Source organism: Trichosurus vulpecula, chromosome 5 (genome assembly GCF_011100635.1).
Source record: "Trichosurus vulpecula isolate mTriVul1 chromosome 5, mTriVul1.pri, whole genome shotgun sequence".
Classification (NCBI taxonomy): domain Eukaryota; kingdom Metazoa; phylum Chordata; class Mammalia; order Diprotodontia; family Phalangeridae; genus Trichosurus; species Trichosurus vulpecula.
In genome coordinates, this window is record NC_050577.1 from 59340658 (window position 1) to 60409801 (window position 1069144).

Sequence of the window (1069144 nt, forward strand, 5' to 3'; positions counted from 1 at the left end):
ATTACTACAGTCATTGAGTACTGTGTCTTGTATATGTAATCTATTGCAGCAATCCACCACTTTATTTCTTAGCCAGTACCAAATAGTTTTGATGATTGCTGGTTTATAATATAGTTTTAGATTTGATAGGCCACCTTCCTTTGCATTTTTTTCATTAATCCTATTAATATTGTGGATATTTTGTTCTTCTAGATGAATTTTGTTATTGCTTTTCCTAGCTCTATAAAATCATTTTTGGTGTTTGATTATTATGGCACTGTATTGGGGATCAAGATGGGCTCTTAGGACTTATTCAACCAAGTGCCCTTGAAGAGTTTGGCCTTTGTTTCCTTGATTAAATTAGGAGTCTTTGACGACCTCCTTGCCTCAAGGGAAAGCCTAGTTCACATGGGTTTGAGTGACATGTTTGTGACTTCAGAGGCTTTTAGACCATGTGGGTTTAAGTCACATTTTTGTGACGATTTTAGGTCACATGGGTGATTCGCATGGTTGACCCACCTTTGACCATGAACAAGATATATAAAACCAGAGGTTGGCTTTCTTTTTTTTGGAGTTCTGAGCCACAGCAGTAGTTGTGGGTGACTCTGGGCAAGCTGTTGTTATGAGCTCCCCAGCTTTGAAGAAAACCCCAGTGTTCGGACTTTGTTAAACTCTGGTAACTATGTATTGAGATTTGAATGAGACAAGATCTGTCTGTTGATGTTTGTAATCTGTTTGTGTTTGCTCTGAAGTTCAGGGTGCTGGCTTTTTCCCCTGAACTAAGTGAATGATATTTGTATGCTAGATTAAAGTAAGATTGTTAACCCCTTAACGTTGCTTTCCTTAGTAAAGCAGATCAAAAGAACCTGGGCTCACAGCATTCTGTGTGTGGGTTGTTGTTGGTTTTACACAGCCACAGTATCTGCTAGCTGAATTGTTAAAACAGGTACTGAATAAATAAATTAATTGAGGTAGACTAGTCATTTTTATTATATTAGTTTCGCCTACCCATGAGAAATTGATATTTTTCCATTTATATAGACCTGACTTTATTTGTGTGATAAGTGTTCTGTAATTGTGTCCATACAGTTCCTGGGTTTGTCTTGGCAAGTAAACTCCCAAATATTTTATATTGTCTACAGTTATTTTAAATGGAATTTCTCTATCTTTTCTTCCTGAGCTTTGTTTGCAATATATAGAAAAGCTAATGATTTATGTGACTTTTATTTTATATCCTGCAACTTTGCTAAAGTCAATTACTTCTAGTAGCTTTTTGGTTCATTCTCTAAGTATACCATCACATCATCAGCAAAGAGTGATTGTTTTGTTTCCTCATTGCCTATTATAATTTCTTTAGTTTCTTTTTCTTCTCTTATTGCTATAGCTAACTTTTCTAGTACTATATTGAATGATAGTGGTGATAATGAGCATCCTTGCTTCTTCTCTGATCTTACTGGGAAGACTTCTCACTTATTCCCATCACATATAATGCTTGTTGATGGTTTTTGATAGATAACACTTATCATTTTAAGGAAAACTCCATTTATTCCTATGCTCTCTAGTGTTTTTATTTTTTAAATAGGAATGAGTGTTGGATTTTGTCAAAAGCTTTTTCTGCATCTATTGAGATAATCATGATTTCTGTTGGTTTTGTTATTGATATGGTCAATTATGCTAGTAGCTTTCCCAATGTTGAACCAGCCATGCATTCCTGGTATAAATCCCACCTGGTCATAGTATATTATCCTAGTGATAAATTGCTGTGCTCTTTCTTAATATTTTATTTAAAATTTTTGCATCAATAATCATTAGGGAAATTGGTCTGTAATTATCTTTGGCTCTTCCTAGTTTAGGTATCAGCAAGTAAAAGAATTTGGTAGAAATCCTTTTCCACCTATTTTTCCCAAAAAATTATATATTAATTGTTGTAATTAACCATTCTTTAAATGTTTGGTCAAATTCACTTGTAAATCCATTTGGCAATGGAAATTTTTTCTTAGGGAGTTCACTGATGACTTGTTCAATTTTTTTTTTTTCTAAAATGAGGTTAAACATTTTATTTCCTCTCCTATTAATCTGGGTAATTTATGTTTTTGTAAATATGCATCTATTTTACTTAGTCAGATTTATTGATATACAGTTGGGCAAAAGAGCTTTTAATTATTGCTTTCATTTCCTCTTCATTGTTGGGAAATTTTGTTTTTCATTTTTGATTATGGTAACTTGATTTTCTTCTTTTTTAAAACAAATTAACCAACGGTTTATCTATTTTGTTGGTTTTTTTAATTAAACCAGCTCTCAGTTTTATTTATTTTTCAATTGTTTTCTTACTTTTAATTTTATTAAGCTCTCCTTTGATTTTCAGAATTTCTAATTTGGTTTTTAATTGGAGATTTTTAGTTTGTTATTTTTCTAGTTTTTTTTAATTGCATGACCAATTCATTGATCTCCTCTTTCTCTATTTTATTTGTAAGCATTTAGAGATATAAAATCTCCCCTACAAACTGCTTTGGCTGCATCCCATAAATTTTGGTATGTTGTCTCATTATTGTCATTCTCTTTGGTGAAATTATTGATTATTCCCATGATTTGTTGTTTGATACATTCATTCTTTAAGATTAGGTTACTTAGTTTCCAATGAACTTTTATTCTGTAGTTCCATAGCCCTTTATTATACATAATTTTTATTGCATCGTGATCTGAAAAGGATGCATTTAATATTTCTGTCTTTCTGCATTTGTTTGTGAGTTTTTTATGCCCTAATACATGGTCAACTTTTGTGTAGGTGCCATGTACTGTGGAGGAAATGTTACATTCCTTTCAATCTCCATTCAGTTTTCTCCAGAGTTCTATCATATCTAATTATTTTTCTAAAGTTCTATTAACTGCCTTAACTTCTTTCTTGTTCATTTTGTGGTTAGACTTATCTAGTTCTGAGACGGGGAGGTTGAGGTTCTCACCCCCCAGCAAATGTTGCCTTTTATTCCTGTAATTCACTTAATTTCTCCTCTAACAATTTGGATGCTATACCACTTGGTGCATATATATTTTAGTGTTGATATTACTTCATTTTCTATGGTATCATTTAGTAAGATGTAGTTTCCTTCCTTGTCTCTTTTAATTAAATTTATTTTTGCTCTTCCTTTGTCTGAGATCAGGCTTGCTACTCTTGCTTTTTATACTTCAGCAGAAGCATAATATATTCTGCTCCAGCCTTTAACTTTTATTCTGTGTGTGTGTCTCTGCCTCAAATGAGTTTCTTGAAAACACAGTATTATAGGATTCTGACTTTTATTCCATTCTGTTATCTGTTTTTGCTTTATGGGAGAGTTCAACCAATTAACATTCACAGCTATGCTTATTAACTACATATTTCCTTCCATCCTATTTTTCTTCATTTTATACTTTTCTCTCTCCTTTCACCCTGTTCCTCCTCACCAGTGCTTTGCTTTTGACCACTGCCTCCCCTAATCTGCCCTCCTTTCTGTCAGCCCCCCCCTTTTCTTTCCCAGTTCCCCTTCTATTTCTGCCCTTCCTTTTATCACTCTCCCTCTCTTTTCTTTCCCTTTTCCCCTCCTACTTCCCTATAGAGTAAGATAGATTTCTCTGCCCAAATGAGTGTGTATGCTATTCCATCATTGAGTCCAAACCTATAAGAGTAAGGTTCAAACAATGCTCAGCCCATCCCTTTTTCCCCCCTCTACTGTCATAGGTCTTTCATGCCTCTTCGTGTGATATAATTTACCCCATTCTGCCTCCCCATTTCCTCTTCTCCCAGTATAATCATTTTTTACCACTTAATTTTTTTTTTCATCACATCAGTCAACTCATACTCACACCCTCTGTCTAAGCGTATTCCTTCTAACTATCCTGATAGAGATGCAGTTCTTAAGAGTTACAAGTATCATCTTCCCATATAGGGATATAAATAGTTTAACCTTATCGAGTATCATGTTATTGCTGTTTTTTTTCTTTCCTGTTTGTCTTTTTATGTTTCTCTTGAGTCTTGTATTTGAAGATCAAATTTTCCTTTTAGCTCTGGTCTTCTCATCAGGAATGATGGAAAGTCCCCCATTTCACTGAATATCCATTTCCCCCTGAAAGATTATGCTCAGTTTTGCTGGGTAGTTGATTCTTGGTTGTAATCTAAGCTCTTTTGCCTTCCAGCACATCATATTCCAAGCCCTCCAACACTTTAATGTAAAAGTTACTAAGTTCTGTGTAATTCTGACTTTGGCTCCTTGATATTTGAATTGTTTCTTTCTGTCTGCTTGTAGTATTTTCTTCTTGACCTGATAGTTCTGCAATTTGGCTATTATATTCCTTGTAGTTTTCATTTTGAGATCTCTTTCTGGTGATTGGTGGATTCTTCCAATGACTATTTTACCCTCTGGTTTTAGGATAACAGGGAAGTTTTCCTTGATAATTTCTTGAAAGATGCTGTCCAGGCTCTTTTTTTTGATCATGGCTTTCAGATAGTCCAATAATTCTTAAATTATCTCTCATATACCTATTTTCAAGATGAGTTGTTTTCCCATGAGACATTTTACATTTTTTTCTATTTTTTTCATTCTTTTGATTTTGTTTGACTGATTCTTGATGTCTCATAGAGTCATTACTTTCCACTTGCCCAAATCTAATTTTTAAAGAATTGTTTTCTTCAGTTAGCTTTTGTATCTCCCCTTCCATTTGGCTATTCTACTTTTAAAGGAATTGATTTCTCCAGTGGATTTTTTTCCCATTTGGCCAATTCTATTTTTCAACAAGTTGTTTATGTGCTTCCTTTTCCAAGCTGTTGACTCTTTCTTCATGGTTCTCTTGCATAACTCTCATTTCCTTTCCTAATTTTTCTTCTACCTCTCTTACTTGATTTTCAAAATACTTTTTGAATTCTTTAAAGAGGAGTTTTTGGGCTTGAGGTCAACTCATATTCGCCTTTGAGGCTTCAGCTGTAGGCATTTTGATATTGTTGTCCTCTTCTGAGTTAGTGTTTGGATTTTCCCAGTTACCATAGTAGCTTTCTACAGTGAGGGCTCTTTTTTGGTTTTTCCTCATTTTTCAAAGTAGATCTCAACTCCTAGGGTACAGGGGGGCATTGTCACAAGCTTCTTGCACTGGGGGCTAGGGGCCTGGTTGCTGACTATACGTGCTGAGGTCTCTGGGGCTGGCATTCTGCTCACTGTACTAGGGTGGCTTGGCCTAGTTGAACCTGTTATGCTGGGAGTTCCAGGGCTGGCAGTTTGCCTGCAGCACTGAGGGTGGAGGCCTGTGCCACTGGCCAGCTGAGTTAGGACCATGGGGCCTCAGGTGCTGATCTGTGCTGTGGTTAAGAGTATTGCACTGGCTTGCCTGGATCCTGCCTGTACTAGGCTCTGCTCCCCTTTTACCTAAGTGAGACAGACCTTTCCTGAAGTCCTTCTAAATTATCAAGGGTTGAAAAATTCTTTCACTCTGTCTTTTTGTCAATTCTTTCACTGCAGAAATCTTATACAGGCTTGATTTAATGTTGTTTCTGAGGGAAATTGGGGAGAGCTCAGGCAACATTCTGGCTTTTCTCCACCATCTAGAGGTTCTTTATTCTTTAACAAAAGTTGCTGCAATGATGTTGACAATGATTTTCAAATTTCACTGGCACTTAGTGGCAATTGTATTGACATCCAAGATCTTTCTTTAAAGAAACACAATTGTGGGTGGAGTCAAGATGGTGGCTAGAAAGCAGGGACTTGCTTGAGCTCCCTGCCAGGTCCCTCCAAACACCTTTAAAAATGGCTCTGAACAAATTCTAGAACTGCAGAACCCACAAAACAGAAGAGGGAAGCAGGGCTCCAGCCCAGGACAGCCTGGATGGTTGCTGGGTAAGGTCTATCTCACAGAGCTGAGAGCAGAGCCCAGCATGAGCAGAGTCTGGACCAACCAACCCAGGAACCAGGCAGAACATTCCCCAGCACCCTGAATCAGTGAGCTGTGGCAGTTACCAGACTTCTCAACCCACAAACACCAAAGACCATGAAGAAGGTTAGTGGGAAAAGCTGCTGGGTCAGAGTGAAAGGAGTTCATGGTTCAGCCACCACCCCAGAGGCAGCAAAGGTGATGCAGCTCTGAGGCTTCTTACAGAGCTACAGCTGCAGTTGCTTCTACCCCAGGCCCACCTGGTGGGAGAAATTAAGTGGAGCATCTGAGCGGGAGTGCAGAGTCAGCTTAGATCTGAGTTCGGTCCTGGTTGGTGGTTCTTGGGGGTGGAGTAGCACTGGCGTGGCAGAGCTTGCTGTGCATAAATAACTCTGAAAACAACAGCACAGCCCCTCATTCTTGGGACAAAGCACACCATACTCTACAAGTAGTCATGCACTGATGAAAAACTCAAGGGTCAAGTAAGTTGTCTGGGAACATGGGCAGGCAGCGAAAATGGACTCAGATTCAGACTCAGACTTTGGAATTTTTCTTTGGTGACAAAGAAGACCAAAACATACAGCCAGAAAAAATCAACAAAGTCAAAGAGGCTACATCAAAAGCCGCCAAGAAAAAACATGAACTGGTCTCATGCCATGGAAGAGCTCAAAAAGGATTTGGAAAAGCAAGTTAGAGAAGCAGAGGAAAAATTGGGAAGTGAAATCAGAGTGATGGTTGAAAACCATGAAAAACAGGTCAATGACTGGCTAAAGGATACCCCCAAAAATGCTGAAGAAAATAATACCTTAAAAATAGACTAACTCAAATGGCAAAAGAGCTCCAAAAAGCCAATGAGGAGAAGAATGCCTTGAAAGGCAGAATTACCCAAATGGAAAAGGAGGTCCAAAAGGCCACTGAAGAAAATATTACCTTAAAAATTAGATTGGAGCAAGTGGAAATTAGTGACTTTATGAAAAACCAAGATATTATAAAACAGAACCAAAGGAATGAAAAATGGAAGACAATATGAAATATCTCATTGGAAAAACCACTGACCTGGAAAATAGATGCAGGAGAGAGAATTTAAACATTATTGGACTACCTGAAAGCCATGATCAAAAAAAGAGCCTACATATCATCTTTCAAGAAATTATCAAGGAAAACTGCCCTGATATTCTAGAGCCAGAGGATAAAATAGAAATGGAAAGAATCCACCTATTGCCTCCTAAAAAAGATCCCAAAAAGAAAACTCCTAGGAATATTGTTGCCAAATTCCAGAGCTCTCAGATCAAGGAGAAAATATTGCAAGCAGCCAGAAAGAAACAATTTGAGTATTGTGAAAACACAATCAGGATAACACAAGATCTAGCAGCTTCTACATTAAAGGATCAAAGGCCTTGGAATATGATATTCCAGAGGTTAATGGAGCTAAGATTAAAACCAAGAATCACCTACCCAGCAAAACTGAGTATCATGCTCCAAGGTAAAATATGGATTTTCAATAAAATAGAGGACTTTCAATCTTTCTCAGTGAAAGGACCAGAGCTGAATAGAAAATTTGACTTTCAAACACAAGAATCAAGGGAAGCATGAAAAGGTACACAAGAAAGAGAAATCACAAGGGACTTACTAAAGTTGAACTGTTTTGTTTACATTCCTACATGGAAAGATGATGTGTATGATTCATGAGACCTCAATATTAGGCTAGCTGAAGGGAATATGCATACATTCATACATACATACATACATATATATATATATATGTACACACACATATATATATATATATATGTGTGTGTGTGTGTGTGTGTGTGTAGACAGAGGGCACAGTGTGAATTGAATATGAAGGGATGATATCTAAAAAAATAAAATCAAATTAAGGGATGAGAGAGGAATATATTGAGAGAGGGAGAAAAGGAGAGATAGAATGGGGTAAATTATCTTGCATAAAAGTGGCAAGAAAAAGCAGTTCTGTAGGAAGGGAAGATGGGGCAGGTGAGGGAGAATGAGTGAATCTTGATCTCATCAGATTTGACCTGAGGAGGGAATAACATACACACTCAGTTGGGTATCTTACCCCACAGGAAAGAAGGAGGAAGGGGATTAAAAAAGTGCAGACGATAGAAGGGAGGGCAGATAGGCAGAGGAAGTAATCAAAAACAAACACTTTCAAGAAGGGACAGGGTCAAGGGAGAAATTTGAATAAAGGGGGATAGGATAGGAAGGAGCAAAATATAGTTAGCCTTTCAGAACATGAGTATTGTGGAAGGGTTTTACATAATGATATGCATGTGGCCTATGTTGAATTGCTTGCCTTCTTAGGGAGGGTGGGTGTGGAGGGAAGAGGGGAGAGAATTTGGAAGTCAAAGTTTTATAAACAGATGTTCAAAAAACAGTTTTTGCATGCAACTAGGAAATAGGCAATGGGGCATAGAAAGCTATCTTGCCCTACAAGAAAGTAAGGGAAAAGGGGATGGGGGGAGTGTGGTGACAGAAGGGAGGGCTGACTGGGGAACCCGGTAACCAGAATATATGTCATCTTGGAGTGGGGGGAGGGTAGAAATGGGGAGAAAATTTGTAATTCAAACTCTTGGGAAAATCAACCCTGAAAACTAAAAATATTAAATAAATTAATTAAAAAAATAAATCCAAAAAAATACAAAAAAAGAAACACGTCTTAAAAATTATTTTAAAATTTGTTTTGAAAAGTTGGGGGGGGGGAAGTAAAAATCCAAAGTAGTTTTAAGAGAAATAAGTATGCCAAGCAAGTAAACGAGAGTTTATGTAGAAATTGGCTTGTTAGACAATTAAGAAGAATCTAGTACAAATTTTTAGGGAAACTTATGTTAACATTAATTATGAAAAGATATTTGCTGGAGGCAAAAGAATGCATATTTTTACCAAATAAAATAAGTATTAAAATCATATTTGCAGTACTTGTCTTTGTTTTGTGTCACTTAACATTGTGACAACTACACCAGTCATTTAACTTTTCTGGACTTCAGTTACCTAACCTTCAAAAATGAGGAAATTATACTTAATGGTCTCTAGAGCCCCTTCTCGTAACAAATTGGTAGTACAATGCTATTTGGAATTTACACCTGTTCACAGTTTGCTCACAGCCTACTTTTGCAGACTTATTTCATATTGTTATTGTTCAGTTGTTCTCACTCCATGACCCCGTAGACTATTGTGCATGGGGTTTTCTTGGCAAAGATTCTGGAGTGGTTTGTCTTTTCCTTCTCCAATGGATCACATTTTTGTCATCTCTCCACTAGACCTGTCCATCTTGGGCAACCCTGCATGTTGCAGCTCATAGTTTCATTGGGCCGTGCAAGCCCATCTGCCACAAGTCAGTGATTCAGCAAAATTTCCTATTTCTCTCCTTTGAACATTCTTTGTTCCTCTCTTGATCTGCTTGCTGCTCCTCTCTCATGACATTCCTTATTCTATCTCCATTCCTTCCCTCCTCTCAGGTCTAGAACATTCTCCATACTCATCTATGCCTTTGAAAGTCTCTAGTTTTCTTCAAATTTCAACTCAAATATTATATCTTATATCCCCACACCCCAGCCTATAGTACCTTCCCTCAAAAAATTACTTTGTAAGAAGGATAGATAGATAGATGTGTGGATGGATAGATAATACTTCCTTAAATGTTTCCTTTGATAGAGTGTCATTTCCCGGAAGGCAAAGGCCTTTATTTTTGTCTTTGTGTATAAAAGTCTAGAACAGTGTTTGGCACATAGTGGTGCTTAATAAATGTTTATTTGATTGATTAATTTTTCCTGAGCACAATTATGAAAGGACTAACTCAGGCAGTAGGTGCATCCTCTATGGGACCGTAGAAAGGAGACTGAGGTGGGAGTTAGGAAGCATACATTCTCATCCTTCTAAGCCAGTTCCGTGAATTTAGGCAAGTAATAGCCTCTCTGTGGCTTAGTTTTCTTTATTTGTAAAATGAGGAAAGTGAAACTAGATGATATTTAAAGGTCTTTTCAAGCTCTAACATTTAATGAATTTAAAAAAAAAATAAAAATTTGAGTCCAACCTCCAGATAATATGGTTGCCTAATTCCAAACATCTGGATTTTTGGAACATTGCCATAATTTTTTTCTGGATGTTTACCATGTAAACAGAGTTTTAGACTGTATTCACATGTCTTGTAAGCTACCTATTTATATTTGAAATGTTATTTCTATGTTCAAATTGGTTCTTAAATAAGCAAATTAACATAATTTGTTCTATTCCCCTGTTCTTTGTCTCAAGAGGCCATAAGACCTTTAATATCAACTTCTGGCAGCAATATGTATTGTATGATTAGGACTCCTTAACATAAGTGAAATCACCCCCTAATGGCACCTAACATAAAGAAGGGTAGGGTGGGTTGCTAAGGCCGGGGTTATGTAGTCTTGAAGAATTCAATTTCTTACATACTATGGTTATTTCATTGAACATGGAAGAAATGCCTGTAAAGACAATTCTATTTCTGCTATGAAGTAAAGTTCAACATGCCGTAGCATGCTATTTTCTCTTATTTATACATAGTAATTAGAATGATTAATGATAGATTATTTAATTATATTTCTGGAGCCACTTTGAGAGTGTCCAACAAAGGCAAACCAAGATGGTAGAATAAAATTGCTCGCCTCATTTGAATTGTCTATAAAGATTCTTTGAAAGCAGTTAGGTTTCATTTCCGTGGCTTGCCTTTGTTGTCTAGATTAAAGTTTATTAATTGTTTGAATGAACATTCCGTTAAGCTTGTGTAATAAGTGGTAACCGAAAATGCAGCTAAGTGAGTGTACTAACTCTTCACCATTCATAAACATGATACAAAAGTTATGGGTAAAGGAAATGCTTGCATTTCATGAGACCATAGGTTTAGATCTGATAGAGATCTTAGAGGACAGCTAGTTCAGTCCCTTTACTTTGAAGTTTTGGAAAGTGGGGCCCAGCGAGTTTAAGTGACTTCACTAGAGTCACTTAGATGAGAGAGGTGAGATTAGAACTGGAAACTTTCTAATGCACCAAGTTGCCACTGAAAGATGTGAGGTTATGATTTGTGCATAACTTTAAGAAATTAGGGTAAAGCATTTCTCATAAAGATAATTCAGCTTTGAAATTATGCATAACAGTGCTTCTTTATGTAAGTAGATTATAATTATTCTATTTCATTACTGATTTTGCCCACCTGAAGTTTATATCAAGTTAATTGAAATACATTCATAGTTGTAACAGAATTAGAGGTGTAATTATGTATATGTCATAGAGATTGTCCATTCATGTGACACATTTAAGTAGACTGGTTCCTAGTTTTATTAGCCACTTAATCAGAAACTAAAGTGGAACTAAGACACATACACATTATATTTAATAAACTCTCAGTGAGCCTTGCTGTGCACTCAATACTGTGCTCAATGCTGTTAAGTCCACATTATAGTCCATTGTTTCAACATATTTAAATCATGAATTCCATGAGCATTTCAGCATATCGGTGAGAGGAAAGCATTGAGCAGCCTGATCAGTAAATTTACTTCCAGCTCTGACATGATATAATTCTACTCTCTGCCTAATGCTGATTTAGTCAATGGGGGAGTTGTATGTAAAAGAAATGTAAGCCATGGCGCCAATCCTTCAAAAGTTTACATATTAGTTTGATGTATTCTTATTTTCCTGCTGAGTCACATTTTATACTTAGCTTTTGTTGTCCTCCCTCCCCCGAAAAAAGGTTCTTTAGTTTTGCTATTTCATTAATAAGTGCTTTACATATGGATGTAAAATACTTCCCAGTCCTAGATTTGGAGTCATATGATATAGATTTAGGTCACTTCTCTTCTGATTAGTAACTGTGAAACCCTGGGAAAATCTTGACATCTCTAGAACTTTACCTGTAAAATTTAAGGATTGGACCAGATGATCTCTGAGGTTCCTCTTGAAGTCTTCATCCTATGGAATACTTATTGCCTCCTTTGACCTTCTGTTATGTAGGTAGGGCAGCTATTATTACACCCATTGAATAGATGCTGAAACTGAGGTCTGAGATTATTAACCTGCTTACTCATCACATAACTAATACATAGCAGAACAGGGAGTCATACTAACATTTTCTGAGTATCCAGAATAGGACTCTCTAATACACCATAATGACCTTCTCCTCTTCATTTTTTTCACTATAAATGCATGAAATGCCATGATTATATCTCATGATCATAGATCATTTAGACAAATCCATTTTTTTAAGAAATGAGGGCATCAGAAGTTAAGGGACTTGCCCTAGGCCACACTGTCAATAAAACAGCCAGGAATCAAGATCAAGTTTTTCCTAGTCCTCTTCTTGTACTATGTCAGACTGAGGCTAGAGAGTTATATAGAACAATACCTATTGTACTAGGTATAATATTATTTGTCAGAAAAATAGTGTTAGATGTGGCAATAATAGTGATATATTTTCTTTTTTAATTTATTGTAGATGGATGGGTTTTAAAACTCATTCTTCACTAAGGTCTCTGGTATTAAAAAACAAATAGAAGTTGAGATGCAAATCATCATGAATACAATAGGTAAAATATTAATCAATTTTTAATTGAGCATTTATTTTCGATCACACTGTTTAATTACATATATACTTTCATTCTTATAAATCATAGTAAGGTTAAGAAGTGTGCATGAGATTCTGTGCAGGCTGACAGGATGCTGGCTCCAGCCAGCCTGTCCGGTAGCTAATCTCCCCAGTTTTTGCACAGATGAGCTCCAGCAGAACTCAGCTAACAGGCTAAGGTCCTCATTTCTACTAAAAGCAAAGTATAGGTCATAGTGACTGTGGGTCATCTTGTGCTGGAAAACCTCCATGCCCTGAGTGTTGCTTACCTGTCAAAGTCTCCCTTTCCTGTGGAAGTTCCCTGTTCTTGATGCAGGATGGCTTTCCATGACAACAATGGAAAGTTTCAAAATACCCCGACCAATCAGTTTCATTTCTGATGTTCCTCATCTGTGCCTATAAGAATGCTCTGTAAACTCTGTTCTGGGTCTCTGACTACTCAGGAGTTATTCACCTCATTTATTGGCAATTGCTGGCCTTGCCAATAATTTGATTATGCTGGGAGCTTTTTTGCCTCAGGTTCTCTTATTCATAGATTCTTATTGTGACAAGTATAAAATCTCTTCAGAATTTAGAAGCAGTTTTCTTGGATGATCACATGAAATTTGTAAGTGTAAACCAAAAATCAAAGAACTAACCTGGGCAACTGAGGAAAGGAAATACTATCCCAGGCCTAGAAGGAGAAGGAAGAATTAGGAGCAATCTAAGGATTAGGACATAGCTCCGAAGTTTTAGAAACCTTTCTAAATTCAAAACAGCATTATCCTATTCTATGTAGGTCTTTTTTTCCCCAGGGACTATCTAGTATTGTTTTTATTAGATGTGGATTTCTTTTGAGCTTGTTATAATCTGTCTGAGCAAACCTCAATCTGGGTACTTAGAAATGTAGGTGCTTGGATGAGGATCATTGTATAGATAATACTGAAACTCAGGTTGTCTCAAAAGTTTCCTAATTGAAACAGCTAATGGTTTGTTCAGGGCTTTAAATTTTAAAGACAACTTACTCTTTTGTGAGTTAACATAAAATAGGTTAGTAAAGAAACTCAGCGAAATGAGATGACTTGCCTGAAAATGAGGAGAGGTGACCTGAAATGATGTGAGGAATGCCATAGATAATACTCATGCCCCCTGCTATTTTCACTACACAACTTTAAATTTTATGAGAGTTGAGAAAAGTACCTGGAAACCTGGAAGAGAACCAGGCCATTAGATGAATTAACCTCATCCTGTATCCCATGGAGCCAGCAGGAATCAATCTACCAACTACTGCAACACTGTTGTCACTGATGAAAGAGAAGACTTTTGTCACTTAGGAGACATTATTGCATGTAGAATTAGCCTATGTCCAGCACTAAAAAATAGAAATTTAGCAATCATATGGCAAATTTTAACAATACTTTAAGATTTTCTTGATGCAGTCCCCATTTCCTGCATTGTCTCTGTAACCTCCCATCTCTATCTCACTTTGTAGGTGTTCTATCCCCCTGTCTTACGTATTATGTCCCCCTGTGACAATGGTCAAATGATTTACCACACTTGAAGATGAAAGAATGGATATCACTTGCATCAGGGTATAATGGAGGGGACAGGGGAGGTCATGGAAAAACACAACAAAACATTGTATTATTCTTTCACACTTAGTGCTGGGCAGTGATCTATGTTTATACATACCTGTCTGTTGTCTTCTGTTTTATTTTGTTACCTTTAATATCCTTGGTTCTTTTTGTGGCAAAAAAAGGGGAGGGCTGATATTAACCTGATAACAACAGCAAAATCAGTTTTTTTTTTTAAATTCAGATAGGAGATATTGAAATAGAAGAATGATTAAAAATCATACTTGGAAATTACATTGTCCCTGTTATTTTGTCATAATTTTATGACATAAGTTTACATAATTCACATTACATAAATTACAATGTCATTTAAATTATTGTCAACGTTTCCACTTTGAAGTAAAAATCCCAGTAGTTAAATATGTGCAGCTCACATTATAGGTGCCTAGTATTGTTTAGGAGGTACATTGCTAACTTTTATGTGTGATAACTAAAGTCTATAATTTTATTAGGCTTTTGGAGATGAGAAAACTTTCACAGTTCAGTTTTGTTCTTTGTATCATGTTAATTGACTAGAAGGCAGGGTCAAAGTGGATTAGTAAGGAGAGAGAGAGAGAGAGAGAGAGAGAGAGAGAGAGAGAGAGAGAGAGAGAGAGAGAGAGAGAGAGAGAGAGAGAGAGAGAGAGAAAGAGAGAGAGAGAGAGAGAGAGAGAGCGCACAGGACAGGAGAACGGGAGAGGGGAAGACAGAGAAGAAGAAAGAGTGGGAGTAGAAAAGGAGAAACCCAGACATAGAGAAAGAGAGTGAGGTGGAATAGGAGTAGAAAGTCAGAGACTGGAAAGGAGGCAGGAAGGTACTCTTTAAAGAGTTTATCCTGTTCTCGTGAGTGTGGAGGCTTCCCTAGGAAGCTGAGTAAACTAGGTGACTACACCTCAAGTTTTGATCTCTTCCCGCACTGGAGTTTTGTAACTCGCAGCTGTTCAGAGGCTTCTAAGGATACGGCTGCTGCTGCAGGTAGCACGCTCTGCTGTGCAGTGCAAGCTTCCAACTCCCCCTTAGAGCCCTGCCTTGGGTACTGAGCATGCCCAGTGTTTTACCTATAGTGACAGCTGGGAAAGAGAAAGGGGAAACAGGAAGAAAAGAAGGGGGGAGGGCTGGCAGGAGGATGGCAGAGAGAGAAAAATGAACCATTGAGAACATCATTAACGACTTTTTTTTTTTTAAATGTTGTGTACTTGTTGGGAGGGCAGTTGGTAGAAGAGTTGCACTCTGAGAGACTCAACATTTTGGAGTACTGGGGAGACTTCAGTCGCCCCATCCCACCCCACCTCTCAAATTAAAAAAAAAATTCCCTGTCAGCCTTCCCTGGGTCTTAACCGTCTTGTCCTTCAGCTGTGAACTTCTTCGATCGCTTCTGAGACCTGAGCTGGGAGGAATGGAGGCTTTAGGGCAGCCAGGGGCTGCCCTTTTTCAGAGAAGGGATGGCAAACGGAATTAGATGTAAGAGCCAAATTCTCTTTGGAGACTGACTTATAAATATGTGCGAATTATATTCAAAGGTACACAGGTTAATGGCGGGTAGCTCTAACTCTGGTAAAGGGGAGGGGTGGGGAGTGGGGACAGAAGGGGTCTGCAGCTCATAGAAATGACAGCTTATTCGAGCCCCAGTAACGAAGAGGATCTGGGAGCCCCCTGAGCTTTTAAACTCACGCTTCGCTCTTCCCGGGTACTTTGCAAAGCAGAGGCAGCAGCAGGAGCAACAGAAGCAGTAGCTGGACCCCAAAGCAGATACCCAGAGAAATCTAAGCGCGTCCTGGCTTCTCCAAAGCCATTGTCGCCTGGTCCGCCACTCAAATGCCCCTGGTCGGATCCAGTATTTCTTGTAGCCCCGTTCACAAAGATGACCTCAGTCAGCCCTCGGGGTGTGTGTGTGTGGGGGGTGAGAGTGAAATTCCTGGGGCAAGAACTGCTCTTCATCCTTTCGCTGCCTTGGCTGAGCCCCACGCGTGGCGGCCGCGTGTTCCACTCGGGAATCTCCAGCGGCCGGCTCCTGCCCAGAGCTCAGGCACCGGGTTCCAGTGGTGTCCTGGTGGCTTCTACCCGGGAAGAGAGCCCGGGGCTTAGCCGGCTTCGTCCAGCAAGCTCCTCAATGCATTCAGGTCCTGCTTCCTTTTCTCCAGCCCCCGCCACCATCCTCCTTCCAGACAGTCTCCCCAAACGCTCCCTTTCTTTCTGCTTCAGTCTTCATCTCCTTCGGACTCCTCATAGACCCCTGGGGGTGGGGGGAAGTGCTGCCATTGGCCAGGTCGCTTCCGGCAGCCTGTTAGAGAGGAGGAAGGTGGGAGAAGCCTGGAGCAGAAAGGCGGAGGGAGGAAAGGAGAGAGGGAGGGAAAGAAGAGGGCTAGGGCAGCTCCATCAGCTCAGGCAAATTGCAAGAGCTGCCTTCACTCCCCAAAGTGTAGAGAGGCAGGGAGCCGCGGCCAGCGGGCTCTCTGGCAGTCACCAAACTATTTCGCCCCTTGCTACCATCGGCTTTCTGCTCGCTCTCCTCTTCAGCAAATAGAAACCATCTCAGGATAGGCTCCAACCTGACTTCCCACCCCCCCTTCTCCTCCTCCTCCTCCTCCTCCTCCTCCCCTCCCCCGCTCCTTTTGCCTCCTGGCATCGGATCTCAGATTCTACTGCAGCCTGAATCTTGCAAACAGCTCGACTGTCGGTGTGGGGGCTGCCGTCTGCTTAGCAGCGGGAAGCACTGGCAGCCCGGGGTCGTGCCCTAGGCAAAGAGAGGAAGAGAACTTGAGGTACCGGCTGCCAGAGCCCACCGCCATCCCGTCCCCGGAGACCTCGGACACCCAGTGGGGGCTGTCGCTTCCCAGCGGTGGCAATAACAAGGTCGGGGAGGGAAAAGTTCCTCCTACTATTGTTGCCTCCCGTTTGGAGGAGGCGCAGTGGCTTTGCTCCCTCGGAAGTGGGAATTGTTTTGAATTCAGCTAGTGGAGGAGCCCGGCACGCAGGGAAGTCACCATCTGCAAGCCTCGGAGGGTGCTCTACCCAACAGACAGGAAGACCTCTTGAGCCCATCGCGCTTTCACCAGGAGCCCAAGACTTTGCAACGCACTTTGCAGTCCGACCTGCAACTGCTTTGATTCTTTTCAGTTTTTTCCTTGGTTTTGGACTGAAATCTGCTTGGCCCGGCAGCCTAAGAAGAGCCCCGGAGTGATACTGGGAGCATTGCGCTGCCCCCTCCCCATCTCCTCCCATTTCTCCTCCTCCCCCCCATCTTCCACTTCTCTCCCTGGTACATGAAATCAGATCCAAATAAAAAGGCGACTTAATCCCGCTGTGATTGTGGTCTGCAGCACTCCTCCTTCCTTGCCCCCTTCTTCCCACCCCTCCTTCCTCAGTCAGTCCTGCAGCCTAAAGGAAGAAGCTCTGGAAGAATATATTCGGGGGGAGGGCGAAGGGGGAGGTGTCCGCGTTATGGCGAGGTTAAGGAAAGCCGAGCTGGCCACAGCTGGAGTTGTATTACTTTGCCACTTTTTAATGGACCGGTTTCGGTATGCGGAAGGGGAGACCATAAATCAAACCAATGGTAAGATGCGTTTTTACTTCTCCATTGTGCATGTGGGATGCGGACCTCTTTTCTTTTCCTTTTTTCCCTGTGGGAAAGTTGAGGCTTATGCTTCTGGGGGCAAACTTTAGCTCCAAACTGAAAGGAGGAGTAGTTGGGGAAGGGTAGGTTTGTGAGAGACAGGGTTGACTATTCGGAAATGTGTCTGAAACCCCCACCTGGGTGGCAGGGGGCAGCAGCTCACAGGAGTGAGTTCAGCTCTGGCCGAAGGTGGGCTTAAAGCCCCCTTCTTTCTCGGATAACCCAGGACTGGCTCTTTCCCTAAAGTGTACTACCATTGACTCCTACTTCGAAATCTTACTACCACCTGAGAGACTTTGAGCTGAGGTGGGAAGGGAGGGTGTATAGATCTCCACTATGAGATTGTCAAAAAGAAAACAGGTCCCACTGGTCTTGTCATGTCAGACACTTCATCCTCTCAGTCTCTCCCCCGGATTGTCACACCCTCCCCAGACGCTGGGCTGGGAAGAGCTAGAGGGTGATTGTGTCTGTAGAGGCAAAGCTCCTTAATCTATTGTCCAGCCCTGACTAATTTAGCAGCAAGCCTGGACTTGTGGAGGTTTCGCCTCCAGGTTGGTTCCATGACTGACTGACCCCACCTGCCATCCCTACCTCTGTCTCCTGGGTGTTTGGCCACCTTCCTCCTCTTGATGCTCTTTTTCTTACTGGCAGAGCTTTCAGCCAGAGGGTCGAATCCTGCCAGCTAACTGGTGGTGTTTACTCTGCCAGCTGACCCACCAGTCCAGACTGGACCAGTCTGACCTGGCTCCTTCATGATACTGCTAGCTGTTTCAGGCTACTCCAGGCACCTGTGAGGTTTTACCACAGACTGGAATCTGGCTCCTGAGTCAATGACCAGTTGCCTAGGAACATGGGCACCTAACCAGATTTCTGAAAATGTTGCCCCATGATCACACAGGGGAGAAGGGATCTCCTGCTTAAAGGACTTGGCCATATTTCTTAAGCCAAGATCATCTTAGAAATGCACTAGAGCAAAGCAACAATAGACTGTCTCACCAACTTGCCATCACCATATTGTTTGCTGGAATCACAGGGGGGAAAGTTGGTGTATGTTGAAGAACTCTCAGTTATTTATAATGTTGTACCAAACCAAGAGGAATTAAACTGATTATTTGGTGGTGCTTTAGTTTGGTAAGGCAAGGTAGAGCTGTGGCTGCCCAGTAGAGGCTATGGGATATTTCCGTGGGAGATGACAAGGTGGACCTTGAAAGATTTCTATGAAAGCTTTGTCAGTCACATGCCCCTCTACAGTAGAAGTATGCCTTTTCCTGTCACTTCAGTTTTAAAAGGGATGTGCAGGTGTTGACCTGGGACTTCTCTAATCTCTCTTGACTTTATTACTTTCTAAGAATCAACAGGTTAAAGGACATTTCTGTGTACAATGCCTCTCTCCTAGAAGGCACTTAATAAATGTTAATTGATTGACACTTTAAGGTGGGCCTTTGTTCTATGGAGTGGATTGCTCAGTATGTTGTAGATTTGTACTCTGGGAACACATGGGTGGCTGTTTCTTGACTGTTGGGGGAAGTGGCTAGAGCTCACAGATTTTGACCACTGCTTGTTGCTGATTCATGATTCCCTGGTAAGAAGTTCATCATTTCAATAAGCTTGGTTTCCACTCATGGTATAGTGGAAGAAGACTAGAAGAGTGGAAAGAACGGTGGACTTAGAGTTGAGGGAACTGATTTTGCTCTTGTCTCTGCCATTGGGTGTGACCTTGGGGACTGGTTTGACTTTTGCCTTTGCCACTATGTATCAATTCTGTGGCCTCACTTTACACATTGGTAAAAGTAAGTAGGTGGGATGAGGTGGTTTCTAAGACTCCAGTTCAAAATTCTATAATATCCCTTTTGATTAAAACAGTACAACAAGCTATGGGTCATATGTATATTAACCATTTAAGGAAATACTTTTTCCAATCCTCAAGCACTAGAGGGAAAATCAAACTGGACAGATCAAGGAATATTTCCTGAGTTGTTTAACTTTGAAGAATTTCCCTGGCCTTATATAAAGAAAAACACTTGGAGACTAAGAAATAAAAAGGTCAAAATATTAGATAGGATGGCAGGTTTTTAGATTTTTCTTTTTTTGCTGATAATGCTTATTTTCACAAATATTTTACTTCTGAAAATCATATGTATGGTACAATTTAAAAATATTTAGTCTAAGTTCCCAAACTGAGGGTGCAATTCATTCCATTTTGACAGGTCAGAGAATGAATTAGAGGAATGTTCCATTTGAGAAAATAGAGAACATTAGAATTAGGTGCTAGAAGAAAACCTCCAAAGTTTAGTTGGGGGTGGGGAGAGTGAGGGCCTTAACAGTTACAAGCCTGTAGACTCAAGGGAGGGTACATTTGAAAAATGAAGATAGATTTGCTCTGCCTGTTTCTTGAAGTGAAGATAGAAGAACTACCTAAAAGCTCTGTTTTACACGAAGGCATCTTTTCTATTCCTTGGGCAGCTCTTCATTATTCAAGGGAATCTTTGAAGTAATTCATTAAATAATGCATATTTATCACATATATATGACAATTTTCAATAAGGCACTAAAAATAATATAATACAATATATTTAATGGTGTTTCAAATGAAAGGGAACAGATATTTTACTCAGTAAAATTAACATAGTACACTGCTCCCCTCCAAAAAACAAACAAAAAAAGGTGGGGGGAAACTAGGCTTTTTAAAAAGTTTAGGCCAAGATTAGAAATTCAACTATTTCCAAGTTTAGTTTTGGAAACTACATCTATTTGTCTAATACCTTTGAAATTTTATGAAGAGCAATAAGCTACCTTAAAAAAATTATATTTGACAAGGGGAGGTGAGGAGAGTACCTGATTTCTTATGCAGACATTTTAAGGAATACTCACTATTGTAGTTCGTTTTGTAGCCACAAGAGGGCAGAGAAGTTGTTAATTTCTATGATAGAAGAACCTTGTTCTTTTCCAAATCTTTCAGATTAATTGTCCTGCAATGTTTTCTCCGCATCAAGTTGTATGGAACTCCATCTTGCCAGCTATAAAAGAGTGACCATGAAGGGGAGGAGAAGTTCTCCATTTTTCAGATTTTCGTATATTAAATTAACCATTTGAATATAAATTTTGTGAAATACAGTCAGTGAAGTGGAACAAATTCTTTCTCAGCAACCAATGGGACAATTAAGGTGCTCTGTTGGCTAAGAAGGTTTATTAATTGCAACACTGACATAAGAAACCTTAAAACATTACTTCATAAGATCACCTTTCTCTGTTATTTAGAGATGTATTATACTGAGGTATACACACACATATATGTATATGTATATATATATATATATATATATACATATACATATATATACATACCTAAAATTATTTTGTATGTGTCTCTGAATCAAAGCAGTTCCTGAATGCTAATATTTACAGAAGGGCCTCAGATTAATTTCCACTCTGAATATTTATTCAAGTTTTTACTGTATCGATGAATTTCTCTTATTTCTGCCTGGTGGTTGCTACTTGAACTGATAAGAGACATGTCTATATGAAGTTTAAAGTGGTATTACTAAGTGTAAAAGCACGATGCGATAACTCAGAGGAAACCTTACATTAAATATAGAAATAAGAAGACATAAGAAACACTGAATAGCTTGAGAAATGTTTTCTGCTCAATGTGCATTATGCTGTGAGCAGTATGTTTCAGTCAACTCTGAAACAATAACAAAAATGATGAGGAATCACAGGCCCTAGCCATAGAAAACTTTGCATCAAGGCTATGTTCTGGTTTTCAGTACTGTACCTAGCAACCTTCATCAGCAAAGCCTTCATGCTTATTTATGCTGTTCTGATCCCCATTTCTCCAAGTCAATTCTATCCTTCTCCCCCTCCCCCTTGGTCTTTTATTTCTATTTTCATTTGAAGTAAATATGTGGTTTGAAAGATTCCTTACTGGTAGAGTATTTGTTTTGAGAGCACCCCAGCTGACACATGCGGAGAGTGTTACAAGCATTTAACTCCTTATGAACCTAGAACAGGACAAAGGTTGATGGGTGTCATATTTTGGGGGAGAAGATGGTATGAAAAGGGAGCATGTGGTGAGTCAATGACTAAGTCCCTGGCGTTTGTTTATTAAATTACAGGTTAATTAATTCAAATGAATTTTGACAGATAGCTATTTACTGATTCGAGAGCTCAGAGATTAAGGACCTTATTTTATTTAAGGAAGAGATAAAAATTAGGTTAGAGGTTATATGAGGTTGGATTAGAAAGTGAATGTCTTTGAGGAAATCTACATTTCAGTTAAGTTTTATCTTCAGAAACTATGGCTGAGTGAAGGATGCTTACATACAGCATAACGATGGAAAATACCCAGTTAACTAGGCAAGGGGAATGCAGGAGGAAAAGATATTTTGCTTTGGGGAAATTACGACTTTATAACAGGATTAAAAAACATCTTAACTTTCTACGGGTTTATGAAAATTTAAATGTTTAAAAATTTAACTCTCCACAAAAATATTTCACATTTTAGAGGTGGTGTGTTTCTTGCAATTCATCAAAAAATTAAGATTTATGAGCATAAATTCTAATTTGTGCTCTGCTTTCAATGCTGCCTTGAGTGACTTAGTTAATGTCATTCTTATATGTCTGTTTTACAGTGTGATAATATATGGGGAAACATTTTAATAACATACAATACTGTATACTATATTATCAATTATGTTTTCATCTAAAATCATTTTACTTCATGGATTTTTTAAGCAGGGAACTTCTCAGTAATAACTAGTCCCAAGTGCTTTAAAACTCAAAATAAGAAGGCTCTAGAAGTCATCCAGAAAATCAAATTAAGCCACTATTTGTAGTTCCCATTGATCATTCCAGACAAATGGATATACAGCTTGTCAGGGGGAACTCCTGAGGATACATTCCTTGTTCTGGTGTTTATTGCCAGGAAGTGTGTCATTATCAGAAATGAAACCTGGCTTCATATTCTCCTGTTGTTATCTCCAAGGGAAATACTATCTCTGTGTTAAATTCTTCAGAAATACCTGAGGATTATTAATACATTTTTCTCCAGGCTTCTCATCATCTGACTAATCTGAATACATTAATATTTCTTCATAGATATCCTTTTGCAAGACTTTAGGTCTCTTTTGCCCCAATCCTCTGTAGAAGGACTGAAAGGTCCCAGTAGCAAATAAGATCCCTGAGGGCAAGGACTTCTGTTTGTGTTTTTGTACCACTAAGTGTCTAGCAATGCCTTGAACATAGTGAGTGTGCCAAATAAATGTGTGGTGAATTGAATTCTAGGCCCATCTTTGCTTCCTTTGGAATATCCTAAGAGGAATCTCCTGAGCTATCCAGTGGAGATTTTATGTGAATGAAGCCTTCACTATAAAAATGATAGTTATACTAAGGAGTGATGTTTTTATTTATATAGAAGATTCTTCCCTTTGATTGTCTCGTATCATTCACTTTTTGTTTAACAAGAGAAGAAGAATACTTTCTGGGAAATGAGCTGTCAAAGGCCAAAAATTTTTTTATTCTTTGTAACTTGAGTTAACATTTATTTCTTTTCCTTCCCATCCCGTTTTTGTTTCTGTCTCTGCCTCTATGTCTCTCCATCTCTTTCTATGTCTCTATTTGTCTCTCTCTGTATCTTTTTGTCCCTGTCTCTCTGTCTTCTCTCTCCCCAGTTCTTTTTTTTTATCTCTCTTTTTATTCTTGTATATTCTTACTTTCTCTCCTCTAGGGGTTAGAGTCATGAGTTTCAGAGTAATTGAGTTTTTGTCCCTCAAAGTTGTATTTGGGGGCATGCCTAGGTTTTTGTTTTTTTTTTTTTTTTTTGCAGCCAATCACAGGCAACCATTTTACTTACAGGCTTTTTCTTATCTTGCCCAAAATAGCATAAAAAAAGCACTGGATTTCAAGTCGAAAGACCTGGGTTCCAGCCTCAGCTCTGGCACTTAGTTGCTATGTGACCTTCATTGGCACATATCTATTATAGTCTTTGGTTATGGCTGCCTCCCCAGACTGGATAATTTTATAAGCTGAGATTCAAGTGTATAAAGTTCACCAAGAAAAGCAATCTGGAATGGAAAGATAGCCGGTCTCAGAGTCTGGAAGCCTGGGGTTCAAGTATCCCCTCTTACATTCTGGACTAGTCATTTAATTTCTTAGTGCCCTCAGGACACTTCAGTTGCAGAACAGTTACTGATCTGCATCTGCAGAAGGCTTTTTCTCCAATGGAGTTCCCTACACTGATGAAATCCTAGGTGTGGATACCCTTCCCTCCCCCACCTTCCACAAAAGGCTGGGCTACAAAGGAGGCATTCTTTCATTTGACTTCATGTTCCCTCTGATCTGCAATCTCCTCTCGTACTGACTATACTTGTCCTTAAACTGACTCTGAGTAATTAGTACTTCTAGAGATGGGAGAAGGTTGGCATCCTTAAAAAGTTTTTCATTGTAATTTAGCCAATCTTAGTCACTGAGTTACAAAGACAGGATTATCAAATATTTATATTAGTTTACTAATTTACAAATTAAGTACTGTTACCTCTACTGAAAAGGTGCCTTGCACAGTGTGCAGAGAGACAGGTCCAAAGTCAAGAAGACTTAACGTTTAGGTGCCCTGAGGTTCCTCCTCTGACTCTGTCTGTGTCAATGGCATTGATAACAGTTCCCTATGTCAGTGAAATTACATTGCCAAATTAGCCAACCCCACTTCCTTCACTGTTAACATCTCAGCTTGGAATGTCTTGCTCTAACATCAGTAGAGAGTTCTGGGGTATGATTTCCTCTGTTGAATAGACACAAACTATTCTCAGTCCTTGTTTAAGGGAGGGTTGGGGGAGGGAGGGAGAGAGTATGGAGAAAAAGTGGCAGGATGGAGGGAGGAAAGAGCATGAAAGGGGATGAGGGAGAGAGGGAGGATGAAGGAGAGGAACAGGGAGAGATAGAAGGAGAAAGGAGAGAGAGAGACAGAGACAGAGAAGAGAGAGAGAGAGAGAGAGAGAGAGAGAGAGAGAGAGAGAGAGAGAGAGAGAGAGAATGAGAAAGAGGGAGAGGGAGAGGGAGAGGGAAACAGCTCAAAGAAGTTAAATTATCAAAGCTCAAAGTTATTAAACCATTTCCCCAAGGTCTTAGAGTAGTAAATAGCATAACTGGGACTCAAATCCGGGTCTTCTCAGTCCAAAATCAGTCATTATTTCAATCTAATCACTAAGGTTCTCCTAGTCCTAGATTCTCCTGCTTTTTCAGTTGCCCTTTTGTTTAAATTAACCTTGTTAACTAATAAACTTTAATGAACATTGTCAACTTGGACACATTTGACAATTCAGGATCCCTATGAGCACAGTTGGAGGTAAGGTTAGACAACAGAGGCATTCTATTGCATTCCAGTCCAATGTCTTCAAAAAATAACTAAAAATTCATCCCGTTCTATTACATCATTGATTATGCATGATTTTGCTTTGGTATTCTTGTTGTTTATATCAGAATGTTTTGTACTGGCAAGATCGTATTAAATCTAGTCGTATCTGTTTTGATTCAGTGCTTTTCTTCAAATTTATATTATATGCATTTAGGGTGTTTTGTTTCTCTTGTTCAGCTGAATATCTGCTAAATATAGTTCACATCTATTGCTGCTTAGCTTAATTGTAATATTATTAAATACAGTTACCACAAGTAGATATTCTGATACACTATGTTAACATGATAGGTCATGTTGGGGAACAGCAATATATTTTGTTGTTGACATTTGCTCATGGTTGGTCTTTAGTAGTGATGTGTATGTCTGTGTTTGTCTTATCTCCCTCATTAAAATGTAAGCAACTAGTGACCTGAGAATGTTTTTATGTCTGCATGATGCAAGACTCTTGGAGCACAGAATGTGGTGCTATACATGTTTATTGAGGGTGATAATTCTGAATTTTTCCTTCCAAAAGTATGGTGTACAATGAAACCTACTAGCCTGGGAGTCATTGATCTGTTCTGTCTTAAGGGCTTACTCTGTGCCAGGCACAGTGCCAAGTACTGGAGAGACAAATACAAGAAAATAGAGAGACAATTCCTGCCCTTGAGGAGCTTACATACTAATGGGAAAAGGCGAATATAGAAAACAACTGGAAAATATTAGTTACTGCTAGCTAAAAATGAAGGATTCAAAGGGGTGTCATTCTAAAAAGCAAACATATTAGTAATTCCCACAGATAAGGGAGAGTAAAAGACTTGTAAATGTGCTAACATGTTCTGTCTACATTTTTCTATTAGCAATAAACATTTAGTTGGACTTTACCTGTAGTAGTAGTCTTGGGTGAAACTTTAAAAGACAAACAGAAAATGTCATTTGGCTTCATTAAAAACATGTTCAAAGGACATCTTTGGGTTGCTGGGGACAGAGTTAAGCCACCTGGATTTAGGATTCTCATTAAGGTTTGCTACTTAGATAATTATTATGGACTTCAAGAAAGAGAGCTGCATTAAAAAAGTGTACTTGTCAACCTTTCAGACTATAGTCCCTACAAAAAATATAGTTTTATGTATTTTTTCCACTGGTGGCTTAAAATGTACGTTATTTAAAAATCACTATTGACCTCAATATTAACACAATTTGTGGCTGGCTTCTACAAACTCAACTCTTACATACATGCTGATCCAAGCTGTGTATCTTTCATATAAAATAAACTGACAGTCTGTTTTATTTCTTAATCTTTGTTATTTAGCAATCATCTTTTCAACATCTGTTGTTAATTTCTGACATTTAGTAAAAAACAAAAACCAAAATATGCATGATTCCAAAGTCATTCATTGTGCAGATGACACTATCATTTTCTAGAGAGCGCAAAGTCGCTACAAGAAGACAGCCAGATTGGCTCAATCTTTGGTTTGCAGAAATGCTTTTAATTCAGAGGTTTGCAAAATAAGGAAAACAGATTTGTTAGCTACCACACTGTAGTTTGATCTTAAATCTTCTTGCTGTGTTGCTGTTCTGGTATGGTACCAGACATGGATTTGCTCCCAGTAAAACAAAAAAAAAATGGAATTTAGGTTGGACCCATTATTTTCCCCCTTCTATTGGCTCAGCTTTCTGCTTGTTCATCCCATGAACTCATATGTGCTGTAGAGTCTTCTCTTGCATTAAATCTTGGTCACTTAACAGTACAACCATAGCAGAGATGGAGGACCTAAGCGATGTGAGAGATTGCCAACTGTCTTGCAGGTTTGTGCTTAATGTGAACTGGGGAGATGCCAGGGATTGGAAGTATCCAGGGACAAATCAAAAGGTCTAACTTAACCAAGCCAGTGAAAAAACCGTTAGTACTTTTATTTCTGGAGCACTAATAAATCAGAATAACATTTCAAAGGGCATAAAACACAAAAGATTTAATTCCTACACAATGATTTATAATCCAATAAGCAGTATTGTCTGCTAATAATAAGACCATTCATTAAATTGATTTCTCTAGAGAAGATGCTAGTGTTCAAATAGCAAGGGAAAAAAGGAATTAATTGGAAAAACTAAGGTGGCAAAGTCTGGCTAGATATCATTAATATACTTTTTTGCCTGTCACACGATGCACTGATTTCTTCCTTTTCTTCTTGTTGTTGTTGAGTCATTTTCAATCGTATCCCATTCTTTGTGACCCCATTTGGGGTTTTCTTGGCAAAGATACTGGAGTGGTTTGCCATTTCCTTCTCCTGCTCATTTTTACAGATGAGGAAACTGAGCAAACTGGACTAAGTGACTTGTCCAGGGTCATACAGCTAGTAAGTGTCTGAGGCCAGATTTGAACTCAAGAAGATGACTTTTCTTGACTCTAGGCCCAGCACCTAGGTAACACATTGTGTTACCTAGCTGCTCAATTTCTTCCTTACTATACTCTTTGCCCCCACCCCATTGAAAAGATATGACTATGTATATGTGTATACAAATGCGTGTATGTGTATAGATATGTTCATATATATATATGTACATATATATATATATAGTAGGAAGATGATAGGTAGATTAGATAGATAGCATTTAGCAAACTTCCTTACACATAGTATTCTTCAACGATTCAAAAGATTGGTGCATGTTTGCATGCTCATAAATCCTTTATGCAATGGACACACATAAGCGCATAAGTACACACAGATGGACATGCGCCCATCTCTTGATGGTCTATCTTCTATTGATGATTCATTCTGAATTTAGCTAGACTGGTCTTTAGATGAAAGATACCATCTTTCCCTGAGTCTTAACAGCTTCCACTTTGGTAGTACCTGCCCCAACGTGAACTTCCCAGGAATATATGTAACATTTACGTTGCCAGGAGGAAGAAAGCTAGTGGTGGCTGCCCATCGTAGGGCTTAAAAAATATCCAAATAAATGAATGAATGAATGAATATGAAAAGTCAGAACTACAACCACTTCCATTTGTAGAAAGGCCTTCCTGATATTAAATCATTGATGAAGAGAACAGCTTGCGAATTAGAAAAACTCACTGGCCCCAGCTTCAGTTGATCACATTAACATAGGTAGTTAAAAGTGGAGAATTATCTACCCTTAAAAAATTGAGTAGAGACTCAAATCTTTCTGTATAATGTATTCCAGTGTCTCATGATTGTAATTAAGAAAGATTTTGTGGTATCTGAATTGAATTCCACCTATTATTTAAATCAATTTCCTCTTATTTCTTTTCTTCTTTGAAACAGTTGTTCACCTGCAACCTTCATGTACTAAGAAACTATTAGTAATCTAGCTCTGTGTTTTCCTCTGTCTAGGCTAAGCAAAGCCAGTTCCATCAGCCTTTCCTCACCTGTGTGATACTCTCCTTTTCTTCATTTCTATCATTCTTCCCTGACTCTATTCCTTGAGTTCTTTCCTTCTGCCTATATTTGAGGCAAAAATGGAGTGGAGTACAGAGTGACCTCATTACCTAGCATTAAATTAGTTCTAGTCCATTAAAATCTTATTCTGATGACACATTGTGGCAGGAGATGACCTTTTATTTTCAAAGGGTGCACCAGCGGAGTAGAAATTCTGGCTCGTCCTATCAAATTGGATTTAGGGTTCTGAACATGAGCCTGGTGAGACTCATTGAATATGTCTTTGGAGGACCAGCCTTGATTGTCTTACAAAGGTTTCTTACTGGAAAGTGGGACGCTAGCCACATAAAACAGTTAAGATTGTCTTCTAAAGCGTAGAAATGGAACAGTCTGCTTTGTAGAGCAGTACCTATGTGGATGAAGCTGTGTGTTATTGAAGTATTATATACGTAGCAAATATATGTCTATGTGTATGTAGGTATGTGTGTGTGTGTGTGTATATGTATATATTTGTATATATATACTTTTATGTGTTTATATATATACATATATATGTATGTATATGTACACACACACACACTATCCATCCATCTATGTAATTAACTAGAAGCTAGGTAGCATAGTGGATAGAGTGCTAGGCTTGGAGTCAAGAAGGCACAAATTTAAATCTGACCTCAGACACTAGCTGCATCACCCTGGGCAAGTCACTTAGCACTGTTTGCTTGAGTTTCATCATCAGCAAAATGAGCTTGAAAAGGAAATGGCAAACACTCCAGTGTCTTTCCCAAGAAGCAACACCCCCCCCCAAAGGGGGCATAAAGAATAGGACATGACTGAAAACAACTAAACAACCACCACCACAACAGCAATATATATGTGTGTGTGTGTGTGTGTGTGTGTGTGTGTGTGTGTGTGTGTGTGTGTATGTGTGTGTATATATATATATATATGTGTGTGTGTGTGTATATATATATATACACTTGTATATGTGAGTGTGTGGATAGAAATAAATAGCTTAAAGTTTTGCAAAGCACTTTACATCTGTTAATTCACTGGATCCTTCTCCCAACCCTGTGAAGTAGAAGTTGTTAATATCCCCACTTTTCAAAGGAGGAAACTAAATCTGAGTGAGTTTAAGTGACTTGTTCAGAATCATACAGCTAAGTGAGTATCTGAAGCAGGATTCAGACTCAGATGTTCCTCACTCCCAGGTTCAATACTGTATGACCTGGGACACCAGCCACCTCTAGTTGTCGAGGTATAAATGATCACAGTTGATTTACAAGGCAGGTGATCGTGATTCTACATTGATAGCTGAAAAAGCCTTTCTCCTGCTTTGTAGTCTTAGTAATTCTTGAATAAACTTTCTCTTCTTCTTTTGTTGTTGAAGTTCCTCATACACACCCCTCTTCTATGAGTTTTACTTCTCTTGTTTTATTTTTGTCTTGATTTCAAGTTCTAGTTCTCTCTTTTGCCCTGTCTCACTGTTATCTTTCCTTTACTTCTTCTGACTGTAAGAAATTTCCAGACAAAGAACAAGGCTAATTACTTAAAAAATCTTTTAAAATTTATTTTTCTTTAAATTTAATTTTTTTTCAACGAACAAAAATATTTTTCTTTCTTCCCATGCCCCATTCTTAACTGAGGGAGAAGGTGCAGAGAGAAAAAAAAACCCTTGAAACAAATGTGCATAATCAGACAAAACAAATCCGCACATTGGCCATGCCCCCAAACTGTGTCTCATTCTGCTCCCCAAGTCCTTCACCTGTCAGACCACTTCCCAATTAAAGAGGTGGCATTTATCTTTAGAGCTTTTGTAAATGGAAATTCTGCCTCCTGGAGCAAGCAGCATGGAAGGAATCTTTGAATTTTTGAGAAAAATACAATTTAGGAGATAGACACCTCAAGGCACACAGCCCCATGTGAGGAGAGGGGACCCCAGCTGCAGATGGTAAAGGGGAGGTTAGCACACCCTGGAATGGCAATCAATTTAAATTAATTATTCTTGCTAACTAAGAACTAAACTCAGCTGTTCCTACCTGACGAAGGAATAAAAAGGTTATTGGTGTCTTCTATAGTTATCCTGGAAAGTCAAAAGCCCCAGAAACTTTTGCCTAGGTATGCTTCTATTCTTTTAGGAGTACCTACTGTGGGAAATGCATTGCTTTAAGTTTGAAAAAACATGTATAACTCAGGGATTTAACAACTCGAAGGAGTTTATAGGCTTTTTATACATAAATTACAAGGCAATGTGTACTAATGCCATCTGAGTTAGAGCAGCAAAGTGCTTTGGGTAGCTAAAGGGAGAAGGCATTTTTGTTTGAGGGGATGGAATGGAGAAGGACTACAGACCCTGAATTTACAACATGTAGAGAGTAATTGACCAGGGTAAGTGTGTGTGTGTGTTTGTGTGTATATTTGTAAACATAGAGACTTTACATATTATTTGTTCCAAAGTTATCTATGGATTGTAACATGGCCTTTCACAGAACAGATAGCATTTGAACTGGACCTTGAAAGATGAATAATTTTGATAGGCAATGAGTGATTGGAAGAGTTATTTCAGGTACACTAAAGAGATAATAAGGGGAGAACATGGGCCATATTTACAGAATGATGGGTCCTTCGTTTTGGCTGTAGTTTAGAGTATGTGGAAAAATGTTGCAAAAGGGGATGTGAGCCCAATTCTAAAGAGCCTTGAATAGCAGGCTAACGGAAATGTGATTCATTTAGTAAGCAGGAAAGAACCACTGACATTTTTGTTTATTTGTTTTTGTCTTTTGGAGCAGTAGAGTGACTTAATCAGACCTATTTTGTCATTTTTGGGACAAGTAAATGATATACAGCTTCTTGGTCAGAACCATTACACTAGTGTTCTAGAATACTGTTAAGACCAGTACTGAACTGGAAGAATTGTCAGTCAACAAATCATTTATTAAGTGCCCAGACATTGTACCAAACTCAGGGAATACAAAGAAAGGCAAAGGACTGTTTCTGATCTCGAGGACCTCACCGTCTAATGAACTAGACAAGTTTATAATTACTGGTGACTAGGAAGTGTTGATGTTCCAGTGATGGCTACCCTGTCTAGTTCTACGCTATCCCGACCTAATCTTCCTTCCACTCCCTCGCCTCCTTCTCCCTTTCCCTTACACCCAATATACCACCAGTACTGTGAAATATGCTACCATTACTATAGGTCAAATGCAGACTGGATTAAGTTGGCGTTTCTCTTCTGGACTTAGAATTCAGTTACTATTTAGATTATTTGTTCTTAGGATACATGATTTCCACTTCTGAACAGAAAGATTTAAAGTTTGGAATTTACAAATTAAGTTCCAGAGCATAATCCCTTTTTTGAGTTGAGCATTGTCTAGGTTTGCCAATATATTTTTCAGATGCTTGATATTGCTGCACCTAAGATAGTATCATGAATACAGTTAGGCCTCAAAACTATGTTCGGTAGAGGAATATTCTAGTGAATCATTAAAGTTACTTGATAAGCATTAACTATTTCAATAACTGTGTAGTAGAGTAGATAGAGAGCTGGCCTCAAAGTTAGGCTGACCAGGAGTTAAGGCTTCTTCTGAGGTTGGGTCACCTTAGGCATGTCAAATAATTTCTCTCTGCCCCAGGCAATTCAATGAGGGATAAATTGTAGAGGAGGCATCTCCCTACCTGCATTGATCATGTGAGTTCCCCTCTCCTATCTACCTCAAATACACCTCCCCACATCTCCCTATACCAATGAAATCGAAGAGCTAGGCCCTATCCTTAAATACTGTATTTTATTTGAATGTTTTTATTATTTTTTCATCTGAAAGAGATGTTTCTATATGTTCCCATTTATGGATAAGGTTGCTTTTAATCATTTATATGCTATTGCTTCTAATGGCCAGAGATGATATCAAAGTCAGTGTAAACTGGAGCTCCAGTAGTTCTTAATAAATGAGTCTTGCTGCTGTGGGGTTGGAAGGATTTAATAATAATAATAATAATAATAATGATATATATATATATATACATATATATGTATATATATGTATATATATATACATATATATACATAACATAAATTTTATATATAAGGATTTACTACTGCTACTACTAAGCACCATGTTGCAGGCACTGTGCTAAGTGCTTTACAATTGTTATGTTATTTGGGAGGTAGGTGCTATTATTATCTATATTTTAAAAATGAGGAAACTGAGTTAAACAGAGGTTAAGTGACCTGCCCAGTGTCTGAGGCCAGATCTGAACTTGGGTCTTTCCAAGTTCAGGCCTGGCACTCTATCCACTGTGCTGCCTATTAATTTAAGGAAAGGAATAGCTGTTCCCCTCCATATAAACACTAGATTACTTATGGAATCATCCATTCTATTTGGGCAGCATCACCAACAAGTTCTGACTTATGCTCCTGCGTGTTGGAATGCAAAGCATTTTCCCCTTCCAGAAATCTTCCACTTCAGTCAGTGAGACCATAGCCAATAGCAAGCTTTGACTGGGCCCAATGGAATGTATAGTTTAACAAGCACTAAATGGCTGTATTCTTAAGCAGCTCATGCTCTCCAAAGGAGAAGAATCTCCTTGAAACACTTTTCTCTCCTTGCTGTTAGCTGGGGATCCAGAATCTTATTCTGTGATACTATCCGAAGTTGATGCAGGCAGGAGAATGACTCATTGACCTGATAATCCCAGGTGAATGAACCACTTTATCAGGGCAAATAAGTCTTCTATGATGTACTAAATTAGTTTTTCTAGGTTATGAGTTTTATTAAGTAAGGACGTACAAATCTCTCTAGTTGATCCACTTTAGAAATGGGACAATGCATGTACCGTGTTTTATCTAGGTGCTGTTATAGGCCAGTAGTCCTGTATTTATAAATGAACTATGAATCAGATAAATAGAAATGAGAAATCAGAAATATTTTAGAATATCTTCTCACTTGGGTATTGTGACCCTGTGAAAGGAGGGGTGAAGTACTCTAAATCAGAATAAAGGCGACAACACCCATGATGATCAATAGTGGGATTTGGCCCGTGAATGGAAGGGGGAGGAGAAGGAAGGGGAGGCAGGCAGGCAGCTGGGAGGAGAGGAGAGGCAGGCAAAGGAGAGGGAACAGGAGGAGATCTAGCATTGGGTTACTGCCTAGAGAGCAGAGGCCTCTAGGATGCTTTCTGCCAGTATATCTCTGTAGGTTTGGGGTGGGGGAAAGAAGTGTTAAGGACAAGAGGACATAGGGCATAGCATTTAGAGCTAAAAGGAATCTTAAAGACTTGGAAGACTTGTTTCAGGAAAGAACATTGCATTTGGAGATAGAAGACCTAGGTTCCACCCCCAGTTCTACTGCTTACTAACTACGTGACTGGAAATGCCACTTAACCTCTGTGGGCCCCAGTTTCTTCACCTGCAAGATGAAGGGGTTGACCTAGACTAGCTCCTGGTCACCTCAAGCTCTTTCCCCATGATCTCCAAAGCCCTCATTCTATACAGCAGAGGATTGAAGCCCAGTGATCGAAAGTGATTGGCCTAAGGTCACACCTGAAGTTGCTGAGTCAGGATGTTTGAACCCATGATGTCTTCTGATTACAAATTTGGTTTTTTTTTTTTTGTTTTTTTTTTTTTTTTGCAACACCACTTGGTCAAGGAGCCTGAAGGTGGGAAGGAGGTCTGTGATAAAACTGATTACTAAACCATTTTGTTCACTCTGCCCTGGATTTAATGCATCTCTGACATCTTGAAGGTACCATTAAGTAAATGATCACATTGGTTTACAAACTGGCAGCAATTGTCAAAAAACCATAACTTACTCCACTAGTATAATTTATGAAGTGCGAAAATCTGATACGAGTCAGATCTATTTCAAAATGACAAGAGTCTTACCATTGCCTTGAATGAAATGTTGGAGAGCTAAGTAGCAAATATGCTGAAAGTTAGTTCCCCTTAAAAATTGGGGACAGTGTTTAATATTATTCCCTATCACTTTAAGGGTAGTTATATGTTAAAAATGTGAGAAAGATAAGCTGGTAGAAGTATTTGACCCTGGAAAGGTAGGTCTAGTGGATCCTCAAAGCAACTTTTTTTTTGTGGGGCAGATCTTATTTTTTTATATTCATGGAAGCCCTTGTTTTATCTAACTAAATGGCTGAGACTGAAGGATACTCTCTTCAGCCTTAGGTAGGTAAGTCTGAATAATGACAATTCATGAAGTTACATGGAAAGAAAATCCAGCCCTAAGGTGTAGATGGGACTGCATTAGGGTTAGGCAGTATTTTGGTTGCACAGGAATGATATCAAGCAAGAAACAATAGATTCTTTAGAGGGAAAGGATATTTAAACGTATTTTGTTCAGTTTCAGAAATTAACACTTAGCAGGCAAAGCTGTATTGCATTCTGGGGAAGGAAGGGTGTTAATGCATTACCTAGACTTTCATAGAATTGAAAATAACCCCCAAATGAGAAACAAGTTAAGGGTATTTTACTTGTTCAAGTTACTAGAGCAGATAAGGTCTCTACCTTTTATATCCTTGATAGAGGAAACTCTCAGGTGAGGAAAATCCATATGCCAATACATATTAGCACCTTCTCTGTGACTTATAGTCTCAGAGAACTGCCTAGAACACAGTGAGGATCAGTGTCCAGGGTCATACTTTCCATTGTGTCAGAGTTGAGACTTGAACCCAGGCCTTGTTGACTGAGGGTTGTTCACTGTTCACTACATCATTTTGTCTTCTTTAGTTATTCTACTGCAGCTACTTTGAAGGGGAAACATTTTTTATCATAAAAAAATCCGAAAGCTATGGAACTTCAGGCTGCACATTTGGCAAAGCTTTACTACGCTGCTGATCATTGCATGGCGGACAGTCCGGTCCTCTGAGGACTTCTGCCTGCCTTTGGAATAGCGAATGCTGTGGAGACTTCCTAGTATTGTGTTGGTGGGACCAGTGCAGTGCTCCTGCATTTTCTGATACTGCTGTTCTGATACATGCTGTTCTTGTGGTCTTGGAAATGTCTATAAGGAAATACAGTAAGTTCAAATAACATATATATGAAATGAACATCGATTGGTCATGAGCTTATAAAATACTCATTAGACTTTTCTAGATAAAACAGTAGTAAAGCATTCCTCAGCCTTAATGGAAATAGTAGGAATGGAAAAAGGAGTGATCAAATCCTACCCCTCTGTCCCTTTTTAAGGAACACTGGAACTTCCTTTTTAGTATGAAACTGTGAGCTGGCAAAGGAGGCTCCATTTCATCTCAACCTGTGCTGCATGCCAGGTGAGATTAACAGTTTCTATCAATGATTGTTTTGTGAAATTGTGAAGAGGATTGAAATGGCTGATTGTGAGCACTTGTGTCAGGTTGCTCTCTAGTCTAAAACATTCCTGAGAAATGTGGCTTAAAAAAATACTAGCATCTGCTTCAGCTAGGATTGAAATAACAATTGAACAGTGAATGTGATTTCTTCCAAATCCCTAGTACATTGTATTATACATTCTGTGTGTGTGTGTGTGTGTGTGCGCGCGCGCATGCCCACGGGTGTAGTGTGTGTATGTATCTGGGTCTGTATGGAAGGGGCTTCTCTGGGACAAAGAACAACACATTGACTTTGGTCAAGTTTGGTGGGTATATGATGATTTTAAAATATTGACCATTATAATAGAGGATAGTGGCTTACTCTTTATTTTGACAAATTATTCTTGTGTCACTTTTGGCTTTGTAATTTGCTGCAAAAACCAATCAAACAACATACAAAATGAATGCATTTGTTTTTATAAAACTTGTTGAAATTTTAATGAATCCTATAAATGTGCATCCATCTGCAGTTGTTGCAATTGTGACTGAACTGGTTTAGGTCATTTATCATTGTTTGTCTATGCAAATGACTTTGCCACATGCTTTCACAGGAATCTTCAAGCATGGTCTTCCATTTATGGATGTTTGACTTTTTTCTTATTCCAGTAAGACATTTGATATTTAACCTCCGGGGTATTAGCAGAAAAGTCAGTAAAACAAACCTGTCTCACCTTTACAGAAAAAATTCATTACTCTCATAGTGATGAAAAATAACTATCATTCTAATGAACTTCTTTTAGTGTTCTGTCAATATCTCAAAATTTTAAGGTGCTCTATCTTAGAATAAATCTTTTTGATATCACTCTGTTTCCAACTCTCCCTTTCATCCATAAAAAATTGTCCAAAATTTATGCCTTGGGAAGAACATAAACATTAATAATTTCATAACAAAGGCCTTCTCTATTATTTAAAAAAAATAAATTCAATTTTATTTCACTTTCTATTCTGAATTCTCTACCTTTCACCTCCCCTCTCACACATTGAGAAGGCAAGAAAAATAAAACTTTTTAACAATATGTATAGTCTAACAAAATGAATTCTTTCATTAGTAGTGTTTAAAAAATAGAAAAGAAAAAGAAGAAAGTGTTTCAGTCCTCACTCTGAATCCATCGGCTTTCCATCTGAAGGTAAATAGATTATTGCATCATTAGTCCTCTGGAACTGTGGTTGGTCATTATTTTGACATTATCTTCTTATCCTAAATCTTTCAGAGTTGCTTATCTTTACAACATTGTTGTCATTGTATAAAGTATTTCCTTGGTTCTGCTTACTTTTCTTTGCATCAATTCAGACAAATATTACCACGTTTTTCTGAAACCAACTCATTTATCATTTCTTACAGAAATAATAGTATTTTATTATCTCCTTGTACCATAACTTATTTAGCCATTCCCCAGTGGATGGGGATCCTCTCAGTTTTGAATGCTTTCCCAATATGAAAAGAGCTGGTATAAGAATTTTTGTACGTATTGGTCCTGTTCCTTATTCTTTGATCTCTTTGGAGCATAAACAAACTCAGGCCTTCTTTTAAATATGATCAAATTTAGAAGAATAATTTGGAAACACACTTCAAATGAACAATTTTATCAGAGCAATCATGCCAAAACTAGGGTATCAAGAAAATATGTACTACATTGTGCTCCAAAAAGCTATCCAAAAAATGTATTTATCACAACTGAAATAATTGTTAATGGCTTACCTGTACAAATTCATGGTTTCTTTAAACTTTGGTAAGTGTACAGTTTGGGGAATGCTTAGGTTTTATTGACAGACTCTTACTCTGCAGTGCTTTCCACAGTAATAACAAATAGCAGGCAGGTTTTCACAATAATTGTTCTATCGTAGACTACGTTTTTATAGTCATCCAGTGACGTAGAGGCTTACAGAATATAATAAAAGAACTCAGGTCCATATTGCTTTTTTTGATTGTTTTTGCTGCTGTTGTAAAGTGGTTGACTTAAGAAATCATAGAATTTCACACATTCAAAGGCTATCTAGTCCAACCCATACTTAATTAAGAGTTTCCACTTCTACCTAACTGATGAGTGCTCTTCTAGCCTTTGCTTAAAGGTCTCTAAGGAGAGGGAACTCATCACTTTCTGAAAGTTTTTCTTTACATCAGACCTGGATAAAGAAAGCTCTTTGTGCCTTCTTCCCATTTTTCTTAGAAATCAGGGGGTTCAATGGGTAAAAGCATGGGACTTGGAGTCATTGCAACTGGAGTTCAGACTCAGCCATTCAATATGTGTGATCCTGCACAAACCATTTTACTTCTTACCTAGGATTTCCTTATCTGTAAAATGGAGATACCACACAGAGTTATTGTGAGGACACATGGAGATGATGTGTACAGCACTATCCAAATTTTGTGTTATATAACTATTAGTCTTCTTCCTCCTCCTTCTTCTCTTCCACTTCCTTCTTGTCCTTCTCCTTCTTCTCTTCCTCCTCCTTCTTCTCTTCCTCCTCCTTCTTCTCCTCTTCCTCCTGCTTCTTATCCAAAACGAACAAGTTTAATCTTAGTAGAATAAAATATAATCTCAAAGGCTCTCTCCAAATGTAGTAATTCCTACACATGTCAAAATTATACAAGACAGCTGTGCCTATAGAAAGAGTTGTTCATTAATCCCCTGATTATTGATGTAAAGAGAAATGTAAGTTCAGGAGGCAGAAGTGTGTGTGTGTGTGTGTGTGTGAGAATGTTGTGTATGTGCATGCATGTGCGTGATGGAAGATAAGTCTCACAGAGAGCGAACAAAAGGATTACCTATTGATTATGAGTTTCTCACAATTTGGAGATGTTGTACTAATTTTATTGAGCACTACAAAAATCTATTTGGTGAAATCAGGACATAAAGAGAATAATATGTATGTGTGTGTGTATATATATATATATATATATATGTGTATATGTATATATATATAAACATATATTTATAATCACACACACTAATGAATAAAAAAATGCCTATTTCTAGGCAGTAGTATATATCTGTGTAGCCAGCTCCTCAGATAAGACCATGACTATATACATCTTAAATGAATGCTTAAATGGAGGATAATGAATTGGCTTCAGAATTGAATAGTACTAAGAGGAGGTTGAGATGAATTGCACTTAGGAAATTGGACAATACCTTCAATAGCTTTAAAATAAATATTGACATAGCCTATGTCTTTGAGACCTATTTATTACTAGAAATCATGCCTTTGGGGGGGGGAGGAGGAGAGAGAGAGAGAATGAATGAGAGAGAGAGAGAATGAATGTGTGAGAGAGAGAGAGAGAGAGAGAGAGAGAGAGAGAGAATGAATGAAAGAGAGAGAGAATGAGAGAATGAATGAGAGAGAATGAGAAAGAGGGAGCAACATCATGGGTTCTAGGAGACTATGACACAGTCCCAACAAAGACTTTTTCTTGGTAATGACCAAAGTACTTTATCCAAGATGTGTGTAATCAGAAGAAGAGATGGAGGTACTGTAGGTCCTTATAATCCCTACAGTTCCTCCAGAGTTTTGGAGAGTTCTCTCTGTAATGGAGAAAAGATTGGATTTGGAGTCAGATAATCTTGATTCAAATCTTACCTAGTCTATTTACTACTGGTGAGTTTGGACAATGCATTTAAACCTTAGTCTTAGTATTTATAAAATTAAAGTTTGAACTAGAATAGTGCTAGATCATCTGGATGAATTCTAAGTGTATAATTCTATGATTTATAGAATATTTATTTATGGAATTATAGAGATAAGAATCACTTAAAATTAGAAGCAGTAGAGACACTTTAATCTTTATTGGGTAGAGTTGGAGTCATTGATGGAACCACTGTTGGACCAAAGTAATACTAAACATTTCAATACTTCAGAACATTCGCGTTATCATCTCTGTGCTCATCCTTTCTCCTAATGCAGATTATGTTTTTAAACAGGGGGTCCATGGACACCCAAGGGGGTTTGTGGGTAGATTTCAGGGATTCCATTGACTTGGATGGGAAAAATACATCTTTATTTTCACTAACTTAAATTAAGCATTTACTTCACTTATTTAAAAACGTTATTCTGAGAAGCCTCTGGGCTTCTCCAGACTGCCATAGGGGTCCATGTCACACCACAAAGCTACAAACTCTTCTTCTAAACCCAGGTGAGCTATTTCATGACCTGCTACAGCCAGCAAGTTTTACCATTTGCTGATTTGTAGTGAGGTTATTTGGTATGAGTTAGCCTGGCTCGCTCATGACCCTGCCCAGAGTGTCTTGCTGGATTCCTGTTCAGCTCCTCCCATTTGGCATGACCAGTTGGAGGTTTGTGGCTGTTGTTTGGCTTTATAACTTACCATGCTTTGCAGCTAGAGCAGACAGCTTTTGAAATGTCTGGGTCAACTCATTAAAAATGCAAACCAAATCTATTTAAATTGTACTGCAAATAGAAAATTCCTTGTTTTATTTTATTTATCCTGTGATTTTAATCTATAGTGATTAGTTTAAGTTAAATGCACTGAAAGCAATGCTGTATTGCACAAAGGATTCATGCCTCTGGTTCTAATATTGCCCCAGTCCTAACTCTATCCTTTCCTAGAAGCTTTCACTTATAACTCCAGGCCACATCATTTCTCTTTTTAGACATTCTTCTTTCAGTTCTTGTTTGTATCCTCTGATTCTGCACTTAATGATGTATTGTCCCATCTGCTAATAAGTAAATATATCCATGTCTATTTTTCAATAGTCTATAAGAGGCAGCAAAGTACAGGGGAAAGAATGTTGACCATGGAGTCAGAGGACTTGAGTTGCCTCTGTTGTTTACTCCATACTTCGGGCACATTACTTAATGTCCCTGGGTCTCAGTTTCCACACCTGTAAAATGAGAATGTTGGGCTAAATGGCCTGACATCTTTCAGCTCTAGAACCATGAACATCTGACACCCAACTTTGAACTAGATCTTAAGTCAGTTTTGTTCTTCACAGCACTTGAGATAGTGTTGTTCTCAGAGCTCTTTGATTTCTGGAAAATTCTAGTTCTGTACTTTCTCATTCACCAGTGGTGGCTTTGGGCAGAGCCCCAAAGTCCTGTCTGCATGATAGAGATTGCTTCTACCTCCACCAAATTCTTGTCCTGCGCCAATCTGAGGGAGACATGCTTTAAGGGGTAAAACAGCTCGGAGTATTATAAATCCTTCTATCCCATGCAGAACAGCATGCCAGGGAGCTTTAACAGTTCCACTTGTATTTCAAGTCAATTTATCAAATATGTACTAAGCACAGTCTGGGAGGTGCCATGATGAAATGAGTCAAAGTGTCTGCCCTCAAAGATTTTATATACTTTTGTTGTTGTTCAGTCATGCTCAGCTCTTCATGAATCCATTTTGGGCTTTTCTTGGCAAAGATTTCCAGCTCCATTTTACAGCTTCTCCAGCTGATTTTACAGATGAGAAAATTGAGGCAAACAGGGTTAAGTGACTTTCCCAGGGTCACACAGCTAGGAAGTATCTGAGGCCGGATTTGTACTCAGGAAGATGAGTCTTGCTGATTCTAAGCCCAGTGCTCTATCCACTACACCATATAGCTGCCCTTTTCATAGTCTAGTAGGATATATAAGACAGGTAAATAAATAACTCCAATGCTTTTTTTCCTAAAGGCCATGATTTTTGCCATGGTGGGTATTTTTTTTCTCATCATCGTCAATTGAGTATTCAATTTGCAGTCAGAAGACCTACATTTAAATTGTTGCTTTTCTCTTTCCAGCCTGTGACCTCAAGTAATTTACTTAAAATCACCGCACCTTAGTTTTCTAATCCATAAAGCGAGGAGGTTGGACTGGATTATCTCTAAGGTCCCTTCTAAGGATCCTATGATTGCTGTGTCAACGAACCATGCAACCTCTTCATGCCTTGGTACCTGTTCTCATCAGCTACTCTGACCAAAAAAAAAATAATTAAAATTTAAAAAGTATGACCCTCTTGGCTGACTTTTTTTAGTCATAATCTTCTTTGATTGGTCAGTTCATATTCATGCATATTCAATGCATATTTCCTAATCTTATCCATATTGAAAACATCTCTCAGAAATTGGGAGCCACTGCATAATTGGGAAAAATCTAAGGTCGATTTCAAGCTAAGATAAAACATAAAAATAGGACTTCAGGAAGCAAAAGTATCTTTTTCTATTTCAGGTTGATTTTCAGATATGCCTGTATGAACAAGGAAGGAGAGAGAGGGAATAAGGCCTTTAAATATTTATAAAAACATTCAGATTGTATAAAGGCTTTGATTTATTTTATATAACATTCGATCATAGTATTTTTATGTGAATTACTCAGATCAGTTCTCTAAAGAGCCCACATTCACCTATGTACATTATATTATAGAAACAGCCTAAGAACAAGGAATGCTTATGTTAAGTGCTCCGGGTGTCCAGAGAATTGTTCTAGTGGCTGGGAGAGACACAAAGTTTAGCCAAACTGGAGACCTTCTCCTCAAAGAGGCTGCAATTGAGTAAAGAGATGATGCCAACTGGGATTTTGATAATGAACAATATTATGTGGGTTCTTTAGTGAGTTTAAGAAAAGCCATAATTCAGCTTGAGGGGGAAGGTTATTGCTGTTTTGAGTTTCAGAAAAGATTTTCTGCAGGAAAGAGGTTTTTAACCTTGGGTATGTGAGTGTGCGCGCACGTGTGCGTGTGTGTGTATGCATGTATTTATGTTGTCATTTTGTAGCTTTTCAATCATGTCTGACTCTTTGGGACACAATTTGGGATTTGGGGTTTTCTTGGCCAGTACTAGAGTGGTTTGCCATTTCCTTCCCCAGCTTATTTGACAGATAAGTAAACTGAAGCAAACAGGGTTAAGTGACTTCCCCAGGGTCACCAGCTAGTAAGTGTCTGAGTCCAGATTTGGACTTAGGAAGATGAGTTTTCTTAACTCCAGGCCCCCTCTCTATCCACTGTGCCACCTATCTGTCACTCACAAATACATACATAAATATGTAATACATGTGTATACATGTATAAATACGTAATACGTGTGTACATATGTATAGGTATATGTATAAGTATGTATATATATATATTATATGTACAGAGAGGGAGAGAGAGAGAGAGAACAAACTACTATTTCAGCATCATGGATTTCTTTGTAATCCTGTTTTATATTTAAAATATATTGAGGAAAAGGGGTTCTTAAGCTTTACCAGACTGCCTAAGAGGTCTGTGCCACATGAAAAGGTTAAGGGCTTCTGTTCTAGGAAGTGTTATTCAAATTGACCTTTAAAGGGTGAGCAGGAATTCAACAGACCTGGAGTAGGAGAAAGAACACTAAGCTTATAACAGAGCAAATGCATGGAAGTATGAAAGTATAGTCCATGTTCAGGGGACAGAGAGCATTTTGGGGAGTAATGAAAGGTGACATTGGAAAGGTAGGGTGACAGAAGATTGTAGGTGGGTCTTAACTGTTCAGAGGAATCTGAACTTCATTCAGTAGGAAATGGGGAGCTATTGAAGGATTTTGAGTGGAGGAGTAGCATTGATCAAATTTATATACTGTACCAGTTAGCTAATGGTGATCAGTAATGCGTTTTTGTATATAAAAGATGTTTGTTTATTATTATTGTTTGTTTCATAAATTAAAATTTCCATAATGTATGTGAGAACATACTGCTACCTTCTTTTTCTTTTTTGGAGTTTTGGTTCTCATCAAGGAAAGCTTTAGAGCCAGGGGTTCAGTTGCAAAAGATCATGGCCTTCCATTACATCTTTCCAGATTTAGGTAACTCCAGAGCCTGAACTGAGTAAAAGATAGGCGGGTCCTCCATTTTACTTTGTGTCATCCAGGTAGGGTTGACCACCAAGAACAGCATAATATCATGGGATGCTTGTAAATATTGATCCTGAATACTCTATCTGAACCTTTTTTAATGATTCTCTAAGCAGGTTTCCTTCACTTAATGACAACTGCTTTGATTAAAGGTTAATGGAGAATTGAATTATCTCACTTCCATAATTTTGTCTCCTGTGGGCTCAGATTAATTTCTGTCTTCCAAGATATATTTCCATATTGCCAATGATTTATGGAGATTCTAAAATCGAGTTAATATTGAACTTTGTTCAAGAAGGAGAAGGGAACTGAAAATATTAGTTTCTAATTTTATTTTTCATTTCTAGTAGAATGGAAGCTGCTTGAAGATTGAAACTGTGTCTTTGTTGTTATTATCTCCCTGGGCTTCTAGTTTAAGACCTTCCATGTGGTAGGCACTTGATAAATGTCTGTTAGATTGAATTGACATGTTGCTTAATAATAAAGATTTGATTGCTTATAAAACCTTCATGGGGCTCTAATCCAAATCTCTTGTTTGGCAACATTTCTTGCATATCAAATCTGGCAAGCTAATTAAAAAAAGAACTGAAAGTGATGCAAGAATGATGGATAAATACATACAGGAGAGAGCCCACTAACTCTGGAGTCCAAGGAAGGATCTGGGTGACATTTCCTGTCTGACAATAGCTGTGTAACTTGGAACAGGTCACTGAAGCTGCCTTGACACCATTTTCTCCCCTCCAAATTATTCTAAGTGACCTGTTAACTATACACCTACGTATGATCCACGTGGTTAATGATGCCGATGATAACTAGAATTTACGTAGCCCTTTTGGGTTTCCATAGTGTTTTTTTCTTAAACATTTTTTGGGGAGGGGGGAAGGCAGGGTAATTGGGGTTAAGTGACTTACCCAAGGTCACACAGTACATGTGTCAAGTATCTGAGGCCGGATTTAAACTCAGTTCCTCCTGACTCCAGGGCTGGTGTTCTACTCACTGCGCCACCTAGCTGCCCCCATAGTGTTTTACAAATAATGTTTTTCTTGTTGTTGTTCAGTCATTTCAGTTGGGCCCAACTCTTTGTGACCCCATTTGGAGTTTTTTTTTTTTTATACTGGAGTGATTTGCCATTTCCTTCTCCAGCTCATTTTACAGATGAGGAAACTGAGGTGACAACATGGTTAATTGACTTGTCCAGGGGTCACACAGCTAATAAGTGTCTGAGGAAACTGAACCAAAGAGAGGTCAAGTGATGTTCCTAGGGTCAACAAACAGTAAAAGTATGAAGCTGGATTTGAACTTGGCTCTTCCCGGTTCCAAGTCTAGCACTCTATCCAATGTTTCACCTAGTCACCTCGTCACAAATGCTCTGCAACTTAGCAGATGGATTACCAGATTTACTGAGGCCAAAATTTTGATCACCCAGCAGCAGAATGAGATGCCTCTTGGAACCCAACTGGACTGATTCTTATATGACCATACTATATGTATACCATACATATATGGTCATCATTTATGCCACAAACCCACTTGAAGGCTTCTCAGTTTGTCAGGATCTGATTGACTTTTTCCTCTATTAGCATCATTTTAAAAAGCCAAGGATGACCTCGTAGCCTGGGTGAGACACAGGAGAACTTTGGTGGAGGCATATGTGGTATATGTTGTAGTATTTGTTTGTAATTTACAGCATCTAAGGCTAGATAGAGCTAAGTCTACCTCCTTTTTGTTTTGTACAATACCTGACATGCTGCGGATGATCAATAAATACGGAATAAATATTTAACAATTTAAAAAATGACTTCCGCATTAATAATTCATTTATTGAAACTACTGTGATAAAGTGATGCCAAATTGCTGAACAATTACTTCTGGAGAATCAATGGCTGAAGTAACAGACAACAGTGAGTTGTTAATTTTCTTGTGTACATATATACTACCTAGCATTCCTCTTTAATTTATAGATCATTTGCAGTGTGAAATTAATGGCTTGTACCATTTACTTTAAGGCTCTCTATAAATTAAATGCATGTTCTTGGATATTCGGGGTCTGAAGAATAGCTAACTGGTGAAGAGCTTTAATTAAGTCATGAGCTGAGAATTATTTGGTAATGACACCAGTTGTCTTGGGCATAGTGTTCTGTATAAATCAACAGATGAAAAGAATTTTCTATTTCTGCTCTCCTAGAATGTTCTTTCCTTGATAAGTTTGGTGTTCTCCTTGAAATAACATTGATTCCCCTTTTACATCTGGGCAGGATTGCAAAGAGCAGATGAGTGTCAGGAAAGGACAAAATCCTCCATCCAATTGTGTTTTTCCAGCTCCTAGGTGGTGTCCTAAAACCATTTATTTAAAGGTTTTGGTGCTGATGTGAGTTGCTGCTAGTATTCACAGGTTTGGAGTTGAGGATGCTATGACTTTGTGGCCACTGAAAACAGGCTCCTTCAAACTCAAGTTCAAGTTAAAACTGATATTGTTTTTAAGGGTTGCTCAGAGATCTCCCTGCAAATCTGGGTGGTGTTCTATTTTTAACTGCATCTCCTAAACCCAACAATATGCCTGCTATTGGAAAGCTGGGCTCCCAGGTTCAAGTTGGGAGTGGATCTTAATTAGTTTGTGGGTGCTGTCCTCTGCTTTGAGGAGTTTTAAACTAGAGTACTATCAGAGAATCTTTTAAAATAAAATTGCAAACCATAAGTTTCGTAAGTTCATAAGTAGAGCCCTAATTGAATAGGCTTTGAAATCATCTCTTCAGGCTCCCTCAGTTTACAAATGGGGGACCCAAGGCCAGAGGAGTTAAGTGGCCTGCCCTGCCTTACACAGTTAGCAAGTAGCAGAAATGGGACTTTGCATATCTCAACTCTGGTCTTGGATGGGCCTTACACTGAAAGAAGAAAAAGGAAATAAAAGTTAGATTTTTTTTTTAGCCTCTTGCTAACATGGATTTTATTTTATCTTTTTTTTAATGTAAAGAGAACCCCAAAATTCACATAGCTAATTATTCCTGCCTAAATGGGACAGGTTAATGAATAAAGAACTTCCTAGTTCATTCCCTGAAGGAAAGGGAAAAAAATTGTTAAAGACCCCACCAAGATTTGAACTGTAGATCTCCTGTTTACTTCATTGATGTTAAAAAATGCTCTGGCTTAACATTTTACTCTTAATTTTTAAAAAATAAAATATTTTATTCTTTGACCTTTTCCACTGGATTGTCTTTCTTATTTTATTCACTGTATTAAGAAAAGGAATCTTGTTCACTTACAATCTTAAAGTTGGAAAGACAGTTAAAGGTAGGTCATATATTAGAACTTCCCACAATGCAGAAATTACTTTGTTGGCCTGAAAAGGTCTTACATTTTATGAAAGAGTAAAATCTGAACGGGTTCTTTTTTTCTAACTTGCTTTTCTTTCTCAGAGAAGGGATGATTTAGGCCCTCAAAAGCCTTAGGAATCTGAGTTGACTAGGAGAGCGATTTTATTAAAAGTGACTTGGTATAGATCAGTCAGATCCTGAAACAAAAACTAGGCTGTGCCTTGCCTTGTAAACTGAAGTACTGCATAACCATTTACTTAAGCCCAGGAAATATTTGCTCTGGGCATGCTTTTTCATCTTCCTGACACTCTCAGTTCCCTGTAGAACATTTTCCTTTGTGTCTTGAGAGATCTATTGTCCTAGAAAGCTTTATTGGGGTGATGGTTTCTGTCTGTAAATAGTTCCAAAATCTTAAGCTTTCACCAGAATAATATCTGCCTAACTTTAAAAGGGGTGGAGGTCGTGTAATTTTTTAGCTTCTGATTATGGAGAAAAAAAAAATGGTGAGTTTGGATAGAAAGAAGGAAGGAAATCATTATTATGGAATTCAATTGTTCTATAGTTAAATAAGCATATTTTTCATAAAATTTTAGACCTTTAGATTTGGAAAAGACATCAGATACCCCTTTATTTCAGATTTGAATAAACTCTGACCTAGAGAGGTTAAGTCATGCAAGGACAGAACTTGATATCCTTGGTCTTTCGAGTTACCAGTCTTTTAATTATGCCATGTTACCTTTCAATGGAATATATCTGAGATAAATATAATTCTCATAGATTGTAGTGGCCTTGCTAACCACATGTAGCTTTAATTTTGATGCATAACCTTAAAGACTATCATTATTTTTCTTCTGTCATATGGTTTTCACCAAAGTTCTCATCATTACTTCACTGCTTATAGGCTCCCCTCCAAATAATCTTTGAACCTGGAGGGCTGTAGTCTTTATATACCAAAGTTTATACCCTGAGCTCCAGCTAATTTTTATTCATAGACAGGAAGCACACATGGCAAATCAGTGAATTATGTTCAATTATACTTCAAATTGGAAAAAAAAAACCCAAATATATATAGGAGTCTACTACAATAAGATTAATAAAAGAATGTGCGTTTGCATTTAACAGCTAGAATTTCATATGAGGAGTGAAGTTCAGAAAGTACTTGTTATATATTCATGTTAAAAGAATCATACTATGTTATTTAAATAACTAGCCTTGGCAATAAAATTGTAAACAGAAACACAATGCACACATTAGCCAATTAGTTCTTTTTAATTGGATATTAATAGTTCTTTGTGTATATATGTATATATGACAGGAATGATCATGAGAATTCTCTCATTTACTTTTTGGGCTCCTTCTATGATTCTGGATATGAGCTCATTTTATACACATACACAAATGCATATGTCACATGGATTACTTTTCCTTAAATATGGTCTCCAATAACAAGGGGGAGGGAGCATTAAAATGGAAAGACATTTTCCTTATGTATTTTATTATATCTATACATTTTATTTCTCTAATGCTCCCTTTCCCCTTGTTATAGTTAATATATGTGACCTTATATCTATACACTCATGTGGATGTAAGATAATATATATTATATATGTATGTGTATATATTTCTTTAATGTTCTCCTTTCCTAGAGACAATATTTTAATAATAGCACACCCTATGCATTCTCTGATGATATCCCACATGTAGATAATTAAATGAAGGATTGTCTTATAGATAAATGCTTGGGGATTTAAAAATATAACTTCATTTTGTTTGCCAGAATACTGAATGCTTCTGATTAGACATAACCTGCTCATGTCATTACCATCAGGACAGGATAACGCATGTTAACCAATAAATGAATAATGATTTGAATGCAGACACAATTTTGATTCTAGAATCCTGCAAAATACCTAAGAAGAAAAATAATTTTATGATGTCTTAGTCATTTGTCTTTAAAATATTAATTATATGATTCTTTTTTTACCTAAGGTGCACGCATGCACACATATTGCTAAAAATTATTCCTAATAAGAAATATAGCAGTATTGACTTAGTATTTTGTATCTAACATGAGTAACATTCTCCAAGTAATTTAATTTTATCTCTACTCAATGCCTTAATAGGACAATACAAACTTTACGTCTTGTGTTTCCTAACTGGTGTTTTTCTGATCATACTTAACAATATATCTGTGTTAATATAAAAGAATACTCAATACTATTTTGCATTAAATTATAGAATTCAGAATTCTAATGTCTGATAAACTTTAAGTGTTTCTCCTGTAATTTAAATGTTTTACATTTAACCCAGCTAATATTCTTCTAAAGAAAAGACTGAAATATAGGTGTACCAACAGGGAAAGGTGTAGGGTATGGATAAAATACTCTTCAGAAAGTCAGAGTGTCTCTCTTCCATTCAGGATTCCCACATAGATTCCCATTTCTGACTTCTGCAAGAAACCACTAACTATAGAACTTTATAATAAGACGAGGAAGCTCTCATGTCATTTTTCAGAGTGATTAGAAGTTTCTATCATGTAAATTTCTTCTCCTTAAAGCCTCAGTTTGGGGATAGCATGCCTGATCCCATCTGATATTACTGCTTACCAAGATTTCTTGATGTGTTCTGAACAGTAGAATGTGATTTTATCGTCGTGGGAAACTCCTAGTGTGGAAAACCCTCCACCAAGACTGATTCATTGCTTACCAGTGAATTAATATTCTTAGAGTTTCCTTGGAAACTGAAAGTTCAAGTGACTTGTCTGTGTTTACCCAGTTAATAGTGTCAGAAGTGGTATGTTAGTACATGAATCTAGGTTTCACTCATTACAAAGCCTGCCCTCTCCCCCACATATAACACTGCCTTTCTTGTTGATATACCGTATTGATTCAAATTTACATCCTTCAAGCAGTTCAGAGCTTATATTACCCTTGTATTGGTAGCAGCCACATATGGATCCTCAGCATTATTAATAACCTCAATTATCTCATATATTACTTATTCTAGTTTTCTCTTTCTAATGATTCTTTTAATGCATTATTGGAATAGCATTTTCATTTTCCAATAGCATTTGCCCCCTTCCTATATAGAAGGACAATTTTTGTAGATGTGAGATTTTAGTGGCAAGCCCATTATTGTCAATCCATTTTGGTAATGAAAATGCAAGCAGGAACAAAAGAAATCATTAATGGTGAAAATAAAAAAAGAAGAAATATGTTTCTTCCCTCATGCATTTGAATGGACTAAGTTGAAAGTACAGGAGGGATGCCCCAGAGTCTCAAGTTAAGGTACAGCCCCTGCTAAGTAAACTGGATTTGAAGTGTCTAAATGAGCTTGGATTCAACCTGAGGGATAGAGGTTAAAACTGGTTCTTAGCTTTCTAGGTCTTTCTCTGCATGCACCTGGATCCCCGACAGATTCATCTTTAATGAATTTTAGTCTTCTCTTCTACATTTATGCAGTTCATTAATGCATCCTCTAAACATTGTGCTTTTCTCTTTGTTACATCAAATATTGCCATCCTCCCGCTTCTAGATATTAAATTTCAGGCACCTAAGGACTTGAGATTAAAAAACCTGAAGCTTCAGTGCATTCCAAAGGGTTTTATAATATCCTGGGGTTCTGCCTTCAGACTTAAACATCAAGTTTGTGACCCCAGTGGAACTCTGTTAAATTAAACTTTGAAATTCAGGGGAAAACTATATATTTGTATAACAAAGACTATACAGTGATGGAGACTATTTTACCTCTAACTAAAATTATTTAAAGGTCTTGCTTCTAGATAATAAATTAATATATCATCACCATCTTTGTCAAAAACAAGAACTATTGAGTATCTTTATGAATAGACTACTGTCCTAATTACATACACATTTCTACCATGACTAGAAAGTCTTTAAACATAAAAAACAAAATTGTGTGAAAGTTATAAATAATTTTAATTCAATTTTTTGCACTTTTTATATCAAAAATATTTTTCTGTACATATAATTTTCATATAGTGAACACATTGTAGCTGCAATATTATTTTATTTACCACATATTGCGAACCAGTAATATGTGAGATTTTACATATTAACATGAAATCATAGAACATTAGAGCTGGAAAAGACCTTAGGCAATTAATCAATCAACCAAGTTTTAAGCTCTTCTTATATGTCAGGTAGAGTGCTAAATGCTAGGGATACAAAATGAAGCAAAAGATAGTCCCTGCCCTCAAGGAGTGTACAATCTAATGAGGGAACCTATATGCAAATAAAGCCATATATGGGATAAATAGAGAATAATTAATGGAGGGAAGGCACTGGAATTAAGAGAGATTGAGGAAGGTTTCCAGGAAAAGATGGAATTTAAGTTGAGACTTAAAGGAATGTAGGGAAGTCAGTATGTTGAGATGAGATGAAGGGGGAGACCATTCCAGCCATAGAGGACAGCCAGAGAAAATGGTCAGAGCCAAGAGATAGAGTGTCTTGTTTGTGGAAAAGCAAGGAGGCCAGTGTCACTGGTTTGAAGAATATATGTTGAGGAAGTACTATGTGATAAGATTGGAAAGGTAGCAGGAAACTAGGTCACAAAGGGCTTTGAATACCAAACAGTATATTTTGTATTTGATCCTGGAGGCAGTAGGCATCATGCAGTCTAATTATCCTCATCTTCTAGATGAGAAAATTGAGACTTGGTCAAGTTTACCAACTCTCCAGCTAACACAGGTGGGAAGGCCACTTCAATTTAAATAAACGTTTGTCACATGTGAATGGGCCTGGCAGGAGAGTATATGTCTATTGTCTGAGGGTCACATTCATTAATTCATTGCTAGGTTGGCCACAGAATAATGAAATTTTGGATGACATCTCGAAGACTGTCTTGAGTTATGGAGAGGCTGTAATCTTCCTTGGTTGAGGGAGTATTTATACTAATAAATCACAGATCCTTGGAGTAATGAATAGACAGCATTTGCAAAATATATTGCTTGAACCCTGAGTGGCACCAGTGGTGTATTGTCTATGGCTACCATTGGGCAGTGCTTTTACATCAAATGCATTGGTCCAAGAAGAAGAAAATAGTGAAAGATAGAACAAGGAAGAAAGAACAAAGTGGCACTTTGTTTATTTTATTTTTTTAAACAATATTACTAAAATGGTAGATCAGGAAACTGTAGATAGTGATTTACCTGTTATTTAAGAAGCATTTGATTTAAAGGTGTCATGCTGTTCTTGTGGAAAAAAGTAGATCATAGATTACATGATCTTACAATTTGATTCAAAAATAAATGGCCAGTCTTAATTAGAAGTTGTGAAAGAATGCCTGTCAATTTGACAAGAAGTTAGAGTCGGCCAAGGAGTATGTGGCTTGTTCTGTTTTACATTTTTGTCACTGACTTAGATAAATAAGGAGGTTATCAAATTTATCAAGGACACTGCTTAGACAAATAACTACATTGCTGGGTAACAGAGAAGGATCCAAAACAATCTTGATGAATCACAGCATTGGTTTAGTAGAAGAAGATGAAGTTTAGTAGGGATACTTGCTAAATTGTATACACTCTCAGTTATACAAGATAGGGGAGGCAGGGTTAGAAGGCAGTTAATTTGAAAACTATCCAGGAATTTTGGTAGGCTGCTGTGAGCTACATGTGAATTGGTGGTATGGTACGGTAGCCAAAAAAAAAAAAACATGAATAACAACAACAACAACAAAAAAAAAACAAAACAAAGCAACCAAACAAAAACAAAACTTAATGAAGTGAAGCGGGACTTTCAATAGTGACATGATAGTCCCACTAGTCACACCAAATCTGGGAAATGGTGCTGGAAACCACAGCTGTTGAAAAGTACTGATAAATTAGAGGGTGTCCAAAGGAGGTGGTATGGTATGAGGATATGTTGGAGTAATTGGTATGTTTAACCTGGAGAGAAGAATTGGGGAGAGGGAGAGGGCACAATATTTGTCCTCAAGTTTATGAAGGCAGATCTTATTTAGAAGAAGGATCAAATTAATGTATATGTATACATACATGTGCATATATGATCTATATCCATCCCAGAGGTCAGAAATAGGAACAACAGGTGAAGGTTGCAAAGAGGAAAACTTATGATTAATAGCAGAAGAAAATTCTAATAAGTTGAGATATCTAAGAACAGCATTGGGTTATTCTGAGAGATAATTGTAATCTTTCCCGTTGGAAGTAGAGTAGAGGCTGAATGTAGACTTGGTGTAAATATGTAATGGGGATTATTCTGGGGCCAAGGGTTGAACCAGGTGCTTGCTGAGGTCCTTTCTAACTCTAAAATTTCTGTGATTCCATGTAAGGATTTAGAAAAGACATAAAATAGAAGAGGAAGGAGAAGAGAAAAAGGGAGGAGGGCTCATCATCAATAAAATTGTCTACAGCCACTGACAAAAAAAAAATCTTAGTTGCAACTTATTGGCCTCCCTTCCATCTCCCACCTCCACCCACATTCCAATGAATTTGCAGCTACCATGGTGCTAGATGCGTGATCAGGCTACAAAGAGTGAATGTATTTATGTAGTGCCAGGCTTAGAAGTGTCCAAAGTACCGATTCTTTGTCATTCTCAACATTATCCCCATAATGTGGATAGTATGCTTCTAGAGTGACTACAGTAGTGGCTATAAAAGCCGTAAAATGAAATCTCATCCAGTGTGATTAGAAGATTTACCAAAGAATGTTAGTATGCTGTAGCAAGACTGAACCTTTACTTCATTTTCATTGTGAAGAAATTACATCTGCAATTATCTCTTGATTTATGTAATTGAGAAAAATGCATTTTATTTTAGTTCCAGATTAAATAATTATCAGCTTCCTACTTTATACTCTGTAGATTTTGCATTCATTTACTTTGGGAAAAATTGTGGGGGGAGAGGATTGGGAAGGAGACCATGCCTGTAAGAGTGCATAGTGAATAATGGGTAAATATAACCTATATATTTTTAAGAAAACATCTGTTTTGAAAGCAGAGGTTAAATAAAAGGGAACTTTGTGCTTTAACAGCTTAATAACTGTCAAATAGAATATTTATGCATAGAAATTGCTGAATTAGCATCACCTTCATTAAAGTAAATATTACTAGTCTCATTGAGACATTTAGCAAACTAAGAACCATATGTTGAATTCTTAGTTTTTAGGTATTTAAACCATAGCTGTAATAGTGTAAAAGCTTGTTGGCTATAGGAACACATGTTTCCTCATAAATTAGGTTGAATCCAATTAAGAGATTTAAAAAAATATATATGTATTTTTGGTTTATTTTGAGGCAATCCATTCCATCAAATTAAGAAATGGTCCTAAGCAAGATGGCCAAATTAGGAAGGGAGTGAGATGGAAAGGGGGGGACTGAATTTGATTTTTTAGGCTGTAGCCACAGTTTGTATGCATAAATACATATGTCTGTCTATCTATCTACACATGTATATGTGTAGAAAGTATTGAGGACTGATTTGTTTCAGACTGAACAGGTAATTTATTCTCAAATAAGCTTCCTAATGTGCCTCCAATCTGGAATGTAAGCAGATATTTGTATTTTGAGTAAGTACTTCATGGCATATTAAGTAGTTTGCTATCAACCATAGCGATCCTCGAATCTTCTGTGGAACTATAATTCTTTTATTTCCAAGCAACTAACATTGAAGGCCCTGAAAGTATGCATTCTATGCCCATCATAGTCTTCAGAGGCCAAACATATGTCACAAAAAGATGCCTCACTAACCCAGTTTCACTGAAGACTCAAATATTTGAGGAACTTTGGGGATTGGCAAAACCCAGTTTCTCTCCAACACTGTCAGTCACCAGTATTGTTTAGAGATTTAAATTTCACCAACAGAACCAACAGTCTAGTGACAGCATTGCTACTTAGATAACACAGCTCCAGTTTCTGTCTTAGCATTGCAATTTGAGGGACATCTTCGATCAAGTGTTGAAGAAATGTAAGTTTGGTGTTTACGGTGATTCTCACTGTAGTGGCTCCTCTTAAACAAATGAAATTTGACATGTCTGATGACCCCAGACAAAACCATTGCTAGCAGAATCTCATCACTGAGTGTCACAGAAATTAAATGACCAGTTTCTAATTCAACTCCTTTCTGTAAAATGCAGGTAGATAAATCATTTTAATGCATTTAGCAGAATGTAGGAAATCATGTCTATGCTCTCTGAAAATCAGTTAAGACATCCTTGCTAAATCTTCAGAGGATTAAGTAGACAAACTAACAATTCAGTGATATGGAGTGCAGATTTAGCAAGAAGGTCCATCTTGAAAGAATATGCCATTTGAAACTCACTTGATCTTTTCCTTCACCCCCAGGGAACTTTCAGCAGTTCACATCACTTTTCATCATACAGCATTTCTTTTAAATGGGATAGTACCCATCACTCCCAATTGTTCCATATCCAAAAGGTCAATGGTAGGATGCTTTGGACTACTATATTTTCAACCAATTAATTAATAGGATCATTAGATTTTAAAGCTATAAATGACCTTTGAGTTGCCTATGAGTGTAGCATGGAAATAGATTGTTGGTATGGTATATCAGTACCTCATTTATCTTTTTTTTAAGACAAAGTCTATTGGTAGAAGTATTGGGGCCATTATGCATTTTCAAGATTTCAGTAACCATGAAAGCAGTATTGGAAAATATTTCAAGTATAACCTATACCAGGGATGGGGAACCTGAGGCCTTGAGGCCACATGTGGCCCTCTATGTCCTCAGGTGTGGCCCTTGGACTGAATCTAAACTTCACAGAACAAATCCCCTTAATGAAAAAGATTTATTCTGTAAAAGTTGGACTCAGTCAAAAGGCTGCACCCAGGGACCTAGAAGGCCACATGTGGCTTCAAGCTTGCAGGTTCCCCACCCCTGCCCTGTATCTTCCTTATGCCACTGGAAAACAGTGTACAAGGTCCATTAGAATAACCTGATTACAAGATGTCAACATATTTCCTAGAGTGCCCTCTGGGATGTGGGAGCCTAAAATGTGCAACAGGTCAGTTTACTTGGGTGAAAGGGGAAGGAGGAGTATCCTTTGGAGTAGAGGGAAACAATTGAAGAATTTCTTAATTGTGGTCCCCTACTCAACAGGCTTAAAATGCTTCCTAGAATCATTACAAACCTGCTGCAGCTACTAGTCCTGAAGTAGTTAATTGTTACTCCCAGATTGTTTGATGGTATCGTTTCTGACAGCTTGTCTGTATTTACCTGCATTTGTAGACATGAAACTTATCCCAGCTGTCAGCATCACATCTCATCATCCTAAACAACTGGCTGTAATGAAAGTCTGGTACCAATTATTAAGTATGTGTTGAAACAGATTTTTGGAGGAGATTGGCCAAAGACACTAGTATTTCTCATCTTTCAGCATGTTGTTTCAGGCTCAAAAGTAGTTATTATCCATTGTTGAGCACGGTCAATACGGGAAATTAGTTTCTTGGGTTATGCATACTAGTTATGAGGAGTTGATATTTAGTTCAGCAATTTTGATTTACTGTTGGGGAGAGGATGGGGAGGGACAATGAGAAGTGGCTATAACTGCTTGTAAAGATAAATATGTGAGTAATTTTATTTCTTTAAAAATATAGTCCATCCTGAGTTGCCAATCAAGTAACATTTCAAGACTTGTGGTCACATTGATCCAGACTTAGGTTGCCCTAATTTGCCCTAAGGTTCAGCAAAAATATTTATATTAATTAAAAAAACATCAATATGCTACTGTAGCTAAATCTATTTTTTTGGATATTTTAAAAATAAGAATCAGACTTAATTGGAAAGTCTAGATTTTTCTAGAACGATTTTTTTGCTTACCTTGCAGAGTCCTGCCTGAATCAGATTAAAAGGTAGAAAGGAAATGCTTAACAAAATGAAAATACAACAGAATGTACATAATGTTAATATGTGATTTCTCAAGTCAGTGTGCAGCAAAGCAGGGGATCCTTACGAACTGCTTAGTAGCTCCAATTTATTTGAGGTTGACACCACCAGTGTAAAGCAAGATCAGTTCCTGGTTGTGTGATTTACATACTTGAATGGCTCTCAGTTGGAAAGACTGATTAGTCTTGTTTTCCTTATCTTCCTGGGGCAGAGCTAGGAGATATGAGTAGAATGTGCTTGGTGACATGTTTCAGCTCAACATAAGGACATTTTTAATACTATTTTATTTTTCTCAATTGCATTTAAAATAATTTTTAAACATTTGTTTTTTAAAATTTTAAGTTCCAAATTCTCCCCCTCACTTCCTCACTTTCCCCCTCCCTAAAACAGTAAGCAATTTGACATGTTTGACATGTACAATCATGAAAAACATTTTTATATTAGTCATTTGAAAGAAAACACAAACCAAAAAACCTGATGAAAACATTAAGTGAAAATAATATGCTTTGATCTGCATTCAGACTCCTTTAGTTCTTTCTCTGGAGGTGGATAGCATTAATTTTTTTCCTAAAAATTAGAGATGTCAAAAATAGAATGGGCTACCTGAAATGTAATAAATGCACTCTCACTGCGGATTTTCAAGGATATATGAGCTGTCATTGTTTCAGATGCTATAGAGACAATTCCTGATGAATTTCTGGTTAGACTAGATCACCTCTGCGATCCCTTTCTATTCTGAGAGTTTGTAATTTTGTGAAGTCAAAATATATCATACAAGATCCAGTGTAGAGATGGCTTTCCACTAAATCATATTAATCAATCCCTGCCCCCACCCCCAATCACACATGTCCCAGTAAGACTTGAGAAACAGCAAGATCATTAATGGAGTCTCTTCTTCATTCATCTTGAGCCAGTACTTCAACTGAGGACTCACCAGAGTCAAAAGGTGAAGGCCCAAGTTTAACTTCTCTGAGCGCTATCACTACCAAAACATCCTCACCTCATATTTCCACGGCTGCCAGTAGAGTATACACTCCTGGGGATTTTGTTACTCTTGTTTTTGTTTTGCTGGTTTTGCAGTCTTCTAACAAAAAAAAATTGTTAGCTGAGAATGAAGGAGTAATAGGTAGGTAAGCCGGGGGAGCTATAGGGTAACGTCATGATTTTGTACTTATTTGAGTTCTAGTTCAGATATTTTCATCTTTTGGATGCCTATGGTTCAACTGGAGGACCAAACTTTTTTTTTCTTTTTACATGTACTTGTTCTATGTGAGACTGAGTGAACCTAGAGCCTGCCTCAGAATCTGGAAGATGTGGGTTCAAATCCAGCCTTTGACACATTCTGTCTGACCCCAGGTAACCTATTAGTGACCTGGGCACTACAGAGTGGGCTTCATGCGTAAGGAGTTTCCTCATTTGGGATTCCTTATAGCAATGAAATCACAAGTCTGATTTAAAATAAAGTATGCAAGGCACTATGCTATGTGCTGGGCATATAGCAAGAACTAAATGAATCTCTGCCCTCAAAGAGAGTATAATGCAATAGGGAGAACTGAGGCTTGTGCAGAGATAATAAGCCAGTTGGGAATCAGAAAGGTAGCTGTTTTTATTCCTCCCAGTTTACAGATGAGGAAACTAAGGGAGGGAGAGGTTAAGCAAGTTATCTAATCATTACCTATAACATATCCTGACTTCAGAACCCTGGACAGTGCCCCAGACAGAGTATACACTAAGAGTATAAAGTGCAAAGTGACTCTTCTGCATTGGTGGAGGCAGTTGCAACCCACAAAACCCCCTACACTCATAGGATCATAGGTCTAGACCCCTTACAAATTATAAAATGACTAAAGCCATAGAAGACAAAGGGCCAGTTGAAAGGTTCAGGAAGGATCACTTTTAGTGGGGATTAGGTAATGCTTTATGGAGAAAGTAAAAGTTAAGTTGGGTCTCAAAGGAAAGGAAGTATGTCAATTGGAATTGGGGGAATTGAGGGGAGGGGTAGAGCATGTTACATGCTTGTTTAAAAGCAAAGAGGTAGGAGAGAAGATTATTAGGTCAAGGAACAGTAAGTAGTTAACTTTTGAAACAGGGGCTCTCTTTCCTGTCACCCATGGGCTTCTAGCTGACTTTTTGCTCAGGTTTGGAATAAAAAATGACAGTTATTGTAGTTTCTCATGGATTTGCTTGACCAGTTTTCAATCTGACGTGAATGTCAGGGTTTTGTTGGAGTACTTGTGAAGGGAGCTATTCAGTCTGTTTTCCTTTCAGAACACTGTCTTGGCAGGAAGTCTAATACCCTCATTTTGCAGATGAAGAAACTGAGTCAGAAAGGATAAATGATTTCTCTAGGGTCACATAAGCTCATAAATGTTTAGTGTGGGATTGTAACCCAGGTCTTCCTGACTTTAAGTCTTTTCTGACTATTCTATGTTGCTTCTCACAAGTATTCATAGTAAATATTTATGTTGTGATTTAAGGCTTCAAATATACTTTACAGGCATTATCTTCACATGTTTACACTTACTCTATCTAGCCAACAACCCTGTTAATATACATTCATTGAGTCAAAATATCTGATAGAATTCAAATTCAACTGCTTTATTATTAATTATTATCTTGTCTTACATTCTGTAACATTTTATAGCTTACAAATGAGAAAAGTGAACCTCATGGAGGTTGAGTGTCTTACCTATGGTCCCATCGCTAGTAAGAATTAGAGGCACATTTCCAATCTAGGTCTTCCTTGATTACAAGTGCAATATTCTTTCCATGAAAGAAAGACTTAGGGATATTAAATGATTTGCCCAAAATTGTCACATGGTTAGTTGGGTGCAGAGCTAAGACTTAAACCCAGTACCTTATACCTTAAGTTCATTGTCTTTCTACTGTACCACACTATATAAATGACATAGGTTATGTAAAGGGTGAAAAGTGATTTGGGACCAAATAATACTCTACTTTGGATATGTGTTTGCAAATTATATAGGCTCAGAATATAGAGTTATTACTCCATCATAGAATGAACCCAAGTATGTAGCTGAGCCAATTAGTTACAGTTATCTAGTGAAGAGACAAAGTAACAAGGAGTAGAAACTCAACTATGGAACTCAATTAATTATTGTTAAAGGAAATGAATATATTTTTACAAATCTTTTCACAATTTAAGAAGACTAGTTTTTGAAGTGTGGCTTAAAGAGAGAGAGTACAACCTTAAAGAAGGCATTTGGCCTTGGAGAAAGCTTTCATATTTTTCTTTTTAATTTGAATTTATGAATATCTCTGCAGTAACTGAAAATAATTTTCTACTGTTTTCATGAAGTCTTCACCAAGAGGTTAAGTGTCTTGAACCAAGTCAAAACAAGAGCAAATAGAAAAGCTAGGATCTGAAACAAGGATTCCTATCTAATCTCCCAAAGCAACACACACAACCCCTCTTCTTGGCCCCCATTGTATCCAAAGCAGACTCTCATAGCTCTGTCTTTGCAAATGCTGCAACTTTAATTCCAATATCCATAATCTTCTTTTGTCTCTTAAAATTTGAGTTTAAGCTGAGCCTGTTTATTTTAAGTATGTGATTGCTTGCCTCTGGGGTCTTTATTTAGGACATAGAAGAGTAGAAAATGAGCCTGGTTAGTATTATTGGTTAATGAAAGAACTTTCAAATAAAATAATTACAGTCTACTACCACAATTTTAGGTAATAATGTGGGAAAAGGTTGATGTTTAATGGTGCGGATTCAGTTTTTACCCCCTTGAAAATAAATATATGGCAGTGTTTGTTTTGTTTTTTTTTTTTGATACCCAGTATACATTATTTTAAAATGCTTAATTATCCACATTTTGTGGATAATATAGTATAGCTATATGGGAGCAGCTTATTATCTACCATATGTGTGTGCATGTGTGTGTATACACACGTGTGTGTGTGTGTATGTGTGTGTGTATATATATGTATATATACACGTGTGTGGGGGGGGAGTGGGGGGTGTGGGGATGTGTACATTACTGAAGATGAGAAGAATTTCAAGGCATTTTCTAGTCTTCGAATGGCCAATGCCTGTCATTTTGGAATCCAGGCAAAATGTGCCAAGGAGTCTGCAGAGCAAATGTGGAGAAGAAAAAGTAAACAGCCTCTGGGAACTTTGAATAAAATAATACAAAATAAAATACACACACACACACACACACACACACACACACACATATGGAACAAAGATATAATCAGACTTCCTTTCATTGGCCCCACCTGGAGCTCCATCTTAGTTTCCAATGCAGCTTTGCACTACATAGCTTTGTGATCCTGAGTAAGTTGTTTAACCCCTGCCTCCATTAGTTTCCTCATCCGCAAAGTGGGGAAAATAAAAACACTTTCCAAAGATAAAATGAATTCTGATTTGTAAAGTGCTTTGCAAACTTTAAAGCACTATATAAATGCCATGAAGATGTTAAAATGATAAAGTGAGATGAGGCAATAGAGGGAATAAAAGAAAAGAAAAGACTATAATAAAGCCATTTCAGAACATCTGATGGCAGTTTTACCTAGCCACTGGAATTGAAATGGTTTAGATAATTCAGTTACTAAGGTCTGATAGAGATATAGTTGCTTTTCAGATCAGATGAGGTTTTTCCCTCCCTGCTTTAGTTATTCAACCTGATGGAAGCAATTATTTGTCAGTAAAAGCATCACCCCTTGCAACAACAACTATGTTTTAGAGTCTCTGAAAATGAATTAGTGGAAGATGGGGGCAAGAATTAGTATGATCAGCCTTGCATACTGCCCAGATTCACTAAATATTATTGCTACACCCCTCTATATTCTTTCTCTGTGTTAATTATTTGAGAAACAAATACTTATCTTACCTGAAAGAAAGCTATACCAAACAAATTGTCTGATATAGCTTTTCATTTTAGTTGGCAAAAATATGCATATTCATGATAATTGGTCAGGGGGACCTTTTCAGTTGGTATCCTCACCACAATCGTTCTTAGGCCTTAGAGATTTTTAGAATCTTTGTTTATAGATGAGGTATCAGAAAAAGACCTTATTTTTAAAATAATAAAAACACCACAAAAAGTATCTTTAAACTTCTGGTCTCCTTATTAGGCAGTGTAGTTAAGAAGACAAAATAAAAAAGCCAATTTGGTGAGATTTATATCATACTATAGTATACTAAGAAAAAAATTCTAATTTGTTCTTGAATACTGCATATATGCCCCATAGTGTGAAACCTAAAGCAAATTGTGGATACTTAAATTTCTACTTTTTAAATTCTTTGTTACAGCAGCCGTACATGCTTTACATAAAATAAGCTGGGAAGGATATTAAGAGACATGAGAATTTTTAAAAGGCATATTTTTTCTTATAATTCACTTTGATGAAATAAGAAAGTATATTGGTCAGTGGCTACTGAACAAGTATTTCATAGTAGCTCTAAGAATTGACCTATGACAGTCACTAACCACTCAGATGAGGAAGAGTGTGGAAGAGCTACTTTTTAAGGATGGATGATGGGTTTGAGATGAATAGAGTTATTGACAATAAAGAGGAGGACCTCAGTCAACAGGGCAGGCCTTTGACCATAAACTTTGGAGAGACGTGTGGGGGCGGGGCATTTCCCTTTTATTTTCTTTCATTGTCATGTGTAATTTGCGTACTTTCTTATGGTAGGTATTAAATGGATATTAGTCCACTTATATCAAATGCAGAAGAAGTTGACTGAATTTGTTTATTTTCCGAATTCATTTAAAAAAACATAGATCCTATGGGTTTCACAAACAGTACATTGGTCTACTATTTAGAATTCTCAGGGACCCTAAAATACATGCTGAGATTCAGTCAATTTGGACAAGGTATTATTGCTGCTATTGCAAGTGTCGTTTGCTTACATGTTTCATATATTATCTTTCTCAAACATTCTTAAATCCAGTGCCTTACCTGTTATTTTCTGTTTGCCCTGTATGTAGCCTGTTTGTGCACATTTGCTTGTGTCCCTCAGTAGATTGTGAGCTCCTTGAGGACAAGGGCTGACTTTTGCCTTTCTTTGTGTGTCTAGTGATTAGGACAGTGCCTGACACATAGTAGTTGCCTAATACATACTCCTTGTCTGACTGATACAGTCTTGTTATGTGTTTTTGCATCCTGAATGCATGCCGCTTTCCCTTCTTACTTGACATTTTTGGCTGTATGTATGGAAAAAGAAGTTGGCCAGGAATTTGGGATAGACCTAGTTCATTCCTTGTTCTCAGCTCAGTCTTGTTCTTTTTCAGTTATAAAGCTAGTCTGTAATAGATAAATGTGAGTAAACTATTGTTATAGAGAGGCCAAGAAACCTGCTTATATTAATACAAAAAGCTTTTGTACAAACAAAAGCAATGCAACCAAGATTAGAAGGAAAGCAGAAAACCAGGAAACAATCTTTATAGCAAGTGTCTCTGATAAAGGCTTCTTTTCTCAAATATATAGAGAACTGAGCCAAACTTATAAGAATATAAGCTATTCCCCAATTTATAAATGTTAAATGATATGAACTTTTAAGATGAAGAAATCAAAGCTATCTATAGGCATATGAAGAAGTACTCTAAATCACTTTTGATTAGAGAAATGCAAAATAAAACAACTTCTAGGTACTAACTCACACCTGTTAGCTTGGCTAATATGACAATAAAAGAAAATGATAAATGTTGGACAGGATGTGGGACAATTGGGACATTAATGCATTGTTGGTGGAGTTGTGAAGTGATCCAACCATTCTAGAAGGCACTTTGGAACTATGCCCAAAGGGCTATAAGACTGTGAATACCATTTGATTCAGCAATACAGCTACTAGGTCTATATGACAAAGAGATTATAAAAAAGGGAAAAGGACTTATATGTGCAGAAAAATTTGTAGCAGCCCTTTTTGTGGTGGCAAAATATTGGAAATTTAAGAGATATCCATCATTTGGGGGATGGCTGAACGAGCTGTGATATATGAATATAATTGTATATTATTGTGCAGTAAGGAATGGCAAATAGGCAGATTTAAAAAAAAACCTTGAAAGATATATACAGAGTGATGCAAAGTGCAATGAGCAGAGCCAGGAAAACATTGTACACAGTATCAACAATATTTTGTGATGATCAGCTATGAATGACTCAACTCTCCTCAGCAACAGAATGATCCAAGACAAGTACAAAGGACTCAGGAAGGAAAATGCTATCCACATCCAGATAAAGAACTGATGGATTCTGAATGTAGATCAAAGCATATTTTTTCACTTTATTTTTTCCATGATTTTTCCCTTTTGATCCATTTCTTCTTTCACAACTGTGACTAATATGGAAATATATTTTACATGATAATTGACTGTGTTTTGGATAAGGGGAGAGGATGGAGGAAGGGAAAAAAAAACTTGGAACTCAAAATCTTGTAAAAATAAATGCTAAAAATCATCTTAATGTGTAATTGGGAAAAATAAAATACCATTTAAAAAATGAAAATATAGCAACTTCCATGTTGTGAACCTGCTGGCTCTCCCTCCCTCCCCCCTTCTCCTTTCATCTCTCTCTTCTTCTTTCTCTCCCTCCCTCTCTTCTTTTCTTTCTCCCTCCCCTTTCTCCTTTTCTCTCTTTCTCCTATTCCTTTTCTCACTTTCCCTCTCCCTTTTTTTCCTCCTTCCCCCTCTCTTCCTCTCCTTCTCCCTCCTGCTTTCTCCTATCTCATTTTCTTTACCTCTCCCTCCCATTCTCTGTCTGTCTGTTTCTGTCTTTTTTGTGTGTCTTCTAATCCCCATTTCCCTCAGAGGCTTGCTCACCTTTCTGTCTTTTGAGTTTTCTGCTCTCCCTCCCTTTAAGATGGAGAGAAGGACCCCTGTCCCTTAATATAGCAATGATCAAGTTCCTACAGCTTCAGAGACTTATACTGTGGACTTCATATCTGATTGTCTCTAATGTCCTGCCAAAGAATGCTGGAGCTGGAAGGGACCACAGAGGTCCCTTGCTTTTTCAAATGAAGAAAGTGAGATTAATAGGCCATGTGGCTTGCTCTTGGTAACCAAGGCTTGTTAGTTACAGAATTTGTATGAACATTCGGCACCCTGACCTCCAATGTATTGCCCTTTCCACAATACCCCAGTGTAAAGCAAGAGTTATAAGATCAGCAGCAAAAATACATTTTGTTAATTTCATAAAAAGTGAACTAATCAGAATAATTTCAGTCTTGGATGCTATTCAAGAAGGCCATTTATTTAACTGCTTTGAGCAAACTATCTAGCTTAGATTTGTTCTCTCAATGGCTGATTTATCAGTTTTCATTTTGAGCAAATAAAGGATGCAGATAAAGACTCATAATAGTTTAAAAGGTTCCGGTGGAATGGGCAAAGGATGAAATGTAGACTTTTTCATTAGCTGAAACAGCAACTCTTTGGCTGATTAGTGCATTACTTTTGTTCTCAAGTTATATGCCATATTTCAGATGAAGCAAGAATGCTAGTGACCTACTTTCTTTATTTCATAGAAACTGCCCAAATTATAGAAGTTGCTGTCTCTTCACTTAAAAACTTAATAAATGAGTTCTTAATACTTTTTAAATATGTTGCGAGATGATATAAAATACTACTTTTTTCATAGATTGATTTGATAAAAATAAAAGCATCTTTCAAAAATAAAAGGGGGAAAAACCCTGAGACACTTAGGATGGTCATACAAGAGCAAAACAACTTATCAGTTAATTAAAGTAATATTCAAATCAATAAAAAAATACAATCAAGTTGTGGAATTGGTAGCTTGGAGATGCTCTGGCTGAAGGAAAATAAAAACAATTAAGATGCTGACTCCAAAATACTGTCCTTTAGCTCTGAAGTGACTGACTTAAATTTACAGCAAGGAGTTAGGAATTAATTGACAGATTTGACAGCAAACTTTATGTCATTTTGTGACCTTTTCCTTTTCATAGAGATTTCAGAGGAGAACTTTGTCTGAGTCTTAATGTATGTTTCATATCTCTCCTTCTCTTGTAGGGTTGACAGTTCAACTATGACATTTCAAATGATTCCTTGGGTTTTTTTTTTTTTCCTCTCCGTACCAGTGCATCACCTGTTTCTGATAGCAATTGGAGTGGAGTTAGGGAAGAGATATTATTACCTTCTTAAATCTTGAAATGATTTTCTTTATTTTTAGGATTACATTGACATTTGTTTTATGACTATAATTTTAAAGTGAATAATTCAGTACAACAACATCAAGATCCTTGTGTGCAAGACACTCTACTAGGAACTGGATGAGGTACAAAATTTAGTCTCTGCATTCTAGGACACTCTGGTTCATTACTGGAATATGTACAATAGAGTCAGGACTCAGAGTCAGAAAGACCTAAGTTTGAATCAGGCATATAACATATGAGCTTTGTAACCCTGGATAAATCACTTAATCACTCTGAAGCTTAGTTTCCTTATCTGTAAAATGAGGTTAATAATAACCTATATTTCAGGATTATTATGGGTTTGAAATGTGATTTTTTTTGTAAATCACTTTGCTCACCTAAAATGTTCTATACAAACAAACTATTAAACTACAAAGCAATATCTGATATGTGCATAATACAATTTAAAAATTATATTCCAACATAATGACTTTTATCATTAAAGATAATTCAATGGAATAGATTTACAAAAATATTAATGTTTTATGAAATATCCCCATAGGGAATGAGTTTTTCCTAGAGGAAATTAACAAATTCAGTCATCTGCTTCCATTCCTGTACATGTCCTTCAAATAGTCAGGAATTGTTATCCTTTAAAAAGTTGAGATTTTCAAGAATGAAAATAGGTTGCACCAAGGTAAGAGAATAAAAGGATTAGGAAATAACTTGGTTGAATTAAGGTAATAGAAAAAGTCAGCCGACATCTACAGACCAGGTCAAGTCAGGCTTTCTTTTTATTTAACCTAATCAGTTTCGCATGTATATAATTGTTTTCCCCTATCAATATTCATTCAACTTATTCTTCATCTCAAAACTTTATAAGCCATATGACTGTAGTACCAGAAGATTAATTTTAAACATAAACAGATTTACCAAAATCTGATCTTTTATTTGCTATATATTTTTAAAAAAAATCTATAAAGGAGTCCATGACCTAGAGTTCACTTTCAGATCAGTTTGTCCACCTCTTGCTACTCTTACGGAACTTGGAGGGAAGTATCTTCTATTGTGGCTCAGTCCTCAAAATATGTGTCAGAAAAATATGTGCCCCTTCTCAACTTTTCTTCTTCTATGGAATAGTTTCTGGCAATAGACATTGTTAATTGTAAGATTTAAAGGTACATGTGTTGTCTTCCTGTCAGTCAAAGAATGTTGTGTAACTCTAAGTGGTGTGGGTGTGTGTGGAGAGAGAGATCAGGATGTCTCTCTCTCTCTCTCTCTCGCTCGCTCGCTCTCTCGCTCTCTCTCTCTCTCGCTCTCGCTCTCCCTCCCTCCCTCCCTCTCCCCTCCTCATATTTTTAAAGCCAACCTCTGTCTATTGGACAAACCATGATTTTAGGGAAAAAATATCCAACAAAGATTAATCCACTTAATTAAGTTAATTAAAAATCTTAATACCTTTTGTCCTCCTCCACTAAGTACATTGAAGGACTCAGTTAAAGAAATTCCAAGATTGTCTCTATATTTATGAATAACTACAAAATGACAAGAAATGACAACATTTTGCTAAAACAATAACAATGTCCAAGCTAAATGTAGTAACCTATTAACAAATCACTACTACCCAATATGATTTTTCCTTTGAGTACTAGCTGTTGGCTGCTTGGCAGGCCATGCCGAGAACATCTAGAATCAAGGAATCTACTTTCTGCTGTCCCTTGTTTTGTTTATCCCAGGTTGTTCCTACTTGTCAATCTGTGGAATTAATTTGAATCCTAAAGAAGTATTGTTCCATTTTCCTTAACTATAAGGGTGGGGGAGAATGTTGAATGGTGTTTCAAATAGTTACTTGTTTTTAGTGTAACTCACTGTGGCAAGGGCTTTTAACATAATCATAAGCATGGCGTGACTTAAGGAAATTGGAGCTGAGGTACATTGAATCAGACTGGTGCCTTTCAGTTTTAAGTCATCCCTCAAAGGTGTGAGTCACTCAGGGTGGTGGTATTGAAAAACAGCACCTTTCTTAAATTTGCAAACCTGTCTGTTTAATGTAGCATGTTCTAAAGTGAAAGCAGTCCCATCAAACTGAAAAGAAAAGTTTTCTACAGATTAAAGGTAAATCTAATTTATGGTCCCATAATTGCCATTATTGGTCTCATAAATGAAAGGTTATAGCAGTCAAATTATTACATGAAATTGTCACGTGCTGTGCCACAGTAAGTAATATGGAAAGTCTTATGGTTGACAGCTAGAGTGATGGTAATGGAAGAGGTGGGTGAGTATTAAGGCAAAAGGTGGATAGAGAAAAGACTTTTTCTCTATTTGCCTCCTCCCAACTGCAGTTTAAGAATGTTAATAAGGTCATAAATCATGAATGAAGTAGGGAGATTTCAGGTGGGTGTTTTGAATTGAATTTTTAATCCTTTAACTGCTTAGCATCAAGGCAGGACAGTGCAATAGGTAGTGTAGGATCCTATGAACTGGAACTAGAGTTAGAAGGGACCTTAGAGGTCCAACAACTTTATTTTACAGATGCAGAAACTGAAGTCCAAGCTCAAGGTCACACACAGTAAGTGGCAGAGGTACGTGGTGAACTCTGGTGCTGCAATCTAAATTCAACACGCCTTCTTCTATAACACATTGAGCTTGGTCCAAATAACCTGGGTTCAAATCTTGTCCCTGACACTATGTGACTCTGATCAAGTCACTTAACCATTATGTGCCTCCAGTATCTCCCCAAGGGAGAATTTCCACACTGGGATGTCTATATGCTGAGGAAATCACAGATCCTTAGTGTAATTGTCTTTTGCTTGCCGGTCAAAAACAAGATCAGGAGAATGTAGTAGTTACAGATAAATTAGCTCATGATATCTTTATGGAATAGATGAGAAGATGTAGGCATGATCATCATAATGAAAGTATATTTGAAAAGGGTTGTATGACTGGTCCTAAAGTGTCAACCTGGAGAGAAGGCTGTATTGCATCGTCCCCCATGTCTGTCCTTGGCCCTCTGTAGTTCAGTGATGATTTGGATAAAGTTATAGAAAATGCCCTTATGAAATTTGCAGATTATTCAGATCTGGGAGGGATAACTAATTCATTGGATGATAGACTCAAGCTCCAAAAGCATTTTTTAATATACTGGATCAAGTAAAATACGATGGATTTTTGAAGGGTTTGAACAGTCCAGACAAATGATTTCTTTGTTGTAGAGAAATCTCAGTGAGCTTTCTTTACTAGTATACATTTTAAACCATCCTATTATTTAAAATTTTAGAGCATTTTCTGGTCAATGATTAAGTACCCTTCCCAAGAGGACATAGACAGTATGTGCTAGAGGAAGGAATTAAATCCAAGTCTTCAGGATTTAGAGATTGACTCTTTATTTACCAAGCCACGTGCTTTATAAAGGATCAATGTACAGTAAGTCTTAGATTTGAGCTCATAATCATCCTCAGAAATCTAGAACAAGATTGACTATCTAGATAAGAGTTATGGTGAAAAAAGATTTGGAGGTATCAGAGGACAGTACGGTCAGTCAGTCTATCAGCAAGTATTAATGACTATATTGATATATTTAGTGACATATTCTGGGGATAAAAGCACAAAGAATGAAATAATAGCTCCTCCCTAGGAGTTTCCATTCTAATGGGGAGCTGACAAGCATACATTTTATATACATACCTACATACACATATATGTTATATATGGCATACATTTAAAGTCAATAAATATGTGCGTACATATATATTGGGGGAGGGAATAAAAAAGAATAAAGAACATTGAATGATAACTTTTGTGTATATTTAAAAGGAAAGCAAGTGGTACACGATAGATTTGCAGTTTCATATGCAATCATCTTAAGTTCAGAATAAAAATTACATTTAAAATGTATACATATATATATATATATAATTTTTAAAATGTGTATGTATATGTCTGTGAAATTTTTTTTCCTGAAAAGACTTAATGTTGTTCTAGTGCTTAACATCTTAAATCTGAACTAAGCATTTTGGGATTTCTTTTTTTGAAAGTTACACAATAACTTTATTACATATTTAAAAGAAATAGCAAGGTGTACATAATATATTTACATTTTCATGTGAACTCTTTTTTTCTTTTCTAGGGTTATGAAAATGCTTGTTTTATTTCTTTTTAATTAAGAATTTTTATTTTTAGTTTATAGCACTCAATTCTGCATTATTTTGAGTTCCAGATTTTCTTCCCCCCCTCCTCACCCCTTCCCCAAGACGACATGGAATCCAATATATCTTCTACATATAACTTTGCACTAAACTTATTTACACAATACTAAGGTTGTAAGGAAGAATTGTGACCAATGGAATGAATCATGAGAAAGAAGAAACAAAATAAAACAAAAAAAACAAAAACAAAAGACAAAAGAATAAAAGAAAAAAGGAGAGCAAATAGTTTGCCTCAATCTGCATTCATTCAGACTCTGTAGTTCTTTCTCTGGATGTAGATAGATCTCTCAATCATGAGTCTTTTGGAGTCATCTTTAAACTTTGTATTGCTGAGAAGAGCCAAGTCTTTCAAGGTTGGTCATCACAGAATCAATATATCTGTGGTTGTGTATAATATTCTCCTGGTTCTGCTTCGCTCACTCAGCATTATATCATGTAGGTTTTTTTCAGGTTATTATGAAGTCTGTATCTTCCCCATTTCTTATAGCACAATAGTATTCCATTACATTAGTGTACCACAACTTGTTCAGCCATTCCTCAATTGATAGGCATTCCCTTGATTTCCAATTCTTTGCTACCACAAAAAGAGCTGCTATAAATATTTTTGTACAAATGGATTCCTTTCCCATTTGTGTGATCTCTTTGGGATACAGCCCTAGAAGTGATATTGCTGGGTCAAAGGGTATGCACATTTTTGTAGCCTTTGGGCATAGTATTTTGAGATTTCTTGAATAAAATAGTTCAATATAGTACAATGCAGTTTGAGAGGGAGGGCACCAGCAAATGAGAGGAATCAGGAAGGGCTTCATTTGATATTTGAATTGAGTCTTAAAGGAGGAAAGTGACTGAATTCCCAGAATATGCAATGGCTAGTGTAAATGCATCGAGATAGGAGATGGAGTATCATTTTTATGGAGCATACCAAAGTCCAGTCTAGTTGGATCACTGTATTTACCCATCCTACTTTGGGATAGATTTAATGCTTAGAAGGCTGCTTTTGTTTCTTGGTTGTTCTGTTTTTCCTCCCTTGACATCAAGCCTTAGTTTTCCTCCCTGTACCTTCTACCCACTGCTCCTGGTTCTGCTGTCTGGGGTTCAAACAGAACAATGTGAATCCCTGCAAAACATGATAGTTCCATTCATTTAAGTATTTCATGGCTGCTCTCATTGTCCTATGTATCTTCTTTCCTCCAGGCTAAACAGTGTTAGTTCCTTTAACCCTTCCTTCTATGCCATGGTCTCAAAGCCCTTCACATGCTGGTTGCCATTTTCTGGACATTCTGCAGCTTGTTAATGTCTGACAAGGATAGATGACAGTGGGACTGATATCTCTTTATTCTCAAAAGTTGTACCTCTGTTTATGCAGCCCACGATGACATTGACTGTATTGGCCATCTCATCACACTTCTGATTTTTCTAGATTATGTCATTCACTAAACCCGTCAAATCATTTTTAGAGAAATTGCTATCTAATCATGCTTTCTCCATATTGTGTTTGGGAAGTTGAATTTCTGTAACCAAGTACAAGATCACCATTGCTTCTTTATATTAACTTTCTAAAGGGCCGTAAGTTTGGACATTCATTTTGCCTTGTATTCTTCTTGCCTCTCTTCCCCTTGGCTCTTATCTTAATACTCTAGCATTAAGAATGTGTAGACTTGAGATGTGATGAAATCCAACTCCTTCAAAACCTGTCTTGCCGAGAGACAAAAACAGATATGAATTACATATGTGGATTAGGACAACTTCAATCAGATTTATGTAGTAGCTTCAGAATACCCCATCAAGTGGTGTCTGTTTCTTATATCTCTTACCTCGTCCTGTGCTATGAACAAAGGAATAAATGGAATTCTTTGTTTTCAAGTTCTTTTTGTCTAGACGTAATAACTTCTTCCAAAGAGGAGTTTTGTATTTTTTTAATCAGCCATTTTCTTGATATTCTGGAATCCTCATTATATTTTGGTCATTGCTGATACTCTCAAATAAGGATAGAGTCAAGTCCTGTATTCAGGAACCCCTTTTTCATTGTTCCTGGTTTTACATATTGGGTTTTGTGGAGATATATTGCAGGAATTATATAGACAAATACAACTACAGATCTTGATTTAAAACAATATTCAGTGCTGAGAATTAAGAACCAACTACCAGCTGACATTATATTACACAATTACTATCAGGACTGGGACACTGTACATCTTTTCTTTTGACACTTCTGTACAAACATCTGTATTGCTTAAGAAATTAGAGTTAATATCACAGGGAGTAAAAGAACAGTCCGAGCATGCTAGAGTACAGATTAAACATCACTGCTCCACCTAAACCAGTTCTCAGTGTGTCATTTGTGGAACAGAATGACACCTTAGTGTAATATGACAATATTGTACAATTAAGCCTGAAGTGGGAGTTGTTAGTGAAAAACAAATCATGTGCCTCAATTATATAAATGAGTTAAAATTCATACATTCACCAGAGTAAGGTGCATACCTGGTTTCATTAGATCTTAGGACTATAGATTCCAAGCTAGAAGGCTTCTTATAGATCATCTGATTCAGCTTGTCTTAAAGATGAGGAAATTGAGTGAGGTCAAGTGTGTCCTCTAAGGTTACACAGGTCTTAAAAGACAGAGCCAGGATTTTAACCAGTGTCCCTGATCAAAAATCCAATATGCATTCCAGCATACCATGCCCTTGTTATGTGTAACTCTTGGTCTTTAGTACACTTCATCAGTTTCCACTAATGGGCACAGAGAAAGGTGACAAGTTTTCATAGCATTGCATTTGAATTTCTTAAGAAAGGTTTTCATTTTCTACTAAGATGATGGCTGCCTTATACCTGAGAACAAAGTGAAACTGTGATGTTATTTTAAAAGAATCCTGAAATAGCATATTTGTCTTTAAAAAAACCTAAAAAGAATATTAGGCTACAGAGTCATTCCATGTAACTGTGGGAAAACACACTGTATATGATGAGAGTCTGGCCTATAAATACTAATTACTTATGAGTAATGAACTCTTCATTTTCATTCACTAGGGAAGATTACATAATACATGAATTGCTTGGGGAAGGAATGCTCCACTTAAGCTATAACTGGTCATTCCTGTTCACCTGTTTAAATGAAAGAAGAAGTGCCTTGCTGATCAACCTTGATTTTATTCATTCTCTGATAATAGACAAAGTGCCTCCAGCAAAAGCTTAGGTAAAAATCAGAAGCAAAAAGCTTTCAGTCTTTAGCTGTCCATAAATGCTGGTGTCAAACTGGATTGTCTGCACTTAGCTAAGTGCTGGTTTAAAAAAAAAAGACTTTGCCTTACATTAAAGCACTTTGGGGAAGATGGTAGTTTATTCACATATGTTTTGGTTGGTTTAATAATGAACAATTGTCTTCTTTGGGGGCCTTACATTTTAAAAAAAAATACTTCAAGTAGCAGTATAAGTGGCCATATGGCTTTTAGTATAACATTGTAGTCTAGGATGTCCATAGATGATAACCAGTATGTTACCACACTCCAATTGGCCTACCAACCACCATCTTTATCTAGATTTATCTCAGTGCTTTAGAAAAAGAGTGTGGAACTCAAACAGCCACCAAAACTGAGTGGTGCCAGTTAGTTGACACCAACTTCTTAGGTTTTGGAAATAATATTAAGGGGAGGAAAAAGTCACGATCATTTTTTTTTTCTGCTAAGTTTTCTCTGTAATAATGCCAATAGTGAAGAATGTATGCAAGAAAAAATATGGGTGATGGACAATAAAGGGGAAAGATGAAACAATTCAACAAGTTTATATCATTTGACTAATATGTTTCATGTGCTTTTTATCAGCCCTGGTGATAGAAAGGAAAAAAAGAAAAAAAAAAGAAATCCATACCTGCCCTCAATGAGCATTTTTTAAAAAAATTAAATGGTGTTTTATTTTCTCCAGTTGCATATAAGGACAATTTATAGCATTCACTTTTTATAAGATTTTGAATTCCAGATTTTTCTCCCTCCCTCCATCCTTCCCTTCCCTTTCCCCTATGACAGTAAGCAATTTGATACATTTTATATATGTGCAATCATGTAAAACATACTTACATATTAGTTATGCTGTGAAAGAAGAAACAGAACAAAAGGAAAATATATGAAAAAATAAAGTGAAAATAGCATGCTTCAATCTACATTCAGACTCTGTAGTTCTTTCTCTGGATGTGGAAGAATCATCCATCATGAGTCTTTTGGAATCATCTTGGATCATTGTATTGCTGAGAAGAGCTAAGTCAATCACGGTTGATTATCACATGATATTACTGTAACTGTACAATGCTCTTCTAGTTCTGCTCACTTCTCTCAGCATCAGTCCATGTAAGTCTTTTCAGGTTTTTCTGAAATCTGCCAAACATATGTTTTATTAAGCTTCTACAATATCCTTCTACTCGGTCTTGCCTCTAGTTTTTCACCCCTTCAGATCCATCCTTTCACATGACTATCCTCTTTGGTCTTCTCTTGCACAGATTCTGTTATGATGCTTCATCACTTCATTGTTTATCACCATTTTATCCTTTTTCTTTATTTAAAACACAGCTAAACATTTCTTATTTCTAGTAGTGAAACTCAGATCATAAAAGCAAATGGGAAATTTGACATTTCTCTCTACTATTTCCAAGCAAAATAGGGGATTGGGTGAAATGAATAGCAGCAACACTCAACCTAGGCAATGTCTCCCTGGGAATGGTGAAAGGAAGAGAAGCCATTGACCATCTCTGGGACATTTGATTCCTCTTGACTTAAGGCAAAGCTTTTCCTGAACCCCTGTGATGTGCCTTTAACTGAACACTCTCTATAGAGACAATGACTCCAAGGAAGGGCCACATCACACAGATCCTTTCCTGGGCATAGGGGCGAAGCTTGAATGTTGCCTGCACCTGGGGATCCATTTTTTCTAATGCATAGGTGAGAATTACAATTTTCATTTGGAAGATTTAGCAATGGTTTGTGTGTGCTTTTAAAGGATTGGTAACTTCAGTGTTCCCTCTTTGAGAGAACCCTTTGAGTTCTCTCTTTAAAAAGCCTGAAAGGCATGCTCTTTGGTTCCCTGATTTTTAAGGACATTGTTACATCCTGATTTCTTTATTACTGTATCAATCCCTTTCCACTTATCACCCTAAATTAAAGTGGAGAGAGAGAGAGAGAGCGCTGTCATTTCTCCCATATTCCTGAACATCTCTATAGAAATTGAAATTGAAGTTTGCTGCAGCAGCCCTGATCATCTCAGCAATTCTCCAAGAGAACTGATCCTTTCCAATGGAAGGTTGTGAGAGGACAAATAATGAGGGCCATAGTGAGTAGCAAGCTGCCTCCTCCCTCTTGCTTTTCCCCCCACCCTCCAATCACACAGTTACTTAACAGGATTCTAGAAGCTTTTTCTCCCAGGCAACACAGCTTGAACTCTTTGCTGCATTCTGATGCTTTCAAGCTTTTCTTGCTCTTCTAATAGGCACATCACATCTCTTAAAGCCCTTGTGGTTACTGTGATTTCAGATAGACAGAGGCTGTTTCTAAACATGAGGCTCAGTGTTCACTTGGAGTCTTCTCTGCCTTTCTCTTGCTTACTTCCCTGAAGCTCAGAGAAGGTGTCACTAAAAGCAACCAAATCTAACAGTTTACTTTCCTTGGCTTTGCAGGTTTCAGAGCTCTTTAGGTTATTAAGACCCAAGGAATCAAGGGGCACCTCCTGAATGGCATTAGGTATGGAGATCACAATCTGCTTTGCCAGGAAAGTGCTAGAGTGTAAGTGAATAATGGTGTGTGTGCAAGTGATTGTTATACCTTGGCAACTCAAGAAGGAAAGATGAATCACAAAACCTATTGTGTTCATGTTTCGAAAATGCCTGGGGGAAATCCTCTGAAAATGAAGGAGGTGGGGGTGGCAAATAGGAGAGGTTATGATCAAAGTTATGATACCCTAATAGAATGTTAATGGCTTGCTTTTAAACTTCAATAAATAAAAGAGTGAATATAGGTTTGAAATGTGTCCATCTGCCTGTCAGGCTGTTAAAGTTCCACTCTTAAAAGTTAAGATTGGTATCTGTCAATAGAGGGGAGGTATATTTCTAGAAATATATGTGATATAAAAACAAAAGGCATCAATTCAAATTGTTTTTAATATGGCATATGCTGTCATATGCAGTCATCACATTGCTTTTCCTAAAGTATTTTTTCTCTTTTTCCTTCTGCATTTTTGCCACCAGGAAGGCTCTCTTGTTTGGGGAGAGTTATGTTTGGAAATGGATGTGATGTTAAAAACCAAAGACATCTACAAAAAATAAAATCAATGTTTTTATGGGCATAAAAGTTTGGGATCTAAAAGCCCTGAATTACCTTCAAGGCTGCTTAGGGCAGATAGGAGTATTTAGACGCAGGATCAGAAAAATTCTATTAAGATATCTTTTTTTTGTAGACTTAGACAATAGTGTTTCACTGAGAATATCTTCAGGTTTTTTAGTAAAAATACTGTCACATCCTTGAAAGCACAGCCTGAGAATGTAGTCTATATGACCTTCAAAAAGACTTGCCCTGAAAATTCTCCAACAGTCAAGTCTTTTCTGCATTTGTGATAATTTATCCATTGCCAGATTTCATATTTGACTCCAAAAGTAGGAGTTGGAAACTGTTTTATAAAAGCATAGAGATTTTACAATTTTTGTACTATTGCTACAATGACTACTACTTAAAGATGAATAATTTCAAATTCTATACACTTCTGTTAAAAGCACCCCATGCATTCTGATGAAGCATCTCTCCCCATTCCAATCTGTCTTCCAAAGGCCATTTAGGAAAGAAGAGACAAAGTTATAATGTGATCTGTGAATAAGAGGGTTGATGTGGTAGTGGTGTGAAGCATAGAGCTTAGGTGAGAAAGACTAGAAACAAGAAGACCAGGTAGAAGGAGGTTGTATATGTTTGATAGAATGTGTGCTAATGAAAGGCATACATGGCTGCCAGAGTGATGTTCCTAAAACACCAGCTTCCTACTCAATAAACTCCAATAACTGCCTATTTTATAATATCTAAGATCAAATTAAATTCCTCTGTATTGCATTTGTTGTTGGTGTTGGTGTTGTTTAATCATTTTTCAGTAGTGTTCAACTCTTCCTGACCCCATTTGGGGTTTTCTTGGCAAAGATACAGGAGTGATTTGCCATTTCATTCTATGGCTCACTTTACGATGAAGAAACTGAGGCAAAGGAGGGGTAAGTGGATTACTCAGTCACACAGCTAGCATCTCAGGCCAGATTTGAATTCAGGGTCTCCTTGACACTAGTCCTTGTTCTTTATCCACTGTGGCACCTAGATGCTCATATGGTTGTAGTATGAGGGCAGAGTTTATAATTTCAAAGAGGATCGTATATATGTCCGAAAGGTTCGGAACCGCCGCATATAAGTAATTCTCAAAGTAGGAGGCAGAAGAATCAAAGCATATATTTAGGCTCCACAGTAACCAACCCACAAACCAGCATCCCCATTTTGATATTTTGATCAAAAACTTCCAGGCCCAATAAGTCCACCACACAAGAGTAACCAGGAGGCCACAGAGAAGCATGATGGTATAAAGCAAAATCATATACATGCTTCCACTCTATGGTAAAAGGATTACCCATTAGCCTCAAGTCCTTGTTCAGCACTCCTCAATCCTCTCATAGGTCAGCTCTGCTACCGGCAGCTCCTGCTTCAACTTCGGCTGTGGCTATAACAGTAGCAGCCTCTAGCTCCAGTGGAAGCTGTTTTTAACCATCCGGCTTCTGTGGGGCTATAAGGTAGGCCAGGGAAAGCACAGGTTCTTTTGATCTGCTTAAGCAAGGGAAGCAAGGTGAAGGGGCTGACAAGCTTACTCCAATCCAACATACAAACAGCATTCAGTTAGTTCAGGAGAAAAAGCCAAACTATTCAAGGGCACTTGCTGACTAAGTGCTGAGGAGCCCATTTTTGGTTACCAACACAATGGTCAAGCCATTCTGGCCCCTCAAATGATTCTCTATATCCTATCTCTTTATCTTAGCAAATGCCTGCACTGTTCTGCTTCCTCATCTCTGTCTCTTAGAATCCCTGGCTTCCTTTAATATACTCATTTCAAGTTCTACCATATCTATGAGGCTTTTAACTGTCCTTATGCCTGCTAGTACGTTCCCCTTTAATCTTCTCTATATTAGAATAGTAATTTCAGGGAAAGAACTCAGTACGGTGCCCGGCATAAATGCTTCTTGATTGATTCATATAAGTTGTTTGCCCACCTTTGCCCTACTTGAGGACAGGGACTATGTTTTTTTTTTCCTTTTTCTTTGTATCCCCAGCACTGAACATATATCCCCAGAATGACATATGGAACATATTAAATTCAAATTGTTTAAATAGAAATCAATTAAGCTATTTAAGTGATTATAAAATTAAATTATAAGAATTTCATAGTTCATTTTATTTAGCATAGGGATGTGTCATGCTACTGAGCCATGTGATGTTGCCTGAAATATTAGTGCTTTATCTTCCCTTTAGCCGAATTGTTACAGTTTCATGAATCTCTTAATTCCTATGATCTGACTTAGCTCTACTCTCCTAATACCATCTATTGAAGCAATCATAATTTATATGGCGTCAGCACTTGAAACTTCTCAACCTTTAAAAACTTAGAGAAAGAAAGACTCTTCTCTGACTCTCCTTTCATTCCTCAAGACTTCATCCTCACTGTGATCCTTCATCACTGCCAGCACTCCCAACCCATCTTCGTTCTAGTCTTATTTATCTTCCTGTGCAGTCTAATCATTCCAACAAAATGTCTCTCATCCATCCTTGAATTCCATATCCCATTGACCTTACTGTGTTCTACTGCTTTTCTCTATTATTCTCATTTTCTGGATCACTCCCACTATCTACCTTCTCTACTTCTTCCAGAGGCCAAAGGATTCTGGATAAAATCCCCAAACCTTAATAATGGGATGAACTCATGATATCCAACATCACCTAGAACCTCACTGATATTTGGCAATTCTTTCAGTCATTTATAATCGACTCTATCACACTCCATTAAGCTAGTGTTTCACATCTTTTTTACTCACTATTGAAGTATTCAATCACACACACAAATATATGTATGATACATATGAATACATATATTAATATAAACATATATGTATCCCATTGTATGTGTATGTGTATGTCTCTGTCCCTGTATTTCAAAGCCCTGGAAGCAGATGGATGTCAATAGAATGGAGCATTTTAGTAATGCTGTAGGTAGTAAAGAATAAGAGATTATATGGCAGGAATCTCTTTGAAGTAGATAAATATGGAAAAGACAAGTGCCTTCTCCTTGGGTCAGCTCTCCAGAGTGGTCCAGTGTCAGGCTCTGGTGAGTATGGGGAATCTTAATTACCACATTATAAATGTCCTTCAAACATTTTTTTAATCATGTGTCAGGGATAATTTCCTAACAGAGGAATCAAGTAGGAGATACAGAGGGAACCATTGGGATTTGGTTGTTACTTCAAGGGAGGAATCTGGTGGATAGAGTGACAAGATTAAAAAAAAAAAAAACACTTGTTGCATTTTTCCATTAAACTCTAATTTGCAATTTGTGCTAATTTGTATTGACAGCAGGAATGCTTGAATGAATCTGTTTCCCTACACTCTTACCAGCTTTGATTGTTTTTATTTATTTTTGCCAGTTATGTAGGAGTGAGGTGGCACCTCACAGTTTTAAATTGCATCTTTTAATTTCTAGCTAGTACAATGGATAAGAATGCAAGATTTGAATTATAATCCTGTCTCAGATATTAACTAGCTGTGTGATCCTGAGCAAAATCTCTCTGTGGCTCAGTTTCCTCATCTGTAAAATGGGGATGATAATAATGACATTTATTTCACAGGATTTTTTGAGGATAAAATGAGATAGTATATGTAAAGCAATTTGCAAACCTTAAAATGCTAGCTATTATTATTAGTAACAATAACTATTAGTATTAATTACAATTATTAATGAGTATTTTTTCAAGTTCTTATATACAATTTGTATTTATTCTTTAGTGAATTTCTTGTTCATGTCCTTTGGTCATTCATATGTAGATATAGATACATGCACATATATACACACATATGTATGTCTGTATTTGTATATGTTTATGTATATATGTGTGTATATGACATTGTATGGCCCTTATAAATATGTTTCAATTCCTTGTAAATTTTAAATGTTACATTCTCATCTGACATTCACTCAGAATTTTTCCCAATCTCTTGTTTCTTCTAATTTTCTAATTTTTCATCAAAAATTTAAAAAGTAATCAATTTCCCAAATCTTATCAGCAGTAAGTTTTTTTCTCTTGTTCAGTGTAAAAGAATTTTCTTCCTCAAGAGTTTAGATAAGCACAATTTTCTATTTTTTTTCCATTTAACTAATGGAAAATCTAAAATTTGTTATAATATGGGGAGTGAGGTATGAATATTTTGTTTTCTAGTTTTCCCTACAGCATTATTGGAATAATGGTTCTTTCTTCCATTTTTATACTGTCATTATATTTGGCATGTACAAAACAGTTGGTTTTCTGGAATTACAATAATATAATTAGCCCCACATTTAATTAAACTAAGGAAAGACATGTTAGTCAGGAGATCAGCAGTGTTTCCTGAATTTGGAGTTGGAAGACCTGTGCGTTGAATTTGAATCCCAGCCTTGCCCACTGTGTAGCATTTATGTGGGCAAATCACTTTGGGCTTCAGTTTCATCCTCTCAAAATTGAGGAGATTGGATTAGAGGACTCCCTAGTAGTCTTCCACCTCCAAATCCATAATTCTTAGTATATCAGTAAATAAAGGGAAAGTGGAAAGGCACTAGATAGTCCTCAAATATATTGGTATGTATAAATAGTTGTACATCTGAGAAATACAAAAGAAAAACCACATTGAAAAAAAGTCTTGGGAAATATATAGAGAATTAAGAACTGAATAGGAAAGTCATAAGAAGTAGAAACCCAGCCAAATCATTTCAGCAACATCTCAGAAAATATATTGCCATGTAGAAAAAAATGGAATCCAGAAGGCATAGGCCAAACTAATAAACTTGATTTGGCAAAAATATTTTTATGGGAACAATTTGCAAACTATGAGAGCAATAGAGTTCCTGAGTGATTATATAAGATAACCTTTGTAATTTACATTTGAGGGAACAGAGGCATCAAGATTATAATTTTACCAATATTTTGGAGCCATTTAGTTAATAACAGAGTCAACTTTAGAATTTAGGTCTCCTTTCTCCCAGCCTTGTAATTTTATCATTACTGATATTTCTTAGTCATATGGCTAAGATGAAGGATTAATCATCGTATCATTCACAAGATATTGAGATGATTCCCATTTAAATATATCAATAAAACTGTTAGCAGTTTTGCAGTTATTGTTACATGGTTGTAGTTAAAAGAAAGACAGGGAAATAGAAGCTATCTGTGTGTGTGTATGTGTGTATATGTACACATACACGTGTGTATATTATAAACACAGACAAGTTGTATTCAAATGAGATTCAGAAGACATAAATGCTACCAGAATAATTTTGAGAAATGAAAACAAATGGAAAATTCTCTTGAAATTTTGCCACTTTGGTAGGGAAAAGTGGCTTTACTTTACATCTTTCCTGAGGATTCTACATACTTTCAATATAAATGACTGTATTTTCTCCTTTATAATCCAGCCCAGATTCTATTTTTTTTTAGGATTTCCATTCTAAATCAAAGTACTTGCAACAAAAAAGGGCTTGTGTATGTTTTGCTATTTTCCAATTACATTTTAAGTAACATCTTACTCCTATATATTTAAGACAATTATGAAAATGTGATGATTTATGTTCCTAATTGATCTCTACCTCCAATATCTCCCTTCTCCAAAAATGGTATTCCTAAAGCCCAGATCTGACCATATTCCCCTGTTCCCAAAGCTTCAGTGGCTCCCTGCTTTTGCTGATACAAGATACAAATTAACCTATCTGATGTTTAAAGCCAATCACTTTAGGTCCAACTTATATTTACCACTGATTTTATATTACTTCCCCTCATGTCCTGTACATTCCAGCAAAACCATCCCACTTGCTACACACCACGTATGACATTCCCTCTCTCACCTCTTGGGCTTTGCCCACTTATACCGTATGCCCACAATGCCCTCCTGCCTCACCTAAACCTTATAGATTCCCTTCCTTCCTTCATAGAACAAATTTGGTGCAACTGTCAACCAGAGTCCTTTCCTACAGCGTTCAGTAAATGCTCTCTTCTCTTACAAAATGTGACTTTCTTGAAGGAAGCGGATGTTTTATTTCTATCTATATTCTTAGAGACTGGAATGGGATCTGGTATATAGTAGATGCTAAGGAAAAAAAAACCCATCTTATTGATGTGAAGTATTCTTCTTCTAGTAGTATATCTAATTCCATGCATTTTTTGGGCTTGAATGTTGGAGACATTTTGCTTACATTAATTCTGCATATATGATAGCATCTTAAAGTACAATACAGTGAGCATTTTCATTAGTCCAGGTTAACTATCCATTAACTTTCTATGAATTTTCAGATGCAGATCCTAGGATATGATCCCAAGTCAGATATTGTGTTGGCACATAGTATGAGGCCTGCCTAACTATACATTTTCCTTCTTGGCTTTTTAATGCCATTCATTCAAGTCAGCATGTGAAATTCTAAGTGGTCAATAACACTTTTTAGAGACTATGACTTGTTTCTTTTCAAGAATAAAATCCATTATACCCAACAAAATATAATCTTTGTAAAATAAAATTTCATCAATGCCTTTTGTTTTAACATTGTCTTTTTCCCCCCATACCTCTTTCTTCTCCCTCCTCCAAGAGAACCATCCTATGTAACAAATATTTTTTTTAAAGAAAGAAAAGAGAACATAGAAAAAAATCAGCATTTGAAAAATCTTAAAATCTATTCATTGTTGCACAACTGTTGACTTTTTGGGTCTGCAGAGTAATGGGAGGAGATGTGTTCTCCTATGTCTTCTTGGAAGCAATGCTTGTTCTTTGTAATTTTGCAACATTCCTCTTCAATTATTTTGTGCTTGTTTGTTCCATTTACAGTATTGGAGGCATTATATATGTTCTTTTCTTGGCTCCACTTAGTTCACTCTGCATCATTTCCTCTAATTTTCTCCATGATTCTCTGTATTCATCATATTCACATATCTTAAAGCACAGAAATGTTCAATTACATCCATGTGTTAACATTTGGTTTATCCATTTCACAATTGATGCACATCTATATTTCGAGTTCTTTGTTACCACAAAATGTGCTATTCTGAATATTTTGGCCTGATTGGTAACTTCTTTTCTCTTTCTTTTTTTCTCCTTAAGAATAAAAAAAAGCACTTTGAGTTTTGATCAAAAGAACCAAAGAATTCAAAAGACTTTCCTGTCACAAGAAATATGGATTATATCATTTTATGCAGTAACTATCATAGGTTATTATAGATACAATTATCACCCAGGTAGTACCTACTTTGGTTACATATACCTACATTCTAGTTAAAAAAACTCTCCCTCTCCCTCTCTCCCCCTTCCCCTCTCCCCTCCCTCCCTCCTCTTCCTCCTTCCTTTCCCTCTTGAAGAATTTGTTTTTTTTTTTAACAAAATAGTTTAAAACAAAATAATTTAAAAGAAATACTTTCAGATTTCTCCTCGGTGGTTCTAAACACTAAGGCCTTCCTTTTGGCTAATAGATAATCCGTTATTATTTTTCTACCTTCTGTTGCAAGATTTCAGCATCAGTTTTCTTATGCCTATGGTTATTTGTAAAATCAAGTATTCTTCCACAAAGAGGAAATTCATCCTTTCATTGATTCTATTGTAGTTTAGACTTAGGTAGAAGTACATTCACTATTTCTCTCAATTTTGATTAAAAATGTTTTAATATTTGGTGAGTTTGGGTCCAGATTCTTTTAATTTTGCACAGAATTAACTGTACAAATTAATGTATTCTCTTTAAAGGTGTAAGTGATGCCTCTGATCTGTTAGCAATGCTTGGTTCTATGATTCCATATGTCCATCATTTCCTGAGTGAAGTTTAGGCCATAATGCAACCATATGTACTCATCCTATGTGATTTTTGTCAAGTCTTTCTGCTGATCCTTAATAAAATTGCTTCCCAGTCTTTTGGGAGTCTAGTTATGTTCTCACTTTCATGTGGTCCTTATTTATGATGAATAATAGCTTTCTGAAGCACATACCAGGGTTAGAGGTCAGTTGGTTTTCCCTCTATGACAAATCAACCTAAGACATTAACCTCATGAGGAATAGGCTCTCAAAAACTGAAAAATGCATATCCTGCAGAAAATCTTTAACGTATAGAACTCGAAAGAGGTCATAAATGGCAAGTCAGCCAAAACAGAAGTTTACCTATTCCTCGGTGATTGATATGCTTTGAAGTCCAAGTCACTTCAGAGAAATTGGGTTAGAGCTTGAATGGAAACACAAGGTAGAGGAGAAGGCATAGCCTTTAGATGAAGAAAGATGTTTGCATCACAGAACAAGGTGAAGTTAGGATTAAGTCAAAGGGCCACAATTGAGGACCAAGAGGACCACCCCTGGCCTCGAGGCCACAGGTTCCCCACCCCTGATTTGGCCCATAGTTGAATCATTTACAAAAAGCGGGGGGTTAGAAAAGAAGGTCTTTGAGGCCCTAACCAGCTTTGAATCTGTCACTAGGATAGTTGTTATGAATATGTTTTGGCAATTTATTTGTAGACAACAGAGGAAATAGATATGCTGAAATCTCTGTCCTACTCGAATGTGAGTAAAACACTTTGGGATATTATCTTTTTCTTTATTTTTTATCATATTTTTCAATTATGACTATTCTGCTTTCTTTTTTCCAAAGAAAAGTAAGTCATATATGTTTGTGTATAAATATATAAATATATATATATATATATATATATATATATATATATATATAATACAATATGTAAATATAATAATTCAATTCAATGAAGTGCCTACTATGTGTCAGACACTATGAGCTATGCCCTGGGGATAAAATTAAGAAAAAGAAAGACAGTTTCCACCCTCAAAATACTTATAATCTAATGGGGGGGTGGAGACTACACATAAAAGGAGTTGGGAAGGAGGGGGAGGAAACACTAGTGATACTGGGGACAACTTACTCTGTGAAGTTGAAACCAGGAAGAGCAGCAGATGCAAAGTGGAGTGAACTGAGAGTTTAGTGTCTGCCTCTTCTAAAAGAAGACTTTTGGAGGAGTTTGTTACTCTGCTCTCCAGCCATCTAATCAGAGGGGAGAGGAGGCTGAGGGAGGTGTCAAACAAGGCTTGAGTTGACAGTGTGGTGATGGGTTGGAAGTGATGAGTTTATCCTGGGTGGTGTATCTTGTTCCTAGGGGTTAAAAGCAGGCAGTGCAGCTGATGCACCAAAAGCTCATTCTAGCCAATGTAGGGACACATCTTAAATTGAAATTCCCAAACTATGAACTTGTAAAATCCTTGGCAGTTTTGAATATTAACTGAGACTCATGGTAGCTGGAATTAGAACCAGGAAAACCTGAGTCCCAAACCCACCTCTAATATTTAGTAATGATGTGACCATGGGCAACTCACTTAATCTCAATGACCTTCATTATTTTAAGCTGTTAAATAGGTATGGAAATACTTATGGTTCCTGCATTACAGCACTGTAATGAGGGTCAAAAGAAATAATGTAATGTAGGGAATGTATTTTGGAAACTTGAAAGAGCTACAAAACTGAGCTGTTGTTGTTTTTTCTTTTAATTTAACGGTTTTTTAGTCCGTCCCCCCCTTTTTTAAGCATTATCTTATACTAGGCAGGTGTCAGTATTATCCATTGTGGATAGAGAGCTGTCATCAGGTTCCCTTTTTTTCTCTGTGTTGTTTGGGAACCTTATAGTTTTAGATCTACTGTTCAGATCTTTCATTCATCAGCCTTCACTTCCTCATAGAGGAGTATTGAAACCTGGGCCATCCAAATACAAAGACATAATTGTTCTCTCCTTATCTGTTAGAAGAGTTCCACAGATTTCAAGGGATCCAAAAAACAGACCAGTCTCTTTTATTCCAAATTCCACTACAGATTTCAAGAAGGTGGCCAGAAAAGAGGAAGCTAACATGATTCAGGACAAAGAGATCTGGGTTTGTAATCAGAAGATCTGGGTTGGATTTCCAACTCTTCCACTGATAATCTTAGTGACCATTGACGAATCACATAACCTCTCTGTTCCTCAGTTTCCTCACCTATAAAATGACAGAGATTGGGCTAGATAACCTCTTACTCTCCTTTCAAGCTGTGATTCTAGGGAACTCAAACATCTAAAATAACCTAAATGTAGTTAGTGATTTGAGCTTACCCAAATCCTACAGTTTATACTTATTCCCTAAGTTTTTTTAACACGTCCTTTATTTTACCTTCTTGTGTTTTGAGTGTCCAGAAAAGAATGGATCCTATAATGTGTATTTCTCAACTAGGAATTGCAAAATAGTGACAAAGGGGTTCATTCTTGGGTTGATTCTTTTTAATCATCAAATCAAGTCAACAAACATTTATTAAACACCTACTAAGTGACAGTCACTGTTCTAAGTTCTGGGGATACAAAGAAAGGTTAAAAAAAGATTCCCTGCCCTTAAGGATCTTACAACCTAATGGAGGAGAAAACATGTAAAAAACTATCAATAAATAAGATAGGTATAGGATAAATTGCAGATGGCATCATAGGGAAGGCATTAGCATTAAGGGGCAACAGGAAAGGATTCTTAAAAGAAGAATCCTTAAGCTGGTATCTCTCCCATTCAAAGAGTTACATAGAAAAGCAATTTTGGGGGGTAAAGTAGAGATGTTGGAGAGATAGTGTGGTTAGGTGATAGGGATTAGAAGAGAGGACTCTCCAAATGGAAAATGAAATTGCCACCGATGTTGGGTATAATTTATATGCTTCTTAGTATATTGAATTAAAATGCAAATTGACAGTGGTGCCATATTTTTTAAAAAGATTATTTGATAATGATCTCTTTTTTCCCTTATTGTAATACCATAACCCTGATGCATATGGCTGCATGCCATTTCCAATACACAAGGCCAAGATTATGTTTGTAGCAATCCATTCTTCCCTTTAATACTCTGGAATTTAGATTTCATCTAAAAGGAAGATAGTACCATTTTTTTTCATGTTCTCCCTTCTTTTTGTAACTATATTGAAGCATTCCTAAAGTATATTGAGTTCAAGAGCTTGTAGGGACCCTTAGAAGTCACTGAGCCCAATTCCCGCATTTTGCAGATGAGGAAGGTGAGGCTAGTTCAGTCAAGTAAGTCTATACACGTTTATTAAACATTATGTGAGAGACACTCTGTTGAGAACTGGGGATAAAAAGGAAAGCAGAAAGCCCTTGCCCTCAAGAAGTTTACATTCTAATGGAGGAATATAATATTAAAGGGAACCTGGGAAGGGGTCAGAGGCAGATGAAGGTACCTGGGGCAGTGTATTATAGAAAAAGTCCAGGAGGAAAGTCAGAAGTGCAGCTTGGAGAAGAATAAATACTTAGTAGGTCTGGGTAGCCTCCTTAAAATGGAGGTTCTGACCAAAGCTAGCCAATAGGAAAGAGGGGCCATAAGGGCAGAGGAGACTTCTAGTGTGGGAAGCCCAGGGTGAGAGTGAGCTTCCACATTTCCAAAGTCTCCAAGGAAGTAAAGGCCAAACTGGCATTCCACTTCACATGTCATGACTGATCATTCTTAGTTCAGTATTCTTTCTAAATGCAGTCAGGTGGTACAGTGGATAAAGTTTAGGACTTTGAGTTAGGAAGAACTGAGTTTGAATACATCTCACATACTTGCTAGCTGTGAGACCCTGGATAAGTCACTTACTCTATCTCAGTCTCAGGTTGTTTATCTAGAAAATGAAGATAAAAATGTCACTTAACTGGCTAGGCTATTGTGAGACACAAATGAGCTAAGATCTGTAAAGTTCTTTGTAAACCTTAAGGCTGTATATAAATGCTATTTATTTATATCTTTGTTTTAGGAAACATGTCCCCTTGCCTATTACTAGACTGTTTTTCCTTGGTGATTCAGTGGGGGTAGTGCTGGGGTAGAATTATACAGTTAAGAATTAAACTTTTTCTACCTCTAATAAGTAAGACTTCCTTTGGCAAATATATCTTTAGCAGTAACTGAAGAGTACACTCAAAAAAGATGAAATATCTTATTTCAACTAGCAAATTGAAACTAAACCATTTATAATTCTTGCATGTTAAGTAATTTTTTAAAGACTGTTCACTTCTTTGGCCAAAATTAATCATCTCGAAACTCATTTTTTTCTCTCAATTGCTAGGTCATCTCTCCCCACCATTAATGTTTATCTCCATAAGCCCTCTTTTCCCTCTAAAATGCCACTGTGAAATTCCTGTGATTACATCTATTTCCTCTCAGGTGACAGGCAAGTTGAGTTAGGAAATTTGAATGCAGGCTCCCTACATTGGGAGAGTCACCTCCACACCCATTTGGAATGTTTTTCTTTTTATCTTCAGAACTAGTCTGCTGTCTACTCAGTGTTCACTGATGCACTGGCCTCAGGCATAGTTTGTCAACAAGCAAATGAGGCCACTTGATAGGGGCAAGTCTTTGCCCTTAAAATTCACCAGTGGATTATTTCGAAATCAATGTGCTTTTAAGGCTCTCAAGTATGGTGGGGAATATTGAAATCCTTTCCGCAGGTAAAATTCAAAAGTGATGGGGACAAGCTGATTGAAAACGTAAGAATGGCAAAGCTTTCTCACTATCATTAAAGTGGGAGTGCCCAGTGTGTGCTAGATAGTATTAGAAGCACTGAAGCTTTGGTTCTGATGGGTGGAGAAATTCCCATCCCCACCCATCAAAACTGAGTCTCTTGGCTGAGTGAGGTGATTTTTGAGGTCCTCCTGTTTTTATAGGCAGTTTTAAAGGAAATAATTGTTGTCAGGTTAATTGTGCCTAGTACGGAGCTGGGCATGTGGCCTTGCTCATTAAATACTTAGGATCATGAATCTCAAACTGGAAGGGACTCCAGAGGCCAGAGAATGAAACTCTACATTTTACAAATGAAGGAACTGAGGGCCAGGAAGATTAAGTGTCTTTTCTTATGGTCAGAGATAGTGTCAGAGGCAGGATTTGAATCCAGTTCCTCGGACTCCAGAAGCAACTCTCAAACCATTGTATAATGCTGTATCCTTGATTGAATAGTTTTTATTCATCTGAGATAAATTAGCTATGATCTTGTTTGATGACAAAAGAAACAATAATTTCTCAAGAGGTGGTATAGTGGTTAGAGTGCCAGTCTGGGAATCAGAAAGACTCATCTTCCTGAGTTCAAATGTGACCTAAGATGCTTACTTAATCCTGGTTGCCTCAGTTTCCTCATCTGTAAAATGAGATAGAGAAGAAAATAGTAGACAACTACATTATCTTTGCAAAGAAAACCCCAAATGGGGTCATGAAGAGTTGGACATGACTGAAAAAACTGAACAACAACAAAGACAGAAGTCTCTTTTAACTCTGCTCATACTGTCACAGCATTAAAGATTTTAGGCTGAAAGGCATTTTAGAACCATGTAGTCTGACCCTCTTGTTTTATCAAGAAGGATGCTGAAGCCCAGATAGGTCAACTTGTCTAAAGTCATACAAGAGAGATTAAACTTACTCCAGATTCATTGCTGTTCACTTATACCACACTGCCACCTCATTCGTTTAGAAAATCTTTATTACATGAATCTCTTCTTCTCCAGAGCCATCTGGGTCCAGTGGCAAGATATAGATCAGAACGATCTATATCAGAATGAGGAGAAAGTGAGGCTGGTGACTTTGCACAGCCCTTCCTCACTTACATCCATTCACTTGGAAGTCCTGTCATCACCTTCCTGATGTCACGGTCCTCTCCAAGAACAAAGGACAAACAATTACATGAATACTCTGAATAATTTATTTTCTTGACTTTTCAAGTACCTCTGAATATCTAGATCATAGTAGCATAGAGCTTGCTCTATGAGAGGCACCAGAAGCCATTGAGTTCAGACCCCTCCTCTTAAAGCTGAGGAAGCTGAAGCCAAGCAAGGCAAATGGCTTGGCCAAGGTCATCCAGATACCAAGCCTCACAAAGGGGATAGTTGTCTGACTCCAAAGTCATCGTTCTTTCTTTCAGCTGTGTTCACCTGCCTCTTAGTGTTGAAGAGACAAGTTCTGCAGCTTGCTAATTTTTATCCTAATTGTCATTCAGATGTTTCATTGTTATATAGACACTGTAATGGCTGGTGAGTTTCTTTGGGACACTATTAAATGGACTGGGCCATGACTAAACCGGCTTGAGGTTTTGTTGATGGTGCCTTAATTTGTTGACATTGACCACTTTTGAATATTCAGGATCTTCCATTCCAATAGCTGTCTTCTAAAATCCTTCATTCCACCTCCTGCCAGTGCCTGGTTAAATATAGGATGATACAGGAGGCATTGATGAAAAGGTATTTTAGGGTTCTTTCCCCCTTTTCTTTAGTAAGTGGAGGGGGTGGGGTGGGGAGAGTCAGTCTTTTAAAGGCTTCATTCATGTAATTGACTATGTGTATTTCATTTTCCAGTTTGATAAAGTTTGGAATTTCCTTAAAAAAACAGCAAGTTTTCCTTTTGTTTCTTAAATGAGCAGGCAAGTAAAATATTGATTCCCACATTATACAGGCTATTTTTTGTTCTTTTCCATGTCTTATTATCCTAATCATGACATATTAAGTTACTGATGCTCCATATGGCACTTTCAACTTGTCTCCAATTAGGTTAGAGGAACGGTAATATTGCATAGATGGTCTGGTTTTTCCACACTATGTTGTAAATGTGCATTGTGATTAGAGAAGCCACCAATTATGCTGGAATGTATGCTGAAATATGGGAGTAGTCAAAAAGGACAGAGTGAAATTACTCCCCTCTAAAAATAAAAGTAATTAATCATTTACTACTTGGAAATCAGAACCAGAAATGTAACTGAGGCTTGTTTTGACTGGTTTTGGTGACAGATTTCTAGATTGCTGATCTTGTTTCCCTTAGACAAGGACTTCTTAAAGTAGGATGCATGAACAAATTTTGGTGTGGGGGAAAATTTTGGTGAATGGGGAAAAATAAAAAAAAAAGAATATATATTTTCACTTTACTTTGTTTTCTTTTGTAATCTTACGTATTTCACGCATTTAAAAATATTATTCTGAGAAGGGCTCCATAGACTTCACCAGCTTGCCAAAGTGGGGTCCAAGGCACACACAAAAGGTTAAGAACCCTTGCCTTAGATTATTTCCCTCTCCGATGCATCAGCCTCCTTACCAGCACCAACAGAAAGACTCTCTAATCCTGTGGTGATTTCCTATGCTTCCATTTCCTCCCCTCTCTTTTGTTTTACCTTCTTTCTGTTCCCTTTTCCTATATACTTAGATGTTTTCTTCTGAAAACAGCCCTTGATCTCCTGACTCTCTTGTGTTTTCACTGGCTACTCCCATGTCTAGATTTTTCTCCCTCCTCGTTTCTGTCTCCTGGATTGCCTAGCTTCATTCCCATCCCAGCTAAAATCCCACCATCTCCATGAAGTCTTTCCTAATCCCCCTTAATGGTAGTGCCTTACCTGGGTTGATTATCTCTATTTTATCTACTTAAGAGCAGGGGATTTTTTTCTCTTCCCTTTTCCTTTCTTTGTTTCCCCAACATGTAGCATAGTGTCTGGTACACAGTGGGTGCTTAATAATGCTTTTAGATTCGATCTTTTGTTTCTCCCCCGTGGCTACTCTAAGCTGGCCTAGGATTCATTAGACTCTGGATGATAAAGGCTATTTTCTGCAACACTCAAACTAAATTAATTTCAGTAAAAACAAATCAATAGAAAACCCAGCAAAACAACTAGTTAGTGTTAGGTAGCTATTTTTTGGACAATACAATGCTCAATAAGCAATGTGAATTTCACTTTCCCAACATGTTGCTTTGATATTCAGGAACATGGTCCTAAATGAATCCGCTGAAGCATTTGACTTATAAAAGGCAGAAGTACAAGTGAGAACCACTTGAAAGATCCATTATTCAGACTCATAAAAGGGGTGAAAGCTTTTTAAAAAATAGTTATTAACAGTAGCATATTAAATTATGCATATTTCTCAATTGATGCTACAACTCATGGATCTGGAGATCATAAGATTACTTCTCTAGTTCCTTCTAGAATGCTCTGTGATTTATAGGCAATTTTAGGTTATTGTGTCATATTTCATGCATTTTATTATTATATAGCTTCCATATTTAAGTAGTAGCACTCCACAAATCCCCAATAATATTCTTATGATTGGACTGAAACAAGAGCAATAACAGAGATATCTTTTGGTTCAGTTTTTCAGGTGTTTCTTTAGGCTAACTTCTGATCAACTTGCTCTTGTAATTTTGGGTAGCTGATTTTAGTATGTTTTAACTTGTATAATATAGTGGAAGAATGATGAATTTGGAAATGTGAAGGTCTGGGTTCAAATGCTGGCTCTGCCACTTAGTGTCTGAGGGTAAGTAAGTTCACCTTTCTGAGTCTTTGTCTCCTCATAGATAAAATGAGTGGGTTGGACTATTTGATCTCTTAAATCTCTAACAGTTCTCAGTCTATAATGCCAGGATCCTATGAATAGTTGGCTGAACAGATGATATAGGTTTTACCTTCCTTCCTTCCTTCCTCTTCCTCTCTTCTTCTCTCCCTTCCTTCCTCTCTTTTTTTCCTTTTTCTTCAACTATCCATCATCTATCCATGTCTGTCTATCTATCTATCTATCTATCTATCTATCTATCTATCTATCTATCTATCTATCATCTCATATACTAGAATTTGCCAAGAGAAATCACTCATTGGATTATGGCTCAATGGTTATTTATTACTATAAAAATCAACCTCTGGATATTAGTGGGTTACTAATTTATGCTGAAATTTATTTGAGTGTTTTCCAGCCTAAAACCTAACATGATTTCAGTGTTGCTTTCTCTTTTTTTTTCTATTTTCAAGAAAAATACTACTTTTCCCTTTTTTTGTTCAGTTGGCGGTAGTTTCTGACATTGACCCACTCTTGTTCATCACCCTAAAGTGGGGATTTCGGGGTCAAGAGTTTTAACCAACTACATAAACAAAACAGGAGACCAGTGCTAAGGGAGGCAGAAAGGCCTAGGTTGGACTCACCAGGATGCTCATGGTAGCAGTGGGAAAAGCTGGGGAATGTATAGTTATAATTGAGATAAATGTGCACATTAAGAAAAACAACTTAACTATCAGGGTGAATGTGCACACCACAGGGGCCCAAGTCAAAGAATTAATTTCTAACAGGCAACTACCTGCCAATAATAGGGAAATTATTCTTCCTAGACCAAACATCTAAGGGTAGAACTGGCTTGCAGGGTAAAAGGAGAGGATTTGTAAAAAATAATTTGGGTTCCGTATGGATGAGATAGAGAAGTAGGTCACAAAAATGACAGCTAAGGTCCTTAAGCTTTCCAGATAGTAGGGATGTCCATAATGTTTTCCTATTTGTAGTAAAGAGTTTGTTTTGTCCATTGCAGATTGGGTTCAATAAAACATCTTTTCTTCCTAGCCCATTGTGGCAAGGGTGATGTGAAATAATATCTAATGAACCACACCGATAAATATACTAAAAAGGGAGGGAACACAGGGGTTGGTTGGGTACTACTGAGTAGGCCTGTTTGCTGACTCATATGTCTCTTTCACAACAGACCTTAGTAAGAAACATATTTTAAATTCCCATATAAAACATGATCTAAGGACCTAAGACCTCTTAAGATTGTGTCAATGTCGGGTTTAGCCTTAAGCATTTTGTAATTAAGACACAATTTTACTATATTAATTATGAGTTTCCATGGTCAGAAAAACAAATGTCCTGATGCTATCTTAGGGTGTGAGATCTCTATAATTCATCTGTTGCTCCCCCTTTTTAAAGGTTTTTTTAATTTATGGAACAAAACAAGCATTTCCAAGACATAGTACAATAAAAAGATGACTACAGGTGAAACTGCAAATCTACTATGCTCAATTTACTATTCTATTCAAATACATAACAAAATTATTATGTAAATTCCTTTTTTTCTCCTTCTTCCCGATGGCTACCATTAGACACAAACTGGTGTGTATATGCCTACATATGTATACATATACATGTATGTATATGTATACATATAGATACATATGTACATATGTATGCATGTAAGATCATTCTATACATGCTTCTATTTATAATTTCTTTCTCAGGAGGTAGATAGCATCTTTCTTCATATGGCTTTTTAAAGCTGAGATTTGAAAAGCATGGGAATTTGAAACAGAAGGCTATTGCCTATCTTACTGCAGGATCCAAGGTCCACCCTGAGGCTCCCTTGCCCAGATATTACTATGAGGCAGGTAGGAACAAGTTGGACAAAGAAACGTGAATTGCACATTTTCTGCTCATCCTAATTTCTCATTGAGTACATTCAAATAAATTGGGGACAATTCCCTGGACCCAAGTCCTTTTATTGCCCCGCTATTTCCCACTCCATTCTCACTTCAAAAAACGATGAGAGGAATGGGCTTTGGATAATACAACGAAGGCAATAAAACTCCATTTAGAAGCATTTAAATATACTTCCTTGACCCGCCCCCCTTCTCTAGGCAACCATGATGGCTCTTTTCATGGAATCAGAAGACTTTAAAGTCAGAAAAGATTTTAGAGTTTATGTAGTACAACTCCCTTCATTTTACAGTGGAAGAAACTGAGGTCAAGAGAAATTAATTGGCTTTTCCAGTCATGGTTACACAAGTACTAAGGAGTAGAGGTTGCAGTAGAGCACAGGTGTTTGACTCCAAATGAACGAAAGAATTAAGCATTTATGAAGTGCTTACTGTTTCCTAGCATTGGGAAAACAAGAATGTATGAAGGTCCCTGCTCTCAAAGAATTCACATTCTATTGGAGGAGACAATGTATATGGAAGCTTTTGGCAATTCAAATAGACAAGTCCTATAGTCTTTAGGGTACAGTAGCAAACCAGATATGAATGCCTCTTATTTCATACATTTCTGTGAATCATGTATCAATTTCTTCTGCTGAAGCATTTGATGCTGTTAAGGACTTTGGTGCCAAGAGCTGTCTCTTCTGAGTCTTCAATAGCTGTGGCTTTAACCCCTGAACAGGCAATTACTAGACTACATGGCTACCCACCACAGGGTTTGTTTCCTGGTATGATAATTGAGGGCACTGGGATGGAAGTACTGCTGTTCCCAAGACTCCTGGGTTCAGCATCAGAGGCTATCCCCATCAGTATTTGATGGGAAATGGTGATTGTGTTAAGTGATTAGGGTAGTGCTTTCATTTGTCTGACACATGTTCCCTCTTGTCTCTCCCTCAGAAGTCCTTGCTGCTTTGGCCAGTGGTTGGCCTTCCCTTTGTATGACAATTGGTAATTTGTGGGAATGACTGATTCTTTCTTTACATGAGTTGCTTGCCAGGCTGATGCTTGTGAGGACTGCCTTAGAAACAGAAATGGTAGTTTGGAAGGGGGGTGCTGCCGTTCCCAAGGCTCCTGTGCCTGTCTGCTTTTGGGCATTAAGTGATTAGAATCTGTTGCTGGTGATGATGAAAAACCTATCTTGTCCTCTCTCCACAGTGATTCTCCCCCTCATTGATGGCTATAGAAGGTGGGCTGGAAGTATGGTTGATGTGCTGGGGAAGGGGGTGGGCACTGTTATGCCCAAGGCTATTGGATTTGAGGTCCGGGACTGTCCCTATTAGGTTCTGAGGGGAGATGGTATTCATTGTGGTGATACTGGTTTGACTTTGCTGGTACATGCCATATCCTGACTCTCACTCAGAGTTCCAATGGTATTCCCACCGTGTAAGGCTACAAACACAGTGCTGTCAGGAGAAGCAGAATTGGAGAGAATGAGTTATGTTCAAATCCTTCCCTCTACTTCCAGATACCAGAGTACATGTTTTGCGGCTTTGAGCATACTTGATGTCTGGACTTCCATAAGCCTGAGCTCACCACCTTCTTTGCTCTCTCTCTTCCCAAATTATCTCTTTATATTGATTGCATTACCATCATCCTGGTCATTAAAGCCTATCCCTCTCCTGCCACCCCCCACCCTTCTGCCAACAAGTCCCTAGCCCTGTGTTATTTTCTTTACTTCCCCACCATATCTAGCATCTAACTCTTACTTTCCACTTCTCTACCCACCAATGCAGTTCAGATAGATAGACAGAGCCTTAAGGTACTAGGTCTCAAGTAAAACTGCGCATTAAGTTTTTGCTTTCTCTTTTCCACCAAGTTTTTCCAAAGGAAAATTTTTTAACAGAGACCACACAAGGTCTCAAGTGATATCAGTGCCTTTTTTTTAAAGTCTGGCATGTAAAAGGTTAATAGAAATATTCCAGGGCACTTGGTGTAAACATGAAAGAAAATGAAACAATTATCTTCAATGGGCAGGACTGCTTTTTACAGTCTCACTTAGACACTGTCAGCATGGTGTAAGTCATTCAGAGATGACATTATAGCTGAGCTAGCTGAAGGAAAAAAGAAAACATGCCTCACACACTCTCTTAGGTTGAATTGCTTTATTACAGTAAGTTATGTAGACACCTAGAAGAAATGTGGCGTTATTCTGGCTTGGGTAGCACAATCAACATTGGTGCCTGCTGGATTTTGCAACTTATGTAGAATTCATTCAAATGCTCACTAAAGAGAACACAACCATTCTGATCTTTTCTTTGTGGCATTTTGGGCTAAAACTTGGAAGAGCATTCTAAGTTGGCAGCTTTGAAAAGACAAAGGAAATAGGAGTGGCAGGTGATAGACCCTCTTTTCTTAATTCTGAGTGATTTAGAAATCATAAAATTAGAGGGAAATGATTCATCTTTGTTAAAGACTTAGAAGAAAATTGTATATTTCCTAACCAAATTATTGATCTGCTGATTACCTTTGGCTACTGAAAGTCTAGTGGTCATAGAACTAAGCCAAATTCACCTAATATTTCTCACTTAAGTATCGATTTACAAATACTGCTGACTATGCCTTGCTCTTAAGATTTGCTGTTACATTTTTGGAGTCATCTTTACATAGTGCTAATTAATAAACAAAATTAATATCTAGTTTCAGGTGACACACCTATAATATCATCTTATGCCACTTGCATGACAGTGGGAAACATACACTTTATATAATACGACATAATAGAACAACGTCTAACTGTGGCCAACTCCATAGCTGGTGTATATTGTCAATAATCAACATGATCCTCTATACAGGCATCTTTCAATAGCATGTGTGTGTAAACACAAATATATACACACATAAGTATGTGTATATATGTATATATGTGTGTACGTGTACATATATGCACATGTATCAATAAGCATTTATGAAATATCTCCTATGTGCCAGGAATTATTCTAGGTTTGAAGGATATATAATGCCTCTGTTTGCAATAAAGCCTTTAATGTCTCCTTGTCTTTTATTATAAAAGTCAAATAGAGTCTCTGATTTGTTCTGCTGCCGATATCACTCCATGGTACTCAGGGAAATTCATCAACTCATCTGGGCTTTGAAGGACCCTTTCATTGTACTGGACCCAAATCTACTGACTGAAATTCATGCTTTCAAAACCACAAATGTTTCAGTTAATATAAGGCTGCTATAGTACAACTTGATGGGTCCTAGTAGCCTGAAAAAGGTACCACAAAACACTAAGGAATTCATTAAGTGGCCATATGTGCAAGACTTGGACAACAAAGTGAATTGAATTTCTCACTTTTTTTCTTGCTTCTTTCCCTAGTTTGTATGGCATAGGGAAGAGAAAGTTGGCTTTGGAAGTAGGAAAACCTGAGTTCAAATCTTCCCTCTGACTTGTGTGACTCTGACCAAGTCTCTTAACCTCTCACTGACCCTAGGAAACTCTTTAAGATTATAACTTTATAAGTTTTGGAGAAAATGCCAACTTGTATTGAGAGAGAGACGTTCTTTATGTAAGAGTAGCCTATATCGGTGAACTTACAAGTGCAGCAATTATCCCTTTATTACTCACACCTGAATATTTTTTAGCATGAATTTCATGGAAACTTCAAATTTTAGTGCTAATTAATGTTGTTGTGTCATTCTGTCCAAAGATTTGAACAGAAAATCTAGAATGTGATGTCTTCTACGTGTATTAAAGGTATTTCATATTCATATCTAATTACTTGTCCTATTTGATCCTGGCATATTGAAAGCATGGCAGAGATCATTGTTGGCACCCTGTTCTTCGAGTACTCTGACTACATGCCACTTAAAAAACTTTAATGGTTTGCTGTTGATGTCAGGGTGGTGACTTCACTTAGACATTTCATCTCTTGCTCAGCAAGCTTTTAATGTGTAAAAAGATGGGGTTAGTGGCATTCTGCTTCAAGCCCTATCTATATTTAGGGTGAGGAACCATATTATAAGCAAAGGACAACAAGTTTCATTAAAAACAAAAACAAAAATAAAATCACTCCATTTAGTAACTTTATATGTAAACAGAATAAACTCCATTTTCTCATTTATAAAATTGGGAAAACATTTTTTCTTTTGGACTTTCTTTACAGAGTTGTTGTGCTGCTCAAATGAGATTATGTATGGGAAATTATTTGGTAAAGTTTAAGGTGCAATATCTTTGCAATACTTAGTATTCCAAAAGACCCATGAGTTCTTTGATGTGAGGACTCCCTTTACCAACAATGGTTGCAATCCTTCCATATCTAAGTTTGTTGAGATGCTATGAACAGAAAAGTTTGCTATGTTGTGGGCAGTCTTCAAGATTACTGTCAATGAATTCACTGCCTGTCCTAGGATAACATAGTCTGTCCCTAGGCCTACATTTGAATCCTTTCAAACTTAGTAGGAACTGAAAGAGCTTGTAATCTTCTGGAATAGCTTTTGAAAATCCAACTTTGGTGGATTTTCAAATAATAAAATTCAAATTTTCAAATAAAATTTCAAATAATAAAAAATTATTAAAATTTTAATTCGTGGAATAAAACAAGCATTTCTATAACATAGCACAATAAAAAAACAAGCTGATTGAACATGTATCAAAGAAAAAGAGATTCTATTAAGTTTGCATAAGATCAAACACTGTAAAAACTAAGCCCACCATTCTTTGATAGTATCTTTCCCCTGTAACCTACTCCCTAATAATTATAATCTCAAAAGACAACCCAAGGATACTCTACTTCTCCAGTAACCAAATTCAAGCAACAAATCCCCTCCCGGGCTATGTGTATGTCCAAATAGAATTTAGTATGAAGATACTTAGATGTTAAACCATATTGGAGTTGCTAGTGAAAATTTGAGACCATGAAATGTAGGGATGTTAGGGATATGTGGGCTTTTTGAGGGTAGACATTGTTATATTCTTCCTATGTGTACCCAGTGCCTGGCACATAAAGGTGTTTAATAAATGCTTGTTAATTGATGGATTGAATTAACAGTCTTTGCAAAAGAAGAAATTTTACATGAGAAGAAACTAAGATTGAAGGAAAGGGAGTGATAGGCCTTGCCCCATAACAAGTTTAGCAAATGAGCCCCGAACTTGAACCTAGAGTTCTAACGGCCAGTCTAGTGTTTGTTTTTCTCCATCTTTCTTCTATACTATTACTTTACTTGAAATGGCTTAATTATTTTTTTCTGTTATAAGTTTCAGCTTCACTCAAAGAAATCTAACAAGCTGTGTAGGTTTTTAAAAATCTGGATTCATTTTCTCTTCTGGCCACTGGGCCTGGTTTTGACCTTCATCATAATCATTTCTCTGCCAGGCCTGACAAAGGCAACCAAACTCACTAGCCCTGTTCATGCAGGGTTATAGGGATGCTTCAGGTATGGAGAATTTACTCGGTGCCAAACCGACAAAAGCAATGCCTATGCCCAGTACTCATTTTCCAAGAAGCCTGGTGTTATTGTGATTTAAATTTTCATGCAATTCTTATGAACAAAAATTATTCCACTTAATGTATAATCCTACTGTGTACTTCCAAGACTGGGGGTATATTGGAAAAGTCTGAGGGTGTGATGCTTGCTCCAGGAAGCTGAAAAGTACATTTTAAGGAAACCACTTTATTTACTCCAATAGCTGAAATAGTCACTGCTTAATTAGAACACTGAGATAATTCTTCTTTATACACTAAATACCATTATATCCATCTCCATAATGTTGAACAATTTAATGCAAAGCTACCTTTCATTGCAATTTGATAAACACAGCTGGAGAAGAGGAAAATTTCCCTTTTACTCCTTATTCCCTAATTACTGAATGTGATGCCTGAAAAGCTTAGTCCAGGTAGCACATGTAGAAAGCCAGTGTGACAGGAGCCTTGCATCTCTGATGTTGATAACTGAATTTACATAATGATGTAAGGTTCGCAAAGCATGTTACATACATTAGCTCATTTGATTCTCACAATTCTGTGTCATCCAGATATACTTGTTTCTGTTTATTATTATATTATTATAACAAACTATACTATTACTCTGTGTGTATATGTGTATATAAATACATATGGACACACACATATATGTATATATGTATGTGTATATATGTGTGTATATATGTGTGTATATATTTTACCCAAACCTACATGGATTCGTATGTCCAAACACACTCATACAAATTAGGAAATGGTTCAAATATGATAAATGACTTGCCCATATTCTCAGAGTGACAGTGGAAGAGACATGGTATATTGTTGAGAAAGGCAGAAATAGAGTCAGAGTATCTTGGTTACTTCACTCCCTATTAGCTGGATTTCTCTGAACAATTATTACCTGGGTTTCTTTGGACAAGTCACTCTGCTTTTAGGGGCTTCAGCTTGCTCAGCTGTACCATTTGGAATATATGACCTTTATAATTTTAAAACCAAGCAACTATCATATGTAAACAACAAATTGTGATATAAGCCTACTATTATTAATATTATCAGTAATTTTGACATCAGCCTGCTGTTAGTATAAATAGTTAATAAGTCTACTACATAATTAATAATCATGAATCACATAATTAATAAAATTATTAATGTTCATTAATAATACCAAGCTGCAGTGCACACTTCAACCTCCTCCAAGGCTGAGACCTCCTAGGGACCCAGTGAAGAGACAGGCAGCCCCTCCAGCCCACCGGACGCTGGACTCTGCTGCAGACCTCATGCCTCCTGCCACCTCCTCATGTTTTCCTCTATGGTCCTGGGCACATAGTATGATCTTTAGGTATTCAGTTTCCCAACAACTTCCTATGGAAAATCAAGGGAAGTAGGCCATGGTTGTCGTGAGCAACTTTGAACAGCAGGACACCTTTAGAGAAGCTTGATCAAGGTGCCATCATCGGGAGACCCTCTATATCAGGACTGGGGCAGAGTTCCTCTGTCTCATCTTGCTCAATCAGTGGAAGCTATCTTTCCATTTCTCCTCTGCCTCCTGGGAAGTAGCAGAGAGCCAGCATTCATCATGGTTGGATTTAAACCTACGGATGTGCCTCCAACAGCCACTGTAAAGTTCCTCGGGGCTGGCATTGCTGCCTGCATCGCTGACCTCATCACCTTCCCCCTGGATACAGCCAAAACCCAGCTGCATATTCAAGGAGAGAGCCAGGGGGCCATCCGAGCTTCCTCTATCAATGCCCAGTATCGGAGTGTCATGGGCACCATTCTAACCGTGGTGAAGACTGAGGGTCCTGGCAGTCTGAGCAATGGGCTGGTGGCTAGGTTGCAGCACCAGATGAGTTTTACCTCTGTCCTCATTGGCCTCCATGACTCTGTCAAGCAGTTCCACACCAAGGGATCTGAGCATGCAGGCATTGGGAGCCACCTCCTGGCAGGCTGCATCACAGGCTGCATTGGCAGTGGGCATAGCCCAACCCACAGATGTGGTAAAGGCACATTTCCAGGCCCAGGCTCGTGCAGGTGGCAGCCGGAGATACCAGGATACGGTGGATGCCTATAAGACTATCGACCAGAGAGGAGGGACTTCAAGGCTTATGGAAAGGAACTTCACCCAATATTGCCTGAGATGCTATCATCAACTGTGATGAGCTGGTGACCTATGATCTCATCAAAGATGCCCTCCTGAAAGCCCTTCTCATGACTGATGACCTCCCATGCCACTTCACATCAGCCTTTGGGGCTGCCTTCTGCACCACCATTATTGCTTCCTCTGTGGATGTGGTCAAGATGAGATACATGAACTCTGCTGTGGGCCAGTCTACCAGTGCTGGCCACTGCGCCCTCACCATACTTCGGAAGGAGCCTTCTACAAAGGGTTCATGCCTTCCTTCCTCCACTTGGGCTCCTGGAATGTATTGAGGTTTATCACCTATGAGCAACTGAAATGGGCCCTGATGGCTGCTTGCACTTCCTGGGAAGCTCCTTTCTGAGCCCTCCTGCTAGCTTTTCTGCCTTGTGTCCTGCTTTGAGTCCAGACCCCATACTGCCTCTCCTCCTCATTTTTCCCCTATTCCTCTCCTCCCCTGCCTTAGCATTGAAGGAACCCCCTCAACTCCCCTCCTCCACCTTGGTTAGCCCCATTTAACCTTCTCCAGCCCACTCCTGCCTTTACAGCCTCACCCAGTTGTTAAGCTCCTTCTAATAAAGCCAGACCAGAACCGCCCCCCCCCAAACCAAATAATAATACTGAGCAGCTATCACTACTCCTTATTACTATCACTACTCCTACTATGGTTATTTCAAAATTTGTTGTTTATATATGATAGTTTATAAGTTTGTGAACCAGAAGGAACCTTAGAGGTTCATTTATTGCAATTGCTTCTTATTAGAGCCATGACTGTATTATAGAACAGTAATGGCTCATCTCTCTTCTTTCTATCTTTCTTACTTTTATTCCATTTTAAATGGCTTTTTTCTTGTCATAAGTTAGACTCACTCTAGTAATTGAAATCTGAAAGCGTTTTAAAATTTGGAAATTTAGTACCACAATCATTAAAGACACTTCAAAGCCAGGCTTTTAGTAGGAAAATGAGAGCACAAGGATATGTGTCATTAGACATCAGCTAAAACATTTCTGAACACATCATAATCCTCACCATCATGATCATCATCCCTTTAAAGCATACAAGCTATTTACCTCTGGAAAGTCACTTAACCTTGGTCAATTTAATAAGAATATTTGACAATATAAATTCTTTATTTATACATCTATTTCCTTACAAATATTACCATATTTGATCCTCACAACAATTCTGACAGGTAAGTGCTACTATTATCTCCATGTTAGAGATGAGGAAACTGAGGCAAACAAAATTTAAGTGACTCGCCTAGGGTCTCACGGCTAAGTATCTGAGGCTTTATTTGAACTTGTCTTCCTAGTATGTGTGTGATTAACGTGTAGCAGAAATGCTTTATTTTTGCTGTCATTTGCATTAAAAACAAGCAATTAATAGTTATTCTGGCAGCCAAAGCCAGGCTGATTATCTGATACTGATGCATATATTTCTTTCACTCAAGCCAAACCTCTTTCCTTTTTGAGTAGGATAGCATTATTCTACACTCCTTTCCTCATTCTGATCTTTTAGCATTACAGTGCTAGTCGTGAATTATTAAGAAGAAATTACAAAGAACTATTGAAAGATTTCATATATCTCCTAAGATTCACAGATCAAACATGGCACAAATTTGGAAATAGACAAATAGTATGTCCATGTAGCCATAATAGGGCTTGACATAGGCATAGGATTCCATTAGTTAACTATGGCATTATCTCATTGGAATGGTGTCATGAATAATTGGGACCTGAGAACATGAGTCCGACCACTCACAGGATAAGGTGGGAGAGCAAGTTGGATAGTCACAAATTTGGGCACCCTGGATTATTTCTCAACATGCAAGCCCTATGCTAATAGAGCTTAATTATGGAAGACAATTATGGAGTACTGAAAGGAAATGTACAAGATATTTGTACTGCCCTGTTAACAAACTATTCTTGCATTCCAAGGACCTTCCTACTAAATCCAGGGAGGATTTTTACGAGGAGGCTGGCCACTTGGTGATGAATTCTTTGTTCATCCAAACCCATGGATTATTAATCAAAATAATTGTTATGAGTATATTTATCCCTGGATCCTATAAACTGCAAATATCTTTAATTTTTTGTCTTGTAACTTTTTTCCTTGTGTCATAATTTCAGGAGAAATAGCTTTAATAATTTAAAATAATTCATGGTTTTCAAATTTAATGGTTTTTTTTTCCTTCAAAAATTCCCTTCTGCATTCACATCAATCTGAGTACGGGAAGCATAGTTTTTGTCAGTAGACAATGTCACAGTTGGAACACTAAGACACCTTATGGCCTTGGGATATGTTAAAATCTTAGAAAGTTAAAACTACAAGTGATCTTGAGATGATTAGTCCATCCTTCTCATTTGTACAGGTATTTAGAGTGATACACTAAGAGGAGAATGACTAATAAGGATCCCATAATAACACTGCAAGTGAGTTAGAGCTAGAAGCCAGGTCTCCTGGATTTTACCCTAGTCTTTCTGTTACCATACATCTTTGTGGGAAGTTCATTATACACAGTGTCTCCTATCATTAATTCTTCCTTATTAAAGAACAAAAATGTAACATTAAAATCAAATGTGTCATAACATATTATGCTTACATATGGACTATTTTTACATAAAACTGCCCCTAAATAAGGACTTCAATCTTGGGCCCTTCATTAGAAGTTTGATTCTCTATTAACTAAGCTTTCCAGGCCTTCAAAAGTAGATATTCCTCTGCTTTAAGGAATCCAAGGTTAGTTTTATTTTTGACAGGCATAGGTAGTCACTACTATACTAATTAAGAAGGTAGAAGAGAATGGGTCACCCAGAGGGCACAGAGAGACATATGGTGGACATAAATAGGCTGCAGGATGTTAATGAGAATGAATTGAGCACCAGAGGCAGAGTAAATGATATCATTAAAGAGACATATTACCAGAGAAGGTGGGTCAAGTAGAAAAAACCAGGGATAACAGATGTCGTCCAGGTGCTGCACTGCTATCCACACAACGGGAGACATATTGGAAGTCCTCCACATTGAGTGGATGTTCTTTGGAGGAATTATAGGGGGACATTGACAAGGGGCTCACAGGTGCGAAAGCATGGATGGGCTTCTATTGGCATCGTTGATCACTGAAATATTGAAGAGACCACTGGGTGTTCAGAAGACTTGATAGCTTTCCTCAAGTATCTTTATGACTGTCATATGGAAGAGATATCATATATGTACTGCTTAGCATCAGAGAGTAGAACTCTGGGTAGTGCGTGGAAATTGCAGAGAGGTATATTCCAGCTTGATGTATGGAAAAATCTCTTAACAATTCGTCAGTTGTTTCAGTCACGTCTGACTCTTTGTAACCCTAATTGGGGTTTTCTTGGCAAAGAACAATTAAGATATAATAAATAGTCATCCAATATTTTCTTGAGGGCTTCAACTGCAAAGGAGCCTAACATGCAGACATACATACATACATATATACATACACAGATGTGTGTGTATATATCTATGTGTGTATATTAGGTTCTTTTGCAGTTTTATAAGGAGGATGCTTATTCAAGTAAGGGATGAAGTAGCATTTATCTGCGGTCCCTTCTGAATTTGAGATTCTATAACTATTACCAATAATTAATTTGATTTAAGCATGTATAATTATATACATAATATTCAAGAATGTGTATAATGGTTAGCACTATGTAAGCTACATCTGGCTCTGAAATTCACTATTCACTCGGAAATTCACTATTCTCAAAATATCCCTTTGACTCTTTCTATACTTTTCAACAGTCTCCACCATCTTAGTTTATAACTTTATACCATTACACCTCAACTTAGTCTATTTTTCAAAATGATTCCATGTCACAGCATCTCCAGACTGCCTCTCCAGCAGTTTTTCTGTTCAGTATTCTGCAGGATTTTCCCTTGCAGCAGTCAAATTCATTGGTGAATGTCAGCTCTGATACAAAAAATTTCCTGCTTCAGGTTCTCCAGTTCTGCCAGTAAGTTAATTTAGATAAAGATGTTCTCAAAAAGGCAAAAATTTGGACTTCTCAAAAACCAAATTTTATTCCTCATTAGGTTTTAAGCTCCTTCAAGACAGCGATTGTATTTATTTTTGTCTTACTGTCTCCCTTATTCACCATAGAGTATAGCACAACACAGAGTAGGATTTTAATGAGGCTTGTTGAACTGACTTGATATATTTATATTGATAACAGAGAAAAAATTGAATAGAAAAAATTTTTCTAGACTCTATAAGCTCCAACCTTGTATTGTTACATTACCAAAAAGCAAAGCATTTGAATCATGTTGTCTTCTTCAGAAAAAATATCTTCTCTAAGTAGATTTAATTTTGTTCCTTCAGTTTTTAAAGAACCATCTGAACCATTTATTTGTTCATTTTCATGTTTTGTAAGATGGTGTTCACCATTTTACCTAATGCACCTTATATCTATATGGCAGGGCACATTTCTTCTTGAAATTAATTCCAAGAAAATATTTAACTGAGATATCAAGATACTTGAGGTATCTTAGACTAGTATCATATTCAAATCCTGCTCCTGGTCTTTATTATAGCTATGTGACACTGGGTAAATCTTTAAGCTCTGTGCCTCAAGAGACTCACCAATGGATTCATTACTCAGTTATAGGTGGAGTATGAAGTGTCTTGGAGGGAGTTTCTCTCTTTTGGGGATTTACCAGAGTCCTCAGAGTCAAATTGTCCAGGACCCGGGGTGGGCCAGAACCTGCAGCCTTGAAGCCACATATAGCCCCCTAGGTCCTCAAGTGAGGCCCTTTGACTGAATCCAAAGCTGCATGTCACCTTCTGTGCTGCACTGGAGGACCTAGAGGGCCACATGTGGCCTCAAGGCAGCAGGTTCCCCACCTCTGTTTCAGGCCATCTCATCTACCTGTTGATGTAGATCTACACTCTCTATTTCATCAAAATGAACTTTGTGCATGTTTTATTTTGTCATCGATTGTCCTGTTTTGCATTGTTTACTTTTGTAATCCATTTCTGATCTTTTCTGGATGTTATTTTGAATACTAAATGCATGAAGCATGGAGAAATAAAGGAAATGAGGCAGTTATTTAGGGCCAGAATCAATGTATCTTCTCCTTGTCTAGTACATGTTCTCTAGTTATACAATGTACCTCTCCCGGCTCCTTTCAAGGCTGGATTCCCTTTCTATGTATTTTTAATAAGAAACTCTTTCCTGAGCAAAATAATAAAGTAAAATTCAGTTTCAAATACTGAGTTTCTTAAATTTTATATTAAGAAACCATGACACTTTAATTTTAGGCTCTGGTAACCAAGATCTCTTTAAGTTTCTAAATTTTTTGAATGTTTCTGAAAGAAGTGAGTACTTAGCATAAGACTTAAGCAATTGTTTCTAATTACACTTTTTCTGTAAAAAAAAGAAAAGAAAAAGAAGAAACGAGAGCACAGAACTCCCTAATTGTCTTTGAACTATTTCTATTTTAATTCTAGGGAGGGTTATGGTACTAACTGTTGTAGCATTTATGTTTTTTTCTGTTGAGTTTGTGTTAACATCTAAGAGACTCAATCATCTGCATCTGTAAAATGGAAATAATGATAGCACCTATATCACAGCATTGCTATAAGAATGAACCGAGAAAGTACATGTAAAGTATGTTGCAAACCTTAAAGCTACATATAAATACTACTAGAGATCATAAAGGTTGCTCATGTTTAGGCTTGTTCTGTCTACTTTTCTTTTTCTTGTTTTCATTCCTTGTCTTTTGATAAAATGAATGTTTCTGTGGTTTCCACCAGTTGGATAAAATATTTTTCAATGGGAACTTTCTGTTTTGAAAAATATGAGGAATCTCTAAAATGGGGACAATCATACTTTTTTCTCTGTACCATCTAGTTGTGAAGATGAAGGGAAAAACAATATGTGGAAAAATACATTGAAGGTAAAATTTTGAGATGGTTATTGTAAAAATGGAAATAGATGAGGAAAATTTCCAAAAACTGGAGATGACAGTTGTATATCCCACTGCTCCAAAAGAGAAAAACAATTTGAGATACATCAAATGCTAAAGAAATCCATACAGGAAAATAGCATAAAACAGCAAAGCTGAAGAAACAAAATGAGATGACCTGAGTGGTATTTTTATCACTTCTGAAGGTTTTAGTGCAATATTAAATTGTAATAAAACTACAACATTTATCTACCTCATTCCCTCCCTTTCTCAGTTTGAGAGTATTTTTTACCCTAAAACAGAGAATAAGCACATAATTTACCTAAGCATCTGAGCCCCGGCCAACTGAACTTTATTTCATCATTAAGATTCTCACTCATTTAAAAAAAAGTTATTTCTCCCACAAGTACAAGCCAATGAGAGGTAAATACAATTGAAATCTGCCACTTTTCTCCTCATTTAGTGATTTATCTCATGCAATTATTGTGAAACCACAATAATTCAGCCTGTTCACATTTGTGGGTATGCGTCAGTACGAGGTCATTCAGTCAGCAAGTATCTATTAAGCAATTCTTGTTGTTGAGTCATTTCAGTTGTGTCTGACTCTTTATGAGGACTCCAGTTAGGGTTTCCTTGGCAAAGATACTAGAGTGGTTTGCCATTTCTTCTACAATTCATTTTACAGATGTGGAAACTCAAAGAAACAGAGTTAAGTGACTTGCCCAGGCTCACACAGGTAGCAAGTGTCTAAAGCCAGATTTGAACTCATGAACATGAGTCTTCCTCTTTCCAAGCTCAGTGCTCTATCCACTAATCCACCTAGATGCCCAAGCACCTGTAATATGCTAGACAAATGAAAATAACTCAAATCTGTTAGTTATATTTAGGAATTCCCTTTGTCTGTCAGCTTAGGCCCCATTTGATGCAGCGGATGAAACAAGCAATGAAGACAGTCTTGTCTTCCTCCTGCATCTCCATAATGATTTTCAGGTGTATTAGCAGTGACTGATAGTCTATGACCAGTAGAAAAAAAGTCCTTACCCTTAAAAAGCTACAGACTGCCACCTCAAGGCAATGGATTTCTGGCAGCTTATCCTGCCTCCATATTTTTTCTTCTCTAATTCCTTATGGTGTTCAGGAAAGCATATTTGGCCTAGAGCCTTGAAACACTTGGGTTCAAAATCACACATGTTAATTAGTTGTGTGACCTTGAGCAGAGAAGTTAACATTTCTGAGTCTTGATTTTCTTATGCATAAAATGAAGTATAATGGATAGTGCTGAAATTAGAGCCAGGGTGACCTGAGTTCAAGTTTCACCTTTTACATATAAAGGCTATGTGATCTTAGCTAAACTTCCAGTGCCTCCTTAGATAGTTGATCTAAGGTAGAAGTTTCAGAAGAGGGTATTGTTCTGTATTACAGTAGTCCCCTACACCAGAAAAATCGTGTCAGCTTCCTGTTCTTCCACTCCAAGATGCAATAGCCTCCTGCCTCTTGACAGGTTGGCTGTGAGGGAAGTGCTTCATAAACCCTAAGAAATACGCAACAACTTCAGATTGCTGTTATTACTCATCCTTCATTCCATTGACAGGCCAACTATCCTTATGTACAGATCTGCTCATGTCACTCCACTGCTCAAAAATACTCAGTGGCTCCCTATTTCTTATTGAGTAAAGTTGGAATTCTTTGTACAAGATCCTTAATAATGTATAATTTTGAAGCCTTGTTTTATAATTTCCTACCATATGTACCTTACTCTAGTCAAATTATAGTATGTTGTTATTCAAACACCCTCTATGCTTTCTTCCCTCTATGGATACCTTCAGGTTATTTTTTATAGAGCTATAATGCCCCCTCTACCATTTTCTCATCAAATTCCTACTCATCCTTTAGATCCTATCTCTAGTCTGAGCTCCTCTATGAAGCTTTCCATGATTTAACCCGACAGTAGCAATCTGCACATCCCCCTTCTTGTATACCTCTATTTCATTTATTACAGTACCCTGAGCTAAAGGCTCACAGCCAGTGATATATCAATGGATCTGTTACCTTATTTGTATGTAAACAATCTCTCCACTAGGAAACACTGGAAAACTTCCATCCATTTTAGTGCTGTTAAAAACATGTTTTCTATATCCTTTTACAAATCCTCCATGGAGGAGGAAGTTATTGGACATGGGCAAAAAAAACTTATTAAACAAGGGCAAAAGCAACCATGGCCAAGTCATTTTATTATTTTGTGTCTCACTTTTCTCCCCTGTAAAAATTTGCACTCAGTTGCCTCTAATATCCCTTCTAACTCAAGATCTAATGATACAATGAGGCCTCACTTGGTCTATTTTTAATATTTTGTAGGTGAAAATTCAATGTTTATTATTATGCATCTATTATCTATCTCATTTTTAATTCATATTTGTCACTGATGATATTTTATGTCACCTTTTTGTATTCACCGAGCATTTTCCCGTTGACACATGGGTGACCTACGGTTTTGATTCTTCCAAGGTTACAGAGGATAGCATATTATTCAGATTGGTACTTGTAGGTAGATGAACAGGCCACTAATTTAGACCATCTCTCTCTCTGTCTCTCTCTCTGTGTCTCTGTCTCTCTGTCTCTCTCTGTCTCTCTCTCTCCATATAATACATATATATATATATATATATATATTAGACAGGTGCAGCAGATAGAGCTCACCCCCAAAATTGAAAAGGAGTAAGATTACTGTCTCAAAGCAAGAAAAAAGAAATTGGGAGCTAGGAGATAAGGAAGGAAACTTTATTTGAGGGAAATATTTATTTCTCATTAAACATGTATGTAAGGGAAATAATGAAGGTTAAATTACTGATTAAATACAGTAGAATCATAGATTTAAGGCTGCAGGTGCCCTCAAAGATGAATTTAACATTTTTGTTTTCTACATAAAGAACATAGGTCGTTAATGAGAGAGCCAAGATTTGAATCCTATCCCAGTTCCCTTGTTCCAGAGCAAGCATTCTTTTCACTCCTATTATTGTTCAACAAAAGAAAAAAAAATAGAATGTCTACAGCTAAAAGAGATATGCAAGACCTAGTATAGTCCTGTAGAATGAGAATTTTGCAGGTTAGGAAACTAGGCCCACAGAACTATGTCTTACCCAAAGTAACTCAGCAAATTAGGACTAGAATGCAGATAACCTGCCCTTTGTACCAGGGCTCTTTTTGTTCTCCTGAACTTTGATATTTTCACAAGAACCACTAATTCCCTCTATTTCAATTTGTTGATTAATGAACATGTCTTGAGAGCATAATATATGCCTAGCACTTTACTAATAGTGGTGGAAAATTTGGAAATATAAGACATGGTCCCTCTTTCACAGAGTTTATGGTTAATCTGGCCAAAGGGACAAAAGTAAGACACTGGGCAGAAGAACAAATTACTAAATAAGGTAATCCTATCTCTAAGTATAGCAGGAACTTGGAGATGGGAGAAATCAGTGGAAGTGATAATTATAGGAAGCTTCATTGAGGAAGTGGAACATCAAAGGAATCTTGAAGAATTAGTAGGATGTTTAGGTGGAGGCATTTTAGGTCAAGGGCATAATAGTTTAAAAAAAAAGAATCAGGAAGGTGACAGAGGACAGAATATGTGAGGAGTAGAGAGGGAATTTAGGATTGAGAATTTAGACTAAGGCCAGCACAAGTTATGTCTTTAAGAACATATATGGCTAGAAAAGGAAGTCATTAGTTCTAAAGTAAGAGAGTCATAATAAAAAGAAAATGAGAGAAATCAGTATAAATGAATGAAAAAGCATTTATTAAGAGCTAATTACGTTTCAGACCCAGTGTTAAGCAAGGAATATTCAAATCAGAGCAATCAAGACAGACCTTACCCTTAAAACACTTGCATTCCAATGAGGAAAGACAGTACGTTAAAGGGGAGTTAGAAAGGGCCTTACGTAGCAATATGACTTGGGAATAGCATGAAAGGAACATAGAGGTTTGGCTTTGGGCCAGATAAAGTGAAGCAGGAGGGTCTCAAAGAGCAAAATTCAGGTTCTAGCATTCAGGGATTTAGGAAGTTATAACTACAACATATTCTTTTAAGTAAAATTCAACAAAAATGTTTTAAGTTCCTAATATGTATCCTTGTAGTGCCTGGCCCAGAGTAAGCATTTAATAATTGCTGGTGGATTGAAAAGCACTCTTCTGGGCCTTGAGGAATTGATTTAGTTCAGTGATCCACCAAGCATCCCTGTCCTCAAGGAAATCATTAAAAATTAAACTCTTCTTTCTATACTTTTCTCTGCAAGTGCCAAAAATGTGAAAATGTGAAAATATAGGGAACTCGATAAATCAGCTAAGATATTGCTTATTTGCTATATATTAATATCAATAATTGTAATGCTTTGTAGATTCCTTCACAACTAATGTTATGCCTTACACATCACAGGCCCTCAGTGACAGATATATACATTAGCAAATTAATCGACAAAGATTTTTTCAGTGATGGCTTTTTTCCAGGCGGCGTGCTAGGCTCTAAGGGATACAATACAAAGAATGAAACTTACTCCATCTCAAGGAATTGATATTCTCATGAGGGAGACAATGATTTATATAAGGCAATCTATAAGAAGTCTTTAAAAGGATCCTATAAAAGAATCAATATGAGAATGAATAATAAATAGAAAAAAGAATCAATGCAAATAAATATACAATAGTGAAATACAAAGGATTTGAAATATAACAGAGAACCCACATAAGTACCTGCAGAATAAATAAAAGAATGTAAATAAATATGATATTGTTAAACACAAGGAAATTAAAGTATAATGCAAACACTTAATACAATTGTCTCTTTGCCAAAACTCTTCCCAGGCAACTAAGCAAAAAAACCATCTCTAGAAGCAAATTATTACAGCTCCCACTTTACCATTAACTTATCAGTGTAGGAGGCTTCCTGAAAGGTGATAAGAAGGAATTAGCACATGGTGTCGCAAAACTCTTTAATGAAGTATTTCCATAGGCAACATGGTAGTGATTATTATTAACCAAAATGTCAAATATACATAAGCACTTTTGTCTATTCTATAAGACAACTCGTAGAGCAAAAAAATTGATAATTTCACAGCATTTATGAAAAGTCAGTTGTGGAAATTCAATACCTTAACAATTTTGGATCTGTAAGGTGGTTGTAAGAGGAAGGTAGATGTGTCTTTAAGGAAAATGTAAGGTGTTTTTTTTCTGCATGTAAAAGACTCCTGCTTTGTGAGGCATTTCTTATCATTTTAAGTGATGCTCTTTCCTCAATAAAAAATATTTGGGATACTTGCTCCAAAGAATTTAATTTGCTTTGCATAGGCACTCACAGTACTGTGCTCATGCATTTGCACAAAAATGATGTTCAAATAGGACATTATTCGGCATGTATGTACTTGCTTAAAGGAAAGGATGCTGCTGGCAGAGAATATTCTAAGCTAGTTCTCTGGGTATTTTCAGTAAACACATCTGCAGTTTAAAAGAAAGGGAGAAAATGAATAGCAGTGAAAATAATTCATAATTAATTAAGTAAAATAATTAACAAACTGAACTAATTTTTAAAGTACCTAACTAAATAAACAAGAAACATTAAATGTTCCGGGTGAGGAAGCTAAGCACATTAATTGCTTCCACTGTTGTCTCTGCTTGAGATCATTCTCCATCTAGGATTCCTGCTTGCCTGGAAGTGGGCTGCTGGTTTCATTTCATTGCTGATTTGGAGCATCAGGCCTGATTGACTCACTTCTCTTTTCTCCTCTCACCTGGGATTTCTACCTGCAACTCAGGCCTGTGCCTCTGACCACAACTAGTGTTTAATCCTGAGCCTCATATTTTGAGAGTGACATTGACATTGATTGAGAGACATTGGTTGAGAGAGGCCCTCCAGGATGATGAATGTTCACATAGCCATCATCAATGCTATATTTGGAGTTGGAGGATCTGAGTTCGATTCTTAATCAAAACTTAACTGTGCGATCTGGAATAAATCTCTCTTTCTGAGTCCTTTCCTTTAGTTGTGCAAGAAAGAGGTTGAACTAGATAATTTCTAAGGACTCTTCCTACTCTAGATCTATGATCCTGTGACATATTTAAGGTCTTCATGTAAAAGAGGAAATGAATTTCTTTTGCAAAGCTCCAGAGAACTGAACTTATATCAAAAGGAAATTTATAAGCTGGTAGATTTCCACTCAACAAGGCAAAGCTTCTAATAACATATCTGCTCCAGAATGTTATGGGTTACCTCCTTTATTTTATGGGATATTTGACTAAATTACCTTAAGAAAAACTCCCCAATCGCCAAGATCCTATGAGTTCACTTGATTAAAAGTGATATATTTGATTTTGTTTTCATCCTGTGTTAAGACAGTGTCCCCACCTTAGTTTCTTTTACTTATGTAATTGTATAATATTAAAGGAACTCAGTGGGCTCCATTAATGATAAAGACTTTTGGACATTGGGCAGGCCTTTTAGAAAATAATTTTTTTTCCTCTGTGTACTGAATTTGGGAAAATAATCTTGTGCCACAAAACATCAATTAATGAATTAAAAGTTTGAATTTCAAATTAATGCAGTTTTTAAGAAGAAGAAAAATATGGCTCAGTTGCTCATTCTTTATTAGATCATTCATAGAAATCCCTCCTATAGGCATAGAACTACTGGAAGGATGGGTGGTGGTGTGGTATGGTAGGAAAGTATGTTTGACTTGGAATTAATAGAGAGCCAGATTCAGCTATTGCTTCCGATTCTTCTTAGCCAGGTAACCAAGGGCAATTCACTTAATCTCTCTGAGACTCAGTTTCCTTAACTGTAAAATGATGCCACAGGTTCCCTTCCAGCTATAGACCCTACAATTATAACACCTGTAGTAGTATCTAACCTACAGAGAATGGTTATAAGGATTAAATTATATCATTTGTGTAAAAAAAAAAAAACTTTGGAAACCTTGATGCATTATATTTGTCCCAGCTATTATCATGCAGCCTCTCCCCACCCCCTGCAGAAAAAAAGCAATGTTTTGCATTCATAGAGCTTCCCTTTTGACATAGCAAATGGACATGAGCACACGTAGAGAAGAATCACGAATAGGTCTTTAGTAACAAGATGCATGGTATAATGCATTGTTTCACCTTTGTGCCGGGTTCCATTTCTCTCTGCAGTCTTTGCTATGCTTCTACCCCCTCTCCTCCCCTTCAATCACTTAAGGGTTCAGGCAAGGTTATAGCCACAGAGCTGTCTACATGCTGTGATTTGAGAGATACTGAAATGTCAGCCTGACCAAAAATGCTTCCCTTCTCTGCACAAATAGTTGCTGTTGATAGTCTTGTTGCCTACCCATATCATTTGGAGAGATAACTTTCCAGTGTTTAGGCCAATTACGAAGGGGCAAAATACATGAGGGCATGTCTCAACTTATTTTTTTGTCTTAGAAAAGAACAGCATTACCCACAATGGGACAGTATAACAAGGACTTTTGAAGGAGGGAAAGGAAAGAGGGAAGGACACAGAAGGTGGTCAAAGCCTGGGCCTCACTGATGTATCACTGGAAGGAAGTGATGAGCAGATGGAGTGTGGCATGAAGGCATGTGGCTCATGAGTGATGGGAAGAGGCATTCAGAGAAAGGGTAGTGTTTCAAAAGGAGGAATAGATATTTTCTTAGAGAAAACAACAAGTGGCAATTTTCCATGGGGCTAACAAAGTGGGTACATGTTTTTTTTTCAAGCAAACTTCATCCTGAAGTAGTTCCAAGTGGAATTGAGCCTACTAGAAAGATGAAAGGTGAACTGTTTCCTCTTGGCAAGTAGTTAGGTGCTAATGGTTTTTTGTGCTTGTAAGAGAGAGTAGTGGTTAGGGGCTGCTGTATCTTATTTGTAGTTTTAATTCATTCTAATTAAAGAAATAAAGAATGAACACCATACACATCACTTAAGAGAGAAGCTTTGCCCAGTATCTTGAATGCCCTGTTTAGTGTTAACAAAATGCCGCTTAGTGATTCAAAAGTAAAGGCCTTCCTAAAAGCTCATTAAAAAAGCTTTATAATGCTAGGAACTCTTATTTGTGGCTGGCAACAGGAAGGGAAACTAAAAAGAGATCTGGAAAATTTATTCATCATATTCTCTTTTCATACTAGGAGAAAGGCAATATTTAGAGGTTAACAAAACATCTTTTTGCTCCCCCAAAATATCTTTTCTGAGAGCTGAAACTTAAAACACACTTCCCCTCAATTTTGATCAGTTAGTTTAGATTTGTTTTTACTTAACTCATCCTGAAGCTATTTGGCTAGGAACGTCTGATCTCCAAGAAATCCCTTGAGTAGTGTATAAATTACTTAATGTTCCTTTTCTTTGAACCAGGAAGTCATAGAGTTCCAGCAGTGAAGAGAACTCATGTTGTTGGATATTTCCTTGCCCTTGGTGGCTGAGGGAGAAAGTAGTCTATGGGAATGGATTTTTTTCCATTGACCAGGAGAAATACAGCTTGGGGTAAAATTTCCCTCAGGTATAATCTCAGTGAAACCTTTACTGCCAGAAAGGCATTTCTGACTCTTGAAACTGAAACACACATTTTTATATATTTCAGCCCAGTTCTCCCATTTTGTGGGTGATAAAAAAGATCACTGATCCTGGAGACAAAGTCTGCCCCTGATACTACTTTTTTGACCTGGAATAAATCACTTAACATCTCTGTGACTCAGTCTCTTCATGTGTAAAGTAAGAAAGTCAGGCTAGATGGCTTTTGAATGCCTTTCTAGAACTATGCTCCTTTGGAGGCAATTCTGTTTGTTATTGAAATATAATATGGTTCATAATGGCATTCATATATAACAGTTGCAAGAAATCACATTCTAATTGAATGTAAAAACTGGTCAAGGTAGTTAAATGATTGATTTGTTGCTATGGGTTTTGAGACACTGTTTTGAAGACATGAAAATTTGATAAGTATTAATTTGAATTACTTTCCCTTGATATAGGCAGGTTATATATTTTACCCCTGGGTAAATACTGGGCCATAGGAAACTGAAATAATTTTGTTATGTTCATTTATATGAATCAGTAATGGAGACTGCAAGCATGTGTCTTCTCATTTTCTTGGAAATATTGAATGGTATTTTTAAACAAAGTCTTAGACATTAATACAAAGTAAATTTCCTTATTCAGTTTTGGTGGAAAATAGAAATATTTTGAATCCACATTCTGTTATCATTAATAGAAGATATTTGTGATTAAATGAGTCACCAAGCATCTATTTGATGCTTACTATGTGCCAGTCACTATGCTAAGTGTTAGGGATACAAAGAAAAGCAAAGACAGTGTTTTCTCTAAAGGAATATACAGTCTAATGGGGGAGACCACATTAAAAAAAAACTATGTACAAAGGAGATATATACAGTATGGAATAGATGGAAGCCAATCTGAGAGGGGAAGATATTCTGCCATTGGTGATGTTATGCAGTTTTCTTTTCATTTCTTCTACATATAATTCCGAATCTGCTCTCAGGTTCCATTTTTACCTTTCCCTACCACCTCATTTTCATTTCATTGACTTTACTTTTCTCTATCCTATCCTAACTATTCTGTGATCATTTTTCTTTCTTATGAAAAGCGAAGTAGAAGGTAAATATCACAGGAGACAGAGTTGGGAAGACCTAGGCTCAAATTCCCCCTTTGACATTTCTAGTTCGGTGGACACACATCTGCACTTGGGAATCAGGAAGATGGGAGTTCAAAGTCTCCCTCGGATGCTTTCTAGGTCTGGGACTCCGAGGAAGTTACTTAATTTCCCTAAGGTTCAATTTCCTCATCTGTAAAAAAAACCAAGGGCAATAATAACACACATCTTAAGCTTGTTGACACGAGTAAACGAGGTAACATTTGTGAATGTCTTTAGGACCCATAAAGTACTATATAAATGCTATTTCTCATTTATAAACTGAGGGTAATAAGATTTGTAAGTACCTAGGTTGCTATTAGATTTCCATGAGTTAATGCAAATGAAGGGCTTGGCCAACTTTGTAGTATTCTATGAATGTTGGCCATCCTGATGGTACTCAGAAATAAGCTGAACTCCTTACGGAATGATTACGTACAGTAACAACAAACAAAGTAAAAGGAAAAGACAAAACCAATAAAAATGAGGATTGTGACATTATAATGATGAAACTTGTCCCCCAAAAAGAGATACGAATTGACATCTTGCTTCTTTAAAGAAGTACATCTATGCAAGGGGAATATAGCACGTACTGACCCAATTTTTCAGGATACTGGTTAATTTTGCTAAGTTGTGACCTCCCTCTTCTTTTCTCTTATAAAGGATGATATTCTCTGGAAATAGGAGGGAGGAAGACTACATTAAGACATATAGTGATGTAAGGTGTGTGTGTGTGTGTGTGTGTGTATTTAATAAATTTATAGATTAGTGTAGGATCTTCTGTTGTCCAAATTGTTCATAACATTCTGAATTGTTACTCTGTGAGATGAAAACTTCCCTAAGGAGAGTTGATTTGAGAGTAATGCTACGTCCTTCAGTGTTTTACTCTTCAGGGTCAATTCATTTCAAATTCACCACCCCCTCTAAGAATTCACTTTGAAAATTTATGGCATTTACTGATTTTGGGGTCAGAGAAATTTCAATGTTACCTGCTGTGTGTAGAGTTTTTCAGTTAAACAATACATCCCCCCAATCCAATAGTAATTAGAAAATTTGCGTATGTGGATATTGGAACATCATTAGTATAGACTCATCATATCTAACATAAAATAGAAACTTGCAAAGACCTAAGACTGAAGGGGTTCAATGGTCATTCTCTCTTCTCTTCTGTCTTGTTTTTACCTGACCAAAAAGGAGAAAGAGTAATAGGTGAATATTTTCCAGTGGAAAAAATACATAATGGAATTTTATTTGGCATTTTAATTATGGAAGCTCCTTTTTGGCAATCCTGGATGTGTGATGGGCAGCATCCAATTCAGAGCTGTCAGAGTAAGAAGAGAGACTGCCTAAGGCTTAGAAGAGTTGTTCCAATGTTTTGCCCTGAATGAGAAAAGGATAAGAAGCATTTTTACTAAGAAAAAGAACTGCAGGATATTTTCAATCCCAGAGAATATTTGAGTATTACCTCCTCATATAGAAGTATGTAGAAGAAAATGTTTTGCTCACTCCCAAGCAGGAAACACTTGACAGACCTTCTGGGGCCTTGGCAGAATATTGGAAGGAGGATGATTTCTCTCCTGTCTTCCAGGCGAGGGTTGTGTTAGGGCCATCTGTGAACACAGAAAAGGACTGGTTTCCATTTCCCTCTCCAACTCAGCAAACTTCCTTTTTATAGTGTGTGTGTGTGTCTGTGTGCGTGTGTGTGTGTGTGTGTGTGTGTGTGTGTATCTGTGTGTGTGAATTTTAACTTGGTGATATTCCCTTAATGCCTTGTAAACTCAAGATATTCGGGCTTGTCTCTAAGCCTATCTTCCAAATCTCTTTCAGTAGATTGCCTCATTAGGAGGCAAAGTGAAATTACTTTTATGATTAGGTTGATATATCTCAGTTGGAAATTGGAGACGAATTGGTAGCAAACATTTGCTGATTTTTGGAGGGATGGGAACTTCTCTTCTGAAAACAGCTGGGATTTTTTTCTACTTAAGATCTCTGCAAACCCCTAATCAGGTCTTTAGCACTATGAACAGCAGCATAATTCATGCTTGTCAAGAGGAATATTTGCTAACTTAAAGGCTGTGTTGACTGGTATTAGGGAATCACAGTAAGTCTGATGTTTGCATCTTTTCATGCCCACCAGACAAGTCTAGGGGTTAGAGAACCACCTTTTTTAAAAAAATGCTGTGTGATAAATCAAAGTATATGATAATTGAGAAAGAGATACCATGGAATCAAAATGAGGTTTTTTTTTTCAAAAAAGAAAGTGTAGGGTGATCTTAGCATTAGTCTAATTACTAGATGCATAGCATCCTGTACTTTGGAGTGATTGCCTGAAGAAGGCTTACGCATTATGGGATCATAGTCTTAAAACCTAGAAGAGACCTAAGAGGTCTTCTAGTGCAAATCTCATTTTAGAAGCAAGGAGTTGATGTTCAGGAAGATTTAATGACTTTCCCATGATCATATAGTTAGAGAGTGGTGGAATCCAGTTTAAAATCAAGATCCTCTGATTCCAAAGCCAATATTCTTTTTGTCATACAATAATGCTGCTGTGGGCATCGAGTGATTAGGAATGGAGAGTAGGGAGTGAAATGAACCTATTCGACATGAACCATGCGACTTCAGGAATGGCAATGAAAAGCCTGGAGGATTCTATGCTCTCAGCTTATCTTCTCACTTTCCCCCTCCTTCCACCTTCTCAATTCTTTTCTTTTCTCAACACCCCATTGTGTTAGTAAGTAACTGATAACCCCAAACTCAAATGGATTTCTATGAAAATTTTGTTCAGCCCAGGCTGCACCATTTTTCAAGTGTACCTCACTTTAGACAGTAGGTTAAAAGTTTAATAGAAATCATACTTATGAAAGTTTCATATTAAGTGCCTCCAGGGAACTTGTCATGTAAAAGAATACTTGTACAAAAGAAGAGAAGAACCCTTTAGACATTCATATAATCACCATCCGCTAGTTTTATCAGTTTGGTTAATTCTAATTTTTAAATATCTTGTATTAAAGTGGCATAAGCATGTACTTTTAGCCAGATATTCCCTAGGGAAGCTGTGCAGCTCTTTGCCGTTCTCCACTAATTCTCTATTAACCTTGTCGCCATCTGACAGAAAGCCAGAGTTCAGAAGCATTTGGTAAGAACTCTGGACAGCAGTGTCACAACTCCTCTTCATTGTTTCCACATTTCTTTCCCTTCTCTCCCCCACCTCCAGGAATAAAAAACTTTTTCTCCAACAATCTGGTCTATCCAGGTGGACAGCCATTGGTAACCTCTAACTATAGAGGTGGAAATTGAATTAATAACACCCAGAGAAAATGATACCCCACAAATGAAAGTTTCTTTCAAAAATAGAGAAGTTTCATTAAGGTTATTTGTAAATACTATTTTTTATGTGAAGTAGAGGTAAAGAGTGGGTTTGTTATTATACTTATATAGGACATCACAGATAAGAAAATTACTTCTACTAGTATAGCTCATTCTATTCTGAAACTTTTAGAGAATCACCTAGAATAGCAAGTGGTTAAATGGCTTAAGATCCCATGGATCCTGAGTTCACATAAATGGGAGAGATGGAACTTAAACTCAGGTTTTCCTAATTTCAAGACAAACTCTCATTACTATTCCATAGCTGCCTAATGTAGTCCTACTAATAGAACAAAATAAAAATTAACTTTCTTGGCTATATAAACAAACATGATACTATTCATTTTAAAACACCTAATTCTCTCCCATGTTTCCCCAAGATAAAATCTTCCCTGTTTGACTGTATCAGTTGAACAACATCTATTGTTTTGTTTTGTTTTATTTTGCTGGGATGTGGGGTGGGAGCTGCAACTTTCTCTTACCCTATCTCTTCCATACTTAGCTATGATTAGAAAAATAAGTTAAATCCCAAGTGATCAGAGAGTGTCACTTCAGCATTATGTTCCACCCAAGTCACCACAAAACTTGATAGGTCTTGAGCTCAATGCATCTCCAGCTTGAAAAGTAGACACTTGAACATCTGTAATTTGAGGGTCTTATCCAAATCTAACTGAACTCTGAACTTTTTGTGATTCACTTTTAATGGCAATTCTGGATGTCTCAATCTCTCAGTAAAAACATGCTCAAAAAATATCCAATGGAAAGCAGAGAAAGCTTATTGACTGGATAAACTGGATAAAAAAAAATACAAGTGTTTTGGTACTGTGGTCTGTTTGACTTTTATTCCTTTTGAGGCAGCAGACTCTTTACCAAAAATGGTAAAGCTGGCCACTTGAGAAGTTTCAATGTCAGTATGTCAATATAAATCCTCCCTCCTCAAGTGAGTGCATAGAACTGGTTTTGATCTGAGAATCCACCCCCATGTTTGAGGAAATTGGCAATGGTCCATTTTTGTTGCTTCTCTACCTTCCTCTCTGATGACACAGCTCTTTGAGATGATGGGTAATCAACTACTGACTTGGGGAGCCTAATGTCCTTTGACAAGGCCAACTGTCTTGCCAACCACTTGACCGGTATCTGTCTGTATGGCTTACTGCATCACCCATTAGTTGACAAGCTAGCCAGCCACTGGAGCCAAGGCCATGCACAGGCCTGACAGCTGACAGGTGGTATATGCCTGGAGCTGAAAGAATTTCTTCTCTAGCTCTGGGCAAGAGCCAGTCTGTCACCCAACACACAGTAGTCAGAAAGAAGTCTAGATTTCTATCAAGCTGTGGCTCTTCCTACATCAGTGGAGAAATGGATTTATGCCGTGGGAGATGATAAGATAGGATCTTTCCATTTATCAGTCAGGCATAGGAGTTTGTCTGTTTGTGCGATAACACTATGGGCCACTGACACCTATGACAGGCACAGCTAGACTGCTGCAACAAATGCTCAGTGAGGAGCTAAGTATCTCTTCCACTGTTCAGTCCTTATGCTAGGATTGGCCTGACTCTCATCAATTTCAAGCTCTGCTCAATGTCAGTATGTCAATAGAAAGCCTCCCTCCTCAAGTGAGTGCATAGAACTGGTGAACAAAGAACCATGAATGGAATTCCAAAGGCATTAGTACTGAGAAAAGCAGCTTCAAAAATGGATTCAGAATTGGCTCTGACCATGACAAATCTGCCAGGGTAGTAAAGATGCTAAGAATACCAGTACAAGGCCTCAGAGGGTAAGCTTTTGGCAATCTACATATCCATTAGCTTCATGACAGAAATGGCTTCTTGCTGAAACTGAAGAATGGGGAGGAGGGTACATCATCCTGATTTAATCTGTTGGAAGATACACTGTCTTACTGCTTTTGCTTTGGTAAGAAAGGATGTTTTCATTATTGAGAGAGGCTGTAAATTTACTCCTAGAAATGATATCTCACAGTAGCACAAAGTAAAGGAATTTTGGTGTTTCTGCACTTTCGATTGCATGTCTTTTAAGGTGGATGGCACTATTATTATTAATTACTATTATTGCTATTAATATTATATCTTGAAGTGGATGGAAACATTCTTATTACTTATTCTTATTGTTATTAATATTAGATTTGCATTTATTATGACACATACATTTCATGACCTATCGAAGTAATACAGTGTTATGTTTCTGTACTGAGAACATTCTTTCATTTGTTCATTGATAAAACTGACAGGATTTTTGACGCTTCTGTTCTGCTCTTCAGGGCTTTGTTCTTAGGCTTCTCTTTGTCCCTGAAATTGTAGATTGTCAGGACCTCTGACTTCTTCAGTTTCAGAGTGCAGAAGGCCATTGGGGTTATGCTGGTAGAGGAGTAGCCTGGGACTTTGTCTGAATTCTACTCCTTGTCCATCACTATGTAAAAGCAGAGATAGTATCACGTACCCTTTACATCCATGGAAACATTGTGAAGGATAATGAAATATGACTGACTCCCTCTCCCTCTCCCACTTTCTCCCCCCTCCCTCTCCCTTCCTGCCTCCCTCCCTCTCCAAAAAATAGCAAATTAGCTCTACTGGGGTGTTTTGCTGTGAATCAATACACTAGAATAACATAAAACAATGTGGTCTGTTTTCACACTAAAACTAAATAAATATAAACTTATTTTTTGTTCTGGTTGATGAGGATTGGGGAAAAAGATAATTGGGCTCTCTATGTAGTATAGGAAGTGCATTGGCCATTCACAGGGCCTATTTCTACTGCTTTTCTGGGAGCTTTAATCTCCTCCATTTTCTGACATCAGCTTCATAATTTCTCCTTAGGAAATTTCATAGCTACTTCCAAGTAGCTCACTATGTTAATGCTGAATTTAATATAGACATTCATTTGATTGAATCATTGCAATTCAGAACTCACTGCAACTCAGAACTCCTGAACTCAAGTGATCCAGAAGCTTGGGAATCTCTAGTATGTGGGTTTGCAAGTATGTGCTACCTTGACAAGGATGTAAATTGACTTGAAGAATTGTTATTAAAATTTTTAATATTGGCTTTGAATAAATTGAACTCATTCAGTAATTACAGTTAAATCAATTAATTTCAAAATATAGTATAGACTAAAAACTTGAAAATACTCTTCCAAATCCTCCACAGGATTATTTGTCAATTCACTTGTTCTTAGTTTTCCTCTTATATGGTAGTAGTTACTGTTTTAGGCTCTTTATTTTCCCTTCTTGTCTTACTTTATATTATTTCATATTCATTTCTTAGATTTAAAAGTTCTTGTATATAGAGTAACTTTATATTCATCAATAGAATTATATTCCTTTTGAATAAAAGAGTTGGATATAAGTACACCTGATATATACAGAAGCTATCTTTAAAAGAGAAAGAAAGGGGGTAGGGAAGGAGAAAATAAAGGAAGAAAGGCGTGAGGATGGAAAGGAAAAAAAAAAGAGGAAGGAAAGCTATCCATTGTTGGTCATATTCCTCTCTATCAATTTCCCTGTAGTTTGGTTAGCTGCCCAATCATGTGCTGGCCTGACACTCTGTGACCTAGTGAAAAAGCTTTAGAGAAAACACAGAATTCTGGGTTTTAGTCAATTTGAGCAAGCCAAATAGTGGATGGCAAAGGTTTTTCTGGCCAAATTACAATTAACTGGGACCCCTTTAGCAGGGCCTCAATTACATCTCAAAGTTCTATCTTCAATATTTCTACAACATTTTTCTTTCTTTTTTCATACCTCTAGAATCTATTGGGGATGGGGAGAGGATATCTTTATTTTATAACCTGCTTTGCCTAATCTATTCAGATGACTTGAAATGAACAACCCTTTAACTATTCTTTCGAAATCTAATCACTATATTTATTAGTCTCTGGGAGATTCATTTGAAATACAGCCAGAGCAGCCACAGTTGGGAGCTTCCTATGCTCAGAGTTAATTTTTCCTTTATACCTTAGGCATCATATAGCAAATGGGTGGACAGGATCATGGTGTGGAAAGGAGTTGCTTCTGATTGGCAATATATACTATATTTCAACTTAGACCATGATACCTAAAGGTTTGTGTACCAAACCACTTTTGGGAAAAGGTAAGTTTATAAAGAAATAGAAAGCTGAGTTTTAATAGAGGAAAACTGGAGAGTGGGGAAATGATATGTGTGTATATGCATGTACAAATACATATATGTGCGTATATGTATATACATATAACATACACATTTGTGTATATATGTATACATAAATACACATGTGTACACAATATGCACACATTTTGTATGCGTGTGCATACGTATGTGTGTATATACAAGTGTACGTGTGTGTATATATATATATATATATATATATATATATATATATATATATATATGTACACACACACACACACACATACAACATATAATTATGTAAACCAGTCCTGGTAAGTCACGTGTTTGACAACCCCAGTAAAGATAAATCACGTTACTGAATATAAGGACCTTTCTCCTATTCCTCCATGAGAGTTCTCTACCCTTTGATATGGAATGAATAAATAAATAATGTTATAATTTCTTTGGCTTCAACATTGTAGAACAACTTTGCACACAGGTGGAGAAATACTTTAGTTTGTATCCTAGAATACAGGCACTTTTTGAGAGATAAGTCAGGGGAGCTCTACTAGGCAGAGCAAAGCAGTTCAAAGAAACACAAACAAAAAGAAGTTCAAAAGAGGCGACTCGTGGGGATCTTGTTTACCAAGAGGAACAGAACTCTAAACAGCTTATCACAAAGCTTATAAAGTTCTGGAACCACAAATAGAATTCGTGCGTGGGTTGTCAACTTTCATAAGAAGAATGTTGTGGATGGTAGCATTATATAGTGCCCTTGTTCTTCTTCTTTGTGTTTTCATATGAGCCTGAAACGTAAAGGCCAGTAGGATTTACAGTTCATGATTTATAGTTACATACAAGAAACTTGGCCTATTAGATACTTTGACATTATTGAGCTTACTGAAAATTACATAGAGAAAGTCCACGTACCTCAGGCAAATTCCTAGGACTTCTCTATTAAGTCAATAGAGCATTGAGATGTTCTTCTGTGGTGGCACCTGCAGGAGAAGTCCTTAAGATTTAGGGGTCATGGACCTCTTTGGTAATCTCATGAAGTTGCTAGACTCCTCCTTAAAATGATGTTTGTCACCAGCATTGAAATTTGAAGGTAATGCTAAACTTAATTTAGATGTTTGTGAAAATAAAGATGTATATTTTTCCCCATGTAAGTTACTGGTCCTCTTGGAATCCATCCACACACCCCCTCAGGGTTTCCCAGGTTAACAAAACCCTGTTCTGGAGCACGTGTATGTCACTAGTACACTTCATGAAAAATTTAAAGCAATCTCATTCCTTAGTAGTGTTCTGTACACAGTATTTTTTTAAATAAATGTTTGAATCAAATTGAGTTGATTTGGGATGAATCAGTTTGTCACTTATTTTTGTCAAGTTTTACCAAGGGAAAAAGAAGTGTTTTCTTATCATCATAATTATAGAGGACTTTAAATTCCACTCTAGGAAAGGATCTCTGTTGGTAGCATTGAGTTCTACTTTCCCTCTATTTTCCACTTGAATTAATTTTCTGCAATTAATCAAGTTTTCAGCTTTTTAATTTGTTTAATGGCTCTCGCTTTTCACATTTCCTGACCCCAAGGACATCTCACTTAATAAAAGTCTTTTATATCCTTTGTTTTATTATGTTTTCAAGCCTAGTTTACTGTGGAAATAAAATAATAGCTTATCTTTTCTTCCCCTAAAGCTTCTGACAGTGAAGGAAGATTTCAATCAAATTTGATAGGTATATGGAGTCTCAAGCTAGACAGAGGAACCAGAAATTTCATTACATCTGGTATGTTTGAAGGGTAGGCATGGCCTCACAGAAATATCTGTTGCTTTTATTTTAAGGTAGTTTCAACATAAACCCAATAGGAAGTTAAATAATTCAGTCAAATAAGGAGTAAATTTGAAGGAAGGCATGACATTATGGCCTGCCCAACTAGTTGTTTGTTGAAGTCAGTTCAATGAAAGGAATCAAATGACTTGCGAACCTACAAAAGAACATACATCCAAGGTAGATGGCTCTGGTCCATGTGGTCACCAGGCTGCTTTGAGGGAGGAAGTTTGATATTCTAAAATCAACATGGTCTAGTAGAAAGAACAGGGTTCTAAATAAAATGACCAAAATGTTCATACTCTTTGACCCAGAGATTGAATTGTTGAACATATGCTCAAAGGTGGTCAAAACACAAAGACCCCATTTGCACCAAGATTTTTCAGAACAGTCTTCTTGTGGTAGCAAAGAGTTGAGATCCAAGGGTCTTCCCATAAATTAGAGAATAGCTCAAATTATGTCACACAAATATTAAGAAATATTTTCCTCCCCTAAAAAAAATGAAAGGCATATGAGAAATTAAGGGAACATGGGAAGATGTGTATGAATAAATGCATGGTGAATTAAGTGTAAGGGCAAGCAAAGTAAGACTTTTTGTTGTCTTTTGTTTTGGAGTGCTTGAGGCTTGCCTTTGTTTGTAGGAAGGCCCACACCCTTTTGATAGTTCACAAGAGGTGTGGAACCCTTGAGAAATGTGGAACCTTTGAGAGGTGTGAAGCACTATGACCCTAAAGAAGTGTATGTATACTCTCAGGTTAGCATTTTTTGGGGGGCCTCACTCATTGGAAGAGTGTTGGTGTGGAGACTCTGGGTAGCCATTATGGAGCCCCCTGGCTTTGAAAGCCCAGATATTGGTACTTCTCTCTCTCTCTGGTAACTATGTATGTATAGCGTTGGTCAGACAGAAGCCTGTCTGTTGATATTTTCTGTGTTTGTAATTTCTGTTTTTACTTGATCTGAAGTTTAGGGTGCTTTCCCCTGAACTAAGTGAATGATATATGTATGTTTGATTAAAGTGAGATTGTCAACTCCTTGAAGTTGCTTTCCTTAGAAAATCAGATAAAAGAATCTGTGCTAGCAGCCGTCCAGTGTTATTGGTCTTACACCTACCTCCATGGCAGCTGCTAGCAACCTTGTTGTTACATTAAGTATAACAAGGAAAATGAAATTTTGTAAACATCAACAATTGAAGTTTTAACATTTCAAAAATGAAAGAACAACACAAGAAAAATGAATTTTGTGTACCTTTAAGGACCAAATCTGTCCTCAGACAAAAGATAAGCATATCCTCTCTTCTTCCACATCAAACATTGAGTATACTGTTAAATACACTTAAAAGTCCATTCTTCTTGCTGAACATTTGTTGTTCTCCCACCAAAGAAAAGTTTGAAAGTCAGAAGAGGTGGGTAAGGATGTACGTGGGAATGGATAGGATTTTGAAGCCAAAGGAAGCAAACTCAATGAATGTTCTGTACACTTATTCAAAGCATACAGAATTGGTTAGTTTTCAATATTTATCCTAATGATCAAAACTCTGTTCAACTTTGTCCTTGATCCTACTTCTTCACTCTTCCAGAAACAAATTCCCTCTTTCTTGTGTATCTTTAGTCAATCCCTTTGTACTGATTCCTTTGATCCTAAGGAAAATATGGTTAGAAATCTGTTTTTTTTTCCCAAAATACTTTTGGTGAGGAAATCAATAATCAATCAGTAAACCTTTATTAAGCACCTGCTGTTTACCAGGAATAGTGCTGAGCACTAAATGATCTCTGTTTCGGCAACTTTTCATTGATAAAAATTCTCCAAAAAGACATTAAGATATGGTGCCTTTATTAAGCTGTGTGCTCTCTTTTTAATCCTTCATAGTCATTTGTTTTCTGCCTTCCCTCAGCCCTAAAATCGGTTTCTTAGGGGTAGCTAATCATCAAATCCAAGGACTATTTCCCCCATCTCCTTTGACTTTAATACTTTTTCCTCAGTCTTGTTATAATCTCATTTTCCTTTTCTAACTAGTCCTGTATATTCTTTGCTAGTGCTTGTTCCTCCTCACAACCTCTTAATGTGACTATTTTCCAAAGTCTGTCCCTCTTACATTTCTACAGTGTCAATTACTATACCTATGCAGATACTTTTGAGCTCTAGCCCAGAATTTTCTCTTCTTGTAAAATAATTGTCTCCATAGACATCTATCTACATCTACATATCTAATATCCCATGTGAAACAAATCGAAATTCCTCCACCAACTTGCTCCTTCTTCAGTGTTGAGACCTCTTATCAGTGACATCACTCATTTTTCCAAAACTGTTGACAGAAAATTATTAATACATAGCAAAATTTACTCCCAGAGATCCTTTCCCTTTTATTCCAGTGTTGACCCTATCATAAGAATGTTCAGTGAGGAGTGAGATGACCCTGGGACTAATAGCATAAAAGAAAAGAAAAGGGAATGTATAATCCTAAATTATTTAATCAGCCCACAAGTAATCCAAAATTGGGCTCTGAGCTAATAAGACACAATGAGTCAGGGAGAATGGGCTTTGTTCTTTATTTGTTAAATGAGATATTCTTCTGGGGTAACTGGTTCTACTTTTCTTGCTTGTAGATATTTTCCAGCCTTAAGATCTTTCACATTGAGTCTTTCTTGCTCCTGGAATGCTGAATGAGAAGACAGCTTTTATTTTCTAAGCTACTTTGGGGCTAAGCTGTATAGACCGGATCATGCTTTATAAGGAATTTATACACTTGGTCATCTCTGTCAAAGACATCATACTCTGAACATTGCCTTCCCATGTACCTTTACTCCCCCACGACACCTTCAAAAAAGCAAATAAGGAAAATTCCTTTAAGAAGGCTGTGATAAATTTTTACCCCTTCCCTTTTTGTAGTTAAACATTTAATCACAGACCATGATGTTTCAATATTATGTGTTTAGGGAAAAAAAGTATACATATGTGTGTGTGTGTGTGTGTATACACATATGCTTGTTATAGATGTGCACATACAGACATATATACATACATGTATTAACACATTGTAAAGGCAACCACAATGGCATAGCCAGGATGACTGCTAGTGCAGGTTCTTAGATCTGCTTTACTAAGGAAAGATAGCTATTTCAGGGGTTAACACTCTTACTTCAATTAAACATACATATATCATTCACTTAGTTCAGGGGAAAAAGTCAGCACCCTGAACTTCAGAGCAAATACAGATGGAAAAAAATAACACAGATCAACAAACAGGCTTCTAAATGTCTGACCATAGCAATACATAGAGTTACCAGAGAGAGAAGCACTAACATCTGGGTTTTCAAAGCTGGGAGGGCTCCTTAATGGCTACCCAGGATCTTGTCTGGCCAAATCACATGAAAACTCTTCCAATGAGTGAGCTGCAAAGCAAAATGGTAACCTCAGAATATATACACTCTTTCCAATCAAGGACCCTTGATTTGATCAAAGACTCCTGATTCAAGCAAAGAAAAACTCAAGCAGAGACAAAACTCAATCAAAGGCACCTGATTGCCTTAGTGTTGAGAAATACTCCAAAAGAAAAAAGACAGCAAAAAGTCCCACTTTGCTGGCCATTACACACATATATACACATATTTACACACAAATACATATACATGTGTTCGAATGTGTGTTAGAAATACCAACAGGTTTTAGGATTTCAATGATAGAGGGAACTTCTGGGGAGAATACTACTTCTACCAAGTCAGTTCAGCCCCTTCTCTGAAATAGTCCTTGAGAGCTGCTTAGAGAATTGAGATATTCAGTGACTTACCCAAAGTCAAATAGCAAAGGTTTTCTTGGTCTTGTTTCAGGTCATAAGTGCCTCTTATAAAGTTATGTGTATTAATATGCATATATTTATACAGATATTATGTGTAACATCTAGAATCTAATAGCAATGTCTACTTAACTCTCTGTTGATCAATCGTCCTATCTAATCATCTGTTATTGGCCCATTTAGTTATCTTCATTTTTGTTGTTGTTGAGGTATTTCAGGCATATCTAACTTTTCATCACCCCATTTGAGGTTTTCTTGGCAAAGACACTGGGGTGGTTTGCCATTTCCTTCTCCAGCTCATTTTGTGGATGAGGAAACTGAGGCAATCAGGGTTAAATGACTCATCCAGAATCACACAGCAAGCATCTGAACTAGATTTGAACTCGGGTGCATGAGTCTTCTTGACTTTAAACTTGGCGCTCTATCCACTGTGCCACCCAACTGTCCCAGTTATCTGCCTAACTCCTTGTAAAGCCAACTATTGGCATAGTTTTAGTTTGCTACTGAAGAACCATTAAAGCATATCATTAAATTAAAATGTCAGACCAATCAGATGAATCGTTGGGTTGTAGCATTTACTTTGCTCAAATGATGATTCTCTAGAACACAGGTCTGGTTCATAGTTTCTTTTCTTCTCCCTGGCAACTGAAGAAATTCCGTAAAGCATACAAAAAGCACCAAATGCACCCCTGCCCTTTTTCAGATATGTTAAAATCCACCAGCTTATCCACTGAAAAAGAATTATTTCAATGACTTGTGTACTTGGAAGGCATGTGGTAATAAAGGTGATTTGTGCCCCTAGCTAGAAGAGACAGACTTTTGTTATGAACTGCTCATTGCCATGATCATTTATGGCATTTGATGGAACTGAGTCTTTGCACCTTTAAAGTAGTTGCCTATTAACTGTTACCACTTCCTTCTAAAAGCTTCCCAGCTATTTTCTACCTTCTGGTAGCTATTCTGTTGAGGGAGCCCAAAGACAGAGTGTATAATAAATTTGATAGTGACTTGAAATCTCAGATTCTATGATAACCAGCCATAAAGATTCCAATAAAATTTAACATAGTTTTGTATGTGCCTCAGCAGGCATTAGGAAAAGCCAAAGTACAAACTCACAAAATTTTCCTTTTGCCTGGTGGCAATAAACACCCTTTATGGATTAGAGAAATTTGCAATGTAATACTGTTAAGTCACCCTCATATACCATCTGGACCTTGTATCTGGGATGAGAAGCATGGTTAGCAGATGGAAGTCAGGGCCACAGAATGTTTTCTGCCCTCTGATATAAAACACACATGTGCACGCAATACATGTGTACACACGTGAATGTGCACATATGCACCAGAAAGCAAACATTTGGGAAATTTATTTCTCTTTCTCTGAATCTTATCAAAAAAGATGCCATATTGCTGATTGGTATTTGCCAGACTCAAATGTGCCTTCATGTTGTTTCCAAACTATCTGTCCATATGCTGCCTCATTTGATACTATGCCTTAGCCTGCCCTCTCTACCTCCCCATGCACCTTACTTTTAGCATCACCCTGACTCATCTGATCAAAGTATTTCTTCAGTACCCAGTTCTTTTACTTGCATGTAGAAAACTTTGTTCCAAGAAAGATTTTCAATGGTAATCTCCAGATTATATATTGCCTGCTTTAACATTAGACATCTTGTCTTTCTGTATAATAACATTTACTATGGTTTGTGTGTGATGCTGGCGAAACTTTTTTCCAAACTTAGAGTTGGCCTGGTTTTGTCTTGTAATTACCCAGGACGATAGAAACCATGACCACTCTGCAAATCTGAACATTGATTTACAAGCTGGTATTATTTTATTGACCTAATTCATCTATCAGTTTGTCACAGGCAATGTTATCCCCCATTTGATTTTTCTTCGGGGATATGTCAGCTATTCTACACTTTTGCAGATAATTCAAATTTAGTGATCACTTCTGTCACTGTATTAATAGTGACAATCATTGACTCTCTGCAGAGTAATGTGTAACTCATACTATCACCAGCTTTTTTAGATGCTGTAGAGGGGCCCACAGTTTTCCCCTGAGAGAACTCCCTTTTCATCTTTGTAAATCAGCTGGCCCTTACAGATCAGGTCAGCTTTATTTCTAAACCAAATGGCAATTTCTAAGATAAAAAATTTGGAACCAGAGGCAACCTCAAAGACCATCTAGCCCTGTATCCTCATATTACATGTGCAGAAGCTGTAGGGTCCAGAGTAGGGAAATAGAGAGTGAAGAGCACTGAGTCCATGATGTATGTGGAAAGATCAATTGAAGGAACTGGGTGAAAGGAGATTGGATAGAAGATAATTCAGAGAGGGGGGGGGTTATTGTAATGGCTGTGTTCAGGTATGCAAAGGGTTGTCACACGTAGGAGGAATTAGTATTTTTTGTTTGGTCCCAGAGGGCAGAATTAAAAGCAAATGAATGTAAATTCCAAAGCAGCAAATTTTGGCTAGATATGATGAATGTTATCTGAAAAAAGGAGTCATCTGAAAGCAGAATGGCTGGTCTCAGGAGGGCATACATTTCCCCTCTTTGGGAGTCTTCAAGAAAAGACTAGATGGCCACCTGTTCAGTTTGTAATATGGATCATAGCTCTGTGTATGGTTTGGACAGATGGTCATTGAAATTCCTTCCAATTCTCCAATTCCCTTCATCAGTGAGACTGAAGCCCAGGGGAATTAAATGACTTAAACAAAGATGAGCAGGTTGTAAGCCCCAGAGACAAAGTTTGAACCCACTACCTGGATCTTGCAAAACTGAAGATCTAGTCAGTTATTGTGTCTATCAGAGAGGAGATTTGCAATCAGTTCACCATCTAGAACGCTGCCATATATTCAATTGAAATTCCCTGACAATGTGCTGAAACTGTCTTGTATAAGGACCACCAAGTAGTTCCATCTCAACTATCAGTTCTCATCAAGTTGTCTCATGCATTGTGAGGGGAAGAATGAAACCACTTGGCATATTTTTGTCAGGAGTTTAGATGAGGAAAGGAAAAGAACTGAAGAGGGTTTTCATCTCTTTTCCTCTGTTTTGGCTCCAAAATTTCCTCTTCTATCAGTTCCTGGAACATAAGAAATCAGAAAAGAGCAATAACTCCAAAAAAGGGGTCCAAATAATTTTTTTTATTGAAAAATATTCTAGGGGTATTTTCATCTTGAAAGGATTGGGACCAACTTAGTGACTTCCAAAGAGCCATGGGAATTATATTTCTCTTTACTCTGAGCTCTAGTCATGGCTGATAAATAATAGCTAGTATTGGTCAGTTCTGAGTTCCTGCCAATAATTCACCTGTGTAGAGTGGCCAAGATAAAATTGCAGCTGAAGCATTATCTTTTTGTGGTGGCAAATAATTGGACATCAAGGGATGCTCATCAATTAGCAAATGGCTGAACAACTTCTGGCATATCATTGGGATGGAGTACTATTGTGTGTGTGTGTGTGTGTGTGTGTGTATAAAAGGGTGTTTTCATAAAAACGAAGAAATAAACTTGGCCAGACCTGTATGAAGTGAGGCAAGGGGAAGTAAAAACCAGCAGATCATTGTGTATAGTGACAGCAGTATTGCAGTGATGATCAATTGTGAAAGACTTGGCTTCTCTGATCAATATAATGATCCAAGACATTTTCAAAAGTCTCGTGATGAACAAATGCTGTCTCCCTTCAGAGAGAGAGAACTGATGAACTACAAATTGAAATATAATTTTCTCACTTTGTTTTATTTATTTTTTCACAATATAGCTCATGTGGAAATAGGGCAGCTAAATGATGTAGTAGATAGAGTGATGGACCTGGAGTCAGGAATACTCATGTCCCCGAGTTCAAATCTGGGCTCAGACACTTACTAGCTGTGTGACCTTGGGAAAGTCACTTAACCCTGTTGGCTCCAGTTCCTCAGTTGTAAAACGAGCTGGAGAAATAAATGGCAAGCCATTCAAGTATCAAGAAAACCCCAAATGGGGTCAGAAAGAGTTGAACATGACTGAAAAAAAAGACTTAAAAAGTATAGAAATATGTTTTACATGATTTCATATATATAATTGATATTATTTGTTTGTCTTCTCAGTGGATGAAGGAGGGAAAAGATGATGGAGGGTAATTTGGAACTCAAAATTTAAGAAGAAAAGAATGTTAAAATAAATTAATATATTTATTAAAAAAGAAAAATTGATTTACAGTAGTTAACTGTTAGAGAAACTCTCTTGTACAGAAATAGCAGAATTAATATCTGTTCCACAATCATTTTCAGTCTTTGTCACAGTAGGTATATCTCAATATCTTCTGGGAGTACATGGGGTTAGGTTCAGTGAAAAACTAAAACAATTAAGAGGAACAGCAGGGGGTAATCAGAGATGTACCTTTAACCCCAGCTGAAATGTAGTGAATGAGATTAACATTTCAGAAGACTAAAAATGGGTTTGGTTATTTTTATTAGGATGTTAAAAGGATATTCTTTTCATAAAGTATGCTGATTTGCCAGTTGGAGAGGAAATTATATTTCTTTTGTGGTAGGAGGAAGTATACTTTGAATTCCCTAATAAGGTTCACTAACTAGAAGATCTAAACATACCTTAGGGAATATACAATTAAATTCTTCCAAAATAATCTTTCTCCAGTTGTGTAGCTTATCTTTTTCATTTGTGAAACAAAAATAAAACCTTGATGAATTCAATGAATTTAATATTTACCAGTTACCTATCCACTACACAAGAAGTAACATGGCTTTGCTGATAGAGACCTAGCCTCAGCTCCATAGGTGCTATTTGTATGGATGGGGCTTTGTAACCTTGGGCAAGTAACTTAACCTCTCAAGGCTCCAACCAGCTCTTTAGGAATCTAAGTGGCAGTCAACTTGTTGCTTTAATTTGAATGAAGGAGTCTCCTGTGCCAATGGAAAAACAGATCCTAGCAGAAAAGAAAAGAATCCTGGTGTTTCAACAATCCAGCTAGCAGCTGCTGTGGGGGTGAAAAACCAACAACTGCCAGCTCACAGAACACTGCAAGCCCAGATTCTTTTGATCTGCTTTACTAAGGAAAGCAATGTTACAGGGTTAACAATCTTACTTTAATTCAGCATACAAATAACATTAACTTAGTTCAAGGGAAAAAGCCAGCACCCTGAACTTCAGAGTAAATACAAACAAATTACAAACATCAACAAACAGACCAAATACAATTCATAGTTACCAACATCTGAGTTCAGCCAGGAGCTCAACAAGGGCTGGCCCAGAGTCACGTAATACTCCTGCTGTGGGTCAGAGCTCCATAAAAAAGAAAGCCAACCTGTGATTTTATATCTTTTTCAGGGTCAAGGGTGAGTCACACATGCGACTCACCCACATGACCTAAAATAGTCACAAAAATGTGACTTAAACCCACGTGGTCTAAAAGCCTCTGATGTCATAAACTTGTCACTCAAACCCATGTAAACTAGGCTTTCCCTTGAGGCAAGGAGGTCATCAAGGACTCCGAATTTAATCAATGAAATAAAGGCCAAACTCTTCAAGTGCACTTGTTTGAATTAAGTCCTAAGAGCCCATTTTGATTGCCAATACACCTAGATAGGGCGTTGTGCCACATTCTAAGAATTTAAAGACAGAAATTATAAGTGCTTGCCATGAAGGAAGTTACATTCTACACTCTTCTGCCTTTGTCCTTGTCCAATACCATTCCTTCCTTCCTTCCTTCCTTCCTTCCTTCCTTCCTTCCTTCCTTCCTTCCTTCCTTCCTTCCTTCCTTTCCTTTCCTTTCCTTTAAGTTCATTTAACAAATGGATTGTTTCCCTACACACACATGAATATGTATATATATATATATATATATATATATATATATATATATATATATATATATATATATATATATATATATATGATTTTATTTTTGCCCCAATTATCTCTTATTTTTGATATGCTGTTTTAGATCCTGTCGTGGACAAAAAAATAAGATATGTTCCTTGGCTTTCAAAGACCTTGCAGCCTGGTAGAGGGACTGACATTTGAACAAATAACAGTTATGTAAGGTGTAATGACATAAAGAACATAAAATAATCACTGCCAAAGTGCTACAGGAGTTCTGACAACTTACAGTAGAAAAACATTATTATTATTTTATGCTTTAGAAGAAAAATGCATCAGTGCTCTTACACTACAGGTAAAGACTCTGACTTTGTGTTGGTATATTCAATAAAGAAGGAACAAATAAGCATTGATTAAGTGCCTACTATGTGCTATATTACAAATGGTGATAGATGCTATAATTTCTTCTCTTTTATAGTTGAGGGAACTGGGCAGACAGAAGTTAAGTGACTTACTAAGAGTCATGCAGCTAATAAATATTTAAGGCTTAATTTACCTTCAGATCTTTCTGATTCCAGGCACATCAATTAATCCTCTGGTGCCACACAGTCACAATACAGGCAAATGTGTTATTCCAGACCCAAGTCTGAGTGGTTGAAGGGGGTTTTTCTTTCCACCTTGTGAATCTTTCGGTCAGGTATAGATTTGTAATTTTGTAGATAAAACGAATTTTTTTTAAGAACAGAGAATAACATTTCAGAAAACATTAGGAGTTAGAGCCAGAGTTGTGTGGCTTCCCAATGGACACTGCTACAGGCCTGTGTAAGTGCTGAGGTAGACTTTTTCTAACCAAAAGAAAATATGCAAAAAGCTCTCAATTCTTACTCTTTATTTTGGTTTCCTTTAAGGCATCTGATCTGAGCATATAGGTGAGTCAACTCTATGCTTCATTATTTTTTTAAATCCTCCAGTTTAGATACATTGGAAATCAAATGGATGATACTCATTTTTTTCATAGTCATATGACATGACAGGTTTCAGTTCTTGATAGTAGCAATCAGGCTTAGGAATTATAGACTGAGTATAGGACTCAAGTCCTAGGAGCAGTTTTTTGAATTTGTTGTTGCAAGGCCATTTCTTGGTGGAACTGAGTTATAAACTATTGGTCCACCTGACTGTTTGGGACAATTAATATTTTGTAGAAAATGAGGTTGTCTTCTTATGCCAGAATTATATATACTCCCGTCTTCTCCAGACTGAGGCTTCCTATGATGTTTGTTGAAATTGTCATTTGTATGTGATAGTGATTCTTTAAACATTAAAAGTGAGGTGCACTTGTTAATTTAATATGTTTTTAATTTGATAGGAAATTTAACTGCTGGGAACTGATCCTAATTTTTAATGATCTAGACATAAGTGATTTTGGGCAAAGCAAATAAAGTCATTCATTATAAATTAAAGAGATAGAACTTTTTCTAAGGTATGCAAACCCCAAATTAGTCTCAAAAATATTAAATGTAACAGTCTTAGCAACATAAAACAAACTAATAGGCATTGTAAGTACTTTACTATGTCTGTCTAGCAAAGTCATGGGCAATCTAGGTAACTAGGCTTTCCCAGAAGATTAAACAGCATTTGCCTCATGCTTTCTAGTTTGCAGCCCAAGGCTGACTTTTTAAGAGAATAAAGTTGAGAATTACATATATTCCAGAAATAATTCTCAAATATGATAAATTTCAAATACGATATATTATGTTAATCTATGAAGTATGCAGAAAACTGCTAGCAAGTGATGAGCCTTGATATTTGAAGTAGATTACCGGGGCTTGATTTTACTCAGAATTCTGAAGAAACAATTGAAATGTTTAACATGAAGAGCGAAAAACAAATCAACTTTATTGTATAGAGATTGCCCTATTATAAAGGTCTCATTTACAGTAAAAACAAAACCCTCCAAAATCTAAAAAAATTGGGACTGTCTCAAAATATAACCCTTTGGCACTTTGGTCCAGTATGTAAAAATTGGATTGAACAAGTTAACTTAAGAATTTCTAGCATAATGAGAAGGCATCAGTTCTCAAGGTTATAAATCTAGTATGCTTCTTATAGATTTTTCCCCCTTAAAGTAGTTCATGATCATCATACCATAAGTGATCAATAAGAGTATTTTTTCCCATTTTATTGTGAATCATCCTTGATGTAGAGTAAAAGGAAAATTGGCTGTTACATTTTCTTTTAAATATGACCTCAAATGTACTACCTCTCATATGAAACAATCTTCTTCAAAGCCACTGTTATCATATTCTAATTTCAAAATGTCCATGGGGAGTAAAAAAAGAGAGAGCTAATAACCTTTTTTTCTTTTTTTTTCTTCTTTTTCGGGTGATGAGTAATAGGTATTTGAAAAGTATATTTTAATCATCTTCAGATGATGTTTCAAATCTTTAGGAGCTTAAGTAATTGAGAGTGATATAAATTTAGGCTGAATTATATTTAATAAAGAATTGGAGTAATTGGTGCATATGGGTGTTTCAACAATCCAGCTCGCAGCTGCTGTGGGGGTGTAAAACCGACAACAACCAGCTCACAGAATGCTGCAAGCCCAGGTCCTTTTGATCTGCTTTACGAAGGAAAGCAACATTAAAGGGTTAACAATCTTACTTTAATCCAACATACAAATATCATTTACGTAGTTCAGGGGAAAAGACCAGCACCCTGAATTACAGACCAAATACAATTAGTAGTTATCAATATCTCAGTCTTCAGCCGGGGAGCTCATTACAACAGCTGGCCCAGAGTCATGTGCCACTCCTGCTGTGGCTCAGAGCTCCAAGAGAAAATGCTACCTCTGCACTTATGTATCATGTTCATGGTCCGGAGGGCGCAGACCTCACCCAGGCTGGGCATGGAAAAGTTCCCCACCCCCAATATCATATCAGATACAAATAATGACTCCCAATTGTCTCAGTGCTGAGAAATACAAAAACATCCCACTTTATCTGCCCCATTCAAACAAAGGCCAGAATCATTAAAGGTCAACAGGAAAAAGTCCCACCCTAATTACTATTACAATGGGTTTGAGAGAGAAGGAAAAAAGCAACTGAATAAACTTTTCTATTAGTCTTCTAAAAATTTATGAACTTTCTTGACCCACTGCTTTTGTATAACTGAAAAATCCAATATTTGGTTTTCTTTTAAAAAGTTGCTAACTGTGGGCAAGATGTACTGATAATCAGTCTGATATTTCATTGGCATCTAGTAGATATTAAGAGAACGAAATGAAAACCTCCAGCATGTGTGATGATCCCCTATGATGGATTTATCACAGGGCCTGGGAAAGTTTTTAATAGGTTGGGGAAGGTGTGATGAATAATTCTTGGACAAACATCCTTGGAGGGAATATTGTTAGGTCTCGGTGCCAATAGCGATTCCTGGGAAGTGTTTGCATGTATTTGAATTTTCATTATATGAAATTAAACGTATTGAAGATTTCCAAATTCAATGGAAACATGCAATTTGAATTTTAAAAATGGGACAATTTCATGGAATCATTATTTGCCTTAATTCTTATGCATCAGTGCCCATATTGATGAGATCACAGATCCTATGGGGTATTTCAGAAATTTAGCCACAGGCATGTTTTTAATTAATATTTTACTTTGGAACTTGCCAATAGAGAATAATGAAAATGTACTTCAGAAAACTATGATATTGAAAGTCTTGTTTATTAATGAAGATTTAGAAGTTTCAGAGTTCTAACTTGATAAGTTTGAGGAGTTATGTGAAAATGAATTTTAAAATCTTCATTTTATATAGTTCTGACATTACTTAACATTCTCAAAAAACATGGCATCCAATTAATACAAAATGTCTATTGAAGTACTGTAAGTTGGACCTCATTATTTCTCTAATGTGACAATTGTGATAATTTACCTTAAAGTTAACCAGTGGGAATGAGAACATATCTTCATTTTTGGTTCCTTGTAGAGGACAGTACTTTTTTGATTATCCCATTAAACTGATGGCTGCTGTCTGAATAGAGACAAGGACCACATTAACTAAATTAAATGAAATTCCTTTGGGAATGAAAGTAAGACCCAAAAGAATTTATTACTTTAATTGATTCCAGAAGTACTATTTAGATGTGATAATAGCTTCCATTGAAGAGAGGTATCAATTAAATAAATCAATAGATGAAATCTCAATAGATAAAAGATCTGTGATATTCTTGGTATGGCAACTCCATTCACCGACACTGAATCAAAACCTTCTATCAGTCTGAGACCATTATTTAAGTTTCAGAGAAGTTAAGGTATGCGCTCATGGTTACACAAGTCTTAGAAAGCAGATGTAGGACTGGAAGCCAGGAATTCCTGATTGGAAATCCAACATGCCACATAGCCTTTCAAATAAATTATTATGAAACAGTAATGATAAGAACAACAAGTCACATTTGTATAGCACTTTCAAGTTTTACAGGAAAAAAATGTACTTAAAATAAACATCTGAGAGAGGAATTACCCTAAAACAAAAGGGTTAACAATATGACATATTAATTTGTTTATTGTTGGTAGACACAAGAAGATTCCTGAATTCCACCCTTGATGTATATACAAACATAAAAGCATTATTACTTGAATTACATTTCATATTTTAAACTGTGTTCTCATGCAAACCAGCAGCTAGGTAGTGCAGCAGATAGAGTGTCAGGCCTAGAGTCAGGAAAACTCATCTTCCAGAATTCACATCTGCCCTAAGACGCTATCTACGTGAACCTGGGCAAGTCATTTAACCCTCAGTTTCCTCATCTGTAAAATGAGCTGGAGAAGGAAAATGGCAAACCACTCTAGTATCTCTGCCAAGAAAACCGCAAGTGGGGTCATGAAGAGTTGCACTCCACTGAAAAATGACTCAGCAACTGTCATGCACATAGTCTGCATATGCTAAATTTTGCTGGGTTAGTAGGGAAGAAAGAATAACTTGAGTACCATTGAATCCCATAGTAAAACCTCTGAAGGCACAAAGCATCTTGGGGGTTACTTGGTATAGTAGTTAGCTATAACAGCTAAGATTTATTCTATTCTTTAAAGTTTGCTAATTGCTTTACATAGGTCACATTTTGTCCTCACAACTCTGAAAGATGGGTGCTGTTTTTATCAGAATTTTATAGATGAAGAAACTGAGGCAGGCAGATGAAAGGACTACTCAGAATTGGTTCCCATGGCCAATAAGTATTGGAGACCAGATTTGAATGCATATCTTCCTGATTCCAGGTCTACCATCCTGTCTCCCATGCTAGCAGTCTTCCTAGATGGCATACAAATGTGGTTTACTATAGGAATATATCTGAAATCTTTAGCTTTATCATTCCAAACCTATAAACTTGCCATCATTGTAATAGCTATGATCCTAGACCTGATTCATCTTTTATTTCACTAGCACTATAGGTAGTTTAAAAAAAAGAATAAAGTTATTCTCTCCATTATTCCTATATTCCATCACTTTTATGCTTATCAATATGTATTTAAAATACTTTGTAAGATTTGCTCATCTGTGGTATTTTTAGAAATACCATTACTATCCATTACTATTTAAGATCTCCTCTGAATGGCTTCTTCCTGAAGAGGATTCTTTGTTGCCTTTATTTTTTCCCATCTTTTTAAAGGATATATTTTTGTGACTTTGGATGGATTCATTTGATGAATCACATGATGGACATTTTATCTGACCAACTCACTGACTAGAACCACATAGTTTTGTTTTCCATCTCCTTCTACACAGAGCATTTAGTATAGTTTTGAATTTAATAATTTAGTCTTTACGTTGACTTTAATGTATATACACATGTATGTATGTATATATGTGTATACATGCCCATAAACGTAACCTTAAATCTACAACTATTTTTCAGTCATTTCAAACTGGATGTCCAGTAGACATCTTAAACTCTATGTCCAAAAAAGAAGTCATCTTTCCCCCAGCCCACCATATGTGTGTGTATATACATATATACAAACATATACACATATATGTACATGTATATGGACATGTGTATACATCTATATATTGGTGTATTGATGAATAACATTCTTAAGAGAGAAATTATACTTACTGGATCTGTAAATGAACTGTCCTATAGAACAAATAACCATCTCTGTGAGTCTTCAGACACAGCCATACTGCTTCCATTATATGTGTACCTCTATTAGAATGTAATCTTCTTGTGAGAAAGAACTGTCTTTTTTTGTATTTGTGGACACAGAGCTGAGTTATGTATCTAGTGTATAGTGCATGTTTGAGAAATATTTTTATTATGTATTCAATATAATGAGTGCTTATTAAGTTTCTGTATGCCAGGTACTATGCTAATGCTGAGGATACAAAAGGAGGGAAAAGACAGTCCCTACCATCAAGGAACTTATAGTCTACTATGAGAGACAACATGCAAACACACACATACATATATATATACATATATATATATATATACATATATATATATATGTACATATGTGCATATATAGATATATGTGTACACATATGTGCATATATATCATTCTATATATGGGATAAATAGGATATAATTTTATTTGGGATTTAAAGTAAGCCAAAGAAGTCAGTAGTTGGAGGAGAGTAGGAAGAACATTTCAGGTGTGAGGTATCATCATAGAAAATGCACAGAGCTGAGATGGAGCATCTTGTTATGCAACAGTCAGGAGGCCAGTGTCACTGGATCAAAAAGAACATGGCAGTGTCTAAGGTCTAAAAAGATAAAAAGGTGAACAGGAGCTAAGTTATAAAGCATTTTGTATTTGCTCCTGGAGGTGATAGGAATACACTAGAGTTGATTGTGTAGCAGGGTGATATGATCAGACCTGTATTTTCGGAGAACCACTTCAGCAGCTGAATGAAGGATGGGTAGGAGCAGGAAGACACTTTGGAGGCAGACAGACCCACCATCAGGCTATTGCAGGAATCAAAGAGTGAGGTGATAAGGGCCTGCCCTTGAGTGGTAACCTTGTCAGAGGAAAGAAGTGGTATATTGAAGAGATTTTACAAAGGTGAAATTGGCAGGCTTTGATAATAGTTTGGATATAGGGGATGAGAGATAGTGAAGAGTCCAGAATGATTCCTAGCTTGTAAACTTGAGGAACTGGGAGGATGATGTTGCTCTCTAAGTAGGGAAAGTAGGAGGGGTGAGGATTTAGGGGATAAGATAATGAGTTCTGTTTTGGATCTATTGAATTTAAGGTGGACATCAAGTTCAAGAGGTCTAAAGACAGTTGAAGATGAAAAATTGGAGGTCAGCAGAGGTTAGGTAGATTTGAGAACCATTAGCATAGAGATCGTAATTAAATCTGTGGGAACTGATGAAATCACCAAGTGATGTAGTATAGAAGGAGGAAGGCCCAGGACAATCTTGATAGATATCTACAGTTAGAGGGCATGATCTGGGGAAGAATTTAGAAAGGGAGACAGAATAGGTCACATAGGTAGGAGGAAGACCAGGAGAGAATAGTATCCCAAAAACTAGATAGAAAGGATCAAGGAGAAGAGAGTGATCAGCATTGTCAAAGGCTGAAGAGAGATCAAGGGGACTGAGCATTGAAAAAAGGTCATTGGATTTGGCAGCTAAGAGATCATTAGCAACTTTGGTGGAATGGAAAGGTCAGCAGCCAGATTATCAGGTATTAAGAAAACTGTGAAAGAAGAGAAAGTGGAGGTTCATATTCTAGACAGCCTTCTTAAGGAGCTTAGCTGCAAAGGGTAGAAGAGGTATAGGATGATAGTTAGCAGGGATAAAAGGATCAAGTGATGGATTTCTTTTTCAGGATAGGGGAGACATGAGCATGTTTGTAGGAAGCAGGAAATGAACCAATAGAGAAGGAGAGATTAAAAATAAATGACAGTGGAGATAACATGGGGGTTATCTGATTGAGGAGTGGAGATGGAGTGGAATCACCTGAGTAAGTAGAGGGATTAGCCTTGGTAAATAAGGCCATTTCATCATGTGAGAAAGGGGTGAAGAAAGAGAAGGTGGCAGAAGATACTTAAGTGATAGAAAATGAGGAAAAGGGAATTCATGGAGAATGGCTTAGATTTTTTCCTGTAAAATATGAGACAAGATTCTTAGCTGAAAGGGTACAGCAAGGGGGGATGATGGGTGGTTTGAAGAGGAATGAAAATGTTTGAAAAATTTGGTGGGAGTGTGGGTTAGCGAGTTGATAAGGGAGTCACAGTAGGATTACCAGGCAGCAGGGAGGGCCCAGCTGGAGTTATGTAACAAAATTTTAGTGGACACAGTCACAATGTATGTGATGTTCCCTACCTTCAGTCAACAGCATGTGTCTAGGAGGGGTGAAGTCCACAAATGGTTGGAGTGATCCTAGGTGGAGGTTTGGCTTGGTGTAATCAGTCATATGACAAGGGGGCTAAGGAATCAAGAGAGGAATGATATAGAGTTGAATTGGTGCAACAAGGAATCAAGATGCGGAAAAGAGAAGAGAGTGCCTAGTATAGAGAAGGTTGTGTGAGAGGTAAGGGATAGGAGGCCATAAGTGGATAAAAAGTAGATACATATGTGGATTTGCATATCCTATTTCCATTCTATGCATAGTGTACTTTAGGGTTAGCAAGAATATATGGAGGCTGAAGAGAGAAACTTGCTGGTGAGGATGGAAATCCTTCTGGCTTCTCCTTTTTTGCCCCCAAGGAATTTGCCCTTAAAAGAGATGCTGAATAATAATACAGTCCTCTATCCTAAAGGAATGAAGTCATTGGACACCAATAGCAAGCAAGCTGGCCTAGGACCTTGAATTATTTTGAGGAAGCAATATTATTAACAAATGGCAGAACCCAACTGGTGGAATGAGAATAAGGAAAGTAGAAGGCACAACGTACATTTACCGTGGAAAGAGATACAGAGTTTTGAGAATGAGACTACCAGGGACTCTTGGAACACCAGGCATATTTAAAAATATCAGTTTTTTTTCTGAGTTCAAACAGATTAGAAGACCCAACTCTGGTGATTCCTTGTTCTCCTCTTCACACCTTCCTCTACATTAAGAGAATGTGTTTTCTTTTTCCAAAACTGAACTCTTTCTTTAAAGATTACTTAACTTCTTATTTATCAAGTCTCTAAATCCAATTTTTTAAAAAAATGTGATTAACCATTACATTCCTGATCTAGGTATTTTGTTATTCACATGTAGCAGAGAAAACTAATAAATGAGGACATGAAGTGGGAGGAAGGAGAGAAATAGATTTTCCAGTGGAGGTGTACTTTGCCAGTGACTTTGGCTAGATGCTCAGAGTGAAAAAGAGAACATTAATGATTTGTGTTTTATTTAGGTCTAAATCCAGATTCGAGGAAGAAATAATGCGAACAATGTCAGGGAAGCTGCTTTTGACTTGAGGAGGGTCTTTTAATTCTTCTTTACTCAAAGTCAGGTTCAAAATGAGTGACTTCAGTGGTTGTGAATGGTCCTAACTTGCTCTTCTAACTCAGTCACACGCAGTCCAGTTGTCTCTTTGGATGGACTTAATTCTGCAAAAAGTAGGTTTTCCAATATGATCATTTTTATACAATGTAAAAAATCATGGCTCTGGAGTCAGAGAACTTGGGTCAAATCCTGCCTTTGATACTTATTAACTGCATAACTTGTAACATAACTTTCCTGGGCCTCAGTTTTCTCATCTGTATAAAATGGAAAGACACTGGATTACATGGCCTCTGAGATCCTTTTGCTCTATTGTTCTCTGATCTTTAACATAGCTCTTGTATACTAGATTCAATATTGCTAGCTTGTTCATAAATATATAATACACTCATGTGTGTATATATATATATATATATATATATATATGTATATATATACATATATATATATATATATATATATATATATATATATATAAACATATCTCCATGTGTATCTTAAAGGAAATAGACTACTTTTGGATCAAATGAGCACATATGTGCTTTGCAAAATTGAAAGCACCAAATAGAAAAGGACCCATTTGTACAAAAATACTTATAGCCCCTTTTTGTGGTGGCTAAGAATTGGACATTGAAAGGATGCCCATCAACTGAGAAATGGCTAAACAAGCTGTGGTATATGATTGTAATGGAATATTATTGTGCTACGAGAAATGACAAGTAGGATGTTTTCAGAAAAACCTGGAAAGACTTACATGAACTGATGCACAATGAAGTGAACAGAACCAGGAGAACGTTGTAGACAGTAACAGCAATATTGTTTGATTGAAGAATTGTGAATGACAGCTATTCTTAGCAATCCCCAAGGATTAATGATGAAGTATATTATCTGCCTCCAGAGAAAGAACTGATATTGTTTGAATATCAATTGAACATGCTATTTTCACTTTCATTTTTTAAAAATTTGAGTCTTCTCATACAAAATGACTAATAAGGAAATGTTTTGCATAATTACATGTGTGTTTGCATAATTACATGTGTATAATCTCTATCTGATTGCTTACCATGTGGGGGAAAGGGGAGAGGGAAGGAAGGGAGAGAAAGAGTTTGGAACTCAAAACTTTAAATAAAAATGTTTTTAAAATGAAGAAAAGAAATCCCCAAATAACTATCATTTGCTCTTATTTTTATTATTGTGGCTATTATTGTGGTTGTAGCCATGCCCCTAATCTTAAGAGAATAAGAGCTAAGATTTAAATAGCACTTTAAGGTTTGAAAAATATTTTATGTATACCATTTTGTTTGATCCTCATGACAAGTCTCTAAATAGGTGCCATTTTTGTTGCCATTTTACAGATGAAGAAACTGAGACTGCTGGAGGCTAAATGTCTCATCCAAGGTCACACAACTAGTAAATTTTGGAGGGAGGATTTCTGCTAAGGTCTCCCTGATTGCTGGTCCATCAAGCTATCCATTAAGCCATCCAGCTGGTTTAATTCAATGCTTTCTGTAATTCAGATTCTCTTCCTGATGGTGTTATTTTCCCAAACTCTTCAGGGGGCATCACAGCTTCCTAGTAAGTCTTAAATGGGGTGCTTGCTGCCAAGCAGTTTCCTGTATTTTCCCACATAGCACCTGTACTTTACTTTTATTGTTTCCTTTATATATCCCACGCTTGATGTTTTACTTCAAACTTCACTTGAAGTAAGAGAACTGAAGGTGAAAGTTAATAGAATTTCGCATATTAGCACACATGTTCACATCGGACTAGATTCTTGTTCTTTGTAATTCTATGGGGGAAATTAATGAAATGTATAGGACTAAAAGGGGTTATTAGTGTGTGCGTGTGTGTGTGTGTGTGTGTGTGTGTGTGTGTGTGTGTGTTGGGGGGACAGGGAGACAGAGACAGAGATAGACACTGACCAACCGACCCCAACCACCTGACCCTCCTGTGGTGTTCTGGTGAAGCTTGTGCACTAATAAAAATAATATAAAACATTTGAAGGAAATATCAAATTTCAGTTAGAGGTTAGGGAAAATAAACATGTATTTTTTTTCTGAGACAAAATCACGGACCTTCTAAAATCTATCCACTCTAGGTTAAGAACCACTGCACTAGAGGGTAGCTGGGGGTATTGAAAGAGGAAAGAGAGGGGAGGTAATATGGAATGTTTTATTTACATTAGTTGTGGGTCTAGTTCCTGCAATTACTTATCTGGTATATTTATATGTAGTTATTGGCATGCTGTCTTCCCCATGAGAACATCAGTGTTTTGAGGACAGGAACTATGCTTTTACTTTCCTTTGAAATATTTATAACCTGGCACAGTTCTAGGCATTTAGAAATGACTGACCAACTTCCTCCTTGGATTATTTTTATATTTGTTAATGGTACTGTAATGTTAAATGGTATAATAATATTAACATAAATATAACTAATTAGAGTGAAATCTTCATTAGTCCCTTATCTTTATATAATTAGTGCTTTATAAGAGGAATCAGTATAGTACAATGGAAAGAATGGTGATTAAGTGGGTTCCCAACTTCTGATGATCATTTACCTGTGTGATCTTAGGTAAAATTTTCAGACCCCTGAGCCTTAGCTTCCCCATCTGTAAAATGACGGTGCTCTACTAGATATCCACTGAGGTCAGCCCTAATTCTACAATCATGTGCATCATGTACAAAGCACTTTCACGCCAACTTCTTAGATGATCCACAGCCATCATTCTAGATAGGGCAAGGACATAATATTACTGTCTTCCTATATCTAAGGAAGCTATGTCTCAGAGATATGAAGTAAGTTAATGAAAATGAAACAGCTAAAAAAGAAAAATCAGAACCATAATCAGAACCCTAGCTTTCTGACCCTCCTTTAGGTAGCTTTTCCACTGTGATACACTGACTCTTACTTGGGTCTAGGCCTGGGAAAGACAGAAGACATTGGTCCTTGGTAGCAGCCTGGATGAGAATTCACAAAGATTACTTTCAGAATATTGTACAAACTTTCAAACTCCCTTCTATACTAATGTAAAGGCAAATCCAGAAGTGGTGATATCCTATCATGTGTTTTCAGTTCCTCGGTTTTTATAAGCTCTGATATATATTTAGCATTTGCCACCCATTTCTCTCTTCCTCCTTTATCCTTTGAGGCCTGACAGCATCAACACCACCTCTTCTGATGGATATCCCTCTGGATATACAAATGAGTACTTGGCAACTTTGTAGCATCTGCCTATTGGGATCCTCCAGAATATTAAAGTTTGGACTCAGTTCCCTTTGAGCCTTTTCTCTGACCACATATGCTAGATATGCTCTTTCCATCTTTGGAGTTCCCAGAGTATTTTTTTATGTTTCATGGACGTACAATATTCTATATTGCATAGTAGTTTTTTTTGTCTTCTTGTGGGGGGAATTGGAGTGGGTGGCTATATATGCCTTACCCTACCCAGTGGAATAAACTCTTTTTGAGGGTTGACTGTATTTCTCTTGGTATTTCTCCCAACATCCTGCATACTGCATTATGTAAGTACTTAACAAATATATGATTCCTATTGAAATTGATTCATAGTATATTTGACAGTATTTTTGGATATTAACATTATCAAATGATCTATAATTTTTAGGTGTCTACTTTCCCACCCTTTCTAAGTTTAAAGGACTTATAACGTTTCCTATGAATTATTGGTGGTTTTTTAATTCATTTTTTTCAATTATCAGACATCAGTTTTCTGTCCCTCCCATTTGTCCCCACCAACAATATGGCTAAAAAATAAAACTCTTGTAATAAATGTGCATAGCCAAGCAAAAATTCCCACATTGGTCAGGTTTAAAATACACACACACACATGTGTGTGCACACATATAAAACTTATTCTTTGTCCTTATTCCATATTTTAGGCATATTTAGATCACTTCATCACCTATTCTTTGGACTGGTTATTGATCATAACGTTCATCAAAGTTCTCAAGTCCTTTGAAATTCCTCGTCTCTACAGCGGTGTTTTTATAAATTGTTCTCCTGGTCCTGCACATTTTAGTCTGCATCAGTTCAAATCAATTTTACCAGATTTCTCTGAAATTATCCCTTTTGTCTTTTCTTACAGAACAATATTATTCATTATATTCATACCATAATTGATTTATTCCCTCATTGATGTACATTCTTATTTTCCAGTTCTTTGCCCCCACAAGTGCTGCTATATAGATTTATATGTTGAGCTTTTTCCTCTTAATTTTATAAGCCTAGTCTTGTGAAATTCCATCACATCTTAAGATAACTCATTTCTTTATAGCTTGTGCTAGTTCCATAAGTACAAGTTGGCACTTGAGGCTATGTGACAGCATACAGGACATGGAACTTGAAGCAGAAAACCTAAATTCAAGTGTTTTTTCTGTCATTTTCCCCATCTGTAAAATGGGAATAATATGCTCTCAGGCCTACTTGTTAGTATTGATTGTTCTGTTGTTTTAAATTAGTCTTCAGGCATTTTCTTTTCTCTCCTATCTGGGCTTCTCACAGTCCTTTCAGCAGGAACAAACTATTCTCTCTGCCATGTTAAAGATATTCCCTCCCAAATGAGGACAAGTCACAGTGTATGGAAAGTACTGAAGATAGCATCGAATATTTCTGCTGTACAGATTCTGAAGATAAATAGAGCATGGATGTCTCTAGAGCTACTTGGTGTCTTTCAGATCAGGAAATATCACTCTAGAAAGCTTATAAGAAATCATACTGTAAAGATGAAAGATGTACATCTGAAAAAAACCGAAAATATTTAAAATTACAAGGGAATCAAAAGATGGTTATGAATGAAGCTGGGGGGAAATAAAGGTATATATAATTAAAAAGTGATGATTATCCTAGAGATCCTTTGGGAATTGTCATGAAGGAAAGGTCTATTCTGATTGGTGGTCACAGGCAAGGATTCATTAAAGAGGGGGCATTTGAGTTGGTTCTTGAAGGATGGGTACAGTCTTAGACTAAGGGGGAGGGGGGCATTGAAAACATGGGCAATGACATAAAATAGCATGGAATTAGGAAAACAAAGGACCTGTTTGAGGAGCAGAATTACCTTTCTGGCATGTAGTGGTGAAGCAGAAAGGTCTCCATGGAATAAATGTCAGCTGAGCAGGACCTTGAAAGAAGAGAAGTATCTAAGAAGGTAGAGATGAGAAGGCAGCACCTTTCAGGCATGGAGATGAGCTATGTAGATTGGGAGAATGAAGGATAAGAGAGGAGAGCTAAGGGTCCAGCCAGAATACATTCCATAGTGTGTTAAGCAGTGAAAACTGAAATAAGACTGCAAGGGTAGATTGGAGGTACATTATGAAAGATCATAAATTTCAAGTTAAGAAGTTTGTCTTTCTTATTCTAGACTCCTTATCTAGACCCCTTCCATAATGACTGGAAGAATGGTGGTGCCTTCAATGAAGATAGGGGAGTACAGAAGAGGAAGGGCCTTTTAATTTTTTTTCCAAGGGAATAGAAATGTGATGGTTCTCTTTGATGTAGAACACAGCCCATCTATACCTCATGATCCTGTGATATATGAAGGGAAAATATTCAGAGATAAGGCTCTGACTTTTAGGGACCTTGAATAATAATAGCTGACATTTATGTACCATTTTAGTGGTTGAAGTGATCTACAGGAATTTTCTCATTTGAGCCTTGCAATAACAACTTTGTGAGATAGATATTGCAAATATTATTATCCCTCCTTTTATAGCTGTAGAAACCATGTTTCAGAGAGACCAACATGTCCATGGCAGACATAGCTAAATTAAAATACGGGGAGGGGTGGTACGAACCCCAAAATATTCTTCATCTAAGTCTGGGAGTCTTTCCACTCTACCGCTTTATCTGGCAGACTGAAGAACTTGAACACTCTTTAGTTGGAAATTTGTTGTTGCTGGGTCATGTCCAAATCCCAGTGTCCCTCCCCCACTTTTTGGCAAGGATAGTGGAGTGAAATAGGAAGCCATTAAAGGAGGCAGATAGGTGGCTCAGTGCATAGAGTGTGCTGGGCCTGGAGTCAGGAAGACCTGAGTTCCAGCCATGCCTAAGACATTCATTATCTCTGTGACCCTAGGCAAGTCACTTAACTTCTGTTTGCATTAATCTACTGGGAAAGAAAATAACAAATATCATTGCCAAGAATATTCCATATGGGATCATAAAGTCAGACATGACTGAATAACAGCAAAAGGAAGCCATTTTTAACCTTCAAAGAGAAGTTGCCATATTAGAAAATGAATTCTATTTATTTAGTCTCTAATATATGCAAGGCAGTATGTTAAATACTTAGATTGATCTCTCTCTTGATGTAATATATAATATATTACATATATATGTATGATACATATGCACACAATATATTACACAGATTAAACATACATGCAATATGTTACACATTATATTTTGTATATGCACATATATATATATGTCCATAAACATATATGTGTATCTATAGTTCTATATCCATAAATGTGGAAGGAAATTACCATCTCACTGATGTGACATGTATGCAGACAAGCATAAAATTTTAATAAAAGGTATAACGCAATAAGGAACAAAGAAGAGAGCTGAAGCAAGTTAGGGAAATTTAGGAGAGAGAGGGGGATCATTTCTGGCAGGTGGTGGTGAAGCAGAAAGGTCTCCATGGAATAAATGTCAGCTGTGAAGGACCTTGAAAGATGAGAAATATCTAAGAAGGTAGAGGCAAGAAGGCAGCACCTTTCAGTTATGGGGATGAGCTGTGTAGATTGGGAGAATGAAGGATAAGAGAGGAGAGCTAAGTGTCCAGCCAGAATAGATTCCATAGTGTGTAAAGCAGAAAAAAACTGAAATAAGACTGCAAGGGTAGATTGGAGGTAAATTATGAAAGATCATAAATTTCAGGTTAAGAAGCTTGTCTTTCTTATTCTAGACCTCTGATCTAGAGTTGGCATACTTTGGATCATCACCCCAACCAATTAAAATAAAAGTGAGCATGCACTCTCCTAATGAGTGTTTTCTTTTTAAAATGTGTATTTTCAACTGTATTAATACTTACATATGGTATGCAATGAAAAGGAAAATTTAAAAAGTCATAAGATAAAAAAGAATATTTGATCCAGGAGTGAGAGCCATTGTAGTTTATGGAGCAGTGGTTATGTCATAGTCACATGTCTACTTTAGAAAAAAAATCACTTTGGCAGTTTTGAGAAGATTAGATTAGAAAGACAAGCAACTCAGGGCAAGGGGACCCACTGCATCAGTCCATTAGAAGGTGGGGGCACACTAGGGTGGTGGCTGTGTGAGTAGAGTCACGAGGACAAATCTCAAAGACCTGGGGATAAAAAGAAGGATATTTGGTGAGTGAGTAGATATGTAAGGATGAGTAAGAATGAGAAGTGGAAGATGACTGCAAAGTTGTGAACCTTGATGACTGGAAGAATGGCAGTGCCTTCAACAAAGATAGGGAAGTACAGAAGAGGAAAGGTCTTTTAATTTTTTTTCCCACAGGGATAGAAATGTGATGGTTCTCTTTGATGTAGAACACAGCAATCTTTACCTCATCACCCTGTGTGAGTCACTCAGTTTCATCTGAAACAAAAAAGGCTAAGTGAGTTTGTACTCATAGGTTGGTACCATGGAATGTAGTCTGCTCTTTGAGAGATTACTGCTTTCCCATGATATCCAGAGCTACCGCCAGTCATCCTAATCTATATCTTGCAACCTGACCCAGATGGCTCCGGAGGTGAAAGTGAGGCTGGTGACTTTGCACTTCCTCACTTAAATCCAATCCACTTGCAAGTCATGGCATCACCTTCCTGATGTCATGATCCTCTTCAAGAATGAACAACATACAACAACTACCAAAGCCACAAGGTAATCTGGGGACAGTGTTGTCAAATTCAGATAGAAACTGTGGGCAACATATTGACTTAGAAAACCACATATTAACATTATCCATATCCTATTGTATTTTATTATTTTTTATTAAATATTTCCTAATTATACTTTGTTTTGAGTGTGCTGAGGAGGATTGTGGGCTGTGTATTTGACACCTCTGATCTGGGAGATAGGAATTGAGTATGGGGGATTGGGCACAATTTGGTGAATGGCATTCTTATAGTTTTTCTTCCTGGGTGCCCAGGAATAAGTATTGAGGTAATAACTGACATCAGAAGGCAACATTTGTTAAGGGGTGAGAGGCAGTTGGAGGTCTGTGTAGGCAGAGAAGGGTAGAGTAGGAGAGTGGGCTACGAGGGAAGAGTAAGTGTGATTGTGTTGGAGACAAGACCTCTGATTCGCTATTTCAGGGAGAATAGAATGTCTTCTGTCTCTCTCTTCTTCTAATTAGTAGATGAGAGGCCCTTTGGAGTTGGGCTCCACTTTGGAACGCCCTGCTTTAGAAAACGTGGAGCCACTGATTGTGCAGGGAAGTTATGTAGTCAGGCCGGGAACTCCTTGGATGTGGTAAGGGCTAATGCATTCAGGGACAGATGGGTGCTTTGAAAAGCCACCTGGCAGGAGGACACACCGCACCAGGTAAAAGCTATTAATTGTCTCCTGAAGAAGGTAGCCCAACTCAGACTATATGAAAAGAGTTCCCTCCTGTGTGAAGGATGGACTAAAAGAGAGCTGAATTAAGCATGTTAAAGTAGTCTAGGTAAAGGAGATGAAAACACAAAATAAGGAGGTGACCTTTTAAATGAGGGATATGATGTGGAGATAGAATCAACAGAACATTTCAGTTATTTGGATGTTTATATAAGGGAGAGGGAAGAGTCGAAGCTAATTTTGAGTGTATAATGATATGAACAATGGAAATTGGAGAGTTGGAAGTAAAGGCATGTTTTTAGGGGGTAGAAGAGCATTGAGATGTGAACTGAAAATAGAGCTAGAGGCCTTAACTGGTTTTCACCAGGAATTAATTTCACCTTGCTGTACAAAAAACTAGTTTTCCTTAAATGGAAACCACTGCTACTATTGAATGTGTCTGATAGTTCTTGCTGAGAAGAGTTATGAGGTCAGTAATCTTATTTCATTATCACCTTTGAGTGAAATCAGGCTTGAGTTCAGAGACAAAAAGCTACTGTTTATAAGCTACAGTTGTGTTATTCAGATCATGACTTCTAAAGTCATCCTACAGGGGCTTAGGCCTTTCCTTATTATTCTGTGCAGGATGAATATTGGGGAACTTAGCTAAGGCCTAAGATAGGTTCTTTCCTTGAGTGAGTGATAAGTCACAATAATAAGGCATTCAAAAATGTTGCTGTTCACTGAGGCATTCACTTTAGGATCAACTGAAAACTTCCTGAAATGTTTACTTTGGCAAAGGGCAATAAATGTTCCATATCTAAATAGCTTGTATGTACCAATTTATGTAATTCTCTCTCCTTCATTAGAACATAAACTACTTGAGGGCAATATTCTTTGTTTGTTTTGCTTTTTCTTTGTATCCTCGAGGCTTCCCATGGTGCTAAAATAGTAATAATTAATGTGTTGTTGAGAAGTGATAAAATCTGTTTGACCTGACACTCGATTTCAGTGCCCAAAGTACCTAGGTGTTGTGGGAATTATTCTACTTTCAAAGTCTTTATTTATGTGGGAAACATTATTGTCCCAATATCTAGGACATCTTTTAAAGTATAAGGACCCCTGAATAACTGAAGCTTTTGCAGCATACTGTCTCAGAATGGTTACACGTGGAGTCAACCATTACCACCAACACCACCAAAAACAACAAAATTAAAAAAAAAATACTTGATCGAGTCAGACTTTGTTTTCTAAGCAGATGTAGAAGTTGACTGGGGCCTTTTCAAAAAGTAGTGTTAGCTACTGAAAAGCCATCTGAAACTTCAGATGTTGCTTCCCAAACCACATTTCTCTGTTTCATACCCAACCTCATCCTCTTTACCAAGAGAAAAGAATGACCTTGGGAGAATTTTCTACTTTTGTCAAGAAGTCCATGCCCCTCTTTATGATACACTCACTTACATCCATAGCTGATAGGGAGATCATGCCCTATTAAATCAGATTTTTTAAAATATTGCAGATTCTTTTATATATGACATAGAACCTCTACATGCCTCCAGGGAACTCAAAGTAGGGACACAACCTTTTTTGTCATGGGTTCCTTTTGCCGTCTCAAGAAACCTATGGATCCATGCTCAGAATGTTTTAATTGCATGAAATATTGCAAAATGTAATAATTAATTACATTTAAGTACAGTTTTTTTATCAAGTTTACAGACCCCAGACTAAGAATGTCCTGCTTAAGTCTGTAAGTTACATCTATCAGTTGCCATTCTGCATGTGTGGACCTAAATACATATTTCATTGAAATATGTGGGGATGCCACTGTTGTCCTGATTCTTGTCAATAGGAGGAATTAAAAATGAAACTCAAGTGAGTCTATTTAGGTAAAACAAGCATTGTGCTCTAAACTGCCGCATCTGAAGAATTAGATAGGCACTTTTGCAACAGATATCTTTCAAGAACCTATTGAAATCATTGCTGAACCTGGGATGGAGTGACAATAACTTAGGTTGTCAGCCTGCCCTGGGTGCCTAGTGGGAGAAAAGTGGGTATATAATAGCAAAACTCTATCCTATCTATCCCTATACAAGTAGGGGATGCATTCATACTCTTAGTGAAAAAATGTTGAGAGGAATAGGCTAAGATGTCTGTGAAGTCTGTGAAGAAGTCTGTGAAGACTTTGATGTAATTGTCTCTTGCATAGCTATATAGATCCCAACCATCCAAACCTTCTAATCCTGTGTGATTCATCCATTCTTATCTTTGATCTTGACCATACACGTTTATTGGTTTTTAGGGCTATGAGTGGGAGCACTCCCTCTACCAATGCAGACTGATACTTGCTCTGCAGTTTGTACTCACAGAGAATGGATGAGGAGGGGTTGAGTGACTTGCCTCCAATCACACATCGTGGAATGTGTTGGAGGTATGGCTTGATGCCTGGTCTTTCTGTTAATTCTCTATCCACTATTCCATATTCCCCTTAGACTTTGGCCTGTACCCTCCACAAGGTGTGTACCCACTATGTTGGAAGTCCTTCTCTAGATATTTTAACATTGTGTAGATACTAATGCAGCGATGGTTTTTCTGTCCATTATCCTTCTTTTAATATGACTGCCCCACATCAATTTTGTAATCAACATGTGAAACAAACCTTGTGTCCAATGGGAGTAAACTGAGGTTAGAACTCTAAGGTAACTTGTCATTCCTTGGATAAGTGGGTAGTGCTCTTTTGGAAGATGAGAATTAGACCAATCCTACTTAAACAATAAGAGGTAAGAACATAGTTTAGAAAACAGAAACCAGGAGACTGTTGTTAGTATCACAGGGAATTCTGGGCTTTTCTGTAGAAGAAAGGTTGTCACACAGCAAGGACCCCTTCTCTTTGGCTTCCTTTGATGGAAAACTAGGGATGTGCTGTCCCTGAATGTCTTTGTGCCTTCTTGGCCCCTGGAGACTGAATAGATAACAAGATTGAGGTTGGTTTCAGCTTCTATATCTGGTAAAAGTACTGCTGGTACTCATGTGAAAATCTGAGTCAAAATTGAGTTCCCAAGGACATACATGTGACCCCATTCCTGGGTAAGTCTCTGCATGCAGAAGTCATTGATCTATAGATGAAAGAGGTGATCCCCCAGAGGAGGAAGTCTCTGATGTAGTGCTTTATTGCTTAGAGCTATTCACCTTGTGGTTATAGATAGATCAGTAAGGAAGATCTCAGGGATTCTCTGCTTTGCAGAGTAAAAGTGAGGAGAGTGGTTTGGCCTAATCTGACAAGATTAGGCGTTCCTCTCACAAAGGATTCATTTTTATTTGTATAGAAGCTAGAAAAATATCCTGATTATCTCCCAATTTACTCTCAATTATTGGATGAGTATAGGCAGATCATGTAGGGTTCTTGTTTCCAAGTTCTAGTCCCCATTTGGTCCTGTCTTAGGCAATTTCTGCAGGTTGGATCTCCCATCTGTTCAAGGCACTACCAGGTATCCATCATATCTATGTACTCTCACTTGCTAAAGAGTAGGAGGTAGATAAGTGGTGGTGGATAGGGAAAGATGAAAAGTTTTGAGAGCTCGAGGGTATAAAATGGTGCTTTTAATTAAGGTCACATGATGTCACACTGATGTCTTTCACTTAGTATAAAAATAGTAGTTTCTACTAACAGAGCATGTATTTTCAAACTCTGGGTAGAACAGTGTAGGATTATAGATGACACAAACTTGCTTGTTGCATGTTTATCTTTTTAAAAATTTTTATTTCTTGTTAAGTAAACTTCCTTCTACCATGCTATTACCAAATATGGTCAAGTTAATTGGTTACTGCAGGCCCTGGGCTGTTAAACAGAAGGATTTTGTGAAGTTTCTGGATAGGACCTTTGAGCTAAGGAAAATGGGACCATCCTTTGAAGAGACCCCAGGGTCTTTGCCATCATAAGCATCACTCACAAAAAAGGTTGTATACAAAGAGGAGGTGGTAACCTTGGGGAAAGATGCTGTGAAATAGTCACCTTTTGAGTTTAAAAAGATATATTAGTAAATTAAGAGATTATTGAGTAGTAGAGAGAGGAGTCTTACCTCTCAAACTTTCTGGCTGTTAAGATCATTTAACCTCTAGGTTTCTCAGCTAACTCTAAGACCAATAGTTGTGTTTGCAATAAAGGCAGGTACAGGAAATTTCCTTCCCTGAATTCCTCTACACTGATAAAAATCACAGGTCTAGAATAAATTTTTAAAAATGACAGCAGATCTCAAAATATTTAAGGCTTTGTTGGTATGATAACTGAATGTTCTTTAAAGTAGCTGAGCAGTAAAGCCAGCTCCAGTGAGCCTGCCTGAATAGTGACAGACAGCTCAGTCTGGCTATTAGGAATCTGGGGAGAACCAGTCCTGCAGATCCATTTAGAACAGTATTAACTGACTCCCAATGGAGCTACCCTTTGTCTTTATTAAAGAGTGGGAACACAGAGGTGAGGAAAGAACGGGGGAAGCCTCTCCTTAATAGGTTATGAAGGCATGTGTTAGTTGTACATGTGGAACAGTTAAGGAACATGGATGGTTGATTTCCAACAGAATTCCCAGGGTAATGCTATGAAGGATAATTTTTTCCTTTCTATTTTTGTAGCCACACTTCCTCTGCTTCCTCTACCACGGCATGCATTGAAACTTCCTGAACTTAATGGATGCCACATTTAAAAAGAAAAGCAAACAAACAGAAAAAGTTTGTACATGAAACCATAGATTTTAATTACACAATTCTATTTTCCTTTTAAATATATAATAAATTCAGCATGTAACTTTGAAACTACTCCTCTGGCTTTCCTTCTGTGTATTTAACAAAGTGCTTTAGTGGGCTTCTTTCATTTTCCTCACTACCTTCTCGCCAAACCTCCCAATCAAACTGGAGAAAAAAATAAAATATATGTAACAAATATGCATAATCAACTATAATAAATTCCTACATTAGCCACTTCTAAAAATGTCTGTCTTTTTCTTTACCTTGAGTCCATCTCATCTGTGTCAGGAGACACATAACTTCATCATCTGTCCACTGGAATCATGGTTGATCATTCCCTTTAGTATAGTTCTTCCCTCCTTCAAAGATGTTCTTGACAAAGTTGTCATTGCTGCATAAATTATTCTTTGGGTCCTCACTTCACACTGCTCTATTTCACACACACACACACACACACACACACACACACACACACACACACACACATATACATCTTCCTAAATTTCTTTGAAACCATTTCTCTTGTCATTTCTCACCGTGTAATATCATTCTATTATATTTATATATCAATGAATTTAGCTATTGCCTAACCAGTTAACTTTCTCTTTTTTTCTAATTCTTTCATTTTATAAAAGCTGCTGCCAATGGTTTGGATGTACTGTACTTCTTCTTCTTTGATCCATTTGGAGCATAGGTGAAAGAGCAGCATATGGTCTTTTAAAGCCTTATTCTATACTGATTTGCAAAATGGTTGAGTAAATTCCCAGCTATACAAATAGTTCATTATGTTCTCTGCTTTCTCATAGCCTCCCCAACAGGAATCATTTTCCTTTTTTGTCATATTTGACAATGTAATGGGTATGAGGTGGAAACTCAGAGTGTTATCTCCAATTATTAGTGATTTGGTGAAGTTTTTAATTTTGTTATTGATAACTTTCATTTCTTTGACCATTTATCTGTTGGATAATGGGTCTTCTTAAAAAGTTGGATTAGTTCCTTATATAGTTTCTATATCTTGGAAAGAGAAGTTTTTGCAAAACATTTTCCCCAAGTTAATCATTTCCTTTATAATTTTACCTTCACTGGTTTTGTTTGTGCAAAAATCTCTATTTTTTGCAACCAAAATTATCCAATTACCTTCTATAATCTGTTATATCCCTTGCTTAGTCATGACTTTTTCTTTTATCTTCGTTAAAAATTTTGGTTGGTGGCCTTTTACTAAGTGTGCTACTTATTAAAGTGAGTTCCAAAATCTTCAGTGCAGTGTAAAAATAATTTTGTTATTTGAGGAAAAAAACCACTGCTAAAATCACAGCTTTGTAGATCTATTTGAAAGAACACTTTCTCTAAATTTGGAGGTAAGTATTCAAAATCTGCTCCCATCTTGCTTTCCTCAAATATTCTTCTAGAGAGAAAGGAAGGGAAGAGACTAAGCATTTATAGGGCTACTACTGTGTGCCATAATTGAACCAAGCACCTTTAATTTTTTTTAATATCTCATTTCATACTATTATAACTGCTATGACTACAATGACAACAACAAATACTAAGAATAACTGACACTTAACTGGCTTTAAGGTTTGCAAATACTTTTCATGTTAACTCGTGTCACCTATAAAATGAGTTGATTAGCTTATATAGCCTCCAATTCTTTATCCGTGATCCTCAAATATTCGTAAGGACCGAAATTTTGTCTACTGTGGGAAAAAATACAGTTATCCCTTCCACCTTGTGAGTTTCCCCATTGTGGTTTCAATATATTGTTGGTCAACATAAGAAAGTAAATGGCAATTTTGGGGGAGTTTTGCAAAAGCCGTAAATGACACGCAAAGGCCAGCAGATGACACAGAAAAAGTTAGAAACTCAAAAATGCGTAAAATATATGGAAAGTATTGTATAAAATTAACATACTTTATCTTTTAATACCATAATAATTCAGACTTCTCCAGTACAAAGGGAGGGCCGAAGGTTTTACACAGATTTTCCAGATCACAGGAGTATTGTGCCCCTACCCCATGATGTGGAAGGAATAACTGTATGTGTTTATGCAAATAGATACATATGTATACACACACACACACACATATATCCGTATGAGAGGGGGGGAGAGGGAAGAAGAGAGGGATGAGAGGCATTTGTAAAGTAAGATTGGTGATTTTTTTTTCCTTCTACAAATAGATTTATGTTGCTGATTGAAACTATCTCAGTAGGAAAAAAATGAGCATGTCTGAGTTTGAACAGGATTGATTTTGATTCTTTGGCTCTTCTTGAAGCAGGACTCTAGTATATTGCCTTTAAGTGTTTGGAGTCCCTATTATGAAGGAAAAGCAAGCAAACAAGCAAATTGGGGGAGGAGTAGGTGAAACAACTCTTAAATTCCCAGAGATAGTAGGTTAGAAATGAGTCAACTTTCATTTTCGGTTGTTCTAATTAAATAGGAAAGAGTCTCTTTAAACATTTGCTAAAGACAAAAAAGGCCCCAGTGCCCAGTGATACTTTTGTAGTTCTCAGTTTCTTTTCTTTCTCCCTCGGCAATCACCACACAGAATTCATGCATGGGCCCCTGTCCTTATTCTTTATTGTACAGAACATGTGGTGACCTTTTGAACATTTCCTCTCAGAAAAGCTGGCTTGAGGTTCTATTTTATTTAATTGTATTGATTCTTTTTTAAAACCTGAGCTAACAAAGCTGGCATGTTAATAGGTTATTTTTTATTTTACAAAGGGGCCTGAACCTGATAGAAGTAGTCTCTGCAAGATTCCATTTAAGAGTGAATCCATTCTGTGCATTTAAAATATGATTCATTGGATCAAAATTCAGTTATGTACCTTATACATACCCCTTCAGAAACATTCCTCTTATGTAAAACAAAGTGTGGATATGAAGTTTCAATTTACTTACATATTAAAATTCACTTGGGCCGTGCACTGATTATCTATTAATGAATAGTGCTTGATGACTTTCAACAACTTAATTTGCATGATTTTTCCAGGTTGTACCAAGTAGTATCAAATATCAGAAGACATATAAATTTTCAATATGCCAGTTTTTTGTGGGGTTGGGGGCAATAAATGGGGAAGAGGTCAACTCTGTGATTACATTGAATTAGAAAATGAGGAAACTCCTGGTTTACAAACTCTCTCATGCAGATCAAAAAATATTCTAACAACTGGTAGTCTTGGAGAGTTACTGGGAGTACTGAAATTAAATGACTATGGTCACACAACTAGCAGATATTAGAGATAGGGCTTGAACTTCGACCTTCATGAATCCATGATTCACGATGTGGTATACTGTCTTTTGATAGTACTTTACACACACACACACACACACACACACACACACACACACACACACACACACACACACAACCAGAAAAAACTAAAACAAAACACCTTACCCTTTGACAATTCCATTTCATAAATGGATAATGCAAATGCTCAAACTCTTAAGATATAATCAACAAGAATGTAAATGGATATGCATATTAATATTACACAAGTCTCAAGACCATAAATCATCCATAATAATCTTTTCATTTTTCTGACCTCATTTGTGGGTTACTCCGAAATTTCCTTTTCCTAATTCTACAATGGCTGTACTTTCCTAATCTGCTCCCATCTTCTGCTACCCAAGGACCTGCCTATGTTGATGAATCACTGATACATTCTCATTCTTTTGTCATATTCTCTCAGCTTTAAGCCATTCTCCATATTTAAACTTGTCTTTGATTAACTTAAGGATCTCTATGCCACTGATGTTCGAAGTTTAGCTAATAGACTAAAAAATACTTCAATCTCCTTATTCTTTTCTCCCACATGTATATTTTAAAGCTTTACTTCTGGAAGCAGTGCTCCCAAAAGCCTTATTTATCTTAAAGGGGTAGTGATCTTAAGCCAGCTAGAAAGGGAGAGTGATATAGGAGGAAAGCTAAGTTGAGTGATATACAATCTTGTGAGACATTTAATTCATAACACATTGCTTGCTCAGAATACCAAAGTATTACTTTAATTCCTGAGTAGAGTTGACCCTACCTGTGACCCATTTACATATATAGTGAGAATTAGGACTGATAATGATGACCATAATTCTCATATTTCATAGGAGCACCATCTCTAGCATTTTCTTTGTGGGAAATAGACAACAAACAAGTAGTATTTGTTTCCTTCATTGTTATTGGTTTCTAATATTATCACATTGTAATATTAAAGAGCAAACAAAAAATGGTTTCAATTTTTTTTTGCCTTTCTTTATAGCCCCATCTCTGATCTGGTGCCTGGCATGAAATAATCACTTTATTAATGCATCTTGACTGATTTTGATGAATGGGTCAAACATTTCTTAGGTGTTTACCATGTGGGAGGCAATGTACTAAAGCTAAGCACTAGGGGAATAAAGAAGTGCCTGGCAGATACTAGGCTTTAAAAATGCTTGATCACTTGACTCAACTTGAAAAAGAGACACTGTCTTAAAAAAGCTCACATTGTAATTAAGAAGACAACAAGTTAATAAATAGAAAATAATACACACAGAGAGAATAAATGGAAGGCAATCTCAGAAAAGAAGGCACCAGCTGTGGTAGCAGGTGAATGAGTGTAGGAATCAATAAAAAAGAGGAAGAAATAGTTTTCCAGCTTTCTCTTTTCACTTCAGCTCTATTCTTTGTATGTGGTTTATGAATGTACATTTTCCTTTCTGTCTTCCATCCCCAATATTATCTAGTTCCATGAGACGTTTTCCCCCTAGATACCAGTCTCTCAAGCCTGTGCATAACCAATTATTGCAAGGAAAATATGCCAATTCAGATGACCCCAAATGGTTACGACCACTTTTTATTACTGTTGTTTTCTTATGTGACATCTGATATATGAGACTTCTAATCAGATCTTTCCAGGGAAAAGAGAATTGCAATTGTGTCAGTGTGAGAGCTTTAATGGGAAATGCCTGTAGAACTCTTGTGATTATAGCTACTTTAAATTTGTCTCAGCTTTTAGGGCATATCTTAAGTCAGGAATGAGTTTCATCTTTAGTCCTCCGGGAAAGAACAAGAAGTTTCAAATGCTAATATAGTAGTGTGTGTGAGTGTGTGTGTGTGTGTGTGTGTGTGTGTGTGTGTGTGTGAGAGAGAGAGAGAGAGAGAGAGAGAGAGAGAGAGAGAGAGAGAGAGAGTGAGTGGTTGATTCACAGTGGGGTTAAATGAGGATAATGCTAGAAGTATATTTATTCAGTTATTTCCAACTCTTCATGGATCCATTTGGGGTTTTCTTGGCAAAGATCCTGGAGTGGTTTGCTATTTCCTTCTTTCCTTCTCCAGCTCATTTTATACATGAGGAAACTATGGCAAACAGGGGTAAGTGACTTGGCCAGGCTAATACAGATAATAAATGTCTGAGGCTGAATTTGAATTCACAAAGATGAGTGTTCCTGACTCCAGGCCTAGCGCTCTATCCACTGTGCCACCTAGCTACTCCAAAAGTGTGTCTTTTGAAAAATGCATGATACATTGTAGGGTTAAATAATGGGAATCTGTGACTGAGAAGTCTATAATGATACCTTCTACAATAGTTACAGATTTAGAGCAGGAAGGAAGCTAAAGGGTTATCTAGTCCAATGCCTTCACTTTACATGTGGGGAAATTAAAGTGCAGTGACTTCTTCCAGGTCACAGAAGATCCTGTATACATGAACTCTAACTCCAGCTGACACTGTAAGATATGACCCCTTGAAGTGTTTTGTTTTAATTGAGGCATGTGTATATAATAATGTAGTTTTGTTAGTTTTCTTTTTTTGGCAGCTTTAGAATGAATTTTAAAAATTCAGAAGGTGCTAATATTTAAAGTGTGACAAATATGTTTACATTTGTTCGTATTAGTAGGTTCTGAATACAGTGTTAAGTTAGTTAGAATATAGTGTTTTAGTATTTAGTATATGGTAAGTTAAGTTAGAATATAGTATTTTGAAATTATTGACTTTAACATTTGATTCTATCTTAATCAGTCTTCTGGTGGATTTATTTGAATGGATTTACCCCCATTTATTAACATCTAGTTCTTTGACCCATTCATTGTGTCTATTGAAATATTAGTCTGGAAAGTATCAGCATATAGGGTTTTTCTTTTAACTGATAATGGAGCTTTTTTCATAAAGCAGTGAAAACAAATGAAATATATGTGTATATACATACATATCATACGTGTATATATACACACATGCATATGTGCAAACATACATTTCTGTGTGTATGTATATATAATATATATTTAAAAGTACAATTTGAACCTAGCATATCCTTCATATTGTAAGAACATCTCTATGTCATTTCCAAAGCAGTTCATAAGTGCCGATTTTCTTGATTGACTAAAGTACTCCGAATCACTGTAATAAAAATAAAGGCAGAGGATTCAGGAATCTGTTGAAGTTGGGATCATTATATATATATATATATATATATATATATATATATATATATATATATATATATATATATATATATATACATATATATATGTATATATATGTGTGTGTGTATGTGTGTGTGTGTATCTTTTTTGCCAGCTTCATACCTCCTTCTGTTGTTGTTGTTCTTTTGTTTCCAAATCTTCGTGACTCCATTTGGCATTTTCTTCACAAAGGTACTGGAGTGGTTTCGCATTTCCTTCTCAAGTTCATTTGGTAGGTGAGGAACTAAGGGAAAAACAGTTAAGTGACTTGCCCAGGGTCCCATGGCTAGTAAGTGTCTAAGGCCAGATTTGCACTCACAAAGATGAGCCAGCTTTCTATCCATTCTACCGTCTAGCTGCCATTCCTCCTTCTATCATGGTGTAAATTACAACTTTTTATTGGCAGTTGGGCTTTTGCTACGTATGCTCGAAAGAAGAAAAACATAGAAACAAGGTCATATCCTTAATCTTGCTTATCTTAAACTCCATAAATGCCTTATTTTTTAAAGGGATACAAAATTAATCAATTCGACTATTCTTAATATGCAAGATGCGATGATAGATCCAATTTACTTTTAACTTAAAGGATACTTAAAGGATGCGTGTTTTCTTATTTGAGTGCTCTCTGAACCAATCCCTTGGATGGGGTGGATTACACTCAATGACTTAGTAGATGATCTGAAGAGCTTCCATAATTAAGATAATAGTAATAATTTTCCCTCCTTAACTAACCTGGTGATGATGCTTTCCAAAGGTAACTAGACTAGACCTCATTGTCTATGATTGGGCTCATATTCAAAGCCTTTGAACCTGTGATAGGTTATGATCTTTTAGCATGGTGCAATGATCCAGAGTGTGGGATCTTAACTGAGAAGTATATAGGGGCAATACTGCAACAGACATGGGAACCAGAGAAACAAAGGCCCAGGCTTTTATATGTTCTCCCTAAATCTAATGTAGTATGTGAACCACATAGGGCTTACAAATTCTTTTTCTATCATGGAAGTAATAAGCATTTATTTAACACAAAAGTTGTAAGGTACATTTTAAGTGATTTCATTTGATCCTTGCTGAAGAACCACAGGTTTTGTTGTCTGCCCTCCTTTCACAGAAGAGACAATTGGAGGGTGGGGGTTGAAGGGAGGTAACCTGCCGTATTGACAACCTAGTGAAAAAGTCATAATTTGAACCACAGTCTCTGCTGACAGCCCCAGAGCTGGTTATTTCCACTCTAATATATTGCCTATTTGGTGTGAATCAAAGGAGATGAAGTACTTTGAGGAAGGTCAGCTTGGAGATTTATAGCTATCATGTTTGTGCCTGTGAAATAACACATATAATACCATTGCTTCATGTAGATAAGCAGCTAGGTTACATAGTGGTTAGAGCTGAACTGGAAATTCCCAAGTCATGAATTTAAATTCTTCCTTGAATACTTATTAGCTGTATGACATGAGGAAATTCACTTAAGTGCTTTCAGCCTCAGATTCCTTATCTGTAAATTGTGAGGATAAAATGAGATACTTTATGTATAGTGCTCTAAAGTGGTGGTTATTATTATTCAAATTAAAATATTATTATATTTGTATTGATTATTATTTCTAATATTCTATTATCTCTTTTTCTATTATTATTTCTTTCAACTGAGTCAGTTTGTTTCTGCAAATACAATTCTGTCATTAGAGTTGGGCTACTTGCTATTGGGACTTAAAGGGAAGAACTTTTTGTCCTTAACAAATCTTTGGTAACTTATTACTCATTAAACCACAAAAGATTTTATGTAGATCTTTATAAGTAGTTCAGTGCTGCTAATTATACCATTTTGTTCATATTTTATTATAAAAATGGTCCTTTAGTCTCTGCTCAGTTCTATTTTATATAGATGAGTAGTGGTGGTGGTAGTAGTAATTGCTATTATTTACATAGCAGTTACTATTGTACCAGGCATTCTGCTAAGCCAATTGTGATCATTATCTCATTTCTGGCATAGTTGGTCTGCCATATATAGATTTAGTCTTATTTCATTCAAGGCGAAGCCCATAGGATTGAGCAAGATTTATCTTGGGAATTATTGCAGGTATTATAGGTGATGAAGAAAAGCCTTTGAACTAATCCAGTATTCTAGATGCCATACTGCAAATGATATTTATTAAGTCTCAACATTAAAAAAGCAGATGGCATTGTCCAGTGTTTGACCAGTAAGCTTTGTTAGAGAGAGGCTGCCAATCCACAAATTGAAAACAGGTGGCAAAAATTTCACTTGGGGACTTGGCATCTGTAAGTAATCACTTACTGCAAAACCCTGGTCAAACACAAATTAGCTTCATTGCTGGTGACAATTTTCATTTCTCAAGGATCTCTTATGTGTATTTAAATAAAATTGTAGTATACCATTTAAACATAGCTCATGACCTTTGCCATTTCTTGATATTCTTCTGCTTTATTAGTTTAAGTTATGATATAATGGATTTATTTTAGTGAGAAATGACTTTCCAAAGACTGTAGGAACATGATAGAAGACATTCTGTATCTTTCTACAGACCCACTGTCTCTCTGTTGTACTTTCTTTAGTTTTTCCTGTTCATCCATAACCAACCCTTAAAAAGAAATCAAATACATATGTATTTGGTTTCTTCCCAGTGGAAATTAAATCCCACAAAACCAAACAGTGGTTTTGAAGTAAACATTGCTCATCTTTTAAGCATGGTACTAGCCTTCCTGACCTTATCCTTCTGTTTTCATTGGGAACATGGAAATGGGTAAGTGTTTCATTAATGGAGAAATTTCTCAATAAAGGATTGGATAAAGAAATAGATTGCTAACACTGCTTCCAGGTGACACTATCTAAGTTTTGCATCAAAGACCTCAAAGCATCTTTAAGGAAAATGTGACAGAATGAGAGTTAAATAGAAAGAAATAACTAGCCATTCAGTTTGAGAAAAGAGTGTAGCTCAGAGTCCTTTACAAACACACACCATGGGAGAATTTCTGGGGATTCGAAGATGCTGTTGGCTAATATCCCAGGAATGTAATAATTTCATTGCCCCTCTGATTTTATTCTGAAGTTTTTATAAGAAAAGCATTTTGGTGTTTTAACAGAAAATGTCTGTGCTTTAAAAAAAGCTCAAGCTGATCACAAAGCCCAATTATCATAAAGGAGAGAATAACAAGATGCAAAAATCTAACTGGATTGTACAAATAGTAATATGAAGCAATGCAAACTCCTAAGTGTATAGACATAAAAAAGTCATCACTGTCTTTCATGAATTTCAAAATATCACAAAGTAGATAAATCCCAAATTCAGGGATGGAGTTCTAATCTTGTTAATACTGCTAAGAACCAACCACAAAACTTCACCCTTCCTCCCCAACTCTATCTGTAATATTTCTTATCAACAGGCTCTGAAATACTGCTTCAAATAGAAAGACACACACCATGGTGTTGGTTTTGGTCAATCAACTGCTTTTTTACCTTAATCATTTCTTCAGGCAATGCCAGATTTGTTGTTTGAGACTAAGCTGACTGTAATACTTCCATTAGGTTCATTAGAACAGCTTTTCACTGCAACCAGAAGCCATCAAGAGGGTTTGTGTGCGTGTGTGTGTGCATGTGTTTAAAATTTAGGAATATGCTGTCTGGGTTTGGATGGCATATTCTACTTAGATTGTTGACCCATATGAAGAAAATGAAACAAAAGCCTGGGAGTTGAATTTATACTTGCTTTTTTTTTGCAGGGGGGAAGGCAGGGCAATTGGGGTTAAGTGACTTGTGCAAGGTCACACAGCTAGTAAAGTATGTCAAGTGTCTGAGGCTGGATTTGAACTCAGGTACTCCTGACTCCAGGGCTGGTGCTCTACTCATTGTGCCACCTAGCTGCCCCAAATATATACTTGTTTTGCACAAAATTGTAGTGAAAGCTTGAGGCTTCAGTTTGTCATAAAAGCAGACATGAGTTGTAATGGATAAATTTCCAGATGTCATCAAAACCGTTACCCAAGGAACTGGGTGTAGTGGCCTTCTCAAATTTATGGTTTACAACATGAATTTACTGTTGCTTTGGTCTTTCTTATTTATAAAGAGCAAAGGTAGATAGGGAATTATCAATTGATTATATACCTGGCAAACATATTTTATAATCAACTATTTGGGACCCTGTAAGTCTGAGATTTCTCAGAGAGTCCCTTGAATCCTGATTTAGGTTAAGAGACTCCAAGATTCTCCTGGGAGTCGAAGAAGGAATTAGAATTTTTGTCCTTTGTTTTTGAAGAGTACCATGGCATCAGGAATACTTATGCCAAAAGCCCAAGATCAAAAGCTAGCTATCAGAGCCTCTCGCAAGTTGACATCAGCTTCACAAACTGAAATGCTCTGATATGGTAGAGAGTGGTTATGTGGCCATAGTGATAGTATTGAATAGTTTGGTTTAGACCAAAAAAGATACTGAACTGTGATCTATTCTGGATGTAAAGCTAGAGAATATAACCACTTCCCAGGGAGCTTTCCATTGAGAAAACTGGTTTTGAACTTGTGTCAAAATATTGGTAGGTATTTGCAGGGAATCTCACTTTGAAAATACTACCAGTATCTGGATTTTTTATGGCTGATATCTCCTCAAATCAATGAAATTTTTCACCTTATTCTTAATTTTTTTAAATGTTGATGCATTTTAAAAGTTATTATATCTATTACTTTTTATGTAAAAAGTATTTTATGTTTTCCAATTACTTGTAAAGATAGCTTTCAACATCATAAAATTTTATTAGATTTTGAGTTCCAAATTTTTTCCTCCTTCCTTCTCCTCCCCTTTCCCCAAGATGACAAGCAATCTGATATAGGTTATACATGGGCAATCATGTTAAACATATTTCCACATCAGTCATGTTATGGTGGAATAAGCAGAACAAAAGGGAAAAAACAAAAAAAAAACTGAAGGTGAAAATAGCATGCTTCAATCTGTATTTGGATTCCATCACTTCTTTCTCTAGCTATGAATAGCATTGTCTATCATGAGTCTTTTGGAATTGTCTTGGATCAGTGCATTGCTGAAAAGAGCTAAGTCTACTATAATTGGCCACTGCACAATGTTGCTGTTACTGGGTACAACATCCTGCTGGCTCTGCTTAACTCACTCAGCATCAGTAACTACTACTTAAAAAAAGGATTCGTCAAGGCTAAATTTTATTCATCCATGTGTGATTGGCTGAGGGCTGCTTATCAATTTGGTGAATTGTATATTTTCCTTATTCTCTTCATCTCATGGTAGAATATTTACAATGTGAAAATCTGAAGAAGTCATTGTTAAGCTTCTGATGGTGCAAAATGAGTTATCATTCTATAGGAACATTTCCTCCTGTGGAAACAATTTTGCCAGCAATCTTATAACCTTTGCTCGTGAAATTGAAAGGGAATCGTTTTTATTGCCCTTTTTATGTTAATATTTGTCTATAATAATAGGCAGAGAATAAATAATGCCTACTTTTTTGGTGGAGATATTTTAGCTTTGCTGTACTAATGATGACATTGTTTTGTTTTATAAGGAGCTTAAAAACAAATAAGTTGATAATGATAACTTTAATGGATACTATGTATTCCAAGGGCACTGCTTTACATTTAGGGAGACATAAAAGTTTTCTATTATTAAAAAACAGAGCTATGATAATGGAATTTCCCCTTCTGTTAGTGACTGAACAGCCTAAGAAAAAGTGGTGAGGGCATGGAAGTCCACTAACCCCAAAGCCCAAAGAAAATGTTTGAGTAATAGATGATGTTTGTTGAAACACCTATTATTAGATGAGCTGAGCTCTCTGGAAAAAAGTCACAGAGACTGTCTCCACTAAATGTATATTGCTTTCAGTAGAAGAATTAATGTGGAAAAAAGAAAATACTACAAAATGGTGGCGATTCAGCATGCACAGATTGATTTTTTTAAAGTGCTTAACTGCTCGTAGACTATATACTATCTAATCTTGTTAGTGGAATTTTATGGGTATAGCTAAGTAGATACTGCTATAGTTGATGCTATGCTAAAATATACATAAACAATTTATGGTTCTTTTGTAGGTGTAAAAATAGCCATCATTTTATAATAGCAAATTTATAAAAGTTGGAAAAAGAGGAAAGCAAAAATCATTAAGGAAATAAATGATAGTTCTGGCCCTTGAGCTTTGTTCCTAAAAGCAATGGACATAGTTCAACATGTACACATTATGAGGATTTCCCTTTAAATATAGTTGCCAATGTCACATTCCCTTCAGGAAATAGGTAAGTGACCAATCTCTCATCCAAATTCCACAGTCCTCAACAAAATCAGATTATTATCGGTTCTGGACTGTACCACAAGCTGTAAAATGTTTGTTCAAAAACCAGTCTGTGGTTTCTGTGGCTCTGGGTGGGCTGTCAGCCAGTCTATGGGTTGACAACTTGGCACAGGGGCACCATTCCCAAAGAAGTGTGGGGTAGCACAAAGAACCAGCATGTTTTGCATGTTTGCTACTCCTGTATCTTCCTTTAGGTTAAAGGGAAAAGCAAGATTACTGGTGGCAAGTTCACTGTGTTGACAAAATAATTGCATCATGCAAAGGTTTAAAAACTATAAAAAAGAAAAATACAACCTAGAATTGAAACAAGTAAAAAGTTTATTCCGAAATCAGTTAAAATGGAGATTTTTTAATGAATCCCTCTTAAAAAGTAAAGCCTTTCTCCACTTTGACATTGTACATTCTGAAATGACTGACTGAAAATGTTTATTTCTTGAATGTGATGATTATTAAGGAAAATCAGAATACTCAGCATTAGACACTATTATAATGATTAAAATGAATTATACATTCTCTTTTGTCTTAACTGAATATCCTAAAGGAAACCTTTCATATTTGTTCCAGAAATGTTTCTTATTCCAATTTGGATTGTACTGGAGCAGGAGTTCTTAGCCTTATTTTGTGTCTTGGAACCCTTTGCTAGTCAGGTAAAGCCTATGGATAGCATTTTAGAGTGTTTTTAAATGCAAAATAAAATAAAATACATAGAAGTACAAAGAAAACCAATTACGCTGAATAAAGATGCATTTTTTTTCTCATCTAAATCCAGAGACTCCTGGAAATTCATGAATAGATCTCTTGGGGGTCTGTAGATCATAGGTTAAGAACTTCTGGGCTAATGTGATTGAGAGGGGATGGGCTCACAGTGCAGTTTGGGACGTATTTATTTTTTCAGACATGAGCAATTTGGAATTTGTTTTCCTTGACTATACATACTTGTAAGAGAGGATTATATTTATTTTGCTTTCTCTGTGGGAGGACTACAGGGGAAGGAGAAAAGACAGATCTTTGAAAAAAATTATTTTTTTAAAGAACCCCTGGGCTAGATGTATTCTGAAGTCCTTTCCAACTCTGACAGTGCCTCACTTGTTAAAATAATCACTTGGGCAACTTGCCTTGCTCCGATTTCCTCTGCAACAACCTAGGGTTTGTACCTTCTCTAAGAGTATGGGATGCTAGACTCCCTCTTTATCAAGCACACACAGAAATTGCACTTACCCTTTTACTTATTCATAATAGAAATATAATTAAACTTTAGCAAACTCTTGTTCTGAAAATGGGATGTTCTAAGTTAATTCATTTTTATTTTATTTGAACTATTGGTTAGTTGAAAATCTTTCTAAAGTATATTAATCTCCTTTCCTGACTTACAAAGTATAGTCAGCATAATTTAATCTTTCTCAGATGATTAAGAATTGTTCAGTGCCTCAGGGTCATTATTATGAATATCAATTATGTTTGTGCTGTACTATAGCCATTCAGGGTCTAGAAGAGTTGACTGTATGTGTGCTGACCTAGACACACTGGAAAGTTTATGTCCTGTGTTTGTAAGATCTAGCTAGCATCCCTGGGTTTTCTGGTCCTTTTCATCCTTTGTCTTTAAAGGAAAATTCAAGGAGAAAAAACTCTAGTTAATTATAGCATTCTAATGTCTTTTGTTCTGATTAAGCAAAGAACTACTTGCAGGCAGGGATGGGGATTGCCCTTCTTACTTAGCCCTTGGCACACCTAAGATAATGCTGAGCACATATTAGTGATTCAATAAACATTTCCTCATTCTTTTAAAATTACATCTTTATTAATATTTTGCATTCACCTGCATCCCTCCCCCTCCTATTGCTCATTGGTTTTAACACTTTTTTGTGTATTTGTTTAGTGGTCATTTCTTGGGGAAAGGGCCTACTCTGTGTCAGGCACTATGCTAAGAACCTTACAAACATTTTATCATTCGAGCCACACAAAAACCCTGCAAGATAGATTCTGTTTATCAGATTTTACAGTTGAGGTAACCAAGGTAAACTGACCCAAAGTGACTTGCCCAGGGTCATATACCTAAAAAGATTTGCTATACTCGTCAAACAAACTAGATGGTGTAGCTTATCTTGGTGCATCTTCTGTTGCTACTTCCAGGATGATCAATTAATTGTCATCATCATCATCATCATCACTATCATCATCATCGTCACCACCATCATCATCGTCATTGTCATCATCATCTCTCTATTAGAAGCATACCTCACTGAGGGAAGGGACGCTTTCTACTTTGGGGGGAAATAGGGTAGGGAGCTCCAGTGCTTAGCACTGTGCCTAGCACTTAATAACCTTATTAATTGATATCTGTATATTATGTTACATGAAGCTATGCACTTAAGAATTATTTGATGATGATAAATGCTGAATTGTGAGGAATGAAAGGAGGCGTATTTCACCCAAATTTATTTTTACGATTAATTATACAATTTTTATTACTCAACTTTCAGGCCACACAAATATTTTTCAACATGTCCCATAACTTACCTTACACCAACACTGGGTTATTTTTCTCCTCAATTTTTCATTTAAAGGATTATTCTCCCCAAGACATGCAGTGAATGCACTTTATGCACCTGTCAAAACATCTTCATTACTAAAATTCCCCACAGATGATATGATTCTCATCACTGATTCTCTTTCCCATTAGTCTGAGTTAGAAGTGGGATTAGAACCCAAATATATTTCCTCTTAATTCGAGAGTATGCCTACTAGACAATTGTTACTAATAGGTGATATGAAATCCAAATCTATGTGGGGATCCTGAGGGACTTCAGCCTGATGGATATTATATATGTATTACAGCACTTTCTCTCAATATTTATTTCATTGTGTCCCACTTAGTCCATTTTACTGATCTTTTCCCACACTTTTAATATTTCCTGTAGCATTCAGTACTTGATAATCATAGTGCTGACTTATGAACTAATTTTATGATGCAGCTGATGAATGAGAGAATATCAAGTTGGCCAAAACTGCCTTGGACTGCTATTATACAGATTTAGTTTCACAAGGATGAAATTTTGAGATTTAAAATAATCTATAGACTACATCATCCACAGTTGATGGGTTGGTCCTCTGAAGGCTAGATAGAAGTCGAATGTTTCATCACATATTGAAATCTTCAATGTGACTTTTGATTACCATCTATCCATCCAGCATGTGATAGACTCACGTCCAAGAATCAGATTATCTGAGACAATGAACTTCATTATTTTTGATTGTAGAAGATCATCTATGGATTGTAAGAAAGTAAATTAAGTAATCTTCATTCCATGAAGTTGGTGATTTAAATTTCTGAGGGTAAAATGGAGTAGTAAACAGCTGCTACTTCTGGAGTAAAGAAGACAGGTGTCTGAGATCTGATATATTACCACTCACAACCACATTTCAAAGAAGTGATCAAAATGAGTTCCACTACCTGTAATGGAGAACAGCCATGTTTATTATGATAACAAGCAATGTTAATGGTATTAGACTATCTTAGGTGTTCCATTTGTTGGTAACTTTGTCATGTTACACTCAGCTACGTAAAAGATGCTTACAATATTTTTGTCACATTTTGGGTCATGACTCTGACATGAAGATGTGAGTATGTGATTTGGCAGTATAATCCTTCAAGTAACAGCCCACCAGATAAATAATGGCAAAATTTCTACAAGTTCTAAATCTTTACTTTTCATTGGATGAATGAGCAGATGCTTGAAATTAGTAGTTGGTTCAATGACAATGTAGCAGGCGATGGGGTAATTGCTAAATTTCAGTTCATTATTTTAATTAAACTAGGCAACCTGAAAAAGAAATCTTACTATTTAGCTTGTATAAGAAAAAAGAATATTGGTTCCTTTCCTTCTCCATCCTACTGTTTACTGCCTCCAAACTCCGCATTTTTACAAGGTACAAAGTATCAATCTGTATATACATATATGTAAAACATACACGTATATTCCCCTATATACATAGAAACATCCATATATTTGCCTATCTATCTATATACTGTAATACATCCATGTATATGTATATATCTGCATTTACATACATATATACATCATATACTATACAATTATGTATATGTGCCCTAAAGATCTTCTCCAAATATGTAAAAATCAACATATCAAATCTCATGAATTTCTCCTTTAGCAATTTGTACATTTGAAAATCATTTAGCTTTCAATTTTCCCTTAAGACATTGTTGTTTTATTGTAATAGAGGGAAGAATGCAATGAAACTGCTCTACAAGATGTGGTTAACAATGTATTAAATTATTTTGCCATTTTTAACTCTTACATCAATGTAAAAAGTTCAAATATGGATTCTATTAAAGATGCATGTGACTGGCAGGTTTTCCTGAAAATCCCTCATTCTGTGATAAAAATGATACCAATGTCTTATGTGGAAAACCATTGTTGCAACAATTCAGCTAGCAGCTGCTGTGGGGGTGAAAGACCAACACAAGCCCAAAACAAGAACACTGCCAGCACAGGTTCTTTTGATCTGCTTTACTAAGGAAAGCAACGTTGAGGGGTTAACAATCTTATTTCAATCCAACAAACAAATATCATTCACTTAGTTCGGGGAAAAAAGCCAGCACCCTGAACTTCAGAGCAAATACAAACAAATTACAGACATACACTATAAACAGACCAAATACAATTCATAGTTACCAAGAAGGCATCAACATCTGGGTTCACAAGCTGGAGGGCTCTAAACTACAGCTGCCCAGAGTTTCCACATCAACATTCCTCCAAGAGTGAGAGCCCCAAGAAAATAGTTCTGTTCTCTCTTCTTTTACAGTCTTTGGACATCATCTCATCTGAGCGACCAGAATTTAGGTGCCTGCTATTGGCTCTGGTCTTAGCAATTCCCTTTAGGACCCTGAGGGCTTTACACCCATATAGGCTTAGCACCTAGTAATTAGGGGTTTGGGCCTGGGGCTTTTCACATAGTAGTAAAAGGGTGTGGGCCTGGGGTTTAGCACCTAGTATGACTCAATCAAAGAGACTTTATTTATCATTCTAAAACAGGAAGAAAGTTCCACCTTAGTTACCAATGCAACTATCTGTCACTTTCCTCTTTGTTGAGTTGCCTGTGTGAAATGTAGAATTAATAATCTTATCATAGACACTGAACCACAAGAAATCCACCATCTTAATGAAGCGCTGTGTTTTCTTCTTTGAGCCTATAGTTATGTTAACTCAAAACTGAGAGTAGGTCGACCTCTTCTTGGGTGAGCATTTAATTTTATGAACATTGATAGGGGAAAAAATAAAGCACTATTACTTTGAAAGACCTGGTGTGGCCATTTTGTAGAGAGCACAATTAAATGTTAGTTTCTTATCTTGCCAAATGTATTATAATCCAATAGCTGCGGAGAAAAAGGTCTTTCTTAATGTATCTACAATGAGTTCAAATAAGATAAAGTTAGTATTAGCATTCTCATGAAAGAACCGAACCCATGCAGAGGAACTGAGAATTTGCATATAAATAGAGTATCTGTCCTATTTTTTTTCTTAGCAAGTCTTTTTCTGAGAAAAAAAAATTGAATCTGATGTGAGATATACAAAAATCTTCAGGGTTAGAAAAACACAGAGAAAGTCTTTTTGACTTAATTTTAATTAAACTTTATGAAGGGTTTGATTGATGGTTCCAAAAGAAGGAAAGAACCTCTTTGGCATTCAAAATAACATTCGAGTGTATTGATAGGCTTTTCAAAAAAAAGTTTGCCTACTGTCTGTCTGTTATGGTGGTGCCTAATTCCTAACAAAAGACAGGTTTAAGACACTTTCCTCAATCTGGAGGGCTGTGTATAGAGGAATGAGACATTACATAAAATTAAAATGAGAACATCACTGGTGTGCTTTCTTTTCTTCTATTCAAATGCCATTCTTCATAAGTGATACACTTGGAAGGGTGTATGGATAATATCTGAGTAGTTTGCTAGACCACTGGGGAAATGCACAAGAAAATGATCTCTGTAGACTTTAGAAATGTTAATATATGCTAATCATATTCTAGGGCAGATCCTGAGTGCTGAGATTGTGGGGAATCAAATACAATTTAAATGGTGGCTGTACTCTTATGAAAGTGGGATCCACTTGGGACAAATCCTTCTCTGGGAGACAAGTGGCAATTTGGGGAGGGGGGTGAGAGGGGAAAGAAAATTCTTATATTTGCTTATACTTTCGTCATCTTTCCTCTGTCTTGTTAAATATTCTGTGTTAGTTGGCTCTACTTAAGATGAGCTTTTACAGGCAAAATGTTTGGTCCTGATTTTACCTTCTGTGACACAAGTGTCACCTGGACTTGAAGACTGGATGTAAGATGGAGAGAATGATCTTTCCTGAGAGGCTTGATGGTCTAGCTGGTATGAGCCTTAAGGGCAGGGATCTTTGAAACTGGAGGGACATAGAGGAAACAAGCAAATGACCTCATGTTAGTTAAGTCAGTTGCCTGAGAAATAGTGAAAGTCTACAGCCCTTTATGCCCTCTTCTGGACATTCCTGCAGTCCTTTTCTTGACCCTGCCATATACTTTTATGGAAAGAAAATTGCAGAGATGAAAATTATATAACTACATGCATGTGAAAAGTGCTGGAGAATGAGGAGATCAAGTCTGGTATTTACAGCTTCTTCTAGCAGCTTCCCATGTGTTTCATCATCTGTCAGCTTCACCTATCCCCAAGCTCTATTCTGGCCAACTCCTCTCTGCATGAGGTTCCCCATGTGCATGTTCCCACTCATGGCCTACTTATTTCTTTTATCCTTTGATTTGTTTCTCTAGGAGGAACAAGAGAAGATATTAGGTGTAAGCTTGAGTAAGTCACCTCACTTTTAAAGATTCAATTCAATAAACATTAATTAAGTAACTACTATATGCCAGGCATATAAGTGTTGGACCACAGTTTACTTACTTGGATAGAGGGGAAACATGTAGTAGTTGATGTCAAAAACTTTTACTGACCTAGAGCAAAAATCCTATTAAAACTTTAGAAAGAATGAAGCGGTCCAAAGTGGGAAAATATTTACATCAAATTTTCAGATTGACAGTCTGGTTTTTAAGACATCTAGACAGCTAACACATATAGTGGCATTCTAAACAGAATAAAGTTAGCTAATGGTATGGTTTTAAGGGAGAAGGTAATAAACTTTGTTCAGATATAGTATATAAGATTATGAAGCCCTGAGGCTTCAAGAGATATGAGGGATCGGTATCATGGATAATAGAAGCCTGGCATTTTCTAGCTAGAATGGCACTTAGAGATCCTTTATTTCAACTTCCTCTTTTGAGATAAATAAACAAATGCCCAGAGAAGATAAACTGTCTGTGGTCCGAGGGGTAGCAGCTTGCAGAGCCAGCACTAGAATCTGTATGTCTTGTATTTCAGTTGAATTTTTTTCCATTTATACTATCTGCTTTTAATACTTCTTTTCCCGGTAATTGCCCCCCAGAATTTGTTGTGGGATTGGGGAAATGAAGATTTCATCTATCATTCTAACCTACTCCTGAGTTATTTAGAATCCCAAATACTGAAATGGTTTTCCATTTCCTAGCTCAACTTATGGATGAAGAAATTGAGGCCAACAGAATTAAGTGACTTGCCCAGGGTCACATAATAAGTAAATGTATGAGGCCATTTTTGAACTCAGAAGGATGAGTCTTCCTGACTCCACTATGGAGCCACCTAGTATCCCTTCTTAGATATAAGGAAGCTCTGTTTCACAAAGGTTGTAATATGCCCATGATTGCAAAACTGGTAAATATTAGAGGGAAATTTGAAACCAAGTCTTCATAATGCTAGATCCAATATGTTATCCACTGTATACCCTAACTCCGTACAAATGAAGTATTTAATAAATTAATTACAAATATAAGTTAAGTACTTTCACAATGTTTTCCAGTATGAAATTTAACTATGCTTTCACAACCTTCATACAAATCTGCAAAACGTGGAATGAATCTTCCTTACTATTTGTCGTTTTTGCCCCATCTCACACAAAGTGCACCAGCTACCCAGAAATCATTATTCATTCATGTAAAACAGGATTTCTTGCTTGTATGCTTTACTGCTTGCTATGGTAAATCAAGTCAAAACATCAGAAAAAGGAATTGGAGTTAAACACTAGAAATCTTAAGGTAAAAACTGTGACATAAGGCATCGTTATCCTGATCACCACAATCTGTCAGTCAAATCTCCTTGCAAATTGTTGATCTGATTTCATTTTGTTTCTATGTTTACCTTAAAAGAAGCAGAAAGTTTTAGTGAGTAAAGAGGCCATCGTGAATCCAGAAAGACCTGGGTTTAATTCTTCTGCTAGCTGTGTAACCCTTGGCAAATCACTGAAATTTTCAGTGTTGTAGAAACTTCTAAACTGCAAGTACAGTCTTGATCTACATTGATGGAAAAAAAAAAAAACTCTCATAACCTGAGAGTTCCCTGTACCAATGAAATCACTGGTCGCGTTGTTATCCCTGAAGTATCTTGTATAGTCTATATCATTGAGAATTAAATATGTTAAAATCCCTTCCTGTCAAGGCAAATGGTACACTGAGCAATAACTTCATTTACTAACTTGGTGGCTCATTGAACTAACATCCCGATGCGTGTGATATACAAGAAATTGAGAGTCAGTATACATAGTAAGAATTGTAAAAAGACAGTCTTCTGTGCTTATCCTTAGACAATCACAATATGGGGTCAGAGTTTTCTGTCTAACTGGAATAAAGTAAATAAACTTTATCTCAGTGTTAACATAAGTTTCTGTGTATCTCTGGTTGATTTTAGTTTGACATACAACAAAATCTTAATTTTCCCAGAACTTGGGAAATTGAGGCATTCTGAATAATCTATTTCCAGGTAACTAAGGAATTATCTCCTTTTAAACGTGGAACCTTGATTATTTTAACTTTTCTGGCAACATTTCTAAGACACCACCTTGTTGAGTGGAGTAGATTTGATATTAGTTTTTTGAATTGATTGAATCGTTAGTGTGATATAATGTAAAGGACACTGGAATCAAGACTTGTATCCTGAATTCAAACTGTGACTCTGATATTTCCGAACATAGGTCTTATCCTTTTAATAATGTATTGGTGACATATTACTGCATTTATCACTGGGCCTGATTAAATTGGCAATCATTTGTAATTCAACAAGTATTTACTAAGGTCTTATCAGGTGCCAGGTACTATGCTGGGTAGTTATTATGTGTCTGGTATTGGACTAATTACTGGAGATACAAAATGCCCCAGTAAGTTTCCTTTCTATGCCAAATGCACAAAAAAATCTGTCCAGCAGAATCTCAAGAGGCTGCAATTTTCCTGCTGCAGTAGCATAACTATCTGAAACAGTATTCAAAATCCAGAGCCAGCCAGTCTATCTGTTTAGATCTCTAAGGGGTGATGTTCTTCTGGTAGGAAAAAGAAAAGAAAAAAAAGAAAAAAGAAAACACAGGAATTGAATTTATGATCAGATGAAATCACTGTAATCTGATTCTACATTTCCAGATATCACTATGCTTCAATAAACAATGTACAATTGACTGAAACAAATTGAGGCATTTTTTTTCTTAACTCCTTTATGTTCTAGATCTTTTCCACTGAATTGAATAGCGTTTTCAGGGTGATACATTTTTAAGGGAGGTGGGAGGAGCACAGTGGACAACACAGGAAGCTCAATTCTGCTCTTTTAATCCAGAGGGCATCAGAAATGTCCTTACTAATAGTGAAGCAAGGAGAGGAGAGAGATAGTCCATCTCTGCCCCAGTCCTGCTATTCTGACTCAAACCCAATGAAGGAGAAAAGGAGTTTATCTCATAGCTGCTAGCAAGGCAGTCTTCTCAGGTTGTCAACTGATGTATGTCACTAGCTCCAGGGATAGGATGCCTATTTCAGCTGGGGAATACAGCACTCTTTATGCTGCTGCAAAAATTGGAATATTTTCCCAGCTTAACAGGAAGACTCCCTAGCTATGGATGGCAGTAGACGATCTTTAGTTATGTCTCCTTTCTTGGCTGTCTTTGAAGATAGTTCTAGGGCTATTTGGGGACACTGCTGATACAGTAGATGGTGGCTGTCACCACTTTCTGCCCCCCATACCCTTATGCCATGAACAACCACCACAGCTGTCTAGTTCTATATTGTACATGTCATTCTTATGCCACCTCAAAGATTAAACATTTCTCATCTAGGAGTAGGAGACTGGCATTATTTTTCATACGAGAAAGCTGAAACACTTGTTCCAATGACAAAAAGTCTCAGTCGTTTCTATGAAGTTCAGCAAGATTATCTTTAGACAATCTCTTTCCATCTAGGGACAGGCTCTCTCTTCCCAGAATGCTACTATGTTACAAATAAAGGAACAATAATTGGATTTTCAAACCTATGTTCTATGTCACTTACTAACTCTCCCTTTGACCTTGGGCAAGCCCACTTCAATTCTCTAGACCTCAGTTTTCCTCATCTGTACAATTGCACTAGAGAGTGTTGGAGTAGCAGAGAGGAGAGTACTGGACTTAGATAACCAGCTCTAAATCTATGATTCTTTGTTTTTCAAACCTAAATGATTAACTCTTACTGGGAAGAAGGAAAGGCTGAAGTACAGGGTTTAAATGTGTGTTGGTATATGAATAGACTATATAATCGCCTCATTTTTAAATGACTTTTTAGGTATGAAATACGTATACATGGATACTTATAGAGAGCTATGGTAACTAAAAAGTGATCAGACCAACAGTTCATAAAGGAAAAATAAGTTTATGAAAAATCCTTTTTCTAATCTTGATTCTTAGTTAGATGGAGAATCCCTTGAAATAATCCACCAGCATATATTGCAAATGGACCATGAACTGAAGCCATAAGTGATGAGGAAGACAGTGAGCTACAGAATATTGCCTCAATCAGTCATTATAAATATCTACTTGACAGTGGATTTTATTTTTTAAATGTTTTATTTGACAGTGGATTTTAAAGTAAATACATTTCAGGTGAATGCTAAAGGTGCTAAAATGATATGTTTAACATAGTTTACAATCCATAGTATATTAAGAAGTTCAAAATATATAGATTTAACTCACTGTTTGCTAATGCACTCAAATATTTGCTATCATTAGCAAAACACAAAGACCTTTTTGAATTGCCATGATGTAACCCAACACTTTTAAGTCTTATGGCAAAGGTCAAATTATTTTTGGCTGATGTCAAAATTAGCTTTAATTTCATGAAGCTGTATTTAGAGAGGCATAGTGGAGACAGTTCCATCCTCTCACACAAACTAGTGGAGTAATCCTCTGTCATTTTAAGTCACTTAGGCTTTCAGGGTATAGGCAACACTCTTAGGCTGTTTAAGTCATGAAGTAGTTGCTAAGCTGCATTTATAGGAGGGAGTTTTCTTGCTAGGGAGTTTGCTACAGTGACAAAATCAGAGGTATAGAAATTCCCCTCTTCTTTCCCAAGGGTGTGACAGGAGATAGAGATATCTAGCAATAGAGAAATCGAGTTTTGTCTGAAGAAGAAACATGACTTACAAACAACTGGCTTAGAAATGAAATGCCATCAGAACTGGAGGAAAAGTATTCTGGAAACAGAACACTGGAAAGTTAAGATTGTATTTATTAGATTTTTGAGGCTGCTTTTCCAAGTTGGGAGAGGAGTGGGCACCAGTAGCCCTGATCACACTATTGATTGGCATGGAAATTTCTCTATTCCATTTCTGATATTAGCTGGTTCCCCCACCCCTCTGCAGGTAGCCTGATTACAAACACACACACACACACACACACACACACACACACACACACTCTCTCTCTCTCTCTCTCTCTCTCTCTCTCTCTCTGTCTTTCACTGTCTCTCTGTCTCTGTGTGTATGTGTCTCTCTCTGTGTCTTTGTCTCTCTCTGTGTGTCTCTGTGTTTGTCTGTCTGTCTGTCTCTCTCCCCCTCTCCCTTTCTCCCCCTCTCTCACAGGGGCTCACCATATTGGTGCCAGACATGGTGCAGACATCTGACCACAGTTGAGACCTATTGCAATTCCAAACTTCTGAGCTCCTGTCCCATCAGCCTCAGCCTGCTCAGTAGCAGGAGATAAGAGGTGTACACCACCATGCCTAGCTAAGGAATGTGGTTTTAGATTTTCATCACAGAGAGGGAGATTTGCCAAAACAATTTAACCTTTGCCATAAAACTCCAAACTACTGGCCTATAGTATGACAATTCCCATGAGTCCTTTTATTTCGCTAATGAAAGCAACTATTTCTAAGGTGTTATCAAAGAATTAGTTTAATTAGTGTTATATACTTGTCATCTTCTAATCTAATATAGAGAAGTAAATGACAATTGGTTGTTTTAAGTTACTGGTTCTATGCAAGGAATTTTCCAGCCAGAGCTAAGGAGTCAAAATCAGCTGTACCTGAGGGGCATCCAGCCTCAGATCTAATGAGGGAGGACAGAGCATAGTCTGATAGAGCTAGGAGATTCTCCAGAGCAGCATCACAACAGAAAACGAAATGTTTCAGACTCGTAGGTTCTCCCAGAGGGCATTTTGTCCTCCATGTGTTTGCTCTCCCACAAACAGGAAGATGAGTCTGTCAGCCTGGACTTTCTTTTTCTACTTGAGGAAAAACTTCATGTATTGAGATTGCAGACCAAGATGTGGACACAATATCTCTCTCAGTGCATTTTGTAAGCAGGATGCATGGAGATTCCATGTAAATGAACATCACCCACGGTGGTATCCATGAAAACAAATGCCTCATGTTTTCTGAATGCATGTTGTTCTAGTGAGTATTTTGGCAACCAAAGTAATGTCCAAACTGTGCTAATATTTTTTCTTTTTAAATGTGATTTTGAGATTTAAATGTTATACACACAGACACACATATATAAACTATGGATATAGATACATGCAATCACTCATCTACCTTTTTGTGGTTTGGGGATAAGTTCAAATGTTTTCGGTCAGAGGCTCTAAGGATTTTGTGATCTTATTGCTGTGTTTATTTTCATCAATGATGCAGGTTATCTCTGATCCATCCTACCCATCCTGTCAGACTCTTGTCCAAAAGTTTTCCACAGAGGGCATAACAATTCTTTCTTTGACATTGTGAGGATGCCAATGTATCAAATGTTATGTCTATCTAACTTGTTCTTTCTCAACACTAGTCCACTTTTTTTTTTTTGGCCGGTACTTTTCTTTGGCTATGTACTTTACTCCTTGATACGTGTATGTGTGTATTTCCACGTAAAGTAAGACACACCCCTTTAGACAGCTAGGTCATAAAATGGATAGAGCTCTGGATTTGGAATCAGTAAGATGTGAAGTCAAATCCTGCCTCAGACAATTACTAGTCTGAACTTGAACAGATGACTTAACCACTCTTTACCTTTGTCTTTTCATCCGTAAAATGGAGACAATAGCACCTATTTCCCAGGATTGTTGACAGTATCAAATGAAATAATACTTGTAAACTGTTTTGCAAACCTTGAAGTGCTATATAAATTCCAACTGACCTCGTCGCCGTTATCACCAATCACTTGTTAATGTCAGAATACCCTGACCTCATAACCTGACATAATCTGGGGATTACTTCCCAGAAAGAGCAAGAAGAAAAACCCCAAAATGGTATCTGAAGAATAAAGGTAACTTGCAACTTTTAAACATGCTCAAAAGTTAGAAAATCACCTGAAAAGCCAGAGCCTTCTATAAAGGACAGATATAGTGGTTTGGGAATAGGAGTTTTGCAATCTGTGGATTGCTTACTCCATTGCTGATGTCACGTGATTTGGAGAATACATCCAGGAGAAGAAAACTAATTTTGGTAAGTTTTCTGAGTCTTAATTTCCTTGTATGTGTGTTGGGTTTTTAAAAGTAATTTTGTTGATTGTGGTTTATTTACAAAGTTAGTCAAATTATGTAATCAGCACAAATATATGCAATCATGCAATTTAATTAGAGAATGCTATCTAGGAGAGTAATACTAGAATTCAGATATTCCATAACATTTGAAATTCTTTAGTCAACTTTGTTTTTTCAGAGTCTAGCTATGTGGATATATCTATATTTAATACTGACATTTAAATTTTAATGAAGCATTTCCCTCCACTTTAGGAAATTTTAAGAAAATGGCATTCTTGTCCATTTCAAAGCAAAGAGCATTGACATCTAGAGTCTGAAATGAGGCTTTAAGAAACTGAAATGCCAATATTATTTCTCAGTTTTCTGAAACATAACAGAGTTGATGAGGTGCCCTACATTCGTTTGTAGATTACTCTCTGCTTCAATATTTATTTTTGATTTCACCCTTGGATTTCCCATGCATATTTTTTGGTATTTTCTTGCTAACTAATGAAATTTTAATCTTTTCCCTTAAATATTAACTAGGCTCATACCTTTATCATAGTACATTTAATATTGTTTATTTACTAAACTGGAAAAAAACCTTTCTTTTTCAATAGTACTCAAATTTCAATGTGATAAATCCTTTAATTTCCTATAACTAAATAAAAATAATATTACAAAGGAAATCAGTTATTTTGAAATAAAATTACAAAAACATATTTATAAAAAAAGAATTTATGGCTTTCAGTTAAAGAACCCCTAGACTGAGGTCTGTCAAGAAATTTTTGTGCATTTCACATAAAAATAAAACTTAAACAGCCTCTCAGGGAAGGCAATATGTAACCTTTCTGTTGGTCTTTTTTTTCAGCCATCTCAGAATTCTTTCCTGAAAGCTGCTGATCCCTCCAAGACTTTTCATAGAGTTATCTTTATAATGTTGCTTGATGATAAAACAGCAAAAACAGTTCTTGCAAGAAATGTTTCTTTACGTTCTTTTTTTTTCTTAATACCATCAAAGGTAAATGCAGTCTTTCTTGACTCCACAAGAAGAAGCATCTGTTCTTCTTAGGCAAAAATGGCCTGCAGCTCTAACTCTTGGATTCTATCATCCTATAGGGACCATGACAGGTTTATGGACTTTGTAGAAGAGAATCTTAGGAAAGACATTGTACCTGTATACATGTCCTAGATTGACTCAGAGGACAGTCAAGTGATGCTAGAGAAGTAAGATTTCTCAGACATAGCAAAATAAAGCCATAATTTTCATTAAGATGTTGCCCTTTCTGAGATATCTTCTCGGTCTCCCTCTGCAAATTAGTTTGCATTTATTTATCTCTGTATGTGTCACATCTTCCAAGTATAAATTAGATCACTGAAGGCAGGGACAAATAACTTTTAGTCTTTGCATTCCTCCTGTGCCTGATGTGGTGTCTTGAGCACAGTAGGACTTCAATAATTTTGGGAGGAGGAGATTTTTTTAAGGGAAGGTGATCACATTGAATTGAACATAGTTTTCTCTCCTCATTGTGGCTAATTCTTGAGCTAAGAAACTATGGATAGATAAGTGTGTACTTTTCACTACTACTGCAATTTTTTTTAAATTTCCTTTGTTGTGAGTGAGTTAAGTGTCTTCTCTGTATGTAAAGGGCAATCCATTGAATCAGAGTGTGAGGATTGTCAGTGTGGTGTGAAACATTCTATTCTGGCTCTTGTAAGCAATATTTTTTGGGCATCCTCACTCCTCAGTTGGCCTCAATATTCATTAATACCAATCTTAGCCTTTGATTATCACTGGACCTGTCTCAAATTGTATAGTAGGACATTCAAATGAAGCATGTTGGTCTATTACTTGGTAATTCTCAGATACTTAAAAAAGAATTCACTTAATTTGCCTTGAAAAAGTAAGAAATTGAATAACTCAAGGAAGAAAATTACTTCTTGTGGCTTAGTCAGGCCTTCAGAAATTTGGAAATAATATTCAATTTATACTGTTAGGAGGGTACATGCCAGACATGATGCCTTTTCTTATCATCTCCTAACAAGTTGCATATATTGGAAATAACATTAAGGATGATGTTATATAAACTAAAGTGATGATATGATAATCAACAAAGAAAGTCTCTTGACTTCAGTTTGTCTCTAAATTTGTCACTGTCTTAGAGAAGGATTGCTTCACATGCAACTCCAAGAATCTTCCACCTGGACAAGTAACCACATTGGGGAAAAATGGGAGGATAAACTACTCAGGCATGATTTTAAAGCATCACACTTTATATTCTTTCTCTTGTGGACCTGCTCTAACTTTTTCTGCTCTCCTTTCTAATATGTATTTCTAAGAAATCAGTACAGTATTATAGATGTGTTCTGACCCTAGAGAATTTTAACAAAAGTATCTAATTACTGTTGATGGATTCTCATTTGTAAATTGGGAAATAAATTTTGGAATTGGAGTTGTAAGAAGGAGTTGCTTATAGGTCATATGTGATTGTGTTCAAATTGGTTATTGTGCATTGTGGTGCATAATTAGATGATTATGTATTGATGAGGCATGAATACAGAAGAAATTGTTGCATATATGATACCTACAGTGAGTTGACTTCATTATAGGTTCTCCCTGCTTTGGGTTCTGAAAAAAAAAAGTTTGAGATCCCTTTGACATGACACCATCATAAGAATTTAGGACTTCTGACCAACTGGTGAACAGTAATATTTTTTTTTCTCAAAAGGCAAAAATATTTCCCATGCAAGGTATTTCCTTTTAGTAATTCCTGCATACCCCAGCCAAGCAGAGTCTACTATTCTATTGGCCATTGGGTATCGCAAACTTATTTTTTCCCCTAAAATAGCCTTCCCTACAACATGTTTGTGGATGACAGTGTGTTAAGGTAATTGATTATTCTTCCCATTAACTGGTGTTGCTTGGGCAGGTATATAGCACAGTGGATAGAACACTGGGCCTAGAGTTGAGATCACTGATCTTTGTGAGTTCAAATCTTGACTTCAGATACTCATTACCTGTATGACCCTGAGCAAATCATTTAACCCTATCTCCCTCAGTTTCCTCATCTCCAAAATGGGCTGGAGAAGGAAATGGAAAATCACATCAGTATCCCATTATTTGTTACATTTTGATAAATGGCTATTTTTTTTTCTTTTTTAATTGCATCCTGTAACAAACCAGCACCAAAACGTCTACTTTTACCGATACAAAATTACAACTTAATATTATAGAAATATTATTATAAAGCTGTTCAGGTTCTACTAAACAAAACCTTTAAGTGATATTAGCCAGATTTAATTAAAAGGTGTGTGTATTCTCCCCCACAGTCATCCTCTTGCAGAAGCATGCTTAAGAAAGCAAGAATGATTACAGCTTAGTTAAAGATAGTGCTACTGTCTCAAAATCTAAGTAGAATAATGCATAATTAGTAGAATCAGAGTCAGGAAAACCTGCCTCTGGATTTGTTTCTGACACTTGATATGTGTGTGTGTGTGTGTGTGTGTCTGTGTGTGTGTGTGTGTGAGAGAGAGAGAGAGAGATTCTGAACAAGGTCTCTTAACCACTCTGGATAACCTGTCTGGGTCCCTATTTCTTCATCTGTAAAGCTAGGATGTGGGAATCCATGCCCTATACTTCCTTTCCAACTCTAAATCTAGGATTCTGGGATTTTATGGCATCTCCCTAGACCTCCTCCTGGGCAAAACGACTAAATGACCTCTGGCTAAAATGGCTTCTAGTCTCTAACATAATACTTTCACATCAGCTTGGCTTGGGAAAGGAATGCCTTCCCATTTTGAGGGTTAGAACAGTAATTTTCTAAATGATAGTACTCAAATGCATAATGATTTATCAAACTTGAATGTCCTTCAGGTAAATAGATCCCCACAGATACGAAAAATAATAATGTGACAGAAATGTTTCCATATATACTTATATGTCTATGTATTATAATATACATATATTATGTATATTATGATTATATATATATCATTATATTAAAGTTTAATGATTAAATTGTTAAAGTTTAAAAGTAAAACTACCCTAAGACTTTGTGGATAGTTCCATATGTAAGGAAGGATGACTGATAGGAGGTTTCTTTGGATAAAGATAGAAGGAAAGATGAGAGGAGAGCAATAGAGAAATTGCAGAAGTACCTGGAATGACCCTTATTTATTCTCCTCCAATCTTCTGAAAGAGCTTTTGGAACAGAAATGTGAGTCAGGGGGCTCTAGTCCTTCCTTACCACTAAGATTGGGCCCACTGATTTGTACAGGGCACTCTAATATAATTGCCTCATACATGCTATATTCTACAGAGGTAAAGACATTGGTAGTCATTCTCCTTATTTTTCATTTTTAACTTGAAACGTTTCTACTTCATGTCTTTGCAATTTGCCTGTTATGGGCATTCATTCTTCAATCCAATTTATATTATCTCTTCAAGATTTCATTGACTGAAGTGGGCAAAGATGATCAACTACTGTCATAAGTGGTGCTAAACTCAGACTATGAACTATTTATTGAATCTAGCTCATCTCAGATAAGTGGACTTTATTATCTTTTATAGATTTGTCATCCTATTGCTAGTCTTGCTTCTTCTCCCAACTCCCTTTCCTCCAGTACCCAGAAGTATGATTGAAATATAAAGGAGAAAAAATGTCAGTGTCAAAGTGAGACCAACCAATTTCAGAGCTTTGAGTCATAATGTCCTGTATACAGTGATTTGGGCAGATCATTTAGAATCTTATCAGTCAAAAAACAGCTCTCTATTAAATCTCTGCTATGTAACAGATAACTGTGCTAGGTATTTTAGATGCCAAGACAAAAATGAAAAGTCTTTGCTCTCAAAAACTTGACATACTATCCAAGGAGTCATTTTCATATATGAGTACATCGATTACAAATCAATGGTAGTTTAGAGGACAGTGTTAGTGGTACAAAGGAGTAAGGGGATAAGGGAGTTCGAGGAAAGGATTGATATAGAAGGTAACACTTGAGGACCTTTGTCTTTTAAGGAAGTAAATTCTATGATGTGTAAGTAGGGTGTGAGTGTATGAGGAAGGACCACTGCAAAGGTATAGAGGTAGGAGATGAAATGCTGTAAATGTGAGGAACAGGAAGAAAGCTAATTTGGCTAAACTGTAGCATGTTGGAAGGGGAACCATGAAGCTAGTGATCACAAATTTAGATCTGGAATGTGTCTTAGAGCCCATTTAGTCTGGACCCACTTGTTTTACCAATCAGGATATTGAGACCTAAAAAAAGGCTAAGAGATTTGAAGGCAGCATTCATTTCCATTTTATTTCTGTACCCTCATGGTCTTGTGAATAACTTGGCTTGATAGTAGACATTTATTAAATACTTGTTGAATAGCTAATGTGAGAATATGTTCTGCATGATGTCATGTGTGATGAGTATTGTGTTTCTTACCTTCTCAATGGATAGTAGAGGGGATGAAGAGAGGGAGAGGTAAATTTTATAAGCATTTCTCAGGTGCTATAAAACTTAACTGTGTTTGGTACTATCCATCTCAGTCTGAACAAGGTGGCCAAGGGCTTAGTGTGATCACAAAGATAATAACATTTTAATGAGAAGTATAAGTATTTTTTTCAGTGAGTTAACGGTATAGTGTAACACCAACGTTACTTTCAGCTACTGTGGCTGTGTAAGACCAATAACAAGACCAACAACAACAGCACACAGGAGGGCTGCCAGCACAGGTTCTTTGATCTGCTTTTCTAAGGAAAGCTACTTTAAGGGGTTTATAATCTCACTTTAATCAAAAATATATATATTTCATTCACTTAATTACGGGGAAAAGGTCAGCACTCTGAACTTCAGAGAAAACACAAACAGAAATTATATAAACAGAGCAAATAACACAAATCAAACAGACAGGCTTCTATCTGACAATAGCAATATATACACAGTTACCAAAGAGAGAAGCACCAACATCTGGGATTTCAAAGCCAGGGGCCTCCTTAATGGGTACCCAGAGTCTCTACACCAACACTCTTCCAATGAGTAAGCCCCCAAGCAAAATGCTAACCTCAGAGTATATATGCACTTCTTCAGAGTCAGAGGGCTTCACAGCCATGTGACTCAAACCCATGTGATCTAGGCCTTCCAGTGACTTAAGCAGGTCATCAAAGACTCCTGATTCAATCAATGACTCTTGATTGAAACAAAGCCAAGACTCAGTCAAAGGTGCTTGATAACCTTAGCGCTGAGAAGCACTCTAAAACAAAAAAACAGCAAAAAGTCCCATGCTGCTTGCCATTATATCTCTGTTATTTATATCATGTAGCCCACAATTCTCATCCAAAGATGTAGTGGTGATATATACCACATAAAGATATATTTGTTAGTGTACGTTTTGTGTGTACCCAGTTGACATGTTTTGATGCTTGAGGTTATTGTTTTTATCTTTGACCAAATCACTCACGTAGAACTGAGAAAAAGGAAACCTGGGTTCATTATTTCATCTATACAGTTTGAAAATGAAATCATTAAGACAAGACATCTAATCACATCTACCATAAATTAGCTGTCTTCCTCCTTCTGCATTTATTTTTTTTTACACTTTTTGGCATACATCTCAGCACAGGTCTCTTTTCACTGTATTCCATCTTCTACTGCACTACCGAAATGATATTCCTAAAGAGTAGGCCTGGTCATGTCACACACACACACACACACACCCTCAATATATTTTAATACTTCCCTATCATGTCGAATATCAAATATAAAATTCTCTGTTTGGCATTCAAAGGCCTTCATAACCCCACGCCAGCCCCGCAACTCTTCAAATTTTCTTACACCTCACCCATTGCCCGCATCTATGGCAGTCTAGTGACATTGGCCTTTTTGCTTTTCCTGAAATAAGATACTTCATCTCCTGGCTCTAGGAATTGTCAATGGCTGTCTTCCATGTCTGGAATTCTCTCCTTACTCATATCTACTTCCTAGCTTACCTAGTTTCCTTCTAGTCCTTGCTAAAATCCTACCTCCTAGAAGAACCAATTCTCTATCCTCCTTAATTCTGGTTCACTATCTCTACTTTACCTTTTATCTTATTTGTACATAGTCACTTAACCTCTTATTACCTCAGCTTCCTCATCTGAAAAATGCTATAATAAAAGCACCTACTGCCCAGGGTTGCTGTGAAGATCAAATGAGATAATGATTCTAATGTGTTTAAGTACAATGCCTGGCACATAGCAAGCACTAAATAAATGTTAGTAAGAGGGTGATGGCAATGGCGATGATGGTGGGGATGAGGATGATGGTGGTGATGATGATGGTAATGACGATGATGATGACAATGATGGTGAGGGTGGCAGCTCCCATTTTAGACTGAGAGATCCTGGAGAATAGAGACTATATTCTGTCTTTTTTGGTATCTCCACTGTTTAACACACCTTCTTATATTTAGGAGGCAGTCAGATGTTTGACTGACTGAGTGACAATTACAAGGTCTATGAGGAGGAATACCAGGTCTTTTGTGGTCTGTTCACAATCTCAGACTGGCTGGGAGACTGTTGGGAGTTTAATTCTCATTTTGTCATAGGGAGTAAATTCGAACCTGTTTCAGTAGCAGTTCCACTAACATTTTACCTGAATGAAACATCTCAGGACAGTGTTAAATGGGTACAAGCTGAATAGGCCAATAAGGGCAGGAAAAAAATATTTTATCATCTTTTGAAGTCTTCTTTACTACTATCAGTGACTCAGATATAACCAGATGCTTTCTCTGGGCTGTCTGACTAACCAGACTACAGGAAAATAAATTGTAGGAAATTATCATGGAATTAATTGGAATATTCCATCATGGATTTAATTAACATACAGTAGATAGAAAACAAACAAATAATCTGTTCAATTAGTCTTGTAAAAGGAAAGGATGGGGTTGCTTTTGTTTGTGCCACAGCTCAGTGTCAGAATATGGTCATTCATTCTGCTCATGTTCCTTATTCCTGGTTCCAAAGTATAACATTTGGTGGTGATTTTTAAAAAGCAGTTTGGTACTTTTAAGATGAAATTTTAATGCCATGTTGTAAGGAATGTTCTTTCACATTTTTTCAGTCCAGGTTTTTAACCTCATATTTATACATACTCTCTGAAGATTTAATACAGAGTTTAAGGAGGTCCATATACTTAAAAATATTTTGATAACTACATTTCAAGACAGTTGGTTTTCTTTTTAATCCTATAGTAGTAGTAATATATTTTACGCATTGAAAAACATTCTGGTGAAGGAGTTCATCGATAGGGTTTTTGGCGGATGAGAAAATGTTGAGTTCATCTTCTAAAATTTGGGACATATTATCCAAGACTTCTAATATAATATCTGTCTTCCTTTTGATGACCAACCAACTGGCATAATGTGAACAGAATAATAGCAACTTCTCTGTCAAGAAGTTGGTAGTCTAGCATCCTCACCAACAGGGAGCACAGTTCACATATAATAAGTATATAATAAACAGCAAAAACAGAAGTCTGAGCAACCCTATAAGTCAGTGCTCTTAAATCTAAGGAGATCCTTCTTGGTTCTCACACAGAACTTTTCTCAAAATCCAATTTTATTGATGTGTTTTGTTTTATATTGCCTAAATTTCTCCCTGTATCCTTCTCCCCCTCCCTCCCCAAGATACTCTTCTCATATAATAAATATTTCAATATATTTTAGTTATTTTCCAATTACATGTAAAATTATCTTTCTAAAAATATTGAGATCTAAATTCTCTCCCTCCCTCCCACCTATTCCCCCTTTTTGGGAAGGCAATTTGATATTGATTTTACACATAAAGTCATGACAAACAGATTTCCCTATTTGTAATGTTGCAAAAGGAAACAAAACAAGATAAATCAAGAAAAATAAAGGAAGGTTTAAAAAGTATGCTTTGATCTGCATCCAGACACCATAACTTCTTTATCTGAAGGTGGATGGGATTTTTCATCATTAAGTCCTTTAGAATTTTCTTAAATCCTTGTATTTCTGAGAATAGCTAAGTCATTCACAGTTGATCAATGTACAATTTTGCTGTTACGGTGTACAGCGTTCTCCTGGTTTTCCTCACTTCACTTTGTATCCATTCATATGTCTTCCCAGGTTTTTCTGAAATATCCTGTTGAGCATATCTTATATCACAATAGTGTTCCATCACAATCATGTACCACAAGTTGCTTAGCCGTGCCCCAGTTGATGGGCAGCCTCTCAATTTCTGATGCTTTGCCACCACAAAAAGAACTGCTGTAAAGATTTTTATAAATATAGGTTCTTTTCCTTTTCCTTTGATTTCTTTAGGATACAGACTTAGTAATCATATTGCTGGGTCAAAGGGTGTACACAGTTTTTATAGCCCTTTGGACATAGTTCAAATCATTCTCCATAAAGATTGGACCAGTTTACAAAACTACCCACAAAGCATTAGTATATCAATTTTTCCACATTCCCTCCAACATTTGTCATTTTCCTCTTCTGTCATTGTAGCCAATCTGAGAGCTATGAGGTCATACTTCAGAGTTGTTTTAGTTTGCATCTCTCTAATTTATAGCATTTTTAAGATTTAGAGCATTTTTTCATGTGGTTATTGATAGCTTTGATACCTTCTTCTGTAAACTCATTCATGATCTGTAACCATTTATGAGTTAGGGAATGGGTCTTATTTTGAAAAACTTGACTCAGTTCCATATATATTTGTGTGTGTGTGTGTGTGTGTATGTGTATATATATATATATATATATATATATATATATATATATATATATATATATATGTATATATATATAATATGTATATATATGTATATATATAATATGTATATATATATATGTATATATATATATATATGTTTGAGAAATCAGGCCTTTATCAGAGAGATTTAATATAAATTTTCCCTAGTTTCTTGTTTTCCTTCTAATTTTGGCTGTATTAATTTTGTTTCTGTAAGATCTTTTTTTAAAAATTTCATGTATTCAAAGTTATCTATCATACTTTCCATCATTCTCTCTATCTCTTGTTTGGTCATAAACACTTGCCTTATCCATAGATCTGACAGGTATGTTTTCCCATCCTCCCTTAATTTAGTTATGATATTACTCTTTATGTCAAAACCATTTATCCATTTTGACATTCTCTCAGTTTATGATATGAGATGTTGATTTATGCCTAGTTTCTGCCAAACTTCTTTCTATTTTCCTTAGCAATTTTTGTCAAATTTTACATTGGCAAGAATGTTGAACATTGATTGTAATAAAGATGGTTTGATAGCAAAGTAGAAGACTACAAACTTCTAAAACACAGACACACAATCATTCTTCATATACATATATTATATATATATGTATGTATGTATGTATGTATGTCTCTCTCTCTCTCTCTCTCTCTCTCTCTCTCTCTCTCTCTCTCTCATTCATTCATTCATTTTACTTCCCCCATCATCTCTTAGTGCTCACTGTAAAACTCAGTTATTCAGAAGGGATTCTAGAAAGCCTAGAATTTATTATAGATTTAATACAACCTTTTTTTTTTGCTTTATGTTTTACACTAAACATCAATTTACCCATAATCTAAGCAAAGAACTAATGTTTATCTTACTTTTATAGTCAACAAAGGGGAAATGATGTCCTTTCATCATCTAATTGGTTGAGCATTAATTGTCAACTTGTGATATTAGTTCAATGCACATAAATTTATTTAATATCTAGAACTGCTCAAAAGTCTTCCCCCTCAAATAGCATTCAGTTAGTGATTAAATACATGACAGAAAAGTCCAATAAGGTGGGTTTGGGGGGTTTAGTTGAAAAAATGAAGACTGGGTACTAATAGCATTGGTTTCAAGTCTGGTCTCTCTTCTTTCTCTTGTGGTATGAGAAGGTTTGTCAAAATGATTTCTTGGATCTTAATTCAAAATTCAATGAGGAATGATGACAAGGAAAGGACTTGAATGTTCAGATTTCAATGTCTCCAAAGGTCTTATGAGGTTTCTTCTTTCTGAAAAGCCGGAATTGGGAATGAGAAGGCAGAGATTGTTTTGTTTTTTTTTCAAATTACAGACATAAGAATCTCATTCTGCTCCAAGCTCATACTTCTCCCCTAAATACAGCTTTTGTCTCCCTTATCTGCTGAAAGATTACTGGGGCCAAGCCAAATATGGCTCTCAGAGCCATAGTCTATGGAATCCAAGTGGGTAGAAATTGCAGACTTGGTGTTCAGAGGGCCTAGGTCTGAAATCTCTACTCAGACACTCATTGTTTGACCCTGCACATATCTCATTAGGTCTTAGAATCTCCATTTCCTCTTCTGTAAAATAGCAGCTACCATATAGGGCTGTCATAAGATTCAAATGAGACTGTATGGAAGTCACTTTGCTCATTTTAAAGCCCATAAAATTATCTATATGTTACATATATTATATATTATATTCTTATGTACACATGTGTGTTCCAAAAGCAAAATGCTTTTCAAATATCTAATTTATCTGACTTTATCCTCATAATTCTGAGAAGTCAGTGCAATCATTGTCTCCATTTTACAGAAGAAGAAACTAAAGTACACAGAGGTTAAGTGACACACCCAGGGTCATACAGTTAGTAAGTTGTCTGATGCTGGATTTGAACTCAGGTCTTCCTGACTCCAGGTCCAGCACTCTACCTATTGCACCACCTAGCTGCCTTTATGTGTGTTTATGTGTATCTGTCTCTATGTATAGCCATATTTATAGCTATACACAGATATAGATATTTACCTATAGATATCTAGGGTGTATATATCTATGCTTATAGATTTACTTATACACACACACACATATACACCTATATATATATATATATATATATATATATATACTAATTAAATAATCATTTAAATGATAGATGAACAAACAAACAGCTTCAAATGCGTCTTTCTCCAATAATGTGGCCTAGGTCATGTCAAAGACTTAGCTGGAATTGTTTTGCTAGGGTGCTTTTGTTCCTTCTGCTGTGGTCACCAGAATACCCAGCAGCCAGACTTCCATTTGATTTCCTGAGGAATGAGAGAATATTGTCTCTTCAGGCAGAAGGAGGGACATCATTAGTGCTTTCCTCTCCCAAAAGGAGAAAATGAGAGCCATTAAGCCTGTGACCATGAATGTAGGCTTAGATCGATTAATGGGGCTTCAAACAGCAATTCTAATGATATTATAGGCTGTATTAAACACATTTTGATCTCTGAGAATGTTTTTGCCTTAGGGGAAAATCACAGCTGTAATTAAATCACTCTTCTCTTAGCCCTTTTTGATCCTACAACCTACCAGTTGTAAAGCCTGTCAAATCATATTTTGGTAGGGTGAAGGGGACATCACTGGGGAGAGGGAGCTTGTCCCTCTCTATAAGAAACGACATACCCTGACCTATTGAAATGAAAGACTGGGAGCAGTGATTGAATCTAATTTTCCCTCCTGTAGTACAAGATGAACCAGGTCAGCAGGGCCAGTCCCCACTGATGGCTTTGAAATACCATTATGATTGATCTTCTTGCCTTCCCGTCCATTTCCATATAGGTGCCCATCACTGTCATACTTAACTGTTCTGATAGTACTCCTAGGTGACACACACAAAAAGGACAGCTTGCACATTTCTGGAGAATCTCAGAAGTGTTTCAGTGCCTTAGGCAGCCGGGAAATCAAGTTAGAACCTCTGAGATAAATTTGCAAATGAATGCTAGAGTGACAGTATATGTAATTTCATCCAAATGCATCTTTTAAAAAAATTGCTTGTCACTCATTAAAATTCATAGGTATCCAATGGGAAATGCACATCAATGTTGTAGGGATTCTGTTTTCCAATGAATCAAACATTACTTAGTTGAATTTTTCTTGTTTTAGGAGTTCTAGTTCATTTTCCTGGGGCCAATAAAAGAGTATTTATTTACCAAGTCTTGGGGGAAGGGGACAATGTATTGTTTTATGGCTGCAAGCTGTTTTAGGGACACTCTGGTCATTGACATATATTTGAGATCCATGACTTCTATACACATGACTGGGACAGCTAGGGGTCTACTGGGTGGAGTGCTAGATGTGGAATCAGGAGGATTTAATTTTAAATTCAATTACTAATAGTGTGACCTTAGGCAAGTCACTTAATATGTTTCCTTCATTTTCTTCATATATAAAAATGTGGAAAATAAATAGCACCTACCTTTCAGTGCCTAGGATAGTACCTGGTGTATACTAAGTACCATGGCAATGCTAATTATTAATATTTTAAATTATTAGTAATAGTGTTAATATTATTATTCCACATAGATAACATGCACAAATATAAAGAATAATCATTGTAAAGCTGTTTCATTGTTAGAAGATCGGTTTCCATTTTTATGGTGAGCAAAATGAAGATCTTTCATTTGGAACATGATGTTCCTTCCTCCACTAATGACTACATCTAAAAAATGCTTTTGGTTGTGTTGAGCAATTTTTCCCATGCAAGGATTATGAATTCTTTGTTACAGAAAGCAATGTTGTTTTTTTTTCCCCAAACAGATGTGCATTATGAAGTAGTCCATGGCTTTTCTCATGGAGAAGAGGAGGTAGACATCGATTCACATGTGTACAGCCACAGGTGGAAAAGGAACTCTGAGCCTCTCAAGTCAATTGACACCAACCGAGCAAGTACAGGTCAAGATTCATCAGAACCCAGAGGCTTCACAGATCTGCTCCTTGATGATGGCCATGACAACACTACACAGATCGAGGTAGAGTTTAGTAATTGTGATTCAATTTATGCCATTATAACTAAAAAAATAGTGATCGATCATCTGTTGGGTGTAGGGTACTATTGCCATCTGTTGTGGGTAACAGCAAAGTCTAGATATGACAGAGTCCCTAATTTAATGGAGCTTGGAAGGCATCCATCAGGACACTCAGCTTTCGTAATTTATGTGAAGTACCTGTATTACAGGTCAATCATTTAGAAGGAATGGGATTGACTTATTTATTTTCAAGATTAATCATGGAATCATTGAGCCAAAAGGGATCTTAGAGAATATTTAATATAGCTCCAACCTCTCATTTTTCAGTTCAGGAAACTGAGACCCATAGAGACTAAATGACTTTTTATAACACTTGACTAGTTCTGAGCAGAGGTAAGGTTAGAAAACGAGTTTTCTTTATACTGCACTTTGCTGTCCACTCCCTTCATTTTGTAAAGCTAGACTGGCCTCAGAAATAGAACAAATAACTAAATTATATGCCTCATGAATTTGAAGATTAGTTTATTCATTCTTCCTGAAACCTAGCCTGTATGGCTGTGGGAGAGGATTCTAAATTTTAGAAAAATGACAGCCTTTTCTCTTGTGTGCCCTATTATGTGTGTGATACTGTTTTTGTTTATGCAGGGTTTCTGTACCAGGAAGCAGATAAAATATGAGTACTGCAAATAGTGCTATAACCCTGTTTCCCACTGATGATTGGCAAAATCTTCTGTCTGGGTTTTTCCCCTAGAAGACAGAAGAGTTGAGAATTTTGAATAAGGAAAAGTGTTTGGCAGATTTTCCCAAATCTTTTGTTCAAGTCACTTGGGTTTAGCAGATGACTTCAGTAGGCTATATGGACTATGCACCTCCTACAATGCTAACCCTCATCTCTTACCTGACTATTTGCATCACCCTTCTAATTGAATAGAGGCCAGAAAGCTGGTCTCTACTTATTCTTGTAGTCAATCCTATACACAGCTGCCAAAATAGTCTTCCTCAAGTGCGGTGTTGACTCCCCTATTTGAGAATACTTGATGGTCTATTGACTTTGGGATAAAATGCATTTCTCAGCTTAAGAAGTTTGCCAAATTGAATGGACTCTTCTTAATACTCTTCCTTCTTAACTCTCTCTGTTGACTATTCTTTCCACCTAGATACTCTATCCTTTCTCTTGTTTTTTTTTTTTTTGACACTGCTCTCACCTGATTTTCTTACCTGCCTGACCTTGGATCATTTATTATCTCGGTCATACCTACTAACTTTGAGTATACCAAAGACTTTGTTTTCTTCTTATCTCTCATGTCTTCCCTGTCTACTGTCTCATTATCTAGCCCCAATCTCTCTGTCTCTGTCTGTGTCTCCCTCTGTCAGTCTCCCTCTGTCTCTCTCTCTGTCTCTCTCTCTGTCTTTTTCTCTGTCTCTGTTTCTCTACAATTTGAAATGACTTTTAGCCAAAAAAAGTTTACTTCGCATAGACATTTCAAACTTATCTATATCCAAAATAGAGCTCTCCGTCTTATTCCATGTCTCTCAATCTCTGCCTCCCTCTCACTCTCTGTCTCAAAAACATATACACGCACACTCTACCCTTTAGAATTTCCCTATATCTTTTGAGGGTACCATCATCTTTCTGTTCTCTTAGACCTATAGTCTGCCATGCCCTCTGCAATTCATTACATTCCTGCTAGGTGTCTAAACATTTACCCAATATTATCATTTTCACATCTGTTGTCTCTCACATCTGTCGTATTATCTCCCTTTATATACACATCACCCTCATTCAGACCCTAATCAGCTCCCACTTGGACTTTGCAATTCCTAACTGGTTTCCCTACCTCAAGCCTCACCTCCCTCTCCAACTAGCCTACTCATTGCCACCAAAGGGTCTTTCCTAAAGTTGGGGACTGACCATGTCTTCCCCAGCTCAGATTAATTATAAGCTATCAAGATGGAGATTTAATGTTCTTCACACCTTAGCTCCTTCTTGCTTTTGCATTCTTTCTATACATTATACCATTTTACTTCTCTGCTAGCAGCCATACTCTTCTAGTTGTCATTCTTCTCAAATAGCGTTTTATCTGTAGTCTCCTTAGCTTTGCACTAGTTATCCGCTATGCGCGGTATATATTTCTTTCTCAGCTCTACCTCTCAGAATCACCAGTTTTCTTTCAGTGCCACCTTCTACATGGAGCTACGACACCCCTCATTCCCTGAGATGCTTCTCTTCCCCCTTCCAGATCTGTCCTAGATTCATTTTGAATGCATTATGTATGTTTGTATATATGCGCATTTTGTCCTCCCCATCCTATTAGAATGGGATGTTCTTATAACAGGTGGTATTTGTCTTTCTTTACTCCCTTCCTTCCTTCTTTGTCTATCTCTCTTTGTCTCTCTTTCGCTCCCTCCCTCATTCTATCTCCCTTCCATTTTTCCATCCTTCCTTCCTCCCTTCCTCCCTTTCTTCCTTCCTCCCTCTCTCCCTTCCTCCCTTCCTTCCTCCCTTCCTCTCTTCCTCCATTCCTCATTTCTTCCCTTCCTCCCTCCCTTCCTTCCTCTCTCCCTCCCTTCCTCCCTTTGTCTCTTCCTCCCTTCCTCTCTTCCTCCCTTCCTCCATCCCTCATTTCTTCCCTTCCTCCCTTTCACCCTCCTTTCCCTCCTCTCTTCCTCTCTCTCTCCCTCCCTCCCTTCCTCTCTTTCTCCCTTCCTCCATTCCTCATTTCTTCCCTTCCCTCCTCCCTCTCTCCCTCCCTCCCTTCTTCCGTTCCTCCCTTCCTCCTTTCTTCCCTTCCTCCCTTAATCATTAGTGTTTAGCTGAGTGCTTGGCAAACAGTTGCTTAATAAATGCTTGTTGATGGATTGATGCTTAAAATCCTTCTGAATCTAACTCCAGCCTAATTTGCTAGGGTTATTTCACATTACTCCTTTGCAAAAACTCTGCCTTCCAGCCATGGTGATGTATTTAGGATTCTATCTCTTGCTGCTTTGCCACTGCCCAGGATGTTCCAGATGCCTACAATGTCCTCCCTCTTCATTTATTCCTCTTAGAATTTCTAGCTTCATTTAAGGTTTAGCTCATGAGCCCCATTCTCTGAGAAACTTTTCCATTAGGGTAGAGATTAGTTTTCTTTCCTTTTCTTTGTACTCCTAATGCTTTAATACATGGTTGTTGAATTGTAAATTGAAAAAGGGATGCACTGGGGAGGGAGCCAAGAGCATGCCGACAGCTCTTCTCCCATCTGTTGTGTAGGGCTTTGTTATGTCAAGTAAATAACAAAACTCCACTCTAAGCAGATGCCTACCTAAAATATAGTTTCTGAACTCTAGAACTATACAGGCAAGCACTTCTCTTCACTATCCAGAACTAACATTCTGCTGAAAGTAAAGGACAAAATAGAACCCATCATGACCTTGTGTTCTCCAATGTAGACTAGGGCATATTTACACAAATTCAAAAATAGTTGACTCCATTGCCCTGGGAAATACTATAACTAGCTAAAATTTAATCCTAGCTACTACTAAATTCGTGGTTTTTGTGATTAGGAGATTTTTCTTTTCATCCTGTTGTCAGAGATAAACCACGTAATGTTATTACTTTTGAAATGAATAACAACAACCCCTCCCCCCCACACACACACACAGACATACACACAAAGACTTTGTGATGTCTTTTGGCAAGAAGTAAAACATCTTGTCCGTAGGCAGGGTTCGATAGAGCATATTTGTCACCTGCCTCCCTCTCAGCGTCTTCCTTTGAAGACCACTGCCTCTTTTGTTGCACATACTTCTGCCTGATTTGACTTCACAAGGGGAAAGAAATGGATGTGCATTTTGATTGCATAGGCTTAATAGAAACAGTGTGTATCCAAGATTCCCTGTGTCCTTTCCTCTAAATGCATCCCCTGCCAGTGATAAGAATGGAAGTTATTTAGTCTAGGAATGTGGGCTGTCTTACATTCATACTCATTTGTCTCATTATGGGGTCAAGGCCAGAACAGCATTCAAATGTGTATCCTCCCCAATCGTACCACTGTCTAGACTTCATAACCCATGTCCACTAAACAACAACAGCAAGGGGTCCACGGAATGGATACTCCCCATTTTGGCAGGAAGTAATTCTGGCTCAGATGAGGCTGTTATTTTCCCTCCTTTAGGAGCAGCCCATCTTTGTGATACCCTACAACTGCAGATAATGGAGAAGTTTTAAAGCCTTTTATCCAGATAGAAGGATTCAGCTAATTGATAGAACAGGTGGATTTCCCCCCTCCCTTCTTCCATGAAAAGATTACATTTTTTCTATCTTTTTTCAATTCGAGGCTAATTTGTATTTTCTTTTGAATAAACAAGAAACTAGCAGTTGGCAAATATCACTCTTGACCTGAATGTTGGTATATGTTATGTTACTTCTTGTATTCCATCTGTTTGCCTGGATGCGTGACTACTTAACAAGAAAGGGAAGGAAGCTACCCTCTGATCAGTTATGCAAAAAAAAAAGATATGTCAGCTTGTGAAAACCATTATGAACTGATGCTGAGTGAAGTGAGCAGAACCAGGAGAACAATGTATATAAAACAACCAAAATAATTGCCCTTAAAGTCAGGAAAGCCCAGGTTTGAGCCCTGCCTCTGAGTCCTGCAATCTACAATGGCCATGCTCTCTCTGATGAGTATAAATTACAACTCTCTCAAATGAGAAGTGGCAGAACTTGGGAGTTTCCAAACTTGGGAATTCTTTATAGCAAGAGGTGCCAAATATGTGGCAGCAATATTAGTATGGTGGGTGCCAGTTGGACATGCAATGGAAAAACCTTTAAGAAAATACATAAAAATACAATATAGATATCCAACAATATATAAAAAATAAAACATAGATAATGTCAGTGTGTAATATTTTAAGTCAGTATACACCCACATGGATCTTTATGTTTGGTTTAGGTCCCCATTTGTATTTGAGTTTGAAACCACTGCTCTGTGCCAAAGAAACCATGTGTACAGTCCATATCTTTATTCATACAAATGTTCATCCATATTCGTTGTGGGCAAGATACTAGGGATACAAAAATGAAAGTCTTATTTGAGCCCAGTACTTCCTGTGTGCAGGATTGTGGGGAAAGAGCTGTCCGTGTACCTTTACTTTGCTCATCACAAGTGTGTTATTTGAAATAAAAGGCAGGGTCAATTCTCCATCATGGAGTGAGCTATGATTCTTACAATATATTATGAGAGCAGATTCTACTTCTCAGTAAAATTCACTTTCAGGAGACTGTTATCTTGGGAAGCTACCACTAACTTACCCTTAATATCTTCACTGAAAGATGCTAGAAAGTGTTATTACAATACTCATAGAAACCATACTATTAAAGACTTTTACCATTTCTTCATACTTCAGATATCATTTATAGGTAACAGATGCTATTCTTGAGCTGTCCTCAAAAGTGTTTGAGTAAGGCTAAGAGAACTAGGTGGTGCACTGGGTAGAGTGGGTGGCCTGCAGATTTGACAAGCAGCATGGTTTATTTAATTCATTCTAAATCCCTCTCCCATTCACACTCCCATTCCCACATACTCTCAAATAAATACTTGTGAAATACCTACATGAAATCTCTGCTGCTGGAGTCCTAACAACCTCAGCATTTCAAAGGAGTTTCTCTAGAGAAAAGCCAAATCCAGTCTGTAATGCATTTAGCCTGGGCCTTTAGCCCAAGATTCTGTTTATACAATAAAGTAAAGTGGAGATTGAGCAATTATCCTGTTAATTTGATCAAAGTCTGTCTCCACAGTGGGCAATTTAAAACAAAGGAAAAGGGGAAAATAGCACCTTAGAGTGCCTGGATTATGGTAATATCCAAATTCAACTGGAAATTTCCAGTAACCTCTGGCCTCCAGAAAAATACTGTGAATGAAAAATAATGAAAAAGTCCTCTGAGCATAGCTATGGCAGTTTCTGTACTCAAGCCTCTTCTCCCCACTTCCCCTCCAATGTCTTCTAAGTCGTAGCACTGGGTTTGCTTAGTTAATATTCAGTTCTTGACAACCTGGGGTGTCTGGTTTCTGAGTCTAGCAAAGATTAAAAACAGCAAACAAGTACGGGATGGAGGAGAGCTGGGCTTCTAAAGGCAGACACAAGGATAGCAAATACACACACACACACACACACACACACACACACACACACACACACACATCCCACATCCCACATCCCACCACCACTTAAATGTCTCTCTATTACCACCCAGGATTTTGGGTTGTTGAAGAGGAAGCAATGGGGTACGATATGGGGATGGGAAGAGGGAGGATTTGGGGTCAAGGAATCACAGAGGTGAAAGAAAACTAAATGACCATCTAATCAACCTCCCTCATTTTACAGACAGGGAAAATGAGCCCAAGGTTAATTGATTTATCCAAAGTCATGTCATATATATATACACACATATATAGATACATATATACACATATATGTATATACTCACATATATACATATACATATATAGATGGACAGTAACTAAATGTCAAAGTGTAGATGGGTCTGTTTTGGGTGTCTGTCTTGATGAAATTAACCAAATGTCCTAATTCAAGTCTAGTTTGCCTGTGGAGAAAGACCAAAGATATTCTTTCCTTTCTGCCTATTCTCTTTAAAAGAAAACATGTATTTGGATGCCTTGAAGTTTTGCAGATGAACAGGTTGTAATGAGTCTCACTGGTTGTTCTATCATTTCTCTCAAAAGACAAAATATTTTATAATTTTCCCTTAATATGATTTTTCAGAAGATTTGTGTACAGTGCTTCAATTACTCATGAATAAGACAAATGAGCAAAATTATTTGTCTCTGTGGATGTGAAAAATAAATAATTTCTGAAAGAAATTCCTCTTATATCCAAAATAGTAATACATTCATTTCTCTAGTTAGATTGCCCCTGGCTATGCCTTAAGGTAAGCATGGTTAAGCTTGGTTAATGTTTGAGTAAAAACAAATTGCTTTGCATGTTTTTATCATTGAAAAGCACAAACACATATTGGTATGTGTTATTTGGTTGTTAGCTATCTTTTTTTCCCTCAGATATTCAGTCAATGAATAGGTGTCAGATACCTATGCTGGCCACCAATCAAGACCAAAAGGTCTTCTGAGACTTTTGACTTTTGGGGAGATAATTGGAATGTGCCTTGAGGCAGAGTTAACCTGGCCAATGATTGGAGACTGAGTCTCTTAAATATATTTTCCCCCTCTATATGTGACCAGGCTCCATGTCTCCAGCTACCCTTACTTTGAACTTTAGGAGGACTAGTGACTTATCTTTTGCCTCATATATACATTTCTCAGGCATTAATAATCAAATTACTATTACCACTTTTTCCCACAAGCACTTTCATTCTACTATGTTATGGTTCTGCTTAGAAACCAGTGGTTCTGAGTCTGGGGCTACCTAGTCAGGCAGCCCTTTCTCTAGTCACCAGGCAACACTCTTTTTTCCGAACAAGCCATCCCTATCCTTTCCTATATCCTTGTTGCTTTCTAATCTAACCTTCCATTGTGTCTAGAATCTGGGTTCTATTTTTAAGTTCCTTCCTTCATGTTAGACATGTACCATTTCCCTAGAAATTACTCTATATTTTATGTATAATTTTCCATTTGCACTTTCCTTCTCCTTAGTACAATATATACTCCTTGAAAGCATGGACTATTGGCATTTCTGACTTCATGCAAAAACAGCGTATTATAGTAGAAGGAAATCTGGCTTCAGTCTCAGGAAGCCCAGGGTTCTAGTTCTACCTTTGATACTCCTTAGCTGTAGGACCAGGCAAGTTACATAATCTCTTGCATTTCTGGGATAAGAAGTTGTAAAATAGGTACTAACTAAGAGAGGGAATTTTCTTACCTTGATTCTCCTTTACAAATAAAATTACCCATGTATGTTTGTATAAAATTTTAATATTCTATGTACATGTTGTTCCCTCCAATCTCAATAGAATATGTCACTCAAAGACAGAACATATTTTGCTTTTGTCTTTCATCCCCACTATCTAACAAAGTTTCTGACATACAATATGGTACAGCGGAAGGGGTACTGGCTTTGGATTTAGACAGTTTGGGGGTTGGGGATTTCTGATTTAGAGTTCAAAATACATGTCAGAGGCCTACAAAATGTGTGATCTTGAGTAAAACAATTAACCTCCCAACGCTTCAGTTTCTTCAACTGTAAAAGAGGAGGTTGGATTGGATTTCCTTTGAGGTCTCTTTCAGCTCTGGATCTATGATCCTATGGGCCCAGGTGTATTACATGTAAAACCCCAGACAAGAGCAGTTTTCCAAGCTTAAAAATGAAGTTAGATTTCATGAGGTTCTGGGAAGTTAGAATTATATATGTACTATTGATACTATCCCCAGTGGGATAGTGATCTCATTGATGGGGATGTCTCTTCCATTAGTAGGGATCATAATTGAATTATTTTTTTTGTAGGAGTTGTTCATGTTTTTCTGAGTATTTTGTGGAGTAGTAATATCTTTGATTTTTTCCACTTCTTTTGGTATTTTCCAATCCTTTACATAATTTTTATTTTCATAGATATATTTTTAATAAATGAAATTTATTTTCTCTCCCACAACTTTCCTATTAGGGAAAATATTCTTTTAACAAATGTATGTAGTTAAATAAAATATATTCCTACATTATTCATATCTAATACCATGTCTTATATTTCACCATGAGTCTTTCAGGAGATAGGTAGCTTGCTTTATCAACAATCCTCTGGATTTATGTTTGCTTATTATATTGATCAGAGTTCTTGAGTTTTACAAAGTGGTTTGTCTTTCTAATGCTGCTATTTAAAAAAAAAAAAAGTTGTCTCCTGGTTCTGCTAACTTCATTTAGCATCACTTCCTCCCGGTTCATAGTTTTTTTAATGAAATTAAAATTTTTGATGTTAAAGTGTGTGAAGCTTATTATAGCAGAAAGAGCATGAGCTCTGGACCTCTGACCTCCTATCAGAGGACCTGGTTTCATGTAATTCTGATACTGAGCTCCTATGTAACCTCAAGCAAATAATAACCTCCTGGGTAGGTGGGTTCAGTTTTCATAAATTCATACCAGATAGCCTTTGAGTGTTTGCTAGCTTTCAATATATAATCCTATGATCTTAATTTTTTAAGATCATTTTGTTTCTAGCATAGATTTCTTTGTTATGGACTGGATGAGATCTATTTACTATGACTTCTTGTATACCATTGCTACTTCCACTTTTAATGGATTAAAGCATTAGAGTGCAAATGGGATGATTTCATTTTCCCTGATCATATTGACACATTTATTCCATCTTTTTGTGTGTCTTTTTTGTTGTCTTCCTGGCAGTTTTATTCACAATTGTGCTTGGGATGATCTGACTCTGTTGGGTCTCATGGCAAGCTCCCCATAGACTCATGCTCATTTCAGCTGCTTTTTACCATAAAATTTTTACTATTTTATGAAGTGATGCAGCTTATAATCTTTTGAAACTCTCATGTGGATCATTTTCAAATTAGGCTGTATTCAAAACTGACATTGTCCTTCACTGCCATTTCCCTATATTTGGCATAGAAGTGAAATATTCTGGAAAAGGTGATTTCTAAAGTCTTCGTGGCCTAATCACTGTGGCTTCTTTTCATATTAGTTAAACTTTTGAAGGAAATAGTTAAAATTTTACTTGGTCTCTTAGCTTTTTTTTCTTTCCTTATTTGAAAAGGAGTATTGACAGTTTGAATAGGTCAGTGGGAAGTTCTTACAATTATGCGTTGCTTTTATTCTTTCTAAAAGAGCATTGCTTATGACCTTTGCTCTAGCTAGTTGATGCTCTTACTACACAGAGATAGAACACTAAGTGATGTAACCAAAGTGCAGAAGTAAAGGAAAAGCAAGCAAACTGATCCCCTGTTCAGTAAAGCCCAGTTCTGCTTCTATTGTGGCAGTTATGGAGTGATAATGGGACCAGACACTGCTAAGAATCAGAGATTTTCAGCATTCTATCACCAGGAATTTAGTAGCTGTTACTCACAATATATGCAATTTGTGCAGTGCCCAACATATCACCACACTCTAAGCACTGGAACTATCAATAACATTATTCTTGTAATACTCATAGCCAGAAAACAAAATGAATTTGAAGCTTCTTATAGCAGGGGCTCACAGGCTTTCCTTAAAGAGACAGGCAGAAGAGATGGTGGAGAAGGCTTTATTGTGTGCAGAAAGACAGTAAACATCACCATTCCATGGCAATAAAATGGGGAGAAATAATTGTCTTGTAGTGCTCTTGCTGAATTCACTCACCATCCATTGCATTCCATCATGAAGTTTGCTGTTCAGTCACAAACATCTGCTTCAGAGGTTGATGAATTAGAGGGATTATTAAAAGAAATTATGTCCTCCAAACCAAAACAACATATGCTTCAATTCTAAGTTACTTCATTGAGATTGAAGACACACAAGAGGAAGGGGAAAATATGTTGCAAAACCATTCACATTAAAGAAATAGAAGAGACCAAGGACCTAAAGGAAAATCTAGTAGTGAAGTAAAATACAAAATTTTTAAAATTATCTCCTTCCCCACACTTTCCCACTATACTTTTCCTCCTCTCAATCATTATTTGATTTGGCATAAGAACAAATGAAATTGAGGGTAAATAGCTTCCTTTGGTTCTTTTCTTTGTGGTTTTACTTCAGTTTTGTCTCCCCCTGTATGATCTTTATTGTCTGTGAGTATAAGGATCATATAATGGTATGTTTGCCTAGCATTTATCCTAGACTTTGGGGTTTAAGAACTTATAGTCAGTCTCTTTGTTTTATAGATGAGGTAACGAAAATGGAAAAGGTTAGATGATTTGTCATTAAGGTTTAGAGGATCAAGTCTTGGAATTGGAGTCAGGAAGTTGGAATTGGGTTTGAATCTTACCCTAGAAATTTATTAGACTTGTGACCCTGGACTTAAGGTCACTCTTTCTTGAAACTCAGTTTTCTTATCTGTACAAATAGAATAATAATAGCACCTATGTCACAGTTTTTTGTGAGAATAAAGAGAACATACATATACATACACACACATATAACATACATGTATACATACACATGTAGATAAATATATACACATACAGAGTCACACATGCAGGTATATATATACATATACATACCCTCATGTGTGTGTATGTATGTATATGTATTATTACACACACACACATATGTATATACTTATTTTTAAATTAAGAGCTAGTATTGTCCAAGGTCATATGGGGGTTATATAGGAGAATCACATTTCTATTTCATTGCGTTATACTTTTAAGACAGCATGTATTTGTAGAGAGAACATTGAACTGAGGCTCAAGGGATGCAGCTTTATATCTATAGTATTCATTAGCCAAGTGATATAAGGAAAGCAATTTCAGCTCTTTATGCCTTAGTTTTATCAAAATGACATTTGATTCCTTAAGTTGTCTTCCAGTTCTAGAATCAAAAGATAATTTTTTTTTTTGCTTTAGGTACTTAATAATGTTTATAATTAGAATGTCGAAAGACATCAAAATCCTGGTGCTGTTCTTTGGATATTGTTCACAATTGAATCCTGCAACACATTTGCAGCTACATTATTCAGTATTGCTCCCATCTTTCCCAATACCACTGGCAATTAAGCAGAAGTGGGGGATCTTCCTCAGTACTGCACCATTCAAACTTATTCATCAACAGGCTGCAAATTCTATTTCTAATCTTGCTATTTTGCTTATTTGGAAAGACTTCATGGTTCTGTGCCCTTGGTTAACCCTATTTATTTTCTCTCCAAAAATCAGCCAGTGGCAGGTTTAATTTCCAAAAAATAAAATGGAGCAGAAGTAGTAAATCAGGCATAAGTTATAGCTGCAATTATTGTTCGTCCTTTAAAAAGATAATGAGGGTGGAAAATAGTGTCACATTTCTTACTCAATTAGAGATTATTCTTAGCCTGGCAGATCAGCTCCTCATTGACTAGAAAATGGGGACAGAAGTATAAGTGTCCTTCAAAGAGTTCCAAAAAAAATGAGTGATTTTCTCCACAGTTCTACATTCCTCGTAGCTCATTGATTTTACTTGCAACAATCAGGGAGATGTAGGCTTTTCCGGGATGAGGCATACAGATTGTTAACTATTGAAAAGTATAACAGCATAATTTATTTCCAGATTGTAATTGAAAGGCATATTTTCTTATTCCATGCATAAAAGTGAAATTCTATATTTAATAAAAATCTTTTGCCCGTCCCTGCCCAATGTCTTTACATTTGTTGTAAGATGATTCTACATTTTGTTTTTTTTTTTCCTTCCATTTCTTAGCTATAAAAGAATCCTCTATTTATTAGTATAATCTATGCTTGTCATTTTATGGATTAGTGACAGAGATGTGCTTCTGATAAGAGAGTCCTTGGAATCTCTGAAAAATCTATTTAATTTTCCAGTACATATTTTTATTATTCTTACAAAAAACTAATTTCTAAAAAAAATTTCTAAATTAGAATTACCCAGACACTTTTTAGAGAGATTCAGATTTTTTGCCAGTTGTTAGACAAAGTGTAATAGAATATAAATTCCTTGAGGGAAGGTACTGAATTGCATGTGTTTTTTTTTTATCCCCATCTTTAACACAGTGCCTGGAATATACTAACTATTTTATACATGCTCAGTCTATCTATCTGTTCACCCCTCTATCTCTGTCTCTGTTTCTGCCTGCCTCCTCTCCTGAAGGTAGAGTTTTTTTTTTCCTCTCTGTTTTTTGAAGGTGGTATTTTGTACTTTTGTGGTATCCCCCTCCCTCCACAACATGCACACACCTTGGACCTGTGATTTCACTGATAGAGGGAATTTCATTGGTGAGTAAACTCTACCATTGCAGATTAGCACCTATTTTGCAATAATAATCTAAAATCATTGACTACCTTAAGTTGTTCAGGAAAAGATGATAGCATACATTAGAGCTGAGACTCTCTGTCAGGTCTCTCTAACTCCATGGTCAACTCTTTATACTCTGTGCCACATGCTCTCATTTTATAGTCTACTATTGGCAATTAATAAAAGGTTGGTTTTTATTTTTTTTTTGTTTGGCTTGGTATGTCCAGCCTTGCAGGCATTTCATGTTGTTTTTCTTTTCCTTTTATTTTTAAGTAGCCATCATTTGTTGCTGTTGTTCAGTAGTAACCAGACATCATAAACCACCCTAAATTAGCATAGGAATTGAGAATGCATCTAGGCCGCATAACTGTATCCAGGTGCTGTTACTAAAGAGCTCCTGCTTGTCAGTAATTTCCACAATCAAAAGGTGAATAATGAAATGACTATACCTCAGAAGTAACCAGCAGACCCTAGAAGACAGGTCCCAAAGCTTAATTTTTTATTGATTTTTGTTTATGGCTGCATGTGTGAAGCATATTAGGATTCATGTTTGATTATTTTTTCTACTGTAATTTGTAATATAATAAGTCAGTGAGCCCTTAGGACAGAAGATAATTTAGTTTTCAGTGATACAGTTGTCTGTTGGACATATTAAATCACAAAGAACTTTTATATTTAATGTAATCTCTTATTCCATGTTGTTGTGGACTGTGTACAATTTAGCACCTGCTCAGCACAAAATAAAGTAACTTAGGTCTTATTCAATGCAGTATAAGCTAATGATACTGATAGGTTTAAGTCAAAAGTCACAAAATTATAGAGTCTCAGAGTTTGAAGGGTCCTTAGATGCCATGGAGTTCAACTTGCACCAGAAAAATCCTCCTCTCCTTTCCCATCCTGAACATGTGAGCACAGGCAGCTTCTGTTCAAATGCTTCTCATGGAAGGGGGTGAAGTCCTCTACTTTCCGAGCAAGCATACTCCCCTTTAGAAGAACCCTGAATGTTATGGTTTCTCTCCTACATCAAGGGTCTAAATCAGCTTTTTTGCAACCCCTAGCTATTTTTTCCTGTCTCTAGGATAGGACAAAGTGGTAGAAATCTAATCTTTCTCCCTTATGACGGCCATTCATATGTTATAAGATAGGTAGTATATCTCCTCCTAAGGTTTCTGATCTCCACCCTAAAAGATCCCCAGTTCCTGTCAGTCAAGAAATATTTATTATATGCCTCCTAGGTGTGGGGCCTTGCATTAAATGCTGCGAACATAAAGGCTGAAAAATAGTCTCTGTTCACAAGGACCTCACAGTTCATTGACAGAGACATCACGTAAACAGCTATGTTGATATAAGTTACATACAGAATAAATTGGAAATAAGCAACCAAGGGAAAGAACTAGATTTAAAGGAGATCAGGAAAGTCTACATGTTGAGGGTGGGGTTCAAGGTGGGTTGGGTTCCTTCAGCCCATTTTTACACCTTTGTAGAAAAAGGCTTATATTGCTTTGTTACATATAGTAGCCATGATGATTAAGATATTTTCCTATCCATAAGAATGTAGTCCAATTTCATTGTTGACATTTAACTCATTTAACCATGTAGGCAAGAGAGTTGTACATATAAATAGGATTCTTTTATTGCTACTTTAAGGTGAGAGAAAGAACTTTTGCTTCACCATTGTTAATTACTATTCTCCTTACAAGATGAGGCTTTCCTGCCAAGAAGGATGAATGCTTATTTTTATAGTCCTTTGCTTTTGCATTGGTTGGTTACAAGTTTGGCTGAAGTACAGCTCTATCAGAAGTTGAAGAGGGAGGCTGAGGATTGCCAGGTCTAAATGGGAGTTTGTGGTGGCATTCACAAAGGAAACAGATTGCCTTAATTTTGTTTTTGTCTAGTTTATCCTTAAAAGAAAGCTTTTTATATTACTTTATTTTCTTTTCATTTTCTTGCCCCAGTCAGTCACTGATGCTTGGATGTCTGGATCTGTCTGGTAACAGCAAGAAAAGGATTGAACTTTGTAGCCCTTGGGATTTTGGAACAATTGCTGGGAGCTAACAGCAACAAGAGCTTTAGAGCACGCTTTGCCGTGTGCTATTTCAAGGCTAGGCAGCTAAACAGAAATAATGCTTTGGATTCCAATGTGCTGAACTGAATGAATGGATTAAAAGAAGCTGGAATTATTGCTGAGCTACAGTAAATTCAAAGTGGCTAGAAAAATATATGCATACACATATATGTACAGTTATCCATTCTCTAGCACAAAGGGTAAAAGAACAAAGGTGATAAAAAATACCAAGTGTTCACATTTTAAATATTTGGCTATAACCAGATTATTCTGGATTCAAAGTGCTGAGCCTACTCAAGTTCTGAGGGATTTTCAGATGATATCCAGAAAAGCTGAACTTGTTCAAGGAAAACACCACCCTCCCCACCAACCATCCACCACCAACAATAAACAAAAAAAAAATACTTTGAAGTTGAGAGGAAGAAGGTTTTCTATGGCTAGGGAAGAAAGTCTTTTTTAATTAATTTTTTATTAAGTAAGTATTCTTAGTTTTTCTCTAACCCTGAAATATTTGGTCCTGAAGTGATTTTTTTTAATCAGGTTACAATTCCACTTTATGGTATTTCCTGCTCTGTGATATGCAAACTTAGGTTGTTTTATGAGATTTATGACACTTGATTCTTTTGTGAATCTCTCTTTTATGTTAAAGTATATCTCTGTGCAGTTATGGAGACCCATAGTAATTTGGAAGTTGTCTATATTTCCAAAAAAACTTCACAATGAAGATCAAAATCCCTCTGTAACTCAGCAGACAGTCTTTACCTTTAGAGCGGCTGTGGCTAAAATAAGAACAACAATAATAGCAAAATAATTCAGGCTCAGGATGCCAATTATCCAGCAACAAGCCTTTCTGAATTTAACATAAGTTGTCATTGGAGAAAAGCTGTGAAACAGTTTAGTACAAAGGAAAGAATCCTGGCTCAAGAGTGTGTGATTCTCATTATTTTTCAGTTGTTTCAGTTGTGTTTAACTCTTTGTGACCCTATTTGGGGTTTTCTTGGCAAAGATAACAGAATTGTTTGTCATTTTCTTCTCCAGTTCATTTTACAGATGAGGAAACTAAGGCAAAAAGAGCTAAGTGACTTGCCTAGGGTCTCATAGCTCCAAGTATCGGAGGCCAGATTTGAATTCAGGATGAATCTCCCTGACCCCAGACCCAGTTCTCCATAAACTAGATCCCCTAACTGCACCAGATTGAGTGGATCTGGGTTCAAATTTTGTCTCCGCAGTAATTGTGTTGGGCTCTCCATAACACATTTTAATTCCCCAAGGCTCAATTTCATCATCTGTAAAATGAGTAGGTGTAAAGGCAAGCAAAGTGGGACTTTTTGTTGTCTTTGGTTTTGGAGTGCTTCTCAGCACTAAGGCAATCAAGTACCTTTGATTCAGTCTTGACTTTGTAGAAAAGCCCACGCCCTTTTGCTAATTAGGCCACCAGAATTGTGAAGCCCTAGAGAGGTGGAGCCCTTGGGAAGTGTGGGGTCCTTGAGAGGTGTGGGGTCCTTGAGAGGTGTGAAGCTCTGATCCTGAAGAAGTGTGTATATATTCTGAGGTTAGCATTTTGTTTGGGACTCAGTCATTGGAAGAATGTTGGTATGGAGACTCTGGGTAGCCATTAAGGAACCTCCCGGCTTTGAAAATCAGGTCTTGGTGCTTCTCTCTCTGGTAATTATGTATGTGCAGCTTTGGTCAGACAGCTAAAAACCTGTCTGTTGATTTGTGTTATTTGCTTTGTTTATATTTTCTGTTTGTAATTTTTGTTTCTATTTGCTCTGAAGTTCAGGGTGCTGACTTTTCCCCTGAACTAAGTGAATGACATATTTATGTTTAATTAAAGTGAGATTGTAAACCTCTTAAAGTTGCTTTCCTTAGAAAAGCAGATCAAAGAACTTGTGCTAGCAGCCCTCCTGTATGCTGGTGTTATTGGTCTTACACAGCCACAGTAGCAGCAAGTAGCAATGTTGTTACAGGAGGGTAGGATTAAATGAATTTGGTAGTGGGAGGGGTCTCTTCCTGCTCAAGATCTATGTTCCTTTGACCTCTATCCAGCACCATATTGAAAGCCTTTCTGATTTGGTACAAAACTCCTTGGCTTATGTCTGTCCCACATGATAGATGAAAGAATTATGAGGAGACATTAGTGGAGGACTATAGTGAAGAAAGGAGTCTAAACTTGAATCCAACCCATTTCATTTTCCAATATCATATTTATGAGAGTCAAACATCATGTTCTGAAAATAATTTTCAGGTTCATTTACTTAGTGGTCCCAAAAATGCTTTTATATATTTTACAGTTAATATCTCTTGCTAGGTAAGAATAAGGGAAGAATAAATGAATGAATAAAAAAAAAACATTATTAAGGCCTTATTATGTGCCAAGAATTGTCCATATAAAAACAAAAACAAGATAGCCCCTGTCCTCAAAAAGAGTTTACTCTAATCTATGTAACATCATTGTCTTTTTGTTGGCAGATAACAAGGTTACAATGATGGAAGAAAATTATGGAAAAATTAGCCAATGGGGCTGGAATGCCTCTCTTACTTCATTTGAACATTTCTTTGTTAGGCTCAGGGTGGGGATATATTCATAGAAGAAAACAGTGTTTATCAAAAACTCAGCTGAGTTTGTAAAAAAAAAAAACACAACTCAGTTTATCAAAAAAACTATTCCAGAACTTAAAAAAAAAACCTCATTAGAAATTGATGCATTAGGCAACCACACATTGATCAAAGAGAAAATAACATCCAAGTTATGATAATGTTTTCAAAAGGGCAGACCTTTTGCCTGATTATTATTCCTTGTTTTTCAAGTTTTCTCAAAGGGGATAATGCTTGTGAAGTGCTTCTGAATGGTAAAGCACTGTATGAATGGTATATTTCTCCAAAACAAATGGAAAATAAACCAAAAAAGCATTGTTTCTTTTAGAATACTTTCTTGGTATCTCTCTTTTTCTATTAATCCAATTCCATTTTCAGCTTCTGTTCATTAACTAAGAACTTTTTTTTTCAAGAAATTATCAAGTGACCTAATTTACTAATTGGTTGATAAAGAGTTTGACTGGAAACTAAGATCACTCTCCACCATAGTGTCCAAGACAAAATTAAATGGTGAAGAGAGCAGTCTTTTCCCTTTTGCACAGATGGATTCCCTGTTATATCCCCAGATGACTAGACATGAATTGGGCATTTGTTCTTGATGTTGTTTAAGCAGTTTTGCTATGATCCAATTGTGAGTGCTTGTTCAAAGAATTTTCAATCAAATTTGATGTTATACTTCTTACTTTGATAAACCTGGAAAGTAATATACTTTATACAAATCAAATTCCTTTCATATGAATCAAGCAATTGATAAAATATCCTGTCTTCCTTATCCTTATAAGGAAAGTCTTAAAACTTTTTCAATGGGTGCTGATTTTTCGGATGATAATCACCAATGAATGCAAATTACAGCAAATGACTATTCTTTCCCAATCTCTATTGATTTTCTTTTATAGTTTAATTATAAAGGATCACTCAGCAGTAAATGAACTGAGGGAATGATGTTTAGCTCTAAAAGGGTCTCCTAGTACAAGGCAAAAATTGACACCATAGCTTGAGAATCTGGGACAAATATTAATTTTCACACTTGTGTTCCTGTTTTAGTACAACAGAGTTTTCCACCGGTGATCTCATGTCTGCCTGCTAGCCTGCACACTCATATATCATGTTTCTCCATTGTGCTCCAATTGCAGGATGATAAATTAAACAAAGAAGCAGAGTATTTTAGGCAGAAATGTTTTCAAGTCTTGTTAATATCATGCCAATATATTAAAATGGTAATTTTTGGGGGGACAATCTGGACTTGTGACTTCATTGATGGAGGTGACTCCTCATCTACCAATAACATGTACTCTTCAACTTAAGATCTCATGCAGTAGCAGTACGCTGAGAGCTTCAGTGATCTGCCCAAGGTCTCACAGTCAGGATATGCTAGTTGCAATACTTGAAATCAGGACTTTCCCGATTCATAGGGCCACTACACAACTATACCATGCTGTCTCTCAAGAATACTAATATTATCTCAAATTTTCATCATTCTGCATAGTTTTAAAATTCTTTACATATATTGTCTCATTTGTTCTGAGGCTTCTACTGCCTGGCATTCTTAGCTGGGATTTTGAACTGGTAAACATGCCCCCCCCCATCTCTCTACATGATACAAAAATGGTTAAGAACCCCTACTCTATCTCTTTTTGATAGTCACTTAATGGACAGGTTTAGAGTGTGCTCAAGGATGGAGATTCCACTTATATTGGATACAACTTTCATAATCAACTCTTCTTTGTGGTGTAAACATATAGCAATACAGACACAGAGGAATCCTTAGATATTCTAGTGCCCTCCCTTAGGGAAAGGTGGTCAGAAGAGGATAAGGAAACACACAGGAAGACTATACTAAACATCCCCCATCACTAAGGTTCAACGGACTCTAAGGCAAAGGGAGAAAGAATGAGAAGTATATGTAGTGTAAAACCTTCTCTCGAATATTAGAGCTGGAAGTTCCCTTAGAAATCACTAGTCCAGCTCCCTCGTTGTGCAGATGAGAAAAATGAGTCCCAATGAGAGTAGACCTTCTTGAACAAAAACAGATTTGCATAAAATGGCTATGATTCCCAGGGTACATCTTTGGAGGGGAAAATGTCAATTTCTGAGCTGAAGCAAGATTCTCATGCACTGATCTACTTTTTAAGAGATGCTCTGACTTTGTATAACATTTGCAACCACCTTCATTCCTGTACTTGATCTCTTTTCCTCAGCTTTCTGTCTCCTTTTATATTTTAAACTACAATTTTCCCCAAATGATAGGCTTTAAAGTTGCTTGAACTCAGACTCAGGACAAAAAACAGTAAAATTAAGAGTGGCCAGGAACAGTTTGCAAAAGCCAGGATGACCTAACAAAATGTGCCCTTTATTTCCAGCAGGCTACTCAACACCAGAGCTGCTGTTGGTTACACCCACTCTACTGTCTTTTTGTCCATTTCTGAACGTTGGAAATGTCAATGATGTAATTTTCCCAAACTAAGGTTTATTAAAAAACTTAAAGGATTGAAAGGAGCAGAGAAATCAGGTATCATTTTCCTGAATCATACCTATCTTGATGATAGTGGGGTCCCTCCTGTACCTACGTAATCTCCACTTCCTTGTTGAATGTCAACAAGTGCTAGACTACTTGGAAGATAGCCAGTAATGCAGCAGCTAGGCTTGGATAAATGATGCTAGGGCATCTGGTAGAAAATAAAGTGGAAGAAGTTTCCATATTATGACATTAGATGTCCATAGATATATGGCAAGACCCTTGGATTTGGAGAAGAAAGGCCAACATCTTTCAATGGCTTCCAAGATCACTCTCTAAAGGATACAAAGCAAGCTATTTCATCTCTCTTTTCCTCAGTTTACTCTAGTGTAAAAGGGATATAGTAATATTTGGTGTATTACTCACCTCATAAAGGGGATAGTATCATTGCTTAATGGAGGGTCGGAGTCAGAACAACCTCAATTCAAATCCTGAATGGATACATGCTGGCTGTGTGATTTGGGCTAACTCTTTGTGCAAGACTAAAGAATTGGCAGCTGGAAACATGTAGACTAAAAGTTATTGACTTAACATAGGTTGCCTTGAATAGTATGATGGTAGTGAAAATGGAATGGAAGAGATCAATGGAAGGTATTTTTCCAGGGTAGATTTGGCAGGATATGGCTATTACTTGGACTGGGATTTGGGAAATGAAAGGGAAAAATTCAGACTGGCACCCAAATTTATAACCTTGGCAAAGTTATAACCTGGGAGTATAAACCCTGAAATATTGGCATCATTGACATCTGAAATGGAGAAGTTAGGATTATGGGGCAGGAATAGGAAGTGAGTTTAATTTTTAAACATGTTAAATTTGAGATATTTTGGCAAGTCCAGCAGGCACTTAGAGATAGGAGACTGGAGTTAAAAAGAGGTGGATCTTTGAATATATAGACTTAAGAGAAAAAATGTAATCATTAAAGAGAGAATTTAATAGGATTAACAAAATAAAGAATGGAGAGAGATTAGTGGAAGGCAAAAGAATCTTGGGAACCATTTTTAGTTATGGGGCAAAAGAGGAAGAAGATCAAACAAAGAACATGGAGGAGAATTTGATAGAAGTCGAAGAGAGGCAGCTTGGCATAGGAGTTAGTGTGTTTCACTTGAAGTAGTGAAAACCTGAATTTAAATACCTCCTGTGATGCTCACTAGCTATGGGGTTGTAATAAAATATATTTAAGTTCATACAACCTTAGTTTCTCTATCTCTTAAAGTGAAGTGATAATAGTATCTCCTACCTCCTTACAGGGATCAGTTGAGGTGAAAGTGTGTCCCAAAACTTCTAAAGTTTTCAAATGCACTAAAGACTTTGAGGATACCATATGCATAAAGCACTTTGTCACCCTTTAGGATGGCATTATATAAATGCTAATATTATTAGATGGAGAAGTATAAGAGAAAAGGTGTCACAAGGTAACTAAAGGTCTGATCCAGAAGAGGAAGTTGATGATCAACATTGTCCAATGGAGCTGGAGGGTCACAGAGATTATAGAAATCATTGACATTGGCCATTAGGAGCCATCACTGAAATTAGGGAAAATAGTTTCTGTATAATGGTAATGACTGAAGCTAGATTGCAGGGAGTGAGTACTGAGGAAGGCCATAAATATAACTTCCATGAAAAAGAAGAGAGACAGGATAGCACTGAGGAGCAGAGTGAATAGAAGGGATTTTATAATTGAAGTGACCTGAACATGTCTGTAAAGAAAATGTTAATAGGGAAGAAGAGGTTGAATAAGAATGAAAGGGGTAAAGTTATTGCAGTGAACTTGGAGTCCTGTTATTCTACTTCACTTATCTACTGTCAAGGAATCCTTTAAAACAAGTCATTTTGGTAAAATGTAAACCCTTGATCAGCATGATGAATCTGAACACTTCATACAGTTTTCTATTAGTTGACCATACTCACCATGTAGTAATTCAGGTCAGTTACAGTAAAGATGGCAGGACAAAGGAGATTGATATTACCATGATTATTTGGTTTGGATGCAATATAGGCAAATTATTTCCACACATATAAAGTGAAATTGTAATTCTATGTATCTATGTGCTTTAGTCTGTGTATAGAAATACAATTATTACATGTGCATGCATATATATTTCATATGTATGAAGAAAATGAAATCATATATTTCTATAAAGTATTTCTAAATATATTTTATATACATCTGAAAGGAAATGAAATACAATGTAATTATATAATCTACATCTACCTCTATATGTGTAATTTCTTTGTCTATATGACATTAAAACCACATAACCATAATAATATCAATCTGCTTAATCTTGCCATTTTTTATGTAACTGCTCTGTGTGCACATGTATGTGTGTGTGTACTTTCCCTGCAGTGGGCTGGAAAAGTCGATACTTGGCAAGGGTTAATGACTGATCTACAAAAGCCAGCTAGCTTGCTTTGTAGTGTGGACTGGTGATTTTCAAGTGACTTGTTAGAATAATTCTCAAATATGTTATAGATATTCGATGGAAGTTGAATTGCAAGAATAGAATGGAATTAAATCAACTGAAATACAGTCAGCTCCTTGACTGTGAGAGTACCTTCCCTTTTAAATTGTGTCACCCATGTGAAAATATTATGATCATCGATTTACCCTTGAGTCTTTTTGTGTGACTAACCGATATAGCACAGAGTCTGTGAAAAATAAAACACAAACAAAATATTGTCCAAATGCTGAAAGTTAGTGAATGTTAGGTCAAATAGGAAAATGGAATCATGTTAGTTAAATGGCAAAAAAGTTGTCATCGGTTATTTGTGACTGTCAGAGTTGGGGAATAAGTTAGAAAAATGGTGACTGCAGAAAATTCTACCCAGTTCTCTAATGTCCCTTCTGTAGTAATGTGAACAGACACTTTATTTAGCAACCACCCTGAAACATTCTTTAAATGTATCCTGCTGTGTGAAGAATGTAAACCTATAAGAAGAAAATGTGTTTGGTACTTGGCTGAGTATGTGGAGACATTATTTAAAGGTTATGTACTGTACTAATTTGTGTGGTCACATTTCATAGCAGTTGGTCTCTATAGACAAGTAATTAAATGCTAGAAACCATTAAAACTAGAACAAATTTAAAATATTACCTGGACTATAGAAAAAGAAATTTCAAGAATATTTAACCCAATTTAATTTAGATATGAATGCTGAATAAAAGAATTTAAAGGATAGATTTATAATAACAAAGAAGGGTATATGTTTAAGGCTATCAAGTTTTCCTTGAAGTCAAGATAGTATGTTTTGATCTGACCTCTGATATCATGACCTTGGGCAAGTCACTTACCTTCTCAGTACCTGAACGAATTCTCTTTGATTTTAAGTTTCAGACCAGTCTCTGATCTTCATTGGTATAGGTCTCATCACCTCGCATGTTGTTGTACATTCCAGTAGAATCACTTGATCAGACCAAGAAAATAAAATTTAATTAAATTAATAGTATTGCCTTGGGATTTTGGAGATCTGAGTCCTAGATATGATTTCAATATTAGGTAGTATTAGCTGATTAACAATTCTAATAATTAGCTAATGGTGTTATTGTGGGCAAGTCACTGGGCATCAATTTTCCAGTATGTAAAATGTGATAGTAAAATGTGTGTGTGTGTGTGTATGTTCTAAGGGATAAATGTCAATGTCTGCTTCAAAAGGAAGTAATAATTGAGGCATAACAACTATAAAGTGGTATTTTCCTTTATCAATCTTGGCATTGTCTCCCTCATTCCCATTCATATTCATTCTCACCCCTTCTTTCAAGTTCAGGCACAGCACAGACTAGTGGTAGAACCATTGCTGAAATTCAGGTCTTCTAATTCCTCATATCACATTGGTTCTGCTTCATTATGCTGACACCTGTTCTTTGGAGCTATGATGAATACAGTAAGTGCAGTCCCTCTTTCACTTGATATATTTAAAGACAACTATTGGGTTATACTCAAGTCTTCTATTCTGTAATCTCAACATTCCCAGTTCCTTCAAATATTTTTCATGTGCAGTGAGGAATCCTTCACTGTCTTGCTCATCCTTTATTAGATATATCAGTCTGTAGTGGCCCCAGTTTAAATATGGCACCCAGAACTGAATGTAATCCTGTGGATAGGGTCTGACCAGAAAAGGCTATATGGTATAGCAGGACTATTAATTTTTGCCATTGAGCTCTAGAGAATATTTTTAATGGTGTGTGTGTGTGTGTGTGTGTGTGTGTGTGTGTGTGAATGTGAGTGTGTGTGAGAAAGAGAGGGGGGGAGGGAGAAGGAGAGATCATTTCTCCTTCCCCAATCTCAAACATATCCCAAGACAATTCAGGAACTGAAAGGAAGGGATTCCTAATCTGTTAAATTCTATCCCTCTGGAACCTGTTGCTACAAAATACATGCAGGGAGATGATATGACATTTAGGAGTGATAAGAAAAAAGAAATTGCTTTCATATGAAAATTGATTAAACACTTGGAGATCCAAATATCTATTGCCTGGGTAACACATATTTAACATATTCCTAACAAATAGACACCCAATGCAGTTAAAAGGAAGAAGAGTTAAAGGTGAGACTTCTGCTATAATCTGAAGGGGGATGGGAATGCTGGGAGAATTGACAAATAGGCCTTGGGAAAAAATGACATGAGAGAATATCAGTGGATTGCCACAGATTAGATTGTTGGACCCTTTAAGAAAATGGTTTGGGGTAAAATTTCTAGTATAGCAGTCATAGTACGGGGACTGTGTAACTAGTCAGGGTCATTAATAAATTTTGGAATGACAAAATATTTCTAGGGATTGATACATAGTATGGCAGAAATGATATATGAAATGCAGAGTTGTCCCTGACAATATGGCATAATCAATACAAATGTGTTCCAATGAATCTGGTTGGTTTTACTGTCTTACCGACTAGAATGACTTACTTCATGGTGGATTGTCAAATGATGGCTAATGCATTCCAAAAATGAAACTAAATGAGACTGTTTGACCTGTGTTTAAGGGACAAATTGTGGAATACCATGATCCATTTTGTTATTTGCAGCAGCACCTACTGTACCTCTTTGTGGTTTCCAGCAGCACTGCCACTCTATAGAATACCATTAGTATCATGGTTTCAAGTCTTTGGAGGACTCAGAAGCTATCACTGTAGTCCCTTCCCACTTGTATTTTTCTTTCCTTTCTCTTCCCTTTTTGTTCCATATTTTAATATTAATGTAGACCAGAAAGTGTGAGTACTGGAATTGGAGTTTGAAAGACCTCAGCATAAACCCTGGCTCATTCACTTGCTAGATGTGTGACTGAGCAAGTTATTTGACCTCTCTCAGTTTTCTCCTCTGTAAAACAGGGATAACAGCACCTACCCCACAAGGTTGTTACGAGACTCATATGATATAATATATGGCAAGTAATCTGCAAACCTTAAACCACCATATAAATGTTAACCATTACTTTTATAGCAGAGCAAATGTGTGAGAGACTAAAAAAGGGAATGTCTTTCCTGAAAGAATCCTATCTCTCCACTCTTTTAGGATCTCTAAAACCTTGTGTTCCTTTTACTATTTTTTAAAAACTTTTTTCTACACTTAATTAAAGTGAAGATTTTCTTATACATACAAACTAGAACAGAAAAAGATGATTGAAATTATAAATCTCTATCATGTACAACTTTAATTTGAAAATACATGATAAATTCAACATGTAACTTTTAAAGCTGTCATGCACTAGGTTGTGCAGGGGATAGAAACACTCGGCTTGGAATCAGGAGGAATCATCTTGCTGATTTCAAATCTGTCCTCAGACATTTGCTAGCTACATGATCCTGGGGGCAAGTCATTTAACCTTGTTTGCCTTAGTTTCCTCATCCATAAAAGGAGCAGGAGAAAGAAATGGAAAAGTGGTCTACTATCTTTGCCAAGAAAACCTCAAATGCAGTAATGAAGAGTCAGAAAAGATTGAAAGAACCAACAACAAAATCTTTTTCTTGGATTCTATCTGGCCTTCCTGCTTTTCTCTTCTCTATATTTCAACATATTCATCAAATATCTTCTTTTACTTTTTGTCCACTTTTCATTGTCCTCCTCACCCCAACTCCCAAGTTGGGGAAAAATTTTAAAAGATAAACCCTGTTATTCAGAGTAAAGCAAAGCAAATTTCCAAATTGTCTGGGGCTAAAAATACACGTTTTATTCTTGATCTTGAATCCATCACTTCTCTGTCAGGAGGTAGGTAGCATAATTCATCATTGTTTCTCTGGAATCATAGTTAGTATCTGTACAGATCAATGCCCAGTGCAAAAAAATTGCTAATCCTTAACTTTTTCAAGGGTTTTTTTTATTTTAATAATGTTGTCATTTTATAAATTTTTCTGGTTCGGTTCAATTCATTCTGCATTCATTCACGCAATTCTCTACAGGTTTATCTGGAACTGTCTGTGTCATTTCCTATGGCACAATAATATTCAGTTTCCCATTTCAAAACATGACTTGTTTATCCACTTGTCATTTGGTCACGACTCTCTTTGTTTTCAATTCTTTGCTATTACAAAAATGTGTGTATTTGTACATATTAGTCTTTTTTCCTTTTTCTTTGATCTTTATGTAGCATAAACCTAATAGTGGTATCATTGATAGAAAGGATATTTGAACCTTAATATTGGTCTCCCTTCTTACCCGATCCATAGGGGGTTATGTGGATTAGGTAGCTCTAGTCTCCAGTCCCTCAAACATTAATGACTAAGTAATGTCCTATTTCCAAGATTCCATAAGACAGTTATTGCCTCTTTGGAGAATAAAGGGGTGAATTGCTAAGAACCCAAATAGTGATCCATCAGGTAACTAGATCCACTATCTTGGCCTCAAAGTCTGAAGGCACTCCAAAATAAATGAACATAGCAAATTGATCTTCCAAACTACTCTGGGTACATTCCCCTTGATAGCCTTGTTAATGTCCTGGGGGATTTATACCTTTGACCTACAAATGACTACTGTGCTTCTGAGTTTTGTGCTGTATTTTATTACTTGGGCACTCCCATTTGTCCCTGGCCTTTTTGATTGATCATGGTGCCCCAATAAACAAACCCATCTTTCTCCCTTCCCCCCTTCCATGTAATCTATCTACTAATCCTAGGGCTCTGCTGCGAGGAGACAACACTGAAGAGGATGAAACCTCCTGGAGAGACTTGCCACCTAGGCAAGGCTAGGACAGCAATTAGTTAGTAATCTTTGTCCTCAGAAAAACATAAGGCTGATGTAGATTGATATGAAGACAAAAAGTTAAATGAAAATGTAAAGTAGTAGTTACAAATGGACTCTTGTCTTTCCAAAATTTGAAGAGCATTAAATTCTTTGAAAGTGTTGGGGATTTAAGCAAATCACTACATTCTACAGAATTAATCAAAAGTCTACTACACATAATAATAGCTTAACCCTATTACATTCAACAGTGAGTGAATTCATAGCATCTTTGCATATACTTGCAAATACATTTCTTAGACAGTACTAAAGTTATAACTAATGTTGCCTTAGCCCTTATGGGCTTAAGAACACACTGCAGTACATATGATCAAATTTAGAGTAAATGTCAGGAGAAGTAAGTCACTTTTATTGTAGGTGCCCAGGGGCTTTGAGTTTTTCTTGTACTGCATATAATTCCATACACTTGAACTTGTATGCCCTTCAAAATATGGGGAAATTAAGCTCATTCTTTTTCAAGACAAGCTTGAAGAGAAATTTCTAGGACAAAATGACTAACTCAAATTTTGAGGAAAGAATTTCAGATTTACAGTGGTTCTACCCTTATCTTCTCTAGGATTTAGCAGGGCATTTCTTTCATGTTTATAAGCCTGGAAACTAACTATGGCTATGAAACCAATTTTGCCAAAGACCTGTTATGGCCTTTAGGTTGTTCTGATGGTCTTTTTGCTAATTGAATATGATAGTATCTTTGCTGTATCATCTATCACTGAAGAACTTAAAACATTTTAGCTATTATATCTTAATCTACCAAAAATTCCTGAAAGTCAATATACAAAGATAGATGATATTATTACAGCAGCTCCATTGTACTGTAACCTAAGAGTATATTTATTAAAATCACATAACAAATTAATGACTACAGTTGTAATAGAATCTAGGTCTGACTGCCAGACTTATTCTAACCACCATATCTTATTACCAATTTTTCTATGTGTTTTTAAAATAGTTGCTGCTTCGTATACTGATAAGTAAATAATTGTGTCCAGTATGATTGATACACAGACAAACCTAGTTTGATTCTATTTTTAGTTATTCTATTTTAATATCTATAATAAAAGTAGAGTACAGTACAATTCTTGATAGGACACTTAAGTTGGTAAAGTCAAATCATTCCCCTTTCTTTTCCCTTTTCCTCATTTCCTGATATCATGCTGGGGATCCCCTCGTGCTGCTTTAACTCATGGCATTTTTATCTTATATCAAAGCCTATCTCAGATTCAACTTCCTCTGTGAAACTTTCCCTGGTGCCATTTGTTTTAGAACTCACTCCATTTTCAAATGATTGTTTAATTATTTATTTGTGTATGTGCTGTATTTTCCCAGTAGGATTTAAACTCCTTGAGTTCAGAGGCCAGGACTCTTTTATTTTTCTTTGAATACTTTGTGCCTAATAGTACCCTATAATGAAATCAGCACATGACACATTTTAATTGAATTGAATTTTGTTGACTCGATGTGAATATTTATGACTGAACATCAGAGTCACAAATGGTCAATTAAAAGAGTCTGCCAAGTTGGAAACAACAATTCATTGATTTTAATATTCAATCATTATTTTATTTAAAAAGCTTTAATTACTTATAAATTTTGAAATGACTTAAGATTAGAGTACTGACCTGACACACCAAAGTCATCATAGCAGGAAATGTGAGAAACATTAATCTAATGATAGAAAATGATAGAAGTAAAAAGAAAACTAAACATATATTATGTAAAATATAGAAGCCAAAAATGCTACAAAAAGTTTGATTTTATTCCAATATTTTGTAAACTCATCAGTGAAATTATATTTCTTCTTGAATATTTCAACATTTGCAATTATAACTATGTAAAATTTCACCATAATCAAATCCATTTTGTCAATATAGAGAAAAATGTTTACAGAGATGATGGGAGATATTTTCACAGGATATGTTGATGACATAGAAACATCATAATATAAACAATGTCATTTCTCTAAGTAGTTAGTTTTAGTTCTCAAATATTGGGTAATTTTAGATTTCCTGGAAAATAATATTGTATCAGAATGATTTGAAGCAACATAAAATATTTCTGACTAAAATCCAATAGAAATGTGCACTATTTTCTATGTTATCTTTCTCAGTAAAAAAATGATTAAAGTCATGGATTTAGAGTGAAAGGGACTTTGTACACTATCTAATCCAATGCTCTCCTTTTAGAGATGAATAAGTAGAGCACAGAGTGGGTAAGTGATTTGTTTAAGATCACACAGGCAAGAAATAGCAGTCGGGATTTAAACCCAAGTCCAGTGCTTTTCCTTTTTCATCCTTTAAAGAGGTTAAATAACTTACCTATTGTCATGCATCTAGTAAGTTTCTGAGATAAGATTCAAACCCAGGCCTTCCTGATCCTAGTTCCAACACTTTATGCATTGTGTTACTGCTTTTCATATAAAGTGCTCATCTAGCAATCTCTGGGCTTCAGAGTAAACTTCAAGGAAGGTAGGAAAGAAGGAAGGAAGGAAGGAGAGAGGGAGGGAAAAAGGAAGGAAGGAAGGGTGGGTAAATGTCAAAGGTAACTGTTTCTCTTTGGAACAGCAACCCTGATGGTCTTCCCCTCCCACCTTGATTTTCTTTTCTTTTTTTATGGTTAAAGGGGCTATCCCTTGACTCACTTCTTAAAGAGGCCTATTCACAGAATGGGCATTACCTCACTCCAAGTGAGTACTTGAAAAGGCCTTAGCCAGGGTCTCCCATTGCATCCTGGGTCATCTCTAGTCATCCTGTTGAATATCTTGTCACTGGATCCAGATGGCTATGGAGGAGAAAGTGAGGCTGGTGACCTTGCACAACCCTCCCTCACTCAAATCCAAGTCAACTGCAAAAGTCATGTCATCATTTCCCTGATGTCATGGTCCTCTTTGAAAATGAAGGACAAATGCATCAATCATCTAGGAATACTTGAACCAAAGAATTCCCTTTTTTCAGCTTCCAGAATTCTTCTCCCTAGATGTCCTATTATGTGACTTTGTTTTTTCACCTTCAGGAGACACTGTCATGTCAGGAGTTAATAAGAAAAGGGAGTTCCTGGGCAGCCTAGCGTAAGGAAGCATGCAATTGACCTGAATGAGTCAATTGTCAATGTAATGGCTGATGTGAGGCTAGACTCTGGCATGAGGGTGGTTCTTGGTCTCTTTCTTTCTCTGTTCTCAAAGGACAAGAAATAATAATAAGGGAAGAAGATATGATCTAATCTTGTTTTGTACTCAGTGCAAGAATCCCCACAACAGAATAATATTCATAGTCATTTCAACTGGTGTCTGCATAATTCTGGGAATGAGAAGAATGCTACCTTGCATTACATTTCCATTTTTGAACAACTCATCTTGGAAAATTCTTCCTTTCACTAGACCAGAATTTGGCTTTTACATCTGTCTTTCCTCTAAACCAATTAAGTCTATTTTCTTCAATACTGAATCCTCTATTTTTTTAAGTTAGTCTTCCTATTTCCCTCAGGTTATCTTCACCCCACCCCCACTAGCAATCCCTACAGTCAAAGTCTGGTCTTCCTGTGACATGGTTCCTTCTACTGTTCTTGTGGCTTTTCTAAGTGCTGTGGTTTTTCAAGATTCTACACATCCAGTAGGGTATTTACTCTAGGCAAATACTCAATAACACAGTAGCTTTTGGTTCAAGCACCTTACAAACTACTTATATTCTAAAAATCTATTATTTTTTTTCTTAATCAATTGTTTGGGACTCTAGAATATCATTTGATGGAGGAACTGTTGTTTATTTCCCAAGTTTGGGGTGTTTTTCCATTGAGCTCAGCCCTGTTTAAACTCTGATGTCAGGGTTCTTTCATATTGGATTCATTCTAGTCCCTGTCTGCAAAGAACTATATTGTTCCCTATAGGTTAAAGGTTCCCATACAATGATTAATGTTTGCCTGAATCACCTTCCGTGATATACCATGCAACTATATGGAAACCTCATAGTCTCTGTCTGGGAGCCGGTATGGTTTTATAGCTGCTTCAGAGATCTGGACCAAGGAGGAAAGGAAGCTAAGTTTACTAAACTTTCCATAGTTTTGTTCTACCTCCCTCCGTCCCTGGAATTCATACATTGAAAGTATACAAGAAGGCACCCCTGCAGCCTCTCCCTTTGAAAGGATGAGGCTTCCCAGAACCTCCCTTTAAGCAGAGTGCCTAGGCCAGCCAGATCTCATTCTTTTTGAAACTCTCCTCTACCATCCCCTCTTCCTGGTATCTCATTTAAGCCCCAGCCCATCTTTTTCATCTTCCTTTAATGTATTATCTTCCCCTATTTAGAATGTAAACTCCTTGAGAAAAGGAGCTTATCTCTACTAGTATTTGCATTTCCAGCACTTAGTGTTATGTCTGGCACTTGGAAGAGCCTAACAAATGCTTGTTGACTGCCTGACAGGTGATTAATTTGGAGTTCTATTGTATTCACTGGATACATTCATAATCAGTTCTCTAAAAAGGTAAAATTGGCTTGATACATACATATATACATATATATGTGTATATATATATATATATATATATATATGATACAAATTCGTATGCCTTATCTTTCCTTCTCCCTAGTTTTTTTTAAACAATTGAATTATTTTACTTTATCATGCAGAAAGTCATGTGGATTCATTCTGACCCAGGACTGGAAGGATTAATCTGTTGAATGCCCTTATCTGAGCCTTACAATAAAGGTTGAATATAGTTTAAAAGCAGAGGGAATGAAGAAGCAGAGGGATTTAGCAGACAGGACAACAACATGGGAATTTCATACAATTCTTCCACTGGATAGGAGGAAAATCAATTTAATTCTATGAAATAAATTGTTTTATGAATGTTGTTGCAGCTAATTCAAGGAATTTTTTGTTTATCAATATTCACCTTAAAGAACAAATCCTTTAAGAATTGTTTTTTTCTGAGGTTATTTTATCAGGTAATACTGCAGAAGTCTTGATGAAAAAGGTAAATTTGAAGTATTAAGACATGGTAATTTTTGGTCAGCTTGACACAAAAGTGCACCCAAGACTTTTTGTATTATTCTTTTGATTGAAGATACAGCCAGATTTTGTATCATGGGCACACTTCCTGAATTGCGGTCTCCTCTCTGACTGATCTTCTATTTAATTTGGTAAAGGTCATTTAGTGACATCATATCTCCATTTAACTGTCTCAACAGGGTTATGGTAACAGACATCGCAGAGAAGCTTTGAGAATTAATCAAGCCATATGAAATAATAATAATAAATAGCTAGTGTTTATATAGTGCTTTAACATTTGCAAAACACTTTACACATCACATCTCCACAACAAACTTGGGAGGTAGGTATTATAACTATCCCATTTTAGACATAAGGAAACTGAGACAGATTGATTTTTTTTAATTGTCCAGATCCACATAGCTAGTAATTGTCTGAGGCTGTGTTTGCAATTGTGTCTTCCTGACTCCAAGTCTAGCATCCTATCTATGGCATGAATCTGGATTATTTTGTTCTTCTTCCAATGTTCTTTTTGCTGTCATATACTGCTTCAGTAGGGATTTTTGGGGGGAACATGCCTTCTTATCTACCTTCATGGAGGTATGGTAGTTTGGCGATGGACCCTCAGAGTTTCAGGGTTCTTAAAGCTGCTGTATGGACTATTATTATTTGCCTTGTTCCTGGAAGGAGATGATAGGCTTTTTCATTGCTGTGTTTAGGTCTATAGATTCTATATGCTATGGATCTCGTGTCTATATGTCTATATATAATGGCAAAAAAGGCATGGATGAGAATAAATAGCTCTGTGCTCTGTACAGTGTGTGTGTATGTTTGTGTGTGAGTGTGTGTGTGTTTTGATCATCCTCATTTTCTCTGCAGATACCCCTCTGTGTCCTGAAAGAGGACACTAATCAGTGATTATTGGTGTTCAGTCATGTCCAACTCTCCATGACACCATTTGGGGTTTTATCGGCAAAAACACTGGAGTGGTTTGCAATTCCCTTCCTTCTCCAGCTCATTTACATATGAGGAAACTGAGGCAAGTTTGTTCAGGGTCACACAGCTAATAAATGTCTTAGGTGAGATTTGAACTCAGGTCTTTTTGATTCCAGGTCTAGTGCTCTCTCCACTGTGCACCTAGCTGCACAGTTAGTGATTGTGACCTTTATGTATACAGTCTGGCAAGCTGAGTTGCGTTTTTAAATCCTTGCATAAGAAATATATTGTTGACAATTTAAATAAGCTGTTTTTTCCCTGTGACTTGCCTTGAACGTTTTTTTTTCTTGCATTCCAAATTAAAATGAACTGATCTGTAGCAAAATCATATAGTGAAATACAGAGTACAGTTCAGAAGGTATTGTGAATCAGTGCATTGTTGTTTTTTCACATGAGTGTTTTTAATTCTCCTGACTAGATGAGCTTTTCTCATGTCACTTTGAAAATAATTTATGTTATCCCTTTATATTGCCTTAAAATGTTAGTATTATTTATGACCTAAAAACCATTGGACCATGCTTGATTAAAGCATTGACAAATATGAATTATATTTTGGGGGGAAAACTGTCCTACTCATCAAGTTGACTAATTGTAATTGACTAGGGCTTGTATTGAGCTCTCAGTTATATAAAATTTACAAAGAATGCTCACTGTGTTTTTATTGAGTCCTTTAGACTTTTTCTAATTTTCCATGATCCTCTTGACTTCATAGCTTTGTGCTTTGAAAAGTTTTGTATTTTAGTATAAATTTCCTCTACACAAGAGATAATTTTAATCCTTGAAATGTGGCAGAAGCCATTGTGAACACTGAGACTACTCGAGACACCTCCAAATCCTGCAATAATTCAGAGTGGCAGTATTGAGGAGTGGTTAGAGAGCTGATCTCAGATTCAAGAATACCTGGATGAAAATTGTGCTTCTGGCCCATACTGACATGCATGTAGGTCTGGGCAAGTCATTTAACATCTCATTGTCCCCAAGCCATTTCCTAAGATTAGAAGCTGCAGAGCAGGCACTGATCTTAATTGGTATAGTAAATTCTTTACTCAGTTTTCCTAGTCCAGTGAAACTATATCAGCCGTTATTGTCATCATCATCATCACCATCATCACCATTACCACTACCAAATGATAGCTTATTTGATCTCTGTGACTCTGAAGTAGCTGGTATAATCTTCATTTTATAGAAAAAAGAGCAAAAAGCTCAATTTGAAAGAGATCAAATCTCAAAGGTGATATGGATACTAAGTTTCTTACTGAGAATTATAATAAATAGTCATTTTGGCTACTTCTTTAATGACAAGCTATGGAAATAATTGCTTGATTCATTTTCATGATCCTAAAAGTTCCTGGCCGTATATCTTCCAGGGAAAGAGAGCAGCATTAAAGATGTCTCCACCTTAACTCATATTCATTTTTCATTGAGCATGTTTGGAGCATGGAGGTAAGGGAAATTGAAATTGGGTATGGAAATAGTAGAGTTGTCTAATTTATGTTTTCTTTTTAAATTTTCAAGATAAAATGTAATTAATGATTAATTGGGATTTCTAAATTGTCTATAACAGCATCTTTAGGCTATTGTATATAATAAACACTTATATTGTATAGAATATATTATATATATTGTTCTATATAATATTGCAAATAATAGAATCCAGGAATGAAGGTCTGGAGACCTGAATTATATAGATGTGAATGGTTTATCACAGATTCATTTTCTTTTTTCTCCTTTTTCATTGACATTTTTATTCATTTTTAGTTTTCAGCATTCACTTTTAATGGATTTTAAGTTCAAAAAGGGCATGTAATCTGATATAGGCTATGCATGTACAATCATATTAAACATTTCAACATTAGTCATGTTGTAAAGAAGAATTAGAATGAAAGAGAAAGACCACAAAAAAGAAAAAAACAAAAAAAATGAGAGAAAATTGTATACTTTGATCTGCATTCATATTCCATAGTTCTTTTTCTTGCTGTGTATAGCATTTTCCATCTCTAGTCTTGGAATTGTCTTAGATCCTTGCTGAGAAGAGCTAAGTCTATCATAGTTGGTCATCACACACTGCTGCTGTTACTGTGCACAATGTTCTCCTTGTTCTGCTTACTTTCCTCATCATCAGTTCATATAAGCCTTTCCAGGTTTTTTCTGAAGTCTGCCTGTTCATCATTTCTTATAGCACAGTAATATTCCATTGCATTCATATACCATGACTTGTTCAGCCATTCCTCAGTTGATGGGCATCCCCTCACAGATTCATTTTCACATAGAAAAACTTTGCAGGCTGTGTAATTGTTATATGATGCCTTACAGAAGCACATACATTATTATTTCTATGCTAAAAAGCTATCATTACTTAATGCTGTTACTTTTTTTTTAATTGTTTTGGTGAACTCTGAGAATGACAAGATATGTAGCACATGTTGGTTTTAGGTTATTTGAAGCCAATGTCCAAAGTACTGAATGTATTTTATGTTAGGTTGGTGGTTAATGCGAAAATGGAGGTAGGGGAAGGTCATGTCTGCCTAAGAGGCAAAACTGGAAACTGATAACTTCTGTTCTACTTTGACAAGTCTTTCCATTCCAAAAAATGGCAAAGTGTAATCTGCCCTTCATATTTAACTCAAACCTCATTAAAATGTAACTTTCTGGCTTCAGGTCAATTTTGTTGCATAATAATTAGCCTTGACAAATAATTTAAAATTAAGTATTCTGATGACATGCTTTGTAGCATGCCTTGTATGTAATTGTGGCAGCCTACTCATTCCCACTTTGTACCTCTCCAGTGACCTTTAGAGGAATTTCAGCTTCACTTCTCCAGAATTGAAAAAAATTCTTAGCCATATTACATCATTAGAAAAATTGTGGTGTTACTGAGAGGTATCTTAGTTTCTTAGTGAAAGTTGGGTGCCAAAAATTGCTAGTATAGCATAGTAATAATAGTAATACTACTACTACTACTACTACTACTACTACTACTACAGTTTTAAGCCCTTCACACAGCACTTTTATATATATATATATATATATACATCATCTCTTTTGATTCTCCCCAACATCTCTTTGATGTGGTCATCAAAATGCTCTTAAATCTATTTTAGAGAGCAGAAAAGTGAAGATAAGAGATGTGGAATTACTTGTCTTAGATCACAAAGTTAATAGGCATTCAATTCTGGCATCTTTCAATTCTAAGTCCAGAATTCTTATCACTACCTGATACTTCTTCCCAATAGGAAGCTACCCAGGGATGGATAAAATAACTTTCTCCACCCACAGGATATAATTATTGATTCTGCATAGTGAGTTGAGTTCTCCACTTCTGAGAGAGATGAAAGGAGAAAGGAAAAACAAAAACAAGTCCACTGAAGACTTATGTATGTATATATATATATATATGTATATATATGTAAAATAATAAAAATATTCCCTGAAGAGGGATGGAGCTAGCATCAGTAAATATGAATGATTTTGATGCTGTTTAGTCAATTAATATTTATTAAGTGCTTACATTGTGCCCAGCCCTATGTTAATTACTGGAGATACACATATATTAGGATTTAAATAAGGACTCCCCCATATACCTTCTCTGCTTTCTAACCACTCTTCTTGTATAGTTATATTTATATTATTAAGCTTTTTTCTTGAGGCTCCCAAAAGTTTATGTTAGGGAAAAGTGCTTTCTTAATTGCTTAGGACTCTTGAAGGGTCTTGGAGGCTCCAGCAAAGAAGTTGTATAGGATAATTCTGGACAAGTTCCTAAGCATATTCCCTTTCCCAATGGAAATTTCAGCAAATTGCCCTCCTGAGCTCAACTCTGTCTTACTTAATTTGTTTGTTAATCAGCTAGTTGCTAAGCCCCAGCCTACCCTTTCACTGAAGGAAGATAATAGATTTTAAGCAGTCTAGATATGTATTCCTTTCAGATCCTTACAAGTAACTCTGTATTTACTGCATCTCATTCATCCTTATCCTGGATTGCTGATTTTGTACATTTTTTCATTTCATTTTTTTTTCTGGCAGGAGAACTATTGACACCATTTGGGCTATTGCAGGAAGCCTTGCTCTATCTAACTCACTATAAATTAAAAAGGAAATTTAGGAACAAATCACATCTTCCTAAATAAATAAGCTTTGTGATCAGATTTTGAAAACAATAAAAGAACAAAAGATAATGCTAGATTAGTTTTTTTTTTTTTTTTCTGTCAAGGCTAGTTAACTAGGATTTAGCTTGGTTGTTGCCTTAGAACTGGGCTGGACCAAAATCCATTAGGCATTAGCATGTCACCCAAAATGGACAATAGCAGCACGTTGAACTGGGGAGGAAACAACTAGAAAATCACTTGTTGGAGTGTTTGGCAGTAGTGTGAAACCCTAAAGTTGTTATCTTTTTTCAAACAGATCTTCAGCACTGATTAAAATAGGTTGAATCTGGAATTATTTTTAGCCAGAATTAAAACAGTTGTTTTTGTGATTGAAGGCCTAACTGTAGGACTCTGAGTAGCCATTTCCCATTGTCAGTATCTGCTAGTTTTAAGTAGAAAGGATGTCTTTTATCATTTTGTCTTATTCCCATCATTTATTGTGTGTGGTTTTCTTGACTTCTGATTGTGCTAATCAAACAGTTGTGGTAAAGTTTACTTATCCAATTAAGAGCCTTACTCCATTTAATACTAATCCTAACCTTCTATTCTCCACAGATTTTTAGAAATAATCTTTTAAAAACTTCTTAATCATCTGTAGATAAATTTGATTGCCACTTACCCCAACCCTTGACTGGGGATCTTTTAGGCAGTGACCAATAGAACTTCCCCAGCTGACTGGTTGCTTTTAAGTATATGGAGACAATTTTTGAGGACTTAAGAAGAGAAAAGTATTTAATGAGGTGTAACAAACACATAAGGCAGTTAGATGGCTCAGTGGATAGAGTGCTGGGCCTTGAATCAGGAAGATCCAAGTTCAAATCTAGACTCTGACACTTACTAGCTTTGTGACCCTGGACAAGTCACTTAATCCTGTTTGCCTCAATTTCCTCATCTCTAAAATGAGTTGGAGAAGGAAGGACAAACCACTTCAGTATCTTTGCCAAGAACACTGCAAATGGGGTCATGAAGAGTAAGACTCAATCGAAATGATTGAACAGCAAACACATTGACTTCCAGGAAATTTCAAGATCAGTATAGATGAATGTTCCTTCAAATAGGATGAAATCAGATAACCTTTCCTAGGCTCATTTGGGTCATCTTTGAAGACATGCATGTGAGCTTTTTAGTTCCAAACTAAGTAGAGAAATAAAGGGGAACTGAATCTGGGTACTGTTCTACACATCAGAGGAATGCTGATGTTCCCTGCTGCTCCATTCCCTGTAAAGGTTGCAGGAAAAATCAAAGGGATGGTTTGGTATACACATATATGTATGTTTTCATGTGCACACCTACCTGCATGTGCATGGGGATGTGCGTATGTACCGCGTGTGCATGGGAATGTGTGTGTGTACATTGTGGTAAATCCTAGGGATAAAAAATTAAAAAGAGAATAGTCCTTGCCCTCAGGAGTCTATAAGTCAATCGTGAGAATTAGTGTAATAAATATGGAAACTGCCTCACTTTCCTTTTCTGTAAGATTGGGTCGATAATAGTGTTTTAATCCCAGAGTTTTGAGGAAAAAATAAGATATATCATTTTTAAAGTCCTTTGCATTTTTTAAAAACAAAAGTATATAAATGTTAGTTCCCTTTGTTATGGTTGTTGTTATTGTGGGGGTATCTAAGTTGTGCATCAGATAGAACGATGGGCCTGGAGTCAAGAAGGCCTAAGTTCAAATTCAGCCTCAGGTGGTTACCAGCTTTGTGATCTTGTGCAAATCAGTTAACCTCTCTCTGTCTGCCTAAATTTCCTCATCTGTAAAGGGAGGTAATAATAACACCTACCTCTCAGATTTGTTTTGAGAATAAAATGAGACAGTAATTGTAAAGAACTTACATATCATTAAGGTAAGATTCATGACTTCAAGAATGACCATGAACAGGCCTAAATGGCTCAGAATCTCAAAGTATGAAAAATTCTCTATGTAGAAGGCAGAGAAAGTATAACATTTATTTAGACTCCAGAGGATCAAATCCAAGAACCAATACCCCCAATTCTAAATAGCAGCAATTATATTCCAACACCAGTAAGCCGACCTCAATGTAGTAAGAAGGAAATCGTAACACAGCATTATAGCAAGGAACCAAGTCATCCTGTAACCTTCTCATCTGCTATGGCTTTCCAGTAAACAGTCACTCATGAATCCGAACCCTCTGCTCAGCACTCTCTTCTGTACTGCCAATGTTGGTTCTCTCAGTGTCTGTTCGTAAGCACCCTCTTCATGTCTGCTGCCTCAATGTCTTCCTCTCAGTTCTGCCGCCCTTAGTTCTGCTGCTCTCAGTTCTGTTCCTCTTCAATTCTCTGCTCCTCTTCAGTTCTGGGCTCTCCTTTTTGGTCCTAGCTGGCATCTGATTGGTTAGAACTCAGGTCTCTGATTGGCTGAATTCATGAAGGACTAGAACTCAGTGCACATACCATTGGCTCTGGTCTTACCAAATCCCCTTAGGATCCTGAGGGCTTCACACCCACATCAGCTTAATACCTAGTAAGTAGGGGCTTTAGGCCTACTTAAAAAGATATAATCAAGCTTTCCCACCTAAGCCCACCTGAGGCCTATTGAGTGAATGGGGAAGATCTTAGATCACATTAATACTACAGTTTAGCACAGTGCTTGGGACATAGTAAGTGCTGTATTGGAGATTATTGTTGTTATTTTTATTATTATCATTCCCACCAGAAACTGGTACCAAATCAGCAACTGGAACTTATTTAATGTCTGCCAGTAGTCACACGAGTTAATCCACATACCCCTTCAAGGAGGAAGTTTATATATATATATATATGCTAGTAGGCTGTTATGACATTAAGGGAAACTCAGCTACCAGCCAAATTGAAGAAATGCAAAGCCTGCTTTGAAACCATGCACACACCTTGCCAAAGAAAGATAATTTTGATTGACCTGATGTGAAAACATTTAAGTGAATCTGTTTCACTGATTCAACAATTCCTTCAAAATCATTAGAACCTTAGGCTTAAGCAGAAAAAGCCTTTATTTACTGATGTTCAGACTTGCCAAAGATCTCTCTAGCCCCTTCCTGAGAAATACAAATTAAAATTATTGAGCAGAAAGTTTCTTTAATTTCCATTTGTATAATGTTCTGCAGTGCTCGTTTATGAAAAGAATAATGATTATGCTCATAGGCTACTTAATGAGCTTTAAAATTGTTCTGATGTCTGAAAAATATGCAACCTACTCGTGGAGCTTTTGAAGTCACTAACTGACTACATCCTGACATTTTGATGAAATGTTGGTGTTGCCTCTAAATAATATGAAAGTCTGTTTTGGGAAAAAGGGCATTGGAGATTATGGTACAAGCTTTCTGGATTTGTATCATTTGTGATAAGTGTAGATGGAACCTTGGCGACATTATACATCTGCAGATTTATCATTTAAACCAAGCCCAGATCTGAAATCCATTAACAAAGCCTATATCTAGGCATATTATTTTCTTCTGAAGTACATTTCCTGACACTTTAGACTTTTCAAAGTAGTCATTCCAAAGATAGATGAAGACTTTCAGTCTGAGGGACTGCTATTCTACTTTTATGGAGTACTGACTTTGCCTTAAGTGAAACTGTTCTTTGAAGTAACTCTCAGTACATCTGGGCTCTGAATTGAGTAAGCTCTATTCCTCAAAAAAGGACTTTTTTATTCCTCTTTAAGCATCTGCCACAGGAAAAATTGGAATAGTTAAGTGAAGATTATTAAAGACTTTTTACTAACCTCGCCTCTCACAAAAATTAGGACATACATAGAATGTGCCAGGCAAGTAGATGGAAGTTTCAGCTTATTGGCAGAATGGGTCATGTGTTAGCAGATAGACAGCAGAGTGTTTCTGAGAGGCAACAGGGTACAAGGTAAAGAGCATGAGCTTTGGATTTGGAGGAACTAGCTAAAAATCTCACCTCTGATATTTGATAGCTGTGTGATCTTGGACAAATCAAGATGCTTTAATAGTCTTTCAAAATGCCTGGTTTTAAGAAGAAGTTTGAATTATTATGGTATTAAAAGATACAATATCTTTAAGTCATACAATTTTTTGTAATATATACACATTTATTGATATATGTATATATGCATATATATTTATGTGTGTTTATAGGTATATAGATAGATAATTTTTGAGTTTCTAAACTTTTTCTGTGTCTCGTACTGGTCTTCTCATGTTGTCTGTGCCTTCTACAATATTACCTTCAAAATTTCCATTTAATTTCTTAGGCTGATTTGTAATATATTGAAACTGCAACGAGGAGAATCATAATGTGGAAGGGATAACTCTAGCAATGGAAAAGAGAATCATTGGAGTCACCATTTAAAACTCAGAACAAAGTCTGGATGTTACTAATATTATGTCTATACTCTTTTGAAGTATTTGGATATAGTATTATGATTCTTATCTTCTATTACATTATTCTTGGTAGATGTGCTGCCTGTTATTTTGAAATGTCAGACATTTGTGATTAGTGATGGCCTCCCATTTAAGCTGCTCCTCATATCCCCATTTTTGTTAGAGGCGCCATGATAATCATGGTTACCAATAATCAAGGTGTTTGACTCGCAGTCCAGCTCCAGTCCACCTTCCTAGCTTGAGTATGCATCACTCCCCTTCACACACTCTATGGACCAGACTAACTGGCCATCTGGCTGTCCCCCAAACACAGTAGCCTATCTCTTTCCTCCACGTTTGCATAAGTTATCTCCAATTCTTAAAATGCTGTCCCTCCTCTCCTCTACCTCATGGAATCACTAGCTTCAGCCAAGTTTCAGTTAACATTCAACCTCTTTTGTAAGGCCTTTCCTTTTTTCCCTGGTTGGTAATTTCCTTTCATTGCTCTGTACCTATTTTTCTATACCCTTTTTTTTTTCTAAAAACCAGTTGAATTTTTGTAGCAGAATGCTGAGTTTCTTAAGGTTAGAAACTGGCTTACTTTGTAATTATATCCCTGGATCCTAGCATGCTGTTGTCATAGACTCATTTACATTGCAATAACTTTACAATTTCTATTTTCTACACTTTCTATTAGATTAAAAGGCTTTAAAAGGGGGCTAGGTTTAATATATCTCTATCCCACACAGCTCTAGCATTGCACTTGTATGAAGGTATGCATTTATATTTGTTTTTCAAATTATTGAATTAAATGAATGGATGGGTGATTAGAGTATGTCTCTTTGAGGAAAATAAATCGTAAAACATGAATTTCTTTCTAGAAAGCCCTCCCAAATTAACCTTGAATGTTGTTCAGTTATTCAATAATGCCTGATTCTTCATGACCTTGTAGACCATGGAGTTTTCCTGGCAAAGATACTAGAGTGGTTTGCCATTTCCTTCTCAAGCTTTATGTAGGCAGGGGTTAAGTAACTTGCCCAGGATCACATAGCTGGTATGTGTCTGAGGTCAGATTTAAGCCCTGGTCTTTCTGATTTCAGGCCTAGTCTTCTATGTATTGCACCACTTAACTCCCCCAATCTTGAATTCCTTGACCTTTCATTGCGCATTTTTAAATATCTCCAATCAGTTAAATACCTTAAATTGATTTAAATATCTCAAATCTGCCTTATGAAAAGGTAAGAACCAATAACCCTGATTCCCAAGCCTGCCATACATAACCACTACCATCAGCACAACCACCACAACCTGATTTTAAAATGGGAAAAGGAAAGAAGCAAAGTGTACTTCTCAGCTGGAACTGAAGTAAAATCTCCACTACATATCTGTTTTGTGATTTTATTATGAAACATAAAGAGTAGCTTTATAGGCTTTAAGAATTGTATCCAGTAATGTCAGCAAAAGCATATTACCAAAAAAGTGTTTGTCTAGTAATTTAGAAAGAAAACCACTTCAGTTCTCCACTTCCTCTTCACTTGGCTTTCTGTCATTGATTTGGCAACTTGTTAAGGCTGTTTTCAATTGACTCCCTCTAATTCTGACTTCTCTGCCTGTTATCTCAGGAGAGTTGACTAGATGAGTTTTCCTTATTTCTAAACCAAGTTCCCAGAAATGAATCTCACTCTTATTTTAAAAGGATAAAGAATTCCTCAGAAAATTCAGAAATCTCACTAAATATAAGGATTTTCTTCTAGTTTCCCCAAACCTCAGTTGTAAAATATTGGAGATAGAATGCTCAACTTTGTCTCAGGAAGACCTGAGTTCAAATCCTGTATTGGACACATTAATTATATGACCTCCAGCACCTTAGTTAACCTCTCTCAATCTCAGTGTCCTCATCTGCAAAGTGGTGATATAATAGCACCTAACACAGGGTTGTTGTGAGGATCAAATGGGAACCATGTTAAGCGCTTTGTGAAGCTTAAAATGATATATGAGTTTTGGTTGTTGTTTTAGGATTATTATTAATTATAAAGTGGAACGAATAGGAGAAAGGAGATGTCTGCTTGACAAAAATTTATCTCCTCATTATTTAAGTATCCTGATCTCTCTGAGGTCCCATTCTCTGTTCCTTGAGCTGAATGGCCCTTCCAACTGTCAGTCCATGATCCTATGTTAAATTTTCATCTGAATAAAAGAAATCTTGAAAACAGGGTAAGAAAATGTTCCCTTTTCAATCCAAGTATCCCAACTATATATGATATATAGAGACTGAGAGATAGAGAAATGCACGTAGCCTTCTTTTCCTTCCCATTTGCCTTGATAGGATGTTTTGCTTTTATGTATTTCCATCATTTGGTGAAAAGGTAGATTGCATGCTGGATCTCAAATTGGGAAGATCTAAGTTTATATGAAACCTCACACACTTACTATGTATGACCTGTTCAAGTCACTTAGCCTCCTTTCACCTCTATGCCCTCATCTACAAAATGAGTATAAAAGTAACTCCTGGGGTTGTTGTGAGGATCAAATGAGATATTTGTAAAACATAATATAAATGGGAGACATTTTTGTTCTTGCTAGATGTATATAGAGTAAATTCAATATTTTATCATGTGATACATGATTTATCTTTGATTACAGGATATTTTATATACTTTCTCCATTCTATACTTTATCCCCAAATTCTATAAACTCTGTGGATGCTGAAGGGCCAACCAACCCAGTACTTTACACTCAATACTTGTTGAACCACTTAATCTATCCCACAGTCTGATCACCATGACTTCAAGGTAAACATTAGGGGCAAGGATGATATTCAAAGTGAGGTTGTGAAGAAAAAAAATACTGATAAGTGTTAATCTACTAACTAGCCTTTACCTTTCTTATGTGTTAGAGGGCTTTTTTGTCCTATCAGTAATTTCAAAATCATATTGTTCTCCTTTCATATATTCTCCATACTGTGTGGTTCCAGTTGACCACTCATTCACACCTATCGGTTTTCATTGCAGAGAAAATATCAAATGATAGCCTTAGTTAATTAACAAAGACAATTGAATCCTGGATTTGTTTTCCCAGAGGCAGTATTTATATGAAACTGTAGTATGAAAAAATAAATTTGGAAAATAGTATTATTAATGAGTAAAAACATGTCGTGAATTATTCTTTTTTTTTTCTTTTCATGTGTTATGGGTTCAGTAAGATTCCATTAAGACCTCAGTGGACTTACTTAAAAGAAAGGAAATTTTCCCTACTGGATGCAATCTAAGGGTGGCTTTTTGGTTTCCAGTATGACACTCCTTTACGAAAATCATTTCCTAATATTACAGTCTTCAGATCATTGGATGCTTTGCAAATTGTGATTCATAAGAAACACTCTCCTGACATCAGAGAATCTATGCTCTAATAAATGTTCCTAGATTAAGAATATCATAAGTTTAAAATTTCCATATTGCTATTCAGGGATTTATTTTAAAATGTTTCTGCATTTTTAAATGACAAAGTCAATTTTTTTGGCTAAGTTTTTAAAATCTTTATTTTTTCCTAAAAATTAAACTCTTCATTAATGGTATATTTAACACATTTTTTGTTTTGATGGACTTTTGGAATTCTCTGAATTCTACAAAGATGAATGAATGAATGAAATATCCTTGGGGTCTCTGTTTGAATATCTCCTTTGCTCCCATCACTCTCCAATTTTTATTATTACAAACACAAGTTTCCCTACTCTTCCAACCCCAACATATAGACCCCAGGTAAAATGAGTTCCATGGTTACAAGACACTAAGTCTTTTTTGCATTTTATTTTATTTTATTTCTCACAATTACAAGTAAAAATTTTTAATATTTTTAAAATTTCAAGATCCAAATTCTCTCTCCATTCTCCACTCCCTGCTTGAGAAAGCAAGCATTTTGACATAGATTATGCATGTGAAGTCATGCAAAATGTATTTCCATATGAGCCATGTTGCAAAATAAAATAGAGACAACCCCCCCACCAACACACACAAGAAGAATAAAATTTAAAAAGTATGCTTTTCTCTGCATTCAGACTTGATCAGTTTCTTCTCTGGAGATGGATGGCATTTTCATCATAAGTCTTTCAGAATGATCTTGAATCATTGTATTGCTGAGAATAGCTAAATAATTCACATTTGATCATCATACAATATTTCTGCTACTGTGTACAATTTTCTCCTGGTTCTGTGCAGTTCAGTTTGCATCAGTTCGTATAAGTCATCCCAGGTGTTTCTGAAACTATCCTGTTCATCATTTCTTATATACTTGTTCAGTCAGTCCCAAATTGATGGGCATCTCCTCAATTTTCAGTTCTTTGCCACCACAAAAAAACTACTATAAATATGTTTTTGTAGGACCTCTAGGTCCTTTTTTATCTCTTTGGAATATAGCACTAGTAATGCTATAGCTGGGTAAAAGGTTAAGCACAATTTTATAGCCCTTTGCTCATTGCTCCAAATTGTTCTCCAGAATGATTGGATGAGTTCACAACTCCACCAACAATGCATTAGTGTCCCAATTTTTTTCCAATCCACTCCAACATTTGCCATTTTCCTTTCTGTCATATTAGTCAATCTGATAGTGTCAGGTCATACCTCAGAGTTATTTTAATTTGTATTTCTCTAATAAATAGTGATTTAGAGCAGTTTTGATATGTCTATAGATAGCTTTGATTTCTTCTTCTGAAAACTGCCTGTTCATATCCTTTGACCATTTATCAATTAGTGAATGTCTAGTATTCTTATACATTTGAATCACTTCTCTGGATATTTAAGAAATGAGGCCTTTATCAGTGAAACTTGCTGTAAAATCCCTCCTCCCCATTTTCTACTTTCCTTCAAATCTTGGCTGTATTGGTTTTGTTTGTACAAAACATTTTCTAATATAACATAATAAAAATATCTATTTTACCACCCCTGATGCTCTCCATCTCTTGTTTGGTCATAGTTTTTTTCCCCTTATCTATAGATCTGACAGGTAAAATATCTCATGCTCCCCTAATTTGCCTATAATATCAGCTTTTTTGTCTAAATCATTTTTACAACATGACCTTATCTTGTTATGACTTGTGAGTTGTTGGTTTATACCTAGTTTCTGCCAAACTATTTTCCAGTTTTTCTAGCAATTTTTGTCAAAGAGTGATTTTTTTTGGATCCTTGGGTTTTTCAAAAAGTAGGTTATTATGGTCCTTTACTACTGTTTATTGTGTACCTCATATATTCCACTGATCCATCACTCTGTATCTTATCCAATAGCATATTGTTTTAATTATTACCACTTTATAATCCAGTTTGAGATCTGGCATTGCTAGTCTACTTTCTTTCATATTTTTAAATTGATTCTCTTGATATTGTAGACCTTTTGTTCTTTCAGATGAGCTTTATTATTTTTTCTAGCTCCACAGAGTTTTTGAAAGTTTCATTGGTATGACCTTGAATAAGTAAATTAATTTTGAAGAATTTTCATTTTTATTACATTGACTCACTGCTCATGAGCAATGAATATTTCTCCAGTTGTTTAGGTTTGCTTTTATTTGTGTGAAAAATGTTTTCTATTTCTGTTCTTATAGTTTCTGGGTTTGTCTTGGCAAATAGACTTCCAAGAATTTTATATTATCTGCACTTATTTTAAATAATGTTTTCTTTCTCTTCCTACTGTACTTTGTGTGTTCCATATGTGTGTGTACATATGTATATATATATATATATATGCATAAATATATATAAAAATGCTAATTATTTGTGTTAGTTTATTTTATATCCTGAAATTTTACTGAAGTTGTTAATTATTTCAACAATTTTTTAGTTAATTCTCTAGGATTCCCTAAGTATACCATCATGTCATCTGGAAAGACTAGTTTTGTTTTCTTATTACCTATTCTGATTCCTTCTATAGTAGAACCTCAGTCTAAGAATTTAATTCATTCCAAGATTTTGTTCATCATGCAATTTGTTCTTATGACAAAGCAAATTTTGCCATAGGAAAAATGCAAAGTTAGATGATCAATACCATATCCCCAAAAATATTCATTTAAAAATAATAATTTATAATTTTAAGTAAGTTTTTTTGTCCCTAATGCACCTGAAACACAATAGCAATGATTAGTAGACAATATAAACTGAAAATAAAACAAGTTAACCTTCACTTTACCTTTGAGAAGAGTCATGGCTGGCATGAGGGAGATGAGAGAGGAAGAGGAGGAAGGGTAATTTTTTTAGAAGGAAAATCTCCTTCCAATGAGAACATCAGGGATTTCAATGTCAGGAGTGTTCTCTCTTATGCTACTTTCAATAAAAATAAAACTAACACTACTACCTTCCATTATTTTTGATTTTGTAGTATCATTTTCATGTTTTGACTCACTGTTTTTTTCTTTACATTCACTTCTGACTAGGAATCTATCTAACAACACTTGTTTTTGATATTTTTTTTCAGAATGTCATGGAATGTGACATCACATTTTTGTTAAAAATATTTGTGGCTCTCATTGCTACAGACTTATTTGGGTGATGTTTTTCAAAAACATTTTGCACTTTTTCCCACATCTGATAAACCTCCATAATCTCACTTGATGTGAGGGATTCCTACTGATCTCTCAACCACCTTACCATCTGAGCTTGCTGCTTCGCCATACTGTACAACACTATGGTTGTCACTTCTTTTTTCGAAATTATCAAACCAGCCTTGGCTAACCTTGAAACTTTCTTCCTCTGACTGACTCGTGCCTGGCATCTTTGAAACAGGATTGGCATGCAATGTCCTTGCCTTCTCACAGATAATGTTCTTGGTTGTGGGATCACCTGCTAACTACTTCTCATTGATCCACATGAGAAGCAACTTTTCAGTATCTTCTAGAATATGTGGCCTTTGCTTTGATATTCTTGTGACCCCTTTTGCTGCATCTACCACCTTTATTTCACCCTTTTTCAAAATGGTGAGATTGTAGATGCAGACCTGTTATAAAACCATGAAAGGTCAGTCACACGCACACCACATTCATATTTCTCAATGATTTATTATTTTTTTTATTTCCAATGCAATGGTCCCCTTCTTCTTTGTACCTTCCTTTTCAATATTCTTCTTCATTGGGGCCATTGTTACAAATATTGTTGTAGATCACAGTGTTTCAACAATTCAGCTAGCAGCTCTTGTGGGGGTGAAAGACCAACATAAGCCCAACAACAAAGACTCTTCCAGCACAGGTTCTTTTGATCTACTTTACTAAGGAAAGTAGTGTTTGGAGGTTAACAATCTTATTTCAAACCAACATACAAATATCATTCATTTAGTTCAGGGGAAAAAGACAGCACGCTGAACTTCAGAGCAAATACAAACAAATAACAAACATACATCATAAACAGACCAAATGCAATTCATAGTTACCAAGGAACTATCAACATCTGAGTTCAGGAGCTGGGGAGCTCAAAACAAGGGCTGACGCAGAGTCATACGCCAATCCTCTTGTGGTTCAGAGCCCCAAGCAAATAGCTCTGTTCTCTCTTTTTATACACTCTTTAGCCATCCTCAAATATCATCTGAGTGACCAGAACTTAGGCTCCTACTATTGGCTCTGGTCTTAGCAACTCCGCTTGGAACCCTGAGGACTTCACACCCACATAGGCTTAGCACCTAGGAGATAGGGATTTGGGCCTGGGGCTTTGCACCTAGTAAGGCTCAATCAAAGACACTTAATTAATTTATCATTCTAAAACAGTAAAAAAAGTCCCAACTTAATTGATATTACACTCAGTCACTACTGTATACTTTTATGCAAAGTACTGCTGTGCATACACAGACTCACATGAACACACTTGTAATGGTACTTTTTTTTTTTAATGCAATTTATTTATTTAACATATTTGGTTTTCAGCATTGATTTTCACAACAGTTTGGATTACAAATTTTCTCCCCATTTCTGCCCTCCCCCCCCACTCCAAGATGGCGTATATTCTGGTTGCCCTGTTCCCCAGTCAGCCCTCCCCTCTATCACCCCCCTCCCCTCTCATCCCCTTTTCCCTTCCTTTCTTGTAGGGCAAGATAAATTTCTACGCCCCATTGCCTGTGTATCTTATTTTTTAGTTGCATACAAAAAGTTTTTTTGTTTTTGAACATCTGATTTTAAAACTTTGAGTTCCAAATTCCCTTCCCTCTTCCCTTCCCACCCACCCTCCCTAAGAAGTTGAGCAATTCAACCTAGGCCACCCATGTATTATTATGTATAACCCTTCCACAATATTCATGTTGTGAAAGGCTAACTACATTTTGCTCCTTCCCAACCCATCCCGCTTTAATGAATTTTCTTCCTTGACCCTGTCCCCTTTCCAAAGTGTTTGTTTTGATTACCTCCACCCCCATCTGCCCTCCACTCCATCATCCCCCTGCCTTTATTTTTTTTTTTTTTATCTTCCTCCCTCTTCTTTCCTGTGGGGTAAGATACCCAACTGAGTATGTATGGTATTCCCCCTCAGGCCAAATCTGATGAGAGCAAGGTTCACTCATTCCCCCCTCACCTGCCCACTCCCCTCCTCTCCTAGAACTGCTTCCTCTTGCCACCTTTATGGGAGATAATCCACCCCATTCTATCTCTCCCTATCTCCCTCTCTCAGTAAGTTACTCTCTCATCCCTTAATTTCATTTTATTTCTTTTAGCTATCTTCCCTTCATCCTCAACTCACCCTGTGTCTGCTCTCTCTCTTTTACATATATATATATATACACATACATACACATATATACATATACACATAGATACATGCATACATACACATTCACTTATATATATACATAAACATATATATATGCATATATATATATATGCATATTCCCTTCAACTACCCTAATACTGAGGTCTCATGAATCATACTCATCATCTTTCCATGTAGGAATGTAAACAAAACAGTTCAACTTTAGTAAGTCCCTTGCAATTTCCGTTTCTTGATTACCTTTTCATGCTTCTCTTGATTCTTGTGTTTGAAAGTCAAATTTTCTATTCAGTTCTGGTCTTTTCACTGAGAAAGCTTGAAAGTCCTCCATTTTATTGAAAGTCCATATTTTGCCTTGGAACATGATACTTAGTTTTGCTGGGTAGGTGATTCTAGGTTTTAATCCTAGCTCCATTGACCTCCGGAATATCGCATTCCAAGCCCTTTGATCTCTTAATGTAGAAGCTGCCAGATCTTGGGTTATTCTGATTGGGTTTCCACAATATTCAAATTGTTTCTTTCTGGCTGCTTGCAGTATTTTCTCCTTGATCTGGGAGCTCTGGAATTTGGCAACAATATTCCTAGGAGATTTCTTTTTGGGATCTATTTGCGGAGGCGATCGATGGATTCTTTCAATTTCTATTTTGCCCTGTGGCTCTAGAATATCAGGGCAGTTCTCCTTGATAATTTCCTGAAAGATGGTATCTAGGCTCTTTTTTTGATCATGGCTTTCAGGTAGTCCAATAATTTTTAAATTATCTCTCCTGGATCTATTTTCCAGGTCAGTGGTTTTTCCAAGGAGATATTTCACATTGTCTTCCATTTTTTCATTCCTCTGGTTCTGTTTTATAATATCCTGATTTCTCATAAAGTCACTAACTTCCACTTGCTCCAATCTAATTTTTAAAGTAGTATTTTCTTCAGTGGTCTTTTGGACCTCCTTTTCCATTTGGCTAATTCTGCCTTTCAAGGAATTCTTCTCCTCATTGGCTTTTTGGAGCTCTTTTGCCATTTGAGTTAGTCTATTTTTTAAGGTGTTGTTTTCTTCAGTGTATTTTTCAGTATTTTTTTGGGTCTCCTTTAGCAAGTCATTGACTTGTTTTTCATGGTTTTCTCGCATCCTTCTTATTTCTCTTCCCAATTTTTCCTCTACTTCTCTAACTTGCTTTTCCAAATCCTTTTTGAGTTCTTCTATGGTCTGGGGCCAGTTCATGTTTTTCTTGGAGGCTTTGGTTGTAGGCTCTATGACTTTGCTGTCTTCTTTAGGCTGTATGTTTTAGTCTTCTTTGTCACCAAAGAAAGAATCCAAAGTCTGAGACTGAATCTGGGTGCGTTTTCGCGTCCTGGCCATATTCCCAACCAACTAACTTGACCCTTGAGTTTTTCAGTGGGGTGTGACTGCTTGTAGATTACAGAGTTCTATGTTCTACGTTTGGGGGGGAGGTGCCAGCTCTGTCAGAGCCGCACTCCTCCTTCCCCAAGGACCCCCAGTCCAGACTGGGCTCAGATCTTTGGCAGGCTGTGCACCCCTGCTGTGATCCGCCACTTAATTCCCCCCACCAGGTGGGCCTGGAGCCGGAAGTAACAACAGCTGTAGCTGCCCCACCTCCGCTGCCCCCGGGGCTGGAAGCCGAACCGTGAACTCCTTCCACTCCCGCAGCTTTTCCCACTAACCTTCTCCGCAGTCTTTGGTGTTTGTGGGTCGAGGGGTCTGGTAACTGCTCACGTATTCAGGGCGCTAGGGCCCCCTCCGCCCGGCTTCTGGACTGGATCGTCCACGCCGCTCAGGCTGGGCTCTGCTCCACTCCGTTCCCAGCTCCCAGCTCCCAGCTCCGTGTGGAATAGAGCTCACCCAGAGACTATCCGGGCTGTCCTGGGCTGGAGCCCTGCTTCCCTCTGCTGTTCTGTGGGTTCTGCAGTTCTAGAATTGGTTCAGAGCCATTTTTATAGGTTTTTGGAGGGACTCGGGTACGGAGCTCACTCTAGTCCGTGCTTACCAGCGGCCATCTTGTAATGGTACTTTTAAGAGTGAACAGTGCTGCCTTCACAAAAGGTCAGTGCTGAATGAGGCCAATTAGGCAGTATACTGACCTTAGGTTCCTTTGTTTGACATATAAAAGCAAAAAAGCTCCATTGCCCTAGTTCAGTGTCATCCCTTCCCCAGCCATTCAAGTCCAAACATGATGTTCATACTGCAAATTTTTGTTCATCCTGCAAGACAGATTTTGCAAAAAAAAAACTTTCCTCATCTAGTGAAGCGTACATAAACCAGGTTGCTCACAAACCAAGATTCTACTGTATTTCTTTTTCTTCTCTTATGGTGATAGTTAAGATTTCTAGTGCTATATTGGATAATAGTGGTGAAAATGGGCATCTTTGTTTCATCCCTGATCATATTAGGAAGGCTTCTAGCTCATCCCTATTACAGATGCTTGTTGATAGTTTTGAATAGATAGTACTTACTCTTTTACATAAAGCTCCATTTATTACTATGCTTTCTAGTGTTTTTTTCTTTACTAAAAATGAATGTTGCATTTTGTCAAAAGCTTTTTCAGTAACTGTTAATATAATCATATGATTTTTGCTGATTTGTTATTGATGTGGTCAATTACACGGATAGTTTTCTTAATATTGAATCAGTCCTGCATTCCTGGTCTGGTCATAATGTATGATTGCTCTGATATATTACTGAAATCTCCTTGCTAGTATTTTATTTTGAAGTTTTGCATCAACATTCATTAGGGAAATTGGTCTGTAATTTTCTTTCTTTGTTTTTCTTCTTCCTGGTTTAGAGGTCAGTACCATATTTGTGTCATAAATGGAATTTGTAGGACTGTTTCTTTAGCTGTTTCTTCCAAGTAGTTTATATAGTATTATAATTAATTATTCATTCAGTGTTTGGTGGAATTTGGTAGAACTCACATTTGAATCCATCTGGTACTGGATATTTTTTCTTAGGGAAATCAATTAGCCTCTTCTTCTCCCTCTTTCCCTCCCTCCTTCCTTCCCCTGTCTTTCCTCCACAGTTCTTTTGCTTCTGACCACTGCCTCCTTTAATTTGCCCTCTCTTTGATAAGGTCCCATCCCCTTACTTCCTACTTCACTGTATGGTAAGAAAGATTTCTATACCCAGCTGAGTGTATATGTTTTTCCGTCTATGAGCCAATCCCAATGAGAGAGGTTCAAGTATTGCCTACCACCTGCATCCCATTTTATCTTCTACTGCAAAAGCTCTTCCTTTCATATATCTTTTATGTGAGGTAATTTTCCCCATTCTACCTCTTCTTTCCCCTTGTCTCAGTGCATCCCTTTTTCTTTCCTTTAATTTTATTATTTTTTGCATCATCCCATTATAGGCAAGTCACACATACACCCTCTGTCTGTGTGTATTACTAACAGCTCTAATAATGATAACTTTCTTAGTAGTTACAGGTACCATCATCCCATGTAAACAGTTTAATTTTATTGAATTTTTTATGCTTTCTCTTTCATGTTTATCTTTTTATTCTTGTAATAATTGAGGTAACTAGCCAGTCAACTCAGTTCAGTTAAATGTATCTCATAAGCACCTCTGTGCAAAGTATCATGCTATGTATGGAAGATAGAGTAACAAAATCAAAACATCACCTGTTTTCAGAAGTTACATCGTACAGAATTGTAAAGTTAAATTTTCTTTGCATCCTACCCAGCTGAATTTTCATTAGAAGAAGGATAGTGCCAGGATCAATGCATATTGGCAGATGAAATTATTGGTAAAAGATTATTGAATCTAAATATTTTACAAGTAATTTCTACATAGCTTATTATTAACAAATACCTTGTATATTTAGTTACTTTTCCAAATATATTCACATTGAATCATTCTGTCAGCTTTGAGGATTAGGTGTACTGGATATTACCCACATTTTATAGATATGGATACTGAATCACAAAAAAGTTTTGTCTCTGGTAAAACAATATAGCTAGATAAAGATTTAGATATAAATCCCAGGTCTTCTGGATCTTCATATATAGCTTTTGTATAGCATAGAACCATATGCCCTCTTTTACCAAACCTTGACGTGATGTATACTTACATCAAGACCATCTGCTTTGATTCTTCATATTTTATTATAACTACTTCCCAAAGGGAACTAGGCTGGGAATAATGACACATGCCTATGTTTCCTGTTGCTGTGAAGCCTGGTGGATGGCTTGTGCTCATGGGTTCTGAGCTGCAGTAGAAATGATGCTGATTGATTGGCCTCTCTAAGTCTGGCACAAATGCAGTGAGCCTCTAAAAACAGATGGACTAATAGGCTGTCTAAGGAGGGGTGAACCAGTCCAGCTCATGTAGGTAAAAACTTCTGTGTTGATACATATTGGGACTGTACCATGTGTGAGAGCACTTCCAACCTGGGCATATAGAGAGACCTAATGTAAAAAAAAAGTTAACTGAGATAATTTTGGAAAGTAATCATTGGCATGAATTCAAGGAACTTAAGCAATGCAGTGGGATAATTATAAATACTATTAGGAATTCACATTACTCTTATGTTACTCATAGCTGTTGCTTTCCCCATTCTCAATTATTTTTTTTTTAAAATGGCTATATTAGAGCACATTTTGAGAAGGGCAACAAGTATACTTAAGGGACTCAAAATAAAATATGCAATGGATATATGAAAGAAATTAAGGATGCATAGCCTAGAAAAGAGAAAACTTGGACTTTTGTTTTTTTGTTGGTGTGTCCAATAGAATAGTTAGAATTTGAAAACTGGAGGTTCCCCAAAGCAGAATAGTCAGCTGCATAAGATAGGGATTTTCTTGTTGCATGAAACTGTTTAGGACATGAAAACTGCCTAAAAAATTTCTAGCCTTTTATAAGGAGAAGAAGATAGAAGAGGGAATAAGCATGTATATAACATCAACTTGGTTTGATGCTCTAATGCTTTTTCATAAACATTATATCTTATCTCTTATGAGGTAGAAGGACTCAACTTTGTCTGAAAAGGTAGAAAGAAGAATGGTGTTAGGAATTTGTAAATGGTTAAGTTGCAAATAAGTAAATTTGGGGTTGATATAAACACAAACTTCCTAACAAACAGAGTGTTCCAAAAGAGAACTGGACTACTTTGGAAGGGAGTGGATTATCCATTGGTTATATTGTAGCCAGGATTTCATTTGGGGTACATGTTGATAAGTGACCTCCAGAGCCCTTCTGAATTCTGAAATTTGGGATTCTATACCCAAAGGCATGACTCAATATCTTCACACAGATGGTCAGTTTGATAACTTTTATAGAAGAGATTCGTATTATGTGGAAACTTTCATCTCCAGCATAGAGATGTAGAAATCCATTTCAGTTACAGAATCACAATTGTTATATTACTTCATGGTTGTGCTCCAAATTTAATAAATGTTTATTTGTTTACTGATTGAATGGGGGGGGTGACAAAACAAGTATTATTGCAGACATTAAGAAAACTTGTGACAATTTTCATGTAAGAAGAAATTAAATTTCCAAATTTATTCTTATAGAAAGTTTAATAGCAATATTCTTATCCATAATTTTCTACAAATATTGATTTCATTTCACAATAAAAGAAGAGGTTACCATGCTATCTGGACTTCAAAGAATCACTGAAAGTAACATTTTAAAGAACATTTCAGTAAGATTTTATATAACATTTATTCCACCCACTTTAGATAAATAAACTCAAGGCTATATTGAAAGGGTTTGATTTACAGGGTGTAAAAAGCATTTCACTAGGTATGGATCAAGGTACCAGTTAAAACATTGCCATAAAACAGTCAAATGAATTTACCATTATGGGCTTGTGCTTGGATTCATACAGCAATGGTAGAATTTTAGGCATCAGTTACTCTATTACTTCATTCTCAATTTTTATAAAATATGAATGTTTGATACTTTGCTGTTAAAAAAAAAATCTTGATACATAAAGTGAGCCACATAACGTTGTACATTTTTTCTTTCAGAAAGGGTTCTTTTTGTACCTTATTTTTTCACTAGGCAACAGCTTTTTTTTACTTAATATATTTAGTTTTCAGCATTGATTTTCACAAGAGTTTGAATTACAAATTTTTTTCTCCATTTCTACCCTGCCCCCCACTCCAAGATGGCATATATTCTGGTTACCCTGTTTCCCAGTCAGCCCTCCCTTTTGTCACCCCACTCCACCCATCGCCCTTTCCCTTTCTTTCTTGTGCGGCAAGATAAATTTCTATGCCCCATTGCCTGTGTATCTTATTTTCTAGTAGCACGCAAAAACTTTTTTTTGTTTTTGAACATCTGTTATTAAAACTTTGAGTTCCAAATTCTCTCCTCTCTTCCCTTCCCACCCACCCTCCCTAAGAAGTCAAGCAATTCAACATAGGCCACATGCATATCATTATGTATAACCCTTCCACAATACTCATGTTGTAAAAGACTCACTATATTTTGCTCCTTCCTAACCTATCCCCCTTTATTGAATTTCCTCCCTTGACCCTGTCCCCTTTCAAAAGTGTTTGTTTTTGATTACCTCCACCCTCATCTGCCCTCCCTTCTATCATCCCCCCCCCTTTTTATCTTCTTCTTCCTCCTTTTTTTCCTGTGGGTTAAGTTACCCAATTGAGTATGTATGGTATTCCCTCCTCAGGTCAAATCTGATGAGAGCAAGATTCACTCATTCCCCCTCAACTGACTTCCATTCCCTTCCTGCAGAACTGCTTTTTCTTGCCACTTTTATGCAAAATAATTTACCCCATTCTATCTCTCCCTATCTCCCTCTCTCAATATATTCCTCTCTCATCCCTTAATTTGATTTTATTTCTTTTAGATATTTTCCCTTCATCATCAACTCACCCTGTGCCAGCTCTCTCTCTCTCTCTCTCTCTCTCTCTCTCTCTCTCTCTCTCTCTCTCTATATATATATATATATATATATATATATATATGTATATATATATGTATATATATATACACATATACATATATACATACATACACACTCACATATACATAAACATATATACATACATATATGAATATTCCCTTCAGCTACCCTAATACTGAGGTCTCATGAATCATACACATCATCTTTCCATGTAGGAATGTAAACAAAACAGTTCACTTTTAGTAAGTCCCTTGCAATTTCTTTTTCTTGATTACCTTTTCATGCTTCTCTTGATTCTTGTTTTTGAAAGTCAAATTTTCTATTCAGCTCTGGTCTTTTCACTGAGGAAGCTTGAAAGTCCTCTATTTTATTGAAAATCCATATTTTGCCTTGGAGCATGATACTCAGTTTTGCTGGGTTGGTGATTCTTGGTTTTAATCCTAGCTCCATTGACCTCCGGAATATCATATTCCAAGCCCTTCAGTCTCTTAATGTAGAAGCTGCTAGATCTTGGGTTATTCTGATTATGTTTCCACAATACTAAAATCGTTTCTTTCTGGCTGCTTGCAGTATTTTCTCCTTGATCTGGGAGCTCTGGAATTTGGCAACAATATTCCTAGGAGATTACTTTTTGGAATCTATTTGAGGAGGTGATCGGTGGATTCTTTCAATTTCTATTTTGCCCTGTGGCTCTAGAATATCAGGGCAGTTCTCCATGATAATTTATTGAAAGATGATATCTAGGCTCTTTTTTTGATCATGGCTTTCAGGTAGTCCAATAATTTTTAAATTATCTCTCCTGCATCTATTTTCCAGGTCAATGGTTTTTCCAATGAGATATTTTACATTGTCTTCCATTTTTTCATTCCTTTGGTTCTGTTTTATAATGTCTTGATTTCTCATCAAGTCACTAGCTTCCACTTCCTCCAATCTAATTTTTAAGTTAGTATTTTCTTCAGTGGTCTTTTGGACCTCCTTTTCCATTTGGCCAATTCTGCCTTTCAAGGCATTCTTCTCCTCATTGGCTTTTTGGAGCTCTTTTGTCATTTGAGTTAGTCTATTTTTTAAGGTGTTTTCTTCTTCAGTGTATTTTTCAGTATTTTTCTGGGTCTCCTTTAGCAAGTCATTGATTGTTTTTCATGGTTTTCTCACATCCTTCTCATTTCTCTTCCCAATTTTTCCTCTACTTTTCTAACTTGCTTTTCCAAATCCTTTTTGAGCTCTTCCATGGCCTGAAACCAGTTCATGTTTTTCTTGGAGGCTTTTCTTGTAGGCTCTTTGACTTTGTTGACTTCTTCTGGCTGTATGTTTTGGTCTTCTTTGTCACCAATGTAAGATTCCGAAGTCCGAGACTGAATCTGGGTACGTTTTCCCTGTCTGCCCATATTCCCAACCAATTAACTTGACCCTTGAGTTTTTCAGTGGGGTATGACTGCTTGTAGACTAACGAGTTCTATGTTCCACGTTTGGGGGGGAGGTGCCAGTTCTGTCAGAGCCGCACTCCTCCTTCCCCAAGAACCCCCAACCTGAACTGGACTTAGATCTTCAGCAGGCTCTGCACTCCTGCTCTGATGCACCACTTAATTCCTCCCACCAGGTGGGCCTGGGGCTGGAAGCAACTGCAGCTGTACTTCTGTAGCTGCCCCACCTCCGCTGCCCCCGGGGCGGTAGCCAAACAGTGAACTCCTTCCACTCCCGCAGTTTTCCCACTAAACTTCTCTGTCGTCTTTTGTGTTTGTAGGTTGAAAAGTCTCATAACTGCTGCAGCTCACTAATTCAGGGTGCTAGGGCATGTTCCACCTGGCTCCTGGTCTGGTTGGTCTGTGCTGCCCACACTGGGCTCTGCTCCGCTCTGCTCTGCTCCCAGCTCTGTGCGGGATAGACCTCACCCAGAGACCATCCAGGCTGTCCTGGGCTGGCGCCCTGCTTCTGTCTGTTCTTTTGTGGGTTCTGAAGTTCTAGGATTGGTTCAGAGCCATTTTTTATAGGTTTTTGGAGGGACTCAGCAGGGAGCTCAAGCTAGTCCCTGCTTTTCAGCCACCATCTTGGCTCTGCCCCTGGGCAACAGCTTTTTAAAACACAGTACATATGTTTGCACATATTAATGCCCTGCAAGAAACAAGTTATTCCAGTAGCATTCATGATGACAATTCACCAGGCAAATTGCTGATATACTCAGGACACATCCAAAGTGGCATGGCTCTTATCACCATTTAAAAATTTCAACCTTTAAGCTAAAATCTGATCATGAAATAACAGGAAAATATGTACTTCAAAAGATCTAGGCATGTATTCTCCTCTTAACCTTATTATATACTACCTTTCTTATCCCCTACAAATTCCTTTGAGGAGTAAAGTTAGCAGCCAGAAGGAAATGTATTTTGCATTGTGTGTTTCAAGTTGCTTTTGTTATTAACCAAACTTACAAAATTAAACCCAACTCCAAAATTGACTGTTTCCATATTTTGTCTTATTTTCCATCCTACTGAATGTTAGGTGGAAGCTTATGTGAAACTGTATTTTTATTTGCATTTTTTATTACTAGGGATTTGGAACATTTTTCATGTACTTATTAGTAATTTTATTTTCTTGATTCAATAACATGTTGTTTATAGCATTTCATCATTTCTATTGGGAGGCTCACACTTCAAAGCCCTGTATATATTTGTTCCCTCTAGATCTTGAATTTCATACCCTTATCAGAGATATTTAATTCAAAGTTATTTTTTTCTCAATAAACATCTTCCCTCCACATTTTTACCAGTATTGAAGTTGTTAGTGTGAATATTTTTCAATTTCATATCATCAAAGTTATCTCTTTTATCTTAAGTGATAGCCATTATCACTACTTTGAAAAGATTCTCCCTCTAACACAGCTGTCCAAGGCACTGAACTGTTCTGTAATTTCTCTCTTTTTTTAAGGGTGACCTTACTACTCAAGTCACAGAAAAATTTTCATTTTATTGTTGTATACTGGATAACTATATGGTATGACCATATTAATGGTAATCTTCTAGACTGATTTCTAGTTTTCTTAGCAGTTCTTGTCAAATAGAGAATTCTTCCCAAATGACTTATGTCCTTGAATTTAACAAACATTTGGTTATAGAGTCTGTTTCTGTTATTCCACTATTCCTGTTATTTAAACTACAGTCTGTCCTGCTGATATACTTCTCTGGTTTTTGAGCCAATAACAGCCAGTGTTCAAAAGTAACTTCAAATGCACTTCAACATTTTTAAATGACTGCCACTAAAATTACTTCATCTTTTAAAATTAGTTACCAAGTCTGTTTTATTTTTTATATTTAAAAATGCTTTTGTGATGATTAATTTCCTATATCCATGATTCTTCATACCATGTACAAAGCATTTTTCTAGGAGATGAGGGAGATACATTGAACATTTAGATAATATAGAATGATTTCATGAAGCATAGATCTAGTAGAAGTATATGAAACCTACATAGATAGCAGTATTACATAATAACATATAAAAAGGACTCTCAAAAGTTACAAAATATAGAACTTTGTGATGTTATTGACTGTATGTGGTAAGATAACACCTGATAGAGAAAGAATCCAGTGTGAGCTCTAAAGGATGAATAAAAGTATAAAAATACATCTCTGTCTCTTTTTTGAATGGGTTTGCTACTATGGATTTTAACAATATGTGTATGGAACTGAGGATATAGTGCTGGGCTTGAAGAAAAGAGTTCAAATCAAGCCTCAAACATTTGTGAACTGCTTGAATTTGGACAAGTCATTTAACTTTTGTTTCCCTCAGTTTCCTTGTGTGCAAAAAGGGGGATAATAGTAGGACCTACCTGCTAAGCAGAATTACAGGCACATGGTAGGCTTTGTAGACATAGCATCAGCATCAGGAGCATCATTTTTGTTGTTGTTTCTATTATTTTAAATTTTACTCGACTACATCTTCTTTGTTCATTCTTTGTTATTGAGGGCCCGTTCCCTGGTTGAGAGAGGGGAGAGATTTATTAAGAAATAAAGATGATCTAAGACAACCTTTTTCATAAAATTAATTTAAAATGGCATGTGAATGATATGACTAAGAGCATATAAAGAAAAGTGAGGAATGCCAAGGGAAGAATCGTGGGCCTTGTCAATATAAAAATATGAGGAGTCTATGATGAAGGTAACTAAGATCAATTGATTATGACATTGTATGCAGGGCTCCATATACTTAGTCTTAGTCATCCAGGGAATGTTCAAAGTGGTAGGAGAAGAAGCAGGAGAGGGTAGTGTCTCTTGAGCCAACCTAGGAGAGCGTACCTAATACGAAGTCATCATTTTGAAATGTTGCAGAGAGATAAAAGAGGACAAGGAATAGTAAAATCAGTGAACTTGGCCATGAGAAACTCACTCAAGTGGCTTTGAAGAAAGGAGTTTTAAGAAAGTTGGTAGAGGCAAAAATCAGACTGTAATAGTATGAAAAGAAAATCAGTGTTGAAGAAGGCAAATAATTAGGTATAAGCAATTTTTAAGTAGTTTGGCAATCAAAGGGAAGAGAAAGGGAAGGGATTTTAAAATTGTTTAAAGATAAGGATAAGGCTATTTGAGGTGTTGTTGGCAGAGAGAGTTGGATTGGTTCCATAAATCAACCTTTACTCAGAGATCAAAGACTCTATAGAAAAATATTCTTAAAACTCATGACAGAGAGAAAAAAATAAATCTGTGGATCGCAGTACATTCATATTGATTATTTGGAGTGATGACAATCAGCATATCTAACTTCTCCACTTTACTCTACCTGTGTAATTTTATACTTAGCCTGTCTGTAACTATATAACATTTCTCTGCATGCTTCAACAAAATGGATTTTACCCATCTACTCTGACATCGCTTTTTCTACAATATTTGGAGGTATCACAATTGTACTATTTTTTCCATTTATCATTTTTAAATGTTTCAGCATTTGGAGAGAAAATGAAAATCTCTCTGCTTTGAATGGCTTTTGATGGTCCTCTTTAAGTCCCTGTTATTCCTATAATGTACAGAATTTGGCCCAATGAATGAATACCATGAAAAAAGTCACCTGATTTAAAGTGAATGTTAAGTAGCTGGGCCCATCATGTAAATTAAGGCCTACTTCTGGCCTTTAACATGTTGTTTAGCCCTGATAACCATATCTATTTCATTTTGAGAGTTTAGTCAATAAAAGTCAATTAAAATACAAAGCAATATTTATATTTTGGTACATATTAATTTCTTCAACATCAAAATAACTTTCCCCCCAACTATTTGCAATTATAGTGAATATTTGAAATGTTTCATTTGTGGGTAAATGTGGAACAAAATTTTGCTCATATATATAAATGCCGATAAATAATCTGTTTTCCAGAGAGTACAACTCTACTCACAACTCTAGGTTCTTGAAGCTAAAACATTAGAATATGTAGCATCTGTCAGATTCTACTTGGCTGGAAAGTGTCAGGATTTTACAGCATGAGCCTGTTATCTAATGACCAGCCTAGCTGGGGAGGGGGTGTCATCTAAGTGAAAAAAGGCTTGGGCTGTGGCCCACCCTGAAGCAAAAAACAATTTTTAAATCATTGCATTTCTGAGTGTCCCCTTTCTTTTATAGTCATGGTAAGGATTAGTAGAAAAGGGAACAGACTTTGCTAAGACTGTACAAAATTGCTATAGATCCATCAATAATTACTGACATCTATGCCTCCTTTTGGAAATTCCCTCCAATGTTTTGTCTTAGGGTAAATACATCTACACAGGTAACTCAGAGACTTAAAGTTACTTGGGGGGAATTGAGAAGTTAAAGGGCTTTCCCATGGTCATGCACACATAGCTAGAATATGTCAGAAGTGGGACTTGAATTCAGATCTTCCTTCCAAGGACAAATTTCTATATGTTAGACCACCACTTATATTTTATTTTTATAAAGTCTTTATGAGAATAGTAGAAGAACAGAAGAGGCAGGGTTTGAAAAATGATCTTCTATGATAGGTCATATCTCGATAGTCATTCATTTAAGTGAAAGATAGAGATAATTTTTAAAAAGAATATTTCTATTTTAAAAAGGCATTTGACATTTGATAATATGCACCCCTCAAGGTTTTTCCCCCTGCAGGAGTCTCTTCATCTATATATTAAGATTTTAAAAGATTGCTTCATAAACAGAGATGCACATATAACATGGTCCAAATATCTTTTCATTAATACTATGAAGTGAGGTATAAAGCAGAAAGATAATGATTTAGAGATGAGAGAGAAAGACAGAGACAGAGAGAGAGAGAGACATAGAGAGACAAAGACAGACATGAGCGAACATGCTATTTTCCTAGGAATTTTTTTAAAACAACAACAATAATAAATTTTCTTCTCATGATGTTTGTGTTGATGTAAATATTGGAACAGCACAAACTTTGGAGAATAAAATGAGTTAAAACAAAATTGAAATACATGTGCCTATAAAACATTTCTGAAAATAGCCTACATATAATGATTGGTCTGGAGGGTATCGCTAAGAAAATATATGTTCGGAAAAGGAGGTAGACCATCCATACTCTAAGAGCAAGTGATAGAAAGAGCATTACCCTGAGAGCAACAAAATATAAATGATGCCTAGAAGAAACCCTTCAGCACCCTGGATAGATCCCAGGGTGTATCTGCAAATGATTGTGATCAAGAATTATATAGGATAGCATTGAATTTCAGTCTTTAAAGATAGATGGGATACACACAGGAGATAAAATATTCTTTTAAGTTTTGATATTTGAGCATTTACATTTTGTTGTTGTTGTTGTTGTTAGTAACACTGGGGGAAACATGGAACTGTGAAGATGAGCCATTTCTCTTGTGTGAGTTGTAGTCTCAAGGTTTGCAGTATATAAAAGTATTCAGTAAACTTTTACAGAGTTTGTATTAAACTGTTATAATGAAAGCAATGTTGAAATAAGTTTGAAGTTTGAAAAGGAATGTCATTTATACACACACATTTGTATATACATATATATATATATATACACATACATATATATAATATGTATACCCACGTACATACATACACCATACATATATATATATATATTATGCATACACACATAATAAATCTAGATGATATATACATATATAAATATATGTGTGTATATATATATATATATATATAGTATATGTGCATCTGTGTGTGTGTTACACAGAATACTAATAAATACATATCTGAGAATGAAAATCACCAATATTATCAATGCAGGCCTCTCAGGCTATGTCATCATCAGCATTCCTTGGGCATAATAGCCAAACATCTAGGTACTTTTTTTAAAAATTTCAATCACTCTAGTTGTATAACAGTTCCTTAAAGAATTCTACTGTTTCAACTGCCCAATTTCTTTATTTACCAAATTAAGTAAATCCTTTTTTGTTTGATTTTATTTGACAAGAATGATTTGTAGAAGTTTAAAATATTCAGCATGATTTGACTCAACTAGCCTCTGCTTTGCACTTGCCTGATTGGCCTAAGAAGCTTATATTAAATGATAGGTATTCAATAAGCACCTTTTCTTGAGGTGTTTTTGTTTTTATTTCTTTTTTTAAATTTCATTAAAATTATTTGGCTTTTAGGTTAATTACTAAGTTAGATTTAACTTTTCTAAAGGAAAAAAAAATATTCTCTTTGGGCTCCCATATGAGGGAGGGAATAACAGAGGTAGAGATGTGTGTGACTGGAAAGCCCACACTGAATGGCTTATCAAAATTCATCAAAATTTGTTAAACACCTACTGAATGCTGGGGAAAAAAAACCTAAGTTGCACCTAACCCCAAGAAGCTTATGTTCTATTGGGGGTGGTGGTGGAATGGATACAACCTGTATAGAAATAAAGGATTATTTGAGGAGAGAGAGAAGATTATGAGCTAACAAGATTATATAAGGTCCCTAGAGGTATCTGAGGATTCTAAAAGGCAACGATGAAGAGGTAATGGATGCCAGGAAGAGTGGATTGTTGATGAAAATACAGAGAAGTGGAGGATGAATAGAAGTCTGAACAAATTAGAGAGTCCATAAATGGGCAGAGTTGGATAAGATCCAGACTTTAAAAATTTCTAGTTACTATTACTGAGGATTTGAATTTTATCCTAAAGAAAATGAAGAGGCATTTGAGACTTCTAAGCCAGATAGTGATATAGTCAGACTTTGATCTTAAATTATTTTGGAAATTATATAGAAGACAATAAGGAGGTATAAGATTTGTTGCTGTAGTATCAGATCAATTAACAATGAATCAATGAAAATCCATTTATTACACACCTATGATAAACCAGACAGTAAATAATTAGCTGTGAAAAAAATAATAGACTCTATAATACATTTCACATACTATATGAATGTTTACTTATTGAGAAAAATCAATTAATTTCAATTGGTTTGACTCTTCTTTTCTATCATTACTCTGACTTTCATACAATCAAATAGACAGAGATTTTATTGCCATCAAAGAGAGGTTTTTTGGTGAAAACTCGAATTTAATAAATCTATGCATTTAGAATGAATGGGTCCTTATAATATTAAAATGCAAAACCGTGAAGACCAGTTAACAGGATAAGTAGCTAGAAGGGGGAGGGGGAACAGGGAAGATGTCATGCTGCTCTGATCTGCTACTGTCTGCTATCCCCAGACATCATTTGCTACACAACCTAATTGTTTCCCCATTTCTCTTTGATGATCTACTTGAAAATCTATCAGAGGTTTCTTAATTTTGATAATCAATGTATTAAAAATGCAAATGCCTCTGTGAGAAATAAGGGCCTAATTGTCAGCAGCACATTGCTGTGAGTCGGTTCAATCCTAGTATTCTCATATCCAACTATACAAAACATTTGGGGATTTTAATGAAGATAGCTATTTTTTGAAACATAGGAGTAATTTTGAGAATCAGGACAGGACTGAGTGAAGGCACCACCATTTGGAATTCAAGGAGTTGCAAGGACTCTGGGTGTCTGAGGCAATGAGCATGGAGTTATAGAAGACAAAGTAAGGAAATAGGGAGCAGCCAAAGACAATTTCATCCATTTTGAAATTTTGCTTAGGGCAGTCTTTGAGCCCTGGAAAAGGGAAGACACTCTCTTCTTCCTTCTTCTTATGTCACACTTTCCTCCACCCCACCTCTAGCCTCTGGGACTCAGAATTCAGGCTAATACTATTAGTATAGAAAGCATGACCACATCCAGTTAAAGCCCTATGCAATATACATGTTAGTACTACCCCTTCTTTTGATAGCTGCATCCTAAAAGGACTGTTTCAGATGAATTAAAATAAAAAGAGAAGGCATTATACATTTTTGCCTTCCACATATGGCCATTTATATATTGGTAGGAGAGGGACCAGGACAGAGCAATGTAAACCACAAATGATCCTAAAGGTTCCTGTTGTCAATATTTTCAACCTCTTCCTCACCAACATATTTTAAGTAGGAACTACTAGTAAATGGCAACACTGATTAATTTGAGTGTAATTATCTTTTTTTCCCTTTATCATTGTCTAATTAGCAATATGATGGCATTAAAAAGAGGCAAAAGGAGAAAACACTATACCCAGTTTGTCTGCATAGACTAAAAGTCTTCCATTTATCTAGGCTTTAAGGTTTGAGAAGCAGTTTACATATATTACTTTATTTTAGTGAACTGTTGAGAAACACTGTCTGATGAAATAGGAATGATGGGTATTAAGTCCATTTTATGAATTAAGAAACTGGAGCTGAGAAACTGGCTTGGCCAGGCCAGGATGTTCAGGCTCTGTATTTATAATGCAGGAAAAAAATACATGTTTCTCCTGACTCTAGGTTCAGCTTTTTGTCTCTACACCACACTGTCCCTGTTCTTAGTAATTAGCACTTAATTATTAGTAAAATATTTTCATTTTGTTTATGTGGGGGTAAAAATTATCCAACCTACAATAAGAGAAACTGAGGCAGAGCTGTGAGCCAATGGCACCTTATTAAAGGGTCCATGGTCCCCTCCAATGAAGAGAACCTCAGATCTTCTTCATGATCTGAGAAGCCCCCTCCTTCCAGGGCCTTATTTTATAAGGCTTGATATCTAAGCTTTCAAAAACAGCTACACGAGATACAGAATAATTCCATTGGTTGACATATGATGTATAGGCTAAAATAAGCAAAAGCATAAATTGGCAGGGTCATGGTTTGGTTGAGGCAGGGAATATTTCCACTGACTAAATAGTCATAAGATGGTCATAAGGTAGGCACCTGCTCATGTTGTACAAAAGAGAATGGAGGTACAAAAATAATTTAGGGGGACATTCCATGTAGTTAAGTCACTTCTGCCGTACTGGTCTTGGTCACCACAAGAAGGAAAAACAAAGGTGGAGGGCCTCCAGCCAGTGTCTCATGATTAAACAAGTGATTTTGCCATCTGCAGCTCACTGCACTGGGGCCAAGTATACAGAATTTGTAATCATATCAAATTGATACTGATTGGAATAGAGTAGGGGTCTTCAATGAATCATCTTCCTCATTTAGTTCCTTGGGATAGCAACCTGGATATTGGAATGAAAGTGGAGATTCAGAGTCTAAACACTTGAGTTCAATAGCAGTCCTGTCATTTATTGGCCATATGATCTGGAACAAGTTCACAGAGACTCAATGCCTTTATCCAGAAAATTACAATAATATTCACAGTATTTGTCCTCCCTCTTTATTGGATTATTATGAAAATCAAATGGAAGTATAGATAGGAAGAGTTTGATACTATAAAATACAATAGAAATGTGAGTCATGAGTATTATTACATAATGATGATGGTGGTGGTCATAATATCTAGGGGTATTAGAAATCCCATCCATAATTCCCTCTTTAATTTTTTTAGAAGATCACATTTGTTTCAAGATAAATTTAGTATTTTTGGTTATTTACAGAAAGAACAATTGTTGTAGCATTAGAGGCACTGGCCTTCAATCCCAGGTCCTCAACATATTGCCCATGTGATAATGTTTGTCACTTAATCTCTGTATATGCATTTATAAAATGAGAAAACTGAACTGGATGACTGCTAAAGTCCCTCCAATGCTAAATCTTGTGACCTAGGAAGTGGGGTTGAAAGCTAGGCATGGCGATGTCCAAGCAGTAGACTCTCCCCTTCTCCTTCCTTCTCATTTACCCCTAGAGCCACATCAAAGTATTGATTTAATAGAAGATTTAAGCTAAAGTGTCTGATTTTACTGGATTTGTAAATTGGGACTAGGACTGAAATTGTCTTCATTTTATTATGAGGCTCCTCTCATGAAATTGGCTCCTTGCTCTTAAGATATTAACTATATGAATTACTAAATCCTTCTTACTCTAGAGATGTGAAGAGATAAAGTATATATGTGTGTGTGTGTGTATACACACATACACATATATACTCACATATTAGATTCTGCCCCAGGCCTTCTCCAAGGACTCTTGGTGATCTCATTTCTCATATGGATTACATTATTTTCACTGAGCAAATAACTCCCCAATCCATAGATCTAGCCCTTGTCTATCTCCTGAACTCAAGTGCCCCATTACCCCTCACTTGTTTGATATCCCTTACTGGAAACTGCATTCACATAATAAAATTCAAATGTCTAAGACCTCATTCACATGTCTCTTGATGAATTCCTTATTACTTTTGATAATATCTCCCTCATTCCGGTTACTGAGTTTAACAACCTTGAATTTTCCCTTTCCCCTGCTCCTCTGCTCCAATGAAATTGTTGCCAAGCATAGGTAATTAAGGTGGGACTTTTTTTTTACTGTTTTAGAATGCTAAATTAAGTGTCTTTGAGCCTTACTAGCTGCAAAGCCCCAGGCTCAAACCCCTAATTACCAGGTGTTAAGCCAAGGTGGGCATGAAGCCCTCAGGGTCTTAAGGGGAGTTGCTAAAACCAGAGCCAATAGTACCTGCCTAAATTCTAGTCAACTGGATTACATTCTAGTCCATCAGATGATGTCTAAGGACTGTATAAAAAGAGAGAACAGAGTTGTTTGTTTTGGGGGCTCTTGCTCATGGAGGAGTGTTGATGTGGTGACTCTGGGCAGCCATTGTTAAGAGGCCCCAGCTTTGAAGAAACCCAGATGTTTGGTTTGGGGCTCTCACTCACTGGAGGAGTAGCCAGTGACTCTGGGCAAGCCATTGAAACTGGCCCCTGGTTTTGCTAACCCAGATGTTTGTTTGCATTTGGTCTGTTTATAATGTATGTTTGTAATTTGTTTCTATTTGCTCTGAAGTTCAGGTTGCTGGTTTTTCCTCCTGAACTGAGTGATATTGGTATGTTGGATTCAAATAAGATTGTTAACCACTTAACGTTGCTTTCCTTAGTAAAGCATATCAAAAGTACCTGTGTTGGCAGCGTTCTTGTTGTTGGGCTCCATCAACATCTGGGTTGACAAGACAGGAGGCTCTTGGAGTGCCTGCCCAGAGTCTCCACATCAACACTCCTCCAGGAGTGAGAGCCCCCAAACAAACAACTCTGTTCTCTCTTTTTATACCATCCTTAGACGTCATTCAATCGACTAGAATGCCATCTGATTGACCAGAACTTAGGGCGTACCATTGGCTCTGGTCTTAGCAACTCCCTTTAGAACCCTGAGGGCTTCATGCCCACATTGGTTTAGCACTTAGTAATTAGGGATTTGGCCCTGGGGCTTTGCACCTAGTAAGGCTCAATCAAAGACAATTAATTTAGCATTCTAAAACAGTAAAAAAAAGTCCCACCTTAATCATCAATACACCAAGTCAAGGAGGTTTTTCTCCCAGAAATCTTTTATCCATTCACATGCCACAATGTTAGTTTAAGCTATCAACACATCTTGTCTATGTTGCAATAGGCCCCTAATTTGTCCACTTGCTTTTATTCTCTCTCTATTCCAATCCATTTTCCATATAGCTGCCAAATTTTTATTTGTAAAGCAGAAATCTGACCATGTCATTTACCTGCTGACCAATCTTTTCCAATTCTCCATTGTCTCAAGGATAAACTCCAATGTTTAAAGCCCTCCAAAGTCTGACTCTCTCTTAACTTCATAGCCTTTCTTTTCTTTGTATACTTCAGGTTGTAGCCTAACAGGCCTATTCCCCAAATAGGACATTCCATCTCATATCTCTACATTTACACAGATTGTCCTTCATAACCAGGCTCCATCAGGCCTAGAAATAGATTCCTTTCTTCCTGTTATGGCAATTATAGTTGGACTTTTTTGGTGTTCATCTCTTTGGGAATGCTAAGGCCATCAAGGGCCTTTGATGAGTCTTGCCTTTGTTTGAATGGGGCAGGTAAAGTGGAACCTTTTTGTCTTTTGTTTTGGAGTGCTTCTCAGTACTGAGGTAATCAAGTGCCCCAGGGCCCTGAGAAGTGTATATAAGATCTGAGGTTGGTCTTTTGTTTTGGGGGCAAACTGATTGAAAGAGTTTTGGTGAGGAGACTCTGGGTAGCTGTTGAAAGCCTCCACCCCTCGGCTTTAAAAAACCCAGACGTTGGTGCTTCTCTGGTAACTATGTATTGTGATTTGGTCAGAAAGAAATCTATTGATCTGTTTATATTGTCTTTGTAATTTCTGTTTGTATTTGCTGTGAAGTTCAGGGTGCTGGCTTTTCCCCCTGAACTAAGTGAATGATATATGTATGTTTAATTAAAGTGAGATAGCTAACTCCTGAAACTTGCTTTACTTAGAAAAGCAGATCGAAGAATCTGTGCTAGCAGCCCTTCTGTGTGTTCTTGTTGTTGGTCTTTCACACCCACAGCAGCTGCCAGCAACATTGTTGTTACACTTACTTTTGCCTCTCAAATATCCTACCTTCCTCAAAGGTTCATTTCATGAACTGCCTCCAATGTGAAGCCTTTCCTGAATTCCTGTCCAATTCCCTGTAAGAATTGAGTAGTTTTTCTCTCTCTCCAAATTATCTTTAACTTATCTATACATATATTCTATTCAGTACCTGGTTTGAGCAGCCAGGACCTGGACATACAAAGACAAAATCAAAACAGCCCCTGCCCTCTAAGCACTTACTTTCTTTTGGGGAAGATAATGGTATATATGTGGGTATACACAAATAGATATAATGAATCTTTTGGGTGGGAAAGACACTAGTGGCTGCCAGGGTTTGGAAAAGTATCATATGGAAGGTGATTCTAATTCTGTCTTGAAAGAAACTAGGGATTTTAAGAGGAACAGGTGATGTGGGAATGCATCCTAGACGTTGGGGATAACCAATGCTAAATAATTGGGAAATGGAGTGTCTCATATAAGGAACAATAAGGCTGGTTTCAATGGAATATAAGAAGGATGAAGGAGAATGATGTTTAATAAAGCTGGAAAAAGGATGGGTCAGATTGGGAAAAGTTTTAAATGCCAAACATTTTATATGTGATTCCGGTTCCTAAAGTTTAGATTTAATATGTATTCCTGCTGAGATGATAGCAAGATGTAGAAGAGATAGTGTCCTTTTTCCTGTCTCATTCTGAGTCACGTCCTTTAAAAAGAGAGCTTTTTCATTTTTCTCTTTGTATTTTTAGCATGTGGCTACTTATATACCTAGCATATAGTGGGTACTTAGTGCATGTTTGTTGAATTAGTTGATTTTTTTAAATAAAGACATTTTGCAATTTGGAGAATAATTGACAAGGAAATTAGTTAGCACCTGTAATATTGGTAAAATGCTTCTCAGCAGATATTTCTATTAATATTCAGAGTTCTCCATTAAGTGGTTTGGATACAATAGAGAAATTGCATGCCAAACATGATGTTGGGTTCCATAACTATTGTTAATGAGCTTTCAAACAAAAAGTCACAGTTAATGAATAAAATGGGAGGCAGGAAATCTTAAGGATCACTTTATTTCCAAAACCATTAGCTAAAAGCTGACTACATATTGCTGTTATTAAAGCAGAGAGGCTGCCGTGGAGTATTCCCTGATTTTCACTCACCTGGAAGTCAACAATAATTGTGTTCAGATTTTACCAGGCGTTTTCCCCAAGAACCATTCTTACATTTGGAGAGCCAGCAGAGGTATACAAAAATATTTCTTGTAAGATTTTTGGACACAGAGAACACATTGGCATCTGCTTCTTGTTTATTTTCAAATATTTCCCATAAAGGATTTCTAGTTTGTACATTGTGCATCTTAGTTCACTTGCCTCTGAAATAATTGAATCCCCATAGTCACTTTGAGGCATAACAAGCCTTCCAAATTCAAAGGCATTTATTCTAATTGTCTGGGAATTGTTTCTGTTTTTAATACATTTGTGTTTTTTTTCTTTCTCTTTCTACATTGTTACAGGAGGATACAGATCATAATTACTATATTTCCAGGATATATGGGCCATTTGACTCTGCCAGCCGGGATTTGTGGGTGAACATGGACCAAAAAGAAAAAGATAAAGTGAAGATTCATGGGATTTTGTCCAATACCCATCGGCAAGCTGCAGTAAGAGATTTGACATACGCTCATTTTTCCCCCAATAAGCTATTACTTTAATTGCTATAACTGTAGCATTTATTGAGAAAACTACTCGAGGAAAGTCAGCTCTAAAATTGCCTGTAGGCTTTTATGGAAAATAAAGAAATGAAGTTGTTTCATATAACCTGCATTTATTTAGCTATTTTCCCCTTATGAGATGCTATGGAAAGAATGGAATACTTACCTCAACTTTATGATTTATCTTAGGTGTTTTTGAGAATCTCTTTACCTCATAGTCTCATATTACAAAAAAAATTTCAAACTATTTTCTTCAGTTATGACCAAACGAACCTATTGAAGCTCTCAATTCCATCATTTCCACTTTACATGTTATTAATTTGTAGCCATAGAATAAAATTGGATCACTTGGGGACATTCTTCTGTTTGTTATGTCCAATCCCCACTATCAGGTTTCTCTTTCCCTTAGTCATATTATGTTTTATGTGGCTGATAACTATATCTGAGGTCACTTAAAATTATTGTATAAGTCCTTGATAGGATCATAAAATTAGGGATAAAAGGGATTTTTAAAGTCCATATTGCTCTACTGTCCCATTATATAGATTAGGAAACAGAGCCGCAGAGCAGCTAAATAACTTGTCCCAGTTCACAGAAGTAATAAGATAATGAGCCAGATTTAGAACGTAGCTTCTCTGACTTCTCAGTCAACCTGAAAAAAAAGTTCAACTGAAATCACTTCACTCTAAGGATATGATTAAATCTCTGAACTGGTAAAAGGAGATGTCATGCATGAGGTGGATGTGAGACTTATGGAGTAGGCCGATTACACATCCCTCAATACATTTATTACTTCTTTCATCTGACAAGTATTTAACAAATGCTTATTATGTTTAAGGCACTGTATTAAACATTGATTTTCTTCTGGAAAATGTTGGGATTTGTATCAAATACTGTTTGATACATTGATTACTAGATTATAAGAAACATCTATTTTGAGAAAATCTAAACAGCTTGAATACCACCTACGTAATAGGTAGTACGGATTTCTAAGCACTGTGTAGGCCATGGTGATTAGTACTGGTTCACAGTCACCCAAAGTAGCAAAATAATGCTATATAGATTTTCCATTGTTATTGCTATCTTTAATCTAAAAAAGGAAATTATAGGAATATATTGTGATTTAAGAGGCACTAGTTAAGTACCAAATACTAAGCCTTACCTTTCCAAATCAAACTGTATTCATTCTTCATTTATGTATGTAAGTATGGATGTCCATGAGACTGGGTTATGATAGGTGAACAAAGCTTAAAAACCCTTGAGCCATTTGTTAGATATTAAATATTAGTGTTGCAAGGCTGAATGGAAAACAAAGCTAAGTATTTTCTCTCTGGTGGGATCCATCTTTTTTCTCCCTAGGGCCAATAAACACATCACAAGATGACAAGTTCTAACAATTTTACTGTGGGATTTAGGCCAGATTCCCCAAAGAAAGATAAAGGATGAAAAATTGTAAATCAGACTGATGTCTAGTAGGTGTTCTCACAGCATGTGTCTATTTTCCAGATCCCAGGAGCAAGAAACATGTCAGCTTGCTAGTAAGTAGATAGGTGAATGGAGGTGTGAGTATTCTAGAAAACACTGTGACAGGCCATTGTTAAAGGATGTTTCAGTCCAGCGCAAGAACACCCTATTGGATATTTACAATCACAGACAAAACTTCAGAAACATTAGCTTTTGATATCCAAAGAGTGTTTGGACAAGACCTTTTAGAGCCATCCCCAGACATGTATGAATAGATATTATCAAAGGGTTTATTTGTCCTTCTTCTAGGGACACTGGGAAACTCTGGGAAACTCCAAAGAAGATGTCAGCTGTAAATGACAGCTTAAATAACAAGAATACCCACCACAGTAAACAGAGATAGAAGATTATTCTTGCCTTTGGGTAGCCCTTGAAATTTTTCCTTCTTGATTTTTTTTAGCTACCCTGGGGACACCTGTGGCCTACATTGCCATGTCTCCTGAAAGATGCCTCAGCATGCATTGTGATAACTCCTGCCAGTAAGACAGCTACCCAGACTATGTGTCTATAATCACCACTTTTAATTGCATGCAAATAACACCCACATGAACAATCCTTTGAGGGTGATCTGGAAGAGCAGTTACCACAAACAGGCACCTACTTAGCTGCTTTGTGGGAAATCACAGACTATGGGCAGGAAAATGTTCTACAATGTTATCCTATGAATGTCACCTTTGGATTTATTTCAGGTTTTACCCACCCAGTCTAAGGAACAGGATTTTTATTCAAAGAGCACCAACTTTTAATTATAAATGTCTAGCTATGATTAAATGGAGACAAGTTTACATGCATACACACACATCTATATGTGCAAAGAGTAAATCACATTTGCCCTGAAGAGCATTGAATTCTTATATTGTTAAATGCTTTAGAAAGATTTTTTAAAAGATATAAAAAAAGTTATCTTTTAAAAAAATCCAATAACCTGTTTAGTTGAAACTAGTCTGTAGTAATTTTCAGTTCCTTCTACAAAGATAAATTCTTCTATTACTGAAAACAGACATCCCACAATTTCTCTGGTTCAGTGATTGAGGTACTAATGACTTCCTAAGAAGTAATGATTGTTTTGTATGAGGAAATGGATTTAATTTTTTTCCAAGTTCACTGTTTAGGAATTTTTTCTTTTTTTAAATTGCATTGTTATTTGAAAATGAAAATAGGAGTCTGAAAAATCTAAGCCTATTCCACCATTCACCTACTGGACTTACTATTCTAAGACACACCATTGGGAAACAAATAAAGCCCTAGTGTGCTAGGAAGAAAGCATGACAAAGAAGCAATTGTCGCAAACAATGCCAGAAGAGTTTCTGCAAAGATCATTATTATCACCATTTCATGGCACTTAATATTCCCCAAAGTAGTTTATAATAATTGCTATTAATTATGCTTCATAGTTCCATGAAATGGGCCTTTTGTACTGCTTTCTTTCTCTCCATTCTTTTTTTAAAGGGTAAATTTTAAGGAAATCAAAAGGGGATCTGATCAAGATGACAAAGAAAATCAAGTTAATCAATATGAGATCTCATACTTTAAATTTTCATCAAGGGTAGACTTTTGGAAGCAGAACATCTCCCAGTTTATGCACAGGGGGAAAGTGGTGTGTGTGTGTGTGTGTGCGTGTGCGCGTAACTTCCCTACTTCTTTTCAAAGAGCCAAGATGCACAGATGTCATGCTGATGTGGAATGTGACTGTATTAATTTCAATTTATGTTGTCTTTAGGGCCCTAAAAATTATATGGACATGAGAGAACAACAATGGGGCCTGAAAGGACTTTAATTTGTATGTGTTTGGGACATGTTCTACATCACCATTGTGACCTTGTATAAAGATGATTATAACCAGGATACATACACACATTCACCACACATTCACTCTCTCTCTGTCTGTCTCTCTTTGTCTCTCTTTTTAATTCTCTGTCTCTGTCTGTCTCTGTCTGTCTCTTTCTCTGTCTCTGTTTGTCTCTGTCTCTGTCTCTCTCTGCACCTCCCCCCCCCCACCTACCTACAGTGAAACATAAGAATGCAGGCAGAGAAGCCCTGTTTTTTCTCCATACGAGAAGACTGTTATTTCCATGTGCCTAGAGCCAACTGGGAGATTTAAACTAAATATAATATTCAATACAATATTAAAGCAATGATTCCAATTTAGTCTATCTAATTAAGTAGTGAATATGCAGAGTGAGAGAATATAAGCTCCTGGAGGACAGGGACTTTAAAAAATTGTCCTAGTACCCCTAGAAATTAATATAGGGCTCTATAGTGAGTAGATAGCTTTTTAAAAAAAAGTTGCTGAATGAGTGTTGAGAGAAAAACAAACATCAAATTACAGATAGCAGTAACTAAATTTTATTAAAATTTATCAGGGAATATAAAATAAACCCCAGAATTTGCTTGATTATATGTTAAATTCTACATGTCCTCAGTTTGGAGCCTTCTACTTCTGGTTGGCTGTTCTCATCTGTCATAAATGGACAAAGATTTGTGTCCAGCGATTGTGCTGATCATATCTGAGATGTTCAATCCTCATTTTTTGGCCCTTTAAGTGAGAGTGATTGCTATTAAGAAGTTACTTCACTACTTGAGAGACCTGTGATTTCATTAATCTTGGTGCTAACATAACTCACACAACCTTTCTACTCAAAGTTGCTGTGTCAATGCTACTACTACAACTACTACTACTACTACTACTACTACTACTACTACTACTACTACTACTACTACTATGATGACAACTCCTCCTCCACCTACTCCTGTTCAATACTACTACCATCACCACCACCACTAATAATAATGATAATGACTTTAAGGCTAAGTTAACAGTTAACAAACCTACTTATGCTGGCCCTATGGCAAGAAACACATCAGCCCTTTAGGGGTCCACACCAAAAGCTTCTCAATTCCAAAGCCGCTGTCATAGCACACCATCCACTGGCATTGCTTTCAAAAACCCATTGTTAACTGGATATCAGAGAAAGCCTATATGTGAGAATTAAGATGGATATATATATTTTTTCTTTTTCTCAATAGCTTTCCTACTTATTAATGCTTTCTCAGTTTCCCAAAACAAACATTATATGGAAGTCGTTCAGCTAAGAGGTGCCATGGATGGAGTGACAGGTCTGGAGGCATGAAGTTTCGTTTTCCTGGGTTCAAATCTGGCCTCAGTTACTAGCTGTGGGACCCTGGGCAAGTCACTTAATGCTGTCTGCCTTGGTTTCTTCATCTGTAAAATGAGCTGGAGAAGGAACTGACAAAGCAATCCAATATCTCTGCCAAGAAAACCCCAAATGAGCTCACAAAGAGTCTGAAACAAGTGGAAAGAAATAATAGACCCCTCTTAAAGCAGCATTTTTTTTACTCCACATCACACTGCTGATTTATATTGTGTTTGTAGTCCCCTAGACCCCCAGGTTGTTTTTATAACAATGGTCTGTATTTGTTTCTATTATTAACCGAATCCATCACAATAGATACTGAAGCTTTTTGATCAAAGGATAGATATGTCCTTACCTATGCTTTAGGAATATCAGTTACTCAGCCACTACTTGCTTATTTATCATCCTGAATCATTTATTGAGATAGGCTCCTTACAACGATCTATTATTAAAAGGTCCTTGTACCACATGTTGAGAACTACTAGCCTAGCAAATACAAAGCAAGAAAAACATTTCCTTCTGCTTAAATGCGGGCTATGGGGATTCTAGTATAAGTTTTAATTATGCTCTTCCACTTAGCTAAAACTTCAAGTTCCTTACCCAATAACTTATTTTTTTTCTCCTGTCATTGAATCAAAGAAAATAGAGAGGTCTTTTAAAATGATGTGGTCTTAAGCCCCACAGAACTTTTGATAATAGGAAAGAGTGCTGAAGAGGTCATGTGGAGAATGTTCTGACTTCCCTGGAGTCATGGAACCTGGTTAAATAATTTTAGTTACACCATTATATGGATGACAAGAACATAGAAGATAATTTAAGTTATTTGGCCTCATCTAAAAGATGAGGAAATTGGGTGTGTCCAAAGCTCAAAGGTTTTCCGGGAAGATATCCCCACAGGAATCCTATTGAGGGTTAACCTCAGAAGCAAGAATATTTACCTTCTTCCTTGAAGCTAAACTAAGCCCCATCATCCTCCAGCTATAAGTATGATTTAATCCTATCCCCTTTTATTGAGTCCTAAGTACAAGGATGATGACTGTACTCTGATTATATAGAGGCCATGAGACTAGAAGAGGCCACAGGGGGTGGTGCCCCTCCTACTTCCTGGGCTGACTGCAAAACAAGCCAGGTAGACGATTATCCAACTTTGTTGTTAAAAATACCCATAGCAGATTCTCTAAATCCCTTTAGGTAATGTGTTACAGTTTTTCATGATAACCTTTCATCTTCCTCAAGACTGCTAATAAGTGACCCCTCCACCTTCTCTTTGGTAGCCTAAGTAATCACAATTACTCCAGCCTTTGATACTTGATGCTATTTTCAAACTTATTTTCATTCTTCCCCTCTGAGTCCTCTCTGTGGGCCGATGAGGATTTGCAACAAATCTAATTTTAGATAACATGACTGTGAGAAGTGTTCTCATCTGGAAGTTATTAAATGATATCAACTTTTACATGAATATTTTGCAAGGGGGAAAAAGAAATTCCAACAGAATTTCACAAAATAAAAATAGTATGTGTTGTTCCTGAATAACTGATATAACAAACAGAGAACAACGAACATGGTGTGTTCTTGTATAAAGTATTGGATTATTAAGCATAAAAGGCTTGTTGTCTATTTTTCAGTCGAGAGCAAGATTCATTGAAATGGGTTAATATATTAACATATTTTTAGTGTATTTTCATATGCCTTTATTAAGGGGCGTAGTGATTAGAATAGTGCTGGCCCTCATGTCAGAAAGACCTGAGTTTAAATTCAGAATCAAAAACTTACCAGCTGTGTTGTCTTGGACAATTGATTGAACTTTTCTCAGTTTACCCATCTGTAAAATGAGCATACAGATAGCCTCTACTTCCTAGGATTTTTGTGAAGACCAAATGAGATAATGTATGTGAAGTCCCTTAAAAATGTAAATGCGACAAAGTTGTAGGTGTTAGGTTGTTGTTTTTTTTTAATTTCATGTTTTTGCATGGTGTTGATTAAGAAGGAACATAGGTAGATTAGTGAACAGTGTATGTAATATATTTTAAAATAGCCTCCACCTGAACTGACATACTAACTGAAATATCATGAGAGAGTCATTATTTTGAGCTAAAGCAATACTGTCTATGTCTGTTAAAAGATAAATAGCATTAAAGGTGAAGAATATTTAGCCATTATTCCTTTTTTGCAGGTTAAGAGGAAATAGCAGGCAGCTAAGTAGTGCCCTGGATAGAACGGTGATTAGAGAGACATGAGTTCAAATCCTGCCTCAGATGCTTCTTAACTGTGTGATCCTTGGCAAATCACTCAACCTGTACCTGCTTCAATTTCCTCAGCTGTAAGATGGAGATATTAATAGCACCTACCTCAGAGAGTTATTATGAGGATAAAACGAGATAATATGTGTAAAGTGTTTTGCAAACCTTAAATAATTATGTTAATTGTAGTTAGCTATCTTAATTCTTTATCAGTTATTGAAAATCAGAGTAATGTTTTAAATACATACTATCAAATACAGAAGTTTGCATAGGAACCACTCACATTAAAATATAGTTAACAAAATTTTTAAAGAAGCCTATTTCTCAAACCACCCAAAATATTTCCACGGATACTTTTGTGCGGGAAGGGAGTTGTGGAGCTTAATTCTGAAGCCCTGTCTAACCAAAGGAAAGCAAGAGGAAGTTAAAATAATAGAAGGCCAAACATTGGAACAGACCCTACAGCTGAGGACTTTTTGTGTAGGGCTCTGACCCAGAAGATCCCTACCAGTTATAGATTTCAGCAGGCACACTTTGATATCACTTTAAAGCTTTATGGTGAGTGAAAGCTTTATGAATGGAAAAAAGAGCTTGGGCTTGTATAGACAGCTAGTCAATATGAGGTACTTCAGACTTTAACTTTTCCTTCCCTTTTTGAGTGGTAGAATCCCAGAGACAGAAAAGTCTTGAGAAGTCTTCTAATCCAACCCCCTGAAGAGTAAGGTTTTGATTCGTGATGATTGCAATTCTCCTGCAAAATTCTCATGAGCCCAAGTACAATACTTTGTTTTCCAAGTAATGCATTTAGACAGCTATGTGGTACAGCACTTAGAGGACTGGGTTAGAGTCAAGAAAATTTCAGTCCAGGCCCTGTCTCCAAAACTTAATAGTTATATGCCCTGGGTATGCCATGTGTCCTTAGCTATAAAATGATGGGGACAGATTGGATGACCTCCAAGTTTCCTTCCATTCTATGACCTAGATGCAGTTCTTTCTGGTGACTCCAATTGACATGTAAAGAGTCACATGATTGTTTCACTCTTTGCCTAAGAGCCCAGTGCTACCTATCATGACCGAATATTTTTTTAAAGCCAGTTAATTCTCAAAGTTATGTAATGTAGACATGGCCATTGGGAAATAACTGATTTTTCATCTTTCCATAATCACAGAAAATCTGGCAATGTGAAAAAACAAAGGATATGGCGATATTTCACACACTCTCATGTCTCATGCAATTGTGAAAATTATTCTCATTCATTATTATTCCTGTGAAAAGCAGCATCTGGTAAATGCATGGACTTGGTTAATACTGCATGCAGTTAGGAATGAATGCTGAAGAGGCTGGGTTTTCTCAGGAAATCAATTCAATGAATACTACTTTTGTCTGAAAAGAGTGATAAATCCCCATCAACAAATTTGCTTATTGATTATCCCCTACCCTGAAAATTTTGACCTTCTAATTAGGTTTCCACTGTTTTCAACCACTGGATTAATAGTCCATGTCCTGGTAAACTCCTCCCAGAAAGTAAAAGGTTAGTTAAGGTAGGAATAACATTAATATTTTTATATAAGCTCTGCAGGAAAAAAAGATATCCTGACATATTACTGCTATCTCTTTGCACATTCTGGGCTTAAAGGCAGGGTAGTACTTTGGGGATTTCAAAGGAGATCTATATCACTATTCTCTATAACAAAATACTACCTCGCATTTCTTCCTCTAATGATCATTTGCAGTGGAAGATTTCTTTAGAAAACATGAAATTTTCTTTTATTTTCAGAAGATTTGTTTTCCCCCATCTGATACTTGCCTTGGTGTTCTGTTTTTGTTTTGATTTATGTTTCCCCAGTCACTTTGTTTCCAATAGTTATATCCATAGATGTAGTTAACTGATTGAACAATTAAAATCTCAGTTTTTTACATGAATGCCAAGACCTATGAATGTTTAGATAAAGCCTCAGGAATCTGCTTTTTAGGGGATAAGAAATGAAAGAATTTAGGTCACTGACATGGCTGTCACTGGGCATGTTTGCAGCTGGGATAAGCTCTGCACTGTGCCTTGGAAAAGTCATAGGAAAGGTGCTCTCATCTGTGCTGGGGGAGGATAGACACCACCCTAAGGGACACTGAGAAATCCGGAGCACAATGATGTCTTTGATAGAAAGACTGACCACTACCATCATCCCCTGCCCCCCCCCCCCCCAAGCATTGGATAATTTCCTACTTAAACTAATTTTTCTTGATAACTAACTACTAAGGTCAGTTGCTTCTTTCCTTTTGGTATACAAAAAAAACTAATTACAGATGGATCAGGGTGGAGTGATAATCCTTACAACAAATAGATGCTTTGGGGGAGGAAGATGAAAGATGGCTTAAAACCACTTTTCTCCCTCCCCCCGAAAAGCAAACCAAACCTCAAATATCATCTTAGAGTTGAAAGTAACATTAGGGACTATATAATTCTAAGTACAGCACCTTAATTTTTACTATGAAATTGAGGCCAAAGAAAGTAGAATTCATTTGATTAGGGCCCTACCATTCTATCTAATATTCAGACTTTGACTTGACTGTAAGGCAGGATTGCAATCTTTTAGCCAAAGGAAGGAAAGAAAGAATAATTTATTAAGCTATTGCTGTATGCCAAGCTCTTTGCAAAACATTTTATAAATATTTCATTTGATCCTCACAACCACCTTGGGAAGTAAGTGTCAAAATTTACCCTCATTTTGTAGTTGAAGAAGCTGAGGTAGACTTGCCCAGGGTCATATTGCTAATAAGTGTCTGAGGTGATATTGGAACTCAATTTTTCCTGACTCTCTACTCTACCTATTGTGTCAACGCAGAAAGCTCTAAGTCAAGGATACATGGGGCTTCAGCTAGTGTGTTCCCTTTGCTGGGTAATGCTGGAGGGGAAAGGCAGAGTTTATCTTGCTCAGGTTCTCTTTTCCACATAGCAGATGGAAGCAAAGGCTATCTAGAGGGGTCTATTCCCCAAAGATCTCTCCTGATCCCAACTTTGATGATTCTTCCCAAATACAGCTCCAAAGTCTTTTCTGACTCACTTGAAGGTCTGCTCTTGACCAGCTATATTCCATCAAAGTGAGATTTGTTGTGTGAAATGACTTATCTCTAGCTCATGATGAGAAACCAAAAATCTACCTTTCTCTCAGCCAAGCCACAACTAGGCAAAAAGCAATTATCGCACAGGTACGAATCAGTTCTAAAAATCAGGATTTCCTCACTATCAACCTTAAATCCTCATAACCGACTTGTAGAAATTAGATGCTGGGAAACAGAGGACATTGTCCTGGCTTAATTTGAGATGCTCTCCTTTTCTTCACATAATACTTTTTCTTGACTAAATGAGAAAGGGGTGTCACCCTACCAGTCAGTTATCAGACATGTATTAAGGACGTATTTTTTGCTAACTACCAAAAATACAAGCAGAAGGCAGGACAGTCTCTTGCCCCACCGAGTTTATATTCAATTGAGGAAGACATTGGCATATAAAATGGATCTGAAAAGGGGAAGAAGTCTTACTGGGTGAGGGACATGGTGGACATTGACTTATGGGGATAAGTTAGCATTTCAGCCTAGAGAGGAATAATAAATGGTTAACCTGGGCTTCTTCCTTAAATTGAAGCTTCTAGGAAGAACAAGCCTGTCTAAAGGTGAGGTTTTATTGTGGTTCAGTCATGTCCAACTCATTCATGACTCATCATTTGGGATTTTTTTGTCAAAGATACTGGACTGGTCTGCCATTCCTTCTCTAGCTCATTTTATAGGTGAGAAAACTGAGGCAAAGAGAGTTAAAGTGATGGCCCAGGGTAACACAGCTAGTAAGTATCTGAAGCCATTTTTGAACTCAGGGAGATGTTCTCCTGATTCTATGACTGACACCATGCCACCTAGCTGCCAGGTGAGTAAAGAAAGTGTTTTCAAAGTAAGAAGAGATCCACAGATAGATTAAGCTTCTGAAATTGAAAAGGTTTCTATGGCATGATAAGGAAAGTCCCATGAAAATGAGTCAGCAGTATAGTCTGGAATATTATCCTCTGCAAAATAATGGAATCTGACTATATCCTCAAAGTCCTTCCTCGTATTAAAAAAATAAAGGAAATCCTTTGATTATAATAAGATACAAAATCACAGTAGAAAAGTGAATCATTTATTCAGATGTTTCATACAAAAATAAATAACATTTATTTTTTAAGGTTTTCAAACTATATCTATATGAATGATGCAGTGTATAGTTCATATTGCATTTTTTATGGGGGAAGGAATAAGATAGGTCATTTTTTTGGTGATAATTGCTATTAACTTGTTGACTTTTTTCTGGAAGAGAGAACAGAACTATGAATTCATGGATGTTGTGAACACTCCATGAGAAAACTCCCAATACCAATTCTGATTCATACTTTTTTCCCCCATTTATTCTTTTAAGGCTTTGCTCTGGGTACTAAGAGATCAGGCCTTGCCAGGGCCACACAGTAAATTTCATAGGCCAGACTTGAGGTCAGATCTTCCCAACTCCAAGGGAGGGCAACTATCTGTCTGCCCTCCCACAGCTACCTTAATAAAGTATTGGCATAGAAATCAAGTCTCCAGTGATTAAGGATAATGTATCATAGCTGAGGTTATGTTGCATGCTCTTCAGGTCTCCCTATGATTTTCTTTTATACAAAAAGAAGTGTGATTAAACAACATTTTAAAGTTTAGAAAAGGTGAATATAATTATGTGGCTAGACTGCCTTCAGTAGGGAATGTGATAAAAAGATCAAAGAAGGAGACCTCAGGGGATCTAGCAGGATCACTAAAAATAGAAGGTTGTTTTAGGCTAATCGGAAGTGATTAAGAAGAAAAAAAAAATCTGGATTAAAAAGTTGCCAAATTCAAATATTTAGCTCTTATTAAGAGCTTTTACAAATTAAAATTGAATAAGAGTTAATTACTTTATTTTAACAGAAATAGACAAAAGAGGTGAAATAAAATAGGGGACCTAGAATTAAGAATTATTTTAAAGGAATTAAGATAGATCATGTTGATTAGTTACAAAAGACTGACAAAGTTAAATAGCTGTAATTGCTGAGCATCCTGTAGCCAACAGAAAATATAGCTGTCCCACGGAGGATTATAGTCTTTTTTTTGTCACCGACATTAAAGATTGGGTATCCTAGCTTTGTTTAAGAACAATTTACTAATAAACCTGAATCCTGGAATGATTTATTTTTGCTTTTAAAAAGCCTTTGGCATACAAACTTGACAAAAGATTTCTGAAAAACTCAGAAAGTTGCATCTACCGGGTTTCCCTTTATCTGTATATCTACATATTTTTTCAATTCCAATGAATTATTCATATGATTCCTCTCGAAAAATGCTTTTCATCAGATAAGTTCTTTTCATTTAAGTGAGTTTCATCTTGAGGAGATAAAAAGTTGCTTTTTAAAAAATCTAATTATTTGACCTGTAAAGTAGAAGACAGATTGACATTCATTTGTTCATGCAATTTACTCAAGTGTCTGTGGTGGCGGTGTGGTGGACCAGTGTATAGCAAATTTTCATTTTGGAGATGGTTTTACTATAAAATATTATGATGATACAGTCACTATAATGGAGACACCATGAGGGTCACCATTAAGAGATACTACTCCATTTATTGACTAAGAGCCCCCACCCAGAATCCTGGAGAAATCACTTTAATGAACTGCCTAATTTCTTACATGGCCATAATGTATCTAAAGTGCAATTACTAACACAGAAAAAAGAACTAGGAAAACTCCCAAATAGTCCACTAAGCAGCCTATGAAACAGAACAGTAACAACTGACTCCTCTAACACTTACATTATGACTAATACTCCCAATAATTAAATGAGATACCATTTATATATATTATATAGATAGATAGTGTATCTATAAATCTATGAGCTATATTATATGTACAGATAGATAACATGAGAACTGTGCAAACTTTAAAACACTATACACATGCTAGCTATTATAAAAAATTCTATCTGTTATTGGTGACATTGAGGTACAAGATACTGAAGTACCCATGGATCATCATATAAGATGAATAAATCAAAACTTTGTTAAGCACCTACCATGTACCATTCAAATATATTGAATGAAGCAGTCACTACTTATAAGAATTTTAATGGTACAGATGACAAGTATATATATGCACATACATATATACACATATATACATAATACATATATATGTACTTGTCATCTGTCCCATTGAAATTATTTTACTATACAATTTAATTATGATATAGTCAATATATCAGAAACACTGTAAGGTGACCTTTAAGAGGCACTACTCTACTTATTGGCTAAGAGGACCCACCAAGAATCCCAGGGAAATCATTGTAATGGGCAGCCCACTTTCTCCTATACATGCTGGCCACAAGTTATCCAAAGTACATTAACTAACAAAGAAAGAAAGATTACAGAGAGAGAGAGAGAGAGAACACACAGCCATTAACTGGAAGTTAACTTGAGGAGGGCACATGTGGTTAAAATGATCAAGAAATGATTTATATAGAAAATCTAGGTAAATCAGCATCTTAAAGATACAAAGATATTCCATTTAACTTTGGCAACAAAAGTTTTATTTGAAAATTAGTAATCAATATATAGCAAACATGGCAACTCATTAATCTAAATAAATGAGCACTGGAAAACTAGCTGTCAGAAGCTGATGAACTTTGGCAGCCCTTTAACCATTGAGAGCTTTAGTTGTCTCATCTGTAAAAGTATTAAAAGTATTATGCTACATGTTCTACAAGTACTCTTCCAGTTTTGACACTTGTAGGATTCTAATGAAGACATCCTCATAATCTTATATGGCATTGTTTATCACACGTAAAATTGTACTCTTATAAACTTTGTATTCAGGAATAAATTTCTTATACTTTGATGGAGCTATGATTTCTCTCATAAGAACAAAATTGAAGTTCCCTTCCCCCAGGCTTCCACCTTTGAATGATTGTTATACATGGCTTTAAGTAAATTCCCCCGTAGGAGTATTTCTCCAACATATTGGGTGGTCGTCCTATTATTACTATGACATGGGGCTACTATTGTGGGACTTGGGCTCTTTAACATTTGTAGCTCATTTTTTTGACCATGGCTACCTCATTTTTCTTTTATCCTCCCCAAAGAATAAATCCAGAACACTATTTAACATCCAATTACTCCACCCATTTCATTGTACTTCCATTTGTTTGTCTTTAAACAAAGGTGGCATCTGGATAATGCCAAATAAATATTTTAAATAGATTGACTAAAATCATATAATTCTTAGCATCGCCATCATTTTTTATTCTAGTGTATCATCATCTGTAAAAGCAAAAGTTAGGCACCAATTAGTAAGGGCTGTTTTGTATTTTTTTTCCATTTTTATTTATTTATTTATTTAACATATTTAGTTTTCAGCATTGATTTTCACAAGACTTTGAATTACAAATTTTCTCCCCACTACTACCCCCCCACTCCAAGATGGCGTATATTCTGGTTGCCCTGTTCCCCAGTCAGCCCTCCCCTCTGTCACCCCACTTCCCTCCCATCCCCTTTTCCCTTCCTTTCTTGTAGGGCAAGATAAATTTCTATGCCCCATTGCATGTGTATCTTATTTTCTAGTTGCATGAAAAAACATTTTTTTTGTTTTTGAACATCTGTTTTTAAAACTTTGAGTTCCAAATTCTCTCCCCTCTTCCCTTCCCACCCACCCTCCCTAAGAAGTCAAGCAATTCAACATAGGCCACATGTGTATCATTATGTATAACCCTTCCACAATACTCATGTTGTGAAAGACTAGCTATATTTTGCTCCTTCCCAACCCATTACCCTTTATTGAATTTTCTCCCTTGACCCTGTCCCCTTTCAAAAGTGTTTGTTTTTGACTACCTCCACCCCCATCAGCCCTCCCCTCCATCATCCCCTCCATTTATTTTTATCTTCTTCCCTCTTCTTTCCTGTGGGGTAAGATTCCCCATTGGGTATGTATGGTATTCCCTCCTTAGGCCAAATCTGATGAGAGCAATGTTCACTCATTCCCCCCTCATCCGCCTTCTCTCCCCCTCCCGCAGAACTGCTTGCTCCTGCCTCCTTTATGCGAGATAATCCACCCCATTCTATTTCTCCTTATCTCCCTCTCTCAGTATGTTCCTCTCTCATCCCTTAATTTGATTTTATTTCTTTTAGATATCTTCCCTTCATCTTCAACTCACCCTGTGTCCGCTCTCTCTCTCTGTCTCCCTCCCTCCTTCTCTCTCTCTCTCTCTCTCTCTCTCTCTCTCTCTCTCCATCTATACACACACACACACACACACACACACACACACACACACACACACACACAGATATATACATACATACACATTCACCCATATATATACATAAACATATATGTATGCATATTCCCTTCAGCTACCCTAGTACTGAGGTCTCATGAATCATACTCGTCATCTTTCCATGTAGGAATGTCAACAAAACAGTTCACCTTTAGTAAGTTCCTGGCAATTTCTTTTTCTTGTTCTTTTTCTTGATTACCTTTTCATACTTCTCTTGATTCTTGTGTTTGAAAGTCAAATTTTCTATTCAGTTCTGGTCTTTTCACTGAGAAAGCTTGAAAGTCCTCTATTTTATTGAAAATACATATTTTGCCTTGGAGCATGATACTCAGTTTTGCTGGGTAAGTGATTCTAGGTTTTAATCCTAGCTCTATTGACCTCCGGAATATCGTATTCCAAGCCCTTCGATCTCTTAATGTAGAGGCTGCCAGATCTTGGGTTATTCTGATTGGGTTTCCACAATACTCAAATTGTTTCTTTCTGGCTTCTTGCAGTATTTTCTCCTTGATCTGGGAGCTCTGGAATTTGGCGAGAATATTCCTAGGTGATTTCTTTTTGGGATCTATTTGGGGAGGTGATCGATGGATTCTTTCAATTTCTATTTTGCCCTCTGGCTCTAGAATATCAGGGCAGTTCTCCTTGATAATTTCTTGAAAGATGGTATCTAGGCTCTTTTTTTGATCATGGCTTTCAGGTAGTCCAATAATTTTTAAATTATCTCTCCTGGATCTATTTTCCAGGTCAGTGGTTTTTCCAATGAGATATTTGACATTGTCTTCCATTTTTTTCATTCCTTTGGTTCTGTTTTATAATATCTTGATTTCTCATCAAGTCACTAGCTTCCACTTGCTCCAATCTAATTTTTAAAGTAGTATTTTCTTCAGTGGTCTTTTTGGACCTCCTTTTCCATCTGGCTAATTCTGCCTTTCAAGGCATTCTTCTCCTCATTGGCTTTTTGGAGCTCTTTTGCCATTTGAGTTAGTCTATTTTTTAAGGTGTTATTTTCTTCAGTATTTTTTTGGTTCTCCTTTAGCAAGTCATTGACTTGTTTTTCATGGTTTTCTCACATCACTCTCATTTCTCTTCCCAATTTTTCCTCTACTTCTCTAACTTGCTTTTCCAAATCCTTTTTGAGCTCTTCCATGGCCTGAGACCAGTTCATGTTTTTCTTGGAGGCTTTTGTTGTAGGCTCTTGCACTTTATTGACTTCTTTAGGCTGTATGTTTTGGTCTTCTTTGTCAGCAAAGAAAGAATCCAAAGTCTGAGACTGAATCTCGGTGCGTTTTCGCTGCCTGGCCATATTTCCAGCCAACTAACTTGACCTTCGAGTTTTTCAGTGGGGTATGACTGCTTGTAGACTAAAGAGTTCTATGTTCCATGTTTGGGGGGGAGGTGCCAGATCTGCCACACCAGCACTGCTCCTTCCCCAACCCCCAACCCGGGCTGGGCTTAGATCTTCTGCAGGCTGTGCACTCCTGCTCTGATCCGCCACTTAATTCCTCCCACCAGGTGGGCCTGGGACCGGAAGTAACAACAGCCTTGGCTGCCTCACCTCCGCTGCCCCCGGGGCTGGAAGCCAAACTGGGAACTCCTTCCACTCCTGCAGCTTTTCCCACCAACCTTCTCCATAGTCTTTGGTGTTTGTGGGTTGAGGAGTCTGGTAACTGCCGCAGCTCACTGATTCAGGGCACTAGGGCCCCCTTCGCCCGGCTTCTGGTCTGGATGGTCCACGCCGCTTAGGCTGGGCTCTGCTCCACTCCATTCCCAGCTCCCAGGTCCGTGTGGGATAGACCTCACCCAGAGACCATACAGGCTGTCCTGGGCTGGAGCCCTGCTTCCCTCTGCTGTTTTGTGGGTTCTGCCATTCTAGGATTGATTCAGAGCCATTTTTTATAGGTTTTTGGAGGGACTCGGTACAGAGCTCATGCTAGTCCCTGCTTACCAGCCGCCATCTTGGCTCCTCCCCGGCTGTTTTGTATTTTATAAATTTTATGTGTTACCTTGATGGAAAGACAAAAGTAACACAAATATCTCATTTCCAACTCTTTGAAGGAGAAGATCTTGATGAGGTAACAGTTTGTCCTTGAACAATTAACACATTTTTTTGCTTGGCATTTATTTCTTTCCAGCTTGGTAAAGATGCTAGATTTTGGAATTTTTTTGCACAGCTTTTGATAAGCCAGTATCTAATATCTTTATACTGGTGTTTTTATCTAGTGTTTTTATAAAATTATTTAACTAAATTTCTCCTATATGTACAGTTTTGCTCTAATAACAATAGCTAACATCTCTACATTGTTTTAAGATTTGCAACTCTCTATATAAGTTATATTATATGATTCTCATAACAACTATAAAAGGTAGGTACATTTATTATCTCCATTTTACAAATGATGGAACTGAGGCAGAATTACAGTAAAAGAGTTGCCCAAAGTCATATAACTACTAAATGTCTTGATATGGGCTTTGACTTCAGGTCTTCCTGGTTCTGAAGACAGCATTCTTTCCATTTCACCTAGCTGACTCAGATGTACAACTCATTTTTATTAACTTTTTTTAACATCCTTTCTTTTTTGTGAGCACAGTGGAAAATGGTTTTTTGTTTCATTAGAAAACTCAAAAAAGGGATGATAAATCCTCATACAAAGTGGAGCTTTCATTAAACAGGAAAGAAAACTTAATTGAAAGTTGCTGTAATTCATGAATGATCAATATCATGCCAAAGAAGTCATTAAAAACTTGAATGGCTATAGAAACCACTCATTGGTTGAATACTAAAAAGGCTAGATTCAATCCAAAAGCCAGTCTTTTTCATTTTTATTGTTATCACACACGCAAATATTTTATATATATATATATATATATATATATATATATATATATACATACATATACATGCACATACACACATACATACAAACATATTTGAGAGAGAAACAGATACTCAGAGAGAATGAGAATACTTATGCCTTAGTAACCATTCAGTTTTCACATAATAGCCATCAGTTTTGGTGGACAGGTTGTAATCACTGCTTATTTATAAACCTGAACTGCCATATACATCCTATGAAGCCTTCCACTTAAAAGTGACATGTTATTCAACATAAGGCCCTTGTTACAACTCACTTTCTTTCTCTATTAATAGCAAGAAATACCCTGGATTTTAACTAGGCCACTTCTTTTAAAATTCCACTACTTTAACTAGATTTTACAAACTAGATAATGTAAATATAGATAGCCATAGGACTCAATCTTCCCTTTGGGGAAAAAGATCGTTCTTTTAATAATTCTTTCAAGATACAGAAGAAGATGAGATTTCAACCTCTGTCAGAATTCCACATTTTCACTTATTTGGGCAGCATCACTTTATAAGGACTACGTCTTACAAATTGTGGCTGCTTTGATGAATGTTTGGTGGCTTGAATTGTTATGAGTCATGTTATTCTGTCAGAGGACCTTCTTTAAAATGGACATGATAGAAACCTCTTCTTCAGAGGTGTCACTGGTATTGCCATACTCAATTCAAATGGATAATGAACTCATGGAGATGGGCAACTCTTTCAGGAATTCAGACTGCTACTATCTCATTCCTTGTGACTCTCGTGCAAATCCTGTCACAAGATCTCCATGGTCAAGGTTGAGGAGAGGGAATGCACAATATGCTAGAGATATTTTCCAATGACATTAAGAGGATACATGCTTGCCACAAGTTTTCCATCACTTAGCCTTCATCTTTGCCTTGTGACTAATTCATCTTCCTTTTTGTTCATATGTATTTTAACATCCTTTGCATAATTTCTCCTTGATAATTGTTTGTAGTGCATTGTAGCTTGCTCATACTTGCCATACGCTGTTGACCTTTAGGTGATTCTTCACTTAAGTCCTTGGAAATGATAGTGGTCTATCATAGTCACTGCGCCACACTGGAAGTACATTTGAATTACAAAGATAGCAAGAGGTGGGGTAGCCATATGGTTAGAAAAAAAAAGATCTATGCTGTTCACACACAGGTGGTCTATCTCCATTTTCCCTATTCTTTGAGATTGATTGACAAAAGTCTGCTTTTCATCCCAAGGCTCAAAGAAAGAATATAGGGCACTATAAGTCCCTATGTGCCTTTAAGGAAATATCTGTACAGCATGGTTTAGCTATGTTGATGGTCAAATCTGGAAAAAAAAAAAACTCAAATGACTCCAACAAATTTTCTCAAAAATTCATTTCACTCATACTTTTCTCCCTCATTACCCCTGACCAAGTAACTAATGGACCTGGCTATGCATACATAAGCAGACGTCTACAAACAATAGAGATACTGGTAACAGACATGGTGATAGCTTTGCCTATCTGCAAGAATAATAAACCACTTCTAAGCCCAATGTTTCCTTCAGCAAGAACTATTTCCATTTTTAATTACCAAGGAAGGAGACATCATTTAAAGTAAGAAAACAGGAGCACATTTTTATTGATGGCCTTTATATAAAATTACATTACCTTGATTTTCAAATGTTTTCGTGTCCTGTGGTCATTCCCTATAATAAAGAATGAAAAAGAAAAAAAGGTGGGAGGTTCAATAGAACCAAAGTATCACATCATTCACGTCCCACAACATATGCAATATCCTGCGTCCTTATCCTCCTACCTCCACAAAGAAGATAGAGGTCCATTTTCTCAACTCTATTGGAACATCACATTTTTAAAAGCTTTTCATTTTATATTTGCTATTCTGTAGATTATTGATTTTTCTTTTCTGGTGTCATTCCTTGCAGAGAGTGAATCTGTCCTTCGATTTTCCATTTTATGGCCATTTTCTACGTGAAATCACTGTGGCAACTGGGGGTAAGTAGATTTCTTTCCATTTACTTTGAATACTCTCCCAAATCTTACTATGGTAATTTAAAAAGAAAACATGTAGTAATTGTTGGAAAAAACCTGTGTTTATTATTATAAAGACAAGGATTTAAATTAATCCAGAAGAGGAGTAAATACAGGAAAAGCTTTGTAGTAGAAAAAAAAATGACAGAGTTAATAATTTTCAGTTCAGGTTTTTCCTCCTTTCCTTCCAAGTTTTAATTCCATTCCTGGCTGAAATAGTAGGTCTGCCTGATTGATGGAAATTGGAATGGAACCATTAAGTAAAATAGTCTGAGGAAGCTGGTGGCATTAGACTCTTTGTGTTCATTCCCTGTGTAAATGTATTGATCTTTTAAAAACTTCCCCCACCCCTCCACTTTGAATCCACTTATGCTGGCCAACAACTTAGTTGTGATATTTACTTGAAAATAAACCTAGAAAATTAGAGTCCTAATTATATACTTTCCCAAATTTGGAGGCCAGTATAAAGCATGGAAGGACCATGCCAAAGCAATTATCATTTCCTATGGATTGGCCAAGAAGACAGCACCCTTTTATTCTTGAGTATTCCTAGGAGAACTAAGCAAAATGACCTTGGATTGCTACTGGCGGGCCAGAGAGGGGAAAAATAGAGAGGAAAAGGAAGAAGAGGAGGAAAATTAAAAAAGAGAAAATTGGAAGGAAATAGAAAGAAACAGAAGTCAGTGTATGAATGGCACGGTACTAACAAGAGTACCATTTTTATTTTTTTGTCACAGAAACAAGTGCTACCTATCAGCTGTACCCTAAATAGCCATCATTTTGAATCATTTTCTTTTTTCAGAGGTGTTTAGTATTTTTACAAGGACTCATATTGTTCATTCTGGACACATCTTAATTAGAAAATTTATAGGACTTCGGAGCAATGGGTAAAAATTATAAGGAGAGAAATTTAGGCTTAAGCTCAGAAAGACTGTAACAATTAGAGCTGTCTCAAAGTCTAATGGGCTACTTTGAGAGGTATTAGGTTTCCTTTCCTAGGCAATCTGCCAAAGACTGGAAGGAATAAGATATAATCATAAGAATGATCACTTAGAAATGTATTAGCAGAGATTTCTTTCAGGTATTGGTTGAAATAGTTGGCTGCTTCAGTCTCATCCAACTGTTGTATTCTGGGATTTTGTGACTCTGGGACCCTGATGTTTGGGTTGTAATTGGTTGGGACTACAAGAAAAAAAAATTTATTTGTAACAAATCTTAATGTCACATGAATTATATATATACATATACACACATATATGTATGTGTATACTTACACATACATGAACACATATATGAACAAATATGCCACCTCCCTCAAAAAACTAAGCAGATAAGAAACCTTACCCTTCTTTACAAGTCTGAAGTTAACATGATTTGCCTACAGCATTGGTTTTATCCCCCACATCATTTTAAAAGGGTTGCAAAAACGTTGAAGTCACTGATTAATGATCTCTTGCTTGTGAACCAAATAAGGAAGATGCAAAAAAAGGAGTGGGCCCTATTGCAAGCTAAATAATATGAGAGCAACAGAGTTTAGTAGAAAGGGCTTTGCTGTGACTGAGTCAGAATATGACCTCAGAAAGGCCATTTAATTTTACTGAGCATTCATTCCTTAATCTATAAAATGGGGGAAATATCTCTATAATACTGTACTCTCCACCCTCTTCTCCTCTGTCTCCAGAGATTTAATTAGCCAATTCTGTTCTAACAACTAGTTCTGTATTGTTGTTATTATTATTGAAGGGAAAGGAGAGGAATACATATTTAAATAATGTCTTTTATTTTCCAGCCACTGTGCTAAGCCATATAAAATAATATTTATTACTATTATACCTTAAAAGCAATATTTTTTATTTTATTTTTAATTTATGGAATAAAACAAACATTTTCATAATATAATAAAATAGAAAAGATGATTGTACCTGAAACTATATCTACTATACACAACTTGCTATTCCTTTCAAATATAAAACAAAATTATCACATTAAATTTCTTCCCCCCCTTCCCCCATTCAAGAGATGGTTACCATTAAGATACAGATAGACATATGTGTGAATATGCATGTGTGTGTGTATATATATATATATATAATATACATATATATATACACACACACCCTACTTACATATATGTACATACACATATAGACAAAAATAGGGTGTGTGTGTCTATGCATGTGTATGTACACAAGCATATACATATACACACTCCCCTATTTGTGTGTCTATATATATGCATATATATGTTTGTATTCACACACACATATAGACACAAATGTGTGTGTATGTATGTGTGTGTATGTATGTAAAATTATTCTATATATACTTCTATTTCTCTGGATGCATATAGCACCTTTCTTCACATGTCTTTCATAGTTAATTTGAGTATTTATAATAGCCCTTTGCATGTACATGGTACCTTCCAGTTCTGCTCTATGAAATTTATATCAAATTAAAAGTTTCCTCCTAATGAAGATATTTGCCCTGAGATTTCTAGGTAGGAGTTGTTTGTCCCAAATTAATCCTGAAGGCAGTGCAATTGTGTCAAATAATCTTTCTCCCTTGGAAGTATCCTCAAATAAGAATAAACAGATTGGTCTTTGAACCATAAAATTAGAACCAGAAAGGATCTCTCAGAGGTTGTCTAGCACCAGTCCCACTCCTTTTACAGAGAACTTTGCTGCTTTATCAAGTTTATACGGATAGTATGTAACTTAGTCAATGTTTGAATAGAGGTCCCCTAACTTCCAATATAGTGCTTATTCTGTTGTACTACATGTCCTAAGGACCCCAGTCTTCCTTGGATAGAACCACCCTCAACAACTGTTGTTTGGATGCCTTTGCAGAGGGGGTTGGACAATGTCATGGTACTGGGACAGCTTACTTGGCATGTGACTAATAACTTCTGACTTGGCATCCAATATGATTTGCCTCTCTCATGGCTGAAGGCATATAAATAACTTTATTAAGTGCTTACTCTGAGTCAATTGCTAGGCTAAGTGTAGGAGTTTAAATGTAAGCAAAAATGTAGACTTTCCTTGCCTTCAGGGAACTTACCTTCTAACTAGGGAAGGTGAAAAGATGCTGGTGGGGTAGGAAGGTAACCCCAGTAGAGAAAACAGTTCAGAGAGTCCAGAGTGGAGCCCAGTGAGAAACGAAATAGTGAAAATGCTTGTCTGGGTCCTTCCTTAAAATGGAGCTTCCCGTGGCTACTAACAAATAAGAGGTGGAGGAATCTTCCAGGATGAGAAGGCTCCCATGTTTTATTCATACATTCTTTTTGAATAATATGCAGGTCAAGTGGAAATGGAAAGTGGATTGAATTTTCTGATGATGATGAGCTGTGTAGATAAGCATTTTGGAAAATTTTTATCCCAGGCTCCTTCCCCCACCCTTCAACATCAATGGAAAGCTTATTTTATGCCTTCTAATCTTCCAGTTACTTCAGATATCTACATTGTCCATTTTTAACACAATAATTTACAGTATATATAAATTGTGAAAGTGTAGTGAACTATTTGTACTGCCTCTCATCTTCACATGACAGGTGACAGTTAGAATTATAAAATGTAGTCATTTAATGGTAGTTTATTTGAATCTCAGCTATAACATTTTTCTAAAAAAATTATAAAATGTAGTCATTTAATGGTAGTTTAATTGAATCTCAGCTATAACATTTTTCTAAAGAGTATCTTTATTTTTTTAACAGCATGTCTAAGTCTCTAGTTAAAAGTAGAAATCAAAGATAAATGTCAGGTCAGTTATTTATAGACTTCCAATATGAACACTTACTTATTAGACATTCTAGTATTCACAATCTTCATTCCATATCAATTATGTGCAAAATGAATTGTAAATATTCACCATCTCATTTTCTGGTCCACTGATAATAGAATATGAAAGTATTCATTTGTCTTTTTTTTTAAAAAAAAAAAGCTGCCTTTTTCATATATTGAAAAAGCAAACCAAGGAATTTTCTGAGACTACCATAAAAATATTTCTGTTTATAACATTATGAAGGCAGATGGTTTAAGAGGATGTTAATTTTACATAAAGAACTACATTTATTGTACATTTTATACAGGTAAAATAAGAGCTAAACTTAATTTTCCTATTTTTTATTTATTTATATCTACTGTGAGATAATTTTATTATGTTCAAGTTGTTGTTTTTGTTCAGTTGTGTCCAGCTCTTCCTGACCCCATTTGTGGTTTTCTTAGTCAATGTACTGGAGTGGTTTGCCATTTCCTTCTCCAGGTCATGAAAAATAAAGCAAACATGGTTAAGTCACTTGCCCAAAGTCCCATAGATAGTGTATGTCTGAGGCCAGATTTGAACTCAGGAAGAGGAGTCTTCCTAACTCTAGGCTTTGTGCTCTATCCACTGTGCAACCTACCTGCCCATATAGTCCATCTGACGTGCAGCATCTTAAATCCTCTAATATAGGCCAAGCATTGAATTTGTATTAGAGGTGTTAAAATATTTTGTAAATTCTTATAAGACTATTTCATCATGTCTCACCTCTGCCACCAATTACAATAAAAAGTGGGGGGGGCAGGGGTGAGAGGAAGAGAAGATGGGGGCTGAGATAATTATTCAGATAATTGAAGAAAAATAAGGTATATATGAGACTCCAATTGCCTAGATTTTTTTCACATTTATCATGTTCATTATGTAGTTTGTTCACTCTGAAATTTTAGTCATTGTTGTTCACATAAATGCAAAGTTTAAATAAAGATCTGTTGTGATAGCATCAAGGACTGCTAGAAATCTTCAACGACTTGAGTTTTCCACAGAGTTTAGTGATGTCGGATTTCTGTGTAGAAACTAAGGGTTTATTCTTTCAGTAAATATTTATTAAGAACAAAGTAATGATCAAAGTGTTGTTCTAGATTGTAGGAGAGTATAAACCTCAAAAGATGACCTCATTAAAGCAACAACAAAGGAGAAAGCGGAAGATGAGGCAAATGCATTTTAGCCATATGTGGAAAAGGAATGTCTAGGCACAGTTTGCTTGAAAAAGATTTGTTGTGTTAGTGGTCTTATAAGTTCAAAACAAGTTACTTATGTAATATGGTGGCTAAGGAAGCAAACTCAAACTGGGTATTTTTACAGAGATTCATGATTTCTAGCAATAGAAAGGTCATAGTCATGTGACACATAGCCATTGTCAAGCCACACCTGGCATATTGTCGTCAGTTTGGGGTGCCATATTTTATCAAGAACATCCAGAGGAGAGCAAACAGAAAGGGAAAGGACTTTAAATTGCTGGCATGGGAGGATTAGTCCTAGGAACTATGGGTGCTTAAACAGAGAAGACTTAAGGTGAACATGATAGCTATTCTTCTCATAGAAGGATTTCACTCTATACTGTTTGGCCCCACAGGGCCAAATTAAGATAAAATGAGAAGAAACAAATTTAAGCTTGATTGTAAGCAATGCATTCCTTCCTGACAATTAGCACTTTTAAAAATAGTTGGCTTTCAAAGGTTGAGAGTATGCTCATTGGCAGACTTCAATAAAAATTTCTGATGATGTCTTGTTGGTTATTTTGTAGAAGTACTTCCTTGTAGCTACAGTTAAACTAAATGGCTTCTGATTCTTCTAAATCTGATTCTGTTATAGTTAAGTAGAACAGAGAATAATATGTAACATTAGGAACCTGTCTTGGAAATATTTCACTAACAGTAGCATGAGAGGAGCCAATTTTTGCCCATAGGGACCTAACACACATCATATAAATGGAGAAGAAAGCAAGTACTTTGTCTGGAGCGTAGTTTTCATGACCATATTAAAGTGGGTCCTGAAATGAATGTCTCTATCTCTAGGAATCTCTTCCTACATTCTGGGACCATGCCATTGTTGGCTCTTTGATCTTCTCTTAACATTCCCCACCTCTGTGACAATCAATTGACCACCTTGAAATTTTGAAATATGAAGATGAATTTTGAAATATGAAATATGAAGAAGAAATTTGACAAGAATTAATTTAAGTTCTGTTCTGTTTATGAGCATGGTCACATCATTTATTCATTAAATGCTGGATAATCACTGAGCCAAGATAGTGGAAAAGAGACAGGAGAGTTTAGTTCTATCTCCCCACAAAACTGGTTACCAAACAACTCACCTCTTAGATAAGTGATTCAGATCCTCTAAGGCAGAGTTGTCCAAACTTAGGTTTTTATTGAAACAATAGACAATATATTTTGATTTGCCATTTTAGTGAGAGCTCTGAGGTAGTGACTTCCTTTCCTAAAGCATTTATGTAAATTTCTATGCTTGTAGGCCAAATCTTACTGATGGCTGCATGTGTCCAAGGGCTGTATTTTGGACAGCCCTGCCTAAGGGATAAAAATGAAACACTTCTAAAAGTTTCATCTCTAAGAAAAAAAAGAAAAAGCCTTAGCAGGAGCTCTCCCAAAGACTAAAGTGAAACCAAAAGATTTCAGTCTTAAAATTTAAAAAATAAAAACAATGTGGTAGGAGCAGGAAAAATTCAGTGTAGTGTTTAAAGCTTCAGTGCAGGCTGCCCAAGTCTATCAAAACCATTTTCTAACTACTTTCCCTCTTCTCCAAAGGTGTATCTACATTGATAGGCATTGTAATCAACATGAGGACTTTTTTTTTTATGATTTACTGACACTTACTACTGCCTATCTGAATTTCCACTCAGTCTCCACCCTGAAAATATTCAGTCTGTGATTGCCCCCACTTCAAGTTCTCCCACCAAGATCTTGTAACCTGTGCCTTTCATTATTCCTTTCTAAAATCTTTAAATATGTTTACATTTTTTAGACATATCAGCAATATAGTAATCATATTGGTTTTTACAGAGGAAGGCTTATACAAGAGGTACGTGAGCAGAAACAACTGAATAGTGCCTTGTTCCCTTATCATAGCAAATGCTGATTTACTTTCCTTGTAGAGTTGGATCTTCTTTAACATTTTTCCTTCTTTGTCAAAAATTTTTATTCGTGAAACCTCTTCCATTCACCTGTTAAAAGCTTGACTTCTTCCAAGTAAATGATTTGGTGGTGATTGTATCTAAATCTGTGAAGCAGAACAGGAATTGCAGAAGATAATTTGGAATTTTGACATGTATCCTTCTCTCCAAAAATGACTGCTGATTTATTTAGAGTTGTGATTAAAAAAATTAACATGATCAGGCATGTTCTATTTATCATGAGATGGACATCTGTAATTTGGGATTTCTTCATTTGTTGATTTTGACTCTCCTTACAAACTGGAGTCCAAATATCTGGAAGACTTCCAATTTTTAGCAGTCTGAAGTTACTCATGGAGTGTATAGTGGGGTTGACCCATAAAGTCTTTCTCAATTTGCAGTAGCCCAGGGCACAGCTGGGAAATTGGCATCATTATGTCCAGCAGACCACATAAAACAATATCCAAAGTTTTAGTTTTTGTGAAAATAAACAGAACCATAAGGCTAGGACAATACAATGTATAGTTACGTGTAGAGTATGTTGTTGTTGTTGGGGATTGGGGAGATTACTTGGAATCATCTGGACTGGCTTTCTGTTGATCCTAGACCCACTTGTAAATGCCAGCCGTCCACTAAAAGATAGAGTATATACAGCACTGGCTTCTACTATAAATATATATTTGTTTATTTCCATGTCCATTTTAATCCATTTTATATGTTTTTGATTTAGTTTTCTTATGCCATGTCTTAGTTTGAATTGGGAGGGGAGACTGAGTTACCTTCTCAAGTAAATCCAATATTCCAAGGCATAGTTCTTTCTAAAGTCTTTTCCTATTCCTCTATTATTTCAAAGGTTAACAAAACCATGTTTTCAGTTCTAATCATGGAGGAACATTTGGTGCTGTTACAAAGCATCATAGGGAAAGTAAATTCCACAATTAAGTGATGGGCTCAATTCTTTTGTTTGTTAGACTCTAATGAGGTTATGGTAAGAGGTGATTAGTCTGTGGGTCTGATATAGCCTGAGGGCCACAATGAAACTTTGGCTTAATCTATTACAGTGATTATTTAAATATACCTTTTTTGCTAGTGGCAAAGTGGTTTGAGGAGGCTTGCCTTTTAATTAGTTTATTATCAATTTCCACAGCCTCTTAAAAAAAAAGGTAAAACAAGAAAACATTCTTTCTTATGGCCAGAAAACTGATAATTAAATAAATAGAAGAGGTTGGAGCCCAAGATATATGTTACTTCATGTTTCTTAAGTGGTGAAAGATTAATAATTAATGAGAGCCAGTGAGAAATAGTGGACAGAAAGCTATCCTTAGAGTAAGGATGAAGATGTGGGTTTAAATTCAGACTCTGATCTGCACAAATTTTGTGTCCCGGGCAACCAGGTCCAAATTGAAATTGATAGAGAGAATTTTGTGATTTTGTAATTGTCCTGAATAAATGAAGTCATAGATCTATGCTACTGCCCTCCAAAAGATGGTATGTATTAAATGAAATTAAACATTTTACCAATTTAATATTTTAAAAACATTATTCAGAATTTTAAAAATAATGAGTCTATGTATGTGTATATTATTCCTTTCTCATTGCTGATCTGAACCTTTGGGAGTTTGTCAAGTTTGCTTAACTTGCACTTTTCTTCTTTCTTTGGTGAATCATTTCATTATTATGAAAACTTTTATTTGAAGTCCAATAAGGAGTAGAGAACAACAAGAGAGAAAAAAAAATATTTCAGATTTATTAAGTTTATAGAATCTTCCCAAACTTAGAAAAAAGATAATATTAGCTCTTGCTCTCTCTCTCCCCCCCACCCCACCCCACTGAGTGTGTGTCTCTCTGTAGCCATCTCTCTCTCTCTGTTTTTCTTTGTCTCTCTCTCTCTTTGTCTGTCTCTGTCTCTCTCCGTCTGTTTCTCTCTCTCTTTCTGTGTGTGTTTCTGTGTCAGTCTTTCTGTTTCTCTCTGTGAGTATGTGTCTCTCTGCCTCTCCATGTGTGTCTGGCTCTGCCTTTGTCTCTCTCTTTCTGTATCCCTCTCTCTGTCCCTCTCTCCTCCTCCCCCTTCACCCTCTCTCTCCCCCTCCCCCCAAACCCTTCTCCCTTCCACTGCCCCTTTCCCTTTCACTCTTCCCTTTCCCTCTCTCTCCTCCTCTCTCTTTCATCTTTGTCCCCTGCAACAACTAGCTGTCGATGCAATGAGAATTCTAAAACAATGGCCTCCCCACCACACTCAGTTTTTATTCTGGGTATTGAAAATATTTATATCTTCATTTTAGGTATCTGTTTGGTTTCAAATCTCTGTAATGTAAAACTAATTTTAAAATTTTTACTGAAAAATTTAGGCTGAACATCTGGACTCAAAATTTAGCCCTACCACTTGTTAAACTTGAAACTCTAGCTAAGCCATTTAAAATTTCTGAGGCTCAGGTTTTTCATCCGTAGAATGAAAGAGGTTAGACTTGATGACCCCTGAGGACCCTTCCAGATCTATAGATAAAACCTCTAAAATCTTAGAAAGATTACATTCTGTTCTCCCAACCACCCTGACTTTTTATTTGAGTATAAAATAAAATGCTATGGAAAAAATGGCTTTGTTTTTTATTTGTTTGTTTTTTATCATATAGTCCAATACAAAGTCCACTGTGCTTGGTATAATCATCTGAGCCATCTGTCCTTAAAGACTTAATTCTGTCAGGACTTTATGTTTTTTATAATCACCTGACTTCCTTCATTATCTAGGAAATCATAGGTCAGTGGCTGAAAGGGATCTTAGATATTCTCTAGCCGAACCCCACATCTAACTGATAAAATGGATTTCTAGGGAGGTCTACAGTAAAAGAGTCAGATTAAACCCAGCTTTTCTTATTCAGAATCCCACAGTATTTCTATGATATAATTTTACCTCTCTGTCAGGGCTACTAAGTTTTCAAGATAGCCTGATATTTTAAATTGAAAGTCATTATAATGTTTTATTTTGGAATTTTTTCTTACATCTTAGAACATGTGATCACATGTAAATTCAATTTGCTTACTACATTATGCAATTATTATTTTAATAATTTATTTGATGATATATGGCTATTTACTTTATGAAAAGATTTCAGCAAATGTATATAATTATAACTGAATGATATTTCAAAAATATTCAGTATAGTTAATTTTTTTTTAGCATTCAAGTCCTAAAATGTAATGGTCAATTCCTTCTCATTCCATTATGTTTAATGCATGCAACAGGTACGCTAAAGATTTTTTTAATAGTGGCTTACAAAATTCTTTCACATTAACAATATTAGAGAAAACAATGGATTTGAGGCAGTTAGGGCTATGGAATATCATGAGTATGAAAGGAGATAACTATGCTTTCCACTAATAGTGTATCTAATAGATTCCGTATAATAGACTTTCTATCTAAACATGATTGAGAATTCCAGACTTTAGGATTATTTTCCCATGCTACTTGTTTTCCAATTATGCCTTTCCAGGTATATCACTGTAAAAATGATGGCTTCCCTTTGTGATTTGGAATGTTTTAAGATAGCTAGTGCCCAATAAAGTTTCATCTATTTCATCCAAGTAGTTGCTTATAACTAGACCAGGTTTCTCCTTATTCTGAATTTCCATTCTCTATTCTGCATTTTTCTTTCCTTTAAGAAGAAAGACAATTCTGTCTGCCCTTATCAGCTTTTCAACAACTAAGTGCTTTTGCTCTCAGTCTTCTGTCAGCTTTTCTTTATTCCAAAGAGTGACCAAAATGTTGAATTCTAGAAGACCTTTTTCAGTTGACACTCTAATTATGTACTAGCAGGATAAGTTCATAGAAAGAAGGAAAGGGAAAAAAAGATATCTTTCAGAAGGCTAGATTAAATGAGACAGTATCTGCCATGGCCATCTCCATCAAGTAAACCACTTTTGAACAACATTTATTGTAACTCAATCAAATTCAAGCCCACCATGTACTAAGGTAGTTAATTTCGGGGAAGTGATGTGAATTCCACACTGTGTAACTGCTTTACTACAGACTCAACACACTTTCCATGCTCAGAATGAAATCCTCTGTTAAGGGAATTGCTTGGGTCTTTAAAACATGGTGAGTTATTTTTGTAGCTTTGGTGTCTAATTTTTTTAAATCATCTTCCCTCATCTAAGTTCTTCAAATGAGATAATATATGAAATGCTTTGCTGTTATTCTTAGGGAGGAAAGTAAAAAATCATAAGAAAACCTAAATATTGGCTATGATCATTCCAAACCTAACTGTGTCAAGGGCAGAGTAAAAACTAAAATGGAATCATTTTGTAGCATCAAAGATATTCTTCCTAAACACTAAATAAATGAAAATAAGTGGACTATCACCAATTCAAATGTTCTCTTTTCTTTGATTCATTTATTCTGACAACTAGTATAATAGGTTATTAGGTCACTATGTATTAAGCTAAGCCTGAGTCATCTGCCCTTGGGTATATGGACTCTCCATGATATCTACCATCAATTGATTTCCTTTTTGACAGGGATAGATTATGGATACACCATCATTTACCTATCATGATAATGAACCAGCAACCACAGCTGCCACTTTATATACTCGCTCCCTATTTCTTTACAATATTTCATCTGACAGCCATGATAGTGACTATAAATTAGGCTCCCTCATACCATAGTTGGAAATTTAGGCAAAATTCAGAAAAGAAGAAATGAAACTGATCTTCAGCCTCACAAATGTCTAAGAGACATAATATAAAACAGTGGAAATGAGTTGAACAAGTTATCAAAGGACTGGAGTTTGAATCTTGACCTTGCCTCTTTGTACCCACCCAGATGACGTTGGACAAGTAACTCTAACCCTACCTCTCTGGACCTTGATTCCTCATCTATAAAATGAAAGAGTTAGACTAGATTGCCTTCAATGTTGTTTTCTTCTCTAAACTTGTGATCAGATGATCTCTCAATCTCCAGCACAAATACTCAGAAAAAAAAGAAAAAAGGAGAGATGCCTAGTACATCATCTCTGATACTCAGTTTCGTTTAAAAGAGCTTGCTAACATTAAACCAATTAGGCTGTGAATTTGGACCTGAGTTATTTGTATTATGAAAAGGAAAAAGAAAACTTCAGATAAGTTTTTTTGATAATGTAGGTAATATTCCCACAGTTTGATTCCATCAATCTTAGGGTCACATGGTGAATACCTTTAGACTCCATTCCAGGGACTGGATTTTGTTAATTTTCTGTGATTTTATTTGTTGTGATAGGTTATGCATGTTCTGAAATTGTTAATAAGCTCAAAGGTAAGCTGCTTTAACAATGAGTAAACTTTTCAGTCTCAGGAGAGACATCTAGGCTTAGCTAATTTTGTTTTCTTCTATAGAGTATCATGCATTTTGAACTTTACCTTTTTAGAAAACATGGTAAATGAATATGCCTTCCCTAAATGAGCCTCCCATGTTTAAAGTAATATTCTATCATAATGAATTAGATAACTTTAAAAACTGACGTTTATAGACAATTTTCTATCTCATTTGATCCTCTTTAATTCCTTTAGATAGGTCATCCAGATATTACTATTCCCCAAAGATACCTTTTAGGTTCAAATGTAAACTTCTGAGTATGGCATTTAAAACTTTTCTCGACTTGGCCCCAATCTGCCTTCCCAGCTTTCTTATATATTAGTCCTTTTCATGCACACAACAGTTCAGCAAAATTCATCTTCTTATTGCTCCTCACACAGGACATTCTTTTTTGGACAATCCTGAAAGGCACCTAGGTCATCATATTTGCTCTTAGTCTCCCTCATTTCCTTGAAAACACAGTTCATTTATCATCTACAGAAGACCTTTCCTGATTCCCTTAGCTAGTAGTGGCTTCAACATACATTATATACCTACTACCCATGTAACCCTGATCACTTATACTCTTCTTGCCATAATTTCTTCAACTGTAAAATGAGAGAAAAGGGGCACCTACATAGCACAGTTGTTGTATCAAATGATATGTGTACATATAGATGGCTACCATGCAGTATATACTAAGTATTACACAAATATTTGTCCCTTTCCCCCTACCCATAGAAATTTTGCTTTTATTTATTATGTGTATGTTTATGTGTTTGTATATATACACAAAGAGAAACACAAACATTATCCGCCCCGCCCCCCCCCCCCACCACTGCCTAGAGAACGGTATCGGTATCTTACCATATCTGTGTTGTTTCAGCACAGTATCTAGCACACAGTAGGAATTTGATAATTTTTTTAAATTGAGCAATTGTTTGGCATTTTGCAAATGAAGAAAAATTCTCAGTTGGTAAAAGAACTTGTTTAATGTCACAATAAGTGACCAAGCTAGGATTTAAACTAAGAGTTCTGAATCTGAATATTGTTCTCTTTCCTGATAATAATAGCTGATAGTTATCTAGATATTTACATATGTTATCTCAGTTGAGCCTCACATCAACTTTCTGGCCTAGATGCTACTATTTCATTTTACATTTGGGGAAACTGAGGTTCTAGGAAGTTGAGGGATTTGCCCTGGTCACACAGTGTCAGAAATAAGATTTGAATTCTGTTCCTTCTGTCTCAAGTTCAGTGCTCAACCTGCTGTGCCATGTAGACTCTCATCAGAACCAGAAATTCATTTGAAATTGAGCAAAAATCAAAGCCTAAACAATTATACAATGTGTTCATCTGATGATAGTTCTCAGATTCTCTCCCCATGCATTATCTCAGTTCTTTCACTAATAATTTCATGCTCTCTCTGAACCTTCATTCAGGGTTTAAAATGCCTATATAGAATAGGCAAATAAAATACGTAGACTTCCAGGGCAAAAGCTTTGTAAGTCCTGATTCATTTTTCATAAATGAAAATTATCTGAGTCGCAATGGATCACATAATCTGGGAAATTTGGTAAGGTTTTGATTTTGTTTTTGTTTTTGATTTTTTTTTTACTGTTGATTTGGGAGACCTAAGGATTTTTTGGTTTCTCCTCATCAATATTTCTGATGTATAGCCTTGAAGGTGGAAGCTTAGAATTTTTCTTAAATACTAATGTTTTTGTACCGATGCTGATTTACAGTACTTGCAGAGAAAGCCCTCCAAAGTATCTAAAATTGATTTTTCACCACAGTGTCCCCAGACTGGGGAGAACTTATAGTCTTGCACTTGGGAAGGAAAATAGTGTGGTGAGTGAATGGCAGCTAGTGGTTAGCAAAGAATTCTCATGGCTGAAAGTATTGAAAAGTAACTGTTATTCTAAAAAATTGTCCATAAGAGGATTATCTGCTGGTAGAGAGACCTAGTTATGATTTCCTCATCTTGAGTCTCAATGGCCAATGCGTCCTGAAATGCCCAGGAATAAGAATTCAGCATTTTGTCAATTTCTGCTATGGACACTTTGTTTTCCTATTTGTGATCAAGCAAGAAACAGATGCCTCCTTTTTTTTCAGTTGTCTCTTTATGATACCTGCAAGGGCCACAAAGCAATTTAATCTAATAACAAAAGTGTTGGGAATGATGGTGAACAGATGCAGTGATAGATTTATATAGCAGAAGCTCAGCAAATGCTTCCCTTCAAGGCAGTTTGATTCTCTGGCTGTGAACATTTACTGAGTCCACCTCAAAATGCATCTGGATCCTTTTGGATAGATATTTCCCCTTCTGATTTTTTGGGAAATTACATTACTTCAAACTTGGACTCGTAGACTTTATTTTTGTTTTTTTAAGCAGGGAAGCTCTTTTAATTCTTTTCTATTTTAATTTTCATATTCCCTTTCCTAACCAATGTGAAGGCAAGAAAACTAAGATCTATTACATACGTGTGCATGTGTGCAAAACATATTTCCAGGTTAGCTATAATCAAAAAAAGTTTCATTCTCTACTCTGAGTCCTTCAGTTCTTTATTTGATGGTGGTTAGCATGTTTCATTGATATATAGATTTCAAAACCTGAAAGAGAGCTTATAGATTACCTGATTCAACCAACACAAAACCAAGACCCACAGAGGTGAAAGGGACCTGTTCATGACAAGGAAGAAAACAAATGGCATAGCTGGGCTTTAAAATAGACCAGCTCATTCCAAGCCAAAAAGTCCCTTAAGAACGTCTGACTTTTTCAATATGTTAGTAAATAGATTATTTTTCTGGTTTAAAAGTTATTTATTAAATAGAATGGCTCTCTGGGAGGTGAACCAAGAAGGATTCATTGAGGAAAGTGATTTAAAATATATAGCAATGAACTATATTTTAAATAAAAACAAAAGTTTTAAAGTTTTTTTGGTATTAGAGAACTTTATGGTGTAAATCTCACTTTTTAGATAATTTATTTTACACATTTACAGATAGCAGAATTTTTTAAAAAATCAGAAATAATGGGGACAGTGATGTTTAAAAGCAAGAAATCCCATTTTGAAGTGGTTCCTGAAAATACTCAGGGCATCTTGTATCATTCGTCATTGATGGAGAATAGAACAGGACTGGAGTACTAACTTCTCCAAAACAATACATTCAGGATGTAGGACATATTTGGTCAATTCTCATTTATTTTGCATGCCAAAATATATGTTGCAATAAACTTTTTATCAGCACATACATAAGGCATTGCGGTAGGTGCAGGTGATAAAAATTAGTCAATGAGAATTGCTAAAGTACCTATTTACTTTGCTAAGTGCGGGAGATACATATACAGAAAAATAAAATGATTGCTAGGCACAGGGAGCTTTCATTCTAATGGGAAGGATAAATAATGCATATATGTTCATATTAACTAAATATAAAGTAAACAAAAATCAAACAGTCCTTTTCAGAATCTTTTTTTTCCAATTTCATGTTGTTATTTTCCAAGATGTAAACTGAAAAGTATTAGCTGATATAATATTACAAATAAAGCAAAAGAAGAGGTATGTACTGGTTGTCTTTTCCATAGGGCAGCTAGGTGGTTCAGTGGATAGGGTGCTGGGCCTCAGGTCAGGAAGCATCCTCTTACTAAGTTCAATTCTGGCCTCAGATATTTTCTAGCTGTGTGACCCTGAGCAAGTCTCTTAACCCTGTTTGCCTTGGTTCCTCATCAGCAAAATGAGCTGGAGAAGGAATTGGCTAACCACTCCATTAACTTTTCTAAGGACACCTCCACTGGGATCACAAAGAGTCAGCAAGGACTGAAAATGACTGAACGTGAACTTGGCATCTTCCCTCCTGAATTCTACTCCTCCTCCAGATTTCGCTATCTGTAATGATGGCATCACCATCCTTTCAGTCATCATGCCTTTACATGAAAAGAATTGCCAATGACATTTTGCTCTAACTCCACTTCAAATCCAATCTGTTGTGAAATCCAATTGTTTCACTTATGCCTCATTGGTATCTGTTCACTTTTCGCTATTCAACATCCACTATGGTGCAGATCTTTATTGCTTCTCTTTTGAACATTCTACAAAGATCCCTACCTGCTCTTCTTCCCTTTTGTCTTTATCTTCTGCATACCATCTCTTATAAGGTGGCAAAATAATCTTCCTATGACTCAGATCATGCCATGTCATCTGCTGCTCAGAAATCCCCAATGATTTCCTTTTGCCTATAGCATCAAATACACATGGATATTTAAACCCCTCTAGTTTACCTTTCTACCCACTGCTACCTTTCACTCCATCTATGTTCCAATCAAACTGGACTATAAGCTTTTCCTTGAACTCAGTTTGTGCTTGCCTACCTCTCTGCGTTTAATGCAGGCCGTTTCCCATGCCTGGATTATATTCTTGAAAAAATAAACTTTTTGTTGATTCTGCTATTCATTCATGGCATAGTCATCTCTTCTTGTTCACTGCTCAATGCCTAAAAAAAATTCTCATTCCAGCCAGTTCCTCAGTACCCATTGATTTCTTTACTCCTTTCACTGGGCTTACAGAATATGGTTGTACTGAAACTGCTTTCTGTCAAAGGTTACTAATAGCTTTTTTATGACATTCAAATGACTAGTCTCCTATCTCATCCTTCTCGTCCTTTCTGTACCATTCAATATGGTTATCCATTTTTGCTCCCTTACTGCTGTCTCCCCTCTTGGCATCCATGACTATTTTCCCCTGTATCCTACCTGTGATCTCATGCTACTTTTGTTAATGATAATACCTGACATTTATAGAATACTTTAAAATTTACAAAGTACTTTTCATATGTGTAGGGGATGGTTACTAGCCCATGAGTGCCCAGCCTTAGTCTAGTTGCTCAGTGCCCCCATTTTACATATATTATTCCATTTAAGTCTCATAATAATCCTATTCAGAAACAGTTCCGTGTTTCTCTTCATTTTCTTAAAACTTTATGAAGTCATAAATAAAGAAAAAACTCTTGGTTTCAGAAATGGTATGAAAGACATGACATAGGACATTTCCATGTTCAGCAAATATTTGTATATGACCCCTGGTATAGATATTTTAAGAGCAGCCTAAACACAGGGATCCAAAACAGCCTTTTAGTTTGAATGCTTCTTCATTGAAAGGAATGGTTTCTTACACTCAGGGCAGCTAGATGGCGCAGTGGACAGAGCACCAGGCCTGGAGTCAGAAAGACTCATTTTTCTGAGTTCAAATCTGGCCTCAGGCCAGAGAGCTAGGCAAAAATGGTAACTTTACTTACTAGCTGTGAAATCCTGGGCAAGTCACTTAATCCTGTTTGTCTCAGTTTATCATTTGCAAATTGAGCTGGAGAAGGAAATGGCAAACCACTCCTGTCTCTTTGTTATGCAAACCCCATATAGCATCACAAAGAGTCAAATATGACTGAAAATGACTGAACAACTTCCTACAATCAAAAGCCAAGCAGTTATCAGTAAATACTTTCTCAGAATCATAGAATTTCTTGAATGAAGTCATGATTTCCTTTATTTCTCTTCTGGATTCCCAGTCCTCTCTGTAGTTATTAGTTTAATAAGTAGAGTGATAGACTTGTAGTCAAAACAACCTGGATTCAGATCCCACCTCTTACACTTATTAGCTCTTTAGCCACAGGCAATCACTTAAACACACTGAGCCTCAACATCCTTATCTTTAAAAGGGGGATAATAATATCTCCTTGTACCTGCCTCATGGGGCTGTTGTAAAGCTCCAAAGGGCATAATGCTTGCAAAGTGCTGGTCGATTTTGCCAAGGCAGAACTGACCTGCTGTGAAGTTGGCTCACCACAAATGGTACTGATTCTTCACCATCTGGTAAACCAGCAGACATAAATGCAGGATCTGGCATACCCACAGATGGGCATGGTGGTTAACATCTTGATCCTATGCTACTCTGTGGCAGCGCTATGAGGTAAAGAAATGGGAAGCAGACATGAATACTATGGAAAAATCATGGGCATGTGATTTTTTTTAAAGGTATAAACATCATTCTTTGGATCCAGTAGCAATCTGTACTTTTCAATAAGGCAAGCTCAAAGGCATGTTTAGTTATAATATTCTTTAGTGTTCTAATAAAATTTGAACTTACATGGAGATTCAGTCTCTCAAATAATACATGTCACTGGTAGTACATTCATTGAATTTTAATTTTAAAGAGTTATTTTCTTCAGTGTGGTTTTGTAAACATTTGACCAATTTTAATTTTTAAGGACTTATTTTCTTCAGTATTTTTGTGCCTCTTTGACCAACTGGTTTGTTCTGCTCTTCTTTCTTTTCTTTTGGAGTTCTAGTGCTTCTCAACACTAAGGTAATCAAGTGCCTTTAATTGAGCCTTGCCTTTATTTCAATCAAAAGTGTTTGATTGAATCAAGAGTCTTTGATGACCTGCTTGAGTCACAAGAAAGCCTGAGTCACATGACTTTGAGTCCCAAGTTTATGACACACTCTGGCCCTGAAGAAGTGTATATATACTCTGAGGTTAGCATTTTGCTTTGGAGGCTCACTCATTGGAAGAGTGTTGGTGCGACTTGGCCAGATGAAACTCTGGGTAGCCATTAAGGAGCCCCCGGGCTTTGAAAACCCAGATGTTGGTGCTTCTCTCTTTCTGGTAACTATGTGTGTATTGTCTTGGTCAGACAGCTAGAAAGCTGTCTGTTGATTTGTGCTATTTGCTCTATTTATATAATTTCTGTTTGTATTTTCTCTGAAGTTCAGGGTGCTGACTTTTTCCCCTGAACTGAGTGAATGATATATGTATATTTAATTAAAGTGAGATTGTTAACCCCTTAAATTTGTCTTCCTTAGAAAAGAAGATCAAAGAATCTGTGCTAGCAGCCCTCTTGTGTGCTGGTGTCATTGGTCTTGTTGTTGGTCTTACACATCCACAGCAGCTGCTAGTAATATTGTTGTTAAACATAGCTCTTATTTATTCTACCAATTTTGCTCTACTGCTCTTTTAAAAATCATTTGTTGCTCTTTTTACATCTCTTTATCTCTTCTGGGATTTTTTGTTGCGTTTGTGTAAAATCTGCATTTTCTTTGAGGCTTTCCTGGTAGATGTTTTCAAATCATTGTTTTTTTGTTTTTTTTTTCTGAGTTTATGTCTTGCGCTTCCCTGTTATCATAATGCTTTTTATGGACAGACTCCTTTTTTTTTTCTTTTTGCTCATTTTCCTAGTTTGTTTTTTTGACTTTGGACTTTGTCAGAATTGGGTGCTGCTTACTCCTAGGGTCTAGGGAAATATATGGCCTGAGTTCTTGTCTTTAATATCTTTCTCCTGTTTTCACAGCTCAGGGAAGGCTTGTAAGTTATTGATTCTTCTGACCTGGTGTGATGTGGAGAGAGGTCTGTCCATTCTCCTCCTGTTCCATTACCTGACTCTTGTATAACAAGGGCCCCTGCTACAATTGTGGCCATGACCAGCCCTTTCTGCCCAAGAACTGCAAACCAGAACGAGACAATGTGTGACAGAGCTGCCAAATGGCACCTAGTCCTATACCCAGTGCTGTCTCCTGGGATCTATTTTTGCCCATGCGTTCAGACCTCTTTGCAGACATGGGAGATAGGTTATTCCCAGCTGCTGCTGTACCACCACTGCCATAGCCAGGTGCTGCCAGCACTATTGGTTCAGCTGCACTCTTGACCATCCCCTACCCTAGAATCTGGAGACCCCTCTTTGTGTCTTCTTAAGCTGCCCTAGGCTGAAAAAAAGACTCACTGTGACCTTTTGTTGGCTTTCCTACTCAGTATTCAATTTGGTGTATTTTTTAAGTTGATATAGAGGGAGTGTGTTGGGAGAGCTGGGCAAAAATGGCAACTTTAATCCACCATCTTGGCTCTGTCCTCCTAGTATATTTGATGAAGGGTAGGGGAAAATATTGAGAGAGATGGGCCTTGTGGATTTTCTCCCTGCACCCTAAAGAAGGGTACAGAAAAACTTGAATTTTATTTTATTTTTGCTTTGATTATATCTATGTAATATACATTAATTAGATAATTATGTAGCTTCCCTCACTTTAGAGACTGAAGACATGTCATAGAATATAAAATTAAGATATAGAAATTATAAGTACATGAAAGTTTATTGAGGCAACTAATAAGGATATTTTAAAAGGACATAGATCTTACCCATAAATAATGTGCCTGAATTCCTCATAGAATATTAATTTCTTTTTTTTCCTAACTGGACAACTCTTCTCTGACAATATTAGTGATCAAGGGTTCCCTAAATTGGTGAAATCACAGAACCACATGGACCAACAAGCACAATAGCAAATAAACAAATGTATAAGTATTTAGGGAGCCTTCACAGTATAACATAATAGAAAGAAGTTGGATGATTTTGTGGTTAAATCTCTATCTCCAAGCCTTAGTTTACTTAATTTTAAAATACATATAGAAAAAATTAAAGATAAACACTTATTTTTAAAATATAAAAAGAAAAAAATTTCCATGTGAGGGGAAAACATTTTGAAGCCTTCAAGTGCTATAGAAAAATGGAAATATATTGTCTTTCTTATTTTTGTAAATGTATGTTATTTATCTGAAATCATCTCCTTCAATCTATCCTTCACACATTTCTAACTATAATGTTCCTAAAGCACACATATGATAATGTTAGTCCCCTTCTCAATACATTTTAGTGGTTCCCTATTGCCTCTAGGATATATATATTTCTGCAGCTTGACATAAAGTTTCAAAATCTGCCTCCAGGAAAATTTTTCAGGCCCATTGAATATTATGTACATTTTAGTACCTACATTTCAGTCACATTAACTTATGTTCTGTTGGTCAAATTTGATACCTCCCTGGTTTGGCACTGGCTGCTCCCATGCCTAGAATGAAGTACATCCATTTCTCAGCTCCTTAGAATCCCTACCTTTTATCTAGTCTCAGCTCTTGTGCCATCTCTTGCGGGACCCTTTGCAAATCTCTTTAGTCACCAGTATTCTGCTCCCTCAAAATGTCAACTATGTCATTTTCTATTTTCCTGTTATATCACATTCCTCATCCAAGAGGAATTTAAGTCTCTTGACTGCAGACATTGTTTTTACTTTTTGCCCTTGTATTACCAACACCTAAGATAATGTCTTGCACTTCAGTTAGGTGCTAAATGTTACTTGTTGGGTTAGACTTCGTAATCGTTTATGTGTTTGGGATCATACCTTTCATCTTGTAGTCAGAGATGTGCATCCATTCTGTGACTTTTCACCTCATAGAATTGCTTGGAGAACACACAGGTTGTGACTTACCCAGGATTCCCTAGAAGGGTGATGTGTCAGAAATGGGATTTGAATCCTGATTTTCCTGCCCGCAAGGCCAGGTCTCCATCCACTATTCCATATCTCCTCTTGTATTTAAAAAACCTAAATTTTAATTTTAATGCCCATTGAATTTCTTTTAATTAATTAATTTTAATTTCTTCACTGAGATTTTCCTGTAGCTCCAGCCAAATTTATGGCTAACCATGAAAAAAAAATGTGGCAAGCATTTTATTTAATCTACTTCTGCTTTGTGAAGCTAAGCAGTGAACATCCACATCATTTGAGAGAAACTCTCTTACAACTTTGTTCTAAATAACTAGGGTAGCTTTGGGACACAGATCCGTGCTGTATAGAGATGAACACGTGTGTGAATGAAAGGCTGAGCTTTTAGCTTCAGGGTTAAAGCTAAAAGTCGATAGCAATACAGTGAAGAACATGGTGACCGACTTCAAGCTGTTCTCTCAAATCTCTTTCTGATGTTCTTTGTCAACTCTCCTCTTTGAACCCCATTTTTCTTTTCATTTCTAAAGTGGGGATAATTATCCTTAAGTGTTTGACTGGATGATTATAAGGATTAAAAGACTTAAGTAAACATGAATAAAAAAATGAAACTGGGATCTTCCTCCCACAAAGATCACTTATATAAACTGCCTGTCCCCATGTGCCTAGCTGAGTGCTTTGCCCATAGTAAACTTACTGTCATTGAAGTTCAAATGTGAGATGCTATTGGGATACCTTACAAAGCATGTTATTGCTTAGAAAACTATTTTTCAATCTGGTTCTTCAAAAACATCTTTTAGTAATTGGTGACTGGGAGGAGATGCACTCAGGTTTTTGAAAGAAATGATCAAAGCCTTGAGGTTAATGCCCATGTGTTAACGATTTTGTGTTTCTCCCTAATGGGCATTTGTTTGTTGCCTGTGTTATGAAAAACAAACAAATCTAGGTGGGAGGGCAGGTGAGTACCTGCAATATAGCGGCTTTATATATTTCTGGAAATGCATTAAGATAATGAATATGTCACTATTTCTTCTTTTTCTCTTTTTCTTGTATTAGGTGGTTGTATGGTAGAAGGCATGGGAATACTTGCAAAATATATTGCAGGTATTTCCTCTCAAAGGGATAAACTCTGGGTAAAATTGAGAAGGAGGGAAAACAGATGCAATAATTTCCTTCCATTTCCCTTTCAGAGCCCCCAAATCTGTTATTCTTCTTCCTCTTCATACCTTCTCTCATGTGTAACATGCCCATGATTCAAAATTTTTCTTAATTGTTACTATTTTTCTTTTCAAAGAGTTGTTTAATAACATGTGCCCTGCTCCTTTAAGGTTTCCTCTGTCTTATAGAAGCGTCTAAGTAGGAGGCATGATATAAAATCAAAAGATCTGGAATCTTGGACTCTAGTATTCACTAGCTGCATGATTAGGGGCAAGTAGGAATTTTATATTTTGCCCATCTGCAAAATGGGTATAATAATATGAATGATCCCTTAGATTGTAAGCTCCTCAAGGGTAGGGACTATGCTTTGCCTCTTTTTTAAATCCCAGGGACTCAGCACAGTACCTGGTACATAGTAGGCACTTAATAGATGTTTATTGATTGATGCTATGCCTATACCTCTATCTCCCTGGTTTATTGTGAGGAAAACACATTATGCATCATAAAAACCTTATAAGAATGTGAGGTGTTAGGTAATATCAGCTGGAGGTAGTTGATGACACAGTGGTGAGATCTCTGGGCCTAGAGGCTGAAAGACCTATGTTCCAATCCCGTCTTGGACACCAACTAGCTGGGCAATTCTGGGCAAATCAACTAACCTCTGCAGGCCTCAATTTCCTCATGTGTAAAATGGGGATGGATAACAATAGTGCCCATCTGCCAGGGTTGTTGTGTGGCTCAACTGTGATATTTGTGAAGTAATTCACACAATGCCTGGCACACAGTTGGTACTTAATACATTTGTTTCCTTCTTTACTTTCCTCTTTCAAGCCATTAAACCCTTTAGATCCAAAATCTTAATGGTGGATAATGACCTGTCCTTCCCAGGTAACATTATGTCATTTGAATTTGACAGTTGATTTCATAGCCAAGGGTATGAGTTATCAGGGAATGTCCCACAAAATAGCAGGACTACTAGAAGCTACATTAGACATGTTTTGATAAAATTAAAATTATAAAATAAATTATATAAATTATAAACATAAAATGATAAAATGCATAAATTTAGGTGGTAGTGTGGTGGTCATACAGGGAAGATGTGTGTAGCTCTTCCCAGAATGGGGGATGTAACCATCTCCTGGAGTGCATAGTCTGTTACCACCTCAGGGTTTGTGGGATCTATAGTAATGGGGTGAGGGTTGGGGGAAGCAGGATAAAGGCACGTACAAGTTAGTACAGTGAAAGAAGCTTAGGAACTATGGCCCCAGGTCCATGTGTTTGTGTGGGTCATCAGAGGAACATAAAGTAACACATTCAATTTAATTTAACAAATTAATCCCTATCATGTTTCAGGCACTGTACTAAACTCTGGGAATTCAAATAAAAGAAATACAGTCTCAGCCTTCAAGAAGAGTACAGTCTAATGGGAGAAGACAAAATGTAGAAGACAGAAAGTTGGAGAGCTAGGAGTGGGGAGGGGGAGCTGAGGAGAGGGGTGTGAGTTACCTGGAAAGTCCCAATTCAGCCCCGAGTAAAAGAAAGCTTTGTGGGGAGGTTAGTGCTCTGCCTGCCAGCCCTGTGATCAGAGGGGAGAGGATTCCCAGAGAGTTCAGAAGAGGTTGAGTATCAAAAACTCAATTAAACAACATGATGAGATTTCAAGTAATTGGCTTATCCTTGGTGAAGCATGAGGTTCTGTGGAGTCCCAACCAAGCAGATCTGCAGATGAAAAAGAGGGAGTTAGCTGAGGGATGTCATCCCAGTAGAGAAGAACCATGCCTTGGGGAAAGAAAGTAGAGCCCCTAAAAGTCAGCCCCTGGAGACAAACAGAATTGTCCTGGCTGATTCCAGCTCTGATCTAAGTAGAACTAATTGTGGGGAGACAGAGCCCTTCCTGGAGCCTGCAGGCTTCATGCAATATTTGCCTTACTCTTTAAAATTCTAGTCCTTAAGTGAGTCTCACAATTCTTTTAGGAATAAAAGTCATATGTGTCTAAATTTTAGGGGGAAAATGAACTTCTTTTTATCACGGATTTTAAAATATGAAATTACAATTTAACTTTCTAGGGCAGCTCTAGGTGGCACAGTAGATAGAGCCCCAGGCCTGGAGTCAGGGAGACTTCCTGATTTCAAGTCTATCTAGCCTGAGACACATACTAGCTGGGTGACCCTTGGCAAGTCACTTAGCCCTCTTAGCCTTAGTTTCCTCATCTGGAAAATGAGCTGGAGAAGGATATGGCAAACCACTCTAATAGCTTTGCCAAGAAAACCCTAAATGGGCTCACGAAGAGTTGAACACAATTGAAATTGAACGACAAGAAAAAATCTAGCCTAACCCCTCATTTGTCAGATGAGGAAACAGAGAAACAGAAAGATAAAGAGGTAAAGTGGAAGGACAGAAAACTAGCAGGAGAATCAGATTTCAAAACCTTGTCTTCTGATTGAAGATCTGGTATTCTTTTTGCTAGAGTTAATTGGTGAAGCAAAGAGTTAGAGACTTTGTGTAAAGAGAAATTGTCTACCCGATACTAAAGAAAAAGTTTCTGGCTCAGCAAGAGGTATCACAGTGTGATGGAAGGCATGGCTCGGACAAATTTAATTTGTTGTGAGGGGAAAAAACAGAAAAATTAAAATGACCATGGGAAGCATTTCCCTCTTGTAAAGATATGTCCAACTGCCAATAGCTAGTAGTATATTGTCCAGAACTTCTTGGCAGGATGGCCTGATTCTACATTCTTTAAGCCATGTACTGACTTCTGGTTACTAAATTGTAGGTTGTAGGCTGGTCTATCCACACTGGCAGTAGTCATTTAGAAAAGTAGCCAGCTACCCACCTTAATTAGCAAAAACCTTTTCTTTCCATGTGGAATCCAGTCTGGCTTTACCTTGACTCATTCACTCCTGCAGCAATTCCTTGATCCTGACTGTTGACTTGATATCTTCCTTGCCTTCACATATTTGTGTTTTTCCACTGCTGTGTTTCTGGCTACTCTCTGACCCACTGTTTTCCCCGGTCCTCGTTAAGTACTCTTATGCTGGCTTGTCTGCCCATAATCCAGCTCTGATGTTTAGTATCAGGTTGCATCCATATATGTGCTAACCTTCAAATTTGACTTTTACTTTCCAGGCCCTGGCCTAGATTCTTTCTTTATTTCTTCCTTTCTTTTTCTTCTTTTCTCTTTCTTTCTTTCTTTCTTTCTTTTTCTTTCTTTCCTTCTTTCTTTCATTTTTTCTTTCTTTCTTTCTTCCTTCCTTCCTACCTGCCTGCCTGCCTTCCTTTCTTCCTTCCCTTCCTCCCTCCTTCCTGCCTGATTTCCTTCCCTCTCTTTCTGTCTCTCTCTTTCTCTCTTTGTGTCTCTGTGTCTGTCTGTCTGTCTGTCTGTCTCTCTCTCTCTCTCATCCTCACAGGGGACAACTTTTCCGACTCCTATAATCCATGGCTCAGTGGTATCTCTCATTCTGGCACTGAGTAAGACTTTTCTATATACTTTGATACTTGCACTACTGGCTTGTCTGCTCAAAAGTATGTCCCCATTAGCCTGGGATGCCTACTGAGACAATTCTTCCCTGGAGTTAATAGAATATTATCAGCAGACTTAGTTAAAATTAATATAGTGGCATATTGAACCATTAGAAAATATGTTCCTCAGATTACCTAGACTTCACCTAACAGAAGTTAGAATTTTTAGGGACTAGACTACAAGATAATCAAGTTTTGATAATGGTAAAGAGGAAGGAAGAAAAAGGACTGGTATGGGGCAGGTCAAGGTAGAACAGGCTTAAGTGAAGTTCCACAGCAGCAAAGGCATAGGGAATTAGGAAACTAGAAGTAGGAAAAATTATAGCAAGGCGATAGGAGATAAGTAAAAAGGAAGACAAGTGGACCCAAATTAAATATGAATTATTGAGAAAAAAATTTCCTAAGTCCTACCCTTGTCATGAGGCAGCTAGGTGGCTCAGTGTCAGGAAGTCAGGAAGACCTGAGTTCCAATCCAGCCTTAGACACCTACTATCTCTGTAACCCTGGGCAAGTCACTTAACCTCTGTTATTCTCATCTACTAGAGAAGGAAATGGCAAACTATTCTAATATCTTAGCCAAGAAAATCCCATACAGTATCAGAAAGTGTAGGACACAACTGAACGACAACAAAAATCCTTATCATGTTGACATACCATTTATCTGGACCAGGGCTTCTAAAATTTTTTCCACGTGTGACCCATTTTCAGGTTTAGGCAGCATTTCTTGGCATTGTGTGGCATGAGGAGGCATGCAGTGCAAAGTACACATGTTGTGTGTTCAGAACCAAGACTTCAGTGAAGTTTGCCATGATGCAACATGGGCAGGTGCTGGCAGAAACACCTCAGATTCATTACATGTTTGATTTTTAATTGATTTTTGGTCATTTGGCATTCAGAAACCTTTTTCTGTGGACAAATTTTTGTGACCCCATATTGGGTCACAATTCACAGTTTAAGAAGCACTAGCTAGACCAGGAAAAGCTTCCATAGAGTTTAATAATGGAGAGTAGAATTTTCTAGAGATGAGCATAACTAATAAGCATAACCAAAATCAGTCTCACTTAATTTATTTTATATCTTTCCAAATTTCAGTGTTTTTCAGATTTGGCATTTTAAAGTACTATGGAATTCATTATTGCACTTTACTGTAAGTTAAATCTTATCCTGATGCCTCATCAGCTGCCAATCATTTTATATTTGTAAAACCTTTGCAACATCCCAGGCACCAAAAACAAAATTGAGAGAGTTCCTGCCTTCAAAGAGTTTACGTTCTTTCATTTTGACGTTGAGGCGAGTCTGTATGTAACAGAATAGGGAAGTGAAGTGCCAGCTCTGGCTGGTTCTCAAATATTTTAAAAGGATTTGAGCATGGTCCCAGTGATCAGTTATGCCTGTAGATTACATATTAGGCTACCTGTGGAGAGGTTCATCTCTAGAAGGTTGAATACGAGATGATGGTAATGCTTGCGGCACCCCAGGAAACAATCTGTTCCCCCATGCCCAATTCATTTGGGCTTGTAAATAGTTGCTACTTTGTTTACTCTTATACAACTACGAATTTTTTTGGCATGTGTAAGTCCTTTTTTTCCTTCTTGTGATAGCCATGTACTATCATCCTAACAAGGGGACTACTTTGTCAAATTAGTTGACGATTTTTTTTAATTCTTACTGAATATTGACAGACCTCTCTATAAAATGTCTACAGCAAGGTATAGTCACCTCAGCACTGGAATAGAGTGCCTATTTCCCTCCAATATACATTCATATGTTTATATTCATGTGGTTTATAATGATTATAATTGACCTTTTAAATTCTTTCTGTCATTTTTAATATTGCTGTCACGCATGTAGATCTAAAACAAAGTCTATAGAAGCTCTACCAGTATAGGAAATTAATATAGAAACACTAATTATAGGAGAGTAACAGGAGAATATTTTATTGAAAATTCTGAAAATTCCAAGAGAGCAGAAGATTTCCAAATTTTTTGCATAAAAGAAAATATCTATGGAAAAATTCCAAACCTTCTAACTTTATGACACCAAAATGTTTAAAATACAAATAAGATGCTTCTCAGTAGTCCCCGAAACCAGTCACCTTATTCTTAGGTTTTCTAAATTACTTTTTAATCCCAGCATACCCTGAGGAACAGAGGCCAAATCATTTGCTCAAAGACAAAGAATTAAATAGTATTTACAAGATTTTAATTTTGTCTAATCCTCAGACTATAACACCTTTTTACCAAGGACTATGTACTCAAAGTGGTTTAATATAAAAAAATAGGGAAAATGGAGGACATAGAGGTTTTCAACAGTATTTCAATTATACACAATTTTTGTTGGCCGTTGTCAAAATATAGGACCATTGGTTCTATGGGAAGTGCGAGAAAGTGTGACATTGCTTAAAGTACTAAGATGCACTAAACTAAAGGAATAATGTAATGCCAAAGTGTATGCAGAAAGACAGATATGGTCTTGCCTCTGTATGCTTTTGATTATTCTTTCCTATTACTCTCCCAGAAGGAAACTGTTTCCATTAACTGCCACAAGACTTGGAGTTGAAGGCACCAGGGACTGTTGATGCTCAAAAAGAAATACACAACTTGGAGATTCATAATCCTATGACAGAAGTAATTTTGTTTTTTTCAAAAGAATCACCTATGTTCTTATCATAAATTTCTTAGTAATATTTTCACCTTAGGAAAATGTTGTTTACTCTCTTTCAGTCTATAAACTCTATGAGAGCAAACTTCACTTCCAGTCTATCTTTAAATTCCCACAACCTTCCATGTAGTAGTTAGCCTGTAACTGGTTAGTTTAATAGTTTCATTATTGTACTAGAGAACATACCTGGTTTGGACTCTGTCAGTCACTTAGCTTAATTTTATTTTGTGGCTAAAGACCATAGTGTGAATGCTAAAATAATAGCTTTTCCTAAACGGAGCTTGTAAGCCGTCAAATCAGTAAATACAATTAAGAGGGTGGAGGAGTGGATAGAGAGCTTGCCTTGGAGTCAGAAAGACTTTGGTTAAATCCCATGGTTGAAGCATACTGCCTGGATCAGGAATTATCTCAAGTAAAAGACTTGCCTGGGAAGGTATTTTAGGTGCAGAACAGATTCCCTGAATTTCTATAGGTGTGGTACCTATTAGCAGCTTGTTCATGGCCGTGATGGTCTTTAGGTGTTTCTTGTTTGTTTTATTTTATTTGTTTGTTTCTAAAATCTAGTGGCTTAGTTGTAGAAAAGTAAGAGAAACCCCTGCGGTAGGCTGTCGCCTTGTATTGATCATTGTGCATTTGTCTCCTGTGGACAAGTAATTTAGGATTGGGTATATTTCACACAGTAAAAGAAAAAAAAAAGAAGTAAAAAAGTTTAAAAAAAAAGTAAAGAAGGTACTGTTTTAGTGAGAATTGTGTCTTTTCCATCAGGTGATAGAGAGTGTGTACTTGGCATAATTATATGGAGCAGGTGGGCTTCACAGCAATCACTTATTGACTTTGATGAAAGCAGTCTCATAGACTAGAAATAGCCACTGTCAAGTTGAGTTCTGGAGGGGAAAAATAATATTTAATAACTTACTTTGAAGTGGTTACTGATGTTCTGTCATCCCTCATTCATTTGCTATGGCAGATTAGAAAGACTATTATTATTTTAAACTTGTTTCTCAAGGAAGTTGAAAGCAAGGCTCTTTTTCCCCCTGGTTCTGTGGTTTATTCATTTTTGTTTGTTTTTGGTAACTTTTTTTTAAATTTTGCACTTAAATACAAAATGAGAAAAAAAAAAACATTGCCATGCACACAGTAGACCATAAGAGAGGATTCAGTATAAAACAATGAATTTCTTTTTCAAGAAAACCTATATAATAAATATTATACATTATTTTCAATGTTGCCCAGCTTTTCCTTGCTTGTTCGTTCTTTTTTTTTTTTTTTTGTTCTCTGCTGTGCACTTTTAAACTTTATTTTCCCCTCTCCCCCCAACCCTAAAGAAGGCTACAAATAAGCTTGGACACACACATACATATGTAAATATACACACATACATAGATATCTATAAACATACACACATACACACATATATATATATATACATATAGCTATATACACATACATACATATACATATATGTAAGACTATAGTATGGTTATTTCTACCTATCATCTGTTTCTCTGAAGGTGCATAGCATCTTCCTTCATAAGTCCAAGTCTTTCCATATTTTGTAGGTTCTTTTTCATTTTCCCTAATTATTCTGGGAAACAGACCTATTAGTGATATTGCTGGTATCACTTCCAAATACAGCTTAGCGGTGGAATGATTTCCTTCCTCTACCACCACTAGTTTATGTCTTTCAAGTCTTTGCTCAGGGCCTTGTAACTAGACTGAACTAGATTCAACACCTGGCATGGACACTGGCTCCTAGACCTTTGATGATCCACTGTTTTGATCTTTCATCTTTCAAAAGCTCATACCTTTTATCAGTATTCCTATACCTAAAAGCAAGAAGAATAGACACAAGAAGAAAATACAGAAGCAGCAGCAATCTTAGGGTTATACAATCATGGGCTCCTGCATCCATGTGAGGAGCAAGGCCCAAGGTCTCTCTAACTACTTAGAGGTTTACACTATTCCCTGATGCCATGCTATACCAAAGCCCAGAAGGAAAAATCCAGGCCAAGGTTTTTGATTATTTGTTTGTTTTAATTTTATGATGTCATACAGCTTCCCTGGAAATCAGTGAGAGTTGTAGAGTTCCCCATGGCTGTCCAAGAGATCTGTTATAATAACTCTGTGTGGCATTTTGATAAAGTGTAGTAGACTCACAGAGGAACTTTGGATGAAGTGTGTGGCTAAACTGCCTTTGTTATTCTTGTCCTTTTATATTATAAAATCTTTTTGAGAAGAAAAGATGAATTACAGTCTCTCTCAGTCTCAGCCCTTTTACTCTTGCCTCTAGAGAGTCTAGTAAATTCTGTTCTTTTAAGAAAGAATAGGAACAGAAGGATAGCCACAAGCTGAAAATGTGTAATATTCTTGATCAGTAGTTTTCCAAGTTGTTTTTTTTTTAATTTTAAGTGAAGGCAGACACATTCAAGCCTTTATTTGTGATGTCCTAACCCCCAAACTTCTTTTTCCAGTATAAGTAGTTGGTTCTGACTGTATGCCTCTGAAAGGACCTGCAATTTAGTGGACCAATCCAATCAATCAATAAGTATGTATTAAGTGCTTCCCAAGGGCTAGGCACTGTAGAATGTTCTAGAATGGGATGTTGGGCATGAGGGACAGGTTGCTATGGCAATCCTCTTGCCTTTAGTTTCATAGAGTAGTATCATTTATGCTATTTTAATTTTGGAATCCTAAAAAAATGAAATATTTCTATTACTTAGCAGTCATTCCAAAGGTGATGGCCACCCATTGTCCTCCAAAAACCCCTTAAGCTTGAAGGATGTTCCAGTGTATGTCTTGGTCAAAAGAAAATAAATTGGGCCCTCTTCATCTCTCTTACTAATGGAAGCCCAGCAGCTCCTTTAGAGCTCAAGGTCAAGACCCAATTTTGAGTCAGAAAACCTTATGGGCAGACTTGAGAATAGTGGCTTTCCAGTAATAAATTCAAAGCAGAAACAAATAAAATATTCCTTTCTTGTTGTGCACAAGTTTGGGTATATATCAGGTGTTATATAAGCTGATGAAGATCCATAGAAATCTCTCCCAAAATGAAAAGCTATTAAATAACAAGAGCGGGAAAACACTAAATAGGACCCAGGGTATCAATCCTAGTTAGCTGAGTCATTAATACAGAAACGCTCTAGATCTGAGCAGAGCTGTCTATTCTTCTGTTGATACCAGTTAGCAGAACGTTCAGGCTGCATGCATGAGTTTGTATTGCAGTGTGTATAAGTTTGTAATGCTGTGTTGGTTTTGAATCGTGTGTGAGGGCTAGGGTGGGGAGCAGAAAGAGGTTGGTGGTGAGTTACCATAGCAACATAACAGAAATTCGATAACGGAGAGGCCATGTGATATAGACAGTTTCTCCCACACTACCACCATCCCCTGGTAAAGTTTGGAGGGAGCATAAAAAATGTATAGTTATCAGCAAAGTGCAGACAGTTTGTGTAATTCAGCAGCAACGTAATTTAATTCATGGATGCCTATAACTCAGGAGGGGCAGGACATCCCATCCCTGACATTCTCCTCTTCCCTCAGCATACAATTTAAGAGTGAAATTGCCTTGGCCTGTGGAATAATTGATAAGGACTTAGGCATCCAGGTGACAAAAATGAAGAGGGTGGTGGGGCATGTGTGCACAGCAGGATGGCTTGGTTCCTTAAATGCTTTTGTTGATATACTAATGATGTGATCCTTTGTATATTTGGGCTCTGTGGGAAACCAGGTTGATTTTTTTAAAAAAGCGTTCATCTCAAAAAGGTGGATTTTGCTGTGTGCTTACCTGGACAGAACTGCAGAAAGATGTGTTTTGTAACTATCTGTGCTGTGGGAGAAAATTATCTTAACAAGCACAAAGACTCTTCAAAAAATGCCTGTCAGCAGCCAGATCTAGAACTGTAATTCTTCTAGGTTGCTTATGTACCTGCCAGCTCAGTCATTCTACTGAGCTTTGCTATCATCAAGATTTCAGATTGTCAGCTGGCAACTGGCATTAAGTCCCAGTTTTCTCTCTTTTTCTCTGACACAGTGACAGGCACCCAGTTAGAGGATGTGTCAGAAAGTGTAGACTTTCTGAGTAGGAACATATTAATGTCAGTTTGTTATTAGGGAAAGTGACTCTCCCAAGGGAAGACTTTCTTTTTTTTGGTGAGCATCTATCTCCATGAGAAGATGATGAAATTTGGACTCAGCTCACCTGGTGTTTATTCTAAGTGTATATGCCTACTCCTAGTTTCAGTGTAATGCCCTTATCAGAAGGTTAGTGTTAAATTTAAAAATCACACACATCTAATTGTAGCTCAAATTGTAGAGCATATTCTTTCTCTCTCTCTCTCTCTGTCTTTCTCATAAGGTGGACTTTATTATTCTTTTTTAGATAATAGTTGCCAGGATCCATGGCCATAACAATATCTAGTTCCCAGGCTCATGGTTTGTAAACATCTACACCATGCTTGCGCATCGTATTATATAACGTACACATTTGAGTTGGGTTGATAAACATCTACTGCACATGCTCTCTGCTAAGTCATCATGATATTGCTAAAGTTAATATAAACTTGTAAGGCTTTTGCTGGCATATTGTCTTCTTTGTCTATTACCCTATAAATCAAGTGGTACTGGTCAGTAAGTGGGGAATAGGAATGCACAAGGGGAATGTGCATGTGTGTTTGCCTCAACTGGCCCCCAATGAGGCTTGGGGGAAATGCACAAGCTGGAATTCTGTGCATGCCTTGATCAGCCCCATAGAGGCTTGAGGGGATTTGTTAATGTGTGCTAGTCTCAGCTGGCCCCCATCAAGACTTGGGGATCTGTAGAAGTTGTAGCTTCTAGTATATTCTTGTCCCCCCACCCTGCGAGATTAACTTGGGGTTGTTATAGGAGTTGGTGCTCCCATTATCAGCAACACTTTTGGGAGACTAGAATAAAGTAATTATTTAAACCCTTATTATGTCTCTGATACTGTCTTCCTGTTTGATCAGAGTGAATGAATCTGCTAGTGCTAGAATGCCTGCTAGAAGCTCTCCTGTGTGTACTCCTACCCAACGATTGGTATACTCGGTGTTATCTGTATTTCTTCCTCTCCCTCTCCCTCCCCTTCTCTCCCTCCCTCCCATTGTCTCTTTTCTCTTCTCTCTGCTCCCCAATTTTTCTCCAAAAGGAACCTTAAGTACCTTTCCACATTTAAGTAATCTTTTCTTATTCTCTTGTTCTCCAATGGCTTCTTGCCTTATGACCTCAAAAATACCCCATTCTCTTCCATTTTGGAGGGGAATAACTTTGCTCACACTATTTCATTCTCTAGCTACTAACATATTTCTCACATTCTAACTTCTCATATGAGTATTCTCTATCTGAAGTCTCCATTTTCTCACCACAAATTGTCAGATTCAATCTCCATAATCCAATTCTCACCCTTACTACTCTGCCAAAACTAGATTCCTAAATATCAATAATCTCCTTATTAAGTAATAATCTCTTTCTTGTAAACACAGTGGTCTTTTCTTGGCCTTTATTGTCTTTGACTTTTATGTGTCACAAGGCACTCAGGACTACTTTTTCCTTGGAAAACATTTCCACCTTCAGATTCTGTGACATTGTCTGGTTCATTTCCTTTCTTCTTGGTAAATTCTACTTTACCTGTTTTCTGGGTTGGGTCTGCTGCCTTAGGCCCATCCTCTGGTATTTTAAGTTCAATTAGAACAAAGTGAGTCACTCAAAGGTCTCTTTGACTCTACTTGCACATTTCGATGATATTCTAATATTCCATTATCCCAATAGAAACCCTTCATCTGAACTTTCAATAAATTAGGGTTTGTACCAGGTCAGATGAATGGCAGATATATCCAGGTCGTATGAGACTAGATTTCACAATCAAGGTCTTACCCTGACTACTTAATGTCGTTGTTGCTTTTCTGTAAGCGATTTATTCTGCTTAGTTCATAGTTGATTGAGTCGTTCTCCTAGCTCTAAAGAAAGACAATTAGGTTTTGTTCCCAGTTGCATCCCATTTGTATCAGTTGGTAGTGGAACAGAACAAGGCCTATGAACCTTAGAGAGTGCATTTATCATTATGTCTTTGCTGGGACATCACATCCCTTTTTTTTCTATTTAGATAGATACTTCTGGAGGTATATACACCCGTAGATATCCAGATAGATCTGTACCTATATATCTATAGATATACATGCACATACATATATGTGTGTATACTAGAATAGCACTTAGTCAAAATTTGTCAGAAGAGGAAGAAGAGCAATGCAGAGACTAAGTCCACGTATCTCCCAGAACCTTATTATTCCTACTAGTTGACTTTATTAGAAAGGAACTCTACAGTAACGACACCCCTGAGTCTTTGAATGCCCTGTCCTTAGTCCTCCATGGTGACAGAGAAGGAAGGTGTGATTTCTATGATGGTACCAATGACAGTCTGAGGCTCTAGGTGGATTCCTTTCTAGGGAAAAGGGAATCTAAGAGCACCTACTCAGATAATCAACTTGCTGAATTGAGTTTTATCTTAGATTCACCCATGTGACATTGCTGAACCTGACATAAATGTCATATGCCAAGCACTGTAACAATGCAGAAGATGTACAAAGAGAATGGGAAAGAAATAAGATAATTGTTTCCCACCTTACTTTCCTTGTAGGTCAGGATACCAGCAAAAAACATTTGACAAAATGGGAGAAAAAAACCCAGGTTAACCAGATGATCGTATCTGCATTTCTCCTTTATATACAAGATTTTACCTGGGTACATTATTCATAATAGAAAAACTCCCCAAAGCAGCACAATTTGCATTAAAAGAGTCACTTTCCTCTCTCTGGATACCTTGGTAGAATACCATCCTCCTGTTAGCCTTGGTGGTAAGCTTTGGTGCAAACCTGCTTAACCTACTTTTTCTACCTCCATAGGTCCAATGGATAAACTGACTTACCATATTCACAGTAACTCTTTCCTAAGATTCTTTCAAACCCTACCTTTCATGGAGAATTTAATTGGCATGGTTCTGCATTCCTCTAGTAACATCTCCAAGCTAAAATGGGGGCATGGAATTTCCTTTTGCTTATTGAATAAGATAAAGGGGGTAATAACAACCAACTTATCAATTTATTTTTTTCTTTTTTTTTTAATTTAATTTAATTTATTTATTTAACATATTTAGTTTTCAGCCTTGGTTTTCACAACAGTTTAAATTACAAATTTTCTCCCCATTTCTACCCTCCCCCCCACTCCAAGATGGCGTATATTCTGATTGCCCTGTTCCCCAGTCAGCCCTCCCTTCTGTCCCCCCACTCACCTCTCATCCCCTTTTCCCTTCCTTTTTTTGTAGGGCCAGCTAAATTTCTACTCCCCATTGCCTGTGTATCTTATTTTCTAGTTGCATGCAAAAAATCTTTTTTTTTTGTTTTTGAATGTCTGTTTTTAAAAACTTTGAGTTCTAAATTCTCCCCCCTCCTCCCTTCCCACCCACCCTCCCCAAGAAGTCAAGCAATTCAACATATGCCACATGTGTATCATCATGTATAACCCTTCTACAATACTCATGTTGTGAAAGACTAACTATATTTTGCTACTTCCCAACCCCTCCCCCTTTATTGAATTTTCTCCCTTGACCCTGTCCCCTTTCCAAAGTGTTTGTTTTTGATTACCTCCACCCCCACCTGCCCTCCCCTCCATCATACCCCCCCTTTTTATCTTCTTCCCTCTTCTTTCCTGTGGGGTAAGATACCCAATTGGGTATGTATGGTATTCCCTCCTCAGGCCAAATCTGATGAGAGCAACATTCACTCATTCCCCCCTCACCTGCCCTCTCCCCTCCTCCCACAGAACTGCTTCCTCTTGCCACCTTTATGCAAGATAATCCACCCCATTCTATCTCTTCCTATCTCCCTCTCTCAATATGTTCCTCTCTCATCCCTTAATTTGATTTTATTTCTTTTAGATATCTTCCCTTCATCTTCAACTTACCCTGTGTCTGCACTCTCTCTCTCTCTCTCTCTCTCTCTCTCTCTCTCTCTCTCTCTCTCTCTCTCTCTCTATATACATAGATATATACATACAGACACATTCACTTATATATATACATAAACATATATACATATATATGCATATTCCCTTCAGCTACCCTAATACTGAGGTCTCATGAATCATACACATCATCTTTCCATGTAGGAATGTAAACAAAACAGTTCAACTTTAGTAAGTCCCTTGCAATTTCTTTTTCTTGTTCTTTTTCTTGATTACCTTTTCATACTTCTCTTGATTCTTGTGTTTGAAAGTCAAATTTTCTATTCAGTTCTGGTCTTTGCACTGAGAAAGCTTGAAAGTCCTCTATTTTATTAAAAATCCATATTTTGCCTTGGAGCATGATACTCAGTTTTGCTGGGTAGATGATTCTTGGTTTTAATCCTAACTCCATTGACCTCCAGAATATCGCATTCCAAGCCCTTCGATCTCTTAATGTAGAAGCTGCCAGATCTTGGGTTATTCTGATTGTGTTTCCACAATACTCAAATTGAACTTATCAATTTATTAATAATTATATTTTAGTACAAGATTTTGTGCTAGTACTAGTAATGCATACTATTTAAACAATCCAGAATCTGACTTTCTCCTTGTGGGGTGGAGCAGGGACACAGAAGAAGGTATTGCTGCTTTTTCTTGGGCATGCCTAAAGGAAAAAAGATCAGGTTAGAAATAGCTTAGATTTACTTAGATTTTGCATAAATGTGAAAAATATCTTTTCTCCGTCAAGAGAAATGCCCATTTTATAAGAACAATCACAAGTGTCCCTTAGCTTATCTTGTGGAATGGTGTCAATATTATTCTTGTTTCATGCCATAGAAAAATGGCCACTTGGTGCAGAGCTGGTGAAATAAAGAGGCTAAATAAAATAGAATCCGAAGGGCCCTTACTCAGTTCAGAATGCTTCCTGAAATACCAAAGCTGAGGAAATTTGAGCACATGGTCCACCTTCTAAAAATGTCTTTTGTGGAAAATGGTACTTTCTATTAAAGTTAACTACAACGGTTCTCTAATTTAAAGGTCTGGGTTGACTTTTACGAGAATCGGGGCAGGAGGGCCCAAGGAAGGTGAGTCATAACAAATTAGGAATTGATAAATTACACTCCCCAGATGGATGTGTTTTGAAGTTTATATTTGTTAGAAAAAAAAACATTATGTTGCCAAAGGAACAGAGTCATTAAATTCAAATTTATGGCTCAGGGAACTTACCATGTTTCTGACTTCCTTGGTTTCGTTGCACAACTGAAAATCCTGCATATCCATGTTTCTATCACTTAATCTTGTTGCTTTTCTTGCCCTCCTCCTCTCCATCCCTGTCACTGGTGTCCCATACAATATCTAATTCAGTTGCAAATACTTGCTGAGAACATCTTATAGTCCTAGTGCCTTATTCATATAGTTAAAATTCCTTATTAATGAATTGAAAGGTTCTGCTTTCTTTGCAGTGCATTATTATTTTCAATAAGAAATCACTGCAGTCATCTTAAATGTTATTCTTCTGCCACTCAAGCTCATGCTACTTATAATAAGCATTGTAATCCAAGAATGCCCTTGGGAATGAGCCCTTGGAATCTTTTCAGACATATTTGGAGCTTTAGAGAATTTAGCATGTATATTACTATTTTAGTAGCAAGTATCAGCTTTAACCCTTAATTGCATTATCTGAAATATGTTTTCATGAACTAGTCCAAATAATTTGTCTTCTTGGGACATCAGAGAACCCTGAACAATGTTTTACTTAGTGTTTGTAGAGTTAGCTAAAAAGTTGTATCATATCATGAATTAATAGAATTTTATGCTAAAATATTCAACTCCTGTTTCATTAAGAAGTATATTCCTTTCAAAAGGTTTATTTCCCTTTTGATGATTAAGACTACTAATTTTCCGCATTAAAATATCATCTTCCAGTTCTTTCCACTCTAGTCCATAAAATAAATACAACAGCAATGAAGAATCATAGTGATAGGAATTATTGTTGTTGAGTTGTTTTAGTTGTGTCTGACTTTCTATGACCCCATTTGTGGTTTTCTTGGCAAAGATACTGGAGTGGTTTGCCTTTTCCTTCTCCAGCTCATTTTATGGGTGAGGAACTGATGCAAACAGGGTTAAATGACTTGCCCAGGATCACACATCCAAGTAAGTGTCTGAGACTGCCAGGCCTGCCATTCTATCCACTGCACCACCCCAGGGATAGCAATTACTAATATCATTTTACTCTTTGTGGCTAACAAAATGCTTCGCATAAATGATCTCACTTAATCTTTACAAAAATCCTGTAAGGTACGTGCTGGCTATGAGATTTTCATACCCTTTTACAGTTGAGGAAACCAGCTCAGTGAGATTAAGTGGCTTACTCAGGGTTACACATTATAATTGACAAAAGCAGGAATTGAATACAAATGATTCCTTACACTATTTACAAGATCCTTTCTCTACATAACGCCTCCCTTTGAACTGCAGTGTTAATTGACTAAAAAAAATGAAATAAACAGAATGGGGAATAGACCTGTGATTTCTTAATTCCAGGATGAGGAAATGCCTGCTTCCAAACACAGTAGCTTCTCTGTACATTATAGTTTTAAAAAATTTCCTAGATAATACTGTGAAAATGAGTGATTTGCCCAGAATCACACAGCAAAAGAGGCAGGATTGGAAACTAGGCTTTCCTGTGTCCAAGGCCAGCTTTCTATCTGTAGGCTTCTGGAGTTAGGATTTTAATTCACCGGATATTAGAATCAGAAGGAAGCTAAAAGACAATCCCATTCAACCCACAGATGGGAAAACTGAGACCTTGAGTGGTTTCAATGACTTTTCTAAGTTCAGACAATTACTATGCACTCAGGACTTTAGCCCAAACGTCTTAACTCTAGATCCGGGGAACTTTGTGTTGTGACTCGCTATTTCCTCCATTTACTCCGACTCGTAGAAAGTGTTTAAAGGAGAGCATTGTAATTTTTTATTTCATTTGAAAGCAGTAGCTGTTCCTAGCTGCCATACAACCTCTTTTCCTTGCCTTCTCCTGGATCAGTGCATTCTTATCTTTACTCTGAACATTTCCTGCCCCAGTTACCCCATATGTCCCTTCCAAACCTATCACCATAATCGAATCAGTGCAAAATGGTCTCTGGGAAGGATATGTCATTGACTGTCTCACTGTTGCACTTAGCATCTCTGTGACTTTGGAGACTCCATTTTCTGACTGCCAATGCCCTATTTATAGAGTCTGTCCTATTGAAATATATGTCTCTTGAGATCAATGACTCTTTGTTTTTTCTTTTGTACCCTCAGTGCTTGGCACAGTGACTGGCATTTAGAAAGTGCTTAAAAATCATCATTCATTCATTCATTCCCTTGTTGATGTCACAGAGGTTATAACTATATATTTTTTTCATCTTTGTATCTCTAGTTCCTGTATAGCACCTTGTATATTGAGGTGTTTAATAAATTATTTTTCAAACAAATTTCTCAAATTAAAGGTGATGACATATTTCTTGATGATTCTTTTATATTAACAAAGGTATTGCTTTCTCCTATTATCTCTTCCTCCTTAGTCTTTACTTCAGATATCACTAAATCTTCATATGTATTCTTTTTGGGGGAGTAGGGGAAGAGGCAAGGCAATTGGGGTTAAAAGACTTGCCCAGGGTTACACAGTTAGTAAGTGTCAGGTGTCTGAGGTCACATCTGAACTCAGGTCCTCCTGATTCCACAGCCAGTTTTCTATTGAGCCACCTAGCTGCATCCTTCATATGTATTCTTGATGCCTTGATTCATAGAGCCAAAATATCTTTTTTTTCCTCCACTCAGTTCCTCTTCTCTTTTACCATCTTTCTTCAGTCAATAACTTTCCTTGTGATGCTGTCACTTTAGAATTCTTCTGCATTTTTTTATTTGGGTCATCTGTATTAATTTAAGACCCCTTGGAGCAGGGCTTCTTGTCTGACTACTCTGTAACATGTATTTAGCTCTGGTTTATTGATTTTTAAATATAATCATTGTATTCTACTATATTTAAGATTATGCCAATATATATGTTGCCTTAGTTCTGTTTAAGTTGAAAAGAAAAGGGTCTGTGGAGTGTGTTTCCTTTGTTTTCACAGAGTGCTTAATCTACAAATTTTGATGACTCCCAAATTATGACAAGGAGGCAAATGAAAGCTTTGACATCTGTATTGGGTTCTTTGCCTAGGGTTTCTTTCAGACCAAAGAACACAGTCATCATAGACAAGCTTGACATATAAAGGGTGCCCCACTGAGTTAACAACTTTTTTTTTCCCATGTGGCCTTCTCTCACCAAGGTGCAGAGATAAAAATCTCCTTTCATGCTTGCTTTAGCACACAATCCCTTGTATACTAAATGTCCTTGCAGTCATATTTATTCAGTGGAGTCCAACTATAAGGGATATACCAAATATGACCAAGTAGAGAAAACGCCAGTGAATCATTGAATCAAAATCACAGACTTGAAAGGGGATATTGAGGTCATCTCAATTTAATTCCAACCAAGTACAAAAGCTCTCTTAACAGCCTCCCTGACAAGTGGTTATCTAGCCAGTGCTTGAACATTTCTGGTGCTATGGAAGTAGGCCTTGGCTTGTGTTTCACTGCTTCTTCTCAGAATCTCCGTTTCAAGGAAGAGGACCAGGCCAAAGATGTCTTCATCTCTCTCTCTCTCTCTCTCTCTCTCTCTCTCTCTCTCTCTCTCGGAGGGAGGAAGGTATAGCATTTGGGGTTAAGTGACTTGCCCAAGGTCACACAGCTAGTAAATATGTCAAGTGTCTGAGGTCGGATTTGAACTCAGGTCCTCCTGACTCTGGGACAGGTGCTCTACTCACTGCGCCACCTGTCTTCATCTCTCTTGGGTCCACATTGCTCACTAATTTCTGTGTGAGTTTCTTTACCTTGTCCATGCACATTCCTATTCTTCCCTCCCTTATTTGCTTTTCCATTCCCTTTTTTGCATGTGTTATTCCCTCCCAATTAATAATAATGTAAAAATAGCTATCATTTATATAGCACCTACTATGCGCTAGGTACCATGTTAAGAGCTTTACAATTATTATCTCATCTGATTCTTGCAACAGCCTGACAAGGTAGGCACTATATCATCTCCTTTTTAGAGATGAGTAAACTTTAGCAGGCAGAAATTGTGTGACTTGTTCAAGGTTGCCTAGCTAGTAAGTATGAGTTTGGATTTGAAGTCATCTTCTGGTTTCCAGGTCCAGCACTCTATCCACTGAACCACCTAGCTGCCTGTTAGACTGTAAGTTTCTTGAAGGTAGATGCTAATGTTCTCTCTGCTTCTTTTTCCATTTCTAGTGCTTAGGATAGTATTTCTTTTTTTTTTTTTTTTGGAGGTGGTAAGGCAGGGCAATTGAGGTTAAGTGACTTGCCCAAGGTCACGCAGCTAGTGAGTGTGTCAAGTGTCTGAGGCCGCATTTCAACTCAGGTCCTCCTGACTCTGGGACAGGTGCTCTACTCACTGCGCCACCCAGCTGTCCTTGCTTAGCACAGTATTGACACATAATAAGCCCTTAATAAACTCTTGTTGACCAACTGAATTTAAATACAGCCTATTTGTCATAGAGCTCTCTCATCTTCCTCCCTGCAATACAGGAGTTCTCAGCCTGGGGACGGTGAACTTAGGTTGTTTTGTTTTTATTGTTCTTCATGTTTTGATCATTGTATTTCAATATAATCAGTTTCTATTTTAATCCCTTGTATTTTGTCTTAAAAAACCTCAACATTCTGAGAAAGTGTCCACATGATTCACCGCAAAACCAAAAGGTTTCCTGACACAAAATAATATTAAGAATCCCTGCTGTAATGTCTGTCCATAATATATACAACTTTTGCCCTCTGAAGTTTTTAATAACCCATCGTTGACTGATACTGGGCACGAAATCAACGAAACTCCAAGTCTGTTAACATACAGCTACATATTTCCAAGTTAATTTTTTCCTAAATAGTCATATTTAATTAGGACAGAATAGCAAAGTAAATAACAAACGATTATCAAACAATAAGACCATTTTAAATCTTCTTCTCCAACCAATATGTGAAGTTATAACATCTCCAAATCAAATAGGAAGGGAACGTTCTCCATAGTTTTGCTATTTTTTAAACCAAATTAAAGATTTTACCTATGTATCTCTTTGTTTCTAACCATTTAATAATCTTCTCTGTAAATTTGCCTAGTATCAAAGTCAGATTTGCCAACATCTGGTTTGTGAATCTATCATTTTTCCTGAGTTTTAAACATGGACACTTTTTCCTGTTCTTCTCCAGCACCTACCCTCAGGTCCTTAAGGCTCAAAATTAGCTCAACAATAAATATCTGTCTGAGGGTTTGTTTTTGTCTTTTTTGCTATTGGTACCATGGTGGTAATTCATCTAGTCCAGGTCTGTACTCACTGGCAGCAAAATGTGCTTTCTTGTCATATCTTCTCATTATACTGGGCTTCAATTCCTTTGACATTTTGTTTTATCATTTGCAGTTGGAAAGATCATTCTCCTTGAAAGAACTCTCTAAAGCAAAAACAGAGTTTAGCTGCTCTCTGTCATCCTCCCAAAGTAGTACAGCTCTCGTCTTCCTTGTTCCACTTTTTGTCCTGAAGGTAGTGTTAATAAGCCATGTTCTGGCCCCAGTTGTGTGTGTGTGCGTGTGTGTGTGTGTGCACACATGCCCCACCCCGACCTTGAGCATGTGCATGCTCATAGTAGGCCCTTACTTAACATCTTATTCATATCCTATTCATATGATTCATTTTAGGGAGCCTGATCTCTGCAGAGATGAATTTATGGCAAGTCTATCCAAGTTTCAAAGGCTTCAAGTACAGTCATACAACTATTTCTTCATTATGAGAATCAACCTAAGTGTGCAAAGGTTGATGGATGGTAACCATGTGATTATTTCTTCCCCACCCAGAGCAACTTTTGAATTTCATTTATTAGGTTTTAGAGTATATGGTTATGTGCAGTGATAGAAGGAATTACTAATGTGGATGAAATCACATAACCTTGATATCTTAAAATAACTCCCCATCCCAAAACCTTGGGTTATTCTGACCTATGGGGCTTAAAGGAAAGGTCTTAATTACTACTGTTAATACAAAGCTTCTGCCAAATAATTAATTGTGTGTTATCTTTGTCAAAAGAGTCCTAAAAATTGGAGAAATATTAAAATATTAATTTATCTATTTACTGTAAGAAAATTGAAGCTCAGAAAGGATAAATGTCTTCTTCAGGTCATACAGTGAGTGACCTCTATGATAAAAGAGAATGTGTTGTTCAGTAATTCAGACATGTCTGACTCTTCATAACTCTACTGACCATAGCACACCAGGCATTTTAATCCTCCGCTATCTCTCAAAGACTGTCCAAGCTCATATTCATTGATTTCATGACACTATGTATCCACTTCATCCTCTGCCATCCCCTTTTCCTTTTGCTTTCAATCTTTCCTAACATCAAGATCTTCAGTGAGTCCCATCTTTTCATTGTGGCTGAAGTATTTAAGCTTCAAGCTTCAGTATTTGACCTTCCAGTGAATATCCTGAGTTAATTTGAATACCAACTGATTTGATTTCCTTGCTGTCCAAGGGACTATTAAAAATTTTCTGCAGCACCACAGTTCAAAAGTGTTGCTTCTGAGGTGCTCCACTTTAACTATAGTCCAACTCTCACCACCGTACATTGCTACTGGAAACACTATAGCTTTGACTCTGTGGACCTTTGTCAGCAAGATGATGTCTCTGCTTTTTAGTATGCTGTCCAGATTTGCCATAGTTTTCCTTTCAAGGAGCAAGTGTCTTTTAACATCATTGGTGCAGTTACCATCTGCACTGATCTTTGAGCTGAAGAATTTAAATCTGATGATGTTTCCATTTCTTCTCTTTCTATTTGCCAGGAAGCAATGGGACCAGTTGCCAACATCTAAGTTTTTTTCCCAATGTTAAGCTTCAAGCCAGCTTTTACATTCTCCGCTTCACCCTCATTAAGAGACTTCTTAATGCTTTTTCAATTTCTGCCATCAGAGTAGTATCATCCGCTTATCTGAGATTGTTGATATTTCTCCTGGCAACCTTAACTCTTACTGTTGATTCATCCAGCCTGGCATTTTGTGTGATATATGCTGCATATAAGTTGAACAAATAAGGTGACAATATAGTCTTTTCATGCTCCTTTTCCAATTCTTAATCAGGCAGTTCTTCCATGTTTGGTTCTAACTGTTGCATCTTGTTCACATATAGGTTCTTCAGGTGATAAGTAAGATGATCTGGTACTCCCATGTCTTTGAGGACTTCCCACATCTTGTTGTGATCCATACTGTCAAAGGCTTTAGTGTAGTCCACAAAGCAGAAATAGATTTTTTTTTTCTGGAAGTCCCTTGATTTCTCCAAAATCTAGTGAATGTTGGCAATTTGGTCTCTAACTCATCTGCCTCTTTGAAAAACTGCCTGCAAAGCTTCCTGCTGTTCTGGTGATTCTCAGTTCACATATTGCTGAAGCCTAGCTTGCAGAATCTGAGCACATAACCTTACTGGCTTGTGAAATGAACACAACTATTCAGTGATTTGAACATTCCTTGGCATTGCCCTTCTTTAGGGTTGGGACATAGACTGATCTTTTCTGATCCGGTGGCTATTGTTCAGCTTTCCAAATTTTCTGGTGTATAGACTGTAGCACTTTAACACCGTAATCTTTTAGGGTTTAAATAGTTCAGCTGGAATTCCATCACCTCCACTGACCTCATTGTTAGAAACACTTCTAAGGCCCACTTGACTTCATTCTCCAGGATGTCTGATCCTAAATCAGCAAAATATGCCATGGTGATTATCAGTGATGTTAAGATCTTTCTTGCGTAGTTATGTGTTTTTTCCCACCTATTCTTAATCTCTTCTCCTTGTGTTAAGTCCCTACAATTTTTGTCTTTTACCATGTCATTTTTGCAAGGAATGTTCGCTTGATGTCTCTTAATTTTCTTGGCAAGATCTATTTTCTTTTTCATTCTATTGTTTTCTTATATTTCTTTGTATTCCTCACTAAAAACAAATAAAAACATTTTATCTCTACATGCTATTCTCTGAAATTATGCATTCATTTGGATATATCTTTCCCTGTCTCTTCTACCTTTCACTTTCCTTCTTTCCTCGGCCATCTTGTTTTATAGTTTTTGTCACTACCTCCTGTATCATATTACTAACTTCTATCCATAGTTCTTCAGACACTGTCTACCAGATCTAATTCCTTAAATCTATTTATCGCTTCCACTTCATATTCATAAGGGATGTTATTTATGTCACACCTATATGGTCTGAGTCTGATTGTATAAAAAAAAATCATAGAACCTTGAAATGAATCTTACTGACTCCAGGTATATCCTGTCAGTTAAGTATGCAACTAAATTCCAACCATCTATTAATTTCCTTTTCATTTCCTTCTCCTCTCCCTTTTCCTCCTTATTGTTATTGTCTTTGTTTTATATGTGTGGGGAATAAAGAGACTGATTATTTGAATTTGTATCACTCCCTCTGGCAAAACTCCCCAGGGAGTGGCTACTATTCTTAGGTTCTAGGAGTATCTCTGAAGCTTTGTACATGAGATGCTGCCAGCGTGCTTTCCATTAATAGTTAGCCAATAGACACAATTAGCTCTCAGCAAAGGCATTTACTAAGTTGGCACATTGAAAAGAGTAACTGTGAAGCACGCTTCCTTAATTCTTCCCACTACAAAAAAAAAATGTTGTATACTCTACCAAAGGGGAAAAAAAAAAAACAGAAACAAACATGAAAAAAAAAACCAGCATGCATGGGAAGAGAGGGCATACATTTAGAGCACAAGGATAGTGAGGAACATATAGAAAATCCCTTACAGGCAACAAACTAAAAATTCTCAATCGTTCAGTACCTAGAAGTCTTTTCTCTTTCTGTAGAGGCCTCAGAGTTTCCACTTGATTCAGTATCTAAAGGGTAGGTGGGACAGCTCATATCCTTGGGTCTGTTCCTCATGGTAACTCTACTCTTGATTACAGGGCTACAATTTTTTTTGGGGGGGAAGAGGAAGGCATTTATTATGCTCCTTGAGAGAGCAGGTGTAGTGCTCACTGGGAACACTCTAGAGTTATGGTTAGTTTACATTCTTTACTTTTTACATAGTTTTCCTAGGTTATACAGTTTATATAGGTAGGATAATAAGGATACAGAAGCAGAAGTGAAGTTAATTAGATTTTCCTTGTTTTAGTTTAGGATTAATCTACATTTTTTATTTCCCCTACCTTCCCTCTTTAACATATGCAAATTATGCAAATCAGTAGGCCTGGACTCTTGACCAAGACCAGACCCTTGATAAGCTTGAATTGGTTCAACCGGTTTGGCCTCTCTAGTTCCCCTGACTGCCTCCTCAAATGTCTAGTTTAAGCTTGTGTACAAGCCTCTGACCTTTCACCTGACCAACCTGAGGCCTAGTTTCTGCTAAAGCTGGACGGGAGGTGGGGGCGGGAGGGGGGTAAGGGGGGGGGAGAAGTACACCTTCAGTTCTGTGGAAACAAAACTCCTCCTCCCATTTCTTACAATTTCTCCCCTCTTCTTTTATTCAAATTTTTGTTTCCACATTTTTAATATTCCTTTACTCTCTTTCTCATCTGAATTTTTCCCCTTAACCCATCACCCCTTTAAGTAAATATGGGAAGGATTGATTGACACATTGACAAATCAAAGGGGGCAGTCCCCTTTGTAAATACAGATACAGAGACCCAAAAGAAAACGATAATGCAATTGTCCCTTTAAGATTCAAAAGTCTCTTCCCATAAGGCTATCTGTCAGGGAACAACATCAGTGAAGTCTTCTTGTCCTTGGTATTTGTTCCAGCCATCTCCACCATCTTCTTCTTGTAGGAACCAGCTTTCTTTCCATTCTCCTACAAAAGTTACCTTGGCACAATTTTAAGTTACTATTTCTAATCCTTATACCACCAGGGCTACCTTTTAACAGAGTCTATGGCTGATTCTCTTCTCTGCTGCCAGGGTTTCTGTGCCCTGGAGTTGCTTCTTCCCTCCACTGACTTGTCTTTTTATAGTCTTGTCTATTTGGACTGTGTGTCTCTGCTCCCTCAATTTTGCCTTGAAACACTCCAACAGATAGCTTCATTGAACTGATGAAAAGATATATTTTCCTCTAGAGAAGTCACAGCTAGACTCCATGGAACTGATAGAGGAGCAGAGAAGGAAGAAGGGAGAGAAATTGCCTCCTGCTTCCTAGGTTCCTTCCAGGAACCTCCTGGTTCCTCTTGGGATTGGCCTCCACAAAACACTTCCATGTCTATACTCCCTTAAACTTCCTAGGGCTTGGCACTGTAAAGCATCCAGTGGTGTAGGCTCTCCTCTGACTCAATGAGAAAGGGGTTTGTACTTTGTAAAGGGATTGGAGCAGAACATCTTAACTTCTTTACAACTATTCTTCATGCTTTGTTGTGGGATAGTAACCAAAACAAAACCCCCTATTAGATAATTTGTTATACAATCCTTAATGGCATTCTTAAGGGGGAAGAGAGGAAAATCTCATCACTGTAATTTGAAAATATCACTTTCTTGCTGATCCCCATACTCTATATTTGTAAATGTATATTTTTCAAAGTTTAGGTATGGGGCAGTGGAGGTGAGGAAAAATGAAACTGGTAAATTGGGGCCCAGAATATTTTTTTTTTCATATTTCACAATTTGGCTAATGTAGATCTTGTCTGTATAGTTACTCCAAAGTTTGGGAAGGGATGGGGGGGAGTGAAGTCAATATTTCATGTAAAGTAAGATAAAAAGTGAGGAGGAGAGATAAATATATACTATGCATGATTATTGATTGATGTTCTTCCTGCCCTAATGCTTTTTAGGCAGTGGTCTTTAGGCATATTATGTTGCTTATGTTGAAGGTAACCCCACCAAACTGTTATATCTGATGAATCAATTACCCTAGTGACTTTCTTGTGCCTTTCCTCTGCGATTTTATGAATATATATATATATATATATATATATATATACACATATACATATATATGTGTGTGTGTGTATGTATATAATGCATGTGTGTGTATGTATATATTGCATATATGTGTGTATATATGTGTATTCGTATATTTATGTATACATACATACATACGTACATACATACATACATACCAATAATGGCATTTATATAGCCCCTAATATCTGCCAGGCTAAGCATTTGACAGTATTGTTTTATTTGATCCACAACACTTCTGGGAATTAGGTACTGTATAATTACCCCATATTACAGTTGGGGAAACTGAGGCAAGCAGAAATTAAGTGACTTGCCCTGGGTCGCACAGCAAATGTTTGAAGCAGGATATGAACGTAAGTCTTCCTTATTCGAGAATCAGTGCTCTATCTACTATGCTCTATTACAGATACACACACATGCACACACATATACATATAATTCTCATGTGTGTTCCTTGCCATAAGAAACAGTTTTTGCCTTTCTCTGTCTTCCTAGTCCTTAGTACAGTCCCTGGTTCATAGTGTGAGAACATTTTGTTGAATTGACTTTCAAAGGGAATCATGGTTCATGTTCATAGGAAAAATTCTTTGCAGCTAAGTGAGAATTTCATTCTCCTCTCTTACTTGACACGGCACTAAATAGAAACTCTTCTTTCACATAAAAGGGCAGTGTGGAAAACCTGGCTTCATGCCAACCTTCAGTAAAAGGTACCATCCTAAGGCCACTGTACTTGACTAACTAGAAGTCAAATAGCTTTTGGTGCTGCCCTTTTCTTTCTGCCACTTTTGAAAGCAAAGAAACTGTACCTTAAACACTTTGGCAGGTATACATTCTTCTTTAAAGACTTGGTAGCTGTTTAATTTTCTCTAGAAGACAACAGAAAATATTGCAGCAAAATAAGCTCTTTTTTATTCCCCTTATAAACTTTAAAATTTCATAAATGTTCTATAACCTCTCTGGGCCTCAGTTTCTTCATCTGTCAACTGAGCGAGTTGAACGAGGTTATCTGTAAGGTTTCTTGCTACTCAAAAATTCAGAGTCTAGAGAAGATATGGTTTTTTTGTTCTAAATAAGAAAGAGGGCATAAGCTAATGATCCATTCAGCTTCATCTGGTTATCTTGGGTGTCTGGCACTATTGCTCTCCTTTTTTGTTGTTTATACCTTTTTTTTTTTACTTTCTCTTTTTTCTGCTGCTGAATGGATAGGGAACTAGGCCAAATGCACATCTCATTGAGCCGCAAAATGAGCCTTTCCAGTGAGAAAAATTTTTTGTTTTATTTTTGTTTCCCTAATTGTTTTGTTTTGGTAAGCCAGTGAGGTATTCAAGATTTAGCTGTAGCCAAAAGACTGAGGCAGTGGAAAAACCAAGTTCTTTTAAGAGAGAACGTGAGACTGAGAGTTCTAGAATGTTATCTGATATCACACCTTTAGCTATTCTTCCCCTATCTTTATAAAGTGGGTGGATTTTGTGTATGCGTGTGTGTGTGTGTGTGTGTGTGTGTGTGTGTGTGTACATAACATAAAATATACATATATACACATATTTTCATCTGAGTGCTTGCTCCATAGCTTATGATGTAATTAAGACCGTCTCTGTACTATCTGGAGTAAACATTCTTCCCCTCCTCAACACCATCAGGTTTAGTGAACTAGAAAAATTTCTAGATTTGGAGTCAGAGGACCTGGCCTCAAATCCCAGCTCTCCCACTTCCTAACTTCCTCGTCTTGGACAAGTCCTTTAATTGCTCTGAGTCTCGGTTCCCTCGTCTCCAACATCAGAGGACTGGACTGGATAACCTGCAAATCCCTCCTAGCTCCAAGTCTATGATGCTAGAATCTCATGAAACAAAATCTTTCCTGATAATTCCTGTTTTTTGGAGTGCCTGCATTATTCAGTTTTCTATTTAGACATTATACTTTTAAATAGTAGGACTTTTCTCAAGGGGGGCATGTTTGTTGAGCAAGCTATTGCTTTTGTATGTCTATGTATGTTAAAAAAACCATAAAACCAGTCAAAACACCTATCTTAAGTACATGTGCATTTGTGTGTATGCACACTGAGAAAGAAAACGTTTTAGGAAACAAAATAGAATTTAAATTTAAGTTGATAGGCTCTCCAGTAACCTCCATCTCAAATTACTTTGTGGAAATAGACATTGCCCTGGCATTTTGTTAGACTGAAGAGCTTAGTTCAATATTTTAAACCATATAAGAGTATAGCCTACAATATCAAATGTTGGAAATCTAATCTTATTGAATGCTAGCCAAATATTCCTCTGCTTCTCTGCCTCACTGCCCAGGCCCAAAATGACTACATTCAATCCTATTTACTAATAGTGGTGGAAGCATTTATATGCTACCTAAATCTTCTCCAAATATATAAAAGTGTATCATTCTTTTTATTTTAAAAACCTTTTTATTTTAAAAAATGGGCATAAGAAGCCTAGTCAGAAAGAATCTTAGGCATCATGTTAATCTAGCACCCTCTTTTACTCTTGAGGAAACTGAGGTCTTTAGGGGTTAAGTGACGACCACAGTCAAAAGCACAATAAGTTGCAAAGCATTAAAATCTGGCCCTTTGGCTCCAAACAGTCATATTTTTACTATACTGGTACTTAATCCAGTCATTAGATGATCCATGATCTTGTTTGGTTGGGAGTATACTCTCTCATCTCCCCTAGGGCAGATAACAACCCATCCGTGTCTTCAATATTCTTGTCCATGTTCTCAAGAGAGAATGTTCCTAACATGCCAAAGGCCACCTTATTGGTATCTTAGTATTCGATGGCTAGCATAGTGACATTATGACTATTCTCCCTCACTCTTATTATGTTACTAACACAAATCCTTTCCTGGGCATGCATGAAACGTAATGGAAGGTGTCTTTACACAATGATCTATGATCCACTAACTCTGTTTACTTACACTTAAATCCAGCCTCCTTAGAATTCTTCTTTATATTGCCCTTTGGAGCACCTGCCATTTTGATTCTTTTCAAATCAGTAATTCAATAAACCAGTATTTATCAAGCTCCTATTATGTACCACTATCTGGGAATACAACCAGCATACATCAAACAGCAAGATGAACAGAATTTATCTGATATCAAGAAATAAAAATGTACATGTATATATAAAGGGGCAACTAGGTGGCCCGATGGTATGAGTGTCATGTCTGGATTGAGGAAGACTCACTAGCTGTGTGACCCTAGGAAAATAATTTAACCCTGTTTATCTCAGTTTCCTCATCTGTAAAATGAGCTGAAGAAGGAAATGGCAAACCCTTCCAGGATCTTTTCCCAGAAAACCTCAAATGGGGTCATAGTCAGACTCAAACAACTGAGCAAGAAAAACCTGGAGGAGAGTGATTGGGAGGAAGTCAGTAATTAATAAATTATAGAAGGAAAGGCGGTGCATGTACATCAGAGAACACTAGGGATTTGAAAATGAAAGAAATACCTAGTTATAGAGCTGCCTATTTATTTATCACCTATGATCCCTTTCCATAAATCTCTAACATCATTTCCCTTTAGAAACTTATACATTGAATAGGATAGAAACATGAATTTCATTTAGGAAAAATGCATAATAACTCTAAGACCTGAAAAGAAATTTTAAGTAGTTGTGGTAATATTAAATTCTGACCATACAAAGAGTTAAAAAGAGATACAGCTAAGTAGAATATTTTCAAAGTAATATCATATCATATATGTAGAAAAGTGGTTTTTGTTTTATATTTGTTTCAATAAAGATTCTTTTGAAGTCAAGGAAATAAAATGTCACAAAATTATAGCTTCTGATAGGAAAAAAATATTTATAATAGATGAGTCATATCAAATTTACAGCAGCCCTAGTTATTTGAGATCGTAAAATTCCAATGGGTATGATGAACACATTACACTTTAAAGTTTTTCAATTTCCAATGTCTGACATTGGTATCACTTAAAAGATCCCTATTATAGGAGTTTGCTAAAGAATATTAAGATTTTACATTTTGCTGTCAATCCTCTGGTCCTGTTCACGGCACATTGTAAATTAATAACTTTTCAATGAATAAAAAGTGAGGAGCAAGAAATTTATTCCACGTAGAAGGGATAGCCTCATGATGTTCTCATTCACAGACGTATAACATTTAGGGGAGAATATATGCATCCACAAAGTAGTCTTTGGGGGCAAGAAGTTTGGGATTATAGAAAGCTCAGCATTATTTCTTAAATATGATCTCTACCATTCTTATCCTACCATTTGCATCTGATCTCAGCTCGTTTTCTGTCTCCAGTGTCTGTTCAAAAGTGATATACCGGTATACTAACTCAATCATCCCATCTAACTGTGTGCCTCACAGTAAGGCAATATGAATTATCCATTTAGTTTTTCCTTTGAGGCTTGCAAAATGTATCTATTACATGTAGCCATGGATCTTATTGAAGAGACCCTGTAGAGTACTGGGACTTTAAAAAGTAAATTCGATGCCATCTATAAATAGTAACATTGGAGAAGCTTCATTTCTATGGGAATCTTCTCTTCCACTTGGAATTTGCACAGGCAGTACTCCATGACAGTTACAAACACATTTCAAAAGCAGATATCTCCCTATTTTATGCCCTACTTAATAGTGATAGAGAAGCATTGAACAAAATTATTCTTGTGGATTTATTTATCAAAGATTCTCACATGATCTTATATACATGGGAGACACCCAAACAGAGAAAGAACCTTTAGGGCTCAGTTCTATTCTATTGAATCAAATGTTGTCGGGTTCTTTTTTTAAAAATCAACAAAAATAAACAGCAGAATCTTCTCTATATACTTTATAGCTCTTCATTTTTGTTTCTATGAAGAGAGGGTCTCCTATAAAGGAATGTGGAAATGTCAGCTATTTTCTTCTCATATTTTCATGAAGGATGTACTCATTATATACGAAGATTTTGTAGACATGAGAAAGTTGGTCTTCAGGTGGGTAGCTCGAAATGCTATCTTCTTCATCTTTTTTTGTTTTTTTTTTAGTATTAATACAATGTCATTATTTTTTACTTTTGAAACCCCAGACTCTTTTAGATATCTTAAAAATGATTCCCTAAGTGCTTTTCAAGCATACATTTTCTCAATATGGATTTAGTCAGGTCCAGGCACTTTGTTCAGGTGTGTTTTTTTCACCATCATTCCTAGGTGTCTAAAAGCAGTAGTTCTGTGATTATCAGTGATGAAAATAGATCATTATAGAAGTACAAGAAATCTGGTCCATTTCACTGCTAATTGCATTTTTCCTGCCCTTCCATTTAATCTTTCAATGACTTTGGATAAGGGATAATCTGACTTAGTTTAGTCTTTTACCCAACTATCTTTAGGCTTGTTTTTCTCCATTGACTTTTTTTTCTTACTTTGGAAAAAAATGATGTTACTTACAATCTTCTGTCATACTTTTCTTTAATATTTTGCTAATGAGTTTGTATTTATTGCACATGTTTCCCTTGCTTATTCTGTACTTGGAATGATGATCAGATGTTTGCTGGCTATGGTAGTTTCTGGGTTCTTTTGGCCGTCTGTTCATTTATCCGTTAGAGTGTTTTTAGGAAGAGCAATTATTAATCAGCAATTTTAAAATGAATGTTAAAGGTACAAATAAAACACATAAAAAATTTTGCATGACTTTACATGTCATCTATACCTTTACCTAAGTCACTGATAAAAATATTAAACATCACAGCCTCAAACATAGGTCCCTGCAGTGCTTTACCAGACACCTTCACAAAAGTTGACATTGAACCATTAAGTTGAGCTCATTTTTGAAACTAACTATCCAACCACCTCCATCTCTGCCTCATGTACTGCTATTTCCAGGTGCTATCCATAGTTGCTATCCACATCCCTACATTTTTTTCTCATAAGAATAGATTGATAGACTTTGTCAAATGCTTTGTTAAAACCTAGGCAGATAGTATGTATATACAGTGTTTCCCTGATCTACCTGTATCATAACCGTGTCAATAAAGGGAATGAGGTAAGGCATAATCTGTTCTTCATAGAACCATGCTGGGTTTACTGGTGACAATTTCCTTTTCTAAACAGATGATTACTAACCATGCCTTTAATGCACCAGTCTAGAATTTTGGTAAGAATTTAATTCAAGCTTAATGGCCTTTGGTTTGCAGACTCCATTGTCTTCCCTTTTGTCAAAATTAGGACAGTTGCCTAGTTTTCTCTAATCCTGATATACCTCTTCTATTTTCTCTCATTTTTCAAAGATCATTGCCGGATATTCATCCATTCAATCTGCCAGTCCATTCAGTACCAGAGGAAATGATACATATGGAACTAGTAACTTAAACTAATTAAAACTAAGTGTTTCCTTATAATCGCCATACTAATGAAGGTTTACAACTCTTTCCTAGCCATTTTTCTCTCCTCTCTGGTCTCTACTCTGCCCAACACCTCCCTAAAAATCTCCTTGGAAGAAAAGGAAAAACCTGAAGTAAAAAAAAAAAAAAACAGTTGAATAATTCTGCCTTTTCCCATATATTATTCTCTCCAATCCAGTAAATGACATTTCTTATTTAATCACAAAGAACACATTGTTTTTAGCATCTTAAGCTTTCCCTCATCTGTCTCAGATTATTCTCCACTTTAGCACTTTTGGTTTACCTCGGACTCTGTTAGCATTGGTCAGCTAGAACTAAATATTTTTTGCCCAACATTCTTCCATCTTCTAACTTCCTTTCTTTGTCATGGTCAGTATCATCTCTCCAGACAGACTACCTTGGAGTTGGCCTTGACTTCTCACTTTCCATCATCCCACATATCTAATTTGTTGCTAAATCTTATCACAGTATTTTGACATATCTTTCAAAATATGCTCCAGTGGCCACCACTTTAGATCAAGATCCCATTACCTCTCACCTAGACTACTACAACAGCCTCCTCATTGTTCTCTCTTTCTCAAAGTTCTCTCCTATCTGATCCACCTTTCACTTAGGTGCCACAGTGCTTTAGAAATATCACTCTCCTCAATAAATTCCAATAATTCTCTATTACATCTCTGATTAAACACAAGCTTTCTTGTTTGGCTTTTAAAACCCTTTACTACCTGACTCCAAACTATCTCCCTAACCCTTTCACTTCTTATTTTTGTGGAATCTTAATTCCAGCCAAACTGTCCTTGCTGTTCAACATATGTCCCTCTGCATCTCCCACTTTTATGCCTTTTCCCAGGCTATCTTACATGTCCTGGTCTCTTTCCTTTCTTCCCTCTCCCTTTTACAGTCCTGTTTCCTTCAAAGCTTAGCCTATTTGATCTACATGTAGCCTTTCATGATTCCCTGAGTTACTAGTCTCTCCCCAAAATAACTTGTAGTTATTCTACAGGTTTTGCCTGTGTATGTATGTATGAATTTATCTGTGTGTATGTATATTTTTGTATATTTGTGTATATGCATGTATATATGTGTATACACATGTACATACATATACACACATACATGTATATATGTGTATATATGTATATATGCCTGCTATACATGTTGAAGAAGTCAGTTTCATTTTCTTCTTTATTCCTAGCAGCTAGCATAGTGACCCAGAGTCAGTATTTAATAAATGCTTATTGATTAACAAAAAAATTATACGTATGATTGTATTTATTCCCTATTAATCAACCAATAAGCATTTAAAACAACTCCTATATTCTAGGCTAAGTGTCTGTTTATAATTTAGTCAGTCTGCTAAGCAAAGTCTGTGCTAAATGCGGAGGATACAATGATAAGCATATTACAGTCCAAGTACTCAAAGAATTCTATAGTCTATCAAGGGAGATGATGTTCACTTATTGGACATATACAAGACTCATAAAGATTCAATTGGAGGATTATGGCCTAATACAAATCTTATCAAGGATTTTCAATACACTATTAGAAAGAAGGGGAGAATATGTGTGAGTTTTGAATGCATACAAAGAAATAGTGACCTAAACTAGAATAGAGGGTAGACTGAGTTGAATTCAGTAGAATGAAGTTTCCACACCAAATTCTCGGAATACATTATTAGGGTACTGCTGCAGAAGGAATGAAGAACTTTGTCTACTCATCCTTCTGGAAAATTTGATAGTGTATATTTCATAAATCATGTCTGTAAATTGACTCTTGCTTATTATTCCTAGAGGGAAGAAGGAGTTTAAGGGGAAACAATAATCTACTTGAAATAGTTAATAAAATTTTCTTAATAATGTTGTTGATTTAATGTTAATCGAAACTTGGTGAAGATATTAGCTAAATGAATTCCAATTGGGGCTTTTAACAAGGATCATTCCTATTAGGGCTATAAAATGACAGGCAAATGACACCTAATCTTACATAGATTTACTGTATGTTTGTATGCAATATTTGTATTTATTTGTACAGTGGACACACGAAGGCAAAACAAAAAATTCAGTCATTGAGATTGTACTGAATTTTCCTTCTCGAAGAATCCAGTGCCTGTATTGGTCACGTTGACTTCAGAAACCCTTGTGCTTTTTAGTCTAACAGTTTACATATTGCAGGACATCGAGGGAGCTTCCTAGGGGGTTGTGCATTCCATTGACAACAGAGTCTTGCCCAGTGGAAACTTCTGTTACGTGAAACCTCTCATTGTGCAGTTGCTACTGGCAGACAGTTAGTTTGCCAGACAATTTACTGAAGCATTTTAATTTTCAAATTAGCAATCATTGCAACATATGGTTTTGCTTAGCAGACTGACTAAATTATAAACAGTAAGCATGTGGCTCATAGTTTACAGTGTGTGTGTGTGTGTGTGTGTGTGTGTGCGTGTGCATGTGTATGCACGTATGTGTGTTTGTGTGTGTCTGTGTTTGTGTATGTGTTTCTTCCTGATCTTAACTGGTTCCTGAAATTGCAAAATACATCAAGACTAAATGCTATTTGGGGAGATGATTGGTTGGAAACAGAAAATGTCAAGCCTGTTCGATTCTGGAAGTTGTTCTGCCACTAATTTTGAACAAGAAATGCCTTAAAATCCATGAAATGTTTCCCTTCCTCATAAGTTAGACAGTTTCCCCATCGAACATCCAATCAACAGTAGACTTAAGGAACAAAATGAGGAAGTTGTTTTCTATATTGCGGTAGGGAGGAGAAGAAAATCACTTTCGTAGATCTACCCAGTTTGTGTTTCAGGGCTCATAGAGTAAGAGGCATAAGAAATAAAGTGAAATCTGGATTATTGTGCTTTATTATGTAGGCACTCCATTTGGATCTCAGCATTTAATATCATGTCAGTAGGATATGCCAGCTCTCTCCTTTTCCCTCCTGGGTCAGAACCTTAAGTGAAAGATGATTCAGTGCAGATTTTTATTTAGCAACTTCAACATTAAAATTTCACAGGATGGTTCACAGCCAATTACAGGCTCTACATGCTCACACTTTACACCATGACACTTGCTATAAAGTGCAGCAACTGTTTGCAATAAACAGAGGGTGATGTTTTATAAGCTCATTATTCTCTCAAACTAGTGAGGAGGGTTTTATTAAATCCAGAATTCCAATTGTAGGTGCTTTGGTAGAACAGATGGAAAGGAAGTTTCCCTGTGAGTTGTCTTGGTTGTTTGGATAATTGCCAAGCCTTAACAGTAACCTTTGGAATCAGAAATCAAGATGAGGTGCAAATAGAGGTATCTTCAGTCCCCTTTGCTATAGATTAACAACAATCACACACATTTTAGTATACGGCCAAACATTAGTTCTAGGTTCAAGTTTTTAAAATGTGAGGTCTCCAGCATGATGCCAAAATCTGAGGTGGTGTTAGTAGCACAGTCATCATCGACCTATTTCCCTTTTTTGTTGTCCGATGGGAGTAAGCTCCATAAACAGATATAAATTGCATCATATGACATAATATATTTAAAGCACTTTGCAAGACTTAAAGTCTTATATAAGTTCTAGCTTTATGACATTGGAATAGATGGTTGTTTGTAGTTTAAATTTCTTTCATTTATGTGCTATCGTGTCCTTCTGTAAATTAACCAGGGCAGTGAAGAATATAAATACCCTTATTGTACGCATGAAAAAATGAGGCTTAGAGCTCTATATGTACAACTCAGCAAAGTATAGCTAATAATGTATAGACGTGAGAGTAGAAACTGTTATAATTGAATTAAAAATGAAAAATGAAGAGAGTGTGTGGGATGGAATGCAGATTTCTCTTTGCGAGTAAATCTATTTTTTGACATTATTTATTTATTTAATATTTTTAGTTTTCAGCATTGATTTTCACAAGAGTTTGAATTACAAATTTTCTCCTCATTTCTACCCTCCCCCCAACTCCAAGATGGCATCTCTTCTGATTGCTGCATTCCCCAGTAAGCCCTCCCTTCTGTCACCCCACTCTACCTATCCCCTTTTCCCTTACTTTATTGTAGGGCAAGATAGATTTCTATGCCCCATTGCTTGTGTATCTTATTTGCTAGTTGCATGCAAAATTTTTTTTTGAGCATTTGCTTTTAAACTTTGAGTTCCAAATTCTTTCCCCTCTTCCCTCCCAACCCACCCTCCCTAAGAAGGCAAGCAATTCAACATAGGCACCATGTGTATCATTATATAAAACCATTCCACAATACTCATGTTGTGAAAGACTAACTATATTTTGCTCCTTCCTATCCTATCCCCCTTTATCCAGTTTTCTCCCTTGACCCTGTCCCTTTTCAAAAGTGTTTGATTTTGATTACCTTCTCCCCCATCTGCCCTCCCTTCTATTGCCCCCTTTTTTGTCTCCTTCCTCCTTCTTTCCTGTGGGGTAGGACACCCAATGGAGTGTGTGTATATTATTCCCTCCTCAGATCAAACCCGATGAGAGCAAGATTCACTCATTCCCACTCACCTGCCCCCTATTCTCTTCCTACAGAACTGCTTTTTCTTGTCACTTTTATGCAAGATAATTTACCCCATTCTATCTCTTCCTTTCTCACTGTCCCAATATATTCCTCTCTCATCCCTTAATTTGATTTTATTTTTTAGATATCATCCCTTCATTTTCAACTCACCCTGTACACTCTGTCTCTCTCTCTGTCTCTCTCTGTCTCTTACATATATATATATATATATATATATATATATATATATATATATATATATATATATACACATATATATATGTATGTATGTATGTATATCCCCTTCAGCTAGCCTAATATTGAGGTCTCATGAATCATATACATCATCATTCCATGTAGGAATGTAGACAAAACAGTTCAACTTTAGTAAGTCCCTTATGATTTCTCTTTCTTGTTTACATTTTCATGCTTCTCTTGATTCTTGTGTTTGAAAGTCAAATTTTCTATTCAGCTCTGGTCTTTTCACTGAGAAAGCTTAAAAGTCCTCTATTTGATTGAAAATCCATATTTTGCCTTGGAGCATGATACTCAGTTTTGCTGGGTAGGTGATTCTTGGTTTTAATCCTAGCTCCATTGACCTCCAGAATATCATATTCCAAGCCCTTCGATCCCCTAATGTAGAAGCTGCTAGATCTTCTATTATTCTGATTGTTTTACCACAGTACTCAAATTGTTTCTTTTTGGCTGCTTACAGTATTTTCTCCTTGATCTGGGAGCTCTGGAATTTGGCGACAATATTCCTAGGAGTTTTCTTTTTGGGATCTTTTTCTGGAGGCGATCGGTGGATTTTTCAATTTCTATTTTACCCTCTGGCTCTAGAATATCAGAGCAGTTCTCCTTGATAATGTCTTGAAAGATGATATCTAGGCCCTTTTTTTGATCATGGCTTCCAGGTAGTCCAATAATTTTTAAATTATCTCTCCTGGATGTATTTTCCAGGTCAGTGTTTTTTTCCAATGAGATATTTCACATTGTCTTCCATTTTTTCATTCCTTTGGTTCTATTTTATAATATCTTGATTTCTCATAAAGTCACTAGCTTTCATTTGCTCCAATCTAATTTTTAAGGTAGTATTTTCTTCAGTGGTCTTTTGGACCTCCTTTTCCATTTGGCTAATTATGCCTTTCAAGGCATTCTTCTCCTCATTGGCTTTTAGGAGCTCTTTTGCCATTTGAGTTAGTCTATTTTTTAAGGTGTTGTTTTCTTCAGTGTATTTTTCAGCATTTTTTGGGTCTCCTTTAGCAAGTTATTGACTTATTTTTCATGATTTTCTTGCATCCTTCTCATTTCTCTTCCCAATTTTTCCTCTACTTCTCTAACTTGCTTTTCCAAATCCTTTTTGAGCTCTTCCATGGCCTGAGACCAGTTCATGTTTTTCTTGGAGGCTTTTGATGTAGACTCCTTGACTTTGTTGACTTCTTCTGGCTGTATGTTTTGGTCTTCCTTGTCACCAAAGAAAGATTCCAAAGTCTGAGTCTGAATTTGAGTCCATTTTCACTGCCTGGCCATGTTCCCAGCCAACTTACATGACCCTTGAGTTTTTCATCGGGTATGACTGCTTGTAGAGTAAAGAGTACTTTGTTCCAAGCTTGAGGGGATGCACTGTTGCTTTCAGAGATATTTCTATATAGCTACCTCTGCCACACCAGCACTCCTCCTCCCCCTAGAACCACCAACCTGAACCTGATTCAGATCTTAAGCAGGCTCTCCACTCCTCCTCTGATCTGCCACTTTATTTCTCCCACCAGGTGAACCTGGGGCCAGAAGCAACTGCAGCTGCAGTTTCGTAGGTGCACCACTTCTGCCGCCCCCAGAGCAGTGGCCAACCTGCGAACTCTTTCCACTTTGTACCCCACAGTTTTTCCCACTAACCTTCTCTGTTGTCTTTGGTGTTTGTGGGTTGAGACTTCTGGTAACTGCCACAGCTCACTGATTCAGGGTGCTAGGGCCTGTTCCACCTGGCTTCTGGCCTGGTTGGTCCTGAACCGGCCCATGCTGGGCTCTGCTCCACTCCTTTCCCAGTATGGTGCAATAGACCCTTCCCAGTGACCATCCAGGGTGTCCTGGGCTGGAGGCCTGCTTGCCTCTGCTGTTTCATGGATTCTGCAGTTCTAGAATTTGTTCAGAGCCATTTTTTATAGGTGTTTGGAGCATCCTGGGGGAGAGCTTTAGGCAAGTCCCTGCTTTCCAGCCACCATCTTGGTTCCACCCCTTTGTGATTAAACCTTATCAGCTCTAACAATACATTACTTGGCATTTCATTTGTTGGTTGAAATGTTTTTATCACTTCCTGGTTCTCAGCAGTGTTCTGCATAGTTGCACTAGCTAGATAATTTCTAAATAAGCGTCAGGTTAATTTTTTTCTTTTTTTGGGGGGGGAGAGGAAATCAGGATTAAGTGACTTGCCTGAGGTCACAGAGCTAGTAAGTGTCTGAGGTTGTATTTCAACTGTGGTCCTCCTTACTCCTGGACTGGTACTCTATCCACAGGGATAACTAGCTGCCCTATGCTAATATATGTCTCAGAGGGACTGTTTAACTTTGTTGTTTATACCATTAGCACCTAATACAGTGCTTGGTATATAGGAAAAGCTTTATAAAAGCTTATTTATCAATTTGTAGATTGCTCACGCACCTAGTCATGGGTATGATTGTTGATTGATTTAGAGGGTCGAATACATGCCAATAAGGATTCTTAACCTTTTTGGTGTCATACACACATGCTGGTGAAGCCTGTAGACACCTTCTCAGAATAAATCTTTTAAATGTACAAAATAAAATTATAGGATTACAAAGAAATGGATTGTATAGATTGTCAAAATATTTGAAAAATAAGTTCACAGAACCCCAATTAAGAATACCAGGTTTAATTATCTTTCCATGTGCTTAAAATCAACTGATAGTTATAGGTAGTTCCTGAATTTGCCTCTGAATTTACTAACAGCATGCATTTCAAACACAAAGTGAAGCATCTTATATTAAACTGCAGCTTTTGAACCAAAACAAATAAACACTTTTGCCTTAATTCTCTCGCTATTTCCTCTTGAACAATTCCTGGATAATCACCTCTTTTTTAAATGTTCTTTTTTTTTCTTAGATAAGAGCCATACACTTATTGTCTGTAATAATTATAGAGCTAAAAAAAAAACACTAACAGGTCATGTCCTCCAAACTCTTCTTTTTGCAGAATAGGAACCTGGGTCTTAGAAAAGTTAAGCAACTTGCCCAAAGCCACAGAAGTTAGTGGCAGAACAAGGATTAGAACCCAGGTCTTAACACTCAGATTCCAGCATTATTCCTACTTCATAATGCAACTGATTATGAATGAAAGCCCAAGATGACTGGAAGAAATTACCCAAGAATCTTGCTGATGTACAAGTATCTAATATGGTTTTGGATTATACATAATAATTTGGACAGTAATAATTTTCACATCCAAATTAGCTGAAATCACGTAGACTTGCAAAAAGTCCTGATATTTCAGCAAAAGTGTATATGCCCAGTATAACTAGATGAAAATTGTAAATATTTGAATGGGATATTAATGTGTCTAAGGGTCTTTGATGTTTGAGAATTTTTTCAGTGTCCCCAGGGCTGCTTCAAATTCTATAAGTGGGTCTGACTCATTAGATTAACTAGGGCTCATCTGCCACACTTAAAGTTTCCTCCCCTGCCCCCCTCTTCAAAATTGAAATATAATTCCAGCTAGGTTAAAGGGTTCCATGCCTCAGTAAAGCTTTTACTTCACAGCTCTTAAAAGTTCACCTGATGTTTTAATAGGTACGTTTTCTTTTTTTTATAAGCAAGGATAAAAAGTAAAATAAATTCGATGCCGTGTGAACATAACATTAAACGCATCATGGGATTTCGTACTTTGTCTTACCTTGAACTCTTGGAACTTAAAATCAACAACAATCATTGGTAAGATATTGTTTAAAGCTTATTTCAACCCAGGAGTAAACGAAGAGGCAAAAACAGCATAACAGACATGATTACATTTCATCAAATCTCTCTTTACTGCCTTTGGAAAGTTTTCCAGACCCCTCCTACTAAGAAAGGATTAAGGAGTTCAGGAAATTGTATGTCTGGAAAATTCTTCGCTGGTGAAAAGACACAGCAATAAATGATGACTACAATCCAGAAAGTAGGTCACAGACAGTAGTGAGTCCTGTCTTGCCAAATTTATACAGAAAGCAATTCTAGAAGTTAATTTTGTTCTTGCCATTTATTTTAAGCATTAGCAGTGATGATTAAATATCTGGACTCAGTAATGGCCATGCTTTTGCAAAGCAGGGATGCGCTAAGTTGATTTTGTGTTTGTTACCACGTCATTTGGAAGCATGAAGTGCTTCCACTGGAAAAATAATTCCTTCAAACCTGATTTCTAGGTGAAGTTCCCATCCTTTAAGCTTCATACTTTTTACATATAGTCAAAAATTATTTGGCAGCAAATTAGGAATTCACATTAGGCTAGGCAACTACCTGGAGTTAAGTAAATTCCATTTTAAAGTAACCATTCATTAAATGTGATATCTAGCTACCAGTAGCATTCATTTTTATGTGAAATTAAAAATGCATGCTGTTACCAGGAAGGAGAATTCATGACCCAGAGATTCTAAAGGTAGTTATTTTTCATGAATGTCATTTTGAAGGTTTGATTCTGGTCTTTGAATTTTTGAGGTATGACTCTGGCTATAGGCCTCTAGGGAGATACAATAAAAAGCAACGATGTATCTGCTATGGTGGAACTTTGAGAGCAATCACACATATGAAATAATAAACACACAAATATATAAAAATTCAAAGTAAGCCACAAAGACACTTCTTTCTAAAGATGCTGTCAATAGACAAGAATCAAAATACATACAAATTGCTTATATCATGGATTCAAAAATATTTCCCCAATCTCTGTCTCTGTCTCTGTCTCTCTGTCTCTTCTCTTTCTCTCTCTCTCTCTCTCTCTCTCTCTCTCTCTCTCTCTCTCTCTCTCTCTCTCTCTCTCTCTCTCTCTCTCCCTCCCTCCCTCCCTCTGTCCCTCTTTCCTTCTCTCCCTCTCTCCCTCTCTCCCACTCTCCCCCTCCCTCTCTCAAGAGGCATTGCCACAAGTGGAAAAGGGACCTAAGAAATGGACAAAACACAATCCTCTTCTGAAATAATTTATACTAAAATCACTTTCTTGGAGTTTGTGATGTGTATACTTAAAAATCATGGATTAAAGGTCATGATTTTGTTTAGAAGAGCAAAATAAAATAAGAGATGTAAAGTTACATAAATTTGAAATACCCTACAGATGCAAAAAGTTATTTTAATTTAAAAATTACCAAGTCAGAAGAAACTTCTGAAAACATCTGATTTTACCCTTTATGAAAGTATCAATTCTTGTATATGAGATCCATGAAATATAGTTATAAAGCCTCTGCTTAAACATGAACAGTTATGAGGAACTTATCGCCTAATAAGGCAATCTGTTCTATAAAAATTTTAATCATCAGTAGCAATAGTGGTGGTAAAAGAGGTGAATTTATTGTTATGAAACCTGAAAAGTGTACTTTGTGCACTCAGAGAATTACCTCCCATTCACATTATACCAAGGCAATATTAACTAGTGTTTGGATGGGGAACCTGCAGCCTCAAGGCCACACGTGGTCTTTTAGATCCTCAGGTACCACCTTTTGACTGAGTCCAAATTTTATAGAATAAACCCTTTTATTGAGAGGATTTGTTCTGTGAAGTTTGGAGTCAGTCAAAGGGCCGCACTTGAGGTCCTAGAGGGCCACCTGTAGCCTCGAGGCTGTGGGTTCCCCACCTCTGGACTAGTGTATAGAAAGCCATTTTTGAATTCAAGAAGGCTGGGTTGAAGTCTGGCATCTTGAAGACTAGAAATTATTGATAAGTTATTGATCCATATCAATGAAGAAAATTTCTATATGCCTTCAACATGGTCTACACCAAGAGAAAAAATATTAAAGGAAATTAACCACAGTTAACGGTGTAGTATGTATATGTACATATATAGTTAAATTGTAGTTATAATATGTTCATAGATGTATGCATTATATATAATACATACATACACATACACATACTTATAGTTCACTTATACCTTAGAAAGATAACAAAACTTGTGAGCATTCCTGAGTTGACAGTGATGGCAGATAGCCCAAAGGATGATGGCAAAAAGTCAATTTTAAATTAAAAATTTGTCACACTAAGTGAATAATTGATTGTTGACTGGAGTTGTAATAGAAGAGACACTGCAGATGATTTCATAGGCAAGTTATTCTGTATGAAGCTCACTTTCAGCCAGAATAGGGAACCACCAATTACTTTTTAAACAGAGCATATGTGTAGAAGTTACATTTTTCAAATAAGCTTTTGTTGGTATTTCCTATTTCTTAAGGGCCATAGTATCCCATGTATCTGAACCATCCTATCTGACAAATAGTATTTTTAGAGAGGAAAAAAAGAAAAGTAAATGTCAACACAACTGATAAATAAATTGAAAAAAATCTGGAAATTTGTCTACTGTGTAATACCTATAGACCTCCTACCTCCATGAAGGGCTATGTTTTTCTCATAGCTCTTCTTTTGAGTCCCATGTGATCTTTATAATTTTGTTACATTTGCTATGGAGTATATTGTTTTCTTGGTTCTGCTTACTTCACTTTGTATTAGTTCATATAGATCTATCCATGGTTCTGTGTATTCATCACACAAGTAATTTATTACAGCACAGTGATATTCTATTTCATTCAGGTACCATTATTTGTTCAGCCATTCTCCAATTGATGTCTGTGTACTTGGTTCTCCATTTTTAATACTCACAAAAATTCCTATAAATGTTTTGAAATATGTGAGCACTTCATTTTTATCAGTGGCTTCCTTGGGGTGCGTGTTCAAAAATGGAGTCTCTGGTTCAAAATGTATGGAAAATTTCATTATCTTTTGTGTAATTCTAAATTCCTTTCCAGGTTCTGCTCAAATTCCAAAGGGCCTTCTGTCTCATCAAGTGTTGAGTCATTTTTTTGCCTTTGTTTTATAGTATTTATTCATAGAGGTTTCAAAACATTTATTGGATCTAGAGACCATGTTTCCTTCTGCTGTTAATGTTTTACCTGATATGCTCCTGAAGGGCTGTGGCCAAGCTGGTTGTTGAGTCTCAAGTAAATTTCCATGCCCTGGAGTCAGGGTCTCTACAGCACTGGAAATAGGGAGGGGACAATGGGGTTCAGGGCCAGTTTTTGTAAGCCTGTGTTGTATCCTTGGGTCTGCTAGTAGGGCTTCATTGCCAGTGCCGCGATAGGTGGGAGATGGGATGCTGATGCAGCTCAGGGTCAGAGAGGTTCATTTCCTGGGTTTGGGTTTGTTTATTTTTTCACTTTCTTTTGTATTCTACTGTCCTAGACCATGGACATGGTTGAAGTTGCTTTATCTTTGATATAAAATTTCTGTTTGGGAGTGGGTTAAGATGTTTGGAGATAGAAGAAAAGGTTGAGTCTGCATTCTTATTGCTCCTGTGACCCAGAAGTGATTCTTTAATCTTATCTACAATTATATCTTGGGGAAAATGATGTTTCAGTTATTTGAGGAAAGAACTAGTTAGACCCAAGCACTGTTCTTTCAACATTTTAATTGTGTGTATTTAAGTAGCAAAGCTGTAGCTATATAATTAATGATACCCTTTAAATGAATAGATACAAGTGTAATTGGACATTAATATTAACAGGTGTATATCATATTAATCACTTACCTTACTATTATGGTAGCACAAGAGGAATAATGAAAAACAGTCTGTATGACCAATATTTGTAACAGGAATATAGCAAACTGTTTTTTTCATTGTATAAGCATCCAATCAAGTAAAATTCTTAAGAAAATCACATTACCACCTCTACAAAAAAAACAAAAACAAAAACAACAATAAACTTCGTTGCCTACTTGGTTTATTTTAAATTTTGAATATGTCTACTTAATTTCATTGAACCAAATTCAATCCATGGCCTATAATTTATGTAGTAACTCCAATATAATATACTGAAGCAATTCTCCCCACCCAACCACTTATTTTTAGTCCTTAGGTGCAGTTCACTTTCCAGAGATGACCTTTCTTACAAGTTGTGATGCCTACGTATCTACAAAATCATTTACCTGGTTTCTATTTTGTTTTCTTATAGGTTTCATATATACAGGAGAAATTGTACACCGAATGCTAACAGCCACACAGTACATAGCCCCTTTAATGGCAAATTTTGACCCCAGTGTTTCCAGAAATTCAACCATCAGATATTTTGATAATGGTATGTATGTTCCTACTTTTATAACTTATTTGGTCCATTTGAATCAAAAATTTGCCCCAAATGTTGGGTTAATCTGAAAATATTTTTATGTCTATAGTAATGATTGTATAGAAGGATGTACACAGTATGTTCAGCATTTGCCTTTCTTACACAGGGTGAAAATATCATGCTGAACAACATGACTTTGTATTTTTGCTCATCACCAGTAACATTTATTGAGTGCCCTATGGAGGCTGAGTGCCATTTTCTGCTCTGTAGGGAATTATAGGGAACATGCTCTTCTAATGGAGCTTAGAGTGAACTTTACAGTGTATAATACATAAATTGCTATAGCAAGAAAAATGCACTAACATTTCAGTGTCTGTAATTAGCCTTGATAGGAAATCAAAGGTAAATAACATTATTTTGAGCTGATCACCAATTAAAGATGGTATGGAAAGTTTCTGTTAACTATAGAAAGCTTACACATGAAACATATATATATATATGTATACACACACACACATAAATATGTGTGTGTGTACCACATACATATATATCCTTCTACCTCATATTCATATATACACATATGTGTAAATGTATGTACATATGCATACATAAGAACATGTGTATGTATATATCTGTATAGGATATTTATCTTTTTATCTATCTAAATTCCATATAGAACTGCATGCATTCATTTCCATATGTACCCATTGAAATAGGAACACTCCAGTTGGTAAACAATATCCTAAAAAAACAAAACAATGCAAAACACCCTTCTATAATTGGGCAGCATGATTTTGTGAAAGCCCTATCACACCGCCATTCTACTTAAAACCTGTTTGGTTATAATTCTGTGAGTTTCTACCTGAGAGGCTACATGGTAGATGATAGATAACTTGCTTACTAGCTAGCTATTATCAAGTTTCACTTCTGCCATTTACTGGCTGTGTGATTTAAGGTAAAACCCTTAAGTTAAAGGACTTGCCTAAGGTCACATAACTAATAAGTACCCAAAGAGCTATGGGCATTCAGGTCTTATCTCCATGTCCCTAATTCTCCCTATTATGCCATCTACTTGACTATAATCTGTAGCATATTCAGTAAAGGATAATCTAACTTATCTACTTGGGGGGGGCACCTACTACCTCCAGTTGATACCCAATCCTGACTCTGGTGTTAGCTATTCCAATTATGTACTTTCTACCCCATTTTAAATATCTTAAAGAGGTAGCTTGGTACAATCATGATGATATGATAATAATAGCAGCTTGCCTTTGCTACTTAATATCTGTATGGCATTCAGCAAGTTGCTTAACCTTTATGGACTTTCATTTCTTCATCTGTAAAATGAATGAGATGAATAAGAAGGCTTCTGTGGTCCTTTCCAGCTTTATACCTATGATCTTATGAGCCAATAGTCCATTGGCCATTTTAACTTCTGCTCTTTCTGCTCCACTAATCCACAAATCTGGCATTTCCTGGGGAATCCATACACCAGTCCACTCTCTTCATTTTCTGTTCTCATCCCAAGCTACTGGAGGAAGCTGGAAATCTATGTTGCTTGAGTATAGGACACATTCAAGTTTTTTCCCAACTGGCCCCTCATGGCTGTGTTGCAGTCTTTTATTCACTACTTATTAGTCTCATTCTTACTCCCCACATTGACCCTTCTGATTCTTCTCTTCCTCATCCTATGCCATACTCACTCTGAAGAGATGAGTTCACTTTCTACTTTTTTTTTTAAATGAGATCATTCAAAATGGACTCCCTTGCCAAAGCCAATCTGTCTTTTGCCTTGGTATTTCATGACATTCCTTTCTTGACTTTTCTACAATCTTACTTTGTAGATCATCCCATTTCTTTCTTGCTCTTTCTGCCTCTCTTTCTCTACTCACCCCCTTCCTTCCTCCTTATAAAAATTTTCCATTCTTTCCCATCCTACAAAATATAAGTATTTGCATGCTTACATGTATATACACGCAAACATGCACACACAGACGCGTGCACACACACACACACTCATTCACTCTTGCTCACTGACATTTACTCTCTCCTCTGGTCCTGACAGCCATTCAAACTATTTTCTTATGGCATTCTCCTCCTTCACTATGAAACATTTAGTAGAAGTAGGCTTTATTCACTGCCCACACTTTCTTATCACTCATTCCCTGCTCAATCCCTTGCATTTTGCCTGCTTTATTTAAATCTGTACTAGAACTGCTATTTCCGAGGTCCTCAGTGACATAATTGCCAAGTTCATTTTTTTCTTAGTCTTTACAATCTATAAAATTCCTATAGTAGTGGGGATGGCTTTCTGCTCCTTGCTTTTTGCTGTTATCTACATCTTTAGCTTCCAAAATAGGAATGTCTCCAGGCTATCTGTCTGATCACTTCACTTCCCTTTCACATTTTTTTTTCCTCCTTCCTCTCCCTAAATGTAGGAATCCACCAAGTCATTGTCCTGTATTCTCCTATTCCTTGGAAGAATTTTTTCCCCTTTCAGTGGTTCACAGATCACTTCTTTGCAGATGGACCCCTCTATTTCTAATACTAACTTCTCCCCCAGCATCTCATCTTATATTTTCAGCTGCTGATTGTTTAATGTCTCCCACTGGACAGCCTTCATATTTCAAATTCAACATGCTTAAATAAGTATTTAATATGCTAAAATAAATAGATTCCTGGGAAAAATAGGAATATTCTTGAATTCTTTATTTATGTTGATCATACCAAAATTCTCCCACTCACTCAGGCTTGAAAGCTAGAAGGTTGTCTTTTTATCTCTAGTTCCTTTCTTTAGCAATCTAGTCTCCACACTGCTGTCTAAGCCACAGTTGGAGTGTATATTTTATGAGCATGTTTATCGAGTTATACATACATGATGGCATCTGAACCACATGACTTTGCTTATCTTATTACTCTCCTTTCCTAGCCCTCTTGATTGATGGTCTTTGTCCTGAAGAATAAAATGTGAATATCTTATTTTAGCATTCAAGACTCTACAATCTTACCCCAAATCTACCTTTCCAGTTTGATTTTATATTATTCTTATTCACACACTCCATATCTCTGAAAACTAGAATACTAGCTGTTTACCTATTTCATCTTACTCTCTCCTACATAAATGCATCTCTTAATGCTGTCCGTCATGCCTAAAATTACATTTTTCTGTCAGAATCTCTCTTTTGTGTCAAAGTTAATTTCTTGTTTTACTTCTGACACCTTGCCCAATCCCTCCAAGCTAGAAGTGAGTCTTCCTTTCCCAAATAATTCACTCCTTTCTATTTTATTTCTCATACGCAAATATAACCTAAACTGTGTTATACATATTTTTGTTCATTTTATATCCCAATTAAAAAGGTTAGTGGCCTGAGGGTAAAGACTTAATTTTTATTTTTTTTAAATATCTGGTGTCAAGCATAGTGCCCACTGGTTGCCTAATACATCTTCATTGGATTTAATTTAATTGACTTCTCAACCCAAATAAGAGGACCTTACAGGAATCCTCAAACAAACTAACAAAAATTTTGCTAGTTAAAGTAGGAAGAAATGATACAGTCAGAATAGAAGGGAAGTGTACCTCTAGGGATGGTGAAATCATAAATAGGGAACTGAAATAATCGTTAGGACAGGTTTGGTTTTCATCTCTGATTTCAATTGAAAGATATAATATATGACAAAAATGGTATAATGAGTAAAAATTGTAGTTCTTAGGTGGTACTAGCAAATACAATTTTGATTTCTCAGTTATCTGATAATAGAATAACAGGATTCTGCCAAAAAGAGAGAGCATTTCTATGAAAATATGGAAAACTGTGCTGATGGGACATATATGATCAAGAGAACCTTACTTTTAAATTGGAATGGGGGAGGACATTCTCATTTAAAATTCTAAAAATACGTAGAGAAGAGGACCAACACAACAGCTGGAGAATCACCATGGTGGAGAGGGCTGACATTAAAATTCCTTCAAAAAAAAAGTGAACAGACCAGAATTGACTCCTGTGGCTTACATAACAAACTACAGGATTTGAGATACAAAGTGAAATTTAAATTTTAGCATGAGGCCCTCAGTAGGATTTCCTAGTTGACACCCTGAAATAATATGTAATTTATGAATACCATCATGAAAATGGAAAAGTATATTCTTTTCAAAAGAAATTGTCTCCATGGAAGCATAGGAATAAATAAATTTATGCATCTCTCTATCTCTCTCTCTCTCTAGATTGATTGATATAGATAGATATGCACACAAATATATGTATGTGTGTATATACCCATCTATATCTATCTATATGTACATATATACCTCTCTGTGAATCTTTGGACATATATGTGTGTGCACACATATATATTTTTAAAGATATTCTAACCTCCGTTTAAAAGTTGCTAAGCTTCATGATAAAAACTTCACAGATGTGAAGTTTTAAGATGTGAAGAAACTTTAAGATGAAGTTACAAAGAAAGAGAAGTAGATGTTACATGTTGGGTGATAGACTATGACCGGTCCAGATGTGAAAAGGCGATAACTTGTGATTTCCTAATATGATTTTCAACAGTGTTACTCAAGCAAAATATAGCACCATTTGGAGACTTCAGCTTGTATTCAGAATGAGTACTAGGACATTCATATAGGACATATTAAAGGAAAATGTTGACTTCAAGGGACCCATATGATTTAATTTGTATCAAAATAATTTAATTTGTTGCTAGATTCTTTGAAAGCAGTGGAAAGGCTTATAAGAGAGCAAGACCTATGTATAGTGCCACTAATTTCATCTCTCAAGTAAGGCAGCTCCAAGTCATAAATGTTTTTAACATGAAGAAAAAAGTTAATCTATGTAGGCTTAAAGGGCATGTGAGATTTTAACTCTGGGATGGAAGTGTATTCAAGATTAAGAAAGAGCTAAAATGGATTAGGACCCGAGACAAGAACAAAAACAAAAACACTACATATGAGATCATCTGATCATATGAAAGTATGTAGCAGAATATTAAACAGGTGACTCTCCCCATTCAACTTGTGTCTTAGTCCTTGAATAAATGACAACTTGTTTCTGTAGGTTAAAAAAAAAAACATGGTAGAGAACATTTGATTTATTTAGCAGCTGAATCCAAGGGAATTTTGAATAAGGTGATCTGTGTTTGGCAAAGCTATAGGAATGTTTGTAAAACTAGGAAGAAAGTAAGAACAGAGGGGTGAGATTAAAACGCAGAACACAACATAACTCTGCAATGGGAAAACAAGATATATATGTGTGTGTGTGCATGTATATACATACACATATGTATATACACACATACATGTGTATATAAACATATATACACACGTGTGTATGTATTTAGGAAGAGATAAACTGAGGAACAGATACTAGATGGGATTTGGGAGAAATATAGATATACTATCTTTTTCCTTTTGATTTGGGTCCTTGGAACAATGGGGTATATTTTGTTTCTCACTTTTCATTTTTTTCAGTCTTCTTTCTCCTTGTCTAAACAAGGCATTTCAGTCTTCTATGTTAACATCTCTGTGTGACTATGATGTCAGGAAATATTAGCTCAAAGTTGTTGTCTGGTTAAAATTAAGGCTTGCAAATTGAATAAATAATAATTTACATATTTTGCTTTGAGCTAAAATATTTCCATAACAATTAATAAACATATTGATTCTGTTTGTTTATTCAATATAAGACCTTGATTTCAAGAGAGTCTCTTTGACTGTATTTTAAAGAGTATATTGCTAAGATAACACTCTTCAAAAGTTTAAAAATGCTGCATTGATGTGACTCTAGGAATGTGTGAACGCGTGTGTGTTTGTGCAAAGCATACATTTCCACATGACAAGGCCACATTACAAGGCATTTCTACATCTGCTAGAAGCTATCTTTAAATGTGGAGCATTCAATAAAAATTTGACATAATTCACTGATCACTGTGTGCTCTCTTAAATGATAGAGAAACTAATGGTGGGTTTGGGGATGGGCACTACTACTCCACATTTAGTACTAGCATTCAGGAAAGAAATAGCTGGTGGTGTTGAAGTAATGAGCTTCTGAGGAGTGATCATATTTTGGATTATTCTGGCTTTATAATTTTTATGAAATAACTTGTTTTTATACCACCTTTTCATTGCCCTACACCACCCTTGCTCCTCTACCTAAAGAGCTATCCCTGGTGACAAAGAATAAGAAAAGGGAGATAAAAGGGAAAACTAATCAACAGGTGAATCATATGATTATGTATGCAACGTTGTGTAACTTTGTTTCCTGTGGGGGCACATGAATCAAGAGAGCTAAATAAAAGTCCTGAAATGTATCCTTGGGTACTTTTTATTTTATCCACAGGAGTCTCTGACCCAAGGGTTGAAGTAGAAACCTTAAGACTATTTATCACTCCAGGCCTTAGGTAATGAAAGCTGGCACCAGGGTGGTGGCAGTGTCAGAGAAGACAAGCAGCAAGAAACAAGAGATATTGCTTATTTGGAATAGACAGGGCTTGTCAACAAATGAGATATGGAGTGTGAGAAAGAGGGAGGAGTTGAAGAAGCAAGCCACTTAGATTGCAATCTACTTATTTACAATCTTACTTGTGAAGTCATTTGGAGGAAACTTATAGTGCAAATGGTATTGCACAGATGTTTTGGCTTCTCCATATAAAACTGATTTATGTATATAACTTTTATTATTATGCTAGCCAGTGGCACAAAACACCATAGTGACTGGGAGGATGGCAATGTCTTTGACAATAATAGGAGAGGAAGATTTGGAGAAAATAATATTAATACTTAGAATTTATATAGTGTTTGGAGTTTTACATATATTAACTTACTTGATCCTCATAATAACCCTGGGTTGCAGGTGCTGTTTATTCTCTCCATCTTTTAGGTACAGAAACTTAAGGACAGAAATTAAGGTACTTACCAAAAGTTAGACAGCTAGTAAGTGCCTAAAACAGGTTCAAACTCAAATATTCCTGTCTCAAAGTCCTTGTTCTCTAGCCACTGAATTACCTAGCTGCCTTCCTGAGAAAGATAATGAGTTAAATGTAGGACATGTTGAATTTAAGATGTTTATGGGGCATACAGTTCAAGATATCTTGTAGACATCCACAGCATGTAATAAATGTTATGGATCCAAATAAATTTAAGCATCATTCATGACCTTGCCATAATCTGATTTCCTAAATTATCATTACAAACTAGGAAGTAATTATATCTAAATGAGACAGCAATGTATTTTTAAATTATATGAAACATCTTTTTTTTGCTAGAAAATTACCATCTTATTCCCAAGTTTTAGTGATTGAATTTGAACTTGCAAGGGACCATACAATTGAGTACAATCTTACTTATAAAGTTGTTTGGAGGAATAGTGCCAAATAGTATTGCACAGATATTTTGGCTTCTCCATATAAAACTGCTTTATCTATACAGCTTTTATTATTGTGCTAGCCAGTGGCCCAAAACACCACAGACTTTTATGTGTTTAGATTTCATTCTTCAATCTTTAAGATCTCTTGGTGTCATATTCCTCATATAAGGAATATTACGAGGTCTCTTCCTTCATTGATTATCTAGAAACTGCATTTCCTTCTTTTGTCACTCCAGCACTTAGCACATAATAGGTACTTAATAATTCTTTATTGCTAGGTTAATGGCATCCAGTTTGTTTCCTCCTTCTTCAAGAGCAAAATATGAAAGGACAGAGAAATAAAGTAGAAGAGAAGAGCTGAAAAAAAGACACCTACAACACCCAGAAGAAGTTGTCTTGCACTGCGCATAGCTCTCCACTCTATAATTCATATAGTTGGCAATTTAAACTCTTTTGTAGTTTGATAATTCATTTGTTAATTTAACAAAAATGTCAAGTACTAACTATGTGTAATAAATGTACTGTGCTTGGAACTGGAGGAGATGGAAAAATAATGATTTAAATGTGTGCCTCACATTAAGATGAGGCTCTCTATCCTCAAGTAACACACATTGATTTAGAGCTTTACCCAAGTACAAAGTTCTGGACATCATGGTAAATGCCTATAATTACAGCTTTAGAGGAGGCTGAGGCTGGTGAAGCTCTTAACTTGGGATTTCAGAGCTGTAGTAGGTTATGCCATTTGGGTATCCACGCTGAGTCCTGCATTGGTACAGCAAGTTCTCTGGGAGTATTGGGAATGGGTTTTCTAAGAAAGGGTGAAATGGCCTGGTCAGAAATGGAGCAGGTCAAAATCCTAAGACAATCAGTAATGGAATTAGACCCGTGAATTTGTTTTGCACTTCCAACTTGGGTGAAAAAGGGAAACTCAACCTTAAAATGAACAGACAAAAAAAATTGGATTTTTTTTCTGTAATGAGCCTATGTGGTAATATAAATATTATTTGCATTTTACAGATAAGCAAACTATGCTTTCAAGAAGTTGGGTAAATGGCAAAAATCTACACAGCTGTTGGGTAACCGAAATAGTACTCAAACTAAAATTTTTATTTTTTACAAGTCCGGTGCCTCATTTCTCTATACCACACTAGTAGAATAAAATTAAAATATCATTCGGAAGTATTGGCTTTTAATTAATAGGGAATAGAGGATAGTGATATTTTGAAATTTTAATGAAGGTCAATTAACATGCAATCCCATTAAGTAATCCCTATCATGATATTAACATAGAGAATTTTAGGCCAATTTAATATTTCATGAGCTTGTGCTCCTATAATGTTTATAACTTACTTATAGATATTGTGCATCATATTTATACACTCCCAGGGTCCATGGTTATGTTGTAATGGGTGCTCTATCCATATATTTAGAGAATGACCCATTGACACTTTAATAGATAATTTTTATGCATTTCTGTGGCCAATCATTTTTATTAGCTTCTAGAACTGAGTGTCTCCAAACTCCTTAAGTTGATCCCTTGATGAAAGATAAGAAAAGCATACTAAAAGCTTTTTTCAATTTCATGGTGCCCATTTTTATAGATCTTTAACTTTTCAGGCATAGCAACCATCAGTGGCACATACATATCATAAAGAGATATTGTAATAGGACTAGATTATAGGTTCTTGGAGGGAATTAGCATATTATATTGCTACTAAGAGTATATAAAAATACCCTCTGTACAAATAGTGAATATTGAGTGCATTTTCTCACTTACCTCTTGAAATTTAACAATATATTCAATGAAACAGTAAATTCAATAAGTTGTCTAATAGAAATCTGTGTGTAAGGATTAAAAATTGGTTCAAGTTTCATAGATGAGTATCAAGGAGAGAAAAAGGGACTAGGGAATATTTCAGGACCTTATTGGTCCCTAGCTGACCCATCACACCAAGAAGTATCCCATTACAATTTTGATTTGTTCTATCTTCAGATCCTGCCAAAATTGTTTGGACAAGTAAGAAAAAATGTCTATATCTGTATCTGTGCTAAGTAGAAAATAAAAATTCTTCAAATTAACTTAGGTTGACTAAGCATGCTTTAATGGAAATATGTAAGAGTGTTCATAGTTGAATGGCACATAGATCTATATTTAACTGTATGCTAATTAGCACTTTTGTCATTGACAGAAATATGTATGACATCCTCATCAATTTGAAGGATAACAAAAATCAGGGAGGAATAGTTATACAATGAATGATTCTAAATTTAAATGTTTTGAAAGGCTGAAACATTGAGGGAAATGTAATGTTATGAAATTTAGCAGACAAACAATAAAGTTGTATCCATATGAAAAATATAGGAGTGGTTCTAAACCCAACAGACCATATATAAATATAAAAAATCCAATAAAAATTGCAAGATTATATCAGTGGATCGTGGGAAAAAAGCATTTGACAAAATGCATTTATTTTTGCAAAATATAAAAATAAAAAGAGACATAAATGGACCTTCTCTTAATTTGATAGAGAGTATTTATCTAAAACCTAGAGCAGTTATATCTGTTTTGGAGAAATATTAGAGGCTTTTCCACTAATATCAGCAGTAAAGCAAATATGTTCATTATGGCCATGATTTTTTTCTTTAGAGTTTTGGAAATATTAGCCAAAGAAAAGAAAAGGAAAAAAAAAACTTAAGGGGATAAACAAAGTCAAAGTGGAAACAAAAGTATTGCTTTTACTAGATGATAAAATGGCTTATTTAAAGAACATTAGAGATGTATTTTTAATAATTCAAATAATTAATAACCAGTAATTTCATTAGCTCCTATTATTAATGAAGTAGGATATAAACTAGACCAACAAAGATCATCATGTTTCTGTATATTATAAATAAAATGCAGCAAGAAGAGAGAAAGAAATTCTGCTTAAAAAAAACTACAGAATCTGGAAAATATTTGAGTCTGCCTGTGAAGAAACACAGAATAATTCAAAGACTATAACTGCAAAACATTCTTTATAGAATTAATATCTATTAATTCTTCACCATTAGCCCATTTTCATCAAATGACCATATAAATGAAATTAATTTACTTATACCAAATTGCCAAAGACTTAATTATATATTTACCTATATGTATATAGTGTATGCACATCTACATACTTACATTGTCAAATAGTGATGGGGAAATAAAAGGTCACTATTTGCAAGAAAATAATTTGTTTTTAAAATTGCTCAGAAAGAGAGCATTGTAGTGCCAGGTCTCAAAATATTCTCTGACATAATAATCCAAAATTTTTTTGGTACTAGTTAAACATATAAATTTAAACAAGGAAGCAGATTAGGAAAACAAGATTCAGAAGGAAAATAACAGAGTATCATGGAGGTAGATAAAACCAAGCTTCCAGAAACCAGGGATAAGAACTCAGTATTTGACAGCAACTACTGAAAAACATTGGAAAGCAGTCTGGCAGAAATTATTAGGCTTACTGCCATAGGTAAATTAGGGGAACATGAAATAGTTTACCTGTCTGATCTATTGATAAAGAAGAATTTAGGACCAAAAAAAGCATTACAAAATGTGAAATGGATAATTTTGGTTATATTAAATTTAAAAGGTTTTGCACAAATAAAACCAATGCAACTAACATTAAAGGAAATGCAAAAAACTGGTTTTTTTTGACAGCAGGTATGTCTGATAAAGGCCTCATCACTCAAATATGTAGAGAACTGAGTCAAATTCAGAAGAATACGATACATATGTGTATGGTTGTCATCCTTCATTCTCAAAGAGGACCAAAGTGATGTCACTATGCTAGGCAGTATGTCTGACTGGCTGATCAGACCAATACTAGTTTGGAATGCTCTACCACAGTTTGGGCACAAATAGTCTGTGTGAGCATTTAGGGTGAATACTCTAAGACATACATGTATATATACATGTGTGTATATATATGTGGCATATACACATACATAAAACCATTGCAGCTAAAAATCAGAAGGGAAACAGCTGACTGGGGATAAAATATCTGGAGTTAACTTTTCTTGCTGTAAGAGAAAGGCTTGAATGAATGAATGTGTGTATACATACATTCACACACATACATATTTGTTGTTGTTGAGCCAGTCAGTCATGTCCACCTCTTAGTGACCCCATGACCCATATTGTCCATGAGGTTTTCTTGGCAAAGATACAAGTGGTTTGCCATTTCATTCTTCAGTAGTCTAAGGATAAATAGATGTTAAGTTATTTGCCTAGGGTCACATAACTAAAAAGAGTTTGAGTCCAGATTTGAACTCATGGCTTCCTGACTCTAGGTGAAGTGCTCTATCTACGGAGCCACTTAGGTGCCTCTTGAGCAAACAGAGATTAAGTCACTTGCCCAAAGTCACTCGACTAATAAGTGCCTGAGGTCTGATTTGAATTCAAATCTGACTGCAGGCCGATCTGAGCCATCTAGCTATCCATACATGCACACACACACACACACACACACACGCACTCTCTCTCACACACACACACATACACACACACATGCACACACACACACACAACCATCCATCCATTTATTGAGAGAGAGGGAAAGAATTGAAGAATGAAGATTATTCTTCAGTAGGTAGCAAGGGGTATGAACAAGTAGTTCTCAAAAAAATCAAGTTATCAAGAACAAAATTTAAAATGTATCAAATAACTAAGATTAATGGGAGTACAAATTAAAGAAAAACCTCCATGTTTCCATCCCACACTCATCAGATTGTCATATATGTCCCAGATATGGAAAAAATGACAATTGTTGGAGAGTATGTAGGAGGACAGGAATAATAATGTGCCCTTTGTAAAGGTGGGAAATGATCTCACCACTCTGGAAATTAATTTGGAACTACAGAAAAAGTACTGAACTTTAAATGCTAGGCACATATTCCAAGAGGATAGAAGAAAGAAGGAAAAGATACCTATTTATGTATTTTAGTATTCATGTCTGGATTTTTCACAATGATTTTTTTTGTTGTAGCTAAGAACTGGAAATGAAGAGGGCACCAACCAATTGGGTGAGGGCTGAGCAAATTGTGGCATATGAATACTATGAGATATTATTGCACTGTGAGAAATAATGAAAGTGGTAGATTCAGAGAAACATAGGAAGTCTTTGATGAACTGATTGAGTTTAAAGTGAGTAGAACCCAAATAATTAATACATTATAAAAAGAAAATGCAGAAATAAATAAAAATTCTGGCCGATGAAGTGACCAACCACAACTCTAGAGGACCAATGAGAAATCATGCTAACTACCTTTTGAAAAAGATGATGGACTATAATTGTAGATCCAGGTATCCATTTTCTGAAATGAGTATTACATGGGTTCTGCTTTGTGTGATTATCCTTACTCATTATGAGCTGCAGAGTTTTTGAGTGGAATGGAAAGAGGGGAGTTAATTTTTAAGGATTTCATTGAAGTGTGTTAAAATGAGCAAAAGATAATAGAAGAAGGTTTAGATGGAAATAAAGACAAGTAAGAACTTTTAAAAATAATACTAAATTCAGCATATACTTAAACTGTGCACAATGAGATGAGAGGTTTCGTATGTACTATGTCTGTTGTTTGTATGCTGAAATACTGATAATAGTTTGTTGAATTCAAAATGATAAATTTATAAAAAAATTAAAAATAAAACCTTACCCTTAAGCTTCTAAATATCAACTTCACAGTTACAATATGGGAAATGTATGACTAGACATTACTTGAGTGGAAAAGTTCTAAGGACTTTATTATGTTGGAAGTTCAACATGAATTATGTCATATACATTTTTTATTCATCTATCTGCATATGTGTTGCCCTGCCACTCCGCACTTGACCCCAAGAATGTAATCCATCTGTAGTTAGTGTCCATTTCTTTTCTTCTTCCTCTAGCAACTAGCCTGGCAAAACTAGCTGATTAACACATGCTCAACAAGCCAAATGGTAGAAAAAAAAGGCTGATTCAAACTTTAGCCATATTAAGAGGATCATCATATCTTAGATTAGCAAGGACATAGTTTCATTGGATTCTATCATAGTTAAACAATATTCTTACCTAGAGTATTGGGTTCATTTTAAGTTGTCCCAGTTTTTAAAGGACATTGATTAACTGGAGAGTGTCCTGAGGACAACCAGAAGAGTGTGAGAGCTCATATTCATAAGTGTGAGAGATTTAGGAATTAGGGATTTTTATCCTAGAGAGGAGAAGACATATTGGGAACCTGATAGCTTTCTTCAAGTATTTGAAGAGTGTCACACTGGAGATGAATTACACTTACACTTATTCTGCTTAACTCTTTGAGGATGTGATTTATGACAATATGGGGAAGTTGAAAGAAGGCTATTGTAGATGAGTGTAGAGAAATTTCCTGACAATTATAACTAGCCAAAAGTAAGATAGACTATCATTGTAAATTAGATTAGAAGTTATAGTTTCATTCTTTCTAGAGATCTTTAAGCAAAACTTTGATGCCTATTGGTTGGATATCTCATAGACAGGATTCTTATGTAGGTATGGGTTGAACAAAATGGCCTTTATGGTTTTTTCTAACTCTGAGATGCTATTATTACATACATACAGGGAGAAGCCAAGAAAGTATTGCTTTGACATATAGTTATTTTTAAAGAAACATTTCTAAAATTTCACACTTTTAGGAGAGTCAGGCATCTAGAATGTCTATGTTGTTATTTATATTTCAAAATCTGAGTTTCCTTCAGAGAACTTTTACTAATAGTAGAAAATAGGGGCCTTTAAAAGAAGCTCTACCACATTAGTTTGCTTTTTGTATCACATTTTTCCTGGATGCAAGAATATGTTTTGCTATGTTAATTCCTTTGCAAGTTACATTTTTGGCATGACTTTTTAAGTTCCTTGAAAAATATCTTTTATAAAACTAGAAGAATGCAGTCATTAAAAACCCCTCATCTACCTTTTTTGTTATAAAGTATGCATAATATCAGTTAAAATGAGAGTATAAAATTCTTAGTGGCTGTATGGACTCATTAAAATGTTTCCCAACTCAGATTTGCATGTTTATAGTTTCTAGTAAACCCTGCCAGGACCTATCATCAAAATCTAAGGTTTGATGCTGAAGGATCATCCCAGTATACTTCAAGGATACCATAGAAATCTCAGCCCAGAGGTCCGTTGAGCCACCTTCTAGCAGCCTCCAAGCAGTACAACAAACACAAAAATTCAGACATTGGGAATCAAAAAAATATAATTCCCATTAAGAGTAATGAAATTTCTGTGTGGCAGAATAGCATAAAGCTCAGTGTAAAAGAATGTTTTAGCTTACATTTTTTTCTTTTTCTTGAATGGTCCTAGCCATTTAATGTGTGCCTCAGTCTTTCTATATTTGTCAAGTTTATTTGAAGTCCCTCCTGATTCATTTGGACTATGTTAGGGAAATGCCTCTGGGAAATTTAGAGAGGCAGCACCCATTAACCTTAATAAGGCTCCCACAGCAAATTCTCCCACTTTGGGCTCAATGTTAATCTCTTTCTGCAGTTATCATTTTGGTAAATCGCTAAGTAGTTAACATTGAATCCTTTTCTCTTAAAAAATCCAAATTTTATTTTTCAAAATTAGCATGCCAATTAATTGTATATAACCAAGCAGCACAATTACTAGGCTTGAAGGAGAGGTATTTCTTTTAAAATGAATGAATTCTTCCCAGATCATTGATTAGTATATTGTTCTTACATCATTCCTTCTTTTCCCAATGGGGTTTGTAGGTACAGCACTCGTCGTCCAGTGGGACCACGTACATCTCCAGGATAATTACAACCTAGGCAGTTTCACTTTCCAGGCTACCCTCCTCAATGACGGGCGGATCATTTTTGGATACAAAGAAGTAAGTGGAACAAAATGAATTCTTCTCCCTATACCCCTCACCAAATTTTATTTATTCACACACACACACACACACACACACACACACACACACATTTTAATTCTATGTTTCAGATTTTTTTTTCCTCTCTGTTGGCTCTTTTTCTTTTCTTTAAAGTCCATAAAATTGGATCATTCTTACACTAAATAAAAGCTATCTTTTCTTTCTAAATTTCTTTCCTGTGTTATGCTGAAAAATGAAATACTTGTTTTCACTGTGATGGCCATAGAATGTATGATGTAGAAACTAACTAGTAGCTCTGTGGTCATAACCCATGAATTTAACTGGGCTCTAATGATTACATTCTGGCTCTTAAAGGGTTTACTGACCTGGGCTTGTCTACATGGCCAATTGAAGCATTTAACAAAGAAATGCCTTTCTTTGTCTTCTTGTTTTTTTGTTACCAAAAGGTCAGTTTTTGGTCCTAGGGATTCTTGTGAAATACCATGTTTCAAAATACAAAATAAAATAGGAAAAATTGGCCATAGACTTGGTAGAAACCATGAGTATAAAACTTCACAGCAATGTTAGTTGGAGATTTAAGTTGAACTAATTAACTTAAGGGAGAAAATTTAATATCAATATGTTCATATATGGATGTTTTTGTGTTAGGAAAAAGTAATGAAAGCGACAATGTGCTTTGTTGAGAAACAGGTTATTGGCCACTGTGAGGTTCATAATTTGTAGTAACATATGGGATTTGATTCATTGATGACACAAATACTACAGAATTAATTGACTATCTCTTATCATAACACAATAGGAATGACCTTGAACTTAGAGTCAAAGGATTTCAATTTGAATCCTGGCTCCTCTTATGATTAGTTGTGACCTAGAAGAATTCACTTGAGATTTCTGCAACTCAGTTTCCATATATGAGAAATAACACTAAAAATACTTGCATTATCTGTTGTACAAGGTTCTTGTGAAGGTTGAAACAATGATATACAGTGTATGAAAGCTTTATGTAAGCATAAAGTAATAATTATAAGCTAGGAAATATATATATATATATGGCACATATATACATACATAAACACATATGTGTATATATATGCCAATTTATATATGTGCATATGTGTATGTTTGTATATATACTTGTACATATATACATATGTATATATGTGTATGTATATGTGTGTAAATATACACATATCCCTATATCCATATATCCATCCATATATCCATATCTATCTGTCTATATGAGAAAATGGATAGAGTGTAAACCTTAACATTATGGAAATTTCAGATTGGCATATATAATTATCCACTGGCAATTTGAAATGCCATGAATGCTCTCCATTAGTAATTATAAATAGTAACGAGATTAAATTCCAGGATCATTGAACTCAGATGGAAGAATATTACTGGCATAGAATAATCAAAATCATCTTACTGCAACCAAGGCTTTCCAAATATTTTCTTTGCCAAAATTTTCAGCTTGATCTGCCAAACAATCATTTACCCTCTATGGGACTCCTCTTGTTTCATGATAGAAAGGTTACTAGATGGGAAGAGTCATCCTTCTTGGCTTTGGGAGGTGATACTTAGACCAAGAGTTGGAAATTGCAGGCATATAAATTTGGGCTCACCATAAGGAAAAACTTCCTCGCAATTAGAAGCTATCCAAAATACAATGCTGTACCTAAGCCGAGAGGAAGTTCCATGTTATGTTCCTTAAGCGGTCACTGATTACTTTTTGTGGATGCTGTGAGTGGGATCCATAGTTTCTTCTGTCCCTGTTCTGAGATTCTATACTACTAGTCAGTGAGAAAATAAAATTTAATACAAACCAACTTTTCTATACTTCATATAGTTGATAAAAGAAGGGAAATACATTTAGAGTTGAATATGATCACTTTTTGAAAGATTCATAATTTGTAGTAGCAATCTCCTCTGTTTTGAAAATTATAAATGTGGGACTGAGTGATTTCTTTTTTTTTTTTGCATTTTTTAAAATTTTATTTTAGACTCAAACACTGGAACACAAATACACAATAGAGAAAAGAAAAAAAAATACTCATATTAAGAGAAGGAAAAAAAAAGCAGGTCACATGTAAAGCAGAACATAGGAGAGGATTTAAAATATGTAATGATAAATTTTCATTTTGAGAAAGCCTGTATGATCAATACTATAAACTGTTTTGAGAACTGTCCTTTCCTTTGCTTCCTTGTAAGTTTTCTTTTGTTCTCTGCTATGTAGGACTAAGTAATTTCCACAGAAAAAGCTGTTGTGTGATTTTTAAATATGTATGGTGCATTACTTGTTCAGTAAATTAGGGATGGTACAATAGAAAAAGCACTTGTTCTAGTCGAGGAGACCTGAGTTCAAATCTCATTACGAATTTTTACTATCTATGTGGCCTTAAGAAAGCTACTTCTCTATGCCTCAGGTTTGTCATCTGGAAAATAAGGGGTTAAACATGATGATATTTGAGGTTGTTTCTGGCTCTAAATCTTTGATTCTTTAATTCTTCATTTTATACAGGGGATATAACTTCCATCTCATCTTCATCTAAACCTATAATTAGTCCAAGGGTTATCATAGCTAGCTGAGTGGCACAATGGATACCAGAGTCAAGATGACCTTCATTCAAATCTGGCCTTGGATACTTATTAGCTGTAAAACCCTAGGCAAGTCACTTAACCTCTGCATGCCTCCATTACCCCCACTGTAAAATGGGGATAATAACACCCACTGTATCAGTAAGGCAAGATTCATGATCTCAAGGATGACCATGAACATGCCTGAGTGGTTCAGATTGCAAAGTATGAAAAACTCTCTAGATAGAAGGCAGAGGAAGTATAATATTTATTTAGACACCAGAGAATCCAATCCCAGGACCAGTAATTCCAATTTGATATAGCAGTAGTTATATTCCAAAACCAGTAAGCCCACCTTAATGTAGCAACAAGGAAATTATAACACAGTATTATAGCAAGGAACCAGTAATCCTGTAACCTTCCACTCCCCCCCCCCCATCCCTCCTTCCCCAAGGACCTTCCCTGTAAACACTCAGGAGTCCTAACTGTCTGCTTGCTTGTGTTCTATTCCTTTCTCAGTTCTCTGGTCACCAAACCTCCCTGCTTTCCACTCTCTGCTCAGTTCTCTCTTTTGCAGCTCTGTTGACTCGGGGTTCTGGCTTCTCTTCCGACTTCTGAATTCTGAATTCTCCTTCTCAGTTTTGCCACTCTCAATTCTGCTGCTCTCTGCAGATTCTGAGTTCCATGGCTACTTTCTGGATATTTATATTCTTTCTATGGCCTGAGGGCTTCACACCCAATCAGCAAAAGAGTGTGGGCCTGAGGCTTAGTGCCTAGTAAGTAAAGGGAGTAGACCTGCCTCTAATTAAGCCTCCATTTATGGACCTCACCTGAGGTCTATGGAGTGGGTGGGAAAGGTCTTCAATCATTGATTGGCATCACAAAGGTGTGGACCTGACTCTCATCAAGCCTCCCTTTGTTGCCCCACCTGAAGCCTATTGAATGGGTGGGAAAGATCTTTCATTTATTGATTGACCTCCCACCCATCTAGATGTACTGAGGAACACATGAGATAATATTTGCAAAATGTTTAACAAGATGCCTACCACATAGTAGGTGCTTAAGTAATGCTTATTTCTTACCTCTTTCCCTTCTCCATCTGGGAGGAGAAGAGGAAATATGACATTGTGAAAAGAGTATCTGCTTTAGAGTCAAGAAAACATGGGTCAAATCCTGCCTCTTACTTAACTAACTGTGTGGCCATAGACAAGTTACCCGAACTTTCAGTTCCACAGTCAACTAAGACTAGAAGTTACAAATATGTTGCTGATTTGCATTGGTTTCAGAGGTGGGGATCCTTTGGCCTCAAGACCACACATGACCCTTTGGGTCCTCAAGAGTAGCCCTTTGACTGAATCCAAACTTAACTTCCCTTAAGTAAAGGATGTGTCCTGTAAAACTTGGATTCAGTCAGAAGGCCACACCCAAGGACCTAGAAGGTCACATGTGGTCTCAAGGCCACAAGTTCCCCAACCCTGGAGCAGTTTTAACAAGAGGAATTCCTTATACTGATAAAAATGACAACTCCTGTAAAAAAGAAAAAATCTAGGAGGCAAATGGAATATAAGCAAAATGAATCCATCCATCACTAGCTTTTGAAAACAATCTACTATGTTTCATACAGAGATGAAAGACTGGCAGTGATCATTTCAGAATGAAAACTTATCTTTTACTTCAGTTTTTAGCTACAGTGGTAAGGCTCTTGACATCTAGATCCAGAGTCAACATGGTCCGCAATTTTAAAACATAATAACTTCAAGCTTTGTCAAAATATAGTTTATAGAGTAACTATGGTCTTCCTCTGATTTCTGTTATCAAAATACTGTCATCTTTATGTACTCTGTCCCCAATAAGTTTCTCCCATGGCAGATTAATAGTTTAGTATTTCTGTTTTCCCTTTGTTGTGGCTTTGGCATTTTCCAAATAAAATACTAGTCTGCTTTTATCAAAAGCAATTTTCCATTGTGGTTTTCCTGTATTTTGTCATGTGGTATTAAGTGGATGTGCAGAGAGGATATTTTCTTGACTTTTTTTGGTCTCTCTTGTCTTGCTATGTATCTCCCCTTTGCACTTAAAGTCCCTGCAGCAGTAATCTGATTATGTCTTTCATCTCATATGCCTTAACTCACTTTGGACAAGAAAATCATTTCATCTTCAGTCAATCTATGTGTTGTTATTACTTGGGGTTAATGATTTCCTTCTATTTGAAAATTCTACATAGATGTTTTTGGGGGAGAAGATGAGGTTACATCTGGAACTATAGCTACTGCGGGCTTTAATTATTCTGGATATATAGGCACAATTATTGGTCTTGATCTGGAGAATAAAGGAGAAGTGTGGTACCAAGATAAAGATAATATCAAAGCATTCTCTACTTTGCACTTAACTATAAGGTTGAATTATTACAAAAAAAGTTGATTATTTGGGACCAGAATGCATTCATGCAAAAAGGTTATAGAAGATTAACATGATTTCTTTTTTTGCCAACTTACTACACTAGTGTGCTGATTACTAAGCACCAAGATATACCTGAATTAAGCAAAATTTTTGATGAAGTCTTTTATTATGATCTGTGCACATGATAAAGATGGCTTACCTGGAGGATACGATGATTAGGCATAGCTGGCACCTGTGGAAACTCTATAATATTCATTGTTCTTCTGATTAAGCATCTGTATTAAATAAACCATAAATGTAATTATCATGGGTAGTGTGCTTGCTGGGGCCCTATTTGGATCAGAATGTGTTACTATTTCTCTCCTTACCCATCTCTTGGTCCCCTCCAATTAGTGCGGTAAATGCTTGAGCAACTATTTTCAGCACCCCCCCCCAATAATGTAGTGTTGAAAATTAATATGAAGTCCTATAGCATTAAAAAAGTAACTTGAACGAATAGAGGCCAAGAGTAGTGGTGCTTAACATGGAAGAATTTCTTCAGTGATATGCAGAGATCCCTGTTCTTTGCTCTGCTTTATCCAACATGCCTCTCAGTGACCTTTATAAATATATAGGTGAACTTACTTATCAAATTTGTGGATCCAACAAACTTTATTAAGACTCTTTGCTGTGTAGAGCATTGTACTAGGTATTGACAACCCTAAAAATTAGCTAAAATCTGGCCCCTGGTTTCATGAAGATTACAGTGTTGCTGAGGAAAGGGACCCAGGTACCAATAAATCTGATAAAGTGAATGAAAAACTAAATGTTTTGTTAGGTCTTAGGGCAAAGGTTTTTACTGAGAGGAGGATAAATGGAAGGCTTTTTGAATGATATAGTTCTTTAGTTTGGATTTAAAGGATGTGAGCAGAGAATACAAAATCTTACTTTGTTTATTGTTGACTTTAAAAGAGTTTGATTTGGTCAACTAGAAGACAATATCAAGATTTTCTTCTACCAGATTATTTTCCATGCATTTATTATGGACAGGCTGGAATGATGAGTTAAATTTAATAAGATAAATTTTAATAGACAACAGTACTAGAGGAGACCAGTTAAGTTGTTAATTTACATTTTAAAAAAGAAGAGTAGGTAAATAACCAGTAGTATATGGTAGACTCAAGTTGAGTTAACAGTCTATGTCAGTGCTCTCTAAAGCTAGTATGATTTCTGGGTGCATCATTGTTAATATCCCATCCAGATATATTATGTTTGGGGTCTGGTCAGACCACTCATAGAGTGTGATGTTCCATTGTACATGTTAGGAGGGATATTTGCAAGCATATCAAGAATAGGGAACCAGAATGGTAAGGACTGTTAAAGGCAGGTCCTATGAGAAACAGTTGAAGAAAATAGGGATGTTTACATTTAAAAAAAAAGAAGTCTCAGGACAAAACATCATAATATCTTCAAATGGGGGGCAGCTAGGTGGTGCAGTGAGTAGAGCACCGGCCCTGGAGTCAGGAGGACCTGAGTTCAAATCCGGCCTCAGACACTTGACACATGTACTAGCTGTGTGACCTTGGGCAAGTCACTTAACCCCAATTGCCCTGCCAAAAAGAGAAAAAAAATAATATCTTCAAATATGTGAAGATCTGTCATGTGATATAGGGATTTAGAGTCATTTTTTGTGCCTTCAGAGGACAGAAAGGGACCAAAAAGGAGTAGAATTGTTGTTACCTAAAAAGATCTTAGCAATTTTTTTTATCCCCAAGTGGAATGGGCTTCCTTGAGAAGCAAGGAGTTCCTCTGGAGTTCAGAGACTAAACAACCACATTGTAAACTTAGTGTAGAGGGAATTCCTTCTTCAAGTATTTGAAGGATAGGATTTGAGGAATAGTATTTTTTTCTTTTGAGGGATAGTAGACTTTGAATGACTGCTGTTTACTTCCAACTCCAATGTTTCATGATTCCAAGTAGTGATGGAATACGTTATTTTTTTTTCAAATCAGACCAAAGCTTTTATTTATTCACTTCTAGCATTTAAAATATTCTTCGATGACATCTTTGGCCTGAGATTCCTTGCCATAGTCCTTAACAACAACGCAGCTGCAGCCAACCACTTTACGGGGCTTATCCTCTCTGTCAATTTTACAGAGGCCTACCCATTCACCCAGCTTCTTGTTGTCATCAACCTTGATCAAGTTGATCTGATGCTTAGCACACAGGGCCTCAACCAACTTTACATACATAGGTTCATCACAGTTGGAAGCAAGAACACAAAGATGGGCTTGGCGTTTATCCAAAGCTTTGGCAGCTTCACGAATTCCACGAGCTAGGCCATTGTGGATGAGTGCGGTCTTCAGCACTTCTTGTAGAGTGGTGTTAACGTCCATTACACCTCCAGCAGCAATGCCTTCCTCAGCCATGGCAGCGGTTCACTGGTGAAGCTAAATCTTGAAAACATCCGGGAGCCTCCGCCTCCCGCTCGACTCAGCGGTGACAGGGAAGAGCTGGAATGCATTATTAGTCTCATTTTACTAATTAGAAAGAGATACAGAGGTTTAGAACCAGAATCTTAATTAGTGCTATAACTAAGGTTAGAATTTTGGCATCTTGACTTCATGTCCAATGGTCACTGGTCTTCTTGGTATTTGTTGCTTTCCCATTTGCCCTCACTAGATCACTCCTAGAGCTGCTCTTGTGGTGGCAAGGTAATCGGTACCCCATATTAATGTCTTTCTTACTTTCTGTCACCTACTGACTCAGTTGTAGGAATTGTTGGGTGAGAAATCTCAGCAACAAGCAGGAAGTTGCTTGTTTTTTAGTTATAGAGCTTAACCAGACAAGGTGAAAATATAACAGCTGGATTGAAAAAGGATCAGGAATAGATTTCCTTCCTCTTCTGTCACAGACACAATGCTCTGTAATTCAGTACCAAATACTTAAAAAATTAGGTGAGAAAAACTATTATAAAAGAACCTCTATTCAGAAAAATAATGGAGGAGTTTACTTCTGGAATGAGGATGGTTTTATTTCTCAGAGACAACAGGTAAAATGTAAATTTCTTACTCCTACCATCTGGCTCTATTCTACCATTCTGGCCTATTTCCAGTTACTCTCTTTCATATGCTTTCCATTACAGAAAAATTGGAGGACTTCTATTCTCGAATATTGACTTTCTTATTCTTGTCTCTAAGGATGCTGACACACAATTCTTTATCAATGTGGGTTTAAATCCCTACTTGGACAATTACTAGCTATTTAACACTGAGAAAGTCACTGAAATTCTTTCTAGGCCTCAGTTTCCACATCTTCAAAATGCAGAGGTGGAACTTGATGGCCTCTGAAGTCCCTGCTTAGGTCCAAAGCTATGATTCAATTAGCCTGTAATCTCTTGTTTCCTCCTGTTAAGACTTTTCCTTCCTTCAAGGACCAGTTAAGGTACATATTCCTTCATGAAGCTTTCCCTGTTTCCCTCATCCAGAAATGAGTTACTTCCTTCTTCAAATCTGTCACACCACTCTCATATCACTCAATCTATTGCACTCTCTCTGTGCATTTAGTCAGATTTTAACTTTTATTATAATTCTGTATATCTTCTATACAATTCACATATTTATATCTTCTCTTCCACTAGTATTTTTGGGTTGTTTTAGAAAATTAGCTCATGCTCACAAAGCAATATCATTTTTTTCATCTTTATCTCTCTCGTTACTTTCCTAATGTGAACAGAGGAAAAGCATATTAAAAAGAGTCAGTATAGTGTGATGGTTAAAGTACTAATTTTAGTATCAGAAGATCTACATTCAGACTTCAGGTCTGACACAATTTACCTGTGAGACCCTGAGCAAGGCAGTGGCTTTAAAGCTCAGTTTCTTCTACTATAAAATGGTGTGGTAATCACACTTACTCCCTCTTTTAGAGGGTCATTGGGAGGAAATGTTTTATTTTCTTAGCTGCTTAAATATGAGTTCTTTGCATCAGAATATTACCAACAGAAAGGTGTTCTGCATTAGAGAGATATTAACTTGTTTGCTTGTAGTAATTAGAATAATTCCTTTTTTTCTTTTGTTTTTTTTTTAAATATATATATTTTTTTATTTTTAGTTTACCACACGCAGTTCTACATAATTTTGAGTTCCAGATTTTCTCCCCTCCCTCCCCCCCCTCCCCAAGATGGCATGGAAGCTCATATAACTACCATGTATAATGAATAATTTTTGAATTTAGTAATTGAATGGAACCTTAGTCTGGAAAGGCCCAGACCAAGTCACAGATTACTAACTAGAAAAACATTGATACAAGTTATTGATGTAAATTTAGTTTCCTATTCTCTTTATGTGGTTTATTTCAGTAACTTACAGTTTTTCTTTACCATTTTCATGTCAGTTTCTCACAATGACACTGAGTCTCTTATGCTCCACTGCTGGAGATCTGTTTCCACCCACTTCCTTTAATTATGGTGTACAGAATGCTATTCTACTGGGATTCTCTAGATGGGAAAATCAGGGGTTTCCCCCAGGAACTGCTGTCATTGCTCTTTCCATCCTGTCTTCCTTAGAGCACATGAAGCTCTGTAAGCCACTGCTGTGCTGACTTGTTATATCAGGAAGAAACAGCAAATTAGTCTTGGACAACTGATCTAAATTGAGGCTTCTCAGGAGACTTCAGTCTGTTCATTCACTATATGCAGTTTCCAGTATGTTCATTGAGTATTTGTTGTATAGGCTGATGTTATTTATAAGGAAGCTCAAAGATTAAAAATTACTGATAGGGCATTATCTAAGGGAAAAATTCATTTACCTGTAATGATTCCACCTGAGTGTAGGAAGCTTGTATCAGCATATAATGGGGGACAGCATGGGGACAATATATATTTTATAATGAGGAGATCTGGGTATAATTCCTGGCCACACAACTTAAAAGCTTATGTGACCTTGGATAGGTAAATAATATAATCTCTGAGTCCCAGATTACTGATCTGGAAAGGATGTAATGAACAAATATACCATAGTGGATAAAAGTCCTTTAGTCAAGGGGAGCTGGATTCAACTCTTGCCTTTAATACATGTGATCAGTGTGATCGTGGGCAATCAATGCCATAGGCAATTCTCTAATACCATAATTTGCAGTGGGTTTGAAGATTTACATTAGTGGAGGAAGTGTCCACACCTTGGATTTCATCACAAGAAAACCTTCCAAAAAAAGAAGAATAGAGGTTTTCTGGTGCTCGAACAAGATCATGTTTATAACACTATAAGTATGAAGGACACAAGCCATTTTCTCCTATCAGGTAATTTTGAAGAAGAATGTTAGCTCTAGGCAGATGGGAATATTTGCTCAAATCAAGTGAGGAATAACCCAAGGATGGAGGGGTAAGGTCTTTGTCAGCTGTTTTTTCTACATTTATGATCTTAACTAATACAGAGAATAAACCCCTAACAATGCAGATAAGGAACCCTTCTGTAATTGATCATCTGCAATTGATCATCTAATAGTGCTTCTTAAGCTATGCTGAAGGGGTTACAAGTAGAAAAAGTTTAAGAAGGCCTGATCTAAAGGAGTGGTATATTGAGGGGCAGCACTAAAAGTTAGGGGGGCTTGTTAATTTGCCAGAGACAGGACTTGAAGCCAAGTTGTCCCGACTCCATGGCCTCCTTTCCACTATGGCACACAGACTTTTAGGGTAAGGGTAAAGAGAAAGCAAATGTGGGCAGTTACCATTGGCATCTCATGGAGGCTACTTACATGGCCATCCTGCATTTAGGTATAAACTTGGTTACAAGGAGGGATCTAAGGAGAAGTAACAAAGTATTAGGAAGCAAAAAGAGACCTTCCAAGCTCCTTAATCTCATGGTCGGAAGACCTGCTACAAGGCTGGTGCTACCCAGAGTAAGCCTGAACACATACAGCAGGCCCTGCCATGTATTTTGTGATGTAATCAGACCACAACTTGCTGCATCCTCAACATTCCTGTTTTTCTCTTGCAGCTATGGCTTTTTCAGGGATGTTCCTCATGCCTAGAATGTCTTCCATTGCCTTTCTTTACTTGGAATTCCCACCACCCTTCAAAGTCAAATTCTAATGCCACTTCAATCGTGAAGCCTTTCTTAATCCTGAGTTAGTAAAGAGCTTCCCTTAATTTGTGTCTGTCTGATTCAGTTATCAGGTAGCATTTTGTACTACAATTTCGAAGCATTTCTCAATCCCTCTTAATCCTAGTGTCTTCCCTCTGTTGATTTTCTCCTGTTTATCCAATATATAGCTTGTTTGTAACTGGTTGTTTACATGTTGCCTCTCTCATTTGACTGGGAGATCCTTGAAAGCCAGAACTGTGTTTTTTCTCTTCTTTCTACCCCTAGTGCTTAGCACAGTGCCTGGCACATAGTAAGCTTCTGGTTTTTTTTGTTGTTGAACAAATGATTTACTGACCCTCTCTTGATAGAAAGTCAGCTCCGTGAGGGTAGAGTGTGTATCTTATCTCTACAAGGAGCAGGTGCTTAATAAGTGGTTGTTGGAATTTGATTTGTGGAGGAATAAACAGGGAATTGGAAGTTTAGGAGGAATAAGAAGAGAGATTGGAACGTGTACATTCAAAAGGGGAAGAGCAAGACATTTAATGAAAAGGAAAAGGGATTATTGCTTTGGGAATAATGCTTCCAATCTCTACATTCACCTTTGCTTCAAGTGAAATTTGACTACTATGATTATAATACAAGTAGCCATTCATTGCTACTCGAAGTATGCCACTTGAACAGTAGATTTTAGATATTTTTATGCTTAGGTATAAGAAACAGCGCAGTTTGGTCTGTGTGATCCATGTGTCTCTTGCATTAACTGAAGCCAGTCAAGGAGATTCTTTTGGCAATATGCCTGCCCTAACCAGCCAGGTTCTCTTAACTGTCTTTATATGATGAACCCCAGAAGGCTACCTTCACCCAAGTCAATCAAACAATAAACAATTATTAAGCACCTACTAAATGCTAGGCATTTTGCTAAGTGCTAGGGATACAAAAAGATGCAAAAGACAGTCCCTGCCCTTAAAGAGCTTACAACGTGATGGGAAAACCTGGAGTGTTTTAAGTACATTCAAATGTCTATGTTTGATTTTCATGGCTGTAAAGTCTAACAAGAAGAAAGGATGTCTATTGTTGCTCTCAGTATTCATTTTGGATATTGATATTATGGAAAAATGCAAAGAAGATGGCATCTGAGAGTCTGAGAAAGTTAGGTACTTAGAATACTGAGTTTGCATGACCTTGTACAAGTCACAATATCTTTAAGACTCATTTTTTTCATCTGTAAATGAGGAGGGTGAAGAAGATATATCTAAGTTTCCTTACAGTTCCCATGATTCATTGAAATAGCTGTAATTCTAAAAAGTGGGTCCTGAGATGCTGCAGTGACAAGGAATCAAAAATTTCTGGAATCATATTTATTCTAGAACCTAGTTAGAGTACTAAAATGGAATTGGTGACACTGCATAATACAGGGTGTCCCTAAAGTCTGGACACATAGGAAAAAATGCATATATTGACATATTTGGAATATTAACATACCTTAGCCCCCTTGACTTCTTTTTCTGGGGTATGCTGAAGGACAAGGTGTACTCAATTGAAATTACAGATGCAACACACTTGATTGAACACATAAAGAGTGAATGTGCTAAAATTGATGGCAATGTGGAGTTATTGTATCAAGTTCATATGAATCTTGCAAAGCACATCAACCTTTGCATCACAAATGATGGAAATCCTATTGAAAATGTTATCTGTGAATATTCCAATTAAAAGGTTGTTGAAAATTTCATTCATTTCATTTCTTGAAAATATGCATTTTTGCCTATGTGTCCAGATTTTAGGAACACCCTGTACTGCTGCTGGTGAGTGTATCACCTTTATAAAACCCCTTTTGTTTGTAATTCCCATCTCTCTCTTTAATCTTTATATATTCTAATAGAAATTCAATAGCACTCTAATTATAATACCTTCCCCATCTCCAAAAGATTTCTTGTTTTTTCGAGAAGGGATAGTTACTATTTACTCACTCTGTAATCACCATTAGCCTGCTCTTCCTTTCTAATTCATAGACTTTCTGGAGGGATAAAGAGGAGCAAATTAGAAACATACAGAAAAATTGTCTGATATTACTCTGTGACCAATTGAGGGAAGTAGAAGAAAAAGGCTATTGACTTCTTTTATTCCAACGGAGTTAGTCTGTACTTTTTCTGGTAATGAATACCACCTATTTCATCGGCAAATCTTTAAGGAGGTCATATTACAAAAACGTTGTGATTTGTTAAAGAAAATTGCTTTTTAATCTATTTTGATATTTAGTACTTACATCTAATATTCCTTAGTCTAATGTGCAGTATCTGTCGAACAATACATACTTAACAAATGATCTTTGCAAAATACCTCTAGTTATCTACACTTTTAATTGATTTGGAGACTTTTTTTAAGATTCATTGACATAATGATGCTTTCTCTTCATTATATTGTAATGATGCTTTATTTCACGTAATCATGCAGAAAATATTATAAAAGTCAAACACATACAAACCTAAGAATGTCTTAGAAAGCCAACACGGTTCTCACAAAGAAAGGTGCAGTTACAAAGGAAAAAAAAAGAATGTCCTCTTTAGAGTGTAACTTGGATATTTAAATAGAAAGAAACATCTTTAGTATTATTGAAGTTTTGTGATTTCATTGGTGTAATTAGTCTTAGGCAGCTAGGTAGCTCGGTGGATAGAACACTTGGTCTTGAGGAAGGAAGACCTGAATTCAAATCTGTGCTGAGACACTTACTTGCTGTGTGAACCTGGGTAGGTCACTTAACCTCTGTTTGCCACTGGAGAAGGAAATGGCAAACTACTCCATTGTCTTTGCCAAGAAAACCCAATGGACAGTATTATGCACATGGTCATTAAAAGCGGGACACAACTTAACAACAGCAAAAAATGTAGTCTTACCAAAAATACAGAACACATCCTTCTATCTCACATGTAATATGTGATCTGTGGCCAATAAAAGATATAACCCATTGTAAATTTTCTGAAGATGAGCCTCTTTTTGTTTACTATGCTGGTTCTGGTTAGTGAGATGCCATCAGCTACCAAGGTGATGCTAGAAGTGTGTCCAACTTGAAAGAACCTTCCAGAGCTTGTACTCTCCTACGTATTCCATGCCAGAACCACAGTGATTTCTACATCACAACTACATATCAAAGCAAGTGTTTAGGAAAGCCTTCACATATTTGTTATATATACATGGACATATGCATATATTCTAAACAACACATACATGTATACATACACATATAGGTGTGTATACATATACATATATACATATACATGTGTGCATATATGTGTATATCTGTGTGTGTCTGTATGTAGATCATATATAGCTATATATCTATACATGTAAATATTGTCCAAAGTTTATCAGTGTGTGTATATACATAACATATCTATATATTTATCCACGTATCAATCTGTTTTTCTCTTGGCCATAGGCACATAGATTTAGAGATGGAATGGAACTTAAAGGCCAGTTGGTCCAACCCCCTCATTTTATAGTGAAGAGAATGAGCCCCAGAGTGACTGAGTGACCAGAGGTCACAAAGATAGTGAGTGGTAGAGCTGAGAATTGAACACAGATTCTCTTGCTTTTACATCTAGTACTCTTTCTACACTACATCACGCTGCCCCATGCCAACTTTTACTCTCTGGATAAACACACACAGACACATACACGCATTTTTCTTAAGGTGATTGTATTCTATATTTCACTGCTGTTGTTTTCCAGTAATTTCCAGTTGTGTCCAACTTTTCATGACCCCATTAGCATTTTCTTGGCAAAGATAATGGTGTGGCTTGCCATTTCCTTGTCACGGTTATTTTCCAGATGAGGAAAATGAGGCAAATGCAGTTAAGTTACTTGCCCATGGTCATGCAACTAGTGAATGTCTGAGGCCAGACTTGAACTCAGGAAAGTGACTCCAAGCCCAGCACTCTATCATCTGTGCCACCTTGTAACCCATGCTCTATTTTACCATCACTCAAAGCTGCTACATACAAAATCCTGAACTCTGATATTCTATTCATTGAAGTAAATGTTCTATTCTTCTTCCTCTCTCATGGCCTTTATAACAGTGCCCAAAATTTTCCCTTATTGTGACCCCTGATCCCTCATTTCTTCACTATTCTCCAGATATATTGACAACTTTCTCATAGTCGCATTTCTCTCCTCAATCTTGACCAGAGCAACGATTCACTCTTATACACCTTTGAATCTCTTCGCTTCTGGGTATTTCAAAATTACTGTCTATCAACCCTCAGTGTAAGGTAAATTTTTTGATCTGCTTCTTCCTTTCAAGTGATTATGTTCCTAGAAATAATCACAGAAAGCATGATGCTTTTGTCCACTAGAAATTTGTGTTACCCATGTAATGATACCATTGATCTTCTTTCATTAGCTCATCTTCATTCCTCACAAATTATTTTCAACTCTTCTTAACTAAAACCACAACGCTTTTCCCTTTCCCTTTCATCTCACAATATGTCCTTCTTACTTGACTGAGATTAAAGTCATCGCAGAAGAGTTCCTTAAAACTACTACTTCTACCTCTTACAGATCAAAATTTCCATTTTCTCACATACCCTATCCTCCATCCCTTCAGCCACAAAGATTCTTTCTGTAAATCTCCCTCTCATAGATCTTCAGTCTCTGTCTTGACACTAGGCTACACACACTTAAGCACATATATTTTGTTAATGAAATAAAATTTTATTTTCCTTCATCTTAATTTTTAAAGTAATTTGAAGATTTTATGTCTCTTGTTTTTTACTAATGTGTGTATACATATATACAGCGCATGTATGTATATGTGAATATAGATACATATTTATAAATCATGTAGTATAAAATATTTTTGTCATAATTATTTTAAGTTGCTCTTTCCTACCTATTCACGTTTTGTGGGTCATTGATTTAAAAAGACTGAAGGGAAGGATCTTCTCCCTTTACCAAATCTTAGCTGAAGGTACTCCTAAAGTTGGCTTGAAACTTTTTCATCTTGCAAGTTATCATGGTAGAAGTTTGATAAATGAGGAAGGAAGTGATAAGAAGCGAAGCTAGAGAAAGAATAGACTTAGCTAGTTGAATTCAGGCTTTAGGCAGGATATATGTCTTCATTTAAAACTTGGGTGATGTCCAGATAGGGACAAAATAAGTTTCCATATTTTTAGAGACCTTGACCTCAGGTGCCAATAATAAAAATGACTTGTTTCTTAGAGAGGATGAAGAAAATAACCCCCCAACCCTGGGATACTTTGACTGTCTTGTCCAATTTTATCTCTTATGGCAATGTATATGAGAATCTCTTTTTTCAGAGCAATAAATTTGATTTGTGAAGTTCAAATTTAGCATTTTTACAACAAAGAGTAGGATCCAAGCATGTCTAAGTTAAGTCTTGCCCAACATCGCCTTAACCCAATACTGAAACAGCTTGACTAGATTGAGAACACAACAAGATACAAAGGCCCTCAAGAAAATGAAGGTGTACTTAACAGCTGAATACCCTGAAAAAGTTTTATACAAATGAATTTCTGAAAATGAAAACCTGTGATTAACTTGAAAGCACCTCTCTTTTTTTCTTTTTACAATGTGTCAATTGTGTCTTTTTGGCATTCTTTTAAATTTTTTTTTAATTCCAAATTCTCTCTCCCTCCATCACCTCCCACACCCATTGAGAAGGTAAGCAATCTGATATCAATCATACATGTGAAATCATGCAAAATACATCTCTATATTAGCCATGTTGCAAAACAGCAAGAATTTTTTTTTAAATGTATACTTCAATTTGTACTCAGAGTTCATCAATTCTCTCTCTGGAGGTAGATAACATTGTTTTGAACTCAGGTCCTTCCGACTCCAGGGCCAGTGCTGTACTCATTGTGCCACCTAGCTGTCCCATGATAACATTGTTTGTCATGAGACCATTGGAACTATCTTGGATCTTCATATTTATCAGAGTTGTTAAATCTTTCACAGTTGCTCATCATTACAATATTGCTGTTACTGTGCACAAGGATCTCCTGTTCTGTTAACTTCACTTTGCATCAATACACATGGGTCTTCCAATTTTTGTTTGTTTTTCTTTCTGCAACCACCCTCTTGTTATTTCTTATAATATCATGGTCCTCCATCACCATCATATGCCACAACTTGTTCGTCTGTTCCCAATTGATGAACATCCCTTCAACTTTCAATTCTTTGCTATCAGAAAAAGAGCTACTATAAATATTTTTGTACATACTTTTCATTTGCTTCTGATTCCTTTGGGGTACAGACCAAGCAGTGATATTGCTGGGTCAAAGGGTACAAGGTTTTATAGTCCTTTGGGCCTAGTTCCAAATTGTTTTCCAGAAGGGTTGAAGCTATTCACAATTCTATCAACAATGCATTAGGTTTCTATTTTCCCATATTCCCTCCAGAATTTGTCATTGTCCTTTTCTATAGTATTAGTAAATGTGATAGGTGTGAGCTGTTTTAATTTTCATTTCTCTAACCAGTACTGATTCAGAGCATTTTCCCCATAAGACTGTTAGCTCTAATTTCTTATTCTGAAAACTGCCTCTTCATATCTTTTGACCTTTTTTTTTTCTTTTAGAGAATGTCTATTGTTTTTATAAATTTGACTCAGGTCTCTATATATTTAAAAATTGGCTATCAACAGAGAAACTTGCAGTAAGATTTTTGATATTATTTCATTGTCTGTGGTAACTTTATCAAAATGTAGTTGACCTGATTGTCTCCTTTAATTAAATCTATTTTTTCTTTTGCTTTGTCTGAGATAATGATTGTTGCCCCTGCCATTTTTTTATCTTGCCTGAAACATAATAGATTCTTCTCTAGCCCCTTATTTTATAAAGTATTTATATTTCCAGTACACGTAAAAATAAATTTTCACCTTTTTAAAAAACTTTGAGTTCCAAATTTTTCCTTCCCTTCTTCCCCTATCCACTTCCTGAGATGGCAGGCAGTTGTAGGTAAATTATATGTGTGCAGTCATGCAAAATACATTTCCATATTAGTCATATTGTGAAAGAAAACACAGACCCCCCCCCCGACACACACAAAGTAAACATTTCTTTGATCTGCATTTAGACTTCATCAGTTCTTTATCTGGAGATGGACAGCATTTTTGCCATAAATTCTTCAGAATTGTTTTGAATCTTCACATGACTGAAAATAGCTGTCATTCAAAGATGATCACCATACAATATAGTTTTTACTATGTACAATAATCATCTAGCTCTGTTCACTTAAATTTCAAATCATATAAGTTTTTCTAGGTTATTCCAAGGCCTCCTGCCCATCATTTCTTACAGTGTTCTACAACAATCATAAACCCCAACTTGCTTAGCCATTCCCCAGTTGATGGGCATTACTTCAATTTCCATTTCTTTGCCATCACTAAAAAAGCTGCTATGAATATTTTTGTACATATAGGACTTTTTCCTTTTTCTTATCTCTTTAGGATACAGATGTTAGTAGTGGTATTGTTTGGTCAAAGCCTATGCACAGTTATGGTGTTTTCAACATAGTTGCAAATTGTCCTCCAGAATGGTTGGTTGAGTTCACCACTCCACCAACAATGCATTACTGTCACATTTTTTTTTCTCATATCCCCTCCAACACTTGTGATTTTACTTTTCTCTTATTTTATTAAATGTAATAGATCTGAAATGGTACCTCAGAGTTGTTTTAATATGGATTTCTTTAAGCAATAGTCATTTAGAGCATTTTATATAAATATAGATAGCTTGGCTTTCTTCTGAGAACTGCCTGTCCATACCCTTTGACCATTTATCAATTGGAGAATGACTCATTATTGTAAATTTGAATCAATTGTCTGTATATTTGAGAAATGAAGCCTTTGTCAGAGAAACTTGCTACAAATTTCCTGCCCCCCCCCCAGTTTTCTGTTTTCCTTCTAATCTTGGCTGCATTTGTTTTGTTTTAGTGACATCATCTTATTTAATTTAATGTAATCAAAATTGTTCATTTTATATTTTGTAATGCTCTCTATCATTTGTTTGGTCATAAATTCTTCCTTTATGTAGAGATCTGATGACTAAACTATTTCATGTTCCCCAAACTTGTTTGTAGTTTTACCATTTATGTCTAAATCTGTACACATTTTGACCCTATAAGGAAATATGGTGTGAGATGTTGGTCTATACCTTATTTTTGCCAAACTACCTTCCCATTTTCCCAGCATTTTTGTCAAACAATGAATTGTTGTCCCAAAATTTGGGATCTTTGTGTTCATCAAACACTAGATTACTATGGTCACTATCTACTATGTATTATGTACCTAATCTATTCCTCTGATCCACCACTCCATTTCTTAGTTGGTACCAGATTATTTTGATGATTATGGCTTTGTAATACAGTTGGGGAGGCAGAAGGCAGCTTGTGGCAAAATAGAATGCTGGGCCTGGAGTCATCTTCATGAGTTCAAAGCTGGCCTCAGACACTTACTAGCTATGTGACCCTAAACAAGTCATTTTCCCTGTTTTCATTAGTTCCTCATCTGTATAATTAGCTGCATAAGGAAATGGCAAGTCACTCCAGTATCTTTGCCAAAAAAACTCTAAATGGCATCACAAAGAATTAGACACAATTGAAAAAATGTCTTACCAACAACAAAATCCAGTTTGAGGTTTAGAACTGCTACGCCACCTTCCTTCAAATTTTTTCATTAATTCCCTTGATATTATTGACATTTGTTCTTCCAGAATTTTGTTAGCATTTTTCTAGTTCTACTAAGCAAATTTTGGTAGTTTGGTATTGCACTGAATAAATAAATTAGGCAGAATTTCCCTTTTTTATATTGGCTTGGCTTGCCCATTAGCAATTAATAGCTTTCCATTCGTTCAGATCTTTATTTGTGTGAAAAGTATTTTGTAATCATGTTCAAATAGTTCTAGGATTTGTCTTGGCAGGTAGATTCCAAAATATTGTATGTTGTCTACAATATACAGTATGGAATATATGTATATGGAATTTCTCTGTCTCTTGTAATTGGACTTTGTTGTTAACATATAGAAATACTGAGGATTCATGTGCGGTTACTTTATGTCCTGCAAATTTGCTAAAGTTGTTAATCATTTCACCCAGTTTTTTTAATTGTTTCTCTAGTATTCTATGACTATACCATCATATCATGGGCAAAGAGTGATAGTTTTGTTTCCCCACTGCCTATTCTAATTTCTTTAACTTCTTTTTGTTGTCTTATTGCTATACCTAGAATTTCTAATACAATATTGAACACTAGTGGCGATAATATCCATCCACTTCTTTTTTCATTATGTATCTCTATTTCAAGGGTGTTTATTATAAACAACATCTTTTTGGAAACATTTGTGTCCTTCTCTGTTCAGAACTGAGACCAGGGTCCCTGTTCCCTTTTGGCTGACCAAAAGAGCTCTTCTCTACCCTGAAATTGTGGCCTCATGCTGCCTATGGGCAATGCAGTTGAGAAACAGTACCTGATCCTGAGCTTAATGTCAGTACACGGTCCCCCATAATATCTTTCTCTAACTTGTCCAATCCTCTTGCCCTTTGTGGGGTGAGAGTTATCTGCCTTCAAGGTCCACTGCTCACATTGCTATTGTATTTGTTCCAGGTTGACTCCCATCCCAATATCACAAACCTCTTTTGCTAACCTCCTAAGATGTCTCAGGCTGGAAAATGTCTCACCCCAAATTTGTTGGCTATTCCAGTCCAGAAATCAATTTAGTTTGTTATTTAATTTATTTGGACAGGAATGTTATGAGAGTTGGCTGGATTGCTGCCTCTACTCTGCCATCTTGGCAGCCCTTCTCATTCAATACAAATTTTGAATTGACTAATAGATCATACAGTCATAGATCCAAAGTGGGAAGGGAATTCATCAGCCTTCTAGAATATGCCCCCATTTTACAGATGAGGAAACTAAGAACCAAAGAGGTTAAATGATTTTCTCAAAGCCTAGTGATAATAAATGACAGGGTCTATATTTGAACGCACATAACTTGTGTGACTAAAGCTAAAAAGTACCTTTAAAAATCACCAGAATTAGGTGGCTGAATATCACATGAATAGTATCATTGTTCCTGCTATTGCTTTGAGTGACATTACTTTCGAATTGGCACATAATTTGTATTGTGAAGCTCACATTGAACAATATAGCCCATGCTGAGTTTCTCTGCAGGACATAATAGAGAACCGATCCTATAATGGAAACAAATGACTCTTATTTGCTTTTGGGGTGATATGATAGGAAGAAAAGGGTTGACTGGTGACAGAACTGAGAGAAAACTTTTATTACCTATAGCTCTGGCCACAAGCTTTTATCACATTGCACTGGTGGAGAATTGGGAGCTTCAAGACTCTGCTGCTTTCCTACAGAGAGCACCACCCCCTATGGAGAAAATGTTTCCTATTGTGACCTTGGATTTGCTTCATCAGAAAATCAGTCATATATGCCATCTTTCCCCCTTTCTTCATCACCTTTCTGCCATAAGTTCCTAATGCCTTCTAGCTACCTCGGAGTCATTCTTCTTGTATTTAAAAATTGTTTCACTGTTCAAAAGAAATATCCTAAATATGTCATTGATGCATATGTACTAAAATGTAAGAAAAAATAATTTACTGAGCCAAGAGTTGAGCAGTAAAGATAAACCTAAGGCAGGACGTATGCTAAATGGTGGTGACATTCTCACTAATTTTTTGTCACCCATTTAACATTAATTAGGATATCTTCTCATCTTTATTTTAGATTAGTTCATAGTCACACAATATGATTTCAGGGGTCTTGTAATTGTACTTCCTTTCTCAAATCTCTCACCATAGCACTCTGTCCTCCCCATTATTGCTGAAGCAATTTTCCTTAGGAAAAGATCTGAACATGCCATTTTCCTACACAATAAACTCCATTGCAACTGGGATGAAATATAATCTCTCCTGTTTCCCTTTTGAAGTCATTCATTCATAGTCCAATACCTATCTTTCTACATTCAGTATATACATTATCGCCCTTCACATATTCCATGATCAAGCCAGACTGGCCATTTCTTTATTACACATGTATACATCAATCTATGCACACCCACACCAAACATTTATCCATCCCTATAGCTTGCTACTGGAATGTACTCCCTCCTCACCTCTGAGTCAGAATCTCTCTCATCCTTCAAGTAATACTGCAAGCGCCATTTTCTGAGAAAATCTTTTCTTTTTTATGATGAGCGAAAGAAAAATTAACTGAGGAAACAAGGTTCAAGCTTGTAAGCATTTTGATATTAAGCAATGTATCCCTGCTGTCCAACAAATTGGTAGTAGTCAGCTTCTTCAGTTTAGGGATGGACCCTGAATACAGGGGGTTTTTACAGGTTTTTATGTATTATAATTAATTAAATAAGGCTAATTAATTGAAACAACCAGGATATAACATTAGTTAATCTAATTTCTAGTTGGAGAAAAGATTAGTGACTTTCCAAGTTGGCAGTGGGAGAAGAGACAGATGTAATTTCCTGAAGTCAGAAAAAAAGAGATGTCCCACTCCCCCCGTGTCTATGAATAATCAAAGGAGCACAAAACAATAAGTATAGGACCAATTTTCAGACAAGATATTTGGTTGGTTTGAGATGTGTAATTATGGGTAAGCTCCTTGCATCCATTTTATGTTATGACTGGGTTTCTGGTCAATATAAACTCATTCCTTAGTTAAAGGTCTCTAAGCAGCAGGTAGAGGTGGTCTATCTTCCCAACCATGAAGGTCTAGATTCAAATAATACAATAAGGTTTTCTCTCACAACGGAATAAAGTTTTCTCAGAAGACAAAAGTTAGACCAAACCCATAGTTGAGTAGAAAGGGAACTGAGCTAGCTCTGGGACCAAATCACAAGATGGAGTTAGTGTGGTTCCCTTGATTCCAACAATTAACCACTTGCTGTCCAATCCCCTCAATTCCCTCATTTCCCACTTGCTGCTAGTGCACTACTCCCTTCCAATTATCTTATGTTTCATTCCCTTGTATGCATTTGTATTTTGGTGTACACTAAATACATGCTTTTTTCTGATCAAATACAAGCTCCTCGAGAACAAGAATTTTTTCGTTCTTTGTTTTGTGTGCCAAATGCCAGGCACAGTTCCTGCTTAATTTACAAATACTTCCTGAGGGAACAATTGATCAAAATCCTTCTGCAATCTCTTAGCCTAGTTTGGAGACAAACTCAATTTTCTTAAGGCCTATGCTTGTTTATCCAGAGCTCATGTAAGTCCTACCAAGGTAATAAACAAACCGATGAACAAACAAAAATAAATGAATGAATGAATGAATATATATATATTATATATACATATATATATATATATATATATATATATATAAATGCACACACAAACACACATTGGATAGGCTATTTGGCAATAAGGGATTGGGCTTAGTAAGAGAAATTTGTCTTAGGATGAACCAGCTAAGTGTGAAAAGACTCATTCTAGGCAATTCAGTTTATTTATTAACTGCCTATGAAAAGCACAATGATAGATGCTGGGTATAAAAAGACAGAAAGGACACGGACTCTGCCCTTAAGGTACACAGTCCTTGAGAGATTTGGCATCATCATAAATAATATTATAAAAGGTAGAATGTGATATGGTCAAAGAAATCCAGGCAGAATTCTACAGTAAAAAGTGAAGAGGCAGAGAGTCAGAAATGGTTTTGTGGAGGATATTGCTCCTTAGCTGGGTCTAGAAAGATTTCAACAGAATGAAATAAGGGATAGATCGAATTTTATTCATATGGGTCAATGTAATTACTTGAACAAAAGTAGATGAGTGCAGGATAGAATTAAAAAATGATAATCTAGACTCCTTTAGATTATATAATAAGAAATTGTTTCTACTGGCAGTTGAAAGTTCATTGTGATGACCTTATATTTTACCAATTCCTGCTCAAGAAAGCTAAAAGTTTAGTACTAAAATTCTTAGAATCACGACCACCCACAGTACTGATCTACACTTAAGGAGTTCCTTTAGAGTTCTCCTCTAAAATTTTTCAGGACATTTTAGATTCCATCCATTGAATTTATGATGGAAGAAATATACACTTAGGATGGGAAAAGGTCTCCCTGGGAAAGCTTTATGTAAGAACTTATTTGCCCTAACATAAGACAAATATGGGTCAAGGATGTCACCAATGTCCTCAAACAGATGAAACAAAAAACAATAAACCGACAAAAATGCAAAAGTTCTGTTGACTTTCCTATGATAATTTTCGTCATCAGTGTTAATACAACAACCATATTTGGACTTTAACAGTAGAAACCATGCTGTGCTAAAGGAGGAAGTGGTAAAGGCACTAAAGAGGAGAAAGATGGGAATGGCAGCTGGAGTAAATTACATATACACACAGGAAGTCTGTGCTGGAAGGGACACAATTTTGAGAGTATTAAAGGTTCTTTTCTAAGATATCTTCAAAAAAAAGAATTTGAATGATAGGGTGAGGAGTTGCAAAAGTTGTTTCTACTTTAAAAAGATAATCAGGGACATAAATGTAGATGTATGTCCTTACCCTTTTACCTATACACAAAAACTCTGTGACTATTCTATACAATCCACCAATTATAGCCCAGTGCCTAATATTGGCTAATAGAGCTGAAGCCAGAAGGGATCGTAGATGATATTTAATCCAATAATCTCATTTTACTGATGATCAAAGAGGTCATATGACTTTCCAAAGGTCATATAGACAGTAAGGGTCAGAGATGGGATTGATACTCAGGTCCTCTGACAAAACCAGGGCTCTTTCAAAACAAACTGCCTCTAATAAATGCACTTTGTTTGATTGATTATTATAATGCATACCATTAATAAAAATATGATAATGGGATAGGATTTCACAGATGATATTCTGTAGTAAACCACTTCTGCTCAGGCCCACAGTTAACTTAAAGCTGTAGAGAATTATTTTTTTTAAATCCCTGCAATTCAAACAACCAAATGTACTCTGAAAAACTTGTGTGCAACAAGGTGTCTAAGGTCATATAAGATACTTTGATAAATATAACATGAAATGACTTTTTTGGATTATTCATATCAAGCAAGGCATAAAAGAGAGAGAGAGAGAGAGAGAGAGAAAGAGAGAGAGAGAGAGAGAGAGTGAGTTTACCAAAGGTGCTTTCCACTGTAACAAAGGAGATGTATCACTAAGAACATAAGAAAAACTGTCTCTGGATAGTGAGTTTCTCCAGATGTTTCTGTTTTCTGTTGTAGAAGACATTGTTCCATTTTCATTAAATCCTGTAATATCACAGAGCCTCTCAAGTGAGACCTATAGTTAATCAAATAGTTCACAGAGGACAAGCAAAGGAGCTGAAGAATGTCTATGATACATATTATTAGAATAGATTACATGGCCAGTCCATTTAACCAACCCTTCACTCCATACATCTTGGATAGACACTGTAGATAATGAATTAAATAAAAAAGAGGGCTGCCTGAACTGGCTTTGGGAAATTGTGCAGTAATGACTTTCACCTTCTTAAGTGAAGCACCAAACAAGTTGTTTTGACAACGAAATACACCATCTTGTCAAGTGCAAAAATGGATACTTTTGTCTCCTCTTTGCAGACATTGATGCTTCTAATTTTTCTCTATTTTTACAATTAACATTTCTAGAGCTGTGTTAAATAAGAGTGAGGATAGATGATGTCCTTGCTTAACCCATTTTTTGTATTTGGAAAGCAGCTAGTGTTTCTTCGTTGTAAACTGTGATATTTCTTGATTTCTGAAATATACTTTTTATCATACTAAAAAAGAGTTCAGCCTTGTCTATATTTCTTTTTTTTTATTTTTTTTAATGCAATTTATTTATTTAACATATTTGGTTTTCAGCATTGATTTTCACAACAGTTTGAATTACAAATTTTCTCCCCATTTCTGCCCTCCCCCCCCACTCCAAGATGGCGTATATTCTGGTTGCCCTGTTCCCCAGTCAGCCCTCCCCTCTATCACCCCCCTCCCCTCTCATCCCCTTTTCCCTTCCTTTCTTGTAGGGCAAGATAAATTTCTATGCCCCATTGCCTGTGTATCTTATTTTTTAGTTGCATACAAAAAGTTTTTTTGTTTTTGAACATCTGATTTTAAAACTTTGAGTTCCAAATTCCCTTCCCTCTTCCCTTCCCACCCACCCTCCCTAAGAAGTTGAGCAATTCAACCTAGGCCACACATGTATTATTATGTATAACCCTTCCACAATATTCATGTTGTGAAAGGCTAACTACATTTTGCTCCTTCCCAACCCATCCCGCTTTATTGAATTTTCTTCCTTGACCCTGTCCCCTTTCCAAAGTGTTTGTTTTGATTACCTCCACCCCCATCTGCCCTCCACTCCATCATCCCCCTGCCTTTTATTTTTTTTTTTTATCTTCCTCCCTCTTCTTTCCTGTGGGGTAAGATACCCAACTGAGTATGTATGGTATTCCCCCTCAGGCCAAATCTGATGAGAGCAAGGTTCACTCATTCCCCCCTCACCTGCCCACTCCCCTCCTCTCCTAGAACTGCTTCCTCTTGCCACCTTTATGGGAGATAATCCACCCCATTCTATCTCTCCCTATCTCCCTCTCTCAGTAAGTTACTCTCTCATCCCTTAATTTCATTTTATTTCTTTTAGCTATCTTCCCTTCATCCTCAACTCACCCTGTGTCTGCTCTCTTTCTTTTACATATATATATATATATATATATACACATACATACACATACATACATATACACATAGATACATGCATACATACACATTCACTTATATATATACATAAACATATATATATGCATATATATGCATATTCCCTTCAACTACCCTAATACTGAGGTCTCATGAATCATACTCATCATCTTTCCATGTAGAAATGTAAACAAAACAGTTCAACTTTAGTAAGTCCCTTGCAATTTCCGTTTCTTGATTACCTTTTCATGCTTCTCTTGATTCTTGTGTTTGAAAGTCAAATTTTCTATTCAGTTCTGGTCTTTTCACTGAGAAAGCTTGAAAGTCCTCCATTTTATTGAAAGTCCATATTTTGCCTTGGAACATGATACTCAGTTTTGCTGGGTAGGTGATTCTAGGTTTTAATCCTAGCTCCATTGACCTCCGGAATATCGCATTCCACACCCTTCGATCTCTTAATGTAGAAGCTGCCAGGTCTTGGGTTATTCTGATTGGGTTTCCACAATATTCAAATTGTTTCTTTCTGGCTGCTTGCAGTATTTTCTCCTTGATCTGGGAGCTCTGGAATTTGGCAACAATATTCCTAGGAGATTTCTTTTTGGGATCTATTTGCGGAGGCAATCGATGGATTCTTTCAATTTCTATTTTGCCCTGTGGCTCTAGAATATCAGGGCAGTTCTCCTTGATAATTTCCTGAAAGATGGTATCTAGGCTCTTTTTTTGATCATGGCTTTCAGGTAGTCCAATAATTTTTAAATTATCTCTCCTGGATCTATTTTCCAGGTCAGTGGTTTTTCCAAGGAGATATTTCACATTGTCTTCCATTTTTTCATTCCTCTGGTTCTGTTTTATAATATCCTGATTTCTCATAAAGTTACTAGCTTCCACTTGCTCCAATCTAATTTTTAAAGTAGTATTTTCTTCAGTGGTCTTTTGGACCTCCTTTTCCATTTGGCTAATTCTGCCTTTCAAGGAATTCTTCTCCTCATTGGCTTTTTGGAGCTCTTTTGCCATTTGAGTTAGTCTATTTTGTAAGGTGTTGTTATCTTCAGTGTATTTTTCAGTATTTTTTGGGGTCTCCTTTAGCAAGTCATTGACTTGTTTTTCATGGTTTTCTCGCATCCTTCTTATTTCTCTTCCCAATTTTTCCTCTACTTCTCTAACTTGCTTTTCCAAATCCTTTTTGAGTTCTTCTATGGTCTGGGGCCAGTTCATGTTTTTCTTGGAGGCTTTGGTTGTAGGCTCTATGACTTTGCTGTCTTCTTTAGGCTGTATGTTTTGGTCTTCTTTGTCAGCAAAGAAAGAATCCAAAGTCTGAGACTGAATCTGGGCGCGTTTTCGCGTCCTGGCCATATTCCCAACCAACTAACTTGACCCTTGAGCTTTTCAGTGGGGTATGACTGCTTGTAGATTACAGAGTTCTATGTTCTACGTTTGGGGGGGAGGTGCCAGCTCTGTCAGAGCCGCACTCCTCCTTCCCCAAGGACCCCCAGTCCAGACTGGGCTCAGATCTTCGGCAGGCTGTGCACCCCTGCTGTGATCCGCCACTTAATTCCGCCCACCAGGTGGGCCTGGAGCCGGAAGTAACAACAGCTGTAGCTGCCCCACCTCCGCTGCCCCCGGGCCTGGAAGCCGAACCGCGAACTCCTTCCACTCCCGCAGCTTTTCCCACTAACCTTCTCCGCAGTCTTTGGTGTTTGTGGGTCGAGGGGTCTGGTAACTGCTCACGTATTCAGGGCGCTAGGGCCCCCTCCGCCCGGCTTCCGGTCTGGATCGTCCACGCCGCTCAGGCTGGGCTCTGCTCCACTCCGTTCCCAGCTCCCAGCTCCCAGCTCCCAGCTCCGTGTGGAATAGAGCTCACCCAGAGACCATCCGGGCTGTCCTGGGCTGGAGCCCTGCTTCCCTCTGCTGTTCTGTGGGTTCTGCCGTTCTAGAATTGGTTCAGAGCCATTTTTATAGGTTTTTGGAGGGACTCGGGTACGGAGCTCACTCTAGTCCGTGCTTACCAGCCGCCATCTTGGCTCCGCCCCCCTTGTCTATACTTCTTAGAGTTTTTAATCATAATTGAGTGTTGTGATTTGTCAAAAGCTTTTTTCCCTAAAAATCTATTGTAATCATTTTGTAGTTTATTGTTCATACAATTAATTATGGTGATAATGTTCTTACTGTTGAGCCATCCTTACAATCTTCTATGAATCCACTGACATTTGATGGATATATTGCTGATGTCTCATCATGTAGATATTATGTAAAACATTTGTACCACTCTCCTTTACTTATATTCCTCTATAGTTCTTTTTGTTTGACTCTCCCTTTATTGTGATCTCATTTATATCTTAGAGTATATGGATATTTCGGGGAATCATTTCTGTGGCCTCTAAATGTTAGACAGATTTTCCTTGTAAATCTGGCCCATTATCTCTCCCTCCCCCATCATTTGGGAGTTCATTTGTGTTCTGTTCAATTCGTTTCTGAGATTGACTTATTTATGATCTCTATTTCTTGTTTCATTAGTTGGGGTTTTATTATATTTTCTTAGGTAGTCACTTCCTTTAAGTTCTTAGGATTGCCCATCAGTAATTTAGCATAATCATTTCTAATGATTCTTTTAATTTTCTTTTTCTTATTTTCCTTATTCCTTTTTGAATTTTGAAATTTTATTTTCTTTGTCTTTCTCTTGTTCAGATTGTCCAATGGTTTGTTGATTTTTTTTGATAGCTTTGTGTGTATCAGTCTTATAGGCTTTTGGGTGTCAGTATGTTTTTTTGGCCCTAGAACACTGGGATTTCACGTATGAGCTTTACCTTACATTCTTCATCACCAGGCATTCTGGCCACTTTCTTGACATCTTCACATCATGGTGTCATGCACCATCTTTCTTTCCAGCTCCCCTTCATAAATAAATCTCCCCCTTTATAATTTAAGTTTTGTCATGAGTGAAATTCAACAAAGATAGACTGAGACACATTTTCTCCAAGCAATATAACATTTTGGTAATAGGGCATGAACCTAAAAATATAATGGATTGATGACTGCTTCAGTTCAAGCCACAGACCCTGAGATAGAGACATAGTGCCTTCTTACAAGCATAGAAAAAAGAACAGAACAGGACATGTGAGGAAATAGTACAATTAGCTATAAAATTGGTGATGTCATGGGGTTGAGGGCAACATTATTGGCTGAGGTGTGGAGACAATATGATTTTTTGGAGTTTGGAGAAAGTGGGCTAGTAACAATTGTCTTCCTTCCCTCCTTTAACTAAGAAATGTTCATTGTTTGAGCCCACCTGCAAGGTTAGAGATAGCAGATAAGACTTCTTTGGATAGCAAACCAGACATCCTGGAAGGATAGCTTGGTGTTGTAAAGACATTAGACCAGACTCCCTGGCATCCACCCACAACCCCCAGTGACAGCAGATTTCCTTGAGCAAGAATAGAATAGTGATTAGCAGAAGCACTGGATTTCTAAAATCAGCTCTACAGGTGAGCTGAATTCTGAACTAAGTTCAGAGAAAAAGAACCATGACTCTGGTACTTACAGGACAAAATCATTTCACTGAAATAGAATGCATTAAAATGATACAGAATCAATTTAATTTGCTCAGTTCCTTGAGGGTAAGACTGTGTCATCTGATTATATTTGTACACCAAGTACTTAAAACAGTGCCTGGGACATAATAAATACTAAATAAATACTTTACAAATCTTTTATTTCTCTAAATCTTTAAATGCCCACCCACTGGAATGTCAGCATCTTGAGGGAAAGGATAGTTTTTTCCTGTCTTTGTATCCTCATCACTTACACATACTATGAACTTAATAAATGCTTATTGACTTGACTGGGTTTTTATTGAAGAAAATGGCAGTCCAATTTAAAATACGTATTTAAAAGGAAGACAATACCTATAGGAAAAATGTAAGGTTCATCTTTGCTTGTCAAATAATAATGATGGAAGCATGGTTTGATTTCCACTTGTTTATTAATATTAACAAAATACTACTTCCTTATAACTCAATGGAAAAACTGAGGGAAGGAAAAGGCAGTGTTCCTTAATATACTTAGTGTGAATCTTTTCTCCCACAATTTGATTACCTTTCCAATAAACATATCTCCTCACAATTGAAACTTTTTATTCATTTATTTCATATTTTTAGTTTTCAGCATTGATCTTCACAATAGTTTGAATTACAAACTTTCTCCCCATTTCTACCCTTCCCCCCACTCAAAGGTGGCATATATTCTGATCGTCCTTTCCCCAGTCAGCCCTCCCTTCTGTCACCCAACTCCCCACCATCCCCTTTTCCCTTACTTTCTTGTAGAGCAAGATAGATTTCTGTCTTATTTCCTAGTTGCACGAGAAAACTTTTTTGAACATCTGCTTTTAAAACTTTGATTCCCAAATTCTCTCCCTCTTCCCTCCCCACCCACCCTCCCTAAGAAGGCAAGCAATTCAACATAGGCCACATGTGTATCATTATGTAAAACCCTTCCACAATACTCATATTGTGAAAGACATGATGCTCCTTCCTATCCTATCCGCCTTTGTTCAATTTTCTCCCTTGACCCTGTCCCTTTTCAAAAGTATTTGCTTTTGATTGCCTCCTCCCCCTATCTGCCCTCTCTTCTATCATCCCCCCTTTTTTTATTTCCTTCCTCCTTCTTTCCTGTGGGGTAAGATATCCAATTGAGTGTGTATGTTGTTCCCTCCTCAGGTCAAATCCAAGGAGAGCAAGATTCACTCATTCCCCCTCACCTGCACCCTCTTCCCTTCCTAAAGAACTGCTTTTTCTTGCCACTTTTATGATAATTTACCCCATTCTGTCTATCCCTTTCTCCCTCTCTCAATATATTCCTCTCTCATCCCTTAATTTGATTTTATTTTTTAGATATCATCCCTTCATATTCAACTCACCCTGTGCCTTCTATCTCTATATGTATGCATATTCCCTTCAGCTACCCTAATACTGAGGTCTCATGAATTATGCACATAATCTTTTCATGTAGGAATGTAAACAAAATAGTTCAACTTTAGTAAGTCCCTTATGATTTCTCTTTCTTGTTTACCTTTTCATGCTTCTCTTGATTCTTGTGTTTGAAAGTCAAATTTTCTATTCGGCTCTGGTCTTTTCACTGAGAAAGCTTGAAAGTCATCTATTTGATTGAAAATCCATATTTTGCCTTGGAGCATGATACTCTGTTTTGCTGGGTAGGTGATTCTTGGTTTTAATCCTAACTCCTTTGACCTCCAGAATATCATATTCCAAGCCCTTCAATCCCTTAATGTAGAAGTTGCTAGATCTTGTGATATCCTGATTGTGTTTCCACAATACTCAAATTGTTTCTTTCTGGCTGCTTGCAGTATTTTCTCCTTGATCTGGGAGCTCTGGAATTTGGCAACAATGTTCCTAGGAGTTTTCTTTTTGGGATCTTTTTCAGGATGGGATCGGTGGATTCTTTCAATTTTTATTTTACCCTCTGGCTTCAGAATATCAGGGCAGGTCTCCTTGATAATTTCTTGAAAGATGATATCTAGGCTCTTTTTGATCATGGTTTTCAGGTAGTCCAAAAATTTTTAAATTATGTCTCCTGGATCTATTTTCTAGGTCAGTGGTTTTTCCAATGAGATATTTCACATTGTCTTCCACTTTTTCATTCCACTTGCTCCAATCTAATTTTTAAGGTAGTATTTTCTTCAGTGGTCTTTTGGAGCTCCTTTTCCATTTAGCTAATTCTGCCTTTCAAGGCATTCTTCTCCTCATTGGCTTTTTGGAGCTCTTTTGCCATTTGGGTTAGTCTATTTTTTAAGGTGTTATTTTCTTCAGTATTTTTTTGGGTCTCCTTTAGCAAGTCATTGACTTGTTTTTCATGGTTTTCTCACATCATTCTCATTTCTCTTCCCAGTTTTTCTTCTGCTTCTCTAACTTGCTTTTCCAAATCCTTTTTGAGCTCTTCCAAGGCCTGAGTCCAGTTCATGTTTTTCTTGGAGGCTTTTGACGTAGGCTCTTTGACTTTGTTAACTACTTTTGGCTTTATGTTTTGGTCTTCTTTGTCAATAAAGAAAGATTCCAAAGTCTGAGTCTGAATCTGAGTCCATTTTCACTGCCTGACCATGTTCCCAGGCAACTACTTGACCCTTGAGTTTTTTGTCAGGGTATGAGTGCTTGTAGAGTATAGAGTACTTTGTCCCAAACTTGAGGGGCTGCCCTATTGTTTTCAGAGCTTCTTCTACACAGCAAACTCTGCCACACCAACTCTACTCATCCCCTAAGAACTGCCAACCTGGACTGTGATTCAGATTTGATCAGGCTCTGCACTCCTGCTCTGACCTGCCACTTAATTTTGTCCCACCAGGTGGGCCTGGGGCTGGAAGCAACTGCAGCTGTAGTTCTGTAGTTGCACCACCTCCCCTGCTTTGGGGGTGGTGGCTTAACTGTGAACTCCTTTCACTCTGTCCCCACAGTTTTTTCCCCACTAACCTTCTCTTTTGTCTTTGGTGTTTGTGGGTTGAGAAGTCTGGTAACTGCCACAGCTCACTGATTCAGGGTGCTAGGGCTTGTTCCACTGGGCACCCTGTCTGGTTGGTTCTGGGCAGCCCATGCTGGGCTCTGCTCCACTCTGCTCCCAGCTCTGTGTGATAGATCTTACCCAGCAACCATCCAGGCTGCCTGGGCTGGAACCCTGCTTCCCTCTGCTATTTTGTGGGTTCTGCAGTCCTAGAATTTGTTCAGAGCCATTTTTATATATGTTTTGAGGGTCTTGGGGGAGAGCTTTAGGAGAGGCCCTGCTTTCCAGCCACCATCTTGGCTCCATCCCCCACTAATGAAACTTATTTTAAAAAAAAATTTGTCCTTTTATCTCTTGGAGAAAGACTAAATCCCTATTTTTATTTGTATTAGAGTAATTGTACCTTCTGCTGAGCCTTTCCCAAATTGAGTTGGTTTTTCTATGTCTTTCCTATAATACGTGCATTCCTTGTTCATATGTTATCGTTTTCCCATTTATTTTTCAAAAAAAGTTAGATGCTCCAGCATATTGGAATTTTGTTTTCAATTGGAATTGAAAGTAAAAAACAAAATTTGCCATTGGGACGACTGTCTTCCTGGTATTTACTGGGAGTTTTAGTCAAGAATGTTAAAGTTCAATGTATAGGCTTGACTTTCAGCAGTGTTGCAATGTATTCTGGGAAATGCTGCCACTTATAAGCTATTAAATCTAACTAAATAGAAAAAGTCTGTTTGGGGTTGTTTCAGGACACTTGACAAATGTTTGTTCACTAGTAGCCTTATTTGTCATTCTTGAGAGTTTTCTACAACCAAGATCATAAGAAGAAAAAGTAATGACGATGATATAGGATCACATATTTAGAAGCAGAAGGGACCTTAAAAGGCATTTAATTCAACTCCCTCATTTTACAAGTAATTATGAAAACTATCATGGGATAGGAAGAAGGAACACTTAACTTGGAGTTAAGATGACTTAGTATTCCAGTTAAAGGGACAGCAGAGGAGACAGAAAAACTATGAAATGCAGAGATAAGAAATGAAAAAGCATTGCAGTCTGGGGCCATTTAATGTAAAGGCAAATAGCCTTATCTAGCCCTTCAGTGTTTCATTCATTATAACACAGTAAATCAATGAAATACAACAATATGGAGTGAATTAAGGGGCAGTGAATTAAAGTCAGACAGACTTGCATGCCAATTCTGCTCCTGGCCCATACCAGCTGTATGACAATGGCTAAGTCACTGAATCTCTCAGTGATTTTGGTAACTCTCTAAGACTATAAACTACAAAAAAAGATAGGTAGATAGATAGATAGATAGATAGATAGATAGATAGATAGATGGTTTTACAAATAAAAAAAGTGCTGGTCTGCATTGGTAGAGTGTGTTTCCATACTGAGTTCCCTACATCAGTGAACTGAAAGGCCTAGAAATTGCCCCTTCCTCTCCTCAAAAGTTGATCATACTTTCTTAAATCATAAAGCACTTTCCTATAAGTAAAATGTCTTCTGTATGTTTCCTCTGAATTATCTCATTTAAATTAGAATTTGATTATGTTTAGATTCCAGAGACGGAAAAAAGGTTTTGTTGTTTTTTTATGTTTTAATTGCTTAGCATCATGAAACATATTTATTGAGTCCCTACGTGTGTGTGGTACTCTTGTCAACTGAACAAAACAAGTTCAACGGTCCTGGTCATTGCTGATTCACTTTTATGGTCTTCTGAGGACTCTTTATTATCCAACATCTGTGGTTACCAAATGAGATAATGTGTGTAAAACACTTGGTGAACCTTAAAGTGCCATCTCTATAAATGCCAACAATCTACAGGTCAAGGAGCTGCTTTTATGCTTTCATTTCATTCATGATAACAGCTTCCATTAATATTAAGCTTTAAGGATTCAGTGTGCTTTGCACACAACAGCTCTGTGATAGAAATGTCAAAAGCATTTTTCAGATGAGGAGACTGGGAATCAGAGATCAAGTGACTTGTCCAAGGTCATGTAGCTAGTGAGTGTCTAAGGTAGATCCTCTTCTTATGCATCTGAAGCTCTTTCTACTAAAACATGTTGCTTCTTAGTATTTCAAACAAATCAAAACTGAAAAACTCTTATGAAGACTTTGATGTTCAATTATGCAATTCATAGTCTGGTATCTTTTGCCCTGTGTGTGCATGTGTGTATACACAAATATAATATATGTATGTATATATATATGTGCATATTATGTACATATGTATATATATATACACATATTTATAGCATTTTTCTCACAGAAGATACAATTTACATTACTTTTAGCAAAGTTAGCCTAGGATAGAGAGTTGACCTAGGAGCCAGAAACACCTGTGTTCAAATCCCACCTCTGACATATACTGTGTATGGTTCTGGGCAGGTCACTTAGCCTATAATTGCTATAAGTAACTCTCTTAGTTATAAGTTTCAGAAATGGTGACAACCTGCAGTGCTAGAGGTGGTTCCTCACTGGGAGTTCAAACACCATATCACACTTTCTGACCCTATTCTTCTCCCAGTATTTTAGTTTTCAGTACTCCTCATCTCCCCTCAATCACAAACATACAATCAGCAAGGATCATACTTGTACATTTTCTTGTGCTTTTATTTTACCCCTTGAGAGGATGTTCAAGACTAACATATATCAATTTACCTTTTCCCCCTTTTCCCCCCAGATTCCTGTGTTGGTGACCCAGATAAGTACGACCAACCATCCAGTGAAAGTGGGATTGTCTGATGCATTTGTAGTTGTCCACAGGATCCAACAGATTCCCAGTATGTATGTTGGAGAAGGGTAATGACACAGTTTGGGTCTTTTGTGGGGGCATTTGGAAAGAGGAAGGAACTCAAGGCTGCTTTAACTGTTTGAATGACAAATCACTTAGCTAATTTCAGCTTGTTAATTAAAATGTAATTGTATTTGGTTTATAACTCCCACTGTGGCTTTCCATCTCATTGTTTCTCTTGAACTAATAATTTAACAAAGTGAAATTAAGCAGAACCCATAACACTATATGTATGTATGTGTGTGTATACATATATATATATATATATGTATACACACACACACACACATAGACATACATACATACAACCTTACAGAACATTCTACCTTGATTGCCTAGGTGTTTCTTTTATTGCTGAAAAACAATCAATCATTAAACATGTATTGAATGTCTACTATGTGCCAAGCATTCAACACTAGGGATACACAAAGAGGTAAAAAAAAAAAGTGTCTTCCCTCAAGGGGTTTACAATCTAATGCAAACACGTATTCAAAGCGAGCTATGTACAGGATAAATAGAAAATAGTTAATGGAGGGAAGGCACTGGAATTTAGAGGGGTTGGAAAAGACTTCCTGTAGAATGTGTGATTTTAGTTGGGACTTGAAGGAAGCCAGGGAGGTTAGTCAAACCAAAGAGGGAGAACATTACAGGCATGGGAGACATCTAGGGAAAATGTCTGGAGTGGAGTCAGAGAGGTGGAATATCTTGTTCGTGGATCAGCCAGGAAGCCAGTGTCACTAAATTGAAGAGTAAGGTGCAAGAAGATTGTAAAGGTAGGAGGAGGCTAGGTTACAAAGGGATGCCAAGGAGAGCACTTTGTATTTAAAGTAAATAGGAAGCCATGGGGAGTTTATTGAGTGTGTATGGGGGGGAGGGGTGATATGGTCAGTGTTTTGTTCTCGTCTGGTAGAGACAAATTTGCTCTTCACAGCTAATGTATTCTGAAAGGATCATTCAGGAAAGTGTTGGAAAATGGGAGAGGCAAGGCAGCCTACTTTTAGAGAAAGTAAATGTCTGATGTGATTAGAAACAAGTGACTGTACTGCTTCTCAAGCCTCAACTTAGCGGACTTTATCCGTTCCATTTGACAACCTATATTGTACCATGCAGACTTACCTAAAACTTTTTGTTCACTTACATTGTACACTAGATATTATAACATATGCCACCATCTCATAAATGCTGATGTGCCTTAAACCTCCTCTTCTTCAAGAATATTTCTTGAGTCCTTTTCTCCCTTGATGCCTTTGATTTGAGCAATAGATGATAATGATGAAACGGCTCATGATTAAAACATTTCTTTCCTTTTCAACCATGCACATCCTTTTTTTCTGACTTTTTCTTCTTAATGGTAGGTATAATTTGTCACAAGCATAGGCTGTGTGGTCCTGTCTGAAGCTCATTCTGCTTCATTATGTCATCTCCGGAATGCGGCAGGTAAATGGAGTGGAAATTATTTAGAGGTTTTCCAGGCAATAGAAGCATTGCAGTCCTTAGAGGGGCTAACCTCGTGTCACTCCTTACTGTACTCTTTTAGCATTCAATATATACACTAGACAGAGCTCTGTTTGGTGCAGGGTGGGAATCCTCAAAGGGTTTTCTCCTTGTTAGCTCACAGTTTGTGGGAGGTAACATTATTCAAGGGAACTGCTAAATCAAGGCGGATTTTCCAGAAACTAAATTGTTCTTTCGACAAAGCAGGGATATATTAGTATGTGTAGGCAATATAATAGCATCCTGACAGAGCTGTTAAATAATGTTAGCCCATGGAGAGCCAATGTTTGCTTCCCTTTCAATATGCATGTTCCCCCATTCTTGCCTTTCGGGGTGCTAAATCAACCATGGCTCCAGTCAATTACGGCAAAAGCGAAATGAAAGACTAGTTGTTTCGGTTTATTTGTTGGTTCTTTAGGACACAGAAAGAATTTCAATTGCAGTTTGCTTTGCCTTCTAAGAAGGCACCTCAAAGATCCTGTAGCTAGATTATAAGTTTGTATCTAGTCATTTTTAAGAGAACTGATTAGCCCTTGGATTGGATTTGTGTCTGTTTCAAGGGGACAATTATCTGTTGCATTTATTTTATAAAAGATATATTTTATGGAGTCTTTTGCTGTTTGATCGATTTTTGTTTAAAAATGAAAAATGCAGATGTATTTCCTAATGTGAATATCATTATTATTGCATGCCTCATAATGAATTTGTACCTAGATCGCAACCGGTTTGCTATTTCTGTATTCGTCTCTCTGTGTCATTGCCTATTTGCTATCATTCAGTCCTTTTGATTGATTCTCTATTATCTGTCATCTGTCTCGCTATTTTTCTTTCTATATTTGTGTGTGTGTGTGTGTGTATGGGGTAGGGGGTGTTAGACATTTATAGGAACATAGGTTGTATTTGGGAAGAAAAAATCTCATTCTAAAGGCTCAACTTTGACCATATTTGTTGGTAGATTATACATGAATTTCTTGTAGATTTTATCTGAAAATTAAGAGGCATTCATTTTATATTCATTCTCCCTGTTTCTGTCTTTGTCACATACACACACAGTCACTTAGACTTGTGCCTTAGCTTTCTATATTATTCAAAGAGCACAATTTAGATAAACTAAGTGCCTTGTGATAAATGGATGAATGCTGAAGAACTTCTGCATTTTGTATGTCTTCATGATGTCAGCTTCAATAACTGACCATGTGCTTCAGTCACTTTTGCAGCTGATGGGCATCTGGAGTCCTAGGACTGTGTATCTTGAAGGGATTCTGAGAGACGCTAGTCCATTTCCTTGTCTTTATCGAGCGATGCCCTTGATCAGGCCTAACAGATTTCAACGTATCCTATGTAAAATTGTCCATGGGCAGTGGTTTCATGGTCTCCCTCTTTTCCATTAGATAGCATTGAATATCATCAGGAAATCCATCGTTCTGTCAAATCAAAGGTTGTACCCCCCTCTGCTTTCTTTTTTTTGCCACCTAAATAGAGAGAAAAAAAAACTGATACTATTAAAAGATCATAGGACTGTAGATTTAGAGCTCAAAGAAATTTAAATCCTGTTAATTAAGCCAAATATCCTCATTTAATGTATGAGGAAGATGAGGCACAGAGAAGTTAAGTTGATTGCTCTGGGACCCATAGCTAGCAAATGCCTGAAGCAAGATCTGAATCCTGCAGGTCTAACTACCACTCCGGCCAGCATGCTCTCCATTACACCACCTACATGCCTAAGCCTTCCTTTGTGCTTGTCCTGCTCAAATAATTCTCTTTTCTAGGGCACATTATTCTAGTTTCTTAACTATCTCCCATAGAGTCTATTATCCAACCTTTTAATGATATTAATGGAACCTTTTTTTCAGCTCTTATTAATCTCCATTGTGGAGGTTAGACATAGCCATCCAGGTGAGGAATCCATGAGTATTCTTATGTTAATCTGACCCAGCAAGTACAAGGATATCAAATATAACTGAAATAAAACATTTACTTTCCTGTTGTCATGGAATTTATATCCTATTCATAATCGAACTGCCAAGTTTACTAAAAAAAATTGAAGAGTGTTGAACAATGTTTTACACATATACTCTTTTTTTTGAGAGGGAAGGCTTTTCTTTTGAAAGTCTTTTTTTTTTTCTTTTTTATTTTATTAAATTTATTTTTAGTTTTAAACATTCATTTCCACAAGATTTTGAGTTACAAATTTTCTTCCCATCTCTACCCTCCCCTTCACCCCAAGATGGCATGTATTCTGATTGCCCATTTCCCCAGTCTGCCCTCCCTTCTATCACTCCAGTCTCACCCCACCCTCATCCCTTTTCCCCTTACTTTCTTGTAAGGCAAGATAGACTTCCATACCCCATTGTCTGTATATCTTACTTCCCAGTTGCATTACATATATACTCTTGATATGAGAATACAAGTTCAAGTATTGACTGTCACTTACTACATAGATTCTCCAACCTCAGCGTTCTCATCTGAAAAATGAGAAGATTAGATTAGATGGCCTCTAAAGTAGCTAACATCTCTAAATTTATGATTCTCTCCCTGCCTCCCCTCTAACCCAAATAAATAGAAGAAAAATACCTCTGAATTATTTTATAAAACAAAACAAAATAATTAAAGGGTTTCATTAAGCACTGGGGATTTCTTTCTATACAAATCTACATTTTTGTATGTGAAATCAAAATTAAGTGATTTGTTGGGGCCTCTTGAAGGAAATGATACTTGAGCTGAGCCTCATAGAGAGCTAGGAATTTCAAGGGGGCAGAGGTGAAGAGAGAGCCAACATTCCAGGGGTTGGAATATAGACTGTGCAAAGGAGATAAAATATCATCTACAAAGAATGAGCAAGTAGGCAAGTTTGTTTGGTTGTACAGTGTACGAAGGATAGCAGTGTGCAATCAGCCTAGAAAGATAGGTTGGCATAAATACTAAAGTCAATGAAGAATCATACAATTTCTAGAGCCAGTGGGAGAAATGGTTAGACTGATCCTGTGGGAATTGTACTTTGTTAGTTGTATGGAAGAATTTGTGAGGAAAAAGAATGGATGGAGAAAGGTCAATTAGGAAACTATTGCAATAGTCCAGATATTAAGGGCCTGGAATATGATGGTTGTTGTTGTGGGAAAAGGAAAGAGAAATTGTGGGAGAGACTCATTGAATATGTAGGGCCAAATTAAAGTGAATAATTGAGGAAGACTCAAAAGTATCTGGCTGACTCAAAGGATGATGGTGGTCTCAACAATAGCAATTTAGGATAAAGGGTGAAGTTAGGCAAAAAGGTAATGAATATCAAGGATGATTCAGCTGGGTAGACAACTCTAGCAGGCAATTGGAAATGCGGCACTAGATCTCAAGAGAGAGATGAAGCATAGGTTGCCTATGGACATTGGGAAGCCTTCTTCCTGGGAGCACAAGACAGAGTTTGTAGACACAGAAGGTTAGAGGGATCATGACTTAGTCTCCTTTGCTTTACCCCATTTTCTTTTCTGTCAAGTCTCTCTTGAGCTGATATTCTTTGTTTACTACTTAGTCTTTCTCCTGCTCTATCACTTCCCAAACATGTTACTCAGTAGCCTAGATTGTGGATAAAACTTTCCCCATTTCAATTTAATCAACAGTTGGGTAATAATAGATTTAGAGCCAGAAGGAGCCTTAGAGTATGTCTAAGCCAATTCTCTTATTTTTTTTTTTTTAACAAAGAAACTAAGGCCCACAAATGACATGCCCAAGGTCACACAGATAGCAAAAGGCAGAATTGGGATTTGGAGCAAGGTCTTCTGTACTAGGAAGGATGCTTCTTCCTGCATCCCATACCTTCACTTTTGCATCTTAATATCATAATTGCTTTTCTAAACATCATTAAATAGCTTATTTATCATGTTACTCTTCAGATCTTTCCCCACAAGATTTACTTTTGTATGTGTGCAGTCTTTTTCCTCAATAAATAGAGGCTGCTCATTTATACTAGTTTTGGTTTTAATTCCTTCTTTCCTAGTCTCCAAACTATCATTTTCGATTCCATTATTAATCTTCAGAAGATTTACCTTCCTCCATTGCACTTTAACAAATCTACACACACACACACACACACACACACACACACACACATACACACACACATATACACACATGCACATGCACACACACACACACAGAGCTTAATTAATGTAGAATTTCTAGAAATTCCAGAAAACATTTTGTTAAATGAGAAATGATGAGAATATTTTATTTTATTTTTATAAATTTCCATCTGTAGGTTAGTGGAACCCAAATCTTACCTAGAACATGTCAGGAATAATTTACCTGGAGCCTATCAAGATTCATTTCTTGTGGTTCTTATATAATAACTTATAATCATGGAGAAAAAAATTAAGTTTTGGCTTATTGGAGGAAAAAGATCATTGATCAATCAATGAAAAATTGTTTTTGTGTTAGTACTATATGTGCCAGGTATCAATAAGTATTGATTAAGTAATTGATTATTGATTAATCAATAAGTATTTATTAAGTTCCTACTATTCTTCATAGCCCAAGGCATTGGACTAAGCACTTGGGGTACAGAGAAAGGCCAGAACAGTCACTGTTCTCAAGGTACTCATGGCCTAATGGGGGAGACAATATGCAAACCATATTATACAAGCAAGATATATAGAGGAGAAATTGAGAAGATTCTCAGAAGAAAGGAACTAAGATAAAGGAGGACTGAGGAAGTCTTTCTATTGAAAAGTTAAAGGTACTGTCCTAGGTGCTGGGAATACAGGGATAAAAATAGAACAGTCCCTTCTCTCAAGAAGTTTAGCTCCCACCGGTGTGCCATTGGCAACAACATGTACATTTATAGCTATACACAAAACTTGTACAATGTTCATAAAAGTTCATTGCAGAGGGTGGGAAGGCAATAACAGCTGGGGGAAGGAGGTGCTCAGGAAAGGCCTCATGTAAAAGGTGGCATGTGAGGAAGGAAGCTAGGGATTTGAAGAGGAAGAGTTGCAGAATAAATATATTCTAGGGATGGAAGACAGGACATCTGTACAAAGACAAAGGCAGAAGATGCAATGTCATATGTGAAGAATAGCAAGAAAGCTAATGAAAGAGTAGGAACTTTTCAAATTATATGATATATTCAAAGGTTTCCTTATACATCTACCAAAATTCTACTTATCATATCTATCTGCATATATTTATTTAATACCTAACTGGATACTACTATGAAAAGTCCCAGTCTCTACTCTCCCATGTGACTCTGTGTGTGTGTGTGTGTGTGTGTGTATGTGTGCTTATGTTTATGGCAGATGGAGAAACCAGAGGGAAGGATAAAATTTATTAAGTAACTCAAATACAAATCATTACAGGACTAAATGTATAGGAGATTTCAGACTAATCTTAGGGGTTTAGGGAAAGCTTCTTGTCAGCTGAGTCTTGAAAGGTGTGAAGTATTTGAAGAGGCAAGGCTGTAGGTGGAGCCTGCTCCAGACCTTGCCTCATATTAGATGTTAACACACCACACGGGGAGGGGGGCAGGAGGATATATGAGAAAAAAAGTGAGTGAGAAGTGGACAAAGGTCAGAGCATAAACACCATTTAGGAGGAAAGTGTGAAATAAACCTACAGATAGGAGATGGGGTTAATGGATTCACCTCATTCATCCCCTTAAATGAACAATATTGATCTCAAAATATACCATAACAAACTGAGGCTTGGAAGTCCCTGTAATTTTAGGCCTCTACTGTACAGCAAGATGTGGCACCTTCATGTGAAGTAGCTAGAATTAAGACCAAAAACATTGAGGCAAAACTCATTTTAACAAACTCCATTAAAATAATGCCAGGAACCTATTCACTGCTCTGCATTTTAACCCAGGAGACATTCTTTTGATTAAGTTTAAAATTTCTTTAGCATGTTATCTTTTATCTATGCTTTCACAGCCAGTTGAAGGATTGGTGGCTACTTAGTGGCAGATACCTGCTAACCAGTATCTGATAATTCATCCTTATTCATGAGGCAATGTGGCTTTATGTTCAATATTACAAGTTACAGGTTAATAAGAAAATTTAGCCTTTTAAAAATAAAGTTTGAAGTGTATTTGTAGAACAAAAATTTCCAACATACCTAGGGGGTTCCCTAACTGCTTTGAGGCTTGCTATGTAGCTGTTGATTTATATTGTGGTGTTATTACAAACCTGTTAATTGGATTTAATTTCAGAAAACCTAAAACAAAAGCATGTTCATATTTTTGTAACAAACAAAATCAAATAATTTAATGATTCACATCCATGCCAGAAATCCTTGTTACACAGTGGAAAATATTAGTTTGACTGAAATAGCTTTAATTTTAAAATGAATGTTTCCAAAATGCATGTGTTGGTGTTTATATTAAAAAAATACATTTTCTACTTTCTTACTAACTCCCATTTATATACCATTTTAAGGGCTTCAAACTGCTTTCATTTTTTTCAAGATAACAAAAAAGTAACCTTAAGGATAATAAGAAAAGTTAAGATTTTCAAAGAGTTATGTTCTAAGCCAACTAGATAGTTTCACTTGCTTCAAGTTACCCCCAAAAAAACCTGATTTGGAATTACAGCATTTTTATTAAAGCTGCCTAATAGCTTTAGCAAAATAACTTTATCATAACTGCAAAAAATATTAAGGGGCATTACCAATGTCTGAGGGGATTTTTTTTAATTTATAGTCAATATTTAATACAATTCATGCCACTCACTGCCAAAAGATATTAACTTAATTTTTATGACAAAAGATTTTAGTTCTCTGAATTGATGTTATGTCTGATGAGATCCAAAATTTCTGCAATAGATTTTGTCATTTGCGATTTTAAAACTCATTTCCCACCTTGAAAATTGAAATGATCTAGAAAGTCTTTGTGATGATGTCACTGTTTACTAAATTAAATAAAATTGATTGAATTGGTTTAACATTGAAAGTCATGATTTATATTCCTGAGTCCTTTTCCATCAGTAACTATATTAAGAATATGAATCTGGTAAATTCTAAATTCATGAAAGAGAAGATAATCACCACAGTTTTTGTTTTGAAGTTTTGATGGTATAACTGCTCTAGTTTTTAAGTCAAAGGGTAGAAATTGAAATAAATAAGAAGAGCAAGGACCAATACAGTGAAAAATGAGGCTCTATATTTAATTCAGTGCACCAGCAGAATTTCTTTGGGCACTAAGGCTCTTGGGGACCTCATCACCCACTGAAGGCTCTCCAAAAGGCCAAATAAATGGAGGTTATAAAGTTGTTCCATAAAATATCTTCCCTTGACAGATCATAAAACATTTCAAAGGTAGATAGCATTTGCCCAAATTGAAGTTGCAGTGTTTTGATACTGATAAATGTCTAAAGGACTTTATAAAGAAAGTATGTTCCTTAGTTGTCCTAGGGAGTACTTTGCAACATGGACAAATGATCTGGATATATTTATTTGTGGCTGATGTTTTTGAACCACTTTTGAATATTTGTTTGAGAATTAGCATATTTATAATAGTATTCTTTATGAGTTTGTGGTTAAATGATTTTCTCTTTGTGACCATTTCATTTGTGTAATCATTTTGGGTAATGAACTGTTATGTATCTAATTAAAAATTACCCAGCAATATTCTGAGTGGGCAGTGGTGGTTTTCTTTTTGGCCATTCATTGGTGGTAGAATGACCATTATATCCTCTGGCTATATAGAATATATTACGAATTTATATGGAGCTTTGGTAAAACCATTTACCTGTCTTGGTCAATTTCCTCTCCTGTAAAATAAAAGTGTATGACTAGTTATTTATCCTAACTTTGAAATTAAAAAAAGCATGTGATTCTGTGACTCCTAAACAATAGAATTGTGATTCATTTTAGTTTTAATGATCTAGTTTGAATTGCTTAAACTTTAAAGTTAAAACACAATGAGAACTCTTAGTAATCACCAATATGTTGCCTTTAAATGCACTAATCTACTTATGTGAAATCATTTTAGCACTTCATTGAAAATTACTTCGTAGAGTCCCAAGCTCATAGCTCTGAGCACACCAGAGGCTGTATAGTGTAACTCCCAGTTTTTCAAATGAGATAAGTGAGGCCAGGGAGATTATGAGCTTCCCAAATTCAAACAAATAGTGAGTGTCAGGGTTGGGTCATTCATTTACTTCTCCATTAAATGTATCTGTAAAATAAGTAGTTTGGATTAGAATATCTCAAAGACTGTATCCATCACTAAAATTATATTAATCTAATACTGCATAGAGGGAGTAGAAGAAGGAAATGGAAATTAGATTATCATTAGAGTAGGGGATAAAATGAAAATCAATTTTTTTTCTAAAGTAATATATTAACCCCTCATTTAGGCAATATTCTGCTACATGTTCTCATTTATCTAGAACAAAACCAAGAACTCAAGAAATGTCAAAATGTCTTTGACCAATCAAAAGCAATATCGCAAAGCTCATTCAGTAAAATTCCTGATTTTTACTCTTGAGAATATCTCAGACTCTCGCTCAATGTTTCCTTGGTTTTACTTTACACAGAATTCTAAAAACTGAAATTAATCTAATACAAATCCCATTCCTGAGCTTAGCTTACAATGGTGCTTGGAGGTAAATAAGGTGATGATTATTATGTGCAAAGAAACTAAAGAGGTAAGTGACTTGGCCATGATCACCCAGGTAGAAGATGTCTAGGGAAGGTTTTGAACTTGGGCTTCCTACCTTTCTTATACTTTTTAGATCTCTCTCAACACCTCCCCATTCCGAGCACACATGCAAGCATGAACACACACACATGCACACAGCACATGCGTGTTAACTGAGTGAGGAAGTTGAAACTTTCTACAATTTAGTGGTAAAAAGAAGAAAGAACAACATAATGAGTGTAAAGAAGGGTTATTTGTTTTTTTAAGGATTTTGGGGAGAGAGCAGGACATCTGAACAAGTCTGTAAATTCTAGAAAAGGAGCCATTAGAGACTAAGAGATTGAAAATAGTGGGAAGGGATTATTTATGTGATAAGGTCACTGAGGTTAAAAGAAGAGATAATATAAGAACACAGGATAAGTTAAGAGGGAGGGCAATTTCTTCCTTTGAGATTGAAAGTAAACAAAATAAATGAGAGTATTGAGAGTTAGCAGGATGGAAGAGTAATGTTGAAGGAATACACATCAGAGGGCCTGAATATTTCTAATAAATTTTGAGATCCTCTGAGAGTGTGGGAGGAAGTTTCAAGCTAGAGGATTGACTGAGGGAGGTCGAGGGATATGTGATTATATGCACTTTAGCCTTTTGAGGATCCATAAATTTGTTGGTGTATAGTCTGTCCACTGATGCAGCTTGCACCCATTCTATGACTACAGGAGATGCTGTAGCCACTTAACTTCACCCAGCAGCCAACGGTCATAAGCCTCTCCAAATTTATCAAGGGAAATACTAAGGCACAAGACATCCTATCTGTCACTGAAAAAAATCATGCCAGTAGTGCGGGACAGGGGGCTGCTGGGTTTGAATTCTCCTGGATTTGCTTTCTCCCCATATGTCCTGGAATGAGTCACTTAATGTTTGTGGCCTCCATTTTTCCATCTGTAAAAAAGATGAATTGTAGGGAACCTGGTGCAGTGGACAGAGCACTAATTCTAGAGTAACATGACTTGGGCTCAAATCCTACATATGTGACCTTGGGAAGGCAATTTCACTTCCCTCTACCTCAGTTTCCTCATCTGTTAAATGGAAGGAATTGACTGGATAATCTATGAAGTCATTTTTTTACCCTTGAAGGACCTGCAAGAGCCTTTACTTTTTGGCTGTTATAACAAAACAAAAAGCAGTAATAAAACATGGCCATTTTGTATTTTCTTGCTCCATTAGAAATTGTTCCTCTCTTTGTTGATCTATTTTAGTATCTTTGTCAGCTTTCCCAATTTCCAAGAAATGCCTCCATACTAATGTGATCCCCAAAGAGTCTCTAACATAAGATCCCCATGTAGCAAAAATAGAAAAGGTATATGGATCATTTTAGTACTTCCAGTAATGAAACATACTGTCTATGACAGAGAAGTGATGGATTTAGGGCCCAGAATTAAGACATATATTTTGTATACAGCTGTTGAGGGAATTTGTTTTGTTTAACAATGCCTTTTTACAAGAAATTTGTTTTTCTTTTCTGTTCCCTCCCCACAATGGGGTAGAAGGTAGGATGGAGAAAAGAGATTTCTGTTATTTTTAAACATAGATACATGGGGATACATGGAATGTTCCATGTACTTTCAGAGGAAGTCCTTTTCACTTTGTTTCAAGAGACCTTTCAAAGTGGGAGTAATCTGTAAATGCTATAAATGTAATGGAAAAAAATGAAACACTCAATAAAACATTTAAAAAAAGAAAATTCCATTGAAAAAGGTCCTAAATAACCATGTCTTAAACCCATTTCTGGTTTAGAATGTCTAGAATTACAGGAAGACCTCACTGCATTATCCTTAGATTTCTGAACTCTGCCTCCTTAACTAGACCATCATGTTGTAGCAGTAATATTCTTGTGAAGGGCATTTTAGAAGCCATTTAAGTGTTTAGGTAATCTAAGTCTTTAATGACTTTTTTTTCCTAATGTGTCTAATGCCTATTACAACATGATTTATGATTCCATAGGTTTCTACTCCTCCATTAGGTGCTTTTTCTGTGCAGTTTATTTGCTTTCTTGGCTCACTAATTCTTTCTTCCTCTTCCTTATTTTCTCTATATATTACACATTAGTTAGTTAATGTCTTCATTAATAAACATCCTCCTGTGTCTTTTGAAGCAGTATTTACACATTCTTTCCCACTGTAGTGAAGGCAGTTGGATGCTCCTTCAGTTAGCCATATTTTTTTCTCTTATACATGTTGGAGGAAATGGAGCAAGAAAATTTGCATAAACCAAAGGGCATATCAGTATATTAATTTCATTAGATGTGGAGGAATTAGATAAAGACTGAATATGCAGTTGGATCTTCATTGCACACTATGAAAACAGGACCCAAGGTTTGTCCAGTTTATTGCTTGAGAAGAGAAATTATGGAGGGATGGGGAACCTCTCTATCATCTCTGAGTGCTGTGCAAAAAATCAAGCAATTAATGGGCTTTTATTAAGTACTTACTATGTGCCAGACATAGTGCTAAGCTCTGGGGAGAAAACATGTCAATCAGCCTGTATCTTGGACATCTTCTCTTGAAGATGCTTTGTTTTGTCTCTCAAAAGAGGTATTTCAATTGTCCTTTGGGAAACATGGGACTATATTTTGAAGGCCAGAATGGACTCTGGAATGCTCTTATCTTGAGAGAAATTTCTTTCCATACTTGAAGGTTAGGTGAACTTTGTAGTTGTCTGATATGGTTCTTTTTACAGGATAAGTACTCAGGAAATATTACTGAAGGAGGAACCCCCAAAAATGTAGGGACCATTTGGAGTTCATCATTGATCAAGAGGCATTATGTAAATTGTGCATTATTGGCAAATAATCTGACTGCTTAGCACTGTCTCAGACATAGAACATTAAGGTGTGTTTATGCATGCCCAAGGTAGGACCAAATTTTGGAAAGCAAGAGAAAAAAAAGCTCTAAGAATAACTAAACATATATTTAAATATTATCCTCCCAAGTGGGTAAGGAGTACTGTGCATAGCATGATATATGAATTACTGTGTAGTGATATTGTCTAAATATTTATTAATGCTAATAAATCACTGCCAGGAATGCTACTGTGATGCCTCATCATTGGCAGGAAGGTAAAAATGAGCTCTTGAAAGCAATGCCGGCGAAGGGCAACTTCAGGCATATTTGTCTCTCCTGAAAGGGCCATGGGGTAGACTTGGTGAAGAACTGTTGCCTGATGATCAGCCTAGCTGGCTTTGGACAGCTTTTCACTAGATTGGCTTCAGTGATGAAATTTTAACCATGGGAACTTTTAAAGAACACATCATGGAGAGATTACAGTCTGAGGCAGTAGAAAAAATAGCCATGCCAGTGAAATTACAGAAGCTAAATGAATTGAAGTAAATACTTATAATTCTCATTTAAGTAGCATTTTAGATTTTATTGCTAAGAATAATTGTTATAAAGAGTACTGTATAGTGCTTAAATTGGACTGCTTGTATTCCCATATGGGCACATGGAAAATGATTGCTATTGAAAGTATCTCCTGAATTTGCCAATTATGCCTTAAAATTAATTCAGTAATATATGCTGGTCACAAATCCATGATTTAAAATTAGCATTTTGTAGCACATAGCTTTAGGCTTTTTGTTTAATTAATTAGATTTTGTATGTTTGATTATGTTACAAGGAAATTTTGGTTTTGAACAGATCCCTAATTGCCAGGTATTGGAGCAGGTCCTGATTCAATGAGAGCCTAAGAAAATAGTCCAAATTGTATAACCTCTGCTAAGAGAGAAAGCAGTAGTTTATCTGGGTTCATTTGAGGTACTAGAGCCAAAGCTTTCTGGTTTTAAATTAATTGCATTTATTTCATTAGACAGAAATACACACACACACACACACACACACACACACACACACACACACACACATATATATATATACACATACATGTATATATGTATGTATGTGTATATTTACACACACACACACACACACACACATATATATATAAAACACACATATGTATATACATATAATATGTGTGCATAAACAAATGAAAGCTTGCAGTTTTGGCTACCAGAACTGACACATTGCTAATCACTATTATTTGGCAGGTGCATCTCTGAAATATCATAGAATTGACCATTTGGATTCACTAGTTACCGGCAATAGAACAACCAAAAACCATTATGTTAATTTTGTTTTGGGCTAATATATTGTCCCCTCCCCCAGGCTGCCACCATTCTCGAGATATCTCGACAGGTATAATATCTAAAAAGGTAAAAGCCCTGCTTCTTCCTGTTTATTGATTCTGGAATGTGACCAATAAACTCAAACAGCCTTTTTTGGGGGTAGAGGCTTAAGTTTTTTAATCTATTGTTATAGGATACCCATTATGGATGCATACAAGCTGTTTATTTTTTAACATCTAATTTTCTTGTTTAGCAAAATAAATGGGAAGCAACATGTAGGAATTCATCGTGCTGAGAAATCTAATGATGTTAATCTATCTTGGTCTTTTTTTCCCTGGAGACAAATGTTTGAAGAGAAAAATAGATTTCATGATCCATGTGCCTAAATATTATGTATACATAGGTACAAGTGAAGCCATGTCCCTCCTATTTTATTCAACTGAATATGCCCCTCAGGAAATGTTAGTGCCTTAACAAAGTTGTTTTGCTTTGTTGTTGTTTTTAAGTATGAATGTATTCAGACATTGTTGGAAAAGAAAAGACCTCATTTTGCAGACAACAAAACTGAAGATTAAATGAAAAACTGACTTTCTCAAGGTTACACAGCTAAAGCTTTAACTCAGGCCTCTGGACTACGGATATACGATTCTTTTTCTACCATATGCCACTGACTCCAATGACCTTCTTCAGAATTGCGATTTAGCTTAATGGAGATAAAGCTGGCCTAAGAGTCAGACCTGACCTCTGACACAGAATGGTTGTTTGGACATAGGCCATAGATTTAAGTCCACAACGTCTCGATGTTCCAAGCAATTTTTTAAAACTGTAAATTAGAGAATACTTGGTGATTGTCTTTAATACAGGGAGTTTTCTCACTGGGATTTCTTTCTGCGAATGAGCTCATTGAACCAGACATGTCATTTAAGATGTTGGGGTGATGTCACCAAAAGCTCAGTTGCCTATAGTTTCTGTCTGTCTAAGATTAGAAGCTTCTTAACTGGTTCAGGTTGGGTTAGGCTTTAAGAGCTTAAAGCTTCACTAAGACTTTTGGGACAGTCTCTCTATTAACCACATTTGTACTTTGTTAGCATTTGTGGGTATCTGTTAAATTATTTTGTGCATAGCTACAGCTGACATTTAAAGCAGAATTATTACTTATAGAGTGCTTTCCATACATGATCTTATTATCTCCCCAGCTACATTGCAAGTCTCTTGAGAGAGAGTTGTCTCTTTTCTTGTTATAGTGGTCAGTATACAACTGGCAACATGGCCAGAGTGGAAAGATTTATAGTGCCTCTGGGCTTATAGTGAGAAAGACCAAGGTTCAGATTTTTCCCCTGTGTCTACAAGTAGGGTTACCCTAAGTGAATCACTTAGCTTCTCACTGCCCTTGGCAACTTTTTATAACTAAAGGTTGCAGAGTTCATGTTGATATATTTGGTAGAAGTTAACTCATCAGGAGATCTCTATACCAATGAAACCACTCCTTCCAAAAAAGAATTGCAAAGATACTTTCTGTTGCTTTGTAAAAAGCCCATCTTCTTCATTTGTCCATTGTTTAAAGTCACTTAAAAATTGTAGTGAATAAGTTTGCACAAAGTAATTGCATTAGTATGGTGACCTATAAATTCCATGAATGAATAAATGGAAAAAGCATTTATTAAGCACCTATGATGTTCCAGGCACAAGAGTGGCATATAAAATAGTTTTTAAATAAAATAAAATAGACATCTCTTCCTGAGAAATCCCTTCCCTTCAAGAACAATAATATGGGACAACAACCCACATAGGGTATTAGTGATCAGGACAGGAAGTTTTGTCCTGAGGAGGTGGAAAAGGGGTGGAATATGAAAAAAAAGGTAGGAATATGGCTGAATAGAATGTGAAATTAAATATCATCTGATGTCTAGGGCCAGGCAGTAGAGGGAGAGAATTGGCTTAGTTTGCATCTATTCATTCACCAATAACCTGGCTTGGGCACTAGAGTTGGATCCTCAAAGATAAGTGGATTCACTTCTCTAGAGACTGGGGCATAAATTCTAGAAGATCCATGGATTAAAGTTCTTGTCTCACATCTAACTGATTCGAATAACAAGGAACAGATCAACGTTGCTTGGAAGATTGTGAAATTGCCTAGGTGATTGACTAGATGGGATTTGAAACATCTCCTGGTACCTGGGGCCAAAAGGATATGGAGTTTGCTAAGGCAGTTTGCATACAAACACCAATAACCTGAGTTTGGCCCTACGGAAGGAACTCCAAAGATGAATATCCTAAAATCACCTATTTAGAGCTGGAGGGGGTTGTAAAGGTAATTTAATCCAACCGTCTAATTTAACATATGAGGAACCTGAGCCTCAGGAAAGCTAAATAACTTGCCCAAAGTCACTCAATATTATTAACACTTCTGGAATGAATGAGTATTTTGCAGACCTTGGATCCACTCTCAGGTTCTCAATGTGAAAATCAAGTGCTATTCCTCCTATGTTACTTGGCCTCCTTAATATATTATTATGTTATTTTAAAGGAAAGATCATTTGTTCCTTATTGAAATTAAACTCCTCTTTTTTTATTTTGAAGAAAGTTATTTTACACTAACACGTTGAAGCAAAGCTTATGATATTTGACCTAACCTCAGGTTTGTTTAAAGTTTAAACTTTAATCAGTGAAAGTCTTAATTTTCCATATTTGGGGCAGCTAGATGGTATAGTGAATTGAGTGCTGAGTTTGATCCCAGGAAAACTTTGGTTCAAATCCTGCCTCGAGCACTTGCTAGCTTGTGTCACCATGAGAAAGTCATTTAACATCTTTCAGGCTCTGTTTCCTTATCTGTAAAAGGGGTATAATAACAGCTCCTACCTCATGGTATTATGTTGAGGCTCAAATGAGATAATATATCTAAAGTGATTTGTCAGCCTTAAAATTCTATATAAATGTTTATTATTAGCATCAACATCTTCCTAAAGAAGAACCACTTTAAGAAAAGGACCTACTTTAAAAAAATTGAATTAATCAAAAATAGAAAATAAAAGAAAAGGACCTACTTGTACAAAAATATTTATAGCAGCTCTTTTTTGTGGTGCCAAAGGATCAGAAATTGATGGGATGCCCATTAGTTCAGAAATGGTGGAACAAGTTGTGATATATGAATATAATGGAATACTATTGCGCTATAAGAAATGACAAGCAGGCAGATTTCAGAAAAATCTGGAAAGACTTGCATGAACTGCTGCAGAGAGAAGCCAACAGAACCAGTAGAATATGGGGGGTGGAGCCAAGATGGCAGGTGGAAAGCAGGGACTTGCTTAAGCTCCCTGTCCCAGGTCCCTCCAAACACCTGTAAAAAGTGGCTCTGAACAAATTCTAGAGCTGCACAAAATAGCAAAGAGAAACAGGGTTCCAGCCCAGGAAAGCCTGGATAGCTGCTGGGAAGGGTCTATCTCACGGAGCTGGGAGCAGAGCTGAGCAGAGCCCAGTGTAGGCCACACAAGGACCAAGCAGTCTGGGAGCTAGGCAGAACAGGCCACATGGCTCTAAATCATTGAGCTGTGGCAGTTACCAGGTTTCTCAACCCACAAATGCCAAAGACAACAGAGACGGTTGGTGGGAAAAGCTGATGGGACAGAGTAAAAGGAGTTTGCAGTCAGCCACCACCCCAGGGGGTGGCAGAGGTTGTACAGCTCTGAGGCTGCTTCCAGAGGTACAGCTGCAGTGGCCTCCTGCCTCAGGCCCACCTGGTGGGAGGAATTGAGTGGTGGATCAGAATGGGATTGCAGAGCCTGCTTTGCCCTGCCTAGATCTGGTCCAGAATCCTGGTTGGAGTTTCTTGGGGGAGAAGGAGTGCTGGTGCATCAGAGATTGCTGTGTAGAAGTATCTCTGAAAACAGCAGCGCAGCCCCTCAAGCTTGGGACACAGTACTCCCTACTCTATAAGCAGTCATATCCTGAGAAAGCTCAAGGGTCAAGTAGTTGGCTGGGAACATGAGCAGGCAGTGAAAATGGTCTCATATTCAGAATCAGACTTTGGAATCTTTTTTTTTTTTTTGGTGACAAAGAAGACCATAACATACAGCCAGAAGAAGTCAACAAAGTCAAAGAGTCTACATCAAAAGCCTCCAAAAAAAACATGAACTGGTCTCAGGCCATGGAAGAGCTAAAAAAGGAGTTAGAAAAGCAAATAAGAGAAGTAGAGGAAAAAATGGAAAGAGAAATGAGAGTTATGCAAGAAAACCATGAAAAACAAGTCAGTGACTTGCTAAAGGAGACCCAAAAGATAGTGAAGAAAATAACACCTTAAAAAATAGACTAACCCAAATGGCAAAAGAGCTCCAAAAAGCCAATGAGGAAAAGAATATCTTGAAAGGCAGAATTAGTTAAATGGAAAAGGAGGTGCAAAAGACCACTGAAGAAAATACTACCTTAAAAATTAGATTGGAGCAAGTGGAAGCCAGTGACTTTATGAGAAATCAAGATATTATAAAATAGAAGCAAAGGAATAAAAAAATGGAAGACAATCTGAAATATCTCATTGGAAAAACCACTGACCTGGAAAATAGATCCAAGAGACATTATTTAAAAAATTATTGGACTACCTGAAAGCCATGATCAAAAAAGAAATTATCAAGGAGAACTGCCCTGATATTCTAGAGCCAGAGGGTAAAATAGAAATTGAAACAATCCACCGATTGTCTCTTGCAAAAGATCTCAAAAAGAAAACTCCTAGGAATATTGTCACCAAATTCCAGAGCTCCCAGATCAAGGAGAAAGTACTGCAAGCAGCCAGAAAGAAACAATTTGAGTATTGTGGAAACACAATCAGGATAACACAAGATCTAGCAGCTTCTACATTAAGGGATTGAAGGGCTAGGAATATGATATTCCAGAAGTCAAAGGAGCTAGGACTAAAACAAAGAATCACCTACCCAGCAAAACAGAGTATCATGCTCCAAGGCAAAGTATGGATTTTCAATAAAATAGAGGACTTTCAAGCTTTCTCAGTGAGATCAGAGATGAATAGAAAATTTGACTTTCAAACACAAGAATCAAGAGAAGCATGAAAAGGTATACAAGAAAGAGAAATCATAAGGGACTTACTAAAGTGGAACTGTTTTGTTTACATTCCTACATGGAAAGATGATGTGTGTAATTCATGAGACCTTAGTATTAGTGTAGCTGAGGGGAATATACATATATACATATATATGTATACATACATATATGTATATATACATATATATGTATATATATGCATATATACATATATATGTATATATACATATATATGTATATATACATATATACACATATATAGGCAGAGGGCACAGGGTGAGTTGAATATGAAGTGATGATATGTAAAAATAATCAAATTAAGGGGTGAGAGAGGAATATATTGAGAGAGGTAGAAAGGGAGAGATAGAATGGGTTAAGTTATGTCACATAAAAGTGGCAAGAAAAGCAGTTCTATTGGAAGGGAAAAGGGGGCAGTTGAGGGGGAATGGGTGAATCTTGCTCTCATTGGATTTGACTTGAGGGAATAACATACACACTCAAATTGGTATCTTACCCCACAGGAAAGAAGCAGGTAGGGGATAAAAAGGGGGGATGATAGAAGGGAGGTCAGATAGAGGGAGGAGGTAATCAAAAGCAAACACTTTTGAAAAGGGACAAGGTCAAGGGAGAAAAATGAATAAAGGGGGACAGGATAGGATGGAGGGAAATATAGTTAGTCTTTCACAACATGACTGTTTATGGGAGTGTTCTGCCTAATGGTACATGTGTGGCCTATGTTGAATTGCTTGCCTTCTTAGGAAGGGTGGGACGGGAGGGAAGAGGGGAGAAAATTTGGAACTCAAAGTTTTAAAAGCAGATATTCAAAAAAAGTTGTTTTTGCATGTAACTGGGAAATAAGATATACAGACAATGGGGCATAGAAATCTATCTTGCCCTACAAGAAAGTAAGGGAAAAGTGGATGAGGGGGGAGTGGGGTGCTAGAAGGGAGGGCTGACTGGAGAATGGGGCAATCAGAATCTATGCCATCTTGGAGTGTTGGGGAGGGTAGAAATGTGGAGATAATTTGTAATTCAAAATCTTGTGGAAACCAATGCTGAAAAATAAAAAAAAAAATATTAAATAAATAATAGAAAAGAACCAGGAGAATACTGTACATAGTAATGGCAATATTGTATGATGATCAACTACAAAGAACTTGTTTCTTCTCAGCAATATGTGGTCCAAAACAATTCCAAAGGTCTAATGAGAAAAATTGCTATTCACATCCAGAGGAGAAAAACTGGTGGAGTTTGAATGTAGATTGAAGCATACTATTTTCATTTTATTTTTGTACTTTTTTTGTTTTTTTTGTTTGTTTGATCTGTTTCTTCTTTGACAACATGATTTATATGGAAATATGTTTTACATGGTTACACATGTATAACCTATACCAAATTGCTTAGCATCTCAGGGAACAGGTAGGGGAGAGAGGGAGAAAATTGGGAATTCAGAATTTTTAAATGTATCTCAAAATTTGTCTTTACTTGACACTAGAAAAGCTAAAATACTATGAAAAAAAAAAGAACCACTTTAGTTTGGAAGAACTATTGCCATCATATCTTAGCCTCTGTTGTCAAAATATTCAGGAGACATAAATCTAAGAAAACAGGAATTTGGAATAAAATTACAATTGAGGAAAATAAACTATTGGGACTCTATCTAAATGAGTTAGTGAGCTGCTTCCGACTCTACTCAGGATTTTCATAAATTTCTTAGTAGGAAAAGGCTCCTGAAATAACTCTAAAGAGACCAAATAGATCTTATCCTGTGAAAAGATTTTGACTTAAATGTATAACAGATGGAAATTAGTATGACTTCTATATTCACTGACTATTTCATGAGATATAATTTGCTTAGAGAAAATACTAAGAGGTTATGTTTTTTTTTTCCACAATTCTTTTTTTTTCCTGGTAGATGTTCGAAGGAGAACAATTTATGAATACCACCGAGTGGAACTCCAGATGGGGAAGATTACTAATGTTTCAGCTGTGGAGATGACCCCACTACCTAGTAAGTTACCTGGCTAAGTGAATGGGAAAAGGAAAAATTATTAAATCCAAAGTTCTCACATTTCCCAGGGGTGTTTGAGAAATCAAATTAACACCTTCTAACCTTACACTAGGGATCCAGAGATATTTTGACCTATTGCATATATTTAAGGGATATCTTTTTTTTATTTTTGCTATGAGATGTGGTTATTTTTAAAATATACAAACATGTTCCTTGACAAGTTTCTTTTCTTTTTCTCAGCTTGTCTCCAGTTTAATAGCTGTGGACCTTGTGTCTCTTCTCAGATTGGGTTCAACTGCAGCTGGTGTAGCAAACTCCAAAGGTAATAAAATAAATAAGCCTGGCTTCTTCCTGCCTCCTTGTGAGAGTTTAAAAGTATGTTAAGGCATGTGAATTTGAATATTTATGAATTTGTGCGTATTGTAGAATAGTATGTTTAAAGACCAAATAAAGTGAGGAAAGGAAAGTCAGAAATTTAACTACTCCCCTACCTCTGGAGTTATCTAGGGAAAGGATTTTATTAGTTTAGAGAGTGCCCGGTTGAGGAAATGCCCCCTACCAATGCCAGGTGCCCCTTTCTCTTAAACTTATAGTCTTAGGGAGGTTCAGAAGGATCTCCCTAAGACACAGCTGAAATAAGCCAATTTTATTGATATTATTAAGCCATGGAAAAGTTGGTTTTCCTTCGCAAAAATTAAACCTGAAATATTCATAAAATACAATGTGTCATAATCTTTATGTTAAAAGAAATACTTGGGAAAGAAAGAACACAATTCAGGAATTTGCAATTGTCCTCCCCAAATGGTCATGGGAACTGTCCAGGAACACTTCAAAAGCTAGCCAAGTGTTAAAAGGAACATGAAAACTGTGCGCTCCAAGCTTTACAAAGCATTTTTCATTTCGTGACCTTGTGGAACCATTGTAGCATTCTGAACTATATTAACATCAAGATTTTTCTTTGTAGAATGGATTTGTTGATGACATCAAAGAATCTGTTGTCTAGGGTTTCATTTTTGTTTTTTTGTTTTTTTTTTTTTGGAAGGGGAGCTTGTTTTTTTCCTTAGAAATTAAAGAAGACCATCTCTTTTTACTTATACCAGTGTGACTTTCCCGTATTTTCTGGCCTTCTGTTTTCAGACTTTTTTCAAACACAGAGAAGAAATCAATATCTGGTTAAAAAAATCACAGTTTTGATGGAATTTAAATTACCCAACAATAACAGTAATGAAAATAGCAGAGTGCCTCACTAGAGATAGTGCTGGACTTATAATAAGGAAGACCTGGGCTCAAATCTAACCTCAGACACTAGCTGTGTGATTCTTGGCAAGTCATTTAATATCTGCTGACTCAGTTTCCCCTATGTCTATTGAGAATAACACTTGCACTTAAATGCCAGGGTTCATTGTGAGGATAAGATAGTATTTGTGAAACACTCTGAGAATCTTAATGTGCTATGAAAACACTAGTTATTATTATTATAGCCTATTATTACTACAGTCTATTAACATTTTAACTCCATTTCCTGTAAAAGATTGGCTTGAGAATTTTGCGTGCATGTGTGTGATAAAGATGATAGATTTGTATTTAGCCTGTCATATTTTTCACCTTCTTCACTTTGTGACTCATATCAGAGAAATGATTGGCCAGGGTTAGAGGTGCTATCTGTGAGCTGTGAGCATGAAACAGATTGAAAGCTGCTGGCCCTTTTAGGAATCAAACCTTTGATGCTGGCCTCATTGGCACTATGTTCTAACTAACTGACCCTAAGGGGCTGAGACTTAAATTATACAACTCTGGTGTCAGAGAGAATTCCACTGTCAGCAATGAATGAAAAGGGAGAGAATTGTAAAATCTGCTTATCCTCCAAAGAGGAATAGGGCACACATATTAAGCAACTAATTAAGGCAACTTTGGATTTTTCATTATGACTATTGTGAGGTCAGTATGCTTTTGCTGCTGCATTTGCAGCAGGGGAGAAATGGGGAGTGAAGCCTGGTCCAGGAACAGTTCATAAGCTACTCAAGTATAAAGAAAAAGCATGACCACTGTGCTCTCCAAGCTTTACAAGGCATTCCTCATTTCCTGACCCCCATGGAACCAGTGGAGTGTTGTGAGTAAAACTATATTAACCAAAATTCTACCTACTGGTGTATTTTCTGCCCTAGAGATTAGGATCAGTGATTTTCTCTGTGGAAACAACTCAAATAATGAAATAAAGAGCAGCTCATTAGCCTTTTTAAAGTGCAATTTGATTTAACATAATTTTACCATATTTGACAAATGGTTTATAGGGCTGGTATGAAATTAAGAACTTGGGACAATTTATATTTTTGAGTTACCTCCAGAATTTGCTTTGTATTCTTGTTCTTAACAGACTAGCTTCATTCATTTATTTGATTACCAAAAGAAGCCAAATATTGCATTGTTTCAATATCCATGTTGAAATAATGTTTTGTGGGTTGCTATGCCAAATTTCCTCCAAAAGTCATTTCTAATGGCTAATATTAGTATGATAAGTCTCCAGCTAAACTGGTCCTTGGAAAGGAGCAGGATTGTTTTCAGCAAAGGCTTTGAGAACCTAACATTACCTCAATGTTAACACAAGGCACCACAGGACATCTTTTAGCAAGTAATGTATCACAATATGGACAGTGTCCTAAAAAAGTGAAAGTTAAAGCAACATGCTGGACTTTTTATAAGCATTAATGGTTAGATATACCACTTTTGTGACAAACTAATTTCATGAGCTTTCTGAATGATGCTTGGTCTAGTTTTTATTTTCTTTTTAATATGTTCCCTTAGGTAAGAAAAGGAAATATATGAGTGTATTTCTGTATATACACACACATATGTGTGTGTGTGCATGTGTTTATGTGTGTGTAAAACATGAATAAGAAGCCCAATTCTTTGTACTTCATTTCTATTTATTTTTAAATGAAAGTATTTGAATATATGATCCTAGAGAAGATACCAAAATCCCTTAGTTTTAAATTTTTCATAAAATTATTGTAGAAAATGAAGAAATTGAATTTAAGGAAGCTTTGTCTTTTGAAAATTATTTTCAGGGGTAATAGGAATTAATGATGGAAGGAATTCAATATCACTACTAACTTTAAAATTGATTTTCAACATTTTGCCATGTGTAATCTTGTAAAACCCAAACCCAAATTTAAAAGTTTAACTAGGAAAAATAGAAATCTTCAGGAGTCTAATTATATATGTATTGAATTCTGTTAATTAATTAGTTTCTCTATGGCTCATTGCACTTTTGTTCTCCTTAATTTCCCTACTGCATTTTATTAATTTCTCCTTAGACTTAGGGCTTAAAGAATTTAGTTTTACTGCCAAACAGCATTTCCATGAATTTAATATATTTCTTAGCAAAATCAATAAAATGAAAGAAATATTATCCTAAGTGGCTCAGATGTTGTGCCCTCACATTCCTCTTCTCACTCTCTGAACTTTGTCCTTTTCCAGTGTTCTTCTGTGGATGGAAATCAGTTAGTGTCGATTACCATAATGGGAAGTTGAATTCTCCGGGGGAAAAAGGCATTTTTGGATCAGTTCTCAGGGAAAAGAAAGTAACCTTATTCCACTTTTGTAGAGTTCTATCCACATAAGCTCATAATAAGAACACAATTTTAGTGATTTAGGACTAGAATTATTGTTATTCATCCTAAAATTGGACTTAGAATGCTAGAGACAATTCTGTAAGCCACGGTGTAACTTTTTTAGTGATAAATTGAAATTAGAAGTTCTACTTTCATTTTATTTTCTGAAGAATCTTAAAAGTGAAAATGAGTCATGCATCGCAAAATTCGTGAAGATGAAATGAAAAAAAATGCAAATAAGGTTGAACATGAGAGGCAATGTGCCAGAGTAGAGAAGGACCTTTCTTGAGATCCAGAAATACCTGGGAACACACCCTGTCTCTGATTTACATCCTAGCTATAGGAAACAGGGCAAGTTACTTCACTTGCCAATCTAAAGGTAATGCTCTAGGAATGTTAAGTCGTAGAGGATTTTTACTGATCTGCATTTCTGGAGGGAATTTTCACACTGAAAATTCCCTACACTGATGAAATCATGTCTCTGAACTGACCTAGAAATATAAAATGTTGATAAATATCACTTGCTCATAGTTTGTATTTTTATTTTTTAAAATATTCAATTAAAAAAAAACTTATTCTTTCACTGCACACTTTCTGCAAGATGGAAAAAATGAGCCATTACACACTCCAAATATTTTTTCTTCTTTGACAGCTCACTTCCACCATTAAAGGAAGCCTTTGCTTTTCTCCCTCCTTCTGAAGCCTACATCTTTAGAAGTGTTCATACTGCTAAGTCTGATAATATATTCTGTCTGTATATAAACAAAGTAAAATGGAAAAATAAGGTGGTTATGCAAATAATTGAGGGAAACAAAACAAAGCAAAACACAACAACCACCACCACCAAGAATGGATGTTATTACTGAGGGGCTAAATTACCCACTCTGGCTGTTTTCGTTCACTTTGTAAATTCTCAGCATCTCCCTGGGCTTTGCTCGTGTAGATCAAACCACTGTGTGGAGGAAATAGAGATTGAAAAGTATCACTTGAATTCTATATGTACATGTATATGTGGGTTTTTGTTTTTTGGTCATGTTCGGTTGTGCCTGACTCTCCATGATAAAATTTTGGATTTTACTGGAGTGTTTTGCCATTTCCTCTCCAGCTTATTTTACAGATGAGGAAACTGAGGTTAACAGAGATAAATGACCTCCCCAGGGTTGTATAGCTACTAAGCTAGATTTGAACTCAGGTCTTCCTGACTCCGGGCCTGATGCTCTATCCACTGCATTACCTAGCTGCTCATGTGTATGTATTTCTTTGTCTACATTTTGGCATATTCTCCACAGTGTTGGGACAGTTTTTTTCCATATTTTCATAATTTCAATCTAATCAGTGTATAATGATTGACAATAATGAAATATCCAAAACATAGTAAATTCCATAACTAAAAAATCTATGTTAGCAGCAAATATGTGTTGTATTCTTACTAACATCAAAATATTGCTTCTTTAAAAAAATTTCTGGATGATCCAAAAGTTAAAAGCCTTTTTCTTTAGCATGCCTCCTTTACCATGCTTCCTAACCTATTTCAGTTTCTTTGGTGGTGTTTTGTTTTTCCCCTATTGCATGGCCTGCCTCTTCATTCACTGTGGGAATTTTAGTGTCCCTTTTCATTAATATAGATCATTTGATGTATATTTGACAAGTAAAGACATTTAAGTTATATATAAAACATAGTAGATAATTGTATAGTATTTAAACAATAAAAATGTAGTATTAGGAACAGCTCTAGAGAAAATATTGCTTCTTATGTAGAAATAAGTTTTTCAGGTGTTACATCTAAACTGAATTTTAAAAATCACCTTTGATTTCTTATATTTCTTTCATTATTAAGTATGGCAATCATATATTCAAAATTTCCTGTGGCAGTGTGAATTTCAGAGTTGGCTCCTTTCTTGCAAAGAGGAAACTACTCAGGACATCTATTATCTTGGGAACTCAATGAATCAGTCCATAAACAAGTCCTTATTAAGCACCTATTGTGTGTCAGGCACTGTTCTAGGCACAAGATAAGAATGCACAAAGAATGAAACCATCCAAATTTCCAAGGAACTTATGGTCTAATGGGGGGGAAAGTCCCTACATAAATATATGCAGCATAAATATTATGGTAATAAAAATGTAAATATATGCAAAGTAGTTAAATACAAGGTAGTTTGGGGAATAGGACAGGAGCAATTGTGACTTCAAGAAAGGCTTCAAGTGGAAGATGGTGTTTAAGCTGAATCTTAAAGGAAGAGATGAATTGACTGTGTGAGACAGACCTAAAGAGGGAGTTCATTGCCTCCCAGATATATGAGATAGCCAGTACTAATTCACAGACAGGAGATGGAGTGTCACATGTGAAGAACAGAGAGAAGGCCAGTTTGGCTAGACACAGAATATGAGAGGACTTCATCCAAGAGAGGTTGTTTACTAATTGAGTAGGGAGTTAGAAGCTAAAAAGAATATTCTAGAGGCAATATGGGGTCACTGCACTTAATTGAGTAGAGAAGGCATATGATTGGACCTGTGCTTTACTTCACTAGCATTGTGTAGACTGGACTGGAGCCCCTAGAATTGAGAGGAGGGTTTATGGGAAAAAGATAATGAATTCATCTTTGGGTATGTAGATGCTAAGATTTCTCCAGAACCTCCAGTTTTGAGTGTTCCATAGACAACTGGCAATCTAGGATTGAAATTCCTAAGGAAATACTAGAGCTGAATATTTATATCTTGCAGTCATCAACATGGAGATATTAATTAAGATGTTAATTAAACCAACAAGTGATGTGGTTACCAAGATAGAAAATATAGTTGGAGAATAGAAAAGGGCCTAAGAGAAAACCTGTGGTATAACCCATAGTTGAGGGGTATGAAATAAGTAGTGACCCAATAAAGGAGACTGAAATGGACTGAGTGGTAGATAGTCTCATGATAACCCAGAGAGGCTAGATTGACTAACCAGTAGGAGAGGAGGCTCAGCAGTGGCTCACAAAGTAATTGAACAAAAGGTTTAGCATTGAAAAAATATTGAATTTGGAAATTAAGAGATAATTGATAACTCTGGAGAGAATATTTTCTGTTCAGTGAAGGAAGCAACCAGCCAGATTTTCAAGGATTGAGAAGCAAATGAAAGGAAACCATGTAGACAGTTAGTGTGGTTAGATTTTTCAAGAAATTTGCCTGAGAAGGAGATGGGATATAGAGTAAAATAATTTGAAGGCATGGTAGGATCTAGAAGAGAGGGTTTTTAGAGATGTTTCAAGCTTTGGAACTATTCTTCCAAATTTCACTGACATTGGTGGGTCCCCAGAGCTCAGAGGCTACCTTTCCCCACAAGGTTGTAAGGGACCTTGAGGGGATAGGAGTTGCTTTCTGTAATGTTATATATATATATATCTCATGAATTCACAGAGATGGGCTTTCCCTGTGCTTATCAGTTGAAATCAATTAATCAACCAGACTTAACTAGATTTTAGTAAGGTGTATTTACTAAGGTGGTATGGTAATAGTAGATGATACCAATCATCCCCCCACCCCTGAAAAAGTTTGTTACATACTCTCCCATCAGATTTCACAATAAAGAGATCATTCATGACTTCAGATCATTCGTGAGGTTTCATTTGTTCAGAGGGTTTAAAATCCAATGAGAGCAGACATGGAGACACCAAATATAGGTGACTTTCTCAAGGAATTCAGCTAGGAAAAGGAAGGATAGAGGATGACAGCTAGAGGAGATGATAAAATCAAGGGAATTAATTGTTTTTATTTTTTTAGGATGGGAGAGACCTGAATGTATTTATGGGAAGCAGTCAGATGGGGAGAAATTGAATAAGAAAGTCAGGGTGATAGAGTAGGACTATGAATAGAGGCTATTATTTCAATATAACAAATAAATAAGGTTCCTAAAGACCCTTTGCATTGGAAGGCCCAAATTATGAAGTTGTGGACCTTGTAAAATGTGCACTTTTGTACTTGACAAAAGTTGGCTTTTATTCCATTCCTTCAAGTTCCAGCCCATGGAAAATATATTTTATCTGAATGTGACTGATTGGAACACTTTATTATTGCAATACCCAGTTATGAGGGACAAAGAGATAGGAAAGAGCTGATGTTTCTTATGGTTAGCAACAGACAAAGGTTGAGTTTTTAGTTTATTTAGTCAGCAAAAATGAGGAAAGAGTGCAGGCTTCAGAAAGTCATTGTCAATTATTACAAAGATCTGAATTCAACTGCTTGTCCAGCCTCCCTAATGGCATGCCCTCCCTTCCATCTAAGTGGCATAAAGTTCATTAGACATGACATTTTGCCAATCATTTATCCTCCTGGGCTCTCAGTATCCTGTTTCTAAAATGAAGACAGTACACTGGATGATTTTTAAGGCCTCTTTCAATTCTGCCTATGATGTTTACTATCTGTGGTCACGGATACCTCTCTGGGTCTCAATTTCCTCCTCTACAAAAGCAGGATGATTATAGCAACTGTAGTATCTGCCTTACTGGAGTGGACTGATGGTAAAATGAAATTATATGCAGAGATCGATGAATTGTAAAGGTCAAGTATTATGATTATGTGACATGTCTTTCCAGAATGGTGTCAAAAACTTGGGCAGCTTCCGAAACTGTCACAGTCAGAAACACTTGTGAATTAAGTGCCTAGGAGTCACTTGGTGGTTTGCATTTCAAGATAATGTGACTCCTCCTATCTCATGCATATGCTAAAACTGTATTTAAAAACTCTCTGTCTCCATTTTGGATACATCAAATAATTATAAAAAGTATTTTGTCCATAAAAATGCAAGTGAGTTGTCATCAAAATAAAAGATTATGGATTAGAAAGAAATAAAAGTATAAGTCACTTCCTCAATTCATCATTTATAAGTTGAAAAAATGAAAACAGATACAATTTGAGAGATGTGCTAGTTACTTCAAGTTACAGAAAACATTATTTAATTTTGAAATGTAACATAATCATTTGTTTCAATATTATCCTGGTAATATCAATGATCTAAGGAGTTTTCAGAAGTGCTTAATACTTTTGAGTAACTTTTTATGCAAAAACAAATCTCTATTAGAGTTTGCATCATATATTATGTTTATTTTATTCCACATATTTTTAAAATTACTATTTTCAAAATATAATGAATCAGGCAAATGGGAAAAACTCTTGGCAGTAAATTTCTTGATAGCAGTCTCATTTTTAAGACATGTAGGGAACTGATTCAAACTTAAAAGAATGTTTTCCAAGTGCTAAATGGTCTTCAAGAGAAAAATGATTAAAGGATAGGAATGTGCATTTTTCAGAAGAAAAATCTAAGCTATCAATAGATGTATGAAAGAAATGCTCCAAGTCACTAATGATTGGAGAAATACAAATTAAAGGGAGTTTGGGGATTCACCACAGACCTACTAGATTCATAAAACTGACAAAAAAGAAAAATGACAAAATTGGGATGGGCTGTGGGAAAACAGGTAATAGTAGTATTAGTGGAACTGTGAGCAATTCTGGAAAACACTTTGGAACTGTGGCCCCTGAACATTATTTTACTGTGTATAGCTTTTGACCCAAGAATTACACTAAAGGACTCATATGTACCAAACATTTATGGCACTATTTTTTGGATGTAAAAAATTGGAAACTGAGGGTATCCCTTCAGTAGAAGAATAGCCAGACAAATTACAGTTTATGAAAGTGGTGAAATATTATTTTACTGTAAGAAATTAGGAAAGGGATGGTTTCAGAGAAACTTGAAAAGACTTGGAAGATCTGATCTGGAGTAAGGTGAACACAACCAGGAAAATGAGTCACATGATAACTTTATTGTAAATACAAACAACTTTGACACACTTAGGAACTGTGATCAACAAAATAAACAACTATAAGGAAGCACGGTGGAACATGTTACCTCTTCACAAGAGAAGTGAAAGATTCAGTTCAGAATAAAAAATAGAGAAAGACATATACATACATATAGGCATAGATATATGTACATTTACACATGTGTATATGTTTTAGAGATGTATATAAATGTGTGTCTATATTATATACACATCTACACACGTGTATATACATACCTATAAACACATACATATACATATACACATATGATCATTGTGGAAATTTCTTTTGCTATGTGTTTGTAATAACAATTTTATCTGTCTTTTTTACCTAGTTGGGGTGAAGAGGCAGGAAGGAAAAAAGGCAGATTTTCATTGGTTAAAAAAATGAAAATTAATTTTAATTAATGTACAGCTTGATCCTAACTTTTTGAATGTTTGTTGTTTTGTACAATATAGTTCAGTTTATTGAGCATTTATTAATTGCCTACTATTGCCAGGTACCGTACAGAATACTGGAAACATAAAGACAAAATCAAAACGCTTTCAAGGAATTTCCATTCTATTGGGTGGTTAGAGAGAGAGAAGAAAACATTAATGATAATGATATTCATATAGCTCTTTAAGGTTTTCATAGAGCTTCACAAATATTTCATTTGATCCTCACAACCACTCTGGAAAGTAGGTGCTATGATGATCCCCATGTTACAGATGAGGAACATGAGGCAGAGAAGTGGCATGTGTGGAGTCACATGGCTAGTAAGGGTCTGAGGCAGGTTTTGAATGCAGAGTAATGGTAAATATGAAATACACACAAAAGGAATAGTCATTTGGAGTGGTCAGTAAGGATACTAACTACCTTTTGGGATGATCAGCAGCAACCTCAAGGAGGAGGTAACTCTTGACGTGAGATTCAAAGAGCTCTAGGGATTATAAGAAGGCTTCTCTTTGTCAAGTGCCAGGGAAGATGGGAGTAATTTTGCTCATGATCAGGATTCTATGTCCTAAATGAAAATAATAGGTTTGCATGAAATACACAGTAGTCCTTCTACAGGTGTGTTGTGGCACAACAGAGCATGATGTTACTTTCCTTATTACCAGAAGTAGGATTTAAAAAATAAAAACAACTTATCAGTAGGGCTGGCAGTAGAGGATGAATTCAGTACTACTCAAAGAGAAAAAAGATACAAGTTTAAAAACCTTTCCAGAAGGGGAAAACAATCATTGCTAAACTTCTAAGGTACATTTATTTCTGTGGAAGGATGTAATTTGGCTTGCTGGTTCTGTACATGCTAGAAGAATGTAATTCTTCTATTCCAAATAACAGTTGAAGAGCATATTTCTATTTTTTTTTTGTTTCTTGGCTTCTCTAAGCGTTGCAATCAGTTGGTTTCTTGGCAATGGTCCAGTTTTGAAGGATAGACGTGAATGCAATTTAGAAGCCTGATTGTTATTGTCTGAACTTTAAATGTACTTGGACATAGTCTCTGGATAATGGTGGCAGCAATTCCCACCTGAAATATTAAGGTTCTGCTTCAAGTTTTCTTTGATTTTTGAGCCAGAAAATCCTGTGTCTGCTTTTAATCTGTACATCATTTGGCAAACTTGATAAAATCACTAGAATTAATTAACATCACATCTGTTTATATCTTCTCTTGCAGGTTATCCAAGTGGTTCTGAAAGTTTCTTTATTCATTATCCAGATGTGATGCCCTCTCTTTGGGTGGCTATGATTTAGGAAGTTGGAGGAAAAAATTAAAAGGGCAATTTTGGTGCTAGATTACATGTTCCATTCCCACTGCTTGTTTGCACTAATAAAATAATGAGTTCCCCAGAAAATAATTAAAAGTTAATTGCCCACGAATGAAATTGCATTTGTTCAATTTAAGAACAGTAGGCATTAAATTAGCATGGGAAATATGGTGTGGAAGTGGCAAGGGAATCAAAATCGGATAAAAACAAAATTTGCTGTCTGCTCAGGTAGTGGAAATTTCGACTTGTGTGGGGCACATTAGGAAAGTCTAAACTTACTCAATGTGGTTAAAATGCTAATTTTTTGTACATTCAAACATTATATAGACTAAGTAATAAGAAGTTAAGAAAGGGAGATATATGATGGAAGGAAGAGTAACTTTTAGCTATATTATCTTGTCAGTGTCCAGCCTTCAGAAAGAGGAATCTATGGGATAAAAATTTTTTTCATGACAAAAAGCACTTTCAAAGTTGTGAAATAAAGCATCAGTAGAATATTTTCTGTTTTTTGTAGTTGTAATACCTGTCCCAATGAATTAAAGAAGGGAAAGGGTTACAACCCTACTTTATATTTGACATGAACATCTCAATTTTCATTTTGGGGTGTTTGATCTTATATGTATGCCTTAAAAGTACAGATAGTAACTACTGGGTACTTGAAAAGCACTAAACAGTTGTTCTTCTTGCATGGTCTTAAGTCAAAAAGCAATCCTTACTGATTAGATAACCTAGCATAAAGATGTCAATTCTATAGATAAAGATGTCAAATTCCAGGCCAGAGGGCTACTAGCTGCCTGCAAAACCCCTAGCATGGACTGAACCAAAATAAAAAGTGGGGAATGTTTAGCAAAATAAATTCAAAAATACAATACAACATAAATAATGTTAATGTATGGTTTTCAAAGTCAACATTCAGCCTCAAGGATCAGTTTCTACCATACAGAATATTTGTAAGGAAAGCCAACAGACAACAGGATCTGGAAACCAAGAAATGAAATCTATATAAGTATTAATATTCATTCAATATTTCAAAAGCTCTTTTATTTTTTCAGTATTCATGTTTACTCCACTGAAGTAAATTATGATCCCTTTATGGTATATTAGATAGTCTTCATGAATTACTATGGCTTACCCTCTCTCAGTATAGCCTTGTAACACCCAGAGTTGTCTCCATGACATGAGGAGGAAGCCTCAGAATGAGACGTTAGTGGAGGCTAATTATTTAGTCAGTTTGGGGTCTCACTGGCATAGCTATTCTCTCCACTGGTAGAGATTGACACTTCTCCACTTCTTCCCATCTGGGCAATTCTTTGTAATGCTTTCCATAAATCTAACATAGAGTATCTACCATGGAGTCTTCTTTTGCTGACAGTTATTTGACCTATGAAGAGTACCAGCAACACTACAAAGACAATGAGGTGACTGCTTCAGATTCAGGAAGATCTGGGTTCAAGTGGCACCTCTGAAATGTACTAGTGATTTGAGGCTACAGAAGTCATCAAATGACTCAATGCTCCCGGCAAAACTCTAAGATTATAATTCACAAAAAAGAATTCAGCTTCTTTTAATAGAGGGAGTCACATTAATTGGTAGTTCCTATGCCAATGAAATCATAGGTCCACTCCTGATCCTTATTTTATTTATTTATTTATTTATTTGTTTGTTTGTTTGTTTGTTTGAATTCTATACTTTATTATTTAATTTTTTTTAGTTTTCAGCATGATTTCCACAAGATTTTGAGTTACAAATTTTCTCCTCATTTCTACCCTCCCCTCCACTCCAAGATGGCATATGTTCTGATTGCCCTGTTCCCCAGTCAGCCCTCCCTTCTGTCACCTCACTTCCCCCCCATCCCTTTTCCTCTTAATTTCTTGTAGGGCAAGATAGATTTCTATGGCCCATTGCCTGTATATCTTATTTCCCAGTTGCATGCAAAAACAACTTTTTTTGAACATCTGCTTTTAAAACTTTGAGTTCCAAATTCTCTCTCTTCTTCCCTCCTCCACCACTCTCACTAAGAAGGCAAGCAATTCAACATAGGGCACACATGTAACATCATGCAAAACACTCCCATAAATAGTCATGTTGTGAAAGACTAACTATATTTCCCTCCCTCCTATCTTGTTCCCCTTTATTGTTTTCTCCCTTGACCCTGTCCCTTTTCAAAAGTGTTTGCTTTTGATTACTTCTTCCCCCTATCTTCCCTCTCTTCTATCATCCCCCAATTTTTATCCCCTTCCCCCTACTTTCATGTAGGGTAAGATACCCAATTGAGTGTGTATGTTATTCCCTCCTCAAGTCAAATCCGATGAGAGCAAGATTCACTCATTCACCCTCACCTGCCCCCTCATCCCTTCCAAAGAACTGCTTTTTCTTGCCACTTTTATGTTAGATAATTTACCCCATTCTATCTCTCCCTTTCTACCTCTCTCAATATATTCCTCTCTCATCCAATAATTTGATTTTAGATATCACCCCTTCATATTCAACTCACCCTGTGCCCTCTGTCTATGTGTGTGTGTGTGTGTGTGTGTGTGTGTGTGTGTGTGTTCATACATATGTATGTATTTATACTCCCTTCAACTACCCTAAAACTGAGAAAGGTCTCATGAATTACACACATCATCTTTCCATGTAGGAATGTAAACAAAACAGTTCAACTTTAGTAAGTCCCTTATGATTTCTCTTTCTTCTTTACTTTTTTCATGCTTCTCTAGATTCTTGTGTTTGAAAGTCAGATTTTCTATTCAACTCAGGTCTTTTCACTGAGAAAGCTTGAAAGTCCTCTATTTTATTGAAAATCCATATTTTGCCTTGGAGCATGATATTCAGTTTTGCTGGGTAGGTGATTCTTGGTTTTTAATCCTAGTTCCATTGATCTCCAGAAAATCATATTCTAAACCCTTCAATCCCTTAATGTAGAAGCTGTTAGATCTTGTGTTATCATGATTGTGTTTCCACAATACTCTAATTGTTTCTTTCTGGCTACTTGCCAGTAATTTCTCCTTGACCTGCGAAATCTGAAATTTGGTGCCAAAGTATTCCTAGGAGTTTTCTTTTTGGGATCTTTTTGAGGAGGCAATCTGTGGATTATTTCAATTTATATTTTACCCTCTGGCTCTAGAATATCAGGGCAGTTCTCCTTGATAATTTCTTGAAAGATGATGTCTAGGCTCTTTTTTTTTTTTTGATCATGACTTTCAGGTAGTGCAATAATTTTTAAATTATTCCTCCTGGATCTATTCTGCAGGTCAGTGGTTTTTCGAGTGAGATATTTCACATTGTCTTCCATTTTTTCATTCCTTTCATTCTGTCTTATCTTGATTTCTCATAAAGTCACTACCTTCCAATTACTCCAATCTAAATTTTAAGTTAGAATTTTCTTCAGTGTTCTTTTGGACCTCCTTTTCTATTTGGCTAATTCTGCCTTTCAAGGCATTCTTCTCCTCATTGGCTTTTTGGAGCTCTTTTGCCATTTCAGTTAGTCTATTTTGAAGGTGTTATTTTCTTCAGTATTTTTTGGGGTCTCCTTAGGCAGTCATTGACTTGTTTTTCATGGTTCTCTCGCATCACTCTCATTTCTCTTCCCAATTTTTCCTCTACTTCTCTTACTTGCTTTTCCAAATTCCTTTTGAGCTCTTCCTTTGCCTGAGACCAATTCATATTTTTCTTGGAGGCTTTTGATGTAGGCTCTTTGGCTTTGTTGACTTCTGGCTGCATGTTTTGATCTTCTTTGTCACCAAAAAAAGATTCTAAAGTCTGAGTCTGAATCTGAGTCTATTTTTGCTGCCTAGCCATGTTCCCAGGCAACTACTTGACCCTTGAGTTTTTTGTCAGGGTTTGACTGCTTATAGAGTAGACAGTACTTCATCCCAAGCTTGAGGAGCTGTGCTGCTGTTTTCAGAGCTACTTCTGCACAGCAAGCTCTGCCACACCAGTGCTTCTCTTCCCCCAAGAACCACCAACCAGGGCCGTGACCCAGTGTCAAGCAGGCTCTGCACTCCCCCTTGGATCTGCCACTTAATTCCTCCCACCAGGTGGGCCTGGAGGCAGAAGCAACTGCAGCTGGAGCTCTGGAAGCAGCCCCAGAGCTGTACCACTTCCACTGTCCCTGGGGCTGGGGCTGACTGTGCATTCCTTTCACTATGATCCAGCAGTTTTCCCCACTAACCTGCCCTGTTTTCTTTTCTGTTTGTGGGTTGAAAAGTCTGGTAACTGCCACAGCTCAATGATTCAGGGCACCAGGGCCTGTTCCACCCAGCTCCCAGTCTGGTTGGTCCTGGTGTGGTCCATGCTGGGCTGTGCTCCGTTATGCTCCCAGCTCCATGTGATAGACCCTTCCCAGTGACCATTCAGGCTTGCCTGGGCTGGAGTTCTGCTTTCCTCTGCTATTTCATGGGTTCTGCAGCTCTAGAATTTGTTCAGAGTCATTTTTACAGGTGTTTGGAGGGACCTGGGGGAGAGCTTAAGTCCCTGCTTTCCAGCTGCCATCTTGGCCCCACCCCACCTCCTGATCCATATTTTGAACAGTGTACTACTCAGGCTACAATAATAATCATTATTATTATATTCAATGTTTTAAGAAATTGCACACTTTTAAGGATAGATCATTTACTTGTATAACAATTGGAGAATACTAGAAACCAGGAAGAAAATATCCACAGCTGCTAAAACTCTTAGATATATAATGAACCACTAAAAATGTAGTCTTATGTTTCATAATGACATATATCAAGGTATTGATGACTTCTTGAAGGTTGTAGAACACATGATCTAGGTGGTTCTACAAGGATCGATATATATTTGATTAAAGGCTTGGTAGTAGATTGTGTGTATGTATCAGATATCCAAGCACCAACGAAGGTATGTTTAGGTATTGCCACCAGTTTGACTTCAGGGCAATGAACTCTCAAAAGCTATTTACAAAATTATAGAGATGTTTCTATCACTGCCATTGGAGGGGGGAATCACAGCAAGACAATTAAAGATTACTGACTTATAAGATAATAGGGAAAGAAATGTATTCCAAGGCAAAAGAAAGAAAAAGATTAATTTCTGAAGCTAAATTTGAAATTGTATTGTTTTCTCCTTGGATAGGACACTAAAGTATCTGAAATTTATAAATTCAAAATTCACTTTAATTCAGCAAATTTTAATGAGTTTATTCTATGTGAGAATCTCTGTAGAATAACAGACAAAATCTAAACAATACCTATGCTCTAGGGGCTTACAGTATGAGGGAATCAACATGTACCCACGTAAATACATGAGAACTTAATATATTATTAACTGACTTTGGCTTAACTGAAGATAAGACTGATTTTCCCTTCATGCCATTCCCTTTCCTTTCCTCAGTGTCTGCTTACTGACTGTTTCCTTTCCTGTAGACCTGGGCATAAGGAAAGAATAAACTAGCTCTCCTCATAGTTCTCATGTGGTGACCAATATATTTCTCCCTGTGAATTGTCCATATCGCATGTTTGTTCTGGTACCCCTATATGTAACCAGAGAGCCAAGGTGGTATGGACTTCCAATAGACTGAGAAGATTAAACATTCTCTGGGCCCACCTCCACAGCCACATCCTGTATAGCTGTGACCAGCCAGGAAAAATGCCCATATAGTAATAACCAATCCTGATCTGTGACCCTTGGAAGGACAGAAGGATAGTTTCCCTAATACATCTAGATTATCTTTTCCAGACTTTGCTTAAGAAAGTCATACCCTTATGCAACACTTTTCTGCTGCTTTGTCAGTACTTTCTATACTTACCTAAAAGAAGAACACTACATTTTTGGTTATTCTGGGGGTAGGATAAAGTTAACTTGTCTAGGTCAGTGTCTAGTTATTTGCTGGTTTTGATTTCTTTCTTTGAAAAAAGTAACAAATAGAGGGAAAATGGCTTAATTAGTGGGAAAGGGTACAAGGTTTTTTTTTTTCTTGTTTTTAACACTCAAATATTTTGGAAAAACACAAAATCAATCATAGGAAGGTGAATTGATAAATTAAGCATGGAACTGAGGTGAATGAGAGAATTCTGATAAAGTTTGAGAAAAGGGTAGAGTATATGATGGTAAAATTTATTGAAGATCTACAGGTAACTGGGGCTATGAAGTTTTTTTAAAAAATGTAGAAAGTATGCTGAATTTGTAATCTAAATTGTAGTTTTGCCATTTACTACATATGGGACCCAGGGCAAGTCACGTTATTACTCTGCTCTTCAGTTTTGTATTCATAAAGTGAAGGAACAGGCCCAACTTGACTTTTGAAGATCATTTGTGGTGCTAAGTCCAAGACCCTGGGATCCCAGGAAAGCCCGACCATCGTAAGTGGAGAGATCTAGAAAACAGGGTGGCTTTTGGTGGAAGTAGTAGTAGGGGAAAAGCAGTAATAAATAACTTTAAAAGGCAAATGAGTTTTATAAAGGATCAGAAGTACAGAAAGTGAAGAAAGAAACAAAATAGAGATTTTCATTTAAGTTGTGTATGTGAACACAGCTTTTGAACTAAGCGGTTTATTCTCTCAGGGTTGAAGGGGACTCTCTGAGCCAATCCAAATAAGTTCCAAGTTTGTCCAGAAGGGGAAAATAGAGCATATATACACAAGCTGCTGGTAATATTAAATGATATTAACTCAATCCTATGGAACAGAAAATTGCTTCACATCCGACTTCTTAAAGAGCCTTTTTGGTCACTTTTTCGTAAAACACACAATTTGAATACACCAGCTGCATGAAACTAAGAAGTATCACTTGCTAATTGGGGAGTTTGGTTGCCCAACAAACCTAATGTACAGGAACATGGAAGGACAGCAAGAAAGTAAAGCTTAGTGGGCAGAGCAGCATCTGCAAGTTAGGGGGAAAATTAAGATGTGCATTTTATAGTGGTGGTGATAGTGTTGGTAGCATGAGTTTAGGGCCATCTTAGAGATTAATTTTCCCAAGAGAGCTTGTAGATTTCTGTGGAAGGAAAAAAAAAGAAGCTGAGAAAATTTGAAAAAAAAAACAATTTTCTTCATAATAGATGCCATGATCAAATATACATGATCTATACTCTAGCTCAGTACATTACATATGGTAAGCATTTAATAAAGGTTTATGGAATTGCATTCAATTGAGTTGGATGGAAGTGAAATGATCCTGAGTTTTAAAGGCATTTATGTTGGAATTTAGACTTTGGCCAGCCAAATTAAATGGTCAGTGATATTTATAGGTGTACAAGATTCATACCTATGAAGCATCTTTCAGCTTTAGCTAGAATTACTTTAGATATTAATTAGGCCAAAAACTAATTTATTGATGATGGGAATAGTTGCATTTAAGAGTCAAAGATGAAGCAGGATTTTCCTCATGAAGGAAAAGTGGGTGCATTGGGAGGCCAGGGCTTAAGAAATTCTACTTGATTGTGACAACGATGAAATGGAACAATGGCTATTTTAAAGAATAAATGATTTACATTAAGCTGATCTGATGATGCGATAACATGGAAGATGATTAAGTTAATTCAAATTAAAGTCACATCACAGAAATGCATTCTCTTGTACAGGAAGGAAGTCTTCTATATGGAGAAGACACCAAACCTAGAGCCAGGAGAGACTGCTAAGGTAGCAAGTTTTATGACCATGTTAAAGTCATTTGACATTTCTGAGCAAGACTTTCTTCATTTGTAAAATGGGATGACAATACCTGAAGTATGTACTTCAGAGTGTTGTTGTAAGATGAAATGATATGTTATGTGTAAAGTGCCTCATATGCTTTAAAGAGAAATTTGAATATCAACTAAGTGACACAGTGAGTAGAGCACTAGGCCTGTTGTCAGGAAGACATGAGTGCAAATCTGCCCCTAGACGCTGACTAGTTGTATGATCCTGCCCAAGTCACTTAACCTTGTCTGTCTCAGTTTCTGCACTGTAAAATGGGAATAATATAGCACTTACCTCCTTCAGTGATTCTTGTAAGGGTTAAATAAAATATGTCTTAGCATGGTGTCTGGTACAGAGGTTAAATGTCATCAACCGAAGATCTGTTCACGGAAAGTGCTAAGACATTAAGAATAATATAATTCCTTTCTTTTGAGTAGTTACTATATAAAATGGCTTTTGTTCTACAGACACAAAGTGGACACTTAATTCACACAGAAGAGGATAATTTAAATTACACAATTATAAGATCTTAGATTTAGAGGTAGAAGGGAACATAGAGTCAAATCTCTTCATTTTACATATGAGGAAACTGAGGCACAGTAAGGTTATACTTGCCAGATCATATAATGAGCATCTGAACACAGGTCATCCTGACTTTAGAGTCCAATGTTCTTTCCGCTAAATCATGCTACCTGATCCAGTGTGTAAACAAATTTAACAGGATTGGCTAAAAATACTAATTTTGACACAGAAGCAAACACAGACTAAGGACAGGGGTCAAAAAAAGGATAGATTTAGTGCAGCAATTTCACAACAGCATTCTGTAAAATGCTTTTCCTACCATTATGGCATTATAAAAATACCAACTATTGTTCTAGTATAAAGATTTCAGTCTAGTGAGCTATGTAGAAAGGGTCACCCTTGCCCCCACAACTAAAACAAATCGAAGGATTATGGTGTAGGTTAGTTTTTCTTTTTCAATATAACACAATAAGTGTTCAGATATTCTCCAATTCCTTAGACACATTGGTTCTTGTCAGTTTTTCACTAGTACAAGTAAAGGAATTGTAAATTTTTGTACAAAAAGGAACGAATTTTTTCCTTCTTAATAAAATCCTTTTGGTTTAATTTTAGGGATGAGCTCAGAGTCAGTGAGTAGAAAGAACTTTGAAATTCAGTGCATTTTTCCATAATGCTCTCCAAAAGTTTGTACCATCTTAATAGTTGCATGAACAATGTAATGAGTTTACCCATTCCCCATGGGCCCAACAGGGTTGAATTCTATCATTTTAAGTCTTTTCTTTAAGTTTTTCTGTGATATCTTTTGTTTTTTCACCACAACTGTATTCCATTAATCCCTACCCTGCTCCCTATTGAACCCTCCCTTGTAACAAAGAAAAGCACTTAATTAAGCCTCATAGCATATAGAGACTTTGTGGTATAATGGATAAAGTCAGCCTAGCTGTCAAGAAAATCTGAGTTTAAGTCCTACCTTGAATACACATGTGATATGTGATAGCCATGAACAAGTTATTTGACCTCTCAGTGCCCCAACAGAAGGGACATCACATATTTCCGTAAAGGTGGTGATTTGCTCCAGGAGAAGCAGCTGCCTTGCCCTGGGCTGCTTTGCTGATGAAATCAGTGGTCCTTTGAAAAGGTAATCTTGATCTCCTAGCTACTGCTTCAATTTCAGCAACACCCAACTTCTGTCCTTTTGTTAACTCAGGCCCTCACCATAGTTACCCATGCTCTCTTTCCTACTCCAACAACCTTTGATCTTGACCTTCATGACTTCAATTAATACATTTCCCTCTGCAAACTATTCTTGGCCAAATCTGTTTTGCAAATTGGGATTTAGTGAAAAATTCATAGTCCAGTTGTATGCAGCCTTTCCGGTTAAATTTCATCCTTCCAATAATGATTTTTTTCAAATTGTCTAGGAGTTTTTGTTGTTGTTTGTTTGTTTAGTTTTGTTTTGTCTCTTTTCTTGACAAGAGTTAGGAGTATACAGGATTCACACTTTAGGCAATATCATCTTTTCCCTTGGATGGTTATTTTTTTCAACTAAGATATCATTTGTCTCGGCTAGCTGAGGTATAGGCCTTCCTAGATAAAGGAGCAAAATAAGACCTCCTCAGGACACATGTTTTGGTCTTAATCACATTTAATTTTGAATAAAAGTGTTTATGTAAAAGAAAAAAGAAACAATAAACAAAAAAACCTTCTTTGTTATTTTTCCTTCTGGAAATCATCTCTCCTCTGGCTCTTGGAGAAATGGGAAACCCTTCCTTTATGATATTTGCATCTCCTGCAATGTTCCTCAATCAGAGAAAGTTTCTAAGAGGCATGAATGATAATAAAATAAAGGCTCATAATGCCCCCTCTTTGATGAAACAGTTTTTTTTCAGGATCTCTAACTTCTCTGCTGGCAGCCAAATTTGCTATCTGACTAGAACAGAGGTAAGAGTTGATTCATGTATTGTTGATTCTCCTGGGGAAGATAAAACCCTAACAGGGGCCATGAGCCATTAAACTAGGTACAGTTGGCGTGGGGGGGCGGGGTGGGAATCTTTCACTAGTAGGTCCGCAGGATATTGCACTTACACAGCACACCCACTGACACGTGGCTTTATCCTTCCTATTTCAAAGGAAAGCAAAAGTTAACATTCCATTCTTTCTCCATTTCATATGAGCTTTGAACGTGCCTTATGTACTGTGGCACTTGCTAGAAATTCAAGTATGTTTTTTCCTTTGAACAGGAAAGTCCAAAGGTGGAGCTGCCACCTCTTGTTAGAGTTCTATGGGCCGGTGGTTGCCTAATTCAGGAGTTCCAGGTCTGTGACTCATGGCCATGTGCTCTATCAGAGAGTTTGGTTTTTTTTTTTTTTGCGTTGTTTTGTTTTCTTTTTTTTTTCTTTCCCAGGAGAACCAACTCTCATCTCTGCACTGCTGTGATAGAAAAATTGGCTGCTGGCAAGGAGCCTGTGTTTCCAGGCAGAAAAAAAAATTGCTTATCAAAGTTCATCTCAGCTTTTTGTTTTAATGATCTCAATTTTAGTACTTGCAGAAGTTTAAGGGTCTATGTCCATTGATTTTGGTAATGGTCAAATTTATTAGTTTCATTAGGTTTTATGGCCTACTTTTTAAACAATCTATCCATCTAGCCATAGAGTGGATAGAGTGCTGGAATAAGCATCGAAAAGACCTGAGTTCAAATTCTGCATCTAATACTTAGCAGTTGTGTGACCCTGGACAAGTCACTTAACTATTCTTTGCCTGTATCCTTATCTATACAATGGGAATAGCAATCCCCACCTACCTACTGTAACTATCTCATAGAGTACTTGGGAAGCACAGATGAGATAATGCATGTAAAAGCACATTGCAAATCTTGAAACACTAATTAATGATCAGTTATGGTTATTATTGGTCAAATTCTGCGCATTGTGAAAGATAATAATATTAACTTATGGCCCTTTGACTCAAGGAACTTAAATCCAATGTGTAGTTCTTGGCTGAAGTCTAACAGTGGCCCAGTTTGTAGAATGACAAACATGAATCAATTTTAGCTGCACCTGTCAGTGGATTAAGGTCAAGCTGTACTATTCATATTTATTAAGGGAGTAGGCTTGATTATGGGGCAGGAAGAGGGAGGAGTACTTTGAGAGTAGAGAGTACTTCTCATAAAGGTCAAGTCTGGGTAGAGTCCTAAGATGGGATGGGTTGAAATTCAAGAGCCTAAGGCAGAGGTGGGGAATCTGAGGCCTTAAGGCCACATGTGGTCTTATAGGTCTTTATGAGAGAACAACAACCAAGAAGTGAGATAAAGGTGAAGAAAGGGAAGGGGGAAGGAGGGTGATAAGCATAAGCTTTCCATACTCTTCATTTTTTCCTCCATTGTGGTGGCCACCTCCTCTGACTATAATCTCAGTTCTTAGGTCTTGTGCTTCCCCTTATGTGAGACCTTCAGGAGGAATCCAGGCATTCTCTCATTTATTTAGCAATTTGTTGAGCACTGACTTTATGTAAATCACTGTCACTGGCAGAAATTAAAAATATAATAAATATATGTACCTGGCCTTCAGGGAACTTTCAACCTAGTAGGTAAGTCACATAGATACAGGCTATCTCTTCTCCAATATGTGTCCTTGTTCTAATCAGCCACATTACACTCCAAACCTCTGTGTTTCATCCATTTCCTTCTTGTGCATTACACTATAATATCTCTAAAACTACCTCATTACTTAAAAACAAACTTTCCTAAATCCTTAAATTTTTTAAACAACATACCTTCTATTTGCTGTCTATAACTGAAAACTAGTTCTTCCTTGAAAAACATAAACCCCATGTAACTCTTTCCAAAGATGTCCACACCTCCCCCTCCCCTCTCACTCACAGAGGCAGAAGGTATGAATACTTTCCTCCATCTCTACCACTGCTTGTTGACCTTTCCATGTTTGACTTCCTCACAATTAGACTAGAACAACCCCTCTCCATCATTTTCACTGCTCAATGCCAACATCTAAGTCACTCTGTAACTCTTAATTGCTTTGGCACCTGGTGAATTATCTCCTTTTCTATCCCATCCCTTACCCTCATCTTCAGGGATTTCAAGATTCACATCCTATCATCCCAATTTCTCAATATCCTTGACTACAAAACTGTGTCCAACACCCTTATATTATCCAAAAACTAATAATTTAGACTCTGTTGTCTCAGAATTACATTACCCATCATATCTGGTCCTTTGAAATTCTTTAACTCTAATCTTATTTGACTATTTCATTCGCAATTATATCAGTTCTCATCTCTCACCCCCATGCCACTCCTGATATCTGATCTACATTTACAGGAGTTGCTCTAAACTTATTAATTTATTGAAAAGAATAAGACATCCCAACACATGAGCTCCCTCAGGCCTATTCTTTTTTAAAATTTAATATCATTATTTACTTCCTTTTCCTAGACTTCTGTCCTTACTCCTCATGACTATGGAACCTTTCTTCTCCTTATGACTTTCTCCTTCACATATATTCTCTCTCTCTCTCTCTCTCTCTCTCTCTCTCTCTCTCTCTCTCTCTCTCTCTCTCTCTCTCTCTCTCTCTTTCTCTCTCTTTTCCTCTTTCCTTCCCTTTCTCCCTCCCTCTCTCCCTCTGCCCTTCTCCCCCTCTCTCCCTCTCCCTCCCTCTCTCCTTCTCCCTTCATCTGTATAACAATACATCCCTAGATACATGGTCTTATTTGATAAATATATAATAACTATAGTTAAGAATAGAATATAAAAAGAGCAAGAGAATATCTTGTGTAAGGACAGCAAAAGGACAGACCATTACCAGCTTGAGGAATCAGTGAAAACTGAACATTCAGGAGTCCTTAAATTAAATATTCATTGCATTGTCTGATGATTGTGGAGGCCAAGAAACACTACTGCCTTACCATTTCATTTAATACCAGACACAAGCTCATGCTGTAATGTGGTTTAGCAGACACTACAGACACATGGCACCAGAAGATCTGAGTTTAAATTTGGGCTCCACTACTTACCCATTCTCTTTGAGGCTCTGTTTTGCTATCTATGAAATTAAATAATGAGATCTAGAGGACACTATTTACCTCACACTGCTGTCAAATAGAAGTACTTTGTAAACCTCCAAGGAAGACTTAAGAGAGAGCTAATAATAGGATTTTAGGTTCAAACTGGAAAAGTGCATTTTCCAGCTAAATCGATCATCTACATCTCATTATCTTACTAAGTTCACCTGTAACTCTGATTTTTGATTAGAACTAACATTGCAATAATTATATGTTTAGATTTTCCTCCCCAATATCACAATCAATATAACTATGTGTATGCATATATATATTGTGTATTATGTATATATGTATTATATATATGTATATATGTGTGTATATATATGTATGTATGTGTGTGTGTATATATTATATATATATATAAAATGAGGCTTCTTCTGAGTGTCAATTATCCCCTTCTATACTCTGCCATTGCTGACTTGTTTAGCCAATTTATAGTTCAGCTGTACTGACTTCAATTTGCCCTAGGAAAGACACGAGCAAAGAATCTAATACTTCCCCTAACTTTGAAGCCAACGTCATTGCAATTTTCTGAGCATCATCAATCTTTGAATGTTTCTAACCTTTTTTGGTTCATTACACCCCTAACTTGATAAATTAATTGAGATTTCACATTCTGAGCTTTGCTTCCCCTGAATTCCTCTTTAATCATGAATCCCTACCTCACTTCCCTTAGTGAAAGCTTTAATTGAGAAAATATATGAATCTTTAAAAAGAAGATTCCCCTTGTGTGAGAAAGGAAAATGTTTCTGTTCCCCACATTCTAATGAAATATTGGCCTTAATGGAGTAGCCACACAATGGGTCAGTTATAGTTATCTCTTTCAAAATCTCCCAATCCTCAATCCCCAGGTTTTATTGCAACTCAGAACTCCTTCTTGTATTCGAAGAGAGTTTTCAGATCTAAGAAACTAATATTCAGCAATATTTCTGTGATTTCATGACACTTAAAATCATTTAATTTTACTCCCCATGAAGTTTATAAACATGAGTTATCAGTTGTACTAAATGCTGCCTAAAGAACTGAAGTTGGAGTTGCTTTCAAATTTCAACTAATAAAAAAGTAGCTAGCATTTATCTAGCATTTTAAGGTTTACAAAGCACTTTACATGGGAGATCACATTTGATTCTCAAAACAGTCGTGTGAAGTATATGCTAGTTTTATTCCCATTTTAAAGATGAAAAACCTGAAGCTAAGCAGTTAAATAATTACATAGGTCTAAACAGGTGCTAATTATGTAAGGAAGCATTTGAACTCAAATGTTCCTGGCTTTCAGCCCAGAATTCAATTCATTATGAAATCTTGTAGCAATGATTCCTCTGAAAACTAATAGTTACTTTTGTTAGGAAGTAGGTCTGTCTTTCAAAACTAACATTTCTCAAAGATGAAAGCCTTAAAAATTAGATCAAGCACAGCCTCAGATGTTCAATATCAAATATATTTGTGTATATAATATTTTGAGAAATTAATGTGGCCTAAATTTGCCAAAGTTTATATAGAAATCATTTTACTAAATTGCAATGAATTCCTCATACCTCATAAGAAGTGCTATTTAATGAATCTCTCGGGATATTATAATTTTTGACCTCATCTGAGATTTTAATTAGGCTTCTAGATCCTAACATGCTTTTAATATGAGGGCTTCCTTTCACGCTTTTCAAATATAAATGTTGAATTCCTGTCATTTGTCCTTAAGGTGAGCTGTCTGATGATTTTACTACCTCTACATTTAAAAAAAATTCAATTCAGTAGAGGGAATAAAAATACAGTTTAGCAAATTTGTTATTTTCAGATCCTAAAAAAAAAGCAAACCAAGTCAGGAAAGTATATAGATATATTCAAAATGTTCTACTTTGCTTGGGTGAATGGGTCAGCAAACGCAGCTCAATATGAAAATACAGAAATTAATCCTGGAGCAAGGAACCATTATAGTAAATATGTAACAAATTGAACAACCATCCAGCACACTGATCTGGAAAGAGATTTGGATGAATATCATCAGGGATGAGTTTCTGAAACCATTAACCCCAGGCAAAGCTGCGGTGCGCCAACTGGGCTGATTATAAAGGAGACATGGTTTTGTTTTGGATACTAAGAAAATTTGGATCCTGATGATACTAAATGTTTCATATACACATATATATGTGTGTGTATGTATACACACACATAAACACATACACATGTATACGAACATATGTATGTGCATATATGCATTATATACATGTGTATATGTATGTGTTTGGGGAGAGAGAGGGAGAGGGAGGGAGAGAGAGAGAGAGAGAGCGCTAAAAAGTTGTTACAGGTTTAGCTCTTATAGATTTGTATGCATCTAAACCTACTTGTCTCTCATTTCTCTTATCAATAGAATTATCAGAGGCAGCTTGGCACAGTAGAGAAAAAGCTAGCCTCAGAGCTAGGAAGACTTGAGGTGAAGTCCAACCCCTGACACACTGATTCATGACTTTGTACAAGTCACTTCACTGTCACAACTCTCTGTGACTATAAATTTTAGAGCTAATGCAGACATGCATTGCTAGAGGGAGTTGCCTCCCCAGTTTAAGGAATCAAAAATGCAGGAGACAAAATTTCTGGGTAAGTGATAATGAAATTATTAATTAGGCAAGCCAATAATCAATAAATTGGTGGTCAGTGATTTCTCTTGGCAATCCTTAAAAAACTTAACAATAATTATTGTATCCCCTGCCCCAAGTCTTCTTTTCTTCAAGCTAAATATCCCCAGTTGCTCGAACAAATCTACATATAGAATAAATTCAAGGACTTTAGCCTTCCTGATTTCCCTTCCCTTAATTCTATCAGCTTTCCTTAAATGTTGTGATAAGAACTGTATACAGTATGTTGGATGAGATATGACATGAGTATACATACACATATTGCCTCCTTATCCTTAGGCCATTATTCCTCTTTTAATAGAACCTGAGAGCACATTAGCCTTTTTATTTATATCATATTACTGTGTCATATTGAGCTAGGAATCAACCAGAAACCTGAGGGTATTTTTAAGATAAATTACTACTTATTCTTTCCTCTACTGCATTTTTAAAAAATCAAATTAACTATTCATTTATCTATTGGGTTTTTTTTCCACAAAACCAGCTGCAAGTGTTATATATTAGTTCAGTAGTTTTATTACTTTCAGTTTTATTCATCTCTCCTTTGGTTTTCAGGATTTCCACTTTGGTATTTAATTGGGGCTTTATTTTTTCTTTTTCTAGTAGTTTTTTTTTTTTATGATGCATGTCTGATTCATTGATCTGCTCCTTCTTTCTTGTATTGATGTACACTATATGTTTGTGTTTGTCTATGTGCGTATGTATGTATGTATATCTGTGTGTGTGTGTGTGTGTGTGTGTGTGTGTGTGTGTGTACTCTAAGTACTTCACTGGCTGTAGTTCACAAATTTTGAAATGTCATTCTGTTTATTGAAATTATTGTTTCTATGATTTGTTCTTTGATGTATTCATTTTTTATGGTTAGATTAGTTTTCAATTTTTAGTCTGCATTCATAGCCCTTTATTAAAAGTAATTTGTATTACATTATGGTGTGAAAGGGGTGCATTTAATATTTCTGCTTTTCTGAATTTGGTTGTGAGATTTTATGCCATAATGGTCAATTTTTTTTAAGGTGACATGTAAAGATGAGAAAAAGTTATACTCTTTTATAATCTCATTCAGAGGTCTATCATATCTACCTTTTCTAAGATTCTATTTCCCTTCTTGACTTCTTTCTTATTCATTTTATGATTAGATTTTTCTAGGTCTGAGAGGGGGAAGTTGAGGTCCCCCAACTGTTTTAGTGTCTGTTTCTTTCAAAATTTGGATCCTATGCCATTTAGTGAATATATGTGTTGATATTACTTCATTGTCTTTGGTTCCTTTTACCAAGTTTTACCTTCCCTGCTTATCCTTGTTAATTAGGTCTATTTTTGTTTTTGCTTTGTCTCAGATCATGATTTCTACTCCTGCCTTTCTTACTTCAGCTTAAGCATAATAGATTCTTCTCCAACCCATTTATTTTAACCTATGTCTCTCTGTTCAAGTGTATTTCTTATAAAGAACATATTGTTGGATTCTGGTTTCTAATCCACTCTACTAACTGCTTCTGTTTTCTGGGTGGATTTATCTCATTCACAGTTGCAGTTATAATGACTAGCTGTGCATTTTCCTCCTTTGTGTTTTCTTTTGTTTATCCTTCTCTCTCTCTTTTTATCCTGTCCCTCCTCTGAAGTCCGTTTTGCTCCTGACCATTGTTTTCTTTTATCTGCCCTCTCTTTTATCACCTCCTTTCTTTCATCCCTTTTCCCTCTTACTTGCCTTTTGGTTAGCATAGATTTCTGTTATTAATTAAGTATGTATGTATGTGGAGATAGAGAGAGACTGTGGGGGGGAAGTGTATGAACCAATTTAAGGTTCAAGCATTGCACACCCCAATCCCATTTTCCCCTCCACAGCCAAATAGCATCAGGTTCTGCATCCAGTGCTCTCACAGGTGCCAGGTAAATATCCCCATCTCTGGGTTGAAAACTCCCAAGGTTTCTGGTGCTTCTGACACCACCACTTAGTCCCATCACTGGTTTTTCCATGTACATGGACTCTGACACTTCAGAATTTGATTTGAGGTGTCATTAAAAAATCATTTGGAGGAAATGGAAGAATAACTTGGCTGAGCACTTCTGTACTATGCCATCTTGACATTACCCCTAGAAGTCAGCTTACATTCTTTAAATATATATGTATATATATATATATATATATATATATATATATATATATATATATATATATATATATATATATATATATAATTTTTAAATTAAAAGAGCATTGATGTTCTCATACTCTTACATGCCACCCAAAACTAGAAAAAAATCTTACAAAGCCTTGTAAAAATATGCATTGTGAGACAAAATAAATTTTTGTACTGACATAGTTTGTGTACAAATGTGGCATTCTACCTCATGTCTCCATCATGAGGTGGATAGCATGCTTCATTACAAGTCACCTACAATCCTGTTTGACCCTTTCATTGATCTGAGCATTTAAATCTTTCAAAGTTATTCATCTTTACAGTGTTATATAAAGTAGTCTCTTGACTCTTCTCTGTATAAGTTCATACACGTAAGAGCTGACATTCTCATGGAGATGAAAATGTATACATGCATAAATATAGGCAAAATATATAAAAATCAATATAATGTTACTTTGGGGAGAAAAAAGAAAGTCTTCATGAAAAAAAGAGCGTTTAAGCTGAGTCTTGAAGGAAATCAGAGATTCCAAGTGTCAGAGGTAAGAGATGAGGGGGAAAACATTTACATGATAACTTTATTATGTATTTAAAAAGAATAGCAAGTTGTACATGATAGATTTACATTTAGATGTATAATCATCTTTTTTATTTTACTGTGTTATGGAAATGATTGTTTTATTCTGTAAATTTAAAATTAAATAAATAACAAAATTAAAATGTTTAGAGTATCGATTGAAGAAAATTAGTCTAAAATTGATATGTTATATACTAAACTAATAGAAACTTACAAAGCTGGTTATAGGAATATGCACTGCGAGTAATTAGCAATTACCTCAAAAGTGAGAATTTCATTATTAAACCATCGTGTTTCCATGAAATTAGAACCTGGCTTGCCCTTAAAGAATGATTCTTGTGTAAACCAAAGGAGACAACTCTAGTGAGCCAGATGGCCTTTTCCAACTTCAAAATCAACACTTCTTGATCTTCTTTTCAAGGATTCTTTTAAGTAATACTTTTGTAGGTGTAAATTAGATGTTGAGCTAGGGCCGACTCTAACATGCCACTGACATTTGCCATCCCCCAGCTGAAAACATCCATCAAGTTAACTTAGGGCTTTGGGGTCATTACCATTTGCTTGGCCAAAGTTTCATTCTATTGAATGATGTTGGTGATAATGGACACCCTTTTCTCACTTCTAATCTTATTGGGAAGGCTTCTAGTTTATCCCCATTATAGATAATATAAGCTCTTGGTTTAGATCGATATTACTTATCATTTTAAGAAAGACTCCATTGATTCCTTTGCTTTATTGTGTTTTTTTATTTAATTTATTTAATATATTTAGTTTTCAGCATTGATTTTCACAAGAGTTGAATTATGAATTTTCTCCCCATTTCTATCCTCCCCCGCTCACTCCAAGATGGCGTATGTTCTGGTTGCCCGGTCCCCAGTAAGCCCTCCCTTCTGTCACCCCAGTACCCTCCCATCCCCCTTTCCCTTCTTCTCTTTTAAGGTAAGATTAATTTCTATGCCACATTGCCTGTGTATCTTATTTCCTACTTGCATGCAAAAACTTTTTTTTTAGTTTGTTTTTGTACGTCTGTTTTTAAAACTTTGAGTTCCAAATTCTCTCCCCTCTTCCCCCCCCCATAAGAAGGCAAGCATTTCAACATAGGCCACATGCAAATCATTATGTAAAACCCTTGCACAATACTCATGTTGTGAAAGACTAACTATGTTTTGCTCCTTCCTAACCTATCCCCCTTTATTGAATTTTCTCCCTTGACCCTCTCCCTTTTTGAAAGTGTTTGTTTTTGATTACCTCCTCCCCCTGTCTGCCCTCCCTTCTATCATCCCCCCTTTTTATCTTCTTCCTCCTTCTTTTCTGTGGGGTATGATACCCAATTGAGTATGTATGGTATTCCCTCCTCAGGTCAAACCTGATGAGAATAAGATTTACTCATTCTTCCTCACCTACCCCCTCTTTCCTTCCTACAGAACCGCTTTTTCTTGCCACTTTTATGTTACACAATTTACCCCATTCTATCTCTCTCTTTCTCCCTCTCTCAATATATTCCTCTCTTATCCCTTAATTTGATTTTTTTTTTTAGATATCATTCCTTCATATTCAATTCACCCTGTGCCCTCTGGCTATATGTATGTGTGTGTGTGTGTGAGTGTGTGTGTGTATATACACACACACACACACACATATATATGTATATATAAACACACCTTATTCTATACATACATACACACACATATGTATATATACATACATACACACACACACACACACACACACACACACACATATATATATATATATATATATATATATGCATATTCCTTTCAGCTACTCTGATACCGAGGTCTCATGAATCATACTCATCATCTTTCTATGTAGGAATGTAAATAAAACAGTTCAACTTTAGCAAGTCCCTTATGATTTCTCTTTCTTGTTTACCTTTTCATGCTTCTCTTGATTCTTGTGTTTGAAAGTCAAATTTTCTATTCAGCTCTGGTCTTTTCACTGAGAAAGCTTGAAAGTCCTCTATTTGATTGAAAGTCATATTTTGCCTTGGAGCATGATACTCAGTTTTGTTGGGTAGGTGATTCTTGGTTTCAATCCTAGCTCCATTGACCTCTGGAATATCATATTCCAAGCCCTTTGATCCCTTAATGTGGAAGCTGCTAGATCCTGTGTTATCCTGATTGTTTTTCGACAATACTCAAATTGTTTCTTTCTGGCTGCTTGAAGTATTTTCTCCTTTATCTGGGAACTCTGGAATTTGACAACAATATTCATAAGAGTTTTCTTTTTGGGATCTTTTTGGGGAGGTGATCTGTGGGTTCTTTCAATTTCTATTTTACCCTCTAGCTCTTGAATATCAGGGCAGTTCTCCTTGATAATTTCCTGAAAGATGGTATCTAGGCTCTTTTTTTTGATCATGGCTTTCAGGTAGTCCAATAATTTTTAAATTATCTCTCCTGGATGTATTTTCCAGGTCAGTGTTTTTTCCAATGAGATATTTCACATTGTCTTCCACTTTTTCATTCATTTGATTCTGTTTTATAATATCTTGATTTCTCCTAAAGTCACTAGCTTCCACTTGCTCCAATCTAATTTTTAAGGTAGTATTTTCTTCAGTGGTCTTTTGGACCTCCTTTTCCATTTGGCTAATTCTGCGTTTCAAGACATTCTTCTCTTTGTTGGCTTTTTGGAGCTCTTTTGCCATTTGAGTTAGTCTATTTTTAAGGTGTTGTTTTCTTCAGTGTATTTTTCAGTATTTTTTGGGTCTCCTTTGGCAAGTCATTGACTTGTTTTTCATGGTTTTCTCGCATCACTCTCATTTCTCTTTCCAATTTTTCCTCTACTTCTCTAACTTTCTTTTCCAGCTCCTTTTTGAGCTCTTCCATGGCCTGAGACGAGGTCATGTTTTTCTTGGAGGCTTTTGATGTAGGCTCTTTGACTTTGTTGACTTCTTCTGGCTGTGTGTTTTTGTCTTCTTTGTCACCAAAGAAAGATTCCAAAGTCTGAGACTGAATCTGAGTGTGTTTTTACTGCCTTGCCATGTTCCCAGCCAACTTATTTGTCCCTTGAGTTTTTTATCGGGGTATGACTGCTTGCAGAGTAAAGAGTACTTCCTTCCAGGCTTGAGGGGATGCGCCACTGATTTCAGAGCTATTTCTATACAGCCAGCTCTTCCACACCACTCCTCCTTCCCCAAGAAACACCAGCCTGGACCTGACTCAGATCTTAAGCAGGCTCTGCACTCCCACTCTGATCTGCCACTTAATTCCTCCCACCAGGTGGGCCTGGGGCCTAAAGCAACTGCAGCTGTAGTTCTATAGCTGCACCTCCCCCGCTGCCCCTGGAGCAGTGGCCAAACCACAAACTCTTTTCAGTCTGTCCCCAGGAGGTTTTCCCACTAATCTTCTCTGTTTTCTTTTCTGTTTGTGTGTTGAGAAGTCTGGTAACCGCCACAGCTCACTGATTCAGGGCACTAGAGCCTGTTCCGCCTGGCTCCCGGTCTGGTTGGTCCTGCTGCCGCCAACACTGGGCTCTGCTCAGCTCTGCTCCCAGCTCTGTGTGTGATAGACCTCATCCAGGCTGTCCTGGGCTGGATCCCTGCTTCCCTCTGCAGTTATAGAATTTGTTCAGAGCCATTTTTTATAGGTTTTTGGAGGGACTTGGCAGGGAGCTCACACAAGTCCCTGCTTTCTAGCTGCCATCTTGGCTCTGCCGCTGCTTTATTGTGTTTTTAATAGGAATAGGTGTTTTATTTTGTCAAATGCCTTTTCTGCATCTATTGACTTAATCATATTATTTTTGTTGTTTTTATTATTGATATGGTCTGTTATGCTGATAGTTTTACTAATATTGAACCAGTCCCACATTCATGGTATAAATCCCACCAGGTCCTAGTATATTATTTTTGTGATATATTTCTGTAATCTTGCTGGTATTTTATTTAAAAATTTTGCAATAATATTCATTCACAAAACTGGCCTTTACTTTTCTTTCTCTGTTTTAGCTCTCCCTGGCTTAGGTATCAAAACTGTATTTGTGTTATGAAAGGAATTTCATTGAATTCCTTCTTTACTTTATTTTTTCAAATAGTTTATTTAATATTGGGATTAATTGGACATTAAAAGTTTGGTAAAATTCACTTGTAAATCTTCTGTTCCTGGAGATTATTTTAGGCATCTCATTGATGGCTTGTTAAATTTCTCTTTCTAAGATAAGGTTATTTAAATAGTCTATTTCCTCTACTGTTAATGAGGGTGATTTAAAGTCTTCTAAATATTCATCCCTTTTGCCTAGATTGTCGGTTTTATTGGCATACAATTGGGCAAAATAATTCCTAATAATTATTTTATTTTCATTTTCATTGGTGGTGCCTTCACACTTTTCATTTTTTAGTACTGGTAATTTGCTTTTCTTCTTTCTTTTTTTAAAAATTAAATTAACCTAGGGTTCAGCTATTTTATTCTTCCATAAAATTAGCTCCCACTTTTATTTATTAATTCATTTGTTAATTTGCTTTCAATTTTATTAATCTGTCCTTTGATTTTTAGGATTTCCATATTTGGATTTTTTGTTCTTTTTCTAGTTGTTGGGCTATGTCTTGTTCACATTTTTTCCCTTGACACTTTGCTTGTAGTTGTTTTGACTTCATCTTCTTTTGAGTTTGTGTCTTCATCTCTGTTATTACTATAGGAGATTTTTATGGTCAGGACTTATTTAATGTTTGCTAATTTTTTATCCTATTTCTTGATTTGGAACTTTATATTCATGTTGGGTGTTGTGCCCCGGATGGGGCTGGAATACACTGTCTCAAGCTTCAGGCTTTTTTGCATTGCTATTTTCAGAGCCAATTCTCAGTATTTGGAAATTTTTGGTGCTTCTATTGCAGGGCGATATAGGGAGAGATGTGATCTCTCCTCCCCTCCTCTTCACTCTGATCCTTGGTCAGGAAGAGACTTTGATCCCTTGGGATTACAACTGATACTGCTCTTCACAACCCCCCTACCCTTGGGACAGGTAATAGTACTGTTCCTTAGGGTCCCTGATCCTGTGAGGCCAGAAGTGATACTTCCCCTAAAAGCATCCACTTCCTGACTGAAAGTTCCCCTTTCCACCTTTGAACTGTGATCCAGAAGTGGGTATAGGCAGTGGAGTTGCCACATATTTGCTCTTCAGGGCTCTCACTCCCTCTTGCCCAAAAGTGCTCCTTTTTGCACTTGAATTATGACCCGGAAGTGGAACTAGGCAATGGAATTGCCAAACAGCCTTGGGTCCTGCACCCTGCGCTAGCACAGGGGTCCCCTGTAATTTCTTTCTGACTAGTTTCTGGGTCTGCTTACCATCTCTGACTTAAAAGCTCCCAAAGCTGCTACTGTTTCTGTTCCCCTGCCCCCAACCTAGTCCCACCACTGCTGTTTCACGCAGGTGGGCTCTGTGCTCTCTTCCACTTCCATATCACAGATCTCTCTTTACAACCTTCTAAGTTGTCTGGGTCTAGAAGAACATCTCACTCTGACCTTTGGTTGGCTTTGCCACTCCAGAATTTGATTTGAGACCTTATTTTAAAGTTTGGAGGGGGATGTTGGGAGAGCCATATTGAATGTTTTTTCTACTATGCCATCTTGGCTCTACCCCCAGAAGTCTGAAAGTCTCATTTTCATGATGCTCCACATTATTTGTAGCAATTAAATCTATTTTAGAAGAGAGATGAGTAACATAAGGTGACTTCCACAAGATGACTAGATTCTGTACTAGTATCTTAGAGGCCCCCTAAAATGGAAATTCTAACTAACATTTGAATTGAGATAATGATTGTCTCACCTTATATAATTTTTAACTTATTTAATTTTTAAGATTTAACTTCCCCTTAGGCCTAGAAGAATAATTCCCTTGGGTGTTCTGTGTGTGTTCTATGTAAGAAATATCTAACCATACTATACTATATCTGTTCCACATACATTTGCCCGTTTGCCATAATTTCTGGTATTAAATATAGCCAGCTTTCTAAGCCCTTTTCCATTTCATTCCTGCTGGAAGCTCATTTTTTTCTGTCATTTTACAATATTTCAAGAGCATTTTATACCCAGCATATAATTGGATTTTTCCATAAAGATGTCATGCCATGATACACATACAAATTCCCCTTGTGACTAACTGTTTGGGCAACATCAACCATCAGAGGATCTGCTAAGATATTTGTCTTGAGTTTTTGGAATTTTGCAGATAATTAAGTTTATATAATAATTCAGAAGAGCATTCTTGAATTGGTTTTCAACATCTGTGAAGGTTTTGTGTGTGTGTGTCTGTGTGTGTGTGTGTATGTGTGTCATTTTAAGACATAGTAATGGCATATAATCAATCAGATAGTTTCATTATTATCTGTTAACTCATATTAAACTACATAAAAACATATGATTTATCTTTTTAATCCATTATAGTTTCTTCATGAGGAGGAGTGTGGTACAGAGGCATGAGAAGAAAAGGGTGCCTAAGAATTAGGAAGATCTGGATTCAAGTCCCACCCCTAGCATATACTACCGTGTGACTCTGAACAAATCTCTTATCAGCTCAGGGCTCTGAGCAACTCCCTAAGATGATGAGTTGTACAACAGTTGTTCATCTCCAAGTAAGATTTGGTAGCAAGATTTTTCTTCCTGGTAGTTCCACATGCCATTAAATTACAGATAAATTTATATACATATATATGTACATACATTTGTATACATGCACACATGTACATATGTAGGGAGAAGAGAGAGAAAGAGAGATTGAGAGAGAGAAGGGAGGAGGGGGTATGGTTTTTTAATTCCCTTTTTATCACATTTTCCTTGCTAAATGGAACTGTTTCTGAAGTTCTCTTAATATCCATCCAAATAACATCAATAAATTCAACTCAGCATGTGTTTATTAAACACGTGATATTAACAAAAAGTCCTATGCTGCGGCCTCCCTGCTTTCCAGGAGGTGACATTCTCCATGTTGAAGGGCTAGTAGGCACACCATCTGTGAACTGAGCAATAAATGTAAAATTATTTGAGAAGAGATAGAAGACTAATAATAACAATGATAATAATTAAGATTTATATAACACTTTAAGGTTTGCTAAATGCTTAATAAATATCTCCTTTGATGCTTACAACAACCGTGGAAGATATCCCCATTTTACAGATAAGAGAATTTGAAGCCACCAGAAGTTTAGTGTCTGGGGTCACATAGCTAGGAAGTGTCTCAGCCTAATTTTGAATTCATATCTTTCTGACTCCAGGCCTAGTACTCTATCCCGTGCACAATCTAGATGGTTGAATAATGGAAAGTTTTATGATGGAGACAGCACCTGAACTAAAATTTGTAAGAGAATAAGGACTCTGACTCATAGATTAAGAAAATATACATTACAGGAATGGGAAACACTTTGTTCAAAATGATGGCAGCAGGAGATAGAATGTTGAGTTTGAAGAATGTTGAGTTAGAAGTTCATCCAGTTTGGCTGCAATGTGGAATACATAAAAGTGAGGGAGGGTCAATGTTAAATTTCTGGAAGGTAAGTTGGAACCAGATTGTGGGTAATTTTAAATGCTGGTCTGAAGAGTCTGCATTTTATCTTAGCAATAACAGGAAACCACTGAAGATTTTTGCATGTGTGTTAGGATAATTGTTTTAGCAGCTGTGTATGGGATGGATTGGAAAGAGTAGAAACTGGAATCTTGGAGATCCATTACAGACTAGTGCACGTAAGAGTTAGTATGAATCTGATCTAAGAGGAAGGGTAAAGGAGTAAATAAACAGGAGGGTAATATGTAGGATCTTGTGCAGATGAAATAGATAAGATAATTTCAGATTGGATTCAGAGTATGGAAAAGAATGAAGAGTCAAGTGTGACTCTGAGAGCATGAGGGACTAGAGTGGTGATGATTTCTTCAACAGAAATAATGATATTTAAAGGATGGTCAGTTGAAGTTTTGGAAGAAAGTGTTGAATTCTCTTTTGAGCATACTATCTGATAGATTGTGGTATATTAGCAAAATATAAATGTTAACTTAATATGGTGCTTTGGGGATTTTTAAACCAGTATCTTATTGAATTAGAATTGAGAAAGATACAGCTCATTTGAGGCTCTGTACTATATCAATTTGTATAAGAGGGATACAGTTTAATACACAAATTAGATTATATTCTGGAAACTAACAACAGGAATCAACCTACAGTAAATTGTATGTTGGGACATAGCAAAAGCAATATGCATTTTAAAACTTTTTTTTTAAAAAGTATATTAGTTTTTTCCTTATGAGTACAAAGCCAGTGTACTACCTGTGGATTATTTATGTAATTTCAATTGTCTGCTTGAGGAAGTAACTTAAAGATTCTAATTCCTTAATTGAAATAAACATCCTCTCTAAGTCACTGTATCTTTGCATTTCTGTACACTTCCTATGTGTTTTATGGATCCGTTTGCTTAGAGCCAAGAGTCTTTCTTTCCGTTAGAGCTGACTTCAAATAATATTATATCGGCTCACCAGTGTGTCCTCACAAACTGCTAAATGGTCAAGATCGAGTCTGAAGTTTGTTGTTGTTCAGTAATTTTCAGTTGTGTCTGACTCTTTGTGACCCCATTTGGGGTTTTCTTGGCAAAGATATTGAAGTGCTTTGCCATTTCTTTCCCTAGCTCATCTTGCATATGAGAAAACTGAGGCAAACATTAAACGACTTGACCAGGGTAACATACCTAATAAGTGTCTGAGGTAAAATTTGAACTCATGAGTATGAGTCTTTGTGCCTACAGGTCTTGGCATTCTATCCACTGCACCACCCAGCTCCTCTCTGGAAATTAACATATGAATCCATGCTTTACAAGTTTTCAAAAGGGACAACTGGAATTCTCCAACACCTATAGGCCTGGGCTATTAATTATGATAATACCAGAGCTTACCACAAGGTTCTGCAGCTTGCCCAGGGAAATCTTTCAAATTGTTAACAGACTAATCCATCTAGGATAAAACTTTATTCTGCCAACCTATCTGTAGGTGGATGGAAACGTGTATTCCCTGCTGTATAATCCTCTAAAAGGATGTCCTGGAGGTAGAGAGAATGGGAATGATTCTTTGAATTGTGTTGTTTCATTCTTACATTTCAGCTCTAGAGTTCCCTGTCACTAGTTGTATTGCAACAGAGTAAGAGGGAACCCTAAAAGGTTTGCGTAACCTCCCTAAATTCAGCACCTTCACACTGACATAATGCTCTTATACTTCTGATTGATAAAAACAAAGTAACAGGGATCCTGTCTGGCTTTTAACTTTGAATTATAAACCAGATTGTAATTATAATTTCATATAATTCTTCAGTCATTTTCCAGTCATGTCCCAGTCTTTGTGACCTCATTTGGAGTTTTCTTGGCATAGATATTGGAATGGTTTGCTATTGTTATAAATCCTTATAATAAATCTATTGATCAACGTGTGTTAGAACAGCAGCTTCTCTAGTGATTGGGTGAGTGTCTTAGACTTACTACACAGTTCTGTGTTCTGCTCACCTTTTGTTTCCTTCTGCAATATAGGATCCTAGATCTAGATATGGAAAAGGAACATTTTTGTTCATGTAATACAGATGGTCTTCATTTTCGTCATGTCTTTGACCCCTCTGTTTGCCTGGGCAATCCTATTGAACCCTTTTTAGACTGGCTTTAAATGCATAAAATCAGCCACATAGGATTGCAAAAGAAACTAATTATAATGAAACGCAATTAACAGAATATAATCTTAAATGTTCCTGAACCCCGGGGTAAGAACCCTTAGTCTAGTAAGGTTAATCCCCTCATTTTTATTCCCTGATGAGGAAACCAAGGGCCAGGAAGTTTAAATGACTTTCCAAGGTCACACAGGTTTTAAGCATTTGTAGTTGAGCTATGACCCGGGTCCTATACCTGCAAAGCCAGTGATTTTCCATGTACTATACTGTCTTCTAAAGCTACTGATAGAATCAGAGTGCGAATTTATGCTTTTCTATATGGGTGTATTTATAAGTCCCACTGACACATTCAAAAAAGCATCAACTGCTCCTCATGTCATGGCCAATCATTGCCACTAGGCCACTGCATCAGGCCCCCTGTACCAGAGTACCCCAAATTTGAAATATCTTGTTGAACCATAAAACAAAAAATCATGATTCTCCCCTGAATTGACATGCTTCTAGAGTTCAGCAATAAAGGTTAGGTGCTTTGTAAAAATAATTTGCATTTAACTTCCATCACTTATCCCCCAAAATATATTTCCCTAAACAACTGGCACCTTCCTGTTATTCAAAAGTTTTTGTTTTTTTTTCCAAGAAGGAAGTGAGTCAGTAAATACATATTTATTAAATGCCTGCTTTGTCAGTTACCATGCTACGTGCTGGAAGAGGAAAAGGAAGAAACAACCAAAAGGAAAATGGCTCTACAATAAATAACTTGAGCCCTTTAATAAATTAAAACTCGAAAAGCTCTGTTGTTCACTGATGCAGGCCTTCTTTCTATTAGGATGACTTGTAAAACCTTTATGCCTTTTATGAATTTTTGTGGCCATAACCAAATAAAAAATCATTACCTGGTGCCTGATGGGCCCCTTAATGATAAGTGTCTCTGAGAGTAGCTAGGATGTTTTGATGACAAATGTTGCCAGGTCTTTTGGAGCACCTGTAGGACCTATAAGACTTTGCGTTCTGCCAGCAGATAAATTTTAAAACCTAGGATCACCTGCACACCACAGTGAAGCACAAGAGAAGCTCTCCAGGGGAGCAACTGAAATATATAGGTCAGAATTTAAATGGCTAATATGCCAAAGTATTAGCCAAAAAAAATGGAAAATTCCCATCTCACCATTATGCCCAAACATGGGGATATCACATTCCATTTATCATAAGTGGGGTTTAAATAAGTGTCAAAAATCAGACTCAAAGCATGGTAGTGTTATTTAGACTAAAAATTTATTGATGAGTGTAATTGCAATACTGGGTCCATCTTGAGAGTGACCAACACTCTGATAAGCTTTAAACAATTCTAGGCTTTTCAATTTGCTACTTCTCTTGAAGAAAGCTTCCAGTATGCTAAAATGGGAAAATTTTAAATAGATGTTTTACTCTTTCTCTTTCTCTCCTCCCTCTCCTATTCTCTTCTGTGCCTTGTATCTTTCTCTTGTGGACTACACTTTGACCTTCATATCAAGATGCTCCAGTGGATTTGATCGTCACCGGCAAGACTGGGTAGACAGCGGTTGCCCTGAAGAGGTATGTAGGTCCCTTAACAACCCAAAATCAAAGCATGTAGGGATGTGTTTTCTTATGTTGTATAGTGGACTTTAATGGAGAGAACCACTAAAATTCAGATTTTTTTTGGTCTTAGTCTTTAGTTCATAAGTTAAAGTTCAATAGGTTTCATGAAAAACAACGCCATATGAAAGAAAATGATTATTCATGGATTTTAGGCATAAATTCTCTGCCTCCATTTTGAAGGGGATCAATTAATAAACATCTATTAAGCACCTATTATGTGCCAGATACTGTTCTAAAAGCTAGGAATACAAAAAGAGTCCTTGACCCCAAGTAGCTTACAATCCAATGGGAGAGATATTGTGCAAACAAATATATACAAAGCAAGCTATATACAGGGTATATATGAAATAATTGGCAGATGGTATGCATTAGAATTAAGAGAGGTTAGGAAAGGTGTCTTGTAAAAGCTAGGATTTCAGTTGGGACTTAAAGGTAGAGTTAAGGAGGGAGAGCATTCCAGGCATGGATCTCCTGGACTCCATCCAGTAGCCAAATGGCCTTGTAAATATCCTGCTGTGACTTGAAGAAAATAATTCCGTGTTTTCACATTTTCCATTGGGTTTTAAAGAAGAGATGGTAAACCGAAGTTGTGACTGTGATTTAAAAAGTCATAGATTATTCATTTTTGACAGACATCCAAAAACCAAAAAAAAAAAATAGTGCTGAAAGACCAAGTGATGAAAGAGGTTAAAAAACATTACCTCCCAGAGGAAGTGACAAAAAGACAATATATCCATTAAGGCCTGGAGCAATAGATCTTCGAGAAAGCCATTAAACTCTAAGGATCATATTGGTGCCCCTTCTTCAGTCAGATTACGTCTAAAATTACATTCAGCCTGGTGTCAGTAGTGATATAATTTAATCCATTTCCTGATCTTTCAAAGGAATAATTATTCTTCCTCTGTATTGTTCCTGTCAATGAAGACAGGAAAAGGGACAACACCAAAATAGCAATTGATAAAAGTACAGCAATATTTCTAGAGGGATGTTTGTATATCATTGTAAATTCAATTAAACAAAAGTGCCAAATGTCTATATGTGCCAAGCTCTGATGGGTGTGGGTGTGAGTGTGTGTGTGTATGTATATATGTATGTATGTATGTGTGTATGTGTATGTAGGTATGTATGTAGAGATACATACACAGATACATACATATACGTATACATATCCTCCTAAGCTAAAGTATTGAAGTTATCTATGGTAGTGATTAGTTATATTTCTTTTTACCTTATTTCATAATTTTAATGAATAAAGTATGTAAATATTGTCCTACTCAAAACTGTATTCTTCATATATTGGCCTTAGATCTATTTTCTTAGGTTCTTGATTCATACAATTTATTTCTACAATAAAATAATTTCATCTGATAAAAAGTGTTCACTGTTAATTGATTTTATTTTTTGTCTTCGTCATCAGTCCAAAGAGAAGATGTGTGACAGCATAGAGCCAGGTGAAACATCTTCCCAGAAAACCACAACCCAACAATCAACAACTACACAATTCAGGGTTTTAACTACCACCAGAAGAATAACTTCACCACAACTACCAACCAGCCTCCCCACAGAAGGTGGTAAACCTCTGATTTATTTTTTGGATTATGGTAGTATTTGCTGAAGTATAATTTTAAAAGGAAAATTAATTCTTAGTAAATCATGTTTTTCATTGTTTCTTTGTAATAGAAAAAAAGGTGTCAGGAGAGTGAAATGTCTTCTAGTTTCCTTATCTTTGTCTTTAAGACTTAGGTGGAACATAATTTTTAAAGGGTTTGTTGGACCATTCCATTCTCCATTCCACAACAGCTAATTGTCTTTCCTAGACTCTCTAGGGCTAGAACAGGACTTTGCTATTATAAGATAAGGTGAGCCTATGTCTGTCAAGTTCCCAACAAGTCTGTATTTGGAAAGCAAAAGAATTACAATCTAAAAGAACCTAAATCTAATATTTGAGATGATTATTCTCTATTAGCAAGTCAAAAGGATTAATTACCCTACTTCACACTTCATATATATATGATGCATCGTGTGGGTCACAAATTAATGGGAGATTTAGATCCTGCTCTCAGAGAGACAAAGTGACTTAAACTAAAATTAAGGGCAATGAAAGAAAAGTGGGATTGGGCTGCATATGATATTATCCACTTCTGAATTTCCTTGTGTATTCTCCTGTAATTTGATTAGAAAGATTATGATACTTGAGTAACAAAAAAAATGGCTCTAAGGAAGCTCAGAATATCCTTCCCTATACCCTTACTTTCAGAGTCATTGAAATGTTCTTGTTTGAATATGATATTAAATTGATATTCTACCTTATTTCTCTTCATTGAGTTTCAGCTGGGCATGAAAATGACTAGAGCAAAGAGAATTGGTACACAATTATGAAATATGTGTACGTCTTTTTCTGAGACCAAGATATATGTTGCTCTTTGTGTATTGACAGCACAGGGAACCTAAATTGTTCCTGTCATTCATATCACAGGGTAAAAATAAGGAATTAATAGATTACTAAGTTAGCAGTTACCCATAGCAGTGAATACTGTCTAGTTCCATAAGAAAGAGAAAGACCATGGGTACCATATTAGGGGTCACTTTGTCACACATCCTAGTGTTCAAAGGTTTAAGTTAAATATGTCCCTGGGGACAAACTTGTAATCTTAATTGAGTTGACCTTCTTTTCTGCCAAGATTTTAAGAAATAAAATAAAGCCACACTTAAATAGTAAAGTGTCACTGTTGTTAGTGATTGTAGAGAAGAAAATATATGTCATAATAAATTACAGGTTAATGGAAAGATCACTGGATTTGAACTTGAACTTCAATTCAAATCCTACAACTTAACACTACTGCTTTCCCTTAGACCTTTAACATTTTATCCATTTGAAATAAATGGAATGTTGGCTTTGCCATTTACATACTTGTGCAGTTTTGGGCAATTCATCTCACTTCTCTGAGATTTTTTCTTATCCATAAATTGAAAATGCAGGAATATATGACTTCTAAGGAATATTCCATCTCTAAATTCCATGATTCCATGATCATTATAATCAATATGATTTACCAATGCTAATAGAATTGATCGGTCTTACAGTATGTATAATTTGTATAAATTTACTGAATTTTATATCTTGAAGGAAGCTTGAAGGTCATTTTTTCGGCCATTTTGGGTCTTACAAATTAAACTGAATCTATAAGAAGTGAAGTGACTTGGTCAATACCACACAGTCAAACTGGGGCAGTGCTGAGATCATAACATGGTAATAATTAATAATGATGATAATAAAAATAACCCTAATCTAACTCTCAGTGCATTGTTCTTTTAACATTCCCTACATGTAATGTTCTGTGTATTGCTTTATGCATTATGTGCACTAAAACCTTTGCCTTTAGATTCTTAATCAGAGTGTTATTTTTTATGATTATTGTAAAGCATAACCTGAAAAATGGCCACCACCTCATGTTGTCACCTGTTTAGGCCAGCCTCATTGAATTGGAAAGTGACTCCTCAATGAAATAGTGAACGCTAATCATGTTACAGCTAAGTCAGATGGTAGAATAATCCTGTTAATGAGATTTATGATATTGTTAAGGGAAGCTTCCTGTTGTAATAACTTTGAATTTCTTTTCCAGATGATACCAAGATAGCTCTACATTTAAGAGATAATGGAGGTAGGAACTGATACTTTTCTTCATAAGCAATGTTAATAGGTTACTTAAATATAGACTAATCTATTTCATTCATCTTAATCAGGAAATTGAACAGCTCTTGAAAAATGTAACCACAGTTTGTGCTTTCATTCTCTACAACTTTGCTTCAGAGGCATATGGCAGTAGGCAGGAAGGGCGAAGCATTCTATCAAGGTAGATGAATTTTGACTTCTGTCCTGGGCCATAACTATTTAAGATGAAAACAAAGCATAATCAAATCAAATGTTCAGTTGTTGCTTGAACCTAAGTACTGTTGTGGATGATTTCAATATGGATGAGTTGGTCAAGTTTTATACTTTTGTTGACATAGCATCAGATAAATGTAGTGTACGTATAGAGCTATCTAGAGTATGGTATCCTATTCTTTCTCTCTCTCTCTCTCTCTCTCTCTCTCTCTCTCTCTCTCTCTCTCTCTATCTATCTATCTATCTATCTCTCAAATTGCCATCAAGAGTAGCCAGCTTCTACATAGAGTAATTCTTAATTGGAACATAAAATACTTAGGTTTATAAAATTTCTGTTATTTTCTTCTAGTTTTATATTTGCATTAGTTTGTCTTGAAAAGGAAAAAAATATCTAATCTACTTTATCACAAACTTATCATATCATTTATCCATTCTTTTTTTACACATTTTTACACAAATGCATGATATATGATAGTTTGTGCATGGTAATTAATGGATAAAAATTCTTTTTACAGAAAAAATAGGATCATAAGTTTGAAAACATCCTTAGAGAACATTTTATTCAACCTCCTTTATATACCATTTTTTTGATTTACAAAGCACTTTCTTCACTACAATCCCATCTTCCATAAGGTAAAAAAAAGACACTTTTTAACCAAATTCCCATCAAAAAGGAATATTGATTAGTGAAGTAAAAGTGATGTCCACCTTTAGAAAGAGTGAAAATATCACTTTAGCTTTCAAAAATAGCCTGATCCTAACTCTTTCCTATTCCTCACCCATCATATCCAATCATAGTGCCAAGTCTTATTAATGCTTCCTCTCCAAATCATGTCATGTATACATCATACTCATTCTTGTTGTTAGCATCCACGTATACCTCTGTGGGGTTCTACGCACTGTCTTCCATGATCTACCCCCTCCCTGCCACTCCCAGCACTATCTCTACACATACAATGCTACTTTTTTTTCAGAAATCTTTTCTCTTCCTTGGTGGTAAAACTCAAGTGCCATACCTTCCATCAGTATATTTCTATTTTCCTCAGCTAGAAGGGGATCCTACCTGTTCTACTCATTTTATCCAGATTTGAACTCAGGTTCTCCTGACTCCAGGTCCAATATTCTATCCTCTGTACTACCTGTTGAATATCAAGTAAAATGATAAAAAAATTAAAATTGAGTATATATTTAACCAACAGAAAACAAGTAGATCCTGGTGTGTAAGTTATCAAAGCATAAACTGTCAACTTTTTGTAGCATCAAATAACTAGAAATGTAGTAGAACCTCAGTGACTGAGGAATAGCTAAGCAAATTGTGGTACATGAATACAATGTGTTATTATTACTTTAAAAAAAGTAATTGATAAATGCAAGGAAGCATGGGAAATATATCTAAATCTATACAAAATAAAATAAAATCAAGAAAATTATGTGTGTGTATGTGTGTGTGTGTGTGTGTGTGTGTGTGTGTGTGTGTGTGTGTGTACACACACACAGAGGGGAAGAGAGAGAGAGAGAGAGAGAGAGAGAGAGAGAGAGACTATAACAACATGAACAGAAAGAACACCAACAAATGGTTTTGACAGACTGATGTAAATTTATAATATCCAAAGTTGAACCCAAATAGTCTCTATGAAACCACATCTCCCTTACTTCTTTGGAGAGTTGAGGGGCTAGGTATGTCAGACATTAAATACACAGTTTGAAAAGGAATTGGTGTGTTCATTAGTTTTGTTAAACTATTCTTTTTTCATATATACATTATATAACATACATACATATGCACACATGTATACATGTATGTATGTGTATATACATGTGTATATGTATATATATGAAAGCTCTCTGAGATGGGAAAGGGGAGGGATATATTGAAAAATATAATTTATGTAAAAACACAAGCTATCAAGAGCAAAAGAATACAAGAATAAATTGTCAATGTGTAGTCAGGTTGTAGACTAATTAAACAGTAGGTCAAATTTAACCCCAAAAATGGAGCAAAAAGGTTAAAGATCAGTAGATATTATGTACTACAACAGTGCCCGTCTAAGCTATTTAAACAAGATGTTGCAGCACTATTATTTAGGGACTAATATTAATTAGGAAAGTTTAACTGATGTATAATAGTCACCCCAATGAGAAGATCTAAACAGCCAAGAGGTTGCCCTAGTGAACAAAACACCTTATCTTCTCATTAAGCCAAGATGTGGCCCCAAGGAAATAGTAATTTACAAGATAGGCTTACTTGCAGAATATTGTATGAGACAAATGGTAAGCAGCATCTCTTCACAAATCAGAAAGTGTACTGGAGGAGGTGACACACAAGACTAGAGGAAGCCAGTTGGGTTATTCCAAGGGCATTTATAGATAAATTACAGAGAAGACAACAAATACACACAAAATTAAAGGGAAAAATCAACAGCATTTCTTAAGTGCCTGCTGTGTAGAGGTACTGATCTAAGTGCTGAGGATGCACAGAAAAGTAATGTAGTTCCTACCCTCGAGGGGCGAGTCTATTGGTCAATCTACACATGTTGGTATCATTTCTGCAGTGATCTAGTCTTATCTAGATGACAGTGAAAACCCAGCATGTTTGGATTAACATCACTGTATGGCATATACCCTGTATGGTATATGCAACATACCCTGTATGGCATATGGATAAAAAGATCAAATGAACAGCAGAAAATCAAGTCAGAAAGGGCAAAACAAAAACACATTTAAAAAATCAACTGGGGACACCACATTTTTATAGGCATTGAGGGAGATTTTTATAATATGTCCTTATGATGAAAATAATACCAACAGAACAGACAAGATCACAAATGTTCCTGTTTATGGGTGAAATTTGTGCCCTCACTACAGTGGAAAGTATATCAGTGAAAAGATATTTATAAATAAGATTTATGTTGTTAGGTGTGAATAAGTTGAGATTTATATTATATCAATGAAAACTCTTATTCATTGCACCCTGAAATACAGAAAATTATGGAAAGTAGAAAATAAAATGACACATCCTGAGCATATAACATCGTCTGTCCTATAAAATGTGAACTACTTGAGGGCAAAGGATCTTTCATTTTATATTTATATCTCTAACCCTAGGATAGTGTCTGGTATATATATATATAATAGGGGCTTAATAGTTGCTCATTGATTGTCTCACACTTAATACACATTTTTTGAATCGAAGAGAATTCAAATGAAATGTAAACAATGGAGAAAAAGCTAGGTATAGGCAGGTATTTATTTTAGATTTTAGAAAAGCAATTTCAATATTTTCAGATGAAAGCTAGATAGGGTTACATGGCTAGAGATGCCCAAATGGAAAATAGGTCAAGAAGGAAGGAAGGATATAAAAAATCAATACTGAAACAATATGGTCAAGCCTACTACCACTTATTAATAGCTTACTATCTGTGACACACGTTGTTAAATGTGAAGGTTACAAAGAAAGGCAAAGTTGTTGCCATGAGAGTTCCAGATGAAGGCCGAGAAGCAAAACATAAAGATTGTTACATCTTCTGTATTTGTATCCCTAGGATATCACATAGTGCTTGGTACACACTAAATGCTTTATAAAGACTTGCTTGATTACTGATTGATTGAAAGTGATATTGCTTAATACAGACCTCCCTATTGACCCATGATTTAAAAGGAAGCCCCCAGGATATTGAAGGAGAGGTCTATTATTTTACAGACTCAAATGTAATAAGAATGAAGATTCAAATTCAAAACCAGCAAAGTATTTTGCATGTAAGGAGTGAGAGCTTATGTTCCACCTTTGCAGACTTTGCCACCTCAGTGGATTTCATAGGAAAGAAAAGCAAGCAGAGAAATTTTCCATAAATAAAGACATTTGACTTCAGTAGGAGAACCATTGACCAATATGATTATTGATTCACTTGCCTAGAGCTCTTGTTTTATGCTTAACATGGAGCACGAAGTTTCAAAGAAGCAAAGTTATGCAATGTTTTCTCTCACTATATCTCCTTAGTCACTTTCAACAAATCTTTGATTATGCATTGAATTTTATGGTAACTCTTCAATTAAGTTCAGAAAATACCTCTGAAGTTACAGGCCTGATCTTTGATTCAAAGATTTGTCAGTCTTTTAGATAGTTCTTGGTGATCTAAGACATAAGAATATACTCTTCATCTTTGGAAATGAGAGCCTACAAAGTCATAATTTTTAAGAGAACCTTTTTATTTAAAAAAATAAGGCAGTTGTTCATCTCTGTTTGGAACATTACAAGATGTGGCAATCAAGATTTTGTAAAGTTACAATAAAAGAATTCTATATAAATTCTGAATTCCTTTGCCATCTGGAATGTTGAAGGCTAATGGCAGACTTGTTGAATTACTTTGAAGTAAATTAAAATTCAAAATGAAATTATATCTTCAAAGCAAATCATTCCTCCCCTTTCAGTTTCCTTTTTCAAAAAAAAAATTAATTGTGCTAGTGAATGTGTCAGATGCTGACTCTGAGGTCAGAAGACCCAAGTTTGAATTTGACTCTGCCGTTCACATTTATGACCTTGGAAAGTATATTTGTCTTCAGTTTCTGCACTTATAAAATGAGTGGGTTGGACTACAAAACATTTAAGACCCTTTTCAGCTCAAAATCTGTGGTCATATGTCCTATTCTCTTACTTGATTCTTTTAATGGTATCATCATATAGAATTTATAACCATAAAATTTCTATTACATCACTGAGTGTTGTTATAAATATTGATTTCTTGCATCACAAAAGCAATTTGCCAGGACTAGCCAGATCAAGATTATATTTAAGTTTGCTAATTAAAGCCTCTTTAAATTTTTGCCCTTTTGAGAAATGTGGGGTTAATTCAACTGCCCTGTGATATGTGCAAAATAAATGTGTGTTTTCATTTATACTTATAATGATGATGATAGTAAGATGTTTCTGGTTTTTTTTCCCTTTTTCCTTATCATGAAATTGTGAACATTTTGGTACAGTGGAGTAAAAATAATAGATTTATAGTCAGAATATGAGTTCAAACTCTAATGACTTCACATTCCTGGGCCTGTTTCCTCATCAAAATGAAGGGTTGGTCCCTTTTCAGCTCTAAATAAATACCATGTTCAGCGTTTAAGTGAAGATTGAACTGTATGGTTTTGTAGCTGGTGCCAATATTAGGTGCTCTGTCTTAGTAGTTGCCTTATTTTCCAGCATTAAGAATTTATATTTAAAACAAATCAAATTAATAATTTTATCAACAACTTAGCTGAGTCCCGGAAGTTTGTGTATTTGTATAAGTGATTTATAATAACATTTTTGGAAGTAGAAAAGTAGTGTAAATTGAATTAGTAGAGGAATTGTTTTCAATTGAACAGTATAATGAAGGGATTTATACCCTATCATGCCTAGGAACCCTTTAATATCTAACTTTCTATGATCCTATGTATATTCATGAGATGAAATGATACTTGGATTTCCATAAAACCCATAAAAATTGATCTCTTCCGGATACTCTCTAATTTATTTGTGACTTACCTAAAATATAGGGCAACTAGATGATGCAGTGGATAGAGTGCTGAGCCTGGTGTCAAGAAGACTCCTCTTCCTGAGTTTAAATCTGGCCTCAGATACTTACTAGCTGTGTGATGCTAGGCAAGTTAACCTTGTTTGCCTCAGTTTCCCCATCTGTAAAATGAACTGGAGGAGGAAATGGCAAACCACTCCAATTTCTTTGCCAAGAACACCCCACCTGGGGCACAAAGAGTTCGACATGACTGAACAACAAGCAACAACCTAAAATAAGTGCTCAGAGGTGACCAGAGCATCCTAAAATTTGAGATGTGAGCTCACTAGACTAGAGTACAATGGGGATATCACCATCCTACTCCTATTCAGTCCTATGTAATATAGCCTAAAGTTACATTATATTTTTGGCTATTGTTTCATATTAAGCTTGCAACCCACAACTCCTTTTTCCTGAATCTTTTCAGACAAATTTCTTTCTAGCCATTCGGGTTAAATTTTCTGAGCATGAGAGCAAGATTTTGCATTTATTCTTATTAAATTTCATGAAATCATCTTTCCCCCAATGTTCTAGCCTGTCTGGAACTCCCAGAATCTTATTCTGACATGCAATATTTTGACTAGCTCTCATAACTTTGTGTTAGCTGTCATTAGAGGCAACCAGCTGGTGTAAATGGATGGAGTGCTGGGCTTGGTGCCAGGAAGAAGTGAGTTCAAATTTGGCCTCAGACATTTCCTAGTTCTGTGACCTTGAACAAATCACTTAACCTCTGTTTTTTTTTCGGTTTCCTCAATCATGAAATAAGGATACCAATAGCATCTACATTCCAAAAGTTATTGTGAGGATCGAATAACGTAAGATTTGTAAAGTGTTTAGCATAGTGCCTATCACAAAGCAGGTGCTATAGAATTTCTTATCTCCCTACTGCCAACTGCAATTTAGAAAAGCATCCATAGGATCATGGCCTTTATGTAGATCATTGCTGAACCGTTTAACAGAACATTGCTAAGTATAGGGGCCTCGATGAGAAACCAACTTTCAAGTTCATCTTTTACCATTAATGACTATTTTGTGTATTTCATCATTCAATCACTCCTGAATCCTCCCAACTCAACTGTCGTCTTGCCAACATCTCTACAAACTTCAAGCATGAATAACATGAGAGATTATTAAACACTTAGTTAAAATCTTGGTAGACTACATCTATTGTATTCCTGTAATATCAATTAAGTTGGGTATCTTTCATTGAGTCTTATTAGGTGCTAAGCCCCAGGCCCAAACCCCTATCAGGTGCTGAGCCTATGTGGGTGTAAAGTCCTAAGTGGAGTTGCTAAGACCAGAGCCAATAGTAAGAGCCTAAGTTCTGGTTGCCAGATGACATTTGATGATGGCTAAAGAACACATTAAAAGAAAGAACAGAACTATTTGCTTAGGGCTCTCACTCTTGGTGGTGTGCTGATGTCGAGACTCCGTTCAGCTGTACTTAAGAGCCCTCCAGCTTATAAACCTGGATGTGCAGACTTTGTTAAACTCTGGTAACTATGCATTGAGATTCGAATCATACAAGGTCTGCCTGTTGATGTTTGTAATTTGTTTGCATTGGCTCTGAAGCTCAGGGTGCTGGCTTTTCCCCTGAGCTGAGTGAATGACATTTATATGTTGGATTAAAGTAAAATTGTTAACCCCTTAATGTTGCTTTCCTTAGTAAAACAGATCAAAAGAATCTGGGCTTGCAGCATTCCGTGTGCTGGTTGTTGTTGGTTTTACACAGCCACAGTAGCTGCTAGCAGATTGTTGCAACAATTCCTCTTGTCTTACCAGCCTAATACCCTGTAGGAAAAAAAAAAGAAATTATTTTAGTTTGTCCTGATTTCTTCTCAATTAAGTAAGGCTTTGGGTCTTTTTCTCACTACTATTTTAGGAGTTCAATAATCATCTGGCTAATTGTATGCAGATTCGATTCTCACCCTTTTTTTCAGTATGTTTGCCCTTCTTAATCCTCTAGCATTTCTTTAGATTTCCAAGATCTTTCAATGCTAGTGCTGATAGTGGCTTAGCAGTCATATTTGTCAATATAGTCAGGACCCTAGGATGCAGTTCATCTGGGCCAGGTCCCTTAAATCCTTAACGTATGTTGGGAACATTCTATTTTTTTTCTCTTAGTTCTGGTCCAAGCATCATTCTCCCAGGTAAAGATAAAAGCAGCAAAATAATAGTTGACCAGCCTTGTTTTCTGTCCATTTTCTAACATTACCCAGTACAAAGGAAGCCCCCTGAGGAAAGAGACTGCTCCATTTTTGTCTTTAGACACATAATAAGCATTTGAATTGAACTGAATCACCCCATCTTCCCTGAGCAGAGGTCGCATCCCATCCTGTCTTTGATCTTCCTCTTTTACCCACATAGTTAAATAAATTCATGCTGTTGCCTTTAGCTTTCCTTGCTGTCCTCAGCTCATTTTAACCTTTAATGCTCCTGACATTCCTCTTAAAGGTCTGTCCCATTCTTCCAGGTTGTATCTCTATTCTTGTACTTTTTCTATCTTCTTTACATGCCTTTAAAAATTATTGGGTAATTATCGCACTTCCATTTTATACCACATTCATTTCTAAATATATTCATCCCTCTTTATCCCTACCAGCAAGCTTTGACATGTAATAAGTGCTTAATAAATGCTGTTTCCGTTCTTCTGTCCATTCATCTTTATAATAAAGAATTTTTTTAAAAGAAAGAAAGGGCAGTCGAACAAAACTAGCCAGCACATCAGTACTTTCTGACAGTGTATGAAATGTTTGCACTTAAAGTCCCTCTTGTCTCTAAGGAGAGGGGAGAAATGTATTTTCTCCTATCTTCTCCAGGGTCAAGTTTTATAACTGCAATTATATAGGGATCAGGTTTTGTTATTGTTGGAAGAGAAGTACTATTCTTCCTTCCTTCCTTCCTTCCTTCCTTCCTTCCTTCCCTTCTTTCTTTTTAACCATTGTTTGTAATCACTGTGTATATGCTATTCATGGTTCTGCTTACTTCACACTTTTAGTTCATATGTGACTTTTCATCTTATGAATTAATTATATTTGTTGTTATGACACAGTAACATTCCATTTTATTAACAAACCACAGTCCATTTATTCATTCCCTCATCAATGGGCAGATAGCTTTTTATCCTGTTCTGTTTGGGGTTTTGCCACCTCACAGTGTTGCTATTATTTTTTTGGTGTATGGGGACCTTTATTTTCTATATTTCAGCTTCCTCTTGTATCCACTACATAGTAGGGTCCCCAGGTCAAAGAATATGTAGCACCTCTCTCATTTTTTAGTATCATTCAAAATTGCTCTCCAGAACAGTCGGCTGATTCAGTGTCAGAAGTAGTGTACTAGTGGGCCATATATGTGAGTTTTCCCTGTACATATGCATTATGTCTTTAGAAAATTCCTTTTGTCCTGTTCATGGGATTTTTTTCTTTGTATCTTCATTGTTTCATTTTCTTAAACACTTTTTGCTTTGTGATATTGCTTGCAATTTTCTGTCATTCTCTTCCATAGTGTTTTGCAAGCTATCTTTTACTATAAGCTGTTATACTGGCTATCATGTCTCTGTTTCACAGAGAAATTGAGTCTTTGCTGACTGAGGTAATTTCTGAGGCTGCTAGAGGCCTCAATCTGGTCTGTAGATAGAGTGCTGGACTTGAAGACAGGAAGACTTGATGGAGTTCAAATACTGCCCCAGACACATACTTAGCTATGTGACCCTGGACTAGTCTCTCAAACTCTCCCAGTCTCAGTTTCCAGATCTGTAAAAGGAAGACATTAATAACTCATAACTTCCACAGTTATTTTGAGGTAATAATGAGATAACTTAGGTAAAGTGATTTGCAAATTGTAAAGTGCTATATAAATGCTAGTTATTGTTATTATTATTTTTCTGGAATCTCTAGACCTCCTTTTGAAATGTGTTTTCTATTAGACTTCTCTAAAATGTGTATATATCTTGACCTTTGTCCACTTCTTATTTGGGGGGGAGAAAATAGTTAAATAGTTAAGTTTAGAGCTGTGGTTATCACATGGAGTGGCTTCTACTCCCTGTTCTTTCTTTGAATTTGATATTAAATTTGACTTTTTCTCTAACTGGTTGATGATCTGGTTGCAGAGACAGCTCATTCTGAATTGTTTGAATTAGTCCTTATTTATTTTAGAAAATAGTGTGAATTTTGGTTGTTAATCCAGTGCTTCTAACCTTCTTCTTGGAGAAAATATTGTATTTCTGGAGGGAGAAATATGTCTTTGGACTTTGCATTTCTGAGTAACATGGTTCAAGGTATAGGTTAACTTTGTTTGGATACTCTTGCTAATTACTTTTATAACTGAGTATCTCAAAACCACCAAATAACTTCAGGGTAGTCTCTTTGCTTCTAATCTTACTGAACTCTACAAGGTGACCAAGCACCCTATTAAATTATATTTCCTGTTGCCTTTGGGTTAAATGATTAAATTGATTCTTCTAATCAACTCTCTAAGGAGAATATGTTAATGATTCACCCAATGTGCTGACTGTCAAGATGGATGGTTGTTGGACGTAGATTGCTTATTAAGGGTACTAACAGTTAATGAGTAGCTTGTAAGTAATCTAGGAATAGTCTTTTGCTTATCTCCTGCTCCCTATTTTTTTCATCCACTTCATCACTATTAGCATGAAAACGAAAGAGGAGCTCATTTTGGTATTTATATCTTTTCATTTGACATATCACATAACATAGACATTTAATATTAGTTTGTTGAATTATTTAATTGGATTGAAGTTAATTGAAAACTTAAGAATATACTGCATTTTTATCTGTTATTAAGTCTGGAAGCAACTCTGTACCCAAAGAAAGATCATCTCTACATAGCACAATGGAAAGTCTTTTTATAATCATTATATTTGTTCCATGAACAATAGAAAATTTGCTACCAGAACCTATGTTCAAAGTCTTTTCCATCTTGGCAGACACTGATAGAGATTATATCTGATGGCATAGACCTTGAGGACAGACACTAACCTTCATGTTATGTTGAGATTTCAGAGAAAAGCTTTTGTGGAGGAATTTTACAAAATTTATTGATAACACTAGTGGAACATAGATGAGGGGAAAAGTTAATTCAAAGGCACATTCTACAAAGTGGATTTCTTTCAAAGTTCTAATGTAGGTGCACTTTTAATAAGCCACTGTAGAATAACTGGGCTAATTCAGATTTTCTAAGGTTATGCTCCAAATTTCATCTGTTCAGATCAGAAGACTTTTCATTCAGCTATAAAATATTAGAGCATTACTTTGACTTTTTCAGTAGTATAATTAAGGTTCTTTTTTTTTCGCCTAGTCTGTAGTGACAGATCAAGTGTCTTAGGTTCCATTTATCATTCAGTTAAATTATTTTTTTTCATATATAAATCATCAAAGTAACATATCATTTGGTATTTTTTTCCTACCTCCGCTGGACTTTTGATCTGTGTCTTTCCTATAGATCATAGGCTCATAAGTAAAGAAAACTGTTACTTCTTTTTGACAGATTGTTGAACATCTATCATTTTCAGTTCTTGGAATTATAAAATCCCTCAGAATTTAGTTTTATCTCATGCTTTATCTGGCTAATTTTCACAGAAATCCAAACTTGGGTTTGAGAGAAATGCACTGAAAATGAATGATTCAAATGATGTTGAGGAGGAAGTGGTGCTTTTGGTTTTCTGAGATGGGAAACAAGAAGAAAAAAAAAGCCTACCCTCCTCCAACTTCTCTAGGATATATTCTTCATTTCTTTCTTCCATTGACCAAAGAACTGTGTCTACAAAGCAGGTACTATATGTCATGAGTGATTCCAAAACTACATTCTAGTAGATAGTGACTTCCTAGAGCAGATGGGTTACTCTCTTCCCAAGGTTTTAGAATAGAAATTTGTGAAGTAGAATGAGAAAGATCCTAAAAATGTTGTTTTTTTCTCACACAATATGTTAATTAGTATTGAGATATGTATATATATATATATAGTTAATCATTATTGCTAACATTTATTTAACTTTAAGATTTGCAAAGTGTTTTATATATTTCATCTCATTTCATGCTCACAACAACCTTCTCAGTTTTAGAGAAGTCAAGTGACTTGCCCTAAGTCACACATACGCAGGATTTGAACTCAGGTCTTCCTGAATGCAGGTCTAGCACTTTATATGCTGTACCACCTGACAAGATTTATTAACCCATTTTCAATATGTATGCAAGAATGAATGCATTGAAGGCATACTTTCGTTTGAGTAAAGACAGCTCTGTTTTCAATGCCAATGCTTTCAATAATTTTGGTTTTGATGGTGTCATATAGTATGTGGGGAAGGTGGAATTAGCAGAGAGCTAGGATTTTTTTTAGTATACATGGCTTTCCTTTATTTATAAATCAATACAATAAATCAAAGTCCAATCTGATGGTGAAAAATAAAATGTCACTTGCTTACATAGTTTCTGATACAATAAGCAAACACATAGTGCATATCATAAAATATCTCTGAACATAGAATATCTCCTGTTTGACATTCTCAGTCCTGAGAACATCTTTTGCTGAAGCACCCATTCTGAGCTCACTTTTCAATTGACATTTTTCTCTCCCTTCATGCTCTCTTCCCGCTAGATTTGCCAAATTCTGTTACAACTCATTGCTTCCTCTCTGCTCTACCCTTAATAGCTGTTACAGTGCATAGAGCATTGGACCTAGAGTCAGAAAGATCTGAGTTCAAATACTTACTCAGACTGCATATGAAATTAGCCTCCTTTAGTTCTAGTAATTCTGTTCTAGATGGCACCATGTTACATTTTTACTAAATTTTAATTGCTTGCACTCTGCAGTGTTTAAATCAAACTACATAAGATGTTGAAAATATCCTGGCCCCAAAGGACGGGAGTTAACTACAGTGGTGTCAAAGAATAGGGAACATTGCCATAAGCTACTGGGATCAAACATTATTCCACTGACCACAGTTACTGGATGAATCAAACCCAACCACAAGATGTTTTAGCAGAAGAGTAATTAACTCGTCACTACTGTAACATGCACGTCGAGACTTTTTTTCTTAAATTTCAGTGCAATTTTTGCCTTTGTCATTTAGCCTCTAAAATTGTGTTTAGGGCCAGAGGGAAGGAAGGGGAGGGAAAAACAGGGTAGTTATCATTTTGTACTTATTTAAACTGTATTTTCTTTAATTCCTGCCAAGAATCTAATTCTCACTGGTTAAGTAAAACTATTGGAAAGTTTAAAATGAAAAACAATGAATGCAGTTAGAATCATTCATTTTCCTACTTGGAAGGGACCTTAAGAGTCTTCTGGCACCCCCAAACCTGAATAGGAATTCCCTACACATAATCAGTCATCCAAGTATGCCTTGAAGACTTCCAACTCTTCTCATTCATATTCTCATTCCCCTTCTCCTTCTCCTCCTCCTCCTCCTCCTCCTCCTCCTCCTCCTCCTCCTCCTCCTCCTCCTCCTCCTCCTCCTCCTCCTCCTCCTCCTCCTCCTCCTCCTCCTCCTTCTCCTTCTCCTCCTCTCTCTCCCTCTCTCTCCCTCTCTCTCTCTCTCTCTCTCTCTCTCTCTCTCTCTCTCTCTCTCTCTCTCTCTCTCTCTCTCTCTCCTCTCTTTCTCTCTCTCTCTCCCTCTCTCTCTGTCTCTCTCTCTCTCTCCTCTCTTTCTCTCTCTCTCTCTCCCCCTCTTTCCCCTCTCTCTCTCTTCCTCTTTCCCTCCCTCCCCCTCTCTCCCTCCCTCCCCCTCTCTTCCTCCCTCCCCCTCTCTCTCTCTCTCCTCCCTCTCCTTCACCCCCACACAAACCTTGGCTTTATTGCCATTCTCCTCCTATTGAAGATTGGACCAGTACAGCCAAATACTGGTCTTACAATATTGTAGAATCATGAAATCTTAAATGGGGAATTTAAGATGATCTACTCAAACTTTCAGCCTTTAGGAAACAAGTCATTCATCAGATGATGATCAAATTAGGCATTATTATCATAGGTCTTATATGATTAGTCTAGCAAATATTGTGAAATTCCTTTCTAGTGTAGATATGGAGGGAAAGGACTATGCCCCACTTTATGTTAACCATGTTATATCAGTCTTTTACTCTCTAGAGCTTTATATTTCTGAATCATTGTGTCATGGATAGGGGTAGAATATACAAACTGTGTGGAGTGCCATAACAGCTTCTACAGTCTTTCTAAAATGGTTTCTTACTCAACTTACTTCTCTCTGTCCTCATAAGAAATTATATCCATACCACTATTTTCTGCCATTTCTTTTAGGTCATGAAAACTTAATATCTCTGCACAATTGGTTCTCCATGCTTCCATTTGTCATTTATGATATTGATGTATGGGATACCTTTTTTCTGCCCCTGTAACCAAATGCAGATTTAAGTCCCAGGACCTGGTTTATTTAAAATTTCACTATCATGACTGTGCCATCAAGATGTACTGCATGGGCATGGAGTCCTTCCTCCTTGCCTTCTTGTGGGGTTGTAACATCAATTCCAGTAGAATAAATATCTAAAGAATGTCATCGTTCACAGGTAGTTCCAGGAGTAAGAAGTAATGTCAGCTCAGGCTACTTGTGCTTCCAGGGACTAAATCAAGAAAGATTTACCATATGTACATACAGACACACACACACACACTGCCTCAAGGGAACCTGTAAGACAGGCTGCTTAAACTGGAGGCTTAAAAGACTCTCATTAATCTTCACAAGTCTTATGTCTGATATCAAAGTCTATGGGAATTGGGAATGGCTTGAGATACTGTCATTTCAGATGCCCACTTTAAATAAATATCATTGACAGGCTATCACCAAAAGGTGATCATTACATTCCATCACATGGGCCCATGCTTTCCTGGACTACCTTCTCTCTTTCACCTTATATCACTACCACCTCCTCAATGGCTAGTACCCTAATATAACTGCCTTACATTTATTTTGCATTCATTTCCACATTGCCCATTCTGTCTCCTCCAGAGAATATATGCTATTTGATAAAACAAATGCACATTCTGTCATCTTTGTAGTCCCAGTACTTATCACAGGGCTAGGCATGTGGTAGGTATTTAATAGTTGCTTACCAATTGGTTAATTGATTAATTATATGGATGTCCAGCTTAATCTAAGGAAGAACCCAAATATTCTTTTTTAAGGATTCCAGACTTTGCTTTTAAGGTTCAATTACCCTCTCTAAAGATTCTGGGGTACCATATGTGCCTGGCAGTGACTGCGTCAAAGCTTTATACAGGCTGATTTTTATCTTAAATGGAATTAGTGACCTTAGTAAATATTACCCAAGTATTACTTTCTACATTATGAGCCCAATTAATCCTTACTTCCTTCCCCACTGAGAACCCTTTATCTTGTCAGCATGCATTTACACAGACTGGGAGAATCACACATTAATTCTATGAACCCTTTGGAAAATAAATGCTCAGATATTGCTCAAATAGCACAGCTGAGATAGGTGAGGAGTTGCCATCACTGTCATCTCATGGACAAATTATGAAGATGAGATTGATTTGAGGACTCTTTTGTGTACCTTTTTTGATAGCCTCTTTCTCTTTTTTGTCATACTTTCTAGGTGGTTGGGGCCTGTACTTGTTTTCATGCCTGTCCAGGACTTATCATCTCTGGACAGTTCCCCAAGTTCTAAATATTTGCAGATTTCATTGCCTGTTTACTCGGTCATGGAGCATAAAAACTTCTATCCTGTTGCCTCAGGGAATACACACTCTCTCTCTCTCTCTCTCTCTCTCTCTCTCTCTCTCTCTCTCTCTCTCTCTCTCTCACACACACACACACACACACACACACACACACACACACAGAGTCAATCTTCCTGATCTCCATTCTCTTTAGTAGCTTATGTGTAGTGACTTATATAACAGAATGTAATTAATCTCCCTAAGAGCATGGGATGTTTGCTGGTGGTTGTTTCTGTTTCTGTTATTTTTCTTTGTATCAACAGGTCCAAGTCCATAGTAAGTGCTTAAAAAATACTTGCTGATTGACGTTACCTGCCTATAGTCTTTTCCCAGGATAAATAAATACTAAAATTTGACTTTACTTTGTTATTTAGTATTATTAAAAGGAAATCAATTATTTTTAAAAAATAATTCAATTACAATAATTCATGTTAAAAGATTATTATGGATGGATAAGCCTTTCCTAATAGGGTACTAGTATACTGTCATTCCGTCATAACATGACACACATGAACATGGATCTTTAATCCATTACCTCAAAATATTAGTTCCAACAGTGGGAATGTTAGTTACTTTGTGTAGCATAGAGGTGAGAAGGGAAAGCTAATTTGGTGAGAGTATTTCTTTTGAGGTCCCTCAAATTGTACCAAATAGGGACCTTCCCATTCCATTTGTGCATAAGAATTTCCCTGCAAGGCATTGCTCAACCAGTGGAGTTGTGGTTGTAAGTTGCTCATCAACTGGAGTTGTGGTATATGAATGTAATGGAATACTATTGTTCTATGAGAAATGATGAGCAGGCAGATTTCAGAAAAACCTTAAAAGTCTTACATGGACTGATGCTGAGCAAAGCAAGCAGAAGCAGGAGAACATTGTACACAGTAACAGCAACACTGTGCAATGACTAACTTTAATAGACTTAGTTCTTCTCAGTGATACAATGACCTAAGACATTGCAAAACACTTATGATGGAAAATGCTATCCACATCCAGAGAAAGTACTTTGTAGTCTGAATGCAGATTGAAACATACTATTTTCTCTTTTTTGTTGTTTTTTTTCTTTCTTGTGTTTTTTCCTTTTTGTTCTGATTCTTCTTTCACAACATTGCTAATGTGGAAATATGTTTAATATGATTGTACATGTATGGCCTGTATCAGATTTCATGCCATCTTGGGGGGGGGGGGGGAATTTAGAAATCCAAATCTTATAAAAGTGAATGTTAAAAACTAAAAATAAATAAAGAAAAAGAGGAAAGAAAGAAGAAAAAAGGAAAAAAAAAGAATTTCTCAGGAAATAAATATAATCTGTCTCCTTTTCCAGCAAACCTGGATAATTCAGAAAGATTGATACTGTTTTTTTTTTCCTCCCCATGCTCCATAACAGAATAAACAGTGGAACTAGGAGAAGATACTTCTACCAGCCATCCTCTCTAGGGCTTGAAGTAGAAATCTTTCTCTCTTAACCTGAACTCTTTCCTTGGCCTAGTCATGTGAATGACTGCTATTTTCTGAAGTTTAACTAATTTTTTATGCTTTTAAAAACTTCACATATTTAAAAAAAACTGTATTTCTATCTTTGCTTACAAATATAATCTATTCTTCTGTAACTAATATTCCCTTGTAACATTTTTTTTCTTAAAACCTCACCTTTCCACAAAATTAATGTTCTCATCTATTGAATCTGACAGTATACCCAACATTCTACCTTTGTAGTCCCCTGCCTCTCAGTGAGAATGGTACGTTTTCTCATTTCTTCTATAGGACTAAATTTGGCCATTATAATCACACAGAATTCAATCCCCCCCCACCCCCCCACCACATTGTTGTTACTGTTTCTGTTTTGATCCTTCCACTTGCTTTATTGTAATCATTGTGTATATTGTTTCCTCGTTTCTGTTTTCTTTATTTTGCATCTGTTTGCATCAGTCTTTTAATGCTTCTGTAATTTCTTACTTTTTTTCATTATGGAATAGCAATTTTCTATAACATTTGAGTTCCTGTTTTGTTGTGCACTTGGATGACAAAAAAGTACTACTGTATATCATATATACATATATGTGTATATGTATGTGCCTATATGTATATGTGTATGTATGCATATGCATATGTATCCATGAATATTTATGGTGCCACTCTAAATATTTTGGTGTATATGAGATCACCTTTTCTATCCTTGATGTTCTCAGAGTATATACCTATCAGTGAGATCTCTGGGTCAAATGTTGTGGATGTTTTAGTCATTTTATTTAAAGCATAACTCCAAATGGCATGATGAACAGTTGGGTTGACTCAAAGTTACATCATCACTATATTAGCATCCCTATCTTTCAGACCTTTATATTATCAGCCATGCCTGGTTTGGCAATGAGTAAAGGGAAAATAACTACTCTACAGACACCAACTTAATTTATTAAATTTAATTTATTTAGATTGAAAATGTAGGTACCGATTGTGGGGGGAGATTATCATTTGAGTAGTATATAAAATGGAACTGGTATAACATTGGAAATGACATTTACTGGATCTGGAGTAAAGCATCTGGTTTTGAATCCTAACTCTGCCAACTACTACCTGTGCAACTTTTGCTAAATTCACCTCCCTTCTGTGTGTGTGTGTGTCCTCACATTAAATTAGGGGGAATTTCCAGATAGCCACAAAGGTTTCTGCCAACTCTCAGTTTTTGACCTTAAATGAAATCAATCAATAAATAAATAGCTACCATAGAAAAATATATTTTTGGAAATATACTTACTAAGAATTCATATTCCTGAAAAAAAGTACAGAAATTATATATTCAAAAGCAGACAATTTCCAGTGTGGTATATGATGGTGGGAAAAGAGAATGTATTGTTATATAAACTTGGGAGTTTTGTTTTTGTTTTTCCTAGTGGAACCGTAAAACAGTGCAGGGCTTGATATTGCTATTGGAATTGTAGAGACAATCATAAATCACATATAATGGCTAGAAACAGGTTAGGTTAGGTTGGTGATTCCTTTCCAGACATCCTCATTATTGTGGAATTAAGCTTCCCTTTTTATTATTTGGCAAGTGTTATTTCTCTTTAGTTTTAGGAGATAAAGGGCAAAGGATCATAGCTATCAAAAATCATTGTCATATGCAAAGTTTTCTTTGACCAGAATATTCTATATGATACTGTGAATTTAGATCCCAAGCTTCCCCATTAATAGTATGGCCTGGAACCACGGGGCAAGTCAAGGCCAGACACACTTCCACAAAACCTAATGAATTTACAATTTTTTAACTGCTGTTATCAATATCTATTCCCTACACTTATCCAAATGCCTCCTCCAGTGATATTACCATGTGCCATGAATGTGTTTTTACTATGGTATGTATTTATAGATTACATGTCTTTCTCATGTAAAAAATTCTAGATATCCTAGTAGGAGAATGTCATCAACACACGGTAAGTGTTAGAAGTTGCCCATGAAAGAATAACACAATCATTGTGAAAAAGAATGGAAGGAAGGAGTGATATGAGGCTTAACTGAGGAAAACATATAAGGAGAGCTAGGACTAGCATCATATGTATAGAAGAGTTGCAAAGGAATACAGAGGCTAAAGAATGAAATATGTTGGTGCACATGGGGAGACTTCCAGAAGGAAACAGTTGCCATTCTGTTGGTCTTCATAAAGCCATGTACTTGGCTAAAAATCCATTAACGGGTCAGGTCCAAAGGGATATTTCTTCTTAAATTTTGATAATCTGAAGTTGGAAAACTAGTCTTTAATCATCCCTAAATAAATGCCTATTACTTGGCTAGAAAAAATACATTCCCACATTGACTCTCCAAGATTTATCAATCTGGAGCAATATATTTTTGGCCAGGTTTCATATTGTCCTTTATTTTTACAGTCCCTCAAAGGACTTAATGTTCTGCCCCACAGCAGAATTAGGCTAGAGGGAGATAAGTTTCAGGTGAAGACTACTCTGTGTTAACTAGGTTTCTTTCCTTCCATTTAATTATAATAGTTATTTAATGGCAGCTTTAGCTCATCTCTGTGGCATAGCAGAATTGAAGTAGAGAACAGATTTCCCAGCACTTATTAAACCTTTAAAACATATTGGAACATTGTACTGCTGGATGCAGACTCTGAATTCTAGATGTCAAGACAAAACACATAGAAACCCTAAAAACCTAGTTGTATGATAAAAATAGCTACATGACTTTAAAGCTAAGTGATTCTTCAGGAAAAAACCAAATGCTAAAAATTCTTTGGTTTCTTGCTAAGCATGTATTATTATTTCATATGTTTTCCTAAAAGTAGGCCAATGAACTATATTTATGATATCCTGAATGTCTTACCCCCAAAAGGATTCATCACAACATCGGTTTTTTTTTTCCCCTCTCTCACATTTGGCCAGTGTCTGGTTCTGTGGTGCCAAGGAAGGTTTATCAAGAAATAATAGCATTGGTTTGATGGCTCTTCATGGCTTCTTTGCATTTAAATGTCAATTTGTGTTTCATGGTATTTTTTTCAATCAAAGAACATGCTCAGGTCACTAATGGTCTAATTTGAGGCAATGTAATTATTTGATACTAATGATCATCCTTGATGTTTTCTATACATTTTTAAATGTCCTGAAAATTACAGAGGCATAAGAGATATTTGTTGCAAATGAAATATATATGTGTGTGTATGTATCTTTTTGTGAATAGATATACATACATGTGTGTATATAGGTATGCATACATTTATATGTATTTGTGTGCATATGTATATATATGTATGTGTGCGTGTATATATATATATATATATATATATATATATATATATTCATGCACACATATATCTGTGTTTTAATAAGAAAGGCTCTTTTTCCCCTGAATGTCCTGTTGCCTGTCCTTTGTTCCCTATCAGTCAATGCATAATGAGAAGCAGATAGCTGCACATATAAACTCTCCCACCTTGGTGGGGAGTGGGAAAGATTGGATTTGAAGAATGGGAAAATTATTTGGTTTGAGTAGTTGCAGAAGAGACTACAGTGAAAGCGAACATCTAAATATTCTCCAAAAGGAAGGGATTGTTCATGACACTTCTCCTAAGTTATTTAAAACTTTCTCAAAATTGTTATCAGGCTATGTTAAGTGTGTAATGATTTTGTACCAGAAAGTGGTTCAAAGGTCTCTTTCAACCTTCTCTCCCTATAGCCTTAATAAAGGTTATTGCCAAAGTTGACAACTTTATGTGTTGTTTCTGCAAAGGGAATTAAATTAATATATCATGATCCCTCTGGCCTCAGGGTCAGCCTGCTAAATTTCAACTGTGGAAATTTCTAGTTATTTACATTTGCCATAGTTTACAAAATTAGTTAGAAAGCAATTTTATATTCTGATGTTCCATTTGAAGTGCTTATGATTTATTTTAATATATTTTATTTTTTACATATCTATATTTCTCACTATTTACTTCCTTCACTTCTTCTAACAGAATTTAACAGAAAAAGAGAAACATAAAGTAAAAACTCATTAAAACCCACTAAGACACCCCAAAAAATCTTATTTTACATGCAGTGCTCCATTCCGGACAATGCCAGCCTCTGCAAAGGAGCAGAAAGAATCATCTTCTTCTGTCTCTTCTTTGGGGCCAAGCTTCTTATTTATAATTTTACAAATTCAGCTTTGTTGTGTAATGGTTGTTCTACCACATTCACATTTTTGTTGCCATTGGGTTTCCTTAACTCACTTTACATCCTTAGTTTTAAGATGCACAGGAAAGGCTATGCTTTGTACTACTGGATGTATGCATGTGTATCAATATGACAAAGACCCGTGCTTTTCTTAGTATAGAAATTCCAAGTGTGGAAGCTTTGAAGAGCTGCCTGAGGCTCAAGCTTTTCCAGTTTGTATGTTTGTTTGTTTTTGCTAATTAAAAAATGGCTTCTGTAAATTGAAGAATACAACTTTCTTCACATCCTTCCAAATTGCTTTGCAGTACAGTTAGTGTCCAATTCTCACTACTCTACCAACAAAGCATTAGTGTGGCATTTTCCCATAACTCCTCTAACATTGACTATTTCCACTCTCCAATTTGAATATTTGTCATTTACAAGGTGAAACTTCAGGGTTGTTTAAAGGCTCTTTCTAAATGAATCATATTTTTTTTTCCTTTGGCTTCTTATACAGAAGAGTTCTTCTATACAAAAAGGAATTATAAATATTGCATATGTTAATGCATTATGTCTTTTAAAATGTTAACATTGTTGCTCAGTGTTCATAATAATAATGTCTGTATCCAAAATACCTTATAAATGAAAAGGAAAGTGAAAATATTGCACTAGAAATTCTGGTATTCTATTTTCCTTCCTCAATTCACATCAGGACATAATTTATTTGTAGTAGAGAGTACATACTACTCTGTACAAATTTACCAATTTGTGTTAGATGTTTACTCACCTTCAACTACCATCAGGCTAATTAAAACAAAGGTAATTATTTTACTTTTATCATATATTCCCTACCACTTGAAGTTACTGGCATCTTTCCAGACATCACTGTCTGGTAACATTAGTTTAGCTAATTACTATGCCCTTGAACAGAAAGAGATCATTGTACATAGGGATGAGGATAAAAATCTTATGTTTTTTAGCAGTGGAGGCTCACCTTGATGTCCACTGGGAAATGTACTTTTTCATCAGTCAGCGAATATCTGATAAAATATGAGCAAATTAGCAGAAAATAAGTGGGTTGACCATTCTTTTCCATTTTAATGATCATTCAACTAATGACTGGGGTTCTAAATAATAAAAACAACCCACAATTTTACATTGTTTATGACAAAGATTACACACACACATTATACATATATGTATATATATGTACATATATAATGTACATATGTATATGTATGTATGTATGTGTGTGTATATATATGTATGTATGTATCACATATTACACCCATTTTCCAGATAAGAAGTTAAGATGCAGAGAGTTTAAGTGACTTGTACAGGGTTGCAGAGCCAGTGACTGGAGGTTGTAAGGTCATCTCTTTTCTTATTCCTGAATGATTCATTTAAAATATGATATTGAACATCAATATGATTGATTCAATATATTTAGTACTGATTTATTTTTACAAAAAATTCAGTACTTGAAGGATAATTTTTCATTCCCTCTAAGTTTCTGAAGATTCTTTCTCCATACAATATCATGTAATCATAGCTGGTATATACTCTGCTCTGATTTTTATACTTTGCATGATTTCCTATATCTCTTCTCAGATTTACTGGTATTTCTCAGACCTTATCTAAATAGTATTATAGTATTTTATCAATGCACTATGGTTTATTTAAATAGTTCACTACTTTTTTTTGCAATTTCATCTAATCCTGCTATAAAAATCTTTGAATGGGTAGCTATTTCTTTTCAATAATATTTTCGGGTTATATTTTGCTCAATGAAATTGAACTAAAAGGTAAAATGGTATGACTGCCATAGTAACTTTTCAAGTGTGCTGGTATATTGCGCTCCAAAAATTCCCCTATTAGTTTAAAATTTTCTTAGCAGTGAATTAGTCTAAATATTTCTCCGCAATCCCACGAATGAGTTTCATTGGTACTGATTATTTTTGTCAATTTGGTGGTCATAAAATGGCAGCTCCACATGGTTTTGATTCACATATTTTATTAGCGAGCTTGAGTATTTTTCAAGTGATTATTAACAATCTATGTTGTTTTCTTTAAAACTGTGTTTGCAAAGATCTGCTGACACCAAATCCATTTCTCTTTTCACTATAACCAACTAATTTTTTTTCTATAAACCTTTTGATCACCATTAAATTTTGGATAATCAAAACTATAATATATAGAGTAAGGAAAGCCAGGAAGTCTAGATGATGGTAAAGACAAAATTATAGCACATTATAGTAATTCATGGAGAATATGGGACCAAAAATGGATCTAAAAGGTTCAAGAGGATTTGAATGCCTAAAGAGGGGTAAGACATTCCATGGCCTAATATGATAGATTGAGGAAGTGAGTGTGGTGTTCTTAAAGAAGAATCAGGAACCCAACCTAACTAAACCAGAGGGTATCTTTTGGGGAAGGGTTGAAAATGATGTCTGATAAAGGGAATAGAATCAGATTAGATTATATTGGGAATATTGAGATGCAAAGTTAATCTCTGTAGGCAGAGCCATTGAAGAGTTTTTACCTGGGGAATGGCATGAAAGAGATGATTACCTAATATTGTGGATTATTTAATTTTTATGAAAGAAATATTTTGAGAAGATTGAAACTTACTTTTAAGTACCTGCTAATCTGATAAAATGATCAAACACACCCTGAATCTTTTTTTATTTGATGGGCCAAGTGCAAATATGCAGTTGCCTGAATGTTTTGCTCCAGAGTCTCTCAAATATCTCTCTTTCCTTTCTTCTTCTACCGTTTATGGATAAGCAAAAATAGGTGAGTTTGGTTTGATCATGGAAGCTCTCTCTGGATTTTTAATAATTATATCAAAAGCCAAAATATTGACTCTCTATGAAGAGGTGCGGTAACCACACTATCTCTCTGTAATTTAGTGGTCTATTCTCATAGTGCTTTAGTAATTCATAGGTTTCCTTTCATTGATTGATCTTCAGTTTAACAACTATTAGATATCTTAATATGACATTTTCCAAAAGTGCTCTAGGAAACCATCTCAGTGAAAGCACAATGGAGTATTTTCATAGGCTGCATGCACTTTTTCAAGTCTAGCGAAACTATCTGTGAGTCATTTGGCATCCAAATGTTCCATTTTTTAAAGAAAAATTCCATCCAGGGTTTTGAAATGTATTTATTCAATAAACTGTCTGCCAAACGATTCTGATAGTTTCTAGGAGAAATCAAAGGGAAATTAATTGCACACTTAATTAAGAAATTCAAATGATCCAAATTACATTTAAAATAGATTAATATTGTTTATTGGGCTAAAAATAGTAAAACACCAGGAAACATCTCTTTAACAGTGAGAACGTTCATTTGCATGAATAAAGAAGATCTGATCTCATTCTAGAATCAGTACTGTTGAAAATATTTTGTGGTAAATGTTTAGAAGCAGCAAAATTCAATGTTACTGTTTACAATTTTTTAAACTCCCCGAATGAAATGCAAACGTAGGAAGGCTGAAAGCATCCTACTAATGAGTCTGCTGTTCTTGTAGCTTCTACTGATGACAGTGCAGCAGAGAAAAAAGATGGAGCTCTCCATGCTGGTCTAATTGTTGGAATCCTCATCCTTGTCCTCATCATAGCAACAGCCATCCTTGTGACAGTGTACATGTACAACCATCCAACATCAGCAGCCAGCATATTCTTCATTGAGGTAAGTAGACATCCATGAGTATGCTGTTAATTCTTTGATTTAATCCCAATGTATGATTGTACCACATGTTCTTATGCTACTGAGCAGACATTTAAGAGTAGGCAGAACTCCTAAGAAAAGGCTGATAGCCTGCCTCCATTCCACAAATTCTGTTCCCTTTATCTTGGCAAGTCTTATAGACTCAAACTGCTTCTACCTTTGTAGATCTAAGGAAAATTGGAACCATATTTGTCTGCCCTGGTGTAGAATGCATAGTAACCAGCTGTTCTCCATCTCCAAGGTGGAAACAAATAAAAACTCCAGCATGATAGGAAATTTCAATTCATCAACATGTGTGGGGTTTTTTTTGGCCTTCTATGGGCAAAGCAATTATTAGGTGCTGTATAGGGAGAGTAGAGAGGGGGTATGATGAGGCCAAAAAACATGATCCTTCCCTTTTAAGAATATGATCCAGATAGGTAAATAGCAGATTGATAATATATAAACAAGGCCATATGTATTAACTGTATCTGTAGCATTTGTGGCATATTTGTGAATATCTTATTTTTGTGTAGAGGATCTCTGCATACCTAGATTAAACAGATGGTAGATAAAATAAATATGTATCCATATGAAGACTATGTCAGCAAAGACTCTCTCAACGCTTTACTGTTGATACTATTCATTTGGACTCTATCATTCTTCCATGCTTCCAAGAATATTTTCCTTAGCATGGGAACTTCCTACATCAGGACAAATCTCTACAACCATTCTATGACTTTGAATTCACTTGACTGAAAAATTCATCATCCTGTCACCAATCTAGTGATGTCTCTCAGATCAGTTAGCCTGGTCTTCAGACCCAGAATGTATGGAAGTCTTTCCTGTCATCAAGCATTTTAAGTGCCTACTATGTGCCTAGCCATGGGGAAAATAATGCATAACTAAGAATACTTTCAATTAATCTATCAAATAAGCAACTTTATCCAACAGTCTTTAAAATTATAAAATATGGAGCAGAGCCAAGATGGTGGCTGGGAAGTAGGGACTAGTGTGAGTTCCCCGCCAAGTCCCTCAAAAAAAACCTATAAAAATGGCTCTGAACCAATTCCAGGACTGCAGAACCCACAAAATAGCAGAGGGAAGCAGGGCTCCAGCCCAGGACAGCCTGGATGGTGGTTGGGTGAGGTCTATCCTGCACGGAGCTGGGAGGGGAGCAGAGCAGAGCCCAGTGTGGGCCGTGCGGACCAACCAGAGCAGGAGCCAGGCGGAGGGTGCCCTAGTGCCCTGAAACAGTGAGCTGTGGCAGTTGCCAGACTTCTCAACGCACAGACACCAAAAACAACAAAGAACTGCAGAACTCACAAAATAGTGGAGGGAAGCAGGGCTCTAGCCCAGGACAGCCTGGATGGTCTCTGGGTAAGGTCTATCTCACATGGAGCTGGGAGCGGTGCAGACCAGAGCACAGTGTGGGCTGCGCGGACCAACCAGAGAAGGAGGCGGGTAGAGCAGGCCCTAGCACCCTGAGTCAGTGAGCTGCAGCAGTTACTAGACTTCTCAAACCACAAACACCAAAGACAACAGAGAAGGTTAGTGGGAAAAGCTGCTGGGGACAGGGTGATAGAGTTCTCAGTTCAGCCACTGCCCTGGGGGCAGCTACAGAACTACAGCTGCAGTTGCTTCTGACCCCAAGCCCACCTGGTGGGAGGAATTAAGTGGCAGATCAGAGCAGGAGTGCAGAGCCTGCTGAAGATCTAAGTCCAGGGGAAGGACGAGTGCTGGTCTGGCAGAGCTGGCGCTTCCCCCCAAGCATGGAACATAGAACTCTTTAGTCTACAAGCAGTCATACCCCGATGAAAAACTCAAGGGTCAAGTAAGTTGGCTGGGAACATGGCCAGACAGCGAAAACACACCCAGATTCAGTCTCAGACTTTGGAATCTTTCTTTGGTGACAAAGAAGACCAAAACATACAGCCAGAAGAAGTCAACAAAGTCAAAGAGCCTACAACAAAATCCTCCAAGAAAAACATGAACTGGTCTCTGGCCATGGAAGAGCTCAAAAAGATTTGGAAGAGCAAGTTAGAGAAGTAGAGGAAACATTGGGAAGAGAAATGAGAGTGATGCAAGAAAACCATGAAAAACAAGTCAATGACTTGCTAAAGGAGACCCAAAAAAATACTAAAAAATATAGTGAAGAAAACAACACCTTAAAAAATAGACTAACTCAAACGGCAAAAGAGCTCCAAAAAGCCAATGAGGAGAACAATGCCTTGAAAGGCAGAATTAGCCAAATGGAAAAGGAGGTCCAAAAGACCACTGAAGAAAATACTACCTTAAAAATTAGATTGGAGTAAGTGGAAGCTAGTGACTTTATAAGAAATCAGGATATTATAAAACAGAACCAGAGGAATGAAAAAATGGAAGACAATGTGAAATATCTCATTGGAAAAAACACTGACCTGGAAAATACATCCAGGAGAGATAATTTAAAAATTATCGGACTACCTGAAAGCCATGATCAAAAAAAGAGCCTAGATATCATCTTTCAAGAAATTATCAAGGAGAACTGCCCTGATATTCTACAGCCACAGGGCAAAATAGAAATTGAAAGAATCCATCGATCGCCTCCTCAAATAGATCCCAAAAAGAAATCTCCTAGGAATATTGTTGCCAAATTCCAGAGCCCCCAGATCAAGGAGAAAATACTGCAAGCAGCCAGAAAGAAACAATTTGAGTATTGTGGAAACACAATCAGAATAATACAAGATCTAGCAGCTTCTACATTAAGAGATCAAAGGGCTTGGAATACGATATTGTGGAGGTCAGTGGAGCTAAGATTAAAACCAAGAATCACCTACCTGGCAAAACTGAGTATCATGCTCCAAGGCAAAATATGGATTTTCAATCAAATAGAGGACTTTCAAGCTTTCTCAGTGAAAAGACCAGAGCTGAATAGGAAATTTGACTTTCAAACACAAGAATCAAGAGAAGCATGAAAAGGTAATCAAGAAAAAGAACAAGAAAAAGAAATCGCAAGGGACAAAGTTGAACTGTTTGTTTACATTCCTACATGGAAAGATGATGTGTATGATTCACGAGACCTCAGTATTAGGGTAGCTGAAGGGAATATGCATATATATATATATATATATATATATATATAATATTTATGTATATATGTATATATGTGTGTGTATGTATGTGTGTGTGTGTATATATATATATATAGATAGATAGAGAGAGAGAGAGAGAGAGAGAGAGAGAGGGCACAGGGTGAGTTGAAGAAAGTGGCAAGAAAAAGCAGTTCTGTAGGAAGGGAAGAGGTGGCAGGTGAGGGGGAATTAGTGAATCTTGCTCTCATCAGATTTGACCTGAGGAGTGAATACCATACACACTCAATTGAGTATCTTACCCCACAGGAAAGAAGGAGGAAGAAGATTAAAAAAAGGGGGGGGATGATAGAAGGGAGGGCAGATGGGGGAGGAGTCAATCAAAAACAAACACTTTTGAAAAGGGACACGGTCAAGGGAGAAAATTCAATAAAGGGGTATATGTTAGGAAGGAGCAAAATATAGTTAGTCTTTCACAACATGAGTATTGTGGAAGGGTTTTACATAATGATGCACGTTGAATTGCTTGACTTCTTGGGGAGGATGGGTGGGAAGGGAAAAGGGGAGAGAATCTGGAACTCAAAGTTTTTAAAACAGATGTTCAGAAACAAAAAAAAAAGTTTTTGCATGCAACTAGAAAATAAGATACACAGGCAACGGGACATAGAAATTTGTCTTGCCCTACAAGAAAGGAAGGGAAAAGGGGATGGGAGGAGAGTGGGGTGACAGGGCATCCAGAATATACACCATCTTGGAGTGGGGGGGAGGGTAGAAATGGGGAGAAAATTTGTAATTCAAACTCCTGTGAAAATCAATGCTGAGAACTAAATATATTAAATAAAATTAAAAAAAAGAAAAAAAGAAAATAAAGCTAACTCATTTAGATTTGATACATGGAGCAAAATAAAATTAAATTATAAGATATTTTCATATGTTTAGAATTTCTTCTTAGGAGATTGGACTCAAAAACATCTCAGGGTTCCTTAAAATCATTTGTTGTATTAGAAACAGGTTTGGTTTTGTTGTCATACAAATCATAACTTTAAAATACAGTAATGTGCTAAGCATTAGAAAATTACTTTGTTCTGCCAATTGTGTGCATGATGGTAGAAAAAGCAATTTCATAAGGACCAGAAGAAATATTCCCCAAATCTCATAAAACTCCCAGTTAGGTATTTTCCATATACAGTGTTCTTAGAAAATGTGATGCTAACTGGGAAATTTGTTTGGCAAGGTGTTATATATTTTTTGTTAATGTGCTTTCTTTTCATGTGTATAACTTAAAAACTTGCATGTTTACCAAAGGCATTTATTTGTTCTATAAAGGGCTGACCTATAAGAAGTTGTAAAGACTCAGAGATCAGCCAGATGTATAGCTGCTGTTGGTCCTATAACCCTTTATATGGTCCAGCACTTTCTGATACCACACTGTCTGCTTCGTAATGTTATGAACCAAGGGCTATATCTCACATTAACCAAGTGCAACTATTACCTATCTTTGGTTTTTCAACAGTTTTATCTAGCTTTGCAAAGATATTAGAAGAGTCCATACCAAGTATAGGGCATTGGACTGCTGAGAGAAATTAGGACAAAAAAAACTTACCTCCTTTTTTTCCTGTTATTAGAATAAGGGTGTTTGTGTTAATGGTTAGAATTAATACTTCACAAAAATAAGGTCCCATTTACCATAAAGCATATGAGTTACCAACAGTCTTAGGCCTGTGGTAATCACAACTGTGATAAAAGCAATTGTATTCTACTCTCTAACTCAGAACCCCCAAGGATGAAGATTCTCTGGGAGCCTTTGACTTTATAATAGTTATGCAGTTACTTTAGGGTGTAATCCTTTTGGTTAGGTACATCATTGGCATTAACAATTATTCTCTCACTAAAAACTGCCCTTGAAAAATTTTCTCACTGGAATGCAGATGATTCATTTGATCATGAGGTAAATAATTACATTTTTGTTGGTGATGATCCCTGGTACAAATCTCCAATGCAAACCAACTTTATCAAGCATAACTCTTCACTGTTGCTAGTTAGATTTGAAATTAGACTTGAAAATCAACATAAACCTAGTAGAATGTCTTGTCCAGGTTTGGTCCCTTATTTTAGAAAAGATGTGGAAAAATGAGAAAGTTTCCAGTAAAGAACAAGAAAAATTATTAATGTAGAAAACTGGTCATATGAGAAAAATGTTGGAGGAGTTATGGTTGCTTATTGTAAAAACTGTCCATAAAGTTGAAAAAATGTTCATAATTATTCTGTTTTTCCTCAAAGGAACAAACAAGGACTTGAAGGAATATATCTATATATAAGAAATTGCTTCTTGCCTCTCATAAGAGGATTGTTGTTTTTTTCTGTAGCACTATGATTATTATTTTCCTTAAAGCATTAGTGTGCAGAAAAATGTATGTAAGCCAAGAAAATGTCTAGCCCCTAAAATTCAGATAGTAATATTTTGACTTCTATATACATAAAAGATTTAGGTGTACAACACAATCCAGAGAGCCTTCTGTCATGGTGCTGAAGGTATTAAGCCTTCATTTTGGGTTCCATCTTTTATTTTCTTCTCTGTTTTCTGCCCTAAGAAAAGACAGTGAGGTGGCATTGAATCAATGATGTATCAGTGAGGAAAAGACATGAGGAAAATGGAGCCTATTAGGACAATGACAGAGCTGACGTCAAAGGTAGAAAGCCAGTGCTAGAGTCAAAATAGGATCAGTCAGAAAAATGGGAGAGTCAAGATAGTGATTTCCTACTGCAAAGGAATTTTGAGAAGGAAGGGATGAGCAAAAACGTCAATATTTCTAAGAGCTCAAGATAATGTGGTGGGGTTGGGGGGAGTTTTCATAGGGTAAAATAAAAGTCAGAGTACATGTCATTAAGCAGAGAATGCATCATGAGAAAATGTAATCAAAACCTATAACATTAGAGCACATGCATTTCAGTTTTGGTAGGTTTTTTTTGGAAATAGGTGCAAGGGTAAAATCAGTAGGGAGAATCTATGTCTTCATCTCAGAAGGCAGAGAGAGAGGAACAAGTAAGAAGATAATGATAAAATACATATGGGAGCAAAATCTTTCAAGATTTTTCAAGAGCGAGGAAGGGAAGCGATCCAAGACACTGGGGCATGGGGGCTGGCATTTCAGCAAAGGAGGACCAAACTCAGTTCCAGAGGACAGTATGAGCAGTGCTTTGGAAAAGGCTTACTCCTATTTTGGCATCTAGATGAGAGGCTGAATGACGATGAGTAGCCAACTTAGTGCCGTAGAACTAGAGAAGGAAGGAAGCCTTCTCATCTCATCCCTTCAATTACAGATGAATTTCAAGTACTAGCTTGATTTTTTTTCTTTAGATAAAAGGGTTATTCTTGGTTGTTTCCTCACAAACTGTGCACACATTAGCAAAGAAAGTTCAGCATATCATCCTTGACAGAAAGAAAAATAAAATCTTAGTTCCTTCAATTGAAAAGTTTACTGAAAAAGCACTTGCTCTGGGTTCAAATGTCACTTAGTGGCCTCTGTTTCCTTGCCTATAAAATGAGGGGACTGAACTAGAGATCCTTTTGAACTCTAGCATACTAACTCAAGGCTTTCCATTTGCCCATCCACAATACATCCTTTAAAAAGAACAGGAGTAGTTCTGAATTTCTGAAAAAGGGCATCCTGACTTTTACAAGAAGCTTGATGATATTGCTCTTCTCTGGTCCTCACAGCTAAATGTTCTAATGCTTATTTACAATGCTTATTATATATCAGCCACTAGAGGTGGTGTCCAACTTTTTGTGTCATTAAAATAGACTTTTGTTTGGCCACTTTGAATTTCCTCTCTCTAATTGGACTAAACACAACTGTGGCTAACTAGGAGTGATGAATAATGAGCCTGAGGCATCAGTGATCCTTGAGTTTTGCTAGTGGCTGGAGACAAAGGGAGCCCAGATGGAGAACCACATACCTAAACACAGCTGTTGGGTTTGTCAGGGATGAATGATGATGAGCGTTTGGCCTCATTTTTTCAGCTGTTAGATTGACTCTTCTTTTAAGGGATTATAAAGGAGAGGTACATGCTACCTTTACAATAAATGTAGAAGGGTAAGTTAACAGTAGGTAAGAATCACTCTTCTTTTCCTTACTTTAAAAGCCATGCGATTCTGTTTGAAAATTCAGAGGGATATGATCCCTGATTATTTTTTTTTATTTTTAGGGGAAACAAAGGAGGAATCGGTGGTGATAAATTACTATAAGGGTGGAAAAAGATCAAGAGAACTATAATGGGAAGGGTCAGCTTCATCCCCTTGAGCTACATTGTTAGATGACAGCTTTGTAGAAATACAAACAGAAACATAGAAAAGTGAACTGAAATGAGATTTTTGCCAGTCCATACATGAACTATTACCAATATTGTCTTGCTGAGGCCTCTCTAGTTTGATCAGGCATTTCAGTGAATGTGACTGTTATCAATATTAATACAGATCTAGATATCTAGATCTATCTATATCTCCAAAGTAACAATATTCCTATGGAAAGACTATTTTAATTTAAATGGCCATTATCAAAATAATTTTCCTAATTAAATGAAATATTTTTCCCATTTCCTGGGCATAATCATTAGGAATAATAAGCCTTTTACTTCACTAAGTTATCTGCTCTATTTCCTTCCCAAGTACTCATATGAAGTTTATTATTTTTAAATGGCTCAGAACTAAGGACTGTATGGATTAAGGGGGGGGTAGTTTTGAGGTTCAAAAAGGGGAAAAACAAATGAATTATTTAATTTAATTAATAATGCCCCCAATGAGATGCTTTATACAGCTTGGGTATTGCCATTTTAAACATGTGATCTGTATTTTGGATGGTCTAACACCTGGTATATTTGAAAAGTTGTGGCTCTGCAGGCAAGTTACATGGTGGCCATCCTTTAGTTGTTGTTTGTTAAAACAGCATTTATTTTTGGAGGACTAAATTTAACAGACTCATGTCAGGATTGATAATCTTCAAAAATATCAGGTGATGACAATTTTAATATAGTTCATCTAGTTAATATAAATATAATAAAGTCAGGATATAGGTTTTGCCTGGGCAAAACTGATTTTGCATGGCACCGAACATGACATGACTAGGGAGTAAATTCAGGGCATGGGTAATAACAGTTTTGTTTTTAGTAATAGTCACCATTGCATAGATATATTACTAATTAGGTACTTTTTAAAGTGACAGTGAAGCATAAGAATCAATGATTTCCCCTACCTTCCACAGTAAATTTAGACATTGTCCCAATTTGTAGGTACAACAGCTACTTAACAATATTAACATAATACCAACATGCTTTAAGATTTGTAAAATGCTTTACATATACCATTGTATCTCATTTGAGGTTCACAAAAGTCCTGTAAGGCAGGTAGGTGCTCCTGTTATCCCTGTCTTACAGACGAGCAAACTGAAGCCAAGACAAAACTTAATTGTTGTACTCACAGCCCCTCACACTTTGTGAGTGTCTCAGGATGATTTTAAAACCAGATTTTCCTGACACCAAATCTACTAATCTATATGCTATACAATGTTGCTTTCACAATGGAAATCTGCTAAATAGCATAGGTGTAATTTTAGCTAAATTGAACATTTTGGATAATGGTAGGCATGGATCATCCGAGTACATACAGGTGTGTTTTCCTGGCTCTTTGAAATGATAGTAAAGAAGTTCAAACTTACTTACCCCACCCACCTTGTGACAGATCTTTATCCCTTCAGTTGAGTAGAATGAGTTCCACCCCAAATGAAAATTCACATTATAACCAACTACATGGCAATAGGGTTCTTGAGCAGTCTCTTAAATCCTTTACCTCTTACTTTCGAATCACTGTAGCTTGATAGCCCCCATCATGGCCCATACAATTCTGTACAAGTAACTGTAGAAAACCTGTCAGGAAAAAAAATGGAATTTATTAGGCAAGTATTACATCCTCAAAACTTCACGTGTAAGAATGCTTCCCTTTGCCATATAGGTCATACCACCAACAATGAGTGACTTATGAGTTATTGAACCAAGAAAATTGAGCACCTGGTGGTCATTCTGCTGATTAGCCCCTCCAAATGTATCTTGATGGGCACTGGCACATATTTTGTTAAACTAGCATAGCCTTTGGAAACCAAGAAAGTCCATAAGCAAATCTTTCTAATGAGGGAATATTTTTAAAAATTCAAAGTAATAATGACCAGAAATCAGAGTTGGTTCAAATTTGAAGCAACCTGTGAGGTCATCTAGGCCTGGGGGATAAAAGTCAAATAGAAATGGACCCCTGCTGGATCCATACTGACTTAGAAAACCACAATTAACATTATCTAAGATGTAGATAGATAGATACAAATATATGTAGATAGATCAATCAATCTACACATTTAATTTTGCTAAATATTTTCCAATTTTGTTATAATTTGGTTAGGAATATTAGGAATACATTCTGGAATTTTGTAGGTTTTAAGTTTGCCACCTTGGATCTAGTCCAATACCATTCATTTTACAGAGAGGGAAACAGAGGTCCACAGGAGTGGGGGGAAAACACCCTTCTCTAAAGTCACATAGCTTGTGAATTGTACAACAAGGCCAAGAACATGAGTCTTCTGACCTCAGTAATGATGCTGTAGAAAATGCTTGAGATTTGGAGTTTAGTGGATATGATGTCAAAATAAGGCTCTGCCTCCTGCCTCCATGACCTTAGAAAAATCAGTTTATTTTGGTAGGGTTCCAGTTTTCTCATCTTTAAAATGAAAAAGTTCCAAAGTCCCTTCTAGCTTGAAATTTGTATCCTTCCTTGTGATATCAATGCCCTTTCCACTACATGAAATATAAAGAAAAGGTATTATTTCTTCATTTTTAAATTTTTTTTGCAAGGTAGGGTGAAGTGACTTGCCCAGGGTCACACAGATAGTAAGTGTCAAGTATCTGAGGCCACATTTGAGCTCCGGTCCTCCTAAATCTAGGGCTGGTGCTCTATGTACTGTGCCACCTAGCTGCCCCTCTTTTTAAAATTTTCATAGGCTATTCCTCATACCTGTAATGCTTTCCTTCTTTGTAAGCCCATGCTTAGACAGCATCTTGCACATAATACAATACTACTAAATGTGAGTGCACTCAATTTGCTTTTATATCTGTCTCACTTAGCCAGATACTCATTTCCCTGACCAGCAAATGCACGCAACAGCCTAAAATGTTCCCTTCCTACAGCTCATTTTTCTAAGACTACTATTAAAGCAGTTGGCACACTATGTTCACAGCTCTGCTACGAAAACCCCACTTTTTTCCCCATAAGCGGCACAGATATTTTGAGAAGTACTCAATAAACAAGCTTATCTTAAAATCTGAACTAACATTTTTTTCTATTCCCAATTTCACCTGAATCCTTGACCATTACTACACTTTCCACCCTACTAAGGATAAGAGAGAAAATACATTTTTCCTCCTCCCCTTATCCAACCAGGGCAAGCACAGTCTCTTACATGTTGAAACATCTGTGTGCTGAACAGGGATATCGCTGAGTCATCTCCAAGACACAGAAAGCACTTGTTTCCCTCTGTTAGTCTCAGGAGGGGGAGATATCAGTCATGACCTGGAGGAGCAAAGAGGAAAGTAACAGCCAGTCTATTCTTCTCCCCACATTTCTCTATTCATCAAAAAAGCATTGTCTCACAATCATCCTTCCCTCAGGAATCAAAAGAAAAAGAAGTACATCTACCTTCCTTCTAGAGCAGAAATGGCCTTTTGTTTCTGTGGGTTCAGAATTGGTCTCTGCACAACAATCACATGCACTTTTTGTCTTGCCCATGAGCGGGTGGGTCTGCTACTAAAGTATTTCTACTCAGATTTGCATTCAAATTAAATGGCTGAGTGACTAAGGTTTTATAGTAACCAGGATATTATTTTGCCCATAAAATAAGGGGAAAGAACTCTTTAAATTGCAAAAGGAAGCTACTAGTATAGGAAATAGTCACCATCTAGTGGATACAAAGCCACATGGTAAGTTTATAATAATAATGAAAAATAAAGCAAGTATTGGATTACTTTTTGACCCAGGAAACTGCCCTGTTTGTTTGGTTTTTATTTTTTAAAAAATTGCAGCAGGTGCTCTCTGTTCAGGAAAATGAGGGAAACAAATGAACCGAATGACAAAAACCAGAAAATATCTAGAACGTTGATCAGAGATAAGTCAAGTGAAAGCTTAGGCTAGAAACATATAGATGGTGACAGCTCTAAGCATAGATTTCACATTAGTGCTAAGAGAATGAGATTGAAATAAAATGGAAAGAGATAAAAATTGTTTGTTCATGAAAAATAACAGCAGTAACTCAGTCAAGTCATTCACTGCCTGCTCTGTGCTGGGGATCTAAAGAAAGACAAAAACCATTACTGCCCTGAAGGTGCTCTCACTTTAAGGGGGGAAGACAACATGCAAACAACTATGTATAAACAAAATGTCTCCAAGATAAATCGGATACTAAGTGATGACGTCTTGGGATAAAATGCTGTTTAATGATGGCTACCGAATTTGAACTGGTTAGCAGAATTCATTTGTGCTAGTTATTTTGTGCATTTTCTTCTTAAAGTTAAAAGTTTTAATGTCTCCAAGATGAAATGGGTAGCCAAATATAATAAAGTCTAAAAATATTATGATTCCTCAGATAGAAATAATTAATATTCATGATTGGCTGGCTGGCTGGCTTAACTCTATCTCCACTCAGGCAAACAACAAATGATAAAGTCAGATTTCAGTGGGAGAAGCATTTACATTAATATAAGGAAAACCTCTACAAAGGCTATTCAAATGTGACATCATAGAATGAAAGAGAAAATAGGTGCTTTAATACTAACAATATCAGGTAGAACACAAGCCTTACCAGGTCATACGATCATAGATTTAGAACCGGAAAGGATTACAGAGGCCATTCGGTACAACGCCCTGATTTTTCTAGATGAGAAACCGAAGCACAGGCTTAATAGGCCACATTACATAGCTATTAAATAACTGAGGCAGAACTTTAACCCAGGTCTTCCTTATTCGAATTCCAGAGCTCTCGTCACTGAACATGCTATCTTTCCTGAATCAGGAAGGCTCTGAGTCTACAGATAATGTAATGTGACTCTGCCACCTGAGAACTGGTTTTGGTCAGATTTGAGAGGTTTATCATCACAAGGTTGGCCACCTGGTGCCAACACTGCTCATGAAACCTTCTACTAAAGCACAGAGTCCTTGTACACTGTGTTTGTATAAAAGGTACGAATGTTGATGAGGTCATAGGTCTTCCAAGACTGAAAATATGGAAGTTAACGTAAGTTCCGCCCCTGTAAGGATTATTAAATGGCTGAATAAGCACGTGTAGACTCTTCTATGCTAGAGAATTTCAAGACTATGTAACAACTCCAGGAAGTGAATTCTTCTTTTTTTCAGAATGCATCAAAATCCTTCTCTCTCCATAGTATATTTCCCTCTGTGCCAATGAGAACAGGGATAGACACCGTCATAAACAAAAGCCACACAACATAAAAACAGTATTTTCACAGCAGATTTTATGGGATGCAGAAATGACCAGAGAGCTTCAGTTCTCTTCTTCTTCTAGGTTACTGTCTGAGGGAAAGACAATGAGAAGAGAAGGCTAAAAAGCAGATAAAAGCAGGGGAAAGCAAGACCTCTAAGTAACTCCCTAACCAGATAACTCGGGTCAGGATATCATAGAGTTGACTGCACAGTGAAAACAGCTTTTTTTCACAGAAAGTAAATGGGACCCATCAGACTAACTGTGTGAAATACCACTGGCCACTTTTGTGATGCTACTCTTGTAAAAGTCATTTCCTAGGATATCAGCTGTAAGAGTACTTATGTAGTGATGATGGCTTACATAATGCCACTTGTAATGGCCATCAGCGCTTTCTTATCACAGAAGAAATTTATGACACTGTCACCCTAGCTTTCATAGAAATTACATGAATCGTTGTAAAAGACAGCAATGTGCTGTTCACTTTTGAAGAGCCTGGAAAAAGAAATGATTAAAGGCTGATACTAACCAATTAAAGACTGTTTGTAGAGATGATGGTGATGAGTGCATCTGCTTAGAGCCTGAGTAATCAGTCTTCTGCATCATTGTCTTACAAATGCAGTGCTGTTTCACCCCCTCCCTCCTTACTTCACAAATCATCGCTTTTCCTAGCAATTTTAAAAACTTGGTCAGTATGACAAAGGACATTTGTGGCCAAAATTAATATATCAAGTAATTGTAATAATTTTATAAATCTCCATTTGCCTTAATTGAATTACCTTAAGGGGAAGATGGAGAGAGGCTACTATTTTGACTTTAATTTGGTACTCTTTATAAACTAATATCCAAAAATGTGTGTGTGTGTGTGTGTGTGTGTGTAACTGCTGAGAAACGAAATGCCATTCTAGTAAGGAAACAGTTTCAGATCTGTAGCTATCTGTGAACCTGTGCTGCCTTCATCTCCATCCCTCAATTGAAATCCAATCACTTTTTAGAATTGGGAGAGACCTAGGTCACTTGATTTTATATTTGTAATTGATCTATAATTATATATCAGAGAAAACACCCAGCCATGGTGGCAGTAAATAGCCCCACACACACATACACATTCCATTTTCCAAAGGTCAGAGCAGTTGGAAGAGTTGTTTTCTAACTTCAAAAGAAGCTTTTTTTGGCCTTAATTCACAAGTGTTGGTGTACTCAGTACCAGTTTTATAAGGATCCCCCCACCCCCACCCCCACCATGAGGAATTCAGCCAGTTTGATTGCATTTCCAGGCAGCTCTAACTCACATTAGACATTTACTGGAATATTCACAACTCAAGGCAGCCTTCCCTTATTCTTTTACCTACATCACTATGCAAGAGCAAATTGGCTCGTTTACAGAGAGGCTACAAACCTCCTTTTAAAAGTGACATGATTATTGTAATAGGTGCTAGATGCCCACATTTGCTAGCCAAATAAGCAGATTATAATTCCTTTTGCAGAAAGTGGGCCGAAGTCGGTGCTATGGTTGAGGAGATCATGGATAATTTTCCATATTGGTACAAGACTTGAGACAAGTCATAAGATCAAAGAAAGCTGATGTTGTACCAGTATACCTAAAGCAAAATGCATTTGCTTTAGAGTAGTACTGATGGTGTTCAAGAAACTGTATATTAGGTGTTATAAAGGACCAAAAGTAATTAATACATCACCTCTGCAATAAAGCAGCTTAAAATATAATTGGAGAAATCAGATAATAAATATGTGAAGATTTTAATAAACTACAAATGTTATATAACACTACAAATTCTTAATCCCATTACTTTCAGCTTCTCTAAGGAACAGGGCCTTAATGTTGGTAGAGTGGATAGAAAATGAGTCTCAGAGGTAAGAAGCTGATGGGGTTCAAGTCTTGCTCTTGACATATACGAAGTGAATGACCAGGACAAATTTCTTAACCTCTCAGTGCCCCAAAGCAATTTTTCAAGACTATTATTTGCAAGAGTAGGTACTGATCTGCCATGCTAGAGGAATTTTTCTGAAGCAATGTAATCACAGGTCTGGTCTAATCTTATAAAACTGTTATTAATAATAATGATAATCGGCGAATCCCCCCAAATATGTTCACCAGTATACCTAACTCTAGAAGGTAAATGATTAAAGAGGCTACAGCTTCTATGTCAAAATGGATAATAATGATAGCTATAATTCACATCTAAGCTCTGCAGTTTAGTAGCTATGTGATGCTGGACAAACCATTCAGTCTCAGATTCCTCATCTGTAAAATGTGGGTGATACTGCCTATATCATCTATAAACGAACAAACGAGCATATTTTAAGCATTGTATTGTGTGCTGGAATAAAAATACAAAAATCAAGGACCTTACATTCTAATAGGGGAAGATGAACTATATAGAGGATCTGTGGCCTTGGAGGGGTATTATTCTCTGAGAAGGCTCCCATGTGACCCATCCTTTCCAGGAATGGTAGTATTGACTGGATTACTATAGGACTGAGGCCTAAGAGATTTTTTTGTGAACTCTCACCAATCCAAAGTCCAGGGCCCTAGGACTAATAGGGAATGCCACTTTGGAAGCTGAGTCAAAAAGCTTTATGTATAATTAACAGTTTTAGATATGATTGAACACTATGCCTGCCAAATTTATTATGAACCCTTTATAACTTCAAAATGTTTTAAATACATTATTGCACTTGATCCAGGTAACCAATGTGAATAGAAATATTAATATTAGTTCTTTAATAGATTAAAGGAGAGCTAGGTCTCACAGTGGATAGAGTACTGGACATGGAGTCAGGAAGACTCACCTTCCTGAGTTCAAATCCGGCCTCAGACACTTACTAGCCATGTGATCCTGGGCAAGTCACTTCACCCTGTTTGCCTCAGTCTCCTCATCCATAAAACAAGCTGGAGAAGGAAATGGCAAACCACTCTAGTATCTTTACCAAGAAAACACCAAATGGCATCACAGAGAGTGGGGCATGACCAAAATGACTTAACAATAATAGATTAAATCTGCACTAGGACTTTTGGAATATGCCCTGCATGTGGGTGTAGATTTCTGTGTATAGATATTCATAGATGTGTGCAGGTACACACACATACACACACACACCTATAGTACTTTCTTTACAATAGCCCCATGAAAATAGCAAGTTGGAAAAATCATTTTGCTCAATTTGCAGATAAGGAAATGGAAGCTCATGCAAGCTAAGTAGCTCCATCAATGACTCAAGATACAAGTGAAGTGATGGAGGTTCAAGATTTGAGCTAAGATCTTCTCTAAGCCTTCCAGTACCTCCTGCCAAAGCTTCCTCCCACTTATATGTGCAACCGGTCATGGCATGGTGGCATCATTATATACTTTTCTTTGAGAAACAAGGAATTCACTCATATTAATAGATGCACTGAATGCCCCATTAATTTGATTTATAAGGAATAAAATGAAACTATTCTGTTCAGGGAAGAGCAACTGCAGGATAGGAACAGAAAAGTGATTCAAGTTACAAATAATTAACATAGTTTTCCCTTGACACATCAGGGTAATCTAAATATGAAAAATTGATATAGTACAGAAAAATAAGAGCGACCACTGGGAGAAATAAAATATATAATGTGTATATGCATCCATACATATCTGTGTGTGTATAAACACACATATAGCATATATGTGAATATACATATATATCCACATATATATGCACCTACATCTAGGCATATCTAGAGATATGTGCATACATATTACACATTCTCCTGAAGCTTCTAGCAAAAAGCAGATTTTTTGCAAAGAAAGCTATTTCTACTTGCTCATCATTTCCAGGGCTCATGATCACCAATGGAGGAAGAACATGTGGCTTATATAGGACAGATAGATTTAAAAGAAAAACAGTTACGTGGCATTTTTCAGGTTTTGTAATAAATTGGCAGCAATTCAAAAATCCCTTTTTCTTCCACAAATCCTAAAATTGTCCAGGGAACTGACAACATAGTGTAGTTTAACTCATTTGTTTGGAGATGATGATTTAAATTCTGCCTCAGACACTTACCTCTGGGTAACGCTGAGCACGTCATGAAACCTCTTAGGGATTTCAGCAACTCTCTGAGACTATAAATTGTGGAGAAAGTGCTGGTTGACCTTCAATGGTAGAGAAAGTTCTCGTGACAACTTTCCCTGTGCCAGATATGTCAAACCACATGGCCCACAACACTCCTGAGTGTGGCCCACACAAGATTAAAATTCAGCTTCTATCTGATTTTAATATATTGAAGTAGTAGGATGGATGGATAGAGAAGCATGAGTTTTCTAAGTCAATATGTGGCCTATTTTATCCTTATGTACAATTTAATGCACAGTCTGTTTCTATTTTAATTTGGCACTGCTAGCCTACACCCAAAGAAAGCACGGATCCAAACTCCCTATCTCCCTGACATTTATAAACTGTGAAAAACAAATCACTCGATCTGCAAAGGCTTCAGGCCTATTAATTAATTTATAGAGAGGTTACAAGCTGCATTGTGTAGAGCAAGTTGCAATACAAAGATAAAGTTCCCTATGCTAAAGGAATTACTTCATAGAGTCATGTGTTTTAACATGACTGAAGTCAAAGTCAGTTGCCAGTACTTACAGAAATGACTGACCTATACAGCTGGCAAAATGTCAGTTTTGTCACTGAAGCACCTTTTGTGATCCTTTGCTCATCTTTCAAAGTGACTACTTAAATCAAGTCCTACCTCCAGTTCTACTGCCCCTCTGTGAAGTTCCTTCTCTTTTGTTATTCTGCATTGTTCCAATTCAATTTCAGTTAAGAACAATCTAACATACAATTATGAAATGCCTACTACATGCTATCAGCAAGGAGCCCAGAGGATCAGAGGGGTTAGAGTTGGAAGTCATCAATGGCATTCTAGTCTAAATTTTTCACTTTACAGATGAGAGAAATGAAGCCAAAGAGGTTCAGATTGCAAACTATAAAGATAGAGTTCCTCCCCTAAACAAGGCAAAATGTGTGCTGATAAGAGAGACTGGCACAAAATGAGGCCCTGCTATGTTCCTGGAATACTTGTATACTTCTGTGCTGGCTCCCCTGTCAATTATATGAGACATTTAATTCACTAGTACTAACTTGTAATCCCCAGGGACAAGAGCAGTGTATTTTACACTCCTCCTGAGCTCAAATCTGGCCTTAGACACTTACTAGCCATGTGACCCAGGCCAAGTCACTTAATCCTATTTGCTTCAAGTTCCTCATCTGGCCAATCACTCCAATTTCTTTACCAAGAAAACCCCGAAATGGTGCCATGAAGAGTCAGACATGACAGAAACAATGGAACAACAGCAGGCTCTTAGCATATAATCTTACTGAACTTTCAACAAGCTTTCTTCTTTGCAGATGCTAAAATTATTTTAAGAAGTCCATTATTGAGGCAACCATAGAGGTAACATCATTCGAAAATCCTGTGAGGATAAGAATTAAGGAGTGCATAAAATAGGGAGATATTTGCTGGCCAAAAGTGTTCACTAGTTTTAGTTCACCAGTTTCTGCTCACAGCTACAGGATGGAAGTTAAAAAATAAAAGACATTGTGCCCTTAGAGCTAAATGCTAAAAGTCTTGTGTACTAATGAGTTTTTACAACCCACTTGGGTTGCAGAAACAATTGAACTGATGCAAGTCAGCACTCATTTTTCAAAGAAATTTTGATCTAATGATAAAAGGTCATATCTCTTTTTGATTCAAGATATAGCTGGACCAATGAGAGTTTTTAGAACTATCATTGGAGATGAGATAGACAAGCACATCAGGCTTTTGAGAGAAACAACTTTTTTTTATCTCTTAAAACACCATAATTTCTCACTTTGCCATTCAAATAAATTTATTTTTAAAAGCACTTATACAATGCCTGATACTGCAAAGCACAGTGCTAGAGAAAGGAGATACATAAACAAAAACAGAAAAGTCTCTAATATCAGGGGCTGTTAGTCTACTGAATCGGAAATTATGGAAATATTCCATAGCATAAACAGGTGTTGAGGTGAAATATACATTTGTAAGCAATTGGGATGTATTTATTTGCCTTTTCCATTCAAGTAGGAGAAGACAGATATGCAATGCTATACTTCAGAATTTTCAGTAATAATTGATTAATTAATGGTGATTTCCAATTCTGGGGCTGACCTGTCCTTATAGTTTCAATTTCAACTTATAGAAAATATAGATAATTATGTTGCACTATTTAAGAGGCCTAATGAGTTAATAAATGCAGAACATTCTGTATACATTTTGAATATACATTAAATAAAATTATATCAGGCCAAAATAATTACTTTGATTGGAATTTGCCTAGGACACAAAGTTAATGCTCATTCTTTCCTGATGTAAAACTTCTTTCTGAACACTTTGATCACCAACAATGATATTTATCCTTTTTCACATTAAAATTATTTAGATAGAGATGAACTTCCTTTGTTCAATATCTATTGACTTATCTACCATGAAATCAGAAAAAACTTAGAAAAATGGATCAAATGCCTGTTAGGCATCACTTTAGCCCCATCCTAAGTATTTCAGGATCTTTTCCCCTATCATTTAAACATTTAGTAGTGTTCCTTAGGAAATAAGAGAAGCCAGTTCTTTTTCTAGAAGGGGGAGAAAATATTTTTTTTCCTTTTTTGATCATCAATATAAAAGTGGTTGATAAATTCAATTTCTGTTAAGAGTATCTAATTATTGAGAAAACTTGTCTACAACCACCATTCCAGAGGATTCATGATTAAAAAGGCTACCCTCATCTTGAAAGACAGGTGATAGGTTCAGAATACAGATTGAGACATGAACATGCACACATTTGGATATGGCCAATGTGAGAGTTTAATTGTCTATACATTTTTGTTACATGAATTTCTCCTTTGTTTTTTAATGGGAGAGGGCATAGGAGAGGACTGTTAAAATGTGTTGAGAGAGAGAAAAGGCAAATGTTGGTTTGTTTGAAAAATAAAATATAATTCAAAAATGAGTTTGTTTTTATGCGCATGTTTGACCTCAAAGTCTTTTTTTTTAATTTTATCCCCCTATGTCTTCAGCGTATGGATATCAGCATCTATTGATTTGGAAATCAAATTGTCTTCCATGAGGATCTTGAGTAATAGAAGACCTTAAAGAATCATAAAGTATTAAAGATCATTTAGGTTATGACTTGCATAAAGACACACAGCTATCTCATACTAAATAAAGCCTAGACTCAAATCTAGGCCTTTCGATTTTAAATTTAGGAAACTTCCATTACATTCTTATTGGCCTTTTCCTACATATAATAAATTACTACTTCTGAGAGTAGAGTAGATGATATATACATATATATATATATATATATATATATATATATATAGTGTGTGTGTGTGTGTGTGTGTGTGTGTGTGTGTGTGTGTAGAAGGGAGATTGCTTTGAATCATCATCTATTCAGTGAAACAAAATGGGGGAGAAGGTCCTGGGGAACTGAAGGATAATATGTTGGTTTTTTGGTTTGGTTTGGTTTGGTTTTTGTCCTGAGTCGTGATTTTATTGGTATTGGAAACTTTGAGAGATGAAATTCTCTTTACCTATGCATATTTGCAACTATTAGGCAACTTAACCATTTGAGAGTTATTTGAGGTACTAAGAGGCCAATTTGTGACAAAGGAAGGGCTTGAACTTGGGTCAACAGGACTCCAAAGCCAGTTCTGTACTCACTGTATCTAATGTTTATATCATGTTGTTTATTTCAAAGAGATAGTAGGTGACTAAATGTCATTGTAAATCTCTTTAAAACAAATTAATTGAAGATCCCTCCATGACATTTAGATTATCTGTACTTACTTTTTATATTTTGTTGTTGTTTTCCTCCCAGCGGCGTCCCAGCAGATGGCCAGCAATGAAGTTTCGAAGAGGCTCTGGACACCCTGCATATGCTGAAGTTGAACCTGTTGGTGAAAAAGAAGGTTTTATTGTATCAGAGCAGTGTTAAAATTTCTGGGACAGAACACCAGTACTGGCTTACAGGTGTAAGACTTTAACTTTGCCTATATCTTTAAAAAAAAATTTAAAAACAAAGAAAAAAATAAAGGCGCCCTAAGCTGCTGTAGCCTGAACAAGGGACAATTTCCGGATCAGCCTTGCCCAAGAAAGCTGGGGAAGGAAATTTGCAAAAACACCAGATTACGCTGTGCAGTAGTTTTCTTTAATGAAATGACATACAGTTCACTTAGAACATCTCCAGCGGACTGGTCAGAACGCTGATATGACTGCCCATGCTGTTGGCTTAGGTGTTGGGTTGCATAAGAATCAAGGGAAGAAATAAAGCTTTAAGTTCACAAGGGTTCTATCCCTTTTGGTTCATATGTTTTCTGGGGTCTCAAAGGTAATAGGTTTTGCAAATTGAGAATGTTTTTAAAGGAAAAGACAGTAAGTATTTTAAGGTGGTAGAACAAAACCAGTTCATGCAGGCAAAAGAGTGATTACGTGTAAAACAAGCAATTTCCAGTCTTCAAAAATGAGAAATACTAGTAGCATTTTGGTTTCAGGATCCATTCTCACCTGTTTAAACAAGTTCATTACTCTAAGTGTGGGCCATTTTCTCAAGAGGAAGGCTAAACTGTGTCTCCCACTTCTTTAGGAGACATATCCTCTCCATCTATAGGTTATAGAGACACCACAAGTTTTAGGTGAACTTTGGCAAAGAAGCTCCCAAAGGCCACTTTGGAGAGGCATATCTTCTGTTTCAGGATGTCAAATTTGGATTTTTTTTTTGAGAAGTATTGCCTGCATGGTCTTCCTATGGAGTGAAATGAAAGTATAAGATGGTCTTAGCTAATAGAAGTAAAAGGAAACAGGAAGAGTTTCTCAGGCATTTTGTGAAGCAAAACTATTGAGGGATATCAAACACACAGGTGTGGGTTTGGGTTTGTTTTTTATTTTTATTTTTGCCAGGTCAATATTAATGGCCTGTTTCATTGTTGATTCTTGCCTAAGAAGCCATTCAATTTCCAGCACATATCCCCAGTGATTTAAAAAAAAAAAAGGAAAATGTTTCAGAACCCTGCTGATTCATACAGTAATTTTGTTTAAAGCACATAGTAGTTGCATAAATATAAATATATATATATAAATATATTTTTGTTTATAGCTAACACAAGGCAGGCTCTTGTGACTGTTAAGACTGCATTTTGTCATCTGGACAAAGAAAATGGATTGCATTACTGCATATTTCCATTGAGTTGTAAAATAATCCTTAATATTAGAATATTTTTATGTCCCATTGGGAAAGTGGTTCATTCTATTGCAGTGCCATATGTTTTCCTGCCTACATGAGCCACTTTTCCACTCACATCAACCCTTTCCTTCCCAGATTAGGTTAAGAAGACATTAAAAGCTCCTTAAATGAGGCCACCAGTTAGGCTGGCCTGGTTGGATTAACCACAATCCAGATTGTGAACATCCCTACTGGAAAAGGAATTTTAAACATTCTTTGAGAAGGAAAAGGGTTAATATACACTGAACTTCTAAAGTTGAAATTCAAATACTGTGTGTATAATTCCATTGCCATCTTGACTTATGAACCCTTTACATTCTGTACAAAGTGATTCCTGTTAAGGTACGGTGTTCAACATTTGCAGGTTCAGGTCTCAAGTAGCACGCATATATATAGTAAGTAGCACCTTACTAACATTTTAGAATGTATAGACAGCGTCTAAATCCAATGACTTCAATCCACTAATAAATCATGATTCTCCTTAATAACTGTCTTCATGAAGTAAACCAGTACTGTTTTTTTGTATAGCACAGTTTGCTTTTTTTTAAGTCATCCAACATGGCATTTAACCTTTCTTCATGTTACATAACAGTCCTCTTAAAGAATTGAGAAGCAAGTTAAAATGAAGGTTAAGATGACCATCTTACAGCCATATGCCTTCTCGTTTTGTATGAACTGTTCCAACACATGCCTTGTGGGGTAGATTTAGTTATGTAGCAATAACCAAATGACTTGCCAATTCAAGTGGTGCAACTGGTACTCTAAGAATATTTAATGGTCATGTAGACAACCTCCTTCTGAGATGAGATGCTCTGCTCTGGTTGCTTTTTACAATAAATTTGTCTTCCAATAGCAGTAATTAAATAATTCTGTTAAGCCTATATGTCAGTATGATTTCCTGTATGTTAATGGAGGAATGAGAAGATATTCCAAAGCCCATCATAGCTTATCATCCTTTGTATGCATTGTAAGGATTGATAATCCTGTGAAAATTTTTCACAACTATAATCTGAATTATTCAATTCGCCTAAATATGAAACATTCAAGACAACCTTAGAGTAGAAACACATCAGGATTTGGAGGGGGCTGTCAGAAAGAAGTCCTCCCAGGTCACATTGAAGATTTATTATAATTTGATAGAAGGATGGCAACATTAACTGACATCTTTTTTCTTTCATGCTTTCTATTTCTATTTGTTTCTTTTTATTCTATACCCCTGTTCTGTGCTTGGATTCTCCTACACAACCAAAGGAAAATGGTGTTTTGGTGTATAAAATGGAAATTGGACTTCCTATATAGAGAGCGTGACTGTGTTAATAATATGCATTAATAAATTGATATGTATTGTGTGGCACACATACCTAATAGCCATAGAAATTATAGCAAAATAAAACAAGAGAGAAAAACACCAGTAGAGAAAATGAAGTTGAAATGTTACTTGATTATACTGTGCTACTGTAGTATATAGTGAGAGTTGATGCTGTGGATCTCAAATATGACTAAGGGCTAAGAAGCCTGGCATTACTAATTTGACTGTTGACATCAGGACTTCTCAAGTGGATGTTAAGCAATTTTGACTGGCCTGCTGTAAAGCCATAAGCTAATTATCTAACTCCTTTGGCCCTGCTTCCTCATAAGGAAGATGGAGAACATGACATTGCCTTGATTATTACAATTGTCATCATACACATTAGAAAAGATAAATGTGGGAAACTTCACCAAAGTCAGTTACTAAGATGGAAAAACACTGATAAGTTAGTACCTATAGAAATGTTTCTCAACCCCTTTTCCATTTGACCAAAATGAATTATTACAATTTAAGCCTTGGAAATATTTCCTTTGAACAGGAGTCAAACAGGATTGACTTACATATACAACACGCAATGCTTTCTTCCTGATGGATATTAACTTAATTGGATAATCTTTACAGAATGTTGACCTATACGTACTGTACTAGCTCTATAAAATCTTAGATTTTCTCATTTATTATCTAATCCAACTCCCTTATTTTATAACTGAGGCAGAAATGGCCCAGAAAAGGAAAATGTTCTGCCATAATTAGCTATGGCCAGGCCTAGGGCCTAGAAGCCAGTCCATCTGAACCCCAGTTCCCTGTAATTTTCATTAGATTTTGCCATCTACCAATTCTGAAGGACCTGAGCTTAAACCAATGGTTTTATTGAGTAGACAGTTCATCTCAAGTCTACAGTATTTACTTCATTGTATTCTCTATTGTATCATGCAGCAACTCTCTTGCCACATTACTCTTTGATAGTTTTACAAATGAGTCTATATTTTAATTAGTCTACTTGACAAAATAATCAGGTATTTGTTAATGTAGTTTCTTAGTTTTTTTTTGACTGCTTCATCTTTGCAAATGACTTAAACTTCTTTCGGAAGTGGTGATAATCTGTCTTGATGTTAGGCCCTTTATCTACTCCCCAGTGTTAACCATCAGTAGCTTAATGAGATCAAGTTTGGGGTTTTTTCAATGACAATTCTTCTTCACTTTGACCTCTGTCCCATCCGTACATATATCTTGGACAAATATTGCAATTGGACAATGAACTATTCCCACAAATTAAAAGAAGTAGGATAATTAGTCGCATTGCATTTGGGAAATTCTGAGGTGTTTTTAATTTGACACAAAAATTCCTCTTTTTAGCATTGATATTCTTATGGCTGTGATATATACCTATGAATCACAAAATGCTTCAGTCCCTGAAGGATTCTTATTTATGGAGTCACCCAATGGGCAACAGTAGAATTTATAATGGGTTTTGATAGACTGCAATATATCACTAATGGAAAATTCCATGGGAGTGGGCATAAAAGATAACAACAGAAATATGTATGCCCAGAAAGAAGGTGAGTCAGTCAAATGTGGTGGAAGGAAAATAGTTGGAAAATCCAAATGCTTCAATGGTATCTCTGACACATGAGGTCTATTAAAATGACCTTCAATATTTTGGGTTGACCCCTATGCAAAAATGTATGGCAGGATGTGGACAGGAGCTACGAAGGATGAAAATGTATATGAGTCAATTGCAATCAAAAACTTTGGAGAAATACCCAACAGATTTATCTAACTATCTAAGGAGTCTCTTAAAGGGGTAACAGACAGCCTCCTTACCTAGAGTATGTGAGCATTTAGAGATTTTAGTATTGAAAATAGTACTATATGGTGATATAATTTGCTATGGAACATATTTCTTTGTACATCTCTGTTTTATTTAGACAACTAAGAATAGTCTTTGAGGAAAATAATCCAAGTTATCCAGAGAAGATCTTGAAAATTACTTGATTGGGCTTTTCATTCAGAAAAATCCAGTCTTAAACACTGTGATAAGCTTCTTTTGGTAAAGAGACACACTTCTATAGTAGTAAGAGCGGTGACTAGGGAGTTAAGACTTGGTTTCTAGGCCTTGCTTGGTCACTGACTAAATGTGTGATCCTAGGCATTACTTAGTCCTTGGAGCCTTAGTTTCCTCATCTGTATAATGGGGACCATAAAATCTGCCTACCTCAGTAGTTTGTGATGCAGGGGAAAGAGCATTGGGTCTGGAGTTAGAGGGCCAAGGTTCAGAATGTGCTTCTGCTGCCTACTACCTACATAAACTTTGGCAAATTGTATAACCTAACCAGGCTTCACTTTCCTTATCGGTTGATTGGACTAGCTGCCCCCAAGGTCCCTTCCAACCCTAGTCTTAAAATCCTAGAGCTGTTATGAATATCCAATTGGATAAGGCATGTGAAAAACGTCCTGTTAATGGCAAAGTATAGTACACATATAAGGAGATGGCAATCTTCTTATTCTCATTACAAAGACTATTCTCCTCCAACTTAATTCCATTTCTAATTGTAATTAGTGGCAACCAAGTGATTTTAAGCTATCACTCGTGTACTTGGTCCCTTGTTGGGTTCTTCTTTTCAATGATTTGGATTATAATATTAACTTATTGCCTCTTGGTATCCCCATGATGCCCAGTTTATTAAATGTTTTGTTCATCTGTGCCTGAACAGAATTCTAAAAATGTAGGCAGCTCTGTACAAATAGTCTATTGCTTTCCTTGTTTCTAATCACAATCCTTTGCCAGGGCTTTGAACCATATGCAACTTTTGATCATAAGTAATCTTCTTTGCCCAAATGTTGAACAAATTAGATTGCTGTCATATAGAACATACAATTCAAATTTTCTATCCCATTCAAGGCAACTTATCTGCAGCATCTGATTAGAGAATTTTTATGAAAAATAAAATGTCATAGATTGGCTGTGTCATTTCATCTTTACTGCCAGTGATAGAATAGCATTTCCTAGGCAAATTTAAGTAGTTACTTGTAGCATCATGAGATATGGAACTGGCAGAAACTTTCAAGAATGCTTAATCCAACCACCTTATGTTGAAGATAAGGAGACTGAGATCACAGAGTGAAGATTTGAATCTGAGTCTTTTTCCCTTAATTCCACCGGCCTTTTTCCACTCCATCACTTATTTTCCTTTTTATTTGTGATATCATTTCACAGTTGCTCGAGGAATTATGAGACTGCAGTTTATTTGAATCTTGCTCTTCTGAGAGAACATTGTTTTACTTTTTTTCCACCAGTGTTTCTCTCATGGCTTCTCAAATTTTATTAGCTTTAGGGTTCTTAAAAAAATTCCAGAAGCAAAGCAGTTTTGGTAGTTTTTAGGAATGTGAATTATACTCTGAAGATCAATAAAAGAACTCAAAGCTAAAGAATCAAACTTTTAGGTTCACAGGTCCTCTTTCCCTTTTTTTCAGCTGTATTTTTAATCCATTCCCTTCATTAGTGCAGTGTTTGTTATTGGTGTTCAAGGTACTGTGTCAGCCAATTGGTTACAATGTTCATTTTGCAAAATTGTAAAAGCTCTTTCAGCAAGCAAGATCCTACACGTCCTTTTCTTCCAGCTTTAGATGGAATGTCCTTATGGCTTTTACTATTGCCTTTTAAGAAAGGTAGGGAAATTTTCCTTTAGAGGGAGTTTTTAGTGGTTGATTAACTTTGCTAAGTTGGAGGATGAAGTAGAAGAAGCCATATAGGCAGTCTATGTTGCTGATGTAATGGTTGCCCTAGACATAAACATTTCTCATCATATAGATTTGCTCTCTTTGACAGAGACCGTGTTTTCATGTATCCTTCCACATGGGCATTTGTATACTATGCCCATTGAAGATCTAGTCACTATCCATCATCATCGTCTGATCCACTTGGTCCTCTGACCTTGTAACCTCATGAAATTTGGAATAGCCTTGCTGTCTCAACTTTGGCTTTATTCAGCAGTGGAACAAAGGCAAAAAAAAACTACTTCAGACATCTCCCTTAAAATATTCCTTTATAGTTCTTCCTCTTATTTCATGGAAGAATTGCCCTGGGTTAATTATTCTGCAGATAGATAGTCAGAGTAGGTGGAGATGACTGTGGTTTAATTTTCCAGAAGTGTTTGCCCCTTTGAGCAAGAACACTGACCTTTATGATTATTATTATGAATGCTTAAGACAGTGTGTGTTGTGTCATTCACATTGTCTTATATCAATGTTTTTTTTTCCCTGATCCATCCCACAACCCTCTCTATTCTGACTATCATTAAGTATGATGATTATTAAGTAAAATGGGAATGAAAGAGAATCTGTTAAATATGCCAGAGTGGGCTTTTGGAAAACTTCTGAGCTGCAACAAAAAAAAATCAAGTTGAGAAGGAACAAATAACTATGTACATGTGATTGTGACATCATATCCAGCTCTACGTGGACACATTTAGTCTTTTAGTCCTTTAGCCTCACTCCCCCCAAAAAAATAATTACCTGAGTCTTATTTAGGGACTTCACCTTTTGTCCAACAAATCTAGATTTACTGATCAGAAAACGGTTTTAAAAATCAGTGGAGTAATGCATAAAAAAACTCTGACATAAAGAATGATGATATTCAATTTGATTTGCATAAAATTACCTCAGTGATCCCCACCATTCCTTTGCAGCAGCGATTTTTTTTTAAAAAAATGGTGCCCTCCCCTTAGTGTCTCTGTACTTATAATTAATGAATAAATCAACAAGCATTTGTTAAGTGCCTACTATGAGCTATGTACTGTGCAAAATGTTGGGAAAGCAACCCAATGATTTTCCACTACCTAAGTGTAGACAAAGAATCATGCAGCACTATTGATAACAGTATTTTACATTTCTATAGCATCTGATGGTTTGCAAAGTCCTTTACAAATCTCTTTGGATCCTCACAGCAATCCTATGAAGTAGGTACCACTAGTATTCTCATGTTCCTGATGAGGAAATGACCCAAAACAAAAGAAATAAACAAAAAAAGACCTAGCAGTCAGTTTCTTAGAATTCAAACTCTAGTCTTCCTGACTCAAAGTCCATCACTTTATCCTTTTTGTCTCCTTACTCTTAACTGTAGTAAGATTTCAGGTAAATTATTATCTCCTATCCAGTCCCTTAACTTCCATTACAAACACTGCATCATTGCCCTTTCTACTTGTGGGAAGGGGAATGGAAGTAAGGAACAGGGTGTTAATAATAATGAACAAAGCTCCTGAAGCCCTGGGTATCAGTTTCTCCCACTTCAGCACGATAAGCACATGTACAGCTGGGGCCACATCAAAGTCTGGACAATTAGGAGAAGCTGATAGACAGACAGTGCATGCTAGAGGATATCAACCTATCCGTGTGTCCACAAAATAAGAGAATAGCTGGAGGGGTGTGGAATTTGGCATAACACTCATCTCTGCCTGCAGCATGGCACCTATACAGATGATGTGCCCCATCTGCCAGACTATGTAATTAGGGTAGTTTGGACCTGAGGTCTAACCAAGAATAAATTCCCTCCCTGCCATTGCCTTTATCATTTAATAAGAACAGATATGGTTTTTTTCTTCTTCATTTCACGTCACAGGAGAGTGTAAACCAGAAATAATTCTCCTGAAGGAAGAGATACTGGGAATCTGGTGCAACTCTGGGGAGGGCCTACCTTTTATAGGCCTTCACTTGCTTCAGAAATGTCTTTGTTGAGACCTTATAGAACAGTGCAGCAATCTTTACATAGAGAATCATAAGGGGGGGAAGAAAGCCCAGATTAGTATATTTATAGCTCACAATCAAGTCGTCTCAGGTGCCCTCATTTTGACAGCACTGAAAATGATATTAGGTGAAATAAGGTCTTCCTTGCTAAAAGGCATTCTATTCATTTAAGGGATATAATGAAATCTCCTCAAACAAAGTCATTTTGTGATGCTGGAACATAGCACACGTGGCCTGCTTGGAGAGAGAAGCATTTTCACTGGCTTTTAAGAAAAAAAATCTCCATCACTTGTCTGAAATAGGGAAGGGGGGCACTTGGCTAGCACCTTGGAAAACTACTCTTTTCAAGGCAAAAGGAAGGGAGAAAAAGGACAGGCTTTCTGGTATGCCAATTGGGATCATGGGAATATTTACTGCCAGGAATTTACGACTTTTTGTGGTAATTCTGCCTGTAGGCATTTGAAGCATTATAGTGTAAAGGGAGAAAAACTCCAACACTCCAAAGGCTGCCTGTCCTTGCCTGTCCCAGTAGAGAATATTCCTGCTGCATTTCTAAGTATAATTACTACCCTTGTCTGGATCAGAAAGTCAGTCAGTCAATTACTGTTCAATAAGTACCTACTATGTGCCAGGCACTGAAATAAAATCACTACATGGCTTCTAAAAGAGAACAGGATGTGGGGGGGAAGGAAATCTGACCACGTATAACTGAGTCAAAAGTATATCAAAATGAAGAACCTCAGAGTAGGACGGAAATGTTGAGGTTTAGGGAACCATAATGTTGAGGTTTAGGGAACTATAACGTTAAGGTTTAGGGATGCTCAAGACCTCAAAATACCAACACATAGGGTCTTGCTTGAATGAATACGACCGACTTCAGCCAAAGTAAAATAAAGTTTGTCAAAGATTTGCCATTAATAGGTACTCTTAGGGAGGCTGAGCATTTGTGACACTAATGCCAGCGGGCCATACTGAATCTAAAGTAGATTGAATCTGAGCACCTTCATGGAAGCAAGATGGATCTTATATACAGAAAGATTGTGGGAGGGATTTAGGGTGGTATGGGACTGGGGTGACTGGGGGACTGGGGTGAGGTCCGACTCCAGACTAGGAAATACCAGAAGGCTACCTGGAGATGACAGACAATGGAGAGCTGGAGTAATTGACTTGGGTATAAATATTTTAATAGGATCAAGAGTGAGAAAGGGCTGGAAAGCAATCTAGAGGTAACCAGACAATGGAGGTAGCAGATAACAGATTTGGGCATGAAAAGTCAGATCAAGTGGGAAGATTCAGGGTGGGGTTCAAGGGGATTCCCATGGTCTATATCCCAACAGTAACCTATACCCCATCAGAAACAGTTGGTCAAAGAGTTTTTCACTGTCTCAATAGGCACTGTGTCTCATCTCAAGGACCTTGTCTTTCAAGGCAACGTAGGGCTTCCCAAAACTTATTGAGAACAAAACTTACCAAAATGAACAATCTGGACTTGTACCAGTACTGTGGATATCATCCTCATTTTTCCTGCCCTGGAAATGGAAATGTTTCATTCTAGGGCTACATTCTTCAGTAACACATGTAATTTTTGATTTTGCTTTTCTTGAATTACCTGAGCCTGCAAATGTAAAACTTTGTGTCTGAATTTGCACTAATGTTTGATAGCAAAAGAGGTGTGACATACAGGAGCCCTCTGCTTAAATACAAGAATATGCAGATATTACATATTTTCTATAAACTACTCCTGATTGTTTTTAACTATAAGATTCCATGTCTCTAAGTTTGAATGTATTCCATTACGAAAAAATGATTTGCCACTTATTTTTTTCTGGGGATTTCTGTATTGTTGCAATAATTCATTATATTCTTTCCCCATACAGCTTTTTTGAAACTGACTTTCTTTGCATTTTTAATTTTGGTTCTACTTACAGTATGTTGAGAATTGTTTCTTGGTGGAAAATATATAAGAAAGCCAGTACGCTGACTGGGAGGGAGGCAGAATTCATATTCAGAGGCCTGAGAACTAGTGATGATCACATATTCTTCTTATTGTCTTTGTTGATTGCTATTTTCACAATTAATTTCATTTTTCACTTTTGGTTGACGTCAGCAAATTTGGGATTTTAGAAGGGGAGAAGGGAGCAATTTCTGTAACACTATTGTCAAGTTTGACTACATATTAAACAATAAAAGTGGTTTTGTTCTAATTTTTTAAACACCTTTAGCTATGTCTGTCAGAGCTTTTATTTAGGAATGAAACAAATGACATTCATAGGGCACTTGAAGGATTGCAAAATATCATCAAATACCATCCTATTAGATCATTACATATCATCTAATTCATTCCTTAAATCAATCCAATGAAGTAAGCATGGCAAGTTACAGCATCAGTAAACCTCAAAGTGGAAGCGACCCTGTGCATCATCAGGCAACATGGTGCCACCGTAGTATACAGAGAGCTAGGCCTGGAATAAGGAAGCCCTGAATTGAAATCCAACCTCAGATACTTACTAACTGTGGACCTTGAGCAAAACACTTCACCTGTTTGCCTCAGCTACCCAAACTGGCAATGATAACAGTATTGAGATAATATTTGAAATTTGCTTAACCTAATGCCTGGCACATCATACGTGCTATAAAAATGAATTATTATCATTATTATTAATCCAATCTCTCATTTTACAGATGAAGAAAAAGAAGGCCGGGAATGTTGAATAATTTTCCCAATGTTGTACAGGTAGCAAACATCAGAAGTGGATTTTCCATGCAGGTCACCTGGCTCTAAAGCCAGTGCTCATTACACCAAGTTAAACTGCTTCAACTATTCTACACCATTTTCAGATGCCAAAATGAAGGTGATAAAGGTTAAGTAACTTGCCTAGGACCATGAAGATAATCAGTGCTGAAGGGGAGATTTCAAACCAGGTCTTCCTAATCATGTTAGGCACTCTAGTCACTCCACTCTGATGTGTTTATTTAGGAGTACCCCAAATCATCTCATCATTGCTCTCCAAGGAGGTCACTAGATTTCAAAGTATTTATGTGTCTTTGGATAGTTGGTTTTTTCCTCAATCCTTCCACCTTTCAGAGAACAATGCTAATTAAATAGGAGTCACTTGCTAGCAAAACCTAGCATTAATGGACAACTGAACATGGAATGGGCAGAAGCTATAGCCAAAGAATAAGACCCAACTCTAATGCAGTGAATTGGAGGGAAATTGCTCTTAACAGATGCCCACCTTGCTTAAATTCACTTTGATAATGACTGTTTTAAATTTCAGAGCTCCAAAGAAATAATAAACTTTTTTCTATTTATTTTTATCAATTCAGCATTTTAGCGACAATGTTCTAAGGTGGTTCAAGTTATCAGGTTGTCCAAGTTTACCTGTCTCTTTCGTTATTTAACTTGGTTGAAGTAAAGGGGACAAATAACAGTTCTCTATGGCTCCTCCACTCTTCCCTCCTTTTAATGAATGATAAGGACCATGACAGTTTACCTCACGGGGTGTTTTGAAAGAATGAATATAGTATCTCTATACTGTCTAAATCCCGCAGGAAATTAGGTGTTTTAAGCTCCAATTGTTGTCCTCTTTGTAAAATCCATCACTCTCCCTCTCTCTCTCTCCCTCTCTCTCTCTCTCTCTCACACTCACACACACACACACACAAACACACACATACACACACACACACACACACACACACGCACACACACAGCCAAAAAACATGGTAATTTTGGAATGCAGAGCATGAAACTCTTTGTAACGTCAGTCATCTAGCCAAGGAAATTTATTTAGTATTCCAGGCAATCTGATTTTGATCTTTCCTCCTCACTCAATTATCTATCAGTTGTTTGCACTGTATCAATTCCACCTTGATTTTTCACAATAAAATCGCAGCTGCTATTTTTAAATGTGTGGGTTGTCTTCATATAGTGAGAGGTAAAAAACAATGAAAATTGTAACATCCTCCTCCACTCAAGACACAAAAGAGAAAAATCTTAAGTCTGAACAATTCGAAATAATAGTTGCTCAATGTCTTTTGAGCCACTGTGTTGGCAATTATCCAGAGTTGCATAGCATTTACTCTGAGTGGGAAAAGAAAACTGATAATGACCAAGCCTGCCTATTAAATTGGGAGCAAAAGCTTCATCCATGAAAGTAAAGAACATATTCTTTAAAGAGTCACATAATATGTAGCTACATGAAGCTTGTTTCCATGGGACTTTCCCTTCACTACTCTAGCATTTCACCTGAGCCCCATTTCCCCCCTAGTTATGCTAAGAACTTTTTGCCTTTTCTCTTCCTGAGCCCCTATGTCTCACCCTATAGGTGAGATATAATAGCCAAAATTAGATGAAATTTATATGGTACCTTCAATGCAACAAAGGCAGTGTGATATGAGTACCGCAAAATACTTGGCTCCAAATCCTGTCTCAGTCACTTAAGTAGCTTTGTGAGCCTGATCATGTAAATTAGCTTCTATGTGCCTCAGGAAACTTCTTAGGACTAATCTGCCCAAGAATTCTTGATATTGTTATGTGTCATGGACAGACCTCTTTGGCAAACTTGGAAAGCCTAATGGAATGCTAAATTTTAGTTGTTATTTTTGGGATTTCAGTTCCGACTCTTGTGACCTCATCTTCTTGGCAAAGATACTGGAGTGGCTTGCCATTTCCTTCTGTAGTCATTTTACAGATGAGGCAACTGAGGCAAACAGGGTAAAGTGACTTGCCCAGGGTCACACAGTTAGTAAGTGTCTGAGACTGCATTTGAACTCATGAAAAGGAGTCATCCTGATTCCAGGCCCCAAATTTCAGTTAGAGCTTGTAAAAAAAAGATATATTGTTTTCCCATCTAAGTTCACAGACCATCTGAAATCTACCCATGAATCACAAATCCCAAGTTAAGACCCCTGTACTATTGGAGGCAATTTGAGATCTCTGTTGGTGGAGGGAGTTTCCCATGCCAATCATGCTGACAAAAATCACAGATCACTCCGATTAGATATGCTACGAATTTGATTTTCACAGCAACATACGCATTTTACAGATGAGGAAACAAAAGCCATGAGATATTAAGTGAGTTTCCCAATGTATATACCTAGAAAGTGGCAGAACTGGGATTTGAAAAATGAAACTTTGGCCCCTGATGATGACTCTGAACCATCAATCTTGTTACAGGTAGTAAGAAATCTAGGCTTCATCTTTGAAGAGAGCTTCAGCAGGCCCCACCATGATGAAAGTGTTCCAGCTGTGGTCCCAACCATGTACTGCATACCTGTCAACTGAGGTCCAGTCTTTCTCAATTTAGAGGGTTTTTCAAGGATACAAAGTCAATGACCATTTCTATGGCCAGCTTACTAAGGAAAATAGAAGGGCTGAGATCTGTGAAGAGGCCTCATGCTGAGGAAATAATGGATCCTTGAAGTACATGATGTGAACTGGTATGCATGAGCTTATTCAACTGATATTCTGCAAATTCTAGCTATAGAAATAAGATAATGAAAATAAATTAAGGGAATAAATGAAGGCAAAGATGAGATCAAATTACCTCTCTCTGCAGATGATAGGATAGTTTACTTAGATTAATCAAAGCAATTTGTAACTTCAAACAGGGCTTAAATAATCTGCCCCTACCCCTAAGATCGACAGCTTTGCTCTTTATTACTGGCATAAGAAAAAAATTAATTCAATTCAAAATAACCACAAAATATATAAAATATGTGGAAGACAGCCAACACAAAACTCACAATTTAAATACAAAACTGCATAAATAATTCTGGTAAAAAAATGCACATACATAGACACAAATTTGAGACTGATTATTATGATTGGCTCATGCCAACGTTACAGTACTGATATTACCTATGTTAATTTACAGGTTTAATGTGTGATAACATTCCAACTGTCATGTTTTTACTTTGTAGAACTAGACAAAATAGCAACAAATGTCATTAAGAGGATCAAAAGTCAAGAGTATCAAGGAAAATAACCAAAGCAGAAATTGAGAATGTATAAAATTACCAATTTGGAAAGTATAAAATAAAGCAGTAATCATCTAAATGATTTGGTACTTGTTAAAAAAAACAAAATATGACCAATTAAACAAGTCTGGAAGCAACTGAACAAATTTAGGAGCCCGATGTCCAACAAACTGAGTGTCTTAACTCCAGCCAATGTAGAGCAAAAAGGAAGTTTTATTCTGACCAATAGAAAATTTACTATGTTATTTTTTGTCAGGATCGATTAACATGTATGCTCCACTCCCAAAATTGTGTTGATCTTTGCATTAAAGGTCAAGAATTCCTCTATAATATCTTAGTTATTGAGGATATAGAAGTATTGCTTGAAAGAATGGAAGATGTTCCAAAAGGTAAAAAATTATGAAATGGCAAAAGGAACTTCAAACAAGTTTCAAGAGATTGGAGAGTGAATGAACATAATACAGAGAAGAAAGGCAAGAAAAGAGCCCACTGAAAGTGATGAGCTTTGTAATAGATCTGAGGCTCATCCATAAAGGGTGAAGGCTCTGTTGGAGGAGGTGCTACCTTCTTATGATTCAATGAATCATATGGAGAACCCATAGTTCTCATCAGTAGAGAGGACATACAATGCTGATAAGAGAAGGAAGACACAAATTGCATTGGCCATTAATCCAGTGTGGTAGAAAGAGCAATGAATTTTAAGTCAGAGCATCTAGGTCTTAGTTTATTGTGTTGAGTTCTTTGCACCACAGTTTAGGAAGCATATTAGCCAAATAAGAGAGGGGTGCCAAACATGAGCCCATGACCTGCAGTACCCTAAAGTGCCAGTACAGACAAACAAGAGTAAGATGTAATTAGGAAATATTTAATGAAATAAATAAAATACAATAAAAACATAGATAACATTACATCTTAAAACTAAGTCAATAATGTAGTCCACAGGGATCCTTTTGTATGGATAAGGTGCCAATTTCTATTTGATTTTGACAACACTCAGCTAGGGCATTTGCAGAGGAAAAGGATCAAAATGCTGAAAAAACTGGAAAAGATGACTTGTGAAAAGAACTAGAAGGAACTTGGAGGTTTAACCTGAGATGAGAAGACTTGGGCAAAGATTAGGGAGGGGGCATGATAATTAAGTCACATTATTTGAAGAGTTACTATGTGGAAGAGAGATTAGATTTATAATTCCAGTGGGCTCAAGTATAAGGAGTGAGGAGAAATTTCAGAGACAGAGTTTTTTGTTTTGACTTAAGAAAAAGAATTTAATTAGAATGAACTGTTGAGTAGCATAATTCAATGTGTTGCTTTAAAAAGTAGTGGGTTATGGACTCAAGATGATTTGGCCAAGAGAAGTAGTACAGCTGAGTTCATTACCATATTTCTTCCACAAAGATCTAGAAAACATACCAGACTAACTTCTGATCTGGAAAGCTAACAAGGAGTCAGAATGAACTTTTTTCCAGCATAGGAAAAATTTGGAAGACAAAAAGAATTCTTCAGACACAAGGAACCAGTTCTGGCCAGGAATGGGATGGAAGGGATTCTGGGCCAATATTAGACACGAGGCAGGAAGTACTTGGCGGGAAGGCTATCCTAAGGGATCCCTGAATTCACACAGTATACAAGGACAGGCGCCACTAGTACCTCTGTCAGAGATCACAGAGTTCTAGATGCCAGATTCAGGCCAAAGAGCAATAATCAGGAAAATGTTCCTAACCATTTACTTATCAAGAAACAAATTCTGGAAGCAAACCAAAGCTATATAGGAGCTAGCCCAGGAGCAGAATGAAGGAGTCAATTCTAACATCTAGTCCATCATGGAAACCTGGAGTTTAATCAGTTTGAACCTACAGAGTCTTCCAGCAGGCTAGGAGTAGCTGAGTCCAGCAACAGTCTACTGAAACTACCAACAAGCAACAAAGCAGTGGACCCAAACCTTGATTAGGAACTTGCAAAGCTCAGACCAGGAAGGCAGTGATCATAGCTCACCTGTACCTCATCACTTTGAAAGCTCTGAGTATGCACACCTCCCAGCCTAAGCTGTGAAAGTAGCAGAATTATGTAAGAATTACATAACTTCCCCCCAATACCAAAGTAAATTGAGGCCAGAAGTAATATGAAGTCCAAAATCAAGAAGTAGAATGGAAGAATGAGGGAAAAAAATGAGTCCCACAACAAAAATCTATTACAGTGACAGGAAAATTCATGATATAAACCCAGAAGGAGAAAAATATCTAAAAATATCCACAAAAAAGGCCTCAAATAAAAATGTAGCTTGAACTCAAGCTTGGACAGCAAGAATTCCTTAAAGCAAGAGTTTAGGAAAAGAGAGATAAAAATTGTTTAAAAAGCATTCAAGAGAGAGAAAAACAGGAACAAAAATGAGAGATAAGGAAGAAAGGCTTAAAAAGAGAATCAACAACTTGGAAAAAGGTAGAAGATCTTACTGAAGAAAATAACTCCTTGAAAAATTAGAATCAGCCAAATGGAACTTAATGACTCTATTAGACATTAAAAATACTAAAACAAAGTTAAAAGATTGAAAATACAAGAAACTGTGAAGTGCTTCATAGGAAAAAAACTGACCTGGAAAACAAATCAAGAAGAGATAATTTAAGAATCATTAGACTACCTGAACTCTACAAACAAAAGAACGTAGATATCATTTAAAGAAATTATAAAAGAAAGCTATACAGATGTAACCAAATGACAAAGTAGAAATTGCAAGAATTCACTGGTTACCTCTTAAAAGAAACCCTAAAATGAAAACTCCCAGGAGTGTTTTATCCTAAATCTAGAGCTCTCAGGTCAAAGTAAAAATACCATAAACAGTCAGAAAATGGAATTCAAGTACCAATGTGCCATAGTCACAATCACAAAGGATTTAGCAGGTCCTGCTATCAAAGAGTGAAGAATTTGGAATACGATATTCCAAAATGCAAATGATTTAGGCCTTTCAACCAAAAAGTTACCCAGCAAAATTTTGTATAATCCTACATGAGAAAGAACTAGCCTTTAACAAAGTAAAAGACTTCGAAGAATTACTGATGAAAAGACAAGAGTTAAGTAGGACATCTGACATACAAATACAAGAGTCAAGAAAACCATAAAAAATAATTGTTAGCAGAAAGCAGGACTAAAGAAGATTAAACTATTTACATTCTTATATGGCAAGATAATACAGGAGCCCTCTCAGAACTCTAGAATTCTCAGTGATCATAGATGTCTAATTAGAGGGCCTCAGAGTGATTCTGTTATGATTTGATGAGTTCATAAGAAGAATAAAAAGGGTGGAGAAGAGGAGCAAACAGAGAGGGAGGAAGAAGATGACCAGGGAAAATCCTCACATAAATGAGCCATGCAAGTAGTAGTCTATACAATACGGATGGTGCATTTGAGGGAAAGCAGGGAACACTTGAACCTTATTCTCATGCAAACTTGTTAAAGGAGGAAAGGATACACATACAAAAATAGAACTTCAAACAAAAATACACCATATCCAGAAAATATTTTGTTTACAAGAAACATTCTTGAAAGAGAAAAATATTGAGAAAGTTAAAATAAGGGGTTGGCACAGACTCTATTAGGCTTCAGTTTAAATTTTAAAAGACATTGAATGGGAATCATAACCTCATGAAAAGTTATAGAAAAATTAAAGGAGATAAATAGGAAGTCTTAATTTTACTAAAAGACATCATAGACAGTGAATTAATATAAATTCTAATCACATATTCACCAAGTGCCATAACATCTAAATTCATTTTATAAAGTTAAATGAGAGGGAGGGAGAAATAAATAAAGGACCATGATATTACAGCACTAAAATGTACCCCTTTCAGACTTAGATAAATCTAACCATAAATAAACAAAAAAGAAATAAAGAACCTTCATAGAATTTTAGAAAAGTTATATATCATGTATCTCTGGAGAATACTGAGGATCAAAAGTAGCATATGTATTTCTCAGGCATGTATGGCACCTTCAAAAAAGCTAACATAAAAACCTCAAAGCAAATGCAGAAATAACAAATGCATCTTTTAACAAGCATAATGCAGTAAAGTTGCATTTAATAAAGAGCCTTTGAATAAATACTAAAAATTGGAAACTAAACTTAATTCTTAATTCTAAAAATAGTTGAGTCAAGTAAAAATTCCTAAAACATCAAATTCCATTAAAGATAATTACAACATACCAAAATATATGGGATGAAGCCAAAGGAATAGTTAGGGGAAAATTTAAATCTCTGAAAACTTAAAAGAAAAATCCATAAAAGAAAAAAAAGAATAGATCAATTAATTGAGCATGCAAACAAAAAAATGAGAAAACCAATGAATTAAAATCACCCAATTAAATGCCAAATTAGAAATCATGAAGAATGGAGGAGAGATTAATAAAACTTAGAATAAAATATATAAGTCCTTATCTAATTTGTTTTCTACAAAAAGAAAGAAAAAAAACAAATTCTACTATCAAGATAAAAAAAAGTAAATTTGCAACCAATGAAGAAGGAAACAAAAGAAATTTGAGTTGATATTTTGCTGTACTATGAGCCAATGAACTGACAAACTAAATGCTATGCCAATAAAATCAATAATATAAATGAAATGGATGAATATTTACAAAAATATAACTTTCCCATATTAACAGATTAGGCAAAAGAGAACTTAAATAAACCTATTCAAGAGAAACTGAAAAAAAGCCTTAAATAAACTCCCAAAGAGGAAATTAAAAAAAAGACCAGAGAGATTTACAATCACATCATGGGAGCAATTATTCAGAAGCACTTCAAACTCTTAAAGAGAAGGTAGGAGGAAAAAGAAGGAAAAGTATAAAAAGTAGGATAAAACCTATCCACCAGACTGACTAGGATGGTGGGAAAGGAAAATGATAATGATAGAAAGTGATGAGGGAAAACAGGTACTTTGATGCACTGTTGGTAGAGTTGTGTATTGTTCTTTCTGGAAAGCATGCTCTTTGATGGAGTGATACTGTTGCTAGGTGTATACCCCAAAAAGATAAAAGAAGCGGGAAAAGGATCCATGTATACAAAAAATATCTTTTCATAGTGGCAAAGAATTGGAAAGACAGGAGTTGCTGATCAATCAAGGAAAGGTTGAATGGGCTATGAAAGTGATGGGATACTAATGTGATGAAATGACAAAGGGGATGGTTTCAGAAAAACCCAGAAATGTATACATGAACTAATGCAGAGTGAAGTGAGCAAGATCAGGGGAACAATTAATACAATAACAACAGTATTGTACAGGCAGTCAACTTTGAAAGACTAAGGAACCCTAATCATCACAGTAATCACTACAAATCTAAAGGACTCATGATAAAACAGGCTATCCACCTCTAGATAGAGAACTGATGGCCTCAGAGTACAGATGACAGATTGAAGCATACTTTTTCTTCTTCCCACACCCTCTTTTAATACATGGCTAACGTAGGAATTGACTTTGTCTAACTATACCTGCTTGTAACTTTTTTCCCCTTTTTCCCTTCTCAATGAATGGGAAGGGGAGGAGGGAAGGAGAAAACTCAAAATTGAAAATAAAGTAAAATTGAATTTCAAAAACATAATGGATTTCCCAGGACGGGAAGTTTTAAGAAGTTTGATGGACACATTCAAGAGTGTATTAATATTTATTAAGCATTTACTGTATCCCAAATATTATACTAAGCAATAGGGATACAAAGAAAATCAAAATACAATATCCTTCCCTTAAGTAGCTTACATTCTAATCTCCCAACTCAGAGATTATCTTAGTATTTTTGGTAATAGAGTTTGCTTCAAGCAGCAAGACTAGCAAGATTAGAAAGGCAAGGAATAGAACAAACTTGCAGGGACTCAGAAACAAACAGGAAATCACTATGAACTCAGAGATTCTTTCTCTGTTGGAAACATGGAGCTAAGATCAATTCCCTTTCCTGGGGCCATAGCCAATATTTTAAAAAAGGGATGTCCCATAAAAATGACTGACGTGTGTGGAAATCCAAGCACTTACCCCAACTCTAACTAAAGTTTTGGGCAAACATTTTCCAGAGGTCTGAAAAAAAAGTAACCTAACAGGCCAAAAAATGAAAACTGAACTAATAGCAATGATAAGACCTGGCCAAAAAAAAAAATGATGGGCGGGGGGGGGGGGGGGGCGGGGACGATCAGAGTAAATTGAAGCAAAGTATTCTAGCATGAAGTTAAAAGCAAGCTAATTAGCTACAATAAGATAATGGCAGAAAAAAAGAGTAGAATGTGAGAAGAGAAAGCTCAGAGGAAGGCTTCAACAACAACAAAGAAATGGTATGTTGAGAATAACATTCAACAATGGCTTTATTGGAAAGATATCTGAGAGTTAAGTTGTTCATAAAATGAGGTATATATTAGTATTTTCCCCCATATTCTGTGATGGGGGTAAACTGCAAATAAATTGTTCAACTCTTTCCAATTGTCCAACCCGACCCCCCCAAATAAGTATCAGCTAATGGACAATTTTAAAGTTAAAATGGAAATACACTGTACTTACCTCATATCCTGTCATCACCACATACTGCAATATATATTTTTTCATTCTCTCTCTAGCAAAAATCACCTTTTAAGTATCTGCCTACCAGATTATTCAGTTCTCTAAGGTTTTGTTCTCTTCTCCCTGCAGAAATACCTAGGAAAGGCTTTGTAAACTGAGTCCCATGAACATACATGCCGGTATATATGTGTATATAAATACAAATTATTTCTATAGATATGCACATACATACATACGTATACACACCTGGATAATTATTTTCCTTTTAAATCTTATGTATTTTATTTTACATTTTTAAAAACATTGTTTTGTTTAGTACATATGCTTCACTGGACTGGCAAAGGGATTCATGACATCAAAAAAATAGTTAAGGACCCTTGAATAAGGAGAAAATAAGAATTTAGCTCAAGTCTTCCTTAGGATCATACACTATTGAGCTGAAAGGTCCTTTCAGAATTATCTAATCCAAACTTCTCTTTTTGCAGAAAAGTTAACTAAAGTTCAAAGAACAGAAAGAACTTTTCAAAATTTTCTCATGTAATAGATAGCTGGGCTGGTATTCCAATCCAGCTCTATGCCTTGAAGATTGACCTGAAATGAAATAAATTGAGGTCAGGCCCTCTGATTCCAAATCCAATTAATAGATCACTCAATCAACAACTGTTTATTAAGTGATTATTATAACCCAGATACTCTACTAACTTCTGGGGATGCAAAGACAAAAATTAACTATGCTTGACCACAAAGATTATGCATTTTTTATTAGCACCATTTTCACTATACTTTGGTGTCTTCTTTTTGGAAGGAAGGAAACCAGCATTTATTAAGGATAGACTATGAGTCCAATACTATGCTAAATGCTTTACAGATATTATCTCATTTGACTTTCATAGCAACCCGAGGAAAGAGCTATTAATATTTAACTGACTCTATACTACCCTGATAGATTTCACTGAGACCAAATGGTTAAAATACTTTTACTAAAGGTGACTTCCTTAGAGAAGTGAAAAAGCTATAGTCAGTGAAGGCTGTTAGGTAGTTTCTTTGTCCTTATCTCCCAGATTTTGATAGCTGTCTTACTGGAGTCCACAACATTAGCATCAAACTCAGACAGAAATGTAAGTCACTAAATGTAGATAAAGATGATTGCAGGCTGTATTTTGACTTAGTCTTAAAGTATAACATTGTCTATATTTAGGGGCCGGTAGATGGTGCCCTGGAATAAGCAAGACCAAAATTCAAATCTGGTCTCAGATATTTACTAGTTGTGTGACCCTGCATAAGTCATTCAACCTTGATTGCCTTAGTTTCCACATCTGTAAAATGAGCCAGGGAAGGAAATGGCAAACCATTCCAGTGTCTTTGCCAAGAAAACATCGAGTTGGGTCGCAGAGACTCAGACATGATTTACACAATTCAGTAACAACAATAATCTATGTTTTGTTTTATTTTGGGGTTATTTAATTAAATATTTTCAATTATATCTTAATGTAGTTTAGGACTCACACAGGAATGTTGAGAGTTATGTAGGCTATATGTTTGCCACCTCTGCCCTAAAGCATTATATGAATGACTTGAAATGAACAATACTTTGGTCACATTTTTATTTTATAGTAGTAATGGTCGTTCATGTGTGGTTTCATTGACAGTCAGCAGGTTCAAAACATGTGATCCTAACCATATGCATCTGGATTTGATTTCCCTGTAGTTCTAATTGAACAGAATTTTGTGTCATACACATGGATATTAACTGGTCACTTTTGTTGTATTTTTAATTCTGGGTTGTTTTTTATTTAATGTCTCTTACTCTAAGGAAACATGGAAAAGTTTTAATTCACAGAGAGCATTCTTCGATGACTGTTAAAGATTCTACAATGTAGCTGGTCTGGTAAATTGAAGTATTGAAAGGCTCATTCATGCTCATAATAAAACTGGATCAGTTGGAACTTCTAGGTCATGTGACCTAAAAGATGTAATACTAGACGGTCTATCTGATTCTCATAATCTCTCAGACCTCTCCAAAATAGCATTTATTCACTGGAGGCAAAGCAATTTCAGATTTCTCCACAATCTAATACACCAAAAACCCAAAGAAAAGAAAAAATTAACTAACTGCCGATAAGGCTAATAACTTCAACATTCACCTAGAACCCCCCCACACAACACTTCTGGAAACAGGGTTGCACAAGCTCCACACACTTGAAGCAGAACTAAACTTTATCTCTCTCTCTCTCTCTCTCTCAGAGGTCTAAACTCCAAAACTCAGAGATTTCTCAGGCTTCTATAGCAGTGTGAAAGACTTAAGATATAGAGGGAAAAGGCAGGATACATGAGGAGGGAGTGGGGCTATGTACCACACTACTAAGCCTAAGGAAAAGAGCCCAGCATCCAATTAGGGCCAATTTTCTTTCCCCCCCCACCCCAGAAGTCAATAGGAGCAGAGATAGAGGATGGTGAATGGTAAATTGCCAAATATGGGAAGAATCTCAGACTCTGAGATCTAGTCCCCAGGCAAACTCCAATCAAATGAAAGGAAATCAGAAAGCGAACAACAGTGGGAAACAACAGTGGCGCAGGGTGAAATTACCAAAGTTCTCAGGAGTTAGAACATTCAGACACTGACCAGAATCAGATGAAACAACTATGTAACTATTGCTTGCAGAAGGAAATATGATCTCCAGATTAAGTAAACGATCCAATATATATGAACAAATATTGTAAGTCAAAGGAAAATGAACCAACACTTGATGAAACAGATGACCCTATTGATTCTGAAGAGATCAAGGAAACACAGTAGGATGTCCCCAAATGATTTTAAAAAGTAATAAGAATTGTAAGATCAGTATTTATGACATTCATGATAGAAATAATTGGCAGAGTAGAAAATTTGAATCCTTGGTAGCTACTGTCACCAAAGAAACAAAGGAAAAGGTAACTGATTGGGAATACAAATACATAGAAATAAAGGCAATCTGGAAAAAGAGAAGCAAAAAAGCAATCACATAAACCCAAAAACCTCAGCTTTTGGGACAAGAACTCACTGAGAAAAAACTGCTAAGAAAACTGGAAAACAATATGGCAGAAACTAAGTATAGACCAAAATTTTACACTGTATACCAAGGTTGAGGTCAAAATGGATTCATGATTTAAATAAAGGGTGATACCATAAGCAAATTAGGAGAACAAGGAACAGCTTCCCTATCAGATCTATGGAAAAGGGAAGAATTTGTGACTAAATGAGACAGAGAGCATTATTAGATGTAAAATGGACAATTGTGATTATATTAAAGTAAAAAGGGTTTTGCACAAACAAAACCAATGCAACTAAGATTAGAAGGAAAGAAAAAGCTAGCAAGCGATTTTTAAATCAAATGTATCTGTGAAAGGCCTCATTTCTCAAATATACTGAGAACTGATTCAAATTTATAAGAATATACATCATTCTCCGATTGATAAATGACAAAATGACATGAACAGGTGTGTTGGTAACCAAAAATGCGCTCCTTAGCACTTAGTCAACAAGTGCCCTTGAATAGTTTGGCTTTTTCCCCTGAACTAACTGAATGCTGTTTCTATGTTGGATTGGAGTAAGTTTGTGGGCCCCTTCACCTTGCTTCCCTTGCTTAAGCAGATTGAAAGAACCTGTGCTTTCCCCAGCATACCTTACACCCCCGTAGAAGCCAGATGGTTAAAAACAGCTTCCGTTGGAGCCAGAGGCTGCTACAGCCACAGCTACAGCCACAGCCACAGCCAAAGCTGAAGCAGGAGCTGCCAGTAGCAGAGCTGATCCACGTGAGGATTGAGGATTGAGGAGTGCTGAACAGGACTTGAGGCTAGTGGGTAATCTTTTTTATCATAGAGGGGAAGCATGTATATGATTTTGCTTTATACCATCATGCTTCTCTGTGGCCTCCTGGTTACTCTTGTGAGGCAGACTTATTGGGCCTGGAAGCTTTTGATCAAAATATCGAAATGGGAATGCTGGTTTGTGGGTTGGTTACTGTGGAGCCTAAATGTACGCTTTGATTCTTCTGCCTCCTACTTTGAAGATTCCTTATATCTCACGGTTCCGAACCTTTCAGACATATATATGATCCTCTTTGAAATTATAAACTCTGCCCTCCTAATATAACAGGCTGTTTTCAGATTAAGAAATCCAAACTGTCTACAGTCATATGAAAAATGTTCAAATCACACTTAATTAGAGAAAACCAAATTAAATTAAGTGAGGTTTCACCTTCCACTTGTATGGGGTGAGATCACCCAACATTTAATAAAAAATCAGAGGTTTCTCCAGATAGAAACAGAAAACTTCTTTATTATGATCTCATGAGAAAGGGTGTCATCACTACCAGCAGTGAGCTAGTAGGAGAGGCCTGGTACAGGAAGTGAAGCATGATTATATACCTTAGAGGTTCCATCCTCCTCCCACCACTGACCTTCACCCTCATTGGTGGACTTCAGGCTCACAATCTAGTGAGAAATCTAACCCAGGAACAAGGAAGTGAAAGACATCTTTTTCCTTATTTGGCAAGGCTCCTGCTGAGGTGGTCATGAGGAGGAAGTGGGTCCAGCTACTCTAAGTTCTGGATTCCTATAAGTCAGGTGATTTCTCAGTAACTGGAGACTTCGAACTCACTCTCAGTCAGAAGCCCTGAGCCATGCTGATCCCATTCAATTTACAGAATGGTTGAGATTTAGATTTCATGAGAGTTCCTCATGATCCCACTCACACTTATCAGATTGACTAATATGACAGAAAAGGAAAATGATAAATGTTGGAAGGGATATGGGAAAATTGGGATGTTAATTGGTAGAGTTGAGAACCGATCAAACCATTCTAGAGAGCAATTTTGAACTATGCCCAAAGGGCAATCAAACTGCATACACTTTGATCCAGCAATACCACTACTATAGGACCAGATGATGTTTGGCAAATTCATCGCCTACACCCACTTCTGGGTCATAGCTCAAGGGCAGAGAGGAGCACTTTGAGTACAGCAGAAATGCTGAGGGATAGCATCACTTTTGGTCACAAGAGATCAGAGACCCTGAGGAGCAGAATCTTTTCTGATCCCAAGGGAGCACAGGCCTAGAGAAATAGTAGGGAGAAGGAAAACAGACTGTAGAGGAGGGACGACATTGAAAGAAAGAGAAGGATACAGGCATACCTTGTTTTATTGTACTTCACTATATTGCAACTCACAGATATTGCATTTTTTTTACACATTGAAGGTGTGTGTCAATCCTGTGTCAAGCAAGTCTATCAGAACAATTTTTTTCCAATAGCATGTGCTCACATTATGTTTTTATATAACATCTTGGTAATTCTCAAAATGTGTCAAACTTTTCCATTACTATTATTATTGTACCTGTTATGATGATCTGTGATCTTTGATGTTACTATAATAATTGTTTCAGGGGACCAAAAACCATGCCTATATAAGCCAATGAACTTAATCAATTCATTTCGTGTGTGTTCTGACTGTGCCACCAACCAGCCATTCTCTCTCTCCCTCTCCCTCTCTCTCTCTCTGAGCTTCCTCATTCCATGAGACACAATACCGAAATTAGGCCAAATAATAACTTTACAATGTGTTTGAGTGAAAGGAAGAATCAATTCATGCAGGAACTTCATTGTTGTCTTATTTTAAGAAATTGCTGCACTTCCCAACCTTCAACAGTCATCACCCTGATCAGTCAGCAGCCACCAACATTAAGGAAAGACCCTCCACCAGGAAAAAAAAGAGTACGATGACTTTCTAAAGGCTTAGATGAAGTTTAGTATTTTTAGCAGTAAAGTACTTTTAATTAAGGTATGTACATTTTTAAAAGACACAATACTATTGTACACTTAATAGATTACTGTATAGTATGAACATGTTATATATTCAGTGGGAAAGCAACAAATTCATGTGACTTGCTTTATTGAAACTTTATTTCAGTGGTATAGAACCAAGTCTACAATGTATCCAAACTATGCCTGTAAACAGAAAAAGAAATAGGATAGAGGGAAACAGTGTTAACAACCACAACTGTGAATGTGAATGGGATAATCTCACCCATAAAATAGTAAAATAGATTAGAAATCTGGAACCAAGAATATGTGTCTACAAGAAACACATTTGAAAGAGAGTGACACAAACAGACTTAAAAGACTGGAACAGAATCTACTATAATTAAGTTGAGATTAGAAAAAGCGGGGAGGGAGGGTTAGTTATGTTCTCAGACAAAGCAAAAACAAGGACATAACTAATTCAAAGGGCTAAGCAGGGAAACCACATTTTGCTCAAAGGCACCAAAACATCATCAATATCAATACCAATCAATGACAATATCAATAAATCAACAGTGAATAACAAAATCGATAACTAACATATAAATAAATCAACATTAAACGACGATACTGACACTAAACATATATTCATCAAATGGCATAGCATCCACATTCTTAAAGGAAAAGTTAAATGAACTACAGGAGAAAATAGACAAACTATACCAGCAGAGGATCATCAATTTTCCCTTCTCAGAGCTTTAATTGAATTAAAATATATAAGAAAAAATTAAGGAGATGAATAAAATCTTAGAGAAATTAGATATGATACACCTCCAAAGAAAATAGAATGTGAATAGAAAGAGATACACCTTTTTCTCAACTGCACCTTACCTTCACAAAAATTAACCAGGTGTTAGGGCATGGAAACCTCTCAACTAAATGCAGAAAAGCAAATATAATAAATGAACCTTTTCCACACCATAAGACAAATAAGAATTACATTCAATAAAGTGTCATAGAAGCATACATTTAAAAAAATTAATTGGAAACTAAATAATCTATTTTTAAAGAATGAGTGGATTTATAATAAAGATGACTATTTTACTTAAATTAATGTATATATTCATGCCATCCAAATTTAATTACCACAAAAATATTTTATTGAGTTAGAAAAAAAATAACAACAAGGTTCATTTAGAAGAACAAGAGGTCAAGAATATCAAAAGACCTAATAAAAATGTAAAATAAGGAGATTTAGCAGAACCAGACCTCAAACTATATCATAAGGCAATAATTATAAAAACTATGAGTTAGTGATTATTAAATAGAAAAGTAGATCAGTAGAACAGAGTAAAAACAAAATTAATGGTAGAAAATGACAATAGCAACCTTGTTTTTGACAAATGTAAAGACTTAAATTTAGGAGATAAGAATTTATTATTTGCTGAGAATTGCTGGGAAAGCAGGAAAGAAGTTGACAGAAATTGGGCATAGACCAATATCTTACACCATTTATTAAGATGAGATAAAATGAATACACGACCTAGGTATAAAGGGAGATATTACAAGAAAATCTAAAGAGCATGCAACATATTACTTATCAAATTTATTGATAGGCAAACAACTTATGAATAAACAAGAGACAGGGAGCATTGAGAGGTATAAAATGGACAATCTCAATTACATTAAGTCAAAAAAGTTTTATACAAACAAAACCAATGTAGCCAAGATGAGAAGAAAAGCAGAAAATTTGAAAAACATTAATAGACAGTTTCTCAGATAAAGGTCTCATATCTCAAATATATAAAGAAGTTTGTCAAATCTATAAGAATAGGAATCATTCCCCAATTGATAAATGGTCAGAGGATATAAACAGGCACTTTTCCAAGGAAGAAATCAAAACAACTTTGAGATATCAGTTTTACTAGTCAGATTGGCCAAAATGATAGAAGGGGAAAGCAACAAATTCTGGAAGGGATGTTGAAAAATTGGGACACTAATTTACTGTTGGTAGAACTATGAATTAACCCATCCATTTTGGAGAGCAACCTGGAATTATGCCCAAACAGTTATAATACTGCCCGTACACTTTGATGTAGCAATACCACTATTAGGTCTCTTTCTCAAGATGATTAGGGGAAAAGGAAAATAAATTATATGTTCTAAAATATTTATAACAGTTCTCATCGTGGTGGCAAAGAACTAGAAATTGTGGGGATACCTGTCAATTGAGGAATTTCTAAACAAGTTTTGGCATATAATCATGAAGAAATACTACTGTGCTATAAGAAATTATGAGGGGATTGATTTTAGAAAAACATGGAAACACTTGCATGAAATAATGAAGAGCAAAATGAGCAGAACCAAGAGAATGCTGTATATAGTAACAGCAATATTATTTTAAGAACAACTTGGAGCACCCAAGTCATTTTGACTACTATAAATACCCAAATTAATGACAAAGAACCTATGAAGGAAGACACTGCATTCAGAGAAAGAGCTGATAAATAGGTTATATGTTTGTATGTATGTTTGTGTGTATGTGTAAAGATATATACATACATGTTTGTGTCTAATGGTAGACACCTCTAGGGTAGAAGGGAAAAACAAAGTTACATGATTACTGCATGATATGCTTAAAAGGAAAAACAAATTGTTTACTGTTTCATGTGCAATCTCCTGTTTTCTCTTCTACTTTTTAATCAAAATGCTTCTTTTATTTCTTAAATTCACAAATAAAAAAAAGAATGAGTGGATCAAAGAATAAATCATACATACAATAATTTCATTAAAGTGAATGACAAAAATGAGACATTTCAAAATATGTGGGCTGCAGCCAAATGAGAACTTAGAGGAAAATTTATAGATATAAATTTCTCTAAATACATACATGACCAAAAGAGATAAAAGAGCAGATAAATGAACTGGGCATGCAACTAAAAAACAAACTAGAAAATGAAGAAATTAAAAATCCCCAGTTAATGACAAAAATGGAAATGCTGAAAATAAAAGGAAAGATTAATAAAATCAAAAGTTGAAAAAGAAATAAGAAACAAAATTAGGAGCTGATTTTATGAAAAAATATATATGCAGATAGGTAAATAAACCAGTGATTAATTTGATTTTAAAAAAGAAAGAAAAATAAGTTGATAGTAACAAAAATGAAAAGGGTAAACGAACCACAATAAGGACAAAATTAATGCAATTATGAGAAGTCATTTTGCCTAATTATGTGCTAGTAAACTGATAGTCTAAGTAAAATGGAAGATTATTTACAAAAAACAAAATATAAACTATCCAGATTAACAGAAGAGAACTTTAGTACTTAAATAACCCTATCTTAGAAAAAAAATGGAGCAAGCCATCAATGAGCTCCCTAAGAAAAAATCCCCATTACCAGATGAATTTACAAACAGATTCTAACAAACACTTGAAGAATAATTAATTCCATTACTATATAAACTAATGGTGAAAAAATAGGCAAAGAACAATTCCTTTTGTGACAGTGTTATCATTTTGATACCTAAACCAGGGAAAGCAAAAAGAGAAATAAACTATAGACCAATTTCCTTAATGAATATCAGTGCAAAATTTTATGTAAATATAGTACTAGCAGTGAGATCATAACAATTAATAAAAAAAGATCACATACTATGACCGGGTGGGATTCATACCAGGAATATAGGTCTAGTTCATAATTAGGCAAACTGTCAGGAAGATTGACTGTATCAATAGCCAAAACAACAAAAATCTTATGATTATATCAATAGAGGCAGAAAAAGCTTTTGACAAAAAACAGCACTCATTCCTATTAGAAAGACTAGGAAGCATAGAATTTAACAAAGCTTTTCCTAAAATGATAAAGAATGTTTATTTAGAGCCAAGATTGCAGCTGGAAAGCAGGGACTTGCCTAAAGCTCTGCCCCAGGACCCTCCAGAAACCTGTAAAAATTGCTCTGAACAAATTCTAGAATTACAGAACCCATGAAATAGCAGAGGGAAGCAGGGCTCCAGCCCAGGACAGCCTGGATGGTCGCAAGGTAAGGTCTATCAAACAGAGATGGGAAAGGAGCAGAGTAGAGCCCAACATGTGCAGTGCCTGGACCAACCAGACAGGGAGCCAGGCAGAACAGGCCCTAGCGCCCAGAATCAGTGAGCTGTGGCAGTCACCAGACTTTTCAACCCGTGAACACCAAAGACAACAGAGAAAGCTAGTGGGAAAAGCTGCAGGGACAAAGTGAAAGGAGTTCATGGTTGGGCCACCGTGCCACGGGCAGTGGAGGTAGTGCAGCTCTGAGGTTGCTTCCAGAGCTAAAGCTGCAGTTGTTCCAGCCCCAGACCCACCTGCTGGGAGGAATTAAGTGGCAGATCAGAGCAGGAGTGCAGAGCCTGCTTAAGATCTCAGTCATGGTTCATATTGGTGGTTCTTGGGGGAGGAGGAGTGCTGGTGTGGCAGAGCTTGCTGTATAGAAATAGCTATAAAACAACAGTGCAGCCCCTCAAGGTTGGGACAAAATACTCTTTACTCTACAAGCACCCATACCCTGACAAAAAACTCAAAGGTCAAGTAGTTGCCTGGGAACATGGCCACACAGTGAAAACAGACTCAGATTCAGATTCAGACTTTGGAATCTTTCTTTGGAGACAAAGAAGACCAAAACATACAGCCAGAAGAAGTCAACAAAGGCAAAGAGCCTATATCAAAAGCCTCCAAGAAAAAATATGAACTGGTCTCAGGACATGGAAGAGTTCAAAAAGGATTTGGAGGGGGGCAGAGCCAAGATGGCCATATTTAAAAAGTGTCTTACCAGAGCTCTCTCACAAGGTCTGTCAGATTCCTATAAAGAAGTGAACTTGAACAGATTTGAGAGAGTTAGAAACTGCAAACGGTCTAAGTGGAGCAAATGTCCAAGCTGGGAGAGTCTGAAAGGTTGAAGGCTCGGAGAGTGCTCGGCATGCGGAGCTACTCCAGACCAAAGCAGAAGCAGCCGGCCGGGAAACCCACGTGGGAGACCCACTGGGAGAAAGCTGGGCGCCCGAAACCGGCAGAGATCCCCAGGCCTCCCAACACAGGACGGCAGTCTGTGGAAGCAACGAGAGGCAGTGCAATGCCACCGGCCGTGAAACACCAACTCCTGAGGCTCGCAGCCCAAAGTCATGAAATGTGGATTCCTGAACTTCTGGGAGACATAATGGCCAGATAAATGGCTCTAATCCCTCCCCTCCCCACCCAGAGAATTCCTTGGGCAAAAAGAAAAAGAATGCTGGAACAGAGGAGAAAGAAGTGGGGCTTCAGTGGTCAAATAGTAGAAGTTCATTAGTCCCAGAGGGGCAGAGCTGGCAGGGGTCAACACCAGGAGCCCAGATGTAATCTTGCTCCCCCAGGGGAAGTGCCAGACATCAGCTCAAACAACAAAGAGCTGAGACCATTGCTGAAGAGCAACAGTGCTGGAGAGCACCCCTAGGGAAAGAGACGTCAGGAAGCCAGACCCCTCCCCCACACCTCAGGAAACTGAAGGCTATAATTCTAGACGCACAATCCCCAGAATAAGAAAGATGGAACAGAGAGCCCTGAGCCCCAAAGGCAGAAATTTGTTGTAAAGCCAGGAAAAGGCAAACCAACATGAAGAAGAACACACAAAAAAAGGACCATTGATTCTTTTTACGGAGACAGGCAGGATCAAAATACCAATATGGAAGAGGACAGCAGCAACACTATAGATACATCTGATACCTCAAATGGTAATGTGAACTGGTCTCCAGCCCAAAAAGCACTGCTGGAAGAGCTAAAGGAGGATTTTAAAAACCAAATTAGGGAGCTAAAAGAAAATATCGAAAAAAAAGATTGGTGAAATGGCTACGGAGATTCAGAATCTAGAAAGAGAAAATGACACCGTGAGAGGTAAAATAAACCAATTGGAAAAGGAGACTCAAAAGCAGAATGAAAACACTAACTCATTAAAAATTAGAGTTGAGCAAGTGGAAGCTAATGAATCTATGAGGCAGCAAGAAGTAGTAAAACAAAGTGTAAAGAATGAAAAAATAGAAAAAAAATGTGAAATATCTGATTGGGAAAACAACTGACCAGGAAAATAGATCCAGGAGAGAAAATTTAAGAGTTATTGGTCTACCGGAAATCCACGATGAAAAAAAGAGCCTTGACAGTATCTTTGAAGAATTTATCAAAGACAACTGCCTAGAGGTCCTAGAACCAGAGGGCAAAATAGTCATTGAAAGAATTCACCGATCACCCCCTGAAAGAGATCCCAAACTGAAAACACCAAGAAATATTATAGCCAAATTTCAGAACTACAAACTCAAGGAAAAAATACTGCAAGCAGCCAAAAAGAAGCAATTCAAATACCATGGAACTACAGTCAGGATCACGCAAGATCTCTCAGCTTCCACATTAAAAGACAGGAGAAATTGGAATATGATATTCCAAAGGGCAAAGGAGCTGGGGCTACAACCAAGGATCAACTACCCAGCAAAACTAAGCATAATTTTTCAGGCAAGGAAATGGACATTCAACGAAATAAGGGAATTCCAGACCTTCCTGATGGAAAGGCCAGAACTTAATGGAAAATTGGATCTCCAAATACAAAACTCAAGAGAGACATAAAAAGGTAACCAGGGGGAAAATCCCCACAAACCTTATTAACCAATAAGTGCAGGTTGTTTGCATCTTTATGTGGGATTTTGTCATCTTATGTATGTTTTATATATATGCATATATATGTCAGTCTTGGGAATGGTACAGCTATTATGACAATTGAAAGGGATACACATAGATTGTGAATGCCTGTATAAATTAACTGATGTCAGGATAAAAAACATAAGTAAGAGATGTAAAGGGAAGGCTATGAGAGAAGAGGTAAGGAGGTAGTAGACAAGGGTAAATTATACCAAATGAAGAGGCACAAAAACATATTATAGTAGAGGGAAAGAAGGGAGGAAGAAGAGCAGTATTTGAGCTTTATTGTCATCTGATCTGGTTCAAGAACGGAATAACATACCCTGATAAGTTTAGAAATCTAACTTGTCCTACAGGAAGTAGGAGGGGAAGAGGGGAAAAAAGGGAGGGGGCTGGTCAGAAGGGAGGGGAGATGTAGCAAGTGGGAAACAGTAAGATAAGCGAGGGGAATAAAGAGGGAGGGTAAACTGAGGAAGGCAGCAGTCAAAAGCAAAACTTTGTTGAGGAGGAGAAGTGTAAAGGGAGAAATAAAAGCATAAACAGTCGAAATAGAATGGAGAAAAAAGACACAGATAGAAATCATAACTGTGAACATGAATGGGATGAACTCTCCCATAAAACAGAAGTGGATAGCAGAATGGATTAAAAACATATCCTACAATATGCTGTCTACAAGAAACACATTTGAAACAGGGGGATACACACAGGGTAAAGGTAAAAGCCTGGAGTAAAATATATAAAAGCAGGTGTAGCAATCCTAATCTCAGACAAAGCAAAAGTAAAGATAGATTTAATTAAAAGAGATAAGGAAGGACATTATATCCTGCTAAAAGGCACCATAAACAATGAAGCAATATCATTGTTTAACATATATGCACCAAGTGGTAAGGCATACAAATTCTTAGAGGAGCTACAGGAAGAAATAGACAGCAAAACTATAATATTGGGAGACCTCAACCTCCCCCTTTCTGAACTTGATAAATCTAACCTCAAAATAAATAAGAAAGAAGTTAAGGAGGTAAACAGAATTTTAGAAAAGGCAGATACAATAGACCTCTGGAGAAAATGGAATGGGGATAAAAAAGAATATACTTTCTTCTCAGCGGTACATGGCACATACTCAAAAATTGACCATGTACTAGGGCATAAAAACCTCCAGTGCAGAAAGGCAGAAGTAGTCAAAGCACACTTTTCAGATCATGATGCAATAAGAATTATTTATAACAGAGAACCATGGAAAAATAAGCTAAAAATTAATTGGAAACTAAATAATCTAATTCTAAAGAATGAGTGGGCCAAAGAATAAGTCAGAGAAACAATTAATAACTTCATTCAAGAGAATGACAATAATGAAACAACATACCAAAACTTATGGGATGCAGCAAAAGCTGTTCTTAGGGGAAGTTTTGTGTCCCTAAATGCTTACATGAATAAAAGAGGGAAAGAGGAGATCAATGATCTGGGCATACAGCTGAAAAAGCTAGAAAAAGAGCAAATTGAAAATCCCCAATTAAATACCAAATTAGAAATACTGAAAATCAAAGGAGAGATTAATAAAATTGAAACCAAGAAAACTATTGAATTAATAAATGAAACAAAGAGCTGGTTTTATTAAAAAAACCAATAAAATTGATAAACCTTTGGTCAATTTGATTTAAAAAAAGAAAGAAGAAAATCAAATTACCAGTATCAAAAATGAAAAGGGTGAGTTAGCATCTAATGAAGAGGAAATCAAAACAATAATTAGGAAATATTTTCCCAATTGTATGCCCATAAATTTTACAACCTTAGTGATATGGATGAATATCTACAAAAACATAAACTGCCCAGCTTAACAGAAAAGGAAGTAAAATTTCTAAATAACCCATCTCAGAAAAAGAAATTGAGCATGCCATCAATGAACTCCCTAGGAAAAAATCTCCAGGGCCAGATGGTTTTACATGTGAATTCTACCAAACATTTAAAGAACAACTAATTCCAATACTTTGTAGACTATCTGGGAAAATAGGTGAAGAAGGAGTCCTACCAAATTCTTTTTATGACACAAATATGGTACTAATACCCAAACCAGGTAGAGTCAAAACAGAGAAAGAAAATTATAGACGAATTTCTCTAATGAATATTGATGCAAAAATTTTAAATAAAATATTAGCAAAAAGATTGCAGCAACTTATCACAGGAATAATATACTATGACCAGGTAGGATTTATTCCAGGAATGCAAGGCTGGCTCAATATTAGGAAAACTATTAGCATAATTGACCATATCAACAACAAAACTAGCAGAAACCATATGATCATCTCCATAGACCCAGAAAAAGCCTTTGACAACATACAACACCCATTCCTATTAAAAACACTAGAAAGCATAGGAATAAATGGAACCTTCCTTAAAATTATAAATAGCATCTACCTAAAACCATCAACAAGCATTATTTTAATGGGGATAAGCTACATGCATTCCCAATAAGATCAGGGGTGAAACAAGGATGTCCATTATCACCCCTACTATTCATTTTGGTACTACAAACATTAGCTGTAGTAATAAGAGAAGAAAAGGAAATTGAAGGAATTAGAATAGGAAAAGAAGAAACTAAGTTTTCACTTTTTGCAAATGATATGATGGTTTACTTAGAGAATCCTAGAGAATCAAGTAAAAAGCTACTTGAAATAATAAACAACTTTAGCAAAGTTGCAGGATATAAAATAAACCCACATAAATCCTCAGCATTCCTATACATTACTAACAAAACCCAATCAGCAAGAGATAGAAAGAGAAATTCCATTCAAAGTAACTGTAGACACTATAAAATGTTTGGGAGTCTATCTGCCAAGACAAACTCAGGGCCTATATGAACATAATTATGAAACACTTTACACACAAATAAAGTCAGATCTAAATAAATGGAAAAATATCAGTTGCTCATGGCTAGGCTGAGCTAATATAATAAAAATGACAATTTTACCTAAATTAATCTATCTATTCAGTGCCATACCAATCGAACTACCAAAAGTTATTTTACTGAGCTGGACAAAATAATAACACAATTCATCTGGAAAAACAAGAGGTCTAGAATATCTAGGGTATTAATGAAAAGAAATCCTAGAGAAGTTGGCCTAGCCATAACAGATATTAAACTGTACTATAGAGCAGCAGTCATCAAAACTACCTGGTACTGGCTAAGAAACAGAGGTGTGGATCAGTGGAATAGGATAGGAACACAAGATGGAGAAGTCAACAACTATAGCAATCTACTCTTTGATAAACCGAAAGAGGCCAGCTTCTGGGCTAATAATTCACTATTTCACAAAAACTGTTGGGAAAATTGGAAAACAGGGAAGAAACTGGGCATAGACCAATATCTTATACCATATACCAAAATAAAGTCCAAATGGGCTTATGATTTAGGAATAAAGGCTGATACTATAAGTAATTTGGGAGAGCAAGGAATAGTTTACTTGTCAGATTTATGGAAAAGAAAAGAATTCATGACCCAACAAGAGATATAGAGCATTACAAAATGTTAAATGGATAATTTTGACTATGTTAAATTGAAATGTTTTTGTACAAAAAAAGCCAATGCAACAAAAATTAGGAGGGAAGCAGAAAATTGGGAGAAAATCTTTACAACTAGTATCTCCAATAAAGGCCTCATTTCTGAAATATACAGGGAACTGAGCCAAATATATAGGAATACAAGCCATTCCCCAATTGAGAAATGGTCAAAGGATATGAACAGGCAGTTTTCAGAGGAAGAAATTAAAGCTATCTACAGGCATATGAAAAAATGCTCTAAATCACTACTGATTAGAGAAATGCAAATCAAAACAACTTGTAGATACTACATCTCTCCTGTCAGATTGGCTAAAATAACAAAACAGGAAAATGATAAATGCTGGAGAGGATGTGGGAAAATTGGAACATTGTTACATTGCTGGTGGAGTCGTGAGATGATCCAGCCATTTTGGAGAATAATTTGGAACTACTCCCAAAGGGCCATAAAAATGTTCATACCATTTGACCCAGCAATACCACTTCTAGGGTTGTATCCCAAAGAAATCACACAAGCGGGAAAAGGACCCACATGTACAAAAATATTTATAGTGGCTCTTTTTGTGGTAGCTAAGAATTGGAAATCAAAGGGGTGCCCATCAATTGGGGAATGCCTGAACAAGCTGTGGTATATGAAGGTAATGGAGTACTATTGTGCCATAAGAAATGGGGATGATACGGGCTTCATAACAACCTGGAAAAACCTACATGACATAATGCTGAGTGCGCGGAGCAGAGCCAGGAGAACATTATACACAGCCACAGATATATGGATTCTGTGAGGACCAACACTGATAGACTTTGCTCTTTTCAGCAACACAAGGTACAAAGACAACTCCAAAGGACTCATGATGGAGAATGCAATCTACATCCAGAGAAAGAACTATGAACTTTAAATGCAAACTGAGGCACACTTCATGCTCATCTTTTTTCCCCCTTTTTTTCTTCTCTTTTGTTTTTGTTTTTGGGATTTTTGGGGTTTTTTTTTGGTTCTGTTTCTTCTTTCTCATGATTCATTCCATTGGTCATAATCCATCTCCACAACTTGACTAGTGTATAAATTACTTCAATGTGAAGTTATACATGGTAGTTATATGAGATTCCATGCCTTCTTGGGGAGGGAGGGAGGAGGGAAGGGAGAAAATCTGGAACTCAAAATTATGTAGAACCGTGTGTTGAAAACTAAAAATAAAAAAAAATTTAAAAAAAGGATTTGAAAAAGCAAGTTAGAGAAGTAGAGGAAAAATTGGGAAGAGAAATGAGAGGGATGCAAGGAAACCATGAAAAACAAGTCAATGACTTGCTAAAGGAGACCCAAAAATACGGAAGAATATAACACCTTAAAAAATAGGCTAGCCCAAATGTCAAAACAGCTCCAAAAAGCCAATGAGGAGAAGAATGCTTTGAAAGGCAGAATTAGCCAAACGGAAAAGGAGGTCCAAAAGACCACTGAAGAAATTACTACCTTAAAAATTATATTGGAGCAAGTGGAAGCTAGTCACATTATGAGAAATTAAGATATTATAAAACAGAACCAAAGGAATGAAAAAATGGAAGACAATGTGAAATATCTCATTGGAAAAACCACTGACTTGGAAAATAGATCCAGGAGAGATAATTTAACAATTATTGGGCTACCTGAAAGCCCCCCCAAAAAGAGCCTAGACATCACCTTTCAAGAAATTATCAAGGAGAACTGCCCTGATATCCTAGAACTGGAGGGTAAAATAGAAATTGAAAGGATCCACCGATCGCCTCCTGAAAAAGATCCCAAAAAGAAAACTCCTAGGAATATTGTCGCCAAATTCCAGAGCTCCCAGATCAAGGAGAAAATATTGCAAGCAGCCAGAAAGAAACAATTTCAGTATCATGGAAACACAATCAGAATAACACAAGATATAGGAGTTTCTACATTAAGGGATCGAAGGGCTTGGAATATGATATTCCAGAGGTCAAAGGAGCTAGCATTAAAACCAAGAATCACGTCCCCAGCAAAACTGAGTATCATGCTCCAAGGCAAAATATGGATTTTCAATAAAATAGAGGACTTTCAGGATTTCTTAGTCAAAAGACCAGAGCTGAATAGAAAATTTGACTTTCAAACACAAGAATCAAGAGAAGCATTAAAAGGTAAACAAGAAAGAGAAATCATAAGGGACATACTAAAGTTGAATTGTTTTGTTTATAGTCCTACATGGAAAGATGATGTGTATAATACATGAGACCTCAGTATTAGCGTAGCTAAAGGGGACACAGGGTGAGTTGAATATGAAGGCATGATACTTAAAAAAATAAAATCAAATTAAGGGATGAGAGAGGAATATATTGAGAGAGGGAGAAAAGGGAGAGATAGAATGGGGTAAATTATCTCACATAAAAGTGGCAAGAAAAAGCAGTTCTGTTGGGAGGGAAGAGGGGGCAAGTGAGGGAGAATGAGTGAATTGTGCTGTCATCGGATTTGACCTGAGGAGGGAATAACACACACTCAGTTGGGTATCTTACCCCACAGGAAAGAAGGAGGGAGAAGATAAAAAGGGGGACAATGGAAGGGAGGGCAGATGGGGGAGGAGGTAATCAAAAGCAAACACTTTCTCTTTTTTTAACTTTTTTTTGCGGGTGGAAGGCAGGGCAATTGGGGTTAAATGACTTGCCCAGGGTCACACAGCTAGTAAGTGTGTCAAGTGTCTGGGGTCAGATTTGAAGTCACGTCCTCCTGCCTTCAGGGCTGGTGCTTTACTCACTGTACCACCTAGCTGCCCCAAAAAGCAAACACTTTCAAAAAGGGATAGGGTCAAGAGAGAAAATGGAATGAAGGGGGATAGGAAGGAGCAAAATATAGTTAGTTTTTCACAACGTGAGTATTGTGGAAGGGTTTTGCATAATGATACACATGTGGCCTATGTTGAATTGCTTGCCTTCTTAGGGAGGGTGGGTGCGGAGGGAAGAAGGAAGATAATTTGGAACTCAAAGTTTTAAAAGCAGATGTTCAAAAAAAAAGTTTTTACATGCAAGTAGGAAATAAGATATGCAGGCAATGGGGCATAAAAATCTATCTTGCCCTCCAAGAAATTAAGGGAAAAGGGGATGGGGGGGAGTGGGTACAAAAGGGAGGGTTGACTGGGAAATGAGGCAATCAGAATATATGCCATCTTGGAGTGGGGGGAAGGGTAGACATGGCAAGAAAATTTGTAGTTCAAACTCTTGCGAAAATCAATGTGGCAAACTAAAAATATTAAATAAATAAATAATGATTAAAAAAGAATACTTATCTAATACAAACAGCAAGCATCATGTATAATGGAGATATCTTGAAACCTTCCCAATAAGACACAGAATGAAGCAAGGATTTCCATTATCACCACTATTTTTCAATATTGTACTAAAAATGCTAGTTATAAAAATTAAACAAGGAAAATGAATTGAAGTCATAAAAAAGAAATGAGGAAACAAAATTATCACTCTGCAGAGGATATGATGTTTTCTTAAAGAACCTGAAAATCAAGTAAAAAACTAGTGGCTATAATTAACAACTTCAGTAAAGTTACAGGATGTAAAATAATCCCACATAAATCATCAGCATTTCTGTATATTACCTACAAATTTCAGCAGGAGAAGATAGAGAAACTCCATTTAAAATAATCACAGATAATATAAAATACTTGGGAGTCTACCTGACAAGGGAAACTCAGGGACACACATTTACAAAGCACTCTTTCCACAAATAAAGACAGATCTACACAACTGTAGAAATATTCGTTGCTCATGGATAGGCCAAGCCAATATAAAAATGACAATTCCACCTAAGTTAATTTACTTACTCAATACAATACCATTCAAACTACTGAAGTGTTATTTTATAGAGCTAGGGAAAAATAATAAAATTCTTCCGGAAGACCAATGGGAAAATAAAACTGTGAAGGAAGGAGGCCTATCAGCACCAGTTTGCTAACTGTATTACAAAGTGGTAATCATGAGAGAAACCTGGTACTGTCTAAGAAATAGAGTGGTAGATCAGTGAAATAGTTTAGGTACACAATGCATAGTAATAAATGACCATCATGTTTGACAAAAATAGCTGGGAAAGAAATGGAAAGTATTTAGGAAGAAATTAGGCATAGATTAACATCCCTTACTGTATACCAAGATAAGGTCAAAACAGATAAATGAGTTAGGTAAAAAGGGTGGTATCACAAGCAATTAAAAGGAGCATGGAACAATGAACCTGATAGGTCTACAGATTAGGGAGCAGTTTGTGACCAAACAAGAGATAGGCAGGATCATTGAAAGTAAAGTAGGTAATTTTGATTGCATGAAATCAAAAAAGGTTTTGCACAAAGAAAACTAACAGTCAAAATTAGAAAGAAAACAAGAAACTAGGGGAAAATTACAAAGAGGTTTTTTGATAAATGCCTAATTTTTAAGTACATGGGGAACTAAACAAAATATATAAAAATAAGAGAAATTTCTCAGTAGACAAATTATCAGAAGATATGAAGAGGCAGTTTTCAGAAGAAGAAATCAAAGCTATCAATGGCCACATAAAAAATGTTCTAAATGATTATGGGTTAGAGGAATGCAAATTGAAACATCTCTGAGGTATCCCTTCAAATCCATCAGACTGGCTAACATGACAGAAAAGGAAAATGACAAATACTGGAAGGGATATGGAAAACTGGGATATTAGTTGTAAACTGTTCCAACCATTGTGGAGAACAATTTGGAACTATGTCCAGAGGTCTATAAAACTGTGCATACCCTTTGACCATGCAAAACCACTACTAGATCTGTGTCCCAAAGAGATCAAAGATGAAGGGAAAGGGGAAAGGACCCATTTGTTCAAAAATATTTTTAGCAGATATTTTCATGGTGGAAAAAGAATTAGATGCCTATCAATTGGGGAATGATGGAATAAGTTGTGGTACATGATTTTGACGGAATACTATTTTGCTATAATAATGAGGGGTATGGTTTCAGAAAATCCAGGGAAGACTTATGTGAACTCATGAAGAGTAAAGTGAGAAGAACCAGGAGAACCTTGTCTGATCAGACAATGATCCAAAACAGTTCCAAATGACCCATGATGAAAAATGCTGTCTACCTCCAAAGTGAGAACTGATGAACTCTAAGTGGAGATTAAAGCACTCTTTTAATTTTTTTTTCATTTTCCTTTTTTTTGCAATATGTCTAATATTAAAATTTGTTTTTTAAAAGAATATACATTAAAAGTTTTTTACCATGACGCCAAATCTTTTAGAACAAATGGCTGTAATATAATGAGGACATATTGCATATTAAAAGGTTTTAAAGCTACAAAAATCATGAGGTTTGTTATGTCAATAAATATAATTTCATTTGTGTTAAGTAGTTCACATACTACTGTACCTTTTCACTTCATGGTTTAAATCATTTTATATATTTTAGAAATGTTTCTAAACATTAGAGATATAAAGAACACTAGCTTTGGAGTCAGAAGACCTAAAGTCGATTGATTTTCAATTCAACAAACAATTTATCTGGAACCTCCTTGAAAATACAGAACTTTCTATCTTTGTATCTCTATCACTAGGCACAGAGTCTGGCACATAGTAGGCTCTCAATGAATCCTTCTTAATTAATCACTATCCATATGCAAGGTATGGATTCAACACAGCATAGTTTGGTACATAGTAGGGGCTTACCAAATATTTATTGTATTGGATAGAGAGACAAAAACAAAACAGTCTCTGACCTTAAGAACTTTCAGTTCTAGTAGTGGGAGAAGAGAATGGAATGCCATCTTTGCTACTTAATACCCATAGAACCTTGGGTTAGGCATTTACCTGCTGTGACCCTTACTTATGTCTGCCATAAAATAAAAAAGTTAGACTATGGGATCTTTATCGTTTCTTCTTTAGGGAAGCTAGGTGGCACAGTAGGTATAGTGCTGACCCTGAAGTGAGGAAGACTCATCTTCCTGAATTCAAATCTGGCCCCAAACATTTACTAGCTGTGTGACCCTGGGCAAGTCACTTAACCCAGTTTGTCTCAGTTTCTTCATTGGTAAAATGAGCAGGAGGGGAAATGGTGAACAACTCCAGTATGTTTGCGAAAAAAAAAAAACACCAAGTGGAGTCATGGAGAGTGAGGCATCACCCAAACAACTGAAGAACAATTTCTTCCACAACAGTTTGGTCCATGATGAATAAAATGACCATGGTAACACATTAAACTCCTATTGTAACATTTGCAGATTTCAACAAATGATGGATACATTAAATGAATTGGGTCGAATTCTGGTCTTTTGACTCCACATCTACTAATAAGATATAGGACATTAGTGAAACAATGGACATGACAATCATGGGATTTATGACAGACATAGTTTCTGTCTTAGAGACAAAAACATATCTGAAGGTAACCAGACCACCAGCTCCCTGGCTTTTCACTTAGCAGAAACTAGAAGTGAAGATGTCAGAGATGTCATGGGCATCAAATATGAATATTCTCCTTAACTCCAGACTAAAAGAGATGACAGTTCTGTTTCTTGTTAGAGTAAAAAACAGGACAAGGTAATAGAACACAGGTACAGTTGCACAAGGATGGGATAACTCAGACTTCTGGCACCCCTCTCCTAGTCCAAAGTATTTGCTTCATCTTTTAGCTAGGAATTGCTAAAACTTGAGCCATAGATGTACTTGGACTCCCTAAGTAAATACACTACAGAAATGCCAGAATCTTGATAAATGTTAATTGACTCTCTCTTAATGTGAGTTGCTGTAATGGCTTCAACAGACTTCCGTTTGAGTTCTTTCTTGAACATCTACTAGATTGTTTCATGGCATTTTCCATTGTGAACTTTACAAATAAATATTTGGGAGATGCAGAACAACGTCACTAATCATTCTCTCCCTTCCCACTCTAGCCACCCTCCTCTCCTTCTGCTCAAATTCTTTGAACAGTTTTGATTCTGATTACTCTCCTGAAGGGCTCATTGTAGCAGAAACCATGTTAGAAAGGAAAGTGGATTTCTCCCAGTGGGGCCTAGCTGGCTGCCTAGAGGATGGACAGCATAAATTACTCTCAAATACCATGGAAGCTCATGTCTTATTTCTCACCAGAATGCTTCAAGATTGTCAGGATGCTATGCAGAGAGGTACTGATCGAGTGGGAATGCATGACAAGAGCAAAAAATATTGACCAGCAAGAAAATGAAATATTGCTTTTGGAACCTCAGTGCCATTTGGCATTTAATTAGATATTTTTCAAAGGGAAAATGAATTCCTCTTGGCAGGACTCAGCAGGTTAAATAACAATGGCCAGGAAAGAGAGGGGGCACTTCAATCATGGAAAAGGTAGAATGAACCCCTCTGGTTTGAATCAAGATTCTTAGGCCATAAATGAGGACATACTATGGCATAGGGTGATGAACAGATTCAAGTTGTCCTGCATTATGGCCTGGTGTGATAATTTATTCTGGTGGGAAAGAAAGGCTTTCATTCCATTAGACAGATAGATGACTTATTGATTTCCTCAACATTAAATCATAGCTGATGAATGAAGGAATGAAAGAAAAAGTACTTATTAAGTATTCACTATGTTTAAAACTCTATGTTACATGCTGGCAATACAAACAGAAAAGCAACAACATCTCTCCTCCCAAGGAATTTACCTTCTAATGGGGAAAGACAATAAAAAGAAGGAGATTTTAGCTTTAAATCACATCATGAAGTCCAGGGATGCTCAGTGTGTAGCAGCAAGGCAGATAGCAATACATCATTTTAAATGGCATTTCCATTAACAAAATTGTATCAGTTTCTGATGTTGAACGCAAGGACTTCAGTTGAGAGGAGTTTCTTTTCTGCTTCTGCTTAGCATGTGGGGTTGCATCACTTGTAGAAGTTGCCATTAGGTCAAATCCCCACAAGGCTGGCTTCCCAGGATAATGGCTATAGCAGGTGATGGATAGGTAGGGGCTGCTAACCTTGGACCTCTTGAGTGCAGAGTCCTGGCCTATCTTTACTACTATCTGAAGGAGGGTAATAGTCAAAGTTGTGACAGTTTGATCCACATGCTGTCTTTTCTCCTCGAAGGATACATTTCAAATGAATGAATGATTGTCACTGCCCCAACAAGGCCTCTCTCTTTCTCCTTCTGTTTCCCAATCTTTCCCTCAACCGTTCTGACTGGATACACTACAAATTTATGCTACACAACTTCAAATGGGCCCTGGTCATTACAAAGCAATACTACTTATCAACTCACTGTCTCACTCTCCACAGTGACTCTTCCTAAACTTTTCATCCCTCCTCAAACTTCCCATGACTCCCTCTTCCTACACTCTCTCATCTAAAAACTTTACCTCATATTTCACAGAAAAACCTTGAGGCCACTCGCCATGAAATCCCTCTTTTCCTCTCTTTCTTATCTGATATCACTCAGATGCCTTTGCCACTATGTTCTCCTTCACCCCTGTCTCATGGTGAAGTGGCCTTACTCCTTATCAAGTCTAATCCCTCTACTTATTCAAGTGATCCCATTCCATCCTGTATCCTATAGCAGATTGCCACCTCCATTATCCCCACTCTTTCACTTATATTCATTCTCTCTCATATCTAATCTGTTTCCTAGGCCTATTGATTTTGCCTTTGGAACATCTCTCCTATATGTCTCTTTCCACACACACACACACACACACACACACACACACACACACACACCACTCAATAAACTCCAGTGGCTTCCTTAGCTTGTAGGATCAAATACAAAATGCTGTTTGACAATCAAAGCTCTTCATGTCCTAGCACCCTCCTCTCTTTCCATTCTTCTTATATCTTATTCCCTGACTCTTTTAACCAATGATAATGACCTCCTTCCTGCTATTTCTTGAAGAAGGACCTCTATTTCTTGGCTCCAGGCAGATTTCCAGAATCCATGTTACCTCCAGTTCCAGCCTTAGGGGATCCAGGGCATGGCACAAGAAGCATTGTCTCTGGATTCCCACATACTAGTTTCAGTCTGACTTCTTAAAAGCAGGAAGGAAGCTTTTTGCTTCTTCCTTGGTTCATGCCCCTATAGCCTAGTGTCCATGAAAAAGCTCTTCAAGTTTAGCTCATTTTAGGGTCTTTCCTAATAGGAATTAGAAAGAGCCCTTCAAAAATGTACTTAATGTTCAAAATAGTAGCTATTGGGTATAGGATGTGTTTCATAGCCTTTGGCACAAAAGAAATGCTTAAAATTCAAAAGACTAATGACTCTTTTGAACAAATACTTAAATAGACAGTAATGTATACTCTACAAGAAGAGAAGGACTCACTAGAGACTTGCGCAATGGAAGGATAGATTTCAACTTGATCTTGGTCTACACATTGTCCTGAGAGCATCTCTAGGTCAAGGTTTCCTTACCAACCAGGGCATGGCTCAGCTTTACCTCCACTTTCTGTGGTCACATAAAACACACCTTGCTACCAGTCAGCAACAAGGAACTCTCTACCTCTGAAGCTCTCAAAAAATCTGCCAGGAAGTCCAAGGCAGAACTGTCCCATTTCCAAGTGCTTCCACCTTTATTGTCTCTTTTCAAGTCAAAGAGTGGCTTCTCCTACCTCAGGGGCCAGTCCTTTTTGACAAAGTCTCTTTGTCACAGACACATAACCTTAAACAAGGGCCCTCAGCCTGGGGCCAAGCTACAGGCTCTGCACAATGAGACATGTCCCATTTCAGTATACTAGAAGCGTTCCTCTGATTACCTGTACTACATTTATTTTTTATCCTCCCTTTTGAGTCTTTATCTTCCTCTCTGTCTCTCCTCCCCCACATATCCCCCAATAAGTCCTCCATTTTCTCCAGTACTTCTTTATCAATTTCAGTATCTCTTTATCAATTCTGAAGTTTGTTAATGAAGGAAATCTTGAGGCACTATGCAAACTATGTGTTAGAAAATGGCAAAATCTCCCCCCTCTCCCATCCCCCATGACTCAAGGGTAAAGTTAATTTAGATTGCTGAGTGTCATTTGACAGATCATTTAACACTTCTCTGCTTGGCTTTTTTCATTTGTTTACTGAGGAAAATATCTTCCTTTCACAGCTCATTATCTAGATTTTTTTTAATTCAAACATACTGAAGTCATGTTTACACAATATGTCAGTCAGGTCTACCTTGCGTCTAAATGTCTCTGATTAGTGCATGGTACTAAGTAGATCAAAGACACTGGTTTAATCTCTTTGGGGAGAAGCTAGCTTCCCGTTGCCCCAACACCCCTTCCTTTAAACTAGGACTATTGCTGTTGTAACTGAGGAAAATCGGTGAGAATATCACACAAACTCATCAGTCATCTTAGGAAGATGAGTCAGAACATGAATGTATCCAGTGATGGAGGGCAAGGAATCTTGCTGGGACAATAACATTCATTATATCAGATCTCAGAATCTCAGAACCAACTTTTTCAATTGTGGAGCTATAACAGTTCACTAAGAACAAATTTCATTTGCCTCTATTGAGCAAACTAGGCTATGAAAGAAACTTGTAAAATATGAAATTTGGAAATCCAATCATTCCTCATAGTGAGGGAAGTAGAATAACAAGGGTTGTCTCTATGTGATTAGAACATGTCATTCAACTACGGAATCACAAACTACTTAGAATCAGGTCAGGGCAGAAATATGACTTGAGAGGCAGAGCCATGATGGTGGATGAAAAACAGGGATTTGGTTAAGATCTCCCCCAAATCCCTCCACTGACTTGTTTTTCATGGTTTTCTCCCATCATTTTCATTTCTCTTCCCAATTTTTCCTCTACTTCCCTAACTTGCTTTTCCAAATTCTTTTGAGCTCTTCCATGGCCTGAGACCAGTTCATGTTTTTCTTGGAGGCTTCCAATGTAGGCTCTTTGACTTTGTTGACTTCTTCTGGCTGTATGTTTTGATCTTCTTTGTCACCAAAGAAAGATTCCAAAGTCTGAGACTGAATCTGAGTCCATTTTCGCTGCCTAGCCATGTTCCCAGTCAACTTGCTTGACCCATGAGTTTTTCTTTGGGTTATGACTGCTTGTAGAGCAAAGAGTACTTTGTTCCAAGCTTGAGGGGCTGCACTGTTGTTTTCAGAGCTATTTCTATACAGCAAGCTCTGCCACACCAGCACTCCCCCTTCCCCAAGAACCAGCAACCTGGACCTGACTCAGATCTTAAGCAGGCTCTGCACTCCTGCTCTGACCTGCCACTTAGTTCCTCCCACCAGGTGGGCCTGGAGTCGGAAGCAACTGCAGCTGTAGTTCTGTAGAAGTACCACCTCTGCTGCCCCTGGAGCAGTGGCCAAACTGTGAACTCCTTTCACTCTGTCCCCCTCAGCTTTTCCCACTAACCTTCTCTGTTGTCTTTGGTATTTGTGGGTTGAGAAGTCTGGTAACTGCCACAGCTCACTGATTCAGGGTGCTAGGTCCTGTTCCACCTGGCTGCTGGTCTGTTTGGGAAGTGTTGCCCATGCTGGGCTCTGCTCCCCTCTGCTCCCAGCTCCATGTGTGATAGACCTCAACCAGAGACCATCCAGGCTGTCCTGGGCTTGAGCCCTGCTTCCCTCTGCTATTTTGTGGGTTCTGCAGTTCTAGAATTTGTTCAGAGCCATTTTTATAGGTTTTTGGAGGGACTTGTTGGGGAGCTCATGCAAGTCCCTGCTTTCCAGCCACCATCTTGGCTCCACCCCCCAATCCCTCCAAACACCCATAAAAAAGACTCTAAACAAATTATAGAGCTACAGAACCCATGAAATAACAGTGGGAAACAAGTCTCCAGGCCTAGATGGCCTGGATGATCACTGTGAAGGGTCTATCATGCTGTACTGGGAGCTGAGCGCAGCCCACCCTGGGCTATGACAGGACAGACCAGGCCAGGGGTAGACAGGGTAGAGAAGGCCCTAGGGCCCTGAATCACTGAGCCATGGCAGTTATGAGAATTATCAACCCACAAATGCCAAAAAGGACTGAGCATGTCAGTGGGAAAACTGCTGGATCTGGGTAAGAGAAGGGCATGATCTGTCCCCAGGCCTGGGGGCAGTGGAGGTGGCACAATGGCAGCAGCAGAAAACTCTAGCTGAAGCTTCCAGAGCTCCAGTACCAGCTGCCCACAAAGTGGGAGGAATCAAGCAGAGTATCAGAGTGGGAGTACAGCAGGATTCTCTTGCTTTGCCCTGCTTGGATCTAGGTCACAGTCTTCATTGGTAGTTCTTGGGGAAGGAGGAGCACTGGTGTAGCAAAGCTTGTGATGACTGTGGAGTAGAAGCAGCTCTGAAAACAGCAGCACAAAACCCTTTAAGCTTGGGACAAAGCACTCATCGCTCTGAAAGCACCCATACCCTGACAAAAAGCTCAAAAGGCAAGTAATTGGCTAGGAAGATGAGCAAGCAACATAAAAGGATTCAGTCTATAGACTCTTTGTGGGTGACAAAGAAGACCAAAACATGGAGCCAGAAGAAGTCAACAAAGTCAAAGAGCCTACATCAAAAGCCTCCAAGAAAAACATGAATTGGTCTCAGGCCATGGAAGAGCTCAAAAAGGATTTGGAAAAGCAAGTTAGAGATGTAGAGGAAAACTTGGCAAGAGAAATGAGAGTTATGCAAGAAAATCATGAAAAACAAGTCAACAACTTGCTAAAGGAGACCCCAAAAATACTGAAGAAAATAACACCTTAAAAATAGGCTAACTCAAATGGCAAAAGAGCTCCAAAAAGCCAATGAGAAGAAAAATGCCTTGAAAGGCAGAATTAGCCAAATGGAAAAGGAGGTCCATAAGAACACTGAAGAAAATACTACCTTAAAATTAGAATGGAGCAAGAGGAAGCTAGTAACTTTATGAGAAATCAAGAAATTATAAAACAGAATGAAAAGTATGAAAAAATGAATGGCAATATGAAATATCTCATTGGAAAAACCACTGACCTGGAAAATCGATCCAGAAGAGGTAATTTAAAAATTATTGGACTACCTGAAAGCCATGATCAAAAAAGAGCCTAGACATCACCTTTCAAGAAATTCTCAAGGAAAACTGCCCTGATATTCTAGAACCAGAGGGTAAAGTAGAAATTGAAAGAACCCACCAATCACCTCTTGAAAAAGATTCCAAAAAGAAAACTCCTAGGAATATTGTAGCCAAATGCCAGAGTTCCCAGGTCAAGGAGAAAATATTGCAAGCAGCCAGAAAGAAACGATTTGAGTATTGTGGAAACACAATCAGATTAACACAAGATCTAGCAGCTTCTACATTAAGCGATCAAAGGGCTTGGAATATGATATTCCAGAGGTCAAAGGAGCTAACATTAAAACCAAGAATCACCTACCCAGAAAACTTAGTATAATACTAAAGGGCAAAATATGGATTTTCAATAAAATGCTTTAAAGTTTTCTAAACAAAAAGACCAGAGCTGAATAGAAAATTTGACTTTTAAACATAAGAATCAAGAGAAGCATGAAAAGGTTAACAAGAAAGAGAAATCATAAGGGACTTACTAAAGTTGAACCATTTTGTTTACATTCCTACATGGAAAGATGATATTTGTAACTCATGAGATCTTTCTCAGTATTAGGGTAAAATGGGATAAATTATCTCATATAAAAGTGGCAAGAAAAAGAAGTTATAATGGAAGGGAAGAGGGTGCAGGTTTTACTTAAGGAGAGAATAACATACACAATCAATTGGGGATTTTACCCTACAGGAAAGTAGGGGGGAAGAGATTAAGGGGGGGGGGATGATAGAAGGGAGGGCAGATTGGGGGAGGAGGCAATAAAAGCAAACACTTTTGAAAAGGGACAGGGTCAAGGGAGAAAAGTTAATAAAGAAGGACAGGATAGTATGGAGGGAAATATAGTTAGTCTTTCACAACATAACTATGTTGAATTGCTTGCCTTCTCAAGGAGGGTAGGGAGGGAGGGAAGAAGGGAGAAAATTTTGAACTCGAAGTCCTAAAAACAAATGCTCAAAGAAGTTGTTTTTACATGTAACTGGGAAATAAAATATACATGCAATGAGGTATAGAAATCTATCTTGCCCTACAAGAAAGTAAGGGGAAAGGGGATGCAGGGTGAGGCTTGGTGAGTGGGGTGACAGAAGGGAGGACAGACTGAGGAAAGGAGCAATTAGAATATATGCCATCTTGGGGTGGGGGGAGGGTAGAAATGGGGAGAAAATTTATAACTCAAAATCTTGTGGAAATTAATGTTAAAAACTAAAAATATTAAATAATAAAAATAAAATAAATTTAAAAGATGGAAAAGAAATATGACTTGAGTTTCCATTTGATGACTTTTCTACATACCAGACTATAACTGTAAATCAAATAGCAGAATAATTCATTAGAACATTTGTCTTGACATATCTTCATCTGCCATAAGTGGAAAATACTGAATCTCAGTACTGAGAAACCCCTCATTTGGGTGTCCCACAAGAGGTAGATTGTCTAATTACTGTATGCATAAGGGGAGAGGAGCAGAGAGAGATGGAAGAGGAAGGAGGGAGAGAGAAAGGACAGAAGGGGGGAGAGAAAGTGTGACCAGAATGGCCTTTGTTTTCTTTGGGTGGCTCAGTTTATCTCATTGGGCCTTGCTGAGTGCTGGGCTTGCTGCTCCTCTTCCGGGGCAGGAAGCCCAGAGACCCATGCCTGTGAGCAGAGAACTTCCTATGTGACCTTGTGTGATTAGTCATGTGGCTGGCTGAGGGGAGGTGTTGACTCCAGAGCCATGCCCTGTTGGGTGTTAACCTAGTCCATGCTAGGGGGAGGGGCCAACTCAAGAACCAATCGGCCCTGGTCATTCAGGCAGCGCTTGATGATGTCAAAAACTCTATAAGAGGGGAGAGGACAGCTTGAAGAGTTCTCTTTCCTTTTCTTGTTGGCGTGGGAGCAGTGGCAAGCATGACTCTGGGCCAGCCCTTGCTCTCAGGCTGGGCCCAGATGTTGGTAACTATGAATTGCATTGGGTCTGTCTGTTGATATTTGTAATTTGTTTGTATTTTGTTTTGAAGTTCGGGGTGCTGGTTCATTTCCCCCGAACTAAATGAATGTTCTGAACCTCAGGGTGCTGGCTTTTTACCCTGAAGTAAGTGAATGAATCTGTATTTGGTCTGTCTCTTGATGCTTGTCTGTATGCTCCCCTGAACTAACTGAATGCTAACTGAATGCTGGCGTTTTTCCCCTGAACTAAATGAATGTTGTCTGTATGCTAACTGAATGCTGGATTAAAGTAAGCTGGTCAACACCTTCACCATGCTTTCCTTGTTTAAGCAGATAAAAAGAACCTGTACTTTCCCGGCGTGCCAGCAGCCTCCTGGGTGCTGGCTGTGGGGGGATCTTAAGCCCCAACAGGAGCTGCTAGCCGGATTATTAAAACAAACAGAGGGAAAGAGAGACAGAGGGAGGGAGAGAAAGAGAGAAAGAGAGAGAGAGAGAGAGAGAGAGAGAGAGAGAGAGAGAGAGAGAAGGGGAGGGAAGAGAGAAAATGAAGAGGGAGAGAGAAAAACAGAGAGAGTAGGAGAGACACAGAGGAAGTAGGAGAGACCCAGAGAGAGAGGCTGAGAGAAGGGGAATTAGCCTCACAACAACCTTTAGGTGCTGTTATTTTCTCCATTTTACAGTTGTGGAAACTGAGGCAAAAGGAAGTTGAGTGTCTTGTGCAGGATCACACAGCTAGTTGGGTCTGAAACCACATTTGAGCTCAGGTCTTCCTGATGCCAGGCCCAGTGCTTATCTACTGTACTACCAAGCAGCCTCAAGAGACAAAGAATAAATGAGTGAATTTGACTGTGCGAAAAGAAAAAAAAATCAGTGTGATTTTAGTTCAAGAATTGGAAAAGGTTAATTTCCCAATACCATTCCCACTTCATTTCCTTGTTCTGGCTTTGAAACTTCCCTCTAATAAGTTTAAACTGAACTGATTCATGAAATCATTTCCCTTTGGGAAATTGGTAGATTAAGCTTCTAACTTCACATACAACCACCTCCTACAACTCTCTCCCCAGGCCAAACGCCGTCTCCTTTCCTTCTACTCTGCCTATGTCCCCTGTACTATGTACAGTGTGTTCCTTTATTCTGTTTCCATCCCATAAAGCCTAAGTCAGTAATTGTCTGCTTTTTGCTTCAAGGTAGTCAGAGTAGTTTATGCAGTCACTTTAAGAATATAAGCTCTGCTAAGGCTATCCTGTGGTTGGAATGGTTCAAATAACTAGATGAAATAGGAATCATAAGTGAAAACAGGGGAAGTTAAATCAGGCACACTTAAGGACTCTTGCCTAGCATGTTACAGACCCAGGAGCCCAGAATATCATTAAGATTTCTCTACAAAAAGGAATCTAGAAGATTCAGGCCAAATCCTATGTCCTGTTGGAGATTCCAATCCTTTTCCATGTAAACCTCTGGGAGAGAAGGAGGTTTGATTGGAGAACCCCATCCCCACTCTAGAGATGCTGGCCCCAGAACTGATCTGGGTTTCATAAGTACCTTCACGTCTGAAATAATTAAAGACTAGTCCAATCCCCTCAAGTTTCTAAAGTACCCTAGACTAGACTAGCATGTTCACCAGAAATGGGCAAGAACTAAAACATTTTCCTGAAGTGTGCTCACGGGACCATTTACCTCATTTAACTTTGTTCATGCTCATGCTTCATTCAAATAATGTTTCTATAAAACATATGGATACAGAGATCCTGGTCACAGTGATAGTTGGTGCTAAAAAATATTGCTCCGAAATAGCTAAGGAGAGACTTTCCTCTGGGATCCATTCCACACCCCCAGTTATATAAATTACTACTGTTTCTTTTGTATACAGGAGTCATCATCACAATCTTTCAAATTACCCACCCTGCCTCCAATGAAACCTGAGGAAAAAATTCCTGGGCATAGTTTAATGTAAAGATTATAACATCTTTCACATCTTACAGGAGGGGGAGGTCACTCCTATAGTAAGTTTCATATTATCTAGATGGGTCTTTGGATGGAGTCCAGGGAATTAGAAAGTAAATTAGGTGAAGCCTTATGTCAAAATAGGAAAGCCCACCTCAAATACCCACTCTCCTCTCAGGAAGCTAAATTGTGGTTCCCAATGACGCTCCTCCATCTTGTCTCCACAACAACTTACTGCTTAACAGGAAGGCAAAATTTGTTCCTTTCAAGGCTTTTGGACATTTTGTTTTCTTTTTTAAAGCCTGCTAATGCACAAGTTGTGGTTTCATGATTTAGAGTAGTGGGAATCTAACTGTGACAACAGCAATGTTGCCTTTCCCGGAATCCCCAGGCTGGTGCAGAAGCCTAGTTTATGACAGAGCTTTCTTACCCTGGAGAACTCTCATTTGGTGAGTCTTTGGACCAGACCACCATTTCGCTGGGTGCTCAACTCATGCTCACTTCACTCCCAGCTCTACTCTTGACTCTACAGACTTTTACATTTCTTTCCTGTAGTCCAAAAGCTCTGGGAAAGGCAACATTACTAAATTCTAATTAGCTGTGACCTGGGCAAGTAACTTTAACCCTGCTTGCGTCAGTTTCCTCATCTGTAAAATGAGCTGGAAAAGCAAATAGCAAAACACTCCAGTATCTCTCCCAAGAAATCCCCAAATGGGGTCACAAAGAGTCAGACACAACTGAAACCACTGAACAACAACTATAAAAACCCACTACTCAAGACAACCAAGATTGTGTCAGGGAAGATGACAACTTGTATTGGGAGAGGGATTTTCCTCACTGATGCAATTCCTTATACCAATGAAATCACAAGTTTCATTGCCATCACAAGGATAAAACATAATTTAGCATATTTTCTGGAAAAAAAAATTTCCCCAACCTTTGTATAACAATAGTAACAAGCTCATATGCTACCATAGACATTTCTAAAGAGCTTTTGAAGACTGCAAAGTGCTTTCCATACATTATCTTACTTGATTGACTTAACAACCATGGGAACTAATCCTTACCCACTATACTCATTTTCCAGATGAAGCAACTGAGGGTTAGGCATGTTAATTGACTTTCCGATGGTCACAAATCTGATAAATGGCAGAAATGAGAGTTGAAGGCTTTCCTGACTCCAGATCTAGGGCCCTTTCCCACATACCACTATTTGGGATGGAATAAAACCAAACCATTACAATATTTATATTACAAATAGATTCATAGTTTTGCAGATAATCTGAATTTTCTGATTAGCTGTCTGTGAGCTAATTCTTATGTTTATCAAGTCCAACAAGTGTACTTTCTGTACTCCATCACTGATTCTATTTTTAAGTCCCATTTCATTTCAACAATAAGACATTACTTACCACATGATCATTCATCTCATTTCACAAGCGCTGAAAGCCTCTGGGCATCACTCTTTCAAGATTACAGTTTAAATCAGATAAAATTATCCAGTGTTATATAACTCTTCATCCTTCTCAGCCCAAATTCTTATCTTGATCTAGACTCTCTCATGCAACTTTTCACCATTGTAAACTATGGAGATTAAACTCCCCTGTAGAAAACAAAAAATTACTCATGGCAGCCATATTTCCTATGAAAAATAATTTTAAAAGCATTTAATGGTGTCTAGAAATTTTGAAATATGAAGATAACAGATAATCAGGCTAGATGCTATACATTTATCTACACTTACAGGTGGATTTATATGTTTTGTGCACATAAAATTTATCTTTACATGAATAAAATTTAACATTGAATCATAACCAATTTATTAATCAATCAGAGCTAAATGAATTAGGAATAAAGACAACTCTTATTATTGTCTTTAATACATCTGAAATGCCTGAAATAAAGGACAATATTAACAATAATCGTTAAAATTGTTATTATATAATTCTTTAAAGTTTTACAAATTACCATACAGATTCATTAACTCATTTTGTCTTTGACTGCCTAGTCTCACATTTGGCTGATGGGGATTCAAGAAATTCAAGCCCCTCACATCAATCATATCTTTTATTCCCCCTTACTCACATTTATTGGGAACCACAATTTGGCTTCCAGAGAGAGGAGCAAGTATTTGAGGTAGGCTCTCCAATTTTGACATAAGGCTTCACTTAATTTACTTTCTAATTCCCTGGATTCCATCCAAAGACCCATCTAGATAATACAAAACTTAATACCAAAAGGACTTCTCCTGCATATGTAAAAGGAGTTATAATCTTTATCCTAAACTATTCCTAGGAATTCTTTCCTCCGGTTTCATTGGAGGCAGAGTGGGTAATTTAAAAGATTGTGCTGGCAACTCTTGTTACAAAAGAAAGAGTACTTTACTCCTCCACATCTCTATCCCAATTGTGATTTATTTGTTTGATGGTGGGCAATGGATTTCACTCTAAGAGCTATTCTTATCCAACTTGAGGGCATTGGACTATATGAGATCAGTTGCTAACTCTTATCAATTTGACTTTCTTAACATCTCCTTACCCTGAGGATAAGATTTCATCATGCCTTATCTAGATAAAGGCTTTCTAATTGGTCACCTTGCTTTTAGCCTCTACACTCTCAATTCCATGCATCACAAAGATGTCAAAATGGCATTCCAAATGCACAGGTCTGACCACACCACTATTCTGCTCAAGAAATTTCATTGGCTCTTTCTTGACTGTCAAATCAAATAGTAACTACTTTGTCAATTTAAGTCCTTCACAATCTATCTTTCCAGAATGATTTCACATGAATCCATGTCTACCCCACCCACTACATTTTGGCCCATGTCCCTAATTTGATGTTCCTCTAAGGTAAAATTTCATTTATCATCACCACACCTTTGCACAGCCTGTCCCTCCTGCCTAGAATTCTCTTTCTTTTTCTTTTTACTCTTTGGAAGCTTTAAGCAGCTTGATTTTATGTCCCAAAACACCTGAAATTACTTTGTACTTATTTTCTATTTACCTATCTATCTTTGGACATATTGGGACCCACAGCAGAATATAAGCTCCTTGAGGGCAGGGGCTGTTTCATTTTTTTTAATGTTGTCCCCAGTACTTTACATAGTACCTGGTACAAAGCAGGTGCCTAATTAAAGTTTGCTAAATGAACAAGTGAATGTGCTTGTCTAGAATGATAGATCTTCCTCTACTCATAATAAAACTCTTCTGAAGAAAAAAAAAACTCCACAATTAAACTGGGTCAGGTTCCTTGTCCATCTGGGAGAGTATTCTTTCTTCATCTGGTTGCCATAGCACTGGACTTAAAGTCAGGAGGACCTAAGCTCATATGCTACCATAGACACTTACTATTGGCATGACCTTGGACAAGTCATTTAACTTCTCTTGGCCTCCGTTTACTCATTTGTAAAATTTGGAGGTGACATGATGGCTTTTCTTCCAACTTTAAATCTATGAGTTCAAATCACGTCACTTTTCTGGAAACTATCTATTTTGGTAGTGATTACTGTAAGATTGGAAATCTTAAAATTAATAATTCTCTTTCATGTGTCCTAAGTATAAACCTGTCAAATTTCAAATGATTCTCTCTTATTCTCATATTCCTAGGTACAATGATAGACCATGTTCACCTTCCCCTTTCTAGAATGGAGTGGAGTTTTTCTTCATTTTTCTTCATGTAGCCACACGCATTCCTTAGGTGCCATGTGACTGTTAACGTGCAAATGTTAATCATCAGAAGACTGTGTTATCAACTGATGATTGGAAGCGGGGCACAGCAACATAAAACAGTCCCTAGTAATCTAATAGATCTGTGATCTCACCAATGAATAGATTTCCTACAATGATTTAGATCTCAGCCCACCCATGCTTTTCCATCCTGTGTGACGCTTATCCATGCCCTCCCCAAAGTTCACCAGAGGGGGTCCAACCAATAGTCTGGAGCCATTCTTTACATTCACTTGACATCTTAAGAACACCAATGGAATGCATGGATGGTCCACCAGTTTTTCCCCACTCTTGAGTGGGGAAATTGATCCATCTTCTTTATCCACCATGAATTACTTTGGTGAAGTGCTTCAAAAAAAGGAAGCAAACAAATGGAATGGATACTGGTCCTGCAGTCATCTTCCATTTGTACAGTGATACTTCTAAACTTCCTTTTGTAGTTTGCCAGTGAAATATAGGATAACTTGGTGGAGGAGGAGATAAGACAGGATTGAGGGAAGTTGGTTTGGTTTTTCATGATAGAAAATTGAGTATTACATAGGCAATGGAGAAAGAGTCAGTGGTTAGGCTTGATGATTAGAGAGGGAGAGGAAATACTCAATGGTACAAGTTTCCAAACAAGGGATTGGAAAAGAAAGGTTAGTCTTAACAAGGGGAAAGGCTATAACATAGTTTAAAATGAGAACAAAATAAGAGAGATTAGGTAAAAACACAGGGTTTTTCATGTAGAGAGGAAAAGAGACAAAATAACTCATCATGAATAGCCTTAAACTTCTCAGTAAATAGAAAGTGAAATTATCTGCCGAGAGAAATAGTGGCCTGATGTGGACTTTGGCGCTTGAGGAGAGAAGATGGTTTGAATTTACAACTACCAGGAGAGTCCTCCATTCATTTCAGACCCTGTCAGCTACTCCTAACTCTTTTCTCTTCTCCCCTGTTACAGCGGAATAAGAGAACTGCACTACAGAGACACCACTGATGTGGGCCATATCCTGTCCCAAAGAGGCAGGGAGAAGTCAATATACTCATTGCTCTCCACCATCACTTCCAGAACATCCCATTACTACCTTGATTTAGCCATCTCTCCTTCCCTAAAGTCCATGTTATCTCATCATAGCACCCAGTCCATAACTTGTGGCTATTACCTACAGTCCTTGAGGTCAATCTCTTTCCTTCCTCAAAAACATCATTTCTACACAGAGTCTTCCCTCTAATCCCAATCCTTGTTCTCATCCTGGAAGACTTCCATATTCATGTGGTAACACTATGGCCTCTCAGTTTATAAAGCTAAACTCCCATAAAATTTTGACCCTACTCCACCTGAGACAGCAACAAGAGTAAAAAGTCCTTCAACAGCACCATGATTTAGACAGTTCTACATTCAAGAACCTGAACTCTGCAATTCCCCCGACTCTGCAAATGAGCTCATCTTCCCACCTTTCCCATTGCATCTCTCCTCTTATAGCTATGTTTTGTGTTCACCACAACCCCAGTCCCTCAATCCTCCCTGATCTCTAAGTCTTGCACCACTGTTTCTGGCTTCACTGCATTGCCTGAATAATCTTCATAGGGACAGCAAGCATGATGTAGTGAATAGAGTACCTGCTTTGAATTCAGGAAGACCTGTGTTTGAATTTTGCCTCTAATAAATAACGGCTATGTGACCCTTGGCAAATTATTTAAACTCTCAGTACCCTAGAAAACTCATCAAGACTAAATTGCAGAGGTGTCCACATATAATGCTAGAGGGAGTTTCCCTCAACTGTGAGTTTCTTTTATTAATCAAATCAGAGATCCATTCACTGTCCTTGCCCTATAATTCAACAAGGCACTACACTGTACACTCAAATCCCTTTGGTGGGATTGCCCTCCTTGTCTTCCTGCTGTTCATGCACTCCTAACCTTCAATCATAGATCACCACCTACCATTTTGTCTCTAGAGGCAGTAATAAAGCCACAAAAATAGCAGTTCTTGAAGTATGTTTCAGCATCCCACGGAAGGGTACACAAGATCAAAACAATTTTCATGGTAATACTAAGATGTTTCCTATTTCTAATATATTTTAAAATTGATAATTCTAATCCAAACAAAAGTTCTTTAGCATCCTCAATAATTTTTTGAGTGTAAAATGGAGTTGAGACTGAAAGTTTGAGAACTGCTGAGGTAGACTATTTCATCCCATCTCTGTAAAAAGGTTTTTTTTCTAATTTTTGTGAATCATTTGGAATTTTATCTTCTACACTATTTTTAACTGCCTGGAAATTTAATGGTTGCATTCTCACAAGGGGCCCAGTAAGATTTGTGCTCAACATCATTTTGCATTCCCACCAAATTAATTCCAAGTCAGTGATAGCACTCAAGCCAGTTGTTCACCTTCCTAAAAGTAGTCAAGACTGATATCCTGGCTTATTGTCAGAAACTTTGTCAAAATTGCAATATGTTACTCCTTTTGTATCTGCCTTGTCTATTTGATCTGTCAATATAACAGAAGGAAACAAATGAAAAGGGTTGGGCACAATTTGCTGCTCATTAAGCCATGGTTGGTTGCTCCCCAGCATCTTAGGCATTTCTGAGTGGCTTTAAATTGATTATTGATATCATTCTTTTTAAAAAAATACATGGAATGCTGGTTATTTTCACTTAGCAAGAATGAATGGATTTATGTGATTTTAACTACATTTACTGAAAGGAATAGAGATACCTGTATTTCAGAAGGGAAGACCTTAACAAGGACTGAAATTAAATCATAGTGCATACACAAGCTGACACATACTAACTGTGTGGCTCTAGGTAAGCCACTGAACATCTCAATTTAAGACAGTTCCTTAAGACAGGACTCCTTAATCTGGGATCTGGGCTTTTGTTCTATGAATATTTTGATAACTTTCAGTGTAAGTTTTTTTGCAATCCTCTATTTTATGCATGTATAATTATTTTTCTGAGAAGGGGTCCATGGAATTTTTCAGATTCCCAGAGATGTTTATGACATACGAAGTTTAAGAATACCTAAGACTAAAAGTCACAGAAAAAGTGCCTATCTACATCAGTAAAGAGAGTTTTCTCAACACAGAGTTACCTAAATCTATGAAGTCACATGTCCAGTGCCTATTTTTTCCCTTATTATCAAGGACTTGACATATATGTCACATATACTCTCTTAGGTAGTTTTGACTTAACAGCTACCAAGCAATGTATTTTGTGGGTAGTTGGTTTCAGTGTTCATTGGATTGTACCAAAAGAAAAAGTCTAAATAGAATTTCCAAAGTATCAAAAAATAAGCTATATACATGTAGAAATTGATGGTTGACAGACTTCCTGTATTTAGGGCCTTTTGTATCTCCCTGGACTTTCAGCCTTTGCCTTCCAAAGTAGTACCATCTCTGTTCTGTGAATTTTAATTTTTAGTTTGTTGTGAGAGGCAAAAAGTGGAAATAACTGTACCACATACCAACTCTAAGCAAGAAGTGTCATCAAGAGGAGTAGCAGTAAAGTTTTCATTTATTTGGCTGACAAGATTTTGTTTTCTTACTCTTTGTCTCTTTCAGGAATTTGATTAAAACACACTTTGAAAGAATTCAGCCACATTTACTTTCTTAAACACATAGTTATTTTTAAAAAAACTACTTTAGTCATAAAACATGAATGCCATGATATGCTTCAGCATCACAATGAATCCATAATCACATCATGGGGAATTATCCTTCCACCAGAGTAAATCTGGATCCCTCCATGCCTGACTTCTCTTCTCATCCTATCTAATCCTTGTCTGTGTCTTCTCTTAAAAATTCCATAGAGGCAAGATGGCAGCTGGAAAGCAAGGACTAGTGTGAGCTCCCCGCTGAGTCCCTCCAAAAACCTATAAAAAATGGCTCTGAACCAATGCTAGAACTTCAGAACCCACAAAACAGCAGAGGGAAGCAGGGCTCCAGCCCAGGACAGTCTGGATGGTCTCTGGGTGAGGTCTATCCCACACGGAGCTGGGAGTGGAGCAGAGCAGAGCCCAGCTTGAGTGGCGGGGACCAACCAAACCAGGAGCTGGGCAGAGCAGGCCGTAGCGCCCTGAATTAGTGTGCTTTGGCAGTTCCCAGACTTCTCAACCCACAAACACCAAAGACAACAGAGAAGGTTAGTGGGAAAAGCTAGAGGAGTGGAAGGAGTTCGAGGTTCGGCCACCGCCCCGGGGCAGTGGAGGTGAGGCAGCTACAGCTGCAGTTGCTTCCGGCCCCAGGCCCACCTGGTGGGAGGAATTAACTAGCAGTTCAGAGCAGGAGTGCACAGCCTGCTGAAGATCTAAGCCCAGTCCGGGTTGGGGGTTCTTGGGGAAGGAGGAGTGCTGGTGTGGCAGACCTGGCATATCCCCCCCAAACGTGGAACATAGATCTCTTTAGTCTACAAGCAGTCATACCCCGCTGAAAAACTCAAGGGTCAAGTTAGTTGCTTGGGAATATAGCCAGGCAGCGAAAACACACCCAGATTCAGTCTCAGACTTTGGATTTTTTCTTTGGTAACAAAGAAGACCAAAACATACAGCCTAAAGAAATTGACAAAGTGCAAGAGCCTACACCAAAAGCCTCCAAGAAAAACATGAATTGGTCCCAGGCCATGGAAGAGCTCAAAAAGGATTTGGAAAAGCAAGTTAGAGAAGTAGAGGAAAAATTGGGAAGAGAAATGAGAAGGATGCAAGAAAACCATGAAAAACAAGTCAATGACTTGCTAAAAGAGACCCAAAAAAATACTGAAAAATACACTGAAGAAAATAACACCTTAAAAAACAGACTAACTCAAATGGCAAAAGAGCTCCAAAAAGCCAATGAGGAGAAGAATGCCTTGAAAGGCAGAATTAGCCAAATGGAAAAGGAGGTCCAATGGACCACTGAAGAAAATACTACCTTAAAAATTAGATTGGAGCAAGTGGAAGCCAGTGACTTTATGAGAAATCAGGATATTATAAAACAGAACCAAAGGAATGAAAAAATGGAAGACAATGTGAAATATCTCATTGGAAAAACCACTGACCTGGAACATAGATCCAGGAAAGATAATTTAAAAATTATTGGACTACCTGAAAGCCATGATCAACAAAAGAGCCTACATATCATCTTTCAAGAAATTATCAAGGAGAACTGCCCTGATATTCTGGAACCACAGGGCAAAATAGAAATTGAAAGAATCCATCAATCACCTCCTCAAATAGATCCCAAAAAGAAATCTCCTAGGAATATTGTCGCCAAATTCCAGAGCTCCCAGATCAAGGAGAAAATACTGCAAGCAGCCAGAAAGAAACAATTTGAGTACTGTGGAAACACAGTCAGAATAATCCAAGATCTGGCAGCTTCTACCTTAAGAGATAGAAGGGCTTGGAATACAATATTCCAGAGGTCAATGGAGCTAGGATTAAAACCTAGAATCACCTACCTAGCAAAACTGAGTATCATGCTCCAAGGCAAAATATAGACTTTCAATGAAATACAGGACTTTCAAGCTTTCTCTTAGTGAAAAGACCAGAGCTGAATAGAAAATTTGACTTTCAAACACAAGAATCAAGAGAAGCATGAAAATGTAATCAAGAAAAAGAACAAGAAAAAGACATTGCAAGGGACTTACTAAAGTTGAACTGTTTTGTTTACATTCCTACATGGAAAGATGATGTGTATGATTCATGAGACCTCAGTATTAGGGTAGCTGAAGGGAATATGAGTATAGATATATATATATATATATATATATATATATATATATATATATATATATATAAGTTAATGTGTATGTATGCGTATATATGTGTGTGTGTGTGTGTGTGTGTGTATATATATATATATATATATATATATATATAGAGAGAGAGAGAGAGAGAGAGAGAGAGAGAGAGAGAGAGAAAGAGAGAGAGAAAGAGAGAGTAGACACAGGGTGAGTTGAAGATGAAGGGAAGAGATCTAAAAGAAATAAAATCAAATTAAGGGATGAGAGAGGAATATATTGAGAGGGAGATAGGGAGAGATAGATTGGGGTGGATTATCTCGCATAAAGGTGGCAAGAGGAAGCAGTTCTGTGGGAGGAGGGGAGAGGGCAGGTGAGGGGGAATGAGTGAATCTTGCTGTCATCAAATTTGGCCTGAGGATGGAATACCATACATACTCAATTGGGTATCTTACCCCACAGGAAAGAAGAGGGAAGAAGATTTTTAAAAAGGGTGGGATGATGGGGGTGGAGATAATAAAAAACAAACACTTTGGAAAGGGGACAGGGTCAAAGGAAAAAATTCAATAAAGGGGGATGGGTTGGGAAGGAGCAAAATATAGTTAGTCTTTCACAACATGAGTATTGTGGAAGGGTTATACATAATGTTACACATGTGGCCTATGTTGAATTACTTGACTTCTTAGGGAGGGAGGGAGGGTGGGAAGGGAAGAGGGGAGAGAATTTGGAACTCAAAGTTTTAAAAACAGATGTTCAAAAACAAAAAAAAAGTTTTTGCATGCAACTAGAAAATAAGATACACAGGCAATGGGGCGTAGAAATTTATCTTGCCCTACAAGAAAGGAAGGGAAAAGGGGATGGGAGGGGAGTGGGGTGAAAGAAGGGAGGGCTGACTGGGGAACAGGGCAACCAGAATATATGCCATCTTGGAGTGGGGGGGAGGGTAGCAATGAGGAGAAAATTTGTAATTCAAACTCTTGTGAAAATGCTGAAAACTAAATGTTAAATAAATAAATTTAATAAAAAAAATTCCATAGAAAATCTACCCAATATACTAATGGTCTTCTAATATGTCATAGATACCAGGTTAATTCTTGGGCTTACTCATACAGTTCATTCTCATTATGCGGCCAACTCACTTTTGATTATAGTCAAATACATCATTAATGAAATCCTTCATACTACTTCTTGAAAATAAATCTTCATCAGTAATATGCTAAAGTCTACTGACACACCATCCATCTTTTCTTCCTTCTTTTTTTGCAATTTTGGTTCTTCTGAGATCTGATGCTTAATGATTGGTAGCCATAGAACATCTCCAAGATTTAAAACCTTGGAGTTAAAAAGAATGGATTTTTGTGGCAAAAACCCCTGTAGGAATATTGAAAATATGTACTTTTTCACAAATGTAGGCCAAACTAGTTGCCTCTTCCTAATCAAGTTTAAGCCTATCTCATTATCCCTGACAAGGGCTTGTCCCAAGTTATATATCTTGTCCTACTAGCTTAATGGACTGTCCATTCAACTACATATTGGGATCTGGGCAATATGCCCATTTCATCCCATTTTGTTGGTGCAGGGGGAAGCCAATATCACTCAAAAAGATCTCATTTTAGAGATCTGTAGAGCATAAAGTAATTTCTGGAAAATCATCTCTGAATAGGATCATCTAGAGAAATTTATTTCTGATATGGAATTTTTAAAGGTACTATATTGAAGAATACCACAGCATGTGTTTTTGTATAAAGGTCCACTCTTTTGTAGCATATTTTGAATTAATGATATTTTTATCCACGTTGAGAAAAAACATTACTAATTCCTGGGTAGTGGTAAAGTCTGATCCAGATGGTTTATCTCCCTATAAGATATTACTTACATTTACCTAGTGATATGATCAATTTTCTTCTTTCCTCATCTACCCTTCAGCTCTTAATTCACACCCAGTTCTCATTCATCATTGAATTGTGGAAATCCATTGGGCAGAGTATGTCAGAATGATCCAGATTGAGGAACCAGGAAGTAAAACCAGTGGGAGTAGGTAGAATAGAATATAGATTGAAGAGCTATGTCCTCCCTTCGCCCCTGACAAAAACTTATATAAATTCTCTGATATATTAACTGCAAAAAAGACAGATAGACCTATTGCAAAAGGATATATGGGATGGAAAACTAAATGAAATTTCCAACCAGAAATTGGAAACTTTTGCCATATACATTTTCGAATCAAAGTCTTTGGAAGGAGAAATATTTCCAAGGGTCCTGCTGCGTAGGTTAGACTAGATGTTCTTACTTCTTCCAGAATAGAGAATTTTTCTTTAAAAGGAACTATTTGAAATTATTAAAATATGTATGTTGAAACTATCCTTGAGACTTAGAAAACCAGTAGTCTAAGGTTTGGACCACTGAGAGCTTTATAGTGTCCAAAGTAATTAGTAGCTGTTCCCCCAGGCTTCTGACTTATAGACCAATGTGGCCAGCATAGTCAAGGATGCCACATCTACCTGAACCAATGCTATACCCCTGCTCAATATCCACTCCTATTTATGGTTAATCTCTTTTTGTTAATTGTTAGATTGTCTACAAACATCACATTTTATTCCAGTTGCAAACCTGTCCAGATTGAGGCCTTTTTGAAGATAGGCCTGACCTGACTTGGGTCAATCTCAGTTGAATGGATACTACTACTGGTAGTAGTAGTAGTAGTAGTAGTAGTAGTAGCAGCTGCTGCTGCTGCTGCTAACATTTATATGGCACATTAAGATAATTCAAAATATTGGATATATAATTATCTCATGTATTCCTCACAACCATCCTGTGAGGAACTGAGGCTGAGAGGGGATAAATTATTTTCCCAAGGTCACATAGATAGTATTGTCTGAATCATGCTTATAATTCAGTTATTCCTTACTGAGTCCAGTGTTCCTGACTTGTTGGAATGCCACAGAGAAAATTCATGCTAAAGGCTAGTGTTGAATCAGATAACTTCTAAGGTTCACTGAAATACTGAGATTTAAGAGTCTGAAAATGTGGCACAATTTCCATGAGGATACCAGTAAAATTTTCCTGAGAATCAAGGTTTTCTGGGGTTTCAGCCAGTCTGGAGGGTATGAGCAAGTCTTGGACTCAAGTACACAAATGGGAAAGAACTTTCCAAAGCCGTTAGCCAGTAGGTACAAGCAGAAGGATGCTCAGAGAGAATCCAAGCTGGTGTCAATCTCCAGCAATCAAATCACATGGGGATAGTCTAGAGTTCAATGTAAGCATTAATATGGAGAATTGAGAACAGTCCAGAGACTGTTCTCTGAGACAAGAAATCAGGTGAACAATGCTGACCCCAGGATAGAGGCTATCTTCCCTAGGTCTTGTGGTATATACTGCTCCCCCGAACTAGGCACAGTACACAGATTTTTCTAGGGAGTGTAATCTGGGTTAAAATATTATACTTTTTATAGGAAGATGGTGGTTCTTATGTAAAAGAAACTATTAAATAAAAGTGAAAAATACAAATTGAGTTTGGAAAAAGAAAGTCATAATAACTCTATTATTAGCCATCATGAAGGAGGACATAGTAGCAGAAATCATATAAGGACGATGACTCTAGCTAAGCAGAGGACCCAGAATTCTAGGAAAGGAAACATAGGTATACCATTTTTGTCCAATACAACTGAGATGCTGCTAAAGACCGATGAAAAGAAAGCAGAATGTGATACTTAACAGTTTAATTTTCTTTAAAAGGGCTCAGAGCCATAACTAGGATAGGGTAACTAGGGTTTTGCCACAGAGTACTACAGTGTAGAAGGCACTAATACTAGTTGCACTCCTTTAGGAGGGAGAAATTTAAGAAATTGTCAAGATGCCAGCAGATGGAGAGTTACCTGCCAATTCTCACCCATTCCCCCTTGATTTGTCCCTGTTGAGCTTTATCCAGGCCTGGCCTCAATCCTGTACCTTCCCCTGAGAGTAGCCTCCATGCAACAGTGTTCAGGGGCCTCTTCCCACATAAACTCTTGATGTTCAAGGTCTCCTTCTCCCCCATCCCTGTAAAATTGGTCATATAAAGTCAATTTGCTCTTAGAAGGGACAACACAGTTAACACACTAATTGCCTTAGACCCATGAATTTGTGAATACCCATAACAATAGCTCACATTTTCATTGTGCTTTTCTCACATTGATACCACGAGTAGGCAGTACAAATATTATTATGCTTGTCTTACAGATGTGGAAACAAAAGCAGGAAAAGTGACTTTCAAAATGTTACCCAGCCAGGAATTATCAGAGCTGGGACTTGAACCTGGGCCTTGACAACTGTGCGTCTATCTTACCATACTGCTGCTATCTAAAACCCCAAGAACTGGGTCTCTCTGCAGCTTCCCTTCATTACAGAAATTCTTCTAATTCAGTTTACTTTGCTTTCTAAAATCCTAGACATATTGCCTTTGGTAGTTGGGAATCACAGGTATGACTGTTGCATGTTGCTGCTTGCTTGGTTTTTGTTTATTTTAAAATGGGCACACTCCTACATAATATTTCTATCTGAAATAATGATATTTTTTAGATCCCAGTTTTTCTGCAAATCTCTATTATGCTTTATGGGACACCTCCCTTAGAACTGCCTTAAAAGTTCTCAGGCCATATGGCGTATCATTGTAGTGTCAATCCATTCCCGGATAAAATCAGAACTCAGTCTAAGCACTCTTATAACGTAATTGAACTCTCTTTTATTTGGAAGAGGGAAAAACTTTCCTTTTTTCGGTAAGAGACCTATGCCTCTCATATCCATGAAGAACTTTACAGCTATCATATAGAAAGAGAACTAAGGCAGGATTACTCTTGCTTCTTTCTATAGCATGTAGGGCATCCTACTCTCATACTTAGGGTTCCAGAATAGCTCATACAAGTTCATGCTATTTTATGGGTCAATATCTACTTAGATACCCACAAATGCCTCTCTGATTCTGCTGCAAATCAATTTAAGTTAAAAAAAAACAAATTAAAAGAGCAAGGTCAATGTTCCCTAACCACCTGCTTACATTCCTGATCTTATTTCGCATATTGATGCAAAGTCTAACTGCTTCGATACTACATTTTGGAAAGCAAAAAATCTCAATCTCACTCATATGAAATTATAGGCTTAGTTTTCATAAGACTATAACCATGAATAAAAAGGATTATGATGATGTTTAGATAGCTCTATTCACACAATTATCTTTATAATTGTTCATGAAAGTAAAACCAAAGGATATTCAAAGTTAATTAAAATTTAGAGTAATCATTTCTACTAAAGCGAAATTCATCTACAGCTATATATTTATATCAAAAAGAATGGTGACTTCCCTGAAAATTCCCTTGGAGTAGAAAGTTAGAAGGGAGAATATCGTACACAACAGTGCCATGGGTGTGTAAACCCCCTTTTTGTTTCTTTGGTGCTAGGTTCAGCTTTAGGAAAGCATTTCAGTTCAAGAAAATCTATTTTTCAAAGTGAAGTACCACAGAAATGATGAAGTATTAAAAAAAATCCTCTTCACTTTTCTCTCATGCTATCTATCTCTGGTGTTCACATGAATTTTCATGGGTCCATTTCTAATCTTGGCACAGATTACTCCTTGGTCTAACTGGCCAGTCTTTCTCTTTCTCCTGATCCCCAGTGCTGAATCACTGCCCTGCCTATTGAACATCTTGAATCCAAGAAGCATCCTAAGCTCAACATGTGCAAAAGAGAAAAGCATTGTATTTTCCCCAAACTTGTACTTCTCCCCAGATTCCTTATTACTAGCAAGGGGATCATCACCCAACAACTTGGGGTCACCCTCAACTCTTCATTCTCATTCACCTCACTTACCCAATCCATTACCAAATCTTGTTTCTATGTTCACAATGTCTTTTATGTATGTCTCCTTTGGAAAAACCAAACCAGATTTGGGTCTTCATAACCTCTCTCCTGCAGGTTTGAAACAGCTTTCTAATTTGTCTCTCTGACTCAAGTCTTACCCTACTTCCATCCAACATCCACTTGGCTGTCAATGTGATTTTCTTGAAGCACAGGTTTAACTATATCACCACCACTCCCTTTCCCAATACATACATTTGATCAATTTCAGTAGCCGCTAACTACCTCTAAGAGCAATTCTTCTATTTTGGGCATTTAAAGCTCTTCAGAACCTGAACCCCTTTTATATTTCCAATCTTTTTTCATTTCACTCCTCTTTACATGCTGTATGTACAATACAGCTATATCGGCCTACTTAAAATTATTTGCCCGTGACTCATCATCTCCTATCTTCATGACTTTTCTTTGGCCGCCTCGACCCAAGTATCCCAGGCCATACATTGAAGGCATTGCCCCATCCCGTCTTAGGTCCCCCACCTTCCATCAAGACTTAGCTCGATTTCCATCATCTGCCTTATCCCAGGTGCCTTCTCTTGTATATTACCTTAAATCTACTCAATATGTACCTTGTATATACTAATTATTTATAGGTTTCCTCACCTGTCAGAATGTGGGCATCTTGCAGGTAGGGGTTTTTTTTTTTGTTTTGCCTTTTGTCATATTCCCAACAATTATTATAATGACTGGCACATAGTAAGTGCTAAATTTCTAACTGAATTTCACAAAAAACAAATGATACAGTAGTATCGCTCTGGGTGTAGGAACTTCCTCCACCAATGGACAGAACATAACATGCCTGTGACTGCTCGCATAGGTAGCTTACAGAGATCTATAGAGGGAAAGGGGCACCTAGATGGCTTAGTGTAGAGAGCACTGGGCTTGGAATCAGGAAAATTCCTCTTCGTGAGTTCAAATCTGGCCTTAGACACTTACTAACTGTGTAACCTTGGGCAAGTCACTTAATTCTGTTTACCTTAGCTTCTTCATCTGCAAAATAAGTTGGAGAAGGAAACAGTAAACCACTCCAGTATCTCTGCCCAGAAAACCCCAAATGGAGTCACAAAGAACCATAACTGAATGACAACAAAATAGAAGTAAAGTGACTCGGCTGGGATCATACATCTAATAAGTTACAGAGGAAGATTTGAACCTAGATTATCTTGGTTTGGAGTTCAGTCTAAACGAAATAGTGGTTGAAATTCTGAGTTTGGCAATCCAAGATACAGGATGCTTCATAGCTCTGAACATCATCATCATCATCATCATAGCTAACATTTTAAAGCATTTTAAGGTTTTTGAGATACCTTATACTATGATGACTCTTCACGTAGTATAATTTAAAGCAGTGCCCTATTAGTTTCCTGCATAATAGAAAAGATGATGATTTATTTGTGTTTAAAGGTAATAGATTGGAATCCTGAGGGAAGAAACTTGATACCCTCTAATACAGAATAATTGATAAGATAGAAATAGCATTGAATTTATTGTACCTGTGATTAATTCTTCACTTAAACATTTAGTGACCTTGGGCAAGTTATAAGCTTTCTGGGAATCAGTTTCTCTACCTGTAGAAATTAGAAATTTGCACTACATGACCTTTAAGAGGATGCCTCTAACTTTAAAGCTATGATCTCAACCCATGGATGAGTGTTAGTTTCTCTTGCCTGAAGGTCAGAAATCTTAGCATATATATTAACCCAGATAGCTCCAACTCTAGTTGTCTGTTGGACTTTTATTTTTCCTTGTGAAATGATTTATGATCTAATTCAAGTTCATTGTTTGTGATTCAAATACCTAGTCTATTTATTTTGGGCCAATCACATAAATAACTATATCCTGGAAGTAGGGAGAAGTCAAGCAGCTGAGAATGGAAATGTAGCCACTTCATCACACCATAAAAACTGGAATTTGAGGTTCTACAAATCAAGCAGGGATGCAGTCCATCATGACCATCTTAAAGTTTGGAACCTTGGTGATACACAGAGATAAAAGTTCATTATTTGTTAGAACTTGAAAATCAAGAAGTTGAAATAAGCCAAAAAGAAATCCCTTTGTGGTCTGGGGCACATATGTTTATATATGTGTGTATATGTATGTAGGTATACATACAATATTTTATTAGTATTATATTTATACATATTATAATACAGGGCTGTCCAAAATTTGGCCCCCAGTGTGATTTATGTGGCCCGCCTACAAGCATACAAATTTACATAAATGCTTTAGTAAATGAAGCCGAACTACAACAGAGTTCTCACAAAAATGGCAAATCAAACTGTATTGTCTATTGTTTCAATAAAAACCTAAGACTGAACAGCCCTGTTATACTACATATGTATATAAAACATACTGGTAACTATATTCAATATAATTGCTTATTTATAAACTTAGGTATTTTATTTTATGCATTTAAAAACATTATTCTGAGAAGGGGTCCATGGCACATACAAAAAATGTTTAAGAACAAATTATCCAGAGGAAACAAAAGGATTTTATCAACTGGTCTATACTTACATACTGGTAGAATGTGCTCTTCCAGGTAATGATTTAAGTTTTGATTTGCTTTTTTTCCATATTGCATGAGGGCTAAAATAATCAGAAAGTTTAAGGTTTTGAACCTAGAAGGGACACAATATTCTTGTCTTTCCTCCTGTAAGAAGATCACCCACTGGTCTCAAGGTCTTGCTCAGCACTCTTTGGTCTGCATCCTCCAGAAGCTGGTTCTCAGGTCAGTCCTGCTCTCAGTAGCACTTTCTGCTGCTCCTGCTCCTGCTTCCACTAGTCTGCCTCTCTAAGCTCTGTTCTCTCTTTTTATATAATCCTTAGCTGTCATCCAATGGACTAGAATGTCATTTGAGCAACCAGAACTTAGGTGCCTACTATTGGCTCTGGTCTAAGCAACTCCCCTTAGGATCCTGAGGGCTTTGCACCCACAGCAGCTTAGCACCTAGTAGCTAGGGGTTTGGGGCCTACTTAGGAGTGAAGATCTAATCAGACCTCCCTTCATTGGCCCCACCTGGAGCCTATTCAAAAGGGCAGGAGGTGTGGAAGATCTCATTTACTGATTGCCTTTACACCAAGCTAGGAAGAGTCAGAGCCAGTATTGGAACCTATTCCTCTTTGGCCCCGTGCCCAATGTGCTTTCCAAGACCCCATACTATTGAATTCTTTTACTGGTACCTGTTCCACACATTGGTCTATGCCTCCAAATTTGGCTTCCTGTTTTGTTCTTGTCAGTTCTCCCATGATTCAAATCCTGTCCCTTAATGATAAACTGTACAGTGTGATAGAAATGTAAACCATTACTACCCCTGCTATTACTGCTGTTGCTTCTGCTACAACTGCAAGGTGTTCCAAACCCTCAGGCAGCGTGGTGTAGGAGGAGTTCTAGATTTGGCATCAGATTTGTTCAGTTTCATTTTCAGTCTCGTCTGATTCTTCATGACCCCATTTGGGGTTTTCTTGGCAAAGATACAGGGGGCAAACAGGGTTAAGTGACTTGCCCAGGGTGACCAACTAGTAAGTGTTTGAGGCTAGATTTGACCTCAGGAAGATGAGTTTTCCCAGGTTCTGCACTCTCTTCCCTTTGCCACATAGCAGCCTCCTTGACATCAGAGAAACTTGATTCAAATTCTAGTGCTATTTACTTCCTATGTGAGCTAGGGCTAGTCACCTGAGCCAACTCTCTGGGATCATTTCTTTTCTTTAAAAAAAATTATTTATTTATTTTTAGTTTTCAACATTCATTTCCATAAGATTTTGAGTTCCAAATTTTCTCCCCCTCCTTCACTTCCACCCACTCCAGGATGGCATGCAATCTAATACAGGCTCTGCATATACATTCATATTAAACATATTTTCACATTAGTCATGTTGTAAAGAAGAACTAAGACCAATGGGAGGAATCATGAGAAAGAAGAAAAAAAAGAGAAAGAACAAATAGTATGCCTCGAATCTGCATTCAGCCTCCATAGTTCTTTTTCTGAATGTGGATAGCATTTTCCATCATGAGTCTTTTGGAGTTATCTTGCTTTGCTGAGAAGAGCTAAGTCTATTAATGTCAGTCATCACACAATGTTGCTGTTACTTGGTATAATGTTCTCCTGATTCTGCTCATTTCACTCACCATCAGTTCATGTAAGCCTTTCAGGTTTTTCTGAGGTTCACCTGCTCATCATTTCTTATAGAACAATAGTATTCCATTACATTCATATACCACACCTTGTTCAGCCATTCCCCAATTGATGGGCATCCCCTTGATTTCCAATTCTTGGCCATCACAAAAGAGCTGCAATAAATATTTTTGTACACATGGGTCCTTTTCCCATTTTTATGAGCTCTTTGGGATACAGACATAGAAGTGGTATTACTGGGTCAAAGGGTATGCAAAGTTTTATATGGGCTCGTTTTTTTAAAGGTGAATCTCAATGACCTCTACAATTCTTAAATCTATTATTCCATGACCCAATCTGATAGTATCTCCATGTAAGGTCTTTTAATAGGCTAAAAGGGGTAGGGAACCTGTGACCTTGATGTCACATGTGGCCCTCTAGGTCCTCAAGTACAGTCCTTTGACTGAATCCAAACTTCACAAAATCTTTAATACAAGGATTTGTTCTATGAAGTTTGGATTTGCAACCAAAGGGCCACACTTGAGGATCTAGAGGTCAATATGTGGCCTTGAAGCCGTAGGTTCCCCACTCCTGGTTCAATTCAATCTGCCCTTCATGGCCAAGGATGGATTTCCTTGTCACATACTGCCTGCCTCCTGAATTGCTAACTTGTTTTCTGCTTTAGGCTAAGCCTGTAGTTCAGGTATTTGTCTGTAATGAAATGAGATACTTGTAAGTTATTCAACAGTTAATAAAAGAAAATTTATTTAGTCATAGCAGAAGAATATTCAATAAGGAGATTTACTGAGGATACCACAAGCTCATTCAGCTGAACAAAACTTTCTTGCCTGAGTTCCCCATGGTGGTCCGCCAGTCGAATATCAGGGCATTCCAAGAGATCCTTGTGGCTCTTTGTGCTTAGATTACCAGGAGATAATCTCAGCCTGAACTTTAGTCCTCTCAGACAATCAAGTATTAAGGATGATTTCAATCTCTTTTTAGGAAAAACTAACCTAACTTGCATGGGGGCAGAGGTTAGGATAGTGCTTCCCACACAGATGCTGTCCTACTTCTCATCCACCTGTCCTAAATTGTCCCCCAGGACACTCCAGCTGAGACCTGATACCTTGGGAAACATTTGCTTCATTCTAATGAATCAGTTTGGGGTTTAGCCTGCCCTAACACCCACTATGCCTGTCATTGGTGACCACTTCACCTTATACCAGATTCTTCTCTAATGGGAGGGTCTGGAAAGAGACATGGAAATGTGTCCCAGCTAGGTATTTTAACATTTGGTAACAGATTAATAGGTTACTGATGGTTGGAGAGAGAAGCCATTATGCACATCAGCACATTAATACATCACTAAGCCATTTGTGGCCCATCCAACAGCTACCTTCTATCTACCGGGGAAAGAGAAATTGATAATGTTTTTCTACCAGATATTGCCATCTTATGGTCAAGCCAAACGCTTCAATTTTGAAGAGAGAGGTGTGTTAAATCCTCTGGGGTTTCGAAGAATTTTATGTAGAAAATACAGGGGCAGAGACATTTAGTGCAATTGCTTCTTGAAGAAGAATTCCCACTACAACCCACCCCACAGGTGGTCATTTAGGTTTTGCTTGATGAGCCCCACAGAGAGACAACTCACTATATCAGAAAATCACACAAAATGCACCAAAAAGGTGGAAGGCAACTCAGGCCAACTAGTCTAAGTCATACACAGAAGGAATCCCCACAATCATATACCTCACATGGACAGCCAGCCTCTGCTCAAAGCCCTCCAAAGAAGGGGAACTTGCTGCCTCTTGATGTGGATCATTCTACTTTTGAACAACCCATTCTTTGGGAGTTTTATTCTTGGTGTTCTTATTGCTGTTTCTGAAGTCAAGCCTGAATTGGCCACTTTAACTTCTACCATGGCTCCTAGTTCTTCTGATGAGAACCAAGTAGAACAAATATAATTCTTCCTTCATATGGCAAGCCTTCAAATTCTTAAGAATACTCAGCATGTACCAAAATCTAAGGCTTTTCTTCTCTAGGCTAAATATGCCTAGTTCTTTCAATCATTCTGTTTATGCCAGGACTCGCCATCATGTTTTCCAGGCAAAGGAGAGGAAGGCTCATTTCCCCAGACTACTCATGTAAGCAAGGTGAGACCATAATCTGTTTGTTTCCCTTCCCCAATCTATATTCTACACAAGAGAAAAATGTCTAACCATGACATCCTCCCTTGTAAAAAAGCTCCAGGGACTCCCAGCTACCTCCAGGGGAAAAACCCCAAAGTCTTCTACTCAAAGCCCTTCATGATTTTCCCAACTCATTTTTCCATAGTGATTTCACACTGCACTCCTCCCTACACACACACACACACACACACACAAAACCTTTCATGTAAACTGCCCCACCAGCTTCCCCCATAGAATGCCATTCTATTGGTCCCATTTGTGTCTTTGTACCAGTTATAACACAAATCTCCAAATACCTTTCTTGACCTGCTTCTTAAAATTCCTTCACTTCCTTTAAGACACAGTTCAAGTATTATCTCTTATGTTAGGGCTTCCCACCCTGCCCCTCCCCGCCCCAATCATTGTTCTCCTCTCTTCCAACTGCCTTTATTGCAAAATTTGAACATATTTTGTACTGAGTTCTCTCTAGATATTGCATCCTTAGGTAGAATGTTAAGATCCCTGAAAGAAAGAGATGGATAGATAGTTTCCTTCCTTCCTTCCTCCCTTCTTCCCTCCCTTCCTTCCTTCTCTTTGCAAATTGTTTTCCATATATCAGGTTTTTAACAAGTCCTGGTTGAACGAATGAGTGAACAATAGTATTAAGACACTTTGTCGTAGCTGACAGGTCTCAGGCCACCTGCCCCAGTGTGCTAATTTCTCTCCTTGCAGTGCCTTAAGAATCGACCTGCAACTTTTTTTTCCAAGATTGGAACAAGTCCTATAGCACCACTGCTGGATTATTTCTTCAGATCCATTACTACTAACAAATGTTCTCTCCCTGGATGTAGGGGTTTCACTTCAGGTCTAGAAGTCAGTGAAGTGTAGTAAGAGAAAGGATAATAAAGAATGCATATTGAGATAGGCAAGTTTGTCTTCAAAGTTGTTTTAAAATCATTTCTAAAAGTGCTGTGTATTTAGAAGACATGCTTCTTTTTTATCATTGCAATCCTCCCTCTTTAGATTCAAAGAATTTTTATAAGACTTCTAGCCAAATAGCTTGTGACCTTTAGAAATGTGCAGTCCGGCATGATGGTATCTGACTTCGCAAGTCTCTCACTCAAATCTAAAAGATCAGAAATTGTAAGAGCTCATATGGAAAATTTGGTATACAATACTCATCCCTTTCTAATATAGTAGGAGATTGCATGCAACCATTCAAAAGTTCAAAATCCATAAATTACATTACAAAATGCCAGGTGAAAACACTTTAGGAAAAGGAAAGAAAAAATCAAATTAAGACATTTCAGGAAAAAAAAATATTTCCCCTGGAAACGCCATCTGTCCAGTGAGCCTGCTGGTTCTCCATTAGTTCCAGCTTTGAAAAGTAGGACTTAGCTTCCTGTTCTTAAAATCCTACAGGAAGTCTCTGTCTTAGCCCTTTTCCACTAGCACTTGGTTTTTATTTGATTTGAAACATCTGAGTAGGCAGGGGGTGCCTAGTGGATAGAGAACTGACCTCAGAATCAAGAAAACTTTGGCTTGTATCTATCATTGCTAATAAGCAAGTCACTTGAGGACATCTCAGCGACCCTAAGCATCTAAGACTGTAAGTGGCATAGAAGGTGCTGATCTGCATTGATCAAAGTTGTTTACTTACTGGAATCCCCTTCCATTCATGAAATCCCTGATCCAGACGGAAAGAAAATAGCCAGAATTATGCTGGTGTGGTGATTTCATGTCAAAATTCTGAAAACTTCCTTCCTTGCACTGAAAAAAAACAACAACAAGAAGAAATGCAATGTTTATTTCAAGGTTTAGGAATCCATTTATAAAACTGACAATAGAAGGTTTGCTCTTCATTTCATTTATGCTACCAGTTGGTAAGAATCAAATAGGAGTTCTCTGGGTTTGACACTCTCTGCATTGTATTACCTGAGGTGCAGTTGTGATAGCCATCAATACATCAAGACTGAATCAATCTGTGCTTTTGGCTCAAAATGGACTGTCAAATGCCAGGGAGAGTCAGGAAAGAACACAAAAGAAAACCCTTCTAAATCTGTATTTTCTTATTGACTCCACTGGGTCCATTCTTCCTACACACCTTCAGCAAAACACCAAACTCTCCAATTTCAGCTGGTACTATTATCTCACCTTATTTTTCATTTCAGAAACATATTTTCTTTCTTTACAATTCCTGAAATAACTTTCCCACTGCCTTTGCAGCCTTCAGGGATATGTGTGTGGTGTGTGTCATATGTGTCTTTATTCTCAGATTTTATTTTATCTTTTAACTCATCAATCTGATATTCACTTTCCTTCTTCCTGAGAAATAGCCAAAGCCATTTTTGCCTTTGCTTTTTCAAACTTTTCTCTTGGGGAATTGAGAGATGATTACAGAGATTGTAAAGTAATCTTGGGGGCTTAAGACTGTTGTAATGAAAATCCCAATGCTCTGAAGAGGGGATGAAGGTTTATAAGGAAGAAATGTGTGGTTCCCCTTGTTCTCTTCTTGTTTTTCTTTGGATCAAGTAAAGATGATGGTGTTTTTGCTTATTACCAGTTCTTTCTCTGGTGGCTATTTTAAATCCCTGGTAGTAAATATTCTGATTTCATGATGTTTGTTTTAATCTCTTCTCTAAAAATCCAACTACAATTCATAATGGGGCATAAGAATGACTCAGAGAGATACAACTAGCCACAGTCTCCACAAATTACTATAAAGAGCAAACAGACCAAGAAAGGAAACATCCTAAGTCTCAGAAGTGAAGTCTCCAGAGTGGTTGATACAATGTTGATAAAAGCCAAGTTTAAATATGCATGAAGTAGTTATAAAAATAGGAGAACATCACATAAATCTATTCAGTGGAATGCAGACCCTGCTTATTATCACTTCATGACCTGTCAACCAAAGGACATCCAACATCACTACTGAGGCAAGCAGAGTAAGGTGAATTTGCATTCAATTGAAAGAATAGAAACCAAGCATGGCAAATTTCAAAGATGTTTTTGAAAAAGGCTATTTTGAAGCAATCTAGCATGGGCTCTCTCTGCTCCTCCACTCTATGTGAAATTATTTCTGTAGCTACAACTTCCTTAGCAACTTAAAATTTGACACAGAACTAGGGCTAGGTGCTTTTCTCACACAGGGGATCATTGAAAGCTAATACCAGGGGTATATTTCCTCCTCATGATACTGCCCTGGCCTTCTGTAATGTGTTTATGCCCTGAGCTACTATTCTCATCCTATATGGTTCTCTCTTACTCCTGAACCATACAGTATAAAGGATTTCCATTTCTTCACCTGGGCTTGACAGTCTAATCACCACACCTCTGCCCTCAACGCTATTTGCCCTGAGCAGTACAACTCCTAGTTATGGTTCTGCTTAAAGCTTCTTTGTATGTTACTTTTGCCTACTTTACCTTTCCCCCTCATTTGTCAGAAATATTTCTCCCCCTTTTGAAACTCCCCCCTAATACATACACACACACACACACACACACACACACACTTGTGCTCTTGATTCTATCCATTTTGGGGACTTTATATAACCTATTTCTGTTCTCTTTGATCTGCAGTCTTTTCCCTTCCCTTTGGCTCTGCTTACAAACATACTGTTTTCCTGTTATTAAACAAAAAAAATTCTCATTCCTGTTCTTTCATCAATCTATTGTCCCATTTCCCTGACTCTTTATTGATCTGCTTATCTATTTTCAAACTTATCAAAGGTATTATTTACATTTGCAGCCTTAATACTCACACACTCCTTATATCCATACAAATCTGGGCTTCACTTTTATCACTTCACTGAAAGTGCTCTTTACCAGGTCACCAAGGATCTCTTAAGAGTCAACTACATTGGCCTCTTCTTTGTCCTCTTTCCACCTCTCCTTTCCAAAGCATTAGATTGGTGTAGCCCTCTAGGTTTTCAAGTGCAGCCATTTGACTGATTCTGTGAAGTTTGGACTCAGTCAAAGCGCCACACTTGAGGGTCTAGAGGGCCACATGTGGCCTCGAGGCCACAGTTTCCCACCCCTGAATTGTAGTTAAACTCTTCCCTCCTTCAATCTCACTCTCCTTCTTAGCTTCCATGAAATTGTACTGTCCTGGTTCTTCTCCTATCTTTTGAACTCATCCTTTTTCACATCCTTTCCAAGCTCAGTTCCCTTATATGATCCTCTGAATGTGGTCACCCCACCTCCACCTGCCAGAATCAGTACATAGTTTTTCGTTTAGAGATTCCCTTCTATAACTTCATTCATCTATACAACACTAATGGAAAACCACATTTCCAGTTCTAATTTTGTTCCCTCACTTATTTCCTTTATTTGACTTTCTGTTCGACAGTTCCTTTTGTCCTCTTCCTCAAATTCAACACATCTGAAATGGACTTGTCAGTTTTTCCCCTCAAAATCATTTCTCTCTTTTTATTTTCCTATTTTGTAAATCATGCCATCATTCAACCTTGAAACATTAGAATCATCCTTAAGTATTCCCATTGCACATCTGATAAATGGCCAAGCCCAAAGGATTCTTCCTTGAAATAACCATTTCAATTCCCAACCGATTTCCCTAACTCTAATGTCTCCCATCTCCCAACATATACTAAAACATCATTTGTAGTTGCCCACAGAACATCAATCCTTTCGTACTCCCTATCATTGCTACTCTTCTCTCCCCCCTCTAGTTGTCTGGGTACAACTTGTTTCCCCCTCCCACTGGGACAGAACAGGTCAAAGACTTTTTTTTTTCTTTTTGACCACTGTGTTCCCAATGACTATTGCACAGTGGGCGCTTTAAAATGGTCCTTAAACTGAATTGAATGGCTTCTCCCTAAACATACAACAAAATCTAAACTTCTTATGTTGGCATTCAAGGTCTGCCTTATTACCATCCCTACTTACTTTCACAGTGTCCTCTTCCATTCTTCACCATACATCAGCAACTCTACTATAGCCGCTCATTTTTCTTCAAGTGTGCCTTCCATGTTCCCACCTCTGAACATTTACTTATCATTTCACTTGCCAAGAACGTCATCTCCTTTTCTCTTTCCCTAAGCCCCACTCTCCTGGAGGGGTCTTGAAGAAGTTCCATCTTTTTTCATACAGTCTTCCTAACCCTTATGTGCCCAACTATGAAGTTTAAGCTCTTTGAAATCTGACAACATTTGTTATGTTATTTTGGATAAACATCATGATGATGATAACAATAATGACACATTTTACTCCATACCAATAAGAGCTATATTTAAAGATTATTTTGTTTACCACTGAGGCAATATAAACTGTCTAGGACACTGACCCATGTTTGGTCCTTGATGATCTTATAGTATTTTAGGGTATCCCAAATCCACCACAACCAAGACCTGCAGTGCTATGTGTTTGGGCAGTTTGCTCTCTGGGTAGAAGGCAATGAAGGCAAGGTATTCTGGGGGATAAAGGATGAAAGTGAGATTCTTATTGCATCTTTACCAATGGTAAAAGTTCTGCAACTTATTCCCTAAGTGAAGCTCTGAAGACGGCAGAATGAAGTGAGAAACAGCACCCGTGATCTAGACCAGGTCTCCCCCAATATATAACTACTTTCATTGGTTGAGTTAAAAGAGTGTGTTGGGAAGTTTGTCTCAAGTTTGACCATGACCAAAGTAGGGATACACATAGGTAGGATAGTATCCACAATAGCTATTTATTCAACAAGCATTTATCAAGTATCTACTGCGTGATACTGTTGTAAAGACAGGCTATTCTCAGACTATGTTCTATGTTTCAGTGACGCTGATTTTTTTCCTGCTCCTTATATAAGATGTTCCATCTGTGCATTAACTCTGTGCATTTTCACTGGCTGTCCCCCATGCCTGGAAATCTCCCCTTCCTCATCTCTACCTCCTGATCTCCACGACTTACTTCAAGACTCAGCTGAAATCTCATTTTCTAACAACGCCTACCCCAACTCCCTTTAATGTCAGTGCCTTCTCTCTATCGATTGTCTCCAATTTATCCTGTTTACACCATTTTTGTACATAGTTTTAATATTGTCTCAAGAACATGCAGTGCCTTGCCATTTTTTTTTTTGATTCCTAGAGCAGTGCCTGAAACATAGCAGGCACTTAATAAATGCTTGCTGACTGACTAATTTATCCTGGATAAGTGCAGCCAAATAATATATAAATTATTCTGTAAGAGTGGGAATAATCCGTGCCAAATTGTGACTTAGAATTTAAAAAGAGTTAGGCTATTTATCACAGACCCTTGTTTCTTCTGAACTCAAGAATTCATGCAGTTACAATTAGACTTTAAGAGATACATTTAAAGCATCAAGTAGAATCCTGAAGGACAAGAGCACCACCCACACCTCCCCCCGCCCCCACACATACATTTTATCCAACAGGAACCATTTAGGTCTACAAAAACCAGCTACCTATGCTAACCTTTAACATTTGTTAGCCCCATTCTGAGCAATATCCAATGCTTTAACAGATAGCCATGGCTAAAATAACGGGACTGCTAAGCCATGATATTTTCCACTCCACTCTTCACCCAAATCCACAACAGGCAACTGCAGGAACACACAGCTATGACAGCAGTTGGTTTATGTTTTTGAACACTAAGCAATGATAGGGGATGGCAGGCCTAAACATAGAAAAAGAGCCAGTAATCAAGGTATTATATCAACTGTAAAAATGGGGATTTGCAAGTTGATCCATTTATGTGTTGAAAATTACTTCCTTCAGGATAACAGAAAGGAAGCCAGGCTGGCAAGTTGAAAAACAAAAGGCAACATCTCAAGATGAAATTTAAAAGGTTGGTTTAGTTGGTTCTGGAAGGGAACTTGAAGAGAAACCCTGGTCCTGAAAAAAACATGTGGTAGTTTCCAAGCATTAGAGAAAGGAAAGCCTTGCTAAGTTTCGTGGAGTTGGGAGAGCAGAAGCCCTGGTGATGCAGCCACCCTAAGGAGTAAGGCCAGAACTCTGGGAGTGAATCGATGTTGGCCAGTAGGGCAAGAGGAATTCGGGGACACTGTGTTGCTGCAGCAGACTCCAGACTACAACCCCCAGGATCGTAATCCTGGATATCCTCTTTGGCCTCCCTTCAGTAAATCTGAACCCTTTTCTTCTTGGAAAGTTTGCTAGTCTTTGTTTTTAAATATTGAATTTGTCAATAGTGTTAACTATGTATGTAATAATTAGAAAAATAGGAGACAGCTAAGGGGTAGTTATCTCCAAAGAAGAGAGAGACAGAGTTGATACTGAGGTTGTTTTGTCAGAGCTATGTCTCTGGCTAGGGTCTTGGTGGAGAGAGGGAGAGAGGGAAGGAGAGAGACAGGGAGATGGAGAGGGAGCGGGAAAGGAGAGAATTGGATATCTTTTGAAATAATTTCGAAGAGTAAAGAAATAGCTTTAATATCAGGCAACATAATAGTATAATGAAAAGAGGAAATGGGAATTTAGCCAAGGAGAGAAGAGATATAGGACAATAGTTTTCAGGAATGGTAGGATTTTTGTTTGTTATTTCAAGGAGAGAAGAGACATGAGTGTCATCACAGGCAACAGGGAAGGTGCCAATAAATAGAAAGCAACTGAACACAAGAGAAAGAGTGGAAGATAGTTGTGGCAATTTTCTGGATAAATTGGGAAAAAAGAGATCAAGGGAGAATATCAAGGCTTTGGCCTTGGCAAGGAGAAAGATAACTTCCTAATCCAAGAAGGGAGTGACTGAAGAGAGAAGAGAGGGGAAAATGCCTGAATGATGAGAAATCAGGAGAAGACAAAGGGGAACTCTTGAGGACTGTTCTCATTTATTTTTGTAAAGTATGAGATGAAGACATTAGCTGAGAGGTTGGGAGGTTTATCACGGAAGGCTTAAAGAGAGGTAAAATTGATTGGAACAGCTTTTGTGGAAAGTGAGGTGACAAAACTATTAGGAAGGAAAAGAGTGTTTGCCTTGCTGCAGTGAGGGCTCAGTAGAGATTAGATAACCAATCTGTTTTCCCAGTCAGCACAAGTTTCATGATTTTCTCCAGCTCCATTCAGCAGCATATGGTTTATAGTGAAGGAAGCAGATTGTGGAAATAATCTAGTGTTGGGATTTGCTAAGTGTGTTCTGTGATAGGACTGGGGTCAAGAGGGAGGCAAGTCACAAAAAAAAGAATAACCCAGGAGATTATTTGTGATGTTAAATGTTTCAGAGATGTCAAGAAAGATGAGGATTGAGAAGGGCCACTTGATTTGACAATTGAAATCATAAGAAATTTTGGGGAGCAGCTTTAGCTGAATGATGAGGTCAGAAGCCTGACTCCAAGAATTTCGAAGAGGAAAAGGAGAGGAAGTAGATGCCTTTAATTGACCCATTATTTTAGGCTATAGAGAAGTTTTTTTTTTTTAATTCTGAAATAGATACTGAAGTGCTTTGTTCTGAATGAATTTCATGTATGTTTTTAACCAGCACTTATTAACCACTTACAATCTTTATAATGCTATACTAGATGTTTGTTGGGATTTAATGAAGTCAACATTGCCCCCGCCACCTAGGAGCCAATACTTAGAGTGAAAAGGCATACGTGCAGTAAAGAGTTCTAAATGGCTTATTCTACCCTTTAGTAATTGTTGATTATTCTAATGTCTAGTAGGCTTGTCTATGCAGATGTCTTCATATGGGTGGTTTCTATGCCTGAGTTGTTTTCTGCTTTGTCATTTGGAAATAACTCTTTTTGGTACTGATTTAAATAGCCCCTATTCCTTTGGCTTTAATTTGTTTACCCTTTAAGATTAATTGATGAAATCATGAACTCCACCATGAATTTCTTTTAATTGTTAATCTCCAGCTTGATTTCCCAGAATACATTTTGGCTTACACATTCCATTATGTGGTCAGTTCTGGAGAAAATCCAAGACTAATAGTATGACTTCCTGAGGGTCAAAAATGAGATTTTGCCAAAAATTACTTCTGGTTTTCTAGCCAATTATTTTGGCTCAAGTGGCCTTTATATTTAGGGGTTTTGCAACACCAATTTTTTTTTTTCAAAATGCTTTCAAAACATTTTCAAATGATTACTTTCCCACGTCTCTGAGAATAAAATGTATTGTCATTTATCCCATCCCATCTAATCTTTGTTGTGTTATAATCATCTAAAGAAAATTGAAGTGGAAAGCTAAATAAGAGTTATATAAATATAAACCTTTTTGTAGTTAAATGAACTTGTTTTAACAATTACTCTATTTTATAAGCTCTGTAATATAAAGTTTAAGGTGCTGAACTTGGAGCCATGTAGACCCATGATTTCAGGAACTACAGATTTCAATCCTAGTCTTCTACAGCCTTCCTGCCTTTACACCACCTGGCCCCCACATCTTATGTGTACCTTGTCCTAACCTCCATCTCTTAGAATCCCTAGTTTTTTTTAAGGCTAAGCTTAATTTCCACCTTCAACATGAAATCTTTCCTAATGTTGGCAGTACATTCCCCCACCTCAAAAAATTACCTTTTATTTATCTCAAATACATACACACATCAATGTATGTAGAGATAGAAATGAGGGAGGAGCGCCAGAGAGAAGAGACACACATAGAGAGAACAGAGACAGAGAAAGAAAGAGAAAAAAAAGACAGAGACAGAGAGAAAACAAAGGGCAATGGTAAGCAGGTAGCTGGCTTTCCTGATGCCTGAGCAGTATCCATATTTCATTCTCATGCAAGAAAACCAGAGGCGCAAATGTCTTGAGAGGAGTAGGAACAGCTTTATCAGGCTTATAAATCCCTTAATAACATCTACTTCCACAAACCCCTGTACAGAGCAGTTTTCTTGGACTGAAATGTCTAGAACACTAGCCTTACACTCTATCTAAATTATGTAATATGACAGACACTGATGGAATGTCCTATATTGGTTATTATCTAAAACAGCTTATTTCTCAGTCCTACACAAATTTTCAAAATTCAGTTTCCCCTGGTTGAAAATATATTGTCAGAACTTCTGATTTGCCAATGGAAAGAGTTTCTGATAGAGAAAATGTAATGTTTGAATTTTAATCCTTGGGTATTCAGAGAAAATTGGAATCTAATAGGCAAGAGATGGTTATGTAACATCTAGTTGTCACTTATGATGAGATTCATTTTCCTATATCAAAAAAATATGTTCTGGCATAAAAAGGCAAAAAAGAATATTTGATATTAAGCATGATTCCTCTAAAGATGGGACTTGAATATTATTTCCACCGTTCATTAGTAAGGATCTCTTTTCAGATTTTCTTATCTTTCCAAATACTCTTTGATATTTTCATTTTAATGTGTTGATCCCTGAACCAGCTAATTTGTTTAGTATAGTTATCTAATCCTACTACATGCCATCAAGCAAGATAAGCTCTGAGATACACTTGTATCAGAAAAAAGGAATTGAAACTGAGATGATGTTTTGAAAGGAAGTCCTGGATCCTTTCTTTAAAAAAAATATGATTTATGGATTATAATGCTGTTGTTGAAAGAAAAGTATTTTTTATTGATTCTGTTCCCTTTTTTAAAAAATGTAGATTTCACAGTCATCAACAGTCATAAATTTTCAAGTATTAAAAAAACAGAATGGAAACAAGGAAACAATGCATATAATGAACAAAATAAAGAAAAGGCAAACAATGATGATTTCTGCCTCATTTTATTTTTAAAGAAAGCTTAGCAAAATTGTAACAAATTGATCTATTTCTGGTGCTTGCTCTACTTCTTCTCCACTATTTCTTTGAAAATTTTAAAATGTTTTATTAATGTTCTTTTTAAAATTTCTATCACTCCTTACCAGTCCAAGGAAAAGTCCTCCCTTCAGAAAAATAAAAACAAAGCTTGGCCATTTCTGAGAAAGCTTGCCTTGTTCTTTATGTCTAGTCTATCACTAGGAGGTGGGAAACATATTTCTTCATCAGTATTCGAAATCATGATGGGTCACTGCTTTGATCAAAATTCCAAGACTTTTAAGATTTGTTTGCCTTCACTTTACTGTAGTCATTGCATAGTACTCTCCTGCTTCTGCTCACTTCATTCTCTAAAAGTTTACACAATTGACTCCATTATTCTCTGAAACCATCACATTTTGCAGTTCTTATAGTACAACAAAATTCTATTATAGTCATAAACCACAGTTTGTTCAACCATTCACTAAATGACAGAAACCTACCTGATTTCCAAAAATTTGTTTTAAGAAAAAGACTTAGTATAAATATTCTTATACATGCATCCTTTGATCTCTCCTGAGTACATACATAATACTAGACCTACTGAATCAAAGGTTATACCCAGTTTAGTGAATTTTGGGGTATAATTCCAAATGGATTTCTAGAATGTTTGAATCAATTCATAGCTCCATAAATGTGTAATCTTATGTATATTCTCCCATGATCCCTCCCAACATTATATATTTTCTCCTTTTTGTTGTTATTGTCTAACTGATAGGGATGATATAGAATCTCAGGTTGATTTCTAGCTTTTAATTATTTCTAATTAGATTTTTTTATTTTTAGTTTACATCACTTAGTTCTACATGTTCTTGAGTTTCAAATTTTCTTCCCTTCCCTCCCCTACCCCCTCAACCCAAAGACAGCATGTAGTCTGATATAAACTCTATATAAACCTTAACATTAAACCTATTTACACAATAGTCAAGTTGCAAAGAAAACTTATGACCACTGGAATGAATCACGAGAGAGAAAAAACAAAACCAAAAAAGAACAGGAAAAAAAAAGAAAGAGCAAATAGTTTGCCTCGATCTGCATTCAGACTACACAGTTCCTTCCCTGGATGTAGCTAGCCTTCTCCATCATGAGTCCTTTGAAGTTGCCTTTGAGCCTTATATTACTGAGGAGATCCAAGTCCATCAAAGTTAGTCATCACAGAATCAATATGTCTGTGGTTGTGTACAACGTTCTCCTGGTTCTGCTCCTCTCATTCAGCATCAGATCATGTAGGTCTTTCCAGGTTATTATAAAGTCTGTGTCTTCCCCATTTCTTACAGCACAATAGTATTCCATTACATTCATATGCCACAACTTGTTCAGCCATTCCCCATTTGAGGGGCATCCCCTTGATTTCCATTTCCCTGCTATCACAAAAAGAACTGCTATAAATATCTTTGTACATACATAGGTCCCTTTCCCACTTGTGTGATCTCTTTGGGATATAGCTCCAGGAGTAATATTGCTGGGTCAAAGGGTATACACATTTTTATAGCCCTTTGGGCATAGTTCCAAATTGCTCTCCAAAATGGCAGGATCTGTGCACAACTCCACCAGCAATATATTAATGTTCCAATTTTCCCACATCCAGTCCAGCATATATCATTTTCCTGTTTTGTCATGTTAGCCAATCTGACAGGAGAGATGTGGTACCTAACATTTGTTTTGATTTGCATTTCTCTAATCAATAGTGATTTAGAGCATTTTTTCATATGCCTATAAATATATTTAATTTCTTCCTCTGAAAACTACCCCGTTTACATCCTTTGACCATTTCTCAATTGGGGAATGGCTTTTATTCCTATAAATTTGGCTTAGTTCCCTAAATATTTTAGATATGAGGCCATTATTGGACACATTGCTTGTAAAGATTTTCTCCCAATTTTCTGCTTTCCTCCTAATCTTTGGTGCATTGGCCTTGTTTACACAAAAAACTGTTCTGTTTAACATAATCAAAATTATCCATTTTGCATTTTGTAATGCCCTCTATCTCTTGTTGGGTCATGAATTCTTCCCTTTCCCATAGATCTGATAGGTAAACTATTCCCTGCTCTCCCAAATTTCTTACAGTATGTATCAGCCTTTATTTCTAAATCATGTACCCATTTTTACTTTATTTTGGTATATGGTGTAAAATATTGGTCTATGGAGACCACACCAAAGTGGAAGCAGCTACAGAAACCAGCCAGAGATCCAGGCTAGGAGAAATCTGGGTGCCTGAAACCCACAGAGATCCGCAGGCCTCCCAACACAGGATGAGAGTCTGTTGAAGTGACAGGAGGCAGCAGCACAGAGCCTGTGGCTACCAGACATCTACTCCTGAGGCTTGCAGCCCAAAGGTTTGAAACTTGCCTTCTTGAACTTCTGGGAGACATAATGGCCATGTAAATGGCTCTTTTCCCTCCCTCCCTGACCTAGAGAGAATACATCTGGAAAAGCCCTGGAATACAGGAGCTAGAAGGGGGGCTTCAGTAGCCAAACAGTGGGAATTCCTGAGTCGCAGAAGAGTGGAGTGAGCAAGGACCAACACCAGGTACCCAGATGTGCCTTCGCACAGTCAGGGGAAGTGGCAGACACCAACACAGACCATGGCTGAGACCATCCCTGCTGGAGAGCAGGCCCAGGGGAAGAGGAGACTTCCAGCAGCCAGATGTTCCCTCCCCCACACCTCAGGAAACCCAAGGCCACAACATAAAAAGCCAATAACTAGGTTCACAATTCCCAGAACAAGAAACCTGGGACAGAGCTCCCTGAGCCCCAAAAGCAAAAATCCACTGTAATACCAGGAAAAAGCTAAACAACTTGAAGAAGATGAAAAAAACTGAGGACCATTGATTCTTTCTATGGAGACAGGGAAGATCAAAATACCAATTCAGAAGAGGACAGCATTGACACTATAACCACATCTGATACCTCAAAGGGGAAGGTGAACTGGTTTCAAGTCCAAAAAGCATTCCTGGAAGAACTAAAGAAGTATTTGAAAAACCAAATTAGGGAGATAAAAGAAAAAAAAATGGAAAAAAAATCACTGATGGGAACAAATTTTTTAAAAGTAAAATCATTGAAGTGGCTCAGGAGATTCAGAATCTAATTAGAGAAAATGATACCCTGGTAGGTAAAATCAACCAGTTGGAAATGGAGTCTCAAAAACAAAATGAAGACAGCAATTCATTAAAAATTAGAATTGAGCAACTGGAAGCTAATGACTCCATGAGGCATCAAGAAGTAGTCAAACAAAATGTAAAGAATGAAAAAATAGAAGAAAATGTGAAATATCTGATTAGAAAAACAACTGACCTGGATAATAGATCCAGGACAGACAATTTAAGAATTATTGGTCTACCAGAAAGCCACAGTGAAAAAAAGAGCCTGGACAGTATCTTCCAAGAAATACTCAAGGAAAACTTTTCTGAGGTCCTTGAACAAGAGGGGAAAATAGTCATTGAAAGAATCCACCAATCACCTCCTGAAAGAGATCCCAAATTGAAAACTCCAAGAAATATTATAGCCAAACTTAAGAATTATCAAGTCAAGGAAAAAATACTGCAAGCAGACAAAAAGAAACAATCCAAATATCATGGAACTACAGTGAGGATCATGCAGGATCTTTCAACTTCTATGTTACAGTTCAGGAGAAATTGGAATGTGATGTTCTGAAGGGCAAGGGAACTTGGACTACAACCAAGGATCAACTACCCAGCAAAATTGCACATAATTTATCAGGCAATGAGATGGACATTCGACAAAATAAGGCAATTCCAGACCTTCCTGATGAAAAGTCTAGAGCTCAATGGAAAATTTGATCTTCAAATACAAAACTCAAGAAAGACATAAAAAGGTAAATGGGGGAAAACCCCCCACAAACCTTGTTAATCAATAAGGGCATATTGTTTGCATCCTTACATAGGATTATATATACATACATATATGTGTGTGTGTGTATACATATACATATATACATATGTATACATATATGTATGTATATGTATATATATACATATATATGTGAATCTTAAGAATAGTACAGTTATTATGACAATTGAAAGGGATACATATAGACTGTGGTTGTCAGTATAAAATAACTGATATAATGATAAAAAGCATAATTAAGAGATATAAAGGGAAGGTTCTGGGAGAAGAGGTAAGGAGGTAGTAGAAAAGGGTAAATTACATCACATGGAGAGGCACAAAAAATACATATTTGGGGGTTTTTTGGCAAGGCAATTGACATTAAGTGATTTGCCCAAGGTCACACAGCTAGTACATGTGTCAAGTTTCTGAGGTCAGATTTGAACTCAGGTCCTCCTGACTCTAGGGCCGGCGCTCTACTCACTGTGCCACCTAGCTGCCCCCTAAATTACAGTAAAGGGAAAAGGGAGGGAAAAGAGTAGTATATGAGCTTTACTCTCCTCAGATTTGGTTCAAGAAGAGAATAACATTGTCTGATAAGTACAGAAATCAAACTTGTCCTACAGGGAGTAAGAGGGAAAAGAAAAAGGGGGGGGGGTGGTCAGAAGGGAGGGAAGTAGTAGCAAGGGGAAAAGGGTAAAATAAGGGAGGGGAATCAAGAAGGAGGGTAAATTGAGGAAGACAGTGGTCAAAAGCAAAACTCTTTTGAGGAGTGGAAGGGAGGAGGGAGAAATAAAAGCACAAACAAGGAAGGAAACAGGATGGAGAAAAAGACAGAACTTGTAATCATAACTGTGATTGTGAATGGGATGAACTCTTCCATGAAACGTAGGTAGATAGCAGAGTGGATTCAACACCATAATCCTGCAATATGTTGTTTACAAGAAACACATTTGAAACAGGGGGATACATGCAGGGTAAAAGTGAAAAGATAGAGTAGAATATATTGTGCTTCAGCTAAAGTAAAAAAAAAAAAAAGCAGGAGTAGCAATCCTAATCTCAGACAAAGCAAAAGCAAAGATAGATCTAATTAAAAGAGATAAGGAAGGACATTATATCCTGCTAAAAGGGACCGGAGGAAATGAAGCAATATCATTATTTAACATATATGCACCAAGTAGCATAACATGCAGATTCCTAGAGGAGAAGTTAAGGGAGCTACAGGAAGAAATAGACAGCAAAACCATACCTCCCTGAACTTGATAAATCTGACCTCAAAATAAAAAGAAAGAAGTTTAGGAGGTGAATAGAATTTTAGAAAAGGCAGATATTACAGACCTCTGGAGAAAACTGAATGGAGATAAAAAGGAATATACTTTTTTTCCTCAAAGGTACATGGCACATACTCAAAAATTGACCATGTACTAGGGCATAAAAACCTCACAATCCAGTGCAGAAAGGTAGAAATAGTCAATGCATCCTTCTCAGATCATGACACAATAAAAATTATTTGTAGTAAAGGACCATGGAAAGATAAACTAAAAATTAATTGGAAACTAAATAATTTAATCCTAAAGAATTAGTGGCCCAAAGAAAAAATCATAGAAACAATTAATAATTTCATTCAAGAAAATGACATATGACAATAATGAGACAACATACAAAAATTTATGGGATGCAGCAAAAGCAGTTCTTAGGGGAAGTTTTATATCTCTAAATGCTTACATGAATAAAATAGATGAAAAGGAGATCAATGGAATAGGCATGCAACTGAAAAAGTTAGAAAAAGATAAAATTGAAAATCCCCAATTAGATACCAAATTAGAAATACTGAATATCAAAGGAGAGATTAATAAAACTGAAATCAAGAAAACTATTGAACTAATAAATAAAACAAAGAGTTAATTTTATGAAAAAAACAATGAAATTGATAAAATGTTGGTCAATTTGATTAAATAAAAGAAAGAAGAAAACCAAATTACCAGTATCAAAAGTGAAAGGGGTGAATTCACCTCCAATGAAAAGGAAATTAAAACAATAATTAGGAGTCATTTTCCCCATTGTATGCCCATAAATTTGATAGCCTTAGGGAAATGGATGAATATTTACAAAAATACAAATTGCTCAGGTTAACAGAAGAGGAAATAAATTACCTAAATGATGCCATCTCAGAAAAATAAATTGAGCAAGCCATCAATGAACTCCCTAGGAAAAAATCGCCAGGGCCAGATGGTTTTAAATGTGAATTCTATCAAACATTTCAAGAACAATTAATTCCCAAACTTTATAGACTATTTGGGAAAATAGGCGAAGAAAGAGTCTTACCAAATTCTTTTTATGACACAAATATTGTACTAATACCTAAACCAGGAAGAGTCAAAACAGAGAAAGAAAATTATAGATCAATTTCCCTAATGAATATTAATGCAAAGATTTTAAATAAAATATTAGCAAAAAGATTGCAGCGACTTATCACGAGAATAATACACTATGACCAGGTAGGATTTATTCCAGGAATGGAAAGGTGGTTCAATATTAGGAAACTATCAGCATAATTGATCACATCAACAACAAAACTAGCAGAAACCATATGATCTCAATAGATGCAGAAAAAGCTTTTGACAAAATGCAACATTCATTCTTATTAAAAACACTAGAAAGCATAGGAATAAATGGAGTCTTCCTTAAAATTATAAACAGTATCCACCTAAAATCATCAGCAAACATTATATGTAATGGAGATAAGCTAGATGGATTCCCAGTAAGATCAGGGGTGAAACGAGGATGTTCATTCTCACCCCTATTATTCAATTTGGTTCTAGAAATGTTAGCTTTAGCATTAGGAGAAGAAAAGATATTGAAAGAATTAGAATAGGCAAAGAAGAATGTAATTATCACTTTTTGTAGATGATATAATGATTTACTTAAAGAATCCTAGAGATTCAAGTAAAAAAAATACTTGAAATAATAAATAACTTTAGCAAAGTTGCAGGATATAAAATAAACCCACATGAATCCTCAGCATTCCTATACTTTACTAACAAAGCCCAACATCAAGAGATAGAAAGAGAAATTCCATTTAAAGTTACTGTAGACACTATAAAGTATTTGGGAGTCAATCTGCCAAGACAAACACAGGGCCTATATGAACACAGTTACAAAACACTTCTCACACAAATAAAGTCAGATCTAAATAAATGGAATAACATCAGTTGCTCATGGTTAGGCCAAGCTAATATAATAAAAATGATAATTTTACTTAAATTAATTTACTTACTTGGTGCCATATCAATCAAACTCCCAAAATTATTTTAAAGAGCTGGATAAAGTAATAACAAAATTCATTTGGAAGAACAAAAAGTCCAGAATGTCAAGGGAATTAATGAAAAGGAATGCTAGGGGATATGGCTTAGCTATAGTAGATATCAAACTGTACTATAAAGCAGCAGTCATCAAAACTACCTGGTACTGGCTGAGAAAAAGAGTGGTAGATTAGCGGAATAGGTTAGGTACACAAGACACAGAAGTCAATGACTATAGCAATCTCCTCTTTGATAAGCACAAAGAATTCAGCTTCTGGGCTAAGAATTCACTATTCCACAAAAACTGCTGGGAAAATTGGAAAATGGGATGGCAGAAAGTGGATTTCTGCTTTTGGGGCTCAGGGAGCTCTGTCCCAGGTTTCTTGTTCTGGGAATTATAAGCCCAGTTACTGGCTTTGTGTGTTATGGCCTCTGGTTTCCTGAGGTGTGGGGGAGGGGTTGTTTGGCTGCTGGAAGTCTCCTCATCCCCTGGGGCTGCTCTCCAGCAGGGGTGGTCTCAGTCATGGTCTGTGCTGGTGTCTGCCACTTCCCCTGACTGTGCAAAGGAACATCTGGGTTCCTGGCACTGACCCTTGCTGGCTCCATCCTTCTGGGACTCAAGCACTCCTGCTTTTTGGCTACTGAAGCCCCCCTTCTAGCTCCTCTATTCCAGGGTTTTTCCCAATGTACTCTCTGAGTCAGGAAGGGATGGGGAGATGAGAGCTGTTTATGTGGCCATTATGTCTTCCAGAAGTTCAAGAAGGCAAGTTTCAAATCTTTGGGCTGCAAGCCTCAGGAGTAGATGTCTGGCAGCCACAAGTGCTGTGCTGCTGCCTCCTGTCACTTTGACTGACTCTTGTCCTGTGTTGGGAGGCCTGGGGATGTCTCCAGGTTTCAGGTGCCCAGCTTTCTCCCAGCCTGGATTTCTGGCTGGTTTCCACAACTGCTTCCACTTTGGTGTGGTCTGGTGCAGCTCTGCATGTTGGATGCTCTCCCAGCCTACAGATCCATCCTGTCAACCTTCTGGACTCTCCTGGCTTGGAAATTTGTCCCACTTAGTCTAATAGAGGCTTCTCTCTCAAATATGCTCAGATTCACTTTTTTAGAGGTATCTAACAGAACTTGTGAGAGAGCTCCTGTAAGACACTGTTTTCATGTGACCATCTTGGCTATGCCCCCCATAGCTTTTAATTATTAATGAGAGCATATGATTGTTAGTGGCTTGTATTTATTCACTTGAGAATTGCCTGTTCATATCTTATGAAACACATCTATATTATCTAATTCTAATTATATAAGTTCTCTATAAACTTGGATATTAGATTTCTATCAGAGATATTTGATGTGAAAATTTTTCTAGTTATTTTCCTTCTGATTCAAACTATATTTATTTTTCTTTTATAAAAATGTTTTGGCTTTTATGATCAAACAAGCTTCACAAAAGGAAGGTGAGTTAGCATTTAGAGATTATTTATAATCTAACCAACACATGTTTAGATGGCAAAACAGGCCCACAAAGGGGAAAGTGACTTGACCAAAACATTGTAATATGTGACTGAGATACAAAGGCAAATATACAGTTATCCCTTCTACATCATGGGAGGTTGGGGTATGGTGCCCCCATGATCTGGAAAAATTACATAAAATATTTTGGCCCAAATTTCATACCAGAGAAGTCTGATTTTTTTTTCTTTTTTTTTACATTATCTTATTATAAAATTGGGATTAATATTATATAAAATTTCACAAATATTTATGCATTTCTGAGTTTATAAACTCTTTCTGTGTTTGCTGGCCTTTGCATGTCTTCTGCAGCTTCTGTAAAATTCCCCCCCCCCAAATTCCCATTTAATTTCGAAGCTTACCTGTAATATATCAAAACCATGATAGGTAAAGCCGAGATGTAGAAGGGAAAACTGTTGTCCTTTCCCACAAGGAACTTACATTCTAAAAGAAAGAACATGGGACTTATGAAGGCAGAGCCAGGGGGCAGAGTAGAGAAACACTTATCTGAATTGCCCCAACATTCTCCTCCTAAAAAAAACCTTTTATTCCTTGTATCAAATTGGCAGAGCAAACATGTCAGAGTGAGACATTCTTGCAGCCCAGGACAATGTAGGAGGTTGGAAAAAGAGATCTGAGCTAGAGGTTGTGCCAGAGGGGCTAGAGACTGACCTTAGGACTATATGGATGAAATACCAGTGGTGGAACTAGGTGGTAGTGAGAGAAGCAGTAACAACTTTGGAAGCTCTCAAGCCAGAAATGGTAACGGTACCTGGAAATTGGTCAAAAACAGGGTACAGGGACCCTTGTACTAGCACTGGATGCATGACCAGGCACTCTAGCAATTCCTTTGCATATAGCCACTTTTGGGTCATAATTCAAAGGCAGAGAAGAACACTTTCAGTCAAAAGGATGCAGAAGCCCGGAGGGGTAGTGTATTTTTTGGTCTCAAAGGTTAAGGGACCCTGAAGAATAGTAACATTTTCAGTTCCAAGGGATCAGGGGACCTGAGGGGAAATATCAGTTGTAATCCAAAGGGATTAGAGGCCCTTCCTGGGTAATGACCAGAGTGCAGACCAGGAAAAAAGTTAGCACACCTCTCCCCAAAACACACTACCTTGGTGTGTTGGTAAACAAAATGGGCTCTTAGCACTCAGTTCAACCAAGTGCCCTTGGAGAGTTTGGACTTTGTTTTCTCGATTAGATTTGGGAGTCCTTGGTGACCTCCTTGCCTCAGGGGAGGGCCTAGTTTACGCATGAGTTTGAGTGACATGTTTGGGACATCAGAGGCTTTTAGACCATGTGGGTTTAAGTTGCCTATTTGTGACGATTCTAGGTCATGTAGGTGAGTCGCATGTGTGACTCACCCCTGATCCTGAAAAAGATATAAAACCAGGGGTTGGCTTTCTATTTTTTGGAGCTCTTACCCACAGCCATGGTGGTTCTCATGACTCTGGGCCAGTCCTTGTTATGAGTTCCTGGGCTGAACCTAGATGTTAGTAACTATAAATTGTATTTGGTCTGTCTGTCAATGTTTGTAATTTGTTTGTATTTCCTCCAAAGTTCAGGGTGCTGGCTTTTTCCCCTGAACTAAGTGAATGGTATTTGTATGCTGAATTAAAGTAAACTTGTCAACTGCTTAATGTTGCTTTCCTTACTATAGCAGATCAAAAGAACCTGGGATTTTCCATTGTGCTGGTAGCATGCTTGTTGTTGGACTTGTGTTGGTCTTTCACCACCACAACAGCTGCTAGGCAGATTGTTGAAACACTTGGAAGCATAAAAAATTCCAAACCTCCAGAAATAACTCTGAACATAGCAGTGTGGAAAAACCTGAAGCCTGAAATAGCACCCCTCCTCCCTGACACCAGGAACAGAGTGCAAATTTAACATAAAGTTCAAAATTAAAAAATAGGGTGGGGAAATGAGCAAACAACAACAAAAATAACAAAAAGAACCTGATCAAAAAAGGTACTCTGGACATAGGGAAGACCAAGACACAAACTGAGATGACAATGAGGTTAACCAGTTACAAGCAGAGCCTCAAAGAAAAATGTGAATTTTACACAAGCTCAACAATAATTCTCAGAAAAACTCCAAAATCAAATATGAGTGTTAAAGGAAAAATTGGGAAATCAGAGTGATGCAAGAAAATTACAAAAAGAGAGTCAGTAGCTTGGTAAAAGAAGCACGCAAAAAACCCTAGAGAAAATAACAACTCAAGAAAACAGAATTGGCAAATGGTAAAACAGACACAAATATCCACTGAAGAGATCTCCATAAAAAGTAGAATTGATCAAATGGAAAAAGGTAGAAAAATTCACTGAAGCAAAGAAATCCTTAAAAAGTAGAATTATCCAAATGGAAAAGGGTATGTAAGTTCACTGAAGAAAATAATTCCTTAAAAATTAGGATTGGGCAAACGGATGCTAGCAACTTGATGAGAAATGAAGAAACAATAAAATAAAATCAAAAGAATGAAAAATAGGAGAAAATGTGAAATATCTCATTGGAAAAAGAAGTGACTTGGAAAACAACAAGAACAGACAATTTAAAAATTATTAAACTATCTGAAAACCATGATCCACAAAAGAAGCTAGATATCATATTTCAAGAAATTATCTAAGAAAACTGCTCTAATATCCAAAAACTGGAGAGTAAAATAGAAATTGAAAGAATCGGCCAATTACTCCTTGGAAGAGATCCCAAAATGAAAGATCTCAGGAATATAATAGCAAATCTCTAGAACTTCCAGGTTAAAGAGAAAATATTGCATGAAGCCAGAAAGAAACAATTCAAATATCATGGAGCCACAGTTAGGATCACACAAGATCTAGTAGCTTCTACCTTAAGGAATCAAAAAACTTAGAATATGTTATTTTAGAAAGCAAAGGAGCTAGAATTACAACCAAGAGTAACCTACCCATCAAAACTGAGTATAATTCTTCAGGTGGAAAATGGATTTTTAATGAAAAAAAATGACTTTCAAGAATTCTTGATGAAAAGAATAAAACTGAATAGCACATTTGACTTTCAAATACAAGACTCATGAAAAGCAGAAAAAGGAAAACAGGAAAGTGAAATCATAAGTGTTTTTAACAAGGTTAAACTATATTTCCATATGGGAAGAAGATAATAGAACTCTTAAAAATTTATCATTATTTGAACAGTTAGAAGGGGTATATATAGACAGAGTACAGGTGAGTTGACTATGATGGAATGATTTCAAAAAAATAAAATTAAGGGGTGAGAAAGAAAAAAAGCACCTAGAGAAGGAGGAAGGGAGAATAAAATGTAGGAAATTATTTCACATAAAAGAAGCTCACTGAGAAGAACTTGAATACAAACTGCACTTTCCTCCATCTTATTAATTGTTCATGCATGTGCCAATCTATGTATAATAAAAATGACAATTCTACCAAAATTAATTTAACTTATTCTGTGCCATACCAAGCAAACTACCAAAAAATATTTCATAGAGCTAGAAACATAATGACAAAATTCATCAGGAAGAACGAAAGGTCAAGGATATTAAGGAAATCAACAAAAAAAAGTAAAAGAAGGCCTAGTAGTACCAGATCTCAAACTGTATTGCAAATGGGTAATCATCAAAATAATTTGGTACTCAGTAAAAAATAGAGTGGTAGATCAGTGGAATAAATTAGGTACACAATATATATTAATAAATAACCATAGTAGTTTAGTAATTGATTAACTCAAAGATCCAAGTTTTGGGGACAAGAATTTACTATTTGACAAAAGTTGGTGGAAAGATTGGAAAGCAATTTGTCAGAAACTATGTATATACCAACATCTCACAGCATATACCTGGATAAGGACAAAATGGTACATGATTTAGACACAAAGCATGATGATATAAGCAAATGAGGGAACTTTGGAAAAATTTACCAGTCAGATCTATGGATAAGGGAAGAATTTATGACCAAACAGTAAAGAGCATTATGGGCTATAAAGTGATTAACTCTGATTAAATTAAATTTTAAAAGATTTTGCACAAATGAAACAAAGGTTGCCAAAATTAGATGGAAAACGGGGGGAGAGGATTACAGCAAGTTTTTCTGATAAAGTCCTAATTTCTCAAATGCATAGGAAATTGAACCTAATTCATAAAAATAGGAGACATACTCCTATTGATAAATGGTCAAAGGATATGAACAGTCAGTTTTCAGAAGAAGAAATTAAAGCTATCAATAATTATATAAAAATTCTCTAAATCCTTACTGATTAGAGAAATGCAAGTCAAAACAACACCAAGGTTTCATCCTGTACCAAAGAGATTAGCTAACATGACAGAAAAGGAAAAATGGCAAATACTGGAGGGGATGTGGAAAAATTGGGACACTAATGCACTATTGTTGGAGTTGTGAATTGTTCCAACCATTCTAGAGAGCAATTTGGAACTATGCCCAAAGGGCAACCAAAATGTGCATACCTTTTGACCCAGCAATACCATTACTAAATCTGTATCCCAAGGAGATTTTTTTAGAGGTACAAAAATATTCGTAGCAGATCTTTTTGTGGTGGTAAAGAATTGAAAATTGAGGGGATGCTCATCAATGGAGGAATGACTTAACAAGTTGTGTTACACGACTATGATAGAATATTATCGTACTATAATAAATAATGAGCAGACTTTTTCAGAAAAACCTGGGAAGGCTTTTATGAATTGGTGCAAAGGGAAGTTAGCAGAACCAGGAGATCATTGTATATAGTAACACAAGTATCATAAAAATAATCAGCTGTGAAAATTGCTACTCTGATCAAGACAATGATCTAAAAAAATTCCAAAAGGTCTATGAAGAAAAATGCTGTCTACCTCCAGAGAGAGAACTAATGAAGTCTGAATGCAGATGAAAGCACATTTTTATTTTTTACTTTATTTTTCTTGATCTTCATCTGTGTTCTCTTTTGTAATCTTTCTAATAAAGAAATATCATTCACATGACTTCATATGTATAACAGATATCAAATTGCTTCCCTTCTCAAGGAGGGGGGAATAATGGGAAGAAGGGAGAGAATTTGGAACTCAAAATTTAAAAAGAAATTGTTAAAATTTTTACATTTAATTGGGAATTATTTAACAAAATAAATAAAAATTATATTAAAATATATATGAAACAGTATGTCAATAAATAGGTTTGCAGGGAAAATATATACAGAGCTCATGGATTATAATCCTTTAGCAGCTGGGCAGTTCAGGAAAGGACTCATACAGATAGTAGTTTCTGAGATAAGCCTTGTAGAAAGTGAGGAATTCTAAGAGGTGAAACTTATAAGGGAGCACAGAGACCCATACGGAATCAGTACAAGACAACATATGGTCAGGTGGCATTGGAAAGGAGTAGTGTGATCTTGGAAGTCACTGGGAAGGTATTTGGAGTCTATAATAGCTGCTTGACAAACCCTTTGCAGGAATGGTAGTGTTCATTTAACTGCAATTTCTAAAACAAAAGGTTGAAAGGGGAGTTCCGTTGGTGGGGATGCTTGAGTACCTCACTAATTAGGTAAGTTCAAACAGCAAGGTAGGGGACAATGGATTCATGCACGGAAAATTGGAAGTAGGGATTGAAACTCATGCCTCTAAATTCAGTATTCTTTATACTTTGCAGATAATATAATACTAATGCACTAAAATTCAAAGTTGTTTCCTTCATATGATAACCTTCAGATTACCTACAGTGTTTAAGAAATAATTTCATATGATACATTTTGCTCTTTAATGATTTTTTAATATAAAGCATTATGTGCAAAAGGGGAAGGGAAAAATTTAACTTACACAAGTTGGTGAAAAGAAGGCAAGTGGAATAAAAAAGGATTTTCTGATTTGGATTTGGATTGAAACTTATAGTACCACTATTAAAACTGAATTGCATGCATTTTTCTTACGAAAGGCAAACTGAGCCAAGGAGAAAGCAAAAAAGGAAGCTATGTTTGTTGGTAATGAACTATACAGAGATATATAAAAGGGAAACCTCAGATCCATACAAATCAGAGAACCTACACTGTGAAAATGTTGGCTATGGGTGTTCCAACCCCATCATTCAATTGCTTATCTGTCAACTGAGGTACGTAGCTTTTGCTGCCTCCATTTACCATTAGTCTTTTCCTTACTAGAAACTACACACATGGAAACTTCGAGTTAGCTCTTCAAGTTGTCCAAATACAAAAATAACCTTGAGTTGTGGCTTAAATGGAATTTCCATCCATGCATTGCTCTTGTTCACATATTCCAGAATAATTTACCTTTAGGCTGGAAGCAAGTCCAGAAAATTTCCAGCCGAAAGGATAACTGTGTCTGTGAGCTGAATGCATGAAAATGTGGCGAAGGCTGAAGGCTGCCCACAGCCCTTAGTCCACATTACTGGAACATGAAACTTTATTGCTGTGGACAGACAAAATGTTTTAGCTCTGGATAATTATTTTCTGGTCAGCACACCAAGAAATGTTTCTTTAGTCCAGTACTTTCTCTCTTTCTCCCTTTTTTATTTAATAATGGAATAAAGAGATTTTTTGCCTAAAATGTTGAAAAAAAGACTAATTAATGCTTTAAATATAAATTTCTGAAAGTTGGGAAGTTACCAGAATTCTAAATGTAAAATTCTTGCACACCACAAACATTCCTAGCCAAATATTCTTGAAAGTTGCTTTCTTCCTTGTCAGAGGAAGCATTATTTTTTTTAAATTTTCTTTTTCTTGCTATGGTTCTTTTTTCTAAGATTAATTTACATATTTTTAGTTTTAAACATTCATTTCCACAAGATTTTGAGTTACAAATTTTCTCTCCATCTCTCCCCTCCCCTCCAAGATGGCATATATTCTGATTGCTCCTTTCCCCAGTCTGCCCTCCCTTCTATCACCCCACTCCCCACCTCCTTATCCCTTTCCTCTTTACTTTTTTGCAAGGCAAGATAGATTTCCATACCCCATTGCTTGTATATTTTATTTTCCAGTTGCATGTAAAAACAATTTTTAAAATTTGTTTTTAGAACTTTGAGTTCCACATTCTCTCCATTCTTCCCTCCCCACCCACCCTCCTTGAGCAGGCAAGCAATTCAAAATAGGTTATTCATGTATCATTATGCAAAACACTTCCATAATAGTCATGTTGTGAAAGACTAACTGTACTTCGCCCCAATCCTATGCCATTGCCCATTTTTTTCAATTTTCTCCTTTGACTCTGTCCCTTTTCAAAAGTGTTTGCTTCTGACTACCCCTCCCCCAATCTGTCCTCCCTCTTATCATCCTCCCCACTTATCTCCTTCCTCCCTATTTTCCTGTAGGGTAAGATGCCCAATTGAGTGTATATGTTATTCCCTCCTTAAGCCAAATCCAATGATAGTAAGGTTCACTCACTCCCTTACACCTCCTCCCTCTTCCCTTCCATTATAAGAGTTTTTCTTGCCTCTTTTATCTGAGGTAATTTATCCCATTATATCTCCCCCTTTCTAATTCTCCCAATATATTACTCTCTCACCCCTTAATTTTATTTTTTAGATATCACTTCATATTCAACTCACCATCTGCCCTCTGTCTAGATAGATAGATAGATAGATAGATAGATAGATAGATATTCCATTCAACTATCCTAATACTGAGAAAGGTCTCATGAGTTAAAAATATCATCTTTCCATGTAGGAATGTAAATATGTAAAATGTAATAAGTCCTTTAGGATTTCTTTCTCTTTCCTGTTTACCTTTTCATCCTTCTCCTGATTCTTGCATTTGAAAGCCAAATTTTCTTTACAGCTCTGGTCGTTTCACTGAGAATGCTGAAAGTCCTCTATTTCATTGAAAATCCATTTTTCCCCTGAAGTATTATATTCAGTTTTGCTGGGTAAGTGATTCTTGGTTTTAGTCCTAGCTCCTTTGACCTCTCGGACTATCATATTCCAAGCCCTTTGATCCCTTAATGTAGAGGCTGCTAGGGCTTGTGTTATCCTGATTGTGTTTCCACAATACTTGAATTGTTTCTTTCTGGCTGCTTGCAATATTTTCTCCTTGACCTGGGAACTCTGGAATTTGGCTCCAATATTCCTAGGAGTTTTCTTTTGGGGATCTTTTCCAAGAGGCATTAGTGGATTCGTTCAATTTCTATTTTACCCTCTGGTTCTAGAATATCAAAGCAATTTTCCTTGATAATTTCATGAAAGATGATGGCTAGGCTCTTTTTTTTATCATGGCTTTCAGGTAGTCCAATAATCGTTAAATTATCTCTCTTGGATCTATTTTTTGGGACAGTGGTTTTTCCAATGAGATATTTTAACATTGTCTTCTATTTTTTCATTATTTTAGTTTTGCTTTATAATTTCTGGATTTCTTATAAAGTCATTAGCTTCCATTTCTTCCATTATAATTTTCAAGGAATTATTTTCTTCAGTAAGCTTTTGGACCTCCTTTTCCATTTGGCAACTTCTGATTTTTTTAAGGCGTTCTTCTCCTCATTGACCTTTTAGAGCTCTTTTGACATTTGGGCTATTCTATTATTTAAGGTATTGTTTTCTTCTGTATTTTTTTAGGTCTCCTTTAACAAGCTTTTGACTCATTTTTCATGAATTTTTTGCATCCCTCTCATTTCTTTTCCCAATTTTTCCTCTACTTCCCTTACTTAATTTTCAAAATCCTTTTTGAGCTCTTCCATGGCCTATGATCAATGCATATTTTCTGGAGGCTTTTGATGTAGGCTCTTTGACTTTGTTGTCTTCTTCTGGCTATATGGTTTGATCTTCTTTGTCACCAAAGTAAGATTCTATTTTCCAAGTCTTTTTACTCTGTCTACTCATTTTTGCAGCCGATTACTTGACTTTGAGCTCTTTGTAAAGGTATGACTCTGTTTCCAGAGTGGAGAGTGCTCTGTCCCAAGCTTCAGGGGTTTTGCACAGCTGTTTTCTGAGCTACTTTAGGCACCTGTAAATTTTCAGTTTTCCTGTGGTGGTATGATCCAAGGACAGGTGTTTACTTCTCTACTGACCTGTGGTCTGGTCTGTGAGTGATCTCAAGCACTCTTTTCAGCATTAGAACTGCTAGGAGGACTCCTTCACAACCACCATGAGTTCTGCCACACCAGCACTCCTCCTCACCCCAGGACCACCAACCAGGACTGAAACCCAGATCCACGCAGGGCAAAGCAAGAGAATCCTGCCTCAGTGCCAGCAAAGAGATCACTGCACTCCCCACTCCGATCAGCCCCTTGATTCCTCCCACCGTCTGTGGGCTTGCAGCTCTGGAAGAAGCTGCTGCTGCTGCTGCTGTGGTCTCCACTACCATTGCAGCCACCCCTGCCACCCTGGGGCTAGGGCCAGACAAAGCCCTTCTCTCACCCAGGTCCAACAGAGTATCTGCACTGACCTGCCAAGTTGTCTTTGATGAGTGTGGGTTGAGAAGTCCAGAAACCATCATAGCTCAGTGATTCAGTGCCCTGAGGCCTGCTCTTCCTGGTTTGCTCCAAACTGGTCTGTGCTGGCATAGCTCATGCTGGGCTGCAGTCTGCTCCCAATACAGTGGGATAGACCCTTCGCAGTGACCATCCAGGACATCTTAGGCTGGAGACTTGTTTCATTCTGTTATTTCATAGGTTTTGTAGCTCTATAATTTGTTTAGAGTCATTTTTTACAGGTGTTTGGAGTGATTTGGGGGAGAGCTCAAGCAAGTCCCTGCTTTTACTCTGCCATCTTGGTTCCACCCCCAGAAGCATTCTTTATAAACAGTAAAATGTATAGAATCATAAAGATTTTTGATAATAAGTATTCCATAAAATCACAGAATCTAACATTTAGGAAAAAATCAAAACCCGAATCCTCTTTGCAATGTATCCAACCAGTGGATACCCAATTATTTCTAGAGGACTTTTAGTGAGGGAAAACCCACTAAATCATTAGGCTATCAATTCCATTTTGAGATAGCTATAAGTGTTAGAAAAATTTTCCTTATATCAGTTCTTAACTACATCTGTGTAACTCCCATTCAACTATCTTGGTTTTACCACTTTGTGTCAAAGGAAAAATAGATCTAATTATTCTTTGATAGAGAAGTCTCTTAAATTCTAGAATGTGACTATCATTTCCACTTAGTCTTCTTTTTTCCAGGGTAAAGGTATTGAGTTCTTTCAACTGTTCATCATATGATGTGAACTTATAGACTTTCACCACACTAAATTTCCTCCCCTACACACTTTCCAGGTTACCAATATATTTCCTGAAATATAATTCATAAGAATAATTATTCCAGGTTTGGTCTCATAGGAAAGAGTGCAATGGGATGATCATCTCCTGAGTCTTAGATAAAGATATTCCTTCCTTAATAATACTTAAAATTGGGGGGGGGGAGCCAAGATGATGGCTGGAAACAGCCATCCCCCAGGACCCTCCAAACACCTATAAAATGGCTCTGAACAAATTCTAGAACTGCAGAACCCACAGAATATAGAATGGAACCAGGGCTCCAGCACAGGACAGCCTGGATGGTTACTGGGTAAGGTCTATCACACAGAACTGGGAGCGGAGCAGAGCACAGCCCAGCATGGGCTGCACCCAGACCAACCAGAATGGGAACTGGGTGAAACAGGCCGTAGCACCCTGAATCAGTGAGTTGTAGCAGTTACCAGACTTTTCAACCCACAAACACCAGAGACAAGACAATTTAAAAAATAGGCTAACTCAAATGGCAAAAGAGCTCCAAAAAGCCAATGAGGAGAAGAAGGCCTTGAAAGGCAGAATTAGCAAAATGGAAAAGGAGGTCCAAAAGACCACTGAAGAAAATATTACCTTAAAAATTAGATTGGAGCAAGTGGAAGCTAGTGACTTTAGGAGAAATGAAGATATAAAACAGAACGAAAGGAATGAAAAAATGGAGGACAATGTGAAATATCTCATTGGAAAAACCGCTGACCTGGAAAATAGATCCAGGAGAGATCATTTAAAAATTACTGGACTACCTGAAAGCCATGATCAAAAAAAGAGCCTAGATATCATCTTTCAAGAAATTATCAAGGAGAACTGCCCTGATATTCTAGAGCCAGAGAGTAAAATAGAATTTGAAAGAATCCACTGATCACCTCCTGAAAAAGATCCCAAAAAGAAAACTCCTAGGAATATTGTCACCAAATTCCAGAGTTCCTGGATCAAGGAGAAAATTCTGCAAGCAGTCAGAAAGAAACAATTTGACTATTGTGGAAACACAATCAGAATAACATAAGATCTAGCAGCTTCTACATTAAGGGAGTGAAGGGCTTGGAATATGATATTCCGGAGGTCAATGGAGCTAGGATTAAAACCAAGAATCACCTATCCAGCAAAACTGAGTATATTTCTCCAAGGCAAAATATAGATTTTCAATAAAAGAGAGGACTTTCAAGCTTTCTCAGTGAAAAGACCAGAGCTGAATAGAAAATTTGACTTTCAAACACAAGAATCAAGAGAAGCATGAAAAGGTAAACAAGAAAGAGAAATCACAAGGGACTTACTAAAGTTGAACTGTTTTGTTTACATTCCTTCAGGGGAAGATGATGTGTATAATTCATGAGACCTCAGTATTATGGTAGCTAAAGGGAATATACATATACATACATACGTACATATATATGTATATATATATATGTGTGTGTGTGTGTGTGTGTATGTATATATATGTGTGTGTGTATGTATATATATATATGTATATATGTATGTATGTATGTAGATGGAGGGCACAGGGTGAGTTGAATTTGAAGGGGTGATACCAACAAAAATAAAATCAAATTAAGGGATGAGAGAGGAATATATTGAGAGATGGAGAAAGGAAGAGATAGAATGGGGTAAATTATCTCACATACAAGAGGCAAGAAAAAGCAGTTCTATTGGAAGGGAAGAAGGGGCACATGAAGGAGAACAAGGGAATCTTGCTCTCATCAGATTTGACCTGAGGAGGGAATAACACACTCAATTGGCTATCTTACCCTACAGAAAAGGAGGAAGAAGATAAAAAATGGGGGATGATAGAAGGGAGGGCAGATAGGGGGAGAAGGTAATCAAAAGCAAACACTTTCGACAAGGGACAGGGTCAAGGGAGAAAATTGAGTAGAGGGTGATAGGATGGGAAGGAGCAAAATATGTTTAGTCTTTCACAACATGAATACTGTGGAAGGAACTTACATAATGATACACATGTGGCCTATGTTGAAAGCCTTCTTAGGGGGGGTTGGTGGGGAGACAAGAGGGGAGAGAATTTGGAACTCAAAGTTTTAAAAGCAGATGTTAAAAAAAAAGTTTTTACATGCTACTAGGAAATAAGATATACAGGCAATGGGGCATAGAAATATATCTTGCCCTACAAGAAAGTAAGGGAAAAGAGGATGGGGGGGGGCTGTGGGGTGACAGAAGGGAGGGCTGACTGGGGATCGGAGCAATCAGAATATATGTCATCTTGGATTTTGGGGGAGGGTCGAAATGGGGAGAAAATTTGTCACTCCAACTCTTGTGGAAATCAATGCTGAAAACTAAAAATATTTAATTTTTTAAAAATTTTTTAAAAATTAAAAAAATAATACTTAAAATCACAGTATATTGGGTTTTTTTTGCTACAAATCTCATATTGAGCTTGCTTTCTGTTACAACCCCAAGATCTTTTTCAGATGAATTATATAGTTGAACATTTCCTACCATGTTCTTATAAAAATATTTGAACACAAGTACATACTTGTTAAGTATCATCATATTAAATTTCACCCACTATTCATACCTGCTGGGATCTTTGGGGGCATGGGGATTTTAATTGCCATCCCACAGGCTAACTTTCTCTTTCAGCTTTGTATCACAGGCAAATTCCATAACAATACTTCCTATGCATTTATCCAAGTCTTTAGAAAAACATAAAACAGCACAGGAACAGGCAGAAATTCCTATGACACTCCACTAAAGATTTACTTATAAATTGATGTTGAGCCATAAATTGCTACACTTTAGGCATACATAGAATAGAGGGGGGAAAACAAATATTTGAGTTGGACTCAGGAAAGACTAGTATTCAAATCCTCCTTCTGGTATTTACTAGTTCTGCGACCATGGCTAAATTCCTTAATATATTTAATCCTCAATCTGTAAAATGGGTATGGCCATGTCCGTTGTTCTTAATACACAAGGCAATTGTGAGAATCAAATATAAAGTATTTTGCAAACCTCAAAGTGCTCTATAAAGGTCCACTATTCCTATTAATCTTTTACCAATTCAAAATCCATCTACCTGTAGTATTTGATATTTCTCTAGAATAAAAAGACCTGAGTTCAAATCCCACCTTGGACAGATTTTATGCGACCTTGGGCAACTCATTTAAGTAATTAAGAGTTGTCAGCCTCTCAGTTTCAATCACAAAACAAGGGCATTGTATTTACTGGTGTTTGATGCCTCTTCCAAGTCAAGATTTGTAATGCTAAGATATCTGTCTCCCACACAAGAATGTTACCCACTGTCAAAGGCTTTCCTAGTATCTAAGCAAATTCCACTGAGCAAACCTCCCTAGTCTACTAGTTTGGTTACAATATTTAGCAGGCAGATGGAGTTGATCTATTTTGACCTTTTCTTGAGCAAATAACATTGACAATTTGGGGTCTCTATTTTCTAGCTATTCATCACCCATCCTTTTTACATCAATGGCTAAAACTTGAGCAAACACTCAAAGCCATGTCCACTGTCCCACAGTTTGTAGACTCTTCTTCCAGTTCCTTATTTTTTGATAAATGAGAATCCCCCGATTTTTTTCTTTTTTGCATAATCTCTACATAATCTTTCAAAGATCCTGGGGAACAGCTCAGCAATCATGTCTTCCCAGTATTTTTGTTTCAGCCTGGTGACTTGAACACATTAAGGGCAGCTAAGTGTCCTCTTGCTAGCTTATATCAGCTCCTTGTTCTCTATTTTTGTTCTTTCCTTTCCAATCTAAAACAATTCTCTTTGCCGGAGTAATTAAAGCAAAATAAGGATTGTTTGCTTTCTCTATTGTTCATGATCCCAATCTTTTTATTGGCCTTAGGTTACCTCATTAGCCTCAGTTTATCATGAATTCTGGCACTCCTAACACAATTTTTGCATACCATGCTGAAATTATGGGACCATATCACAAACCACCTACTACTTGTACTATCATGTGTGCATGTCTCTTTTTAAAAATTTGATATCCAATATCATCTCCTTGTAAGTAGGGATGGTTTCAGCCATTGTATTTGTAACCCCATGCCATAGCACAGTACCTACCTGGTGCATAGTGGGCACTTCTGGATCAATTAAGGGATTAAGTTGATTAATGAAGTGTCCATAATCCACATCTCTCTGTTTAGCTAACTTCCTTTGGTCATCAGGATTATTTTTCTTTGTGTCTTCAGAATTATTAAATCTATGAGATTTTTACTGATCAGTCCTAATTACCATTTGAAATCAACATTTCAAAAAGCTAGGGCACATAACAGATAAGTATAAGGATTTCTCCCCTCTCCAATCATAATCTGGAAGATGATTAAGGTAATAATAAAAATGATGTCAGCAATAATTAGCATTCAGTAAGCACTTCAAAAATTGTGTATGTTATAAACCCGATTTATAAATGAGGAAACTGAGGTACAGAGAGGTTAAATTAATTACCCAGAGCCACATAGCAGAGATGAAATGTATGTAAAACTGACTGGTCACTTACCTGTTACTCCTTCACCACTTATATTATAAAAATAATCAGTAAAGCAAATGAAGAAATGATTAATTGTTCTGTTTTTGGCAAAGAGAAAGTGCCTGCAGATGTCTGAACAATCAGTTTCCCATGCCATTATATTGTGTTCCATACCACACATTATCTTTTTTTAAAAAATTCTGCCTTTTCCCCTTTTTCTGTGCAGGTGGTCTGTAATATGTTCTTATAAAAATATCCTGTTAGCTTCTGCCGCCTTTCATCTTGGCCCAAATGTTCTTTCTACACTGTACTTCCCTTCTCTGATTACTGGGTTTCCTTTTTTATTCTTTATCTTTCTAAAATTTTTGTTGTTGTTATTAATAAATGAGATGATAAAAGCAATTCCCCCAGGTTTATTTGAAGACTACTTCCTAGTTGATTGGTTGTCTGGGATCCAAGAGTATGGAGCTGAGTGGGAGAAACACCCATTTTGAGGGTCCCAAAAGGGAGCTAACAGACTTGCTTGGCCTTTACCTTTCCCCTGCTGTAAAACAAATCTCCCCTCTTGCAAGTGGTGGCAGGAGAGAAGCTTTTTATGTGCACATTCCTCTCCCTATGAGCAATTCTAGGATTCCTCCGCATGAGTATAACTTCATGGCATAAAAGGCAATTCTATCCTAAAGTTATTATTTTATCTTAAAATCAGTTATAACCTCCCAGGGCTATATACTAAGCATAGATTCCATCCTACTTGTATTGCCTTAGTATTGCCAGTGAGCTCAAATTTGACCCTGGACTCCAGATTTCTTCCCTTGACATATAACTCAATCTTTCATTGTAATAATTTTAGTGTTCTATGCAGCTGTCAATCTTTTTTTCTAAAGGGTTATGGACATCAAAACTTCAAATTATTTTTAGCAGTAGAAAGAGTCTAGCATCTAACAGCATCTTGACAACAACTTCATAACTGCAACTCTTCCTAACACCACAGAAGCCATTCTCCTGCAAAATAAACAGGAGGCAGATAAGCATCCAGGACTAGGATCTCCTTACAGAGAGTGCCATGCCAACATTTGGCAGCTAATACCAAAGGAAAGACTATTTTATATATCCGTGAATCATATTTGTTGTTTTGGGCATGGATGCAGATGCTTAACAAAGTAATGTTCAATGATTCTTAATAATAACATATACTTATACAGGATATCCAAAAATCTCTAATAGTGGTTTGAGTTATGGAAATGTAGCCCAAGTCCCAAAGTCCATTGGTACAGGCTTCTTTCCTCAATGGTGGCGATCAATGCCCTGCACCTGCATGAAGGACAAGGTAGGATTGGCAAGAGCAGGAGAGAGGAGAGCTCTTCAGTTTTCTCTGAGTCTTTGAGTCACTTGGGGTCCTACATTTGCTTTGTGGGGCTTCCAAGAACTTAAGACTTTTGGAATGCTCTCTATATAGCACTTTAAAGTTTGCAAAACATTTTATATAAATTATATCATTTGAACCTCGTTACAATCCTGCCATATATGTAGCACAGTTATTATCATCCCCATTTTATGGATGTGGAAAGTGAGCTCAAGGGAGACTAAGTCACCGGGCTAATGTCAAATAGATAATGAATATCAAAGTATCTAACTTAGGTCTTTCTGATTCTAGGTCCAGCGTTCTGTATCCAGCATGCCCAGCTTCTAGGATCAGATCCAATACATGTTCAGGATGTCAGGCCATTTGACAAAGTAACCAGCATCATAATTTTCTCCCAAAATATTAGGCCAAAATTCACTTTGGATTCAGCTTCTCTCATAGCATTATTTTTTTCTTCATGATCATGATTATGATGCTGTCAAAGCAACAAAGAAAGTCACAAGTAACATAAAGGCAACTGAAATGAGTGTTAAATAGCTGTAGCATATTACCCATGATGATTTGCATGTGAGAAAAGACATAAAAAACATTGAAACTTCATGCCTTAAAAGGAGGTGGATTGTTCATGAAGAAAGAGAGACTAAAGATGAACAATCCAAGTGCTAGGTTGGTACTGCTGTTTTATTAACCAGAGAAAGGGCTACAGCATGTACGGGCGGACCGTCTAGGAAAGATTTATAGAAATACTGGAAAAAGAATCAGACACAGTAGGAAGATGTGGTGCTGATGCAACTGTGGCTTCATCAAGGTATGTGATATTTGTAAAAGCAGCATGAGTATTTTTAAAGGGAGTAACGCCACAATTTGGTAACATTGTAGCCTATCATACTTCTATTTATTTATGTAGGGAGCAGTGTGGTGCCAAAGTCTAAGACCTTGGTACAGTGACAACATGTGATGCTTACTACCTGTGCAGACTTGGGCAGGTCAATTAACCTCTGTGAATCTGTTTCCTCAGCTAAAAATTAGGGGGCTGGATTTGGGTGCTGAGGTTTCTTTCAGAGAGAATGCAAATTTTATATTTAGCATTTGAGGAATAGCAATATGTGTAAAATATCTCAATGATTGCTTTTTAGTAAGCATGTAAAACCATCTTTGACATTGTAGAACTAACAGCAAGGTTCACTGTTTCAAACTATCAGGGCAATTCTAATAGTTTTGGAGAGAAAATTCAAGTTTATGGCACTTAGTGATTATCAGTCTAGTATGGATTACTGGTTGACAGGGCAGCTGATTCTGCTTGGATGAACACCAGGACTAGAGAGCCATGAAAATACCATCTTACACACTAAAGATAACAGCATATCCCTTGGTGACTCATTTCAGGAAACAGCTCTTAAGTTCAGGAAATTCTTTTGAATGAGTGTTTATCCTGAATTTAAGCATGATTTCCCCTCTAAGCATTTAATCTCATTGTTCCAATATATTTTTAAGAATCAAAATTTATCACTTTTTTCCTAATCATATGTACAAGAAATAAGGTCATAATTCTTGTTATTTTCCCATGAAATTGTTCTGTGAAATATGAAGAGTCTTCAGTTTGTTGGCTATCATAGGAATAAGGCTTATTGGAAAATCCTATCCTAATAAACCAGACCAGAGATCTACAACAGAAAACAAATCACTGGAGAGATTAACACTTTCTCTATTTCATAAAGGGGAGGATTCAGGAATTGAGAGACAGGGAATCTAATTTAAATCTATCTGATCCTATCTAAAGCCTAATTGTTCTTTTCACTAGAGATGGACAATGACTGGTCATCATATTTTATAAAATACTTAGTCATTTATTGGTTAGGAGGCTGATGGAAAGTATAATTTTTCTCATCTGGAAGGGAAGATTTAGGGATCACAGGAGGCTAAAACTAGGGAAACCTGAGAACTTTGGAGCCCTGTTGGCAGGTGGTAGATTACAGAGAAAGGCAATAACTTGAACTCAGGATAATCATGAGCTGGCATAGCCCTGTCTGGCCCAATCAATTACCTAAGGAGTGACTTGAATAGACAACATATGTAGTGACCCTAGAACCTGGTGAATTTTAGACCCTGTATACTTTCTCTCCCTTGCCTCATTATTGCCTAGAGAACTGGCATTGCTTACATCCAAACCTCATATGTTCTCTATATTTCTATAATGGGTTTTACCTCCATATGACCTTCTAGGTATGGCCAAGAGGCAGGAGAAAGTTGAAACTAGACAAATAATCCTAAATTTTATGACAGCGTATTTGTTGTTGTTGAGTCATTCAGTTATGGCTGACTCTTCATGACTCCACAGACTATAGCACCCACAGCCCTTCTGTTCTCTATTAACTCTTAAAATCTGTCCAAGCTCATGTTCATTGCTTCCATGACACTTTCTTATCTATCCATCTCATGCTCTTCTGTCTTCTTCCTATTTTGCCATCAGTCTTTCCCGGAATCACAGTCCTTTCCAACAACTGCTGTCTTCTTATTATGTGGCCAAAGTGTTTAAGCTTCAGTTTCAGTATTTGTCCTTTCAATGAATAGTAAGAGTTAATTTCTTTAAGTATTGATTGATTTGATCTCCTTGCCATCCAAGGAACTCTCAAAAGTCTTCTCCAGCACCACAATTTGAAAGCATTGATTCTGAGGCACTCAGCTTATAGATTGAACAGAAATAGCAAAGTTTGGGGAACAGAAGACTTTGAGGGAAAATGTCTTCCACGTTGAACATATTTAGTTTAGAATGTGTATGCAACACCCAGATGGAGACATCTAGGCAGTTGGCAAGAGGGAACTGGAGGTCATGAGAGAGATTAGGTCTGGGCATATATATTTGGGTATCACCTTGATAAAGATGGTAACTGAGCCCATAGGAACTAATGAAGAAGAGAATGTAGAGAGAGAAGGTTGCCCAGGATAGAACCTTAAGGGATACTTCCACTTAGTTATCACAGGGAGAATGGCTAGCAAAAGTGAGGGGAAATCTTCAATACACTGTCACAGTTCCTATTTGTAGGTCATTGTTTATGACAATCTATGACATCATAATATCATCTTTGGAGGTTTTTAGTATAACACGCTTTCTAAAAAATCATGCTAAAATAAAGCTGCAAATACAATCCACTTTTTTTAAAAAAAGTCAATTATTCTTGAGGTGATGTTTTCTCCTGTTGATAAAAGTAATCATAGGAACAAAAATTTAGAATTAGATGGGACCTCACATTTCATTTATTCTAATTTCTTCATTTTATGGATGAGGAAACTGAGGATCAAAGAGGTTAAGTAGTCTGACAAAGTAACAAGGTTACCATCACTACTGGGATTTGAACCCAGGTCCACATAAACCACTGAGATATTCTCAGAAGAATCATCCTGACTACATATTACAGCCTCCATGCCTAACATACTAGGGTTTTATTGATCCCCGACCTTCATTTCTCTTCTGGGTTCGAGGATCCCCTTCTATTTGCTTACAGAGTTGAATTGTATGGCTGAATGCGAAGAAAAACACCTAAAGAGTGAACCACAGTCTGAACATTTAACTGTGTAAGTCACCTTTAATAAGGAAGACTATTAAATTATGCATTTTAGCATAAAATAAACTCGTTGGTCTTGACAACCACTATATCTTACTTACCAGCATTTTTTATTACAAACAGATGAAATGCCATAGATATGGATGAACATCTCTAAGGAAAGTTTTCTGCCTAGGATCTTAAGATAAAGTTGAAACGGGGTGTTTTTAAATAGTACAAGATGCAGGCAAAACAAAACAAAACACCATAACTTTTTTCTTTTACATGTCTAAGTTTTTCCAAGAATATAAAGAATCTGTATTGAGTTAGCCCTCAGGATACTGGGGGGCCGGGCAGAGTTGTTGGAATTGGGAGAACAATAAACAAATACATTATTTAAGAGACTTTATAGACTGACTCAGGCCATATTGGGTCTTCATTCTGTGCAGATGAAAATGAATTTCACATGTATACTTTCTGAGATCAACAGTATTCACAAGTTCTGGCAGGTTTCATCATGGTAAGAGAGCTGGGTCTCAGCAACTGATTGCATTTATTTATAGAGGCTTTGAAAAGAGAGATGTATAACCAGTACACCTAGCCCCTTGATGAATTTTTTAGCACTGATGGCCTAGAGATGTATAAAAAGTGGACTTTAATCCTGCTTATCCCCTTTCCGCTTCTTCAGAAACTACAGTAAAGTAGAGGAAAAGGGGACAGATGGTACTCAGAATAACATATTATTTAGACCATCTATAAACATAAACTTGGTGCTTAGTGCTCTAAATATGAGGTTTTTGTCCAGTGAAAACAAGCAGATATACTACTAGAAATAATAAAAATACTGAAAATAAGAACAGTAACTAGTATTTATATAGCACATTACAAATATAATCTTACTTTATCCTCATAACAGCCCTTAACATAAAGATTGAAGTCTGAAGGAGGGATGGATTTAAGTTAAGATAATAAGTTGTATCTGTTGTGTGTTGAGTTGGAAATATTTATGATACCTCTGATGGAGATGCCCCAAAAGTAGTTGTAGACGTAGTACTAGAGTTAGGATAGAGACTAGAGCTGAATATATAGGTCTGTAAATAATGTTCATTAAGATAATTTAATTGGAGGGAGCTGATAAGATCATTAAGATAGTACACAAAGAGAGAAAAGAAGAGGAATGGAATGGAAAGGATATAAAGTCCCAGATTTGGGCCTTAAGGATCATCAACATAAACCTTGGTGAACAAAAAACAGAAAGAACTGATAAATAGATGTATAAAATGATTTTCACACATACATATATTTGTGTCTAAAGGTAGCCATCTTTAGGGCAAGGCAAGGGAAGGGAAGAAAAGAGAGGAAAAAAAGAAATTTACATGATAAGTTTATTATATACTTATTTTTTTGCAAGGCATTTGGGGTTAAGTGGTTTGCACAGGGTCACACAACTAGTAAATGTGGAGTGTCTGAGATGAAATTTGAACTTAGGTCTTCCTGACTCTAGGACAAGTGCTATACTGCACCACCTAGCTGCCCCACTTTGTTATATATTTAAAAGGAATAGCAAGTTATACATAATAGATTTGCAGTTTCATGTGCAATCATCTTTTTATCATACTATGTTATAGAAATGTTAGTTTTATTCCATAAATTAAAATTAAATAACTAAAAAACAAATGGCAGTCCAGCAAAGGAAATTGTGAAAGAATGGTAAAAGAGATGGAAATGGTGACTAAAGAACATGAAAAAGAATTGTCACTCCTATGGTTATTAAGTATCACAATAATCCAAGGAGGAAAGACTAATCGGGAGGAAAGGGTCATCAACAGTGTCATGTACTGACATATTGAATATTGGAACATTCTTTTGATTCCACACCCAACCACCCCTGGATGCCACCATTTAAGAATATTGTAATATTCTTGAGAAGTGAAGAAGGGTGAGACCTGAGAATAACAAGTCATTGGATTTATTAGTTTCTTAACTGATAAGAGCCTTAGAGAAGGAAATTTCAAAGGTGAGTAGTGGACATCCTTTGTGCCCATGGAAAAGTCACCTAAAAATCATCAACATAAATCATAAACTTCTCATTCTTTCCCAGACCATAATTACATCTCCATTTTGCATTAGAGAGGATACACAATTAAATGACCCCTTGTCTTGTCCAATGGATCAATTCCAGATTATAAAAGTCTCCACATGCAGTAGTATATTTTAGGATTACTTATTTGTGTTGCTGAATGTGCTTCTATTGTGTTTAAACAGCCACAATAATTGTCTAAGCTTAAAAAGTCACATTGTAGGATTTTCTGTTTGTGTGTGTGTGTGTGTGTGTGTGTGTATTTTTGTTTGTATGTATATGTGTGTGTGTGTGTGTGTGTGTTTGATGATTAATTTAAGCAGTCCCTAAGAAGGAAGGTGAGTTTCAATGAATTTGGTACAGCACCCCTAGCTCAGTTGCTTCTTTTGAGTATACTTTCAAATATTTTTTTTCCCTCCTTGGAGATACTTGCTTCAGTTATATTTGCCATTCCTCATCAAGAAACTTGATATACCCTTGCCAAAATAATTATGCAGAGAAACACAATGGTGTAATTCATCAACTTAACAGCACTTTCTCTCTTTGGTTATGCTGAATGCATTCATTTCATTTCAAGGTCTGTTTAGAAAGCTGCTAATTGGATTGATGTCATTCAGAACCATTTATTTGTCAGGACTGGATTTTTCTTATCCTTTCCTTTGAGAAAATTCGGTCTATGACAACACTCTAATACCACCATACAGAGCGAAAATGACCGTGTAACCACTGTTCTGAATAAGTCACTCGGGAAGCTTAAAACATTCCAAAAACAACCTAGAGACACCGAGCTACATGAATGAACACATGGTGGTTATCATTGGGAAGTTATACAGGCATGGCTCCAGGATCCTGACATAATTAAACTCTGAGTGCCACTGGCTTACTATCAAGGGTGTCATTTGTGTTAGAAAGATCACCCACTAAACCTGTCCACCACGCATAATGATTGAGCTGTGAAACAGACAGTGCCCTTCTTTTCCATTATCCTACTCTCGGGCAATATTATTAGATGCACAGGGAAGAAGGTTGAATAACTTTAAGTACCTGAGAAGAGCAGTAATTAACCACAAACGTCTTGATTCAATGCTGTCGTCAATTCTACTGTTCATGTTTCACCCTTCATTCTATTTAACATGAAGATCTATTCCCTTTTGCAGCTATACAATACTCAAACTTTAGCATATACCTGGTGGCTTTTTTCCCCACTTGATTTTGTTTCCCTCCTCATTCTCAATGTTTTTCCTAGTAGTCCCCAAGATGCTTCAAATCATCCTATGACTTCAAATTCCCACAATATCATGGAATAAAAAGGATTTGGAGGGATGCAAAAATGCCATCTATTCCAAGGTATACCTGAATAGGAATTCATTCCACAGTCTCCTAAACAAGTAGTTATCTAGCTTCTGCTTTGAGATCCCTAGGGGTATAGAAGTGGTTGCCTCCCTGAGGAAAGCCATTCTGTTTTAGGACAAATATAATTATTAGGAAGTGTTTCCTTATATCGAGTCCAAATCTGCCTCCCTGCACTGCCAAACAACTGTTCTTCGTTCTGTTTTCTGGGATTAAGTATGAACTAACAACTCTTCCAAAAGACTTTCATTTCAAAATTAATTTCCAAAAGCCCTCTAATTATTTTTTCCCTTGTGCTATCTTTTTTCACCAGGTTAATATTCTGGTGTCTTCCATATATCCTTTCAAGGAAGTATTTTGAATCCCATACTGTCCTGGTTGCTGCCATCTAATGCATTCAGAATAGTAACGTCCTTCCCACATTAATACTTCACAAGACTCCATGTAGGATCTATCAAAGACAAAAAGCCTGGAAATGCCTTCTAATTGTTCTTGCCTTTCTTCTCTACACAATCAATGTTCCACTCAGTTAACAAAGTAATTTTCCTAAAGTTTAGGTCTGATCAGATCACCTCCAATAATGTCCACTGGCTTCCTATTACCTCCATTATAAAATATTAACTTCTCTGTTAACATTTAACCTTGTCTCTTCTCACAACAAGTAAAACAACTGTTGCCTTCAAAGAACGTACTTTCTTTATTAATCATTTTTATTCAATATTTTAGTTTTCAACATCAATTTCCACAAGATTTTGAGTTACAAATTTTCTCCCCATTTCTACCCTCCCCCCATTCCAAGATTTCTATCATTGCACTTCCACACCCATCCTCTTTCCCCTTACTTTCTTGTAGGGCAGGATAGATTTCTATGCACCATTCCCTATACATCTTGTTTCCCAGCATCATGCACAAAAAAACAACTTTTTTGAGCATCTGTTTTTAAGACTTTGAGTTCCAAATACTCTCCCCTCTTCCCTTCCCACCCACCCTCCCTAGGAAGGCAAGCAATTCAACATAGGCCACATGTGTATCATTATGCAAAACACTCCCATAAATAGTCACGTTGTGAAAGACTAACTATATTTCCCTCCACCCTATCTTGTTCGCCTTTATTCAGTTTTCTCGCTTGACCCTGTCCCTTTTTGAAAGTATTTACTTTTGGTTTACTGAGGTGGTGGAGTCAAAATGGCAGCTGGAAAGCAGGGACTTGCGTGAGCTCCCTGCCAAGTCCCTCCTAAAACCTATAAAAATGGCTCTGAACAAATTCTAGAATGGCAGAACCCACAAAATAGCAGAGGGAAGCAGGGCTCCAGCTCAGGACAGCTGGATGGTCACTGGGTGAGGTCTATCGTGCATGGAGATGGGAGCAGGGGAGCGGAGCCCAGCGTGGGTGGCAGCAGGACCTACCAGACCAGGAGCGGGGCAGAACAGGCCCTAGAACCCTGAATCAGTGAGTTGTGGCAGTTATCAGACTTCTCAACCCACAAACACGAAAGACAACAGGGAAGGTTAGTGGAAAAAAGCTGCAAGGAGTGAAAGGATTTCACGGTTTGTCCACCACCCCAGGGGCAGCAGAGGTAGTGCAGCTACAGAACTACAGCTGCAGTTGCTTCCGGCTCCAGGCCCACTTGGTGGGAGGAATTAAGTGGCCGATCGGAGCAGGAGTGCAGAGACTGCTGAAGATCTAAGTCAGGTCCAGGTTGAAGGTTCTTGGGGAAGGAGGAGTGCTGGTGTGGCAGAGCTGGTTGTATAGAAATAGCTCTGAATACAACAGTGCATACCCTCAAGCTTGGAACAAAGTACTCTTTACTCTACAGGCAGTCATACCCTGACGAAAAACTCAAGGGTGAAGTAAGTTGGCTGGGAACATGGTCAGGCAGTGAAAATACACTCAGATTCATTCTCAGACTTTGGAATCTTTCTTTGGTGACAAAGAAGACCAAAACATACAGCCAGAAGAAGTCAACAAAGTCATAAAGCCTACATCAAAAGCCTCCAAGAAAAATATGAACTGGTCTCAGGCCATGGAAGAGCTCAAAAAGGATTTGGAAAAGCAAGTTAGAAAAGTAGAGGAAAAATTGGGATGAGAAATGAGAATGATGCAAGAAAACCATGAAAATCAAGTCAATGACTTGCTAAAGGAGACACAAAAAAATATGAAAAAAAATACTGAAGAAAACAACACCTTAAAAAATAGACTAACTCAAACGGCAGAAGAGCTCCAAAAAGCCAATGAGAAGAATGCCTTGAAAGGCAGAATTAGCCAAATGGAAAAGGAGGTCCAAAAGACTACTGAAGAAAATACTACCTTAAAAATTAGACTGGAGCAAGTGGAAGCGAGTGACTTGATGAGAAATCAAGATATTATAAAACAGAACCAAAGGAGTAAAAAGATGGAAGACAATATGAAATATCTCATTGGAAAAACCACTGACCTAGAAAGCCATGATCAAATAGAATACCTGAAAGCCATGATCAAAAAAAGAACCTACATATCATCTTTCAAGAAATTATCAAGGAGAACTGCCCTCACATTCTAGAGTCAGAGGGTAAAATAGAAATTGAAAGAATCCACCGATCACCTCCTTATCCCAAAATAGATCCCAAAAAGAAAACTCCTAGGAATATTGTCACCAAATTCCAGAGCTCCTAGATCAAGGGGAAAATACTGCAAGCAGCCAGAAAGAAACAATTTGAGTATTATGGAAACATAATCAGAATAACCCAAGATCTAGCAGCTTCTACATTAAGGGATCGAAGGGCTTGGAATACGATATTCTGCAGGTAAAGGGACCTAGGATTAAAACGAAGAATCACCTACCCAGCAAAACTGAGTATCATGCTCCAAGGCAAAATATGGATTTTAAATAAAATGGACTTTCAAGTTTTCTCAGTGAAAAGACCAGAGCTGAATAGAAAATCTGACTTTCAAACACAAGAATCAAGAGAAGCATGAAAAGGTAAACAAGCAAAGAGAAATCACAAGGGACTTATTAAGTTGAACCGTTTTGTTTACACTCCTACATGGAAAGATGATGAGTATGATTCATGAGACCTCAGTATTAGGGTAGCTGAAGTGAATATGCATATATATATATATATATATATATATACATATATATATATATACACATATACACACACACACACACATATATACACATATATATATGTATATATGCGTGTGTGCGTGTATGTATATATACACATATATATGTGTGTGTATGTAAATATATACATATATGTGTGTGTATGTTATGTATATATATATATATGTATGTGTATACATACATAGACAGAGGGCACAGGGTGAGTTGAATATGAAGGCATGATATCTAAAAAAATAAAATCAAATTAAGGAATGAGAGAAGAATATATTGAGAGAGGGAGAAAGGGAGAGATAGAATGGGGTAAATTACCTCTCATAAAAGTGGCAGGAAAAAGCAGTTCTGTAGGAAGGGAAGAGGAGCCAGGTGAGGGGGAATGAGTGAATCTTGCTCTCATCAGATTTGACCTGAGGAAGGAATAACATACACACTAAATTGGGTATCATACCCCACAGGAAAGAAGGAGGAAGAAGATAAAAAGGGAGGTGCATGATAGAAGGGAGGGCAGATGGGGGAGGAGGTAATCAAAAGCAAACACTTTAGAAAGGGGACAGGGATAAGTTAGGAAAGAGCAAAACATAGTTAATCTTTCACAACATGAGTATTGTGGAAGGGTTTTATGTAATGATAGGCATGTGACCTGTGCTGAATTGCTTGCCTTCTTAGGGAGGGTAGGTGGGGAGGGAAAAGGGGAGAGAATTTGGAACTCGAAGTTTTAAAAACAGATGTTCAAAAACAAACAAAAAAAGTTTTTGCATGCAGCTAGGAAATAAGATAGACAGGCAGTGGGGCGTAGCAATTTATCCTGCCCTATGAGAAAGGAAGGGAAAAGAGGATGGGAGGGGAGTGGGCTGAAAGAAGGGAGGACTGACTGGGGAATAGGGCAACCAGAATATACACCATCTTGGAGTGGGGGGGGGAGGGTAGAAATGGGGAGAAAATTTGTAATTCAAACTCTTGTGAAAATCAATGCTGAAAACTAAATATATTTAATAAATTAAATAAACAAATTTTTTTAAAAAGTGTTTACTTTTGATTACTTCTTCCCCCTATCTGCCCTCCCCTCTGTCATCTCCCCTTTTTATCCCCTTTCCCCTACTTTCATCTGGCTTAAGATACCCAGTTGAAGGTGTATGTTATTTCCTCCTCAAGTCAAATCCGATGAGAGTAAGATCCACTCATTCCCCCTCACCTGCCCCCTCTTCCCTTACAACAGACCTGATTTTTCTTGCCACTTTTATGCGAGATAATTTACCCAATTCTATCTCTCCCTTTCTCCCTCTCTCAATATATTCCTCTCTCATCCCTTAATTTGATTTTAGATATCAACCCTTGGTATTAAACTCACCCTGTGTCCTCTGTCTATTCTGCAACAGTTATGGAGGAGATCCAGTGCAGAGTCCAAGTTAGAGTAGAATATGGTAAGGGTTCACTAATACTCTGCTTTGTTCAATTGGGTTGAATCCTGGAATGTGGGATAATCTCTTAAATTAGGGCATAATTACTTTAAAGAGTTTGATCTAACAATCCACATAGGAAAGACCAAGCACAGGGAGCACGCTACTCATCCAGACAACAATATGCAGTGTATTGGATAACCTACAAAGATGTATAGGGGCATCTGTATATACCTGAATTAGATATTGCAAATGGACAGTGAATTGGTCTAAGATTGTATGGGAAGAGGAGGCAGACCTGGAATGACTTTCTGAAATTACCAAGTTCCTTGAATGTCTTCAAATTACTCCTTGAAACAGAAACACATCTTTTTAACATATATAGTACTCTGCTTATATCATTAGCTAAAAGTTATGGTCTCAAAAGGATTAAACTGAAGATCACCAAAGAAGCAATGGGAAAACGTATTATGGGTGTAATTGGGTTACAACATATTACAAACAGGAAATTCTCAAGACCAAAGAGGATAAAGGATGTCACAAAAAAAAACATAGGATAAAGGGAGAGGGGAAGGGGAAAAACATTTATTAACCACCTGCTGTGTACCAGGCAGGTCAGCTAGATGGCTCAGTAGATAGAACACTGGGCCTGGGATCAGGTAGACCTGAATTCAAATCCTGCCTCAGACACTTATTAGCGGTGTGACCCTGAGCAAGTCACTTCATCTCTATTTACCTTAATCCATTGGAAAAGGGAATGGCAAACCACTCTAGTGTGTTGGCCAAGAAAACTCCATGGACAATATTGTCCATGGGGTCATGAAAAGTCAGATATGACTGAACATCTGAGCAACAACAATGTTTCAGGCACTGTAATAACCCTTTACAAATATTATCTCATTTCATCCTCACAACAGCTCTGCCAGGTGGGTGTTGTTATTATCAGCCTCATTTTCTGATTAAGGAAATTGAGGCAGAAACGAGTGAAGTTACTTGCCCAGGTAGACACAACTTGAGTTACTTGCCAGGGTGAAATAAATGTCTGAGGTTGGATCTGAACTCAGTCTAGGTCCAGCACTCTATTTGCTGCACCACTGATCATACAATAAAGATAGATGAAGAAGACAGGCCAGTTATGCCAGTTATGGCAGAAGTGAAGGATAATTGAACAGACTCAGTGCCTCATTCATCACATCATAATATCAAGAGAAACTGGTGAAGTTCCCCAGATTGCCAGGTGATCTTCCTCTGAGGAATTTGTAGAAGAACATTGGCAAGAATTACATAGGATGAGTAAGCAAGAATAGGTTTCAACCTGAATTGTTGGAAGGAATACATAAATTGAAGAGAACACAGACCCATTGGAGTATTGGAGTTCTTGAGTTTCTCCTCCATAATGTCTTTGGATCTCTTTTCTTGCATAACTCATCATTTATAAAATTCCAGGGTCTACACTATACACACACATGCATGTACACACATACATGTATATGTCTATGTATATTTGTGTATGTATATATAAATATATAATTCTGTTGCATTCAGGGTTATTTACTCTTTTGATTTTTCCAGTATTACTGCATTTCATGATATTGCACTTATAAGTACCTCTATCTTAAGCTTTGAAGCTCAAAACTATATTAAGATTCCTGGGACACTGTATATTTATGTAATTATATTCCTGTTGTTCTGTTGCCTTTACTCATCATGAATACTACAAGGCAAAATCACTAAATGTTACAAGAATTGATTTTTCTTATTTACTTTAAGAGCATGTGCTTAAATTAATATCCACAAAATCCTTACATCTTATTCCCTCCATGTTCTTACATCTTCTTTACTCATCTGAGTGGCTTTTTGAAGATAAGCACTATACTCACAGTCCGTAGACCTGGGTTGAAATACTGGTTCTGACACTAAATATATCAACGTGACCTTGGGCAAGTCATTTGATCTCTCTGAGCCTTAGCCTTCTTATCACAAAATGGGTAATATTTTCTACCTATTTCTTCACAAGTTGTGAGGAAAGTGTTTTGTTAACCTAAAACATTATATAAATGTTAACTTTTAGTTCAAGTTTTCACAAGAATTTCAACATAGATTTTTTTTATTTCCTCTCAGTTGCTAGAACAGTGACTGGTGCTTAATAAATGTTTATTGATTGGCCGATCAGTTGGCAAAGAAAACTTATTAAGAGTGCAAGAAAATAAATTAATATTTGCAGTTGTTCTAAGAACCTTAGAACTCTCTCTCCTCTTTCCCACTGCTTCAGAAATAGAAGATAATTAGTAGACCATAGAACTATTTTTGATTTTGTCCATAAAATGGACACTACCACTACCATGGCCAAGGAAATTTATAACATAATAAAATAACTTTTACTAATGAATCTCTTTGTATTTAGCTAGGGTATTCCTGAAACCACAGACATAACTGACTGTATGCTTGAAGCATTTTAATCTTGGTAGAATGGGACAGGGTTTCAATTCTGATGCCATGGTTAGCTACAACTTAGTTTAACTTCCAGCCATACCACAATATGTGAACAGAATAGAAATTGTGTGCATGTGTGTGCGTGTGTGCGTGTGTGTATTTCGGGAATATTAGTGGCAAAATAGTTGATGACAATGGAAAATAATGACTTTCCAGATTCTTGGATGGATAGTGTTACATAACAGCAGAGAGTGCTCAGACATTACGGTAGGATAAATATTTTTCCCAACCACAATTTAGTTTATTAGGCTTCTCTCCAATTCAACACAATAGTCCATAGGATGTAACAAATAAAAATGACATTCTTTTCTATCAGCCTAAAATTGATTACCAAGTTACTAGAGTTGGGTAAGCAATATTATTGTTTTCCCCAAAAGTAAGGGAGTTCTTAGGGACCATAAATTTCCTGGTGAAAATCAATACAGAAACAATAAACTTGAAACTCATGACAGTTAAAGGATGAAAAAAATAATTGTGCAGAATGGAAACAATATGCAGGAAAAATGGAAAGCACCGGCATGCCTTTGAAATAGCAGCAAAAGCAAAAGTAGCCCAACACTCTCCTATAATGTCCATGCCTCCCTGTTTATCCTTCTGCTATATTTGTTTTGTTTTAAGATGAGAGACAAACTCCTAGGAAAATTATTAGCTAAACCATGCAAAATTGGGTTAGTTAAGTATAAACCAAACAGGTTTGTAGTTGGCCACATGAGCCTTGTTTTCCAAGTCAAGTTTAGTGAAATGTTACAGAACCTTGGGCCAATCTGTTCTGTAAGAGATACCCCTCTCTGTGATGCTGTGAGAGGATCGTGAAATGACAGACTTAGAGCCAGAAGGAGAGCAGAGGGGATTATTTTCAATGAGCAAGAAGACTGCAGAGTGATTAAATGCATTCTCCTCTCCTTCCAAATTTTACTTTGCTTTAGCTGCTTTCTTTCTCCTCTTTTCCTCATTTTCCGGGATTTTCTTTACCTTTTCCCTGACCTTGGTTTCTTTTAATGCCCATTAAATACTATATGAAGTACAAAGGTCAAAAATAATAATGACAATAATAGAGAAGAGAGAGTAATCCTATCCAAAAGCCTAATCACTCATCATGATGTTTCCAGGAGGGGAAAGAGAGTCCGTGAAATGTTTGATGAGTAAGCTTGCTGAGCTTAAGGATATAAAGTATATACTTACTTAACATATGGTGAGTCTGGGCCAATAGTAGGCAAACAATAAATGGAGACCCAACACTGGACTCCCTGACCTAGGGATGAGAAACCTGTGCCCTCAAGGCTACATGTGGCCTTCTATTCTAGGTCCTTGGGTACGGCCTTCTGACTGAGTCAAAGTTTTACAGAACAAATCTTTTTCTTAAGTTTGGATTCAGTCAAAGGGCCACACTTGGGGAACTAGAAGGCCACATGTGGCCCTGAGGCCACAGGTTCCCTGCCCCTGCCCCGACCTAAGCCCCGCTAATATGCAAACAACTGAACAGAATACAAATAATCGGGTATTAATACTCAGGGATACCCAAGGGAAAGCAGTACTATCTATACTACTGATGAATTATTGAAAGATATCATTCCAATGGGGGAATTTCCGGTTTCATGAAGAATTGAAACTCCTAGGAAATAATCTCAGTATAGAAAAGACTTGCTGTATCATAGCAAACTTAAGGGAGCAAGTCATCTTTAGGGGAAGAGTGATTGTAAGTTCAGACTAAGGTTCTCATAGGTCACATTAGAAATAGATAGATACAGATAAATGTGTTAAGAAAAAGACTTATAAATAGAATAATATGAAGCTTATGAGGTGACAGGAAGAGATAAGGGAAGAGAGTATGTCTTTAGCAAACAGATCCCAAAATCCACTTCTCAGAGTTTAGGAAAATCAGCAGCATTCTAAATGTCATTTGAGGTTTGCCCCATTATTCATAACATAATGGAAAGAGCTAATTATCTCCGAATTGGGCAGCTGCATGCAACCTTCAGATTAATATCAGAGTTCAAAGAGAGAAGCAGATGTGCAAAACAGAAGCCATGCCAGATACATACTTTGGAGTATTAAGAAATATTTGTTCTGATGAAAAAAAGGTCTTATTCAATAATAATTTTCCATCTCTCAACCATAGAGATGAGATTAATATAAGTATGTCAGCTAGACTGTTGCTTTTCACAGTATTGTTATTTTTCTCTTTGGGTTGGAATAGAAAGGAAATTGCAGCCCTGTTAGAGTTTATATGGATTTGCGAAATCTGATCAGAAGACCCTCACAGGGCAGATCCAAATAAGATGCTTTGGCCACTGGAGATGACCAATCATTTTTCTCCTTTTCAATGGAACTGAGAGTTATCTTATTCAGTCTAGTGTGTTGAAACTTTTTTATTATATTTGTAATTTAATTTCAGAGTCCTGGATATGTTTTTCAGGTGATAGCTATTTTTTTCAGTGTTGGAATTATTTTTTTCTTTTGGGGAATATTGGAAAGAAGCAACTTCCTTATGAGGTGGGACAATCCCACAAATAAAGGCAAATCAGATTCTCCCAGAGGACTTAATATATGGCACTGGGAAGCTCTCTACTGGGCCTCAACTTCCTATGGGGAAAAAATAATAACATTGGATCTGAAATTGACAGAGTATTCAAATGTTTGCAAAGTTCTTCATATTTAATATCTCATGTAATTCTCCCTAGGCTGTAAAAATGTCATATGACTTTCCTAAACAGCATATTTCTGAGGCAATATTGGAGTCCAACTACTCTCAACTACAAGTCTGGCACTCAATTTTACAGACAAATCTTCCACATATGTTCAAACCCACTTCATGTGGACAAAATTTTATTGAGATTCTACCTTTACACCTTACAGTATTCAAAATCCCTTATAATAGTCAGCAATTGAACTTCTGGGCTCGGAGCCAAGATAGCGCTGGAAAGCAGGGATTAGCGTGAACTCCCCGCCAAGTCACTCCAAAAACCTATAAAAAATGGCTCTGAACCAATTCTAGAACTGCAGAACCCACAAAACAGCAAAGGGAAGCAGGGCTCCAGCCCAGGACAGCCTGGATGGTCTCTGGGTGAGGTCTATCCCACATGGAGCTGGGAGCTGGGAGCTGGGAGCTGGGAGTGGAGCAGAGCAGAGCCCAGCGTGAGCTGCTCAGACCAACCAGATCAGGAGCCAGGCGGAGCGGGCCCTAGCACCCTGAATCAGTGAGCTGCAGCAGTTACCAGACTTCTCAACCCACAAACACCAAAGACAGCAAAGAAGGTTAGTGGGAAAAGCTAGAGGAGTGGAAGGAGTTCACAGTTTGGCCACCGCCCTGGGGCAGTGGAGGTGGGGCAGCTACAGCTGCTGTTGCTTCTGGCTCCAGGCCCACCTGGTGGGAGGAATTAAGTGGCAGATCAGAGCAGGAGTACACAGCCTGTTGAAGATCTAAGCCCAGTCCGGGTTGGGGGTTCTTGGGGAAGGAGGAGTGCTGGTGTGGCAGAGCTGGTGCATCTTCCCCAAACGTGGAACATAGAACTCTTTAGTCTACAAGCAGTCACACCCCGCTGAAAAAATCAAGGGTCAAGTTAGCTGGTTGGGAATATGGCCAGGCAGTGAAAACACACCCAGATTTAGCCTCAGACTTTGGATTCTTTCTTTGGTAACAAAGAAGACCAAAACATACAGCCTAAAGAAGTCGACAAAGTGCAAGAGCCTACACCAAAAGCCTCCAAGAAAAACATGAATTGGTCCCAGGCCATGGAAGAGCTCAAAAAGGATTTGGAAAAGCAAGTAAGAGAAGTAGAGGAAAAATTGGGAAGAGAAATGTGAAGGATGCGAGAAAACCATGAAAAACAAGTCAATGACTTGCTAAAGGAGACACAAAAAAATACTGAAAAATACACTGAAGAAAACAACACCTTAAAAAACAGACTAACTCAAATGGCAAAAGAGCTCCAAAAAGCCAATGAGGAGAAGAATGCCTTGAAAGGCAGAATTAGCCAAATGGAAAAGGAGGTCCAATGGACCACTGAAGAAAACACTACCTTAAAAGTTAGATTGGAGCAAGTGGAAGCTAGTGACTTGATGAGAAATCAAGGTATTATAAAACAGAACCAGAGGAATGAAAAAATGGAAGACAATGTGAAATATCTCATTGGAAAAACCACTGACCTGGAAAATAGATCCAGGAGAGATAATTTAAAAATTATTGGACTACCTGAAATTCATGATCAAAAAAAGAGCCTAGATATCATCTTTCAAGAAATTATCAAGGAGAACTGCCCTGATATTCTAGAGCCAGAGGGCAAAATAGAAATTGAAAGAATCCACCGATCACCTCCTCACATAGATCCCAAAAAGAAATCTCCTAGGAATATTTTCACCAAATTCCAGAGCTCCCATATCAAGGAGAAAATACTGCAAGCAGCCAGAAAGAAACAATTTCAGTATTGTGAAAACACAATCAGAATAATCCAAGATCTGGCAGCTTCTACATTAAGAGATCGAAGGGCTTGGAATACGATATTCCGGAGGTCAATGGAGCTAGGATTAAAACCAAGAATCACCTACCCAACAAAACTGAGTATCATGCTCCAAGGCAAAATATGGATTTTCAATCAAATAGAGGACTTTCAAGTTTTCTCAGTGAAAAGATCAGAGCTGAATAGAAAATTTGACTTTCAAACACAAGAATCAAGAGAAGCATGAAAAGGTAAACAAGAAAGAGAAATCATAAGGGACTTACTAAAGTTGAACTGTTTTGTTTACATTCCTACATAGAAAGATGATGTGTATGATTCATGAGACCTCAATATCAGAGTAGCTGAAAGGAATATGCATATATATACATATATGTTTACGTATATATATATATATATGAATGTGCATGAATGTATATATGTATGTATGTGTGTGTGTGTGTATATATATATATATATATATAGAGAGAGAGAGAGAGAGAGAGAGAGAGAGAGCAGACACAGGGTAAGTTGAAGATGAAGGGAAGATATCTAAAAGAAATAAAATCAAATTAAGGGATGAGAGAGGAATATATTGAGAGAGGGAGAGATAGAATGGGGTGGATTATCTCGAATAAAGGTGGCAAGAGGAAGCAGTTCTGTGGGAGGAGGGGAGAGGGCAGGTGAGGGGCGAATGAGTGAATCTTGCTCTCATCAAATTTGGCCTGATGAGGGAATACCATACATACTCAATTGGGTATCTTACCCCACAGGAAAGAAGAGAGAAGAAGATTTTAAAAAAGGGTGGGATGATGGGGGTGGAGGTAATCAAAAACAAACACTTTGGAAGGGGGACAGGGTCAAGGGAGAAAATTCAATAAAGGGGGATGGGTTGGGAAGGAGCAAAATATAGTTAGTCTTTCACAACATGAGTATTGTGGAAGGGTTATACATAATGATACACATGTGGCTGTAACAGGAGGGCCGAGTTTATAATCTCAAAGAAGATCATAAACATGTCTGAAAGGTTCGGAATCGCCGGATAGAAGAAACTCTCAAAGTAGAAGGCAGAAGAATCAAAACATTTATTTAGGCTCCACAGTAACCAACCCATGAACCAGAAGCCCCATTTTGATATGTTGGTCATAATCTTCCAGGCCCAATAGGTACGCCTTGAAAGAGTAACCAGGAGGCTACAGAGAAACATGATTGCGTAAAGCAAAATCATGTTTCCCCCTTGATGGTAATAAGATTACCCACTGGACTGAAGTCTTTGTTCAGCTTCCTCCCGTAGATCAGCTCTGCTGCTGGCAGCTCCTGCCTCAGCTGTGTCTGTTTCTGAAACTGAAGCTGCAACTGAAACTGACGATGTAACGGTCGTAACTGCCTCTGTAACGGTCGTTGTAACTGCCTCTGGCTCCAACCGGAAAAGGAAAGAGAGGAAGAATCTTCAAGCTGTCCTCTCCCCTCTTATAGGGTTTCTGACATCATCAAGCTCCGCCCAAATGACCAGGGCCGATTGGTTCCTGAGTTGGCTCCTCCCCCTAGGGTAGACCAGGTTCTGGAGCTAACACCTCCCCTCAGCCAGCCCATGACTCCCCACACAGGAAGCCGTCTGCCTCCCGGCATGCTCCCCGGGCCTCCTGCCCCGGAAGAGCAAGCCACAGTGTCCAGAGGCTCAATGAGGCAAGCTGAGCCATTCAAAGAAAACAAAAGCCATTATGGCTACATTCCACCCCTTGTTATAGGATACATAATCTAATCAGCCATGTATCCTAGAACATACATTGTGATTCAATTACAAAGGAAACTAAAACATATCATTCATTATAAAGCAAAACATATCATTTGGTGACATTCCTAAACATTGGTTTAACGATTCAAATGCGATCCACCCCTAGGTCCCAGCAAGATAATCTCTTCAATCAATCATCCCCAAAATAATTATTAATAATTCAAATGTCCACCCCTAAATCCTTGTATCCATTACATAGGATCAATAATATCATAACAATAAAACAACACAGCAAGGATAACACAAAATAAGTAAACAGAACACTATCATCATTTCCACCCCCCTTGAACGATTGGGGCTCAAAATCTTGGGGTGAGGGGTGAAGGTCTCATTTTCCATAGCTTCTTCATGCTGAAATTGGATGTAGAGATGGCCCTGCCCCCAAAAAGTCCCATTCCAGAGGTCATTTCTTTAAGGAGCTGGCAGGAATTCCAAGAATGCTACATGCTTAGGCAGTCACCGGAAAGTGCAGGGTGCTTAAGCCTGAAGGAAACAAAACTAGCAACAAGGTTAGCCAAAACAAAGGACAAAAAGAATAGACAAGTATGGACTATAAATTCTTCAAATAAAATCATCTCAAGTTTGGTTGAGATTTTAGTTATGCAAAGATCCAACATCAGAGCCAAACTCAGGTGGGAAATGTTTCTTTTCAAAAGGAACATAATGAGGAAGCCAAGAGGATCCCACCCTAGATATAGACTAAGATTGTCCTCCCAGCCTTTCCCCAAATGTACAAGTTTTCATCCGTTAATCACACAAGGTCACCTTCACTCTGAGTGGCTTGTGGGCTTGCAGGAGCAGTTCTTATTTCCCTATTTCTCGTGTTATCAAGTCCTCTATACATTCTGTATAATTCATTGGTTGGAATTCCATCTATCATTTCAAAACCTACCCCTGCTCTCAATAAAGTAGTAAACATTTCTTTCCTTGTTACTCTCCTTTGGCGCCAAGTTTGCTGGTTATTCACTCTTCTCTCTCGAGGAGATCTATCCCTTCCCCAGTCACCTAAGTCATATAACTGTAAAATCTTATTTATCACTGTTGTAAGACGGCTCCCTACTTCTCCAAGCAATAAATTCAAAATTAGTTGTTTATAAGCAGGGGGAGCTGTCCTAATTATTAAATTCCTATGAGACAGTCCCATTGGATCATTGTAATATTTGTCTGCAGTTCCTATCATAATGGCAGTCTTCATTACCTCCTCCTTTAGTCTCATGATACAATCTCTAAGTGAATACCAGGGTCTGTGCTCAGTGGGCCACATAGAATCAGTATCATATCTCTTATTGCATCCCACAGCGGCTAATGCCAACAGAGTAGTCCTGCTATCACCATCTCCTTGCTGATGATGTTCCCTAAAAGCTTGTTGAACTAGAGGATCATGGCTGATACCTATGAATCTCATGCAGTCTGTCCCATCTACTGATATTCCACCGGCCCCTTGATCACTGAGTCTTACCATCCAAGATATCAATGGTTCTCCTATTCTTTGGCTGAATCTACTCAAAATATCTGTGACCTCTTGCGGTGAGAAATCTTCCTGAATTTCCCTTGTAACTGAATCTTCACCTCGGGTTTCTGTCTTCCTCCTTTGTATGGGTCGAGCCCTTGTCTGATCATTTAACCATCTCCTATTCTCTGTGTGAGGCACATCCTGAACCCCAGTAGTGTTTTGTGCCTCAGCCGGCTCTTTCTGGGCTGGGTTGAAATGCACTCTGGGCTTTTTTGGTCTCCTGTTGCTCTTAGCCACATTAATAGAAAAGTTCTCATTTGAGTCAGTTTGGTCTTCTGCTATCTGAGATTTCCCTTCTTCCTGTGGGGTAGGAGTGCCCCCATGTCTTTCACTTAATCTCAATCTTTCGTATACTAGACGGTAGGCTGATAACACTATCCAGCTTTGCCTAGATAGTGATGCCCCTGACTGAATCCCAACTTCTCGTAAACACTTTTCTAAATCCCTAGGATCTCCTCTCCGTAGCCTTGGTTCCCAGTTTTCACAGGGTCCAGCTTTTTTAGCCAATTCTTTTGCTAGGGAGGAATAAAATGGATCCTCCCATCCTGGGATATTTATCTCTTCCTCTGGAATTGTTCTGCTTCTAAATAGAGATCTTATACCTAGCGATCCTGTTCGTGACGCCAAATGTAACAGGAGGGCCGAGTTTATAATCTCAAAGAAGATCATAAACATGTCTGAAAGGTTCGGAATCGCCGGATAGAAGAAACTCTCAAAGTAGAAGGCAGAAGAATCAAAACATTTATTTAGGCTCCACAGTAACCAACCCATGAACCAGAAGCCCCATTTTGATATGTTGGTCATAATCTTCCAGGCCCAATAGGTACGCCTTGAAAGAGTAACCAGGAGGCTACAGAGAAACATGATTGCGTAAAGCAAAATCATGTTTCCCCCTTGATGGTAATAAGATTACCCACTGGACTGAAGTCTTTGTTCAGCTTCCTCCCGTAGATCAGCTCTGCTGCTGGCAGCTCCTGCCTCAGCTGTGTCTGTTTCTGAAACTGAAGCTGCAACTGAAACTGACGATGTAACGGTCGTAACTGCCTCTGTAACGGTCGTTGTAACTGCCTCTGGCTCCAACCGGAAAAGGAAAGAGAGGAAGAATCTTCAAGCTGTCCTCTCCCCTCTTATAGGGTTTCTGACATCATCAAGCTCCGCCCAAATGACCAGGGCCGATTGGTTCCTGAGTTGGCTCCTCCCCCTAGGGTAGACCAGGTTCTGGAGCTAACACCTCCCCTCAGCCAGCCCCATGACTCCCCACACAGGAAGCCGTCTGCCTCCCGGCATGCTCCCCGGGCCTCCTGCCCCGGAAGAGCAAGCCACAGTGTCCAGAGGCTCAATGAGGCAAGCTGAGCCATTCAAAGAAAACAAAAGCCATTATGGCTACAGTGGCCTATGTTGAATTGTTTGACTTCATAGGGAGGGTGGGTGGGAACGGAAGAGGGGAGAGAATTTGGAACTCAAAGTTTTAAAAACAGATGTTCAAAAACATAAAAAAAAGTTTTTGCGTGCAAAAAAAATAATAGTCAGCAATCAAATAGTGATTTAATGTTTAGACAACATTATATATAATATATATGTAGATACATATGATTGTATAGAAACACATGTGTACATAATTACGTGTATGTATGTGTGCACATGTCTATGTAGGTATGTTTAAAATCTCCTGATAATTTCTCAGTAACTCTGAGTTAGATGCTATTATTATCCACATTTTGTATTTGAGGAAACTGAAAGGAACAGAATGCAAAATGTAAGTGATTTGCTCATGGTCACACAGTTAGCAAGCGCCTGTGATAGGGTTTGAACTCAGATTGTCCTGACTCCAAGTCTACTATTCTACCTCCTGAGTTATAAGTGAACTATCCAGTGTGCTGCCTAATGAACTAGATCCCTTCTGAACTCAACCTAATGGAAATGTAATGACTTTTGGAAAGCTTCCACTTATCTGTTCTTTGGAAATCGGTCAGTTGAGAAGGGATAGGGAGATCTATGAACCACAGACATCCAATGTATGTCAAATATGGTATTGTTATTTACCACTAGAAAGCAAATAGAAAGGAGTACCTCTTAATGAAGCCCTTAAATGTCAGTACATCAACATATATCATGCGTGTCATAGCATACCCCATCAGACGGTGGCATAAGTAATACAATGGTGTGAATAGGAGAGATAGGAGAGTTATCTTCTAAAGGGAGTACATGCTGCCAGTTCCTGATTTGAATTTCTTTGTTGTCATTCTTTTTGTTATGTATGACTCTTTGTGACCCCATGGAACATATTCTCCATAGGATTTTCTTGGCAAAGATACTGGAGTGGGTTGCCATTTCATTTTCCAATAGATTAAAGTATACAGAGTTTATGTAACTTGCCCAGGGTCACTCAATAGGAAACATCTGTGGTCATATTTGAACTCAGATCTTCCTGATTCCAGGCTGAGTGCTCTCTATCCACTGAGCCACCTATCTGTCTCAATTTGAACTTCATTTAGATATTTCATAGTTAGAATGAGCCAGATAAAGGATTCTTCCTGGTTGAGGTGGGGTGAGATGAGGGCGAAGCACCATAAGGATGAGTAACCTAAGACACTACTCATGGAAGGGAATGGTTTTCTTCAACCCTGCCCCCCTCCACATCCTTCCCCAGGCCATGGACCAGGATTCCCATTTGATTTCTGCCCAAGTTGGCCCTTTATTTTAGAGGTAAGGGCAAAAGTATAGTTTTCACAAACCTATCCACTGGGATTGAAACTCCATCTCCTGGAGTGCAACCATTTCACTGAGGAAAGGGATTTGTGTAACAGTGAACAGTAACAGGTGATATAATGACATAACAGGAAGAACTATAGTCTCATGGGAGAATATAGGCAGGATGTGAATAATATCAATTAAAATTCCGGCAAGAGATGAAATTACCCTCTCCTCCTAACAGGAGGCAACATGCAATGTTTGATTGTCACAAGGGTTTGGTATCTTAGCCAAATTATGGATTTATTTAGTTCCTTTAGTTATTGATTTCCTGTGAGGTCTATAGTTTATGGGACATAAAACATTGGCTGCCTCTAGAGAATTCTATCTTAGCTTTAAGTACAGCCATCCTGGCGCTAGGAGAGCTCTTGAGTGATTTAACTTTAATCTGTTATTTGAATTGCCGGATCCAAAAGGTTTTATGGTTAAATGTTTCCCTTTTCATACTTCTGTGCATACATGGCTGGAGGAGGCAGAGAAATTAAAAGAGAATGAGTTAACTCCATGGTAAAAAGTCTAGATTCTGGGGGAAAGGGAGGGGAAGGGAGGGGAGGGGAGAATAGGGAAAGAAAGATAAAGGGGGGAAAAGGGAAAAAAGGGGGAAGTGAGAAAAGTAGGAAGAAGGGGGAAGTGGGAGGGGGAAGGGACATCTATTAAATGCCCACTTGTACCAGCTAAGCACTTTACAAGTATCTCATTTGATCCTCATAACAACTCTGGGAGGTAGGTGCTATTATGATCTCATTTTATAGTTGAGGAATCTAAGGCAGAGGCTAAATGACTTGCCCAAGTTCATACCACTTGGAATTATCTGAGCTTGGATTTGAATTCAGGTCTTCCTGACTCCAGTCCCAGCACTCAATCCATTACACCACTGGGATACCTATGATCTTGAGTCCTTAACTTTTCTTAGTCTCAGTTTCCTTACCTGTAAAATGGGTATCAATGCCTACTATTTCTATCTCAGAGGGCTGTTGTGAGACATTGTGATTAGCAGAATAGGCACTCACTCTGGAGTCAGAGGACCTAGACTCAAATTTTACCTGTGAAGTTTGCTGCTTGTATGACCTTGGAAAAATCCCTTTACCTCCCCAAGCACCAGTTGTCTTTTAACCTCCAAAATAGTGGGGCTAAAATAGATGGTCTTCTTTTCAACTCTAGATCTGTTATCCTAGGATCATTACAAAACAATTAGTTAATTGTAATTCATCCTAGAAGGACAAAGAGATGGGGGTGGGGAAGCTAAGTCATATTAAGGTATCATATGCAAGGTCTATCTGGGTAGTATGGTACAGGTGGTTTTGAAAACTTAGATTGTATGACACATAAAGGATATTATTACTGCTGTTGTTGTAATTCAAAGATTATAATACCTGGACCCCTCAACATTGTCATTTTCAGTACAAAATATTACCACCAGTAGCTCTTCACTGCATGTATAGAAAACAAATGCCCTACATTGCCATTAGCGTAGGGGGGATTACCATATATAAACATCAGCAACTTTGGGCCCTCTTTCTAAACTAATTAAAAAGACAGACGCCAATGGTTGTTTGTGCTTTTTCCCCCCAAATTGAAATTACTCTTTAAACATTATGTTTTTCTTTGCGTAATGAAAACACAACATCTTCATCAGAGGTTCAAAAGTTAAATTTGCATGTTTCAGATTTCAGAATCAAAAATTTATGTCCAACTGATGCACATTCCTTCATCCAAACAAACAGGAAATGCACTTCATTAAAAATAAATCCCTAATACATGAAAGTTTTGTCTTTTTGTTTGTGCCATATCAAGGTCCCTAACAAGTCTCAGACTAAATATCCCTGTAACCCCTCACTTTGAATTCTAATCTATTTTTCATGTGTATATAATGAGCTTTGAGTTTCACACGCTTGGAATTTAGGAGCAAAATATGCTCAGCAACTGAAATCCAAAAACGAATCACCCTCTGCTATCTAACATGACAAATCTGAAGTCAGACCATCTCTGGAAATCACAAGGATGCTTTTTGCTAAGGAAGCCATTAGATGCTTGTTATACCGAGTTCATAGAATGAACCAAGCATACTGAGAAATGTAAAAAAAGAGAAAAGAAAAAGAAAAATATACCACTGAAGCTTTTACTAAATGATAGGGAGCCTGTTCATGTTGCTCTTTTATATATTTTTCAACCATATGTTTGGCATCCGAAGGAAGCAGGATTTTTTGGGCAAACTTTAGTTAGTCTTCAGCTAGCGTGTATATACATACATATATATGTATATATGTATATATAGGTATATTATGGACAAATTGCCTGTATACACACAAGTATAAGTACACATGCACTTATACATGACATGTGTTTGCATGTGTGTGAATGTGTGTATATATACACATAGGTATATGTAATATGTATATATTATAATATATGTGTGTGTGTGTGTGTGTGTGTGTGTGTGTGTGTGTGTATATATATATATATATATATATATATATATATATATATATATATATATATACACACCTCTCTTATTTGGAGATCAGAACAAATCCCTGAACTCAAATAGGTATAACATTTAAATCGTATTGATTTTATTGAACCTTATGTATTTAATAAGTTTAGTTTTTTAATTTAAATTTAATTCAGTCTTTACCTGATTTTATAATTCATAGAAATTAGAGACAAACCAGTAGGATTAGTAGAGCCAACATGATAGATGCATCTGTGACCATTGAGAGCCTAACATCTAGAGAAGAGAAAGAAAAAAAACAAAAAGGAGACATAGAACTTTATTACAACACAGTACAGTGTTCCCAATGAATCTGGGCCATTAAAAACAAATAATAAAACAAAGTTAACTTGAGTTTGGTTTTCACTGTTAGTCATTCAATAGATGTGTATTAAATACCTATTATTTGTAAGAAACTGTGCAAAACACTGCAATATAAATCCAAAGACAATATGGGAACAAATATGTGCAAATAAGAAACATACTAGATAAAATGGAAATAATGCAAAGGGAAGAAACTAGCATTTAGGGAGATTATTAACTAGGTCTTGAAGAAAGCCAGGGAAACCAGGAGGAAGAAATGAGGAGGAATAGGGTAAGGGGTAGCAAGTAAAAATGCCAAGCATGGAGATCTGGAGCATCTTCTGTACAGAACAACAAGAAAGCCACTGTCACTGGATTGTTGGTAACTGCCCTTCAAATAAACTTCATGAAGTATTCATAAATAAAGAATCAAAAGGTACTGAACGTGACAAGCAGCCAGCAACCTATTTCATTTTTGTGATTTTGTTTCTGGAGGCAATCGAGGTTAAGTGACTTGCCCAGAGTCACACAGCTATTAAGTTTTTTGAAGCCAAATTTGAACTCTAGTCCTTCTGACTCCAGGGCAGAGGCTCTATCCACTGGGCCACCTAGCTGCCCAGCATCAAACAATTTAACAGCACCAAAAATAATCCTTTATAACTTAACAGATAGTAAATGTCTTCTTGCTGCTAGGAAGGTCAATCAATTGTCTTTGTATTGAGACAAACTTGTTAGAGCAAAAAGAAAAATTACTGTAAAGCTAGAAAAAATACTAAAATGATTTAAAAGATTTAAAGTATCATTTAAATGCCATTGATGCCTCAACTGGGAAATGAACATCAACATCTCTTACTACAATTTCATACAAATGACATAAATCAATTGCCCAATTCCCCTATATAATACTGGAATAGGGAACCATCCATATTCTTCACAGGTGAGCCTGTTCTACACTAATCTCTGGCCTGCCTCAGATAATCTGAAATACTGATACAACTGGGCATTTTTAAAAGATTTCAAATTTACAGTACATCCTAGAGAAATGTATTGAATTAATAGAGAATATGAGTTGACAGATCAGGAATATCATTCAAATAACATTTTATGCGCCGAGATTAAACTCCCATCTAATTATATCCTAAGTACATGAACCTAATTTTGAGCACGAACATCTTTTGTGTGGAGAACACTGTTACTTAACAGATAGATGCAAAGTTTTGTCATTCCTATCTGGAGTTCTAAATATCCAAAAAGTTGGCCAGAAAGTAAGCAGAGTCAGCACTCCAAAGACATTTTTGTCTTTCCAATCATGTTGCCCTGAATCATGTGGGACTAACATTGGTGTGTTTCTGGGCTAGTTCTTTGTCTGGACTATTTGGGGGTAGATCAAGAATTTAACAGATAGTCAACAAGTACAGGGCCAGCAATTGCACTGCTCAAAGCTTCAGTGTTTGAAACATTTGCCCTTCAGTGTGTTCGCCAAGAGTGGGGATGAGTCTACAGGTTGTAACCAATCTGCTGCTTCTCTTTCTAATGAAGCTGAAATCTAAAATTAGGACATTGGCATTAACCCTGGAAGCATGACCTTGTCCAACACTGGAAGCTCTTCCAACATTTGACTTGGTGCTGGGGGTGTTACTGAAAAAATTAGGGCCTGACCAGATGGTAGCTACATCTTACAAGACTTGAAAGATTTATTTCTTCCACAAAGCAAAGGAAATTAAGCAAGTTAGTCGAACACAACACGGCAGCTCTGTGTGTGTGTGTGTGTGTGTGTATGTCTTTGTGTCTGTGCCTTCCTTGTACAAGGAAATCCTGGCTAGTCCTTTGGCAGCTGTGAGTTTGGAAGGCTAGCATTCCTGGCAATGCCACTCGGCTTACAGAAACCCATGGGATGTTCAGACCACAAAGTAATTTTTTGTTGTTTGCAAAGATCCCAGATGAAAGAAAGACACAATGCCATATCCATCCAGCCCCTGAGGGTGTTTGAGAAGTGAGAACACTCCTGTCAGGATAGGAAGAGAAACACAATGTATATTAAAATAAAAGACATACTAACAGAGACAATTTCATTTTAAAAATACTCAAATGTGTGACTAGGTATTTGATGTTATTAATGCCTAATAGACTTGGTACCATGGACTCAGATAGCAAGAATTATTCTTTTTTCAAAAATTGTGTTTTGTTCATTTTTAGGGGAAAGGGGAGTACAAAAGAAATAAAATCACTTTGATAACTCAGCAAGCAAGCCTATTACTATGACAAGAATTGGAGGATGTTGCCGTGTGAGCCCAAGGGTAGTTTTTTGTTTGTGTGTTTTTTGCATGCTAGGGAAATACATGTAGCATGAAAAAAGTGCTTTCCTCTGGCCCATAGACCATTTCTATCTGGCAATAGAAATACAGAAATAAAGATTCCCAGCTACAGAGAGCAAGAATGGCTGGGGAGTTTTCACCATATGCTTTTGGCATATGTTCATGTTCTGTACAAAACACTGCATCAGGTGCTGGAGACACAAAGATAAAAAAGAATTGTGTCTGCCTTCAAAGAGCTTACATTCTTATTGAGAGAAGTCAAACACACACGTGTATGCAAACATATACAGATATGCATATTCATGTGTGTACACATCTTTGTATTTACATATATACATTCATGCATCATGTGTATCTACAGGCATGCATTCACATGTGTGTATATCTATGTATTTATATATATACATTTATGCATCATACATATATATGTGTACACATGAATATTTGTACATGTACATTGAGCACATGTATATAAACATATAAACATACAGATGTATGTACCTACGTATATCTACATTAGTATCTACGCACACACAAAGTATATATGAAGGAATTTAACAAACGGTATTGCAAATACTTAGCCTAATGTGTATTACTGGAAGAAAGACATCATGACTTTATAAATGGTAATTGCAACCATCTAATTTGCTGGAGTTTCTTGAAAGGACAGATATATGTGAATATAAAAGAGAAGATTTCTTTCATCCGTTCATTCAAAACACTTATTAACTGTTGACTATCATCAGAGTAATGAGCTGAAGAAAATAAGTTTTGGTGAAATATTATCACTGCATGCAGGGAGCTTAACAAGAGGAAAAGACTCAAATTCAGGTAAGTATAATGTATAATGTCACATGACGAATGTGTTAGAAAGAAGTACTATGTGAGGCCTGAGAAGAAAGGTTGTGACTGACTGGGTTCAAGGGCACATGGAAAAGCTGGCATTTAAGTTGGGGTTTAAGGGTTCATCTTCAAAAATGACAAACTGTATGATCATGGGCTACTTATTAAATTTTTCTGGCCCCTGATTTTTCATCAAAACTTTGTACACCTCAAAGAGTAGTTAGAGGCATCAAATGAGATGATGTAGATAAAGGGTTTTGTAATCCCTCAAGCACTGTAAAAATGAAATCATAATGATCATCTTCATCATCATCATCATTATTATTATCATTCTCATTATTATGGGGTTGTCATATAAATATGAAGTAGGAAGATTGTGGCTATGATGAGTTTAGATGGAGTTGGAGAGTGTGATAGAAATTATAAACTTATTCTCATGTTATTCTCCTCCATGCACTCTATACTGCAGATAAATGGAACTCATATCCATCCCTTTTAGGTGAACCACACTTATACCTTCCCTCTCAACCTTAACTTGCTGAATTCTTACCAATCCTTAAATAATATCTGCATGGTTTCATACTCTTGTGGAGCTACAGTCCACAGAATTCAGGGTAAAAATCCAGCAAGTGAGGAATTCATCAAAGGAAGTAATGTGGGAGGCTAGCAGATGAGACATAGAGGTTTTGGAAAGAACTAAACAGGTGAAATTTGCTATTTAAAAAAAGTTATGAGAAGAGAAGCCTGTGAGGCCAGCAATATCTGGGTTTTATTTTCTCCTAATGATGTTGGCATACTGAAGCATGCCCCTATTCAGGTTCATATTAGAATTTCTTTACTTTGGCTGCCCTCCTGGGCTGCATTCCATCTATGCCCTGAAGTAGAAGCTTCAGAATCCTGAGGATTCACTATCTCCATGAATGAAATGATTGCATTTCATGCATCAAGGCACAGCACTTTTTGTTAACCTGATGGGCAAATTACTAACCCATTTTTCCATCACAATAAATAATGACAAGTTAGACTCATAACTTTTTATTATTCCTGAAGGTTTACTATTATTTTCTTGTCATTCATCTTGCAATTCTATTTTTAGTAAATATTTTTGCATTTCTACATGTCTTGTATATGCATAGTTCTGGTTTACTGTGATTCAGAAATATATGTTTGGCTCAGGAGATATAACCCATAGACATAAAAAGATGTCAATACCTACTTTTAGCATTTAGGGTTACTGCAGGCTATTTATATTAATTCTAATTTAGGTTCTTTATTTTATGGTAATCATATCACAAACAATACTAGCAGAAAACAGACATAGATTCCAAAAATGGGTAAAGTATTGGATAAAATAAAGTTTTGAATTTTAAAAAAATTAAAATTCTGATTTTAAAATAATAGTTCTAAATCAGCGCCAAAAACCAAAACTATTACATGTAACTATAAATGTGAATGGTCAGAATTCTTTACAAAAAGCATTATAAAAAAGGGTGAAGAAAAACCCATCAATGGTCACAACAAATATTTATTAAATACTCATTGTGTACCAGACACGATGCTAAGTGCTAGGGATGCAAAAAATACAAAGGACCATCCCTGCCCTTAAGAAGCTGACAATCTAATGTAAAAAATGTTTATATTTAAATTCAGTGGTTTATTCCTCAACATATCATGATATTGAAAATTTTAGAAAATCACGTGTCAATAACGGCATCTTATAAACTAAAATTCAAACTGACAGACATTAAAATAGATAGGGCCATGAATAACCCTAATCATTAACAAATCAAAATTAACAAACAGAATGAATATAAGATGTGAAATAATTTTCAAATTATATCAACCATGCACTAATATAGCAGTATGTTACATTGGAAAAATGATAGATTTGATATCGGATGATGTGGGCTTGAAAATAACTGACGTGACTTCTTGGAATGACCTAAGGCTAATATTTTGATGTCTCTAGCCCTCAAGTACCTCATCTGAAAAATGGAGGAGATGGTAGAATAAATGACCCCTAAGTACTTGTGTAGCTCTAAATCTACAATCCTGTAATCCTAAAATTCATAAAACATTGTTGGCTATCCAGACAAAAACAGGGGGAAAAACTCTCCACAGTAATAGGTGAACCTTAACATTCTACCAAAAGGAAGATGGCTGCTGGATAGCAGGGACTTGTGTGAGCTCCCTGCCAGATCAATCCAAACACCTATAAAAATGGCTGTGAACAAATTCTAGAACTGCACAACCCACAAAACAGCAGAGGGAAGCAGGGCTCCAGCCCAGGACAGCCTGTATGGTCATGGGGTAATGTCTATCACACAGTACTGGGAACAGAGTAGAGTGGAGCCCAGCGTGAGCCACACATAGACCAACCAGACAGGGACCTGGGTGGAACAGGCTCTAGCGCTCTGAATCAGTGAGCTGTGGCAGTTACCAGACTTCTAGACCCACAAACACCAAAGACAACAGGAAAGGTTAGTGGGAAAAGCTGCTGGGACAGAGTAAAAGGAATTCGCAGTTCCTCCACCACCCTGGAGGGCAACGGAGGTGATGCAGCTCTGATGCTGCTTACAGAACTACAGCTGCAGTTGCTTCCAGCCCACCTGGTGGGAGGAATTAAGTGGTGGATCCCAGCAGGAGTGCAGAGCCAGCTTAGATCTGAGTCTGGTCCTGGTTGGTGGTTCTTGGGGGAGGAGGAGTGCTGGTGTCCAGAGCTTGCTGTGTACAAATAGCTTTGAAAACAACAGCGCAGCCCCTCAAGCTTCGGACAAAGTACTCTATACTCTACAAGCAGTCATAACCTGACCAAAAATGCAAGGGTCAGGTACTTGGCTGGGAACATGGCCAGGCGGCGAAAATGGACTCAGATTCAGACTCACACTTTGGAATCTTTCTTTGGTGAGAAAGAAGACCAAAACATACAGCAAGAAGAAGTCAACCAAGTCAAAGAGCCAACATCAAAAGCCTCCAAGAAAAACATGAACTGTTCTCAGGCCATGGAAGAGCTCAAAAAGGATTTGGAAAAGCAAGTTAGAGAAGTAGAGGAAAAATTGGGAAGAGAAATGAGAGTGATGTGAGAAAACCATGAAAAACAAGTCAATAACTGGCTAAAGGAGACGCAAAAAGATACTGAAGAAAACAACACCTTAAAAAATAGACTAACTCAAATGGCAAAAGAGCTCCAAAAATCCAATGAGGAGAAGAATGCTTTGAAAGGCAGAATTAGCCAAATGGAAAAGGAGGTCCAAAAGAGCACTAAAGAAAATGCTACCTTACAAATTAGATTGGAGCAAGTGGAAGCTAGTGACTTGATGAGAAATCAAGATATTATAAAACAGAACCAAAGGAATGAAAAAATGGAAGACAATGTGAAATATCTCATTGGAAAAGCCACTGACCTGGAAAATAGATCCAGGAGAGATAATTTAAAAATTATTGGACTACCTGAAAGCCATGATCAAAAAAAGAGCCTAGATATCATCTTTCAAGAAATTATCAAGGAGAACTGCCCTGATATTCTAGAGCCAGAGGGTAAAATAGAAATGCAAAGAATCCACCAATCACCTCCTGAAAAAGACCCAAAAAGAAAACTCCTAGGATTATTGTCACCAAATTCCAGAGTTCCCAGATCAAGGAGAAAATACTGCAAGCAGCCAGAAAGAAATAATTTGAGTATTGTGAAACACAATTAGGATAACACAAGATCTAGCAGCTTCTACATTAAAGAATCGAAGGGCTTGGAATATGATATTCCAGAGGTCAATGGAGCTAGGATTAAAACCAAGAATCACCTACCCAACAAAACTGAGTATAATGCTCCAAGGCAAAATGTGGATTTTCAATAAAATAGAAGACTTTTGAGCTTTCTCAGTAAAAAGATGAGAGCTGAATAGAAAATCTGACTTTCAAACATAAGATTCAAAAGAAGCATGAAAAGCTAAACAAAAAGAGAAATCACAAGGGACTTACTATAGTTCAACGGTTTTGTTTACATTCCTTCACGGGAAAAGGATGTGTATAATTCATGAGACGTCAGTATTAGAGTAGCTAAATGCAATATATAGACAGTAGGCACAGGATGAGTTGAATATGAAGAGATTATATCTAAAATAATAAAATCAAATTAAGGGATTAGAGGAATATATTGAGAGAGGGAGAAAGGGAGAGATAGAATGGGGTAAATTATCTTGCATAAAAGTGGCAAGAAATAACAGTTCTGTTGGGAGGGAAGAGGGTGCAGGTGAGGGGGAATGAGTGAATCTTGCTCTCATTGGATTTGACTTGAGGAGGGAATAACATACACACTCAATTGGGTATCTTACCCCACAGGAAAGAAGGAGGAAGGAGATAAAAAAGGGGGGACAATAGAAGGCAATAGAAGGGAGGGTCAGATAGGGGGAGGAGTTAATCAAAAGCAAACAGTTTTGAAAAGGGACAGGGTCAAGGGAGAAAAATAGGATAAAGGGGGATAGGATAGGAAGGAGCAAAATATAGTTAGTGTTTCACAACATGAGTATTGTGGAAGGGTTTTGCATAACGATACACATGTGGCCTGTGTTGAATTGCTTGCCTTCTTAGGGAGAGTGGGTGGGGAGGGAAAAGGGGAGAGAATTTGGAAATCAAAGTTTTAAAAGAAGATGTTCAAAAAATGTTTTTCCATGCAACTAGGAAATAAGATATACAGGCAACGGGGCATAGAAATCTATCTTGCCCTACAAGAAAGTAAGGGAAAAGGGGATGGGTGGCAGTGGGGTGACAGAAGGGAGGGCTGACTGAGGAACGGGGCAACCAGAATATATGCCATCTTGGAGTGGGGGAGGAGGGTAGAAATGGGGAGAAAATTTGTAATTCAAACTCTTGTGAAAATCAATGTGGAAAACTAAAAATATTAAATAAATTAAATAAATTGACAAAAAAGAAAAACATTCTACCAACAGAATGTAACAGAGCAAAAGATTCTAACAATAAAGACATCACAAATGTGAATTCCTTCCTAAGAGACATGGAAAAATATATATAGGAGTAGGGGAAATATACAGTGTCTTTAAGTACAAATGTAAAATTCACAAAATTTGATCATAAAGAAGTCCTTCATAAATTTGAGACATAAATTCTACTTATAAAAATTATACGTTTAATACATATGTGTATGTGTATATGTATGTGTGTGCATACACCATGTTTTCAGACCATAGGCAATGAAATAAAACTAAATAAATATCATTAACAAATTTAAAAATAAAACAAAGAAAATGAGAAACAATCCATTGAAAAGGGTTTGATTTAAAAAGAAATTAGAATAGCAACATAAAATAAAGACTATTGAAAAGATAATGATAAATAGCACACCACATATGAAAACCTATGTGATGCCTTTTCTGAAAGGAAAACTAAAAAAACATATATTCCCTTTTTATTTCATAGGAATTTATTAAGCACCAACTGTATGCCAGGTACTAATAACATAAAAGGGAATGGAACAAACATTTATATGCCACCTTTTAAATTACCAGACATTGTTCTAAGTGGTTAAAAATATGATCTCATTTGATGCTCACAGAAACCTATGAGGTAAGTGCTATTATTATCGTCCTGTTACAGTTGAGAAAACTGAGGCAGACACAAGTTAAATGACTTGCTTGGGGTCAGAACTAATCAGTTTTTGAGGGTGGATTTGAATTCAGGTCTTCCTAAATCCAGAGCCAGTGCTCTCCCAATGTCCCTCTAGGCAAAAGAAAAATAGTCCCAATCCTCTGGGACCTTATATTGTACTAGAGAAAATCAAATGCAAAATATACACATGGTAAATTCTGGGAAAAAAAGGTACTAGGAAATCAAGATAAATTCTAATGATGAAACGGAATGGAAAATAAAATTTGTATGTAACACAAAAATAAAATAAATTAATATTCCAAGAAAAGTTTAAAAATGATTATAAGAAAATAGATATTGGATAAAAAAGAAAAACAATGAAACTGGTAAATTTAGCCAAGAGATATGTTTGAAAAGACAAATAAACAGGAAAAGCATTAATCAATATAATTTTAAAATGAGATAGAAAATGACAATCAGCAGAATTACAAATGAAAAAGGAAAGGTCACAAGAAACAAAAAAAAAACCTGGTTATTTTTAGGGAATAGCAAACACAGCTATTCTAATCAAAGGATGTAAAGGAAATAGATGATTATCTAGAAAAACATAGATCGCCAAAACTGACACAAGAGGAAATGCATAATTTATATTGACCAATTTTGGAAGAAAAAGAAAATAAGATAAGCCATTACCCTCCTACACAAACACACACACACACAAACTGATTCAGATAGTTTCTAAACTAAATTCTCTCAGACTTTCCAAGAAGCAATCATTTCAGTTTCATATATTATTCACAAATAAACAGAAAGATAAAATATCATCCAATACTTTTTGAAAGGCATAGTGTTGATTTTAAAACCAAGTAAATATAGTACTAAAATAAAATTATAGACCAACTTCACTAACAAATACAGATGAAAATGTTAAATAATATATTAGCCAACATAGAGATAAACAAACATTAAGGAACTTATTCAGCATGACCAAATAAATACTAGGCAACAACATATTGCTGCTTCTGTTATATTCCCCATATACTCAATAATTGCATTAAGTGTGGAGGGACATAATCGGTGTCCTGATCAATATCCCCCACTACTGATTATAACCCCTAAATTAATTTATATATTTCACATAATACCTGTCAGCGCCATGTTGCTTTTGGGAGGGGGGCAAGAGGACTAATCAAAATCATAATTAAATTTATATGGAGAAAAAAGACCAAGAAAGAATATTAATTATCACATTTAAGTGAAAAAAATAGAAAGAAATTGATCAAAACAGAATAGTTGTGCCAGACATCCAAACAAATGTATATAAAAGATTGGTAACTTTCAAAAATCAAAGTGTTAGAGAGAAACATTATTTATCAAATAGGAAAATTGCTTGTCATTACAGTAGGAAATGGATTTGAACTAATTATTAAACACCATTTCTCAACTGAAACTCCCCTATTTCAAGTCACTAGTGCTAGATCTGGAGGCAATAAAACCTGCACTCAGATCCTTCCTCGGACTCTTATCAGCTGTATGACCCTGGGCAAGTCTGCCATCTGCCTCACTTTTCTGTAAAACTGGACAATAATAAAACCTACCTTCTAGGGATGAATGAGGATAAAATAAAATAACATTTGTCAAGTACTTTGCAAACATCAAAGCAGTATATATAGATGCTAGCTCTTACGTTATTATTACCTCTTAAATGCCAAATATGAGACCTTTTTTTTTCTGTTTCCTAATCCTTCTTGAGCTCTCCACAGCATTTAAAACTCAACCACTCTCTGCTCCCGAACACTTCCTTTTCTCATGGTTTACTTGAAATTTTCTATTGATTTTCCTCCCGTTTGACCATTTCTTCCAGTTTCCTTTGTTTGGCCATCATCCATACTGGGCCACTATCCTGGGCCCTCTTCATTTATCTCTATATTCTTTCTTGATGATATGATTAGTTCTCATTGGTTTAATTATCACCTCTACATTGATAACTCTCAAATCTATATATGCAGCCCTTGTTTGATATCCGGTCCTGAATCTCCAAATGCTTGTTTTATATTTCCAGTTGGATATCATGTAGATACTGCCTATTCTATGTCTTCAAAACAGAATTCATTCTATTCCCCACCCTTCTTTCAAAAGTCTCAATTTCTACTGAGTGTATCACCATCTTTCCGATCCCTGAGGTTTGCAACCTCAGTGTAGTCCTCCTTATTGTCACTCAATCAGAACCACAGAATCATAGATTTAGAGGTGGAAGACTCTTAGAGGCATTAAAGTCTACCTCTTTTATTTTACAGAGGGCAAAATGAGGCCTAGAGAACTTAAGTGAATTGCCTAGGGTCACATGGCTAGGGTCTGAGGTTAGATTTGAACTCAGGTATTCCCAACTCTAAATCCAGTGCTGTATCCACTATATCACACTGCCTCTAGGGTATGTTATTAAAGAAAAAAAAAGCAAAAAGGATAGCAGCATTTTATGTATGTTGGGAGATATTGATTAGAAGATCCTGGATTAGTTGACCAGCCCAAGTAACAACATCACTTTCAGATTCTGAGTTGTTTTTTTCATATCTTTCAAAAGAAATGTAAGAAATATTTGCTCTTCCTTTCTCCTTTAAGAGGAAGAACTCAGAACTTTAGAGGGACCTGCTCTTCTCCTTTTCCCTCATGCCTTTACGGGGTGCATGATGGATGCAAGCAGAGAACCTTTCTTCATTTACTTCCTGTTAACAATGGCAACTTACAGTAGAAGAACTCATCCAACAAGAGATGTTACGGCCAGCCCTTAATAGGCTCAAAGAATCCAACCACAGAGTTGAGCTGAGCTATGGAGAGGAGCAGGCTCAGGGAATCCAGAAGGACAAACTGTATGAGATACCAAAGGGAGCAGCAGCATTAGGATGATAAAAGAAAGTAAAAGGCACAGGAATTCCAAAGCATTGGAGGGATGAGCAGCCTTGACTATCCCATTCCCTATGCATGTGTCTGCTCATTCCATTGACTATTATGGGGAAAATGTGCCCAAGTTTTAGGAGAGAATTCTTGTATTGCTATTGTTCATGCTATGCCACTTCAGTAAATTGCTTTGCTTTGAACCAATTGTGTCCTTTGGCTGATTGGTAAAGAAAAATGTGTCAGTGTGGGGTGGGGTGGGCCTAGGAAGCTATTTCAGGAATGCAGACACATAGAGTACTTCAATCCATGGCATCCACTCTGAAAATATGAATTGGGGAAAGATAGTATAGAAGAGGATATACAAAACTCTGGAAGCAATATGAAAATTGAGCTACAGAAAATGATTAAATACATTACAGTACATTAGTAAGGCACAATGTTACATTGCAAATTAGACCAAAAAGTGTGAGGCACATAAAGTGAAAAGATTTTACAAAGTCATGCAGAGTGGAGGAAAAAAGAACCAGGAAAATGGAGTGTACACTATGGTCATTTGAGGAAAAAAAATGAATGAGAAAGAATTGATAAAAGAATTCTAGTGGTGTAGAAGTGTTAAAATGATGTTATGATACTTTATAAGCCAAAAGTAATCTATTTAAATGAAAACAATAACAGCTGTATGTTTTTCTTGTTGGCAAGTGACAATGTTACAACCATGTTTGTGACTCTCCCAAATTTCTGACACAAGAGTAAAGCTAAAGCGTAGTTGATGAGCAGTGGTGGCAAGCAGCCTCAACAGATTTATATATAATGGTTGCTTTTGGAATAAAGTAAGTGAATCAAAATTCTATCCAGTTATGGATTGGATAAGGAGTTGCATAGCTTCATTAAGTAGTCAGCAATTATGACCCTACAAAAAAAAGACACAAAAGCAAGAATTGAACTTGAGAATAAATACTGAATTAGACCAGAGAGAATTAAGGTAATGTAATTGTGGAATTTATCATATCATGTAATAACTTCCAATCCTGAAATGTTCCAATTCTGACTATATGCCGCAATAGAGTTCTGAGAAAATAATGGCTGAGTTAAAGTGTTTCAGACAATACTGCCCTTTATCTGCAAAAGAACAGATGCACTCACAGGTTCCAAATTTTGAAACTAGGTTTAAAATGTGCTCTGCTCCACCTCCAACCCAGTAAGCAGATTTAAAAGTAAAATCAATGGTTCTACTCTGGCTGCCAACTCTCAGCTGTTTCTATAAGAAATACACGTAAAAAAGCTAAAGTATGCTTTTAATTGAGGGTAGACATCAGAAAAGTCACACCATGAATCCTATCATTGCACATTTTAATTTCTGGGTCAGAGTAAAATATGTGTTGGTGTAGTAGCTATGAAAAAAATTGTAAATCTTGTTTTCCCCAAAACTAGCCTAATGTTTTGGAGCTTTGGAATGTAATGCCTATGCTTAATTGGACTTGCTGGATCTCATGGGATTTTTTTTTGGTAATGAAGATATGATCCTAATCCTATGCTGTGTGACTATAAGGTGATGAAAATGAGTAAAAATTACCAATATTCTGAGTTTGCATGCACTGTATATCTAGCTATGTCTATATGCCTGGATGATAGAAAATCAGAGAATCTTGTATTTGAAATGAAGTCACACAATTATAGAATTTTAGATGGAAAGAGCTTTAGGGATTTTCTAGTCACATTCCTTTCACTTTATAGATAGTGAATCTACGCATAAAAAAGGTTAAGTGACTTGTCTAAGTCTAAGAATGTCAAAATTGAGATTATGTATTACCACTCCTAGGGCCTAAGTTCTTTTACTATACTATCCTACATCACTCATACAATCTATAGCTATCTTAATCTAGTTCAATGTCTATGATTCAGTATCTAAGAAATCCCTATATCATTTATTTAACAAGTCCTTATTTAATTTCTCCCTGACTATATACTGTGCTGGGGAACTGTCTATATTATAAAGGATTCCATTCCATTTTTGAACAACTTCAATCATTCAAAAATGCTTTCAATGATTCCACATTTGCCTCCCTATAACATCCACCCATTGGCCTTAGTCCTGTCCTCTTGACCCATAAGGATAAGTGTGATCTTTTTTCTGGCTTTATAGGGCCTTCAAATATTTGAAGTCAGTGATTATCTTTTAATTATTTCTTCTCAATTAAACATCTCCAATTCATTCAACACAAATTCATGTGCTGTGATTTCAAGTCCACTTGCCATCCTGATTACCCCATACTGGCTGTCCTATAGCTTTGTATTTTATCCACTTTTGGTATTTCTTCTGGTAGTACACATCACAAGTCATTCAAGTTTTGAGAGAAGGAAAGAGAGCTTGGGAAAGGTGGTGGTCAGAAGCAAAACACTGCTGCAGAGGATTAGAGTGAAAGCAGGACAGAGAAAGACAGGGAGAGAGGGAGGGGAAAGAGAAACAGACAGACAGACTCAGAGTGAGAAACACACAGAAAGACAGAGTCAAACGGGAAAGTAGGATGAACAGAAAAACACAGTTAGTAATCATCACTGTGAGTGTTAATAGCATGAATTGACCAATGAAGTGGAAGTAGATAGCTGAGTGGATTAAAAATCAGAATTCTATAATGCTTACAAGAAACACATTTGAAGCAGATAGACACAAATGGATATCAAAGGACTTAAGGAAAATAAATGTGAAGGAAAATGAACTAGCCATATCAGATCTCAAACTATAGTTTGAATGGCAATCATCAAACCTTTCTGGCACTGACTAAGAAATAGAGTGGTGGATCAGTGGAATAGATTAAGTACACAACACACAGTAGTAAATTACCACAGTAGTCTAGTGTCTGCTAAACCCAAAGACCCTGGTTTTTGGGACAAGAACCAACTACTTGACAAAAACTGCTAGGAAAATTGGAAAAAAAAGTATGCCAGACACTAGGTATAAACCAATATCTTATACTGTATTCCAAGACAAGGTCAAAATAGTACTACCTTAAAAATTAGATCGGAGCAAGTAGGAGCTAGTTACTTTATGAGAAATCCAGATATTATGAAACAGAACCAAAGGAATGAAAAAATGGAAGACAATGTGAAATATCTCCTTGGAAAAACCACCCACCTGGAGAATAGATCCAGGAGAGAAAATTTAAAAATTATTGAACTACCTGAAAGCCATGATCAAAAAAAAGAACCTAGATATCATCTTTCAAGAAATTATCAAGGAGAACTGCCCTGATATTCTAGAGCCAGAGGGTAAAATGGAAATTGAAAGAACCTAACGATAACCTCCTGAGAAAGATCCCAAAAAGAAATCTCCTAGGAATATTGTTGCCAAATTCCAGAGCTCCCAGATCAAGGAGAAAATACTGCAAGCAGCCAGAAAGAAATAATTTGAGTATTGTGGAAACACAATCAGAATAACATAAGATCTAGCAGCTTCTACATTAAGGGATCTAAGGGCTTGGAATATGATATTCCGGAGGTCAATGGAGGTAGGATTAAAACCAAGAATCACCTACCTAGCAAAACTGAGTATCATGCTCCAAGGCAAAAGATGGATTTGCAATTAAATAGAGGACTTTCAAGCTTTCTCAGTGAAAAGACCAGAGCTGAATAGAAAATCTGACTTTCAAACACAAGAATCAAGAGAATCATGAAAAGGTAAACAAGAAAGAGAAATCATAAGGGACTTACTAAAGTTGAATTGTTTTGTTTACTTTCCAACATGGAAAGATGATGTATATAATTCACAAGACCTCAGCATTAGGGTAGCTGAAGGGAATACACACACATACATACATATATATGTATATATATATATATATATATATATATATATATATATATATACATATATATATTTATAGACAGAAGGCCCAGGGTGAATTGAATATGAAGGGATGATATATAAAACAAATAAAATCAAATTAAGGGATGAGAGAGGAATATATTGAGAGATGGAGAAAGGGAGAGATAGAAAGGGGTAAATTATCTTGCATAAAAGTGGCACGAAAAAGCAGTTCTTTGGAAGGGAAGAGGGGACAGGTGAGGGGGAATGAGTGAATCTTGTTGTCATCGTATTTGACCTGAGGAGGGAATAACATACACACTCCATTGGGTATCTTACCCCACAGGAAAGAAGAAGGAAGGAGATAAAAGGGGGGCCAATAGAAGGGAGGGCAGATGGGGGGAGGAGGTAATCAAAAGCAAACACTTTCAAAAAGGAACAGGGTCAAGGGAGAAAATTAAATAAAGAGGGATAGGATAGGAAGGAGTAAAATATAATCTGTCTTTCACAACATGTGTATTGTGGAAGAGTTTTGCCTATGTTGAATTGCTTGCCTTCCTAGGGAGGTTGAGTGGGGAGGGAAGAGGGGAGAGCATTTGAACTCAAAGTTTTAAAAGCAGATGTTCAAAGAAAAAAGGTTTTTACATGCAACTAGGAAATAAGATATACAGGCAATGTGGCATAGAAATCTATCTTGCCCTGCAAGAAAGTAAGGGAAAAGGGGATGGGGGAGTGGTAAGACAGAAAGGAGGGCTGACTGGGGAATGGGGCATTCAGAATATATGACATCTTGGAGTGGGGGGAGGGTATAAATGGGGAGAAAATTTGTTATTCAAACTCTTGTGGAAATCAATGCTGAAATCTAAAAATATTAAATAAATAAATAATAGTTACTTTCTATTCAAAAAAAGTAGTACATGATTTAGAAATAAAGGGTGAAACCACAAACAAATTAGGAGGGCAAGGAATAGTTTTCCTGTCAGATCTAGGAGGAAGGGAAGAATTTATGACCAAACTAGAGATAGAGAGAGTTATAAAATCTAAAATGGGTTATTTTAAGTTTATTAAATTAAAAGAGTTTTGCACAAGCAAAACCAATGCAACCATGATTAGAAGGAAAGTGGGAAGCTGAGAAACAATTTTTACAGTAAGTGCCTTTGATAAAGGCCTCATTTCTTAAATATATAGAAAACTGAGTCTAATTTATAAAAACGCAAGTCGTTCCCCAATTTATAAATCATCAAAGGATATGAACGGCATATTTCAGACAAAGAAATTCAAGCTCTCTATAGGCATATGAAAAATGCTCTACACCACCACTGATTAGGGACATACAAATTAAAACAACCCAGAGGCACCATCTTACTCCTATGAGGTCGGCTAATGTGACAGAAAAGGATAAATGTTGGTGGGGGAAGGATGATGGAAAACTGGGATGGTAATGCGTTGTTGGAATTGTGAACTGATCCAACTGTTCTGGAGAGCAAATTGGAACTATGCAACCAAACTGCGTGCACTCTTTGATCCACCAATACCACTAGTAGGTCTATAACACAAGGAGATCTTTAAAAAGGCGAAAAGACCTATTTGTACAAAAATACCTATAGCAGCTCTTTTTTGTGGTGGCTAAGAATGAGACATTGAGGGGATGCCTATCAATTGGGGAATGACTGTGGTATAGGATTTTAATGGAATACTATTGTGCTATAAGAAATGATAAGCAGGATGATTTCAGAAAAACCTGGAAAGACTCAAATAAACTGATGCAAAGTGAAGTGAGCTGAATCAGGAGAACATTGTACACAGTAACAGTAATATTGTACAATGATCAACCGTGAATTTAGCTATTCTTAGGAATACAATGATCCAAGACAATTCCAAAGGATTCATGATGAAAAATGCTATTCACACTCAGAGAAAGAACTGATGGGAGTCTGAATGCAGATTGAAGCATAATATTTTTCACTTCATTTTTTCATGTTTCCCCCCTTTTTATCTCTTTCTTTTACAACATGACTAATATGGAAATATATTTTACATGATTACACATATATTACCTATATCAAATTGCTTGTCATCTTAGAGAGTGAGGAGGTAAGGGAAGGGGAAAGAAAATTTGGAACCCATTTTTAAATGAATGTTTAAAAATGTCTTTCCACGAAATTGAGAAAAATAAAACATTTTAAAAATAAAATGAAAGATATCTGATATTTTAAAATTTCTGGGATTAATTTATTGTCCATCTACAATGACTTGCCTAAGATAAATTTATTAATGGATGAACTTTATGGGTTTCATATTTAAATTGAGAGAGTCTGAACAGGAAAATTCCTCATGTCCTTGCACTCCTTCCCTTTTAAGTAGGTAGGCTAAATGGTTTTATTGATCATTGATCTCACTTGGGAGGTTTTATGATGTGCCAGGGTTTGAGACATCTTAGGACTTCCCAATCTATTAAAAATTCTCTTTAATTTGAATTCTATATTATGCAACTTCAATGACACTGACAAACACTTATGAGAAGCATGTATCTCTCTTTTTCATACCATGGCATGTATGAGTTATTGTTAGAAGTTCTTAAAGCTAACTTCTTCAATGAAGCAATCTGATTAAGGTAAATTCCCAGCCTCATGAACAATAACTTATGAATGTATATTGGAGCTCCAATATCTCCAATCTGATCAGAGTATGTTCATTACGGATAATGATTTATATGGGTTTCTATCCTTTATTTCTTTATTCTTGTAGGGGTATGAGAAATATTTCACAGACTAGACTAGATAGATCAGGAATATGTATCTAAATTATTTGACAAAATGTTTCCACATGTTCAGAGTCTCTTGAACTTAGAGGTTTCACTATATCTACCCCCCACCTAGACCCACCCCAGTACATGAACTGCAGCTATCTTCCTAACATAGAACTCTAAGTACAACCTTTCTCCTCCCCTGCTTCTTACTTCTTTGACTGAGAATAGTAATTGACTCAATATCATCATTGCCGGATGGCATATGTCAATAAATTCCCCTTTGATTTTATTCACCATCCCTGTGACTTTTCATGTCAAATGTGCCCTCCATGGCTTCCTCTCCCCTTAGTACACTGTCTTCCTTTATTAGAATGTAAGGTTATTGAGGGCTAGGACTATCTTGCTTTTAGTATTTTTATCTCCAACACTTAGCACAGTGCCTGGCACATAGTAAGCACTTAAAATGTGTTTTTCCCCCATTTACTCATTCACTCGAATTTTGGTCAACATATGTTGCCTACTAGTATTTACTGATCCTCTTTCTAAAACACCAGGCAATAATTTGTCACTGCGAAATGACCATATATTTCATTAATATCATACACTGAAAAAAAGGAAAAAAAAAACATTTCTGAGCTTCACGGTTCCTTTGACTAGAAGAAGAATCCCTGCATTCGACTTTTATTTACGATCCATTTAATAACATATTTTAAATTGACCTCACCTCATTTTTTAGTGGCAAAAATGAGGCTATTCGCCTAGAACTCACATTGCCCCCCTTTCATAGCTTACATCAGACTGAAATTATTCATAATCTCCTCATTGACCGTAGTCCTTGATGAAGAAATCACTTTCTTGCTGAAGCCAGCTCATTCATATATACTGTTGATTCAATCCTCTCCCATTTTCTTCAGAAGATTGCCACACTACATACCCGTAATATCTACTCTCCAATTTCTCCCTATCTGCAATCTCTCCTTCTGTATTCTGGCTTCGGATCTTATCATTCAACTGAAACTGCCCCCTACAAAGTTACCAATGATCTCGTAATTACTAAATACAATGGCCCTTTCTCAATCCTCAACCTTCCTAATCTCTTTGTAGCTTTGCCATTGCTGTTCACCTTCTTTTCCTATTCACTTTCTGTTCTTTCTTGGTTCTCCTCCTATCATTGTGATCATTTCTTTCAGTGTCCCTTGCCATATCTTCTTTTACTTCATTGCCACTAACTGTAGGTAATCCCTAAGGTTCTGTCCTGAACTCTCTCTGCTTTTCTCTCTTGATTCTTTTTACTTGGTGACCTCATCATCTCTCATGGGTTCATATATGTTCCTGATGCTCAGATCTATGTATCCACACTCCTAGCCTTTCTCCTGGGCTGTAATCCAACATTATCACTGGATCATTATGTATTTCTCACTGAGGTGCCCATTGGCACATCAAACTCAATACATCCAAAACAGAATTCATTATCTTTTCCCCAACCTACTCTTCTGAGCTTCTCTGTTATTGCTGAGAGCATTTTCATCTGTCTAGTGACTCCAGCTCAAAACCTAGATGTCACCCCTGACTCCCTCACTTTTGTTGACTCCACATATCCAATCAGTTATCAATCTTGTCTTTTGTGCTTTTACATCTCTCATCTACATTCCTCTCCAATTATGGCCACTGACCCAGTTCAGGACATCACCTATTGCCTGGACTACTACAATTGCTTTTTAATTGTATTCCTTCTCTCAGTCTCTCACCACTTCAATCCACCCTCACACATGCACCAAAGGCATTTCCCCCAATTGCAGATCTGACCATGTCCCTTCTCCTATCACCCCAGTAAATTCTAATGGCTCCCCATTATCTCTAGGATCAAACAAAGAGTATCACGGAAGTCTTTTTTTTACTAACTTCAGAAGTATATTTTACTAACTTCAGAAGTATAAATTGTACAAGCTTATAAAAATATTTGAAAGTACATATATATGTATATATGTTTAAATTTCTTTGACACTTATTTAGGTTTGTGAATTTTAAATAATAAATTTAAATTTTAATAGGTAGGTATACCCTGTTACTGTACTGTATATGCATGCTATGGTTTCTCTCTGATTATTTTCTTCTTCTTTGGCCATCTCAGTCACACGATCTATTTCCATTATACTTTTCATCGTGAGAACACAGCAAAACTACAAGGTATGCATCAAAATCTCATTATTTGGATGTTTTTAGGGCTAGGACTACAAACAAAATTTCTTAAGTCACTGAGTATCAGCTGATAAAAGTTTGTTTTTTTCAAAATTCAAAAATTAGCTAGCACAAAGTATAACAAGATGGCATTTAGGTAAATTTTGATAAGAAACAAAAATATTTTGAAAATGTAAATAATTAGATTTTCAAATATTTTTGTAGGCTTATAACATTTATACTTCAGAAGTTATTAAGATTTAAAACTATCAGGACTTTTGGGACACTACATATAAATTCTTCTGTTTTTCCTTTAAAGTTAATTATAACTTGACCTCCCTTTTTCACGTAATCTTCTGTTCAGTGGAGAATATGATGTTTACACATAATATTCCAATAGATATCACCTTTATTCTGTATCACTTATCCTCTATGCTTGGAATGTTCCTCTGCCTCTTAAAATCCTTTGATTCCTTCCATACTCATCTCAAGCTCCACTTTCTGAAGGAGTCTTTTCCTGATTTCCATAAATGCTTGTGATGTCTCCTCTCCTGAACTATTTTCAATGTATTCAATATCTTTCTGATATGGAGGGCAGGGTGAATTTTGCGTATGGAGATGCTGGAAAAAGCACTGCATTTGAAGTAAGATGCATGTTCAAATCCTGCCTGTGTCTCTTATTAACCTTGGAGTGTTACTCCCTGGGCTTCCTCAAATATAAAATGAAGGCTTGAACTAGATGCTCTTTAAAATTCCTGAAAGCTCTAAACATATGATGATATAAACATGTGTCTACTACTACTATTTACTGTCTACCACTTAGGTATATGTAACTCAGGTGTAACATAGTACTATTTCTTTCTTTCCTTCCCTTCTTCACTCCCTCCATTTGCTCCCTCTCCTTCTTCCTCCCTGTCTCTGTTTCTGTCTCTCTCCATCTCTCTCTGTTTCTTTTTTTTTTTTTTTAAATGCAATTTATTTCTTTAACATATTTGGTTTTCAGCATTGATTTTCACAACAGTTTGAATTACAAATTTTCTCCCCATTTCTGCCCTCCCCCCCCACTCCAAGATGGCGTATATTCTGGTTGCCCTGTTCCCCAGTCAGCCCTCCCCTCTATCATCCCCCTCCCCTCTCATCCCCTTTTCCCTTCCTTTCTTGTAGGGCAAGATAAATTTCTACGCCCCATTGCCTGTGTATCTTATTTTTTAGTTGCATACAAAAAGTTTTTTTGTTTTTGAACATCTGATTTTAAAACTTTTAGTTCCAAATTCCCTTCCCTCTTCCCTTCCCACCCACCCTCCCTAAGAAGTTGAGCAATTCAACCTAGGCCACACATGTATTATTATGTATAACCCTTCCACAATACTCATGTTGTGAAAGGCTAACTACATTTTGCTCCTTCCCAACCCATCCCGCTTTATTGAATTTTCTCCCTTGACCTGTCCCCTTTCCAAAGTGTTTGTTTTGATTACCTCCACCCCCATCTGTCCTCCACTCCATCATCCCCCCACCTTTTATTTTTTTTTTTATCTTCCTCCCTCTTCTTTCCTGTGGGGTAAGATACCCAACTGAGTATGTATGGTATTCCCCCTCAGGCCAAATCTGATGAAAGCAAGGTTCACTCATTCCCCCCTCAGCTGCCCTCTCCCCTCCTCCCAAAGAACTGCTTTCTCTTGCCACCTTTATGCGAGATAATCCACCCCATTCTATCTCTCCCTATCTCCCTCTCTCAGTATGTTACTCTCTCATCCCTTAATTTCATTTTATTTCTTTTAGATATCTTCCCTTCATCCTCAACTCACCCTGTGTCTGCTCTCTCTCTTTTACATATCTATATATACACATACATACACATACATACATATACACATAGATACATACATACATACACATTCACTTATATATATACTTAAACATATATATATATGCATATATATATATATGCATATTCCCTTCAACTACCCTAATACTGAGGTCTCATGAATCATACTCATCATCTTTCCATGTAGGAATGTAAACAAAACAGTTCAACTTTAGTAAGTCCCTTACGGTTTTTCTTTCTTGTTTACCTTTTCATGCTTCTCTTGATTCTTGTGTTTGAAAGTCAAATTTTCTATTCAGTTCTGGTCTTTTCACTGAGAAAGCTTGAAAGTCCTCTATTTTATTGAAAATCCATATTTTGCCTTGGAACATGATACTCAGTTTTGCTGGGTAGGTGATTCTAGGTTTTAATCCTAGCTCCATTGACCTCTGGAATATCGCATTCCAAGCCCTTCGATCTCTTAATGTAGAAGCTGCCAGATCTTGGGTTATTCTGATTGGGTTTCCACAATACTCAAATTGTTTCTTTCTGGCTGCTTGCAGTATTTTCTCCTTGATCTGGGAGCTCTGGAATTTGGCAACAATATTCCTAGGAGATTTCTTTTTGGGATCTATTTGCAGAGGCGATCGATGGATTCTTTCAATTTCTATTTTGCCCTGTGGCTCTAGAATATCAGGGCAGTTCTCCTTGATAATTTCCTGTAAGATGGTATCTAGGCTCTTTTTTTGATCATGGCTTTCAGGTAGTCCAATAATTTTTAAATTATCTCTCCTGGATCTATTTTCCAGGTCAGTGGTTTTTCCAAGGAGATATTTCACATTGTCTTCCATTTTTTCATTCCTCTGGTTCTGTTTTATAATATCCTGATTTCTCATAAATTCACTAGCTTCCACTTGCTCCAATCTAATTTTTAAAGTAGTATTTTCTTCAGTGGTCTTTTGGACCTCCTTTTCCATTTGGCTAATTCTGCCTTTCAAGGAATTCTTCTCCTCATTGGCTTTTTGGAGCTCTTTTGCCATTTGAGTTAGTCTATTTTTTAAGGTGTTGTTTTCTTCAGTGTATTTTTCAGTATTTTTTTGGGTCTCCTTTAGCAAGTCATTGACTTGTTTTTCATGGTTTTCTCGCATCCTTCTTATTTCTCTTCCCAATTTTTCCTCTACTTCTCTAACTTGCTTTTCCAAATCCTTTTTGAGTTCTTCTATGGTCTGGGGCCAGTTCATGTTTTTCTTGGAGGCTTTGGTTGTAGGCTCTATGACTTTGTTGTCTTCTTTAGGCTGTATGTTTTGGTCTTCTTTGTCACCAAAGAAAGAATCCAAAGTCTGAGACTGAATCTGGGCGCGTTTTCGCGTCCTGGCCATATTCCCAACTAACTAACTTGACCCTTGAGTTTTTCAGTGGGGTATGACTGCTTGTAGATTACAGAGTTCTATGTTCTACGTTTGGGGGGGAGGTGCCAGCTCTGTCAGAGCCGCACTCCTCCTTCCCCAAGGACCCCCAGTCCAGACTGGGCTCAGATCTTCGGCAGGCTGTGCACCCCTGCTGGGATCCGCCACTTAATTCCTCCCACCAGGTGGGCCTGGAGCCGGAAGTAACAACAGCTGTAGCTGCCCCACCTCCGCTGCCCCGGGGGCTGGAAGCCGAACCGCGAACTCCTTCCACTCCCGCAGCTTTTCCCACTAACCTTCTCCGCAGTCTTTGGTGTTTGTGGGTCGAGGGGTCTGGTAACTGCCGCAGCTCACATATTCAGGGCGCTAGGGCCCCCTCCGCCCGGCTTCCGGTCTGGATCGTCCACGCCGCTCAGGCTGGGCTCTGCTCCACTCCGTTCCCAGCTCCCAGCTCCCAGCTCCCAGCTCCGTGTGGAATAGAGCTCACCCAGAGACCATCCGGGCTGTCCTGGGCTGGAGCCCTGCTTCCCTCTGCTGTTCTGTGGGTTCTGCCGTTCTAGAATTGGTTCAGAGCCATTTTTATAGGTTTTTGGAGGGACTTGGGTACGGAGCTCACTCTAGTCCGTGCTTACCAGCCGCCATCTTGGCTCCGCCCCCTCTCTCTCTGTTTCTGCCTCTCTCTCCTCTCTCTGTGTGTGTTTCTCTCTCTCTCTCTCTCTCTCTCTCTCTCTCTCTCTCTCTCTCTGCAAAATTCACCCTGCCCTCCATTCTTGCTGATAGTTTAAAAACCCTTTTATCATTTTACATCTGCTCTCATTTGGCTCTATTATTTTCTCCCTTTTTAGGTTGTCTGTTACTATTTTACTTTTAAAGAAATTTTGTCCTTCTACCACAAGGTTGGAGCTCTGCTGATAGTTTCTTTTCCCAATCTCACACAATGCGAGAAGTTCTTTGTCTCTCCAAGGTTCCATGTGTGGGCAGGAATGAGTCAGAACTAAAGTATACTATTTCATATATTTTTATGGTTATTGTAGTGAGGAGGAGTAATTTTCACTTAACCAATACCGGTTTTCACTGATTCTAATTAAAGAAAAAAATAAATGTGCTTTAGTCTCTCTTCCTCTAAAAGTGAACAAATACTGTAGGGTTGGGTTATCTCATGATACCTTAAACTGCACAAAAATAATTCTGTCAATTTCTAACTGACTTCCATAACACACTTTCTAAAGCAGATCCTCTAAGACCTCTCTTTCCAGCCTCCAGATGCCATTGTTCTTTTACAAGATGACCACATCTCTTACCTTTCTAATGAGGTCAAAGCCATTTAATCTAGGTTTCTTCAACAATTTTATCCATTCCTTTAACACAATAACTTCACTCATCCTCTCCTTTTTTCCTCTAGTCTCAGAGGATAAGATTGTCTTCCTCCTTCCCTAGGTGCACCACTTCCTCTCTCATATCCTCTCTAATCCCCTTAACTCCATCAATCATCAAAACTCTTATATTTTCAATTTCTCCCTTGCTTATTTCTTCCTCCTTTTTCCGATAAACACTGCATTTGATTTTTTTAAAATTACTTAACTCTGATAGCTTTCTCATGCTACTCCTCTATTTTCCTCCTGCTTTCTCACAGCAAAACCTCTAGAAATGATGGCCTACACTTTCTTTACCAGTTCTTCGTATTTACCCTGAAATTGCATCCTATCTCTTTTTATTTATATTTTTTTTATTTAAACAACTCTTTACAAAGTCATTAATGGCCTCCTAATCACCAGATGTAGTATGTTTTTTTTTTCCTCATTCCTCACGCTTAGTGATAGTCAATAGCTTTTTACAATGTTGATCATCCCTTTTAGTTAAATAAATGTCTTAAGGTCAGGGATAATTTGAATTTTGTATTAGTATCCTCAGTACCCAGCACATAGAAGATACATAGTAAATGTATGGTAAATTGAATTGAATTCTTCTTTGACATCTTTGATCTTGCTCTATCCTCTTACCTATTTGCTCCATCCTACTACCTTCACCTACTCCCTCTCAGACATATCTTTAAAAAAAATTACTGATTCATCTTCGTCCATGACCTCCTAAATGTGGACATCTTTGGGAGGCTCTCTTCCCACATCCTTTCTCACATTGTATATGCCCTCCCTTGACAACCTTATCCATGCCCGTAATTTCAATGTTTACTACTATGAAAATGGTTAGGCTGAAAGGAGAAAGTGGACACATTATTCGAGGGACCCTACAGCATATACTGGGAAGGGAATGGCTAACCAAGCTCAAGAAATCATGATAGGTTCAATACCTGATTTATTCTTCCTGAATGATAAATGGAATAGCATCTAAAACTTACTTCACCTTCAGCCAATCTTTTTTTTTTGGATATTGTACAAGAACAAATATAAATGAATTCTAGATTCTGTTCTGTATTCACTCCCCTTTACCACAAGAGATCTGTTCTATAATCTCAATTTATGCTGGCATGAACTCACATTGGTCCCATATTATAGTTCCTATCAAAGATTATGTCATTCAAGGATCAGAGTGTTAAAATTGGGCTCTTAATTATACTCCAAGGATGATAGGATAGAATATCCATCTTATCTGTAGTAATAATAGTTCCTATTCCTAGATGGCTTTAATGTTTATAAAGCCATTTACAGACAATATTTCACTTGTTCCCCCTGTAAGGTAGCTACTACACATATTATCATCATCTGCATTTCTCAAATGGGGCAGCTGAATTTCAGAGAAGCTAGATGATTTGATCGTGATCACAAAGCTAGTGTCAGAGGCCAGACTCAAACTCAGATCTCTCCTTGCTCCAAATCTAGGACTTGTTCCACTATACTCCTTTGCCTAAATTGCCTCTAAAAGTCTGTCTATGCATATTTGGTTGAGACAGTTGACCTTCAGTCACAGGGGAAAATACCAAGCATAATCATTGGATAGAGGGTATCTACAAGGAAGGGAAAATGCAGATGAAGCAGAATGCACTCCCTTGTTGACTAGTCAGCTCCTTCCAGAGCCCAGACTACACCATTAGAAATTTCCCTGAATCCAAATCTCTTTTCACAAACAACTATATCCACCAATTGAATCTCCTTTTACATCAGTCACCACTCTTCCTCCTGAAATTTCTCCATGACACACTATCGCCACATTCATGTAATGGTGGCCTCAGTCAGCTGTTTCCCGATCTAAATTCTATGAAATAGAAGAAAACTAGGATAGTATGAATGCAGGATTGCTGTGGTATAATAGTGAAAAGAGGATTGGACTTGAAGTCAGGAGGATGAATTACTTCTGGACACTGACACTATGTGTAAAGAATTGTTGAAACTGAGGTCCAGTGTCATCTGAAAATGGATATAATAATCCTACCTCATGTTTATTTTTTTTAATGAAGGAACACGATAAAGCAGATAATGTACTTTATAAACTCTAAGGAGTTTATCACTATAATTATTAACTTATAAATATCAACAATTATAATGTTAATGTTGTTTCCTTTAAAACCCTATAATGATTTTTCTCCTTTGTTTTCTTTTAGTTAGTTGCACATATCAGTTTCTTGAATTGAATTAGCCCAGTGTGGTTTTGCAGGATTATGATTATTCTGCTGAGGGCTTCTTTGTCCCTTATCTGTTTGTTGATGCTAGACATGACAATCATCTTCAAAATAAACCCTGCATTTGATTTGTCTTCTTAAGAAGTATGACTTGTAGTGAGCCCAAAAAAGGGGGAATGGGACACTAATATTTCTATATTCCAAGCACAGTCAGATTCTCTACCATATTGCCTTTCAGTCAGGGAAATTGTCTGATAATCTTCCTAAGACATGATGGAAACAGTGTCATAGATATATCAATATTTCTTAATATATATGTGACAGAAGAAGCTGTCATTTTTTTGTATATGGATCTCATTTGAGGAAAACTTGAAATTGAAAAAGGGGGGGAAGCCAAAAATTTCTTGGAAAGTAAATCAGGGGTGTTTATTGCTATTACTAAAATCCTTTCCACAGTAGTTCATATTCTGGGAGTGAAGAGATATAGGTCATCATTTCAACAGGGTCATTAACTCTTGTATCTGTAGGCAAGTTTGTCAAAATCCTTGGAACTCTGCTTCCTCCTCTACAAAAGAAGATGGAGGGAATTCTAATGTGCTTTCTTTCTCTACCATTTTATGATTGAAAATGCAAGCTCCACCAATGCATTTGACAAATTCTTCATTTAATAGCTATATAAGGAGGATCCATGATTTGTTTAATCAGTATAAGGAGCTCCTAATGTGGAAACTCTCTTCACTGATACTGATTCTACCCTATGTATGATTTAGTAGTTTTCAAAGGAAGTTCAGTGAGTCACATAGGGTCACATAGCTGATAAATGTCATTGGTACCATTTGAACTCAAATATTTCCTGATTCCAAAGCCAACACTGTATCTATTATTCAATTCTGTCTCCACAGGGTGCCAAAAGGTCTTAGTGCAGGTTTAAGCTTCAATAAATTTAAGAATTTAAACCTGCCTTAAGTCTTTTTGGACATCCTCTATTTGCCTAGCAAATTCTTAAAAATAAAAGAGTGAAAGGAATAGTTTTCACCTTATGGACAATAGGATCTGCCTTATATCTCAGGAATATCAGGATGATGATTACAAAAGATGATATATGTGAAAATATTTGTATTTTTATAACCAGATAAACACTTCTTGGGAATATATCTATATTCCCTGGTGCTCTTCTGTATTAGGGAAGAGAATGTTCAGATGACCTTTCAGGGTGCCCTTTTGTCCTTCAAGTCCATTATTTCTGGGAATCCACTGTCAAGAAAATAACCAAAACAACACAGGTGGTAAGGAAGCTGGCCCAAGGAAGTGATTTATTTATAAACAGAGCACTGGCTTTTGGCAACTAAATTGAGGCTTAAAAGACAAAATTAAGAGCTATGACATTCCATGTGCATAATGCTGTAGTTTCAGATTTTGAATCCTCTCCCAAGGGCACATTCTCAACTTTTAAGGAATGCAAATACTGTAGAATAAGGACTAGAATTGTGGTTTCATTGCTATGGTGAACTCCCAAGCAAGGAAATCACCTCTACTACAGATCAACATCTTCTCTATACCTTATCTTAGAGAGTTTCATCAGGTATGAAGAAGTTAAGTGATTGGATCAAGGTTACATAGCCATTATGTGTCAGAGGTCAGTATTGAATCCAGATCTTCCATGTCTTCCAGGCTTCAAGACCACCTCACTTTCCACTAGGCCATACTGCCTCTCCTAATACTACTTCACATAAATTCACACTACTTGGTTATACTGATACAAAATATCATTGTTGGTTCCAATAGAATTATGCAATGAGAATTTTATATATGTCACTATTAAATAGCATTTTTATCATAAATAAATGAACAGCTAAGTGATTTCTGTATGCGCTTGGCTTCTGAGAAAATATCAAGGGCTGTTGAGACACGGAAGCCCTACTTTTCTGTCTTGATAACTCTTTGATGTCTTTGATACACATCGAAAGCATCCTTGAAGGGAATGTCAGTAGAGAACAGGTAGATTTTAACAAATGATATTCAATAATAATTTAAAGATTTACTATCACTTGACTTTACTATCACTTCTGCCCCTGATGGAAGGAACGGAAGAGAAAAATTTGTTCCAATGGCTGTGAAGGCAGCTGAAGCCCATTCTGTGGAGCACTTAGTGCTTGGTCAGACATCAAAGATGCCAAGGTCTTCCTCTGCATTCTAGACTATAACCAGTCATCCTGACTTTTGTTCTACCACTGGACTTAAATAGTTCTGGAAGAGAGAGTGAGGCTGATGACTTTGTGAGACTCTGCCTCACTTCAATCCAATTCACATGCAAGTCAAGACATCACTTCATGATGCCATTGGTCTTCTTCAAAAACAAAGGATGAACAACAATCAATTGACTGAAAGATGTAGATAAGGTCCCATTGTGTTTATTGTTTGTTGATTAAAAAAAGGCTTTTGATTCATTAAAGCCACACACTTCCTTAGAGGTACTCTTCTAAAAAGAAGTCTCCTATTCATACATCAAAGTTATTTTAAATACATTAAGAGATGACCTTGTTTCATCTTTTAATGATAAACACCAGGAAAGGCACAAAAACAGAGTATGCTCACCAAGGGTATTTGCCACTATTCTGGAAGACATATAATGAACATTCCAAATTGACAAGTGTTTCTCTCTAGAGGTTAACAGCCTCCAAATGCTCTTTTTTGGGGGATGGCACTGCACTGATTGCATCACAACCCAGGATATTGCAGAACTTCCTGGCTCTAAATAATTTGACCTCATCTTTCCCTCTCTTATTGCTGATTTTGTGTAAACAAAGGGCAGGACTTTAGACTTACCCATAATAATTTTGATCTTGTAAGTTTCCCCATAATTGCAATCTTGTGAGATACTTCGGATTAGGTTTCTATCATCTAAATATGAGCCGTCTCATCCAGCTTTATATTATCTACAAATTTGCCAAGCTTATCTTCATCTCAGCCATAGCACAATTCAAGAAACGTTAAAGTGAGCATTACATTCAGCTCTAGCCACCTTGTTATGGGAGAGACACTGACAAGCTCAGATAGGGTCCAGAGGAGTACAATTCCCTCTGAAAAGGATAGTAAAGGATCTTGAAACCATCATTTGAAATAATACATAACTTTTACAGAGCACTTTAAGGTTTACAAAGTGCTTCACAAATATTATTGCATTTTATCATTAAATGTTATTTCATTTTATCTAGGAGGTAGATTCTACTATAATAACTATTGTGCCAATGAGGAAACTTCCTATATATGTACATGGCTATACATACACACATACATGTAGCAGATATGTTCCATTGTTGTCCACCTATTTCAGTCATGCCTGATTCTTCATGACCTAATGTGGGATTTTCTTGACAAAGATGCTGAAGTGATTTACCATTTCCTTTTCTACCTTGTTTTACAGGTGAGGAAACTGAGGCAAAAAGGGTTAAGTGACTTGTCCAGAGCCACTCAACTGGTATGTATCTGAGGCCAGATTTGACCTCGGGAAGATGAGTCTTCCTGGCTCCAGGCTCAACACTCTACCCACTGTACCTTCTAGTTGCCCACCTCTCTTCCCAAAAAGCCACCTTCTGTTATTTCATTCTGGAATGAAGGTAATACAGGATTAAATGAAGTTATTCCAGAGAAGCTTGACCTTTGGGAGATTCCACCATAATGAGAGGGCTAGGATTAGAGGCCCAGTGACAAACTTCATGAGGGTTCTCCAGTGCTCAGCCTAGTTAAGTACAGAAGCTTGTCATCAGGCTAGCTTCAGCAGTAACCACTCTTGAAGACTATTTCCTAAATTATTCAAAGTTTGTTATCTCTATAGATAAAGCCATTAAACCTACTGACAAACAGGAAAGTCCCTGAAGTTCTGAAGAGGTATATATTTATTGTGCATATGAAGATATATTTGATATATAAACAAATATGTATATGTACACACACATAAACTTGCTTTGAGGCAATGAAATTTACATGCTGTTCTCTAGGAAGAAGCCATTAACAGACTTTTGCTTTTGGACTTTAGCTCATTAAAAAATTTCTACAATAAGTCATTTGTAGGCAGGTTTGGAGCTTGTCAGTACTCATCTTCCTCTTCTGTGACAAATGAATATAAATTAAAGGAGGGATCTGCAATCATTTTTACAGCACATTTAAGCTCTCAGGTTTTATCACCCCACCTGCCTCCCTCTTAAAGAGAGCTTCACATAAAAAAATTCAAACAAACAGCAGTATAGAGTCTAGCCTCAGGAGATACATGGAGTCTTTGACTGCTCTGAATGTCAAGTTTAAAAGAAAAGGGGAAAAAAGTTATTGCATTATTGAAAACCATGTGCCTATAAGGCTATATAAAGACATACAAACTGTATATAGTTTTATAGTTAAGTTTTCCTTTAACTTAATTGGTCTACTACTTTTGTATTTATATTTCTTGTAGAGTTTAAACTGGAAATCTTTGCTGTGAATTTTATTGTTTTTATAAAGAAAATATTGGCTTTTTAACAGACCTGATTGCCTTCCAGGCAGTTGTTTTTCTCTGTTAAATGACCCTGACCACAAGCCTGTCTTCCAGGTTCAGGGAGGAGGGAAGTTTCAGTAAGAAGACGGTCATAGAGTTCAGCTAGTCTTGAGAAAACATTAAATGCCTCTCTAAGGCTTCACCAGCTGCTAGCAGGAAAGTTGAAGGAAGGCCAGTTATACCAAAGAAGGCTTCTGGGACATACTGAAATACAGTGTGGAGACATTCATGATGCTAACTGGGAAACAAGGGCAGCTGGCAGATCATGCTGTCTGGTGGCCATGAGAAAGGTAAAGGCACAATCTGAACAAAATGAAATGAGAATAACAAAGGAGAATTCCCTATCAGGGAACGGTGGGATGCAAAAATGCTTAGATTATCATAATCCTAAAAACAGAACCTTATCCACATATTCTCATGCTGACATTCTTCATTGGGCCACTTCTGAGTCTTACTATATTCATGTACCCTTCCCCATCTGTTTGCTGTTTCTGGTACCCCCATTAAATCATTCATCAATGGGGAATGGAGAGTAAAGCTCCAAAGACCCACACAATCTGTTAAGTTTAGATAAGAGGGAGCATTGAAAGCTTACTTGATAATTTGGACTATTCATATTTACTGGTTCTTCCAAAGATAGTCATAAAACATGTGAAAATGTGTGTGCGTGTGTGTGTGTGCATGTGATTCCAGCCTCTCTGGAGGCAGAAGTCATGTAAAAATGAAAAATTATGAAGAAAAAAGATTCCTGGACTGACTGTGGTAGCTGAAGTAAAAAGCAGATGGAACCGAATCAGGAAGGACAAGAAAATAAAGTATTGTGTGTCTACGTGGTAGGTGAGTATTTATGGGTGTGGAGTTTTATTTTTAAAGATCCCTTAAATGAAAACCAAATTGAAATATAAAAAAGTTGTAAGAGACAAGAGCAAACACCTTCTGGTGAGAATAAATCATTTTGTACAACATAATGAAATTCTTAAGAGGTAAAGAGTACTGTACTGTCAACCAGTTCTATGTGGGATCACCATTTTTAAATTGATAAAATGGGAATGACACACTAGAGCTAAAAGGTTCAGGGGGCAAATCCCACTGCTTTCTTTCTAGAGTAAAAATTCCATGAGGAAGGATTACAAGATAACACTCTATATTCCAAAAATTCATTTGTCTCTCTTGGTTTATTTACTTCATAGCTAACATTAGTGGGTATTTTAGTAATTAATGCTCCAAGAGAAAGGCCAACTTAATCTAATAAAGGTTTCTCAGGGGATGGTCATCATCCTCAATTAATATTTAACAAGTTCTAGGCTATAAAATTAATAAAGCTGACTCATTGTGCTATGTTGTAAAAGTTCTTGATGTCATGGTAAAATCTGATGAAATTCTGAATCCTGCTCCCCTCCATCCTCCCATAACTCCCATCAATTGCCTGCCACTCCCCAGCTGATGATCAGAAACAGAAAAATGTTAACAGATCTGACAACTACTATTCAATAACAGTTATTTTTAGGTGTTGGAAAACAGTAAAGATAATAAAATATTTATTGAGCCAAATGCTCCCCCACAAGCTTGGCTGAAATTATACATGTGGCTATCAAAGGTTCCAACCATCACTTCCATCCAACCAACTAGGCCTTTCTCCCTACCCGGCAATAACAGAAACTCTTAGCAGTCATTCTATTTGTGCAGCTGAGTCCACAGGCAAAGGGGATGGGCTTGTGTGAGTTTAAAGTTAAATAGGTATTATGGCTCTGCGTTGTGATACATCAAGGCCAGAGAGCCTTAATGACCCTTAAAACCCCTGTTTACTTTGTAATCTATTTACCAGCATGGTATGGCTGATAAGAGAGCTGGCCTTAGAATTAGGAAAACCTGGGTTCTAATCCTGTCTCTGAAATATGCTGGTTATATGACCCCAGGCAAGTTCCTTAACCTCTCAGTGCTCTAGGTATCTAAAATTATATAAATTTCAGAGATGATGTGAGCCCACATTGGTATATTAATGATAAATAATAATAATGTTGTTAATAATAGAATTTATTCTATAATACAATAAAAATCAATATAAACATATATAAATATACAATACAAATAAAACAATAGTATAAATAATTGTGTGGTTTGTCCTTTGTTCTCAAAGTGGACTGTGACAGGGAGATGATGACATGACTTGCAATTGACTTTGATTTGAGTGAGGGAGGGCTGGGCAAAGTCACCAAAGCACTTTATAAACATGTCCTTGTTTTATTCTCACAACAACCCTGGCGGGTAGGAGCTACTATTTTACAGATAAGGAAAATGAGGCAGTCAGTGCTTAAGTGACTTTTCCAGGTTCACACAGCTTGTAAGGGTTTGAGGCCATATATTAAGTAAGGTCTTTGCTGACTCCAGATCTTGTGGCTCTATCCATTGTACCCTCTAGCAGAGTTTCTTTATTCAAGAGTTCTTTATGGCAGTGAAAGGGCAGGTCTAGGTTCTATCCCTATCGTTTTTTTTAATGCCTCTCTATGCATACTTAACTTTCCTGGCTAAATTATAAGCTCCTCCTGGTCAAGAACTGTTCACTTTTATTTCTGCCTCTTCAGTCCCTAGCACCTAGGTGTTTAAAAAATAATTGTTGAGTATTTGATTCTCTGTGTTACCATTTCTCAGAGAAGTTTAATTCACAACAGTTACCCCAACAAGAAGTTAAACAACTCAGAAACCATATTAGACAAAAATACAATCTTCTAGCCCAGCAGGAAGACATGTTAACCAAACACAGCATAGCTTTGAAGTGAATGTTCATGTGCAAATGACTATGGAGAATACTGGAAATAAATTAAGCAACGTTGACTTAAAAATAGAAAGACGGTAGTTGTGAGAAAAAAGGAGTCAGTAGAGAATTTGGTATTAACAAAGTCGGATCCTGCCAAGATCATTTGTAGATTAGCCCAGAAGGAAGACATCAAATAGAAAATTATGAAGAGACAAGGGTTTGGGGGTGGGGTTGGGGGGCTGGGATGACTTTAGTTTTGGATACCTTGTCTAAGGCATAACCAACTTGAGACAGGCAGTTTGGATGTGAGACTGGATAAGTCTATTTATGTATCATCAGCACAGAGATAATTGAATCCACAGAATCTGATGAGATCATTAAGTGAAATAGCATGCAGGGTGTCCCTAAACACATAGGCAAAAATGCATGTTTTGAAATATTTGGAATATTAAGAGACCTTAGCCCCCTTGACTTCTTTTTCTGGAGTATGTTAAAGGAGAAGGTGTACTCAATGAAAATTACAGATGCAACACACTTGATTGAACACATAAAGAGTAAATATGCTAAAATTGACGGCAATGCGGAGTTATTGCATTGAGTTCACGTGAATCTCGCAAAGCACATCAACCTTTGCATCACAAATGATAGAAATTACGTTGAAGATGTTATTTGGTAATATTACAATTAAATAAAACATTGTTGAAAATTTCATTCATTTCATTTCTTGAAAATATGCATTTTTGCCTTTGTCCAGACTTTAGGAACACTTTGCATTGGTCCTAGTGAGACAACCACAGGTCATAAGTATGACCTGGATGAAGGTCCAGCAAAAGAGATGGAGAAGTGATCAAATGTTTAGGAGGAAAACCAGAAGAGAAAAGGGTCTAGAAAACCTAGAGAGAAGAGAGAATCATGGAGAAGACAGTAACTGGCAGTATCCAAAGGCTGTAAAGAGGTCAAAAAAAATAAGGATTAAGAAAAGGCCATTAGGGATGGCCTTGGCAATGAAGAGATTGTTAGTAACGTTGGAGAGAGAAGTTTCTGTTGAATGATGAGTTAGAGGAAAGGGATAGTCTTTTGCTTTTCTTTGTCTCTCCAGACCCTTAGCTCAGTACCTGGCACATAGGTACTTAATGAATGCTTATTTCTTTCCTTCTATCCTTCCTAAAAAGCAACAGAGTTGTCCTTGGAAGCTGATTAGCTCCTGCCTCTTTTGATCTGCATCTTCTTGATCACCTAAGAGGATAAAAATTCCCACAAATGTGGATTCAGGGTCCCTACAACTTGGTATAAGTTTGACAATCCCTTGAGTTACTTTGCCCCTTTGACCAGACATTTGCTTTCTTGATAGAGAGAAGGGGGTGAGGGGTGGAAAGACATCCAGAGAAACTAAGCACCACTACATCCTTGTTGCATTTTCCTGCTGTATTAGGGCCTCTTTTTATTAAGTGTTCTGTGACAGTGCATCATTCCATTCCAAATTAAACCTGAACAGGTTGCTCATATTAGGCCCTCTGCTACACTCTTCATGACACTGTGTTGATAGATTTCCCTGGGAGAAGATGTAACTGTTGCCCTCTGGGAACACAGCCTGCCAGAGCAAGTTGTAGTTTGTGCTACATATATATATTTTTCTGTGTTTATAAAAGTACATGTGGTCTCTCCCAATAGAATGTAAGCACTTTGGGGACAGAGACTATTTCATTTTTTGTCTTTATGTAACTTAGCATCTCGAGTGTCAACTGACATGCAATAGGTTTTTAATAAATGCTTGTTAAATCATTGATTAATTGATCTTGCTATTGTCACAGAGTAAATTAGTATTGTGTACAGACCAAGGAATGGGGTCAGATCTTGATGCAGTCTGCCAGAGAATACTAGAAATTCTCCAGGCTCTTCTCCTTTTGGATTCAGGAATGCCTCTCTCCTGGGGAAAGCTCTGGAAAGGTTTATTATGTGTATCTTTCCTGTCTTCTCCTCCCCTCTGTCAGGGTGGGGGGTTATGTGTTCATTGTTCAAACAGCTGAGGGCTTTAGTGGCAGAGATAACCCAAGGGAATCTGGTGTCATGAATCTGCCCTACAAGGTCAATAAAAGTTGTATCCCTGATATTCTCGGCTACCATGGACTTTTCAGGTATTCCGATAGTGGGTACTAATATGGCAGTCTATTTTCTCCGGAAGTAAAAATAAAATCCTCAAATCCTAGCTGTCCCTAATGTAAGTTTAAACTGGTTCTCTGGGAATTAAACCAACCAGACACCTCACCCTTATCAGGTTCACGTCTAATCCTATTATGTTTACATGGTTATAAGTGCCCTTTGAAATATTGGCAAGTCAAAGGAGAGGCAGACTTGACAGACTGCCTAGCAGAGAAATTATGCCCTTGGCTATTCTGGCTCACTCTGTCACAGTAATTTTATCACATAGTACTGGGGGGGGGGGCGGGCGGGGAAAGACTGAGGAAGAGAAGAAGGAAATTATGCAAAAATATAATAGCTGATTTGCCCAAACATGATAATGGCAAAGGTAAAACAATAATAAATGGGAGGAGAGTTTTATTCTATTTTGACACGAAGTCACGCTTTTCTCCCCAGTGCAAAATATGGCCTTGTCTTTTGGAGGTATTCATTTTGTGAAATTTATTGTTTTTATATACACCTGTAGAATTTTCTCCCTATGATATAACAGTGGTAAAAAGTGAAGCTAATAAATGATGCTGCCCTCAGTTGTTTTGGGAAATGCAAAATTTTTCAAAGTTTCCCAAACTAACTTCCTTGCCAGTACATTTTTAAAACCTACTTACCAATTTTATGAACTCCTTACGCCATGTTGTATGTGATTTATGATATGAAAAAATCCCTCCCAGTCTAGTTTGTAACCAGGGAAATGGTCCTACCAGCTTTGGAACTGCAGCTACTGTTATTCCAGTAGTTATATATAGCTCAGGTGTTTCTGGGAAATTGCATTAGGACCAAAAATTTGTGCTGAAATAAAGAAAATAAGCATATTATTTTAAATTGAATCTTTTAAAATAATAGTTTGCTTCTTTTCATTTCTTGTTTCTCTACCTTACTCTAGGTAGGAGGAATGAAAACCACTACCCCACCTCCCCAGGTTAGAAATATTTAAATGAAAACATAGGAACATAAAATATGAATTTAAAGCACCTGAAATGTGTTGTCCCCTTAGTAGAATCCAGTTAATCCCTCTCCTGGAGCTCAGCATGTCAAAACAGTAAACCTTTATGAAGGACCAAGTATAATAGATTTGAATCAGCAGGGACCTCTTTGGCTGTTCTCTCCTCCCCCTCCCCTACTATCTGAGGTCTTAAGTAGAGCAATTACATAGTGAATGGAATAATTCCCTCAGGGCTGTGTATACTGCAGTCAATTTAATTCAGTCCAGGAATAAGAAGGTAATAGCTCCATTGAACTCTTCCCTGGTCATGCTCCCTAGTCAGAATATAGCATTCTGTCAGGGGCACCAATTTTGGAAAGGATATTGGTAAGATGGATGGAGACTTCCAGTTTTCAGCAAGGGCCCAATATCTTCTTCATAGATAGATAGCCCAGATGCTTTTTGTTAGACCTCTGTAGAAAAGCAGAAACCATGGAGAAGTAGCCATAGAACTAACTAGGAAGGGGACAAAACCCTTTAATGCTTTTGCCTCCCCACCAATATGAATGGTCTAGCTGTTTTTCAGAGCCTCAGTGAAAACGACTGAGTCTTCTCTGGGAGATCCCTAGCTCAAGGCACCAAGTTATTTAAAGTCAACCAAGTAATAAACATTTATCAAGTGCTTACCCAGTGCAAGGCCCTGCGCTAAGTGCTAAGGATACAAAGAAAGGTAAAAAGCAATCCCAACTCTTCAAGAGATCATAGTCAACATTCAAACAACCGTATGCAAACAAGATATAGACAGGATAAACTGGTGATAATCACCAGATGGAAGACATAAAAACTAAGGTGGAAAGAGAAATTTTAGGTTGTACTTAAAGGAAGCCAGGAAACAGAGATGAGGAAAGAGAGAATTTTAGGCATGGGAAGAGTCAGATAAAATTCCCAGTCCTTAGATATGGACTGTCTTGTTCTTGGGACAGCCAAGAGCCCAGTGTTACTGGATTGAAGAGTACATGGCAGAAAGTGAGAGTTAAGAAGACTGGAAATGTATGATAGGGCCATTGTAGTTTATTGAGCTGGGGGAGAGTAGTGGGGTAAGGGAGTACTGACATGTCAGATCTGTGCATTAGCAAAATGATTGTGGTGGTTGAATGGGTTTGAGTGGAGAGTGACTTTGCACAGACAATCACCTACCAGAAGTCTATTGCAATAATCCAGGCGTGAGATGATGAGGACCTGCACCAGAAGGGTTCCAGCAACAGAGGAGAGAAAAGGGCAAATTCGAAAGATGTTGTGAACGTGAAATCAACAGACCTCAGCAACAGATTGGATATGGGCAAAGGGAATAGAGCGGTGAGAGATAGTGAGGAGTCCAGGGTGACTCTTAGGTTGTATACCTGAGGGATTGGGAGGACCATGTCACCCTTTTAAGTGAAAGGAAAGGTAGGATTGGGGAGGATTTAGGGGAAAAGACAAGTTCTATTTCGGACGTGTTTAGTTTAAGATATCTACTGGACATCCAGTTTGAAATGCCTGAAAGACAGTTGGAAACACAAGATCTGAGGTCTGCAGAGAGGTTAAGGCAGGACAGCTAGATGTGAGAATCATCAGCTCTGAGAAGATAATTAAATTCATGGTAGCTTATGAGATCAAGAAATGAAGCAATATAGAGGCAGAAGATAAGAGAGCTCAGTACAGGACCAGGTGAGACACCTACCATTAGAACACTTAAGTGGGAGCCAGATTCTGTCTACGACAACTAGTAACTGTGTGGCCCTGGGCCAGTCATTTATAGTCCTCCTCTGTAAAATGAAGAAGGATTAAATGCCTTCTGAACTTCCTCCCAGCCCTTCTAGCTCTAAACCCATAATGCTATGCTTTCAAAGTTTTCAATATTGCATGGATGTTGGATTATCCCCAAGGAGTATGAAAACATATCAAATGCCTACTTTCTGATAAATTTAACATATTAATAAAAGTCATTGTTTGGCCTTTAAAAAAGTAATTTTCAGGATTTCTGTGTGTAAAAGTGGGTGAGGTAAAAGACCTGCCTTTTCCTAGGGAAGTGAACGATGAGTGCTAACCAAAATTTTGAACAAAGATCACTGCCATCCCATCACTACCCTTCAATAATCCATCTCATAGCAGTCTCTTCTTTGTTCATCCAGAAGAGACTGAGCTGCCCCCTTCTACTTTGAGCAAAGAGGACCCTGGAAGGAAATTTCTTTGTTTACCTCAGAAGAAAATTTGAGAAATGATAATTGGAAGGAACTAAGTAATGACTTTTGTTTTCAAACAGTTAATCCAAACTATTTTAACATCAGCTAGGCAACCCGGTGAATGATATACTGGGCCTAGAGTCAGGAAGACTGGAGTTCAAGTCTGGCTTCAGGTACTTACTAGCTGTGTGTCCTTAGTAAGTCATTTCATCTCTCTCTGTCCCTACTTCCTCTGTTATAAAGTGGAGATAATAATTGAAGCTGCCTCGCAAGGGTTTTTGTGAGAATCATATAAGATGTTATTTATGAAGTGACCAGCATACTGCTTGGCATACAGTAGATATTTAATAAATGCTTATTTCCTTCCCTCCTTGGTCAAGATTTTATGTTATTTCAAATTGTCTCAGGGTAGAGAGATATGTTGTAGGGCTTGGAGAAACTATGCCAGTTTGTATGGTATGTGTATTTCCCTCTTCCCTCCCCTGCCCTCAGAAATAGTCTGTATATTAGATTTATGTTACATTAAGTAAAAATGTTTTTTTGGCGAATGTACTTAAAACACAGAATACAGGGTTTTTCTTTTCAACAGGAGAGAAGACATGTGGGACCTAGTTTATTCTGAAGTAGGCAAGACTGTGGAAATTTTGGTTCTTGACTAAGCCTTCTGTCTTCATTCCCTAACTTTGCCCCTGTAAAGTGATAGGATGTTGGAGGCTCCCCTACTATTCTTCTCCCTTGTCATAAGTCTGAGGAAGGAACAAGGGTCTAACTTTGAATTCTTGCAGCTTTCTCTGTCCATCCCCTAGAACAACTCCAACTAACTAATGCTTTTAGGTTCAAACCTTTTATTTTCCCCAAGTCACCAAGGGTTTCATCATCTGTCAGCAGCCATACTTTTATCTAGAGTTAGAAATTCCCCATGAATTCTGGTTTCATTCCCAATAACTAACCTTTGTCGATATCCATTTTAAAAGCTGATTCTCCCAACTAAATGTTCTTGGAATTTAGAATTCTCAGTACCAAGGAGATGAGGTGGGAGGAGGGGATGATAAAAGGGAGGGCAGATTGGGGGGAGGAGGTAGTCAAAAGCAAACAATTTTGAAAAGGGAAGGGGGTCAAAGGAGAAAACTGAATAAAGGGGGACAGGATAGGATGGAGGGAAATACAGTTAATCTTTCACAACATGACTATTATGGTAAGTGTTTTGCGTAACAACATGTGTAACCTATATTGAATTGCTTGCCTTCTCAAGGAGGGTTGGCGGGGAGGGAAGAAGGGAGAGAATTTGGAACTCAAAGTTCTAAAAACAAAAGTTAACAAATGTTTTTACATGCAACTGGGTAATAAGATATACAGGCAATGGGGTATAGATATCTATCTTGCCCTACAAGAAAGTAAAGGAAAAGGGATAAGAGGCAGGGGAGGAGTGGGGTGATAGAAGGGAGGGCAAGCTGGGGAAAGGAACAATCAGAATACATGCCATCTTGGAGTGTTGGGAGGGTAGAGATGGTGAGAAAATTTGTAACTCAAAATCTTGTGGAAATGAATGTTGAAAACTAAAAATAAATTTAAAACAAAAGAATTCCTAGTACCTCAATCAATCCCAAAATTATTTTTTGTCTCCTATGCAAATAATGAAAGAAGAAAAGTAAGGGAATAAAATTAACCCCAGAATGCATGGCCCTTTTGACTCTCTGAGGCCTAACTGAATTCTAGGCCTTTCAAATGTAAAAGTTGTAGTAACAAGGCCTGCCTTACAAATTTATAAATTGCTGGCTATAAGCCTACAGAAGCAAAGTGAGGCTGGACATACAGGAAAATGTCCTATCAGACTATTCAACTGTGTAAATACCTTGGGAGGTAGCAGGTTTGCTATCAATGGAAGTCTTCCAGAGAAAGTTGAATGACCGCTTATAAGGTCTTTTATAAATGAAATACTTGCTTAGGTATAGATTGGACAAAATAATCACCAAGATGCCTTCCAACTCCAAGACTCTATTAATTAATGTAGAAATTCAGCCTGGAGAATTCAAGCAAAATTTTGTCTTTTTCCTCAATAGCAAGTTTTGTTGCTTAATTTTGTAGATTATTTCTTATAACCTCCTATGTTTCACCCCACTGTATAGCTACCCTCAAGACAGTGGCAACATTATGACCAAAAAAATGTTATAGGTGATTGTAAATATTTAAAGCTTTAATAGTGACAGAAACTAAGCAGTCAGGAGCCTTTGCTGAACCCAAAGCCATGTGGATTGTCGGCTCACCCATCAGATCTTTCATTTGGATCAATTCTGTCGCTGAAAAGGAGAACTAGAGCATCAATTAGCCCAGATTTTTGATTCCCTTGGTACTATTTTGAGGAACCAAGCGGGGAAACTGGTTGGAATGAGTAAAATATTCCTGAAGCTGCATGATCCAAACAGCATACATAGCATGAGATCCCTGGACAACATGGTCAAAATACAAAGATAACTTTCCCTAGAATAAATCTATCTTTAAAGAGAAGGGAAGTTCATGCTTTGGTTTGAGATCCCATAGCATCACAGAGTAAAAAGTTATAACACTTAATAAAAAGTGATTGAAATTTAAATGGGTACTATCTTGAAATCTGTTCCCAGTTTAAATATGTTAGCTTTTCACTGCATCTTTGTCTGCTTATTAGAGTCCATGTGCCTCATTATCTTTCAAGAGGGACCAGGCATTAAGCCTATTGTCCAATATAAGAAAAAACAGAACAGGTTTCTAAGGATGCTGATGGGGACTTCATGTTCTATAGAAATGTAGCTGAAATGGCACCACTGAAGCTGGCCACAACAAGTGATGAAATGAACTCTTTGTGGTTTTGCTTTTCTTGGGAACTCAAGCCCTGTTCACTCCAACCAAGTCCATCTGTGACAAGGCCACTTAAGACTCCCTGATACCAAATGGTATTAGAGTTCAGTGTCTTTACATGAACATTCATTTTCATTGAGGAAAGAGTGGAGAAGTGTCATTGCTGAAAGGACCATGCTCATTTTAAAATAGCTAGACTTAAAAACTGGTGGATTCAATTTGGGGGGGTGGGGTTGAAGTCCTAGCTCTCAGCAAAAAAATGACTGGACAGGTTGCAGTGCATTATGGGTCAGGGTTGCTAATTCACCAAAACAAAACAAAGGTATCCCTGAGGGACCTTATGACCTCTTACCACCAAAAGAGCACCACCAAGGTAAAATGAATTGCATACAATCACTTGATGTCATATTTCTCCATTCCCAACCCTAAGCTCAAACTGCTGTTTGTAATCAACTAGAATCACATTGACGGCAGCTGCTTCCTTGGATTTTGAATGGAATAAGTTATTATCCCGAGAGGCTTTTTCCAGATAGTAATAAAATGGATTAATTGAATGATTCATAATTAAAAGCAATCTACTCTTTGAGAAGGAAAGTCCTGTCTCAAATTCCCCTAGCTATTCCCTCCCTATAAATACTATTAGAATACCATCAAATACAATTGGTGGTTTCTATCATTTTTAATGTTGCTGTTCAAAATAGGGGGAAATATTCATTTCTTGCCAAAAATATTTGCATAAGCTGCTTTTGATTTGATCTATTTATGTATAACTGCTACAAAATATGAAGTTTTTCTTGTTAATAATACAAAAATTTTATACTGCTGTTCCATCTTCCCTCTAGAAATCTATGTATGGAGTATCTTGTATTATTCTCTTTTCTCAAAGTTGTGAGTTAAAATGACTCAGGTTTTTTATGCATAGAGTAGTTATTCCTTATTATAAACTATCCAACAAGAAAGAGAACATTACAAAAATAAGATAAAACCCTCAGCATTTTATAAAAGAGGCTAAGACCTGTTCCTTATTCTTTGCCCTTATTCCTGTGAATGCAATAGACTAAAATTAAAATTTTATTGGGCTGACCAATATATGAAGTGCAAATTCTAGGAGTCAACTTCTTAAACTAGTCAACTCCAGGAAATAAACTGAGGAATATATTCTCATTTTTCTAAAATAAAGAAAAAGTATTTCATCCTTACTTGTGCATTTGAGATACACACATACACACATTTTTCATAGCATTAGCTAGAAACACTTTTCAACACACACACCAAACCAAAGCAATAAAAGAAACTCAACATGGCTAAGATATTTCTGAAATGTTAGGCAAAGATGGAAAATATGTATGATTCATCTATCCTGAGAGTCTTCCACTTCATATAGGAAAATCCATTGGGTTATCTCATAATGATTTATAAAGACAGGAGAAGAAAACATTTTTAAATCCATATTCATCAGGGGACTTTTATGACAGCATATTTTATGAAGCATTGTGCTGCAGTTGATACAGCACTGAACTTGGACTCAGAAAACTAGGATATTAGCTATAACTCCCTAAGCAAATTAGCCTCAGTTTCTTCACCTGTAAAATAGGGGTAATAGAATCACTATCACTTATCAAGTGAGATAATACATAAAGAACTTTGAATACATTATAACACTATATGTCTTTTATGATTTTTGTTGGTGTTCAAATGACAGACTTTGGGGTATACTAGTGTTCTTAACCATGATTTTTCTAATAAGGAGCTGTAACAGTAAGCACCCACACACACCCTAGCACCGGTTCTTTGATCTCCTTTTCTAAAGGAGAGACAACTTCAAAGCGGTCAACAGTGTTACTTTAATTAAACATATATAAATCATTCACTAGTTTGGAGGGAAAGTCAGCACCCTGAATGTGGAGAAAATACAAGCAGAGAAATTAGCACAGAGATCCAATAGATAGTGCTCCAACTGCCTGAGCAAAGTAATAGGTACACAGTCACCAGACTAGGGAGCACCAACATCTGGGTTCACAAAGCTGGGGGTGAGGGACTCCTTAACAATGGCTACCCAGAGTCTTGTCTTGCCAAATCACACAAACATTCTTCCCATGAGTGAGCCCTAAAGCAAAATCTCACTTCAGAATACATATACACTTTAGGCTAATAGGCAGTGAGCCGGAAGGCATCACATCCCACATGACTCAGTGCCCAGTTAGCTTAGTACCAAAAGGTGTGACAGCCTTCCTGCAAGTAAGCTTCCCCTAAGCAAGCTTTCCCTTATGCAAGTTCCTCCAATGCTGGGCATTTGCTTCTCCTTGTAGGATGAGAATAGGGTGTTGAACTGTTCAGTCAGAGTTATTACATCAACAAGGTATCCTAGATGGGCCTCAGGCATATATCTATAAGGGTGCTTGTGATTGCTGCCCAGGGCTTGTGAAAGCTGGTGGGAATAAGGGCTGTATGTGACTGAGGATGTATGACAGCTGTGAGCTGGGCCAAAGCTCAAAACAGCAAGACATCCATGATCGAGATACCTACATATCTTTATGCCTGGGAACACGGCCCCTGTTCCAAGGAAAGGGGAACACATGTGGTCACATAGGCCTGTTAATGGATGGGGAAGATTTTATATTCCATTAACCCTACAGGAACCTGTAGACACTGAAAAAGAAGGAGGAAATGCACTAATTAATTACCTAATTATGAATTTATTCTTCCAGGATCAGAGGAGATGCCAAAAATGCAGTAGTTAGAGGTTTGCTTAATGGCACATAAAAGTCCCTCTCTGGCTGGTAAAGTAGATCTGTCCTTTTGCAATGATGAATAGGGGCTTTTGGGAGAAGTGACATGACCAGTTAGATGATAGATTAGTCACTTTCTCCCAACTTTTTCGACTCTCCAACCTCTCTATCCGCAAGAAGGAATTATGTGCCAGGTATAGAGTGCTTATAGCTAAATCTATAGGAGAAGGAAAGAGAATCCCCAATCAGGAGGGTGCTCATTTGGTGCCCTTGTTCCCACCAGCTTTCACAAGCACACTTATAGATATGTGACTGAGGCCCATCTAGGGATGCCTTGTTGCTGCAGTAACTCTGACTGAACAGTCCAACACCCTATTCTCATCCTCCAAGGAGAAGCAAATGCCCAGCATTAGTTTCTATTCTTCATTGACTTAGATTTCATCTACCATTGCCATGTCCCAATAATGGTGTACACAATTTTAAGCATGTCAAAATAATGAGAAAAAGATGCAAACACAGAGTTAGAGCAAAGGAGACTCAGATCAACTGTAAATACGAAAGAAGACTATGTCTACTTAATGAGAATGCTTTCTGTTGGAGTGCCCAAGAGACAAAGTAAAGAGTCACTCTACTCTATCAAAATGAATTGTTAGGTCTAAGACCCTATAGCCTTGGCTCAGAAGACCTGTCAGCTGTGAGGCCTCGAAGTCTGGTTCAGAAGGGTAGTAGTAAGGCCTAGCAGGACTGAGGCCCCAGCACAATAGGTGAGACTAGACAGGGTGTTCCAAATGCAGCTAGTGAGCTTCCAGCCCCAGAGGCCCCAGCTTAAAAAGCCAGTGATCAGGCCCCTGACCCCTGGTTCGAGAAGCTTGGGACAGTGTACCCTGTACCCGAGGAACAGAGCAACTTTAAAAATCACAAAATAGGCTGGAAATGAGTAAAAATTCAGCAGCAGGGAAGATCAAAACACAAACTCAGGAGAAAACAATAATGTCAAAATGCCTACATTGTAAGCCTCAAAGAGAAATATGAATTGGTCTCATGCCTAAAAAGTACTCCTGGAAGACTCAAAAAGACTTTTAAAAATTAAGTGAGAGAGAGAAGAAAAATGGGAAAAATAAATGAGAGTTATGCAAGAGAATGATCAAAAAGAGTCAACAGCTTGTAAAAGGAAGCACAAAAAAATGGAATAAGAAAACATCTCCTTAAAAAAGTAGAATTGGCTCAATGGAAAAGGAGGTTCAAAAATCCATTGAGGAAAACAACTCCTTAAAAAGCAGAATTGGCCAAATGGAAAAGGTGATACAGAAGTTTACTCTAAAGAAAACAAACCTTTAAAATTGGAATTGGGCAAGTAGAAGTTAAGGACTCCATGAGATGTTAAGAAACAATCAAAAATATAAAATAATTCCCAAAAAGAACCAAACAAAATCAAAAGAATGAAGAAATAGAAGAAAATGTAAAATACCTCTTTGAAGAAACAACTGACCTGGAAAACAGATCCAAGAGAGAGAATTTAAGAACTGTTGAACTACCTGAAAGCCATACTCAAAAAAAGGGCCTGGACAGCATCTTTCAAGAAATTATCAAGGAAGACTATCCTGATAGCCTAGAAACAGAGGGTTAAGTAGCAATTGAAAACAATCCACCAATCACCTCCTGAAAGAGATCCCAAAATGATAACACCCAGGAATATTACAGCCAAATTCCAGAACTCTCAGGTCAAGGAGAAATACTGAAAGCAGCCAGAAAGAAACAATTTATATATAAATGAATCACAGTCAGGACTACATAGGATTTAGCATCTTCTACATTAAAGGTTAAGACAGCTTGGAATGTGATATTTCATAAAGCAAAGGAGTGTGGGTTACAACCAAGAATAACCTACCCAACAAAGCTGAGCATAATCTTTGGGGGCCGGGAGACGGAATTTCAACGAAATAGGAGCGTTTCAAATATTCCTGATGAAGAAACCAGAGTTAAACAGAAAAGTCATTTTTCAAATAAAAGATTCAAGAAAAGCATAAAAAGGTAGACAGGAAAGTTAAAAAACCATGTTATTCAATAAGGTTGAGCACTTTACATCCCTACATGGAAAGATGATAGTCATAATTCTTAAGAACTATATCTTCATTAAGTCAGTTAGAAGGAATATACATAGACAGAGGGTACAAGTCAGTTAGAAGGAGTATATATACACAGAGAGTACAGGTATACATAGACTGTGTTGGGATAATTTTTTTTAAATCACTATTTATTTATTTAATATTTTTAGTTTTCCACATTGATTTTCATAAGAGTTTGAATTACTAATTTTCTCCCCAATTCTACCCTCCCCCCACTCCAAGGTGGGATATATTCTGATTGCCCCATTCCCCAGTCAGCCCTCCCTACTGTCACCCCAATCCCCTCATCCCCCTTTCCCTTACTTTCTTGTAGGGAAAGATAGATTTCTATACCCTATTGCCTGTATATCTTACTTCCTAGTTCCATGCAAAAACTTTTTTTTGAACATCTACTTTTAAAACTTTGAATTCAAATTCTCTCCCCTCTTCCCTCCTCACATGCCCTCCCTAAGAAGGCAAGCAATTCAACATAGGCTACATATGTATCATTATGCAAAACCCTTCCACAATACTCATGTTGTGAAAGACTACCTATATTTTGCTCCTTCATATCCTCTACCCCTTTATTCAGTTTTCATCCTTGACCCTGTCGCTTTTCAAAAGTGTTTGCTTTTGATTACTTCCTCCCACTATGTGACCCTCCCTTCCATTGTCCACCCTTTTTTATCTCCTTCCTCCTTCTTTCCTATGGGGTAAGATGCGTAATTCAGTGTGTGTGTTATTCCCTCCTCAGGTCAAATCTGATGAGAGCAAGATTCACTCATTTCCCCTCACCTGCCCCCTCTTACCTCCCAATAGAACTGCTTTTTCTGACCACTTTTACGCAAGATAATTTACCCCATTCTATCTCTCCCTTTCCCCCTCTCTCATCCCTTAATTTGATTTTATTTTTTGAGATATCATCCCTTCATGTTCAACTCACCCGGTGCCCTCTGTCTCTGTATATAAATCATATATATATATACATATTCCCTTCAGCTACCCTAATGCTGAAGTCTCATGAATTACACACATCATCTTTCCATGTTGGAATTTAAACAAAACAGTTCAACTTTAGTAAGTCCCTTATGATTTCTCTTTCTTGTTTACCTTTTCGTGCTTCTCTTGATTCTTGTGTTTGAAAGTAAAATTTTCTCTTCAGCTCCGGTCTTTTCACTGAGAAAGCTTGAAAGTCCTCTATTTTATTGAAAATCCATATTTTGCCTTGGAGCATGATACCCAGTTTTGCTGGGTAGGTGATTCTTGGTTTTAATCCTAGTTCCATTGACATCCGGAATATCGTATTCCAAGCACTTCGATCCCTTAATGTAGAAGCTGCTAGATCTTGGATTATTCTGATTGTGTTTCCACAATACTGAAATTGTTTCTTTCTGGCTTCTTGCAGTATTTTCTCCTTGATCTGGGAACTCTGGAATTTGGTGATAGTATTCCTAGGAGTTTACTTTTTGGGATATTTTTCAGGAGGCAATTGGTGGATTCTTTCAATTTCTATTTTACCCTCTGACTCTAGAATATCAGGGCAGTTCTCTTTGATAATTTCTTGAAAGATGATATCCAGGTTCTTTTTTTTGATCATGGCTTTCAGGTAGTCCAATAATTTTTAAATTATCTCTCTTGGATCTATTTTCCAGGTTAGTGGTTTTTCCAATGAGATATTTCACATTGTCTTCCACTTTTTCATTCCTGTGGTTCTGTTTTATAATAACTTGATTTCTCATAAAGTCACTAGCTTCCACTTGCTCCAATCTAATTTTTAAGATAGTATTTCTTCAGTGGTCTTTTGGACCTCTTTTTCCATTTGGGTAATTCTGCCTTTCAAGGCATTTTTCTCCTCATTGGCTTTTCGGAGCTATTTTGCCATTTGAGTTAGTCTATTTTTTAAGGCTTTGCTTACTTCAGTATTTTCTGGGTCTCCTTTAGCAAGTCATTGACTTGTTTTTCATGGTTTTCTCACATTATTATCATTTGTCTTCCCAGTTTTTCCTCTACTTTTCTAACTTGCTTTTCCAAATCCTTTTTGAGCTCTTCCATGGCCTGAGACCAGTTCATATATTCCTTGGAGCCTTTTGATGTAGGCTCTTTGACTTTGTTGACTGCTTCCAGCTGTATGTTTTGGTTGTCTTTGTCACCAAAGAAAGACTCCAAAGTCTAAGACTGAATCTGAGTCCATTTTTGCTGCCTAGCCATGTTCCCAGCCAACTTACTTGACCCTTAAGTTTTTCATTGCGGTATGACTGCTTGTAGAGTAAAGACTACTTTGTTCCAAGCTTGAGCGGATGCTGTGCTGTTTTCAGAAGTATATCTATACAGCCAGCTCTGCCACACCAGCACTCCTGCTCCCCCAAGAACCACCAACCTGGACCTGACTCAGATCTTAAACAGGCTCTGAACTGCTGCTCTGACCTGCCACTTAATTCCTCCCACCAGGTGGGCCTGGGGCTGGAACCAACTGCAGCTGTAATTCTGTAGCTGCATCACCCCTGCTGCCCCCAGGGTAGTGACCCAACCGCGAACTCTTTTCACTCTGTCCCCTGCAGCTTTTCCCACTAACCTTCTCTGTTGTCTTTGGTGTTTGTGGGTTGAGAAGTCTGGTAACTACCACAGCTTACTGATTCAGTGTGCTAGGGCCTGTTCCTCCTGGCTCTTGGTCTGGTTGGTCCTGCCACTGCCCACGCTGGGCTCTGCTCCCCTCCATTCCCAGCTCTGAGCAAGATAGACCTCACCCAGTGACCATCCAGGCTGTCCTGGGCTGGAGCCCTGCTTCCCTCTGCTATTTTGTGGGTTCTGCAGTTCTAGAAATTGTTCAGAGCCATTTTTATAGGTGTTTCGAAGCTTCTGGGGGAGAGCCTAGGTAAGTCCCTGCTTTCCAACCCCCATCTTGGCTCTGCCCCCCTGTTGTGACAAAATTTTAAAAAGATAATTGGTGAGAAAGAGGATTGCATTGGAAGAAGAAGGAAGGGAAAGGCAGAATGAAGTAAATTATACCACATGAAGAGGTATGAAAGACCTATAACAGTGGAGGGAAGAAGGCGGGGGGTGACCATTTCTTCAATGGTATTCTTAGCAGATTTGGCTTTAAAAGGAATTAACATACATATTCTGTTGAATATAGAAATCTATCTTACCTGACAGGGAAGTAGTATGGGAATGGGGGGCAAGGAAACGGTGACGGTTAAAAGCAAAACATTGGTGACGAGGAAAAAAGTGAAAAGAGAGTGAAAGAAAAGAAAAAAACTATACATGGGAAAAATAGTATGGAGGAAAATACACAGTGATGATAATTGTTAATGTGAATAGGATGAACTTGCCTATAAAATGAAAGCAAATTGCAGAGTAGATTAAAAACCAGAATCCTACAATATGCTGTTTACAAGAAACACATCTGAAACATAAAGACATACACACACAGAGTAAATAAAGGTAAAAGGCTGGAGCAGAATCTATTATGATTCACATGAATGAAAAAATGAGGGGTAGCAATTATGATCTTAGAAAAAGTAAAAATAGATCTAATTAAAAGAGACAAGGAAACTACATCCCTCTAAAAGATACCATAGATAATGAAGTAATATCAATATTAAATATATATGCACAAAATGATATAGCATCCAAATTTCTAAACAGGTTAAATGAGTTACAGGAAGAAATAGACACTAAATCTATACTGGTGGGTGACCTCGGTTTTCCCCTCTTAGAACTAGATAAATCTAAGCACAAAATAAACAAGAAGGAAGTTAAGGAGGTGAATAGAATTTTAGAAATGTTAGATATATTAGATCTCTGTAGAAAATCAGAGATAGAAAGGAATATACCCTTTTCTCAACATGACATGGCAACTACACAAAAATTAACTATGTGTTATGGCATAAAAAAATCTCACAATCAAATGCAGAAAGGCAGAAATATTAACTGTATCCTTTTCAAATCATGATTCAATAAAATTACATTTAATAAAGTGCCATGGAAAGATAGATAAAAATTAATGGGAAACTAAAGAATCTAATCATAAAGGAAGACTGGGTCAAAGAATGAATCCCAGAAACAATCAATAATTTCATTAAAGATAATTACAACACTTAGATAACATACCAAAATTTATGGGAGACAGCCAAAGCTTAGGGGGAAATGTATAATTCTCAATGCTTATGTCGGGACTGCACAACTGTGGCCCATAGGCCACTTACAGCCTGCAGGTCACTTGTAGTAAACCAAAGGATTTCTTCTACTTACAAAGAATGTTTTTATGTGTTTTTCACCGGCACACAAAATCCTTTGGTGTGCTGTAAGCAGCCTGCAGGCCACAAGTTGTGCAAGTCTGGCTTACATCAATAAAACAGAGAAAGAGCAGCTCCATGAATTGGGCATGCAAGTAAAAAAAAAACAGAAAAAGAACAAATTTAAAATGTCAAATTAAACACCGAATAGGAAATCTTGAAAATCAAAAGAGAGTTTAATTAAATTGAAAGTAAGGAAACCATTGAACTAATAAATAAAAGGAGAAGCTGGTTTGAAAGGGAAAAGGCACAATAAAATAAACAAATGGTTAGTTTGATTTAAAAAAAAAATAAAGAAGGAATGCAGCATCCAGGAGCGGAGCCAAGATGGTGGCTGGAAAGCATGGACTAGCATGAACTCCCCGCTGAATCCCTCCAAAAACTGATAAACAATGATTCTGAACCAATTCTAGAACTGCAGAACCCACAAAACAGCAGAGGGAACAGGGGTCTAGCCCAGGACAGCCTGGATGGTCTCTGGGTGAGGTCTATCCCACATGGAGCTGGGAGCTCAGAGCGGAGCAAAGCCCAGTGTAAGCAGCACGGACCAACCAGACCAGGAGCCAGGCGGAGCAGGCGCTAGCTCCCTGAATCAGTGAGCTGCAGCAGTTACCAGACTTCTCAACCCACAAACACCAAAGACAACAGAGAAGGTTAGTGGGAAAAGCTGCGGGAGTGGAAGGAGTACTTGGTTTCGCCACTGCCCCAGGGCAGCAGAGGTGGGGCAGCTACAGCTGCTGTTGCTTCCGGCCCCAGGCCCACCTGGTGGGAGGAATTAAGTGGCAGATCAGAGCAGGAGTGCACAGCCTACTGAAGATCTAAGCCCAGTCCAGGTTGGGGGTTCTTGGGGAAAGAGGAGTGCTGGTGTGGCAGAGCTGGCGCATCCCCCCCAAACGAGGAACATAGAAGTCTTTAGTCTAAAAGCAGTTATACCCCACTGAAAAACTCAAGGGTCAAGTTAGTTGGTGGGGAATATGGTCAGGCAGCGAAAACACACCCAGATTCAGTCTTAGAATTTGGATTCTTTCTTTGGTGACAAAGAAGACCAAAACATACAGCCTAAAGAAGTCAACAAAGTGCAAGAGCCTCCAAGAAAAACATGAACTGGTCTCAGGCCATGGAAGAGGTCAAAAAGGATTTGGAAAAGCAAGTTAGAGAAGTAGAGGAAAAACTGGGAAGACAAATGATAATAATGTGAGAAAACCATGAAAAACAAGTCAATGACTTGCTAAAGGAGACCCAAAAAAATACTGAAAAATACACTGAAGAAAACGACACCTTAAAAAATAGACTAACTCAAATTGCAAAAGAGCTCCAAAAAGCCAATGAGGAGAAGAATGCCTTGAAAGGCAGAATTAGCCAAATGGAAAAGCAGGTCCAAAAGACCAGTGAAGAAAATACTATCTTAAAAATGAGACTGGAGCAAGTGAAAGCTAGTGACTACATGAGAAATCAAGATATTATGAAACAGAACCAAATGAATGAAAAAATGGAGGACAATGTGAAATATCTCATTGGAAAAACCACTGACCTGGAAAATAGATCCAGGAGAGAAAATTTAAAAATTATTAGACTACCTGAAAGCCATGATCAAAAAAAGAGCCTAGATATCATCTTTCAAGAAATTATCAAGGAGAACTGCCCTGATATTCTAGAGCCACAGGGCAAAATAGAAATTGAAAGAATCCATCGATCGCCTGCTCAAAGATCCCAAAAAGAAATCTCCTAGGAATATTGTTGCCAAATTCCAGAGCTCCCAGATCAAGGAGAAAATACTGCAAGAAGCCAGAAAGAAACAATTTCAGTATTGTGGAAACACAATCAGAATAATCCAAGACCTGGCAGCTTCTACATTAAGAGATCAAAGGGCTTGGAATACGATATTCCGGAGGTCAACGGAGCTAGGATTAAAACCTAGAGTCACCTACCCAGCAAAACTGAGTATCATGCTCCAAGGCAAACTATGGATTTTCAATAAAATAGAGGACTTTCAAGCTTTCTCAGTGAAAAGACCAAAGCTGAAGAGAAAATTTGACTTTCAAACACAAGAATCAAGAGAAGCATGAAAAGGTAAACAAGAAAGAGAAATCATAAGGGACTTACTAAAGTTGAACTGTTTTGCTTACATTCCTACATAGAAAGATGATGTGTATGATTCATGAGACCTCAATATCATAGTAACTGAAAGAAATATGCACATTACATATATATATATATATATATGTGTGTGTGTGTGTGTGTGTTTATGTATATATATGTATATGTTTATGTATATATAAGTGAATGCGCATGTATGTATATATGTATGTGTATAGAGAGAGAGAGGAGGGGAGAGAGAGAGAGCGGACACAGGGTGAGTTGAAGATGAAGGGAAGATATCTAAAAGAAATAAATTCAAATTAAGGGATGAGAGAGGAATATATTGAGAGAGGGAGATAGGGAGAGATAGAATGGAGTAGATTATCTTGCATAAAGGTGGCAAGAGGAAGCAGTTCTGTGGGAGAAGGGGAGAGTGGAGAGGGCATGTGAGGGGGGAATGAGTGAATCTTGCTCTCATCAAATTTGGCCTGAGGAGGGAATACCATACATACTCAATTGGGTATCTTACCCCACAGGAAAGAAGAGGGAAGAAGATAAAAAAAGGGGAGGATGATGGAGGGGAGGGCAGATGGGGGTGGAGGTAATCAAAAACAAACACTTTGGAAAGGGGATAGGGTCAAGGGACAAAATTCAATAAAGGGGGATGGGTTGGGAAGGAGCAAATTATAGTTAGTCTTTCACAACATGAGTACTGTGGAAGGGTTATACATAATGATACACATGTGGCCTATGTCGAATTGCTTGACTTCTTAGGAAGTGTGGGTGGGAAGGGAAGAGGGGAGAGAATTTGGAACTCAAAGTTTTAAAAACAGATGTTCAAAAACAGAAAAAAAGTTTTTGCATGAAACTAGAAAATAAGATACACAGGCAATGGGGCGTAGAAATTTATCTTGCCCTACAAGACAGGAAGGGAAAAGGGGAGGGGAGGGGAGTGCAGTGACAGAAGGTAGGGCTGAATGGGGAACAGGGCAACCAGAATATACATCATCTTGGAGTGGGGGGGGGTAGAAATGGGGAGAAAATGTGTAATTCAAACTCTTGTGAAAATCAATGCTGAAAACTAAGTATGTTAAATAAATTAAATTTAAAAATTAAAAAAAATTAAAGAAAGAGAAAAGGACCTAAATGTACAAAAATATTTATAGCAGCTTTTTGTGGTGGCAAAAAATGGAAATTGATGGGATGCTCAACAACTGGGGAATGGCTTAACCAGGTATGGTATATGATTGTGTTGGAATACTATTATATTACTATTAAGGGACATACATATATACATATATATAAATAACACTATAAGGAATGCTATTATATTACTATAAATGTGTATATATATATATTTCCATAGTATATATATTCCATATATATGCTATATATATTCCAATGCTATTATATTACTATAAAAGTGTGTATGTATGTATATATATATATATATTTCCATAGTATATATATTCCATATATATGGAATACCATTGTAATACTATAAAAAATGATGAGCAGAATGATTTCAGAAAAACCCAGAAAGACATATATGAACTGATGCTAGGTGAAGTGAGCAGAACCAGGAGAACATTTTACACAGTATCAGCAACATTGTGCGAGGATCAACTATGAATGACTTAGTTCTCCTCATCAATACAATCATCTAAGACAATTCCAAAGGACTCATGATGTAAAGTGCTATACACAGTGAGAGAAAGAACTGATGGAGTTTGAATATAAATATAATGTAAATATAAATCACTGCATACTATTTCACTTTCTTGTGTTGTATGTGTGTGTTTTGTTTTTTTTTTCCTTCTGGTCCATTTTTTCTTTTACAATATGACTAATATGGAAATGTTATACATGATTACAAAAATATAACCTATGTCAAATTATTTACCATTTTAGGGAGTAGGGAGGAGAAGGAGGGAAGGAGTAGGAGAGGAACAGAGGGAAAAAATTTGAAACTCAAAATTTTTAAATGAATGATAAAAATTATCTTTACATATAATTGGAAAAAATGCTATTTTTTAAAAAATGGGTAGAACCAGTCACCTCACTGCCAACTTTAATTTCTCTCCTGCTAATATTGGGATGAGATTCTTTACAAGCATTTTAAGAAATAATGATCTGCCTACACAATGTCTGATCACTCATTCATTTTCACTTAACCAACAAATATATACTTAGCATATACTATGTATCAGGCCCTGCTCCTGCTTGCAATTCAGTTGGGGAGATATAAAATCAAAGGAAGGGGTAGTTCATGATGAATATCTGAGAAAGATATGTATTTGGGGCTAGGATGCTCAAGATTCTTTCTTTAAAAATATTTTTTTTATTTTTAGTTTACAACACTCAGTTCCACAAGTTTCAGGGTTCCAAATTGGATGCTCAAGATTCTTAAAGCCAAAAGTAGAAAAGAGCTGTCCCTGAGTCTTATGCCTATGTTATGTGGGTTACTCAAGTCACCACTATGGATCTCAGTTTCTTTCTCTCACTAATGAATAGGTAAAATGATATTTCTGTCACTTTTGAAACTTGGCTGTCCTTTTTTAAATTAATTTGTATTCAGTTTTCAACATTCACTTCCAAAGTTTTTTTTTTAATCTTCTCCTCCTCCTTCCCCAAGATGGCACCTAATCTGATATGGGCTCTAAACATATATTCGTATTAAACACATTTTCACATTAGTCATGTTGCATAGAAGAATTATAATGAATGGGAGAAACCATGAGAAACAAAACAAAAGAGAAAATAGTCTGTTTCACTCTATATTACAAATCCATAGTTCTTTCTCTGGATGTGGATGGCATTTTCCATCATGAGTCCTTTGGAAAAGTTTTAGGTCCTTGCATTGCTGTGAAGGGCTAATTCTATCAAAATCAGTCCTCACACACTGTGGCTACTACTGTGTACAGTGCTCTCCTGGTTCTGCTCACTTCACTCAGCATCAGTTCATGTAAGTCTTTCCAGTTTTTTCTGAAGTCCACCTGTTCATCATTTCTTATAGCACAATAATATTCCATTACATTTATATACCACAACTTGTTCAACCATTCCCCAATTGATGGGTATCTCCTCGATTTCCAATTCTTGGCCACCACAGAAGGAGCTGCGATAAATAATTTTGTACATATGGGTCTTTTTCCCATTTTTGCAATCTCTTTGGGATACAGCCCTAGAAGCCATATTGCTGGGTCAAAGAGTATGCACATTTTTATAGCCCTTTGGGCATAGTTCCAAATTGCTCTTGGCTGTCCTTTTCTGATAGCTTTGTGATTTTCTCTAGGAATGACTATCAAAGTAAGAAGAAAAACACAGAAAGTGGATGGTGGAGCTTCCCCAGAGTGAAAGTTGGATAAGGTGGATACAGTGAGAAGATAAGAAGATGGGAATTGCTTCAAGAGGAGCAAGAAGAATGTCATTAAAATGGTTAACTCCAAGGATGTAGGTAGTTGGGAAGCAAGTGATGGCAGAATGAAGCTGATAGCCTACAAGAATAGGCAGTATTCTGGAAGCACCCAAAGTCATACTGACATGAACAAAGTGGTTCATTAGGAGTGAGGGAGTGAGATAGGTGGAAGTAGAAAGAAGGATAAGGTCTCTTTGAGTCAGAATATATTATGGAATTAGGCTTTTCACAAAAACCTGCATGGCCTTCCATTTTTCTGAGGATGCTTGCTTTCACTGCTCTCAGTAGATCATTTAGAATTCTGCCTGTTCTTTCGATCAGACTTAGGAATGAAGTCTCATATGGCCAGGGAATGGTTGCCAGGAGCGTCTGAGTCAGACAGATGCACACTCGCTTGGGCGCACTCTCTCTCTCTCACCTCTCTCTCTCTCTCTCTCTCTCTCTCTCTCTCTCTCTCTCTCTCTCTCTCTCTCTCTCTCTCTCTCTCCTATCCCCTCCCCTCCCCTCCCCTCCCCTCATCCCCACTTTGGTCACCTTGCCAGATCTTTTGAATCTTTGAAACACCAAGTTAGCATCTTCATCTTCATATCACTGTCCTACCTACAGGGTTAGCCTTTTTCCATAAAACAGGCCTGAGAGACTCCAAAAAAGCCAGGATAAATGACAATTTTTTTTGAAACCTGCAAGATTTCCTGTGCTTCAGTCAACGTATCTTTGTAATTGCTTCTCTCTTTTTTTAGATCGCCTCAAATGCCTGGTTCCCTCCAAGGTCTTTATTCTAGCTCCCTATATACTGACACTGCTTAGGAAATTTGCTTTAATTGTGTTTTTAACTTTATTGCCAAACAATCTGGGGACTCAGCTGCTATTTTCCTCCCTCCATCATCTCACACATTAAATAAAATTCTCAACAGGGCTTCTGTGACCAAACCCTCTCCCCAGATTTTCTCATAGAATCACTCATTTCTCTACTTTCTGGGGTCCCTTCTAAATACCAGATACAGTAGTAGTTTCTCCCCCTCAGGTCAGGCTTTGTAAGAAGAGCCCAGAGCAAGTCACTGAGACAACCATTACAATACTCAGAGAAGTAGAGTAAGACATCCAATCCATCCCATCAAACATGGGCATGTTTAAAGCCCTTCCCATCAGTAGCAGATGACTAAAACACTCAGCTACCAAAACTTTTCCCATACCTTAAAACAGCTACAGAATCCATTATTCTGGGAGGGAAGAAAGATGCAAAATTCCAGGTGATGAACACATCCTGAAATAAAGTCAAATAATGAGGGTATCTCCCTAGAGTCAAAAGAAAGCCTCAAAGAAACTCTCTGTTTATCGGTACTTTGCTTCTGAGGTTGAGGAGGGAAATGTGCAGAATTCAGAAAATTTACTTGCTTAAACATACATACACACATACATACACACACAGAGAGAGAAAATAGAGATCTAAAAATATGTTTGACATTTAAATTGTTTCCCAACCAGTACCAATCTACATTTCCAGTATTATTTTTACACTTTGCTCGCCTTCTCCTATTCTATCATGCAGCCATACTGGCCCTATTTACTGTTCTATAGATATGATACTTCTGTCTCATCTCTGTCCTCTCCCACCACCCATAGCTGGACTGATTTTTCTTTACCTCTGCAAATTCCTGATTTCTTTCAAAACTCGAGTCAAATGTCACCTTCTAAATGGAGCCAATCTTGGCTATGTACCCCACCCCATCCACCAGTCCCACCTATCAGTGCCCTCCCTCTCAAATCTATCTTTTATTCATTTTGTATATATTCTGGATATTTGTTTGTGTGTATTTGTTTTCTCCTCTATTTGAATGATGTAGGCACCTTGAAGTCAGGGATTGTGTTACTTCTTTTTTCTTTGTATCTTCAGTGCTTGCCATAATACCTGATTTATAGCAGGCACATATTTAGTACACACTTTCTGATTGACTGATGTCATTGTGAGGATAGGCCATACATAGAAATATTAGCCACAGTCTGAAAGTCAAGACAATATGATACTAATGTATGTTGGGGAGATGGGCCAGGGAGTTTATAAGCATGTGCAGGGTACTCAGGTGATGCAATCCCCACGTGGAAAAGACTGAGGAGCCTGCTTTTAGAAAGGTGTAGTGTTCTGTAATTAAGGGCTCCTAATCACTGCTTCGGAGCATGCACAGATATTCTATTATTGATTCTAATTTGTTTACCACATGAAGAAGAGGAATCTTTGTTTTTTCTATTTTTTGGAGGGGGGAGGCAGGGCAATTGGGGTTAAGTGACTTGCCCAAGGTCACACAGCTAGTAATATGTCAAGTGTCTGAGGCTGCATTTGAACTCAGGTCCGCCTGACTCCAGGGCTGGTACTCTACTCACTGCGCCACCTAGCCGCCTCAAGAGGAATCTTTTTGATTCATTTTGGAGATGGAATCGAGGTTTCCTCAAAGTGGTGGGGGAAGGGAAGGAGTAACACACTAAGAACCACCTATGTGCCAGGCATTGAGCTAAGTGCTTTAGAAATATAATATCATTTGATCTTCGCAACATCCTTAGGAGGTAGATTCTTCAATTATCCCCATTTTGCAGTAGAGAAAATAGAGGCAAAAAGAAGCTAGGTGACTCAGCCAGAGTCACACAGCTACTAAGTTTCTGAGGCCAAATTTAAACTATTCCTGACTCTATGCCTGGTACTCTATCCACTGTGCCACCTAGCTACCTCTGAAACAGAATAACCAACAAAAGTGAAGCATTTGGTCTGGCTCTTCCCCATGCAGCTAGTGTTTAAGAAGGAAGATGAGCTTCTGTGGATCTCCTGATGGAGGAGGGACCTCTGGCCTTTTCTTATCCAAAGCCAGAATGAAGCCAAAAGCACGTGGCCTTGTTCCAACTTTTATCACTATTGTGTACCCATTCTCTGGCTTTTATGGGAAGTGATATTGGAGATTGCTATGACTGGGAGAGCTTTGAAAGTTCAGAAGAATATATTACTAAACAATCTAGTAGCTCAAGTGTATGCTGGGATTTGCCAGAAGCCAAATGGTGAAGAAAAAAATCCCGAGGGACCTAGGGATTGCTTCAAACCCAAAACAGAAGAGATGCAAACTTATCAGTCCATTAGGTATGTTTCATATTGCAGTGGACTTAGTGAGACCAATGCTATGCAGAGTCAACTTCAAGTTTGAGCCCGCTCTCCCAAAGACAAAGGTGGTATAGGGGAGAGTGTGCCCAAGGCATTGGAGGGAAATATTTGTGCTTCTTTTCTTGTGATATATTCATGGTTGACATCTACCTGTGAAATTGATTAAATTAAACTGGAATACTAATTATTGGCATTTAATGTTGTGAAAAGGTATCAGAATGGGAAGTAAAGATAATACCATTAAAGAAGAATCAAGGATATACTAGAACCCTTAGGGCACTCTCTCTCTCTCTCTCTGAAAGTGAATTCAGAACCTTGCCATGCTAATTTACATAATTTGAAAAATATAAGATGAATATCATTTTAAGCTTATTGAAGTATGGCATGTTAATATCTGAATATGTAAAGCCAAGTCAAATTAGCCACTACTGTAAGAGAGCTTTGAGATATTCAGACAAGGGGTCATAGATTTTAGAAGCTGAAAAAACCTTGGATATTATCTAGTCTAACCTCCTACTACAACTCATCATTCCCTTAAAACATGAATTATGCCTAAATTAAAGTTTATAATTTCCCAGGGTCCAATGTGGTGTTCTACACCCAATAGATTCTTTATTAATATTTGTCTAATTGGGAAAAGATGAAAGGTAAGGCTTCCTTGGGAAAAAGAAAACTATAGAGTCACATAAGGCAACTAGGTAAGGCAGTAGATAGAACGCTGAGCCTGAAGTTAGGAAAATAAGAATTCAAATCTGGACTCAGGAAGATATGGGTTCAAATCCTAACTCAGACATTTATTAGCTTTGTGATTCTGGGCAGTCACTTAGTCTGTTTTCCTCAGTTTGCACAACTGTAAAATGGGAATGATAACATTTATCAGTATTGTTATAAGAATCAAATGAGATATTTATAAAACACGCAGGACAGTGCCTGGGATATAGCAAGCACTATATAAATGCCTATTTACTTCCCTTCATACAATCATGAATATAGAATTGAACCTCCAAGGCCATCTAGCCCAACACCCTGATTTCTCAGAAGAGAAAACTGAGGCCCAGATGCAGGAAATGGCTTTTCCGAAGTTGCACAGTTATCACCAGGCTCAGAACTTAAATCCACGTCTTCTGACACCAGAGAAAGTGTTGTTACTTCAGGGAATAGCAATAAGGAAACAACAAGAGGACAGTGGCTGGCCAGAGTGATGTTGGTCAAGAGTGGAAGGAATGGAATGTCATCACTGAAGGCCAGCTTCCCAGATTGCCTGGAGGCAACTTTGAATTATTCTTTTCCCAGATCACCTCCTCCTGACCACCCATTTTTAACTCTCAGATTTCCCAATTAAGAACGGAAGTGCTCTGTCATTGGAACGACTTACTCCTCCAGCAGGTGATTTTATTTTATTTTTAATACATAGAAGTAGCATTTTCCTTTGCAATAAATTCTCCTAAGAGGTACAAATGTTCTTTAAAGATGTCACATTTTCCAAAAGTTATTACTGCCCAGACACTGTATATATTTTATTCTGTTTCTGAAGGCAGGAGACTCAGAGTCTAGTAATCTTTGATAATGGGAGAGCTTCTGATAAGGGCCCTTTGAAAAAGAGACAGAAGACCATCTCTCTCTTTCCATCTCCACATCAAGAAGGTTGGATTGGATTGGATTTTCAAGCACTATTAAACTTGTGTAACAGAATGAACAGAAGCTGGGATGAATTGGCTTTGGGCCTTTTTCAAACAGGAAAGGATTTCAGTAGAAAAAGCCTCCAGGCCTCAAATGTCAGGCTTCTGTTTCCACAGAAATACCTGTATTGAAAGGAAGCTATGTGGTAGATTATTTCACCCACGTATGACATGTGTTATTACTGTATCCTGTGCATTATGTGACTTGGAAGGATTCCACACCCCCTCCAGTAAAAGATTCAGAATGGTGAAAATGGGTTCAAATGAAGGAAATAGGGGTCTTCATGTGTATCTATCACCTTCTTTCCCCTTGAAGACTGAATTTTGAATGTTTTTAACCATACAACTACTCAAGGAAATGCTTTTGCATAGCACAGTTTATGTTATATCAGGCTTCAATTCTATCTAATTGTGTTTTGGAAAATGGAGTTTAGAAGAATCAACTCTTGTTTTCCTGACTTCAGGCTCAGCGTTCTATCTACTGCTCCACCTAGCTGCCTTATGCGACCCTATAGTTTTTCCAAGGGAAACTTACCTTTGCATATTTGAATCTCTGTAAAAGCAAGCTGCCTACTGTATTTAGGGAGTGCGGTTCAGATGTGAAATAAACTTTCTCCAAAATATGTTTTCTAGTTCAGTGCTCTCCCATTTAATTATGCCTAGACCTAGAGTTGAAAGAAGGATGAAAGTAAAGGAGAAAGCATAACATTGGCTTACGTTGAAGGCTATTAAATATTAATTTAACCATCTCCGTGTGTACCAGGAGATGTGAGGCAATGTTTCCTATTGGATTGAGTGTTAGAATTGGTATTGGGAAGCTCTGAGTTCAAATCCAAACTCTTCTACATATGTGACCACTAGCAAGTCATTTAATCTGCCTGAGCTTCAGTCTGCTCATCTATGAAATAAATGAGTTAGATTCCTTGATTTACAGAGTTGCTTCACAATCTATAATAAAGTCTATGATAAAATGGTAACCTGAATTCTCAACATCACAACACACTCACTTACCTGTTCACGTTTTTTGTTTCTTTTATTTATGATCCAGAAGTGGGAGAAGTGGTCAGCTCATAGAGGGAAAGAAAAAGAATAGAGACACAGAGAGAAGAAGAAGGAAGTTCTACTTTATCTGATGAGGATAGAAAAACAACACAGATGGAGTGTTCCGAAATGGGGAAAATTAAGAAGAAAATATTCTGTGAGGGACAGGTTGAGGGAAGGATAAAATGAGCCACAGATGACGCGTATACAATAGAAACTTGGGAATTGTTCATTTTAGAAGAAATTTGGTCTCTGTCGGCATATTGTCTTTATGTTGGGACATTATGTGGCAGAGGGATTATACTTACACAACATGGGCCCATATGATGGAACTAGCAGTAGTGGGTAGAAGTTTGAGAGAGGCAAATTTAGGCTCACCCAATGAGAAAACATCCCCATCATTTGGGCTTCTGGGAAGGTTCTGGGCTCCTGAGCACTGGAAGATGAACACTAAAGGAAGAAGGGTTTGGGATGGGGGTTGGTGGTCCTGCTTAGGTACAGATTAGACTAAATGGTCTCTGGACTTCCCCCTAGACTAGAGATTCTGTGATTCAGATATTTAGCAGAGCAGTTTTGAGAATTATGTGCACCTTCATTTTTTTTAAAGGAAGAGTCAGCAGTACTACCAAATGAACAAATGCTTTGCTGAACTTGGTTTTCTGTGACAGAAAAAAAAAGATAAGGAAGAGTTGGGGGAAGATGAAGAAGAAAATGTGTTTATCACTTTGAAAATTTCAAAGCCCTATAGATCTCTTAACAAATCTATTAGGTAGGTACCAAAAGCATTATTATCCCCATTTTACCCATAAGGAAACTGAGTCTCAGAGTGATTAACTAACTGGCCTAAGGCCATGTAGCTAGGTCTTTTCCTGCCTGGTTGTACTACTCTGGGAATTCTCTGAGTGGAAAAGAAATCTATTAAATACTTTCTATGCACAAAACTTTGCACTGAGCACTGGGGACATAGAGATGCAGAGTCCTTCCCTGTCTGGTCTTAAGGAGCTTCCATTAAAATAGGATTGAGCCTTAAGAGTGAATCCAGGAACCTGAATGAGGCAGAGACATACCAGGAGGGAGGTAGGGCATTCTCAAAGATGTACACAGGGCAACTGAAATGGGATCAGCCACTATCACACTGAAGGATCTCATTTCTGCCATAAGGGAACTCAGGTATAGACTTCAAATAATGACTTTGAAAATGTTTCTGCATACCAGTTGACTGACTTCCTCAAATAAAAACCAAACAAAACTGTTAACTAAGTATAATGAGGAAGTTACTCACCTGCCCCCAACATTGCCACCTTGCCAATCTCCTTATTTTGTAATAGTGTCTGTCTGCTCTAGTCAGATTGATACATTTTTCATCACCAGCAAATCTCCTTTCTCTGTGCCTTTGGTTATCCTTTTGGCTGCCAAAGATAAAAGCCTGTATTTTGAATCAGAAAACATGGGCTCAAATTCTGAGTCTAATACTTAACTAGTTGTGTGAGATAGGGTAACTGAGTTAATCCTCTCTGGACTTCAGTTAACTGTTCTGTAAAATGAAGTGAGTGGACAAAATAATGTCCAAGATGCCTTTTCCAGCTATATATGCTATCATCCAATAAAATTTCTACATTTGACTCAGTACCTGTACCTACCAGTTCATCACTTACCTACACTTCCCTGATCTTTCTGAACTTAACATTGGTCTTTGTCATTTGCTAGGACTCCTTATCCCTTCTAGACTTAGCTAATCCTTCTCCACTCCAACCCCAATTTTACCTTAGCTTAACTTACTCTGCCAACCACTCTCTTTTCTTTCCCAACCAGTTACTCTTGCCCAAACTACCTTTTTTTCCATAGGGGGCACCACTCTCCTTCCCGTAAACCAAGTTCAGGGTGATGGAGGCTTCCTTGAAAATCTTCACTCTCCATTGTCGTCACATTCAATCAATTGCCAAGCCTTAACCATTTCAAAAAATTATTAATTTTTAAAATTTCTACCTAGACTTCACATTTCCTCCCTTGTCCACTCAGAGAGACAACTCCTATAACAAAGAATTTTTTTAAAGAAAAGAGAAAGAGAAAAGAATCCACCAAAATTAATTAATATCTAGGAAATAAATCATTATTATATGCAGTATTCCATACCTACATCCCCACACTTCAAAAGAGTGTGTGTAGGGGAAATGTCCTCCTTATTTTTCTTTGGGAATCCTGATTGATTTTATCTCCACAATTTGACTCCTTCTCTCTATTTACATGGCCAGTTCCATAGTCCTTATCGCCTCTCATCCGGACCATTACAATGGCCTCCTAATTTGTTTCCTTACTTCTCATCTCTCACTTCTCTAATCCATGTTCCATACATTTGCCAAAGAAATATTCCTAAATCATAGGAGTGACCATGTTATTTTCCCACACCATCATGTGGGGAATGTTGAAAACTTTTCACCATCAAAGTCCACTCTACTTTTCCGTGCAATTTCAATAATTCCTCTACATGGATTCTGTGCTCCAACCAAACTGCCTTATTTGTTTTTCTCTAAACTTGTCATTTCATCTACCTCTCCCATACCTCTGCTTAGGTTATACATGCCTTCATCAACTCTACCTCTTAGAATCTTTAGCTTCTTTCTAAGTTCAGCTTAGGTGATCCCTCTTATGGGAAGGTGTTTGTCATTTCTCTCCTTGTTATTATTCTTCTTCTCAATTTATATTTATCTATTTGCATGTTTCATTACTCACTCAAATATAAGCTCATTAATGACGGGGGCTGACTACAACATCAGCAATTTTGTTTTCGAAATCCAACTCCAAGTATTGCATCTTTCACCTAGTAGGGGCTTCCTAAGTGTTTATTGAATTGAGTCTATTTGACTCTCTGAGATTAAATAATGCTTTGCCAGTGCCAAATGACACAAGAGTTCCAAAATGTGATTTTCTATAATATACCTTCCACTCACAATACTAACATTAATAAGTCAACTGTTGCCATAATTCCCTATCTTATACTCTCCTATTGTTCTTAATGTCTGATGTACTTAATTGTACTGTACAGTGATGGCTGTAGTCACTGAAAAAGCAATAAATTTTTGAGGAAACGACAGGAAAATGTATGAATGATGAGAAATGCTTTGTCCATTGAGGAAATGGCACAATTATTTCTGTCTTCTATTTATTTATTAGGAATAAGCTTTAGTCATAGAAAGTAAGGTGAACAGAGACTGCGTTAATATTCCCTAACTTTTTATTTGACTTCCCAATGGGAAAGAAGAAATATAGTGCCCAAGTTATGGAGTTTATTAACCTGCTATTGTTTATAGCTTTTGCTACACCCAATTTCAGTGGTTGAATATGTATTCCAATATATTCTAAGGATGACTTTACTGAAGTGACAGCTTATATAACTTGTGTTCTTGAATTGGCCTGACTGGCAATGTGAAACACCATTTAGGCATCCCTTCTCATTTAAATTCTAACTTGTATAGAGTCTGGCATTCATTAACCAGGACCTCAGAATTGGACCAAGATGAATGGAGCCACAAATCCATTTTGGGATATGAATTGTCTTAATCATTTGTGAAGTGTTGGGGGTTTTCTCTCATTTCTTTTCTTCCTTCTTGTACCAATATTTCTATGTGATTTTTAAAGTCCCAGTACAAAAGTGAGTTAGAAGGATGTGACAAAATTTAAAATTCGCTGGTGTTATTTAAAATGCAAAGAACACCTTGACAGGCTTTCAGGATTTCTATTATCATGATGCTCTTAACCTACCATACACAAGAAAGTACCAGAGTATTGAAGACCTGAGATCCTTAACACAGAAAAAAATAAAGAGAAGTGCATGATACTTAGCTAAAACTTATTTTGCTGCAAATTTTCTTTGAAATAATTTACAGGGGGCAAGAGATGTTAGAATGTTCACCTTGAAAGTCTCCAGACTTATTTTTCCTCTATAGCTTCTCCAGTCATTGCTGTTTTTCCAATAACTGTAAATAAGTGGGAAAGCCTTGACATACTGTATAATACAGAGCCTTCATCTAAGAAATGCCAGGAAATGTTTGAGATTTTTTTATGCCTTCTGGAATCCACAAATAAACAATGGACATAATAGGAAAAACCTGTTCAGTTTTATCCACCCTTTTAAACTTCCCCCTCCCAAAGGTCTATTAAAAATACCAAACTTGATTTTCTTTTTTACCTACCCAAGGGCATCAGTTCTTATTACCAAGGAGAAAAACCAGGAAGAAAAAACTATGATTACAAAAGCAAAGGGACTCAGAAGCATCTCATTACAACATTTGATAGTCACAAGGGACCTTTTGCTGACAAGGTTAAAGAGGCAAGTGTCAAAGGACTGAATGAAGGAGAAAGTGACAGAAAACTATCACATAATATGTAACCTTTTTAAACTAAAAGTGGTATATAGGAAGTATTTTCAGGAAGGAAGGAAAGGAGCAAGGAGGAAAGAAGGCAGGGAGAGAAGGAAAGAAGGAAAGAGGGAAGGAAATAAGAAGAGAAGAGAGGGAAGCAAGAGATGGAGGGAGGGAGGGAAGGAAAGGAGGAAAGATAAGAGGGAGGAAGACTAATTGAAAGGGGAAAGGAAGAAGAATTAAACTCTCATTTAACATATTACTTTCCAAAAAAAGATCCTCAAATGTCTTCAATCTGGTGCATTTACTTCAAAACCAAATATATAATCAATTATTTATTTAACAAACATAAAATGCTTGTAGTACATTTCTCCCCAAGCTCTATAGAAAAAAATATTTGAAATTTGAAAGGGTAAAAGAAATTGATGTAAGTATTTTTAGACTTTTCATTTTGACCTATTAGTAGCAAAGACTATAGTTGGTCCAAGACACTATAAATCATATGTTCACTCATGCCAATGTCAACTGGCCCCATCTGATAAATATGTCTTTACCAACATCATGCCTTTCAGGATTCAGTTAGGAGGAAGCAACATGGTGAAGGTAAGGGATTGTACTCATGCATTCTAGTTTCCAGAGATTATTCTTTTGATGCAAGAGTCTCTATGGGATTAAAAGAAGATAGGTGACTGGAACATGATTTTAAAAAAAATCAAGAAAATAGTGAACTTTTGAGGGAAATGATAACTTTAGAGGTTTCTAATATCTTTTCTCAAGAAAACAGCACCAGGGAAATAATCAAGCAAAGACAGATGGCCAAAATGTTAATTATTTCCATTAAATGGAAAAAGGAAAATATGATTAGTGAGAAACAAGTGTTGCTGATTTTTCTTGATCTTGATTGGGTGTGTAATGGAATGTACATTTCCTGTGAATTCCCCACTGACCCACTTTCCAGAACAAAGGAACCCTGTCATTTTTTTCCAGCTACATCTCATATTTAAGATTTATGAACATAAAATAAAATGCATCTGATACAAAGATGATACCATCTGACGTGCAGGTAAAGTCTACAATAAAATTCAAAATATGATACATTTTTGTCTGCTAATCATTATGTATAATCCTTTGGCTGCAAAGAAGAAGCTGGTGTTCATAGGTTCAAGACCATTATTAGTGACTAACTTTTGTTTAGATGAGGGTCTTGGTCCATCATTATTAACATTAATTGCTCTTTGAATGTGCATCATTGTAAAGTTCTCTATGTACATAATATCAAATGTGAAGCTAAGTCAAATGGCCACAAACATTGATATTTAAAATCGAGGCAGCAGGAAAGGGGGTGGCTTACACCTGAGTTGTTGAGATTGTCTATCTACATTTATCTAATTGTCTGAAGAATTATTCAGTTATACACTTCTTGGACTATGCCAACAGGACCATAGGGCTTTTCATTTCATCTTGGACATATGAAGGAAAAACCAAGTCCAAACACACATTTCTAGATGGGTGATGCTAGGTAAGTCACAATCTCCCTGAGCCATAAACAGCTCCCTAAAACTTATCTACTAAGTTGCAGTTGGACTGTATCTGCACTAGTGGAGAGAATTCCTATATCATCAAAATACTGTGTCACTAGTTCACATTTATATATAATTATCATAAGTTGTTCCTAATGTTATTAACTGTATAGTTATTAATTTTGCCATTATTAGATACAAATTAGCACACATCAATAAATCTTTAAAAGTTTCCTAAGTATTTTATATATTATATCAACTGGATCTTTATATCAACTTGTGAAATAGATTCCATTATCTCTTTTTTCTCTCCTCCCCCCTCCTTTTTTTAAAAGATGAGGCCACTGAGACTAAAGGAAATCAGGTTAATTGCCCAGGATCACACAGATAGAAAGTACCCAAGGTAGAACCTGAATTCTGGTTCTCCTAAATCCAAGTTGAAACTTCTATCAGCATGCCAGATTCTTTTCAGATCACAGATCTTTGTGTATCAGTAAAGAGGCTGATACAAAGTCTATCTTTCCTCAGACAGAAGGAAGAACTGCATGATCATTGGAGGTGGAAGTCATCTGAGTAGGGAAGGCTAGGAACTTTTAAGCCCTCAAGAGAGAACAGAGATCAAGGGGCTTATTAGCTGAATCAGAGCCAATAGTCAATTGATTTACAAGCAAGGGCACTGATACTTTGGACTGAATGTAATCATGAGCAGTTTTCGCACACTACCCCACTTACAGAGTTACCTGCTTATATAGAATTCAATATCAAAAAATGTTCAAATAACCAAACAATTGCACTCATTTCACATACCAGCAAAATTATGCTTGAGATTCTGCTAGTGAGGCTTCAGCAATGTGTGAACCAAGAAATTATCAGAAGAACAAAATGTTTTATTTTTAAGAGGTAGAGGAATTAGAGACCAAATTGCCAATATTCATTGAATTATGGAGAAAGCAAGGGAATTCAAGGAAAACACTTACTTCTACCTCATCAACTACACTAAAGCTTTTCACCATGTGGATCCCAACAAAATGTGGTGAGTCCTCAAAAAGATGGAAGGACCAGATTATCTTACTTGTCTCCTGAGGAACGTGTTTGCAGGCCAAGAAACAACAGTTAGAACTGAACATGGCACAATGATAGATTTAAGATGGGAAAAGGAATACAATAAGGCCATATAATATCACTTTATTTATTTAATTTGTACACAGAGTACACCATGCAGAACACCAGGCTGGATGACTCAAAAGGCAGAATTAAGGTTGCCAGGAGAAATAACAATGATCTTAAATATGCAGATGATACCAATTTGATGGCAGAAAATGAAGAGGAATTAAGAAGCCTCTTTCTTTTTGGAGGGGGGAAGGCAGGGCAATTGGGGTTAAGTGACTTGCCCAAGGTCACACAGCTAGGATGTGTATCAAGTTTCTGAGGCTGGATTTGAACTCAGGTTCTCCTGGTTTCAGGGCCAGTGCTCTACTCACTGCACCACCTAGCTGCCCCCAAGAAGCATCTTGATCTTATTTATTCATCGTCTATATTTTTATAATGGATTTTGTCTTCAGATCCAAGTCAGCTATTTTTTTTAAAAAATTCTATTTTAATTGTTTGCTATAAATGATTGGAGCACCCTCTTGGGAAGGACAGAGAAAATTTCTAGATAAATACCTCTAGACTTAACACTTTGCCTGTATCAAAGCTTTACATCCAGAGACACAAAGAACGGATTCATTTGATATATTGATGAACGTTGGATAAAAACATTGGATTTTAAAAAGAGTAACTCACTAAATACTAGGAATTCCTAGTGGCCAAAATGAAAACATGTGCTACAGAGAATATGAAAGGTCAGATGGGTCTGTTTATTCTACTTGGTGCAGGTCAGACCCTACTTATGTAATTAGCATTCATGTTTTTAAAGACTGTGGTTACTTTATTTTGGAATGACTATTTTTTTCCATGTAGCTAGTTGGGCAGAATGAATAAAAATTACTTCTCATCTATCCATAAAAAATCTCTTAATTATAGACAATGTGTGATTTGTTCAACACAAACTAAAAAGTAAGTGATTTAAAACTTGCCATGTTAAAACTCTCATCTTATTTACAGAGCTAATTCTTTCTTAGTTAGAAGGTATCTGGGATAACTATCTTTGGAGTGTCATATTTACAAATTTGGACAAACATAACCAATGCAAAACACAAATGTTGCCTACTTGCTCCTAACAAGGAAAAAGCTTATCATCTCACTAATCCCTGAAACTGGGTTCAAATCCTGATTCTATTATATAGTACCTTTGTGACTTTGGAACTCAGGACTTCAAGTCTTAGTTTCTTCATGTGTAAAATGAGAGAGCTGGGCATAGGGTCCCACCTATTATGCTATAGTTTAGTGGAATGAGGTCAGAGTAAATAGGATTTTTAATTATTTATAGAGAATTCCAGCTAGCAATAGAGTAATCCAATGACTATACACACAGGGCTAAGATTTCAAGTTAGATGGACTTGTCTTTGGATTTGATCTACTAAACCAAATGGCCTCTTTTGAAAACATTTCACCAGGCTTCTTATAAATTTGCAATTATCTTTGCCAGCTAACTCTCCATGTATTTATATGGAAGTGGTTTTCCTACAGTTATTTTGCTGAGCTTTATGATTTTTAAATAATTTATTCACTTGGATTTATTATATACTAGTACAAGGCTTTGGGGGATCTTTGCTTCTGAAAATATATCTGCCCTTTATATTAAATATGTTAACAGATTTGCTGTTATGATGCTACGCTCCTTAATATTTAATGTGACACAAAGTGACAAAGACATGTAAATAAATTAAAAGACAATGACTTTTAATGTATTTTTAACTAATACATGATTTCTGCATTTTGCGGCTTATAGAAACCCAATACATACTTTCTGATTAAATAAAGCCTCCTTTATCATTTCAGTGTGCCATGATTCAAGAGTTTCTTTTTTTTTCTACCCAAGAAACATCAAACCACTGACACTGACCTACAATCAGGCCAGTTGATAAGAAAATAAGAACTGCTTCAATTTCCAGAAGCTTGCTCTCTTTTCTGAGGCTATATGCTTCATATGGAAAGTGTCTACTACATACAGAATTGGAGTATTTGCTAGTGAGAGTCTTTTCCATTTGTATTTAAGCTTCTAAATTGAAGTGAAATATCATACTGCTTTCTCTTCCATCCCATGTCCTTCTACTTCTCCCTTCAACAAGAGGAATGTATCACCATGTCTGTGAGTACTCCACTAACTTTCCCTTAACAAGCATTTGCTAAATATTGTTTCCTAGGTACCGTGACAAGTGCTGGGAATACAAAGATTTCACAGAAAGCTTTTCAACAATGTTGTGGTTGGGCTCCCTTCAGGCACTTTAAAGAAGTCCCTGCCCTCAAAGATCTCACAATCTAATTGGCTAAAACTCATGACAGGAGTTGTCAGAGGATGCTACCACCTTTGATTCTCAGTGTATCCTTGTTCTCAGCATTCCTAAAACTGTAACTCATGACCCTTCATTGATACTCTCTCCATTAGAAATTAGCCCATAGTCTCTTAGCAAGGGAATTACTAAGATAATATTGTAAGACGAGTAGCCACAAAATATTCCCCCAATAAACTTTGGTTACATTATACACAAATAAACCCATTATTGATAAAAGAGGGAGCTTGATCATAGGCCATTATGGTTTTAAGATACACACGTAGGACATCTATATGACAAAGGCAACTCACAAGTCCCAGTACTACAGGGCTTAGAAGTTTTTCATGTAATCCTAGGTGGTACAGTGGATAAAGCACTGGACCTGAAGTCAGGAAGATCCAAGTTTAAATCTTAGCTGTGGCCCTGAGCAATTCATTAATGTGCTGTTTGCCACAGTTTCCTCAAATGTAAAATGGAGGTGACAATAGTACCTAGTCCCTGGCACCTAGCTGGTACTGTATAAATGCTTACTTCCCCCGCCCCAAGTTGAAACCCTTGGGTGTACTAACTCTGCAGCATGGGTTGGGTTCCTGGGTCTACTTCTTTCCATAGCTGGCTCATCTCTCTTTTTCCAAGAGTCTCTATTCCTCAAAACTGCTTCCTCTCTCCCTTAAGTATTCACTTCCCTATATCTATAGTTGTCTTGGGTTTGTATACCTACTCTCTACTGGATGTAGCATCTTCTAACAGTTGACTTCAAGGTGATAGGACCAGTGAGAGTGGGGGGAAGATTGGGAAAGAGGAGAAATAAATCTTCTCCTATGCCTTGTCACCATCCCTCAGAGTGATTCCCTCTTTGTGGTTTGGTTCATTCTTCACTTCTAGTCCATGACTTGAAATTTACTTGTAGATTACCTAGCAATTCAACCTCATAATAGTCCTGAGCTGCTTGGCAGGTTTTCTGCTCAGCCAATCACATTGCCCCCTTCTGATTCAGCCAAGGCACTCTTTCATATTTGATAAAGGGCATGTCCATAAATTTATAGTGTTCACCTTATTAACACATAAAAACCTCATCTTGTGCTTCAATCAACTGAATTGTGGTGGAGAGCTCCTCTTTTTTTACAGAAAGAATAAATCAAAATTTCCCATAGCAAACAAACTGGGGGACCCGTAAAACAGCAATGACTCTGGTTCAGATTTCCCTTCCCCCTTCCTTCCAAGATTCATGCTTGGAGAATCTTGCTTTGAAATCCTCAAGCTCCAAGTATCAGAGGTCAATGAGCTTCATTTGTAATCTACCAATGTGAACTTCAAGAAACAGGGCCCCATGTTTCTCACTGCATTCCTGTGATTTTTCTAGATAAAGAAAACAAAAGCTCTGATCCACAAAAGGATTAAAATGCCTGTGTAAGCTCATTGTCCAGATCTCTTTGGTTGCATTCAAGATGCCTGTTACTGAGGTCCCAGTTCTGAGCTTAATACTTGAAGACAAAGGAGTCATGAAAAAAAAAACACATCCAGGATATTTTGCTCAAAATTTGCCAGCTTCACACAAAAAGCCTTTCATTTCTTGTAAAGATCTAGCCGATTTTCTTTTGTTTTATCACTTGCTGTAAAAGAATGTTGGAATGTGATAGAGAAACTGACTGCCTAGAATATGCCATCTCAGGAAGGACCTGAGAATGTGGCATCTTACAGTTTCAATATAAACTGTGACACTTGTCATACTAATGTTTTCATTTAGAAGCTGTTAGCTTCTCTGTTAGCAGCTACTGTTGGGAAAAGGAGATAAATGAAAGGTGAGTAAAACACAGTATGTGCTTGTATTCATCGTAGGTCTACCCTTGTCTCTAGTTCATAGATTTCTTCTATCTTCTTTTTTATTAACTCTCAGTATCTGTCCTACACTTCTATATTCCATTCCTTTACTTACACCTTTATATACTTGAAAAGTCTTTCTTCCCTACTCCTTGCTAATGATATGCTTCCATTTCAGAACTCAACTCAAATGGCAACACCTTAATGAAACCTTTCTTGATTCTTACCAGCCTCTTTCAACTGCCCAGTTGAAAGTGCATTCTCCTTCTGACATGACAGAAGCATGTGCCCACATCGTATTCCAACTTATATTCCTGCAACAGAGTGGAAAAAATACTGGACTTCAAATTAGGAGAGACGACTCAAAAGTCCAGTGCTGGCACTGATGTGAGCCATTTGGTTAGCTCTCTGGGCATCACTTTTTTTCATCTGTTAAGTGAAAATGAGACTTGTCCTATCTATGTCACAAGTTTGTTGTGAAGAAAGTGTTCCGTCAGTCCAAAAGCCTCTAAAATGTGAGCTTTTGAGTATTTTTATATTTATCCTTTTGAATTATATATTGTATTATTATGATTATGTATGTTGTTATTAACATTATATTATAGTTTACATTTATCCTTTTTTCTCCCTCCCACATTATATTGTATGCTCCACAAAGGTAGAAGTCTTATTTATTTTTATATTTCCTCTATCATCTAGCTCATCACATTTTATACAGGAGAAACTTAATAAATATTTAGATGAACTAGGAGTCTGAAACATCTTCTTATCTTCTGGTCAACAAAGGAAAATGGTTACTTTGTGATGGCAACAATGAGAGGAGACACAAAAGTCAAAACAATTGTGTCTTCATTTAATCTATTGAGTGAGGTATGGTTTTAACCGAGCCAATGTGAAGTTATGGAAATCAGTAAAGAATAGAGAAGCCCGGTGATCCCTCAGGATATGACCAGAAGAAGAGGTACATCCCTTGATGTAATTCAAAACAACAAAACTCAGTGGCATAGGACCAAGCATTTATTGCTTAGGATTAAGTCCTTTGTTGTAGATTTTATATAAGAATTTCCAAGTGGAATTTCTTTTATATTTATTAAATCATATTATTACAATGTCATGATTCAAACAGGTCCTGGAGGAATGTATCATTAGACTTAACAGAAATGGAAGAAAGGGAGACCAAAGGAAAAATATGGTCCAGGTGGTTCATATGATCATGAGGCAATGGATATAAAGTTTTTTGAAAGAATTTGGAACTCAAAAAAATTTTAACATGTAATTGGTGAAAAATAAAACATTATTTAAAAAGTTATTTAAGTATAAGTTGGCATTATTAATGTTGCAAGGGCTTGAAAGAACTATTAAAATGATCACCCAGGGCCTATCACTAACTGAAAGGAAGTAGTTTATCACAATGGATAGAGTGCTACAGTTAAATTCAGAGGATCAGGATTGAAATCAGCTCTGCCACTTGCTGAGTGACCTTGGGCAAGTCACTAAGTCCTCTCTAGACATCAATTTCCAACCTATAAAATAGGAGGTTGGATTAGATGACCTCTAACATTACTTTCAGTTTTAAATTTTCTTTATTTTTAAAATTCAGCCAAGTTATTTTTAATATCCCAAAAAGAGGTTATATGCTGGAGCTTTACTTTAATTTAATACTTGTGTTCTGAGGCATGCAATCATGTTATAGATGAGATAATATTCAAATAAGTTCTTTCCAGTATGCTCATTTATCATCTCCATAAATAATGTATTCAAATCCATGCAATCAAGTATTGTATTACAAGGATTTAATGCATAATGATGCTTTTTTTAAAAAAAGACAAAAAAGTATTGATAGAATCCTCCTAATTCTATCTTCCAATTTGGACACAAAAAAATCCAAAATACTTGTGACCAAAATATATGCGGATTTCGAAGGAATTTGGGGCACAGCTTATAGCTTGGATGTAGCATGAGCATAAAAATAACTTTTCTATATCATTACCAATTCTAAATGAATAATTATTAACCTAGGATAGGACCTTGAACCTAGCAAATGCTTAATAAGTGTTAATGAATTAAAATGACTGGTACTAAAAATCATTGATGCTCACATAGCATCTTATTCCATCAGGCTGTTGCTCTGATTGTCACTGTGAATTCCCAAAGGTGATGTCAGGAGAAAAATGCCTAGACATGTTAGAATAACAGAACAACATGAAAACAAAAATCATCCACAATTCACCTCCTAAAAGAACTCCAAAATGAAAATTCCCAGGAATGCCATCACCAAAATCCAGAGGTTATAGAGAAATGAAAACATTCTTCAAGCAGCCAGAAAGGAATCCATCACATATTGAGGGAATGAGGATCAAACAAGATTTAACAGCAACCATTAAAAATAAGTGGAACACATGGGGAGAAGATTCTGGGAAGATGGCTGAATAGGTGAGAAAATCCCAAGCTCTCAAAATTTTCCTCCACAGAAGAGATAAAACAGCATCTCAGGGCAAGTATAGAGTGGTAAAAATAAACAAAAGAAGAAGCAGAACAGGGGTCCTCCTGGGAGATAAGAGAAGATCTGAAGAAAAATGCCAGAAAGAGGTTTGGTGCCTGTGAAGAGTAAACACCTCCAGGCTAAGGACCACTTAAACAACAAAGAACAAGCCTTGTGGTTAGTTGCCTTGGAAGGCTACCTTGGCCCAAGCCACAGGACCTTTTACCCCTGGGACAGTGAGAGGATTTGGGTATCTGAGCTGGGGAAAATCAAGGCAACCTCTGCTGACAAGGAATGCCAGATCCAGTTGTACTGCAGAGATGCAGTGAGGGAGTGAAGGAATCAGCACATGTCTACTGAGTACAGAAGCAGTAAGGCAGGGACACCACTGTCTGTGGGCACTTACAGGAAGATGGAAGTCTTGGTTTGGGTTCCAAGTCAGAGAGGAGAACTAAAGGAGGATCTGGGGCCAGAGGCAACACCTTCCCCCCATATCCCAGGGCTAGCGGTGATTACAAAAATTAGGCTATTACCAAAAAAATATGCAGGCAAAGGAGAAAGAATCCAACCATAGAGAGTTACAATGGGAATAGAGAAGACTGGGGTTCATCTTCAGAGGAAGACAGTGAATCAAAGAAACCCTCTTCTACATCAGAGAGTAATGTCAGTCACCTGCCCAAAAAAAAATTCATAGAAGAACTTTAAAAAGACTTTAAAAATCGAATCAGAGACATTGAAGCAAAAGTAAAAAAAAAAATAAGAATTAAAAAAGATTATGAAAAGAAAGTCAACCAATTAGAAAAGGAGATCCAGAATCTGAAAGAAGAAAATTACTCTTTGAAAATCAAAATTGGGCAAGTTATAAAAGACCAAGAAACAATAAAACAAAATATAAAGAATGAAAAATAGAAAAGAACATGAAACATCTCATAAGAAAAACAACTGATCTGGAGAACAGATCAAGAAAACATAAGAATAATCAGACTACCTGAAAGCTATGATCAATAAAAGAATCTTAATATGATAATACAAGAAACAATTAAAAGAAAATTGTCCTGAAGCATTAGTACAGAAAGGGAAAGTAGAAACAGTCCACTGATCACCACCTGAAAGAGATCATATGAGGAAAACCCACAGGAATATTATAGTCAAATTCCTGAAATGCCAGGCTCTAGGATATGTTATTACAAGCAACAAGTAAAACAATTTACATATGGTGGCGCCAATATTAGGATCACACAGAACCTAGCAACAGCAACACTAAAAGACCACAGTTCTCAGAAAACTATATATTAAAGAGCAAAAGAACTGGGGTTCCAGCTAAAAAATATCATACTCGGCAAAGCTAAGCATAATCCTGAATGAAAATAAATGGATATTTAATGAATTGTCAGACTTGAAAAAAAAACGAACTTAAAAGAAGATTTGACATACAAGAACCAAGAGAAACATAAGGTACAAACCAAAGACCAATTACAAAGGATTCAATGAGGATAGACTATTTACCTTTTATGTATGCAAAGTGTAAAACTTATGTCTAAGATTGTTATCAGTAATTGGGTAGTTCATTAGAATGATTGGGGTAGACCTGAGCAAGATATGACTTCAAAAAGTAAAACCATTTAGGAACAGCTAAAAAGAGTAAATTATTCTATAAAAATGAGTTGCAAGAGGAAGAACCAATACAGAGGAATTAGATGGGGGGGAAGTCTGTTAGTTCTGGAACCCTACTTTCATGGAGAATGGGTTCAAAAGGGAACAATACATATAAATCAAGAAGAGTATAAAAGTCTTCTGCACTTAGAAAGAAATAAAACACTAAGAGGATAGGGAGAGGGGAGAGGAAAAGGGAGGGATCTTTAGAGGGGAAGGAGAGGGAATTGGTTAAAGACGAATAAAGAAGGGTGCTTAGATTAATGGGAATTGGAGGATAAGAGAAGGATCATTGGAGGGGGGTAGGTTAAGTAATAGGAGGGCAAGGTAGGGGGTAGAAGTAAAGTAGAAGAGTCAGGAGGGATAGGAAATAAGAGATATGTGCAACCATAAAAACAAATATTAGTAGAATCTCTCAGCAAAGTATATGTTTATATTTGTATATTTGTATGTATGTATCAATGTCTATATGCAAATATATTCATACTTAGTTATAGCCTGGGGGCTCACGGGGTGGGGGGAGAACAAAGTAAAAAGTGTGAAGCAGAGAACAAAAGAAAGCCTAGCAGGAAGCAAAGAAAAGATGGACTGCTTTCAATACAATGCGCAGCATTTAATATATAGATTGTCCTGAAATGGAAATTTATTGCTATATATTTTGAATCCTCTCTTACATTCTGCTGTGTACATGACGTTTTGTTATTTTATATTTAAATTTCAATATTTAAGTTTATAGTATGTTTATTTTTCTTTTCTTGTCATATATTTAAATTTTAGTATTCAAGTTTAAAATTTTTTTTAATTATTTTTTTTTATTTTTAGTTTACAACACACGGTTCTACATAATTTTGAGATCCAGATTTTCTCCCCTCCCTCCCACCTCCCTCCCCAAGACGGCATGGAATCTCATATAACTACCATGTATAACTTCGCATTGAATTAATTTGTACACTAGTCAAGTTGTGGAAAAGAATTATGACCAATGGGGTGAAACATGAGAAAGAAGAGACAGAACCAAAAAAAAAAACCCAAAAACAAAAACAAAAGAGAAGAAAAAAGGCGAGCATGAAGTATGCCTCAATCTGCATTCAAACTTCACAGTTCTTTCTCTGGATGAAGATAGCATTCTCCATCGTGAGTCCCCTGGAGTTGTCCTTGCACCTTACGTTGCCGAGAAGAGCGAAGTATGTCAGGGTTGGTCCTCACAGAATCCATATATCTGTGGTTGTGTACAATGTTCTCCTGGCTCTGCTCCACTCACTCAGCATTATATCGTGTAGGTTTTTCCAGGGAACTGAGCCAAATATATAGGAATACAAGCCATTCCCCAATTGAGAAATGGTCAAGGATATAAACAGGCAGTTTTCAGATGAAAAAATTAAAGCTATCTATAGGCATATGAAAAAATGCTCTGGATCACTACTGATTAGAGAAATGCAAATCAAAACAACTCTTAGATACCACATCTCTCCTGTCAGATTGGCTAAAATAACAAAACAAGAGGATGACAAATGCTGGAGAGGATGTGGGAAAATTGGAACATTGCTACATTGCTGGTGGAGTTGTGAACTGATCCAGCCATTTTGGAGAGCAATTTGGAACTATGCCCAAAGGGCTATAAAAATGTTCATACCCTTTGACCCAGCAATACCACTTCTAGGGTTGTATCCCAAAGAAATCACACAAGCAGGAAAAGGATCCATATGTACAACGATATTTATAGCGGCTCTTTTTGTGGTAGCCAAGAAATGGAAATCAAAGGGATGCCCATCAATTGGGGAATGGCTGAACAAGCTGTGGTATATGAAAGTAATGGAATACTATTGTGCCATAAGAAATGGGGATCATACGGACTTCGTAACAATCTGGAAGTTTAAAATTTTAAAAAAGATTAAAAATAGAAGTGGAAAACATGGAATGAAATATTCCAAAAAGCAACAGATTAGGGTTTATGATCAAGATTAACTCACCCAGAAAAACTGATCATAATCTTACAACAGACAAAATGAATTTTTCAAGAAACAGAAGGCTTTCCCACGGTCCTGATGAAAAAAGGAGATAAAAATGAACTTTGAAATGCACATAATGGAGTCAAGAGAAAAATATAAAGTAAACACAATTGAACAATCAGAAAGGACTTTATAAGAATGAACTGTTTACATTCCAAAGGCAGGGGGATAACAAAACCATCCTTTCAAAATCCTAATGTTATAAAGGATCAAAGAGGTAGTCAAGTTAGATAGAAAATCTAGAAGTGATTTTCTCATTTTTTTCAGAGAAGAAAGAAAAGGAATGGAAGGAAGGAATAGAACAAAGGACAGAGGATCTTATCTTACATAACTGAGTTTCACAACTAGGAATATAACAAATGTAAAATTTGCTGTGGGAGTGGGTAGCACTTAAACTTCACCTTCATCTAAAGTGGTCAAAAAAGCTCAGAACACACACACACACACACACACAAGCGTACATACAAAGAGTCTGGGATACAAAGAGTTTTGAAGTACCTCAACAGAGAAACGGAAAGGAACAGTATGAGAGGAAAGGGGTAGTAGACTCAAGGAAGGATTAGTCATCAGCATAACCTTAGCTCAGATTAGGGAGGGATGGTGAAGAGGAAATTAAAAGTAAAGAAAGAATAGAAACTCTAGCAAGAAAGAAAGACTTCACTTAAGCACCCAAAGAAACATTGTATGCATATCATCCAAAGGCCAGTTCCTAGGCCAATAACCTCATCACCACGGGGCCACAGATTGAATTTGTAGTCTGTACACCTCTCAAAGACCACCTTCAGAAGTGTGGCAAAGTTAGTCTTTCAACAGGAGGCAGTACTACTGGCAAAACCAAAATCATGTCTCCACATACAATGTTACGTTTACCTCTATCCAAATCGTGAGTCTATTCTAAAATATAACCAAGTGCTCACTCAGTCTTAGCTTGAAGTCTTTTAGGGATATGAAATTGTAATCACTCCCGCTGATTTCCATCCCTTGGCCCTACATCTTCCCTCTAAAGTCCAAAAAATACCTACCCACTCTTCCACATGAAAATCTTTTAAACATTTGAAGACAGTTGACCCCCTTTTAATTCTTCTCTTCTTAATCTCAAACATCTCTTAGCCCTTCAAAAGATTTTCACATAATATAGTGCTGAGTGTCCTCACCATCTTTGTCACCTGCCTCTGGGTTCATCCCTAACTCATCATTTCCCCTTCTGAAAGATGCTACCCAGAGCTGAGCACAACTTTCCCGGTGGTGTCTGACCAGAGTGAATTACAGAAGGATTCTAACTTTCCTCACTCTATACACTATGTTTCTATTAAACACAGCAAAAGCATTAGCTTTTTTGGCTGTTACCATCCAACCATTCTTCTTCCCAGTGTTCTGTTTCAAAGTGGTTCCATTTGTACTATGAGCCTGCCCAAGGTCAGCTTCACATCAAATGGTATATTCAATTATTTTCATGTTACTGATTCAGGATTCTCCCTTAAATCATTTTTAGGAAAGCATCACATACAGTTAAAGGCCTTTGTCCTTAGTTTTATTTTGTTTTTGTTTGTCTTCTTTACTGACAACAGTGCTTCATTTTCATTGTTCCCCTGGTGTTTATTCATGGAGATATTAATAAGCTAATTAGTAGTTAATTTTACAAAATCTTTAAAAGAGAATTGCTTTGGAAGTTACTATGTTTTTTTTTATTTCTGATGAATTTATCATCTTGTTCCATATACTGTGCACAATTTCTGTGTTCATTTCCTCCAAGGTGCGAAACCAAAAAGCTTTTCGGAATAGAGGTGAATCAGGTAGATGGGCTGCTGATATTTTTTAAGTCTGCTCCCTTTTCCTACTTCCTAATTGCTGATTTAGCTGTTGCTCTGCAGGCATTATGTAATCTGCTTTTGTTTGTTCTGTTTTACTGAGTTGGAGAGCTTATGTGTTACCAAAGTTCTGTCAGCTGGAAAGATGTAGATGAGGGTCAAAAATGCATGGGCTAATGCTATAGCTAACATTTGAATTCTCTAACTCCAGACAATTCTAACATTCAGCCTTCACTTATTCAACTTCAAAGAGAATATGATCTTAATCAAGTCCCTTAACCTTACTTTTTTCACCTGGAAAATAAAGGAATTGAACTCAAGGACCTGTAAGGTCACTTTCAGCCAGCCCTAAATTTATGATCGTATGACCAAACACAAGCACTGACATCATGAGGCTACATACCACCCCTTTTGGATAGTACAAGGCAGATAGAGATGAATGTATCTGGATACGATATTTCTCTAGAGAATAGTCATCAGACAATTCATGAAGAGTTTTATTTTCTTTGGAAACTTGTTCCTAGGATAGTCTGTGTTTAGACAGACTGAGCAAATTTAATATTTAAGGTCCTGGAACGTCTTCTAGGCTTTTGAAAATCCAGGAGATTTCTGGCACCCCAAGGGGGTAGAATACTTTAACAAACAACTTAACTATTGGTCAGTAACCCTGTCAAAGGCTCCCTACGAATCATCTCTTTGGCTAGACTGTGCAGAGAAGAACACAAAGCAATAGCTCTGTGTTTAGCTTCCATGGCTGTCAGGAGGAAAGCATTCTAGGCCTATGAGGCTAACAGTGGTGAGGTGAGGAATGTCTAACTCAAATGAGATTTCCCAACTGACATAGGGCAAACCAAATTCCACTGAACCTCCTGCAAAAGGAAATGTGTTTTGTGTAATAATGCTGTCAAAGGACAAGAAGTCTCAACAACTACAGCTAGCTCTATTCATATAAATTTCTTGCATAGTGTAAACTATCTTCTATGCTTTGCCATGGTCAAAGAATTCACCATTTATTGGCCAACCAGTTTTTGATGGACAACTCAGGTTTTAACTTGGTCAAATTAAATTTAACCTCCCAAACTGAATTTATACACTAAAGATAAAGCGACTTCAGCTATCTTCATAATCTAGAATACCAGGAACCCAAAAGAAGGCAAAATAGATACACCATCAAATGATGCCTACATTGAGCTCACTCAGGATCCCACAATCCCTCACCACCCACCATACTACCAGCATCAAGACCAAACTAGCTGACCCAAGGACATATCCACAGGTTTGCAATAAAACTCAAGCTCACACAATGGTGCCTCCTCCCTCTTTCCACTGCAATGGAAATGTGGGTTCCAGAATGCATAAGTTTGCTGGGACCTCATTAGCCAGTGCCTTGATAGTACTCAGTGACCAAAGTCCTCTGCAGGAGAATGGAAAAACAGAGGGAAAGGTATAGGACATATGTCTAAGCTTGAAATAGAGCTCAGCTTCACATGCTTCTCTACCCCCAGTCTTGGAGATCCAAACTCCTAGGACAGAAATAAATCCCCAGTTGCAAGAGCACCAGTATTACAATGCTCTGATTTGCCTGGCCAGAGAACTGAAGCAGAGAGGTAATTGCATAGGACACTGGGTGGGGGAGAGGGAAAGGGGGGGTAGTCTGTGCAAGACTATAGGGCACTCTACTAAACCTGAAGAAAAGAGTCCAGTATCCAGCAAGGACCAATTCTTCTGTCTCCTCAAAAGTCACTCAGGTCAGATATCTAGGCTGGTGAACAATGGATTGCCCTGTGTGGCAGGAAGCTATAACCTGAGGGAAACCACCATCAGAGGGGAGGGAATCAAAAAGTGAGCAATAGGGGAAAATTGGGGTGGGGCTGAAATTAGCAAAGATCTCACAAGGAAAAAAACCTCAAAAACCTTAAACATAACTAGGTAAATCAAAGGGAAGGAAAAACATTAACAGAAGAAGGAAATTTGGAGTTAGTAAATGAGTTAGTAAATGAAAATACTGCAAAACAAAGGAAGATGACTCAACATTTGATGAGACGGAAGATCCTGGGAATTTTAGGAGTACATGAAACCTAAAATGCTGTTTCTGAATTATTTAAAAAAGAAAGGACAATTATGAGAAAAGAATTCATGGTCCAGACAAGAGAAATAATGGGCACAACAGAAAAACTTGAATTTATAATGTCAAATCTTGCCAAAGAAATGAAAGAAAGAATAATTGATTATCATGTTCTTCTGGGGGACCTATAATCTTTGGCCTATCTCTATACATCTTGTCCTCAAGATTAATGTGTTTTGCTTGCAGAGAGCACATATTTCTTTGAATATTAGTGTTTTGTTTCTCTTCTATATTTTCCTTCATTTCAATTGATTGGGATACAAAGGTACAGAAGTGAAAAAAAAATCTAGGAGAGTAGAAGCAAAAAGTGAAAATATTCAAAGAAAATGCATTCTCTATTCAATCAAAATATGCTGATCTCAAAGAGAGGATGCGTATAGACCAACTAAGTACGATAGGTTTCCCAAAAGAACACAAGTCAAAAAACCCAAACCCAAATTATGCAAAAAAAAAACAGTGCAAGAAAACTGCCTAGAATTTCTGAGCAGAGAAAATGAAAGATCAAGTGAAAGTATGCATAGATCACCTTAAAAGAAAAACCTAAGAATTCACACTCTAAAATACATAGTAGTTAAATTTAACTACTCAGTCCAGAAGCAACAAATTCCACAAACAACCCAGAGAAGTATCTTCAAATGGGAAGGAAAATAAACCTGAAGAACAGAATACCATTCTTTATACAACAGAAAATGCAGAAAGAAGTGAAATGATGTGTTCCAAAGAGCAAGAGAGCTCAGGATGCAACCCAGAATGATCTGCTCTGAAAATCTGAGCTTAATCATAAATGAAATAATAAAGAAATATCTGAAACATTTTTAGACATAAATGACCTCTTCCCTGTGAGGTAGCAGAACTGCATTCTGGAATACCTATGTTGAAATCCCATCTCAGATACTGGCTGACATCTGAGCAAGTAATTTAAAATTTGTAGATCTCGGTTTCCATATCTGTAAAGAAGGTATTTTAAGAAGGATCCATAAGAAGTGATGAGATTTAAGTTCAACTTAGAAGCTCTTAAACCTTTTTTGGACCTCTTTGACATTCTGGGGAAACCTGTGGACCCCTTCTCAGAATACATTTTTAGATGCATAATATAAAATGCATAGGATTACAAAAGAAACCAATTATAATATGTCTTAAAATAAATTCATGGAACCTTGATTTAAGAGAATTATAAAATGCTATGTGAAAACTAAGGAAAGAAATATTACTCCTGGCTGGAAAGATTGGAAAAGACTTCCTGAAGAAGAAAGAATCTTAGTTGACTATTAAAGCATCAGTGGGATTGAACAGGTTGAGGAAAGAAAACATTGGTGGAAAGTTACCAGTCTTCCTTTTTTTCTTAAAAATACACCTTCACATAAAATAATTTAGGGCTTATATAAAAAGGGAGATGAGGAGAAGAATCCTAAGACAATTTTTGACTTCGTGTCTCTATTTCAATGAAGTACTAATTGTCTATATTATTCATTCTGCCTTATGTTGTATGTATCTTCTCATATTTTAACTGTTTCTTACCAACTAGTTCTTTATAGACCCAGATCCTGCTACACCACAGATGGGATTATAGTATAATGAAATTGGCTTTACAAGCTAAACAAGCAAATGAATCGCATCAAAAGATGTCACAATAAGTGTTTATGCACATCCCTCAGGCCTGAGACCGTGGATCACAGATTTAGAATTGGATGGAATCTTAGACATCACCTCGTCCAACCTGTTCCTTTCAAAGTTAAAGAAACTGAATATCAAAGTGAGTTGAGAGATCACAGAAGTAGCAAGCCAAACCAAAACATCTATTTGTCAGATTCAAGATCCAATACTTTTATTGTGAGGATCAAATGAATTAATATTTGCCAAGTGTTTAAAACAGCATGTGACATAAAGTGCTTGTTCTCTTCTGTTTACTACATGATAGATTGAGGAATAAATGATGGACTTTGTAATATTACTAGTTATCTATCTAAGCTCTAAAGGAAGTCTTTCTGGACCAGAGAAGCAGAGGTCCTCAAAAATGTAATACTCAAGAAAATTGTATGTTTGCCTGAATTTTTAAAAATGAATTGTCTCTGCTTTGCTTGAAAATAAATGGTCTTAATCTCAAAGGACTCATGTAAAAAATGCTATCCACATCCAAAGAAAGAACTGATGGAGTTTGAATGCAGATTGAAGCATACTATTTTCACTTTCTTTTTCCATGTGTTTTTCTTTTTTTCACAATATGGCTAATGTGGAAATATGTTTTACATAACTCTACATATATAAGCTATATCAAATTGCTTACAATTTTAGGGAAGGACAAAAATTTTGAACTCAAGAATTGTTTTAAATGAATGTTTAAAATTGTCATGTAATTTGGAAAAAATAAATTATTATATAAAATAATTTTTTGAAAGAGAATAAAAGATCTTTAAATTTATGCTTTCATCTATAACAGGGTTATAGAGAAATATAAGAAAATGTTCTATTTAACTCTAATTTAAAACTTGAAGAAGGAGAAGGGGACAAGAAAACAATAAATAGGAAGGAAGTTTCTTTGTTGGTTTCAAAGTTTTTTGCATTATTGCTTATATTTGGGTTACTGGTAAAAGAATATATGAGTATGCCTAACACTGGATAGTGGTGCTGCGAAAACATGATCTTAGGTAAAACACTATTGCAGGGGGAGATACATAGATATTATGTCACAAATGGACAATCAGCAGGGCTTTGTGGACTTTTGATGGGGTTTGAATACAATGTAATGACAATGCCCAGACAACATTTTGCAGAATGTGCCTGTATCTAGGCCTATAAATAGAATTCAATTGTGCAGAGTTCATCCCTGTTTATTCCTATGTATAGAAATTCTGCTAAATAAAGAAATGTACCAATTTAATTGTTAACATTCATTCTATGCATTTGCTATTCTTCCTCACTAAGGAGTGTAAAAATATTTACTTCAGGGTTTACCACTTAGGGCATGATACTTCTGCTCTAATCTTGATTCATTCATTCATAGATTTTTAATTTGTAACTACTATGTTCAGTTCTCTGTGCTAGACCTTGACATATAAAGACAGAGAGGAAATTTGGCATAGGTAATAACACTGGCTTTGGAATCAGAAGAGTTTTAAGTTCAAATTCTGTTTTTGATAGGTTATTAGTGCTTTGAGCTTGGAGAAGCCAATCAACTTATTTGAGCCTCAGGTTTCTCATCTGGAAAACAGGGATAATTCCTCCATCACACAGGGTGGCAGTGGTGACTGTCATAAACTTCAAAGTGTTCTATAAATGCTAAATGCAAATGATAACCCACAGTGGAGAAAGCCATGCATACAGATAAATATGATACCAAGAAGTCCAAAATAAAGTGCTATGAGAAATTTGAGTAAGAAGCATTAACTCTGAGCTTGAGAAGAGGCTCTGGGTCTCAAAGGGCTTCATGGAGGGGGTGGCACCTGTGTCTGTCAGCTATGGCACTTCCAAGGCAGCAGCTCTAGCATTGTGATGTTCTTCTTGAGCTCATGTGAATTCTGAATGGTTCTGCTCCACCTAATTTAAGGAAATTACTTTCCTCCACTCTACCGAGAAGTTACTTGAGAATTGCTGTCCCTCCATTTGTACCACATGATCAACCCAGTGTGACTGGGCTGTCAAAAGGAGTTTCTTTGAGTCCTGTGGAGTGCCTGCTGTGTTATAGGAACCAAGCCTCATTTATACTTTCCTAATTATCCAAATATTGACATGGGGGAGAGGGGAAAAATGGAGGGGAGTCGAGAAAGACATTTGAGCTTCATAGGCACGCCCATCTTCAGTTCTCAGGATGGCTTTAAAATTCATCATTGAGCTCAGCTCCCAGAGCTCAGGCATCACAAGTTTGAGTTCCTAATCAAACCTTTTCTGACATTCAAATGTCATTCAAAGCCTTGAACAATTTTACCCTGAGGAATTTTGTCTCGGGAAAAATAAGGGGATAGAATAGCGATGAGATTCACAAAATGTCCTTATGGAAATGAGCTTCCCACTTGAGACAGCCCAGAAAAAAAAAAAAAAACATCAAAAAGAGGAGATACTTAACCTGGTTACAGTCATCTTTGAATTTTCCCCCTTTAGGCAAGACTCATACGGTTGTTCCTTTAATTGAATATTAACGCTTTTGTTGCCGATAAAAAACATCATCCTGTTTAGAGCGTTAGATTATTTGAAAACAAAATGGCCAGTGATAAAAACCATAGGATCACAGGTTTAAAGCTGGAAGGAACTTTAGAGGCTATTTAATCCAAATCCCACATTTTACATGTGAGGAAATGGATGGGGGGCAGAGATTAGGTGAACTGCCCTAGTACATGGCAGGTCCCCTGAATCCAAATCCATCACCTTTGCGGTTTCACTGCAGTGGACATTTTCAAGTAATGGTTTATCATGAGATATTTCCAATGTGGGACAATGAATAAAGGGCTGGCCTTTGAGTCAGCAAGATGTGGGTTCCAACCTTTATCTCTTCCATATGTTAGTTACATGACCATAAGCAAATCACCTAGATCAAGAATTCTTAACCTGGTATTTAGAGACCTGCGGATAAATTTCAGAGGATCTCTGAACTCAGACAGGGGAAAAATACATTCCTTTTGCAATGTAGTTGTTCTCCTTTGTAATCCTATGCATTTTATATTATGCATTTAAAACCATTTTTCTGAGAAGGTGTCCATGGGCTTAACAGGTCCATGACACAAAACAAGGTCATGAACCCACACTTACAGAGGGCCCCAGGAACTCTTAACTCTCTCTGACTAAAATTTACAGAGGAATAGCAGATCTGCGTTGGTGGAGAAGGATATGTGCACAGAGGGAGTTCCCAGAAGTGTGTTAGAGCCCATTCAAACCAGCTCTGGAGAGTTGACTGTTAAAGTTTTAGTGTGAACATTTACACCTTGAAAATTGGCAAATACTACAAATGAGGGCTTAATTTTTTTTGTTTTGTTGATTGTGTAGAGTTGAGAAAGTGATGGAGAAATGTTAATAAAGGAGATTAAACATAGAAGTATATTGGTTATACATTCTTTGGAGAGCTGATTGTTAAACATTTACCAGTACACTACCATCCCTACACCAATGAAACACCACATCCTCATTCCTTCCCGCTAAAAAATGTGCCTGACACTTTTACATTTTTTTTCTGCTCATGTTGCTATTTGTGACACATTCTTACACATTTAATTCTTAAGGCTTCTCTCCTTTTACTAATTTCATTCTCAGGAGCTAACAAAACACATTTTTCTGGATGACTGATCACCAATCCTATCTCAGTTAATATTGGAAATGTCATAACTGCAGTGGAAAAAATGCTGTTGTTTGGAGGCAGCTGTTAATGCTGACACCTGATAGTTCTGTGACGATGGTTCTGTAACCATGGGTCCAGTCACTTTGCCATGCCAAACATGAATTTCCTTCTCCAAAAAACAAGGAAGGAAGGAAATAAGCATTTATTAGGAACCTACTATGTGCCAGGCACTGTGCTGAGCATTTTATGAATATTATCTCATTTGATCCTCCTGCCAGCCTTGAGAAATAAGAGATATCATCCCCATCCCCAAGTGAGAAAACTGAGGTCAACCGGCTTTAAGTGGCATGCCCAGGGTCAAGTAACTAATAAATGTCTGAAACTGGATTTCAACTCATTTCTTTCTGACTTGTGCCCCAGACCTCTATCCATTGCATTGTCTTAGCTGCCCCTTAGGATAGGGAAGCTTTTAATATCTACCTATCAGGGCTGTGGACAAAGTGCCTTGCAAGCCTTAATGTGCTGTATGAGTGTAATCTATTTTTTATAAATCCCCTCAATGCAGGCCTTTCGCTGGTGGTGGTGGTAGAACTTTAAAGAGAGAGAGAGGAAAGGAATGAAGGTGAAAAGTAAAGAAAGAAAAGAAAAAAAGAAAAGACAAGAAAAGAAGGAAGGAAGGAAGGAGAAAAGAAGGGAGGGAGGGAAAGAGAAATAGAGAGAAAATATCATTGACACAGGCACAGGCTTTGCATTTCCTGTGAAAAGGAGTCTATCGTCTATAAAAATGAAAGAGGGTCAAATGATTGCTGGACTTCACTTTATGAGACTTAGAATCATAGCATAATCCCAACACTGTGAGAATATAAAACATTTAATACTCACTGCCTATTGGAAATATGTCTGCAAGACAGGATCTAAACCTGAAACTTTCTCACAGATAGTAAGTTATTGAAAAGACAGTTCACCTAAATTAAAGTGGCTTAAACCTCTGGCTCTCTAATGCATTGTTTACAGCATTGAAGGAATATTCAGAGGAGTCCAGGAAGCTTCTGGAATTAAATAAGAGAATGCAGGGAAGCAGCTGTATTGGAGAACATGCCAAGGGTGGAAATCAAAGCAAGGCCTCAGTCAAAGTCTTGGGATGATGTGAAAACTAGTGCTGGCTCACCAAGGGAAGGAAGAAGGAGTTTCTACAAGAAATCCAAAGAGGTGGGAGGGGGTGTGTGTAAAGGGAGGAGTACATGACTGAGGCAGACTGAGGCTAGAGGGGAAGGGTTGGAAGAAAACACCTGTACAGGAAACCTGAAAGCTTAAGAGTCATTTCACTGTAATTTAATTGAATGGTGAGTTTTAAGCTCACTCCTCTTCCTCGTTTCCCTCCTCTATCCACTATGACTACTAACACTATTACTATTACCACTGTGACTACAACTACTGTTGCTGCTGCTGAAAGTTGGGAGTGGAGTGTGGGAATGAAGGTACCTTGAGGCATGGTTTTGAAGTCCTGAAACCAAGAACAGGAATGAGAGGGGAATGAAGGCCAGTCTGGGCCTCTCTACCAAATGGAGGGACTTGTCAAAGGGGAAGAGAAAGGCCTTACAGAGAGATGTTCCTTAATGAAAAGACCATAAAACATGGTTAAATATTCCAGGTCATGGAGACCCCAGGTCCGGAGAGAAATTCCAGGATAAGACAGTCTGGTAAGGAAGCTAGGAACAGGGCCAGGAGGGGAATAAGGCAGTCTTATATTGTAGAAACAATACTGGAATTGGAGTCAGAGGACCCATGTTCAAATTACATCTCTGCTACCTTGTTCCTCAATTATTAAGAATAAATTGAGGAGCCTAGGGACTGTTCTTTAAACGTTAGATGGAATTTAATTGTAAATCGGGCTGGTTCAAGAGCTACCTTCCCCACTCGGGGAGTTCTTTTATGATACACTTAAATTATTTTTCTGGTAATTGATTTCCATACATTTTCCATTTGGAAACAGGTTCTTTAATTCAGTCAGACCACTGACTTGTTAGAACAAAGGTCAAGATTAATACCAATTTAGAAAACAGAATACAAATAAAAAAGAAGATATTATACTATTACAACCTAACATGTTTGAACAACCTGATGAGGCCAAGGAATGGGAAAAAATAAAAGAACAAAAACTGCATCAGGCTATCATCATTTCCTGAGGAGTTTTAACAGAACTTGATCGCCACAACAAAGAGGCCAAAAAAAGTATGAGAAATACATCAGCCAGCATGTGATCTTCTTACCAAGCCCAGAGTTCTGGAAGGCAATGACAGCTCCGCTTCACAACAGAAACTCATTGGTAAAATCTCACTCCAAATAGAGTCATGAAGAGCCAAACATAACTGAAATGACTAAAAATAACTTATTGAATGAAGATGGTGAAAGATTTGGGGCAGTATCGTTTCATGGAGCAATGAGAAGCAATGGAAGGTGAAACAAATTTGCAGAAAGCATGGCAAGGTATTCAACTGAGTTAGATCACTCCCAAAGTTAGGGCCTGTAAGAATGAAAGTGAAGAGATTTGTAAAGATGTCTCTAACACATTCTTTTCATTATCAAAGACAGTGAAGTGGCCATATTTGGTCTCTGACACAAGAACCCTGAATGAATGACATGAAGAAGTAGAAATGCCATGGAAGGAAATAAAGATGGGAAGAAGAACTAAATTATACTTCATTTAGGCTGAGAAGATATGTGCAAGAGGAGACACCAGTCTGAGCATATTGAGGGATCATTTTTTGAGGTAAGAATAGAAGGAAGAATGATGGAGGTTTTGGAAAAAAATCACAGATATTATTGCTACCAAAAAAGGAATAAAAAATCAATAACTGCTGGTTCACATGCCTACTTTTCAATCTCTGTAAAATTGCCATGAGATTAAACTACCACAAAGCAAGGAAATCCTTGACAAAGTTATGATGGAAAAATAATCAAACTTTTAAAAATGATATTCTAAAGCAAACTACAATTTATTGTCACAAGACTCATAGCCGCATGACTGACTAAAAGGAGTAAATAATACAAGATCTCACTATGAATATGGTTTGCTGACAAAAAAAATTAATAAAGCAAAACGCCAACTTCAAGACTCCCTTCCAAAAATATGGATCAGAAACATGCCTAAATCATAAAATACCTTGGAAGACAACAGCTAATTTTGATGATCTTCTGATTATTAACTGAGGCACAAAACAGTGAGTTGTATGGTCACCAAAGGAATTGAAACTATCATGAGCTCATTCAATCCAAATGGAAGTAAAACTTCCTATACAAAATATTGTCCCATCTGCAAATAGTATTCTTTCTGATGAGAACACATTTTCCCACAATTCCTTGACATTAGCAGAACTTAGATTATCTGAAGGCTTTTGCAATGATATTAAGCTGTCAAGGGGCACAATAAAATAAAGCAGGGCTAAAGTTTTAATTCCACAATAGTATGATGTTTCAGATCCTCCTGTATGTAGATGACCCGGTGCTTATTGCAGGAAGCCATGGAATATTGCAGAGACTTATAGATAAAACCTTGAATCAAGCAAAATAAATTGGACAACCAAGTGGGGGAGGGAGAAGGAAAAATACTTACTATTCAGATAGTTAGATGGAAAACACATAGAGTCAAACCTGAAATATTTTGAATAGTTTCTGTGGATTGATGAAAAGTTAGCCCTAGAATTGGAAAGAAAGGACAGGAAGTTAGACTGCCTTTGGAAAATTACAGTGCTTTTAATGATCTTAAAATGTATTCCACTTTAAAAAAAGATTTTAAACACCTAGAGTGTTCTGGTAGTATTCGATGGCTATGAGACATGGAACATCATGACTGCTCAAGGACTCATTTCAAGTGCCACTCATAGGGTAATGGATTATCTCATAGTAGGGAAGAAAAGGCTACAAAGTATTACCAACAAATGATTATATAGGGAAAAGTGATATGAAATACATTATTAGAAAAATGTGATTTAATCACATTTTTAGAATAAGGTAAAAACTGTGGGGAGCCACATCTTCCATTTGTGTTCATATAATATCAAGAGATAAAAGTCCTTAGCATGTCGGGTTGACTTCTGGAAGACAATGAGAAGAATTGCATAAATAGGCTGTTATCTGCATTACTGTAAAATGTGCCCAAATCAATTATGTCCTAGAGTCATTGAAATATCGAAAGTTTATTTTTTTACTTTTGTAAAACTTTCATCGTGGGGGTTTGGACGGGAGTACTTCCCATTGAATTGAACAATCACTTAGACCTCTAGCAAGGGGCCAGTGCACATGTCTAACCATGAAGGACTCAGGCATATACATGTGTGTCTATGTGTGTATATGTATACACACACACTCATATATATGCATACATGTGTGTATATACATATGAGTGTGCGTATATGAATATAGGTATGTATGTATGTGTATATGTATATGTGTGAGTGTGAGTGTGTGTGTGTTTCTCTGAACATGGCACTTTTCTTGCTACTTTTCATGAAGGGGTGCTAGGCTTGGACATAATCTCTCATTCATTTTGTGAAAACTTTTGCTCAGTTAAATGTGTATAGTTTTCAGATTACTTATAGAGAGATGCATTTTTCAGTCATAGCAGCTCTCGAAGAATATCCACTAAGTTATAGGAGAATTGCAATGTTTATTGGTAGAGAGAATATGAATACTAATAGAATTACAAATCATTGAAGCACTAAGATATAATATAAACCAGATGTTTCATTTAGGTCATTGATCATATCAGGTCACATTCAAATATCTAAGATGGCTTTGGAAGTCTCTAAATTTTCCCGGTGAATTCAGGGTGAGAATGAGGCAGTCCAGGAAAACTTGGCTTTGTAACCACATAGTGAAGTCTATTCAGAGTTAGGGCTAATTCAAACAGCATAGAATGCCTTCCTAGGAGAAGTCAAATAGGAGTTATTTTCACATTGTTTAGACAGAACCCAAATATCATTCAAACAATTACTCAAAGCAGCTCAGAACCCTAGAGGGGCTTTCCCCAGAGTCGTAGAGCTGCAAAAGACATCAAAGAATATAGAATTCAACCTCCCTCCTTCCCTTATTTTATAAATGAGAAAATAAATGAAACCCAGAGAGGAAAATGCACTTTCACTCTGTTGCTGGGTAGAAAGTTGGAGAGCCATGATCCTGCCCTGAATTATTGCTAATGTATCAAACCTTGGGACAGTTTATTAAATAGATACTGATGCTACAAGTTATCCACGAAAATCAGCCGAAGGTATTCTGGCCTAAAATAAATCAGGATTGGCTTAATGGAAATCAGCCAGTGGGACCCCATCCATACTTGTCTCTCATTCTGATTATCTTTGGGTTTGGTTTTCAGGGAGATCTATGTTTATGGAAACTCAGCAAATTTGCTGTCAGACAAAGGCCCATGTTCTCTTAAGCCAGAGAATATGAGGGGAGGAAGGCTAAAGAAAGGGAAGGAAGGGCAATGGTGGAAACAGACATAGGCAATGTGAATTTAATAAGGAAATGGTCACTTAGTCTTAAAACAGGAGGCACACTGATTCTGATAGGATATACCAATGCTATAAATAAATTTACTTGATTCCTTTGTGTAAGCTAATAGTCCATTGTTAGTAACTTTCTTCTCCTTGGTTCCAACACAGGTTGTACCAGGTCTATTAAGAGAAGAGGGAGAAGCAGCCTAGCTCAGGGGATAGGCTACTAGTCTTACAGTTAACCTGAATTACGTCCTGCCCCCGACCCACACAAACTAGCTACTAGTTAAATTCTAATCTCTAAAATTATAAATTACTGAAGAGATGCTGACCTATGTGGATGAAGGGAATTTCATAGAAGAAGTCCCATAAACCAGTAAGATTTCAAACCTACCTCCCCCCTCCAAAAAAGGGAGAGAACTGGTAGCTAGAAGGGAGGATAAAACCTATGGTGAAACTTCTTTTTGCAAAAATAATACCCAAGAACCAAAGAGAACTGCTAATCTTGGTCGGAGCTGATTTCCAGGAGAATGACAAGGGTTAATTGTTATGGTTTCTGATCATTTTTTTAAAACCCCTGCCCTCCTCTATTTGCTATTTTGAACACCAATATCTCAAAAGAGCTACAATTTATTGGGATGAGTACTCCCCTTCCAGCAACATAGATACCAACCCCTCAGTCTTAGTAAATGGTCATGAATTGCTGTGACCTGTTTTTTTCTAAGTCATCTTTTGGTGGGCAATCTCAGGTTATGACCCTCTCTGAAATTGGCTGGGTTGGTCCTTGAATAAGATGCCCTTTCTAGGCCTCTGTTCCAAGCCTTTCCAGCTTGGTGGGATCTAACACACCTTAGCTGGCGTAGCTTTGAGAACCCAAGCTTGGATCCATGACATGGAGAGTCATCAGAGGGGAACTTAGGGAAGGCCTTTGGTTTGTTTTACAGTACAGAGAAAGAGGTCCACAAACAGAGACAGAGATAAGGACTGGCACTTTAATATTATTAGTATAGGGAACTTTCCACAAAGATATTTCCTCTACCAATGCAAATCAACCCCTTCTCTACAATTTAGGTTCTTGGAAAGTTGCCTATATTGAGGTAATAGTGAGAAGTAATGTGATTTGACTAGGTTCACACAGCCAGTATGTATCAAAGGTGCTGTGTGAAAGCAAAACTTACTGGCTATCTATTGTGCTACACCATCCCTGCTACTGGCAGTAAGAGAACGGGATAAGAACGGGATAATAACTATTAGTGAAGTCTCCCATAAGTCCTACAGAAGGTTTACATGCTTATTATTCCATAGATAATCATGACTAGGAAAAAATGTAAATCTCTTTTCATAATGGAGATCTGGGTAAGAGGAAGCCAGCACTAAAAAGTGTGGTGATAGTGATGCCAAAGAAAGGACTGAACTCAGTAGTGGAGGAAGTATGGTCTGTAAAAACTAGTAACCAGACAAGACCCCTGGGTTTTAGCCCCATCTATGCTGTTATGTAGCCTTGACCCAATCATTTCACTTTTCTAGGTCCTAGTTTCTTCCTCTAAAATTTTAGAGTTGGACTAGCTGGTGTGTAAGGCTCTTCCAAACCATAATGTTCTATGATTAGTTTTCTGGGTGGTATGCGGGCCTGGCTAAGTGGCCTGATCCTTTGCATGCCCTGGACCAGGAAGTATCTGTGAGGGTTTCACTTCTGGCTAATTTCCTCCTCTGACTCTGCCACAGCCCAAAACCCAAGAGAATTTTGAATGATTTTGAAAATCTGTGGAATTAGGGAATCCTATTGAAATAAGCTTACCAACAAAAATCCTCATAACTATAATTGATAGCATTTATAAAGTTTGCAAAACACTTTATATGCATTCTTTAGCTGTTCCTTGAGACAATTCAGAGTTGACCTAGTTTGAGACTTAAGGTCAGAAAAGACTTGGACTTTGACCAAAAAAGGTTGTTTTCAGGAATGGTTAAGAGGTTAACATTGAATAATGCATAACTGAATTTCCAAAGGAGGACATTATAGTCTGCAGTTATAAACTGATGAAGTTTTCACTGAGAGGCGAAATTTCAACTGCTATTCGAAATATTGGATTGCCATCATAGGGATATGAAAAAAAAGGAATAATATGTTGCATTTACCCATTGACTTTTATTATCAATATACAGATAAATGTTAGTATTTATATATCTATTTGCTATTGTTTCTCCGCAATAGAATATGATCAGCTTCTGAAAGTTAGGGATATCCTTTATTTTTGCCTTTGTAAGCCCAGTTTTCAAAAGAATGGCTTGCATAGTATAGGCACTTAAAAATCCTTAGCATAGTGCACGCTATATCAAAGGTATTTACTAAATTTTTGTTGATTGTTGAAACTTTGAAAGATTTAAGAATTCAGATCAACAGAATGAACAACCATGAGTCCAAAGGAATGAGCCTGCCACTCCAATAAGCCTGCCACACCTTCCTTATGGAGACTCAAAGATGCAGAATGAGACACACGTTTTTCAACATAGCCAACGTAGGAATTTGTTTTGCTTGATTATGCTTGTTTGTTTGAACGGTTTGGATTTTCTTTCATTTTTTACTATAGGTGAAGCATTGGGAAGGAGAGGAAATGAATGCAAATTTTTTAAATATTGAAAAATTATTGTTGAGTGAATGAGCAATGAAACCAAGTTATTGGAATTCTACTCAAATTAACCCAAGAAATCGCATGGGCCAAATAGATACAGAAGCATAACTTTAAAAAAAATAAAAGCAAAACAGAATCTAATTTTAGATAAAATTTGTTTCTCTTAAAAGCCCTTGCTAAAGGAGAGCATGTTTCTTTGCCAGGAATTGGGGAGGGGGGGAAGGAGGAAAGGGAGGGAAGGTGGGTAAAGAATCAAGCTGACTCATCATTTGGCTAATCTCTCTGCTTAGCACTGGGCAAAAAGTACCTTCTAATGAAGAAGTATTCCAGTATTTCATTAGTAAATAAAATGAAACAAAAAAGATTCATGGTCTATTTCCCTCCTTGGGAGGCAGAGCACTCCCAATCATATTATAAATAAAAGCTTTATTAGGGGAGGTTAGAATTCAAGGAGCATTGCCAAGTTTTAAATACAAGTGGATTGCTGAAAATACAATGCTGATAACAATGGCAGGCCCCTCTATTTATCTGTTCGATATTCTGTCTGTCTGGTCTTTTCACATGCTGTAGCTTTGGGATTTAGGTAAATCTTTGGCACTGGTGGGTTGCAAGGACTAGTGATGCATTCCTGCCCCTGTATTCTCTGCATGACCCAATGGATAGTAGCATTCTTATACAATATGGTGTGTGTGGTCAATGTTGACATTAACTAAAAAAAAATAAGAAAAGAATACTATTGAGCTTCAGCAATAGCCTATGACTTTCTAGTGTCTCAAATTTTTGTACAAAATAAAGATAACAAGAAATGATGGAGTCTGTCATCTTTCCTCAATAGAGTTTCCAGAAGTTTAATCTCTTTTTCTTCCTAATGCCACTTAAAAGAGGTCTCACAGATACATAGAAATGATTAATCAAATATTAGAGCCAGAAAGGACCTGAGAGACCACAGAACCATAGAATGACAACTCAGAAGTCATCTTGTCGGAGCTGTACCCAAGTGAGAATCCCCCTTATAACAAGCTCCACAAGTGATTATTCAGCAGGAAAGATCATTATTCTCTGGGGCTACCCATTCTCTTTGGGATGGCTCTAATTTTCTTTTTAGCTAAGTTCTTTCTCATATCTAGTCAAAATTTGCTTCTCCACAAATTCTATCTATTGCTGTATATTCAATTTTAGCTAGCTGCCTATAAAGCAAGACTTTGCGTATTTGAAGGCATCTAAGCCCCTTCAAATTATCAACTTTTCCAGGGTAAAAATCCCCAGTTTTTTTATCTATAAAATGTAGACCATAAGTAAGGAGAACACAATACTGTAGATATTGTCTAAACAAGGCAGTGTACAGTAGGAATATCACTTCTCTTATTCTATAATACATGAACCTACTAACTCATCCTAAAATCACATCCCATAAGCATAGATGTCCTCCAAGATTCTGTCCTGGGCACATGTTCTCTCCCTCTCCCTCTCTTTCTCTCCCTACCCCATATAATCTCATCAGCTCCCATGGCTTCAAATACTGTCTTCATATAATAGATTCCTAATCTACGTATACAGTTCTCATTTCATCTGCAGCTATGTAGGATAGTAGACAGAATGTTGGGCCTAGAATCAGGAAGACTCGAGTTCAAATCTGTTCTCAGATACTTACTGTATGACCCTGAGCAAGTCACTTCAGCTCTGTTTGCCTTAGTTTCCTCATCTGTAAAATAGGGCTAATAATAGATCCTACTTCCCAGGGTCATTGCGAGGACAAAATGAGATCATAATTGCAAAGTGCCTAGTCTACTGCATGGCACATAGTGGGTGTTACATAAATGTCAGTTATTTTTATCATTAATCTTCTGAGCTCCGGTCTCACGTTACCAACTGCCTACTGAATATTTCAAACTTGATGTCCCATAGACATGTCTAAAACTGAACTCATCCCCTTCCCCCCAACCCCCAAACCCAAGGCCAAAACTCAATCTTCCTCCTAACTTCTCCATTTCTATTTAGGGCATTCCAGGTTCACAACTCCAAAGTCATTCTTTGTTTCTTTTTTCTACTTTTGGAGTTATAGCATTAGAATAAGCTGTTAGAAACATGTCACTCCAACAGAGATACCATACCTTTTTTTTCCTATGATCATTGCTTCACTAAATGTTATGGAGTGATAGACATATATAAGTTTTATTATATTTTGATCTGTAATTTTAATCAGGCTAAATGACTCATGTGAGGCATTGCCTTCCAAGAATTAAAGGGGGGGGGGAATTGAGAAATTCAAAGTAATTCTACTTTGTAATTGATTCTATATTATATTTTTTTATTTTGAATTTAAACACAAAAAAGATTCTATATTGTATTGATTTTTACAATTGAGTCTGCATCTGCCTAAAGCCACCTATTTATGTCCTTGAGTTGAGCTAAGGAATTTAACTTTCCCTCTGAGTTAGTTTAACATTGCAAAGAAGGTGTTGATTTGCATTGATAGAGAGAATATCCTTAAGGAAAGTTTCCTAGACTAATGAAAGTACAAGTCCAGTCTTTATCTCTGCCCTTTTACTTGGAAACAGATGGGGGCGGGAGCAGGGGAGTGGTTAGTGAGGGATAGCGAGGACTCCAGGAGGACTACTAGGCTGCAAGCCAGAGGGACTGGGAGGACAGTGTTGCGTTTAAAATATCTATGGGATATCTAGTTCAAATTATTAAAGTGACATTCAGATATGGAAGACTGAACATCAGGAGAGAGGTTAGAGCTAGATAAAGAGATCTGAGAATCATCTTTATGGAGATAACTGAATCCATAGGAGCTGATCAACCAAAATAATAGAGAAAGAAAAAAGGGCAGACCAAATCCTTGGGATGCACCTATGATTGGTGATAAGGCCTGAAGATCCAGGAAAGGTACCAGAAAAGACATGATCTAACAAGTGGGAAGAAAACTAGGAAAGCAGGGTCACAAAAAACTAGAGACATTTGTGAAGTTTATATCCTCAGCATGGATTGTAGAAGGATCACTATTTAAGAGCAACGTTTAGAATTTCCTATTGTTTCATAATTGTAGGCCAGGATACTGGTGAACCTGGGAAAGGTTGAGTTAACCCCCCCCCCCCCCCGCACACTCCCATAATATCACCCAAGATTATCGAAAGGAAGGTGTTTGATGGATCTTGGGCAGTTTGATTAACTATCTCCTCAAGTGGATTGATCTGGAACCCAGCTATGGGAACTCTGGCTTAGAGGATTCAGTCAGCCCATAAGCATTTAAAGAACCTACTATGTGTTACACTGTGCTAAATTTTGAGGATATAAAAAAGGCAAAACATAGTCCCTGCTCTTCAGGAGTTCACATTCCAATGAGGGAAACAACATGTAAACAACCATGTACAAATAAGGTATATACAGGATAAAATGGAAATAACCGAGATGAAAGATTCTAGAATTAAGAGGAATTAGAAAAGGCTTCCTTTAGAAACCAGATTTTTAGCTGCAACATGAGGAAGCCAGGAAGGCCAGGAGGCAGAGATGATGAGGGAGCATTCTAGGAGTGGTGGACAGCCAGGGAAAATGCATGCAGTTGGGAAATGAAATACCTTGTGGGAGGAACAGAAAGTCAATGTCACAGGATCACAGGATATGTGGGCGCAGATTATGAAGGGCCTTAAAGCCAGAGGATTTATAAAAGTAATTTTTATGACTTTGGTGTAGAGCTCCTCAGACCCCAGGGAACCTCCTTGCTGATGGCTTTTTAATCTTCAGGAGGCATTTATTTATTTTTTATCTTCTAGGTCAGAGATATCAAAGACTCAGCCACCTGGCTGTCTTTGGTCACAACATTCCTCACTATGGTCAAGAGTAGGTAAAAATGTAATTGGGGGGAAGCATGAGGACGTGGGCCACAGCGCGGGCCGTTTGGGAGCCGGTGCTGGGGCTGTGGCCTTAGCAGTGTCTGGCTCGAGCTTCTGGTTCTTCTGGGGTCTCCGGGGCCCGCGATGACCCCACCCGGGCCGCCTCGTCGTGGGCCTGTTGGCCGCGTGGAGGCCGCTGTTCCGGGGCCGGCTCCTGCTGGTCACCAATACTCTGGGCTGCGGGACGCTGATGGCGGCGGGGGACGGGGTGCGCCAAACCTGGGAGCGAAGGCTGGCCGAGGACCCCTCCGGGCCGGCACGACCGATCGACCTGCGCTGCACCGCACGGATGTTTGCCATGGGCTGTAGCATGGGCCCCTTCCTGCACTACGGGTACCAGTGGCTGGACAAACTCTTCCCCGCCATGGGATTTAAAGATATTCGAACCATCCTGAAGAAGGTGCTCATTGACCAGCTGGTGGCATCCCCTATCCTGGGCGTGTGGTACTTCCTGGGGATGGGCTGCTTAGAGGGCCAGAGCCTCAACACAAGTTGCCAGGAGCTGCAGGACAAGTTCTGGGAGCTCTACAAGGCTGATTGGTGTGTATGGCCAGCAGCTCAGCTGGTGAACTTCCTTTATGTGCCTACCCGTTACCGAGTGATGTATGTAAACAGCATGACGTTGGGCTGGGATACCTACCTCTCCTACCTAAAGCACCGGGACCGCTTCCCTGGCTGTATGGGCCTCGCCTCTCGCACTGACTAAGACACTGGGAGGGACCAAGCACTTGGCAGTGTTATCACAGGAGGCCCACACGGGGGCATCTGGGCCTGGAGCAAGGCAGTAGCCACCAGCTCTCTGAACACAACTGGACCCTAGAAACCTAATCAAAGATTGCCATTTAATTTCTTAATTGATTTACTGTATTCAGGAGGTAAAGAGGAATATGAGCAGAGTGGACTCAGGCCTTGGGCCTGATCAGCCACACCATTCCTAGTGGGACCCCACTTCTCTGGAGATGAGTAACCAAGGATCTCAAAGCACCTTATGGATCAAAGCAGTAGAGCCCCTTGAAGTGGCTGGCTGGCATGGAGGGGCCCACTTTGCATGTCATTACAAGACCAGTGCTTGCTATGAAAGCAGCATAATTAGGCCAGCCCATGTAGCACAAGACTCTAGGATGTATAGAGTCTTTGGGATTGAGGGCCGGAGAAGGAACAGACAGGTTGTTGGCTTTGTGTTTCCCTGGCCCCGGATCAGAAAGGAAAGATCCTGGAAGCCCTCAGTTAGCTCTTAACCAGGGCCAAGGTCAGAGGGGTGGCAGGTGGGCAGGATCAGACCTGGGAGATGCTGTTGCCTTCCTGCCGTGGCGGGGGGGGGGGCGGCCTGAGCTCCTTGGTCCCCTTAACTTAGCCTCAGGTAGGAGGCTTGTTCTGGAATGGAAGATGTCTTGGGCTAATAAAGATGCTAACTCAGATAAGCTGTAAAAAAATGTAATTGGGAATTATTTAACCAAATAAATAAAAGTACAATAAAACACAGATAATATCACATTTTAAAACTAAATCAATATGAGACCAAAGGGATCCTTATGTATAGTTTGCTGTTTAGTTGTTTAATTGTGTCCAACTCTTCATGACCCCTTTTGGGGTTTTATTGGCAAAGATACTGGAGTGGTTTCACCATTTCCTTTTTCAGTTCATTTTATAGATGGGGAAACTGAGGCAAACAGGGTTCAGTGACTTAACCAGGGTCACAGAGCTACTAAATGTCTGAGGCCAGACTCGAATTCAGAAAGATGACTCTTCCTGACTCCAGGACCAATACTCTATCCACAGTGCTACCTAGTTGCCTTTATGTATAGTTTAGTCATCCCATTTCTATCTGAGTTTGACACTGCTGTTCTAACCAGCTTGAAAACGGTTTCTACCTGGGGGTATTGGAATAAATTTTTAGTTACAGAACTGGTTTTTGAACCCTCAATATCTGAGTGAAGACTGTATCAGATGTAGTATAGTGAACTTGATAGGATGGGCAAGGTATTCCCCAGAGATACGGCTTTTAAAAGGAATATAACTAATGGTGTTAGATAAGAGAACTTCGTTAATTTCTAGGGTCAAAAATTGTTAGGAACACAGACTCATAGAAGTGGACCTGAAAAGAACTTCAGAAGCTATATAGTCCATTTTACAGGTAAGATAATGGAACCCTAGAAAGATCACCCACGTCACATCAGCAGTAAGCACACAAGGCATGGTTTGATATCACCCAGTCTGACGCCATAACCAATGCTCTTTCCACTGCACCATATTCTCTCCAAAATTCAAACCTATTACTTTTTCTCAATATCAGTGATTTAAGACAGAAGAAACGTAACTAACTAGATTTCTTTTTGTTTTTGGTCATGGTCACCAAATATATTTTATATGACATATACCATGCTAATTTACATTTTTTAAAATCTAGCTTATGATCAAGCTCTAGACTTCACTAACATCAAATCTAAAATTCTCTGATTCTGAGTCTACCAGAGTGAAGACTTTGGCAGTTTCACCAGGAACCAGACCTACTCCAAATAATTAATTGTGCCAATCCTGCTGATTAAGTGGGCTTTGGAGAAGTAGACTAATGAAATAAATCCAGCATCTTCTCAGACTAGTTGGCATTAGCATTACTTAATCTTCCGGCCAGGACATCATGACGGTGTCAAAACGGAGAATTGTCTTTTCCCCTTTGTATAAAGTCATCCCTTTACTCAGACAGGGAATATAATTCTCAGAGAGTCAGCGGATATTTTATTTCTCTCCAACACATTATTCAGACAATAAAGAATTTCTTAAGATGGAAAATGAATGCAATCAGAAATGACAATATTTTGAAAAATAGAGTCCTACAGCATCCAGGAAAAAGTCATTCCCCTGCCCTGAACCAAAGAGTGATTCCCTATCCTCCTCACTCTGTGCTATTTGTTCTTTTTTTAAAAAAAATATTTTTATTATTTAATATTTTTAGTTTTCAACATTGATTTCCACAAGATTTTGAGATTCAAATTTTCTCCCCATTTCTACCCTCCCCCCCATACCAAGATGGCATATGTTCTGATTGCCCCTTTCCCAACTCTGCCCTCCCTTCTGTCACCCCACTCCCCCCATCCCCTTTCGCATTACTTTCTCATAGGGCAAGTTAGCTCTCTATACCCCATTGCCTGTATGTTTCCCAGTTACATGTAAAAATGACTTTTTTAACATTTGTTTTTAGAACTTTGAGTTAAGTTTTCTGCCTTCTTCCCCCCGCATATACCCTCCTTGAGAAAGCAAGCAACATAGGCCCCACATGTATCATTATGCAAAACACTTCCATAATAGTCATGATGTGAGAGACTAACTATATTTCCCTCCATCCTATCCTGTCCCCCTTTATTCAATTTTCTCCCTTGATCCTGTTCCTTTTCAAAAATGTTGGCTTATGGGGGGGCGGAGCCAAGATGGCCGCATGAAGGCAGCGTCTTACCAGAGCTGTCTCACAAGGTCTGTCAGATCCCTATAAAAAAGTCAATTTGAGCAGATTTGAGAGAGAGTCAGAAACCGCGAGCAGTCTGCGTGGGGCAAATTTCCGAGCCAGGAGAGTCTGAAAGGCCAGAGGAACGAACCTGTAGGCTCGGAGAGTGCTCAGCTGTGGAGCTGCTCCAGACCAAGGCGGAAGCGGCTGACCGGGAAATCCACGTGGGAGACGGGCTGGGAGAAAGCTGGGCTCCCGAAACCGGCAGAGATCCCCAGGCCTCCCAACACAGGACGGCAGTCTGTGGAAGCGACGAGAGGCAGCGCAACGCCATTGGCCATGAAATACCGAATCCTGAGGCTTGCAGCCCAAACGTATTAAATGCGGCTTCTTAAACTTCCAGGAGTTCTTAATGTCCAGGAAAACAGCTCTAATCCCTCCCTTCCCCACCCAGAGAATTTCTCGGGGAAAAAAAAATAGAGAAAGCTGGAACTGAGCAGAAAGTAGCAGGGCTTCAGTGGTCAAATAGCAGAAGTTCATTAGTCCCATAGGGGCAGAGTCGGCAGGGGTCAACGCCAGGAGCCCAGACATAACCTTGCTCCCCCAGGGGAAGTGCCAGACATCAGCTCAAACAACAAACAGCTGAGACCATTGCTGATAAGCAAGTGCTGGAGAGCACCCATAGCGAGTGAGAAGCCAGAGAGTCAGACCCCTCCCCCACACCTCAGGAAACTGAAGGCTAGAATTCTAGACTCACAACCCCCAGAATAAGGAAGCTGGGACAGAAAGCCCTGAGGCCCAAAAGTAGAAATTTGTAGTAAAACCAGGAAAAGGCAATCCAACATGAAGAAGAACACAAAAAAAACCGAGGACAATAGATTCCTTTTATGGAGACAGGCAGGATCAAAATAGCAACATAGAAGAGGACAACATTGATACTGTAGATACATCGGATACAAAAGGTAATATGAACTGGTCTCCAGCCGAAAAAGCACTGCTGGAAGAACTAAAGGAGGATTTTAAAAACCAAATTAGGGATCTAAAAGAAAATATGGAAAAAAAGATTGGCGAAATGGCTACGGAGATTCAGAATCTAGAGAGAGAAAATGACACCCTGAGAGGTAAAATCAACCAATTGGAAAAGGGGACTCAAAACCAAAATGAAAACACTAACTCATTAAAAATTAGACTTGAGCAAGTGGAAGCTAATTAATCTGTGAGGCACCAAGAAGTAGTAAAACAAAACGTAAAGAATGAAAAAATAGAAAAAAATGTGAAATATCTGATTGGAAAAACAACTGACTTGGAAAATAGATCCAGGAGAGACAATTTAAGAGTTATTGGTCTACCGGAAATCCACGATGAAAAAAAGAGCCTTGACAGTGTCTTCGAAGAAATTATCAAAGACAACTGCCCAGAGGTCCTAGAACCAGAAGGCAAAATAGTCATTGATAGAATTCACCGATCACCCCCTGAAAGAGATCCCAAACTGAAAACACCAAGAAATATTGTAGCCAAATTTCAGAGCTATAAACTCAAGGAGAAAATACTGCAAGCAGCCAAAAAGAAGCAATTCAAATATCGTGGAACTACAGTCAGGATCACGCAGGATCTCTCAGCTTCCACATTAAAAGACAGGAGAAATTGGAATATGATATTCCGAAGGGCAAAGGAGCTTGGACTACAACCAAGGATCAACTACCCAGCAAAACTAAGCATAATTTTCCAGGCAAGGCAATGGTCATTCAATGAAATAAGTGAATTCCAGACCTTCCTGATGAAAAGGCCAGAACTCAATGGAAAATTTGATCTCCAAATGCAAAACTCAAGAGAGACATAAAAAGGTAACCAGGGGGAAAAACCCCACAAACCTTATTAACCAATAAGGGCAGGTTGTTTACATCTTTATGTGGGATTATATCATCTTATGTATGTTTTATATATATGTGTATATATACATATATAAGTCAGTCTTAAGAATGGTACAGCTATTATGTCAATTGAAAGGGATATACATAGGTTGTGAATGCCTGTATAAATTAACTGATGTAAAGATATATAATAAAAGTAAGAGATATAAAGGGAGGGCTATGAGAGAAGCAGTAAGGAGGTAGTAGAAAAGGGTAAATTTACACCAAATGAAGTGGCACAAAAACATATTATAGTAGAGGGAAAGAAGGGAGGGAGAAGAGCAGTGTTTGAGCTTTACTGTCATCTGATCTAGTTCAAGAAGGGAATAACATACCCTGATAAGTTTAGAAATCTAACTTGTCCTACGGGAAGTAAGAGGGGAAGGGGGGAAAAAGGGAGGGGGTGATCAGAAGGGTGAGGAGAAGTAGCAAGTGGGAAACGGTAAGATAAAGGAGGGTTATCTGAGGAAGGCGGCGGTCAAAAGCAAAACTTTGTTGAGGAGGAGAAGGAGAAAGGGAGAAATAAAAGCATAAACAGGGGGTATTAGGATGGAGAAAAAGACACAGATAGAAATCATAATCCTGAACGTGCTGGGGATGAACATTCTCACAAAACAGAAGCAGATAGCAGAATGGATTATAAACCATAATCCTACAATATGCTGTTTACAAGAAACGCATCTGAAACAGGGGGATACACATAGGGTAAAGGTAAAAGGCTGGAGTAAAATATATTGTGCCTCAGCTAAAGTAAAAAAAGCAGGTGTAGCAATCCTAATCTCAGACAAAGCAAAAGTAAAGATAGATTTAATTAAAAGAGATAAGGAAGGGCATTATATCCTGCTAAAAGGCACCATAAACAATGAAGCAATATCATTGCTTAACATATATGCACCAAGTGGTAAGGCTTACAAATTCTTAGAAGAGAGGTTAAGGGAGTTACAGGAAGAAACAGACAGCAAAACTATAATATTGGGAGACCTCAACCTCCCCCTTTCTGAACTTGATAAATCTAACCTCAAAATAAATAAGAAAAAAGTTAAGGAGGTAAACAGAATTTTAGAAAAGGCACATATGATAGACCTCTGGAGAAAACTGAATGGGGATAAAAAGGAATATACTTTCTTCTCAAAAGTACATGGCACATACTCAAAAATTGACCATGTACTAGGGCAAAAAAACCTCAAAATCCAGTGCAGAAAAGCAGAAGTAGTCAATGCATCCTTTTCAGATCATGATGCAATAAGAATCATTTTTAATAAAGTACCATGGAAAAATAAGCTAAAAACTAATTGGAAACTAAATAATGTAATTCTAAAGAATGAGTGGGCCAAAGAACAAATCAGAGAAACAATTAATAACTTCATTCAAGAGAATGACAATAATGAAACATCATACCAAATCTTATGGGATGCAGCAAAAGCAGTTCTTAGGGGAAGTTTTATATCCCTAAATGCCTACATGAATAAAATAGGGAAAAAGGAGATCAATGATCTGGGCATACAGCTGAAAAAGCTAGAAAAAGAGCAAATTGCAAACCCCCAATTAAATACCAAATTAGAAATAATGAAAATCAAAGGAGAGATTAATAAAATTGAAACCAAGAAAACTATTGAATTAATAAATAAAACAAAGAGCTGGTTTTATGAAAAAAACAATAAAATTGATAAACCTTTGGCCAATTTGATTTAAAAAAAGAAAGAAGAGAATCAAATTACCAGTATCAAAAATGAAAAGGGTGAGGTCACCTCTAATGCAGAGGAAATCAAAACAATAATTAGGAATTATTTTGCCCAACTGTATGCCCATAAATTTGACAACCTTAGAGATATGGATGAATATCTACAATAACATAAACTGCCCAGGCTAACAGAAAAGGAAGCGAAATTTCTTAATAACCCCATATCAGAAAAAGAAATTGAGCAGGCCATCAATGAACTCCCTAGGAAAAAATCTCCAAGGCCAGATAGTTTTACATGTAAATTCTATCAAACATTTAAAGAAAAACTAATTCCAATACTTTGTAGACTATTTGGGAAAATAGGTGAAGAAGGAGTCCTACCAAATTCTTTTTATGACACAAATATGATACTAATACACAAACCAGGTAGAGTCAAAACAGAGAAAGAAAATTATAGACCAATTTCTCTAATGAATATTGATGCAAAAATTTTAAATAAAATATTAGCAAAAAGATTGCAGCAACTCATCACAAGAATAATACACTATGACCAGGTAGGATTTATTCCAGGAATGCAAGGCTGGTTCAATACTAGGAAAACTATTAGCATAATTGACCATATCAACAACAAAACTAGCAGAAACCATATGATCATCTCAATAGACGCAGAAAAAGCCTTTGACAAAGTACAGCACCCATTCCTATTAAAAACACTAGAAAGCATAGGAATAAGTGGAACCTTCCTCAAAATTATAAATAGCATCTACCTAAAACCATCGACAAGCATTATTTGTAATGGGGATAAACTAGATGCATTCCCAATAAGATCAGGGGTGAAACAAGGGTGTCCATTATCACCCCTATTATTCAATTTGGTCCTAGAAACATTAGCTGTAGCAATAAGAGAAGAAAAAGAAATTGAAGGAATTAGAATAGGAAAAGAAGAAACTAAATTATCACTTTTTGCAGATGATATGATGATTTATTTGGAGAATCCTAGAGAATCAAGTAAAAAACTACCTGAAATAATAAACAACTTTAGCAAAGTTGCAGGATATAAAATAAGGCCACATGAATCATCAGCATTTCTATATATTACCAACAAAGCCCAGCAGAAAGAGATAGAGAAATTCAATTTAAAGTAACTGTAGACAATATAAAATATTTGGGAGCCTACCTGCCGAGACAAACCCAGGAACTATATAAATACAAAGCACTTTTTCACACAAATAAAGTCATATCCAAACAACTGAAAAAATGTCAGTTGCTCATCGGTAGGCAGAGCAAATATAATAAAAATGACAATTCTACCTAAATTAATTTACTTATTCAATACCATAATAATCAAACTACCAAAATTATTTTGTAGAGCTAGAAAAAATAACAAAATTCATCTGGAAGAACAAAAGGTCCCAGAAAATCAAGAAAATTAATGAAAAGAAATGCAATGGAAGGTGACCTAGCCATATCAGATCTTAAATTGTAAAGCAGCAATCATCAAAACTGCTTGGTACTGGCTAAGAAATACAGGGGTAGATCAGTATTAGGTATACAAGATAAAGTAGTCAATGACTATAGTAATCTACTATTTGATATACCCAAAGACTCCAGCTTCTGGGGTTAGAACTCACTATTGAACTACTAGGAAAACTAAAAAACAGGATGGCAGAAATTAGGCATACACCAGCATCTTATATCCTATACCAAGATAAAGTCAAAATGGGTACATGATTTACATATAAAGTTTATACTATAAGCAAACTAGGAGAGCAAGGAATAGTTTACCTGTCAGATCTATGGGGAATGGAAGAACTTATGACTAAATAACAGAAGAGAACATTATGAAATGTGGAATGGATAATTTTGCTTACATTAAATTGAAAAGTTTTTGCACAAACAATGCCAATGCAACCAAGATTAGAATGGATTTAAAACAATTCCAGAAGACTCATGAGGGAAATTGCTATCCACATCTAGATAAAGCTCTATGGAGCCTGAATGCAGATTGAAGCATATTGTTTTCTCTTTTTTGTTGTTTGATTTTCTTTCTTGTGATCTTCCCTTCTGTTCTGATTCTTCTTTCACATTTGGCTAATGTGGAAATATGTTTAATATGACTATACATGTATAGCCTATATCAAATTTCATGCCATCTTGAGGAGAGGGGAAGGAGGCAGAAAAAAAATTGGCATGCAAAATCTTATAAATGTGAATGCTGAAAACTAAAAATAAATAAATAAGAAGTGAGAGGGAAAGCTCAGCTCAGCTTAACACATAGTCTGCCCCAATCCCAATAAATAGATTTTTAAAGCCCTAATAATAATAATAATAATTTTACACAATCAGTTTAATATAGAAATCTATCTTACACTACAGGTAAATAAGAGGGGAGTAGATTAAGGAAGTTGGGGGGGGGGGACTGACAGAAGAGAGGGCAGCCTGTGGGAGGAAGTAGACAGAAGCAAAACATTGTGGAGGAGGGAAAAGGTGAAAGAAAAGAGGACAAACTTGAGGAAAAATAGGATGGAGAAAAATACACAGGTAGTGATCATAAATATAAATGTGAATGGAATGAATTCTCCCATAAAATGGAGGCATATAAGCAGAATGGATCAAAAATCAGAATCCTATGATATATTACTTACAAAAAACACTTGAAGCAGAGAGATACACAGAGTAGAGGGAAGGGGCTGAAACAGAATCTATTATGCTTTAGCTGAAGTAAAAAAAAAGCAGGGTTAGTAATGCTGATCTCAGACAAAGCAAAAGCAAAAGTAAACCTAATTAAAAGCAATAAGGAAGGAAACAACATCTTGCTAAAAGTACCAAAGACAACAAGGTAATATCAATAGTAAAAATCTAGGCACCAAGTGACATAGCATCTGAATTCTTAAAGAAGTTAAATGAGTTACAAGTTCATGACCAAACAAGAGACAGAGAGCATTGTGATATGTAAAATAGTTAATATTGATTATATTAAATTAAAAAGCTTTTGTACAAAAAAACCAAAGCAAGCAAAATTGGAAGGAAAACTCAGAAATGATCTTTACAGTAAGTGTCTCTGATAAAAGCCTCATATCTCAAATATATAGAGAACTGAGTCAAATTTATAGGAATACAAGTCATTCCTCAATTGATAAATGGTCAAAGGATATAACAGGCAGCTTCGAGATGAAGAAATCAAAGCTCTCTATGGGCATATAAAGAATCACTCTAAATTGTTTTTGATTGGAAAATGCAAATTAAAACAATTCTGAAGTACCCACCTCTTACCCATCAAATTGGCTAATATGATGAAAAAGGAAAATGATAAACGTTGGAGAGGATATGGGAAAATTGGGACACTAATGCACTATTGCTGGAGTTGTGAACTGATCCAACCATTGTGGAGATCAAATTGGATCTATGCCCAAAGGGCAAACAAACAGTACATATCATTTGATCCCCCAGCAATACCATTAGTAAGTCTATAGCCCACAGAAATGATAAAAAGAGAAAAGGACCTACATGTGCAAAAATATTTATAGCAGCCTTTTGAGTTGTGGTAAAATACTGGAAACTGAGGAGATGTCCATCAATCATGGAATGGCTGAACAAGCTATGGTATATGAATGTAATGGAATAATATTATACAATAAAAAGGATGAAAGGCAAATTTCAGGAAAACCTGGGCAGACTTTTATGAAATGAAGCAAAGTGAAATAAGCAGACCCAGGAAAACATTTTACACAGTATCAGCAATGTGTGATGATCAACTATGAATGACTCAGCTTTTCTCAGCAACACAATGATCCAAGACAAATACAAAGGATTCAGGAAGGAAAAGCTATCCACATCCAGATAAAGAATTGATGGACCCTGAATACAGATCAAGACACACTGTTTTTTTACTTACTTTATTCTTTTTTGTGTCTTTTTTTCTTTTGATGTGCTTCTTCCTTCACAACTGTGATATGGAAATATGTTTTTCATGATAGCACATGGATAACCTATGTCCATTTTTAGAAGAGGGTAGGTGAGTGAGGGAAAGGGAGAAAAAAATGGAACCGAAAATCATGTAAAATTCAATGCTAAAAATTGTCTGTGATGTTTAATTTGGAAAAATACTATTAAAAACAAATAAAATTTTAAAATAACAAGGAGACTTATAGCAACATATCACAAAGATCATACACTATGAAATTATGACCAGGCAGGATTCATACCAAGACTTCAGGGCTGGTTCAAAATTAGGAAAACTCTCAGCATAATTGACCATATTGCTAACAAAAACAACAAAAATCATATTATTATATCGATAGATGCAGAAAAGGCCTTTCACAAATTATAACTAATTCCTTTTTAAAAACACTAGAAAGCATGGGAATTAAAGGAGCCTTTCTTAAAATAAGTAGTATCTCTCTAAAATGATCAGCAAGCATTAAATGTAATGGGGATAAGCTAGAGGCCTTCCCAATTAAAGCAGAAATGAAGCAAGGAAGACCATCATCATCAATATTATTAAATATTGTACTAGAAGTTTTAGCTATAACAATAAGACAAAATAAATTGAAGGAATATAAATAGTCAGTGTGGAAACAAAGCTATCGATCACCCTTTACAGATGTGATAATAGTATACTTGGGGAACCCTAGAGAATCAACTAAAAATTGGTTGGAACAATTAACAAATTCAGCAAAGCTGTGAGACATAAAATAAAGCTACATAAAGCATCAGCATTTCTTTATGCTACCAACAAAACTAAACATGAAGACACGAAGAGTGAAATTCCATTTAAAATAACTGCAGAAAATCTAAAATACTTGGGAATCTATCTGCAAAGACAAAACCAGGGACTACATGAACACAATTACAAAACACTCCACAAAAATAAAGAGAGGTCTCTACAATTTAAGAAATATTAATTGCTCATGGTTTGGTGGAGGCAATATAATAAAAATGTCAATTCTACCTAAGTCAATTTAGTATTAAGTGTCACGCTACTCAAACTACCAAAAATTATTTTATACAGCTAGAAAAAATAATAACATTCCTCTGGAAGAATAAAAGATCAAGAATATCAAGGCAATCAAAGAAAAAATTGTAAAGGCAACAACTGATTTCAAGCTGTGTAACAAAGTGGAAATCATCAAAACAATACTGGACTGGATAAGAAATAGAGTGGTAGATCAGTAGAATAAGTTAAGTGTACAATATAGTATAAGAAAAGACCATACTAATTTAATGCTTGATAATCACAAATATCCAAGCTTTTGGGGTAAGAACATGACATTTGACCAAAAAAATTTGCCTGGAAAACTGGAAAGCAGTTTGGAAGAAACTAGTCATAGATCAGCATCTCAAGTCATATACTAAGATAAGGTCAAAATGGATAATTTAAGCACGAAGGATGATATTATAAGAAAACTATGGGAGCCTGGGAAAATGTCCCTTTCAGATATATAGATAGGAGAAGAGTTTATGGCCAAATGAGGGATAGAAAGGCTCATGGGAAACAAATGGCTCATTTGATTACATGAAAATAAGCTTTTTCACAAATAAAACTAAAGCAGCCCACATTAGAAAGAAACTGGAGAAAAATTCTTTTATATTTTCTCTGATAAAGTCCTCATTTCTTTCTCCCCCCCCCCCCTCTCTCTCTCTCTCTCTCTCTCTCTCTCTCTCTCTCTCTCTCTCTATATATATATATATATATATATATATATATATATATATATATATATATATGCATATATACATACACACACACACACATATGTGTGTGTGTATGTGTATGTATATGGAACTGAGACAAATTTTTTTAAAAACAAGAGCCATTCTCCAGTTGATAAATGGTCCAAAGATATGAAGAGGCAGTTTTTCAGAAGAAAAATTCAAAGCTATCAATAGCCATGTGATAAAATGCTTTAAATCACTACTGATTAGAGAAATGCACATTAAAACATTTCCAAGACACCGCCTCACACCCATCAGTTTGGTTAATATGACAGAAAAGGAAAATGAAGGAAGAGGAAAAATAATATTGGTACAAAATGGGATTTGTCTCCTGCTGTGCAGGTTCCATTTCCATCTCTAGCTGTGTTATTTCCTGGCTGATCACAACCCTGTAGAAGAAATAGGAGCTGTGAAGTCAGGCCTCTCATTTGACTGTGTGCCTCCCATCTCTTTCTGCACTTGTCTCTGGCTCCAGTCACCACCTTGTTTGGAGAAGATAAGTTGCATCCTCAACTCAATGGTGAACATTCTCATAACAAGTCATACCCTTCTCATTCAGTGATTCTGAGCCCTAGTAGGTCATCATACAAACTCCATTCCCTACTCCCCACCATTGAATTTCTTATTCCTATCCCTCTCAACATGACTATAACCATAGTTTCAACCAAAAACCACGAAACCCTTCCTCTGTGCCCTGTGGAATGCCTTGTTTCATAGGCAATAAACTTCCCTTCATCCTAAATTTTGTCCTTTCCCACTCCTCCCATCTATTAGCTGTTATTGTAACCTGGCCCCACTCTGATGATACATCCTCTCTGGCCACCCTTTCCAGTACTGGCTGGCCCTTCACTCATTACCCTTAGCATACTGGTCAAGGTAGGAAAGTTGGAATATGCATTGCTCTCCATTGCCACCTCCATGATCTGCCCTTCACTCCATCACTCTCCTCTTTTGAGGTTTATGCTATTCATAACACTCCTTTTCCTACCTCAATGAGTTTGATACAATGCTCAATTTTTTTTTCTTTCCTGCCAAACTCCTACCCACACGCCAGGGGAAATTTTGACTCTATGTCAAAGACCCTAACCATTCAATTCTTCAACCCAACTCACTTCCTATGACCTCTTCCAACTCACCTCAGTCTCACACAAAGATGGTCATCACTCACGAATGTATCACCTCCATGTGCAAGAATTCCAAAATCCTCTTATTCAAACAAAATCTATTGGATTTTCTTTTCTCCCTCTTCCCTTCCTTACAAAACCCTATTCTGTCTTCACAGTGACATTTAATCCCATAACTCCACAGTTTTCTCCAAGGCCAGCTCTTCTAACTAGCCCCTCTTTTCCCAAGATGTCTCCTTTGTAAATCAATTCAATTGTATATTGTTTCATATTTTGAATCCCTAGTTGCATTTTCATTTTACTGATGGTGTTCTGCTAAGCCTCAGCCTTGAATCATTCCCACCATTTGTTGGCTTTATCTCCTTCTCATGTACTGCTGGTAGAAAATAATCATATAGTCATCCTAAGTCCACTACAGTGTTTCAGGTCAACTGAGCCCTCCCTGCTGTGAGGCAATCCTTCTATACCTGCCTTATCAATTCACTATTGTACTCCCCACAGAAGCTCTTCCAAACCTTTTCAACCTTCCTCAATGCTCCCATGGCTCCACCTCCTCCCACCCTCTCAGCTGAGAACCTGGTTTCTTAATTTAAAGAAGAAAATGAGGCCCATGGACTCTTTCTTTTCCCTTCTGCCCCATCTCATTATTCATATGCTTTCTGCCACTATGTCCTCCTTCACCTGTCTCACATAATGAGATGAATTTAGCCCTTGCTGGTCAACACCAGGAGCCCAGACATACCCTTGCACCCGCAGGGGAAGGGTAGACATCAGCACAGACAACAAACAGCTGAGACCATTGCTGAAGAGCAACAGTGCTGGAGAGCAGCCCTGGAGGAAAAGGAGAAATCAGGCAGCTAGACACCTCCCCCATACCTCAGGAAACTGAAGACTATAATACATAAAGCCAGTAAATAGACTCACAATCCCCAGAATGAGAAACCTGGGACAGAGATCCCCGGGCCCCAAAAGCAGAAATCCAATGTAAAACCAGGGAAAAGCTAATCAACATGAAGAAGAACATGAAAAACTGAGGACCATTGATTCATTTTATGGAGACAGGGATGATCAGAATTTACCCCTTGCTAATGTTAATCCTTCTACCTGTTCAATTGATATCATTCTCTCCCACCTGCTCTAACAGATTATCCCTCCTGTACTCTCACCTCTATCACTTTAATTATTTTCAGCCTCTCCTTGTCTACCGGTTCATTCCCTACCTCCTACAAACATGATCTTGATCCTTCCATCCTCATTGATTATGATCCTATATCTCTTCTGCCCTTTGTGGCTAAGCCACTTTAGAAGTAGTTTATATTGCTTTATTTGGTAAATAAACTCCAGCGTCTAACTATCACCTCCAAGATCAAATACAAAATCCTCTGTTTGGCATTCGAAGTCCATCATATTCTAGCCCCATTTTACCTTTCCAGGCTTCTTATACCTTACTCCAGACCATGTACTATTTTCTAGCTGTTCCAAGAAAACAATACTACATCACTTGACTCTATGCTTTTTTTCAGCTTTCCTTCCAAGGAACCGTTCCCTAATTCCCCCCATCAAGTGCCAGGAGTACTACCCAGAGTGGTGGTTGGGAGGGTAAAGTGTTTTACTTCAGTGAACTTCCCAATGTCATCTCCTGTGGTTAAATAGTGGAACTTCATTCATTCCCCTTGGGAAATGGGGACTGATTCACTTCAGTTTTGGCTCTTGCGGCTTCAAGAATTGATATTACCATGCTTTCCTAATTAACCTCTATTTCTTCCACTACCATAAGAAGTCTGAGTGATTTGTTAACACAGATGAGACGTTCCCAATGGATTGGGACAAACAATCTAGTAACACCACAAGGATAAAAGGGAAGAGAAGTCCCTTTGGGAAGAACTATACATGTTACCTTCTCCTTACACTTATCTGTGTGTTACATTATATCTTCTCAATAGAAGATTGAGGTACTTGAGGACAAGTACTGTCTTGTTTCTTTCTTTGCATCCCCTGTAGGTAGCACAATACTTGGCACAAAGAAGGTACTTAATAAATATGGATGTGGAAACTACCTGACTTATAGTGATATAACTTTCTAAATTTTTTATTTATTTATATTTGCAGTTGGAACTGAGGAAGTATGAGAGACAAGGAATTAGCTTAGCAGAGAGCAGTAGAAAGACAACTCTTTTTAGAGTTAGAAGCCTTGGGTTAGACCCTAGCTCTGATTCTTGGTGAGTTACTATGTGAGTTATTTAACCCATGAGAGTCACACTTTCCTCACATATAAAAGGGACATGATAATAATCAATTTTAAGCAAGCAATGGATTCTGTGTAGGAAGGGGAGAGGAAGTAATATATTTGAAAATGATGGCAAAAAATATGAATAAAAATTTAAAAACAACTTTCAGAAAGTATTATTATGCTTTTTTGACAGATAAGGAATCAGCAGCCCAGAGAGGTTAAGGTCATATTACTCATAAATCAAATATATGATTTAAAACCAGATCTCTGTTGATAACTATAACAAATAATCTTTTCACTACTCCACTAACTCCCAGGAAAAGCAAAAAGTCCCAAGTATCTGGTAGCCTACAGGCTAATCTGCTTTTTTTCCCAAAATGGACCTCAGAAGCACTGGGTCCTGCTTTTTCATAGACCCCCATCCCCAGGATCCTACTGTGATTATGAAATGCTTCTGAACAGAGGTAAAAGTCCCATTGAAAAGAACAATTAAACTCTACTCACCTGATTCCACAGATTAAATTGTGCACACCCCCACCCCTTTTTCTCTAGCACAACATCGGTCAATAACAGCTTCACGTTCCTTGCATCTTCAGCATCGCACCAATAGTGTATAGACTTATCTCACCCCAACATTAAGGAGTTCTAGGGGGGATTTACTGGATCATTTTTATGTGATTTTGGGGGGGTTCATTCAATATGCTGAGAATCTGAACTCTATTAAAACAGAAACCATATCTTATATATTACACTGTGAATAGGGAAAATAAGTGATTATATCCAACCTTTCCCTTAGATTAAGTTCAGAGTCAACAGTAGCACCACCATGAGATAAAATAGTAGAGAGAATGCTCTACCATAGAAATTAATGATCTCATTGTGGAGGAGACAGACAGAAGGCCCTGTGCTAAGACCTTGATAAAGAGAAAGCAGAATAAATTTTCCATTGCATGTTTGGGCCTGTCCCTTTGTATGCAGGAAGGGATTCATTAACCCAGGAGCAAAGTCCTGCTACCCAAAAATCCTTCAGTTTTTTCTGACTTCCAGTCAGCCCCATGCCTTCCCTATGAGATAGCCCATCCTTATGCTTTGAACCCCGCTGAGCCTATGTTATCATACCCTGGCATTTAAATATAGCTATCAGATACCTGAGCCACAGAATCACTGTATTGAGAATTCTTCAACATATGACTTTCTTAATTCTCCTGCTCATTACCCCCTCTCTACTGTATACTTTTGTATACAAAAAAGTGTGTGTATACATATATATATATATATATATATATATGTGTATGTATACATACATACATATATACATCATCTACTTACTTATCTGTGGATACATATCCCTGAGAAGAAAGTAAGTTTCCTGAGGACAGGAACTGTCTTGCTTTTTTGCAACTGAGTCCTCAGAACCTAGTTCAAAATATGACACAGAGTGCATCTTTAATAAATCTTTACTGATTGATTAATAAACCTCATTTTCAGGTTGCTCTCACCTAAGGGAATGTGTGGAATATGAGTTTTTCCTTTTGTTTTTTTTTTACTTTATGGAATAAAACAAGTATTTCTATAACATAGTATAATAAAAAAAGATGATTGCACATAAAGCTGCAAATTATGTACAACTTGCTATTCATTTTAAATATGTAATAAAGTTATCATGTAAATTTCTTTTTTCTTCCCTCCCCCATCCCACCCTAGGGATAACTACAATTAGACACAAATAGATATGTAAAATTATTCTATACATACATTTATTTATCAGTTCTTTCTCTGGATGCAGATAGAGTCTTTCTTCATAAGTCCTTCATGGTTAATTTGGGTAATTATAACAGTCAAAATGACATTCACTCAAAGTTATTCTTATAACAATATTGCTGTTACTATGTACAATGTTCTCTTGGTTCTGCTCATTTCATTCTTCATTATTTTCTGTAAGTCTTTCCATGACTTTCTAAGATCACTGAGGTCATCATCTCTTATAGCACAGTAGTATTCCATCACAATCATACACCACAACTTGTTCAGCCATTCCCCAACTGATGAGCATTCCTGAAATTTCCAATTCTTTGACACCCCAAAGATAGTTGCTATAAACATTTTAGAACATAGAGTGGGGTTTTTTGCCTGTCTTTGGAAATAGACCTAGTAGTGGTATATGTCATCATGTACCTATGAGGATGACTAGTTATACATAGGATCATAGACTTAGGGGTGAAAGGTACCTCAGAAAGTCATTGTCTAGCCCCTTTCTATAGGAGGAAACTGAAGCATGGAGTTTGATTTGCCCAAGGTCACTTAAGCAGTAACTGTCTAAGGCAGGTTACGCACCTAAGTCTTCTGGATTCAAGTCCAATGCCCCATCTGCTATACCATGCCGATTCCAGAGAACTTCATTCCATCATGTGCATAAACGCAAATTCTAAAGACCTACGTTTTACACTAGGATAAAGGCTCCTTAGGCGCAAAGACTATTTCATTTTTGTTTCTGTATTCCCAGTGCCTGGAACAATAACTGACACATGTATTACAATGTATTATCTGTATTACAATGTATTATATGTATTACAATGACTGATAAGTAATTATTAAATAAATGCTTGTTGATTTGTGGATTGACCTCTGAGTTACTCCAGATTTCAATATATTTTCCTGAATAAGATTAACTTTGTATACAATTGAATTTCTTGGAGCATTTCCAACCAAGGATTGGTCCAAAATTGAAGTGGTCTTGAGAATAGCCTGACCAAATAGATATAATTAATCTTTTTCCTTGTCTGAAAAATATTCAGCACAAAGAAGAAAGTGAAAAGACACTGACCTTGCACATTGACCTTGAAGAAGGTAGGGAAAGGCTATGATGAGTTATAAACATTCATTATAGACTCTTCTATCTAAAATGGAAACTTTGCTGAAAGTATACTCACTCCAATAGGAATAGATGTCATGCATCAGTAAAGTAGATTTAGTGACACATGAGTCACCTTCTCCTTTGTCTCCACCATAGCCAACCACTCCATGTACCACCAGAGAACATCCAAAACTATGACCTGAAAGAAGAGTCTCACTCTCCTATTAACTGTCTGAATATGATTTCAGGAAAGTCCAGCCATGCTACACCTGCTCTTCTCTGGCCACCTCCTCCTCAGTTTTCTTGCCCCTCTAAACTCACTCCTCATAATTCCCTGGTTCTGGAAAAAAGAACCAAGATTAAATCAACTCTGCCAATGTTCCTGGATGAGATATGTCAATCTACTACTCTATGTCTCCAGCTTGATATCCCTGTAACTTTTTTGTGCCAAACCAAAGGGTACCCCAAGGCCAGTTCCCCAGTGTCTTGGTCTATTGTTTCCCTCAAGTGGTACGCAAGCCCATTGAAGGCAGGAAAGCTTTATTTCTGTATTTAGATCCCCAGTGCTGATCACAATGCTTGGCACAGAGTATAAGCTTAATGAATGGTTTTTTTTCATTCATTTGAGGCATTGTTATGGTTTATTTTTTTTAAAAAAGAGATACATATTAAAATGAGAGTTAATTGGATTTAGTAGACCATAATTTAATACAGGTAAGTCTGATGCAGAAAGCATTTTTAAATAGAATATTTGTGACAAACATTATATAATTAATTTCTGAAGTTTTTCCCAGTTCTTCATTAGTCAGTGACCTCTAATAAAGGGCATTTCTTTTATAGAATGAACTTTATTCTAAAACTTGCTTTAATGTGACTGAGCAAACACATATTAGGACATATAGGACAGCTAATGCACATCAACTTTTGCCAGTATTGCCTTCATTTTAAAATTTTAGGGAAATTTATATTCATGCAGGTGCAATGTACATTTTCATAGACATACACTTTACCTTCAGGCCAATTGTTCCTAATGGTGTCAACGTACAAAGTTCTCACAATTAGTTCTGAATTTTCCTCATAGTACACTTGCTTCTCAGGAATTCTGGGTAATTTCCTTATCTTTATTCTAGAGACAATGCTGGCAAGTCCCACTGTGCTCTACCCTGTACAGACCACTAGAATACTGTGTTCATCTGTGTATGCATGGTAGAAATGACATCGACAAACTGAGCACATCCACATAAGGTTACCACCAGGTTAGGCAAAAACCTTGAGATTAATCCATAGGAGGTCCATTGAAGTAACTGAGTAATTTTAGCTTGAGGAACAAAAGGTAGAGAGGGAATATGATAGCTATTTAAAAATATTTAGAGCCTATCTTGTGGGAAAGAGATGAAATTTGTCCTGGGTTGTCTTTCTTTGAATCCCCAGTGTTTTAAAAAATACCTGGAACACAGTAGGCACCTTAAAATGTGTGGACTGACTATCCTGCTTATTCCCAAAAGGCAGAACTAGGAATCATGGGTAGAATTTTAAGAGAGACTTAAGCTCAGTGGAAAAAGAATGTAATAGTTGAAGCTATTCAAATATAGAATTGGCATACATGGTAGGTAGCAGCTTCTTCTGTACTAGATATTTTAAGTGGAGGCTAGTAGAATATTTATTGGCAGTAATGAAGAGGGAATTTTTAGTCAGCAATCTAGTAGATTGTATGGATTCTCATGTCCTTTCCAAATCTAAGATTCAGTGTTTCTATAAAATATTTATCTTCCCCTTTTCAAAATGCATAGCTCTCCCACAAGAGTTCTACAGAAGGAAGTTTATATTAGATGCCAATGCATGCTTCATACTCTTTGCTATGCTCAAGCTAAGAGGAAATTGGAACTTGGATTCATTTGCCCCTTAAGAAGTGTATCCTGGAACAGTGGATAGAGCACTGGCCCTGGAGTCAGGAGGACCTGAGTTCAAATATGACCTCAGACACTTACCAGCTGTGTGATCCTGGGCAAGTCACTTAACCCTGATAGCCTCAAAAAATTAAAAATGAATGAATAAATGAGGAAGGAAAGAAGGAAAGAAAGAAAAGAAAGTCTATCAGCTACCTTGAAAGAAGAAAACTCCTAGTAACTACTTCACTAAATTATTCAGGTATCTTTTATTGTAATTGATATGTAAGTATGACAAACAACATATCCTCATTAATTAATGGATAGTCTTCAATTTATGCTAGTCCATCTTTTCTCTATCTTTATCTTCTTCGTTCACAGGAATGTGTTAAAAGGAGATTTACTCTAGCTAGTTCCTTTTTTATTTCTTTTATAGGGCAAGCATGGCATTGTTTACCTTTCCCTTACAGCAGCACTCTCCCACAAGAAGTCTTATCTTGATTGCATTTGGGATTCTAATGGATTCATGGTTTAATAAATGCTCTTTGAAGGCTCAGGATATTCAAGACTTTGTGTCGCAGAAGCAGTAGTAATCAAGCACAGAAAACTAGACTTTCCATTGAATTGATATCTATTATCACAGAAGCCCTCTTCAGAAAATACTGCTCTATCTGTAATGAAAACAGAAAAGATTCAAAATACCAAGAAGTTCACATGTAATAACGTCACTACATTACACAACATATCTCCTTAAGATACATACATAATGAGAATGCCTCATAGCTAACACAACTTCACTTTAAGGTTTACAAAGCATTTTACAAATATTTGATTCTTACAGCAACCCTGTAAGATAGGTATTATTATCCCCATTTTACAGATTATTAGACAGAGGCTGGCAGGGGTTAAATGACTTTCTCAGGGCCACACATCTGGTAAGAAGAAGGCTTTGGACTCCTCTCTATTAGGTCCACACTCAGTTCTCCAGTCAGTACGTTCTTAAGCCTGTGCAGTTTCAGTAGCCAGAAAATGATTGCCATGTTCGCACTGTGGTTTGGTTGAGTGCTCAGGAGGTCTAGTTGAAAGATAGATGCCAGATGGCTTTGAGGGAGATACTTTCAATGTAGAGCTTTAGAAAACCCCCGGTGCTAGGTTACCATGGAACCTAATAATTTCATTATGGGGCCTTGAGTTTTCAGCATAATCTTATCCAAAAATACAAAAGGGTAATTTATTCTTTCCATTTTGCAAGTTCATATTTTATGATCAGAATAACTTGGAGGGAAAATCCCATGGTCCTCAATAGCATCACTAATTTTAAGAAGATTAAGGGGACCCAGCTGGCATGTCCTTGACTTTCCCTGTCACTACTAATACACTTGATTCACCTAAGGCCTTAGATCTTCCTCCTCACTTACTTAGAACGGAAGGTCAGAGAAGAGGAAAAAGTAGAGCAGGGAGAGAGGATATTATGCCCCTTAATTCTAGCATTGCCCTATCCCATGCACATAGCTCAAGAAGTACTCTCATCAGAAATGCTCAATTCCTCACTTGAGCCTTTCCCGAAGATAACTTTGAGAAGTTGGCCATCACTAGTGCTAGTGTCGGTTTTAAACACAGATGTATAACCAGTGTCTTGATGAAGCATGCTACCTTAGTTTCTACACACACATGCACACTTCATTCCCATTTGCTTTTCTTCTATCAAAAAGAGTCATGTGGCCCCTGAAATCTTGAGTTTTTGTCTTTGTTTTCCAAAGCAAACTTGTCAAGCTTCAGTCTGTGATCCCTCTGTTGTTGAGTAATAGAAGATATAATTAGGGAGAATTGATGGATGTTGTCTGGGTTCATAGAAAGAACTTCTTAACCGTTAGAGTGGCTCAAAAGTGGACTGAGATTCGACATGAGGTGGTGAGTTAACCTTTTAGGGAAGATTTCAAGCAGAGGTCAGATAAGCATTTGTGAAAACTAAGAAAGGATTTTTGATCAGGACTGAGTTAGATAAAGGTGGGCTCTAACATACCTTCTAGGGGGATTCTGTAATTTTCTGGATGCTTTCCACAGGGTGGAAATAGTGAATGTTTTGAGACTATATTGTATGAGTAGTTTTGGAACAGGAGCAGAGAGCTGCCTTCATACAGACTGTGCTGGTAAGCAAAATGGGTTCCTTAGCACTTAGTTCAACAAGTGCCCTTGAAGAGTTTGGCTTTTTTTTGCTTTGAGTAATTCAGTGTATTTCACTGAGCCTTACTAGGTGCTAAGCCCCAGGCCCAAATGCCTATTAGGTGTAAAACCTTGGTGGGTGTGGATTGGCAACTAAGGTGGGGCCCAAGGTAGGGCTAACTCCAGACCTCCGAGGGCCTAGTTTACATGTCTGGGACAGCAGAGGCTCTTAGACCACATGGGTTTAAGTCAACTCTTTGTGACGATTCTAGGTCATGTGGGTGAGTCGCGTGTGTGACTCACCCCTGACGCTGAAAAACTTATAAAACCAGGGGTTGGCCTCCTCTTCCTTGGAGCTCTTTGCCGCAACAGTGGTGGCACATGACTCTGGGCCAGCCCTTGTTCTGAGCTCCCGGGCTGAACCTAGATGTTGGTAACTATGAATCTGTATTTGGTCTGTCTGTTGATGTTTGTAATTTGTAATTTGCTCTGAAGTTCAGTGTGCTGGTCTCTTCCCCTGAATTAAGTGAATGATATTTGTATGCTGAATTAAAGTAAGCTTGTCAACCCCTTAACCTTGCTTTCCTTATTAAAACAGATCAAAAGAACCTGTGCTTTTGCAGCGTGTTGGCAACTTTCTGGGTGCTGGTTGTAGGTGGATCTTACACCCCCACAAAAGCAGCTAGCTGGATTGTGGATGGCCTTCATGCAGATTTGGCAGGAGTGGCTGGTGAGGAGAAAGAAGAAGCAGATGGTGGCTGCCAACATATTGACCCAGACAGAGCAGAAGACTGCCTGCATGAGAACTTTGGAAAGCTGAGAGAAGCGAGCTGCCTTCCCACCAACTTTGGTGAGGTGAGCGCAAAGATGGAGAACTGCCTACATGGAGATCTGGATTCCAGCAGAAGCCAGGAGAGACCAGTCAGAGCTAGACAACCAGGAACCCAGGAGCTTGGAATTCAGCCCTGGGGCAAAATGGAAACTTTGCAGCAAGGAGATAAGTGTGCCACTTTGAGGCCTCCCCCTGGTAACTGCTTTGGTAACTAAGGTGGGACTCCAGGTGGGGCCAATGAAGGGAGGTCTGATTATATCTTTGCAACCAAGTAGGCCCCAAACCCCTAGCTACTAGGTGCTAAGCTGATGTGGGTGTGAAGCCCTCAGGATCCTAAGGGGAGTTTCTAAGACCAGAGCCAATAGTAAGAGCTTATTTTCTGGTCACTCAAATGACATTTGATGATGCCTAGAGAGTGCATAAAAAGAGAAGACAGAGCTATTTGCTTAGGGCTCTCACTCTTGGCTGTGTGCTGATGTGGAGACTCTGGCCAGCTGTAGTCAAGAACCCTCCAGCTTGTAAACCCGGATATTCAGACTTTGTTAAACTCCAGTAACTATGCGTTGAGATTTGAATCATACAAGGTCTGCCTGTTGATGTTTGTAATTTGTTTGTATTTGCTCTGAAGTTCAGGGTGCAGGCTTTTTCCCCTGAACTAAGTGAATGTTACTTGTATGCTGGATTAAAGTAAGTTTGTTAACCACTTAACATTGCTTTCCTTAGTAAAACAGACCAAAATAACCTGGGCTTGCACCATTCTGTGTGCTGGTTGTTGTTGGTTTTATACAGCCACAGTAGCTGCTAGCAAGATTGTTGAAACAGGAGTTTATCAACATGATGAGGACTGAACATGATATAGTGGAAAGAAAGCTAATATGGAGGGCCAGGAAACTAGGGTTCTGATCCTGGTTTTGCCACTTATTACCTGCTTGGCATTGGACAAGTTGCTTACCTTCCTTGACCTCATTTCCTCATATGTAAAATTGAGGTGCTGGGTTTCAGGATGGATAAGATTATTGGCAGTTCTCATATTCTAAAAAGATTGAGATACCATAGAGACCCATATGCTGGTTGGTCTTCCTTCTTCAAGTCTGCCCCATTCCAGTCTTAATCCCTTCAGCTGTCAAATTGATCTTCTTTAAGCAAAAGTCTAACCCCGCCACCCTGCAATTCAGTAAACTCCAGTGGCTCCCTATCACTTCCAGGATCAAATATAAAAATCCTGGGTTTGGGTTTTTAGAGCCCTTCAGAACCTGGTCCCTTCCTACTTTTCTATTCTTATTATGCCTTATTCCCCATAATCTTCAATGCAATCATCTTTTACAAGATGCTTTTTCAGATCCCCCTTAATGCCAATGCCTTCCTTCTGATACTATCCTCAATCTATTCTCTACATGCCTTGTTTGTACATTGTTATTTGCATGTTTCATTCTCCAATAGACTGTGACCTCCTTGAGATCAGGCACTGTCTTTTACTTTTTTGATATCCCCAACACTTAGCATAGTGCTTGGCACATAGTAATTTAAAAAATGAGCAAAGCAGTTGCAGACAGTATAGGAATCAAGATATATTCTCTTTTTTTGTCTTGCCAATACTCTAATAATGCTGGATAGAATTAGTTGTGGCAAGCCTTGATCTATCATCCCTGTCAGTAATTCACTAGGACTGAATCCTGTTGGACTTGGAATGATACTTTGATTGATGAGAAATCTGGTCAGTCTGGTTAGCCAATCTTCAGGGCATCCTAAGTAATCAGAGCAATTCCCTTACCTTAGTCATTTGCTTCAGGGTGATGAAGTTCAATAACAACAACTCAGATAAGGCTTTTTGTCCATGGATTCTCAACAGAAGTAAATTTCAACTCAATGTCAAAAGCAAGAGTGTTTTGAATAATTTGCCCAGCACTGTGATTGTTGTCTCAGAGTTTGCAGTCGGAATTTGGAATAATATTAAATCAAACAAGATAATGTTCCCTTGAAATAACCCTACAGAATCAATGGAGAGTCAATTTTGGCATCTTAGTCATTGAAAAAAACCTTATTGATGTGTGGGAAAAAATCTTTGCAAGTTCCCAATAAATCCCCCTTCCATCTTCTTCCCACTTCACCCACTGAAATCTCCCTTTAAAAAATAATTCCACACATTAGCCATTCTGAAAAATGTATGACTCATTCCACGTCTCTAGTTCACCACCTCAATGCAAAGAGGGACATAATTCCCCATCAGTCTTCTGAAGTTACAATTGGCTGCTTCAATGATCCAGTGTTTTTTTTTTCCTGTATATTGGCTTAGCCACTTGTAAACTGTTTTCTTCCTGTCTCTGCTTACCTCACTATATTATGAAGGCAGAATTTATGATTTCAAAGAAAATCATATATACGCCTGAATGGTTCAGAACCACAGGATATAAGGAATTCTCTAGGTAGAAGGCAGAAGAATTAGAGCATTTATTCAAGCTCCAAAGTAGCAGACCCACGAACCAGTGTCCCCAATTCGATATCCTGGCCAAAACCTTCCAGGCCCGATAAGTCCACCTCACAAGAGTAACTAGGAGGTTACAGAAAAACATGATGACATTAAATCAAATCAGATTCATGCTTCCTCCCTCTGGTAAGAAGATTATCCACTGGCATCAAGCCCTTGCTCAGCACTCCCTGGTCCTCACGTGGGTCAGCCCTGCTACCAGCAGTGCCTGCTTCTTCAGCTCCTTTGGCTTTGATTTCAGCTTCAGCCGTAGCTGTCTCTGGCTCCAACAAGTCTCAACCTCTAAGTTGTGTTCTCTCCTCTTATACAGTTTCAGACATCATCAAGCATCGTCTGAGTGACCAGAACTTAGCTCCTGTGATTGGCTCTAGTTTTAGCCCCTCCCCTTAGGACCCTGGGAGCTTCACGCCCACATCGGCTTAGCACCTAATAGGGGTTTGGGCCTGGGGCTTAGTACCTAGTAAGACTCAGTGAAATACACTGAATTAATCAAAGCAAACAAAAGCCAAACTCTTCAAGGGCACTTGGTTGAACTGAGAGCTAAGAGCCCATTTTGCTTACCAACACACTCACTCTACATCTTTTCTTCGAAGTTGGACCATATTTCTTTGAATTCCTAATATTCCTCTTGGTCATCTTCCAAAGAAAAGCATGTTACAGGCACCATGGCATGTACTACCTACCACGGTACATACAATCATTTTTCAATATCAGAATCAATTTCATTCCAGTATTGGAGGAAAGTCAATGCTATCTTCCAATGCAGACAGGAGGAAGATTACTTTCTGCAAAGAAGAGTAGGGTTGCTTTAGCTAGACTGGGAGTAATGTGAATGAGAATTTTTTAAAAGTCAGTTGAGGTCAGGTTGTGAATGGATGCTACAGCAGGATAGGAATTTATCATCCAATGTCCTTATTTTACAAATTAGAAAAGAAAAAAGAATCCCAGGGAGTTGAAATGACACGTAATGTCAACCAGCTAATAAGTGCCAGAGCTAGGAATATGACCCATATCTTCATATTCCAAGTTTTGTGCTTTGATCATTATGAAACAAACTTTTGGAAAAACATTCTAATCTTCCCCCATCTAACCTCACCCCAAGAGGCATCTATAATGAAGGTCTGAAAATGCCTTCTATGCCTCAAATAGAGTCTGATCCACATGAGTGGGTGTGGGATCCCACACAGTTTAAACTATGGGCTTTGTTCAATCTGAAACCATGTTTAATGAAAGTCTTTTAACATCAAAACTTCCAATGAAACTCTATAACATATGACATAATCTTGGATCTACAGTTGCAGGAAACTCAGCAAGTGATGAAGTAGATTGGAAAAAAAGTTGTTCTGTTTTGTGTGGAATAAAAACCTGGAAAAATCTGAGTAGCACAAGGAAATATCTGAAAACTTCTATCTAGTTTGTGCCTTAAAGGTACCACAAATCACCCACATCTCATCCCAGGTTACATACCAACAATACAAACACAAACAATAGCTTTAATAAGGTGAAATTGGAGCTTTGATTTCATATTCCTCTCAATCTTTTTTTAACCACTCTGACACCCAATGTGTCAAAATGTAACCCCCTTCTCAAAGCCAATTGGTATGGGACTCTCTCTGTGTCTGTGTAAAGGATGGAGTGGAGTTGATGAGATCATGAGACAAGAGTTTCTTCAGTTTTCTTCAAGTTTTCTTTGATTGTGTCAATCTCTTCAAACTTTAGGCATTTATGGCTTCCAGCTTTGAGAGTTTTTTTTTCTTTGACTTCTGTTTTGGGGTTTCTTGGCCAAGTACTATGTGTATTTATCGTGGAATAGCCATGGGGTGAGAGTGGAGTCAAGCTTTGAATATAAAGCTTGGGGTCCTACTTCCCCTAATAATTAAATAATTAACAGCATTCTAAAGTTAGCTTGAACATGAAAATCCTACTCTAACCCAGTTCATTCTCATTCTCATTCTCTCCCTCTCTCTCTCTCTCTCTCTCTCTCTCTCTCTCTCTCTCTCTCTCACAAAAGAACAGGGTGATGGCCTCTGGCCCTAACATCTTGCTTTTCCTCCTGACAGGAATTAGAGTCTCCCTTGGAGAAGTGGGGGAGAAGAGCCTAGAGATGTCTATTCTGCCTCCCTTTGAGCCATGCAGTGACACCCCCATGCTACACGTGAGAAGTCAGCCCTCACCACATAAATGCGATAAAACTTCCATAAATCTTTAATACATCTATCTTGTCCTCTGTGGATCCATGATCAAACTAAAGTACTACGGTTTATATTTTAGAAAGTAGCCTCTGAGGAAACATTTGAAACTTCTTGGGGGAAAAGAAACTAAATTGAAATCCTTTAAATCAGAATATCCCTCGATGGGTGATAGCTGTTTAGACTCTATAGTATCATTCTCCAACATCAAGCAATAAGGTCAGCCAAAGGCAAATTTTGCAAAGACTTTTCTAGTCAGCAACAACAAACGTTTGACCAAATACAAGCATAATGCATGGAGGCTGCTTATTAAAACTGCCCTGCAAGCCTGGAATTTTACTGTCTTGGGTTCGTGCTATTATTCAGCTCATTAATATTGTTGATATTTGTCACACCCAAGATTAAAACTTATTTTTAAAAAGAAAGAAAAGGAAGAAGGAAAGGAATAGGTGAAGGCAAAGGCAAAGGAGGAGAAGTCTCTAAGGCCTTTCCTAGTTTATTTCATGGTTGCCAGGCTTTTCAACCACAAAATGAAAAAGTCTTATTTCTTCATGTGGTTTTGGAAGAATTCTTCATTTACTTATTTTTATCTCTGAATTTAATTACAGCCAATACAATGACATTTACATAATGTTTACTATACCAGTCACTGTGCTAAACACTTTACAATTACAATCTCATTTGATTCTCACAGCAAAACTGGGAGGCAGGTGCTTACCATTATTTCCATTTTACAGATGAGGAAAATGAGGCAAACAGAAGTTAAATGACTTGCCCAGGATCACGCACCCAGGAAATGTCTGAGTCCAGATTTGAACTCATATCTCCCATGCTCTAAGACCAGCACTCTATCCACTGTATCACCTAAGTTCCTAGTTATCGGGCTAACTTCATCTGAAAGAAGTTGGACCTCACCGAAGAATAGCTGAAGTGTTTCAAATAGGCAATAAGCTGAGAGTAATTTACAAAGAAGGGCTTGGCAATCAGGTGACATTGAACTTGGAGTCAGAAGACTTAAATCTGAATCCTGGCTCAGAGAATTACTATGTGAATCTGGGCAAGTCATTTAACTGCTCTGTGCCTCGGTTTCCTCTTCAGTAAAATGAAAGAATTGGACTCCATGGCCTCTAAGGACTTTCCCAGCTCTACATCTATGACCTTCTAATCGTATGGAGAGACCCACCATCTACAGGGAATCCCTTCATAGACTGTGCACAGAATATCTTCTGTGATATACTTATTCTCTATGTGACACTTTGGAGTCTTAGCTTTATCATCTACAAAATATAGATAACACCTATAATAATAATTTCACACAGATAATAATACCTATAATAATAATTACATATAGATATTAATGCCTATAATAATTATATATAAATAATAATGCCTATAATAATTATATATAGATCATGCCTATAATAATAATTATATATAGATAAGAACACCTATAATAACAATTACATATAGGTAACATCTATAATAATAATTATATACAGCTAATAACACCTATTATAATAATTATATATGTAACACCTATAATAATTATATGTAGATAATGTCTATAATCATAATTATATATAGATAACACCTATAATAATAATTATATATAGATAATAGCACCTATAATAATAATTTATATATGTATATGTATACACATACACACAGCATTAGAATGCATGTTAGCATACTATGTAGGAGATATGTTAACAGTGATAAAACTCCAATTTACTGCTAAATTATATCATTCTTCTCAGACATCTCTCTCCCACCTTCCAACCTCAGTGAAAATCTATGGCAGATTCCACAAAAGTATCAGACAATTGAAAAATTAACTGAACCTTTGGCAAGTCTTTAACAGACAATCTTAGTGAGAGTGTGATTGGGCAGAAGACTGGCAAATGCTATTCCAAAGATGGTTTTATGGAGGAGACAAGCAGAAACCCCTGCTTATCTTAAACATTCCTCAGTTTGTTATTATTTGTATATTCGTTGACTAACAAATCTTGGGCTGGAAAGCTGGCACCTGCCCGCTAAAACTACAAACCATTATATAGAGGGAAGAGAGGAATACATGTTTAGTTTAACTCCTTCTGTGATAGACTGGATCAATTTGCGTGACTCCTTATGCTAAAAAAAAGAGCCATTCAGTACATGGACATTGACAATGAACTTAACACTACTAAGAACACTGTGGGAAAAAGGCTCATTTTCTCAATATACCTTTACATATTTTTAAATTGTTTTATATCTGGTCAGATTAATTTTAAGAACCTCATTTTTAATTTATATAAATGTCCACCTGATTTTTTTCAAAAATCCACAAACATCAAGCATCTATTAATAAAGGTCTTTAAAAAAAGATCACTACAGAAGATGCAGAAGAAGAATATGAAAGACTTTAGCTGGAGAAAATGGAGAGGCTAAATCTTTCCAGAGATATATGACTTATCTTCTCAGAACCTGCTAACCACATATACTAGCTTGTCATTTTAACTTTAAACTCCTATCCCATTATCTTTACATTCTAAAACAGCTCTAATTTGACACAGAGTATAAAAAATATGCTAATACCTAATTTGATCTTCCATGGCAGCAATGTGGAAGCTTCCTTCCTACCACACAACTTACAACCTCTACCATACCTTCCGGTCTTGTACCACTCTAGTATATGTCCTACCCTAGGTGTGACATGGGAGAATCCACCCAATATACTCAAGGCCTTTCTTAACTCCTCTTGAGCTCTCAGGTTATCAGTGGAGCATACACACTGCCTATCACTACTCTTCCCTATAACCGTACAGTCTTTTTTTTCCCTCTACACATATATTTCCTTAATGAAATCCCTCATTTAAAAAAAATAAGTAAAAACATTTTTGGCATCCAGCTGCTAAACAAATGCAAATTACTGCTGAAATAATGGCAATTGTCTACATTGTCACCCTTATTAATTAGCAATGGAATTAAAATATTAACTAGGAATATTCTATGGAGCTAAGTCCCCAAGTCATTTTCATGGGTCAACTACTTACAAGCCAGCACTGTGGCCCTCGGCCAGTTGTTTCTGTGCAAACAAAGCTTTCAAATCAAGCTCCTAAAATGAGGGAGCTGTTTTTCTCCTTCAGGCAGAAATATATGACAGGTACTTCCCAAATGCAAAATACATTCTCCAATTGCATTCAAATTATTGTACTTGGCTGCTTAACCTCTCTTGCTGTCAATTAACAGCAGAATTATCAAAGGGCAATGAATATGATATAAATACATATTAACTTTTAGGAAACTGTACTGTATTTCATTTCCATAATTATCAGAATCCTTCTTGTGCAGAATCAAAGTTCCCAGCAGGAGAAGCATTCTATTTTGTTGTGGAGTTTTGTCCCTTACAGCCAGGGTCATCTTAAAGTGAGACAGTTACTTTAAATTATTCTCAAATAATGATTTTTAAATTTCTCCTTTTAAATGAAATATACTTTCTTCTTTAGAGAGTTTAAATGCTTTAGTGTTCTTCATTCAAAACACATCATGTTCCTATTTGGACAGAGTTTGCCAATGTTTCATTTCATCACTTGTGCTTCATTTAGCTGACTTAATAAACTAATAAATTACTTGGGATGATTAACTAATAGCTCTAATGCAAAATGCTCATCATGTTTTCATCAGTAGGTTTTTTTTTCCCCAAAAAAGTTTCTCACTCAGCTACAAGACTAGGAGTAGGGGAAAGAATATTAAGCAAGTCTGTTTCCCGTATGATCTCTGTCCCAAATTGGTAACATATAACAAATTTATATATATATATATATATATATATATATATATATATGTATATATATATATATATATATATGTATATATATATATATCGTGGTAGTTTTTTCTTTAATCCTCTTTAATTTTACCATTTAATTATGGCACTCATTTTTATTTCCTGATCTATTCACTTTGATATTTCTAACCATGGGTTATTAGGGATGCAGATGACTATTAAATTTTTCATGAGGATTCTAGAAGTTGCTTTCAGGTTCTACCATTCCCATCCTTTGGTTCGTAAATTTGGATATAATGATTAATTTACATCAGGTATTTCCATTTCCTTCAGGAGAATCACTGGCTTGGTTGGGTCATGTATGTAATCCAGTTCAACAAATCCAAAAAGTTATTTATTGAGCACCCAGTCTGTGAAAAGTAGCATTGGATCAGATGTTGGAGGAGATACAATGTTTAGCTTCTTACCTTCAATGGCTTATTCCCTAATAAAATGGAAATGGTGAAACATGTCTACCTAAGTTTACAATCCTGGCACAACATGCCACATTAATTAGTAGGCCTTAGATTATCACATTCATCTGAGATTTAACTCCTCTGCCTTTTTAATTTCTCCTTCCAGCTTTTATTGTTTCATGGCCCTGCTTTGAAATGCACACGTTGCCCAAAATTCAATTTCAAGGTATGTTTTGGAAATGAGGGCTCCTGTGAAAGACTATCTGAAGGTGTCTGGTATTATTCCAGGAGAAATGTCAGGAAAAAAGAAAAAAGTGTGAGAAAGCAGAATCTGAAGGCTCAAAGTGCATCTTTGCATCGTGTGAGGAGATGCTGGTACCCAGATTTTTTCCTTCTAGCTAACAACAAGCACTTTGTAAGTACAAGGCACCATGCTACATGGAGGAGATAAATAATACAACCAAAAGGAAAGGTAGCCCCTGTCCTCAAGAAGTTTATAGTCTACTGGGGGAAGATAACACATAAAAAGACAACTAAAGGAAGCAAGAGGAGAAGGGACCCACATTAGGTATGGAGGTAAGGTTCAGAGAGTCTAAAACATAGACAGGAGGGGAAGGAAGCATGACTAGCCTGGACCAATCCAATAGACCCCCTGGAAAGAACTTGCTGGTGGTTGTAAGGGGTCTATGTGGTACCAGGATGAGGAGGACCCCAGCTGCTGAGAGAAGTTTCAGGGTAAAAAGTCATCTGAGTCAGGGTAGCAATATCTGGGAGAGCAAAAAGCACAGCTGGGAGGGAAACGAAGAAAGACTAGGTTGAAGCATGGCATTACTCCAGCAGGAGCTGCTGAGGGTGTTTTACTTTGCAGTGTATTCTGGGACAAGGGGAAGGCTAAAACTAGCATGGCCATAGTGACTGCTGTGGTAGTTGGGGAAGTAGAGGACCCCAGAGCCAGTTAGGTGAAAATGCACCTTAGAGTCATTCTTCCCTCAGGCTATACTTAGGTCTTGACCACATAGCCAGTATCTATGAAGGTAAGGCTGTTTCCTGCCCTTCCAATTAGAGATGCTGGTTTTCTTTTCCTTTTGATAATACACACACACACACACACACACACACACACACACACACACACACGCATACACAGAGCTACTCACCCTCACTCTTCTTCTATGTTTTATGTTGCTTGCAGCAATAGAGAGAGACAAGAATAGTCAGAGAAAAGTAGTAGAAACAGCCTATATTCCCCCACCTCCACCCTTAGCAAAAGAGACAGGTGAGTAAGTACCTCTTCCCCAGGAGATCACTAACCAAGTGATAGTTTTCTTAGCCATCCTGAGGTGATAAAAAGGAAAAATAAAAAAGTAGGGAGAGATTAGGAAGCTTGGGGATTCAAAGAAATTTCCTTTAGATTAATAGATAAAATATTTTGAGATACATAGTAGTGCCCTTTTGGGAATCCCTTAGCAAGTTACTCAAGTTCCTTCATTCAACATCTCTCCCCATCCCCCCATTAATTTCAAAGAATAATCACTTATCATTCATCTTCTAATTTTATGGTATTTTATTCATTCTATGTTCAGGCACCTTGTAACAGATCTTCCAAGAAAAAAGAATGAGACTCATTTCACTTAAGCAACAGTTTCCCTCATTCTCCAATTGAAATGCAACTCCTCAGACCAAATTAAGAGAAGAAACCAGAGTCAATATGCAATCTCAGCATCTATTAATCAATCCAAAGATGACATCTCATTTTACATTGGCGATGACTGAAGGTCAGAGACTAAAGTTCCTTTGGGAAGGTTGTGTAAACAGGATGCTGCCTTTTTTTCAAATGAATCTATTTTAAAACTATTGAGCACAACCAGAATCCTTAAGGAAGCTCTACCTTGAAAGTGTGGTAACTTCCCCTGCCATTCCTTTGCAGAAACCTTGGCAACAGGTTAAATCATCCACAGAATTCTAACTCAAAGCCTCTACCTACCCCACCCTCCAAAGTGGGAGAGAGAAGAGTAGTATATGAGCTTTACTCTCATCAGATTTGGTTCAAGAAGAGAATAACATACTCTGATAAGTGTAGAAATCAAACTTGTCCTACAAGCAGTAGGAGGGGAAAGAAAAGGGGGGTGGTCAGAAGGGAGGGAAGAAGTAGCAAGGGGAAAAGTGTAAGATAAGGTAGGGGAATCAAGAGGGAGGGTAAATTGAGAAAGGTGGTGGTCAAAAGCAAAACTCTTTTGAGGAGTGAAAGGGAGAAGGGAGAAATAAAAACATAAACAGGGGCAGGGAAATAGGATGGAGAAAAAAAAACACAACTTGTAATCATAACTATGAATGTGAATGGATAAACTCTCCCATAAAACAAAGGCAGATAGCAGAATGGATTAAAAACCATAATCCTACAATATGTTAGGGGGATCACACAGGCAGAAAATGCAAAACCACAATTGAATCTAGGTCCTCTAGCTCCAGACCCAACCTCTTTCCATTGTACCACACTGACTGCATTAAGTTCATAGCTTATCTAGGCACTGGATAGTTATCCCCATTCAACTCCCTCCTGTTTTTCTAAATTCCTTTGGGATAAAGAAATCTCCCATGCCTCTGTGGTCAGGAAATTTTCAAGTCATTTTGTATCATGGACCCCTTTTGCACTTGGTAGTAACTTCTGGGCTGTTCAGAATAAAGATTCTTTCCAAAAATTCAAGAATGAAATGCCATTTTTTTAATTGGAGGATAGTGAAACAAAAGATTCCATAAAATCTCTGTTCCGTGAGGGTAATTCCTTCAAGAGAATGACAATAATGAGACAACATACCAAAATTTATGGGATGCAGCAAAAGTTGTTCTTAGAGGAAGTTTTATATCTCTAAATTCTTACATGAAAAAAATAGATAAAAAGGAGATCAATGACTTGGGCATGCAACTGAAAAAACTAGAAAAAGAACAAATTGCAAATCCCCAATTAAATACCAAATTAGAAATACTGAAAACCAAAGAAGAGATTAATAAAATTGAAATCACAAAACTATTGAACTAACAAATAAAACTAAGAGCTGGTTTTATGAAAAAAAACCAATAAAATTGAAAAACTTTTGGTCAATTTGATTTTAAAAAAAAGAAAGAAGAAAATCAAATTACCAGTATAAAAAATGAAAAGGGTGAGGTCACCTCTAATGAAGAGGAAATCAAAACAATAATTAGGAATTATTTTGCCCAACTGTATGCCCATAAATTTGACAACCTTAGAGATATGGATGAATATCTACAAAAACATAAACTGCCCAGACTAACAGAGAAGGAAGTGAAATTTCTTAATGACCCCATATCAGAAAAAGAAATTGAGCAGGCCATCAACGAACTCCCTAGGAAAAAATCTCCAGGGCCAGATGGTTTTACATGTGAATTCTATCAAACATTTAAAGAACAACTAATTCCAATACTTTGCAGACTATTTGGGAAAATAGGGGAAGAAGGAGTCCTACCAAATTCTTTTTATGACACAAATATGGTACTAATACCTAAACCAGGTAGAGTTAAAACAGAGAAAGAAAATTATAGACCAATTTCTCTAATGAATATTGATGCAAAAATTTTAAATAAAATATTAGCAAAAAGATTGCAGCAACTCATTACAAGAATAATACACCATGACCAGGTAGGATTTATTCCAGGAATGCAAGGCTGGTTCAATATTAGGAAAACTATTAGCATAATTGATCATATCAACAACAAAACTAGCAAAAACCATATGATCATCTCAATAGACGCAGAAAAAGCCTTTGACAAAGTACAACACCCATTCCTATTAAAAACACTAGAAAGCATAGGAATAAGGGGAACCTTCCTCAAAATTATAAATAGCATCTACCTAAAACCATCAACAAGCATTATTTGTAATGGGGATAAACTAGATGCATTCCCAATAAGATCAGGGGTGAAACAAGGATGTCCATTATCACCCCTATTATTCAATTTGGTTCTAGAAACATTAGCTGTAGCAATAAGAGAAGAAAAGAAATTGAAGGAATTAGAATAGGAAAAGAAGAAACTAAATTATCACTTTTTGCAGATGATATGATGATTTATCTAGAGAATCCTAGAGAATCAAGTAAAAAACTACTTGAAATAATAAACAACTTTAGCAAAGTTGCAGGATATAAAATAAACCCACATAAATCCTCAGCATTCCTATACATTACTGACAAAGCCCAACAGCAAGAGATAGAAAGAGAAATTCCATTCAAAGTTACTGAAGGCACTATAAAATATTTGGGAGTCTATTTGCCAAGACAAACCCAGGGCCTATATGAACATAACTATGAAACACTTTTCACGCGAATAAAATCAGATCTAAATAAATGGAGAAATATCAGTTGCTCATGGTTAGGCCGAGCTAATATAATAAAAATGACAATTCTACCTAAATTAATCTATCTATTCAGTGCCGTACCAATCGAACTACCAAAATTTTTTTTTACTGAGCTGGACAAAATAATAACAAAATTCATTTGGAAAAATAAGAGGTCTAGAGTATCTAGGATATTAATGAAAAGACATGCTAGGGATGGTGGTTTAGCCACACCAGATATTAAACTGTACTACACAGCAGCAGTCATCAAAACTGCCTGGTACTGGTTAAGAAACAGGGGTGTGGATCAGTGGTATAGGATAGGTACACAAGTAGGTGAAATCAACAAGTTTAGCAATCTACTCTTTGATAAACCCAAAGAAGCCAGTTTCTGGGCTAATAATTCACTATTTCACAAAAACTGTTGGGAAAATTGGAAAATGGTAGGGCAAAAACTGGGCATAGACCAATATCTTACACCATATACCAAAATAAAGTCAAAATGGGTTCATGATTTAGGAGTAAAAGTTGATACTCTAAGTAATTTGGGAAAGCAAGGAATAGTTTACTTATCAGATTTGTGGAAAAGTAAAGAATTCATGACCCAACAAGAGATAGAGAGCATTACAAAATGCAAAGTGGATAATTTTGATTATGTCAAATTGAAATGTTTTTGTACAAAAAAAGCCAATGCAACAAGAATTAGGAGGGAAGCAGAAAATTGGGAGAAAATCTTTGCAACTAGTATCTCTGATAAAGGCCTCATTTCTAAAATATACAGGGAGCTAAGCCAAATATATAGGAATACAAGCCATTCCCCAATTGAGAAATGGTCAAAGGATATGAACAGGCAGTTTTCAGAGGAAGAAATTAAAGCTATCTACAGGCATATGGAAAAATGCTCTGGATCGCTGCTGATTAGAGAAATGCAAATCAAAACAACTCTTAGATACCACATCTCTCCTGTCAGATTGGCTAAAATAACAAATCAGGAGAATGATAAATGCTGGAAAGGATGTGGGGAAATTGGAACATTGTTGCATTGCTGGTGGAGTTGCGAGCTGATCCAGCCATTTTGGAGGGCGGTGTGGAACTATGCCCAAAGGGCTATAGAAATGTTCATACCCTTTGACCCAGTAATACCACTTCTAGGGTTGTATCCCAAAGAAATCACGCAAGCGGGAAAAGGACCCATATGTACAAGAATATTTATAGCAGCTCTCTTTGTGGTAGCCAAGAATTGGAAAGCAAAGGGATGCCCATCAATTGGGGAATGGCTGAACAAGCTGTGGTATATGAAGGTGATGGAATACTATTGTGCCATAAGAAATGGGGATGATGCAGACTTCATAACAACCTGGAAAAACCTACACGACATAATGCTGAGTGAGCGGAGCAGAGCCAGGAGAACGTTGTGCACAGCCACAGATATGTGGATTCCGTGAGGACCAACCCTGACATACTGCGCTTCTCTCAGCAACCTAAAGGGGCAAGGACAACTCCAGGGGACTCACGATGGAGAATGCTATCTTCATTCAGAGAAAGAACTGCGAAGTTTGAATACAGACTGAGGCACACTACTACATGCTCGCCTTTTCTGCTTCTCTTTTGTTTTTGGTTTTGGGTTTTTTTTTTTGTTTTTTTTTTTGGTTCTGTTTCTTCTTTCTCATGATTCATTCCATTGGTCAAAATTCTTCTCCACGACTTGACTAGAGCATAAATTAATTCAATGCGAAGTTATACATGACAGTTATATGAGACTTCATGCCGCCTTGGGGAGGGAGGGGGGAGGGAGGGGAGAAAAACTGGAACTCAAAACTATGTAGAACCGTGTGTGGTAAACTAAAAATAAATTAAAAAAATAAAAAATAAAAAAATAAAAAAAAGAAAGAAGAAAATCAAATTACCAGTATCAAAAATGAAAAGGGTGAATTCACCTCTGATGAAGAGGAAATTAAAACAATAATTAGGAATTATTTTGCCCACTTGTATGCCCATAAATTTGACAACCTTAGGGAAATGAATATTTACAAAAATATAAATTGCCCAGGTTAACAGAAGAGGAAATAAAATACCTAAATCACCCCATCTCAGAAAAAGAAATTGAGCAAGCCATCAATGAACTCCCTAGAAAAAATCTCCAGGACCAGATGGATTTACATGTGAATTCTATCAAACATTTAAAGAACAATTAATTCCCATACTTCATAGATTATTGGGGAAAATAGGTGAAGAAGGAGTCTTAACAAATTCTTTTTATGAAACAAATATGGTACTAATACCCAAACCAGAAAGAGTCAAAACAGAGAAAGAAAACTATGGACCAATTGTTCTAATGAATATTGATGCAAAAGTTTTAAATAAAATATTAGCAAAATGATTGCATCAATTTATCACAAGAATAATACACTATTACCAGGAAGGACTTATTCCAGGAATGCCAGGTTGGTTCAATATTAGGAAAACTATCAGCATAATTAATCATATCAACAACAAAACTAGCAGAAACTATATGATTATCTCAATAGATGCAGAAAAAGCTTTTGACAAAATGCAACACTCATTCCTATTAAAAACACTAGAAAGCACAGGAATAAATGGAATCTTTCTTAAAATTACAAGCAGCACCTACCTAAAACCATCAGGAAGCGTTATATGTAATGGGGATAAGCTAGATCTATTCCCAGTAAGGTCAGGAGTGAAACAAGGATGTCCATTATCACCCCTATTATTCAACTTGGTACTAGAAATGTTAGCTGTAGAAATAAGAAAAGAAAAAGAAATTGAAGGAATTAGAATAGGCAAAGAAGAAACTAATTTATCACTGTTTGCAGATGATATGATGATTTACTTAGTGAATCCTAGAGAATCAAGTAAAATACTATTTGAAATAATAAAAAAAACTTTAGAAAAATTACAGGGTATTAATTAATCCACATGAATCCTTGGCATTCCTATATGTTACTAACAAAGATCAACAGCAACAAGTAGAGAAATTCCATTTAAAGTTACTGTAGACACTATAAAATATTTGGGAGTCTACCTGCCAAGACAAACCCAGGGCCTATATGAACACAATTATGAAACACTTCTCACACAAATAAAGTCAGATCTAAACAAATAGAAAAATATCAGTTGCTCACAGTTAGGCTGAGCTAATATAATAAAATGATGATTTTACCTAAATTAATTTACTTATTCAGTGCCATACCAATTGAACCACCAAAAATTATTTTACAGAGCTGGATAAAATAATAACAAAATTCATCTTGAAGAACAAAAGGTCCAGAATATCGAGGGAATTAATGAAAAGAAATGCTAGGGAAGGTGCTTAGCCATACCAGATATAAAACTGTACTATAAAGCAGCAGTCATCGAAACTATTTGGTACTGGCTGAGAAACAGAGTGGTGGATCAGTGGAATAGATTAGGTATACAAGTTGCATTAGTCAACGACTATAGCAATCTAATCTTTGATAAATCCAAAGAATCCAGCTTTTGGGCTAAGAACTCATTATTTCGCAAAAACTGCTGGGAAAATTAGAAAATGGTATGGCAGAAACTGGGCATCTGACACCTTATACGAAAATAAAGTCAAAATGTGTTCATCATTTAGGAATAAAGGCTGATACTATAAGTAATTTGGGAGAGCAAGGAATAGCTTACTCTGTCAGATTTATGGGAAAGGGAAGAATTCATGACCCAACAAGAGATAGAGTGCATTACAAAATGCAAAATGGATAATTTTGATTATGTTAAATTGAAAAGTTGTGGTATATGAATGTAATGGAGTATAATTGTGCTATAAGAAATGGGGAAGATATGGAATTCATAATAACCTGGAAAGAACTACATGATATGATGCTGAGCGAGAGGAGCAGAACCAGGAGAACATTATACACAACCACAGACATATTGATTCTGTGATGACTAACTTTGATAGTCTTCTTCTCAGCAATACAAGGTTCAAAGACAGCCCCAAAGGTCTCATGATGGAAAGAGCTATCTACATCCAGATAAAGAACTATGGAGTATGAATGCGAATTGAAGGAAACCATCTGCTCTCTTTTTTTCTATATTTTTTTTTGTTTTGCTTCTTCTTTCTTATTATTCACTCCATTGATCATGGTTACTCTTTATGACTTGACTATTGTGTAAATATGTTTAATGCGAAGGTATATGTAGAACATATATCCGATTCCATGCCATCTTGGGGGGAGGGGGGAGGGAAGAAAATTTGGAACTCAGAAACCTGTGGAACTGAGTGTTGTAAACTAAAAATTAAAAAAAATTAAATATAAATAAATAAAAATTAAAAGAATATAATACAATACATACACTAGATACAAGCAAAATACCATAAGAATTCAAAGAAGGAGATCACTTCTATGAAGGGAGATGTGGATGAGGGAAGACTTCACAGTAGCACTAAATCGGGCCTTAAAGACTGGTAAGACTCATATTTAATTTGGATTATAGTTTTTTGTCTACATCTTGGGGCAGCTAGAAGACCTAAGTTCAAATCTGACCTCAGACTCTTCTTAGTGAACATGGACAAGCCAGTTAGCTTCTACATGCCTCAGTTCCCTCATCTGTAAAATGAGGATAAAGTAGTACCCATGTCCCAGGGTTGTTGTGAAGATATTATGAGACAATATTTGTAAAGTACTTTGCAAATCTTAAAGCGCTAACATAATGCAAGCTATTATTATCTCGTGCTTTTTGGTAGATTGTACACTCATTGAACTTAGAGACTTGATCATTGTATCTTCCACAGCCCCTTATACAGTATATTAAACATGAAAAGTATTAACCAAATATTTGTTTAATGAATAAATTCATGATGCAAATTTCATAGTTGGAGCTTGCTTACCTTTCCTTGTAGTTATGACTAAAGCTGGATGAAACAGAGAATTAAAGATTCTTCTCTGCTGCATGTTCATATAGCAAACCTACCTGGACCTAAAGGTGATAATTTGGGTCAAAGAATTTGTTTTCTTGACCATTCCTACCACCCCCTCCACACCCCATACTCTCTTTGAAGTGTCAGGAGATAGAAATATATGTATGACACTTCCAAATCAAAAGGCGAAATGTATATTAGACATTAAAAAAATACCCACAGATTTATGCTCAAGATGGCGGCTGGCAAGCAGGGACTAGAGTGAGCTCCGTTACCGAGTCCCTCCAAAAACCTATAAAAAATGTCTCTGAACCAATTCTAGAATGGCAGAACCCACAGAACAGCATAGGGAAGCAGGGATCCAGCCCAGGACAGCCTGGATGGTCTCTGGGTGAGGTCTATTCCACACGGAGCTGGGAGCTGGGAACGGAGTGGAGGAGAGCCCAGCCTGAGCGGCGTGGAACAACCAAACTTGGAGTTGGGCGGATGGGGCCCCTAGCGCCCTGAATATGTGAGCTGCGGCAGATACCAGACCCCTCGACCCACAAACACCAAAGACTGCGGAGAAGGTTAGTGGGAAAAGCTGCAGGAGTGGAAGGAGTTCGCGGTTCGGCTTCCAGCTGAACAATACTCTTTCCACAAAGAGTATTGTGGAAACCCAATCAGAATAACCCAAGACCTGGCAGCTTCTACATTAAGAGATCGAAGGGCTTGGAATGCGATATTCCGGAGGTCAATGGAGCTAGGATTAAAACCTAGAATCACCTACCCAGAAAAACTGAGTATCATGTTCCAAGGCAAAATATGGATTTTCAATAAAACAGAGGACTTTCAAGCTTTCTCAGTGAAAAGACCAGAACTGAATAGAAAATTTGACTTTCAAACACAAGAATCAAGAGAAGCGTGAAAAGGTAATCAAGAAACGGAAATTGCAAGGGAATTACTAAAGTTGAACTGTTTTGTTTACATTCCTACATGGAAAGATGATGTGTATGATTCATGAGACCTCAGTATTAGGGTAGTTGAAGGGAATATGCATATATATGTATATGTTTACGTATATATATATATAAGTGAATGTGTATGTACGTATATATCTATGTGTATATGTATGTGTGTATGTATGTGTATATGTATATATATATGTCTGTTTATATATATATACATACATATGTATATATGTATATATATGTAAAGGAGAGAGAGCAGACACAGGGTGAGTTGAAGATGAAGGGAAGATATCTAAAAGAAAAAAATGAAATTAAGGGATGAGAGAGCAACATACTGAGAGAGGGAGGTAGGGAGAGATAGAATGGGGTGGATTATCTCGCATAAAGGTGGCAAGAAGAAGCAGTTCTGTGGGAGGAGGGGAGAGGGCAGGTGAGGGAGGAATGAGTGAACCTTGCTCTGATCAGATTTGGCCTGAGGGGGAATACCATACATACTCAGTTGGGTATCTTACCCCACAGGAAAGAAGAGGGAGGAAGATAAAAAAAAATAAAAGGGGGGATGATGGAGGGGAGGGCAGATGGGGGTGGAGGTAATCAAGACAAACACTTTGGAAAGGGGACAGGGTCAAGGGAGAAAATTCAATAAAGCGGGATGGGTTGAAAAGGAGCAAAATGTAGTTAGTCTTTCATAACATGAGTATTGTGGAAGGGTTATACATAATGATACATGTGTGGCCTAGGTTGAATTGCTTCTTAGGGAGGGTGGGTGGGAAGGAAGAGGGAAGAGAATTTGGAACTCAAAGTTTTAAAATCAGATGTTCAAAAAAAAAAGTTTTTGCATGCAACTAAAAAATAAGATACACAGGCAATGGGGCGTAGAAATTTATCTTGCCCTACAAGAAAGGAAGGGAAAAGGGGATGAGAGTGGAGGGGGGTGATAGAGGGGAGGGCTGACTGGGGAACAGGGCAACCAGAATATAAGCCATCTTGGAGTGGGGGGGAGGGTAGAAATGGGGAGAAAATTTGTAATTCGAACTGTTGTGAAAATCAATGCTGAAAACCAAATATGTTAAATAAATAAATTTAAATTAAAAAAAAATACCCACAAATCTTTCTGCTGGGAAAGATAACCAAAGGTCAAATACTCCAGTGACTCTCTAACTTCAACAATGTAGTTATTCCCTTGAATGATCTGGGTCCCAAATCATGGCACCCATCCTGTGTAATGCTTCTCTATATCTTCCCATCATCTTGCCTCAAGAGAACCACAACAGGATCTAATATTAATCATGAATGGAGCTAAATGTGGGAAAAGAAAAGAAGTTGGAATGGCTTTTTTCTTTTCCTCCTTTATCCCCACTATCTTTTTCACTTTATCCTTGGCACTGTTGGTTCCAAGATAGAGGTGAAGGGAGGGATTTATACTGAAAATAAGACAAAATGAGGTCAAGTGAAAGGAAGGCTTCTTGCCTTCAGAGAAGAGATGATTCTTACAACTCCACACTCCCTGCCCCAACCAAACTTGGGACAGGAAATCTTGATCTTTTCTAGTTTGAGAAACTGGCAAACATTTTATCTTTATTTGGTGTCCTTAGGCAGTGCTTTTCCCACTTGTTCTACCAATTTTTCTCTTAGATTCATTCATCCGTTTATTCACTCACTGCCCACTTCCTGAAAGTTTTCATTTCCCAATTAAATTATACATGCACCTTCCAGTGTTGTTTTACATAATTTAATACCTGAAATGTGTCCTTTTGTGTTAACAAATTAATGATTCCTTAATTGCATAGGAATTATGCAAACTCATGCTTTCAGAAAATATTCCTGGGTCTCAAGTACAATCGTTAATGCTGTCCCCTTTGCCTGAACCACTGTTTTCCCCATTAGCTACAGCCATTCTCCAAGGCCTAACCTAATTGCCACCTCTTCCAAAAAGTTTGATATGGTCACCCAAAGGGATTTCTTCTTCTTCCTCCAGGTGCTTTGCTTGACAATTGATAAAATTTCAAAATGTTGTCCTGAGATATCTATCTCTACCATTTCTATCTTGTATTGTCATTCTATTCCTCCAATATTGTTTGACAGGATCAGTGCTATGATGGTGTAGTTGAAAGGATTGGGAGTCAGAGAATGATAAGTTCAAATCCCAGCCTCAACACTTAGTCCCTGTGTAAATATGATATGACCTCTATGGTCTTTTCCAGCTCTAAATCTATGACCCTAGATGTGTCTATCTTGTTTAGTCAAGTAAACTGTAACCTCTTTAAGAGTAAAACAACATGTCTTTCTTTATATCCTCTGGAATACCTACCATGATGCCATGCACATGTTAATCACTCAAATATTTGATGGATAGATGGAAAAAAATCAAGATAAATGTCACACAAGGCAGTTTCTTAATTCATGATGAAAATCTCCAAAGGGGCAAAGTATAAGAATCATACAGTACTCCTCTCAGCATACTTCACAATGGTCTGGCCCCGCCTAGAGTTTAGTTCCACATGCAACTCTTGACCCTCCAGCTAGGAAAATGTGAGGAAAACAGGAAAAAATCAGAAGAGAATCATAAACACAATTAAAGAACCATAATATGAACAAGTGAACAATTATTCCTCGTTCCTGCTACAGAACAAAAGGAAAAAGGCTTAAGTTAAAACACAAGGGATTTAATGGAGGGCAAAGTTTTTCAGCTATTAGAGGGAGCTAGAGGATTTCTTACTTTCTGTGAAGGGCTATGCTAGCAGCAGTATATCTTGCCTTTAATGCAGATCTGTCTACATCAGGGAAATCCAGGGTAGGCTCAATCTCTCTGTTGTCCAGGGTCTCCAGTGTTGTGTCTCAAGGGATCTAGATTTTGAAGGTCCAAATTATGTTGGGAGTTTCCTGGTGTCTCTGTGTCCTCTCCCCTTCAGAGGAAACATATGGTCCTCCTTGTTCAAATTAAACTTGATGCTGAGTGATAAAACATTCTTATTCTTCTGGAAGTTGAATTATCTAGTGCGTGTTGTATATTCTATGTAATTACATACTACTCACATATAGGTAAATGGAATATGCCATAACGAATAGCATTTTCATCTTGGAAATGAGAAGAACAGGGTTCAAATTATAACCCTTACACCAACTGTGGATCCTTGAGCAAAGCACTCAACCCCTATGTGCCTTGCATGAAGTTATGGAAGTGTTTTGATCTGTTTCAGTAAAACAGATTTTTTTTTACATATTCACATAAATAAATTCATGTTAGAGCTAGAGACCATACCTGGGTTAATATTCCTAAAACAAGGAATGCTATTAACAAATTAATTAGCTTACATTTCTATTTTCAAAAGTAATCATTCGCTTATTTGAGCTGAGGTCTCATTAATTCATTATAGTTATTACTCCTCTGTCAAGACATAAGATATCCAGTTTCTACAAATATGTGTGAATTGCATAAATTATCTTTCTTAGCAGGAGCCTGGACTCAGTTAACATTTAAATTTAATGTAATGATGGTTTTTTATAAAGATACAACATCTGAAACTAACACATTTTCAGCCTTCACAATTTTAAAATAAAAATAAAACACTAATTAATTTGGTAATAGGTAAATATGCCTTTAAGCAGCAAATGGAGTCATTAGCTGTAATACACACAGATTCATCCAAGCTTTTAATACATTATATTCCACACCTCAGCATCTTAACGTATATGGAGAAATCGTGGCTGCATTTAAAGTATAACCTGATTGCAAATGCCTCCTATTTTGATACTGGTAGAAACTGTCCAGTGAGCTAATATAGGCATGAATGAAATTTAAGTGTGAAATTATTAATAACCAATAATTAATATTGGGAAGATCCAGGAATTTTTCCCTATTTCCTCATTCAAAGCCCAGTCCTTATGAAGCACAGGGTTGACAATGAGACATTCTCCTCAATCTGGGGCGGGACGCCATATTTCTGATTAAAGGGTAAAGAGAATATAATCTAGGTGAATTCCAGCCCATTTTTCTACTCAGGTAGGACTGTGTAGAGAAAAGATCCTTTTGTCTAGACCTCTCGAGGCAGGAGTGGTCTGGCTTGAGATGAGTCTCTTCATCCAAGAGGCTGACAGGATCAGAATCCCATTCCCCCAACCCTTCATTAGAATAAACCCATCTATCATTAAATGTTAACCAATCAGAGTTGATTTCCACCCATCAGGGACAACCTCTTTTCCGAAGGTATTTAAACATACTAGGGTCTCCAAGCTTCAACTTTGGTTTTCCTAGAGATCCACTGACCTCAATTTATTGATTATCTGCTAGCCCAATTAACAAATTTATTATTAATTACCCAGAGACTCACAGATTTTTCATTCATTTCAGGTATTTATTAGGGATCATGGTAAAATGCAAAGTCACAAAATATTAAATTTAGCTGAACCTCAAATTGGTAGAAGAGCATTTTAAAATTGAAGCAAGAATTCCTCAGGAATTGAGAGAATTCAATAAGACAGAGAAATAAAATCAATGATGCCTAAACAGAACCATAACTAGAATGAGGCTTGCACAAAGGCACTGAATTTGGGGGGAGGAGGGTTTGACAGTTACTATAGTCTTTCAGTAGTATGCAAACAGGGTTTCATGTCTGATTACCAAGAGTAATTAATTAATATAGTAATGTACCAGGTATGTAAGCTTAGCTAAGCTCCTCCCTACTCCCTTAATTGAGGTCACATGTTTTGTGCCACTTGTTCTGAATGTGGTTTAAAGTATTAACTCTAAGGTACAAAATGTCTAGTTATTAATCTAAAAATAAAAGTACAAAGAGAAGGAAGGAAAAGTAGAGTTATAAATTTGGACTTCATAGGATCATTAATTCAGAACTGGAACTAACCTCAAGTTAGTAGAAAGAGCAGAAGGTAAAAGGTAAGAAGAAGAAAATGAGAAATTATGATGTCAATGACTTCACTGTGAGCTACTCAATTTAGCCAGTAACATATCACATTTGTAATTTGCTTCACTTAGTCTGAGGCATCTTTTAAAATGTTTGCAATGATCTCTGACTCCCTTTTACCAAGAGGAGTTCAACGGAAGAAGAGTTTGTTAGCAATGTTTTCCAAGACACTTGTTCCCTTATTGCTGTTGTAAATAAGAAACATTAAAGTCTTCAACTTCTCAGTTCCTCTCACTAATCTACTACTGAAAACTCCATGCTTATCACTTAGAAGCATCCCCTCAGCAATCAGATCTGCTTTACTGCAGGCTCATCTTAATGAAGAGTGTGTACAAATACCATCCCACCAGAGAGACAATGAGATAAATGGGATTAGATAATCATCCTTCCTAACTTTCAAAATCCAGCACTATAATTAAATACTGAGAAAGGAACTCAGCTTCCCTCTCCTCCTCTTTCCCACCATCCCCACAAGTGAACTTTTCAATTCTAGGTGATCCTAGACTGCTGCTGACTTTATAACCACACAATCAACAAGATACCCACAAATGTTTCTTGCCTTTGAAAGAAGACTCGGAATGCTCCTAAGTTTCATTTCCATACACTGCACGTTATTTCAGGCTTCTATGTCTCCGGGGCAAACTAGTTACTGGGGTCAGCATCGTAGTCTACACCCAATGTTACTCCTGCTAGTGGTTGATCTGAGCCCACTTGAATTGAAAACTGTACATCACAGGTCTAGAGAGAGGGCAGAAGAGAGGACAGGAGAAAGGGGGAGAGACAGAGGGTCTATGGGGCAAATCCTCAATGCTGCCAATCACCAGCTCAACATCATAAAAGTTAGCTCAAGAGCTTTGAAGAGTGAAAAGAAAATCTCCCTGGGTCAGTGCCACCATAATAAGAATGAAATCATTGACTTGTGGGGAACTGAAGTTAAGCAGTTACCATAAGTGCTGTCAACCCTTAGTCATGAATTTTCATTTCAAGAGTGAGCCAGTCTCCTCCACAGCTTGTTAACCATCTGGTCAAAAAGGAGGAAAGAAAAGAACAATTTATAATCCAGAAAGCTTCAAAGGATAAATCACTCACTGAAAAAAATGTATAATTTGAGATACTCCAAGCAGATTCAATAAGATACCTAGCTTCCTTATGGTACATCTTTTCAAAAAAGTTCACCCTCCCCTGAAATGAATCAAAGTCAATGTCAATGACCTTTGTTCTTTGTCAACCTAGGGCATTACTTTTTAAATTAGAAAATACAACTTTTTGTTAAACATTTCACCTTCCATCTAAAAGGTTCTATTGACAAAATTAGAAAAAAAATTACTTATTTAAATAATTATCTTAATTTTAATTTATTCAGCCACCTAACAAAGTATTGAGCAAGAGAACTTTTAAATCAAAAATATTCCATGTCTTCCTACACGCTAGGCAACTGTTTGTAGCAGCTGACTTTAGATTTATGTTTAGCTCTGTAGGTCACACTGATATGGTGCCTACCCTGAATGTGGCAGGCAGGGTCCAGAGTAGACTTGTGAGCATTTAGGTAAGTTTGGGAATGAATTCATTTTTCTTTAATTATAAATTCCCAATCATCCACTCAATGAACATTTATTAAACACCTAGTATGTACCAGACCATCACTTAAGTGAAATAGTGAAAAAAGTGCCAAGCCTGGAGTCAGGAACACTTAGCTCTGTACAAATACGGCCTCAGGCACTTACTAGCTCTGTGACCCTGGGCAAGTTACTTAACCCTGTTTGCCTCAGTTTCCTCTTTTGTGAAATGAACTGGAGGAGGAAGTGGCAAAATACAGTATCTTTGCAAGAAAACCCCAAATGGGATCACAAAGAGTCAGATGTGGTAGAAAATTCGACAACATGTACCAGGCCCTATGCTGAACACTAGGGATAGAAAGAAAGGTATATTCTCAAGATGGAGATGCACTCACAGCCAAATAAAATATGAAATACATTCTAAAGTTAAATGCATTTTGGGGGGATTATTCCATATTTTGTGTTATCCAGGACATAATTTACTTCCATTAAAATGGATAATTAAAAGGGACTTAAGTTCAGACTTTTCCCACAAAGCATATAATGTTATTCTGAAATAGAAAAATGTAAGACTGAGTTCTGGAGCTATGATTTCATTGCTACCAGGTGAGGCAAATCCCTCTAATAACAGAGACTTTCAACTTGTTTTCTTTAATTTCTAATACAGAAGCTTTAAAATGATTGATCCATCATTAGTCCCTACACATTTTTTTTTGCCACAGTTCAATCTCCTGCCCAGAAGGTCAAGTCTTGGACTGTGCTCGAAACAACCATCAAGAAACCCTACCTTAGGTTTCCCCAACATTGCCTTGTTTAGTTAAAAGCATGAAAGATCTGGATTAATGTCAAGTATTACAGGATTGTTTCCCAATTTTCACATGTTATAGTCCATTCTGTTGCATCCCAATACTGTTTTATCTTCCCTAACCAATGCGAAAAAGTTATCAAAGTTTACCAGGACCATAAAATTGTATCTACTCCAACAGGAGCATTCTCCAGGTGGTGATCTAGCCATTAAAACAATAATAAAAGCATTTATACACATATATATTTATATAGTAGCACTTTTAGGTTTGAAAAGCATTTTACTTGTGTCTCCTTGTGTAATCATAACAACAACTTGATGAGGTAGGTGCTACTATTCCCATTTTATAGATGACAAAACTGAGACTGACAAAGATCAGATGATTTCCCCATAGTCATACACCATCTGAAGTAGCATTTGAACTCAGGTCTTCCTGCCTCTAAATTCAATGCTATTACACTATGAATCATGAAGTATCAAAAAGCAAAATAAAAATTCAGGTGACTTACAGGGAAATGCAAATATAAATGATGGGCATAAGTAGGCTTGTAAATTTTACCAATGATGACTTACATATGAGAAATGGTATAAGAGATATAAAAGACATATATGCCAAGAGGAAGGAAGGAGAGAAGGGAGGGAAGGAGGAAAAAGGGGAGGGAGGAAGAAAGGGAAGATGGATCTTGTATCAAGTTTGAAGGATGGGCTACCTGAATGCTCTACTGGTATCCACAAAATATTAAAGGAAAGAGAGCAAGGTCTCCAGGGTAATGTGTAAATTCTTTCTAGGAGATTTATTGCATATGAACAGGGAGAAGAATCTCAATTTTCCCTGGTCTCAAGGACTTTAAAGATTAGTGAAATGGCATATCTTATTTTGATCACAATGGAATTAAGAGAAAAACAATACAGGAGTTACAAGAAAATTAAGTTGTTTTACAAGACGTTGCCTTTGTTTAGGCTATAACAGGTTAATTGAGACAGTTGAAAGCATCCTATGGTAAGGATGTTGACTTTCTATTGTCGATAAATGAAATTGTCTCAAAGCAAGAAAGATCTTTAGATAGAATGCAAGAAATATCTGAGTGGCCATAAAGAATTTCTGAAGAGATGATAAAACACTAGAAAGGGCTACTGAACAATGTTCTGAAGTCTCTCTTCCAGTCAGTCTTCGAGAAGCAAATGAACTTCTTTCTTCTTCAGTTTTTAATGGGTCACTTGGGACTCTGCCAACGTTCTCTTGGATTTCTCATTAAGAGAAGGGAAGAAAGGTAGCATATTTCTCTTCTCCATAACCTGGCTATGTGCAAAAAATAGCACCAAGTCCATGGACCTTTCTAGGCGAGTCTTGGACTGGATCTTAAGTCTCTAATTCCCTTGAAAGAAGCTTCAAAGCTTGTCATTTTCCCTGGGCACAAATGACCAAATGCCAATACTGAAAAGCATGTTTCTTGCATTACTGGCTACTTCATAAGCCTGCCATTTTGGGAATTCTCAATTTGGATCTAAATGTCAGTGGGATTCCTACAACATCTTAGAGGAGGAGAAAACCACAGCAAGGAGGTTGAGCTATTCTTGGCTGGCCAGAAAATATGATCCTAGTTTTCCTATGTCTAACACAATTTCATACTATAATAAATAATAGATTTAGACTTGGAAAGAACCTTCAAGATCAACTAGTTCAGTCTTCCCACTTTAGAGATGACATAACTAATATCCATAGAGTGTAAGTGGCTTGTTTGAGATCACAGGTTAATAAAAGTAAGGTGATTGATTTTTTCAGATAATTGAAAGATACCAAAACCTGGAGGAAGAGAAAAAAATCTTGGATTTTATTATTACCCAAGGTACCCAAGAGATTATAAATAATTACTGATCCATATGCCTACTTTTCCATGTCAATAAAATTTTTATAAGGCCAATCTACACATTCACTGAGAGCATCTTTAATGAAAGTATTAGATGGGAATGGACATCACACGTGATATATTGCCACAGATCACATGTGTATAGGTACATGGTTAAGTAAAATTTTGTAGAGAATACAAAAGGTCCATTATCTCTGTCCACCAGAAAAAAAATTATTTATTCCTTCAAAATGTCTTCAAGTCTCTCCTCCTCTAATGAGTTACCTTCTTTGTTACATCAAAATCATACAAAGTTCCTTAAAAGATGTAATAAGAGATAATGATTTGGAGCAACCTTTTGATTACATTGGTTGTGCATTTATTCTCTTTGTAGTCATTCTTTATATACTTGATTTGCATTTTTGTCACCCTGTTAGAACAAAGGGAACTTCCCTTTGAATAGGGACTGTTTCATTCTCTATTTGTATCCACAGTAGCTACAGTGTCTGTCCTGTTCGTTATTATTTTTATTTAGTTTATTAGTCCTGTCTGACTCTTCGTGACTGCTTTTTGGGTTTTCTTGGCAAAGACACTGGAGTGTGTTGCCATTTCCTTCTCCAGCCCATTTTATAGATGAGGAAATGAAGGCAAATGGGATTAAATGGCTTGCCTAGCTAGTGAATATCTGAGACTGGATTTGAACTCAAGTCCTTTTGACCTCAGGGCCGGAACACTATGTACTGTGCTATCTTAGCTGCTCCACCTGCCATATAGTAGGTACTTAATCAATACTTGTGGATTATGTTTCCCATTTTGTACTAGGCTTTGGGAAGGAGTAAGCAAGGTTCGGTGATGTTTTTAAATAATCCTATAAGGGAAGGGAAAAAACCACTCAGAAAAGGCTAGGTTGGGAGGAACCCCTAGGGAAAGTAGAGGATGCAGCAATGAGAAAGTATTCAAGGGGTGCTCAGTCCTGGAGCTTGATGATGAGAAAGAGTGGGATCATCAGGTACACACAGGGCCATGACATCACAGGTAAAGGGGAACATGAATCATGATTAATGAAGACAGCCCTCTCATGGAGCTTTGGCATAACAGCTCTTCTGCTTCTTGCAGTGGTCCTTAATAAATGTCACATATGATAAAGATGGTTGGTCTAACAGCTGTGGACTACAATGAGAATTGTACTTCCACTTCCTTGTCAGCATAATTTAGAGACACCTAGGATTCCCACTTTGAAATGTTGTCACTGTAAATCAAGAGAAGCAGCAATTGCCTAGGTTAGCATCTCCATTGCCACCATTACAAAAGAAAGGGCTCATTGCAAAAGAAGACACTTCTCTTCAAATTTTCTGCTTTCTGCATATTGTGTAGACATATTTCTCTTCTGCTCCTGGGACAGCGCAAAGAAGCCTAGATAAAGAGAAGTGAGATAATTGGACTGCCAAGTCTCATGAATCAGCACTTTCTCAAGTCACCCCTAACCAACTCCTGCCTAATACAACCACCAAATATTGCATTTCTTTTCACAGTGCATCATAGCTTTTTATTCTGGATGTCATTTGGATACAAATCAAAAAATTAGTCCTTATGAGAACAATGAATAAAAAGGTATTGCTATTCGACTTTAACAAACATTAAGCACTTACTTATATGAGGCAAGGTGTGCAGGGGCCAGATAATACCAAGTTTACTCAATGAGTTTATAATCTAGTATACTGGGGGAGATGAGAGGGAAACAAATAACTAAAATAGAAAATGCAAGATGTACACAATGTAATTAAAGTATAAACAACATACTCATCACAAAGTAAATTCTCCTGATTAACTATGGTATGATTAAATACAAATAAAGTAATGCAGAGTTATATTTAGCATGGCGTGAATAGGACTTGTCACAGGGCACCAGCATCTGGGGGTCAGGGGAAAGGGAAGAAGATGCATGCAGCTAGGTGGTATAGTAGATAGAGCAGTGGGCCTGGAGTCAAAAAGACCAGACTTTTTTGATCTCAGACACTTACTAGCTGCATGACCCTGGCCAGTCACTTAACCGCTGCCTGAATAAAACTGGAGCAGAAAATGGCAAACTACTCCAGTGTCTTTGCCAAGCAAACCCCATGGACAGCTGGTCAATGAGGTCATGACTGAATGACTGAACAATAACAAATGTGCTAGGGCTAGGCACTGTCCTAAGCCCTGAGGGTGCAAAGAAAGGTCAAAATCTAAATCTGCTCTCAAGGAGCTCACAATGTAATAGGAGAGACAGCATATCAATGAGTATGTACAAATCATACCTATATATCATGTATATATATATATGTGTGTGTATGCATGTGTACATAAATATGTACGAATGCAATATACACGTGCATATACACACGTACATATATGTATACATATACATGTGCACATATATGCACACATACACATATACGTACACGCACATATATGGAAAATTAGGGAAGGGACTTCCCAACTGCCATAAAGAAGATGATCCAAAAGGTCAAACTCTAGGCTTCCCTACAAACAATTTTGACTCAAATGAAAAATATTTTAAATTGTGGAAATAAAGTAATCACGTTGTCCTCCTAAAAAGGACATTATTGTCATTCAACTATCCACCTATTGTGCTGTGGCTGTATTTATTTCCTTTATTGTGAGCTTAACAAATATCACCTAAGATTAATATTTACATATCAAAAAACAGCAAAAGACGCTTGCATGTGAAAGCATTAATTTCTTATTATGTACGTTTCTAATATTTCATAATTAGTACCAACAGCGCCCCTTCTGAACTTATAGCTGCTCTCTTGCATGTATTTTTTTTCACATTATAATGAAGACCTTTCTCTTTATTCCCTTTTTTTACAACACTATCACTGGCCCCTTACTATTTTGAACCCACCTTTCCTCCCCCCCAAAATGAAAGCCCTTCTCATAAATCACTGCAATTAGATTAGAGGGGCAATTTTCCCCATATAATCCCACTTTTTCCTCATTACACCTACTCTGATACCTTCAAAATTTAAGCACTCAAGGGTCAGTGCTTAAATTTTGAAGGTATCAGAGTATGCAGTGACAGCAGTATTGTTTTAAGAATGTCTTTGAGGTGGCAAAGAATTGGAAATCGCGGGGATATCCATCAATTGGGGAGTGGCTGAACAAGTTGTGGTATATGAATTTAATGGAATACTATTGTGCTATGAGAAATGATGAGCAGGCAGACTTCAAAAAAACCTAGAAAGACTTATGTGAACTGATGCTGATTGAAATGAGCAGAACCAGGAGAACTATGTACACAGTAATAGCTACATTTTGCGATGACTGAGTTTGATAGACTTAGCTCTTCTCAGCAATGCAAGCATCTAAGACTCATCCAAAAGACTCATGATGGAAAATGCTCCCACACACCCAGAGAAAGAACTTTGAGTCTGAATGCAGATGGAAGCATGCTATTTGCTCTCATTTTCTTTTGGTGTTCTGTTTTGTTTCTTCTTTCTCGTGGTTCCTCCCATCGATTCTACTTATCTGCTTTACATCTTGACTAATGTGAAAATGTTTAAAATGAATGTATATATACAGCCCATATCAGATTGCATGCTGTCTTGGGGAGGGGGGAGCAGAGGAAGGGGGAGAAAATTTAAAACTCAAAATCTTGTGGAAGTGAATGTTGAAAACTAAAAATAAATTAATTATAAAAAGATTGCCTTTGAGAGAATGTCATTCTATTATAAAAAACAACTATAAAGAATGTAAGAAAGACACTATCTGCATCCAGAGAAAGAATGGATAAATAGAAGTATGTATAGAATAATTTTACAAATATATATATATATATATTATATATATATATATGATATGCACACACCTATTTGTGTCTAATGGTAGCCATCTCTGGGGGGGAAGGTAGAAAAAAAGAAATGTTATATGATTATTATTATATTTATATTTTTGTTTATTTATATATTATATATAATATACACATACTATATAAATATATGTTTGTATGATATTTAAAAGGAATAGGAAGTTGTACATAATAGATTTGCAGTTTCATGTGCAATTATTTTTATTATACTTTATGAAATTGCTTGTTTATTCTGTAAGTTGAATTTTTTTTAATAAAGTACTTAATCTCAACTCAATTAGTTTGAAAACACTGATAGAATCAGTCCTGAGTATTTTAACTCAAAAATGCCTCATGTATAGCCTAACTAGACTGAAACTCCTTGGGAGCAATTGTCTGTTGCACCCACACCTTTTGCCTGCTCAGTGTTGTGGGTAGTGTAAGTTGGTTAACTAAGGCCTATTTGTCAGGGCAAAGTCAAAACAGAAAATAAACTGCGCATGAAATTGGCTGAAACTGCCTGTTCACCTCAAACTTCCAGGTTACCACAGTTCATCCACCTTTAGGTGAATGTAGAGGTTAATTGAACTAACTCTCAAGACACTGAGAATTGTTCCAATGCATAGATACAATAAGGCTTTTAGAAAGAGGTTCGTGATACCATCATGAAGCTGTGAGACACAATTTCTATAAGCAACTGGGGAAAAGAGAAGGAAGATAAAACAGGCCTTCTAGGCATTTATTGCATGTGACCCTGGTAAATGAGGAAATGGTGTGGAACTGAAGGTCAAACTTTCACAAACAAAAATAAATGAAAATCTCAGAGCATGATTTTCCATCGCTAGAAAGCACGTCTGAGATGCTGCTGAAGGTGAATATAGGCACCTAGAGGTTTGGGTTATGGATTCAACTTCTTTAAGATTTGCACCATGACTCAAAACATTAAGAAGAAAGAAGATGAATGTTTACTTATTTAGTATAAGAATCTGGGCTAGTTTCTCTCCCTCACCCCATGCCCCATGAAAGGGAGAGATCCTATCTACGAAAGATTGTTTTATAGTGGATTGAGAGTGACTTGCCTTATAGTCAAGAAGGCCTACTTGCTTTGTAACCATGGGCACATTATTTAACCTTTTGTTAACCCAGACACTTGTCTAAGGTACTCTAAGGCTGTTAGGTACACTCTAACAGCCAATTTACAAGAGTGGATAGAGTTTTCACACTGGGAATCTCCTCCACCAATTAAATCCCAGGTCTAGACCAACAATATAAAAATAAAGGTCATGCCTATAAAATGTAGGCAAAATCAGCAGATAATTCAAAACAAAGCGATAAAGGAGCATAATTCAAATGGAGTAACACTTAAGAGCTTGGGACTGACCCAGGAGAGTTATAGTGGAGAGCATAGGTGAGAAAGGAACATTAAAAAACTTACTTTCAAATCAACAGCATGTGTAGGCTTGCCAAAATTGTCTGTTTCTCTTAAAATCTTGAGTTCCTTTAAGTTGTTTCCAATCCTCAAGCACAACAAGTTTTTGCTTTTGTTTTTATCCTCTTAAGGATACCAAGGAACCCATGAGAAGCAAAGAAGAAATATCAGGACACCTAACTCTCCTCTGAAAGGAGAGGTGTAGAAGGATCACAGCCATCACCATCACTCTCTCTTCACTCCTCTCTTGCCTCATGTATTATAAAGTTTCATTCTCCTGGAACTGAAATAAATCTAGTTGGTAGATGGGAGAGTTACTCTTCTCCTCTGCAGGCTCTGACTTTCATGTAAATTTAATCTTCATGACTCCTTACTTGCCACACTTAAGAGGGAACTCTTGGTGGTAAGGCTGGGGAGGCTGCTGCCAATTCTGAAAAGCCCGAGAATCAGCATTAATCTAAGAGTTTCACAATTCAGTACTGAAACTATATTTTCCCCTTCCTTGCTCTTGCTAACGGGAAAATCCAGACAGGTGTTTTATCCTCAATCTCTTTCTAGGCCAACACTCCTGCCGGCCTAAAAACTCTTACGTGAAGGCAGCAGGTGTTTTCACTGAGAATGTTTAGCTATACCAAGAGAATTATATGGAGGGAGAACCAGGTGGAGTCTCAACAATTGCCAGAGTTGGCAGCTGGATTGATGAAGCTGTCTTTGCTCAAAAGAAAAAAGCTTTTGGCTTGCTTTTGACCTTACATTAATCTTCAGGTATAGCTAGACTTCTAAAGCCAAGGCAACATAGCCTAGTGCAACCCATTGGAAGGAAATGAGGTGACACCTAACACAAAATACACTGAGAGATAGTAAGAAGTGCAATAAAAATTTAAAAATAGGACCCAAGCATTTGTATTTAAGTGAGCAAAACACATTTCCCCCACTTACTCTGCTCCATAATGGCACTTGGGCCATTCTCATCACTTTTGTAAAAGAGGAGTATTTTAGAGACTGTCAATTTTTCCTACTTAAATCTTATGTGCTAAGGATTCCATTGGGTGATGGTTCTAATCAAAGTTGGAATTCAGCTTCCTGGGATAAATATCAACAACCTCAGACATGCAGACAATATCACTCTGATGGCAGAAAGTGAAGAAGAATTAAGAAGCCTCTTGTTAAGGATGAAAGAGGACAGTGTAAAAGCTGGCTTTTACTAAGACCCTGGCATCTGGTCCCATTACTTCCTGACAAATAGAGGGAGAAGAAATGGAAATTGGCAGATTTTATATTCTTGGGCTCGAAGATCACTGCAGATGGTGACTGCAGCCATGCAACTAAAAGGTGGAAGGAAACTAAAACCTGGAAGGAAAGCTCTAGCAATTCTGGACAGCATACTAAAAAGCAGAGACATCACCTTGCTGATCAAGGTCTGTTTAGTGAAAGCTATGGTTTTTCCATAACAGCATATGGCTGTGGAATTTGGACTATAAGGAAAGCTGAGCACCACAGAACTGATGCTTTCAAATTGTGGTGCTGAAGGTTTTTGAGAGTCCCTTGGACAGCAAGGAGATCAAAATAATCAATACTTAAAGAAATTAATTCAGGCTACTTCCTGGAAGGTAAAATGCTGAAGCCGTAGTTTAAATACTTTGGCCATATAATGAGAAGATGGGACTCACTGACTGGACCCTGATGCTGGGAAAGATTGAAGTCAAAAGTAGAGGGCGATGGCAGAGTATGAGATGGATAGGTAGAGTCGTGGCAGCAATGAACATGAGCTTGGACAGACTTGGAGATATAGTGCAGGATAGAAGGGGCAGGTGTGCTATGGTCCTTGGGGCCATGAAGAGTTGGATGTAACTGAATAATAAATACAACAACAATTAATGTAAAAGAGAGTGGAGGTGAGCTAAGGATTAAATAAAATAAAATGTGTTAATAAACCCAAACTAAATTTCTTTCATGGAAAGTTATGGCATGTTCTGGATTTCATTTGTCTGCTATCTTTCCTCCCACTCCTCTGGGCCTACCATCAGCTGGTCTGTATTAGCTCTTTAAAGAGGTTTGAGATTTGGTGAAAACCCATGCTAAGTTTCTCTTCTGAACTCAGGTGGCTACAAAGTTTCCAGAAACATCCTGAGACAAACTGAATTCTCTTGTCTCATGCAGACACCTGGAAGAGGAAAGATAATTATAACAAAAAAAATCATATTGATATATGATTTAATGTTTGCAAAGTTTCCTCTCAACAGTTTTCTGAGGAAGGCAGTGCATGGATTATCACAGAGTCTCAGAATTTGAGTGAGAAGGTCTGCCAGAAGCATCTAGTCCAACCCATAAACAAAGGAATCCCCATTATAAGGCATCTGACAAGTAATAACAAATCTACCCTACGCTTGCAGAACTCCAAGGAAAGGAACCCACCATCTCTCAAAGTAATCTATTCCACCTTTAAATTGTTCTAAATGGTAAAGTTTTTCCTGAAATCAACTCTAAATCAGACCTTTGCAATTTCCTTGATCCAGGATCTGTTTTCTGGGACCAAATTGAACTTAATTTCTCTCCCACATAATGGCCTTTCAAATACTTGAATGTAGTTATCATGACCCCCTTGAGTCTTCTTTTTTCCAAGCGAATTACGCCCAGTTCCTTCATTCAAGTCTCACATATCATGAACACAAATCCCTTCATCATCTTGGTTACTTTCCTCTGAACAGTCTCCAGGTTATCGATGTCATTCTTAAACTGTACTTAAATAGTAATGAATGTGATACTCCAGATGAGGTTCGATAGAGTCTGAGGACAATGGGCATGTCACCTCCCTACTGCAGGAAGCTATCCCCTTCCTAATGCATCCCAAAAAAATTATATTAGCTTTTTTTCTGCTGTCACATCACATTGTGGACTCAAATTGTGTGTATGATACCAAAAACCCTCAGATACTTAACAGAACAACTGCACCATTTATTTGTGATGTTCACTTTTTGTACCCAAGTGCAAAATTTCACATTTCTTTCCACTGAATTTCATCATATGCAATTCAACCCCATGTATAACCTGTGGAACTTGCCTCTAGCACCAAGTGTCTTAGCTGTCTCTATCAACTTTGGGGCAAGTGTAATTTGATGAGCATACCATCTGTGCATTTATCTAAGTAAATGATAAAAAAAAATTTAACCAGCCTGAAGCCAAGAACAGATCCCTGGGGCATTCCATGGGAGACCTCCTGCCAAGTTACCTCTTTCCTCTCAAGGCTCCACCCTGCACTCTCTGGATTTTTTCTCCTAGGTCACAGAAGTTTCATCATGCTGCAAGTTCACCATATCCCTGGTTTTCACACATGGGAATTATTCTCTACCACTGGGATGCCCTTTTGATCGGCAGGTTCCTCCGTTATAAGGACAATGCCCAGGACAGCCATATCTTCTTTTCTTTCCAGGCTCTAATCCTGCCTTTTCTGACTTTCTCTACCATGCCCCACCCTATCTGTGGCAAGCTTTTTCTCCAAAGCTTCTTTTTATGCTTTTGTTTAGTGGTTTTTCAATCATACCTAACTCTTTGTCACCACTTTTGGGAAATTTTCTTGGAAAAAATGCTGGAGTGGCTTGCTTTTTCCTTCTCCAGCTCATTTTACAGGTGAAGAAAATGAGGCAAACAGGGTTAAGTGACTTTCCCTGGGTCACAGATCTTATAAGTGTATGGGGCTGAATTTGAACTCGGGTCTTCCTGATGCCAGTCCCAGTGTTCTATTCATTGTGCCATCTAGCTACCCCCATTTTATCCTTTGTCTTCCCACATTAGAATGCAAACTCCTCGAGGGCAGAGACTGCTCTTCTTTTTACTTGCATTTAGTAATAATAATACATAAAAATAACTAACATTTATATAGCTCTTACTACATGCCAGGCACTGTGCTAAGCATTTTACAGATCACATCAAAATGTTTAAAATTGGGTATTGTATTTAAAATGAGAAAATATAATATCCATCTTTTTTTAAGCTGAGAGAACGTCTTTATTTATTTTTCTGTTCTTATATTTTCATGCTATACTGAGATCCTGGTCAAACCTGCCGTGTTATTGGGTTTAAGAAGAACATTAGAACCTACTACAAAATGTAATCAGCACCATCTAGCCCTGTATTTGACAGTGAAGTTGTCAGTGTGAGTACAACTAAGGTGACTCTAATCTGAATGAACATGGACCCTGATGCTTCTGAGTAAAATATGTATCCTATAGAATGGGTAGGAAACAAAAGTGACAGGCATTGTCAATCAAAAACTGGACAATTGCAGTTATAAAACTAGACAATCACAGACTTAAATCCTGGGACTTAGCTGAGATTCCTTGTCTTAGACATCTCAGTAGATCCTGTTAAATCATACAATCTAAAGAAAGTAAATATTCATGTATTCAATTACTCTAAAATTAAGCAGAACTAAGGCTTAACCTTTCATTTGCTCTTGTCTCGTTGGCACCACAACAGTCAACAGTTCCCTGAATAAGCTGCCATAGGCAAGTCAGTGGATACTGGAATCCATTTTTTCTTTTACTAATTTATATTTCTCTTCAATTTTGCTCTAGCTAAATCAGTCCATTACTCATTGTTAGGTTTCACGTTCAGCATTTCTCTATTATCTTTGTTTTCTGGGCCTTAAATTCCTTCCAAACTGGACCATTTGACTGTAGGTCCAGGTATAGACTTTTGTCCTGTGACCATTTTGCTCTGACTAATGGTTGGATGCAAGAGGTAAGCACATTCTTCTTTCTCAAATACGAAGTAAGCATCACTTTTAATTCTCTTTTAACTGAATTTTGCATATTTAATCTTTTTTTTCATTTTTCCTTGCTAAATAATGTCAATTTTACCTTAATCCTCCTGGTTTATGTGCCTTAAACCTTGACCAGCAAAGTCAGTATCTTACTAGTACTGGAAAACCTAAGAATAAATGCAGACTCAACAGAGACAGAGGAACTATCACCAACGAGATTAATAATTATATCTCTGTGTACTTGTTTTAATATTTCGATGGCCCTTTAAAAAGAGTGTTGGATTTAGAACCCAAGTACTTTTGTTCAAATCTTGTCTCTAATACTTTCTCTCTGACTTCGGTTTTCAGAAAACCCTGGTCACCACCATAACGTCACAGTAGGTTTTTTGTCCATTTATACAAGTCACAAAATACATTTCCTTTTCACGATACTAGGTATCGGCCTTATAAGCCTATTCATGATTATCAAGATCTAGAGAATCATACAATGAGTTCAAAAGGGTCACTGGGATCACACAGAACAGCTCATATCTGAAGCAGCAATCTCCATTTCAATAACCTCAAAGAATGGACTACCAGTTTGCACCTGAAGAAATCTAGTAACAAGGAACTCACTGTCATATAAATATCCTATAAAGCATTCGAACAACCCCAATGGTTAGGAAGTTTTTTGTGTTTTTTTCCCTCATAAGATACTAAAATCTGTCCCCCATAACTTCCATCCACTTGTTCTACTTCTACTCCTTAGCAACAAATACTATAAATCCAATGTATATTTTGTATGAGAGCTCTTTGAATATAGGAGAGCAAATGTATCCCCCATAAATTTTTCATTCTCCAGGAGAAACATCTTCAGTTTCCTTCAACCTACTTACTTTAAATGGTTTAAATATTCTCACCATCCTGATCACCCTCTTCTAGACACATTCAAGCTTGTCAATATCTTTCCTGATATATGGTATCCAGAACAGAACAAGATATCCCAGCTGTTGTCTGATCAGGATAAGATAACGAATTATCTTTTTTGTTCTAACACTATATTTCTATTAATCTTGCCTGAGATTGAATTTTAAAAATTAAGATAGCCTACGTTATTCAATATTCTTTGAAAGACAGACCAATAGAGGTAATTTTGATAACCTTCTGATTATTAACATTAAGAAGTACATAAAGTTAAAAAGGCTATTATCATATGGGGCATATATCACAGAATCCAAATCATAGAAAGTACCCAAATAAGAGGGGGAATACCTATAGATGGTGAGGTCCTTGAGATCCTCTCATTGTAGATTATGGTTATGATTATGATTGTATCAAGTCTTGGAATGTTGTAAAACCTACTAATTTAAATGCGTAATCACTCACAAGACTTTGACCTAACTAGTAACACAAGAAAAACTAAGTAGATGAAAAATGGTTATTGTTGAGATATGTACTCAATTGACAGTCTGTAGAGAGCTGATCCACTGGGAAAAAATGTTTTATGGACCACCAATTGAGTCAAGAAATAAATATACAGAGAAGAACAAGCTAGATTGCCTTTAGAACATAATACAATGCATTTCATGACCACCAACCCCTGTGTTTATGTTTAGATTGCTCCCCTCTATCCTTCCAATTACCCTTTGATTAACATTTGAATATTTCCTTTCTCTCAACCCCCAGTCCAATCAGTTGCCAACTCTTGTTTATTTTACCTTCACACCATCTTTTGCATCTTCTCCATTCTCATTACATACACAGTCTCTATCCTAATTCATTTCCTAATTAAGTTGTACCTCCTATATTACAATAGTCTCTTAATTGGTATCCCTGCCTCCACTCTGGCAAATCCATTATTCACAAATGATAAATTGTTAATTTTAAAATATAGAGCTGATTATGTAACCACCACAAATAAAAGTCTATTCACATTATTATATCTAGGATAAAATGCAAACACCCAGGCCTAATATTTATCATCCTTTACATTTTGGATTTTACTTACCTTTCCAGTCTTATTTAATATTACTCCTTCTCATACATTCTCTTTTTCAATCAAAGGGCTAGGCTTCTCCCATACATGTTACTCCATTTCTTTCTTTCATGCCTTTACTCACTCAAATCAAAGTCAACTGCAAGTCATGTCATCATTTCCCTGATGTCATGGTCCACTTCGAAAATGAAGGACAAACACAACCTGTGAGTAGCCTCTCCCCCCCTCCCCCTCCCTCTCCCATTCCCCCTTCCTCTCCCTTCAATGGCTGAAGGCTACTTCCTTAACTTCAGGTTTACTGGCTAGATTTCTTTCTCAAAAACCAAGCCTTAAACCCAATTCACTCTTTAGATCATAGACTGGACAATAGGTCCCTGCCCTCCTAGCACAGAGTGAATGTAAATACTAAATAGTAATTCTTTCTCTTTTGGCCAGGAATTCTGAGGGTCTTCCACTCCCAGTTTGATTTTTTTTTAGAGTTTTGACTAAAGGAGTCATCCTTTGATTAACTTCTTAAAGAAACCTCGTCACTGAATGTGTCTTACCTCACTCAAAGTGAGAAGATGAAAAGACCTTAACCTAAAAGGGCCAGGGTCTCCCAATGCATCCTGGGCCAGGTCCAGTCATCCTAGTGAATATCAGACCACTGGACCCAGATGGTTCTGGAGGAGAAAGTGAGGCTGGTAACCTTGCACAGTCCTCCCTCATTCAAATCAAAGTCAACTTCAAATCATGTCATCATTTCCCTGATGTCATGGTCCTCTTTGAAAATGAAGGACAAACACAACCTTCATGCCTTTGCACAAGTGACTTCTCAGGGGAACAAAGCCACATTGGTGTACTGGAGAAATCTAAGCTCTCTCAACATCCCCCACCAAAAAAATTTAAAATAATGCCTCAAATTGAATTCTGGAGTGGCAAAGCCAACAAAAGATCAGAGTGAGGCATTCTTCCAGCTCAGGACAAAACACAAGGTCAGAAGGAGACAACAGTAACATGGGGAGAAAGGAGGCAGGATGATAGCTTGGAGCCCATGTGGATGACACATTAGCAGTGGTACTAGGTGGTGGTTATTGAAGCAGCATCAGCTTCAGGAGCTCTCAAGCCAGAGACAGTAAGGGGACCTGGCAACTGGTCAGAAAGAAGATAAAGGGGACGTCTGTGCTGGACACAGAACCAAATGCTACTTGGCAATCTCATTGTCCATAATCCATTTATGTGTCTGTAGTTCAAGGGAGAAGAACACTTTCATTTAAGAGGGATTGAAAGCCCTGAGAGGAAGTATCATTTTGGGCCCTAGGGGATCAGGGGCCCTTCCTGGGTAAGACCAGATTGCACATCAAGAGAAGAGTGATCACGCCTTTCCCCAGATCACACCATCTTAGAAGCACTGAAAACTTCCAAACCACCAGAACTATCTTGAAAAACAGCACTGTGAAAAAGTCTGAAACTTGAGACATAGCCGCTCCCTTTCATATACCAGGAACAGAGATCAACATTAAAATAAAGTTCCAAAACAAGATATATGGGTTGCACAAGAGAGTGGTGAGGGGACAGTTGAGACCAGAGAGCTGCAGACCAGAGAACTGACAGAGGAGAGGACACAGGCAAGCAAACAGTTGGGATTTTCTTCTTGTAGAAAATGATTGATAGCAAGATGGTGGCTGGTAAGCAGGGACTAGAGTGAGCTCCATATTCGAGTCCCTCCAAAAACCTATAAAAAATGGCTCTGAACCAATTCTAGAACGGCAGAACACACAGAACAGCAGAGGGAAGCAGGGCTCCAGCCCAGGACAGCCTGGATGGTCTCTGGGTGAGGTTTATTCCACACAGAGCTGGGAGCTGGGAACGGAGTGGAGCAGAGCCCAGCCTGAGCAGCGTGGACCATCCAGACCAGAAGTCGGGCGGAGGGTGCCCTAGCGCCCTGAATACGTGAGCTGCAGCAGTTACCAGACCCCTCGACCCACAAACACCAAAGACTGCGGAGAAGGTTAGTGGGAAAAGCTGCTGGAGTGGAAGGAGTTCGCAGTTCGGCTTCCAGCCCCGGGGGCAGCGGAGGTGGGGCAGCTACAGCTGTTGTTACTTCCGGCTCCAGGCCCACCTGGTGGGAGGAATTAAGTGGCAGATCAGAGCAGGAGTGCAACAGCCTGCTGAAGATCTAAGCCCAGTCTGGACTGGGGGTTCTTGGGGAAGGAGCAGTGCGGGTCTGACAGAGCTGGCACCTCCCCCCCAAACGTGGAACATAGAACTCGTTAGTCTACAAGCAGTCATACCCCACTGAAAAACTCAAGGGTCAAGGTAGTTGGCTGGGAATATGGCCAGGCAGCGAAAATGCGCCCAGATTCAGTCTCAGACTTTGGATTCTTTCTTTGGTGACAAAGAAGACCAAAACATACAGCCTAAAGAAGACAACAAAGTCATAGAGCCTACAACAAAAGCCTCCAAGAAAAACATGAACTGGCCCCAGGCCATAGAAGAACTCAAAAAGGATTTGGAAAAGCAAGTTAGAGAAGTAAAGGAAAAATTGGGAAGAGAAATGAGAAGGATGCAAGAAAACCATGAAAAACAAGTCAATGACTTGCTAAAGGAGACCCAAAAAAATACTGAAAAATACACTGAAGAAAACAACACCTTAAAAAACAGACTAACTCAAATGGCAAAAGAGCTCCAAAAAGCCAATGAGGAGAAGAATGCCTTGAAAGGCAGAATTAGACAAATGGAAAAGGAGGTCCAAAAGACCACTGAAGAAAATAGTACTTTAAAAATTAGATTGGAGGAAGTGGAAGCTAGGGACTTTATGAGAAATCAGGATATTATAAAACAGAACCAAAGGAATGAAAAAATGGAAGACAATGTGAAATATCTCCTTGGAAAAACCACTGACCTGGAAAATAGATCCAGGAGAGATAATTTAAAAATTATTGGACTACCTGAAAGCCATTATCAAAAAAAGAGCCTAGATACCATCTTTCAAGAAATGATCAAGGAAAACTGCCCTGATATTCTAGAGCCACAGGGCAAAATAGAAATTGAAAGAATCCATCGATCGCCTCCTCAAATAGATCCCAAAAAGAAATCTCCTAGGAATATTGTTGCCAAATTCCAGAGCTCCCAGATCAAGGAGAAAATACTGCAAGCAGCCAGAAAGAAACAATTTGAGTATTGTGGAAACCCAATCAGAATAACCCAAGATCTGGCAGCTTCTACATTAAGAGATCGAAGGGCTTGGAATACGATATTCCGGAGGTCAATGGAGCTAGGATTAAAACCTAGAATCACCTACCCAGCAAAACTGAGTATCATGTTCCAAGGCAAAATATGGATTTTCAATAAAATAGAGGACTTTCAAGCTTTCTCAGTGAAAAGACCAGAACTGAATAGAAAATTTGACTTTCAAACACAAGAATCAAGAGAAGCATGAAAAGGTAATCAAGAAACGGAAATTGTAAGGGACTTACTAAAGCTGAACTGTTTTGTTTACAGTCCTACATGGAAAGATGATGTGTATGATTCATGAGACCTCAGTATTAGGGTAGTTGAAGGGAATATGCATATATATATATATATATATATATATATATATACATATATATAAGTGAATGTGTATGTATGTATATATCTATGTGTATATGTATGTATGTGTATGTATGTGTATATATATGTGTGTTTTTATATGTGTATATATATAAATGTAAAAGAGAGAGAGCAGACACAGGGTGAGTTGAAGATGAAGGGAAGATATCTAAAAGAAATAAAATGAAATTAAGGGATGAGAGAGCAACATACTGAGAGAGGGAGATAGGGAGAGATAGAATAGGGTGGATTATCTTGCATAAAGGTGACAAGAGGAAGCAGTTCCGTGGGAGGAGGGGAGAGGGCAGGTGAGGGGGGAATGAGTGAACCTTGCTCTCATCAGATTTGGCCTGAGGGGGAATACCATACATACTCAGTTGGGTATCTTACCCCACAGGAAAGAAGAGGGAGGAAGATAAAAAAAAAAACAAAAGGGGGGGGGATTTTGGAGGGGAGGGCAGATGGGGGTGGAGGTAATCAAAACAAACACTTTGGAAAGGGGACAGGGTCAAGGGAGAAAATCCAATAAAGCGGGATGGGTTGGGAAGGAGCAAAATGTAGTTAGCCTTTCACAACATGAGTATTGTGGAAGGGTTATACATAATGATACATATGTGGCCTAGGTTGAATTGCTCGACTTCTTAGGGAGGGTGGGTGGGAAGGGAAGAGGGGAGAGAATTTGGAACTCAAAGTTTTAAAATCAGATGTTCAAAAACAAAAAAAGTTTTTGCATGCAACTAAAAAATAAGATACACAGGCAATGGGGCGTAGAAATTTATCTTGCCCTACAAGAAAGGAAGGGAAAGGGGGATGAGAGGGGACGGGGGTGATAGAGGGGAGGGCTGACTGGGGAACAGGGCAACCAGAATATAAGCCATCTTGGAGTGGGGGGGAGGGTAGAAATGGGGAGAAAATTTGTAATTCAAAATGTTGTGAAAATCAATGCTGAAAACCAAATATGTTAAATAAATAAATTTAAATTAAAAAAAAAAACAAGGAATATGGTGGGGGAATAATAAGCAAAAAACAAAAGCAAACAAAAAAAAAGAACCAGACCATAAAAAGCTACTATGATCTCAGGGAAGATTAAGAAACAAATTTAGAAGATGACAATGAAGTCAAATCAGCTACTAGCAAAACCAAGGGGGGGGTGGGAAGTAAGGGGGGGATGACTTGGACACAAGACCAATAAGCATTCCTGAAAGAGCTAAACATTCTTTTCAGAATCTAAAAAGGTAGAGGAAAAAAATAGGTAAATAAATGAAAGCAAAGGAAGAAAATTATGAAAAGACAATTAACGGTTTGGTAAAAGAGATAAAAATACTGAAATAAATAAAAGTTTGAAACAGAATTTGTTTAGTGAAAAAGACGTATAAAATTCACTAATGAAAATAACTCCTTAAAAGCAGGATTGGCCATATGGGGGAGAAAGGTAGAAAATCTCACTGAAGAAAATAAATCCTTAAAAATTAGAATTGGGCAAGTAGAAGCTAATGACTAAATGCAAAATCAAGAAGCAATAAACAGGGAGGCAGAGCCAAGATGGCAGCTGGAAAGCAGGGACTTGCTTAAGCTCTCCCCCAAATGCCTCCAAACACCTGTAAAAAATGGCTCTGAACAAATTCTAGAGCTGCAAAACCCACGAAATAGCAGAGGGAAGTAGGTCTCCATCCCAGGACAACCTGGATAGTCACTGGGAAGGGTCTATCACACTGTGCTGGGAGCAGAGTACAGCCCAGCATGGGCCATGCCAAGACTAGCCTGATCAGGAGTCAGCAGGCGAACCAGGCCTTAGGGTCATTAATCACTCGGCTGTAGCAGTTACCAGATTTCTCAAGCCACAAATGCCAATGACAACAGAGCAGGTTAGTGGGAAAACTGCTGGATCAGGGTGAGAGAAGTGCAGGTCCAGCCCCAGCCCCAGGGGTGGTGGAGGTGAAGCTGCGGCCATGGCAGCAGCAGCAGTGGGAAGCTCCTCTGGCTGCTTCCAGAACTCCAGCTGCATTTGCTTCCAGCCCCAGGCCTACCCAGTAGGAGGAATCAAGTGACTAATCAGAGCAGGAGTGTAGGGAGTGCTTTGCTGACACAGAGGCAGGGTTCTCTTGCTTTGCCCTGCTTGGATCTTGGTCATAGTCCTGGTTGGTGGTTCTTGGAGGAGGAGGGGGACTGCTGTAGCAGAGCTTGCAGTGACCGTACTGTAGAAGTAGCTCTGAAAACAGCAGAGCAGCCCCTAAAGCTTGGGGCAAAGTACTCTCTACTCTAAAAGCAGTCATACCCTGACAAAAAGGTCAAGGGTCAAGGAGTTGTCTGGGAACATGACCAGGCTATAAAAAGGGACTCAGACTCAGACTCCAGAATCTTTTTTTGGTGACAAAAAAGATCAAAACACACACCCAGAAGAAGTCAACAAAGCCAAAGAGCCTACATCAAAAGCCTCCAAGAAAAATATGAATTGGCCTCACGCAATGGAAGAGCTCAAAAACGATTTGAAAAAGCAAGTAAGAGAAGTAGAGGAAAAATTGGGAAGATAAATGAGAGTGATGTCAGAAAATCATGAAAAACAAGTCAATGACTTAGTAAAGGAAACCCCCCAAAATATTGAAGAAAATAATACCTTAAAAATAGACTAACTCAAATGGCAAAAGAGCAAAAAGCCAATGAGAAGAAGAATGCCTTGAAAGGCAGAATTAGTCAAATGGAAAAGGAGGTCCAAAAGAACACTGAAGAAAATACTACCTTGAAAATTAGATTGGAGCAAGTAGAAGCTAGTGACTTTATGAGAAATTAAGAAATTATAAAACAGAATCAAAGGAATGAAAAAATGGAAGACAATGTGAAATATCTCATTGGAAAAACCACTGACCTGGAGAATAGATCCATGAGAGATAATTTAAAAATCAATGGACTGCCTGAAAGCCATGATCAAAAAAAGAGCCTAGACATCATCTTTCAAGAAATTATCAAGGAAAACTGCCCTGATATTCTAGAACCAGAGGGTAAAATAGAAATTGAAACAATCCACAGATCACCTCTTGAAAAAGATCCCAAAAAGAAAAATCCTAGGAATGTTGTCACCAAATTCCAGAGTTCCCAGGTCAAGGAGAAATACTGCAAGCAGACAGAAAGAAACAATTCGAGTATTATAGAAATGCAATCAGGATAACACAAGATCTAGCAGCTTCTGCATTAAGGGATCGATGGGCTTGGAATATGATATTCCAGAGGTCAATGCAGCTAGGATTAAAACCAAGAATAACCTACCTAGCAAAACTGAGTATAACGCTCCAAGGCAAAATATGGATTTTCAATAAAATAGGGGACTTTCATTCTTTCTCTATGAAAAGACCAGAGCTGAATAGAAAAACTGACTTTCAAATACAAGAATGAAGAAAAGCATGAAAAGGTAAACCAGAAAGAGAAATCATAAGGAACTTACTAAAGTGGAACTGTTTTGTTTACATTCCTTCATGGAAAGATGATGTTTGTAATTCATGATACCTTTCTCAGTATTAGGGTAGTTGAAGGGAATGTAGATATACATACATACATACATACATACATACATACATATATACATATACACACATACATATATATGTATGTATGTATGTGTGTGTATATATATATATATACACAGAGAGAGAGAGAGGGAGAGAGAGAATATCTAAAAAATTTAATTAAGGGGTAAGAGGAATATATTGAGAAAGGGAGAAAGGGAGAGATGAAATGGGGTAAATTATCTCACATAAAAGTGGCAAGAAAAAACAGTTCTGTTGGAAAGGGATGAGGGGGCAGGTGAGGGGGAATGAGTGAATCTTTCTCTCATTGGATTTGACTCGAGGAGGGAAAAACATACACACTCAATTGGGTATCTTACCCCACAGGAAAGTAGGAGGAAGGGGATAAAAAAGGGGGAATGATAGAAGGGAGGGCAGATCAGGGTAGGAGGTAATCAAAAGCAAACACTTTTGAAAAGGGATAGGGTCAAGGAAGAAAATTGAATAAAGGGGGAGAGGACCGGATGGAGGGAAATATAGTTAGTATTTCACAATATGAGTATTGTGGAAGGGTTTTATATAATGATATATGTGTGGCCTGTGTTGAATTTCTTGCCTTCTTAGGGAGGGTAGATGGGGAAGGAAGAGGGGAGAGAATTTGGAACTCAAAATTTTAAAAGCATATTTTCAAAAACAAGTTGTTTTTGCATGCAACTGGGAAATAAGATTTACGGGCAATAGTGAAGATGAAATTAAAGCCATAATTAGGAGTTATTTTGCCCAATTATATCCTGGTAAAACTGTCAATCTAAGTGAAATGGATAAAAATTTACCGAAATATGAACTGTCCAAATAAACAGAAGGAAAAAATATAACCCTGTCTTAGGAAAGGAAATTGAACAAGCCATCAATGAGCTGCCTAAGAAAAAAATTCCCAAGACCAGTTAGAGTCAGGTGTGAATTCTACCAAACATTTAAGGATCAGTTAATTTCAATGCTATATAAACTATTTGGGAAAAAAATAGGCAAAGGAATCCCATCAAATTCCATCTCATACCACAAATATGGGTTTGATAAATAAACCAGTGAGACCAAAAACAGAGAAAGAAAAGACCAATTTCCTTAATGAATATCTATTAAAAACTTTTAAATAAAATACTAGCAAGGAAATTACAGCAATATATAAAAAGATCATATACTACGACCAAGTGGGATTGATACCAGGAATGCAGGGCTGGTTTAATATTAGGAAAACTATCAGCATAATTGACCATATCATTATTGATAATAAAAACCATATGATTACATCAATAGATGCAGAAAAAAGCCTTTGACAACATACAACAACCTATTCCTATTAAAAATCTAAAAGCATAGAAATCAATGAAACCTTTCTTAAAATGATAAGTAGTAGCTATCTAAAACCAAGAGCAAGTATTATCTGTAATGGATAAAACTGAAACCTTACCAATAAGATCAGGAGTGAAGCAAGGGCGTCCATTATCACCACTATTATGAAAATAGATGATGAGTAAACTATCAGTCTTTGCAAATGATATGATAGTATGCTCTGAGAACCCTAGAGAATTAACTAAAAAAGTAGTTGAAACAATTAACAATTACACAATTAACAAATTCAGCATAGCTGCAAGACATAAAATCATGTAAATTATCAGCATTTTTATTATCTACAAATAAAACCCAGCAAGGAATGAGAAATTTCATTTAATAGAACTGCAGACAATATAAAATATTTGGGAGTCTACCTGTAAAGACGAACTCAGGGATTATTATATGAATACAATTACAAAACATATTTCATACCAATAAAGACAGATCTAAACAGCTGTGAAAATATTAATTCCTCATGAATATGCTAAGCAAATATAATAAAATGACAATTCTACCTAAGTTAGTGAAACAGTAAGGCAATAAACAAAACATCAACAATAATCATGAATATGCCTATGTAGTTCTGTATGGCAAAGTATACGAGACTCTCCACATAGGAGGTAGAAGAAGTAAACCATGTATTCAGGCAACAGAAAATCATATACCATAACCAAATGTTCAGCTCCCACAGTCAGTCAGCCCACTTTATCATAACAGCAAGGAACTTAAAATACCATATAACAGCCTGGAAACTCACTATCCCAAAACCTCTCTGGCCCACCGCTTCACAGTTCAGCTAAATCAGCCTGTTCAGTTCTATCACAAGGGTAGCCATTAGCAGCCACCAGCAGCTATAACATCTTTCTTTCTCTCTCTCTCTCTCTCTCTCTCTCTCTCTCTCTCTCTCTCAGCATTTTCTGTGACATAACTTCCTTTTCCTGTCAGGAAGCTCCTCCTACCATGTAACTTAGGCTTCCTGTGATGTAATCAGGTCACATGGCCTATTAATGGGTGGGAAAGATCTTCACATCTAATTGCTACTACAGTTAGTTATTCAGTACCGTATCAATCAAACTATCCAAGAATTACTTCATAGAGCTAGAAAAAAACAATAACAAAATTCATCTGGAAGAACAAAAGGTCAAGAATATCAAGGGGATCAATGAAAAAAAAGTGTTAAGGAAGGCGAACTTGCCATTCCAGATTTCAAACTATACTATAAAGCAGTTATCATCAAAAGAATCTATTCCTGGCTAAGAAATAAAGTGGTATATTAGTGAATTAAATTAGGTACACAATACACAGCAGTGAGTGACCATAGTCATCTAGTGTCTGATAAACGCAAAGATCCAAACGTTGGGGGTAAGAACTCAACATTTGACAAAAATTATTGGGAAATATGGAAAGCAATTTGGCAGAAACAAGGGGTAAAATAATACCTCACAGCATATACTTACCTATCCAGTGCCATACCAATCACCCACCAAAGAATTATTTCATAGAGTTATAAGTTCAAAATGGATTCATGATTTAGACATAGTGATGTCATATAAGCAAATTAGGAGAGCATAGCAAATTTTACCTCAGGTTCTGTAACAAGAGAAAAGAAGAGATTATTTAGCTTTTCCTCTCACTAATTGGGGGTCAGTTTGTACCCAGGGTGCACAATGACTAGAGAAATTAATGGTGGTTTAAATTCTATGATACGGATTGGGAATATAGGACCTTTAAGTTTCTATTGGAATATTCTGGATTTCACAGGGCCCCTTGCATGCAGTGATAGTTATCTATTTCTATCAAGAAAAGGCATCAGGATTTTACTTACGTTGTTTGCCAAATTTCTAAAACTCCCTCCTCCCAAAGATTCACAAACATCTGGGATCCACGCCCAACGTATTGCCTGTATTATAATGCCTCTTGTGGTTTAAAGATCTCTGATGGGTTCCCAAAAATGGAAATAGAGTTGTGAAGTGAATCTCTGAAATTTTTTTTCTTCCAGAAGGATATGGTCTTCATTTGGCCTTCTTAATTCTTGTTTGCCAATCTTTATTCATGGGAAAACTCTACGTATTGATGCTACTTCCTATTTTTCAATTCAAAATTACTCATTTTAAAGAAAGCAGAGCAATTTTTTTTCTTCTCATTCTACAACAAATAAAAGTATCTGAATCACGCAGACAACATATCATGTAATCATCAAGATACAACAGCATGAAGACATAATTCCCAAATGAGCCAATCCACAACGTTGTTTGGTGAAATTGCCTATGATTAAAAAGAACACAGTTCAAACTAGAGAAATCCATGAGTATAGACATGCTGACACTGTTTGGGATTTTTATTTTTCATGGTAAGTTTTTTGTTGTTGCTGTCTTTTTCCCCAGACAGACTGCAGGGGAGTGAAGCAGAATGTTTTATTGATACTTTATTCTTTTTTTCCCTTGTAAGGATATTCCTTTAAGTAAGTTTGTAAAATGCATCTTTAGCAACCTAAGAGGTTGCACATACATATGTTCAGAGACCATCTCAATTGCCCAGTCCTTTTTAATAAAACAACCAAAGGAAAATGATTTCATTTAACCTGCTCAGTAGCACTGATTCACATGTTCACCAGAAATAAAAGCACCATATTGGAGGAAACTGAGGCAAAGCATGGCATGGTAACATTACTTACTTAGTAGCGTGCATAGGGATGACAGCTTCCTTTGGTTAAAAATGTCGTTTAGCTGTAATACTAGTGAAGATAAATGGGACTCTAGTTCCCAGAAAGCCCATGTTTCAAGAAAGGAGAAGTAGAAATTGTCACAAGGCATTTGTCTCTCTTCCTAGGGTTTGTCCTTCAGACCCTTTAGTCTACAAACATCAATCAACTTACACAACAACCCATTGCTTATTTCTTACAGCTGCCTGGTAACTCATATAAATACAAATTGTAATACATTTTGTATTAAATAACTATTGAGGGATTAGAAAAAAAACATTTTTCCATTTTTGTCTTCTTAGGATAATCATCAGGCCATCCCCAACTCGCTCAATTTAAGGGATAAATTACGTCTCTGTAAATTCTAGAAAGCCATAAATGAACACTTTGGGCTCTTATCATTTCACAACATCTAATGAGCTAGATACATGTCTCTAGTGGGGAGGCAGAGTGCCTGAACTGTATGAAATGAACACCGGATAATGTCAGAGAAATATTTGCACTCTAGTAATTTTGCATAATAAATAGATGCATTATTAATATTGCAACACTTTTTATTTTCTTTGCATACTAAGTTTAGTAGCCTGAATTTGACATTAAAGGGAAATCATGTGCAAATAATGCAGGTGTCTCAAAGATTCTATCCTCTTTCATTCTTGATATCTGCTGCTAAAATGTCCAAAATTTCTTAGTGGGCTGGAAGGAATGCCTAGGTCAAGGCTTGAGGTGAGAAAAAGTAAACACGAATGGTTCTTGAAAGAACTCTCAATCTCCTGAGTTCCCTTTCCTCATCTACCTACATACATTCACCACTTTAGGAGAAGAAGAAAATGAGTTTCCACCATTATTAGCCAATGTGCTTTTAGCATCAAGTTACTGACATTTTCTTTCCTCTGGTTGTCTTAAAAGAGATGATGTTACCATTCCATTTGCAATATAAACAATAACAACGCAACGTGTTGTGATGAAAAATGTATTGGACTGAGGAGTCAGAAGAGCTGGGTTGTAATCACACCTTTATCATTAGCTGTGTAATCTTAAACCCATCATGTCATTCAAGAAGTAATGTAATGTAGATGGAAAGCAAGCTTCAGAGTCAGACTGGTGTTCAAAGCCTTCCTTTGACACATAATGGCTATATAAGCCTAGTCAAGTTCTGGGATCTTTCCATGATCCCAGACAACTCTGAAAAACAGGAACTTTCATAGAAGAAGCCAACCTCCATTGATAGAAAGAGCTTCCTAATACAGGAGTTCCCCTTCCAGAGGAAATTACAAGTTCACTCCATTGCCATCCTATTCCATCCAGTTTCATGGATTTTTTTATGATATGCTTTCCAGGTCCTATGAAAATAGGAAACATATATATAATATGTATATATACACATATGTATACATATACATATATATGTGTATATATATGTATACATATACATGTATTGTATACATATACATGTATGTGTGTGTGTGTGTGTGTGTGTGTGTGTGTGTGTATATATATATATATATATATATATATATATATATATATATATATATATATATATCTCCATATTCAGGGCTCTTCTTCTCAATCACCATTTCCCAGATGAACAGGCCAATAATTGAGAGCATTCACCAGGAAAAAAAAAAAACAGAATCTATGCTGGGTAAGGTCAGAAGTTCACTAGAGTACCAGATCTTAAGAGTCAAGTGGGAGATGGGAAATGGGTTTGTAAACAGTGGGTCTAAAAGCCTAGCAAGTCAGGAAAGCATAACACTTTAAAAACATTGCATAGGAGAGCAATAAGTATTGATTGGCCAGAAGATGGTTCGTCCTCATAGTGTCCCCATGCCCTAGTCTGGGCTCTTTTTTTTCTCCCGGGCTCTTTTATGGCTCCATTGAGCCAGGCTTCTTTGAGTCAGTGATGTTGGCAGAACAAACAAGATCACCAATCTGCCGCTCAATTTCTCGACTTTTCTTATCACAAACTTAACTTTTGTTATGGAATGGATCCCCTTGGCAGTTCAGTGAAGCCCCAGCACCCCTTCTCAGAATAATGTTTTTAATTACATTTGTTGCTGCTCAGTCATGCCTGGCTCTTCATTGACCAAATTTGGGGTTTTCTTGGCAGGGAAATTGGAGCAATTTGCCATTTCCTTCTCCAGCTCATTTTACAGATAAAGAAACTGAGGCAAATAGGAATAAATGACTTGCCCAGGGTCACGCAGCTAGTAAGTGTCTAAGTTAAGATTTGAACTCATGTAGATGAGTCTTCCTGACTTCAGGCCTAGCACTCAATCCACTGTGCCACCTAGCTATCGTTTATATAGCATTTTAAGGCTACATATGCTATTTACATAGCATATATACACACACACACACACACACACACACACACACACACATATATATAATGCTATTTATATAGCATTATAAAGCATCTTACAAGTATATTATTTTAGCCTCACAACAACTCTGGGAGGTAGGTGCAATAATTATCCCCGTTTTACAGATGAGAAAACTGAGGCAGACAGAGGTTGATTTGCTGAAGTCAAGGCAGGGGAAGGACATAAGCATATATATATATAGATATAGATATAGATATAGATATATGTGTGTGTGTGTGTGTGTGTGTGTGTTGTCCAGTATTTGATCTGATCCCCTGGCTAATAAGGGACCCAGGCTGGATTCCATCTCATCTTCCTGACTCCAGGTCCAGTCTTCTAATTGCTTCTAATGCTCTAAAAGTATTTCACTCTTTTATAACATGGTTTGCTCTACATGATTCCTTTATAATATATTGCTAGAACATTCCATTCATCTTACAATCCATATACAGTTAAGAATATGGGATTATGAGAAAAGCACTAGACTACAGGTCAAGATACCAGAGTTTCAGGCCTGGATCTGTCATTGTTTTGCTGTCCTGACCTTGAGCAAGATCCAATTTTCTTGGGTCTGAATTTCCTCATCCATAAAGTCAGGATATTTCACAACATCCTTTAATCTCTTTAATCTCTGCTCCAGACCTAATATTCTGTGGTTTTCCTGAACCTCTGCTATACTAACAGACAAGAGCTGGTTGGATGATGTCAACAAGCAGCATAATCACCCTTCCCTAGGAAGCACTTCTGCAAAGAATACTATAAAAAAATCCATTGAACTGGAACATGCCAAAGGGAAAGAAGACTTCAGGAACTGGATGAACCTGAGGGAGCATATCAATCAATGGTCAGACTCCACGCAGTTTGGGCCCAGTTTTTCATTAAATCATCCATGTTGATTAACACAATAAGTAACTGTGATCCTCTCAAGAAAATTTAGGAGCTGACTATGCATATAATTTTTTTTAATCGTGCAGTGAGCATAGATCCACATGGTACCATGTATCTTACTATCCACCCTGTGACTATGCCCTCTACATTCTAAGATGTTGCCATCTGATCTACTAATATACGTTAAATATGGATTCCAGCCAACAGATAAATAACTCAACAATTCCCTTTATAAATGACTTTAATAGATCATCACTGATAGTGTACCCTGAGGGGTGAGGAGAACATGTGTCAAGCATGCACCAAGCTAGCGGAACCACTACCAGCAACAGCTTGACCACCCTTGCACAATAATGGAGATAGCCAAAGACCTTGAGCCCAAGAGATTTGAGAATAGCAGTGTTCTGCAAACCACCAGACCTGCTTCTAGCCCCAACCCTCACAGGCATCATCGAGGGGAGAAATCATTGCAGAGGATGGGTCCACTTTCTTCATAATCACTAGCAGATATTGACTAATTGCAAGTAACAAGGAAGATAGTAACAAGAACCTCTGAAGTGCCAGAAATTCCCAGACCATCAGTCCTGCTTTCAGAATGACCATTCTACTCAGAGGTGGTTCCTATGAAAAAGAGGCCAGGCATCCACACCAACTGCCACTCACAGGTCCAGCACGCTAGCTTAGCTGAAACAAGGTACTCAAGAGAAAGAAAGGAGACAACCTGTACCAGGCAAGTCAAATCACCATGATCACTTTGACAACATCTCCCCTCAGAGCCTGATGGAAAGGGTTTAGGGTTATGATCCTGATTGCCAGAAGCAAGCCTTCCAGTTCACAATCAAAGGGTCATCATCTGACACTGATATCATTTTATTAGTGGAAAGGACAATATCTGGTTTGCCACTGCACCCTATGGACCATGGGTCTTTTCTATGTAACTTACAGCTGAAATCTTCCATTTGGGTTGTCTCCCCATTTAGAATGTGAGCTTCCAGATAGCTGGTACCGTCTCTGCTTTTCTATTTGTACCCCTAGTGCTCAACATAGGGTAAGGGTGTAATATATGCTCTATTCATGCATTCGTTCTTAGGATCATATTTATAGAATTGGGAGGGACCTTAGACATCATCAAATCCAACTCCTTCAATTAACAGATGAGGACACTAAGGTCTAGAGAGCTTAAGTCACTTCTTCAGAGACCCATGGCTCTTTTGCTGGCCTTCAATAACCATGCAAATGTACAAATTATTTTAATTAATCTACGGCAGTGATCAATGGTAGATGCATGTAGAAATCCACCCCAAGTAATCAAAATCAAAATTCACCACCTCCTCAAATTATTATTTTATTTTTGTTTTTGTAGCCCTAGGTCCCAATAGAGTGTCTGACACACAGTAAATACCTGTTGAATTAAATATAATAGGTAAACTTCTTTCCCCAATGACAGTCTATCCAATTTGCCGTTGAAAATCAATTTTACATTAAACAATGAAACAGCTCAAATCAAAATCATATAAAACTCCATTTCACATCCTATTAGAATGCAAAATACCCTAATGTGTTTACTTTGGACACTATTTCTAAGAAGGGATTTTTAGGTATGACAGAACTCCCTTCTTCCTACTTGGGATCTTTTTTGGCAATACACAATAAGATACTTGTGTGACTGGCCCCTGACTGATAAAATAAAGACGGGAATAAATGTTTAATGACTAGCAAGCATATGAGCTGTCAGATAATTCCTAGTTCAGTGCAAATCTACAAATCCATCAAAAGTGTTCAAAGGCACAGAGATGCGTGGAGTAGTGTTGTATTTTTCTACTGGATGTCTTGGACTGGATTCTTGTAAACATCTTAAAATCAATACATCCAAAACTGAACTCAATATATTTCCCCCAGAATTTCCTCTCTTTCTAACTATTGCTGTTAAGAGCACATCCATTCCAGGCTTGCAACCTAGGTGGTATCTTTGACTCCTTTCTCACCCCTCTTCCTACCCAATCAGTTACCAAGACCAGAATTTTCTATCTTTATAAAATCTCTCATATGTGACTCCTTTTCTCCTCTGACACAGTGATCACTCTATTACAGGTCCTCACCACCTCACATTTGGACTATTGCTTTAGCCTTCTGGCTTGTCGTGCATCTCAAGTTTCTCCCCACTCCAGTCCGTCTGCCATTCAGCTGTCAAATGAATCTTCCTAAAGTGCAGGTCTGAGTGTACTATCTCCTCAGATATAAAATCCTTCATTTGGCCTTAAAAGCCCATCATATCCAGGCTCCCTCCAGTCTTTCCAGTCTTCTTATACCTTTCTCCCCTCAACATACTCTGTGATTCAATGACAATGGCCTCCCTGCTGTTCTTAACACATGACATTCCATCTCCCAATTCTGTACCTTTCGTTCGTCCCCCAATCATTACCTCCTAGCTTCCTCCAAGTCTTATCAAAAATCCCACCTTCATTCCCCTTAAATCTAGGATTCTTCCTCTAAGACTAGCTCCAAGGTAATCCTGCTTAGATCTTGCTTGTGTATAGTTCTTTGCACGTTTCTCCCTTTAGACTAAGGTCCTTGAGAGCAGGGACTGGATTTTTGTCTTTCTTTGTATTCCAGGTCTCAGTGAACATTCCCCAGCTGTTTTTTGTACCATGAGAATATCAGAAAATAGGTCCACTGGGCTGGATCAGCCAACTGGATACTCAGATGCTTTATTAAACTTTCCATTTTGAACCAGTCCAACAATTTTGGAGGGCAAACAGGAATTATGCCCAAAGAGTTATTAAACTGCCTATACCCTTTGACCTAGAAATACCACTACTAGGTCTATTTCCAAAGATGTTTAGGGAAAAAGGAAAAGAGCCTAGATGTTCTAAAATATTTATAGCAGCTCTTTTGTGGTGGCAAAGGACTGGGCATTGTAGGGATGCCTGTCAATTGGGGAATGGCTTAACAAGTTGTGGTATATGATTGTGATGGAATATTTCTGTGCTATAAGAAACGAGGTGCTCAATGATCTTAGGAAAGCATGGGTCGGCTTGCATGAAATAACGAAGAGAGAAATGAGCAGAACCAAGAGAATGTTGTATACAGTAACAGCAATATTGTTTTAAGAAAAGCTTTGAGCAACTAAGTCATTTTGACTATTATAAATACCCAAATCAACTACAAATGACATATGAAGGAAGACACTTATCTGTGTCCAGAGAAAGAACTGATAAATAGATGTACAGAATGATTATGTATATATGTGCATGTCTAATAGTAGCCATCTCGGGGGGGGAAAGAAAAAAAGGAAAGAAATAAATATATATATGACATCTATTATACATTTAAAAGGAATGGCAAGTTGTATATGATAGATTTGCAGTTTCATATGCAATCACCATTTTTGTTATACTATGTTATAGAAATGCTTGTTTTATTCTATAAATTGAAAATGAAAAAATAAATATATTTAAATAAAGATAGACTTTCCATTTCTTCCTGAAATTGATTGAGATTCTCTTTTTATGCCCTCGTCCTCTTTCTGACTTTCTTATTAAGTTTGATTTGAGCATCAAAGTTATATTACTGCTTTAAAAACCACATTTAACACTTTCTAATTGTTTCTAGGTCCTGCTTTGATTCCTCCATTCAGTACTCTGAATTGTCAACTATTTGCCTATACATTCTAGATCTGTTACAACTCAGACTGTCTCTATTGCAAATTAATGCTTTTTTCTCCATATTAATTTAATAAGTTCCTTTTGCATTCTGTTCCATTCATTCTCTAACTCTATTTTTCTTCCTCCAAATCACATTTCATCTTTGCTAATTGTGTTGCTAGGTCTTGACTCTCAAAGTCCAGTTGTGTAAACTCATTAGTTATTGATTCTAATAACATTTAATCCTTTTGTTTTCTTTTCCCTGGTGTTTTTGATTTCCAAAAACAAAACAAGCTAGGGAATTCCTCTTAGAATTATGCAAATTATGCTTTGACAGCAGGACATGTTTCTCAGAATTTTCAAGTTTCCTGGCCTTCATCCCTGATCACATCACATGGCTTCTGTTTTGGGCAATTTTTTCCTATTTCTCATATGATTTATTAGAGGAGATAGCAAGTTACAGTGAAAAGGCACACTCACTCTGAGATCAGAAGAGGTTCAAATCCTACCTGTACTGCTTACTACCTGGGTGACCTTGGACAAGTCATTTAACCTCCCATAGGCTTCAAATTCATCATTTGTAAAATGAAAAGATTGGACTAGACCAGGGTGGGGAACCTGTGCCTCGAGGCCACATATGCCCTTATAGGTCCTCAGGTGTGGCCCTTTGACTGAATCCTAATTCCACAGAATAAATCCCATTAATAAAGGGATTTGTTCTATAAAACTCAGACTTAGCCAAAAGGTGACACCCAAGGATGTAGAAGGCAACATGTAGCCTTGAGGTTGCAGGTTCCCCACCCCAGAACTAGGCAATGTTTGAGGTCCCTTCCTGGTCTAAATCTATGATCCTATAAAATACCAGATCATCCGAGGTAAAACTGCCAGACTATGAACTGTAGTACTCATTCTTAACCTACTTTTCAATTTGATCTCCTGTTTAAATGTGACCTCAATTATTCTTGCCTATTTCGTTGCTTATCTTAATATCTCCAATGTTGAGCATAGTGGCTGGTACACAGTAGATGCTTAATAGAGGCTTGTTGTTGACACTGTAACCATCTGTTGGCTCTCTGTCTCTATCTCTCTCCAATTCCTTTTAGCTATTCAGACTCCTTCAATAGTGAATTGCCACTAGGCCTATGTATAATTTACTTCAATTTAATAAGCAAACAATTCAAGTTAGTCATTCATTCACACTTTCATACCTGATCAAGCAAGTCAGACTTTCACTAAAATAAAATGATGCCTGATGAAAATTGACATTATTAAATGTGTGTTAAAATTTGTGAAACACTTTACATAAAACACCTCAGCTGAGCCAAATATAATCTTGGGAGATAAATATTGCAATCACAGCTAGGTCCTGATCAGTTTGAATAATGCCTCCCCTAAAGGGAATTTGAATTTGCCCAGCATTTCCATTGTACTGCAACAACTACCATATGAAATTATGACTTTGTTTTTTATTTTATTAACTTTAACATTGTTTTCTTTTTAAATTTTGTATTACAAATTATCTCTCCCCCCTGCTACTGCTTTCCTACCCTTTGAACACGTGAACTAATGCAAAATATACTTCATTATTAGCCACATCACACAAAAGCAAAAAAAAAGTGAGAAAATTATACTTCAATTTTTACTCAGAGCTCATCAGTTCTTTCTCTGGAGAAGGATAGCATTTTTCATCATGAGTCCTTTGCAACTGTCTCAGAGTACTGATCAGAGGAGCCAAAATGTTTCAGTTGATTATCATTACAACATTACTGTTACTGTGTACAATGACCTCCCAATTCTTCTCATTTCAATTTGCATCAGTTCATATAGTTCAAAACATTGACATGTTTTGTTTTTGTTTTTCTGAAACCACTGCCACCCATTGTTTCTTATAGCACACTAGTACTCCATTACAATCATATGCCACAATGTGTTCAGACATTCCTCAGTTGATGACCATCCGTTCAGTATCCAATTCTTTGCCACCACAAAAAAGAGCTGCTATGAATATTTTTGTACATATAGGTTCTTTTTCCTTTTCCTTTGTTGTGTTTGGGTTACAGACCTAGTAGTGGTATTGCTGGGTCAAAGGGTATGCACAGTGTTATAGACCCAAATTGTTCTCCAGAATAGTTGAAGCAGTTCACATATCCACCAACAATTCCTTTGTGTACTTATTTTTCCTAATCCCCTCCAGCATTTGTCATTTCTGATAGGTGTGAGGTGTAACTTCAGAGTTGTTTTAATTTTCATTTCTCTAATGAATAGTGATTTAAAGTAGTTTTCTTAGCTATAAATACCTTTGATTTCTTCTGATAACTGCTGAGATATTTAACTTTTTTCTTATTTTTTTCATTCTTTCAACTTTGTTTTATTGTTTCTTGAGGTCTCATGGAGTCATTAGCTTCCACTTACCAAATTTTAACTTATAAGGAATCATTTTCTTCAGTGAGCTTTTGTACTGCTTTTTCCATTGGGCCAATTATGTATTTATGGAATTCTTTTCTTTGGTAATTTTTGTGTCTTTTTTGACATTAGGCCAATTCTGTTTTTAAAGTGTTATTTTCTTCAATATTTTTGGTACCTATTTCACCAAGCTGTTAATTCTCTTTTCATATTTTTTTGCATCACTCTCATTTCTTTTTCACATTTTTCCTCTACCAATTGTCTCTTTCTTTAACTTTTTTGCTATTCTTGTTGGACTTGGATCTAATTGGTATTTTTCCTTCAGGCTTTTTTTATAACTGTTTTCACATTGTCAGCTTCTGAGTTTATGTTTTGAATATCACTGCAGTAGCTTTTTTATGTTCAAGTTCTTTTGTTGTTGTGATTTGCTCATATTTCCAATCTATTTCTTGAGTTTGATCTTTATGTTAAAGTTGAGATCTGCTCACCTGGCAGTGCTGCATTGCCTCAAACTTCAGGCTTTTTTGTGCTGCTGTTTTCAGAGGTAGTTCTGGGGTCTGCAAACTTTTGGTGCATCCAAGGTGGTGTGATCTGGGGAGATGTGTGGTCACTGCTCTCTTGGTCTGCCTGTGTTGGTAAGCAAAATGGGCTCTTAGCACTCAGTTCAACCAAGTGCCCTTGAAGAGTTTGGCTTTTGTATCCTTTGCTTAAATCAGTGTATTTCATTGAGTCTTACTAGGTGCTAAGCCCCAGGCCCAAACCCCTATTAGGTGCTAAGGCCATGTGTGTGTGAAGCTACCAGGGTACTAAGGGGAGGTGCTAACTCAAGAGCCAATCATAGAAGCCTAAGTTCTGGTCATTCAGGTGACATTTGATGACGTCTGAAATGGTATAAGAAGAGAAGACAGAGCTATTTGCGCAGGGCTCTCACTCCTGGTGGTGCAGTGATGTGGAGACTCCGGGCAGCTGTAGCCCTCCAGCTCATAAATCTGGATGTTGGGACTTTGTTAAACTCTGGTAACTATGTATTGGGATTTGAATCAGACAAGGTCTGTCTGTCGATGTTTGTACTTTGTATTTTGCTCTGAAGTTCAGGGTGCTGGCTTTTTCCCTAGAACTAAGTGAATGATATTTGTATGCTGGATTAAAATAAGCTTCTTAACCCCTTAATGTTGTGTTCCTTACTAAAACAGATCAAAAGAACCTGGGCTTTTGCAGCGTGCTGGCAGCATTCTTGTTGTTGGGCTCATGTTGGTCTTTTACCCCCACAACAGCTGCTAGCTGGATTGTTGAAACACTGCCCTCTAGTCTTTAGCCAGGAAGGGCCCCTGCTCATGTGCAGCCGTAAGCACTATCACTTCCCTTTGGCCCTGGAAGCATGACCAAGTCCCTTGCTCCCTTGTATTCCTGTAGCCATAAGCACTAGTGTTCCTCTCTTCCTTGGAACTTTCATGAGGACCCCTAATCACTTGTGACTGATGCCAAGTGCTCCTCTCTACACTGGAATTGTGTCCCAGAACCACTTATGGACAATAGAGTTACCAATCAGCACCAGCTTCACCCAGTGCCTGCAAAAGTCCCCTATAATCTCTTTCTGACCAGTGCTTTAACATGCACACACCTTTACCATCTTTGGACTGAGAGTCCCCAAAACTGTTGCTTCCACCACTGCCACTACCATTGTTTGGGCCACCTTAAAGTCCTAGAGCTGGTGCTCTATGGCTCCCATCCCAATTTCACAGACCTCTCCTACAGACTTCCTAAGTTTTCTGAGGCTGGAAAAATGTCTCAGTATGAACTTTTGTTGGTTCTGCCACTCCAAAATTTGATTTGAGGTGTTATTTTAAAGTTGTTTGGAGAGGAATGTTGGGAAAGTTAAGTTGTGTTGCTGTATGTACTCCACCATCTTGGCTATAATTATTACTTTGAATAATACAAATTCAGATATTTATGACCACTTAGGGGAATCTATTATTATGCTCATCAGGATCCAGCCATTATCAGCATTTTACAGATGAGTAGGGTCACAGAGAGTTGAAAAAGCTTCCCCCATAGTCACAATACCAGAAAGTACCAGAGGTAGGATCTGAAAACAGGTTTTCCTGTTTGAGTCTGACATTCTTTCCACTATACCTTGCTCTCTCAACTATGTACCATTAAACAACAATCTTTCCACATATATCCCACCACACCACACCCACCACCATTTCAATCTCGTTATTTCCTTATAGGTTAAGGGAAACAGAGAAAGGAAAAAGAAGAGAGGTAGGAAAGTTACATTTTCAAAGCAAAAGTATGCAGAGGTAGAATCTGTCTCTCCCACCCCATCCTCCACTCCCTGCCTAACATGAGTCAAGAAAAAAGTAAAGCAAAATCTAGGAAACCTTGATTTTCATGGCCTTGTGAATAAACAAACTACAACGAAATCCCATTAGTGAATGAGGGCAAAGCAATGAGAAATTCTTCTTTAATCTATAAGTATGTCTTTCAAAAAACCCCAGTGGGGGGAAAGGCAATCTGAAGGTGTATTTATGCCCACTCTGAATCTGGCTCTCATCTACAAGGAAAGTTCTTTTTCTATTGAGATTCATGGGATGACTCTCACTTTAGCATTTCTCTTTTGTTAAGAAACAGTGGAACTTCTCTGAGAAGAGCCTATTTCTAAACCAAAAGGCTTAAGAAGAGCTGGTGTTTAGTGACAGAGACCAAAAAGGGATTTTCCAGTTCTCATTTTCAATCTGCTCCCTTTGGGAGCCTGGTGATATTAACACAGGTGATAAACCTAGAAGTCTAATATTTGGCTATTAGAGATACAGACTGCAAGCCAAAGGCAGCATATACACTCAGTAGCATTGAGGATCAGGCTTCGGCAATAAAAAAAACAATGTTGGTTCTTTATTGCGAAATGTTATAATGCTCACCCTGGATCTAGAATTTACTGGAGTTGCAACTAATTGGTGTTTATGCTTAGCGTGGTTGTGTTGTGTGCATGATCCCAAACAAGAGGGGTCCCCTGTAAGTAGAGCTCAGTGACTGGGGCTTTTTCCTAAGGTGCATAACTAAAGGATGCTGACAGCATATCTTCCCACTGAAGCACACTCCATGCTATTTGCTTCTGGTTTGATTTGTGATGCTTTGCCTCATGTAAAAAAAAATTCCCAGCCACAGTTCTGCAAGTTGAGTTGGGTACACCAGTTCTTTTTCTCCTTCACAGCCTGATTTTTGATGTGCGGAAATTAAAGAAAACATTTGCTGAGCCATTATCATTGGAGTATAGATATCTCAAGTTTAAAAGAGGCTTTAATGGCTACCTAATCCAACCTCTCTTTTTAGAGATGAGGAAAATAAGTCCCCAATAGGTTAACCAACTTACCCAAGGATATATAAGTTACCCAAGGATACATACAAAGATACATTTCTCAAGGATACCCAAGAATACAACATTGCAGGATATGGAATATTGTATATGGGAAATATCCAAGCCTATCCAGCAGAGACCCAAGGAGTTTGTTACTTCTTCATTCCCCATTTCTACCCTTAAATACTGACTTGGCGTAAGCTGTCCTTTCTGGGGGAAGGGGATCTTACCCATCTGTATCACTTCTTTCTCTCTAGGTCCCAGACTATTTCCATTTCCCTTTCAGAAGATCCCCATGAGATCTCCCAGTTAATTTTCCCCTCTGCCAGAGTGACTGCTTCTCTAAGTAACAAAGGGCATACCTGGAGCTGCCCCAGGTATCAGTCTTAATTCTTGGCTCACTCAGCACTCTGTCAGCAAGCAGACCTGAACTCAACTTGAAATTTCATCCATTTGGAAAGCCTGTGAGGCTTTCTAACCCTCTCTCAGTATAACAATCAAGAGTCACACCCCCTCCCAATCATTGGTCCTGAAGGCCCTAGAGTCACAGGAAAACAATCCACCATAGAGCTTTGTTTTTAGACAATGACACATGATAAATAATTCATAGTTTCTATCTGAAACTGGGAATTAAAAGTAATAAAAAGAAACTTGCAGGCAGATCACAGAAATTTGGGGTTTTACATTTGGCTTTTTTCATGAATAAAGAATGGGATAATCTTCCCATATCAATTCTGAATGAGTTATGGGTTTCAGCCAGTTGGAGCTTTGGTGCCTCTCTTTCAGGAGGGGGTGGAAGTGATGGGGAAGGTTACTGGAGCAGTAGAGCATGTTAGTTATTCACTACTGAAAAATAAAACCCTGCTTACTGATCAAAATACAAAGCTGCTGTGGCAGAGAATGAAACTACAATCTCATACGAGGAATTAGAACAAAATGAGGTTGCAGAGGAAGTTTTAGGCTTAGGTTTCCTTAGAGAAAATTGTCCATTGAGGGAAAAATTGAAAGTAACATTTTAAAGAAACTTCAAAAAAAAATTAAAATGCTACAAATGAATATGATCTTTTTTGGTGATTTTTTAAAAAATAAAATTGCTCAGTACTTCTCTTTTGACACTGGGCTGATAATTCAGGATGGAACCTACAGCATCTTGTTTATTTGGCTACAGGAAATGAATACCTTGGAATGAAAGTAAACATGTTTTTTAAGGGAGTAGCTGAAGAAAGTGAAGTGGGAAATTGATATAACCCTACAGATAATTCAAACAAAGCCCCCACTTTTTCCAGTTTTCTGGATGTCCCAAACTAAAATAGCTTCAGGAAGAAACTGAATTATCTGCATGATAATTTTAGCTTTCCATGCCATTCTTCCTGTGTCCTTTGGAAGCCCATAGCAATTGATAGAGGGCTTACCCAAAAGGCAAACTATGGCATACACAAGAAATCCCCAGCCTTCACTTTCTTCAGTCATTGAATTATTCTCTGTTTCTCTGTCTCTCTGTGTGTGTCTCTCTCTGTCTCGCTCTCTGTCTCTCTCTCTCTGTGTCTCTCTGTCTCTCTCTCTCTCTCTCTCTGTCTCTGTCTCTCTCTCTCTCTCTCTCTCTCTCTCTCTCTCTCTCTGTCTCTCTCTCTCTCTCTCTCTCTCTCTCTCTCTCTCTCTCTCTCTCTCTCTCTCTCTCTCTCTCTCTGTCTCTCTCTCTCTCTCTCCCTTTCTCTGTCTCTCTCACTCAGTACTGCATCCTGATCCATCTCTCACCATCCTGATGAATATCTGGCCACTGAACCCAGATGACTCTGGGGTAGAAAGTGAGGCTGGTGACTTTGCACAGCCCTCCCTCACTCAAATCAAATTCAATTGCAGGTCATGTCATCATCTCCCTGTTGTCATTGTCCTCTTTAAGAATGAAGGACAAACCACATGACCACACACAGCCTCTCAGTAGTGCTCACTTCCCCCATCAGATTCACAAATCCCTCATCACTCCTCTCTCTCTATGAAAAGCTGTCCTTATTAAAGTATATAATTCCATACAATGGATTCAGGAAAGGCTGACGCATATACTACATACAAGGTGCTGGACTAGGCACAGGGGATAGAGAGAAATGGAACAGCCTCCTCCACCAAGTAAAATATAACCTCCTGGGAGAACTAAAATAAGCTCCCAAATAGAAAATTTCAGAGTACTGGGAATAATCACTGGAAGGATCAGGAAAAATCTCTTTTCTGAAGTGACTCTGAGCCACATTTTGAAAGAAGAGGGAGATAGCAAGAGGGGGAGGACAGCAATAGAAGATGAGGAAGAGGTGGTAGATCTTTTATTAAGTGCTTAGTGAAAGCACAGTGTGAGCTATCATTGAAGTCCGGATCTGGGGAAACAAAGGTTCTAGTGAAGATGTTGTACACAGATTTAGGACATCTATTTTAAGTGCTCAGACCCTATTTGGTTAATCCCTAGCTCTCAGCCACACTGTTTTATAAGATACACAATCATCCTTAGGTACATAATGCTGGTATATGTCAGAAAAAACTAATATCCAAGAGTATAATCTGTTTTGACAGATATTAATATACTTTTCCCTAGGAAATGCTACTTGGAAGCAGCTAAGTGATGCTTTGGATAGGGCAGTGGACCTGGAGTCAGGAAGATTTGAGTTCAAATCCATCCTTAGACACTTACTAGCTTGTGACCCAAGAGGGTAAGTCACCTAACTTCTGTCTGCCTCAGTTTCCTCATCTGTAAAATTTGGATTATAATAGTACCCATTTAGCAAGGTTGTTGTGAGAATCAAATGAAATAATATATGTAATTGGCTTAGCACACTGCCTGACACATAGTAGGTGCCTAATAAATGCTCATTCCCACCCACCCAAATGTCAAGTCTGTCATTTTGTAAAGGGAGTATGCTTTAATAAGCTACAACTCATTGAAATTCCTTTGTTTAACAGCCTGAATGGTGACTGGTGTTGGGACTGCTGAAGAGAAGATTCTTGTCCCAGTTTGAACTAGCTGATGTCTAAGATTTCTCCTAACTTCAAGATCAGAATTCTCAAAGTGTGCACATACTGAGTGGTGAGGGCTTTTCAGGGTGTTGTGATGGAAGCACAAGAAATACAAGAGTTTGTGCTCCACATGTTTACAATTTGGGTGAAGAAAGGGAAGGACAGCACATGGAAAACACTTGAAAATGAATGTAAATATTAATTAATTCAGGGAAAGGAGTGTATATGTAAGTAGGGAATGTGAATCAAAAGTATGGTTCGAGTAGAGTTAATCAGGCATATCTCTCTGAAGGGAGAAGCAGTTAGCCAACATACATTTATTAAGCTCCTACTGTGTTCCTGACACTGTGCTAAGCCAGAGGGTAACAAAGAAAGGCAAAAATACAGTCCCTGCCCTCATTAAGTTATCATTCTAATGGGGGAGACAAATCTGAAAATATCTAGGGACACATAAGGTATATACAGTCTAGATGAAAGATAACCTATGGTTACCATATATGAAAGGTATAACCTCAACCATACCTTCAAATGGAAGGCACTAGTAGCTGCAAGGACCAGGAAAGACCTGCAGCAAAAACTAGGATTCAAGTTCAGTCTTAAAGGAAGTCAGGGAACCTAATAGGTAGAAGAAAGGAGGGAGAGGCATTGAGTCATTGTTGAAGGAGGGAAGGCCTATGACCTATTATAATAGTTCACATTTGCAACACTGAAAGAGGCAAAGAGGAAGAGAGACCCTAGACTGGACTAGTCAGTTATTTTTCCCAGTCTAAAGTACTTGCTTCAAAGTCTCTGTTGGAAAATGTGTGAAGCTTTATTCTCCTCCATTTGCTTAAGTGAAACATAATCATAGAAAGAAATAAGTATCAGAGAAAGAAAGGTAACTCTGATCACCCAATTCCTATCTGGAGTGGCTTAATTGAATAAAGATATTCAGCCAGAATCCCCTTTTAGCCCAGCTGACAAAGCAGAATTTCCACGACAGGAAGGACAGGTTGCCCTCCAAGACAACTGGGCCAACACCCTTTGCAGTAGTAGTCAGATACTGCTCTAAGCCTAGGAGCTCTGTTTAAATTCTGCCGTGTCCTATAAGAAAGACAGAAACCTAAACTGCTTTGGGATTCACTTTGTTAGCTTTTTTTTTTTAAACTGATCTGTCAAGTTCACCTATATAGTCAACAACTGCAAAATGAGTAGTACAGAACTCCAGAAAAATGCCCCAAGAAGAAAATAACAACAAAGGGCTGTATGCATTTGCTGTCAGGGATCTCCACCACCATTCATCATTTGAGCAGTGAGATCAAGGACTCTATCCCCCTCCACATTTATCTTTGGCTCCCCAGTGACTACTAGAGGGACTGGCCCATACGAGGTGTTTAATAAATGCATGTTGATTGATTGAATGTCAAAGACTGTTTGGCTTTTACCCACTGGGAAAATGACATTACCTAAACTTATCGGAATGTTGCCATTTCTCTTACTCCTTTAATCTCCTTGAAGACAAGAACTATTTTTGTTTTTTCTTAGTATCTTCAGAGCTGGTGTGGTTCCTGGCACATAGAAAGAGTTGTTGATTGACGATTGCCTTGTGTTTCTACCAGCTCCAGTTTCTTTTCAAAGGACAAAAAATGCAATTGACAGAATGTATTTCTTCCTTCTTTTTGGCCAGTGGCCATTCTCAAAGTTAACCATCATGCTTGATATAATGGTTGGAAAGCTAGCCTTGGAATCAGGGTTCTAAGGCATCATACTTCTGGTACATATCAGTTGGAACCCTTATCCTATCCAAACTTGAGGCAACTCTCTAAGATTTTAAGTTAGACTATGTTGTATCATGGAAACAACAAAAAAGAACTTGGACAGACTTCAGGAGATAGTAGAGGATTAAAGGGCCTGGCATGTTACGGTCCATGAGGTCACGAAGAGTTGGACACATCTGAACAATTGAAGGAGAACAATAACAACAAATGACTTGCATTGGGAGAAGTTCCTGATCAGGAATTTCCTGCATTAATGAAATCACAGGTCCAGTCTGCAGAAAGAAACAATAATGAAAGCATGTCTGTTTATTAGCAAGGATGCAATAGGTAAGTTTTGGTGAGTTTGCTGGAGTCAACAACCAGGAAAAGCATGATGAAAATAGAGGAACTGGGTTCAAATCCTTGTACTGCCCAGATAGTGGCAGTGTGATTATAGACAATTGAATTAACTGCTCTAGATCTCAGTTTCCCCATCCGTAAAATAAGGAGGTTGGGCTGAGTAGCCATAAATCTGAGGGAGGGTGAGGTAACCTGTCAAAGAGCCAACCAACAAGAATTCCATTCCTTTGCATTGAGTTGTTCATTGTCATAACCACATGTCCCACGTATTTTGCTTTTCAAGGCTTTGCCTAAAGAAATACATGACTTCAGCACTGCATAGAAAGCAACAATTTTTCGGCATACCCTAGTAAAGATTTGGTTGGTGATATACCCCTTGAGAAAACAGAGCATCACTCAGCAAAGTCCCGAGTGATTTTTGCCTTGAGGAAGTATAAAGGTTTTGAAGGTAGAGTTCATCCAAATATTCTAAACTGGGAGGGGAACAGGATTCAAAAGAAGCAGGTGAATCCCAATTTATGCACCTACCTAGAGGGGGGAAGACCAGAAGCTAACTACCAAATGAACAGCAGACAGACCATGGTTAATTAGACTGGAAGCTTCTGCATATCCTCTACCCTCTTAGAAATGGAATTTCAGGCCTGCATTTCTCAGTAGTTCCTTCTCCCTTTTCCCCAATTCCCCTTTTCCTCTTCTTCTCCCTCTCTCTCCTCCCTCTTTCCCTCTTCCTCTTCCTTCCTTCTCTCTCTCTCTCTCTCTCTCTCTCTCTCTCACACCCTCTTTCTCTCACCCTCTTTCTCTCTCCCTCTGTCTCTGTCTCTCCCCTGTCTATTCTTGAAGAAAGAAAACAAGCCTAACTCAACTCCAGATGGAGAGAAGAAACACATATGAGTAAAGCAGAAATATACAATCCAGATTCAGAGCCCAAAAGGACCTTTGAGGTCATCTTATCCCTTTCATTTTATAGATGAATAAATGTAGGTCTAGAGATTTTTGTGCCCAAGGTCACATAGTTATTAAGTATCAAAGTCAGGATGAGAACTCACATCTTCAGACTTCAAAGCCCGAACTCTTTCCACTGTGGCACAGATGGAAAATTTATCAGCAGTGTGTTTTGCTAGCACTTTGCAGTTTTCCACATTCTTACTCCACAACCACTCTCCAAGTTATAAATCCAAGGTCTACCAAGCAAGCATGATTGTCATTACTTTACAGATAAAGAAAATCAGGCTTAGAGAGGTAACATGGATTTCTTAAAGTTGAATAGATAATAAAGTCAAATAGATAATAAAGCCCATGCCATCTGATTTTCAGAGTCAGTGAATGGTCTTTGGTCTGAACCAGGCACTTATTTTGGGTTGCTGTTATTAAGAATGGGAAAATATTACTGAGATATGGCATTTTACATGTTTCGGTTAATTTAAACTATTCAGTAGTTACTCCACCTGATACAACCTAAAACACAAGAAAAATGGGAGGATGGTGGATCTGGTTGAATAACTGTTAACAACGTTATTAGAGGCTGCTGTGGAGGTGTAAGGCCAATAACACCAGCACATAGGAGGGCTGCTAGCACAGACTCTTTGATCTGCTTTTCTAATGAAAGCAACTTTAAGGGATTTACGATCTCACTTTAATTAAACATACATATATCATTCACTTAGTTCAGGAGAAAAAGTCAGCACTTCCGAACTTCAGAGAAAACACAAACATAAATCACAAGCAGAAATTATATAAACAGAGCAAATAACACAAATCAGGAGACAGGGCTTCTTCCTGTCCGACATTATGGGTACAGGATTGTGATGAGAAAACTATCTGTGATCCAGTTTATAAAGCACAAGTATATTATTGAGCCGTTAGACATCTTATCACACACACACACACACATACACACACACACACACACACACACACACACACATGAGTTAGTTAAGTGAATCAAATCACTTCCATTTGGAGGCAATTAAAATCCCCCAAATTCAAAGATCTTTTAAGGAATTCTATAGTATTATTTATTGAAAAAAGAGCACCACTGCTTGAGATTTGAAATACACTTTGATATCTCCAGAATTCTTATGATCATGATACTTGTAACATGATTTGGTGTGTCAGTTGGAAGGGAAGCTCCCTGATCATGAAATTAGCAAACTGTTGCCTGTGTTGACATTTCTATTGTCCACTATTCACATAACAATGGTTGGTTTACTTTATTCTTTATGGGTAATTAGCTGTTACAATGGTCTTGACAAACCAATCATTATTTTAGGAAACTAAGCTTAATCATAAGACAAATGGATCATTCACCAGATTCAACAAACACCATTTGAATATGCTACTAACAGCCCCTAATGAGGACAGCTGCCATCAGTTAAATAAACCATTAGGCCCTCAAACCCTGCAGGCAAAAATATACTTTATGGTTGATGGCAGCTGCATCCCCAACACACAAACCTTAATTTTTAAAGATTTAAAATAAAATTTCTACTAGATTTATGGAGTTAACAAGAATTCAACACAAATTTGTAGCAGTTCAACATCTTTTCTCTTAAACTGTGATGTTGCATGTGCCTAATTAGCATGCCTTCCCTTTCTGGAGAAGAAAAACAAAATTTATACTACTTATAAATTACCTCAATTTAGTGAGCATTAGTTCATGGGCTAAATTAAAGTGTTCTGGTAAATCCTTAAGTTCATCAATTTGCTTCTTATTTGTTTTGGTTTTCCTTTTAAAAAGATATATTCATATTTTAAATCAATTTTGTTTTAGAGGATTAATCAGAACAATATATTCAGATTTTGTTTTAAAGCAATTACCCAATGGCTCAAAGTTCATTATAGAAAATCAAAATGTTCTGAAATTTAAATAAAACCAAGCTTTACTAATGTGTTATTTTTCAAACACAGGGGCAGTTTACTTTCAAAGGTCATTCTCTCTTCAGATGGGATTCTCTCATTTGTACCACATTCTCCACCTCTTCCAGCAGGCCTTATGATTCATGCAGACATGAAACAGATGGTAATGATTTGCCTGAAAGAAAACTGGACAGGATTCATTTATACATTTAGACTCCCATTCTCCAAATAATTATATGCAATTCAGTCACTTTTACATAGTTTGTAGTGAGATGGAATAAAATTTAGACCTTCCATGTTTGAAACCTTCCTTAAAAACCACTTTGAGAGACCACTGATGAATAGGATGTTCTCATGCTTCCAGAGTCTCGAGATATATTTCTTTTCCAAAGTCTTTCAAAATATTTTTAAAGAACAATGACCCCCTCAAATATACTTGCTTTTCAGTTCATTGACTTTCTGAAAGAATCTGCAGGATTTGCTAACTGATTGTTAGAGGTCAGGGAAAGTGAAAGGTCAAAATTAACCTCAAAGATTAAGAAAGATTGAATTGTAGTAACAGACTGAAAAAACCATCAGAAAGAGGATCAGGTATGGGGGAAAGGAAGTTTGGTCTTGATTTTGAGGTGTTGGTAAAACATTAAGGAGGCAATTGGCATAAGCCATTGGAGTTCTCAATCTGAAGCTCAGAGGACAAGTAACACCCAGAGACAGAGATTTGGGAGTCACCTACATATGGTAAGTAGTCCAGAAGATCATCAGGAACTTAGAGCTGGATGGAACCTTCAAGGACATCTAGCCCAACCCTTTCATTTTAAAGATGAGGAAACGGAACCTCAGAGAAGTTATGTGATATGCCTAGAAGCACACATGTTGTAAATGGCAAAAGTACAATTTGGACCACAATCCTCTAAATCCAAAACCACCTAGGAAAAGAAATTGGTCTTTTATTTCATGTCCTTGGCCAAAATTAGAAACCCTCATAAGGCTTTTGTTCACCAATATTGCTCCATCCCCAGACACTTTAGTTTTCCCAGGTCCATTCTGTTCTGGAAGAATGTGTTTAGTCATTAAACCCTAAGACCATGCATGTGTGTGTACACACACACACACACACACACACACACACACACACAGAGTCCTTGTATTTTGATACAGAATACCTGAGAATTCCACCCACTGAGATGAATTTCTAATATGAATTTCAGATGCTACGGCCCCTAGGTAGAGATGATATTTGTGGGGCTCGTATTATACAAGGTCTTTATCAATGTTCTGCAAGAAAGAATTGAAAAGATGCTCATTAGATTTTCAGATAATGAATGATAAGCAGAATCTATATGATAGTGTAGGTCCATCATAATCAAAAAACCATTTACTAGTTTATTCTCCAAAGCTTCAAGTTTGCATCCTATCTCTTCTTCCATGATTCTATGATTCAGTGCCATGCCTTACCTGCCTGCCTCTTCCAATCAGGGAGATGGTAAAAACCTAATAAGCTGAATTATTTGTGTACCACTTATTAACATATCTGGAATATGGCAGCTATAGCCTCTAGAATGTGGAATGTTTCCAGATTTGGGGTTTTAGGAAGAAGACAAAAAAAAAACCTCTCCATGTTTGTTCCTTTATTCAAGGGGCAGGCCCTGTATTTCTGGCCAACTGGCTCTATGGTCTCTGATCCAATCATGCCATGAAGGAGATATTTTTAAAATAAAAATACTGCAAAAACACGCAAGCAGGTAAACATCATTATGCTTGATGAAACAGTGCATTCTGCTATTAATTTGCATAATGTAAAATTACAACCACTGACTTTTCATGATGGCATAGAGTGAGCATTTGTTCCCCATTCAGCTATCTCCAGCATTCAGTGGATCATTGTACAGTTGTTTTTTTTTTTAAAATCAATTTTCTCCCTTAGTATCAGAAATTTATCTAATATGACTGTTAAGGCTATATGTTTCTTTTTTATAACCCATTTTTTTTATCCTGGATAATTAACAAAAAATGTATTTAGCAAGGCATATGAAATCTATGGAAAATATGCAAGAGAGAATGATTTCCCCATATGTAAACCTGCTGTTATATGGAGGAGAAAACATTTTCCAGGTAAGGAAAAGATATACAGTCATACCACAGAGTAGGTTAAAGACATGTCACAGTGTCTCTTAAAAAGACATTTAGGAGGTATAAGATTAAATTCCATGATTCTGGTTTAGTCTTCATTTGTATTTTGAATTCCTAAAGCTTTCATTTCCTTGTTCTCAGAATCTAGATATTACTCCTAAAATAGAGGCCAAAATAACTTCTTACTTCAGCCATTCCTTCATTTTCTTCTGATAGATTTTCAATGGAGCACAATTTTTCTGCAAGTTACAACAAATCACCACAACCATTCTCCATCTTTCTTGATTCCTATCATCACATCTATCATCATGACGGCAATAATACCCTTTCCTCGTAGTATTTGGGTCGAATCCATTGGACCACAGTGACCCAGCCTTCCCAAATGGCATTGCTAGAGAGACGATGGAACTAAACACCATGCACCATATTTATTTTCTTCTCCAATATTTATATGCTGTCTTTCTTTCCCAGACATTTAAACAGGGTCAAAGATATTGTCAAGACCCTGGCTGTGGTGAAAAAGAGCGGTGAAATGGAGATGCTCAAGGGGAAAGTATATAAAAGCAACTTTACTAAGTATGAAAGTACCAAAAAGAAATAATATCTCTAGGATGAATAGATGTGTAAAATATGTGTTACAAATAACCAACATATATAGGGTGTTTTAAAACTTGTTAAGCACTATTTCATTTGATCTTCATGAAAACCTTGAGGCAAGAGAAATCTTATAATTTTGCAAAAGGGGAAACTGAGTTTCAGAGAGGCTAAATGACTTGCCCATGGTCACGCAGCTAGTAAATGACAGAAGGTAGATTTCAGGAGAACCTTTCCTAATTCCAAAGCAAGCATACCATATACTACACCAATGGTTGTCAAATTTTTGGTCTCGGGTCCCACTAGCACTCTTAAAATTACAGCCCTCCCAAAGAGTTTTCGTTTGTGTGGGTTATGTCCGTGAATAGTTACTATATTAGCAATTAAAATCTTAGTATTATTATGAAAATAGTATTGGCCTCATGAAAGGGTCTGGTCCCTGCACCACACTTTGAAAATAGCAACACTATGCTCTGCTGCTGCTGCTGCTGCTGCTGCTGTGGTATGTCATACTGCAGAGTCATGGAGATGGAATCAGAGCACCAAAATTTAAATGCTGATTGTGTCACTTACTAGCTGTCACTTGCTAGCTAATGACTTTGGACAAGTCATTTACCTTCACTGAGACTCTTTTTTCCTAACCTAAAAAACAAGGTGGTTGGAATAGGTGATTTCACAGGTCCTTTGTGGTTCTTATCCTGTCTAGGGAGGGTCATTATCTCTATCAACAAGCTTTGAAAATGAGCATTTCTGTGTAATATGCAGCTCAAGGGAAGGGAATGTCTGATATCCTCTACCAAAGAGCAAATACTCTAGATTCAAAGGAATCCATGCAATATATGAGGTTCTTTCAAACAAATTCAATTTCTCTTAACTCTTCCCTTGGTTCCCATTTGTGTTAAAGGAAAGCCTTCTGAACTTACTTTTTTTAAAAAAATGAAAAAAAGAAACTAAGTGTACCCTGATTTTAACAAGCTCTCTCAAAGAAGAGGCAGTGTGGAATGATGGGTATAGTACCTGGAGTCAGGATGACCCAGATTCAAATCCTACCTCAGACACTTACTAGCTATGTGATCCTCAGCAACTCACTTAACCTCTCAGTCTCTGAATCTGTAAAATGAGGGTGTTGAATTGAATACCCTTCAAAGCCTCATATGGCTCTAAGTCTATGATCAATCCTATGACTTCTTGCCCTACTGAAATGAGGGCATTCAAGTAAAGATAAACACAGTAACTTGATTTCTAATAAATATCGTGTATTCCAAAGTGAAGTAACAATTTAACATGAAATCCTTATTCCTAGATTTAGCCAGTACTGTCCTGAAACAAATGCAGCTAGGGGCTGCTTCCTAGGTCACTGACCTCGGTGCTAATGCCCAGCCAATGGAGCATAAAATGATCCATTGACTTTGATCTTCTGATCACATCCCATAAAGCAAGTTTGTTATGATAATTACTTTCCTGTACATATGGACTCAGCCTGAATGTGAAGGGCTGCAATGGTACAGGGAGCATATGGGCACTGTTGACTTCCCCAGCTGTCATGCTTTGGCGGGGGGGGGGGGGGAAGGGGGGGGGGTCATATGATTTGCCAACAATCCATGGACATTCGGAGCTATTCCCTGCTACCTTATCTTCTCTAGGCAAGTTTTCTTGCCTTAAGAATCAAGTTGGTGCTAAATATTTTTGTTCATCAGCTGAACCAATGCTCTACTTAAAGAGATAACTAAGTGTTGTTTATAATGTAAATGAACTCTATTTCTCCCTAAAACCCAGATTCCTTCCTGAAAAGGTAATAGTTACTTAGAGAGATGGATAAACTATTTAAGATCATAGGATGCTAGGGGAAAATGTAGGACAGTCAGACATAGAGTCAGCAGAAGTGGTTTGAGGGCTAGCTAAACTAATTTCCAATTGTATGGTCTTGGGTGAGTCATGTAACTTCAATAAACCTCTATTTCCTTATCATTAAAATGGAAACAATAAAACTTGCTCTGCCTATCTCACAGGGTTACTGGATCAAATAATCATGTATGCAATCACATAGGGACATTCTTCTTTAATCATGATGTGCTAAATATAATGTTACATACATAATTATTATTATTTAATATTCAGCTGTTATTTTCACGAATTGATATCCTGATGGTCTAAAATAACATATCTTATCCACTATTCACATGGAATAAATTATCTCTCTCTGTCTCTCTGGCTTTCTCTGACTCTGTGTGTGTCTCTGTCTCTCACTCTTACTCTAGCTCTCTCTTCTCTAGAGAGTAGACCTTGGAGGCAAGAAGACTTGGTTTCAAGTCTTGCCCCTGGCAGGCTGTGGACTGTGTGACATTGAGCAAATAAGTCACTCAAATCCTCTGTGCTCTAGGCAATGTTTGAAAAATAATCATTTAAAGAGAAGGTGCCCACTTTGCTTTGGTTAAAGGTGTTTTCTCACCTTAGACTTGCTCATACTAATGGAACCATATGGAATCATAGGTGTGGTCTTTATCTACATCTTCTGTCTCAACCCTTACTCCTACACCTACAGCCATAGCTTAGTTACAAAGCTTGACTGAAACACTGCTTTTGGTTCAAATAATCATTGCCTTTGACAAGTCAATGTGGCCAAGAGCAAGGGACTTTTAATCACTATATTCATATCATCACTGTGTAGAAAGACTGAGGTTGATCATTTTGAACAGACTAGAACTAGAATGGTTTAGGGATAGCGCTGTCATGGAGTAAGTAGAAAAGGAATGGAGTGAAATATAAGTGCACTCTGACCCACTCCTGATCTCAGATGATAGTGTCTACATGTGGGTGTACAATAAGATATCATGTTACTTGTTCAGAAAGTTCTAATGTTTCAGGAATTTTTTTTCCTTATTTTTATTCAAAATCTGGCTTTTCAATCCTGGGTTCAAATTCTACCTCTGACACATGCTAGCTGTATGATCTTGGACAAGTGAAATCAAATCAACAAGCATTTATTAAATGCCTACTGTATGAACTGTGCTAAGTGCTGGGGCTACAAAAAAAAGGTAAAAACATAGTCTCTACCCTCAAAGAGTAGAGAGGGATGAGTTAACCCCTCACACACCCACAATACCAGTCAAGCCAATGTATCACCAGCAAGAAAATTGTGATATAGGTTTTGGACAGTTTGAGTTATATTTGTCCCCAAGTAGATTCTTCTGGGACCCAACTGTGGGCACTGAAAATAAACATTTATTGAGCACCTACTATATGCCAGGAACTGTACTAAGTAGTAGGGACACAAAGAAAGGCAAATGTTGGGGCAGCTAGGTGGCACAGTGAGTAGAGCACCAGCCCTGGAGTCAGGAGGACCTGAGTTCAAATCCAGCCTCAAACACTTGACATACTTACTAGCTGTGTGACCTTGGGCAAGTCACTTAACCCCAATTGCCCTGCCTTTCCCCCTCCAAAAAAGGCAAATGTTGCTGTTCTCAAGGAACCCAAAATCTAATGGGGGAGACAACATGCCAACAACTTTGTATAAACAAAATATATCTAGGATAAATTGGAGGTAACCTCACAGGAGAGCCATTAGAATTGAGGTATATGGAAAGGAGTTAATTACCTAACCCCTTTAGACCTCATTTTTCATATTTATAACATAAGAGTATTAGATTAAATCATCTCTAAGATCCCTTTCAGCTATAAATCTATGATTCTAGGGAAGTTTGGTGGCACAGTGGATAGAGTGTCAGGCCCAAAGTCAGGGAGACTCATCTTCCTGAGTAATCTGGCTTCAGACACATGCTAACTATTTTACCTTGTACAAGTCACTTAACCCTGTTGGCCTCAGCTCCTCATCTGTAAAATGATCTGGAAAAGGAAATGGCAAACCACTTCAGTATCTTTGCCCCCCACTCTCCCCCCCCAAATAAATTAACTTAAATGATTGAATAACAAAAATGATTCTATGAATTCTCTGGAAGGGAAACAAACTTGTGATTGGTAAAAAAAAAAGGGGGGGAGGGAAGAATGTTTAAAAAATATTAAAAGTTCCCATTGGACTTGTACTGTTCAGATAACTCAGAGTGATGGTAGAGGATAAATCCTAGTTCATTTGTTAACCCATATCACTGCTTAGAATCCTCTGTTGCTCCTCCAGCATCAGGGATCATACTTTCTTCTCTATCCAACTGCTACCCAAGAATGTCCTTGTTCTCTCTAGCAGAGATTCCAGGTCCACATTGGCCAGAATTTTCTCTCACTCCCTATCTATCCAGGAGACTTAGATTCAGTAATTCTTGACACTCCTCCACAAAGTTAGTATTCATGAACTCCTCCCCGCCCCCACTCATAACATGATTGAGAACATTTGCCTCAGTGACTGCCCCTGCAAGACTGGACATTTAGATGAGAGGGAGTTGGGGTCCAAGAACCCTCCTCTTAAGCTACATAGGTGTCAGCACACTCAGATGACCTTACTTCTCCTCCAAAATAGTTATTAAAAGTTCCTGGATAAAAGATCCATCCCTTCAGCACCCTGGGGCCAGATGGGAAGGGATTTAGAGAAGGTCCCCAGGGAACTACTGCAGAAGAACTCCAGGAAGTTCTTTGAATTGACTCTTTTTCACATTCCTTTCTCTCTTTACTGCAGGCTCTGTCTTTTCCCATATAATGTTAAAAATTTATAACAAACAATGTACTTCTGGTGTTCCCTCTTCCCTACGATCTCCTCCCTTGGGCTGTACACTCCTCTGCACCTACCCATTTTCCTTCGCCTTGAGCTCTGGGACTCCTCTGATTTGTAGATATCAACCTGTCTCAGGAGTTTTAGTGAATTGGTCTTTTTTCTATAAAAATTACCCTGTGGCAGAATCTTTCAATTTTCCTCTTCCTGTCATTCCTGATTTTGCAGCAGTGCTTTTCTTCTTGATTTGGAGTGATAAGAGGCAAGCTTCCCCTAGGTTCCCATCCTTTGGTCCAATGGTGAAATCAGCCATTTTTCTCAGAATTAACTTCAATGTACAATTACTTGGCTCTGAGTGAGTGCTATGAAAGTTCAAATTCAAACTAATGTGGTGAGAAATATAAGTAATTTTCTGGGCATCTTATATAACCCTATGCCTTGGCCACCAGCTCTTTTTCTCAATTTCTTTATCCTTAAAGTCCCCTTCAATGAAATCTCATTTGATCTAATTACATTCGATATTCAGCATCCATTTATTATATCCTAATTCCATCATATTTGTATATATGCTTATGTATACACATACACATGCATATATATATATATATATATGTATATGTGTGTGTGTGTGTGTGTGTATATATATATATATATATATATATATATATATATATATATATATATATATATATATAAACATTGCATCTTCCTATATCAGACTTTAAGAATTTTGAGGGTGGGGGACTCCCACTTACATTTTTATCTCCTACATAACAAATGTTGGGGAATCAATGAATGAATTTCTTCTACCTAATCTTACTACTCTTTTCTGATTAAAATGTCAGGGTAATTTTTGTAAAGTGAAGACTTATACAGTAAATAGCAGGCATGTTTTTTTTCAAGATTTTAAATTGGTTGATAACTCCACAAATGACCCAGTCCTAAATATTCTGGGAGAAGTTTAGAAAGATTTACTGTCAGTTCTATAATGGAGGGCTGATTTCTGTGGCATAAGCACATATGTGGCATATGTGGAATGGAAACATCCATTCTACTCACTGGTGCCACCTTAAAAATTGGTAAGTGGTGAGAAAGGTATTTTCTGGTTCCCTACCTGTAGGCTTTGACAAACAGATTTTTAGCAGAAAACTCATGGCCTCTGAATCCCATCTGATTTAACGATCTTCTTGTTGGAGAAGTTGGCCATTCTTGAAGACAACTTTTCTCTAATGTACTATGCAAATTGATTCAGGAAATCATTTGGCAAGAACAAATACAGAATTCTTTCATTATGTCATTATTTAAGAAATGTCACCAGATTGAAGTCTTTTTTGATGAGATCAAAAGCTTTTGTTTTATTAACAAATTAGGTTTATTGCCTGTGTTTACAACTGAAATGATCATAACTCTGTCATTATTATTATCATAAATCAATAGGCCAATCAGCCAGGATTTATTAAGCACTTACTATATTGCAGGCACTGTGTACTAACTGCTGGATCAAAGGAAAAGCAAAAGGAGTCCCAACCCTCAGGGAGATTTCGTATGTATACACTTATATACATATATGTGTGTATGTATACACATGCAAACACATATGTGCATATACATATCTATATATACATACATAGATATGCATAGATATCACAGAACATACAAGACAGAGAGTTGGTGAAAGGTAACCCTAGAAGGAGCAGCACTAGCAGCTGGGGAAGAAAGGGCAAAGCTTCCTGGAGGAGGAAGTGCTTAATTAAACTCAGTCCATGAGGAAGCCAGAAATCTAAGAAGTGGGGGTTGGGAGGAAAGTATTACAGGCTCGGGAACAGTCAGCACAAAGTCATGGAGATGGAAGATGGAATGGTGTGTTTGAATTTTAATATTTACAGATTTATAAGCACAAATAAGAAGAGTTTTTTTTCATCTTTTTTATCTTTAACAGCCAAGTAAACAACATAGAGCATAAAGTTAGCATGTAATAACTGTTGAATCCAAGTGAATCCACATAGTCCTAAGCCTGGTGGTTCATGAAACACATGACTGATGTCTCCTATGTGGATGCTCTTAACCTGGCATCCAGGAAAAATTTTTAAAAATATTTTGATAACTGTATTTCAACATAATTGACTTCCTTTGTAATTTAATGGATTTTATTTTGTGCATTTGAAAACACTATTCTGAGAATGTGTCCATAGGCTTCACCAGATGGCCAAAATGATCCAGAACACACAAAAGGTTACAAACTCCTGATCACCATTTAGATAATGGGGAAGAATTGGTCCTAGTATTATCCATTCCCATCCATGCCTCCATAATTTTACCCTGTGGGTTATGGGATGAGGGGATGGAAAGCTTCACTGCTTTAATCTTGGGTCTTTCATTTTTAATAAGTTGATAAATAAACAAGTACATTTGGTTGTCAACCAAGTGACTTGGCACTGTGTTAAACACTACAGGGTTTTCAACAGAAATGCAACATGTGACTATAAAGAAAAGAATGTGATTTTAAAAAAAAACTTACCAGAAGTTTTATGTCTAAGTGAGTAGTTCTTCAACATGGACACCACAGGAGAGTATGCATGGTAAGTCCTCTTCCGGAATTACTTTCAGAAATATTTAACAGGCATACAATAAAATGTCTCATTATTTAGAGACCTACACCCCCCTGTAACCCAAAGTTGCACTACCAAGCTTGATAAAACCAAGTAGCTAAGGCTACAGGAAAACTGCTGAATGTAAAATGATGGCCATCACTTTTCAGATTAATCTCATTTTTATATTCTTTCAAGGGCTTGCTCTGCTCTGACCCATCCATTTTTTATTGTGGGTGCCTATGTCTAAGTCTCTGTAATATAGCTTAGTTTTCTTTAGGCAAAGGCCCTCTGGTCAACTCAAGTCTAAGATCCACCCTCACCAATTACTCAACTGCCATACTCCCTGAACTGCCATAATCTTGACTCAAATATACACCTTTTCCAAATGGAGGAAAGTACTTTATTCCTCACTGTTCCAACAAACATCTCTGAAGGAGGAATATAATTTCCTACTTCCTTTTATAGCATTCCAGATATTTTCCAATGAAAAAATACATAAATTTCATTTAAGTACAAATTTCTTAAGTACAGTTATCCCTTCTACATTATGGAGGTTAGAGGCAGAGCACTCCATGACCTGGAAAATCCACATAAAATTTTTTGGCCCTCCATACCAGAAAAGAAGTCTGAATTATTATGGTATTAAAAGATGAAATATGTTGATGTCATATATTACTATGCATATATTTATGCATTTCTGAGTTCCTAAACTTTTTCTGTGCTGCCTGCTGGCCTTTGAGGGTCATCACTGGCTGCCACAAAACTCCCAAAAAATTCCCATTTAATTTCTTATGCCAACCTGCAGTATATTGAAACTGAGATGAGAAAAGTTGTGATATGGAAAGGATAACTGTACACTGGAAAAGGTACTGAATGTGGAGTCAGAGGACCTGGATTCAAATCCTGAATCTGCTACTTCTTATCTGATCCTGGGTAAGTTCACTTGCCTTCTCCTAGGCCTCAGTTTTCTCACCTGTAAAATGAAAGGGTAAGTAGATGGTCTCTAAGATCTTTTTCCAACTCTAAATCTGTGATTCTATGATCATCACAAAGAATTATAAAATTTGTATATAATTATATATATAATACATTATGTTATATATTATATATAAAATATAATAATTATTATAATAACTCAGAGGAGAGGGAGATCAACATGGGCTAGTTAGGTGGGGCATTACTGAGGAGTTAGTCTATTAGCATTTATTAAGGGCTTATTGTACACCAGGCACTGTGTTAAATATTGGAGATAAAAAGAAAGGCAAAGCGTAACATCAAAATAGTCCTTTCTAGGAGCTCAAAGTCCAATTGGGGAGACAACATGCAGAGAACAAACATCATATGTAGAGGATAAAATGAGGGTAATCTCAGTGGGAACAATGAGAAAGGCTTTTTGATGATAGAATGTTAGCTGAGATCGAAGGAAGCAAGAGAAGCTGGGAGGCAGAGATGAGGAGGGAGAGCATTCCAGGCATGATGGTTAGCCAATGAAAATGTTCTGAGTTATGAGATGGAATATTTTGTGCAAGAAACAACAAGGAGACCAGTGCCGCTGTATCAAAGATTATGTAGAAGGAAGCGAGGTATAAAAAGATTGGAAAAATATATGGGGGTCAGCTTAGGAAGACCTTTAAAAGCCAAATAGACTTTATGTTTTATGCCAGAAGTAAGAAGGAGTCACTGAAAGTTTTTGAATAGAAGGATGATATAGCCAGACTTGTGTATCAAAAAAATCAACTTGGCAGTTGAGTGGAGGACAGATTGAAGTAGGGAGAGAATTGAGACAGGAGACCAACCGGTAAGTAGGCTACAGCAACCTTCCAAGCATGAGCTGATGAGGGTCAAGACCAGGATGGTGGCAATGTCAGAGGAGAGAGGAGAAGTTATAAGGTAAATGTTTTGAAGGTAGAAATAACAACTGGTTAAATATGTTGTATGAGACATAAGGAAAGGTTGAGAAAGAAACCTATGTTTTTAACCTGCATGACTTGGCAAGATAGTGGTACTCTCTCTGTTAACAGGAAATTAGGAAATAGGGAGGCCTTGAAAAGAAAGAAGAGTCCAACCTTAGACTTTTTGAGTTTAAGATGCTTGTAGGACATTCAGTTCAAGATGTCTAATGGGCATTTGGGGTGCAAGACTGGGGTCAGGAGAGAGGTCAGGGCCGGACAAGCAGATGTGAGAGCCATCCACATAAAGATTATGATTGAAACCACAAGGGCTGATGATATTAAATGAAATAGTATGGAGGAGAAAAAAAGGAGGTGGAAATTGAGCTAGACCTACACAATCCTAAAGCATTTTTGCAAGGATTATAATCTCTTTACACATATATAACTCACTTGATGAGAAATTATCAGTTGGCAGCAAACACTTGGGTCTCACGTGTCATATAAGAGGTTTGGTATCAATGTTAGGAAATGGTGTATTTCCTGATTTATTGTTTCTCCCAAACAACTGTAAGCATAAGCTAACCATTTTCTGATCCAGTGTTTAGTTTAAAAATTAGCAATGGAAATTTCTGGGGAAAGGGAGGAAATATTGTGACGCATAAACATGGATCGACTTATCACTCTACTAGTACAGAAGAAGATGCCCTAGATTTAAATATATATATAATACATATATATACACACACACACACATACATACACATATACATATGTATACATATACATATGCATATACATATACATGTATAGATGTATATAATATTTCCAAATTGCAGGTAAAACATGTTAGCATTCATTTTTTTTAATATTCTGAGTTCCAACTTCTCACCCTCCTTCCTGTCTCTCCCCCACCCCTTGAAAAGGAAAGCAATATGATATCAATTATTCATATAAAACTTTCCATATTAGCCATGTTGCAAAAGAAAATACATACACAATCTTCGTTGAGTTTATCAGTACTTTCTCTGGGATTAAATCATATGAGTCCTTTGCAATTGTCTTGGATCATTGTCTAGATTAGAGTAGATACCTCTTTCACAATTAATTATCCTTCCAATATTGCTGTTACTATATACAATGTTCTCTTGGTTCTGCTCCCTTCACTTTGTATCAGTTCATGTGATACTTTACAGGTTTTTCTGAAACCATTCTGCTTGTCATTTCTTATAGCACAACAGTATTCCATCACAATCATACACCACATAGGTTCCCAAAGTGGGTGATACTCCTCCCTGGTTGGGGGCACTAGGATAATCCAGGGGGGGCAGCAGTAGCATTAGGTGCAATTGTGGGGGATCACTGAATAAAAATAAAGGGGTGATGGAAGCATAAGGAAAGAAGAGAAGAAAATTTTGAAAAACCATACATATGTGTTTCATCTGTTGTGTAACAGAGTTAAAGTCATAGTGATTACATCATTCTCCAAATAAACACACAAAATGGTCTTAACAAGCAAGTGTTGGCAAGTGAATGTGTCATGCATTGTTATGAAATCCAGCATGCATTGGCAGGATTATGTGTGTGTAATGACTTATTTACAATATGATACTATGTAGTTTCATGATGCAATACTTAATCAACAAAATGTCAATGCAAGGAAAAAAACCCACAAATTTACAATAAATTATTAAAATTAAGATATCATTTTTTAAAAATAAATTTTATATTTTTTGAAATGATGCATTAAAAAACACTAAAGGGTTAAAGAAAGTAGATTTCCAGGGGGTGGGGGCACTGAGTAATTTTTTTGAAAAGGGGGCAGTAGGCCAAATAAGTTTGGGAACTTCTAATATACCACAACTTGTTCAGACATTCCCCAGTTGATGAGCATCCCCTCAATTTTCAATCCTTTGCCACCACAAAAAGTGCTGCAATAAATATTTTTGTACAAATAGATCTTTTCCTTTTTCTTTGCTCTCTTGGGAATATAGACCTAGCAATGGTATTGCTGGGTCAAAGGGTATGCACAGTTTGATAACCCTTTGGTGTAGTTTCAAGTTGTTCTCCAGAATGGTTAGACCAGTTGACAACTCCACTAACACTGCATTAGTGTGCCAGTTTTTTTCACATCCCTTCCAGCATTTGTCATATTCATCTTCTGTCTTGTTATCCAAACTGATAGACAGGAGATGGTATCTCAGAGTTGTTTTAATTTCATGCCATGGACATTAAATAAGTAGACATATATTTGAATCCCACTTCTGCCACTTACTACCTCTGACTTTGGCAAGTGTGTTAATATCTCTGGACCTCTGTGTCTTTAAAAACTTCAGTTCTGTTCATACTTTTAACTGTTGGAAGAGAAGATGTTTCATTACTCTTGTCTTTAGTCTGTTATTTTAAGTGTGAATCCAATTCTGAGGTTGGCACAGGGTAATAAATGTAAAATGCAGGTGTGGGACTATTTGTCCTCTAAGGTCCTTTCCAACTTTAAATCTATGATCTGATGAACTATAAAATAGGGAATACTATCTCACTACATAATTGCCAGAGAAACATAGGAAGAAATGAGCAGCTCAGCCTAACAACAGGTTAGTTCCACTTAAAAAAACATTTTTATCCACCCATAAAACTCTATATTATTTTTAAAGTTTGCTTACATATAAAATAGTTAATGGCTGCAGCCCAATTTATTTTTGTGACTGCTCTGTTACTGTAAGTCTCCCAATGCTGATCAAGGTCAGATTCCAAAAACTATTTAGCCTTTCTTAACGATCACCTCAAGTCCCCTGGAGAAGGCTTCCAGGAACTGGGTTTTCTCATAGTGCAATTTAATTCCAGCTTGGATATGGAAGACTATCTTGGCATTGGACTCTAAAGCAAAGCCATGTTCAGTACTGGTACATTTAAATAAAGAGTCTGATGGGGGAAATGTATTATGTTATGATGACCGCATACCTTCTGATTCATTTGCAAAGGATGCTTCCCTTATGATGCTATTACAGTCATTCTTTTTTTTTTCCAAGTTAGTATCCCCCTCCTCCAAGGGAAAGGTCACAATCAATCCCTTACCCAGAGGGAAAGTCGATGTCTGTGGTTTATTTGGAGTTATAAACAACTCATCTACAGAAAATAGGCAACTTAAAGATGATGGTTAAAGAAGAATCTACTTTTCTTCTGCTCTTTCCTATGGGTCCAGCCAAGGGAGGACCCACAATCAGGTGGAGTTCCTGCCGTAGCTGCCGCTCATTGGATTTCCTCACAGGCTCACAAGAGCAATTTGTGACTGGGTTAGGTTGGCAAGGTAAGTCATCGTCAACAGGTCGTTGTTGTTCAGCATGGTCTTGAAGTCCTCAGGGGCAATCTTGGGAACTTGGTTAACCAGGCCCATCAGGAAGCAGCCCACACACGGTGTTGTCAGCCGACACCTTTCCAGACAGCACATCCTCGGCATACTGCAGCACTGTGCTTAGAGCATCCTGTATCTGGGCCGATGCCCTACCAACTTGCTGCAGATCGCTTGAAAGGCTAATCACACGGTTGGGACTGAAACATGTCTTCATGATGAGGTCAATTCCAATTCGCTCAGTATCATAGTAGACATATTTCACTGTCAGCGAGTGAACATCACTCCCATCGTTTTTCCAGGAACACCCATGGAAGCACTAACATAGGCTTTTCGTCCATTCTGGAAGCTGGTGTCCACAGGGAGGTGAATGGGGCTATGGGCCTCCCACCTGTTAAGTACTCATGAATCAGCACTGAGTGTTCTGTGATGTCATGGCCTGCAGCATACCAGCTCAGAATAAGCTCACCTGGAGAGCCTTTCTTGTGTAATTCATACATATTCTTAGCAAATTCCAAGTCCACAGCAACCTCATCCTCAGACTCATTATGTGGCACTGAAAAACAGTTGGTGACTTCTACTGAGTGTTTGTCAATTGTTGCAAGCAGAGCGCGGATGAAGCGGCCCGCGCTCTCGTTGCTGTCCACGGTGGCGGCGAGGATGGCCGGCTGCAGCCAGACCACGCGGCCGCCCGGGGAACGGCCCGGGGGAGCCCAGGCCGGAGCCGGCGCCGGTGTCAGGGCAGCCGGCGGAGGCGCCGACGCCGGGGCCTGGCCCTGTGGTGGGGCCAAGGCAGGAGCTGGGCAGAGGCTGGGGCAGGATCCGGGGCAGATGCCGGGGTTGGGGTCGGGGTCTGGGAAGAACCCGAGGCGGCCGTCGCAGCTGCCATGTTGCCGAAGCGCAAAAGCTATTACAGTCATTCTTACAAGGTCTTTTTAACACCATGAAACATTTTGACATGTTTGACCGTGTCACTTAATTTTAGCTTTACTTATATCAGCAAATGTGAAAGGTGACCACTGAATTAAATCAGCATAGATATCAAAGTCACTTAGTCTCAAAACCTTTCCTCCCGCTGACTGTGCTCTTGGAAACCTTCAATGCTCACTTTCCCAGATCATTCTAGCTATTTTTCTCTTTATCTATAATGAAACCAGTTATTTTTCTTCTATTTGAAAAGGCAGCTAGGAGACATGGAGGAGAGAGCGATGGCCCTTGAGTCAATAAGACTTTAGTACAAATCTAACATTATACACTTAACAGCTGTGGGCCGAAAGATTCCCAGCTTAACCCCTGTCTCTCTTGGTTTCCTAGTCTGTAAAGTCAGGGTAATGATAGTATCTACCTCCCAGGGTTGTTGAAGATAAAATGAGACATTTGCAAAGCACTTTATAAATCTTAAAGTCCTATATAAATGCTATTTATCATTATAATTATAACATTACTATTATACGAATTATTACTTAATTTGGTGCTCAAGTATACTATTTAATTAATATTTCTCTGATTATTTAGGTCTGTCTTTATTTCTCTAACCAATGTTTTGTGGTTCCTTTAGTTTTATATTCATATTGTTCTTGTGTGCATCTTAGTGGGTACACTCCCAAATGTTTCATACGTATACTTCAGCTATTTTAAATAAAATTTCTCTTTTTGTCTCTTCCTCCTTAGTTTTATTGGAATCCTGCAGAAAGGCTGGTAATTAATGTGGATTTATTTTATAGTCTGTGATTTCTCTGAAGCTATTTTCTGGACTTTTGTCTATCGTTACACCCTATTCTGCATTGTTATTGGTTATTGGTTATTGTGTGTCAGTCTTATCACACCCAACCGGATTACAAACTCCATCAAGATGGGGATTATGCCATCTACATTTTTCACAATTCCATGTCGCTTTGCTAGGAACATAGTAGGCATTCACAGTTGTTGAGCTGAACTGAATTCAAGTCAGCATTGTGAAGAGAAGCAGATTTGAACATGAAGCATGAAGAATAAGATTCCATTTTCACTTTACTTTGCCAATATAAGGTAGCCTTAGCCATGATGGATTACTGATGACAATGCTTCACTCCTTCACAAAGACCTGACATTTTGCTTCCAAAAGACATGTCTTCTACTTCAATACTTCAAACACCTGTGGATTTGTCAGGAGGACACCAAGAACTGACCAGAACTCTTCTATACCTTAGAAAATTTTCTTTATGAGTTGCTTAAAAAAAAAAATAAATAAAAATTTATTTATTTAAATTTTAATTAATTAAATTTATTAATATTATTTATTAAATAAATAAAATTTAAAAAAATAAGTCACCAAATCACACTCCTTATGGTTGTGAGCCTCTCTAAACTGAAATGTCTTGGTTGCTAAATGGCAGAAAAACATCCAACAGCAAAGACTATCCTCCAAGTCCTTGCTCACTTGGCAAGATTTAAGGCATATACCAGACTGGATAATCATCAAGGATCCAGGGTCATCTCTACAATAGTGAGATATCAGAGGAGAACTTGAGTGCAAGTTCCATGAGGGCCAGAGACATAAACTGAAACAAAATGCGCTTGAGAGAAAGCAACACAAACAAATACTGAGATGGAATAATAGAAACAAATGATGAGTCCAAATTTGCAAACGTCCTTTGTAGCAATGTTAGACAAATGTTTTAAAGTATAGGCAAAGGCTATTGGTGTATGTTTTGGGGAAAGAAATATTTAGGGGAATTGGAATTAGAATAGTGATGTAAGACATGAAGCTAGGATCCTTTGATCACAGACTATTGCCAGAACTACTGCTTTTGAGCTTTTAAAGACTATTCATCCAGAAACAGGACCTAAAACCACCTGAGAGTTTTCATGCTTTGATTCTTGGCCTACCTCTTAGGGCAAATAATAAAATACTAAACAAGCAAGCAAACAATGGCTGTTTTCACAACAAACACAGATAATCACATATGCAATTAGGCTTTGGAATAGATTGATATAGTGAATGGATGGGACACAGAAACTAAACAGATCAGCAATTTGTCTAGATTAGCAGTTATCAGACTGTTTAGGCTCTGGATCCTCTGAAATTCTGAAAAATGATTAAGGACACCTTTTTTTTTTAAATTTAAATTTATTTATTTAACATATTTGGTTTTCAGCATTGATTTTCACAACAGTTTGAATTACAAATTTTCTCCCCATTTCTACCCTCCCCCCCACTCCAAGATGGCTTATATTCTGGTTGCCCTGTTCCCCAGTCAGCCCTCCCCTCTATCACCCCCCTCCCCTCTCATCCCCTTTTCCCTTCCTTTCTTGTAGGGCAAGATAAATTTCTACGCTCCATTGCCTGTGTATCTTATTTTTTAGTTGCATGCATAAAACTTTTTTTGTTTTTGAACATCTGATTTTAAAACTTTGAGTTCCAAATTCTCTCCCCTCTTCCCTTCCCACCCACCCTCCCTAAGAAGTCGAGCAATTCAACCTAGGCCACACATGTATCATTATGTATAACCCTTCCACAATACTCATGTTGTGAAAGGCTAACTACATTTTGCTCCTTCCCAACCCATCCCGCTTTATTGAATTTTCTCCCTTGACCCTGTCCCCTTTCCAAAGTGTTTGTTTTGATTACCTCCACCCCCATCTGCCCTCCCCTCCATCATTCCCCCCCTTTTATTTTTTTTTATCTTCCTCCCTCTTCTTTCCTGTGGGGTAAGATATCCAACTGAGTATGTATGGTATTCCCCCTCAGGCCAAGTCTGATGAGAGCAAGGTTCACTCATTCCCCCTTCACCTGCCCTCTCCCCTCCTCCCACAGAACTGCTTCCTCTTGCCACCTTTATGCGAGATAATCCATCCCATTCTATCTCTCCCTGTCTCCCTCTCTCAGTATGTTACTCTCTCATCCCTTAATTTCATTTTTTTTCTTTTAGATATCTTCCCTTCATCTTCAACTCACCCTGTGTCTGCTCTCTCTCTTTTACATATATATATATATATATATATATACACACATATATAAAAACACACACATATATATACACATACATACACATACATACATATACACATAGATATATACATACATACACATTCACTTATATATATATATATATATACATAAACATATATATATACATGCATATTCCCTTCAACTACCCTAATACTGAGGTCTCATGAATCATACACATCATCTTTCCATGTAGGAATGTAAACAAAACAGTTCAACTTTAGTAAGTCCCTTGCAATTTCCGTTTCTTGATTACCTTTTCATGCTTCTCTTGATTCTTGTGTTTGAAAGTCAAATTTTCTATTCAGTTCTGGTCTTTTCACTGAGAAAGCTTGAAAGTCCTCTATTTTATTGAAAATCCATATTTTGCCTTGGAACATGATACTCAGTTTTGCTGGGTAGGTGATTCTAGGTTTTAATCCTAGCTCCATTGACCTCCGGAATATCGCATTCCAAGCCCTTCGATCTCTTAATGTAGAAGCTGCCAGATCTTGGGTTATTCTGATTGGGTTTCCACAATACTCAAATTGTTTCTTTCTGGCTGCTTGCAGTATTTTCTCCTTGATCTGGGAGCTCTGGAATTTGGCAACAATATTCCTAGGAGATTTCTTTTTGGGATCTATTTGAGGAGGCGATCGATGGATTCTTTCAATTTCTATTTTGCCCTGTGGCTCTAGCATATCAGGGCAGTTCTCCTTGATCATTTCTTGAAAGATGGTATCTAGGCTCTTTTTTTGATCATGGCTTTCAGATAGTCCAATAATTTTTAAATGATCTCTCCTGGATCTATTTTCCATCTATTTTCTATTTTCCAGGTCAGTGGTTTTTCCAAGGAGATATTTCACATTGTCTTCCATTTTTTCATTCCTTTGGTTCTGTTTTATAATATCCTGATTTCTCATAAAGTCACTAGCTTCCACTTGCTCCACTCTAATTTTTAAAGTGGTATTTTCTTCAGTGGTCTTTTGGACCTCCTTTTCCATTTGGCTAATTCTGCCTTTCAAGGCATTCTTCTCCTCATTGGCTTTTTGGAGCTCTTTTGCCATTTGAGTTAGTCTGTTTTTTAAGGTGTTGTTTTCTTCAGTGTATTTTTCAGTATTTTTTTGGGTCTCCTTTAGCAAGTCATTGACTTTTTTTTCATGGTTTTCTCACATCCTTCTCATTTCTCTTCCCAATTTTTCCTCTACTTCTCTAACTTGCTTTTCCAAATCCTTTTTGAGTTCTTCTATGGCCTGGGGCCAGTTCATGTTTTTCTTGGAGGCTTTTGTTGTAGGCTCTATGACTTTGTTGTCTTCTTTAGGCTGTACGTTTTGGTCTTCTTTGTCACCAAAGAAAGAATCCAAAGTCTGAGACTGAATCTGGGCGCGTTTTCGCTGCCTGGCCATATTCCCAACCAACTGACTTGACCCTTGAGTTTTTCAGTGGGGTATGACTGCTTGTAGACTAACGAGTTCTATGTTCCACGTTTGGGGGGGGAGGTGCCAGCTCTGTCACACCAGCACTACTCCTTCCCCAAGAACCCCCAGTCCAGACTGGGCTTAGATCTTCAGCAGGCTGTGCACTCCTGCTCTGATCTGCCACTTAATTCCTCCCACCAGGTGGGCCTGGAGCCGGAAGTAACAACAGCTGTAGCTGTCCCACCTCCGCTGCCCCTGGGGCTGGAAGCGAACTCCTTCCACTCCCGCAGCTTTTCCCACTAACCTTCTCCACAGTCTTTGGTGTTTGTGGGTCAAGGGGTCTGGTAACTGCCACAGCTCACATATTCAGGGCGCTAGGGCCCCGTCCGCTCGGCTTCTGGTCTGGATGGTCCACGCTGCTCAGGCTGGGCTCTCCTCCACTCCGTTCCCAGCTCCCAGCCCCCAATTCCCAGCTCCATGTGGAATAGACCTCACCCAGAGACCATCCAGGCTGTCCTGGGCTGGAGCCCTGCTTCCCTCTGCTGTTCTGTGGGTTCTGCCGTTCTAGAATTGGTTCAGCGCCATTTTTTATAGGTTTTTGGAGGGACTCGGGTACGGAGCTCGCTCTAGTCCCTGCTTACCAGCCGCCATCTTGGCTCCACCAAGGACACCTTCTTAAACAGCTTTTGTTTATGTGGGATATATCTATTGATATTTGTAATGTTAGAAATCAAAGTGTATTAGTGTTATTATGAAAATAGTTTTGACCTCATATAGCTCCCAGCAGCAAGATGGCACAGTAGATAGAGCACTGGGCCTGGAGTCAGGAAGACCTGAGTTCAGATTTGGCCTCAGACACTTTCTAGCTGTGTGACACTTGGCAAGTCACTAAACCCCATTTGCCTCAGTTTCATCATCTGTAAAATGAGCTAGAAAAGGAAATGGCAAACCACTCCAGTATTTTTGCCAAGAAAACTTTAAATAGGGTCACAAAGTCTCAAACACCACTGAAATAACTGAACAATAACAATAACAAAAGCCCCAGGGACCACACCTTCAGAAGCTCTGGTCCAGATGACCGATTTGGTCAGTTAAGGCAAATGGGGGTAGGAGGGTCTGAATGAACTCAGCTATTTATTTGGTAACAGCTGAGGGTGAAGTTCATTTATTTCCCCAACACTAGAAAGAGAGGAATTTAGAAATACCTCAAGGGGCAGAGATTCATCAATTGATTCAGTGCATTTTTTATCTGCAAGGCAAGGAAAATAGAGACAGTAGGTTAAAAAATATATTTCAAAGTAAAACTATAATTTTTCGCATCAACAGTCTTCCTAATGCTAGGAAGATGTGTACTAATGGGCCCAAAGAAGAACTGGTAACTTTTACATTGGTATGGGGAGAGGGAATGTTGAGGATTTGTGGCTAAGAGCTAAGGATGGTTTAAGCCAGAGGTGGCCTTGGCTGAATGCCGTCCATGATATTCCTGAGTGCATCCTGAATTAGATTAAAATGTAATTATGAAATAGTTAACAAAATTAAAAAATAAAATAGAACACAGATGTTAATATATGGCTAATATATGGTCAATGTGTAGCCTGCAGGTATTCTTACCTAAGGGTTACTGCCCCATTGTCCCATGAAGTTCCTATTTGACTTTTAATACCACTGGTTTAAGTCTTTCCTGGGGCTGGGGGAGGGTACAAAAGCAGGCAGCTGATTGGATTTGCTTTTGGCCATAGTCTGCAGATATCTGCTCTAGGGTCTTGGAACTGTCACAATTCATGTTATTCCCATGAATACAGAGCCTCTACCACTGAAGTCAACTACCCCATCAAAGGCAGTAAGAGATTAGGTCAATACTTGGGAATTTGTTATTTCATCAGATGGATGTGGAGCTCTCTACACCAACATCTCTTAGCTATTCTATGTCTTAGCAGTAGGCCTTCACCAACTTGATAGGTATTGATCTTCTCTGACCCTAGCTAGGCTAGTCCTCCTTTAACAACTGTATAGTTCATTACTATGTTTGAACTCAAAACCTTTCTAGCCTGGCAGGACTTTCTGAACTCTTGCTCTGCTGACCCAGGGTAACCACCATGCCAACATGAGATAAGTCATGCCTTGCTTTTTCATTTGTACAGTACAATAGCACAGTATAGTTCTTGGCACATAGTAAGGGCTTAATGTTTTTTCCATTCATTGGTTCTTTCAATAGGCATCTGAGAAGGGCCTTAGAAGAAATGTCACCAAAGGAAGGGAAGCCATCATACCAAGTAGCTACAGGGAACCTATAATTTCAGTTATCTTCCAACAGTAGTCTAATTGAGGCATTGTGCTGGTAGGAGCTCCTTGGGTATGCTGGAATTTCAGTTCTTTCTTTTTGTGGAAGTTATCACAAGCACATTCGTTCTTCTCCCAAATACGTTCTCATATCCCATAATGGGAAATGTATGGGAAGGAATAATTCAGAAGATACAGTGCTCACTGGATCAAGGTGGACAATTCAGTTTCATTCACTTTTTAATCCTGAAGAAATGTGTCCTTCTATTAAATTTTAAGCCTTTTCTGTTGAAATGGTAAGAAGAACCACCCGCACGGATTTATAGGTCATTTATTGAGTTTTCATAGATGATATATTTATTCCCATGAGCAAGATTAAGAGTGTAGGTGACATTTTCTGTTGGTCTAGAGGCTGCATTGTTCTCGTAGAAGAACAGCTACAAGCACAAGGCATTATATCATTTTGGCTCCATCCTCAGCTGCTAATCAACAAGCTGAAATTGGTTTCACCAGCCTGAAATTGTTTGGATTTTGCATTCCTCTCTTGAAGTATCTATTAGCAATTTTATTGAAAGTAGGATCCAGTCAACATCAACATACAGCAAATCCTTGATTTGCATCTTATTTTCCTCTTCCTGAAAATGCTTTATAAATTAATTTTATTTTTTCAAATAACAAGCATTTATTTTCTCTCTCTCCCACCCTCCCCCTCCCCCAGAAAATTGTACACATAGTCAGGCAAAACAAATTTGCATGCTGACTGCATCCAAAAATATGCTATTTAGTCTATAACCTCTGCAAGGAAGTTGGTAGCACTCTTCATCATCAGTCCTCTAGAATCATGTTTGGCATGAAAACAGTTTGGGTTTTTTCCTATTATTCAGTGCAAGAGGCAGCATGTTTAATTGCCAGAGCTCCCAGGGTCATAGATTATGAGCTGGAAGGATCCTGAGAGGCCACTAAGTTCACTCCTTTGGAAACTGAGGCACAGGGAGATTAAGTGACTTGCCTAGGGCCATGAAGGTAGCAATTGTATGATGCCAAATTAGAAGTCCAGACTCTGATATAGACTGGCTTGCAATTCTGGGTAAGTCACTTAAGCTTTCAGTGTCCACTAACATCTCTCCAAAACTTTGGCTTGCAGAGAATGTATGGTATGTATTAGCAGAAGACTTTCCTCACTGAGAGCTCCCTAAACTGAAAAAAAATGGATCCAGTAAAAAAAATTAAATCCACCCATAAATATTTTATTGACCTCTGTTTTGATCGCTGCTTTCTAAAAATAAATAATTTGTTTTCCTTTTTTGCTTCTCTGCAGCACAGTGGAAGACATGGAGCAGATGAGCAAATACCTTCAGAGTTCGTCTTACAAAAACATACTCTTCAGGATACACACTGGTACTGCAAAGTATAAAAGGAAACATTCAAATGAAACACCACTAGTGGTATCGAATGAGATGGATGGAGTTGGAGATGTCTCCCACTGCTGCAATGAAATACCACATAGGTGTTTCAACAATCTGGCTAGCAGCTGCTGTGGGGGTGTAAAAAAACAACAACCAGCTCACAGAACGCCGCAAGCTCAGGTCCTTTTGATCTGCTTTACTGAGGAAAGCAACGTTAAGGAGTTAACAATCTTACTTTAATCCAGCATATAAATATCATTCACTTAGTTCAGGAGAAAAAGCCAGCACCCTGAACTTCAGAGCAAATACAAACAAATTACAAACATACATTTATAAAAAGACTAAATACAAGTTGTGGTTACCAAAATCTGAGTTTGGCTAGGAGCTCAACAACGGCTGGCTCAGAGTCATGCGTCACCACTGCTGCAGCTCAGAGCTCCGGAAAAAAAAAGCCAGCCCCTGTTTTTATATGTCTTGTTCAGGGTCAAAGGTGAGTCACACATGTAACTCACCCAGGTGACCTAAAATCATCACAAAAATGCAACTTAAACCCACATGGTCTAAAAGCCTCTGATATCACAAACATGTCACTCAAACCCACGTAAACTAGGCTTTCCCTTGAGGCAAGGAGGCCATCAAAGACTCCTAATTTAATCAAGGAAACAAAGGCCAAACTCTTCAAGGACACTTGTTTGAATAAGTGCTAAGAATCAATCTTGATTCCCAATACAATAGACTATGTAGTGTTTTGTCATTTTCCACTATCAGTCAACAAGCATTTCTTAAACACCTACTATGTGGTAGGGAGTGTGCTAAGTGCTAGAGATTCAGAGAGAGGCAAAAGTTAGTCCCTGCTTTCAAGGAGCACAACATGCAAATGATGGGGGAGACAAGAGGCAAACAATCATGTACCAACAAGATACATGCAGGATAAATCAAAGCAAATCAAGAGAGGGAAGGCCTCAGCATACCTGGAAATGATGCATAATATTATCTGAGCAGGGTTTGCTTTGCGAAAAATATGCTACTTTGCTAAGCAAAACCCCAAAATATAACCTTCAACTTTCTTCTTTCCACATACAATTAGGAAAAATAGTTCTCTTCCAACTTGATTTAAATGATGATGTTTGTTATTTTATGCACACTTCAAATTTAATCATATACCTTAAGTAATGGCTGTTTGCTCAGATGATCTCTTTGAACAAAAGCTACCACACTTTGGAAGTCCATATTCTGTTTGAGGCAAAGTAGCTAGGTGGCCTGTGGATAAAGGGTAGGGCCTGGAGTCAGGAAGACATCTCCCTGAATTCAAATCTGGTCTCAGACACTAACTAGCTGTGTGACCCAGGGCAAGTCACTTAACTAAATTTGCCTCAGTTTCATCATCTGTAAAATGAGCTGGAGAAGGAAATGGCAAACCACTCCAATATCTTTGCCAAGAAAATCCCAGATGGGTCACAAAGGGTTGGACACTACTGAAAAAATACTGAATGAGCACAGCATTCTATTTGATAGTTTATTTGCTTTTCCCCCCTATCCCACATGCCAACCAATAATAAATATTTGAATTGCAATCTTTTGAAAGCACTCATCCATTCCAGTTCTAATTTGAGTTTGGGGATTCAAAAACATATTTTACTGAAGGAATTAGACTCTTAAATATTTGCTCCTATTTGCCTTGCCTCATAAGTAAGCTATAAAGAGATTTTGCTTTCTCATTGAAATCCACACACTTCTGCAAGTCTTCACTGTAAACAGCAAACCTGAGGAGAAAAAAAAATATGCTAAGTAACCTAACAACTGCCAGATTTCCCTCTGTATTCTTTGCCTAAACTCTGGTCCTAGGAGAAGAGCCATTCAGTCCCAGGAAAAGAGGGGTAAAAGAAAGAGGAATTCTCTGCTACAATGCAAAAGAGTTAATGATGAATAAAGTATTATTCAGCAACATAGTCGAACTATTGGACATGCTCCTTAGAGTAATTATTACAGTAAGAATGAGACGATAATGAAGGCTGGTGTTCTGTTTCATGGCAAAGCAGTGATGCTTCAGGGAGTAGGAGGGACATGTATATCATGTCAACTCCAATTTTTTCTTGCTCATGAAAGGGATCTTGAAAATGAATAAAATATTATACATATACACAAACATATGTATATATATATATACACATATATATAGTATAAACTGTATACCTATGGCTTTTAAAACTTTCAAATAGATAAGATAGGTTTGGGTGACCAAACTTGTGATTTCATTGGTTTAGAAAACTTGCAAGTGTAGAAATTCCCTCCATAAATGCAGAGCTTGGCACTTCCTTTGCAATTTATAGGCTTAGAAAGCTACCTAGATGAGGAAGAGGTTAAATGACTTGCCCCAGTTACATAGAAAATATTAGAGGCACATATATAACCTATTCTGACTAGGTGCAAGGGCTTAGAGTCAGGAAGAACTTGGTTCAAATCCCATCTCAGACCATAGCTGGGTGACCCTTGAGTTGCCTGAAGACCCTTAAACTTCCTATGACCTAGTTTCTTCAAATGTTAAATGAGAGGGATGTACCCAATGTTCTCTAAGGTCTTTTCCAGTTCTAAATCTGTAACTCTATGCCAGTGAACAGAAATCGGAAAATTCTCCCCATCTCTTCCTCTTTCATATACCCTATTTGCAATGTGTTCATGCTCAATGAAGCAAATCGTATGCCTCTCCGTTGTCCTTTGGGTGATTCAGCTGAGTGCAATATAAAGTAATTTCTTAGTCTAGAATCCTCTTCACCTTTATGCCAGCAGAGACTTCACCTCACCTCTGGCCAGCAGTCTCTTCCAGGTAGCATCTGGTACAATAAGAACATTGGAGCTTCTTGTTATTTTCTAGAGTTCTAGGCCCAGAACTACTGCTAACCAGCCATGTGATTCTTGGCTAAGTCAATTCTACTCTTGGCATCTATTTTCCTATTTGTCAAATTAACTACTTTCTCAGGTTCCTTCTACCTCTAACATTCTCAGATCCCTCTTCCCTATACATGGTACCCAATCCTCTCCCATACATATTTTTTAAAATCCTTAAATTAAAAGATCCCCCCCCTTTTGTATCTTATTTTGTTCTCCTCTGCTCAGAGTTATAACCCTCCTATGTATAAGCATCACAAACTATACCCCAGGGCAAGTGATTTGGAAACTATTTTTAGTTGAGGGAGGAAGGATGGGGAGCTGACAATACCTAGTAGAGGGAAACAAAGACCCCTCAATATCACAGGGTTCTGGCTGGAGAGGCCATGGTCCCCTATCCCCACCGCAAAATAAAGACACGAATCTGCAAGTTTCCTACTTTAATTAAATGTTCTTGATAACTAGCTACTAAACTCAGCTGTTCACCTGGGGATGAATGGGGAAGATGGAGGGAGATGAAAAGCACCTGAACCTGACATCCATTCATCAAGAAATAGTTTATTAAAGGAGGAAGCTACTGAATAGATAGAGCTTTGTAGAAAATAAGCAGATTCTTTTGGGGAGGGGGCTGAGAGAGGGGTTAAAGCTGAATTCCACCCCCCCCAAAGCACATGCAGTCAACCCAAGAGGCACAAAGGCAGCCCTACTCTTTCTACCACAATTGCAAATTATGGTTACCTCTATTTACTATTGGAATTACGAGGCTGTGGGAAAGGTACGGGTTCTTTCTTATTGGTCTGGCTATCTTCTATTGGATATTGTCTTATAATCAATCAATACTTATCAACTTGATTTGAATGGAATCTTTATAAACTAGTACATCTGCAGGCAACTGGGTGACACAGTGGATAGAACACCAGGTCCGGGGTCAGGAAGACATGTTCCTGAGTTCAAATCTGGCCTCCGACATTTACCAGCTAGGTGATCCTGGGCAAGTCATTTACCCCAGCTTGCCTCAGTTTCCTCATCAGTAAAATGAAGACAACAGCAACTACCTCCCAAGGTTGTTGAGAATAACATGAGATGTTTTCAAGGTGTTTCACAAATCTTAAAGCACAATGTGAATGCTAGCTATTATCATTATTATCATTATTAATTATTATTATTTATTAAGGCAACTACTTTTAAATATAAAGATGATATTCAATTGCATTCAATTTTATGCAGCTTCAACTCCAATCCTCTTGCCTAAGACCTTCCAATATGGCAACAAATGATCCTTTTTGTATTCAACACATACACCCACCAGTGAGGAGCTCTTTGATGTTTTACAATGTATAGACAATCATAAAGCATTTTGAGTTTCAGAGGAAAAGTATTTAAAAGTGAATATACAAAGTACCAGTTGTTTATTTAATTTGAGAGGAAGTGTGGTATAGAAGAAAGAGCCCTGAATGTCAAATCAAAAGTCCTGGGTTTGAATCCAGCATCTGCCCAGTCCTCGTTGTGATTCCTACAAGCAGTCGTTTAACCTTTTATGGTGTCAGTTTCCCCATCTGTTAAATGGAGATAATACTACTAGTACTACCCAGCTTCTTGGAGAGCCATGAGGCTCAAAGGAGATAATCTGCCCAGCATGGACCAATTCAAAAGTCAGACAGCTGGTGGGTGCAGCGGCTGGAATGCTGGGAGAGCTAAACTTGAATTACTCTGCCTCAGACACTAACTCCAACAAGTCATTCGATCCCTCCAAGCCTCAGTTTCCCCATCTCTAAAACAGGAATAATAATGCCACAAGCCTCTGAGGGTTGTTGCGAGGATCAAATGAGGTCACACAGGTAAAGTGCTTTGCAGACTTTAAAGAGTTACATCAATGAGCCAACCCAAAAGTGTGAATGAATAACATTAATGTTAATAACATTAATAATAATAATTTATTATATTTTAATTTAATAACAATTTAATAATTTAATTTAATAATAATAATTTATTATATGTTATATAATAATAATTAATAATAATACTTTAACGTTAATAACAACAATGATAATAGCCAACAAAGGGTAAAATTTCATGGTGGTCGTAGTAAAACCAATAATAATTAAATACCATCTCCATCAAGGTCACTTTTTCCTTTTTTTGTTTCTTGACTGAAACACACACAAACATAGAAGATATTTCTAAAGCTTAGAAAAGTTAAGTCTTCAAAATTTAAAGTGGAAAGAAAAATATATGCCGGTCCCTCAGAGCAGATCAAGGTCAGTAAACACACACACACACACACACACACACACACACACAAGTACGCACGCACGCACAGCTTGTATGTGCATTTAATGAAAGACCATGAGCTCAGGTTCTCTGAAGTGCATTTGGGATGAGTAGAGCCATTACACAGAGGAAGTGGGCTGATGGTTTAAGCCTGACTCCCCAGGGCTCTTTGCCCCCTGGCTCCTCTCTTGCCCAGCTGCTGCCGCCTGTGAAACAGTGGACAATTACAACACAACCCTGGAATCTTCCTACTCCAAAGATAGACAGGAAGAGGGAGATGAGGCCCATGAGAAGAGAAGCTGGGTGGGGGTGATAGGAAAAGAAGCCATGATGCTCTTATGAAAACCATAGAGCCAACAGGATTCATTTGGTGTTATAGAAGGAATGAGAGTCACCAAAGAATTCATCTGAAGATCACCCAAAGGACAAAGGAGAGGAACTCTATGAGCTTGAGGAAACCACAATGCATTATGGAGAAGGCATTATGAAGGAGAAAGATTTTTTTTTCCCAAAATCTCATATAGCTCTAGATCTATGATCAAAGAACCAATGAATTGTATGAGCAGAAAAGATGGAATAGTCACGTGGTGAGGGGCAACCCACGGATTGTCTATCACAGTTTCAGTATCCTCAGGATTCCATAAAATTTTGAAGAAGGCTCCCACGTCATTCAATACTCTCCCATGCCCAAGGAAAACTCAAGAGGGGACATGAACAAGACAAGCATTGGATGGGCAGGCACAGATGGGTCTGTACCACCGGTGAGAGTAACCACTAGAGAGTATTGTCACATCAATGAGATTACAAATCTTTTTAAAAATATATATTTGAGTAGAGCCAAAAACATAAATTCAACAGAGCCACCCCTGGCTAGAGATCCACTGAAGAAGAAGTGGTTTACTCATAAAAGTAAATTATACATTCTTTATGAGGGTAAAAGTTTCTGCAGTAGCTTTCTAATTTTATTCAGGGCACGAGTTTGAACTTTATGAGAATATGTGTGGGTCTAAACATAATAGAAAAGGTTGGGAGGTAGATAAAAATGCACAGAGACCTTCCTTCCCGTATTGACAGCTATATATGATTCTCTATTGCTAAAGACTAGGCTTCTCTGTGCCTTGCATATTGAGAAAATGCTTATAGAAAAATTTGGGGGTGGGGGGAAGAGTTGGGGAAAAAGGGAGATCAATACATCTACACCTTTTTACTCCACACTAAAAAGCTAATACTATGATGGGACAGCAATTCTAAATCACATTTTCTCCCTTTCTCTTTTAATGAAAAATATCTTATCACCCATTAGCCTATTAAATCAGTTTATACTTTTAATTGAAACCATTTGCTTTCCATAGAAATGTTTCATCACTGCTATTACTATTATATGCTTCAGAAGCATGGGATGCTTTCCTGTGGAATGGGCCTGATTGCTCATTTTGGCCTGACAGCTGTCTTCCCATTTTTAATTTGGTTGAATTGTTCCATTTCTCTGAAGGACAGCTCATGGTGAAATATCAATATGTCTCCCATTAGTAGAAGGTAGTTTTATCATCACAAGCTTAAATTATCCTAATAATTTCTTTTAAAGGTGCCTCTTTAAATTTTGAGAAATGGTGATCACATCCCTGGTTTGAGTAACTTTCCAAGCCAGCAAAGGGAAAAATTTGGAATGTAGATTAGACATCTTTTATGCAGGGGTGGGGGGGGGAGAAATACAGAGAAGTATTTTCCTTTCCTTTCTTTTTTTTAATAACAGCTTAACCTTCCATTGAACAGTGAACGGAATATATTCATACAGATGAATTGGGGAGAAAAATAATGCATAGAAAAGTGTGTTGCCCAGTTGATTGTTGCAAGTGAACCCTGGAAATCTGTCCTGAGACCTTGTTTTCAATTGTGTCTCTGCCACTACTCTGTGGACCACGGACAACAGCTCAAAGTATAATTGAACTTGAGTCATTCCATGTCATCAGACAGTGAGTATATGTGTGTGGTACTGGGGTAGAAATGGGCTCTTTAAATGCCACAAAACTTGAAAGATAGCAGCAAAAATTGAATACTCCCAGATTCTGTCAGATTCTGAGTTTTAATCCATTCTCCTTTTGATCTCCCAAAAGAAAAGAGAATAAGATTTATAAAACAAAATGAAAACATTGCATTAGCAATGACTTTTAAAACATTGAAATTGTTTAATTTTTTTTAGAAAACTTTCACTTAGTCCACAAAGCAGGAAAATGGCTTCCTTTAACTTGTTTCTTAACTCACCTTCTTTAATTCAGTGAACATGATTTTGCTTTTAATTAACTGCATTTGATTAAGTTCTGTATCACACTATTTTCACTTGAACAAGTCTTGTCTACTAATTTGAATGTGCACCAGAATTTACAAGTGACTCGACATGTATCAGTTTGCATATTTCAAATCCCCCTCCTTACATATATGATCTTAGTGTCTTTGCACTGACCACCCACCATCCTAGAATGTTCTGTCTTCTCACCTCTGCCTCTCAGCTTCCCTGGCTTCCTCCAAGATGCCATTCAAATTCTACCTTCTGCATGTATATCTCTCACATGCAACTATTTATTTCCATGTTGTCTCCCTTCACTAGAATATGTAAGCACCTGGAGGGCAAGGACTATATGTTACCTGTCTTTGTATTCCTAGTGCTTAGCACAGTACCTAAGACTTGGTACACTTACTAAATACTTGCTGAATATCTAAATGACTACTTCACCTCCCTTCAAAGCACAGTTTGAGGGCATATACTACAAGTGAAGCCTTTTCTCATACTCCCATTACTTTTCCCCTATCCCAGCTATTAGCACTTTCATCCTCGTAAAATTACTTTGCATTAATTTGTACGTCCTTCATATTTACTCATCTGTGTACCTGTAGCATGGTGTATCAATGGAATGTAAGCTCCTCCAGGTTAGGGGTTGCTTTGAATTTAATGTTGTTTCCTAGCTAGTCCATTGCTTGGCATATAATAGGTCCTAAGGGTTTATTGAATGAATATGGCTTATATCCCCTCTAACTTGCCTAGATTTTAACCAGAGACAACACTTGGCCCAAAGAGATTCCCTCTAAATAACAGCTAAATTAAAGGAAACTTGTCAGACTACCTTATAAGATAATTTTTATTTTTTTTATCAGTAACTATATCCAGTTGTGATATCTAAACTTCATGGTTCCTAAAAGAAAAGAGGGAAAGTAGAAAACCCCTTAACCATGGTGGAAGTTGTCTGATAGGTTCAGGAAACTAGATAAAGAGAAAGAAAAAGCATAAGAAACTGATAAACCCAGACTCTTGGGCACTTTCTCATTTCTACATCCTAATGAGGAATGAAAGCAAACCTTCATTGCTCAGGTCTGGTCTTGAGTCTTCAAGGAAAAGGGAAGAAATATAGGTCTATTCAAATGCTTTCAGTGAAAGAACCTCATGAAATTCCTATTATTCGTCTGAGTACTACAAAAGCTATGAAAAATCACATAAATCCTTGCCAACAAGGAGCTAATATCATGTGTGAAGGTATGGTATAGAAGGAATACAATCTATACATCACTAAGTAATTACAAGTATAAATAAAATAATAGAATATAATTTTAAAGAAGAAAGATGCACATGATCCCAAGAAAGACACATTTTTGAACTATAACTAATGGGCCACAATCCCTGAGCTCTGGTCTTATATAACCTCAGTCCAATCTCAGGGGCGGCCAAAAATAACAATCTCTTTGGTCGTTTATACATCCACACCGCACTCTCCAAACCTCCAGAGTTATGCAACTCACCAAGTATGTATGCATATGTGTGTGTGCATATATATATATATATCTTGTGTTTTAGGCTTCCACAAATGTTGGCAACCAGGACTCCAGCTCCCGTATAAGCACTGAAGGTAACAAGTGAATATTCAGCACAGGATAGCCTTTATTTTACTCTCATGAAAATGGAGAAAACACAAAGGGCTCATAGCCCATAAACAGATGTAGTAAATATATAAAAGACAATCAGTGCTCTGAATCTCACTTTCTAGCTCTAACATTGCTCTAATTCTAGTATCTGACAGTTCTGTTTACCCAGTTTATTTTAATATTTACATCAACCATTTCTACATTTCAAGAAAGCATTTCGAACTGGAACATGAGTACTTTATCTTTTATCCCTCTCCTGGGAAAGGAAATCTTATTTCCAGGTTTTCTACTACAAAACCAATGGCCTATCAATCTTCCTCTAGCTATCTTCAACATGTAGAATGCACTGGGGACCCAGGAGATGAATTTTTGTAGTCCTTATTGGAAAAATGGAAGACATTTTATAGCAGATCCTTTGTTAAATAACCATCATAACCACAGATATTTCCTAGGTTTCTTCATTGATGTTTTACTATGGCATTTGCCAAATGACCCTTGGTACAACTGAGACTCCCCTCTGAACAGAGGTCAATATTCATTAGTTTTTTCTCACAACTAAATAAATTCAGACTTTCCCCATTTATTTTCAAAATATGCAGAAATGCAAATCATGCTAGGGATTCTCCTCTGATCAACAGACCTGGCTTTATTGGTATTAGAGCTCTAAGTCCCTTAACTGAATTCCTTACAATCCTCTGAATGCCTGTCACTGTTTGCTGTTTCCCTCCCAAGGATTAGCAAGCCATTTCTCCCTGCAGTTTTTAGGTTTACACAATGGACAATACTAAGCAACCTTTCATTTCAGCAAGTGAGAAAGAACACAAAACTGTATGTGATTCCCACAAAGTAAGGTAGAAAGTATTTCAAATTCATCTTAAGCAATGAAGGAAATTTGACATATTTTAATATAATTCTAGAATTAGGAATTATTACCCAGGGTTCCAGAAGACATAGGAAGAAGACGCGAGATGAGTTTAAAGAATTCTGCGAGTAAGTTAACTCACAGTGGCTGATATAAATTTAAAACATCTGTAACTCACATCTGCACGAATCATTTTTCAACATGTGTTTTTGGAAAGATATTTAAAAAGAAATACATATGCAGAAGTTTGTCTTGAAAGCATTTGTCTAAAATGCCTTGAAATATCTATACTAGAAAGTGCATCAACACTAGAAGCAAGCTTTTTTAATATTATGTCTCTCCTGGAAGACTAAGCAAATACAGAGAAAGCTCTGAATTTTCAGCCTTAATTCAAATGTGCGTCTCCTCGGCATTTCGTGCACATTCAGCTAAAACACAAGTAAAAATGGATTGCTTATATAAATCAATTGAAATGGAAATCATATTATTATAAATAATAATTCACATATGTATGGTCATATACAGTTTGAAAAATACTGCATTTTATTGTTATTAGTTTCATATTTATTACTGAGATAGCTAGCTAGTGCCATGGTACACAGAGTGCTGGGCCTTGGGTCAAGAAGACCTAAGTTCAAGTCTGGCCTCAGATACTTACTAGCTGCATGACCTAAGGTAAGTCACTTAACCTCTCTTTACTTCAGTTTCCTTATCTGTAAAAATGGGGTGATAATAGCACCTACTTCCCAAGGTCATAAGGATCAAATAACTGTAAGGCACTTAGCACTGTGTGTGACACATGGAAAGCACTGTATAAATGTTTATGATTAGGATTACCTACCCCCTGATGTAAAGATATATACACACATGGGTGTATATATGTTAATATATATATACCTATAAACATATACACACATATGTATATACAGATTTTGTAGTTTGCATTGATTTATCTGTGTACATATTATTTTCCCCAATAGAACATGTATTTCCTTGGGAGGAGAGATCATTTTGTTTTTACATCCCTGGTGCTATAGTTCACTGTTCTAACACATAGTAGAAAATAAATATTTGTGAATTGATTAACGCACACATTACTACTTACATTTTGGGACAAGACTTTAAGTGATTTATACATGGTCAAACAAGTAGACCATAAGCTAGAGAGCTAGAACTTCGTCTTGCGTCACCCGGCTTCAAATCATGGCTCAGTTCGGGACAGACAAGCGCATCGTTTGTCTAGCCAGCATGTATAGCTGGACACTGATCACTCACAGCCTTTTGTTTCCTAGCAGTTTTCACAGACAGGGCTTTCAGGTTGTGGCTGCACAGGGCTACTGGGTTGGATGGGAACCAAAAACTGGATTCTGCCTTTGACTGATGTGAGCAGCCGTTTCTAGTTCCTGCTGTGTGGAGCCAAAAGTTTGGGTTAGTGCCAGGTTCGTGGGCCAGTGACAGTTTCCATTTGAGTCAAAACGACACTGATTCGTTCCAGGTGTACGTAAATTGAGCTTTTTGTTCTTCAAAGTTATCAAAGCCCAAAGGGTGTGCATAGCCCTAAAATGTACATAAGGAAGATTATAGTGATGTGTGCATGTGTGGGTGTATGTTTGGTTGCATGGTGTGGTGGATAGAGAGCCAGCCCTGAGTTCAAGAAGAACTAGGTGGGATTCTTGCTTATGACATGTAGTAGCTCTATGTCCCTGAACAAAGCATTGAACCTCTCAGCGCACCCCACCCTGCCACTCCCAAACAACTTTGCAAGACTGTATCTTGCAGATGCCTGCTGATCCGCTTTGGCAGAGGGCATTTCTCTACCAAGAGGTCACTACACCAGCAAAATCACAGATAGGGACAAATAAAAATGTTTATACAAATCATAAACAAAAATACATAGTATAATAATTGTCAAGCAATGACAGGAAAGGATAAGCTGGATTTTGAGGCATCCATTCAATAGTCACTTAACAGGTTTCAGACTACTGAGTTTTATTGCAATTTAAGCATCTCAGCAAGCTTTTCACAGGCCCCTCCAGTGTGAAAGTGAAATTTTCAGCATTTCTAGGGATCAAGTTCAATTCACCTTTGCACTGCAGGGTCAGTGCTCTCTAGAGTTTGGGCTCCAATCTTGGCTTTGCTGCTTACTTATCTGTGTAACTTTGGGCTGGACACTTCATCACAACTCTAAAGTGAGGCACCTAGATTAGATGATCTCTGAGGTTCCTTCCAGAACTACACTCCATGTGTCTTTGATCAGCCCTCCGTATCCTAGAGGGAAGCATGTGTGATCTCACCTAGCAATTCTCAGAGGGATTAACCTAGACACTAAAGTAAACTAACCAATCAAATTAAAAAGGAGAGAGGGATCACCAAAAAAAAAACTGAAAATGTATAGAGGTGAAATGAAAATTTATGGGTGTCCAAAGTCCCATTTATTTTTTTCACTCTGTATGATATTGGGCAACAAATTTAATTGGGCATAGATAGCCACTCCTCTGGACTGTTCACTAAAAAAATATTAAGTATTTGTTGGACTGTTTCATACTCAACTTGGTCTTCTTGGAACCCAGGAATTCTAGGAAGGGCATGGGAAAGTTTGGTTGTGTCCTCTACCCATTCTTTTTGGCAAGCAGGTGAAGGAATATGGGCAATGTAACAAAATTCCCAGGTGATATCTTGTCTGACTCACACATCTAATAGGGCCTGCTGCTAAGTGAAGACCAAGAAACTCTGAATTCAAGGTCTCTCACAGTAGGGACCATAGACCAGGGAAACTAATGTGAACTGGATGTCCTGATGGCCAGTGAATGTTCTTCAAAAGTTGTGCGGGTTGTGTTTATATCTGACTGCTCCTTGTCAAAGCTAGCTCATCTCACTCCAGGGCATACAGATTCAGCAACTAGCCTCAGCAATGAGAATCTTTAACTCTTCCAGACTGGTTTGTTCCTCATCGTTCTCTGACTTTGACCATGACACTGCTCTTCTATAACCATGATAAGTCACACGATACATGTCCATACCTCCTCCCCGGTCTTGAAACCCACGTGTAGCACTAAGAAGAGAAGTAAGGGCACAAAGGGGAACCACATGTATGTACAGTTAATGTATATTTTAGTAATTTTGTTTCATTATTATCTCTCCCAATTTGTGTCACTCAAGGGCAGCTAGGTGGTACAGTGAGTAGAGCCCCGGCCCTGGAGTCAGGAGAACCTGAGTTCAAATTGGGCCTCAGACACTTGACGCACTTACTAGCTGTGTGACCTTGGACAAGTCACTTAACCCCAATTGCCCTTCCTTCCCTCCTCCAAAAAAAAAATTGTGTCACTCAAAGGTAAGATGTCTATTTAATTTCAGCTGTGAAGCATGAATTACAATGACATATGTAATCAGTGTTTTTGAAAATGATAATAATGAGGTTATTCAGAAAATGTATTTGGAAAAAGTCAATATTATCAGTATTATTGTGTTCAAAAGCAACCTGGAACATAATGAATCCAAGGTGACATGTTGTAGGCTAGAGGAATCTTTCCAAAGGCTCTTTCCAAATAAATACAAAATCATAGGCTCAAAAACAGGTATCCGTATGTTCCCTCCAGTTGGTTTCCCAGCAATATAGCTGTTCTCAAGTGAATAAATAAATACAAACAAACAAACAAATAAGAACCCATCACAATCTATCACCAAGCCTCTTTGACAACATAAAAGTCAACCAAATAAATCAGAATAATAGGATTTTGACAAACCGAGACATTTATCTGTTCCCCGAGAACATACTGGTCACACAATGCATAAATTGCCAATAGAGGTACTTCATCCATCACTGTGATTTTCATCTAATGACAGGTAAATAATTACCATACTTCGACTATGTCATGCAGGCCTTTGATGTGCCAGAAAATGAAAAAAAAAGTACAAATTCTACTCTTACTATGTGGACAACACGTGTGGTATGGATAGATTTCAGACACTAAGCAACAAATTTCACTCCAGAATGAATGTGGAATGAGGGCTTAATGCTACTGTGCAGTTTGAGGCAAGACTTTAAAGAAACTTTGTAAGGCTTGATCAACTCCTTTGCTATTTTCTCTGTCTTTGTCCTCATCTACTTGTCTCTTCCTGACTCAACTCTCCCCCCCTCAAACTCCTCCCTCCCTTCCCCCCATCCTACACACACCAACTTGAGCTAGGTGCATAGAGCCCTGCATCTGGAGTCATGAAGACCTGCGTTCAAATTCAGCCTCAGGTACTTACTAGCTTTGTGACTCTTGGCAGAATCTCTGTCTTCCTCAGTTTCCTCAATAGTAAAATGTGAATAATAATACCACTTGTCTTCCAGAGTTGGTATGTATGTTAAATAAGATATTTGTAGGGTGCTTAGCACAGTGCCTGGCACATAGGAGATGCTTCATAAATGCTTATTTCCTTTCCTTTGCCATCAGTCTCAAGTTACTTAAAATGAAATAATTTAAATTAATTTTTTTAAAAAAACCAAAGGATTAGTAATCTTTGAGCCAAATACCTTGAGTAGGCTGAGTATTTTAAATATAACTTTGTCTGACTCTATTCTTGCCCCAAAGAGTACTATTAAAGCCTTTTGTTGTTCAGTCATTTTGTTGTGTCTGACTCTTTGTGTTCCAATTTTGGGTTTTCGTGGCAAAGAAACTGAAGTGTTCTGTGATTTCCTTCTCAGCTCATTTTACCAATGAGGTAACTGAAGCAAATTGAGTTAAGTGACTTGCCCAAGGTCACATAGCTAGTAAGTGTCTAAGGCCAGATTTCTCAGGGAGATGAGTCTTCCTGACTCCAGGCCTGGCACTCTATCCAGTGATCCACCTAGCTGCCCCATTAGAGTGTAAAGGTCACATTTAATTTGAAGGAAAAAAAATGTATTTGTATGCATACACACACACACACACATACATATTTACATATACATATACATGCATACACATATACACACACATACACATAATTGGCTCCAGCCATCTTTATGCTCTGGGTTCTTGTCTTCATGTTATAGCTAGACAAAGAGGTATAGACTGACTGACTGGATGTAAAGACTCGTAAGAGCATTGGCTTAGTACTAGAAGGGACCTTGGAGTCAAGTCAGCAAACCAACAATTAGCTGAGGTCAAGATGTCCTGAGAGATTGGGAGACCTCTGAGACCCAGTGTCAGTTGATTCTACGGCCAAGCTGGGTTTGACAAGTCATCTGAGGCCTGAAAAGAAGTAGTTTCATAAACTGGATACATTTCATCAGTTTCTGAAGCCTGACAACATTTTATTTAAAACCACTTGTAGTTGTTCACGTGCTTCTCAAGCTAATACATAAATACATAATTTCATTCAGAGATTCAGTGAGGCAGGGAAAGGTGAAGAAATGACCTAAACAATTATTTAGTCTCTTCATAGGGAAATGAAAAAAATGAATGTTTCAGATTTTTATGGGCTTATTTTCTCTGTTTTCCCCTTTAAAATGTGTTTCTAATTTCCCTCTGTTTTTTTTTCTTATTTTTAAACCCAATCATGCTCACTCCACTCTCAACATGATTCTCTTTGGACCTCCTCGCTTCCTCTCTGGCAGCCCTCCTCCGCTGGAAATATCTCCACCATAAGGCCCTACATTCATGATGGGTGCTTCCCTAATTCCACTACTATTTCTTTTTTTAATTAAATTTTTTTATTTTTAGTTTACAACGCTCAGTTCTACATGTTCTTGAGCTTCAAATTTTCTTCCCTTTCCACCCCTCGCCCCTCCCCCCACGATGGCATACACTCTGATACAAATTCTGTATATAGCTTCGTATTAAACTTATTTAAACAATAGTCAAGTTGTAAAAAATTATGACCAATGGAATGGATCATGAGACAGAAGAAACAAAACAAAAACAAAAACAAAGAGAGAGCAAATAGTTTGCCTCAATCTGCACTCAGACTCCATAGTTCTTTCTCTGGATATAGCTAGCTTTTTCCATAATGAGTCCTTTGGAACTGTCTTTGAGCGTTGTATTGCTGAGGAGAGCCAAGTCTATCAAAGTTAGTCATCACAAAATAAATATGTCTGTGGATTTGTATAATGTTCTCCTGGTTCTGCTCCTCTCACTCAGCATCAGATCATGTAGGTCTTTCCAGGTCATTATGAAGTCCGTATCTTTCCCATTTCTTATAGCACAATAGCATTCCATTACATTAATATACCACAACTTGTTTAGCCATTCCCCAATTGATGGGCATCTCCTTGATTTCTAATTCTTTGCTACCACAAAAAGAGCTGCTATAAATATTTTTTTACATACAGGTCCTTTTCCCACTTGTTGCTATCTCTTTGGGATATAGCCCCAGGAATGGCATTGCTGGGTCAAAGGGTATGCACATTTTTTATTTTTTACACCACATGCTCTCCAGCATTTTTCATTTTCCTGTTTTGTCATGTTAGCCAATCTGACATGAGACATGTGGTATCTAAGAGTTGTTTTGATTGCATTTCTCTAATCAGTAGTGATTTAGAGCACTTTTTCATATGCCTATAGATAGGTTTAATTTCTTCCTCTGAAAACTGCCTGTTCATATCCTTTGACTATTTCTCAATTGGGGAATGGCTTTTTTTCCTATAAATTTGGCTCAATTTCCTGTATATTTTAGACATGAGGCCTTTATCAGAACACTGGTTGTAAATATTTTCTCCTAATTTTCTGCTTCCCTCCTAATTTTTGTTGCATTGGCTTTGTTTATACAAAAACTTTTTAATTTAGCATAATCAAAATCATCCACTTTCCATTTTGTAATGCTCTCTATCTCTTGTTGGGTCATGAATTCTTCCCTTTCCCATAAATCTGATAGGTAAACTATTCCATGCTCTCCCAAATTGCTTATAGTATCAGCCTTTATTCCTAAATCATGAACCCATTTTGACTTTATTTTGGTATATGGTGTAATATATTGGTCTATGTCCAGTTTCTGCCATACCATTTTCCAATTTTCCCAGCAGTTTTTGTGGAATAGTGAATTCTTAGCCCAGAAGCTGGATTCTTTGGGTATCAAAGAGCAGATTGCTATAGTCATTGACTACTACATCTTCTGTACCTAACCTATTCCACTGATCTTCCACTCTGTTTCTCAGCTAGTACCATATAGTTCTGATGACTGCAGCTTTATAGTACAGTTTGATATCTGGTAGGGCTAGGCCACCTTCCCTAGCATTTCATTCATCAATTCCCTTGATATTCCGGATCTTTTGTTCTTCCAGATGAATTTTGTTATTATTTTATCCAGCTCTGTAAAATAATTTTGGTAGTTTCATTGGTATGGTGCTGAATAAGTAAATTAATTTAGGTAAAATTGTCATTTTTATTATATTAGCTCAGCCTAACCAAAAGCAACTCATGTTATTCCATTGATTTAGATTTGACTTTATTTGTGTGAGAAGTGTTTTGTAATTATGTTCATATAGGCCCTGGATTTGTCTTGGCAGTTAGACTCCCAAATATTTTATAATGTATATAATGTATACAGTGATTTTAAGTGGAATTTCTCTTTCTATCTCTTGCTGTTGGGATTTGTTAGTAATGTATAGGAATGCCGAGGATTTACGTGGGCTTATTTTACATCCTGCAACTTTATTAAAGTTTTTTTATTATTTCAGGTAGTTTTTTTTACTTGATTCTCTAGGATTCTCTAAGTAAATTACCATGTCATCTGCAAAAAGTGATAATTTAGTTTCTTCTTTGCCTATTCTAATTCCTTCAATTTCTTTTTCTTCTCTTAATGCTAAAGCTAACATTTCTAGTACCAAATTGAATAATAGGGATGATAATGGACATCCTTGTTTCACCCCGGATCTTATTGCGAATGCTTCTATCTTATTCCCATTACATATAATGCTTGCTGATGGTTTTAGGTAGATGTTATTTAAATTGTAAAGAAGACTCCATTTATTCCTATGCCTTCTAGTGTTTTTAATAGGAATGGGTGTTATATTTTGTCAAAAGCTTTTTCTGCACCTATTGAGATAATCATATGGTTTCTGCTAGTTTTGTCATTGATATGATCAATTATACTGATAGTTTTCCTAATATTGAACCAGCCTTCCATTGCTGGAATAAATCCTACCTGGTCATAGTGTACTACTCTCCTGATAAGTTGCTGCAATCTTTTTGCTAATATTTTATTGAAAATTTTTGCATCAATATTCACTAGGGAAATTGGTCTATAATTTTCTTTCTCTGTTTTGATTCTTCCTCCTTTAGGTATTAGTACCATATTTGTCTCATAAAAAGAATTTGGTAAGACTGCTTCTTTGTCTAATTTCCCAAATAGTCTATAAAGCATGGGAATTAATTGTTCACATGTAAAACCATCTGGCCCTGGAGATTTTTTTCCTGATGGCTTGCTCAATTTCTTTTTCTGAGATGGAGTTATTTAGGTAATTTAATTCCTATTCTATTAACCTGGGCAATTTGTATTTTTGTAAATATCCATTTCCCTAAGGTTGTGAAATTTATGGGCATACCACTGGGCAAAATAATTCTTAATTATTGTTTTAATTCTTCTTCATTAGAGCTGAATTCACCCTTTTCTTTTTGGTACTGGTAATTTGGTTTTCTTCTTTTTTTTAATCAAATTGAACAAGGGTTTATCAGTTTCATTGGTTTTTTCATGAAACCAGTTCTTAGTTTTATTTATTAGTTAAATAGTTTTCTTTATTTCAATTTTATTAATCTCTCCTTTGATTTTCAGTATTTCCAATTTGGTATCTAATTGGGGATTTTCAATTTGTTCTTTTTCTAGCTTTTTTAGTTGCATGCCCATTTCATTGATCTGCTTTTTATCTATTTAATCTTGAATGCATTTAGAGATATAAAACTTCCCCTAAGAACTGCTTTTGCTGCATCCCATAAGTTTTGGTATATTGTCTCATTATTGTCATTCTCTTGAATGAAGTTATTAATTGTTTCTACAATTTGTTCCTTGGCCCACTCATTCTTTAGGATTAGATTATTTAGTTTCCAATTAATTTTTAGTTAATTTTTCCATGGTCCTTTATTACAAATATTTTTTATTGCTTCATGATCTGAGAAGGATGCATTGACTGTTTCTGCCTTTCTTCACTGGATTGTGAGGTTTTTATGCCCTAGTACATGGTCAATTTTTGAGTATGTGCCATGTGCCACTGAGAAAAAAGTATTTTCCTTTTTATCCCCATTCAGTTTTCTCTAGAGGTCTTTTCTAAAATTCTATTCACCTCCTTAATTTTTTCTTGTTTATTTTGAGGTTAGATTTATCAACTTCAGTGAGGGGGAGGTTGAGGTCCGCCACTACTTTAGTTTTGCTGTCTATTTCTTCCTGCAACTCCCTTAACTTCTTCTCTAAGAATTTGCATGCTATACCACTTGGTGTATATATGTTAAATAATGATATTGCTTCGTTGTTTATGGTGCATTTTAGCAGGACATAGTGTCCTTCCTTTTCTCTTTTAATTAGATCTATCTTTGCTTTTGGTTTGTCTGAGATTAGGATTGCTAATCCTGCTTTTTTTTTTTACTTTAGCTGAAGCACAATATATTCTCCTCCAGCCTTTTACTTTTACCCTGTGTGTATCCCCCTGTTTCAAATGTGTTTCTTGTAAACAACATATTGTAGGATTATGGTTTTCAATCCATTCTGCTATCTGCCTTTGTTTTATGGGAGAGTTCATCCATTCACATTCACAGTTATGATTACAAGTTGTGTCTTTTTCTCCATCCTATTTCCCTGGCCTTGTTTCTGCTTTTTATTTCTCCCTTCTCCCTTCTACTCCTCAAAAGAGTTATGGTTTTGACCACCGCCTTTCTCAATTTACCCTCTCTCTTGATTCCCCTACCTTATCTTACCCTTTTCCCCTTGCTACTTCTTCCCTCCCTTCTGACCACCCCCCCCCCTTTTCTTTCCCCTTTCCCTTCCTACTGCCTGTAGGACAAGTTTGATTTCTACACTTATCAGAGTATGTTATTCTCTTCTTGAACCAAATCTGATGAAAGTAAAGCTCATATGCTACTCTTCTCCCTCCCTTCTTTCCCTCTACTATAACATGTTTTTGTGCCTTTTCATGTGATGTAATTTACCCTTTTCTACTACCTCCTTACCTCTTCTCCCAGAACCCTCCCTTTACATCTCTTACTTATGTTTTTTTTATCATTATATCAGTTATTTCATACTGACAACCACAGTCTATGTGCATCCCTTTCCATTGTCATAGTAACTGTACTAATCTCATGATTGACATATATATATATATATGTACATATATGTGTATATATACATGTATATATATGACATATATAAAACAATATAATCCTATACAAGGTTGTAAACAATTTGCCTTTATTGATTAACAAGGTTTGTGTGGTTTTTTCCCCATTTACCTTTTTATGTTTCCCTTGAGTTTTGTATTTGAAGATCAAATTTTCCATTGAGTTCTGGACTTTTTATCAGGAAGGTCTGGAATTCCCTTATTTCATTGAATGTCCATCTCCTCATGTGAAAAATTATGCTCAATTTTGCTGGGTAGTTGATCTTTGGTTGTAGTCCAAGCTTCTTTGCCTTTTGGAATGTCACATTCCAATTTCTCCTGTCATTTAATGTAGAAGCTAAAAGATCCTGTGTGGTCCTGACTGTAGTTCCACAATATTTGAATTGTTTCTTTTTGGCTGCTTGCAGTATTTTCTCCTTGACTTGATAATTCTTAAATTTGGCTATAATATTTCTTGGAGTTTTCAATTTGGGATCTCGTTCAGGGGGTGATCAGTGGATTCTTTTGATGACTATTTTCCCCTCTGTTTCTAGGACCTCAGAGCAATTTTCCTTGTTAATTTCTTGGAAGATACTGTCCAGGCTCTTTTTTCATTGTGGCTTTCTGGTAGGCCAATAATTCTTAAATTATCTCTCCTGAATCTATTTTCCAGGTCAGTTGTTTTTCCAATCAGATATTTCACGTTTTCTTCCATTTTTTTCATTCTTTACATTTTGTTTGACTACTTCTTGATGCCTCATAGAGTCATTAGCTTCCACTTGCTCAATTATAATTTTTAATGAATTGCTGTTTTTATTTTGCTTTTGAGTCTCCTTTTCCAATTGGTTGATCTTACCTGTCAGGGTGTCATTTTCTCTATTTAGATTCTGAGTTTCCTTAGCCATTTTGCCAATTTTACTTTTTAAAATTTGATCTCCTCAGCGATTTTTTCCACTTTTTTTTCTTTTACCTCCCTAATTTGGTTTTTAAAATCCTCCTTTAGCTCTTCCAGGAATGCTTTTTGGGCTGGAGACCAGTTCACATTCCCTTTTGAGGTATCAGATGTGGGTATTGTGTCAATTCTGTCCTCTTCTGAATCGGTGTTTTGATCTTCTCTGCCTCCATAGAAAGAATCAATGGTCCTCAGTTTTTTCATGTGCTTCTTCATGTTGGTTAGCTTTTTCCTGGCTTTAAAGTAGATTTCTGCTTTGGGGGCTCAGGGAGCTCTGTCCCAGGTTTCTTGTTCTGGGAACTGTGATCCTAGTTACTGGCTTTGTGTGCTATGGCCTCTGGTTTCCTGAGGTGTGGGGAAGGGGTCATCTGGCTCCTGGAAGTCTCTTCTTCCCCTGGGGCTGCCCTCCAGCACCGGTAGTCTCAGCTGTGGTCTGTGCTGGTGTCTGCCACTTCCCCTGGCTGTGCAAAGGCAAGTCTGGTTTCCCGGTGTTCACCCTTGCTGGCTCCACCCTTCTGGGACTGAGGAACTCCTGCTGTTTGGCTACTGAAGCCCCACTTCTGGCTCCTCTATTCCAGGGTTTTTCCTGATGTATTCTCTCTGGATCAGGAAGGGAGGGATGAGAGCCATTTACCTGGACATTATGGCTCCCAGAAGTTCAAGAAGGAGAGTTTCAAACCTTTGGGCTGCAAGCCTCAGGAGCTTGTGCCTCATGGCTGTAGGAACTGTACTGCTACCTCCCATCACCTGGATAGACTGCCATCCTGTGCTGAGAGGCCTGGGGATCTCCACCGGTTTCATGCTCCCAGCTTTCTCCCACCATGGATTGCTGTCTGGTTTCTGCAGCTGCTTCCACTTTGGTGTGCTCTGATGCAGCTCCATGTTCCAGGCACTCTCCCAGCCTACAGTTCTGTCCTGTCAACCCTGGGGACTCTTCTGGCTTATAAATTTGCCCCACTTAGTCTACTAGTGCCTTTTAACTCTCAAAACTGCTCAGATTCACTTTTTTAGGGGTATCTGACAGAACTTGTGAGAGAGCTCTGGTAAGATGCTGTTTTCATGTGGTCATCTTGGCTCCACCCCCCCTCCACTACTATATCAAGATGGGCCTCAGTGAGGTGTTCTGGAGCCTGCTTAAAGAAACAATGAAGAGCCAATTGTTAAATTGACAACGTACACCTCTACACCTCAGAAATCTGCAAAAGCTACAAATCAGGCCTTGATTTACTGTTTTATTCTTTATCTAGACATAATAGGATTGATAAAATGTTACTGCAGATGAAACTTTCAAGTGTGTCCTGCATGTAATTTTCCTCCCAGGGAGCCAATAGTTAAAAATTTACCAGCAAAGCCTTTGGCCTCAGCCATACTCACCTGACTGACTTATTTTCTCATTCTCCTTCTGCTTTCTACTCCTATCGAGGTTCCTTTTATGTTCTGTTTCCCTCTTTAGAATATACTCTTTTGAGATTAGCTATAATTTAATTTGCTTATGTTTATATCCTCAGTCCTTAACACAGTGCCTGTCACATAGTAAGCACTTAATAAATGCATTCTCATTCTCTCTTTCTGTCTCTGTGTTTGTATCTGTCTGTTTTTCTCTGTCACTCTCTGTAATCTTCTCTGTCGTCTGTTTCTCTCTGTGTCTCTGTCTCGGTCTCTCTCTCTGTCTCTCTTTCTCTGTGTCTTTGTGTGTGTGTGTTTCTCACTATCTCTGTCTCCCTGACTCTGTGTCCCTGTCTCTCTCTGTTTCTCTGTCTCTGTGTCTCTGTCTCTGTGTCTCTGTCTCTCTGTCTCTCTCTCTCTCTCTCTCTCTCTCTCTCTCTCTCTCTCTCTCTCTCTCTCTCTCTCTCTTCTCTTCTCTCTTCATTAAGTCACATGTGCACCACAGAGTTAATGTTAACCATGAGAAATGAAAACAACCATCTACAACAAATAGGACAACCAAGGGTGCCTAATTCTTAAATTGCCTGTGCCTTCCAACGCTACCAACCCTTCTATGTTTCCCTGTCTATTGTCTTAAAGCAGCTACCGATTTTGAGGCTGCTTCTACTGCTGACTCTGCCTTTGCCTGATCCACAGAGGACTGACCTTGTTTGAAGTAACACAGGCCAGAGATTCCTACCCATAACCCCAATCCAAGGCCACACCCAGCCTTCCAATAGACAAGAGTCTGGGGAAATGGTAAAATAGGACCTGGGATGTGTCACACCTGGATTAGTTAATAGTGTGACAGCTTCCAAGATCCTGACAACTGCATCATTGCCAGCAGCCCAGGATACAGCCCAGGTGTCTGTCAGTTACCCCCTGCCAGGTGCATTGATCAACTTAGGCATGACAATCTCAAACTAATAAATATATTAGGGTACTTTTTAAATTATAAAAGCAGCCCCTACATCAAGTGATGTCTAAGTTTTATGGCAGTTAATTTTAAGTTTCTCCTTCTGTCCCTGCTATTGAATGAACATATGTATCTATTTGTGAATCATCAGACAATGATGCTATACTTAGAAAGAGAAAATCATTTCCTTCACTAAGCATGCAGGTGGTATGTGCTCCAAGGTATTGAATAACAGATGCCGATGCTGAGTACCCAGCATCATGGCCATGGTTTATTATTTCAAAAAAGCCTGAGAGAGTACACCTCACCAAAACAGCAATCTTCAGGGTTAACTTGAGTTCAGTGAACATTTATTAAGCACCTCCTAAATATGGTACAATGGAAAATTGGGACTTTGCTTACAGTAAGCTATACTATGGTTAAAAATATAAATCTTTTGTTGGAAAATATTTGATTCACTTGAGCTGAGGTTAATAATTATGCTTCAGCATTCCTGTAACACTCAGGAATGTTTGAAATGTATGGATATTTTTATCTTAAAAATGGATGTCACTGGAGGGTAAATCTTGCAGAATATCATGGGTTCTGTCTTTCAAAACACTAGAAGAGAGATTGGCAAAGATGGAATAGGAAGGAGAACAATCTAGCTCTCTTCCACAACCTCACCAATAAAGATCAAGGAAGAGCACTAGACAGAGTAGTGATAGGCAAATACTTGGAGAAACCACAGTGAGTCATTTTTCCAGCCAAGATCAACATAAGGAGACAGCCAGAGGCCTTGGGCACTGGGGAGGGAATCCAGCCAGGAGGGACTGCACAGAGCCTTCCAGGACAGAAATTAGGCTGAGGTCCATGGGGCTGTATACTAGGTCAAGGAGTGTGGTTACGGATCCAGTGCAGCGGAACCTGAGGCTATGGGACGTGTGCAGAACAGGAAAAAGATCCAAGAGACAGATGTGTTCTCTGGCTCCAGAGATGGAGCTGAAGTATGTGTCTATCAGGGGTTAAGGGAGCAATCTGGTATCCATAGGAAATCGCTCCTGGAGTACACCATACAAAGAGATGGAATAGAAGGGACAGGTAGATATGTGGTTCTGTCTCCAGATGGGGGCTTTTAGTTGAATAACCGAAGACAAGTAGCTCCTACAAGGAGAGACATGCACAAAGTTCTACTGCTCTGAAATAGCTCAAGCTTAGAGCTAGCTGGAAAGGACTGGGGGCCAGCAGCAAGTCGAAGTTCAGATCAGCAAGACCACAGTTGTGTCACCTAAAATTAAACCAGGGCAGTAACTTGCAAAGCTCAAAGAGAGATCAGGCTTGGCCTGAGATCAGACCACTTAGAATGTCCTAAAAGTTTGTAGCTCTCTAGCCTGAGATGCCCCTGAGAAGCACACAAAACACAGTACCTCACACACAGAGAAAGCAGCCATAACTCCCAGAAAATACAGATCAGGACCAAGAAAAGCCCTGATATTTCCTCCAGAAGTACACAGAGCCTGGCCCTAACTCAAATTTCAATTCAGGGAGTGAAACACAAGACACCCACAATAAGTCTTGTAATAGAGACACAAACCCAGAAGAGAATAACTCCACAACATCTAAACACAAAGCAAAAGTAAAAAAGAAAAAGAAAACACCTCAACCACAACGACACCTAGAATTTTTAAAAGAAATAAAGCAAGTTAAAACTAATCATATTACAAGTGAAGTAAGTCTCTTGAGGAAAAAACTTGAAAGGGAATGAGAGTGCTCAAGGTTCAGCAGTTTAGTACAAAACCTTATCCAACTAATAGACTTTCTGAAAATTAGAGTGGACCAAAGAGAAGTTAATGATGCCATGAGACAATAAGAAATATGAAACTAAAATCGAAAGACTCAAAAACGTACGCTACATAAATAATTTACCTTAAAAATATAAAAGGAAAAATATCTAAGAATCATGAATCTAACCTGCAAGCCATGACCAAAAGAAATTGTGTTGCCATATTTCAAGAATTCATGAATAAAAATTCCTCATATCTATTAGAATCAGAGGACAAAGTCAAAATAGAACATACCATTCACCTGCTGACAAAAGACCCACAAATGAAAACTCCCAGGAACATCAGAGACAAAATCCAGAGCATCCGAGTAAAAGAAAAAAAATTGTAATATTCTAGAAAGACGTCAAATAACAAGGAACCACAACCCACATCACATAAGATTTGACAGCTACAAATATGAAAGAGAAGACAGTTTAGAATATAATATTCCAAAAGGCAAAAGATATATTCTTACAGCCAAGAATAACTTAGCCAACAAAACTGAATATAATCCTAGAGGAGAGAAAATTAATCTCTAATGAAAGAAGACTTACAAATATTCCTTATAAAAAGACCAGAACTGAGTAAAAACTTTGAAATGCAAATGGAGGGAGAAAGGGAAATGCTAAAGAAGAGAAGGAAAGGAAAAATAGAAAAAACTACTATCTCACACAATCTGGGGGCAAAAGCAGAAGACTATGCAAAGAAGAAAGGGTGGAGCAGAGAGCATCACTTGAACCATACCTTTATCTGAACTGGTTAAATGAGAATAAAAGCACACACAAAACACACACACACACACACGCACGCACGCACGCACACACACGCACACAGAGGAAACAGGAGGGAATGGGAAGAAAGAAGAGGTAGGGTACACTCAGAGAGGGATTAGTTATAAATAAAACAAATTCCATCCTCAGAGGGTGGATAATGAAGGGGGTTTAAAAGTACCTTTGATTGATGTCAAGGTCAAGGGGAGGAAAAAAGGGTCAGGGGAACTTCAAAAGTAGATATATCAAACATAGATCCCTACTGCTGTGCGTATTCCTTTATACTCATCACTGATTTCATCTTCATAAAAAGGGAAAAAGGGAAGGTTAAAGAAGTGGAAAAGCACATGTACATACATATACAATAAAATATTAAATAAATATAAACATATATTAAATAACACAAGGAAAAACAATGCAATTAAAAGTAGAAATAAAATAGTTAACTGGTAAAATACTTTCGATATGATTTTCTAATAAAAATCTCATTTCCTAGAGTTGTAAGGAATAGATTTAAATTTATAAGAATAACAGCCATTCCACAATTGACACATTGTCAAAAATATGAATAGAAAGTTTTGAAAGGAAGAAATCTAAACTATTAATAGTCATATGAAATAATGCTCCAATTCACTAAAAATTAAAGAAATGCAAAGTAAAGGAACTACGAGGTTCCACCTCACATCTATTAGTCTGGAAAAGGTAACAAAAAAGGAAAATAATAAATTTTATGAGGCATATAGTTTTAAAAAAGACATATTAATGCATTGTTGGTAGAAATTTCAATTAGTCCATACATTCTGGAAGGCAATTTGGAATTCCACCCCAAAAGTGACTAAACTTTGTATACCCTTTAACATAGATGTACTACTACTAGACTTAGATGTCAAAAAGATCAAATAAAGACAGAGTGAACCCATATTTACAAACACATTTATAGCAACTTTTTTTGTAGTGGCAAAGAACTGGAAACTAAAACAATAAAAGAGTACCTACCAATGGGGGTATGGCTGAACAAATTACAATATATGAGTGTAATGGAATATTGTTCCAAAGAAAGAAATCATAAAAGAGATAGTTTCAGAGAAATCTTGGAAGACTTGTATAAACTAATACAGAGTGCAGTGAGTAGAAGCTGGGGATCACTGCAACAACAGAAAAAAGACAAACTTTGGAAAATTTCAGAACTCTGATCAATGCAGTGACCATCCATGATTCAGGAGAACCAATGCTGAAGAATGCCGTCTACTTCCTGAGAGAGGTGGTAGATTCAAGATGCAAATTGAGATATACATTTTTGGACATGAAAAGTGTGGGAATTTGGTGTTCTGTACTGAGAATATTTGTTAGAAGGGTTTTATTTTTCTTCTCTTTCAAAGGGCAATGTGAGGGAGTGAGAGAAAATAAATGCTTTAAAAAAAAGTTCAAATGAAAAGTACTTAACACAGTGCCCGCCAGGCATAAAGGAATTAGTAAATATTGATTAATTGATAAAATCCAAAGGAATACACTAGAGGATAGAATTAAATGGTGAGGCTTTGATTAACATTGTACCCTCTTGTCCCTGACATTAAGTTAGGACCTTGGAGAGTTGTACCAACTATTAAAGGCTTGTTAGAGATACTTGTGCAAACCTACCAATGTATAACTCACAATCAGGGGAAATTTTATAAGTTGGGACAATCTAATTCGAAAAGCATTTATTAAGTGCTTAATATGTGCCAGATGCAATACCGGACGCTATGAATGCAAAAATATAAGCTAAAGTATCTTTCCCATCAAGAAGCTTAAACTATACTGGGGAAAACAACATGCACATAGGAAATTAAATACAAATATGGGGGAGAGCATTAGCAACTGGAAGGGTATGGGTGATTATCAGGAGAGGCTTCCTGTAGAATAGACTGCTGCTCCTGCTCCTGCTGCTGCTGCTGCTACAGCTCTTGCTATTACTACTACTGCTACCGATGCTGCTATACTATACCACCACCACTACTACTACTACTACTACTATTCCTAATATTAATAACCATAATGATGATAATAGCAGGTAGATAGTGTGTCAGACACTGTGTTAAACGCTTTATAATTTTTTTTCATTTGATCCTCAGACATCTCTAGGAAGTAGATGCTTTTATTACTCCCATTTAACATTTGAAGAAACTGAGGCAAACAGAGGTTAAATGACCTGTCCAGGGTCACATAGATAATATGTGGCAGAGGCCCAATCTAAACTCAGGTCTTCCTCACTCCAGTCCTAGTGTTCTACCCACTGTGCTACCTAGCTGCCCCTGATTTGAAGCTTGTTTCTATTCTAGCTTAGATTTGAACTAACAAGGTATCTGCCTCATTAGTTCAAATGTGGAAAGGATTGGGACAAAGGAATAGGGAAGAATGAGTATGTTTTCCTCTGGTGGCTTAGGGAAAAGCCTATTCAAAAATAAAGTATCAGATAATCTCAGAATACATTCTATAGCTATGTATCTATGTAAGGGCAATGAAGATTACTTGAGTCAGACAGTACTCAGACAATCAAGTCATAATACAACTGTGTCAGCTTTTACTAGGAAACCCAAAACTCCATAGCCCTCTTCTCTCACCCCCTATTAACAAACAAAATGGGAAACCAATAAATTTCAGTAAACTTTTCTCAAGCATGTGAAAGTATTTCCATCTTATCAAAGAAAATAGTATCTCAAGAAAAAGAGTAGCAAGTTCAATCTTTTTTTACCTGCACACATTTCAAAGAGAGTCATTTGCATTTTGGAAATTATTGCTGTTGAACTAGGTGGCCTACCCATGAATGTACTGTAGATCAGTTTTTTTTCTCAACCCAGCCTATGTTGTGTACCATGTGAAATCTGACCTAGAGGGATGAATGTTCCATATGGAGTGGAAAGACCTGGTATTTTTTAATCCATAGGGAACAAAAGAAGATAATCAAAGAAAAGATAGGAGTGCAGGACCTATGAGAAAATCAGACTTAGAAGACACAGAGAGGGCTGAACTACTCGACTCTAATTTTTCTTTCACTTTTTCTGCCATGAATAATCTTTGAGCTAGAAAATAGAGAACAAGAAATGACTAATAGAGAGTTGAATCCCTAAATGATTAGTGTGATAGTTAGTGAGCACCTAGTAGCCCTTATGTTCATGCCACCGGACTTAGAAGAATAACACATAATAGATTACTGAAATAGGTAAATCACAGTCTTTGAAAATTCAAGTGGAACAGAAGTATAACAGACTAGGGAAATGAAAATGTTCTAATCAGGAAAAAAAACACAGAAAGAAGGATGGGAGTCAACTGACAATTGGCTTGACTTTGTTTTCTGGCAAAATCCTATTATTAACGGGAGGGTTAAGGAGTGTCTAGAAAAGGAAGCAGCACTAATCACAAAGAGAATAAATGATAGAAGCTGTAGGCAGGCAGATTTGAGCTTAGTGCAAGGAAACGCTTCCTGATAATTCGAGCTTTCCCAAAATGGAACAGCTTGCTTTAGCAGGTGGTGGGGTTCTTACCTAGTAGAAGACGTCAAGCAAAAGTTACATGACCCATGTCTAGCATATTGTATAGTGGATTTTTGTTCAGCTGGATTAGAAGGGCCCTTCCAATTCTGAGAGTCTGAAATTCTGTGGTTCAAAGATGCCTGTAATATTTACTGATTTCATAACCATGGACAAGGCAGTTTAACTTCATGGTGCTTCAGTTTCCTCACCTGCAAAATGGGAATAATATTTCTAACTGTATTTATGTCACAGACGTCATCAGGATTAAATGTGATGATGTACGTAAACAATAATAACAGCTAGCATTTATATTGTGAATCAATATTTGCAAAGCACTTTATATACACTATCTCATTTGATCCTCATGCTAACCTTGTGAGGTTGATACTATTGTTCCATCCATTTCACAAATGTGGAAACTAAGACAAACAAAGTTTAAGTGACTTGCCCAGGGTGACACAGCCAGTAAGTGTCTGAGGTCGAATTTGAACTCGGGTATTCCTGACTCCCAGTTAATCAACGTTCCATTTGCTCTACCACCTACCTGCACTTTGCAAATCTTGAATCAAAACAAGTCAGCTCTTCTTGCTGTGGATAAATCACAAATTTTCTTTCAAGCAAAGCTCATTTCAGCCCTAGAGCTATACCTCTACCTCTTAGCAATTCACAAAGATTCAGCAAAGAGGAGAAGGAAAAGTGTTGAATGAAGGTGAAGGATCAGGATTCAGAAAGGAAGAGTAACTTTTCTTAAGTTTCTAGGCATTGAAAAGTAAACAGCTTTTGTAGTAAAAGTTAAAAACTGCTTTGAAGCAGCAACTAAAAATCACTTCTACTGGGAGACTCGAAGAGTAAGTGTGTTTCCCTACAGGGGACCATTCCTATTTACAAAAGCTGCCCTTTGTTTTTCAGCAGCTTTCTTTCCAAACTGTTATAGTAAGTGTGGCTAGCTGGGACAAATATATAGTTCAAATTAACTTACCAGAATTAGACAAATTTCTCAGTTGGCTTCAAGCTTAATCAAAATTACGTGAGGTCTCAGACATTTCAGATTAGATACACATTTATCCCTTAATAAATATGCTGTTCTTTAATTTGAAGAGGTCAGTGTAAAACTAAGTAGACATACTGGATCCCCTCCATCTCAACATGGAAACTCCAGAGACAGTTGTAGAGAGAAGATTTTGGATAGGGAGCAAAGCTGTGATTTTACTGATATAGGGAACTCCCAAGTGAAGAAACTCCCTTCACTAATGAGGGGCAGTACCTTCTTGCAGCTTAAAGTCAGAGAGTTGCCTACAGGACGGAAAGTTTAAGTGACTTGCCCAGGATCTCACAGCCAGTTTGTATAAGAGGGTGGCTTTGAACCCAGGTCTTCCTGGCCTTGGTACTGGATCTCTTTTTCACCACGCCTTGTTGCCCCTCTAAAAGGGGCAAGTGGCATTGAATTGTTAAGTAATTCAGAAGCAATTTTTTAAAATGTACATAAACCATGAGCATAATATTAGCTTACTCCAGAACACCAAAGTTTTGGGGTTTTTTTCTGTTTTTAATTGTTTTTGGTGGGGGGGGGGACTTCCATGTTCTCTCCTGGGATTAAATAAGCCACTCTACACACACCAAAGAGTGGAAAGTAAATGACTTTATTTACTTGGTTTATGCCCTATAGAACCAGGTGACTTACAGAGCAAGATATTTAATGTTTTTGAAAGGAAAATTGTCAGAAAAAGGGAAATATTGTCAGGGACCTGAGATGAGTTAAGTACCACTAATGAGCACTGGGTTTAATTTGGAGTTTCTTGAAAGTTGGCACAAAAAAATCTGTTGGGCTACATGTTTCTTATCTGATAAAAATATGATATCATAACATTTTAAAAACTGAAAGTGTTCCTGTAGATTGTAAGACAATTAAATTACAATTAAATACAATTTCCATGTCAAAAGATTTCATAGGATTATAGATTTAGTGCTGGAAGAGACCAGAGTCTATTTCCCTCATTTTACAGATAAGGAAATTGAAACCCAGAGAGGTTAAGTGGGGTAGGATTTGAACCCAACTAGTCTAAATAACCAGGAGAAATTCATAACAAGCTCAGAGCAAAGCTTATATTTTAAAAATACATACTGACGGGGCAGTTAGGTGGCACAGAGAGTAGAGCACCGGCCCTGGAGTCAGGAGGACCTGAGTTCAAATCTGGCCTCAGGCACTTGACACATTTACTAGCTGTGTGACTTTAGGCAAGTCACTTAACCCCAATTGCCCTGCCAAAAAAAAAACTAAAAAAAAATACATACTGAATATAGAGATTGTAACCAAGAACAGGAATACAAAAAGGTTGCATTGTTCTTAGAAGGGTAGTATCAGGGACTCTAAAAGCTAAGAATATGTTGATAAACTGAGGCAAGTGCAGATGAAGGAAATCTATTTACAACCACGGTAAAACCACACTATGTAAAAACTGGGGCTGGGGCAGGGGGGAAACCAGGGAGAATATATAGCCTGGATATAGGACCAGTTAGGAGGGACATGATCACTGTCTCCAAATATCTGAATGACTATCATATGGAAAAGGGATTTGACTTATGCTTTCTCCCAGAGAGTAGAACTCATAGAAATAGGGGGAAGTCAGAGAGGAAGATTTCTTTGAGATATGAAGGAAAACTTTCTAGTGGTCAGAGCTGTCCAAAAGTAAAGTAAACTGCTTTGGGAGACAGTAGGCTTTCCATCACCATTCTGCAAATGATGGTTAGATATATATTTGTTAAGGATTTTGTAGAGAAGATTTCTGTTCAGGTACATTTTATGCTAAATGATCTGCTTTTCCTTCCAAATCTAAGATTTCCTAATTTTATAAGATTTTAATTCAGTGAGTCATAATGGTGACAATAGGATAAGATTCCTGTCGACCAACATATGATAGTCAGAACCATTGTCAAAACAAAAAAAATGAACTTCGGAGACTGAGCTAAGGTGGCAGAGTAGAGAAAGCACTCAGCTGAGGACTCCCAACATTCCCCTCCAAGTACCTTTGAAGTAAGACATTAAATCAAATACTGGAGTGTCAGAGACAAGGAAAGGTCAGGGTGAGACATTCTTTCAGCGCAAGACAACCTAGGAGGTCAGAAAGAGAGATCAGTGACATGGAAGGTGGAGGCTGACTCAAAGCCCATGTAGATGAAACATCAATGGTGGGACCAAAGTGGTGGCAACAGAAGCAACAACAGCTTCAGGATCTCTCAAACTAGAGATGGTAAGGAGACCTTGCGCTTGCACTGGACACAGGACCAGATGCTGTCTGGCACATCTACTGCCTATATGCACCTCTGGGTCATAGTTCAAGGGTAGAGATCAGAGTTCAAGGGTGTTCTATTGGGCAAGATAGATTTCTATTACCAATTAAATATGTGTAAATTTTCCATCTTTAAACCAATTTAGATGAGAGTGAGAAGCCTTGCCTGCTCTCCCTACCCCATCTTCCCTCCACTGTAAAAGTTCTTCCTTGTATGCTGGATGGGGATGTGAAAATGTAGAACACTAATTCATTGTTGGTGGAGTTGACAACTATCCCAATTACTCTGGAGAACAAGTGGGAACTACACTCAAAGGGCTATCAAACTGTTGATACCCTTTGACCCAGCAATATTACTATTGGGTCTATACCCAAAGACATCAAAGAAAAGGGGAAAGGATCTATTTGTACAAAAATACATATAGTAGCTGTTTTTTGTGGTGGCAAAGAATTGAAAATTGAGGAGATGCCCATCAATTGGGGAATGGCTGAACAAGTTATGCTATATGATTGTGATGGGATACTATTGTGCTATAAGAAGTGGCAAGCAGGATGATTTTAGGGTAACCTGGGAATATTTGTATGTACTCATGCAAAAGGAAGAGAGTAAACCCAGGAGAACATTGTGCTAAGTAACAGTAATAGTGTAAGGATGATGAACTGTGAAAGACTTAGCTATTCTGATCAAGACGATGATCCAAGACAATTGCAAAGGACCCATGATGAAAAATACCATTGACCTCCAGAGAGAAACTGATGAACTCTGAATGCAGGTTGAAACATACTTTTAAACTATTTTTCTTGGGCTTTTTTTGGTCTGTTTGCTTTTACAACATAACTAATATGGAGATATGTTTTGCATGACTTCACATGTATAATCTATATCAAATAGCTTTCCTTCCTAAGGAGGGGGGTGAAGCAGTCTGAGGGAGGGAGAGAATTTGAAACAGAATTTTAAAAAGTTTATTGTTATTTTTGCATGTAATTGGGAAATATTTAACAAAATAAATAAAAATATATCTTTTTATAAAAAAAGAAAAAAAATGTTCAGCATTCCTTGTTCTAGTTTGTTGGCACAGAGGTTTTGACAGGAATCTAACCACAATTAATTTTTCCCCTGAAGTGGTCTTGAAAAATCAATATGGATATTCAAGCAAGACTTCTTGGTTCCATCCCATGGAAAAGTAGATGCCTTGGGTAGTTATGCCAGTAATCCTGGCTACTTTCCCTTAGTCTTTTCAATATCAGAATCGATTCCAGGCCACCAGACATAGCTCCTAGCCAAAGCTTTCATATGAACAATTCCCAGATGTGCTACTTAGATCAGGGCCAAGACAATGTGGCCAAGACTGTCTTCTGGAATAACAACATGATTTTTCCCATAAAAACCATCTTTTATAGGCGTGTTAAGGGTTTTGAATAACTCGAATTCCTCAAGCAATGTCTCTGAAGGACATACCCTTTATGTAGTTTGGGACGCAGGCAAATCTGGAATAACACACAATTAATCACATGCTTTGTCAACCTGAAGATCTGGGTCACAGAGCCCATATTACATCAATGCTTCCAGTGGACATAGCATCACTTATTCTGAGATCAGTGGCAGCTCAACGAATCATTTACTTTGGCTTTTCTAGACTTTCTGAAAAGCGTATAGTCATCAGGACTGTGTGTTGTGACTGTTGGTAAAAGTTGTGACTATGGTATATGTGGTGCCCTTCTTAAGGCTTTTGGGCCAGCATGGTAGTTCATGCTACTGTATAGGCTGAGGCTGGTACACAGTGAGGCCAGGAATTCTGAGTTGCAGTGGACTAAGCTAATTCGATATATGCACCAAGTCTGGAAAAGTGGAAAGAGGGGTCACAGGCTACCTGAGAAGGGGTAAACCAGCAGGAGACAGAAAGAAAATAGGGCAAAGCTCCAGTACTGGGACTGCGTCCATGAATGGCTGTGGCGCTCTCTGCCTGAATTGAGATAGGGTGACCCAGGCTCAAAATTAAATGAATGAATGAATAATTGGATAAATAAATAGATAGATATATGGATAAATATGTATAAATAGATAAATTAATGAATAAAAGAACAAAAGAATGAGTGAAAAAGTAATTCATGAGAGTATAGGCTTGTACTTTAAGGAAGCTCCACAAAAGAAGTAAAGGTGAAGAGATTTCCATGACATCGTAAGTTCCTTGAGGGAAGGAACTGTCTTTTGCTTCTTTTTGAATCCCCAGTGCTTAGCATAAGGCCTGCACCTAGTAGGTACTTAACAAATATTGTTGGGTGGCAACTAGGTGGATTGAATGTTGGGCCTACAATCAGGAAGACTGGCGTTCAAATTCCTCCTCAGAGACTTAATGCATTGCTGGTAGAGTTATGAACTAGTCCCACCATTCTGGAGAATAATTTGGAACTATGCCCGAAGAGCTATAAAACAGTGAATACTCTGTTACTCTGGACAAGTTGTTTAACCTGTTTTCCTCAATTTTATCAACTGTTAAACCACTCACCTACTGCATGGCATGTAGAAGGTTCTATATAAATGTCAGTTATTATGATTATTGACTTACTGACTGACACAATAAATAGCATGGTACAGTACAAAGAGTACTAGCTTTGGAATCAGAGAACTTAGACTCAAAGCCAAATTCTGATGCTTCCTACCTGTGTGACCCTGGACAAGTCATGCAATTTTCCCTATCCTCATTTTCCTAAAATGAGAAGGTTGGACCAACGAATCTATGAGTCACCTTTTCTCTCTAGATCTGTAATCCTGTGACTAGTAATCACTATGATTTGAAAAGGTGCAGCAAAAGAAAGAGATGGAGTACTTCATGATTCCTATTACAATAAAAATGTCTTGGTCAATTTCTTTAGAGTTGCTGTCTACAGATGATATTCTTAAGGAGTTAGCAACTGGTGCCAAGTTAGCAAGGATAAATTAGCCTTTCCTAAAAGACCTGTGAAACAGTGCTTGGTACATAACAAGGGCTTAATAAATACTTGTTGATTGAATGAAAACAAATATTATACATCAGCAGCTCCTTGTTTTGTTAAAAGGGTAGGTTTTGGATGTGAGAAGGGAATTAGGAGAATTATTTATTCATTAGCATCGTCACACAGCTCCCTATTTTGACTGAGTAGGCACAGCTTTAAATGTAGCTTAACTTTCTAAAATGGAGGAAAGAACAGGAGAAATTAGTGTTAGAACTGTTTATAATAGGTTACAGTTAATGGTGATGGTTAAATCTCAGTTTTACGTTTCTCCAAAGTATTAAGTTGGAAAAGGTTATTCCTAGGAATACATGCAAAGATTTTATAGCTGACTGAAATGTGCCAGACTTTGGGAGGAAAAATTGTTAATAAAGCCATCTGTAAGTCACTTCCAAAAGAATCCTCATTCCAAATTGTGATCTAAACTTTTAAAGAATGCTTCTCAAAGGGTTCTAATATCTTTAAAAGATACACGATGTCCCAAAAGTCTCTGTGTAGTTTTAAGCTGATTAAAACTACACGGGGACTTTTGGAATATCACGTATATACCTAGAATTTTCTCCAAAATATACAACTTTATTTTATCATCTTAAAATGCTCTTATAATATTAAAACCTATGGGGGCATCTAGGTGGTGCAATGAATAGAGCACCAGCCCTCGAGTCAGGAGGACCTGAGTTCAAATACGGCCTCAGACACTTGACCCACTTACTAGCTATGTGACCTTGGGCAAGTCACTTAACCCCAATTGCCCTGCCTTCCTCCCTCCAAAAAAAAATAAATTTAAAAAATATTAAAACTTATTTTGTATTCTTGTACCTTATCTGCTTTCCCCCCCAAAAAAATTCACATTTAGATTGTATTTTAAAGTTTGGAAAGCTATTTGCATGGTTAATCTTATTTAATTCCTACCCTCAAAAAAACCCTGTGAGGTAATCCAACTAATTCCCATTTTTTGTGTGTGGAGATTGAGGCTGAGAAAGGTTAAGTGATATAAACCTATTCCAAATTTTTCACGCCTGAGACGAGATGTACTACTCACACTGCTGTCACACCTTCTAATCATTTTTCTGGGAATTAAATTGAGGAACAAGCAGAAACAGATAGTGATGGTGATGATGATGATGACGATGATGATGATGATGGTGATGATGAGAAGTAGAATAATAACAGCTACCATCTAAAGAGCTCTTTCTATATAAAGAGCTCTTTCAGCATTGTGCTTAAGTGCCTTACAATCGTGATCTCAGTCGACCCTCAGAACAACCCTGAAAAGTAAGTGTTATCATTATTCCTATTTTTCCAGATTAGGAAACTGAGGCAAACAGGAGTTGACTTGCCTAGGGTTGCATAGCTAGTAAGTTTCTTAGGCAGGTTTTGAACTCAGATCTTCTTGATGCCAGACCCAGTGCTCTATCCACTCTGCAGCCTAGCTGCCTACTATGATTAACTCCAAGGAAGTAAAGAATATTGTTTTTGAACTAAGCAGGTACATTTTATGATGAACACCTGAATCCATAATTTCTATAGTAACTGACATGGGAAAAGAACTGAAGATCCTGTCCCATAATGAGGTTTTCTTCTTTTTTTAGCTATAGAGCTTACCCAATCTTGTAAAAAACATCAACACCAACAACCCTCATTTCCTTTTTTTAATGATAGCCTTGGAGTCAAAACTAACTTTGGAAAAACAAAGTTTGGTTTTTTTTTACTGAATCTTTACAAACTGCTAGTTCTTATTGCAGAAGTGATATAATCATGAGTACCAACCCCTAAATGGGCATGGGTGAGGGCATGCCACTGGTACAAAATTCCTTTCCTGAATATCATGCAATAATAGCTTAACCCCCATTCATTAAAACCACATTCCCTTCCCTCCACAGCATCAACATTGCCATTTGAAAATTATTTGGAGTGAAATGTTTACTTAAGGGTCTTAATGTTAATATGGTGGCTATCCATATTTACAAGTACCAGGTTAGTCTTGGCCAAGGCTTCTTTTCGTGGTTTTAGGCTCCTAAACAGTATATGTCAGGATAAAGGAAATAAAATCACCCCTTACCCTCATGCTCACTGAACATCGAGATCCTTTGTCCTTCTCCTGTAGCTTGTTGCCAAACCATGCTGGATCTAAACAGAAGATACAGGGTCTGAAATTCTGTCTTCAAATTCTGTACTTCAACATCTAACAGAGCTGATTCAAATATGCAAACAATTCAAAAGACTGAGGCAAAACAGAGTGGACTGTGTGATGACTTGTTTGTAAAACCAAAGGAGTGTCAGTAAAAGCTGGACCGTCAAACCATCTGTTCAAGAGATGAAATTCTAGTCATAAACTTCACTGAACGAGACTCTGGTCTAACCCACACACAGCACTTTAAATAAAGTTAATGCATGTCTTCTAGAAAGACAGGTACCATCCTCTACTGTCCTGACTAGTCAATGTGTTTGTCATCTAGCCAGCCCCAACCATGGTATATTTTATATCCTGGTCATCTGTCCCTCAGATCCAGAGACCAAACCTTAAAAAACTTAAACTTTCAGTTCTGGAACTCAGGGTCCTACAGAGCTGCATGAGCCTGCTCATCTGGGCTTGACAGAGCTGATTGCTAACTTTTCAGTATGGGCATTTATACCTCAGAAATCAGCAAGTTATACAAATCAAGGCTTGATTTATTATTTTGTCAATTGTCGAGACTTGAGAAAAAGAAAGAGTAAATATTAGCAATGCAGATTAAAATCAGAAGTGTGCCACACACACCAGAGAGCTGGTTGTTAAACATTTACCAGTTCACACAACTTTGGGCCAATGGTATACTCATTGATGATTGCCTCACATGGCTCACTTTCTATATTAGGTCCCTGATAAAGTTATGCTTCACTTTACACCAGGTCATCTTCTCTCTGCCTTACCACTGCAGGAGTCCCCTGGCTGCCTCAGTCAAAGTGAGAACTCAGAAAGACTTCAGCTTAAAAAAGCCAGTGTCCCCCACTGCATCCTGAGCCATCTCCACTTGTCCCAATCTATATCTGGCCACTGGACTCAGATGTCTTGGGAGGAGAAAATGAGGCTGGTGACCTTGCACAGCCCTCTCTCACTTAAATCCAATTCACTTGTGAATCATGGCATCATCTTCCTGTTTCATGGTCCTCTTCAAGAACAAAGGACAAACAACAACAATAACCATCACACAACAATACTACATCCACTCTCATTTTCCAAATCTAGAAACATCATTAAACCAGTACTTCCTTTGCTCCTGGTAAGAGTGTGACAACCAGTGACTTTCTAGATCAAAATACTCCTTCCTGGCCACCTCATCTTAAATATACGCATATATGTATACGTATACATATATATATAGTGTCTATGGTTCTCTATGGCAAAGACCGTCTACCTCTTGCGTTTGTCTCCTCACTGATTGGGATAGCAAACATTTAATTAATTTTTTTAATTCATTCACTTTCCTTTTAGGCTAATGACATTGTTTTGATATCTTGTATTAAGAGTACATTTAAGTAGCTGCTCAAGCCTGTGGCATAATTATCGAGAGAAAGAACAACTTAATATCAACCTAATTTGCAAATTAAGCTATAAACAAATAACATTTACTATCAATTGTATTTTTGACTTGAAACTTTTAAATGCATTAACCATTTTCGATGTGCATATTACCTCTAGCCATGCAGACTATATCCCTACGCAGTGTCTCATCCTGCACATCCTCATCTTTTTTCCCATAAATACTCCTTATAGAATCAATCTAGTGCCCTGGAACCATTTCAGGAGGTTCACATCTTCCCATATGTCCCTCTTTCTTTCTGCATGCCATTCATTCTCACCACATCACTAATCCACCTGTTTCTCCTGGTCATCCAGGACTTCTATAAAAAAAAAAATTCTATTACCTCTTGCCCAGAGCCATTGTGGGTAACATGTTGAACTAACACATCCACTATGAACCTAGAAGTCTCACTAAATAATCACACTGATACTCAGGGACAGCACACACATACTGAGGATGATGCCAGTGAGCTGACGTAGCCAGATATGGAGAGAAAAAAAAGCTAGTAAGGGTTGGAACCTGTTTGCTGACTATTAAATTCTCCTGCTAAACAAAGCTACCTTGTTGGCATCCTTCTTCACAAGACTCAAAGGTGAGGGAGGCTGTGAAACTGCAGGGACAGTAGGAAATCCCCCAAGTTGAGCACACATCTGATAGAAATTCCCATGCAGTGTAAAAGTGTTCAGGGTACCCAAGTACAAAATGCCCACAGTCAGTGAACCCTTTGCTATTCTTCCTAAGAAGGAACTCTTCGAAAATCTGACCTACTTCTTGTTCATCAGCAGCTGATTGCCAATGGTGACACACCAAATAACTAAAACTCACCAGAAGCTATTCCTTGGAGAGGATTTTCATTTTGGAAGTTTCTCTTATTCTTTGACATTCCCAATGCTTCATGGAGAGACACTATTTAAGGGTGAGCCTTTGAAACATACTCTAAGAGGACAAACTATGGTCAGTTTCTCATCAATAGCCATACTCCTGATAGCCTCAGCCTCTGCTTTTGAATCCCTTCCATTCCATATATAGAGATAGAGATTGACAGATATACGTACATATATACACATATGTGTTGTATATACATATATATGTATATATATATATGTGTGTATGTATGTGTATGTGTATTATGCATATACATATATGTCTCTTGTGGGCATACGTATTTGTATATATGTGTATATGTATAGATAGATAGATAGACAAGAGATAAAGAAATTTAGAGTTATGCTGCTTGGAGCTATGAATTGGTCCAGCTACTCTGGAAAGAAATTTGGAACCATACCCCCAAAGTTATGAAAATATACATAGCCTTTAAACCACTTATACCACTACTTGGCCCCAAAGAGATCAAAGAAAGAGGGGAAAGAAAATCCATATGTATGGAAATATTTAAAGCAGTTCTTTTTCTAATTCAAAAATCGGCAATTAAGGTGGTGCTCATCTATTGAGGAATGACTAAATAAGCTGTGGTATATGAATGTAATTGAATATTTACAATAAGATATGTTGAAATAGGCAGACCCCTAAGATCAGATACAGGGCAAAATAAGCAGAAGTGGGATAACAATTCACACATTGACAACACCATTATGGAGAAAAACAAGCCTGGAAGATTGTAGAAATTTGATCAATACAACCATAGGCCACAAGTTTAGAGGAATGAATCATGCCACCTACCTCCCAAGAAAAAGGTGAAGAAGACTTAAAACCCAGAACAATATATTTATTTTTGAATTTTGTCCCCAACATGTGACCAACGTAGGAGTTTGTTTTGCTGGGCTATGTACATTTTTTTAAAAAATGTATCTAATGGTGGTGACACAGTAAGATACAGAGAGATGAGAAGGAAGGAAGGAAGGAAGGAAGGAAGGAAGGAAGGAAGGAAGGAAGGAAGGAAGGAAGGAAGGAAGGAAAGAAGGAAGGAAGAAAGGAAGGAAGGAAGGGAGGGAGGGAGGGAGGGAGGGAGGGAGGGAGGGGAAGGAAGGAAGGAAGGAAGGAAGAAGGGAAGGAAGGAAGGAAGGAGGGAAGGAAGGAAGGGAGGGAGGAAGGAAATGAGGAAGGGAGAGAGGGAGGAAAGAAGGAAGAGGAAGGAAGGAAGAAAGGTAAGAAGGGAGGGAGGGAAGGAGGGAGAGACAGACAAAGGAAGGAGGGGAGGGAGGGAGAAGGGGAAATGAGAAGGGAAGGGGAAAGAGAAGACAAGGGAAAAGGGAAGGGGGAAGGAAAAGGAATGGAAGGGGAAAGTGAAAGAACAGGAAGAGAAGGTGAAGGAAGGGGAAAAAGAGGAAAAGAGTGAGAGAGTATTTTTTAAATAATGCAATCAAGTTATGCTGCCCTCCTAGGAACCTGAAAGACAAAATCAATTCCTCCAAGCCACAGCCATAATGCTGTCCCAGAAAAAGAAACAGACATTCACTACAAAAGTGAAGGTGAATGAATTCATTAGACTTCTCAGAGGAAGATTCATGGTAGAATAAAACTAATCATGAATTTTCTGGAACTTTCTCTCAGAGATAGGATTTTATAGAAATTTCAAGACTGAGGAACAGTCAGACTTCCACAGCAAACCCAGATAATTTAAGTAAACATGTTATGTTAAATAAGAAGATATTAAGGGAGCATTTATCTGCTAAAAATGAATTCAAGTCACCAGGTTCTGAGAAACTACACCAGATATACAGAAAAGCTTTATGATAGTTAGAGCTGGCCAAATGTGGAATTGGATAACTCGGTACGAAGAAAATTCCCTATTATCTGAGGTCTTCACATGGAGGCTCAATGACCATAATTGAATATTTTTCTAAGATCATTATTTATATGTTGGACTGGTTGACTTTTGAGGTACATTCTAGTTTTGAAATTCTGTGAGTTCATATTTTCACACATTCAGTCTGAAGATTGCAAATTTTAAGCTAAATGCCTAGTGCTACACTCTTTTGGAGGGAATATAAAGAATAAGACAAGATTCTTGGTCCTGTGAATGTTACAACCTCACTTAGAAGGCATACAGATGTGAAAAGTTAACTAGATAAAAATATAATACAATATTATAAAAGATGCCTTAATGATGTATACATGTAGCCAATGAGTGTTTATATGCAAAGGAGTATGATTTTTGCCCTCCAGTTGAAGAGCATATTCAATCATTAGATTTGAGCTAGAATAGACTTTCAAGGCCTCTAATGCAACTCTCTTCATTTCAATGATGGGGACACTTGGGCCCAGTAAAGTCAAATAACTTACTCAAGGTAATATAGATAGTTATTAGCAGAGCTAAGATTTGAATACAGGTCCGCTAACTTGAAATCCAGTTCTCTTTTTAATCGTATCATGCTTCCTCTAAATTTTATTTAGAATCCAATTTTTAAAAAAATCAGTTTTTAATACCAAAGGGCATGTAGGAACTCAATAAATATTAAGTTATTATAAGAGCCTCCCAAAGCTCCATCGACCTCTCCATGATGCAAACTACTCCCTAAAAATAAGCATATCTTCTGTCTCTGAGTCACAAACCCTTAAGGGGGATTCATATTTCTCTTGGCAAGATATGTTATCTACATGTGACTTTATTAAACAAGAAATGAAATTATTAGATGAGATGTTAGATGTAAACAACAATTTCTAAGGATCCCTGCTGTTTGGAAATATTTCTTCTGGACTAAAAATCCTAGAAAAATAAGGCCCAGTTTGTTCATGTAATGAGAGACCTCATCAAATTGAACTGGTGTCCTCATAGTATTGACTCTAAAGGATGTGTGAAAAATATGAAGCAACCTTTTACCTGACAAATACCAAATATATAATTACCCTTCTTAGCTGTTAAGTTCACTGTCACCTTTAATCTGGTTGGCCAAAAGACAAAATAGCTCATAGTCAACAGAGAAAAAAATCACTGTGAATGCACAGTGTATTCACACCAAAAGGCCAACTCATTTTCCCAGAATTCTGTGACCTTTTCTGTGTATTACATGGATAACAGCAATAATTAATGTGTCCCTTGTTGTTGTTGTTTTCCTAATCCCACGGGCTATTTCTTAGGCCTTTCTTATACATAGCTAACCAACTAGACCATGGAACAACTGATCTAATGTGGCATTTCCAAGTTTATTAATCTGTATTAATTATATTAATATATGTGTCATGATGAAGATCTCTTGACTTTAATTACAATGAGGATATGTGAGATCTATAAAGAAAATATTCAACCCTAGGGATTATGATTGATTGTGAGGAGTCAAAATGATTGGCTCAGATGTTCTGCCATCTAGTTCAGTGACTGTGTGTAGACATGATCGGAATTTTATTAATAACATAGCGCTACCTACAAGCTTCCAAGGATGAAAGTAGTGGCTCTTTGGGGAGAAGGAAGACATTGAGTTCAATCACTGGGCTTGGGTCATGAAGGAAGCAGATGTAAGTGAAGTGAGAAGAACCAGGTGATCATTGTACAAAGTAACAGCACCATTGTGTAGTGATTAACTTTGATAGATTTGGCTCTTCTTAGCAATGCAAGGCTCTAAGCAAACTCCAGAGAACTCATGATAGAAAATGCTATCCGCATCCAGGAAAAGAACTATGCAGTCTGAACGCAGATTGAAGCATACTACTTCATCCTTTCTCCTGGTTTTTCTCTTTTGTTCTGATTCTTCTTTTACAGCATGACTAATATGGAAATACGTTTAATGTGATGGTACATGTACAGCCTATATCAGATTGCATGCCATCTTGGGGAGGGGAGAAGTGAATGTTGAAAACTAAAAATAAATAATTTTTTAAAAGAAGCTGGCAGATGCATGGAGTTTGGCATCACAGACAGATTTATGAAACATAGAAAAGAAAAGTTGTTCAAGAATAATAGGGAAGGGGGGAGAGAAAGGAAGAAGGAAGGGAGGAGGAAGGGAGGAAGGAAGGAAAGAAGGAAGGAAAAATGGAGGGAGAGAGGCAAGGAGGGAGGAAGGAGGAAGGAAAAGAGAAAGAGAGGGAGGGAAGGAAAGGGAAGGGAATTTTAGGTTTAGGTTAAGGAATTTACAGGTTTCATAACTAAATTCCCATGGGCAGGATTAGAACAAATTCTGACATCCATCCTTGTGACCATAAACTTGTCTTTGATCTCAGGAGCAGTCACTCAATGTGTCTCCCTGCCTGGATACTTGGTAGACTTCTGCAGCTAGGCAATTCCCTTCCCCTCCCCATTAATAAACCCCTTTCTCTAGAGAGACTGAAAGTGAGGGGGAGCAAGGAGAGAGTAGAGGAGAAAGTCCTACCCCAGCCATCCCAGGAGGCAGAGACAGGAAGTCTGGAGATTTTTTACCCAGCTTCTTTCTGAGCTACAATAAAAATTTGTTTGTTTGTTTTTTAAGGCTGAATCACTGATTTCTAGTTGGAATTCCTGTCGACCCTACGGTCAGTGAAGTCCCATGGCCCATAACATGGTAAATGAAATGTATTAGCAACAAAAATGTTTATCATTTTTCAACTTCCCCATGCACAATTAATTTCTACCTGTAATGTGCCTTTTTGAAGCTGCTATTTATCCCTAATTCTGTAGATAAGTCACTGAATTAAATTTAATTGAATTAGTTTAAGACCAAAATTTTTAAAATATACTTGCTTGTATGTGTTTCTTCTACTGGTAGCCTTTCCTGATACCCCCTAGATGCTAGAGCCTTCCCTCTCAAAAGAATCTTATATTTACATGTATACTTATAAACAGACAGCTTGTGTCTCCTTGAACAGAAAGTCTTTCAAGGATTGATTTTCCTCTTTTTTTGTATCCCTGGAATTTAGCATAGTCCTTGGCACTTAGAAAGCATGTTGGCACTAAGTAAATGCTTGCCTAATTAAATATTTACCATGTGCTTACTGTATGCAAGGCACTAATAAGGTATTATAGGGATATAAACGTAAATAAGGTATGACCTTTTCAAGGAGCTGACAATCTGGAATAAACCAACTGTAGGCAGGTCACTGGAGAAGACTTCATGAAGGATGTGGTATCTAAGCTGGACTTTGAAAAATGGGGAGATGGAAATGGAAGAGGGAAGATAAGTAGGACAAAATATGTAAATCATGTTGGAAAGAATCAAGTACATAATTTGATTGGGAGACAGAATTAGGGAGTGGAGTGACAGAAGAAGAGACTAAAAATGAAGGATGGCATTGGGTTGCGGAAAACTCTGAATATTAAGTAAGGAGTTTGGAATTTATACAGTGGACCATGGAGGAGGCCCTGAAGGTTCCTGAATAGGTGATAACAGGTGGGCTGAGATAATTGCAGTGCTAAAAATTGGCCCAATCCTCTCACATGGTCCCTTTCAAAGAAGGCAAGATTTTGAAGTTATTTGTGAAGTTATTTTGAAGTTATTGTCATAGAAAATAGTATAAATACAAAAACCATGTTGCACACCACTGCCAGGTGGGACAAATAGACCTAATATGAATTCTGATATTTTCTGTGAGGTATAGAGCATTTTATCCTAAAGGGAAGATTCTTACTCTAAAACATGTTACTTCATGTTTATCATATAACAGATACAAATGGCTTTCCCTATCATATGCTATTAAAAGATGGTTTCAAGAAAGATGAGTCAATAAAGCAAAAGAGGAAAAGTAATACAGCAATGAATCTCCTGCCAGGAACAGGTAAACGATAATAGATCTGAATTGTCTATTTGAATTGGAACCATTCCTTAAGAATTTTAGGGTTAGGATGAATTGAGTAATTTACCCTTCCTTCTTTCTAGTGCAACAATTTCCAGGTGCCAAAGTTTGATCATGTAATGTAACCACCAAAATACAAATTAGTTATCTTGGAATTCAACTTTCCTTTACACTGGACTTCCAAATATAATGATTTAAATACATTTGCATCATCTAGATATTTATCAAAATCTTTCAGAATTTTCCATTAGTTCTATATTGAAGTTGCTGCATATGTGAGTACTGATGTAACATGTGGGCAATCACAAATAATTACAAAGAATAAAAGCCTACCTTTAGGATTTTCCTGGGTTGTCATAATCTTAACATTGCCCTCCTATGTGGTGATTGAGATTAAGTGGACAAGGAGAAAAAGGATAAGAAAAAGTATGTATAGTCCCACCAGAGAATTGCTAATTTTAACTTTATCCTAGTTGGAACTCAGTTGTTCCAGTTTGTAGTCTCCAGAAAATTTTCATCAGACATTGAATTTCTAAAGCCAGACCTAAACATATGGAAATTGTTATGAAGTAAGTCATTATGAAGACAAGAAGAATTTGTTATTAGCAGGATGAAGGAGAATCTTTGACACTTGGCTGCAGTGACAATCCCACCACCAAATGTTCCCTGAGCTATTTTGCTGAATATTGCAGCAAACAGAAACAGGTTTGCTTGGTGCTCTTGGGCTTCCTGTGTGCATTCTTGCTGTTAGGCTATCTGAATTTTGTTGGACTTTCCAGGCCACAAACAGGAAATCACAGGCTCTGAGCTGGAAGAGCTCTTTGTCCCTCATTCACTAAGTCACATCCCTGGCTTCCAAAGTAACCCCGGGCTCCCTCTAGCTCACATACTGACCTACTCGTTAAAAACAATGACCCAATTGGCCTCGTGATATTAATGTTCCTGGAATCCTTGTCTCTTAAATGTTTGCAGCAATAAGCTATATCTCAACTCATTTAGAACCCATAGTATATGACTATGAAATTTTGAATATAAAAATTCGATAATTCGTTCAGTGACAGACATTGGGAGGGGGGTCTTGTACTCTATTCCTCATTCTCCCTCCCATGTCCCCTATTCATCAACACCAACATTCTAATAGAAGATGTCAAAGTATGAGAGTTTTTCTTCTTTTGTTTCTGTTCTTACCTTGCTTAAAACTGTAAAATTAGCACAATACCAAAACTTTGCATTCTCATGGAAATAAAAGGTTATCCCACTGGTCGGATAATGCCACGGTGATCCCAGGCAGAGCCGTAATTGATAATTTTTGAATTCAGGGCAAGTATAATAAACCATGGCAGGGGCAGCTAGTATAAAGTGACCCCTCATTTGAATTGGAGGAGAATGCCATATGCTGGAGCAGGAGCAGGAAGACTAAAAGAAAATCACCACCTCCCACCATCTTGAAGCTTCCCAAGCTCTGTGGTTTCTTTACTGCTAAAGGACTACATGTATTGTTGGAACCCTCCAAGGAAAAGCCCCATTCACTCTACCCTAAATAGTAACAGTAATAGTATTTCTATGGCATCTCCTGTGTCCTAAAAACTTTATGAATGCTCTCTCATTTGTTCTTTACAACAACCCTGAGATATAGGCACTATTATTAACTCAATTTTATAGATGAGGAAAATGAAGCAAACAGGTTGAATGACTTGCCCAAGGTCATACAGCTAGTAAGGATCTGAGACTGGATGTATATTCAGGTCTTCTGGACTCCAGACATACATACACACATATATACACAATAATGCATACATGTATACGTATGTTTATACAAACATATATTATACCACTATTTGTGTATATAGAGATCCATATATGCCATATGTATACACACACAGTAGATATTTTATATAATCTATACATATGTATGTTTATATAAATATATGATAAACATATAAATATATCAGTATGTACATAAAGATATGTAGATATAGATATTGGATGGGGCGTAGATGATACAAGATATAAACTGAAAGAATAAAAGAAAAAAGGCAAGAAATAACAACTCTACAGCCCTGGTACTATGTGGTAAGCTATAGGAACTATAAAATTGGAAAATTATTTGGGATAGATAAGTAGACAGATATAGAGACATGCATACACACGTATGTTGTATATTATATATTTATATGTAGTGTGTGTGTGTATGTGTGTCACTTTATCTGGGTGGCATTGTAGATAGAGTGCTGGACATGGATTCAGGAAAATCTAAGTTCAAAACTAGGCTAGGACACTTCCCAGCTATGTGACCCCAGGCAAGTCAGTTAGCTTTGATTTGCCTCAGTTTCGTCACCTGTGGAATGGGAATAATATTAGTACCACCCTCCTAGGGTTGTGGTAAGGATAAAATGAGTTAATGTTCATAAAGTCCTTTGTGACTCTGAGAGTACTATACAAACACTAGGGGCAGTGCAAGCAGTAGTGGTCATCGAGGCAGTAGTTACTACTAGCAGTAGTAGCAGTGGCAGCAGTCACCACCATCATCATTCTAAGTACTCACACAGAATCTTAGAATTGGGAGTCACCTCCAGGTTCCTCAAATCCAACCTCGCTCTTGAGGCATGAACAGTCTCTACAATATCCCAGACAAGGAGACATTCAATCCCAGTGTAAGCCCTTCCTATGATAGGGAACTCTCTCTCATTAACTGAATTAAATCATTCTATTTGGGGAAGGATCTATGGCAGGAAGTTCTTCCTTACACTAAGATGAAATCTGCCTCCTAATACACAACACAGAAGACTTGGAAATTAAGGTCTCCCATGATCCCCTTATCTTAATCCTTTCCAGAAGTTAGATTAAAAACAAGCTAAAGTCTCTAGTAGTAAGAGAGCTAACTGCTTCTGCCATTAAACATTTTGGAAAGAATAAAAGGGGGGAGGAAGATGTTTCTTTTCACAAAAAGAATTAGTACAAGTAGATTTTAGATTATTTTGAGAAAAACATATTAACACCCAGCAATGGGAGAGAATACATAATGAGACCTAGTTCATCAATTTCACTCTAGCTTCAACTGGATGAAGACCACAAGCTGAGTCACAGAATCTGTAACAAGAAGGAAAGAAAGGAGATGTGACTCTGTACAATTGGATAATTAAACCTGGAGGAATTCATAATGAGAACCTCAAATGCATCCTTTTCATCAGTTTAGAACTTCAAAAATATTGGGTTTCACACAGAACTGCAATTTTGACAATTTTACTTCTTTCTTTGGAATTTAATAACATCTCATGGAAGTTCAAATGTCAAACTAATGAACTCTATTGTACCCCATGTTAATTTTGGATAATAAGTTAGACTTAGGGGCTTAACCTCTAATTAATGGCAGACTTCTCAATGGAAGAGGAGACAACTTTGATTTCCTTTCTATCTCCTACTGCACTTCCCTAAGAACAGAGCTCTGGAAATATATTTTTTAAATGAAATACGTTAATGGATTGCCCAGGTCTTACTCATCTGTGTGTCTTCTACAATACCTCATACAGTACCTCACGCAGAGTTTTGTATAGTAATAAGGATTCTTGTCCTTCCCTTTTAGCCCACAGGAAATTTGATTAAACCTTACCAGCTTTCCAAAGAGAAATTATGAAAATGGAGAAGATTGAGAAAATTGAAAAGCAGTAGGGTACTGCCCTCTTTTCCCCAAGGAATTCCCCAAGGTCCCCCTAGACCAGGAGTTCTTAACTTGGAATAAGGGATAGATTTGAAAGAGTCCATGAAGTTGGATGGGGGGAAAATATTACATATTTACACTAATGTCTAACTGAAATTTGTCACTTCCTTCAATTGTGAATTATATTTTTTTCTGAGAGAGTCCATAGGCTTAATCAGACTGCCAAAAGGACCCATGGCACAAAAAGGTTAAGAACCTTTGCCTTAGACCTCTTGAGAAATACTGATAAAGGTTTGAGTCATTGCACTATACAGAACACTGGGAGAAAGAAGAGACAAATGATAAAAAAGAGAATGAAATTAGAGGGAAAAACATCCTTTTATAAGGTATAAGAAGATAGTTCTCCTAGCTCCTTGTGAAAATTCTTATGCAGAGCTACAACTGGCAGAGAAAGATTTCTAGCAACGGATGCACTCTGGTCTGGAAGTGCATTGTGATTTGCAAATATCTTTGAGTGAGGAGTGTTCTTCCCTTGTGGGTTATGTTGTGGAGTCATTGCTCTGGGAAAGAGAATAATTAACCCCTGCAGAAACCTGAATAGATCTGCGGGAAGCTGGTGATTGAAAACCAACTGGGAGCAGAGACACAGAACAGAAAAAAATTGCTGAAGTTTGCTGAGAGCAACTGAAGGAAAGCACCAGGGGGAAAAATGTAATCCAGGCAAACCTCAGATGCTCAGATGGGAGCTTAGAGTACAGATCTACGTCACTCATTTCCAAATAGGGGTTTGGAGTTGCTGGGGTGCACTGACCCCAGTGGGGTTGTGGTCTGACATCAAAAGATATTTGATGAATCGGATGGGACAAATCCCCATCCCCACAAAGACCCACCCCCATGAAAGCCAATGGTGGGCTTGTCTCTAATACAACCTCATAGCTTATCATTCTATTATTTTGCCCCATAACTTCACCCTTATACACAGGGGTTGGCCTCTCAGAGCAATTATAGCCTAACTACTACCTGGACACCTGCAGTAGTTCCATAGGTACCACTAAAGAAATTCCTCTCTCTACCCTTCACGTAAACATACAGCACATTTGTCCCTTGTCTCCCACCTTATGGCCTATCACCTTATGGCTACCGTAAGAACCCTTGGAGGTGGAGACAGTTTCTAGATCTAGGGCAGTGATAGTGATTTAGGACCTTCCCTTCCCCCTTTTTATTCTGAGTGGGGCATAGTAAGCTGCACGGGATGAACAGGTATGAATGGGTTACAATATACATCACCAATCTTATTATATTACATTTCCTCCCAAACCCACCTCTTCTGAATTTTTATTTTGAGGGTACTGCCACCATCCTTTGAGCCACTCAAATTAGCCACCTCAGTCTCATCTTTAACTCCTTACCTGGAAGTAGGGTGCTGTGCCTCAGCCTCTTAATCTGTTAAATGAGGGTGTCATACAAGCGCTCTTTGCAGCTCTAATTCTGTGATCTCTATAGAATGATCCAAATCACTAGATAGACAGACAGAAATAGAAATGAATATAGACATAGATACATATCTGTATACATAGAGATAGAGGGAAATACTATTCTAATTCATCAATTAACAAGATAGAAAACATTTAAAATGAAATCTTCTCAAAAATGGGTTCCAGGGAACCACAATGGGAAATTAGAGATGGCTCAGTGGATAGAGTGCTGAACCTGGCATCAGAAAGACTTTAGTTCAAGTCGTGACTCGGACATTAGCTGTGTGAACCCTGGTAAATCATTTAACCTCTTTCAGTCTGAGTTTCCTCAATAGGAATAATAATAATAATAGCCCCTGCCTCCTAAGTTTGTTGTGAAGGTAAAATGAGATATTTGTAAAGTGCTTTGTAAACTTTAAAGTGCTATATGAAGTTAACTAAATGGATTGAGCATTTTATTTCATCCATATTCCTTACTCTTAGATCTAACCCCACCCCAGGCATGTATATTTCAAACTTATTTGTTTTTTTCTGAAATGGCACTGACTTTTCCTATGAAGGGATTTGAAAAGTATGTAAATTATTCTTTAGCCATCCAGTACTCAATATATTTGCTGATATCAAATTACATGGATGTTTACAGCACGTCTTCATCTCTCTCTTCTGTAGGATTACTATGTATTTGAATTAGTATCTTTTTCTATTTTCACAGATATTATGTCAATAATCCATCTTACTGAAAAAAAATTTCATAGGGAGGTGTTGTCAGCAAAGTCCCCCAAATAAAAAAATATGTTCTTATTAAATTTTAGTAAAGCATTACTCTGGGGGTAATTTTGCCATGCTCTTAGATTTAAGAATAAGTGCTGAATTTTGCACTGAATAATTTCACAATTACTAGACAATTTCAATGACCTCAAGCTTCTCTCTCAAACAAAGGAACCACTCTTTTTAACATCAATATTCTTTCAATGATACTGCAGTGCTGTAAATCATGGGTCCTCATAACGAAATTAGAATTTTGTGTCACTCAAAGGGCAATGGAGAGACTCAGGGTGAACATAACAACCCTTTGGAATATTAACAAAAATGAATTGTATAAACTAAAAGTGACATAAGAGATATCATTAAAGAGATGTATCAGAAGGAAAAGAGGTTGTTTGTCTGTCATGAAAATTGAGAGATAACAAATGTATACCCCGATGGCAGACTACCAGAACATTTGGTGGACCCACTGTGGAAAATTTACAGGAAGATATGCGCTAGAGTCACCAAGAAGGCATGGTTGACTTATAATTGACACAGCTGGAAGAAATGTGCGCATCAATAACACCCCAGAACTAATGGAATATTGCAGAATTTCACAATGAAAACCACAGAAAACATTGTGCTCCAAAGAGTTGCAACATGGGTGAAACAAATATCCATTATTTACTTGGAAGAGAAAAGATCAGACATCATCCACATCCTTGAAAAAAAAACATGATTTTTCCCAGAGTAACTATCTGAATATTTACTTTTCATTGTGTCATCAGTGTGGAAAGTATTAGGAAATTTAGTCTTCAAATGTCACAGAAATCACAAAATCTCCTAGTTGAAAGGGACAACAAGAAGACAATGATTTAAAATGATGCCTAAACAAGAACCTTCTCTATCACCTGCCCAACAAAGGATTATCCAACTTTTCCACTAAGATCCCTAGGGACCTGGACCCCACCTCCTCTCCAGGCAGGCCATTCCACTTTCAGAGCACTCTAATTGTCAGGTAGTTCTAAATTTTTTTTCTTTGCAACTTGTCTGCTTTGCTTGTAATTCTGTCTAACTCTCCTCCCAACCCCTTAGGAGGCCAAGCCTAACAAGCCTATTCTCTCCTCCATAAGATAGCCCTTTGAAAATTTGCAGGCAGATACTTTATCCTGTTCCCTCCTCTTAACACAGTCTTCTTTTCTCTATGATAAACTCTGCAATTCCTTTCTTAATGTAGTTACATTCTGGCTAGAAAAAAAACTGACTCCAAAAGAATAACTCCTTTCAAAATAGTTGTAGCATAGGTAAATAGAGACAGACAGACAGACAGACAGATAGATGATAGCTGTAGGACATATATGTATGTATATTGTATACACAGACATGTATATTATAGATATATGTATGTGGGTATGTGTGTGTGCTGTGTATTGTGCGTGTGTGTGTGTGTGTGTGTTTCAAAAGGATGGGGCTGTAGTTAGTCCACAGTTAGGCTCATTGCCAGAGTCTTTGCATCAGTGAATATTCTTTTCTTGGGATTCCCCTATGTAAGACAACTGTAAAACATCTGCGTGAGCTTATGGTTCCCCTCCATCCTTTTTACTCAGCACATGTCAAACCCAGTATTGTGACGAGCATTTCTCTTTTGTTGGTAGGTTCACTGATTCATTCCTTCATTCATTCAAATATTTAGAAAGCACCAACTAGGAACAAAGCACTATGCCAAGCATGATAGGGAACATAAAGAAATAGGATACGATCCCTCCCTTCTAAGAATTTATAAATACAGTTAGGAAAACAAGAGAGACAGTCATGCAGTGTTCAATCTGGAAACAGAAACAGGGATTCTTGACCTTTCGATATCTTAGACCCTTTAGGAAGTCTGGTGAAGCTTATGGATCCTTTCTCAGAATAATGTCCTTAAATACATTAAAATAAAATATATAGGATTACCAAGGAAACCAGTTATATTGGCATATACTCATCAAGCTACTGTAAAAGTTCTCAGAACCCAAGTTAAGATCACCTGACTCACATAAGATCCCTAGACTTCATTCTCCTCAGACCAAAAATGAAGGGACTAGACTAAATGGTCAAAAAGATCATTTCCATTTATAAATCTATGATCCTGTCATCTCCTTCTAAATAACTACAGTTCAAAGCATTAAGAAAACTTTAGCCATATAGAATATGTTTCTCAAAGGCAAGAACTGTTTCATTTTTGTCTCTATTCCCAGGATCAATACTATGCTTTACACATAATAGATGTTTAATAAGTATTGACTACATGAAGGTCATAAGCACTACAGGCAGCTAAGTGGCTCAGTGGATAGAGCACTGGGCCTAGAATTAGGAAGACCTGAGTTTAAATCAGGCCTCAGATACTTACTAGCTGCATGACCCTGTTTGCCTTAATCCACCGGAGAAGGAAATGGCAATCCACTGCAGTATATTTGCCAAGAAAACCCCATGGACAGTACTGGCATGAGATGGTCTATGGAGTCATGAAGAGTCAGACACAATTGAATGACTGAACTACAACAATAAAAACTATGAAGGGGTAAGTGCTATGTGTGCTAAGAGTAAGCAGAGATTTCTTTCCATAAGGGTAATCAGGGAAGATTCCTTAAAGGATGCAGGACCCAAACTAGCTGGAAATGGATGGATAGAACTTTCTTTGTTTTGGAGCAAGAGTATGCTAGAATCAGTTTATAACAGCTTTTGACAGCCAACTATTAAATTTTCAGTGTAAGTATTTATACCCCAGAAATCAGCAAATTCTATAAATCAGGGCTTGATTTATTTTTTTTAATTTTTAGATTGTCTAGGCCATATATATCAAGTACACTGCCTAACTTACAAGATACACAAGTGGTGTCAAATCAGATTAAAATGTAATTGGATTTAACAAAATGAACGAAAAAAGATAAAATCTAGATAATGTTGATATGTAGTCTTCTAAGGCAAAATACACCCACAGGGATCCTCATGTAGAGTTTAGTGGTCCCTTAATGAGTTTTACATCACTGGTCTAGACTTAAGAAAGTGATGGGAAAATGTTAAGGATGAAGATTAAACTTAAAAGCATGACATCCCCGCCTCCCTCAAGAACTATCTGTTTAACGTTTCCCAGAATGCCACTGGTTGAGGACATATTGGATAGGAAGGAATATTATGATCAAAGGCACAAAGAAACAGGAAGATTCAGGAACAATGAGGAGACCAGATTGATGGAGTAGAAGATTCAAATATGAGAAAAGGTGGAAGATAAGATTAGAAAGTTCCTTTAATATCAATCCAAGTATTGAGGACTTCAGGTGGCAAGCAACAATGAAACATCAAATGATTGCTAGTAGAAAAAAAGCAACATGATAAAAGTGGTATTGGAGGAAAATTAATTTTGTATAAGTATGTAAAGTGGATTGGGTACTAGAGACTAGCTAGGTGGTTTCTGCAATTACCCAGAAAAGACAAAAGCAATTACTTCAGTATTTAAGACTTCGTCATCATCACTATTGTGGTTTTCAGCTTTCATTCAATCCAATTTAACAAACATTTACTAAGTGCCTTTAATGTGCAGGGAACATGGGAAATGGGATGAAAAATGACACAGTCCCTAAATTAAAGGAGCACCCCTTCCCTTTTGGGGTTTTGAGTCATTTATTGTCTTCTTCCTTTAGATTGTAAGCTCAGGGGAAGGACTATCTTTCTTTATTTGTATCCCCAGTGCTTAGCACAGTATCCAGCACATAGTAGGTGCTTAATAAAAATTTGTCATATTGCATCCTATCTTGGCATAGCACCAGAAATCAGTGCAGAGTGAGGGCTTTGTACTGAGAATTAGTTACCTGGATATCACCTCATTCTGTCGCATTGCTACTCTGTTAAAAGTATATAGGGTATTCAGGGAGGACCAACACATCTTGTGTGAGGGCTTACCAAGCCCTTTTCAGGGCTGCTCATCCACCTTTGGTGGCCACCTGTTAACCAACTCTTACCTGTTTCTCCAAGAAGCCATAGAATTGTGCAGCTTCCACATAAGGGTAAAACAATCTCAGCGTGTGGGCTAAGCCAGGTCGAGAGTAACCAACAGACTTCAAATCCATTGTTGAGTTAGGAGAATGTCTACCCCAAGCATATGAAGATGTACTCTGGCAGAATGGGCAGATGAGAACATGTTCTAATGACCATGAAGGCAGCTGAGGCAGGCTCTGTGTCAGACTCTAAAGACAAGATGCCAAGGTCATCCATTGCATCCCGGGCCATCTTGCCTTTTGTCCTGCCACTGATGACTCAGGAATAAAGAGTAAGACTGATGACTTCGTGCAACTCTGCCTCACTTAAATCCAATTCCTGAGCAAGTCAAGATATCACCCTATGATGTCATTGATCATCTTCAAAAACAAGGGACAAACAACTACTCTGTGAGTAGCCCTCAACAATTTAACTTCTCTGTGCCTCAGCTTACTCATCTATAAAATGAAAAGGTTGTAGTAAGATGATCTCTAAGATTCCTTTCAGTTCCAAAATCTTTTCATTCTTGAAACTCACTCCATCCTTGGATACCCCATAATGGATGTACTCTCCACTCCATAGCCTCTACTTCTGATTGCCTGGTTCCTCCCAGAATATCCATTTTAAGGAGGACCCTCAGGTCAGCCATGGCTTCATTTTCCAGGCTTTCCTACTGATGCCTCTGGATTTTCTCTGTAATTCCCCCTCTCCCTGCCAGTTACTTTCATGCCTCCCTCCCCTTCTTTTCAGTTCTCTTCCATGTGTCATCTTCCCCAGTTAGAAAAGGGTAAGTTCCTTGAGGGCAAGAAGGATCTTTCTGCTTGCATTTGTATTCCCAGCACAAAGCATTGTGTCTGACACATAATAAATGTGCCTGGCTTAATAAATTCTTGTTGGTTTGACTCTTAAGCACATGCAGGAAGAAAATGATAGAACAAGACCATCAAACAGCAAATAGCCCAGTTTGGCTTTAGTATGTCTTCAAAGCATTTGTTCTCTCCCAGCACCTACTAAAATACTCTGTACATTTAATATATAGGACTTAACAGGTTCTGTTGTATTATCTTTTATTTTAGAATTTAGGGTGCATGGAGATGGTGACCATAAAACAAGTCCATAAAAACAGATTGAAAACAATGTAGAGGATCTTGAAAGCTGGGAAAATAAATTTGCAATTTCTTGGTTATTACTGATAGATCATATTTACTTACACTTTAAAGTTTATACAGAAATTTCTTCATAGCACCCTTATGAGGTAGGTAATACAAATCACTTATATTGTTGTTTAGTCATTTTCAGTCATGTCCAATTCTTTGTGAGCCCATTTAGGGTTTTCTTAGCAAAGATACTGGAGTGGTTTGCCATTTCCTTCTCCAGCACATTTTACAGATGGGGAAACTGAGGTAAACTGAGATAAGTGACTTGCCCAGGGACACACAGCTAGTAAGTGTTTGAGGTCACATTTGAACTTGGGTCTTCCTCACTCCAGGCCTGACACTATACTCTATCCACTGTAGCACCTAACTGTCCTAACTCATTTATAGAATCCCAGAATTTCAGGGTTGGCAGGGACCTCCATGGTCTAATTCAACAGGAAATTTCTCTGCAACATACTTGACAAGTGTTCATAATCTTTTGTTTTTAAGACTTCCTATGAGGCAGAATGCATTACAACTGAGGGAGTCTGAGATAGTTATGCTCATTTTATGTGTAGAAGGCTTTAGGAACCGTGATCTCTAAGCGTAGTCTATGTGAGGTCAGGGCTATATGCTGTACCACATCAGCCAACAACCACATTAAACACCCACCCATCAGCCTGCTACTTGCCTCATTAACTTATTAATTTTTATCAAGGTTCGAAGACAATTAAGAGCTATGGTCTGCTATTCCCTCATAAAATAATACAGGGGAGAGAGATTTGTTATTTCCTCATAAGGAGATATGCTATTTCCTCATAACTTAATACACAGAAGAGCTAGTAATGACAAGATCTGACAACTGATTGGATATGGAGAGAGGGAGTGAGAGGGAAGAGAGATGATCATAAAAAAAAAAACTTTCATGATACATTGGTGGCAGAGAGAATGGAAAGGAAGGAAAGAACTAACCGGATTTGGTAGCTGATTGACTAAGGTTAAGGCAAAGAAATATGTAATACCAGATAAGAAATATAGACCAGGGAGGCACTTTAGAGACAGTCTAGTCTAACCCCTTCATTTTACAGTTGAGGAAACTGAGTCTCAGGGAGGTTGAATGATTCACCCAATATCACAAAGCTAGTAAATCTCAAAGGCAAGATTGAATTTATGTCTTCTTGTCTCCTAGGTCAACATTCTATCCATTACACCACAGCTACTTCAAAGTCAGTGTGGTGAAGTCAAAGATGGAGCTTCAATATAGGTGGCCCAGCTGCTTCTCAAGATTAGTAAGCCTGCACTACCACCTGATGTTTATTCAGATCACCTAGGTGATGTTAAAATTGCTCAGGCCCTAAATGTATTGTCTGTGGCATATGCAGCCCAAAAGAATCCCAACATCATAAACCTTTCTTTATCCTAGAACCACAGGTAGTACCACAGACATTCAATCTCTCAGCTCCTAAAAGAAATACCAGGCTTTCTGACATGACATATAACAAAAAGACTGAGAAGGTCATTTCTGTCTCCACAAATGAGCCTATCTTTCCGTGTTACAGTTCAGTTGTTTGTCCAGGCTTATTGTACTTGGTTCAATCAATAAATCATGCTCTCCCTGGTTCCTGTTTATTGTATTATATCCCAGCCAACACCACTGTTTCCCCACCTTCCCCCACCCCTCAACTGCCACCTATATTGGACATAGACCAAGGGTTTCTGTGAATTGAGTTTGTGTGTTTTCAGTGCTTCCTCATAGATAACAGATATCTTAGAGGCTGGTTCACTGGGGAGCCCCCTCTGTGTGATTCAGTGGCCTTAAGAGACAAAGAACATTTTGCCCTGGAGGATCTCAGGAGAGGCTACTGGACTGAAACAGAAACTGAGAAATCTTAAATAATTACCTTGAACAAACCCACTATTGGGGAATAAATGGCCTACATTATGTATTAGTCAGGCTTAGTATTCACAATAGTATCTCTTTCTGATTCTGTCAGCATTTTCACAGAAGGGATGCTTTTTAAGAGATCATAACTCATTGAAAATTCAATAAAGCAGGTGTTAATTTGGGAGCAATTGTCTCAAGAATTTGTTTTAAGTCCATATAACTCTTTTTATGCTGCAATTTGAAGTTAGGCAAATGGACTGGGGTTTATGGGTTTTATTTGAGGCTGTCACAATGGATGGCGTGCTGGGCATGGAATCAGTAAGACCTGAGATCTAACCTCAGACACTTATTAGATGTGTGACCCTGGGCAAGTCACTTAACCTCTGTGGGCTTCAGTTTCCTCAACTGTAAAGTGGATACAATAACCTCACCTACTTTAAAGCATTGTTACGAGGATCAGATGAGCTATTTGTCAAGTACCTAGTGCACTTCCTGACATGTAGTAGGACATATATACATGTTTATTCCCTCCCTCACCCATTATTTTATTTTTACTTTTTCAAATGCTAAGGACTATCTACATTAAAAAACATTCTTGAGGTTTTTATTCCTGCCTTGATACATTACTAGTCAAGAGGTTGTTTCTACATAGGATTATAGACTTAGATCTGGAGAGAAGCTCAGAGGCCTTCAAGCCCAACATGCTCATTTTAAAGATGAGGAAACTGAGGCACAGAGAAGTCAGATAATTTGTCAAGGCTGCATGGCTTATAATCTTCTAAAGTGGGATTTGAATCCCAGTCTTCATGACTCCTAAATCCGGTGCTCTCTCCATATTCCATACTGGTGAATAAAAATGTCTCTGAGTTCTCCATGAAGGTGAATGAAGCATTTTTCCCTTGTCCTTGATGTTAACAAATAGTTCCATATCTAGAGATTTAAATAAACATAAACTAGACATAGTCTAGAGATCTAGTCCAATAAAATACCTGCTTAGAGAGGTTATCCACCACCAATTCATGGATAGATTAGTTACCTGGCATATCGTTTTTATGGTCCAGGATGTTTGTCCATCCCCACTATACACAAATCCATCATTCTTCAAAAGAGTTATATGATATGTATGCCAAATAAGGTACCAGACCAGAGGTCCCATGAGACATGGGCCCTCTGCTAATAATTATATTGTCTTACCTATAAAATATATCTTAGTAACTTGATAAATAGTAACATACTAGTGAGTTCTTGCCATGGCTAGAACAGCCCAAGACATTTTAGATAATATAAAATCTTATCGATTCTACACAGGTCTCTGCAATTCATCATCTCTGAAAAAGCATTACAAGGTATTCGTGAATTTATGAGTTTTTGAGTTGGGGAAATGCCACTGACAAGCAATATCTCATCTGGATATTCACGCAAGTATAAATATGCCTTGAGCCACCCATACCAGCTACATTGCCCACTATTTAAAGACCTCACAGTATAACACAAACCACTTTGGACATCTAACTCCAAGTCAGACCCAAAGTCCATCTAGCCCAATGCTCTACTGCTGACAGTAAAATGAAGAGATGTATTATAGGAGAGTTGTCCAAATTGTTCCCCTCCAAAGTTAGGTTAATATCCTTAGTAACCCATTATATGCCTGAGATGCATGGATTTCACAAAACCTTATTTTTTAATAGTTGAGAATTGATAGTGACAGTAATTCAAAATAGAAAAGAAAAAAAGCATGAATTAAATATTTTTTAAAATATACAGGAGAAAATAGAAGAAAGTTCAGAGGGGAGAGAGACAAGAATGGTAGTGTTGGTGTAACCATGTTAAATTCAACAAAAACTTTTTTTAAAAAAGTTGCATGTGGTACATTCACAGTTGCCTCTACAATTCTCATTTTCCATCTTTCTTTATGTGTAGATAGACAGACAGACAGATAGATAGGTAGATAGACAGACAGATAATGTGGGAGGGTGTCCAAGGAGGACTAGCATCTCTGATATGAGGTCTTGTTGAGCCCTTTTTAAGGGCTGCCTGTTCACCTTTGGTATCCACCTGCTACCCAATTCTCACCTGTGGCTCCAAGAAGCTGTAGCACTGTGGCAGACATATGTAGGCAAAACTGTCTTGGCAGATGGGCCATGTTGAGGGTAACTGATAGACCTCAAACCCATTGGTGAGTTAGGGAGATGTCTACTGTAGGCTGTGAGGACTTCCCCTGATGGAATGGGCAGATCAAAACAAAAGTAGGTGCTATTGAGCACTTACAGCTTAGTTAACATCAAAGATGCCAAGGTCATCCATTACACCTTGGGCCATCACAGGTTGTCTTGACTTTTCTCTTGCAACTGGATTTTAATGACTCTACAATAGAGAGTGAGGCTGACAACTTTGTGCAACTCTGCCTCACTTAAATCCAACTCACAAGCAAGTCAATGCATTACCTGTTATGTTATTGGTCTTCTTTGAAAAGAAAGGATCAACAACAACAAACATACACACATATACATATATATGTATATATATATATATACACATATACATGCATACATGTATTTGTGTATAGAGATAGATAGATAGATAGATATAGATATAGATAGATATACTGAATTTAAATTCTGATTTTGGGATGCCTAGAACAATTGGCTGCATTATGAGGTAATAATTTTCTCATCACTAGACCCATTCAAATAAAAACTAGGACAGAGGTTCCCATATTTTCTCAGTTCAAAAATACTCAGTACCTCAGTAATTTTTTTCACAGTACCCCAAGGCCAAAAAAGATATTTAACAGTTCCATTTAATAAGTGAAGTGCAAATACCTTAATAAGTATTTGTTATAACAACTTACTAGCCATTGGGGAAAAAATAATACACAAACATTGGAAAAGATAATTTTTTATTTCACTCTTAAATGACTGTAAACACTTATTAATGGGATTGTGTATCCATTGAGCATTGCATGACATCTTAAACCTTTGAACCAGATTGGATACCACCACCCTAATTTCCTATTCCACACTGATTTTTTCATGGTACTTGTTTTTTGTTATGTCTACCACTGAAAACCTGGTTTTGAAAAGATAGGACCTTGCAATTTAGAAAGTTACTGGCATGTCCAAAAGCACAAATCAATAAAAACAAATTTCAGACATTTAAGAACTTTGCTGAAAGAAATGTATTGATCTAATGATTTAATAATGAAACTGGGAACTACCTGGAATTGCTGGTTAAATGTTAAATATCTTTGTGTTACCCTTGAAAAATTAAAAATATACTCAGACACTCCTGTAAGTTTGTTGTATTACATAGTTTGGGAACTATGATGATAGGAAAATTGTAAAGAGGGTTGCTGTTTTGGTTATGAGATTTGATTAGATGGCTTTAGATAACATTTTTAAGAATATTTTCATTTTGTTAAATATCCCCCCCCAAATTTTAACATTTTTTTATTTTGAGTTCCAAAATTCCTCTAACCCTCCCATCTTACCCTGCTTCCTGGAAAGGTAAGCAATATGATATCATTTATACATGTGAAGTCACATAAAACATATTTCCATATTAGTCAGGTTTAAAAAGAAAACATAAAAGAGCAAGAAAAATAAAGTGGAAAAAGTATGATTCAATCTCCACTCAGAATTATCAGTTTTCTCTTTGGAGGTGGATAGCATTTTTCATCATAGGTCCATTGGAATTGTTTTAGATAACCTTTGAAGCCTCTTCTAACACTAAGACCACATAATTCAAAGCCACTGGTCATTGGGACATTAAAGTTTATATGAGTATGATCTTTAGTACTGATATGATTTCAATGTGGCTTTTTATACTAAGGTATTCATTTTATTTGTTGCCCAGTATTCTCAAAAATGTTGTTAGTATAGATAAAAATGAAATGGTACCTGTGTAATTCAATGGAAAGAATAGATGAACCATTTCAAATAAATCCCGAGAGAAGAAAATTCACTTCTCAATGAAATTTCTTTGGATTCAATTGGTCCTGAGTCCAATTGGTTCCTCTGTTATTGCTTTAGGATATTTTTCCTCTCTGTAGCTAAAGGGTTTCTGGAGAAGTTTTTATAAATAGAGAAATAAACAGCTGTTTCTGAATCATGGCTTTTATTTGCATACTTCAAGGGTAGAAAAGGCAGACCTCTGACTCTGCTGCAGTAACCATGTTATGAAAAGAACAATCCTTTGAAAGATGAAAAAACACCACAAGCCTCCATCGGTGCTTCCATAGAGCCTTTGAAAAAAGGAAGCCTTCGTCAAGATATTTCTACTCATAGTTTTGCTTTTCTGGAAATTGATGGTATATGTGGAAGATGGGGAAGAAAGTTGATAGAAATGGGAATGTAGAAATAAAATGGATATAAAGATATTGGGATGCTAATTCTGCAACAGAAAAAAATGCAACAAGTATCCAAATCAGCTGGAGATGAGGTTTCATGTGGATATAAATAGATGTAGTGGAAACAAAACAGGAAACGTGATTTTACCCTCGTATTAAGCTATGGAACAGCCAAAATGCTGTCTATAATTCTGGTCACCATATCGGAAGAAAGAGAGAACAATGGCTGAAAAATTTGTGACATATCAAGGGAATGAAATATTACCACATCATAAGAAATGACAAAGGTGAAAAGTACAAAGGAATATGGAAAGACATGTGATGTGATGCTGAGTGATGGAAATAGAATCAGGGAAATACCATACACACTGAATATAGCTCTATTTAAAAACTACAACAATGAAAACTAGCAATGTACTAAGAAGGAAAAGAGAAGGAAATGGTAACTAAATCCTTTGATCCAGCAATGTCACTGTTAGAGACAGAGACAAAAGAAAGAAGGAAAGGACCAGGAAGTTCAAAAATATTTATAATGGAACTTTTTGTTTTAGAAAAGAAATGGAAACTGAGGAGGGGCAGGGTATGGTTCATCATCTGAGGAATGGTGCAATAAATTATAGTATGTGAATATAATAGAATGTTATTGTACTGTAAGAAAGGACAAAATGGACAATTACAGAGAAATATGGAAAACCTGTATGAATGGGTGCAAAGTAAAGTGAGCAAAACCAGGAGAACAATTTGACCAATGACTACAACCAGGGATGTGTAAGTAAATGTTTAACAACTGGCCCTCTGAGGAAAAAAAATAAACTGGATACAGTTTTAAATTTAACATTTTTCCATCATTTCCTTAAGTCCAACTAATCAACAAAATAATAAACAAAGCCTTGATTTGTAGCATTTGATGATATTTGAGGTGTAAATTTCACAACGAAAATTTATCAATCAGCCCTTGTACAAGTTTGAGTTGGGCTCCAGCACACACTTAAACAACACTGTAAAAAGAAAAGAATAAAAGACTTTGAAAGTCTTATGCAGTGATCCAGGCAATGATAAATCATAATTTTGGAGGGCCAAGGATGAAGCATGCCACTACCTCCTGGCAAAGAGGTAGCGGACTAGAGTTGCAGAATAAGGCGTACATTTTTGCATGTGACCAATATGTGAATATGCTTATTTGTTACAAGGGTTTTTTTTTTTTAATGAGGGATTGGGAGGAGATAGGTTATTGACAGTAATCCCAAAAAAGAGGATAAAAATTTAAGAAAAAGCAAAAGATGCCACTGAAATATTTTTCAAATGCACACAAAGAAGAAAAGGAATTTTGAAGGAGATACAGAGAAACCAGATAGCTTTGAAACTAACATCTTAAATTTATTATATGCTTTAAAAAGCTGTCTATGAGAATCACAGTTCCATATACAGTATTCTTTTTCTTTTCTTTCATATAGAAATGTTAATGTTTGATGGTTTTGTCAAGTTCAGAATAAGAAAAAATATTTTTTTTTAAATACTGCGTAATGCCAGAGTAGTCAGAGAACTGCTTAAGGTAGACCCCATAAGCTCCCAAAGTAAAAGTCCTATCACAGAGGCAAAGGGAAAAATCACTTTTTCTGAAAAATTATAAGGATGAAGTAACTGCTTCTGAGAAACATTGGTGTTCTGCCTGGGAGAGGAAACCTATTCATTCTGTTTCTAATTATATGTTTCATTACCTTTCATTAGTCTGTGGGCTTATTTTGAGAATTAACATGTGTCTGTTTGTTCATGTCCTGATTCTCTGCGGCTGGAATTTTTCCTTGTGAGTTTATTTACCTCCAGTAGAGCTTTGTTTGGCCTCCTTTTCACTAGTGTCTCATGGACACTTGAGGGTGGTCTTTAGAATGTCGGACGGCATTACATTGGGAAGTTGCTATTTGCTTTGGTCTTGAAAGACTTCAGCTTAATGCCCCGCCACATTCTTTCCTTCCCCCAGTTCTTCTCTACTCCATTGTGCTACCAGGGCACCTTGGTTACCAGCCTGGCCCTCTATACCAGCTGCCATTTATTCAGAGCTCTAATATGAATCAAATAACCTTGATAAATGGATCACAGAGCAGACACAGCTGCTTCTTGTTTAATAAAAGATATTGCTTGTTCAAGATATAACATGACTGTAGAACCAAATTAGGAGCATAAATCCATTTCAGATAGAGACTAGATCTGTGATTTTATTAGCATAAAGAATTTCTAGATGAGGAACTTCCCTCTACCAATGCAAGTAGGCAACTTGTCTAGTACAATTTTTTAGAGAGGTGCCAGAGCATTGAGAGGTTAAATAAATTTCCCAGTTACACTGCCAGTAAATGATAGAAGCTATACTTGAACCCAGGCCTTACTTGCTTTGAGGCCAGCTGCCTTTCAAATATATCACATTGTTCTAACCATTCTTAGGTAAATTAAAAGAATTACACAATTATTTTAATTAAATAAAAGGGAGGAGGTTAGAGATATACCTATTGGGATGCTTCTTGGTGGCTTTTTATGTGAATACATAAAATTAATCCTGAAAGGAAAAAAACATAATTTTAAGTCATTAATAAAAAAAGAGACTGACCTTTCAGTTTGTGGTTGGCAAGGGAATAGGATCATTTATTTCTCCAGCAGGTCCAATTTACAATCTGACTTTGCTCTGTGAATATTAAATATAGACATATGTACATTTCTATATACCTGACCTGTTTATGGCTATGTAATACACTTCCGTTTATATTCATTAAATGGAATTGGTAATTAACATAAATGATACCTGATCTCATGGACTCCCATCTTCTCTAGCAAATGTCAACCGCCACCACCACCCCACTTTTGAATCTTCACCTTCTCCCTATTACCTGGTTCTTTCCTACTGTCCTCCAACACACCCAAGTTTCCCCCATCTTGACTAAACTCTATTATCCCCTCAAGCTATTGTCCTACATTTCTCCTTTCTTTCTCACTCTTTCCACAGAATTTAATATGGTTGACCACCTTTTCTTCTGACATGCTCTTTCCTCTCTGAGTTTTCATGATGATACTTTTTTTCTTGTTTGCCTCCTACCTCTCTGATTGTTCATTCTCCATCTCCTTTCATGCCCCATCATCCATATCACACCCCTTCACTTCTGAAGCTCTCAAAAATTCTCTCCTAAGTTTTCTTTTCTTCTCCTTTTGTAATCTCTCAGTTACCTTTTCAGCTCACAGGGTTTTACAACTATTATCTCTATGCAGATAATTCCCAGCTCTATATTTCAATAAGCCCCAGTCTTACCCCTGATCTGCAGTCCCACATCACCAATTTACTACCTGACATTTCAAACTTCACAACTGAAACTCCACAGAGACCTCTTTATATCTCCTCCTAATCTCTCCTCTCTTCCAAATTTACCTATGTCTATGAACAGCACCACTGTTCCCCCAGTCCCCAATGTTCAGAAACATCATCATCCTAGACTCCTCACTCTCCCTTGCCCCACATACACGATCAGTTGTTTCACAGCATTTCTCATATCTGACCTCTTTTATCCACTTATAAAGTTATCACCTTTGTTCAGGGCATCATTGACTCTTATCTAGCTTGTTGCAACCAGTTCTAATCGATCTGCCTCCCTCCAGCCTCTCTCCACTTCCAATCCATCCTACACACTGATACAGAAGTGATTTTCCTTATAAATAGATCTGACTGTCTGACTTCCCTACTCAATCAACTCCAGTGACTTCATATTGTCTCTTAGACAATATGAAGTTTAATCTTTTAAAGCCCTATACTACCTGTCTTCCATCTACCTTTCCACCTTTACGGGATGTTACTCCTCACCTCCCACCCCCATTCCATAATCCATCCAAATTGGCTTTCTCTCTTTTATTCACACTCAATACTACATTTCCTGTCTCTGGGCCTCTGCCCTGGCCATCCCACATACCTGGAATGTATTTACATACGAGAGAGAGAGAGAGAGAGAGAGAGAGAGAGAGAGAGAGAGAGAGAGAGAGAGGTGTCTTTGCCTCATAGTGACCCTGTATTTTAAGATTTAGTTTAGGTACCATCTTTCACACTGAGCTTTTTCTAATCCTCTCAATTGCCAGTACCCTCCCTTCTAAACTACCCTGTATCTAACTACTTTGCATATAATTGTATTTATTAGTTCTATATTTATGCCCTTATATATTTTAAAGGCACTTTTTTCTATATCACATCATTAGAATACAAGTTCCTTACAAGTAGGGATTATTTCATTTTTTTGCACAGTGCCTGGCACACAGTAGGTGCTTAATACTTATTAATTGATTCATTAGACACAGGCCTCAAATTTTATGTTGCCTTATCTTGTACTCAGTACATTGTGGATCCTTGCAACATAATTAAGAGAGTCAATGAGGCCTTGTAGATAGAAGGCCACTCTTGGAAGTCAAGAAGACCAAGGTTTAAGTCCTGTCTCTGGCCCATTCTAACTGTACAACCTTGAATGAGTCACCTAACCTATTAAGGCATTCAAAGACTGTAAGTTACAGGTGAGTTGACCATTAGTATCAGGAGACAGAGTGTCCACACCATGAGGAAGTCGCCCACACCAATAAAGCCACAGGTTCAAAATAATTAGATGAAGGAATTTAAGCACCTAATTCCAACAAATATCAAAGTGATTTGCACTGTAGGAAAAGACCATTCAATATCCTTGAGAGTACTTCTTGGGACATAAGGCAGGTCTGAGAGGAGACTCCAGAATCCTTTTCTAACCCATATTCACTTTAGTGCTCCGCTCTGAGCTGCGAAGATTTAGCAGAAAACTTGGGGGTAAGAGGAGTCTAGAAATTTCAAACATTCATGCAGGGCTTCAACTGGCTTCAAGGAGTTCCATAGGAAGATTCCATTTTTATTCAGTTCAACAAATATTTATATATGGAAAGCGGTACATGAGGTGCTAGGGACACAAGTGAAAACAACACAATTCCTGCTCAGTCTAGTGGGTTAAATGACGGGTAAACAGCAATGTATAGTATGAGACAGAATGTGACAGGAGTAAATACTGGAAGAAAATTTGGAGAAATAATTCTCAGGTCAGGATTCATGGAAGAAATGACCCCTGACCTGGACCCCTGAGGAAAGAGAAGAATTTCAACAGGGTTAAAGGAAGAAGGGGTTTATTCCAGGCATGGAGACAGAAGGACGCAGGACATTAGGGAAAAGATAGTGTTTGACTGGAATATCGATTATGCAAGGTCAAATTGTGTGAAATAAAACCAGAAAGCAGGTTGAAACCAGATTTCAAAAGACCTTAAGTGCTAGGATAAATAGTAATCTGTATTCCCTATACTCTCTCCAAAGAAAACTGATGTCTTTCCACAATCTATTCAAGTTCCCATCATCATAACTCTGACGCGGAGTAGATATTTGGGGAGCTTTCACAATAATAGAGGCAGCTGGACTGAGCAATGGATAGAACCCTGGGCAAGAATCAGGGTGTCCTGAGTTCAAATCAGACCTCAGATACTATCTATATGACCTCGGGCAAGTCATTTAAACTCTATTTGCCTCAGTTTTCTCATCTATAAAATGGGAGAAATAAAAGCACCTAGTCCTCCAGGGTTGTTGTAAAGGTCAAAGTAAATAGTATCTGTAAATTCCAACAAATATCAAAGTGATATATAACTGTAAAGCAGTTAGCACAGCGCCTGGCACAGAGTAAGCACTATATAAATTTTCACTATTATTAAGGCATATCTTGAAATTCCATAGGCTATAGCAACAACTCATAGGTCTGAATTTCTAGGCACTTTTAATTTGTGAAGTAGTGTGGTTCAGTGAATAGAGATTGGTGTATGATGCAGAAGAGCTGGGTTCAAATCCCACTGTAAACACTTTCTAGCTGAATAACCTGGATTAAGTCACAAGATGTCTGAACTTCAGTTTCTTCATCTTCATAGCAGGGATGATAGATAATAGCACCTACTCGATGAGGTTATTTTACAGATCAAATGAGATTAAATTACTTTGTAACTTCATTGCATCATTTCTTTTTTCCACCTGGTTTTGGATTTGGCGTTTGATCAGTACAGAAACTTCCCATAAGAAAAATCCCTCCACTAATGCAGATAGCTAACTGCTCTGTAATTGACAGTAAGAAAGATTATTAATCAATTAATAAACATTTATTAAGCACCTACTATGTGGCAGACACTGTGTTAAATGTTGGAGGCACTGTGCTAAGCACTTATTTATTTGTAGTTTACAAACCTTACAACATTATGTAAATGTCAGTTTTTATTATTATTATATAAAATATATATTATATATAATTATATATTATAAGATACAATATATAATTGTATATAATTGTATATTATAAAACACAATATATATTATATATAATTATATATTATAAAATACAATATAATATAAAATATAAAAGCAGCAGAAGCAACAACAGTGATGCTTATGGAGTGAGAACAGAATCCAACCTCCTAACAGTATTTCTCTGAAGTTGATGTAACTATAAGGGAAATTGACAGGCCACAGTCTATTTCAGACTTGACCATGCCTTATATTTTCCCAGAGAAGAGACCTTGGTTACACTTGACCTTTGTCAACTGTAAATAGGCCCAAGCAGGAGGCTGCCCCACCCCCTCTCCATCACTTCTGTAAATAGTACAGATTTCCCCCACCTGTTGGTGAAAGAAGAAGGAGAAATAAGTGGCAATTTTCAAGTAACCAGTATCACCTCCTTACCGGCCACGCTGTGACTCTGTGTGAAGTCGCCCAAATGGAGATCGCTCCCAGGCATTCATGCCTGTGGAGACTGCTCAGGTCTTTTCATTTCTTAGGGAAATCTCCAAAGCACCAGGGCTTCGTCTTTGAAGCACAATATAATTAGAGAGAAGAGCTCAGTTTTCCAGGCAGATTAAAATGATAGGTTCTTAGCACTTCCAAAAACCATGATGTTCAACTGAACATCTTTCAGGTGCCCTTTCTTCTACCTTCCAAAGTGGGCTGATTCAAAACTCAAACTTTTGAAAATTGTACCTTCTTAGGTAACAAATGGGATATTTATAGGTTTAACCATTTGCCTTTCCTGCCCCCATGCCACAAATCTCGTTAAATTGCTTTCTAATTGGTCCCTTTACCCTCAGAAATCTCTAGTCTCCCTTGGTCTAGCTGCTAACGTTTTTTGACACTTTTGTTCAAAGGGAAAATAAAAAATGTCAATTTCGCAGGCACCGGTGCATAGACGTTTCAGAATTTGACACCAGCTGCTCCACAATGCTGCTGTGTGCTGTCCCTGCTTCTCACGCTCATCATTTATAGTTGCAGGCTCTCCTTTTATATAGTTAGCTCAGTCAGCAAGCTTCTATTCAATGCTTATATGTGCCAGGCACTGTGCTAAACACTGAAGGTAAGAGGAAAGGCAAAATCATGGTTCCTGACCTCAAGAGGCTTACATTCATGCAAATAGCTATGTATGTGCAAGATGATAAGTGGCATCATTGCATCAAGGGAGAAGATCAGAAATGCCAGTAGAAGGGGAATGAGGGTGAGCTGAGAAAGGCCCACTGCAGAAAGTGGGAAAGTGAGAAGTCATGGAAGCCAGCTCCTTCTTATTTCCCTTTCTTCATTCTTCTACCTACACAGCTCCCTTCCCCACCCCACCCCTAATAAACACCCCTGTTATAGCTACAAGTATTTCTGAGAGCAAAATATCTGACTGCTGTTCTCCTAGGAACAGCTGTAGAATCTCTGTTCACGTAGAGATATTCTAATTCTGCATGTTCCACTAAAACCTGTGGTCTGGAAAGTCATTAAACCATCCAATTCAAGACATGGGTTCCAGGAAAATGTTGGAATGGAGAGGCACTTTTATAGATACATGCTACAGACCCAAGGTTTATGTTGTTTAGGAAATCCCTTGCACTGGATCATCCCTTTCATCCCAAAGCAGCCAAAACAGGCTGGGAAGGGGTGGAGGGCCATGCACTGTGGTATAAAAGCCTCCAATCAAACTGTCAGAACAAAGAAACTGTCAGAATCCAGAAGAAATACAGACAGGCTTTAGTCTTGCTTGCCAGCGAGACCCTTTTCCTGTTAAGATGCTTTTTCTGAAATGGCAGGGAGAGAGAGATTGCTCATTCATTATTCAAGGCTCAATTTAAATTCTTCCTTGTCCCCGAAGTTTTTACTGATCCCCACCAGGACCTAGTCCCATCCCCCACCAAAAAAGTGGCCTTGTATCTATTTTGTATACTTCTATATATGTTGTCTCTTCAGTGAAATTATAAGCTTCATAAGGGAAGAAACTTGTGCCTGAAACTGTGCCTGGCCCAGAGCAGACACTTAATAAATGCTTGTTGATTGAATGATTAATGGGATGAATAGAATATGAGAGATGGCATGGTCAGAGCACTTTTACTAGTGTTTATTTTTGATGAGAAGACAGACCTCTTTCCTTGAATAGCATGTTTGTCCCGGCAGAAATGTGTAATCTCTAGTTCTGTGTAGGAGCCGCTACTTCCACTGCCTCCTGTGTTGTGGGGGTACAGTGGAAAGAAGGTCAGGTTTGGAGGAAGGAGACCTGAATTTTTATTCCACCTCTGGCCCTTATTACTTAGGGTCTTGGGCACATCTCTTAACTCTCTAGGCTTCACTTAGCACGGTGCCTGGAATACAGTAAGTGGTGAATGAATGCTTGCCTTGACATCAAAGTTCCTTCCAGTTCTGTGATTCTGCGATCCTAATTAAGAAGGCATCAGATTTCAATGCAACAAATATTTATAAAGTTCTTGTCATGGATGTTCAGTCATTCAGTCATGTCCGACTCTTCGTGACCCCGTGGACTTGTCCGTGGGGTTTTCTTGGCAATGATACTGGAGTGGTTTGCCATTTCCTTCTCCAGTGTGTCCCCCATTTTTACAGATGGGGAACTGAGGCAAATAGGATTAAGTGACTTGTCCAAGGTCACACAGCTAGGAAATCTGAACTCAGATCTTCCTGATTCCAGGCCTAGTGCTCACTCTATTACACCACCTAGTGGCCCCTTATTAAGTGCGGCCATGTACCAAATAGTATATATGGTATAGAGAAGAAAGTGCTGGTCTCAGAGTCAGTATTATTGAAATTACATTTTTGATACTTCCTGTGTGTATGACTATGGACTAATCATTTAACCATCCTAAACTTCAGTAAACTCCCCAATAATTTTATGGATAGGGTTTTTTAATCATTTTTCATTTAGCAAAAGACACTGACAACTTGGAGCTCATCTCCATGAATGGCAATAATGTGATAGGGGTAATGGGAATCATGTCACATGAGGGTCACTAGGAGGAATTAATTAAGAAGGATATAAGAATTAGGATCCTGCTGCTTCCAACAAGGACAGAGAAGAGGAGAAATTTTGCAGTGACCTTTATCAAATGTCTTCTTTCCAAGGCCAAGAAATTACTATCTATGCTCAAAGTGTAGGCTGGTTTCCTTCTTAAAAGGCAAGGTAAAGGAACTTGGGAATACCTCTCCACTCTCTGAGTTATCTTTCAAACAATGGGGAAAGGCCTTCAAGGGAAAAAGAAGGGGGGAAAGTATATGGTGGGGCAAAAGAGAGGCTTAATTGAAGTCTTTGTTGATCCCCCTCCTCTCAGCTGTTAGAGTTTTCCTTCCAAAAATACCTCATATTCATTCTGTATATATGTACATATCTGGGGTATAGGCTATGATAAAGGAAGACTAGTATGTCTGGTGTGAGGGCTGCGGGGCCATTTTCAGGGCTGTTTTCCACCTTTGGTGTCCACCTGATTCACCTCTCACCTGTGGCTCCAAGAAACTGTAGCATGCACAGCAGCCACGCCCCAGTAAATCGTTTCAGTAGATGGGCTAAACTAAATTGAGGGTAACTGACTGGCCTCAAGACAATATCTACCCTAAGCATGTGAAGCCTCCCCTGGTGGAATGGGTAGATGAGAACAATTTGTTCCAACAGCCATGAAGGCAGCTAAAGCAGACACTGTGGAGTGCTTAGAGCTTGGTTAGACATTTAAGATGCTGAGGCCATCCACTGCATCTCGAGCCATCACCAGTTATCTTGACTCTCTCCTGCCACTAGACAGTGAAGACTATAGAAGACATAGTGAGGCTGATGACTTTGTGCAATTCTGCCTCACTTAAATCTAATTTAAGCACGAATCAAAAGACATCACTCATACCATTTTACCATTTTTACCTATCTTAAAGTCCTGTGGAGATGTGCAGATACACTGGAAGCTGTAGCCACAACCCTGCACATAGGCAGCCCAGACCATAGAGTTGTCTTCTCAGTGGAAGCAACAGTGGGATTTGGCAGCCTGCTGGTGTCTGGGCAGCCTTTTAAAGATTACACTGCCCACTTCCTGGTGTGAGGAGGGGGCTAGAAAAGGTACCCTAAAAATGAACTGCTTCACCCAACCTTAGTCTGATCACCATAGCAGGCAGGGATCCTTTTGGGAAGACCAGGAGACCCTTATCATCAATCCACCAAAAGAGGACAAGCTTATAATTCTGGGCAACTTTAATGCTAGAATAGGCTCAGATTACCAGACATAGAAGGGAGTCTTTGGGAGGAATGGAGTTAGAAACAGTAACAGTAATTGTCACTTACTATTGACGACTTGTGTATTTCATCATCTTCTCATCACCAACACTGTCTTCCATTTACATCAAAGAAATAAAACTCCATGGATGCATTGTCACAACAAACAGAGGCATTTAATAGACTATGTGATTGTAAGGAGAAGAGATGGACAGGATGTGAGAGTAACAAAGGTAATGTGTGGAGCAGAGTGCTGGACTTATCTTCTCCAAGCTAAATATTCACTTTCAACGAAAGTGGCTGCCGCAAGGCAAGATGGCTACAAGAAGAATTTATTTCAACAGATTAGAGCTCTTCTCTGAGAGGTAACAGTTGGTTTCTATTCTAATGGGAAAGTTGAGCCAACACACAGGTGGCAACAGTGGAGCGGAAAAGGAGTGGGCAGCTTTCAGAGATTTGGTATACGGCACTGCATTTGCTCATCTGGGTCAGAACACTTTGAAACATCAATCTGAAAATGATAGTGAAATTCAGAAGCTACTTAATGAAAAAACAAGAACTCCACAGGGTTTACCAGCAGGGTAGTTCATCCATCTCTAAGAAAGCAGCATTTAATTCCATCGAAAGAAAAGTACAAGTGAGGCTTAAGGAGATGCAGGATTCTTGGCTCAGTAAGAAGGCAGATAAATTCAGTTTTATGATGACAGTAGCAATCCAAAGCACTTTTATGATGCCCTGAAAGCTATTTAAGGGCCAAAGACCTATAGTGCATTTCAACTACTCAGTGCTAACGAAGTCACCTTTATTAGTGATAAGGACATGACTCTGGAGAGATGGGCTGGACGCTTCCATAATGTTCTCAACAAACCATCATCAATCAATGCTGAAGCCGCTGATTGTTTATCTTGGGTTGAAGTCAATCCCCTCCCTAACCTGAAGTTCCGACTGAAGAAGACGTTTTGAATGTCATTAGGCTCCTTTCCTGTGGCAAAGCACCTGGTACTGATTCTATTACAGTTGAGATCTACAAGGTGGGAGGTCCATTGCTCATACAAAAGTTGATTGAAATTTTCCAGGTTATTTGGCAAGAGGAGATTATCTCCCAGGAATTTAAGGATGCCTCCATTGTCCGTTTCTATGGAGGTAAAGGAAATAGATTGTCCCATGACAATCATAGGCAGTTTTCTTTCTCAGTCATTGCTGCAAGATTCTTCACAGAGTCCTCCTTAATAGGCTGATCCTTCACCTGGAACATGGTCAGCTATCTGAGACCCATCATGGCTTCAGAAAGGGCCAAGGAATGGATAATATGGTATTTGCTGCCTGACAACTCCAGGATAAATGCCATGAGCAGAACAGAAGTCTGTACACAACATTTGTAGATCTGACCAAGGCCTTTGATACAGTCAGTCATGAGGGTTTATGGAAAATTATGTCAAACTTTAATTGTCCAGAGAAGTTCATCAGCATTTTATGTCAATTTCATGATGGCATGCTTGCCTAGGTTCTGGATAATGGACAATGCTCTCTCACTTTCCCAGTCACCAATGGAGTAAAACAAGCCTGTGTGCTCACTCCCCTGCTTTTTAGCATGATGTTCTCAGCCATGTTGTCAAATGCCTTCAACGAGGATAAACACAGAATCAAGGTCACCTACCACACTGATGGTAAATTCTTCGACTTGAAAAGACTACAAGCCAAGACTAAAGTAGAGGGAGTGTTGGTGCATGATGTTTTGTTCTCAGGTGATTGTACACTCAATGCAGCCTCTGAAACTGGGATTAAACAAAGTATGGATTGATTCTCTGCTGCTTGTGCTAATTTTGGCCTAACAATTAACACTAAGAAAACACAGGTGTTCCATCAGCTAGCACCACACCACCTGTATAAGGAACCATCAATTATAGCAAATGGAGAAGTTTTGAATACTGTGGATAAGTTCACTTACCTTGGCAGTATACTTTCCAGGGTTTACTCATTGATAATAAGGTTGACACACACATTGCCAGAGCTAGCTCGGTATTTGGGAGGCTCCAGAGGAAAGCGTGAGAGAGAAGAGGGATTAGACTAACATACTGAAGGTCTACAAAGCCATTGTGCTGACCTCATTGTAGTATGCCTATGAAACCTGGACAGTACACCAGCACTATGCCAGGAAACTGAATTGCATCCATTTGAATTGTCTTGGAAAGATTCTGAAGATCATCTGGCAAGGTAAGATATCAGACACTGGGGTCCTTTCTCAAACTAAATTGCCAAGTAGTCAGACTCCACTGCAGGGAGTGCAATTCCAATGGGTTGTCTACGTTGTTCAAATGCCAAACATATGCTTGCCAAAAATACTGTTTTATGGAGAACTCACACAGGGCAAGCACTCACATGGTGGTCAGAAAAAGTGATACAAGGACATTCTCAAGGTCTCTCTTAAGAACTCTGGAGTTGATTATGTGACATGGAAGACACTGGCACAGGACTGCTCTGTATGGCATGCCCTCATCAGAGAAGGTGCTGTGCTCTATGAGCAAAGCAGAATTGAAGTAGCTCAAAAGAAAGATGAGATGCAGAAATTTAGAGACTCCACCCCAAATGTTCACATGGACTATTTGTGCCCAATGTGTGATAAAGCATTCCAAGGTTGATCTGGTCTGATCAGCCAAAACTGGAAACACAGTAACTTGACTCTAACAGTGATTTAGATGTCTTCTTTGAGAACAAAGAACAACTACCAACCAACCAAGATATCTACGTCCTGCCTTCCCCTTAAAATATAGGCCCCTTGAGGGTAGGGACTGCTTTTGTATTTGTCTTTCCATTCCCATTCCTTTGCATAGTGCCTGGCCTAATATAAGAGTATAATAAGTGCTTCTTGATTTGTTGATTGCAGAGAAGTATAATTCTGATGCTGTTGTTAGAAAGAAGAGAATTAGACTCTCTAAGGAGGAAGCAACTGCTTCTGCTCCAAGAAATGGTGACAGAAATCCTCCATGCTGCCAGATCAATAGATAAAGGGATGCGAAAGGTACCATGGACAGTGATTCCCTGCTGAGTGGGAAGTACTCTGCTTGGCTCAGGCAGGCAGCACTATGGGCAGAGGCTAGACCTTATAGAGAGGCAGGGTTAGGCTTGATATAAGGACAAACTTCCTGTTAGAACTGACCAAAAGGAGAAGGGATGCCTCAAACAGTAGTAGGTCATCCCTCATCAGAGGTTATCAAAAAGAGGCCAGATGACTATGTGGAAGATGAGGCAGTAGAATTCATGTTCGACTCAGACTGGACTCTGAGGTTTCTTCCAATTCAAAGATTCTATAATGCCCTCAAGACATAGCGAGGTGGTGCAGTGTGAAGATCTAAGTTCAAATCTTGTCTCAGATAACTTAGTAGCTGTGGTGACCCTGGTGGGGGGGGGGGTGGGAATTAACCTCTCAACCTCAATTTCTTCATCTGTAAAGTGGGAATAATGATAATATCTGCCTCACAAGATTGTTATGGGGATCATATGAGATAACATGTAAAGTGCATTGCAAATAAAAAATGCTGGCTATTATTATTCTGAAAACTGGGGATGTTTAGCTTGGTGGCAAGATTGACAAGTAACATAATGGCTAGCTTCAAATATTTAAAGGGTTATGATGTGGAAGAGTATAGGAAGAGAGGCTGGACCTATGATTTCATGGTGTAGTATCCCTCTGCAGGAGCTCCTGGGTGAGGAAATTCCCATCAGCAATAAAGATCAATTTATAGACAGTTTCTAGAGCCCTGAGGAGTTTTCTTGGCTGCAAGGCTGGCTCTCTATACTCTATACCATGCTGACTCCCAAGTGAAATAGGCACTATATTTATTTTGGTTGGCTTCAGCAGACAGAACAAAGAGTATCATAAGAGTTAGCACTGTACAGAAATAGAAAGGGGTGCCTTGCAAGGTAGTGAGTTCTCTATCACTGGAAGTCTTCAAGCAGGGACAGGATGAACATTTTGCAGGGATGCCACAGAGGGAATTTTTGTTCAGGCAAGGTAGCTAGGTGGCTCAGTGGATAGAATGCTGGTCCCGGAGTCAAGAAGATTCATCTTCCTGGTTCAAATCTTACTAACTGTGCAAGTCACTTGACCCTGTTTGCCTCAGTTTCTTCATCTGTAAAATAAGCTCGACAAGGAAACGGCATCTCCACTATCCTTGACAAGAAAACTCACAAAGATTTAGACATGACTGAAACAAATGAACAACACTTTTGAATTCCATGATCACTTAGATCTCTGACTTAGCAAGACCATACCTAAAGATTAAATATTGTGTTTTTGCCTTTCTTTGTATCCCAAACACTTAGCACTGTGCCTGGTACATTATGGGCTTAATAAATTCTTCTTGACCAACTGCCTGACTGCAACAAAACTGGGAAATTGTCTGAGTTGAGAAATTGTAAGGCAACCCACATTTAGCCCTTTCTATCTCTCACATTTATTACTTAAGTCTAAAATGAATCCATTTGGGCTATCCCCATTCACAGCCTCAGGCAACTTTTGGACTTTCGAACTTCTGATGAAAAAAAAGGCAGAAAGAAATTACCTACCTCTGGAAATTTAGAAATGAGTTCTGCATTCTCCTAATTTATTATAATATTCCAAAAGTTGCTATGCAGTACAAATTGGACCACATGGGCTTTCTTTCCTTTATACAAAAGCCACTTTTGGTATGCAGAACTGCATATGTTACATCAGAAGCCAAAGTTTGAAACTGTCTCATGAGTTCCACCAATAAAGCCACTGTAATCTAAAGCATGCTGGACCATGGCTTCTCAAGACTGGCATCTCCTCATCCTCGTTGCCCCCAAATTAGATATTTGTTAAGTGTTTAGCACAGTGCCTGGCACATAGTAGGCACTTCTTCCATTCTCCAACCTTTACACCATGTCTCTGACATGAGGCATCTGACTTTATCATCCAAATGAATTTGCTTTCTCCAAATTTACCAATGATCTCTTAATGCCAAATTGAATGGAGACCTGTATGTACCAAGCTTTCAACTTCCTCTCACCCATTTTTTTTAGGAAGATCATGGGGATTCCTTGACAAACTATGTCATTCATTAGTCTAGAATTAGTCATGTGAATAATCTATATAGATCATGGAATCATCTACTTTTAGAGCCACAAATGACTGAGAGATCATTTAATCCAAATGCCTTTGTTCTTAGAAGAGGAAAAAAGAGACAAGATCATACAGGGAGTAGGTATAGGAGGTAGAATTTGAACCAAGGTCTTTCAACTCTGGTCAGTGCTTTTTGCACTGTATGATTGATCATCTTAGAGGATATTTATTGTCATCTCCTTAGTTCACAGGTGAAGACAATGAAGTCCAGAGGTTAAGTGCTTTGCCCAAGGTCACATTTCCAGATGGAACTAGTAGGAGGTCCCAGGTTTCCCAGTCCTGCATTCCTTCAACTCTGCTACGTTATGAAGGAGTGCATCAAACCACATCAAAAGGGTCAATTAACTATGATGGGGCAAGAGAGAAAGACAATGAAATCTGATTACTTCCCAATACAAGTTGGACTAAGACTTCTTTTATCCTCTGGACTGATGGAAATCACCCCCTATTCCACAAGAAATGAATATGTTTGGAAGCAAATAGCAGTAAATTGTAGTACTATGTATTGTTCTAAAGAAAAAGCAATCAAAAGTGAAATCATTTTGTCAATATCAACATAATATCTATTATCTATTTATCATAGATAATATACAATAGCCAGTATTGTGTTCATAGCCATTTGGAGATTCTTTTGCCAAGTCCTTTGGTGACAGTAACAAAATAAACATTCTTTTCTACTTAATCTTTCATCCAGTGTCATTTCAAATATTTGCCAGATGTATAATTTAGAAAGACATGCTTTCATAAAGAAATAATACATATTTATATATATGATATTTGTATACGTACATGTATTTGTGAAAAAGCATGTACATGCATACACCTGTGAAAAGACATATATACACACATCTGTGAAAAAGACACACACTATATATGTGTGTATACATATGTATCTATGAAAAGATATACACATGTATGAGAAAGTCATGTATGTATGCACACATATATCTGTGAAAAAGATATACACACAAGATATAGATGGATATACACACATATTTGAGTTTTCCATATATGATCTCCCTTGATCTCACAACATCCTTGGGAAATAGATATTATTATCCCCATTCTGCAGACAGGAAACTGTGACTCGGGGTGTCAAGTACTTTAACCAGGTAGGAAGCATCAGAGCCTGCTTTAGTACTGAGGTCTCTGTGGTTCCTAGTCTAAACCCCATACCATGATTCTTCCACTCAGTGAGTAAAAGGAACTTTAACATGAACGTATAACTAGTAGCATCTAATGCTCTAAGAGGAAAATTATTTTGCCAATCCATCTCTTAAATGTTAAGTATTTAAGGAGGCAGAGAGAATACCAGCTATTTCAGCCTTGCCCCATTTTTTTTGTGGGAAATAAAATAGCAACCCAGAGAATTTCCAATTTATCTCACAAACGATAAAGTCTAAGACTAAAGAAATTGAAGCAAATGACACATATCTGCAGTCCTGTTGATGATGGGGAGGAATGTTTAGAAGTGCCTCAGATGGTCAAGACTCTTCTAAAGGAGGGACAGGGTACAGATCCCAAAGTGGGCAGGCAAAGGTTAGGTCTCTGAGGTGTCTGCTGGACCAAACTCTTCCTAGAAAGACTGTGGCCAATCTTCAACACCACACATTTGATTCTATTTTCCCTGTTATAAAGATCAGAAGAAGGGCAAAACAATTGATCCAAAGACAAAAAAAAAGTATCTAGACAAACCATAAACCTTGGATTTATGGCCTATAAAAAGACAATTGAGGGGAAATTTAATTTCAGAGTATAAAATCTTAACTAGCCTAGTTAATGCCAAACACAGTTACCATTTCTTTAGAAGATAGATAAGAAGGCAAGGAACATAATTGCAAAGTCAAGAAAAACAAATTTGAAAAAATGTCATAAAGTTCCCCACTATTTTTTTTTCTTGTAAAAGAGTCAAGGAGGGCGAGAGAGAGAGAGAGAGAGAGAGAGAGAGAGAGAGAGAGAGAGAGAGAGAGAGCAGGTGTGTGTGTGTGTGTGTCTGTGTAGAATAGCTTTGTAGGCACAAAGATAGCAAACTTAAACACTGGGCAATCATTCAGGAAATAATTACCATAACGGCCTCCCCAGGGGATTGGAGTATTAAAAGAAAATGAACCTTAATGGACTCAATTATCCCCTGAAATTTATCATTTTCATAAACCTTAAAGGAAATACAGTAGGAAGTAGTAAACTTGAATGGCCCAGGCTGTACAAAGTATACACTCTAATTATGAACTTGACTCCTACTGTGGAACCAGAGTCCAAATCCATATTTTCTTTTCTTTAATGTTTGGGAAAGGCCATAAATATATCCAGGAAAGAAAAATTAATGACTGTAATCTGCTTAAATTTTGTACAGCTGCTCCTAATAATTTTTAAGGGCTGGTTTTGCAGTTAAGAAAGACATCTGGAGAATTCCAAAGGAAACATATCCATGTACACACACCAAGGAATTTGTTAATACAGAGCGTCTTCACTTATTTGTCATGATGCTGTCTGTGCTAAGTAGCACCACCCTCTTTGTAAAGGTCCCTTCCAAGTGGCAGAGTTAGACAAAAATATTTTTGTTTTCAAAGGTCTAAAATGATATCAGGGTAAATGAATGTCGGTTAGGTTAGCTGTTTTGAGTCACGAGAACCCTCTTGGTTCAAAGGTCATGGCCTTCACTTTTGTTGGACGAGGATCAGTTCTAAGTGATGTCCCAAAAGAAATGGCTTCTTGAGAAATCCGGGCTCCTCTCCTAGGCGATGAGATGTGGCAAGTCAAGCAGTTACTCCAGGTTGGGGGTGGAGAGAGGTTGAAGGGAAAGTATCACATAGTGACTGGAGGATTAGTCCCAGGGCTTGAGTCTGAACTAAGGAGGTTTTTGGTACATATTTCAGAGCTGCAAAAGGATCAAGTGTTCTTTTATGGGGTGTGAGTGTTAGTCAAAGGAGAAGGAAATCAAATTTACTTCCAAGACCTGTTTGCTTCCAAATAATTGTTGGAAAGACTGTTCACTGAAATAACAGTTCAGGGTATCAGAATGGCCTGCTGGTCTGGTGACTGTCAGAAGGGCTTAGCTACTACCATTCTGGACAAAGGGAAACAGTTCTAAATGCACTGTAAGCACTTAATGTTTTGGTGATTCTTTAGTCCTGACCTGTGGTTTCACTGGTATAAGGAACTCCCATGTAAGGGAAATCCCTCTACCAATACAGATCAACTACTCTATAATCTAAAATCTTAGAAAGCTGTCTGGAGCACTGAGAGGCTAACTTGCTGGCTTTCTATCCACTATCCCTCTCCCACCCCTGCCAACTTGTAACCTTAGAGTTATCTAAGACAGACGTGTCAAACATTCAGCCTCCTGGTCTCATGCAGCCCACAGCATCCCTGAATAACATGAGTCAGATTAAAATGTAATTGGGAAATATTTAACAAAATAAATGAAAATACAATAAAATATAGATAATGTCAATATGCAGTTTTCTAAGGCAACATTCCATCCACAGGGATGCTTCTGTATGGTTTAGTGGCCCTCTCATTTTTATTTCAGTTTTGCATCACTGGTATGAGGCAATGAAAAGTTAAGTGGCTTGTTCCCCTGTTAATTATTTCTTATTTATCCTGTATATATCTTACTTTGTATATATTTGTTTGCATGTTGTCTTCCCTATTAGATTGTAAACTTCTTTAGGGTAGGACTGTCCGTAGCCTCTTTTTACATCCCCAGGACTTAGTACAGTATCCAGCACATAGTAGGTGCTTAATAAGTGTTTATTTATAGATGGATTATTCAAGGTCACATAACCAATATGTATCAGAGGCCAGACTTATACACCTAAGTCTCCCTGACTTTAAGACTGAGCCTTCTATCACCAACTCCAATCCACTCTCTCATTTTCCTCTGCAAAATATAACCTTGGAGAATTGTCCAGGATGCTGAGAGGTTAAAGTTTGTTCAAAGTCAACAAAGCAACAAACCAGAGATAGCACTTGAACCCTTCCCGAATCTAAGGTGAGCCTTCTATGCAGTACATCTCACCACCTCCCAATAATTGTTTATTGAACTGAATTGGAACCCGCCAGAAATCTAGATACTCAAGCTTCTCCCTGGGCCATGTGGATACATAACCCCATGTTTTCCTTCTTTATTTAAGGAAAAAAGAGAAAAAGGAGAAAAGATGCTTTCAGCATAGTCCTCAGCTTTTATCAGTTACTAACAAGCTATGGTATTTAAGGACTCAGAGATCTGTTGTTCTGATATAAAGTACTATGAAGCTTACTGAGTTTAGGTGAGAGGTGGTCCATGCCCTTGGGAAAGATAAGATTTAGTGAGGAGACAACAGGGGGAAGCATACAAATTATATCTGTCTACGCATGATATAATTACCATGTTATCCACATGTACTCAGCATTGGGGAAATGGCGAAAGACAGCTATGGTTTTATTTTTTACAGGAAAAGTTTCTGAAAGGATAATTATCTTCAACTGTATTTTGAAAGTTGGAGAAAACAGTTTGACTGATGGGTGAGGTAAACTGGTTAGGGCACAGCTGCAGTGTTCAGGTAGTAGCTGTGTGAGGAGAGATAAAGGGCCACATTAGAAGATGTGATAGACAGACAGACAGATAGATAGATAGATAGATAGATAGATAGATAGATAGATAGATAGATAGACAGACAGATAGATAGACAGATTAGATAGATAGATAGATTAGATAGATAGATAGATTAGATAGATAGATAGATAGATAAAGAGACAGATTAGATAGATAGATAGATAGATAGATAGATAGATTAGATAGATAGATAGATAGACAGACAGATTAGATAGATAGATAGATAGATAGATAGATAGATAGATAGACAGATTAGATAGATTGATAAAGCACAAATTAAGAACTTACTATGTGCCAGGCACTGCGCTAAGTACTGGGAATACAAATACATACCATTAAAAGGTAGACCCTACAATCAGAGAGCCCACCTTTTAATGGGGGAAGATAACCACAAAAGGGAGCTAATGGGAATTGGGAAAAAAAGTCCAGAGAGTTAGGAACAGAGCCAGGAGAGAAGTAAACATGGCTGACCTGGGCAGGAAGCGGCCAGAGGAGTGGAAATATCTCCAGAGTGTGAAGGCTGCTAGAGTAAAGGTAGAGATGTGACAAAGGCAGAAATGGTAACGTTAAACAAAAGAGCAAAGAAAGGGAAGAGGAAGTCAGTATGGCACCTGGAAGTCCATGAATAGAAGTCTGAACCTACACCAGGGGGAGCCTCAGGAAGGAAATTACCAGTGTAATAATGGTATTTTATCTAGGCAAATAGTAATATGGATGGAATAGGAAGTGGAGAGACATGAAATCAGGATGCCAGGACCAGAGCCCTCTTCTTTCCAGGACAAATATAGTTGGGGTAGAGAAGAGGGAAGGCAGTGGTTTGACACAGAAGACAACCAACCTTGGGTGAAGTAGTGCTCAGAAATGGGGAAGGACCTCCCCCAGGGAACCTGGCCCGCACTGCCCCCTGCCCAGACTGATCAGCCCTCTAATTCCAATAGAATTTGAGAATAAGATGTCATGGGGTGGGGGTTTGAAGGGGAGTGCTGGGAGAAGGACTCTTGACTATGGGACTCTGAGGGTGGCAAACCAAAATAGGGGAAGAACAGCAGTCACATCATCTATACCTGTCTTTTATGATGCATCAGAACATCAGGATAGACACGACAGCCACCTTGGGCAAATAACTAGCTATCCTACTCTACTGATGACATTGGCCAGGTCTCTAAAACAATTCAAGTTTATTTCCCATGGGTAGATCTCTTGGATTTGCCTTTCTTCTTTCCTTACCCTGCAACCTATGGAGAAGAAAATTTTCATCCAAATTGGACTATAATTATTGCTGTGTTATCTATGATACACCATTAGCAATAGCTGATACTTCCAACAAACAACTTTTGCTATTCTCTCCCTAAAAAGTTTTGCATTATATAATAGAGTTTTATCTCCCTAGATTAAACTGGTTAATTACTGATTAATTGGTTAGTTACTGGTTAATTACTCCCAAGTAGTATAACTGTCATGATAGGATTTGGTGGCAAAAGGAGAGGCCAGAGAAAGCATGATTAGGACAAGAAATCCAGTGAAATAAGAGAGCCTTGATAGACAGTAAGGCACCAAGCCATAAGGTTAGCTAATACAGGGAAGAATAGGAAAGTGTCATAGAACTAGGTAGGGAAGCAGAGGGTATAGGTATCAGAATATTGGTAAAGGTACAGAAGATGAGATCAGCAATCTTTCAGTCCTCCAAATTTGTATCCTAAACGTGATCATCAACTCCTTGCTCACACTCACCCTACATATTCAATTGGTTGTCACATATATTCATTTAATATTTCTCACATATGGTTCCTTTCTACTCTTATAACTACCTCACCTGAGGCCCTCATCAGGTGAGAGGTAATGACCTCTTGTCTAGATCAGGGCTTCTTAACCTTTTTCCACTCACAACCTCTTTTCACATTTTGGCAGAGTTCGTTGGTGCTGCGTTAACATAACAGCACACACAGTGAAAAGTGCACATGCTGTGTGTTCAGAACCAAGGCTGCAGTGAAGTTGCGCAATGTAACACGGGCAAGCACTGCCAGAAACTCCTCAGATTCATTACACATTTGATTTTTAAGTAATTTTAGTCATTGTGAATTCATAAAACTTTTCCTGTTGCCAAAATTTTTTCAACCCACAGTTTAAGCAGTGCTGATCTTATTACTGTGATGGCCTCCTAATTGTTCTCCTTGTCTCATCTCTACCGTCCATCCCCCATTCAACTGCCAAAGTGATGTTTCTTAAGACATCTGGCTCAATCGTTTCAAGTCAAGTCAATCAACAAGTCAATGAGCATTTATTAAGGGTCTACAATGTACCAGGCACTATATTAAGTGTTGAGGATAGAAAGAAAAGGTGGGGGGGGGGGGGAGGAACAAGTCATCCTCAAAGAGCTCACAATCTAATCAAGGGAAATAATAGGCAAATGAGACCAATAAGATGGAGACTAAACAACTTCTCTGATCCTCAGAATCTCTCAAATGTCTCTAAAATGGAAATTATGTACAAGAAACAAAGCTATTTCATTTGTTTCTATGACTTGAGATACCAGGAATCCTAAGGAGATAATAACATGATGAATGAAGAGCAGAGAAGACTAATCTCTAATCCCTAACATGCTCATTCAGCACCTCCTCCTCTCCTGACCTCAATCCTCTAGCCAGCCCACTGCTTTGCAACAATAATCAACTCTGCCTCTCACTTCCTGTAACACTTAAAATCCAAGAACCAGAAGCTTTCTCTGGCACGGACAGCTATTTAGCCTCTAAAAGAAAAAAAAAAAGGACTGGCCTCCAGCTATCTCTAATACTGTCTCTTCAGAAGTCACTTGAGGCAGAAACCAAGGCTGATGAAATGAGAATCACTGAAAGGCCAAACAGCTTTGAGACCTAGGTCCTGGGAAACCACCATCAAAGGGGAAGTGCTTATAAAGTGAGTAATTGGGGAATATAAGAGAAAGAGACCAAAATTACCAAAGATTTCAGGATGAAGAAAATTCAGTTAAATACTTGAGCAAAAACATATAAACCATTAGGAAAGATGTTAATAATGGAGGGGAATATGGCCTCTGATCTGCTAAATGAGTACAGATAACTAAGAATAAATATTTCAAGGCAAAGGGAAATGAATTTACATTTGATAAGGCAGAAGATTCTTAAGAGATCATGTAAACAGAGCAGGAAGTCCCTGAATGATTTAAAAGAGAATGAGGATTGTGTAAGAAGAATGTATCTTTTCCACACCAGAAGATTAGAAAAACTTGAATCCTCAATGGCAAATTTCACCAAAAGAAACAAAGAGAGCATAGCTGACTGGTAATGAAAAGAAAAACACAGAAAGAAAGGATTATTATTGGAAAAAGCTAAAAGTGAAAACATTAAAAGAAAACATGTTCTCTACACAAGTAAAATATTAACTCAAAGACAGGTTGCATATGGACGTCTCAAGCATCATCGGTCTCCCAGAAGAACATGACAAGTCAAAAATCCACACGCTCTGTTGCAAGAAATAATATAAATAAACTGCCCAGAACTTCTGAAGACAGAAAACAAAGTGCAATTGAAAAACTCTATAGATTAACTCCAGGAAAAAAACAAAAACTATACTGCAAGTCCCCAGACACTTAATAATTACATAGCAATTCCAATGGCAAGCAATAAATTCTACAAATGGCCAAAAAAAAAAAAGACCTTCATATATAAAGGAAAGGAAACTGGAACAACACAAGCATATTCATCATCTATAAGAAACTGCAGGAGGAAAAGGAATATTTTCCAAAGAACAAAGGAACTCAAGATGAAATTCAAGATAACATACCTTATAAATTTGACCCTAACCATCAGTGAAAAAGAGATGCACATTCAACAAAAAGAAGCATTTGAAGCATCCTACCAATAAAACCAAACTTAAGATTATTTGCTTTACAAACACCACAGACAATAGAAACATACACACACAAAACAAACAAACAGCAACCAAGTAGGAATGAATGAGGAAATAAATTACATAAGGAACAAAGGAGATTTTTTTCAATGATGCATATAGGGTCAACAACAACCAAAGTAATAACAACAAAAGGAGAGACCATTAAGAGATTTATTTCTAAGAGAACACAAGAAGACAAGGATGAAAGCAAAAGTCAAAAGGATGAAGGAAGAAGTGACAGTGGAGAAAAAGGACTGAAACATCATGGACCAATCCTCACGTATCCCACCTACAGGTAAGTCAATGTGTTTTTTGTTTTGTTTTGTTTTTTGTGGCACTAAATTGCAGGATGGGTGTGTGCATAAAGGAGGAGAGAGAATCAGAAGATAAGGGAAGATATGTGATATATCCTAATCAAGGCAAAGGTTAAAAAAGAAGAGAAAAAACTCCTATAGTCTCTCAGGAAGAACAGGGACTACAAGAAAATGGTTAAAGAGGAAGGGAGTGAGGCTGGGGGGCGGGGAGAGGGTGGGTGGCAAAGAGGTAGCAATTCTGTTTTACTGATAGAAGGAAGGTCTATTGAAGAAAGTTCCCGTGGGGAAAGAAAGATAGTCTATAAGGGAAGAAAGGAATGTTACAATGTGCATAATTTATAGGGATTTGATCCTTAGAGAAACTACTCATTCTGCTTCAGGAAAAGGGGATCAGATCTCATTGAGCAGACACCAGCAGAGTAGGAAAGATTTCTTAGCAAATAAGAAAGAGAAAATGTCACGGGAGAGAGTAAAGGGTAGTAATAAACTGTGTAATTAAGGGCACAGGAAAAGTCCTACCATAAGACAATATTTCTATCCTCTCTATCAGCTGTAGGAGCTGACATTTCTAAGAGTAAATCACAACAGTAAAGAAGACCAGAGACAAAAAAGAGAATAATAAAAACCTAATTCTAATAACTTTAAATATGAATGAATCACAGTTCTAATAAAAAAGGAAAAGAGTGACAGATTGAATGAAAAAACATGCAAAATCTGTTGCTCACAAAAAAACAAACCTAAAAACAAAGATATACACAAAATAAAAATGACTAGCTGAAATAAAATTTCCTATGTATCAGGTGAATCCAAAAAAATCTAGAGTTGCAATCACGGTATCAGACAAAGAAAAATGAACAATCATAACAAAAAAAGAGAAAAACAAGGAAACTATGCTATCTTTAAAAGAATCAAGATCAATATTAAAATTTTATAATCCAAATGAATTAGCATTTAAACTCAGAATAATTCACTGAACTATGTAACATGGCATTTAGACTAATTTAATAATGGCAGGAGATTTCAATGTATCTCTCAGTTTTGGATAAGTTTAACAGAAATATAAACAAAATTAAAAATATTGAACAAATTGTGGCAAAAACTAGAGCTAAAAGACTTATGGTATCTTGTAAATGGAACTGTTGAAGAATGAATATATTTCTCAGCATCATATGGAATTTTTGCAAAAATTGGCTATGTATTAGGGCACAGAGATATTGCAAACAAATGCAAAAAGGCAGAAATAGTAAACACCTCCTATTTAGATTATAACACAATAAAAATAGTAATCAGTTCAAGGAACACAAACAAAAAACCAAAAAAGGAGACTTGACAGTGTAATCCTAAATAATGAATGGATCAAAGAACAAATCATAGAAACAATTATTATTTGAAACAAAGTGATAATGACAAAAATCACATAGCTGAATTTCTAGAATTCAGCCAAAGTAATCCTTAGGGTAAAAAAATCATATCCTTTCAAACATGTATTAACAGAACAGAAAAAGATAGGATTAACTGAAGATGCATTTTGAAAAGGAAAAGATATTAAAATTAGAGTAAAAATAAACTGGAAACAAAAAATTACAGAAATGATAAACAAAACTAAAAGTTCATTATTTGGAAAGAACACTAAAATTAATAAACCTTTACTTAATTTGATTTTTAAAGGGCAGAAAACCAATTTACAAAATACCAAATGAACAATATGAAATCACAACAAAACCAGAAGAAATAGAAAAGATTTATCAAAATATATTCTACATAGATATATGCTAATAAAACTGAGAATGCAAAAGAAAGAGATACCTTTTAAAATTACTGTATACTTAAAATCATAAAAGACCAAAAAGAGAATTTTTTAAAATTCAATCTCAAAAAAGTAGAACTACTTATAAATAACCTACCAAAGAAATAATTTCCTGATTCACAAAGGAATTCTATCAAACTTATAGAAAACATTTAATACCAACATTAAACATTCCAGGTATGAATAATAACAGTTTATATAAAGATAATCTTATCTGGAAACTGGAATGTTGAGTTCAGGAAACAGTTAATAGACTACTTTGGTTCAATGGCAAAGTTCATGAGGAATGAGTATTATGAAATAATTCTAGAAAGAAAGGTAGGAGGCCAAATCCATAAGGAGGCTATATTTTATCCTAGATGCAATAAAGAGAAAGTTAAGATTTTTTTTTTAATCAGAGAAGTAATATGCTCTGACTTGTATATTAGGAATATTAATTAGATAGCTGTCTAATTGGAGGGTTAATTGGAGTAAGGATAGGCTAAATCAGGGACACCAATTCCAATTCCATTGCAATATCCAGATGAAAGCACCTGCACCAGGGCACTGGTCACTTGAGTTGCCTAATTGATATTGAGTTGGAAGTGACAGATAGGGAGGATGGAATGTTATGAGTTAAGGATGACTCTGGGATAGTGATTTGGGCGTATCTGGAAGAATGGTGGTGCACTCAACAGAAATTCAGTTCCGTAAGTCTGAAAAGATGCTGATGGTGGTAAGACACTGTCTAGGTACTATCTGGATCAAAGGATACTGAAATCATAATTTCTGACACTAGAAGAGAACTTAGGAGATAAGGTTCCTATAAGGGTAGGAGCCTAGGCCTTCTAGATGGTTCTTCATTGAGGAATGAAGTTCTTCATCTGAAGATATTGCTAGCACCCCGTTGAAGAACATGTTTGTCATAAAATTGGATTCATGTCTTGTACTTCATTGCCTCTTTCTTTATTTCTATATCCAGAACTCTATATCCCAGGAATAGCCATGAAATATTGCTTACTTTCATTACTTTTCCCACTCTACTCAGATTGTTGTTAACTTCATTATGGGAAACTGTAAATCCCATCTTCTCCCCATTTTTTTCTGTAATAAGTTGATATACATCACTAATGCCATCTTTGAGAATCTGAACCAAAGACATAACCAGGAATTGTTGTGCCTGGGCAAATACCACAAATTTTGCCCAGGAAAGGCTTTGTTGAGATTGTGGGGAGAGGAGGAGGAAACAACATTGGTAAGGGGAAATTTACCCAAGTCTATCATCTGGTAGTTTCCTTTTTTACCTAATATGTCTTGTCATCTCCAGTATTAAATATAAAATCCTATTTGATTTATAAAACCCTTATAACCTGGAGCCTTCCTACCTGTCCCTTAGTTTATTCTTCTCCATGCACTCTATAATCCAGCAACACTTGCCTTCTTGAGTTCATACACACAATATTCCATCTCCTGACTCCTTCCCTTTTTTAATGCCTGTCCCCTATACCTAGAATGCTGTTACTCTTCTCCTTCATCTGCTGGCTTCCCTGGCTACTTCAAGATTCAGCCCAAATCCTACCTTCTGCAGAAAGTGTTTTCTTGTTCTCCCTCTCCCTGCTTCTCTGCCACACCACTACTAATGCTTTCATCCTAAGATCACCTTACACTATATTTAATATATATATGTATGTACATATGTATATGTGTGTATATATATATACACGTATATATGGAAGACAACATCCAAAATGGACAAACAAGATGCATATCCACACATGTGTGTATACACATCTATACACATACCTTCCATTTGCAATATATCTATGCAGATATATCTTGTTTGTACATATTTAGAATATATATAGATAGATTGAAAGATAGCTAGATAGAGACATATCTTGTTTGTATATATTTTGATGTTGCCTTCCCCATTAGAATGTTTGCTATTTGAGGGCAGTAACCATATTTTTTATATTTCTTTGTGTCCCCATTGTTTTGCACAGATCATGGCACATAGTAGGTACTTTAAACGTGCTTACTGCCTGACCAGAACAACCTAAGTCATCAAGTCTGAGTTATGGTTCTGATCTGCAGCTGCCCACCATCTTTCTGTTGGCAGAAAATTCAGCATGGAGAGCATGAGTTTATCCACCTCTACTCCCCACACACTCAGGAAACAACTCTTCCAAAGGACTATCTGCATTAGAATTATAAACATCTGCTTCCCCTAAGGGAGAAGACATATGGTTAATCTTCTTTATATTCTTGTCACTGAAAAATAGCTGTGCTGTTGCTGACAAAATAGGAATCTTCAGGTCATCGGTCTAAAGAATAGACTTACATGGCTCTGTATTAAAATAGTCTTTTCTGTAAATGGAGTTGGTTATAGCCAGTAGCTGTTTGCAATCAAACTTTCATAAAGATTTTTTGTCATGGAGCTGAACATCACTGCGGTGATACAAAGCACAGGATGATCCCCAAGATGTTCCAATCAATCTTGGCTGAGGCTCCCTCTCCTGAGGCATTAACAGCATAGATTTTAATATAAATTCAGTAGGATTATTTGCTCCTCAATGATTTTACAAACTCTTATAAACATTTAAGAAGTTAAAGATAATCTTCCAAGAATGGCACTAAGAATGTGTTGGTTTGGGGGTTTTGTTTTCCCCTACAATGTAATACAACATCAGGTGGGGAGACCTGCCCCGGTTAGGATGTAGAAGTATAGACACTGAGCTTTCTCCAACTTTGTGAGATCAGATAAGAGTAGCACATGTGTATATGCTAGCAATGGTTTGGGGGTTTATTCTCAAGTGGAGTGTTCACTATAAGTCAACCATTTAGTCTTTTCAATAAACAAAGGCAGATCTCTATCCTTGCATTTGTTTTCTTGAGAAGATCTGCCTTTGTGGGCCTTAAATGTTTTTTTTTTCATCTATTCCCAGACATTTGTTTTCATCTCTTAGGTAAATAGCAGAATATAGTGAAGAGACGTGGATTAGACTTGGACTCAAGAATACATGGGTTCAAACCCTGTCTCAGACACAAGCTGTGTAACCCTGAGCAAGCCACTTAATCCCTCTCTGCCTCGTCTTCCTTATCTATACAATGAGGGGGTTGAATTCAGTGGTTTGTCAGGTCTATTTCAGCTCTAGGTCTATGAACCTATGATTTCACTGGGTGTGGGGAGTTTTCATGGTTGAGGAATTTCCATTAGCAATACACATCAGCTCCTCCTCACTTAGAGAACTGCTTTGGCACTAAGGGGTTAGATAACTTTTTCAGAGTCATGCAGAATGCAGGTGGTATTTTTCAGAAGGAGAAAGTGAATACAGGTCCTCCTGACTCAAGGCCAGCTCTCTAAGCATTGCTGTTCTTACTGTTTATTGACTCCATTGACCATACTCCTATTACACGTCCTCAGAATTATTCCTGTGAATTTGGTATAGGGAACCTATTGTCCCTCTCTTAATAATGCATAATCTGATTCCCAGGAATATAAGAGCCTAATCATTCATGGCAGAGCTACTACATATAGCTATATATACATATATTACATATGCATACATATACATAAAGATATACGTACACTTTAAATGACTTTATATAGCAGTTCTTTAAATGAGTGAAAATAAAAGTCAAATAAAAAATCTCAGAAGGTTCCCATTTATTCCACTAAGAGCTCACCAGGGAAAGACCTTCTTTACCTCCTCATGCCATTTTATCCCCTCTCATAATAAAAATGCTGCTGGGACCATAATAATAACCATTTATTATTATTATTAAAAACAAATTGAATTTTTATTACTTTTAATGTGACTGATAATATTGATAATATTTTAATCATTATTTTTAATTTTTAAGTGATTAGCATACTTTGAAGTTCTGAGACACTTTGCTAACCTTTTTTTTGATCCCACAACACTTTCCATTCCTTCTTACAAGTGCTACAGGACACATGTTTAGTGTGACTATGAAACAGTTTATAACAATTTATATATAACTGTATATTTTATATTTCTATGTTTTATAACTGTATGTTTTCCTCTTCCAAGTGGTCATTTAAGATGCTGTGCAATTATTCAAAAGATATTGCTATTATTCAAAACACATCTAGAACTTCTGAGATTACTTTCAGGGCCAGTGACACATTCATTAGTATTCAATTCGACAAGGTTATATTCAGCACTAAATATAAGAATTACAAGTTCTCATAAGTATCCTCAGTTGTTGAAAATTGGCATCCTTCCAGGGTGGATGTGATTTTTAGAAATGGATAAAAGTCACTGGGATCCAAGTCCACTGAAAATGTGGGTAATTACTTTGGGTAATGCTGGTTGTGATCCATACAGTTCACATGGTTACGTCAACAGTGAGTGAGAAACCATTGGCACTGCATGAAATTTGTCAGATGTTTTGTTAGTTCATGCTAAGCTTGACTTAACATTTTATTTATGAAATAAATCTTTCAAGAACAATGTCATACAAAGGAATAAATAAAAGCAGCTTGGATATCATGCAGGCATACCTGGTTTCATGAGTCTCAAGACATTGGATATATCTGCTCCAGGCTGTGACACAATTTTTGGGATACTACAGAGATAACACATTCCACTTTCAGTTATCATTCTCAAAAATACATTATTTTTATTTCTTTCCTTTGGAAGTGCAAGGAAAAAATATCTTTTTCCTTGTAGTATATGTGTTCATTGAAACTGTATAAGCATTTATAAAGCACCTACTATGTTGTTATCTCATTTCAGTTGGAACGAAAAAAGGAAAGGAAGAAGGGAGGGAGGGAGGAAAGGAAAGAGGAATAAAACTCTTAGAAAATCAGCTTTATTCCTTCTAAACTTAATTTAATGTACTTTCCAATAGCTTACTGTCTCTAAATACATTTTTGACCTCTGTCATGTGAATACACTGAGTCTGCTCACTCCACAAGTTTTTCTCAAGAGGTAGCAATGCAGGTAAATGTAAACAATCATTTAAGAAATGACAAGCAGTATATACTTTCACATTTCCAACCAGTGTAATTCATCCATCAAAGTCATGTTATTCTCCTTTTGCATCTGTTCAGCAGTTGTTGGATTTTGTTTTGTTTTTTATGATGTTGAGTCTGAAAAGTAATGAAGATCCAAGGTGCAGGAACAGGCACCCAAATATTGAATAAAAAAGACTATTTTCTTCAGGGCCTGCCAAAAATCTAAGCGTCCTTTGTGCATTGTTTTCCCTAGAGTTCAGGAAAGGATTGGAAAGAGAATCCTCCCCTCCTAAAAAAAAGATACTTTGGATTCCAACACTACTCTTGCTAAAAGGTAATTGGTTCGAAGAGGAGTGAAACATTTTATTCTCCTTCTAAATCTTGGAGAAAGATAGAATACAAATTGTAGTTATCACAAGGATGATAATAATGTCAATCAATCAATTGACAGTTACTTATGGAGGGCTAATTATTACCCTACATTATAATAGTCACCATGAAATATATAAAAAGGTTGTCATTGTTCAGTCATCTTCTCAGTCATGTCTGATTCCCCATGATCCCATTTGGGGTTTTCTTGGCAAAGATACTGGAGTGGTTTGCCATTTCCTTCTCCAGATCATTTTACAGATAAAGAAACTGAGGCAAACAGGGTTAGGTGAATAGGCCAGGGTCATACAGCTAGTATCTGAGGCCAGATTTGAACTCAGGTTTTGCAGACCCCAAGCCCATTGCTCTATCCAATGTAAGAAAGATAGGAGACAAGTTCCAGGAAGATTCCCTACCCTCAAGTGACAGATAGTATGATACAGTGCAGAGTACTGGCTTTGGAGCCAGAGATCCAAATCCCACCTTGACTTTGAGTATGTCACTTAACTTCCCTGGGCCTCAGTTTTCTCATCTGCAGAATAAGAAGGGGGTCAGACTAGATGGCCTCTGAGGTCCATTCTAGGTCTCAAATGACGATCACACAAACTGAAAACTTATGGAGAAGACAGAACATTTAAACAGACAAGTAAATAAAAAGAAGTGGTGCAGATAGAAGCCCAAACAATAGGGGATGGAAAAGACCTCATGCAAAATGGACTTCATAAACTGAGGTGTGAAGGAATCTGGGGTCAGTCTAGAACTAAGAGCTAAGAGGATCATGAAGGCTATTAAAAAAACAAATTTAGAGAAGGGACAGATCAAAGCGAGTTAAATTCCTTGAGAAAGTAGTGAGATTGAGCTTCATTTGGAAGTCTGACAGAATACGGTTAGAAAGGGAAGACAGCATTGTGGCCTGGGAAAATAACATGAATGAAGGGTAAAGGAGTAATTAGCATGACAGGTGTGGAATGGTTGCAGCCTTACTGGAACAACAGATTATGTTCAGGAACAGAGGCAAATATATATGGTGAAGTATGCTGGAACCAAGCAATGGAAGGTCTCAACAATGAAGCAAAGGAATTAAGACTTTCTTGTCTTTGGATGGTATCCCCAATATGAAATTTATTTGAAAGGAATAGATGTGCTGAAAAATACCTGTCACATAATGCAACCTGGATTTCCTGACTAGAGCACTGTGCAAAACATTCTCCTAAAAAGTGGAGAGAGTTATGACCAATGATGACCACCATTGGTGGAGAGAGTGATAGCATTTTCTTGCAAGAGGAGCAAAGTTGGTACAAAAGCTTTGGAGAGGAGAAACGACCTTTATTCCTTCCCTGAGAGAAATATTTCTTCTTTGAGAATCTGTGTTCCAGACTCTTTCAGAGTGTAGACCCATGGAGAGACGGAAAAGACTGAGAAGCGTCAAACACATAGAGGAGCTGACGTCTTTATATAAAGTATAAATCTCTGATTTCTACCTAGCCTCTCTATAGACTTCTGAGAATTTCCCATTGATTGAGATTGGGGCCCCTCTCTTAAGCTGAAATATTTCACTCTCAGTAATATATACATATACACATGTATGCATGTGCACATATAGATGTACATATATGCATATATACACATATACATATGCATACATATATATGAATATAATCCCACTTAAGTGGACTTTTTTTGTTTATTCTAATCTGTATGACTTTTCTGATTTCTTGGACAAATAGGTTTATTTGCTATTCACTGTGTGTGACGATGTTTAATGTAATTAACATCTGTTGGTAAGAAGTAAAGCCTGAAGGTATAAACTTGGGGTACTGTTCTTCAGTCTTTTCAGTTATGACTGACTGTTCCCAACCCCGTTTGAGGTTTTCTTGGCAAATACACTGAAGTGGTTTGTCATTTCCTTCTCATTTTAGGAAATGAAGACAAACAGATTTAAATAACTTGCCCAAGGTCACACAGCTAGTAAGTATCTGAGGTCACATTTGAACTCAGGTCTTTCTGACTCCAGGTCCAGGACTCTATCCACCGTGCCACCTAGCTTCCCAAGCCTTGGATGTCCTCCCCCTTTTGCCCCTAGATTGTCACTACTTTAAATAGTGATAATGCTAATACTGGATCTCCTGCTTTCGTTGGAGAATAGAACAGCCAGAAAATGGCCTCTTCTCCTGCTCACATAAAGGCAGGAAACTTGGTGCCCCCAGGAGAGGGGTGGGCAAGACTCCAGAGATATCTCTCTATGCTTCCCTGTAAGCTGGATTTAGAGAGCCCACGTGGACATAAATATTTTACAGTGGCAGCACAAAACTCTACAAAAAATACCTATTCTATATAATTATTTTTATATTTTTCTCTACTCAAGTAAACTTCAATTTATTTTCCTACCACCATCTTCATCACTTCCATTGTCATTCTCCACTTCTCAGTACAAAAATGGTTTATTCTATACTTTTATAATATGATAACTGTATTAAACCTCTAGACTCATATCACAAAGAGGAGACTTTCTGTCAAGAAAGGTGAATGGATTCCTTTACCAAAACTACCAAAATATACCAAAGTTCCAGGTAGCATCACAAACCTAGTTTAAATAATGATTTCTCTCCCTAATATAAGAACATAATTGCAGGTGACACTTATTCTGGACAAGTTAGATTTAGTGGCAATGAGGATGAGGAGAATTTTGTCTATTTTTGAACCAATGGGACATTATAAACTAGCTTGGCAGATGTCTTTGTTTATTGCCTCAGATACTTAGTACCTGCATGACCTTGAGCCAGTCATTATCCTCCCTGAGTGTCTGTGTTCATAATTACAAAATTATAGGGTTGAACTTGATGGCTTCTGAGGAACCCTTTCAATCAGGAGTACTGATCCTGTGATCACAACTGAAAAATAAGCATGCTATTTTTCACCATAGATATAAATCTTTTGTGGAATTCCTAGCTTAAAAATGAAATTCTTAATATGAAATTTGAAGGAAAATTATTTTAAAGACTTCCGATAAATAGCATCACATAAATTATATATAGAGATGATGACATATGGATAGATTATAGACAGGTAGATAGATAAGATAGATGTTGGATAAATACAGATGGATGGAAAGATAGATAAAGAAGTGCATTTATTAAAGGCTTTTTATATGTCAAGCACTGTGCTTACCATTGATGATATAAATCCAAATAAGTTAGATGTAAGCACACTAAGGTAGCTTAAATTCAAGTGAGGACAACACATGGGGATTTTGGAAAGAGTAAGGGGAAGGAGTGATAGGCAGCATGGGTGGAAATATTAGCCAAAATGGGATGCGGGGAAAGAGAAGAAAAAAAACTCACATATCAGAGCAAAAGGTGGTTCTAGGGGCAGAATTCAAGGCTCAAGTAGTTGGGGAGAGGCAAGCCACAAGGGAAGTTGAGAATGATGGCTGGAGTCTAGTATAATAATGTGGTGTTTCATTATTAGAGAAGAAAAAAAAAAACCTCGTTTCATTTTTACCTTCTTAGTGAATCAGCTACCAGTGCCAGAAGCCTGCCATTACTGGTGAGAATTGTCTGCATTATTGCTTAATGACTAAATTATACACGCATATACACTTGTTAACAGAGCCTGTTAAACTGTTACTGCCACAATTAATTTCATGCTATCTCATTTGTGGTATCTATGATACATGTAAGGATAAGATTGCTTCTTAGAATTCTGTAACTGCAAGTACCATCCTTCCTCTGGGGAATTAAATAAATTGATATTGTCTGATAAAATAGATACACATAGTTATAGCAATAACAAGGCCTTTGTCCCATTGTTAGAGTCTTTATATCTTTATTTCCCTCCTCCTATAGATTCCGAGTTCATAAGGATTGGCTACTATCCTGTAAACTTATGTAATTTAAATTGCTTCTTGTTTTCTTTTGATTTTACCCCTTAAATTAACCAAGAAGGCAACCCCATGTCCCCAATTCCAGCTTGATAGATTTATCAATCTAGACCCAATTAACTCCAGAGCACCTGAGATCATGGATAAAATCCTCCATATTCTCTCATTAGCTGGCCTCTGGTAAATAAAGAAATATCCCAATGCCATGGTCTCATTGTTTTAAAACAAAATTACTGCCCTCAGAGATTCCAAAGCAAAGGTTTGGAAGTGAAAGTGATTGATTACACCTTGCTCCCCACCAATCATCATTCTAGCACCCCTTGAAAAGAAATCAGTGTCTCTAACATTCATCAAAAGCACAACTTTCTTCTACAAAAGAGAAAGCTGTAAAGTCATCTTGAAGTAGTTATCATACCAGCTCTCTGATTTGGATGCATATTGGGAAAACCTTAGCACCCTACTTCCAACTCTATATAGCTATAAAGAATGCCCTCTAATAAATTTTTTTGGGGGAAATGTATGTTTTGTGCAAGAGTTATTTCCTTTTACTCTGTCTAGTGTAAATGTTATAATCACCAATTTGAGGAAGAAGGCACCAACAGTTGTAGGAAGTGAGATGGATAGGAGTAACTGATCACGTCTCTCACTTCAAAGTTCTTCAAATTCACAGAGATAGCCCCTGTTCCAACTGTTGCAGTGAGTGGCCCTAATTTAATATTTTAAGGAGTGATGAGCTTGCTAGTGTGGGCATTCCTACTACCAGTGAAGACTATTATTTATCTAGACCTTAGGAGACCGTCTTCATGAATTAGTATAGCTGAAAAATTCACTAGCTTATGGCTATTCTATCTGAACTTAGCTAAAAGTTCTCAGATGAAAGCAAAACAGTCTGTCCCTGGAACCCTTATTCAAAGCCATTAAACTTGGCAGTACCTTCCCAGGGTGTGTGCCTTTCTCAAATCAGCTTTAGTATCATTTATCACTTATCACAGTATCCCAGCTCAGTATCACTTCCCACCATGATTAGTCATTGAAGAAGGATTTAAGGGGAGGCAAGCATCTGAGTCGTTAGATATGTACAATTCTATATGCATGCACAGATACATATATAATTCAAAGCAAAATGCTAAAAAAAAAAAAAGAGCTAGGAAGCTATCAATTTAGCTAGAAACAAACTTACTTTTATACAGCTTTGAACTCATAGATGTGCGTATTCTGTCTAGCTCATATATTGCAACCATCAAACCTTCTAATCTTGGGCAACTCATGTCCTTGTCCTTCCATAGATCCTCTGTAGTGGATCCACTGAACATTCTCTGAGCCTTTCTCTAGATCTCTTAGTTCTGTATGGTCATCATGGGAGGATGCAGGTTGATAAATTACACCTTACTATTGTTATAAGCTGCCCACCTCCTTTTCTGGTTCTACACCTCTCTGATGCTCTTCCTCTTCTGTGCAAATGAAAGTAGTATATTGTGCTTTCTGCCTACCATGTTTTCTTTTCCTAGCCCCTAGACCTATGACTTTAAGTGTTCAAAGACCACTATTCCCCTCCTGCTCATAGCCACCTATATCATCCCCATCCCTCCAGTGTTTCTATCTCCACTCTGTCCTTCCATTGAGCCCTCTCAAGACCCTGTTCTACTGTTAATAAACTGATCTTCATTATGCCTGTACCCTCTCCTTCAAAATTAATTTGTAGATATTTGGGTTTAGTTTTCTGTGTAGATATTAATAGGATAAAAAGTTAGAAGAATAACAGAATCTATCTCCACATTTTACATAAAAGAAAACTGAGTTGTTAGAGGTGAAAATAGTACAGTAACAAGAAAATTTAAATATTTCCTAAATCATTTTAAAATAAGAACAATTTTCCTTCTCTTCTTTCTCTGAATCAGGTTGAAGAATGTATTTTGTTGCATCCTTCATCTACTGAGTCTCTGCCTTAACCCAGAAGTGTTATTTTCTATTCCAAACTTGATCATTAAATTAGAAGAGACTTTAAATAACTAATTGCACATATGAGATTTGTTATTTTCAAGCAGCCAAGTCTGAGGATCCTTAATATGCTGTACTCTCTCTCTTAATTATGTCCAAAAATATTTCCTGACTCAAGCATAAAAATAATTCCCATTTTTTTTTGCAGTTCTAGAAGAAAAGTGCCTGACCTTATGTAATTTGGCTCAAGATGCTGGTGGCACAAATAGAGCTGTATATAATGTTTGTAAACATTATTATATATCCTTTCTAACTATTGTCAGGCAATATTTTCCCAGCCACACTGTCCTTTGGACCATCCACTGTAAAACTTTCTAATTTCTTGCTTTCAAGACTCTTCTATGATTTAGGAACCGTACCTTTCAGGGAACAGAATGTCAGACACTAAGGAATGAATGACTAATAGGCTGTATCAATAGGAGGCAATCAGTTTGAGTGGGAACTTCCAAAACCTAAATGGTATAAACCAATTTAATTGACTTGGGGTTTAAAATAATTTCAGATCAATTTATTTCTTCATGTAGTTGCAGGGGTTAGATATCATGGTGATTGGTATCTTCCGTCTTCTTAAAAAAATGTTAGGTGCTACCTGGTAACATCCATTCATCTTTTCCTTAGCAACTTTAGAGAACCAATTCTTCTTTACCTTACCTTTTCCACTCAAGAGTGAAAGAAACAGCTGTCCATTCATGGCCTTTTCCCCCATCTACTACCTCAGCAATTCCATCATCTTGTAAGTCCTAATCCTTCAGCAACTTAGGGAATAAGGCAGTGGTGAGACCACAGGGCTGGATTGTCAAAACCATGATTACAGCTCTGGGGCCTAATAGGTAATTGAGGGGTTAGGTGTTTAATCAGCAAACAGTCCAGTCAGCCAGCAGAGAGGCAGGCTATGGAGAAGAAACTGAGGCTGGTGACTTTCCACAGCCCTCCCACACTTCAATCCAATCCACCTGCAAGTCATGACATCATCTTCCTAATGTCATGGTCTTCTGTGAGAATGAAAGACAAACCACACAAAGCATTAATAGTACAGTGGAAAAATTGTTGGCTCTGGAGTCAAGACTTTAGCCCAATTCCCATTTCTGCCACTTATTGCCTGGGTGACTTTTGGCAAGACTCATAACATCCCTGAGGTCTCAGTTTCCTCATCTATAAAATGGAACATTTGGTATAGATGAACCCAAAGATCCCTCCTAACTCTAAAATCCTATAATCCAAATTAATACCCAAAGAAAAGGCTCAGAGAAGAACCCAACTCAATGCATAATGCAATGGCAAGACTTATTCCCTAGGAATGTCCCCTCCATCTGCTTTTAAACTGGGCCCAGGCTGCTGTTGGCTCAGGCACAAACCCCTGATTTCTGTATGATCAATTTTATGTGGATTCACAGGATAATGTGTTTTTTAAGGTTTTATTTAATGAACAGGACTAACTATGTCAGTCACACATGTTGCAGCTGGCTTGACTGCTAAATGATTCATATCATAATCCAAAAAGATGACTTTTCTGACTATAAACAATGTCATCAGGGAATTTAAAAATATGCTTCCTTACTGCAGAAGAGATGACCTCAGGGGAACTTGAGAGTTCATCTAATCCGGTCATTGGATCACATAATTTAGAGCAGGGAGGGACCTTACAAATTAATCTGTCCAACCAGCTCATTTTACAGAGGAGGAAACTGAAGTCTAATTATTTGCCCAAGGTCACAGAGCCAGGATTCAAACCCAGGACCTTTGTCTCTCAATCCCACGTTTATACTAGGCTGAAGCCAAGGATTTCTTGAAGCCAAGGTGGGATTTGAAGTTCTAATGGTTGGACCAAAGTTAAAATGGATTGGAAGCTTCATACATAAAGTAAAACTGGGTCTTAGTTCAGCAGAGGAAAAAAAGTTTTCTGAAACACAAGAAATAATGCTCAAGACCCAGGACAGCATAATGTTATTCCAGAAAGAACACATATTATGAAACTGAAAGTGCTGGGACTCCGAGAAAGAAGTGTGATTAATTTTCCCCAGGTCAAACAGCAAATCAGCAGCACAGTTAGGAAAAGACCCCCAGACATTTAGCTCCCACCTGGCACCCTGCTCTCATTAACACACTAGACCCATGAGTCAACTTAGCCTCCTGGAGATCATTCCCAAGCTGGGTCCACCTAACAGCTGCCATGCCCTGGAGCAAGGACGGCACAGAAAGCAACCAGCTGATCTCCCCAAACCATTCAAAAGGATAGAAACTAGAAGGGACGGAGAAAACACTCGTCTCTTTTCTGGTTACAGTTTTTTGCTTGACATTAAAGAATTCAAGTTTTCTTTTTGTTTCTTAGCGTAACACTACCTAGTTAAAGCAAAGAGTCTAATGTCTGACCTTTACCCTCCCCATGATTAGTTAATTATAGAAAATTGAGAAATGCTGAGGCGCTACCAGATATTGAATTATGGCTATTTTTCTGTGGCAAATTATATAATCTTTGATTATTTTGTCATTTCTTTATAAAGTCTTATCTCTGGTACTTCGTGGTCTTCATGTTTGCAGTTGGGGAGTGAGCTAAGTGAGTTTTTCCCCAGAATTTGTACAGTAATAATAGCTAACATACAACACTCTAATGTTTGCAAATTACTTCTACTGCCTCAATGGATCTTCACAACAACTTTATGAAGGAAGTACTATCGGAATCCCCATTTTATAGACGAGGAAGATGAGACTGAGGGAAGTTAAGTTACTTTCTAGCTTTCACACTGTAAAGTGTCTGAGGCTGGATTGAAACTCAGGTCTCCTGACTCCATTTGGGTCCAATACTTTAGCCACTGTAACACCAAGCTGCCAGCTTGAACCAAGAGAAATGTCAAACTCCTATAAAGTAAACCAGGCTACACTTACTGTCTTTTGACACAAAGATTAACCACCACGCCTTACTCTTTTAAGTCAATTTCATTATGTTTTCATCGGATACAGAGAACAGCTGGCCACCACCTTTGAGAAAAGTGCTCTTTCCATGATCGAAGACCATTTTTATCTTAACTTTCTGTAGGGAGACAAGGCTATGGTGACTACTATTGCAAAATGCATTCTTATGTATCATGAGCAAGGGGTTATTTCTTTTCTGCCACATCCCTGTGACATGTAGGCATAACACCAATGTGAGATGTCCTGGCTTCCGTATCTTTCCAGGATATACAATTCCAAACAGGCATGGGTGGAACTCAGGGTATGGTCAGTGACAGCAGGGAGGAAGGGAAGATTCACTATCGTCACAAGGCAGCTATGATGGGTCTGCTACCAAGCAGACCTGCTTTGCGAGGAGGCTCCAAATACTAAAACCTCTAATGACTTGCAACATCCTTTGGTAGTTGATTGGCAGAATACTGCTGATTAGGTCAGCACTCAGCACTCCAAGCTGACAAAAAGGGGATTTTAGTTCATAAGAAAGATGAATAACAACAGAAAAGGATTTGCTGTATGAGGAAAAATTCAATGACAAGCTAAGGTTTTCCTACGTAAAAAGAAAACTGTAGTTCTATGCAGGCACATCACATTCATTTGTTCTCAAAATGGATGTTTTTATACAATATGGTCAAATCTATTAAGATAGCTTTAACAATTACTCTAAGAGCCATAAGTTCAGAAAAGCAAAAAGCATTTTTAAACCAGAAAGCTGGACTACCCTTTGGACCTTTTCTACATTTACAATGAATAATTTTGAGATATGCTCATTGATCTATACTCCCCAGCTAAAATGGAGCAGCCAGGAGAGAACTAATGTTTCAATGATCTAAGGACCTAGAAATCTGGGGATTTTTAGCACCTTGCTTTCATCTTGAAGGCACAACCCAGAGCTTTCATTATAATGAAAATCAATCTTAAATAGCCTGGACATTTTCAAGCTGTGAACATCAACCATATGTGCAAACCTGGGCAAGTCCTATCTCTGTGGGAGCTATGTGAGTGGGAGGAGGAAGTGGAAGATCAGATGACTGGACAGATGTTCAAAGGGATCCTGGCATGGCAAGACAACCTTCATCCATTTCTGCTTCCTTAGAGGCAAACAGAAAGGACAAACAAAAGCCTGGAGATGAGGCAGAGAAAATAGAGTATTGCTGGCTGACAGTCAAACCTATCTTAAAAGTTGAAGATTTAATTTGTAACTTGGATGAGCATTTCATTGGAAACAAAACATACAATTCAAAAAGACTTAAAACCATGTTGTTAGTACTAAAGTGTAACAACTCTTAAGAGACAGTTTTGTGTTGTAGGAGGGTGCAACTTGTTGTCAGACCGGGGTTCAAGACCCAGCTCGACTATTTACAAGATATGTGACCATGAGTGAATAGCTTAACCTCCCAGAGTCTCTGTTTCCTCATCTGTAAAATGGGTATCATTTTATTTGACAATATCAATAAAGAGGTCTTTATTCTCCTAGACAAGCATCCAGGATGTTATGGAGAATTTGCTATTACTGTCAAGCCAGATGAGTCCTCCCCATTTCTGGTAACTCACATTGGGCAGAAATGAAGAAGGAATCTAGGAAACATTGCTAAGGTTATAAAGTTTGGGACAAGAAACAAGAAACTGAATGTTTTAGGTTCACAAGGGGTGATTAAAGGAAAAAGTTCATAAAATCAGAGGTCACAGATTTAGAGGCAGAAGGGACCTCCAGTCTGACCCCTTCATTTCACACATGAGAAAGATCTTAGAGATGAATAGGAGATTAAGCAACTGGTGTGTCAGAATAAGTTTTGGATACAGATGATAGGGACTTTTGGCCAGGGACAGAGTACAACTAACAGAGGCTGGCAACAATGCTTTGTCTGGCACTGTGCAGATCTAATTTGCTTTAAACTAAAAATAAAGGAAGAGGAAAGAAAAAGTCTACGTATATTTACACAGCCAGAAAAATGACTACAGGGTAAGAGAAAGAATAGCACAGAGATGTTCAGGAATTCACGGAAGACAAATTGTAAGAAAAGTAGCAACCATGAAATCGAAGGCGACAAATGTATAGACACAAATGCACAAAGTATGAGCAACAGTCAAGGTGAACTAGTGATCCCAATGGAAAAGGGAAAATTTGGTGTCATAGATATCACTGAGATGTGGTGTGACAACTAGAATACTCCTGGAGATTTGTACCTTGTTTTTTTTAAAAATATATCAAAGGAGGCATGAATTCCAGGAGAATGTGAGCTTCTTGAGGACAGGACTGTTTTGTTATTATCTTTGTAGCTTTAGCACCTAGTTCATAATAGATGTTGAATAAATAAAAGGTGAAGGACAGAGCAGCAGTATTTATTGGAACTTTCTGCCAAAAGGAGAACCACTAGCTGATAATTTATTGGTTTGCCTTCATGATGATCCTTCAAAAGATAAAGGAATCAATAAGAATGAAACTGTTACTCTAGACTAGAATGGCTTGGAAGTTTTCGAGAATGAAATTCAAAAGACATGAGGAAAAACAATTCCTATGTGAAAGAAAAATAGAATTTATTTAAAGATACTAATGTGCATGCACTTGTCACATCATATGTGCAGTATTGTGTTCATGTCTGGGCACTCCATTTTAGGGTGGACACAAAAAAGCTGGAGAGCATCTAGAGTTGGGAAATCAGAGTGGACAAGCACCTTGTGATCATGCCAAAAGAGAATATTGGCAGGGGGGGGAAAGAAGGGGCGAGGAAGTGGAAGGGGAAAGAGAGGGGAAAAGAGAGGGAAAAAGAGGGGAGAGAGAAGGGAGAGGAAGGAGGAAGGGAAAGGGAGGGGAGGAAAGAAGGAAGGAGGAGAGAAGAAAGGAGGAAAAGGGAGGTGAGAGAGATGGGAAGGGAGCAAATATGGAAACATGAAAACTCTTCAAGTATCTAAAGAGAAATGACTTGTTCTGCTTGGTCCCAGAGGTAGAACTTATAGGTATAGAGTGAAATTGCAAAAAGTCAATTTTAGCCTTGATGTAAAGAGAAGCTTCCTAATGAAATGAGCTTCTTGAAAGGGTTGTGAGTTACCCCTCAACAGGGATCTTTAATAAAAGCTGGATGGCCACATGCTGCAAATGCTGTAAAGGAGATTTTTTTCAGTTATGGGCCTCATATCACTAGGTGGATTCTAAGACGCCTCTCCACTCTCAAATTATCTGATTATGTAAAACACAGATGACCACAATAGTTGATGAACTAAAAATGATATCAAATCATAGCAGTTTCATAACAACATTCAAGATAAATAACACAAAGAGAAGTTTCAGATTCCATGTACATAAAGCAAAATTATATTTTCCTGTCTTTAGCATACAGTGAAATTTAAGGATAATTGTCTGCCTAATGAGCCTGATTCATTGATGCATGAATTAGCAGTCCCCTATGAAAACAGGAAGGGAGATATCAGGGGAAACATAGATGGAGCAGAGAATGAGAGAGAAAAAAAGCAAGGGAGAAAAATAAAGCCATTCAGTATCCTCAAACATTATCATCTCCTCTCTCCATGCAGTTGCTGACTTTTCTGAGTTATACACAGCCCACTCAGAATTAGATATTTAACAAGATGACCTCACGTGGTCCACTGGCCAACGGAGAGGCAAATTTAGGAGAGATCTAATCTTCCACATAAATACCTTCCCACACTGAAACAGAAGTGCCCAGACCTTAAACAAAACACATTTTGCTGACATGTCTTTTTAGGGCAGGGTAGCTTGCTCATAAGAAACAAACATCTGAAGTAAGTGATCATTTTCCTCTATAAATATTGCTATCATTGGGTAACTTATTCTAAGGAGAGACAAACAAAATGCTGGGAGAGTTGTCATGCTTTCCTTGAAGAGGAAGACAGAGCCCCTTTACTTCTAGTCAAACTGAGTAAATTTTAAATTTTTAAATCTCATTTCATCCAGAATGGGAAGATGAATTTTTAAAAAATAATTAACTTAGAACACAACTACAAAAGACCATGGGATCATAAGAGACATGCAATAGATTATGAACTTGTACCTACAATCATAAAATTTCAGAACTAAAAAGGACCTTGGAGGTCTTATTTTACTATTTTTTATTCTTTTATTTTCTTCTCTTTCATTTTACAAGTGAGGAAATTGAGGTCTAGAAAGGTTAAGTGACTTGTTGAAAGCCATGCAGCTAAGTAAGGACCATGCCCTATATTTTGAGACTCTTTGTCCAGTTCTCTTCCCACTAGCCTACAGTTTATAGCATTCACAAATCCAAGTTTGGGTAACTTTTGTACTATTGGGAAGATGCCTGAAAGAAAATATAACAAAAATGATTAGAAAGGAGCTTAGATTGTAATGCCATTCCCATCTCCTATCTCTCCACAAGTATCTGTTTATTTCTATTCATCCTAGGACCAAATTATCAATAATATTTGAAAGTTTTTTTTCTGAGAGGATATGAATTATTCTGAAAGCATTTTGTAAGATAATGGGAAAATAAAAAAACATTAATTGTAAAAAAAGGCAAAAACTTCTTTACTAGGAGTAATTCATGTTGGCTAAGAGGACTGCTAATTTATCTTCTTAGCTCTCCCACCATTTTTATAAAGGTCCCCTCAAAGTAGAAATCGGACTCCACCCTCCCCACATATTCATGAAACATTAGAAATGCCATATTCCAATCATTTTCAAATTTCTAGGTTAGATATGACAGCTTTGACTGTATTTGGTTTCTTCATTGACAATAAGCATTCATTAAGTGGTCACGTGTCTAACACTGTATTGAGCACTGGAGATGCACAACAAAAAGGCAAAAAGGACTTTGGATCCTCAAAAATCTCATTTTAATGGGAGGGAAAACATGTCAGTAAGTAGGTATATATGTGATAATACAGAGCAAATGGAAAGTAATGTCAGAGCGGAAGATGCTAGGAGCTGACTTGGGGTGAGGAAGGACCGGGACAAGCATCCTGCAGAAGGTGAAACTGGAGCCAAGTCTTGACAGAAGTCAGGAAAATTAAGAAGAGGTGATAAGGAGAAGCAGCATTTCAGGCATGGCAGACAGCCAATGAAGACTCTGTCGAGCTCTTAAATCAATTGGAAACTTTTGTTAGTTCCCTTCTCCATAAATAGAGTGTGGAACACTGGGTTCATTAAACTGAAACTGCTGTTTCCAAAGTAAACTCTTTGTGACAAATCGATTGGCCCTTCCTTAGTTCTCATTCTTGATCTATCTGCTGCATGATATGTGGATCACCTTCTCCTGGAATATCTCTCCTCTCCAGGTTCAGTGACACTAGTCTCTTTGTGTTTCTACTACCTGTCTCACTATTTATTTTTAGTCTCCTTTGTATGCTCATCCTCCATATTACACCACCACCACCCCAAATGTGAATGTTCTCCCATGGTTCCATCCTGGGCCCTTTCCTTTCTTTCTCTGTGTAGATGACTCACAAATCTATCAATTCAGCCCTATTCTCTCCCTTGAGCTTTAATCACACATCATCATTTGATTGTTGGACATTTCATACTGGATGTCCCAGAGACATCTGAAACTCTACATATCCATTCTCTACCTTTTCCCTTCTGATCCTCCCCTCTTCCAAATTTTTCTGTTTCTGTTTAAGTCATCACTACTCCTCCAGCATCTAATGTTCATAACCTCTGCCTTATCAACTCTTCATTTCCCTCACCCCATAATCAGTTGCCAAATGTTGACATTTCTATCTCTATGACATCTCTTGAAGCTATTCCTCTCTTTTCCCACAGCTACCACCTTAAATCAGGCCCTCAACTCTCTTTTAGATTATTGCAATACCTTTCTGATTGTTCTCCCTGCCTCATCTCCCCAAACTCCAGTGTATTCTACATGCTGCTGACAAAGTAATTTTCTTTAAGTGCAGATCTGACCATCTAACCTTTACTCAGTCACCTCCAGTGGCTCCCTATTGCCTCTAAGGTGAAATAAAAACTACTCCATTTAGCTTTTGAAGTCCTTCACAACATGGTCCTATCCCATCTTTCTAGCCTCGTTAGACATTACACACCCTCCCATATCCTGCAATTCACCCCCAAATGATCTTCTGTCTATTCCTTATATATTACATTCCATTTCCCATCTCTTATTTCCGTGGCTTTGCTCTGCCAATGCACAGAACATACTGTCTCCTCACCTTCATTCCTATCAGTTCCTGACTTCCTTCAAGATACAACTCAAGCACCACTTTCATATACCAGCTTGTGAACCTTGGAGATTGGAAGAAAAGTGATGCCTTTAAAAGAAATAAGGAAGTTTCGAAGAGAGAGAGATTTACATGGAGATAACAAAATTTGAATTCTGCATAATTTTATGACCCAGTTTGACCTCATATAAAAATAGAAGGTATTTATCTTCCTTCTTTGCAGAAGTAGGGGACTACGGTTGTGAAACACTGTATATACTGTCAGTCTTGATTGTTATATTCTCAACTTTATGGTCCATTTATATTTAAACTGGCAGAGACCATTTGTACATTAAAATAGTGCATTTTGTTGAACATTAGCTTTTGGTCAAGAGTTTACCCATAACAGAAACCCCAATGAGCAACTAGATACTGTAGCCAGTTGGAGCTTCAAGGACAAGATGTGTGTGACAACAACAATGAAACCCATAACTTTGTGCAATGAGAGGAAAATTAGATTATTCCTTATGGTGACTTTGTTAATTTCTTAAGCTTGCAAATCTAAGTGAATTTAAGTGGGAGATACTTATCAAATAAGGGAGCTGTACAATCTAATTTAATAGAGAATCATCCGAATTCCAGGGAAGAGATCGGATTCAATTTCATTCAATGGACAGCTATAAGTTGATCTGATTTGAAGGTGATGTTAGCAGACTATTGCCCAATCTTGATATTGGGGAAAAGAAAGGGAATGAGCATTTATTCAGTGCCTATACTTTATTCTAGGTGCCATGCTAAGTGCCTAAAATATTTTACAAATATTATCTCATTTATTCCTTATAGCATCCAAGCAAGGCTAGGTGCTCTAACTACTTCCATTTTATAGTTGAGGAAAATGAGACAAACAGAAGTTAAGTAACTTGCCCATATTATGAAAGAATCTATGACCCATTTAAATCAATTCCTTATAACATATTCTTATACACACCTTAAGGTAAAATGAGCCCTTTTTGCTCTCCAGCAATCCTGTGAGGCAGATCATTCTAGTTTTGTTATTCCCATCTGAGGCTCAAAAGAGTTAACTCAATTCCCCCAGGGTCTCACACCTAATAAGTGAGGAGGCTGAGATATAAACTTTGCCTACATGCAAAAAAGATAGCAGATTTCATTCATTTTACTATATATCTAGCCCGTAGGGGAACAGCAGCAGGATAACAAAACATTTATGAGACAATCAAAGTTTGCCATTTCTTTTCAAGATTTTTTGCTTCATGAAGGTTTAATAAACATCGAATTAGTTTTATCAATCTTACTGTAGCATCTGGGTCTCTGAAATTTCCTCCCAATGACATTTTCTGAACACTCTACCCCTATAAGATATAAGAGATCAATAACTTATCTATATCTTGGCCATAATATACTACTGTTAACTTTGTGTTTTAATACTAATGAATTTTGAAAGACATGATTTTGTTGGTGAAATCACTTTTTCTTGGACATAGATCACAGGCTTTCTGTGTCTTCTCATCCTATGTGATTCTTATCCGTATTTCCCCATAAATCTCCTTTAAGAAATCTACCTACCCAATGTACTTCCATCCTTCCTTTTCCTTTCACTCTTTCAGTACTTTCTAGACACAGATGTAACACAAAGGACATCCATTGGTGTTTTTTTTTATTCTCAATACACAACTGACCCGCATAATATTGTAGTGATATGGATCCTTAAGAATTTATTTTATGGCATTTCTTGCTGGTAACATGCTGTAGCATACTTAAACCCGCCATATGCCTTTCTTCTTCCCTTTGGGTTATTTGCAATTTTAATTTATTTTCTGAGATTATGGCATTCCATGACTCATAGACATATGGCATTACCAAGTAGAATTTTGGTGTTAAAAAGATGGGCTCCTTTTTGCATGCAACTAGGAAATAAGATATACAGGCAATGGGGCATAGAAATTTATCTTGCCCTACAAGAGAAAAAGGGAAAAGGGGGTGGGAGGGTAGTGGGCTGACAGAAGGGAGGGCTGACTGGGGAATGGGGCAACCAGAATATATGCCATCTTGGAGTGGGCAGGAGGGTAGAAATGGGGAGAAAATTCGTAATTCAAACTCTTGTGAAAATCAATGCTTAAAACTAAATATATTAAATAAATTAAATTAAAAAAAGATGGGCTCTTGCAGGAGTGAGCAATTTGAAATCACTAAAAGCATTCTCAGTTGCTAAAATATTATAATCACATTTTCCTACTCAATTCTGGGTCCATTTCATTATTCATTTGAAGTGTAGATATACATACTAAATGAACTAATTTGATAGGCTGCCCATCTAGATGCATATGTTAGGTCATGATGATTTTTTCATCCACTTTGTTTGTTCATTATGGATGGTTAAGACAACCATTTTCATTTTACTGTTGTTGCTGTTATGAAGTCCATTGTGAAAGTGGATTTTAAAGTAATTAATAATAATATAATGGCTGGCATTTATATAGTTTGTTAAGGTTTGCAAAGCACTTTACATTGGTCCCCATGGCAACCCTACGAAAGGGGTGCTATTATTATTCCAACTTATAGACAAGAAACTGAGGCTGAGAGAGGTTAAGTGACATTGCCCAGGAGCCATATAGCTACCAAAGTGTTTGAGGAATGATTTGAACTCAGGTGGCCCTAGCTTTAAATCCAGCACTCTATTCACTGTGCCATCTCTGTCATCGGCTAAAAGGAGCATTTGCAGAATCTCACCACCAATAAGAAATTGTTCTTCTGTTTGGAGTTTATGTATGATACTGCTACACACCTTTGTTGAAGTCTTTTCTGTAGTCATATCTATTGCAGTATGTTATGTCATTGTCAAGTACAAATGAAGTACAAGTTCTCTGGGGAGTGCCTTCCAGAGAGCATCTTGTTCTACTGAGTCAAACACTTCATGTAAGTCAACTAACCATAAGCATACCAGGAAAATCTATCTTCAATATTTCTCCATAAAGAATATAAGATAATTATTATATGTGAAGTCCTAGTCTATTGTTTCATTAGAGAACGGAGGTGCCCTTTTCAAAGGCTAAGCCAGTGGAGCACAAGATCCAGAAGGTTCTATAAAAAAAGAACTTTAGAAAAGGGCCCAGGCCACTGACATATTTTTAAATGCACAGAAGAGAATTAAGAAGGAAGTACAAGCAAGCAGAACAGAACCAAAATAAGAGGAATTTATTATATACTTTTAAAAAAAAAGTGGTATGAAATACAGAGACTTGTCTTTTTATGTGCAAGCCTTTTGTGTTCTGCTATGTATATTACATTGCTTCCTTTTAAAAAAATGGTGTTTAAGTTCAAAAGTAATTTTGAACAAGGGTACCCAGTCTGGAGTTTTAAGCCCTAGCCAAGAACAAGAAGTTCACCACCACCACTACCACCTCCAATAGTTATGGTTTGGTGTCCTGTTTTGGTTTTTTGGCCAAAACAACTTATAGAATGGATACAAATTCAAAATTGCCCTCAAACCTAAATGAACCCATTCTGCCTCCATATTCATGGTGATGGAATGAAAGAAAAGGGGTCAGAGAATGCTGAGAATCAGTCGGTTCAGTAGCAATGAACTGCTTTTTGCTGCAATGAGCTAGATATTTTAACACCAGTATTCTCCAGGTTGTCATTAAATGGCTATGAATCATGGAACACCATGATTTCAGAAGAATCATAACTATGAATAACACAAAAAACAATGGAAAGATCCATGGTGATTTTAAGGAGGCTACAGCACATTTCCCAGGATGACTTGCTGCAAGAAAGGGTTGAAAAGAGAAAAGGAGGTAGGTTGGTGATGGAATGGCAATTAGATGCAAAGGGTATTCCAAGAGCATATACTGGTAACCTTCATGACATTAGAGGTATGAGATGCAGTCTACAGTAAAGTGGTTGGTTCCTCTATGGAGAATTTATGCAAAGACTCGAGTAAGCATCACACAGAATGAGAGAATATAGAAGAGCTATGGCTTATATCAGTAAAGAAAGTATTCATACTATTATTAAGTTGCGGATACATGGAAAGTTATAGTTTTGTTGTTGTCAAAGTGTCATATCATCTGTATAGAAAATTCCCTAACGTGAGAACACACTGCAACGATGCATATCAGCAACCCACTTATAATCTGTAGTCTCAGAGAGTTGTCTGAGGCACTGAGAGGTTAATCGGCTTGTCCGTTACCCAAAGCTAAGTGGCAAAGGTAGGACTTAATCCAAAGTTTTCTGGCTCGGAGGCCAGTCTGCCATCCTCTACAAAACTCTGAGTCTCATCTCCCTAAACATCATCAGGTGAGGAAACTGAAATACAGTTGTTTGCCTCCTTCCACAGAGTCCTAACAGATATCAAAGGATTTAGAAGGGACCTTTGAAATTACTTGAATCAGCCTGTGTCCTAGAAATGGGGTAACTGGAAAAAATGACAGATTTTAAGTAATGTCTATGAAAATCTACTTGGTTCAATTCAACAAACAGTTTTAGGTATCAATTATATGTAAGACATTGTGATCGAATGAGATAATATATGGAAAACTTTTCATAAACATTAAAATTCTCTATAAATATTAACTCATCATTATTGTTATAATTATCACTGAGATCTGTACTAGAGGTACAAAAACAAACAGCCCAAATCCTTCCCTCAAAGAGTGCAGTGACTGACACACAGTAGGTACTTTAAAATGTCCATTGAAAGAGTTTCTAATCCAGCAGAGTACATGAAACAGGAACCCACCTGACATACATATCAAAATATGATAAATACATAGAGGAGGTTCAAGCAAAATTCTCTGGGAGTTTAGAGGAATGAGAGATCACTCCTGGAGGAGACTGGTATATGAACTAGAATTGAGGGTTGGGGAAAATGTAAGTGCAGTTCTTACAAAAGATCAAGTTTGAAAACGATTTAAAAGCTGCAGAAATGCTACTCATACAGAGCCTGGAACCATGCAGAAGCATCCAGTCACACCCCCATGTGGAAACTTTTCTATCAGTTAGCATATACCTCCCACTCCCACCACCTTAAAGCTGCTCTTCTGTACTTGGGAGGGAGGGAAGTTTTCTTACCTTGTCTCTCCTACCAAAGGCAGAACAATGGATAGAGTTGGGCTTGGAATCAGGGACACATGAGTTCAAATCCTACTTCAGATATTTACCATCTGTGTGACTTGGAGCAATTCACCTAATCTCTCCGTGCCTTGGTTTCCTCAACTTTAAAATGTGGATAATAATAGCATCTACCTCACAGGGTTATTGTAACAAATTAAATAACATATGTATGTACACATATATTCACATGTAATATAATACATTATATATATACATACATAATATTTATGATACTTTGCAAAGTTTAAAGAACCTTATAAATGCTAGCTATCATGAGTATTATTACAGTTAGCCTGACTGTTATCTGCCTGTCTCCATTCACTGAGTAGAAGAACTCAAATTCAACACTTCCCCATGAATGACTTCCCCCCACATCAGTAAGAACTAGAAGTCCCTGGAGGACCCTTGTCTATATAGCCTTAGGGCCTTGAGAGACTTTGAAAATGTTTCTCCTCCAATTTTCTGTCAGTTGAAATAAACCAGTGTTCCAAATGCTGACAGTTGGGAGGACAGAGACAAAGCCTTTGCCCAGAATGGAACCAAATTTCAGAACCTCCCTTCCTCTCTCTTCAGGCTCCAGCCTATGTCTGCTAACCCTCAGGGAAGAATGAAAGGCCTATCTGTGCACCCAGGTGCTTCCACCAAGGATAAAGAAGAGTCAGCTGACTGCGGAATCTTAGGCCTTAATTTGTAATCACTTGATTTTTAATTTTGGAGTACTGTTGCCCCTGTGCCTACAGGGCTACAGAACAAATTGTTTTTTATGAATAATATAAATTCATTTGAAGGTTCGTTTCACCCACCAGTGACATTCATTACCCAGAGAAAGGAGAAAATTAGAAGCCAACTGCTTATGAGAGGGGGAAGAGAGAGAAAAGAAAATGGAATTACATGCTAAATAGGCTTATAAGTAAGTCAGACACCCTCATTTTCAGGCTATTTGAAAAGCAGACAGGGATGAATAAACCAGTAAATATTCTTAGGGCAACAAAGATGAAAAACATGGTTGCTTCAATTCTCAAAGTATATCATTATGGAGAAAGGTCCATAGCACTCAAGCTACTCAATGAGGCATCTAAGGAATTGGAATGGTTAAAAATTGAACTACTTGTTTGCCCTCAGGAGGATTACATTTGAGAAAATGGTGACTCAGGAATGTTAAACAACTTGGCATAAAAATACCCAAAACGTCAAGCATTGCCTTCTCACAGATATGGTAGGTTTGTCCAGTGAACACAGAGAAGCACAACTTATATACATTTAAAGACCATACAAGATCCTAGCTTCCTTCAATGCTTAGCTCAAATGTCATATCCTATCCAACACCTATCTTGATCCCCCAGAGAACATGGACTTTAGGTTTTGCATTTTTCCCCAGAGCCAATGCAATAGATGCTTAATAATGCTCACAGAATCAATGAATGAAGCATGCCTGCATAAATGAATGAATGAATGAATGATTCCTGCCCTCTCAAAACCTTGTAGAAATTTTTTTAAGGAAAAGAAAAAAATGTATGTATATACCTGGAATTGAGAGAAAAGCCACCAGGCTATTACTTTAAAAATTAACATTGGAAAAGTCTTTAAATAAATTAACATTTCAGGAAAATCTATCATCAAATGGTTTTTTGGAGTCAAGTTTGGAGTATAAAGGCCACAGAGATATGTCCACTTGCCACTGGCCCAAAGTAGCCCTTGAAGAAAATGGAACTATCAAATTCTTGGTGAGAAGCAGGGACTCCCTAGGTCCCTGATAAATGCAGAATGGCATCCAAATCTTTCAGAAATGAAGACAGGTAAGAGGAGAGTAGCATGAATACTTGGGTCTGGACATTAATAGTAAAAACTTTAAAAGTGATGTCTGTGTCCTTCTAACTTATGACTCAGAAAATGGAGCCCAACATGGGAACCAGGAGGATAATTTAGTAATTTGACAATTTTTGGAGGACTACTTTCCTCCTCCAAGTGTCTCTAATGGCCCATTTTCAAAAGCACTGCTTGGCAATATAAACTAGCACATCTGCACATTAAAGATGTAAAATACCTCACTTGGGAAAGACGAAGTGGAAAGAGCTGAATTTCAGATTTCTAGACCGTAGACTAGAACTCACATTTTATGTCTCCCAAATCGTAGGATCCTATTTTGTTCACCACTCTCCTCCATATTGTATTGCATTGGCTGCTGCTCCAAACTTACTTATCTAAGCTTGAAGAAGAACTCTGAAATTTGAAAAAAAAAAGACCTCCAACTGCTTTTCTGTTCCCCCACCTGTGTACCAGAAAAGAACAGCTGGCCCAAGCAGCTGTAAAACTTCATGTGTCAGTGGCTTGACTGAGGGTGACTCAGAAGGGGATTTAGAGGCAGGATTTCCTATGCCTAAAAAAAATTCCATGTTATATATCTCCATCTAATTCTTCTGTCTATCTTTTTCAGGCTTGTTTAAAGATATCATTTTCTTTTAAAAATAATTCTTCAGAGAATTATTATTATGCAATAATATAATTTGACATGAATACATCTTTTTCTTTTTAGGATGTTACATTTTTAAAGTTATATGTCTCTCCCACGGGACCCCTCCTCCAATTAAATGTTTTTTTAAAAAAAAAATCCTTACAAAAAACATATATAGTTTAGGAAAGTAATTTCATACACTAGTCATATCCAAAAATTTCTGAATTCTTATTAAAATTTCATTCTGGATGTTAATTTACTATTTGGCAGGAGGTAGGTGGCATGATTCTTCTTCAGTCTTCTTTGATGAGCATCTGATCATTGTGCTAATGAGAATTCGAAGGCCTATGACAGTTATTTTTCTGTATCATACTGTTATCATTATGGAAATTCTTCTCCTGGTTTTGCTCACTTCACCCTTCAACAGTTCGTCAGAGTTCTTCCAAGTTTCCTCTGAAAGCTTATTTCATACAGCAAAATATTTGCCACAATTTGCTTAGCCATTTCCCAATAGCTGGGCACCCCCTTATCTTCCAGTCTGGGGGCACTATAAGTATTTTATACATGTTTTCTGCTTTCTTTGATCTCCTTCTTGTACAGGCCTAATAGTGGTATTTTGTGGTCAAAGGGCATGAGTGATTTAGTAACTTTGGAGGCATAGTTCCAAATTGCTTTTCTGTATGTCACTTTCAAGTCAGATGTATAACACAGTCAACACTAAAGTGAAAGAAAAACGGCATTAGTTGGAAGACCTAATTCTTTAAAAAACTGGTGAGCCTGCACATATGGAGTAATCAACTCTCAATTTACGGGCAATATAAACATTACAGATAACAATATCAACAAAATCCCTATTCGACTTTGTGAAGTACATTTTAATATTTGCAATGGAATTTGACTGCGATTGATCATCTGAGAATGAACAGTTCTTCAAAACTCAGAATCATAGATTATTTATGTAAACCTGGAAGAGATCTTAGAAGTCATCTGGTTCAACCCCCTCATTTTCAGATGAGTAACATGAAGTCTTGTGAATAATTTGCCCACAGTCATATAGGAAGACAGAGAAATTGAACCTAGGTCTTCCAACTCCATATCCAGGATGTTAGCCACTGTACACACAGCCATAGCAATAATGATAATAAGACATGTTTACTGTATTATTTTATATAAATTATCTCCTTTTATTCTCATAACAACTTGAGATGTACACAGCCCTACTCTGTTGTTGTCGTTTGTCCTGGTGACAGTATCAAACTGGAAACCAGGTAGATGCCTATTGATTGGGAAGTGGGTGAACAAACAGTGGTGTATGAAAAGGAATAGTACTGTGTTGATGGACTTAATGACTACAGAGCAGCATAGAAAGACTTACATGAACTGATAAAAATGAAGTAAGCAGAGCCATGAAAACAATTTACGTAATGACAAAAATCTCAATTGAAAAAATAATGACCAGAAATCAATCAAAAACAAATGTTTAAAAATTACATAGAACAAGCAATATTTTTGCAAAGGTGAGGGTCTACAGGGACGAAACACTGTTTATTGACAGATTTTTGTCTAACATATTCACTTTTCTTCATTCTTTCCCCTCTTCCTCTTTTCTCCTTTTCCTTCAAACAAATTCTTTTTTGTTATATAGGATGGCTCTCTGAGGAGTGAGGGGATACAAGGGAAAATGAAGGTGTGGCAAAAATAAATTTTCCACATTTTTAAAGAAAATAGAGTTTGGATTTGTTGATCTCAAAGACCTCCTCCACCTCTAACATTCTATGTCCCTCTGTTCCTGATCAGGACTTCTCTTCATGCAGCTTGCTAGGGAGCAACAAGTAAGAATGCTACCCTGGAGTTTCAATTGCTACAATCTTGGCCAACCTATGGTTAGAGGAGCACTGTTATAAATAGAATGCATAAAGGCAGAATAAATACAAAGATGAAATTCTAAACATTTCAAACATTTGCCTTAAAATGGCAGTAGTACTTGTGGGACAATATGAATGAGATTGGATAAAAAGTGTTTTTCTCCTTTTGAAAAATAAAAATGTAGCCAATTTTTATGTCTAGTATAGATTGAAAGTAGATAAAAAATAAGCCAGGGAGAAAGTGTCAGCCCAGACAGGCTGTAGTTAAGCCTCATATAGGTCCCTGAAGGCCAGTCATCTTTCAATCAGGAGCCCAAATCAAGGATAATTCAGTCCCTAAAATTCAAACTCAGGAACCAACAACAGCATAGGCCAGACTAAATTCTAATTTCCTCATGCAATATAGAGCAAGGGAAGAAATATAAGGTAAATTAATCTAAAATTCAATTAAAATGAATTGTGCCCCAAAGCATATATGAATTCACTGCAAATCACTGATTTCAAAGTCCTTAGAAAACCTAAAGGGGAATTGTGTACTCAGAGATAGTAGGGCCATAGACAAAGTGGAAATCTTTATCCCTTCCACCATGGCGAGTGGGATGATAGGAACCCAGGTAGAAGCCCCCCCCCCCCCTCTTCATTTGAGTTCCTCAGGTCAAACCACAGACTGTACTTAAAAGAAAATCACTGGGATAGAGGTACAGAGTCATAAATAGGAAGTCTAGCACCTGTGCCAAATTTAGTCAATGGCTGAGGAAAAGAGCTAAGGTTTTGATGGTTCCTTTTCTTGAATGCCAGAGACAGAGGAGCAAGGGATATGCCAGCTCTTCCTCCTGCCCCTGTGGGTGAGGGATATGAGAGAAAAGGAGGAAAAGCACTTTAGTCTTACAGAAGGTGCCAAGAGAGGTAGTGTCTTTCAGGAGAAAGTCAGGTTTCTAAGGGGACCAGAAGATGGAAGAAAAATGAGAGAGACAGAGACAGAAAGACAGAGATAGAGAGAGATGCAGAGAGAAACAAAGGGACAAAGACAGCAAGAGATTTAAAAAGAGAGACACAGAAACAGAGATATGGAAGAGTGGGATTTTTTAAGTGCATACTATGTGCCAGGCACTGTGCTAAGCATTTAGGGTACAAAGCAATTAAAGCAATTCCTGCCCTTGAGGAGCTTATATTCTAGTGGGGGAAGAAAACAAGTAGGGAACTGGAACAAACGGAAAAGTTAAAGGTTCCCTCCTTGGCCAGGTATGATATCCAAGGAGCTCTGAGGAGGCCGGGATGTGGGCAAGATACAGCTAAAGCTGGTCTATCAAAGCCCAAAGAGATTGTATTGATGGAGTCTAATTTTCCAATAGGGAAAGGATAGAGATGATAAAAGGAACGGATCAAGATTGAAGGAGATTTTATTAACAATGATGAAGTTGTACAAAAAGATGAAGCTGTTGATTCATTTTTCATGATTTTCTTGATCATTATCATTTCTCTTCCCAAATTTTCCTCTACTTCTCTTACTTGATACTCAAAATCCTTTTTGAGATTTTCCATGGCCTGCAAGCAGCTCATATTTTTCTTGGAGGCTTTGGATGTAGGAGCTTTGATTTTGTTGTCTTCTTCTGGCTATATGTTTTAATCTTTTATGTCAGCAAAGTAAGATTCTGTAGTCTGCGTTTTTTTCCACTGTTTGCTCATTTTCCCAGCTAATTACCTGACTTGTAAACTCTTTGTTAAAGTAGGAGTGTGGAGAGTGAATTGTCCCAGGCTTCAGGGCTTTTGTGCAGCTGTTTTCAGAGACACTTCTAGGAACCTGTAAATTTTCAGTTCTTCCAAGGTAGTATGATCAAAAGAGAGGTGTTTATTCCTCTCCTGGGCTGTGCTCTGCTCTGTGAGTGACCACAAGCACCCTTTCCTGCCCTGGAACTGTAGGATTCCCTCTCCACCACCATAACAAGCTCCGCCATACCAGCTCTCCTCCTCACCCCCAGGAGTACCACCCAGGACTGCGACCCAGATCCAAGCAGGGAAAAGCAAGAGAATCCTGCCTCAGAGCCAATAAAGAGATCTCTGCAACCCCCTTCTGATCAGCCCCTCAATCCCTTCCACCCCCTATGGTCCGTGGGTCAAGAGCTCCTGAACCAACTGCTGCTGCTGCTGCCTCCACCTCTACTGCCCATGAGCTGGGGCCGGATCATGCTCCTATCTCATCCAGCTCCAGAGAGACCTTTTCTACTAACCTGCTCGGTTGTCTTTGGCATTTATGGTTTTGAGAAGTCTGGAAACTGCCACAACTGCCAGTGATTCAGTCCCCTGAGGCCTGGGTTTCTTGGGGCCTGGTCTGTGCTGGTGCATTTTGTGCTTGACTGCGCTCTTCTCTCAAACTGGTGCAACAGACCTTTCCTGTCAACCTTCCAGGTTGTCCTGGGCTGGAAAATTATTTCACTTTGTTATTTTGTGGGTTCTGCTGCTCTAGAATTTGTTTAGAGTCATTTTACAGGTATCTGGAGGGGTTTGGGGGAAAGCTCAAGCAAGTCCCTGCTTTTACTCCCCCATCTTGGCTCTGCCCCTAGAATTCAAAATTTTAAAAAATAAATATTAAAAATTTTTAATGTAAATGGAAATATTTAACAAAATAAATAAAAATAGATATTAAAAAGTAAGAGATGAGGGTTCCAGATAACCATCGAAAGGGAGGGCAGAGTAATAAAGGGACTTGAGAAGGCTAAAACTTAGTTTATTATTGAGTGTGGGGGATGCTTAAAGGTGAATGTGAATTTGAATAAATGTTTTTAGGAACTTATTAAGTGCCAGGCACTATGCTAAGCACTGAGAATACAAAAGGAGGTAAAAAATAATCCTTTTCTCAAGAAGCTCCACAATCTAATGAAGGAGACAACATACAAAGGACTATGTGCAAAGAAGCTCTGTGTGGGATATATTGGAGATATATATAGATATATAGATATATATACACACATATATATATATATACTAGAATTAAGGGGGATTGAGAAATGTTTCCTGTAGACTGTGGGATTTTAGCTGAGACTTGAAGGAAGCCAGTGAAGTCAGGAAGTGGAGATGAAGAGGGAGAGTATTCCAGGGACATGAGAAAGCCAAAGAAAATGCCCAGTTGGGAGATGGGGTGCATGCTTCGCCTTTATTAATAAAACCCCAGCTACCACCAAACATCTCAGGTGGTGAAAGTCCCTAGACCAGGTCATGCACAGTTGTCCCGAGTAGGAAATCAGAATTCAAGAAGAGAAGCCTGGGTAATGGAGAAGGGCATAGAAGGAATCATTTCTCCAAATGTTAGTCCCTGAGACAAGACCCAGTCTGTTCCATAATGTTTACTGTTCTGTGTCATGTAGTTGTTCTCGGGGGAGGGTTAAGAGTCAACAGCAGCCCATCACCAGTTCGATATCTACCCCAAACCACCCACAAAGGGCTTGCTCAGTATATCCAAGCTACAGAATATGGGCATGAGAGCTTTCTCTTAAAAGGTCACTAGTGACAATCTACTATATCCCCACTAGTGGTTCAAAAGGAGACTCTGGACGATGAAAATAAGTGGCATAAACCAAATGAGTACAGAGGGGATAGTAAAATATAATTGCAATTTGGATGGAGAATAGCAAAATCTCCAGGGTGGCTCCACCACTTGTGAGTAATATGGTTCAGGAGGACATGTGGCCATAAGAACTTTGCTGTCCCTGAAACCCCTATTATGCTGCTCCCTGGAAAGACGTCAGGTGAGTGAAGCTATACAGACACATCCAACCATTTTTATTTATCACTTTAATACATATTCATGAAGTACTGTACTATAATCCTTTCAGGCACTTTGACTGCTGTGCGTAACAATTATACTATCCCCCAAACCCCCTTTCAGAGAAAATGCCATAATGTACATCTGTTTATTTCCTGCATGTTATGCAGTTGATTTTCCTTGCCCAGAACGTTTACAGCCTGCCACTAAAAGGAAATGCCACCCAGTCCCATCCCACCCCCACCAGAGGCCAGGTTTCAGCATTGAGAGGGAATGGGAAAACATGGCTCTCTCCTGAAATCATATTAATAAGCGGCTGCCTCTGAGAACCAGCAACAGTCCTCTTCTTTCAACTCATCTTGTTTTTAATGGGTAATATCCTATCAGACAGTTTCCCAGGCCACATTCCCCTGAAAATGAACTTTTACTCAAATAAAAGTCTGAAGTTCCCAAGTCTATACATTCAGCTTAAAGTTACTAAGGCATGGCAGACTATTGGGAGAATGTTGGTAATGCCAAAATTGTTTGAAATAACTTAATCTAATACGAATTGTTTTCATCAACACGATGATCATCAGCAAGAGGGGCATTGCCAAATCTTCTGAACTAGCAACTCCTGTGACTTATGTGCCTGTTTTTCTATGCCCGTCTGCATCATTCTTCACACCACTCAATACCTTCTCTGCCATTTCATTTTTTTTTTCTTCATTTAGTGCAAAATTTGGTTTGGCTTGTTTTTTTTTTTTTTTAATTTTTCCCAAGTCCTTCATTTTTTCCCCAAAATGGTTTTGGAACTTTACACACTTTTTTATTTTGCTTATTCTTATTGATTTCTAGGCATGGCTGCAAGTACCAATTGTTTCTAGATCATATATGTATATGGTCTAGAAATGTGATATATGTAAATATATACGTATATATATTTATATATGTGTGTATACAGCCCCAAGTATATACACACATGCATATATATACACACATATATATATACATATATCATACATACATATATATACAAATCTATGCACCTATGTAGCATATATGTGCATAAAATATACGTGTTTCTAGAAATCAATATATAAACATATGTATACACATATGCATTCATATACATAGATGTACTATGAGATACAAAAATTTTTGAGACAGTTTCTGGGTAATTAATCATTCTATTAATTACGGTAGCAAGTAATTAATAAAAGAATGGTCATTTGGCTATTTCTCCTAAACCAAAAATCCTACATGGAACCCACTCAAGGTTTATATGCCCTTGGAAGAGTGGATGTTCCTGAGGGTAGAAATCAACTCTGATTGGTTAACAAGTAATGAGAATAAATATGATAATAACAGGTGGACCTATTCTAATGAGAAGCTGGGGGGGGTGCTAACTTTGACTATTTCACTTACTCCCAGACCACCCCCAGCACTGGGCAATCTACACAAAGGACCTACACCCCACCCCACCAGTCTAAGTAGAACACAACGGGCTGAAATTCACCCTGATTAAACTCTTTGTAAAGTTTTTCTACTCGGGTGGGGCAACAGCTCCACCAAGATAAGATGGTCTGGGGGTGGGGGGTAAATTTGGGGGCAAGGTCATTGATCTCCTTAAAAGACTAGAGTTTGAGTTAATAGGAAAAAGGAAAAAACCTGCCGTCTCCCCAATAATTGGTTATTTGACGATCATTTCTTTCAGTACATATATACACACATCCAAGAATTCTTTTTAAAAAAATTCTCCACATAAAAAAATTCCTCTTGGTTGTAGTTTTTCTCTGCTTTCTGTCCTCTGAGAGCATGACTGCTTCAATATTGAGAGGAATGACATAAAGGTAAATGACTTCAGCTCCCTAATTGGGTGACTGGATCCTTTAAATTTGTCTTTATTCTATTTCCATGCTTGAGAGAGCAAAACATTTTTAGGACTTCAGCAAAAAAAAAAAAATGAAAAAAGGTACTAGTTGCCATTCTCATCTAACTTAACTCTTACCTTGGGAAGATTCACTAAATAAGGCAATAAAGAATCTTGTTTAGACTAAGAGTTCATCTGCTCTTTCATTTAAAAAAAAAGTGGTCATTTCCCAGCAGAGCAGGCCTTGGGCCAAACTGTGAATCAGGTTGTTTGTCTCAGGCAGCCTCCTACTTCTCTGCCTGTTGTCCCTCTCTGCCTCTGAGTCTGGCCAGGGGGGCTCAATGCCCTTATCTTCTTTCCACCCTTTGTCCTCCATCCTGGGCCATCTCCAGTCTTCCTGATCTATATCTTGCCACTGTACCCAGATGGCTCTGGAGGAGAAAGGATTTTGCACAGCCTTGCCTCTCTTAAATCCAATTCACTTGCAAGTCATAACATCACCTTCCTGATGTCATGATCCTCTTTGAGAATGAAAGACAAACAACAATCTGCATTTGAATACAGCCTATAAACCCATTTACATGAATAAAAATTTAATAATGGTGGAAATTCAGACATCATCAATAAACAAATGTTTGGAGCTATTTTTTGAGATCTTCCTAGTGATTCCCCAGATCACATCAGAGATGACTATCCACTACATCTCTGTGTGGAGCTACTCCTCATACAAAATTCATTAGCATATTGTAAAGGGCTCAGTTTTCCTTGTATCTGAAATTAAATCATGGTTGTCCAGGATCTGAAAACCAGACCCTTTTTCTCATTGGTAACACAGAGAAGGGACTATCATGCAGAACCTGAATAGCAAAAGGAAGAAAGAAAATTAGCTAATGCCTTTAAAAAACACCACCAAAATGATGCCTACTTCTCCCAGCCCACTATATAGTGCTGCTTTGTAATTTGGAGATGGGAATAGGGATTCAAAAGAGAGAAATGTCAAGCTTCAGAAGGAGCTCAAGGAAAGGGATTTCCACATCTCAATCCTGTGATAATTTCCCTTTTCTTTGCTTGTGAGTCTATATTGCTTTACCTTAAATAGCTCATTTCAAAATCAATAAACCTTTGATACTCATTCACTGCTCAGTCTTAGTCACAGGCATTTTCACACTATCCTCAGTTCCTAAGGACCTGAACTAATTTGAAAGTTACTTAGTAGATCCAAAATAAATAGGGGCAGGGGAAATTACCTTCCAATGCAGGAAGGGTCTTCCTTATCTCCACTGGCCAGCCAGAGTAGAATTAGTCACATGAAACATCAAGGCTCTTCCCAGAACCTGTATTTAAGACAGACATGGGCCAGCCATCTCTTTATTTCTCTCCAGGCTGCAATCTAGATTCCTCTATTACATCCCTGTTTAGAGTATCTTCACTCTACTCCTGTCAGCTTGGTTTGTATTGTTTTCCCTCATGGAGGCAGGGATTATCTTTTTTTTTTTTTTTTTTGCTTTTTATTCTCAGCACTTAGCACAGGGCCTGGCATGAAATAAGCACTTAATAAATGCTTGCTGACTAACTGAGGCAGCATGGTGCAATACTTAGAGAGTTGGAGGTGGAGACCTTAGAGGTGTCCCCTCCCCTTAATTTTACAGTTTACCTGATGAGATAAAGAGACCTGCCCAGGGACACCCAACTAAATCTGAGGTCAGATTCAAACCTAGGTCTTCTTGTCTTCAAGTCCAGTACTCTAGCCACCTCATCCACATCTTCCATCTGACACTTGAGAACTATGAGATGATATATTGTAAGTGCTTTGAAAATTTTTAAGTGCTGTATAAAAGTAAGCTTTTATTATTGGGACCCATGAGTCTGCCTAATAGTATCTGTGGCTCATGAAGATCATTGCAGAGATGGAGCCCACTAATTCCACAATGAAGCTAAGGCATACAAGAGTCAAGCAAAGCGTAGCTCCCCAAGTCCCCCAAACTCCATAAACTCTGACCTTTGATACTGTTATTAACTAGTTGTTAACCTGTCATTTCACACCTAGACTTGACCTTCTCCCAATAGTATAGAAAGGAATAGTAGATTGAGAGACAAAGGGTAGAGGAGTGGGTCCCAGCCCTTCTACCCAAAGATCTCTGGGCCCCAGTTTTCTGGGACTAGGTTAGATATTCTCTAAAGTCCCATCAACCCAAACAATGAGCAAGCGAGGCTTCAGCTGGAAATCAAACTAGGTCATCTTCTGCCTCAACTCTTACCTGGCCTTTAATCACTGGTTTTGCTTCAGACAAAGTGAAACCTGGAAATAACCTTAGTTCAAAAAGGCTCAGGTCTGCCACTGCATCTGAGGCCATTGCCAGTCATGCTGACCTGTGTCTTGCCACTAGACTCCAATGACTCTGAAGGAAAAAGTGAAGCTGATGACTGTGCACAGCCCTGCTTCACTTAAATCCAATTCACTGCAAGTCAAGCCATCACCCTCCTGATGTCATTGGTCTTTGAGAAGAAGGATGAACAACAATATAAGATCTCATCCAATAATAATTCCTATGATCCCATGATGTTATTGGCTTTCTGGTAGTTTAGACCTGTGACTTTCTATTGGCATGTCTTTGCGTCTATCCCAAACCCTGAGGTTGCGTTTATAGAAGCCAAATAGGTTCTCCATCCAAGTGATTCCTCTTCTCTCCAAGTCAGAACTAGGTGGGACACAGGACACCCTGGAATAGGACTAACTCTGGGCAAAGTGTAAGCGAGAACTCTTTCTTCCCTGCATCCTACCTCTTCTTTTGTTGCCTTTCTCCGGGACATTTTTTTCTTTCCATTCCTAGCATCCAGTGTTCTCATCGTGTTCCTTCCTGTAAGAAATAATGGAGTTTAACAAATTCATTTAACCTAAGTTATGAGTAACTCAGTAACTAAAATCTCTCACATTTTAAAAAGGTTGGGAGTGGGTGAAGCTGGATGATAGCTTAATCCAAAAGAATGAATAATTAGGGGTGGAGTTTAAGATGGTTCTCTGTGTGAAGGGCACTAAATTCTCTCTTATATTAAATGAAGTGATTGCTGACTGATTTATGACCTGAGTTCAAATTACTGACTCTGCTACTTACTACTTGTGTGACCTTGGGCAAATCCCTTCTCTCCCTCCCTTCCCACCTCTGACTTTAATTTTCTGATCTGGAAAATGAAAGGGATAGGACTAAAAGACCTCTAAGATCTGTCCCCACTCTAAATCTATAACTCTTTAATCTCCAAACTCCCATAAAGATCTAATCTTTTTTTTAACTCTGCAAAGATCACACAGTCATCTCACCTGCTTACACATAAAGGCAGCCCGTAGCTGATGGGTTCCAGTCATCTTTGTCCCATGGTGGCATGAAAGAAGTATAACATGGTCAAAAGACCTAAATTTGAGCTCCACCTCTGATACTTCTTGGCTTTGTGACTATAGGCAATTGATTTAATTTCCCTGAGCCTTCTTTAACTATAAAGTGGGAATAAGAATGTTTGTAATATCTTATTTTAAGATTGTTTTAAGATAATGCCTTTATAAGTCTATGACAAAATTTTCTACGTAAATCAATTGTGTAGAAACCCATTTTAAAAGGTAGTATTATATGCTAAATCTAACTAGTAACTACTATGGCATTGATTGCTGGAGAAAAAGATAATTTTTTATCCTTTCCCATTCAATTTACTCTATGTAGAGTTGAATTATTTGGAATTGAGGATGGGTTATTTAATGCCCATGCAGCTATCAAAATCATCAAAGCCTTTAAGGAGAACATTAACAGAGAAATCTACTTCACTTAGTGGAAGTCTAATGACTTGTTAGAGTGGGAAATCTAAGTACTTGTTTCTATCAGAGTGGTCACATAGGTAATGGGCTAAATCACAACAAATTTTATCCACATGCATGCACGTAAACACACACGTGTATATACACATATATGTATACACATATATATATATACATGTATATATAAAATCACTAATATATCACTGATTTGCCCAAGAGATACAAATATATTGAAATAATCCCTGCTTGCAAAGAGCTTACATGCTAATGAAGAAGCCAATCACATATGTAAGTATATACAGAATAAATTTTAAGTATGTACAAGAAAACACAAAGTTGTTAAATATAACATCTAGTTTGAAATTTTCAATAGACAATTGGTTAAGCAAAACTGAAACTTGGGAGCAGACTGAGGTTGAATACATACATCTGGGAGTCATCTTCATAAAGATGATATTTCAACCTATGAGAACTTATAAGGATATTCAGAGTATGTAGAGGGATAAGAGAGCCTAGGACAAAACCTTAGCAACATCCAGAATCAGGAAGTGTGATATGGGTAATGAGCCAGCAAAGTAGATAGAAGAAAGGTTAGACACATAGAAGGAGACCCTGGACAGATTACCATCACAAAAAATGGGAAGAGAATATATACAGAGTATATAAGAGAAGGTCAACAATATCAAATGTAGCAAATAAATGGAGAAGAATGAAATCTGAGAAAAGATGATTAGATTTGAAACAATAAAGTCATTGGTAAATTTTGAGAGAGTAGTTTCAGTTGACTGAGGAGGTCAAAAGCCAGATTGAAAAGGATTAAGGAGTGAGTAAGAAGAAAAGCAGAGGGATGGAATGTGCACTGCTTTTTTTCAAGGATTTTGGCTAAGAAAAAGAAGGGAGGTTGAGGATAATAGTTTCAAGGGATTGTGTGATCTAATGAAGTTTTTTTTTTCCTTCAGGAAATAGGAAGTATTTTTCCCATTTTTCTGCATTTTTGAATGCAGTAGAGAAAGATCCAATATGGAGGAGAAATAAAAGATGAAGATTCAATATCACTGAGGTCACAATCTTTTCAAGAAACTGGGAGAGGATGGAATCAAACACATATGTAAAGGAATCAGCTTTGGTAAGTAGAAGGGCTGCCTCTTTGACAGAGACTAGGAGAAATGAGAAATGTAGGAGGTGATTTCAATAGATTTTAAGAGGAAGAGAATGGGAGATGTAGGAGTTTACATCAAATGGAATCTTTTTTTAAATAAAATAAGAAGCAAGATCCTCAGCTGACAGGAGGTAGGGGTACAGCAGGGAAGAAAAGGTTTAAAATGGCTTCTGTGGGGAGTGAGTCAAGGAATCAATTAGGCATAAAAAGACTACATTGCTGTAGTGAAGTTCCAGTAAAAGTTGGATAGTCTGACTTTTAATGTACCTAGTCAAGCATAATTGAGATTTCTTCCAGCTCCATTCAATAACCAGTGAGTAGGAGTGGAGAGGCCAATGGTGGCAGTAATATAAGGCTGAAGTTTGATTAAAGGTGGGTAGTGACAGGATTAGGGGCTGAAGGACTCAACAGTAAAGAACAGTGAAGTGCTGAAATGGCTGACAATAGAATTGAATTGGAAAGAGAGGAAAGCAAAGTCAAAGTATGTACAATGACCTCAGAGAGTGAAAGGTACAGTCTTTGGAGGTCTTAATGTGCATAAGGTATAGGTTTAGGAGGGATAAGGCACAGGGAGAAATGGAATTATAAATGAGTATAGCCATGTAAAGAAATATGAGTTTCTAATTAAGGAACTGTGGGTAATAGTGATATCCAGAGACAAAGTAAAGGAATAGCCAATGGAATTTAATAAGGCTAAGGAATCGTGAAGTTCAGGAAGTAGAGGGAGCATGTTTAATATTTAACACCTCTAGTATAAAGGAAGATGTATGGGAGGAGAGGAAGATGCTGACTCAGGTGCTAAAAATCTTTGAGAAAGGAGGTAGATGTTCCTGAAGTCAGTGCCTAACAACTACCGTGATTTTTATTGAGTGAAAAAAAAACTGATTAAGTAGACTTCAAACTTATACCTTTCATATAATCTAATAATAGCTGACATCATTTTTATACATGCAAAGAAATTCTTTTCATTAATTTCTTGTCTAATTTTATCCAAACCTAATTTTTTCTGTGCTTAAAATCACAATAGCCTATTTTTTTCTATTTTTCCACCTTCCCACAAGCTGATTCAGCATTTATGCCTTAACCTAATTAAATTGTGAGGATTTCGGCAACAGTCAGATGGCGAGTGGTTCCTCCAACATCTCTTGCCTAGATTTCCTATGCAATGAACCCCATGAATGTCCAAAACTCACTTCTACCAAGGGTGGCAGTTGTCAAGTCCCTGAGACTCTCCCAACTAAAAGGAAGAGTTCAACGTTACATGTGTATCAGTATTCTGAACTTAATCAATATATGTCCCTTCTATCACTGGTAGCATGTTAACAGAATCTGTGATAAATGGAGGAGTTGGGTTATAAATAAACTCCTTACAAGGCCTAACATACGCTGATGGCATGGACCTCTTGGTAAAGTTTTCACTTTCAAAACACCACTGTCTCTTAGGGATTTCTTCCCTGGTTTAGAGGGCTTTCATTTTCTCATTTATATAATTGCACTAACCATTGTTGCACTAGTGGAAAGTGCATTGGATTTGGAGTCAGGCAACTTGGGTTCAAATCCCAGCTTGACCTTGGTGGAGTCACATCATTTCATTGAGTCTCAAATTCAAGGGATTGGACCAGAGAACCTCTAAGGTCCCTTCAAGTATTGTGTTTATTTCTGTTCCCTATAAATCTGCTTGTAGCTCTCTCTATTCTCCATTCTGGTTGTCTTGAGGGAACAAAGATCAGTGTGAAAACCACTAAATTTTAAGTCAGAGGAAAATTGGATTTGCATTCTGGTTCTGATGCAATAAACAAACATTGAATTTCTCTGAACTTCCATTTACTCATCTGTAAAGTGGGGATGATAAGAGAACTTACCTGATGAAATCAAGCCATTCCCACTAGAAATTATAAAAAGATCATTTTCGAGGAATAAAGACAATGAATGAAATGGTGGAAATGCAAACCATATCACTGCAGGTTGCAATAATTTAGCACGTACTAGAATCAATCAATAAATAAACATATATTAAATACCGACTATGTGACAGGCAATGTGCTAAGCACTGGGGATATGTAAGGAAGCAAAGGACAGTCCCCACCCTCAATCTAACTTATCACAATCATATGCCACATATTGTTCAGTAATTCCCCAATTGATGAGCATCTCCCCAATTTCCAAACTGTTGCCACCACAAAAAGAGCTGACAGAAGTATGTTGTATATATAGATCTTTTTCCTTTTTCTTTGATGTCTTGTGAGTTCATACTCAGAGTTATTTTAATTTTCATTTCTCTCATCAATAGTGACAGGGCATTTTTTTTCATATGACTATAGATAGCTTTGATTTCTTCTATTGAAAACTACATGTTCATATTCTTTGACTATTAATTGAAGAGCGGCTCTTATTTTTACAAATTTGATTGCATTTCCTATGTATTTAAGAAATGAGGCCTTTATCACAGAATCTTGCTGTAAAAATTTTTGATATTACTTCATCATCTATGGTACCTTTTAACAAAGTATAGTTTCCCTGATTATCTTTTTTAACTAGATCTATTTTTGCTTTTGCTTTGTTTGAGATCCTGAGTGCTGCCCCTGTCTTTTTTAACTTGAGCTGAAGCATATTAGGTTCTAATTCAGCCCTTTATTTTAACTCTGTGTGTGTATGTGTCTTTCTGTTTCAAGAATGTCTCTTGTAAACAACATATTGTTGGACTCTGGTTTCTAATCCGTTCTTCCATTCTGCTATTCACTTTCATTTTATGGGTGAACTTATCCCATTAACATTTACAGTTATGATTACTGTGTATTTCCATCTATTCCATTTTCTTCTATTTATTCTTCTCTTTGTATTCTCTCTTTTTTATCCTGTCCCTTCTAAAAAGTCTATTTTGCTTCTAACTATTGTCTCTCTTAATCCAACTGTAACCAGAATGGCCTTTGTTTTCTTTGAATGACTCAGCTTACCTCATTGAGCTTCCCTGGACATTGGGGCTTGCTCTTCCGGGGCAGGAAGCCCAAAGAGCATTCCAGGAAGCAGACAACTTCCTGTGTGATGAGTCATGGGGCTGGCTGAGGGGAGGTGTTAGCTCCAGAACCTGGTCTACGCTAGGGGGAGGGGCCAAGCCAAGAACCAATCGGCCCTGGTCATTCAGGCAGCACTTGATGATGTCAAAAACTCTATAAGAGGGGAGACGACAGCTTGAAGCTCTCTCTTTCCTCTTCCGGTTGGTGTGGGAAGCAGCGGCAAGCAAGCGTGACTCTGGGCCAGCCCTTGCTCTCGGGCTGAGCCCAGATGTTGGTAACTATGAATTGTATTGGGTCTGTCTGTTGATATTTGTAATTTGTTTGTATTTTGATTTTGAGGTTCGGGGTGCTGGTTTGTTTTTCCCCCGAACTAAATGAATGTTTTGAACCTCAGGGTGCTGGTTTTTTCCCCTGAAGTAAGTCAATGAATCTGTATTTGGTCTGTCTCTTGATGCTTGTCTGTATGCTCCCCTGAACTAACTGAATGCTAACTGAATGCTGGCGTTTTCCTGAACTAAATGAATGTTGTCTGTATGCTAAGTGAATGCTGGATTAAAGTAAGCTGGTCAACCCCTTCACCGTGCTTTCCTTGTTTAAGCAGATAAAAAGAACCTGTGCTTTCCCAGCATCCCGGCAGCCTCCTGGGTGCCCGCAGCCCCCTGGGTGCCGGCTGTGGGGGAGGGATCTTACACCTCCACCGAAGCTGCTAGCTGGGTTGTTAAAACACCAACACATACATACATACACACACACACACACACACACACACACACACACACATTCCTCCTTCTTTGAACTAATTCTGATAAAAGTGGGTTTCAAATATTGCCCCCTGTCCCTTGTCAGTCTCCTTGCCACATTTCAATCCTTCCCATAAGGAAGCCTAATGGAGAGTACCGAATGGTTGTAGATTTCAGGGCTGTTAATGAAGCTGTTATTCCTATGCATTGCCACAACCCATATTGGGATACCCAATGGTTTTCCACCCTGGACCTCAAAGATGCCTTTTTCTGTATACCTCTGCACACAGACTCACAATGTATTTTTGTCTTTGAATGGATACTTCTAGGGGAATCAAGTTCATGTCAGCTAATATGTACAGTTCTGCCCCAAGAGTTTCAAGATAGCCTTCATTTATTTGGCCAGCCTTTGGGAAAAGATTTAAGGGACCTGAAATTAACTGATAGTAGCTTAATTCAGTATCTGTATGATATTCTTATTTGTAGCCCCACCTGGGAGGCTTCTTTGGCTGTGGCCCCAGAAGCCCTGAACTTCTTGGGTACTTGAGGCTATAGGGTCTCTTTGAACAAAGTCCAGATAGCATGCCAATCTGTAAAGTATCTGGGCCATGACCTAATGCCTACCTCTCAATCTCAATCCAAGAGGACAATACTGCCCATTCCTATTCTAGCCACTAAGAAACAACTCCAAACTTTTCTAGGCATGGCTAGATTTTGTAGATTCTGGATCCCTAATTTTGGTCCCATTGCTAAACCTCTTTATGACTCTACTCAAGGCCCTGACTCACTCCCTCTAGAGTGGGGCCTGGACCTGGCTAAAGCTTTGGAGATTTTGAAAACTAAAGCGACCACCACTCCAGCATTAGCTTTACCTAATCTAGAAAAACCTTTCACTCTGTATATTGACAAAAGGAGAGGACAGGCTTTGGGAATCCTAATCCAATCCTTAGGACCTGACTCCAAGCCAGTTGCCTGCTTTTCAAAACAATTAGACTCCATGGCTGCTACAGACACTCTAACTGAGGAAGCTCCTAAATCTCTAGCTGGCCAGCCTTTAGAAGTTCTGACTCCCTATGAAGTTCAGAGCACCCTGGAAGCAGAGGGCCACCGGTGCCTGGCTAACCACAGGTTCACCAAATATCAAGCCTTGCTCTTAGATACCCCTGACCTAATTTGGCTGTACCATACACTTCTGGCCCCTGAAGCAGTATGGTACACAGAACAAGTGGTTAGGGGAGCTAGGTATGAAATAGTCATCTTTAATACCCTCCAGAGAAATTGTCCTTTCTCTATACTCGTATACTGTCTGTTTGGTTGTTTGCTTAACTTCCTTGCCAGATTTGTCTCCTGCAGGCTCCAAGCCATCAACTTCCAGATGACTGCTCAGACTATGTACCCCTTGAACTGGACCCATCCAGGCAGGGACAGCTCTACACCCCTTCCCAGCAGGAAGCAATTTCAGAAGCTGAGACCTTCATCCCTGACCCCAAAAGAATTTGGGTCCCATTTGTTTGAGGGGGGAATGATGGGGTTTAGACTGTGGGAATGCCATTGGACCCCAAAAGAATTTGGGTCCTATTTGTTTGAGGGGGGAATGATGAGAGCACAATCTCTGGGAACCCCCTTGAACCTGGAGTACAGTCTCTGGGAGCCCCCTTGAACTCTCCTTGAGTCTTCCAACTGGATCTGGCCTTCCCCAAGGCCATGGGCCTTGCATTATCATTGGGCCCAAATCTCTGCCTAGCCTGGCCCTCTATTGTCCAGCTGTTTCCCATACATAATCCTGATCAAAATATCTATACCCTAGCTCTGTTACCCTTGCCCTCTATTGTATGTCATCTCTAGGTAGCCTTCAACTATTTCCCACCCTGGAGTCTGACCTCATCTTAGTCCCATCAAGCTCCTCCTCAGGTCCCTCCCTGAACCCCTCCTCTAGTCACCCCAGACCACCCCTCAATCCCTCCCACAATCTTTGTGTATATAATCTCCATCTTGCCTCCATGAAGGCGCTCAGATTCAATCTAGTTCAGTAGATTGAATCTGGCCCACTTGTGGAAACAGGTGTCACAAAGGGTGGGATTTCTTAAGACAACCCATTATGGTGAATCCCAAATAAACTTTGTCTTTCCCCTTGAAAAAAAAAAGTGGGTTTCAAATATTGCCCACTATGTTCCCATTTTCCCCTCCGCTGTAAAAAAGCTTTGCTGTATGCTTTTTTATGTGAGAAAATTTTCCCCATTCTACCTCTCCCTTTCCTTTCTTTCAGTGCATCCTTCTTTCTCACACCTTCCTTTTTGGGACAAGATCATTCCAACATTATCTCATCATCCAACAACATCAGCATCAACTCATACCCACGCCATCTGTTTATGTAAACTCCTTTTAACTGCCCTAATAATGATTAAGTTCTTAGGAGTTATATGAATCATCTTCCCATATAGAAAGGTAAACACTTCAATCTTATTGAGTCCCTTATGACTTCTCTTTCATATTTACCTTTTATGCTTGTATTGAGTCTTGTATTGAAAGCCAAATTTTCTACTCAGCTCTGTCTTTTCATCAGAAATGCTTGAAAGTCCTCTATTTCATTAAATACTGATTTTTCCCCTGAAGTATTATACTCAGTTTTTCTGGGGAGATTATTTTTTATTGTAATCTCAGTTTCTTTGCCTTCTGGGATATCATGTTCCAACCCTTCCACTCCTTTAACATGGAAGCCACTAAATCTTGTGTAATCCTGACTGTGGCTTCACAATATCTGAATTGTTTCCTTCTGGCTACTTCCAATATTTTCTCCTTGACATGAGAGCTCCAGAATTTCTCTATAATATTCCTGGGAGTTTTCATTTTGGTATCTCTTTCAAGAGGTGATTGGTGGATCTTTTAATTTCTAATTTTTTCCCTCTGGATGTAAGATATTGGGGAAATTTTCCTTGATAATTTCCCAAATATGATATCTAATGACTTTTCTTTCGATCATGGCTTTCAAGTAGTCCAATAATTCATATGTTATATCTCCTCAATCTCTCTTCCAAGTCAGTTTTTTTCTAATGAGATGTTTCACATTTTCTTCAATTTTTTTCCATGTTTTGATTTTGTTTTATTGTTTCCCGATATCTCATGGAGTCATTAGCTTCCATTTGCCCAACTCTAATTGTTAAGGAATTATTTTCTTCAATCAGTTTTGTACTTCTTTTTTTCCACTTGGCCAATTATTTTATTCAGTAAATTCAGCTTCTTTGACCATTAGACCAATTGGTTTTTTTTTTGAAATGCTATTCTTGTCAATATTTTTGTACCTCTTTTAGCAAACTGTTCATTCTCTTTTCAAAATTTTTTTGTCATCACTTTCATTTCTTTTCCCAATTTTTCCCCCACTATTCTTATGTCTTTTTTAACACTTCCTAGAATTCTTATTAGACTTGTGTCCAATTCCCACATTTTTTAAGTCTTTAGTTGTAGCTTTTTTCATGTTGTCTTCTTCTGAGTTTGTGTCTTGGTATTCTCTGCCAACATGGTAGCTTTTTATGGCCAAATTCTTTTTTGTTGTCTGCTCATCTTTCGAGTCTATTTCTTGACTTTGGATTTTATGTTAAAATTGGGCTTTGCTCACCTGGAAGTAGGGATGTATTGTCCCAAATTTCAGGCTTTTTAATACTGCTGCATTCAGAGCTAGTTTTTGGGGTCTTACTTTCAAGGTGGTATGATCCGGGGAGAGGTGTGGTCACCGCTCTCATGGTCTGTGCTCTGGTCTTTAACCAGGAAGAGCTCCTGCTCCCCTGCAGACACAAGCACTAGCACTCCTCTCAGCCATGGAACCTATTTTTTTCATACTTGAGGGTTTTACAAGTACTGTTTTTTAGAAATTCATAGTTATTTGGTAAACATTCTTTTATTCTGCAAAAAGAAATAAATCATATACTCTAAAGTAAGAAAAATTAAATAACCTAAATTTCAATGAAACCATTATGAAATGGGTAGAATGGCTATAAGACAGACTTGTATGGTAGTAAGGCATCAAGAGCAATAAAAATCCCCTACAAAGAGTTCTATTAAAATATCAGAGCATTAAGAACCTTCACACTAACTTCCGTTTATGAAGGGAACTATGACCCTTCTGGTCACCAAAGTTTGGCATTGGCCACAACTCTCCAATCTCTCTCAGTCCCAGTATCTGATCACTTCTCAAATTTTGTTAATTTTATGCAACAACATCTCTGGCTTTGACCTCTTTTCTCTACTCACCCAGCAACCACTCAACTCAGGCTCTCAGGCTCTTCAAGCTCACCTCAGCTCCTGCATGAGCAGTGAGAATAACCTCCTAATTATCCTCCCTACCTCCAATCTCTCCTCTCTCCAATCGATTATCAACCCAGCTGCCCAACTGACATTACCAAGGCACAGATTTGGCCAGGTCACTCTCTTGCTCAAAAAAAAAAAAACTAGCGGCTCCCTCTAAACTCTAGGATAAAATGCAAGTTCCCCATTTGGGCATTTAAAATCATTCACAAAATGGTTATGGCCTACGTTTTTTCACATTATTTCCCTTCACAAACTCTCTATGCCAGCCAAATTGGCCTACTCACTACTCTTTACATGTGAAATGCCATCTCCCATCTCCATGTCTTTGCACAGACTAGCCCTCATGTCTGGAATGCACTCCCTCCTCACCACACAAGTGACCCAAGGATTGGAGTGTCATGGCTGCTTGCATCAGTTTAGAACACTTGTTCTGCTCTACTGTGAAATTTTAAAGATCCTCAGAAAAGTGAGAAGAGCTACTATATTCATTTTCTAGATTCAGTTATTATGATTCAAGTCTTGAAAGGAGAGAAACCTTCATATCTAATATAATAGCAATGCCTCTGGCTTCAGAGTCCCTTTTTAATAAAGAGCTCATCACTGTACTTCTGTTTCAGTTCACAACATGGCACTAGAATAATGGCAGCTGAAGTGAAGCTTGCAAATGGATAAAGGACCTTGCTAGCAGCAGATCCAGGCTAAAAGCCCATATCTCCTATTTCTTTTTTCTGTTTTCTCTCCTCTGTTCTGTTCCAAACCCTAATTTAAAAGTAGCTGTAAAAGGAAAATAAGTGATTTACAATCCACCAAAAAGCCCTAAATCTTAAGCTGGACTTTTGGTTTCTCCTCAGATGAAGGTAGAACAGATTGAAACATTAAGAAGTGAAAGAATGGGGCTGCATCGACATAGTGGAACATTTGGGAGACATCCATCACAAGATAACCTTTTGGAAGAAAATCCCAGGGTAGTAAAGAAAAGGGGCAGCATTCAACATACACTGTGTCCATTCATAGAGGAAGCCAAATGTGTTTATGGTGCAATTCAATTATCCTTGAAAGATGGACTTGGTCATTAAATCCCCTTAAATAGGGCTGCTTGGATGTACTGTTGCATGAGATGGCCACCAAGGTACCTGCAAGGATGAATAATCATGAACATTAATCATACAAAAGACCAGATTGCTCCTTCAGTCTATTGACCTGCCAGTAAAGATCTGAAGTTTCTCTATTATGGCCTCAAATCTTTCATCTAGAAGAAATCAAGATGGGCCTGGTAAGAGCCATAACACAGGTTGCCTTCCATTTCATTGGTATATAGGACTCCCAGGGAAGGATTTCCTCTATGAAAGTACATTGGCACCTACTCTGCAACTTCTGGTCTGAAGGAGTTATCTGGGACACTGAAAAGATGTGTGACTTGTCTAGGGTCACATGGCCATAGGTATCAGAGATAGGATTTGAACCTAGGCCTTTAATCCTTAGGTCAGCTCTCTACCAAGAATGGATGAAGCATTTATTAAGTGCTTTATATGTTCAAAGCACTGTGCTAAGCCCTATGAATACAAAGAGAAAAGGAAGGCAGTCCATGCTCTCATAGAACTCATATTATAATGAGAGAGACAACACAATAGAAGGTTTCAGCTGCAAATCCAATGAAAAAGCCCCATGGTCCTTAGGGTGTCGCAGCAAAACCTATGGTAATATTCTTCTATGCCAAACTATGCTTGCCAAATAGAATATTTTATGGAGAACTCATATAGGGCAAGCGCTCGCCCAGCATGGCACGCCCTTATCAGGGAAGGTGCTGTGTTCTATGAGCAAAGCCGGACTGAAGTGGCTCAAAAGAAAAGCAAGATACAGAAATTTAGAGAATCTACCCCAAATGTCCCCATGGACTATTTGTGCCCCACCTGTGGTAGAGCATTCTGAGCTTGTATTGCTCTGATCAGCCACAATCCAACACAATGAAACTTGACTCTGATATGGCGGTAGCATTTTGATCCTCTTCAAGAATGAAGGACAACGACCAACTGCAGATAAAATCTTATCAGTTTCTACTACTGAACCATTTACCAGTGCCAAGGACTTTGGAGATAAGAACCTTCTTTTCTGAATCTTCAGTAGATGTGACTGAAACACCTGCAGGAGCCTGCTGCCTCTCATTACATTAAATTATAACTTTTAAAAATAATTGTGGAATCACTAATTACTTTCAGGTCTCCAACTCTACCAGTCATCACTCCCTAAGTAGTTTTCCTCATTTATAGCTTGTCTCCTATTATTGTACTTTCTGGCATCTTTTCATCATTTAGTCACTCAGTGTGCTGCCCAAGATTGTGTGTGTGTGTATGTGTGTGTGTGTGTTGTAGTTGTTGTATTTCACTTTCTACTAACTCACTGATGAATCTTTTTTTAGATCCTTCTCTTAACCTTCTGTCAGGCCTTTTTGAATGACACTTGAGTAGTTCAGTCTGAAAGCCAACGGAAACGAAATCCACTGCTCTAGTCATGTTGTCTCCTTGGATGCCCCATCTTTTTCCTGGGCTCATGAATCTCAATATTCCCTTGCAAGCCCCACATGGGCTAAATTTCTCAATTCAACTTCCAAAGCTGCTTTCATAAATTTTAGCAGCCTCATTTTGCTCTTGTCTTTCAAACCTTGCTTATTGAGTATTTCCTTGTCTGTTATTTTTTTCTTAATTGTCCCTTATTTTTCATTGGACTCTTCCAAATTATGAATCTCATGTCTTCTACAATTGCTTTCTTAGATCACAAAATTGACAACTGCATGACTTATGAGCCATTATGACACATAGAAAACACAAAGGCGGAGTCAATTAGAGGACATGAAATGGAATTTTAGCTCTGCCGCTTGCTAGTTAATTAGGTCATTGCATGTGTTGTGGATCTCAATTTCTTCATCTCTAAATAAGAAGAAGACTTCATGTAAGGTCTCTTCCAGCTCTGAATCTGTGATCCTTCAGTTGTTTCTGTTTCCAATGCTTTGACAAGAAATTCCCTAAATGAATGGATGTCAATAAGAGTAAGTAAGGGTTACCTCATTCAGGCCCACTCTTTGCCCTGTGAAAAGGAGGAAGCAAGATCTGTCTTGGTTTGCCACAGGGAGAACTCTCTCAGGACCTGCCTTAGCAATACTAAAACCAAGAGCAGTAACCCTAGGTTGTGACGTAGTGGAAAGAGACCTGGGTGCTGATCAGGTATATTCTCTAGGAAACAACAGAATCACCATCAAAGAGGGAACTGTTGCATAGTTCTGCAATACTCAGGCAAAAACTACCTGCCTATGCTTAGCTCTGACAAATATTTTCTGTGGTAGCTAAGAGAAAACAAGTAAAAAGAAGAGAAATAACTGATACTGGAAAGAACCAAGGTAAAAAAAGAGTAATGCACAAAGGACCACGGTAAAAGTATCACCATGACCTGCCTAAGATCAATCAATCAGCAATACTGAATAAGTGCTTACTTTGTACCCAGCACTGGGCTAGGCACTTGGGGAAAATGCTAATAATGAAACAACCCTTACTGATACCACACAATGATCCAAGACAAGTACAAAGGACTCACCAAGGAAAATGCTATCCACATCCAGATAAAGAACTGATGGACTCTGGATGCAGATCAAAGCATATTTTTCACATACTTTTATTCTTTCTCATGTTTTCTTTCCTTTTGATCTATTTCTTCTTTCACAACTGTGACTAATATGGAAATATTTTTACGTGATAGCACATGTATAAATTTTATCAAACTGCCTAACATTTTAAGAAGAGGGGAGTGGAGGGAGGGAGAAAGATTTGGGACTCAAAATCTTGTAAAAATGAATGCTAAAAATTGTCTTGACATGTAATGGAGAAAAAAAAATAATTTTTTTTAAAAAAGAAAATAACCAAATCAGATGGCAGAGTTGATTTAATCATGCTTCAAAAACAATAAGAAACACTGTGTTAAGAGGCACTTGGCTTTCTAGTCTCATAATGGTCATAACATCATGGATTGAGGACTGGGAGACCAACTAATCTCATTTTCTCAAGGAACTTACAATCATTTGGTAGAAACAAGTCCAACTCATATAACATAGCTAAAAATTTACTGTCATGTATAGTTATGTGCCAACGTAAATGGTACAGAGCATAAGTATATTCCAATGTTATGTACATAGTCAATACTCAATAAATGTTGATGGGTTGATACTCTTCAAATGTGAGCATTGCACAATAAATGGCATATCTTTGAACGCTAATGCCTGGGACAAAATTTGTCGTACATAAAAAATGTCCAACAGATGCCTCCATCAATGATTCCCAATACGAGAATGAATCTTGACAGCTTTTTCAATAAAGTGGCTTATTGTCTGTTCCTGTGATTCAAAAAATCACAGATTCTTAAGCAAGTCGTAAAATGATCCAGAGGAAGATGAATTGAGATGTGAGCCAACTTCCCTCCCTGGGGTTCCAGAATGCCAATAACTCACATGTTCAAATGAAACAACCAGGCCAGCAAAGGTTCTGGTTCACCTTACTCAATCCAAAGAACCCCTTCATTCCCTCTAGTTCTTGTCATTGTTTGGTGTTGGCTATTCAGCAGAACCTATCAATTCAAGTCTAGTTCACATCACATTCTCCTGGAACTGGAAATACCCAGGAAGACTCAAGGGCAGGATAAGAAGGATTGCCCTTTCTGCAAAATGGCCCTTTCTTTTGGCACTCCCAGCTCTTGCTGGGGAAATGCTAAGGACTGAAAGAGGAAACCAACCTGTTTACAGTCTCTCTCTCTGAACAGAGGCCAAGAATAATAATTCCATTCCCTGCCTCCAAAGTAATACTCAGCTATCAAACTATAAAGACAGAAAAAATCTGTGTTGGGCAGAAATTTCATTATCCCACAGGATATTAAAGTACTGGTATCAAAGTTGTCAACATTTTGATAACAAATACAGCCCTAAAATGATTGCTTCTTGGAATGTATCTTTAAAAATCATTTATAAAGCAGTAATATTTCTTCCACCCTGGATGCTAATATTGATTATTAGTCAACTACATTAATCAACTGCACAGAGAAAATACTCAGGGAGAGAAAGACACAAGAAGAGTAAAGGGAAAATGGGAATGGGAGATACCCTGCCCCGGGGAAGCATCTGTCTAGTTTCCTCTGAGTGATCTGGCATTTTTGCTGGCTATCATTTTCTGAATCTTTTTTTTTATTTCATAACTTCAAAGATCATTGATTTCATCCATGGATACTCCTAGCCACATCAGTGGATACTCCTTCCACTGATACCACCTACAACTTTGGTTAATAGTCTTCAGGAGATGCTATATCTGAAGAAGGTCATCACCTAGTCAGGTTAGTCCTTGGTTGATGAGTCTGTCCGCACTTAGGTAAGCTTGGAGGTGATAAATCCATATCCCTAATCAAGTTCATATTAGAACTCTTCCTACCCTGATAAAAAAGACCTGCTGGAGGAAGGACACCACTATCACAGTTTTCTAGAATACAATGTTGTTGTTTAACACCACAATGAGGCATCCATCAGACTATGAGGTCCTTAAGGGAAAGACAGGTTTTGTTTGGGTGCACGGTGTGTGTGTGTGTGTGTGTGTGTGTGTGTGTGTGTGTGTTGGTATGGGTGAGGGTGTGTTTGCCTTTCTTTGTATCCCCAGAACTCAGCACAGTGCCTGGCACATAGTAGGTGCTTAATAACTGCTAGTTTACTGACATAATACAATTTTATGTATTCTTGCCAAGAGGGAAAAAAATAGCTAATTACAAAAAAGATTCATTCATGGAGTGTTTTAGCATCACTATTTCCTGTAAGGATATAGTCTGTTTTAGTAAAAAAAAAAGACCAGACAAAAATGAAACTGAGGCAAAATAAAGGATTATCAAATAGACAGATGGTGGGCTAATTGTGGTGTGTGAATCTAATGGAATAGCATGGAACCATAAGAAATTATAAATATCCTCAATTCAGAGAAACTTGGAGAAACTTGTATGAAACAGTAAAGAGAAAATCAAGCAGAGTTAAGAGGAGGAAAAACAAGATGAATTATAATAGTGTAAAGGAAAACAACTCAAAGACACCCAGAATTCTGGTCAATTCAGAGGACCAATGGCAAATAGGACCAACTCAGCAGAGAAGTACTTTATGAGGATAAACTAAAGCACATGTCCTCAGGCAGAGCCGATGGGATGATTTGTTTTGTTTAACTGTACCTCCTGTACCAAGAGAGCTTCTAGAGTGGACGCAGGACTGTCTCTGGGGTCAGAGCTGTTGTTGTTCAGTTGTTTTCAGTTGTGTCTGACCCTTCGTGATCCTGTTTGGGGTTGTCTTGGCAAAGATACTGGAGTGGTTTGCCATTTCCTTTTCCAGCTCATTTACAGATGAGGAAAGTGAGGCAAACAAGGTTAAGTGACTTGCCCAGGTGTCTGAGGCCAGATTTGAATTCAGGAAGATCATTCTTCCTGATTCTAGGCCTGATACTCTATCCACTGCACCACCCAGCTGCAGTCTCAAAGCCAGGAGGTCCTGGGTTCAAATTCTGCCTCTGGTACAAACTGACTATCTGACTCTGGGAAAGCCACTCTGTGTCCTCCTGGCAGCTTTCTAAGAGTACAAGTTTCATAGAAGGTAATAAGCTACCTTGGTACCAGAAGTGTCCTCAGCAAGGAATTCTCTATACAAATGAAATATAAGTCTAGCTCCTATTCCTAAGCACATAGCACATTAAGCACTGAGATATTAATAGTGATTTAGTAAATAATTCCTCTGTTGCTGCTGATAAGAATGGGTAAACAATGAAAGGCCTGAAAATCTGTTCCATTTTCTATTTGCTGTCCTTCCACTTTTATCCCCAAATATTACACATTTATGTGTTACATATGCATATATAAGTTATACATTCACACACACATTTATGTACCATATTCTATATTTGGGGAGGTAAGTATGGAATATAATTTGAAAATCCATGTTAAGAGTTCATCTCAGTCAAGCTCTCTGACATTGGTCCATTAGTTTGCACGCTTTTTTGAACTTGCTTTCCTTGGAAAAAAGGGTGGGGGGAACCCTAAATTTTAGAATGCAGAGACTCATCTAAACACTGTCTCAAATTAATCCACAAAACAAAATAACTTTATGTTGATAGCTATGCTTCTTTAAGAGACTTACTGATTTGTGTAAATTTTGCTCTTAATAATCTTTAAATATCAAATGAATGCTCCAAGTGCGATTTAAAAATATCACACTAAAATGAGAACATCTATTTATAAAAAGGCTTTAATTACCATAGTAATTATTTCAATAAATAAAATAATAATCCAACATAGTTTATCAAAATAGACTCATGTTGCCCCTGGGGTTCTCACCTTTCCTAGACATGTGGGTTAATCTAGTGTATCAAAGTTCATGCTAAAATGTGAACTTTTGTGAAAAGAAGGCAAAGGAAGTTGGGGATTAATAATCTGGTCAGTCAGAGCAAGTAGGTGGCACAGTGGATAGAGCTCCAACCCTGGAGTCAGGAGGACCTGAGTCCAAATCCAGCCTCAGATATTTGATACTAGCTGTGTGACCCTGGGCAAGTCATTTAACCCCAATTGCCTCACATAATAATCATAATAATAATAGTAATAATAATATGGTCAGTTTGGTGCTATGTTCCTGGGGAGACATGGCTTATTGTAGCGGATAGAGGGTTTGTTTCTAAGGCAAAAAACCTGGGCTCAAGCCCAGCCTCTGACACATACTAGCAGTGGGTCCACAGTTAAATAATTTAATTCCCAGCACGCCCGTCAACTCTGTGTTACAGTGTTGATGTGGAAAGTATTTCCCACATCAGTGAAGTCACAGTTTCAGACCCTTCCCCACAAAAAAGGGGAGATAGTATTTCTTTTTACTTGTAAATATGTCATGTTGTTACGCTTGATGGTAACGGTTTAAATGTAGCTAAGAGCAAAGGAAGAGGGAGGAAAGAAATGGGTTGGAACTGAGGATGGAAAATCAGGTGAGGGAACTCCATCAACTGGACCTAGTTGCTATCCATTTCTTTTCTTTAACTTTATTTTAAATTTATGGAATAAAACAAGCATTTCCATAATATGGTACAATAAAAAAGATGATTATACATGAAACTGCAAATCTACTATGCACAACTTGCTATTCCTTTCAAATATACAAGAAAATTATCATGTAAATTTCTTTTTATTCTTCCCTCTCCCCCCTCACCCTAGAGATGCCTGTCATTAGACAGAAATAGGTATGTATGTGTGTGTACATATATATGTATATATACACATGCATATATACACATACATACACACAATACATATATATGTATATATTTTATATTCATGTATATGTGTGTGTACATATATATATATATACATATATACGTATTGTGTAAGTAGGTAGGTATGTAAAATTTCTATCCATTTTTGTTCCTGTGCTGAATCCTAAAAAATCAGAAGTTTAGGAAATTAATGAAAAATTGACTCTCAGAATTGGCAAGGCTGTCAATTCAGAAAGCCTAGAAACCCTAGGATCAGTGGATAGAGCACTGGGCCTGGAATTCGCAAGGCCTGAGGGTGAAGAAAGGAAGTAAACAGGCATTTATTAAATGCCTACTATGGGCCAAGCTCAGTGTCAAGCACTTTACCAATATTATTTTAATAATTTCTCAAAACAACCCTGGGAAGTGGGTGCTATTATCCTCATTTTTGAGGAAGCTGAGGCAGACCATAGTTAAGTAACTTGCTTAGGATCACACAGTTAGTAAATTTCTAAGGCTGGATTTCAACTCAGGTTTTCCTGACTCCAAGCCTATTACTCTAGCCATCCTGCCACCTAACTGCCCCTAGGTTTGGTTGAGGAATGCATTGTTATATCCTGTTTTTGCCCTGGAATCTTCCCTGATGTTATAACAGTATAACCCTCCTCCCTCTCCCCTTTCCTTCTTGCCATGCTCAGCCTCATGACTGGTAGCCAGAGTCAGAATGTGAAGGTATTTAAATGGCAGACAGGGTGAGTTCCATTCAATAACAGAGGCAATTGGGAGCTGCTTAAAGATTCTTGAGAAGCAGAGTAACAAGGTCAGACCTATGCTTTAGGGAAATCAATTTGGCAAATGTGAAGGCAATGAATTGGAAAGGCGAGTTTGGAGACAGAGAAACTAATAAGGAGATAATTGTTAAGAGTGTGTGAAAGGTCATAGCTACTAAGACTATGGCTCTGTGAGTGGAGAGAAGAGGTCACATATTAGAGAAATATTATAGACAAAGAATCAACTACTGACTGGATGTGGGTGGTGAAGGAAAGGGAAGAGTTGAAGATGATTTCAAAATTGTAATACTGAGTGACAGAAATTGAGAAGTTTTGGGGTGATAAGATAAAAGGGGGTTTTGCACATGTGCAATAGGTAATTGAAGGTATATAAATGGAACTCAATAGAGAGGTTATATAGGTCTAAGAGAGGCATAGGTCTTCGAGTCATATGCATAAAGATGCTATTCGAACCCATGGGAGCTCACGAGAATGGAGAGACAGAGACAGACACACACACACACACACACACACACATACACAGAGAGAGAGAGAGAGAGAGAGAGAGAGAGAGAGAGAGAGAGAGAAGAGAGAGAGAAGAGAGAGAGAGAGAGAGAGAGAGAGAGAGAGAGAGAGACAGAGACAGAGACAGAGAGAGAGAGAGAGAGAGAGAGAGAGAGAGAGAGAGAGAGAGAGAGAGAGAGAAGACAAGGACAGAGAGAGAACTTCACCCGTGAGTTAAGCAAGGGAGGTAAAAGAAACTACTGATTTCAGCACTGAGCAGGCCAATTAATTCTTTGGTGAACCCTCTTCCAAATTCCAGGAATTAAACACCTCAGCAAACTGGGTTTATTTACCACCGTGTATGAGACTGCTTATGCTGACAAAATTGCGCTTTCAATAGGCTTGGCATCTAATATATACAACATTTGGTTTTAGTGATTTCCTCAAAAAAGCATTTAATTACAATAGGAATAGCTCTCAAGTGTTTTTCAGGACATTACCTCTTTCTTCTTATATGTGACAGGACAAGCCAGCCCTTTCTAAACTAAAAGACCAATCATCTGGAAAGACAATCCCCTCCCAAGACCATTTTCTTTTTCTATACCACAATATGAATATGAAATATGATAGATGAACACTATCTATGACCAAAACTGCAAAACATTTCCCTCTTTAAGAATAAAATTAATTGTTGAGCATAGGTCAACAGCATTTTCAGTAACAGCAAAAAATAAGCTGGAACATTGCTAAGCCATCTGTATATCTCTCCTCAGAAATTGGATAAAGCGTACTGCGTATTGATAGCATAACTTCCCTGAAAAATATATCCATGTGTTTTTTGCTCCTAGCCTCTTTCTCCCCTCTTTATTCCCCCTATTGAAATGGCTTCTACTTCTAAAAGTAAATTTGGCTTCATATTATTTATGGTCAAGCTGACCCCGCCTCCACTCCCATGCTCTTTATTCAAGATACCCTCATTTTAATCTTGAAGGTACTTTATGATCTGTCAGCATACATCTATCCATCACTATAGTCTCCAAGACACCACCGGACCTCCCATTCAAGGTGTTCTTTTGAAAAATTAACTTATTTACCCTTTCAACATTTTTCATACCAGTTGTCTTGGATCCTAATGCAATTCAAAATATGTCAACTCCAAAATGATATGAGATGAGTAGCATTAATGCCAACCCATCCATTTCATGCTAGAACTCTGGCCATTCATTAGAATGAGCATGGATGTCAAGATGACCTTCTCTTAGTTCCTTCTTCTCTGCATCCCTAACTCCAAACAATATGCTGCCTCCCATGCCCCAGAGCCCTTCTATTCGAGGTTTTTGTTTCTTCTAGGTAGGAATTCTTGAAATAACTTTTACTTTTTGTGTACCTGACTTGTGTTAGAGCCTTCCCTCATATTGGTCTGATTAGCCACTGTCAGACATGCTGTACCTTGATCCCAACACAGTGATGTCATTTTGGTCCTCTTAAAGAATGAAGTACAAAAATCAACCAACTATTCTTTTTCTGAGAGCCTAAATCCATCTTTAGTTTCTCTGTGCCCTAAAATCTTCTCAAGAAAGCATATATACTGGCATTAACATTGTCCTCTTTTTTTCCTTAGTCTTCCCTTTCCTGTCCCAGTTGGAACTAAGAGTTTATTTCTTCCTGGGTAGAAATAGGCATCTACCGTAATGGTTAACATCATGGTGGACCATGTTAACATATCTAATGTGTGTCAGAAGTAGGACATGAACTCAAATATTCGTGAGAGTAAAGCTAGCCAGGGCAGCTGCATGGCGCAGTTCATAGAACACTGGCCCTGGAGTCAGAAGGACTTGAGTTCAAATCCAGTCTCGGAGACTTGACACTTACCAGCTGTGTGATCCCAGGCAAGTCCCTTAACGCCTATTTCCTCCAAAAAAGAGAGAGAGAGAGTAAAGCTGGTCCTTTAGTCATTATACTACACTACCTTCCATGTGGTCTTCTATTTTGTTTTAAATTAGTCATTGTATAGTGGGGATTGTGTGTGTGTGTGTGTGTGTGTGTGTGTGTGTGTGTGTGTGTGTGTGTGTGTGAGGGAGAGAGAGAGACACACAGGGACAGAGAGACAGAGACAGAGAGACAGAGAGAGACAATCCTTTAAATATTTAAAGGTACTTAGCCTATCCTCCCCCCAACACTAGTTTAACATGTCCAGTGACTCCAAATCATGCCCATGACATGGACTAAAGTATCTGCCATCCTTTTCCTCACCCTCGACATGAACATGCCCATTGCCTTCAGCTGATCCCCATGACATGAATGAAAGGACCTAGCATCCTTTCCCCCACCCTTAACACTAGCTAAACATATTCAGGGCCTTTCCCATGACATGCACTCCAGGATCCTCACCACCCTGATTGCCCTTCTCTGGACACTCTCCAGTTTATCAATGCCATTTTAAAAACTATGGTACTTAGTCCTCAGCAGTAGTAAATTTCTCACTTTAAAAATGTCTTTTAGTTGTTGGCATGGAGTTTTGTTGTTATTTTAAGAGAACGTTAACATTCGGGAAAAGGAGCAGTGATATATCAATAGGAATCCAGATGATAAGCTGGGGGCTTATGTTCCTTAATAATTAAGACCGGCCTGTCAGAATTTTCTACCAGGCTCTAAAGCCCAGGCCCATCAGCAAGCAAGGTACTAAAGGGATGTGCATTTTGCTCCCAGGAAGCTGCATATCTTGAATAAAGGTACCAGAAGTGATCTTGGAGTGTTAATTCAACCCCCAGAGCTTTTTTTTTATTTTGTTTTGTTTTGTTCTGTTTTACTGCTCTGACTCCCGGCCCCGTCATGGCTGCTAACTGCTGCTTTCCATCCAAGGCTTTAAGTTAAATGCCTCTGGCACTTGTAAATTGAGAAGGCAAAATGAGAGAGAAAACCAAGTGTAGGAGGCTCAGAGGCCACCCTGGCAGCATTGCTTGAGCAGACCCCAGAAGTCCCCACTGACACCACTGTACTCGCCCCACACCTTCTACTGGTTGCCAAAGTTGCACTTTATTGTCCAATCCCTTTAGGTTAGTGAATTATGTACTATTAGCATGCATATACCTTGCGAGGAATAAATCAATAAAGTTTTTGTACAGGATCATGGATCATGGATTAATTTCTCAATTATTTATCAACTTGTTATCAATTAATATAATTTATCAATTACTACAGTATGGTATAGTGGGAAAACACAGAACTTGGACTTAAATGACCCAAATTCCTTTACTGGATCTGCCACTTCTTGCCTGTGCGACCTTGGGTAAGTTATTTAACCTCTATAGGTTTAATTTTGCTCATCTATAAAATAAGGGAAGTTTGACTAGATAGACTTTGACATTCATTTCAGTTCTAGATCCTATTAGCTGGAAGCAGGTTCTAACAGTCCACTAAGGGTCAAGAAGAATGTTGAAGGTGGAGAAGGGCAGGGAGGAGATGGGAGAACATTTTGCTTTGGGTCTTCCATGGCAAGAAGAGTATGATGTTTGGGTAAAATGAGTTTGAAACTGAAATCTCTTTGACTCTGGACTGGTTTAAGGCCAGGTTGGGACAGCAAGTGGATCTGTGAAATCACTAGGAAAAGTACTTCCCTGGAGAAAGGTGCCCCAGGGCATCTTCTCTATAACTTAGAGTCTTATAGAGTGGCCTAGAGCACAGGTGTCAAGTTGAAGGCCAGCTGAGTGCAGAGGGAGTCAGATTAAATTTAATTGGAAACTATGCAAAAAAAATTAATAAAAATATAATAAAACATAGATAATGATAATTTGTGGTTTTCTAGGGCAATGTAATACCTACAGGGATCCATTTAATATTAAGGACATCATTTTTTATTAAAAGATCAAGCGACTTGCCCAAGGTAGGATTTGAATTTAGATTGGCCACCAGGAGAAGAACTTTCTAGCTGTAGCCACTTAGAGTCCTCTCTAACATAGCAAGGAGGGGCCTTAACTCTCTTCTGTAACAGGAGTAGCCACACCAAAGATCATAAGATCATAGACCTAGAGCTAGAAGGAACCTTGAAGGTTAAGTACAACCATCTTTTTAAAATTATTTTTCAATTAACAAGCATTGATTTTTCTCTCTCCTCTACCTTCTCTCATCCAACCTCCTCTTTTTAAAAATGAAGAAACTAAGAATAAGAAAGGATAAATTACTTTTTCCCAGAATCACACAATAAATATCTGAGGCTGGACTCAATGATACAACACAAGAAAGAATGATGTTACTGCTGCTGCCATTGCTGGTAGTGATGGCAGTGGTGATTGGAAAGAACACCAGATTTGGAGTCAAGAAGACATGAGATCTGATCCCAGTTCTGCCACATACCTATCTCAAGGCAAACCAGTCAGTCTCATTTGACCTTAGTTTTCTCATTTATAAGAGAATTAGGACTAAAATCTCCTTAATATTTCTTCCAAATTTAAAATTTCACGACCTCCCTGGTTTACTGGAAAGACCACTGGAATTAGAGTCAAAAGATTTAAGTTCAAATCCTGTCACTCATGCTCACTACCTGAATAACCTTGGGAAAATCATTTAAAAACCCTGGGCCTCAGGATCATCACTTGTAAATGAGGGAGCTGGACAAGAATGCTTTTGACTTTCTGTCCAGACTCTTGATTACCATGCAATTATAGATCTAGATATGGAAAGAAGTTTTGAGGTCATCTAGTCCTACTCCCTCATTTATTCTATTATCCAAGAAGTTCTGGTTCTTCCTCTAACTAAATTATATTCTCCCTCTAACTAAACGATGTTCTTGGGCAAGTCATAACCTCCCTGAACTTCAGGTTTTCCATGTGAGAAATAAAGATAATAACATTTCCACTCCCTACACAAAGAGTTTGTTGTAATGCATGTGCTTTGGAAATTGTAATGCACTGTATAAATGTGGCTGAACATAAATGAAATACATCATTATAAAAGTGAACTAATCATAAAATTATTCTCCTTGAATTTGCAAAACAATTTAGACCAGTACAAGAAAAGTCTCCATAAATATGCCAATGACTATAAAGAATCTGTGGTTTCAAATTTCTTTAAATATATTTAAGGTTGTAAATAAATTGTTTTCCCTACCTTATAAGGATCTTCTAGCCAGTCAAAGAGTCTAGCAGTTTTCAATGCTCATTGCTTCATGGGTTAAGGATACATTACTCATTTACCTTCAAGTTGCAAAAAAAATAAAAGACAATTACCATCAGATTGCTGCCTCAAGAAGCAAAGGGATGTATTAAAGACATAACTGAACTGGGATTGCGAGGAGAGCTGAATTCTAGTCCTGTTTTTGCCATTAACTTTTTGTTCAATCTACAGTAAGTCATTTAAACTCACTGAACTTCTGTTTTCTCATCTGTAAAATTAGGAAATTATGTTAGATAAAGTCTGAGGTCTCTTCTAAGTTCTAACAATTTGTGACTCTTGGAGGAATGATTGATAAGGGAAGTTTCAATGAATTTTGGCCATTCTAATATCATGTATGTTTAAAAATCATAGCAAGGATGACCAGGCTAGAAGTAAAAATATATAGAACTATGCCACAGGTTATTTGCCTTGACCCACTCCACTAATTTTTTTTCTCTTTAGGTTCCACAATTCTTCAGTAAACAAGAAAATAAGAAGTAGGTTAGTGTGTGTATACATATATGTGTGTACATATATACACACACATAATGTATGTATTTATATATGTATGTATGTATAGGATATATTTTGGATACGCTCTGGTTCTACAAAGTCAGGATCGGGGACACCATTTGGTCACTGTGAGCTCTCCTCTATTCAGACTCAGATCATAATCTCAATTTGGGACTACCCACATAATAACAGCAAAAATAAAGTTGTTCTTCCTAACCAGACTTTGTGTATGCCTTCTTATTCCAGTCCTAAATGTCCTGGATGCAACAAAAGCACTTAACTAAATTGCTAATTGATGTGACAACACATTTGTAAAATTACATTTCTTTTTTGTAAAAAAAATTATAGAATTACCCAATGTTTTGTGATATTGTACTAGGCCATCTATATATACATCCATATTTTTCATCCTGATCCAAATAACCTACCACTTGATTTATTACTTTAATGTACTGGGATAATCAAGTTGGCTGAAGTCACCACCATTTCAAAACATTCTATGGTCCCAATAATCAGTAAGTGATCGAGATGACTGGTAATACAAATCCTGGTACAGGAAAAAAATGTTTAATTCATGGTATTGGCCATCCAAGCCCAGAATCACAGTAATGAATAATGGTAATGAGCTTTCCAGTCTCAGTGTATGCCACCTTGGGAAGCGCACGAGTAAATTATCTTTTTAAGTCCATTATTTTGAGTAGAATTGAGAATTAAAGCAAATGCTGAAATTGTATAACTCTTAAAAAAATTCCATTTTGTACAAAGGGCTATTATGGCAAGCTAATCTCCTTTGAGGATGTCAGTTAGCGCCTCTCCACAGATGATACCAACATCTCCATCACTGCTCTTCAGCAATCTTCTGAGCTCTGGATCTGCATCTTCAATTACCTATAGCGTATTTCACATGGATACCCCACCAACTCCCCAAACCCAAGGGATCTAAACTTGAGCTTATTCTTCTTTCCAATAAACCTACTCTTTCTTTTGACTTTACCATTTCTTTTAGTAGAAAAACCTTTCACCCATTCTCCCAACTGTGAAATTTTGTTGTCTTCTACTCTTTTCTCTCTGTCCACATTCTTATATTAAAAACTATCAAGTCCTGTTTCAGCCATAACATCCATCCCATCTGCCTGCTACAGCCATCTAGAAGTAAGTCCTTAATAACACCAGCCTGGACTATTGCAATCTGGTCTCCCTATCCTCCAAACCATCCTTCATGCAACTATCAGACTCATCTTCTATTCGTACAGAGCTGATCATCCCATTTGTTTTCTCAGAATCTCTCAATTGGCTCTTCTTTATCTAGCAATTAAAGTTCCTTTTCCTTAGCCTGACTTCGAAGACCTTGCATTTTCTGGAACCCAGGTAACTTTCCAGTCACCAGTCTACTGCTGAATCTAATTCCCTACACAAACTCAACACTCTAGCCAAATTTTACTTAACCTATACTGTATTAGATCCATACTTTCCCACCCCTGCACCTTTGCTCACTGACTACCCTCACCAGCTACCTGCTGAATTCCAATTTATTTGGCTATTCCTCGATCAAGCAGTATGACCCAGTGGATAGAGAACAGACCTTAAAGGCAAGAAGAGTTGATTTCAAGTCCTGACTCTGACATGTACTGGCTTTATGACCCTGAGCAAATCATTGAACATCTAAGTGTTCTGAACAAATGCCTAAGAGCATCTAGTGCAGAGAAGGTGCTAGCCTACATTGGTAGAGGGACTTCTCCACCGAGAGCTCCCTATACCAAGGAAATAGGCATAGTACCTTTCCGCTGCTGCTGAACTGAAGGACATCAGATTGTTTCAAGCCAGCGCATGTGTATGGAGAGGGTTGGGGGGAGGGTTAATTATTACCAATGAAGCAACTCCATTTTTGTATCGAATTTTTTGTTCCTTTTAATACCCTTAGTATACAGCCCCAGTAGGGAGATCACTAGGTTAGAGGATATGATCCCATAGAATTGTAGGAATCATAGAGCTAGATGCAACACTGGAGGCCAACAAATCCAACCCCATTATTTAACAGATGGGGAAACTGAGAACTAGAGAGATTAAGTGATTTGTCCAGGGTCACGTAGCTAGTGAGGACTTCAGATAAGATTTAATCTCAGATCTTTCTGACTCCAAGTCCAGTACCCTACCAATTTTATGGGGGTTAGAAATAGGGATTAGATCTATTGGGTTTGAATCACTGATTTCACAGGTATACAAACTCCCCGCTGAAAGAGCCCCACCTCCCAAAGGATGTCACCTTTTCTGGGACTCAGAGTCTTAGAAAATTGCTTAGAATACAAAGGAGTTAAGCAATATGTCCTACATCACAGTGTCAGTCTACACCCTTTAAACCAAAGTATTTACTTATTAGGGGGCAGAGAGGTGGTTCAATGAATAGAGTACTGGGCCTATAGTCAGGAAAACCTGAGTTCAAATCTGGTCTCGGACATGTACAAGCTGTGATCCTGGGCAAGTCACTTAACCTCTGTTTGCTTTAATCCATTGAAGAAGAAAATGGCAAATCATTCTGGTTACCTTTGCCAAGAAAACCCTGTGGACAGGATGGTCCATAAAGTCACAGAGTTGGACATGACTGAATGACTGAAAAACAATAACAAGGTGTTTCAGTGGAGAGAGCTCTGGGCCTGGAGTCGTGAAGACCTGAGTTGAAATCTGGCCTTAAATGCATACTGATGGTATGACCCCATGCAATTCACTTAAATACTGTTTGCCTTAGTTTCCTTAACTGTAAGATTGGGACAGTAATAGCAGGGTTGTTGTGAGGATAAAATTAAATATTTGCATGAACTCTTAGTATATAGCAGGTGCTATATAAATGCTAGTTATTATTATTATAATATATAAATGAGGCATCACCCTAAGGTGACTTCAATCTTTACATTTACAAACCACAGTTCATTTTCTGACCTAAACTGCTTATTTCCCATCTAAAAACTGTTGCTTTACACAAGCACAAACTTTACACAAGCGATTTTCATCAAACAATGGGTCTTTGTCTACACCTTTCAGGTACTAAACTGTTAATCTATGAAATAGGCAATAATATACATCCTTCGAACTCTGGTCTTCCTGGCTTAGAGGTCAGTGCTCTGTCCACCCCACCACTCTTTCTGATTATCATTTAGTAACTCATTATATAATGTCAAGTTGTTCTCTAGTACAAAAAGCTTGTACCAATCTAGAAACCTGCCTGTTCCCCCATAGCTGCTGCAACAGTAATTTTTGGCATTTTTAGCTATTTTCTGACAATTGTATGACACTAAATTACCCCAGTAGTCCCTTTCAACTATATATACTATAATGAGGTCCTATGGTCTTGAAGTTGTTTTTAATTTGCATACCTCTGATTATTAGAGTCTGAACAGCTTTTCAAGTGTTTATTAACAATTTGTACCTAGTATTTTGTTCCTCTCTTTTGTGCTGATCTTATATTTTACTTAATTATAGTCACCGGTAGTTAATATACTCTACCAGACTACAATTTCCATAAGAGGAGTAGCCTTTATTTATCTCGATTTTGTTTCTTCCCATGGGCCCAGCATAGTGTTCTATACTAAGAAGTGTCTAATATTGTTTCCCAATTGTTGGATTGTATTGTCCTGGCTTATCTATTGCCTCTGAATAGAATATCTTTTCTTCAATTATTGCCTCTGGGAAAATCATACCAACTTTGCATATGATATGATTCTGTGTACTATAGTATTTGGCATCTGCCAAACTTAGATGATCACCCCCAAATTCCTAACCTACAACCAGGAAATGGCTTGTAGAAAGAGGCAGTGTGCTATACAGAGGAAAAAAACAGTAGTTCTGTAGTCAAAGAACCTGGGTTCAAATCCTGCCTCTGTTGCTTATGACCTATTTGACCTTGAGCAACTCAACCTCTACAAGCCTCAGTTTCTTCATATTTAAAATGAACAGTTTGAATTAAATGACCACTAAGGTCATTTTTAGCTCTAGACCTATGATCCTAAGATGGACCAAGTGTTCAAGGTCAAAAAGACTGCTAGGTCAAGGATCCCTGAGTTCTAGTTCTTGGTCTTCCTTTTTTTTAGTTTTGACCTTAGTCATTGAATCCATCAAATAGATTAAATTTTATTGGATTAAAGACCTATACTAATCCAAAGGGTATATGTGAAGACCCAATAGGACAAGTATACATAAAAACTCAAAAGATAGTCTTTTAAATACTCAAAGTTAACAGAGAACTCTGTTTCATTAAGAAATACTAACTGGAAGTCAATCTAACTCATCAGATTCTTTTTCTAACCCATTTTATAAAAAAGATCCAGCTTTGTACATTGATTTTTCAATTGTCTTATAACCAAGTCCTTTAAAATACATAATTCCTGTGGAATGTCAATGAATGTACCTATAAACACATACAGAAGATGTCCACCCTTAAAGGCAGGAAAAAAATGCTTTTTTCATCTCTTAGGACTTTGCATGTAGTAGGTGCTTAGACGAAAAGAATGAAGGAGAGAGGAGAAGGCAGGGAGAGAATAAACTAATCACCCTATAGAGAAAGTATACGAAGAGGCATCATGATGGGAAAAAAGGCCTTGGCATAAAGAAAACCCTGGATTCATCTCCCAGCTCCAATACTAGCTTTGGAACCATTAGAAAGTCATTTCGTTTTTAGGGACCTCAATTTCCATATCTGTAAAATGGAAATTATATTTGAAATTACCTCATAGCATTTAGAGCTGGAAGAAATTTTAAAATTCCTCTAGTTCTACTACAGGTGGTGTCATGTTGTGGGAAAAGATCTTAACTTGGAGTCAGAGTATTCTTGGATTTAAAAACTCCCTCTGACACCAGTTATTGAAATGACCCTGTCCAGATCACCTAAACTTTCTATGACTCAATTTCTTCATCTGTAAAATGGGGAAAATAATCCCTATATGATCTTATTCATGGGGTTGTTAAGAGGATCAAACGAGATTATGTAACTCTAACAGATGAGAGTTGTAGTCATTCACCCTTTGGCCAAAAGGATTTCTTGGTAATTCCCTCAAGCCACTGAGACTTAACTAATAATTGTCTTCTGTCTCTTATCATGATTACAATGAGCATGCCTATGTTACTATAGGGAGAGATGATGCTTGCAAGCTTATCAATTGGAGAACTCCAGTGAGCAGTCCCTTCCATAAATAAAGTAAATCAGATCTTCTGGCTCCAATACTCTTACCACATACTGCCTCCCAACCTCCTGGGTTAATGTCATAAGTAACAAGTGAGATCCTTATGGCAAACTGGGTCACCAAGTTATAGATATTTGACCTTATCACAAAAACAAAAATCATAGGATCTTACATCTATAGGTGGAAGCCACTTTCAAGGTCATCAAGTACCAACCGTTCATTTTAAAGTTAAGGAAACTGAGGCCTAGACAGCATAAGTGACTTGTCCATCATCAGACAAGAAGACAAGTTATAACTGCTCATCCCAGGAAATGCTAAATGGCCAGCTGATGTGGCGCTAGTACAATAAAGGAAAAGAGGAAGAAAGCCCATCTTAAAGCCAGGGGACAGCAATAGATTTGGGAGAAAACAATGTCAGCAAAAGCTAACAGTCTCATTCTCTTAGACATTGTGTTCTCCAATCCTTTTTTTATCCCCCATAGGACCTGATATGCACTATATGTGAAAAATAGTTGAGATAAATTAGATATAAGGTTCATTTTAAGTTAGTCATGGCCATGTGTGCAGTGGTCTATTGACACTACGTTAACGAAGAACATATGAACCTGACCAGATAAAATCGTATTGTTCTGGTTTCCCTATCTTTAGTTCTCTGTCAATTAAGTGCTAGATTTTGTGCCATATTAAAATTCCACTCTTCTCTTTTTTAGTTCTTGGTTCTATGGTTTTTAAGTATGGATAATACTCAAAATAAGTAAGCAAAAAGTGTAGCTCTTAAAAGAGCACACTTCTGTGACTATTAGAGATATTGCAGAGGCTATTGGTGTAGAGAAGCCAAGAATTTTAAGGTTCACTCAAACTTAATGATAAAACAGGATCAGTTGCAATGCAGGTACAAAGGAGAATTTTCCAAAAGTGAACATCAGTGCCAAAAACTAACAAACAATTTCTACAATAGATGCTAATTAATATTTTAAAGAAAAGGACCAAAGGAAACAGGCAGCTGAAGTGGATGTTACTGATTTCTCTACAGTAGAGCATAAACTTTTTGAAGTTAGAAGAACAGCAAGATTGGCTTTTACAAAAGACCTACTGATCATTGTTATGAATAAAAAAATGCTTGTCACAGGTAAGACAACACAAAGATGAGAGTGTTAAAGATGGGGGCGGGGGGGGGGCCAGGGAGAGAAGGTAATTTTTATTAATGAAACTTCCTTTTTAGTTCAAGACTATATGAAAATCATTGTAAAAGCTGTTTCGATAAACCAATAAGATCTGAACCTCTTCATCAGCCTATAAAACACCTGTTAAAAAAAGAAACTTGGGTGAGATTGTTTATTTTAGTGAGTTTGGACATTACATGCCCCTTCAGGAAATGGACTCTGATAAATAGAGCTCTATGTTGAAAAGAATTGTTTTGAATTACAAAAATTCTCAAATGAAGATGGAATATTGCAACACGAATCTATACCATGCCATACATCAAGAAAGGTTAGGAAATTTGCCCAAGATATGGAAATATCAACTAACATTTATATAGTGCTTACCATGTGACATGTACTATCCTAAGGACTTGACAATTATTATATCACTTGATCCTTTTAACAACTCTGGGAGGTAGGCACTATTAGTCTTTCTATTTCACAGATGAGGAACTGTAGGCAAAAAACTGAAGTGTCTTGCCCAGGGTCGCACAGGTAGGTGTTGGGCCCGGGTTTGAACTTCCTGATTCCAGGCCTGTCACTTAGCTACTTAGAACTTACCTGATTTTAAACCCCATTCAAAACCTATGGGGTATAAACAGGGCTGGGAAAATTATCTGTCCTTCAAAAGCATGCTTAATATACAATGTGATAAAAAATATATGGTTTCAGAATGAAGATCAAAAGAAAATGCATCAAAATCTTGTGAAATCAAGACCAAATTGTGTGAAACAAGTAATTGCAGCAAAAGGAACATATAGTGCATATTGAAAGTTTTTAAAGATACAAAAAGTTCCCAGGTTTATTGTAAAAGTCAATAAAGTTAATTATTTTATGCTATCTCAATTAATTTGCATACCGCCCTGAAAGTGCTAGAGCTGAATTGAAAGTATGAAAGACAGACCATGAATCAGAGAAGATCATCAACTTCACATCTGCCTTTTTAAAACACACTACAATGGTCGCTGTAGTTTTTAACCAGAGGCTAAGTCAACAGCCACTAATAGTGCTAATAGAAGCTGCTATGCATAAACACATCAATCTTTTTGCAACATTTATACACCATTAGATCATCAATAACTTCAGATAAGAAAGATGCCTGTGGGGCTTGTGAGTAATGTTTAAATTAAATGAATTAGATAATAAAGTTGAGGATGTGGTCCTTTTAGAAAGCCCAGGCCCAATCCCAAGGCTATGAAAAGTTATTTTGAAATGCTCACTGCATTGTGGAGTATTTCAGAAATCAAAAGGTCTCACCTTCTTTGCACAAGAAACTCTTTGAGTCAAGATAAACTATAACTTCATTAGCTTCCACTTAGCAATACTTAAAGGATGAAAGTTGCCTATGATTAAAACAAAAACAAACAAAAAGCCCTTCAAGTATCATTTTGAAACCAAAATAGTAAATGGAAGTACCTTTGAAAGAAAAGCAATGATGTTTGTATTGTATAGTAAGACCACAAATTTAAAGTGATACTGTGTTTTTTAATGAAAATCAGACCCTTGCAGCACTAGCCAGTCATCCTGCCTTTTGTCTTACCACTGGAATTCAAAGACTGCTTTCCGGCAACTCTGCCTCACTTAAATCCAATTCACACACAAGTCATTACATCACCTGTGATGCCATTGGTCCACTTCAAAAATGAAGAATGAACAGCAATGTAATGAGGTAACAATGGTGAGGAGTACACTAATAACCTCTAAGGCTGCTTCTGCTTCTATGATCCTCAAAGAAGAATTTAGGAAGTTTCAAAACTTACTGTGAAATGGTCTCAAACCATGGTTGTCTGATGAGCAAACACTGGAAGCTGTTGCAGCCTTGACTCAGTTAAAAGTTAGATGGACAAAACTGGAAATAATAGGTCCATATGATTATAGCTTTAGAGCCAGGAGGGACTTGAGAGGGCATCCAATATAATGACATGACTTTATAAATCGGGAAATTGAAGTCCCCATAGAGCCGTGCAACATGACTTTCAGTCCCGGGTCAATGTGGTTGATCAACATCTTACGTGACCATTTCTGAGTTCACACAAATAAATCCCACATCCATGGAAGAACAGGCTGGAAATTAGAGAATTATAGTTGGGAGGCACAGTTTAGGCTATAGCAGGGTGTGCTGGAGCCAGATCAAACCAGCTTGAGGGAGTTAAATTTTCAGTGTAAGCATTTATAACTTGGAAACGTGACAAGTCAGGACTTAATGCATTATTCTGTTGACTTATGACAGAGCTGTCCAACCTTAGGTAATCTTAGGGCCACATTAAAATAAAATAATTATTCAAGGGCCACACCCAGGATAAAAAATACAGGACACTAATATAATAGTTAATTTGCAGTCTTACCTTAGTTAGGTTTAGCAAGCGCTACGAAAAGTAGTGATACTTTTAAAAGTTTTTATTGAAACAATAGACAATATATTTTGATTTGCATTTTAGTGAGAGTTCTGTGGTAGCTCAGATTCTTTTACTAAAGCATTTAAATCAATTTCTATGCTGGTAGTAAACACAGGCATGCCACATAAAATAGCACCATGGGCCACACGGGGGCCCATGGTCCGTATTTTGGACAGCCCTGACTTATGACTTAGGAAAGTAATGGAGAAAATGTTAACAATACAGATTAAACCAAGAAGTGTGACATGTATTCATGTTTTTCAGAGAGCCAGTTGTTAAACACACCATTGGCAGTGGCCCAGCTCACCATTTGAGGTGCTACTTCTGCATGTATTTCTGTCAGTAGAATTAAAGCTAAGTTCTGGTGCCAGTCTTTTTTATACATCTGAGATTTAAATGGCTACTGAATTAACCCTGATGAACTATACATGACTAGTGCTTTGGGTTTTATTTTTTCCTCTTAATGAAGCAGTGAGAGCATTTACCACATACACTAAAGTGTATTTATCTTAGATGATGATGGTGGTGGTGGAGGTGATGGTGGTGATGGTGGTTGTGGAATGGTAAGAGCTGGAATTCATATAGTATGTTAAGTTTTGCAAAGTAATTTACACATATTATCTCATTTGATCCCAACAGCTCTGGGAGTTAGGGGCTATTATTAATTCCTTATCTTACAGCTGAAGAAACTGAGGCTAAAAGAGTTTATGTGACTTGTCCAGGGACACAGAGCTAGGAAGTGTCTAAGGTAGGATTTGATCTCTCTGTCAGGTCTTTGTGATTCCTAGTCTGGCACTCTCTCCCCTGTGCTGCCTAAATGCCCCCCCTTAAACACTAGGGAATAAGAAAGACTGATCATATTTCCATAACCCTTAGAATTATCCTGTCAAATTTAGGGCACTCACTAAGGGTAAATAGGTAATAGATGAACCCTAGCCTTTGGACTCTAAATGGAGTGCTCTATCCTTTTCACCACAATGCTGCCTGCACCCCAATGCATAAGCAGGACTTTCTACGGTCTGGCAGGGGGTCAGGGTGGTTCTCAGTGTTGGGCAATATGAGGAGGAACAGACTCTGAGTTTTATTTGTTTGTAACAGGTTTTTTTGAGATGGGGAATTAAATTAATCTTAGTATGATCGTAATCATATTTTGTGATGCCTTATCATAAAAATCACAGAACTTCAGAATTGGAAGGAATCTCAACAGTCACCTAATCCAAACCATATCTGAAAAGGAACTGGTCTTCCACATATTCCATACTCTACAGGTGGTCATCCAGATTCTGTGAAGACCTCTAAAAAAAGGAATTTAACAACCCCTGGGAAAGTCCATTTCACTTGTCAATGACTTTAGTTATCAGGAAAATCTTCCTGACATTAAACCTAAAGTGCTCTGCAACTTCCACCCAATACCCCTAACTCTACTTTCTGGGACCAAAGAGAAAAATCTAGTCCCCTTTCCATGTGACATCCCTTCAAATATTTGAACAATGCTTTCATGTACACCCTAAGTCTTCCTTTCTTTAGGCTTAAACATTCCTAGTTCCTTCAACTGACCCTCAATGGGCATAGACTCAAGGCCTTTCCCCAAATTGGTTGCCCTCCTCTCAAGTTTATAGAATGAAAAAATCCTTTATTAAATATTTATTGTGAGCCTTGAACTGTTCCAAGGGCTTGGAATGTACATAGAAAAGCAAAATGGTCTCTATTTTCAAAGAGGCTACATTCTGGGGGAGATAACATATATATTGGAAGTCCAACTATAAGGAGAACGGAAATTCTCAGAGGTCCTTAGCTTTCATATTCTGGGTAGATGGCAAGACCTAACGGTCACTATAGTTCAAAACCACCACAAACAGCAAAGCATAGACTAAATTAATAAGGATATTATTATATAATAAGGACTACAGGATCTCAGTAGTAGGGCAAATGGTAAGGCCACCAAAAGTAACCAAGTAGCATGGTCTTCCATGTTAACAGAAGGATTATGGCTAGTTGATTACCTACTCATTTGAGTGGTATGAACAGCCATCATTCAGCCAGGGGTCTACTGGGACTACTGGGAAGGGGGATCTTGCTGAATTCTAGGAGGGTAGGGTTCAGGCTAAGGCTATTGGGGAAAAAGTCCTGTAGTATTCAAGGTATTTCCTAGACCGAAGTACTCAAAAATGAACACAATACTCCAGGAGAGGAAGTGTCCAGAGTACAAAGGAACTAGCACCTCTTTATTCTTGAAAGTAATGACTTTTACTGCCAACCAAGATCACATTAGCTCTTTTCAGCTGTCACTTAATTGAACTTGAACTTGCATTCCACTAAAATATCTAGAGTTTTTTCAGAGTACTTTTTCAACTAGGCCTCCATAATCTAATATTTGTGGAGCTGATTTTTTAAAAATCCAACTGTATGCCTTTAAAATTGTCCTTATCAAATTTCATCTTAAAAGATTCAGCCCAATGGTCTAGCCTATCAAGATGTTTTTTGGATCCTGACTGTCATCCAAAGTATTAGTTATCTCTCCCAGGTTTTATTAGCGTGTCATCTATGTCTTTATCCAAGTCATTGATAAAAAAAAAGTTAAGCAGAGCAAGACCAATCACAGATACTTAGGACATTCCCCAAGAAAACTTCTGCCAAGTTGACATCAAATCATTTATAACAACTGTTTGAGTTTAGTCATTCAAGGAATTCTAAATCTAATTGTATTACTGTCTAGTCTATATCCTTCTGTCTTTTCCAGAAGAGGAGCATGAGATATTTTGTCAAATGCCTTGCTAACATATGTTGCTGTTGTTCAGTCACATTGGACTCTTCCTTACCCCATTTGGGGTTTTCTTGGCAAAGATACTGGAGTGAGTTGCCATTTCTTTCTCCAACTCATTTTAAAAATAAGGAAACTGAGGCAAATAGGGTTAAGTGACTTCCCCAGAATCACACAGGTGGTAAATGTCTGAGGCTAGATTTGCACTGGTAAATTATATTTACAGCATTACCTTGGTCTACCAATCTAGCAATCCTGTCAAAAAAAAAGGATTAAGGGGAGTCTAGAAAGACTCATTTTTAATGAAGCCCTGCTAGCTTTATGTAATAACCACTTTGTTTTTAGGAACAAATCCTGAGTTATATAACCCATATGATAATTTTCCGGGAATGAAAGTCAAATTTACTAGACTATAGTTTGTGGCCATACAAGTGAATTCCAAATCCTCTCCTTTTACAGATAAGGAAACTGAGTACCAGGGAGGCAAATTTATTTGGCCAAGATATGTGTATAGATCCATACACACAAACATTTGCATTTTGTGTATGTATGTATACATACACACATTTATATATTGTTTGTTTTGCAAAACTGGTTCTTTCTAGTTCTATGCCATCACTTCTATTCTCTATGATTTTCCAACTATCACACACAATAGTTTGGCAATCCCATATGCCAACACCCAAAGATGTAGTACATCTTGACAAGATGACTCAAATTCATAAGACCAACTGGATAATCTTTTGTCACCTTTCTTGATTAATTCCCCATTAGCTGCTTTTGTCTTATTCTTTCTCATCCAAAGGTCATTCTTCTTGGCAGAGAAAACAGAAGCGAAATGAGAACTGAGCAGCTCCTCCTTCTATCTGCTGTCAGTCATCATCCTGTCTGCCCTGGGCAGTGGTCCTATCCCTGCACTGAATCTCCTCTTTCCTCCAATATAACTTCTAAAAACCCCACTCTTTTTGTTGTCCTTAAATTTGTCGGCCAGTCTTAGAGAATTCTGAGCTTTTACATTCCTGACATTAATCTTAGAGCCTCGTGCCATGCTTTTGTAGGCATCCCCTTTGTCTGGCCTTGCTTCCATTTGAAGAATGAAAGAGAAAAAAATGTCAAGGAGAAGCATTGGGAATATGTGCATGGAGTGCCAAGTCCCAACCAAGGCCATTTGGGATTGGATGAGGGGATGCCATGAATTTTTATAGATCCAGGGAACAGGAAGCTGGGCAGAGATGGCCTAGCATGGAGATGCACTAGAAAGAAAAATCACCATTCCCAGGCAGGAAGTACATGGGGAAGGCACCCAAGCCCCAAATAGAGAAAGCAGAGTCATCTGTGGCCAAAGCTGGTGAGATAAGGGCACTAGACCTCTAACAAGCTTTAGTGAGCTGGTAACATGTTTCATCATGGCTCCAAAGAGATTTACATTAGCAGTGAGTACACTCATCCCCTATTGCTGCTACTTTATTCTTCTCTGTAATTTTTCCTGGCCCAACTTTGTCTCAGCTACAAAAAACGGGAATCTGCTGAGTGAAAAAGAGGGAGCTGCCATGTGAGAAGCACCAGACAGTGGTGGTCAGGAAGTGATGTGGAGTTCTGTTTCCAGGATTCTGGCCAAGTTAAGACAAAACCCAGGATGGCTGGGAAGAGTCCATGTTTCTTGTCAGGAGGAGGTGGGAATGAAGATGGGATTGGAGGCAGCATGGTGTAGAGATAGCCAGGAAGTATCTAAGTAATTACGAGAAGAGATATCCAGGAGCAAGTGGAATGAAAGGTGACTCTACTTCATTTTATATGTGTGTGATACTCTCCCCAAAGGAGAGATAGACATGCTGAAGACCAGCTCAATGCAGCCCTGGTAGGGAGAAGGAAAGTGCATTTGTCCCTGCTATCTGGGAGCTTCCAATTTTAACTAAATATCATTGCTACTAAAGTGTCTTATTTTTACTCAGGTGAAGGATCATAAGCATTGCCAATACCCTCTAAATTTGACACTTAGAAAAACTTATCTTTGCCTAGGTTGTCACCAAATCCCTCACTTGGAATGTAGAGGGTTGAGGGGATGTCATGACAAAGCATGAATTCATCATGATGAGATTGAAACAAATTATTTTTTAAATAAAACAAACTCTCCAAAGTATAAAGAGACTTTACAGTTCCTGTCTTTTCCCCTCATGCTCAAGTCTCTGCCACAACTCAATGACCATCATGCTTGTCCATTCACAATTGGGGTGTTCACAGTCTTATTGTGGCCAGGAGACCTGCCTCTGAACCCTAGTCCTCAGGGTTGGCTCTCTATTCCTTGATCTCAGTTTTAAGAGCTAAAAGGTGAACTGGGACAGCAAGGCAGGCCCTTCGTTCCAGATTGTGTTTGAAGAGAAGGAATGAAAATTCCTATGAAGCATTCAGAAAGTTTAGCAAATCTTCACACTTTATACTACATTCTCTGCATGATTATTTTTTCAGTTGGATTGTAAATCAGGTTAGATTGATAAGCCATAGAAGAGAAGGTTCAAATATTGGAGAAAGTTACTGAATAGAATCTAAAGCTTGGCCCTCCATGGTCCTATCTTATGTTTTTGCCTTCTAAGCACTGCAGGTTAATCTATTTTTCTCATTCACTTTGCTTAGGGCCCCATCTCCCAATTACTCCCTCCATTTTTTTCTTCATGCTCCTTTTATCATAATAAATCATTATTAAACCATAAATGAGCATCTATCCATCTTATGCATGACATTGCTCTGGACACTTTCCACCTTGACTTTCAAGCAAAGTGGCTCCGGCTCAGATTCTAGCAAATTGTACAAGAATGGAACATAGTCTATCCTGAGATGGACCATCCTCAGGGCTTAGGGTTGGCTCTTTCCAGTAGTCATCTATTAGGCAGCAAATTCTGCCAAGAGGACAATTCATGATGTATAATACTTACAATTTTAGCAAAAATGTACTTTGTACATGTAAATGTAAATTGCTTTCTGCGAAAATTGAATTTGACAGATAGAGCCCAATGAATCAAAATGTGATATTTAATAGAAATAATATTATGTACTGGATACTGCAGCAACTTTTATCTAATAATCTTGTAGATTCTCACCCAGCCTCCCTCCCCATAGGAAAACATCCCAGCTGCATTTCCAAAGCAGATGGAATGAAAAAATAGAGAGAGAATTATAAAATGTAAGAATATTTGGTTAATTCTAATGCTTCAATGATAAGACTGCAGTAAAATGATCATCCCTTTAAGTGATTTCACCCAATGAAAAAAATGCAAAATACAATAAAAATATAGCCTCAGGAAAGGACAGCATTAGCAAAATGAAGTCAAGAACTGAAGCAATTATCCAGCTAATTTATCAGGATATTTTAGGCAAAATCATTTCTGACCAGAATGTTGATGGAACAGTATTGAGTTCACCTCTTATGTTACCTGATTCCTGCCTCACAAGAAAGTCCCAGCTTACAGACGGTTTTCATTCCTCGCTGCACCCTAACTGTGAATGTGAACGATATTAGGCTGACACAGTCACTTTACCTATGGAATATTCCCTCTATTGGTCTCTTGTCTAAAAGTTCACAAGGGTTCATAAATCTTACTACATGAACAATTACAATGCTCAGATCTTTGAGAAAGAGGGGGAACAATCGTAAGGTCAAGGCAGGAAGAGAAACATTAGGATCTTGGAACATCATCAGACTAACAGCCCAACACGTTTTCCAGTTGGCATTTTGAATACTCAGGGGGCACATTTCACATGGAGAAGTCTAGTCTATTAAGTTAGTAGGTGGAGTGTGAACACTTCCTTTTTAATTTGGCTTATCGAGATGGAGCATGATGGAAAGAAACTGTTGTGTGCAATAAATACTGTTGATTGAAGGCTGACTTTTATATGAATGTGTTATTGTTGCCATTAATTTAATTGTTGCTTTGATTGATTTTTGGTAGGCTTTCACATGAAGGCTCATTTTTTTTCTCCTTTAAGAAAAGAGCATATGGGGGCGGAGCCAAGATGGCAGCTGGAAAGCAGGGACTTGATTAAACTCCCCACCAGGTCCCTCCAAACACCTATAAAAATGGCTCTGAACAAATTCTAGACCTGCAGAACCCAGGAAATAGCTAAGGAAAGCAGGGCTCCAGCCCAGGACAGCCTGGATGGTCACTGTGAAGGGTCTATAACATGGAGCTGGGAGCAGAGCAGAGCCCAGCGTCAGCCAGAACCAATCAGACTGGGAGCCAGGCAGAACAGGCCTTAGCACCCTAGATCAGTGAGCTGTGGTAATTACCAGACTTCTAAACCCACAAACGCCAAGAAAAACAGAGAAGGTTAGTGGGAAAAGCTGCAGGGACAGAGAGAAAGGAGTTCCCTGTTGACCACCACCCCAGGGGCAACAGAGGTGGTGCAGCTCTGAGGCTGCTTCCAGAGCTATAGCAGCAGTTGCTTCAGGCCCCAGGCCCATGTGGTGGGAGGAAATAAGTGGTGGATTTGAGAGGGAGTGCAAAGCCTGTTTTGCCCTACCTGGATCTGGGCCACAATCCTGGTTGGAGGTTCCTGGGGGAGGAGGAACGTTGATGTGGCAGAGCTTGCTGTGTAGAAGTAACTCTGAAAATAGCAGGGCACCCCTCAAGCTTGGGACAAAGTATTCTCTACTCTACAAGCAGTCATACCCCAACAAAAAGCTCAAGGGTCAAGTAGTTGGCTAGGAACATGAACAGGAAGCGAAAATGGTCTCAGATTCAGACTCAAACTTTGGAATCATTTTTTGGTGACAAAGGAGACAAAAATATACAGCCAGAAGAAGTCAACAAAGGGTCTACATCAAAAGCCTCCAATAAAAATGTGAATTGGTCTCAGGCCATAGAAGAGCTCAAAAAAGAATTTGGAAAAGCAAGTTAGAGAAGTAGAGGAAAAATTGGGAAGAGAAATGAGAAGGATGCGAGAAAACCATGAAAAACAAGTCAATGACTTGCTAAAGGAGACCCAAGAAAATACTGAAGAAAATAACACCTTAAAAAACAGACTAACTCAAATGGCAAAAGAGCTCCAAAAAGCCAATGAGGAGAAGAATGCCTTAAAAGGCAGAATTGGCCAGATGGAAAAGGAGGTCCAAAAGACCACTGAAGAAAATACTACCTTAAAAATTAGATTGGAGCAAGTGGAAGCTAGTGACTTTATGAAAAATCAAGATATTATAAAACAGAAACAAAGGAATGAAAAAATGGAAGACAATGTGAAATATCTGATTGGAAAAACCACTGACCTGAAAAATAGATCCAGGAGAGATAATTTAAAAATTATTGGACTACCTGAAAGCCATGAACAAAAAAAGCCTAGATAATCATCTCTCAAGAAATTATCAAGGAGAACTGCCCTGATATCCTAGAGCCAGAGGGTAAAATAGAAATTGAAAGACTACACCAAACGCCTCCTGAAAAAAGATCCCAAAAAGAAAACTCCTAGGAATATTGTCACCAAATTCCAAAGCTCCCAGATCAAGGAGAAAATATTGCAAGCAGCCAGAAAGAAGCAATTTAAGTATTGTGGAAACACAATCAAGGTAACACAAGATCTAGCAGCTTCTACATTAAGGGATCGAAGGGCTTGGAATATGATATTCTGGAGGTCAATGGAGCTAGGATTAAAACCAAGAATCACCTACCCAGCAAAACTGAGTATCATGCTCCAAGGCAAAATATGGACTTTCAGTAAAATAGAGGACTTTGAAGCTTTCTCAGTGAAAAGACCAAAGCTGAATTGAAAATTTGACTTCAAACACAAGAATCAAGAGACACATGAAAAGGTAAACAAGAAAGAGAAATCATAGGGGACTTACTAAAGTTGAACTGTTTTGTTTACATTCCTACATGGAAAGATGATGTGTGCAATTCATGAGACCTCAGTATTAGGGAAGCTGAAGGGAATATACATACATACATACATACATATATATATATGTACATATACATATACATGTATATACATATATATATATATATAGACAGAGGGCACAGCGTGAGATGAATATGAATATATCTAAAAAATAAAATCAAATTAAGGGATGAGAGAGGAATATATTGAGAGAGGGAGAATAGGAGAGATAAAAATGGGGTAAATTGTCTCCCATAAAAGTGGCAAGAAAAAGCAGTTCTGTCGGAAGGGAAGAGGGGGCAGGTGAGGGGGAAAGAGTAAATCTTGCTCTCATCGGATTTGACTTGAGGAGGGAATAACATACATACTCAATTGGGTATCTTGCCCCACAGGAAAGGAGGAAGGGGATAAAAAAGGGGGAATGATAGAAGGGAGGGCAGATGGGGGAAGAGGTGATCAAAAGCAAACACTTTCGAAAAGGGACAGGGTCAAGGAAGAAAAGTAAATAAAGGGGGACTGGATAGGAGGGAGCAAAATGTAGTTAGTCTTTCACAACATGAGTATTGTGGAAGGGTTTTACATAATGATACACATGTGACCTATATTGAATTGCTTGCCTTCTTAGAGAGGGTGGGAGGGAAGACGGGAGAGAATTTGGAACTAAAAGTTTTAAAAGCAGATGTTCAAAAAAAAGTTATTTTTGCATGCAACTGGGAAGTAAGATATACAGGCAATGGGGCATAGAAATCTATCTTGCCCTACAAGAAAGTAAGGGAAAAGGGGATGGGGGGAGTGGGGTGACAGAAAGGAGGGCTGACTGGGGAATGGGGCAATCAGAATATATGCCATCTTGGAGTGGGAGGAGGGTAGAAATGGGAAGAAAATCTGTAATTCAAACTCTTGTGGAAATCAATGCTGAAAACTATAACTATTAAATAAATAATAATACAAAAGATTAGTTGAACAGTTACCAAAAAAAAAAGAAAAGAGCATATGTTAAAAAAAATGAATAGATCCTGTATACTCCTGTTTAAGCTTATTTCCTTTGGCTTTTTCTCTGTATGGCAATGAAGAGCAGCTAGTTCTGGTGGTTATTGATCCTACGTATGTTTTTTACCGACACTATGAAATCCCATTATTCCTCATATCAATGGCAAATATGCCAGTATCTCTTGCCTTTCCCCACAGATACATTGGAAACTATTTTGCAAGTCTTTTATATTCCTTATTACTGTCATTTGCACCCTCTCCCTATCTTCAACATCTAGCTCAACGTACAGGGACCAGAAAGGTCTATAATATGAAATTGAGACCAGGGCTTCAGGGAGCAAGGGATTCATTCATTTAATCAATAACTAATGAACACAAAATTTTAAAATACAGAAGAGATTAAGGGATATGTCAGCCTTTGCAGAGTGTAGTAAGTTTACTTCTCAGTTTCTATATATTTCCTTCCAAGCTACTTGCAGCTGCAAAAGCCCATCATTTAAAACCAATTTTCTCCAGATGATGCTATAAGGCTGAGAATTATAGAAGTGAAAAATATCTCTGGGTGACCCTAAGAGCAATGGAAAAAAATTGTATGTGGTGTCTAAGTAGGGGTGATTATATTAACAATTTGTAAAAAAAATGATAGATACAGAATCTCATATTTGGAAGGGATTTAGAGGTCATCTAATCCAAAATCTCCTCTATATCCCCCAAAAGTGAGTATCCAGACACTATTATAAGTCCTATAAGAGGAAATTTACCTCTAAACCTATCCCACTGTTAGATAGCTCTAATTTTTTAAGATATCTTCTCTTAGAGTTACCCTAAATCTATTTCTTTGTGATTTCTACCTATTGCTTCCTGTTCTGCCCTCTGACTACTCTTTCTTCCCACTATAACCCTTCAAATAGCCGAGGAGAGCTATCATGTCCTGTTTGATAGTGATTAGGAAAGAATGAGGGATCACAGAGTCACAGAATTTGAGAGCCATTCGGAACCTTGATAGCCATCTGGTTTAACTAATACATAAAAGAACCTCTTCTATGAAGCTGCTGCCAAGATAGTGGGAGATACCTGTTTTCCACAGTGCAGGCCCAGAAAGCAAGCTGTGCCCTGAGCTTGGCATAACAATAATCCTTTGCGCTCACCCTCTGAATGATTTTATCCTCTGGCAAAATGTATTGTTTTGACCAAGCACTAGATATTCCCTGAGGAATTTGTGATTTTACTAGCTCCCTTATTTTCCAGGGACCTGAGAGCCAGAAGTAGCAAACATGCTGCAGCAGAAAGCCATCAATCAAACCTCCTGACACAGTAACAATTCCTATGCTTGTAACCACTAAGTGAACTAAGCCAGGGACTGCACTACTGTTCCCGCCACACTAACTCTAGTTCTGTACCCCACTGAATGATCATAAGGCACAACAACCCTAAAGACTTGAGATAATTAAAGGCTCAATGAATCTAATAACTTGGAAACTGTTCCCACAGGACCCAGGAACACCTGTATTCTCCCAAAAATGCCTGCACACATGGACCTACCATGGGAACTGTTTACTCAAGACCTGAGAATGACTGTGTTGGGGACTGCCTTCTTGCAGTTTTCAGGGAAATACCCTACTCCTGCCACAAGCCACAAGGCTGCCTTCTTAGGAAGATGGGCTTCCTCTTGTAAGCATTTTCTTGACTTTGAAATTAATCTTCTGTTTTATCCCTGACTCTCCTTTTTCTAACCTGCTTTGTTTGTCTGTCTACCCACAGGCTTGAGACTGGTTGTGGTCCAGTTGACACCGCTAACAAGTGGATATCCAGCCACAGCTTAAAGACCTGCAAGGAGGGTGAACCAACCACTTCCAGAAGCATCTCAGTCTACTTTCTTACAGTTCTAATTGCTCAGAAGTCTTTGCTGCCATCAGAGTTAAGTTGGCCCTTTTGTGATTTCTGCCCATTGTTCTTGATTCTACCCTGTTAAGCCAACCAGTATATATATGTCTCATAGCTTCTCCACAGAATAGCCTTCCAAGCCTTGAAGGCAGCTATCATGTCGCCTCTAAATGTAAGCTAAATGTGCTCACTTCCTTCAATCAATCATCATATGGCATAAACTCAAGGTCTTTCACCAACCCCCATTGCTCCCCTAGGATCACTCTCTACTTAATCAATATCAAGCTGGGGAAAATACAGGTATTCTCTTCCGAAGGCTAAATATGTTCAGTTCCATTAACCAATTCTATTATGACATGGTCTCAAAGTCACTTGACCTTTCTCAGCCTCAGTTTCATCATCTGTAATAGGGGTATGATAATAACACCAACCTCACAGGATTGTTGGGAGGATCAAATGAAAATACATATATAAAGAACTTTACAAACCTCAAAGAACTATATAAATGTTAGCTCTAATAAGCCACTGAAACCATGGATCTTTTTCAGACCAACTACTTTGTGTCTATGCTTCTCCATCCTTATACAGGTGAAGCTTGTTTTTTAAAAAATTCAGTATAGGACTTAATATTTATCTCCAATAAATTTTATCTTATTAAAGTTAGTCCATCTTTATACATCCTGATTCTGTCATATATGTTGCTATCCCTCCATCGTCAATGACCTGTGTGAATGGGGAAAAAAGCAGGTGGATGAATCACACAGTGAGAACGAAGGTTAATAGATACATAGCTCAAATGGTACATGGGAATCCAGAAATATTTCTTAAAATCATGCAGAATGTTTCCAATGACATATGGAAGAGCTATAGAAGAATGTGGACATGAAGCACATAGGATAAGAAGGTATGGATGGGTGGGTGTTCATTCCAGTGGAGGGAATGAACATACAAGATTATGAAGGATCAAATGTCAAAGGGATCTCATTTTGATTTTGAAAAACCACTATAATACTGCCCTCCTATTAACTAATAAGTACCTAACGAGTTAACATATATAAAATGCTTTGTGAACCTCAGTTATTTAAATGCTAGATATAGTTATTATTGCTGAGTTACTGTAATCTCCATCCTTCCTTCAGTCTTTTGCACCTCTCCCATCCTTAAGCAAACCCTCTGTACCATATAGTTATCAAGCTTACTTTCCCTCCCTATAAAATTCCTCTGTATTTGCTCCTTATTAAACTTTAAACTTATCAAAGTAATTTTTAAAAACTAATTGGCCTACCTAATTTAGTAACTCAGCAAATTTCACACATTATCAACCAGGGGTCACTTTGTCCTTCAGGACCAGTACTAATCAGTGGATCTAATTTCTTCAGTTATTTCATATCTCTTGGGGAATTCTGGAATAGCCTCACACCCCATAAATGTGTGCAAAAGTACACCTGATCATTGTCTCCTTCCAAACTCATTAAGATGAGAGCCTTGACTTCACATCAGCCACACATTGGCTAAAGATAGAAAGAGCCATTAGAAACATGCCTTAGTGCCTGCTTTCTCTTTATTATATCCAGCAGCTTTTTAAAAGTCTTAGAAAACAGGAAGATGAATGCTCCCTCCGCTTGATTTAGATGAGTATCTATTTCCCTGTCACTCCTCACTCCACAAGGGTGCAAAGCTCATAAAGTATGGACTGCTAGGCTTTCTGTCTCTCATTTAAAATGACGAAGTGTTATTTCATGCTTGGAAATGGCTAGCACATTTTGTCAGCCTGAAAGAATTTTTGGCCAGGATGTTTTGTTGGGACCCATAGCTGTTAGCTGTTGCAGATGTCTGAAAAACTTGGAATTCAGACGGGGTTGTTTGACATATTTAACTGACTGTTATGGTCAACAGAAACTGAGAATCTTCAGTTCCCATGGCACCTTTAATGCCCAAAAAACAGGGGAGAATTTGGTTTCCTCAGACTGCCCATGGGCAATTTCATGAGTGTGAATTACCCATCAATATTAATTAACATTGCCTAAAGGCCCAAGGGCTTTAGAGAGTCTGAAGAAAACATGGTTCCTGCCATGGAAGGATTGATAATCTGGAAACCAAACAGTTACAGAGATAGAGTTTTCCTTAGGGTCATTTGTGGAAATATTATACTAGAGAGACTCAAGAAATTATTTAGTTCTCACTAAATTGCAGGGGAGCACACCCCTCCTGTTTCTTCTTTCCAATAATATTACCAGTGGTCTGAGCAGCCAATCTGCATCATGCCAAGCAACTATGGTGTTGTGAGTTATTATAGCGTGTCTTCAAAGCATAGTTCAGGCTACCTCCTGCAATCAATCAACAAGCATTTATTGAGTGCCTACTATGTGCCAGGCACTGTGCTAGGAAATACAAAGACAAAAATGAAACAGCCTCTATCCTCAAAGACCTTACATCCTGCACAGAGGCTTTCCTCATCCCACGCCCCCCACCCCTGCCAATTATTGGCACCCTCTCTTTCTTGAAATAATTTGGTCTTACTTTGTTTATATCACCCTTTGCTGAAGCGGCCTCCAAGGCTTACCTTTCTTCCTCTGCATTGTCTGGATCGTAGGCTGAAAGAGATATCGGGGCACGTTATAGAAATGCTGGATGAAGCAGGAACCTGTGAAAAGGGTACTTGTGAAAAAAAAGAAAAAGGTATTTGTCAGAGTCAAGATCTGGGTGTTTCTTTTAGAGGACCAGATACAGTACTTTGGAATATCTGCCTCTCTTTCTTCTTTTCAGTCTTTCTTGTCAGAAAGAGATGCCCAGGTAGGCACCACAGGGTAAGGGAATTCTTTAGGGCCAGCTGCCAAAGCACTGAACCCTAGTCACCTGGAAGGCAGCTAGGAGTTGAGTTGAAGTCTGACTTAGAATGAACAAATGGTGAGACCCAGACAGAGAAGCTGTAGACTCAGAAGGAGACCATAATATGGCAGAAGGAAACCCTGGTCTTTGCACTTCAAAATTATCCTATGTAAGTCAGTTAGTATGGGTCTAGTGGGAAAGCGCTGATTATCTGGTAGCCCACGGAAGGAGTCCATACCCTTAGCTGTTCTCTGTCGGGCAAAACTGGTACTCACTGGAATACAGAGTGTTGCCTGACCAGCCACCCCAAGTGTGTTGGTATTCTGAGAGGAGTCCACACAACAGGGTGCCATAATCTACATTTGTATTTATCTCTAGCTTCTGGACTATTTCTGGTTTAGACATAATCCAGGTTATGGTACTGCTGCTCTCTGTTACTACTTCTGCCGCTGCTGCTACTGCTGCTCTTGCTAAGGCTGCTGCTGCTGCTATCACTGCCGCTGCTGCTGCTGAACTTGCTATCACTGCTGATGCTGCTACTACTACTGTGCTAGTGCTGCTGCTGCTATTACTGCTACCACATAATAAATACTTAATAAGTGTTGGTTGCATTGAATATAAATACAAACTTCTACTACTATTCCAACAGTGAAGACAACTATTACCACTAATGTGGGCAAAGACCCTTTGCATGGAAACATCATGTGACTGTTTTCCCACTGTTGGAAACCAGCAATTCAAACTTACACCAAATGCATTTCTGGGTCAGGAGATGTCCAGGAAGTTGAAAAGACTCTGGTTCTTTCATTAAGGCAGCTGGTTAGTAGAATTCTGTTGTGAGGCTATAAAACGTAGGATGGAACAAACTGGATAAACAGTCCTGTTTGGGAGACACTAAATCCCACTATTAAGAATAAGCTGGCTCTGTCTACTAGCTCTTGCTTTGCTCCCCTCCTCACACACCACCTGCTGGGTCTTTGAAGGATTTTGTAATCCTCTGTTTCTAGGTAACTACTGGTTATTTAAAGAGGGCCACAATAGGTGGGCAGAGTATTTTTTGCTTCCTCCACTAGTTTGAGGGCTCATCTAGGCAATGAAACAAAGTTAAGTTAGGTGGGGCTATCCTGAGACAGTCCCCCAGAAGCCAAAAAGCAGGCGTCTTTGATCTATGCCTCCCACATGTGCAGTTCTTTCTAATGATCTCCTTCTGGGTTGCCCCAGGTCCAAGAAAACAACTTAGTACAATTCTCTTGGGTCTAATGCCCAGAAAGCAAACCTTTCCCCTCCTGCTTACCACTGGCTCTGTCTCTACCTATTAAACCTTCAAGGAGGGGAGAAATATTCACTATCATCCTTATAGATTTCTTAAAATCCATTTTGTTCCTATCATAGATCACTTATGGATGGAATGGAATGTAGAAACCTTTGGATCCAACCTTCTCATTGTACAGGTGAGGCATAGAGACATTAAATTACCTCAAAGGCATAAGTAAAAACCCCATCATGCAGGGATTTTTTTTCTCACCAGATCCCCGGGGGACATTGTAACTGCTACCAACTCAAGGTGACCTAGAAATTGGAAATCCCAATAATCCCAAGGTTCCTTTGGCTTCAGCTCACAATCTCATCATGTCCTAGAGTGTGGTTCCATTTACTTACTGAGTGAGAGGATCTGTCTATCCTGCTAAGACAAGGTCTACCTGTCAGAAGAATACCAATGGCTTGGAAGGAGACAACAGGCACCATCTGAGGTGTTCACTTCCTGGAAGGAAACTCCTGGTCTGGACTACTCAAGGCCTGTAAAGTATGACAATATTCAGAATATATCCAAAAAGAAATAAGCAGAGATCTTATTCTTACCTTTCCGTCCTTTAGACTACCAGTAGATCTTATACTCAGTCATAACTAGCATGGGGTGAATTTAGCTTTGACCCAGGGCTCTGACACTTTGGGAGCAGTGAGGAAAGGATAATGTACTTTCTGTCTGAGACGGCATGCTTCTAACAAGTCCTCTTTGTAAGGACTACCCTCTTCATGCCTCATCTCACAGTCACTCAAAGGTCCAAGCTACAAATGTTCCCATAGGACTCTCTGGGGGTTGATCACTCTCTCCTGATATGACTGTACCCACAGTAAATCATGTATAGCACTTCCATGTCAACCTTTGCCCCAACCAAAGGACTGTCCTTTATGCATAGCCTAAGCCCACAGAAATTGAATTTGTCCTAGGGGAAGGTTTAGCTGCACTGAAGCTCAAAACTCTCTTGTAAGAAAGCTCCTCTTGAGGCAGCTAGATAACTCAGTTGGTAGAGCACCAGGTTTGGAATCAGGAAGACTCATCTTCCTGAGTTCAAATCTGGCCTCAGACACTAACTGTATGACCCTGGGAAAGTCATTTAACCCTATTTGTTTCAGTTTCCCCATCTGTAGAATGAGCTGGAGAAAGAAATGGCAAACCAATCTGTTATCTTGCCCAAGAAAACCACAAAATGGAGTTACAAAGAGTTGGATATGATGGAAATGACCCAACAACAACAACAAAGTTACCTCATAGCTAACTAGAACATTTTTATGTGCCAGGCACTATGCTAAGTACTGGAGATACAAATACAAGCAAACTAGACAGTCCTTCTCTTGAGGATCTTACAATCTCTAATGGAAAGAAAACATATGAAGGAGAACTAGAAAAGGGGGTGGAGGGAAGCAGTTTGGAGGATAAGTCCAGCCAATAATGAAAGTGATCATGGCTGGGGCCCCTTATGAAATGGTGGTCAGGGATAGAGACTCACCAATCCTGAGAGCAAGCTTAAGGTCATGGGTACCCTAAGGGTGGGGAGGCTGTTGGTGAAGATTTTGGAAAGTCAAGAATGTGAGTTAAGCTAAGAGAGTCAACCATCCTTCTACTTTTCAAGATTTAATTCTTAAGTTAACCAAAGAATTTTACAGACCCTATGGGGAAGCAAACATCAGATAAATATCCCGTTATTTAAAAAAAATCATTGATATAGTACAGCAGAAAGAATGCTAGTCAGTCAAGAAACTCAGAGCTAGGAAACATAGCTTCATATTCCTTACAATGTGAATGACTTCCAGCAACTCCATCACTTTGCCTTCTTAGCCTCAGTTTCCGATGACATGGGTATAATAATCCTTGCCTTGCTTTGCCTTGCGGGGTCATTACAAACAAAGTCCCTTGTAAAGCTTAAAGATTTACATAAACGACACTATTATCACTAATGTTTATGTGTTTATTCTTCACCCCTATTTATTTGCTGCTAAAGATCTGAATTTTATCATAATAGACAATTTAATGAATTCTAAATTGCATAATTTGCCTGATCTATACCATAACAAATGTGATTACTTGAACAGCTTTCCAATATCATTCTGATTATTCACATACTCAATGTTAGCCAAGTGCTTGGCCATGAGATCTACTTTAAAGCAGTGCACAGCTGCCCTCTTGTGTCTCTTTCATATAATTAAATCTATTATGTTAAGAAAAAACTATTAGAAATTCAATTAGTAAAAAGTTTTTAAAGGTCACCATCTGCCATCATTCTTTTTTGTCTATAATTAAAATCCTAAATAGTAGCTTATTATGCAAAATAAAAAAGTCATAACTATCTCTACCTCAATTTGAAAGCATGGGTTTTTTTGGTATGAACACTGAAATATTTATAATATAAAATCATTTTTCTCTACTCAGGCATCTTGTCAACTAAATCAAAGGTCTTAATGTGATTGTTTTAATCCCATGCCCATCAAGTAATATTTGTTGAGTTCCTGTGAATTCATGGATTCATACTATATAAGGTTGATAGAATGTTTTTTTTTCACACTAACCTGTGAGCTAAATAGTATAAGTATGGTTCTATCCACTTGGCAGAGGAGGACCAGAGGGGCTAAATGGATTACCCCTGAATACACAGCTAGTAAGTGTTAGAAGACGGAGTTGAATCTAACAAACTGTTTTCATATAACCAGTTTACCATTGTGTAGTCCCTCTTCCCACTCTCAGGAGCAAAAAAAGATAGAGAATTCTTTTTTGACAGATTACAGGAGCAATCTAAACACAGTTCTCAACTCTGCCTTTACTAGTCTAGTTTGCTGCTCCAGTCCGAGTATGTCTTTAGATAAATATCTCTAAAACAAAAACCTGTCCACCATTCTCCCAGATGAATCATCAACTTTATAGTCCACTATTTAGAAGTCCTTTGCTATGCTGTGAGGAATATTGGGTTATAATAATGGTCAAAGTGCCTTATGAGCCTCGTGTTAACCTGAGTTGGTCAGTCATAAGCCTTGAAGCCTAACTACAGAATTCAATGTTGTCCAGCTTCAGAATATGATATTGGTTCAAATATAGGCTATTCTCAAAATTCAGACTGAGTCCTGAAAATGAGATATGATGAAATGAAAAAGCAAAACAACACCACCTAAGTGCAAACCAAAAAATAAGCCAATTATGAACCACTCTCAAGCCAAATTTGATGGTGATGAGATGAGGTGGGAGGTAGAAGAGTTGCTTATATTTGGCCTGGGATAATGTCTCAATTGGGCAGTTTCTCTTTTCTGGATGCTTTCTGTTCAGTTCTCCCAAACGGGGCAATTTTTAGCCTAACCTTGACTCTTGCTAGATACTCTAAAGCAGGACCCTCCAAAATGTGACCCGCAATGCAATTTATGGGGCCCACCTACAAGCACAGAAATTTACATAAATGCTTTAGTAAACAAAGCCAAGCTCTCACTAAAATGGCAAATCAAAACATATTGTCTATTGTTTCAATAAAAACCTAAGGTTGGACAGCCCTGCCCTAAAGTGTGACTTTTTCTTTTAGTTCTATTTTGGTCTCACCTATGACCCAATGTAGAGTTCGACTTCATTGGGCCCTCAGGAATAATAAGAAAGTGGATGTCTTTCTGCTTAGTATTTCCAAGTCTCTTGATCTCCTTTTTCTCCCCAAGGAGTACCCCCAAAGAGATTTTAAATGAATATACTTCATCATCTCAATTTATTCACCCTCCATCCTTTCCTGGATTTCACAAGATCATAGCTTAAGTGTTAAAAGGACCTCAGTGGCCTTCTCGTCTAAAAGGTTCTTAATCTAGGGGGCATGGACCCATTGTTTCAGCAGATGGGGGAAAATATTATATTTGTACTTTGGTATAAATTTCCTTTGCAATCCTATGTATTTTATTTTATGAATTTAAAATTTCTTTTTTTCTGAAAAGGGGTCCATAGGCCTAACCAGACTTTCAAAGGGGTCCATGTCATAAAAGAGATTGACAAAAGAATTCCCACTGTTTTCCTCTTGTCTTTTGTGGAAAGAGCACGGGATGAAGTTGGAAGACCAAGATCCTGATCCAGGCTCAGCTGCAAATGGATCATGTTGCCTAAGGCCAGTCTGTTGACCTCTTCACATCTCTGTTTTCTATTTGGAATTCTAGGATTCTGACAAGCTTATAAATTTGTCTGACCCCACTACTGATTTGCATCCTATTAGCCAAGCTCTTCCCAGTTATAAATGTTCACATCCCCTTTATATGAATCATACAGATTTCTTTTCCTATAGCAGACAAGGGCATCCATAATGAAGCTTTACATATGTACACACACACACCTCTGCCTTATGTTTCTGCTTCTGAGTCTTCACATATCACGAGCAAAAGTCACAAAGACCTCCTGTGACAACTCCCACAGCTTATAACTTGGTTTCAACAAACATTTGTTGAAAAGAAATATAAGTAAAATTCTAAAAGGGAAGCAATCTAGAAGCTCAGACACAGCCAAGTATAGCCCCAAAGAGCATCTCAATAGGAGGGCCGTGAGAAATTTTGCTTTGGGGAAATGCAGCAGCTCAGCTCACTATCCTGAAATAAGTTAAGAGGGCACAAAGGCTAAACATGGAAGGAAAGAAAAAACCTATTGGGTCCCTTGCATTTGTAGCCAGAATACATTGAGCTCCTTTTATCTTCAAGTAAGAGCCTTAAAGAGAAGGTGGTATCCACCTTGGCTTGCTTGGCTGTGAGTATTCTGGACACCATCAACACTTCTACTGTTCCAAAAGTCATTTCCTATAGACTCCATAACCAAAAATGGGCAACTTTCCTGTGATCCCTTTCCTTAATGCATACAGCTGGTACCTGACTGCATCACTCACCATCACTAAGTAGTTATTGTGGCCTTATAGGACGGTGGTGGATAATGTGGTAGTTCTCTGTTTTTCCACGTCAAGGAAATTTGAAATATACTAACCAAGAGAGGCAGTTTGCATGGTGGAAGGAGCATTGTACTGGAAGACAGGAAATCTGGATTCTATTTCTTTTCTCCTCCTTCCCACTAACTCACTATGTGACCTGGAGTAAAGTACTTAACCTCTCTAGATCTAAGGTGCCTCATCTGTAAAATGAGACACACTTGCTAGCCTGAAAGCAAAAATCTGGATGAGATGCTATCTTAACATCTCTGATACTAAGTATGATTTTTACCGGAAAATCAGATACATTTTCTGACCAATGTGTCTCAACTTTGCTGGGAGCTGGACCACACATGGTATCCAATGAACTCCATGCTCCATTCCCAATCCTCTGATCAACTTAATTCTCTGATATTTTTGTTTTAACAAAGAGAAGCTTAGGGTATTTCATGGAATCCCGAGTTCCTATTATTCCACCCCAGCTAACACAACCATGAAGAAAAAATCTCAATGTTTTCCAGATGTCCTGGGTTTTAGAAGGCTATGGCTTGTGAAAGGAAGATGAAACCAAGATGTAGAAATACTGCATTATTTTATGGAAATACTTGAGCTGCCCGAGACTTAAAAGGCCAGATGAAGCCTCTATGGCCAAACTCAAGGAGGCTTCATTTTCTGAGCCCAAAATATTTCTTGAAAAATTCAACTTGATGCTTATTTGAATTTTTCATCCAAATAAGGATATCTTTAGATCTCCAACGATCCTTTTAACCTTTTCTATCATTTAACTACCAATCCATTGTAGCCTCAGGGGAAAATGAGTTCTGGAAAACTTGATAGTTAACTGAATTCTCACCAATAATAACAGATTCCTGGTAAACAAGTTCTAGGTCCTCTAGGATAGGGACAGACACATGATATCATTTATACAGGGAACTTTCCAGTGAGGGAACATCTTCTATTAGTATAGAAGCAGAGAGGGATGAAGGGGCAGAGGCAAGACAGGCTTTCCTGGCTTTGAGGCCAGCCTCTACCCACTATGTTACGTTGTGTGTCTTGTAGGAAGGTACTCCCTTACCTCTAGGGAGTGTAGTTCACTAATCATGATATTCATATTTTGTCTATGGTTGAAGTTAAGTAATAGATCGACTTAGAGATACTTCAAAGGAAAATAGTTCCATCATACATCCAAATTTTTAAAAGAAACAACTTAGCAAGTCACGCTATGCTTGGTTACCTTGCCTTGTAGTGTTCATGATGAGTTAAAAAAAAGAGACCATCTTGAACATTAGTACTGCTTATGTGGCAATATCTGTTGTAAAGAATGTAGAGAAACTGCCAAGAACAAAGCAAAAGCCTCCAAACCAAGTCAATAATACGCCTCTGGATTAAAGTCACCAACTATCAAAGTATATTATTGACTTGGTGAAGAAAACAGCAGTAAAAATGTTGGAAAATACAACTAGAGGTTAAGCAATGAAAAAGGCAAAAGGCTTCAGGTTAATTCAGAAGCTTCATGTTTTTATGTCATGAATACTTTCTTTAAAAAAGGGAATCAGGGGGCCCTAAAAATGAATACTATTAAACAATATCCCACCACACACACACACACACACACACACACACACACACACACACACACATCTATGACAGTAGGACCAAAGTGTAAGTGTTTTTTTGTAGCCCAGCACAGGGGAAGAAATATTAGAACTGGGTTTGAATCCTGGCTCTAATACTACCTGTATAATATGGGGACGGGTCACTTAACTCTTTTTAAAGGCTTGGCTGTGCAGGGGAAGAGAGACTAGCTTCCAGGAGTGGCAATTTCAAGAAAGATGTGTTTTCTTAGGTTAGAGGAAATTTGAACATGTTTACAGGCTGAGGGGATGGAGCTGGAGGTAGAAGAGAGACATAGAGATAGAGAAACAGATAGAGACAGAGAGGTAAAAAGGGTGACTGTAGTAACAGCCCCAAAGGAGACCAGAAGGAATGAGAGTAAAGATACAGGTAGAAGGATTTAGCTTTGACAATTGATAAAACCAATATATCATGACAATAGAGAAAAGAAACAGCCTGAGGGGTTAATGATAACAGCTGATGGGGCAGCTAGGTGGTGCAGTGAGAAGACCTGAGTTCAAATTCAGCCTCAGACTCTTGACACATGTACTAGCTGCGTGACCTTGGGCAAGTCACTTAACCCCAATCCCCCTGCCAAAAAAAAATGTAAAAAAAAAATAAAATAATAACAGCTGATATTTTTATAGCATTTAAAGGTTTACAAAGTTCTTTAGATACATAATTTCATTTGATCCTCACAAGTCTGCCAATGAACGAAAAACTTCAATGTTTACTATGTGTCAAGTGCTGTCACTGGGGATATAAATACAAAAAGTAAAAACCGCCCTTCCTTTCCAGGACCTTACATCCTAGTGGAGGAGACAACACACAAAGGGAAGAGGCGTCCAGAGAAGGGCAGTCTGGTTCGGAAAGTTGCAGGGAAGGTGAGTGGGGCTTTAGGGGAGTAAATGAACACACTCCAACTAGAAGCAATGGCCAAGTTGATTAAATCATGGTTCACGGCTCCAGAACTGGACGAGGTTAGGGGGGTCCCCTCATTGAGAAGTATGAAGATAGTCAAAGAGCCAGTTGTGACTTTTCTTTAATTTGTGGTCTGGGAAACCTCATTACCAATAAAGAGAGTGGGCTTATAGTACTACCATTTCTCTAGAGCAATGAGGCATCTGGCAAGGGAATGGAAGAGATAGCCAGAGAGTCAAGAGGGAAGTAAAGAACTGCTGAAGCTTTTCCTGAAATTGTGGTCTGGGCAAAGTGTTATCAATCACAACAGCAGGGTTCCAGAGGAGGGAGGTGCTATTATTTCCAGCTTTTTATAGATGAGGAAACTGAGGTTCAGAGAGGTAATGAGAGTCTGAGAGATGATTTCAATGTTGGACTTCCTGATGTCATATTGAATGGAGTTAAGGGAATTCATGCTACATTTGAAATCAGATAATGTGGGCTCAAAGCTAGGCTCTAACATCATACATGTAATCCTGGACAAACAAAATGAGGGGGAGAGGTCTGACCAAAGGAACCTCCAAGATTCTTTGAAGCTTTAAATCTATGATCATATGAGCCTTACTTCTGACAGAAGTAGATGAAACGTAATGATGAAATCAGTCAGATGCAATCCAGGCTGCATTTCAGATGTTGCTACTGTTCTGACACTGCACCTGATCACCCTAAAGAGAAGATTGACAGTCCTGAGAAAAACACC

General features: G+C 37.3%; 3 protein-coding genes and 2 pseudogenes across 3 annotated transcripts; 3 read left to right on the forward strand and 2 right to left on the reverse strand.

The window, feature by feature from the left end:
* The first annotated feature begins 16347 nt into the window (after positions 1-16347).
* PLXDC2 (plexin domain containing 2) lies at positions 16348-534410 on the forward strand. The gene is made up of 14 exons (XM_036758389.1): positions 16348-17614; positions 199598-199809; positions 272420-272566; positions 292659-292728; positions 360773-360895; positions 376007-376125; positions 412057-412156; positions 433432-433527; positions 433768-433849; positions 474436-474496; positions 475959-476109; positions 478165-478203; positions 502844-503004; positions 523507-534410. The coding sequence occupies exons 1-14, from the start codon at positions 17503-17505 to the stop codon at positions 523621-523623; spliced, it is 1590 nt and encodes a 529-aa protein (XP_036614284.1). The 5' UTR covers positions 16348-17502; the 3' UTR covers positions 523624-534410.
* Positions 101687-102611, forward strand: LOC118849513 (annotated as a pseudogene).
* Positions 383121-383513, reverse strand: LOC118849514 (40S ribosomal protein S12-like). Its single transcript, XM_036758390.1, has one exon. The coding sequence runs from the start codon at positions 383511-383513 to the stop codon at positions 383121-383123; it is 393 nt and encodes a 130-aa protein (XP_036614285.1).
* A 228843-nt stretch (positions 534411-763253) lies between the features above and the next one.
* On the forward strand, positions 763254-763868 carry LOC118850884 (mpv17-like protein 2; the record flags this gene model as incomplete). Its single annotated transcript, XM_036760520.1, has 1 exon — positions 763254-763868. A coding segment is annotated over one exon (615 nt), but the record flags the coding sequence as incomplete, so codon positions are not given.
* Positions 763869-874135: 110267 nt separating this feature from the next.
* LOC118852321 lies at positions 874136-875111 on the reverse strand (annotated as a pseudogene).
* Between the last annotated feature and the right edge of the window lie 194033 nt (positions 875112-1069144).

Bases quoted from the DNA above. Each gene is read 5' to 3' on its own strand.
- PLXDC2 (XM_036758389.1), top strand. From the start codon at position 17,503: ATGGCGAGGTTAAGGAAAGCCGAGCTGGCCACAGCTGGAGTTGTATTA. The intron at 272,567-292,658 runs GTAAGAGATTTG...CATTCCTTGCAG, and splicing joins ATACCCATCGGCAAGCTGCA to AGAGTGAATCTGTCCTTCGA. The intron at 433,850-474,435 runs GTAATAAAATAA...CTTCATATCAAG, and splicing joins TGGTGTAGCAAACTCCAAAG to ATGCTCCAGTGGATTTGATC.
- LOC118849514 (XM_036758390.1), bottom strand. From the start codon at position 383,513: ATGGCTGAGGAAGGCATTGCTGCTGGAGGTGTAATGGACGTTAACACC.